General features: G+C 45.0%; 2 protein-coding genes and 1 long non-coding RNA gene across 4 annotated transcripts; 2 read left to right on the top strand and 1 right to left on the bottom strand.

The window, feature by feature from the left end:
* The first annotated feature begins 131356 nt into the window (after positions 1-131356).
* On the top strand, positions 131357-902176 carry LOC115478317 (pseudouridine-5'-phosphate glycosidase-like). The gene is made up of 13 exons (XM_030215622.1): positions 131357-131519; positions 250447-250550; positions 262042-262156; positions 321677-321851; positions 390387-390498; positions 466912-467018; positions 512284-512410; positions 569621-569741; positions 589051-589118; positions 698776-698912; positions 834028-834087; positions 901374-901440; positions 902031-902176. Exons 2-13 carry the CDS (start codon positions 250466-250468, stop codon positions 902174-902176), a joined length of 1320 nt encoding a protein of 439 aa, XP_030071482.1. The 5' UTR covers positions 131357-131519; positions 250447-250465.
* LOC115478488 (prostaglandin E synthase 3-like) lies at positions 141519-142070 on the top strand. 2 transcript variants are annotated; one of them, XM_030215855.1, is made up of 2 exons: positions 141519-141818; positions 141894-142070. In XM_030215855.1, exons 1-2 carry the CDS (start codon positions 141519-141521, stop codon positions 142020-142022), a joined length of 429 nt encoding a protein of 142 aa, XP_030071715.1. In that variant the 3' UTR covers positions 142023-142070. The 2 variants fall into 2 exon arrangements, with proteins under 2 accessions (XP_030071715.1, XP_030071714.1); XM_030215854.1 differs by having other exon boundaries at positions 141519-142054.
* LOC115478489 lies at positions 625702-627781 on the bottom strand. Its single transcript, XR_003943534.1, has 4 exons — positions 627734-627781; positions 627114-627188; positions 626507-626579; positions 625702-625741 (listed from the first exon to the last, which is right to left on the bottom strand). It is a non-coding gene; the product is annotated as an uncharacterized LOC115478489 (long non-coding RNA).
* Positions 902177-1053681: the final 151505 nt, after the last annotated feature.

Consider the following 1053681-nt stretch of genomic DNA (forward strand, 5'->3'; position numbering starts at 1 on the left):
CCTTCTTGCGGAAGAAGGCGGGGTCTGTGGGAAGTGGAATACTTCCAAATGTTGCCTGAACATTGATGATACTGCAGCTGCGGTAATAAATATAGCTAATGACATTAGAAAGCTTGCACATGTTCCCATCCAGAGATGGACATCTATGCTAGGTGATAGTTGGTGGGATTCTCTCTTTGGGGGCACGTGGTGGAATAAATTAATATTTTTCGGGGTCTGTCTGTTTGGGGGCCTTGTATTCTTACCCTGTTTACTTCCATGTGTTTTGTCTTTTGCTCGCAGGGCTATGGAATGTATTGCTGACCAGTGCGCAGCTCTGCAAATTATGTGTCTCCAGATGTATTCTTCCCTGCTGTCAGTAGATGTGGATCCTGATTCCTCTGATGATGACCCCTAACTTCAGCAACATTCCACCATACCTCCACTCTCCCATACTAACCTAACCTCTTTTGTATTTTTCCAGATATTGTGCACCACTTGCCCTCTGGGCCATCTACACCTTTCCTGGCAAAGACCGGTTACAAAGGGGGGAGCGTCCAATAGGGACATTTCGTCTCAACCCCGGTGAAGAACTCAACGGCCACGAAAGGAATCTTAGGGCCATCACTTCTTGAACTTCTCTACATTTACACCACCTCCGTTGTTGTGATACTTTTCACTTGGACAATTGATAAAGTATCAAAGGGGGGATTGTAGGGGGGCAGCTTGACTGTTTTGCTGAAACTGGAGTCAGTTTATACTAGAGTTAGATTTTGCTGTAAAGGACAATCTATTGTGCTTAGCTAAAAGAAGCTGTAATTTGTAACATGGCAGCCATTAACTTTGCTTTTTCTGTGAAATACATTTTCTCTCCTTCTGTACCTTTTCTGAAATGTAAGGCTTGCTAAACTTAGATGAAACACTGTAGCCTGCAAGCTGACAGTTAGCTCAGAGGAAGCAGCTGTAACCAGATAGCAGAAACCAGCTGGAACTTGTGCTGCTTATCAGTATATTGCCTTATATGGTATATGCAATGCCAAATAACTGTGAATAGACTAGAGACCAGTGTTGGAAATAGGGGGTTGTGTGCAAAACCAAAGATAAGTTTCGTTTCCTGGGTTTTGTGTAAGACCCTCTGTCTGTAACTGCGCATGACTACTGATAAGAGTGTATAAGAACGAGTGTCAGGTGACGCTCGGGGCACAGTATCCTGAGTCTGAACTTAGTACTGTGTCAGCTAGCTAATAAAAGCTGTCTTGCCTTTGGAACCAGTTGCCTCTTGTCTCCTGATTTACTAGCTGAGAATCCTGTTACACCGGGGCTTGAGCCCCCAGGTGCAGGCAGGCGGCCGACAGAACATACTGAGAGGCCAGGAAAGGGGCGCCCAGAGAGACCAGCCAGAGGAGAGCAGAAGGAAGAAGTTCAGGAGTGGATCACAACAGAGTGACAGGCAGTAGGCTAAGGAATGTCTTGGGTCCAGGCAGGTATACAGGCGGGTAACTGACACGGGAGTCACCAGGTCCAGGCAAGATATTCAGGCAGGCAGTAGACAGGAGAATAACCAGGTCCCGGCAGGATATAACATGTGTACCCTACCCGACCACAATATCACATTGTAACTGTTTCTACCGGATTAGCGAATGCCTTTACGGTACTATGTAAGCCACATTGAGCCTGCAAATACATAGGTGGGAAAATGTGGGATACAAATGCAACAAATAAATAAATAAATAAATAAAATATTCAGGCAGACAGCAGACAAGAGAGTAACCAGGTCCAGGCAGGATATCCAGGCAGGCAGCCGACAAGAGAGTAACCAGGTCCAAGCAGGGTCTTACAGGCAGGCAGTAAACAGAAGAGTAATCCAGGTACAAGCAGGGTCTTTACAGGCAGGCAGCAAACAGAAGAATAATCCAGGTACAAGCAGGGTCTTTACAGGCAGGCAGCAAACAGAAGAGTAATCCAGGTACAAGCAGGGTCTTTACAGGCAGGCAGCAAATAGAAGAGTACACTAAAGAGAAACGCTTACCCAAGTAGAAGCCGCCATGTGTCAGGAATTAGAGGCCATCCATGCGCAGATTGATGCCTTCCGACAATCGATGGAGTCACTTACCACCAGACTAACTACAGTGGAAGTTGCCATGCTACAACTTGACTCCAACTCGAAGGTATGGAAAACAAAAATGAGGACGTTATATGCCTTTGTATTGGTTTATAGTGCGACCGCACCTTGAATATTGTGTTCAATTCTGGTTGCTGCATCTCAAAAAAGATATAGTGGAATTTGAAAAGGTGCAGAGAAGGACGACAAAAGTGATAAAGGGGCTCTTCAGCTTGGAAAAAAGACGGCTGAGGGAAGATATGATAGAGGTCTATAAAATAATGAGTGGAGTTGAACGGGTAGATGTGAAGCGTCTGCTTACGCTTTCCAAAAATACTAGGACTAGGGGGTATGCAATGAAGCTACAAAGTAGTACATTTAAAACAAATCTGAGAAAATATTTCTTCACTCAATGTGTAATTCAACTCTGGAATTCGTTGCCAGAAAATGTGGTAAAGGCGGTAAGCTTAGCAGAGTTTAGAAAAGGTTTGGATGGCTTCCTAAAGGAAAAGTCCATAGACCATTATTAAATTGGACTTGGGGAAAATATTTCTGGGATAAGCAGCATAAAATGTTTTGTACTTTTTGGGGGATCTTGCCAGGAATTTGTGACCTGGATTGGCCACTGTTGGAAACAGGATGCTGGGTTTGATGGACCTTTGGTCTGTCCCAGTATGGAAATACTTATGTACTTATGCAATGATGCAAGGCTAATCCACTCTTGTCTTCCTCCGGTGGGAGGGCATCTTCAGGAGGTGTGGGCCAAAATCACTTCAGACCAGTGGGTTCTGAATATTCATACAGAAAGTTACAGATTAGAATTCCCCCGCCTGGTCGCTCCTCTCATCTTGAAATCTCTTTGTCGAAAGGGAATAAAGATGGTCAAGGTTCAAGTACTGTAGGCTCCTTAATGGCGCTCCCCAAGATGACAAGGACAAGACAGATACCTCATCTACTTCATTGTCCCAAAGAAGGAAGGCACCTTTCATCCCAGTCTTGGATCGCAGTGGTCTAAACTGCTGCCTCAGAGTGTCCTCTTTCACATGGAAACATTAAGAGTCGTCATGGCCTTGGTTCAAGTGAGAGAATTTCTCACCACCCTCGATTTTAAGGAGGCGCACTTGTATACCCGTATGGCTGCTGCATCAGAGGTTTCTATGTTTTGTGGTTCTGGGCTGTCGCTTCCAGTTCAGGACTTTGCCCTTCTGTCTCACCATGGCACCAAGAACATTTACCAAGGTTGTGGTGGTGGCGGCGGCCTTCCTTTGGCACCAGGGAATCAGAGTTCACCCATATCACAATGACTGACTCATTTGTGCGTTGTCCTATTCAGACAGTATGGTGGCAACAAAGTTGTCCATCTTCTGCAGTCAGGCTGGGTGATCAATTTTGAGAAGTGCAGACTAACTCCATCACAGATGCTAGATTATCTGGGTGTTCTATTTGACACAGCAAGGGAGAATATCTTCCTCGCAGAACGCAGGAGGTCGAAGCTGGTTCAGCAAATTCTTCTTCTTAGTCAAGTCAGGCCCAGGGTCTGGGTCGACATACAGGTTCTGGGGTCAATGACTGATGCAATAGACGTGGTGCCATAGGCAAAGGGCTCAAAGGGACACACCACCCAAGGAACGACAACTAACAAAATCCACATAACACCAAACCTAGCAGCCCTATACCAAAATAACCAAGTGGGCTACATCAATGCTAGGTCTGTAATTAACAAAACAACAACAATAACAGACTGGATCACCTCAGAAAACCTCGATCTTATCTTTATCAGTGAAACATGGATCCACAATCAAAAGGACCCCATAATCCTTGAACTATGCCCTCCAGGTTATAAAATCACTCACTGGACCAGATTGGAAAAGAGAGGCGGAGGCATAGCACTAATCTACCGAGAACAATTCACCACTGAAACCATTGCTGACTCCATAACACCCCAAATAGAAATTGCCTCATTTAGAATCCATAACAGAGGATAGATGCAGAAGCGTACTAAACGAAATAGCACCCTTAAAAATAAGAATATCAAGAAGACAGAACACGACACCATGGTTCAATGACGAACTAAAAAAAATTAAAACACAATCTAGGAAACTAGAACGAGCATGGAAAAAAATAAAAGATGAACAAACGCTCTATGCATGGAAACAAATACATAGAAAATACAAATATGCAATAAGACAAACCAAAAGGTTCTATTACAAAAACAAACTAGGATCGGATTACAAAGACCTGAAGAAACTATTCTAACTCATAAATAAGTTACTAGACACCACCCCTATCGCCACAACCATTACAGACATCCCACCCACAGACAAACTTGCTAATTACTTCAACGTAAAAATAATAAAATTACGCAGCACACTTCCTCACCGTAAGCCCTTGAGCCCAGGCCGAGACCCGCTGACCAAGAGGGCAAGGCCTAAGGGAGACCAACCAGCCACTACACACCCCAGCTATCTAACACCCCATGCCCACACACACACTAAACCTCAGGAAGAAAGGGAAAATAGGCATACAAGTGGGCCTCACGGCCGACCAGAAAGTGGTACGCTCAGACACACGCGTACGGGCCTCACGGCTGAACTGGAACCGATTCACACCCAGGGAAAGGGAAAGGAACCCAGGAGTCCCCACCGGGAACCAGGACAGGTAAGGCAAGTAGCTCAGGAAGCACACCACAACCACAGAAGGGTACGGAAAGAACACCTAGAAGACAGAGCTGCCACAAGAACACCGCAGCCAGGAAACCCCGAGGACAGAAGGGAGAAAACTAACTATAACACCCCCATAGCCAGAGACTGAGGCACAGAAAACAAAAGGTAAATTAGCCCTCTAAACGGAAGCCAGAGGCAAAGACACAAAAGGTAGGAAGAAAATCATCTGTCTAAACACACAGAGGTCAGAGGCAGAGATACAGTATACAAGGGGTTAACCAACTCACTGAACCAAAAGCCAGAGGCAGGAACATGGACAACAGAGAGGAGAAGGGAAAAAACAAATAAACAAACCTGAGGGAAGGCAGGGATCCGAAGTCTGCCGAACAGGCAGGACAAGATAGGGTAACATCAAACAGGGAACAACAAAGCCCCACTCTGAACAAACAAAGCAGCTGGCTTCCCACAGAGAACAGCAGCCAGAGAGGGAGAGACCCAGCTGGAGGTGAGTGAGCTGATACACACACACATACACATACACACACACACGCTGACAGAAGCTAACCCAGACAAAGGAAACTAACAGAGCTGATTACACCCACACCCACACACACACACTGGAAAGAAATAGCCCAGACAAGGTTAACGTAACCAAAAGTCCCGAATAGGAGAAAACGGACTCCAATCTCTCGACGGAGAACTGCAAAGGCTTTAGCCACCTAGGAAAGTAACGCCAAAGCAGGAACATGGAGGCTTAAGTACACCCACTGACGTCAGCTCAATCCCTGACAGCCAATCAGGAATGAAGTCCACACACCCTCCCCTGCCAAACCGGCAGAATCCTAACAACCAACAATGAAAACTTCTTTAATGATCTGGACCTAACCCCTGATGGATATCCAGCTGACCGTATCTGGACAACATTTAATCTCCTCAACACCGAATCAGTTACACAAGCGACTAACAGGTTCGCCAACACCCATTGCAAACTAGATACATGTCCCAGTCATCTACTTAAATCCGCCCCCGACCGCTTCTTAGCAGACCTTACATCCCACAAAAACTTCATGCTACAACAAGGTCTCTTCCCTGAGGAATATGGCAACATCCTATTCACCCCAATACCAAAAGACACCAAGAAAAGCACAAAAGATCTCACCAACTACCGTCCAGTTGCGTCTATCCCACTAGTAGTAAAAATGATGGAGAGTTTTGTGACTAAACAGCTTACGGAATACTTGGACAAGTTCTCACTATTACACAACTCACAATCAGGATTCCACTCCCACCATAGTACCGAAACTGTCCTAGTCACCCTCCTGGCCAAATTCAAGCAGGAAATAGCTACAGGTAAAAGCATGCTTCTCCAGTTTGACATGTCGAGCGCATTCGACATGGTAAACCACGACATACTACTAAGACTCCTTGGCCACTTAGGGACTGAAGGAAATGTACTTAACAGGATCAAAGGTTTTCTAACCACCAGAACTTATCAAGTAAAATCAAACTCAAACATATCACCACCGTGGAAAGCAGTCTGCGGAGTACCTCAGGGACCACCATTATCACCAATACTCTTCAACATGATGATGATCCCACTGGCAAAGTCCTTATCCAATCGAGGCCTCAACTTGTTCATCTACGCAGATTATGTCACAATCTACATCCCCTTTAGACATGACTTGACAGAAATAACCAATGAAATCAACGCTGGCCTGAATATCATGGACTCCTGGGCAAACTCATTCCAACTGAAATTGAACACTGAAAAAACACATTGCCTCATCCTCTAAGTTTTATTTTCGAGTTCAAGGTATTTTATGTGGTTATCTTATGCTATGTTTACATTTGACTGGTTTACATGTTGATAAGCATATACAATATGTTTTTTATTGTTCATTTTTTCATTGCTTATTTTTATTTTCATTTTTCAGTAGTCATTTATTTATATATACATGGCACATTTGTTTTCTTGTATTCATTACATCAGTTTTCGCATTTTGCTTCAAAGCCATACATTTAGAAATTTTACGATCATCAGTTTTAATAGTGCACGATTTAGTCCCTTTCAATTTGAGCTATTCACCCATTTTTATTTTATTTTTTTCATTTTCCTGTATATGCCTTTATGGGATATATTTAGGTTTTCATCGATTATAATTTTTAATGTAGCATGACCCAGTCTTTTCCACATTGTGTTACTTGCCTATTAGCACAGTGGTGTATCGTATGTGGCATGGCCTCGTTCTCCTTTACTGCACATTTTCATATCGGCTTGGAATTTTATGCTACATGGCTTAGATACCCTCACACACACACACACACACACACACATATATATATATATATATATATATATATATATATATATATATATATATATTTCTCCAAAGACAAGCAGGCCAATATTCTCACATATGGGTGACGTCACGTCGGCCCGGAGGACTTTCTAGCAAAGTCCACATCAAAATCAAAAAATGTCCCCCGTCGCGCGGGTGGATGCAGTGCGCATGCGCGCGTCAGTTTTCCCGCCCGCCGCGAGGGCACATTCCTCAGTTTTTTCTTCTCCGCGTCTGAGGTGACACGGTGACACTGCGCCTGGAGGTGAAGAATTCGTGGAAAAAGTATCCTTACTAGTGTTTATTAGTGTTTTTTCGTTTATTAAGTTTCCTTTCTTTTAGCCTGCGATTTTATTTAAATCGCTCGTTCGGGATTTATTTTTGTTTTTTCCCCTTTTTTTATTGTGTCCTTTCTTTTAACGACACAATCGCGTCTTTTGATTTGGCAGGGACAGTTTTTCCCGAGATGTCATCGAAGACGCCCAGCGGCTTCAAGCCTTGTGCCCACTGTCATCGGGCCATCTCCGGCACTGACACACACTCGTGGTGTATTCAGTGCCTTGGGCCGGACCACCGCTCGGAGGGCTGCAAGCTGTGTCTCGCTATGAAAAAGCGGACACTGCTCTCCCGAGATGCCCAAAGGGAGAAGATTTTTGGGCCCGGTGCTTCGGCGTCGGCGCTGTCCAAATCGGCACCACTGAAGTCGGTGCCGGTGAAGTCGGTGCCGTCAAGGACGATGTCTTCGAAGCCGGTGTCGTCGAGGTCGATGTCGAAGGAAGCGTCGGCACCGGGAGACCAGGGACAGGCTGCCATTCGACCGATGCACGCTGGGAGCAGTGATGCATCGAGTGGGTCTGCACCCACCTCGGCGCCTCCTGCTTTGCAGACCCCCCGGGACCGTCCTGCATCGGACCCGGCCCCGAAGAGACGTGTGGATTCCACGTCCTCTTCTCCGGTGCCGAGGAGTCTCGACGACGGGCGTCGGGCGAAGGCCAAGAGACATCGTTGTCAGTCTCCTTCGCGTCACGGCACCGGGAGCTCCGGGTCATCGATACATTCGATACCCGAGAAGCGTCGGTGCCGAGAGGACCGCTCCCCCTCTATTACTGAGGTTCCGACGTGTGGGGTCACTGGCAGCCGAGACCCCACTCCCCAGCAGACTTTGCCTCCAATGCCTCAACCGACCCCTCAGCATCTTCCGGCAGCAGCTCTTGATGAGCGTATGCAGGCCATGTTTCCATTTTTTATGGAAATGATGCAGCAGTGGCAATCGGCATCGAGGTTGTCGGTGCCGACGGCGTCGGCGGTGCCGGTGTCGATGATTTCAGAGGCACCGGTGCCGACGGCGTCGGAGGTATCGACATTGCCGGTGCCGGATGTTTATGCATCAGGCCTTCAGCCTGTGGTAAGGTCTGTTTCACCGGTGCCGCCTCCGGCACCGGTGTCTTTGACTTCCCGAGTTGGCTCTCCCGAGACATCGGGGCAGGAAGCTTCTCCGGAGTCTCAGGGACCGTCAACTTCTCGGCATCGTCATAGAGGCCGTCAAGCCTCTTCGTCGAGATGGGCTCAGATCCGGGCGGCTCTGTCTGAGCTTTTAGCCCCATCTGACAATACCTCATCAGAGGATGATGATGGAGTGCATGGGGAGTTCTCTGGTGAGGACTCTCAAGGCATTCCATCTGACTCCACTCCCTCGCCACAAAGACAGCTGTCTCCTCCCGAGAGCTTGTCTTTCTCATCTTTTGTTCGGGAGATGTCTGAGGCCATCCCCTTCCCCGTGGAAATTGTGGATGAGCCCAGAGCTAAAATGCTTGAGGTTCTGGACTATCCATCTCCACCTTCATCTTCTGCCACAGTTCCTTTTCATGAGACTCTCAAGGAACTTATGCTGAGGAACTGGGAGAAGCCTTTTTCTTGCCCAACCGTCCCCAAAAAAGTTGAGTCCCAATACCGGATCCACGGGGAACCCAGTCTCATGCGGGCTCAATTGTCTCATGATTCAGCGGTGGTGGATTCCGCTCTCAGAAGAGCCAAGAGTTCCAGGAGCTTCTCCTCGGCGCCCCCGGGGCGGGAGTATGGAACTTTGGACTCTTTTGGGAGAAAGGCGTATCAGGCTGGTCTGCTCGCCGCCAAGATTCAGTCGTACCAACTCTACACGAGTATTCATTTGCGGAACTCTGTGAGGCAACTTGAGAGTTTGGTAGATACACTCCCAGAGGAGAAATTCGAACCTTTTCGTCAAGTGATCAGGCAGCAGAAGGCGTGTCGCAAGTTCCTGTCCAGGGGCGTTTTTGACACTTGCGATGTGGTATCTCGCTTCTCTGCTCAAGGTATAGCGATGTGCAGGCTCTCATGGCTGCGTGCCTCTAACCTGGAGGAACGAACTCAGCGGAAGATAGCAGATATCCCATGCCGGGGGGATCACCTTTTCGGAGAGAAGGTAGAAGAGATGATTGATCATCTCTACCAGCGTGACAACGCTATGGATTCCCTCTCCCGCCGGGCGCCTTCTGCATCCACTTCCACTACTAGGAAGTTTTTTAAGGGAAAAAGAAGTGCTCCTTACGTTTCTAGAAACCGCAAGTACACTTCTTATTCCCGTCAGCCGGTTCAGGCTCGACCCCAGCCCGCTCGCTCTCGTCAGCAGCGGGCACCGAAGCAGGCCCCTGCAGCTCCCCAGCAAAAACCAGGGACGGGTTTTTGACTGGCTCCAGTAGAGCATAGCCGGAATCAAAGTACCTGTGCCGAACGATCTGCCGGTCGGAGGGAGGTTAAAATTTTTTCACCAAAGGTGGCCTCTCTTAACCTCCGATCGGTGGGTTCTCCAAATATCCGGTCCGGGTACGCTCTCAATTTGATTTCCGAACCTCCAAATTGCCCACCAGGAGCTCAGTCTTTCAGCTCCTACCACAAGCAGGTACTTGCAGAGGAACTCTCCGCCCTTCTCAGCGCCAATGCGGTCGAGCCCGTTCCACCAGGGCAAGAAGGGCTGGGATTCTATTCCAGGTACTTCCTTGTGGAAAAGAAAACAGGGGGGATGCGTCCCATCCTAGACCTAAGGGCCCTGAACAAATTCCTAGTCCGAGAAAAGTTCAGGATGCTTTCCCTGGGCACCCTTCTTCCCATGATTCAAGAAAACGATTGGCTATGCTCTCTGGACTTGAAGGACGCTTACACTCACATATCGATACTTCCAACTCACAGGAAGTATCTTCGATTTCGGCTGGGATCACAGCACTTTCAGTACTGTGTTTTGCCTTTTGGCTTGGCGTCTGCACCCAGGGTATTTACAAAGTGCCTGGCAGTTGTGGCAGCGTCGCTACACAGACTGGGAGTGCATGTGTTCCCTTATCTGGACGATTGGCTGGTGAAGAACACCTCCCCGCAAGAAACTTTGCAGTCCATGCGGATGACTATTCAGGTGCTAGAGATGCTGGGGTTTGTCATCAATTATCCCAAGTCCCATCTCGTCCCAGCTCAGAAATTGAAATTCATAGGAGCTCTGTTGTGCACAAAGACAGCTTGTGCTTATCTCCCAGGACCCAGAGCGGACAGACTTCTGTCTCTGGTTTCCAAAGTGCAAGCATCTCAGCAGATCACAGCTCGGCAGATGTTGAGATTGCTTGGCCACATGGCCTCCACAGTTCATGTGACACCCATGGCACGTTTACACATGAGATCTGCTCAATGGACCCTAGCTTCTCAGTGGTTTCAAGCCACGGGGAATCTAGAGGATGTTATCCGGCTGTCCATCAATTTTCGCAACTCCCTCAATTGGTGGACCATTCGATCCAATCTGGTCTTGGGACGCCCATTCCAAATTCCTCAGCCTCAAAAAGTGCTGACGAGGGATGCATCCTGTTGGAATGTATTGTATTTTACATGCATTGCCTGTCACCTATTATTTCTCTGTGATTACTCTGTGACCTCTGATGTGAATTACTTAGAGAGGTCACAGCTATGCAACTTCCTGTGGGGGTCAGGCACAGCACATGGAGCTCATGATCTCTCCTAACCTGAGAGGATCCATGGTGTGAGCATCCATTACCATCTAAGCACATGGAAAGAGCTGATAATCCAAATGTATAGTATTATGTAAATATAAGCCTGTCTGATTATAATCTAACTACAAACTGTGAGTAAACAGATGTTTTGTTACTTCAACTTTAAAGTGACTCAGCAGTGAATTATTCTGGGGTGTATGAGAGAGATGAAGAAAAGAAATTAACATTTCTAAAGCTGAAGCTGTGTGTACTAAAATCTGCTAATTATTTACTACAAATAATCCAACAAAAGGGTTATGGGCCCAGGGCCAGGAATTGAAAAAGAAGAGAAATATTACCAGGCAGTAAAAAAGCCACATTTTTCTCTTAAGTTTTAAAAGAAAGATTCAGTCTGTCTCTCTCTCCCCCCACACACCAGACAGAAGGCTAAGAAAATGGCTGAGGGAGGAAATTCACCATTTTTCTACTCTCTCAAGGTGCCTAAATTAACTGAATTTAATTATCAGCAATGGGAACTAAGATTCATATGTCTCCTTCAAACAAAAGGATTAAATATATGCTTAGACCAAAACAGAACAGCTGAAAATATGGCTGAATGGGACAATGCAAACTATTATGTGAAGTGCATGTTTTTGGAAGCTCTCTCAGAGAAACAAGCCATATTAGTGGAGGGAAAAGATACACCAAAGGACATTTTATATAAACTGAGAACTATGTATGCAACTACATATGCAAAGCAGCAACCAATTTGGTTGGCAGAGTTGAATGAAACCAAATTAAGGGATAAAAGTAAATGTAATGATCACATTATGCATCTTATGTCTTCATTTCAAAAGTTAGAACTTTCTGGAATTCCCATGTGTGATGCATTGAAAAGAGCATTTCTTTTTACCTCACTATCAAAGAAGTTTGATGTTTTTAGGTCTGTAAATGAAGCCATTGAAGGGCAATCTTTTGAACAGGCAACATCAAAACTAAGGCAGGAATGCATAATAAATGATTCTGAGGAGATGTGTTCTCAAAGCAAGTCAGAGAGAAATGAAACAAATTTCTTGGCAAAGAACAGAGGAAGGCGGAGCTATGGGAAAACTCCACCCAAGGGCAAGCTGATTTGCTACTCATGTGGAAAGGAGGGACATGTATCTAAATGGTGTAAGGAAACACAAAACACTCCCTCTAGCTCACCTAAGCCAATGGAACTAAAGAATTTTCAAACCAGGAAATGTATGAAGGACAATAATAAACAAAAGGGCTTTCTAATGGCAGAAAAATCTTTGACTATGGTAAATAATAATTCAAATGAAAGTACTTGGATTTTGGATTCGGGGAGCACATGCCATTTAACCAATTGTAAGGATTTCTTTCAGGAAATGTGTCCAGAAGAAGGTATTCTTAAAACTGCAAACGCAGGGACTGCTCAGATCCAAGCAAAAGGAATTGGATTCTTAAAATGCAAAGTGTCTAATGAAGTTAAAGAAATTCCTGTAAGTGATGTCTTGTATATTCCCCAAGCAGTTTGCAATATGCTTAGTGTATCTACATTAGATAAGAAGGGATTTGCGATTCATTTTGAAAACAGTAAGTGCACAATCTCTAAAAATGATGAAGTGTATGCTGAAGCTTTTATGCATAATGATGTTTATAAACTGAGCATTTCAGGTGAAGCCTCACATATGGCACAAGTAAGGAAGAATGATGGTAAATGTAGTCTGGAAATCTGGCACCGCCGCCTGGGACATCGTGATTCTAAGGTGATCCAGGATCTTTACAGTAAGCAACTAGCCACAGGCATTCAGATAAGTGCAGATGCTGGTAAAATGGAGAAATGCATAGACTGTGTTACTCAAAAAGGTGTGAGACCCTCATTTCCTGCATACACAGGAAATAGGAGTAATAAAGTACTGGACTTAATACACAGTGACTTATGTGGACCGTTTAATATCCCATCATTGGGAAATAACAGATTTGTGCTAATATTCTTGGATGATTTCTCTAGATACTGTGTGGCCTATTTGCTGAAAGAAAAAAGTCAAGTCACAGACATGCTGAAGAAATACGTAGCCATGGTGAGCAATAAATTTGAAAGAAAACCAAAGGTTCTTCAGACCGACAATGGTGGTGAGTTCACTTCACAAAGCATGCGCACATTTCTAGAACAAGAAGGCATTCAGCATATCACAACAGTAGCTTATACACCAGAGCAAAATTCTGTTGCAGAGAGAAAATTTAGGTCACTTGTGGAAATGACCAGATGTATGCTGTCAGATAGCAATCTCCCTAAAAGACTATGGGGGGAAGCCATTCTCACAGCAGTGTACCTACAAAACAGAATGCCAACTAAAGGCGCTGAGCGCACACCACATGAGACATGGCATGGTAGGAAGCCAAACCTGTCACACATAAGAACATTTGGAAGTACAGCATATGCTCATATACCAAAGCAAAGAAGGCATAAGCTGGATTCCACAACAGAAAGGGGCATTTTAGTTGGCTATGCTCCAGGACACAAAGGATATAGAATTTTGAATCTGAAAACTGGCATTGTTGGCATAAGACATGTTACATATTTTGATGAAAACAAAAGGGTTGATAAAGGCTGGATTATCCCAGATGAGCCTTATCATTCAGAATATGAAACTAGAAGCATAATAGACATGCCAGTGTATATAAATGCCATACCAAGGCAGATGTCTGAAAGCAACTCATCTGTATCTAACGAGGAACAGGCAGAGGAAGCAGACACAGAAAGGATCATCGCAGGAGACAGTACAGTTGGAGAAGGGGAATCAATTGGAGAAGGACTCTCAGATTTTGAGGATGCGGAAAGGTCAGACCAACCTGTTGTCAGACGCTCATCCAGGGAAAACAAAGGTGTTCCACCCCCAAGACTGTCTTACCTAACAAAGTCAGCAGAAGCTCAAGAGCCCTTAACATGGGATGAGATTGAGAAAATGCCAGCAGAAGAAGCTGCTGAATGGCGTAAAGCTGCACAAGAAGAAATTGATGCATTGGATAAAAATAATACTTGGATTCTTACAAAATTACCTCCTGGCAAGAAAGCTATAGGATGCAAATGGGTATTCAAGTTAAAAAGGAATGCACAAGGAAAAGTGGAAAGATATAAAGCAAGATTAGTCGCAAAGGGATATCTTCAAAAATATGGAGAAGATTTTGATGAAGTGTTTGCACCTGTAGTGAAACACACGACAATTAGAACACTTCTGAGCATTGCAGTCTCAAAAGGCATGCAAGTCAACCACATTGATGTGAAAACAGCGTTTCTTCATGGAGATATAACTGAAGACTTGTACATGGAACAGCCAACAGGTTTCATAAATACAAAACAAAGACAGCTAGTGTGTAAATTAAACAAAGGTCTTTATGGATTAAAGCAAAGTGCAAAATGTTGGAATGACAAATTGCATGAAATATTGACAAATTTAGGATTTAAGCAAGGTGAAGCAGATAAATGCTTGTACACTAGGTGCAGAAATGGACAATATGCATACATTTTAGCTTTTGTTGATGATCTGCTCATTGCAAGCGAAAGTGAGCAAGAGTACAAGGACATTGTAAAATATTTAAACCAGAATGTTGAGATAAAAGAACTTGGTAATGTGTCATACTATCTTGGTATAGAAATTGAGAAACAAAATGATGGTTCTTATCTTCTAAGCCAGAAGCAGAAAATAAATGAGCTTATTGAAAGTTTAGGTATGCAAGATGCCCAAGTTGTAAGCACTCCCATGATCACTGATTTTCTGAAGGATGAAACAGTAAGAGAACCTTTACCAGATAACATCCAATATAGATCAGCCATAGGTAAGCTTTTATATCTGACTACCACATACAGGGCTGATATAGCAAATGCAGTAGGAATTTTGAGCAGAAGGGTCAGCTCACCTACCAAATCAGATTGGACTGCAGTTAAAAGGATGGTAAGGTATTTAAAGGGTACCATTGATTGTAAATTAAAGATTTCAGCCAATAGTAATCCAAAACTAATATGTTACTGTGATTCAGATTGGGCAGGGGATCATTCTGATTATAAATCCACAAGTGGATATGTGTTTATGTATGGAAATGTACAAATTTCATGGGCCAGTCATAAACAAAGTATTGTGAGTCTGTCTTCTACAGAAGCTGAATATGTGGCTGTATCAGAAGCGTGCAGAGAACTGATGTGGATTGAAAAACTTTTGCTGGATTTTGGAATAGCTGAAAAGAGACCAATCCAGATAATGGAAGATAATCAGAGCTGCATCAGGCTGTCACAGAATGACAAGGTTCAGTCACGCACCAAGCACATCGCAACGAAATACCACAATGTTCGAGAGTTGGTGAAAGAAGGGGTCATCAGTCTACAATATTGTCACACCAGTGAGATGACAGCTGACATCATGACCAAACCGTTACCCAGAGAACATTTTGTGAATCTGCGTATAAAGCTTGGACTTTGTATGAATAAATAATTGCATGACAGTTATGCATGAGAAGGGGTTTGTTGGAATGTATTGTATTTTACATGCATTGCCTGTCACCTATTATTTCTCTGTGATTACTCTGTGACCTCTGATGTGAATTACTTAGAGAGGTCACAGCTATGCAACTTCCTGTGGGGGTCAGGCACAGCACATGGAGCTCATGATCTCTCCTAACCTGAGAGGATCCATGGTGTGAGCATCCATTACCATCTAAGCACATGGAAAGAGCTGATAATCCAAATGTATAGTATTATGTAAATATAAGCCTGTCTGATTATAATCTAACTACAAACTGTGAGTAAACAGATGTTTTGTTACTTCAACTTTAAAGTGACTCAGCAGTGAATTATTCTGGGGTGTATGAGAGAGATGAAGAAAAGAAATTAACATTTCTAAAGCTGAAGCTGTGTGTACTAAAATCTGCTAATTATTTACTACAAATAATCCAACACATCCCTCCTCGGGTGGGGAGCGCATGTAGATGGGCTTCACACTCAAGGAGCTTGGAATTGCGATCTGGAACGCCCTGAAGGCCTTCAGAGATCGGCTAGCCAACAAAATTGTTCTCATTCAGACAGACAATCAGGTGGCAATGTATTACACCAACAAGCAAGGGGGTACCGGATCTCGTCCTCTGTGTCAGGAGGCCGTGCAGATGTGGCTATGGGCCTGTCAAAACGGAATGTTTCTCCAAGCCACTTATCTAGCCAGTGTAAACAACAGTCTGGCCGACAGGCTGAGCAGAGTTATGCAGCCTCACGAGTAGTCCTTGAACATGACTATTGCCAAAAAGATCTTTCGAGTTTGGGGCACTCCATCGATAGATCTTTTTGCTTCCCAGGACACTCACAAGGTTCCTCAATTCTGTTCCAGACTTCAGGCCCAAGGCAGACTAGCGTCGGATGCCTTCCTCCTTTTTTGGGGGACAGGACTCCTATATGCGTATCCTCCCATCCCTTTAGTGGGGAAGACTCTCCTGAAACTCAAGCAAGACCAGGGAACCATGATTCTGATAGCGCCCTTTTGGCCCCGTCAGATATGGTTTCCCCTTCTTCTGGAACTTTCTTCAGAAGAGCCATGGAAATTGGACTGTTTTCCGACCCTCATTACTCAGAATGAGGGGGCGCTTCTGCATCCCAACCTCCGGTCTCTAGCTCTCATGGCCTGGATGTTGCGAACATAGAGGTTGCCTCTTTTGGTCTCTCTGAGGGTGTCTCCAGAGTCCTGTTTGCTTCCAGAAAAGATTCCACACATAAGTGTTACTCTTTTAAATGGAGGAGGTTTGCCGTCTGGTGTGACAGTAATGGTCTAGATCCTTTCTCTTGTCCTGCACAGACCTTGCTTGAGTACCTTCTGCATTTATCCGAGTCTGGTCTTAAAACCAACTCGGTCAAGGTTCATCTTAGCGCAATCAGTGCTTATCATTCACATGTAGATGGTTTGCCTATCTCTGGACAGCCTTTAGTCATGCGTTTCATGAGAGGTTTGTTTTTGACAAAGCCCCCTGTCAAACTTCCTCCAGTGCCATGGGATCTCAATGTCGTTCTCACTCAGCTGATGACAACTCCTTTTGAGCCACTGGATTCCTGTCATCTGAAGTACTTGACCTTGAAGGTCATTTTCTTGGTGGCTGTTATTTCAGCTCGTAGGGTCAGTGAGCTTCAAGCCCTGGTAGTTCATGCACCTTTCCTTGTCTTTCATCATGACAGAGTAGTTCTCCGCACGCACCCAAAGTTTTTACCGAAGGTGGTGTCGGAGTTCCATCTGAACCAGTCAATTGTCTTGCCAACATTTTTTCCCCCTCCTCACATGAGCCCCGGCGAAAGCAAGTTGCACACTTTGGACTGTAAAAGAGCACTGGCCTGTTACGTGGAGCGGACACGCCCCTTCAGACAGTCCGCCCATCTGTTTATTTCTTTTAATCCCAATAAGAGGGGAGTTGCTGTCGGAAAACGCACCATTTCTAATTGGCTAGCAGATTGCATTTCCTTCTCTTACGCCCAAGCTGGACTGACTTTGGATGGCCATGTCACGGCTCATAATGTTAGAGCCATGGCAGCGTCACTGGCTCATCTAAAGTCAGCCACCATAGAAGAGATTTGCAAGGCTGCGACGTGGTCTTCAATCCACACATTCACATCACATTACTGCCTTCAGCAGCATAGCCGACGTGACAGTCGGTTTGGGCAGTCGGTGCTGCAGAGTCTGTTTGGGGTTTAGAATCCAACTCCACCCCCCTAGGCCCATTTTTATTCTGTTCCAGGCTGCACTCTCAGTTAGTTGTGTTTGGTTTCAGGTCAATTTTGTTTTTGTCCTCGCCATTGCGGGACCCAATTGACCATTCTTTGTTATGTTGAGTGAGCCTGGGGGCTAGGGATACCCATATGTGAGAATATTGGCCTGCTTGTCTTTGGAGAAAGAGTAGTTACTTACCTGTAACAGGTGTTCTCCGAAGACAGCAGGCAATATATTCTCACAACCCTCCCACCTCCCCTTTGGAGTTGTATTCCTCTAATTCTTGAAAATTAACTGAGGAATGTGCCCTCGTGGCGGGCGGGAAAACGGACGCGCGCATGCGCACTGCATCCACCCGCGCGACGGGGGACATTTTTTGATTTTGATGTGGACTTTGCTAGAAAGTCCTCCGGGCCGACGTGACGTCACCCATATGTGAGAATATATTGCCTGCTGTCTTCGGAGAACACCTGTTACAGGTAAGTAACTACTCTATATGTATATATATATATATATATATATATATATATATATATATATATTTTAAAGATTTATATTCTCTTATTGCTTAGTGTTTTTCCGCTTTTTATTGCGCTCTAGGAAATGACGTCACTTTTTACTTCCGCTATATATTTTCCTTTCGGTTACACATTGTTTTTCGTTACTGATCAGCGCATGACAGAGAAGTATAGCGGTGTACCGCATACGGTAAGTTGTTTTCCCCCCCTTCTTTTACTGTTTCACTATCATCAACCAGACTGAATTCTTGTAGTTTTTAATGCAGTAGTTTCATACTTATGAGCATTGACCGTGTGGACGAACACTCGGTCCATAGACAGTATCCATGATTATCCCGTTGGGGTTTTATGTTCAACTACTCAGTGTTTTAGATCCCACAGTCACATATAAGGCAGAGTTTGTCAAAGCATGGATTATGTTTTCTTGCGCTGAGTTTTTTCTGTTAAATATATATTTGTTCTGAGTATTTGTTCTCTGCTTTTAGCATGTGACGTCATGTAATGGTCAACTGCTCAGCATATTAGATGCCGCAGTCACGCATATGGCAGCCCTTTTATTTAGAGTTGGTCAAAGCATACAGTATATGTTTTTGCGCCGGATTGCCTTCTGAAAATTTGTTCTCGTTGTATAGCGCGTGACGTCATTATTATTTTCATTTTTATTGTTATTTTTGTTGTTCATTATTTTTTTCAGTGTTATTATACATCTCTCCAGTGCTATTTTATATATAATTAGCGTCATATTTTTCTGCGCCATATATTTTTATGTATCTTGGAGGGTCATTTTATTTGCTACAGTGTCAATTCAGTATGTGGGCCACTGATATTTTATGGTAACCAACTTATTTGAAATGCCACTGCATAGTATGTTTTTATTTTTTATTTTTATCATTTTTTCTGTTTTGTAGCTTTCATATATTTCTCATATTTTCATTTGCCTATGCAATATATTTCTTTTTCTTTTTATTTTTTTCAATTTAAGTGTTCCATGCATATCTTTAATTACATATTTGCCTTGGGTTCTATTTTTATTTTCGACACATACTTTTTATTTTTACAATTGTTTTTCCATTCTTTATTTTTATTTTTTTTATTATATATATATTTTTTTGGATATTTTATAATGATTTTGGTATACACTTATGTGCATTTTTTCTGAGATCCCTTTTTTATGGTTTGGGTCCGTTATGTGATAATTTATATTTAGGTAGTTTTGCTACATATGTGTGTGTGTGTGTATATATATATATATTGTAACCAGGTACCTCTCTTGTGCAGCCAAGGATAGAACAATCTCCTCCAGCCACAGGCTCCTGGTACAATGAAGAAATCGATGTCCACCAGTAACTTCAATCTTAAGGACTTTTATTCCATGCAGGTTTCTAGTACACAGTTCCAACAGCAGCATAGCACATACCAGGATTCAATACAGGCTTACAGGCTCCAGTCTGGGCTCTTTATCCAGTGCACAGTAAACAGTAATTCAATTCCCAAGACAAACAGTTCTTTCAGTTCATCATCACAGTTCAGTCACCAAGCAGCATTTTCTACCTTCTATCCTCTTTACCTTCAGGAGAGTTCAATATTTTAGGGACTCCTTCTACCCAAGGGACCTCCCTGCCCAAGGATTTTCAGCCTGCAACTGCTTCTCTCCTTCTGCTTCTCTCTCCTGAACTGAACTCCCTCCTGTGGGACTCCTTCCCACTTGCCTAATCAATCCCTGGCTTCAGCTACCACAACCAATCATTCTCCTTTCATTAGCTTCCTCACACCCAAACCAGCTGAGTTAAGCATTAGACTAATAAAACCAATGATGAGCTCCTGCACACAGGGTTTCCCAACTCTCTTTCCGCCTAGTGGCAGCCACTCTACACAACCTGCCAGCTTACACCCATGTCCTCCCTGATTGCAGCTAGGAGTCCAGTCCGGGTTCTTCATCTCCCCCTCTGGCTCCTTGCCTGCAATGCCTTCTAGGACTTGTATTTCAGACTGAAACTGCCTTTACCCAACTATCCTGGAGGTGACTTTATCACAATATATATAGACGTGTGTGTATATATGTATATATATATATATATATTTCTTTATGATTATATTTTTTATGATTTATATTTATAATTACATTGTGTTAGATATAGGTATTTATTCATATATTTGTTCTAGATATCTCTGTTAGCAGTTTTGTGAGCTGTTTACTCATTTGACCAACAAGGTATCTCTTGCATCAGACACTATTAGGTATGTTTCTCATTCCTGTAAACATGTAATCATGTTCTCCTGTTTGTTCAATTGTCTCACTACATCAATGTGGTATCATTTTATTATTCCATTCCTTTTATATAATTTTTACATTTTTATATTTGTTTGACTTTCTTGATATTTTAATTATTTAATTATTTATTTGTTTGTCGATTATGGATTTTTTTCTATGTATATGATATGTTTATATATTTTATTTTATAGACCCCTGACGCAGGCCTAACGGCCGAAACACGTCACGTGTCAGGTCAGTTGTGCAGTTTTGAATAAAGACCTTGTTCAGGAAGACACTCATTGTGAGAGGACTTTTTTTGGATCCACTGTATGTTCGCTCATCCTCTCCTCTCAACATAACAAGTACAAACCCGCAACCATAATCACCCCAGGACACACCCTCCCTACCTCAGACAGCTTAAAAGAACTCGGCGTCACACTCGACCGCACAGTGGTGTAGCAAGGGCAGGGCGGTGGGGGCGGTTCGCCCCGGGTGTCCACAGGTGGGGGGTGCTCCGTCGCGTCTCTTCTCCTGCCACCGCCTGCCTTTTTTTTCTTTTTTTTTTTTAATCCGTGCAGCCACACAGGCAGCACTTCGCGTCTGCCCTGTGTGTGCTGTGAAAGAAGTAAATCGCCAGCGCTGGCGTCGGGCCTTCCCTCGATGTCCCGCCCTCGAGGAAATAGGAAGTTACCTCACAAGGGGGCGGGACATCGAGGGAAGGCCCGACACCAGCGCTGGCAATTTACTTCTTTCACAGCACACGCAGGGCAGACGCGAAGCGCTGCCTGCGTGGCTGCCCGGATTTAAAAAAAAAAAAGAAAAAGGCAGGCGGTGGCAGGAGAAGAGGGCTCTGTGGCTCTCAATGGAGGGGGGATGGGACTGGGTCAGGGGGGGAGCTCAGAGAGGAGAAGGGGATTGGAGAGGGGGTGGGGGAGTTCAGAGGAGGGGTGCTCAGAGGGGAGAATGGGGATTGGGAAGAGTGGGGGAGCTCAGAAGGGTACTCAGAGGGGAGAAGGGGATTGGGGAGGGGTGCTCAGAGGGGAGAAGGGGATTGGGGAGGGTGGGGGTGCTCAGAGGGGAGAATGGGGATTGGGGAGGGGTGGGGGTGCTCAGAGGTGAGAAGGGGATTTGGGGTGGGGGAGTTCAGAAGGGTACTCAGAGGTGAGAAGGGGATTGGGGAGGGGTGGGGGAGTTCAGAGGAGGGATGCTCAGAGGTGAGAAGGGGATTGGGGAGGGTGGGGGTGCTCAGAGGGGATAAGGGGACTGGGGAGGGAAGTGCTCATGGGAGAAGGGGTCTGAAACTGGAACTGGGGGCTGAAAAGGGGCAGGGGCTGAAACTGTGGGGACTGGGGGCTTTAAAGGGGACAGGGAGAAGTGGCTGGGGTTGAAGCTTGGGACTGGTGAGAGAAAAGGGCTGGGGTTGAAACTAGGGGCTGAAAAGGGGACAGGGAGAAGTGGCTGGGGGCTGAAGCCCAGGACTGATGGGAGAAAAGGGCTGGGGACTGGTGGGATAGTGGGGCTGAAAAGGGTGGCAGGTGGGAGATGTGGGTTGGAACTGGAACTAGGTGCAGGTGGAAAGAGGGAGCAGAGAGAGGGGACAGACCCTGGATAGAAGGGGGGAGTGTGAGGGAGGGCAGATCCTGGATGGATGGGAGAGGGAGGGCAGACAGATCGAAGGGGCAGAGAGAAAGGGCAGATGGTGGGTGGAAGGGGGAGAGAGAAAGAGGGCAGATGGTGGATGGAAGGGGCAGATAAAGAGGGCAGATGGTGGATGGAAGGGGCAGAGAGAGAGGGCAGACACTGGATGGAAGGGACATTAGAGAGGGCAGACACTGGATTTCGGAGAAAGAGCGAAGACAGATGCTGGATGGAAGGAAGACAGTGAAAAGAAGATGAGGAAAGCAGAAACCAGAGACAACAAACTGTAAATAAAATATATATATATTTTATTTTTTTGCTTTAAGGTATAGTATAGTATCTGTGTTTGTGTTAATAAATGTTTATAAATAGAACATATAAATAAGGTAAACATTTTATTGGACTAATTTTTAATACATTTTGACTTAACTTTCAGAGAAAAAAACCCTTCCTCAGGTCAGGATAGGATACTATAACAGCACTATACTGTTTTGACCTGAGGAAGGAGGTTTTGGCCTCTGAAAACTCAATGTATTAGTCCAATAAAATGGTATTTTATTTTCTATATTTGTTTTATTTCTATTTGTTAATTTGTAAAGTGGTGATCGGATTTGTTAGTTTTTTTAAATTTACATCCAGTCTTTATATTTTGCACAGTACTAGGGGACATTTTCTGTTTCTGTGGTGTTGCATTGTATGCAGAGTCTGGCATTGGGGGTTCAGTTTAATTTTTGTTTAAATAGAAAGTTTATGATTACTTATTCTATAGTGGATTAAGGTGTATCTGTGTTTGTGAAAAAGACATGGCTTTCGGTTGGCATTGACTGTGCAGGATCGACGATCTGTACTAGTCTGTCTGTTTTCGTTTTACAATAGGTGAATTGATGTTCTAGTGCTCACTGTAGCGTTTAAGATGCTTGTGTGACTTGTAGAAATGACTGCTTATGGTATGGTAGAATTGCGCTATAGGTCCTGAGTGTTTTGTATTCTTGGTATGCCTAGTACTGGATTTGGGGAGGGGGGGGTGTTAAAAAATGACCGGTCCCAGGTGTCAACTACCCTAGCTACGCCACTGCGACCGCAACCTCACTCTCGAGAGCCAAGTAAACTCTGTAATAAAGAAAATGTTCTATTCAATGTGGAAACTCAAACGAGTAAAACCTTTCTTCCCAAGGGAAACTTTTCGAAACCTAATACAATCAATGGTCCTAAGTCATGCAGATTATTGCAACGGAATCTATGCAGGATGCAAAGAACAACTCACAAAAAAACTCCAAACCACCCAAAATACAGCAGCCAGGCTGATATACAGCAAAACACGCTTCGAAAGTGCCAGAACCCTTCGAGAAAAACTGCATTGGCTCCCAATCAAAGAACGGATCATCTTCAAAATCTGCACTTTGGTCCACAAAATTATATACGGCGTAGTCCCAGGATACATGATAGACCTTATAGATCTACCAATAAGAAACAGAACCGAATCATCACAATCATACCTAAACCTACATTACCCAAATTTTAAAGGACTTAAATACAAAACAACTTACGCATCCGGTTTCTCCTACATAAGCGCACAACTATGGAATGGACTCCCGAAAGCTATGAAAACAATCCACAACCACCTGAACTTCAGGAAATCACTAAAAAGCAACCTCTTCAAAAAGGCCTACCCCAACGATCCTACGTTAACCCCTTCATCCAGCAACACAGCATGACCAATGATCGTACTGGACAACATACGATCTCCATTCCTCCTGACCCTTAACAACTACCTCATTCGATCACTGTATAATTTGTTCTCAACCGACTTGGTGAATGCCTTGATGGTACTATGTAAGCCACATTGAGCCTGCAAATAGGTGGGAAAATGTGGGGTACAAATGTAACAAATAAATAAATGCAGTCATTACAGGTGTTTCTTCTCAGCCGCTGGTCTCCTTCATCTTCCTTGGACACTGGTTGCCAGATGGGAGTATGCAGTGGTGGTTGTCACCCAGGAATTCAGCTGTCAGAGCTCCTTTTCCAATAACAATGGGAGGTGGTGACAACAGATGCCAGCAAATCAGGTTGGGGAGCTCATTACAAGTTCCATCTGGCACAGGGCACCTGGACAGAACAGGAGTCTCTGTTGTCGATAAATCGTTTGGAGCTCATGACAGTGTGGAATGCCTTACGCCAGTGTTTCCCAAGTTGGTCCTGGAGTAATCCATTGCCAGTCAGGTTTTCAGGATATCTACATATTCATCAGTGAATATGCATAAAAGAGTGGAATCAGTGTATGCAAATCAAGTTCATGCGTATTCATTGTAGATATCCTGAACATGTGACTGGCAAGGGGGTACTACTATTACTAATTTCTATAGCGCTACTAGATGTACACAGCGCTGTACACATTATATACAGCTATTTTATCTGCTCCTAGAGGGCTCACAATCTAAGTTTTTGTACTTGGGGCAATGGAGGGTTAAGTGACTTGCCCAAAGTCACAAGGAGCTGCAGTGGTAATCAAACCCAGGTTACCAGAATCAAAGCCCACTGCACTAAAACCATTAGGCCACTCCTCCAACCTTACTTGGGAAATACTGCCTTACATGACTTCGCTCCCTTTCTGATGGGGGCCCTGTCTGAGTTTTATCCAACAATGCAACAGGGGTGGCTTATATCAACAAGCAAGGCGGAACCTGCAGCCATCCGATGGCAGAGAAAATTCTTCTTTGCTTGTCAGCAGCTCACATTGCTGAATGGACTTTCTCAGCACTAAGGTCGAAAAATTAGTGTAGCCCCAGATTGGCCACGGAGGCCATGGCATGTGGACTTGATTCAGCTGCTGGACGGAGATCATCTCTGCCTTCAGCAGGTATGTGGCCTGGTGAAGCAAGGTCCGGTGCTTATGGAGGATCCATGCCCCTTTGGTTATATGGCTTAGCCTTTGAAAGGGCTTGGTTGAGATGAAAAGGTTATTCTGATTTGGTCATAGCTGTTGGATGTGAGGATCGCCTGGTGACTTGCCTGCCTGGTGCGAAGGTGGCGGACCTCATGTGTCACCTAGATAGGATTTTACATAGTGATGGGGAGGAGCCGGCTGTCTTGGTACATGTAGGTACCAATGACAAAGGAAAATGTGGGAGAGAGGTTCTGGAAGCCAAATTTAGGCTCTTAGCTCAAATCCAGAATGGTGCAAAATAATGGGTCAAATAATGTCTGTCACCTTGCACGATGCTTCCTGCATATCTCTTGTTTTCTACAAGTTGTTCAGAGATCAGAAAGGTCTACACATGTTTTCTCATCTGGTTAGTGTTAGTTTAGTGAGTAAGATTGTTGTGTTTATTTTGAGTTTATCCTTACTTCTTGTCTACGTAAAAACTGAGGAGCTGAACTGGATGCCAAGAGAGAAATGTCTCAGCTCAATTTTCAGTTCTCTATCTCCACCTGCTGGTTGATAGACACAACTATCTCACAGGTTCTGGAATAGTGGGAAGGACTAATAGAAAGAAAATTATCAGTGAAAACCTAATCCCTCCTTAATATTCTCTCTTTATTGTTTTTTACCAGAAGTAAATTACAGATGCAGCAGACCTTTCCTCTATCGGTAATGGGCAGGATTGCTCAATCTATATAAATAAATCCCACCTTGAACGTTCTGAAGCTCCCTCCAACTGTGGCAGTGAAGTCCTGAACTGCTGTAGTCCTCCTGGCTATTCGGACTACTCAGCACCGCCCTCAGCCACGCCCCATCTGCGACCTACGCCACGCCCCAACTGGACATAAAAAGCACCATGAACGTTCTGAACCACACTTTGAAGCTTTGTATGTTCGAAGCTCTGTAACCACTTTTAACCCCAGTACATCTGGGCGCCGCCATGATGAGCGTCACACCAATAGGAATACAGGAGCGTCTGAGGCGAAGGCGTCAGTCGCCGTTGCCACGCGTCATGCACCTATCAAAGAAAAGAAGGGGCGGACCTACGGCTCACTCTAGGCCACGCCCCACTCACGCGTCATGCACCTATCAAAGAAAAGAAGGGGCGGACCTACGGCTCTAGGCCACGCCCCACTCCTCAATTCAACCAATAACAGTGCAGCTGCTTCAACCCCCCCCCCCCCTGCTCCGCCTCAATTTCTTTTATCAGCCAATGTTCCTTTTACATAATTCTACAACAGAGCCTGCCAGTTCCCTCCCGCTCCGCTATTCAAATTCTGGACCAAGGCTTCTCTCTGGCGACGAGGTGGGCGCGTTGCAGCTTTACATGCTGCAGCTCCGGTAAGGGGGTTTCACTGAGCTCTGCATCACTTGCCACTTATTTTCCTGCTGCTTTATGGAACTCCTTCAGGTTTTGGAGGGGGGGAGGCGCAATGGCACCCTGTCGGGGGGGGGGGGGGGGGGGGAGACAGGTCAGCGGTTGTGACTTCGGCAGGGGCGTGGCAGCAGGGGTCGGACCTCAGACTACACAGGCGGAAGGGGTCCTCACACCACACAGGAGGGGGAAAATAAACATGAGGGAGTGGCCATACGGAGGATGAGGTCCACAACGGCTGTTCACACCACAGATGGGGGGGGAGGGGGTCCTGACACCAAAGACGAACGGCGGATCAAGACACCTGACAGGAGGGGTGGAGGGAGACCTGTGAGCACAGCGACTGACAGTATGGGGGAGGGGTCCTGCGACCACACAGCGGAAGAGGCAGGGGGAGCGGGTCTACCCAACACAGAGAGGCAGGGGGGAGGTATCTCTGTCACACGCACAATCTCTCTCTCTCTCTCTCTCTCACTCACTCACAGTCAGTGTCTCTCTTACTCTTATACACTGTCTACAACACACCCTATGTCTCACACTATCACATTCACTCTCTGTCACACAGTCACTCTCAAACACTCTCAATCTCATACACTCGATCTCACAGACAGTATGTGTATCGTACACGTACTCTCTCACACTGTCTCACATACACAGTCTCTCAAACACTGTATCTGTGTGAAACACTCTCTCACACTCACTGTGCCTCACATACGCACTCGCACACACTCAATGTCACACACACATACTCTGTAACAGACACACGGACACTCTCACACACACTCTATGAAACATACACACTCCCAGGAAAACCTTGCTAGCGCCCGTTTCATTTCTGTCAGAAACGGGCCTTTTTTACTAGTATAACATAAAAGTTCCTAAGTGGCTCTACACATTCCAAATGCTTCCCATGATATTGTCAGCTAAGGAAGACAAGCTTTTAAGTAAAGCTTTGAATAAAAATATATGGAACAGGAAGAGATAGAGACTCTCTTTTGGAAGAATAGTAACACCCCGGGATATGGGGGGCTTAGGCCTCTTAAGTATAACTTTTTTCTATAGCCTGTGGTATGAGACATATTAATGACTGGTACATGAACATTGCTCAATTCTCTGTTATGCTTTTAGAGACAGTATTATCTCATCCTATTCATATTAGCTATATACTACATGCTCCTGTTAGAAACCTAGGACATATTCTATAGTAATATCCAATTTTTAAGCCACTTAGGTTTGGTGTTGGGTTTGTAAATACAATTTTTCTTGTTCAGTTACATCATTTTTGCCAATACAGGGAAATAAGAACTTCTCACCAGGCCTCATGACTCATTCTTTCAAACAATAGGCTAATCCTTATTAGTATTACCCACTTATATCAGGTGTTAACAGATGAAGGTTGCATGAAACTCTTTGCTACTCTCTATTTAGAATATGGCTAGGCAACAATAAAAAATACAGGAGTAGAAAGAACCCCGATATCCCACGAGGAGTAACACAGAGAAAGCAAGGAGTGGGAACAGAGTCGGGATCTTCAAAACAAGTAAAATGAATATATAAATAAAAACAATGTATAAATAGAAAGTAAAAAAAATTAAAATTGCAAATTGGGAAATGAAAATGTAAAAATTGCATTTTGAAACTAGGTAGACAAACAAATAAGTGCAATGTGAGGTTATTGTAGCACCTCCAGTGGTGGTAAGATGTAATTACTAGTAAAATGATTTTCAAGTCACGATTGGGTTCCCTCTTTATCCAACCACCGAGGGGTGACACAGAAAAAGTGTTTAATGTGGTGAACAATTTCCTGGACCCTTTACAGCTTCAATTAGTATGCAAAGCACAAAGTTTCAATAAATAACTTTATTGCACAAATCAATTCAATAAATATATTTTCTTTAAAAATATAAATAAAGTGCACTCCATTTAAGTGCACGTCGGATCAGAGCATGCTCTGTTTACCTGCATGCCGTACTTCGGTCCCATTTTTGGCACCATCAATTTCTATGGGGACAAACTTCGTAAGTGCAAGATTCGCTTATATGCATGGTTCAAAACCGCTCCTCTGCAGGAAAGAATCTGCATAAGTGCACGCATGTAATATGGAAGCCGATTGGCGCATGACAACCAACAAGATTTCAAATTTACTGCCTCTTTAACTGCTACAGGCAGAATAAGCGAAAGAATGTTGTTAGGGCATACACCGGGGTCGCGGCGGAACTGTAAGACTTTAACACTGGCTGAACGAATAGAAGTTCTTAAAAAATAGAAAACAAATAAAGTCAATCATCTATTGCTAAAGAATATGGTGTCAATCCCAGTCAAATTTCACGTGTCTTGAAGCAGAAAGACCAGCTTCTGGAAGACTGGCAAAACAATACAAATCCACAACGAAAACGAAAACGGGCGGGAAAAGCTGAGGAGGTAGAAGATGCTCTTCTTCGGTGGTTTTCTCGAGTCAGGAGCAGACAGTTTCCTGTCAGAGGTCCAGTGCTTATGGAGAAAGCTAACCAGGTAGCAGAAAGTCTTGGACTGACTGAATTCAAAGCCACTGTTGGATGGTTGGAAAGATGGAAGGAGAGGAACAGCATAACATTCAAGAAACTGCATGGTGAGAAACAAGACGCTGATGACTTTGGTGCTGAAAATTGGGTTCTTTCAGTTCTTCCTACCATCTTGAACGAGTTTCCACCTCGTGACATTTTCAATGCTGACGAAAATGGTCTCTACTGGCGAGCGATTCCTGATGAAATACTTGCATTCAAATATGCCAAAACTACTGGAGGTAAAACATTGAAGGACCGACTGACAATCCTCCTTTGTTGCAATATGGATGGGAGTGAGAAGTTGGAACCCCTTGTCATTGGAAAGAGCAAACAGCCCCGTTGCTTCAAGAAAGTTAATCGTTTATCGTTTATTTGTTTTACTATACCGTTTCAAATTGCGGTTACAAAACAAAAACGGTTTACATATTAATATAAAAATCATAATAAAAGCAAACATAAAGGAACTCCATCAAATTGATAGGAAAGCAAACTAAGAAAAGCATTCTTAAAAGATAACAAACACCAAATTCTTACTAAACAATTCTTCATAACAAGTACATGGGTAACATATATTTATTCTACATATTCAAGGGCACCTAACAAGTATGTTCTTTTATCACTGATTATTTTCGAACGTATCCTGGAATAAGTATGTTTTCAAAAATTTTCGAAATTCAATGTAAGACTCTTCCAGTCTAAGGTGTTTCGGGAGACAATTCCAAAGGGAAGGGGCCATAAAAAAGAAAGCTGAATTTCTAGTGGACTCTCATCTAGCCTTCTGAGGTGATGGGATAATCAATCTGTTGTCTGTGAGAGAACGAAGTGTTCGTCTAGGCGAATAAGGCAGAATGAGATTTGATAGATACGATGGATTTAATAGATGATAGTGCTTTATGAGTCAGAGTAAGAATTTTACATTTTATTCTGGCTTCTACTGGAAGCCAGTGAAGTTGGACCAGGAGTGGCGTAATTCTATCGTATTTTGAAGCCCTGCATATGATACGAGCTGCAGTATTCTGTATCATCTGTAAACGTTTCAGATTTATCTTAGTTAGCCCTGCATATATGATATTACAATAGTCCAGACGGGTTGTAATATATGCATGTGTTAGTGTACATAGGGAAGCTTTATCAATTGAGTTTCTAATTGAACGTAGTCTTCGAAGATGATAGAAAGAATTCCTGACTACCATAGATATTTGTTCATTAAAAGATAATGATGAGTCAATAATGACTCCTAAATATTTAAAAGATTGTACTGTTGGTATTGGTTTATCAAATAAGGTAGGTATCACAGCGGGGATAGTGTTGCGATCCGTAATCCATGATGTAACAGTGTTATCTGGGTTCAAGACTAAGTGATGTCTTTTAAGCCAGCTAGCTATTTCTTTAAGGCCATTCTGAATTTGAGTAAACTCAATGTCTAACGGTTTTACATAGTGAATCAGTAGAAAGTCATCAGCGTATGAATAGAAACTAATACCCAATGATTGAATTAGTAAAGCAAGCGGACTGACATATATGTTAAACAACAGTGGTGATAGAACCGATCCCTGAGGAACCCCACAAGAAATAGGATATACTTTTGTATTACTTTGAATGACCGATTTGCAAGAAAAGAGGCGAACCAGTCATAGACTGTGCCTGTAATGCCAATTTCTTTCAACCGATTTAATAAGAGATCATGATCTATAAGATCAAAAGCAGCTGATAAAGCAACATAACCCTGTTCTAGTCTAGCATGTATTTCACTTAGGATGTTATAACTGTTTCAGTGCTATGTCCTTTCCGAAAACCTGATTGTCTAGGATGTAGTATATTTTTAGATTCTGTAAAGGATTGAAGTTGATTGAATACTACTGTTTCCAGAATTTTTGATAGAAACGAGAGATTAGAGACCGGACGATAATTCCCAGGAGAAGATGGATCTAAGGTAGGGTTTTTCAGAATAGGCTTTACCAGTGCTTCTTTGAGTGACGTTGGAACTGTTCCTTCTGTAAGGCTCTTTGAAATAATTAAGTATAAATGAGCTTGTAGTTTTACTGAGGCACTTTTCAGCCAGTTAGATGGAATTGGATCTAATGCACTGAAAGTAGGCTAGATATGTGACATCAGTTTTTGAAATGATATTAGTGATGGAATCTCAAATTGCTGCCATGTTCCTAATAAAGATAAAGGTGAGTTTAGAGTAGATAATTCCTGTTTTTTTCGACTTATCAAATTGCTGCCATAAAATTATCAATCTTTGATATGAAAAATTTTGCCAAAGTTTCAGATTCTATATATACTGTCTCTGTATGTGAACCTGGTTTCTTGTTAAGTGTTTCATAATACGAAAGAGCTGTTTAGGTGAATTTGAGGCATCCTGAATTTGTTTAGAGAAATAATTGGTTTTTGCTATTTTTAGCTGCTTCATATAATAGCGCTGGCATTTTTTTACATTTGTCTTTTAATTCTGCTGTTTTACCTTTATGCCAGAGTCGTTCAGCTCTCCGTATTTGCTGCTTGCATAATTTTAGCCCTGGGTGATACCATGGCTGAGATCTTTTTATCTTTGGTTTTATGATTTCAAAGGGGCTACATTATCAAATGCCACTGAAAGAACCTGATTCCAGGTAATAATCTGCTCTTCTAGAGCTAGATCAGGAAATGTTTGAGGAAATCTATCTGATAGTGAAGGTAAAGTAGCAGGATCTATCTTTTGTAATCCTTTTGTTGAAATAGTTCTTGTAGTTAGTCTCTGAATTGGTTTAGGTAGTATTAAATTAAAATAAAGAAAGGAATGGTCCGACCAGGAGACTGATACTGTTTTTATCTGTGTACATGTGAATTCTTGTGGCATACATGTCATGACCAAAGTCGTTAAATTGCGACAGGATTGTGAAAAATTACAAGAGGACCTTACGAGATTGGGAGACTGGGCGGCTGAGTGGCAGATGATGTTTAATGTGAGCAAGTGAAAGGTGATGCATGTGGGAAAAAAGAACCCGAATTATAGCTATGTCATGCAAGGTTCCACGTTAGGAGTTACGGACCAAGAAAGGGATCTGGGTGTCGTCGTCGATAATACACTGAAACCTTCTGCTCAGTGTGCTGCTGCGGCTAGGAAAGCAAATAGAATGTTGGGTATTATTAGGAAAGGTATGGAAAACAGGTGTGAGGATGTTATAATGCCATTATATCGCTCCATAGTGCGACTGCACCTTGAGTATTGTGTTCAATTCTGGTCGCTGCATCTCAAGAAAGATATAGCAGAATTGGAAAAGGTGCAGCGAAGGGCGCCAAAAATGATAGCGGGGATGGGATGACTTCCCTATGAAGAAAGACTAAGGAGGCTAGGGCTTTTCAGCTTGGAGAAGAGACGGCTGAGGGGAGACATGATAGAGGTATATAAAATAATGAGTGGTGTGAAACAGGTGGATGTGAAGCGTCTGTTCACGCTTTCCAAAAATACTAGGACTAGGGGGCATGCGATGAAACTACAGTGTAGTAAATTTAAAACAAATCAGATAAATTTTTTCTTCACCCAACGTGTAATTAAACTCTGGAATTCGTTGCCGGAGAAAGTGGTGAAGGCGGTTAGCTTGGCAGAGTTTAAAAAGGGGTTGGACGGTTTTCGAAAGGACAAGTCCATAAACCACTACTAAACAGACTTGGAAAAATCCACAATTCCAGGAATAACATGTATAGAATGTTTGTATATTTGGGAAGCTTGCCAGGTGCCCTTGGCCTGGATTGGCCGCTGTCGTGGACAGGATGCTGGGCTCGATGGACCCTTGGTCTTTTCCCAGTGTGGCATTACTTATGTACTTATGACCAGATCCAGTGTATGACCAGCGTTGTGAGTAGGTCCCTTCACATGTTGTGTTAAATCAAGATCTTTTAAAAATTTTAAAAATTTCTTTGCGCGCGGGTTAAAATAGTCATCTACGTGAACATTAAAATCACCCCATATTAATAGGTTGGGAAACTTTACCACTGCTACTGCTAGAGATTGATGTATATTCTCCCATTCCTCTCCTGTTGCAGAAGGGGCACAATAAAATAGGAGTGCATGAAATGTAGTAATACCTGTGTTTATTTGTAATAAAAGAAGTTCGGAGTATGGAAGACCATGCTCTGGGATCTCCTTAACTTTTAGATTTGAGGAATGAATGTAGGCTAGTCCACCACCCCGTTTCCCTATTTGAGATATATAGCTTACTGAATAATCTATTGGTAAACATTGGAATAGATAAGATTCCTCACCTGCTAATATCCAAGTTTCTGTCAATGCAAAAAGATCTAAATGATACTGTTGTACAAGATCCTTGATGTAATCATACTTGCTTTTCAGGGATCTACAATTAATCATCGCTAATGATAAAGATGATGGTAAGGGGGGGGGGGGGGGGGGTTATCTATATGGGTTATCTTTGTAGGTACAACAGGAAATAAAAGAATTTGCGGCCTATTCCCATATTATGTTTCTGGGTTGGTCTCCAACCCCATTGTACAGGAATATTGAAGGCTTCTCTAGATATTGTCAGAGAATTATGGGGTGGCATGGAAAGTTCCCTAAACTGTGCCAAGGAGCAGAGAGGAATAATGGCTAAACCTCTAAAAAGCACTATCTGCATTAGGTGCTGTGTTACCTCTCGCCTTTTGGTATGCCTGAAAACTTGAGACTTAAAAATACTCACTATTAGGGTTGAGATGGATCCTAGCCAGATATCGAACCAAACTAACACCCTTCGTCGCGCGCTGAAGGAGCAAGCCTAAAGAGCAGGACCTGCTCCTCGGGCGTACACCGCAGCGGCAAAAGCGCCACTGAGGTGCGAATTTAAACAGCAAAATGAACTTGCTTTGGTGACATTACGTGGTGATGCACGGGTCACGTGACCCCACTTGTAGTCAGAGGCAAAGAGCTTTAAAATAGCGTCCAGATAATCTGTAAATAAAAAAACATAAAACAACAATGTTTTAAGCTGAAAAACCATTTCTATCTCTAGCCAGCATTTAAGCGACATCCTGTGTCATACGAGACTAACACAAATTTATGGATGACTGGGGAAATTTGGAAGCAGTGGCTAAAGAAGTTAGACACTAGAATGCGGGCACAAAAGCGTCAGATTTTGCTGCTTTGTGATAACTGTGCTGCACACAGGGATGATGTCAGGCTGTCTAACATCAAGGTGGTCTTCCTGCCACCAAACACTACCTCTCTGATCCAACCTCTGGATCAGGGCATAATAGCCAATTTCAAACAACATTATCGGGTTCTTGTGCTACGTCATCTGATGAGCATTATGGATGACCAGACTGCTACTACTACTACTACTATTTAGCATTTCTATAGCGCTACAAAGCGTACGCAGCGCTGCACAAACATAGAAGAAAGACAGTCCCTGTGCAAAGAGCTTACAATCTAGTAGACAAAAAATAAAGCAAACAAATCAATTAATGTGTAGAGGAAAGAGGAGAGGAGGGTAGGTGGAGGCGAGTGGATACAAGTGGTTACGAGTCAAAAGCAATGTTAAAGAGGTGGGCTTTCAATCTAGATTTAAAGATGGTCAAGGATGGGGCAAGACGTAGGGGCTCAGGAAGTCTATTCCAGGCATAGGGCACAGCAAGACAGAAGGAGCGAAGTATGGAGTTGGCAGTAGCGGAGAAGGGAACAGATAAGAAGGATTTATCCAGGGAATGGAGTGCACGGGAAGGGGTGTAGGGAAGGACGAGTGTGGAGAGATACTGGGGAGCAGCAGAGTGAGTACATTTATAGGTTAGTAGAAGAAGTTTGAACAGGATGCGAAAACGGATAGGGAGCCAGTGAAGCGACTTGAGGAGAGGGGTAGTATGAGTAAAGCGACCCTGGCGGAAGACGAGACAGGCAGCAGAGTTTTGAACCAACTGGAGAGGGGAGAGGTGACTAAGTGGGAGGCCAGCAAGAAGCAGATTGCAGTAGTCCAAATGAGAGGTGACAAGGGTGTGGATGAGGGTTTTGGTAGAGTGCTCGGAAAGAAAGGGGCGGATTTTACGGATGTTGTAAAGAAAGAAATGACAGGTCTTGGCGGTCTGCTGGATATGAGCAGAGAAAGAGAGAGAAGAGTAAAAGATAACCCCAAGGTTTCGAGCTGAGGAAACAGGGAGAATGAGAGAGTCATGAACAGAAATAGAAAACGGGGGGGGGGGGGGGGGGGGGGGGGGGGGGGGAGTGGGGAGGTGGGTTTGGGGGGGGGGGAAATGAGAAGCTCGGTTTGGGTCATATTTAATTTCAGGTGGCGTTGAGACATCCAGACAGCAATGTCAGACAAGCACGCTGAAACTTTGGTTTGGATGCAAGGTGAGATATCAGGGGTAGAAAGGTAGATTTGGGAGTCATCAGCATTGAGATGGTAGGAAAAGCCATGGAATGAGATTAATGAACCAAGGGAAGAAGTGTAGATAGAAAAGAGGAGGGGACCAAGAACAGAACCCTGAGGTACGCCGACAGGCAGAGGGATAGAAGTAGAAGAGGATCCACCAGAGTGAACACTAAAGGTGCGGAGGGAGAGGTAGGAAGAGAACCAGGAAAGGACAGAGCCCTGGAATCCAAGTGAGGACAGGGTATCGAGAAGTATGCTGTGATCAACAGTGTCAAAAGCAGCGGAAAGATCAAGAAGAATGAGGATGGAATATTGACCTCTGGATTTAGCCAGTAATAGGTCATTGGAGACTTTAGTAAGCGCAGTTTCGGTTGAGTGGAGAGGGCGAAAACCAGATTGTAGTGGGTCAAGAATAACATGTGAGGAGAGAAAATCAAGGCAGCGGCGGTGAACAGCACGCTCAAGTAATTTGGAGGGAAAGGGAAGGAGGGAGATGGGTTGGTAATTAGAGGGGCAAGTAGGGTCGAGTGAAGGCTTCTTAAGGAGAGGTGTGACCACAGCATGTTTAAAGGCAGCAGGGACAGTCGCAGTGGAAAGTGAGAGGTTGAGAATGTGACAGATAAAAGGAATAAGAGCAGGAGAGATGGCATTAAGAAGGTGGGTGGGAATGGGATCAGAGGAACAGGTGGTACATTTTGAGGAAGAAAGGAGAAGTGTAGTTTCCTCAATAGTAACTTCAGGAAAGGAGGAAAGGGAATGAGGGGAAGGAGAGAGAGGGGAACGGACTAGTGGAGGGAGAGGTGGTGAGGTAGAGAATGGAAGGTTTATCTTTTGAACCTTGTTGTGAAAGAATTCAGCAAGGGTCTGAGGAGATAATGAAGGGGGAGTTGGGGGAGGGGGCACCTTGAGGAGAGAGTTCAATGTGGTGAAGAGAAGTTGAGGGTTAGAGCCAAGTTGGGTTAGAGTCAGTTGGATATAATAATCCTGTTTGACGTGTAAAAGAGCAGATTGGAAGGAGGTCAGCATGAACTTAAATTGTAAGAAATCAGCAAGGGCCCGAGATTTCCACCAGAGGTGTTCGGCGGAGCGGGTACAGGAACGTAGGTAGCGGATATTAGAAGTCAGCCAAGGTTGGGGTTTTGTACGCCTTATAGGGCGGGTCATCAAAGGTGCAAGAGTGTCTAAGGCAGATGATAGAATATTGTTGTAAGAAGAAACAGCCTCGTTGACAGATGTGGATGGTGCCACAGTCGCGAGGAGGTTTGAAACATGGGAGGATAGAGATGAAGGGTCAATACCATGAAGATTCCTAGATAAATTAGATAAGATAGGATGGGACTGGGAGGGAGGAGATTTAAGTGTGAAAGTTATAAGATGGTGATCAGAGAGGGGAAGATCAGAGGCAAGGAAACTAGAGGGTAAACAGTTGGAGGAGAAGATAAGATCAAGATAGTGACCATTTTGATGTGGGGGAGGTGGAGCATAGTTGGAGATTAAAGGAGGATGTTAAAGCGAGTAACTTGGAAATATAAGGGTTAGAAGGATCATTAGCAGGAATATTAAAGTCACCAAGGATGAGAGAGGGGGAGGAAGGATCATGGAAGAAGGCAAGCCAGGCATCAAAGTCACTGAGAAAGGATGAAAGGGACTTATCAGGGGGACGATAAATGACCGCTATTCGAAGAGGCAGAGGAGAGAAAAGGCAGATAGAGTGGACTTCAAAGGAGGAAAAACAGTGAGATTGAGGTGGAAGAAGGGGTTGAAATCTGGAGGAGGGAGAGAGAAGTAATCCAACACCGCCCCCGCGGCCAGCAGGGCGAGGAGTATGTGAAAAAAGATAACCGCCATGGCAGAGGGCTGCGACTGAAGCAGAGTCATCAGGGCAGAGCCAGGTTTCTGTTATGGCGAGCAGATGGAGGTGACATGAGATAAAGAGGTCATGAACTTATGGGAGTTTGTTGCAGATAGAGCGGGCATTCCAAAGGGCGCAAGAAAAGGGCAGAGAAGAGGAGGGGAGTAGAGGAATAGTGATGAGGTTAGAGAGGTCACGGTGAGATCTGTAGAGTTGGGATAATAGTTGGTGAGGAGGACCAGGATTGGGATTAATGTCACCAGCTGAGAGTAAGAGAAGGAGTAAAAGAGAGCGGAGGAGAGTAGGAGAGGTGTGGCCATGAAGGTGTCGAAGGCGAGAGGTATTTAGGTGGAATGGGGAAGGCAAAATGGAAGGAAGAAAGAGATGAAGATTAAAAGCTAAGAGGGAGGTAGGAGAGAAGGTGAGGTGATGAAGTTGATGGACGGGGAGTGAGTTCCTGTAGTGGAGAGAAGTAGGGGGTGAGGGAAAAGATTAGGAAGAGAATGTGTATAGGGGCCATAGCGTAATTCAAAATTAGGTATAATTGGGTGAGGTCAGTAGTGATTGGGAGAAAATAGATGTAAAGAGAAAAATGCCCACCAAGAGCGGAGGCCCTGAGTGGATCGGAGTGGACCTGGGAGTCACCCCGGAGAAGGCTGTAAAGGATATGCAGATGAGCTGCAAGTCCTCCACAGCACCTGAAAGGCAGCCGGTGGTAGAGCTGGGTACCTCTCAGCTGAGGAAGGCTTACCAGGGGTTAGGCCGAAGCCAGCATTCCTCCCCCTGAGGGTCACCTGACTGGGAAGGATAATCGTGCTGTTGAACTGGCTTGTAATCTATCACTGTTCGATTCCCTATATATGCAGAAAGAAGCCTGGAATCATGTTACACAGGCAACCATTGTGAACTGCTACAAGCAGGCAAGCTTTGTTAAGGATGTGGAGAGGGACGAAACAGGTGCAGCTGTTGCAAACGTGTCAGATGAAGAGGTTATTGACATCCCAGCCGATTTTACTGAAGAGGAGTTCCATCGCTACGTAGCTGTTGATTACGATCTACAAACAGCTGAAGACAGCACTGATGTTGAGATATGCTCCTACATGCAGGCAACAATGGCTGATGATGGAACAGATGAAGAAATGAGCAGCGAGGCACATGCTGATGAAATTCAACAACCTCCTCCTGTCACTTTTGCAAGAGTGCTGGAGAGTCTTAACACTGTGCGGGCTTATCTGGAGGCCACTGGATGTCAGTGCTATGACAGTTTTTACCGTCTGGCAGGCGTAGTCTATGGAACTCACAGACCCAAGAGTGTACAGAGAACTATAACTGATTACTTCAAGCCAGCCTAATGTCAGTTAACTGAGACTGTTTAACTGAGATGTATAATAATAAACAGTACTGTACATATGTTTATCAGATGTCAAGCTTCTTTGGGTCACAACGGTTAAGTGCATGCTCTGGTTAACTGCATGCATTTCTTTGGTCCCAGACCCTTGCACTTAAGGGGATTGCACTGTATATTAAAAACTTTAAAATACTGATTAAAAATTTGCAGCTACATTAAAAACTGGTATAAAGTGCTATAGTTGAAGTGCAATGAACTAGAAATGTAATGCTTTCTAATGTGATAAACACAGGACTGCCCTACCCTGGGGAGGCCGCCAGAGGGCGCTCTCCTAGAGAAAAGATGGGGAAATGCCCTGATCCATTCCCTAGAGGGAGCTCTAATGAGATACCCAGGTCATGACCTGAAGGGGCCACTAGAGGGAGCTCCAGCCAGGCATATAGAGGTCGGGGAGGACCCATGGAGATTTCCCCTTAAAGAGAAAAGGTACACGGGAGAAGATACCGGACCCTTCCAGTGCTAGGGGGAGGGGCCTAAAGAGGTGGGGAAGGATTATTAGCCACCCTATAGAAAGCACCCTCCAAAAAGAGAAAAGTGGAGAGGAAATGGGGACCTGAATGAATGAATGGATGGATGGATAGATGGATGGAGCCTGGAGGAGAAGAGAGACCCCCTGGAAGCTGAGAGAGAAGGATCCTCCTAAAAACCAAGGAGGTACTTACGTTACTATGGATATTGTAGTAACGGAGCCAAGAACTGTTATAGAAGCCTATGTGGAAGGAACATTGGGCCAGAGGAAACTGAATACTAATTGAACTGGACTAACAGCTGTGGGGTAGAGGACAGGACTGTACAGTTACAGTGAGAGTGGAAAGTCCTGTCCAGGGGAGGAGGCTGTGTTTAAACTGAGACCCAAGTCTCCCAAATAAATGGGCTCAGTTGAGGAAAGCCAGAGGAACTGTTGGTGGAAAGGTGTTCCTCACAAGACTGGATCCGGGATACTAATAGAGTGGATTTGCATTGGGTGTATTTAATTTGCATATTTGTGAAGGCTGAGAAACAAGTGTTGCATTCCCCAGAAAGGTGACCTGTTTCCCAATGATGTTTCACAGAAGGATTTTAAGAATTTATGGTAAATGTGGAATGGTCACCCTGAGTTGAAGGAGGAGCCCAACTGAAGAGACTGAGGTTACAGGCTGCCATAGGGGAGAACTGTCTCTGAGCCTTTCTTAGAGGCAAAGCTCTAGTAAGCCCTAACTGTAGGCTTGTAATGCTGGATAGGAACTACCCACGGGCCCTCAGCACATAAGAGTGCCTGTGGGGATTATACTAATAACTCAAGTTTTTTTTTATTTAACAGAACCAAACAATTCTCTCTCCAAAATAATCTGACTCTTCAACACCACTTACTCAAGAACAAGGGTGTTAATCAGATAAGTGCCTACTTTCAAAACATTTAACATTTTAAGTTGTCAAATTTTTAATTATTCTTTTCCTCCTTTTTCAAAAGAATTGATTCTTTGTGTCAGTGGCGTAGCAAGACTACCAATTTTGGGTGGGCCTGAACCCAAAGTGCGTGGGCACAAAAATTTTCTCTCTACCCCCCCCCCCCTCCCCCAGCAAAATTTAGTTACACTAATCAGATGCATTTGTCTGCTTTTCAGTGCATCAGGTTTCAGAAAATAATTTATTTAATAGCCTAACACCCTTTTCAATGAGCTTTCAGAGGCCAAAACCTCCTGCCTCAGGTCAGTATAATGCTGTTATGGTATCCTTTCCTGACCTAAGGAAGTATTGGTCTCTGAAATGTTATTAACACAGGTACCATATTACTTTATCCTAAATTAAAAATAAAATTATTTTCTTTACCTTTGTTGTAAGGCCATTTACTTTTTCTTATTGTGTTGCTCCCAGTCTCTAGATTCTGCTTTCCTTCATTTTCGCTTAACTCTTCTGCGCCATTTGTCATTTTTCTCTCCTTTTTCTTTGCTTTCTTCAATATTTTTCAGCCTCTCTCTCTGTCCAGACTTAATTCATTCTTACTATCCATTCTTTAATGTCCTTCTTTTTCCTTCATCTACCTATGGCTTTTCATCTTTTTCTCACCCTTGTTCTCCCCATGCTCCTTCCTCTTATTCTCCAGTCTTTCTCTACTCCCCTTTTCCATCCAGCAGCTCTCCTCTTTATCTCCTCTTCCTTCCAGTGTCTCCCGTCTTTCTCTCCCCATCCTTCCAATGTCTCCCCTCTTTCTTTCTGCATCCTTCCATCCAGTGTCTCCTCTTTCTCCCTACCCTTCCATCCAGCATCTTCCCTCTTTCTCTCCCTATCCTTCCACCCATCTACCCTCTCTCCTGATCCTTCCATCTAATGTCTCTCTCCCCCTCCTTCTATCCAGTGTCTCTCTATCTCTCTACCCTTTTCTGTTCAGTGTCCCTTCTCTCTCCACATCCTTCCAGTCTCTCTCCTTTCTCTCTGCATCCATTTATCCATCTCCCCCTTTCTCTCCCCATCCTTCCATCATGTCTCTCTCCCCATCCTTCCATCTGTTTTCCCTCTTTCTCTCCCCATCCTTCCATCCGTCTACCCCCTCCAGATTTTTCCATCCAGTGTCTCTCTCTCTATCCCCTTCTTTCCATCCAGGCCTGCCCACCCAACACAGACCTACCAAGTCTCCCATGAAACACGTGGCCCCATCTCCCATTTCCGGCCACTGCTGCTTCTCCTGTTGAGCAGCAGCGGCTGCTACAAAAAGAGCTAATTAAACAACCAAAAATGTTTTTAAAAAGCAAGCGCGGCACCGCAGGCAGCCATCAGGCATTGACTCTGCAGCCGCTCCTCTCGCCTTTCACGTCACTGCCCCTGGAGCAGGACCCCGGAGAAGCGCAGCAACGTGAGAGGCAAGAGGAGCGTCCGGCTACGCCCCTGCAGTTTGTGTTTACTTATCTCCCTTGACTATTTTACCAAACATTTCTTAACCTGGGTCAGGGAATTCACTGTGGCAAATTAACTATAGATAAATAAAAAATAATTATTCCTTGGCGGTCCCCTATTCTTTTAGTGTATCCTTGTTTTAAAGGAACCAGGCCTCAGTCACTACACACCCACCCTGACTCAGCTCTTGCTCACAAGCTTAACTTTCACAACATTTCAGTATAGGCTCTCTGCTGTGAGTGAACTATTTATTTCCTTTATTCACAATCTTACAACAGTCTCCACACTCACAACTCACTCAGTATCCTTTCATGTCAATTAAAGCAAATTTATTTTAAACTAAATTAAAACAGATGCTTCTGTAACAGAATCTTCGGCTAAGTAAATCTGGAGACAAGAGGCAAATGGTTCCGAAAACGAGGCAGCTTTATTGCTAGCAATGAACAGTACCGAGATCAGTCTCGGGATACTGCGTCACGAGCGTCATCTGACACTCGTTCTTATACAGATTACTGGTCATGCGCATAAAACGCATCATACGTCACACATACACATGCGCAGTACATTAGTAGTTTTGTAGTTCTCACAGAGAAAAGTTACGTCAGTTCCATAGCTTTCATAGAAATTGTTACTTTGCAAGAAATGTAACTTATTGCAGTGTTCCAGCACATTTATACAATACAGTCTTTATGCCTGAATCACAAGACTGCGCTGGCAGAGCCAGCTGCCTTTCCTACAATCCTAAATTGCTGACTACTACAACTTGTTATCTAGCTGCTGGTTAACAAATGCATACTGCTAGTAAAAGTCTAAACTGCACAGGTTTAGGTCTTAGTCTAGGCTCATTATATGTAAGCTTAGGTTTTGGTACAAAGCAAAGGTGCAAGTGTGGATGCAAAGTCCAAATAGAAAATCCTGTTAATACAAAAAGTCCACAACAGTCCACACAAGATAAACAGTGTGTTATGCTGTTTATCTAATGCATCTGCATCCTGTCTCAATCAGTTATCTATCTAGCTATCAGGAGCTGACAGTTGATAGTTAAGGCACAATACAAGAAGATGCATATGTTCAGTAAACACCCAAGTATAAAGTATGCCACAAAGAAGGCAAAGTCCATAAGTAGTATGCACAGAGCTTGAGGTTGTCCTGCCAGTCTAGTGATGGCTGCAGGCCGAATACAGTGTTAGCTTGTCCACTCCTACTATTCCCCCCTTTTGATACTTGAACATCCATTCTGGTGGAGAGTATCATTTTCATGAGCCCTAAAAGAGAAGAGAGACAGGGAGAGTTAGCAAAAGGAGGCAATAAGGGAGCCCTAAACCCTTGCGCAGCCGGTGGTTGCTTCGCCGGGGTCGAGACGGAAGGTCCTTAATGGATTCCCCCCCCCCTTTGTAGCAGGACTTGTGCTGTCACAAGGGTGCCGGCCCATCGATCGCCTCGGGAGAAGAGACTTCAGCTTCATCAACATCGGATTGCGGTAAGGGGGAATACATCTGGAGGGCCATGATGTGGGCGGCAGCACGCCGATCGGCAATGGTTTCCATGGTGGAACGAAGACATCTAAAAACAAAGGGAAGAGACAAGGGTATTAATAAACAGGACAACAAAAAGAGGCCCCCCATGACAAAGAGGCCCTTAAGGCTCCCAGAGGTAGGCAGCCAGTCGGTTACAGAAGAAGTCCAATCCCAGGCACTATTCCAGGTTTGGACAGGGACGTGGGCCAGCTTCACCATTCGGTCGGTGATATCTTTAATGATGTGACTCTGGTCGTCGAGCTGCAGGCAGCAGTTGCTGAGATTGAATTTGCCGCACACCCCGCCCTCCTGGGCCAACAGGTAATCGAGGGCAAGGCGGTTTTGGTAAACCACGATGATCAGCTTGGTGTTCTGTCATGCCAAGACGTTGAGCGCCAGGGCTGAATCATTCGTGAGGATTTCAAGCACCGCCTGCAGGCAGATGATGCGGTTCAGCATATAGATAGGGGTACGGTACCCATACTTGCCATCCTCCGCCCAGGTGGCCGGGCCATAATAATGAATTATGCGTTCCGGTGGCCACTCGTTGTCCTTCCAATCTCCTATCCGAACTTTGGTGTCGCGGGTGGACCGTCTCCGTCTGTTTCTGGGCCCCTGTTCCATGTAGAGGGGAATACCAAGCGTCTCGCCCACCCGAAGGGGCAGGAGGAAAAAACTGGGTCAGACGGTGCCCAGGAGGCAGGTGCCAAACCAGCGGGCCGGGAGCTGTTTGTAGGCCCGGTGGCTGCATATGTAATAGTAGCCTTCCGGGGCTATCCATTTAAGGGAGGCGTTACCCCCGTGTGTCCACGTCACGTTCAGAGTGGGTTCAGTCCAAATGGGCATTGGGACGGGCAGGTCGTCAGTTTGCCACCAGGTGGTCCGGCTGCCATTATACTGGAGGACTCCCGTGCAGGCCGAGTCACCAACGGGGACAGAGTATCGTTTCGAGGGGGCCCGGCTGACACACAGAGTGCCTATAATGTTTGTTCTCAGTGCCCATTCATAAGGGCGCGGACGTTGGGGAAAGGAGATATTAGTGGTGTTCAGGGCATCCCACATATGCTGGTGGACTTCCTTCGCTTCCCAGGGCCATTGCTCACCCATGTCGGTGCCACCGCAGACAAAACAGTTAGTAACCCCAAGGGAGAGGGCAATGTTCTCGGCCAGATTAAGGAACATGTTCCGGGCTTCAGGGGAAACAGGAAACTTAGTAGCTACTTCCTCTGCACGAGCGATTTCATTGAATACCTCCTGGAATCCAACGATTGTGGTCTGATAGTGCGTGGGAGGCTTTTCTTTGAGGCTCTGGCAGATGGTGATATAGGTAAGCGGATCCGTCCTGGCCCCGTCAATGCCAAGACCCCAGGTTTGTTTCCAGGGGGTCCCGTGTCCTCTGAGGGGCCAATCCAGTAGCACAGTGTTGCCGGGACCCCGACGGAATTCACCCAGACCGGCGCATCCGGGATATCCCCCTCCCGTGTAGGCGCACACTCGCTCCCATCCCGAGGTCCAAGTGTCTGCCGCACATGGAAGCCAAGCCCAAGGGGAACCATATCTCCAATCTAAGGTAAGAGGACAAACATATTTGTGGTTGTTAGCATGAGACTTTCGCCAGCTTTGGCTTCCGCACTTATGGGACCAGGGATGCTTATCCATGGCAGCACAAACGTCAAAGGTGAGAGTGGCCATAGTCTGTACTCCGGCAACAAGGACACGGGTGGAGTTAACGTAATATAGGATGCCACCGCCTTGGACCCCGGTAGACGATGTGATGATCCGCCCTCGATATGCTTGGCCCGGATACTGAGGAAGACCCACACTCAGGGTGACATTGTAGTATCTGGGGGCTGAGGGAGAATGGCAAACAGTGTGGTTCTTATTCTCAAGGCATCTGTGGAACTGCTGGGGACCATCCGGAGTAGTAATGACACATGAAGCAAGGGGATGACAATCCTTCTCTGGGGGCTGAGACTGGTGAATGAGGGTAGTAACTAGGTTATACCCTTCGGCCTTTCGGTGACGCACCAGGCGCAAACACTCGGTACAGTTCAGACTAAGGACAGCCGGCTCCACCGGGACTGGGCAGAGGCGAAGGATGAAGAATAGTTTGAACATCATGGTTGATGGGTGAGGTATCCGAGCTGTTGCAATATGAAGATGACGAGGCTTAAGATGACAGCTCCAATAAACAGTGAACCAAAGGCGCAGAAGGTCCAAGGGCTGAGCTGCTGACTGGGCATGGACCTGGTTCACTTCCTTTTTAGGGTTAATCGCAGTGGAGCGTCTGGATGGCTGTGAGCTGTCCAAACTGTGGGTGAGCCGTCGGTAGGTGCAGCTGGCTTCAGCCTGGTCCAATGTATCCACACGGGGCTTCCTGCAATTTTAACAGCAGTTGGAGTGGTTAGGAGAACAAGGGAGGGCCCCTTCCACTTGGGCTTCAAGCAGTCAGATTCGTCCCATTCTTTCACCCATACTTCATCTCCCACCCGAAATTGGTGTGTAGGGCTGGTAAGGACTAGGGGACCTACACTCTCAGTGTACTGTTGGATGTCCTGTACTACCTCGCGCAAGGCCCTTAGCTGTTTTACTAGGGAACTCTCACCCTGTATCTGCAAGGAGTCGGGGAAGGAAGGCAAAGGTGGTGGTCTTGTGTACATCATCTCATAAGGGGTAAGACCTGTAGCTTTCGGTGTGCACCTTAGATGCAATAATGCTAGTGGGAGCAGGTCGGGCCATTTGGCTTCTTGGCATAGTTTAGCAAGCTGGTTCTTCAGAGATCGGTTGGCTCTCTCCACTACTCCACTGCTCTGGGGTTTCCAGGCACAATGTAGCTTCCAATCGAGGCCCAGTCTAGTGCTAAGTTGCTGGGTCACTTCACTGGCAAACGCAGGCCCATTATCAGAGTTGATCTGTTTCGGGAGCCCGTATCGAGGCAAGATGTGGTGAATGAGTAAGGAGGTAACTTCTTTAGCCATCTCTGTCCTCGTGGCCACGGCTTCAATCCATCCGGTGTACGTACACACTGCCACGAGGACAGCCTTGTAGCCCCGGGCCGGGGGCATATGCGTGAAGTCAATCTGGCAGACGTGGAATGGGCTGGTGCCCCGAAGGATGTGTCCAGGAGCAGGACCTGGTCCTGTCCGTGGGTTGTTCCGAGCACAAATTGTGCATTGGCTGGAAGCATTCTTGGTCCAGAGGGATAGTTTGTTGACAAAGTAGGTCTTCTCGAGCAGACGTCCCAAGGCGTCTCTGCCCAGGTGGGTGCGGTTGTGGGCTTCCCTGACCACCGTCCAGGCCAGGGCTTCGAGTATCCATATCCAGCCATCCTGTAGTATCCACCATCCATTGCGCGATTCCAGGCCCTCTTGTCGGGCCCACTCTGTTTCTTGTTGGGCATAGATGGGGGCTTCTGTGGGGAGATGGACGAAAAGCGCAGGGTCAGAGGAATGAGGGAGCTGACTAGCCCTCTTTGCTGCATCATCCGCCCGCTGATTTCCCTGGGCGATGGGGTCCGTCCGGCCTGTGTGAGCCCTGCAATGTATCACAGCTACTTTCTTTGGTTTCCATACAGCCTCGAGCAGTTGGCAAATCTCAGTGGCATTTGCGAGCCCTTTTCCTTCAGCTGTTAAGAAGCCCCTTTCTTTGTACAAGGCACCATGTACCTGGAGAGTAAGGAAGGCATACTTGGAGTCAGTGTAAATATTCACAATTTTTCCTTCTGCCCAGAGGAGAGCCCTGATGAGGACGATCAATTCGGCTTTCTGAGCTGATGTTCCGGGTGGCAGGGCCATAGCCTCGATCACATGATCCTCAGATACGACGGCATATCCAGCTTTCCGGATTCCTTCGATCACTTGGCTACTTCCGTCCGTGAACAAAGTGATTCCCCCCTGCCAGGGCTGATCTTTCAGGTCAGGTCTGCTGGAATGTACGGTGGCCATTACCTCTGCACAGTCATGGAATGGGGGTTCCGGGGCTGGAAGAAGGGTGGCAGGGTTGAGGTTAGTGGTGTCCTGGATTTGCACCTCCGGATTCTCGCACAGTAGGGCTTGGTACTTGACTAGTCGGGAATTAGTCATCCATCGGGGCCCATGACTCTCGAGCAGGCCGCGGATGGTATGGGGCGTAGTCACAAGGAGCGTCTGGCCAAAGGTGAGCTTGTTGGCCTCGTGTATCAACAGGCATGCAGCCGCAATGCTTCGGAGACACCCCGGCCAACCTCTTGCCACATTGTCCATGCCCTTGGAAAGGTATGCTACAGGGCGTTGCCAGGTGCCAACCATTTGGGTGAGGACCCCAAGTGCCAATCCCTTCTTCTCGTCGACGAACAAGTGGAACGGTTTAGTCACATCTGGCAATCCGAGCGCTGGTGGGGCCACAAGGGCCTCTTTGAGGTCCTGGAGAGCCTTTAGTTCGTGTTTCTCCCACTGGAGGGTCTGGCCCTCGAGTTCAGTTCCCTTCAGCTTGGTGTACAAGTCCTGGGTCAAAACAGCGAAGTTAATGATCCAGATCCGGCAGTATCCAGCTGCTCCTAGTAACGCACGCAATTCTTTCTTATTTGCAGGAATGGGTTGGTTGTGGATAGCTTGGGTCCGGGGTGTACCGAGCCTTCGGGTTCCTTCTCGGAGGCAAAATCCCAGATACTCGACTTCGATCTCGCATATCTGGGCCTTTTTTCGGCTGGCTCGGTACCCTTGAGTTTCCAAGGTTTTCAAGAGGTGTAGGGTAGCTTCTGCACAATCCGTGTATGTTTCCCGGGCTACCAGCAGGTCGTCCACGTACTGGACAACCGGCCCATACTCGTCCTGGTAGATCTTCAAGTCTTGGGCAAGTTGGTCACCGAAGAGGGTAGGTGAATTCTTGAATCCCTGGGGGAGCCGGGTCCAGGTGAATTGCTGCTTACTCCCAGTCTGTAAGTCTTCCCACGTGAAAGCAAACAACTGCTGGCTATCGGCAGCAAGAGGAATGGAGAAGAAAGCATCCTTTAGATCTATGACACTATACCACTTGGTTTGGGCTGGCACTTGGGCTAGAATGGAATATGGGTTAGGTACGAGGGCAACTATGTCGGCCACCTGGTTGTTAACCTTCCTCAGGTCTTGGACGGGTCTGTACTCTGATGTTCCTGGCTTCTTAACGGGCAGCAGTGGGGTGTTCCAAGCAGATCTGACCTGTTTAAGGACCCCTTGCTGAAGGAGTTTCTGTAGATGCGTTTGCATACTGTGTCAAGCTGCATAGGGGATGTGGTACTGTCCTTGGTTGACAATCTGGGCATTTGGTTTGAGTTCAACCCAGATGGGGATGGCGTTGACAGCAAGTCCACCGGGGTTCACTTCTGCCCACACGCCAGGCACCCCAGCCATGAGGGTTCTTCTCTGTCGTGCGAAAGGGGTATCTTGGCAATAGCGGCAGTCGTCAGGGCCTGCGAATAAGGGGGCGTGCAGTCTCCATTCTTCTTGTACAGGACAGATAAGGGTTACTGGCCAGTTTTCAAACTGGGCTTCTACTTCTCCCGTAGCTTTGAATCTTAAGGTGGCTTGGAGCTTGCACAGTAGGTCCCGGCCAATCAGGGGGACTGGACATTCGGGGATATGTATGAACTGATGAGACACCATTGTCCCTCCGATTTGGACATGGCGTCCCTTTAGGAGCGGGGCGGTCAGGGATTTTCCAGAGGCCCCCACAATCGGTATGGTTTCTTTCGTGGGAGGGGCTATGGCAGTGGTAATGACAGATCGTTGGGCCCCAGTGTCTAATAGGGCCTTCATTAGTTGTGTCCCCACTCGGATTTCCACCAGAGGGTCAGTGGGGACTCTGCCCTCCCGGTCACTTCATGCAGGATAGCCCCGGGCCACGTCAAGGGCCATCTACCATTCCTGTTGTTCAATGTGTCCCCGGCCGCGGCCTCGGCCTCGCTGTCCTTGCTTGGGGCCTCGTGGGCGGTCGTCGTCCACCCCCTCTCGATTCTGGTCTCGTGGCTTCTCCGGGCAGTCCGCCCACCAGTGCCCTTCTTGTCAACAGTTGGCACACTGGTTCCGTCCTATGGGGGACCGCGTTCCTCTACCCCTTCAGCCCCTTCCTCTGCCGCGCGGTCTTGCTCCCAGGCGCTCTTCCAACACCGCGGCCAGTACATCTGCATTCTCACGCATCCGTCTGCTTGCCTCTTTCCGAGCCTCGGATTTCTCTTCCTGATCGCGGTATCCGAACACGCGATCGACTATGGCCTTCAGTTGGCTTATACTCATCCCCTCAAATCCTTCAGTCTTCTGGAGTTTCTTTCTTATGTCCGGTGCTGACTGACTGACAAAGCTCATGACCACTGTGGGGACATTCTTTGGATCCTCGGGATTTATTGGGCTGTGTCTCCTAAACACTTCCATCAGGCGTTCTAGGAAATCCCCTGGGCTCTCATGCTTTTGTTGAACAACGTTATGAATTTTTCCCATATTAGTAATCTTCTGTTTGCCTTTTTTCAGGGCCGCCAGATAGGCCTGCTGGTATTGACGGGTGCGGGTTTGACCATCCTCCGTCCGATAGTCCCAATCAGGACATGCGGTGGGCACCTCCCTCCTTAAGCGGTCTTCTATTTGCGCTTCATCCGGGTGGGCTCTCCAGACCGCCTCCTCCATATTCTGTTGTAGCAAGCGGCGTTCCTCAGTAGTCAGGATGTGGGCACTCAACTGCCTGAGATCACCCCAGGTTGGGTTGTAGCTGGATATTATGCCCTCCACCAGTTCTACAAGTTGTTCGGGCTTTTGGTCGTAGGAAGGCCCATGCACCTTCCAGTTATACAGGTCGGCACTAGAGAATGGGACGTGACTGTAGACGGTTGACTCGATGGGCTGGCCTCCCGGGGTCGGAGTGTATGTTGTTGATTGTCTGATCAGAAACAGGTCGGTAACATCCGCCGCCCTCTTGCTTGGAGGGAGGGTACTTATCGGGCTCGACTGGGGAAATCGGGTTATCGGTTTAGTAACCCTCTGACTCTTTCTGTAGGTTCTGGGGCTCGCTGATTCAGGAGTACTTGCCCGGGAAGTTTCTTCCGCATCCGACTCTGGGCCGGAGGCCTCGGCGTTATTCAGGCCCTCTGTCAAATTTGCGAGGTTGGGATATAGAGGACTGTAGGGGGGGGGGGGGGGCGCTGCTTCCTCCTCGTAGGCCTCTACCGTACTAAGTATAGGGGCCTTCGGAGGAACCTTTTCGGGATTCTGGGGGCCCTGAACTTTCCCTCGGATTGCTTTCGGAGGTCTTGGTCTTGGGAGGGTACTGGAAGTACTGGTAGTACGGGGTGTGGCCTCCGTGTTGGTAGTACAGGGTGTGGCTTCAGTGATGGGGTGTTCCCTACGGCCTTCTCGACGGCAACGGTTGCTGGGGAGTTGAGAATATTGGGCGTGGTATGGGCTTTCAACTTGGTCTTGCGACCCTTCCTCTGGCTTATCACCATAAGGGCGGCCTTTTCTACCTTATGCTGGGCCCAGACCGGCGGGTTCCGGACTACATCAAGCCACCCCTCCACATATGGGATATCCTCAGGACAGCCTGGATTTCCCTCAACTATAACCACATTCATGACTGCCGCCACTTTTTCATATTCAAATGACCCTTCCGGCGGCCAATCAACACTTCTCCCTAACCCGGGCCACATAAACTGACATCGCTGTGTCATCCCGGCTTTACTGCATTGTGCCTGGTCGAACACTTCGCTAAAGTGTTCCGTCATTAAATCTAACGGAGTAGATCCACCCCCGCCCATCCTAACCTGAGTGCCAAAGGATAGGAGACAGACAAAAGGGGGAAAGGGATGGTGGAGGAGTAAGGGGTCTCGTTCCACCGGACACAAAAGTGTCAACAGCCGGCCTGACCGGAATGCGGTCGCCCGATCCGAAACTGCAGGCCCACTCACTTAACTTTCATACGCCACAAGAAACCCTCCCGTTCGGTTCCTTCGCAGAGCCTAGTGGGTTTCGGGACCTAGTCCGTATTAGCCACTGGCCAAGAGGGTGATCAAGCCTCTTCTTCGACCCTTTACCGGGCCGGTCACTACCCAGAGTATACTCGCCTGTCCGCCGTCTTCAGACGTGGCCTGTTGGCGCGCTTCTCTCCGGAGCTCGAGCAAACAAAAAAAAGGAAAAAGAAAAGGTGCCTCGCCGGAACCACACGGCCCCACAGCCAATCAGCCGGCGTCTATCAGCCCTCCTTCGGGAGATGGACGCTGAAATCAGCGGTGGCCACTTACCACCGTCTCGGAGGGGGGCAGATTACCCGACCGGACCGCGGCGGGGGAGGGGAAAGAATACAATCCATTTTCCCTCTATGTACTCCTGGCTGGCTCGCCAGAAAATGTAACAGAATCTTCGGCTAAGTAAATCAGGAGACAAGAGGCAAATGGTTCCGAAAACGAGGCAGCTTTATTGCTAGCAATGAACAGTACCGAGATCAGTCTCGGGATACTGCGTCACGAGCGTCATCTGACACTCGTTCTTATACAGATTACTGGTCATGCGCATAAAACGCATCATACGTCACACATACACATGCGCAGTACAGGCACATGCGCAATACATTAGTAGTTTTGTAGTTCTCACAGAGAAAAGTTACGTCAGTTCCATAGCTTTCATAGAAATTGTTACTTTGCAAGAAATGTAACTTATTGCAGTGTTCCAGCACATTTATACAATAGTCTTTATGCCTGAATCACAAGACTGCGCTGGCAGAGCCAGCTGCCTTTCCTACAATCCTAAATTGCTGACTACTACAACTTGTTATCTAGCTGCTGGTTAACAAATGCATACTGCTAGTAAAAGTCTAAACTGCACAGGTTTAGGTCTTAGTCTAGGCTCATTATATGTAAGCTTAGGTTTTGGTACAAAGCAAAGGTGCAAGTGTGGATGCAAAGTCCAAATAGAAAATCCTGTTAATACAAAAAGTCCACAACAGTCTACACAAGATAAACAGTGTGTTATGCTGTTTATCTAATGCATCTGCATCCTGTCTCAATCAGTTATCTATCTAGCTATCAGGAGCTGACAGTTGATAGTTAAGGCACAATACAAGAAGATGCATATGTTCAGTAAACACCCAAGTATAAAGTATGCCACAAAGAAGGCAAAGTCCATAAGTTGTGTGCAAAGAGCAAAGTCCATAAGTAGTATGCACAGAGCTTGAGGTTGTCCTGCCAGTCTAGTGATGGCTGCAGGCTGAATACAGTGTTAGCTTGTCCACTCCTACACTTCCACACAGGTACTTAATAAACTGAACACATAAAAATTAAATCAAATTTTTTATAGGTATTTGGCCAAAGCAGAAAACAACTAACTTTGATATGTAAAGTTTCTCAAAAGCCTTCCTTTCAAGGAACATGTTCTTTTCTTTTCACTATCAGTTCACTACATGTCCCCATTCACCCAATTTACTGAATAGCCAATCTCTCTTTCATGCATCCCAGCCACCATAGTACACAACCTTCCACATCACAGTCCCGAACTCCTCTGCCAACTGAGCCCAGCTTTGTTTCCAGGGCAACGAAGTCTCGGCGTGGTCACCTGCCCTGTAACCACCAATCAGGCAGCTCCTCTCAGAATGTGAGTAAACTTTTTTACAGTTTAGAATATAGTGACAGGCTCCATTTTGAAACCCAGTTTTCCCACTGAAACTAATGGGAAAAATGGATTTTTCAACTCAAAATACAATATAAATTACACAGTATTAAAATAAAAAATATAGTATCATCCAGAACATATTTTACAGATTCCAGTTCATATTTTAAACTCATTACGGACACCATTCCACGCAACTTTGACCCTAAATCACAACTAAAATTTATCAGAACAAAACCAAATTTTCTACACAGGTTGAATACAATATATGTCTACATACTCTGTCGTCGGATTTAAAAAATTCGCAACCGGAGGAGCACAAGGCGCTCCACACCCAAAATACACATAAAAGCTATTAAAAATAAATATGTAAAATTTTCAAGGGTTCAACCCACCTTAAGGGACCCTCTAGACCCCCTGTCCACAAAAATAAAAGCCACCAGGAAGACCTGAAAAATAACATCACAAAAAAAAACAAACTAATTAAAGTAATTCAATGCCCAAGGCCTTCCAACCTTGATCTCTGGGTGTCCACCAAGTTGCTCTTCAGGGTCCCGGTAGACCCTGGCGCCACCAGTTTTTTTCCAGCACGGTAGGCCATTGACGCCTGCTGGGGAACCTCAAAAATCGAGGCCCCAGCTTCATTTTGCAGCCTATTGGAGCCCGCTGGACCCAACGCACATTTGCGGACCAGGCCCAGAGCTGGCCGCTTTCCTCACAGTTCCTCTCCTTCTTAGTCGTGGCGGCGCACCACTCGTGCCTGCTGCGTTTTCGGCTGCTCCAGCCCTAGGACTTGCTCCGGTCCCGAAACGGGACCCAAAAATGCCGGAGCAAGCCAGGACCAGCTGGAAACACTGGCCACCAATAGAAAAATGACCCGAATAGGCCAAAAAACAGCCCGAAAACCTCAGACCCAAAAGAGGGTCTCAAAAAGAATGGGGCACACTCAAAAAGAGCCCCAGAAAGAGGGAGACAGACTCTGGAGCCCAGGTAAGCCCCTGGGAGGTCCACATTTTTAATTTATTAATTTTTTAAAAACCCTTTACAGTATTACCGGAAGGACAAACAGATGTATTATGTTAGTGGAGTTAAATAAAAATGTGAAATGAAAAAAAGAAGAAATGAAAAAAAAGAATCTGTAGGATTAGCTATGATAGTGTGCTTAGAGGGGAACTAAAAATATGGATCCAGTCTGTCTGCGGTGATGGATTCTGGATAAGGCAGAACTATATCAGTTAAAAATATGTAGATCAAATATATGGATATGATGTATGAACCAACCTTGATTTATGTTTCAAATAACTGAGTCTTCAATGTTTGAAATCTGAGAAGAGGTGGTCTGAAGAAAGAAAAGAAGTGTGTTATGGAACAATGAGTCTAAGAATAGTTGAGGCTATGTATGAGATAGGCACAGGCTGTGAGTAGTGCAGTACTTGACTCAGTCTTTGAATGCATGTCGTGTTTTCCATGAACAATTTGGGCACTGTAAATTGGGAGCTGATCCAGCATGAGCTGTATAATGCACAAAGAACTAGAAAAACTAGAAAGGTAAGTGAATATAAGATTACAGTGCACGCCCACTACATGCTTGAAATGTGTCCGAGAAAGACACGATGTGTAAAGCGATAGCGGTGATAAATGCCGAAGTGAATGAGAGAGCTTTGTGTTTTCCACAGACGATCCAAATATGAAAAAAATGTGAAAAAGGAAACATGCAAGCCGTGTGACTATAGGCGGTGCCTTAACAACCCAAACTAAAAAGGGGAGTGTCATGGTCATGACCTCAGGGGCCTTTACAAACTGTCACGGTCTTGGACTCAGGGAAACGTAAGCTCTTGGGCCGCTACCGACGAACGGCAGCAGCAGGTGACCTTGCAACTAGGACTGGACTAAATGGCAGGACTGGAACAGACTAGAAGTGCAATAAGCACACAGACAGGAATGGAATACACAGGAACTGAGCTTGACTAGGGAGGACTGGAACAGACTAGAAGTGCAAGAAGCACACAGGCAGGAACTGAGCTTGATTAGGCAGGACTGGAAGTGCAAGAAGCACACAGGCAGGAACGGGGTACAGTGGCGTAGCTAGGGTAGTTGACACCCGGGGCCGGTTATTTTTAATTTTTTTTTTTTTTAATTTATAACCATTTAAATTTTTACAAGCGATAAAACAACTTGCTGGAAATACAGAGAAAGTAATATGTAGGAATTATTTCAGTCAGGTAATTCTATTCTCTTCCTTAGACCACTAAATAGGGAGAGTGAAACAAGATAAGGAGATCAATTAAACAGTAAACAGAAAAAAAAACTGTGGTATTAACCTGATTAACCCCAGATATTACTCGTCCAATTCATTATTCTACATTGATCATCTGGTTGGCTTCTTCAAGGCCAATACTGTGTATAGTCAAATCATTTAAATGAAAACATACTAATTATCCCATATTAGTTAGAAATAATACATCTGATTACATTCTTTCTCTTTTAAAAACCAGAAGTTATTTAACAATACTTATACTTAAGTCTCTAATTCAAATCCCACTGATTATAAACCCAGTTTTCACAGGCTTCACTCCTTTTAAAGTAATAATTTGAGGAAATATTTCTGAGGAAAACTTTAGGAGTCATACCCGGAACTCTGGGAAAAACAATAATCTCGATATTAATCATCTATAATAATATTCATTTTATTATTCAAAATTTCTGGTCTATTATCATTTTCAAAATCAAAACCACTTCTTGCTCATGTAGAATCATTTGTTATATCAATTTTTTTCTCTCAAAGGGTTCAGTTGAATTGTCCATGTAACTCTCTAATAAAATTATATCTGAAACAAAATTATTTACTGCCATCGTTAGGTCCCGAAGCACTTTCCAGATGGTATTCAATGTAACCTCCACGGGAGCCAAAAACTCCAAGTTGATTTCTCATAGGTGTTTAGGAGTGGTTCCGCTGATTCGGGTTCTGCTGTAAACGTCCTCTGTTTCAGCTTATACCGCTAACTCACTCCTCCACTCCTTTGGGCATGGTAGTTGAATAATTTGGGAGCGATGGAGTTGTTTTTCCAGGTCCAAGAGCATCGCTCCTTCACCGGCAATAATCAAAGGACTCGCCAACCCTTTCATCTGTGGGCAGTTCATCGCGCAGCGGTCCCGCACTTGCTGCTCAGGGGAAAAACGCTGGCCATCAGCGGCTGATCGCTGGTTGTCCCCTTCCTCTCAGTTAAGGTAACTGCAATTGCAGAGAGGAAATTTACATAAAGACGACGAAACTTCAGAGGGCATCTGGGCCGTTGGGCATACGAACTTCAGGTCACCATCTTACCACTCTCCCAGTTTGGGACACTCTTTGTCTGGTTTCTCCTCAGAGGCCTGTCTGATATGGGTAACCCTTCAGCATAGCCCTCTAAGTCATTGAAATACACAAGCCCCTCCACCCCTACAAGGTGGTGTCCCTTCGAGGGGAGGTCATTTTTTAACACCCCCCCTCCAAAATCCAGTACTAGGCATGCCAAGAATACAAAACACTCAGGACCTATAAAGCAATTCTACCATACCATAAGCAGTCATTTCTACAAGTCAACACAAGGAAAAGGAAAGCATCTTAAAATACTACAGTGAGCACTAGAACATCAATTCACCTAATGTAAAATGAAACCAAACAGAATAGTATAGATCGTCGATCTTGCACAGTCAATGCCAACTGAAAGCCATGTCTTTTTCACAAACACAAATACACCCTAATCCATTATAGAATAAGTAGTAATATTTAAACTTTCTATTTAGACAAAAATTAAACTGAACCCCCAAGATGCCAGACTCTGCATACAATGCAACACCACAGAAACAGAAAATGTCCCTTAGTACTGTTCAAAATATAAAGACAGCAGATGTAAATTTGAAAAAAACTAACAAATACCAATCACCACTTTACAAATCAACAAATAGAAATAAAACAAATATAGAAAATAAAATAATACCATTTTATTGGACTAATACATTTAGCTTTCAGAGGCCAAAACATCCTTCCTCAGGTCAATACAGTATAGTACTGTTACAGTATCCTATCCTGACCTGAGGAAGGGGGTTTTGTTCTCCAAACGTTAGCCAAAATGTATTAAAATTTATTAACACAGCTACAATACTACTTTATCCTAAAGCAAAAAAATAAAAATATATATTTTATTACAGTTTGTTGTCTCCGGTTTCTGCTTTCCTCATCTTCTTTTCACTGTCTTCCTTCCATCCAGCATCTGTCTTCGGTCTCTCTCTGCTATCCAGTGTCTTCCCTCTCTGCTGTTCCCTCCATCCAATGTCTGCCCTCTCTCCCTGTTCCTTCTATCCACATCTGCCCTCTATCTCTGCTCCTTCCATCCACCATCTGCCCCTGTCTGCCCTCTCTCTCTCCCCCTTCCATTCACTGTCTGCCCTTTCTATCCCTTCCATCCACTGTCTGCCCTTTCTCTCTGCCCCTTCAATCCACCATTTGCACTCCCTCTTCCATCCATCCAGGGTTTGCCCTCCCTCTCGCTCCCCCTTCCATCCAGGATCTGCCCCTCTCTCTGCCCCTTTTTTTCAGCCCCCGTTTCCAGCCCCACTATCCCACCAGTCCCCTGTTTCAGCCCCAGCCCTTTTCTCCCACCAGTCCCGAGCTTCAGCCCCCAGCCACTTCTCCCTGTCCCCTTTTCAGCCCCCAGTTTCAACCCCAGCCCTTTTCTCTCACCAGTCCCAAGCTTCAGCCCCAGCCACTTCTCCCTGTCTCCTTTTCAGCCCCCAGTCCCCACAGTTTCAGCCCCTGCCCCTTTTCAGCCTCCAGTCCCAGTACTAGCCCCCTTATCCTACCTACCCTCCTTTTCAGCCCCCAGTTCCAGCCCCCTTCATCCACATGCCTTATATTAGGGTCCCTCTTTTCAGCCCCAGAACCATTCTCCCACCTGACCCACGCATGCCCCATTTTCCTACCAGCCCCAGGTATGGCCCCCATTTTCCCATATGGCCCCTTCTCAGACCCCAGTTCTAGCCCCCTTCTCCCATCTGAGAGCCCCCTCCCCTCCTTCTCCCATTCGAGAACCCCCTCCCCACCCCTTCTCCCATCCAAGAACCCCAGTCCCCTCCCCACCCCATCCCACCCATCCCCTTCTCCCATCCGAGAACTCCCTCCCCTCCCCAGTCCCCTTCAACCGTCTGAGAACCCCCTCCCCACCCCAGTCCCCTTCTCCCATCCAAGAACCCCAGTCCCCTCCCCACCCCACCCGTCCCCTTCTCCCATCCGAGAACCCCCACCCCACACCCTTCTCCCATCTGAGTCCCCGGCCCGACCCCACCCACCTACCAGCTCCGTTCTCCTGCTACCACCCTCACTGCTTTAAAAAAAATTTTTGCGAAGCGCCGGAGTGGCAGGCAGCGCCTCGCATCTGCCCTGCTAGTAAAAATCTCCTCGACGTCGTCGGGCCTTCCCACACTGAGTCCTGCCCACCCTCGCGGTAATAGGAAGTTACCTCAGAGGAGAGCGGGACTCAGTGTGGGAAGGCCCGACGACGTTGAGGAGATTTTTACTAGCAGGGCAGACGTGAGGCGCTGCCTGCCACTCCGGCGCTTGACAAATTTTTTTTTTTAAGGCAGGACAGGGTGGGAGTAGTGAGGCTTGAAACACAGGAGTGGTAGCAGAGGTAACAATGCAAGGAAAAAACAGACTGGAGCCACCTCTGAAGCTGACCACCGGAAGACAAGGTGAGTCTGAAAGTGGAGTCATGACCACAGTCGTGACAGGGAGGTTTCCTTACCCACTGAACTGAAGAAAAGAAAGTAGTATAAGGAACACATCGTGCCCATCAATAGGGGTATATCAGAAAGATACAAAAGAGGTGGTTATGGTGCTAAATGCCAAACATCAATAAAACCTTATGTGTTGATGGTAAAAAGGCAGTGGTGAGTGCTAACAATAAAATACTTACTTGGCAAAAAATTGCCTTGAAAAGGAACTTGGAGGAAGGGACACAACACCTGCCACTTACAGAGGTGTACAGAAAGTGTTAAAAAATATGGCCATGCAGCTAAATAAAATGTCAAAAATCAGTCAAATCGTATCTATCAATGGTAAACAAAAGGTAGTGATAAGTGCTAAAAATAACTCGTATGGTGAAGATTTACCTTTAAAAAGACCTTTGGGAGTCATGGTGAATGCTGCTGCTTCTATATGCCGCTGTGAAGCTATAAAAAAGCACACTTCATAATGTGCCAGTTTAAAAGGACTAGAAAAGGGCGCCAAAATAGATGTGAATCCAATGCATGCATAGTGAACTTGGTGAAAACGGCTCTAAGGTAGTAATGAAAGCAGACACAGAATAAAGTATCGCTATGGAGTGTAGAACACTGAGAAAGGGATCGAATTGGAAAAACAGATAGTGAAACTATATGATGGGAACTGATGCTGGGTGAAACAAACATAAGATAAGACAGGAAAGTGGTGTGTTAGGACGTGACAACAGTAAAAAGAGCCAAGACAGAAATGAGAAGTGTGTAACAAGACTCTACATGCAAGAGAAGGAAGCTAAAACGTGATGTAGCGGTGAAAGAGACTACTAGGGCGCATGCTAAAAAAAGTGTGCGCTAATTGCTAGAGATGCCCATATATTCCTATTGGCGTCTCTAGCGTTTAGCACACACTAATCATTAATGCAGCTCTGCAACTTAGCAAAAGACCCCCTATGTTTCTAAAGAGACGGTGCAAAAAAATAATAAACATCTAAAAAAATGAAAATGAATAAAAATAAAATAAAGAAAAAGAATATGAAGGTACGTAGTGTCATGTGCAGTTGAATATGGAAATAGAAATGTGAATAATAAGGCATAATCAAAGGGGACATTTTTTTTCCTTTCACATTTTTATTTAACTCCACTAACACAATACATCTGTTTGTCCTTCCAGTAATACCCTTACATTGCACTTATTTGTCTACCTAGTTACAAAATGTGATTCTTACATTTTAATTTTCATTTCCCAATTTGCAATTTTAGTTGATCATCTGTATGTTTATATTTTATTTTTTACTTTCTATTTATACATTGTTTTTATATATACATTCATTTTAATTGTTTATTGATATGATTTAGTTGTATTTGTGCAGACTCCTGAGGAAGGCACCCCGTGTTACGGCAAGAAGACATCTTTTCTTAATCTCTCTTGTTGTCTTTTTATCTATCCCAGGGCTTGAAATTATGGTTTATAAGCTCCAGGATCCATCTTTTTTTTTTTTTAAATATACCATCCACCTGGTAAATGAAAAGATATTCAAAGTATTTTTACAGATTTTTAAAATTTTTTTTAGTTCAATAGTCTTTGTTTTGCGTCTTTTATTACTTGGTGATATCAATTTTCATTTAGAAAATAGGAAAGGGAGGTCACATGATGATGCGGGACTGAGCGGGCGCCTCATAAACCGGTTCCGACTCAGATGCCCCAAAAACCTGCTAATTTACCTGTAAAAGGACCTCGTAGCGATCCCCAACTTGAAGGAAAGGGAAGCTGAAGGAGGAGAGCAGCGCAGAGTGTTATCGCAGGCCCTATCACCATGTGGAAGGCCGGTTATGCCCGCTAAGACCCCGCAGGGGAAGAAGAGTGCCAGTGCAGCGACACCAAAGATGGCAGCGGTTCCGGAGGTGGCGGGGACCGGAGCGATCCCGTCAGAATTGGTGAGAGATCTGGCACAGCAGATTTCGGCCATGCTGGAGGACAAGCTGTCTAAATTCCAGGCGTCGGTGGACCAGATCCGCGAGACAATAGAACGTCAGGGAACGCGCCTGCAACAAGCGGAGGATCGCATATCGCACTGCGAAGATCTGGCTGAAGGCACGAGCGGGAGAGTGGCAGTGCTGGAACGGCGGTGTGAACAACTAGTGCAGAAGGCAGACGATCTCGAAAACTGCAGCAGGCGGGAGTCCCGGAGTCGGTTAAAGCAACGGACTTACAGAAGTTTGTGGAGCAATGGCTTCCCACACAGTTGGGCCTGGGACAGCTGCAAGTTGAAAGAGTGCATCGAGTGGGGGCAGTGCGAGCAAATGAAAATCGGCCCCGACAAGTGCTGGCTAAAATATTTAACTACAAGGACAAGGAAGCGCTTTTGCAGGCATATGGGGCAAGCCGCAACTTGAATATGAGGGGGGAAAAAATCCTACTTTTTCAAGACTACTCGACTATAGTTTCAGAGCAATGGAAGGCAATGGGGCGTCATTGTAAACGCTTATATGAAAAGGGTGTGAAGTTTGCTGGAAGCGTTTGTAGAGAGACTACAATTAGGACGAGATTGCAGCGGACTGGAAGTGCAGGGGCTGAGTGCGTGGTCGGAGGAAGCCAGGCAAGTGGATTGTGAGCTCACTTGTTGGGAGTTGTGAGCTTTCATGTCGGCTGGTGAGAAGGATAACAGTGGAAGAGCTGTAAACCTCAGCTTGACTGGTAATCTTTGTCCTCAAAGCTGCAAGTACTAGCATGAAGTTGGACATCTTGCTTGTTTATGTTCCTTAGTTGGCAACAGGGTGGCCTGGTTATATGTTTGAAGTTGGGATCTCAGCCCTTGGGCAGTGAGGAGAGCCCAGGTTAGCCAATTCTGGTTGGAGGGCAGCAATTCTCACAAATATGTTGTTAACCCCCCCTTTTTTTTTCTTTTTCACAGGGGGGAATAGCGCGAAGTATGGATGAGTGGGCATGGGAGAAGGGAACCGGGAGAGCTGGTGTGAAGAGGGAGAGTGTGTGTTGTGACCTGTTGAGTTTGAGGGATATGTATGAAATAGGGGGGAAGGATTGGTTGGGGGGGTTTAGATTGGGAAGGGAGGGGGGAAGCAGAGATAAGGGAAGGGGTGATGGGGTAGGGAGCAGGGGCGTAGCCAGACATCCAATTTTGGGTGGGCCTAGGCCCAAGATGGGTGGGCAGAAGAATTCTACCCTGTCCCACAAGTGATTTGATCTCTCCCTCTCTCGCCTGCATGCCATATGAACTCTCTAACAACCCCCTCCCCCACATACCTTTTAAATAGCCGATTTTCACTGGCAGCATGCAGCAACTAATACACACTGCTCATATGTTGGCCCCACAGCCTTCCTTCTGATGCAACTTCTTGTTTCCGCATAGGCGGAAATACATCAGAGGGAAGACTGTATGGCCGGTTCGAACAGTATGCATCAGTTGCTGCTCGCTGTAGATGAAGATCTACTATTTACAAGGTATGCAGGAGGTACAGATGTTGAGAGTTTTCAGCTGGTGGGGCTTAGGGATCCCTGCCAGCCACATCACAGGTGTGCTGCTACTGGGTGGGCCTGAGCCCAAAGTGGGTGGGCCTGGGCCCGCCCTGGCCTATCCTTGGCTACACCACTGGATGGGAGAGGAGAGAATGGCGGGACATGGATGGGAGGGCAAGGCAGAGGAGAATTGCTGGACATGGAGGGGATGGGAGGCAAGGGGAGAATCGTGGGATATGGATGGGAGGGCAGGGAGGAGAAATCGCTTAGACGAGAGCCTTCCTAGGGCCCCTTTCATTTTTGATGAAATGGGCTTTGTTGCACTAGTAATATTATAAAACACTAGTAAAAAAGGCCCATTTCTCACACAAATGAAACGGGCGCTAGCAAAGTTATCATGTAATTGCGATTATGTTTTTAAGGGAACCGTTAAGAGAAATATTCTGTCATGATAAGTAATAATTGGGAAGGGTGTATAATGAGTAATATGCTCCAGGGGTATGAGATACCGATTGTTTTATCTATGTTTTTTTTTGTTTTAATCTTTCTTTTTTTGTGATTTTTATTTATAGTATTTTTTAAAAGATAGAGTACGCAGACTCCATCCATGTCCAGCATTTTTCCTCTCTTCCCTCTCCTTGATCCATGTCCAGCATTTCTCCCCTCTTCCCTCCCCTCAATCCATGTGCATCTCCTTCCTGATTTCTCTCCCCTCCATCCATCCATTTCCAGCAACTCTCCATTCTCCCCTGCCCTCTCCTCCATCCACCCATATCCAGCAAATTTCCTCTCTCCCCTGCCCCCATTCATCCATCCATGTCCAGCAATTCTCCTATCTCCCCTGCCCTCCCCTCCATCCATCCATGTCCAGCAACTCTCCATTCTCCCCTGCCCTCTCCTCTATCCAGATCAGTATAATATCCAACAAAAACTTTATTGAAGAAACCGTGTATGAAACAAATGCCCGACACAGGCCGTGTTTCGCCCAACAATAGGGCTGCGTCAGGGAAATCAAATTATCTATCAGGACAAGGATATGAGAAATATTCTTCGTAAAAACCCAGCATGAGCAGCTCAAGATAGCATAGCATATCTCTGGATATGCGTGACGCCAGATAATCGATGAATAGTCTGCTATCGATATTTCTCATATCCTTGTCCTGATAGATAATTTGATACCCCTGACGCAGCCCTATTGTTGGGTGAAACACGGCCTGTGTCGGGCATTCGTTTCATACACGGTATCTTCAATAAAGTTTTTGTTGGATATTATACTGATCTGCTAGTTTGTTTTCCACATTGGATTTTGCAGATCGGTTGCCTTGTTGTTTTCTGGGACTCTCCTCCATCCATCCATATCCAGCAAATTTGCTCTCTCCCCTACCCCCTCCATCCATCCATGTCCAGCAATTGTCCTCTCTCCCCTGCCCTCCCCTCCATCCATCCATGTCCAGCAATTCTCCTCTCCCCTGCCCTCCCCTCCTGTCCAGTGATCTCTTCTCTCCCCCTGCCCTGCCCTCCTCTACTGTCCAGCGATCTGTTCTCCCCCTGCCCTCCTCTCCAATTCCATCCATCTCTTCTCTCCCCCTGCCCTCCCATCTATGTCCAGTGATTCTCCCTGCCCTCCCTCAGGTCCCTGACAGCCCTCTTCTCCGTTCCTTCACCCCCCCGTGCGTTTAACCCTTTTAATTTCAGGCCCAGCGACGGCAGTGAAGAGGACAACACAGCATCTCGCCGATGACACAAAATTATTCAGGGTCGTCAAGTCGCAGGAGGAATGTGAACGATTACAGGAGGACCTTGCGAGACTGGGAGAATGGGCGTGCAAGTGGCAGATGAAGTTCAATGTTGACAAGTGCAAAGTGATGCATGTGGGTAAGAGGAACCCGAATTATAGCTACGTCTTGCAAGGTTCCGCGTTAGGAGTTACGGATCAAGAAAGGGATCTGGGTGTCGTCGTCGATGATACGCTGAAACCTTCTGCTCAGTGTGCTGCTGCGGCTAGGAAAGCGAATAGAATGTTGGGTGTTATTAGGAAGGGTATGGAGTCCAGGTGTGCGGATGTTATAATGCCGTTGTATCGCTCCATGGTGCGACCGCACCTGGAGTATTGTGTTCAGTACTGGTCTCCGTATCTCAAAAAAAGATATAGTAGAATTGGAAAAGGTACAGCGAAGGGCGACGAAAATGATAGTGGGGATGGGACGACTTTCCTATGAAGAGAGGCTGAGAAGGCTAGGGCTTTTCAGCTTGGAGAAGAGACGGCTGAGGGGAGATATGATAGAAGTGTATAAAATAATGAGTGGAATGGATCGGGTGGATGTGAAGCGACTGTTCACGCTATCCAAAAATACTAGGACTAGAGGGCATGAGTTGAAGCTACAGTGTGGTAAATTTAAAACGAATCGGAGAAAATTTTTCTTCACCCAACGTGTAATTAGACTCTGGAATTCGTTGCCGGAGAACGTGGTACGGGCGGTTAGCTTGACGGAGTTTAAAAAGGGGTTAGATAGATTCCTAAAGGACAAGTCCATAGACCGCTATTAAATGGACTTGGAAAAATTCCGCATTTTTAGGTATAACTTGTCTGGAATGTTTTTACGTTTGGGGAGCGTGCCAGGTGCCCTTGACCTGGATTGGCCACTGTCGGTGACAGGATGCTGGGCTAGATGGACCTTTGGTCTTTCCCAGTATGGCACTACTTATGTACTTATGTACTTATGTACTCTCTTCCCTCACACAGTGTCCCACCCTCGCGGAAACAGGAAATCATCATCGCAGAAGGCGGGACACTGTGTGAGGGAAGGGAGAAGCTGGAGGTGAGCCCACTGCGTTGTCCTCTTCACTGCCATCGCTGCGCCTGAAAGTAAAAGGGTTAAACACGCGCAAGAGGGGGAGGAACGGAGAGAAGGGCTGTCAATTGGGGAGCTGAGGGCAGGAAGGAGCAGAGGGACCGTCTGAGAGCTGCCTGGCTGCAGCGCTGCTCCTGAGTTTGGGGGGGGGGGGGCAGCAGCCAGGGGATTTTCAGAAGGCATTTGACAAAGTACCTCATGAAAGACTCCAGAGGAAATTGGAGAGTCATGGGATAGGAGGTAGTGTTCTATTGTGGATTAAAAACTGGTTAAAAGATAGAAAACAGAGAGTAGGGTTAAATGGTCAGTATTCTCAATGGAGAAGGGTAGTTAGCGGGGTTCCCCAGGGCTCTTTTCTTCCTCTGTATACTTTCCCACCCCATGGAAGCATGCTTTGGTAATTTCTCTCCTTAAAAAAACTAATCTAGATCCTTCCCTTTCAGCCAACATTTACCCTCTCTATTCTTTACTCAAGTTTGCTATACTGCTGTGACTGAGGACAGAACCAAGCGGTTTACAGACTAAAAACATAGCAGGAAAGAAACTCCATACATGTAGACAGAAATGCATAACAGCCAACACAGGTTAAGCTAAAGAAAAGAGAAAGAGAGAAAAAAGGGAAAGAGAGACAGAGAAGGAGAGGCAGTGTAGATCCCGTAATTGCTGCAGCCTACTACTGTCCACCAAAAAGTCGTCTGAACAGCCAGGTCTTGATGGCAACTTTACATTTACTTAAAGATAATTCTACTCTTATTTCTAACAAGACTGTTCCAAGAGGCTGGAGTGAGAAAATAAGACACTGTGCCTTGTGCTTTTATACTGGGCTAATCTTGGACTGAGCAAAACCATATGATGGTTGTTCAAAGAATGTAACACGTGAGAAGGGGAATAAGAGATGGTGACAAAAGAAAGATAAGGGGGTAGACCTATACAGAAGACCTAAAATGCTAACAAAAGAATCCTATGTTGTACCTGATAAGCAACCAGTAGCCAGTGGTGGTCCTTGAGAAGGTGAGAGACACACTATCAAACTTTATGGCGTGGCAGAGAGCTCTGATGGCAGTATTTTGCAGCATCTGAAGTTTCATAATGGAAGCCTGAGTGATTCCAGCAAAAATAATATTACAGTAATCTAATCTCCCCTCCTAAACAAACTGGTCCTCTCCCAGCTTGACTACATTATTGAATAACATTCTCCACCCTTTCCAGACAGGTTTCTGTGTAAACCATAGCACTGAAACCCTTCTGGCCTTTTACGATATTGTCCATGTTGCCCTGACTCATTGCGAGTACAAGTTTAGATCTACGGATTAAGTTAAGTACTATTTGATTCTGTTGACTCATGAAGCATAGAATAATATGTTTGGTTGACAAATAAGAATTTGATATGAAATGGAACTTGTATAAAAGGATGCCGCCACTTTTGTAGAGAACGCCAGACGAATTTCATATTTAATATAAACAGGTTATTTACAATTGTTCTGAATAGCTCAATGGGCTATTGCAGGAAGCATTTCTTGATAAGCAATATACAAGTCAGAATGAATGATCAAAACAAAGCAATGTAAAGCACTATATACAGAGAGAGAAATCTATATACAGACAAAGAAAAATTCAAAATGCTTACTACCTCTTTGTTCCCCTCTAGTTTTATACCGGGCCTCTGACTAATTCTCTCATACAACATTCCTGTGCAAGTCTCTGAATACCACAAACTGTTAATCATGTGCAGAACATCTGCTTTCACTTACTACTCCCCCTTATTGCCCACAGACTTTCTGGAGCCTGCCTTTGGCTAATGTTTAATGTCCGTCAAATTTCTCATGCCTCAGGAGATTTGGTTTAGTGTTGAAACAGCTAGCTCTGCATGTTCTTTGAAGCTTTCCACTCCTATTTTTCATGCTTTTATTCAACAAATCTTTCATACTTTTGTTCAACAAATCCTCCCTTTTGAGGCCTGGTATTCCAGGACTCAAACATCTGTTTTAGCTCCAGTCTGTTTCCTTACCTCCCTTCTAAATTTCCTCCCCCCTTTGTTTGTGGCATTCAGTTTCTGCACGCTTTTTCAATATTTTTGGCTGACATATTAAAGTTTTATTTATTCTTGATTTCAGTTATCATTGTTATTTTAAAAGCATCCTGGCACATCTTTGCAAACATGCTAATACACATGTTACACAGCATTAAACAGATTCAATTGTACTAGGGTACAAAATTTATATCTCTTGAGGTATATAATTTATAGGACAGTGAGCTTCATCACAGGGGAATACACTGTCATTCATTCTTACTTTTCATTAGCTGATGTGGCATTAAAAATTACACAAATTAAAAGCATAACATTCATTGAATCAGTTGTTACAACATTCTGCGTGTAAGTGCACTTTATCAGGGGAATGTGTTCAGTTGTCATACTATTAATCAGACACCAAAATGATGTCTGTGGATACTTGTCCGTAAGCAAGGCTTGCTTATAAATAGTCTCATTTGTCCAATGAAGTCCCTTACACAGGTATTATTGGGATCACAGTCATGGTGCCCACTCAATTTTATCATTGTAGTCCCATACATCATAGCTGGCAAGAACAAGGATGATGTCAGTCAGTGGGCACATATGATACAATCAGTCAAATTCAACATCTTGGCCGCTGCAACAAGTCTATTATCATATGTGTTCATTGTCCATTAACAAACACCAACAGTCCAATACCATCATGTTTAGGGACATGATGTTTGTTTATTCTTTGTCCATTTCAATGTTATTAATTCGTCGAATATCTGCTAAATGTATCCAAGAAGTATGACCTTCCAGACGGGCAGCGGTCTGAGTAAGGGCCGTGATAGCAAAAGGCCCTACATACACAGGATCTTTCCATGTTTTATGTGTAAAGTTCTTTCGCAGTACTAGATCACCTACTTTAAAAGCACAAACATCATTAGTAGTCCCTGCCTGTGATGCTACATTTGTTTGGATCATATCACTTGTCAGGTTCAACATAGGTTGTAGCTTTTGCCAGTACTGAGCTGTGCTATCAGTACTTGCTGTCTGCATCGGGAAGAAATGACATCCTGTCTGAATTTGGAATGGGGTCAATTTAGTACGCCCATTAGGTTGGGCCCTTATAACCATCAAAGCTAATGGTAACAAATCAAGCCAGGTATATGGTTTACCTGCTGTTTCCTTGTTTAAAGCCTTCAGTAATACTCTCAATTTAGTTTTTAAAATACCATTGTAGCGCTCCACCAAACCATTGGAGGTGGGGCGATACACTGATACTTTTCTGTGTGTTAAACCCATAATCGTTTCCATTTCTTTCAAAACACTGTTATTAAAATGTGTCCCGTTATCAGAAATTATTCTAGACGGACACCCATGTCTTGGCATAATATGAGTTATCAGGCATTGTACCACCTCATGTGCTGTCTCCCTTTTACATGGAAATGCTTCTATCCACCTTGAAAAAGCATCCACCCAAACTAACAAATATCTTTTTCCCTGCACTGGAACAATCATATCCGTGAAATCGATATACCATTCTTTTGCTGGGCCTTCTGGTATTGGAAGTGTCCCAGGTGATATTTTAGGACCTCGTTTAGGTATGTTAATATTGCATACCATGCAATTTTGCACAACCTGTTGAATCAGGTTATCAATTTTTAAAGTCCAAAATCTTTGCTCAAATTGTTGCCTCATTGTTTCCTTATTCCAATGCATGGTTGCATGCCACTCAGCCAATACCTTAATCGCCTGGCTCATTGGCATACAAGGTAATCCTTCTTCTGCATTAAACCATTCACTTCCCAATTTCATACATCCTCTCTTCAACCATTTTTCACTTTCCTGTCCCTCTGGCTGCCACATTTCAATCTTATCTACATTCGTAAGTGGCCCTTCCTGTGTCTGTCTAGTATTATACAAAATCTTTTCACTTTGCTTAACCACCTCCGTTGCTGCTGCATCAGCCATTGCATTACCTAGTGCCTCAAAGGTTGGCCTTTCAGTGTGGGCCGGGGTCCACACAACTGCAGTTTTTCTACCTTCACGTTCCCTTCTTGCCAAAATTTCAAACAGCAATTTCCAATATGTGTAATGTTGTAGATTTTTACCTGCACTGGTTATCATCCCCCTACGCTGCCATTTTAATATATGATACTGTAGTGAACTTGCAACGTAACCACTATCAGTATATATAGTGACATTTTGAGTCATATCAGTGTGTTGTAAGGCCGTAATAACGGCTAAAAGTTCAGCATGCTGTGCAGTATGATCAGGAGGGGTTTTATATTGTACTTGCATTATCTTTCTTAGATTCTCATCTACCTGCACGCAGGCAAAGCCTGCAACAGTCCTTTCACAAGCTCCATCTGTAAACCATATTAACCCATCAGATAAGGGTTCAAAAGTAAGACAGTGAAATGTAGGGATTTCTATAGTATCGATCTCACCCTTTTGATCGACAGGAAAAAGCAGATCTATCTTATTTCTCTGTTCTTTAGTTAATGGTATTATTCTTATATCTTGTCCTAAAAGTACTGCTTGATATTTTCCAAATCTAGTGGCTGTCAATGCTGTTTGGCTAGGGCTCAACAGCGTTTTAATCGTGTGGTTGGTATGTATTACAATAGGAACAAAAGGCATTTGTGCTCTCCATTTACCTACTGCAGCCACTATAGCTGTCAGTAACTTTGGTATTTCTTTCATTCCTTTTTCCACATGATTAAAAGAGCCTGACAAAAAAGCTACTGGTGCATTTACTTCATTGTTTTGATTAATCATAGCTGCCCAACTATTTCCCATGTCTTTTACCCACAAATGCACAGGTGATTGGATATCTATTACTGCTAACGGTCCTGGAGATAACAAATCCCTCACAATCTTAGCCAATACCATCTTATCCTGTTCTTCCAATACAATTAGTGTATTCTTTGGTGTGGCTGCGGGCAGTTTCAAATGTTTATAAAGTCTCATTACTTTTTGTGTATAATTTGGTATCCATTGTCTGCAGTAATTTAACATTCCCAAAACAGCACGTAACTGGGTAACTGTTTGCGGTACCGGAGTTTCATTTAAAATAGATATAACTTCCGGTATAATGACCTTATGTTCTGCTGAAACATTTTGTCCTAAAAAGGTGACAGTAGACTGAGCTATAACACATTTTTCCCTGTTACATTTATATCCTAACTCTCCTAATAACAAAAATAATTTTCTAGTCCAATCTAGGCATTCTGCTTCAGTCTCAGCAGACAGTAGAATATCATCTACATAGACAAACAATGACACTGTGTCAGGCAATTGACTCCTGAAATCCTTTAAATCCATCATTAGTTGTTTTGAGAATACCGATGGACTATCAGTAAAGCCTTGAGGCATCCTAGTCCACCTGTATGCCTCATTCTGTACTATAAATGACGTCAAATCCCTAGACTCTGGATGAAGAGGTATTGAAAAGAATGCATTAGACAAGTCAATAACAGTGTTATATGCATATATATTCTGGGTATGCAAAAGAGTAGCAGGATTTGCACAAATCGGAAATTGATTTCTTGTAACCTCATTTAGCTCTCTTAAATCATGTACTATCCTTACATTGTTTTCCCCTTTCGGGACCGGAAACAATGGGGTATTGTACGGGGATACTGAAGGTTCAATAATACCACATTTCAATAATTTATCAATGTGTTCCAAGGTTTTGGATACTAATTTAGGTCGTATGGGGTAAGGGTCTTGCTTCGGCCCCTTTGCCCCTTCTATTAATTCTATCTTATGGGGTTTTGCATTTACGGCTAGTCCATATGGTGACTCACTTGTACTCCAAATATGTTGCGGTAATTCTTCCATAACCCTTACTTTATTTTCATTATTCAACTGTTGAACCATGGTGAGCAAACTTGGTATTTCTTTATTTCCAAAATCTAAACACAGTCCTAATTGAGACAACAAGTCTCTACCACACAAATTTACTGGGCAATCAGGTGCCACTAAGAAGGGTACCACAGCCTCCCTTGAACCGTGCGGTTGGCATTCCAATCGCACCAGAGTCGGTTCTGTTAGCCTTTTTCTTTGTTCTATCCCCGTAAATCCCACTGTTGTTCTATACTGATTTGAAAGTTTAACTCCCTGTGGTTTTGCACATAACACAGAGGTACTCGCCCCTGTATCTATCAAAAATCTCACAGGAGTTCCATATTTGCCAATTGTCAATGTAATAAAGGGCTCCCTTGTGTCTAACCTGAAAATCATTCCCTCCTCCTGACACTGGTCTGCTTCCAGTCAATAGCATTGGTCTGGAATATTCTGCCAAGTTGGAAAGGCATTTACAGTACCCTGTCTCTGTACTGCAGCTGGTCCCTGTGATTGCGTCGCTGGCTGCTGTATTGCAGTCTGCGGGGCACTCGCAGGTATCCCTACTACTTGTGGCATTAATCCTTGCTGCGTCTGCATTTGTACTTGGGGCATTCCTGCATTCTGATAACATTCTGAAGCATAGTGACCATATTGCTGACAAATCATATTGTTCAGAGGTTATTAGAGATTTTAAATCACCTCTTTCACTATTAGCCCTACACACAAAACTAGCTAGGACTGTGACTAATTCAAGCCAGATGATCTCTTAACACTGCAGGAATCTCACTTAAAAAAGAGTCAAACAAAGTTAAATTGCAAAGACATTCCACATAGAGAACCAGAACTTATCAATCAAACAGAACAACACATATTTTAAAATAAACAGAGATCACCTTATAAGACAAAATCAAACTTATTTAAATCTAATCTAAAACAATCTTTTAAAAGGAACAAAGAAAATTTCAGTTCCTCCTGAAGCCAAGCCAGACACCCGAGAAATCAAAAACAGATGACATTCCTCAACCTTCAGGCTGAACCAAAGGCTGATTTTCCTGTTCTCGCTGTATTTTTTCAACATCTGCATGGAGAAGATCTGCTGCTACAGAAAATAAATTCCAAATTGTAAGATGTTGTTCTAAGCTTTTCTTCTGCCTAGTTTTATTTTTATTTTCTTGTAAGTAGCTCAGGAGAGATAATAATTTTGGACGATCAAACGACCCATCCTGAGACCAGCTCAAAACAGAATCTTTTCCTTCATATTTGACCCATTTCTCATGTATTTTTTCAATCTGTTTTTTTTCTAATGGGAATAATTCTATGACATGCTGCAAAGGGGAGCATTTTTTTGAACTATCTAAATCTAAATACATAGCATATACAGGAGGCTTTTCTTTCTTATCTGCCCCTTTCCCTTTCATTTTATTCTGACTATTACAATTTCTCCTATAGAGCCACAACCTACAAAAATATACTAATGCACTTAAACAAAGAAAATATAAAAAAAAGAAAACTACAAAGCTAAACAAACTCACGCGTCTTCTTATTTCTCTTTTTAGCAAGCCCAGGAGTTATCACCTGTATGTCCACGTCAGTAGTTTGATCAATCCCACATCAATGGAGCACAGAAATCATCAGGTTTAAACAACGCTTGCTTTGCTTTCAATCCTGTAAAAAACTTCATTAACAACAACTTAATTTGTCCTTCGTCTCGCCTTCTCTTTTCCGTGTGCGGCCTACTCCTGGCTGGCTCGCCACTTTTGTATAAAAGGATGCCGCCACTTTTGTAGAGAACGCCAGACGAATTTCATATTTAATATAAACAGGTTATTTACAATTGTTCTGAATAGCTCAATGGGCTATTGCAGGAAGCATTTCTTGATAAGCAATATACAAGTCAGAATGAATGATCAAAACAAAGCAATGTAAAGCACTATATACAGAGAGAGAAATCTATATACAGACAAAGAAAAATTCAAAATGCTTACTACCTCTTTGTTCCCCTCTAGTTTTATACCGGGCCTCTGACTAATTCTCTCATACAACATTCCTGTGCAAGTCTCTGAATACCACAAACTGTTAATCATGTGCAGAACATCTGCTTTCACTTACTACTCCCCCTTATTGCCCACAGACTTTCTGGAGCCTGCCTTTGGCTAATGTTTAATGTCCGTCAAATTTCTCATGCCTCAGGAGATTTGGTTTAGTGTTGAAACAGCTAGCTCTGCATGTTCTTTGAAGCTTTCCACTCCTATTTTTCATGCTTTTATTCAACAAATCTTTCATACTTTTGTTCAACAAACTGAATCGCAATTTGAAGTTACAGCGAATTTATAGAGGAGAATTTTCTTTAAAAAAACACAGATTTATGAAGATAAGCGGTGAAGTTAAAGGAATTATTGGTCCCATGATACTCATCCTCTGATGATCCATAAAAATATTAATTAGGGGTTAGTTTGGTATATACTATTGGTGATCTCCCTCAATAGTAAAGGTTATATTATAAACCAAATTAATTTATATCATAGGTTGAAGGTACAGCATTAAAAACGTCATACCATTGGGTGCAATTTATCTGGAAAAGAGGAGAAAAGAAGTCAATTGAATTGCTTTAAAGAAGTCAGCTGAATTCTATTTTAATTAGTTTTATCTTCTCTTTTAACTGTGGAATTTTTACTATTTAAATTATTTACAGTTTGAGGTATTCATGGTTTTAATAATCTTGTAAATAATAATTGATACTTTTCTGAAAATGTGTGTGTGTGTGTGTGTATATATATATATATATATATATATATACTGCTGGGTTCGGCGAGTCAGGCTCTGCAGCTCCGTTGCTCCGTTGCTCTGCGTTCGGCGGCGTCCTTTTCGGCAGATCACTCGGAGTCGCCAGGTCAGCCTCAGCTTGCTTGTTGTCTTCCCGCCGTCGGTCGTTCCTCGATTCGCGGCCCGGGGTCTGATTCTCCGGGCCGCGGACGGCGGGAAGACAACAAGCAAGCTGAGGCTGACCTGGCGGCTCTGAGTGATCTGCCGAAAAGGACGCCGCCGAACGCAGAGCAACGGAGCTGCAGAGCCTGACTCGCCGAACCCAGCAGGACCGTAGAGCCGACCCCGCTGAGCCCAGCGGGACCGCACGACCTGACCCACCGAGCCCAACGCAAGCGGCTGATCAACTAGCGGCCTGAGGCCACACAACGCCGAGGACTGATCGAGATGCAGGAACGAGCTCAGAGGAGCGCCGAGAGCAGATCGAGCTCTCCTCTGACCAAACGACCGTGCTACTGATCGCCGCTCGGGCCGCCAAGGACGACTGCTGACAACCAAGACCGACTGAGAGGGTCAACCTGCCTGGAACAAGATCTACCTGCTGTGGCCGAACTGAGTAATAAAATACCTGCTCATTTTAACTGCATGCATGCACTGCTTAGCTTTAACATAATTTAAAAATCCTCGCTTTATCCTGCTTTGCTATGCTTACTTTTACTGAAAGCTACTGTTGCCATGCTTTAAATCAAACTCCTGTTAAGATTAATGCAAATGCAAATATTACCTCATTTGCCTAATAGTGAACTGTTACCAAACATTCAGTGCAGGCTTGCCCAGCAATAATCTGTTGCCAAGCTCTAAATTAAATTGTTGTTATAATTAAATACAAATATAAGCACTACTGCGCATGCCTAGCACTGAACCGCTGCCAGCTTTAAACTAAATTGTTGCTAAGCCTAACTGAAAATGTTAGCACTATCTCGCTTGAATTGTAGCTAAGCTCAAATACAATTGTAAACTTTGAATCGCTCAAATGCCAGCTTTAACCTAATTATTGCTAAGCTTAATTGACAATGTTAGCACTAACTTGCTTGAATTGTAGCCAAGCCCAAATGCAATTGTAAACTTCGAATCGCTCAAATGTAAACCAGACGCCTAATTGCCACAGCGCCCAACACATAGACATGAACACCAGCAACACACTCATAACCATCCAGAGTCTCATTATACTCACTATATTCTTACACGCAAACACAACCCACAACCTAGACAGCAACAACCCCACCACTCACAATCCGCACAACACTCACACATACACAATGCACGCCCAAAACAACAATCATAACAACCCAACTACATATCACCAATCCTATGCACAATATTTAAACAACCTACCAAATCAAAGGCACAACAACCAACCAACTGGAATAAACCCCGGATACGCACACCACCGACAAAATAAGGAAAACAATGACAACAGTAAACTCAACCACCGAAGAAACAGACAATTAATAAAAATAAACACATCAAACCCCACCTTGGAACCACATCACCCAATCCAACTAGGATACGTCAATGCAAGATCAGCAGTAAGAAACTCAGTAGACATACTAGATTGGATCATCACAGACAAATTAGACCTCTTATTTATCACAGAAACCTGGTTCCACAGTCCCACAGACCCAGCCATCTTACAAGTGTGCCCACCAGAATACAAAATCACGCACTGGACAAGAAATGGAAAAAAAAGAGGAGGCGGAATAGCGATAATATACAAACCTGAATTCACCATCACAATCACAGGCGAATCTACCTCACCACAACTTGAAATTGCATCGACAAGAATCAGCCATCCAAGCCTAATAGGACACCTTAACACAATCCTATTCTACAGGCCACCAGGAAAATGGCAAGACACCCAAACACAACTCATGGATTTCATCTCAAATACCTGCGTATCAGCCTCAAACATCCTCATACTAGGCGACATCAACTTACACCTAGAAAATGACACTCTACCAAGTACACGAGAACTCAAAGAATTCTTAAAACTCTGGGACCTGCAAACACCCAATTTACAACCAACCCACGAAAAAGGACACACAATAGATATCATAACAAACAGATTCGAACCGGACTCAACTATCACACTCACTAACACAAGATGGACACCTACATTATGGTCAGACCACCATAAAGCAAATGTCACTCTTTACTGGCGAAAAACACAACTAAACACAATCAACAAACATGAACGAACAACCTACACAAGAGGAAAAATAGACCCCACAACATTCTGGCAACAGATTTACCAGAGCGAATGGACCACAAACGCCGACACCATCCAATTCCTCCAAGAATGGGACGATATAAGCACAACAACATTAAACAAAATCGCCCCAGTCCAAACCAGAACATCACACAGGAAAAATGCAAATCCATGGTTCACCGAAGAACTGAAAAAACTGAAAACACAAGTCAGGAGACTTGAACGAGCATGGAACAAAAAGAAAGACGAACAAACACTAAACGACTGGAAACAACTTCGGAGAAAATATAAATACACCATCAAACAGACAAAAAGACTACACTATAAAACACTAATAGGACCAAACTACAAAGACACACATAAACTCTTCAACCTCGTGAACAAACTGTTAGACACCACACCTGTTACAAACAACAGCAAAGATATACCAAGTGTCGACAACCTTGCGAAATACTTCAAGGAGAAAATTACACTATTGCGACACAAAATACCTACCAGCCCTATAGAATATACCACTCTCCTAGACTGTCTAGATCCAGAAGAAGGAACACACCCAGCAGACAGAACCTGGACCGAATTTGAATTATTATCAGAAGACCTCATCTCTAATACTCTCAAAAGATATGCCAAATCCAACTGCAAACTAGACATTTGTCCGAACAGCCTCATGAAATCTGCTCCTCAAAAATTCATAATAAACCTAACAAACCACATAAACTACATGTTACAAAATGGACTCTTCTCAAAAGAAAAAGGAAAAATCTTACTCACCCCAATTCCTAAAGATACAAAGAAAAACACGAGCGAAATAACGAACTACAGGCCAATAGCATCCATACCACTAATAACCAAGATAACCGAAGGCATGGTAACTAAACAACTCACAAACTATCTAGACAAACATTCGATACTGCATGATGCCCAATCAGGATTCCGTTCAAATCACAGTACAGAAACAGTATTAGTCACCCTTATGACCAAATTGAAACAAATAATTGCAACCGGCAACAATATACTCCTCCTACAATTTGACATGTCAAGCGCCTTCGACATGGTTGACCATGAAATCCTACTACACATACTTGAATACTTTGGCATCGGAGGAAACGTCCTGAACTGGTTCAAGGGGTTCTTAACCCTGCGTTCGTATCAAGTCACATCAAACTCAACCACGTCCAAAGCATGGATACCTGAATGTGGAGTCCCACAAGGATCACCTCTCTCACCAACCATATTTAACCTAATGATGATCCCTCTAGCGAAACTCCTATCAAACCATAACCTCAACCCATATATATACGCCGATGATGTGACAATATACATCCCATTCAAACAAGACACCAAAGAAATCTCAAAAGAAATCAATCAGAGTCTACACATCATGAACACATGGGCAAATACATTCCGCCTGAAACTGAACGCTGAAAAAACCCAATGCCTGATACTCACCTCCCAATACAACACAACTGAATTCAACATGTTAAACACACCAAACCTTAAACTCCCTATCTCAGAAACGCTAAAAATCCTTGGAGTGACTATCGACCGCCACCTAACACTCGAAACCCACGCAAACAACATAACAAAGAAGATGTTCTTCTACATGTGGAAGTTGAAAAGGCTAAGACCATTCTTCCCAAGATTTGTCTTCCGCAGCCTAGTTCAATCCTTCGTCCTTAGCCACTTGGATTACTGCAACTCATTATACGCAGGATGCAAAGAGCAAATACTGAGGAAACTTCAGACAGCCCAGAACACAGCAGCCAGGCTCATCTTCGGAAAACCTAGATACGAAAGAGCAAAACCACTACGAGAGAAACTACATTGGCTTCCACTCAATGACCGCGTTACTTTTAAAGTCTGCACATTAGTCCATAAGATCATTCACGGCGAAGCCCCAGCGTACATGTCTGATTTAATAGACCTACCACTCAGAAACGCTAAAAGATCATCCCGAACTCACCTCAACCTCCACTACCCAACCTGCAAGGGCCTGAAATACAAGACGCTATACGCGTCAACCTTCTCCTACAAGAGCACGCAATCCTGGAATACACTACCGCGCAACCTAAGAATGATTAACGAACAAGCCTCCTTCCGTAAACTACTGAAGACTCACCTGTTTGAACAAACCTACGGAAAGAGCCTAAACACATAGAGACCACACTCACTGTTCACCAATGCAATGCACATCCACTTCTTATCCCTCATCCCGCTATCCAGTCAATCACATATTTATTCACAGAACTTTATACACCAAATGTCTTGGTGTCCAACAATGAATGTTTTTTCCCATTGTCTCTTTCCAATGTTTTTCAGTTGATGTCCCATTGTTATATTCCCAATGATATTCGAATGTCTCGCACAACCCTGTTCAATGTAATCCATAACCTAGTTGTAACCAATGTATCTCTACTATTCATATCTTATTGTAAGCCACACTGAGCCCGCAAATAGGTGGGAAAATGTGGGATACAAATGCAATAAATAAATAAATAAATAAATATATACACACACACACGCCTTACTTTAAGCGCATTTTCAACTTTTGAGGAAAAATAAATTAATGAATCATTTGAACATCTGAGTGTGTTTCTGGGGTTTTTTGGCTTTAAAATCCCATAGTTTTTATTCTTCTTCCACATTATTTATAATAGTGTGGATCTGGATAGTTTTATTGTTCAAGGTATTAGGCCACAGACTATTTTTATATCAGGTAATCTGAAGAATCATACACTGTTTTCTCTTTGTCTCTGGGTATTGCCAATTATCAGGCATGAGATTGAATGGGGATAGTTGCTTGAGGAAACATTTTGCAGTAATCTCATGGGCAAAGAGGTCTGTAGATGATGTACTCAACTAATGAGTTTGTAGTGTATGAAGGAGACCTTTGATGGGGCAAACCTGCATATCTCACAGGCCTCCTGCCTTGCTTGTTGATATATACGTACATACAGTAAGTATTGCCATACTGGGAAAGACCAAAGGTCCATCATCCTGTTTCCAACAGTGGCCAATCCAGATCACAAATACCTGGCAAGATCCCAAAAACTACTACTACTACTTAACATTTATAAAGCGCTACCAGGGTTACGCAGCGCTGTACAATTTAACACAGAGGACAAAAAGTACAAAACATTTTATACTGCTTATCCCAGAAATAGTGGATTTTCCCCAAGTCCATTTAATAACAGTCTATGGACTTTTCCTTTAGGAAACCGTCTAAACCTTTTTTAAACTCCACTAAACTAACTGCTTTTACCACATTCTCTGGCAACAAATTCCAGAGTTTAATTACACGTTGAGTGAAGAAAAATTTTCTCTGATTCCTTTTAAATTTACTACATTGTAGCTTCATCGCATGCCCCCTAGTCCTAGTATTTTTGGAAAGCGTGAACAGACGCTTCACATCTACCCGTTCAACTCCACTCATTATTTTATAGACCTCTATCATATCTCCCATCAGCCGCCTTTTCTCCAAGCTGAAGAGCCCTAGCCGCTTTAGCCTTTCCTCAAAGGGAAGTCTTCCCATCCCCTTTATCATTTTCGTCGCCCTTCGCTGCACCTTTTCTTTTCTTTTTTTTTAAATCATTTATTTATAATTTTTCATTTTATAAGGGTCACTTGCAAACAGTAATACAGAGATGACTGCACATTAATACAAGATAAGAAGAAAACAATCCCAACTAGATATATGGATTATATACAATCTTTCTCTTTCTTAGACCACAAAGTGAAGAAAAATAGGGAGAGTGAGATAAGACAAGGAGATCAACTAAACAGTAAACAGAAAAAAGAAAACATGGTATTAACCTGATTATCCCCAGATATTACTCATCTAATTCATTATTCCACATTGATCATCTGGTTGGCTTCTTCAAGACCAAATACGGTGTATAGTCAATTCATTTCATTGAGAACATACTTATTGTCCAGATTTTAGTTAGAAATAATACATCTGATTACATTCTCTCTCTTTTAAAAACCAGAAATTATTTAACAATACATATATTTAAGTCTCTAATTCAAATCCCATTGATTAAAGCAATCCCAGTTTTCACAGGCTTCACTCCTTTCGAAGTAATAATTAAGGAAATATTTCTGAGGAAAACTTTAGGAGTCATACCTGGAACTCTGGGAAAAACAATAATTTCGACATTAATCATCCACAATAACATCCACCTTATCATTCAAAGTTCTGGTCCATTATCATTTTCAGGATCATAACCACTTCTAGCTTGTGTAGAACTTCATTTATTATATCAATTTTTCACTCTCAAAGGGTTCAGTCAAATTGTCCATGTAACTCTCCAATAAGATTATATCTGAAACAAAGTTATTTACTACCGCCGTCAGGTCCCGAAGCGCCTTCCAGATGGCATTAAATGTAACCTCCACGGAAGCCAAAAACTCCAAGGTGATTTCTCTTGAGGTGTTTAGGAGTGGTTCCGCCGATTCAGGTTCTGCTGTAAACGTCCTCCATTTCAGCATATGCCTCTAACTCACTCCTCCACTCTTTTGGACATGGTGGTTGAATAATTTGGGAGCGATGGAGTTGTTTTTCCAGGTCCAAGAGTGTCGACGCTCCTTCGCCGGCGCTAATCAAAGGACTCGCCAACCCTTTCATCTTTGGGCAGTTCGATGCGCAGCGGTCCCGCACTTGCTGCTCAGGGGACAAAATGCTGGCCATCAGCGGCTGACCGCCAGTTGTTCCCTTCTTCTCAGTTAAGGAAAGTGCAATTGCAGAGAGGGAATTTATATAAAGAAGACAAAACTTCAGAGGGCAGCTGGGCCGCTGGGCATACAAACTTCAGGTCACCATCTTACCACTCTCCCAGTTTGGGACACTCTTTGGTTTCTTCTCAGAGGCCTGTCTGATATGGGTAACCCTTCAGCTTAGCCCTCTGAGTCATTGAAACACAGAAGCCCTTCCACCACTAAAAGGTGGTGTCCCTTCGGAGGGGCTCTGCACCTTTTCTAATTCCACTATATCTTTTTTGAGATGCGGCGACCAGAATTGAACACAATATTTGAGGTGCGGTCGCACCATGGAGCGATACCAAGGCATTATAACATCCTCATTTTTTGTTTTCCATTCCTTTCCTAATAATACCTAACATTCTATTTGCTTTCTTAGCCGCAGCAGCACACTGAGCACATTTAGAAGCCCAGTCTTACAGTCTCATAAGGTCCTCTTGTAATTTTTCACAATCCTCCTGTGATTTAATGACTTTGAATAACTTTGTGTCATCAGCAAACTTAATTACCTCACTAGTTACTCCCATCTCTAGGTCATTTATAAATATGTTAAAAAGCAGCGGTCCCAGCACAGAGCCCTGGGGAACCCCACTAACTACCCTTCTCCATTGAGAATACTGACCATTTAACCCTACTCTCTGTTTTCTATCTTTTAACCAGTTTTTAATCCACAATAGAACACTACCTCCTATCCCATGACTCTCCAGTTTCCTCTGGAGTCTTTCATGAGGTACTTTGTCAAACGCCTTCTGAAAATCCAGTTACACAATATCAACAGGCTCACCTCTATAAAACATGGTGACCTGACTGTTCAACTGAGAGAGGCTAGCTTTACCAGGAAGAATGCTCAGAGATGTTCCTGATGGCTTTAAGATCCAAGGAATTAAGCTGCTGGTGGGTCTCAGGGGATGGGGGGCAGGGGACCCATTATCCCTCAGTGTTGAACCCTTGTTTTGAGGAAAGGAAGCAGACAAAGATAGTGAAGCTAGGCTCTGATGAGAATTGAGCTCCTGCCACCACTTTACCAGCCCTGTGTTGCCAATGGAGAGATAGTCCTGTTTCATTTATCAACCGAGCACTTCCAAATGTCAAGTGACACATAACTACATATAAGTACATAAGTATTGCCATATTGGGACAGACTGAAGGTCCATCAAGACCAGCATACTGTCTCTAACAGTGGCCAATCCAGGTCACAAGTGCATGGCAAGATCCCAAAACAGTACAATACAACCTATGCTGCCCATCCTAGAAACAAGCAGCAGATCTTTCCCAATTCTATCCTAATAATGGCCTATGGACTTTTCCTTTAGGAAGTTATCCAAACCCTTTTTAAACCCTGCTAATCTAACTTCTTTTCCCACATTCTCTAGCAACGAATTCCAAAGTTTAATTACACATAGAGTGAAGAAATATTTTCTCTGGTTTATTCTAAATCTACTACTTTGTAGCTTCATTGCGTGCCCCCTAGTCCTAGTATTTTTGGAAAGAGTAAACAAGCGATTCATGTTCACCGGTTTCATTCCACTCATTATTTTATAGACCTCTATCATATCTCCCCAATTAGCCATCTCTTCTCCAAGCTGAAGAGCCCTAGCTGTTATAGCCTTTTCTCATAGGGAAGTTGTCCCATCCCTTGTATCATTTTAGTCACCCTTCTCCGTACCTTTTCTAATTCCACTATATGTTTTTTTTAAGATGTGGTAACCAAAATTGCACACAATATTCGAAGTGTGGTAACACTATGGAGTGATACAAAGGCATTATAATATCCTCATTTTTGTTTCCCATTCCTTTCCTAATAATACCTAACATTCTATTTGCTTTCTTAGCCGCTGCCGCACACTGAGCAGAGGGTTTCAATGTATCATCAAGGATGACACCTAGGTCCCTTTCTTGGTCGGTGACTCCTAATATGGAACCTTGCATTACGTAGTTATAGTTCGGGTTCCTCTTTCCCACATGCATCACTTTGCACTTCCTCACATTAAATGCCATCTGCCATTTTGATGCCCAGTCTCCCAGTCTCGTAAGGTCCTCTTGTAATTTTTCACAATCCTCTCGCGATTTAACAACTTTGAATAACTTAGTGTCGTCAGCAAGTTTAATTACCTCATTAGTTACTCCTATCTCTAGATCATTTAAAAATATGTTAAAAAGCAGCGGTCCTAGCGCAGACCCCTGGGGAACCCCACTAACTACCCTTCTCCATTGAGAATACTGACCATTTAACCCTACTCTCTGTTTTCTATCTTTTAACCAGTTTTTAATCCACAATAGGACACTACCTTCTATCCCATGACTCTCCAGTTTCCTCTGTAGTCTTTTCATGAGGTACTTGGTCAAATGCCTTTTGAAAATCCAGGTACACAATATCAACCGGCTCATCTTTATCCACATATTTGTTCACCCCTTCAAAGAAATGTAATAGATTGGCGAGGCAAGATTTTCCTTCACTAAATCCATGTTAGCTTTGTCTCATTAATCCATACTTTTGAATATGCTCTGTAATTTTGTTCTTTATAATAGTCTCTACCATTTTGCCTGGCACCGACGTCAGGCTCATTGGTCTATAATTTGCCGGATCTCCTCTGGAAACTTTTTAAAAAATCGGCGTTACATTGGCCACCCCCCAATCTTCCAGCACCATTCTTGATTTTAAAGATAAATTACACATTACTAACAATAGATCTGCAAGTTCATTTTTCAATTCTATCTACTCTAGGATGGATACAATCCGGTCAAGGAGATTTGCTACTCTTCAATTTGTCCCATTACATCCTCCAGGTTTATAGAGATTTCATTCCGTTTTTTCGACTCATCAGCTTTGAATATCATTTCTGGCACTGGTATCTCTCCTAAATCTTCCTCGGTGAAGACCGAAGCAAATAATTCATTTAATCTCTCCTTTATGGCTTTGTCTTCCCTGATTGCCCCTTTTACCACTCAGTCATCTAGTGGTCCTACTGGTTTTCTTGCCGGCTTCCTGCTTTTAATATACCTAATCTTTTTTCAAAGACCCTCTTTGCCTTCTTATCAGCGCTTTGCATTTGACTTGACATTCCTTATGCTGTTTCTTATTATTTTAAGTTGGTTCCTCCTTTCATTTTCTGAAGGATTTTCTTTTAGCTCTAATAGCTTCCTTCACCTCACTTTTTAACCATGCCGGTTGTCATTTGGTCTTCCTTCCTCCTTTTTTAATATGCGGAATATATTTGGCCTGGGCTTCCAGGATGGTATTTTTTAACAGCATCCATGCCTGATGTAAATTTTTCCTTCTCTTGTTGGCTCCTGTACAAGCTGCTCCATAAAGCAGTCCTTGATTTCGTCAAGGAATTTTACCTCCCTAGCTTGCCCTGATGTTACATTTACCCAGTCAATATCGAGGTAATTGAAATTGCACATTATTATTGTGTTGCCTAGTTTATTAGAGTCCCTAATTTCCGATAACATTTCTACATCCATCTGTTCATCCTGCCAGGCGGACGGTAGTACACTCCTATCATTATCCTTTTCTCCTTTACACATGGAATTTCAATCCATAGGGATTCCAAGATATGTTTGTTTCCTGCAGAAGTTTCAATCTATTTGATTCAAGGCTGTCCTTCACATACAGTGCTACCCCTCCTCCAATTCGATCCACCCTATCACTATAATATAATTCACGATGAAGCTCCTGCATACATGTCTGACTTAATAGACCTGCCACCCAGAAACGCTAAAAGATCATCCCGAACTTTCCTCAACCTCCACTTCCCTAAGTGCAAAGGCATAAAATACAAAGCACTGCATGCATCAACCTTCTCCTATATGAGAACGCAATTCTGGAATACACTACCATGCAACCTGAAAACGATCTACGAATTAACCGACTTCTGCAAACGATTGAAGACATATCTCTTTGAGAAAATTTATGGCAAGGATCAAAACACATGAAGTTCATTCACACTAATAGAAATGCATCAATACACTCTCTTCTGAATTTTCCTACCCCGTATTACACCACACCTCAATCTCCACCCACAGATACAATTGTGATACCCTATGTCCTCTGCTATTGTTCTATCGCCCTATCCTTTCCCCATTGTAACATTCCAGTGTTTCCACGCCCTAAACGATGTCTTGACTTGACACTGTTTTCCCATAACTCTTCACAATGTAACTCATAATCGTACTGTAACACATTGTATTTCCATCATTCACAATGTATTGTAAGCCACACTGAGCCTGCAAATAGGTGGGAAAATGTGGGATACAAATGCAATAAATAAAAAATAAAAAAATAATTTGTACCCCAGCATGATAATGTCCCACTGGTTGTCCTTCTTCCACCAGGTCTCAGAGATGTCTATTATATCTAATTTTTCATTTAGTGGAATATATTCTAGCTCTCCTATCTTATTTCTGAGGCTTCTGGCATTCGCAAATAGACATTTCACACTATGTTTGTTGTTCCTATTTACATTATAATGCTCAGTACTTGACAGTATTAATTTGCAATCTTTTGTATGATTTTTATTTAAAGACACCTGATCTACTATGGTCTCTTTTGCAACCTCACTATCGGGATACCCTATCTTCCCTGGTTTGGTGATATCTTTAAAAGATACTTTATTCCGAACCATGTGCTTTTGAGCGACTGTCAGCCTTCCCCCAGTTTCTACTTTAAAAGCTGCTCTATCTCCTTTTTAAATGCCAATGCTAGCAACTTGGTCCCACCCTGGTTAAGGTGGATCCCATCCTTTCGGAATAGGCTCCCTCTTCCCCAGAATGTTGCCCAGTTCCTATCAAATCTAAAACTCTCCTCCGTACACCTTCATCTCATCCACGCATTGAGACTCCAGAGCTCTGCCTGTCTCTTGGGCCTTGTGCGTGGAATGGGTAGCACTTCAGATAATGCTACCCTAGAGGTTCTGGATTTGAGCTTTCTACCTAAGAGCCTAAATTTGGCTTCCAGAACCTCTACCCCACATTTTCCTATGTCATTGGTACTCAAATGTACCAAGACATCTGGCTCCTCCCCAGCACTACCTAAAATCCTAAAAGAGTAGTGGATGCTTGGAACGCCCTCCCGCGGGAGGTGGTGGAAATGAAAACGGTAACGGAATTCAAACATGCGTGGGATAAGCATAAAGGAATCCTGTGCCGAAGGAATGGATCCTCAGGAGCTTAGTCAAGATCGGGAGGCGGGGCTGGTGGTTGGGAGGCGGGGATAGGGCTGGGCAGACTTATACGGTCTGTGCCAGAGCCGGTGGTGGGAAGCGGGACTAGTAGTTGGGAGGCGGGGATAGGGCTGGGCAGACTTATACGGTCTGTGCCAGAGCCGGTGGTGGGAAGCGGGACTAGTGGTTGGGAGGCGGGGATAGTGCTGGACAGACTTGTACGGTCTGTGCCAGAGCCGGTGGTTGGGAGGCAGGGCTGGTGGTGGGGAGGTGAGGATAGTGCTGGGCACACTTATACGGTCTGTGCCTGTGCCAGAGCCGGTGGTTGGGAGGTGGAGCTGGTGGTTGGGAGGCGGGGATAGTGCTGGACAGACTTGTATGGTCTGTGCCAGAGCCGGTGGTTGGGAGGCAGGGCTGGTGTTTGGGAGGCGGGGATAGTGCTGAGCAGACTTATACGGTCTGTGCCAGAGCCGGTGGTAGGAGGCAGGGCTGGTGGTTGGGAGGCGGGGATAGTGCTGGGCAGACTTATACGGTCTGTGCCCTGAAGAGCACAGGTACAAATCAAAGTAGGGTATACACAAAAAGCAGCAAATATGAGTTATCTTGTTGGGCAGACTGGATGGACCGTGCAGGTCTTTTTCTGCCGTCATCTACTATGTTACTATGTATCTAGGTGACGCGTGAGGTCCGCCACCTTCGCACCAGGCAGGCAAGTCACCAGGCGATCCTCACGTCCACCAGCCACCCAGGTATCTGTATGCCTAATGATCAAATCACCAACTACAACAGCTGCCCTAACCCTTCCCTCCTGGGCAGAACTTGGAGACATATCCTCGGTGCAAGAGGATAGTACATCCCTTGGTGGTCTGGTCCTGGCTACAGGAGTACTTCCTACTTTCAACAGGGTGATGCTCTCCTTCTAGGAGACCTCCCTCCTCCAAGGTAGCACAGGGGCTACCAGACTGGAAGTGGGACTTCTCTATAACATCCCTGTAGGTCTCCTCTATGTACCTCTCTGTCTCCCTCAGCACTATCAAGTCTGCTACTCTAGCCTCAAGAGAACGGACCCGTTTTCTGAGAGCTAGGAGCTCTTTCATCGGGCACACACATATAACCGCTCACCAACTGGGAGATAATCATACATGTGACACTCAATGCAAAAGACTGGATAGCACCCCTCTCGCTGATGGACCTGCTGACTCCATCTGAGTTTTTTCAATATTAGCCTAATGGAGCTGATTTTAAGATTTTTTATTATTTAGGACAATTATTAACCCAACATTTCAATCATTTTTAACATACACACTAAATGGTATTTCACTGCTTGTTCTCTATGCTTAAAATTGTAAAAGTCACTTAAGCTACTATGTTTCCATTTCTCAATGCAATTCTGTTTTTATTAACAACTCTTAACCTTTTCAAGAATAAACACTGTGACTATTAACATTTGCTTGTTTGTTTCTACACAGGATCACCTTACCAGCTGAAGGATACAACTAGCATCAGATACGTTTTTGTTTCTCTTATGCAACCTCTGAACTTTGCAAGCCCCTTCTGTCAGTACATTCTGCAATTGTTCTTTTCTTTGTAACTGCACCAAGAATTTGATTCTTTGTCAATAAATTTTGTTTTACAGAACCAAATTCTTGGGACAACAGGAATTTATTCCCCAACCAGAATACCAGGTAAGCATTTCTTCCTTTCTCTTCCTTTTTAGTGATGAGGCAGATGTCACTTAGCTGTGAAGAACTTAGTCTCTTTGTTGGCGTAGGGAAGCCTTTCTTGCTTGGGGCCAGAACCTCTTCAACCGCCAGCTCCTTAGGATTCTTGTCTTCTCCCTACACCTTCCCTTAAGAAAATAAATGGGAGGTAATACCCTTTCTCCCTATCTTACAATAGCGTTTCCCTGCATGTGACATCACATTTAGTTGATCAACACTGGGGCCTCTAGCTAATCAAAAGAAAATTCAAGTAAAGTACCCTTGCTTGTAAACCCTAATCTCACTTTGTTACCCTATTCTTGCAGAAGCAGGTCTGAAGCGCATTCACACTTTCTCTGCTGCAGCATTCACCCTCTACATTCCTGCTCCCATAACATTCTATTACATCCCCCTCCTTTACACAAGCACTTTAACACTGGTTTAACCTTTAAGTACACTGAAGACCAGATTAGGGTCCCTCACAATTCCCCACTAAATCACATCCATTCCCTCCTACTATCCCTATCCTGTTACCCCTCATACATTCAGAACCCAATACTCCCAATTTTCAACTCTAAACTGGAAAATAACCTCAAGCCCTTAAGAAACTGGAATTCAGGCTATCACTCCAACTCCTTTCCCTCACTCCAAACTCCTCTTACTGTCAATTAGTGACTATGATGCTCTGCCAGTCCCAGCCACACTGCAGCACACAACCTCTTCCTCCTCTGCTTCAACTGCTTCTTCTCTGCCCAACTTTTAACTGAACAGCAAGCTGTTGCCAAGACAACCAGGACTCAGCTTGCTCAGCTGTTGTCCCATAGTGATGTCACTTTAGAACTCTTATTTTTTTTCCTCTGGAGGAGCCCAGGTAAGATTATTTTAACCCCTTAGGGTTATCATCTTTATGCTGATAACACCCAGCTATACTTCTCCACACCAGACATCACCGCGGAGACCCAGGCCAAGGTATCGGCCTGCTTATCCAACATTGCTGCCTGGATGTCCAACCGCCACCTAAAGCTGAACATGTCCAAAACCGAGCTCCTCGTCTTTCCACCTAAACCCACCTCTCCTCTTCCTCCACTCTCCATCTCAGTTGACAACACCCTCATCCTCCCCGTCCCATCTGCCCGCAACCTCGGAGTCATCTTCGACTCCTCCCTCTCCTTCTCTGCGCATATCCAACAGACTGCCAAGACCTGTCGCTTCTTCCTCTTCAACATCAGCAAAATTCGCCCTTTCCTATCTGAGCAAACCACACGAACTCTCGTCCATGCTCTCATTACCTCTCGCCTTGACTACTGCAACCTACTCCTCACGTAGCCATCTATCCCCCCTTCAATCCGTTCAGAACGCTGCCGCACGTCTTATATTCCGCCAGAACTGATATACTCACATCACTCCTCTCCTCAAGTCACTTCACTGGCTTCTGATCAGATACCGCATACAATTCAAGCTTCTCCTCCTTACCTACAAATGCACCCGGTCTGCGGCTCCTCACTACCTCTCTACCCTCATCTCCCCCTATATCCCCGCCCGTAACCTCCGCTCACAGGACAAATCCCTCCTGTCAGTTCCCTTCTCCACCACTGCCAACTCCAGGCTCCGCTCATTCTGCCTTGCCTCACCCTTTGCCTGGAACAATCTTCCTCAACCCCTACGCCAAGCTCCCTCCCTACCCATTTTCAAATCTCTGCTTAAAACTCACCTCTTCAATGCCGTGTTCGGCACCTAACCTCTCATGAAATATAATATTACCTACCAGACGGACTCTACACTTGTCTTTAGATTGTACACCTGTCTTTTTAGATTGTAAGCTCCTTGAGCAGGGACTGTCCTTCCATGTTAAATTGTACAGCGCTGCGTAACCCTAGTAGCGCTTTAGAAATGTTAAGTAGTAGTAGTAGTAGTACACTAATATGAAAATGTCTTTTAGTTTATACTAGTAAAAAAGGACCGTTTCTGACACAAATGAAACAGGCGCTAGCAAGGTTTTTCTCGGAGAGTGTATGTTTGAGAGAGTGTATGTGAGAGTGACTGTGTGTGAGAGAGAGAGTGAATGCACAAGTGTGTGTGTGAGAGAGAGAGTGAGTCTGGGTGCGAGTGTGTCTGTGAGAGAGAGAGTGTGTGTGTGAGAATGAGAGTGTGTGCAAGCAGTGGCGTAGCAAGGGTGGGGCAGTGGGGGCGGTCCGCCCCGGGTGTCAGCAGGTGTGGGGGGGGGGTGCTCCATCGAGAGCCGACAGCTCTCGTCTCCTGCCACCACCCTGCCTTTTTTAAAAAATCCATGCAGCGATGCAAGCAGCGCCTTGCGTCTGCCCTGCATGTGCTGTGAAAAGAGAAAATCGCGTCACTGGCGTCGGGCCTTCCCTCGCTGTGTCCCGCCCTCTTCTGAGGTAACTTCCTATTTCCTCGAGGGCGGGACACAGTGAGGGAAGGCCGACGCCAGCGACGCAATTTTCTCCTTTCACAGCACACGCAGGGCAGACGCGAGGCGCTGCCTACGTCGCTGCATGGATTTTTAAAAAAAGGCAGGGTGGTGGCAGGAGAAGAGGGCTCTGTCGGCTCTCGACAGAGGGGGGACGGGACCGGCTCGGGAGGGGGATGGGAGGGGGAGCTCAGAGGGGAGAAGAGGATTGGGGAGGGTGGGGGAGCCTAGATGGGTGCTCAGAGGGGAGAAGGGGATTGGGGAGGGGTGGGGGAGCTCAGAGGGGTGCTCAGAGGGGAGAAGGGGATTGGGGAGGGTGGGGGAGCAGGGGACTGGGGAGGGGAGTGCTCAGATGGGAGAAGGGGTGTGAAGCTGGAACTGGGGTCTGACAAGGGAGCAGGAGGGAAAATGGGTCCATGCCTGGGGCAGGTGGGAGAATGGGTCTGGGGCTGAAAAGGGGGAATGCAAGGCATGTGGTGGATGAAGGGGGCTGGAACTGGGAGCTGAAAAGGAGGGTAGTTGGGATAAGGGGGCTAGTACTGGAACTGGGGGCTGAAAAGGGGCAGGGGCTGAAACTGTGGGGACTAGGGGCTTTAAAGGGGACAGGGAGAACTGGCTGGGGCTGAAGCTCGGGACTGGTGAGCGAAAAGGGCTGGGGTTGAAACTAGGGGCTGAAAAGGGGACAGGGAGAAGTGGCTGGGGGCTGAAGCTCAGGACTGATGGGAGAAAAGGGCTGGGGACTGGTGGGATAGTGGGGATGAAAAGGGGGGCAGGTGGGAGATGTGGGCTGGGGCTGGAACTAGGGGCAGGTGGAATAAGGGGGCTGGAACTGGGGGCTGAAAAGAGAGGGCAGAGAGAGAGGGGACAGACCCTGGATGGAAGGGGGAGTGTGAGGGAAGGCAGACCCTGGATGGATGGGAGAGGGAGGACAGACGGATTGAAGGGGCAGAGAGAAAAGGCAGATGGTGGGTGGAAGGGGGAGAGAGAAAGAGGGCAGACTGGGGCAGATGGTGGATGGAAGGGGCAGAGATAGAGGGCAGATGTGGATGGAAGGGAGAGAGAGAGGGCAGATGTTGATGGAAGGAGGAGAGGGAGATGGCAGACTGGGGCAGATGGTGGATGGAAGGGGCAGAAATAGAGGGCAGATATGGATGGAAGGGAGAAAGAGGGCAGACAGTGGATGGAAGGGGCAGAGAGAGAGGGCAGACAGTGGATGGAAGGGACATTAGAGAGGGCAGACACTGGATGGCAGAGAGAGAGCGAAGACAGATGCTGGATGGAAGGAAGACAGTGAAAAGAAGACGAGGAAAGCAGAAACCAGAGACAACAAACTGTAAATAAAATATATATTTTTATTTTTTTGCTTTAGGATATACCGTGTTTCCCCGAAAATAAGACACTGCCTTATATTAATTTTTGCCCCCAAAAATGCACTAGGTCTTATTTTCAGGGGCTGTCTTATTTTTCGGGGAAACATCGGGGTTGGCCCGCCCGCCCTCCGTCGCTCCCGGAACTAACCTTAAATGCCTCCTTTCACCTTCGCAGCAAGCAGCAGCAGGGCAGGCCACTCCTTCCTTCCATGTCCCACTCTCGCCTGATGTAATGTCCGCGAGGGCGGGGCATGGAAGGAAGGAGAGGTCTGCCCTGCTGCTGCTTGCTGCGAAGGTGAAAGGAGGCGTTTAAGGTTAGTTCTGGGAGTGACGGAGGGTGGGTGGAGGAAGGGTCCAGCGACCTCGTGTGGGGGGGGGGGGGGGCCGGGGGCGTCCTTGTCCGGCTCTCGGTGGCCCTGCTTTCAAACAAAAATTTGCTAGGTCTTACTTTCGGGGGAGGCCTTATATCTACCAATTCAGGAAAACCTCTACTAGGTCTTATTTTGGGGGGATGTCTTACTTTCGGGGAAACAGGGTAGTATTGTAGCTGTGTTAATAAATGTTTACAAATAGAACATGTAAATAAGGTAATCTTTTTATTGGACTAATTTTAATACATTTTGACTTAACTTTCAGAGAACAAAACCCCCTTCCTCAGGTCAGGATAGGATACTGTAACAGTAATATACTGTATTGACCTGAGGAAGGAGATTTTGGCCTCTGGAAGCTAAATGTATTAGTCCAATAAAATGGTATTATTTTATTTTCTGTATTTGTTTTATTTCTATTTGTTAATTTGTAAAGTGGTGATTGGTATTTGTTAGTTTTTTCAAATTTTTCATCTGCTGTCTTTATATTTTGCACAGTACTAGGGGACATTTTCTGTTTCTGTGGTGTTGCATTGTATGCAGAGTCTGGCATCGGGGGTTCAGTTTAATTTTTGTCTAAATAGAAAGTTTATGAATACTTATTCTATAGTGGATTAGGGTGTATCTGTCTGTGTTTGTGAAAAAGACATGGCTTTCGGTTGACATTGACTGTGCAGGATTGACGATCTGTACTAATCTGTCTGTTTTCGTTTTACAATAGGTGAATTGATGTTCTAGTGCTCACTGTAGTGTTTAAGATGCTTTCCTTTTCCTTGTGTGACTCGTACAAATTACTACTTATGGTATGGTAGAATTGCTCTTTAGTTCCTGAGTGATTTGTATTCTCGGTATGCCTAGTACTGGATTTGGGGGGGGGGGTGTTAAAAAATGACCGGCCCCGGGTGTCAACTACCCTAGCTACGCCACTGTGTGCAACTGCGAATGTGAGACACAGTGTGAGAGAGAGAGAGTGTGTTTCACACAGATACAGTGTGTGTGAGACACAGACTCTCTGTGAGACTGAGTGTATGAGACCAAGAGAGTGTGTGAGTGACTGTGTGACACATAGAGAGTGAATGTGATACAGTGTGAGACAGACAGTGAGTGAGAGAGAGGAAGACATTGACTGTGAGAGCGAGAGAGAGTGTGTGTGTGACAGAGATACCTCCCCCCCCCTCTCTGGTGTCAGGCCCCCCCCCCCCTCTCTCTCTGGTGTCTGAGCGTTACTGTGCAGGACGCTAAGCTCTGGCTGTGCTTCAAGGAACTGACCAATCCTATTTAATAGAATGCACCTCCAACATTCTGAAGCCGAGAAACCTCGTGTGGTTGGTCACTTCTGCTTGTGACGAACCCGGTAGTACGTGATGTCAATTCAGGAGATGGATACAGAGAGCAGGAATGCCTCAGTCATGCAGTCAGCTTCAGAATGTTGGAGGTGCATTTTATTATATAGGATGATGTATTGTGTGATTTGTTTAGTGTTTCCTTCTTAGATAGTAATGAAATGTTTTTAAAACTCTGTAAGAGCACTCCTTGCTTGTTATCCTAATTACAATAACTGACTATAAATGAAGAGTTGTACTAGGGGTGGGCAGGATGAAGACTAAACTAGCCTCTAGCAAGCACTGCAGGACCTATCTGTTAATGCTGTGGTACAAAGTTCAAGTTTTAAAAACTAGGGGGAAGAGAGTATGGAGATTAGTTGTTAAAGTTTGCTGTTTTATATTTTTATTCTGCCTATCACTAACCTACAGTTACTCCTTTAAACCCCAATCTTTAAGTTCCCAAAACACAAAGCAAAATAGTGTTTACTCACCAGAGAAATATCCTCTTCTCTTAGAACATCTCAGAAAGAAAGTTCAGTGGGACCTTTCCTCTTTATATAGTTTTGAATTTAAGGGGACTTTTTCAAAAGATGCTCTTTCAAGCTAACTTGGGAAGCAGATATTCTACTTCCTCACACCTTAATTAACACCTAATTGAAGTCACTGGCCGTGCTACCTCTCCAGCAACCAAAGAACAAAAACTAACTGTCTTTTTAGAACAAGATTTCAGCCTTCCCTCTATCTTTTATAGTTTTTTGGCTGTTAAGCTTCTACCTCTAGAAAAGGTTTCAGTTTAAAACTATAAGAAAAGGGTTGTACATTGTGGAAACTAGTTAATAAAGCATGCTTTTGTCTCTCTCCCTCCCTCTCCCCCCCCTTACTACTAAACTAGGTGCTGCAGTTTAAAACTATGAGAAAAGGGTTGTACACTATGGAAAATAGTTAATAAATCTTGCTCTTTTCTCTCTCTCTCTCTCTTTTTTCCACCACTTAATACTAAACTAGGTCCTGCAGTGCTGTTGTACAAAATTCAACTTTTTATGTTTAAATCTATTTTATTGAATGGTAATCATAGTCAACATCACATTTATACAATTCTTCCATGTACATTTAAAACAAGGTATTATTTAGCAGTACTTTCACCATATGGTTGTGTATATTGTAAGCGAGTGCTATCGTCCTTTCTCTTAAGCTTCTAACAACAAGAAAACCTATATAGATAGCAGTCACTGTATATTTGAACTTATTTATCTTTTATCCTTTTGAAAACCTTTACCTCCCCCCCTCCCTCCCATTCTAACCTTTTCTTCCCCCCCCCCATTCCTTAGAAATCAAATTAGTCAATAGTTCAGTATGTGACTACGTGCCGCAGATGTCATTAAGTCCCAAAACGGACTCCAGCGCTGTTGGAACTTCACACCAACCTTTGACTCCAAGTCCCTTATAGACATGTGCTCCATGCGTAACAGAAACACCATACGAGTATGCCACTGTTGCCATGTAGGATACTGATAGGATAGCCACTCCGCCAAGATCGTTTGTTTACCAACAATTATCGCTCTCTGTACAAATGTAGTATATCCTTTTTTGGAGGACACCCCCAAGTTTGGATGTCCAAAGAGTAGTAATGGTTCATAATGCCATGATTGTCTCCACATTTTGGTAACATAGGCTATGATTTGTTTCCAAAATTTCTGTATACCAACGCAAGTCCAAAACATATGGCCCAGAGTAGCTCCTGGAGCACCACATTTTGCACATTCTCCCCAGGGCGATAACCCCATATAGAATGCCCGTTTTGGTGGGATGTACAAGCGTAGAGCTATTTTGTATTGTAATTCCCAATGGGTCGCAAAATCTGTGACTCGTCTTATCTGCAAAATATGAGATTTGAACTGCTGTTCCAGGATTGTTATCTGCAAATCCACAGTCCACAAGTGTGCCAATCTGCGATACTCCAGTTCTGGAGCTGTATCCCGTATATGTCTGTGATGGTATGACATCGGTACTCTCTGGTGTGAGTCCAAGGTAAAAGCTGAAGAGAGTTCTTCTTGAACATCCTCTGTCAACGATGTCCATGGTAATGAAGAAATATAGTGGCTCAACTATCCATAATAAAATTTGTCACTGTCCAGTACTGCATACTCGTTTTGCAAGTCTGAGAATGTTCGGATATGGCCTTCTCTAGTCACCACTTGTAACAAATATACTATTCCTTTTTGTTTCCACTTCTGAAATACAGAGTACATTTGACCCGGTACAAAAGCAAAGTTATCACAGATTTGTAAGTACGGTGTTACTTTTATATCAAAGTGATGCAGTCGGCACACCCATCTTCATACTGCTTTAGCTGTTGTCATAATCCCAGAGTATTTTAAAGTATATGGTATGGGTACACCTGTAGCATGTAAGTAATTACTAAAATGTAACTTCGGGGAAAGGCTCAACTCTAGGGTGTATTTGTGTAATCACTGGTATTCCTATACCAGTCATTTATGTGCCTCATTCCACTAGCAATATTAAGATAGCGGAGATTTAAGAGTCCCAACCCTCCATATTCCACTGGTATACTTAAAGAAGTCATCAAAAAAACAGAAGAAACCTGTCTTCGCAAAAAATAATAAATAACAGTCAAAAACAGCGAAGATGACACAAAAAGAGAGCAGGGAAAAAAATTGAAAAAAAACAAAAAAAGGACAAAAAGAATGGTAACAAAAAAGTCCTAAAAAGTAAAAAACAAAAATATAAATAAAATAAGGAAGTCAAAAAAAGGAAGACGACACAAGAAAAATGAAAAAATGTAAAATAAATTTATTAAGGTGATATGACTCAGAGAGAGATATATGTATTAGTCAAATGACTTTACACAAGTGGTCATGATCTTAGTAGCTAGAGATTAAGCCTCAGAGTTGTAATCATTTGAAGTATATCTATATATATAATGACGACTAAGAAAAGCAATTACCGATGCATTTAAAATATATATATATATAATGGCGCCTAAGAAAAGCAATTACCGATGCAATTCTATTTTAATACTTAGTTGAATACACGCAATTTGTTTTTTAAAAAAAAATGTAAACCTTATAAAACCGTAAATTATTTTTATAATATATTATGAGATTATCAATCTAAATATATCTATTAGAAATAATGAAAAATGAAATAACTTAACATTAAACTTAAATAGAAAGATGCTTATGTTGTTTTTATAGATAATCCAAAGATAATCTATATACCATGGTTGTAAACTTACATTTGAATATTATCATTCTATATCAATGTAAATTTAAATATTTGATCAAAAAAAGGTGGGCTGTCAAATGGAGTTTATGGAAAAATTTGATCAAAATTTATAGCCATGCTCTATATAAAAATTTTTGAGACTAAGAAGATTATGCACTACCTTTGAAGATTTTGAATTTCATGCACAAGAGATGTCCCAGCGATTTATACAGAGAGGGTATCCCATCAAAGTGGTGGAACAATGTAGAAATAAAGCAAGGACACAAGAGCGAGAACAACTACTCATTCAAAAGAAAGAGAAGAAGTCACCTGAACTAATCTGTACCCTAAAATACTCCACAATTTCAAATCAGATTAAGAAAATTATACATAAGAATTGGCATATTTTAGAAACACATACATGTTTTCAAGGGTCTCGTCCCACTATTGCATATGCAAGAAACAAGAATTTAAAAGAACATTTAGTTCCGTCAACACTCCCAGAAGAAATTTTAGTTGACAAGGAATTTTTTGGACATTACCCATGTGGGAAATGTACAGTGTGTAAACATTGCATCACTTTACAAAACTTTATACATCCAGTCACCAAAAAGATTTTTCCGTTGAAACATTCTACAAATTGCACCTCTACTCATGTAATATATGTAGTTAGGTGTCCGTGTGAACGTCTTTATATAGGCAAAACGAAAAGAATGATTAAAACAAGGATTATAGAACATAGGTCCTGCATAAGTAGAAATATTGTGACAGCTCCGTTAGTGAATCATTGGTATGAAGCAGAACACACAATAGATGATTTAAAATTCTTTATTATTAAACATATTCAAAAGAAATGGAGAGGTGGCAACATAGATAATATTTTATTGAAAGAAGAACAACGTCTTATCTATACATTCAATACTGTTTCACCACATGGTCTTAATATGGAACTAGATTTGATTCCTTTTGTGTGATCATATATACCTCCATACATTGCTAATTGTTGTTTTTTCCTACATTTCTATGGCAGTTTTCCGGTTCTTCATCAGTTATAATTAGATGTAGGTATATGTACTTATTTTTAAAGTCATCAACTATTATATGGTAATTTTTATATATATTGTCCATGTAGATTGCAAATAAGGTTTTCTTTCAATCTGTTTTCTCTTTTTTTCAAAAAATTTTTTTTGCATCAGTTCTGTTCAAGAATCAAATTTGTTGTTTTTTTATTCAGATTTACTGTTTATCAAGTTAAACACATGATAATATAATCATTTTTTTATATAGAGCATGGCTATAAATTTTGATCAAATTTTTCCATAAACTCCATTTGACAGCCCACCTTTTTTTGATCAAATATTTAAATTTACATTGATATAGAATGATAATATTCAAATGTAAGTTTACAACCATGGTATATAGATTATCTTTGGATTATCTATAAAAACAACATAAGCATCTTTCTATTTAAGTTTAATGTTAAGTTATTTCATTTTTCATTATTTCTAATAGATATATTTAGATTGATAATCTCATAATATATTATAAAAATAATTTACGGTTTTATAAGGTTTACATTTTTTTTAAAAAACAAATTGCGTGTATTCAACTAAGTATTAAAATAGAATTGCATCGGTAATTGCTTTTCTTAGGCGCCATTATATATATATATATATTTTAAATGCATCGGTAATTGCTTTTCTTAGTCGTCATTATATACAGTATATAGATATACTTCAAATGATTACAACTCTGAGGGTTAATCTCTAGCTACTAAGATCATGACCACTTGTGTAAAGTCATTTGACTAATACATATATCTCTCTCTGAGACATACTTAAAGAAGTGACAGGTAGACGGGCCTTTTTCCCTTTCCAAAGGTTATCAATAGAAATCAAACAAAATAAAACATGGAAAAGAAAATAAGATGATACCTTTTTTTATTGGACATAACTTAATACATTTCTTGATTAGCTTTCAAAGGTTGCCCTTCTTCGAGGATCTGTTCTCATTTTCATGTAATAAGGTATTTAGAGTTATTTGGATTGCTTTCAGATTCTCTAAAGCAGTTAACGTGGGCTTATATGCATATATTCTCTTAGCTTTCGCTAATTGTTTTTCTAGGCGCAGGATATTTGCCACCCGGCGTTTTTCCCTGATGTTACAATAGGCTATAAGGTCACCTCTCAAGACTGCCTTCGAGGCAGACCAAAACAAAGATGGGTCTGTTTGCGCATGTTCCCTATTATTAAAGGCATAGTCACCCCACTTAGTTGCTAAGTATTCCTGAAAAAGGGGGTCATTATGTAAATATAACCTTTGCAGTTGTAACGATAGAACAGAATGTGCCTCAAGAAGGACCTCCAGCATGGCCTCCACTAAAATGCTGCCAACCACCTCCTCCTTTTCTCGCTTCTGACATCACCCCCCTTCTCTCCACTCTCCTCTCCCCAATCCACTCATGAAACGCCCCTACCCAAATTCCTGCAGCACATCCAGGAGGAGTGACGTGGGCTGGCATGGAGGGTGGATGCGATCAGCGAGATAGTGGGATCACTTGCTGATTGCACCCATAGCCCCACCTCTACTGCAACGCCCCCTTCCCCCTCCCACCCCCTGTCTGTGTGTCACAATATTTGTCAAACAAAAAAACAAATGAGAACTGTTATGTTGTGTTATACATGATAATAATGACGGGTTATTTACGCAGTCGTTCTGTTGTTACTCTGATAAGGATGGATGGGTGATTGTGCATGTAGTACAGTGTGAACAACTCTCATAACTTATGGCAAGCTTCATAAACAGGTTAAGGAATGGCTTCCACAGGAAAAATTGGTTTCACAAGTTAATGACAATTGTGCTGAACAGCGCTGCGTATGCCTTGTAGCGCTATAGAAATGCTAAATAGTAGTAATAGTAGTAGTAGTAGTAATACACACCATTCCAGTTGACACAATAAAGTGGGATTCTATAACCGATGTTGTAGGGGAAAAGGTCTTGATGGGTGGGGTGGGATGGGGTGTGGGTGGAAAAAGCACGAGCAGGACCCAACAGAAGGAAGGAGGACTTGCAAGTGACAGGATGAGCGCAGAGGTGCAGACCTGACCCACAGGAGTAGTTACAGAAAAAGAGGATGATGTGTGTGAATTCTGGTATTGGTTATGAAAACACACACACAAAAAGAAAAACAACAAAATCCTGATTTTGTTCATTACCAACTAGTAGTTGATACTGTAGCAGAAGGAGGAAGAAAAACTGGCCGCCAGACAGCATCCAGTAGTGCCATAGGGGAAACGTCAGAAATTTGTGCAAGTTTGTATATGGGAATTGACAGGCTATGAATGTAGCTTGAATAGATGAATACAAAACTGCATGGCAAATCACAGAAGTTGTATCAAATGGTCAATGCCACATCCTGCAATTAAAAAAAAGTCAGAATAGAGGGAGTGTCACAACAACAGCAATAATAAAGCAGATCACAAACTGGCCCCAACATTTCCAGAATCTAAAATCCCTCATGCTGTTCTGGAACCAGTGACAAGGAACATCGTGCGGTATTTTGGCCTCAATAATCAACACTAATAACATGGAAAAGAATTTCCGCTATATTTTTTGATCATCACACAATCCTCCACACAGGAATAGTTTAACAGCTGCGGGCAGTCAAATACGTTTGTCACAGTGGCCACATTGAGGACAAATATATAATGCCCCTTTTAGCATACATTCTGCATGTGAGTTCTGGTAAAAGCCAACAAGAATGTTTTTCATGCACTTGCTGGATCTACTGTGTTTTTGATCTTCCAGAGTGGAGAGCTGCATGGGAACAGGGTTCATGGGAAATCCCGCGGGATTCCCGTGGGACGGAGACAGTTCTGGTGGGGTTCCCGTGGAAGTGTAAGCTGCACCAGCCTCTCATCTACCTAGTACACTACTAAGTTCTTTGAGTGCTGTCTCTTCCTCCTCCTCTTCTTCCTTGCTTTAACAGCACAAATGTGGAAAGTCTTCCATTAAGGAGGTGGTGGAGACACAAATGATGACGGAATTCAAAAAGGCATGGGATGAACACAGAGGATCTCTAATTAGAAAATGGAAGTTATAAAAAACCTAACCTTAAATGGCTACATGTGTGTGGATGTGTCAAGTGATGCTTAGATGGCAACTCTGGCTGTGATGAACTAGGGCTGATACTGGGCAGACTTGTATGGTCTGTGTCTCATACATGGCAGTCTGGTTTAGGACGGGCTGGAAAGGGCTTAGACAGCAACTTCAGTGGCTGGAACATAAGGACAGTGCTGGACAGAATTTTACAGTCTGTCCCACAAATGAGAAGACGAATAGACTGGAGTGGGCTTCAACGGCAACTCCAGCCGTTGGAACATAAGGATAGGGCCAGATAGACTTCTATGATCTATGTTCCAGAAACACGAAAGAAAGACCATAATCAAGTATATGATATCACACTCATTGATGTAATCATGAATTGATAATGAGTGTGACTATTGGGCAGACTGGATGGACCATTCAGGTCTTTATTTGCTGTCACTTACTATGTTACAATTAACATAGTAACCTCAGATGACACAGGCATGAGCATCGGATGTCACCTGACCTACTGGTGCGTGCATGTGGTGCCCTCTCAGCCAGTAAATCAGAGACCAAATCTTACATGTGCACACCAGAGTGTTCCAAGTTTCAACTTCCATTCCTTCCTTGCCTACAGGCTACAGAGGAGATTGGAGGGTCATGGGATAGGGGAAAATGTCCTATTGTGGATTAAAAACTGGTTGAAGGATAGGAAAGAGAGAGTGGGGTTAAATGGGCAGTATTCACAATGGAAAAGGGTAGTTAGTGGGGTTCCTCGGTTGTCTGTGCTAGGACCACTGATTTTTAATATATTCATAAATGAATTAGAGATGGGAGTAACTAGCGAGGAAATTAAATTTGCTGATGACACAAAGTTATTCAAAGTCGTTAACTCACAACAGGATTGTGAAAAATTACAGAAGGACCTTATGAGACTGGGAGACTAGATGGCTAAATGGCAGATGACGTTTAATGTGAGCAAGTGCAAGGTGATGCATGTGGGAAAAAAGAACCCGAATTATAGCTACGTCATGCAAGGTTCCTCGTTAGGAGTTACAGACCAAGAAAGGGATATGGGTGTCGTCGTCGATAATACACTGAAACTTTCTGCTCAGTGTGCTGCTGCGGCAAGGAAAGCGAATAGAATGTTGGGTATTATTAGAAAAGGTATGGAAAACAGGTGTGAGGATGTTATAATGCCGTTGTATTGCTCCATGGTGCGGCCGCATCTCAAGACAGATATAGTAGAATTGGAAAAGGTGTAGCGAAGGGCGACTAAAATGATAGCGGGGATGGGAAGACTTCCCTATGAAGAAAGACTAAGGAGGCTAGGGCTTTTCAGCTTGGAGAAGAGACGGCTGAGGGGAGACATGATAGAGGTATATAAAACAATGAGTGGAGTGGAACAGGTGGATGTGAAGCATCTGTAACGCTTTCCAAAAATACTAGGACTAGGGGGCATGCGATGAAACTACAGTGTAGTGAATTTAAAACAAATCAGAGAAAATTTTTCTTCACCCAACACATAATTAAACTCTGGAATTCGTTGCCGGAGAACGTGGTGAAGGCGATTAGCTTGGCAGAGATTAAAAAGGGGTTAGACAGTTTCCTAAAGGACAAGTCCATAAACCACTACTAAATGGACTTGGGGAAAATCCACAATTCCAGGAATAACATGTATAGAATGTTTGTACGTTTGGGATGCTTGCCAGGTGCCCTTGGCCTGGATTGGCCGCTGTCGTGGACAGGATGCTGGGCTCGATGGACCCTTGGTCTTTTCCCAGTGTGGCCTTACTTATGTACTTATATGTACTTATGGATTACATCCAGAGAGAGACTGAGGGAGCTGACCGGAATTTTATTTTATGTACCATTAAATTCTTGTGGGGATGGATTAAATTCTTGCGGAGACGGGTTGGGATGGGTTAAATTTTTGCAGGGATGGATATGGATAGATAAGATTCCAGTGGGGATGGGTGGGGACAGGTAAGATTCCAGCAGGGATGGGCGGGGATGGGTAAGATTCCTGTCCCCGTGCAACTCTCTACTTCAGAGTCACACAAAATGCAGCAAGGGTGTTCATTCAAGCTGTAAGCTTACACAAAACTTGTATGGGGTGGCTGGAAAATTAACAGGAAGTAAAACAGATACAAATGGACCAAAACATATTTCTGTGTTACTCACATGAGAAGTATTGTCTTATGACGTTTCTCCTTGTACAATTCCCCCTGATCACCTCTGTCCCAATGCAATCAGCAGGAGGTGAGTGGAATTCCACATCAGGTAACAATGCTGGATCTATGACCATCTGAAGCCCATGACGTAGTGCAATATTATGCAGAATACAGCATGCCATAATAATCTGCATAACGTTTTAAGGGGAGTATTGTAGTGCCCCACCAGACAGATGTAGGCAGTGGAGCCTGCTCTTCAGCACATCAAAGGTACTGTAGGAGTATTTACCTGCGATCTCACCTTTGCTGGTCTTGGCCTATACAAGCCTGAACCATTCTGTTATAACAATATGGATTTTATAGCCTGTGGCCTGAATACATCTGTATTCATCAGAAACCAGCTTTTCTACAAAAGGAAAATTACTGCTGAGCACACCATGATGACTTCATCCAAGGACATATTATTTGTTGCAAACTAGCCCAGTTATCCCCTGGGAAGAATGGAGGAGAGAGACACAGATGGCTCCAGGAGTATGGGATCTGACAGGGAGGTTTGCATGCCATTGATAACAGTTTTGTTAGTATAACAAAGGCCTCTCTTCATGTCCATGAATCTGGCTGGACATTATTACATCATCTGTGATTGGTCCACAGGTATCTTCTGATACTTGAATGCCAATGTTGACTGAAGAAGGAGAACAGAAGGAAGAAGACCAGAAGATTTGCTGGAGGTTAGAAGGCTCTGAGAGAGAGAGAGAGAGAGAGAGAGAGAGCAAGAGATTGATTTTCTAAACACCAGTGATCTGCATACCTTGTAACAAACTCACAAGGTTAGCTCAGCTACGATACCTGACCTCCCTAAGGACTGTTCCATCTGTATCCAGAATACCGACCTTGGACTTTATTCCTGGCCTAAGAGACTCGCTGAGGCTTCAGCTTGTCTCAGAGGAGGAATCCACTTCTTTAGTATTGGAAGTCTGCCATAACAGACGGCAAGGTGAGATAACTGGATAGTTAGTCCTTGGCTTTTGTCTGTGACAGATTGATTTTATTTCAGGATTTATGGTCAGTGAGTAATTTGCTGCTAATTGTGTATTTTGCATAAGACGTGGTGTAAGTTCTCATAATAATCACTCATTTAGATAGTCCATTTGGATAATCATATTCCTTTGTATATATTTTAGTGATAATCTATTTTTGGTAACTAAGCTAGCCCTAGGGCTAAAGAGGTATGCTTCCCCAAGAAACGAGTCCAGAATAATTGCAATTTAGTAATGTTCTGTCAGCTAAGTACCTCTGGATATATATTAGGAGTTGTCCTCCTGAATATACCCCTACAGTATGCTTGATGACATTCCTTGTTCTGATGTGCAAAGCATTATGTTCCTCTTCAGGGGTACGTGGCACTGCCACTGGTGTCAAAAGCCACAGCTTGCAGCCATATCTGGCATCTCCTACAAAAAAAGAAGAAAGAGATGCACATGTGTTCATTATCAATCTTCCCTGTTGCTGGTATAGCCTGCCCACAGCTACAACCTTCTGACTTCCAAAACTACAGGCTGGAGAGAGAATATTTACTTTTTTTACAGCCTGAAATCCTGGCCATTACAACCCATCGCACCCCTCCCCCAGATACCTGAATCCCCACCATCCCCCTCAACAATGTCCCTACACCCCCGTTTTTGTGGCCCTCCAGTGGATGTCGCACATTGGTGCAAACAGTCAAGTTACTCACCAAAGAGCAGCCATCACCATATGTGCCATTTGTGAAATTGCGGCCTATCTCAGAGTTGGAGAAAATATACGAATCATAGCACCTCCCCGAGAACCTCACAACAGCGTTCAGGATCCTCAGCCTTGTGTCACAAACCACCTGTACGTTGATGGAGTACCCGACATCCTGTTGCAGTAGGCTGCTTCAGATTCTGATAGCGGGATCAACAGGACATGGGTGCAATCAATGGCACCAAAAACATTGGGAAAGCTGCCTTTACTGAAGAATTGCACCTTTAACTCCAGCAATTCTGCCTCGCACTGCAGGAAGCGGATATAGTCCTTGAAACGACTAGTTATGGCATTCAAAACCACCTTTAGATGCCTTGAAAATGTAGATAGCTCCAACCACGTACTGGAAAGAACCTGTAGTCAGGAACTGCAGTGTGCACAGTAGTTTAATCAGTTCAGGGACAGCATGTGCTCACGCAGTGCGGGACTTAATATCAAATTTTATCTTCTCATAACGTTCAAAAATATCCTCTCTATTCAGACGGTACATGTCGACGACCTCCTGTATCATGCATTCCCTCCAACAAGACCCTTGTGCGGTATGCACACTGCTGAGGTAGGGGCCTAAAGACCTGGGGTTCATCTCCCCCCCTCCCTCGCCGGGGTCTCTGTTGTCCTGTACTCCTGCACACGAGCGATAGCAGGCAAGCACTATTGAGAGACCTCCATCACACATCTCTAAAGCAAAGTCAACATAAGCACTCAAAACTGATGAAAAGCTCTTCAGAGCACGCCTGGAAGAAAAAGTGGGCAATAAACTGTCTTCCAGGTTTGTCCTTCTGGCACTACTTCCGGCTCACACGGGAAGGAGAAAAAGGAGGTAATTACACATATATAACTTTTTGTTTTTTTAGCTCTGATGGGGCCTGCTCGACAATAATGCCAGCCAGGACCTGGCATTATTTTGCGGCATTGTTTTCTGTCTAACATCGTTCATCACCTCTGTTCATTGCGGCGCTAGTTTTTGATCATCTAGGAGGAATAGGAAATGGCTTTATTTACATGAAATTGACTACATTTACATGCCATCTGTGCAAGTGCCTGGCGTGCTTGCTGTTTACAGCGGTAACCCTGCTGATCATCCCACGTTGGTGAGTGCATGCACAAAAACAGTGCTAATTGCCTTTAGCACTCGCATTGACTTTTGATCATCAGCCCATCAATGCTTTCCTTTACCCTTCTCTAGAAACTTTTCTCCCCACCCCACTCATCTTAACCATTGAAATACTTCCCCACTAACTCACTCCTCCTCTGCCCTTCCTCAAATTGAAATATTAAGTTAACACATCAGTCTATGTAGCCGCCTACAGGCTCACAACTCTCAAAGACACAGTGTCACACAGCTCAGACACTTCGCCGGACTCACAATATCTGCACAATACAAACTTGAATCATAGTCGGGTAAGAGAAAAAACAAAGTTTAGGCCATTCACAGCCTAAGTTGTCTTGGCTCCAGATATTCATGCTCAGAGAAATTATCATTGGATCCTGCCCCACAGGGGACTGACGAGGGGAAGTTGGCCCAGGAGCTCTCCCTGGTATGCAGAGAGCCTCCCAGGTAGTCTTCAGAGGGACTTTTTCTTACATCTGGTGTGTTAGGCAATAGTAGTTTAGGAAGCTGTGACAGCCGATGAGTAGTATTGCTCTCTCCTTGGTACTGTAGGGTATGTTGAAGGGGCATATGTTTCTTAAACTAGCAAGCTCCAGACACTGGCTGCTGACATTACTCGAGCCCTTGGAATTGGCTCTCCATTCTGTTGTTTAGTATAGACAAGAGTTTTTAAGAATTCCTCAATCTCTGGAACAGTGTTAAGCAATCAATGTTTCCCATCCAAGGTAAGAACCAGCCTTGCTGGGTGCCATATCCCTGCTTGGAGCCCTATAGCTGACAGGGCTTGTTGTATTTCAGTAGTTCTTTTCGTCATCTCATCATTTAAGCGCTCAAATCAGGGAAATCTCTTAGTTCCCAATTTTTGAATTACATACGTTTTGTTGTCTTGCCAGCCAAAGCATGTGCTCCATTTCTGGGAATTGCAAGAGCTTCAGTATGAATGTATGTGGAGCAGGGATAGATTACAAGTTTGTGGGCCCCTGGCTTAACTGTCTAGCACTTAGAGCCCCCCTCTCCCTTCTCAGCTGCACCTACCAAAGACATAGTTTTACTGATTTGTTGCCAGCTGGAGTGTACAGGTAGGCTGTTATGTATAGCCTGCTTGATAATGAGAAGGCACCCCCCCATACCTTTGGACCTCTGAGCCTTACCCAGTAGGCCCATGCAGGGATCCATCCCTGGTGTGGAGGCATAGCTAGGTCCAGCTTCGGGATAGCTCCCTATTGTGTGTTCAAGATCATGTGGTGGTTGTACTGAAGAGTCAGGAAAACACTGTTCAAGCACTTTCCTAATGAATTGGACAGCATTACTGGAGTGGAGTGGCCTAATGGTTAGCGCAGTGGACTTTGACCATGGCATCCTGGGTTCACTTCCCACTGCAGCTCCTTGTGACCCTGGGCACGTCACTTAACCCTCCATTGCCTCAGGTACAAAAATGTGAACCCTCTAGGGACAGCGATAGTACCTGCTTATAATGTGTGATTGTCCTCCACTTTGAACTTGATGGCTAAACAGATTATAAATGCCCAAATTAAATTATTGCCCTTTACCCCTTCCAGCAGCTCAAATTTGCAAAGATTAGAGCATCTGCTCCAGTTCTTTAAATCTTCAAACTTAAGCAAAGAAAATCCATTTGTCTTTGCAAGGCCTTCACTCTGGTTTTCTCTGTGTCTTGTCCCACTTCAACCACAAGGATACTTCCCTCTAACTGTTCGCTTATGTGTTCCAGTTTTTCTTCTAATTTCCTGACCACCATATCTGCGATCTCTGTTTCTGCAGCTTTAAGCTTCTGTAACACCACTTGCAAGGTGTGTTCACCACCTTTCTCTGTTTTTCCAAGGTCCAGAGAAGGAGCCACTGACATGGGACTTTGGCTGCTACCCACTCCCTCTTAGCTCCCTCTTTTGCGGCCTCAGTTGCATAAATATCTTTGATTGAAGGAGTGGCTTTAGGCTTCACCATACACAGCATCTAAGATCAAAAACAGCTGCAAAATGAATTACTATGGATTGAATCTCCAACCTTCTGACACTGATTAAGTGACAAATGAACAGTGCGGCTATCATATAAGCAGTGTGTCAAAATGACTCTCCTGCCAAAGATGAGGGAGAGTCGTTTTGACATGCTGCTTTTATTTGCTGTGATAGCTGTGCTGTTCACTTGCCACTTGACAATCAGTGTCGGAAGGTTGGTGATTCAATCAGCAAGAGATTTGTTTTTTTAACCAAATTCTATATGCTCTTAGTAAGAGGCGCAGACTCCTGACTCAGACCCTATCATCATATTGAGAAACTGTCATTAAGGATTTCCAGCCACTTCCATCGCCTTTGCTGTGCTTTTTGCTTGCTGGTTCTCTACAAAGAGTGAATTTCTGTATTCTCCGAGGACAAGCAGGCTGCTTGCTCTCACTGATGGGTGACGTCCACGGCAGCCCCTCCAATCGGAAACTTCACTAGCAAAGGCCTTTGCTAGTCCTCGCGCGCCCATGCGCACCACGCATGCGCGGCCGTCTTCCCGCCCGAACCGGCTCGTGTTCGTCAGTCTTCTTTTGTCCGCGCTCGGTACGGTTGTGTTTGCGCCATTCGCGCCCCTTAAGTTGACCCTTGCGCGTCTTTTTGACTTTTCGCTTATAAAAAAAAAAAAGGGATTTCGGAGAAGGGCCTTTCGGTCTTTTTCCCCTCCCCGTATTTCAGTTTTTGCCCGTTAAGTTTTCTTCGTTTTCGGGGTAGGCCCTTTCAGGCCTCGGGTTGAGTTTTTTCTCCCCCTCTTTTTGGTGCCTTACCGCAATTACGAGTTTTGATTTCACCGGCGTGATTTTTCCGCCCATGTCATCGAAGTCTCCCAGCGGCTTCAAGAAGTGCACCCAGTGCGCCCGGGTAATCTCGCTCACTGATAGGCACGCGTCGTGTCTTCAGTGTCTGGGGGCTGGGCACCGCCCGCAGGCCTGTAGTCTTTGCGCCCTTTTACAAAAAAGGACTCAGGTAGCGAGACTGGCCCAGTGGAACGTGTTGTTCTCGGGCTCTTCGTCGGCATCTGCACTGGAGTATCGAGTGCATCGACGTCGACAGTGTCAAGACCTCCGACCTCCGGCGGCGACTGTACTCGATTGCATCGAGGCATCGACCCTCTGCATCGTCGGGGCCGAGACATCGGAAGCTGCGTCGGTGGTACCGGGACCTCCACTAGTGCTGATGTCGCTCGGACGGTGGTTGCTTCGACTGGAGTGCAGGTGAGGGCTGTCCATTCCCCTGCTGTGGCGGTGAGCCTTCGGGTGGGTCTCCCCCACCCTGAGGGGCTCCTGCGGTACAGCCCCCCTGAGACCGACCTTCTTCGGCCCGGCCCCGAGGGAAGCGACGGTTGGATTCTACGTCCTCCTAGTCGGTACCGGGAAGTTCCGGTGACATGCTTCGTTTGAAAAAGTCAAAGAAGCATCGAACACCGGTCTCCTCCCGCATCGGTACCGAGAGCTCTGGGTCGCCGAGGGAGTCGGCAACCAGTAGGCATCGGCACAGGGAGGACCGCTCACCCTCTGTTCAGGACGGTGTCGATGCGCTCCACCTTGGACCGCCCGGAACAGCCTCCACGCCGGAACAGCCTCTGACTTCGACGCCTGAATCGGCTTCCATGCCTTTTTCACAAGCCGCCCTGCACGAGAGTCTCGGGCAGTTCTCCCAGAGATCCTGGGAGAGCTGTTGCGCCCTTCCCCTCTGGTACCGGGGGTGCTTGCGCCACCGGTACCATCGAGTGAGGCGCCGGCTGGCCCCTTGCCGGGGTGACGTCTCCGACATCGGTGCCGCTTGCGGTACCGACTGCGGTCGCCTCCCAGGAAGGCTCCCCGACGACGTCGGCGGAGGGAGCTTCGCCGGTGCGGGCGAGGGAGTCTACCCTCTCGACGCTCACACCGTGGCTGTGTTTCCACGGAGTCGAGCCAGGCACGGCTTCAGACACAGGTTCATGAACTTGTGTCTGATACCGATGGTGAGGCCTCGTGGGAGGAGGAGGTGGACATCAGATATTTCTCTGACGAGGAGTCTGATGGCCTTCCTTCTGATCCCACTCCCTCCCCTGAAAGGCAGCTTTCTCCTCCGAGAGTCTGTCTTTTGCGGCCTTTGTCCCGGAGATGTCTACGGCCATCCCCTTCCCGGTGGTTGTGGAGGACGAAGCCCAGAGCTGAAATGTTGAGCTCTGGACTATCCTTCTCCACCTAAGACAGCGGTCCACAGTACCCATGCATCATATCCTAAAAAAGACATTGCTGGCGAACTGGACCAAGCCTTTAAGTAATCCCCACATTCCCAAGAAGATCGAGTCCCAGTACTGGATCCATGGGGACCCAGAGCTGATGCGCACTCAGTGCCTCACGACTCTGGAGTTGTGGATTTGGCCCTAAAGAAGGCTAAGAGTTCTAGGGAGCATGCTTCGGCGCCCCCGGGCAAAGACTCTAGAACCTTAGACTCCTTTGGGAGGAAGGCCTACCATTCCTCTATGCTCGTGGCCAAAATTCAGTCTTACCAGCTCTACACGAGCATACACATGCGGACAATGTGCGGCAGTTGGCGGGCTGGTGGACAAGCTCCCTCCTGAGCAAGCCAAGCCATTTCAGGAGGTGGTCAGGCAGCTGAAGGCGTGCAGAAAATTCCTGGCCAGAGGGGTATATGATACCTTTGATGTTGCGTCCAGGGCCGCTGCTCAAGGTGTGGTGATGCGCAGACTCTCATGGCTGCGTGCCTCCGACCTGGAGAATAGGATCCAGCAGCGGATTGCGGACTCGCCTTGCCGTGCGGACAATATTTTTGGAGAGAAGGTCGAACAGGTGGTAGAGCAGCTCCACCAGCGGGATACCGCTTTCGACAAGTTCTCCCACCGGCAGCCTTCAGCTTCTACCTCCACAGGTAGACGTTTTTATGGGGGAAGGAAGACTGTTCCCTACTCTTCTGGTAAGCGTAGGTACAATCCTCCTTCTCGACAGCCTGCGGCCCAGGCTAAGCCCCAGCGCGCTCGCTCTCATCAGCAGCGTGCGCCTCAGCAAGGCCCCTCGGCTCCCCAGCAAAAGCAAGGGGCGAGCTTTTGACTGGCTCCAGCAGAGCATAGCCGACATCAACGTGTCAGTGCCGGGCGATCTGCCGGTCGGGGGGAGGTTAAAAGTTTTTCACCAAAGGTGGCCTCTCATAACCTCCAATCAGTGGGTTCTTCAAATAGTCCGGCACGGATACACCCTCAATTTGGCCTCCAAACCTCCAAATTGCCCACCGGGAGCTCAGTCTTACAGCTTCCAGCACAAGCAGGTACTTGCAGAGGAACTCTCCGCCCTTCTCAGCGCCAATGCGGTCGAGCCTGTGCCATCTGGGCAAGAAGGGCTGGGATTCTATTCCAGGTACTTCCTTGTGGAAAAGAAAACAGGGGGGATGCGTCCCATCCTAGACCTAAGGGCCTTGAACAAATATCTGGTCAAGGAAAAGTTCAGGATGCTTTCCCTGGGCACCCTTCTTCCCATGATTCAGGAAAACGATTGGCTATGCTCTCTGGACTTGAAGGACGCCTAAACGCACATCCCAATACTGCCAGCTCACAGACAGTATCTGCGATTTCAGCTGGGCACACGTCACTTCCAGTACTGTGTGCTACCCTTTGGGCTCACCTCTGCGCCCAGAGTGTTCACGAAGTGCTTAGCTGTAGTAGCAGCGGCGCTTCACAGACTGGGAATACACGTGTTCCCCTATCTCGACGATTAGCTGGTGAAGAACACATCCGAGGCAGGAGCTCTACAGTCCATGCAGATGACTATTTGCCTCCTGGAGCTACTGGGGTTTGTGATAAATTATCCAAAGTCCCATCTTCTCCCAGTACAGAGGCTCGAATTCATAGGAGCTCTGCTGGATTCTCGGACGGCTCGTGCCTATCTCCCAGAGGCGAGAGCCAACAACTTGTTCTCCCTCGTCTCGCGGGTGCGAGCATCCCAGCAGATCACAGCTCGGCAGATGTTGAGATTGCTGGGCCACATGGCCTCCACAGTTCATGTGACTCCCATGGCCCGCCTTCACATGCGATCTGCCCAATGGACCCTAGCTTCCCAGTGGTTTCAGGCTGCTGGGGATCTAGAAGACGTAATCCACCTGTCCACGAGTTTTCTCAAATCCCTGTATTGGTGGACGATTTGGTCCAATTTGACTCTGGGACGTCCTTTCCAAATTCCTCAGCCACAAAAAGTGCTGACTACGGATGCGTCTCTCCTGGGGTGGGGAGCTCATGTTGATGGGCTTCATACCCAGGGAAGCTGGTCCCTCCAGGAACGTGATCTGCAGATCAATCTCCTGGAGTTACGAGCGGTCTGGAACGCTCTGAAGGCTTTCAGAGATCGGCTGTCCCATCAAATTATCCAAATTCAGACAGACAACCAGGTTGCCATGTATTACATCAACAAGCAGGGGGGCACCGGATCTCGCCCCCTGTGTCAGAAAGCCGTCAGTATGTGGCTCTGGGCTCGCCGTCACGGCATGGTGCTCCAAGCCACATACCTGGCAGGCGTAAACAACAGTCTGGCCGACAGACTGAGCAGGATTATGCAACCACACGAGTGGTCGCTCAACTCCAGAGTAGTGCGCCAGATCTTCCAGGTGTGGGGCACCCCCTTGGTAGATCTCTTTGCATCTCGAGCCAACCACAAAGGCCCTCAGTTCTGTTCCAGGCTCCAGGCCCACGGCAGACTGGCATCGGATGCCTTCCTCCTGGACTGGGGGGGAAGGTCTGCTGTATGCTTATCCTCCCATACCTCTGGTGGGGAAGACTTTGTTGAAACTCAAGCAAGACCGAGGCACCATGATTCTGATTGCTCCTTTTTGGCCGCGTCAGATCTGGTTCCCTCTTCTTCTGGAGTTGTCCTCCGAAGAACCGTGGAGATTGGAGTGTTTTCCGACCCTCATCACACAGGACGAAGGGGCGCTTCTGCATCCCAACCTCAAGTCTCTGGCTCTTACGGCCTGGATGTTGAGAGCGTAGACTTTGCCTCTTTGGGTCTGTCAGATGGTGTCTCCCGCATCTTGCTTGCTTCCAGGAAAGATTCCACTAAGAGGAGTTACTTCTTTCTATGGAGGAGGTTTGACGTCTGGTGTGACAGCAAGGCCCTAGATCCTCGCTCTTGTCCTACACAGACCCTGCTTGAATACCTTCTGCACTTGTCTGAGTCTGGTCTCAAGACCAACTCTGTAAGGGTTCACCTTAGTGCAATCAGTGCATACCATTACCGTGTGGAAGGTAAGCCGATCTCAGGACAGCCTTTAGTTGTTCGCTTCATGAGAGGTTTGCTTTTGTCAAAGCCCCCTGTCAAACCTCCCACAGTGTCATGGGATCTCAATGTCGTTCTCACCTAGCTGATGAAACCTCCTTTTGAGCCACTGAACTCCTGCCATCTGAAGTACTTGACCTGGAAGGTCATTTTTTTGGTGGCAGTTACTTCAGCTCGTAGAGTCAGTGAGCTTCAGGCCCTGGTAGCCCAGGCCCCTTACACCAAATTTCATCATAACAGAGTAGTCCTCCGCACTCACCCAAAGTTCTTGCCAAAGGTTGTGTCGGAGTTCCATTTGAACCAGTCAATTGTCTTGCCAACATTCTTTCCCCGTCCTCATTCCTGCCCTGCTGAACGTCAGCTGCACACATTGGACTGCAAGAGAGCATTGGCGTTCTATCTGGAGCGGACACAGCCCAACAGACAGTCCGCCCAATTGTTTGTTTCTTTTGATCCCAACAGGAGGGGAGTGGCTGTGGGGAAACGCACCATATCCAATTGGCTAGCAGATTGTATTTCCTTCACTTACGCCCAGGCTGGGCTGGCTCTTGAGGGTCATGTCACGGCTCATAATGTTAGAGCCATGGCAGCGTCGGTAGCCCACTTGAAGTCAGCCACTATTGAAGAGATTTGCAAAGCTGCGACGTGGTCATCTGTCCACACATTCACATCTCATTACTGCCTGCAGCAGGATACCCGATGCGACAGTCGGTTCGGGCAGTCAGTGCTTCAGAATCTGTTCGGGGTTTAGAATCCAACTCCACCCCCCTAGGCCCATGTTTTATTCTGTTCCAGGCTACACTCTCTGTTAGTTGGATAAGTTGTTAGGTCAATCTCAGTTATGTCCTCACCGTTGCGAAGCCCAATTGACCATGTTTGTTTTTGAGTGAGCCTGGGGGCTAGGGATACCCCATCAGTGAGAACAAGCAGCCTGCTTGTCCTCGGAGAAAGCGAATGCTACATACCTGTAGAAGGTATTCTCCAAGGACAGCAGGCTGATTGTTCTCACAAACCCGCCCGCCTCCCCTTTGGAGTTGTGTCTTCCCTTGTCTTGTCTTGCTACATATGGGACTGACGAACACGAGCCGGTTCGGCCGGGAAGAGGGCCGCGAATGGGCGCGCGAGGACTAGCAAAGGCCTTTGCTAGTGAAGTTTCCGATTGGAGGGGCTGCCGTGGACGTCACTCATCAGTGAGAACAATCAGCCTGCTGTCCTCGGAGAATACCTTCTACAGGTATGTAGCATTTGCTTTCTGTTTGTTAGCAAAATGAATTCCACTAGCAAAAAATTGGAGCCGAGTGTCTTTCTAAGAAGCTTGAACTGGGGGAAATCAGCAGATGGGGTGTGCGTCAAACTTAATTGTGTCCACAAAGCATGGCTGCCAAACTGGAAGTCCCCCTTTGATACCTGCATCATCCTGACAGATTTTTGGTAGGTTTATTTTGCCCATGTTATTTATGGCATGCTGCCCTGATGTCATTTTATCACTTAGGGGCCCTTTTACTAAGCTGCATACGTGCATCAATTTTGAACTACCACCTGGCCCGGGTGGTAATTTCATTTTTTACGCGCACCCGCTACACGCGCTGGAAATTTTTCCGGCACGTGGCGCTAACCAGGCAGTAATCAGCATTGTACTCGTGCTAGCGATTACTGGCCAGTTAACACGGGAGACCTCACCGCTAAGTCAATGGGTGGTGGTAAGGTCTCATTCCCAAAATTGATGCACACCAATTTTAATTTTGCTGCACATCCATTTTCGGCCAAAATTTAAAAAAAAGGCCTTTTTTGCAGGTGTGCTGAAAAATGGATCTGCGCGTGTCCAATACACGTCTACACCAGTGCAGGCCATTTTTCGGTGCACCTAAGTAAAAGGACCCCTTAAGCATTTAAGAGGCCCCTGAAGCAGACATTGAAGCCAAAACATGTTAGGCATGTGATAAATTGTGGAACTAAATATGATGAACTGAGATTGATCAGAAGGAATGTATCCTTGGGAGCTTAGCCGAGTTTAGGTGGCAGAGCCGGTGGTGGGAGGCGGGGATAGTGCTGGGCAGACTTATACGGTCTGTGCCAGAGCCAGTGGTGGGAGATGGGGCTGGTGGTTGGGAGGCGGAGATAGTGCTGGGCAGACTTATACGGTCTGTGCCAGAGCTGGTGGTGGGAGGAGGGGCTGGTGGTTGGGAGGTGGGGATAGTGCTGTCCAGACTTATACGGTCTGTGCCCTGAAGAGGACAGGTACAAATAAAAAGTAGCACATATGAATTTATCTTGTTGGGCAGACTGGATGGACCGTGCAGGTCTTTTTCTGCTGTCATCCACTATGTTACTATGATCCATTATTGGATTTTGTGAAAGCACTGCTCTCATCTTTGTGGAAACATACTGTATTATACATTCTCAATTTTATATATGTGTTTCTAGGTATATTAGGCTTGCTTTTCTGAAATAGGCTGTGAAAACTGTAAGGCTGTTTATAGTTATTCTGCATGCTGTTTTAGATTCTTTAATTTGTAATTTTTCAATTTGTATTTATCTTTTCATTACTGTTTATTCTTTAATTTTTGTAGGGCTGTATAATTAATTGTGCAATTAAAAGTATGTTATTTTTTCCCCCACTGCAACTCCTTGTAACTCTGGACAATTGAGGGTTAAGGGCCCTGTTTACTAAGGTGTGTTAGTGTTTTTAGCGAGCCTACGCTTAGCGCACACGCTAACCATGTAGGCGCCTATAGGGATATTGTAGGCACGTAAATGGTAAATTCGCATTAAAAACGTTAACGTGCCTATAATGCTGCTTAGTAAACAGGGCCCTAAGTGACTTGCCCAGACTCACAAGGAAATGCAGTGAGGAAAAAATAACGTATCTTTAATTGAAATGCAGACCTAATATTTATTTTTGTATTAGTGGGTTTTTAAAAAATTGCATTATTTTATAATATCCTGATTGCTCTTTGTATTTACTAGTAATATGTTTTGTGATTCTGTTCCCCTTCCTGTTTGTTTACAGTCAGAAAGGCTTCATACAGATTATGTAGTTCTGTATTTTATTATTTTAATCTCCTTTTAAGAGTCATAGAATTATAGCAGACTTGGGTGTGTTATGCTAACTCTGAACTTTTTAAAAACTCATCATTGCTGCCATCTTGTCCTTTTGATAGAATTAAAAATATACTGTATGTTTATTTACACATTCTAAAATTTAAAATAGACCAGTGTGAGCATTAGCAAGTTTTAAACTGACATTAATTAGGATGTTTGTTTTTGCTATGAGCATAGCTGGATACTTCTGATACGTTTTGGAAGTCAAAGCAGTTTCTAGTATAGTTCTATTAACAAGTACAGTATTCAAAGTTTGGGCCTGTAGCCTTTTAATAAACGCAATACTATAAAATAAAAGTTTACCTAGAATCTGCTGATAATTTTGATTGATGTAACCGGCTAACCCAGGAAATTCACTACACAGTTACGTATTTTAGGACTCAGACTAGGCAAATGGGCAAGTAAACTTGTCTTTTTCTCAGGCACTCAACTAACAGCAGTTCCAGCCGTATTCTCAACATCATCACCATAATTATCAGCATTTTAGATGGAAATCTCTTTCTCAGGATATAGTAATCTACCATTTGTAGACTGGTCTCTTCTGCTATCAATGCAACCAGCATGTCTTCCAGTTTCTATCTGTGGAACTTGTTTTTTCAAAGAGTAATAGGTCTGTCTTATTGTCTAGAAGTTATTTTTAACAAATTTAGATGTGTAGTTATCAACATGAGCTATTGTTAAGATGTGTTATTTTACCACTAACTCATGCTATTTTAACACAGGTCCCATTTTATACAATGAGACCTAGTAACTAATAACTGAGCTAATAAAATATAATGTAGCCCACATTGATAACTTCCCCCTTACTCATCTAAGGGAGAGCTCAACATACTTCCCATAAACTTATTCTTTGCTTATCTGAATTCTCCTTTTAGGGAGTATTTTTATAAAGCATTTTCCATGTGTAAAGCATGTTTTATGTTTCAATTTTTTTTTATTGACAACAAATCAAAATAAACATTCACTGCAATGAAACTTGTACAGTGTCACATCTGCCATCAAATATTTATTCTCTCCCTCCCCCCATTCTTCGCCGCCTATTGCCTTGAAAGTCCATTGTTTGTCACTCTACTGGTATTCATCTCCCCTCCTTCCCACCCCCATCCTCTTTACATCTATTAACTCTAGCACTTTATTGTCACCCTGTCAGTGGTAAGACTTCACACAGTATCAAAATGCCTCTGGATTGTAGTCGTGCCAGCCGAGGAAACTAACTGTGCTCAGCTCACAACATAAACAGATTGAACATAAAATAAAACATCATCCTTAAAAGATAATACCGGATGAATGCACAAAAGTGAATATGAATTCCTGTGAATGGAATCAATTTGATTTACAATAAATTCAGATACTACTCCCTTATATATAACAATAAATTATTTATTTAAGTGGAATGGAATTATTTGACTGTACTGGTAAACAGAAAGAAATACTCTTCAGTTAGATTGTACAGGATTAAACCAGTAGAACTGCTGACTCCCTACTGGATCCAGTATACACTCTAATTTCTTTACTAACCAAACATTTAGTTTCCTGACCAAGTTACAAGTAAGTATAATACTTCAAAGATTTCCAACTCAAAATAGGAATGTTTCTTAGGTGTATCTCATTTGAAACATTTTTATAAACTTCTTTCCTACAGGGCTTTCTTATAAGGTAAGTAACTATCCATTAGGCACACCCTCCCTGCCAGTCTAGAATGTTTGCCCTCCCAAATAAACTGAGAAATAGAGCCCTGCAGCTGCTGCAACACTCGTTTCGGCACCTTCACCGGTAACGCCTGGAACAAAATAGTAACTGAGGCAGCACATTCATCTTCACTACTGCCATGCACCCCCACCAAGACAGCCACAATCCCTTCCATCTAGAAAGGTCTGCCCTTATCTGATCCCCTATTTTCCCATAATTAAGACTGTACACCCGTCCCAAGTCCCTGGGGATCTGAATTCCCAAATACCTGATGTGATGCTTTGCCCATTTGAATGTAAACTGGTCCTTTAACCTATTTTTTTCCTCCTGACTCAAAAAGACCCCCAATAGCTCACTTTTATCCATGTTGACCTTTAGGCCAGCATATTCCTCGAACTCCCCAAGGACCGCCATCACACTAGACAGCGTCCACTCAGGATCTGCCACATAGAGTAACACATAGTCAGCAAACAGTCCTATATGATGCTCCTCTCCCCCAACCCTGATTCCCCTTATCCCCGGATGTTGACAGATCAATTCCACCAACGGTTCCATATATAAGGCAAATAAAAGAGGCGACAAAGGGCAGCCCTGCCTAGTCCCTCTACCAATTGAAAAAAAGAAAGTATAACCCCCATTAATCTTGAGGCAAGCTCTCGGGTTATCATAGAATGCTCCCAATCACGCCCCAAAATTCTCCTCCCGACCCATACGTTCCAGCATCACCCATAGGAACCTCCAACTAACCCTATCAAATGCCTTTTCCGCATTGATAGCCAACAAAGCTGTGCTAGATCGGGACCTCTGCGATTCCCAGAGTAAATGAAGGATGTGCCTAATATTATCCCCCACTTGCCGCCGAGGTATAAAACCCGACTGATAAAATGGATCAATTTAGGCAACACCCTAGCCAACCGGTTAGCTAAAATCTTGGCCACAATCTTAGCATCCACATTCATAAGTGATATAGGTCTATAGGACCCACAAATAGTGGGATCCTTCCCCGGCTTATGTAACAGCGTAACCCCAGCTTCAGACATTAGAAACTGGTAAACCTTGACCGTCCAGCACCCCATTACCCACTCTCACCAATAGATCTCCCAGGTCTTCTAAAAACCATTTATAAAATTTTACCGAATACCCATCTAGACCGGGAGCCTTTCCATTAGGCATCCGCCTAATCACTCTCTGAACCTCACCCAATCTAATGCGCCCCCCAAGCTGTACTCTTTCAGACTCATCCAAGCTTCGTAATGAGATCCTGTCCAAATAACAGGCATCATCAGCATCCGATTTAGTCTCAACTGCCCTTTATAACTCCTGATAATATTTCAAGAAACTCTGCCTAATTTCAGAATAAGTATAACACCAATCCCCACCCTTATTCTTCAACCGCTGAATCAGGGATTGCCCCTTCCTCACCCTCAAATAGCGAGCCAGCAATCCACTAGATTTGTTTGCAAATTCAAAGTACTGCTGCTTCAGCTTGGTTCTCATAAATTCTACCTCCTCCATCTGAAGCTGAGCAAGTTCCCCCCCTTACTTGCTTAAGGCCCTCCCAATTCTTAGGGGAGGGGTTCTGTTTATGCATCTGCTCCATATGCAACAACTGCATACATAAAGTTAGCGAGAGGTTCCCCCTGTCCTTTTTCTTGTGTGCTCCCCACTTAATCAGAACCCCCCCCCCTTACCACCACCTTCAACACATCCCATAACACTCCATCAGAAACTTCCCCATTATCATTAAAGCTAAGGTATTCTTGAATAGTACTCTTGACATCCTCCCGCACTTTTTCATCCCCAAGCAATGATTCATTAAGTCTCCACATTCTCGTCCTTCTACGGTACCCCACCCCCTTGAGTTTAATCCACATAGGTGCATGATCAGAAATGCAGCCTCCACCAGATACCACCCATTACGATGTACACACATCCCATCTATCCTAGAGTATGTCTGTGCTGCGTGCGAGTAGTATGTATAGTCCCACTGTACCCCATGCATCAACCTCCAGCAATCCACCACCTCCAAGCTCCTCAGAAATTGCAACAAAGCTTTCATCCCAGGCCTACTGCTCAGCCCCCCTCCTGCCGAGTGATCTAACCGAGCCTCAGGGGCAATGTTGAAATACCCTCCCACTCTTACCTGCCCTCTAGGAAATCCCAGAAGTTCCTCTTTGAGCTTATGAAAAAACTGTCTTTGCCCCACATTTGGTGCATAAACATTTTACCAAGGTGACCTCTGCACCCTGCAACCCCCCCCTGAATAGCCACACACTGCCCACTAGTATCCTGAAACACCTTTTCAAGCACAAAACCCACAATGTTGATCTATCAAAATAGCCACCCCACCTCCCTGATGTACCACCACTTCCTGAAAAGCTTTCCTATGCAGTAGATGGGTGTCTCTTGGTCACAAATGCATCTCCTGCAAGAAAATTACATCCCATTTCAATCTACCCAACTCCTTGAACACTCTACTACGTTTCCCCTGATTATTCAACCCGTTAACATTCCTGGTGCCCACTACAAGAGCCTTGCCCCTCATCCCCCTTCTCCTCCTCCCTTCCTCCCCACCCCTCCCCCATACCTTCTTCTTACCCAAATTCCCTCATGTCCCCTATACTCCCTCCCCCCACCCTATCTCCCCATCCCCCCTTACTGACCCCTCTCCCACGAGGTCAGCCACCCTTCCAAGAACTGCCACATGCCTCTGGAATTAAGGTCAGATTAAGGCCCCCCTGAAGAAATATGTTAGCCTTGCTAGCCCTTGCTCTCAGTAAAATACAGGCCAATGGCTCAAGCTAAGGAGCTAGGCCTCTCTTAGAAATCAAAAATCATAACAAGGGGGGGTCCCATCCGTATTGAAGTGGTATAGCAAACTGAAATATGTGTGTGAAATGCAGAGGCTGGTAGCAGAGCGAAAACACCAAACGAGTAAATGGCAGTTGACCTGGAAACTCTTTCTTAATGATGTACCCACAAGTTAGAACTGTGTTTGAGCAAATGTACAAACAAATGTGTATAAACCATCACCCTATAAAGTGGCGCGGGAGGAAGGGTAAGGGTAGGGTGGGAACGGGTATTGGGTTTTGAGGAAAAAAAAAAAAAACTTAAAATTGTTGAAGTCAATTGAGGATTACCAATGGTAGATATAACATAGATAACATTTTGCTATATTTCTTGTTGCCTGGCTAAACATGTATCAGTGCATTGACGTTATGTATTTTTGACAGCATGTATAGTGCAATTGTTCAATAAAGGCTTCATAAAAAAAAAAAAAAAAAAAGAAATCAAAAATCATCTCTGATACAAAGTACATTTTTCTGCAGCACAAGCTGAAGTGAGTTCCCAGAGAGCTGGCAAGGGAGGGGGCATTTGCTCTTGTAAACAATCACTGGGACTGGCACCTGTGAGAAGTCATGAGAAAGATGTTTAGGCTAATAGAAGTTGATAGAGGGTTAGATTTACGTAGGATGAGCATACCCAAGGGGAGGGTGGAGCTGAAGAGAGCAAAATGACCTGTGAAGTCATCTCACGAGATGCGCTGTGAACATATCTTGTTTATAGTTAGAGCTTGAGAACTTGTGAAGTCATCCTTATCAACTGATAAGTGCCAAGAGTCCTGGTGAGAAAGACTGGGGTCCATTGGAACCAATGGAGTCAAAATGGTACATTTCCAACACGCATCCCCAACTCTCTGAGATCCGTTCGTATTTCTCTAAGGGTTTTCTGTATCTCTCCTCTGACCCCGGCCAAGTCTGCCTTCAACTCCTTAAACCAGCTTACCACCTCCACTTCTACTTGGTCTGGCACAGATGCTGCTGAAGCTGCTGCCATTTTAGGCCCGTCCTGCTCAGGTGATTTTTTGCTAGTACCGATGTCAAACTAAATTTCTCTAATCCCTTCTTCGGCGGCATTCTCCCCAATCCACTCTCAGGCCAATTGTCAAACCTTCTACTCAGTCCAGGAAATTTTAAAAGCTTTGGAAAAGTCAAATCACCCCTCTCCTCCACTTCCTTACTCAGCAAGTGTTCCCTCTGCTTCAGAGCTTCTGTCCTCACATGCTCAACTGCATGCACTACAGACTCTCAGCCCCGATGTCACGCTCTGCACACTGTCCACAGATCCAGTACCTTTCCTCTCTCTGTCTCCAACCGTTCCCGCCGTTTCTCCACAACGTCCTCTGAGAGGGGGAGAAGGGCAGACAACACCGGCCCGCTCCACCAGCCACTACCGCCACCCCTCCGCTCCAGCCACCGCAGGCATTGTCTCTCCACCAATCCAGCAATGCTGAGCCTCACACAACTGCCTCCGGCCACCGAGCAATCTCTTGAGGGCAGGGCAGTGAAACCTCCACAATCCAGCCCTCCCTACACGTGGCGCGACTCAGCCACTGTGGCCCGCTGCTGCCAGAAATCTTCTCCGACCGCCGCTTCCGCGATCGCTCTCCCGTGCTCAAAGCACAGCTGTTCCTTCTCCCCACCGAGCCAACAGAATGCCCGACTGCCCTGCTCCGCCAGGTAAACTCGTGGGGCGAGGTGTGGGGTTTTTCCCAGGCTGGGGCTCCCGGAGCTCTAACGCATTGAGACCATCTTGGCCGGCAGCTCAACTGGAAGTCTTCGGCAGAGTATATTCTTGTTGTAAGTCTGCGAAAGATCGCAGTCGTCCTTCCTCATTTACCAGCTGGTGTAAAAAGTGGATACCTCTCAATCGCCAGCGAGTGAACACCCCTGAAGTCGTTCTGGCCGGAAAATCTGGGTTATGATATAGTGACAAGTAGGGTGATGATCTCGCTGAGAAACTATGCCTTCTGCAAAGCCACCTCCAGGCTGCCCTGGCCGAAGACAGCAATGGATTCTTACTAATTCTTATTTCCGGTTTCTGTTTTGTCGTGTGCAGCAACCAAAGGCGGAGGACTCCACCGAGGCCACCGAGAAGCCCCGATGCCCTGTCAGCCAATCTCTCATATGCCTCATGGAGCTCGATATTGTGAGATACCTAATACTTAATAGGTCCATTCTCCCATGCGCTTTGGGTTTTTGAAGGGTGCTTATGGGAAGTCATGGTCACTTGCCCCTCCATAAAAACCGCTGTATCGCCTAATGTAGTGCTTTCTCTTCTCTCTGCCTCAAATACAGCGGGAGAATTTGAAACGTATAAAACCACCGTGGGGCCACCATCATGTTAAACAGTGCAATGCATCCTGCAAGGGAAAGCGGGGAGCCCCCCCAAAGTTGTAAAGTGCGTCTGGTCTCCTTCAGCAACGGCAAAACATTCATTTTATAAAGCAGCGCCAAATCTATGGGCACAGTTACCCCTAAATATTCCATCTGCCCTGCCCAGTCGCCCATTTTAAAGGGAATTGCCCCTTCCATTTGTTTTGAATCTCAGCGGCAGTGCTAGTGATTTCGTAAGATTTAATTTGAATCCCGAGAGTTCGCCGTATTCCCCTATCAAGTGGAGCAAACATTCTAACGACTGTTGAGGAGCGTCCAGGAGGAGCACCAGATCATCTGCACATGCCAGTAGTTTTATCGTATGTTCCCGCAGCTGGCCCCCCGAATAACCTCATTTTTTCGAATCTCACATAGCAGTGGCTCTAGGGATATCAAGAATAATAGGGGCGACAGCGGACACCCCTGACGGGTCCCCCGCTCTATCTTAAACTCCCCCGTCCTAGTTCCAGTAACTAATATTGTGGCCCTTGGCGAGGTATACAGCGCCCCAATTGCCCTTAGGTACCCGCCCTGTATTCCAACCCAGCTCAGTGTTTCGAACATAAATGGCCATTGCACTTCATCGAAGGCCCACTCCGCGTCTAAACTAATGATCATTCTTTCAATTCCTGCTTCTGATGCCTGCATCATTGCTGCCAATAGCTTCCGCACAATAAGCATGGACTTTCTTCCTCTTACAAATCCCACTTGATCCTCATGTATGATCTGGGGCATGGCAGGAGCTATTCTGTCTGCCAAAATTCGGGATAGTATTTTAATGTCCACGTTTATTAATGATATCGGCCTATAAGAGCCCGGCTGTAGTGGGTCTCGTCCCGGCTTAGGTATTAGGCTAATCAGGGCTGTGTTTGCATGCTGGGGAAAAGTTCCATGTTCCACTATCTCATTACACACATCTAGCAACGGACCTACCACCTGATCTTTGAGTAGTTTGTAAAACTCCCCTGTGTATCCATCAGGCCCTGGTGCCGAGTGGAGCCGCAGTGCTTTAATAGCGTGCTGTATTTCTTTTGGTGTTAATGGTGCGTTCAATGACTCCACCATGCTTGATGACAGTTTGGTCATATCTGATTTAGCAAGTATTCTCTCAAGCAAGCCCCCTCTCTCTCTGGCTCTCCGCTCCTCTTGTAAATGTCCTAAAATGCTCTTTAAGAACTTCTGCCACCTCTTCTAATTTAGTCCCTCTCACACGCATTTTTAATGCTGAAATAAAGTGTGATTTCCTTGCGCTCTTTACTATTCTTGATGTATCCTCCTGATTAATCTCCAAATTTCTGGAACCTATACTTTCTGTATATGAGGGAGCAGGCCATTCGCTCATGCAAAAGGCCATTCAGTGCTGCTCTGACCGCCATGAGGGAGTCATACAGGTCTGGTGTAGGGGTCTTAGTGTACGCTCTCTTCACCTCTCTAAGTTGGCGTTCCAAAGCTATGACCCTCTGAGCAATGCACCGATTACGCTTGCTTACAAATGCTATTATGTCCCCCCTCAGCACCGCTTTAGCTGCGAACCAAAAGAGACGGGGATCCTCTGGGTGTTGTTCATTTATGTATAAAATATTCTCCCCATTTCTCTTGAAGATATTTAGTGAATTCTGGAGAGAATAAGTATGCAGGAAATCTCCACCCCGGGGATTGCTGGAAATAAGGCAGTGCTTCAAGATCCAACCAGACCAACGCGTGGTCCGAAATTTCCTTTGGGCCTATACATGCATCGAGCACCTGAGGAAACATCGACTGGGATGTGAGAATATAATCTAATCTTGACTGTGTACAATGAACTCGGGATGTATGTGTATAATCCTTTTCCTCCTGATGCAGCAACCGCCATGGATCTACTAACCCTGCTAGCTTACAGAAGGATTCCAGTACAGACTCACTAGGGGGGACCCTATCTCTCTTAACCCCTGACCTATCCATTCCCACGTCGTAGACCTGGTTTATGTCTCCTGCGATTACCAGCGGCAAATGTGCATATTGTTGGCACCTATTTAAGAGGTGTACATAAAAACTCTTGCTTTTCAGTAGAGGTGCATAGACCGCCACTAGTATCATCTCCTTCCCTTGAGGTTAAGTTGAATTCCCACGTATCTCCCTTCTCCGTCCTTAAATCGGAGTTTTGTGTTACACGCCAGGCTCTTATTAATCAAGATTGCCACTCCCCCTCTTCTTCCCACCGCCGATGAACAATACATCTCCCCCACCCAATGTCTTTTTAGCTTTTCATGCTCTTCGGTCGATAATCTCGTTTCTTGGAGACAAGCTATTTGTGCCCGGTGATGTTTTAAAAGCCGTTTAAAATGTTTGTGCGCTTTACTGGGGAGGTAATGCCTCAGACATTCAAGAGACCAGGCACACTTCTCTTTTCCCTATCTTAGCCAGGATCCCCTAGGCAATATACCCGCAGCATTCTATTTATTATCTCCCTCAGGGCACCCAGCCTCCCCCAGGGTTCTCTCTTCCCACGGCACAGCCTTCACGGTCATTCTTTCTACACCCGACATTACCGCCAAGTCCTGACAATCTTTCATCTTCCCCTATCTCTTCCTCCGCTATTAACCCACTGTCATCTGCCCCCCCCCCCTCCCCTCCCCCGCCCTCTCCTCTCCTCCCCTCTCCCTTCCCATCTTGTCCCCAATTCCTCCTATGCCTCCAACCTATTCTGTTGTGTATGTAGAGTCACCTCCATGCTCGGGGCCCCACCTCCCCCCAAAACTGTGCAGTCTCGTAAAGCACCCCTTACTACCCATAAAGAAATTATAAAGTCACCTCCCTTGTTAGCACAATCTTTCATTCCTCTTGTTTCATGCCTCAGCTTTCAGGGTTATCAGGGCTACTGGCTCCTCGGTTATTTTCAAGTTCTTTCAGAAAATCAGAAACCTCCGCCACTTTGTCAAAAGATTTCCAGCCTCCCTCATGCTTGATCTTTACCACTGGAGGGTATATTAACATGAACTGCACCCGCATCTCGTGCAGTCGCCGGCACAATGGGGTAAACTGTTTCCTTCTGTCTTGCAGTTGCGCCGAATAGTCCTGGTAGATACGAACCAGCTGCCCATCAAATTTAGTGGTCTCCCTCTTCATTCTGTATCCTCTCAGAATTTCAATCTTGTGGATGTAATTGTGCACTTTCAGAATTACTATTCTGGGTGCCTGTCGGCCATCTTGTCTCCGTCCCACGCGATGCACCCTTTCCAAGCACAAAGGCCCCGCATGATCTGACAGGGCAAATTCAGCTTTAAGCCACTTTTCCAGAACGGAGCCCAGCACTCTGTCTCCCACCAATTCCGGTAGTCCCACCATTTGCGGTTGGCCCTCTGAGATCTGTTCTCCAGGTCGTCAATATTCTCCGACCAACCCTTTAATTGTGGAGGCCATTTGTTCCATTTGCTGCGCCACCGGCGTAAGTTCGTCCTCCACCTCTGACACCCGCCGTTCAAGTTCGCTCGTTCGTTGAGTGGTCTCAGCCAGTAAAGTCTCTATGTTTGGATATTTGGGTGGTTAACCTTTCCCATTTCACTTCCAGCGCTTTTTCTACTGCCGTTGTCAGCTGGGATAGTTGCTCCGCTGAGAAAATCAATCCCTCCGCCGTCTGCTTTGCTTTGGTGTTTGCCATCTCTGGCCCGAGGTTTTCTTTCTCCCGCTTAGTTGCTCGACTTGCCATGGTTTTTGCCGGTGTCTCTAGGAACTTGTCCATTCACAGTCGATCCAGAGAGAGATTTGAGCTCGTGTAGCCAGCTAGTTCAGGGTTTTTGTAAAGTATAAGCTTCGGGGCCCCAGAGAGCAGGAGAACACGTCTCACTCTTACAGCATCACGTGACTCATCAAAGCATGTTTATATGCAGAAAATGGCTACTAAAAACTTATCCAGGCAAATGCTTATGTACAAGTACACATGCTAACAAGAATATGTACATAGATTGCACGTAGGTGTTCCCAAGGGCATAGTGTGGGTGGAGTTGCAATGTCTGCAGATACTTTATAAAATACATATATAGAGGGGCATTTTCAAAAGGATGTCCAAGTCAGAACGTCCCAAATGGATGTCCATCTCGCATGTATTTTCGAACATGAAATACATCAAGATTTCCTGTTCAAAAATATGTGAGATACATGTCCATACACTGGAAACGTGCAGCATGAACATACATTCTATAACTGGAATGTCCAAATTATGTACAGGGGAAAACAAGGGACATGGATGTCTGTATGGTAACATTCTTTGAAAATGACCACACAGACATCCATGCAGAGAAGGAGGACAGCCTAGTGGCTAACGCAGTGGAACGTGAAGCAAGAGACCCAGGTTCACAATCCCACTTTAACGCTTTTATTTTGTAATTGTGAGCCTGCCAGGAACAGCAACATACCTACTACCTACTGTACCTGAATGTACACCACTTCTATAGCCTTCAGGCTTGCAGGTGGGTTATATTTTTAGATATAGTAGATATTTTTCTTTTTCTGGAGGGCTCACAATTAAAAAAAAAAAAAAGAGCTGATGAGATTTAAACCTGGGTTCCTTGGTTTACAGCCCACTGTAGTAACCACTAGGCTACTCCTCAATCCTTGCTTCCTGTTTTATTTAGAATGCCCATAATAAGAACATAAGTGTTGCCATACTGGGAAAGGCTAAAGGTTCATCAAGCCCAGTATCCTGTTTCCAGCAGTGGCCAATCCAGGCTACAAGTACCTGGCAAGATCTCAAAACAGTAAAATAGATTTTATGCTGCTTATCCTAGAAATAAGCAGTGGATTTTCCCCAAGTCCATCTTAATAATGGCTTATGGACTTTTCTTTTAGGAAGTTATCCAAACTTTTTTTTTAAACCGTGCTAAGCTAACTGTTTTTACCACAATCGCTGGCAACGAATTTTAGAGTTTAATCACATGATGAGTGAAGAAATATATTCTTATGGATTAAGAACTGGTTGAAAGATAGGAAGCAGAGAGTAGGATTGCGTGGCCAGTATTCTCAGTGGAGGAGGGTAGTTAGTGGGGTCCCGCAGGGGTCTGTGCTGGGTCCGTTGCTTTTTAATGTATTTATAAATGACCTAGAGATGGGAATAACTAGTGAGGTAATTAAATTCGCCGATGACACAAAATTATTCAGGGTCGTCAAGTCGCAGGAGGAATGTGAACGATTACAGGAGGACCTTGCGAGACTGGGAGAATGGGCGTGCAAGTGGCAGATGAAGTTCAATGTTGACAAGTGCAAAGTGATGCATGTGGGTAAGAGGAACCCGAATTATAGCTACGTCTTGCAAGGTTCCGCGTTAGGAGTTACGGATCAAGAAAGGGATCTGGGTGTCGTCGTCGATGATACGCTGAAACCTTCTGCTCAGTGTGCTGCTGCGGCTAGGAAAGCGAATAGAATGTTGGGTGTTATTAGGAAGGGTATGGAGTCCAGGTGTGCGGATGTTATAATGCCGTTGTATCGCTCCATGGTGCGACCGCACCTGGAGTATTGTGTTCAGTACTGGTCTCCGTATCTCAAAAAAGATATAGTAGAATTGGAAAAGGTACACATGGGCGACGAAATGAAGATGGGGATGGGACGACTTTCCTACGAAGAGAGGCTGAGAAGGCTAGGGCTTTTCAGCTTGGAGAAGAGACGGCTGAGGGGAGATATGATAGAAGTGTATAAAATAATGAGTGGAATGGATCGGGTGGATGTGAAGCGACTGTTCACGCTATCCAAAATACTAGGACTAGAGGGCATGAGTTGAAGCTACAGTGTGGTAAATTTAAAACGAATCGGAGGAAAATTTTTCTTACCCAACGTGTAATTAGACTCTGGAATTCGTTGCCGGAGAACGTGGTACGGGCGGTTAGCTTGACGGAGTTTAAAAAGGGGTTAGATAGATTCCTAAAGGACAAGTCCATAGACCGCTATTAAATGGACTTGGAAAAATTCCGCATTTTTAGGTATACTTGTCTGGAATGTTTTTACGTTTGGGGAGCGTGCCAGGTGCCCTTGACCTGGATTGGCCACTGTCCGGTGACAGGATGCTGGGCTAGATGGACCTTTGGTCTTTCCCAGTATGGCACTACTTATGTACTTATGATTTGTTTTAAACAAAGGCATAGACACATAGGGGATCATAAAGGTGGGAGAGGATAATGGCAAATAGAGTTCAATAACACAACATAAGGCAGAGCACCTTAACCAACACTGTAACACAAGGGTGAGTGGGTGGAGCAACTGAATGGCTTCATGAAGTGAAGGTGGAATATTTCATGATAAAGGGGGGAGGGGGGGAAGGGGATGGAAGGGAGGGAGATATTAGATAAGGGGTTAACCGCAACGCAAATACAAGTTATTATTCTTGGAAAGTGCAGATAGTGGACAATGTTTATTGATGTTTATTACTCTATTTGATATAAGGAATAGGTTAAAGACAGTATTAAGGGGGGGAGGGGGGGAATTGGGAAGAAAACTGTAAATCAATTGATGATAATGACCGCGGATTAATGTACATATGACTGACAAAGTTAAAACTGTTATGTATTAATCAAAGAACTGTATTAATCTGTGGCATCATCAATAAAAACTTTGAAACATAAACAAAGGCATAGACAGACCTCAATTTTTTGGGGGGGGGGGCCTGAGCCCAAGTGCAGGGGGGCACATTTTGCCCCGCTTTCCCATTACGCTCAACCCCTGCTATAAACCCCATATACCTGGGCTGGTGGGTGTCCCCAAGCCCTGCAAGTGGACTCCTTCCTGCAGCGATATCAATGCCATACTGCCTGCCCCATTGCCCGCCCTGACGCACATGCTCGGTTTTAATGAAATTGAGCATGTGCAATGCTCATGCATACACATGGGGAAGGGTAAAGCAGGTCAGGCAGCATGGCGCTGCATATCTCCGCAGGAAAGTTTCTGGCTGGCAGGGATTGGGGACCCCTGCCAGCCAAACCAGCAGACCTTGAGGCTCAAACCCAAAACTGGGGGGGGGGGGGGGGGGCAGGACCCCAAGGTCCCCTGTGACTACGCCACTGATTTTAAATTTACTACTTAAGAGCTTCATTGTGTACCCTCTAGTCCTAGTATTTTGGTAAGAGTAAACAAGTGATTCATGTCCCCCCCCCCCCAATTCCATTCCACTCATTATTTTATAGACCTCTATCATATCTCTCCTCAGCCATCTCTTCTCTAAGCTGAAGAGCCCTACCCACCTTTAGCCTTTATAGGAAACTCGTCCCATCCCCTTTATGATTTGTTACCCTTCTCTGTACCTTTTCTAATTCCAATATAGTGACCAGAATTGCACATAGTATTCGAGGTACAGTCACACCATGGAGTGATACAAAGGCATTATAACATTCTCATTTTTGGTTTCCCTCCTTTCCTAATAATACCTAGCATTCTATTTGTTTTCATAGCTGCCACTGCATACTGAACAGAAGGTTTCAAAGTATCATGAACAATGACACCTTGATCCTTTACCTGGTCAGTGACTCCTAATGTGGAGCCTTGTATCACATAGCTATAGTTTTGGTTCCTCTTTCCCACATGCATCACTTTGCACTTGCTCACATTACTACTACTACTACTAAACATTTCTAAAGCGCTACTAGGGTTACGCAGCGCTGTACTGTCATCTGCTATTTGGATGCCCAGTCTCCCAGTCTCTAACAACTTTGAATAACTTTATGTTATCAGCAAATTTATTACCTCACTAGTTATTCCCATCTCTAGGTCATTTATAAATATGTTAAAAAGCAGAAGTCCAGCACAGACCCCTGCAGAACCCCACTAATCTACCCTTCTCCATTGGAATACTGACCATTTAACCCAACTCTCTTTTAACAGATTTTATTCAACAATAGTATATTACCTCCTATCCCATGCTCTCTTCTCAGGAGTCTTTCATGAGGTACTTTGTCAAATGCCTTTCACTTTCAAGGGAGAGTGAGGGGGACAATAACCACTGGGAATTAAGGAGGTGTCATGTCTTAATCCCTCCAGTGGACAGCTGCTCGATCAGGGCACCTTTTTGTACCCTGGACACTACCTGAAATAGGTCTAAATAAAGATTCCTTCTTTTTAGACAACATTTTCTTCCCCTTTGGTACTCACTCTTGAATGTCCAGATTTTAGGCCTTCCCTAATCACTATCCAATAACACCCCCTTGCCTATTTGGATGTACTGCAGTGTTGGCTGTCCCTTGCAAAATCAGTGCTTGGACATTTCAAGCAAATGGATGTCTATTTTGGCCTTTTGAGATGTCCATAGCTTTGACAATAAGCGCGAATACATGAAAATATTTGTATCTGCCTTGGAGCAGGTGTAAACTTGTATGAGAGTATTTGAGTGTTGCTAGGGATGGTTCTGGTTGTTATAAGCAAATACCCAAAAACAAAAAGAAGAGGAGTTATGGTGACATCAATAAATAAAAAAAATACCGACTCCAAATATGCGTTAACAAGAGAAATAACATAGGGCATCTTTCATCAAGCTGCGCTAGTGACTTCCGATGCGGTAAGGTCGACAAAGCCAATTCACATGAATGGTCTCCATCGGCCTTGCCATACAGGAACTACTGCTAGTGCGGCTTGATAAAAAGAGGCCCTTAAATCACAGAATATATCTGTATAAGAAAAGAAAAAAAAGCCTCAGAAAACTGACAAGTGATATAGTGAATTTTAAACTAAAATCTATCTATATATGGGATGCAGAACATAGACCAGCCCCACCGCTAGGTATATTCTGCTTACTGCATGAGACTATAAATAAACGTTTAGGGCAGTCTGCAGTGTGTGTGTGAAATTCTCAGAGGTAAGACTAGATGCTGTAAAAGCTCCCTTGCCTAACAATATAGCACAGCTGCGAGCAAAGATAGAGGCTCTAGTGACTGGAGATGAGGGTAGATGATATAAATAGACCAGACATGCAAAGTTCTTCATGTGAAATCCTTAAAGTGGAAATACTGTATTAATATCTTGGAGGAACATACTAGTTGAACCTTGGGAATATCCTCCAAGAGCTTTCACTGCTCTAATTGAGATTTTCAGGAATAATGCCAAAGTTCTGGTGATTTTGCTGTGCTGCAGTGGAAATTCAGAGGTACAAGAAATGCTAGTGATTCCAAAATAGATGAAGGTATGTTGGGAAAATGGGCATGGATGGTGGTAAATCTCGACCTCTGTGATGTTTTATGTTACTTGGAGTAAGGACAGAGATTTGAAGCATGTTGAGGACACATTTCAAACCCATCTACCCAGTAAGCAAGTATTGGCTTGAATAACTTGGACTGACTGAAAATTGTCCTCTTTAATGCAGGCAAAAGTAGATGCCGGCTTTGACATTACTAATTTTTTGCTATAGTTTAGAAAGGCTGCTTAGGGAATGAAATTGCAGAAAGTTTCAGAAAATTCACAGGCAATTTGCTCATTAACCACAACCCATATTAATAGTGGATTAAAATCTGCACAGGCACTTCTAGCATAGGCATGTTTTAAGCAAATTTTAAAAAAGAAACTTTACAAGATTTCCTACAATGTATATAGACCAAAATTGCTCACTGTACACTGCCAGTAAAATGGGCTATTCAAATTATTGTGTTCATAAGTCATCCATTTTACACCCCACTTGGTACCCTTTCACTCTTCCATGCTGCTTATAGTAATTATTCAGATGATTAATTGACACATCATATGTCTCCAAGTCTAGTGATAATGCTATCTGGTATTTTTTTTCAATATACTGCACACAAATTTGTGTGAAAAAGTAATCTGATCTACAAAGCTTGTGTTAAATTTCACTATTTGTATTTTAATTATAACTCCAGTCACTGTTGTAACTCATATAAGGGCCTATTTACTAACCTGTATTGGCTGTTAATGTGGCAATTAACACACAGCCAGATGCACAAAGGTCCCGTTAAGGATCCGTCTGCGTTTCCAAATTGGTAAAAATTTACCGATTTAGAAACACAGAGGGATTCACAAAGAAAATCACATGCAAATGAGCTGCTCATTGCTTTTGCGACCAAGCTCATTTGCATGCGATATGGGGGAAGCAAGTTGGTGAGCTGAGCATGCGCAGAACAGTCAATCGCTATGCATGGCTGCTCTGTGCATGCTACAGATGGCTCTCATACATGCAGACAAGTTGCATGTACGATAGCAGTAGGGTTACCCTTTTTTTTTTTTTGGCAAAAAACACAAGCGCTTTTTTTTTTGGATGGGCTACCTGTATTGCAGCTCCCTGCCTCCCGGTGCTGGGAAAAAGTGAGAAAAACCTCTCTGCTGCCCTTTGCTCTTCTGTGAGGAATCAACAGCATCAGGGCTTGGCTCCACCAGGAACTTCCTGGTGTCTCCTCCAGTAATGAGTGGGCAGGACATCCCATGCTGATGCTGTCCAATTGGTTTAGCCCCTCTCTGTGGAGGGGGGCACCAGGAAGTTTCGGATCCAATCAGTTCACCGCTCTAAGTGATGTCATCAGGAAAGCCCTGCAGGGAGGAGGAGTTGGAGAGCAGCCAGCTAATGAGAGTCCATCTTCAGGGAGATGGGCGTTCTAAGATGTCAGCCGGCCAATAGAAGGAAGCAGCAGGAATAGCTGGGGGTGGAACCAAGCCCGTTTCCCACAGACGCTGTTTTTTTTGATGGACCCTTGTCTTCCTTGCATTTTTGGTAAGTCACCATTACTTTTTATGCTTTACATTTCAGTACTGCCCCCCCCCCACCCTGACTTTCTTGCCAGTAAAATGTGATTTGAAAAAGAAAACATATGGACGGCTTTCATACACGCAAAGAAGCTGAGTGTATGCTGGTATACTTTTTTTTTTTTTTTTTTGTGCTCCATCTTCCCTGCTTGTTTCTCCCTTCTCCTACTTGCGATAATGAAGAATTTTACTCCCTTTAAAATTTACACGGTAAAGGTAGGGACTGCTTTTGTGCATGGGGTCGGAAAACGGTAGTGCATCGCATCGGGCATTCACATTATAATAGTAATTAGCTCATTGCATTCCCGTTTGTTGTTAGCTGCTACCGTGACAGGAAAATGGCTCGGAGAACCCTTTTTGTGCGCTAAACTGGCTAGAACCAGTTTAAAAAACCATGTTGCTGGCTCGTTAAGTTTAGTGCATCTGGCCCACAGTACCTTAGCAGTTTAACTCAAGGTACTTTACATGTTAACACCTAATGTGGATTGGGACAGAGAATGGGTAGAGAACAGAAAGTGACTGTTCCTTATAGTTATATGGAAGTATTTACTATGCTGAATTATTAAAGCTGCAGCACAAACATGGTTAATGCTACCTCAATCATGTAGCTAACTGCATCACATTATCTGCAATGCAGTTACACTGAGAAAAGCTCTTTGCTTCATAGAAACAGACGGCAGATAAGGCCATATAACCCAGTGGTGTGCTGGAGCTGGCTTGCAACCGGCTTGCAACAGCCGATTGTTAAATTTTTTTACCGATTTGCGAGCCGGTTGTTCTTGAGGGGCGAGCCAGCTCTCCTTCCTCCCTCCCTCCTCTCCCTTGTCCAGCGAAATCTTCGGGGCAGGCGGTCTTGCCTGCCCGCTGGCCGGCACTGACCTTCCCCACTGCCGGATCACTCTTTAAAAATGGCCGCCGAGACCTTCTGCTGAAGTCTTGGAGGCCGCACTTGTAAGTCTTGGCGGCCATTTTTAAGAGCAATCTGGCAGCGGGGAGAATCAGCGCCGGCAGTGGGCAGGAAAGACTGGGGATCTTTCCTGCCTGCCCTGAAGATTCGCTGACAACCTTGTGGCTGGAGGGGGGGGGGCAGGGGAGAGAAGGGAGTCACTGGACATGGGTGGCTGGAGGGGGGCAGGGAAGAGAAGGGAGTCGCTAGACATGGGTGGCTGGAGGGGGGCAGGGAGAGGAGAGTCGCTGGGCATGGGTGGCTGGAGGGGGCAGGGGAGAGAGGAGGGTTGCTGGACATGGGTGGATGGAGGTGAGGGCAGGGGAGAGGAGGGTCGCTGGATATGGATGGAAGGGAGGGCAGGGGGAGAGAAGGTCGCTGGACATGGGTGGCTGGAGGGTGGGGGCAGGGGGAGAGGAGGGGTTGATGGACATGGGTGGATGGAGGGGAGGGCAGGGGAGAGGAGGGTCACTGGGTATGGGTGGATGGAGGGCAGGGGAGAGGAGGATCACTGGGTATGGGTGAATGGAGGGCAGGGCAGGGGGAGAGGAAGGGGTCGCTGGACATGGGAGGATGGAGGGGAGGGAAGAGTGAGGAAGAGATGAGATGAGGGAAAAGGAAGAGAGGAGAAAAACTGCATCTGGATGAAGAAAATAGGCAGAAGCTGGATCCACTGGACAGTCAAGTCTGTGGAGGACCAGAAATGAAGGAGGAAAGGAAAGAAATAAATGGAAAGGAAGCCCTGGAAACGGAGTTAAGAGGACAGATAGCAGCAGAATTGGATACTGGGTCAGCATGATCAGAAAAAACAAAGTCACCAGAAAACAAAGGTAGAAAAAATCATTTATTTTCATTATAGTGTTTGGAATATGTTCACTTTGAGAATCAGGTGCTCAACATTAAAAGTTCATATTTATTTACTTATTTATGACTTTTATCGCACATTAAACATGAATTAGATTGGAACCTGGGATCATTTAATTTTTTTTCCTGGAGTAATGCATTGCCCCCCCCCCCCCCCCAGGCTCTCTCCCCGGCTATAGCCAGCTCTGCAATTGGGGGGGGGGGGGGGCGCAGAGGGGGACCGGGGAGAGAGCCTGTTGTTAAACATTACCAGCACACCACTGATATGACCTATCCAGTCTGCCCATCCTCTGTAACCCCTAACTCTTCCTTTTCCTAAGCGATCCCACATGCTTATCCCATGCCTTTTAAAATCTGGAACAGTCCTCGACTCCACAACCTCCACCGGGAGGCCATTCCACACCTCCACCACCCTTCCTGTGAAATAGTACTTCCTTAGACTACTCCTAAGCCTATTACCTCTTAACTTTGTCATATGCCCCCTCATTCCAGAGCTCTCCTTCAGTTGAAAAAGGCTCTCTTGTCATGTTATCTCTATGACAATGCTGTAACAGAAGCGTAGCTAGGTGGGGCGCAGGGGAGCGGTCGATCCCCCAAACAGCTGTTTAGAAAAAAATGTCACCTATGCGCCTCATGCTAATACATTTGTTTCTGCTCCCTCCCTCCCAAGTCTTTATTCCTTTCCAGTCTCTTCTGCCCGTCTCTCCCATCCTGTGGTCACTTTTACTTCTCTGAGCCTTCTCCCTCCTGTGCAGCACCGGTGATTCACAGTCAGCCTTCTGCCAGCGTCGAGGCCTCTCCTCAGGCGCATCCCCCCTCTGCGGGAAGCAGGAAGGTGCAATTGAGTAGGCGGGATGCGCCTGAGGAGAGGCCCTGACGCTGGCAGAAGGCTGACTGTGAATCGCCGGTGCTGCACAGGAATTAAAAAGTGACCACGCGGACGGGAGAAACAGGCAGAAGAGAAGGTGTAAGATGCAACACTCGGGGGGGGGGGGGGGGGGACTGGAGAAGGGAGAAAGCTGCCCAAGGGGGGGGGGTGGGCTGGAGAAGGGAGAAAGCTGCACAAGGAGGGGAGGGGCTGGAGAAGGGAGAAAGCTGCTCAAGGAGGGGAGGGGAGAGAGCTGCCCAAGGGGGGGGGGGGGGCTGGAGAAGGGAGAAAGCTGCCCAGGGAGGTTTATTTGACTAGAGTGGAAGTGAGCCTATCTAGTCCACTTTAACAAGGGAGCCAATTTGGGTAATCTGTGTCCACCCCCCACCCCCTGCAGCTGTCGTTGCCGTTCAGTTCAAAGCAAGCAAACTTATGATCTGCTGCATACACATCGTTCAGATCCCTTTCTAGGTCTGTGACTCCTAACACGGACCTGCATGACATAGCTGTAATTCGGGTTTCCTCTTACCCACATACATCACTTTGCACTTGTCAATATTGAACTTCATCTGCCACTTGGACGCCCAATCCCCCAGTCTCGCGAGGTCCTCCTGTAATCTTTCACACTCGTGGACGTAGTTTGACTGTTTCATTTGGGGGGGGGGCAAAGGATGGGACAGAGCAAATTAGTATATTCATTTGCATATATATATATATATATATATATATATATATATATATATATATATATATGCAATGAATATGCTAATATGGAGGAAGGAAGGGGAAAAGAGCTGGCTTTTTTTGGGACTGAAGAAACTGCAATTTAGGGTTTATGTTCTTTGTGGATGGCAGTGTGAGTGAATTGCAGGGATACTCTTTGGTAATTCTTTTAATGCACTGGTTTGTTTTCACTAATAAAGATTTTGTAATTTATATAGAACAGGAGTACTGTTTGTTGTTAATGTTTTTGGGAATACCATAAGCCAGCTCTTTCTCCCTTCCTTCCTTCATTCGTTCCTCCTTACCCAGCACTCCCCTCTTCCTCATCCAGTAGTATTTCCCCACCCCCCTTTCCCATACCATAACCAGTGTTGAACCTTAGAAATGCATAGGCTCTATATGTAGATCCTTCAAGAGGTAGTGTGTTATGATTTAGGCTCTATACCCTTTCTGATGTTTTGGTGCCATCTCAGTAAGGCCAACACACAATCTCTCCACTGCAAAAACGCTATACACAAACGTGTGCAAAAACACACTCATATCCTTAATAAACCATAACAGCACTAATTCCAGGACAGGACAAGCTACAACCTTATGTGTGAAAAGGCAGAACTGTAATTACACCAGGCCTCTAAAAACACCAATACACTACCTCGTGAAAAAAAGCAAACAAAAAGGCTGCAAATACTACACGCTAGCAGAATACTGCACCTTGATCACACATGACACAACAGACATGACACAACTAGAAATCAAAAAATATGAAGGCAAATACTGAACTGGAAAGTTAACTCAAGAAGTCAGACTCAGCATGCAGCAATACCAGAAAAATTGAAACTTACATGCAAAATATCACAGATGCACATTTCCAAAAGCTCAAAGCTGTTCAAATGATATCCAATCAACAACAATGTATATTCAAATCAATTGCTTAAATAGACTGCTGTTCTAGTCAGCAGAGGATTCAAATGTTCTTTCTTTTTGTTGTATCTTATTTAAGCAATTGATTTGAATTGATTTGAATATACATTGTTGATTGGATATCATTTGAACAGCTTTGAACTATTTGATTTTTGATATCTATAGTATTTTCAATTTAGCCAGAGTTTTGAGTATGGTACGCATTTCCAAAAGCTGACATATTCTGAATAAAATACTTTTCTACCTTTGTTGTCTGATCATTTAGTTTTTCTATTTTCTTTGGTCCCAGTGTCTTCAGTTTTATGCAGTGTCTTCTTTCCATTTGATATTTTTTCCCTCACCATGTCCACCATCCTCCTGTGTCTTTATGCGTCCTGTCTACCATCTGTAGCCCCTGTCCCTATCCTTTCTTGAGTTTCAGTATCTGCCCTCAACGTGTTCCAAACCAGCCCTTAAACTCAACAGTTTTTCCCTCCATCCATATCCAGCAATTTTCTCCTCACTTCCCTCCATCCATGTGCATCTACTTCCTCTGTCTTCCCTCCTCTCCATCCATGTCCAGCATTCTCCTCTCTCCCTTCCCTCCATCCATGTGTATCTCCTTCCTTGTCTTTCCTTCCCTCCACCCTTGTCCAACTTTTCTCCTCTCTTCCCTGCCCTCCACTCCATCCATGTCCAGCATTTCTCCTCTCTTCCCTCCCCTCCATCCATGTGCATCTCCTTCCTGACTTCTCTCCCTCCCTCCATCCATCCATCCAGCAACTCTCCATTCTCCCCTGCCCTCTCCTCCATCCATCCATCCATATCCAGCAAATTTCCTCTCTCCCATTTCCCCTCCAGCATTCTCCTCCTTCCCCTGCCCTGCGCTCCATGTCCAGCCAACTCTCCATTCTCCCTTGCCTCTCCTCCATACATCTCCAGCAATTTCCTCTCTCTCCCCTTTCCCCTCCATCAATCCCTGTTATCCAGCAATTCTCCTCTCTCCCTTCCCATCCTGTTCCTTTCCATCCCCTTCCCCATTCTATCCAGCGTCTCCCCAAGACAGACCACAATAAAGAATTGGCAACATGAACACAGCAGCTCACAGGTTTGTTGTGTTTTGAGTGAACGGCGACAGCTGCGCGGGGGAGTGGAAACAGAGGTTTACCAATGGCTTCCTTCCTTACAGTGGGCTAGATAGGAGCCAGCACTTTCACTCCAGCAGCGAACAGGCGGACGGAGCGAGCGGGGGTTGTAAAAGCAGCAAGCAGGCACGCTCGTCTCCGTCCACTTCCCTGCCTTCTCAGCGTCCCGCCTGCCCGAAAGGAATGACATCAGAGGAAGGCGGGATGCAGAGAGGGCAGGGAAGCGGACGGAGACGAGTGTGCCTGCTTGCTGCTTTTACAACTGGCGCCCCACCCGCCAGTTCGCTGAAGCGATTTCGGGTAAATCGTCGTCATCGTCATTTGGGGGAGGCAATCCCCCCTCAGTCTACGCCCATGTTCACTCTCCTCCTGCGACTTGACGACCCTGAATAACTTTGTGTCCATCTGCGAATTTAATTACCATCACTAGTTACTCCCATCTCTAGGTCATTTATAAATATATTAAAAAGTAGCGGTCCCAGCACAGACCCCTGAGGGACCCCACTAACTACCCTTCACCATTGAGAATACTGACCATTCAATCCTATTCTCTGCTTCCTATCTTTCAACCAGCTCTTAATCCATAGCAATACCCTACCTCTGATCCCATGACTCTCTCCCGTTTCCTCTGGAGTCTTTCATGAGGCACTTTCTCAAACGCCTTCTTAAAATCCAGATACACTATATCCACCGGCTCCCCATTGTCCACATGTTTGTTCACCCCCTCAAAAAAATGCAGTAGATTGGTGAGGCAAGACTTCCCTTCACTAAATCCGTACTGACTTTGACTCATCAGCCCATGTTTTTGTATGTGCTCTGTAATTTTATTCTTATAATAGCCTCTACCATTTTGCCCGGTACCGACGTCGGACTCACCGGTCTATAATTTCCCGGATCTCCTCTGGAACCTTTTTAAAAATCAGCGTACACCGGCTACTCTCCAGTCTTCCGGTACCACACCTGATTTTAGGGCTAGATTGCATATTACTAATAGTAGCTCTACAAGTTCATTTTTCAGTTCTATTATACTCTGGGATGAATACCATCTGGTCCTGGTGATTTACTACTCTTCAGTTTGCAGAACTGACCCATTACATCCTCCAAGTTTACAGAGAATTCGTTTCGTTTCTCTGACTCGCCTGCTTCAAATATCCTTTCCGGCACCGGTGTCCCTCCCAAATCCTCCTCGGTGAAGACCGAAGCAAAGAATTCATTTAATTTCTCCGCTTTGTCTTTGTCTTCCCTGATCGCCCCTTTAACACCACTTTCGTCCAGCAGCCCAACCGATGCTTTAGCTGGCTTCCTGCTTTTAATGTATCTAAAAAATTTTTACTCTGGGTGGCCAGAGTTTTTAAAATGTTGTTTTTTTTTTTTTTTTAAAATAATTTTCAGAGTTAAAATATTAAATATAAAGTACCTGTCAGGGGATCCAGGGGTCCAGCAGGATCATTGGTGGCCAGTGAGAGTCCTTCCCTGGTGGTCTGGGGGCTTTAGGGACAGGAGCTGTGCCTTTTTGCAACCTTCTCCGGGGCTGCCCAGCCAGAAACTGAGCTTTTCTGGGCAGCCGCTATAGGAAAATGGCCAGTCTGAGACCTAGTTGTGGATTCGCCTGGTTCTGCTGATTGCGAATTACTGCCTGAGTCAGGAAAATGGGCCCAAACTGAGCTGGGAGCTCGATTTTTGAGCTGCCCGGCCGGAGTTCCATGGGATTTGGCGTTATTTTTGCCAGAGCGTTTTGGATCACTGGGGATCCGTCGGACTCGAATGAAGGGTGGTCACCAGGTGGGGAGACTATTGGGATCTATGTAAGAGATCTGATGGCCCAGAGAAATGTTTTTTTTTTTTTTTAAATGTGATTTTTGAAGTGTTTGGTGCTTGAGGGGTTAATTTAATTTAAATTGTATTTATTATTATTATTTATTGCATTTGTACCCCACATTATCCCACCTATTTGCAGGCTCAATGTGGCTTACAGAGTGTTGTTATGACATCGTCATCATGACAGGATCTAGATGCAATCAATATTAAGCAGAAGATGTATGAGGGAGAAGAGAAGGAAGGGTTATATACAGTAGGGTATTTGTGGTTATGGGTTCCTAAGAACTTCCTTTGGTAAACTGGGGGGGGGGGGGGTGTTTTGGTTAAAAAAAATTGTTTAAGGTAGAGAAAATCTTAGATTTGCGTATAGGGTGATTTTGAAGGTCTGGGATGGATTTTCTTTTTCTTTAAAATTCTTAATGGAGGGTTTTAAGGGGAATTTTCTTAATTATCCTGAAAAATTTTTTGGGAAGTTTGTGGGTTAAGTTAGTTTTATTTAAGGAAGATTGAATGATGCCCTTTAAAAAAAGGAATTTTGAAAATTAAAAACAGTATTATGTGGAAGGATGTGCATATGGCACACTGAAATTTTGGTCCAGTTTGACTGAAATTTAATGGTAAAATTTTGGAAAAATATCATTTTGTCATTATATTCTATGGAGATGTTGTTTTGGAAGTGTCCGTGTTGAATTTTTGGTCGCAGATATGCAATCATGTGTCTGGTCTGTGGAAAATCACCTGGCATTGGAGACCGTTGTTGTTTGATAAGTTTCATTTGCCCCAGCTTTCCCCAAAAGGGTGCGCGAGCAAGCAAGCAGTCGGTCGGGAAGGGGTTGTGGTAGTGGTGGTAGGGAGTAGTGGTAGTGAAAGCGCGTGCGCAGGAGTTGTCTCGCCGCTCGCGAAGATGAGAGGACGAACGCAGCGGTGTGGGAGCAGCACTAGTAGATAAGTTAATATTCCAACTATCTTACCTTCGGGATAGGGGCCCTCTGCCTACCTGGCGAGGCCGGAGCTGTGGGACATAATGGTTGTAAAGACCCTCGAGAACAAAGGCGCGCGTGATAGCGTGATCGTGTGTTTGTGTGGGTGGGTGAGAGGAAGAGCTGCCGCCGTCACCAAGCAGTGCCTCGCTGACGCCAAGATATATTGACCGACCAGCCCACCTCCGACATGCAGCCAGCATCTGTGAAGTGGTATGACCGAAGGGACTATGTCTTCATTGAGTTCTGTATTGAAGACAGTAGAGACGTTAAAATAGATTTTGAAAAATCCAAACTTATTTTCAGTTGTCTTGGAGGAAGCGATAATCTTAAACATTTAAATAAAATTGAACTCTATCAGTACATTGATCCAAATGATTTTAAGCACAAAAGGACGGACAGATCTATTTTATGTTGTTTACGAAAAAGAGAGTCTGGTCAGTCATGGTCCAGGCTAACAAAAGATAAGGCAAAGCTAAATTGGCTCAGTGTGGATTTTAATAACTGGAAAGACTGGGAAGATGATTTAGATGAAGATATGTCCAATTTTGACCGCTTTTCTGAGATGATGAACAACATGGGAGGGGATGAGGATGTAGATTTACCAGAAGTAGATGGGGCAGATGGTTCACCAGATAGTGATGATGACAAAATGCCAGATCTGGAAAGAAGAGCTGCTGTCTTCAAGGGTTGAGGGAAAAGGGTTGGGCGGGGAAACAATACTTCTCACAAATTTTAAATAATTCCTGAGTTTGGTAGCTATAAAAGCATTTCCTGCTTCCTTTAAGCCATTCTTCAAACTGTTTAAAAACAAAGAAGGTATCACTGAGGGTTGATGTGTACCATTGAACAGGACAGTCTTAACCATATGAGACAATAATGTTATGTATGAACACCTTTCCACTGACTTCCAGGATAGGATTGTTGGGTATAAACAGTTGATAGCCAATGTAACCATAAAAGGTCTTGGCCTTCCAAAGAGAAATCTAATTAGCAGCGCCATTTAAAACATGTCAAATACAGGCTTTTCTATTAAGCCTTTACAATGTTGGTTCCCAAACAATTAAGCATTTGGTGTGGGTCCCCCCCTCCCCCCAAGAAGCTGACACATTTTTAATTGGCTTACAGCATTATAAGTGATGATGTACCGTATCTGTCGTCTTCATCTTTTTTTTTTTTTTTAATTTTGCTAACTTGTGTTCTTATGTTCAAAAAAGCATTTATTCCACTTTTTTTGTGTTTATTTATTTATTTATTTATCCCATTTGTACCCACATTATCCCACCTTTTTGCAGGCTCAATGTGGCTTACAGAGTAAGGTTATGATAGAGTCAAGACATGATTTAAATACAGTTGATTATAAGCTGAGGTAGAAGAGGATTTAGATGGGTGGATGTCGGGTAGGTTATGTGAGAAGTGTTTTAGGTGTGTTTGGATGGATTGGGGGATGATTTGTATCATTGAGGGTGACTTTTGTAAGCTTTGTTAAAGAGGTGTGTTTTCAGAGCTTTGCGGAAGCTGGTTAAATTGTTCATCGTTTTCAGGGTCTTAGGTAACGCATTCCAAAACTGTGTGCTTTTGTATGCAAAGGTCGTAGCATAGGCCTGTTTGTATTTCACTCCTTTGCAACTGGGGAAATTCAGATTTAGGAATTTGCGGGCCAATCTTTTGGCGTTTCTGGGCGGTAGGTCCACTAGGTTTAGCATATAAAGTGGGGCATTGCGTGAATGATTTTGTGCACGGTTGTGCAGATTTTGAACTCAATTCGTTCCTTGAGCGGAAGCCAATGTAGTTTCTTTCTTAGGGGCTTCGCACTTTCATATTTAGGTTTTCCAAAGATGAGTCTAGCTGCCGTGTTTTGGGTTGTTTGTAGTTTTTTAATGGTCTGTTCTTTACAGCCTGCGTATAGAGCGTTGCAGTAGTCCAGGTGGCTTATAACTAGTGACTGTACTAGGGTGCGAAAGATGTTTCTTGGGAAAAAAGGTTTAATTCTTTTGAGTTCCTACATCGATTGGAACATTTTTTTCGTTGTGTATTTCACGTGGGTATTGAGTGTTAGGTTTCGATCGATGGTGACTCCAAGAATTTTCAGATTTTCAGAGATACGAAGTGTGCAATGAGGTGTGGTTATAGTGGAGTAATTGTTTGTATTGTATTGGGAGGTGTATTGAGTTGCTATTTAGTGTTCTAGGTATGGCCTAGTCAAGACCTGAAAACTCCTGTCCATACCCCACATTTTACTCAATTGGAGTTTATACATTTGGTATTGGTCCACCAATGAACTTTTACATCCTAGCACAGAAGAGGAAGATAGCTGTACATTATACTGTTGCTTGGTGATCTGTTCATTTAGACCAAATTGAATTTACACTGTCAGTATGGAAACGAGTGACAAAATATGATACACTATCGGGTATATATATATATATAAAAATATATATATATATAAAAATATATATTTTTTTTTTGGACTGATCAAGTGTGAAAACCCTCACGTGTTCAGAATGGTGGCATTTTTTTTTTAAATATGCATTTCTAATAAACTGTTGAAGATTACTGGGCAGTTTATTTTAATTTTTTCCAAAGTATCCACATTTCTGTACCTACATGGCTTGTTCTGTTTTACTGTTTGCACATTTTTTTTCATGTTTCTATTTGAGAGAAAAATGAAAGGTAGCAATTATTTAATTTCTGTATGACAAAAGAAATCTATTTACACTTTCCCAGCAAATTTTTAAAAAGAAACAAGTGACTCTGTGATTTGAAAATTGTAGGTACATTTTGACCTGAGTTTAAGTGTTGTGATTTGAGTGAAATAAAACAGTACTGATGGGCAAGAAGGTCATTCTGCATTTGTGGATAACACAAGACTGCCCATTGTTGTCACAGTGGCGCGCAAGGATGATTTTTCTTTGTTCATTGGAGCGCAGAGCAGTGGGTGACTTGGCCACACCTAGAGGTTTTTTGCCAGACCTGGGCCCCATTTTGGGACTCTTTAACGGCAGTGGCGCGGAGCAGAATACTTAAGTCCTAAGACAATGCATGGCGATGCATTATTGGCACAGCAGCAGAAATGGAGGGGGAGGGAGGGGAGGGTAATATAATGTACACACAAGTAACAGGTTCGTGTTGATCTTCATGGATAAAGTATGTTTTATCTATTATTAAGAAGTAGGGTGCCAAGAGGCAGGGTATAGGAGGGTTGGGGAGTAGGGCTGTAAGGGAAGAAACAGAGAGTGAGTGAGGAAGGGGGGGGGGGGGTAAAAAGAGGAGAAAATGTTTCGATGGTACTGATTATTTGTATTTGTCAATTATGAACGGCATTGTATTTATTGTACAATCTAGTTTATATGGTGTTATTTGTATTTTACCATCAATAAAAACAACTGAAACATTTTCTATGGAGATGTTTAAAAACAAAATGGAGATTGGAATGTTTATTTAAGGTTCCATGAGTGACAGGTAAAAAAAAACTTAGGTTCTGAGGACTTTGGCTGATTCTGACCAGGTGACCCAGCCAAGCAGGGGTTTCTATGGTTATGTCACCTGTGTCAGTTGCTGAGAGAAGCCCTGGCAGCTGAAGAGGGTGGATGTGTGAAAGGGGGTTCTTTTTGCTTAGATGTTCAGAAAGGCCTTGTGTGATAGTGAGATGAATTATTCTGATTGAGTGACTGGTTGAACAGATAGAGTAAGTGTATGAGTGAATATTATCTGAAACGTGGAAAGAAAATATTTAAATTTGTGTGATGTTAAAGAAGATCAAAAAGGTACTGCATATAGTGTGGTTTGTGAAGATGAATGTGGTTTAGTGGGTTGCTCTGGTATCAGAACAGGCTGCATATGGTGAGATAAAGAAGTGAGTGTGTAAAGTCTTGAATGAGACCTTGAAGAAGCCAAAAAAGAAGAGCATAACGAAAGGGTTTCTCTCTAGAGGTAGGGAAAGTGACTAAGCATAAGCCTTGGAAAGTTAGGGTAATTTTTGTTTGCTTGGTTCTAGCTAGTGAGCCCACAGTATTAAAAAAAAAAATTCTGATAAACTTCCTAAAGGTATCCGGATCCCAGGTGAGAGAGAGTTTTCTTTCCATTTACTTTGTTTAAAGTCAGGTGAAATGAAAGCTCCTGTTCTTTCAGATGAAGACATCTGCGCTGCACAAGGTCAATGTCAACGTCTAAGGGCCCCAACTTACAAGAAAGACCAAAGTACATCAGCCAAGAGAGATTCAGCTAAGTGTTTTCCATCACCACACAAACCACAGATGTAGATTACACCACAAATAGAGACAAAATAGCAATACTTACCTGAAGTGGACTGTGGAAACAAAAATGGTGAAACACTGATACCTGGAAAAAAGGGGAATAGAACCAGACACAAAAATCAATTCTTATGTTGAAGAGTGGGTTTAAAGTTAAGAAAGAATAGGAGTTTTTCTTAAACAATTTAATGAGGTTTTACCTAAGGTGAATAACATTGAAAGTGGTTTGCAAAAACAAGAGGAAGAGATTAAAGTTTTAAATGAAAAAATGGAGAAAACTGATCAAAAAGTTAAGAACTTGGAAACGCAACAAACTATGATGATAAAGGACTTAATAAATCTTAGGCAAAAAATGGAGGTTTTTGATAATTATACTAAGAATCATAACTTAAGATTTGTTAACTTTCCTAGGTTACAAAATGTTCTTCCACTTGAGATGTTGAAACGTTATTTCCTTGAAAATTTGAATATTTTGGAAAAAGATTTTCCACCTTTTCTCAAGTTTATTATATCCCAGAAAAAAACACGAATCCAGAACTTGAAAAACCTATTGATGTTTCCCTTTTGCTTGAGACCTCTGATTCTGAATTGGCTACAGCTGTCGCATTGATGCCTGACAAGAATTGGATTTTCCGTTTGTTTTTCCGTAATAAGGATAAACCCTTTTTGGGTTTTAAAGTAATGCTATTTCCTGACGTCTCCAAGGAGATGAGACGACGGAGGAAACAATTTTTGCTCCTTAAGCCTGGGGTTCTGCACTTGGGGGGTACCTTTTTTCTAAGATACCCCTGCAAGTGCATAATTAGGCTGAGGGGAAAAATGTATGTGTTTACTGAACCTGGACATTTGTCTTCGCTAATCGCCTCAGCTAAGATGGAGAAGCATTAAAGATAATCTACAGTTTCCTAGTAGAGAAAGATTTCCTTGTATTAGTTCCTGAGTTATAGTTCTCTCTAAATTTAAATTCTTGGATCTCCAATTATGGACTTGTGTCTTATATTGTTGAAAGAGTAAAGATTTATTTGCTCTTTCTTATTTTTTCTTTTTCCTGTTTAAAAATTATCTGTTAACAGACTCTTTCCTAAACTAGATGCTTTCTTGTAAAAATTGTTTAAATGAATAAATAATAAATTAAAAAAAAAAAAAAAAAGAATAGGTTTACATTCTAAAGAGTTATTGAAATTTTAAATGTTATACTTATCTGATGTATTGCAGGGGTCTTGAGATGCAGTGTTTCTTTATTGTTCTTTATAATTAGAAGGAAGAAACATAGAAAAAATAAGTTAAAGCAAAATTTTAGGATATTGCTGAACCAGTTTTTATCAAAAAGTTGTTATATTCATATATTTAATGCATACAAAATATATTACAAAAATAAAAGAAAATGTTGGCATTTGTTCTGAGAAAAACTTTGCATTCCAGTTTTGGCTGTCAATAAAAATTTAATTGGTTTAACATCTTACCTTGGGTAATAATTTAAAAAAGGAATATCTTCTACATTAGTTTCTTTTCCTTCCTGCAGCTTAGAGTTGCAAGAACGAGGTTAGTTTATATTGTGTTGCACCTTCCCGAATCACAGTCTGAGGTATCCACCATGACTACAACCAACAGGTATAGTAAGACTGTGCTCTTCAGGAACAGGGTAACAACACATGCAACTATGGAAGAAATCAAAGATTCTGTGGCTGGACAAGCGGCCTGCATACAGCAGGTGGAGGAGCGCATTTCCACCCAGGAGGATTGGGTCATGCCAGTCAAGGAGCACCTGGGCTCATTGGAGACATAGATCAAGCAACTAAAGGATCGTGTAGATCACGATAACTGTGAGAGGTGAAAAATTTGCGCATAATTGGAGTTCCAATCCAGAGAGTATGAAGGACTCTGACTTGGTGGATCTTGCTGGGTGTTGACTTCCAGAGGTGGTTGGGCTTCCCCTGATTGTAGTCCCGATGCATGTGGAGCAAGTACATCAGGTAGGGGTGCAACGAAAGGAGGCAGCCAGACTGCGACCGGTCAATATGCGGTATTTGAATTATACAATTAAAGCTCGCCTACTGGAACTATACAAGTATACTCGTGTGTTGGATTATCAGGGCTTCAAACTACTTCTATTCCAGGACTATTCTGTCAGGGTTGTAGAGCAGCAGAAGGCCCTGGCACCCTATTGTTCGCAATTGTTTGCTAGGGGCATAAAATTTGCCTTTCAATACCCTGCTCTTGTGCGCTTGCTGCACATTGGTTTTCACTACAGCTGCAGAGATTCAATCGTTTCTGGACAAGTTACCATCTTCCTAGATGCGCTGCTCATTGCAGCTGTATCTTAACGCCTGATGAGTGGTATCGCTTTCCTTAATGTTTAGATCTATTGGAACTTTTCAAGAACCATTATGGAGTATGAACCAGTCATGGACTGCCACTTTGTTTTCGAGCATCAACACCAGTTTTTCTCCTCTGCTTAATATTTGACACCTCTGCAGATTGTGGATGATCCTAGCTGGAAATTGGTGGCTCTCAGCATATGGCGGGGGCTTTGGATGCTTTTATGGACTTATGATTTGTTGGCTGTGGAAGTTCTGACAGTGCCTTATTGAGGATAGGTCTTAATCTCCAGATCTAGTGATGGTCAGGCTGAGGGAGACCTCACATTGATGGGGTACTTCTGAGCTCATGACTCTGATTTCATGCTATACTCCTGATTTGCTTTAATATACCTTGTTATACATATAACCTTTAGAAGATATACATCTTGAGGATGTTCCTATTTATATAGTGCTGTGTGGAAGGGGGGAGGGCTAGTGGAGGGGTGGACAGGTAGGACTAGTCTTTGTGGATTGTTTATCTTTCTGCCCTCTTCCAGGTATAAAGGTACTAGTTACCTGTAACCTGGAATGTCCAGCACTCCAGGGATTATGGTCCTAACGCCACCAGGTGAAGAGACAGAAAGACACAGAAGACTATAGTAATATGAGAATAATCAGTAATTGTAAGGCACTTACCAATCAGGAATACAATTAGAATACGTAATATAATTAATTCTCATATGAGACAGCAACCGGGACACAAACGTGACCTCTGACATTAGCTCTCTGATTGCCTCTGTCCATAATTCTCCTTTTATACCCTTTTCTCTCATAGGTTAGTATTGGAAGTACAAAATCAGCATATTCTAGTAAATTCTAACATATTCTAGTAACTTTTATCTTACAGAAGCAAAGTTTTTCATAACATATTTGCTTATCATAAGTAAGGTCAGTAAGGTTATCCTACTTTGCAAAAACCATCTTCCCAGCAACCAAAGTTGTCTCTTCATTATCTGCTTTCATGGTCAGCAGCAAATTTCCCTTACATTACTTCATTCTCCTGCCACACATATCTCTGTTATGACTCCATATCTGCCCGTCTCTCCAACAGAAGGGCAAGCTGACATGAGATTCACATTCTGTGTAATTCTTATTATTTAGCTTCTCAGTGACTCTTAACCTGTTCATAGCCTGTTCACAAAGGCCTAGCTTTGCTCATAATTCTCAGTTACTGTTGTAAAGTTATTTTTTGATTCATGACATGCATGTCCCATATAAACAGGATGGATGGGAGTTCCATGGTTTTCGGTAGCGGGAGTTTTGTGTGTGGCTGGTGGTGTATGAGTTTGTGTGGGTGGGTGATGTGTGTGGCTGAAGATTAGGCTTTTTCTAGGAGTTGGGGTGCTAAAAGAACTGTATTGGGGGGAAGGATGGGGAGAGGGTTTTTGAGGTGGGTTGGAAGTGATGAGCTCTGGTTTTTGGGGGTGGGAGAGTACTCCGTGTTCTCGGTGGGTATTCAGATGGGGTTAGTTCCACAGCAGCTGGTTTTCACTTATTACTGGGATGGCCTAGCTGGGATGCCATCTCCAGTTCCTATTGCACAGAGTGTTTTTCACTATACTATTTTTGGGGTAGTACTGGGATGGGTGACCTATGCATTGCCACCTTGAATGTGGATTGACTTCACTCTCCTGTTATGTGCATGAAGATTTTGAGCTATGGTAGGTGCCTGAAGGCGGATTTGTTGCTCTTGCAGGTTATCAATAGAAATCAAACAAAATAAAACAAAATAAAACATGGAAAAGAAAATAAGATGATACCTTTTTTATTGGACATAACTTAATACATTTCTTGATTAGCTTTCGAAGGTTGCCCTTCTTCGTCAGATCGGAAATAAGCAAATGTGGCAGCAGATAGTATATATAAGAGAAACATCAAAGCATTACTTTGACAGTCTGACAGAGTGGGAGGGTGGGGGTATGCATGGGGACATCAAAGCATTTCATTGATATTCTAACAGGATGGGTGTTGGTAGGTGAGAGGAGGGTAATAAACAGAGAAATACAACTTTATGGTTTATAATGGGTTAGAAACCCAGATCCTTATTAAGTCCTGTCTGTTGGGTGTTAAAATATTCAATCATTCATATTTCAAAGGTCTTATGTTCCTGTATTGTTTTAAAATTACCTTTCAGTATTCTTACTGTGAAATCACTGGTGCAGTGTTCTGGTCTTGTAAAGTGTTGGCCCACAGGGGTGGGGGCTTGACTGGCACTGGCTATTTTCATGTGATGTCTGTACAGATTGAATCTTGTCTTAAGTATCTGGCCTGTTTCTCCAATATAGCATCCTTCGTTACATTTTTTACACTGAATGATATATACCACATTGGAAGATGAGCATGTAAAATAGTCCTTTATGTTGAATATTTTTCCCTTGTGAATGACTGTGGGGTCTTGTGAAATGTTTTGGCATAGCTTGCAGCTGGATGTGTTACAGGGAAACATGCCCTTTTCTGTTTCAGTCTGTGTTGGGAGTTAACTTCTGATTAGTTTGTGTTTTAAGTTTGGTGGCTGTCGGAAGGCCAGCACTGGTGGGGATGGGAATATCTCTTTCAGTAATTCATCCTCCTGGAGTAAGGGCTGTAGATTTCTTATGATTTTCCTCAGTTTCTCCAGCTCTGGGTTGTATGTCACTACAAGGGGAATTTTGTCTGTGGCTTTTTTTTCTTTGTACTGTAGCAGATTTTCTCTGGGTGTTTTGAGGGAGGAGGCAATATTCTTGGAGATTATTTTGGGGTTGTAGCCTTTCTGTTTGAAGGATGCAGTCAGGGTTTCAAGGTGTCTGTCTCTATCCTCTGGGTCCGAGCAGATACGGTGGTATCTTGTGGCTTGGCTGTAAATAATGGATCTTTTGTATGTGAAGGGTGGAAGCTTGCAGGAAACTCACCTCACCAGCCTGGAACACAATAAATTGAAGGAATGGGTTGGAGAGTTGGTGTTTGCATTTTATAATGGCAGATGGGGGGGGGGGGGTGCAATCCTTATCCACAAGAGGGTCGACTTTTTAAGGCATAAAATCATTTCTGGCCGGGATGGATGTTATGTGATTTGGGTCAGAGAGCTTAAGGAAAGTCGCATAGTGGTGTGCTTGGTGTATGCCCCTAATGTCTAGTCTCACAAATATTTTTCTACTCTGCTGGCCACCTTGGCCTCGCTGCAGGATTATAAGCTAGTAGTGTATGGGGACTTTAACATAATGGTTGACATGCTTGTTAATTGTAGCCCCCCAAAACCCCACCCAAAGGAATAGAAGGGAAAAGGTGTGAACTTCCTCATGAATGCTCTAGGTCTCCTGGACATTTGGAAGGTGCTTCATCCAGATGAGCATAACTGTACATTTTTTTCTCATTTCTATAAAGTACACATGCATCTGGAGTACATTCTTATTTCCTCCTCTCTTCTATCAATGTCCAGGGGGTCTGTTATTGATGCTGGGATAGTGTTGGACCATAGTCTGGTTTGAGTGAACTTAGGACTCTCCTGTCGGCAGCCTTCCAGTGGCTGGTGGATGAATCCCACACTCTATCTGTATCCCGATTCTCGAGCCTACATAGTAGATGAATGGAATCACTACCTTGGGGATAATGATCCCTTGGATGTTGACCCCCATCACATACTGGAACGCAAAAAGATCATCATGTACATTCCTCAATCTCCATTATACTAACTGTAAAGGGCTAAAATACAAATCCATATACGCGACCAGCTTTTCATACATCTGCACACAGTTATGGAATGCACTACCGAAGGCCATAAAAACAACGCAAGACCTACCCATCTTCCGAAGGCTACTGAAAACAGATCTTTTCAAGAAGGCATACCATAAACATCCATCTTAAATACGAAATAATAATATTATACACGATCTATACAAAACCGAACTTTTATCGCATGACTGCTTAACCTCTTTGCTATTAATGATCAAACATTACCACTTTAAACCTTATATCGAATAGGGTCTCTCTATAGTCGATGACCTAATGTCTGTTACAGTCTAATTTATTACTCAGGAACCTTCTTGCAATACCATAATGTATTCTTCTTTACCATGTATGTGTGCACATGGTGTAGATATATATATATATATATATACCATGATCTGTTCCATAGATATTATGTTCCATGTATGCTACCATGTATGGATACACTATGTATGTTACCATGTATGTATGTACCATTTGTAATTCTGTTACCCGGAAATGGCAACTGCCATTACGGCAAATGTAAGCCACACTGAGCCTGCAAATAGGTGGGAAAATGTGGGATACAAATGCTACAAATAAATAAATAAATAAATAAGAAAGGTAGTCTACCGTGGAAAAATTATAGCGTACACTATCTGCATGCGGAAGGAAGGAACTCCTCACATTGCTGCAACAACTTCGCTCACATTGCTGCAACAACTTCACTCAGCCAGGGCTGCATTGATTCGGGGAGTGATATATGGGGTTTGGACATCTTACTTTGACCTTTGAAAATGGATTAATGTTATCCTGAAACAAAGGGTTTTGCAAGATATTCAGTTGTACAAATATAATCTGCATCATTGGGGAATAAGGTGAAAAAATTCTTGACCAATCTGGTCTGCAGCCGGTCTGTGAAACAGGTGATAACGAAGATATGGACTGCCACGGGGGCTCTGACAACAAAAGAAGCAGAAATTCAGGCAGCTTTTGTAGCTTTCTATCAAGCTCACTATGACTGGGAGGAATTTATTCGTGGACTCCAGCTTCCCTTTCTGTTTCCAGAACAAGTGCAGAGTCTTAATGTCCTGGTTACAGGGCTTGAGATCCAGAGGGCGCTCAAGCATCTTAAATTAGTAAAAGCCCCAGGCCCCGAGGGTTTAGGTCCCGAATATTATATGATCCTGGGACATCACGTCTGGTCCATTTCAGGCGCTTTGTCAGGCTTTGTGCACACCAGGTCAGAATACTGGTACTTTAGCACATGCTACCATTGTAATTTTACCTAAACCTGGAGGAGATAGAGAGCTTTTGAGATCCTACTGCCCCATCTCCCTGCTTAACCAAGATATTAAACTATTTGCTAGTATTTTGGCATCCTGACTTCTACCCACATTAGTCCATGAAGATCAGACCGGGTTTGTCCCTGCTTCTTCTTGGGCCGCCCTTGAGGTGGGAGACGTTAATGCTATGGTCGCCCTTGATTCTGGCGACGGCAAAAAAGCGGCCAAAGTTAAGCGCCATTCTTCCTGCGCAGCTCCTTCTCGGAGTTTCGCGCCGGACGCCATTTTGGATGCGCAGCATGTTCCTCCCCCGCTTTTGCGAGCGCCGGTTGAGGGTGCGTCTAGGGCCGTGGCCCAGGCTGCAGAAGTGCACAGTCTGGGGGGTTTCTCCCCTGAGTTCATTTTGTTGCTGCATCAGGCTTTCCTTATGCAAAACGCTGCCCCTGCTCCCTTGTCCGATAAAGGGGTTGAGGCCTCCGGAAGCAAACGCCCTCGGGTGGATTTCCAGGCCCTAGAGGACTCTGTCTCCTCTGATGTAGATGAGGGCAGCGTATCTGAGTTCTCCCAACGGTCCTTTGGGGATTCCTTGGAGGAGACGGATTCCCGCTCGGATGGCGCGGATGACCCCTCTGCAGCGCGGATCTTTCGCTCAGAGGATTTGCCCAACCTGTTAGTGCAGGCCATGAGCATTTTGAAGATTTCCTCTCCGGAGGACGTCTCTCCCTCAGCCTCTGCTGGCTCCGCCATTATGCTGGGGACGAAGCGCCCACCTAGAACCTTCCACGTGCATGATGCCATGCACACCTTGATTTCGGCTCAATGGGATGTCCCGGAAGAGAGCCTCAAAGTGGCTAGGGCTATGTCCCGCCTCTATCCTCTGCCTGAAGGTGAACGGGAGGCCTTTCTTTGGCCTACCGTGGATTCTTTAATCACTGCGGTGACTAAGAAAACGGCGTTGCCGGAGGAAGGTGGCACGGCCCTAAAGGACGCCCAAGATAGAAGATTGGAGGCGGCTTTAAGGTCGTCCTTCGAGGCGGCTGCTTTAAGTTTGCAGGCCTCAGTTTGCGGCTCCTATGTGGCCAGGGCGTGCCTGACGATTGTGCAGCGGGCTTCCCCCTCGGATCCTTCCTTGAGGGCTGATTGGCCGGCCCTGGAATCGGGCTTGGCTTATTTGGCAGACTTGCTGTATGATGTCTTGAGAGCCTCGGCTAAAGGTATGGCTCAGACAGTCTCTGCACGGCGTTGCCTTTGGCTGAAGCATTGGTCTGCTGACCACACCTCTAAGTCTCGCCTGGCTAAGTTGCCTTTTAAAGGCAAGCTGCTCTTTGGGGTCGAGCTGGACAAAATTGTGACCGATCTCGGCATGTCTAAGGGCAAGAGGTTACCAGAGGTCAGGGCTCGGGCCAGTGGTGCTCACCCCGGTTTCTCCAAAGGACGGTTTCAGGAAGCCCGTCGGTATCGCCCGGGCAAGTCGGGCTCCTCTGCCCCCTCTTCCCCCTCTTTCTTCAAGAGGAACTTCTCCCCCAAGCAGCATTCCTTTCGCAGAGACCGCCGTCCTGGAGGTGCGTCCTCTGGTCCTCTCCCAGGGTCTCGTACCCAATGACGGGGCCCTGGTCCATGGCCCAGTGCAGATTGGAGGACGCCTGTCCTCGTTTCTGGGCGAGTGGACCAGGGTAACTTCAGACGCTTGGGTGCTGGAAGTCATCAGAGACGGCTACAAGCTAGAGTTCTGCCGACCCTTAAGAGACGGGTTTGTGCACTCTCCCTGCAAGTCTCCGGTCAAAGCTGTGGCAGTGCAGCAGACTTTGGACAATCTGATCTGCCTGGGTGCGGTCGTTCCGGTGCCAGAAGATCAGCTTGGCAAGGGACGTTACTCCATTTACTTTGTGGTACCAAAGAAAGGAGGTTCTGTACGGCCTATCCTCGACCTCAAAGGGGTCAATCGGGCCTTGAAAGTTCGGCACTTCCGAATGGAGACTCTCCGCTCTGTTATAGCGGCAGTGAAGGCAGGGGAGTTACTGTCATCCTTGGACATCAAGGAAGCTTACTTGCATATTCCCATCTGGCCTCCTCATCAACGCTTTCTGCGTTTTGCAGTCCTGGGCCGACACTTCCAGTTCAGAGCCCTCCCGTTTGGGTTGGCTACTGCTCCGCGGACCTTCTCCAAAATAATGGTGGTCATCGCGGCCTTCCTACGAAAGGAAGGAGTACAAGTCCATCCTTATCTGGACGACTGGTTGATCCGAGCCCCCTCTTATGCAGAGTGCGGCAAAGCTGTAGACCGGGTGATTGCTCTTTTGAGATCCCTGGGGTGGATCATCAACTGGGAGAAAAGCCAGCTGCGCCCGACTCAGTCCCTGGAGTATCTGGGAGTTCGTTTTGACACCCAAGTGGGCAGAGTGTTCCTGCCAGACAATCAGATTGTCAAGCTTCAGGCTCAGGTGGACCAGTTCCTAGTAGCCTCTCCTCTTCGGGCTTGGGACTATGTGCAGCTGTTGGGCTCTATGACGGCCACGATGGAAGTAGTGCCCTGGGCCAGGGCTCATATGAGACCACTACAACACTCTCTGCTGCAGCGCTGGACTCCAGTGTCGGAGGATTACGCTGTGCGCCTTCCCTTGGACCCAGTGGTGCGCAAGGCGCTGAGCTGGTGGCTGAGGACAGACAAGTTGTCCGCAGGAATGCCTCTTTTGACCCCGGAGTGGATTGTCGTCACGACGGACGCCTCTTTGATGGGCTGGGGAGCCCACTGCTTGGGAAGGACAGCGCAGGGGCTCTGGTCTCCTGCAGAGACAAAGTGGTCTATCAACCTCCTGGAACTCAGAGCCATTCGGTTGGCGCTTTTGGAGTTTCTCCCGGTACTGGCATTGAAGCCAGTACGGGTCCTGTCGGACAATGCCATGGCTGTGGCCTATGTCAATCGCCAGGGAGGTACCAAGAGCGCCCCTCTAGCCAAGGAGGCCATGAATCTATGCCAGTGGGCGGAAGCGAACCTGGAACAGCTGTCGGCGGCCCACATTGCCGGAGTCATGAATGTCAAGGCGGACTTTCTCAGTCGCCATACCTTGGATCCCGGAGAGTGGCAGTTATCGGCTCAGGCGTTCTTGGACATCACGAAGCGCTGGGGCCAGCCGAGCCTAGATCTGATGGTGTCATCGGCCAATTGCAAGTGTCTTTTTGGTGGCTATCACTTCAGCCAGATGGGTTTCTGAGATCCAGGCGCTATCATGTCGGGAACCCTTCCTGCAGTTCACTGAGGCAGGAGTGTCTATTCGCACGGTGCCTTCCTTCCTGCCCAAGATTGTTTCTCGCTTCCATGTGAATCAGCAGCTCTGCCTACCCTCCTTTTGTAGGGAGGACTACCCAGAGGAGTACTCTGCTCTCAAATATTTAGATGTGAGACGAGTCATCATCAGATACTTGGAAGTGACCAATGATTTCCGGAAGTCGGATCATCTGTTTGTGCTGTTCGCAGGTCCTCGTAAGGGTCTGCAGGCTGCCAAGCCTACAGTAGCATGGTCAAGGAAACCATTGCAGCGGCTTATGTGGCTGCGGGGAAGATGCCGCCTATCCAGCTGAAGGCTCACTCCACTAGAGCGCAGGCGGCCTCGATGGCAGAGGCCGGGTCTGTCTCCTTGGAAGAGATTTGCAAGGCGGCAACTTGGGCATCGGCTCATACCTTCTCCAGGCATTACCGCTTGACTGTGGCTGCTCGGGCGGAGGCCCAGTTTGGAGCTTCAGTGTTGCGGTCAGGGATTTCTGTGTCCCGCCCTGGGTGAGTACTGCTTCGGTACATCCCACCAGTCTATGGATTGATCAGCATGATAATATGGAAGGTAAAATTATGTATCATACCTGATAATTTTCTTTCCATTAATCATAGCTGATCAATCCATAGCCCCTCCCAGATATCTGTACTGTTTATATTCTGGTTGCATTTCAGGTTCAAGTTTAGTCTTCAGTTCCTGTTCAGGAGGACTTTGTGTTCAAGTTTTTTCAATTGGATTCTTCAGGAGTTGAGACGATTTTGTGTTACAGTGAGCTGCTGCATTCCTCTCCCCTCCGTTTTACGGGGCTGGATTGAGACCTAAATTCTGCCGGCGCTCCCTCCCGCTTCGTGCGGCTGTAGGGCAGCTTTGTACCCCTCCCGCTTCGGCGGTGTTGGGGTCAGTCAGCTCCTCCCGCGGTTGCAGGATAAGCCAGATCCCCCCGCATCGGCGGGTGTGGTGTCCCTCCCCCACTCCGCGGGGATGAGCTGGATGGATTCCCCTCCCCCACTTGTGTGGGGATGAGCTGGGTTAATTCCCCTCCCCCGCTTCGGCAGTGGTGAGCTGGGCAGAGTGTCCCTTTGTGGGTGTAATTCTCTATGTGCTGAGTCCTGAGGATGGAGCTTTGATATCGACATACTGAGGAGTTTCCGGCAGCACATGACCACATATAGGAAGGCAAAAGGATTGCTCTCTATCTCCACCTGCTGGTAGATGGACACAGCCCACCAGTCTATGGATTGATCAGCTATGATTAATGGAAAGAAAATTATCAGGTATGATACATAATTTTACCTTAGATGTCAAAAAGGTGTTTGACAAGATCCTGTGGGATTATCTTTTTGGGCCCTACCCCAGTTTGGTATTATGGTGACATTTTTGGTAGGAATTCGTGCACTATATAGTCATCTTACTGCATAAAGTTTGACCAATGGACAGTTTACTGCCTCCTTTATCTTGAGGTGGGGAATGAGACAGGGGTGCCCTCTGTCATCTATGTTGTTTGGTCTTTCCTTGGAGCCACTAGCTAGTAAGATTCATCAGGCTAGTTGTATTCAAGGTATTAGGTTGGTGCTCGGGAGTGCAAAATTAATCTGTTCACAGACATGTTGATTTTTTTGAAGAGTGTGTCAAGGGCAATCCCTGAGTTAGTAGCACTTATACAATATTTTGGCTGTTTCTCAGGGCTCAAAATTAACTTAGATAAATCTGAGGCCATGGCCATGGCCGTGTCTTCAATTACCTGACTTCCCACTGACTCCCTGATCCGATGGCTGTGTGAATTTCACACGGGTTTACTAGTATGCTCCTGCTTATGTTTGGTCCACTGAGGCCTCATCTTTTACGGATTTCAATGCTATTCAGTCAGGTGGAGCGGGGTGCATTTGTCGCCATTGTTACACCCGTTAAAAGCTGGCTTGGGAGTGGTGGTGGTCGAAATTGGGAGGGGTCATGGAGGTGACCCCTTTTTTGGATTAGTGCAGAATCCCAAATTTCCTGCTGGTCAGGTTTTCTCATTTTTGGAGTTTTGGCATCAGCGGGGCTTTTGATACATGGGTCAGCTATTGGAGTTGGGTAGGGATGGCAACCCTTCTTTTCAGGACTGTCAGGCACATTCCTTCTTTTCAGAACTGTCAGACAAAGTGGCAACTCCCTTCTAAATATTTTTTCTCTTACAGTATCTCCAGCTTCATTATTACATTGGTTCCTGATCGTAAATACTCTACTTTTACCCAACTTGATTTCAGTTTTGTGCAGACGCCAGCATTCTCAAGCAAACTGTCCCTGTGGTATAAGCTAGGCCAGGAGCAGTGACCCTCCCCCTATTTTGTCCAGATGGCAGCCAGGTGGAGTTCCTGCTTTTAAGGGATGACATATCGCGAAAGAGTTGTCTTCCTGCTTTTTTTGGCATTCTAGGTGACCCCCTCCACTCCATGAGATCCAATTTATTATTATTATTTTTTTAATTTTTATTTAGAACAATTTACAATTCACTAAAGATGACTTTGTCAAGCAATATGCCATGATTTACAAAGAAAAATATTTAGAGATAATTCCTTCTTCTACCAAACTTTTTTTTACAGGCATTAGTCCACTAGAAAGGGAGACTGATCAATGCACTATTACCTGAGAGGAGGTATAAAGAAGAGAAAATTACATAAACAAGGTCTTATTAACTGCATCAAAACTCTCTATTAAAGTCCAGAAGTCATTACAAGTCAGGTTTTAGGAGCTCTTGCATCCAAAAAACAACAAAGTTGTAAAGGTTCAAAAAAATGAAAACTAACGTTATCAATCTGTAATACACATTTACATGGAAACCTTAACTGAAATTTAGCACCCAAATTCAAAGCTTCCTGTCGCATAGACAGAAATTTCTTCCTTCTTTCCTGTGCCCATCTGGAGATGTCAGGAAATATCTGAATCTTTTCTCCCATAAAAATAACTGGAACAGATTTTCTCAAAGTCTTAACAAAACTTCCTTATCTTGAAGAAATACAAAAGAGACCAATAGGGTGGCTAGAAAGTCCACCTCTTCTTGTGATCTCTCTAAGAGAGCTGAAACATTTAAGCTATCAGAAGATGAATCCGCCACTATTTGACCTTTTAATCTAGCTTCATGAATAGATGGAATTGGTAAATAGGGAAGTTTTTGTATTGGAGGAAGCCCAATTTCAGGATATTGAAGAACTTCTTTTAAAAATTTATGAAATACGTCCCGTGAGGAGCTTAGTTTAACAGATGGAAAATTTAATAGTTTAATGAAAGTTTAATGATCTAGCTCCATTTTATAAGTTCTCCAGTTTTTGATGAACTACATTTGCATCTTGTAACAGTTTGTGTTCTACCTCTTTTACTTGGGATAAAGATAATTCACAGTCTTTCATAGTAGATTCCTGATGGCTTAGTCGAGATCGAAGTGTTTCAATCGTTGAGGCATTCAACTTTGAATTGGAAACAAAAGTAAGACAAACCTTATGCAGGAACTCCATAGCCGACCGTATGGACTCCAGCGTTACCTTTGCAGGTCTTACCAACGGTTGTAAAGCTGCTTCAGGACTAGGCCGCATTTCACCCACCATCGGCATTCCAGATAAATTCAGCCCGACATCCGAAGAGGTAGCTGAGAGGCTCCGATTTTCAGGGGAAACCCCCTCCTGAAGCGTTGTATCATAAGGAAGCCCCTCACTAGCCAGTTCAGAGACCCCAACTTCTGAGGTCTCAACGGGCGTGCTTCCTGACATGCTCATGGCTCCTGGAGCCTGCTGCACTGGACTTCGCGGGCTAAGTGAAATCTCACTTTCCTGACCAGGACTTCTCTCTGTACCGGTCAAAGGAGCACCCTGGGATGCAGTTGGCTTTGCATACGCTGTGATCGGTAGCTGATGAAGAGTAGGGATCGCAAAGGGTAAGGAGGAAACTCCTCTAATCTTTCCCTTTCTCTGTGGCATTATGGTTCGAAGAAATAAGTTAAAAAGAAAAAAGATCTCCCACAGCTCAGCATAGCACATTTGATCTCGATGCCATCTTGATCAGTCCCCCTCATGAGATCCAATTTAAAACTGTACATGATGTGTATATTTTCAAGTATAAAGGAAAAGCTATGGACTTATGGGACTTGGATATTTGTGACAAGTGGGGAGTGGTACATCATTTTTTAGAATGCCCCAAACTTCAGCCTTTCTGGACTGGGGTTATTTCCACTCTCGAGGCTGTGCTTGGGGCAACTTATGAGTGGACCTATAGGGCACTTTTATTGGGCTCCGAGGCTGCCTTACTCACACAAGGCCATCTGAATCATCAGAGTTATTTTGCGCTTCTAGTGTTAGTGCTGACGTAAGAATATTTTGCAGCATTGGATGGGGCAGGTCCCCCGACCCTCACTGAGTGGAGGACTAGCATGTCTCAGATGGCCTCTTGGGAGCTTTTGCTCTTTTTGAAGTCTAGAGCTGGGACGATGGTACTATACTGTGCCATGTGGAAAATGTTTCAGGCTCAATTGGGCCTTCAGTCTGTGGATCTCCCTGAGGACACAGATTAAGAGGAAGGGATTTTGGGGGGGTTGGACAGGGAGGGGGGAACTCATGTAAAATATGAACGTGTCGCATATCTAGCATGTGTTCTTCAGCTAGTTGGTTGCTTGGTTTCCTTGCTCTCTTGGTTTGGTTGTTCATTTTCTTTCCACTGATTTTTGCACATGGCTTGTATTGTTGATTGTGTACCATTCAGTAATATACAGATTAAAAAAAAAAAAGAAATTTGACTTGGGAGAAATATTTTCTATGGAGGCCCCCATTGCAGTTATTTGGGAAAGATGCAAACAGGGAAAGGTACACTTGACAAAGGAATTTCTCCAGGTAACTTGGCATGTCCTCTTTTTGAACAAGAAAAAACACAAATTTGAAGTTTTTCAGGACAGAAATAAGTATGATATGGATTTATTTCAAGTAGAAAAAAGTTAAGATAATTGTTCTTGTTAGAAAGTCATTGAAAGGTGCAGAAATAAAACCATGCTAACTTCCTGCAGTTATTTTAATTGCTGCTTGGTTGTAACAAATCATTAATTACTAGGGCTGCATTTTGATTAAAAATTTTAATGGTGCAGTTAAAGGCGGGGCATAGCCAGTTGTCCTTTGGTGGGGGCACATATTTCCTTCCCCTCTCCCTCCCCCTGCTATCATGCCTTTGCTCCGTATAAGAGGTTGGTAGTGGCTAAGCCTCACCAGCAAAAAAAACCCCAAACAAACAAAAACAAACAACCCCAAATAAAAGCAGAGATAGTCCGGAGAAGGAGAAATAAACTTTGCTTGTGAACATGAGATTTCTCCTTCTCTGGACTATCTCTGCTTTGTTTTGTGTTTTTTTTTTGGATGCTTGTGCAGAGTACTTTGCTTCTGCTTTTGTTGTTAAGCCTCACCAGCCCCAACTGTAACCCTGCTGCCACCGTTGCTGGGCACGCTGTCTTCCCAGCTTTGTGGCAGTGATAAACACAATGTAAAGATGTGCGTGACCATTTTCTGCTATCTCTGCCTGTCATATGCCCTCTGATGTAACCTTGAAGGGGGCATGACCAGCAAAGCTAGTGGTGGTACATGCAGGAAAATGATTTTACACATCTTCTCATTGCTTTAATCGTTGACACTGCTTCCGGCCTGCTGCTGACCTGGGAAGACTGCAAGAGGGTGAGCAGGTGGGGGGGGGGGGGGGGGGGGGGGGGGAAGAGAAAAGGAGTAATGCTAGATTTGATGGGGAAGAGAGACAGGGAAAGATGGAGTGAAGCTGGATGGGAGAGAAAAGAGGGAGAGAAACTGGGTAATGCTATATAGGTAGAAGAGAGACAGAGAGAGATGGGGTAATGCTAGATGGGGGGGGGGGGGGAGAGTGTGTAATACTGGATAGGGAAAGCGAGAGGCAAATCATTTAATAGTTGCCAGTACCCACATAGTAACATAGTAAATGACTGCAGATAATGACCCGAATGATCCAGTTAGTCTGCCCAACAGTCACCCTCATTATGAAGTTATGATTAAACCAACAATGAATATGATATACAATATTTGATCACTGTCTCCTTTTGGTTATTTCTGGCACATAGTCCGTAGAAGTCAGCCCAGCTCTATCTTTAGATTCCAACTATTGAAGTTGTCAAAGCCCATGATTTCTTTTGCAGTAGGGTTGCATGTTAATCCGGTTAATGGCATGATTAACCTGTTAATTATTAATAGAGATTACAAATTTAATCGCATGCTGCCCGGAATCACTCCCTCCCTCCTCTCCCAAACCTTCCCATGACTTTCCCTCCCGCTCCTGCTCCCTCTGCCCGTATCTCCTGCAGTACCTTTTAAAATAGCAAGTCTTTGGCCCTGCAGGCCAAAGGCAGCCATACTGAGACTGCCTGTGGCCTGCACTGGGCCTTCCCTCTGACATAGCCCACCTCTTCTGCAACAGGAAGATGCATCAGAAGGGGCGGGCCGGGTCAGAGGGAAAGGCCTAGTGCAGGCTGTAGGCAGCATTTTAGTATGGCTGCAACTGGCCTGCAGGGCTGAAGACGTGCAGTTTCAAAAGGTACTGGGGAGGGGGGGGGGGGGGTTGTGGGTACAGGAGTGGGGGGATAGGGAGAGAGGAGGAGGGAGACCTGCAGTCATGTACAGGAGGGGAAGGGAGAGAGGCTGAAGACTTTGTTTAAAAATGTGGTGCGGGTGCAGCAGGGGGTGCAAAGGGGAGGGAGAGTGAGCTGCAGGTGGGTACAAGCAGGAGGGGGGCTTGAGAGAGCTGCGGGGTGGAGGGGGGTCTTGAGAGAGCTGTAGGGATCTTGAGAGAACTACAGGGAGCTTGAGAGAGCCATGGGGGAGGGGGGCTTGAGAGAGGCAGGGGAAGGGAGAGATGCTGGACCTTGGGGGGGGGGGGGGAATTAAGAAACAACCACGAACAAGGCTAAAAGGGGAAGAAGAGATGGTGAATTGTCAGAGAAGAAGGGGGAAATAGGGAGTGAGGATGAACTGAAGGAAAAGGATGAAGGGAGGGCAGTGGAGGGAGAAGAAAGAGGGAGAGATGTTGGGCTCAGAGGGAGGGAGGGGGGAGAGAGAAAGATAATGGACATGGGGTGGGGAAGGATGGAGAGAAGGAAGAAAAAGAGAGAAGTGTTGCACGGGGAGGGGGGTTGGGAAAGGGGGAAGAGAGAAAAAGAAAATGAACTTGAGGGAGGGCAGTGGAGGAAGAAGAGAGAGGGAGAAATGTTGGGCTCAGAGAGAGAGGGATGGAGAAGAGAGAGAGAGAGATAATGGGCCTAGGGTGGGGTGGTGGAGTTGCTGATCCACTGCCTGACTCACCCTCTTCTTCCTCGTACTGCCTCAGGAATGAGGAAGTCAGTGGCATGCCTCCAGTCACTGATGCTTGTACTCCCCAAGCTCGTGCATGATTGGAGGCACCCCACTGACTTCCTCACTCCTCAGCCAGCACAAAGAGGAAGGGGGCCACTTTGTCAGTGGATTTCTTCAACTGGTGGAGCTTTGGCATCTCCATCAGCAAAGGTATGATACCAGGAGAAAATGTGTGCTCCCCCAGTCCACCCCGTGCCCCCCTTCATTGGAATGCTGGCTATGCCCTGCTTTGAATCACAATTACAAATTTTAATTGAAATGCAGCCCTATTTTACAGAGCTGCTGAACATCACTGTTCATATGGCCAACAGGAAGATGCTAGACTTGGGGGCTAGGGCTGACTACAAGACAAGTAACTGCATATATTTCAAGAATACTGCAAATATTGTCTCACTTAATATATTGTATTAACTTGGTGCATTGTTTTGATTTTTGTGGCACATAATTCCCTGGAGTGCATTCAATGTGCATATTACTATCACTATTTGGGGGGGGGGGGGGTCTTTTCCTGCTATGTTCAGTGATAACCCACTGTCCATTTACTGATGACATGTCGCCACTTCATCCGAAGAATTTTAACTTGCTCTGCTATTCTCCATCCTTGCTCCGTCCCTCTTTTGCCTCCTCACAAATCTGAGTCACTGATCGCCTATGGCTGGCAAAGGTAAGAGGACCATTGCTGAGGGCTTTATACCTTGAGGATGATAAGAATGAATGTTGTCTGTGATTAAGAAAGAGGGTACCAACATTTAAAAAGGAGATAGAATGATGGGGAATGCCGACAGTTGCTCAGGAGTGTGGTTTAGTTAATAGTATCCTTCAAGGGTACATCAAACTGGACATTTAGGGAATCCCAATAGAGAGGTCTCAACAATGGTGAAAGAAAGCCAGCAGTGCTTAAGGGGAGAGCAGAGTAAAGGAAGCAAATTACCCCATCAACTGCTAAGCAGCTTGTAGATGCAGGGAAAAAACCCCCACAATTTGAATTGTCTATATACAAATGATTGAAGCCTAAAAAATAAGATGGGAGAGTTAGAGTATAGAGCACAAAATGGAGAGAGAGAGAAAATATCCGGGTACAAATATCACAGTGATAGTGGATCAAATTGGAAGGGCAGGGTTGTTCTATATGTTGGAGGGAATTGAGTCAAAATAAACATTCTGTATGAAACAGTCCAGCTTATAATGGAAAGTGATCGCCGGTCATTTCCCGACACAAATCAGGAGATGGCCGGCGATCTCGGAAAAGTGGCGAAATCGGTATAATCGAAAACTGTGTTCTTGACAGCATCACCGCTTTCCCATCGCCTCGCCAGCGAAAGTTCAAAGGGGCGTGTTGCCGGCTAAGCAAAGGCGGGACGTGGGCGTGGCTACCAGATGGCCGGCTTTCGCTGATAATGGAAAAAAAACTCGGCGATAAGCAGTATTTCGCCGGGTTTACTTGGTCCTTTTATTTTCACGACCAAGCCTCAAAAAGGTGCCCCAACTGACCAGATGACCACCGGAGGGAATGGGGGGTGACCTCCCCATACTCCCCCAGTGGTCACCAACCCCCTCCCATACTAAAAAAAATAAAATTAAAAACCTTTTTTGCCAGCCTGTATGCCAGCCTCCAATGCCGTATCCACCTCCATGACGGCAGAATGTGTTCTATCCTCCGACAGCCTTTCCCTGGTTGAGATGTCGCTCTGGTGAGTGTGGCACCTTTTCTGTTAGGTGCACTGCAGAGTCACATCAGCAATGCATTGTGATGGGTGTAGGGTACTGGGCTGTACTCCCATGGTGCTTTTCTCCCTGCTAACTGGGTCAGAGTGTGCCCTGTTTTACTTCCGTTAGTCCATGAGGTAGTGGCCATGTTTGCAAGCCAGTTTTAGATCCCTTTCATGTGTTAGCCACGTTAGAGAACTTAGTTCTTACCTTGAATGTGGCTGAAAGAGGGCATTGTACACCATTCTGCCAGCTCTGACCTACTACTAATCTCAGTAACAGGAAGACTCTTTGCCAGTGGGGCACAACCTCTGATCTGCAGTTCACTATGAGTAAACGTGCTTATTCAAATAAAGGACTTTTTCAAAGAGATTAGTCTTCAGATGTCAACTGGTGTGGCAAGCTTATACAGCAGCAACAAGTCCTGTCCCTGGAGCACTTTTAGTGGGTACCGCAGTGCACTTAAGGCAGGCGGACCCAGACCCATCCCCCCCCCTAGCTGTAACACTTGTGCTGGTAATGGGAGCCCTCCAAAACTCACTGTACCCACATGTCTAGGGTGCCCAGTTGGTGTCCTGGCATGTCAGGGGGACCAGTGCGCTACAAATGCTGGCTCCTCCCACGACCAAATGGCTTGGATTTCGCCGGGTTGGAGATGGCCGACATTTTTTTCCATTATCGCTGAAAAACAAAACCGGCCATCTCAAACCCAGCGACATCCAAGGCATTTGGCCGGTCTAAACCGTATTATCGAATAAAAAAGATGGCCGGCCATCTTTTTGATAATACGGTTCTGGCCAGCTGTTGCGCCACCGCCAAAATAGATCACCGGCGCCGTTCAATTATTCCCCTCAGTGTGAATTTCTTATGGATAGAAATTCCATGTGTGAATAGAGAGAAGAAACTGGTAGGGCTATACTACGTCCACTAGGACAGAATGAACAGACAGATGAAGAAATGTTAACAGAAATTAGGAAAACTGGCAAATTTGGACAATTCCCGCAATATTGATTGAATAAATGTCACATCAGGAAGTCTAGGGAGGTAAAATAATAAATGATCGCTTCTTGGAGCAACTGGTCTAGGAACCAAGAAGAGGAGAAGCTATATTTTTTAAATTGAGTTTGTTGTATTACAAAAAATAATACAAGAAAGTACCATAAGAAAAATTAAATTTTATACATTAAACCACATAATTATTAAGTCCACATTAAAGGAGCAGCAAGGAATGAAATAGTCACATAACCTTGAAATATAATCTAATCCAGGAGAAACAGGAAAAAAAAATCAGTGAATCAATTAAAAAAAAAAGTTAAAGAAATTCTTATCCAAAACCACCTTGCCACACAAAAAAAAGCCTCCAACTGTTAGAAATCAATCATAATGTAATGAACATTCTGATAAGTAACTAAACATTTACAAGGAAACGTGAGAAAAAACATAGCTCCAATAGCCAAGACTTTAGCTTTCAACTGCAGAAAGACTTTACTCTTTAATTGAGTGGATCTTGCAATATCTGGAAACATGTAGATAGCCTGCCCACAAAAAGGGGTTTGCTTTTTTGGAAACTAAGCTCTTAGAATTTCTATCTTACACATTGCAGATTGCAAGACCACTGTTAAAGTGGCTCTTTTAGTAATATCTTGAGAGCATTCCAAATATTGTAATAGGTCAAGACTATCAGGAGTACTATTAAGAGGATCCAGAGCTTTTTCAACCCCAGAGCCCTTTGGTAAAAATAGGCATTGACAATAACCACCTTTTCCCACTGAGGGAATTGTAGAACCTCATTAAGATATTTCACAAAGAGCTCCCTGAGAGAAATGTAATGAGTAATAGAAAAATTCAAGAAAAGCAAATTTTGAGCTCTGGATGTTTTTCCAATTTCTCAAGTTATACATGTATAGAGTAATTACCTTAATAGATGCAGTAGCTGCAGATTACATCAAGGTGTTGTGTCTGAGGTTTATCCAAACAATCTGCACTTACTGTTAATTTTTTTTTATCTTGTTCAGACATTTTAGCAAGTCTTAACTTGTAACATTTTCTCTCTTTTTTTTTTAAATTTTTTTATTGGTTTCAATAATCAGCTCTACAACAAGAAACTCATATTTAAAGCACTAACATGAACTTATATATATTCAATAGACCATTGTTCTGCCCAACATCTTCATTTCTTAGTTCCATCCCAATCCCTTTCCCTCCATCCCCTAAGTCTCTACCCCTAACCCCTTGAATCATTAGTTCGGGGAATCAGAAGCATTGCAGGAGGATGACCATTGTTCATATTGTTTCCATGTTTTATAGTGGGTGGACAACTGTCCTGTATGTAAAGCTGTTAATTTTGATAACAAGCGATTATTGTCCAGCTTATTTAATATTGTCCGTCGGTCCGGAAGAGTGGTCTGTTTCCATCTTGCTGCTAGGACCAGTTTGCTCGCTACAAACAACTGTGCTGCAAATCGATGCACTGACAGCTGTAGGTCATAAGCACATAAGCACTGCCACGCTGGGAAAAGACCAAAGGTCCATCAAGGCCAGCACTGTGTCTCCGACAGCGGCCAATCCAGGCCCCAAGAACCTGGCAAAAACCCCCAAATTTAATAATGATCAATGGACTTTTCCTTCAGAAATTTGTCCAGACCCCCTTTAAACTCAGCAAGGCCAGCTGCCATCACTACCTTCTCCGGCAATGAGTTCCAGAGTCTAACTACGCGCTGAGTAAAGAAAAACTTTCTCCAATTTGTTTTAAACCTACAACATTCTAATTTCAACTTGTGTCCCCTGGTTCTATTATTGTTAGAAAGCGTAAACAAACGCTTCACATCTGTCTGCTCTATCCCGCTCATTATTTTGTAAACGTCTATCATATCACCTCTCAGCCGCCTTCTCTCCAGGCTAAAGAGTCCTAGCCGTCTTAACCTCTCCTCATAGGGTAGTCGTCCCATCCCTTTTATCATTTTTGTCGCCCTTCTAGCATGTAGTAGGCAATGCTCTAGCTTCATTGGGTAACATATCTCAGTGACCTCCCATAGTAAGTTCAGTACATCTGTCCAATATTGCTGGGCATACCTACAGCCCCACCAAATGTGTACCATATCTCCAACTTGCCCGCATTGACGCCAACATAGATCAGACCCTTTTTTAAACATTTTTACTAGGCGTTTTGGTGTATAGTACCAACTGTACAATATCTTGTGCCCGTTCTCTACCAGCGCGCTGGAAACCGATACTTGGAGCAGAGATCTGAATATCAGCTTCCATTGGGGGAGAGAGTATGTCACCCCTATATAGCCTGTTCCCATTTGGATAAATAGTACTCTGCTGGATTCCCATATTGTAGCAATGCCTTATATATCCTCGATATGGGCCCCCTGCCTCCCCCTCCCATCATTCCCTTTTCTATTTCTGATTCTAATACACGAAGATCCCCCTGAGCCCTCCGTGTAAGAAAATCTTTGACCTGGTAGTATTGAAAAGCCTGAAGTGGAGAGAGCCCATACTCCTGGCATAGTACTTCCAGTTTTACCGCTGTCTGTTCTTCCCACATCTGACCCAATGTGCATAATCCCAGGCCCTCTCATGCCCGGTACGCTGCATCCTGGAGTCCAGGACAAAATTCAGGGGCAAAGCGGAGATTCATGTGCCTAAAGTATCTCCGCCCTGGGAAAAACCTGTCTCTTAATGCATTCCAAGTCTCCAAGGGCCCCTGTATAAGGGTGGAGGGGGGCTCCTCCGGCCAATCTCTCCTATCATCTGTTTGGGTAACCAAGGAATAGCCTGTAATGGAAAAGGCCCCATCCACCCTTGTTCCAGCCTTGTCCATAATTTCTCCCCACCTTGTAGCCAAATTGCTAGTATTCTAAGGTGTGCTGTGTGGTAGTATGACTGAAGGGAAGGAACTCCCATACCCCCTCTCTCCCTAGTCTGGTACATCACTTCTCTACGTACCCATGGAGGTCGCTTTTTCCAAATAAAGGAGAAGATCTTACTCTGTAACCCCCGCAGGAATTTGGACGGCAGTGTTATTGGAAGGGCTATAAACAGATAGAGAATCCTTGGCAGAAAAACCATTTTTACCACGTTGATCCTTCCCATCCAGTACAAGGTCAGGCCCTCCCATCTATTTAAATCTTTAAGCAGCTGTCTTGCTACCTCAGGGAAGTTCACCTGAAACAGCTCTTCAATTTGTCGGGGGATATTGACCCCCAAGTATCTAATATATCGGGGCACCCACCGAAATGGGTAAGAGGACTGAAGGTGCTTCCTCTGCTGATCAGGGATATTTATATCTAACACCTCCGACATCAAAATTGATTTTGAATCCCAACATCGCCCCATATGCTCGCAGCTCTTCCTGCACCAATGGGAACAAGATCAGTGGTTCCCTTAACATGAGCAAGATATCATCTGCAAATAGGAGAACCCGAGTCTCCTGGCTCCTTAATCGTGGCCCCCGGATCTCTGGGTGCTGTCGAAGGGTTATTGCTAGGGGTTCCATTATTATTGCAAATAGCAATGGGGATAGTGCACATCCCTGCCTTGTCCTTCTGTACAGGCGAAACGGCTGGGACAAAGTTCCATTGACCCCTACCGCCGCCAATGGCCTCTTATAGATCAAGTGGAGCCAGCGCACAAAGTGGCCAGAAATACCCATCTTCTCTAATACAGAAAAGAGGAATGGCCAACTAACGCAGTTGAAGGCCTTTTCTGCATCTAAAGAAAGAATACACATCGGGATTTTGGCCTCTTGTACATGATATATCATATGAAGAGCACGTCGAATATTATCAAACGTCTGTCGCCCCTGGACAAAGCCTGCCTGGTCTTCATGTACCAAGGACGAGAGATATTTCTGCAATCGGCCCGCTAAGATTTTCGTGAAAATCTTATAATCCACTCCCAAGAGAGAGATGGGTCGATAAGATCCGCACAGCTGAGGATCCTTTCCCTGTTTGTGAATAACCGTAATGGTTGCTAGATTCCAAGTAGGGGGAAGCTCCGAGCTCTCTCCAAGAGAGTTGAAAACTCTCAATAGGAGAGGGGCCAGGTGCCTACCAAAAGACTCTGTAGAACCTGTTAGTGAACCCGTCCGCCCCTGGGGCCTTACCCAATGGCAACTCCCTAATCGCCTGCGTGATTTTGTCAAGCTCGAATGGTGTTGACAGATACGTGTTTGCACTTTCTCCCAGGTAAGGGAGGTCCATGCCCTCTAGGTATGTCTTCAATGTCTCCGGCAACGGCTCCGACTCCGGAGTGTATAGTGCCTCATAAAAGTCTCTAATTGCTAGCTTTATGTTTTCTGGATCTGAATGAACCTTCCCCTCCCTATCCCGTATCCCGTGATCACGTTCTGACTACTTTTTTGCTTTAATTTATGTTTAACTCATTTTTATTAGGTTTCCAATAAGTAACAATACACACATGAAATGAACAATCTGCCAAGAGGATTCATCTGCACAAATATTAGACAATAACAATGCTACTCTTCTCCTCTTACAATCTCTATAACTCCCTTTCCCCCCCTCCCCCCCTCCCTTCTCCCCCCTCTTTCCCATCCCCCCCCCAAAAAAACTGATACCCTTTATTAGTTCATGAGTTGCAAGGAGTCCACAGTCACACAAATAACGTCTAACGATAATACTAATTTAGGATTCTGCTTCTCGCTGCTGGCTGCAGTGTATCCCAGAAGTGTGCCCATATTTTTTCCAGGTTCTTGCCCTCCTCAGAGGAGAAATCTGTTACTCCACATCTTTCTAGTTTCAGTAGCTCAATCATTTGCGTCCTCCAGACGCCTATTGACGGGGCTGCAGACTCCCGCCAACTCAACAATATAGTCTTTTTGCCAATTAACACCGATCGTCTTGCAAAGGATATAAAGCCTGGTATTGTAGGTTTCACACTTTTATAGATCCCAAAGAGCATCAGCGGATGACTCCGTATAGTACGACCCCAATAAATCTTGATTTCAGACAGCACTCGGGACCAAAAGTCGGACACGCGGGGGCACTGCCAGAACATATGGCCAAGTGTCGCAAGCTTCTGTCCACATCGTGGGCATGCTCCGGACTCACCGAACCCCGCTTTCAGTGCTCTTGCTGGGGAAACACAGAGTCGCATTGCGAATTTATACTGAAGTTCCCAGTATCGCGTGTAAACTGCATGACTCTGGGCCTGTCGCAGATGTTCACTGAATATCTCTGCCGTTACTTCAGTCGCCAAGTCCCTGGCCCAGGCCTGTGCTCTACTAACATAGTCTATGTCCTCCGTGGTGTCTTGTAAGAACTTATGATGATATCGGAGGGGCACGGAATTCTGGGCTCCAAGAGTCAAAGCCGTGTTCAGGACGTCCTGAACATCCTCGCTGAGGTTCATCCAGCCCAGTGCCCTCAAGTAGTGTTGGATATGCAGGTAGGCAAACTGGTCTAACTGAGTTAACTGATAGTCTCGTTTAAGCTCTCCAAAGGGTCGTATAGTTCCTTCGTCAGTCAAGAGTTGGTATAGGTATTGTATTCCTTTGTCTCTCCATCGCTTGACGATCACTGAGGAGGATCCCTCTGGGAAATCTGGATTATGGTTTAAAGGCAAGAATGGAGTCGCCCTCCAATCAAAATGGTGTCTCCTGCAGAGCCATCTCCTTGTCGCTCTTGCTGATGTTATCAATGGGTTGTTCCCTATTCTAGCCACTATCCCCTTGCCGGCTGCATGCAGTAACCAACCCAGGTGTGTAGTGGGGAAAAGGGACATCTCTAGTTGCGTATTTGAGAAATCTCTCTGCCCAGTCAACCAATCTCTGATGTGTCTCATGGAGCACGCCACTGTTAGATATCTTACATTTAGTAAACCCATCCCTCCATGTGCCCTAGGTTTTTGAATGATGTGAAGTGGGAGTCTAGGTCTTTTCCCCCGCCATAAAAACCCTTGTGTCATCTTATTCAGTATCCGTTCTTCTCTTTGTCTCAAATGTAATGGCAGCATCTGGAACAGATAAAGCCATTTGGGGGCTATCATCATGTTAAATAAACTAATATGCCCCGTAAGGGACAACGGGCATTCTCCCCAGAGCTGTAGTGCGCGTTTTGTCTGTGCCAACAGAGGAAGTACGTTTTTGTCATATAGCTTCTTCACATCGGATGGAATGGTAACCCCCAGATATTGGACCTGCCCCTCCGCCCACTGTAAAGGAAACGATCCTCTCCAGTCCTGCCTCTGCAACGAGCCCAGCGGCAGTGCTAGCGATTTGGTGAGGTTTAAACGAAAACCCGATAATGCACCGTAGCTCGTAATGGAGCAGAGGAGCCCATCCAAGGAGGTCTGAGGACGGCTCAGCAGCAGCACCAGATCATCTGCGTATGCTAGTACTTTTAATTCTCGTCCCTGTACGTGAATCCCCTGTATGTGTTTGTGTGTACGTATCTCGCTGAGCAGAGGTTCTAGAGTTAACAAAAATAATAATGGCGACATTGGGCATCCCTGACGCGTCCCTTTCTGTATTTCGAATTCCTCTGTTTTGACCCCGTTCACGAGCACCATGGCCCGCGACCCAGCGTATAGAGTCGATATGGCCTGCAGGAACCACCCCTCCAGCCCTATCCACTTCAAGGTTTCAAACAGAAAGGGCCACACTACGCGGTCAAACGCGCGCTTTGCATCCAAGCTCACCAGCAGCCCTGGGGATGTCTCTTCTGAGGTCATGATAGTGGTCAACAGCAGTTTCCGCACGTTTATTACCGAGTGGCGTCCTCTGACGAACCCAGCCTGCTCCTCTTGAATTATCTGGGGCAACAGCGGCGCCAGCCTGTCAGCCAATATTCTGGCCAGCAACTTGGCCTCCACGTTTATTAGTGATATGGGCCTGTAGGAACTAGGCTGTAGCGGATCCCTACCTTTCTTGTATATCAGGCTTATTAGTGCCGTATTTGCGTGGTGTGGGAAGTGCCCTACCTCTATCACTGTGTTAAAATAATCTAATAAAGGTCTTGTTATCTGGAGCTTCATCATCTTATAGAACTCTCCCGATAGGCCGTCTGGCCCCGGCGCCGAGTGTAGCTTCAGCGCAGCTACAGCTCTGTGCAACTCTCTAGCCTCTATTGGTTTGTGTAAGGATGACATTTGGTCTTCTGAGAGCTTCCCCATTTGCACTTTGTCTAAGTATGCTTGAATTGCTGCACGTGTGTCCGACGGTTCCGATGTTCCCTTATATAAGGTAGCAAAGTGTCTATGGAATACCCTCGCTATCTCTTCTGGTTTAGTGGCTATTTCCCCCGTGTGTTTGCATATAGTGGCTATATAGTTACTCTTGCGCATCCCTTTTATTAGACGGGCCAGCATCCCTCCCGCTCTATCTCCAAATTTATATAATCGGTATTTCCTGTAGAGTAGGGAGCGAGTTGTGCGTTCATGTATTAAACTGTTAAGTGCCGTTTTTGTTGACAGTAGAATTTCATAGTGTGTTTGTGTAGGTCACCTACTGTACTGTTGTTTTGCTATTCGAAGTTTTCGCTCTAGGTCTACAATACCCTGTGTAATCTTCCGGTTACGCTTGCTAACAAAGGCTATCATCCCCCTTCTTAGTACTGCTTTTGCTACGGACCAGAATAAGAGTGGGTCTTCCATATGCTCCTGATTGTGTATGCAATACTCCTCCCAACTCTTCTGTAAGTGCTCTTGAAACTCTTTTGAATGATGGAGGTAAGATGGGAACCTCCAACTGGGGGGCTGGTTAAAATAGGCCGTAGGTTCCAGTTCCAACCACACCATCGAGTGGTCCGAAATCTCCTCTGGACCTATCATGGCCTCAACCACTCTTTGGAACAAACCCGGGGAAGTAAAAATATAGTCCAACCGGGATTGTGAACGGTGCGCTCTCGAAGTGTGTGTGTAATCTTTTTCCTCCCCGTGTAGCAGTCTCCATGGGTCAAGCAATCCCAGCTTCTGCAAGAACAGATCTAAAAGTGTTGGGGTTCCTACCGGGCTTGTGTGTGACTGAGCGGACCTGTCTAGTACCGGGTCTATCACTTGATTCATATCGCCCGCTACCGCCATATGTAAATGCGTATACTGTTGGCAGTGTGTTATCAGTTGGGAATAGAAACTAGCTGCAGCTGTGTGAGGGCCATATACCGATACCAGGAGGGTCTCCGTTCCTTGTAAATTAATTTGGATTCCAATGTATCTACCCAAATCATCTTTAAATGCAAGTTTAGCCTCGCACATTAAAGCTTTGTGTATTAGAATTGCTGTCCCCCCTTTCCTACCAGTGGCTGGTGAATAAAACACCTCCCCCACCCAGTCTCGTTCTAACTTCTCATGCTCCTCTCCTGATAGTCTGGTTTCCTGTAGGCAGGCAACTCCAACCTTGTGGCGTTTAAAAGCAGCCAATATTTTTTTCCGCTTAATGGGGGACGTAATGCCACACACATTCCAGGAAATCACACGCAGTTTACCGCTCAGAGTCTATTCGTTTTGGTTGTCTGCGCAGGCATCCCACTTTATAGATGCATCCAGGGTCCCAGCCACACCCCAGATTCCCCATGAGAGTCGCATCCCCCACCACAACACCTGGTCACATGCAGTCTTCAGATCCTTATCTTTATGGTTCCCTAAACTCCTTGTCACTATCCAATGTCGATAATATCCCACCCTATCCCTTCCCATCCCCAACATTCCCCCCCCCCCCCGTTCCCTTGCATCATCTGCAATCTCTCTTCTAATCCCACGTCCCCGTGCATGCCTTAATGTTATAAGAGGGTCACTGCCATGCTCGAGGCCCACCGCCCAGTCCCTTTTCCAGATATACTTTAACCTCCCCGAGTTCATTCTTATTAATGTTCAATACCTTAACATCCATGTTTGTTGAGCAATTCTCACTCTGTGTGATGTTTACCCATGTGCTCTTGGCTGTTCTGCTCCAGTTTGGCGATATGCTCCTGCGCTGCCGTCGCATTTTCATAATTCTGCCATTTTCCATTTTGGCGGATTCTCAGCACAGCTGGGTATACGAGCATAAATTGTACCCGCAGCTCATGAAGGCGGCGACACAGCGGGGTGAATTTCTTTCTGCGTTCTTGTAAGGATGCTGAAAAGTCCTGAAAGATACGAACCAGCTTGCCATCATATTTTGTTTCATCTCTCTTAAGTCTATAGCCCCGTAGAATTTCCATCTTGTGGATGTAGTTATGTATCTTTACTATTACGGGCCTCGGGGTTTGACGGCCATCTTGTATGCGGCCCAAGCGGTGAACACGCTCCAAGCACAGTGCTCCCGCATGGTCTGATAGAGCAAACTCTGCAGTCAGCCATTTTTCGACCACCGTGGCCAGCACCGAGTCTCTAACTGTCTCTGGTATGCCAATGAGTCGTAGATTACTGCGCCGCGCTCTGTTTTCGAGCTCGTCAACTTTATCTGTGAGATTTCCCACCGTTTTCTGCAGGCTTTCCATCTGCGAAAGTAATGGTGGTTGCGCATCTTCGAATTCGGAGACTCTCCATTCGAGGTCTCCAATCCTTTGCGTTGTCTCCGCCAGCGCAGTTTCAAACCCAGCGAGCTGTGTGGATAATTTTTCGAAGCGCGGCTCGAGCGCTTGAGTCAATAGTTTTTCTAATCGCGGCTCCAGCGCCTGGGTCATTGCCGCCGTGAGTTGTGCCAGCTGCTCTGGCGAGAAACTCTGCCCGCTCTGTAGTGAGGCCTTCGATTCGCTGGGCTCAGCCGTCCGCGTTTTTTCCTTCTCTTTTTTTACGCTCCGCGCCGGCAGAATCTTGGTCACCGTCTCCACATACTTGTCCATGGCTGCTTTAGATGGAGTGCCCGTTCCAGTTTTTATTTAGATGTTAAGTTCCAGGGGGATTTCTAGCGATTTTAGGCAGTGGGCCTCGGAGAGCAAGAGACACACGTCTTGCTCTCTCAGTGCATCACGTGACCTCTTTGCTTTAATTTATAAGCTAGGAGTCTGTTGGCTTTATTCCCAAACTCGAAATGGGATTGGCGGGCCCTCTGAAGCTTTTCAGCTAAGTCAGCTAGTTCTAGATCACTCAACTGATGGCGAATTCTGTGGGCCTGATCCTGTAGGGAAGCCAATGTATGGGACCCCTCGTTATGCAGCCGAGCCTCAACACTTTCTAGTTCTGCCCTCAATTTGTCTTCCGCCACCAAACGCACTTTCCTGGTTTGTGCTCTCAGTGCTATTAGATGGTCGCGCATAACCGCTTTAAGCCCCACGCACAGTACAGTAGGTGTTACCTCCCCATTATCATTGATCTGAACATACTCTTTAAGATGTAATTCTGGGGCTGCTACGTTGGACGGGTCTTGTAAGAGTCCGTCGTCCAGGCGTCACAGTTGTCTCTCTCTCCTAAGCTTTGGAAGGTTAATCTGAAGAAGAACCGAGGAATGGTCCAACCATATGCATGGTATTATCTGTATGAGTCCCACTTGCCCATTAACAGACATGTCTTTCAGCCAAAAGTCTATTCTAGAGAAAGAGCTGTGACTGGAACTATGTATATAGCTTCGTGTAAGGGGATTTCTGCACCTCCACATATCTATTAAGTGCCACTGTGTCACAAATTCCTGCAGCCTACATCTATCCCTCTTGGCATAGTAGTGTGAGGTTGAAATCTCGCTAAAGAGAAGACCACTAAGATATATCTCCCACTTTTATCTCATACTACCTTAAGGACATTCCAGGGTTTAGATCCATTAAACATTATCATTACCCCCCTACTTTTAGTATTATCTGTATTGGAAGCAAAATATATAGTTGGGAAGTTTTTGTGGTGACATAAATACTCATGTTTGGGCTTAAAGTGAGTCTCCTGTATCAGAGCCACATCCGCCCGGAGGTGAAGTAGCTCACGATACAAGAGTTGCCTCTTCCTAGGTATGTTCAGGCCTCTGACATTTAGTGACAATAGTGTTATGTCAGACATTATACACTGTACATATCCATCTCCTCTGTTGTCCCCTCAGCTTACACATTTAGCCGTTGATGCTGTCTCATTAGTCCTGCTTTTCCTTAATCCTTCACTCTAAGGTGATTCGGGCTGCTGATTGTTGATGCTGCAATCTCTTAGGGCCCTTGCCCACACGCTGCCACTTTGGCGGCTGTCCCATTGAACGTTGGTACTCTGACGAGCAGCTTTCAGTACTTGTTCTTTAAGCTTATAATCCTGAAAGCATGCAACTATGTCCTTTGACAGATTGCACATGGAGAGCCCAATGCTCTGTGAGCTCTCTCAAGTTGAATCTCACGCGGTTCCAGTACCGTTCCATGCACTGCCAACAGTTCACTTACAATCTTTTGAACTGTTTCCTCACTGTTTTGATAAGCTGGGGTTTCAGGGAGGCCTCTGAAATGCAGATTGCGTCGGCAACTCCGATTTTCCAGGTCCTCCATTTTGTCGAGGACCTGCTGTTGATTGACCTGAAGCTCCCCAATTTGGTGATCCAGAGCATCCAGCGCTTCAGAGTGGGTGTCTAAGCGTGCCTCTGATTCTTCCAGGCGGGCTCCCATCTCTCTCAGCTCGCCCCTCAAATCCGCTCCCAGCGTTGCCAAATCACCTCTCAGCGCCTTCAGGTCCGTTCTGATTTCTTGGAGCCAATCTCTCCAGTCTATGGATTCGCCCGGTCCATCCTCCCCTACATTTGCTGTCATCGATTGCGGGTCTGCAGTTGCTCAAGGCTCTGTGCCTCCCTGCTGCCGTTGCGCCTCCGCCTCCATTTTTTTCTTCCCTCGCGGCGTGTTCCCGCTCGGGAAAGCAAAATGAGAGATATCTGCCGTAGCCTGTCTCACTGTCATCAAGCAGTAGCATGCAACATCATTCCCGCTACTTATTGCTCACTTTTTCAGTGGTTTAAACACGCTTGTGTCGGGCTCGCTGCTAATTTACTCCGTAGGTCTCCCAGAGCTTCTAGCTTAAGCGGCCATTTCGTCCACTGACGTCACTTTCTCCTCCTTGTAACATTTTTTCCATTCATGTAACTTGATTCCAACTTCTCCTTCAAAGGTAGTCAACTCTGGAATGCCCTACCCAGACCCATTCGCTCTATCAAAGACTACTTAACCTTCAGAAAATCGCTGAAAACCCATCTATTCAAGGAGGCTTATCCAAATGCCACGACCTAACTTTATGTACCCACCTATTCTTCACCTGACCCTGTGACAATGTCAGTGTCTCAGACCACACCTCCTTCAATTTTTCCCTATGTTTGCCCAACCCTGTCACCTGATTATCTCAATCTAGCCTAAAACTAGCTCCTCCTCCTACCTCTTTTACCTTTCTCCCTTATAATGTTATCTATCTACACATCTCCTTTACTCTGTTAAGCTTAGACTGTACGTTTTAATCTTACTACTATGTAAGCCGCATCGAACCTGCTATGAGTGGGAAAGTGCGGGGTACAAATGTAACAAATAAATAGAACTGAAAAATGAACTTGTGGAGCTATTGTTAGTAATATTTAATTTGTCCTTAAAATCGAGCATGGTACTGGAAGATTGGAGGGTGGCCAATGTAATGCCGATTTTTTTAAAAAAGGTTCCAAAGGAGATCTGGGAAATTATAGACCGGTGAGTCTGACGTCGGTGCCGGGCAAAATGGTAGAGACTATTATAAAGAACAAAATTACAGAGCATATTCAAAAACATGGATTAATGAGACAAAGCCAACATGGATTTAGTGAAGGGAAATCTTGCCTCACCAATCTACTACATTTCTTTGAAGGGATGAACAAGCATGTGGATAAAGGTGAGCCGGTTGATATTGTGTATCTGTATTTTCAGAAGGCGTTTGACAAAGTACCTCATGAAAGACTCCAGAGGAAATTGAAGAGTCATGGGATAGGAGGTAGTGTTGTATTGTGGATTAAAAACTGGTTAAAAGATAGAAAACAGAAAATAGGGTTAAATGGTCAGTATTCTCAATGGAGAAGGGTAGTTAGTGGGTTTCCCCAGGGGTCTATGCTGGGACCGCTGCTTTTTAACATATTTATAAATGACCTAGAGATTGGAGTAACTAGTGAGGTAATTAAATTTGCTGATGACACAAAGTTATTCAAAGTCATTAAATCGCGGGAGGATTGTGAAAAATTACAAGAGGACCTTACGAGACTGGAACATTGGGCATCTAAATGGCAGATGATGTTTAAGGTGAGCAAGTGCAAAGTGATGCATGTGGGAAAGAGGAACCCGAGTTGTAGTTACGCCATGCAAGGTTCCACGTTAGGAGTCACAGACCAAGAAAGGGATCTAGGTGTCATCATTGATGATATGTTGAAACCTTCTGTTCAGTGTGCTGCTGCGGCTAAGAAAGCAAATAGAATGTTAGGTATTTTTAGGAAAGGAATGGAAAAAAAAGTGAGGACATTATAATGCCTTTGTATTGCTTCATGATGCGACTGCACCTCGAATATTGTGTTCAATTCTGGTCGCTGCATCTCAAAAAAGATACAGTGGAATTAGAATAGGTGCAGAGAAGGGCGATGAAAATGTTAAAGGGGATGGGGCAACTTCCCCATGAGGAAAGGCTAAAGTGGCTAGGGTTCTTCAGCTTGGAAAAAAGGCGGCTGAGGGGAGAGATGACAGAGGTCTATAAAATAATGAGTTGAGTTGAACGGGTAGACGTGAAGCATCTGTTTATGCTTTCGAAAAAAGGGGGCATGCGATGAAGCTACAAAGTAGTCAATTTGAAATGAATCGGAGAAAAATTGTCTTCATTCAGTGTGTAATTGAACTCTGGAATTCATTGGCAGAGAATGTGGTAAAGGTGGTTAGCTTAGCAGAATTAAAAAAGGTTTGGCCGATTTTCTTAAAGGAAAAGTCCATAGACCATTATTAAATTGGACTTGGGGAAAATCCACTATTTCTGGGATAAGCAGTATAAAATGTTTTGTACTTTTTTTTGGATCTTGCCAGGTATTTGTGACCTGGATTGGCCACTGTTGGAAACAGGATGCTGGGCTTGATGGACCTTTGCTCTGTCCCAGTTTGGCAATACTTCTGTACTTCTGTACATGTACCTCTTACAGTTGTGGAGGAAACTGCAAGCCCTCCAAAACTCACCAGAAACCCACTGTATCCACATATGGGTGCCTCCTTCACCCGTAAGGGCTATGGTAGTAGTGTACAGTTGGGGGTAGTGGGTGTTGGGTCAGTTTTGGGGGCCTCAGCAGACAAATTAAGGGAGAATTGGTCAGATGTGTAGTTGGGAGCATTATATGAAGTCCACTGCAGTGCCCCCTAGGGTGCCCTATTGCTGTGCTGGGATGTCAGGGGGACCAGTCTACTAAAAATACTGGCTCCTCCTACATCCCAATGGCTTGATTTTGTATGTTTTGCACCTGGACGTTTTTTTCCCCCAAAATGGACCAAAAAAAAACCCCATCCAAAATACAATACGTCCAAAATACAAAACGTCCATAGTATTTTTGAAAAAAAAAAAAGAGACGTTTTCCTGTTCAGAATTTGGACGTTTTGTGTAAAACGTCCAAATTCAGATTAAGACGTCATATTGAAAATGCCCCTGTCTACCATGTCCCAGGAGCACAAATGAACAGCAGAAAGCTCCCAAATAGAATGTCATCAGTCAATCAATGAATTGTCACTCGCACGAAGTTAATGCTGGTACTGTCAACTTTCATAGCTGTTGATTTGCAATATATCCTCCCATTGGGCTCAGTTTCTTCAAATCCACCAGAGCGAGCAAGTAGCGCAATACTGATGCGACAACCATTAGGCCAGCTGTTAGGTGTAAAATTCAGTTACTCCTTCGCATTTCGTATATCTTCCTTAGGAGAAGCAAATAAAATCACTGCAAACAAAACACCAACAAATAAACCTATCTACTAACACAACATCTACAATATATCAATCAAATAAACTAAAGCTCATATTATAGAAAAAAAAACCACATATATGGCTGCTTACTGGAGGGACATCATCCAAATTGTGTCATCAGCGTCCTAACCTCCTTACAATCTACTTCCGGGTTTAAATGGAATCCTGGCAAGCTGATACATGCAGTAACAATTTACATTATAATAATACAATCACCATTCCACCTCCAAATATAACCCTCCTGGTATAACCGTAATCCAATAGAAAATAAATCTTTGTTCTAAAGTCAACAAAGCATCGCTGACATCACCATCTCTTTAAAACTACCTGTGACAGAGCAACAAATCGCAAATCATTAACCGAATGGTCCCTAGATACCCAATGGGCCACCAAGGGTGCTTCCAATCTCAAATTTTTTGTTGCTAATACGCTCTGCCACTTGCTGTTTCAATTTCCTTTTTGTCTGCCCAATATAATAGAGGCGGCAGGGGCACATTATGCAGTAAACAACTTGTGAACTGCAAAATGTCAGGAAGTATTTTTTCACGGAGAGAGTGGTAGATACTTGGAATGCCCTCCCGCGGGAGGTGGTGGAGATGAAAACGGTAACGGAATTCAAGCATGCGTGGGATAAACATAAAGGAATCCTGTGCAGAAGGAATGGATCCTCAGAAGCTTAGCCGAGATTGGGAGGCGGGGCTGGTATTTGGGTGGTGGGGCTAGTTCTGGGCAAGACTTCTACAGTCTGTGTCCTAAAAATGGCAGATACAAATCAAGGTAAGGTATACACAAGAAGTAGCACATATGAGTTTATCTTGTTGGGCAGACTAGATGGACCGTGCAGGTCTTTTTCTGCCATCATCTACTATGTATGTATGTTACTTTGGTAGAACGAGAGGACATGAAATGAGATTGAAGGGGGGCAGACTCAAAAAAGATGTCAGACTTATACGGTCTGTGCCCTGAAAAAGACAGGTACAAATCAAGGTAAGGTATACACGAGTTCATCTTGTTGGGCAGACTGGATGGACCGTGCAGGTCTTTTTCTGCCGTCATCTACTATGTTACTATCCAGCTTATAATCGAAAGTGATCGCCGGCCATCTTCCGACACAAATCGGGAGATGGCCGGCGATTTCTTAAAAGCGGTGACATCGGTATAATCGAAAGCGGCATTTTTGACAGCATCGCCGCTTTCCCGTCGCTTCGCCGGCGAAAGTTCAAGGGGGCGTGTTGGTAGATTAGCGAAGGCGGGACATGGGCGGGCATGGGCGTGGCTACCAGATGGCCAGCTTTCGCCGATAATGAAAAAAAAAAGTGGCGTTAAGCTGTATTTCGCCGGCTTTACTTGGTCCTTTTATTTTCACGACCAAGCCTCAAAAAGGTGCCCCAACTGACCAGATGACCACTGGAGGGAATGGGGGATGACCTCCCCATACTCCCCCAGTGGTCACCAATCCCCTTCCATACTAAAAAAATAAAACTAAAAACCTTTTTTGCCAGCCTGTATGCCAGCCTCAAATGCCGTACCCACCTCCATGACAGCAGAATGTGTTGTATCCTCCGACAGCCTTTCCCTGGTTGCGATGTGGCTCTCGGGTGAGTGTGACACCTTTTCTGTTAGGTGCCCTGCAGAGTCACATTAGCAATGCATTGTGGTGGGTGTAGGGTACTGGGCTCTATTCCCATGGTGCTTTTCCCCCCTACTAACTGGGTCAGAGTGCGCCCTGTTTTGTTTCCTGTTGTAGTCCATGCGGTAGTGGCCATTTTTGTAAGCCAGTTTTAGTTCCCTTTCCTGTGTTACCCACGTTAGAGAACGTAGTTCTTACCTTGAATGTGCTGAAAGATGGCATTGTACACCATTGTGCCAGCTCTGACCTACTGCTAATCTTAGTACTAGGGGACTGTTTGCCAGTGGGGCACAACCTCTGATCTGCAGTTAACTGTGAGTAAACGTGGTTATTTCAAGAAAGGACTTTTTCAGAGAGATTAGTCTTCAGGTGTGAACTGGTGTGCCAAAGTTATACAGCAGCAATAAGTCCTAGAGGCTGTATGCAGGTCCCTGGAGCAATTTTAGTGGGTACCGCAGTACATTTGTGGGTAGTGGGTTTGGGGGGCTCAGCTCCCAAAGTAAGGGAGCTATGCACGTGGGAGTTTTGCTGAAGTCCACTGCAGTGACCCCTAGGGTGGCTGGTTGGTGTCCTGGCATGTCAGGGGGGCCAGTGCACTAAAAATGCTGGCTCCTCCCACAGCCAAATGCCTTGAATTTGGCAGGGGTTTGAGATGGCCGACAAAACTTTCCATTATCGCTGAAAAACAAACCCGGCGAACTTCACGGCATTTGGCCGGGCTAAACTGTATTATCGAAAAAAAAAAGATGGCCGGCCATCTTTTTCGATAATACGGTTCTGGCCAGCTGTGGCGCCGCCGCCAACATAGATCACCGGTGATCTATTTGGCTGGTGACGTTCGATTATGCCCCTCTATGTATATGTTACATCTAAAATAAAAGTTTTTTGTGTTTCTTAGAATAGGTAAATTATTGCTGGTCAAAGAAAATTTGCAATAAACACATTTTCCACACAGTGAATGTCCTCCAGACAAATTATCATATCTGGGATTCTTCAATATTTCCCCCATGTTGGCTTTTTGTTTATACATGCTATTTTTGGATGTTCACGAAATGCCGGGTGCACAGCAAGTACATTCCAATGCTTATGAATAATGCTACCAACAGCAGTAGCTCGAGTTGAATATGGAAGGAGCACAAATGAACAGATGAACTTATGTCATCTGTTATAATTATTTTGAATTCCAACAGCAGTTTTATGTTCAAACTGAAGGGGTCACCATGGGTGTGACCATAGCGCCCTCCATAGCATGTCTATATGACGAAATTTGAGATCAAATATGTCTATGATTCTTGTTATAAAGATCATATAGTTTTATGGAAATGATACATAGAGAATGTTATCATGCTGTGGAGGGGTCCTTTGGATGTTTTACAGGCTCTTATTAACCATATTAACCATGCAGATCCCCATATTACATCCACAACTAAAGTTCATGTATCTGAAATAGAATTTCTGGATATTAAGATTTTAAAATCTCCTGGATATAGATTTAATACCACCGTTTACAGGAATCAGACTGACAGGAACACCCTATTACATTATCCTATTTCTCATCCTAATACGTTGAAGAGGGGTGTTCCTGTCGGTCAGTTTCTTAGATTGAGACGTTTGTGTTCTTCAATTTAAGAGTTTAAATCTCAGTTAGTTAATATGTTTGAAAGTTTTATCCAGAGAGCGTATCCAATTAGTGTGGTTAAGAAAGCTTATAAGCAGGCTTTATATGCCTATTGCTCATGGATTTTTTTTTAACTAAACTTAATGAAACAACAAGTCAACCAGTGTGTGTTCTTCTTGGGGAGCAGAGGAGCAGTTGAATTTTACACCTAACAGCTGCCCTAATGGTTGCCTATTGGTTGTTGCACCAGTAGTGCACTACTTGCCCGCTCTGGTGGATTTGAAGAAACAGCCCAGTGGGAGGATATATTGCAAATCAACAGCAATGAAAGTTGAGAGTATCAGCATTTACTTTGTGGGAGTGACAATTCATTGATTGACTGATGGCATTCTATTTGGAAAGTTTCTGGTTGTTTGCTCCTTGATTAAGGAACAAAGGGACTCAGTGCTTTCAATACGCTGTATGACTTTTCTGTAGAGCATATTGACCCCTGACGCAGTCGCTGTGTGCCAAATCATGGCTCGTGTCAGGTCTATGTTGGAATATTGACTTTGATCATTAAAGGAATTGTGTCCCGTCTTTGAAGGCTTGGCGCTGTTTGCTGTAGGAGTGATTTTATGTGCATTAATAAATATTTTTGATATAGTTTAAGTAATGGTCTGGAGTATCTACATTTAAATACCTTTGAGGTATACTTTAGCTTTTTCTTTCATTATCCCCAAGTTTGTGCTTTAATAGTTTATTAAATTTTAACTGCCAGACCCTTGACCATTTTAATGTTTGGAGATCCCTTCTCATGGTTTTTACTCCCTCCAGAGTATCCACTCTATTAGTTATCTTCGTGTCATCTGCAAAAAGGCAAACCTTTCCTTCCAACCCTTCTGCAATGTCTCTCACAAATATATTAAACAGAATCGGCCTCAGCACCGATCCCTCAGGTACTCCACTACTCACCTTCCTTTCCTCCAAGAGAATTCCGTTTACTACCACCCTATGTCACCTGTCAGTCAACCAGTTTCCTATCCAGTTCAGCCCTCTCAGCTTATTCACAAGTCATCTATGAGGGACCGTATCAAAGGCTTTGCTGAAATCCAAGTAGATTACATCTAGCGCATGCCCTTCATCCAGTTACTTGCCAGCTCATTTTCGAAAGAAATCCCCGGCCATCTTCCGACACAAATTGGGAGATGGCCGGCGATCTCCTGAACCCGGCCAAATCGGTATAATTGAAAGCCGATTTTGGCTGGCGCCAACTGCTTTCCATTGCGGAGCCGGCGAAAATTCAAGGGGGCGTGTCGGTAGGGTAGTGAAGGCAGGATGGGGGCAGGACAGGGGCGTGCTCACGAGATGGCCGGCTTCGCCCGATAATGGAAAAAAAGCCAGGCTTGACAAGCATTTCGCCGGCTTTACTTGGTCCCTTTTTTTTCCACGACCAAGCTTCACAAAGGAGCCCCAACTGACCAAATGACCACAGGAGGGAATCGGGGATCACCTCTCCTTACTTCCCCAGTGGTCACCAACTCCCTCCCACTCAAAAAAAAAAAAAAAAAAAAACCTTTTTTTCCTGCCTCTATGCCAGCCTGAAATGTCATACCCACTCCCTGACAGCAGTATACAAGTCCCTGGAGCAGTTTTTAGTGGGTGCTGTGCACTTCATGCAGGTGGACCCAGGCCCATCCCCCCTACCTGTTACACTTGTGGTGGTAAATGGGAGCCCTCCAACCCCCCCAAACCCACTGTACCCACATGTAGGTGCCCCCCTTCACCCCTTAGGGCTATGGTAGTGTTGTAAAGTTGTGAGTAGTGGGTTTTTGGGGGGGATTTGGGGGGGCTCAGCACACAAGGTAAAGGAGCTATGTACCTGGGAGCTATTGGTTTTTAAAAAAAAGTTTTAGACTTGCCCCCTTGGGTGCCCGATTGGTGTCCTGGCATGTGAGGGGGGCCAGTGCACCACAAATGCTGGCTCCTCCTATGACGGGTTTGAGATGGCCGGGCCCGGTTTCCATTATGGTAGAAAAACGAAGCCGGCCATCTCCTCTACACCCAGCGATCGATTTAGCCGGCTCCAACCGTATTTCAAAAATACGGTTGGTTCCACCTCCTTGTGGCACCGCCCCGAAGATGGCCGGCTAGCTATTTGGCTGGCGCCGTTCGATTATGCCCCTCCACGTCACCCAGTCAAAAAAGTCAATAAGATTCATTTGGCAGGATTTTCCTTTGGTAAAGCCATGCTGCCAGGTATCCTGTAACCCATTGGTTTCTAGAAAGTTAACTGCAATTGAGCACGGCAAAGATCTTCTAGTGGTCTCATTGGATCTTTCTTCTGCCTTTGATTTGGTTAGTCTTTCTCTTTTGCTGTCCCATCTCTCCTCTCTGGGTCTTTCTGGTATTGTGCTTCTCTGATTCTGCTCTTTTCTCATTGAACTCTTTTTCCATGTTTCCCTCCCTTCTTCAGTTTCAGATCAAGTACCCCTTCATTATGATGGTTCTCATGGTTCTGTTCTTTCTCCGTTGCTCATTAACATTTTCCTTAGTCTTCTGGCATCCCTTTTCCAGGAGATACATGTAAAATATTATATTATGCTGATGATATCTGTTGGTTTCTACCCAGGACCCTAATCACCTCTAATTTCAGCTCTTTGCAAAGATGTCTTAAACCAATTCAAAACTGCATAGAGCAATATTATATCAGAAACTTAAACTCACTCTAATTGCTCCAAATCAATAGGATATAGATGAGACAAAGAACTATTATGTTTTCATTTAATAATATATAGCCTCATACGTCCAGGGTACCTTTATACAAATTAGGACACCACTGACTGACATTCATCATCGGCTACCACCACCTACCAAGCGCTACAGAGAAAAACTCTCCTATCAATTCATGAGAGAAAAATCTGCAGTGCTTAGGCAGCTGGGACAATCAATTATAATAAATCATAAGTTCCAATGCTCATCAATCCTAACTAAGACCCCACAAAAAAGTATAAAGGGTCTAAAAAGAAAAAAAGAAAAAATGTAATCAACAAAAAGTATAGGAACACAACAGCCAGATTTCTATATATCCACTTAGCTTTTGCCTTTTTTCAAAAAGCTCAGTCGTTGTTTAATTCACTTTGATGTCCATGGCTGTGACTCCATAACGTCCACGTGTTACTCCCACTCTTTCTTATTCTTATTCCTCTCAACAGGATTAGGACTCCTACTGTTTCGTTTTCTTCATCAGGAGAAACCATAAGAACACATCATACATTTCTCTTCATATCAATATGGACACAAAATGGCGAATGTTTATATAAGACGCCCAGAGGTAGACTCCTCCTCCCTCTGTCGTCATTAATACTTCCTCAATCATGAACCAATCAATAAAAAGCAGCCCATTCCATCGGGCCATTCAGTCCATTAGGGCTGACAGTTTGTAGTCGGTAAATCCACCTTTGCTCTTTTTGATGTAATACTTTTGAAATATCACCCCGTCTACCATTGTTAACAATCTGCTCAATAATCATACATTTGAGTTGCTCAAAAGAGTGTTTCATCTCATTACAATGTTTGGCTAAAGGCATATGAATTTTGCCGGCTTGAATACTATGCTTATGTTCACTTAAACGAATTTTAAACATACGCTTTGTCTGCCCGATATATCTATAGCCACAAGGGCATGTGATCATGTAAACCACTCCTTTTGAAGTGCAATCTGTGAAGTTCTTTAAAGGAATCCATCGATTTCTAATCGGATCCCAAAATTGATCCACCTCCTCCATAACAAACCACATAACACACTTCTTACATTTGAAGTGACCCACAAGGTCTGACTTTCTGTTAGTCCAAATATCTGAATGGCATAACATATCTGCTAGATTAGCCTTTCTCGAATAAGCCACCATACATTTTTGTTCTGCAAACATATTGTGTGTAGTTAAGATGTTCCAATGTCTATAGATAATATTTGTAATTTTCGGAGACAAAGATGTATACTGCAAAATGCAGGGAGTATTCCGTTTTTCTACTTTTTGTTGTTTCGATTCCAACAAATATTCTCTGTGGTTAAAAAGGGCTCTCTTGTATGCATGTTTAACAATACGTTTCGGGTAACCTCTTTCAAATAGTTTCTCTTTCAAGTGAACCGCTGATTTCTTATATTTCTCTGAAGAGTCACAAATACGCCTATAGCGCAAAAATTGAGCAAACGGGAGATTATTACGAATATGAATCGGGTGCATACTATCATATTTCAATAATGAATTCCGATCTGTAGGTTTAGTAAAGATGTCAGATTCCAATTTACCTCCCACATTTGTGATTTTAACATCCAAAAAATGAATTTCAGTCCTATGTGCTGTATGTTGAAATTTAATAGTAGGATGACACCTATTTAAATCAACAATAAACTCTTCCAGCAACGTTTCATCGGCTTCCCAGATCATAAAAACATCATCTATAAATCTCCACCAACACGATGCATGCTTAAACAAGGGTAATTTGTAGATATAATACCTCTCCAAACTAGCCATAAAAATATTCGCCACTGCTGGAGCAAATGCAGCGCCCATGGCTATGCCAGTTAGTTGTAAAAACAATTCTCCATTAAAAATGAAATAATTGTTATGCAGTGCAAGTTCAAACATTTGCATCAAAAATTTAGTGGGGACCGTAACTGGTCTCGGTCTGCTTTCCAGGGCTAGTTCTATGGCTTCCACCGCCTCATGTTGAGGAATCGCCGTATATAACGACTGTACATCTAGTGTTACAAGGATGCCTGAAACTTTTCCCTTTGATAGATCATCCATTTTGTTTAAGAAGTGTGTAGTATCTTTAATATATGAAGCTATGTCTGGAACCAGCGGAGATAAAAAACTGTCCAGATATTTACACACCCTCTCTAAAAGAGAATCCCGCGCCGCTACTATCGGTCTACCTGGTGTTTGTATAAGAGACTTATGCACTTTCGGAAGCAAATAAAAAATCGGTATTTTTGCATTAGTATGATATAAATAGGTCTGTTCATTTTTAGATAAAAAACCACATTGCTCTACATTTTCGATAATTCTTCGTATTTGAAATAATAGATCCTCAGTGGGATCTTTTTGTAATTTACAATAAGTCACTTCATCCCGCAACTGGCGATATGCTTCTTTGATATAATCTTGCTTATTCCATATCACCACTGCTCCTCCTTTATCTGCCCGACGTATTACAATGTTCTCATCCTGTGCAAGAGATCGAATCGCTTCTCTTTCTGATTGTGTAATATTCTGTCGTTGAAAACCCTGTTCTTGTTCTAATTTATCCAAGTCTTTTAATACATGTCTATAAAATGTATCAATAACCGGGTCCATAGGGCCAGGGGGCAACCATTTGCTTTTTTGATAAACTTTGGAAAACGACCTATTTTCATATTCTTTTTCCCCAAAGAATACTCGCAATTGTAGAGATCTAATGAATTTAGCCAAATCAACTCTCGTTTGAAAGGGATCATGATAGAGAGATGGAACAAATGTAAGGCCCTTGCCCAACACTTGTAACTGTATATCCGAAAAACATCTACTAGTGAGATTTATTATAGGGAATCGTCCCTCTTTCGTTGTTTCCATCTCACTCTGCCTGGATCGAACGATACCGCTGTTCTCCCTCGGTTTCGTCTTGATCCTCTCCCTCGTGTTCTTGTTCTTAAACTTAACGCCCCCGATTTTTCAGTGGAATCATCATCCCCACTGGATGTGTTAGAGGATAATTCTCCTCTTCTAGAGGTGTCAACTTGTGTAGAATCTTGTGACTTCATCCATACATAAATGAAACCATCCGAATAATCACTTTTATCCCGTGTTAGTTTTTTATATTTAACACTCTGTAATTCTTTGGTAAACTTATCAATCTTCATATTAAAATCCTCTAGGGATTTATCTAAACCTTCTTTTGTAAATAACACCTTTTTATGTTCTTCAAATATGGGTTTCTCTACATTTAATTTCTGTTGTAACGTTTGAATCAACAACAACATTAGGTCCAATGAACATTGATTCAGGATACTATTCCAATTATTCACAAAGGTTTCATCATCTGGAAAGATTTTCGGACCTCGAGACATTCTTAATCCTCTTGGAATTATCTCTAATTTACAATATTCTACCAGGGTAGCGCTATGTAATTCCCATCGAATCAACTTTTTATTTTCTTCCAACAAGGAAATAAAATCTGTATTGTCAGATAAATTAGTACCCCATTGAGATAATGTGGGTGCTTGTAAAATAGAGGATCTTTGATCCGCAGAGAACCTAAGTCCTGATTGCCAATTTTGTGCCATAATAGCAGTAAATAATTGCAATAGCAAACCAATTCAAAACTGCATAGAGCAATATTATATCAGAAACTTAAACTCACTCTAATTGCTCCAAATCAATAGGATATAGATGAGACAAAGAACTATTATGTTTTCATTTAATAATATATAGCCTCATACGTCCAGGGTACCTTTATACAAATTAGGACACCACTGACTGACATTCATCATCGGCTACCACCACCTACCAAGCGCTACAGAGAAAAACTCTCCTATCAATTCATGAGAGAAAAATCTGCAGTGCTTAGGCAGCTGGGACAATCAATTATAATAAATCATAAGTTCCAATGCTCATCAATCCTAACTAAGACCCCACAAAAAAGTATAAAGGGTCTAAAAAGAAAAAAAGAAAAAATGTAATCAACAAAAAGTATAGGAACACAACAGCCAGATTTCTATATATCCACTTAGCTTTTGCCTTTTTTCAAAAAGCTCAGTCGTTGTTTAATTCACTTTGATGTCCATGGCTGTGACTCCATAAAGTCCACGTGTTACTCCCACTCTTTCTTATTCTTATTCCTCTCGACAGGATTAGGACTCCTACTGTTTCATTTTCTTCATCAGGAGAAACCATAAGAACACATCATACATTTCTCTTCATATCAATATGGACACAAAATGGCGAATGTTTATATAAGACGCCCAGAGGTAGACTCCTCCTCCCTCTGTCGTCATTAATACTTCCTCAATCATGAACCAATCAATAAAAAGCAGCCCATTCCATCGGGCCATTCAGTCCATTAGGGCTGACAGTTTGTAGTCGGTAAATCCACCTTTGCTCTTTTTGATGTAATACTTTTGAAATATCACCCCGTCTACCATTGTTAACAATCTGCTCAATAATCATACATTTGAGTTGCTCAAAAGAGTGTTTCATCTCATTACAATGTTTGGCTAAAGGCATATGAATTTTGCCGGCTTGAATACTATGCTTATGTTCACTTAAACGAATTTTAAACATACGCTTTGTCTGCCCGATATATCTATAGCCACAAGGGCATGTGATCATGTAAACCACTCCTTTTGAAGTGCAATCTGTGAAGTTCTTTAAAGGAATCCATCGATTTCTAATCGGATCCCAAAATTGATCCACAGCACATAGGACTGAAATTCAATTTTTGGATGTTAAAATCACAAATGTGGGAGGTAAATTGGAATCTGACATCTTTACTAAACCTACAGATCGGAATTCATTATTGAAATATGATAGTATGCACCCGATTCATATTCGTAATAATCTCCCGTTTGCTCAATTTTTGCGCTATAGGCGTATTTGTGACTCTTCAGAGAAATATAAGAAATCAGCGGTTCACTTGAAAGAGAAACTATTTGAAAGAGGTTACCCGAAACGTATTGTTAAACATGCATACAAGAGAGCCCTTTTTAACCACAGAGAATATTTGTTGGAATCGAAACAACAAAAAGTAGAAAAACGGAATACTCCCTGCATTTTGCAGTATACATCTTTGTCTCCGAAAATTACAAATATTATCTATAGACATTGGAACATCTTAACTACACACAATATGTTTGCAGAACAAAAATGTATGGTGGCTTATTCGAGAAAGGCTAATCTAGCAGATATGTTATGCCATTCAGATATTTGGACTAACAGAAAGTCAGACCTTGTGGGTCACTTCAAATGTAAGAAGTGTGTTATGTGTGATGTTATGGAGGAGGTGGATCAATTTTGGGATCCGATTAGAAATCGATGGATTCCTTTAAAGAACTTCACAGATTGCACTTCAAAAGGAGTGGTTTACATGATCACATGCCCTTGTGGCTATAGATATATCGGGCAGACAAAGCGTATGTTTAAAATTCGTTTAAGTGAACATAAGCATAGTATTCAAGCCGGCAAAATTCATATGCCTTTAGCCAAACATTGTAATGAGATGAAACACTCTTTTGAGCAACTCAAATGTATGATTATTGAGCAGATTGTTAACAATGGTAGACGGGGTGATATTTCAAAAGTATTACATCAAAAAGAGCAAAGGTGGATTTACCGACTACAAACTGTCAGCCCTAATGGACTGAATGGCCCGATGGAATGGGCTGCTTTTTATTGATTGGTTCATGATTGAGGAAGTATTAATGATGACAGAGGGAGGAGGAGTCTACCTCTGGGCGTCTTATATAAACATTCGCCATTTTGTGTCCATATTGATATGAAGAGAAATGTATGATGTGTTCTTATGGTTTCTCCTGATGAAGAAAACGAAACAGTAGGAGTCCTAATCCTGTCGAGAGGAATAAGAATAAGAAAGAGTGGGAGTAACACGTGGACTTTATGGAGTCACAGCCATGGACATCAAAGTGAATTAAACAACGACTGAGCTTTTTGAAAAAAGGCAAAAGCTAAGTGGATATATAGAAATCTGGCTGTTGTGTTCCTATACTTTTTGTTGATTACATTTTTTCTTTTTTTCTTTTTATACCCTTTATACTTTTTTGTGGGGTCTTAGTTAGGATTGATGAGCATTGGAACTTATGATTTATTATAATTGATTGTCCCAGCTGCCTAAGCACTGCAGATTTTTCTCTCATGAATTGATAGGAGAGTTTTTCTCTGTAGCGCTTGGTAGGTGGTGGTAGCCGATGATGAATGTCAGTCAGTGGTGTCCTAATTTGTATAAAGGTACCCTGGACGTATGAGGCTATATATTATTAAATGAAAACATAATAGTTCTTTGTCTCATCTATATCCTAAAGATGTCTTAAAGCAATCTCCTCTTGGCTTTTTTCTCACCACCTTCACCCTAATTGCACAAAAAGTTTTTGCGATCTGGCTCACTGGCCAACATTCTGCTCCTTCTGTTGCACCATCAATTAATGGTATTCCAATTCACCTAATACCATGAAATATGTTGGAGATCACTTTGATAGTGCATTAACTTTCTCTTCACATATTTCTGCTACTGGTAATAATTGTGTTTACTCTCTCCGTCTAGTACACTCCCTTTGTTCATTTCTATCTATTGATAGTTGTGCTACCTTACTTTATATGCTGGTTGCCTCAAAATTAGATTATTGTAATGTCATATATGCCAGACTTCCTGATGCGTCCTTCATAAACTGTAGTCAGGTAGTTGGTTGTCTCTGTATCCCTCCCTTCTTCCACTATTATCATTCCTTTCTGGTCTAGTCTGTTATTTCTTCTGTCCTTTTTGATATTGGCGTTCCTTTCCTGCTTTCCTTGTTTAATTTTTGTACACCGCTTTGATTTGTTGTGAAAGGTGGTATATCAAGTTTTCAAATAAACATAAACATCCTTTCCTTTAGCATCAACTCCATTATTTTTCCTACCACCGACATGAGGCTTACCGGCCTGTAGTTTCCCATTCTTCCCTGTCTCCACTTTTGTGAAGAGGGAGCACATCCACCCATCTCCAATCCAGGGGAACATTTCCCATCTCTAAAGATCTATTAAATAAATCCTTAAGAGGTCCTACCAGGACTTCTCTGAGCTCTCTCGGTATCCTGGGCTGTATCCAATCCAGCCCTATAGCTTTGTCCACCTTCAGATTCTCAAGCTGTTTATAAATGTTTTCTTCCGTGAATGGTGCAATATCCACTCCATTCCCAGATACTCCCCTTGGCAGCTGACTGCAGTCTTTCTCCAGGATTTTCTTCCATGAACACTGGAGAAGTAATTGTTTAGCATGTTCGCTTTATCCTTATCACTCTCCACATAGCTATTCTCAATATCTTTCAGTCTTGTAATTACATTCCTATCTTTATTCCTTTCCCTAGTAAATCTGAAAAAGGTCTTGTTACTTCTCTTAACATCTTTAGTCATTTTTCCTCCGCCTGTGTGTATTTCATTCTTTGCTTCTTTGAGTTTAATCTGATAATCCTTTCTGTGATCCTCTTCTGTATTTCTTGACTGAAGCTTCTTTTGCCTTTATTTTTTCAGCCATTTGTTTGGAGAAAGGGAATGGGACTTATATACTGCCTTTCTGTGGTTTTTCCAACTACATTCAAAGCTGTTTACATATTATATACAGGTACTTATTTGTACCTGGGACAATGGAGGGTTAAGTGACTTGCCCAGAGTCACAAGGAGCTGCAGTGGGAATCGAACCCAGTTCCCCAGGATCAGAGTCCGCTGCACTAACCACTAGGCTACTCCTCCATATAGGCTAACCACCCTATAGGGTTTCCTGTTTCTCTTGTTTTTGTTTACCTTCCTTGCACCTTGGATGCTACCAGAACTTAGATGTGCATTTTCAGACTTGGCTTGATTCATAGATTCTATGTGATTTTACCTGTGTCGTTCTCTTAATATCTACTTGATAATCTGCTGACTTTACCTCCATCTATCCTATAATGAAAAAAAATAAACAAAAATCTCTTTCTTTTCTGACTCTATAATACCTCCCTGCCCACCCCTAGGTTAGATCCCTCTATATAGTAAAATCAAGAGACAAGTATCTTCAATACTTCCTAATCTTTCAATCCTACTCGTTCATATCCTTTAACATGGTTCGCCTTTTCACACTTGTGAATCACATCAACATGACCTTCATTCAATTCAATACATGCTGTGCTTTGATCCTAAGGCAAACCATCTGGAAGGATAGGAAGGGCCGAAGAGGTGGAGGAGTGGCACTGTATGTGAAAAACAATCAGAATGGCTGAAATGCAGGGAACCTGGGGAAAGGAAGAAGGTATATGGATAGTCCTGGAAAGAGAAGATGGAACCTGTATCCACACAAGCAGTGGTGTGCTGGAGCCGGCTGGAGCCAGCTCGCAAGAGCTGCTTGTTAAATTTTGACAGTTCTTGCGAGCTGGTTGTTGTACAGGGCGAGCCGGCTCCATTGCACAAGGTAAGCATGGCAGGAGGGCGCCATGCTTACCTCCTCTCCCGCTCCCATCCATGTCTAGTGATGTCCTTCGCCCCCCCATCCTCGCCTGCCGCTCCCATCCGTCAGTTCAATTACCGGCCTCGAAGCGCCGCCTTATTTAAAGCCCTGCTGCCCGTCTCCAACTGCCTTCCCTGCTTGCTTCTCAGGCGTTCGGTTCGCGCCCTTAGTCCCGCCTTCTGACATCATTCTGACGTCATTTCCTTTTCCCGCGGCGGGACTAAGGGCGCGAACCGAACACCTGAGAAGCAAGCAGGGAAGGCAGCTGGAGACGGGCAGCAGGCAGGCCTTAAATAATGCGGCGCTTCGAGACAGGTAATTGAAACTGATGGATGGGAGCGGCAGGGGAGGATGGGGGGGCGAAGGACATCGCTACACATGGATGGGAGCGGGAGGGAGGAGAACTGCTGGGCATGGATGGGCAGAGGGAGGCAGGGGAGAGAATTGCTGGGCATGGATGGGCAGAGGGAGAGAACTGCTGGCATGGATGGGCAGAGGGAGGCAGGGGAGAGAATTTCTGGGCATGGATGGGCAGAGGGAGGCAGGGGAGAGAATTTCTAGGCATGGATGGGCAGAGGGGACAGGGGAGAGAATTGCTGGGCATGGATGGGCAGGGGAGAGAATAGCTGGGCATGGATGGGCAGAGGGAGGCAGGGGAGAGAATTTCTGGGCATGGATGGGCAGAGGGAGGCAGGGGAGAGAATTTCTATGCATGGATGGGCAGAGGGGGGCAGGGGAGAGAATTGCTGGGCATGGTTCGGCAGAGGGAAGTAAGGGAGAGAATTGCTGGGCATGGATGGGCAGAGGGGGGCATGGGAGAGAATAGCTGGGCATGGATGGGCAGAGGGAGGCAGGGGAGAGAACTGCTGGGCATGGATGGGCAGAGAGGCAGAGGAGAGAATTGCTGGGCATGGATGGGCAGAGGGGGCAGGGGAGAGAAGAGAATTGCTGGGTATGGATGGATAGAGAGGGGCAGGGGAGAGTTTCAAGACATGGATGGAGGGGAGAGCAAGAGAAATTCTGGGATGGAGGGGAGGGAAGGGAGAGAGAAGAAATGCTGGACATGGAGGGAAGATAGAGGAAGGAGATTAGATGAGTGAAAAGGAAGTGAGGAGAGAAACTGCACATGGATGGAGAAAATAGGCAGAAGCTGGATCCACTGTACAGTCAAGTCTGCGGAGGACAAGAAATGAAGAAGAAAGAAGGAAAGAAAAGAAATAAATGGAAAGGAAGCCCTGGAAACGGAGTCAAGGGAACAGATAGAGAGCAGCAGAATCAGATACTGGACCAGCATGATCAGAGAAACAAAGTCACCAGACAACAAAGGTAGAAAAAAAATAATTTTATTTTCATTATAGTGTTTGGAATATGTCCACTTTGAGAATCAGGTGCTGAACGTTAAAAGTTTATGTTTATTTACTTATTTATGGCATTTTATCCCATATTAAACATGAATTAGATTGGAACCTGGGATCATTTAATTTCTTTTTCCTGGAGAGAGTAATGTGTTGGCCGCCGCCCCCCCCCCCCCCCCAGGTATAGCCAGCTCTGCAATGTTTTTTTGGGGGGCGCAGAGGTGGGTGGGGGGCGCAGTGGTGGATGGGGGGGCGCCGAGGTGGACGGGGGGGGGGGGGGCCGAGGTGGACCGGGGAGAGACCCTGTTGTTAAAAATTTACCAGCACACCACTGCACACAAGTATTATCTCAGACCTCTGGCACAAATAGAGAAGATGGACAAGGATCTGATAGAAGATATTCAAAAGCTTGGTATGAAAGGAGAGGTGCTACTATTGGGAGATTTCAACTTGTCTGATGTGGATTGGAACGTACCGTTGGCAGAATCGGAAAGAAGTAGGGAGATTGTGGATGCCTGTCAAAGTGCCTTGCTCAGACAAATGGAAATGGAACCCATGAGGGAAGGGTCGATGCTGGATCTAATGCTCACAAATGGAGGAAGTGTTTTCATTGTCTGTGTGGGCGCCCACCTATGTAATAGCGATCACGATATGGTTTGATATAAGAGCAAAGGCAAAGTGCAGATGCAAAAAACTCAAAGTACTGGATTTCAGATGTACTGATTTTGGTAAAATGGAGGAATATCTCAAGAAGGAACTGATGGCATGTGTAGGTGAAGTGGAAACGCAGTGGTCCAAGCTGAAAGCTACTATAAATATGGTAACTGATCCTTACGCAAGTAAACAAAAATCTCATAGAAAAGGAAAGGAATTCCATTATATACAGGACAGAAATAGAGAGAAAGGAGTTATGTTTTTTTTTTGTTACATTTGTACCCCACGCTTTCCCACTCATGGCAGGCTCAATGCGGCTTACATGGGGCAATGGAGGGTTAAGTGACTTGCCCAGAGTCACAAGGAGCTGCCTGTGCCTGAAGTGTTGGAGGGAGGAGAGAAAAAAAGTGGAAGGAATAGGTTTTATTATTTCTTTACTGACCCTTATGGGGTCACAGCCTATGCCTTCTGTGACTCTATGTGCTGCCTTCTTGCGAACTGCATACCCTGAACCAAACTAACACAGATTCTTTGTAACAACAGATTTCTGGACATTGTTACATTGCAATGAAAACTGAAGATGCTGCTGTAACACAACTTACACAAGTACAAGACTGCTGACACCATGTACATGAAGTTTAGTGCAGGCCCCTGCTGTGGAGACTTTGGGGCTGCTGATTTAAAGCAACTTCAACATGAAGGTCTGAAGAAGTGAATAGGTTTTGTTCTTAATACCTGTTCCTCACAAGACTGAAGATGTGAAAGCCACAATTCTATTATTCCTCAGAAAGAATGCCTAAGAAGTGCTGTGTTAAAGTTGGATCCATGGCTGTTTCAAAGGTGGTTACTTCTACCCCTAAACTGACAGATAACAATGGAATCTTTTGCTGTCTTAGCATTATCTGGGGGTCTGCTGGGCATTAGAGAGGGTGAGTCAACACCTCCTTTGCTCTTGGACAACAGCGCCTCTCTGCCCCCTGTGGAGTGAGTACTGCTGGGTAATCCAGTCAGGCAATGGGAGAGAAGCACTGCTGGAGTTAAAGCGTGAGATGATGACACTAGAGCTGCAATTGCACAAGGTGCAACTGGGGCTATTGTTGGAGACACAGCAGAGCAGCTAGGTAGCGAGTAATTTACCCAGCAGAGTTACCACCTCTAGTCAAGACATAATGGTGGCTGAGATTTCTAGCACTGAAGTGGGATCACTGGTACTTCAGACCACTGTACCTAAGATTTTCTCCCCAGTAAGGCCTTCCGTTTTCAATTTGGAAGAGATTTGGAACATGATTTTAGCTCTTGGACGGTCTATTACTACTCATATGGTGGCAAATAATGATAGATATAATACTTTGGAGCAGAGAGTCAAGACTCAGGAATCTAAAATAACTTTGTTGTAAAACTCTTCTCAAAAGATGGAAGTGGGTTATAAATATCCTGCATTTTTAGTTAAAGGGAATACTAATCTTGAGATTGTGTGAGAATTTAGAAAATATTATTCAATGAAGAAATTTCTGATTGATACATTTTCCAAAGATAACTGATATTTCACCTCAAGAGATGTTTAAATGATATATGTGAGGCATTCTTTAGAGTCCTCCTTAGTTGCTACCTCCAATTTTCAGAGTGTTCTTGTCACGAAATGCCTAGCCACCCACCTGGGGTTATCCTGCGGCCACTTAGAGGATCTGTCCCCAGCACAGCTCAGGTCCGCCTGCACCTGTCGCTTGTGCTCTATACTAGCACCCTCTTCCCACCGACTGGATCACAACCACCTCTGGGTGAGTCTTCTCCCAGTGATTTCTAGGTTACTGGAGGCCACACTCCCAGTGGTCCCACAGTTCCCATAAAGTACTCACAAACCCAACACACAAACCACCAGGATTCTTTCAGTCCATACAAGCAGAGCGAACAAACGATTGTATTTATTCTCAGAACCTGGAACAGTGGACAAAAAAATGTGCAAACAGCAAACAGTAACAAGTAACTGAAAAATGGATCAATTAGAAAACTAACTAAACATTTGCATACTGGCTAAACAGTACCTGGGAAGAACAGGACATACTGTATAATTCACTGAGCCTCAGCAAAGAGATCTATCTCTCTTTCTTCCTGGCTAAGAATGAACTCAAAACCAGTAAAGTCCAAATGACATGAGCTCCTGGGCCAATCAGAGCCCAGCCAACAAGATATCAAATATATACTACTTCTTGCTTCCTGTTTGTCTCAAACTAAAGAAAAAACACTTAGTTCTCTGTAACAGCTTTAATGATAAACATGCACCATCTGCTGGTCAAACAGGAGAAATACACTTCAGACATAATTAAAACAGGAAAATATCCAATACATTTTACAGGCTTAAAACACACAGTTTCTTCACAGTTCTATTTACCGCCTCTTAAGAAAAAACCTGGTGGGGAAGGGGTTGATGTTGTTTCCTCTATCCTTCAAGATATTGCTGATTTGACTGTCTTTTTTGTAGTCTTCAAAAGAAGTGATCACTGTACCATCTACTCTTCTAATGACAATGACTTATGATAGGGATTGCATTTTAAAGCTGTAGTTCTATATTTTATACTTTGAAGGTTCAGCTATTTCCTGATGTAGCAAAAACTGCACAAAAGTGTAGAAAGCAGTTTTTGCTTATGTGTCCCAGCTCCCTTGCCATATCAGGGTCCACCTCCTGAGACAAAATGTCAGCATTAACATGTTTTTTGGTCCGCCCGATGTTTAACCACTGCATGACATGTGTGTTTAATCTTTATGGTGAGCCATCCACTGAAGGGGTTAATGTCCGGTGACCAACAGGAAGTGTCATCCCAATAAATAATATTGGAATATCTCTAGGGCCCATTTAACAGCTAGAGCTTCCTTTCAATTACTGCATAATTTTTCTGTCTTGGGAATAACTTCCAGCTAATATAGGCCACTGGGTGGTCATCCTTGTCCACTTCCTGGGACAAAATGGCTCCAAGTCCAACTTCTGACACACCGGTCCGCACGAAGAAGGGCCGACTGAAGTGACTAGCACCAGTTCTGAGCAAAGTTCCCTCTTCAGGGTCTGGAAGGCAGCATCCAGCTTTTCAGTGCAGTATATAATTTCTGGAGCCTTATTCTGCAGAAGGTGGGTTAGCGTTTCTGCTTTTTCAGCAAACTCCGAAATAAACCAGTGGTAATAACCAATGAGCCCAAGGAAGGCTTGTACCTGTTTCTTCATCTGGGGCACTCTCACCTGGGTGATTGCCTCTACCTTCCAGATCTGGGATCTCACTTGTCCTTTCTCAACTGAGTACCCCAGGTACTAGACTTCTTAGCCTCTCAAGATGCAATTTTTAGGATTCGTTGTTAGCCCAGCTGTCTGTAGACTATCCAGTACCTCTTCTGCCTGGATGAGATGGGTCCTCTAATCCTTTCTGTAGATGACAATGGGGCTCATTTTCTATGGAACTTTGTAAGTAAGTGCTTTGAAAATATGCCTCTAAGTCATCTAAGTAGACAGCTGCATAGTTGTCACATGGTTTAAGTAGTAGATGGTAGCTGGATCTCTATGATGGCCAAACGGCAACACCGTGAAATGGAAGAAACCTTGGGGCACTGAAAAGGCTGTCGGAGTGAGGGATACCGGTCAATATCCCTAGGTCAGGTCCAGGATCAAGATGAATTGGGCTGTGCCCAGTTGCTCAGTGAGTTCATTTACTCTTGGCATTGGAGAGGCCTCTAGTTTGAAGATAGCGTTCACCTTTCAAATATCAATACAAAACCATATGCTCCTGTCTGGCTTTGGTACCAGCACAATGGGTGATGACCAATTACTGGTTGACTCCTCAATGTCACCAAGTTCCAGCATCTCAATGAGCTCGTTTACCATAGCTTGCTGCTAGGCCTCTGAGATCCAATAAGGGCATTGCCGGACTACCACTTCCGGCTTGGTGATAATATCATGAGTTACAAGGTGGGTTTGGCCTGACGCTCTGGAAAACACATCTTGATTCTGGTGTACCAACTGTACTAGGTTAGTCTTCTGTGAGATGGAAAGCTGGTTGCCAAATGGAGCTTGTAGGGGCTTGGACTCTGTTGGAATTTCTGGTCTAATTTTGTCTCTCTAGACTAGTGCAGCAGTCATAGAGACCCACTTCTTTAACAAATTGATGTGAAAGATCTTCACTTTCTGATTGTAGGTTTGGGCTTGACCCACTTAAGCCTTTTCCAAGCAAAGATTGGCTGCCTCACCGGCTTTCTTCAGCCTCTCGTCTGGGGCACCTCCTGGAAAGCAAATAATACATATGGGAGTAGAAAATCCCAGTTAAGGGTATACATGTAAAACTACATTTGAATGTTGAATATGTTATTTCAGTTCTATTAATCCACACACTAATTGTGAATTTGAGTTTATTTGAATGAAAATTTGTTTGCATTTGTATTCAATAAAGAAAAAGATAATTTGCAAATCTGAAGGTGCGGTTCTTCCAGTTCAGGAATAAATCCTAAATTTAGCTTCTTTTCCTCCTTTATTCTTTGAGAGTAAAGGACGAGGTTAGTTTATTTGTTCCACTCCCTCGGCTGTGAGTGTGTGTTCCCTGGATATTCGCCATGACTACAACAATCAGGTATCTGAGAGCACATCACTACAGTCCAGCCGAGAGGGGTGGGGGTGGTAACATATGTCTCACACTGTATCACATTCACTCTCTGTGTCACACAGTCACTCTCACACTCTCTCGGTCTCACACACTCGGTCTCATACACTCTCTCGGTCTCACAGAGAGTCTGTGTATCGCACACAAACTCTCTAACACTCTGTCTCATACACACTCTCTCACACACAGTGTATCTGTGTGAAACACACTGTCTCTCACTCACATACGCACTCGCACACACTCTCATTCTCACACACACACTCTCTCTCTCACAGACACACTCGCACCCAGACTCACTCTCTCTCTGTCACACACACACACGCTCGCACATCCACTCTCTCTCTCTCTCTCTCTCTCTCTCACACAGTCACTCTCACACACTCTCTCTCAAACATACTCCGAGGAAAACCTTGCTAGCGCCCGTTTCATTTGTGTCAGAAACGGGCCTTATTTACTAGTACATATAATAATTTAACAAAGAAACAAATGCAAGCTATATAAGAATTGAAACAGGATTGAAGTATAGTCATTCATAGAGCCGACAAAGGAGGGGCGGTAGTTATTCAGGACACTACCACATATAGGGAAGAAGCATATAGACAATTGAATGATTTACAGTTCTATTATAGGTTAAATGAAAACCCGTCACAGCAATACCAAGCTGAAATAAAAGTTTTAATACAACAGGACACGGTTGAGGGAACGATCTCCAACAGGGAAGCCCAATATCTGATGATCCAGCACCCAATAATACCACACATTAGGTTTCTACCTAAAATACATAAAACTCTACAGAAACCACCAGGTAGACCTATTGTGGCTAGCAATGGCTCATTGAATGAACCTTTATCACAGTTCTTGGATTTTCATTTACAGCCGATCTTGAAGAACATATCCTCATACGTCAGGGACTCGGCACATCTTATCACAATGCTGAATGATTTACCAATAGTGGATACACAGATGACATTAGTCACTATGGATGTGGTGGCATATACTATGATCCTGCAACAAAAAGCATTGGAATTAATAGATTGGCCTTTACAAGGACTGGAAATATCACATCAGAAATTAGCATTGCTTAATGCGATGGCACAAAAGGTAATCTTACGAAATTATTTCCAATTTGAGGACACATTCTATCTTCAAACTTGAGGTGTAGCGATGGGGGCAACAGTTGCACCCACGGTGGCAAGTTTATACATGGCACAGTATGAGGAAAATTATGTATACAATTCACCGTACAAACCCCATATCATTGGATGGAAAAGATACATAGATGATGTTTTCATGATATGGAAAGGCGATATAGCACAGCTAACCCGCTTCTGTGATTACCTCAATAACTGTGATGTGAATATCAATAGAGAGAGGTGTGACCAGCAGAAGAAAGGGGGTGTTGATGCCCCTGTATAAGTCACTGATGAGGCCCCACCTAGAGTATTGTGTTCAGTTTTGGAGGCCGTATCTTGCTAAGGATGTAAAAAGAATTGAAGCTACGAGAATGGTACGGGATTTGCGTTACAAGACGTATGAGGAGAGACTTGCGGACCTGAACATGTATATTCTGGAGGAAAGAAGAAACAGGGGTGATATGATACAGATGTTCAAATATTTGAAAGGTATTAATCTGCAAACAAACCTTTTCCAGAGATGCGAAGGCAGTAGAACGAGAGGACATGAAATGAGATTGAAGGGGGGTAGACTCAAGAAAAATGTCAGGAAGTATTTTTTCATGGAGAGAGGAGTGGATGCTTGGAATGCCCTCCCGCAGGAGGTGGTGGAGATGAAAACGGTAACGGAACATGCGTGGGATAAACATAAAGGAATCCTGTTCAGAAGGAATGGATCCTCAGGAGCTGAGCCGGTGGTGGGAGGCGGGGATAGTGCTGGGCAGACTTATACGGTCTGAGCCTGTGGTGGGAGTTGGGGCTGGTGGTTGGGGGGCGGGGATAGTGCTGGGCAGACTTATACGGTCTGTGCCCTGAAAAAGACAGGTACAAATCAAGGTAAAGTATACACAAAAAGTGGCACATATGAGTTTATCTTGTTGGGCAGACTGGATGGACCATGCAGGTCTTTTTCTGCAGTCATCTACTATGTTACTTGCTATGTATCAAATTTGAGGTCAACATTGGGATTCATCAAGTTAATTTTTTGGATATTAAAATATGGCTTCAGGACGGGAGCTTCCACACTCAATTATACCGGAAACCTACGGACACGAATTCAATTTTACATTATACGAGCTTCCACCCTTTAGTTCAAAAGAAGGCTATACCTGTGGGGCAGTTTTTAAGAGCAAGAAAATTATGTGACTCTAAGGAGGATTTCCATCATTATGCAGAAGACTTAAAAAATAGATTTTTACAGAAAGCATATCCTAGAAAGAGTATGAAGAAAGCACACAAAAGAGCCACTAACACACATAGACAGTGGCTATTAAAACCTCGGAGTGCCACCACAACACGGACGGATACCGTCACTTGTGTACTACCTTTTTCATCAAGAGTACCCCAAATTAAAAAGATCAAAAAGAAACACTGGCCAGTGATGCACTTACATGGCATGCACACTGAACCCTGGTTTGCCTATACCAGAGCCCAGAATTTAGGGGAAATGCTGACCAAATGAGAGGGGCAACTACCCCTGGATGAGGAGAGGGGACATAATAGATGCAATGGATGTTTCTATTGCCGATTCGCATGGGTGACAAAAACAGTTAGACGTCCTATTACAGGATGTGAAATTGAATTACGAAGTAAAACTGATTGCGATTCAGCACAGGTTATCTGTGGAATTAAATGTCCATGTGAGAAATGTACATCGGCAAGACGAGATGGAAAATAAAACAACATATAGGGGAACACTTAAGCAATCTTCACACATTGTGATGAGGCAGGGAACTACAAGGTCCAGAATGCACTGCAGCAGCAAGAGAATCAGAGTCAGGGGGAGGACTCTAGCCAGGAGAGTGAGAAGCCAGCAGTTGATTGGGAAATTGAACCAGGTGTGAGAGGATTGCAGGCAGCTTTATTAAGAGAGTGGTGGAAAGCTATAGGGAGGAGATGGAAGCACTGGGGAAGTTCTCTCTGGAAAAGGTGACAGCTCTGAGAAGGAAAGTAAATTCTTTTGTTTCTCTGTTTGAGTTTGAGGAACTGTCTAAAGTTTGAGAAGGGTTTAAGAAGCAGGCTCTGAGTAAAGTGCCTTTTGTTATGTTTGACTTGAAGAAATGTTTATGTTAAAGACATTAATAAAACCCTTAGAGGCAGATGCAGCAACCAAACGTAAAAAAATCAAAATCGTTAAAGTCCCTAACGATTTTTAAAAAACGAAGAATGCACCAAAAAAAAAAGTCACACATGCTCAGATCGGTATTCAAACGTACAATGTATCAAAGAATCACAATACACATCGGTATTCGGCCCCTAAATCATGCGCAGAGCAGCCAAGCGTTTTGTTGGCTGCTCTGCGCATGCTGCAAATGTAAAAACAAACAAAAAAAAAAAGCCACAACACATACACGTGGCTACCTGGTCAGCAAAATCCAAAAACAAAGGATCGGGAGGGGGCAAGGGCGCTCATCAGGAGCGTCCTGTATGGACGGCCTTGCCCCCCCCCCCCCCGCTGCTCCCCACTTTCCGCCGCTCCCCCCCCCCCCCCCCCCTAAAAAGCAAAATGCTAGCTGGCTGCCCCGGTCCCCCTCCCTTCCTGTTCCTGTGTTCTGCAGAGCTAACTCCGCCTCCCGTCATTCTTTCGCACCGTGCCCCGCCCCCGCTGCCCCCCCTGAGGTCGACTACGCCGCTCCCCCCTCCACCGAGACCCCCCTCCCTATTAACGACCCGAGCAGCGCCTCTCACCTCTTTCAGAAGCGCTGCACGGGCAGGAAGATCTATTGTGTTGGTTGTAGAGTCTCCATGACGTCTCTTCTTCCCTGGCCCAGGCCCCGCCTCCTTCTGACGTAGGTTACGTCAGAAGGAGGCGGGGCCTAGGCCAGGGAAGAAGAGACGTCATGGAGACTCTACAACCAACACAATAGATCTTCCTGCCCGTGCAGCGCTTCTGAAAGAGGTGAGAGGCGCTGCTCGGGTCGTTAATAGGGAGGGGGGTCTCGGTGGAGGGGGGGAGCGGCGTAGTCGACCTCAGGGGGGGCAGCGGGGGCGGGGCACGGGGCGAAAGAATGACGGGAGGCGGAGTTAGCTCTGCAGAACACAGGAACAGGAAGGGAGGGGGACCGGGGCAGCTAGCATTTTGCTTTTTCGGGGGGGGGGGGGGGCGGCGGAAAGTGGGGAGCAGCGGGGGGGGGGGCAAGGCCGTCCATACAGGACGCTCCTGATGAGCGCCCTTGCCCCCTCCCGATCCTTTTTTAATTTTTTTTATTTGATGTGTTTTCTGACGTCCTTTGGACCAATCACAGCGCTTTTAGCTCTGCTAATGCGCTGGGATTGGCTCAAAGTTTGTTTATTTTTTCACTTAATGATTTTTCCTGGCACAGAGCTGTCCTAACGAGAGGTCCAGACCTCTCGTTAGATTTCCTGCCTTTTTCCTGCGTAAAGGCAATCGGAAAAGGTTAGTGCATGTCGTTTCAATGGGGTTTTCACACTAATTGCTCATCTCCATTCCGTTTTCGTTAGCTGCTGGCTTCCTCGGTAAAAGCCCTTTGATGCATGCAACGGATCAAACTTTCCTCGTTGGAGGGTCATTAAAGGCTCATTTAGCTTTAGTGCATCTGCCTCTTAATTACAAGAAGCCTGGTGTTGATGAGCATTTTGTGAAGGGAGAAGAGGAGGCAGAAAGCTCCCCAGTGTTTGAGACAGAATCCTGTGAGGGTCAGCCCTGGTTGGAGTCTGGAAGGATGACCAGCTCACAACATACAAAAAAGAGGCACCATTAATGAATCATTGGGAATAATTAAAACATCAGGAAGAAGATCTTTTGTTCATAGTACTGATTCAATTAAAGCTGCCACAAGGGGGTAACATAATTTCTAACCTCCTGCGAAAAGAGGCACAATACATTTTCCAATGGCAAACTACACACCCAAAAGGGTTAAACAAAGCGATTGATTGGTGGGCGGTGATGCATATGTGAGGATTCAAATAAGGGTGGGATCACAGATTGAGACTGCACATGCACCGGCGTTTTGCCGAGCTGAGATGGGGTTATGAACTGATCCTTACCTCCGAGTCTCCGAAAATTGTGAGTTAAAAAAATTATTTGTACGAGCAACGGTGAGTTTGACGTCGGTGCCGGGCAAAATGGTAGAGACTATTATTAAGAACAAAATTACAGAGCATATTCAAAAGCATGGATTAATGAGACAAAGTCAACAAGGATTTAGTGAAGGGAAATCTTGCCTCACCAATCTACTACATTTCTTTGAAGGGGTGAACAAACATGTGGATAAAGGGGAGCCGGTTGATATTGTGTATCTGGATTTTCAGAAGGCGTTTGACAAAGTCCCTCATGAAAGACTCCAGAGGAAATTGGAGAGTCATGGGATAGGAGGTAGTGTTCTATTGTGGATTAAAAACTGGTTAAAAGATAGAAAACAGAGAGTAGGGTTAAATGGTCAGTATTCTCAATGGAGAAGGGTAGTTAGTGGGGTTCTCCAGGGGTCTGTGCTGGGACCGCTGCTTTTTAACATATTTATAAATGGCCTAGAGATGGGAGTAACTAGTGAGGTAATTAAATTTGCTGATAACACAAAGTTATTCAAAGTCGTTAAATCGCGGGAGGATTGTGAAAAATTGCAAGCGGACCTTACGAGACTGGGAGACTGGGCTTCTAAATGGCAGATGATGTTTAATGTGAGCAAGTGCAAAGTGATGCATGTGGGAAAGAGGAACCTGAATTATAGCTATGTCATGCAAGGTTCCACGTTAGGAGTCACGGACCAAGAAAGGGATCTAGGTGTCGTCATTGATGATATGTTGAAACTTCTGCTCAGTGTGCTGCTGCGGCTAAGAAAGGAAATAGAATGTTAGTTATTATTAGGAAAGGAATGGAAAACAAAAATGAGGATGTAATAATGCCTTTGTATCGCTCCATGGTGCAACCGCACCTCAAATATTGTGTTCAATTCTGGTCGCTGCATCTCAAAAAAGATATAGTGGAATTCGAAAAGGTGCAGAGAAGGGTGACGAAAATGATAAAGGGGATGGGACGAGTTCCCTATGAGGAAAGGCTAAAGCGGCTAGGGCTCTTCAGCTTGGAGAAAAGGCAGCTGAGGGGAGATATGATTGAAGTCTAAAATAATGAGTGGAGTTGAACGGGTAGATGTGAAGCGTCTGTTCACACTTTCCAAAAATACTAGGACTAGGGGGCATGTGATGAAGCTACAATGTAGTAAATTTAAAACGAATTGGAGAAAATGTTTCTTCACTCAGCGTGTAATTAAAGTCTGGAATTCATTGCCAGAGAATGTAGTAAAGGCAGTTAGCTTAGCAGAGTTTAAAAAAGGTTTGGACGGCTTCCTAAAGGAAAAGTCTATGCACCGTTATTAAATGGACTTGGGGAAAATCCACTATTTCTGGCATAAGCAATATAAAATGTTTTGTACATTTTTGGGATCTTGCCGGGTATCTGTGACCTGGCTTGGCCACTGTTGGAAACAGGATGCTGAGCTTGATGGACCTTTGGTCTTTCCCAGTATGGCAATACTTATGTACTTACTAGTAAAAAAGGCCCGTTTCTGTCAGAAATGAAACGGGTGCTAGCAAGGTTTTCCTCGGAGTGTATGTTTAAGAAAGAGTGTGTGTGAGAGATGGAGTGTGTGTGTCAGAGAGAGAATGAGAGACAGACAGACAGACAGTGTGTGTGTGTGTGTGTGTGTGTTTGTGTGAGAGAGAGTGTGTGAGAGACAGAGTGTCTGTGTGTGTGAGACTGTGTGTGTGAGAGAGAGACAGAGAGATAGAGACTGTGTGTGTGTGACAGAGAGATAGTGTGATAGACAGAGAGTGTGTCAGAGAGAGTGTATGTGAGAGACAGAGAGTGAATTAGTGACTGGTCTCAGGACCCCCCTCTCCTCCTCCCTCTCCCCTGCCCCCCTGCAGCCACCCATGTCCAGCGACCCTCCTCTCCCCCTGCAGCCACGCATGTGCAGCGTCCCTCCTTTCTCCCCTGCCCCCCTGCAGCCAACCATGTCCAGCGACCCTCCTCTCCCCCTGCCCCCCTGTAGCCACCCATGTCCAGTGACCCACCTCTCTCCTCTGCCCCCCCTGCAGCCACCCATGTCCAGCGACCCTCCCCTTCCCCCCCTGCCCCCCCTTGGCACATCACCCAAGCCCCTCCCCCCTGAAGCACATCAACCCCCCCCCCCCCGGCAAATCAACCCCCTCGCCACCCACACCTGCCAATGGTAACGCTGTCCGGCCGGCCGCTACAAAAAAGAAAAAAAACCCCAAAATGTTTTAAAACCTGAAACGCGGCACCGTAGACAGCCATCTGGCATTGGCTGTCATCTCTGCAGCCGCTCCTCCTCTCCCCTCTCACGTCGCTGTGCTCCTCCGGGGTCTTACTCCAGGGGCAGTGACATGGAGGCGAGAGGAGGAGTGGCTGCAGAGCTGACAGCCAATGCCTGATGGCTGTCTGCCATGTCGTGCTTCAGGTTTAAATATGTTTTTTTTTCTTTTTCTAGCGGCTACTGTTGCTCAACAGAAGAAGCAGCAGCGGCCGGACAGCGTTACCATTGGCAGCTGCGGGTGGCGAGGGGGTTGATGTTGGGGGGGGGGGTGTTGATGTGCTTGGGGGGAGGGGCTTGTGTGATGCGCCGGGGGGAGGGTTGATGCACCGAGGGGGGAGGGGTTGTCTGCAGTGGGGGTGGGGGGGTTTGTAGCGGCCACTGCTGCTCAGCAGGAGAAGCAGCAGCGGCCAGACAGTGTTACCATTTGCAGCTGCGGGTGGCGAGGGGGTTGATGTGCCCGGGGGGAGGGGCTTGGTTGGTGCGCTGAGGGGGGAGTTATAGAGTGAATAACATTTATAACGTATAATAGTGAGTAATAAGGTACATTTTGATTTTATGTTTAGTCACTCGTTCTCTTGGGGACGCATTTGAGCAAAACATGTTAGAATAATTAGGTTTCTAGACAGTATATAAGTTAAAATTTAATGCCAAGAAGTGTAGAGTGATGAACTTGTGGTGCAGAAACCCAAAAGAGAGATACCAGCTAGGAGGGGAGAGATTAATAAGCTCCACACAGGAGAGAGACCTTGGGGTGTTGGTGTCTGAGGATCTAAAGGTGAAGAAACAATGCGACAAGGCGACGACTGTGGCCAGAAGGATGCTAGGCTGCATAGAGAGGGGTATAACCAGTAGAAGAAAGGAGGTGTTGATGCCCCTCTACAAGTCGTTGGTGAGGCCCCACTTGGAGTATTGCGTTCAGTTTTGGAGGCCGTATCTTGCTAAAGATATAAAAAGACTGGAAGCGGTGCAAAGAAAAACTACAAAAATGGTATTGGATTTGCGTTGCAAACCATACGAGGAGAGACTTGCTGACCTGAACATGTATACCTTAGAGGAAAGGAGAAACAGGGGTGACATGATACAGACGTTCAAATATTTGAAAGATATTAATCCTCAAATGAACCTTTTTCGGAGACGGGAAGGCAGTAAAACTAGACGACATGAATTGAGGTTGAGGGGGTGCAGATTCAGGACTAATGTCAGGAAGTATTTTTTCACGGAGAGGGTGGTGGATATATGGAATGCCCTCCCGCGGGATGTGGTGGAGATGAAAACGGTAATGGAATTCAAACATGCATGGGATAAACACTAAGTAATCCTGTTTAGAAGGAATGGTTCCATTGAATCTTAGCAGAGATTGAGTGGCAACACTGGTGATTGGGAAACAAAACGGGAGCTGGGCAGACTTCTACGGTCTACCCCCTGATCATGACTGAATAGATAGGGATGGGCTGGATTGTAAATTTTAAGGGGCTTCGACGTTAGCTTCAGAACTTAGTACAAGAACAGTGCTGGGTAGACTTCTACGATCTGTGCCCTGAGAAAGGCAAGGACAAATCAAACTCGGGTATACATATAAAGTATCACTTACCATGTAAATGAGTTTATCTTGTTGGGCAGACTGGATGGACCGTACTGGTCTTTATCTGCTGTCATTTACTATGTGTATTTCCTACATATTTTGCAGTGCCATCAGTAAACCATGTTGTTTTTTGCATGCCAGGCACCAATTCATAATAAGGTTTCCCCCAAGACACCATTTCTCCAGGCATAATAGGAGGTATAGCCACATCATGAAATGTTTCTGGTATTTTAGCAACTTGTTCATGCAGCATTGAGGTCCCACTCCGACCTGATTTAGCTCTATCCTGAATATACCATTTAATAAAACTAGCTTCCTGAGCATGTCCTATACGAAGTGTTCTCAGCGGGAGAATTGTGAAAAATTACAAGCGGACCTTACGAGACTGGGAGACTGGGCGTCTAAATGGCAGATGACGTTTAATGTGAGCAAGTGCAAAGTGATGCATGTGGGAAAGAGGAACCCGAATTATAGCTATGTCATGCAAGGTTCCACGTTAGGAGTCATGGACCAAGAAAGGGATCTAGGTGTCGTCGTTGATGATACATTGAAACCTTCTGCTCAGTGTGCTGCTACGGATAAGAAAGCAAATAGAATGTTAGGTATTATTAGGAAAGGAATGGAAAACAAAAATGAGGATGTTATAATGCCTTTGTATCGCTCCATGGTGCGACCTTGCCTTGAATATGGTGTTCAATTCTGGTCGCTGCATCTCAAAAAAAGATATAGTAGAATTAGAAAAGGTGCAGAGAAGGGTGACGAAAATGATAAAGGGGATGGGACAAGTTCCTTATGAGGAAAGGCTAAAGCGGCTAGGGCTCTTCAGCTTGGAGAAAAGGCGGCTGAGGGGAGATATGATAGAGGTCTATAAAATGAGTGAACGGGTAGGTGTGAAGCATCTGTTCACGCTTTCCAAAAATACTAGGACTAGGGGGCATGCGATGAAGCTACAATTTAAATTTAAAACGAATCGGAGAAAAATTTTCTTCACTCAACATGTAATTTGTTTCCAGAGAATGTGGTAAAGGTGGTTAGCTTAGCGGAGTTTAAAAAAAGGCTTGGATGGCTTCCTAAAGGAAAAGTCCATAGACTTGTTATTAAATGGACTTGGGGAAAATCCACTATTTCTGGGATAAGCAGTATAAAATGTTTTGTATATTTTTGGGATCTTGCCGGGTATTTGTGACCTGGATTGGCCACTGTTGGAAACAGGATGCTGGGCTCGATGGACCTTTGGTCTTTCCCAGTATGGCAATACTTATGTACATACTTTCTATCAACTGCATAATACGAATTTGATGCCGCAGTATCACTTCATGATTATGTGTGATTTATTCTATATCAATTAAAGCCCAATAACAGGCTAATAATTGCTTTTCAAAGGGAGTATAACACTCGCTAGCTTCAGGGAGCGTCCTACTTCAAAAACCTAATGGTACTCTTTTTCTATCTTGTTTCTGCCATAAGCTGACTCAATAGGTCCTGGCAAGACAGGCTACAAATTTAAAGCAGTTTGTATAGTTTGTTTGGCAAGATCAAATGCAATCTGTTGTTGATCTGTCCATTCAAACTGATGTTTCTTACTTGTTACACGGTATAATGGAGCTAGAATCTGATTTAAATGAGGCAGGGGCGTAGCCAGACTTCAGCAGGAGGGGAGTCCAGAGCCCGAGGTGAGGGGGCACAGGTTAGCCCCCCCCCCCCCCCCGGTGTAACCTAGGGTTAGGGAAAAAAATAAAAACTTACCTGGTCCGGGATTGCCTGGGCTCCGGAGGGTCCTGGGGGCTGTCAGGGAGGAGAGACGCCATAGTAGCCAGCGTTTCAAGTGGAACGGGGGCGCTTGCGGGGTGATTTTGGGACCGTTTTAGGGCCGTGCACGCTGGGGCTCATTGTTGAAGGGGGGGTTCCGGTGGGGCGGTAGGACAATGGAGGGAGGAGCATTTCTGCAGCTTCTCCAGCGACTGGGAAAAGCAGGGGGTCCAAGGAGCGCTGAGGGGAGGCAGGCACCAGGTTTATCAGTCCCCCAGGAACGTTTGGGCACGTTCCCGGGAGCGAAAGAGGGCACCGGGCAGTTCCGGTGTTGGCGGAGCTGACATTGGCCCGGGTGGGGAGGGATGAGTCCGGGTTGTGTGCGGCCGTTTTCAAGGCCGGTTGGGGCAGCTTTTGGCCTGGCGTGATGGCGGAGTGCCTGGAAGTATTGGGTGGCTTTGGCGCTGGTCACCGGAGTGAAGAGGAGAGGCGGGAATCATGCATGAATCGGTGGCACGCGTCCGGAAAAAAGTTCCGTGTAGGCCGAAGCCGGGGCCTAAATTTTGGGCCTGGACACAGAAGTTTTTTGTTTTAGCTCCGTTTTGGAAACCGGAGGACCGGAACCAGCGGGAGTCTTCGCGAAGGGGGAAAATCTACTTTAAGGTAAGGAGTCATTTTAATTAATTTAATTTAAAATTGTGGAAATAGGAACTTTTATTTTTTAAAAATTTGGGGTTTCAAGTTATTTAAATTTGGTTTTTGGATTTTGGGTCGGGGAATTTTTTAGAATTTTTCTGTCGATTTGGATTTTGAATTTGAATATTTTTAATGGGGGTTTTGGAGGGGTGTTGGTTTTAAAGTGGTTGTTATGAGGCAGCCATGGCATAATTATATATATAAGAAATGATATTAAAAGCTTGAAGTTAGAATTCTAACTTTTTACTTTGCAACTAAAGTGAAGGTATGCCAGATGGTTCAGATTATATTGAACTCTAGCGTTTGCCGGGCTGGGTTAGAAAGGTCAGAGACAGGAATTTCTTTCACCCTTGTGAATAATGAAAGCTAGCTCAACAGCTGTATATTATTAGGCATACTGAATAGTTTTGTAGGCAGGCAGTTTGTTTAGGATTAAATAGAAAAATGCTTAGATAGAAAATACTATTTAGAGAGAGAGAGGCAATAGATTAATATTTACAAGTTCCTGATATTTAGAATATGTCTTATAAGAAATACTGATTCTGTGTATTCTGTGTAGTTAAATGTAGAATACCTTTTTAAATCTAATGTTACTCTCTGCTGTATTTTCTAAGCAAAGACTGTAGTGAAGAGGCCAACATGTGGTTTGACTTAGCCATAGTTCTGGCTGGTTCAATGTATAAGCTGATAGGTGAACAAGGTCAGAACTAGTCAGCTCTCTTCTCCTTGATTAATTATAGGTAAAATGTAGAAATGGTCTTGAAAGTGATAACCTGATATGTATGCTATTAAGTAAGATTGGCTTTTGACCTCTTTAATGAATACCAGAGTTTAGTTAGCAGTTAGTACTAGGAATATGAGAATAATAAATGTAAGAATATCCATTATCCTCTAAGTGAACCCAGGTTAAGCTATAGATGAGAAATCAATCATAATGAGAAATGTAAGAGTTCTGGAGACCAAATGTCTGGTGTAAGGGGCCCCAGGTCACAGGTCAGTTTAGGATGTCTGGAACCTATGTAACTGATATTTCAAAAGTAATGATTGGTTGAGGCAAAGTGACCAATCTATTCCTTAACCAATTGGAGAGTAAGGGGGCTGGGCTAGGCTAGGCTGGATAGAACTGTATTTAAGTAGGAGCAGAAGCAGTTTACGTGGGAAGGAGCTCAGAAGAAAGAGAAGGACAGAAGGAACAGACAGAAGAAGGAGAAGACAGCATAAGAAGAGAAGCAGCTGAGACAGAAGCCACATGACACAAAAAGAGCTGAGAGAAAGAGAAGAGAGCTAGAACTGATGTCTTGCTTTGTTTGCTGGCAAATAAAGAAGATTTTTCTCTCATACTGGTGTGTGCTGTCTGACTCCTGAAGCATCACAAATTCATGCATCCATTCCTGCAACAATTCTTGGTGGCAGCGGTGGGATGTATCCTGCATTAATCCCAGCACCCAACTGACTGGAGAACATTCGCCGGGTATGTATTTTGTATTCTGTATTGTAATCCTAGCTAGGAAATTGTAAACCAGCCCCTCAAACAAATTGAGGAAGGAGAGCCTGATCAACTCTCAGCGAAGGCCCTAGTACCTTCTAATCTAGAGGAGATTAGAAGCGAAAACGCTTGAGCTTATCTGTATCTGAGAAATCTGAAATTGTTGGGTGGGATTTTCTGTATGGAATGTGTGATGCGTGAATGATTATTGAGTGCGGACTTCTTATAGCTGCATTTCCAATTAACGCGAGTTCAATTGGTCAGCAACGGAAGGAAGCGATTGCTGTCTGTCTACCTAGTGTCTCGAGAGTGCAGACCCCTTACTGCACTTTCAAAAATTCCCTCCCTTTTTGTGTGTTGTAACTGTAAGCATTATGGGTGGGACATCATCTAGACAAATTGCTACCCCCCTAGACTGTATGCTTAAGAACTTCAAAAAAGGATTTTTAATTAATGACTATGGACAGACTTTAAGCTCAAGTACTCTAAGAACCTTGTGTGAAGTTGAGTGGCCATCTATGGGAGTGGGGTGGCCCCCTAGTGGCAGCTTAGATATTGAAGTAATCCGGAAGGTCTACAGCATAGTTGTAGGAGAACCAGAATATTCTGAACAACTCCCTTATATAGATTCCTGGGACAGCCTTGTGACTGACCCTCCCTCGTGGTTGAAAACTTATATGGGATCCCCAGTAAAATTCATGTTAGGCCGTGTTCAAAGAAAGATTAGAAAATCTAAACTAGAAGAGGGAAAGAGCCCTAGGAAGCCTACCACCCAATCGGTGGCTTCCGCCCCTACCCTGTCTGAGAAACCCATACTCTCTGATGACCCCTCAGACCTTGAGCCACCACCTTATGGCCCATTGTTGGGGTTCCGTGCCACCCCCAGAGATCCACGCCGCCCAGCCCAAGCCTCTCCAGCACAGGCTTCTCCGGATAGTTCTTCCCCTCCTGTGCAAAACCTGCCACATCCTAGGTTGGACTTTTCACCCAGTCTCTACTCTCCTCTGCCACATCCTCTCCTGTTAACCTCTGAAGACCCGTTTTGGGTTCCACTCCCTGACTCCTCAACTCCCGACAGCCCAGCCTCTCCCTCTAATACCCCTACCCACTCATCAGGGGCCCGGCATCCCTTTCAATGGACTGACTCACCTGTGACCACCTCTCAGTCTATGAGTACCCCTCCCCATCCCTCAGGGGTTCAACATACCTCCACTGAATGGGTTAGACCCGCTGCAATCACCTTTGAGCATGATAGGAGGGTAGCTCCTAGCTCTACCTCAGGTTCTATTCCCACCTCCTCGAGAGTTCTGCCCCTCCGCCAGGTAACTACCACTCGACCGGATCCTAATAATCAGGGTCAGGTTATACAGGCACAGGCCTACCAGTATGTACCCTTCACAACCACCGATCTCCTGAATTGGAAGACGCATTACCCCTCTTATACTGAAAAGCCTCAGGCAGTGGTGGACCTAGTGGCTAGCATTATGGCCACCCATAACCCAACCTGGACTGATTGTCAACAACTTCTCCTGACCCTCTTCACAACTGAGGAGAGGCGGAAGATTTTGCAAAATGCTGAGGCCATCACGCGAGAGCGTGTCCCCGGGGGGACACAGGATCCAGAGGGATGGGTTAGAGCTCGGTTTCCTCGCGCAGCTCCAGATTGGGATCCAAATGATGGGCAGCACTATGAACTGTTGTCTGGCTATTGCCGGGACTTACTGGAAGGTATGAGGAAAGGCATAAAGAGGCCCATTAATCTGGCAAAGGTTTCTGAAATTCTCCAAGGGGCAACTGAATCCCCTGGGGCTTTTCTAGAGCGACTAATTGAAGCCTACAGAACATACACCCCATTTGACCCTGAAGCCCAAGAAAACCAGAGAATGGTGAATAGTGCATTGGTGGCCCAGAGTATGCCAGATATCCGGAAGAAGTTGCAGCGTCAGGAGGGATTCGCAGGGATGAATACCACCCAGCTAATTGAGATCGCAACCAAGGTTTTCATTAATAGAGATCAGGAGGTGCGCCGAGAGGCTGACCGGAAGATGCAGAAGAAGGCCGACCTTTTAGCGGCAGCCATTACTAATTCCACCCTTAACCGAGGTCGACCTCTAGCTAATGGGAAGCCAAAGTGGGACCCCAGACCACCAGCCAGGCCCCGAGATTCCTTCAATCAATCCCGGCCAAGGGGGGAGAATCCCAGACCAAGATTGGAGAGGGATCAGTGTGCCTATTGTAAGGAAAGAGGGCACTGGAAAGATGAATGCCCCCAGAGGCGCCAGGGACTGAGAAGGGGACCAGGAGATCGAGGAAGCCGAGGCCGAGGCCGAGTCCGAGAGGGAAGATATGAGCCTCCTGAATCTGACATCATCGGGATAGCCGAGATGGCAGAATGGGACGAATAGGACAGACCGGGTTCCTACAAACTGGGCTCCCAGGAACCTATGGTCAAGTTAACTATAGGGAGCCGCTCAATTCCATTCATGATTGATACAGGAGCTGAACATTCTGTTGTGACGGAGCGATTAGCGCCTGTGTCTGGAAAAACTGTCCGAGTGGTGGGAGCCACGGGGGTGCAGAACCGGAGGCCCTTCCTGACAACCCGTAGATGCCAATTGGGCTCACACATAGTCACTCATGAATTCCTGTATATGCCAGACTGTCCAATCCCTTTGTTAGGTCGAGACCTGCTGTCCAAGCTTAGGGCCCAAATTTCTTTTGACTCTGATGGCCAGACTTCAGTCTCCTTTCGGCCCCCAACATCCAGCCCTAAGGGTATATTGAGTTTCTGTTGCCCTCTTGAAGAAGAATGGCGGCTGCATCAGTCGCATGGCCAAGTTGACCTACCCCTGGCAGACAGCTTTCAGGTCAGTGGGGTATGGGCAGAAGATAATCCCCCAGGGTTGGCCCGAAATATTCCTCCTGTCCATGTAGACTTACTTCCAAATGCCCGGCCAATCCATCTTCGCCAATACCCAATTCCCAGAAAGGCTCTGGAAGGGATTCAAGCACATTTGAATCGTCTGTTATCCTATGGAATTATTCGTCCTTGCCAGTCTCCATGGAATACGCCACTATTGCCAGTTCAGAAGCCAGGGACTGAGGACTACCGGCCAGTCCAAGACTTACGAGTGGTTAACAAATCCACTATTTCATTACACCCTGTAGTGCCTAATCCATATGTCCTGTTAGGATTGATACCTTCTGGAGCTACCCATTTCACGACACTAGACCTAAAAGATGCCTTCTTTTGTATTCGGGTGGCCCCAGCCAGTCAATTGCTTTTTGCCTTTCAATGGGAAAACCCAGTAACAGGAAGGAAGCTTCAGTATACATGGACCCGCCTGCCACAGGGGTTCAAGAATTCCCCCACTATTTTTGGGACAGCCCTAGGACAAGATCTTAAGACTTTTAAATCTGAGCCTTCCAGGCGAGTTTTACTCCAGTATGTAGATGACCTCCTGATTGCAGCAGTGACTCAGGAAGAGTGTTTTGAGGCTACTAGAGAATTGCTGGAGCTACTCTTGGATGCAGGCTATAAGGTCTCACGCTCAAAGGCCCAACTTTGTCAGTCAGAAGTGAAGTATCTGGGCTTTTGCATTTCCCAGGGAAGTCGGAGACTGGATGCTAGTAGGAAGCAAGCGGTAGCTGCAATTCCCCAACCCAAGTCCAGAAGAGAAGTTAGGGAATTCCTGGGAGCAGCTGGATTTTGCAGAATTTGGATTCCAAATTTTGCATTGATGGCGAAACCCCTTTACCAAGCCACAAAGGGGGGTGAAAAGGAACCATTTGAATGGGGACCTACTGCTCAACAATCCTTCATTGCCATAAAGAAAGCCCTACTCCAAGCCCCTGCGTTAGGCCTTCCTGATGTGGAGAAACCTTTCTCATTGTATGTCCACGAGCGACAGGGGGTTGCTCTGGGTGTGCTGACCCAGATGATGGGATCCTGGCAGAGGCCTGTTGCATACCTGTCTAAACAGCTGGATGGAGTGGCTAAAGGATGGCCAGCCTGCATGAGGGCCATTGCAGCAACAGCCTTACTGGTCCAGGAAGCTGATAAGTTGACCTTGGGGCAAGAACTGGTTGTTAAAGTCCCCCATGCAGTTCTTACCCTCATGGAGTATAAGGGCAACCACTGGTTTACAAATAACCGTATGGTTAAGTACCAAGCTAGCTTGTGTGAGAATCCACGGATACACCTGGAAACAGTGGCTACATTCAATCCTGCTACTCTTTTGCCAGCATCTGAGGGACCTCCAGATCATGACTGTATCCAAACCATGGATGAAGTGTACTCCAGTCGACCAGATCTTAAAGATGTTCCGTGGAGGGACCCAGATGTAATTTATTTTACAGATGGAAGCAGTTATGTGGAGAACTCCAAGCGACTGGCAGGCTATGCTGTGGTGACAGAGGACAAGGTGATAGAAGCAAGAGCCCTGCCCCAAGAAACTTCAGCCCAGAAAGCAGAACTTGTGGCCCTCATACGAGCTCTGGAGCTAGCAGCAGGACTGGTGACTAACATTTATACTGATTCTAAGTATGCCTTCACAACCCTACATGCTCATGGAGCTTTGTATAAGGAAAAGGGACTCATAAATGCTGCAGGCCAACCTGTTAAGTATGGACCTGAAATACTTCAGCTGCTAGAGGCTGTTTGGGCCCCCAAGAAGGTAGCTGTCATTCACTGCAGGGGACACCAAAGAATAGATACTCCAGTGGCCCGAGGGAACCGCCATGCTGATCGGGTGGCCAAGGAAGCTGCTCGAGGACCCCTAGCAAGTACTGTGACTCCCATGTTCCAAATTCGATTGCAAGAATGGACGCCTATGTATACCCAAGTGGAAGAGAAATGGGCTCAAGAGGAAGGTGCAGTAAGGAGACCTGATGGCTGGTTACATCTCCCTGATACCAGAGTTCTGGTGCCACGCCACCTAGCTTGGCCTGTAGTGTCTCAAGCTCATGACCTATCACACTTAGGGAAAACAGCACTAGCCCGCCTACTCAGTCGAGTAGTGGTGCTGGAAGGATTGGATAGTCTGGTTGCCACTGCCTCTGCCCGATGTACTCTCTGTGCCCAGAATAATGCTCGTCAGGGACCCCGTATTCCACCAGGAGTTCAGTCTAGAGGACTAACACCCTTTGAGTCCCTAGTTATAGACTTCACAGAAATGCCCAGGAGTGGTAGGTTCCGATACCTCTTAGTCATGGTCTGTACCTTTTCTGGGTGGGTGGAAGCATATCCTACAGTCACTGAGAAAGCCACAGAAGTAGCTCGAGCCCTCCTTAGGGATGTCATCCCCAGGTATGGACTGCCCCTTGCCATAGGTTCAGATAATGGTCCCGCTTTTGTTGAAGCTACACTTCAGGCCCTGTCCCGCGCATTGCGCATTACCTGGAAATTGCATTGTGCCTATCGTCCCCAGAGTTCAGGGCAGGTTGAGCGGGCAAACAGAACCTTGAAAAATAGCCTAGCAAAGATTTGTCAGGAAACCCAATTGAAATGGCCACAGGCATTGCCACTAGCCCTCTTTCGCCTCCGATGCACCCCAACTAAAGGAACAGCCCTCTCTCCCTTTGAAATTGTGTATGGGAAGCCCCCAGCCATTTTACAGGGAATTAAGGGAGACATAGGGATTTTAGGGTCTGCCCAGGTGCAGGAGCAGGTAGCCCTCCTGGGTAAGATAATTTCTGAGCTTCAGTCTTATGTGAGAGAAATAAACCCTGTCCCCTTCCAGGCTCAGGTACATTCCTTCCTGCCAGGGGATAGAGTTTGGGTGAAAGATTGGAGGCTTCAGCCTCTGGGGCCCCGATGGAAAGGACCTTTTACTGTTTTGCTTTCTACCCCTGCAGCTGTGAAGGTCGCAGGGATTACTCCATGGGTCCATTGGTCTCGAATTAAGTCTGCTGACCAGACTGAGCCCAGCACGGATCAGACGGAGCCTAGACAGTGGAGAGCAGAAAGAGATCCAGCGGAGCCATTGAAGTTGCGCCTGACCCGAACCAAAGAATCTACTAGCTGAAAAGAAGGGTCAACTGCATACTGCAGGAGCGGCTGAACTTCGGCTTCACACTGAGACTCTTTCTTGCCCAGATTCTGGCTTTCTTGGAATTTGAAAGCTTGATCCTTGTCAGTTGAGGGTCTATCCCAACTGGTATAAGAACTCAAAGACTGAGAACATTATATTAGAGTAATCTGTGATTAGCACAGACTGTTGAAATATTATTGCTTAATTAGTTTGCTGTATTTGTTTTAGATTAGGAAGAGAGAAAATGTTAGTAGTTTGGATGCTTTTGTTGTTTTCTACTCCTTGCCTCCTTGTTCCTAATACCCCAACTCGCTCCAACCTTTGGTTACACTCTGTCCAGGAACTAATTAGCCAGGCAAAGATTACTTCCCCTTGTATTGTGTGTTCCCGATTTTCTCCTTATACCACAGATGTCCCAGCTGTTCCTGTCCCTGTGCAACTCCCAGCTCTTATACCTCCCTACTTTTCGAGTTCAGGCCCTTGGAGCCAGGATTATACTTGGTGGTCCTTTTATAATGCTACTTCCCCCTCTGATTCTTCTCTAAGGCCAGTTTTTACGTCTCCCTATCCAGCTTCTGGAATGTTTTGTTTAACAAGAAACATCTCAACTGTTCTTCCCATTCCCTGTAACTATACTAATGTTCTCCCAGAAAAAGGAGAATCTGTGTGGGTAGTTTCTCCAGGTACTCCTATGTGCCCTGCTACCATACCTGCAGATTATGACCCAGGTGATTATCTGGCTCCTAAGCGTACCACTGAGAAGACTATAGTGTCCAAGCTTATTTTCTACTTTCATAAGTCCCCGGGGTATGAAGAGTTACTAACAAATGAGCAGCCTGTCACAATTGGGGATTGGCGCCTATGGTGTGCAAAGTCTCCATTTCGTCTTCGTTCCCCCTGGGATAGGGGCTCGCATTATGGGCACCCTAAGTACCCTGTCCAGCCTGAGCCAACATTTATTGGGAACTTTCCTCACCCTCTTCTTGGTTATTACTGGCTCTGTGATAATGTCCTCCACATGATTCTTCCCCCTACATATAATTTTTGTGTATTGGTAACCTTGAATTATTTTCCTAAAGTTATTCCTCTTAAGCCACTATCCCCGCACCGCTCTAAGCGAGAGGCTTTGTCCTTACCCTCCTCCGTTGCCACAGAGGATGAGGCGATTGAATTAGCCCTCCAGTATATCAATTCTACTTATCCTCTGACTAAAAAGAGACTTGTAGCCCTTTCTGCCACAGCCTGGATTCCAATTGGAGGCCCGGTAGCGGGTATTACTGAACTAGGTATGGCTACCCGGAGACTTCAATCCCTACTCCATGTTTTAGTTCATGAGCTGAATGTGGTAGTCAATGCACTGCAGGATCAAATTAATGAATTAAGTATAGTTTCTAGGTATAACCGTATGGGTCTTGATTTCCTCTTTGCAGCCCAGGGTGGTCTCTGCACAGTGCTAAATTCTTCAGAGTGCTGTACTATTGTCATAAATAGGACGCATGTAGTTAGGCATGCCATGGATAAAGTCCTACAGTTGGCTAGCCTTAATGTGGAGGATTACCGAGGAGGATTAGACCTTACCTCCTGGTGGTGGTCATTGACCTCCTGGATACGTCCTTTGTTCATTTCCCTAATAGTCTTAGTTTTAGCAGGGTTGTTGTTTTGTTTCTTGGCCTCATGTGCTTCGGCAGTATGCCGTCGGACCTTAACAAGTAGGGTAATGGTGGTTCATAAGTCTATTCCTAGTTAGGATCACTATAATCTCCAGAGTTTGAGTTGTGAGACTTATCTCTGCATAAGCTGATTTTAGTCTCAAAGGGGGGAATGAGGCAGCCATGGCATAATTATATATATAAGAAATGATATTAAAAGCTTGAAGTTAGAATTCTAACTTTTTACTTTGCAACTAAAGTGAAGGTATGCCAGATGGTTCAGATTATATTGAACTCTAGCGTTTGCCGGGCTGGGTTAGAAAGGTCAGAGACAGGAATTTCTTTCACCCTTGTGAATAATGAAAGCTAGCTCAATAGCTGTATATTATTAGGCATACTGAATAGTTTTGTAGGCAGGCAGTTTGTTTAGGATTAAATAGAAAAATGCTTAGATAGAAAATACTATTTAGAGAGAGAGAGGCAATAGATTAATATTTACAAGTTCCTGATATTTAGAATATGTCTTATAAGAAATACTGATTCTGTGTATTCTGTGTAGTTAAATGTAGAATACCTTTTTAAATCTAATGTTACTCTCTGCTGTATTTTCTAAGCAAAGACTGTAGTGAAGAGGCCAACATGTGGTTTGACTTAGCCATAGTTCTGGCTGGTTCAATGTATAAGCTGATAGGTGAACAAGGTCAGAACTAGTCAGCTCTCTTCTCCTTGATTAATTATAGGTAAAATGTAGAAATGGTCTTGAAAGTGATAACCTGATATGTATGCTATTAAGTAAGATTGGCTTTTGACCTCTTTAATGAATACCAGAGTTTAGTTAGCAGTTAGTACTAGGAATATGAGAATAATAAATGTAAGAATATCCATTATCCTCTAAGTGAACCCAGGTTAAGCTATAGATGAGAAATCAATCATAATGAGAAATGTAAGAGTTCTGGAGACCAAATGTCTGGTGTAAGGGGCCCCAGGTCACAGGTCAGTTTAGGATGTCTGGAACCTATGTAACTGATATTTCAAAAGTAATGATTGGTTGAGGCAAAGTGACCAATCTATTCCTTAACCAATTGGAGAGTAAGGGGGCTGGGCTAGGCTAGGCTGGATAGAACTGTATTTAAGTAGGAGCAGAAGCAGTTTACGTGGGAAGGAGCTCAGAAGAAAGAGAAGGACAGAAGGAACAGACAGAAGAAGGAGAAGACAGCATAAGAAGAGAAGCAGCTGAGACAGAAGCCACATGACACAAAAAGAGCTGAGAGAAAGAGAAGAGAGCTAGAACTGATGTCTTGCTTTGTTTGCTGGCAAATAAAGAAGATTTTTCTCTCATACTGGTGTGTGCTGTCTGACTCCTGAAGCATCACAAATTCATGCATCCATTCCTGCAACAGTTAAAGGGTTAAATTGTTTAATTCGATGGGGTAGGTTTAAAGGGAGGAGTTGGAATTTTTGGAATATTTTTTTAAATTATTTTGGGATCTTTAAAGGGGTTTCCGAGAGTGATTTAGTGGGACGGGTGGAAAATGTAGGTATTTTTAAATTTGGAAAATATAGGTTAATAGGGAATGGGAAGTTTTATTATTTTGGAAATTTGGGGGTAATTAGGTTAAGGGTTGAGGATGTTTTTGTTTCATGTTTTAGTTTTTCCATTATTTCCTATGGGAAATAATTTTAAAAAATGGAGATTTTGCACTGCTGGCCAAAATTCCGCCGGTCAGCAGTGAAACTTGGAATTTTGAGGGTAGCAGTTGATTGGCTGAGGGGTTCCCGGAATCCAGCCGAAAGCTCTGTATCCTTGGTTACGGAGTCGCTGGCGGTTGGCAGAAGGAGTTGGGCTTTGGTGAGGAGAGGTTGTGTTCTGGTGTGGCTGGTGGTGTTAGATGGTTGAAGGGTGGGTGGTACAGGTCAAGGTTTAGGAAAGTGAATGATTTGGCAGAAAAGAAGTGATTTAAGAGTGAGTTGGTGGAAAAGGGTGAATAAATACTGGTTGTGTAAAATTTGTATATATAGAGTTAAATTATTAAATATTAAATTCGCCGATGACACAAAATTATTCAGGGTCGTCAAGTCGCAGGAGGGATGTGAACGATTACAGGAGGACCTTGTGAGACTGGGAGAATGGGCGTGCAAGTGGCAGATGAAGTTCAATGTTGACAAGTGCAAAGTGATGCATGTGGGTAAGAGGAACCCGAATTATAGCTACGTCTTGCAAGGTTCCGCGTTAGGAGTTACGGATCAAGAAAGGGATCTGGGTGTCGTCGTCGATGATACGCTGAAACCTTCTGCTCAGTGTGCTGCTGCGGCTAGGAAAGCGAATAGAATGTTGGGTGTTATTAGGAAGGGTATGGAGTCCAGGTGTGCGGATGTTATAATGCCGTTGTATCGCTCCATGGTGCGACCGCACCTGGAGTATTGTGTTCAGTACTGGTCTCCGTATCTCAAAAAAGATATAGTAGAATTGGAAAAGGTACAGCGAAGGGCGACGAAAATGATAGTGGGGATGGGACGACTTTCCTATGAAGAGAGGCTGAGAAGGCTAGGGCTTTTCAGCTTGGAGAAGAGACGGCTGAGGGGAGATATGATAGAAGTGTATAAAATAATGAGTGGAATGGATCGGGTGGATGTGAAGCGACTGTTCACGCTATCCAAAAATACTAGGACTAGAGGGCATGAGTTGAAGCTACAGTGTGGTAAATTTAAAACGAATCGGAGAAAATTTTTCTTCACCCAACGTGTAATTAGACTCTGGAATTCATTGCCGGAGAACGTGGTACGGGCGGTTAGCTTGACGGAGTTTAAAAAGGGGTTAGATAGATTCCTAAAGGACAAGTCCATAGACCGCTATTAAATGGACTGGAAAAATTCCTCATTTTTAGGTATAACTTGTCTGGAATGTTTTTACGTTTGGGGAGCGTGCCAGGTGCCCTTGACCTGGATTGGCCACTGTCGGTGACAGGATGCTGGGCTAGATGGACCTTTGGTCTTTCCCAGTATGGCACTACTTATGTACTTATGTACTTATGAGTTAAGTGTGATCATTGGGATTAGTGTGGGGGGGGGGGGGGGGCGGAGAACTGATTCTTGGGTGTTGAGTGGGTACAGAAGGAAGTATAAGAGAGAGACTGCGTTGCAGCATACTCAAAAGCCGGGACATTGGAAAAGAGGAAAGGGAGGGGGTAAAATAAAAAGAAGGGAGTAATACTTACCTGGATCCAGGAAAGGTGGGGGGTGAAAATCCTGTAAGACATAAATAACACACAAAGGATCAAAATCCTTATATATGCAATAAATTCCTGAAAAGAAATTTGGGGTGATAGAAAAAAAATAAACACAAGAGTAGGTATACTTATCTGATTTTGGGTGACGTGGGAGAGCAAACTGTGAAAGAAAAGAGAAAGAAAGTTAATCACATAATTTACATTGCAAACTTTATACACTGTTTAAATTCCAGAATGTTAAATTAAATAAGTAATTAAATTTCTTCTTATGTGGTGTGGGTGTTTCTTGTTCTTGACACTGGGAAAATCTTGAAATTAGTTTAAATTCCTCTACCGCTTCAGAAGTAGGAGACGAGGTTAGTTTTTGTTGTCCTTACCTCACTCCTGGGTACTGAGTTCTGGTAAAGCTGCCATGACTACAAACATCTGGCAAACCGGGGCTCAGTTTTTCTCTTATATCGCACCCAGGCGGGAGGGACTGACCAACACCCGGTACCACTGACCCGGCCGCCACCGCCAACTTTGCCCCCCCCCCCCCCCCCGCCGACCCTCTTGACCTCCCTCCCGCCGCCAACTCGCCGTCGCCTACCTTTGCTGGCAGGGGACCCCCAACCCCCACCAGCTGAGGTCCTGTTCTTCCCACAAAAGGCTTTCTTCTTCTGTTTCTGACGTCCTGCACGTTGTATGTGCAGGCCGTCAGACTCACAGAATGAAGCCTGACGTCAGAAACAGAAGAAGAAAGCCTTTTGCAGGAAGAACAGGACCTCGGCTGGTGGGGGTTGGGGTCCCCCGCCTGCAAAGGTAGGTGACGGCGGCTTGGCGGCGGGAGGGGGGGTCGAGAGCGTCGTTGGCAGGGGGGTCTAGGGCCAAATTTATGGGGGCCCAGGCCCCCTCAGGCCCCACGTAGCTACGCCATTGAAATGAGTATATCGGTTCTCCAAAATCCAAATAACCCAATGAAGCGTTGTGTCTCCTACTTAGTGGAGGGAGTGGGGAATGCTAACATTTTCTCTTTAGCTTTAGGTAAAATTTCTCTGTCCTTTATGCCATTGAACCCCCAAATATTTACAAGTATCAGCGGGCTGCTGTATTTTGTCTGCATTAATCTCCCACCCTTTTTGTTTTAGACGTTCAACAATCTGATTTAAGGCATTTCCCACTGCCTATTGTGATGAGCCCTGTATTAAAACATCATCATCAGGGGTCACGTGATGCGCTGTGAGTGAAGGGTGCGTTGCAGCTTCGCTCCAAGGTCCCCGCTCCATTTGCTATCAAATTGTGCCTAATTGCTGATTGCACCGGCATAATTTTACCTGTGATACGCTGTGGGAACAGTGTATGGACCCTTATCTGATCCCAATGCCTGCAGGGAGTTCCAAAAAGACCGTGAAAACGGAGAAGGAAAAAGTGTTGCCGGCCAGTGGAGATTCCAAGATGGCGAGCGGAACAATGAGCGCGGGGGAAGAATTTTCCACTAAGCAAATGGACCAGATAACAGCCGCGATGGGAGCGGCATTGGAGCCGAGATTCATCGTGCTAAATGGGCAATTTGAGAAGCTGGATGCTCTATTGCTGGAATCCAATAAGCTGCTAACAGAGGCAGAACGGAGGGTATCAGACATGGAGGACACGTGGACCCGCATGGCACCGGAGATAAACCAAATGAAGGAGAAATTGCAGGCGCAGCAAGATAAGATTGAAGATCTGGAGAATTGAGCTCGTAGGAGCAATTTGCAGATTGTGGGATTACCAGAAAAGATACTGGAAAAGAACTTTAGTTTTCTCCTGGAGCAGTGGTTCACTAAAGAATTTGCCCTGTCAGATAGTTATGGCCCCCTATGTATTGAGCGCGCTCACAGGCTGGGCCGGCTGAAACCGGAGAATCAAAGACCTAGAGTTGTGATTGTCAAAATTCATAATTACTCTCGCAAGGAAGAAATTTTACTCGGATACAGAGCAAAGAGGGACACGCTGCAGTATGATGGTGTGCAGATCCGGATTTTTCAGGACTATTCTGCGGGAGTGCAAGAAAGAAGACGCCGCTTCCATCCTCTCTGCACTACTCTAGTAGAAAAGAAAATAAGATTTATGCTGCTTTACCCTGCCACGTTAAAGGTTCTGCACGAGGGCACTTGGTCCTCTTTTGATTCGGTACAAGGAGCAACGGAGTTCCTTAACCGCACTGGGAAGGTGGTGTCATCAGAGGAAACGGCACGCAGATGAGCGGCTGTTGCACTGGCAGTTTTGGTTACTTCACGCAGTGAGAGTTAAGTATTGCAGATGCAGGGAACGCATGTTAAATGACTTAAGTACAGTTTTTGAGTGACTGAATGCCCAATGGAGATCAGAATGGCGGATGATGGAGTGGGGACTTCAGCATTTTGTGACCACTTCTGGAATGGATACATTTCCATCCAAGCCTAGGGTGGAAGTAATGGGTAGTTGGGGGGTGGGGGGGATGAAGAGTGTGGAAGACGCTGTTGGATGGGAGGGTGGTTGGTGGGAGGGATATGGGAATATATGTAAAGGTATTTTTGGGATATGGATGTGGGGAGTTATTCTGTGGGGTTTGGGGGGAGGGACTGTGACATATGTGCAATGTGTTTCTCAGGAGGAGGATGTACAGGTGGGCGCTGGTACTCGGTGTGAGGCACCAAGAGATGCGCATGTGCTCTCTGTATGGGATCTGGGGGGAAGCTGGGCCCCTGGACTCAAGAAAGTGAATGGATGTGGATTGTGGCGCAACATTAGCTGGGATACCTAATTGCAGATTAGTTTCTTGGAATGTGGGGGGCATCACCTCTCCGATTAAAAGAACCAAAATTCTTGCTCACTTGAAACGCCTGAAGGCAGACATAGCATGTCTGCAAGAGACAAGGCTATCAGAGATTGAACATGCCAAGCTATGCAGGTCCTGGTTGGGGCAGGTTCACTCTGTATCATCAGGAGGAAGGAGGAGTGGCATGGCTATTTTATTTCATAAGAAGCTGGTGGTAACATCTGAGGTGCTTTTGCAGGATCCCATGGGCAGATGTATATTAATAAAGATGTGGTTACAAGGAAGGGAAGTGTATCTGCTGGCAGTGTACGCTCCAACCCCTTATGATAAGAAATTCTTCCCAGAGTTGCTCAGAGTCTTAGTACCATATCAGGGTAAAAACCTTATCCTTGTAGGGGATATGAATACTCTTTTAGATCCAGAGATCGATTGTACAGGTCCCCGCAGCTCAGGGGTTTCGGGAGGGGCCAAACAAGGGATGTTGGAGGAGTTTACGACCTCCCTAGACTTAGTGGATGTGTGACAGGTATTGCATCCTGGGGAACGGGATTTTTCTCATAGGTCCCGTGCCCACGGGTCTTGGGCACGATTAGATTATATTTTTATATCATCAGTCCTCTTTTCCTATGTACTGGAATCCCAGCTGGAGGAAGTGGTCATTGCAGATCATGCCCCTGTCTGGATAAACTTGGAACCGCCCGGTTGCTTTAAACCTGTGCAGACCTGGCAATTCCCAGGCTATCTGATTAAAGATAATGATTTTCAGGGTTTTTTGAGGGGACGCTGGGAGGAGTATGTGTTGCACAATGAGCAGCATAAAACTAACCCTCAATTGTTTTGGTGTGCAGCGAAGGCTGTACTACGAGGCGAGGTAATATCATATACGGCTGCTCGTCGCAAAAAAGTGACGGCTAGCCTTATAAATCTGCACGGGCAATTGAGAAAGGCCAAACTCTTAAGTCTGAAATATCCGACTCAAGCTAACAAAGACACATATGTGGCACTGCAAGTGTCTATTAACACTTTGCTGCATGAGTGCACACAGCGCAGGTGGTTGTTTCAAAAATTTCGATTTCATAGATTTGGGAATCAGGCAGGTGGCTTGTTGGCCCGCCTGGTCAAGAATAAGGGGGGTTCTCGGATTATTACAGCCTTGAAGGATGCCACGGGAGTGGTGGTAAACCGGCCTGATCGCCTGCTGGGAATATTGCAGGAGCATTTTCAGAATGTGTATAGAGAGGGAGAACCGGTGGATAAGGATAAAGTGATTGATCTTCTGGCGCGGGCGAGGATGCCCAAATTGTCAGCGCAGGTGGTAATGGAGTTGGATGCGCCATTTCAGATGCGAGAATTACAGAAAGCGATTAAGGGATTGCGGCTCCTTACTGCACCGGGAGAGGACGGTTTTTCGGGGGAGTTTTTTAAAATGATGCAGATGTTTGTTGGAGGGGCATTACTTGTCTATCTACAGGCGATCATACAAGCGGGCACAGTTCCGGGCAGGAAAAACACAGCCCTCATTTCACTCATACCAAAGCCGGGTAGACCGTCAGAAGACCCGACAGCGTACAGGCCAATTTCTCTGATCAATGTGGACATTAAACTCCTCGCGAAGATGATGGCGAACAGGCTGGCCTGTTCGATCCCAGAGTTGGTCAGTGTGGCACAGGTAGGATTTATTCCTCGCAGGCAGTCGGTTGTGCATGTCCGTAGAATATTATTGGCTATGGCACAAAGCAAGCATACTCAGTCGTCGCTATTAGTGGCAAGTTTGGATGCTGCTAAGGCCTTTGATCAGGTGGATTGGGGATATTTGTTTCACGTTTTAGAATGGGTGGGATTCCTCAAAGGGTATATGAGGGCAATAAAGGCGCTCTACTCGGGTATGATGGCGCAGGTTGTGGCGAATGGGAGTAAGTCAGCACCATTTGCAGTGCAACGCGGCACACGACAGGGTTGCCCTTTATCGCCGTTCCTCTTCGATCTTTCTTTGGAGCCCTTGTTGCGGATACTTAACGAGATGCCGGAGATCCGGGGTGTCAGTGTCGGAGGGGAGGAGCTTTGAGCGCTGGCATATGTGGATGATATCATGCTGCTGCTAGCAGATCCTCAGACTTTCTTAGAGCATGTTTTAACGGTGATAGAACAATATGGGTCAGTGTCTGGGTTTTCCCTCAATCTTCAAAAATCGTGTGCAATGACGTTGACAGATGATGTCCTGCACACCTGGAAAGGTCCATTTCCGCTCCGATGGGAAGCTATAGCACTAAAATATTTAGGGATTTTCATTCCTAGAGACTTGACTCTACTATATGAACATAACATTAAGGTGCTACTGGAATTGACGAAAAAACAGCTGATGTGGCAAGCTTTCTACCTAAGAGCCTAAATTTGGCTTCCATAACCTCTCTCCCACATTTTCCTACGTCATTGGTACCCACATGTACCAAGGCAGCGGACTCCTCCCCAGCACTAACTAGAATCCTATCTAGGTGACGCGTGAGGTCTGCCACCTTCGCACCAGGCAGGCAAGTCACCCGGCGATCCTCACGTCCACCAGCCACCCAGCTATCTATATGCCAATGATCGAATCACCAACTACATAGCTGTCCTAACCTTTTCCTCCCGAGCAGCACTTGGAGACATATCCTCGGTGCAAGAGGATAGTACATCCCCTGGTGGGCAGCTCCTGGCTACAGGAGTACTTCCTACTTCACCAGGGTGATGCTGTCCTTCTAGGAGACCTTCCTCCTCCAAGGTAGCACAAGGGCTACCAGACTGGAGGTGGGACTTCTCTACAACATCCCTGTAGGTCTCCTCTATGTACCTCTCTGTCTCCCTCAGCTCCACCAAGTCTGCTACTCTAGGGGTTTCCTCCTAAGGCTTACTGCAAAACCATTTTGCAGTAAGCCTTAGGAGGAAACGGAGTGAAATGGGAGTGGATGCAATTCTGTGAGGAAGAACTTTGGAAATTACCCCTGATGCAGCATTCGTGAAACGGGGGCTCCCTGTCGGGTCATGAAGTGAGAAGTGCCGCCCGGAGAAGGACACTTTAGCGATAACAATGAGCTAAGTGGTTTTGGGTGACTTCTTCTTGAAAGACTTATTAGATTTGCATTCAATAGGATGCAACAGGATTTGGGTCGCTTTAAGAATTTTCACTAAGAGGATACAGTACATTGATAGAAGTTATAGTGGACACACAAAGTAGACAGCAGATCACATAATAGAATTGGTGATTGACATTTAGTATATGTGGAGTTTTTTTGAAGTTATAGGATGGCACGCCGAGCTCATGCTTTATAGTCCGTTGAGGTGGACTGGCTGGGAGGCGACTCTGAGGCTTTTTTTCTCCACATTTAAAATATCTGATTAAGCTGCTGACTGGGTGGGAGTTCATGATATATTTACACAGGGAGTGTGAGCCCGTGTTAGGAATTTCATTTATTGATATAGCATGAGTGTATTATTATTGTAAATAGTATACCATACCATACTTTGTATTGTTCTTGAATATTTTTACTGCTGTAATTGTCTATTGCTCATATTTGATCTATTCTTACTGTACACCGCCTTGAGTGAATTCCTTAGAAAAGGCGGTAAATAAATGTTAGTCCAAAAATATATTATCTTATTTTCCATATTTGTTTTATTTCTATTTGTTAATTTGTAAAGTGGTGATTGGTATTTGTTAGTGTTTTCAAATTTACATCTGCTATCTTTATATTTATACATCCATGTCACAGTTTCTGTGGTGTTGCATTGTATGCAGAGCCTGGCTTATTGGGGATTCATTTTAATTTTTGTCTAAATATTTCTATTTTTAGATTGTGGTTACTTATTCTATAGTGGATTAGGGTGTATCTGTGTCTCTGAAAAAGACATGGTTTTCTGTTGGCATTGATTGTGCAGGATTGACAATCTGTACTATTCTGGCTGGTTTAGTTTAAGATGCTGCCTTTTCCTAGGTACACCCTTGTATGACTTGTAGAAGTTACTGGTTATGGTATGGTATGGTAGAATTGCTCTGTAGGTCCTAAGTGACATTTGTTGTGTTTTGTATTCTCAGTATCATTTCAAAACATCAAAACTTTTCCACAGAATATAAGAATTCCTTCAACCCCCCCCCCCCCCCCCCCCCAAAATGTGGAACTCTATATATGTTGCTCATAGGCTTTTTGTGCATTTCAAGCAAACTAGGAGGAAAAGACCTCAGAAGACCCTTAGTGCTACAGTGAACTTATCACCAACATACTTTCAGCACTCAGTGGGCCATTATGTCATCATTAGCCAAAAACCTCCTACAGACTTCAAAATTTAACTTTGTGCTTATACATTTGCATAACTGATAAATTGGTGCAAATCTCAGTCACAAGAACAAATAAAAAAGCAAAAAATTAGGGCGACTTAGCTTCATTGTCTAATCCAGTTCCAAAACTCCCAATGGGGACCAGTTTTGCCCACTGACTTTTTCAAGGGAGGTTACAGAAGCCCTTTTTCTCCCTCCTTAGGACATAGTTTCAGCACCAGTATTCTCAGTATGGAGAGGGAGTGTTAAAAAATGATCAGCCCTGGGTGTCAAATACCCTAGGTATGCCACTGTGGAAGACAAATCTTGAAAAAAGTATAATTGAAAACTACATGGATGGCAGCCATAAGTGAACATTAAGTAGTGCCATCAAAGACACAAAACTGTCTAAAAGTTATAATGAAACTGAAAGTGAGACTGAAAGAGAGAATCCTTCAAACAAATAAAATAAATAAAATATATGTGCCATTATTGCTGTGCTATGAATAATGTTTAAGATAAAGTACATACCCTTCAGCAACAGTATGAGTGTAAATGGCAACAGTGTAGAACTAACAATAAAATGTCAGGTGCTCAGAAAAATAATAGTAAATATGTCCAATATATACCCAGAGATTTTAAGTAACGTGGAGGACATAATCGAACGTCGCCGGCGATCTATTGTGGCGGGGGTGCCACAGTTGTCCGGAACCTTATTATCGAAAAAGATGGCCGGCCATCTTTTTTCCAATAATATGGTTTAGCCCGGCCAAATGGCGTGGATTTCGCCGGGTTTGAGATGGCTGGGTTTGTTTTTCAGCAATAATGGAAAAAAATAACGGCGATCTCCAACCCAGCGAAATCCAAGCCATTTGGTCATGGGAGGAGCCAGCATTTGTAGCGCACTGGTCCCCCTGACATGCCAGGACACCAACTGGACCCTAGACATGTGGGTACAGTGGGTTTTGGAGGGCTCCCATTACCAGCACAAGTGTTACAGGTGGGGGGGGGGGGATGGGTCTGGGTCCGCCTGCCTTAAGTGCACTGCGGTACCCACTAAAAGTGCTCCAGGGACAGGACTTGTTGCTGCTGTATAAGCTTGCCACACCAGTTGACACCTGAACACTAATCTCTTTGAAAAAGTCCTTTATTTTAACAAGCACGTTTACTCACAGTTAACTGCAGATCAGAGGTTGTGCCCCACTGGCAAAGAGTCTTCCTGGTACTGAGATTAGCAGTAGGTCAGAGCTGGCAGAATGGTGTACAATGCCCTCTTTCAGCCACATTCAAGGTAAGAACTAAGTTCTCTAACGTGGCTAACACATGAAAGGGATCTAAAACTGGCTTACAAACATGGCCACTACCTCATGGACTAACGGAAGTAAAACAGGGCACACTCTGACCCAGTTAGCAGGGGGAAAAGCACCATGGGAGTACAGCCCAGTACCCTACACCCACCACAATGCATTGCTGATGTGACTCTGCAGTGCACCTAACAGAAAAGGTGTCACACTCACCCGAGAGCCACATCACAACCAGGGAAAGGCTGTCGGAGGATAGAACACATTCTGCCATCATGGAGGTGGGTACAGCACAGTGGCGTAGCCAGACTGCCAATTTTGGGTGGGCCTGAACCCAAAGTGGGTGGGCACAAAATTTTCTCTCTACCCCCCCCCCCCCCCCCAGCAAAATGTAGTCACACTCAGATGCATTTGTCACACAGGGTAAAGTGCTGCTTTTCAGTGCATCAGATTTCAGACAATTTATTTAATAGCCTAATCCTTTTCAGTGAGCTTTCAGAGGCCAAAACCTCCTGCCTCAGGTCAGTATAATGTTGTTACGGTATCCTCTCCTGACCTAAGGAAGGAAGTATTGGTCTCTGAAACTTTATTAACACCATATTACTTTATCCTAAATTAAAAATAAAATTATGTTCTTTACCTTTGTTGTATGGCCATTTACTTTTTCTCATTGTGTTGCTCCCAGTCTCTAGATTCTGCTTTCCTTCGTTTTCGCTTAACTCTTCTGCCAGGGTTTCCTGGCCATTTGTCATTTTTCTCTCCTTTTTCTTTGCTTTCTTCAATATTTTTCTGCCTCTCTCTGTGTCCAGATTTAATTCATTCTTACTATCCATTCTTTAATTTCCTTCATCTACTTATGGCTTTTCATCTTTTTCTCACCCTTGTTCTCCCCATGCCCCTTCCTCTTATTCTCCAATCTTTCACTACTCCCCCTTTCCATGCAGCAGCTCTCCTCTTTCTCTCCCCATCCTTCCAGTCTCTCCCCTCTGTCTCCCCATCCTTCCAATAGTCTCCCCTCTTTCTTTCTGCATCCTTCCATCCAGTGTCACCTCTTTCTCCCTACCCTTCCATCCAGCGTCTTCCCTCTTTCTCTCCCCATCCTTCCACCCATCTACCCTCTCTCCTGATCCTTCCATCTAATGTCTCTCTCCCTCCTTCTAAACAGTGTCTATCTCTCTACCCTGTTTTGTTTAGTGTTCCTTCTCTCTCCACATCCTTCCAGTCTCTCCCCTTTTTCTCTGCATCCTTTCATCCATCTCCCCTCTTTCTCTGCCATCTTCCCATCTGTTTTCCCTCTTTCTCTCCCCATCCTCCAGTTTTCCCTCTTTCTCTGCCATCCTCCCATCTGTTTTCCCTCTTTCTCTCCCCATCCTCCGTTTTCCCTCTTTCTCTCCCCATCCTCCATTTTCCCTCTTTCTCTGCCATCCTCCCATCTGTTTTCCCTCTTTCTCTCCACATCCTTCCATTTTCCCTCTTTCTCTGCCATCCTCCCATCTGTTTTCCCTCTTTCTCTCCCCATCCTTCCATTTTCCCTCTTTCTCTGCCATCCTCCCATCTGTTTTCCCTCTTTCTCTCCCCATCCTCCATTTTCCCTCTTTCTCTCCCCATCCTCCATTTTCCCTCTTTCTCTGCCATCCTCCCATCTGTTTTCCCTCTTTCTCTCCCCATCCTCCATTTTCCCTCTTTCTCTGCCATCCTCCCATCTGTTTTCCCTCTTTCTCTCCCCATCCTTCCATTTTCCCTCTTTCTCCCCATCCTGCCATCCATTTTCCCTCTCCCATTCAGGCCCACAAGCCCCAGCTCCCATTGCCGGCCACTGCTGCTTTTCCTAATGAGCAGCAGGGCCGGCGCTACAAAAAGAAGAAGCGCTCAGCTGACTGAGCTGAGCGCCAACGCTAACCCGACGAGAAAAAATGTTTAAAAAAAAACGCGGCACTGCAGGCAGCCTCGAAGCATTGGCTGCTGGCTTTGCAGGCTCCTTCCGTCTCTTACGTCACTGCCCCTTCTTCTTTTTGTAGCGCCGGCCCTGCTGCTCATCAGGAAAAGCAGCAGTGGCCGGCAATGGGAGCTGGCGCTGGCGCTGGGCGGGCCTGGGCTGAAATTGGGTGGGCCTGGGCCCACCCAGGCCCACCCGTAGCTACGCCCCTGGTACAGCATTTGAGGCTGGCATACAGGGTGGCAAAAAAGGTTTTTAATTTTATTTTTTTTAGTGTGGGAGGGGGTTGGTGACCACTGGGGGAGTATGGGGAGATCATCCCCCATTCCCTCCGGTGGTCATCTGGTCAGTTGGGGCACCTTTTTGAGGCTTGGTCGTGAAAATAAAAGGACCAAGTAAACCCGGTGAAATACTGCTTATCGCCGGGGTTTTTTTTTTCCATTATCGGCGAAAGACAGCCATCTGGTAGCCACGCCCACGCCCGCCCATGTCCCGCCTTCGCTTAGCCGGCGACACGCCCCTTTGAACTTTCGCTGACGAGGCGACGGGAAAGCAGCGATGCTGTCAAAAACGCAGTTTTTGATTATACCGATTTCACCGCTTTTCCAAGATCGCCGGCCATCTCCCGATTTGTGTCGGGAATTGGCCGGCGATCACTTTCGATTATAAGCTGGATAGCTAAAAAGTGGGTATGGTTATGGGTCTGAAATGGGCAGGTCATGGGTGTTTCTAAAATCTATGCATGTTGTTATAGAATACACCTGCTCCGTGCCTAATTTAGGTGTCAGAATTTATACCAGGTTTTAGTTGGAGTAATTGACCATGATTAAATTTAGTCACATGGACTGGTGCTAGGCATATTCTATATACCACGCAAAAATTTAAGCCTATTCTATAAAGTTTAGGCGTACTTTCGAGAATACACCTAGGTGTATTTTTTTCCGTGCAAAATGTTCAGGCGCCATAAATAGAATCTAGCCCGTAGTATCTGTATCACCATATGAATGGACTAACTTATTTTTCAATCATTACACATCAAGAGGACATCAATATCTCCAGCACATAATGTTAAGGTTCAGATACAAATTTTTTCTCCATATGATGTCCTTTTCTTCTCTGCCTCTTGGTGCAACAGAATTCACAGATACAATTTCCTTATTCTATCCATAATGAATATATCTTCAAAAGGGATGGGACGACTTCCCTATGGAGAAAGACTAAGGAGGCTAGGGCTTTTCAGCTTGGAGAAGAGACGGCTGAGGGGAGACATGATAGAGGTATATAAAATAATGAGTGGAGTGGAACAGGTGGATGTGAAGCGTCTGTTCACGCTTTCCAAAAATACTAGGACTAGGGGGCATGCGATGAAACCACAGTGTACTAAATTTAAAACAAATCGGAGAAAATGTTTCTTCACCCAACGCATAATTAAACTCTGAAATTTGTTGCCGGAGAACGTGGTGAAGGTGGTTAGCTTAGCAAAGTTTAAAAAGGGGTTAGACGGTTTCCTAAAGGACAAGTCCATAAACCACTACTAAATGGACTTGGGAAAAATCCACAATTCCAGGAATAACATGTATAGAATGTTTGTACATTTGGGAAGCTTGCCAGGTGCTCTTGGCCTGGATTGGCTGCTGTCGTGGACAGGATGCTGGACTCGATGGACCTTTGGTCTTTTCCCAGTGTGGCATTACTTATGTACAACAAATTTAATGCCGACATAGATGTCTGTTTCCCTTGATGCTTCCTCAGGGGCCTAAACTTTACAATAAAATAGATTAAGAAATATTAAATGAAATTATAGTATATTCATGCAAGTTCACACGTAATATCTAATAACAATATATACACATACTGTAACTAGAAACAGTTGACAGGTAGCTCCTTCAAGCTGGGCAACCTCAAAGCTAACTAATGAAAAATGCCATAAAAGATCCATTTATAATCCACACCCCAGAAATACTTAAGAGGACAACTCATCCAGTAGCAGAGTCTGCCCTATATAGAACAATTGACACAGACATTTAACACAATAAACAACTCACAAAGGCCTCCTTTTACTAAGTGGTGGTAAGCCCAAGGCAGGCTTACTGTTCGCTGTACAAGAAGTACTGCTGGGCTACCGCAGCAGCCCAGAAGTACTTCCCAACCCTAGCGTGCCGTCATTTCCGGCAGTACAAAAATGTATTTATTTTTGTAGCGCCGGAGTGTACCCGGCAATAATCAGGCAGTACCGTGTGCTGCCCAGTTACCGCAGGGTTAATTTTGGAGCCCTTACCGCCACCTCAATGGGTGGCGGTAAGGGCTCCCCCACCCAAATTGACCCCTGTAGGAAGACAAGACTTCCCTTTTACCAACTGCAGTAAAAGGGGGCCTCAGCGCATGTGTAAAACACACACTGATGCCAGCGCTGGCCCCCTTTTGCTGCAGCTTGGTAAAAGAGACCCATGGTATCATATTCTGAAGAGTGGCTTAAAAAGTATGTTTTCTTAGAACTCAAAATTCAAATCCTGTCTGTCATCCATGCATAGCGACAATAGACACAATGACCACATTTTCTATGTCCAGTATTCTCCTCCAACGTCCTCAGTGTAGAAAATAATGATGAATGCATAAGAATATCTCCAAAAGTTCCTGCCCCTACGATAAGCAAAATAAGGTCATTCTAGAAAGCAAAAATGATATTGCAAATATATTATGAACTGAAGAAACCTTGGATGAATAAGATAAAACACACACCAGAGAATCTATTTAGGAAGAATGAGATTTTTGCTCAGCGTTTGTTGGATCTCAGTTCTTTTGTTACATGTCTTTTATTACAAAGGAGCAGCTTTAGTGTTTATCAAATTAATTATACAAAATAATCACATCTATTTTGAAGGCCACAGGTCAGTTTCTGCACAACATTTAGTAAACTTAGTATTCTTATCTTTTTTATTGGTGCCCTTATTGCCCTTTGTCTCTGGATATAAAAGTCCATTGACAATTTCTTTTGCTTTTCTCTCTGTAATAGAATAGCTTTAGTTTCTACCTGTTCTGAAAAATACTTCCTATAGTTTATATAACCACACTCTCTTCATTTTTCTTCATATTACTTTACACTGCACATACCCAATTTCTATACAGATTTCTTAAACTTCCCCATCTGGTTCTGATAAAGAACTACAATGATTTGGGACAAATGGAGGGCGACAATACCAGAAAATGCACACAATCTCAATTAGCACAAGGATAATAAGTCCAGCTTATATAAATTCAATAAATATAGAATTTCCCAGGCATGGTTGGGATCCCATATCTACTTAAGTTCCTTCAGCAACTTCATAAAAACAGTAATAATATCTGTTTTAACACAAAGTTAGGCCTCAGCTTACCTTATTTATTTATTTATTTGTAGCATTTGTATCCCACATTTTCCCACCGATTTGCAGGCTCAATGTGGCTTACATTTGCCGTTATGGCGGATGCCATTTCCGGGTAACAGAGTTACAAATGGTCTTGCATTAATGTGCGAACATACATGATAAGAAGTATATAATGGAACAGACATGGAACATAACATAGATGGTACAGATCATGGTATATATATATATATATATATATATATATATATATATATATATATATATATATATATATACCAGAATATACATGGTAAGAAGTATATAATGGACATACATGGAACATAACATGGATGGTACAGATCATGGTATAAATACAGTGTGTGTGTGTGTATATTACTACTACTATTTACTACTATTTAGCATTTCTATAGCGCTACAAGGCGTACGCAGCGCTGCACAAACATAGAAGAAAGACAGTCCCTGCTCAAAGAGCTTACAATCTAATAGACAAAAAATAAATAAAGTAAGAAAATCAAATCAATTAATGTGAACGGGAAGGAAGAGAGGAGGGTAGGTGGAGGCGAGTGGTTACAAGTGGTTACGAGTCAAAAGCAATGTTAAAGAGGTGGGCTTTCAGTCTAGATTTAAAGGTGGCCAAGGATGGGGCAAGACATAGGGGCTCAGGAAGTTTATTCCAGGATCAGGAAGTTTATTCCAGGCGTAGGGTGCAGCGAGACAGAAGGTGCGAAGTCTGGAGTTGGCAGTAGTGGAGAAGGGAACAGATAAGAAGGATTTATCCATGGAGCGGAGTGCACGGGAAGGGGTGTAGGGAAGGACGAGTGTGGAGAGATACTGGGGAGCAGCAGAGTGAGTACATTTATAGGTTAGTAGAAGAAGTTTGAACAGGATGCGAAAACGGATAGGGAGCCAGTGAAGGGTCTTGAGGAGAGGGGTAGTATGAGTAAAGCGACCCTGGCGGAAGACGAGACGGGCAGCAGAGTTTTGAACCGACTGGAGAGGGGAGAGGTGACTAAGTGGGAGGCCAGCAAGAAGCAGATTGCAGTAGTCTAAACGAGAGGTGACAAGGGTGTGGATGAGGGGTTTGGTAGAGTGCTCGGAAAGAAAGGGGCGGATTATATATATATATATATATATATATATACCAGATAATGGTATATATATATACCATGTGCACACAGACATGGTTAAGAAGAATACATTAAGTTATTACATGAAGGTTTCTGAGTAATAAATTGGATTGTAACATACGTTAGGTCATCGACTATAGAGAGACCCTATTTGACATAAGGTTAAAGTGGTAGTCCTAACCATGACTCTCTTACTCAACACCCTCACTTATCACCCCTACCACTGCAATTTCCCCACCCCTAGCTGTCTGCTCATCTGTCCAATTTAGATTGTAAGCTCAGTTGAGCAGGGACTGTCTTTTCATGTTAATTTGTACAGCACTGCGTAAGTCTAGTAGCGCTATAGAAATGTTTAATAGTAGTAGTAGTGGTAGTGCTTGATCCTTAGTTATGTGAAAAGATTTTGGTTATGTATAAATAGTGTATAGTGTTATTATTTAGTATTTAAGATATATGTTTATTGTATGCCTTCTTGAAAAGATCTGTTTTCAGTAGTCTTCGGAAGATGGATAGGTCTTGCATTGTTTTTATGGCCTTTGGTAGTGCGTTCCATAGTTGCGTGCAAATGTAGGAGAAACTGGTCGCATATGTGGATTTATATTTTAGCCCTTTACAGTTAGGATAGTGGAGGTTGAGGTATGTGCGTGACGATCTTTTTGCGTTCCTAGTAGGCAGGTCTATGAGGTCTGACAAGTAGGTCGGGGCTTCCCCGTAGATGATTTTGTGGACCAGGGTGCAAACTTTGAACGCAATTAGTTCTTTTAATGGGAGCCAGTGTCATTTTTCTCTTAGGGGTTTGGCAGATCCACTCAAATCAGAATATCTTCAAACTTCTGACAGTGTGGGATTTGACTAAAATCAATTTATACAGGAAAGTGCCACAACAGGTAAACCATTGGTATAATTATATAGATACAGTTTCTTCTACACAAAGGCACCTCAGATATTTACTGTATGAAAGGGCCCCACAAAGTGCTGAATAATAATTTTTTTTTCTAACTGTAAGCAGCAGAAGATAGCATTAAAAACATTTAAAAGGTCAAAATGTGTAATGTAAGGGGTAAATTAGCATATTAAAAGAATAACATAGTTTCATCTTTCTGCCATTACAATTACAATTGCCTGCTAGTCAACAGTATTGGTTAGTTGACTCATGCAAAAACTCATTTACTTCATGTGGGCCATTTGAATGAAATGCTTTGCCACTTGATATGAGAATGGAAGACTATTGTTGCTTTTGGGAAATGATTGTAAACTCTTTTATTTTCACAGGGTTTTGGTATGTAGATGCTTAAAGTTCAACTGTGATGTATTATGATGGGAGTGATATTGGTATATTGCTTTGAGCTTTGATGGAAAGTATATTTTTATTTGTTTTTTAATGTATTTTGCATTGCACGTTTTTTTTTAACAATTGACAATTGTTATGCTTATTTGTTCCTCGCCTTAAGCTGTGATAAGTGTAGGTTGTAGTTTTTTTTAATAAATAAAATAAGTATCACAGAGCCCTGTATTTTCCCCCAGTGATCTCTCACTTACCTTTGGGTCATCAGACAGTACAGTTTCTCCTCTTTATTTCCACAAAAAATTATTCTGCTTACAACAGCAGAATATGGTGTTCTCAGTACAGTCTGGGATACAGGTGAAAGGCTATAGATAAATACTTGTTTGATAATTTTACATTCATTCTACCTAGGGTCAAAATAAAATTAACATGGGGGCCCTTTTACTAAGCCGCCTAGGTGCGTACACGGCTCAATTTTGAACTACCGCCGGCTACGGTGTGGCTCAGGTAGTAATTTCATTTTTGATGCACATCTGCTATGTACATCAGAAAATATTTTTTTTTCAGTGCACGGTGATAACTGGGCGGTAATCAGCACTGTATGTATGTAGACCATTACCGTCCAGTTAGCGCGTCAGACCTTACCGCTAGGTCAGTGGGTGGCGGTAAGGTCTGAGGCCCAAAATGGATGCATGCCAACTTTCATTTTGCTGCATGTCCATTTTCAGCCAAAAAAGGCCTTTTTTGCAGGTGTGCTGAAAAATGCATCTGCATGCATCCAATACACGCGTCTACACCAGTGTAGGCCATTTTTTAGAGCACCTTAGTAAAAGGACCCCATGATGACTACACTATTATATTTTTTTTCTCAAGGGCTTTATGCAAAGAAATAATGCAGAGTATATCCTCCAGTATCTATATTTAAAACTTCAAAACAAGTGGATTATTATTTGACAATGATGAAAACTCAATTAGTTCCTTGAACTGGGAACAGAGGATCTGTTAAAACATGGATACAAACATATTGATCTGGAATATAAAATCTAGAAGTCCAAACAAAAACAATGTTAGGGTTTCATAGGAACAAAATAAATTGAACCTTAGGATTATAGCTGGAAACAATGTTTAAATAAGGCATAACATATAAATTGGCACAAAATAGTAGAGGAGACAAAAACGAGGAACCTCTCGCAGATGGTGTCCAAATTCTCTTTATTTTCCAAACGTTCTACATCAGGGGTCTAAAAACTTGTCATGTCATTCATAGCTCCCAAGGAATCCACAAAACAGTCAATCAGTTGTTTACATAGAGCGGCATTCATCTGGCGATTTATCAGCAATGCGTTTTATTCTGCACAGAAGCAATCAACTGATCGATTGTTTTGTGGATTCCTCTGGAAATATGAATGACAGGACAAGTTTTTAGACCCCTGATGCAGGCCAGTATGGCCGAAACACGAGTCATGTTGGGTCTCCCTTGATGTAGAACCGTTTGGAAAATAAAGAGAATTTGGACACCATCTGCGAGAGGTTCCTCATTTTTGTCTCTAATGTTTTGTGCCTGTTATACTTCATCTGTGGAAGTTGTTTCATCTGTTTGTGATTGTTAATAAATAAATGGGCAGCAAATCAGTTCTGCTGTCTGGTAGCTGTTCTATTCATTACTCAGGCAATATAGTTTAAAACAAAGTGCAAAATATATTACATTTATAGATAATCTAACCCCTAATTATCTAGGCACAAAGCCTATTCAGTTATCTCAGGCTAGAGTTAAAAGGATCTTTGTTTTTCTCTTCAAAGCAATTTTCTACAAAAGACTATTCTGGTAGAAGCTTTGCTGGAAAATCAGGAATGAACTTAAAAAAAACCTCTGGCTTTCAAAAAGAACCATGCTTAATGGGGAATCTGCAATCTGCAGCATTGGGGCCCTTTAACTAAGCAGCAGTAAGCACTAATACATGCTTACTGCATGCTAGAAAAGCACTACTGTGGGATGCACGCAGGTGCTCCTCAGTAGTTCTGGGACGGGCATGTACCAGTCCCACACTTAGAAATATAAAATATTTTTTAGTGCAGGGGGCGTATTTGCAAGATGGAGAGTAGGCGTGCCCTGTTCTAATTGGATAGCATGGGTAAATTGCTGCGCACTGCCCAATTAGTATAGGATTAGCACAGAAACTCCTACCACCTACAAAATAGGTGGCGGTAAGGACTCCAACGCTAATGTACACACACTAATTGGGAAATTAGCATGTGGTTATTAATGGAAAAAAAGAAATTGCAGCCATTTTACAGCCATGTTAAATTGGTCTAAGCAACAGGAAGCCCACACACTAAAAATAGCACAGGCCACTTTTTAGCATAGTGTAGTAAAAGGGCTCCTTTGTTTTTTTTAGAGATTGAACACATATTGACTTCATTCCAAAATGCTTGCCAAAAAAGCAAATATGAAAAACAGTGAAGGTAAACTACATTTAATGGAACCAGGAAAAAAGGAGGTCCACGCCTTCCACAAAAGTACAAACAAGCCAAACCAGGGGTGGAAGAAGACCAAGTCCAAATGACCAGCCCAACAAATGAGTAGGAGCTTGAAAACAAGTTTATTAGGACCCGACATGGTCCATGTTTTGACAAAAAGCCTTCTTCAGGGGGCTAAAAACATAAAATTGATTTACTAAATTTATAATTTTGAAAAAACACAAAATTAAACAATATTTAAAACATCAATTCATAAAGCAATGATAATAAAAATATATAAAAATAATATATATAAATAAAAGATATTAATGACACACAAAACTCTAAAAACTGGATATAAGCATATACATAAATAAGAATCTTAATATAAGTATTCTCAAAAATGTGAATATGTTAATGCAGGCACCATATGACAGTAAAGACCAAAACAAAATGTGGTAATGACACAATAAGGTAACCCTAATATAACAAAAAAGTACACCTTTACTTACATGGTGGGCAAAACGAACCTTTTCTGGAGATGGGAAGGCGGTAGAACCAGAGGACATGAAATGAGATTGAAGGGGGCAGACTCAAGAAAAATGTCAGGAAGTATTTTTTCACGGAGAGAGTGGTGGATGCTTGGAATGCCCTCCCGCGGGAGGTGGTGGAGGTAACGGAATTCAAACATTCGTGAGATAAACATAAAGGAATCCTGCTCAGAAGGAAGGGATCCCCAGAAGCTTAGCCGGTGGTGGGAGGCAGGGCTGGTGGTTGGGAGGTGGGGATAGTGCTGGGAAGACTTATACGTCTGTGCTAGAGCCGGTGGTGGGAGGTGGGGCTGGTGGTTGGGAGGCGGGGATAGTGCTGGGCAGACTTATACGGTCTGTGCCAGAGCCGGTGGTGGGAGGCTGGGCTGGTGGTTGGGAGGCAGGGATAGTGCTGGGCAGACTTATACGGTCTGTGCCCTGAAAAAGACAGGTACAAATCAAGGTAAGGTATACACAAAAAATGGCACATGTGAGTTTATCTTGTTGGGCAGACTGGATGGACCGTGCAGGTCTTTTTCTGCCGTCATCTACTATGTTACTATGTTAAGTATGATATATAATGTAATAATAATGCCATAACATAATGATCTCATTTAGGAAAATTTGTAAGCAAAGTTTGAGCACCAACCCTGCTGGTATGAACTGAAAAATATATTAATAATAAATAAATAAATGAATGATATACCGGGTGATGTGAAACTTCAGCACAATTCAAACGATAAGTAGAGGTGCTAAATAAAGCACAGACAAAAGAACACTGAAAAACTACATTTCCCATAAACCATTTCTTTTTAACACACACCCATTGAACTGATGTAATAAAATCATGTAAAAAATCCCTCAAAACCAAATTTATAAAAACTTTATAAATAATTTTGCATAGTTTCACTTTAAAAATACAGTTTGGGAAAAGAATACAAAGCTCGCTTTAGATTTCAAACATAAGATTCTCTTTCCATATATCACATTAATTAGCAAGAAACGGACACAATGACTAGATAATTACATTATTTACAGAACTCAAATTATTACGTACACATACACCCACACGTTATGCTAATATACTCACGGCAGCTTGAATTTAGCAGTTCTGTGTTACTGAAAGCAGATTTAGATATAAGGAAGCCTCACTTTTGACAAAGAAAAATATATTACCCTCTAGAGCAGAGGTTCTGAACCCAGTCCTTGGGACACACCCAGCCAGTCAAGTTTTCAGGATATCTACAATGAATATATATGAGATAAATTTGCATGCATGGCCCCCATTGAGTACCTGTGCCCTAGAGAGTTTAGGGGTCCTTTTACTAAGCTGCAATAAAAGTGGCTGCATCCAGATTTGCTGCTTGCCGAGGCCCCTTTTATTACAGCTGGCAAAAATGAAGAAAAGCATGGCCATTTCAGGGGAAGCCCTTACCGCCACCCATTGAGGTGCTGTTAAGGGTTCCCAAGCTAACCCGGCGGTAACTCCCTGCAGTAAAAATTACCAAACATTTACAGTTGCACCAGAAAAGTTGCACACTGGGGGTGGAACTACCACTGGCAACCACGTTATGCCAGTGGTAATTCCAATTTGTAAAAGGGCCCCTTAGAACAATAGAAAACCAAACCAAGATAGCTTCACACCAATTTTTTTTGCTCAGCAATTCATTATGATCATTGATTTTTAAGCTGCAACATGCAACTTGTGTCCTCAAGGTGGCCACATGCCCACAGTTTTCATAGATTCACTTCTAATTAACATCAGTATTTCACAGAAATAAAGCCTAATAAAACATAGCATGGCTGAATTTTCAGCAAAGCCATCAGCAAAATAATATTAATTGCATTGTTTTCTTTATTTTTCATATGTATTCCACTGTCAGAGACCTCTGTCTGGTCTTATCGTACCTAGAATGATTCATTACTTTCTCAATGAGACATACAAGTTAACTTATAAAGCATGTTAGAGATTTTTTTTTTTGCACAGATAACACAACACTAGATCAATCCTTACAAAATTACAGATTGCAGCCAGATTAGTATTCTCAGCGCATGTTAGTGAGTGGGTTAGTGAGTTACCCCTTTATTAATATGTATACTTTGGTTGCTGTTAGAGGTCAGGTGAGTTTAAACTTTGTGTTATGATCTTCAATATTCTATACCAGTGATGGCGAACCTTTCAGAGACTGAGTGCCCAAACAGCAACCCAAAATCTAATTATTTATCGCGAAGTGCCGGTACTCATTATGGGCGGGGTCACCACATATGACTCCACACCTATGATAGCCACACCCCCTTACACCAGCCATGGCGCATATAAACAGACATCATTGAAAATATTATACTAGTATAGGAGAAAAAATAACATGATTTTCTTTCATTATAAATCATTTCTGTAAGTTGTTACAGCTCCAGTATACCCAGTGCAAAATAAGACAGCAGATGTAAATTCTCAAATTGGACATATTCCAAACACTAAAATGAAAATAAAATGATTTTTTCTACCTTTGTTGTCTGGTGATTTGTTTTTCTATCCATATTGGTCTTAGTCGCTGATTCTGCTGCTCTCTATCTGTTCTCTTAACTCCGTTTCCAGGGCTTCCTTTCCATTTATTTCTTTACTTTCCTCCTTTCTTCTTCATTTCTTGCCTTCCATCCATGTCCAGCAACCCTCCTCTCCTCTCCAGCTGCCCATGTCCAGCCACCCTCATCTCCCCTCCAGCTGCCCATGTCCAGCCGCCCTCCCCTCCAGCCACCCTCCTCTCCCCCCTGCCCTCCCAGCGACAGGCCTCCCTCCCACCCAGCACCAGGCAGGCAGGCCTCTCTCCCACCCAGCACCAGGCCTGCCTCCCACCCAGCACCAGGCCACCCACCCAGCACCAGGCCATCCACCCACCCAGCACTCCCACCCAAGCACCAGGCCTGCCTCCCTCCCACCCAAGCACCAGGCCACCCACCCAGCACCAGGCCACCCGGCACCAGGCCTCCCACCCACCAGGCCTCCCACCCAGCACCAGCCCTCCCTCCCTCCCACCCACCAGGCATCAAGCATTCCTTCCTCCCTCCCTCCCACCAGGCACCAGCCCACCTGGCCTCCATCCCTCCCTCCGAGCAGAAAATTTAAAATTCTTCCCTTGTCGGGGTTAAGGCAGCGTCAGCAGTAACAGTGAAAAGCATGCTGCTGGTTCGGCACGCCTTCAGCCTTCCGTCTCTCAAACTTTGGTCCTGCCCTCATTTCCAGAGCTTGAGAGACAGAAGGCTGAGGGCGCGCCGAACCAGCAGCATGCTTTTCACTGCTACTGCTGACGCGGCGTTAATAGCGACAAGGGAAGACTTTTAAATTTCGTGCTTGGAGGGAGGGATGGAGGCCAAGCGGGCTGGTGCCGGGTGGGAGGGAGGGAGGAAGGAATGCTTGACGCCGGGTGGGTGGGAGGGAGGGCTGGAATGGGCTGAGGCGACGGGTGGTGCGCGTGCCAACAGAGAGGGCTCTGCGTGCCTTCTCTGGCACGCGTGCCATAGGTTCGCCATCACTGTTCTATACGGTAATATTCCATTCTACATGTTGGAACTAATAGGTTTAAGTACATAAGTACATAAGTAATGCCATACTGGGAAAAGACCAAGGGTCCATCGAGCCCAGCATCTTGTCCACGACAGCGGCCAATCCAGGCCAAGGGCACCTGGCAAGCTTCCCAAACGTACAAACATTCTATACATGTTATTCCTGGAGTTTTGGATTTTTCCAAGTCCGTTTAGTAGTGGTTTATGGACTTGTCCTATAGGAAACCGTCCAACCCCTTTTTAAACTCTGCTAAGCTAACCGCCTTCACCACATTTTCCGGCAATGAATTCCAGAGTTTAATTACACGTTGGGTGAAGAAAAATTTTCTCCGATTTGTTTTAAATTTACTACACTGTAGTTTAATCGCATGCCCCCTAGTCCTAGTATTTTTGGAAAGCGTGAACAGACGCTTCACATCCACCTGTTCCACTCCACTCATTATTTTATATACCTCTATCATGTCTCCCCTCAGCCGTCTCTTCTCCAAGCTGAATAGCCCTAGCCTCCTTAGTCTTTCTTCATAGGGAAGTCGTCCCATCCCCACTATCATTTTAGTCGCTCTTCGCTGCACCTTATTCTGGCAGGTTTAAGGTATCTAGGAATCCTTTATTGTTACAATATCTAAGTCCAAAGAATGTTTGTCTGAAATTGATATTTTCCATTACTTTCTCATTTCTAGCAGCTCGGGTCCTGAACACTTTGCTGGTTCAGTAAAGAACTTTAACTGGCTATGGCTAATTTAGAAAGCTTTTAAAAACATTTTTATTCAAGAAAATTATCATGTTTAAGTGTTATATGGTGGTATTATAATTTCCAAACAAAAAAACAGCACCACGGGCCTTTAAAATGGAACAAAGTTCTTTAATGAATGAGCCTTGACCCGACACGGGCCGTGTTTCGGTGACCAGCACCTGCGTCAGGGGTCACAGTGATGACGTGGAAAACTTGGGGAATAACTCGAATATTTTCATCTACAATATTACTTACCCCACGTCTCACGTAGCAAAAGTTATAAAGCACCAAGGCACCTTCACTTTCTGTATCCAAATTTTTCCAGGAATTGCCTGGATTTTCTTAATTCTGTGATCCGCGTATAATGTGGTGGTAATTGCAGACTAGAAGAATAAATTGTATTGTATTATAATCACACAAATTTCTAGACAAAATGTTTAATCACAAAAAATGCTGATTTTTCTTTTTAATGGTTTCTCATTTAATCCTTGCTTTAGCTATGGATCCTGGGGCCCAATAGACATTTAAAATGTCAAATGCATAAAACTACATTTAATAAAAGCATTTCTTGCATGTGTTTTGCTATCCTTTATTTCTGCATGATATCATATAGTTACAGATTTGAGTCAAGAAACAAATCCTCATCACCCCAAGGATTTTCACGCTATACCCTGTCCCACCCCACCCCACCCCACAATGTCCCATTTTAGATACCCCAAAGAACTAAGCCACTGACTGCCTATAGCTATTGCAATTAAAGCAAAACAATAGTTCCTGAATAGTGTTTAATTATCAAAACCCTTGGGGGGGGGGGGGGGGAAGTTGCAGGCTAGAAACCTAAAAATTAATTAAGGAGGGTAGGGGGGTATAAAGCTGAAGCTTTGCTTAGGGTGCCCACTACCCTTGTACTACCTCTGACTGTGAAATTACTCATTTTGTTTATGGATTTATAGACAGTTCCTACTACTTGATAATCTATGCAGCATTGTTTTTCTTCTAGTGTAACAACTACATCAAGAATGATTATACAGCTAATCTCTGCTCTCAGGAGCTGCACCATTGGTGTAGCACATGGCACTTATATTGGAAAACGACTCTTGCATGGTAAGTTCTCTGAATAAAAAGAAACACAAATGATAGCAGATAAAGGTTACAAAACCAATCCCTTCATACTCATTCTTGTTGTAATACTGCAGAGCATAAACAATTTCAGATCTTACTCTCATTCCTTGCATCCAAATTTTCTTATTGTGTATACAATAATTTATTTATTTTGAGATTTATACCCCACATTATCCCGAACATGCTTGAGTTCAATGTGGCTTACAATAAATAAAACAGGCAAGGTTTACTGGAGGGAAGTTACTATATCTTTACACTCCACTGTCACCTTTCCTCCTTTTAAATCGAGAGGCAGACTTGATCCTGTAAAATTCTGGTCTGAAGTCTTTGATAGTCCACAGTTTCCAGACTCAGACAGCAAAAATTTCTTGTGTAGGTGGGATGAGTTATGTAGTTCTACCCTGGATAATACGGCTCTTGTCAAAGTTTTGCCCAAACTTAACTGTAGGGTTTCACCCTGGTACAATTAAAATATTCTTCTCCTGAAGAGGCAGTGTAGAAAATTAGAGAGGAAATGATCCAGAAATAAATCTGACAAGAACAAAATGCTTTGGAGGAAGGCTATCAGAGGAAGCAGCATACAGCCCTGGCAGCGCGCGGATCCGCTGCAGATAAGCAGCAGAAGAACTCTGTGCCAGAATGATGATGACTGGAGCGGAGGGCAGCAGCGTAGCGGCAGGACGACCCGGTGCCGTGCAGCTTTCCTGTTCAGGTAGACTGCGGCGCTGCCCGAAGGGGAGGGAGGGCCCGAGGGAAAGAAGGCCTGCAGCATGCACCGTTGCTGGGTGGGCCTGAGGCCAAAGTGGGTGGGCCCCGGCCCACCCAGGCCCACCCGTGGCTACGCCCCTGAAAGGATGTTCATGATGTGAGGGTATAAATTCAGGAACATTGTCAGGGAGCAATCCTGATAAAACAAATGTTTTATGGGTACATCCTAAAAAGGTGATTTCATTGCTTGATAGTGGAGATAATTTGACAGTTAAAATGGATATGGTACAATTGTATGATGCTGACACAGTGATGAAATCTGAGATAAAGCTCTTAGGTGTTTGGTTGGATGCTAGTTTAACAATGGAAACTCAAGAGAATCATTTAGTACAAAAGATTCTATTTAAGATAAAATTACTGCGTAGGCTAAGGTATTTTTTGAACGTCAGCATTTCCAACTTGCTATCCAGGCAGTAATTCTTACTTCTTTTGATTATTGCTATATTTGCCTATTAGGTTTGCCAGCTAAGCAGTTACAAATACTTCAGGTCCTACAAAATGTATCTGCTAAATTGATCTTACAGGGAAATAGATTTGATCATGCAACACCATTTTTGCACTACCTACATTGGTTGCCTATTTGAGCTAGAATCGAATTCAAACTCGTAATTTTTATTTTTAAGATCTTACATGGCTTAAGTCCTGGATATCTAACAAATTAACCCCCTTGTTACTAAGCCACACTAGTGGCTGCCATGCAGTAATGCTAACACAGCCCATTCAAACTGAATGGGCTGTGTCGGCGTTAGCACATCATCAGCTGCTACTGCGGCTTAGTAAGAATTGGTGTTAGTTACTATCTATAGACCTTTGCGTTGTGTATGATCTCGGGAATTTTTACTTGTAGTTTTATCATCTAATTACTATCGATTGCTTAGTACTAAAAAGAGTACACTCTCTGACAGAGCTTGTGAGCTTTGAAATAATTTACCATCTGATATTAGAAATATTTCACATTATATGAGCTTCCGACATGCTGTTAAGACCTCGCTGTTTCAATGCTATCTTTTATAATTGTAGTATTGATTGTGCCCATTCTATGATTATGTCATACTCATAACATTGAATGTTAGCCTTTGGGGCTCATTTTCAAAAGAGAAAAACGTCCAAAAAGTGGCATAAATCTGCATTTGGACGTTTTATCAGAAAAACATCCAAGTTGGTATTTTCGAAACCAATTTTTAGACATTTTTCTATGAAGTCCATCCAAAGTGCATTCAAATAACAAGGGAGCATGTCAGGGGCATGTTAAGGGTGGGATCTGGGCATTCCAAACACTTAGACGTTTTTTGTCATAATGGAACAAAACACAAACATCCAGGGCTATAAGTTGGATGTTTTGGTCTAGACCTGTTTTACTAATGAATAAGCCTCAAAAAAGTTCCCTAAATGATCAGATGACCACTGGAGGGAATCAAGGATGATCTCCCCTTACCCCCCAGAAATGTGATTTAAAACATTATTTACTAGCCTCTATTCCAGCCTTTGATTTTATACTCAGATCAATTAGAGCAGCATGCAGGTCCTGGAGTAGTCTAGTGGTGGGCACAGTGCACTGCAGACAGGTGGACCCAAGCCCATACATCCCCTCTACCTGTTACACATGTGGTGGAAAATGTGAGCCCTTCACAACTCACCAGAAACTGACTGCATCCACATTTAGGTGCCCCTTCACCCATAAGGGCTATTGTCGTGGTGTACAGTTGGGGATATGAACATCTGTCTGGCATCATTTTCAAAAATATGGCTACAGAGATGTCCTTGTAGAATGGAGGAGTAGCCTAGTGATGAATGCAGTGGACTGTAAACCAAACCCCACTATAACTCTTTTTTTTGTAAATGTGTTCCCTCCAGGACCTGAAAAATACCTACTGTACCTGAATGTGCACCACTTCAATAGCCTTCAGGCTTCCAGGTGTCTCATATATTTAGGTGTAGTAAGTATCTTTCTGTTTCTGGAAGTCTCAGAATTTTATATATATATAAAAAGAGTTGAAGTGGGACTTGAACCTGGGTCCCTTGATTCACAGTCCATTGCACTAATCACTAGGATACTTTTCTGACCTGCTTACTGCTTTGTTCAGAATGGCCACAATACCTGCAGCTGACATAGAGCTTGGTTTTCCTTTCCAGTCTCACTTTCAAGGGAGAGGAAGGGAGACAGCAACTACTGGGGGATTAAGAAGGGGTCATGTTGTAATCCTTCCAGTGGTCAACTGCTCAATTAAAGCACTTTTTGTAACTTGGATGTGACTGAAACCAGTCTAGATTAAAAAACAAAACATCCTGGAGATTTCTTCCCATACCAGAATCCCTATAGGACATCCTACTTTTGGGCCCTTCTTAGTCCCACCCAAAACATGCCCACAACACGCCCCCTTGCTATTTGGATGAACTGCAGTGTGAAACATCCAAATTCTAACTTTACAAAATCAGGATTTGGACATTTCTAGCAGATGGACTTTTATTTTAGACATTTTAAGATGTCCTTTGAAAATGAGCACCATAGGATCCTTACTTTCAGAATTGAAGACATAGCAGAAGCATGATTTTAACATCATGTGTTTTACTTAAATGATTCAATGAGCCTTTGGACTATCAATATGAATGGAAATATGTGTAATATGGAATGTTAGAAGTCCTTCCAGATATGTAGGCAGACTGAGATGATAGAACTAAGGGGTCCTTTTACTAAGGTGCACTGAAAAATGGGCTGTGCTAGTGTAGGCACGCATTTTGGGCACACACAGATCTATTTTTCAACACACCTATAAAAAAGGCCTTTTTAAAAATTTTGCCGAAAATGAACTTGTGACAAAATAAAAATTGGTGCACGTCCATATTGGGTCTGAGACCTTACCGCCAGCCATTGATTTAGCTGTAAGGTCTCACGAGTTAACTGTGCGGTAATCGTCTACGCACGTAGAATGATGATTACTGCCCGGTTTCCGCTGTGTGCAGGAAAATAATAATTGGATGCATGTAAAAGATGAAATTACCATCCGGGCCTCGTGGTGGCCGGGCATTAACTCCAAATTGATGCACGTTGAGTGTGCATAGGCGCCTATGTGGCTTAGTAAAAGGGCCCCTAACTGCCTAGCTGACTATCCAGCTCATTTTTGAAAGAGAAGGACGCCCATCTTCCGACACAAATCGGGAGATGGGCAGCCTTCTCGCAAGGGCGGTCAAATCGGCATAATCGAAAGCCGATTTTTTTGACACCCTCGCCTGCTTTCCGTCGCGGGGACGACCAAAGTTCACAGGGACGTGTCGGCAGGGTAGCGAAGGCGGGACTGGGGCGTGATTAGGAGATGGGCGTCCTCGGCCGATAATCGAAAAAAAAAGAACACCCCTGACGAGCACTTGGCCGACTTTACTTGGTCCATTTTTTTTCATGACCAAGCCGTGAAAAGATGCCCGAACTGAGCAGATGACCACCGGAGGGAATCTGGGATGACCTCCCCTTACTCCCCCAGTGGTCATTAACCCCCCTCCCACCATAAAAAAAAGGTTAAAAATACTTTTTTGCCTGCCTCTATGCCAGCCTTAAATGCCATACTCGGGTCCATCGCAGCAGTATACAGGTCCCTGGAGCAGTTGTAGTGGGTGCAGTGTACTTCAGGCAGGCAGACATGGGGGGAGGTTGGGGGGCTCAGCACCCAAGGTAAGGGAGCTATGCACCTGGGAGCAATTTATGAAGTCCACTGCAGTGCCCCCTAGGGTGCTCGGTTGGTGTCCTGGCATGTCAGGGGGACCAGTGCACTACGAATGCTGGCTCCTCCCATGACCAAATGGCTTGGATTTGGCTGTTTTTCAGATGGACGTCTTTGGTTTCCATTATCGGCAAAAACCGAGGTTGGCCATCTCTAAGGGCAGCCATCTCTAAGGTCGGCCTAAATGGCAAGATTTGGGCGTCCCCGACCGTATTATCGAAACGAAAGATGGACGCCCATCTTGTTTCGATAATATGGTTGGGGATGCCCCTTTACGGGGCCGTCCTTAGAGATGGGCACCCCTGTTCGATTATGCCCCTCCACGTTAGGTTGCAAGTACAATAATAGCTATAATTCCTAGCAGTAACTGTGGAGAAAACGCTGTTTTACTTGTCTAGCGGAGATTTTGCACCTTTCCCATCCAGAGATCACTAATCTACTGGTAATGAGATATCTGAGGAACAATCTAATATTCTTAAAGATTTTTTAGAAAAATAACATTGTCAATGAATGCAAGAATAAATAAACTATATGTTACTAGTAACAGTTTGGTTTTCAGACAAAGCAAATTATCTTTGTATCAAAAGCTAATAGAAATTTTTTTTTGTAAAACCTAATTACTGTTACATGATTAGGTCAGGCTTGTATTTCCCTGTACTAAAGAAATCTCTATGACTATACCCAAAATGTTAAAACAGAAACAAGTCACAGCCTTACAATGTAAACTGAAGAAGATGCCAAACTCTAGTCTGGGTTCCAAAGGGTAGTTGTAACTCCAAGATACCAGGCAGGAATTGTTTATTATACTCAGGCTGTAACTGTGTAAAAGCTGTTCTTGGGATAGTGAGCAGTACAAGAGACTAGAGAAGAGTCCTATGGCATACAGAGGAGATAGGTGAGAGCACAAGGCACAGACCCTTAGCAGAAATGGGGGTTGATTTTTACTATCCTCATTATCAAATACCTTAGGCCTTATTCCTTTGGTTTCATGTCTTTCCTCCCTTGAGTGTCTTCTTGTAATGGGGAATTAATTATGATTTTATTTTTGTATTTTGATTGTATTTTAGTACCATTTGGATCCTCTCTGTTACTGGTTTTTCTTCTTTTATTTGCCTTGCATTGTGAATCACTTATACAGCTGACTTTGTGGTATATCAAAAAAAGTTGATGATGATTATGCATAAGCTAATGGTGGTTGAATTATGGTAATGGATGTTCATATTTGTTTCTGCATGCAGATGACACTGGGCCCTGTTTATTAAGTTGTGCTGTAGGTGCACTAGTGTTTTTAGTTTGCGCTAAAAATTAGCACGCACTAATGCTACAGATACCCATGTATTACTATGGATGTCTCTAGCGTTAGCATGCAATGATTTTTAGCACACACTAAAAACGTTAGCGCACCTTAGTAAACAGGGCCCTGAATGTATTTAAGAGACCCTGAAGTCACACTTTTACAGGTCTTTAATCCTTAGCTAACAGCACAGCATTAACAGACCTTTATGTTAGTTCCATTCTGATACTGGAGCCAGTCAGCAGTGCTTCTGGGATTGTTATAAACAGACAGATAACACTCCCCACCTCTACATCATATAAACAAACAGCTGCCTATGAATAAGGTTATTTAAGAGCCTCCTTTACATTAGAAAATAAATTTATTAGGGCCTGAGTAAGAAAAGAAGAAAAACTAAGTGGCTATTTAACAGTGCTACACTAGTTATTCCACTAGTTTTCAGAAGGAAAGTATATGTGTATTTTCACTTTCAAAATTATGGGCTTCTGCGATGCCCATGTGGCAAATGAGAGGAAGCCCATAGGAATTGAATGGGTTTCCTCTTATTTGCTGCACAGGAATCACTAGTGCGGCTTTGTAAAAGAAGCCCTTTGTCATCAAAACTACCTGCGCAATTATACCTGCTATTTAACATAGAAAATGACAGCAGATAAAGACCTGTATGGTCCATCTAGTCTGCCCAACAAGATAAACTCATTTTACATGGTATGTGTTACTTTATATGTATACCCGAGTTTGATTTGTCCTTGCCTTTCTCAGGGCACAGACCATAGAAGTCTGCCCAGTACTGTTCTTGTACTAACTTATTTATTTATTTATTTATTGTTCACTTATATCCCACATTTTCCCACTCATGCAGGCACAATGTGGCTTACAAACATTAAATAAAATACAGAATAGGAAAACTTAGAAGAGTATACAAGGAGTATGCAGGGGGAGAAGCATCTAACAGGGTGAACTAGCAGGGTAGGAGCCAGGGAGGGTGCATCAAGCAGTGGTATAAAGTGAGGAGTAGGTCTTGGCAAAGAAGTAGGTCTTCAACAACTTCTTGAAGAAGGCGTGGTCCGCTTGAGTTTTAAGGTGTTGCTGGAGAGCATTCCAGTGCTTAGGACTCCAATAGCGGAAAGACGAGGCGAAGATCCTCTTGTACTTGACACCCTTACAGTTTGGGAAGTGAAGGTGGAGGAAGGAACGAGCAGCAGGGTTGGCATTCCTGGGCGGGAGGTCGATCAAGCTAAAGTCAAAGCCCCTTAAAATTTACACTCCAGCCCATCCCTATCTATTCAGTCATGATCAGGACGTAGACAGTAGAAGTCTTCCCAGCTCCTGCTTTGTTTCCCCAATTACTGATGTCGCCACCCAATCTCCGCTAAGATTCCATGGAACCATTCCATCTAAACAGGATTCCTTTGTGTTTATCCCACGCATGTTTGAATTCCATTACCGTTTTCATCTCTACCACCTCCCGCGGGAGGGCATTCCACATATCCACCACCCTCTCCTTGAAAAAGTACTTGCTGACATTAGTCCTGAGTCTGCCCCCCTTCAACCTTCATTCATGTCCTCTAGTTCTACCGCCTTCCCGTCTCTGAAAAAGGTTCATTTGCGGATTAATACCTTTCAAATATTTGAACGTCTGTATCATGTCACCCCTGTTTCTCCTTTCCTCTAAGGTATACATGTTCAGGTCAGCAAGTCTCTCCTCGTATGGTTTGCAACGCAAATCTCATACCAGTTTTGTAGCTTTTCTTTGCACAAAAGTTTTGGTAAAATTTACATCTTACATTTGAAAATCTAGAAGCATCAAACATAGGTACAAACCCCATCCCACTCTCTTCCTCCCCTCCCCGAAGCTGGGCCCAGAAGTATCTAATACAGTTTCTCCTTCTCAGTGCCATACCAAGGGCTGTGCAAGCGGTTTGACCACACAGAGCACAAAAATTGCTCTCTTTGCTGTCTTCTCTCATTGTTGGTGACAAAACAGGCAGTGTGGGGGGAGAGGGTATCAGTGTGCAAGTTGCACAGGGCACAGCTATAGCTTGGTACAGCCCTGCACCCTGTTTTAACATACTGCTGCTTTTCTCTTCCTTGCATTAACCCAAATAGACTGATTTTAGTTTTCAATCCTCTTAAACCAATGCAAGTGTGGACTTCTTTTCCAGCTAGAGTAGCCAAAGAGCAGTAGACCTAAATATGCAAAGATCACTGACAGACAAACAGTGAAGCAAACTAGTAAACATTATGGTATCAACAACATGTGTTTTATTGATGATATATAACCTAATTAAAACATACTAAAAGCTATAATGAAAATGCGGATAAAACATTGTAAAAACAGAGAATCCTATGTCGCCATGTTTCAACTCCAAAATGGCTTCCTTATAGGTATTATTCGCATGTTATGTGAGAAAAAACCCCACACCTAAACAGTAAAATATATTTTACAATATAGGAATCAGAGCTACAGTAGAAGTTATTTACAGCTTCTTCCAAAATATATTGACATGGTGCAAAGAAAAAATGGTGCTGATGAAATCTCTCAGCAGCTATGAATTCACAGAAAAATAGATATACAAATTGGTGAATAGCAAATCAATGAAACCTGGCTAAATAATGAAAAAAAAAATTACATAGCATATTCCCCCCCCCCCCCCCCCCCCAAAGAAAACAAAAAAAAATCAGAACTTTAAACATTTCGTGGTGGAGAAGAATAGAAACTATTAAAATGATGGTAATGGTAATGCCTAAAATCAATTATATCCTCAGCATGATACCTATGTTATTTCATCCTTCATTTTACAAACAAATTGACACACTCCTAACCTCCTTCTTATGGAAATCCAAACAACCCAGAATTTCACTCAAAAAAACTGAGAGCTCCAAAAGAAAAATTTGGTATTTTCCAGACTTCATGCTTTACCATAAAGCCTTTATTGCTCAGCAGGGATGTCACTGTTTTTCTTCTGACACTGATGATATTCCGGCTTGGCTATCTTTGGAACAAAATATAGCTAAACCTTTTCTCCTTCCCTACCTTCTCACATCTGCATTAAGTGCAACACAAAAAGAGAATCTAATCATCACTAACACCAAAACAAGCCTTTTGTTTCTAGATAGTATTCTTGAACATCCGCTAAATAAATCTATGCATTCCTCATTGTGGTATAATCCAGATTTCCTTATAAATAACAAATCTTTTTATTGGAAAGTATGGTCTGAGTGTAACATCTGGTGTCTCAAAGATATATATAATAGCAAAGAACAATCTATTAACTCATTTACAGATTTGCAAACTTAATTTCACATTCCTTCTTCACAATATTACAGATGGCGACAACTATCACATTGTATAAAATCACTTTAAAAAAAGAAGTCTTTTTCTTGTTCAGTTCCCACAATTTTTCAATTTTCTGAGACAATGCTTACCACAGGACATGTTGCATCCGATTTATACAAATTATTCTTGTCAATCTATAAAAAATATAACACCTTATACAAATTTGGGAAAATTATTTACATATTATAGTTCCTGAACAGTCTAAAGATAAACTTTGTTTTTCTCTCATAAAACCATTGCCATCTGCTAACATTTTACAATCAATGTATTTCCTTTATCACAGATCTGTGTGGACTCCGAGAAAATTACACTCTGCACATCTAACATCCACAAATCTGTGCTGGCATTGTAATGAAACATCTGGAATGTTATTGCACATGTTGTTTGATTGCCCTCATATACAAATATTTTGGAAAGCAATATGGAGTACCATTTGCAAAATATTTGAATCTGATATTCCATTAACTTCCTTGTTAATAATACTGAAATCCTGTTCTCCAGATTACACTTTCTCTCCTAACAATTACAAACTATTTGATATATGAATTACAATAGTGCAGCGTATGATTCTAGTTAACTGGAAAACCTCTTCAATGCTTTGGTGGCAATCTGTTTTAATGTACCACAAGCTTGAATTGGCCTCAGCCAGTTTTACTGGATCAATAATTAAAACAAATATTGTATGGTCTCCAATTGCTTCCTACCTTGCTTCCATTACTTATGAAACCACATAGATGAATATAAATATCTATCTTGAAAATATAATTATATTTGTATAATTCACTGGCACACTTTCCACTACTATGTATTAGTATATTTTACCATTTTAGTTACTGTTATGTACTATTTGCATTATATTAAAACCAATAAAAAATCTTGGGAAAAAAAAAGAACTATTGTTAGGGGCTTGCATAAGCAGAACAAATGAGTCAGGGACTTGCATAAGCAGAAGAAACAAAAACAGCAATATACATCCAAGAGATCAGAAAAGAAATTATTTTGGAAGTATATTAGACAGCTCAGTAAAAAACAGTCTTTAAAAGCATTAATCATATAAACTCCCAGCTGTACAACTTAATGAAAAAAAGCAGGGGAAAAGCAAAAGCCTGTGGAGCTTTCTGATTGTCCCTGTTGAAGCTGAGGAAGGGCAGATAGATACTTGGCAGAGAGACCAATGCAGTAAGCTACTGCAGGCCTAACTGCACAGTTGAGTGGTATATGCCCTCATTACTGGCTGCAGGATGCAGCAAGGGTCCAAGGACTGACTTTGGTGTGGTAGACATCAGTGTACACTTATTAAAATATATGGTAAGTAGCTTTTTAGTAATCCACAGTGATGTAAAAATGTGCGCTGTCTACCACACCACCACAATGCTAAAAAAAAAATACTGCTAGGTCTGAAGTGGCATAGGGGACCCATTAGCCTGAGTACCTAGCACCTTTCCACTTTGGACCCCCTGCAACTTGACCTGACCTGATCCCTTGCCGACACCTCCCTACAAGGCCCAAAGTCACCTGGCCGCCTTTAGCCTTCCCACCATAGGACCTGACTGCTGACCTCCCTCCCCCCCACTTTCCTGCCTAAAGGTAGCTGACCTGACCCCCATGACAGCATGGTAGTCTAGTGGACCCCACCTGACCCCAACATTTAAAAAAAAAAGAAGTATCCCTAGGATCCAGTGTACCGTCTCCCAAACTCCCCTAGATCTGCCCCTTGGAGCTCAAATCTGGGGGCAGGAGCAATGCGCACTCGCTCCTACCTCCAGCACCACCAGGATCCAAAATTGTAGCACCTGACCCCTAGCAGTGCATTGTGATGCAGTGTTAGGGGTCAGTCTAACAAATAAGGCATTCTAATCAGAACCTTCTGGCTAAGGAGGTGAGGGGCAAAGATAAGAAGCAGGATGTCTTCAGTCATGGACACCAACTTGATGGAATGAACTCCCTGTAGAAATTCAGCAGGAGCTAGATGGGGAAAAGATTTCAGAAGTAGACAGTCATGATGACTGTTTCCAGCATGAAGTGGGTAGAAATTTTGAGGGAAGGGCGGTTTGTTTGTATAGTAAAAGCTGGAGAGTGAATCCAGGGGGAGCTGAAGGGATTGTGGCACCAGAAATGTTGTTTGTTGTCATTTTGAGCCCTCCAGGGACAGAGAGACACCAGTGTACCTGAATGTAACTCATCTTGAGCTACTACTGAAAAAGGTGTGAGCAAAATCCAATCAATCAATCAATACATTTTTGTTCGTATGATACCTGTACATTGCTGTGAACAAATAATCATTGATTACTGTAGATAGAATATCAATTTTTAAGTAAAGCTAAAAATAATCATAATTCCTATTGTATGTTTTATATACAGATTCTCTTATTAGAATTTCCTCCTGCGTAAAAGAAGCTCTGAATGATGGCAAACCAGTCGTAGCTTTGGAGAGTACAATCATAAGTCATGGTATGCCATACCCCTGCAACATCAGGTTGGTTACTCTTATGGACTAGATTGTAAATTGTACAAAGAAGGGAATGTTTCTTGTGTATATATAGAGTGCTGCATCATGCTAGTAATACTATAGACATAAGTAGTTGTAGAACAAACCTATAAAGCCTCTTTCTTTAACCTTTAGAGATGGAGTTAGGGGTGAACAGAGCTGCCAAGGGGTATCGATTTTTGAGAGGGAGATTTTTAGTAGACGCCCCCATCTCTGCTCACTCTACCTCATGGCACTGCCCCGTGGCACGGAATGGCCTCAGTCTCATGGCCATTCCAGAAAATATTTTATTTACACCAGTGATAGCAGGGATGTGTAAGAGAGAGAGTTTTGGTTCACTCTATTACATCCCCTATCCAGCATCTATTTCCCCCAGGGACATAACGTGAGGGGGCCTTGGCCCCTTCACTTTGAGCTTAAGCCCACTCCAATTGTGGCACTGGTTTATTATCACTCTAACTTGAGAAATAATGATCCCCACCAACTTGCTAGCATGTTCAGGAAATTTAAATCAACTCCATATGTCTTTCGGGTGGAGGAAAAAAAGCCTCAGTAATTGCCGAAGCCAAGACGATGTTCTAAAGGAACTGTACAATTCAAGCTTACTTGGGTCGGCTGTGCTCGATCATCAGCTCACCCAAAAATCCTCCAAATCCCATATAAGACAATTCTGACTAATAATTTGTTGGTATTCTTTTATAATATCTTTATACAATTATAAAAATTATTAGTCAGAATTGTCTTATAAAGGATTTGGTGGTTTTTGAGGGGAGCCGATGATCGAGCACAGCTGACACAAGTAAGCTTGACTTGTACAGTTCCTTTAGAACATCGTCTTGGCTTCGGCAATTACTGAGGCTCTTTTTCCTCCGCCCGAAAAACATATGGAGTTGATTTAAATTTCCTGAACATACTAGCAAGATGGTGTGGATCACTATTTCTCAAGTTAGAGTGAAAACTTTAGGCAAGTGATCTTTTTCTTCATTAAAGTTTTGATACTAGTTTAATAAACCAGTACCAAAACTGAAAACTCTTATCTCTATCTGGTTGATAATAGTTTTCAGTTTTGGTATAGTATAAATCATCAGAAAAACAAAATATAAGAAAACCAATGGACTGCATTAGAGGCTTAGAGCCCATTTAGTTATTTTTAAACATAAAGAGATCTGCATGAACAAAATATTTATTTTTATTTTGACTGATAAAACCACTTGTCCCTGAAACATGTTCAAAACAGAATAATTAATTTGTGAATCTAAAATGTAAACTTCTACAAAACAGATGAATATGTGATTCCATGTACCCTAAAGAAAGGAGAGTTTAATTTTACTTCCATTTAATTTCAGTATATTCCTTTTTTATAACATCAGGCTTCCCAAGGCAGATTACAACAACAGTAAAGATGAACCCATCAAGAAACAGGATATCTCCACTGAAATTTGGCCATCTGTATTGTATAGAACAGTGTAGAAAAATGAGCACAAAATACAATTTATAACTGATGTTTCTCTACTAGCTACAATAACTTTTTAAGTTGTTTTAATGATATTCAATTCTTATTTCTCTTCCTCTTCCTCCCTCAACCTTTTCCCCCCGAACCTACCTTTAATTTGTTTCAAAACTTGCCGGGCGGCGGCAGCAATTCACAGGCACTCCCCTGCAACATCTTCTCTCTCTGTTGCATGGCCCACCCCAGCGGAAACAGGAAGTTACCTCAGAGAGGGTGGGCCACCGCAGTAGAGAGAGAATGTTGTGGGATGAACCCACAAAAGAAACCTACTTTTGCTGCATTTAATTTTCAAAAGGGTGACTATAATAAAATGAGGAAAATGGTTAAAAAGAAACTAAAAGGATCAGCTGCAAAGGTTAGGATACTAAGGGGCTCATTTTCAAAAGAGAAAAACGTCCAAAAAGTGACATAAGTCTGCATTTGGACGTTTATCTCTCAAAAACGTCCAAATCAGTATTTTCAAACCCTCCTTTTAGACGTTTTTCTCTGACGTCCATCAGAAAGACGTCTAAATCTCAAGGGGGCGTGCCAGGGGCATGTTCAAGGTGGGACTTGCGTGTTCCTAAGACTTAGACGTCTTTCAGCCATAATGGAACAAAACAAACACGTCCAGGACTAAAACTTAGATGTTTTGAGCTAGACCTGTTTTTATAATGACTAACTGGAGTTGGAATTGAACCCACTACCCCAGGAGCAAAGTCCACTGCACTAACCACTAGGCCACTCCTCCACTCCGCAGAAAAAGATGCCCTTACTCCCCAAGTGGTCTCTAACCTCCCTTCCCACCCCCAAAAAATGTGATTAAAAATTTTACTTGCCAGACTCTGATGTTATACTCAGGTCCACTTGAATAGCATGCATGTCCCTGGAGTAGTCTAGTAGTGGTGCAGTGCACTGCAAACAGGTGGACCCAGGCTTCTACCTCCCCCTACCTGTTACACTTGTGGAGGAAACTATGAGTCCTTCAAAACCCACCAGAAACCCATTGTACCCACATATTGGTGTTCCCTTCACCTGTAAGGGCTATGGTAGTGGTGTACAGTTGGGGGTTTGGGTGGGTTTGGGGGGCTCAGCAGACAAGGTAAGGAAGCAATGGTGAGATGTGTACCTGGGGGCATTTTATAAAGTCCACTGCAGTGCTCCCAAGGATATCCTATTGCTTTCCTGGGATGTCACTTTTCTACTATTCTACCCGATGCCAAGCTTTCTATTTTTTTTATAACATCTGAGCCTTGTGTCTATTGTTTATCAGTAGATTTGGGCTTTGAATTCAGATCTATAGATAAAAAGGAGGTCTCATTATATATATCTAAATACCAGAGTGCTATTTTTCCATACTTCATAGCAAGAGTGTACATTCCCTAATTACCTGTCCCAATACATCTGAAGCTTTTACCTCCTCAGTGCATGTAAATGGTTTCATCCCTGTGTGGATTCTCTGATGCCTTGTGAGGCTTTCTTTCCAACCAAAGCTTTTACCACACTTAGGACATGTAAATGGTTTCACTCCTGTGTGTATTCTCTGGTCCATTGTGAGGTTTACCTTCTGACCAAAGCTTTTACCAGACTCTCTACATGCAAATGGTTTCTCTCCCGTGTGGACTTTCTGATACGCTTTGAGATTTACATTTATTTATGTTTGTTTGTTTATTTATTTATTTATTGCACTTGTATCCCAAATTTTCCCACCTATTTGCACGCTCAATGTGGCTTACAAAATCCTGTAATGGCATCACCATTTCAGGGAACAGAAATACATTTGGTGGTATAAAGATATAGTAATAACAAGGCTAGTATTCAATCTACTCAAGTAGTTACAGAAAGAAGACGGTATAAGTGAGGGAGGGGTGTTGATGATTTGTAGTCAGTTATGGCTTCTCGTGATAAGCATTGGTGAATAGATAGGTTTTCAACGATTTGCGAAAGTTTGTTATTTTGTTAATAGCTTTCAAGTGGTTTGGAAGAGCATTCAAAAAAAAAAAAAAAGAAAAAAGTGGAAAAACACAACTTCAAGAGATCAATCCGAGACAAGGGGTGAGATGCTCCAGGAAAACTTTATTAGGGACCCTACACAGTCCGTGTTTCGGCTTTTAAAAAAGCCTTCATCAGGGGTCTATAAAATAACATAACACATATATAATTAAAATCAAATCAAATCAAATATATAACACCAAATATAAAAACTTAATGTAAAAACACGTAATGTAAAAAATACCTGATATAAAACATTATTAATATGAATCAAATCCTCTAACTTAGAATTTAATATATTAACTAAATCATACAAATACTATTACTATATCATCAGACAAGCATCATAGAGATCAAATGGTAAATAAATAATATATAATTTGATTAGCATTATAGAACCATATTTCAAAAAGTAATATATCTATATCACAGGCTTATAATATCATCCCATGAGTCAATAGATAATTAAATAAAACGTATAGTGGAACAAATTTCTTTAAATATAAAAACTGATAACGGATATAATGTACTAAGTAAAAAGCAATGACATACTAAAAAAAAAAAAGCCATAGCATACTACATAAAAATGAAAATACAAATACAAAATATCTACAACAAATGATTTCTTAATACATACATATAAAAATAAAAATTGAACATACCGATCAGTAGTTGCACAGAATATACTGACAGACAATGGAGCTCATAAAATGTTGTCTCTATAAGAAATTTTTGCATGAATAAAAGGAATAAGAAAAATTACTAAATGCAGAAATAATGATGAAAATAAAAGTAAAAATAAAAGATAATAAGTGTAACGACCAATATCATAGAAAGTTTTTAAATAATTGTTTCCTCCAATTCCGAAGTATTCCAGGATGTGTAGTAGTATTTCATGGTTAACCATGTCGAAGGCACTGGACATGTCAAATTGCAAAAGAAGTATGTTGCCAGTTGCAATTGCTTGTTTAAGTTTATTCATTAGAGTTACTAACACTGTTTCGGTGCTGAAGTTTGATCTAAATCCTGATTGAGATTCATGCAGAATTGAGTGTTTGTTTAGGTGGTTAGTGAGCTCTTTCGTCACTGCACCTTCCATAAGTTTGGCTATCAGTGGGATGGATGCTACAGGGCAATAATTGGTCAGGTCACTTGTGGATTTCTTTGCATCTTTTTGTAGAGGCGTGAGTAGGATATTTGCTTTATCTTTAGGGAAGAGACCATTTTGTAGCATGTAATTCATGTGTTTCATGAGGTCTGTTTTGAATTGTTGAGGGGCAGATCTTATGAGATTACTAGGGCAGATGTCTAGTTTGCATTGTGATTTTGCATAATTGTTTAGCAGTTGGGAAATGCTGTCGATCGATAGTATGTCGAAGTTAGTCCAAGTTCGGTCTGCTGGATATTCCCCAGGTGATGGGTCTAAGCATTCAAGGAGGTTTGCATAATCACTTGTGCTGATGGGTATTGCGAGTCGTAACTTTATAATTTTTTCTTTGAAGTAGTTCGCTAGGTTATCTGCTGATGGAGTGTCTGTGTTACATTTGTATCCCACATTTTCCCACCTATTTGCAGGCTCAAAGTGGCTTACATAGTACCGGAGAGGCGTTCGCTGACTTCAGTATGAACAAATACAAAGTGATGTTTTGGTATAATAAGGTTCATGTGGAAGACATGTTGGGAATCGTAGAGCGGAAGAGTTACATTATGCTATTACGTAGTTTGGTTTCGTTGTGTTGCAGAGTTCAGGCTTTTAAGTTGGGTCGGTAGGATATGCCTTTTTAAACAGGTTAGTTTTTAGTAATTTCCGAAAGTTTAGGTGGTCATACGTTGTTTTCATGGCTTTTGGTAATGCATTCCACAGTTGTGTGCTTAAGTAGGAGAAACTGGACCCTTGGTCTTTTCCCAGTGTGGCATTACTTATGTACTTTGCAACTTGGATAGTGGAGGTTGAGATATGTTCGTATTGAGCTGGACGTGTTTCTGGTTGGTAGGTCTATGAGATCTGTCATGTATCCCGGGGCTTCGCTGTAGATAATTTTGTGAACCAGGGTACAGATTTTGAAAGCAATACGTTCTTTGATTGGGAGTCAGTGCAGTTTTTCACGTAGGGGTTTTACGCTTTCAAATTGTGTTTTTCCAAATATAAGCCTGGCTGCCGTGTTTTGAGTGGTCTGAAGTTTCTTTATTTGTTCTTTGCATCTTGCATAGATTCCATTGCAGTAATCTGTATGGCTTAGTACCATTGATTGTATCAAGTTGTGAAATGTTTCCCTTGGGAAGAATGGTTTCACACGTTTGAGTATCCACAGTGAGTGGAACATTTTCTTTGTCGTGGATTTCACTTGGCTCTCTAATGTAAGGTTACGATCCATTGTGTCACCGAGGATTTTCAGGCTGTCTGAGACGGGGAGGGTGTAATCTGGGGTATTTATACTTGTGGGGTTGTCCGCATTGTATTGGGATGAGACAGTTTGTTTTTTCTGTGTTGAGTTTTAGTTGAAATGCATTTGCCCATGAGTTCATGATATTCAAGCTGAGCTTGATTTTGTTGGTGATTTCTGTTAACTCATGCTTGTAAGGAATATATATAGTGACATCGTCTGCATAAATGAAAGGGTTTAGACCTTGGTCGGATAAGGATTTGGCTAGTGGGATCATCATTAGGTTGAAGTGGATCGGCGATAGTGGTGATCCCTGAGGCACTCCACAGTCTGCTCTCCATTGTGATGAAATGTTTGAATTTGATTTCACTTGATATGTTCTAGTGGTTAGGAAACCCTTGATCCAACTGAGTATATTTCCACCAATCCCGAAGTAATATAGTAGTCTTAGTAGTATATTATGGTTTACCATGTCGAATGCACTAGACACATTGAATTGGAGGAGGAGTATGTTTTTACCTGTTGCTATTTCCTGCTTGAATTTAGCTAGGAGGGTTATTAGTACTGTTTCAGTGCTGTGGAGGGGGCGAAATCCTGATTGTGATCTATGTAATATTGTGAATTTGTTTATGTAATCAGTAAGTTGTTTGGTTACCATGCTTTCCATCAGTTTGACTACCAATGGGATAGATGCTACTGGATGGTAGTTAGTGATTTCATTTGTTTTTTTCTTGGTATCTTTTGGTATTGGGGTGAGTAGGATATTGCCATTTTCCTTAGGGAAGAGACCTTGTTGAAGCATGTAGTTTAGGTTGGATGTGAGGTCAGCTATGTAGCGGTCAGGGGCGGATTTTATTAGATAGCTGGGATAGGTATCCAGTTTACAGTGAGTGTTGGAGAACCTACTAATCACCTGGGTAACTGTTTCAACGGTGAGGGGAGTGAAGTTTGACCAGGTTCGGTCAGCTGGATATTCTCCCAGGGTAGGGTCCAAACTGTTGAGGAAGTTTTCAATATTGGAGGTGTCGTGTTGTACGTGTTGTAATGTGTTACATAGATTTCCAATTTTTTCTCTGAAGTATTTAGCAAGTTTGTCTGCAGATGGGATGTCTGTATTAGTTGTAGTGACCAAGGTGGTGTCTAGTAATTTGTTCACGAGTTGGTATAGTTTCTTTGTGTCTTTGTAATCTGTTCCTATTTTAGTTTTATAGTATGACCTTTTGGCCTGTTTTATTGCGCATTTGTATTTTCTTTGTGTTTGCTTCCATGCGTTGAGTGTTTGTTCATCTTTTGTTTTTTTCCATGCTCGTTCAAATTTCCTGGATTGCGTTTTTAGCTTTTTCAGTTCATCGTTGAACCATGGTATCATGTTGTGTCTACGTGAGGTTTTTGTTCGTAAGGGTGCTATTTCATCTAGAATACTTCTGCATCTTTTATCCCATTCTATGAAGTAGTATATTGAGTCCGTTTGTGTTGTCCATTCGTTATTGTATATCTCTTGCCAGAACGTTTTTGGGTCTACATGACCTCGTGTGCTGTAAGTTGTGTGTTCTTCTATCTGGTATGACCCTTTCTTCCGCCATTTTAGGGATAGGTTTAGTTTGTAGTGATTGGTCCATGGTGTTTCTGTCCATTTAATATCTGTTATGATTAGGTTCTGGTCTATTGATGTTTTGTGTGAGATGAGGTCGAGTGTGTGCCCTTTTATGTGGGTTGCTTGCATATGTGGCTGTTTGAGGTCCCATAAGTGGAGGAATTCCTTGCATTCTCGTGCTTTCATAGTTTGGGTCTTCCAGGTGAAGGTTAATGTCTCCTAATACTAGAATATTGGAGTTGGTTACACAAGTGTTTGAGATGAAGTCCATGAAATTTGTCCGGCCTTTGTTCCAGTGACCTGGTGGTCTATAAAATAGGACACAATTCACGTGATCTTGCAGGGCTTTGTTGTGGATTCTGATTGAGGAAATTTCAAGTTGGGGTGTTATGGACTCGGCAGTGGTTTCAGTGGTAAAGTGGGATCGGTAGATTAGTGCTAAGCCTCCGCCTCGCTTTTCCTTTCTGGTCTAGTGTGTGATTTTGTATCCTGGGGGGCCTAGGTCTAGGATTATTGGGTCTTTTTGATCATGGATCCAGGTTTCATTGATGAAAAGTCGATCAAGGTTTTGTGATAGGATCCAGTCTGTTAGTATTGTTTTGTTTACTGCGGATCTGGCGTTGATGTAACCCACTTTAATTTTTTGGTAAGGGTCTTCTGTGTTTGGGGTTGTGTGGATTTTTGTTAGTTGTCGTTTCTTTGATAGTGTGGGTTTGTTAGGACCTTTTTTCCCTTCTGTTGTGGTTGTCTGCATGTTATTGTTATTCCTTTGTTTAGGTTGTTGTCAGTTTGATGAGGTGTGGTGTATCTGGTTGGTGTGTGATGATTATGTAGTATGGGTATGATGTTGCTTTCTATGAGTGGGGTGGTTAGTGTTCGGTGGATCAGAGATAAGGAGTGGATCACTAGTAGTAGTTTGACGGTATTCATTTTGGTATCGATTTACTGTGGTTGCTAGTAGGTCGCGTTCGAAAGGGTGCATGATAGGACTTTGTTCTTTGGTGTGTGGAATGCTGGTGAATGAAGCTGGCTTTAAGCTTCCACGAGATCTTTTCCTTTTCTCAAGTATCTCTCTTGATATGCTTCAGCGGTCTCAGATATTGCTGTTGATTAATTAAAGCTCCGTTGTGTGTGGATCAGTCCTTGTCAGTTTGATTCAGCTAAGGTTGCATGCTGAGCTATTACATGCTGTTTATTTAGTTGGGGTATGATTAGAAAACAATGAAAATGTATAAAAAAAATAGCTCTGTACCTAGGAGTAGAAGTTGTCTCTGTAGATGTGTACTATGCTATCACATTTGTAGAGGAAGAAGACCAAAAGTTTGAAGGCAGTGCTGAAAGAGATCTGATGCCTACTTTGTGCCACAGAAAAAATATGCTATGTGATATACGTATCCTTCAATTAACACAGTAGAAGGAAAATGAGAACACTGAAGAATAAGTTACTTCTTTAAAACTGATGAGCAAGTTATGTGATTTTGGCCCGGTGGCAAACTCACTAATTAAGGGATAAACTGCATTGAATGTATGAATTAAAAAAAAAGAAGATGGGTCGTTGCTGGAGAAAGCAGTAAAAATGCCGAACAGAAGATGATACACACTCTCCAAGGTAGTAGGTAACAGTTGTAACACTGCTCTTGCCCTGGGAATGACCAGGCTAGGGGTGTGAGGAAGCTGGGCTTTACCGATCCACAGCAGGAGCTCCTGATTTTTTCTGCAGGAGGTTGAGCTTCCGCTGCTGTTCTACCCCAGGCGCCTCGGTGTCTGTCTTTGGGAGGTCTACGCTGTGCTGCTCCTGCTCCCCTTTGTGTCATTACCGTACGACCATGATGGTCAGTGTGGGCGGCATGGAACCGCGTGGACCGGCCGTGAGCTGCCCAGGTCCCACGTGTTACGGCTCGATGGCGCCATCGGCGGTGGCTCCACTCACCCATTCTCCCGACTGTGTAGCCGCATGTGAGGCACTCCCTGCCTGCTTCTTCCCCTCGCAGCCTTGGACAGGGGTTTGGCCGGCTGGCGCCTCACTCAGTGTCCAGCGGGCTGGGCCGGCGGCAGAGATCCGCTCGGTCGGGTAGTGCTGCAGCTCTGGATGGGGATGATTCCTGATTGGCAGTGTATTGCTGCGGCCATGGATGGGGAGGAGGCCATGGTCGGCACTCGGCAGCAGCCCTCTCGGTAGCATACTCGTGGAGGGTCCTGGGTTCGGCAGAGTTCTCCTAATCACCCTCGAGGTGAGGCTGCCGGTCTGGCCAGACAGCAGCTGACCATTAGTCCACTGTCCTCCGTGTCCTTTACCTCTGTGCCCGTTCCCAGCCATTTTCCAGCCGATTTCTAGCTCAGGTTGCCGGAGCTAGCTGCTCTCGTGACCTCTAAGTGGTGGCCACCTCTAAGCGGCTGCTGGTCTGGCCAACATTACAACCAAAGCTTTTACCACACTTAGAACATGTGAATGGTTTCACTCTATTGTAGATTTTCTTGTGTATTTTGTACGTTTTGCATTTGGACGTTTTTTTGTTTGAAAATGTACCAAACAATAAAACGTCCAAATCACAAAATGTTTTCCAAACAGCATTTTCAAAAGGAAAAGATAGACTTTTTTTTTTCTAGAAAATGACCTTTCCTGTTCTGATTTTGGATGTTTTACAAAAAACGTCCAAAGTCAGACTTAGATGTCATATCCAAAAATGCCCCTTGTGCATTTGACTTGCCCAAAGTCACAAGGAGCAGCAGTGGGAATTGAACCCATGTTGCCAGGATCAAAGCCTGCTGCACTAACCATTAAGCCACTCCTCCTCTGTTTTGGACATTTTGCATTTGGACATTTTTTGTTCGAAAATGGACAAAAAAAACCCACGTCCAAATCACAAGATGTCCATAGTATTTTCGAACACAAAAGATAGACGTCTATCTTTTTCGAAAATGACCTTCTTTCTTGTTCAGAATTTGGACGTTTTTATAAAACGTCCAAATTCTGATTTAGATGTTTTATTGAAAATGCCCCTCTAAATCAGGCGTGGACGTTATTCAAAAATACCATCCTGGAATCCAAGTCCAGATGCAATTCACGTATTTGCAAAGGTGGAAAGAAGAGAAAACGTTAGCCCGCACGGTTAAAAGGTGAAGTAAAAGAGGCCATTACAGCCAAAAGATTGTCCTTCAAAAAATGGAAAAAGGACCCAAAGAAAATAAGAAGCAACATAAGCACTGGCGAGTCAGATGCAAAACATTAATAAAGAAGGCTAAAAGAAAATATGAAATGAATAGAAATTTTCCACAGAGGCTAAAACTCACAGTAACAACATTTTCAGGTACATCAGAAGCAGAAAGCCTGTGAGGGAATCCGTGGGATCATTAGATTATGAAGGAGCAAAAGGGGCGCTCAAGGAGGAAAAGGCTATAGCGGAGAAACTAAATGAATTCTTTGCTTCTGTCCTTAAGGAAGAAGATGTAAGAAATCTGCCTTTACTGGAAATGGATTTCAAGGGTGATAATGTGGAGGAATTGAAAGAAATCTCAGTGAACCTGGAAGACGTACTGATCCAAATTGACAAATTAAAGAGTAGTAACTCACCTGGACTGGATGTCATACATCCAAGGGTACTCAAAGAACTCAAGCATGAAATTGCTGATCTGCTGTTAGTAATATGTAACCTGTCATTAAAATCATCCATAGTACCTGAAGATTGGAGGGTGACCAATGTGATGCCAATTTTTAAAAAGGGTTCTAGGGGTGATCCTGGAAATTATAGACCAGTAAGCCTGATGTTGGTGCCGGGCAAAATAGTGGAAACCATTAAAAAGAATAAATTATAAAACACATAGACAAACCTGGTTTAATGGTACAGAGTCAGTATGGGTTCAGCTGAGGGATGTCTTGCCTCACCAATTTGCCTTCATTAATTTTATTTATTTCATTTATCTATTAGGATTTATTTACTGCCTTTTTGAAGGAATTCACTCAAGACAGTGTACAATAAGTACAGAAGTAATGCCACACTGGGAAAAGACCAAGGGTCCATCGAGCCCAGCATCCTGTCCACGACAGCGGCCAATCCAGGCCAAGGGCACCTGGCAAGCTTCCCAAACGTACAAACATTCTATACATGTTATTCCTGGAATTGTGGATTTTCCCAAGTCCATTTAGTAGTGGTTTATGGACTTGTCCTTTAGGAAACAGTCTAACCCCTTTTTGAACTCTGCTAAGCTAACCGCCTTCACCATGTTCTCCGGCAACGAATTCCAGAGTTTAATTATGTGTTGGGTGAAGAAATTTTCTCAGATTTGTTTTAAATTACTACACTGTAGTTTCATCGCATGCCCCCTAGTCCTAGTATTTTTGGAAAGCGTGAACAGACACTTCACATCCACCTGTTCCACTCCACTCATTATTTTATATACCTCTATCATGTCTCCCCTCAGCCATCTCTTCTCCAAGCTGAAAAGCCCTAGCCTCCTTAGTCTTTCTTCATAGGGAAGTCGTCTCATCCCCGCTATCATTTTAGTCACCCTTCGCTGCAATAGACAATTACAGCAGTAAAAATATTCAAAAAACCAATACAAAATATGGCATGGTATACTGCTTGCAATGACAACACAATACGTAATAGAACATTATAATTGGTAGTGAAGGGTAAAGCAAAGTTGTAACATATAGATGGGTAAGAAAGTAGGAAGAATTAGAAAGTAAGGTGACTAAAGAAAGTTGCACAGGAGGTCAGAGAGATGGTTAATATTATCTCAGCTAGAGTAGCAGTGGATAAACATGTCCCGCTGCAGTATGTGCAGCCTGAGTCAATCCTTGTGTGTGTGAGTGAGACTAACAAGTTAGTTACTTCTTCCGTTAAAGACTTGGTTGAAGAGCCAAGCTTTCACCTCCTTCCTGAAGTAGAGAGAGCCTTGTGTTAAGCGGAGCCTTTCAGGCAATGCATTCCAGAGTGTGGGAGCTACTCAGGAGAAGGATCGCTTGTGGTTATCATATCATGTAATGTCTTTTGGAGAGGGTGTAGTTAATGAAAGTCCTTGGGAGGACCTTAGTGTCCTTGGTGGTGTGTGGAGGATCATCCTATTCTTCAGATACTAAGGGCCATTTCCTTTCAGGGCCTTGAACATCAGACATAGAGTTTTAAATTTAGCCCTGTATTGTACTAGTAGCCAATTAAGTTTTTGCAAAAATGTTGTGATGTGGTCACATCGCTTGCAACCTTCTGTGAGTCTTGCTGCTGCATTCGGAATCAACTGGAGCTGGTGCAGGCTTTTTGTAGTCAGACCACTGTATAGTGTAGTGCAGTAATCCAGTCTTGATATTATCATGGCATTCACAACTGGGATAAGATTTACCTAGTGGAGGAGTAGCCTAGTGGTTAGGCAGTGGACTTTGATCCTGGGGAGCTGAGTTCGATTCCCACTGCAGCTCCTTGTGACTTTGGGCAAGTCACTTAACCCTCCATTGCCCCTGGTTCAAAATAAGTACCTGAATCTATGTAAACTGCTTTGAATGTAGTTGCAAAAACCTCAGAAAGGCGGTATATCAAGTCTCATTTCCCTTTCCCCCTTCTCGATGTAAGGAGTGTAGAAAAATGCTATCAGTTGCCTTCGGTGAAATACAGGTCAAGGCAGGCTTAAAGATGAGAACTAGGCCTCACAAAATCAAAGACCATCTCTGACACAGAAAATGTCACTGCAGCTGAATTAAGCAACTGAGCTGAGAGAGGGAGGCGGAATCTGTTCTCAAAACAACAGGTGGACAGACAATAACAAGAAACCAAGATATTTTGGTTAAGGCAGATAACAGTGGGTCAGACGAAAGTAAATAAGAACATCCAGGGGGGTCGAAGGGAAACTTGGAAACATGTGAGATCATTGTTATCAAAGATGTTGATATCTAGGATATCTGAGGATAAGATGCAAAGATTGCCGGTGGGAGAATGAAATGTTAATAGGGATCAATAATAGAAGAATAGTATAAAAAGGCTGATAGGGTATTAAAGAGAGAAGAAAGAAGAGGAGACAAGAGCAGGAGAGAATGCTGTAAACCGGTTGTGTGCCAAGGAGCGCTGCTCTTCCAAGACGAGATATGAATGCCAGGGATATGCACTGTGATGATCTTGTGTTAATCCTGCTTTTGGTAAGAGACTGAATAAACTTTGAATTACTTTCTCATATTCACTTGATCCCAGTGTCCTTCTGATTAATGAGTCCATCAGTACTCACGCTGTGTAGCACAGTTTGGGATTGTACAAGGTCTAGGTAATTAAAATTCCATTCAGGAGAGAGGCAGTGTAGCTGTCTCAAATAGTAGAAGCAGCTCTTGAAGGTTGCTTGGATTTGGGGAATCAAGAGTAAGTTTTGAATCTAACTGTATTCCAAGGTTCCTGACTTGTGATTTGAGGGGGAGTTCGTACTTCCCAAAAGGGATTTTGATGTCAGGTATGTATCCACTTGTGTTAGGGACCCAGAGAAGCTCAGTTTTACTTGGGTTCAGGCAAAATTTGTTGTGTTTAGCCTATTCTTGAATTGATGTTAGACAGGTAATCAATTTTTTCAAGGCTGTAGGCAAGTCAGGTTCAATGGGTATGAGTAGCTGCACATCATCCGCATAGATGTAGAACTGAGTGTCCATTGACCGAATCAGCTCAGCTAGTGGCTTGAGGTAGATATTGAACAGAATAGGTGACAGTATCGATCCTTGTGGTACCCCGCAGGTCAGTGTCCATGGTGGTGATGAGTTGCTGCCAAACATTATGGATTGTTGCCTGTCTGATAGGTAGGATCTGAACCAAGCAAGTACTGTTTCATTGTTACCTGTTTCTGTCAGTCGTGCTAGCATGATAACATGATCCACAGTGTCAAAAGCTGAGAAGTCAAGCAGTACTGATATTGAGGCGAATCCCTTGTCTCGGTTTCTGTGAAGATCATCTAGTAGGGATATGAGGACCGTTTCTGTACCATAACCAGGTCTGAATCCAGATTGACATGGATCTAGCCAGTTTCTCTTTTCTAAGCAGTCATTAAGTTGAACACAGACTGTTTGAAAGGTATTAATCCGCAAACGAACCTTTTCCGGAGATACGAAGGTGGTAGAACGAGAGGACATGAAATGAGATTGAAGGGGGGCAGACTCAAGAAAAATGTCAGGAAGTATTTCTTCACGGAGAGAGTGGTGGATTCTTGGAATGCCCTCCCGCGGGAGGTGGTGGAGATGAAAATGGTAACGGAATTCAAACATGCGTGGGATAAACATAAAGGAATCCTGTTCAGAAGGAATGGATCCTCAGGAGCTTAACCGAGATTGGATAGCAGAGCCGGTAGTGAGAGGTGGGGCTGGAGGTTGGGAGGCGGGGACAGTGCGGGGCACACTTATACGGTCTGTGCCAGAGCCAGTGGTGGGAGGCGGGACTGGAGGTTGGGAGGCAGGGATAGTGCTGGGCAGACTTATACGGTCTGTGCCCTGAAGAGCATAGGTACAAATCAAAGTAGGGTATACACAGAAAGTAGCACACATGAGTTGTCTTGTTGGGCAGACTGGATGGACCGTGCAGGTCTTTTTCTGCCGTCATCTACTATGTTACTATGTTCTATGAATTGGATACTGGCCTGTAACTTTCGTCCTGTTCAAGGCTGATTTTCTTCAGCAGAAGGCGGAGCACTGCCCTTTTTAATGCTGTTTGTAGCTGCCCATTAGAAAGAGAGGTGTTCACAATTTTTGTGGCGCTTTCTAAGAGGCCCATACTTGCCTGCTGCACTATCTTTGATGGGCAGGGATCGAGGAAGCAGGTAGTTGGTCTAAGGTCTTTTAGGGTTTTGTCAAGGCTCTCCTCTGTCATTGGGTTAAAAGTGTTCCATCTGTCTCTGTCAGGAGGGGGCGAGTTTGCGCACCCCTGTTTGACTGGTTGGGGACTTGGTGGGATTGCCTGTGAATCATGGTGGAGACTTTTAATTTTGTTGGCAAAGTATGCAGCAAAATCATTGCAGTTCAGTTTAGACTGGGCAGGCTGGTTCTGTTGGGGGGGGGGGGGGGGGGCTGCAGTAGGCTGTTTCCTGTACTGAACAATTGCTTGGTTGAATTGGCAGCCTGTGAAATGCATTTAGAGAAATACTATTTATTGGTTGCTGTTAAGGCTTGGCAGTACTTTGCCATGTGCTTCCTACAGTTTAGTCTTCATCCAGGCGAGATTTGCTCCATCTCCTTTCCAGTTTTCGTCCTTCGCGTTTTAAGGATTTGAAGTTCTGTAGAAAACCAAGGTGAGTGTTTGTGAGTGGGGCATAAGACCTTTTTTAGTGGTGCTATTTTCTCTAAGGTCTTGGTTAAGTGCATATTCCAGATGTCAACTTGTTCTGACACTGTTGTCGTCTTTTCATCCACATGTGGATAGTCCAAGGCCTCTAGGAAATTCTCAGCGGTCAGCTTTTATTTGTCTCTGATCTCCTTCCAAACTCTGGGAGGTGTCATTTATTTTAGGTGGTCACTTAGGGAGAATTTAATTAGAAAATGAGTAAACATGTGGATAAAGGTGAGCTGGTTGATGTGTATCTAGATTTTCAGAAAGCTTTTGATAAAGTTCCTCATGAGAGACTCCTGAGAAAATTAGTCATGGGATAGGAGACAAGGTTCTGGTGTGGATTAGGAATTGGTTATTGGACAGAAAATAGAGGGTAGGGTTAAATGGTCATTTCTCTCAATGGGGGATAGTGAACAGTGGAGTGCCGCAGGGATCTGTACTGGGACCGGTAATATTTAACATATTTATAAATGATATGGAAATTGGAATGATGAGTGGGGTGATCAAATTTGCAGATGATACAAAACTATTCAAGGTTTTTAAAACATGTGCGAAATGTGAAATATTGCAGGAAGACCTTAGGAAATTGGAAGACTGGGCGTCCAAATGGCAGATGAAATTTAATGTGGACAAATGCAAGGTGATGCACATTGGAAAGAATAATCCGAATCACAGTTACCTGATGCTGTGGTCCACCTTGGGGGTCAGCGCTCAAGAAAAAGATCTGGATGTTGTTGTAGATAATACGCTGAAATCTTCTGCTCAGTGTGCAGTGGCGGCCAAAAAAGCAAACAGGATGCTAGGAATTATTAGAAAAGGGATGGTGAATAAGATCCGAAAATACTATAATGCCTTTGTATCACTCAACAGTGCATCTGCAACTTGAGTATTGTGTTCAGTTCTGGTTGCCGTATCTCAAAAAAGATATAGCAGAATTAGAAAAGGTTCAAAGAAGAGCTACTAAAATGATAAAGGGGATGGAGCTCCTCTCATATAAGGAAAGGCTAAACAGATTAGGACTCTTCAGCTTGGAAAAGAGACAGTTGAGGGGAGATATGATTGAGGTCTACAAAATCCTGAGTGGTGTAGAACGGGTATAAGTAAATCGATTTTTTACTCGTTCCAAAAATACAAAGACTAGGGGACATTCAAGGAAGTTACATGGAAATACTTGTAAAACAAATAGGAGTAAATATTTTTTCACTCAACAAATAGTTAAGCTCTGGAACTCTTTGCTGGAGGAGGTGGTAACAGTGGTTAGTGTATCTGGGTTTAAAAAAGGTTTGGACAAATTCCTGGAGGAAAAGTCCATAGTCTGCTATTGAGACAGACATGGGAAGCAACTGCTTGCCCTGGGATTTGTAGTATGGAGTGTTGCCACAATTTGAGTTTCTGCCAGGTACTTGTGACCTGGCTTGGCCACTGTTTGGAAAGCAGAATACTGGGCTAGATGGACCATTGGTCTGACCCAGTATGGCTACTTTTATGTTCTTATGTAATGTTGGGCTTGCGGCAGGGCAGCGCCTGTGAATCGCTGCCACCGCTCGGCAAGTTTTGAAACAAATTAAAGGTAGCACTCAGGGGAAGAGGGTTGAAAGAGAGAAGAAGGAAAAGAGGAGATGCCGGTCTGGGGGGGAGGGATGTGTTGCGGCGGCAGGAAGGGAAAGATGCCGGAGGAGTGCAGCAGACTGTGCCTCACAGGATTGCCCCTATCAGCGGGAGACTTTCCCACTTTGGCAGGATTGTGGGAGATGACCCGCCAAAGTGGGAGTCTCCCGCTCAGTGCAGGAGAGTTGGCAGGTCTGGGTGAAGTGTAGCAGGTATGTGTGGTGTTCATTGATTTATAGCATTAAGCATTAACTTACTAGAGAGAATGAAATAAAATTAAATCCATAGCTTCTAAAATGTATGAAAAAAAGGGTATGGTTTAGATAGGTAAAGTGAGCAAGCATCTCAGATGTGTGGTTAACCATGGCATAGAAGATAGAATTTATTGTATTTATTGAGTTGCCATTTAAATCTCAGATTCATGCTATGATCAGTGGTTCATTTTTATGGTTGAAACAGTTTTTATTGAACAAATAAAATACAAATGTTTGTAAACCATCACTGATACACAGACTGTGTTCAGTGTTTAACAATAACAAACCCTAGCCCATTCCCATTTCGTCAACATCAATACATTAAAATGTGCTGTAACCTAAGTTAGGTAAAATGACAACCACCATGTGAATGTGCGTAGCATACTCTTGGTTGCCTACTGCTTTTCAGCTAGACACTACAGTACAGCCAGGAAGTTAACTGCATTCTCCCACCCTCCCTCTCCTTTCTTGTACCCAATAGCATTGTGAATGTATAATGCAGACTAACCAATCCTCGGTGTATCCATTCCAACATAACTGGTATTACAGTTTATAATTAATCCCTCCCCTTCACTGCGCATACTATGCCCCTTGGACTCTCTTAAAAGGATCATTACAAGAATAACTGAAGGGTATATACCTACATGGGTATACCCTGATGCTCTTGAGACCAGATATATCCATAAAATTCTTGTCAAAACAATGATCTAATTTATCTGTAATGTATGGAGTCTAAAAAGAGTATGCAAGAAGATACTCCTTAATCCCACCCCTTCCGACTTTGTATCCAAAAAATAAAAAATATAAAAAATCAGTGGTTCATTTTTAATGTTACGATTACTTAGGGGCCCTTTTACTAAGATGTACAAGGTCCTATATGTGTATAGCGTGTGCTAAATTGGCACTACCACCCGGTTAGCACATGAGCCGGGCTGTAATTCTGAATTTGGCATGTGCCGAATCTCATGGTAAAATACTGGGACTCAGGGCCAAATTATTTTATTATCACGGCAATTTCATACCAAAAATCATAATATATTCTTCAAAACAAAAGGTACAGCCCTCTTAATATAGTCTTCAAAAGAAAAAGGTACAGTCCTGATAAGATAATCTTCAAAAGAAAAAAGGTATAGTCCAGGTCCCAAAATCCCTCCGCAAATGCTCAGCTCCTCAAGACCTCAGGTCTTCTATTAGGGTATTAGCTTTCCCTTCTCCCTGCTTCAGAAGGGTTTAGTAAGAGTTCAGCACACTTCCAATATAGCACAAATCTTCATGGACAGTCTTTGCACATCAAACCAATACCACAACTCACCTGCCTTTTCACAGCACAGAGGGAACCCAGTAAGGAGCAGGGTTGGCAGTTTCTCCCACCTCTCAGCACCACACCCGGTGTGGCCTCCTCCACTGCCTTCAAGTGTTGGGCAGGGCAACCTTTGAATTCTACTCCATGGTAGCTGGCTCCTCTCCTGTAGGCAGCTCTAGTGGCAGGCTACTTCCTTCCTCCCCATATTCCATGGAATCTCTCTCTCCATTCGTCTCTCCTCTCTTCTGGTGACTGAGAGCCTCCAGGAAATCTGCTCTCCCCTTCTCACAGCTGGGGGGAATTATATACTGATGGTGAAGCCAGGGAAACTGAGCTTCATCCTTCCCTCTCCCTCTAGTGGGGAAGGGAGTAACAGGCTTGCAAGGTTCCGCGTTAGGAGTTACGGATCAAGAAAGGGATCTGGGTGTCGTCGTCGATGATACGCTGAAACCTTCTGCTCAGTGTGCTGCTGCGGCTAGGAAAGCGAATAGAATGTTGGGTGTTATTAGGAAGGGTATGGAGTCCAGGTGTGCGGATGTTATAATGCCGTTGTATCGCTCCATGGTGCGACCGCACCTGGAGTATTGTGTTCAGTACTGGTCTCCGTATCTCAAAAAAGATATAGTAGAATTGGAAAAGGTACAGCGAAGGGCGACGAAAATGATAGTGGGGATGGGACGACTTTCCTATGAAGAGAGGCTGAGAAGGCTAGGGCTTTTCAGCTTGGAGAAGAGACGGCTGAGGGGAGATATGATAGAAGTGTATAAAATAATGAGTGGAATGGATCGGGTGGATGTGAAGCGACTGTTCACGCTATCCAAAAATACTAGGACTAGAGGGCATGAGTTGAAGCTACAGTGTGGTAAATTTAAAACGAATCGGAGAAAATTTTTCTTCACCCAACGTGTAATTAGACTCTGGAATTCATTACCGGAGAACGTGGTACGGGCGGTTAGCTTGACGGAGTTTAAAAAGGGGTTAGATAGATTCCTAAAGGACAAGTCCATAGACCGCTATTAAATGGACTTGGAAAAATTCCGCATTTTTAGGTATAACTTGTCTGGAATGTTTTTACGTTTGGGGAGCGTGCCAGGTGCCCTTGACCTGGATTGGCCACTGTCGGTGACAGGATGCTGGGCTAGATGGACCTTTGGTCTTTCCCAGTATGGCACTACTTATGTACTTATGCACCCTGCCTCGAGCCATTGCTCCCCCTGCTGGGGCTGGGAATCCATTCCATTTTTTAAGGACTACTCTTCTCTCATTCTTGCAAGGACTTCTGGGACCCGTAGTTCTGGCTCAACTGTTTCACTGGGGAATCTCTGGGGCTTGCCTTGTCACAATATATATATTTTTAAATTGTCCTCAATGAGGGCTTTGTCTTCCTCCCTGCATGGCCCTTTGCAGCAGGCTAACCAGCAGCACAAGGAGCTGCCTCTGTGCCCCAAAGTGCTGCTCGTTTGCCTGCTGCATCGCTGCCACCTCCTGTAGCAACTGGTTTTGGGTATGAACCAGTTGCTGCAGGAGGTGCAGTACAGCAGCATTGTACTGCTCAGCTGGTGGTGGTGATGGTGATGGTGTGGATAGGGCTGGTGGTGTTGGCGCCTCTATCTCCCCCTCCTCCTCATCCCTTTCAAGGGGAGGCATATCCTGCCAGGGGTCTTCTACATGGGGAACCTCCCCATTCCCCTGGCTCCACCACCACCACATACTGTGGCCCTTCTGCCTCCTCCTCCCCCGGCGATGCCACCACTGCCTCCTCCTCCTCTACCACCACCGGTGCGGCAACTACTGCCTCCTCCTCCTTCTGCTGCTGCTGCCGCCCTATGTATGTAAAAGGATTGTCCTTGATCAGCACATTCAACATGGCTTGCATAGTGCAGGAGCTGGCTGACTGGCATGAGGCAGGGATGGGGAAAGGTGTGGTCAGTGGTGAGCCCTGGGCTATACACCTGGGGTGTGAGATGCATGAGATGACATGACAGAAAACCCTGGAAGCTGGTCTGAAAAAGGAGTACACAAGATGTGTTGGCAGGGCACACTCATTCCTCAGTAGCATGTTAGCATTTTGAGTTGTGACTATGGTTGGCTGACCGGTGTTTTTTTTGGGGGGTGGGGGTGGGAGGGGGTGGAAGCACTATTGCTTTACATTACTTTAAAATCATGCAATGACATCCACTAAGAGCAGGACCTCAAGCAGGAATACCATGAAACAGTATCCACCCCAGAAAAGGGGATACAGAAGTGAGGCACTCTACCCTGCTGTAGCTGTTGCAATGTCAGCCATTCCTTTGCATGTCATCTCATTCATCTCAGAGGAGGTTTGTTGAAGTTGCAGCCACACTCATGGGAGGGTAGCTGCAACCTCAGGCCTTTATCTGTGACAGAGGTGTTATGACTTACTATTTGCCTATTAGCCACATGGAAACTGATATTGTACATGAAATTTGCATTATTAAATAAATACATTTACAAAGGACTACAGGTGCCATTTTATAATACTTACATCAAGCCCTGAGGTGCCTTTGCGCGCTGCTAATGATATCGGGATTGTCTCGTCGTATGAGGTGGAACCTGCGCCTCAAGGACTCTAGGTCCTGACGTATGCCAAAACGCCTGCAAGATACAAGTTTGTACACCAGGAGTCAGGGAATGGCCCTTCTTGCCTTCACAACACAAATTCATTTGGCAGCCAAATTGTAGAGACACACAACACTGATGATGGGGGGGGGGGGGGGGGGGGGGGGAACATTACATTGGTACAGGTGATGTCATTGAGGTGGACATGAGGACAGAGAGTATCGTTTGTGTGCACTATTGTAGGGATGTGGGAATGGTTTTCCTTTCTGGTACATTGAGTCTTTTAATGAATGTGCATGTGCATATATTACTGATTACCCTTGAATGCAGACTACAGTTAGTGCTTACATTGCTGAGGGAGCTCTTATATGTGTAGCTACAGGAGAGGGACCTGATGGCCCAGGCCCAGTGCGAGGGGGGGGGCATTCCCAAACAGTTACCTTTCCAACCTGTCCCTTATTAGAGTCCACGCTCTAATGCAGACAGTCCTCGGGGGCAGGTGGTGGTGGTGGTGCATGAATAGGCACCGTCGATGCCTCAGGCACAGCTGGACGAGAACCAGGCTTTCAGCGACGCTGAAGTTGGGTTCCCATCTGAGAGCCATGTTTCTCAGTGAATAATCGTTGTAAAACATGCATTGCCTTATATGGACGTCCATGCATGGTGGACGTCGTTACATGCACAGTTCCATATATGGACATCCATCCCATATATGATCGGGTCAGCATGTGGACATGCTGGCCCATTTATGGTCGGTTGGCATGTGGACGACCATCACGTGCATGGATCGTCGTCACACGTGTGAACACATAATCATCCATATATGTGTTCACACGTGCGGAGCCTTCCCTATATGGATCATTATCAAGTGTGCGAACCTCTTCATATATACAAAAATAAAATATGAATGTTCCTTATATTTGCACTACCTGGATGTTCTGCAAGTACAGTGAATGTAGTTGTGGAACATCCAGGTACAGGGAATATAAGGAACATTCATAGTGCAAAGTACAGTAAAAAGGATGCGTTCCTTGCAGAACTGCCGAAGGACGGTGGTTCTGTAAGATGGACGTCCTTGATGTCCTTCGGCAGTTCTGCAAGAAACAAGTCCTTTTTACTGTACTTTGCATTATGAATGTTATTATTTTCCGTACCTGGATGTTCCGCAACTGTTCACTGTATTTGCGGAACATCCAGGTACATCAGAGATGTCCAAAGTATAGTAACAAGGACGTGTTTCTAGTAGAACCACCAAAGGATGTTCATATGACAAATGTTAGCAAGTACAGTGAATGTAGATATGTCTTGGGAACGTCCTTTGATGGTTCTGTAAGATGGACGTCCTTCTACAGTTCTGCGAGAAACATGTCCTTTTTACTACACTTTGGACGTCTCTGATTTGGACATTTCGCGCTGCGATTTTGAAATGTCTAAGGACGTCCATACTATTTTTCGATTATACCTACCTGATTTTGGACGTCTTCGTGAGGACGTACAAATTCAGACTTGGAAGACCTTTCGAAATGCCCCTCTATGACCAACAATATCTAAGAACTGCTCATCTACAGTGGTGGAAATAAGTATTTGATCCCTTGCTGATTTTGTAAGTTTGCCCACTGACAAAGACATGAGCAGCCCATAATTGAAGGGTAGGTTATTAGTAACAGTGAGAGATAGCACATCACAAATTAAATCCGGAAAATCACATTGTGGAAAGTATATGAATTTATTTGCATTCTGCAGAGGGAAATAAGTATTTAATCCCTCTGGCAAACAAGACCTAATACTTGGTGGCAAAACCCTTGTTGGCAAGCACAGCGGTCAGACGTCTTCTGTAGTTGATGATGAGGTTTGCACACATGTCAGGAGGAATTTTGGTCCACTCCTCTTTGCAGATCATCTCTAAATCATTAAGAGTTCTGGGCTGTCGCTTGGCAACTCGCAGCTTCAGCTCCCTCCATAAGTTTTCAATGGGATTAAGGTCTGGTGACTGGCTAGGCCACTCCATGACCCTAATGTGCTTCTTCCTGAGCCACTCCTTTGTTGCCTTGGCTGTATGTTTTGGGTCATTGTCGTGCTGGAAGACCCAGCCACGACCCATTTTTAAGGCCCTGGCGGAGGGAAGGAGGTTGTCACTCAGAATTGTACGGTACATGGCCCCATCCATTCTCCCATTGATGCGGTGAAGTAGTCCTGTGCCCTTAGCAGAGAAACACCCCCAAAACATAACATTTCCACCTCCATGCTTGACAGTGGGGACGGTGTTCTTTGGGTCATAGGCAGCATTTCTCTTCCTCCAAACACGGCGAGTTGAGTTCATGCCAAAGAGCTCAATTTTTGTCTCATCTGACCACAGCACCTTCTCCCAATCACTCTCGGCATCATCCAGGTGTTCACTGGCAAACTTCAGACGGGCCGTCACATGTGCCTTCCGGAGCAGGGGGACCTTGCGGGCACTGCAGGATTGCAATCCGTTATGTCGTAATGTGTTACCAATGGTTTTCGTGGTGACAGTGGTCCCAGCTGCCTTGAGATCATTGACAAGTTCCCCCCTTGTAGTTGTAGGCTGATTTCTAACCTTCCTCATGATCAAGGATACCCCACGAGGTGAGATTTTGCGTGGAGCCCCAGATCTTTGTCGATTGACAGTCATTTTGTACTTCTTCCATTTTCTTACTATGGCACCAACAGTTGTCTCCTTCTCGCCCAGCGTCTTACTGATGGTTTTGTAGCCCATTCCAGCCTTGTGCAGGTGTATGATCTTGTCCCTGACATCCTTAGACAGCTCCTTGCTCTTGGCCATTTTGTAGAGGTTAGAGTCTGACTGATTCACTGAGTCTGTGGACAGGTGTCTTTCATACAGGTGACCATTGCCGACAGCTGTCTGTCATGCAGGTAACGAGTTGATTTGGAGCATCTACCTGGTCTGTAGGGGCCAGATCTCTTACTGGTTGGTGGGGGATCAAATACTTATTTCCCTCTGCAGAATGCAAATAAATTCATATACTTTCCACAATGTGATTTTCCGGATTTAATTTGTGATGTGCTATCTCTCACTGTTACCAATAACCTACCCTTCAATTATGGGCTGCTCATGTCTTTGTCAGTGGGCAAACTTACAAAATCAGCAAGGGATCAAATACTTATTTCCACCACTGTAATCATCCACAGCATATCCAGAATAAATGCAAATTAAATACAAGACCCAGAAAACACATACAACTGAAGGATATGCAAGCCAATTCTGTATCCATGATTACTTTCTTCTAATGGAGTCTAAGTTATTTGGCGTTTTAGTTTTGTAAAACCAATAATGCAATTTCCATTATTTAAGATATTTCTGTGTAATTTTTAAAAAGCCAACATATGTGCATGCATTGAGGCTTACATGTACTCCTTCTAATTCTTGAACGGTTAGGTGTGGAATTTGGGCTTGCATGCGTCTTTTATGTGCCAGAAATGCACAGCCACACTAAGCACGATTCAGTAAGTCAGAAACTTGGTGCATATCTGCAGGTAGTTGCTTACAGTTGTGCACCATAGAAGGGTGCATAAAAGAGGTGGAGAGTGGGTGTGTGGAGGGTGTACCCAGCATCCGCACGCACAGGCCATATTCTATAAAGTGTGCACAGGTTGATGATGCAAATTTCCTGTGACTAAGTGTGCTCCTGCTATTTATGATGGCTAATTGATGCAAACATGTCTTTTGTGATCTGGAGCATTAGCTGAGTAGTTTTGCTGCTGGTTACAGTTTAAGTGCACGCTTACACTTTATATATCTTCACATTTCTGATCTTTTTGCCCTCACGTACTGCTGTAGACCCCCTTCTAGCCCCTATCTCTCCTAATATCCTCTATTTTCTCCATCTCACCTCTGCAGTCCTCTCTCTGTCTCCCTAATCCATTCTTCTGTGCAAATGTGTGTGTGTGTCTCCAGCAGCTGTTGCCTTTTGTGTGTATCTGTGGTTGTGTATTCATAACTCTGTGTGGCTGTGTATGTGATCCTGTGACACAGCTGTAGTATGCAGTCGGTGTAATTGCTTAGACACAGAAGTCTAATTGGTAGTCTGGTTGATAGCGAACTGTTGCTATGGGTGTTGGCCCGTAGGAGACAGGGGCAACAGAGGAGGAGAGGCCATGTGCAAAGGGTGTATAGGTCTAGAACACAATTCATGGACCTTACAGAGCAGCAATATGTGTGCCAGTTCAGGTTCAATAAGGAAATTATAGTACAACTCTGCAACCAGATGGAGGAAGGTCTTGAGCCCACTACCTGGAGGGGATAAACTCTGCTAGTCCATGTGATATCATTCTACTCATCAGACCTCAATAGATCGGGTTAAGGAATACTGCTCTTCTCTGGTTTTCATCATACCTTTCTAGCTGAAGCTACTTGGTTAAATATAATGGTGACTTATCTGCACCTTTTTTGTTTGCCTCAGGAGTCCCTCAAGATTCTATCCTAGCTCCCATGCTATTTAATATCTTTCTGACATCCCTTCTTAAACTTAATTCTTTAGACTTTGAGACGTATGTCTACGCTAATGACATTCAATCCCTCTGACTCGCTTCAAATTCATGATGTTAATATAAAGTTGACCCAAATAACAAACTAGCTACAGATAATAATCTCATTTTAAACCCTAGTAAGTCCAAATTCCTCCTCTTCACAAAATATACAGCCCAAACACTGATAACTACAGTTAGTCATTTATACAGTGCTCCTAGGTACGCAGTGCTGAACACAATATACAGTATGCAGGTACTTTCTCTGTCCCTAGAGGGCTCACTATCTAAGTTTTTTGTACATGGGGTAATGGAGGGTTAAGTGAGTTGCCCAAGATCATAAGGGGCTGCAGTGGGAATCAAACCCAGATCACCAGGATCAAAGCCTGCTGCACTAGCCATTATGCTACTCCTCCACTCCTATCCTACTCTACTCCATCCCCTCTCCACTTGTACTTGCTACAAAAATTGTAGGAGTGATCATTGACTCCGAGCTTACATTCTACTCCTAGGTATCTGCAGTTGTAAAACGTTCTTTTTTCAAACTACGTCTGATCTGTTCTATTCAAAAATTACTTGACCCCCCTGCCATTAACACCCTCATTCATTCCCTAGTCATCAGCCAACTGGACTACTACAATGCCCTCTATAAAGGTATTGAGGCAAATGACCTTCACAGTCTCCAGATCATACAAAATACAACCATTAAACTCATTAATGTTTAGTGGAGGAGTGGCCTAGTGGTTAGGGTGGTGGACTTTGGTCCTGGGGAACTGGGGAACTGAGGAACTGAGTTCAATTCCCACTTCAGGCACAGGCAGCTCCTTGTAACTCTGGGCAAGTCACTTAACCTTCCATTGCCCCATGTAAGCCACATTGAGCCTGCCATGAGTGGGAAAGCGCGGGGTACAAATGTAACAAAAAAAAATTATTGGAAGCAGGAAATATGATCATGTAACTTCTCAAATCCACTGGCTACCACTGTCGCACCATACAACTTTCAAAATACTGCTCTTGGTCTTTAAGATTCACAACTCCAGAGAACCACTATTTCCTCTCTCACCACCTGACTCTCTATTGTCCCTCTAGATCACTCAGATCATCGCAGCAAAATTTACTTCTAATTCCTTCCTTCCAGATACTCACTTATGTTGCCACTCAACACTCTCTATTTTCTATACAAGGTCCAGAACTATGGAATAGACTAGCTCCTGCGCTTAGCAACCAAGCCAGTATTCGAAAAAAAAGAGGGACGATAGGGTATCCTGATAGCGAGGTTTCAATGGAGACCATAGTAGACTAGTGGGCTCATTTTCGAAAGAGAAGGGCGTCCATCTTTCGACATAAATCTGAAGATGGACATCCTTCTCCCAGAGGCATCCAAATCAGTATAATCGAAGCTCGATTTAGGACGTCTCCAACTGCAGTCAGTCGCAAGGACGTCCAAAGATCAAGGGAGCGTGTCAGAGGCGTAACAAGGACGGGACTTAGGCGTGCCTAACACTTGGACGTCTTTGACTCATAATTGAAAAAAACAAGGACGTCCCTAACAAACACTTGGACATTTTCACCCGGACCTGTTTTTCTTACGCCAAAGGCACAAAAACGTGCCTGAAATGACCAGATGACCACCGGAGAAAATCGGGGATGACCTCTCATTACTCCCCCAGTGGTCAATAACCCCCTCCCACCCTCAAAAAGCATCTTTAAAATATTGATTGTCATACTTATGTCCGTTAGGAATTAACTATAAGTATACTGGGGAACTGGTTTCTACCAATCAATCCATATAAATACAGAAACCTAGTTTAACAGTAAGTAGGCATTAAATATTCATTTATAAGGAGGAAAAAACGCCTCAAGAAGCACCTCTGCATTAAAATAAATTAGCCGAGGGCTAGGACTTCTTCATCATAGGCTAAAAAAACCTCCTTTTTCAATATTCTCAACTGTTTAGCAAAATACAAAACAAAGCACTGCCTTCTACATTGCAAACTTTTTTTACTTAACTTAGGCAGGCTCGCTCTTCAGCTGGGATCGTGGTTAACAGGCCCTGTTTCGCCTTAGCTGCTTCAAAACCACTGATCTCGTGCTGTCAAATAAACAGGAGAAAAACATTTTTACAACAATTTCCTTCTCATCATCTTCTCATTCAGTTATACACCTTAAACTTACAATCCGTTCACTCTGCCGACGGTCGCAAGAAGGGCAGTCATACTTCCAACATGGCGGCCGTATATACTCCTCATGACGTCACACGCTATTCTTAGTGACCTATCAGAACTCTTCAAAACTAAAAAAACTAAAAAAAGTGAAACCATTCAATCTTCCCATTAAGCCCAACGGGGGCTAAAGAATTTAGACGGAATATCCATTGTTCTTTTCTAAGAAGCCATAAACGGGCTTCATCTTCTTGTAGATCTGATCTAACCTGTTGCAGGACGATACATCTTAATGAGTCAAACCCGTGGGCCATCTCTGTGCAGTGGACTGCTAAAGATGATGTAGTCTTCTTAGTGAGAATCACACTCTTATGTTCTATCAACCTAACCAAAAACTGACGGGAAGTTTGACCAACGTACAGTTTTTGACACGGGCATTTTATGCAATAGACTACCCCTTTAGATTTACACGTGGTGTTAGTATAGAGAGCAAATGTGTGTCCTGTAGATGGATCTATGATGTCACTTTCTTCTAACATCATTGGGCACATCTGACAATTGCCACAGCGTTTATGTCCTCCATAACTATGAGGATCTGGTGATATTGGAATGACAGAGTGTAACATCTCTTTCAAATTACTCCCTCTGCTGTACGCCATTCTTACTGGTGATTCTGCAAATTGTGGCAATGTCTGTATGATGTTCCAGTGTCTCCGAATAATCCTTGCAACATTTCCTGCCCTTAGAGTGTATTTCTGCACATAGGTAAAAATAGGTGCTTCTTGATCAGCAATAACTCTCTCTCAGTAAATTTCACTCTGTTGTATGCCGCTTTTACCACTGTTTTTGGATATCCTCTTTCCATTAGACGCTTACTCAAACTCTTAGCTTGATGACGAAAATTACTGTTGTTGGAACAAATCCTACGGTAGCGCAAAAACTGTGCATATGGTAAATTATCTTTCAAAATCTTCGGATGACAACTGGTGTAAATAAAAGTGTATTGCGATCAGTCTCTTTTTTAAAAACTGTAGTTTCAAACTGACCATTGATTTTTCGCACTTTTACATCCAAAAATGTTAGTTCATGCAAGTCCACTCTCATTGTAAATTTAATCTTAGAGTGACAACTATTGAGGTAATCAAAAAAATTTTGTAATGTCTTGCTCACCCTGCCAAATCATAAATACGTCATCTATAAAGCGTATCCACAGTTTGATTCTATTCCTATATGGGCAAGGGTACACATATTGATCCTCAAAGCTTCTCATAAACAAATTTGCAATTGAGGGGGCCATCATTGCTCCCATGGCGACCCCAGATATCTGCTGGAAAATTCTCCCATTGTATGTGAAGTAATTATTTTCCATAGCCAACGAGGCTAGACTCAATATTAGAGAAACTAATTGCTCATTCTGATGTATAGATTGTTGTCAAAATCTCTCAATCACCACCATCGCTTCTTTTTGTGGAATAACGGTGTACAAAACACCACGTCAAGAGTAACTAAACTCAAATCTTCAATAGGATCAGGCCATTCCCCCAAAATATTCATAAACTGGGTCGAATCTCTTATATATGACCTTCCTTCAGCCACCAAGGGTCTCAAAAAAGTGTCAACATACACTGATAAAGTTTCTAATACAGATCCCCTACTCGAGACAATTGGACATCCCGGGGGATCTATCAATGTCTTGTGCACTTTAGGTAAGGTGTATAAAGTGGGAATTCTATTGGTCTTCATATTCAGATACTGAAATTCTTTCTGTGTTATAAGACTTAAGGCATAGGCTTCTCCTGTAATCTCAAGAATTTTTTCTTTCAATCCATTTGTGGGATCTACCGTAAGCTCCTTATAATCTGTGACGGTATTCAGTTGTCTACATATCTCTTTATCGTAAGCTATACGGTTTTGGACAACTACCGCTCCTCCCTTATCAGCCCTCCTGATGACTATTTGTGAATTCTGTGATAATGTCTTAAATGCTTCACGTTCATTACCTGACAAATTGACATGTGAAACAAAGGATCGTTCTTCCATCACACTCAAATCTCTTAACACTACTTTTTTAAAAGTCATCAGAATAGGGTGTAGGGGACCCGGTGGAATCCAGCTAGATTTTGGTTTAACTCTAGAACTGTCGGTCATCCTTTCATCTGATAGTTCAGAGACAAAAAGCTTAATCTGGAGCTGTCTGATAAATTTTTCCAGTTCAACTCTACTCTGAAATTTATCATATTTTTGAGAGGGAACAAATGACAGTCCTTTAGATAAAACTGATACCTCTGACTCTATAAGATTATAAGATGACAAAGTAATGATATTCAATTCCGCTAAGTTTGTGACCGCGTCTGCGGATATGGCCGTTGATGTACTGGACCTTCCTGCTGATCCATTCTCTGTACATCTCACCGTCCTCTTCTTGATCTTGCACTCCGACCTCTGCCTCGGCGTCCTCGACCCCTGCCTCATCCTAAAAAAGCTCCTTCTGAACCTGAGGAGCTTGAATCTGACCGATCATCATCATCTTCTCCTTCAAACGGGGGCTGTCGTTCCGTTGATGTTTCTTTTACTAACCAAGGATATACTATCTGGTCCTTATAATCCTTTTCGTCTCTTTGGAACTTTTTTTATCTTTACTGCTTGTAAAGATTGCCTGAAAATCTCTATCTTCGCCTTGAGTTCTTCATGTTGTTTGTTAAAAATATCTATAGTACTCTGTGTCTTAAGGGCTTCTAATGTGCTTTGTATTTCTGTATTGATTGCTGTAGCTGTGGTCTTAGTTTTATCTATAACCAAGACCATCAGATCTAACGAGCACTTATTTAGAATCCCTGCCCACTGTGCTAAAAAGTCTGGATCATCGTTGAACATTTTGGGAGGTTTTACTATTCTTAACCCACGTGGGATAATTTCGTTTCTACAATATTCAATTAGTGTAGCTCCGTGTAACTCTGCTCTAGTCAGCCTCTTCATCTGTGTGGTAATGGCTGACCAGGATATCGATAAGGCAACCGACGGGTCCATCTGCATTAATGAAGGTCCCTGAAGGGTATCTGATATATGTTCTGGAGTAAAACATTGGCCGGTTTTCCATGCTTGTGCTGCCATTCTCTCCCCGATTCAAAAAGTGACTATTAAGAATTAACTATAAGTATACTGGGGAACTGGTTTCTACCAATCAATCCATATATATATAGAAACCTAGTTTAACAGTAAGTAGGCATTAAATATTCATTTATAAGGAGGAAAAAACGCCTCAAGAAGCACCTCTGCATTAAAATAAATTAGCCGAGGGCTAGGACTTCTTCATCATAGGCTAAAAAAACCTCCTTTTTCAATATTCTCAACTGTCTAGCAAAATACAAAACAAAGCACTGCCTTCTACATTGCAAACTTTTTTTTACTTAACTTAGGCAGGCTCGCTCTTCAGCTGGGATCGTGGTTAACAGGCCCTGTTTCGCCTTAGCTGCTTCAAAACCACTGATCTCGTGCTGTCAAATAAACAGGAGAAAAACATTTTTACAACAATTTCCTTCTCATCATCTTCTCATTCAGTTATACACCTTAAACTTACAATCCGTTCACTCTGCCGACGGTCGCATGAAGGGCAGTCATACTTCCAACATGGCGGCTGTATATACTCCTCATGACGTCACACACTATTCTTAGTGACCTATCAGAACTCTTCAAAACTAAAAAAACTAAAAAAAGTGAAACCATCTACAGAACACAAATTTGCTCTCTATACTAACACCACGTGTAAATCTATAGGGGTAATTTATTGCATAAAATGCCCATGTCAAAAACTGTACGTTGGTCAAATTTCCTGTCAGTTTTTGGTTAGGTTGATAGAACATAAGAGTGTGATTCTCACTAAGAAGACTACATCACCTTTAGCTGTCCACTGCACAGAGATGGCCCACGGGTTTGACTCATTAAGATGTATCGTCCTGCAACAGGTTAGATAGATCTGCAAGAAGATGAAGCCCGTTTATGGCTTCTTAGAAAAGAACAACAATGGATATTCCGTCTAAATTCTTTAGCCCCCGTGGGGCTTAATGGGAAGATTGAATGGTTTCACTTTTTTTAGTTTTTTTAGTTTTGAAGAGTTCTGATAGGTCACTAAGAATCGCGTGTGACGTCATGAGGAGTATATACGGCCGCCATGTTGGAAGTATGACTGCCCTTCATGTGACCGTTGGCAGAGTGAACGGATTGTAAGTTTAAGGTGTATAACTGAATGAGAAGATGATGAGAAGGAAATTGTTGTAAAAATGTTTTTCTCCTGTTTATTTGACAGCACGAGATCAGTGGTTTTGAAGCAGCTAAGGCGAAACAGGGCCTGTTAACAACGATCCCAGCTGAAGAGCAAGCCTGCCTAAGTTAAGTAAAAAAAAGTTTGCAATGTAGAAGGCAGTGCTTTGTTTTTTATTTTGCTAAACAGTTGAGAATATTGAAAAAGGAGGTTTTTTAGCCTATGATGAAGAAGTCCTAGCTCTCGGCTAATTTATTTTAATGCAGAGGTGCTTCTTGAGGCGTTTTTCCCTCCTTATAAATGAATATTTAATGCCTACTTACTGTTAAACTAGGTTGCTGTATTTATATGGATTGATTGGTAGAAACCAGTTCCCCAGTATACTTATAGTTAATTCCTAATAGTCACTTTTTGAATCGGGGAGAGAATGGCAGCACAAGCATGGAAAACCGGCCACTGTTTTACTCCAGCACATATATCAGATACCCTTCAGGGACCTTCATTAATGCAGATGGACCCGTCGGTTGCCTTATCTATATTCTGGTCAGCCATTACCACACAGATGAAGAGGCTGACTAGAGCAGAGTTACACGGAGCTACACTAATTGAATATTGTAGAAACGAAATTATCCCACGTGGGTTAAGAATAGTAAAACCTCCCAAAATGTAAGTCTCCTCTATTTACCTCTCTGTCTCCCTCAGTTCCACCAAGTCTGCTACTCTAGCCTCAAGAGAACGGACACGTTCTCTAAGAGCTAGGAGCTCTTTCCATCGGGCACACACATATGACATCTCACCAACTGGGAGATAATCATACATGTGACACTCAATGCTAAAGACTGGATAGCACCCTTCTCGCTGCCGGACTGCTGATTCCATCTTAGTGTTTTTGAGTTTTTCAATAATTTAAAACTTGCTACAGTATTAAGGATATTAGCCTAATATAAAAATGTCTTTTAGTTTATGTGGAGGGCCAAAATCGAACGGAAACGCCTATCTCCATGGGCGTTTATCTCCGAGAACAGGTCAGTGAAGGGGTGGACCGAACCGTATTTTCAAAAAAATGGACGTTTTTGAGCTGGGCGTTTGTTTTTTTTTTAGCGATAATGGAAACTAAAAACGCCCAGCTCAAAAACGTCCTAATCTGAGCCATTTGGTCGTGGGAGGGGCCAGGATTGGTAGTACACTCGCCCCCCTGATATGCCAGGACACCAACTGGGCAACCTAGGTCAGTGCGGTGGACTTCAGAAAATGCTCCTACATGCATAGCTCCCTTACCACGGTTGCTGAGCTCCCAACCCCCTCCCCCAAAACCCACTACCCACAAATGTACAACACTACCATAGCTCTTAGGGGTGAAGGGGGCACCTACATGTGGGTACAGTGGGTTTTGGAGGCCTCCCATTTACCAGCACAAGTGTTACAGGTAGGGGGGGGATGGGCCTGGGTCCACCTGCCTGAAGTGCACTGCGGTACCCACTAAAAGTGCTCCAGGGACCTGCATACACGCAGGCCTCTAGGACTTGTTACTACTGTATAACATTGGCACACCAGTTGACACCTGAAGACTAATCTCTCCGAAAACATCCTTTATTGGAATAAGCACGCTTACTCACAGTTAACTGCAGATCAGAGGTTGTGCCCCACCACTGGCAACGAGTCTCCCTGGTAGTGAGATTAGCAGTAGGTCAGAGCTGGCAGAATGCTGTACAATGCCCTCTTTCAGCCACATTCAAGATAAGAACTAAGTTCTCTAACGTGGCTAACACATGGAAGGGATCTAAAACTGGCTTACAAAAATGGCCACTACCTCATGGACTACCGGAAACACAACAGGGCACACTCTGACCCAGTAGGCAGGGGGAAAAGCACCATGGGAGAAGAGCCTACCAACTACCAACATCGTGAGACTGTAACAGAAGCTAATGAAATCACGGAGCCCAGTACCCTACACCCACCACAATGCAATGCTGATGTGACCCTGTAGTGCACCCGAGAGCCACATCTGACCCAGGGAAAGGCTGTGAGAGGATCAAACATATTCTACTGTCATGCAGGTGGGTACAGCATTTGAGGCTAGCATAGAGGCTGGAAAAAAAGTTTTTAAAGTGGGTTTTTTTTTGGTGGGAGGGGGTTAGTGACCACTGGGGGAGTCCGGGGAGGTCATCCTCGATTCCCTCCAGTGGTCATCTGGGCAGTTGGGGCACTTTTTTGGGACTTGTTTGTTAAAAAAAAAAGGTCCAAAAAAAGTGACCCAAAATCGCGGTAAAAACGCCTTTTTTTTCGATTATCAGCTAAAGACGCCCATCTCTTCTCGGCTGATAACCACGCCCCAGTCCCGCCTCTGACACGCCCCCGTCAACTTTATTCGTTTCCGCGATGGAGTGCAGTTGGAAACGCTCAAAATTGGCTTTCGATTATACCGATTTGGGCGCCTTTGCAAGAAAAACGCCCATCTCCCGATTTGGGTCGAAATATAGGCGTTTTTCTCTTTCGATTATAAGCTGGATAGTATATTTTATTATTTATTTAGTATTTCCTTCTTAGATGTTAATGAAATGTATTTAAAACTCTGTAAGACCACTCCTTGCTTGTTACCCTAATTACAATAACTGACTATAAATGAAGAGTTGTCCTAGAGGTGGGCAGGAAGACTAAACTAGATTCTGCAGTGCCTGCTAGATTCTTTCTGTTAATGCTGTGGTACAAAGTTTTTAAAACTAAGTGGAAAAGACTATGGAGATTAGTCGATAAAATTTGCTTTTTATATTTTTATTTTGCCTATCACTAACCTACAATTCCTCCTTTAAACCCCAATCTTAAGTTCCCAAAGCACAAAGCAAAATAGTATTCACTTACCAGAGAAATGTCGTCTTCTCTCGGAACTTCTAGTGATAGGGTGGATTAAACTGTTGGAGGGGTAGCTTTGTATTGGAATCCCTTTGGATTGAAATTCCATGTATAAAGAGGAAAAGGATAGTGATAGGAGTGTACTACTGTCCACCTGGCCAGGATGAACAGACTGTTGGATTATTTGTAGTAAATAATTAGCAGATTTTAGTACACACAGCTTCAGCTTTAGAAATGTTAATTTCTTTTCTTCATCTCTCTCTCATTCACCCCAGAATAATTCACTGCTGAGTCACTTTAAAGTTGAAGTAACAAAACATCTGTTTACTCACAGTTTGTAGTTAGATTGTATTCAGACAGGCTTATATATACATAATACTATACATTTGGATTATCAGCTCTTTCCATGTGCTTAGATGGTAATGGATGCTCACACCACCATAGATCCTCTCAGCTTAGGAGAGATCATGAGCTCCATGTGCTGTGTCTGACCCCCACAGGAAGTTGCATGGGTGTGACCTCTCTAAGTAATTCACATCAGAGGTCACAGAGTAATCACAGTGAAAAAATTGGTGACAGGCAATGCATGTAAAATACAATACATTCCAACAAACCCCTTCTCATGCATAACTGTCATGCAATTATTAATTCACACAAAGTCCAAGCTTTATACGCAGATTCTCAAAACGTTCTCTGGGTAACGGTTTGGTCATGATGTCAGCTGTCATCTCATTGGTGTGACAATAGTGTAGACTGATGACCCCTTCTTTCGCCAGCTCTCGCACGTTGTGGTATTTCGTTGCGATGTGCTTGGTGCGTGACTGAACCTTGTCATTCTGTGACAGTCGGATGCAGCTCTGATTATCTTCCATTAACTGGATTGGTCTCTGTTCAGCTATTCCAAAATCCAGCAAAAGTTTTTCAATCCACATCAGATCTCTGCATGCTTCTGATACGGCCACATATTCAGCTTCTGTAGAAGACAGACTCACAATACTTTGTTTATGACTGGCCCAAGAAATTTGTACATTTCCATACATAAACACATATCCACTTGTGGATTTATAATCAGAATGATCCCCTGCCCAATCTGAATCACAGTAACATATTAGTTTTGGATTACTATTGGCTGAAATCTTTAATTTACAATCAATGGTACCTTTTAAATACCTTACCATCCTTTTAACTGCAGTCCAATCTGATTTGGTAGGTGAGCTGACCCTTCTGCTCAAAATTCCTACTGCATTTGCTATATCAGCCCTGTATGTGGTAGTCAGATATAAAAGCTTACCTATGGCTGATCTATATTGGATGTTATCTGGTAAAGGTTCTCTTACTGTTTCATCCTTCAGAAAATCAGTGATCATGGGAGTGCTTACAACTTGGGCATCTTGCATACCTAAACTTTCAATAAGCTCATTTATTTTCTGCTTCTGGCTTAGAAGATAAGAACCATCATTTTGTTTCTCAATTTCTATACCAAGATAGTATGACACATTACCAAGTTCTTTTATCTCAACATTCAGGTTTAAATATTTTACAATGTCCTTGTACTCTTGCTCACTTTCGCTTGCAATGAGCAGATCATCAACAAAAGCTAAAATGTATGCATATTGTCCATTTCTGCACCTAGTGTACAAGCATTTATCTGCTTCACCTTGCTTAAATCCTAAATTTGTCAATATTTCATGCAATTTGTCATTCCAACATTTCGCACTTTGCTTTAATCCATAAAGACCTTTGTTTAATTTACACACTAGCTGTCTTTGTTTTGTATTTATGAAACCTGTTGGCTGTTCCATGTACAAGTCTTCAGTTATATCTCCATGAAGAAATGCTGTTTTCACATCAATGTGGTTGACTTGCATGCCTTTTGAGACTGCAATGCTCAGAAGTGTTCTAATTGTCGTGTGTTTCACTACAGGTGCAAACACTTCATCAAAATCTTCTCCATAATTTTGAAGATATCCCTTTGCGACTAATCTGGCTTTATACCTTTCCACTTTTCCTTGTGCATTCCTTTTTAACTTGAATACCCATTTGCATCCTATAGCTTTCTTGCCAGGAGGTAATTTTGTAAGAATCCAAGTATTATTTTTATCCAATGCATCAATTTCTTCTTGTGCAGCTTTACGCCATTCAGCAGCTTCTTCTGCTGGCATTTTCTCAATCTCATCCCATGTTAAGGGCTCTTGAGCTTCTGCTGACTTTGTTAGGTAAGACAGTCTTGGGGGTGGAACACCTTTGTTTTCCCTGGATGAGCGTCTGACAACAGGTTGGTCTGACCTTTCCGCATCCTCTAAATCTGAGAGTCCTTCTCCAATTGATTCCCCTTCTCCAACTGTACTGTCTCCTGCGATGATCCTTTCTGTGTCTGCTTCCTCTGCCTGTTCCTCGTTAGATACAGATGAGTTGCTTTCAGACATCTGCCTTGGTATGGCATTTATATACACTGGCATGTCTATTATGGTTCTAGTTTCATATTCTGGATGATAAGGCTCATCTGGGATAATCCAGCCTTTATCAACCCTTTTGTTTTCATCAAAATATGTAACATGTCTTATGCCAACAATGCCAGTTTTCAGATTCAAAATTCTATATCCTTTGTGTCCTGGAGCATAGCCAACTAAAATGCCCCTTTCTGTTGTGGAATCCAGCTTATGCCTTCTTTGCTTTGGTATATGAGCATATGCTGTACTTCCAAATGTTCTTATGTGTGACAGGTTTGGCTTCCTACCATGCCATGTCTCATGTGGTGTGCGCTCAGCGCCTTTAGTTGGCATTCTGTTTTGTAGGTACACTGCTGTGAGAATGGCTTCCCCCCATAGTCTTTTAGGGAGATTGCTATCTGACAGCATACATCTGGTCATTTCCACAAGTGACCTAAATTTTCTCTCTGCAACAGAATTTTGCTCTGGTGTATAAGCTACTGTTGTGATATGCTGAATGCCTTCTTGTTCTAGAAATGTGCGCATGCTTTGTGAAGTGAACTCACCACCATTGTCGGTCTGAAGAACCTTTGGTTTTCTTTCAAATTTATTGCTCACCATGGCTACGTATTTCTTCAGCATGTCTGTGACTTGACTTTTTTTTTTCAGCAAATAGGCCACACAATATCTAGAGAAATCATCCAAGAATATTAGCACAAATCTGTTATTTCCCAATGATGGGATATTAAACGGTCCACATAAGTCACTGTGTATTAAGTCCAGTACTTTATTACTCCTATTTCCTGTGTATGCAGGAAATGAGTGTCTCACACCTTTTTGAGTAACACAGTCTATGCATTTCTCCATTTTACCAGTATTTGCACTTATCTGAATGCCTGTGGCTAGTTGCCTACTGTAAAGATCCTGGATCACCTTAAAATCACGATGTCCCAGGCGGCGGTGCCAGATTTCCAGACTACATTTACCATCATTCTTCCTTACTTGCGCCAGATGTGAGGCTTCACCTGAAATGCTCAGTTTATAAATATCATTATGCATAAAAGCTTCAGCATACACTTCATCATTTTTAGAGATTGTGCACTTACTGTTTTCAAAATGAATCACAAATCCCTTCTTATCTAATGTAGATACACTAAGCATATTGCAAACTGCTTGGGGAATATACAAGACATCACTTACAGGAATTTCTTTAACTTCATTAGACACTTTGCATTTTAAGAATCCAATGCCTTTTGCTTGGATCTTAGCAGTCCCTGCGTTTGCAGTTTTAAGAATACCTTCTTCTGGACACATTTCCTGAAAGAAATCCTTAGAATTGGTTAAATGGCATGTGCTCCCCGAATCCAAAATCCAAGTACTTTCATTTGAATTATTATTTACCATAGTCAAAGATTTTTCTGCCATTAGAAAGCCCTTATGTTTATCATTGTCTTTCATACATTTCCTGGTTGGAGAATTCTTTTGTTCCATTGGCTTAAGTGAGCTAGAGGGAGTGTTTTGTGTTTCCTTACACCATTTAGATACATGTCCCTCCTTTCCACATGAGTAGCAAATCAGCTTGCCCTTGGGTGGAGTTTTCCCATAGCTCCGCCTTCCTCTGTTCTTTGCCAAGAAATTTGTTTCATTTCTCTCTGACTGACTTTGAGAACACATCTCCTCAGAATCATTAATTATGCATTCCTGCCTCAGTTTTGATGCTGCCTGTTCAAAAGATTGCCCTTCAATGGCTTCATTTACAGACCTAAAAACATCAAACTTCTTTGATAGTGAGGTAAAAAGAAATGCTCTTTTCAATGCATCACACATGGGAATTCCAGAAAGTTCTAACTTTTGAAATGAAGACATAAGATGCATAATGTGATCATTACACTTACTTTTATCCCTTAATTTGGTCTCATTCAACTCTGCCAACCAAATTGGTTGCTGTTTTGCATATGTAGTTGCATACATAGTTCTCAGTTTATATAAGATGTCCTTTGGTGTATCTTTTCCCTCCACTAATATGGCTTGTTTCTCTGAGAGAGCTTCCAAAAACATGCACTTCACATAATAGTTTGCATTGTCCCATTCAGCCATATTTTTCAGCTGTTCTGTTTTGGTCTAAGCATATATTTAATTTCTTTGCTTGAAGGAGACATATGAATCTTAGTTCCCACTGCTGATAATTAAATTCAGTTAATTTAGGCACCTTGAGAGAGTGGAAAAATGGTGAATTTCCTCCCTCAGCCATTTTCTTAGCCTTCTGCTGTATGGTGTGTGGGGGGGGGGGAGAGAGACAGACTGAATCTTTCTTTTAAAACTTAAGAGAAAAATGTGGCTTTTTTACTGCCTGGTAATATTTCTCCCTTTTTCAATTCCTGGCCCTGGGCCCATAACCCTTTTGTTGGATTATTTGTAGTAAATAATTAGCAGATTTTAGTACACACAGCTTCAGCTTTAGAAATGTTAATTTCTTTTCTTCATCTCTCTCTCATTCACCCCAGAATAATTCACTGCTGAGTCACTTTAAAGTTGAAGTAACAAAACATCTGTTTACTCACAGTTTGTAGTTAGATTGTATTCAGACAGGCTTATATATACATAATACTATACATTTGGATTATCAGCTCTTTCCATGTGCTTAGATGGTAATGGATGCTCACACCACCATAGATCCTCTCAGCTTAGGAGAGATCATGAGCTCCATGTGCTGTGTCTGACCCCCACAGGAAGTTGCATGGGTGTGACCTCTCTAAGTAATTCACATCAGAGGTCACAGAGTAATCACAGTGAAAAAATTGGTGACAGGCAATGCATGTAAAATACAATACATTCCAACACAGACAAATGTAGAAATGTTATCAGAAACTTGGGACACAAACAAACTGGACAACACAATAATAATGAGTGATTTCAACTACCCCGATATTGACTGGATAAATGTAATATCAGGGCATGCTAGGGAGGTAAAATTCCTTGATGAAATCAAGGCCTGCTTTATGGAGCAGCCGGTACAGCAGCCAACAAGAGAAGGAAAAATTCTAGGCCTAGTCTTTAGTGGAGCGCATGATCTGGTGCAGGAGGTAATGGGGCTGGGGCCGCTTGATAACAAAGATCATAATATGTTCAGATTTGATATCGGCTTTGGAGTAAGTACACACAGGAAATCCAATATGCTAGCATTTAACTTTCAAAAAGGCGAGTATAATAAAATGAGAAGAATGGTGAAAAGAAAACTTAGAGGAGCAGCTGCAAAGGTCAAAAAATTACATCAGGCGTGGATGCTGTTCAAAATACTATCCTGGAAGCCCAGGTCAAATATATTCCGTGCATTAAAAAAGGAGGAAGGAAGACCAAAATACAGCTGGCACGGTTAAAAAGTGAGATGAAGGAAGCTATTAGAGTTAGAAGAAAATCCTTCAGAAAATGGAAGAAGGAACTGATTGAAAATAAGAAACAGCATAGGGAATGGCAAGTCGAATGCAAAGTGCTGATTAGGAAGACAAAGAGGGACTTTGAAAAAAAGATTGTGTTGGAGGCAAAAACACATAGTAAAATTTTTTTTAGTTATATTAAAAACAAGAAGCAGGCAAAAGAATCAGTTGGACTGCTAGATGACCTAGGGGTAAAAGGGGCAATCAGGGAAGACAAAGCAATAACGGAGAGATTAAGATAATTCTTTGCTTTGGTCTTCACCGAGGAAGCTTTGGGAGAGATACCAGTGCTAGAAATGGTATTCAAAGCTGACGAGTGGGAGAAAATGAATGAAATCTCTATAAACCTGGAGGATGTAATGGGTCAATATGACAAATTGAAGAGTAGTAAATCTGAATCAGATGGTATTCATCCCTGAGTACTGGTAGAATTGAAAAATGAACTTGCAGAACTATTGTTAGTAATATGTAATTTATCTTTAAAATCAAGCGTGGCTCTAGAATATCGGAGGGTGGCCAATGTAACGCTGATTTTTAAAAAAACATTCCAGAGATGATCTGGGAAATTATAGACCGGTGAGCCTGACATTGGTGCTGGGCAAAATGGTAGAACAAAATTACAGAGCATATTCAAAAGCATGGATTAATGAGACAAAGCCAACGTAGATTTAGTAAAGGAAAAATCATCCCTCACCAATATATTACATTTCTTTGAAGGGGTGAACAATCATGTGGATAAAGTTGGGCCAGTCGATATTGTGTATCTGGATTTTCAGAAGGCGTTTGACAAAGTTACCTCATGAAAAACACCATAGGAAAATGAAGAGTCATGGGATAGAAGGTAGTGTACTGTTGTAGATTAAAAACTGGTTAAAAGATAGAAAACAGATAGTGGGGTTACATGGTTAGTATTCTCAATTTAAAAGGGTAGATAATGGGGTTCCCCAGGGGTCTGTGCTGGGACCGCTGCTTTTTAACATATTTATAAATGGCTAGAGATGGGAGTAACTAGTGAGGTAATTAAATTTGTTGATGACACAAACGTATTCAAAGTTGTTAAATTGCAAGAGGATTGTGAAAAATTAGAAGACGACCTTACGAGAATGGGAGACTGGGCATCAAAATGGCAGATGACATTTAATGTGAGCAAGTGTAAAGTGATGCATGTGAGAAAGAGGAACCCAAATTATAGTTACGTAATGCAAGGTTCCACATTAGGTTTCACCGACCAGGAAAGGGATCTAGGTGTCTGTCAGGACTCTCAAGGCTAAACCTGGATTCGTGAGCCCTTGGACCACTGCCGAGGAGCGGCAGCGGCAGGCAAACCCCCCCAACCAGCACTGGGCTAGCACACCAGCAAGGCAGGGACTGCAGACGCAGATAAGCAAGCCGGAACACACGGACTGGAACACACTGGACTGGAACTAGGCTTCACCTACACTTTACTGCCATTCCCCAGGGGTTGAGCCCCTGGGTGCAGGCAACCAGCAGGACTTAGAAGAAAGCTGGTATTGGAGCAAGAAGGCTGGAACACCAAGAAACTCACACTAGAAAAGATTCTTAAACAAGCTTGGCCAAAACAGGGTTCAGGATAGGAATCGGGATTTCCAAACAGGCTTGGCTGGAAGGAAACTGAAAGCAAGCAGGGCAGACACAAGCAGGAGGGGAACTGAAGCTGAAGACAACCAGTCACAAACAGAGGAAGAACGGATACTATACAGGGTAAAGGACTTTAAGACAAGCTTGACTAACCAGGGTAGGGTAGAAGCCCAAGGTGAACAGGGAACCAAACAAGACAGACTAGACAGGACACAAAGCTAGGCTACATAGACAAGAACTAGGGCAATGACTGAAAGCTGCCAAGCAGCCACTAAGAAAGACATACATACAAGCAATAAAGCTAGACTGAAAGCAGAACCTAGCAGACAAACAAACAGAGAACACACAGGCACCAAGATCTAAACACAGAACAGGACAAGGCTAAAGTACACATAGGAACCAAGAAATAAGCACAGAACAGAACAAGGCAAGAGTGCAACTGCACACCGGTTACCTCGAGACCCTTGGCAATGCAAAGGCCCTGCTGAAAGGGCCAGGTGCCTAATAAAGGCAATCAGCAGCTGAGCCTCAGCTGCAGGAATCTCAAGGCAGCTAAGGGTGAGGCTAGCTGCCAAACTTCCAACCAAGTCTGGAGGGCTAGAATATCTGGACCAGACTGGAATGAAAGTCTGGAATGTGTAGGGAGACAGCAAGACAGTCTATGGCAGCCACCAGTTCTGGCCACCAGAGGGCGAGGTGAGCACAGCCAAGGAAAATAGTCACCATCGTGACAGTGTCATCATTGATAATACGTTGAAACTCTATGCTCAATGTGTGGCAGCCATTAAGAAAGCAAATAGAATGTAAGGTATTATTAGGAAAGAAATGGAAAACTAAAATGAGGATGTTATAATGCCTTTGTATCGCTCCATGATGCAATTGCACCTCGAATATTGTGTTCAATTCTGGTCACTGCATCTCAAAAAATATACAGTGGAATTAGAAAAGGTACAGAGATGTGTGATGAAAATGATAAAGGGGGTGGGACAACTTCCCTATGAGGAAAGGCTAAAGTGGCTAGGGCTCTTCAGCTTGGAGAAAAGACAGCTGAGGGGAGATATAATAGAGATCTATAAAATAATGAGTGGAGTGGTAGACGTGAATTGCTTGTTTACTCTTTCCAAAAATAGGAGGACTAGGAGGCATGCAATGAAGCTACAAAGTAGTAAATTTAAAACGAATCGGAGAAAATATTTCTTCACTCAATGTGTTATTAAACTCTGGAATTCATTGTTGGAGAATGTAGTAAAAGCAGTTAGCTTAGTGGGGTTTAAAAAAGGTTTGGATGGCTTCCTAAATAAAAGTCCATAGACCATTATCAAAATGGACTTGGGGAAAATCCACTGCTTATTTTTAGAATAAGCAGCATAAAATGTTTTGTACTGTTTCGGTATCCTGCCAGGTACTTGTGACCTGGATTGGCCACTGTTAGAAACAGGATGCAGGGCTTGATGGATCTTAGGTCTGTCCCACTATGGCAAAACTTATCCACTTATGTACTTAACAAAGCAGTGAATGAGATTGAGTTCCAGAGAAAAAACTCCAGCCTGTAGATAGAAAAAGAACTATGAAATAAAGGGCAAAACTCATGCCTTAGAAATAATGGAACCAAAACAATACAAACACCGGAAATTTCATAGAACCCGGAAAAACCAAAACCATCACAGAAGGGTAGGCTCTGGACTGGTCCTTTGGGACTAAATGTAAGAAAATTATCAGGTAATTAACTAATTTTTCCTTCCATTATGTCCCAAAGATCAGTCCATACAAATGGGATGTACAAAAGCAAATCCGCAAGAGGGAAGGGACTGACATCCCTACAGTATGAACCATTGCCCCGAAAGAAGCGTCTGCTTGAGCAGACACATCCAAACGGTAATGCTTAACAAAGTAATGAGAAGGAGACCACGTTGCTGACCGACAGATCTCTGCCAACGAAATTGCCCTAGACTCTGCCAAAGAAGTCACCAAAGACTTGGTAGAATGAGCCTTAATGTGTATGGGCGCAGATCTACCCCTCAGAATGTAAGCCAAGGAAATAGCCTCCTTAATCCATTGAGCCACTGTCATTTTGGAGGCTGGCAAACCCTTCTGGGGTCCCGCCAAGAAGACAAAAAATTAATCAGACTGCATGAAATCGCTGATAGTGGTATGATAGTGCAACAGTCGCTGGGAACCATATTCTGCAAAATAGACCTCCCTGGAAAAAGAAGGAAGAAACACAGTCTGATTGACTTGCAAAGCAGATACAGTCTTCAGCAAATAGGACAGAACCATCCATATGGAAACTCCCAAGTCAGAAAAGCAGAAAAAGGGATCCCTGCAAGAGAGAGCTTGAAGCTCTGAATCTCTCTGTGGTGACAAAATGGCAGCTAGAAATACTTCCTTTAAAGTAAGATCTTTGATAGTTGCCGAATAAAGGGGCTCAAAGGGTGCTGACTGAAGAGCCTTAAGCACCACTTGAATACTCCACTGAGGACAAAAATTGTGGAAAGGGGGATGCAGATGTGACTTCCTTCAGGAATCGCACTAAATCAGGGTGAGCAAAAGGAGGCTGTCCGACAACCAAAGCTGTACCAGTGCATTCATTCCTAGGAAGTCTTTCTCCTGGAAGCGGTTGTAGAATCTGTGTACTTGCACATTGAGTCTGGATGTCATGAGGTACAGAACTGGAAGCAGTGGCGTAGCAAGGGGGGCAGGGGGGGGGGGCGGTCCGCCCAGGGTGTCAGCTCAAGGGGGGTGCTCCCTGCCAGCTCCCCCCCGGGTGCAGCATGATGACACCCCCCTTGGCGCATCAACACCCCCAGACCCAGTGCCTACCCTCAGCTCCGTCCAACCAGCTCCCGCACCCTACCTTTAAAGAAATCTCGGAAGCCCTGGCGAGGCGCAGTGCCTCGCGCCTGCATGTAAAAGAAGTGTGGATCGTCTCATCGGGCCTTCCCTCACTCTGTCTGTCCCGCCCTCCGCTGACGCAACTTCCTATTTCTGCAAGGGCAGGACAGACAGAGTGAAGGAAGGCCAGATGAGACGATCCATACTTCTTTTACATGCAGGCGCGAGGTGCTGCGCCTCGGCTCGCCACGGCTTCTGAGATTTCTTTAAAGGTAAGGTGCGGGAGCTGGTTGGACGGAGTTGAGGAGGGTAGGCACTGGGTCGGGGGGGGGGGTGTTGATGTGCTGAGGGGAGGGGGATGTCATCGTGCTGCACCCGTGGGGGGGTGCAAGGGGGGGTGCAATGGCGAACCGCCTCGGGTGGCAGCCCGCCTTGCGACGCCACTGACCAGAAGGCCCCACTGTGTGGAAGTGAGATGAAATGCAGACTTTGACAGTTGCCATTCCCCCTGGTCCAGAGACAATATGCTGAGTAAATCCGCTTGCGAGTTCAGTAAACCTGCTATGCGAGACGCTGAAATCATCGGAATGTTCAATTCTGCATACTGAAAAAGAAGATGCACCTCCTGGGCTAAAGATACACTCTTTGTTCTTCTATGTCTGTTGATGTAACATTGGCTGTGACATTGTCCGAGAGCATGCGTACTGGCCTCCCGTGAACAAGAAGCGCAAATGCTAGTAGAGCTTTCTGGATAGCTTGAAGTTCCAATCTGTTGATGGACCAGGAATCCTCCACTCTCAACCAGCGGCCCTGTGCAGAGGTAGAGATAATGGGCTCCTCATCTGAAGAGGCTGGCATCGGAGGTGAGAACACACCAACTGGGAGTCTGTAAGGGCACCCCACCTGAGTGTGAACACGGAGAAGCCACCAAGTCAGACTCCATCTGGCTTGAGGCGTTCATGGCACCAGCTGGTCATAAGTCCCCAAGACTGGAGACCACCAGCTTAACAGGGAAGACTGTAGGGGCTGCATGTGGAACTTCACCCAAGGTGTCTAATGCATGGACACCTGAATGTGGAGTACCACAAGGATCACCCCTCTCACCAACCATTTTCAACCTAATGATGATCCCTTTGGCAAAACTCCTATCAAACCATAACCTCAACCCATATATATACGCCGATGATGTAACAATATACATCCCTTTCAAACAGGACATCAAAGAAATCTATAACGAAATCAATCAAAGTCTACACATCATGAACACATGGGCAAATGCATTTCGTCTGAAATTAAATGCAGAAAAAACTCAATGCCTGATAAGTACATACAGTAAGTACATAAGTAATGCCATACTGGGAAAAGACCAAGGGTCCATCGAGCCCAGCATCCTGTCCACGACAGCGGCCAATCCAGGCCAAGGGCACCTGGCAAGCTTCCCAAACATACAAACATTCTATACATGTTTTTCCTGGAATTTTGGAGTTTTCCAAGTCCGTTTAGTAGCGGTTTATGGACTTGTCCTTTAGGAAACCGTCCAACCCCTTTTTAAACTCTGCTAAGCTAACCGCCTTCACCACTTTCTCCGGCAACGAATTCCAGAGTTTAATTACACGTTGGGTGAAGAAAAATTTTCTCCAATTTGTTTTAAATTTACTACACTGTAGTTTCATCGCATGCCCCCTAGTCCTAGTATTTTTGGAAAGCGTGAACAGACGCTTCACATCCACCTGTTCCACTCCACTCATTATTTTATATACCTCTATCATGTCTCCCCTCAGCCGTCTCTTCTCCAAGCTATATAGCCCTAGCCTCCTTAGTCTTTCTTCATAGGGAAGTCGTCCCATCCCCGCTATCATTTTAGTCGCCCTTCGCTGCACCTTTTCCAATTCTACTATATCTTTCTTGAGATGCGGTGACCAGAATTGAACACAATACTCAAGGTGCGGTCACACCATGGAGCGATACAACGGCATTATAACATCCTCACACCTGTTTTCCATACCTTTCCTGATAATACCCAACATTCTATTCGCTTTCTTAGCCGCAGCAGCACACTGAGCAGAAGGTTTCAGTGTGTTATCGACGACGACACCCAGATCCCTTTCTTGGTCCGTAACTCCTAACGTGGAACCTTGCATGACGTATAATTCGGGTTCTTTTTTCCCACATGCATCACCTTGCACTTGCTCACATTAAACATCATCTGCCATTTAGCCGCCCAGTCTCCCAGTTTCGTAAGGTCCTCTTGTAATTTTTCACAATCCTGTCGCGATTTAACGACTTTGAATAACTTTGTGTCATCAGCAAATTTAATTACCTCGCTAGTTACTCCCATCTCTAAATCATTTATAAATATATTAAAAAGCAGCGGTCCTAGCACAGACCCCTGAGGAACCCCACTAACTACCCTTCTCCATTGTGAATACTGCCCATTTAACCCCACTCTCTGTTTCCTATCCTTCAACCAGTTTTTAATCCACAATAGGACATTTCCTCCTATCCCATGACCCTCCAATTTCCTCTGTAGCCTTTCATGCGGTACCTTGTCAAACGCCTTTTGAAAATCCAGATACACAATATCAACCGACTCCCCTTTGTCCACATGTTTGTTCACTCCTTCAAAGAATTGAAGTAAATTGGTCAGGCAAGATTTCCCCACACAAAAGCCATGCTGACTTGGTCTCAGTAATCCATGTCCTCGGATGTGCTCTGTAATTTTGTTTTTGATAATAGCCTCTACCATTTTCCCCGGCACCGACGTCAGACTCACCGGTCTATAATTTCCCGGATCTCCCCTGGAGCCTTTTTAAAAAATGGGCGTTACATTGGCCACCCTCCAATCTTCCGGTACCACGCTCGATTTTAAGGATAAATTGCATATCACTAGCAGTAGCTCCGCAAGCTCGTTTTTCAATTCTATCAGTACTCTAGGATGAATACCATCCGGTCCAGGAGATTTGCTACTCTTCAGTTTGCCGAACTGCCCCATTACGTCCTCCAGGTTTACCGTGAAGTCAGTAAGTTTCTCCGACTCGTCCGCTTGAAATACCATTTCCGACACCGGTATCCCACCCAAATCTTCCTCGGTGAAGACCGAAGCAAAGAATTCATTCAGTCTCTCCGCTACGTCTTTGTCTTCCTTGATCGCCCCTTTTACCCCTCGGTCATCCAGCGGCCCAACCGATTCTTTTGCCGGCTTCCTGCTTTTAATATACCGAAAAAATTTTTTACTATGTTTTTTTGCCTCTAATGCTATCTTTTTTTCATACTCCCTCTTGGCCTTCTTAATCTGCGCCTTGCATTTGCTTTGACACTCCTTATGCTGTTTCTTGTTATTTTCAGACGGTTCCTTCTTCCATTTTCTGAAGGCGTTTCTTTTAGCCCTAATAGCTTCCTTCACCTCACTTTTCAACCAGGCCGGGTGTCTTTTGGACTTCCGTCTTTCTTTTCTAATTCGCGGAATATGTATGGCCTGGGCCTCCAGGATGGTATTTTTGAACAGCGTCCACGCCTGTTGTACAGTTTTTACTCTCTCAGTTGCCCCCCTAAGTTTTTTTATTACCGTTCTTCTCATTTTTACATAGTCTCCTTTTTTAAAGTTAAACGCTAACGTATTTGACTTTCTGTGTACAGTTACTTCAAGGTTGATGTCAAAACTGATCATATTATGGTCACTGTTATCAAGCGGCCCCAGTACCATAACGTCCCTCACCAGATCATGCGCTCCACTAAGGACCAAGTCTAGAATTTTTCCTTCTCTCGTCGGCTCCTGCACCAGTTGCTCCATAAAGCTGTCCTTGATTTCATCAAGGAATTGTATCTCTGTAGCGTGTCCCGATGTTACATTTACCCAGTCTATATTTGGATAATTGAAGTCACCCATTATTATCACATTGCCCATTTTGTTCGCGTCTCTGATTTCTTTTATCATTTCTGTGTCTACCTGCTTATCCTGGCGAGGTGGACGGTAGTACACTCCTATCACCATTTTTTCCCCTTTTATACATGGAATTTCAACCCACAGTGATTCAAAGGTGTGATTTGTGTCCTGCTGAATTTGTAATCTATCTGAGCCAAGGCTCTCTTTAATATACAATGCTACCCCTCCACCAGTCCGGTCTACCCTATCATTACGATATACTTTGTACCCCGGTATGACAGTGTCCCACTGGTTATCCTCCTTCCACCAGGTCTCAGTAATGCCTATTATATCCAATTTTTCATTTAGTGCAATATATTCCAACTCTCCCATCTTATTTCTTAGACTCCTAGCATTTGCATATAGACATTTCAGAGTATGTTTGTTGTTCTTATTTGCATGATGCTTAGTACCTGACACTATTGATTTGACATCTTTTGTCTGATCTTTAGTTGTATTTAAGGGCACCTGGCCTACCACGGTCTGTTGTGCAACCTCACTATCCAGAAACCCTATCTTCCCTGTTTGTGAGGTATCTTTGCAAGATACCTTTTCCCGAACCATGCGCTTTTGAGCGACTGTCGGCCTTCCCCCCCAATATAACACGAACGAATTTACCGCCATAAACACACCAAATTTAAACCTTCCAATCTCAGAAACGCTAAAAATCCTTGGAGTCACTATCGACTGCCACTTAACACTCGAAACTCATACAAACAATACAACCAAAAAGATGTTCTACTGCATGTGGAAACTGAAAAGAATAAGACCATTCTTCCCAAGATCCATCTTTCGCTGCCTAGTGCAATCCCTCGTATTAAGCCATCTGGATTACTGCAACTCACTATACGCAGGCTGCAAAGAGCAAATACTGAGGAAACTTCAAACAGCCCAGAATACAGCAGCCAGACTCATCTTCGGAAAACCAAAATATGAAAGTACAAAACCCTTACGAGAGAAGCTACACTGGCTTCCACTCAAGGAACGCATTACTTTTAAAGTATGCACAGTAATCCACAAAATCATTCATGGCGAAGCTCCAGCCTACATGTCTGAGTTAATAGACCTACCACCCAGAAACGCCAAAAGATCATCCCGAACCTTCCTCAACCTCCACTTCCCTAATTGCAAGGGCGTAAAATACAAGACGCTACACGCGTCAACCTTTTCTCACGTGGGCACGCAGTTCTGGAATGCACTGCCGCGCAACCTGAGAACGATCCATGAGCAAACCTCCTTCCGCAAACTATTGAAGACCCATCTTTTTGAAAAAATCTACGGAAAGAAGCAAAACACATAAAGTCCACACTCACTGTTCACTAATGCATCAATACATCCACTTCTGAACTCTCATCCCCCGTAGTCTCACCTCACTCATACCTTTACTCACAGAAATATGTATACCATACATAATGCCCTTTTAACCTCCCGCTGTCTCCTTCCAATGTTTCAAGGTTTGATTCCAGTGTTTATATTCCTTAACAACACTTTGATTGTCTTGTATAACTGTTCACAATGTAATCCATAACCAAGTTGTAACAAATTGTATTTCCATCATTCATATCGTATTGTAAGCCACACTGAGCCCGCAAAAAGGTGGGAAAATGTGGGATACAAATGCAATAAATAAATAAATAAATATAATGACACGTCTCCATTATTGTAACATCTGCTATGCGGGCATTACAAAATTTAACTAGAAACGCTTACAAACTATTCAAAATACAGCTGCTTGTATAATTTGTAGAGCTTCAAGATATGATAAGGCTACTCCTTTATTATGTCAACTACATTGGACTCCGATTGATCTGAGAATTTCTTTTAAGGTTCTCATCCTTACATATAAAGCGTTATATCTATCCACACCATCATATCTTGCAGATTTAACTATTCCATACACACCGTCACGAACTTTATGTTCACTTACTAATAATAGGTTGGTAATCCCACCACCTTCAAGAGCGAGGTGGGAATCAATGTGAGCTTCAGCCATTTTTTTTTCTTATCACCATCTTTGTGGAATTCTTTCCCAAAATATATTAGGGTAGAAGAATCATTTTTGCTCTTTTGTAAAGCTTTAAAAACGTATTTCTTTCAAATAGCTTTTGATATCTAGTGCTGTTTATAAAGGGAAATTCAGTGTCAATTATTTGGGGAGAACCACTCAGGAAATGAAATATGGTTTATTTGAACAGGGAATATATTATGTTAAGGTAGCAGTATTATTTGAATGTGCTATGTATTAGTGATATACTGTATGTAATTGGCTTGCTTTCTCTAGTATGGAAATTTTGTTAAAGCTGTCCTATCATAAATGGATTTCTTTTATGTTAGAATACTGTTGTATTTTTATTTGTATTTTTAAAGATATGATTATATGTCATTTATATTTTAAAGATGTAAACCGTTCCGATTTGCTATGTAAGAAGTAACGGTATAGTAAATAAATAAACGATAAAGTTGCCACCATAGAACCAAGAACCTCAGCACAATCCCACACTCATGGGCAGGGAAGAGAGACAAGACTGAGCTTTTGCAGTTTGAGCTTGAGCTGATGATGCTGAGGCAGGAAAACCTCCCCCACCTGGGCATTGAAGCACACTCCTAGAAACTTCAGGGTCTGGGTTGGAGTGAGATGACTCTTGCTGTAATTCACCACCCAATCCAGTGCAGAAAGAAGAGACAGAACTATCTGTATACTGTGAAGGTTCTCTTGATAAGAAGGTGCCTGAATTAGGCAGTCATCTAGGTAAGGATGTACCTGGATTCTTTGCCGGTGAAGAAAGGCTGCCACCATCACCATAACTTTTGAAAACGTACGAGGTGCAGTGGCAAGGCCAAAAGGCATGGCCTTGAATTGAAAATGATCTCCTAGAATCACAAACTGGAGAAATTTCCTGTGAGGAGGCCAAATTGGGATATGAAAATAAGCCTCGTTGAGGTCCAATGAGGTGAGAAACTCACCTGGCTAGACCAAGGTTATGACAGAACGAAGAGTCTCCATGCAGAAGTGCAGCACTCTAAGAGACCTGTTCATCCCTCTGAGATCCAGGACCCAGCGAAAAGAGTCTTCTTTCTTTGGGACAACAAAATAGATGGAATATTGACCCGTGCCCCCCTCTGCTAGAGGAATGGGCTGAATGGCCCCCAGTCACCTTAAAGAGGCTAAGGTAGTTAGCAGTGCCCGAGTCTTTGCAGAGCTACCGTAACGGGACAGCATGAAAAGATCTGCGAGTGGCTTTGAAAATTCTAGTTTGTAGTCATAGAGAATGATATCAAGGACCCATTAGTCTGCAGGTCTGCAAGGTCCACTCCTTGTAAAAGCAGGAAAGACGCCCACCTAAGTCTAAGTACAAGGAGTGAACCTTAACCCCATCATTGCGAGAGCTGCGAAGAGGGAGAGGTTCTTGAGGAAGCAGAAAAGGGCTGCTTGCCTCCTCGAAAGGAAGACTGAGTCTGAGAAAAGTGACTTTTTTGAGCAAGAGCCCTAGACTTCCATGGTCTTTATCTCCGTGCATCTCAAAAATGAGACTTAGCAGCCTGGAGATAGGCTTAGACTTGTCCTCAGGTAGCTGCTGGACCTTGGAATCTCCCAGCTTTTTAACAACCTTCTCCAAATCCGCATCAAAGAGAAGTTTCCCCCAAAAAAGCAACTTCACCAAATGAAATTTGGTGAAGTTTCAGCCGTCTAATACCTCAACCATAGCCAGCATTGTGCCATAATGGCCAAGGCCATACCCTTAGCTGACGCTTTGAGAGTATTATAAAGAGCGTCTGACAAATAGGACAACCCCACTTCTAGGGTAGGGAGAAAGTCTGGAGGCGAGTCCAATGTGGGCAATTTTTGAATCCACAATAAAGAATCCCTTGCTACAAAAGAAAAAGAAATTGCTGCCTGAGAATTTAGCTTATTGAAAGGCAAGCTTCAAGGAAGCCTCAAGCTTGCGGTCATTCATATCCTTTAATGCAGTGCCTCCTTCAACAGGGATAGTGGTAAGTTTAGTAACTGCCATAATAAGGGCATCCATCTTAGGCAGAACAAACTGCTCTAAATCAGACATCAGAAGGGGATATAATTTGGACATAGCACGAACCACCCAGAGGTTAGAATCAGGGGTCTCCCACTGAGCTGCAATAAGCTCCTGCATAGCCTCATGAATATGGAAAGATACAGGAGGTCTCTTAGTAACTTGCATAATTGATAGAGCAGGACCAGAGGACTGAGAAGCAGGGGAAGAAATGTTTAAAGCTTTTATAAATTTTTTGATCAACAGAGGCAACTCAACTCTCAAAAACAGCCTACTTACAGTAGGATCATCACCCCTGTCTGCCTCTGAAATGTCCAAGTCAGGGCCATCAGCAGAACAAAGACAGTCAGAATATACAGATAAAACCTTCTCTGAGTACCGAGGAGGAGCATTCTTTAAATCCTGCGAAACAGAAAGTTTTCTTTTTTTAGAAAGTTGCTCCTCAAAAACAATGTTAATGGAAGAGAGGCAGCTTGAGCTGACTTTAATAAAAAGGCCTGAGGTAATAAAAGAACAAATTCAAATGAAAACAGCAGGGAAGAGACTTCTACCCCCACAAAACCAACATCTTGGAACATGGTAGCGGGTGAAGAACCTGCTGACAAAATGGCCACCGAAGCCTTGCAGAGCGCAGGAGCCGTTGGCACTGAGCCCGCCATAACTGTCATCGGAGTGGGGCTGGATTGAACTCCCGGAGACGGAGTACTGATGTCCAAAGTAGGCAAAAGCAGCATGTCCACAGAAGCAAATCAAGCAGGAGCTGGTAGCCGAAAGCTTACTCCTGCAGAGCGTATGTGACTTAATAGGTTCAGGTCATAGAGAATAATAAATATACTCACAGAAAACTGCCAGTCTCATGACCTCTAAGGCACTGAAGCCCCACAATTGTCCCACAGCACAAGTAAGTGCACTGGCAATTTGACTCTGTCTTCATAGAATACTAAGCAAATGTGTTGTACCTTTCCCTGAGCCAATTAACATAATTAGGAAGTAAATCAAAGGGAAGGCACTCAATCTGAAATCCTATCTTCACCATCTAAGATGCCTGCTTGTTTAGTATTGCTGACTCTATCAAGTAGGAGCATATCCATTTACAGGGCTACAAAACAGATCTAGTAAGTTTTTTATTGTTCTTGTGACAGTTCAGGCAGTGTATGGAAATAAATACATTTTGTAAAAACAACAAGGACATTCTGTTTACAATGTGCAGCACTAGAAGAAATGAAGTGATTGGAATGCACTCATTCCCTGCACAGCTATGCACAGAACAACCAAGTTATCACCAAGGTTACACTGGGGCTCATTTTCAAAAGAGAAAAAGGGCCAAAAAGTGGCAAAAATCTGCATTTGGACATTTTTCTCACAAAAACGTCCAAATTGATATTTGTTGAAACCAAGTTTGACATTTTTCTATGAAGTCCATCAGAAATGCGTTCAAATCAGAAGGGGGCTTGTTGGGGGTCTGTTAAGGGCAGGATCTGGGCGTTCCTAATACTTGGTTGTTTTTCTGCCATAATGGCACAAACAGGGCCGCCGAGAGGGGGGGACAGGGGGGACAAAATTCCCCGGGCCCGGGCCTCCGGGGAGGGCCTGCCCGCCCTCCGTTGCTCCCTGACATTGAACTTAAGCGCCTCACCTTTGAAAGCGCAGCAAACAGCGGCAGACCACTCCTTCCTTCCGTGTCCCGCCCTCACCTGACGTAACTTCCGCGAGGGTGGGACATGGAAGGAAGGCGTGGTCTGCTGCAGCTTGCTGCGCTTTTGAAGGCGAGGCGCTTAAGGTCAGTGCAGAGGGCCCGGGGATGGAGAGAGAGCCTGGCCTGGTGGCGGGGGGGGGGGGGGGGGGGCCCGGCGACCTCGAGTGGGGTGGGGGCCCGGGGGCGGCCTTGTCCCGGGCCTGCCCCAGTCTCTCGGCGGCCCTGGGCACAAACAAAAACATTCAGGGCTATAAGTTGAACGTTTTGGTCTATTAACGAATAAGCCACAAAAAGTGCCCTAAATGACCAGATGAGCATTGGAGGGATGACCTCCCCTTACTCCCCTTCCCACCCCCAAAAATGTGATTAAAAACATTACTTATCAGCCTTTATGCCAGCCTCAGATATTATACTCAGGTCCATTAGAGCAGCATGCAGGTACCTGAAGTAGTCTAGTGGTGGTGGGTGCAGTGCACTGCAGACAGGTGGAGCCAATGCATTCCTTCCCACTCTCTGTGCTTGCTGTCAGAGCCTAGTAATGGCAACATAAAAAAATACACCTCACAGGTACTAGAAAGAAACATTTCACAGGGTCAGTCCAAACCCTATAGAACTCTTTCACTCTAAATATCAGATTAATACCTAAGGGCTTCTTTTACAAAGCCGCAAATGAGAGGAAGCCCATAGGAACTGAATGGGCTTCCTCTCATTTGCCATGCAGGAATCACTAGCATGGCTTTGTAAAAAAACCCCTAAGCTACTAAAAACTGCTCTTGAAAGAGACCTTTGGTCTAGAAACAATAATATGGCCTGCCTCTCAAAAGATGCCCTCTGGCCCCTAGAAAACTGTTTGGCATACAGTAGAACTGATTCTAATCAGTTTAAATACTGAATCCCCCATTTCCCCATTTTACTTCCTACACTGTTGTCTATAGTGCATTTTTAAATATTTTATTCCTAGTCAGTTTAAATACCAGATTCCCCCCCCCTTTCTCTTTTGAAAAAAAAATCCCAAACAGAAATAAACTAATTTCACATGCTATTTTTCTCCTAAAAACTAGTCCTATAGTAATATGAACACTGGTTTTGTGAAAATTAAAGTTTGTGTGAAACAGTGGGCTTTATTGCAAAAAGATCGATGTACACTTTCTTCAGGTATAGTTTTGCAAAAAGTAACCTTTCAATTCAGGCACAATTTATCTATGGAAACATCTGATGAGCTGAATAATTATGCAAAGTTATTCATTAGTTATATTTTGCATTGTAGTTTGAAAAATTAGTGGCCTGATTTACTAATGTACATCAACTGTGTAACAGGCCTTAATTCAAGTTATGTATTTAGCAAGTAGTGACCCACTGAGAATATTTGGACGTGCAAAATAATGGGTGTTAATTTGCATCAACACACAGTAATATGTGTTAGCACATGTTAAATTAATGCAGGTTAGTAAATGGGGCTATAAATATTGTTTGAAAAAGAGCAAACTGTGTGCATAATTTCTTGTAAATGTAATTTTGCATATCTTCTTCACTTTCATTCAAATAAAAAAAACAACAAAAATGGAGAAACTAGATCCGCTACAAGGGTAAAGATTAAAAAACCCTAAAAAGTAGTGTGCTGTATGATCAACGTGGAGGTCAGTAAGAGATAATCAACCTTTATTAAAAAATGTAAAAAACTTAAAAGACTCGACACCCCTGAGGGAAACTGCGGGAGAACGTTTGGCAAGTGAAAAGAAAGCTGAAAACAACAATTCAACAAATCAGGTACAGACTTTAAATTTTCCCCTATTTTTGCAAGAGAAACCGGCTGAAGTGACTCTGGAAAATCTTTGGGCCTTAATTGTTAACCTGGGTAAGGTTTTATGTCCTCAAACCCAGGCTCGAGACCAGGACAAAAAAATTAGAAGAGGAGTTGGAAATAGTAAATAATGAAATAAAGAAAACTGTAGAAAAAGTAGAAACTCAGGAAAAAAATGTTGCTCAATTTCAAACAATTCAAACAACAATGATAAAAGACAATATAAGTATGCGAAGGAAGATTGAGACTTTGGAAAATTCCCTGAGATCAAACAATTTAAGATTTTTTAATTTCCCTAAGGTGCCATCGGTAACACCTAGGGAAATGTTGAACAGATATCTTAAGGAAATTTTTAGACTTAAAGAAGATACTATTCCCCCTTTTTCCCAGATATATTATCTTCCAAATAAACCAACAGAAGCACAATCGTCTACTAACCAAGCTGAACCTCTTTTGGATGTTTCAGCCATTCTTGAATCCTCTGATGTGGATTTGGCCATTCCCTCTACTTTACTGGCAACTGTTGCGTTAACTTTGGATAAAGTATGGATCATGAAAATGTTCTTTAACAATAAAATAAAGAATTTATAGATCTCAAAATATCAATATTCCCAGATGTCACAAAAGAGACTCAAAAAAGACGTAGGCAGTTTTTGCTGCTTAAGCAAGGAGTCCTTCAGATTGGGGCTACTTTTCACCTTTGATATCCGTGTAAATGCATAGTCAGATTTCAATCAGTCAAATATGTTTTTTTTTTTCAGCCATCTCAGCTTACAGAATTCCTTGTAACCTAACACTCTTTGGGATTTAGAGAATGTTAACGTTTATTGACGTTTATTAGAGGTCTGTAAAGTAAAAGACACTTCTATGTTAGACAGGTTTCTAATTACTTTGGAATATGTTCTATTTTTCTTTTTTTATTCCACTATTGGTAATTTTTTCTGTACAAGCTTAGGCTTGATAATGATTGTTTATCAATTATATTTGAAATAATAATAATAAAAAAAAAGACGACACGGAGCTGTGTTTCGGCGAAAAAACGCCTGCTTCAGGAATCTACAAATTAAAAGGAGTATACAATTACAATGCATAGAAAATAACAATGCTTAAAATGCATAAAAATATATGTGACTTATTATAAGAATATGAAAAGCGAATACAATTATTTTAGAGATGAAACCTTAGTTATGTCCATCAGAAACAGAATTCAAGGTGGCCAAATGTGTATATCAAGGATGAGTAAGATTTTAATGCTAACCTGTTTGTTCTGTAAGCCAATGGATGGGGCAGTTAAGCAAGCAAGCCAAATCAAGCCTAAAAAGTGGACAATGTGAAACATGAAGAGATACATATAGAAAGATGAAGAGATACATGTAGAAAGGAGAAAATAGCAAAATGTACAGGGAAAACAAGAGGAATGATATGTACCTTTAAAAAGACTAGTGATAGGTGAATAGACCAATCATAAGCTTTAGCTCTTTTATTAATACCTTTTTGTATTGCTGTTTATATTAATAGTCCAATTTATACAGTCCCTCCTTTTTAATTAGCTCTATGTAATTTACAGTTTTCTTGGATGTTTATTATTTATCTTTTTAGCAAACGCCTTTTATGTCTTTGTTAAAAAAACCTCCTTGCTTTATTAGTCATTACTTTTCATATTCTTATAATAAGTCACATGTTTGTACGTTTGGGAAGCTTGCCAGGTGCCCTTGGTCTGGATTGGCCGCTGTCGTGGACAGAATGCTGGGCTCAATGGACCCCTGGTCTTTTCCCAGTATGGCATTACTTATGTACTTATGTACTTATTTTCTATGCATTGTAATTGTATACTCCTTTTAATTTGTAGACTCTTGAAGCAGGCGTTTTTCGCCAAAACACAGCTCCGTGTTGAGTCTTAAGTTTTTTACATTTTTTAATAAAGGTTGATTATCTCTTACTCGCCTCCATGGTGTCTTGGAAGTGTCGTGTTGATCACGCTACTTTGTTTTTTCACTTTCATTTAAAAACATATTTAGAGGCCACAGTGCAGTTTAGAACATTGGTTCTTTCATTTTAGAGTGAGAGAATGAACCAAGCTAACTACACGGTGGCTGGAAAAATGGGAGCCCCAACATTTTTCCAAATAACCCAAAAACAAATGTATTATTATTAAAAAAATATTACTGTTATCAACAAGTGTTACAGCAAGATGCTGTAAAAACTGGATGATCCCTGTTGTTAAAATGACGTCATTGAGGAAGAAGATAAAGTTGTGTTTAAATTTTTGCAACAAAATAAGGCATACAGTTCAAAATATTTGCTAAGGGAGTTTCCTAATAAAAGTTGGACTAATGTATTTTCAAAAGTCATACTAAATGTTTAAATAATTGCAAAGTATTTTGAAACATGGGGTTATGTTTTTTCCATATACCGTGTAGATGTGAAGCAATGAATACTGTTGGTATATGGTATTGGCTGATTCAGACAGAAAGCTAAGCTTGTTTTTTTACCTTGTTTGTATTCCAGCATAGCCCGTAAAGTAGAAGACATTGTAAGACACAATGGATCTGTGCCAGCCACAGTAGGTGTAATCTGTGGCAGAATTCACATTGGCCTCAGCGAGGAAGAGCTGCAAGTTTTGGGAAAGAGTAATCATAGTATTAAGATATCTAGGAGAGATCTTCCCCACGCCCTTAGCCAGGTACAGTACACTATTTCAATACTATATTGTACTGTTCTGACAAAGTATACTTGTTCTAGGCATAGTATAGTGTAGCTTGAACCAGGGGCGTATCTGGACTCCGGCGGTAGGGGGGGCCAGAGCCAGAGGGAGGGGGCACATTTTAGCCCCCCCCCCCCCGCCGCCGAGCCCCCACCGCCGAGCCCCCACCGCCACCAATGACTCTCTCCACCCCCCTCCCGCCGCCAACCCTCCCCCGCTGCCGTTCTTACTTTTGCTGGCGGGGGACCCCAACCCCCGCCAGCCGAGGTCTGCTTCCACCTGCCGCTGCCGTAAAAACTTCTTCTTCAGCCGGCGGGGGACCCCAAACCCCCGCCAGCCGCCCCGCGGTGTTTAAAATTCATCTTCGGCCTCCGTGGCCGTGCTGCTGTGATAGGCGCTGTTGAAATCCACTTCGGAGTCTGACGTCGTTGTACGTTGTACGTGCTGCGACGTCAGACTCCGAAGTGGATTTCAACAGCGCCTATCACAGCAGCACGGCCACGGAGGCCGAAGATGAATTTTAAACACCGCGGGGCGGCTGGCGGGGGTTTGGGGTCCCCCGCCGGCTGAAGAAGAAGTTTTTACGGCAGCGGCAGGTGGAAGCAGACCTCGGCTGGCGGGGGTTGGGGTCCCCCGCCAGCAAAAGTAAGAACGGCAGCAGGGGAGGGTTGATGGCGGTAGGGGGGTCCAGGGCAAAATCTGCGGGGGCCCAGGCCCCTGAGGCCCCATGCAGATACGCCCCTGGCTTGAACAGCCAGCATAAACCATACCCAAGCAGAAGCTTCACTAGTAGACTTTCAATTCTTAAGCAAATATTTTTTATTGTAGTACTCAGATTAAACAAAGAAAATCCAATTTTACAGTTCAGTTGATTGTAAAAGAATTGTGGCCTTCTGTCCATAGAGTCTGTATCTAGCCACTTCAGAGGCAAAGAGATGACCGGAACCTCAGCCCAACTGAGAGGAAAAGCTGTAATACTCAAGGAAAATAAAGGGAAGGACTCAGAGAAAATAAAAGAGGAATGATTTGGGGTATGATTAGGGTTACCATATGGCTCCTGAAAAAGGAGGACACATTGATCCAGTTCGGGGTTTTGCTTCCATTGAAAGCAATGGAAGTAAAACCCAGACTGGCTCAATCTGTCCTCCTTTTTCTGGAGTCATATGGTAACCCTAGGTATGATGACTTTGGGAGATGACTTGGGAAGATTCCTTGGGGTGATGTCTTTGGGTGATGCCTTGAGGAGATTGCTTGGGGAAAGATGGTTAAAAATCTTGATGGAATTGTAATTAAGGAGGGATCAGCCCCTAGAACATCTGCTGCCAGGAAGACTGGGCTCTCTCACACAGCCCACAGGGGCAGAAAGGGAGGGCTGGCCCTAGCTCAGAACTAATAGCCAATGGGGAAAGCTCACAAGGAATCAATCACAGGAACTGCAAACTATAGGAAAAGCAGTCCTAATAAATAATGCAATTAAATACAAATATTACTCATAATAAATAGACATCACAATATACCCTGCCTCCATGAATATGGGGGCAGAACATGTATGGTAAAATTTGAAGCCTTTTAGCACTTCCACAAAGATCAAGTGGATATCCTTAATAAGTAAGTAGTCAGCTGCAGAAAACTTCAAATTTTCAAATACAAAATGTAAAACCAATCACTATTTAAAGCTATATGCTCATAATTCAAAATACAGATTCAGATGTTTGGCTCTGGAGAGATGGAGCTGACAATTATCCATTTTGTGGTTGAATTTGACTGTTAAATAACTGTTTATTTGGGGCTGAGAGGGGAAGTTACCAGCTTGCTAGTACTGCAGGGAGAGCTGTACCCTTGGGAAGATCTCACCTCTTTTGCATCATCTGATATCGTTAAAAAAGAGCATTGTGAGGAGCGCATAAGAGAGAGCTGTGACTGTAAGCTGGTTGGAACTGAGAGGAGGGGTTAGTAGCTTGCCAGTAGTGCATGGAGTATTGTATCTTTGGAAAACTCACCTCCTTTGTGGCATCTGACATCATCTTAAGAGCACTGCAAGGGGTGCATAAGAGAGCTCCTATTGCAGCTTGTGGCTGCGTGAGTACCAGGCCCCTTTGGAATCCCTTAAGAGCCTAGGAGGAGCTGAGGAGCTGGGATTCTGTTTGACCCACTGTAATTCTGAAGGTACAGTTTCCTATTTCTTTTCTTGTCTGAAATGGGTAAACAAAAATGAAAGAGGAAATCAGTGTTGTCTATCACCTCTCAATTGATTGCGCCTATGAATAACCGCAAAAACAAATGGGGTTCACACTTTCCAAAAGAATCAAATTCAAGAGATCAATCCAAACACCAGGATAAGATGCTCCAAACACAACTTTATTTGGACCCTACATGGTCTGTGTTTCGGCTCTAAAAAGCCTTCATCAGGGGTCAATCGATGAGTGCTCAATTTTATATCGACTGACGATGGAGCGCATGAATAAATATCTCTTGGTCAAGGAAGGTATAGTGTCCCACTTGAACAAATTCAAATTGAAACAAGTCACAGAAGAGGTTCTTGTGTCTAAGAATTATTTAGTCAATGAAGTCACCTTTTACCATACTGGTATTTTATTTTCTTCACCCTCTTCTGTGACTGGTTGTCTCTGACTTTGATCACCTTTGATATGATCAGCCTCTTTTGCTTCTCTATAAGAATATCTGCCCTGGAGTCTTAGATCAGACTTGTGGAGCCATAGGTTAATATATCTTGCTATGAAGGACAGTCTGAGTATCCACAGGTAATTGTAGTCCCTAGAGAATATATCTAGGACAAAACATTTACAATTTTTGAATTTTCCTTATAATCATCAGAGTTACCGTTTTACTGAGGATGTATTTAAAAGAGATTTTGTTATTAGAAGGTTCTGAACTGTAATATTACTGAGAGAGTGGGAGGAAGCTGTGGGGATGGCAGATTTGAATTATATTTTAGGAAGAAAGAAGTGGTCTATAGTGGATTTAATTTTCAGGTTTTTCTAGATGCGTCTAGAGCCATTGAATCACAAAGGATAGGATTTGTACTGTTGAAAGACCAGACCCTTACATTGGAGCCTTTTTTTTTTTTTTTTTTTTTTTTTGAGGTTCCCATGATGAGTTTGGTAAATTACCTTGGAGTAATGTTTTTTTTTTAAAATTCTTCTCAACTTGAGTAAGCTAATGTGATAACCATATTAGTCCACTTTTAAAGGTAACAAATAAAAATATAACAAAGCAAGAAAAGAAGATAAAATGGCACCTTTTTTTATTTGACTAACTGTTGGTTCAAATATTTTTACAGATTTTTCAAAACAGAGAAAAAATAAACTGCCATCACAGAAATGAAACAGAGGAATCATACTCCATCAGTACAAAGCAGTAGAAATATAATCATCCAACTTGGCTCAGTAATTCTTTCTAAGAGAGTAATTTTTCATAATAACCTCCTCATATCTATGCTATAAACATACAGTATTCCACCATTGATGCATACCAAGAGTGGAAATATCTTTCCAATGCAGGAGTAAAAATTTAACAGTGACCATCAGAAACATATCAAACAAATGCTGTGCAACCAGTGGAAAAGGACTATTCAACCCTAAAGATTTCCAGACTATAAGCGTGTGGCTTCTGAATATTTAATAATATAGTAACGTAGTAACATAGTAGATGACGACAGAAAAAGACCTGCACGATCCATCTAGTCTGCCCAACAAAATAAACTCATGCTACTTCTTGTGTATACCTTACCTTGATTTGTATCTGTTATTTTCAGGGCACAGAATGTAGAAGTCTTGCCCAGCACTATCCCCGCCTCCCAAACACCAGCCCTGCCTCCCAATCTCGGCTAAGCTTCTGAGGATCCATTCCTTCTGAACAGGATTCCTTTATGTTTATCTCATGCATGCTTGAATTCCGCTACCGTTTTCATCTCTACCACCTCCTGCGGGAGGGCATTCCAAGTATCTACCACTCTCTCCGTGAAAAAATACTTCCTGACATTTTTCTTGGTATATGGTCTCATATTACAAAAATATGAGACCATATACCATCCTAGTAATTTTTCAAAAACATACATTCATACAAAACACGTGATAGAGTTCCAATATGGGACTTACACATCCAACAAGGCTTCCCGTATCAGTGAGGTATTTAGTTAGCTTAACTGAAGTTCAGTAGCTTTTATGAAGTAAATAAAAAATGTCGGTGTGCGAGAACCTGATTTAGACGTTTTAAATACATTAACCCAGTGACGTACCAAGGGGGGGGGGGGCGGTCCGCCCCGGGTGCACGCCGCTGGGGGGGGGGGGTGCCGCGCGCCTGTCAGCTCTTTGTTTTCATGCTCCCTTTGCCCCGGAACAGGTTACTTCCTGTTCCGGGGCAGAGGGAGCATGAAAACGAAGAGCCGGCAGGCACGCGGCACCCCCTCCCAGCGGCGTGCACCCAGGGGGGGGGTTCTTTCGCCGGAGGATCGGGGGGGGGTTCTTTCGCTGGGGGGGGGGGGGGGCGTCGCTGCACCCAGGGGGTGGGGCGCATCGGCGATCCGCCCCGGGTGTCAGCCCCCCTAGGAACACCACTGCATTAACCCACATTGCCTCCCAATCAAACTCTCCCTCAATGACAACCAAATCTCATTCCCATACTGCCTGTAAACCAGTCAAGGCAGCTTTATTAGAGTTTTGCAAATATTTATATATGATCAAGGCAACATGCAGTTGGACAGTAAGTGTAGTAAGAGCATGACGCAAGGGACAGACTTCACAGAGGTCATGTAGAGCCAGTCCACTGCCCAACAATATATGATACAGTTGAAGCCACCTGAAGTACTGAGTGGCAGGGAGATTGTAGCATTCCCTTAGCATGGGAAAAGAAAGAAAACCATTGTGTGCCACAATGTGAGAAAGAGACCAGAGGCCACATTGTTGCCAGATGTGCCAACTAATTACTTTCTTTTCTATTTTGACACATACAGGAAGATACCCTATCTTCAGGGTCAAAGGACTGAGCCCATCTCCTAAAGGCTGTGAAAATGGCTAGGATAGTTCTTAGCATCACTAGTGGAGTAGGAGGTACATAGCCCACTGCATAAATAAGTGGAAGTGGCACTTAAACTTGTTCTTCAATATATCTCTAAGAAGGCAGTGAGCCACTCTTCTGGAGCCATTGGCCACCTTGTCAAAGCAGGAAGGCTGTATGATATCGTCAGAAGTCTGCAAATTTAACTCTGCCTCGAGACTGAGGCAGCTTCAAAGTTTTCAAAGCAATGGGCGCTGGCTTCCCCCTTCCAAAAAAATCCCAGCAGAAGTCATTCAAACAATTTGTAAATAGAATCAGGGAACTGTAAGCATCTGCAGGATATAAAGAATTCTAGGTAATAGGGCCATGCAGATTGTCTCTATCCTCCCCCACCAAGAGAGGAGCAGAAATGACCATGCCTGGATGAGCTCTTTCAATCTTGCCTTTAAGTTCTCCACATTACATGTCACTGTATCTTCTAAAGTACACATGAACCAAAGGCCCAGATATTTAAATTCCTACAGTGCTTTATGAAAAGACTGCAAATATGAATCAGTCAAAAAGGTGTAGGTATTGAGTGGCATTATCTCTGATTTCTGCCAGTTGATTACATAGCCCGAATCGGTACTAAACAATAGGATGAGCTGCATCAATTCAGGGATGGAATATTTCTCTAAAAAGAGCAGTAAGTCATCAGCATATGCTACATATTTGCATTCCACACCAGCATATACAACCCTTATGATATTCGGTGCAGCTTTGATTGACAGCAAGAGCGGCTTAAGGGCTAAATTAAACAGCAATAGAGACAGGGGATAGCCTTGTCTCGTGCACCGATGCAAAGTAATAGTAGTGGAAAGGCAGCCATTAATAGAAATCAGGGCCTGGGGGTTAGTATATATATAATTATACACTGTAGAAATGAGGGCCCAAAACTGAACTAAGTGAGAACCAAAAACAGATAATGCCATTCTACACTGTCAAAAGCCTTTTTGGCATCCAGAGTTAATGCCACCTCAGCTGTTTGATGAATAGAGGTAATCTGAATAATGTCACAAATCAATATGGTATTTTCTGCTGAAAAATCCTGGGAAGAAACCAGTTTCTTCTGGGCCAATAAGATCTCCAATTACAGTAAGCAACATATTAACATTATAGAATATATCTTAGAGTTTGTGTTGATCAAAGAGACTGGTCGATAATTCTCAGCTTGGCTTGGATCATGATCTGGCTTTTCAATGACTATACTGCTGGCCTCAGAGAGCGATCCGTCCAAGTTTTGCAATGTTGTCAGGGATTGAAAGATTATCAACAGTGTGGGGGGAGGGGGGAGAATCAATTCTTTACTGACTAATCTGTAAAATTCCATAGGTATGCCATCTGAGCCTGGTGATTTATGGGCAACAAGACCTTTAATAGCAGCTAGAATTTAATTTACCATGATTGGTCCACCTAAGGAATCCTACTGCACAGTAGAAAGGATCAGTTGTGGAATATCACAGAGTAGTGTCTCCAGAGAAGAACAGCTATCAGTCACCTTAGAACTATCCAAAGCAGAGTAGTGTAGGGCAGTAGCTTAGAGGTACTTATCAGATAACATTACCAGATAGCAATGAAATGAACTCAGTTCTAGGGGTGTCTCTGTAATCAGACTGACATGCTAGCTTAGCTGTGCTGTGAGAATAAACCATGCCACAGAGATGAAATAGATTGTTTATTATGTAAGAAAAAAATATATAAATAGTTCTGAAGCAAAGTGCCAAGCAACATACAAAAATAATTTGCTATACAATTAGATTTATCACCAAAATAGATTACCATCTGATTATCCTAACAATCCTAACTAAAGAAGTGACTATAACAATCACAACTGATATCCTAATGATTCTTATGAGAACTTATCACACGTCGTATGCAAAATACAGTTAGCAGCTGAAAACATAGACCAAAAGTCCTGATGTAATATATCTGTCTCAGATAAACTAAGGACTCACTATCCCCATCTATAGGTAATAAATCCTGAATCTCACCTTGCCATCTGGCAGTCTCCCAGTGGTAGAGAAGTGGATTTTTCCTCACTCGAGCTGAAGTGTCAGCGAGCCTCCCAGGAATAGGTCCAAGAATTGTATCTCTGAATGCAAAATGGTACAGTCTTAGATGAGATCTGATGTGAAAGCTGAGGTAACCTTGAGTTTGTTACAAGGCATGCAGTTCACTGGTTAGGAAAATAGTCTCTTGCTCTCTTTAGAGCTTTCTGTTCACTGGCAAATCCTCTGGTGTTCTTCCTTCTGGTCTCTCTCCTCCTCTCCCGGTCTCCAACTCTCTGCTGGTCTCCTTCCAACTCTGGTGGTCTCACCCCGCTATTCTTCCTCCAACCACCTCTCTAACTGAAGTTTCTTCCGTCCAAACCTCTGGTATCCAAGCAGTCAGTTGATACCTGTGGACCAATTACAAACGAGGACATAATGCCCAGCCAGCATCATGGTCAAGAAGAGAGCCTTTGTTATAGATGGCATGCAATCTCCCTGTACTTTTCCATACTTTTGGGAGCCATGGGTGTTTTTCTCCTTCAAGCTTCCCAGGAGCTAATGGGCAAATTTGCAACAAAGAATATGTCCTTGGCTGAAGAAAGACTTGCAGTGCTCAGCAGTAATTTTACTTTGCAAGAAAGCTGGATTCTGCTAGTTGCAGATGTATTCAGGTCACAGGCTGCAGAATCCATTTTATTATAAGAATGGTTCAGGCTTGTATAGGCCAAGAACAACAAAGATGAGATCTCAGGTAAATACCCCTACAGATTCCCCCCCTTGGAGATGGAAATGACTACAAAGGCGTAAAGGCCTTCTCCAACCTAACTAACAATACAACTAAACAGGTTAGAACCAGGATTCATGGTCAAAACTAATGAGAAGCATAAACAGTAAATTTCAGCGACTCAAAACTAACACTCTGTCAAAATGAAAACTAGAAGCAAATACTTCATGCAATCATATAACAATGTTCAAAAGTAAATTCAAAAATGCTAATACAGCAAATTACTGAATACTGGAACACTAATATGGTGTTAGTAAAGAACCAGGCACACCCGTTAAAGGGGGGCCGACCACAACCGGGCTGAAGGCCAGCGAAGACAGAAGTGTGGGGGAGGGTACAGGGGGAGGGCCAGCTAGACAGCAGAGGTAGTAATGGGAGGGAAAGAAGGGGTAGCAAGGGGAGGGGGCAGGAAAGAAGGGGAGGAGCAAGGGAGGAGGAGAGAGGAATTCGAACTGCACAGGAAGTCCTTTTGAATTTGGAGGCAGGAGAAGAGCAACGCTGGGCAGCAGCTCCTGAAATTTTACAGGCACACGTTTTGTATCCGTCCCAGGCACAGCTCGTGCAGAGTACAGTCAAAGAAGCTCTTCCAGCAGAGCATGATATTCCAGCAAATCGAGAAAAGTTTTACGGTACGTGGACATTTAAAAATTTGTGTGGCTGCAAGGCGTTTTAGCTTTCTCCTGCCGACCCCCATTTAGCTTTTTCCAGGATGGCCAGCCATCTCGGGTTAGCTGCCTATCTCATGGGATTCCGCGCACTAGGCTGGAGAGTCCCACATACGCCGCCCATGGCACATGACAGGTGGGTTTGCAACAGCGCGGTACCCGTTTTTGGCCAGCCACGCGGTGCTCACAATCTGCAGTACAGCGGTTCAGGCATTAATGTTAGTAGCCGCGACCTACACTGAGGTCTCGTGGGCTGGCCACGTGGTGCTTTATAATCCCCTTAGAATGATTACGGCGCCAGGGTTGTTAACCGCGTCCTAGCCGGCCTTGTGATGCTGGCGACTCACAATTTTACCAGTTTGTGGGCTGTTGCCGTAGCAGTGACATACAGCGAGTTTTGCTTGCCAGGTCACGAGATGCGTGCTAGTGTAGTTAACCGCGACCTATAATGAGGTCTTTTTGCCTGGCCATGTGGCTCCTTGCTGGTGTGGCATGGTACCTACCCACTACCTACAGCTTGGGTCTCGAATGAACATGCGGTGATGGCGATGCAGTACACATATGGGTTTTGGACCCCGCGGCGAACGCCATGGCACGTAGCGGTCGTGGTAAAAAAACAAAAACACGAGCCCCGTTGTGGCAGGCCACGCCGGGTTATCTAATTCGAAAAATTAATGCGGTATAAGCCGTCCATGCCATTACAGCGACGGACCATAAGCCCTGTTATGGCCGGCCACGCCAAATTTTCAATTTAATGCAGCAAAAATGAGTCGCCCATGCTGTATAAGCCGCCCATGCCATGCAGAGCTATACAAGCCCCATTGTGGTCAGCCACGCCGTGTTATCTAATTTGGTAAAATTTAGTGCGGTATAAGTCGCCCATGTTGTATAAGCCGCCCATGTCACACAGCGCTTTGGCCATGCCTTGTTTTCTACTCGGTCGACTACGGTTCATCCTAATCGTTACCGGCGCCATGTCTGCATGATTGGCCTGCCATGCGATATTTGAGATGCGGATTTTTGCAGAAACGTCCACATTGTGATCCTCGCTAGTCAGGGTCTTCTCTTGCGGGCCACTTAGGGGGAGTCCAAAATTGGTGGAACATGCACTTCGCCATGCGTTGTAATTGCCTGCCCATACAGTCGGCCATTAACCTACAGAGGCACGTAAGGCAGCGGTGAATTTCGATAAGGCGGCCATTTGCAGGAGTGCCAATTGTAAAAACGGCGACCACTTTCAATACACCACCCATTTCGACTAGCAGTAAAATTTGAAAAAGGCGGCCATTTTTATGGCGCTAAAAATTCACTAGAACGGACATTCCAAATACACATTTGACCGCAGCGGCCACCTTGGATACCGCACGCATGTGTCTTTGACACACTGCAAAGGCCGGACCAATTGATAACATATTGTTGGTGCCAGCCTAGCGGGACACAGTACTTAGGGGCGTCGGACAAACATATCGGTTACAGTATGCTACTCCCAGCTGCCGTTAGGACCAGGTCCATGGGGGGAAGGGTTGGTACAACGGTGTTAGTCCTAGAGGGCCATGTGCACTTAGCGGTCATTTTGACTAGAGCGGCCACATGAACTAACGCAGCTAATTTGAAAACGGCGGCCATTTTGATATAAGGACCACCGATCTTACTGATTTATTTGCTGGGTGTACAGGAGCCTGGCCATTTTAATTTTAGCGGCCCAGTTTGCATACGGTGGCCATTTTGACTACCAGGCCAGGCCAAATTTGAATGTAATGGCCATCGCCCGTGGGGCTTTAGGCCAGCCATTTAAGGAAGGGCGCACTGCGCAGACAGCACGCAGCCAGATATGCAGCTGTGAGCAAGGAAGGTACAGTTTACACAGGCGCCATAGGATACACACAACTACTGGGGAAGCTGGCGTCACCACAATGAGTTATTATGAGGTCATTTTACTTTAAATTGTTTATTCTTTTAGTCTCTACATTGCAGTAATGCCATTGCAGCATGCGAAGGAGACATATGCACCAGCAAGGCCAGCCAAGCGGCCCACCAAAACTCCGCCAGCTAAGACGCGGAGTACTGTGGCCCCAGACCTTAGAAGTCACAAGGGACCTACACCACAAGCACAGAAGATGCGGGGGCCTGCAAGGGAGGTAGCAGCACCGCAGACTCCACCTCCATAGTTGCGGGGCTACCGCCAGTACCGGCAAGGGGTAAGTCTAATAACAGCACCACACTCCTTCCAGCGCAGACGCATGACATAACTAGATATGCCGTACGGGATGATGAGAATGGGTAACAGAGCCCAATATGGCAGGACAGAATGCGATTGTGGCACCGGTCGGTGCACAGGGGACCAGTCAGGATGTGGGAGTTCTTAATCACAGGAGCGATGCATTAGGTACTGTTCTCACAACACAGGTGGATCGATATCTTCTCCCTCCTTGTGCGGGAGTTGCATGAGAAGGGTACTGTAAGCAGGGATACAGTAACTTTGCCATTCGAGCGGGATAAGAAGCCCAAGATATTCAGGTCCTTCACGGACTGGTCGTAGGCTGTTCACATACTCAGGACACTCACTATAGTGAAGGAAACGGAAAGGGGCCCGGACTTGGTGTGGGATATGGAATACAAGTTTAAAAGCGCATGAGCTATTCAGGGGACGGGCATGGCTTAACTACGATATTAAATTTACAAGAAAGCAGTGCAGACAATCCATACATATCGGGTCAGCACCAGTGCTAGTCCTTTCAGGCAATATCGTCAGGACAAAGGCAGGACGGAGGCTATGCTACCAATATAACAGCGGACATTGCACCTAGCACCCGACACGCCCGCGCGGGCACGCTGCAGGGCAATGCAGGCTTCCCAGAGACAGGGAACAGCAATCTATTAACACGGGACAGGGTACTGAGGGAGCTAGCGCTCCCCCCATCAAGCTTAAGAGACAGGAGACAGCAATCTGTTAACACAGGACAGGGTCCGGAAGCCATCAAGCTTCAAGGTTAGTTCATTATCCTGACAGAACGGGTGCATCACCACAGGGTTCCAATCTGGTTGCACGATTCCATATTAGAGGTCCAACACCACAGTTACAACACTACCCCAACAATGCATCCTTGATTCACAGGCATCGACAGATTGCTGCAGGCAAGTTTACCAAAGAACTATTCCTATGCTGCATAGCGGGTCTGTTTGTGGACCCGCCATTCAAGGCAACGACTGTGTCTCTGATAGACATAATACCAAGGAAGGAGCTTGGGAAAGGTAGGCCCAGTCGTAACTTGTCCCACCACATAGGAACATCAGTAAATGACTACATTGACCCTAGCAGCTGTACAGTACAATATGCATCGGTAGACAACGCCATTCAAATAATTCAGCTGCAAGGCATCTAGGTCGGACAAATATATCGGTTACAGTATGCATTTGGCTAAGGTGGACGGAGATTCGGCTTTTCGCCCTTGCCTTTACACCCACAGCCCTTTCCCTTGTTAGGTGTCAGGTTCCAGGTGAGGTTCTATTGCGATAAATGCGTCCCCATGTGCGGCCATATCTAGTGCGCAGACTTCAAACAGCTTAGCATTTTGGTGCACGGGGTAGTGGAGCAACTAGCCCCCGCTAGGTCTCTGGTCCACTATCTGGAGGACTTCCTGTTCATAGGCCGGGAGTCACAAGAGGGGACGGACATGTTACAGGTTTTTAACCACTTGGCGCAGAAATTGGACATCCCATTAGCCATCGAAAGAAACAGTAGGCCCACAGCGAATCCTTACGTTTTTAGGTATTGAATTAGAACTAGATGTTCCAGACAAAATTGATAAACTTGCCAGAGCGGTGAATGCGATGTGGCACTGTAAAAAAGCAAGGCTGAAGCACATACAGGAACTTCTGGGTCCAGTAGGCTTCGCAATAAGGGTGATTCCCAATAGCTTTAGCAACATCGGGAGCGAACAAAGCACATTTTCATCTCAGACGTACACAGGACATCAAGCGAGATTTAGCAGGTTCTTCGCCCATTCTAATGGGATTTCATTCTGGCACGATTCACCCACTCCCACAGAAGCCCTGCAGTTTCTCGACAGATGCGGCAGATTTACTTCCAGGGAGCGGGGAGCGCCGCAAACTCAGGTTCCAGCAGGGACCACGTAGGATATCACGTTTCCTGGGGGGACCTGGCGTATCTAACAAGTCGATTGTATTTACCTCAACAAGTCGATTGTATTTACCTCAGACAATATGGCAGTAGTTGTCCGCCACGCACTTCCCACAAGTTATGCGCACAGACAGATAGTTCCGCAGTGATTACAGCTAAACATATACCAGGCAGGGAGAATGTTTATAGCGGATGCTCTTTCTCGTTCTTAGAGCACAGACCCGGAAATTGGACCCGATGCTGCGATAATTAACAGACACCTTGCAGCCAAGATACACAACCGCACATATAGTCAACACATAGAAGAGCAGGGTGGTTCTGATATATTCCCGGTCCCCGGCATGTATGAAGGGAATTAGCAGAAACCAGGTCTCAATCTGTCACGTCCCTTGCCTGTCGCGCTTCTCACCTGGGCAGTGCAGCGCCCGCGTGGGACGTGCTCCAGGAATGGCCGCCTCTCTCCATGTCATTGGCTGACTTGTCTGGCTTCCGCTCCCGATCGCCGGCCATCTCGGCTACGCTGCTTCCGAGGGCCGGCCATTGGGCTTCCGGTATCGGAGTCCTCGATCATGGCGCCGGCGTTTGTTAGCTGGCTTCTCTTCCGGCCCAGAGCCCGGGAAGCAAGACCCTGCCTTGGGATCCTCTGGTTGGCTGCGGGAGGCTAAGCTCCGCCTAGGGTCTGACGTTGCATCGTTCTTGGAGGCTCCTCGGTTGACGTCTCCTACGGTCTCCAGCTGTTTCTTTCTTCCCTGATGGGGAGGGCTATTTAAGGAGCCGCCTTTTTCATGGTCTTTGCTTCGGCTTCTAGTCTCTGAGGACTTCACTCCCGTATGCTGTTTCCAGAGATTCTGCTATTGAATCTGACGTGACTCGACCTCTGCTAGTTTCTGACGATCCCTGCTTGCTGCCAGCCTTGACCTCTGCTAGTTTCTGACGATCCCTGCTTGCTGCCAGCCTCAACCTCTGTTAGCTTCTGACGATCCCTGCTTGCTGCCAGCCTCGACCTCTGCTAGTTTCTGACGATCCCTGCTTGCTGCCAGCCTCGTCCTCTGCTAGTTCCTGATCAGCCTCGACTGCTCCTCTCAGGTCCACTGCCTGGTCCCTGTCCTCTCTACCCTCGGTCAGCCCATCAGCCCCCGCGGTTCCAGAAGTCCCGTCGGCCGCCTGCAGCTGGGAGCTCAACTCCTGGTGAACGGCAGTCACCGCAGGTGAAGATAGGGGGTTGGTCGGCTGTCCTCTGGAGGACTGCGATTCTAGTCACCTCTGCCCTCCGGAAGGACCCAAGGGCTCACATAGACTTGCAAACCAGACAGGAACAAGACACAATCGTGTTCGCAGCCATCAGTTTTCTCGCCAAAGTGGTGGCGGTCCAAAATCTACCTAGGTCATTTGTTGTCACGAGACTGATGAGAGGATAGGGCAAGCCAGGAGTACCCTACCCAGGTAAAAGAAAACCCAGGACTGGCATGGAAATGGGCCGTCTCTTCGCATCATTAGTCGAGATATATGACACTGAGTTCGAGGGCCGTCGAGGCAAATGCACGTGCTCATTAGCTTGGCATGGTGCTCTGCGAGTCAGTGAGATGGTGGCTACATACAAGCATGCCCACCAGGGCATGTCCCTCTTAATACGTGATGCGGCCATTACAGCCGCGGCAATTGACCTACTTATTTGCAAAGCAAAAATGGATCGGAACGGACATGCCCTGTCCTGAACCTTCAAGCCGACTTAAAACAAAGACCAAAGACCAGCCTGCTGATTCATACACTATGTACAGTACCCACTCATTTAGGATTGGGGCAGCTACGGCAGTGGCAGCGCTAGGAGTGTTCATAGAGGCCATCAAAAGACTGGGCCGATGGTGACCTAATGTATACAAGCACTACATCAGACCCGTCTAATGTATACAAGCGGTACATTGGACCCATTAAGGCATCTACAGCAAAGTGAGAATGGTTGCTTGCACTGTACTAACATGTCGCTTCCCATTATATTCTATTACAGGTATCCATATCGAGAATGAGCTGCAGCGGATTTGGATATGCGGTCACTCGTATGTACATTGGGCACAGGGGAAGGCGGTGGGCGTATAGAAGGGCAGCAGTGAGACTGAAAAGTGAGAGCCTGGGCTGTCAGGGTGATAGAGGAGCCAGGGCGATAGAGTAGCCATAACAGGGTATAGGTAAGGGAGGGATGCTTCAGGCATTTATGTGTACATTAAAAGCCATACGATCCCACATGACTTGCGAATAAATACAAGCCATAGTGTTATGGCATGGCCGCAGCCAGGAGGTGTGGGGGACAACAGCAAACGAGGTGTCGTTGCCGTGGCCTGTGGCGTTAGACTACAATGTTTATGCACAGCCAGCAATGGGTACACAGCAGCTTGACACATAACAGTTACAAGTTTGGGGTAACTACTGCTGCAGAAAGAGTTGTGTGGAAAGTTATCAAGTTGATGCAAATGGTAGGCTTGCATGTGAGCAGCCTTGTTATAAGGAAACAACGTGTATACAGCTTGTCTCCTGGCTTCGATGGCCGGGAGGCCTAGAACGTCATTTTGTAAATGTGGTAGGTGCCTCCTTCAACAGCACAGGGGGCCACAGGGGCTTGGTACGGCTTGGCCTGTGGCCCAGAATAGGCAACTACGTGTAGAAGCTGTGTACCCGGGTAGAAATGCAAATGCTGGCATAATGAGTATTAGAAGATGTAATGTAATTTGTTTAAGTTGTAACAATTTTGATGTTCCTGGCTGCGGCCAAAATAAATCCAATTCTATCGAAGATATGGCTTGTAGTGTGGTATTGAAGAGGGCGGGGGTTGATACATCTGAGTGTGTGCCGAATGCCCGAGTTGTTATGTCTTAACACATGAAATTATAATCAACATCCAATCATGATACTACATAATGCATGGCAAAAGCATCACCAAAAATTAGTACAGAATATGATCATGAAACAAAGATGTTGCATAGTGGAGAAATTCTCATGGTTGGCCTCTACAAAATATAACAAAGTCAATGGTAATGATGAAGATAGTATAAAAACATAAGAATTTGACACAGTTCAAAAAGAAAGTCAATGAAATGTCCAAAAACAAAAACACATCCAGAACTTCAATTTCAGGAACACTGTATCTGTCCAAGTAAAAATAAAACCAAACAAACCTCCCCCCAACAAGAAAAAACAATTCTTGGGAAAAGAAAATCCAACAGTCATGACTAGACAATGGAAATCATGTGGAACAAAGGGGAAGGAATTTTCAAAACCACAAATGGATGGAAGCATGGAGTCAGGAACATCTTGAAGAATGACTCCAGACACGGGACCCGGTTCAATCATCTTGGCCACAGATCGCAGCATCTCCGAATCTTCAAAATTGTTTTTGTAGCTGAAAAATTAAAGAAGAAGAAGCTATTCTGCTTCATGGCTAGTTTGGGTCATTTCAACAATGCACGTATCTGGGGCAAAATGACTGGGATGACATGGTCTCAACTGATTACTGTGGACCGATTTAAGGACATCTTCACCTTGAGAATTTTTCTTGAGGCGAATTTGGTAAGCCACAGGTGAAGCTTTTTCCACTATAGGGAATGGACCATGCCAACTGGGAAGAAATTTCTTTTCTTTAACCTTGTTTCTGGCAAAATTGAAATAGAATACCTTGTTGCCAATTTGGTATTCTTTGGAGGTAGTCCCTTGATCATAATAGGTATTTCTACCTCTAGCGCTACTTTCCAAGTTCTTTTGGGCAAAGGCAAAGGCACTTTGCAAATGTTGACGCAAATAGGTGACATAGAGGGGCATAATCGAACGTCGCCGGCGATCTATTTTGGCGGCGGCACAACAGCTGGCCGGAACCGTATTATCGAAAAAGATGGCCGGCCATCTTTTTATTCGATAATACGGTTTAGCCTGGCCAAATGTCAGAGTTCACCGGGTTTGAGATCACCGGCTTTGTTTTTCAGAGATAATGGAAAAAAAATGCCGGCCATCTCAAACCCGGCGAAATCCAAGGCATTTGGTCATGGGAGGAGCCAGCATTTGTAGTGTACTGGTCCCCCTGACGTGCCAGGACACCAACCGGGCACCCTAGGGGGCACTTCTAAAAATGTTTAAAAAATACACAAATAGCTCCCAGGTGCATAGTTCCCTTACCTTAGTTGCTGAGCCCCCCAAATCCCCCCCCAAACCCACTCCCCACAACTCTACACCATTACCATAGCCCTTATGGGTGAAGGGGGGCACCTACATGTGGGTAGAGTGGGTTTTGGGGGGGCTTGGAGGGCTCAACACTTACCCACTACAAGTGTAACAGGGAGGGGGGGATGGACCTGGGTCTGCCTGCCTGAAATGCACTGCACCCATTAAAAACTGCTCCAGGGACTTGCATACTGCTGTCAGGGAGCTGGGTATGACATTTGAAGCTGGCATACAGGCTGACAAAAAAAGGTTTTTATTTTTATTTTTTTTTATGTGGGAGAGGGTTGGTGAGCACTGGGGGACTATGGGGAGGTCATCCCCCATTCCCTCCGGTGGTCATCTGGTCAGTTGGAGCACCTTTTTGAGGCTTGGTCGTGAAAATAAAAGGACCAAGTAAACCCTGCGAAATACTGCTTAACGACGTTTTTTCCCATTATCCGCGAAAGCCGCCATCTGGTAGCCATGCCCATGCCCACCTATGTCCCGCCTTCGCTACGCCACCGACACGCCCCCTTGAACTTTCGCCGGTGCGGCAATGCTGTCAAAAAAGCCGCTTTTGATTATACCGATTTCGCCGCTTTTGAGAGATCGCCAGCCATCTCCCGATTTATGTTGGAAGATGGCCGGCAATCACTTTCGAAAATAAGCCTGATACTCTTGAGAGGTACGTTAATCCTGTAAAGCAAATGAATTGGTAACATCATTTCCCTACCTGTCATCATCTCAAAAGGTGACACTCCTGTAGAACGGTGGGGTGTGGCACGAATAGCCATGAGGACCAATGGTAACTTCATATCCCAATCCTTACCTGAAGGTGACACACTTCTTCAGAACGGTGATGATGGTGCGATTAGCTCTGTCCACTTGTCCCGAGGACTGAGGCCTGTAGGCAATGTGCAATTTACTCCGAGCATTTTCCACATGTGTTGGATTACTTCTGCAGTAAACTGGGATCCTTGGTCTGAAACCACTCGCATGGGCAGACCCCACCTACTGAACACATGATTCAGTAGTAAGGTAGCCATGGTTTCTGCGGTGCAATTGTGTGCAGGTATGCACTCCAACCACTTGGTGAACAGGCAGGTGACAGTAAGCATATACTTATTGCCACGGGTGGATCGAACCACAGGGCCAATCCAAACAATCTAGATATCTGACCAGGGCATAGCAATACCCCTTTTCCTGAGTGGTGCTCGATGTGATGGTGAAGATGGCTGGAAACGACAACAGATCAAACAACTTTGAGTATACAGCTGTACATCCTGATGCATGTGGGGCCAATAAGCCACTTGCTTCAAAGTCTCATAGGTGATGTCCTCACCTCGTTGCCCTGCACACGGTTCATCGTGAGCATGTTGTAACATAATGCCACAATATGCCTGAGGCACCACCCATTGCTCAATACCAGACTTACTCGTCCGAATAAGCAGGTCCTGATGGCGCTTGAACTTTTCTCGGGATGTATAGAGTATCCTCAGTTCTTCAGCTTGACACTCCTCTTCTGACAATGGATGTTCTTGCGGATTCTGGATGTACTCATAAAATCGTCCAACAACTGGATCTGCTTTCTGAGCCATGACAAGATCAAATGATGGGATGTCACTGCACCACTGGAACACTAGAGTCTCACTAAGCTATTTTGTTTGTTGTCGAGTGACAGCATGAACTCCAATGACTCAGACTCTGAGAACTGCCATAATTCTCCTGTAAGCGCACCTTCCTTGGCGAGTTGATCTGCCAGGTCATTCCCTATCTTATCAGGACTATCAACTTTTGCATGACCCTTGACCTTCTTCCAATAGATGGTCATGTCATGGTTCCGCACTAATTTATCTAAGGCCAGAATCAAATTTCCATGCTGTACCGGTTTTCCTTTAGAGTTTAACATGTTGTTCTGCTTCCAGTTGGGTAAATGAGAGACAAAGTTCTGTCTCACATAATCTGAATCTGTGCATATGACTAATTCTCGCATTCCTTTCTGAACTGCAGACTGTACCGCCACCAAAGCTGCAACAATCTCAGCATACTGGTTTGTCTGTGAACCTAAGCTGTGCTTCAAAGTCTCTTCAGGAATAGTTGGATTCCATACCACTCCCACACCTGCAACCAACTCATGGTCTGTGTCACGGCGGTAGGCACAACCATCCACATAGACCTTAGGCATTGTAGCACAAATCTTCTCATCATACAGATGGTGTCGATGGGGTTCTTTCTCTTGCGGTGGAATATCTGTTTCAGGAATACCTGCAAGGGAATGTCACGTCCATGGCCGTGACTCCTCTTTTGCTCACCTAATTGCCTGATGGCCAGTTTCCAAGATGGCTCCTGCCTGGCCAGCTTCTAAGATGGCTCCTGCCTGGCCAGCTTCCAAGATGGCTCCTGCCTGGCCAGCTTCTAAGATGGCTCCTGCCTGGCCAGCTTCCAAGATGGATCCTGCCTGTCCTTCCTGTGTGCTCACTTCCTATGTGTTTCAAGCCTCTCCATGGTGTCAGTGTGTTCCCTGCTCCTGTCCTGCAGTAGGTTTTACGTCTCTGCTCACCTCGCCTTCTGGTGGCCAGAACCGGTGGCTGCTGTGAACCGTCACCCGTTCCAGATTTCAGCCCAGTCCCGTCCAGATCTTCCGGGCTGCCAGACTTGCTTGCTTGGATTGAACCTACACAGCACCCGTAGTTTCCTGGTGATGGTTGCAACTGAGCTCCAGATGCTGCTGGGCTTATTAGCCATTCTGAAACCTTGCTGCTTGGCCTTTGCATTGCGTCTAAGGCGCTGGTATGTTGGTGCTTGTTGCACTTCAGCCTGAGTTGGTTTCCTTGCTCTTGTTCTTGCCTGAAGCCTTGCCTGTTCTAGTTAGTCTGTGTGTGGTTTAGGGTATTGCTTGTTTACTGTATTGTTTGTTTCCCAGTCTTGTGTCTTGTTTGTATGTCTTGCCTAGTTCTGGGTTTATCTGTGTTTGTTCCCTGCTTCAGTGGCTGCTTGCAGCTTTCAGTTCAGTCTCCTGTCTAGCTGTGTTTGTTCCCTGTTTCAGTGGCTGCTCGCAGCTTTCAGTCCTGGCCTTTAGCCTATCCTTTTCCTGCCTTGCTGTCCCTGTGCTGCCTAGCTGTTATCCAGTCCTGCCCTGTCCAGTAAGTCCTGCCGCCACCTGAAGCCTTGAGCTCAACTCTTGGTGAAAAGTGGCCAGGTGCAGGTGAAGCCTAACTGTTTGTCAGAGATCTGCCCTGTCTCTAGCGTGGGGTGGTTTTGCCTGCCACTGCCGCTCCTCGGCAGTGGCCCAAGGGCTCACAAACCCAGTTTCCAGCTTTGAAAACGTGACAGAATGCAAAGGCCCTGAGCTCGGCAAGATCACCCTTCCGGCTGGATTTCCAGCCTAAGACTTTTTTCCTTTGTTGGTAATCCGGGTCTAAGCCCAGGTCCAGTCTCTAGTCTCAGGTTGGATTTCAGTATGGACCCAGTTTCTGCTCTTGATGAACTGATGACGCTCCAAGATTACCGTGATAAACTTTTTCTTGATCCAGCCTTGAGGAATACTCCTGAAGCTGCAGCTGAGAGAGAGCGGGCCTGGGGGTTTGGGTTTTCTGCAAACCCAGTTTTGGCGATTGATTCTTCTATCATGTTGGCATACTACCGCTACAAACTTCTCTCGGATCCAGCCCTGCGGGATACTCCCGAAGCTTATGCCGAAAGAAGGCGCTATGGAAGTCCCGAGTACAAGGCTTATTTGCAGTTTCAGTGGAGCCTTTTGAAGGCCAGTCTTCAGTTCCTGATTCCAGTCCGGGTCCCGGTTTAGCTCTTTTTCACAGTTCCAGCCAAGCTGCTGAGTCCATGCCGAGCTACGGTTCCAGCCAAGCTGCGGAGTCCACACTGAGTTCCCGTTCCAGCCAAGTTGCGGAGTCCACGCTGAGTTCCCATTCCAGCCAAGCTGCTGAGTCCATGCTGAGTTCCTGTTCCAGCCAAGTTGCGGAGTCCACACTGAGTTCCCATTCCAGCCAAGCTGCTGAGTCCATGCTGAGTTCCAGTGCCAGCCAAGCTGCTGAGTCCACGCTGAGTTCCAGTTCCAGCCAAGCTGCGGAATCCATGCTGAGTTCCCGTTTCAGCCAAGTTGCTGAGTCCACGCTGCGTTCCCGTTCCAGCCAAGCTGCTGAGTCCATGCTGAGTCCCAGTGCCAGCCAAGCTGCTGAGTCTGAGCCGAGTTCCAGTTCCAGCCTAGTTGCTGAGTCCGAGCTGAGTTCCAGTTCCAGCCTAGGTGCTGAGTCCATGCTGTTCCCGTTCCAGCCAAGTTGCTGAGTCCACGCTGCGTTCCCGTTCCAGCCAAGCTGCTAAGTCTATGAGGAGTTCCAGTTCCAGCCAAGTTGCTGAGTCCATGCTGAGTTCCCGTTCCAGCCAAGCTGCTGAGTTCCCGTTCCAGCCAAGCTGCTGAGTCCATGCTGAGTTCCAGTGCCAGCCAAGTTGCTGAGTCCATGCTGAGTTCCCGTTCCAGCCAAGCTGCTCAGTTCCCATTCCAGCCAAGCTGCTGAGTCCATGCTGAGTTCCAGTCCCAGCCGAGATGCAGAGTCCAAGCTGAGTTCCAGCTCCAGCCGAGATGCAAAGTCCGAGCTGAGTTCCACCTCCAGCCAAGCTGCTGAGTCCGAGCCGAGTTCCAGTTCCAGCCAAGTTGCTGAGTCCATGCTGAGTTCCCGTTCCAGCCAAGCTGCTGAGTTCCCGTTCCAGCCAAGCTGCTGAGTCCATGCTGAGTTCCAGTGTCAGCCAAGTTGCTGAGTCCATGCTGAGTTCCCGTTCCAGCCAAGCTGCTGAGTTCCCGTTCCAGCCAAGCTGCTGAGTCCATGCTGAGTTCCAGTCCCAGCCGAGATGCAGAGTCCAAGCCGAGTTCCAGCTCCAGCCGAGATGCGGAGTCCAAGCCGAGTTCCAGCTCCAGCCGAGATGTGGAGTCCGAGCCGAGTTCCAGCTCCAGCCAAAAGGCGAAGTCTAGCCCTGTTGCCAGTCCCGGGTCCAGCCTTGAGCCTTGTTCAAGCTCCAGCCAAGCTACCCCTGGTCATGTTTTGCGACTCCTCCGTAGATTTCACCATTGTTACCCGTGGAGACCTGAATTCCCCGTGGAAGTTGGGGGAGCCTTGAGGGGGAGATACTGCTACGTCTGTGCTCACCTCGCCCTCTGGTGGCCAGAACCGGTGGCTGCTGTGGACCGTCACCAGTTCCAGATTTCAGCCCAGTCCGGTCCAGATCTTCCGGGCTGCCAGACTTGCTTGCTTGGATTGAACCTACACAGCACCCGTAGTTTCCTGGTGATAGTTGCAGCTGAGCTCCAGGTGCTGCTGGGCTTATTAGCCATTCTGAAACCTTGCTGCTTGGCCTATGCATTGCGTCTAAGGCCCTGGTATGTTGGTGCTTGTTGCACTTCAGCCTGAGTTTGTTTCCTTGCTCTTGTTCTTGCCTGAAGCCTTGCCTGTTCTAGTTAGTCTGTGTGTGGTTTAGGGTATTGCTTGTTTACTGTATTGTTTGTTTCCCAGTCTTGTGTCTTGTTTGTATGTCTTGCCTAGTTCTGGGTTTATCTGTGTTTGTTCCCTGCTTCAGTGGCTGCTTGCAGCTTTCAGTTCAGTCTCCTGTCTAGCTGTGTTTGTTCCCTGTTTCAGTGGCTGCTCGCAGCTTTCAGTCCTGGCCTTTAGCCTATCCTTTTCCTGCCTTGCTGTCCCTGTGCTGCCTAGCTGTTATCCAGTCCTGTCCTGTCCAGTAAGTCCTGCCGGCCACCTGAAGCCTTGAGCTCAACTCTTGGTGAAAAGTGGCCAGGTGCAGGTGAAGCCTAACTGTTTGCCAGATATCTGCCCTGTCTCTGGTGTGGGGTGGTTTTGCCTGCCACTGCCACTCCTTGGCAGTGGCCCAAGGGCTCACAAACCCAGTTCCCAGCTTTGAAAACGTGATAGTAGGTGACATCATCAGTGAGAGCCTTTATAAGGAAGTGCTGTACTTGCATTCAGGGCCTTTGCATTACCAAAAGATCGTCAGGTTAGTCAGTGTACTGTTGTGCTGCTACATAGCCTTGTCCTGGGCTCTTGCCCTTCTTGCTCTGGGATCTTGCCCTTCTGCTTATTGTGTCTGTGGACTGCTAGTCCTTCTGTAGCCTTGTTCTGTGTTTGTTTTCTACTGAAGCTTCAGCCATTGCTTTGCTTTCAGTCTATCTGTGTTTAACTACTGAAGCTTCAGCCATAGCTGTTCTCTCTGCCTGTGTTTGTTAGCTACTGAAGCTTCAGCTATTGCTGTGCTCTCAGTCTGTGTTCTTTTAGCTACTGGAGCTTCAGCCATTGCCCTGACTTCTGCTAGTTCCTGGTTTATTCTCTGCCTGCTGCCTGTCTCTGACTACTGCCTAAACCCGGATACTCTCTGCTTGCTGCCTGTCTCTGACTATTGCCTGAACCCGGATATTCTTTGCCTGCAGCCTGTCTCTGACTACTGCCTGAACCCGGATATTCTCTGCTTGCTGCCTGTCTCTGACTACTGCCTGAACCCGGATACTTTCTGCCCAGCTTATGTGTATATCCTGAACCCCGCTTCTGCCAAGCTTGCATGTATATCCCGTACCCCGCTTCTGCCAAGCTTGCATGTATATCCTGTACCCGCTTCTGCCAAGCTTGTTTGCATATCCTGAACCCTGCTTCTGCCAAGCTTGTATGTATCTCCTGACGCCTGCTTCTGCCAAGCTTGTATGTACCTCCTAACCTCTGCTTCTGCCAAGCTTGTATGTATTTCCTAGCCCCTGCTTCCGCCAAGCCTTTGTGCACCCCTTGTCTGCTTAATCTGTCTTGTGTTTCTTGTCTAGTGGCTGCATAGCAGCTTTCAGTCCTAGTCTAGTACTTAGCCAAGCCTCCCTTGTGTATCCTAGACCCAGAGTATCAAGCCGCCGATTCCAGCCCAAATGGTACCTCCACCTAAGCTCCTGAGTCCTGTCCAAGCGGTACGTCAAACTGAGCCTCCACTTCCAGTTCAGGAGGCGCTTCCAGTCAAGCCCCTGAGTTCAGTTCGAGGGGCGCTTCTAACCGAGACTCCGATTCCTGTCTGGTGGGTATTCTCAGCCAAGTCTCAGTCGAGTTCCAGTCCCAGCCAAGATGCGGAGGGTGCCTCAAGTTCCCGTTCCAGGCAAGAGGTTGACTCCAGTCCGGAGTCCAGCCTCAGTTCCGTTCCTGTTCGGCGTTCCAGTTCCACTCAAAACCCTGATTCCAATCCGAGTTCCAGTCCTGATTCCATTCTGGGTGCCTGTCCCGGTTCGGTGTCGGATTCTGGTCAAGACTCTGATTCTAGTCTGGGTCCTAGTCCCGGTTCAGCTCCTGGTACCAGTCTGGGTGTCCAGCCCATGATTTTTGCTTCAGTTACTGCTCTTATTGATGAGATGACGCTCCAACTGTACCGGGATAAACTTTGTTCTGATCCAGTCCTGGGAAATACCCCCGAAGCCGTTGCTGAGAGAAGGAGTGTTCAGCTGCTTGGGGTTCAGAGAAACCCAGTTTCTGCTATTAATCCTGCTATCACGCTCTGTGAGTACCGCCGCAGTCTTCTCGTGAAGCCTGCCCTGCGGACTACTCCTGAAGCCAATGCCGAAAGGAGACGTCTTAGAAAGTCGTTCCAGTCCAGCTAGAGGGGCACGTCCAGCCAAGCTGTGGAGCCCATTCTGAGCATCAGTTCCAGCCAAGCTGCTGAATCTATTCTGAGTTCCAGTTCCAGCCAAGCAGCTGAGTCTGCTCCGAGTTCCAGTGCCAGCCAGAATGCTGAGTCCAGTGTGAGTTCCAGTGCCAGCCAGGATGATGACTTCTCACTGAGATCCAGTTCCAGCCACGCTTCTGAGTCCAGCCTGAGCAGCGCTGCCAGCCATGCCTCAGTGTCCAGCCTGAGGGCCACCTTTAGTCAAGCTCCTGACTCCGGTCAGGCTCCTGTGCTCACTTCCTATGTGTTTCAAGCCTCTCCTTGGTGTCAGTGTGTTCCCTGCTTCTGTCCTGCAGTAGGTGACATCATCAGTGAGAGCCTTTATAAGGAAGTGCTGTACTTGCATTCAGGGCCTTTGCATTGCCAAAAGGTCGTCAGGTTAGTCAGTGTACTATTGCGCTTCTACATAGCCTTGTTCTGGGCTCTTGCCCTTCTGCTTATTGTGTCTGTGGACTGCTAGTCCTTCTGTAGCCTTGTTCTGTGTTTGTTTTCTACTGAAGCTTCAGCCATTGCTTTGCTTTCAGGCTATCTGTGTTTGTTAACCACTGAAGCTTCAGCCATTGCTCTGCTTTCAGTCTATCTGTGTTTGTTAACTACTGAAGCTTCAGCCATAGCTGTTCTCTCTGCCTGTGTTTGTTAGCTACTGAAGCTTCAGTTATTGCTGTGCTCTCAGTCTGTGTTCTTTTAGCTACTGGAGCTTCAGCCATTGCCCTGACTTCTGCTAGTTCCTGGTTTATTCTCTGCCTGCTGCCTGTCTCTGACTACTGCCTAAACCCGGATACTCTCTGCTTGCTGCCTGTCTCTGACTGTTGCCTGAACCCGGATATTCTTTGCCTGCTGCCTGTCTCTGACTACTGCCTAAACCCGGATATTCTCTGCTTGCTGCCTGTCTCTGACTACTGCCTGAACCCGGACATTCTCTGCTTGCTGCTTGTCTCTGACTACTGCTTGAACCCAGATATTCTCTGCCTGCTGCCTGTCTCTGACTACTGCCTGAACCCGGATACTTTCTGCCCAGCTTATGTGTATATCCTGAACCCTGCTTTTGTCCAGCTTATGTGTATATCCTGAACCCTGCTTCTGCCCAGCGTGTGTGTTTATCATGAACCCTGCTTCTGCCCAGCGTGTGTGTTTATCCTGAACCCCGCTTCTGCCAAGCTTGCGTGTTTATCCTGAACCCGCTTCTGCCAAGCTTGCATGTATATCCTGTACCCCTTTCTTTTTCTGATCATGCTGGTCCAGTATCTGATTCTGCTGCTATCTGTCCTCTTAACTCCGTTTCCAGGGCTTCCTTTCCATTTATTTCTTTACTTTCCTCCTTTCTTCTTCATTTCTTGCTCTATATCCCCTGTGCACCTCTTCACTAAACCCTCCATTGCCCCTGGTACAAAATAAGTACCTGAATATATGTAAACCGCTTTGAATGTAGTTACAAAAGCTCAGAAAGGTGGTATATAAGTCCAATTTCCCTTTTCTTTCTTAAAAACCCTTGTGAAACTGAAGCTTTAAACTGAAGAATTATATACCATGAAAGGATGTAAATTCTGTGCTTCCTGTCTGTGCAATTGTAAAACTGTGATAGTCTTGGCAGCGTTTGATGCTTGTTTGTGGCCTATTTGAAATCCTACAGTGATCTCAATCTAGTTCCAGGGCCCACAAGAGTCCCAGGCACATTTCAGATCCTCTCAGGTTCCCTGCAAGCACATCTCATCACTGACTTGAGAAGAGAGATTGTGGAAGCAAATGAGAAGTGCTGCTGGATGCTTAGGAATGGTGCAATTTGCAGACTTTTCTCTGTCCATTCCAGGACATGACTGCGTTACATGCCTCGTTCATTACATGTCACACAAGCAAAATTCAATCAACTTCTCAGCCGACTGAAACTATAGGGTTGTTTTGTTTTTCGCTTTGCTTTTCTTACTGCTCCAGATGGAGCCTCCCTACAGCTCAGCAGCAGGAACGAAGTGGGAAGGAAAGTAAGTAGCTGCAGGGTAGCGCTTTAGAAATGTTAAATAGGACAAAGGAAAGGGCTCCGGCCAGGGAAGCCTGCAATGTTTTTGGCACTTCCTCAGACAAGGTGCAAAGTCTGGCTGTGCTCAAGACACAAATGGAACTCGTTCACTAAAACAGAAACTGCTTTCAACTGAAAGCAACCTCCACCCAACACTGTAGGAGTAAACTGTGCTCCTTCCTTCTGGTGTCAGCATTAGGAAGTACAGTGCTGCGATGCAGAGACTTTCTGCATTTCTGCCACGTTCACCACCTCTGAAATAGGCTTCTTTCAATATCCGCACAGATTGAGATGAGAACAAGACTGGGAGGAGCTGAGGTAAGCAACGGGTAAGCATAGGTCGGCGCCCCCCTGCGGTGCTTACCTCGCTTACCGTGTTAGCACGGCCCTGCTTCCGCCAAGCCTTTGTGCACCTCCTGTCTGCTTAGTCTATCTTGTGTTTCTTGTCTAGTGGCTGCGTAGCAGCTTTCAGTACTAGTCTAGTACTTAGCCAAGCCTCCCTCGTGTATCCTAGACCCAGGGTGGGTCCTCTGGGTCTTCAGTTCCTGCCCTGTCCTGCAAGTCCTGTCGGCCACCTGCACCTAGGGGCTCAACTCCTGAGGAACGGTGGTCAAGCGCAGGTGAAGCTGTTCCTGTCCTGCCTGTTCCAGCTTGCTTGCCTCAGCTGCAACTCCAGTCCGGGGTTCCAGTCCTGTTTTGCCTTGTCTCCGGTTTGGGGGTGGTTTTGCCTGCCTCTGCCACTCCTCAGCAGTGGTCCAAGGGCTCACGAATCTAGGTCCTGCCTCGAGGACCTGACAGGGAATCATGCCCTACATAGTCATACAGGTCAGCCATACCTTGAGCTACTACATTACAATGTTTCTGAGCATACCTTACCTCTAAAGGCCATCCTTGAAGAGCCAATGTCCAGGAGACTATCCTACTGTTGGACACTCGACCAGATTTGATTTGGTCGCTACCCAGAAAACTGATGGGTTGGTGACAAGTCTCCACGATTAGCTTCTCGCCTTGGATATAACTCCTGAAATGTTGCAGAGCCCAAACAGTGGACAAAAGTGCTTTCTCACAGTCTGACTACTTTTTTCCACATCGGATAGGCCTTTACTGGCTTAGGCCACGACCCACTTATCAGAATCATATTTCTGATATAAGAGCGCTCATGGAGTATCCCAGGTCAACATAGAACTCACGACCCCCCCTCAGGGTACGCGAGACATGGAAAGTGACTCAGCTGGTCCTTCAGCTCCTGCATAACAGATTCCTGCTCTGGACCCCAAGCCCAGGGCGCATCTTTCTTCAATAACTTGACCAAGGGTCGGGTGATCTCCGCATACTCATCTATGAACTGTCGGGAGTAATTGCATATTCCCAAAAAGGAACGAAGTTCTGTGAGATTGGTGGGTTGTTTCAGCTGTTGTAAGGCCCGCACTCGCTTCTTCTGAGGTCGCAGACCCTCAGCAGAAATTTCGTACCCTAGGTAATTCAGCGAGTTCCTGCACCATTGTTTTTTGGCCAGCGTCAATTTAGCTCCAGCATCTGTCAACTGTAAGAAAACATGCCAAGTGTTCAGTAGGGCTTTTGATCAGAATATCATCCACATAGACCTTTGAAAGCAACCTACCAGGTGAGTACAGAATTGTCCCCTGGTTTGTTTTCAGACAATAGTGTTGAATCATCAAGCAGATGTGGATAATAAAATCTTCATCCAGCAGCAATCCTGTATTAAGCCTCCACTGTAGAGCCTGTGAACACGAAGGGGGACCACCCAGTATGCAGACCACTGCCCAGTGGTCTGAGATTGTTATTGGGCAGATATCCAAGTGAATAATTGAAGGTAGGGAGAGATTTAGAGACAAGAAAGTAGTCAAGCCTTGAGTGGGTATCATGAGGCAGACAGTAAAAAGTATAATCCTTCTAGGTGGGAGGGAAGGAATCTCCATGCCAATGAAGTTATGTAGAAGCCAGGGACCACCTATCCTCAGTGTCAGATCTTTGAGACAACAAAGTACAAGGCAGGGACCTGCACTGCAGAATGGCCACTCCCGCTTTATGATGTAAGGCTGGTGTGTAAGATAAAATTTGAAAGTACTTGCCACTAACTTCTCAGAATATTTAACATTAAGCTGGGTCTCTTGCAGAAACACTATATTTGCCTGCTCATTTCTCAAGTATAATAGAAGTCTATTTCTTTTAATGGAGTTATTCATTCTCTTGATATTCAAAGTCAACAATCTACATTGTTAAACTTAGGCCAAGTGATCACTAAGATAAGGGACCCCATGGGACCCAGAAATTGGGCTGAAGTCAAGTTGTAAAGTCAATGGTAAAGAAACCAGGAACGCGAGCAGAGTGCATTGATGCCACATTGAACAGAACACAGCTACAAACTACTAGAACAGTCTCAGATGCCAGTGAGGAGATCCAAACAGTTTCCTCACCCGGTGCAGCATATTCACAGTCAGAATAGTAGTATAGATTGTGAAAAAGGAGCCAAAATAAGTTCACTTATTGATTTCCAATGTTTCACCAACAGCCTCCTCTCAGAATAGTAGTATAGATCTTTTAAGAAGGAGCCAAAATAAGTTCACTTATTGGTTTCCAATGTTTCACCAATGGCATCCTCTATAAAACAGCACCTGTTTCAGGATCTTCAAAGTTTTTTGTATAATTATGCAATGTGATATGAAGTCTCACACAGGGTAAAATATCTTGAATTGTGTTCCCGCTGATTTGAGCAGCTCTCTCAAAGCTAATAACTGCTGATACCATTTCTGGGTGGTGGAGCAGAGGTCGGTGAAAATAAAAATTTTATTACCTTGGTCCTGCAATGGAGTTTTAGATTTCATTATCTGAAGGATCTGCCATACTTGAGGATATCGAGACAGCTTAACAACAGTAGGGTGCGGGTAACGGAAGACTGCTTGTGAGTGTGATGCTACCCAATATGTTGTTTCAATATCTAGAGGGGGAGGGGTCAAATTGCAGATTCAGAAGTTAGGGGAGAAATTTGGTCACAAAAGTAGGCACGACTGACCCCAAGATGCCTTCCAGAAGGCCCAAGGTCCTTAAGATATTTCTCCACGCCATATTGCTTTGGTCCTTCAAGGCACCCTCCAGGATAAGTAATCACTGATTATGCCTGCAAAGTTCCTGACACTGTTTTATAAGTGCAACACATCAGTGTGACTTGGATATAGAGGTAAGAGGAGCTTTGATATCTATAATCTCTTCTCATACCTCTAACAAAGCTGTATTATTGTCTTTGAGCAGTTCTTTCACTTGTAAGACATCTACAAGTACTGTCGAGAGCATTACCTCTGGGTCCTTGTTGGCAGTCAACTTCCCTGAGGATGGAGGTTCTGGTTTTGAGCACTGTTTCCTGCCCCGGGGTGTAAATAAATTTCAGATTAGAAAATTTAAGACTTGCCTTCGTCAAAGACAGGTTTTTGTTGCATGAGGAGTCTCTAGCTTAAAATGCTAAAGCTTAGATGAGGTAGGACTATCGTCAAAGGCAAGTTTTTCTTGCATGAGGAGTCTCTAGCTGAAAATGCTACAACTCAAATGAGGTAAGGCTGCCGGGGTGAGGTGAGAATCAGCCTTAGGCTGCCATCTTGGATGCTGCCATCACAGAAGCCCTCTTATTGGACTAACAATATATTTTTTACTAGCTTTCAAATACGTTTCTGACCTGAAAGTGTTGCCTTCAAAAGGTAGTCAAAAATGCATTAAGGTAGTCCAATAAAAAAAGGTTTCATTTTATCTTCTTTTTTTGTTTTATTTCTATTTATTACTTTTCAACTTCAGAAATTTTTTGGGGGATAAGGAAGAGTCTTAAATATAGCCAATGTTTTTGCACCACCATATTGGATTAGATGTTCAAAAATTTCTGTTTCTAAGCCTCCTTTCAGTTCTCTACTATGTGAACTAATATATTTTCATCAGTGCTTTTTTTGTAGAAAAAAAGGTGCCGGTACTCATTATGGGCGGGGTCACCACATATGGCTCCACCCCTATGATAGCCACACCCACATTAACCACACCCCCTATACCAGCCATGGCGCATATAAACAGACATCATTGAAAATATTATAGTACTATAGGAGAAAAAAATAACGTGATTTTTTTCATTATAAATAATCTCTGTAAGCTCTTACAGCTCCAGTATACCCAGTGCAAAATAAGACAGCCAATGTAAATTCTCAAATTGGACATAATTACAAACACTAAAATGAAAATAAAATTATTTTTTTCTACCTTTGTTGTCTGGTGACTGTTTTTCTTTCCATATTGGTCCCATTCTGTGATTCTCCTTTCCTTTGTTTTCGCTTAACTCTTCTGTGCCATTTGTCATTTTTGTCTCCTTTTTCTTTGCTTTCTTCAATATTTTTCAGGCTCTCTCTCTGTCCAGATTTAATTCATTCTTACTATCCATTCTTTAATTTCCTTCATCTACCTGTGGCTTTTCATCTTTTCCTCACCCTTTTTCTCCCCATGCCCCTTCCTCTTATTCTCCAGTCTTTCTCTATTCCCCTTTTCCATCCAGCAGCTCTGCTTTCTCTCCCCATCCTTCCAGTGTCTCCCCTATTTCTTTCTGCATTCTTCCATCCAGCATCTTCCCTCTCTCTCTCCCCATCCTTCCATCTGTTTTCCCCCTCTCTCTCCCCATCCTTCCATCTGTTTTTCCCTCTCTCTTTCCCCAATCCTTCCATCTGTTTTTCCCTCTCTCCCCAATCCTTCCATCTGTTTTTCCCTCTCTCTCCCCAATCCTTCCATCTGTTTTCCCTCTCTCTCCCCATCTTTCCATCTGTTTTCCCCTCTCTCCCCAATCCTTCCCTCTGTTGTTTTCCCTTTCTCTCTCTCCCCCAATCCTTCCCTGTTTTCCCCCTCTCTCTATCCCCATCCTTCCATCTGTTTTCCCCTCTCCCCAATCCTTCCATCTGTTTTTCCCTCTCTCTCCCCATCCTTCCATCTGTTTTTCCCTCTCTCTCCCCAATCCTTCCCTGTTGTTTTCCCTCTTTCTCTCTCTCCCAATCCTTCCCTCTGTTGTTTTCCCTCTCTCTCTCTCTCCCCCCCAATCCTTCCCTCTGTTGTTTTCCCTTTCTCTCTCTCCCCAATCCTTCACTCTGTTGTTTTCCCTCTCTCTCCCCAATCCTTCCCTCTGTTGTTTTCCCTCTTTCTCTCTTTCCCCAATCCTTCCCTCTGTTGGTTTCCCTCTCTCTCTCTCCCCAATTCTTCCCTCTGCTGGTTTCCCTCTTTCTCTCTCTCCCCAATCCTTCCCTCTGTTGTTTCCCTCTCTCTCTCTCTCTCCCCAATCCTTCCCTCTGTTGTTTTCCCTCTCTCTCTCTCTCTCTCTCTCTCTCCCCAATCCTTCCCTCTGTTGTTTTCTCTCTCCCAAATCCTTCCCTCTGTTGGTTTCCCTCTTTCTCTCTCTCCCCAATCCTTCCCTCTGTTGGATTCCCTCTCCCTGCCAAGTTTGGCGCGAAGACGCGACGCACGCGGCACCAGCCCCTATTTCCGGCCGCTGCTGCTTCTCCTGTTGTTGAGCAGCAGCGGCCGCTACACAAAGAAAAAGAAGATTAAAAAAAAATTGAAACCTGGCTGAAACGCGGCACCCCGGCACTGTAGACAGCCATTAGGCATTGGCTGTTGCCCCGCAACCGCTCCTCCTCTTGCCTCTACGTCACTGCTCCTGGAGGAAGACCCCGGAGGAGCGCAGTGACGTAGAGGCAAGAGGAGGAGCGGCTGCGGGGCAACAGCCAATGCCTAATGGCTGTCTACAGTGCCGGGGTGCCGCGTTTCAGCCAGGTTTCAATTTTTTTTAAAAATCTTTTTCTTTGTGTAGCGGCCGCTGCTGCTCAACAGGAGAAGCAGCAGCGGCCGGAAATGGGGGCTGGCACTGCGTGCGGGACATGGACTCACGGGGCGGGGGGAGCAAAAAAAAAAAGGTGCCGGTACGCCGTACCGTTGCGTACCGGCACAAAAAAAGCACTGATTTTCATAGTCTTTTGTAGCCCTGGGGCCCTCTTTTTGCCCTGTGCATAATGCCTTGGAGGAAGTCAGCCCTGGGCCACCTTCAAGTTTGAAGAGTTATGGGTGTGTGACATTAAATTATTCTCTTCCTGTGTTGCAGGAATTGAGATAGGAATTTGTGATACTTCAGGAGTCAGACAGCACACACCAGTATGAGAGAGAAATCTTCTTTATTTGCCAGCAAACAAAGCAGGACATCAGTTCTAGCTCTCTTCTCTTCTCTTAGCTCTTTGTGTCTTTCTCTCAGCTCTCTGTGTCTTTGTCTCAGCTGCTTCTCTTCTTATGCTGTCTTCTCCTTCTTCTGTCTGTTCCTTCTGTCCTTCTCTTTCTTCTGAGCTCCTTCTGACGTAAACTGCTTCTGCTCCCACTTAAATAGGGTCCTAAGCCCTCCTCCTAGCCTAGCCCCCTTTACTCCCAATTGGTTAAGAAACTGATTGGCTACCTTGCCTCAACCAATCATTACTTTTGAAATATCAGTTACATAGGTTCCAGACATCCTAAACTGACCTGTGACCTGGGGCCCCTCATGCCAGACATTTGGTCTCCAGTCTCTTACATTTCTCATTATGATTGATGTCTCATCTATAGCTTAAACTGGATTCCCTTTGAGACTAAGAGGCCCCATCTAACATTGGTTATTCTCATATTCCTAATCAGCTTCATACTACCTACTAACTAAACTCTGGCATTCATTAAAGAGGTCAAAAGTCAGTCTTACTTAATAGCATACATATCAGGCTATTACTTTCAAGATCATTTCTACATTTTACCTATAATTAATCAAGGAGAAGAGAGCTGACTAATTCTGACCTCGTTCACCTTTCAGCTTCCTTCACAAAACTAGCTAAGACCACAGAAAACTCAAAACATATGTTGGCCTCTCCACAACAGACAAAGAGTAACATTAGATTTAAAAAGGTATTCTACATTTAACTACACAGAGTAAACATATTCTAAAATAAGCATTCTTATAAGACATATCTAAACATCAGGAATATCTAGAATTATTTAGAATCTAACTATTTCCTTATAACAAAATCTACATATCAAGAACTTCTGAAATAGTATTTCAGCCTTTTAAACTTCAGCATGTCTGGCTCATTCCTTTGTTCATTCATAATAGTTTACAGCTGTGCCAGCATTTAGCAATCCATCCCTCACAAGGGTCTTTCTGACCTTTCTGACCCAGCCCGGCAAGACTTTCAAATAATATGAACCATCTGGCATACCTTCACTTCAGTTGCAAAGTAAAAAGTTAGAATTCTAACTTCAAGCTTTTAACAGAATTAACCCTTCATATGATTTCTTATATATATAATTATTCTTTGCTCATGGCTGCCTCATTCCCCCCTTTGAGACTAAAATCAGCTTATGCAGAGATAAGTCTCACAACTCAAACTCTGGAGATTATAGTGATCCTAATTAGGAATAGACTTGTGAATCACCATTACCCTACTTGTTAAGGTCCGACGGCATACTGCCGAAGCACATGAGGCCAGGAAACAAAACAACAACCCTGCTAAAACTAAGACTATTAGGGAAATGAACAAGGGGCGTATCCAGGAGGTCAATGACCACCACCAGGAGGTAAGGTCTAATCCTCCTCGGTAATCCTCCACATTAAGGCTAGCCAACTGTAGGACTTTATCCATGGCATGCCTAACTACATGCGTCCTATTTATGACAATAGTACAGCACTCTGAAGAATTTAACACTGTGCAGAGACCACCCTGGGCTGCAAAGAGATAGTCAAGGCCCATACGGTTATATCTAGAAACTATACTTAATTCATTAATTTGATCCTGCAATGCATTGACTACCACGTTCAGCTCATGAACTAAAACATGGAGTAGGGATTGAAGTCTCCGGGTAGCCATACCTAGTTCAGTAATACCCGCTACCGGGCCTCCAATTGGAATCCAGGCCGTGGCAGAAAGGGCTACAAGTCTCTTTTTTAGTCAGAGGATAAGTAGAATTAATATACTGGAGGGCTAATTCAATCGCCTCATCCTCTGTGGCAACGGAGGAGGGTAAGGACAAAGCCTCTCGCTTAGAGCGGTGCGGGGATAGTGGCTTAAGAGGAATAACTTTAGGAAAATAATTCAAGGTTACCAATACACAAAATCATATGTGGAGGGAAGAATCATTGGGAGGACATTATCACAGAGCCAGTAATGACCAAGGATGAGGGCGACGAAAGTTCCCAATAAATGTAGGCACAGGATGGAGATTAGGATGCCCATAATGCGAGCCCCTATCCCAGGGGAACGAAGAAGAAATGGAGACTTTGTACACCATAGGTGCCAATCTCCAATTGTAACAGATACCGCTCATATGATGCAACCCCTTCATACCCCGGGGACTTATGAAGTAGAAAATAGGATGGGACACTATAGTCTTCTCAGTAGTATAGTTAGGAGCCAGATAATCACCTGGTCATAATCTACAGGTATGGTAGTAGGGCACATAGGAGTACCTGGAGAAACTACCCCACACAGGTTCCTCCTTCTCTGGGAGAACATTAGTATAGTTACAGGGAATGGGAAAAGAATAGTTGAGATGCTTCTTGTTAAACAAAACACTCCAGAAGCTGGATAGGGAGACGTAAAAACTGGCCTTAGAGAAGAGTCAGAGGGGGAAGTAGCATTATAAAAGGACCACCAAGTATAATCCTGGCTCCAAGGGCCTGAACTCGAAAAGTAGGGAGGTATAAGAGCTGGGAGTTGCACAGGGACAGGAACAGCTGGGACATCTGTAGTATAAGGAGAAAATCGGGAACACACAATACAAGGGAAGTAATCTTTGCCTGGCTAATTAGTTCCTGGACTGAGTGTAACCAAGGTTGGAGCGAGTTGGGGTATTAGGAACAAGGAGGCAAGGAGTAGAAAACAACAAAAGCATCCAAACTACTAACATTTTCTTTCTTCCTAATCTAAAACAAATACAGCAAACTAATTAAGCAATAATATTTCGACAGTCTGTGCTAATCACAGATTACTCTAATATAGTGTTCTCAGTCTTTGAGTTCTTATACCAGTTGGGATAGACCCTCAACTGACAAGGATCAAGCTCTCAAATTCCAGGAAAGCCAGAATCCGGCAAGAAAGAGTCTCAGTATGAAGCCGAAGTTCAGCCGCTCCTGCAGTATGCAGTTGACCCTTCTTTTCAGCTAGTAGATTCTTTGGTTCGGGTCAGGCGCAACTTCAATGGCTCCGCTGGATCTCTTTCTGCTCTCCACTGTCTAGGCTCCGTCTGATCCGTGCTGGGCTCAGTCTGGTCAGCAGACTTAATTCGAGACCAATGGACCCATGGAGTTATCCCTGCGACCTTCACAGCTGCAGGGGTAGAAAGCAAAACAGTAAAAGGTCCTTTCCATCGGGGCCCCAGAGGCTGGAGCTTCCAGTCTTTCACCCAAACTCTATCCCCTGGCAGGAAGGAATGTACCTGAGCCTGGAAGGGGACAGGGTTTATTTCTCTCACATAAGACTGAAGCTCAGAAATTATCTTACCCAGGAGGGCTACCTGCTCCTGCACCTGGGCAGACCCTAAAATCCCTATGTCTCCCTTAATTCCCTGTAAAATGGCTGGGGGCTTCCCATACACAATTTCAAAGGGAGAGAGGGCTGTTCCTTTAGTTGGGGTGCATCGGAGGCGGAAAAGGGCTAGTGGCAATGCCTGTGGCCATTTCAATTGGGTTTCCTGACAAATCTTTGCTAGGCTATTTTTCAAGGTTCTGTTTGCTCGCTCAACCTGCCCTGAACTCTGGGGACGATAGGCACAATGCAATTTCCAGGTAATGCGCAATGCGCGGGACAGGGCCTGAAGTGTAGCTTCAACAAAGGCGGGACCATTATCTGAACCTATGGCAAGGGGCAGTCCATACCTGGGGATGACATCCCTAAGGAGAGCTCGAGCTACTTCTGTGGCTTTCTCAGTGACTGTAGGATATGCTTCCACCCACCCAGAAAAGGTACAGACCATGACTAAGAGGTATCGGAACCTACCACTCCTGGGCATTTCTGTGAAGTCTATAACTAGGGACTCAAAGGGTGTTAGTCCTCTAGACTGAACTCCTGGTGGAATACGGGGTCCCTGACGGGCATTATTCTGGGCACAGAGAGTACATCGGGCAGAGGCAGTGGCAACCAGACTATCCAATCCTTCCAGCACCACTACTCGATTGAGTAGGCGGGCTAGTGCTGTTTTCCCTAAGTGTGATAGGTCATGAGCTTGAGACACTACAGGCCAAGCTAGGTGGCGTGGCACCAGAACTCTGGTATCAGGGAGATGTAACCAGCCATCAGGTCTCCTTACTGCACCTTCTTCTTGAGCCCATTTCTCTTCCATTTGGGTATACATAGGCGTCCATTCTTGCAATCGAATTTGGAACAGGGGGGTCACAGTACTTGCTGGGGGTCCTCGAGCAGCTTCTTTGGCCACCCGATCAGCATGGCGATTCCCTCGGGCCACTGGAGTATCTATTCTTTGGTGTCCCCTGCAATGAATAACAGCTACCTTCTTAGGGGCCCACACAGCCTCTAGCAGCTGAAGTATTTCAGGTCCATACTTAACAGGTTGGCCTGCAGCATTTATGAGTCCCTTTTCCTTATACAAAGCTCCATGAGCATGTAGGGTTGTGAAAGCATACTTGGAATCAGTATAAATGTTAGTCACCAGTCCTGCTGCTAGCTCCAGAGCTCGTATGAGGGCCACAAGTTCTGCTTTCTGGGCTGAAGTTCCTTGGGGCAGGGCTCTTGCTTCTATCACCTTGTCTTCTGTCACCACAGCATAGCCTGCCAATCGCTTGGAGTTCTCCACATAACTGCTTCCATCTGTGAAATAAATTACATCTGGGTCCCTCCACGGAACATCTTTAAGATCTGGTCGACTGGAGTACACTTCATCCATAGTTTGGATACAGTCATGATCTGGTGGTCCCTCAGATGCTGGCAAAAGAGTGGCGGGATTAAATGTAGCCACTGTTTCCAGGTGTGTCCGTGGATTCTCACACAAGCTAGCTTGGTACTTAACCATACGGTATTTGTAAACCAGTGGTTGCCCTTATACTCCATGAGGGTGAGAACTGCATGGGGGACTTAACAACCAGTTCTTGCCCCAAGGTCAACTTATCAGCTTCCTGGACCAGTAAGGCTGTTGCTGCAATGGCCCTCATGCAGGCTGGCCATCCTTTAGCCACTCCATCCAGCTGTTTAGACAGGTAAGCAACAGGCCTCTGCCAGGATCCCATCATCTGGGTCAGCACACCAGAGCAACCCCCTGTCGCTCGTGGACATACAATGAGAAAGGTTTCTCCACATCAGGAAGGCCTAACGCAGGGGCTTGGAGTAGGGCTTTCTTATGGCAATGAAGGATTGTTGAGCAGTAGGTCCCCATTCAAATGGTTCCTTTTCACCCCCCCTTTGTGGCTTGGTAAAGGGGTTTCGCCATCAATGCAAAATTTGGAATCCAAATTCTGCAGAATCCGGCTGCTCCCAGAAATTCCCTAACTTCTCTTCTGGACTTGGGTTGGGGAATTGCAGCTACCGCTTGCTTCCTACTAGCATCCAGTCTCCGACTTCCCTGGGAAATGCAAAAACCCAGATACTTCACTTCTGACTGACAGAGTTGGGCCTTTGAGCGTGAGACCTTATAGCCTGCATCCAAGAGTAGCTCCAGCAATTCTCTAGTAGCCTCAAAACACTCTTCCTGGGTCACTGCTGCAATCAGGAGGTCATCTACATACTGGAGTAAAACTCGCCTGGAAGGCTCAGATTTAAAAGTCTTAAGGTCTTGCCCTAGGGCTGTCCCAAAAATAGTGGTGGGAATTCTTGAACCCCTGTGGCAGGCGGGTCCATGTATACTGAAGCTTCCTTCCTGTTACTGGGTTTTCCCATTGAAAGGCAAAAAGCAATTGACTGGCTGGGGCCACCGAATACAAAAGAGGCATCTTTTAGGTCTAGTGTCGTGAAATGAGTAGCTCCAGAAGGTATCAATCCTAACAGGACATATGGATTAGGCACTACAGGGTGTAATGAGATAGTGGATTTGTTGACCACTCGTAAGTCTTGGACTGGCCGGTAGTCCTCAGTCCCTGGCTTCTGAACTGGCAATAGTGGCGTATTCCATGGAGACTGGCAAGGTCGAATAATTCCATGGGATAACAGACGATTCAAATGTGCTTGAATCCCTTCCAGAGCCTTTCTGGGAATTGGGTATTGGCGAAGATGGATTGGCCGGGCACTTGGAAGTAAGTCTACATGTACAGGAGGAATATTTCGGGCCAACCCTGGGGGATTATCTTCTGCCCATACCCCACTGACCTGAAAGCTGTCTGCCAGGGGTAGGTCAACTTGGCCATGCGACTGATGCAGCCGCCATTCTTCTTCAAGAGGGCAGCAGAAACTCAATATACCCTTAGGGCTGGATGTCGGAGGCCGAAAGGAGACTGAAGTCTGGCCATCAGAGTCAAAAGAAATTGGGCCCTAAGCTTGGACAGCAGGTCTCGACCTAACAAAGGGATTGGACAGTCTGGCATATACAGGAATTCATGAGTGGACTATGTGTGAGCCCTAATTGGCATTCTACGGGTTGTCAGGAAGGGGCCTCCGGTTCTGCACCCCCGTGGCTCCCACCACTCGGACAGTTTTCCAGACACAGGCGCTAATCGCTCCGTCACAACAGAATGTTCAGCTCCTGTATCAATCATAAATGGAATTGAGCGGCTCCCTATAGTTAGCTTGACCATAGGTTCCTGGGAGCCCAGTTTATAGGAACCCGGTCTGTCCTATTCGTCCCATTCTGCCATCTCGGCTTATCCCGATGATGTCAGATTCAGGAGGCTCAATATCTTCCCTCTCGAACTCGGCCTCGGCTTCCTCGATCTCCTGGTCCCCTTCTCAGTCCCTGGCGCCTCTGGGGGCATTCATCTTTCCAGTGCCCTCTTTCCTTACAATAGGCACACTGATCCCTCTCCAATCTGGGTCTGGGATTCTCCCCCCCTTGGCCGGGATTGATTGAAGGAATCTCGGGCCCTGGCTGGTGGTCCGGGGTCCCACTTTGGCTTCCCATTAGCTAGAGGTCGACCGCGGTTAAGGGTGGAATTAGTAATGGCTGCCGCTAAAAGGTCGGCCTTCTTCTGCCATCTTCCGGTCAGCCTCTCGGCGCACCTCCTGAATCTCTATTAATGAAACCTTGGTTGCGATCTCAATTAGCTGGGTGGTATTCATCCCTCGAATCCCTCCTGACGCTGCAACTTCTTCCGGATATCTGGCATACTCTGGGCCACCAATGCGATATTCACCATTCTCTGGTTTTCTTGGGCTTCAGGGTCAAATGGGGGTGTATGTTCTGTAGGCTTCAATTAGTCGCTCTAGAAAGGCCCCAGGGATTCAGTTGCCCCTTGGAGAATTTCAGAGACCTTTGCCAGATTAATGGGCCTCTTTATGCCTTTCCTCATACCTTCAGTAAGTCCCGGCAATAGCCAGACAACAGTTCATAGTGCTGCCCATCATTTGGATCCCAATCTGGAGCTGCGCGAGGAGGGAAACCGAGCTCTAACCCATCCCTCTGGGTCCTGTGTCCTCTCGGGAACACGCTCTCGCGTGATGGCCTCAGCATTTTGCAAAATCTTCCGCCTCTCCTCAGTTGTGAAGAGGGTCAAGAGAAGTTGTTGACAATCAGTCCAGGTTGGGTTATGGGTGGCCATAATGCTAGTCACTAGGTCCACCACTGCCTGAGGCTTTTCAGTATAAGAGGGATAATGCGTCTTCCAATTCAGGAGATCGGTGGTTGTGAAGGGTACATATTGATAGGCCTGTGCCTGTATAAACCTGACCCTGATTATTAGGATCCGGTTCGAGTGGTAGTTACCTGACGAAGTGGCAGAACTCTCGAGGATGGTGGGAATGGAACCTGAGGTAGAGCTAGGAGCTACCCTCCTATCATGCTCAAAGGTGATTGCAGCAGGTCTAACCCATTCAGTGGAGGTGTGTTGAACCCCTGAGGGATGGGGGGGGTACTCATAGACTGAGAGGTGATCACAGGTGAGTCAGTCCATTGAAAAGGGATGCCGGGCCCCTAATGAGTGGGTAGGGGTACTAGAGGGAGAGGCCTGGGCTGTCAGGAGTTGAGGAGTCAGGGAGTGGAGGCCCAAAGTGGGTCTTCGGAGGTTAACAGGGGAGGGATGTGGCACAGAAGGGTAGAGGCCAGGTGAAAAGTCCAACCTAGGGTGTGGTGGGGTTCGCACAGTGGGGGAGGAACTATCTGGAGAAGCCTGCGCTGGAGAGGCTTGGGCTGGGTGGCGTGGATCTCTGGGGGTGGCACGGAACCCCAACAATGGGCCATAAGGTGGTGGCTCAAGATCTGAGGGATCATCAGAGAGTATGGGTTTCTCAGACAGGGTAGGGGCGGAAGCCACCGATTGGGTTGGTAAGCTTCCTGGGGCTCTTTCCCTCTTCTAGTTTAGATTTTCTAATCTTTCTTTGAACACGGCCTAACATGAAGTTTACTGGGGATCCCATATAAGTTTTCAACACGAGGGAGGGTCAGTCACCAAGGCGTGTCCCAGAATCTATATAGGGGAAGTTGTTCAGAATATTCTGATTATCCTACTACTATGCTATGACCTTCCGGAGTACTTCAATATCTAAGCTGCCACTAGGGGGCCACCCCCACTCCCATAGATGGCCACTCCAACTTCACACAAGGTTCTTAGAGTACTTGAGCTTAAAGTCTGTCCATAGTCATTAATTAAAAAACCTTTTTTAAAATTTCTAAGCATACAATCTAGGGGGGTAGCAATTTGTCTAGATGATGTCCCACCCATAATGCTTACAGTTACAACACACAAAAAGGGAGGGAATTTTTTTGAAAGTGCAGTAAGGGGTCCGCACTCTCGAGACACTAGGTAGACAGACAACAATCGCTTCCTTCCATTGCTGACCAATTGAACTCGCGTTAATTGGAAATGCAGCTATAAGAAGTCCGCACTCAGTTAGCATTCACGCATCACACATTCCATACAGAAAATCCCCCCCCAACAATTTCAGATTTCTCAAATACAGATAAGCTCAAGCGTTTTCGCTTCTAGTCCCCGCGACTAGAAGGTACTAGGGCCTTTGCTGAGAATTGATCAGATTCTCCTTCCCTCCTTCTTGAGGGGCTGGTTTACAATTTCCTAGCTAGGATTACAATACAAAATACAGAATACATACCCGGCGAATGTTCTCCAGTCAGTTGGGTGCTGGGATTAATGCAGGATTCATCCCACCGCTGCCACCAAGAATTGTTGCAGGAATTGAGATAGGAATTTGTGATACTTCAGGAGTCAGACAGCACACACCAGTATGAGAGAGAAATCTTCTTTATTTGCCAGCAAACAAAGCAGGACATCAGTTCTAGCTCTCTCTCTTCTCTTAGCTCTTTGTGTCTTTCTCTCAGCTCTCTGTGTCTTTGTCTCAGCTGCTTCTCTTCTTATGCTGTCTTCTCCTTCTTCTGTCTGTTCCTTCTGTCCTTCTCTTTCTTCTGAGCTCCTTCTGACGTAAACTGCTTCTGCTCCCACTTAAATAGGGTCCTAAGCCCTCCTCCTAGCCTAGCCCCCTTTACTCCCAATTGGTTAAGAAACTGATTGGCTACCTTGCCTCAACCAATCATTACTTTTGAAAATATCAGTTACATAGGTTCCAGACATCCTAAACTGACCTGTGACCTGGGGCCCCTCATGCCAGACATTTGGTCTCCAGTCTCTTACATTTCTCATTATGATTGATGTCTCATCTATAGCTTAAACTGGATTCCCTTTGAGACTAAGATGGCCCCATCTAACATTGGTTATTCTCATATTCCTAATCAGCTTCATACTACCTACTAACTAAACTCTGGCATTCATTAAAGAGGTCAAAGTCAGTCTTACTTAATAGCATACATATCAGGCTATTACTTTCAAGATCATTTCTACATTTTACCTATAATTAATCAAGGAGAAGAGAGCTGACTATTCTGACCTCGTTCACCTTTCAGCTTTCCTTCACAAAAACTAGCTAAGACCACAGAAAACTCAAAACATATGTTGCCTCTCCACAACAGACAAAGAGTAACATTAGATTTAAAAAGTATTCACATTTAACTACACAGAGTAAACATATTCTAAAATAAGGCATTCTTATAAGACATATCTAAACATCAGGAATATCTAGAATTAGTTAGAATCTAACTATTTCCTTATAACAAAATCTACATATCAAGAACTTCTGAATAGTATTTCAGCCTTTAACTTCAGCATGTCTGCCTCATTCCGTTGTTCATTCATAATAGTTACAGCTGTGCCAGCATTTAGCAATCAATCCTCACAAGGGTCCTTTCTGACCTTTCTGACCCAGCACGGCAAGACTTTCAAATAATATGAACCATCTGGCATACCTTCACTTCAAGTTGCAAAGTAAAAAGTTAGAATTCTAACTTCAAGCTTTTAACAGAATTAACCCTTCATATGATTTCTTATATATATAATTATTCTTTGCTCATGGCTGCCTCACCTGGACTCAGGTTTTGCGGCCTGTACTGGCTTCAGGGGTGTACAAATACATTAACATGCAGCAGCTTTAAGAACTCTATAGGCAATACCAGACTAAATTAGATCAGACATCAGATTTCTGCACATCAAAGAAATAATTTATTTATTTGGATTTTGCTCACATGTTTTTTCAGTAGTAGCTCAAGGTGAGTTACATTTAGGTACACTGGATATTTCTCTGTCCCAGGAGGGTTCACAATCTAAGTTTGTACCTGAGGAAATGGAGGGTTAAGTGATTTGCCCAAGATCACAAGGAACAGTAGTGGGAATTGAACAGTCCACCTCTGGATTACAAGACCAGTGCTCTAACCACTAGGCCACTCCTCCACTAACGGCCATGAATTAGAATGAAGGAAGTGGCCATATTAAAGACTCAACATAATCCATGTTTTAGCAAAAAACTATTCCCTCTGACTTTCTGTGCTTTATCAGACTTTCTGTAACAAAGAAACTTTTCTAAAATGCACTTTTAAACTTAACTGCATACATTTACATAAAAGAATTTATAAGAAGGGGTATATAACAAAAAAATATATGATTAGGTAGTTAGGTACAAAGGCATATATCATCAAAAATGATTTTCAGATCTTAACAAATCTGGAAGCCAAGGGACCTACAGAGCAAATACCAAGGGAAATGTAAAAAACAAAAAAAAAACCCTTGTCTTTTAAAGCATGATGCAGACTATGCATGATTGAGCTAAAAAAAATATAATAGAGATTGCAACTTTCTGGAACTTGTGTATTAACCAAGGATTGGATCAAAAAATTAGCTTAGCAGCAGTGTTTGGTACTTTTGTAGCTTGGTTTGGCAAAACGTTTACACTCTTCTCTGGGTTAATGGAGGATGGGATCTCTCGAGCTCCTTTGTCTGTGATTTCTTCTGCATTTATACTTTGAAGTGGAACTTTCCCCTCTTGTTGTAGAGGAGCTTTTAAATGGTTGCAAGCTGCTGTTTCTTCTTTGGATTTGGACCCTGTGGAGGTTCATATCAAGTAGCTGAACCCTGGTACTGAGGAGCTTATGGGGCCCTTTATAAAGTATCAGTAAGCCCAACGTGGGCTTACCACATGCTAAATCAACCTAAATGCCTAACCCCGCAACACAACAATATAAATGTTCATATTGGACATAACCTACTCTTCCCCTTGACCCCTAATATGGTCTATCAGTTCTGATCATTAGTCTGTCTTAACCTCACTATTGTATTTGTTCGTGCTGGTATTGGCGACTGCCACTACTGCACTATGTAAGCCACTTAGAGCCTATAAATAGGTGGGAAAATGTGGATACAAATGCAACAAAAAAAATAAAAAAAAATCAGAACTACCGCCGGCGGTAGTTCTGTCTCGAGTGTGCGCCATTTTGGTGCATCAGAAAATTTTTTTTTACTGCGATGCTAACCCGGTGGTAATCGGGCATTGCAGTACACTGTCTGGTTACCGTGGAAGCCCTAACTGCCACCTCAGGGATGGCGGTAAGTGCCTCCCTGCCAAATAGCTTCGCGGTAAGACTTGCCACATGGCCATTTTTGGGGGGCTTTTTACCCACTGCAGTAAAAAGGGCCCTGGAATGCGGGAAAAACAGCCCCCACTGCTACCACAAGGCCATTTTTCCCACAGCTTAGTAAAAGGACCCCTATATTTCTAGGTCTCTCCTGTTCTGTCTGACGCTAAATCCAATTGCAACTGCAACTCTAATTGCACCTTTCTTATTATGTTACAAATCTCTGTAGTTCAAAACTACCAATGGGAACAAGCAGTGTTACTCCTGGGGGAGAAACTGCATCAATCCTATGCCAATAGGTTGATTGAGAACAGGAGATGAATGACGTCCAAAATTGAAGCCAGATAAGTCCGTTTCCCTTCCCTGTGCAGCTGTCTTTCCACGTACACTCAAAACAAAGCAAACAAAACCTACGAGCTGCTGCATCCATGTTGTTCTTTATTGTTGGTAGCATTTTTATTTAATCTCACTTATATTTTCAATAATGCCAGCTTGTGCAGCATACAAATGTAGAGAGAGGAAGTATAATAACTGAATAACTTTTCATAGGTAGGATAGTAATTTGTTATAAATCATAATCAGTGTGTCATTTGAAGGGGTTGGTTATAGGGACACCATAGCACGTGTTATATTTGTACAGAGATTTTTTTTCGCCTGGTAAAGGGCCCACTGAAGCAGACATCATTATGAGAATCAGATGCTCAACATTCAGAGTTTCTATTTATTTATTTATTTACTTATTTGTGAAATTTATATCCCACATTAAACATGAATTAGGTTGAAACCTGAGAGTATTTAAAAAATATTTTTCCCTGTGCCTAGATCAAAAGAGAAATATGGTTTGTAGGAACTTGCTCCTTTTGTTTTGTGGAATGCAGTGGTATATTATAAAAATGCACTTAGTATTTTTATTACTAAAAGAGAGATATTGAATCTTAAAGGCAGAACTACCTTTATACAGCCTAAATGTGCCAACATTTTCCAGTTCTGTGGTATATATTTATTTGTTCAAGTCTGTTTGTGTCATGTGTGTGAATGTTTCCTTGTCTGTGCTCACCTCGCCCTCTGGTGGCCAGAACCGGTGGCTGCTATGGACTGTCACACTTTCCAGATTTCAGCCCAATTCAGTCCAAATCTTCTGGGCTGCCAGACTTGCTTTTCTTGTTTGTACTTGAACAGCACCCGTAGTTGCCTTGTGACTCCTGCAGCTGAATTTCAGCTGCTGATGGGCATTATTAGCCATCTGGAAACTTTTGTGTTTGCCTTTGCATCATCTAAGGTCCCTGGTATGTTGGTGCTTGTTGCACTTCTGCCTAGTCTGGTTTCTTGTCTGGTTCTAGTTAATCTGTGTGTAATTTGGCTTAGGTTTATTGCTTATTTCCTTGTCTTGTTTCTGGTCTGTATCCCTTGTCTAGTTCCTGTTGTCTGTGTTTCTTGCTAGTGGCTGCCTGGCAGCTTTCAGTCCTGATTCTTTTCTGTCTGTGTTTCTTGCTAGTGGCTGCCTGACAGCTTTCAGTCCTGACGCTTATACCTGTCCATTTCCTGCCCTGTCTTGTAAGTCCTGCCGGCTGCCTGCACCCAAGGGCTCAACTCCTGGGGAAGGGCAGTCAAGTGCAGGTGAAGTCTAGTTGCTCCTGCCTTACCTGTTCCATCTTGTTGCCTCAACTGCAACTCCGTCCGGGGTTCCAGTCTTGTCCTGCCTTGTCTCAGGTTTGGGAGTGGTTTTGCCTGCCACTGCCGCTCCTCGGCAGCGGCCCAAGGGGCTCACAAACCTAGTTGTTGCTTTGAAAACCTGACAGTTTGGTTGTAAAAGGTATGCTTTTGTTGGGGGGGGGGGGTAATCTTTGTCACTTGGTTGTGTGTTTGTATATAGATGACTCCCGGGAATAATGACAGCTAGGGGAAAGCAGCAGTAGAACAGTTGGAGCTGAATGACATTTATGTTCATACAAAGTTAATTATTTTAAGTGGAAATTAAATTTATTGGCTGCCTGTTACATGAATATTCCATCACTCTTTCATTATTGCTACCAAGTATTACATATTTAGGGCATATGCCTTAAACATAGATTGTTTTGGATGTTATTGAATTCTGTCTCGATGTATATCCAGTTTTGGCATAGTATAAGTCATCACAAGGACAAAATACAAGAAAACCAATGGACTTCATTAGGGGCTTATAGCCCATTTAGTTATGTTTAAACAAATGAGAGATCTGTATAAAAAATATTTCTTGTTATTATTTTGACTTATGAAAACCATTTGCTCAAAACAGAATAATCCATTTGTACAAAAGATGAGATGAAGTTGTGATTCCATGTGTCACAATGAAAGGAGAGTTTAATTTTACTTTCAATCTTTATTACACCAGGCTTCCCAAGGCAGATTACAACAACAGCTAAGATGAACCCATCAGTAAACAGGATATCCTCACTGAAATGTGGCCATGTATTACTGTATTGTATAGAACAGTATAGAACAATGAAAATAAAATACAGCCTTTATTAGTGCTGTTTCCACCAGCTACAATATTTTTTAAAGCTGTTTTAGTGATAATCAATTTTATTTCATGATATTATATCTACATATGGGAAGCTTTCAAATAAATTAAGAACCTGCCAAATAAGTAAAAACAAAACAAAAAACACACCTTTTGTTCGCCACCTTTTAAGGCACTGCCTATCTTTCAGTGACCAGTTCTCCTGAAGATTCAAGGAGACCCATTACATCCAAAGAATCACTAGAAATTTCTCAAGGTCTTCCACCCCTCTTTAACACTGAAACATTTTTGAATGTGGAAAAATTGCTGGGTGGTTACGCTAAAAAGTCTATAACTTTGCCGTGTTCAAAGATAATCTCATTTCACTCACCACATAAATGTAGATAGTGACAACAAAACTGTAAAATTTCATGTAGAAATTCTTAGCAGTTGCTGAGAAAACAGCAAAAATCTCTTAAGGGATTACTTTTTTCTTCCCACACCCTGTATATATATCTATTCAGTTGCACTCCTTGAACAGATAGTGCTGCTGAATATATGTATTAAGTTCAGAGCCAGGGCTGGCTGCCCCAGCTAAAAATCAGGCCCACTGTTTTCTGGGGGAATTTCAAAATTTCATATCAAACACCAGTTGTCATTTTAGATTTGCTTTTCTCCTGAGAAACCCATGTGGTTTCTCTGATTTTAATGGTAAACAGGATCAAGCAGTATACCAATGTGGTCAAAGCAATGGGGCCAAATAGCATATATTCGAGGGTACCAAAGGAACTTAGAGAAGTTCTAGAGGCTCAGCTGCCTGACCTTTTCAATACATCTCTAGAGTCAGGAGTGGTCCGGGAGGACTGGAAAAGAGCAGATGTCAACAAAAGCAGAAGTAAGGAAGAGGTTGGGAACTACAGGCCTATAAGTCTGACTTCTGTGCTAAGTAAATTAATGGAAACACTTAAAAAATAGAGAATAGTTAAGTTTTTGGAATCCAGTGGATTACAGGACCAGAGGCAACATGGTTTCACTAGAGGCAGGTCTTGTCAAATCTGATTAATTTCTTTGACTAGGTGGCCAGAGAGTTGGATTGAGGGAGAGCACTAGATGTGGTGCTTTTAGATTTTAGTAAAGCCTTTGACACAGTTCCACATAGACAGACAGTGGTTTGCTGGAGCCGGATCGCACCAGCTCGTTGTTAAGTTTTTAAAGATTTTGCGAGCCGGTTGTTAAATGCAGTAGGACTGCTCCCTCCAGCCAGTGGCGTAGCCAGGTGGGGCGCAGGGGAGCGGTCGCTCCCCTAAATGGATTTTTAAACAAAATGGCGCATATGCAATTTTGAATCAGCGGGGCCGGCACTTTTTTTTTTTTTTAAATTTGCAGTTTCTCCTCTCCCTTCCCTTCCCACCCTACCGTTCCACAACACGCTTCCCTCTCCGAGTCTCCAAACCCAACACCACTCTCGCTGCAGCAGCAACAACAAACTGCTTGATTGGGCCCGGCGATGGATCCTTCTGCCTTCGTCACGAGTCCCGCCCTCGCGCAAACAGGAAGTGTCTGAGCTGGAGGAGCGAGTCCAGACATGGTAGAGGGAAGGAACAGGATCCATTGAACAAAGCAGGTTTAACGATCCCGGGGAGGGGGGGAGGGACGACGACGACACAGAAAGTGGCGCTGGACGGGGGGGGGGGGGGGGTGGAAGGAGAGAGGGGAAACAGCGGTGCTGGACTTGGGGAGGGGGGGATGGAAGGAGAGAGGGGAAACAGCGGTGCTGGACTCGGGGAGGGGGGGGATGGAAGAGAGAGGGGAAACAGCGGTGCTGGACTCAGGAAGGGGGAGAGAGGGGAATCAGAAAGCAGTGCTGGACTCAGGGAGGGGGGTTGAAGGCAACGAACTTAGATAAAGGAGGAGACGCTACCCACTTACAAGAGGAGAAGAAATGGAAAGCCCAACATGGGAATGAATTTGTAAGGCTGACTCATGGAACAAGGGGAAAAAAAGACTGGGACCAGCCAAATTCCCAGACAACAAAGGTAGAAAAAAATATTTGTATTTAATACTTTGTAGGGACTGAGATACTGCTTTGTAAAATGTACATTTTTTCCTATTTTTATTTTACAAAAATGTACATTAAAAAAAATGTTTTATTTTGCATTTCTTTCTCTTTTTTTACCAGTATTTATTGCACTGTTTATAGAGTCTGGCTTCCTTGGGCAGATTGGGGGGAGGGTCTCTATTTCAATTTTTGTTGTTTTGTTTTGGTGGCTCCGTATTCTGTATTAGATTGGTAGCAAGGAATGTTGTCACAATATGTGTTTCTGCCAGGTGCTTGTGACCTGGGTTGGCCACTGTTGGAAAAGGAATACTGGGCTAGATGGACTGTTGGTCTGACCCAGTATAGCTACTCTTACGTTATATAGATGAGGGTCTGTCTATGTTCTGCATGTGTGACTGAGGTGAAGGATTCTGCTAGCATGTAGTGTCTGTGTAGGAATGTGTAACAGTGCAGCTTGTTCCAGTTTCCTAACAGTAGGTATATTGGTGCTCCAGAGCCTAGTGTAATATATATAGCACTGTCTTTTCATAGGTGGGTTCAGTCTGTTATGGTGTGGTAAGTTTAGTGTTCTAGGGCAGTTCTGGAGTACCCCCTTGCCAGTCAGGTTTTCAGGATATCCACAATTAATATGCATGACATTGATTTGTATATACTGCCTCCATTAAATGCAAATCTTTTTCATGCAGATTCATTGCGGATAACTTGAAAACCTGAACGGCAAGGGGGTACTCCAGGACCACCTAGGGAAACACTTCTCTAGGTCCCACTGTAATATTTATATCACCGTCTTTTCATAAGTGGGTTAGGGCTGTTATGATGTGGTAGGTTTCAGTATAGGTTTTGGGTGTCTTTTTGCAGAGGTTTGTGTTATTTCACAAAGGGGCCTGTTTACTAAGGTGCGTTAGTGTTTTTAGAGCACCTACACTTAGTGCGCTCGCTAGCCATGTAGGCGCCTATAGGGATATTGTAGGCACATACATGGTTAACGCGCGTTAAAAAATGATAATGCTGTTTAGTAAACAGGGCCCAAAGTGTCTAGCCCTATTGAGGCTCTGGGGCAAGGGCCACCTTTGGTGGCCCTTGTCACCAAAAATAAAAATGTTCAAGACTAGTGTTCTTCACATCCTGTAGAGTCACCACACAAACAAAAGCCCATCTTGATTTAAACAAGGTGTCTAGCAGTGGAAGGACTGGGTGTGCTATTCCTGAGGTGATGGTCACGATTTGAATATTTTTATTTGAAGTTAAGAAGACAGGTTGCCTGCTCTGGCCAGTCCAGGGACCTCTTCTGCGTCCTGCCTACTGATGTAACTTACTGTTTCCTTGTAGGCAGGACACAACAGAGACATCCTGTATTAATCAGTGCCTGCTACAGCCCCTGAGCAACAACACAGACACTACTGTCTAGCTGACACCAACTGGCGCCTATTTTATAAAAGTCTGCTCCCCCTGCGATGAAAACCTGGCTATGCCTCTGCCTCCAGCACACCACTGAATGGAGGGCTCCCTCCCGCTCTCTGTTTGCCTCTCCTCCCCCGAGCCGGAGGGTCCCGGCACACACCTGGCTGAAGCCACCCTGGTGGTCTAGTGGATTCTTCAGGGCAGAAAAGATCCCCAGTCTTTTCTGCCCGCTGCCGGTGCTGGCCATCTTGGTGCCGCATTGCTATTTAAAAATGGCTGCCGAAGTCTCGCAACGCCCCTGTTGTAAGTCTCGGCAGCCATTTTAAAGAAGATGGCGGCAGCAGCAGCAAGAGGGTCAGCGTTGGCAGCAGGCAGGAAAGACTGGGGATCTTTCCTGCCCTGAAGAATCCACTAGACCACCAGGGTGGCTTCAGGTATGTGCCGGGAGGGCACCTTGTGGCTCGGGGAACCGGGGGTGTGGGAGGTCTGGAATAGATAGGTCTTAATTTATTGTTGAATTTTTATTTAATCTCACATATTTTCAAACATACTGGCTTGTGCATAGGGATGTACACAGAGGAAGTATAATAACAGAATAACTTTCATAGTTAGAGTAGTAACTTGTTATAAATTGTAATCAGTGTGTCTTATTGGGGTTATAGTGACACCCTAGCATGTGTCATATTCATGCAGAGATTTTTTTTTCTCCTGGTAAAGGGCCACTAAAACAGACATCATGTTATGAGAATCAAGTACTCAACATTCAGAGTTTCTATCTATCTATGTGTTTATTTATTTATGGCTTTTTATCCCACATTAAACATGAATTAGATTGGAACCTGGGAGCATTTAAACTCTTTTCTTTTTTTCCTGTGCCTACAGAAAGAAAAAAAGATGGCATGTGGGAACTTGCTTCTTTTGCTTTGTAGAATGCAGTGATATGCGTCTGTTCACGCTTTCCAAAAATACTAGGACTAGGGAGCATGCAATGAAGCTACAATGTAGTAAATTTAAAACGAATCGGAGAAAGGTTTACTTCACGCAACGTGTAATTAAACTCTGGAATTCATTGCCAGAGAATGTGGTAAAGGCGATTAGCTTAGCGGAGTTTAAAAAAGGTTTGGATGGCTTCCTAAAGGAAAAGTCCATAGACCGTTATTAAATGGACTTGGGGAAAATCCACTATTTCTGGGATAAGCAGTATAAAATGTTTTGTACATTTTTGGGATCTTGCCGGGTATTTGTGACCTGGATTGGCCGCTGTTGGAAACAGGATGCTGAGCTCGATGGACCTTTGGTTTTTCCCAGTATGGCAATACTTATGTACTTATATTACAAAAATGCACTTGCCTTTTTTTTTATTACTACTATTTCACAGAAAAGATATTGATTAATGAGGGAAGGGTTTCCTTTAGCAGAACTGTCCAGAGTCAGTCTAAATGTGCCAACATTGTCCAGTTCAGCACACTAGTAGCAGCCAAGTTTATACAAAGTTAATTTTGAACATGGCATTTGATTTGGGCTATAAAGATTTGTTGTTTAATGGGGGTCTTATGGTTTAATGGGAGCTCTTATATGAGAGGAGAAGGAGAGAGAGAGAGTAATGCATTGCCCCCCCCCAGTCCACCTCTGTGCCCTCCCCCGCACCCCCCCCCCCCCAAATTGCAGGGCGGGGTAAGAGCCTGTTGTTAAAAATTTACCAGCACACCACTACACATAGACAATTAATAAATAAACTGTGCGCCCTTTGCATGGACCCTAAAGTGACTGACTGGGTTAGGAACTGGTTGAGTGGAAGATGATAGAGTATAGTGGTAAATGGAGTTCATTCTTAGGAAAAGGATGTTACTAGTGGTGTGCCACAAGGTATACATATTGAGCCGGTTCTTTTTAATATTATTGCTGAAAGGCTGTCTGGTAAGGTTTGCCTTTTTGAGGATGATACAAAAATGTACAATAGAGGAATGGTCTGGAATTTGGCAGCTAAGATTTCATGCTAAAAAATGCAAGCTCATGTATTTGGGCTGTAAAACCCAGAGGAGATGGTACAGTTTAGGGGGTGAAGAACTTTTGGGCATGAGAGAGGAGCAGGACTTGGGTGTGATCATATGTGATGATCTTAAGGTGGCCAAACAGGTAGAAAAGGTGACATCAAAAGCTAGAAGGATGCTTGGGTGCATAGGGAGAGGAATGGCCAGTAGGAAAAAGTAAGTGATGAGGCCTCTAGACTCTGGTGAGACCTCATTTAGAATATTGTGTACAATTCTGGAGACCGCACCTTCGAAAAGATATAAACAAGATGAAGACAGTCCAGAGGGCGGCTACTAAAATGGTCAGTGGTCTTTGTCATAAAGCTTATGTGGGCAGACTTAAAGATCTCAATATGTATACTTTGGAAGAAAGGCAGGAGAAGGGCGCACCGTTCACAGCCGCTGCCTCGATTTTCTCTCCTCTCATGCCATCCTCGATCCACTTCAATCCGGTTTTCGCCCTCTACACTCAACAGAAACAGCTCTCTCTAAAGTCTGTAATGACCTGTTCCTTGCCAAATCCAGAGGCCACTACTCCATCCTCATCCTCCTCGATCTATCCGCCGCTTTTGACATTGTCAATCATGATTTACTTCTTGCCACACTGGCCTCATTTGGGTTCCAGGGCTCTGTCCTCTCCTGGTTCTCCTTCTATCTCTCCCACCGCACCTTCAGAGTTCACTCTCATGGATCCTCCTCCACCCCCATCCCGCTATCTGTTGGTGTTCCCCAGGGATCTGTCCTTGGACCCCTTCTCTTCTCAATCTACACCTCTTCCCTGGGCTCCCTGATCTCATCTCATGGTTTCCAGTATCATCTCTATGCTGATGACACCCAGCTGTACCTCTCCACACCAGACATCACCGCGGAGACCCAGGCAAAGGTATCAGCCTGCTTATCCGACATTGCTGCCTGGATGTCCAACCGCCACCTGAAACTGAACATGTCCAAGACCGAGCTCATCGTCTTTCCACCAAAACCCACTTCTCCTCTTCCTCCACTTTCTATCTCAGTTGATAACACCCTCATCCTCCCCGTCTCATCTGCCCGCAACCTCGGAGTCATCTTTGACTCCTCCCTCTCTTTCTCTGCGCATATCCAGCAGATAGCCAAGACCTGTCACTTCTTCCTCTTTAACATCAGCAAAATTCGCCCTTTCCTCTCTGAATACACCACCCGTGCTCTCGTCCACGCTCTTATTACCTCTTGCCTTGACTACTGCAACTTACTTCTCACCGGCCTCCCACTTAGCCACCTATCCCCCCTTCAATCTGTTCAGAACTCTGCTGCACGTCTTATATTCCGCCAGAATCGATATACTCTTTTCACCCCTCTCCTCAGGTCACTTCACTGGCTTCCAATCAGATACCGCATTCAGTTCAAGCTTCTCCTTCTTACCTACAAATGCACTCAGTCTGCTGCCCCGCACTACCTCTCTACCCTTATCTCCCCTTACGTTCCCGCCCGAAACCTCCGTTCACAGGACAAATCCCTCCTCTCATTACCCTTCTCCACCACCGCCAACTCCAGGCTCCGCCCATTCTGCCTCGCCTCACGCTATGCTTGGAACAGCCTTCCCGAGCCCTTATGCCAAGCCCCCTCCCTGCCCATCTTCAAGTCTTTGCTTAAAGCCCACCTCGTCAATGCTGCGTTCGGCACCTAACTCTTACCTTTCAGGAAATCCAGACTGCCCCAATTTGACTGCCCCTATCAGACTAACTGTTCACGTGTCCTTTAGATTGTAAGCTCTTTGAGCAGGGACTGTTCTTCTATGTTAAATTGTACAGCGCTGCTTAACCCTAGTAGCGCTTTAGAAATGTCAAGTAGTAGTAGTAGTAGTAGATACGATAGACACTTTTAACTACCTATGCGGGATAAATGCACAGGAAGCAAGTCTATTTCATTTGAAAGGAAGCTCTGGAACAAGACGGCATATGATAAAGGTGAGAGGGAATAGAGTCAGAAGTAACCTGAGGAAATACTTCTTCATGGAAAGGGTAGTGAATTCGTGGAACAGCCTGCTGGTGCAAGTGGTAGAGAAGAAAACAGTATCTGAATTCAAGAGCGCTTGGGATAAGTACATAAGATCTCTAAGGGAGTGATAGGGAGAGTAAATGACATGGATGGGCAGACTGGATAGGCCATATAGTTTTTATGTGCCTACATTTTCTATGTTTCTATCAATGGGGCCGGGTGGTATTCTGGCATACAGCATTAAGAGGAAACTAAAGGCTTTGTCCTCTTGTGAAGAATGTAGGAGATATGACACTAAACCCTGTTCAATGTGGGAGGATCAGGTGTTGCTTCTATGTGTAAGATGGAGAAGATTACATAAGTATATAAGTACATAAGTATTGCCATACTGGGAAAGACCAAAGGTCCATCAAGCCCAGCATCCTGTTTCCAACAGGGGCCAATCCAGATCACAAATACCTGGCAAGATCCCCAAAAAGTACAAAACATTTTATACTGCTTATCCCAGAAATAGTGGATTTTCCCCAAGTCCATTTAATAACGGTCTATGGACTTTTCCTTTAGGAAGCCATCCAAACCTTTTTTAAACTTCGCTAAGCTAACCGCCTTTACCACATTCTCTGGCAATGAATTCCAGAGTTTAATTACACGTTGAGTGAAGAAAAAATTTATCCGATTCGTTTTAAATTTACTACATTGTAGCTTCATCGCATGCCCCCTAGTCCTAGTATTTTTGGAAAGCGTGAACAGACGCTTCACATCTACCCGTTCAACTCCACTCATTATTTTATAGACCTCTATCATATCTCCCCTCAGCCGCCTTTGGGCATGAAATATGTATCATGAATAGATTTTCTTGCATAGTGTGCAAAAGGGAATAGATCATTTTCCTTTGCAATTCACAAGGAGAAAATGAACCCTGTCTTCATCTAACTTACAGGAAGAGGATATATCTGTAGAAACCTGGAAAATTCCACCAGGTTCCTCCACTGAAAAGTATAAAAGAGAAGTTGCTGATCTGACTGGTTGCCATATAGAAGGGTACTTTTCAGTGAGCTGTGAGATTGTGTGAGTAACCAGAGGAAATGGAAGCGTCCAGGCTCCAACTAGTGAAAATTAGAAAGCTAGGAGTTTGTCCTGGAGGGAAAGTTGGAAAAATATATAAGGGAGCTCCTAGCTTTGAATTTTGTCTGTTGGTCTCAGCCTCCTAGGCCTTGACCCATGTAACATGGAGAGTCCTGCAGCAAGATATCTTCAGCGGACACACTTAAAGCAGTTTTGTACTAATCCAGTCAACACATTTAAGCTGGTTCTTTTTACAGGATTCAGAAGTGTCACCCAGACCTTTGACCTGTGTTTCTTGCCTATGGTATGAGGCTGGAAATAGGGGAGCCACCTCATTACCTTTGGGCTAATACTAGAAGGAGGAGAAGAGAGTACTTGTCTCATCTGTGCTGTAACACCAGGCATCTTTAGTTTCCATCCCCAAAATACTATAGTGTCTGTCAGAGCCCAGCTGGGAGAGAGAGATTCTACAGTTCCTGAACAATAAACACCAGCCCTTTTTGACTGCTCTACTGACCTCCCAGTTCCTCAGAGGTGGTAAGAACTACTACTGCACAGCTCAACAACTACAGGTGATCAGGTGATCCTTAGGGGGAGGAATGCTGGCTTCGGCCTAACCCCTGGTAAGCCTTTTCTTGGCTGGGAGGTATGTGGTGGAGGTGCCCTACGCTTCCACCAGCTGCCTTCCAGGTGCTGTGGAGGACTTGCAGCCCATCTGCATATCCTCACAGCCTTGTCCGGGGTGACTCCCAGGTCCACCCTGATCCTCCCAGGGCCTTCGCTCCAGGTGCAGTGTGCCAAAGCATTTTCTCTATAAACTTTGTATTTTCTCCCAGTTACGTCTTATGGCTCCAGTACACTTTCTCTTCTTGGTACCATCCCTTCCCAATCTCTTTCTCCATCTGAAACCACTGTATACTGCAGGAACACATTGCCCACTTTCTGATTTCATCATCTCACCATCTCTTTTGTCTTCTTCCTACTCAGCTCTCTACCTTCAATATTTCCTTCCTTCCATTCAACCATCTCTATTCTATCTGAGTACATCTTACCTTCGTCGCTGTCATTATGCCTCTCCTACTCTTCTCCGTACTGTCTTGATCCTTCTCCTGCTCTCCACTGGGGATATCAATCCCAATCCTGGTCCTCCACATCAGATCTTATCCTATTCATGCAGGTCATACCATGATGTTTCCAATCTAATTTCTGTTCCTCTCCTCCCCCCTTCTTCCCTGCCTTTCTCATGTGCTCTGTGTAATTCCCTCCCTGTCTGCAACAAACTTTCCTACATCCACGACCTCTTTTTCTCTCATACTCTCCATCTGCTTGCCCTAACTGAGACTTGGTTTTGCCCTGAAGACTGCTTCAGCCACGTGTCATGGAGGTTACCTTTTGTCCCATACTCCTAGCCCAGTTGGCCGTGGAGGTGGTGTTGGCCTACTACTTTCACCCTCCTGTAGATTTCAACCTCTTCTTCCACCTCAGTCTCACTGCTTTTCTTCCTTTGAAGTCTACTCCATCCATCTATTCATTCCTCTGCCTCTCCGAGTAGCAGTCATTTATTGACCCCCTGATAAGTCCCTTTCTTCCTTTCTCAGTGACCTTGATGCCTGGCTTTCCATCTTTTTGAACCTTCATCTCTTTCTTCATTCTTGGGGATTTTAACATTCATGTTAATGATCTCTCTGACTCTTATGCATCTCAGTTTCTCACTTTAACATTCTCTTTCAATCTTCAACTGTACTCCACTACCCCCACTCACCAGAATGGCCACTGTTTTGATCTTATATTCTTCTCCAACTGCTTACTCTCCAGATTTTGAAACTCAGCTCTTCCCCTCCTCAGCTCTTCCCCTCTCTGACCATCATCTGATAACTTTCACACTTAAACACCCTCCCCACCAGTCCCCTCCAATTTCAATCAATACATTTAGGAATCTTCAGACTATTGATCCTTCTACTCTGTCCTCCAGTGTTTCAAATCTCTTCTCAACCACTATTTTACCCAAGTCTGTCAATGAGGCTGTCTCTTCCTATAATATTACTTTCTCCTCTGCTCTGGATACTCTTGCTCCAATCCCGTGCCCATGCTGATTTCAGGATGTAATAGGGCAGTTCTATAAATTGAAGAGTAGCAAATCTCCTGGACTGGATGGTATTCATCTCAGAGTACTGACAGAACTGAAAAATGAATTTGCGGAGCTATTGTTAGTAATATTTCATTTATCCTTAAAATTGAGTGTGGTACCAGAAGATTGGAGGGTGGCCAATGTAACACTGGTTTTAAAAAAGGTTCCAGAGGAGATCCGTGAAATTATAGACCGGTGAGTCTGACGTCGATGCCAGGCAAAATGGTAGAGACTATTATTAAAAACAAAATTACAGAACATATTCAAAAGCATGGATTAATGAGACAAAGCCAACATGGGTTTAGTGAAGGGAAATCTTGCCTCACCAATCTATTACATTTCTTTGAAGGGGTGAACAAGCATGTGGATAAAGGTGAGCCGGTTGATATTGTGTATCTGGATTTTCAAAAGGCGTTTGACAAAGGAACTCATGAAAGACTCCAGAGGAAATTAGAGAGTCATGGGATAGGAGGTACTGTCGTATTGTGGATTAAAAACTGGTTAAAAGATAAGAACATAAGCACCACCATACTGAGAAAAGACCAAGGGTCCATCAAGCCCAGCGTCTCGTCTCCGACAGCGGCCAATCCAGGCTTCAAGAACCCGGCAACCCCCCCCCCCCCCCCCCCTCCAATAAAAAAATAATTTTTTAATAATGTTCAATAGACTTTTCCTTCAGGAATCTGTCCAAACCCCCCTTAAACTCCGTAAGGCCAGCTGCTATCACTACATTCTCCGGCAACGAGTTCCAGCGTTCAACTACACACTGAGTAAAGAAAATCTTTCTCCTGTTTGTTTTAAATCTACCATATTCTAGCTTCATCTTGTGCCCCCTGGTTCTATTATTGTTTGAAAGTGTAAACAAACGCTTCACATCTGTCCGCTCTACTCCGCTCATTATCTTGTAGACTTCTATCATATCACCCCTCAGCCGCCTTTTCTCCAAGCTGAAGAGCCCTAACCGTCTTAGTCTTTCCTCTTAGGGAAGTCGTTCCATCCCTTTTATCATTTTCATCGCCTTTCTCTGCACCTTCTCCAATTCTTTTATATCTTTTTTGAGATGCGGCGACCAGAATTGGACATAATATTCGAGGTGCGGTCTCACCATGGAGCGATACAACGGCATACTCAACATTCTGTGTGCTTTCTTAGCCACCACAGCACACTGAGCAGAAGTTTTCAACGTCTTATCAATGATGACTCCCAGATCCCTTTCTAGGTCTGTGACTCCTAACGTGGAACCTTGCATGACATAGCTGTAATTCGGGTTCCTCTTACCCACATGCATCACTTTGCACTTGTCAACATTGAACTTCATCTGCCACTTGGACGCCCAATCCCCCAGTCTTGCGAGGTCCTCCTGTAATCTTTCACACTCTTCCTGCGACTTGACGACCCTGAATAACTTTGTGTCATCTGCGAATTTTATTACCTCACTAGTTACCCCCATTTCTAGGTCATTTATAAATATGTTAAAAGCAGCAGTCCCAGCACAGACCCCTGAGGGACCCCACTAACTACCCTTCTCCATTGAGAATACTGACCATTCAATCCTACTCTCTGCTTCCTACCCTTCAACCAACTCTTAATCAATAGTAATACCCTACCTCCGATCCCATGACTCTCCAGTTTCCTCTGGAGTCTTTCATGAGGCACTTTGCCAAATGCCTTCTGAAAATCCAGATACACAATATCCACCGGCTCCCCATTGTCCACATGTTTGTTCACCCCCTCAAAAAAATGCAGTAGATTGGTGAGGCAAGACTTCCCTTCACTAAATCCGTGTTGACTTGGTCTCATCAGCCCATGTTTTTTGTATGTGCTCTGTAATTTTATTCTTAATAATAGCCTCTACCATTTTGCCCGGTACCGACGTCAGAGTCACTGGTCTATAATTTCCCGGATCTCCTCTGGAACCTTTTTAAAAAATCGACGTAACATTGGCCACCCTCCAGTCTTCCGGTACAACACCCGATTTTAGGGATAGATTGCATATTACTAACAGTAGCTCTACAAGTTCATTTTTCAGTTCTATTAATACTCTGGGATGAATACCATCTGGTCCTGGTGATTTACTACTCTTCAGTTTGCAGAACTGACCCATTACATCCTCCAAGTTTACAGAGAATTCGTTTAGTTTCTCTGATTCACCTGCTTCAAATACCCTTTCCAGTACCGGTGTCCCTCCCAAATCCTCCTCGGTGAAGACCGAAGCAAAGAATTCATTTAATTTCTCTGCTATGGCTTTGTCTTCCCTGATCGCCCCTGTTACACCACTTTCGTCCAGCGGCCCAACCGATTCTTTAGCTGGCTTCCTGCTTTTAATGTATCTAAAAAAAATTTTTGCTATGTATTTTCGCTTCTAATGCTAACTTTTTTTCAAAGTCCTTTTTTGCCCTCCTTATCTCCGCTTTGCATTTGGCTTGGCATTCCTTATGTTTTATCTTATTAGTTTCAGTTGGTTCTCTTCTCCATTTTCTGAAGGATAGAAAACAGAGAGTAGGGTTAAATGGTCAGTATTCTCAATGGAGAAGGGTAGTTAGTGGCGTTCCCCAGGGATCTGTGCTGGGACCGCTGCATTTTAACATATTTATAAATGACCTAGAGATGGGAGTAACTAGTGAGGTAATTAAATTTGTTGACGACACAGTTATTCAAAGTCGTTAAATCGTGGCAGGATTGTGAAAAATTAGAAGAGGACCTTAAGAGACTGGGAGACTAGCAGGCTTATTTTTGAAAGTGATCGCCGGCCATCTTCCGACATAAATCGGGAGATGGCCGGCGATCTCTCAAAAGCGGCCAAATCGGTATAATCAAAATCCCCTTTTTTGACACCATCGCCGCTTTCCCGTCACCGAGCCAGTGAAAGTTCAAGGGGGTGTGTCGACGGCATAGCGAAGGCGGGACATTGGCAGGCATGGGCGTGGCTACCATATGGCCGGCTTTCACGGATAATGGGAAAAAAAGCGGCGTTCCCTGCAGAGGGAGGGAGCTGCAGCGAACGAGAGAATTTGGCGAGCGTAGCGAACTGGGAGCAGACAGGCGCGCGCTGCGGCACCCCTCCAGCGGCGTGCACCCGGGGCAGACCGCCCCCCCCCCTTGGTACGCCACTGCCAGTGGGGCACAACCGCTGATCTGCAGTTAACTGTGAGTAAACGTGCTTATTCAAAATAAAGGACCTTTTTAAAGAGATTAGTCTTCAGGTGTCAACTGGTGTGCCAAGCAACAAGTCTTAGAGGCCTGCGTTTATGCAGGTCCCTGGAGCACTTTTAGTGGGTACCGCAGTGCACTTAAGGCAAGCGGACCCAGGCCCATCCCCCTCCCACCTGTAACACTTGTGCTGGTAAATGGGAGACCTCCAAAACCCACTTTACCCACATGTAGTTGCCCCCTTCACCCCTAAGAGCTACAGTAGTGTTGTACACAAATGTGGGTAGTGGGTTTTGGGGGGGGGGGGGTTGGGGGGCTCAGCATCCAAAGTAAGGGAGCTATGCATGTGGGAGCGTTTTCTGAAGTCCACCGCACTGACCCCTAGGGTGCCCAGTTGGTGTCCTGGCATGTCAGGGGGGCCAGTGCACTACGAATGCTGGCTCCTCCCATGACCAAATGCCTTGCATTTGGCCAGGTTTGAGATCGCCGGGCCCGGTTTCCATTATGGCCAAAAACTGAACCCAGCCATCTGTAAAGCCGGCCCAAATGCTGACATTTGGCCGGCTCCAACCGTATAATCAAAACAAAAGATAGCCGGCTGTCTTTTTTGATAATACAGTTCTGCCACCGCTTTTCGCCGCCGGCTATATAGATGGCCGGCCATCTAGTTAGCTAGCACCGTTCGATTATGCCCCTCTAGGCGTCTAAATAGCAGATGACGTTTAATGTGAGCAAGTGCAAAGTGATGCATGTGGGAAAGAGAAACCCGAATTATAGCTACGTCATACAAGGTTCCACGTTAGGAGTCACCAACCAAGAAAGGGATCTAGGTGTCATCATTGATGATACGTTGAAACCTTCTGCTCAGTGTGCTGCTGCGGCTAAAGAAAGCAAATATAATGTTAGGCAATATTAGGAAAGGAATGGAAAACAAAAATGAGGATGTTATAATGCTATTGTATTGCTCCATGGTGCGACCGCACCTCGAATATTGTGTTCAATTCTGGTCGCTGCATCTCATAAAAGATATAGTGGAATTAGAAAAGGTGCAGAGAAGGGCAACGAAAATGATAAAGGGATGGAAGACTTCTCTATGAGGAAAGGCTAAAGTGGCTAGGGCTCTTCAGCTTGGAGAAAAGACGGCTGAAGGGAGATATGATAGAGGTCTATAAAATAACGAGTGGAGTTGAACGGGCAGATGTGAAGTGTTTGTTTACGCTTTCCAAAAATACTAGGACTAGGGAGCATGTGATGAAGCTACAAAGTAGTAAATTTAAAACGAATGGTGAGAAAATTTTTCTTCAACGTGTAATGAAACTCTGGATTTGTTGCCAGAGAATGTGGTAAAGGTGGTTAGCTTAGCAGAGTTTTAAAACGTTTGGACAGCTTCCTAAAGGAAAGTCTATAGATCATTATTAAATTGGACTTGGGGAAAAATCTACTATTTCTGAGATGAGCAGTATAAAATGTTTTCTACTTTTTTGGTATCTTGCTAAGTATTTGTGACCTGGATTGGCCACTGTTGGAAACAGGATGCTGGGCTTGATGGACTTTTGATCTGTCCCAGTATGGCAATACTTATGTACTTATGGTGACCTCCTTCCAGTCTGCTCTTTCACTTGCTAAACAGGACTACTACATTCAGTTGACAAATTCTCTTGGCTCAAACCCTCAACGTCTCTTTGCCACACTGAACGCTCTCCTGAATGTGCCTTCACCTCCAATTACTACTACTACTACTACTTGACATTTCTAAAGCGCTACTAGGGTTACGCAGCGCTGTACAATTTAACATAGAAGGACAGTCCCTGCTCAAGGAGCTTACAATCTAAAGGACAAATGTACAGTCAGTCAAATAGGGGCAGTCTAGATTTCCTGAAAGGTACCCTTCACTTTCTCCACAGACTCTGGGCTGAGCATTTTCATAAGGTTCACAAGATTAAATTGAATTCTCAACCAAGTCGCTTCCACCTCTCCTTCCCTTAGTCCCTTCTTTCAACAGTTCTTCTAACCCCTGCCTCCTTTTCTGAAATCACTGAAGAGGAAACTGCACATTTCTTTCCTCCTCAAAACTAACTACCTGTTCCTCTGATCCTATTCTCACCCATCTACTTAGCATTATCTCTCCTACTGTCATCCCTTTTATCTGTCATATCATCAATCTTTCACTTCCACTGCGACTGTTCCTGATGCCTGCAAACATGCTGTAGTCACACCCACTCCTCAAAAACCTTCATTAGACCTTACCTGTCCTTTCCAACTATCTCTTCATCTCCCTCCTTCCTTTCCTATCCAAGTATTTGGACATGCTGTTCACCACTGCTTTCTGACTTTCTTTCATCTCAAGGTATTCTTGATCCACTTCAATCTGGCTTTCGCCCTCATCATTCAACTGAAACAGCACTTGCTAAAGTCTCCAAAGACCTGTTCCTGGCCTGATCCAAAAGTCTCTATTCTATCCTCATCCTTCTCAATCTATTTGCTGCTTTTCACACTGTTGATTACTGCCTGCTCCTTGATACATAGTAACATAGTAGATGACGGCAGAAAAGACCTGCACGGTCCATCCAGTCTGCCCAACAAGATAACTCATATGTGCCACATTTTGTGTATACCTTACCTTGATTTGTACCTGTCTTTTTCAGGGCACAGACTGTATAAGTCTGCCCAGCACTATCCCCGCCCCCCAACCCACCAGCCCTGCCTCCCACCACCGGCTCTGGCACAGACTGTATAGGTCTGCCCAGCACTATCCCCACCTCCCAACCACTAGTCTTGCCTCCCACCACTGGCTCTGGCACAGACCGTATAAGTCTGCCCAGCACTATCCCCGCCTCCCACTACCAGCTCTTGCCACCCAATCTCGGCTAAGCTCCTGAGGATCCATTCCTTCTGAACAGGATTCCTTTATGTTTATCCCATGCATGCTTGAATTCCGTTACCGTTTTCATCTCCACCACCTTATCTTTCTCCCTAAACAACCTCTCCTCTTCCCCCATTCTGTATCTCTGTGGCTAACACTCTCATCCTCCCTGTCTCATCAGCTCGTAACCTGGGGTTCATCTTTGACTCATCTCTCTCCTTCTCTGCACATATTCAACAGACTGCCAAATGGGTCATTTCTTTCTCTATAATATCACCAAATTTGTCCTTTCCTTTCTGAGCACACAACCAGAACCCTTATGTACACTCTATCACCTCTCACTTAGACTATTGCAACTTACTTCTCACAGGTCTCCTACTAAGTGTACAACATTTTTATCCCACACTATCCCAAACAAGTTTCAGTTCAATGTAGCTTACAATAAACAAGATAGGATACATAACCAAGAATAATGCATAAAAAAGTAATTTGCTGTATGAATCCCAATATCCCTATCCATTTCCACATACAGTTCAAACTCCTCATATTGACTTACAAATTACAAGCGGACCTTGTGAGGACTGGGCGTCCTAATGGCAGATGATGTTTAATGTGAGCAAGTGCAAAGTGATGCATGTGGGAAAGAGGAACCCGAATATAGCTATGTCATACAAGGTTCCATGTTAGGAGTCACGGACCAAGAAAGGGATCTAGGTGTCGTCGTTGATGATACGTTGAAACTGCGGCTAAGAAAGCAAATAGAATGTTAGATATTATTAGGAAAGGAATGGAAAACAAAAATGAGGATGTTCTAATGCCTTTGTATCGCTCCATGGTGCGACCGCACCTCGAATATTGTGTTCAGTTCTGGTCACCGCATCTCAAAAAGATAAAGTAGAATTAGAAAAGGTGCAGAGAAGGGTGACAAAATGTTTAAAGGGGATGGGACGACTTCCCTATGAGGAAAGGCTAAAGCGGCTAGGGCTCTTCAGCTTGGAGAAAAGGCGGCTGAGGGAGATATGATAGAGGTCTATAAAATAATGAGTGGAGTTCAACGGGTAGATGGCTTTCCAAAAATACTAGGACTAGGGGGCATGTGATGAAGCTACAATGTAGTAAATTTAAAACGAATCAGAGAAAATATTTCTTCACTCAACGTGTAATTAAACTCTGGAATTCATTGCCAGAGAATGTGGTAAAGGTAGTTAGCTTAGCGGAGTTTTAAAAGGTTTGGACGGCTTCCTAAAGGAAAAGTCCATAGACCGTTATTAAATGGACTTGGGGAAAATCCACTATTTCTGGGATAAGCAGTATAAAATATTTTGTACATTTCTGGGATCTTGCTGGGTATTTGTGACCTGGATTGGCCACTGTTGGAAACAGGATGCTGGGCTTGATGGACCTTTGGTCTTTTCCAGTATGGCAATACTTATGTACTTATGATTTACTGCAGCTCCTCAGTACCTCTCCACTCTCATCTCTCCCTACACTCCTCCCCAGGAACTCCCTTCACTGGGTAAATTTCTCTTATCTGCACCCTCTCCGCTAACTCCAGACTCTGTTCCTTTTATCTTGCTGCACAATATGCCTGGAATAGACTTCCTGAGTCGGTACATCAAGTTCCATCTCTGGCCATCTTCAAATGTAGGCTAAAAGCCTACCTTTTTGATGGTACTTTTAACTCCTAACCATTACTCACTATTTCAGTACCCATGTTTTATCATTCCCATCGTAGTAATTCCTTATTCCCTTATTTGTCCTTGTCAAGCCTCTTTTTTTTCTTTATTTATAAATTTTTAACAAAATTTTACAAGCATTAAACTTGTAATCAGCAACACAGCGAAAATACAAATAGCATTCTCAATGATATCAAGCCTCTTAAGACTTGTTACTGTAAAGTCCCAATATCTTGAAGTATAACCTGGCACACCAGAGCACACCTGAAGTCTCTATTATTTTCTGAGTTTCCTTTATTGCATAAACATATAGACAATTTACTCACAGTCAGATGTTCAGAAGTGTGGCCCCAGGGCACAGAGACTCCGTAATTCTGAGAGCTGTATCATTGGTTGGAGGTAGAAATCTGAGGAGAGGCAGCTTTATTGCAGAGGTGAGAAATAGTTGAGCAGGTAGAAGTATCTCTGAGCTGGGTAACTGGAAGGTGCAGTATCTCATTAGGAAGCTATATTCAAGGTAAAACCAAGTTCGTTCCAGGGAGTTTGAAGCAGGACAGTGCTTCCTGAAGCAAGATGGAGATGCCTCATGGCGAGAGGGACAGGGAGGTCAAGAAGGCTCACACAGGCCCAGGGAGGAGGCGGTAAAGACCAATGGGGACAGAGCCTGCCATCAGTTAGCAAGGGGTGGTCCTAGGGGCAGCCTTTGATTGGAGGGAAAGGTCGTACCTAGCTGACCTCTCAAGACAGAGATAGAATGACCAGGAAATGATAGCAGGTAGACAAAGGAGCCAAGCTTGGCTGAGAAAGAGAGGAGGTCTGGGCCGCAGCACAAATCAATGATAACAGTTCTTGTACAGACAAGCAAGTGTGGCTGCATTGCCTGTGAACTACATTACACACAATGCATTGCTCATGTATCTTTGCAGAGAGAACTGCAGCAATGAAAATCCTTAGAAGTGAGAATAACAGTAAAAGCATTAAACACATTTTAGGATCACATTATAAACTAGTGCGAGGCTGTCAGAGGTCAGAACAGTCCTGATCTGTCCTAATTAGATTGTAAGCTCTGTCGAGCAGGGATTGTCTCTTCATGTCCAGTGTACAGCGCTGCGTACGTCTAGTAGCATTATAGAAATGATAAGTAGTAGTAGTAGGTTTATTAATTCCTTGTTCATACTTGCTGCTGATGACATCTACTGCTGTATAGCTGGAGTATAAAATTTAATCTGTTGGAAAACTCCACAGTTCTCACAAGGAATGGAAGAAAGTGACTGTGTTTAAAGTTTTTGCTGCTCTGTACTTATACTAGCTTAATTGTCCCTGATTGTTTAAACCTGCCTGTTTTTGAAGTATACTATTATTGTGGCTCAGAGCTCATCAACCATGTGGTCTGCTTTTATTTTTGAGAACTGACTGCAAGTGTGTGGAAAGTAGCCTTATTCAGCCTCCTGGTTTTTTTTTCCAGTCCTGGCCCAATCCCTAAAAATAAAATATTGTGTACGCAACCAGTTCTTATGCTCCAGAGCGCACACTAGGCTAGGGTTACCATATGGCTCCAGAAAAAGGAGGACGGATTGAGCCAGCCGGGTTTTACTTCCATTGCTTTCAAGCAATTGAAGTAAAACCCGGCTGGCTCAATCCGTCCTCCTTTTTTTGGAGCCATATGGTAACCCTACACTAGGCAGCCACCTAGGGTGACCCAAAGGTCAGGGCTTACATATCTATGTCATTCAGAGGGTAATATCTTCAAATTAATTTGCTTTCTGCACGTCATGGGAGGAATGAACCTCGCTCCTAAGCCATGGTATGTTGAAAATGATATTTCCTGATTAAGGAAAGGGAATGGGACTTGATATACTGCCTTTCTGTGTTTTTTTTGCAACTACATTCAAAGCAGTTTACATAGTATATACAGGTATTTATTTGTACCTGGGGCAATGGAGGGTTAAGTGACTTGCCCACAGTCACAAGGAGCTACAGTGGGAATCAAACCCAGTTCCCCAGGATCAAAGTCCACTGCACTAACCACTAGGCTACTCCTAAATTTTAGGGTGTTTTTTACTAAAGTGTGTTAAGTACTTAATGCACGATTAATGCACAGGCATAAGCTAGTTCACAACCACGTTAATGGGTTTAGCTGTAGTTTACCTGTTATAGGGGGTGTTTACTAAAGTTTAGCTCGAGCTATCTGCAGCAGGGCCCGTAGGAATAAAATGGGCCCTGCTGCAGATAACTCGAGCTAAGCTTTAGTAAACAACCCCCATAGTGCATTAAACTGTGCATTACTGATTTTTTTCAGAATATTTCTTTCAGGGGCTATGGCATGGGTGGAGAGTGGGAGTATGGAAGCATGGGAGTGGAGGAGTGGCCTAGTGGTTAGAGCACCGGTCTTGCAATCCAGAGGTGGCCAGTTCAAATCCCGCTGCTGCTCCTTGTGATCTGGGCAAGTCACTTAACCCCTCCATTGCCTCAGGTACTAACTTAGATTGTGAGCCTTCCTGGGACAGAGAAATATCCAGAGTACCTGAATGTAATTCACCTTGAGCTACTATTGAAAAAGGTGTGAGCAAAATCTAAATAAATAAAATAAAAATTAGCAAGCTAGTGTGTTACACTTACCGCATGCTAACTGGCTAACGCAGAGTTAATGCAGAACCACTTAGTGCTGCCTAAGTAGGAGGTGGTAAGTGATCTGGTGTTAACTCTCAGCAGGTGCCATGCACTAATGGAAATATTAATGCATGAACTGCAATAAAAAAATACTACAAACACCCCCTTCTTGATGCAGTGTTAGTTAAAAATCCTGTGTTAAAATGTATCAATTCCAAAATTAGTAAAAGAGCCATTTTGCTTATGGTTTTATTAATACATGCACTGTGCCAAAGACAGCTGCCTTCTGGAGTTTATAAGAGATAATATATATGGGCAACATTTTAAGATGCACCTGGAGGACTAGGTAGTATCCTTGAATTCGGAACTGAGGTGTAGGATCTGGCAATATTCTCATGTGCAGGAAATTGATATTTTCTTTTTATTTACTTTCTTTCACAGGGCCTTTCTGGTGGTACTACTGTATCGGCAACTATGATTGCAGCACATAAAGCTGGAATTAAAGTATTTGTTACAGGGGGTATTGGAGGTGTCCATCATGGAGGCGAATGCAGTAAGTCAGAGCTACTTCCTAATACTTGCATGCAGCTCTTATTTTGTTAATAAACTTATTAAATTTTAGAAATTGAGTCAGCCTGATCAGCTTTTGCAGTGGTCAGTAAACTTCTGCCTTCAAATAGGGGTCATGAATGACTTCCGGTGACGTCACGAACTGCAATGGCGGTCTGAACGCGCAGCTCCCGAACACCAGCCCGAATACCAGCTTAAAAGAAGAGCAATTAAAGCCCGAAACAGAAGGCGTGTAGTAGAACAGACAGTGGAAGACACGCGCTCCCGAAGATGGCGCACTCGAAACCCAAAACGGCGGATTTAACTGCATTCGCATATCGGGACCGCGACCACGTGGTGGACAGGCAGGCAGGTGATCAGCCGAGTCAAGGGGCCTCCCTAAGCCAGCGGCCTCCGTGTGCGCAGGGCGCACACGAAGAAACGCAGGAAAATGAGCTGGCACCAGATAAATGGGAACAGCTGAGTACCTGGCTGTTGGATATTAAAAAAGACATTAAAGAGATGCGGCGTGACTTAGCGCAATTGAGCGCAGACCTCAGAGAGGAGATCAAAGAATTGGGAAATCGAGTTAATGAAACTGAAGTGGGCCTTGAAGAACATGCGGATATGATAACGGGGTTAGAACAGCAATTGGGTGAGCAACAAGCAAACATGAGATTTCTCACGGACAAGGTGGAAGACCTTGAAAATAGAAGTCGGCGAGCTAACATCCGAGTACGGGGCCTACCGGAGCTACCAGAATTTATCAACTGCGAAAAAGCAGTGCAGGATATAGCGGCCCATCTGCTCTCTACCCCGGAGCACACAGTGGCACCCGAAACAATTAAACTAGAACGTGCGCACAGGGCACTGGGTCCGAGAAAGGCTAATGTGCCTAAAGACATTGTGGCTTGTTTTACAGAGTTCAAAATGAAAGAGGATGTCATGCGCCAAGCAAGGGTAGCTAGCCCCATAATATGGGAGACATATCCCATTGAACTATTTCAAGATTTAGCGGCTACCACATTGAAAAGGAGAGGAGCGCTACGTCCATTAACGGAAAAGCTCCGAGATGAAGGAATCAAATACAAGTGGCAACATCCTTTTGCCTTAGTGTTTTATAAGGAGGGAAAGCAACGACGAGTGGTCACGCCTGAGGAGGCCCAGGAGTTTTTGGGGCAGAACAAGGAGACAACAGCGAGCATAGCACACCAAACCAATGGACCTCCGAAAAAGAGCAAGCAGCGATGGCAGAGAGTCTCACAGGGGCGAGGACGGCTGAGAAGACAAGTATCAGAACAACGGCTTGTGGCAGAGAAAGGCACATGACAACACAGTGCACATTGGAACTAAATTTTTGCTTAGAGAGTCAGGCTAAACTCTGATCAGGAGACAGCGGGAGCGGTGCCTGTAAATCATTAAGGGCCAAAGCGCTTAAATGGACTGGTGTAGAAGACGTGAACGGAAGTCCACAATTTTTCTTAGCATGCCTTCAAAGAAGAAGGGGGCATGCTATTTCAGGTTATTGGGGAAAGAGGGAGGGGGGAGGGGGGAAAGGGACAAGGGAAAACGGTGGTGGATATATTATAGTTTGACAGAATGGTATCAGGTGATAAAGTGTTTAAATGTGTAACATTCAATGTGAGGGGCCTTAACTCGCCTATGAAACGCCAGCTAGCATTTAAAGAAATGATACGCTTGCGAGCAGATATAGTGCTGGTACAGGAGACGCACTTGAAAAAGTGTCACGAGCGGCTGGTGGGTCATAGGCGATACCCTACAATCTTATTTTCATCATGTATGGACAAGTCTAAACAGAGAGGGGTATTAATAGCACTGTCGGATTCACTTCCTTGGCAGGTTCAACATACAGTAACTGATAAAGAAGGCAGATTCCTGCTGGTAAAAGTGTCACTATATAATACTCAGTACACCATTGTTAATATATATGCCCCGAATTCCGGGCAGAAACAGTTTATAGAAAAAGTGGAATTACAATTGCAAAAGCATCAACAAGGTCGACTCCTCTTAGGGGGAGACTTTAATGTCACGATTCATCCCCTGTTAGATAATTCTACAGGCCAAGCTGTATATGCTAAAATAGATAGGAAAGGATTGAAAAGTTTCTTGGCCAGATGGGGATTGACAGATTTCTGGAGGGCAAAACACGGACAGGAAAGAGACTATACATACTATTCTGCTAAATATAGATCTTATTCTAGAATAGATGGATGGATGGGAGATGTGACAGTGGCTAATACCATAAGTAAGATCAATATAGAGCCACGCACCTGGTCGGACCACGCTCCGGTGGTATTAGAATTACATATAGGAATTAGACAGGTGGGAGAGCGATACTGGAGGTTAAATGAGGCAATCTTAATGGATCCCAAAAACATCCCAGTGATAGAAAAATATATTGAGGAATATCTTAAATTCAACGATGTGGGTGAGATCCACTCAGAATATTTGTGGGAAGGTCTAAAAGCGGTCCTTAGAGGACAATTAATAGCATTAGGAGCACACATAACCAAAACACGAGTGGAACAAGAAGAGAGTATTAGGACTGAAATATTAAAGCTAGAACAAACACATAAAAAGACCCCCACAGACTCAAGAGGGCAGACAAAATTAAATGAGCTGAGAAACAAACTTCAAGAGTTGCAGCTGGCAGAAGTGGCTGCTAAACTACAAAAGACACAACAGGAACACTTTGAACTAGGGAATAAGGCGGGTAGACTGCTAGCTTGTAAATTGAAAAAGCTAGCACAACGTAATCATATAGGGGGCATACAAACAACTGATGGGAACTTTGTAACACAGATGGAACAGATTCAAGAGGAGTTTTTGAATTACTATACAAATTTATATGAACCAGAACAAGTCCCAGAGGTAGATGAAATAGAGCAGTATTTACAAGGGGCGGACCTCCCGCGGGTGGAAAGAGGAGGATCCGAGCAGCTGTCAGCACCCATTTCACTAGAGGAGATAAGGTGGGCAATAACAGATATGGCAAATGGTAAAGCCCCGGGGCCAGATGGATTCCCCACTAGGTTCTACAAGGTGTATAGCAAGCATCTGGCCCCAGTCCTACTGAAAGTGTTTAATGATTTATCAGAGTCGCAGGAATTACCCTATACATGGAGATTAGCAGCAATAACTTTAATATTGAAGCCGGGGAAAAACCCCCGGCTTTGTAGCTCCTACAGGCCAATCTCGCTTTTGAATGTGGATTACAAGCTATTTACAAAGATATTGGCCTGCAGACTACAAAAACAGATTCCGGGTATAGTTCATGAGGATCAAGCGGGATTTATAGCGGGGCGACAGACGTTTGACAATACCAGATGTCTGATGCACATTATCCAACAGGTGAGAGATGACCAGACCCCAGCAGTATTGTTATCAATCGATGCAGAAAAAGCATTCGATAGAGTGGACTGGTCATTTCTATTCCAAGTATTGCAATGGGTAGGGATAGAGGGGAAGTTCCTGAGTTGGTTAAAGTTACTATATCAAGGGCCACTAGCAACCTTAAAAATTAATGGGTCTTATACAAGAACATTTAAGCTCCAACGTGGGACCAGACAGGGATGTGCGATATCTCCACTTCTTTTCGCTCTGTCACTGGAGCCGCTAGCCTGCATGCTTAGGAAAGATGGGGAGGTGAAGGGAGTGGTGAGAGGATGGAGAGAACACAAACTTATGCTGTTTGCCGATGATATATTGCTCACAATTGTGAAACCAGAAACTTCTATAAAGAGGGTAATAGAACACCTCACGCAATATGGGAAATTATCAGGGTTTAAGCCGAACTTGGAAAAATCCACCTTTTTGAATCTCACAGTGCCTCCCAAAGAATTAGAGGTTCTTAGGACTGAATTTCCCTTTGTGTGGGCGAAAAAGACTATTAAATATTTGGGCATACAGATAACCTCACAACTAGAGGGGCTATATGCAGCTAATTTCCCCAAGAAAGCAGAAGAACATTTTCAGGAATTAGACAGATGGGAGGGACTCAATATATCTTGGCAGGGGCGCATACATGCTATCAAAATGATGCTGCTACCGAAATTGCTGTACTTATTTATGGCAATCCCGATCCCAATACCCGCAAGCTTTTTTACAAAGCTAAATCGCAAAATGTTTGCATATATCTGGAGGAAACGCCCACCACGAGTAAGGAGATCTATGATGTGTCAAACATGGAAGAGAGGAGGTATGGGAGTCCCTAACTTCTACCTATATTACCAAGCAGCCCAGATTAGGGTCTTGGCAGAGTGGTCACCTGGGGCATCTAAGAAATGGCTTCATTGGGAAAGAGCATGGTTGGGCAGGCGAGAAATAGAAGATATTTTATGGGTACCAAAAGAGGAACTAGTGCCCACAATAAGAGCAATGCCTATTGGTTGAGACATCCTTTATGGACGTGGTATCAATTGAGGAGACGTTTGTTTCCGGAAAGAGTGTATTATCGGCAGACAGCAATACGTTGGGCAAAGGGTTTTCATTGGGAGATCGGAGAAGATTTTTGACAAATGGGCCCAAGCAGGGTTTGCGCACACTAGGGCAAACATGGAAAGATGGAGAAATGATTAGTTTTGCAGACCTTCAGGAGGAATATGGTCTGATAGAGAGAGATCTTACCTATTATTGCAATCTGCGTAATTTCCTTAAGAAGAAAGCGCAAGACGAATTAGACCTAGCTGAAACAGATCTAGAACAAGCGATTATTAGAGGAGGAGGCAAAGGAGGGATAACACGTATATACCTGGCTCTGCTGGGACAGACTGATCCTCAGGTACTATATCAAAAGAGATGGGAAGAGATATTGCAGAATACATACTCCACAATGGTGTGGAAAAGTACTTATAAATATCTACTTAAGTCATCCGTAGCACAAACGGTGAACGAAAATGGATTTAAGATGTTTTATGGGTGGTATTACACACCAGACCGACTACAAAAGATGTACCCGGAAGCATCAGGTCAATGTTGGCGGGAATGTGGCCATAGAGGCACATTCCTACATATATGGTGGTCCTGTGAGAAAATAAAAGAATACTGGAAAGAGTTACTGCAGCTGGTTGATACAGTTATACAAAGACAATGTCCATGGAGGGCGGAACACTGCCTCCTACATTTTAAACCGGATGAGATATCTGGCTGGCAACACAGACTGGCGACTCAATATTTTGTGGCAGCAAGGCTTGGAATAGCCCGGGCATGGAAGCAGCTGCAACCACCAACATTACAAATAGCAACGGGAAGAGTTGAATACTTATACCAAATGTCAAAGCTGACAGCCATGCGAAGAGGCTCCATACGGATTTTCAATAAAATATGGACACTTTATGAACAGTATAAAGAACAATCAAACACACCACTGAGATAGGGAGGGAGGGAAGGGAAAGTTAAAGTTAGAATTAAACAAGCTTGATGTGGAAAATATGTTGATGAACAGCCGATTGTTGGCTATTTTGTATTTGAGCAATCTTTATGTTTAAATCTTTTTATTAAACAAAATACATTCATGTACTGTAGTCATATCACAACTCAAGGTATTACCGCATGTTAACTTCTGATAACTACTACTTTCAACTTATTGTCTGATTATTTCTTTAACAACTTATATTACCCCAACAATCCCTGTCCCTCCCCCCTCCCTTCTATCCCTTCTCTTCTCACCCCTCCCTCCCACCCTCCCTCCTCTACTCCTCAGTTTAGTGGCTTCCTAGGCATTGCAGGGTCTGCCCAAAGTCTTACATATCTAATTAGCAATTAAGTAGTCTCTTCCTGGCTGCTGGCTGCAGAGTGTCCCAAAAGTTACTCCAAATACTTGTCAGGTGTTTACCCGCTTCTGTGTCAAAGTCTTGTACTCCACGCCTTTCTAGTTTCAACATCTCTATCATCTGTACCCTCCATTGGGCCAAAGTTGGTCTTGCACTCTCTCTCCAGTTTGTCAGTAGTACTCTTTTCCCCTGCAACATCATTCTTTGTAAAAATCCCTTCAAGCCCGCAACTCGGCGGCCCACGTTTTTAAAGTCCTCGAATAATAGCAAGGGTTGTACAGGCACTGTACAGTTCCAATACTTCTCAGTAGCTCCTATCACCGCTCTCCAGAAGCTCTGCACCTGCGGACATGTCCAAAACATATGACTCAATGTAGCTGGATCTTGACCACATTTCAAACATGCCCCTGAGGTTCCGAACTTTGCCTGGTATGCTCGGTTAGGCGCCACATAAAGTCTCAGTGCAAACCTGTACTGCAACTCCCAATCACGGGGGAACGTGGCACTTTTCCGTATACTATTCAGGAATCCTGCAAACAGCGTCTCTGTCACTTCCTCTTTAAGGTCTGTCGTCCACTTTTTTGCATATCCTCTGTAGTCTATGTCCTCTGTTGAGTCCAGGAGGTTTCTGTGAAAGAATCTCAATGGCACCACATTCTGCGCTCCCAAAGTCAGTGCCGAGCTTATAACCTCCTGCACGTCCTCGCATAGGTTCATCCAGCCCAATGAGTGTATATAATGTCTCACTTGCAAATATGCAAGGGAGTCGACCCTCTGCAGCCCAAACTCTCGCTGCAGTTCAGCCTGACTCTTAAGTTGTCCTTCCTCATCCAGTATCTGATAAAGATATAAAATCCCTCGCGTGTGCCATTCCTCAAATGTTCTAGAAGAGGTTCCCACCGGGAAATCCGGATTATGTTTTAGTGGCAGAAAGGGCGTCGCTGCCGGCGAGAATCTGTGTCGCCTACACAACCATCTCCATGCTTCCCGCGCTGAGTTGACGAATGGATTTTTCCTGATCTCCAGCTGCGGCCTCCTCCCCGTGGTGTGCAGCAGCCATCCCAGGTGTTCCCTGGGAGACAGTATTGTCTCTATTGCAGTTGGCGTGAAGTGTTGCGTACCAGCCAGCCAGTCTCTGATGTGTCTTAGTATACAGGACACTCCTAAGTACCTTACATTCAACAACCCCATTCCCCCATGGGCCCTGGGCTTCTGCAGCACCGTTATTGGCAATCTGGGACGCCGGCCCCTCCACAGGAATTCCTGAATCTGTTTATTTAGCTTCCTCTCCTCCCTCCTCCGCATGAACAGTGGCAACATTTGAAATAGATAAAGCCACTTAGGCGCTATCAACATGTTAACCAGCGCTATTCGACCCATTAACGAAATGGGGTAGGCGCCCCAGAGTTGCAGAAGCCGCCGGGTTTCCATCAGCATTGGAATTACATTTAGCTTGTACAGTGTAGCCAGGTCCCCTGACACCCGGACTCCTAGATATTTAATATTCCCTTCTGCCCATTCCAGTGGAAATCCCCCTTTCCAACTATCCCTTGTTCCTTTCCCCAATGGCAGCCCCTGCGATTTTGTGAGGTTAAGTTTAAAGCCTGACAGGTTCCCATATGTCTGCAGCACCTCTAATAAACAATTCAGTGATGAGTGGCCTTCATCCAACAGCAGCAATAGATCGTCTGCATAGGCAAGAATTTTTGTTACTGCCCCTTGGATTTTTATTCCCTCTATTCCCTCCTCTGCCCGCACCTTGCACAACAATGGTTCCAATGAGAGCACAAACAAGAGAGGGGACAGGGGGCAGCCCTGTCGAGTCCCACACTCTATATCTATCTCACGAGTCCTGACCCCATTAATTATGAGCATTGCCTTTGGTGATGAATATAACGTTCTTATGGCTTGCAAAAACCACCCCGTTATTCCTACCCACTGCAAAGTTTCGAACATGAAGGGCCAGAGCACCCTGTCAAAGGCACGCTCTGCGTCCAGACTGGCTATAAGACCACCCTCCCCTTCTACCGTTGCATGAATCACAGTCGCTAATAGTTTACGCACATTAAGCACTGACTGCCGCCCTCTGACAAAGCCCACCTGACTATCATGGATCAGCCTGGGCAGCAAGGGAGCCAATCTGTCTGCTAATAATCGTGACAAGATTTTTAGGTCTACATTAATCAGTGATATCGGCCTGTACGACCCAGGGCTCATCAAATCTCTCCCTCCCTTCGGTATCAGACTGATTAGAGCTGTGTTCGCCTGTGGGGGTAGGGTCTCTTGTTCTATCACTTCAGTGTAATATTCCCATAGCGGTCCTATCAACTGATTCCCCAATAATTTATAAAATTCACCCGAATAGCCATCTGGCCCAGGCGCCGAGTATAGCTTTAATGCCTTGATAGCCTTCTGGATTTCCTTAGCAGTTATCGGTTCGTTTAGCCCTGCCGTCTCTTCCGCAGTGAGTTGTGGTATCCCCGAGTTTCTCAAATAGGTTCTTATTGCCTCTGAATTCCCCTCCCCCCTTTGGTATAGTTCTGCGAAATGACTCCAGAGTGTTTCAGCTATTTCTTCAGTTCTAGTCTTCACCTGCCCCATGTTATTTTTAATTGCCACAATAAAGTGGGATCCACGAGCCCCTTTCACCATCCTTGCCAAGCGCCCCCCTGCTATGTCTCCATATTTATACATCTTGTATTTTCTGTATATTAGGGAGCGAGTCGTTCGTTCATGCAACAACTCATTCAGAGCTGCTCGTGCCACCAGCAGCGTTTCATAGTTCCCTGTAGTGGGTGACCTTATATGTCGTCGCTTTGCTTCTCTGAGCTGACGTTCTCTGTCTATAATGCCTTTTGCAATGCGGCGATTACGCTGACTGACATATGCAATTATGTGGCCCCGTATGACTGCCTTTGCCGCTGCCCAGAAGAGCACTGGTTCCTCTGTGTGCTGCGCATTGAATGTACAGTAGTCCTCCCACTTTTCAAGCAGATACTTCTTAAAGTCTGCCGAATGATAGAGATAAGCTGGGAACCTCCAGTTCCCCTGGGCTCTGTAGTATGGCTGCGCTTCAAAATCCACCCAAATCATTGCATGGTCTGAGGGACCCTCCGACCCTATTTTTGCCCCTTGCACTTGACTAAAGAGTTCCTGCGAGATGAGAATATAATCTAATCTAGAGTGGGTCCTGTGGGCCCTTGAGATGTGTGTGTAGTCCCTCTCTTCCAGATTCATCAACCGCCACGCATCTACCAGCCCCGCTAACCTACAGAAAGATTCCAACAATGAGGGGCCTGAAGATGTCCCTTTGTGACTAGACCCAGAGCGATCCATTTCCAGATCAAAGACCTGATTCATGTCTCCTGCTACTATTATGGGCAGTTCTGGGTACTGTTGACATTTAGCCAGCAGCTGCGAGTAAAAAGCCTTATTGGATCCTGTCGGTGCATAAACAGCTATCAAGAGCCGGTCCCTGCCTTGTAACTTGAGTTTAACCCCCACATATTTCCCTTCTGTATCTTTAAACAGCGGTGTAACTTGGCAAGCTAGAGCTTTATGGATTAAAATTGCCACCCCTCCCTTTCTACCTTTTGCTGGGGAACAGTGTACCTCTCCTACCCATTGCCTTTTCAGTTTTTCGCTTTCCTCTTGTGAGAGCCTGGTCTCCTGAACACAAGCAATTTGGGCCCCCTGTCGTTTCAGGGCATCTAAAATCTTAGTTCTCTTTATTGGGGACGTAATCCCGCAAACATTCCAGGAGACCACCCTTACCTCTCCTCTCTGCTTCTTAACCAGGAGTTATACTTTGTTTCTCTGCCAGTTCTCTCATTATGTTGCCCCAGGGGCGCCCAGCCTCCCCCCCAGAGCTTTGCTGTGCCCAGCTATCCAACTCACCTAGTTCCCCCCCTACGTTCTGACTTTGACTTCCCTGCCTTGTGTTCACTTCATATAAGGTGCCACGTTGTTTTGAGATTCTGCTCCCTATTTCTTCCCATCTACTCCCCCTTTCCCCCCCTCCCCCCTCCCCTCCCTGCCCCTCCCTGTTCAACTGTAGTTCTGGGTCCATATTTCTACAGACCTAGAGTCACTTCAATGCCAGTGGCCCCCCCACCTCTGTAACTTTTCCAAGGTACCCAGATTTCACCCCTTACTGCTATAGGTATTTCAACCCTCAGTGTGCTGAAAACATAACATTTTTACATTTTCTGTATCATACCTACGCACAGGAACTTCATTTAGCGTTGTTACTAGCTTGAACATGATTTGCAGTATTCTCTATCTCATTTATAAACGCTGAGGCCCCTGCCACTTCCTCAAAAGACCTCCATCGGCCCTCATGCTTGATCTTGAGGATAGCTGGGTAAATCAGCATGAATTGAATGCGGGCCTCGTGTAGTTTCTTGCACAACGGGGTAAAGTTTCTCCTCCTTCCCTGCAACTGTGCCGAATAGTCCTGAAATATTCTGATTGTGTGTCCTTCGTATTGAGTAGAATCCCTTTTCATCCGGTATCCCTGCAAGATTTCCACTTTGTGCAAATAATTATGTACTTTTAAGATGACTGCTCTCGGAGCCTGTCTCCCTTCTTGTTTCCTGCCCACGCGATGGATCCGCTCTAGACAAAGCGGGCCCGCGTGATCCGAGAGCGCAAATTCTTCTTTTAGCCATTTTTCTATTTTTGTGCACAGTACACCGTCTCCCACTGATTCGGGGACGCCGATGATTCTGAGGTTTGCTCTCCTTGACCTATTCTCTAGGTCATCTAAGGCCGACGCCATTTTGTCAATCTTTTCCAGCGCTCGCTCCAGTTTTTGAGCTGCCGGTGTCCCTGCATCCTCGAGCGCCGAGACCCTGCTCTCCAGCTCCGTCGCTCTTTGCACCGTCTCTCCCAGCAGCGTCTCCATGTTTGCTAGCCGCCCCTCCAACCGCTCCCATCTCGGCTCCATTGCCTTCTCCACCGCCGCTGTAAGTTGCGATAGTTGCTCCAATGAGAACACGGGGTTTTCCGGCGCTTGTTTTGTTTCTGCCGCGCTTTCCGCGCTTTTGGCCTTCTCCTTATCCTTTTTTTGTCCTCTGCTCGCCATTACTTTTCCCGATGTTTCTATAAATTTGTCCATCTGCTATGCGCTGCCTTCGCTGCGTGTTCTTTTGTCTCCCGTCCTGTTTTCGCTTGATTTGAGGTTTTAACGATGAATTAAGAGGTGTTGGGGCCTAAGAGAGCCTGAGAACACGTCTCACTCCCTCTACAGCATCACGTGACTCCCTTTGAGCAATCTTTAATAAAAACATGTAATTCAAAAAAAAAAAAAAAATCTTTACCGTCAAATCTGAAAAAAAAAAAAAAATAGGGGTCATGAATAAACCTAAACAAGAGAGCAAGGTATTCTTGAAATATATTTATTATCAGCTGTATTCAATAGAATTTATTCATTTTTTTAAAATGGGAAAACCATATATTGTATCTAATATGTTGGTGAATATTCCCATAATAAACCAGGTTTTCATTGATCAATTTTATTGGATTTAACAGAATGCTAAAACTTCACATCCAAGCACCTTACACCCTTTAAAAACTAAAGACCTATTATGGGAGTGGAACCAAAATGGTGGCATGACTTACTGATCTTGCTGAATGTCTGTGCTAGTTATTTTTTCTCTCTTGATTTTCACCTTGTGAAGCCAATGAAATGATAGGGGAAGATTGATGTCTACCCCCAAGTGACTCTTCAGCTGTTACCTCTCAATTCAGAATGGATAAGCTTGTAGTATGCCTAGCACTCTTGCTTCAGTCTTGTAGAGAGAGGCCTGAACCCATTAAAAAATCAGGTTTCCCTCAGCCCTCACCTGCACCCGCCTACTGGTGATGAGGTTGGTTGAGCTCATTCCTTCTGGATAAGTGCCAGAGGATGATGTCATCCAGATGGAACTAGGTGTTGCTAAAGCTTAGGTATCTGTGTGATGGAAGGACACGGTAGTTTATCTACCACTCCCCTGGCAAAACCTCTAGTTGTGGCTTTGGAATCCTTGTGGTCCACGCTGGTAAGACTTGATTCTTCTGCTACAGCTTGTGCAACTGAGCTTAAGGCTCTTTTGGCAAAGTAACACAGTAAATTATAGCAGATAAAGACCCTCATAGTCTATCCAATCTGCCCAACAAGATAGATAGATCCATGCCCACCACTCTGTACGGGTCCCAGCCACCCATGCTTAACACTGGTTATCAAGTCACCACCATACCAACCATATAGGCAGCCTAACACGATGGGAGTCATGGTTATAACCATATATCATCCCGAAGTATTGCTGATAGTATTCAACTTACCAGTCAAGATGTCTTCCCCTCCTTCTTCAGTTGCATAGCACCCTCACTCGTAGCACATGACAATAAAATGATCTACAACACTGGAGTTGCCAAAACCATTTGTTGGACACTGACTGTAGAAATCTATCTGGCATTGGCCTTGGTCCCCTCATGCTGGATTTGGTGAATCTTCTTTAGTCTTTTGTCATTCGCGGGACACAGTCCATAGAAGTCTGTCTGGCATTGGCCTTGGCTCCTCCTATTCTGAGATTGCTGATTCTTCTTCAGTCTTTTGCCATCTGCAGGACACAGACCATAGAAGTCTGTTCAGCATTGGCCTTAGTTCTCCCATGCTGGATTTAGTGAATCTTCTTCAGTCTTTTGCCATTTGTGGGACAGATCAAAGAAGTCTGTATGGCTTCAGCTTTAGTTCCCACTACTCTTGCCCAAAATAACACCTCAACAACTATGCTGTGTTTCCATCTTCTTTCTAGTTAGGCATCTCCTGTATCTATCCCATGCATGTTCCCATTCTAAAGATAATTTGGCCACTCTGTATAACAAGTTGTGCTTCAGTAAAATAGGGGAGAGCTACCTTAAAGGGGTCCTGATTACCCACTAGTTTCTCATCTACTCTCGTGCCTGTCTAAGGGACTCATATTTTATCTGAGCCCTTTTAAAACTCTCCGGATTGCCCTTCCACTCAGGCATGTTCTCTAAGGGATCAGGGTTGTCCTGTGTGTCTTTGCTGCACAAATAATGGAGTCAAGTTCCCATTTTTGAGTAGGTGTGTCTGGGCTCTTGGCAATGATGGCCTCCATTGCTCTGACTTTCCCTTCTAGGTTCTTGGGCTTGAAGGTGCTCTCCTCTCTTGGAGATGCTCAACCACTGCCTTCTCTTTTGCCTTCTGGGGCTTCCACCTGGTCTTTGCTCCTTATCTGGTTCAGGGACTGATTGATCTTGCTTGGTGGAGTACATCTGCCACTTCCAAGGTGATCTCTAGTGTCAGCTTTGGGTGTTGTCTAACCCATTGTCTCATAGGCTGGGGCAGCCCATCCAGGAACTGCTTAAAGAGAACAATGTTTGTTGTCTCCACACCAGAGTTTTCCTCTGTTTGCAGTCACCTCCTTTAGTCTGTAGAAAAAATTGCAGGTGCTTTTTTATGTGTGGAAAAATCTGTTTTTTAAATCATTGCCTATAGGCTTACGGAGTAAGTTCCAGGATGACTGCTTTAATGTCTTTATAACAGACCAGCGATCGGGGTTGGCACTTTGGAATGCAGTTTGGCTGCTGCTGGTTAGCAAGTTTTCCAGATCTGTAGTTCATGTTGCCTTTGGTCAGTCAGCTATGCAAACTGTCCTCTCAAAATTTACCAGAAAATGATTTGGGTCATACTTTGTGGCTATTTGAGGCAACACTGGGACAGCTAAGTTCATATGTGATGTTGGTCTCTGTAGTATTGGGGCGACGTGGGCCAGAGCCTTGTTGCACCTCTACTAATTTCTGTAAAACTTGCTGCTGCTGCTCAAAGTTTGCCTGCATTAACTGTTGCTGTATTCGCATGAATTGCTATTACTGCTATTGCTGTTGTCACTGCTGTTCACACTGTGCCTACATGAACTTCTGATACTGTTGTTGGCCCTCAACTAGAGCCTGGATCTGTTTCTCCATGTTTTTCTTGCAACTCTAGTTAGCACTGAGTAGGAGAGACTGAAATACGAAAAACAGAAATAAATATCCTGCCTGTCTGGTATTTGGTATACTCCTTCTGGTCCCTATCTAGGACAGGGCTACCCTCTTTAGCCCAAATTCTGTTTTAGTACTGGTTACAAGGCCCAGAGCCCTGGAGACAAAGTATTCTGGTTTCTTCTACCAGCAGAAGCTCAGATCCCACCACCAGAAGCATATATAGTAGAGTGAACGAGGGTAGGCTTGAAGCCTTGATAAACACAGCCACACAGTGCATTTACATGTGTTTACATGTGAAGCAAAACAATATATTAATATGCAGGAAAAGGGATGATCTGTTCATTTCACGGGAGAAATGAACACACAAAAAGTCTGTCCTTGCTATAAAGAATTCTCTCCTGTGGCCTGCTCCTGCAGGTCCATAGCATGCACTAATCTGTCTCTCAAGAGGCAGTACAAACAGCTGGTCTGTGGCCTGGAGTCCCAGAGTTAAAGTTCTGTCTTTTAGTATTCAGTATAATTGAAACAGGCTTCTAAATGTTGTCATGACTCTTGGAGCTTGGTAATTAGAAGCCCCAATATCATGGAGCATAACCCTGGCACAGCAATCACCTGAAGTCTCTATTATTTTATGAAGTCTCTTTTATTGAATAAATCACAGATAATTTACTCACAGATAGATGTTCAGGATACAGAGACTTCTTAATCTGGAGGTTGTGGGAGGTGGAGATCTGAAGAGAGGTAGTTGTATTGCAGGGGGAGGGGAAGGTAGTTGAACAGGTAGAAATAGTCCAAAGCTGGGTGACTGGAATGTGCGATATCTCATTTGGAAGAAGATATTCACAGGGTAAAAACCAGGTTCTTTACAGGGTGTTCTCAGCAGGACAGAGCTGTGTGGAGCCAGATGGTGTTAGCTCCATGTCCCTGGCTATAATGGTGAATGAAGCCCCGTGTGGCTGAAAGGACAAAGAAGTGGTGGAGCTTCACACAGGGAGGAGCAGATAGAGACCAATGGGGACAGAGCCTGCCATCGGATAGCAAGGGGTAGTCCTAGAGATAGGAGGGAAAGGTCATACCTGGCTGACCTCTGAGGACAGATAGTAAGACTGAACAGGAAAACAAAAGAGCCAAGCTTGGCAGAGAGAGAGGGAGAGAGAGGGAAGGTGTGACCAGCCTCACAACCAGTGGTAACAGTTCTTACACAGCCAAACAAGTGTGGTTGCACTGCCTGTGAACTACATTACCCACAGTGCATTGCTCATGTATTTTTCCAGTGAGAAACTGCAGCAACGATAGTCCTTGGAACTGAGAATAACAGTAAAGGCATTACACACATTTTAGGATCACGTTATAAACTAGTGCGAGGCTGTCGGAGGACAGAACAAATGTAACCCTGGATTTCACCTCCGGCTCAGCTCCCCCCGTGGTCTCACACCATACCCGGAAACGGGTTCACACATACAATACTTCTGCACACACACTGCTCCCACTTGCTGGACCACTAGGGCTGGGCACAGGCTGGGGCTGGAATAAATCCAGTAGGCCGACGGCACTCTCTGGGCACTCCCAAAAACCTTTCTCTGAGCACTCTCACTCAAAAGTTTTAATCAGCAGTCCCTGTGTTGAACTTCAACTTGCTTTTGAACACTGGTAAGAACATAAGAATAGCTATACTGGGTCAGGTCCTTCTAGCCCAGTATCCTGTTTCCAACAGTGGCCAATCCAGGTCACAACTACCTGTCAGAATCCTAAATAGTAGCAACATTCTATGCTACCAATCCCAGGATAAACAGTGGCTTCCCATGTCTGTCTCAAAAGCAGACTATGGACTTTTCCTCATGGAACTTGTTCAAAACTTCATAATCTTGTCAACTTGGTCTGTACAATTAAGGGTGATCTTCTCAGATGGTCAGCCCAGTACTAAACAGTCTCCATAAGATATCAATGCATTTAAACACACTGTCAGGTTCTCAGGTTCAGAGCCCGCGGGGCTGGGCTTTGGAGCAAACATGAGCCCTTGGGCTGCTGACGAGGAGCGACAGCAGCAGGCAAAACCCACCAATCAACGCTGGGCAAACGCACCGGCAGAGACTGCAGGCACCGCCCAGTGAGCCGGAACACACGGACTGGAATCCCCCGGACTGGAGGACACAGGACTGGAACACGGGACTGCAATCCCCCGGACTGAAGGACACAGGACTGGAACACACACCAGACCGGAACACACTGGACTGGAGCACACCAGACTGGAACACACACCGGACCGGAACACACTGGACTGGAGCACACTGGACTGGTCCGTACAGCTTCACCTGCACTTGGCCACTACCCCCCCCCCCAAGGGTTGAGCCCTTGGGTTCGAGTGGCCGGCAGGTCTTACCGGATGACCCAGGGACCAGGACTGGAAACAGAAGAGACAGCAGTGCTCCAAGGAACTGGACTAACCAGGGCACTCCTAGGCCTACACTAACAAAAGGACTTCCTAAGCCCTATACTAACAAGCTAAACACAAAACTAACAAGCTACCTAAGCACTACTCTAACAAGCTAAATACAAAACTAACAAGGTGCTTCCTAAGCACTACCCTAGCAAGCTAGACACAAAACTAACAAGGTGCTTCCTAAGCACTACCCTAGCAAGCTAGACACAAAACTATCAAGGTACTTCCTAAGCACTACTCTAGGAAGCTAGATACAAAACTAACAAGGTGCTTCCAAAACCAAGAGGGAAAAGCAGGAAAGCTAAACACACAGACACCAGTGCACACTGCACTAACACTAACCTGGACCTTAGCAAAAGCAAGCAGGGAAACTAGACACAAAGTCAAAAGTGCACACTGCACCACCCTACCTAAAGCAAACACAACCGTTGCAAAGGCTCTGAAGGAAAGAACACCACTTCCTTATCAAGGCCCTCCCCGATGATGTCACACTCCCTAGACCCAGGCAGCACACTGAAACACAGAGAGTACACTGAAACCCCTAGAGGCCCAACCCACACCAATGCAGCCCCATGAAGCACTTGAAGCCAGTACACCCAGAAAGGGAGCAGAGCAACTCAGGCAACACCCACAGCTGCAGTAAAGTCAGACAATTAGAGTCATGCTGCTGGAAGCTGCCAGCACAGAGAGAAAGAGAGAGCCAGCTCAGAAAGGACAGACAAAAGAAACAGAAGCCAGCTAAGCTGACCACCAGGAAAAAAGTAAGTTTGAGAGGGGTTATGACCACAATCATAACACACACAGTTCAGTTCTGTCTTAAATCTCCTCTATTTGCAAACCAGAGCAAAGTACTTGTTAATTTCCTCTTGATTAAACTCTCAGTCCATGATCATCTCCACATAATCTCTTCAGTTACTCTTTGTCCCATCCTGCTTGCTCATATTAAACGCCATCTGCCATTTGGATGCCAGGTTTCTCAGTCTCATAAGGTCCTCTTGTAATTTTTCACAATCCTTTTGTGATTTAACAACTTTGAATAACTTTGTGTCATCAGCAAATTTAATTACCTCACTAGTTACTCCCATCTCTAGATCATTTATAAATATGTAAAAAAGTAGCGATCCTAACACTGACCCCCCTGGGGAACCCCACTATCTACCCTTCCCCATTGAGAATACTGACCATTTAACCCTAACCTCTGTTTTCCGTCTTTTAACCCGTTTTTAATCCACAATAGAACAATAGAATACCATCTGGTCCAGGAGATTTGCTACTCTTCAATTTGTCAAATTGTGCCGTTACATCCTCCAGGTTTATAGAGATTTCATTCAGTTTCTCTGACTCTTCAGCTCTGAATACCATTCCTAGTACCAGTATCTCTCCCATATCTTCCTTGTTGAAGACTGAAGTAAAGAATTCATTTAATCTCTCTGCTATGTCTTTGTCTTCCCTGAGTGCCCCTTTTACCCCTCAGTCATCTAGCGGTCCAACAAATTCTTTTCTGGCTTCTTGATTTTAATATATCCAAAAAAATTTTACTATGTGTTTTTGGCGCCAACGCAATCATTTTTTCAAAGTCCCTCTTTGTCTTCCTTATCAGCGCTTTGTATTTGACTTGCCATTCCTTATGCTGTTTCTTATTATTTTCAGTTGGATTCTTCTTCCATTTTCTGTAGCTCTAATAGCTTCATTCACCTCACTTTTTAACCATGCCAGCTGTCGTTTGGTCTTCCTTCCTCCTTTTTTATTGCACAAAATATTTTTGGCCTGGGCTTACAGGATAGTATTTTTGAACAGCATCCACGCCTGATGTAAAATTTTGACCATCGTAGCTGCTCCTCTAAATTTTTTTTTCATCGTTTTAATTTTATCGTGGAGGGGCATAATTGAACAGGGCACCCAAGTTTTCCTGGAGCCGTCCTCGCAGGACAGCTCTGCGAAGGGGCGGGGAAACCCGTATTATCGAAACAAGATGGGCGTCCATCTTTCCTTTCGATAATACGGTTGGGGACGCCCAAATCAGCAAATTTAGGCCGACCTTAGAGATGGTCGTCCCCAGCAGAAATGGTCGTCCCCAGGACTTGGTCATTTCTGATTTTTGGCGATAATGGAAAGCGAGGACACCCATCTCAGAAATGACCAAATCCAAGCCATTTGGTCGTGGGAGAAGCCAGCATTCGTCGTGCACTGGTCCCACTAACTGAACGGAAAAAGTCCTTCCCTTACCGATCCCTTAGCGATTTGGAAAGGAATGGGCATGCATGAAAGAAATTGCATGCAAATGAGCTGCTCGCTGTTAGCTCATTTGCACATGATTTCCTTCCTAAGGAGGGGAAGCCAGTGCAGAGCAGCCAAGCGTTATGCGTGGCTGCTCTGTGCATACCAAAGATGGCTTCATACATGCAGACAAGCTGCGTGTATAATATCCGTCTACAACCTTAGAAAAACACAAGTCCAGGTGAAAACGTCGAAGTGCTCATCAGGGATGTCTTTTTTTTTTTTTTTTTTTAAGAGTATGGGTGAAGGATGTCCTTCGCTATGCCTGTGTCCCTGCAATGGCAGTTGTGGATGTCCTTCCTATGCCTCTGTCCCTGCAACAGCAGTTGAGGATGTCCAAAATGTGAATGTTTCTGTGAGAAGGATGTCCATGCCTTTGCTATGCCTCTGACACCCCCTTTATTTATTTGGATTTTGGATCACAAGTAGCAGCAGTGGGATTTGAACTGGCCACCTCTGGATTGCAAGACCAGTGCTCTAACCACTAGGCCACTCCACTCCCTTGAAATTTGGCCATCCCTGTGGGGGGGGCAATTGAAGACGTCCAAAATGTTTGAAAGAAGGACGTCCATGCCTTCGTTATGCCTCTGATGACATGCATATGCCTCCCCTCCCAGGGACCTGCATACTGCCACCCTCACAGGGACGGCCAAATTTCAGGGGAGTGGAGTGGAATGGAGGAGTGGCCTAGTGGTTAGAGCACTGGTCTTGTAATCCAGAGGTGGCCAGTTCAAGTCCCACCACTACTACTTGTGATCCAAAATCCATATAAATAAAGGGTATGTCTGAGGCATAGCAAAGGCATGGATGTCCTTCTCACAGAAACATCCACATTTTGGATGTCCCCAACTGCGGTCGCAGGGACAGAGGCATAGCGAAGGACGTCTTTCACCCATACTCTTAAAAAAAAAAAGTTCTTAAAGTTGTTTTTTTTTTTGGGGGGGGGGGGTGGAAGGTGGTTAGTGACCACTGGGGGAGTCAGGGGAGGTCATCCCCAATTCCCTCCAGTGGTCATCTGGTCATTTAGGGCACATTTTTGTGGCTTGGTCGTAAGAAAAAAGGACCAAGTAAAGTGTTCATCAGGGACGCCCTTCTTTTTTTCCATTATCGCTTGAGGACGCCCATCTGTTATGCACGCCCCAGTCCCGCCTTCGCTATGCCTCCGACACCCCCCAGGAACTTTGGTTGTCCCCGCGACGGGAAGCAGTTGGGGACGCCCAAAATCGGCTTTCGATTATGCCAATTTGGGTGACCCTGAAAGGACGCCCATCTCCCGATTTGTGTTGAAAGATGGGCGCCCTTCTCTTTCGAAAATAAGCCCAAGAGTCTCCTTTTTGAAAGTTAAATGCTAATGTATTGGATTTCCTGTGTTTACTTACTCCAAAGCCGATATCAAACCTGATCATATTATGATCACTGTTGTCAAGCGGCCCCAGCACCATTACCAGGTCATGCACTTCACTAAGGACTAGGTCTAGAATTTTTCCTTCTCTTTTTGGCTCCTGTACCAGCTGCTCCATAAAGCAGTCCTTGATTTCATTAAGGAATTTTCCTCTAGCATGCCCTGATGTTACGTTTACCCAGTCAATATCAGGGTAATTGAAATCACCTATTATTACTGTGTTGCCCAGTTTGTTAGCCTCCCTAATTTCTGATAACACTTCTACATCTGTCTGTTCATCCTGACCAGGTGGATGGTAGTATCTTATCACTATCTTTTTCCCCTTTATACATGGAATTTCAATCCTTAGCGATTCTAAGACATGTTTTGTTTCCTGCAGAATTTTCAATCTATTTGATTCAAGGCCCTCTTTAACATACAGTGCTACCCCTCCACCAATTCGATCCACCTTATCACTACAATATAATTTGTACCCCGGTATGACAGTGTCCCACTGGTTATCCTCCTTTCAGCAGGTCACAGAGATGCCTATTATATCTAATTTTTCACTTAGTGCAATGTATTCTAACTCTTCTATCTTATTTCTTAGGCTTCTGGTATTCGCATATAGACATTTCAAACTCTTTCTCTCCCTTTCTAAGTTCCCCCCAATTATACCTACTATACACGTACCTCATTCTACCAAAACATCACCTTATATTCATTATACCTTGTATTTGTTCAGACCGGAATCGGCTAATGCCGTTAACGGATATATGTAAGCCACATTGAGCCTGCATAAAGGTGGGAAAACGTAACAAATAAATTAAATAATAAAATAAAATAAATGTTTGTTGTGCCTATTTACATCTTGCTCAGCAGTTGACAGTGTTAATTTGCAATCTTTTGTCTGCTTTTTCTTTAAGGACACCTGGTCTACTATGGTCTCTATTGCAACCTCACTATTGGGATACCCTATCTTCCTTGCTTTGGTGATATCTTTGAAAGATAACTTGTTCCGAACCATGCGCTTTTGAACGACTCTCAGCCTTCTCCCAGGTTCTAGTTTAAAAGCTGCTCTATTTCCCTTTTAAATGCCGATGCCAACAGCATGGTCCCACCCTGGTTAAGGTGGAGCCAATCATTTTGGAAAAGGCTCCCCCTTCCCCAGAATGTTGCTCAATTAACAAATCTAAAACCCTCCTCCCTTTACCATCACTTCATCTACGCATTGAGACTCCAGAGCTCTGTCTCTCTCTTGGGCCCTGCGCATGGAATGGGGAGCACTTCAAAAAATGCTATTCTAGAGGTTGCTATGAGCCTAAATTTGGCTTCCAAAAACCCTATTTCACATTTTCCTATGTCATTGGTACCCACATGTACCAAGACAGCTGGCTCCTCCCCAGCACTATCTAAAATCCTATCTACGTGCAAAGGTGGTGTGAGGTCCGCAACCTTTGCACCAGGCAGGCAAGAGACCTGGCGATCCTCATGTCCACCAGCAACCCAGCTATCTACATGCCTAATAATTGAATCACCCAACTACAACAGTCGTCCTAACCCTTCCCTCCTGGGCAGAAGCTCCTGGAGGCACATCCTCGGTGCGAGAGGATATTGCATCCCCTGGTGGGCTGGTCCTGACTACAGGATTACTTCCAGCTGCACCAGGGTGATGCTCACCTTTTAGAAGACCTCCCTTCTCCAAGGCAGCACAGGTGCTGCCAGACTGGATGTGGAGGAGACCTACATTCACATTCCCATCAGGGCAGCCTACAAGAGTTTTCTGCCCTTCTGTGGTGTGGACAAGCACTTCCAGTTTTGAATTCTACCTTTTGACCTCACGAATGCCCCACATACCTTCTCCAAGATGATGGTGGGGCTCAGCTTCGCAGCCAAGGCATTCATGTTATCTCTTGCCTTGATGACTGGCTCATTCAGGCCAACTCTGAGTCAGATTCCACAGCAGTCACTGCTTATTGGAGTGTCTGGTGTGGGTCATGAACTGGGCCAAGAGATATCTGATCCCGACTTAGGGTTTGGAATACCTGAGCGTCTGGTTTGACATGGCTTGTGGAGTGATGTTCCTCATGGAGGAGTGCATCTGCTAGTTACAGGATGTATATTCTGGAAGCACCTAGAGTCTGAGATTATCTGCAGCCCCTTGGTTCCATGCCAGGGACTCTGGAAGTAGCCCGAGACAACATGAGACCCTTTTAGGTGATCTTGCTGTCACATTGAACCCCAAGGTCCTAGGATCTCAACATCTGGTTACCCCTTTCCCTCTGAGTGAGAAGAAGCCTGGCCTGGTAGGACAGCCCCTAGCACCTCTTGTGCAGAGTGCCACTGGATTCCCCTGAGAGGGTGGTAGTGACAACCAGTGCCAGCCTGTTGGGCTGGGTGGCTCATTGTTTGAACAAGTGGCATGGGGTACTGTTCCCCTTTGGAAACATCCTAGACAATCAATCTTCTGGTGACAAGAGCAATCTGGCTTGCCCTGGTGGAGTTTTTTTCCCTTTATACACAGGAGAGCAGACTAGGTGATGTTGGCTAACATCAACAAGCAAGGGGAGGACTAGGAGCCAGGCCTTAGAAGCTGCAATTCTTTGCTGTTGGGTCAGGAAAAAAATTCATGGTGCTCTCAGCCATCCTCATTGATGGGAAGGACAATGTTCAGGTAGACTTCCTCAGTCACTCCATGTTGGACCCAAGAGAGTGGGAGCTATGCCAGACAGCTTTTCAACTCCTGGTGGACAAATGGAATCAGCCAGTCTTTGACCTCATATCCTCTAATCTGAAGTTCAATATGCAGTCAGAGGAGGGAGACTGACTTAGTGGGCATTGATGCCCAAGTGTAGCAGTGGCCCAGAGAGAAACTACATCTTCCCTCCGTGGCCCCTGATTAGGATGGTCCTCTGCAGGGTAGCATGCTATCTGATTCTGATTCTGCTTGTAGCTCTGGACTGGCCTTGAACGCCATTGTATGCAGATCTCATCCATGTGATGGCAGAGCCTCTGCTTTCTGTCCCAGGGATTGCAGTCTTTTGAGACAGGGTCCAGTGAATATGGAAGTTCTGATCTCTCTTGGCTTATGATTTGGCCCTTCAGAGGAGATGACTTGTGAGACAGGGATTCTTTCTCTCAGTGTTAGCCACTCTCCTCAAAGCCCATAAGGCCTCAACCTCATTGGCTTACGTTTAGGTTTGGAAAGTCTTTTATAGGCGATATGAGAAGTGCTTTCTCTCCCCATGGAAGGGACAGAACCCAGAGGTGCCAAATTTCTTCCACCAAGGATTTGTCCAAGGTTTAGTCCTTAGCTACCTGAAGGTTCAGCTGGCAGCTCTATCTTGCTATAGGGCTTCTCTTTGGTGTCCTATGGGGACATTGTGCATTTTTTGAAGGGGGCTCTGCATCTACATCCCCCTCCTGGGACTTGAATCTGCCCTTTGAGTGTCTGAAGTCAGCCTCACTCATGGATCTAATGCTAAAGATGATTTTGTTGGTGGTGAGCAAGTTGGCTAGAAAGGCTTTGAAGTTGCAGGCTCTGTCCTGCTGAGAAAAGTATCTCACCTGCTCAGAGAACTCTGTGTTCATTCAGATGACTCATTTTTCCTTCTGAAGGTGATCTCTCCTTTTCACATAAATCAGGAAGTATTCTTGCCATCTTTTTGAACTGGGGTACAAATACTCAGACAAAGGGAGCGCTATAAAATGGATGTTCAGAGAGTTCTGCTCAGGTATCTGCAGGAGACAAACTCCTTTCACCTCTCGGATCATCTATATATGCTGTTCCATGGTCCATAGAACGGACTAGTGGCCTTGAAGTCCTCTATTATTCACTGGATTAAGGCAGCAATTGAGGCAGCCTATATTAACAGAAATACGTAGGTGCTTAGGGGTTTGTGATCACACACCACTCGGGCACAGGCAACTTCTTGGGCAAGAGCCTGTGTGGTTTTACCTGCAGAGCACTGACTTGGTCATTATTGCATTGTTTCATTAAGAATTACAGGCTTGATGTGCATGCCAAGAGTTGGTCAGCCTTTAGTACAGCTGTCATTCAGGGGGCTTTAATTTTTCCCCTCCCAACTGTTCAGACTGATATAGAATGAACAACAAGCAAGGCAAAATTTAGTCACACTGATAATTTCCTTTCTTTGATGTATTGCTCTAAAAGTACAGCCTGCTTACTTAATCACTACAGACTGCTCAGAAAATAAAATACTGCAGATTCTTTTGGATTCGTATTGGGTAAATGAGACTCTTTATTAGAGGTTTTACTTCAAATGGAGAGTGTATAAGTCATTATTGTCCTAGCTACACAATGATTAAGAAATATACACAATAATCAGCTTACACAACTGAAAGAAAGCAACAATAAAGAAATATATATTCGTACAGCATCACTGGTCAGGAATTACCACATGCAGGTCCCTGAAGTCTTGTGACCAGGAACGGTCTTTTCTATGCAATTCGTCCATCCATAGATGGACTTCTGACTTTCACTGTCACAAGCTCCCCTTTTTATTAAGCTAAAACTCAGTCTTCAGAGCCAAGGAAATTTACAGGAATGTGCATGAGAATGAAGTCACATGCTCTTGGTTCAGGTAAACAACACAGTGGTCAGGTGGCTTATCTCCCGAACCTTAAAAATGCCCTGCCTCCCCTCTACACATACCAAACCAGTCAGAGACGTGCCTTATCTTCCACATTCCAACTTGTTTTGACTTTAGAAGATGAGTTACTTTTGGTCAAAGACAGAAAGTTTCAGAGTGTATTATCAGTCAAAGCAGGGTTGAAAAGCGATTCTTAAAATCTTCCATTACACTTGAGTACTGCCATACCAGTCTGAGACCACCTGGAAGACTGCAGTGTCATGAGACCCATTTAGTTTTTTCTCTCTTTCTCTATATGGTTTAACTAGTATAAAAGGCCCGTTTCGGTAGGCAATGAAACGGGCGCTAGCAAGGTATTCCCCCCCCCCCTGCAGCGTCCTTCCTGTCTCCCCTGCCCCCCCTGCAGCCACCCATCTGGTCTCAGGACCCCCTCCCCACCAACCCTCCTCTGCCCCTGCAGCCACGCATGTGCAGCGGCCCTCCTCTCTCCCCTGCTCCCCCTGCAGCCACCCATATCCAGTGATTCTCATCTCCCCCTGCCCCCCCTGCAGCCACCTATGTCCAGCAACCCTCCTCTCCCCCTGCAGCTACCCATGTCCAGTGACCCTCCTCTCCCCTGCCCCCCTGCAGCCACCCATGTCCAACGACCCTCCTCTCCTTTCCCCTTGCCCCCCCTGTAGCCACCCATGTCCAGTGACCCACCTCTCTCCCCCTGACCCCCCTGCAGCGTCCCTTCTGTCTCCCCTGCAGCCACCCATCTGTTCTCAGGACCCCCTCCACACCTCCCTCTTCCCTGCCCCCCCCTGCAGCCATCCATGTCCAGCAACCCTCCTCTCCCCCTGCAGCCACCCATGTCCAGCGACCCTCCCCTCCCCCTGCCCCCCTCCAGCCACCCATGTCCAGCGACCCTCCCCTCCCCCCTCGGCGCATCACCCAAACCCCTACCCCCCAGCACATCACCCAAGCCCCTACCCCTTCCCTCGGGCACATCAACCCCCTCGCCACCTGCAGCCGCCAATACTAACACTGTCCGGCCGCTGCTGCGTCTCCTGTTGAGCATCAGCGGCCGGTACAAAAGAAAAAAGCCAAAAAAAGATTTTAAACCTGAAACACGGCTCCGTAGACAGCCATCTGGCATTGGCTGTCATCTCTGCAGCTGCTCCTCCTCTCCCCTCTGATGTCGCTGCACTCCTCCGGGGTCTTCCTGCAGGGGCAGTGACATGGAGGGGAGAGGAGGAGCGGCTGCAGTGACGACAGCCAATGCCAGATGGCTGTCAACGGAGCCGCGTTTCAGGTTAAAAATCTTTTTTTGGCTTTTTTCTTTTTGTACCGGCCGCTGCTGCTCCACAGGAGAAGCTGCAGCGGCCAGACAGCGTTAGTATTAGCACCTGCGGGTGGTGAGGGAGTTGATGTGCCCAAGGGGGGGGGGGGTAGGGGCTTTGTGATGCGCCGGTGGGAGGGGCTTGGGTGATGCGTTGAGGGGGGTAGGGGCTTGGGTGCTGCGCCGGGGCGGAGGGGCATGGGTGTTGCGCTGAGAGGGGGGGGCACTGAGAGCTGATTGGTAGGCAGGGGGAGGAGTAGGGAAACACGTGTGGCTCGCGGTTTTGCAGGGCAGGGGCTTGGGTGTTGCGCCGAGGGGGGGCACTGACAGCTGTTTCCCAGGCAGGGAGAGGAGTAGGGAAACACGCTCCGCGTGTTTCCCTACTCCTCCCCTTGCCTAGGAATCAGCTGTCAGTGACATCACTGACGTCAGTGCATTCTAAACTGCCTAGCAGACCACCTCCAAGGGAGCCACGGTACCAGGCACATTAGAATGTTGGAGGTGAGAATTATTATATAGGATCTTTATGCTGCAGTGATCAGGTGTGACATGGGTGTGACATTCTGGACTTTCCTCTGCATTCGAGAGTTGCACAGGGACATACATTTCATCCATTGCTGCCCATCCCCAATGGAATCTAACCCATACCCACCTGTCCCCACTAAGATCCATTCCATTCTATTCCTACCCATCCCCACCTGTACCCACAGGAGTTGACACTATTATTTACTTGCTTGCAGCCCTCTGTTTCCTCCCAAACCCAGCATCCTCCTGTAGTTTTTGTAGATGGTATTCACTATTGAACCAATGAGTGTCCCAAGCCAAATCTGATGTTCCAGCTGCCTCTCTGAGATTTCCAAGCCTAATTCTGGTGCTCCAATTGCCTCTCTCAGTGCATTCCAAGCCTCATTCTAGAGTTACCAGAGATTTTGACTACTATCCCAAGGAAATCCCACAGCAACGTCTTCCATCCCCATGGGGATCCCATGGCAACTTCTTCCATCCCTGTGGGAATCCCGTGGCAACTTCTTCCATACCTGCAAGAATCCCGTGGGTTCCGTGGGATTCCTGCAATCTCCATTCCTGTGCAGCTCTCTATGCTGCACTGGCAGGGACAGACTGGAGAGTTCCAGGGATCATCAGCCTATGTACGAATTATGTCACTGGAAGAAATTAGTAGCTATATGTCCATTTGTTGGTAGGAGGGGAATACAACTCAATTGTTCAGACAGGAATGGCAGGACTCAAGGAAAGGAAATTAACAGGTATGACTATATTTCACCTTCCTCATTTATGTTTGTAGCTATGCTCCTCACATTTTAAAGTGGTATTCTGGTGATGCTGTTTTGTAAACAGTTAGATCTTCATTTACCTCCTCATTCTATAACATGAGTACCTAAATGTAAAATTTGCATGCTCAGAATATAGAATACTGGCACTTAAATGTGTGACTGTTATAGATTCATGCATAATTGCTAGTTGGGCACTAAGCGGTATTTTAAAAACATAGTACACAACTAGCATAGAGCACAAATGCAAGGATTTGTTCATATGGGTGGGGCATGGGCATCTCCCATAATTACGTGCACATGTTATAGAATAGTGTAACTTATGCGCTAAAGTGCTGCTTTTAGGTGTGTGCATTTATGCCTGCCACAGACATTTATTTATTTATTTATATAATTTTTATACAATTTATATGACATAGAGGCATATTTTCAAAGCACTTTGGGAGGCTAAGTTCCATAGGTTTCTATGGAACTTTGGGAGGCTAAGTGCTTTGAAAATGAGCCCGATAATCATTCAAAGTGGTTTACAAACTTCAAATAAAACAATAATAGGAAGAGAACAAGTTACAAAAATGCATCACCATTCAGTAGCCGTAGGACTGAGAAAACAAATAGGTCTTCAAGTTCTTCCTAAAAGAAAGCAAGGATTGGCATAACTGGGCACCTAAATGTTGGCATGTCAATTCTGACTTAGGCTAGTATTCTAAAATGAAATTTGGACGCCCACATTACATTATAGAATTTGCATTTAGCACCCAGCATTTTGGTGCCAAACTTTTGGTGCACTTTAGAAAATTGCCCCATTGTGTACATGGCTGATCCATAAGCCTAGATCATATTTTTGAACTTAATTGTTCATTTTTACATATTTTCTCACTTCAGAAAGCTGTATTAGAAAGTTCAGGATGCATCTTTTCCTATTGCCAGATTTCTGTCTTCTAAAACTTTGTTAAATTGTTCAACAGAGGGTCTAGATGTGATTGGAAGTATGGAATGTTGCTGCTAATTGGGTTTCTGCCAGGTACTTGTGACCTGGGTTGGCCACTAATTGGAAAACAGGATACTGGGCTAGATGGACCCTTGATCTGACCCAGTATGACTACTCGTACGTTCTTATGTAAGGCAATAGCCAACCACTGATAATATAGTCTACTTGAAAATGCCACACCCTGAAATTTATATATATGCTTTGTGGCAGGTGTAACTATTTCATCTATGTGGAACTGTATATGCAGTTCCACCCTAGCCCTGTCCATCCTCCATCCTAGAAATGCTTATGCATTCAACACATAAAATACATGTTATGCATTGGTAGAGTGTACTTTTATGGGTTATGTACCCCCCCTGGCAAACTTTGCATACATAAATGTCTTATACACTTGACCTGTATATGCTCTGTATCTATGTTTTAATGGTCAGAACACTAGACAGCTAGCTCATTAGCAGACTGCTTCTGCTCTCCTTGTAGTCAATATTCTAAAGCAGCATTTTTTAATCCATGTGGCGTGGCTGCTCCCCAGGTGTGCCGCAGGCAGGAGCAGACTGTCTTCTGGCATCCGAAGACCCATAGCAGCAGGAGGCCCAGCACTGCATTTCTCCCTGTTTCTTTGACTCTCCTAACACAACGCACCTCCCCTCCCATCTATGTCTTGAAGGAAGTAATTCACCGCCACTGCTAGCAGACTGCTTGGAGTCTCTTCTGCCCTGGTCCACCCCTGCGTAAACAGGAAGTTGTGTTAGAAGGGGACGGGTCGCAGCAGAAGAGAAGGCTGCAAGCAGTGGCGGTGAATTACTCACTGCTGGAGAACCTCCTTGAAGACGCGGTTTGCGGTTTAAGGTAGACCGGTGGGAGAGAGAGAGAGGTTGACTGGGGGGATGAGAGAGAGAGAGGTTGACCCAGGAGAGAGGGAATGGAATAAAGAGAAAAATCCTGGAACCATGAGGAGGTAGAGGGAAGGGAAGGAGAAAAAGAAAAATACTGGTCCTCAGGAGTGGAGGGGAGTTAGAGAAGAAAGAGAGAAAAGCCATAGGCTGGAGGAGGGGGGGGAGAGGGGAGAAACCATGGACCAGAGTGGCAAGAAATGATGAACCTGAGGGGAAGAACTGATCAATCCAAGGGGTGGAGGGGAAGAAAGAAAGAAGTGATGGACGAGGTGATGGAGGGAAGAATTGATGGATTCAAGGGGTGGAAGGCAAGAGAGAAGTGATGAACCTGAGTGGAAGGAGGGAAGAAATGATGGATCCAAGGGGTGGAGGGTCAGAAACAGATAAATGATGGACCTGAAGATGTAGGGGAGGGAGAAAGGACATAGGACCACAGGAGCAGAGACGAGAAGAAAAAGAGAGGAAGAGATATTGGACCACAAGAGCAGGGAGGGATGGAAGCGATATTGGGCCACATGGACAGGGTAGGGAGGGAGGGAGGAAAGAGAGAGAGAAAGAGATATTGGACCACAATGGCAGGGAGGGAAGAGATTATTATTATTATTATTTATTGCATTTGTATCCCACATTATCCACCTATTTGCAGCTCAATGTGGCTTACATAGTTTTGTAAACATTGTCGTTACAGGATAGCAGATACATTTAGTATTGTGTAGAAATTAAGTGAGGGAAGAAAGAAGAAGGAGGGGAGTGAATAGGGTAATTATAGAAAAGATAGGAAGAGATACTGGACTGTAGGGGCAGGGAGGGAGAGAGAGAGGGAAGAGAGAGGAAGAAGAGAAAGATTGGACCACCAGGGGCAGGGAGGAGGGAAAAGATATTGGACCACAGGGGCAGGGAGAGAAGAAGATATTGGACCACAGTGGGCAGGGAGGGAGGGAAGAGAGATTGGACCACAATGGCAGGGAGGGAAGAGATATTGACCATAGGGGCAGGGAGGGAGAGAAGAGAGAGGAAGAGAGGTTTGGATCACATGGTGCATGGAGGGAGGGAAAAGATATTGGACCACAGGGCAGGGAGAGAAGAGATATTGGACCACAGGGACAGGTCAGGGTGGGAGGGAGGAGAGAGGAAGAGATATTGGACCACAAGGGCAGGGAGGGAGGGAAGAGATATTGGACCACAATGGCAGGGAGGGAAGAGATATTGGACCACAGGGGCAGGGAGGGAGAAAGGGAGGGAGGAGAGAGGAAGAGAAATTGTATCACAGAGGCAGGGAGGGAGGGAAAAGATATTGGACCACAGGGGGCAGGGAGGGAGAGAGGGAGGGAGGAGAGAGGAAGAGAAATTGTATCACAGAGGCAGGGAGGGAGGGAAGAGATATTGGACCACAGGGACAGGGAGGGAGGGAAGAGAGAGGAAAGGTTTGCTGGCCAACAAATGGGGGGGGGGGAGGTGGAGGGAGGCGAGAAGACTGGGAATGGGGAAACCATAGGGAGGGGTCATAAGGATTGTTAAGGAGATGAGTGAGAAGAGGATAATATGTACAGAGGGTAAAAATGCATTAATGGGGAGTAGAGGAAAGACAAAAGGGATTAGGAGGTAGGGGAATGAGATAGGAAGTGGGAGAGCTAGGGGTGAGAGAAGGAGATGGAAAGGTGATAGTTGAAAAGTAAAAAGAAGTATATGGAAAACTACAGGGTGAGAAAGCAGGTGAAATCTGAGTTGACAGAGATGCAGAAAAAGAAAGGGAGGAAAGAGTTAAAGAGAAACATCAATATGTCAGAGACACATGTAATTGGACCAAACTACAAGGATACACACAAACTCTTCTCACTTGTAAATAATCTCCTAAATACTAATACGGTTACCTCCAATAACACAGATACCCAATCAGCAACCAACCTTGCAAACTACTTCAAGGAAAAAATCATAACGCTCTGACTCATGATACCTACCAATATAACGGATTACACAAATATCCTTGAATGTCTAGACCCAAAACCCGGGGAATACCCAGCAGACCGATCTTGGACCAACTTTGACAAGCTTTCATCAAATGAAATATCACATTGGCTCGGAAAATACGCCAAATCGCAATGCAAATTAGACATTTGCCCTAATAGTCTAATAAGATCCACACCCAAACAATTCAAAACAGACCTCACGAACCACGTAAATTACAGACTCCAACATGGGCTCTTTGCCACGGATAAAGGAAACATCCTACTTACTCCGCTATCGAAAGATGCTAAGAAAAGCACAATGGACCTAACCAACTATCGCCCAGTAGTATCTATTCCACTCATAACCAAACTCATTGGAAGGCATAGCGACGAAACAACTTACTGAATACTTAAATAAACACTCAATCCTGCACGAGTCTCAATCAGGATTTTGGTCAAATCACAGCACCGAAACTGTTCTAGTGTCCGCAATGACTCATTTTTTTTATTTTTTATTTTTTATGTTTAAATCTGTTTATTGACTTAACATACAGAATAGAATGCTTTCATCATCTTTCAGTCAATAACAGCACATCAATAACAGAACTAGTACAACAGACAACTGTCGGTGTTTCTTCCGACGTCAAATAGTTTTCGGTTTTCTCCCCAGGCAGCCCCCCCCCTTCCCTCCCCACCCCCTCAAGAAACATTTATCCATACTGTATTACAACATGGGATATAAGGTAAAATTATGTATCATACCTGATAATTTTCTTTCCATTAATCATAGCTGATCAATCCATAGACTGGTGGGTTGTGTCCATCTACCAGCAGGTGGAGATAGAGAGCAATCCTTTTGCCTCCCTATATGTGGTCATGTGCTGCCGGAAACTCCTCAGTATGTCGATATCCAAGCTCCATCCGCAGGACTCAGCACTTAGAGAATTACACCCCCAAAGGGACACTCTGCCCAGCTCACCACCGCCGAAACGGGGGAGGGGAATTAACCCAGCTCATCCCCACACAAGTGGGGAGGGGAATCCGTCCAGCTCATCCCCGCGGAGCGGGGGAGGGACACCACCCCGCCGATGCGGGGGGATCTGGCTTATCCTGCAACCGCGGGAGGAGCTGACTGACCCTAACACCGCCGAAGCGGGAAGGGTACAAAGCTGCCCTACTGCCGCACGAAGCGGGAGGGAGCGCCGGCAGAATTTAAGTCTCAATCCAGCCCCATAAAACGGAGGGGAGAGGAATGCAGCAGCTCACTGTAACACAAATTCGTCTCAACTCTTGAAGAATCCATTGAAAAACTTGAACACGAAGTCCTCCTGAACAGGAACTGAAGACTAAACTTGAACCTGAAATGCAACCAGAATATAAACAATACAGATATCTGGGAGGGACTATGGATTGATCAGCTATGATTAATGGAAAGAAAATTATCAGGTATGATACATAATTTTACCTTCCATATCATCATGCTGATCAATCCATAGACTGGTGGGATGTACCGAAGCAGTACTCACTCAGGGCGGGACATAAAAATCCCTGACCGCAACACTGAAGCTCCAAACCGGGCCTCCGCCCGAGCAGCCACAGTCAAGCGGTAATGCCTGGAGAAGGTATGGGCCGATGCCCAAGTTGCCGCCTTGCAAATCTCTTCCAAGGAGACGGACCCGGCCTCTGCCATCGAGGCCGCCTGAGCTCTAGTGGAGTGAGCCTTCAGCTGGATAGGCAGCACCTTCCCCGCGGCCACATAAGCCGCTGCAATGGCTTCCTTGACCCATCTTGCCACTGTAGGCTTAGCAGCCTGCAGACCCTTACGAGGACCTGCAAACAGGATAAACAGATGATCCGACTTCCGGAAATCATTGGTCACTTCCAAGTATCTGATGATGACTCGTCTCACATCCAGATATTTGAGAGCAGAGTATTCCTCTGGGTAGTCCTCCCTACGAAAGGAAGGGAGACAGAGCTGCTGATTCACATGGAAGCGAGAAACAATCTTGGGCAGGAAGGAAGGCACTGTGCGAATAGACACTCCTGCCTCCGTGAACTGCAGAAAGGGCTCTCGACATGAGAGTGCCTGGAGCTCGGAAACTCTTCTGGCTGAAGTGATAGCCACCAAAAAGACTGCTTTAAACGTCAGGTCTTTCAGAGATGCCCTTGACAAGGGTTCAAAAGGCGGCTTCTGCAAGGCTCTTAGCACCAGGTTGAGATTCCACGCAGGCACCACTGAGTGCAGAGGAGGGCGCAGGTGATTAACTCCCTTGAGAAAGCGCACTACATCTGGCTGCAAAGCCAGGGAAGCACCCTTCAGGCGGCCCCTGAAGCAAGCCAGAGCCGCTACCTGGACTTTAAGGGAACTGAGCGACAGGCCTTTCTCCAGACCTTCTTGCAGGAACGCCAACACTGAAGAAATTGGAGCAGTGAAGCGAGAAAGTGAGCCTGCTTCACACCACGCTGCAAAGGTACGCCAAACCCTGGCGTAAGCAGTAGAAGTAGAGCGCTTCCTCGCTCTCAGCATAGTGGCGATGACCTTGTCTGAGAAGCCCTTCTTTCTCAGACGCTGCCGCTCAATAGCCAGGCCGTAAGACCAAAGGGGGAGGGATCCTCCATCACCACGGGACCCTGATGCAACAGGCCCTGCTCCACTGGCAGCCGCAGAGGATCGTCCACTGAGAGCCTGATCAAGTCCGCATACCAGGGACGTCTGGGCCAGTCCGGACCCACCAGGATTATCCGGTCCGGATGCTTTGCCACCCGGTCTAGCACCCTGCCCAACATGGGCCAGGGCGGGAACACATAGAGAAGCTCCTGTGTCGGCCACTGTTGGAGAAGAGCATCTACTCCCAGGGATCGAGGGTCCCGTCCTCTGCTGAAAAAGCACGGCACTTGGCAATTGGCCAATGACGCCATCAGATCTAGGCTCGGCTGGCCCCAGCGCTTCGTGATGTCCAAGAACGCCTGAGCAGATAGCTGCCACTCTCCGGGATCCAAGGTATGGCGACTGAGAAAGTCCGCCTTGACATTCATGACTCCGGCAATGTGGGCCGCTGACAGCTGTTCCAGGTTCGCTTCCGCCCACTGGCATAGATTCATGGCTTCCTTGGCTAGAGGGGCGCTCTTGGTACCTCCCTGGCGGTTGACATAGGCCACAGCCGTGGCATTGTCCGACAGGACCCGTACTGGCTTCAACGCCAGTACCGGGATGAACTCCAAAAGCGCCAACCGAATGGCTCTGAGTTCCAGGAGGTTGATAGACCACTTTGCCTCTGCAGGAGACCAGAGCCCCTGCGCTGTCCTTCCCAAGCAGTGGGCTCCCCAGCCCGACAAAGAGGTGTCCGTCGTGACGACAATCCACTCCGGGGTCACCAGAGGCATTCCTGCAGACAACTTGTCTGTCTGCAGCCACCAGCTCAGCGCCTTGCGCACTGCTGGGTCCAAGGGAAGGCGTACAGCATAATCCTCCGACATCGGAGTCCAGCGCTGCAGCAGAGAGTGTTGTAGTGGTCTCATATGAGCCCTGGCCCAGGGCACTACTTCCATCGTGGCCGTCATAGAGCCCAACAGCTGCACCTAGTCCCAAGCCCGAAGAGGAGAGGCTACTAGGAACTGGTCCACCTGAGCCTGAAGTTTGACAATCCGATTGTCTGGCAGGAACACTCTGCCCACTTGGGTGTCGAATCGAACTCCCAGATACTCCAGGGACTGAGTCGGGCGCAGCTGGTTCTTCTCCCAGTTGATGATCCACCCCAGGGAGCTCAAAAGAGCAACCACCCGGTCCACAGCTTTGCCGCACTCTGCATAAGAGGGGGCTCGGATCAACCAGTCGTCCAGATAAGGATGGACTTGTACTCCTTCCTTTCGCAGGAAGGCCGCGAAAACCACCATTACTTTGGAGAAGGTCCGCGGAGCAGTAGCCAACCCGAAAGGGAGGGCTCTGAACTGGAAGTGTCGGCCCAGGACTGCAAAACGCAGAAAGCGTTGATGAGGAGGCCAGATGGGAATATGCAGGTACGCTTCCTTGATGTCCAAGGAAGCCAAGAACTCCCCTGCCTTCACTGCCGCTATAACAGAGCGGAGAGTCTCCATGCGAAAGTGCCGCACTTTCAAGGCCCGATTGACCCCTTTGAGGTCGAGGATAGGCCGGACAGAACCTCCTTTCTTTGGTACCACAAAGTAAATGGAGTAACGTCCCTTGCCAATCTGGTTTTCTGGCACCGGAACGACCGCACCCAGGCGTATCAGGTTGTCCAAGGTCTGCTGCACTGCCACAGCTTTGACCGGAGACTTGCAGGGAGAGAGTACAAACCCGTCTCTTAAGGGTCGGCAGAACTCTAACTTGTAGCCGTCTCTGATGACTTCCAGCACCCAAGCGTCTGAAGTTACCCTGGTCCACTCGCCCAGAAACGAGGACAGGCGTCCTCCAATCTGCACTGGGCCATGGACCAGGGCCCCGTCATTGGGTACGAGACCCTGGGGGAGGACCGGAGGGCGTACCTCCGGGACGGCGGTCTCTGCGAAAGGAATGCTGCTTGGGGGAGAAGTTCCTTTTGAAGGAAGAGGGGGCAGAGGAGCCCGACTTGCCCAGGCGGTACCGACGGGCTTCCTGAAACCGTCCTCTGGAGATACCGGGGCGAGCACTGGCCCGAGCCCTGACCTCTGGTAACCTCTTGCCCTTAGACGTGCCGAGATCGGTCACGATTTTGTCCAGCTCGACCCCAAAGAGCAGCTTGCCTTTAAAAGGCAACTTAGCCAGGCGGGACTTAGAAGCGTGGTCCGCAGACCAATGTTTCAGCCAAAGCCAGCGCCGCGCAGAGACTGTCTGAGCCATACCTTTAGCCAAGGCTCTCAAGACATCAAACAGTAAGTCTGCCAAATAAGCCAAGCCCGATTCCAGGGCCGGCCAGTCAGCCCTCAAGGAAGGATCCGAGGGGAAAGCCCGCTGCACCATCGTCAGGCACGCCCTGGCCACATAGGAGCCGCAAACTGAGGCCTGCAAACTTAAGGCAGCCGCCTCGAAGGACGACCTTAAAGCCGCTTCCAATCTTCTGTCTTGGGCGTCCTTTAGGGCTGTGCCACCTTCCACCGGCAACGCCGTTTTCTTAGTCACCGCAGTGATTAAAGAATCCACGGTAGGCCAAATAAAGGCCTCACGTTCACTTTCAGGCAAAGGATAGAGGCGGGACATAGCCCTAGCCACTTTGAGGCTCGCTTCCGGGACATCCCATTGAGCCGAAATTAAGGTGTGCATGGCATCATGCACGTGGAAGGTTCTAGGCGGGCGCTTCGTCCCCAGCATAATGGCAGAGCCAACAGGGGCTGAGGGAGAGACGTCCTCTGGCGAGGAAATCTTCAAAATGCTCATGGCCTGCAGTAACAGGTTGGGCAAATCCTCTGAGCGAAAGATCCGCGCTGCAGAGGGGTCATCCGCTCCATCCGAGCGGGAATCCGCCTCCTCCAAGGAATCCCCAAGGACCGTTGGGAGAACTCAGATACGCTGCCCTCATCTACATCAGAGGAAACAGAGTCCTCTAAGGCCTGGGAATCCACCCGAGGGCGTTTACTTCCGGGGGCCTCAACCCCTTTATCGGACAAGGGAGAAGGGGCAGCGTTTTGCATAAGGAAGGCCTGATGCAGCAGCAAAATAAACTCGGGGGAGAAACCCCCCAGACTGTGCACTTCAGCAGCCTGGGCCACAGCCCTAGACGCACCCTCAACCGGCGCTCGCAAGAGCGGGGGAGAAACATGCTGAGCATCCAAGATGGCGTCCGGCACGACACTCCGTGAAGGAGCCGCGCGGGAAGAACGGCGCTTAACTTTAGCCGCTTTTTTGCCGTCGCCCAAATCAAGGGCGGCCATGGCATTAACGTCTCCCATCTCAAGGGCGGCCCAAGAAGAAGCCATCCGAGCAGAGTGGCCGACCAAGATGGCTGAGGCGAGCAGCAGGGGATGGGCGTTTATGGCGGGAAAAACCGCCGCACCGGAGGAAGACCTGGGATACTGACCGGCCTCCGAACTGACACCCAACAAGGACGAATCAGACTTTAAGACCCCCGCATCCCCGCTAGAAGCGCACATGCGGTCCGTGGAGCGATTCTTTGCGCCCTTGCCCTCCGACACCATAGGCCACGTGGAGATCGATCGGGGAACCCCCTGCCCGCTATAAAAAGGTAAAAATGACCTGCTTCTCGCTCCGAGCTGTAACGACCTGGTGTCCCAGTGAGTAGCTGCAATAAACGTTTAAATAAACGTCGAAATAAACGCCTTTAAGGACGTCCAAAATTTTTTTTTTTTTTTTTTTAACGGAGCCAGCGGGAGGGGGGGAGAAAAGGAGGGACCTGGCGCCACCAGGTTTGCACTTGCTCAAGAAGAGCCCTCAACCCCAGGTACTCAACAAAACCTAAAGATTAGGCTTGGAGACCTAGCCAGAGCTGCTGCTGTGTGTGACCACCATCTGCTGAGATAGAGAACATACTGAGGAGTTTCCGGCAGCACATGACCACATATAGGGAGGCAAAAGGATTGCTCTCTATCTCCACCTGCTGGTAGATGGACACAACCCACCAGTCTATGGATTGATCAGCATGATGATATGGAAACACTATTAAACTTACTATAATTAATAATGACTACCTACCCCATACCCCCTTAAAGTCACCTTTTAACACGTAGCGCTGCAACATGCCCAACCAACCCCCCCCCCCCCATTAAGACAAACTTCCCTGACAGATACTTTACCCTACAAGCCCCATACCTTATCTTCCCACCCTTCCCTCCCTCCCCCGCCCCCAAGCCACCAATGATAAATAAGACAAAAGAGAAAGAGAAAAAAAAAAAAAAAAAAACTTCAAAGGCGATTCAAAATGAAACTGCGAGCCTTGGCTGACAGAGTTTGAATATACTGCTCCCAAATCTTCAGAAACGCTTTCCGTCTTCTAGGGGAGCATCCCACCAACCTACGTTCCTGCATCATCAGCTTGTGTATGCGGTTCCTCCAGTGCCAATAGTCCGGCGGTTCCTCCTGCATCCACGCCTCCATAATGAGCTTTTTCCCTATAATTCCCGCCTTTCGAATGAACTGCCGAGCCCCCCCCCCCCTTATGCTGCCCAAAGACTTCATGTCTATCAAGCAGAAATCCCTCTGGGGAAGAGAGAACACCTCCCTGTAACACTGATTCCAAATACTTGATTATATCCCCCCAATAACATCTTATTTTTGGGCACTCCCAGAGCGAGTGAAACCATGTGCTCTCCCCCAGTCCACATTTCGCACAGGTCGGATCTTGGACACCCCCAAATCGGAATACCTGACACTTGGTCATGTATGCTCTATACGTGATTCTGAATTGACATTCACGCAATGTCGCATTACCTGACAGCATGGGAATTCGTGCAATTAATTTCTGAAAGTCAAGACTCAAATTAGGTCGTTGCAAATCTTGGGCCCAGCATTTCAGTATGTTCCCTGTGTCCCTCCCCCCACTTTGTTCCCCCAAAGCTCTCTGGAGGCCCGAAACTGAGAGGTGCTCCCCAGGTACTGATTGAAAAAAGGCTCTAAGGCGCCGTCCATGTCCACCCCCCAGATTCCCAGGCTCCAGTGACCTAACATAATGTGCAAGTTGGCAATGCGCAAACATGGAACTATTCTCTATTCCTACCCCCAAAGCCCCCAACTCCAGCATCTGGCCTCTAGATCCCAAAACGTGTTCTAGTCTTGTGATTCCCATTGCAGCCCACCTACGGAACACTATATTTTCCATCCCTGGTTTGAAACTCAGATTGCCCTGAATGGGCAACAGGTCAGAGCTATCCACTGCCAGACCCCAACTTTGAACTAAGTCCCGCCACGCCTCTCTCAATGGACTCAACAGTACACTGCTCCCCATCGGGCTCGGCAACACTTTCTTTGGACACTGTAGCAGGTAGTATACAGTGGGGGAAATAAGTATTTGATCCCTTGCTGATTTTGTAAGTTTGCCCACTGACAAAGACATGCGCAGCCCATAATTGAAGGGTAGGTTATTGGTAACAGTGAGAGATAGCACATCACAAATTAAATCCGGAAAATCACATTTTGGAAAGTATATGAATTTATTTGCATTCTGCAGAGGGAAATAAGTATTTGATCCCTCTGGCAAACAAGACCTAATACTTGGTGGCAAAACCCTTGTTGGCAAGCACAGCGGTCAGACGTCTTCTGTAGTTGATGATGAGGTTTGCACACATGTCAGGAGGAATTTTGGTCCACTCCTCTTTGCAGATCATCTCTAAATCATTAAGAGTTCTGGGCTGTCGCTTGGCAACTCGCAGCTTCAGCTCCCTCCATAAGTTTTCAATGGGATTAAGGTCTGGTGACTGGCTAGGCCACTCCATGACCCTAATGTGCTTCTTCCTGAGCCACTCCTTTGTTGCCTTGGCTGTATGTTTTGGGTCATTGTCGTGCTGGAAGACCCAGCCACGACCCATTTTTAAGGCCCTGGCGGAGGGAAGGAGGTTGTCACTCAGAATTGTACGGTACATGGCCCCATCCATTCTCCCATTGATGCGGTGAAGTAGTCCTGTGCCCTTAGCAGAGAAACACCCCCAAAACATAACATTTCCACCTCCATGCTTGACAGTGGGGACGGTGTTCTTTGGGTCATAGGCAGCATTTCTCTTCCTCCAAACACGGCGAGTTGAGTTCATGCCAAAGAGCTCAATTTTTGTCTCATCTGACCACAGCACCTTCTCCCAATCACTCTCGGCATCATCCAGGTGTTCACTGGCAAACTTCAGACGGGCCGTCACATGTGCCTTCCGGAGCAGGGGGACCTTGCGGGCACTGCAGGATTGCAATCCGTTATGTCGTAATGTGTTACCAATGGTTTTCGTGGTGACAGTGGTCCCAGCTGCCTTGAGATCATTGACAAGTTCCCCCCTTGTAGTTGTAGGCTGATTTCTAACCTTCCTCATGATCAAGGATACCCCACGAGGTGAGATTTTGCATGGAGCCCCAGATCTTTGTCGATTGACAGTCATTTTGTACTTCTTCCATTTTCTTACTATGGCACCAACAGTTGTCTCCTTCTCGCCCAGCGTCTTACTGATGGTTTTGTAGCCCATTCCAGCCTTGTGCAGGTGTATGATCTTGTCCCTGACATCCTTAGACAGCTCCTTGCTCTTGGCCATTTTGTAGAGGTTAGAGTCTGACTGATTCACTGAGTCTGTGGACAGGTGTCTTTCATACAGGTGACCATTGCCGACAGCTGTCTGTCATGCAGGTAACGAGTTGATTTGGAGCATCTACCTGGTCTGTAGGGGCCAGATCTCTTACTGGTTGGTGGGGGATCAAATACTTATTTCCCTCTGCAGAATGCAAATAAATTCATATACTTTCCACAATGTGATTTTCCGGATTTAATTTGTGATGTGCTATCTCTCACTGTTACCAATAACCTACCCTTCAATTATGGGCTGCTCATGTCTTTGTCAGTGGGCAAACTTACAAAATCAGCAAGGGATCAAATACTTATTTCCCCCACTGTAAGTGGTATGGTTTAAAATACTCCTGCTCTAACCTTCTGTGCGTGAAGTCCTGCCTGTCCATAAACCAGTCCCCTAAGTGCCTTAGTATGCACGCTTGATTATAGCGACGTATATCTGGAAGTCCCATCCCCCCCTCCCTCCAGGGCCCCATCAACAACTTTAATGGCAGCTTAGGCTTTGAAGCACTCCATATAAATTTCCTTATTCCCCTATTTATCAGATTTAAATCTTTGCTCCTTAACCGCAGTGGGAGGGTCTGCAACAAGTAAAGCCACCGCGGGAACTCCACCATCCTATACAGATGTATCCTCCCATGCAAATTAAGTGGCAAGACTTTCCATGTTTTTAATTGCTCTTTCTGTGCCTCTAATCTTCTACTGATATTTAACTGATAAACTGCTGTGGTACGCATGGGGATCTGCACCCCTAAATACTTAAGAGATTCTGAAGCCCATTTCAGAGGGAACGCATGCCCCCATAAGCTCCTCACCCGTGGATTTCCCGTTAAAGCCTGGGATTTAGAGTAATTGATTTTTAGACCTGCGAAGTCTCCATATTCCTGGAACAGCTCTAGCAGCGCATCTAAAGATTGTTTAGGTTGAGTAATATGCACTAAAATGTCGTCCGCGAAAGTGGAGACCCTGAATGAGAAAGACCCCCATGTTATGCCCCCAATTTCTGGATGCAGCTCAATTTCCCTAATCAGTGGGTCTAAAGCCAGTACAAACAGCAGGGGAGACAAAGGGCACCCCTGCCGCGTGCCACGGCGTATGGGAATCAAGCCCGACTGTTCCCCATTTATCCACATAAAGGCCTGCGGGTTCCTGTATAACGCCCCCACCGCTCTCCTAAAGAAACCCTCTATCCCCATCTGCTTCATCACGGCAAACATAAAACTCCAGACTACTCTATCAAATGCCTTCTCGGCATCGAAGCTGACTAGCAGTGAGGGCTCTGCTCTCATCTCTACAGTCTCTAATGATGCTAGGAGTGCTCTAATGTTTTTTGTTACTGATCTTCCTTTCACAAATCCCACCTGCGGAGTTGCTATCAATGTGGGGAGCACCCTTGCTAATCGATTTGCCAGGATCTTCGCATATAGCTTTATATCACAATTAAGTAGAGAAATGGGCCTATAAGACTCAACACTTAACTCCTCTTTACCAGGTTTTAATAGCACTATCACCTTCGCCAAATTCAAAGCATCTGGCATTTCTCCTGTTGTAGCCATAGTATTATATAGCCTCAGCAGTGGAGGTATAACTTGCTCCTGTAACAGTTTATAAAAAGCCAGACTGAACCCATCTGGCCCTGGAGCTTTATGTAATTGACTCTGCTGCATTGCCACCAGTAATTCCCCCTCCTCTATTTGGCTGTTAAGTGCTTCCCTCTGCGCCTCCGTTACCCTTGGCAGAACCTGATTCCTCAGATAGACCTCACTATCCTCCATAACCTCCACCGGATCCTTATACAGGTCTTCAAAATAGTCCCGAAAGCACTTCAATATATGTGGAGTTTCCCGGAGGAGCCTGCCCCCTCGGTCCCTGATTTGTAAGATCTTCACCGGGCTCCTAGTTCCCTGGATTAACCTCCCCATCAAGGCTCCCGCTTTATTCCCATACATAAAGAGTTGGTGTTTATAAAACATGTGTGATTTCTGAGCCCTCTGATGAAGAAGCTCATTTAATTGTCTCTGGGTTGTTAACAATTCCTTTTTGTTTTCTGCCGAAATTACCTTCCCAAATCGCCTCCTCTGTTTACAGACTTCTTTTTCAAGGCGAATAATTTCCTTATCCCTAACCTTGCGTGCTCGGGCTCTATATGCAATGACCTCCCCCCTCATTACTGCTTTTGCTGTTTCCCAGTATAAACTTGCTTGTTCTGTATGAGCGCTATTGTTAATTGCGAAGTCCTGCCATTTTTCACCCATGTGTGCCTTAAAGTTCGGATCATGGTAAAGATCCATCGGGAATCTCCAGCCGCCCCCCCTTCTCCCCTCTCCCTGCAGTTGGATCTGCACCCAGATTATGGAGTGATCTGAGATTTCGCACACATCTATCTCCGCCGCGAGAACCTTGGGAAACAGTTCCTGTGATATTAGAAAATAATCTATGCGAGACTGTGAGAGATGTGCCCTTGATACATGCGTATAATCCCTTTGTGTTGGGTGAAGCACCCTGCACACATCAATCAAATTTAAGGTATCACTAAGAAAGGCCAGCCCCCCCCCCCCGGGATTGACCTCTGCTCTGTCCCGAGGTGCTGCTCCTGACAACACCGGGATCATATACCATATTGAAATCCCCTTCTAGTATGATGTTACCCCCTTGGTAGGGGCTCAGCAGTTCAATCAGCGAGGCTATGAATTTGGGGTCATATACATTAGGCGCATATATGTTACAGAAAATGTAAGTATTTCTGCCCCTTTCCACCTCCACCAACACGATCCTGCCCTCTATACTTCTTTTAACTGTCTTTATGCCAACCTGTAGGCCCTTGTGGAACAGCATCAATACCCCCCCTTTTTTCCCCACCGCCGGAGACCCCTCTGCTATTTCTACCCAGCCTTTCTTAAATTTATTATGTTCCACCGTCGTTAAATGCGTTTCCTGCAGGAATGCCACATCCACCTTATGCCTCCGCAGGGCCTGCAGTACTTTAGTGCGCTTTATAGGCGAGGAGATACCCCCAACATTCCAAGAGATTAACTTGAGAGCACCTTACTCTTCATTTTTGCAGTGATACTCCCCGATGAATGTGTTCCTAAATGTGGGATCCACTCCCCAGCCCCTGAATGGACCCCCTCTTTTCCAATGCTCAACAAGGCAATCACGAAAAAGAAAAGATAAAGAAAACAATAGTAATAAAAACACAAACCCCCAAAAATATAAACACAAAGGGACGCCCCCCCGTCCCCCTCCCTCCCTCCCCCAATCCCCCCCCCCATTTCCTACAAGTCGTTCTCACAAGAGAACCAGTCACGCCTCCACTCCGCCCCTGCCTGACCAGCGCCCACCTATGTCTTATACCTAGTAAACCCACACCTCAATGAATATAACTTCACTCAACATTAACATCAGTAATCTAAATCTACAAACTAACATTTTTACTCCCTTTTGGAACAAAACCCCCCATCTGATCACCCCTCTCAGACCTATAGCCCTCCCTGTGGTGAAGCTGAATACCTCTCCTTAGTGAACTTTAATTTAGTCTTTTATGTCCTTAACCACTTCTACATCTGGCATCCACCTTTTCTGGTCTCCATCTCTATTCCTCCTGCCTCTGGCCTTCTCAGGTTTGCTGCGGACTGCATGCCCTTGCTCCCGTCTGTCCCGCCTCTGTGCTCCTGCCCATACGGTTTACAAATTGTTGGGCTTCCTCACGCGATGTGAAGTAATGCTGTCTGCCTTCATGCAGGATTCTTAGTTTAGCAGGGAACATCAGGGCGAAGCGCACTTTCTTGTCGTACAACAGCTTGCAGATCTCCGTAAACTGCCTGCGCTGGGCTGCTACTACGGCCGCAAAGTCTTGAAAGCATAAAATCGTATGTGACTCATACTGCACCTTGCCCTTCAAGCGCCATTCTCGTAAGATTTCCTGCTTGTGCTTGTAATTCAATATTTTGCATATTACCACTCTTGGGTTTTCAGTCTCCTGCCTTGTTCGCCCCAGTCTGTGGGCCCTCTCAATTTGTAGGCCATTTTCCAGCCGTTTAAGGTTTAAAACTTTAGGGATCCAAGACTCTAAGAAGTCCCTCAGGTCCACCTCGCGAACCGCTTCTGGGAGACCGACAAGACGGAGGTTGTTTCTTCGCGACCTGTTCTCTACGTCTTCAACTTTTGCACTCAGCTCATCCAATTTTCCCTGCATGGCTTTTTGGCGGCTTTCATATTGCAAGCATTGATCTTCCATGTCCGATAGCCGCTGTTGAAATACCGCCAAATCTGCGTGCAGTCCTTCAAATTTGCCATCAAGCTGCTCTATTTGATCCGAAATTTTTTGTAATTTCCTGTCTACCGATGCTTCAAGGAGAGCGGAGACCTCCGCCGCTACTTCAGCAGCCCAAGCCGAACTCACTGATTCTCCCGCGGGGCCGGCCTCCGCCATCTTGCCTTCGCCCACGCGGCTCCGCGCTCCCTCCTTGCGACTGGATTTTGTGGTCATATCCTAATTTTTACCCTGTTACCGAGCCAGCCACTCTCGCTGGAGATCTTCCGCTAACGATTACTGCTTTTGTGGGCTTTTTTCGCTAGCTGCTCGCGGCGCTGCAGGCCAGATGTTAAAACGGGGCCTCGGAGCTGTCGGATGCGGCGTCCTTCCTTCAGCCAAGCATCACGTGACCCCGCAATGAACTCATTTAAACAAGCAATCGCAACTGGTAACAACATACTCCTCCTACAATTCGACCTGTCCAGCACCTTTGACATGGTTAATCATGAAATACTATTACATATACTAGAATACTTCAGAGTAGGAGGCACAGTGCTCAAATGGTTCAAAGGATTCCTGACCACAAGATCATACCAAGTAACAACGAACGCGAACAGATCACTCCCATGGACACCTGAATGTGGAGTCCCCCAAGGATCCCCCCTCTCACCAACCTTATTCAACCTAATGATGATACCTTTAGCCAAACTTCTAGCCAATCAAAACCTCAACCCCTACATATATGCAGATGACGTCACAATTTACATCCCGTTCAAACATGATCTAAATGAAATCACCAACGAGATCAACCAAAGCCTCCAAATAATGCACACCTGGGCAGATGCATTCCAACTAAAACTTAATGCAGAAAAAACACAATGCCTTGTATTTACCTCACAATATAACACAAAAAACTTCTCCACCATAATCACACCATACTGTTCTCTTCCTGTCTCACAAAACTTGAAGATTCTTGGAGTCACCATTGATCGAAACCTCACTTTTGATGCCCACATGAAAAACACTACGAAAAAGATGTTTTACTCCATGTGGAAACTCAAACGAGTAAAACCTTTCTTCCCGAGATACATCTTCCGTACCCTGGTACAGTCAATGGTAATAAGTCATCTGGACTACTGCAACGCACTGTATGCTGGCTGCAAAGAACAGACTATCAAAAAACTCCAAACTGCCCAGAATACTGCCGCCAGACTCATATTTGGAAAAACTAAATATGAAAGTGCAAAACCCTTAAGAGAGAAACTTCACTGGATCCCACTTAAGGAACACATTGCATTCAAGATCTGCATGATTGTACACAAAATTATTCACACAGACGCCCCAACCTACATGCTAAACCTTGTGGACCTACCTCCCAGATACGCCACAAGATCATCTCGCAAATTTCTCAACCTGCACTTCCCCAGCTGTAAAGGACTAAAATACAAGCTGATGCACGCCAACATCTTCTCTTACATGGGCACGCAGTTATGGAATGCATTACCCACAGACCTGAAAACAATCACCCACAGACCTGAAAACAATCAACGAAACAACTTTCTTTCGCAAATCTCTGAAGACATATTTCTTCAACAAGGCCTACAATGAGAACCTATAGCCTCTCTAATCCACTTCACCAACCCTTTCAGTTATGAAAGCCCACCTTCTATAAATACCCTAATAAATCCCTTCCTTATCCTTTCTTCCCTTAATTAATCTCTACACAATACTAACTGTACCTGATATACTGGAATAACTATGATAACAATACTATGTAAGCCACATTGAGCCTGCAAATAGGTGGGAAATGTGGGATACAAATGCAATAAATAAAAAAAATAAATAAAATAATAAGGGAATGGAACAAGACAGGAGGAGAGAAGAGAAATGAGAAATGTCCAGCAGCCCCTGAAAAGAGAGCAGAAGATAGACAGGAAAGTAGAAAAGAAGAATTAGGATCAACATGATGTGAAAAATGTCCAGACAACAAAGGTAGAAAAAAGTGTTTTATTTTGAATTTATTAACTATCAGGCTCATTTTCGAAAGAGAAGGGTGTCCAAAAAGCGACACAAAAGGCACATGGGCGTCCCTATGAAAGAAGGTCGACCAAATCCAATAATCGAAACAGGGCCGTAAGGACGTCCTCAGTGCGAGGACGCCCATCTGTGGTCGTCCCCACAGGGGGCATTGTTAGGGGCGTGTTATGGGTGGCGTTACAAGATGGGCGCCTTCAATGTATAACGGCTAGCGAAATGGTTTCGCGTGGGTGGGAACATGGGCGTCCTTAGTTAGACCTGAAACCAAAGCGACCAGGGTAAGGGGGAAGTCGTCTTTAGACCCATTAGCGATTTTGTGGAGTTGGAGAGTGGCGAGAGCGTTTTTGGGAGAGAAAGCTGAATCTTTGTTTGCAGAGAAAGCTGAGAGTTTGTTCAGTACCTGTTACCTTTGTCTATGTGCCGTAGTCCTAACGTTTTCATCCTCACCTGTCTCATTTGGGTTTTACCTTTTCAGTTTTCCCTAACTCCTTCTAGCCCCCAAACCCAGACACCACTACTCCTTCCTCTATCTCCCCATCCACTCCCCCTATCCCTCTCCATTCACTGTCCCCAAGTTCATATTTCATTCCCTTACCTGTTTGTAGTCTCTGTTTGTCCCTTTGTCCTGTGTACTGCTGCAGCGTGTTTGTGAAGACTGCTTGGAGAGTGAGTGGCTAGAGGGTGTGGCAGGAGAGCTTGTAGTGGGTCAGAGCGTGCTTGCAGTGTGACTCTGCTGTGTGTGACCGCATTGTTTGTCGGTGGTGGGAGAGTGAGTGTCAGCTTCTGTTTGTTGCTGCTGTGTTTCACCAAGTTGGTAGGGAGAGATGAGCACTGCAGGGGCGTAGCTACGGGTGGGCCTGGGGGACCCAGGCCCACCCAATTTCAACCCAGGCCCGCCCAGCGCCAGCCCCAGCTCCCATTGCCGGCCACTGCTGCTTTTCCTGGAGCGAAGCAGGGGCAGTGATGTAAGAGACGGGCGGAGCCTGCAGAGCCAGCAGCCAATGCTTCGAGGCTGCCTGCGGTGCCGCATTTTTTTAAAAACATTTTTTCTCGCCGAGTCTTAGCGTTGGCGCTCAGCTCAGTCAGCTGAGCGCTTCTTCTTTTTGTAGCGCCGGCCCTGCTGCTCATCAGGAAAAGCAGCAGTGGCCGGCAATGGGAGCTGGGGCTGGTGGGCCTGAATCGGGAGAGGGAAAATGGATGGCAGGATGGGGAGAAAGAGGGAAAATGGAAGGATGGGGAGAGAAAGAGGGAAACAGATGGGAAGATGGCAGAGAAAGAGGGAAAATGGAAGGATGGGGAGAGAAAGAGGGAAACAGATGGGAAGATGGCAGAGAAAGAGGGAAAATGTAAGGATGGGGAGAGAAAGAGGAAAAACAGATGGGAGGATGGCAGAGAAAGAGGGAAAACGAAAGGATGGGGAGAGAAAGAGGAAAAACAGATGGGAGGATGGCAGAGAAAGAGGGAAAACGAAAGGATGGGGAGAGAAAGAGGGAAAACAGATGGGAGGATGGCAGAGAAAGAGGGAAAACGGAAGGATGGGGAGAGAAAGAGGGAAAACAGATGGAGGATGGCAGAGAAAGAGGGAAAATGGAAGGATGGGGAGAGAAAGAGGGAAACAGATGGGAGGATGGCAGAGAAAGAGGGAAAACAGATGGGAAGATGGCAGAGAAAGAGGGAAAACAGAAGGATGGGGAGAGAAAGAGGGAAAACAGATGGAAGGATGGCAGAGAAAGAGGGAAAACGGAAGGATGGGGAGAGAAAGAGGGAAAACATGGGAGGATGGCAGAGAAAGAGGGAAAATGGAAGGATGCGGAGAGAAAGAGGGAAAACAGATGGGAGGTTGGCAGAGAAAGAGGGGAGATGGATGAAAGGATGCAGAGAAAAAGGGGAGAGACTGGAAGTATGTGGAGAGAGAAGGGACACTGAACAGAAAAGGGTAGAGAGATAGACACTGGTTAGAAGGAGGGAGAGAGACATTAGATGGAAGGATCAGGAGAGAGAGGGTAGATGGGTGGAAGGATGGGGAGAGAAAGAGGGAAGACGCTGGATGGAAGGGTAGGGAGAAAGAGGTGACACGATGGAAGGATGCAGAAAGAAAGAGGGGAGACTATTGGAAGGATGGGGAGACAGAGGGGAGAGACTGGAAGGATGGGGAGAGAAAGAGGAGAGCTGCTGCATGGAAAGGGGGAGTAGTGAAAGATTGGAGAATAAGAGGAAGGGGCATGGGGAGAACAAGGATGAGAAAAAGATGAAAAGCCATAAGTAGATGAAGGAAAAAGAATGGATAGTAAGAATGAATTAAATCTGGACACAGAGAGAGGCAGAAAAATATTGAAGAAAGCAAAGAAAAAGGAGAGAAAAATGACAAATGGCCAGGAAACCCTGGCAGAAGAGTTAAGCGAAAACGAAGGAAAGCAGAATCTAGAGACTGGGAGCAACACAATGAGAACAAGTAAATGGCCATACAACAAAGGTAAAGAAAATAATTTTATTTTTAATTTAGGATAAAGTAATATGGTGTTAATAAAGTTTCAGAGACCAATACTTCCTTCCTTAGGTCAGGAGAGGATACAGTAACAGCATTATACTGACCTGAGGCAGGAGGTTTTGGCCTCTGAAAGCTCATTGAAAGGGTGTTAGGTTATTAAATAAATTGTCTGAAATTGGACGCACTGAAAAGCAGAACTTTACCCTGTGTGACAAATGCATCTGAGTGTGAATAAATTTTGCTGGGGGGGGGGGGGGGGGGGAATTTTGTGCCCACCCACTTTGGGTTCAGGCCCACCCAAAATTGGCAGTCTGGCTACGCCACTGGAGCACTGGTAGCACTGCATTGCACCTCTAGTGTGGGGAAATGGAGGCACTAAATGCACATGTGGTTTACATGTTGGAGGAAGAGGGGAGGCACCGTAGGAGGTACTCACGCTCCAGAGTTTTCAGGCCCCGTAGCAGTTTCCTAGACCTCACGGACCTGCAGTGTCTCACTAGGTACCGGTTTGATAGGGCTGTCATTCAGCACCTTTGTGACCAGCTCAAACCCCCTCCTGCAGCCCAGGACCCATAGGAACAACCCCATCCCTGTGCACCTAAAGATCACTGCTTCTCTATCTTTTCTGGCCACTGGGAGTTTCCAGTCTGTCCTATCTGTGAACACGGGTCTCACCCAGGCATCCATTTCTTTTTTATTTTATTTTATAGAAGTCTTTATTGTAATTTGAGAGCAGCAACAAAAATTTAACGAAGTAAAAACTATACACTTTTGCTAGAAAACACAGACTTACTCTAATACATAATGCCCCTAACTATTAAAGAATCGTAGACCTTATAGTAAACTCTCAAAACAAATGGAGAATCATAACAATGAACTCCTGAAGTTTTTAGTTTTATATTATTTTGTTTTTCCCCCTTAGATTACCCCTTCCTTCTCCATCCCCCCCACCCTATCCCTTTACAAGAAAATAGACATGGCCCCATAGGCGGTCGGTGGCCCAACTGTTTGGGGAGGCTAAAGGGGGCGGGGTTAGGGGTGGGGGCAGGGGTGGAGCTTAAATCCATAATTGTCTGATAACACACAGAAAAAATAAAAATAAAAGTCACAATTAATACCTTTTATTAAATTTAGATATTAGATATGTATCATATGTCAAAGAATAAAGTGGTTGCTCAAAGCATATACTAACCACAATCGCTCAACTGCAAAACACTATGTACAACTTTGTGCAAAACCACACTCAGAACCTTACTGTACCATAAATATTACACTGGGCAGAACTTAATACACCAAAATACCACCCATACAGAAAATGCAGACCGTCAACAATATGAAACAAGGGATCATAATATCACAATTCTCATGTAGAGCCACAAAACACCCTAATTCATGTTTAATGTGGGATAAAATGCCATATATAAGTAAATAAATATAAACTTTTAATGTTGAGCACCTGATTCTCAAAGTGGACATATTCCAAACACTATAATGAAAATAAAATGATCTTTTCTAGCTTTGTTGTCTGGTGACTTTGTTTTTCTGATCATGCTGGCCCAGTATCCGATTCTGCTGCTATCTGTCCTCTTCACTCCATTTCCAGGGCTTCCTTTCCATTTATTTCTTTACTTTCCGCCTTTCTTCTTAATTTCTTGTCCTACATCCGTAAGTAAAAGCTGGGTCCTCCGCAGACTTGACTGATCAGTGGATCCAGCTTCTACTCTCTTCCTTTTCCCTCATCTCATCTGCTTCCTCACTCCTCCCTCACCCTCCATCCATGTCCAGCAACCCTCCTCTCCATCCACCCACCCATGTCCAGCAACCCTTCTCTCCCCTGCCCTCCCCTCCATCCACCCATGTCCAGCAACCCTGCTCTCCCCTCCATCCACCCATGTCCAGCAGCCCTACTACTACTACTTATCATTTCTATAGCGCTACTAGACGTACGCAGCGCTGTACACTTAAACATGAAGAGACAGTCTCTGCTCGACAGAGCTTACAACCTAATTAGGACAGACAAACAGGACAAACAAGAGATAAGGGAATATTAAGGTGAGGATGATAAAATAAGGGTTCTGAACAAGTGAATAAGGGTTACGAGTTAAAAGCAGCATCAAAAAGGTGGGCTTTTAGTTTAGATTTGAAGATGGCCAGAGATGGAGCTTGACGTACCAGCTCAGGAAGTCTATTCCAGGCATATGGTGCAGCAAGATAAAAGGAACGGAGTCTGGAGTTAGCGGTGGAGACAGGTGCAGATAAGAGAGATTTACCCAGTGAACGGAGTTCCCAGGGAGGAATGTAGGGAGAGATGAGAGTGGAGAGGTAATGAGGAGCTGCAGAGTGAGATCAGAATCTGGATCTTGAGGCATCTGCCTCCTCCTGCCCATCAGAACACCTTTATTTGAACGTTTACAAATTCTTTATGTACCTGCTGGGACTGGCAAGTCCATAACCCTCACTCCACTGAAAAGAGATGCTATAATGGGACTCTTTGTTCAAAAGGAAAATTCATACACAAAACTACCCAGAGAGAACAACATCCTACATATAATGGCACTTACCAACCCAATAATTCCAGATATTTACATCTTTAGAACACCAGAGCTTAGAGGTTCTCCAGCAACTAATGCAAAACCACAATCATAGCATTATATTATGGGCATTATTATAAAAAAAAAAAAATCAAAAACCTGAATGATTGTACCTTCCAGTCCCACACATTGACTGTCATATCGTGCTGGTACCCCACAGACACAATGTATTTCATGTTGGGAGAGAAGGCCACACAAGCCACTCCATGCTTGTGGCCCTGCATTTCTGACAACTGGCTCCCATCTGCCACATCCCAGACCCGTACTGCTGGCTGGTGCCCACTCTGCAGGACTCTCCCCCCTGCCCACCAGCGACACTCCTCTCCCCTGACCCCCCCTAAGCCAGCCAGCCAGGCAGCGCTTTCTCCCCCCCCCCCCCCCCCCCGGGTCCTGTCTTTCCTCCCTCACCCATCCGCTGAGCTCGTTTTTATAGCGTCGTTCTCCCTCCGACGCTGGCGATTCACAGAGCCAGCCTTAATCTGCCTGCGTCGGAGCCTCTCCTTCAGACGCGTCCCGCCTCCTTTAATGCAACTTCCTGTCTTACGCAGAGGTGGGACGCGTCTGAGGGAGAGGCTTTGACGCAGGCAGATGAAGGCTGGCTCTGTGAATCCACGGCGCGGCGTCGAAGGGAGAACGCGGATAGGTGAGAGCAAGGGGGGGTGCAAGACTCACGCGGGAGGGGGGAGGAGGCAGAGACCACCGGTCAGCGTTTGGCGCTTAGGCGCCATCTCTTTTAAAGATCTTTGGGGGAGCGACTGCTCCCCCTGCGCCCCACCTAGCACTGTAGCCAAGGGAAGTCCACGATTGGGCTCCTCCCCAAGCCTCTTATACGGGGCGCCTATGCATGGCCCCTTCGCCAGAAAAAGCACCAAGAAAGCCCCAAACAAAGAAGAAGAAGAAGAGGAGAAGGAAAAAAAAAAAGGGGGGGGGGATTTGTTTACATATACAGTACATACATCTCTCCACCTTCCTCCAACCTTAGATTATCAATACAACTAATGTGAAATAAAGGGTTTCCAAATAGTTTCCCATTTGGATAATTTTTTGCAACGCAGGGCCTAAAGCTTCTCCATTTCACATATATACCACAGTTTGTTTAACCATTTTACCAAAGAAGGAACACACGGGGACCTCCAATGGGCAGCCAGAGTGACCCTGGCCGCTGACATGGCATGGCGGACCAATAGGGACTGGGCTGCAGTAAGACCAGGAGGTTTTTTAGGAAAAAGAAAAAATTCAGGAGACCACTTAATAGGTTTAGAGAGCCATCTCTCGAGCCTATACTGCACCGCCTTCCAGAAGGCTCTGACCTTAATACAGGACCACCAGAGGTGTCCCATAGTACCCTCCTGCCCACAGCCTCTCCAGCACAGTGAAGACACTGTAGGAAAAATATGGTGAAGACGAGTGGGGGTCAGATACCACCTATATAAAACTTTTACTGCATTTTCCTTAAATGGTATAGATATAGAAAGCCCGGACAAAGCCCGTTTCAGAGAATTCCAATCGTCATCACCCAATGTCACCCCTAACTCCCGGTGCCAACGCATTCGATGCTCAGCCAGGACCCGCATCTGTCTACGCTGATAAATGTACAAACAAGTAATCAAACCCCTCGTCCCCTTGGAGTCTTCGCACAGGTCCTCCAAATAAGAGTCCTCACGAAAAAACCTTTGCCTTAATTTCTGCAGCAGAGACGAAATGCTTCACTTGAGTGTAAGCGAATATGTCCTTGGGAGAAATATCATAAGTATCAGTTAAAGTTGTGAATGAAATGAAGACACCGTCGTCAAAAAACTGACCCCAAGACTTCAACCTCACTGAGAACTTCTTCGTAAAAGTCCCCGGAACCTGGCCCGGAGGGAAGAGTGGATTGTTAAGTAGCGGAGTGAGTTTTGATAAAACCAAGTCCTGTTTAACAAATAACTTATCCCAGTAATATAGGGTTGTCAGAATTGAGGGACAAATCCCCCGGCCTAACAATCTATACCTCCGGGGAAGCCACATCAATTAACTTAACTGGCGCGAACCTACCTCATATTGTTCCAAGCCAATACACCTTTTATGTGAGCTCGCATGATACCACTCAATGGCTGCCCGTGCCTGAGCTGCCTTGTAATAGCAGAACACGTTCAGAACACCCATCCCACCCATTTTATGCTCGCGATACAGCAACATTCTGGAAAGACGTGGCTTCTTATTAGACCATATAAACCGAATAAGACGATTTTGGATACCCGATAAAAAGGAACGCGACAATCGCAAGGGGAGGACCTGAAATAGATACATCAAACGTGGCAGTACGTTCATTTTTAAAGGAGCTATCCGCCCAAACCATGATAACTCTATGGAGCCCCAAGCCTCCAAGTCCTTATATATGTCCCTCAAAAGAGGGGGATAATTAGCCGAGAATAAATCGGAGAAATTGGTGATAAGGAAAATCCCCAAATATTTAATACCCCTGGTCACCCATCGAAAAGGAAAAGCTTCTTGTAGAGAAAATAGAATCTGACTAGATATACCAATCGCCATGGCCTCCGACTTAGACATATTAAGCTTGAAACCGGAAACAGCAGAATAGTCCGCTAAGAGCTTGGTCAAATTAGGCATGGAGAGCAAAGGTTTTGTCAATGAGAGTAATATATCATCAGCAAACATGGCCAACTTATACTCCTGGGCACCCACCTCAAGCCCTGAGATATTAGGGTTATCCCGGATCGCAATAGCTAAAGACTCCATAACTAAGGCAAACAGCATAGGTGAAAGCGGACAACCTTGCCGAGTCCCCCTGGATAAAGGGAACATGGGATAATTTCCTCCATTACTACGCACACACGCTCTAGGAGAATGGTAAAGAGCTTGAGACCAAGCTCTAAAACCCCGCCCAATCTCCATCCTCTCCATGACATTGAGCATAAAGGGCCAATGAACATGATCAAAAGCCTTCTCAGCATCTAATCCCAAAAGGCATAGGGGGGTCCTGGACTCAGTAGCTATGTGCAACAAGTTAACCATGCATCGAACATTGTCTTTTGCCTGCTGGTGGGAAACAAACCCGACCTGATCCAGATGAACCAAATCAGGGAGGCCTATAGCCAAGCGATTTGCTAAAACTTTAGCTATAATTTTAACATCGGAGTTAAGAATGGAGATGGGGCGATAGGAGGCACATTCTACCTTGTCTTTTCCCGGTTTGGGAATAACCACTATCCAAGCCTCCATCATCGAGGGTGGAAGGGCCTGACCTTCCTGTACACCAGTAATAATCTCAACTAGGAGAGGAGCCAATTCCCGCCTGAATGCCCTGTAGAAGTCATTCGGCAACCCATCCAGACCCGGTGCCTTCCCAGTTGGCAAATCCTTAATGACTGTAACAACTTAATCTACTTTAATAGGGCCATCGAGCAAGGCGCACTGTTCATCTGTCAATGTTGGAAGGTTTTGTGAGGAGAGGAAGGCCTCGATAGCCTCTTCCTGAATGGAGGTGTCCGCTGAGTATAAAGACTGCTAAAAGGTTTGAAAGCGCTGGCAGATCAAAGAAGACTTAGTCAAAACTGTATTCTTACCATCACCAATCTTCAGAATAGTACAGTCAAACCTCTGCTGACGCAGTCTAAGAGCTAATGAGCGACCAGGTTTATTGTGGTTAAAATACTTATTCAATAGGTGTTGACCTATTACAAATTGTAACTGCTCCGAGTAGATGTTATCCAATTTAAGGCGAATGGCTTGAATTTGCCTCAAGATCGACACTGAGCGCAAGGCTTTATGTCATTCCTCCAGATAGGACAGCTGAGAAATACATTGAGCAATCTCCTGTCTCCTAGCCCTAGCCTGTTTACTAGCATGTTTTAAAAAGAACCCCCTAGTTACAGCTTTCAATGCATCCCAAACTATCCCTATGGATGGACCCGAATTCAAATTGAGATCTAAATATTCCCTCAGGAGAGTTCTGTATTCAGCTATCAATTTCTCATCCCTTAGCAAAGAGACATTGAGGATCCACCTAATGTCCCTATCTGCCTCATAAAAAGATGAGAGATTAATCCAAATGGGGGAATGGTCAGAGATAGTTATAGAACCAATACCTGAGGAGTATTGGGACAAAGATACGTCAAGGAGTAGATAATCGATGTGAGAGTAAGAGTCATGCGAATATGAATAAAACGAGTAATCCCTATCCCCAGCATGTTGTAGGCGCCACACGTCACACACAGCTAAAGATTTAGCCATATCCTTTAATGACTTAGAGTTTGTAATGTCAAGCCCGGAAGCTGCCCCCGATTTATCCAAAGCCGGATTCAACGTTGCATTAAAGTCGCCACCCACCACTAATTTGCCAAAAGGTTCCGCTTGCACTACCTTGACAACCTTAACAAAGAATTCCCCCTGAGATTCGTTAGGTGCATAAACAACCATCAATGAAAAAGCAGAATTGTTCAATAACACATGTAAAAGCATAAATCGTCCCTCCGGGTCACGTTTAGCCTTCTGACCCTGGACCTGCAATGAGGAGTGAACTAAGATCGCAACCCCTTGCTTCTTTGAAGCGTCAACAGCGGAGGCACAGTAGACAATTGGGTAATGCCGATGAGTCAGGAATTTCTCATGTTCCATTTTTAAGTGGGTCTCCTGCAAAAATACCACATGAGGAGAATATAGCCCCAAATCTTAAAATAAATCTTTACGCTTTTGAGGAGAATTAAGACCCTTGACATTGTAAGTCAAGAACTTGAGATCAGCACTCATTGATTACACATTAAATGGAACAGACCCAGAAATAACTGGGATCCATGTACCCCCAAACTGGCTGGAGGGAAATGAGAGGCAGGCAAGCTGTAAAAGGGGGAAATAAAGTTAAACAAGAAGAGAGAGAAAAAAAAAAGGGGGAACCACCCCCCTCTTCACCCCACCACAGACCCCCTGCACCCCACTCACCCAACTAGACAAGGGCCCGAACGATCCTCTAACTAGAATCATTGGAAGAAAAGACACCCCAATCCCGAAGCAGCCCCCGAGACCCCCCCCCCCACCGATCCCCACTACTCCAATAATACAACTCCCCCTCGAACAACACTTATATTAGTCACCCGCTCCACCCTCCTCCCCCATGAATCCTGTCAAACATCCCACAAATTCGTGCAAAGTAAGAACACTAGCCCCCAACAACTAAGCATATAGGACCATGCGTATGCATAACCCTGAGCACAGGTGGAAAGTAATCTGTAAAGATAATCTCATCAGCAAGACAGTCAGACCCCTCAAGTATCCTTCGGGGTATTCTTAGACTTGGTGGAAACTCTCTTCCATTGTTGAAGTTTCGCCCAAGCTATTGGGACCGGGTCCACAGATGGATGCTCAGTAGTCGTCAGTCCTTCACCATGTAAAACCTTCCAGACCTCAGGTAGGAGTCTAAGCCTATGCAGCTTCTCTCCCACCATGAAGCAAAGAGCAAAAGGAAAGGACCAGAGATAAGGAATCTTGTTTCTGTTTAATATGTCCAGAGCAGGTTTCATCCCCCGGCGCTGAGCCAACGTTAGCTGAGAAAGGTCTTGAAAGACCTTTACTTGTGCTTCTCTTTGAGCAGGGACTGTCCCTCTATGTTAAATTGTACAGCGCTGCGTAACCCTAGTAGCGCTTTAGAAATGTTAAGTAGTAGTAGTAGTGCTTCATTGTAATCAATATGTGGAACCTGACAGGCTCGCTGCATGATTTGATCTTTAGTAATATAGGAAGAGAAACAAGCAATGATATCGCATGGCCTATTGTCCACTCTTTTCCCTAAGGCTCGGTGAGCTCGTTCCACAGCAATGTCCTCTGAGCCCAAGAGTTTGCTACAAAGCAATTTAACCACCGACACAGCATCTTCCTTATCTCCCACTTCAGGGACACCTTGGAATCGGAGGTTATTCCTTCTCCCCCGATTTTCCTGATCGTTCACTTTATATTGTAATTTGTCCAAGTGCTCAAGGAGCTTAGAAATGTTTGATTCAGCCCCACTCAGCTGCTCGCCCTATTCATCAACCCGGGCCTCAAGGTCCTCCACACGCCCCCCCCCCCCCCCCAGCTCACACAAGTCCACACTGAACGTCCATGCGGTCAAGGATTTCCTCCTTAGAGGACTTAATTTCTTCTCGGATAGCCGCTAAGCATTTTGCTAGCTCTTTCGAAATGCCTCGTTTTACAGAGGCACTGCAAGTTTCTGTATTGGATATCGCAGAATCAGAGTCGGAATGCGACGCGCAAGCCGAGGAAAGCACATGGCCCCCCGAGGCCTTTCTGGCTTGCCACACTGACTGGCGCTCACTGAACCACCTGGTCGAAGACATCGCTCCCACAGCAAGCTAGCACAGGGAAGTCTAACACCTTCCAACACAGCGGATCGCCAACTTAAGAACCAGGTAATGCTGTTTTTCGCTAATTAAAGGCAGGGGTATGGCGGAGCTCCGAACTCAGGCAGCCATTCAAGAGCGTGACATCACTTCCTCCCCAGGCTTCCATTTCTAACTGCCTCACTCAGTTACTTGATGCCTTCCTTACCCACACCTATGAGTACATCACCTTCCCCACCACCCCCCAGTTTGACTGCACACATGTCACACTCAGACCCCCCCCCCCCCCCCCCGGACATGAGAGGCCACTTATAGGAACAGAAAAGCATTCCACTCACTCAATATGCAAGTTGTGTGTGATGCCCAGGGGGAGATTCTAGTCATGTGTGCCTGATACCCAGATTCCACCCATGACGCCTATATATTGCGGCACTCAGGAATCTTCCGCAGGTTTGACTGAGGGGAGATCATCGGCGGATTGCTCCTAGGTAAGTGCAGCATGGATCTGCCCAAACTACACCTCCTCCACTGGGCAACCCTCAGCACTGTCTCCCTCCAGCTCAATCCACAACCCACTATTCCCCTCCCCCACCTCCACAAGGTACCTGCTCCAAACAATACACACTCATCTTTCTCATCCTGCTTCTCCCCAAAGGTGACAGAGGCTACCCACAGCAGAGTTGACTCATGACCCCCATAGTGCACCCACAAACAGGGTCAGAGGAGAACTATCAACAGTAGACATCAGACCACCCATGGCATCATCGAGCGCACCTTCGGACAACTTAAGAACAGGTTCAGATGTCTGGACAGTTCTGGAGGGGAGCTCCTATACAGCCTCAAAGGGTGGCAAAGATATTCCTGGCCTGCTACATGCTACATAATTTGGCAATGCGTAGAGCACAGGCCCTCCCAGAAGAGCCACAGCAACCACAGCAGCAGGCCCCAGATGAACAGGATGAGCAGCTCCCTCCACCTCCCGCCCACAGAGCAGAGCAGAGTGCACACCAGCTGGGGGTCAGAGCAAGGCAAAGACTGATCGAGACAAGTTTTCTGTGAGAGTAAGTTGACATTTATTTCTATCACACACAGTACTTACACACCACCACCACCCCCTTCCCACCACCATCACCCGCTCTGTGCATATCCCCCACCCCCCAGCATGTCCCATCACTTTCCCCGCCCCCCTCCCCTGGCCCTGTCCCCGCCCCCTCCTACCCCTCCCACCGTTTTCCTTTCCAGCTGGTGCTGCAGGGAGACTCTGTTGAGAGTCCTCCTCTGATGAGTTCCCACTCTCCTCGTCTGTGTCCACAAGGCAGCCTGCTGCCTCAGCTGCCCTGTGGAAGTCCGGCCACCTTGTGGTCTGTGGCTTGCTCTGTAACCTGGGCACAGGACCCAGAAGGGAAGTTGGTGTGGTGGCTGCTGGATTAGTGGCTGGGGAGGCTGAGGATCTCAAGCTCCTCTTCTTAGCGGGTAGTTGTTGTGCAGTGGTGGAAGTAGACGTCACTTGTTGCTGCAACAGAGCTGTACTAGGTGCTTTCAGGTCACGGCGTAGGCCCTCAATGCTGTGCTCCAGCCGTTAGAGCTGCTGTACCACTTCACGTTGGGCCTGTACTGCTTCCCATTGCACCTGGAGCACTTCCAGTTGCAGCTCCAATTTCTGGCACCAGTAATCTTCCATGTGCACATTCTGGCCCAGCAATTGTGTGGCAAGGCGCAGTAGCTACCTCCTCTGGCTGGATGGCATCTGCTGAGGAGGTACCCCCCCTTCTGCATCTTCTTCTTCTTCAGTGCCACCATCGGCAAAGGCTGTGGGTGGTGGAGGGAGAGCCGGCGCTGCTGCTGCTGGGTCCTGTGGTTCCACCCCATGGTCCTGTGTGCTTTCTTGTGCAGCCCACTGGTTTGCTGCTCTGTGTGCTGGGGCTGGTGGCCACTATGGCCAGCTTCTGAATATGACTGGCTGTCATCACCTGCATAGCAAAAGGGGAGGAAGTGTATTGGTCAAAATAACCCACTTTTGTTTTTCAGCATTCATATACATAGCTCCACACACAAAGACCCAGCAAAGAGATGGTGAGGAATGGGATTGGCAGGCAAGCCACAGATGTCATTGTACATGGTACAGAGCTGAAGACGAGGAGTGCAGTATACTACAGAGACTGATGTGGAAGAGAGCCACACAGGCAGGTGGGTAGACGTAGAACTGTGGAAGGAGTGCAGGAGGACACAGTGGCTACAGCACAGAGGTGTAGGAAGGAGATATGCAGAGTTTGGTGATGGGAAAAGAGGAGGGCGTGGGGAAGGCCCCCAAAACTGTGAAACAGTGGTAACCTACACACACATTGCTGGAAACTCTCCCCCCTCCCCACACCCCCGGCTACTCCCTGTGTCATGGTCTGTAATAAATAATGATTTGTATTGCATGTGGTGTTCTCACCCCTTCCCCTACTGAGGAGCACCACACTGTCCCCCACTTTTGTGTATTGCAGCACAACAGATACAAACTGAAGAGTAGCAAATCTCCTGGACCGGATGGTATTCATCCCAGAATACTGATAGAACTGAAACTGAAAAATGAGCTTGCGGAGCTATTGTTAGAAATATGTAATTTATCCTTAAAATCGAGTGTGGTACCGGAAAATTGGAGAGTGGCCAATGTAACGCCGATTTTTAAAAAAGGTTCCCGAGGAGATCCGGGAAATTATAGACTGGTGAGTCTGACGTCAGTGTCGGGCATAATGGTAGAGACTATTATTAAGAACAAAATTACAGAACATATTCAAAAGCATGGATTAATGAGACAAAGTTAGCATGGATTTAGTGAAGGGAAATCTTGCCTCACCAATCTACTAAATTTTTTTGAAGGGGTGAACAAACATGTGGATAAAGGGGATCCGGTTGATATTGTGTATCTGGATTTTCAGAAGATGTTTGACAAAGCACCTCATGAAAGACTCCAGAGGAAATTGGAGAGTCATGGGATAGGAGGTAGTGTACTATTGTAGATTAAAAACTGGTTAAACGATAGAAAACAGAGAGTAGGGTTAAATGGTCAATATTCTCAATGGAGAAGGGTAGTTAGTGGGGTTTCCCAGGGCTCTGTGCTGGGACCGCTGCTTTTTATCAAATTTATAAATGACCTAGAGATGGGAGTAACTAGTGAGGTAATTAAATTTGTTGATGACACAGTTATTCAAAGTTGTTAAATCGCGGGAGGATTGTGAAAAATTAGAAGAGGACTTTATGAGACTGGGAGACTAGGCGTCTAAATGGAACATGACGTTTAATGTGAGCAAGTGCAAAGTGATGCATGTGGGAAAGAGGAACCCGAATTATAGCTACGTCATATAAGGTTCCACGTTAGGAATCACTGACCAAGAAAGGGATTTAGGTGTCATCATTGATGATACATTGAAACCTTCTGCTCAGTGTGCTGCTGCGGCTAAGAAAGCAAATAGAATGTTAGGTATTATTAGGAAAGGAATGGAAAACAAAAATGAGGATGTTATAATGCCTTTGTATCGCTCCATGGTGCGACCGCACCTTGAATATTGTGTTCAATTCTGCTCGCCGCATCTCAAAAAAGATATAGTGGAATTAGAAAAGGTGCAGAGAAGGGCGACGAAAATGAAAAAGGGGATGGAAGATTTCCCTATGAGGAAAGGCTAAAGTGGCTAGGGCTCTTCAGCTTGGAGAAAAGGCAGCTGAAGGGAGATATGATAGAGGTCTATAAAATAATGAGTGGAGTTGAACGGGTAGATGTGAAGCGTCTGTTTATGCTTTCCAAAAGTACTAGGACCAGGGGGCATGCAATGAAACTACAAAGTAGTAAATTTAAAATGAATAGGAGAAAATGTTTCTTCACTCAACGTGTAATTAAACTCTGGAATTCGTTGCCAGAGAATGTGGTAAAGGTGGTTAGCTTAGCAGAGTTTAAAATTTTTTTGGACAGCTTCCTAAAGGAAAAGTCCATAGACCGTTATTAAATGGACTTGGGGAAAATCCAGATAGATTACAAATTCAGCAGGACACAAATCATACCTTTGAATCATTGTGGGTTGAAATTCCATGTATAAAAGGGAAAAGGACGGTGATAGGAGTGTACTACCGTCTGCCTCGCCAGGATGAGAGGGTAGATGCAGAAATGACAAAAGAAATCAGAGACGCAAACAAAATGGGCAATGTAATAATAATGGGTGACTTCAATTATCCAAATATAGACTGGGTAAATGTAACATCGGGACATGCTAGAGAGGTACAATTTCCTTGATGAAATCAAGGACAGCTTTATGGAGCAGCTGGTGCAGGAGCCGACGAGAGAAGGAAAAATTCTAGACTTGGTCCTTAGTGGAGCGCATGATCTGGTGAGGGACGTTATGGTACTGGGGCCGCTTGATAACAGTGATCATAATATGATCAGTTTTAATATCAACCTTGAAGTAACTATACACAGGAAGTCAAATATGTTAGCGTTTAACTTTAAAAAAGGATACTATGATAAAATTAGAAGAACGGTTAGAAAAAAAAACTTAGGGGGGCAACTGAGAGTGTAAAAACTGTACAACAGGCATGGACACTGTTCAAAAATACCATCCTGGAGGCCCAGGCCAAACATATTCCGCAAATTAGAAAAGAAAGACGGAAGTCCAAAAGACAGCCGGCGTGGTTGAAAAGTGAGGTGAAGGAAGCTATTAGGGCTAAAAGAAATGCCTTCAGAAAATGGAAGAAGGAACCGTCTCAAAATAACAAGAAGCAGCATAAGGAGTGTCAAAGCAAATGCAAGGCGCAGATAAAGAAGGCCAAGAGAGATTATGAAAAAAAGATAGCATTAGAGGCAAAAAAACATAGCAAAATTTTTTTTTCGGTATATTAAAAGCAGGAAGCCGGCAAAAGAATCGGTTGGGCCGCTGGATGATCGAGGGGTAAAAGGGGCGATCAAGGAAGATAAAGACGTAGTGGAGAGATTGAATGAATTCTTTGCTTCGGTCTTCACCGAGGAAGATTAGGGTGGGATACCGGTGTCGGAAATGGTATTCCAAGCAGACGAGTCAGAGAAATGTACTGACTTCACGGTAAACCTGGAGGACGTAATGGGGCAGATCAGCAAACTGAAGAGTAGCAAATCTCCTGGACCGGATGGTATTCATCCTAGAGTACTGATAGAACTGAAAAATGAGCTTGCGGGGCTAGTGTTAGTGATATGCAATTTATCCTTAAAATCGAGCGTGGTACCGGAAGATTGGAGGGTGGCCAATGTAATGAAGATTTTTTTAAAAGGTTCCCGGGGAGATCCGGGAAATTATAAACCGGTGAGTCTGACTTCGGTGCCGGGGAAAATGGTAGAGGCTATTATCAAAAACAAAATTACAGAGCACATCCAAGGACATGGATTACTGAGACCAAGTCAGCATGGCTTTTATGTGGGGAAATCTTGCCTGACCAATTTACTTCAATTCTTTGAAGGAGTAAACAAACATGTGGACAAAGGGGAGCCGGTTGATATTGTGTATCTGAATTTTCAAAAGGCGTTTGACAAGGTACCTCATGAAAGGCTACAGAGGAAATTGGAGGGTCATGGGATAGGAGGAAATGTCCTATCGTGGATTAAAAACTGGTTGACAGATAGGAAACAGAGAGTGGGGTTAAATGGTCAGTATTCTCAATGGAGAAGTGTAGTTAGTGGGGTTCCTCAGGGGTCTGTGCTAGGACCTCTGATTTTTAATATATTTATAAATGATTTAGAGATGGGAGTAACTAGCGAGGTAATTAAATTTGCTGATGACACAAAGTTATTCAAAGTCGTTAACACGCAACAGGATTGTGAAAAATTACAAGAGGACCTTACGAGACTGGGAGACTGGGCGGCTAAATGGCAGATGACGTTTAATGTGAGCAAGTGCAAGGTGATGCATGTGGGAAAAAAGAACCCGAATTATAGCTACGTCATGCAAGGTTCCACGTAGGAGTTATGGACCAAGAAAGGGATCTGGGTGTCGTCGTCGATAATACACTGAAACCTTCTGCTCAGTGTGCTGCTGCGGCTAGGAAAGCAAATAGAATGTTGGGTATTATTAGGAAAGGTGTGAGGATGTTATAATGCTGTTGTATCGCTCCATGGTGCGACCGCACCTTGAGTATTGTGTTCAATTCTGGTCGCCGCATCTCAAGAAAGATATAGTAGAATTGGAAAAGGTGCAGCGAAGGGCGACTAAAATGATAGCGGGGATGGGATGACTTCCCTATGAAGAAAGACTAAGGAGGCTAGGGCTTTTCAGCTTGGAGAAGAGACGGCTGAGGGGAGACATGATAGAGGTATATAAAATAATGAGTGGAGTGGAACAGGTGGATGTGAAGCGTCTGTTCGCGCGTTCCAAAAATACTAGGACTAGGGGGCATGCGATAAAACTAAAGTATAGTAAATTTAAAACAAACTGGAGAAAACGTTTCTTCACCCAACACATAATTAAACTCTGGAATTCGTTGCCGGAGAACGTGGTGAAGGCAGTTAAAGTTTAAAAAGGGGTTAGACGGTTTCCTAAAGGACAAGTCCATAAACCACTACTAAATGGACTTGGGAAAAATCCACAATTCCAGGAATAACATGTATAGAATGTTTGTACGTTTGGGAAGCTTGCCAGGTGCCCTTGGCCTGGATTGGCCACTGTCGTGGACAGGATGCTGGGCTTGATGGACCTTTGGTCTTTCCCAGTATGGCAATACTTATGTACTTATGTCAAGGGACCCAATGCCGTGGATCCCCTCCTGGGGAAAGAGCCCATGAATGATACACTCGATGGGGGTCAGGTTAGCGGTGTCATCTGCTGAAGGGTTGGTACCAGCCTTCTTCCTGACATCACGCCTCAGCCGGCGCCACTTCCTTTTGCAGTCTTCCACATCCCTGCCACAGGGGAAGACCTCATTGACCCGGTCCCTTACTGCCTCCCATTTTCTCTGCTTTATTGTAGCAGCCAGCCTCTGGCCCGTGGGCGCAAAGAGATGCATGTGCCTTCTCTGGATTTCCTGAACCAGCAGTTCAATTTCAGGGTCGCTGAAATTACCCTTGCGGGTGGGTGGTTTCTTTGGTGCCATTGTATCAATGCAATGCAAAGAATCAAAAATATTGATAAGGGCACTTAAATACTCTCCCAAGGATGCCCATGTAAGAAAGCAATAGGCGCCCCTGAGATGGGCGTCCTAATTTCGATTATTGACAAAATCTCTAAACGTCTTCAGCTGCTCTGGCGATTTGGGCGTCCTTATTTCGATTATGGGTAGGGAACTATGGACGTCCCCAGCTGCTCTTGTGTTTTGGGCGCTCTAATTTTGATTATGGGTGAAAATGATAAACGTCCCCAGCTGCTCTTCCGATTTGGAAGTTTGCATTCCCTTTATTGGCGCCTCTTTAAAATGGCTTTCTCTGTGCTTGCACTTTAGAGGTTTTTCTTTAGATTATGGGGCGGTATTTCAAAGTGTTTTAGCTTCAGTTATAGTAAAACTTGTTTTTGCCACTGTATGCTTTTGTACACCTGTATGCTTTTTTTTTTTTTGGGGGGGGGGGGGGGGGGGGCGTTTTTGCCAATTCTTGAAAGATAACTGATGTGTGGGCTTTGTACCTTTCCTTTCCAAAAGTTTCAGACTGGGTGTTAGCTGGTAGCTTAGCATATACTCTGCATTTTCTACATCTGACCAATTCTACATTCTCTACTCTCCAGGAGCTCCTTGCTGTCTATGATGTGCTCCCTCACTGCTCCCCATTCTGTCTCTCCTTTGTTGAAGCAGGCAGCCTCTGGTCCCTTGAAGTCAACAGATTCTTGCACCACAAGTTCAAGGTAAGCTCATACCTCTCAGGCACCTCCAGTGGCGTCGCGAGGGCAGCTGACACCCGGGGCGGGTCGCCGCTGCGCACCCCCCCCCCCGGGTGCAGCGCGACGCACCCTCCCCCCTCCGTAGCGCAACACCCCCCGCCCCGCCCGCGAGAACATACCTGGAAGGCGGTGAGGGGCGGGTGGGCGGGCCAATCCGCCGAGAGCACGCCGCTGGGGGGTGTCGGCGCCTCGCTGGTTCCTTGTTCTCGCCCGGAACAGGAAGTAACCTGTTCTGGGGCAGAGAGAGCAAGGAACCAGCGAGGCGCCGACACCCCCCAGTGGCGTGCACCCGGGGCGGACCGCCCCACTGCCCCCCCCCCCCTTCCTACGCCACTGGGCACCTCTTCCCTTTCTGCTATGTAGGTGCTAAACAAACACTTCTTGCATCTTGCAGGACAGCTGGTCAAGAGAATTGCAAGAGACAGCAGTGGACTGTAATACACTGGACTCAGAGCCATGATTGTTTCTACCCAGTTCATTGTACAGATATCTTGTTCTCTATTGGACACACTCAGTTGTGGCTGCCTGTGAGGTGGGGAGGGGGAGGGGAAGAGTCCCTGAGAATGGATGTGTGCATCCTTCATGGTTAGGGTTACCATACGTCTGGATTTACCTGGACATGTCCTCTTTTTGAGGACATGTCCGGGTGTCTGGACAGATTTGGCCAGCCTGCCCGTTTGTCCGGATTTCTGGACAAACGGGCTGGCTGGTGGGGGCGGGCGCTGGACTCCCCTCCCCTTAATCTACTATCCCTGGTGGTCTAGAGGTACCTTTTCGTCTTCGGGGCAGGAAAGAGCCACCTCTTTCCTGCCCGGAGCACTGCTGCTAGCTGCCCTGCATACTGCTGTGAGTCTGGCTCTCGGCATTTCAAAATGGCCGCCGAGAGTTGAAGCAGCCTCGCGAGACTTCAACTCTCGGAGTCCATTTTGAAACGCCGAGAGCTGGACTCACCACAGGATGCAGGGCAGCTGGCAGCAGCGCTCCGGGCAGGAAAGAGGGGGCTTTTTCCTGCCCCGAAGAGGTACCTCTAGACCACCAGGGATAGTAGAGTAAGGGGAGGGGAGGTGACGGTGGGGGAGTGGAGATGACAGGGGGAGGCAAGGTGATTGGTGGAGGAGGGGAGTATGTGTCAGGGGCGGGGCGAGGGCATGAAAGGGATGAGGCAGGGGCGTGGAAGGGGCGGGGCAGGGGACATGAAAGGGGCAGGGCAAGTGTCCTCTTTTTATGAGGACAAAAAATGGTAACCCTATTCATGGTCAAGGGCTCCCCATTCTTTGTATGTTCTCTGCATTCAAATCTTACCTCTATTTTCACCAGGTTCACGGGTATCCACAGCTAGTAGTTTTTCTCCCACTTTGCACCTCATATGTCTCCCGCTAGGTTCCATCCTTCTTTATGTGGTGAACTTCAGTCCCCTTTTTGTGACGTGTCCATCCATTCTCAAAGTTGCTGGGGGTGGGGAGGGGGAGAAGCATATATGCACTGAATGTCTTTTCCACATTATTGAACACAGTCTTACAATCCTCCATTGTTATGGAACAACAACATTTCTAAATTCTATCCTGCAAACCATTTTCTAGGTGGCCACAGGTGCATGCCTACCATGGCCTTGAGCCCTTAAGTCATGGTGAGGGAGAGGGGTTCTTGTTACAGTTCCTATTCTAAATTACCTGCAGGTGGCTACAGCCCAGTGCCTATATAATTCCCCTAGCCTGTGCCCTTCTGTACCTGATGTATTATATTGTAATTGTGATGAAGTAAACATCCATCTATTGCTTTTACCGTTGTTTTCCCTTTTTTTCCTCAGCACTATATACCATTGCTGATACATTCAATATGAAAGATGACCCAGCTGTTTGTAGCTCCTTCCTGGCCCTCACCAATGTGGTTTGGTTGTTGGTAAGGGTGTCTGGTGATCAGAGAGCAAACATCGTCTATGCGCTACCTATGGTTATCTGCAAGTTGGACTTGGCAGATCACTAGTGCTAGACAACATACCTATTATTTACACAACTCTGTGCTGTGGGGCTTTATGGTAAGGGGGGAGAGGCTGGATGGGCATTTCTGTTCCTCAACAGAAATGACCACCCAGCCTCCTCCCCCCCCCCCCCCCCCCCCCCCAATACCATACAGCCATGCAGTTTGGAAGGAACAGGTGGCCTTCTGTATGGCCACACTTATGACACATATGTACCAAAGTTTCTCTGTTACAGTTCACCTGTCATGCAACCCAGATCGCTGACTCCTCTCACATCAACCCCAACATTTGATAATACCACATATGTAGTGCACAAAGTACACACACAGACCCTGGTCAGTGCCAAAAGTGTCCCCACCCGTAACCTCCGCTCTCTTGACAAATCCCTCCCTCCTTTCAGTACCCTTCTCCACCACCGCCAACTCTAGGCTTCGCCCTTTCTGCCTCGCTTCACCCCAGGCTTGGAACAAACTCCCTGAGCCCATACGCCGGGCCCCCTCCCTACCCATCTTCAAATCATTGCTCAAAGCCCACCTCTTCAATGTCGCCTTCGGCACCTAATCACTACACCTTTTCTCAGGAAATCTAAACTACCCCAACTTGACATTTCGTCTTTTAGATTGTAAGCTCTTCTGAGCAGGGACTGTCCTTATTTGTTAATTTGTACAGCGCTGCGTAACCCTAGTAGCGCTCTAGAGATGTTAAGTAGTAGTAGTAAAATTGTATTTAAACAAACTATATACAAAATGTTGTGTTCACACCCCCCCCCCAATAGCCATCGTAGCAGCTCTATCACCAGCAGCATGAGCTGGCTATGAGTCAGCTGGCGGTCCTCAACAGAGTGCCGCAGTGCTGCCACCTCCAGCAGCAACTGGTTGACTACAGCAACCAGTTGCTGCAGGAGTTGCAGTACTGCAGCACTGTTGTCTATAGCTGGTGGTATTGGTGGGGCTGGTGGGTGCTCTTCCTCCTCCCCCTCCAGAGGAGGCATATTTGCCCATTGGTCCTCCTCCGCCTCCTCCTGCTCGGCATCCTCCTCCTCCTGTGCCACTAGTGCTGTGGCCTCCTCCGCCTCCTGCTGCTACGCCACTGTGCTGTGGCCGCCACCTCCTCCTCCTCCTGCTGCTGCCACCCTGTGTGTGTAAAAGGATTGTCTTTGAAATCAGCACATCCGACATGGCTTGCATAGTGCAGGAGCTGGCTGGCCTGAGGTGGGGGATGGGGAAAGGTGTGGTGAGCCCTGGGCTATATCCATGGGATGTGAGATGTATGAGATGACATGACAGGGAACCCTGGAAGCTGTTCTGACACACAGGCTATGTTGGTAGACCACACTCATTGGTCAGCAGCATGTTTGCATTATGATTTGTGACTATGGTTGACTGACCAGCTTTTTTGGGGGGGAGGGGGAAGCACTTAACTTTAATATGAGGCAATGACATCCACTAAGAGTAGGACCTCAGGCAGGAATACCATGAAACAGTATCCACCCCAGGAAGGGGGATACAGAAGTGAGACATGTCATCTCATTCATCTCAGAGGAGGTTAGTTGGAAGTTGCAGCCACGCTCATGGAAGGGTAACTGCAACCTCAGGCTTTGATCTGGGACAGAGGTGTTATGACTTACTAGTTGCCTATTAGCCACATGGAAACTGATATTGTACACAACATTTGCATTATTAAATAAATACATTTACAAATGAGTACAGGTGCCCTGTTTATAATACTTACGTCGAGCCCTGAGGCGCCGTCTCACTGCCCTTATCATGTCAGGGCTCTCTCTCTTGGTTCTTCGGAACCTCCGCCGGAGGGACTCGAGGTCCCTCCGAATGCCAAATCTTCTGCAAGATATAAGTTTGTACACCAGGAGTCAGGGGATGGCCCTTCTTGCCTTCAGCACCCAAATTCATTTGGAAATCAAATAGGAGAGACACACAACACTGATTGGGGTGTGGTGGGGGGGGGCATTATATTGGTACAGGTGATGTCATTGAGGTGGACATGAGCCCATACGCCAAGCCCCCTCCCTACCCATCTTCAAATCCCTACTCAAAACCCACCTCTTCGATGTCGCATTCGGCACCTAACCATTATACCTCTATTCAAGAAATCTAGACTGCCCCAACTTGACATTTCGTCCTTTAGATTGTAAGCTAACCCTAGTAGCGCTTTAGAAATGTTAAGTAGTAGTAGTAGTAGGACAGAGAGTACCATTTGTGTGCAGTATTGTAGGGATGTGGTTATGGTTTTCCTTTCTAGTACATAGATTCTATTAATGAATGTGCATGTGCACATATCACTGATTACCCTTGAATGCTGAGGGAGCTCTTATATGTGTAGCTACAGGAGTGCACTTATGAATATTCCTTATATTTCCCATACCTGGATGTCCGCAATTACATGCACTGTACTTGCGGAACAACCAGATACATCAGAGAAGTCCAAAGTATAGTAATAAGGACATCTTTCTCGTAGAACCGCCAAAGGACGTTCATAAAATCAGCAAGATCAAACCTAAACCTCCATTACCCAAGCAGCAAAGGACTCAAATACAAATCCACCTATGCTTCCAGCTTTTCCTACCTGAGCTCACAATTGTGGAACGCATTACCAAAAGTAGTAAAAACCACACTCGACCACATGAATTTCTGGAAAGCACTAAAAACAGAACTGTTCAGAAGGGCATACCCCACCGACCCAACATGAAAACCTGGACATCTGCGACACAACTTAACCAAAGGTCGTAACGGACATATCCTAACTCTTCTTCCCTCTCTAAGCTCTCCCCAATTGTCTTTACCTTACATGTATCTCACTCTACCATAATATCACCTTGATATTAATCGCAACTTGTATTTGTTCATACCGAAATCAGTTAACGCCGATTACGGTACCATGTAAGCCACATTGAGCCTGCAAAAAGGTGGGGAAAATGTGGAATACAAATGCAACAAAATAAATAAATATGACAAATGTTGGTACGTACAGTGAATGTTGGGGACATCCTTTGGCGATTCTGGAAGATGGGCATCCTTTTTTACTATACTTTGGGCATCCTTGATTTGGACGTTTCGCACTGCAATAATGGAATGTCTAAGGACGTCCATACTATTTTTCGATTATACCTACCTGAATTTGGACAACTTCGTGAGGGCGTCCTAATTCATACTTGGACGACCTTTCGAAAATACCCCTCCACGTTAGTTTAGGAAATGTATTTTGTGGATGTCTTTGCATTTATGTTCAGTATAAGAGGAAATGCGTTGCTGTTTTTATTTCTTCCATGCTGTGGTATATGCCTAGTTTGACTTCTTGGGGTTCTCAGTTCAATTTTTGTCTTTATATCTCTATTTCTAATTTGTGATCCTGTTCTGTATTTCGCAAGGGTCTGTGTTTTGCATGTGACTGAGGTACGGTGTTCTGTGAGCATGTGGCTTCTGTGTAGAGATCTGTATCTGTTCCACTTGTTCTGTTTTACCAGTAGGAGGAGGTGTATTGATGTTTTGGGGGCCCAGTGTAATATTTGTAGTGCTGCAAATTCATTGTAGGGTTCTTGCTATTTGAATCATAGGAATTAGTGCTACTGTTGTATGACATATTTGTACATGTATGCTAGGATTTTTTAAGGTTTGTGTTTTTTATGATGTGCTTAGTAGTGGAGAGTTTTATTTTGCTATGGTTTAGATGACATGAGAATCAGAATATTTTTAAATGGTGTCTTCCATGTTTTTGAATGCATGTTATTTTTGGTTAATTTCATTATCTTAAAGTGTTTCATTGTCCTTTTGCCAAAAAAAATTTTAAAAAATTAAAGTGGGATACATAAACGCGAGATCAGTAGTCAACAAAGCAACAATAATAGTAGATTGGATCACGTCAGACAACCTTGACCTATTACTAATTACCAAAACCTGGATACCCGATCAAAAGGACCCCATAATTCTAGATTTATGCCCCCCAGGCTACAAAATCACACACTGGACAAGAAAAGGAAAAAGAGGCAGAAGCATAGCATTATTCCATATATCCCACTTCACCGTAGAAACCATAGCCAAGTCCATAACACCCCAACTTGAAATTGCCTCAGTTAGAATCCACCATATAACCTTGCTTGATCACCTAAGCTGTGTATTGTTGTACAGACCACCTGGGAACTGGCACGACTGACAATCACACTTTATGGACTTCATATCAAACACTTGTGTATCTAACTCCAACTTACTCATAATAGGAGACATTAACCTATAGAAATGTCAAGTAGTAGTAGTAGTAGTAGTACACCTAGAAGACCCCAACTCCACTAATGCACGTGATTGCAAGGAATTCCTACAATTATGGGGCCTTAATTGGCCACAGATGCAAGCAACCCATGTCACAGGGCACACAATTGATCTTATTACATACAAAATGACTTCTGACCGGAACCTAACACTACTAGATACAAAATGGACTGACACACCATGGTCAGACCATCACAAATTAAACCTATCCCTACAATGGCGGAAAAAGGGCTCATACCATACAAATGAACGCGCAACCTACTCCACGAGAGGACAAGTTGACTCAGTAACATTTTGGCAACAGATATACAACAATGAATGGACAGCACAAACGGACTCAATTTATCTGCTAAACTGGGATAACAGATGCAGAAGAATTAGACAAAATAGAACCTCACGCAGACATAACTCAATATCATGGTATAACAAAGAATTGAAAAAACTAAAAACACAAACTAGGAGGCTTGAATGAGCATGGACAAAAATAAAAGATGCACACACATTCAACGCATACAGGGCCGTGCCTAGGTTCTCTGGTGCCCCCCTACAGACTATCAGTTGGCGCCCCCCCCCCCCCCCCCCCATGGTACCATGCCATGTATTTAGTTTTGAATATGATGGTCTTAGATGAAGAAAATGGACTAATTTACGTAATGTATGTGAAATTTGTGCACTAGTACTCAGGCTGGCCCATGGTATCACACCTTATATATGGCTTTAACTAGGATGGTCTAGATGAAGGGAATGAACTATATGTGAAATCTGTGCATTAGTCAGGCCAATTCACTAAAGGCTGCAGACAGTATGCATAGCAAGTACCACCTTATTCATATTGCAGCCAGTCTTCAAATGGTTTAAGAATCGCCCATTTTTCTATCAAAAGTATATTTCCCGAAGACCTCTACCTGCTGACCCAAAGTAATGGCTTCCTCCAAGGGCTGTCTCTCCCTCTGGGGAACTTTCTATCAGTCCATCTATGAACTAAGAAACCTCTCTGGGGCTCCTCAAGACCCCCAACCTCTCCCTGCTGCCCAAAATCCCAGAGGTATTTCAATCTTCACCTTCCTGTCTGCATGGCTTCCACACCCTGAATAGTGGCAATTTTGGTGGACACAGAAATTTTCTGTGATCTTTCTTCAGAATGATCTAATGTACCTGCAACCAAATGACATGACACAAGTGTTTGAATGCTTCACTATGTTGTGAAATCCCCTTAAGCCTTAACTCATTAAAAAGCACTTATTCTCCTTTGCCTGGCGCTTGCTGACCACTTTGGAAAACAGAACCATGCTTTTTTTTTTTCCAAACACAGCCGTAACAGTGGCATAGCCAGAAGGCAATTTTTGGGTGGGCCAACAGGTTGGATGGGTGGGCACTAGAGAAACACCTGATGCACCCATGCCCTGCCCCTACCCCACTCCCAGTAACTTCAATGAGGGTAGCAGTGCTGGCTTCAGTGGCTGCAGGTCACGTTGAGGCTAGGGGAAGTACAAGAGGGTGTACTCTTCATCTTCCATTCAGTCTCGGTCCTCCAACACACATATGCTTCCCCCAAATATTGTGTATCCATAGAACCCCCTGGCCCTCCCCCAGCAGTGGATGCAGAGCAGAGCTAGGACATTTCCCTATAAAACTCACTATGCAAAAATGTTTGTTTCTAGTGTTATCTCAATAACAAGGCATATTGTGTAGTATAAAAATCTATCAAACAGAAAGTCACTCAGAACTTAGAGCAACTCTATTATGCCAGTGTTAACATCCAAAACAAGGATCCTACCTATGATATTTTAGGGCCCTAAATATTTCAGTGGGGTTCTAAAGTATGAATACATCTATCAAGAAAACTGAACAAGCCAAATTACTACAGAATATTACATAGAAAATTCATGCTAACAATACTTTGGTCACACACACAGAACACAAATGGCAAATACAGAATAAGTGACCGCAAACCATAAACAATTTCAATGGAAATCCCAAGAGGCCAAACCTTGCATGTAGTACAGCACCAGAGAAATAGATGCATTTTCCTACACTGCAAATATAATGATACCGCATGCCACAGGTGGTGTTAGGGATTACAACTAGGCCAACTGCACTTGGCCCCCTGGCCAGACAGAACTACAGGACAGCTGGAAGCTGAAGAAGGTACAGCCTAGTAGTAAGCTTTGGGGTCCTCTCCCAAATTTCTGCCCTGGGCCCCGGCCATATTTAGCACCAGCTCTGGCAGGATGTACGTTTCAAATCTGACATATTCTAAACACAAAATGGAAAAATAAAATTGTTTTTTCTACCTTTTGTTGTCTGGTCATTTTATTTTTCAAATCATGTTGACCCAGACTCTGGTTTCTGCTATCCCTCTGTCTTATCTTAACTCACTCACCAAGGTCTCCTGTCCATTTGACATTTCTACCATCTCCATGTCCACTATCCATCTTCTTCCATCACTGTGCCTCTGTCTTCCTCCACCCTTTCTGTGTCCCTGTATTTCCCTGTCCAGCTTCTCCCCTCTCTTCCTCCCCCAGGCCAATATATCTCTTTCCTCCCCAACTCTACCCCATCCAGCTTCTCTCCCTCTCTCCCCTCTTTCCAGCATCTGGTTTGCTTGCTTGATTGTCTGCCTGTCCACCCTCTCTCCCACTGAGGCCTGGCATCTCTGTTTCCCTCCCCCCTTGTGCTGTTCCAGGAGCTCTATCCCTTCCATCCAGCCCTCTCCTCCTCTTCCTCCCACGTCCAACAGCTCTCTCCCTTCAATTCAGCCCCCTCTTTCTTTTCCTCCCAGACGTCCAGCAGCTTTCTCCCTTCCCTCCAGCCCTTTCCTCCTCCTCCTCTTCTTCCCACATCTAGCAGCTCCCTCCCTTCCTTCCAGTCCCCTCTTCTTCCTCCCACATCGAGCAGCTCTCTCTTTTTCCTCCAACCTCTTGTTGCCTTTCCTCCCACAGTTCCAGCTGTCCGAGAGTGTTGACTCTTCCTGCCTGCCCATGCTGCTGCACTTTCACTTTCATTTTCAGCTGTTGCTAGCAGCGATTCAAAGTTCACACATGCACTTCAGAGCAGCCTGCCGCATCTGGACCTCTCTGATGGAACTTCCTATTTATGCGAGCGCCGGACACAGCAGAGAGAAGGTCACCCTAGAGTGCCTGTGTGAATCGCTAACAGCAATGGGCCGATAAATGAAAGCTGCAGGCACCGCAGCAGCTGCGGGGCAGAGGGGAGCAGAACAACTACAACAACAACAAGCTGCGCGGCTGCGATGCGACCTGCAACTGCTTCCGTGCCGAGCGGACTGCCGACCCAAGTCTGCCACTGTATCTCTGCATTGCAAGGTCGAAAGGTAGGCGGGCTGGATATCAGCTGAGCACAGGTGCCGTCTCTGCCGCAGTGGTACGCTAGGCTGCTGCAGTCAGTGCAGTGTGTCGTGTGTGCGCTTGGGTGGTGGGCGGGCCTGGGCCCACCCAGGCCCACCCATAGCTACGCTCCTGATGATTCATTAATGCAACAAATAATAATAATAACTTGTGTCTTCAACAAAAGTATTCAACTAGAAAGATAACACAATGATTACAAATGTAATTATTGAACTTTAAACACAATCTTAATACTTGTTTGTTAAATGATAACGTATATATCCTTAAAAGAACTGATGGTGTGCCTTGACAATGTTTGTACCTTGTCAGTGTGCCGCAAGATAAAAAGGTTAAAAACCACTGTTCCAAAGTAATATGTAGTCAGCATTGGATGCTGGTCACAAAATGCTTTGGGTTGGATTTTCAATGGTGGTGGTTATTAATTTGAATGCTAGCTGGCACTGAATATATGACCACCATCACCACTATCCGTTTTATTTAAGCATACTATTCATTCACATATCTTCATGCAGTAACTGTCCTATTGAATGCTGACCCTTTTTTCTCTAGCTCATCCTCTAGTCAAGAATTAGTTGCTTGATAAGATACTCTTATATAAGGATCACTCAAGATTCACTGGGGCCTTTTACTATGCTGCGCTAAAAAGTGGCCAGCGCTATCCCATGTGGGTCTTTCTCGCATGCTGAGGCCACTTGTAGCATGGCAGTAAAATGGCTGATTTTCCATAATTCCCATTAATGGCCAAGTAGTAATTTTCCCATATGGCCATTAGCTTGTGAGCACTTACCACCTATTTTCTAGGTGGTAAGGGCTCGTGCTAACTATGCACTAATTGGCTAGTGTGTGGCGATGTAGCTGCACTAACCTATTAGTGCAGTACATGCCTACTCTCCACCCACAGACCCGCCCCCAGTGCTAAAAAATAAAATCTGTTTTTTAGCGCATGGGAAGTGCAAGCTGATCCCAAAGCACTTGCTCCACAGTAGTGTTTTTTAACCTGCGATAATCATGCTTTAGTGCTTACCTAAGCAGCTTAGATGTTTAGAGTCTAACTTAAAACAAGATCATTTTCTCCTCTCCAGCTATGGATGTGAGTGCTGACCTTACAGAGCTGGGACGCACACCAGTTGCTGTGGTATCTGCTGGGGTTAAATCTATGATGGACATTGGTAGAACACTGGAATACCTGGTAAGTGACATACTGTATGTATGTGCGAAGGAGAAAACCTCTGTCTAATACCATTAAGACTACATTCATTATACTGTAGTTTTTGTCTTTGCAACAGTGGACTTGATTTATTCTAACCAATGATTTAACTATGCGTAGCCAGCATTTGAGTAAGGGTCCTACTCAAAAGAATTTAATAGCTGGATGGCAAGAATTCAAGTACCATAGTTAGCTATGAAGGGAACAAATGATGCTCCCATAGCTACTCCAGCAAATTGTTGGTAAAAAGTAAAATAATTAAATGTCACAATCCTTAACAACAGGATCAAAAAAGAAGTAGCTACCCGATTAAGGCAAGGAATGATTGCAAAGCATCCTTTGCAGTATACAAGTCTTCTTGCTGCGGGACATTTTGTGTACAGTACTCAAACATCTAGGGACATCAAAAGTATAAGCAGGGAAACAGTACCCAAAGAATCTAGTAGGCACAGAAAATGTGTTATAGCTTGACCATAAGATCTCATAGATGTACAGTAGCTGAAGGTTGTAAAAAAGTATTCAAACATTTAGCAGCCCTCTTCAGCAATGAGCTCCTGGCAGAGACAATAGGATAACCAGGTGGTTTAATCAAATTTCTATGAATTTTAGGTAGAATTCTATCTTTAAAAAAATGAAAATTTAAGATAGCGATACTCAGCTTTGGTAAGAAAGCCCTTTTGTAACCCTGGTGAGGAATGCAATCTGGGAAGCTTCGGGGTTCATGATCAAAAGAAAAACACATATAAGTGGCAGATTTTAACCATATAATCAAACCTTCCGAAAAAAAAAGTTTGTCTGATATTCACCCGACTAAAGCATGTTTTCAGAGGGAGTGGGTGTGTAGTGGGCGTGAGATGGGTGGCATTGTATAATAGTCTACAATGACACCTAGATCTTTTTCTTGAGTGCTGACTCCTAAGGTGGATCCTAGCATAGGTAACTGTTTCAGATTATTTATTTATTTATTGTAAACATTTATATCCCACATATTCCCTATGTGGCGTAGATTATTCTTCCCAATGTGCATCTCTTTGCATTTGTCAACATTAAATTTCATCTACCATTTGGATGCCCAGTCTTCCAGTTTCCTAAGGTCTTCCTGCAATTTTTCACAATCCACATGTGTTTTGACGACTCTGAATAGTTTTGTGTCATCTGCAAATTTAATCACCTAAGTCGTCATTTTTTTTTGAAAAATGACTTCCTGGGGCCAGATAGAAAAACATTATTTAGATCTGCTTTAAATCAACTAGGTCAAGACCAAACCTGTATTTGGATCCATTTTTGAATTTGCTGAGTTGGAGAGTAGAGAAGTGGAATTGGTACAGGTCATTGTAGACAAGAAATCTTCTGCCCAGTGTGTGACGGTGGCCACAGTGGCCAAAAATGCAAACAAGATGCAAGGAATTATTAGGAAAAGGATGCAAAATAGGACTAAGAATATTATAATGCCTTTATATCGCTCCATGTGCGACATAACCTTGAGTACTGCATTCAGTTCTGGTCACCGTATCTCAAAAAAGATATAGCAGAATTAGAAAAGGTTCAAAGAAGAGTGACCAAAATGATAAAGGGGATGGAACGCCTTCCATATGAAGAAAGGCTAAAGAGGTTAGGGCTCTTCAACTTGGAAAAGAGACAGCTGAGGGGAGGATATGATTGAGGTCTACAAAATACTGAGTCATGTAGTACGGGTAAAAGGGAATCAATTTTTCACTTTTTCAAAAAGTACAAAGACCATGGGGCACTCAATGAAACTATATGGAAATACTTTTAGGAGCAAATATTTTTTCACTCAAATAATAGTTAAGCTCTGGAACTCATTGCCGGAGGATGTAGTAACAGCAGTTAGCATATCTGGGTTTAAAAAAAAGTTTGGACAAGTTTCTGGAGGAAAAGTCCATAGACTGCTATTGAGAGAGACATGGGGGAAGCCACTGCTTGCCCTGAGATTGGTAGCATGGAATGTTGCTACTATTTGGGTTTCTGCCAGGTACTTGTGACTCAGAGGCAGATGCACTAAAGCTTAATGAGCCTTTCCATATCATCATGCTCATCAATCCATAGACTGGTGGGTTGTGTCCATCTACCAGCAGGTGGAGATAGAGAGCAATCCTTTTGCCTCCCTATATGTGGTCATGTGCTGCCGGAAACTCCTCAGTATGTTCTCTATCTCAGCAGGTGGTGGTCACACACAGCAGCAGCTCTGGCTAGGTCTCCAAGCCTAATCTTTAGGTTTTGTTGAGTACCTGGGGTTGAGGGCTCTTCTTGAGCAAGTGCAAACCTGGTGGCGCCAGGTCCCTCCTTTTCTCCCCCCTCCCGCTGGCTCCGTTAAAAAAAAAAAAAAAAAATTTTGGACGTCCTTAAAGGCGTTTATTTCGACGTTTATTTAAACGTTTATTGCAGCTACTCACTGGGACACCAGGTCGTTACAGCTCAGAGCGAGAAGCAGGTAATTTTTACCTTTTTATAGCGGGCAGGGGGTTCCCCGATTGATCTCCACGTGGCCTATGGTGTCGGAGGGCGAGGGCGCAAAGAATCGCTCCACGGACCGCATGTGCGCTTCTAGCGGGGATGCGGGGGTCTTAAAGTCTGATTCGTCCTTGTTGGGTGTCAGTTCGGAGGCCGGTCAGTATCCCAGGTCTTCCTCCGGTGCGGCGGTTTTTCCCGCCATAAACGCCCATCCCCTGCTGCTCGCCTCAGCCATCTTGGTCGGCCACTCTGCTCGGACGGCTTCTTCTTGGGCCGCCCTTGAGATGGGAGACGTTAATGCCATGGCCGCCCTTGATTTGGGCGACGGCAAAAAAGCGGCTAAAGTTAAGCGCCGTTCTTCCCGCGCGGCTCCTTCACGGAGTGTCGTGCTGGACGCCATCTTGGATGCTCAGCATGTTTCTCCCCCGCTCTTGCGAGCGCCGGTTGAGGGTGCGTCTAGGGCTGTGGCCCAGGCTGCTGAAGTGCACAGTCTGGGGGGTTTCTCCCCCGAGTTTATTTTGCTGCTGCATCAGGCCTTCCTTATGCAAAACGCTGCCCCTTCTCCCTTGTCTGATAAAGGGGTTGAGGCCCCCGGAAGTAAACGCCCTCGGGTGGATTCCCAGGCCTTAGAGGACTCTGTTTCCTCTTATGTAGATGAGGGCAGCGTATCTGAGTTCTCCCAACGGTCCTTTGGGGATTCCTTGGAGGAGACGGATTCCCGCTCGGATGGAGCGGATGACCCCTCTGCAGCGCGGATCTTTCGCTCAGAGGATTTGCCCAACCTGTTACTGCAGGCCATGAGCATTTTGAAGATTTCCTTTCCAGAGGACGTCTCTCCCTCAGCCCCTGTTGGCTCCGTCATTATGCTGGGGACGAAGCGCCCACCTAGAACCTTCCACGTGCATGATGCCATGCACACCTTAATTTCGGCTCAATGGGATGTCCCGGAAGCGAGCCTCAAAGTGGCTAGGGCTATGTCCCGCCTCTATCCTTTGCCTGAAAGTGAACGGGAGGCCTTTCTTTGGCCTACCGTGGATTCTTTAATCACTGCAGTGACTAAGAAAACGGCGTTGCCGGTGGAAGGTGGCACGGCCCTAAAGGACGCCCAAGACAGAAGATTGGAGGTGGCCTTAAGGTCGTCCTTCGAGGCGGCTGCCTTAAGTTTGCAGGCCTCAGTTTGTGGCTCCTATGTGGCCAGGGCGTGCCTGACGATTGTGCAGTGGGCTTCCCCCTCGGATCCTTCCTTGAGGGCTGATTGGCCGGCCCTGGAATCGGGCTTGGCTTATTTGGCAGACTTACTGTATGATGTCTTGAGAGCCTCGGCTAAAGGTATGGCTCAGACAGTCTCTGCGCGGCGGTGGCTTTGGCTGAAACATTGGTCTGCTGACCACGCCTCTAAGTCCCGCCTGGCTAAGTTGCCTTTTAAAGGCAAGCTGCTCTTTGGGGTCGAGCTGGACAAAATTGTGACCGATCTCGGCACGTCTAAGGGCAAGAGGTTACCAGAGGTCAGGGCTCGGGCCAGTGCTCGCCCCGGTATCTCCAGAGGACGGTTTCAGGAAGCCCGTCGGTACCGCCCAGGCAAGTCGGGCTCCTCTGCCCCCTCTTCCTTCAAGAGGAATTTCTCCCCCAAGCAGCATTCCTTTCGCAGAGACCGCCGTTCCGGAGGTGCGCCCTCCGGTCCTCCCCCAGGGTCTCGTACCCAATGACGGGGTCCTGGTCCATGGCCCAGTGCAGATTGGAGGACGCCTGTCCTCGTTTCTGGGCGAGTGGACCAGGGTAACTTCAGACGCTTAGGTGCTGGAAGTCATCAGAGACGGCTACAAGCTAGAGTTCTGCCGACCCTTAAGAGACGGGTTTGTACTCTCTCCCTGCAAGTCTCCGGTCAAAGCTGTGGCAGTGCAGCAGACCTTGGACAATCTGATCCGCCTGGGTGTGGTCGTTCCGGTGCCAGAAAATCAGCTTGGCAAGGGACGTTACTCCATTTACTTTGTGGTACCAAAGAAAGGAGGTTCTGTACGGCCTATCCTCGACCTCAAAGGGGTCAATCGGGCCTTGAAAGTTCAGCACTTTCGCATGGAGACTCTCCGCTCTGTTATAGCGGCAGTGAAGGCAGGGGAGTTCCTGGCATCCTTGGACATCAAGGAAGCGTATTTGCATATTCCCATCTGGCCTCCTCATCAACGCTTTCTGCGTTTTGCAGTCCTGGGCCGACACTTCCAGTTCAGAGCCCTCCCGTTCGGGTTGGCTACTGCTCCGCGGACCTTCTCCAAAGTAATGGTGGTCATTGCGGCCTTCCTGCGAAAGGAAGGAGTACAAGTCCATCCTTATCTGGACGACTGGTTGATCCGAGCCCCCTCTTATGCAGAGTGCGGCAAAGCTGTGGACCGGGTGATTGCTCTTTTGAGCTCCCTGGGGTGGATCATCAACTGGGAGAAAAGTCAGCTGCGCCCGACTCAGTCCCTGGAGTATCTGGGAGTTCGATTCGACACCCAAGTGGGCAGAGTGTTCCTGCCGGACAATCGGATTGTCAAACTTCAGGCTCAGGTGGACCAGTTCCTAGTAGCCTCTCCGTTTCGGGCTTGGGACTATGTGCAGCTGTTGGGCTCTATGACGGCCACGATGGAAGTAGTGCCCTGGGCCAGGGCTCATATGAGGCCACTACAACACTCTCTGCTGCAGCGCTGGACTCCGGTGTCGGAGGATTATGCTGTGTGCCTTCCCTTGGACCCAGCAGTGCGCAAGGTGCTGAGCTGGTGGCTGAAGACAGACAAGTTGTCTGCAGGGATGCCTCTTGTGACCCCGGAGTGGATTGTCGTCATGACGGACGCCTCTTTGACGGGCTGGGGAGCCCACTGCTTGGGAAGGACAGCGCAGGGGCTCTGGTCTCCTGCAGAGGCAAAGTGGTCTATCAACCTCCTGGAACTCAGAGCCATTCGGTTGGCGCTTTTGGAGTTCCTCCCGGTACTGGCGTTGAAGCCAGTACGGGTCCTGTCGGACAATGCCACGGCTGTGGCCTATGTCAACCGCCAGGGAGGTACCAAGAGCGCCCCTCTAGCCAAGGAAGCCATGAATCTATGCCAGTGGGCGGAAGCGAACCTGGAACAGCTGTCAGCTGCCCACATTGCCGGAATCATGAATGTCAAGGCGGACTTTCTCAGTCGCCATACCTTGGATCCCGGAGAGTGGCAGTTATCGGCTCAGGCATTCTTGGACATCACGAAGCGCTGGGGCCAGCCGAGCCTAGATCTGATGGCGTCATCGGCCAATTGCCAAGTGCCGCGCTTTTTCAGCAGAGGACGGGACCCTCGATCTCTGGGAGTAGATGCTCTTCTCCAACAGTGGCCGACACAAGAGCTTCTCTATGTGTTCCCGCCCTGGCCCATGTTGGGCAGGGTACTAGACCGGGTGGCAAAGCATCCGGGCCGGATAATCCTGGTGGGTCCGGACTGGCCCAGACGTCCCTGGTATGCGGACTTGATCAGGCTCTCAGTGGAAGACCCTCTGCGGCTGCCAGTGGAGCAGGGCCTGTTGCATCAGGGTCCCGTGGTGATGGAGGATCCCTCCCCCTTTGGTCTTACGGCCTGGCTATTGAGCGGCAGCGTCTGAGGAAGAAGGGCTTCTCAGACAAGGTCATCGCCACTATGCTGAGAGCAAGGAAGCGCTCTACTTCTACTGCTTACGCCAGGGTTTGGCGTACCTTTGCAGCGTGGTGTGAAGCAGGCTCACTTTCTCCCTTCACTGCTCCAATTTCTTCAGTGCTGGCGTTCCTGCAAGAAGGTCTGAAGAAAGGCCTGTCGCTCAGTTCCATTAAAGTCCAGGTAGCGGCTCTGGCTTGCTTCAGGGGCCGCCTGAAAGGTGCTTCCCTGGCTTCGCAGCCAGATGTGGTACGTTTTCTCAAGGGAGTTAATCACCTGCGCCCTCCTCTGCACTCAGTGATGTCTGCGTGGAATCTCAACCTGGTGCTAAGAGCCTTGCAGAAGCCGCCTTTTGAACCCTTGTCGAGGGCATCTCTGAAAGACCTGACGTTGAAAGCAGTCTTTTTGGTGGCTATCACTTCAGCCAGAAGAGTTTCCGAGCTCCAGGTACTCTCATGTCGAGAGCCTTTTCTGCAGTTCACTGAGGCAGGAGTGACTATTCGCACAGTGCCTTCCTTCCTGCCCAAGATTGTTTCTCGCTTCCATGTGAATCAGCAGCTGTCTCCCTTCCTTTCGTAGGGAGGACTACCCAGAAGAATACTCTGCTCTCAAATATCTGGATGTGAGACTAGTCATCATCAGATACTTGGAAGTGACCAATGATTTCCAGAAATCGGATCATCTGTTTGTCCTGTTTGCAGGTCCTCGTAAGGGTCTGCAGGCTGCTAAGCCTACAGTGGCAAGATGGGTCAAGGAAGCCATTGCAGCGGCTTATGTGGCCGCAGGGAAGGTGCCGCCTATCCAGCTGAAGGCTCACTCCACTAGAGCTCAGGCGGCCTCGATGGCAGAGGCCGGGTCCGTCTCCTTGGAAGAGATTTGCAAGGCGGCAACTTGGGCATCGGCCCATACCTTCTCCAGGCATTACCGCTTGACTGTGGCTGCTCGGGCGGAGGCCGGGTTTGGAGCTTCAGTGTTGCGGTCAGGGATTTCAATGTCCCGCCCTGGGTGAGTACTGCTTCGGTACATCCCACCAGTCTATGGATTGATCAGCATGATGATATGGAAGGTAAAATTATGTATCATACCTGATAATTTTCTTTCCATTAATCATAGCTGATCAATCCATAGCCCCTCCCAGATATCTGTACTGTTTATATTCTGGTTGCATTTCAGGTTCAAGTTTAGTCTTCAGTTCCTGTTCAGGAGGACTTCGTGTTCAAGTTTTTTCAATTGGATTCTTCAAGAGTTGAGACGAGTTTGTGTTACAGTGAGCTGCTGCATTCCTCTCCCCTCCGTTTTACGGGGCTGGATTGAGACATAAATTCTGCCGGCGCTCCCTCCCGCTTCGTGCGGCAGTAGGGCAGCTTTGTACTCCTCCCGCTTCAGTGGTGTTAGGGTCAGTCAGCTCCTCCCGCGGTTGCGGTTGCAGGATAAGCCAGATCCCCCCGCATCGGCGGGGTGGTGTCCCTCCCCCGCTCCGCGGGGATGAGCTGGACGGATTCCCCTCCCCCACTTGTGTGGGGATGAGCTGGGTTAATTCCCCTCCCCCGTTTCGGCGGTGGTGAGCTGGGCAGAGTGTCCCTTTGGGGGTGTAATTCTCTAAGTGCTGAGTCCTGCGGATGGAGCTTGGATATCGACATACTGAGGAGTTTCCGGCAGCACATGACCACATATAGGGAGGCAAAAGGATTGCTCTCTATCTCCACCTGCTGGTAGATGGACACAACCCACCAGTCTATGGATTGATCAGCTATGATTAATGGAAAGAAAATTATCAGGTATGATACATAATTTTACCTTAACGACCCTCCAATGAGGAAATTTTGATCCCTTGCATGCATCAAAGGGCTTTTACCGAGGAAGCTAGCAGCTAACGAAAACGGAATGCAGATGAGCAATTTGTGTACAAACCCCATTGAAACGAGATGCACTAACTTTTTCTGATTGCCTTTACGCAGGAAAAAGGCAGGAAATCTAACGAGAGGTCTGTATCTCTCGTTAGGACAGCTCTGTGCCGGGAAAAATCGTAAAGTGAAAAAACAAAGAAACTGTGAGCCAATCCCAGCGCATTAGCAGAGCTAAAAGCGCTGTGATTGGTCTAAAGGAAACTGAAAGGCATAATCCATAAACAGAAGCCTCTACCAGCCCCAAGGAGTTCAAAAATATTTCTTAAATAAGCTTTCAAAATGTCCCCATGGAAGAGAAATCCAGAGGTAACAAAGAGATGTCTTCATTTTTTTAGGCTCTGGGATAGCGTTAGGAAGTCAGACTCCACGTCTCTCTGCTGCTGTCTGGCAAACAGCCCACGCATTTCAATAATAGAAGAAAGTCTGAAATTAAACTCAGTTGGAAATGTAATCTCCTAATTACCACCTCAGTATGTTGGCAGTCTTCAAACCCCTGCCTCTGGAAGCCCTTCCTTCAACCCTGTCTTCGCACAGCTTCGGTCGCGCGTCTCTCTCCTCCTGGGCCTGCCCCCTTCTGACGTCAGTAACCTACGTAGGTTACTGACGTCAGACGGGGGCAGGCCCAGGAGGAGAGAGACGCGCGACCGAAGCTGTGTGAAGACAGGCATCAGCTTTTCTTCTAGCCCGTGCAGCGCCTTCGGACAGAGGAGAGAGGCGCTGCACAGGCCCGGTAAGAGGGAGGGAGGCCCGGTGGAGGGGGGGAATGGCGGCGACGAACCCAAGAGGGGGCGGGGCACAGGGCGGAGGATGTCGGGAGGCGGAGCTGAGGGGAGACAGAGTAGTGAGGAAGGGAGGGGGGCTGGGGCTGCTAACGGTATGTTTTGCTTAAATTTATAATGCAGGGGGAAGCGGGGGGGGGAACGGTGACCTCGGGGGGGGGGGGGGGCAAGGACGGCCATACAGGATGCTCCTGACGAGCGCCTTTGCCCCCTCCCGACCCTTTTTGTTATTTTTGTTTTGATTTGGGAGCCATGTGCTTGTGTTTTGACTGTTTGTGGCATGCGCAGAGCAGCTAACATAACGCTTGGCTGCTCTGCGCATGATTTAGGGGCCGATTACCGACGTGTATTGTGATTCTTTGATACATTGTACTTTTCAATACCGATCCGAGCATGTGTGACTTGTTGTTTTGGTGCATTCTTCGTTTTTTTAAAATCGTTAGGGACTTTAACGATTTAGATTTTTTAATGTTTGCTTGATGCATCTGCCTCTCAGTCACAATGTTGTTCGTTTCTGCTTCTAAGACCCAGGATCTAGCAAATAGGGGCTTGATGGCAGTTAAAGTTTCCTTATAAATTTATATTATGGTATGATATAAAATATATTTTTTATGAACCACTTCAATTAACTTTCTTTTTGTCTGATAAAAGCCCCTTATCTCCTCCTTTGGAAGGAGAGCCACAGTATCTCCTATAGGTGTGTGACAATATTCGGGCTCATTTTCAAAGCACTTAGCCTTCCAAAGTTCCATAGAAACCTATGGAACTTTGGAAGGCTAAGTGCTTTGAAAATATTAATATGTATTTGGTAGGGAATAAGTTAACAGTATTTGCTGCTGTTTTCCCTCCCTTCTCCTATGTTAATTTTGTTCCACCCCCATAGTGGACTATATATTTAGAGTGATGGTATTAATAATTTTCTCTTTTCTTTTTCTTCATGTTTATGAAGTTTTTCAAAATATTGCTTTTTGTTTCTTTCCAAAGTTTTGTTATGGTAAATTACCCGGTGGGATTTTTCCCTCACCAGCAAAACACTGTAACACCTTCTGAATTAGCAAAGAGAATTTGGGGGATGGGGAAGATAAAATGTGTATACTACTTTAAAGAGATGCACATAAATGAACAAATGAATGCTTTTTATTGTTCTCACAATAAATCCACTCTGTAATTACATCACAGGAAAATCATTTTATACCAAAATGTCATACTCATATAATAAAATAAATTATAGTTTATTAGATTTGATATACCGCCAAGCCTAACTGGCAGACCTAGGCAGTTTACACAGGTACAAAATGTGCGGAGAAATAGAAAGGAACTACAATATTTGATAGGAAAGAATAGCCGGCATACAAAAGAATCAAGCCACACGCAGGAAAGAGAAAGAAGGGGAAGAAAAGGTATGGGAGGTGCAGGGTAAGAAGGTATGGGCGAAAAGACAAAAAGTGAGAGAGAGAGAAAGGGGAAGAGAAAAAAATAAGGTATGGGGGGGGGGGGGGGGGGGGACGGGGAAACGGGACGGGACAGAGAAACAGCATCTGTTTTCACTGAAGAAAACCCTGGGGAAGGACCGAGAGGGACTAGCAAAAGTACACCTGAGAATGAGGTGGATAGAGCGCCGTTCACAGAAGAGAGTGTGTATCAACAACTTGGAAAGCTGAAGGTGGACAAAGCCATGGGGCCGGACGGGATCCACCCCAGAATACTGAGGGAGCTCAGAGAGGTTCTGGCGGGTCCTCATAAAGACTTGTTTAATAAATCCTTGGAGACGGGAGAGGTTCCGAGGGATTGGAGAACGGCGGAGGTGGTCCCTCTTCACAAAAGTGGGGATAGGGAAGAAGCTGGAAACTACAGGCCGGTAAGCCTTACTTCGGTTATTGGAAAAGTAATGGAAGCCATGCTGAAGGAAAGGATAGTGAATTTCCTGGAAGCCAATAAGTTGCAAGATCCGAGACAACATGGTTTCACCAAAGGGAAATCGTGCCAAACGAATCTCATTGAATTCTTTGACAGGGTGACAGGAGAATTAAATCAAGGACGTGCTATGGACGTCATCTACTTAGATTTCAGCAAGGCTTTTGACACGGTTCCCCACAGGAGGCTCTTAAATAAACTAGACGGCCTGAAGATAGGACCCAAAGTGGTGAACTGGATTAGGAACTGGTTGATGGACAGACGCCAGAGGGTGGTGGTGAATGGAGTTCGCTCGGAGGAGGGAAAGGTGAGTAGTGGAGTGCCTCAGGGATCGGTGCTGGGGCCGATTCTGTTCAATATATTTGTGAGTGACATTGCCGAGGGGTTACAAGGTAAGGTTTGCCTTTTTGCGGATGACACCAAGATTTCCAACAGAGTGGACACCCCGGAGGGTGTGGAAAACATGAAAAAAGATCTGAAGAAGCTAGAAGAATGGTCTAACGTTTGGGAATTAAAATTCAATGCGAAGAAATGCAAAGTGATGCACTTGGGGAGTAGAAATCCAAGGGAGACGTATGTGTTAGGCGGGGAGAGTCTGATAGGCACGGACGGGGAGAGGGATCTTGGGGTGATAGTATCTGAGGACCTGAAGGCGACGAAACAGTGTGACAAGGCGGTGGCAGTAGCTAGAAGATTGCTAGGCTGTATAGAGAGAGGAGTGACCAGCAGAAGAAAGGAGGTTTTAATGCCCCTGTATAACACGTTGGTGAGGCCCCACCTGGAGTATTGTATTCAGTTTTGGAGACCGTATCTTGCGAAGGATGTTAAAAAAATAGAAGCGGTGCAAAGAAAAGCTACGAGGATGGTATGGGATTTAGGTTCCAAGACGTATGAAGAGAGGCTTGCTGACCTGAACATGTACACCCTGGAGGAAAGGAGGAACAGGGGTGATATGATACAGACGTTCAAATATTTGAAAGGTATTAATCCGCAAACAAACCTTTTCCGGAGATGGGAAGGCGGTAGAACGAGAGGACATGAAATGAGATTGAAGGCGGGCAGACTCAGGAAAGATGTCAGGAAGTATTTTTTCACGGAGAGGGTGGTGGACGCTTGGAATGCCCTCCCGCGGGAGGTGGTGGAGATGAAAACGGTAACGGAGTTCAAACATGCGTGGGATATGCATAGAGGAATCCTGTGCAGAAGGAATGGATCCTCAGAAGCTTAGCTGAAATTGGGTGGCGGAGCAGTTGGGGGGAATAGGGGGTGGTGGTTGGGAGGCGAGGATAGGGGAGGGCAGACTTATACGGTCTGTACCAGAGCCGGTGATGGGAGGCGGGACTGGTGGTTGGGAGGCGGGAAATACTGCTGGGCAGACTTATATGGTCTGTGCCCTGAAAAGGACAGATACAAATTCATGGTAAGGTATACACATATGAGTTTGTCATGGGCAGACTGGATGGACCATGCAGGTCTTTATCTGCCGTCATCTACTATGTTACTATGTAAACCAAAAGACAGCTAAGCACTAGGGCAAGCCAAAAGCCTCGGTAAAGAGCCAAGCCTTTAATCCCACTTTAAAATTTTAAAAAGAGGATTCTACGTGAATGTGCAAAGGGAGTGAATTCCAATGAGAGGGAACCATGTAAAAGAAAGTGCGATGTCTAGTGGATTCCAACTGAGCTTGCTTGGGACGGGCAAGACCAGACGGTGATTGTTCAGTTAGTGGAGGAGACAGACGGGTGAATATGGGATGGTGAGAGAGAAAATATACTGTGGAAGGCCAAGCCTGTGCACCTTAAAGGTCAGTGTCAGCAATTTGAAGATAATATGTTGGTTGATAGGAAGCCACTGATATTGCTGAAGAAGAGGGGAGATGTGGTCTTGGAACAGGCATGGCATGGCATAGCAATCAGATGGCAGTGTTTTGCAGGGTTTTCAATCTCTTAATGGTATTCTGAGTATAGCTGAGATAAGCAATATTACAATATTCCAGTTTTTTGGTTAGGGATGCAAGGATTAGTGAATGGAAAATGGTGGAACTGAAATATCAACGGACTTCATGAAGTTGGTGAAGGATGAAGAACCCTACCTTACAGATGTTGGAAACCTGGGGCATGAACGTAAGACATGAGTCAAATATGACACCCAGATAGTGGAATGAGTCTACTAGTAGAATGGAGGAACCAAAAATATTCAGGGGGCTAGATGGGGCAGAAACACCTCCTGTGAATCAACAGGCTAAATTTTTTTCTTTGTTGAGTATGAGTCTGTGGTCAGCAAGCCATATCGAAATGAGTTCCAAACAGTTGTGAAGTGGCACAAATGAACGATTATTTAGTGGGAAACAGTAGTAAGATGTCCACATAAAATGGAATGAAACACTGGTAGCTTGAATTAAGGTTGTGAGAGGGCTAAGAAACAAATTGAAGAGGAGGGGAGAGAGGACAGAACCCTGGGGAGTCCACACGTCAGGGGGCGAGAAGAAGATTTTGATGTGGCGGTGACAATTGTGTAACAGTGGTTAGAGAGGAAAGAGGAAAACCAGGATAGAACAGATCCTGTAAGACCCAGTGAGGAGAGATGGGAGAATAATAGAGAGTGGTCGACAAGATCAAAAGTGGCAGAGAGGTCAAGAGAAATAGCAAGGACAACATTGTTTTTCAAGGTGGGAAAGTAATGACGGTTTCGGTGCTGTAGTGGGCCCTAAATCCTGGCTGTTTGTAATGAAGGGCAAGTGATTTTTCAGTAAAGAAAGAGAGCTGTGAAAAAAAACTATATTTTCTAAGACTTTGGAAAAGAAGCAAAGGTTACATACTGGACGGTAATGGGCAGGGTTTTGGGGGTCTAAAGTGTATTTCTTTAGAATAGGTCTAACAATGGCAGATTTACACAGTTGAGGAACCTGACCAGAGGAAAGGCTTTTATTAATTAAAGAGAGAATATAAGGATAGAGATTGAGTTCTTGGATCTTTAAGTTAACCATATAGTGGGAAAAGGGTCACTCTGGTACTTGAAAGGGCTAGTGAGAGAGAGTGAAGAGTTTGTGATTTGAAAGAGGCCCAAGATGAGGAACCAGAGAGATCTGACAGAGCCTAGAGAAGACTGTGAAACAGGACTAGAAGGTGAGAGGGTACTGAGTAATGTCTGGACATTATTTGAGAAGTATTGAGAAAGACACTCAGCAGAAGGGATGAGGGAGGAACCTTGCAACGCGGTAGGCAATGTCAAAAGCCATGGAAATTTGAGCAAATGTCCTTAGATTGAGGGCTTTCTGTATACGGTTTTCAAAGTATTGGGCTTTTGCCTTATGAAGAGGAAGTTGTTACAGCCAATGAACACTGAACTCTGTTCCCTAAAAAAAAGCCCTGTCCCTTCCCTCTGACTAACTGTATCAGTTACCCCTCTAAGTACACACTCCTCTCAATTCTCTCAGATAAAATTCTAGCCTGCATGTGGTTTCCAAATCAAACTCTGAAACTTTGCCAGAACATATAAACTGCATACGTTTTCAAAGTCCAGTTTGGCTGATGGGCACCAGTGGAGGGGCTAAGTCAGGGGCTATCTCTCTCAATTATTGTTGGTAAATTCAGGGCCTGGTGGGAAGAGACACACTACTGCCCCTCCGACCAGATTCTGTCAATCCCTAGATCCTGGGCCTTTTTACTTTTAGCCACTTCACAGACCACCAGCTCTCTAGCTGGTCTCCAGTCAGTTACCTCCCCAAATCCCCTCTGGCTCACTTTTATATGATTCTCTCTACATTAAACTTCATGCAGGGGATTTCCAGCCCTGACTGCACAGTCAGATTCACGTGAACAGAGAAAGAGTCAACAATTCCATTTTTGGGACACCTCTTTCAGGTCAAACTTGGGCGGGCCACTGTACCTTGAATATCTGTAATGGTTCTTCCTTATTTGGTCCTATCACAGTCAGCCCTGTCAAGCTGTTTTCTTTCCTTTCTCTCTACATTTCTGTGCAATTTACCATGTCCTCAGTAATTCTCAGAAAACATGACACTTGTTTGTTCTTTTCTGTAACTAAACAAGCAAGCCAGTACTTTTCCTCTAAGAGAATAAATCCTGACACCTAACTCTCTACACTAGTAGTATTTTACCAATTAATTAAAAACCCTCCCAAGGAATTAAAAATCTAATTTATCCTCATGTTTGTATATTTGGGTGTTGTACAATGCAATACAAAGCTTATTAACTCCTCTATCCCAACAAATGGTCCAGGATGGATTACAATCAAAACTTAACCAATACAGTCATTGAGATTTACAATTTTTAAGACTAAGATAAACACAATCATGAGTATGGTGCTCATTTGAAGCAGATGGACATCTCAAAGTGGACAAAAAAAGTCCATCTGCCGAAGACTTCCAAATCACAATTTTTGAAAGGCAGAATTTGGACATTTTACACTGTAGTTTATTCAAATAGCAAGGGGCCTGATTTGGAAGTCCCAAAATTAGGATGCCTTTCAGTGACAACTGATCAAGAAGAGGTGATAGTGCCTGTTAATATGGATCATATAGAACATACTGGACGGACATGGCTAAGAAAGACCATATCACAGGCTGAACAGTAGTCTGTCAGATTGTGTGCTGAACTAGGCCTCAAAAGGTTAAAAAGGACAAACTGAAAAATGCTTGCAATGGTATATTTGACATTTACTGGAAAAGGCCCTGTAACAACTGAAAGGCTTTTGCAATATGGCCTAACCAGGAAATGGAAATGGTTTGCAAACAGTTTTTGCTAAGAAACTGAGATATGATTTCATTAGAAAATAATTTATAGACCCAGCTGATTCAGGGAAATTTTGATAGTCCAACAGGTGGTAGACAGTAAACAGAAACTTGTGGTAAAAGTAAGCAGAACCAGTGGTTACAGACAATTATGTCGCAAAATATGAATGACCCTAATGACCTACTGATAGGTGAAATTACAGTAAAATGTTAGATTAAGTAATTTCCAGTAACTAATTGCTGAATTGTAAAAAAAATCACAAATGCTGAGATAAAGTATTTTGATAATGCTGATTTCTGATAACTAAGTAAAATAATTAATTAACAGAAATATGAATTACGTATATGCATATGGTTTTTAGGGTATATAATTGCCAGCTGTAATCTGTAAAATTTAGAGAAGTAATACTGAGAATTCGCGCTTGGCGGCCAGTTTACCACTCTCTATGAGAAAAAGCTTATGGACTATGCTGATTAAATTATTCTGATTTGATGTACTGACTAGAGACTGAAATAATTATATACAGTAGCAAGTGTACCCCTGATTGGTAAGTCAAAATAAGCTGCTTATTCTCATATTCTTTACAGCCTTCTGTGTCTCTCTCCTTCTTTTAGTACTTCATAAGACAGCTTACATGCTGCAGTGGTGGACACTGTTAGCTACTGTATAGACTTGTGTTTAGCTACCTAGAAGGAGGGCAGACAAATTGGAGTAAATACATGCCCTTGTATAAGTCTCTGGTGAGGCCCCATTTGGAGTATTGCATTCAATTCTGGAGACCGCATCTACGGAAAGATATAAACAGGATGGAGTTGGTCCAGAGGGTGGCTACAAAATTGGTAAGCGATCTCTGTCATAAAACATATAGGGAGGAGATCTCGCGATGCTGTGAGCTGGAAGGACGCTTAGCGCTGCAGCTCTGGGACTCCAGCTCCTAAATGGCCAAAAACCGGAGTATCAAGGAGGAGGTGATCCACCAAGGTGGATGAACACTAACTCCCACAAGAAATCAACAGATAGAGGGAAGTGGGAAGTGGACCAATGACTCCAGGGAGACGGGATACTGATGTACAAAAACCAGAGTAAAAATAATTGAAACGCTCCCCTCCTTCGAACATAAGTAGTTGAGAAGTATATGGACAGATACCTGCACCGCTCTCCCGGTCAGATGGCACACAAAACGGTGAGAAAAGAGAAAAATAAAATTGGGACCGAAGCCAAGATGACGGACAGCGAGTGTGAGCCAGGAGCGGAGTTCACCGAAGCACAACTAGCACAAATTACAGCAGTGATTATGAAAGCGCTGGCCCCGCGATGGACACGCTTTCCGAAAAGCTAGATAGCTATGCCGCCGGCCTCGATGGATTACAAACACGCATGGAAGATGTGGAAACCCGAGTAATGGCGCTGGAAGACAATGTGCGAACACATGGGCTGGAGATTACCAGTCTAGAGAGACAGCTGAAAGAAATGACTGACAAACTTGAAGATCTTGAGAACCACTCGCGGCAAAATAATATCAGATTGGTTGGCCTGCCTGAGAGTATACCGGAGACTAACATGGCAGAATGGCTAGAGCGGTGGCTGGGCCAGGAATTGGCCCTGACGGACTCGGGGCCGCTGGTGGTGGAAAGAGCCCATCGGGTACGCCGGAAAACAAAAGACAATAACCAGCCCCGAGTGGTAATTGCAAAAGTTCTGAACTATAAGCATAAACAGGAGATCCTACAGGGATTTAAACTAAAGAGAGACACCCATATGATTCTAAACGTGTCCTAATTTTCCAGGACTTTTCCCAGTCCATACAAGAAAGGAGGAGGCAATTTCACCCCCTGTGCACAGCCCTGATTTAAAAAAAAATCAAATTTATGTTAACATATCCAGCTCGCCTACGGATTTTCTATCAAGATAAGTGGCAGCACGTTGATAAAGTTCAATCTGCAAGAACATTTTTGAATGCCCAAGGACTTCTGGCGGGAGACTGAAAAAGCGCCCAAGTAACTATTGAAGTTCTGTCAGACGGAATAAACAACTAACGGGGTGAGGGGAGGTGATACGCTTCGGGGGGCAGGAGGGAGTGGGGGTCCCTTAGCGTCACAGGTGATCTCTACTTTCAGCTAGTGCAGGAAGGTCCCAAGGGATCTCAGCAGAGGGCGGGAGAGAGAGGGGAGGGAGGGAGGGGCTGGAAGAAGGGGCTATTTGTACTATACGGATGAGGAGCTTCTAGACAGAGACAACGACTAACATGGGGAGGAGGATACCAACAGCGGCCAAGGGGCAGGTGGACCCCAAGGGGGATAGACACACCACATAGGACTAGGACCCGCACAAAACAACCTCATACAACTCAATCATGCCAATCAGACTAGCTACATGGAATGTGGGAGGTATAACATCCCCCATAAAAAGAACAAAAATACTAGCTGCCCTCAAAAGGCATAAAATAGATATCGCCTGCCTGCAAGAAACGAGACTGTCAGACCAAGAACACAAAAAATTGAAAAAAACAATGGGTTGAGGAGGTACACGCGGTAGCGGCCCAGGGGCGGAGGGGAGGCGTGGCAGCTCTCGTGAGGAGAGGGGTGCCCTGCAAATTGACACCAATAGAAAGAGGGGAACAAGGGAATTACATTCTGCTCAAAGTGTGGTCACAAGGGACGGAGTTTCATTTACGGTCCTTATACAGTCCTAACATACCAGATAAGAAATTTTATCAGCAGCTGATGACCAGATGTATGGCCCTCCGGGGAGGTGAACTAATGGTAGTGGGAGACTTCAATTTGATCTCAGACCCCACCCTAGACTGCTCCACGTCCACATCACTGTACTATCGAGGGTACAGATCCAACACGTGGCAGATGTTTGCCACCACACTAGGCCTGGTGGATACTTGGAGGGTCCTTCACCCCGGGGAGAGGGACTATACCCATCGATCAAGGGCACATGGCACCCAAGCTCGCCTAGATTACATACTGACGGACCAGGCCTTGTTCTCCTGGATAAATACAGTCCACATAGGCCCTGAGGAAATTTCTGACCACGCCTCAGTGTGGGCAGACATGGACCTGGCCCTGGGAACGGAGGGGGGTGGTCCAGGGTGGCGTTACCCGACATACTTAGCTGGGGACCCACACTTTTGCCAATATATACACACTAAGTGGGCCGAGTACAAAGAACATAACACACAGCACGAGGACCAACCTAAATTGTTCTGGGCAACCTCGAAAGCAGTGTTGAGGGGTGAGATTATCGCTTATGTATGCAGGAGGAAAAAACATTTAGCGAAAAGTATATTACAGTTGGAAGGGCAGGTAAAAACGGCTAAAGCGAAACACACTCAAGATCCCAATGCACAAACACTGGAGGCCCTGAAGGCGACCCAAGTGGCCCTTAACACCCTCATACATGAGAAAACCACACATTCTATGAATTACCAAAAGTACAGGCTAAAGAGGTTTGGGAATAGGTCAGGGAGACTAATGGCGAGGCTGATTAAAGGGTGGGGAGGCTCTAGAATAATAGACGCGCTTAAAGACTCTAATGGACAGATAGTTAATGACCACAAAGTGATAGTTGGCCTTTTCACAGACTATTTTGCCTCCTTATATAGAGCTGACGCGGGGAGACAGGGCACACCGACAGAGATACAACACTACCTAGACCAGGCAAAGCTCCCTAAACTGACAGAGTCAGAACTGGAGGCCTTGAATGCACCCTTACAACTTACCAAACTGCAAACGGCGATCTAATCTCTAAAAGCACACTCAGCCCCGGGGCCTGGCGGGTACTCCGGGGAGTACTACAAAAACCTACCGGCAGAGGTGATGGGCGTACTACTAGCTTACTTTGAGGAGGTGGTTGAGACTGGTTCATTCCCCCTGCATGAGAACACAGCACTAATAACCCTGATCCCGAAACCCGGGAAGCCCAGAGAGCAGGTGACATCATACCAGCCTATCTCTCTCATAAACGTAGAAGTAAAAATAGTAGCTAAGATACTGGCAGAGAGGATGGTCATACACCTTACTAGGATGGTAACCTCTGAACAAGTGGGTTTTGTGAGAGGGAGACAGTCCTCCTTTAATGTCAGGCGACTGCTGCTGGCGATGGCTCGCTGCCAGGCGGGAGGAGACCATGGGCGTAGACTGGGGGGGGCAAACGTGGACGACCCGCAGCGGCGAACTGGTGGGTGGGGTGCCACTCCAGCAGTAAAAGCAGCAAGTAGACAGGCTCATTCCGTCCTCCGCATCCCTGCCCTCTCTGCGTCCCGCCTTCCTCTGATGTCATTTCCTTTGGGCAGGCGGGATGCTGAGAGGGCAGGGAAGCGGAGGACAGAGTGAGCCTGTCTGCTTACTGCTTTTACTACTGCTGCAACTTCGGTAGGGGCTGCAGCGATTACAACAATCTGCCTCGGAGCTTCGGCCTTCCCTGCCACACGTTCCGCCTATGCGGAATAGGAAGATGTAGCAGAGGAGGCGGGAGGCGCACAGTGCAGGTCCAGGAGGCTGCCGCTCCGGCTCAGGTGCGGCCGGGGGGAGGAGCGGCCCGGGCTGGGATGCTGTGCAGCAGGGAGCCGGGGCCAGCGACGGCTATGGCAGCGTTTGTGGTGAGTGCGGGAGCCGGGGCTCCTCTGCAGGAGGGCGGGTGCACGTGCAGGGTCTTTGTTTATATGTGAGGCGCAGGACGTGTTGGGAAGAGAAATTAGCGGTCCCGGCGGCTGAGGAGTACGAGGAAGGTGAGCTTCAGCACATTACAACGCTTCACCCCCGTCTGCACAAAATATACAGGCCTGCTTCTGCGCTAACAAATGCTCTCACCACAGACCTGGAACACCTGGTCCACAGCCCCTCCCCCCCAGCACCCCTAGAGCAACTCAGCGGATTCCCCCCTCCCACCCAACAAACACACATCACCTGGAGCAATTGGTCCCCCAGTAGTGAATACCCTGGAGCCATTAACACCCTCTGCTAACAAATGCCCCCAGCACACACACACACACCTGGAGCAACTCAGCAGATTCCTTCCCCCCTCCTCCCAACACACACACCACCTAGACCTGTAGCAAATACCCTTTAGCCATTCGGGACGTGCAGCAGGGAAGTCCGAGGCAAAGCGAATAGAAAAACTAAATGATCAGACAACAAAGGTAGAAAAAAGTATTTTATTCAGAATTTATTAATTGGAGCATGTCAGCTTTTGGAAATGTGCATCTGTGCTATTTTGCATGTAAGTTTCAAATTTTCTGGTATTGCTGCATGCTGAGTCTGACATCTTGAGTTAACTTTCCAGTTCAGTATTTTGCCTTCATATTTTTTGATTTCTGGCTCCTTGTGTCATGTCTGTTGTGTCATGTGTTTGCTATGTGTGATCAAAGTGCAGTATTCTGCTAGCGTGTAGTATTTGCAGCCCTTTTTGTTTTGCTTTTTTTTCACGAGGTAGTGTATTGGTGTTTTAGAGCCTGGTGTAATTACAGTTCTACCTTTTCACGCATAAGGTTGTAGCTCGTCCTGTCCTTGGAATTAGTGCTGTTATGGTTTAGTAAGGATATGAGTGTGTTTTTGTACAAGTTTGTGTATAGCGTTTTGCAGTGGAGAGATTGTGTGTTGGCCTTACTGAGGTGGCACCAAAACATCAGAAAGGGTGTAGAGCCTAAATCATGACACACTACCTCTTGAAGGATCTACATATAGAGCCTATGCATTTCTAAGGTCAACACTGGCATGGTATGGGAAAGGGGGTGGGGAAATACTACTGGAGTGGAAGAGGGAGTGCTGGGTAATAAGGAAGGAAGGAAGGAAGGAAGGAAGGAAGGAAGGGAGAAAGAGCTGGCTTGATATACATATTCATTATGGTTATTCCCAAAAAAAGCCAGCTTTTTTTCCCTTTCTTCCTTCCTCCAAATTAGCATATTCATTTGAATATATATATATATACAGTGCAATCCGCTTAAGTGCAAGGGCCTGGGACCGAAGAAATAGATGCAGTTAACAGGAGCGTGCGCTTAACCATTGTGAGCCAAAGAAGCTTGACATCTGATAAACATATGAACAGTACTGTTTATTAAATGTACACACTATACAGTCTCTGTTATTTGGCTTTCTTGAAATAGTCAGTGATAGTCCTCTGCACACTGCGGTGTCTTTGGGTTTCATAGATTAAGTCTGCCAGACGGTAAAATCGTTCATAGCTCTGACACCCAGCGTTCTCCAGGTAGGCCCTAATGGTGCTGAGACCCTCCAGCGCTGTAGCAAAAGTGGCAGGAGGTTGTTGGATCGGTGCCTCGCTGCTCATCTGATCGCTTGCTTCATCGCCGGCTGTTGCCTGCATGCAGGCGCAGAGCTCGACATCCATGCTGTCGCCGGTTGTCTGTAGACTGCAATCGACAGCTATGTATCAATGGAACTACTCTTTGCTAACACCGGCTGGGATGTCAGCAGCTTGTTGATCTGCCGCGCTGGCAATGGCTGCATCCGTTTGGTCCCTGCCCACATCCTTGACAAAGCGTGCCCGCCTGTAGCATTTGATAATGGTTGCCTGTGTGACCCGATTCCAGGCTTCTTTCTGCAGGTGTAGGGAATCCAACAGGGACAGAGAACGAGCCAGTTCAATGGCACGTTTGTTATCACCAGTCTGTCCGTCCATAAGGCCCATCAGACGCCTTAGAAGAAGAGCACGATAATGGGTTTTGAAATTGGCTATGATGCCCTGATCCAATGGTTGGATCAGAGAGGTAGTGTTTGGAGGCAGGAAGACCAGCTTAACATGAAACAGCCTGACAGGAGCAGTGTGTGCAGCAGAATTGTCGCAGAGCAGCAAAATGGGATGCTTTTGTGCCCTCATTCTGGTGTTTAAATCCTTTAGCGATTGCTTCCAAAGGCCCCCAGTCATCCATGAATTGGCATTCGCCTGGTATGACACAGAGAGCCGCTTCACGTTCTTGAAGCAACGAGGCTTTTTACTCTTCCCGATGACCAGGGGTTCCAGCTTCTCACCCCCATCCATATTGCAGCATAGGAGGATGGTCAGTCGTTCCTTCGACGCTTTGCTTCCCGTGAGTGTGGCCTGCTTGAATGCCAGTGTGCCATCAGGAATGGCTCGCCAGTAGAGGCCGGTTTCATCGGCGTTGAAAATGTCACGAGGTGCATACTCGTTCAGGATGGAAGGAAGAACTGACACCACCCAATTTTCAGCCCCCGAGTCATCAGCATCCTGCCTCTCACCGTGCTGCTTCTTAAATGTAATATTGTTCCTTCTTTTCCACCTTTCCAGCCACCCGACAGTGGCTTTGAACTCAGTTAGCCCAAGACAGCCAGCTAACTGGCCAGCTTTCTCCATGAGCAGCGGACCACTTACAGGAAACTGTCTGCTCCTGACCTGTGAAAACCACCGAAGGAGAGCCTCTTCAACCTTCTCAGCCTTTCCCGCCCGCTTACGTTGTGGGTTTCTGTTGCTTCGCCAGTCTCCCAGAAGCTGGTGTTCCCGCTTCGAGATTCGCGAAATTTGACTGGGGTTCACGCCATATTCTCGGGCAATAGATGCTTGGCTCTGCTCGTTTTTTAATTTCTTAAGCACTTCTATTCTTTCACACAAGGTTAAAGTCTTACTTTTGCGTCGCTCCATGGCACACTGTAGCCGCCTTTCCTCCGCACCTGTGCTGCCTGTGGGCCGTTAACCGAGACTTTGCACACCTTGGTCGCGTGGCAACAGAGCGGGAGGGTTGGCAGGAGCATCCCCTGTGCTCTCGATGGCTCTTTGCAAAATTTCAGCAGTGTTGGCCAGGAGCAATACCACTTGTGGCCACCGGAGGGCGCCCGCCATGGAAGTCGGAAAGGGTTCTTTTTTGCTTCCCTGCAGCCAGGCAGCAGTTCCTAAGGGTTGGCTAGGTAAGCCGAGTCTCTCCCCTCTAAGGGGGGGGCTGACTTTTCCTTCCCACAGGTCAGAGAGGTTTCTCTGGATTACTATGTTGGTGGTGCTCGCTGCTGACCGGGGCGCCTCAACCGAGAAGCCTGCCTGGGCTCAGAGGCACCTGCACGGGGCTAGTCCAGAAGGGCATTGCCCGCCACCGTCGGAACCAGCTGTGGAGGGCGCTCCGGGGCCGCAGAAAGAATGGCCCTGCATGGAAGTCACTGGCAAGGGGAGAGAAGGTCCCGAAAGCCAGACAGCCCTCGGAGAGCCGTCCCGGGGCTCCCCGAGAGGGACCTGCCTGCCCCTGGTGCGCGCCCACCAGGGGGCGCTCCCAAGAAGCACAAATGAGGGCTAGGACCTGTTCTGGGAGATTGGACCGAAAGCCTGGGATGCCCCCTTCTGAGTGGGAGCCCTGACTTTTCGTTTTGACAGTGCGGCAGCAGAGAGGCGTGCCTGCCTATCTCTGTCTCTGTGTGTCTCTACTAGACTCTTCATTTCTCTCTCTTTCTCTTCCAGTAGGTGAGAGTGATTTTTTTTTCCTTCTTGTCTGCTTTTCCTCTCTTATGTCCACTGATCAATTTGGCACTTCAGACCCGAACAGGGAGCGCCCTCGTGGGCCGTCTAGTTTGGTGTTCAGGCGATGCGGTTTCTCCCTACCTGTTCGGATCCTCCAGGGAGGGCTCCCTCTGATGGTAGCCTGCAGTCTTGGTGAGACTGAGGAGTCCGGCAGTCTCTGTGCAGGTGTCCGAGCTCGCTGGGAGTGTGGTCCGGGCCCGGGTCTGTCCGCTCTCTTGCGCGTCCCTCCTGGGCGAAATGCATTCCTCCGGTTGCCAGTGGCATGTCTCTCTACATGGGTGAGGTTCCCTGTCGGGTGAACCCCACGCGCCGACTTCTCCTTCCCGCCAGCTGCGCAGAGGCGCTGGCCTTCCGCCAGGGAGCGGAGGCTGGGCCGCTGCCGGTCCGGCCACCCCCTTCTCCCGGGGGGGGGGGGGGGGCGTCCGGTCCGGCACCGCCGCGGCTACCTGGTTGATCCTGCCAGTAGCATATGCTTGTCTCAAAGATTAAGCCATGCATGTGTAAGTACGCATGGCTGGTACAGTGAAACTGCGAATGGCTCATTAAATCAGTTATGGTTCCTTTGATCGCTCCATCTGTTACTTGGATAACTGTGGTAATTCTAGAGCTAATACATGCCGATGATCGCTGACCTCCCGCGATGCGTGCATTTATCAGACCAAAACCTATCCGGGGGCTTGCCCCCCTGGCCGCTTTGGTGACTCTAGATAACCTCGGGCCGATTGCACATCCCCGTGATGGCGACGATCCATTCGGATGTCTGCCCTATCAACTTTCGATGGTACTTTCCGCGCCTACCATGGTGACCATGGGTAACGGGGAATCTGGGTTAGATTCCGGAGAGGGAGCCTGAGAAACGGCTACCACATCCAAGGAAGGCAGCAGGTGCGCAAATTACCCATTCCCGACTCGGGGAGGTAGTGACGAAAAATAACAATACAGGACTCTTTTGAGGCCCTGTAATTGGAATGAGTACACTTTAAATCCTTTAACGAGGATCCATTGGAGGGCAAGTCTGGTGCCAGCAGCCGCGGTAATTCAGTGGCTGTCCAGACTGTGTGAGAGAAGGAGGTGTGTGGAGGAGCTCTGAGAAGGACCAGCAGGTTGAGGTTGGAGCTGGAGAGCAGTGCAGGGGCCTGGGCCTGGAAGCACTGCAGGACCAGGCTCCAAGGCCTAGTCGGAGGCCGAAAACCATGGAGAAGGAGAAGGGGCTCCAGAGATACAGCAGCCCCAAGGTGGTGGTGGAGAGATGGGTGCCCGGCCAAGGAGAGCGGGCTGGAGCGGCACAGAAGGCCCCAAGAGAAGGCTCAGGCCGGCAGGAGGAAGGTAAGGGCAGAAAAGTCCCTGAATTAAGTGATCCTAGTGAGAGATGGCCTGCCCCAGGGACTGGAATAGCGAAAAGGGGACAAGGTGAAGAACTAGGAAAGAAGGGTGAAGAGGCCCAGAAAGGAGAAGGCCCAGTGAGTGGGGGAGCTGGTCAGAAGCTGGAAAGGGAGAGGCCAGAACCCAGTGGTCCAGTGCTGGAGGCCTGGTACGAGGATAGCAGTGGAGAGGAGGAAGGGGAGACATGGGCAGCCTGGGCCACTGAACGGGAAATTACAGCAGAGGAAGTCCTACAAGACCTCAAGCAGATTAAGAAGCTAGAGCAAGAAGCAGAGGTACTCAGGAAACGAATCAAACTGGCTGGAGTGATGGTGAAACTAGCAGACACAGAAGGGAAAAAAGAACGCCAGCAGAGAGAGACTGAACTGTTACAAAAACAGTTAAGGTGCAGGAGGGAGCAGATAGCAGCATTGATGAAGAGAGGAAATAATCCAATGAAAGAATTCTTTGCAAACAAAGAGAGATGGAGGAAGGAGAGCGCAGAGAAAGGAAAGACCCAGCAGGAACACATTGTGGAATGCAGTGAGACAAACCTGAAGGGGGAAAGCGTTGGAGGGGACCAAAGTCATTTATTATTTGAGCAGAGACAATCGGAGGAGCAGAGACTGAGTAGAAACAGCAAGTCGTTGGTGAACAGGCTTGAGACCCAAGATATTTGGGAGCTTGGAGAAGAGCAAGCAGTGCATACACAGCTGCAGTTTATCAGTGAAGGAGGCACAGGCATAGTGGTGCCGAGTCAAGGCGTGACGTCACAGGGGGCTAAATATTCGTCTAGAAGAAAACAAAAATATAGGGCCCCAGTCAACCTGTCTAAATTTGCAACTAAAGGATTTTAGACGTCTTTTTCTTTCTCAGTCCCATGTGCTGTGAGGTTTGATTCTCTTTCCGGAACAAAGCTTATTACATTATTAGTAAATATATACTCCCTCTTGGGCTTCGAATCTGCCTTTGTAAATCTATTTAAACTTGCCCGAAGAGCTGTAAGTTCTAAACCCCTTTTTCTCACATATTTTTTTTAACATCCTTATCCAGGCTTCCGAAACTGCCATTTCTTTCGGTAGCTTTTAAAGGTTTTCCCTAACAAGTGCTGTAGTTCACTATCTCAAGGACATGAGAATCTGGGAAGATTGCCCACTTTAGCTGCCTTATCAGTCCAGCACTGCTGTGGCAGAGGAGGCTCTACAGTTCACTTTTAAAAGCTAAGAAAGTGATTTTTTTTTCTCTCCCCCTTTTCCGTTCGTTTTTGTCCCTGTTCTATGCTGATACACAGGTATCTTTCAACTCCGGTTTCCCCTCAAAATTGGTTCCTTAAGCAGGCACCATAATTGTAAAATGACTTATCTTTTCATGCCTCATGCTGCCAAGTCCGTTGTAAGTGCACTTCTGAGCATGTAAGAATGTACGGATGTATTTCTTGGCTTTCACTGTATCTTAGTCTTACTTTGCATTCTCCTTTTATCAGGGCATACTTTTTTCTCCTCTTTTGTGTCATTTTATTAGGACGTTAGCTCCCACTCCCCAAAATTCACTGCTCATACTGCTTTGACTTTTGGGTGTTGCTCTCTATTTCATTCCATCTCCCTTAAACAAAGGCTTTCTCATTCTGTCTCTGAGTCATGATTTTAACCCCGAGACAGGTTTCTTTATTTTTGTACTGCAAGTGACAGTTTGATAGACCACACCATGTGGTTACAAAGTTTTAAAAGGATATCTTTCCTTCAAACATACATTACTTGACTTTCCCCTTTAAAAACCAGCTTTCTCCTTCTTTGTCCTAGTGTGGTTTCCTGTGATCACATTACAATGCTTCGAGGAAGCCTTAGTCCGGAAACTAAAAATTAACCCTTACTTAACAGAATCAAGCGATATGCTGGTAGTAATGAAATTTAGATTGCCGTTATTTTAAAAAACACAGTAGAAGACATTAGAAATTTTTGCCTTAAAGGAGCTGTCGTATTAAGTGTAGAATTGACAGTTTCAGCTTTCATATGAACACATAATGATTACGGCTGTCTATCTGAGTAAGTAAAGTAATAACGCAGTTAGAATTGTCATACTTTCTCAAACATTAACTCACTGGTTCCTTACACAATAGTTCCTAAGAACTGCAATACGTTTGATCTGATAAAATCCTATCCTGATTAATTATAACAGCAGAAAGTTTTAATATGAAAAATTAAACTTACAGTTTTTATGTGCTGTATAGTTCTATTTTCAGTAGCCGTAATGTCCAATGCTTGCAGTGAGCAGTAAACTCAAATTAAGCACAGGAAGCACACTTCCCTTCTGGTTTTTATTCTCCTTTTCCTATAACATCCACGTCAACATTAAATCCTTATAACAATTTTCTGTAAACCTCTTTGATGTTCTGGTTCTTCTTAAACTCTCTACAGGATTACTGCTAAATCATATTAAAAGTTTTACTTCCCAGAAGCAGTCTTTTAACCACAATGTTACCCTCTAGATAAGATTCTCGTATGCTTTGGATCTCCGATACTCTGGTTCTAGTTTCTTGTACTCTATTTTAATGGTGTACTCGTTTAAAAGAAATATAAGTTACAGCCCCAGCACCGTACTATCGTGTTAGTTTAATACAAGCCTGCTTATCTTCAGGAAACATTGATTTTTGAACAGTATTATAGATTGTCAGAATTATAAATTGTCCTCATATTTAAGTCCCATTTTAAGGACTATATTATAACGTTATCTACAAGAAATACTACACTTCCTCGCTTGCATTGTGATTTTCGTCCTGGCTTATTTTAAACACTTGTAATAATGAGCTAGGTTATAATATTTCTTGATGAATATTTCCACGTTCTAAGAATGACAATCACTTTTAAATAATATGGTTCTATAATGTATTAAATTGTGTAAGTCTTTATAACAAATTTTCTATTTTTACTCGACAGCATTGTAAACCGGGATCCAACACAGAAAGTCACATAAAATTACAGTGGTTTATTGTTACATTAAGAGCTAGATAATCCCTTGTATAACTTATATGATAGTAGAAGTATTATGTACTATATAGAAGCATTCCTTTACTTTTACCTTAATAGATATGCATATAAAATAAGTTTTACCTTTTTGGTTGAGAAGATGATGGCTGCGTGCCATGATAATACAGCGTTGCTTCACATCTCAAGTTATTTCCTGTTGGTTCTTTATAACCCAACCTTATCTTTCCTTCTAATGCTGCAGCTGTTCTGTTTGTCATCATTTGGACATATCATTTCAGTCACTGACTAGTATGTATGTTTTATGCCGAATCATTAGAAGTTCTTGGTGTAAGAATCACATGTTTTAATTTGTTTTTTTCCCTTTCACCTGTTTAGCCACAAAAGCTTCCTGCCATTGCATTCGGGTTTATTTTATTTATTATGTTCCTTTTCTGAGTGTAATTTGTCATATTTATAGGTATTAACTTGTCATCTTTGCACCACGATTTTGGCGTCCTGTTTGACAATTTATTGAATTACATGCTTCTCTTATGTTTTCCCGTTTAGATGCTACTTCCAACCTATCCAGTACCCGCCCCAAAAGCATTTAATATGTATTTAACTTTATTTAATTTATTCTAGGGCTATAACTCCCGACTACACATGTTATAATGTCTTTGTTAAAATACATTTTCTTGCCTTTTGTTGAAATCGGTGTTTCCTTTCACTGGCTTGTTGGCTGGAAAATATTTCGTTTTTCTCTCTATTTTTACTATCACTTCTATAGTAATTTTCAGGGGCTTTTCCCTGGGACATACTATACTTTTCTTATATACCAGTGTCACGCTATAACTATTGGGTTTGATATCGATGCCTGGGGCTTACATCCATCGAAGGTGGATGACGGTATCGCAATTATTAGATTTTAAGCAGAACCCCATTCTATTTTCGGAATGGCCTGCATTCACTGAATTGGACTATTGCCCATATAGAAGTTACCGGTACAGATGCGCGCTGGGGATATACAGAGACGTCTAAAATCCTTTAGTTGCAAATTTAGACAGGTTGACTGGGGCCCTATATTTTTGTTTTCTTCTAGACGAATATTTAAGCATCTATTGGGGGTTAGTGACAAAATGGCGAGTGTATTCCCATATATGGCGAGTGTATTCCCATATTTCTAACCGGCGAAAACCAATTAGATCGCTGCCCTTTAATTTTAGAGAACTTATTTTCGCTGTTCGCTAAAATCTTTTTTTGGAGTTTTTGCTTCCCCCACTTTTGGGGTTTTCAATATGGCGAGTGTTATCCCATATCAAATTCATGGCGAGTGTTATCCCATATCAAATTCATGGCGAGTGTTATCCCATGTGCGATCCAAGGCGAGTGTTATCCCATGGTCAATTTCTATAGAAGCATACTCTGGAGGGCAGTATTTTTAGAGTAGGATATATATAGTAAGTGACACAACTGACTCTTGCACTATTCTCATGTTCATGGCTATCATTTCTTTGTTAATATAACCTGCGGCAAAAGCATTGAGCTTTCCGCCAATTAGTAATTTCTGTTCTAGGTTCCGCCACTGGGACGCTCTTGAAGACGCGTGTGATGTTTCTGTTTCTATTACAGGTGACATGTTTTTATTTTATATTTCTCCTGGTTTAATTTCAAGTGTATATTTATGGTACCATACAAATGACCTAACTGAGTCAGCAAGTTAATTATTTGCTTTTATGCATACCTTCCCTGGGGAGTTCTTATCAACTGCAGGGATGAGCGATCCCCAGAGGATATTCATTTATGTTTTTTTATATACATACCTGAACTGACTTATTTATGCCATTTTACTTTATACGAGATCCCTTTTAAATAAAAGCTGTATATTGCTCATTGTTAAAATGTTTTCTGCTTTAACTATTAAGCTGTTTAAATTGATGTGACATTTACTTCTTTAGTTTTTTATGATATGTGTGACATCTGAAAGCTTTTCATTATTTCCTTGTCTAAGAAAGAAGACATATTTACTAACCATTATCCGTTATATGGAAAAAACGCGAGAAATACTCCCTTGAACTGGCCATTTGGGGGAGCATTTTGCGCTGATCATACAATTTGTAGTATTCTTGAACAGAGAATTGGTGAAGCTTTCGGACATGAATAAGGAAAATTATGCACTCCACTTTTTAATTCCTTTCTATTTACAACAGGTAATCCCAATAACCCCAACTATTGCTTTTTTTATCTGTCTGTCTTTCACTGCGAGTGATTGTGAGACAAACTGGTGTAGATTATTTGGGTGCAACGGTCCTGGAATTCATGCTTTGTGTATTTAACTAACACCTTGCTTCAACTAACTCTTGCCGCGTGGTGGATTTGTCATGAAGCGATATGCTTCTTCCTACTTCTTTGTCTGATTGAAAAGGGTTACTTAAACTCTATGTGAAGGTCAATCACTAATCAAGTAGCTGCACTTTTTAATGTTTTTTCTTCCATTTGTCTTTTTTGAGGAACCTTTTTCTTGCATTGCTATTTGAATATGCCTTGTTGCAATTCAGATGTATCATATTTTGTTTTATTTTTTTTTAAGCCTATTTTTGTCTTACACCCTTCAAGGTGCTTTTTTTTAAAATATTTTAATTTTTTTTTAATTTTTTCACTCTCGATGCTTTGTTTCTTACCATCCCTCCTTCCTGGCCCCTATTTTATACCCACGACCCGCCTCCTAGCATTATGACTTCATTCAATAACTTAACCACATAAATTGCACTACTGGTCTGTTTAAAGTTTTGCCTTTCCCCAGATGGATACAGGAATCCCGTTGACGTCCCTCACCGAGGAGACGACTGCTAGCAAAGAACAGCTACCCGATAATGTATCCGATCTGAAGGTTATGTTACAGCACAGAATCGCTAAATTAAAAGACAGATGCACAGACCCCAACATTACCTGGTGTGAGAAACGAGACATTATTCAGCGTGAGTTTCGACAGATGCATCAATTGGTCCATGAGCAAAAGAGATAGGCTCTCCACTTGCTGGAGTTACACAAAGCTTTGGCCTCTACCCTTCTTTCTGAATCATCTAACTCGTAAGTCCTGCTGGCCTCCTGCAGCTGAGGGCTCAACCCTTGGTGAATGGTAGTCATCGTAGGTGAAGATTCCATATCTATTGGCGATAGATTGCGATGCATTGCCCTCCATACATCAATAGTTGAACATTTACCATCATCTCTAAATTTTAATTGTTTTTCTCTTTTGTTCCATATACTTTACCATTGTTATTTGATCATGTCTTTCTAAAAATTACCAATCTGTCTCGCACATTATGCAAGCCAGAAGTGGGGCTATATTATGCAAATCCCAATTCCAAATCCCAATTCCAAATCCCAATTCCAATTTTTTTTTATTTAATTTTAAGTTGATGGTAGAATAAAGACATGGAAAGATCCCAATTTGTACACCATAAGTACGTCTTTAAGGTCCAAATGATGTTAGATCCCCCAAGGTTGTGGCAATGACCTTTACACCTTGCAAACTACTGGACCACAAGTCTTGGGTCCATGTGAAAGATATACGTGTTTACTCAGCCGCAGAACCAGATGTTACGAGCCTAACCATCTCAAGACCGGCAACTTCCTTCAGCAAGCCAGCCTGAAAATCCAGCCCTGTTAGATCTTCCAGATCTTCGTCCAGATTCTTCAACGCTTCCACCGCCTCGACCATGTTCGATGAAAAAAACTTTTGAACTGATACTTAATTTGAGAACTACTGTTGCTGTTTATGGACATTATAGATTCATATTATGTTTTATTTTCAGTTTAGCAGCAATCCTGTCTAGATATTGAAAAGGTTTTATTTTTATTTTCCTATTATTTCCTTTAATTGTTCTAATTGTTTTTCCACGAGTTTCCCCGTTATTTCTGTTTATGTAATTTAAATTGAAGTCGATATTGCTCGGATACAAGGGTAACATCAAACCCTAATACTGGCTAAGATATCATAATGTAGATGTAAACTCTGTTAGTATCAACCTGTTATGCAATTGTTTAACTTTGGTGTAGGCTTACTTGAGCTGCATGTCTTTCTGTAGGTTTGACTAAGCTCCAAGAGGGGTAACGGATATATACAATGCTTCCCATACTTCCAGGTCATTATGCATATGTCAAGATCCATGCATGACCTTGGTTAATATAAATTTTCCTAGGATTGACCATTTTTGCTGTATGAGGCAACCTCATACTTGCTATCCACTTATTAGTGCTCATGATTGGATACCAATGATGAGTACTAGTAAGGTCCAGGAATCCCGACCTGTTTAAGGATTCTGAATACCTACAACCTTAAACAGCCTGCAATCAGAGTACTATTTGTTGAGCCCATAACAATGCTTAATCAAAACCATTATTCCTTCCAAGGACCACTGAGACAGATACATTGGATTATCTCCCCATGCACTATGCTACAGATACAATAGAAGCCATAGAAAGACCTGAAAGTGTTTATTAGTATGATCCACCTGAAATTGCTATTACCCGCATACCTATATTTCATGGGATTTTGTAAATGAGCTCATGGATTAGTCCCATTCATAAAAACATTTCTCGCTACAGGTTTGAGTAAGTCTCAACCGAAAACTAAACAAATTGTACCAGTTGATCTTAAGACTCAGATAATTTGATGGCCTCATAGAATACCTTCTGGAATGGATGGTACCAAGGTACGTTAACCCTGGTGTCACCCTATGGGATAGGGTGAAGAGGGGAATGTTAATATATGGCCTAGCTTTAAGGCTACCACTGGAATAGTGATGGCCAAAGCTATGCAGCCAAGAACAACTGGAAAAAATATTGACTAGGCCAAACAGCAAGCAAGTGAATTAATATTTGAGAATCTGAAAAAAGCAGGTCTGAACAATGAGTCCTGATACAAACTGGTACAACCTTTAAATCAAATATAGCACCTGTAATGAAAGATCAGATGAATAAAATGGAGCTTATTAGTTTTGGTATACAATGATACAGAGGTAATACAGAGTTCATGAGAAAGGTATGAAAAGTATTGCAGCCGGAAGATGTGAAACTGTTATCTCAACGCTTCCCAAAACATGTTGATAATTAGCAGTAGCTGAGAACGGAAGGAGGTGGGCACATCCGACAGCAGATCGCATGGGAAAGTATGATCTCAGAAAGTGAGAAAGATTAGGAGCAAGGTTTCTCACCATTCACTTCTATGGAGAGGATAGAGTATAAAAGATGGCAGATTTTGGCTTAGTTTGAGAGTCCTCTCCAAAGCTTCTGTCAGACGGCGAAGCCCTGTGCGGCTGAAACCAGAATCTGATGTCTGTATTTGTATCAACTTGAAGACTTGTGTTTGGGTAAGAAATAAAATGTACCTATCTATTTACACTATCTAAACCTATCTCTGTCTTTATTTTTATTGATTCTATCTTCTCTTTACCTTACATTTAGCCTACAAGGTAGATCATATACAAGTGACACTCAGTCTTTGCAGAAACTTAGACAGATGTTTAATAAGATTTATGTGGGAACATAAATGGCCCAGAGTATATCTAGATCCAGAAAAAAAACAGAAAGCAGTAATTATGGGAATTAGTTTTCAATTACAGCTCCTAATGCCACCCCAGAATAGACCTTGTGATTGGGTGACAATGGAGGTTAGAGAAACTATACAGAACCTGATATATGAAATAAGTACCTTTAGTCCCCCGTGTGACGGAGTCAGAAAGAGGTCTATAAAAAGAGGTAATTAAAAACAGGGCGGAGCCAGGCAACGCGAGGAAGGAGCACTCGGAAAGGAAAGAATGGAGTGAGCTACAAGAGGAGAAGGAGGTGGAGTGCGGGCAGAGGTCCGATGGAAGAAACGAGGCCGGGGAAGAGCAGAACTGCCCCGAGAATTGCGAGAGACGAACGGCGCAGACTGATGACGTCAGTAGTGGAGCACCAGGTCCGGAGGCGCCTGATGATGACAGAGTGCAGGAGAATCGGGAGGGAGCCAGGACAGGGCAACAACAGAGGTCTGGAGTGGAGCAGAATGGCAGGAGAGAAGGCAAAGTGGAGCCCGCATTCCAGAGGGGAGTGGCGGTGGCCAGCAGAGAACAGTAAGGGAGGTGGCTGGCCAGCATGAGACACTGATGCATTGGGACAGAGGGAGGAAGGGGGAGGGAACAGGGGAGGAGGGAGGGGGTGGGGCTATGCAGATGGGAAAGGAAGGAGGGGGAAGACTTTTGCTCAGGTGGTGGGAGGTGGGCGTGCAGGAGGGGGAGGGGGTGCTAGGGGGGGTGGAGGGCAGTGGGGCAGAGGGGAGGGGGTGTAATGGGGAAAAGGAGGAATGTGGTACAGGTAAAGTGGGTGGGGAGGGGGATGGCACCATCCAGGGGGGAGGTGCTCAACAAGGTATTTGGAATGGGGTTTGTGCCGTAAGATCTGTACGCGTGCATCCACCCAGTAAATGGGGTGGAATTTGATTTGAGTTTCATGTCCATGAGAGGATTGGAGGAGTTCTGGCACAGGTTTGAAAGGCAGAAGGGGACAGGGGAATGGGAGGGATTTCAAGCAATCCCAGTCAGTAGGCAGGAGGTGGCTCATGTGACGATCTTGGTAAGAAATGAGTCGATGGAGGTGGCAGACCTGACCTACTGGCTGGGAAGATATGTTGACGTGGTGATACCACTGAGAAAGTTGCCAGACCCTAGCAGGGTGTGGGCAGGGGCATGGGGGGCACAGATGCGGCTGAGGAGGGTGGGGGAAGTTACCCAGCACGTCCCGGCTGCAGCATATATTGGACAAGACCGCATACAGTGCTTTTATAAAGGTCAGCCACACCAGTGTTATAGATGTGGATCATTCAGTCATTTGGCAATGAATTGCACAGTAAGACAGTGCATGAAATGCGGGAGTTTGGAACATGGAACGGGAGAGTGTCAGCAGATAAGATGTAACCTGTGTGGGGGAATGGGGCATCCGTTCAGCAGGTGCCCAAAGGCGGAGCACAGAAGGGGAGGACAGGAGGAAGGGGGAAGGGGAGGGGGTAGGGAGGAAGGAGAGGACAAAGAGGGGGAGGAGCGGGGAGATGGAGGAGAGGAGGAGGAAGGAGGGGAGGAGGGGAAGAGGAACGGGGAAGGGGGAGAAGGGGGAGAGAGAGGGGGTGCAAGGAGAGGAAGGAGAGGAAGGGGAGGGAGGGAGGAGGGGAGCAGGGGGAGGGAGAGAGTGAAGAGGATGGAAGAGTGGAGGAGATGGAGAAGGGGATAGCAGACGGGGAGTGGTAAGGGGGAAGAAGAGAGGGGGGAAGAAGGGGAAGGAGGACCGGAAGACCAAGAAGAAGGGGGTGGTGGTGAGGAAAGTAGGAGGGGTAGGAAGGAAGGGGGAGGAGGGTGGAGAGGAGGGGAGGAGAGAAATGGAGGAGGAGAAGGAACAGAGGGAAGAAAGGGGGGAGGGGGAGACGATGGAGGTGGGAGAGGGGAGGGAGGGTGGGGAAGAACAGGGCACAGGGGAGGGGGACAGAGAGGGACAGTGGAGGGAAGGGGAAGATGAGGGAGGAGGGGGAGGAGGGGGAAGGGGAGAAGAAGAGGAAGGGGGAGAGGGGAGATGGACAGGAGGATGGGTAGCAAAACGAGAAGGGACGGATAGAGGGAAGGAGGGGCAGAAGAAGAGACGACAGTGATAATGGAAGGAAGTAGATGGACGGTAGTCACAATAAATGTGGCCAGCATTAGGTCAGGGAAAGCAAGAGGGTTGACATACGAGCAGCTGGGGAAAGAACCAGTTGATTGTGTGTTCATTCAAGAAACTCGAATAAGGATTGAGGGGATGATGAGGGCAAAAAAGGAGTGGAGATGGGGGCCATCCATATGGGCGATGGCTCGGCAGGAATATGGGGAATGGGGATATTATTTAAAACGAGGGAGGTACAGATAGAGGGGGTGAGGGAGTTGGAAGGGGGGAGGGGGATGGTAGTGGATGGGAGAATTAGAAATAGAAGGGTATGGTTGATAAATATGCATGGGCCTCAGCAAAAGAGAGCAAGGAAGCGGTTGCTCCAGCAGATAAAACCGTTGTTGTTTACAGATAGGCAAGTGGTGTGGGGGGGAGACTTTAATATGATAGGGAAAAGGATGGATAGTGGGGCAAGGGAGAGGAGCATGGGATACGATGGGGCGTTGTTAGAGAAGATGATAGAAGAGGTAGGATTACGAGATTTAGGGGGAGGAGAGGGGGGGCAGTTTACGTATAGGAGGGGGACATGTCAGAGTAGAATAGATAGGATTTTGGTGAAGGGGAAAGAGGGGGGGGGAGGTTGAGGCTGAAAACAGTGGATTTCTCGGACCACTGTTTCTTGTGGGCAGAGGTGGGGATTAAAGAAGGAGTGGAGAAGGGGAGAGGGTGGTGGAGAATGAGAGTAGATTGGATGGAGGAGGAGGAGGAGAGGGAAGAATTTAGACGATTTGGGGAAGATCAGTTAACAGTGAGGGAGGGTTTCGGGTCATGGGGGAAGTGGTGGGAAGAGATTAAAAAGCGGATTCGTCGGTTGGCACAGAGGAAGGAAGGAAGGGAGAGGCGGCAAAGGACGAAGTTAGAGGGAGTGCTGAGGAGACGAAGGGATAGATTAGTGGAGAAAGGGGGAAGGGAGGAGGAGATAGCGGAATTGGATAAACAGATAGGGAAGGTAGGGGGATAGGTGGGAGTCGTTGTGGTATGAAAGGGAGTGTGGGGAGGGCGTGTCAAAATGGTGGTCGCGACTCGTGAGTGATCTGGTCGCGTTTAGCTGGTCTCTGTGTCTTCTCAAATTACCCACAAGAAATAATGCCACATACCAAGAGAAAACGTTTGGTAAGAAATCAACTGTCGATGAGTCTTACGTCTTCACCAGTACAGCTAACGATAGACCGTTTCACAGCGAGTGGAGCACTGGAAGTTGGCATGGTAATCCCTGCAGGGGAAGCCAATGGAGGAGCATCGATGCCCCAAGGGTTTGAAACATCTTTATCCCCGCCAGAAATCAACCCTCCACCGCGACCAGCTTTTGAGAAAGGTGAGCCGAAGGAGCCGCGAAAACCGGAATGCGGCAATCACGACTCCTCGTTCGGCGGTAGCTCACCTCGAGAAGCTGAGACAACCAGCTTGGAACGGAAGGTTCCCCAGGTGGTGACGCTAGAATTGATTTGGGAAGCGATTCAAGAACTGACAACGGCTTCGAGGAGGACAGCTTTAGAAACTGCTTCAATAGTGAGTAAACTTGACTCCTTATCTACAGCGTTTGAACAATTGAAAAGTGACTCGATATGTCAAATTTCCCAGGTTCAGACGGACCTTACAAATTTGAAATCAATGACAACAGCAGTGATTAAAGATAATATAATAATAAATTGCAAAATTGACCAGATTGAAAATTACAATAGGAGACTGAACCTGAGAATACTGAACTTTCCGGTTGTTTCAGGAATTTCTGTCCTTGAACTTTTTAAGAAATACCTCATAGAAATACTTCATTATTCATCTTCCCTGTTGCCTCCAATTAATAAGATTTATTATTTACCAAATTTGATAAAATCTGTGGAAGATAAAAAAAAGTGCAGTTTCTCAAGTACAAGAACAAGAGAGAGAATCCTTGGATATTTCAGCAATCTTAGAACAGTCACTATCGGATATAAAGACCCGAAGTTCAGTCTTAGTCTCATTTGTCTTTGAACAAGACTTGAACTCTCTGATGAAATTGTACTTTAAAAATGCTTTGACTTTTTTCTGTGGGGCCAGGATATGGATAAATCCTGATGTGACTAAGACGACTCAGGACAGACGAAAACTATTTCTGGCTTTAAGGGAAGAGACTAAAGCTATAGGAGCAAAGTTTATGCTGACATATCCCTGCAAATGTATTGTTTACTACATGAATAACAAATATGTCTTCCTCGAGCCTGATCAGCTCAAATTTGTTTTGGATCAGAAAAGTTTAACCAAATAAATTCCATCGCAAGTTGAATTAAGAGAAATGATGTGCTAATCGACCAGGCCATATTTCCTGTATAAATGCTTCTTTTTGTTCTCCTATTATTTCTTAGCCCTCTATTTTAATTGTGGTCTGAGGCTGAGCTATATTTACTTTATGTAATACTTGTAGAATTGTTGAAATTTCTTTATATTTTATATTCTTTACTTGGTTAAATATTTTCTTCGGAAAACACTAGCTTGATATTGCTTGATTCAAGTGTATGGCTTGTAAATGTTTAAATTCAATAAAAATAAAAATAAAATAAATGAAAGGGAGTGTGGGGTATTGTTATCACCAGATGTATTTGAGAATTATCAGTTAAAGGGGGAAGGGAGAGAGATGGAGGGAGTGCGGAATGGGGAAAGGGAAGTGGAAGTAACAAAGGAGGGATGCTAAAGGCAGTGGCAGGGTACTATAGCAGGGTTTTTGATAGGAGGGAGGAGGGGGGAAGGGAGAGGTGGGAGGAGTACGTACAAGGGATGCCGGTAAGGAGAGGAGTGGAGGAGGAGGAGGGGGGAGAGGAGGAAGAGCAGGAGTGGGAGGAATGGACGGTGGAGGAAATACAAGAAGCGGTACGAGGGATGAGAGCGAAGAGGGCACCAGGACCTGATGGAATTCCGGCGGAGTTCTACAAGGTGTTTCAGGTCGAGGTGAGTCCAGTTTTGTTGGAGGTGGTACGGGAAACGGAGAGGGGGGGAAGGGTACCAAGGTCAATGAGGGAGGCAAGTTTAATATTATTAAGTAAAGGGAAAGATAGGACAGATTTGGACAACTGGAGATCAATATCATTACTCAACATGGACAGGAAGATCGTAGCTAGGGCATTGGTGCAGAGGTTAGAGGGGGTATTGAGGAGGGTGTTGTGTCCGGCTCAGAAAGGGGGGGTGGGGGGCAGGGGGTAGTGGAGGCGGCCTTGACGATAAGGGAGGTAATGGAAGCAGGGATGGAGAAGAAAGGAGGGACAGTGAAGGTGGTGGCTTTGGACCAGGAGAAGGCATATGATCGGGTACAAAGGGAATATGTATGGGAGGTGATGAGAAAGGTAGGGGTGGCAGGGAAAGGGGTGGAGTGGTTAGAGAGACTATATGAGGGGGCAGTTTGCATTCCTACGATCAATGGATGGAAAGGAGGAAGGGTGGAAGTGAGAACGGGCATCCGGCAGGGTTTATTTATTTTATTTATTTATTGCATTTGTATCCCACATTTTCCCACCTTTTTGCGGGCTCAGTGTGGTTTACAATATAAAGTGAATAATGGAAATACAATTTGTTACAACTTGGTTATGGATTACATTGTGAAGAGTTATGCGAGACAATCAAAGTATCGTTAAGGAATATAACAATGGACAAGACCTTGAAACATTGGGAGGAGACAACGGGAAGCTAAAAGGGCAATATTAAGACACGAATACATATGGTATACATATTTCTGTGAGTAAAGGTATGGATGAGGTGAGATTATGGGGATGAGAGTTCAAGAGTGGATGTATTGATGCATTAATGAGCAGTGAGTTTGGACTTTATGTGTTTTGGTTCTTTCCATAAATTTTTTCAAAAAGATGGGTCTTCAATAATTTGCGGAAGGAGGTTAGCTCGTAGATTGTTCTCAGGTTGCGCGGCAGTGTATTCCAGAACTGCATGCTCATGTAAGAAAAGGTTGACGCGTGTAGTGTCTTGTATTTCAAGCCTTTGCAATTAGGGAAGTGGAGGTTGAGGAAAGTTCGGGATGATCTTTTAGCGTTTCTGGGTGGTAAGTCTATTAACTCAGACATGTAGGCTGGGGCTTCGCCGTGAATGATTTTGTAGACTAATGTGCATACTTTAAAAGCAATGCGTTCCTTGAGTGGAAGCCAGTGTAGTTTCTCTCGTAAGGGTTTTGCACTTTCATATTTTGGTTTTCCGAAGATTCTGGCTGCTGTATTCTGGGCTGTTTGAAGTTTCCTCAGTATTTGCTCTTTGCAACCTGCGTATAGTGAGTTGCAGTAATCCAGATGGCTGAGTACGAGGGATTGCACTAGGCTGCGAAAGACGGATCTTGGGAAGAAAGGTCTTATTCTTTTCAATTTCCACATGCAGTAGAACATCTTTTTGGTCGTGTTGTTTGCATGAGTTTCGAGTGTTAGGTGGCGGTCGATAGTGACTCCAAGGATTTTTAGCGTTTCTGAGATTGGAAGGTTTAGTTTTGGTGTCTTTATAGCGGTAAATTCATTCGTGTTGTATTGGGAGGTGAGTATCAGGCATTGAGTTTTTTCTGCATTTAATTTCAAACGAAATGCATCTGCCCATGTGTTCATGATGTGTAGACTTTGATTGATTTCGTTGAAGATTTCTTTGATATCTTGTTTGAAAGGGATGTATATTGTTACATCATCGGCGTATATATATGGGTTGAGGTTATGGTTTGATAGGAGTTTTGCCAAAGGGATCATCATTAGGTTGAAAATGGTTGGTGAGAGGGGTGATCCTTGCGGTACTCCACATTCAGGTGTCCATGTATTAGACGTGGTTGAATTTGATGTAACTTGATACGAGCGCTGGGTTAGGAACCCCTTGAACCAGTTCAGGACATTTCCTCCAGTGCCAAAATATTCAAGTATGTGTAATAGGATTCCATGGTCGACCATGTCGAAGGCACTTGACATGTCAAATTGTAGGAGGAGTATATTGTTGCCAGTTGCAATTATTTGTTTAAATTTAGTCATAAGGGTGACTAATACTGTTTCTGTGCTATGATTCGACCGGAATCCTGATTGGGCATGATGCAGTATTGAGTGTTTGTTTAGATAGTTTGTGAGTTGTTTAGTTACCATTCCTTCGGTTATTTTGGTTATTAGTAGTATGGATGCTACTGGCCTGTAATTGGTTATTTCGCTCGTGCTTTTCTTTGTATCTTTAGGAATTGGGGTGAGTAAGATTTTTCCTTTTTCTTTAGGGAAAAGTCCGTTTTGTAGCATGAAGTTTACGTGGTTCGTTAGGTCTATTGTGAATTGTTGAGGAGCAGATTTCATAAGGTTGTTTGGGCATATGTCTAGTTTGCAGTGGGATTAGGCAAATCTTTTAAGTGTTTCAGCCGTTGAGCCCGGTCATTTACGTACTGGCGATAGATCCATTGGTGAGGCGTTTACATGCGGGTGGAGAAAGGGGGATGCAATTGACAGGGGTGGGATTGGGGGGGGGGGGAGAGGGTGAGAGTGATAGGATATGTGGATGATTTGACTGTGATAGTACAGGGGAGATAGGAGGAAAGGTGGGTAGAGGAGCAGTTGGGAAGGTATATGGAAGTGACGGGGGCTAAGATGAACTGGGGGAAAAGTCAGACAATACAGGTGGGGGAGGGAGGAGGGTGGGGACAAGAGGCGGAAAGGGAGAGAGAGGGGGGGAATGCCAGAGGGAGAAGAGGAAATAAGGATATTGGGAATTGAGTTTGGGAAGAGGGAGTATGGGGAGAGAAATTGGGAGAGAGTGTTGGGGAAAGTGAGTGCAGTGGCGGAGAAGTGGAAGAGTTGGGGGTTGACTTACAGGGAACGAGTGAAAATGATAAAAATGTACATGATCCCAATGGTGTTGTGGGTTGCGCAGATTTGTTGGTTAGCTGAGAGGCTGCAAGCACGGGTGGTGGGAGTGTTTTTTAGAGCACTTTGGGGAAATAGGTTGAACCCGATCAGGAGGGAAGTGGTGTGTAGGGAGTGAAAAGAGGGAGGTGTGGGAATGGTGAACCCGGTATTGTTGTGTAGAGGGATATTTTTGCAAGTGAATTTGCAGGGGATGGTACAGGACGGACAGAGAGGGTGGGCAGGGAGGGGGGGATTTTGGGATCAGTGGAGAGATGGGGAGGGGGGAGAGGAAGGAAGGGGTGGAAGAGGCTGGGGAAGGGGGGGCAGGCTTATCAGAAGGAAGTAATAAAAGTGGTGAGAAAGTGGGGGGTGACTAGGGAGGAGATTGAGGGAGGGAATAGGAAGAAGTGGATGGAACGGGTAAGACAGCAGGAGTGGCCGGAGAGGAGGGAGACACAGGAGGACATTGAGCAGCGGAGGAGTCAAGGACTGAGAAACTTGACGAGGGGGAGAGTCCCAAGAAAGTTCGAGAATCTGGCGTGGCTGGCCTTTCATGGGAGACTGTTTGTGAGGAGTAACATCAAATGGAGAAGCAGAGTGGAGAGGGAGTGCCCGAGGCCGGGATGTGAAGGGAAGGAAGAAACAGCCATGCACCTGCTGAGTGAATGTGGGTTTGCACAGCAGGTGGTGAGGATTGTGGGGAGTGTGTTGGGGGTGTGGGGCTTAGAAAGTTGGAAGAATGAGGATTGGGCGTATGGGGTGGAGAGGGTGCGGGGAAGGGGACACACAGGGGCTTGGTATATTATAGGGGTGGTGCTGATGGGAGGATTGTGGGGAGCCAGGTGTCAGTGGCATTTGAGTAACGTTGCAAGGGATGCAGACAAAGTGGCGTGGCAAGTGATAAAGATGGTTTATAGGGTGGCGGGGTGGGAAAGGATGAAGGTGGGGAGGGGGGAGTGGGAGAAGAGGTGGCAAGGGGTGAGACTTAGGCCACCGTGAGGGCAAGGTAGGAGTTGGAAATGTATTATTTTAGGGGCAGAAGGGAAATGTATAAAAGTTTTGTATTGTTTGCAAGTTTCTAAATAAAATTGAGTTATCCAGCCCCAATAGCGTATATTAAAGTTGCTGCAGTTAAAAAGCTCGTAGTTGGATCTTGGGATCGAGATGGCGGTCCGCCGCGAGGCGAGCTACCGCCTGTCCCAGCCCCTGCCTCTTGGCGCCTCCCCGATGCTCTTGACTGAGTGTCCCGGGGGTCCGAAGCGTTTACTTTGAAAAAATTAGAGTGTTCAAAGCAGGCCGGTTGCCTGAATACTTCAGCTAAGAATAATGGAATAGGACTCCGGTTCTATTTTGTTGGTTTTCGGAACCGGGGCAATGATTAAGAGGGACGGCCGGGGGCATTCGTATTGTGCCGCTAGAGGTGAAATTCTTGGACCGGCGCAAGACGAACCAAACCGAAAGCATTTGCCAAGAATGTTTTCATTAATCAAGAACGAAAGTCAGAGGTTCGAAGACGATCAGATACTGTCGTATTTCCGACCATAAACGATGCCGACTAGCGATCCGGCGGCGTTATTCCCATGACCCGCCGAGCAGCTTCCGGGAAACCAAAGTCTTTGGGTTCTGGGGGGAGTATGGTTGCAAAGCTGAAACAAAGGAATTGACGGAAGGGCTTAATTTGACTCAACACGGGAAACCTCACCCGGCCCGGACACAGAAAGGATTGACAGATCGATAGCTTTCTTCACCCAACGCATATTTAAACTCTGGAATTCGTTGCTGGAGAACGTGGTGAAGGCGGTTAGCTTAGCAGAGTTTAAAAAGGGGATAGATGGTTTCCTAAAGAACAAGTCCATAAACCACTACTAAATGGACTTGGGAAAAATCCACAATTCCAGGAATAACATGTATAGAATGTTTGTACGTTTGGGAAGCTCGCCAGGTGCCCTTGGCCTGGATTGGCCGCTGTCGTGGACAGGATGCTGGGCTCGATAGACCCTTGGTCTTTTCCCAGTGTGGCATTACTTATGTACTTATTTCTGCAACAAAATCCTGCGTATTTGTGATCACAGTACCTCTGCCTTTGTTGGCAAGTTTAATGGTTATCTCAATGTTATTCCTTAGCTCTTTTAATGTTTCTTTTTCTTTTCTGGATAGGTTGTGGAAAATTCATTGTTTTCTATTTTCTAACCTGATCACATCCCTCAATATACACTGTGAAAAGGTGAAGATGGCAGAGTCAGTCGGGCTAGAGGGAACCCTGCGGGATTTATTCTTCAGAACTAATCTATCCAAGTTGGGAGTGGAGTGTTCTGTAAAAAAAAAAAAATGGTGATACATAGATTTTTCTGGAACCTAAAGAGGTCAATCCTAGTCTGCACTGGATCATATGGAGTGGTGGGAACAAATTTCAAACCTTTTTACAAGACATCTAATTGTTCCTGATTTAATACTAGATTGGATAAATTAATTATTGGGATATAAAGAACCTGTGGGACTGGTTCCAATAATTGTTTGACCTCCATCCCCATCCTTTCTCTCTCCTCCTCCCTCTGTGCTGTATTCTATATTGTGGATGATAGTCCCTGTAGGGTTCTTTCTTCTTGGTGTTCATATCCCATAGCTGGACTAAAAAAGTCCTTTGATATTCAGTGCAAGAACACACATAGCTAAGCGGGCATAGTTAGGACTACTTTTTATGTAGTCCTGTCTGCCCACTTAGGTATACGGGCAGCAGCATTGAATATTGTTGGTACCTGTATAACTGCTGGCTCCTCCCTGACTCTGCACTGCTAAACCCCTCTCCTCCCAGTGTTAGGTAGTCTGATTAGTGCCTACATTCAGCAGCACTTCATGATTAAGGAGGTTACCTCCCCTAATCCTCCTGTAAAGGGCTTTCTAGAACAAGCACTTTTTATAGACCTCTATGTGCCAGAGGGTAGCTGTAAATCCCTTTCTGAAATGGGGAATACATGTGTAGATTTTTGACTTGCCTAGGTTATACTCTCAACATGCCCCCTTGCAATGTCTATGTATTATGAATATCCACATGTAAAATCTGCCATTCATAAAATCACCATTTATATGTGGATGTCATTTACATGTGTAAATCACATCTGAGGCTTCCAAAATAAATACCACTGCTAAATAGATCATTTTTACTATAGTGTCCACCCTGCCTAATCCAGCCCATTATTAAACAGATATCTGGCCCTTTAGCAGTTTAAATGGCCCAATATTGGCCACATAATTTCTAAAATGTTATAGATAGGGTCATTATCGTGTTTTTTTAGTTCCAGGTGAATGCATAACTTCCTTTGAATATCAGCCCCTACTATATAGATTCTACTTCTGGTTACTATGATCAGTTCTATGGTCCCAGCAGTCTAACAGCAGTTTTTTCTCTTTTTTTGATGTGTATTTTTAGGAAACTCAGGGAGTCTGTGTTGCTACCTTTGGAGAATCAAAGGAGTTCCCGGCTTTCTTCTCCCATCGCAGTGGGTTTAAGGCACCATGCAATATCCAGAACGAAGAGGAGGCAGCTAAGCTCATTGGTGAGTTTTTAAGACTGGGACTTTGATTATCTGTCTCCATGTCTGCCCTTCATAACATGATAAAACTGTTTACAAAATTAAACAAAAGCAAACTATAATATAGCAGAAAGAGAGAAGAAAAGAATCAAGTGTTACTGCTATTATCCCACTACCACAACTGATGCCAGACATGGCCCAAAAGCTTGCAGGATAAAATAGGCCTTTAGACCAGCTTTAAACGGACTGAAGAACTTTCTAGGCAAATATGTCATGAAGTAGAATTTCATAATAATGGTATCAAAAGACGGAACGCCATTCTATGAGTGTTCTCAAGACAAACTCAAGGACGAGAGAGTGGGGTTCAACAAGTACAAACCCAAAACCATAAATACCCCAGGACACACCCTCCCTACCTCAGACAGCTTGAAAATACTCGGCGTCACACTCGACTGCAACCTTACTCTCGAGAGCCAGGTAAACTCTGTAATAAAGAAAATGTTCTATTCAATGTGGAAGCTCAAACGACTAAAACCTTTCTTCCCAAGAGAAACCTTTCAAAACCTAATACAATCAATGGCCCTAAGTCATGCAGACTATTGCAACGGAATCTACGCGGGATGCAAAGAACAACTCACAAAAAAACTCCAGATCGCCCAACATACAGCAGCCAGATTGATATTCAGCAAAACACGATTCGAAAGTGCAAAACCTCTTCTAGAAAAGCTGCACTGGCTCCCAACCAAAGAACATATCATCTTCAAAATCTGCACTTTAGTCCATAAAATTATATACGGCATAGTCCCAGGATACATGATAGACCTTATAGATCTACCAATAAGAAACAGAGTTGGATTGTCAGGATCATACCTAAACCTACACTACCCAAATTGCAAAGGACTGAAATACAAAACAACTCACGCATCCGGCTTCTCCTACATAAGTGCACAGCTATGGAATAGCCTCCCAAAAGCGGTGAAAACAATCCATGACTACCTGAACTTCAGGAAATCACTAAAAACCAACCTCTTCAAAAAGGCCTATCCCAATGACCCCATGTAAACCTCTTCACCCAGGAACATAACATGACTAATGATTGCACCGGACATCACGTAATCTTCATCCCTTCCGATCCTCCACATATACCTCATTCGATCTCTATACATCCTGTATTTGTTATCAACCGACTGGCCAAATACCTTTGACGGTATTATATAAGCCACATTGAGCCTGCAAATAGGTGGTAAAATGTGGGGTACAAATGCAATAAATAAATTATTGTTCTAAAAATGCAGGGCCTAAGGTGGAATGCAGGAAATCAGAGAATTGGAGATATATAATGGCTGGCCAAATCTAAAGATATTGAACACTAGAATAAGAATTTTAAATTTAATTCTGTGGGCTGTTGTAAGCTAGTAATTTTGAATCAAAAGAAGAATAACTTAGCAGCAGTATTCTACATGTTTTGGAGTCTTTAATAGAAGATAACCATAAACCAGTTTAGAATGTTGTAACAGTTGAGTCAGCTTGTGATAGGGGCATAGTTCAGGATGAGAAGCAAATCCTTATCTTAAATGTAAGCTGATTTGATCTAATACAGGGGTTCTCAACCCAGTCCTCAGAACACAGCAATCCAATCAAGTTTTCAGGATATCCACAATGAATATGCATGAGATAAATCTGCATGCATTGCCTCCCTTGTATACAACTCGCATTTTCATTGTGGGTATCCTGAAAAACTTACTGGCTAGGTGTGTCCTGAGGACTAAGTTGAGAACCCCTGATCTAATATGATGAAGGGCAAGGAAATAAGTAGAGGGTGACTAAAACTATGGTTTTCAGTTTCAGCTGAAGGAAGTCAATTTGTGAAACTATTTTCACTTGTTGGCATATCAGGTCTATTTGGATCAAAGCAGATAAAGATAAAGTTTTTTGAGATAATTCAATTTTTGGCAAGCAACAGGTGAGAACCCATTTACATTCTAATGTATGAAAAGATTTCCCACTAAGATCTGAACATGGGTATGAAGGAAAGATAGGAAATACTGTTCCATCAGTCAGTGACAAGTTGGCATTAGTTGAGGAAAGACCTAGGAATGTGTTTGAACAATAGCCTTATGATGATGGAATTGTATATAAGGCTTTCATTTTACAATTGCCTTACATTCATTTATTGTCCTAAGCAAAACAATCACTGCTAGGAAGACTAAAGGTACAACAGTGAACCACCTTAGGGAAGTGAATACCAAATTTGACCCCCACCTGACACAGGGTCATTATCAGGCTAATTTTCGAAAGAGAAGGGCACCTATCTTTTGACACAAATCGGGAGTTGGGCGTCCTTCTCCCAGGGTCTCCCAAATCGGCATAATCAAAAGCCAATTTTGGGCGTCCTCAACTGCTTTCCGTGGCGGGGACAACCAAAGTTCACGGGGGCGTGTCAGAAACATAGCGAAGGCATCCTCAACTGATAATGGAAAAAAGAAGGGTGCCCCTGATGAGCACTTGTGCAACTTTACTTGATCCATTTTTTCTTACGACCAAGCCTCAAAAAGGTGCCCAAACTGACCAGATGACCACCAGAGGGAATCGGGGATGACCTCCCCTTACTCCCCCAGCGGTCACTAACCCCCTCCCACCCTAAAAAAAAACTTTAAATATTTTTCGCCAGCCTCAATTGTCAAACCCAGCTCCCTGACAGCAGTGTGCAGGTCCCTGGAACAGTTTTATTAGGTGCAGTGCATTTCAGGCAGGTGGACCCAGGCCCATCCCCCCTACCTGTTACACTTGTGGTGGTAAATGTGAGCCCTTCAAAACCCACTGTACCCACATGTAGGTGCCCCTCTTCACCCCTTAGGGCTATGGTAGTGGTGTACAGTTGTGGGGAGTGGGTTTGGGGGGAGGTTGGGGGGCTCAGCACACAAGGTAAGGGAGCTATGCACCTGGGAGAAATTTCTGAAGTCCACTGCAGTGACCCCTAGGGTGCCCGGTTGATGTCTTGGCATGTGAGGGGGACCAGTGCACTACAAATGCAGGCTGCTCCCACAACCAAATGGCTTAGATTTGGTCGTTTCTGAGATGGGCGTCCTCAGTTTCCATTATCGCCGAAAATCGGGGACGACCATCTCTAAGGACGACCATCTCTAAGGTTGACCTAAATTTCACGATTTGGGCATTCCCGACCATATTATCAAAACAAAAGATGGCTGCCCATCTTGTTTCGATAATACGGGTTTCCCCGCCCCTTCACTGGGATGTCCTGTGAGGACGTCCTCAGGAAAACTTGGGCGCCCCTTTCGATTATGCCCCTCCACGGGGGCTGTAGATAAAGCAAACCTTCCATGAAAGCAACCACCCAATATGATTTTGATGCTGGTGTCACGGATTCAGGTCTGGTGAGCCCTTGGACCAAAGCCGGAGCTTTTGCAGACAAGTCACCAGGGCTGGCATAGGAAGGAATCATAACAGACTGGACTAGAATAAACCAGGAGACTCGACAAGGCAGGACAGAGATAACAAGGCACAATGGACAAGACAAGGACTGGATCCAGGTGAGGCAAGGAAAGCAAGGCAAAGGGGCAGAACCGGAACCCAGACAGGACAGGCAGACTCGCAATTGGATTAAAACTGGGACCCAGGTGATATAGGGCAAGGCAGAACAAGGCAAGAAACGGAACTAGATTAAAACTGGGTCCAGAAAAGGGCAAGACAAGGCAAGGACTGGATCCAGACAGGACGAGATGAGGCAAGGCAGACAGGCAAAATAGAAGCTGGATCCAGACACAGACTTGGCAGACAAGCAGGGCAGGAGCTAGGCAACAAGAACAAACATAAGTAAGACTATAAACAAGGCAGGAACGGGACTTGACTTGGCAACAGGAACAGACTTGACTTGGCAACCTGAACAGGATTTGGGAACAGACTTGGCTTGGCAACAGGAACAGGATTTGGGGACAGACTTGGCTCAATAGTAACAGGATTAGGGAACAGACTTGGCTCAACAGGAACAGGATTCAGGAACAGACTTGACTCAACAGGAACAGACTTGGGCTAGGCAGAGACAGGATTCAGGAACATACTTGGCTTGGCAGGAACAGGATTCAGGAACAGACTTGTCTAGGCAGGAACAGGATTCAGGATCAGACTTGGCTTTAGCAGAAAGCAGGAACAGAGCTTTAGCTTTAGCAAGAATCAAGAGCAGGGCTAGGGCTAGGGCTAGACTAAAAAAAGCAGGAGCCAGAGGTAGAGTGAAACTGTAGCAGACACCAAGAACAGCGTGTGGCTATAGAGCCAGGCTTTCAGAAACTAAGTTCAAAAGCAAGACACACAGAAACAAAGCTTTCAAGTACAAGACTCATAGAAACACAGTTAAATAGGAACAAGGGTAAAGCTTCAAGAACAAGATTTACAGAAGCCAGACTTTCAGGGACAAGACTCATGGAAACACAAGTAGGTACAAGACTACACAGAAGTAAGCTTCAGGAACAAAATCTACAAAAGCAAGGCTTTCAGGAACATGGTTCAGAAACAAGACATTCAGAAACAAAGCTTTCAGGAACAAGACTCAGAAACACAAGAACAAACCTTCAGGGACAAGACTCACAGGAACAAAGCCAGGCTGGAATCAAAGCATGCAGGAACAAAGCCAAGCAGAGACTGGATCTAAACAAGGAACACAAAGACAAGGTTAAAAGACCTGTTGCAAAGGCAAAGGCATGAGAGTTCCAAGGTGCTTTATAAAGGACTTGGCTGATGATGTCACAACTTGGAATGAGGCTTGAATAGCAGGAACACCAGAGTGAGGCTTGGATAACAGGAACACCAAAGCGAGGCTTGAATAGCAGGAACACCAAAGCGAGGCTAGGATAGCAGGAACACCAGACAGCAGATGCATCAATGCAGGAACAAAGCAGTCCAGAGAAGCCACAGAGCCAGATCACTGGAAAAGGGTGAGTCTGGATGCAGGGGCACGGTCACAGCTGTGACAGCTGGAGGATTATCAAGTGAAACATGATAAACCCAAGAACACTGATGTGTATATCTAGCAGAAGAGGTGCAAAAGACAAGATGGTACAAGCAGGACAGAGACTATAGGATTGTTGTAAGAAGACACATGATAGGGTGGTGGCTATTGGAGACACACAGTTGTCTATTCAAGTGGTTTCAAAGCAGCTGGCAATATGCCCTGAATGATCTGTGGAATACTGGAAGCAGAAGTAGAAGCTGTAGTATTATCAGGTTGTAAGGGCTAAAGACGATAGGCTTGGATGAAGAAGGTATTCCCACTGTAAAACTATTATTATTGGGTGGTGAAGTAACTGCAAGGAAGCAGCACCATCTTCTCTTCAAGAAGAAGCTTGTAGGACACTGCAAGAATCATGGTGCTTTTGGCTTCACTGAGACCTGAGCAGAGCTTTCATTGTGAGTGAGGAAGGTTAAACGTGTAGAAATCACTCATGTTAATAGGGTTGCCCAGAGGTACAAAGCTAGTCACAGAGGGAAAGAAGAATGGAAAAGTAGAGAGGAAACATACAGTGTACTCAGTGGGAAAAAGACTGAACTGTGATGTTGCCCACTTTTGAAAAAGGGAACTCAGAAGAGCTCATCCAGGGACCAATCATGAAGATGAAGCATTGTGCTGAGTTTTTCAGATAAATGATTTTGTATGTATATAAGTGACCTTTACTTGGATGCAGATTGCTATGGCAAAGTTTTAGATTTTGGCAGGTTCTGGCAAAAATATAGAGAGGGTGTGCCCTCTTGCTTATTTCCTCAAGATTATGCAGATTGACTGAACATCATCAAGAGTACAGAGGCACTGTGAGAAAGAAGAGGGAACAACCATAGGACATAGATTATAGCTTGAGTTCCAAATGACCGATATAAAGAATGATCTGGTAAATTACAGACCAGTAAGCCTGACGTCAGTGTCTGGTAAAATAGTGGAAACTGTAATGAAGAATAAAATTATGGAACACATAGATAAGCATGGTTTAATGGGACAGAGTTAGCATGGTTTTAGCCTCACCAATTTGCTTCATTTCTTTGAAGGTGTGAATGAACATGTCAATAAAAGTGAGCCAGTTGATGTAGTATATCTAAATTTTCAGAGCTCTTTTGATAAAGTTCCTGATGAGCGTCTTCTGAGAAAATTAAAGAGTCATGGGATAGGAGGCAAGGTTCTGTTGTGGATTAGGAATTGGTTATTGGACAGGAAACAGAGGGTAGGGTTAAATGGCCATTTCTCAATGGAGGAGGGTGAATAGTGGAGTACCACAAGGATATGTACTGGGCCATTGCTATTTAACATACTTGTAAATGATATGGAAATCAGAATGATGTGATTAAATTTGTAGATAACACAAAACTATTCAAAGGTCTTAAAACACGTGCGGACTGTGAAATATTGCAGGAAGACCTTAGGAAATTGGAAGACTGGGCATCCAAATGGCAGATTAAATTTAATATGGACAAATGCAAAGTGATACACATTGTGAAGAACAATCCAAATCATAGATACCTGATGCTAGGGTCCACCTTGGGGGTCAGCACCCAAGAAAAAGATCTAGGTGTTTTTGTAGATAATACCCTGAAATCTTCTGGCCAGTGTGCAGCGACAGCCAAAAAAGAAAACAGAGTGCTAGAAATTATTAGGAAAGGGGTGATAAATAAGACTGAGCATACTATAATGCCTCTATATCGCTACATGGTATGACCTCACCTAGAGTATTGCATTCAGTTCTGCTTGCCGCATTTAAAAAAAGATATAGTGGAATGCCATTAGAATGTTAAAGAATGCTTTATGATAGATTTAGTGAGGGTACTCTTGCAATCTGAAGTAAGGTATAGAGAAAAGAGGTTGGGAGCACTGTTCCCTTTAAGCCGAGTGGAAGTCCTCCACCTACAGTCCTGCCAGTAGGGGGTGCTATCACATTTTCAATAGTGAGGGACAGGCAAACTCTGCAGGACTCCAGGGAATCTGCCTGTCCCTAGTAATTGAGGACACAGTATTGAAGTACCACCCACCACTGGCAGCACTGCAGTTGGAGGACTCCTGCACACATAGGCGGTCGGTGGCCCAACTGTTTGGGGATGCTAAAGGGGGCGGGGTTAGGGGTGGGGCCATGGGTGGAGCTTAAATCCATAATTGTCTGATAACACACAGAAAAAATAAATAAATAAAAATAAAAGTCACAATTAATACCTTTTATTAAATTTAGATATTAGATATGTATCATATGTCAAGGAATAAAGTGGTTGCTCAAAGCATATACTAACCACAATCGCTCAACTGCAAAACACTATGCACAACTTTGTGCAAAAACACACTCAGAACCTTACTGTACCATAAATATTACACTGGGCAGAACCTAATACACCAATATACCACCCATACGGAAAATGCAGACCATCAACAATATGAAACAAGGATCATAATATCACAATTCTCATGTAGAGCCACAAAACATCCTAATTCATGTTTAATGTGGGATAAAATGCCATACATAAATAATTTTTTTTATTTTTTTTTGTTACATTTGTACCCTGCGCTTTCCCACTCATGGCAGGCTCAATGCGGCGGGCAATGGAGGGTTAAGTGACTTGCCCAGAGTCACAAGGAGCTGCTTGTGCCAGGAATTGAACTCAGTTCCTCAGTTCCCAAGGACCAAAGTCCACCACCCTAACCACTAGGCCACTCCTCCACTCCATTTAATGTTGAGCACCTGATTCTCAAAGTGGACATATTCCAAACACTATAATGAAAATAAAATGATCTTTTCTACCTTTGTTGTCTGGTGACTTTGTTTTTCTGATCATGCTGGCCCAGTATCCGATTCTGCTGCTATCTGTCCTCTTAACTCCGTTTCCAGGGCTTCCTTTCCATTTATTTCTTTACTTTCTGCCTTTCTTCTTCATTTCTTGTCCTTGCTCCCCTGCCCCCCCTCCAGCCATCCATACCCACCCATTGATTCTCTCCTCTCCCCTGCCCCCCTCCAGCCATCCACACCCACCCACCCATTGATTCTCTCCTCTCCTCTCTGTTCCCAGGCAGACTTTCTAACAGGAGCTGCTCATCCAATCAGAGAGCTCTATTTGAATGCAGATTAACATACAGACAGTCTAATGGGAATTTTTAGTCAAAAACACTAGCTAAACCTTTCGTTTTTGGATCAAAGTTCACATTTTTGATCAGAGCCATGCCCTAACATTAAGGCTGTAAACATTTCCAACAATTTTTACCCATAAATATGCAAATGAGAACCTCCCAAAAACGGACTAATTTGCATATGGCTTGAGCAAATTTGAGTACATAGCATACCAATCCCACTTCCTAGCACCCAAATTCTGCAATTAGATTTAATGCAAATACTTTTAAAACTTATTTTTAGCACTTTTAAAATTTCAGAGGTCAGTGCAAGTCTCTTTGGTGTGAACTGCTCATGTGCAGGAATTCATGATCCTAGTTAAATATCTCCCTGGCAACCCAGGACACCTCCAGCCAACCCCCCTGCTCTGCTCTCCCAGCAGTAAGATAATCAAATTACAACTGGTTATACAAAAGGCTAGATACGCTTTCACTGCTGCTATTTAAACCCCCCAGAGCAGCAGGACTTGCAGGAGAACTACTACTACTACTATTTAGCATTTCTATAGAAACAGCTGATCCATCCTGCTGTGGCTAGGGAGGCATAGCCTCCCCAAGCCTCTTATACCGGGAGCCTATGCCTGCACAGCTTAGAGGGAACAATGGTTAGGAGCGCTGATTCCATTGAAACGTGACATTTCAGTCTAGAAGTGTGGAATTATGCTCAATGTCTGGTCACAGTTGTGGAAGCAGAGACAGTGACAAGGTTTCACAGGATCATAAGCTGCTGTGTTGATGGGTACCACATTCACCAGCCTTTCCTAGAATAGAAGCTAGCTGATTTTGAGGTTGCATAGCAAGAGCAGGTGAACATGTAGTATTTTGAGATGAACTAAGGAGATGTGAGAAATGGGTACAGTTGTGCACTGTAAAGTCATTAAATATGGACTGGCCATGCCCAGAAGAAATGGCCTGAACTGGATAGTTCCAAGACTAGCTGCAGAAGTGTACAAATGTAGTACAGATTTCTGAAGGTTGAGAATAAAGCCCTAACACAAAAGAAGAATGATAGTTTTCTGCTGCATAGTCAAAGAGAGTGACTGACTGATCCACTAGAAAGGAGTCATCAATGCTTATGTAGTTTTGAGAACAAGATCACAATTAGAGTGGCCAAGAGTTCAGAAATAGGACTGGTGCCGGGCAGATTTCTACGGTCTGTGCCCCAAAATTGACAGAGAGAAAGAGAGAAAATATACCAGTGTTTAAGCATGAAGAAGTGGAACCTGGCAGAATGTCAGTTTCAGCTCTGGTCACTTTGTTGGGCAGACTGGATGGACTGTGCAGGTCTTTATCTGCCGACATTTACTATGTTACAATGTAACACATCCAAGAAAAAAGAATAGCTTCAAGTCCTGAAAAAAAAAGAAATGGTTGAAATATCTGAGATTAGGCACCAAATGTCAGCCTCCTATCTTGTTTTTGTTTTGTTTTTTTAATTATATTAAGTAGGAACCAGAGCTCCTCTTTTAGTGCTGGATCATGTTCTATAGCTTTAGCGTGGAGAAGAAGGTGGACTTCCTCTTGCAGGAAACATATAACTGTCAAGCTGTTAGGAAGAAAGGAAAAACATCTGTTATGAGGGAATATGTAAGAAAGACTATAAGAAAGTGGATCCCAGACAAAGAGCAAGTATCATGTAGATTCAAAACTGCAGAGACCTGATATGGGATGTATAATTAAATACACCAAAGATTAAGATGGCAACCTTGCTAACGAAGGAAACTCGGTGATGTGTGGATTGCAAATGCATATGCTTTCTCTTCCTTAGTGGTCTATCCATATTTGTTTTTAACTACTGAGCAGTGCAGAGGTCTAGGTGAATATTCTGTAATTCACAGTTTGTATTAAGAAAGAGATGAAAGAGGTTGAGTAGTGAACTACATACCTGTATCTATGTTTTAAAAACCTTAACTACATTCATTATGCAGGGATGTTACTGACACACACTGGGACTTACAATCCCATCCACCCCAGGGTTTTCCACTCATTTATAGACAAACCAAACCTCATTAACTTTACTCCTCAATCATACACAGGCAGTCTTGCAGACTGTTATCCCCAACATAGTACACCTGTTCATACCCATTTCAACCAATCAGGATGACTTTTATTCTCTGCAATAATTGTGGTGCTTTAGTTTCAAGGCCAATCATCAGGAGACTTAAGGCTTGTCCTATCTGTCTTCAGCTATCTAGTTTAAAACAGGAGCTCAGTAAAGTAATGCAAGAATTGTATGCACTTAAAGCAGCTTCTAGGACTGCACAGAATCATAACTTCTCACCACTGCCTCAAAGAATAAAATCACCTAACAATAGATGGTTCACGGTAGGCTCAGGCAGACTTCGTCATGTGACACAGAAGCATCCGCCCACACAAGTGTTGCCCCTAAAGAATTCTTTTGCTCCATTATAGCACTGTGATGTTCCTGAAAATAGAACTGAGGCAGAAGAAAAAGCAATGAAGTTGGAACAAAAAGATATGAAGGTACCCAAAGTGAAAAGACACCCCCAAATCATAATGTTGAAACACATACCAGGAAATATAGACAGAAAGTGATGGCCACAAATGCTCGTAGTCTAAGCAATAAAGTTCATGACCTTCAAGCCCTGATTTTGGAGGCAGTCTTAGATGTTGCAATCACAGAGACGTGGCTCAATGCAAACATACCAGGCTATAATCTATTTAGGAAGGATAGAGAGGGTCATAAAGGTGGAGGAGTAGCTCTATATGTGAGAAATGAGATCGCAGTGACTGAAATGACAGGGACCTGGGGAAAGGAAGAAGCGATATGGATCACCTTAATGAGAGATGATAGAACCCCTGTCCACATGGGTGTTGTTTACAGACCTCCAACACAATTAGAGAAATTAGATAAAGACCTGATCATGGATATTCAAAAGTTGGGAAACAAGAGAGAGGTGCTGTTGCTGGGAGATTTCAATCTGCCGGATGTAGATTGGAAGGTTCCGTCTGTGGAATCGGAAAGAAGTAGAGAGATCATGGATGCTTTCCAAAGTGCTCCGCTCAGACAAATGGTGACAGAACCCCTGAGGGAGGGAGCGACGCTGGATCTGGTGCTCACCAATGGAGATAGTGTGTCAAATGTCCGAGTGGGTGCACACCTGGGAAGCAGTGACCATCAAACGGTTTGGATTGATATAACAGCTAAAGTGGAGATCGGCCACTCAAAACTCAAAGTCCTGGATTTCAAGCGTGCTGACTTTAGTAAAATGGGGGAATACCTGAGGAAGGAGCTGATGGGCTGGGAGGACGTACAAGAAGTGGAAGGACAGTGGTTCAGGCTGACCTTTATGTAAGGAGAGTAAATAAAAGCAAAAGAAAAAGGAAACCGATATGGTTCTCCAAGCAAGTGGCTGAGAAAATAAAGGCTAAAGAGTTGGCGTTCCAGAAATACACAAAAACTCAAGAAGAGGAACACGGGGAAGAATACCAGATGAAACTGAAAGAAGCCAAGAGAGAGGTACGTCTGGCAAAGGCGCAAGCAGAAGAACAAATGGCTAGAAATGTAAGGAGGAGCGACAAAAATTTCTTCAGGTATATTAGTGAAAGGAGAATGACTAAAAAGGGAATTGTGAGACTAAAAGATACAGCAAACCGCTATGCAGATAATGATGATAAAAAAGCCAATTTGCTAAATAGGTACTTTTGTTCTGTTTTCACTGAAGAAAATCCTGGAGAAGGACCACGAGGGACTGGCAAAAGTACATTTGAGAATGGAGTGGATATAGCACCGTTCTCGGAAGAGAGTGTGTATGAACAACTTGGAAAGCTAAAGGTGGACAAAGCCATGGGACCGGACGGGATCCACCCCAGAATATTGAGGGAGCTCAGAGAGGTTCTGGCAGGTCCTCTTAAAGATTTTTTTAATAAATCCTTGGAGACGGGAGAGGTTCCGAGGAATTGGAGAACGGCGGATGTGGTCCCTCTTCACAAAAGTGGTGATAGGGAAGAAGCTGGAAACTACAGGCCGGTAAGCCTCACTTCGGTTATTGGAAAAGTAATGGAAGCGATGCTGAAGGAAAGGATAGTGAATTTCCTGGAAGCCAATAAGTTGCAAGATCCGAGACAACATGGTTTTACCAGAGGGAAATCGTGCCAAACGAATCTCATTGAATTCTTTGATTGGGTAACTGGAAAATTGAATCATCGACATGCTATAGACGTAATCTACTTAGATTTTAGCAAAGCTTTTGACACGGTTCCCCACAGGAGGCTTTTAAATAAACTCGATGGGCTGAAGATAGGTCCCGAACTGGATGGACTGTGCAGGTCTTTTTCTGCTGTCATCTACTATGTTACTATGTTATAACAATGGTGACTGTAAAGCGGGGGGTCACGTGACGCTATGTTCGGGAGTGGACGTTAGCAGCTTCGATCCCACTCTCTACTCGCCAAATCGGCAATTACTAGCCCAAAAAACACCGTGAAAACCACCCAATTTGTAGTACAAACAAAGCGGATATCACAGCCAAACTTTGAGAAGAACTCCACAGATGGCAACGAAGAATTTACGAAAAGAAAAAAGCAAACCGACGGAGGACAAGATGGCGGCCCCGGCGAGTCCGGCGGCCTCACAGGTGGGATCCGCCTGGGCAGCCAAAATTGTCGGCGAGGTCACTAGCGCCATGGAAGTGATCCTGGAAAAAAAACTGGGCACCCTGGCAGTGAAGCTGGAGACTCTACACAATAATGTTGCCCAAATAGAAGAAGATATGGCTGCATATCAGCAACGTACCAGCGACGTGGAAGACCGCATGGTGCAACTAGAAGAGGCGCAAACCAAGCTCACAAAACAGGTTGAAGTCTATGCTGCAAAAATAGAGGACTTAGAAAACCTATCCAGACGTAACAATTTGCGTCTGGTGGGCATTCCCGAAAATCAGGGAGAACATGATTTAAAAAGTTTTCTGGAAACCTGGTTGGAGAGGGAACTGGAACTCCCTGTAGCATTGGGCCCTTTGCGGATTGAGAGGGCACACCGCTTGGGACTAAAGCAGGTAAATGTGACACGGCCAAGAGTGATAATCTGCAAGGTCCGAAATTTCGCTCACAAAACGGCGATTTTACAGGCGATTCGAGGCGGCAAGGAGCTGGTATGCGGAGCCCAGAAAATATTATGCTTCCAAGACTACTCGGCAGGGGTCTCAGCTCAACGGAAGCTATTTTCCCCTATCTGCACAGAATTAGTGAAACGCAAGATTCGCTTCGCGTTGTTGTACCCAGCAAGGCTCTGGATCACATATCAATCCTCCACAGATATTTATTCTTCAGTGGAAGAGGCACAGAAATTTCTGCATCGGCTGGACGGCGAGCGCTGAGATGGAAGGAGACACCATAGTTGGCTTGGTAACTTGATGGTGCAGTAGCGCAGGCGGAATACAAATATTAAGAAGTTTTGTTTGTAAGTGTTCCATTTTTGGATTTCATTGCATAACTAAAAGCATGACATTGAGAAGTTTTACAGGACCACTAACCATGCCTGGCAAACAGGAAGACTGGAACTCTGAACTGCATTAAGATTAATTAATGGAGGCTCCACTATGGGTTGGTTAAAGGTACCCAGGTGTATCAGAATTTTGAATGTACAAGCAGAATTGAAATGTGACAAACAGAAGGATAAGGTTGGGAGCAGGCTAGGCACTAGTGTTTGACAATATTATGGTAGGAGGAAGGAAGATATGGAGTAACATCATGGGTGGTTACGGGGATATATAAAAGGGCAAAAGGGGAGAATGGGTTTTAAGGGGCGTCAGAGGTGACCTAACTCCTTCGGGGGGCGTCGGGGAATAGAAAGGGTATGGTAATTTTAGGGGAAGGAGCAGGGAGGGGAGGGAAGGAAGGGAAGGGGAAGGGTAGGGGTTCAGATAGGTGGAATTACACTGTGGATAGTGGGAATAATGGCTGATATATATTGGTATATGGACAACAGGCCAACATCAATACATAAGATCTGGGGGACGAGGAGAAGGAGGGGCCAGGGGCTGGGCTGGCTCTTCTATGCGGAAATGGATGTGACACGGCACATCACCTATGGACACTTAATAGACCCTGGTTAAAATAGTAACCTGGAATGTTGGAGGCATTCATTCCCCAGTAAAGAGATCTAAAATATTACATTACCTACAGCGTATAAGAGCAGATATAGTATATTTGCAAGAAACACATTTAACTGACAGTGAACATGCTAAATTAGAGAGGTGGTGGGTGGGCGACTGCATTGCTTCTGCAGCAGTTGGGCGTAAGGGTGGTGTGGCTATTCTTATCAGGAAAGGAGTGGCCACACAACTCACTAATATCGTGAAAGATCCTGAGGGACGCTTTATCTTTGTTTCAGCGGTGGTAGCCCGTCAACAGGTCTTGCTGGGCAGCATATACGCCCCAAACCAGCTGGACCTTAATTTTTATAAAAGGTTAGTGGCAATGTTAGCTAAAGTAGATGCAACCCCCTTGTGATTGGGTGGGGATTTTAACATGACGTGGGATCCCGCAGTAGATAAATCTAATCCTCCTCCAGGACAACGACGACCTGGGTCTAAGGGACTACCTAATTTTTGCGCATTACTTAACCTTATAGATGTTTGGAGGACACTTCACCCCACTGACAGGGAATACACTCATCAATCTAGGGCCCATAACACACATTCCAGAATAGATTATTTGCTCTTCTCGCGATCGATCTTCTCGGACATTTCAGAGGCCAAAATTGGCCCATGCGGAATATCAGATCATGCTGCGGTGTGGTCAGTTTGGACCCCAGGGACTCAAAATACTTGTGCGAAGACCTGGGGGAAGAGGGGTTGGTGGTTGAGAGGCTAGGATAGGGGAGGGCAGACTTATACGTGGTCTGTGCCAGAGCCGGTGATGGGAGGCGGGACTGGTGGTTGGGAGGCGGGAAATACTGCTGGACAGACTTATATGGTCTGTGCCCTGAAAAAGACAGGTACAAATCAAGGTAAGGTATACACATATGAGTTTATCGTGGGCAGACTAGATGGACCGTGCAGGTCTTTTTCTGCCGTCATCTACTATGTTACTATGTTAGTTACTTGTATAATGATGGGCAGTTTAAAGAATATCTAATAGGGAAGTGGACAGAGTACTTGCGACATAACGAGGGGCCCACAACAGATGCTACACTATCATGGGAAGCGGCCAAGTCGGTACTGCGCGGCGATATAATCAGCTACGTCAGCCATTATAAGAAGGACAGGGAGATCATGTGGTTGGAAAAGCAGTTAAGATGACTGCGGCAGCTTTTTGGACAACAACCGTCGTCCGGAGTCCATCGAGACATTCTGGCGGTCCAAACTACTTTAAATTCTTTAATTCATGAACGAGCGGTCAAATCACAACAGTATTATAAATACCACCTCTATAAACACGGGAATAAAGGAGGGAAAATGTTGGCAAGATTGGCGACTCCAAAGAAGGTCAAGAGACAAATTTTGACACTTCGACATGGGGGACAACTCCTTCACACTGATGCAGAAATAAGTGATGTATTTAAAACTTTTTTCCAACAATTATATGATACAGAGGACGAGGGGGGCTTAGCAGGGGATTTGTACTTGGGTAATATTGTGACACCTACTATAACACAATCAGATAACAAAAGACTGAATGCGCCTGTTACCACGGATGAGGTCAGTTAGGCTATTGCTAATAGTAAGGTGGGGAAGGTGCCGGGTCCTGATGGACTCAAGGCAGAGTTCTATAAAATGATGGGAGACCCCATAGTGCCAGCGTTAACTAATGCATTTAACTCTTGGGTAACACTTGGTCGATTACCAGACCATCTTAACTTAGCTCAGATTATAGTACTGGCCGAAACCACAGAGAGACCCCACCCTAGTGACATCATATAGACCTATATCCCTTCTAAATCAAGAGGTAAAATTGTTAGCAAAAATACTTGCCAATAGATTAAGTAGAGTGCTCCCAGATATAGTCCATGATGCACAAGTGGGGTTCGTGCAGGGGAGATCTGTGGCACAGAATTTAAGGCGCATCCTAGCTTCCCTGGAACGTTTAGAGATAACAAACAAGGCCTCAATTATGATAAGCTTTGACGCTGAAAAGGCGTTTGATCGCATGGAGTGGCCTTTTTTATTCTCTGTCCTAAATACTTATGGATTTCAGGGATGGTTTCTACAGGCGATCAAGACACTGTATTCTTCCCCACGGGCTAGAGTGATGGTAAATGGGGTAAACTCCGGAGATTTTGAGATAAGGCGAGGGACTAGGCAAGGATGCCCTTTGTCCCCCTTGCTCTTTGCCCTGTACCTGGACCCCTTGATTCGAGATATGAGCTCGTGCCCGGCGGTTCACGGGGTACAGATTGGGGCTCAGGAGTTTAAGGTTGCTGCATTCGCTGATGATCTTCTGGTATTGCTCACGGAACCACAGGAATCCCTGGCGGCTCTATTAGAACTTTTTCAAGAATTTGGGACATATTCGGGGTTCAAATTAAATTTTGAAAAAATCAGAGGCGCTAGCGATACCAGAAACCACGAAGCGATTATGGCCGGAACAGTTCCCGCTGTGCTGGGAGGCGGATTCCTTTAGGTACCTGGGGGTCCTTCTTACTACACAAAGACTCTTTATAGTTTAAATGTTAAGAGACTTATGGACAAAACAGAGCAGCAATTGGAAGTGTGGCGCCCACTGACAGTGTCCCTATCGGGGCGGATATGTCTCATTAGAATGGTAATCCTCCCCAGGTGGTTATATATGTTACAAATTCTACCACTGACTTCTTTGCTAAAGAAGGATATAAGACTTCTTTATCGCTTAATTTTGAAATTTTGCTGGGCACACAAAAAGGCCAGAGCAACAGGGAGGGCTGGGATTACCTAATTTGCAATATTATAACATAGCATGTCTCTTACGACATGTTAGGGACTGGGTATTTTCCACTGATTATCATACACCCATTGACATGGAGGGAGCTCTCTTTAGACCTTATACATTGATATCTTTATTGCATGCAGACAGACCTACATTACCAAGGCTTTTAGACAATCAATGCTTTTGGGCCCACTGCAGGCTGCATGGAAGTTTTTGGGGAAGTGTTTGGGGGGAGACGTGCGCACAACAGAGCTTTTGACCATTGTGGGGAATCCAGAATTTTTACCCGGGATGGCGAATCAGACTTTTGTGAGGTGGGCACAGGTGGGTATTAGTGATATTGGGCAAGTGGTAAACTCAGAGGGCCAGATTAAAGATTTAGGGCAAGTGCTCCAACAGGGAAAAATAGCATGGGGCGATATATTCGCTCACTGTCAGTTGAAACATCATATCAGGACCTTAGATACTGAAGCACTAAAAAGTGGCCTGGGCAAGAAGATTCAGGAGCTGTTTATGGAGCTCTCAGACGAAGCTCCACCTATTTCCTACATTCAGGGGAAGATATGGTTGTTGAGACCTGGGGAAGAGCTAGCCCAGCTTAGGCAACGATGGGAAGCAGATGTGGGGACAAGCCTTGCCAATTGAGACATTGCAGCTCATATAAAGGGAATACCTAAACTGGTCAGTGGGGCGCTCTATCAAGAATGTGCCTTCCGGGTTATACACAGGGCCTATTTCACACAGGTACAACTATTTAGAGCGGGAGGAATTCACACGCCCAACTGTTTGAAATGTAATAGTACTGAAAATACCTACTATCATGCATTTTGGGAATGTACAGTGATACAACAGTTCTGGAGAAGAGTGGAGAGATTTTTGTCCCTCATGCTGTCAGGCCACACTCAAGGAACAGCTATACAACTGGTCCTGGATTGTCCGGGCTCATTTAGGGGCCTGAAAGCAGATGAAAAACTATTCTGCCGTAAACTTTGTTTACTTGCAAGGAAATGTATCTTGCAGTCATGGACTTCACCAGAATCTCCTGAGTATTGGCACTGGAGGAATCAAATACACCAATTGATGATGTGGGAGATGAAAGAAGCCAAAGGCTCCTACAAAAGGAAAAATCGATTCTTAAAGATCTGGGGACCTTTTATAAACACTCTTACACACCGTGGTAGAAGTCTTGTACTTAATAAGTTATGATTGGCCAGAATTACACTTTATGATAGGAATTTGCAATATACACAGTGAGGCTCATTTTCAAAGCACTTAGCCTCCCAAAGTTCCATAGAAACCTATGGAACTTAGCCTCCCAAAGTGCTTTGAAAATATGCCTCAATGTAACCTAAAAGGGAGGGGAGGGAGGAAGGGGGAGGGGGAGGACAGGTGGGGGAGGGTGGAAGGACGGTAGGGTAATAGGGGGGGGATAGGGAGGGGGGGAAATTACAAACTTGAACATGATGTTCTGTATACTAAGGTACTAAGGCGTTGTTATAGGGTACAGGATTTATGTGTAACATGTACCTCTTATTGCGGAGTGTATGTTTAATTTGTCTTCAATAAAATTGTTGAAACATAAGACTGTAAAGCTCTCAGGCACTGATGCTCAAAAGTAAATGCGGGCGCTAGAGGCTATTTGCGCTGTACTAGCACCCACATTTACCTACGCAGAATGTTCAGAGGGATCTAGCATGGGAAATGAGCGCACCAGGCACTAGCTCAGCATGTAAATATTGTCAAGCTTATGTAAATGAGGTCATTTTGTATTACTCCCCAGTGCTCAAAAAGGAGCGCCTGAAACAAAATTACCTTACTGTTGCAAAAAATAATGCCAGGTTGGAGCAGGCATTAGGATGCTGGAAGAGAGGATTTCTCATGATTCTCATTCTTCTCTCATGATTCTTTCTGAAAAATGATCTGGGTTTGATTGCTTTTGGAATCAGAAGAAAGCTCATGCAAGCCCTTAAGTGCTGGTCATGAGAAACAGCAGACCCAAGCGAAAGCATACATTGGTGTCTGTTTCCTGCATCTAAATTTAAAGTGTCCATGCTAAAAAAAAAAAAATTAAAATGCCAGTGAAAGCACACATTGGCATCTGTTCCCTGCGTCTAAATATAAGCGTCCAAGCTAAAAAAAATTTAAACCCCTTATATTTAGGCTGTAGAAAACAGACACCAATGTGTGTTTCATGTTTGTGTTTTACCAGATGCATGCACACAGGAACCAAGCTTACCAAGGATCTCTTCTGCACATGCACCATCACAAGCATAATCGTATTGCGTCAATGCACAATCCTTAAGCCAAACTTTCTAATGTTAAATGCTATGAGCACATCTGTATTTGCATTTCATTAGCATTGAGCATTAGGGTGTTGTACTTCTGTGCTGTTCCAACAGTATTTTTACAGCACTATTCAGAACAGCGCTGGAGTTTTGAGCATTGTGGCCTCAGAATAAACAAAAATAACAGTCAAAGCAGTAAAGCAAAATTTATTCAGTTGAAACTGTTTGGTTGTTCTTGATATACTGTAACAATCCAACAGAAAGTAGAACTTAAGGTATACAATTTGTATTGTTCATTTACATCAAGAGCACTAAATAACCAATAGAAGGTTTTTTTTTATCAAATGAATAATCTATCAAACAAAGATATCAGTATCTCATTACCAGAGCACAACAGCAAGGAACAAAACAATGAACTTTATATATAGCCAATAACAGGCTGACATGAGCAAATGTAATAGAAAAAGTATATAAATCTGGAGTTTGGTGTTCAAGTAGTCATCTTCCATTTCACAAGTGGAAAGGAGGCTCTTATTTTGAAGAATCCTTTCCATGGCAGAGCAGCACAGCCTGCAAAAAGAGATAAGCTGGAACCATCTGCATAGAATGGCTGTGTCAAAACTGTTGGTGCTGCACAGAGAAGGAAGGAATGGTCTCATCTGGCAACTGCACAGTGGAAGCTTACAGAGAATCAGCATAGGTCTGGACTAGTGTGCAAGTAGTTGCTGCACAATCTTAGTGGGTGCTTTGATGATATAGAAGGCTCTGCTGCTTATGTGCATGATTACTGCACTGAGAATGTTTATAGTTTGTTAAAATTTACTATACAGCTGAAACTGAAATCAGAACAAAGTGGTTTACAAATCTAAAATGCAGCGGGAAGGAAACTCCATAAATCATAGGAAAGAAACACAAGCACTACCAAAGAAATAAAAACAGGATATAGTGCAAGGCATGAGGAAGCTGATTGCACAGAAGTCATCATCGTGGAAGTTCAAAAAAACCTCGTGCAAAGGAAATGAATCAAAAACCTCCATATAATCAGAGCACGAAGGAGTGGAAATGCTCTTCTAGGTCCATACCTCTCTCAGCTACTTCACAGGTGGGAGGTATGGCATGAGGTGCCATTCCGAGTCTAGTGAGCAAAGGAGGCAGTCTCCTTATGACTCAAGTAGTCTGGTATACTACCACTGCAGACAAAGTTACAAAGGTGGTCCCAATAACAATATAGATATTTTATGCTGTTAATATCAATGGGCTATCAACATGACCATACAGAACATGAAATTTTCTAGATCATGACTGAGTGCCCTACAGGCCAAGCAAAATGGATGTAGGTCCTCCGGGTGGAATTTTCCACATAGAGGGCACAATTGAAAAGATGGCATTCCTGAAAAATAAAACCCCCCAAACAAACCCTTACCCCCCCCTGTTTACAAAGCCACTCTAGTGGCTGTTGGTGCAGTAATGCTGACATAGCCCATTCACTTTGAGTGGTCTGTGTCAGCATTGCTGCACGGCAGCTGCTAGCATGGCTTTGTAAACAGGGGGGTTAGTCAGAGTACCTGAAAAACTGATAGATATCAAAGAACTTCAACAGTATGCTGAAAAGAATGAATAATGATAAAAATAACAAAAGAATAAATTTTGTTGGGAGAGCTTTGTCACATGTCAATTCAGTGGAGCGAAAAAAAACAAAAACTAAGGAGCTGAGAAGTAGCTTAATGGAAGAGACATACAGTGGTGGAAATAAGTATTTGATCCCTTGCTGATTTTGTAAGTTTGCCCACTGACAAAGACATGAGCAGCCCATAATTGAAGGGTAGGTTATTGGTAACAGTGAGAGATAGCACATCACAAATTAAATCCGGAAAATCACATTGTGGAAAGTATATGAATTTATTTGCATTCTGCAGAGGGAAATAAGTATTTGATCCCCCACCAACCAGTAAGAGATCTGGCCCCTACAGACCAGGTAGATGCTCCAAATCAACTCGTTACCTGCATGACAGACAGCTGTCGGCAATGGTCACCTGTATGAAAGACACCTGTCCACAGACTCAGTGAATCAGTCAGACTCTAACCTCTACAAAATGGCCAAGAGCAAGGAGCTGTCTAAGGATGTCAGGGACAAGATCATACACCTGCACAAGGCTGGAATGGGCTACAAAACCATCAGTAAGACGCTGGGCGAGAAGGAGACAACTGTTGGTGCCATAGTAAGAAAATGGAAGAAGTACAAAATGACTGTCAATCGACAAAGATCTGGGGCTCCACGCAAAATCTCACCTCGTGGGGTATCCTTGATCATGAGGAAGGTTAGAAATCAGCCTACAACTACAAGGGGGGAACTTGTCAATGATCTCAAGGCAGCTGGGACCACTGTCACCACGAAAACCATTGGTAACACATTACGACATAACGGATTGCAATCCTGCAGTGCCCGCAAGGTCCCCCTGCTCCGGAAGGCACATGTGACGGCCCGTCTGAAGTTTGCCAGTGAACACCTGGATGATGCCGAGAGTGATTGGGAGAAGGTGCTGTGGTCAGATGAGACAAAAATTGAGCTCTTTGGCATGAACTCAACTCGCCGTGTTTGGAGGAAGAGAAATGCTGCCTATGACCCAAAGAACACCGTCCCCACTGTCAAGCATGGAGGTGGAAATGTTATGTTTTGGGGGTGTTTCTCTGCTAAGGGCACAGGACTACTTCACCGCATCAATGGGAGAATGGATGGGGCCATGTACCGTACAATTCTGAGTGACAACCTCCTTCCCTCCGCCAGGGCCTTAAAAATGGGTCGTGGCTGGGTCTTCCAGCACGACAATGACCCAATACAGCCAAGGCAACAAAGGAGTGGCTCAGGAAGAAGCACATTAGGGTCATGGAGTGGCCTAGCCAGTCACCAGACCTTAATCCCATTGAAAACTTATGGAGGGAGCTGAAGCTGCGAGTTGCCAAGCGACAGCCCAGAACTCTTAATGATTTAGAGATGATCTGCAAAGAGGAGTGGACCAAAATTCCTCCTGACATGTGTGCAAACCTCATCATCAACTACAGAAGACGTCTGACCGCTGTGCTTGCCAACAAGGGTTTTGCCACCAAGTATTAGGTCTTGTTTGCCAGAGGGATTAAATACTTATTTCCCTCTGCAGAATGCAAATAAATTCATATACTTTCCACAATGTGATTTTCCGGATTTAATTTGTGATGTGCTATCTCTCACTGTTACCAATAACCTACCCTTCAATTATGGGCTGCTCATGTCTTTGTCAGTGGGCAAACTTACAAAATCAGCAAGGGATCAAATACTTATTTCCACCACTGTACATGCCCAGAAATTAATATTAAGTTCTGAGCTCTGAGAGAGCAGTTGTATTTGGTGTGGTCAGATGAAGTCAGCTACTTTTGTGCCTGACTCATTTCTGCTTGTTGATAGAAAATAAAATTACTCGATTACAGGATGTATTAGAAGAGTGCAATTCTACCATAATTTGGATCACAGAAACCTGGGTGATTCAATTCCTCCATGTGACATTGACTTATTATGCCCCACAGGTGCCAATTTGTAGTATATTTATTTTTGTTACATTTGTACCCCATGCTTTCCCACTCATGGCAGGCTCAATGCAGCTTACATGGGGCAATGGAGGGTTAAGTGACTTGCCCAGAGTCACAAGGAGCTGCCTGTGCCTCAGTTCGTTCCTCAGTTCCCCAGGACCAAAGTCCACCACCCTAACCACTAGGCCACTCCTCCACTAGTATATGATTGTCTCAGGGAGAGAAAACAAGTATAAATTATAGTTCTTTTTTTTTTTTTATTCTCTTTATTGTCATCAGTACAATACATACTCACAAACCACATAGACTGAAACATGCCAACAGTGTTATAAACATCTTAACAGTGAGAACGGGAATATAATCCTATATCCTCCACTTAGCATAATTGCACTGACTTTTTCCATCTTTAATCCCCCCCACCAAATATCCCCTCACCCTTCCCTCCACCCCCCTAACTATTCCATACAAAGAGAAAAGTGTACTCACTCATCCATCCTACCCCTCCCCTCCCACCGAGCTCCCCTACCTGCCTCCCCTCTCTCCCTCCTCCCTACAGCTCTGGAGATGCTAAGAAGCCGTACTATCATACTATAACTGCTAATTTCTGCCAAAGTGAGGCATATGTCCTGTTATCTAAGTCGGGAGACTGCTTAAATAGTGATGTCTCATGCTGTGCCACTTCTTTAACCTTTACTACCCAGCAATTGTATGGTACTGAGTCTGCTGTTGTCCAACACTGCAATATAGTTTTCTTCGCTGTCAGGGTTGTCATATATAAGAATCTCCTTTGTGGTTGTGAGAACCCCTGCTCTAGGAGTTCCGACTGATCCCCCAACAACAACGATTGATAGGACCATTCCACCTCAACCCCAAGCACTGAATTCAGCACCTTAAAGATGTCATTCCATAAAGCCAGTTTAGAACATTCCAGAAAACTATGCAAAAAAAGTGCCAGTGCCCAATAGGCACTTAGTGCATATGTCCGAATCCCATAGTTTCATTTGTTTTCCCCGTTCACGTGTAATAAATGCTCTATGGAGCAGCTTACACTGGGTTTCTTGCCAATCTGCAGCTTTGACAAATTCAGCAAGCCTCACAAACAAGAAATTAAATTGGGATTGCGAATAATCAGTTCCCATCTCTCTATTCCAGCCCGAGACAGCTCCTCCCTCCCTGTCAGCAGATAAAACCATTTTTGTCAGCTTATACCACATGGACAATTTATTTCCTTTTGGGGGTAAGCGCAGCACCATCTCATCCATACCTCCATATGTCCAACTATGCCCATACTTCCCCCACAGTTGTTGCCAATAATGTCGTGCTTGCATATAGTGTAACATATGGTTATTTGGGATATTCCATGTTTCTTTCACTTGGGAGAATGGAAGGAACCCATCTCCCCTTGTAGTTACCAAATCTCCCCAAGTCACATACCCATTCTCTGCCCATCTCCTAAATACCGAATGTCCCATACCCGCCGGGAAGTCCACCAGCCCTACCAGCCTCTGAAAGGGCGAGGTGAGTGGGCTTCTCTCTTGCCGACTTCTCCACCACTTCCACGCTGTACGGAGCGGTTTAAGGAAGCTAATCTGCCTATGTGCCAGGGTACCTAGTCCTACTAGGTGCACAAATATTTAGATATGACATTCTCTTAGAAGGAGATTGATGATTATATGAAATTGACTATTTCTCCCTCTAACTAAGCTACTGGCAAGATTTTTGGAAAGCCCGACTTCATTTCCCTGCTATCTTGTTGTTATTTAGACCTGGTGCTTGTCACATCCAGGTTACAGATAAGTGCTCTGATTCAGCAGCTGTCCATTGGAAAGTTACGTCCTTAATTGCCCAGTTGTTGCTGTCCCCCTCTCTCCCCTGAATGTGAAACTAGCAAGGGACACCAGGCTCTATGACAGCTTCAGGAAAATGGACATACATGGAACTAAATTTTTTTTTAAATCTGAAACATGAATCTTTATTGAATAAGTCAAGCAAAATAGAAATACAGTCAAAACAGTAAGCCTATAGGCTCTCGTATGCAGGGCCGGTCAAACCCGGTAAGCAGGCTATGCACTGCAGGAGGGCGTCTGCCTTCAAGGGCGCCTGCTGAGGCTTTTGTTTATCTAATCTCTCCTGCTCATCTCAGTCTGGCTCCAAAGCAGGAGCTGTCAGCTCTCTGTCCAGTCCCCTCCCCCCTCCCAAGCAGAGAAATATCCTCCTGTTGTGTTTGTCAGAGGACCTCACTGCTCCAAACACATTGAGATTGAGAGTGAAACCAGGAGCTGGAATCCAGCCCAGAGAGGGCTCAGAGACAGCACAGCACAGCCTGGACCCTTGTTTTGTCAGAGACTGCTGTTTAGTGCTGCACCTGACCCACCTTTTTCCACCCCCACCCCAACACAGCAACTCACAGGACAGGAGGCCTAGATGGCTGCTTTCAATTCCTAACCATCACCAATCTCCTATCTCTCATTCCCACTTCAGTAACTCCTGTTAGTCTGTCCAACTCAGATTGTAGAATATGTTAGTTTATGCTGATTAAGTCTGCCCTAGCTAGATCCTAAGCTGTGCTGGATGGGAAGGCCATAGGCGGTCGGTGGCCCAACTGTTTGGGGAGGCTAAAGGGGGCGGGATTAGGGGTGGGGCCAGGGGCAGGACTTATATCTATAATTGTCTGACAACACAGAAAAAAAATAAGTAAAAATAAGTCACAATTAATACCTTTTTATTAAATTTAGATATTAAATATGTATCATATATCAAAGAATAAAGTGGTTGCTCAAAGCATGTACTAACCACAATTACTCAACTGCAAAACACTATGCACAAATTTGTGCAAAAACACACTCATAAACCTTACTGTACCATAACACTGGGCAGACCCTAATAAACCAATATACTACCCATACGGAAAATGCAGACTGTCAACAATATGAAACAAGGGATCATAATATCACAATTCTCATGTAGAGCCACAAAACACCCTTTTAGGGTGGAAAGTGTTCACAATGAGCTCCTTTTATAAACAACTGTATGTAGATCCTTCAAGAGGTAGTGTGTCATGATTTAGGCTCTAAAACCCTTTCTGATGATTTGGTGCCACCTCAGTAAGGCCAATACATAATTTCTCCACTGCAAAACACTATACACAAACTTGTGCAAAAACACACTCATAACCTTACCAAACCATAACAGTACTAATTCCAAGGACAGGACGAGCTACAACCTTATGCGTGGAAAGGGAGCACTGTAATTACACCGGGCTCTAAAACACCAGTACACAACCTAGTGAAACAAAAAAAAAAACCCAAAAAGGGCTGAAAATACTACACGCTAGCAGAATACTACACCTTGATCACACATGAAAAACACATGACACAACAGATATGAAGGCAAAATACTGAACTGGAAAGTTACCTCAAGAAGTCAGACTCAGCACGCAGCAATACTAGAAAAATTGAAACTTACATGCAAAACATCACAAATGCATATTTCCAAAAGCTGACATATTCCAGTTAATAAATTCTGAATAAAATGCTTTTTTCTACCTTTGTTGTCTGATCATTTAGTTTTTCTATTCACTTTGGTCCCAGTGTCTTCTGTTTTACACAGTGTCTTCTTTTCATTTGATATTTTTTCTCGCACCATGTCCACCATCCTCCTGTGTCCTTATGCGTCCTATCTACCATCTGTAGCCCTGTCCCTATCCTTTCTACACTTTAAACATCTGCCCTCAAATTGTTTCAATCCAGCCCTTAAATTCAGCCATTTTCCCTCCATCCATATCCAGCATTTCTCCTCACTCCCTTCTGTCCCTGGATCCACAATCTCCCTCTTTTTCTCTTTCCCCTCTAGTGTATATCTATCCCTCCCTCTCATCCATCCCCATGTACAACCTCTCTTCCCTCCTTCTTCTCTCCCACTGCCCATATCACTCTCAGTATCTCCTTTCCTTGCACCCTGGGCCCAACATCTATCTCTTTCTTCCTCTTCCTTCCCCTTATAGCATCCCTTCCATCCCCATACAGCATCTCTCTCTCTCTGTCTCCCTCCCTCCCACATCCATGTTCCAACATTTCCCCTTTTCTCTTGATGTGCATCTGTCCCTCCGTCCTCCTTCACATCCAGCATTTCTCCCTCTCTCTCCCCATGCATCTCCCCCCAACATTTCCCACCTCCCTCTCTCACCTCTACCAGCCAGCATGCTGCCTCGGTCCCTGACTCCCTAAAGCATTCTTATCTTCAACCTTGTTTAACAGGAAGTGCATCAGAGAGAGCTGGAGGAGTGGACGCGGCAAAGGGGAGCGGGAACGGAGCTGCCTGTGAAAATGAATGGCAGGCAGTGAGGCAGCGCTGACGGCGACGGGTACGGGTGAAGATAAGAGGCAGGCAAATTGCGAGGGGATGTTGGGTGGGCCCTGGCGGGGGGTTGGGGTAACGTGCGGAAGGGGGGCAAGGAGAGCTGCCGGTCGGGGACTCCCCGACGGGGAGAGCAGGAAGGACGGTGGGAGAGCTCCCTGGCTGCTGCGGAAGCCCTGCGTTTGTGAGGGCAGCAGTCAGGGGAACGTCAAGATTGGGCTGGGGAGGCTTAGCCTCCTCAAGCCTCTTATACGGGGCGCTTATGGGGAAGGCTATTGTGCTGCATGCAGAGTCTAACTTCTTAAGATTTCAGGTTAATTTTTGAAGAATTTGAAGAGGGGCTATCTCTGTTCTACATGTGTGACTGCAAGGCCAAGTGTCTGAATAGGGATCAGTTTGTTAGATTCTGAAATTTTGATAACACATTGTTTTTCAGAGTTGGCAAGACTGTCTGTTCTCCTAATTCCTGGTCTGTGTGCTAAGTTATTTTTCTTCTATACTGGTGTAATATTTTCAATGATGCCATGGCTGGTAAAAGGGGTGTGTCTACTGTGGGGGCGGAGCCATAGTGATCCCACCCCTGGATAGGTAGGGGCGCCGACTAATAGACTGCAGGAGGGCGCTAGAAACCCTAGGGTCGGCCCTGCTCGTATGCACTATAAAACTTAAACATTGTTTCTCCAATACAAATCACTCCTTTCTGTACCCTTCTCCACCACCGCTAACTCCAGACTCCGCCCCTTCTGCCTCGCATCACCTTATGCCTGGAACAGACTTCCTGAGCCCATACACCATGCGCCCTCCCTGCCCATTTTCAAGTCCTTACTCAAGGCCCATCTCTTTTCCCTTGCTTTTGGTGCCTAACCACCTTCCCATTCCTGATACCTACACTGACTACATAGTTTTTACCTTTAGATTGTAAGCTCTCTTGAGCAGGGACTGTCCTTCCCCATGTTTAAACTTGTACAGCGCTGCGTAACCCTGGCAGCGCTATAGAAATGCTAAGTAGTAGTAGTAGTAGTAATACCCGTCCAATGAGTAGTTAAACATTCAGAATTCCTGTTATTTTACAATTTCCCCCCCCCCCCCTTCCCCCTTCACCTTTTGCAGCAAAACTATTGATTAATTTACCTTCCAAACCCCTCCCCCCTTACAGTAACCAGGGTAACAGCAATAATTGAACATAGCAGATGTTTCTCTACAGCTTATTAATGCGTCGGAATACCCAGAGGCTCCCAGATCTTAGTCCTTCGCTACCAATCGTTCTCTCTCTGCAATGTTCCGCAGTAGGGTCAGCCATTGGACTACTGATGGGCTATTATTTTGTTTCCACGAGCGAGCAATAAGCAATCTGCCTGCACAGAGGCAGTGTTTGATTAATATTTGACCATGTTCACTCACACTCAAAATAGTCTTATGAAACAAAAAAATACAGATGGATCCCATGGTATCTCAACTCCCACTCAGTATCCAATCCTGGCCTGGACAGTTTTCCAGAAAGCTTTTACTTTGTAACATGTCCACCAAATATGACCTAACTAGTGTACCACATTGACCACATTTACGCCAACAGGTCGGTGAAACTGATCCAAATATATGACTAAGCCTTACCGGGGTGAGATACCAGCAGTATAGTACTTTTGTCAAATTTTCTTGAACATTTACCACTGGAGATATGTGTACTGAGTGCCTCTCTAACCTCTGCCACTCTTCTGCAGAGTAACTCACCGCTAAGTCTTTCTCCCACAACACCCTATGTTTGTGACTAACACACAAATTATCTCGCAAATACCCATAAAGCAAAGTAATAAGGCCTCGTGTCCCTTGTTCCCAAACACAAAGTTCTTCTAAAAGGGTTACGTCTCCAAATAAATGGGCACGTCGGCCTTCTGAAGTAAGAAAGTGAACCAGTTGAGTATAGGCATAATGGTCTGTTGAAGGTAAATTGTAGGTGTGTGCCAATTCCCGGAATGATATAAAAGTGTCTTTACTTATCAACTGCCCCCCTCCCTTGCCTTTCCCATCTAGTAAAAACTGAGCGTGAGCATCCTAATGGAAATGCTAAATTACAAGCAATAGGTGACAGCCGGGAGCAATATGTTCTCTTTGAGCGCTCTAATTTATCCCAATAGAGCAAAGTGAACCTAATTATTGGGCTCACCTCCTCCCCCAAATGATGATATTTAGGCTGCAGCCAGAGTAATTGGCCCAACTTCAAGGGGCTGCATAATGTATATTGTTCCATCTGTACCCAAAGTTTGTGAGGGGCTTCCTGGAACCATTCCACAGCGGATTTAGCTTGTGCGGCTCTATGGTATAAATCCAGTCTAGGGACCCCCAGACCTCCCCTGGTCTTTGTATTGTTATTTGAGTATTTTTACTGCTGTAATTGTCTATCTTCATGTTTGATCTATTCTTATTGTACACCGCCTTGAGTGAATTCCTTCAAAAAGGTGGTAAATAAATCCTAATAAATAAATAAAATAAATAAGTCTATGCCTTGCCACTGCAGGACTACAGTCTTGCTAGGAAGCTGCCTGTTTCTATAGCCTTATGCCCCTGATGTATGCAAGTTAGAGAGTTTCTGTTTCCCTAAGTCCTTAATTGGGTCCAGGCACACCCATCACACATCAAGGTTTCTCTGGGTGTCTAATTGGACAGGAGCAATCTCCAGTCATTCCTGCTGTCTTGGCATCATCTTCCTAAATGGTGCTGGCTGACCTCTAGTGAGACTACTACTAGAGGTCAGGTGGTCATTTTGTAAGAAGGTACCACCAGGGCAGGAGTAACTAGATTGTCCCCCCCCCCCCCCCCCCAATCAAACCTCCAGAGATGCCCCTGTGGGTGCTGGGAAGGGGGCGGACACAATTTATTTCATTTTATTTTATCTTTTTGCAAATTGAGTAGGGCCTTGAGGGCAAGATTTTTCAACACATTTCACTGGAACAAGCTGGTGCAGATGGACTGGATCGAGCAGGGAGAGCAGAATTACAATTACAATTAATGAGTTGCATTGCATGCAACTGCATATAAAGCAATAACACAACATGCTATTTCAGGAAAGTTAACAGTACCTCTGGAACTGATGTTAACTTTCCCTCAGTAGCATATACATTCTAATGTGTTAACCTATGTGCCTTGGGAAGCACTTAAAGAGCTTAGCTGTTAGAAGCAAAAGCCCACATCCAAGGCAGCAATCCCTAGTAGGCATATACACTGTCTCTCTCATCATGTGTATATGCCTACTAGGGATTGCTGCCTTGGATGTGGGCTTTTGCTTCTAACAGCTAAGCTCTTTAAGTGCTTCCCAAGGCACATAGGTTAACACATTAGAATGTATATGCTACTGAGGGAAAGTTAACATCAGTTCCAGAGGTACTGTTAACTTTCCTGAAATAGCATGTTGTGTTATTGCTTTATATGCAGTTGCATGCAATGCAACTCATTAATTGTAATTGTAATTCTGCTCTCCCTGCTCGATCCAGTCCATCTGCACCAGCTTGTTCCAGCCCGCCTGATCAGCTTCTTCCTGCCTGCTCCAATCCTCCTGCTCCAGCTGTTCCAGCCCGTTTGATCCAGCTTGTCCCAGCCCGCCTGATCTAGCTTGTTCCAGCCCGCCTGATCCAGCTTCTCCCTGCTTGTTCCAGCCATCTACTTCAGCTTGTGCCAGCCCACCTGAGCAGCTTCTCCCTGCTTGCTCCAGTCCTTCTGCTCCAGCTGTTCCAACCCGCCTGATCCAGCTTGTTCCAGTCAGCCTGATCCAGCTTTTCCAGCTTCCCCCTGCTCGTTCCAGTCCATCTGCACCAGCTTGCTCCAGCCCGCCTGTTCAGCTTCTCCCTGCTTGCTCCAGTCCTTCTGCTGCAGCCTGCTAACCAATCAACCTGCCTACTAGCCAACCACCTGTTCCTGCCCGCCTGCCTGCTAACCAATCATTCAGCCTGCCTGCTGGCCAATCATTCTGCCTGCCACTTGTCAGCCCTTCAACTTGCCTGCTTGTCTGCCCATCAACAACCTGCCACTTCCCAGCCCTTCACCCTCCCGACTGGCTACTCACCTTGAAACCTGCCTGCCTCCAAGTCCATCGTCCTGCCAGCCCATCACTCTCCTACATGGCTGCTCACCTCAACCTGCCTGTCTCCCAACCCAGCTACCTGCCCCCATAAACACCTCACTGCCCCCATAAACACCTCACTCACTACTCATGGCCCCTATTCACATTCTATTCCTCGCCCTATCCCTCCCTAATCTTTTCCCCCTCCCACCGCTGTATACCACACGAACTCACTACCCATCCTCCCCCATCCTGCTCACTACTGCAATACCATCCCTACTGTCCTCCTCCTCCTTCCTAGCTCTCAACCTCCAACACCTCCTTCCTGCCATGAACCCTTCCCCATTCCTCCTAAGCGCATCCCGTCTTCATCGCCTTCGTCACCCTACCTCCCCCACCCTTCTCCGCTCTCTCTTGCTCCTTCTCCTGCTATCCGCGGGAGACATCAATCCCAACCCAGGTCCACCACACATGTCCTTGTCTCATCTATGCAAACGTTCCCGCGATATCTCCAATCTCATCTCCATTCCCCTCCTCCCCCCTTCCTCCCTCCCCTTCTCGTGTGCCCTATGGAATGCCCGCTCAATCTGCAACAAACTTACCTTCACCCATGATCTCTTCATCTCCCATTCCCTTCAACTGCTCGCCCTAACTGAAACCTGGCTCACCCCCGACGACTCTGCCTCAGTCGCAGCCCTATGCCACGGAGGCTATCTTTTCTCCCATTCGCCCCGCCCAGTTAGCCGCGGTGGCGGCATTGGCCTACTACTTTCGCCCTCCTGCAGTTTTCAACCCCTCCTCCTACCACAGTCTCACTGCTTCTCATCCTTTGAAGTCCATTCCATCCGTCTATTCTAGCCGCTGCCACTCCAAGTTGCAGTCATTTACCACCCCCCTGATAAGTCCCTCCCTTCCTTCCTTCCTTACCGACTTCGATGCCTGGCTCTCCGTTTTTCTTGAGCCCGCATCCCCATCCCTCATTCTTGGTGACTTCAACATACACACTGATAACCCATCCGACTCATACGCTTCTCAATTCCTCACTCTAACCTCCTCCTTCAACCTCCAACTGAGCTCCACCACCCCTACTCACAAATCTGGTCACTGTCTTGATCTCGTCCTCTCTTCTACCTGCTTGCCCTCCAATTTCTGCGCCTCTGCTCTTCCCATTTCTGACCATCACCTGATCACATTCACACTTCATCACCCTCCCCCTCAGTCCCAACTACCGCCACATTTCCCTCCTACCCTTCCTCTCCAAAATACTTGAATGCGCCGTTCACAGCCATTGCCTTGATTTTCTCGCCTCTCATGCCATCCTCGATCCGCTTCAATCTGGTTTCGCCCACTACACTCAACAGAAATGGCATTATCCAAAGTCTGCAATGACCTGTTCCTCGCCAAATCCAAAGGTCATTACTCCATCCTCATTCTCCTCGACCTATCCGCCGCTTTTGACACTGTCAATCACAACTTACTTCTCGACACACTGTCCTCTTTTGGGTTCCAGGGCTCTGTCCTCTCCTGGTTCTCCTCTTATCTCTCCCATCGTACCTTCAGAGTACACTCTCATGGTTCTTCCTCCACCCCTATCCCGCTCTCCGTTGGAGTCCCTCAGGGTTCTGTCCTTGGACCCCTTCTTTTCTCAATCTACACCTCTTCCCTGGGCTCCCTGATCTCGTCTCATGGCTTCCACTATCATCTTTATGCTGACGACACCCAGCTTTATCTCTCCACACCAGACATCACTGCGGAAACCCAGGCCAAAGTATCAGCCTGCTTATCCGACATTGCTGCCTAGATGTCCAACCGCCACCTGAAACTGAACATGGCCAAGACCGAACTTCTTGTCTTCCCACCCAAACCCACTTCTCCTCTACCTCCACTCTCTATCTCGGTTGATAACACCCTCATCGTCCCCGTCTCATCTGCCCGCAACCTCGGTGTCATCTTCGACTCCTCCCTCTCCTTCTCTGCGCACATCCAGCAGATAGCCAAGACCTGTCGCTTCTTCCTCTATAACATTAGCAAAATTCGCCCTTTCCTCTCTGAGCACACCACCCGAACTCTCATCCACTCTCTCATTACCTCTCGCCTTGACTACTGCAGCCTACTCCTCACTGGTCTCCCACTTAGCCACCTATCCCCCTTTCAGTCCGTTCAGAACTCTGCTGCACGTCTTATCTTCCGCCTGAACCGATACACTCATATCACCCCTCTCCTCAAGTCACTTCATTGGCTTCCGATCAGGTACCGCATTCAGTTCAAGCTTCTGCTACGAACCTACAAATGCACTCGATCTGCAGCCCCTCCTTACCTCTCAACCCTCATCTCCCCTTACGTTCCCACCCGTAACCTCCGCTCTCAAGACAAATCCCTCCTTTCAGTACCCTTCTCCACCACCTCCGGGCTCCGCCCTTTCTGCCTCGCCTCACCCCATGCGTGGAACAAACTCCCCGAGCCCATACGCCAGGCCCCCTCCCTGCCCATCTTCAAATCACTGCTTAAAGCCCACCTCTTCAATGTCGCCTTCGGCACCGAACCACTACACCTGTACTCAGGAAATCTAGACTGCCCCAACTTGACATTTCGTTATTTAGATTGTAAGCTCCTTTGAGCAGGGACCATCCTTCTTTGTTAATTTGTACAGCGCTGCGTAACCCTAGTAGCGCTCTAGAAATGTTAAGTAGTAGTAATGCACTTTAATGTTAAGCAGCAGATAATGCACTTTAATCACTCAATACTATTAACTAGGCACTGATGGACATTATAGAGGCAGTTCTATAATTGGGCACCCCCATTAAGTCACCTCAATGCCAAATGATAAGAGCCTATTCTATAACAGATCTTAGGCAGTTAGGTTCCATTATAGAATACCAGCATAACCCAATAACAGTGAGCCTAACATTTAGGCACTCGTACTTATGCCAGTCATAGACCTTATGTAAGTATGAATGCCTAAATGAAGCAGGGATGCACATACAGTAACTTACACTATTTTGTAAGTTATGCACATAAGTGGGACCCCTGCCTATGTCCCACCCATGGTTCACCCCTGTGTATGCCCCCTTTTGCCAATACTGCTTAAGGTAATGGGTATTTACAGCATAGTGCTTAGGCACTCTGCTATCACTTATACAGGTATGTGCACACATATTCAAATAAGTGCTAGTGTTTTCAACATTTTTTTTTATACCCATATTGCACACATAAATATGGGTGCCTAGGTTATAGAATTGCCCTTCACTTTTCTAATACAGCTTACTAAGTAGGCCCCTTCTTATCATTCAGCTAGACACCAGCTAGACCAGTCCAGACTAATGGATTGAGTACCTCTACCAGAAGATTAAGGTAAAGATAATTCTCATGATATCACTGGTGTAAGGGCTGGTGTAACTTGGAATTCTCCACTATTTTTGTACCTCCAGCAGATGATAAACATTAATCTGGTTTGGTGCAGTAGGTTCCTTGCATAGGCCTAACTCCCCAGGATGCAGTCCATGCTCTGTATTCCATGATATTGAGTCTTTGTGCCAGTGTTATTCCTGGCATTTGGACCATGGTCATTATCCTCAGAGGAGTGTCTCCTTCTGCAGCCCAAAACTCTAGCATAAGGCTTGCTGGTATTAGCCTCCATGGGGACCCTGCTAGCAGGGGAGGCTGCATGCTCCCCACTGCTGCTCCCCTGCAGCCTGGAAATAAACAAAGGAGCTGCATTCTCCTGACTATTGTTAGAGGAATAAAGATGTTCAAAAAAATAAGAATAATATGACATAAAAGTAAAGCTCACACACTTTGGCTCAGTGATGAGCAGCTTAGTGTTGAGGCAACAGGCAAGCTCGAAGGTCCCAGTAAGCTGAGCTGAATTCCTGTAGGGAGGCACTCACACTGACCCCATTGATGGTGCAGGGGCATAGCTACGGGTGGGCCTGGATGGGCCCAGGCCCGCCCAGTTTTGAGTCAGGCCCATCCAGATTGAAGAGTCCCTCCCTCACCATGTCTCCTCACCCTCTCCCACCCCTGCCGTAGCGCTTGTATTCAACGCTATCGGCGCTGCCTCCTCCACCTCACAGTCTCCGTCTCCCACTCCCGTGGCAGCGCTTGTGATTTGCTACCGGCACTGCCTGACAGCTCAGCTGACAGACATGGCACAGCGTCCTGCTCCGGGGTCTTCCCTCTGCCGCGCTGATTCAACTTCCTGTTTACGCAGGAAAGAACGCACGCGGCAGAGGGAAGGTCCTGGAGCAGGTCATCGGCTCCGCGTCTGTGAGTTGCTGTCAGGCAGCGCCGGTAGCAAATTGCAAGCGTTGCCACGGGGGTGGAAGACGGAGACTGTGAGGTGGAGGATGTGACCACCTGTGCACTGGAGCCTTGTTTAGCAGTGCCCAGACAGAGACTGCTTTTAGATGTAACGGTACCAAAACAACTCAGCTACATTCCAGTAAGTCCACAGGCATTTCCACATTTTTATGGCAGGCTATTAAGTTTTATTTTTCATTTGAATTGTGATGGGGACCGGTGGTCATGCTGTTGAACAAAAACGCTCTACTTATGATTCCTGACACTTACTTAAAAGCCAGCTGTACTAATGCGATTTCCCGTAGTGTCTAGACTCGAGAATAATGCTGAGTGCATCTGGCCCTTAATTAAGTTAGCTGGCTTCTCCGTTTCTTTTTGAGCTGCTGAAGCCCAATTTCTTTCTCTCTTTTTTAATTTCCTATAATAGTTCAGGTCAGCCCCGTATCCTCGTCTAAAACTCTATCCATGATAGTGGCTAGATTTTATCGCAATAAGAATTCGAATCTTAGGGGAAATCGATAAATAGTTTTGCCTCTTGGATGCCTTATTTTCAATTTTGGCTTCTTTAAAATGATCTTCAATCATCGTTTTAATGAGTATGCTTAAATTAGGCAGTGCTTTCCAGTAAGATCTCAGCTGTGCTTGTGTAAATGACCCTAATGCAGCATTGAGGTGTGACAGAGAGAAATGAGATAATAAAAATACCTTTTAAGATTTCCATTCAGGAGAAAGGAATATGTTGCGCATGTGTTAATAAACAAGTGAAGTCAAATAAACTGAATGTATTGATGCTGTATCGAACCCTCGGAGGCAGCGCCAATAACGTTGAATACAAGCGCTGCGGCGGGGGTGGGAGAGGGTGAGGAAGACAGTGGTCTGCTCGCCCTGCAAGGGGAGGGGGCTGAAGGGAAGGGAGAGGTTCTGGACATGTGTGTGGGGGGGGGGGGTGAGGAAGACAAAGGGGAGCAGGCTGAAGGGAAGGGAGAGGTTCTGGACGTGTGGGGGGGGGGGGTAGTGCCCACCCATCCAACCTGTTGGCCCACCCAAAAATTGCCTTCTGGCTACGCCACTGCGGTGGTGTAGATGGGCAGCAAGCTCTCCCTGTTCATCCTCTAGTGATTGCTTTAACTGGCGTTGGTGGAGCTGGTTCCCTGTCAAGAACAGGGGTGGGGGAGATATTCCATCTAATTCATGGTCCCCAAAAAGGGCAGTTCTGACAGACCCATTCTGAATCTCAAGGGGGTCAGTGCCTTCCTCTGGGTTCCACATTTCTGTATGGAAACTCTGCGGTCAGTATTAGCCTTAAAGAGGACAGGTGAATATCTGATCTCCATGGATATGGAGAAGGTCTGCATCCATGGTTACATAGTAGAAGATGGCAGAGAAAGATCTGTGCGGTCCATCCAGTCTGCCCAACAAGATAAACTCATATGTGCTACTTTATATGTATACCTGACCTTGATTTGTATCTGCCATTTTCAGGGCACAGACTATAGAAGTCTGCCCAGCACTAGCTCCGCCTCCCAAACACTAGCCCCGCAAACCAACCACCAGTGCTGCCACCCAATCTGCTAAGCTTCTGAGGATTCATTCCTTCTGAACAGGATTCCTTTATGTTTATCCCACGCATTTTTTAATTCCGTTACCGTTTTCATCACCACTTCCTGCGGGAGGGCATTCCAAGTATCCATCACTCTCTCCATGAAAAAATACTTCCTGACATTTTTCTTGAGTCTGCCCCCCTTCAACCTCATTTCATGTTCTCTAGTTCTACTGCCTTCCCGTCTCCGGAAAAGATTTGTTTGCAGATTAATACCTTTCCAATATTTGAACGTCTGTATCATATCACCCCTGTTTCTCCTTTCCTCCAGGGCATACATGTTCAGGTCAGCAAGTCTCTCCTCATACGTCTTGTAACACAAATCCCATACCATTTTTGTAGCTTTTCTTTGCACCGCTTCAATTCTTTTTACATCCTTTGCAAGATAAGGCCTCCAAAACTGAACACAATACTTCAGGTGGGGCCTCACCAACGACTTGTACAGGGGCCAGTGGCGTAGCTAGGTGGGGCACAGGGAGACCGGTTGCTCCCCCAAACAGACTTTTAGAAAAAATGGCACCTATGCGCCGCTGCCGCCACATGCCAATATCGTTCTCTACCTCTGTCCTCTTCCCTCCCTTGCGAGCTTCTCATGTCTCTTCTGCCTCTCCCATCCGCGTGGCCATTTTTACAGCCCTGAAGAGTTCTCCGTCCTGCACCGGCGATTCAGATAGCGTTCTTGCCAGCATCGGGACTTCTCCTCAGGCGCGTCCTACCTCTGCGGAAAACAGGATGCTGTATTACAGTAGGCGGGACGCGCCTGAGGAGAGGCCCCAACGCTGGCAAGAAGGCTGACTATCTGAATCGCCAGTGCCGGACTGAGAACGCTTCAGGGCACTGAAAATGACCACGCGGACTGTAGAGAGGCTATGGGCAAAACGCGAAAGATGTAAGACTCGGGGAGGGGGTGGAGAAGGGAAAAAGAGCTGCCCAAGGAGGTTTTAATAGGAGTGGAAGTGAGCCTATTTAGTCCATTGTAAGCAAGTAAGCCGGTTTGGTTAATCTGTTTCCTCTCCCCCGCGCAGCCGTCATTGCCGTTCACTCGAAACAAAGCAAGCAAACTTATGAGCTGCTGCCTCCACCTTGTCATTTTTTATTGTTGGCCCATCTGTAGCAAGTCTAAAGCTGTTTCAGTTAGATAGGCAGTGCCTTAAAAGCGGGAGGAGAAAAGAAATAACAATTGAATATCACTAAAACAGCTTCAAAAAATATTGTAGCCGGTAGAAACCGCAATTATAAACTCTATAGGTTGAGCTCATTTTTCTTCACTGTTCTTGTTCTATACAATACAGATGTCCAGATTTCAGTGAGGATATCCTGTTTCCTGATGGGTTCATCTTAACTGTTGTTGTAATCTGCCTTGGGAAGCCTGGTGTTTTAAAGGTGATAGAATATATTGAAATTAAATGAAAGTAGAATTAAACTCTCCTTTCATTGGGGCACATGGAATCACATCATCTATTTTGTAGAACTTTCTTTTAGATACACAAATGGATTATTCTGTTTTGAATGTGTCTCAGGGGCAAGTGGTTTTATAAGTCAAAATAAAAAGAAATATTTTGTTTCATCAGATCTCTTTTGTCTAAACATAAATGGGCTATAAGCCCCTAATGCAGTCCATTGGTTTTCTTATATTTTTTGCTTGTGATGACTGTGCCAAAACTGAAAACTCTTATCTCTATCTGGTTGATAATAAAAGGAACACTATCCACCCTAAAACGTTGTTTTGTGGCTGTGCATGAGGAATTGTGATATTGAATAAATAAATGTATATTTGTGTCACTAGTCTTGCATCCTACGTTTATATAATCCTTTCAAGAAATCCAGTTAATCATTTAACATTAGTGGAACATAGCCATAGAGGCATGGTATGGTCGCGTTTTTAATAATGGTAATACTAAGGCCCATCTAAGGAACAGGTTATTTTGAGTTAGTCTTCACTGGACCAAACTTGCTTTCTTTGTACCATCACTATCCAGCAGGATAGTCAGTGTCTTAAAAAGTGGAGGATAAAGGATTTTTTTTTTTTTACACATTTATATCACACAGAGGGGCATAATCGAACGCGAACGCCCATCTCCATGGGTGTTGTTGTGAATTTAGGGGTCCAGAGCCCCCCAAGAAGGCTGGAGTGACCTTAATCTGACTCCATCTCTAAATAGCACTAGTGCTGGGGTAATCAAGGAGTTGTGAAGTTCTAAAAGGAATTGCCACTAAGAGAGATGTTAGGTCTAAGGAAAAGATACCAGCCTTATGACAAACTGGATTTATGTCACAGGTTATACAATGCAGTGAAAGACAGCCTGATACAGCAAAAGCATTTATACTTACAGCCTTTCATCATTAAGTGAAGCCCACAAATCATCATTTGGAATGAGGAGTTTATTTGCCAAGGTACAAGTCAAATAAGTGATTGACAACAGGCACGTACAATCAATTAGTTATAGGAATATAATAATCCAGCTGCAAACAGGTATTAATTAGTTCCTAATCTTTTATAATTTCTCTTACCAATTAGAGGTTTTACAAGGGAAAGCAATTAGGTAATTTGTCAATTCTGCTGGACACATTGGTTTCCCTTGGAGAGAGAGAGTGCCAACCCTTCTCTCTCTAACTTAAACCAGGAAATAACCTGATTTTTATAGGTGCCCTCAGGATATGGATAATATGACAGTAAATATACCTGATTGGATCTATGCTAATGTCATGGTTGTCACTGATTGGCTCATGCTAATGAGTAGCTTCTATCTTGCTACCATGGTTTTGTCTTTAGCTCGCTTGACCACAAATATTAAGCAAGACCCTGCATCCAGCTACACCTTTCCTTTCTCACACCATGGCTGACCACAATCCTGCTCACAGGAAAGTCTCATTTCTCAACTTGTTTTTCTAACTTACATTAGAGAAAATTCCACTTTGTAACAGACACAGCTTCCATTTTGTGCTGAAATCCTCCATTTTGTTTCCATATCTATTGACTTAACTTTTCCTAATTTAGCTTATTTAGGCCTCAATCCGGGCTACAAACTAGGCCATACTTTTCCAGTAAGCTCCCAGAGTTGTCAGCCATCAGATTTCTGACTCAGCCAAGGTCTGTAATGGCCTGAGCTCTATGACTGGGCCCGCCACCATTCCAGTGGGGGGGGTCTCTGGCTGTACCATAATTATACAGTGTCTATGTCCGAGAACGGGTACGTGAAGGGGCAGGATAGACCGTATTTTCGAAAAAAATGGACGCCCATCTTTTTTTTCGATAATACGGTTTGTGCCAGATAAATGCATTGGATTTGTGCAGATTTGAGGTGGGCGGTTTCATTTTTCAGCGATAATGGAAACTGAAGACGCCCAGCTCAAAAACGAACAAATCCAAGGCATTTGGTCATGGGAGGGGCCAGGATTCGTAGTGCACTGGTCCCCCTCACATGCCAGGACACCAACCGGGCACCCTAGGGGGCACTTGTAACAATTTTAAAAAAAGGTAAAATACCTCCCAACTCCATAGCTCCCTTCCTTTGGGTGCTGAGCCCCTGAAATCCCCCCAAAACCCACTGCCCACAACTCTACACCATTACCATAGCCCTTATGGCTGAAGGGGGGCACCTAAATGTGGGTACAGTGGGTTTGGGGGGGTGGTTTGGAGGGCTCCCATTTACCACCACAAGTGTAACAGGTAGGGGGGGGGGGTGGGCCTGGGTCCACCTGGCTGACGTCCACTGCACCCACTAACAACTGCTCCAGGGACCTGCATACTGCTGTGATGGAGCTGGGCATGGCATTTGAGGCTGGCATACAGGCTGGAAAAAAAAGTTGTTAAAGTTTTTTTTTTGGTGGGAGGGGGTTAGTGACCACTGGGGGAGTCAGGGGTGGTCATCCCCAATTCCCTCCAGTGGTTATCTGGTCATTTAGGGCACTTTTTTGGGACTTGTTTGTGAAAAAAAGGGTCTAAAAAAAGTGACCTACATTCGCGCTAAAAATGCCTTTCTTTTTTCGATTATCGGCCAAGGGCGCCCATCTCTCCTTGGCCGATAAACACATCCCAGTCCCGCCTTCACCATACCTCCGACACGCCCTGTCAACTTTGCTCGTTTCCGTGACAGATTGAAGTTGAAGACGCCCAAAATCGGCTTTCGATTATACCGATTTGGGCGCCTTTGCAAGATGGGCGCCCATCTCCCGATTTGGGTCGAAATATGGGCGCCCATCACTTTTGAAAATAAGGCCGACTTTATCTCAAGCAAAGTTGGATTAAATGTGGCTTACATTTGAAAATACAAATACTTGTTTTGTAAAAGGTATATTTTTTTCAATTTTTATTTTGCAAAGTACAGGAGAAAATGCATTTCTGTTTCTTTTTTACCAGTATTGCACTGTTTATAGAGTCTGGCTTCCTTGGGCAGAGAGGAGGGGGTCTCTATTTCAATTTTTGTTGTTTTTATTTTTCTTTTGTGGCTCCCTATTTTGTATTAGATTGTTATCGTGGAATGTTGTCACAATTTGGGTTCTGCCAGGTGCTTGTGACCTGGGTTGGCCATTGTTGGAAACAGGATAATGGGCTAGATGGACCATTGGTCTGACCCAGTATGGCTACTCTAATGTTAACAAGGTGTCTAGCAGTGGAATAAATGTGTGTGCTAGTAGTTAAGAAGACAGGTTGCCTGCTCTGGACAGTCCAGGGACCTCTTCTGCATCCTGCCTCCTGATGTAACTTACTGTTTCCTTGTAGGCAGGATGCAACAGAGACAGCCTGTATTAATCAGTGCCTGCAACAGCCCTTGAGCAACACAGACACTGCTGTCTAGCTGACCCCAACCGGCGCCTATTTTATAAAAGTCTGCTCCCCCTGAGATCAAAACCTGGCTACGCCTCTGACAGGGGCATCAACACCTCCTTTCTTTTGCTGGTCACACCTCTCTATACAGCCTACCAACCTTCTGGCTACGGCCACCACCTTGTCACACTGTTTCGTCGCCTTCAGATCCTCAGATACTATCACCCAAGATCCTTCTCCCTGTCTGTAAATATCAGACTCTCACTGCCTAACATATACGTCTCCCGTGGATTTCTACTCCCTAAGTGCTTCACTTTGCATTTGTTTGCATTAAAGTTTAATTGCCAAACTTTAGACCATTCTTCTAGCTTCTGCAGATCCTTTTTCATGTTTTCCATTCCCTCCAGGGTGTCCACTCTGTTACAAATCTTGGTATCATCTGCAAAAAGGCAAACTTTACCTTCTAACCCTTTGGCAATGTCACTCGCAAATATATTGAACAGAATCGGCCCCAGCACTGATCCCTGAGGCACTCCACTACTCACCTTTCTCTCATCCAAGTGAATTCCATTACCCACCACCCTCTGGCATCTGTCTGTCAACCAGTTCCTAATACAGTTCACCTCATTGGGTCCTATCTTTAACCTGTCAAGTTTATTCAAGAGCCTCCTGTGGGGAACCGTGTCAAAAGCTTTGTTGAAATCTAAGTAGATTACATCTATAGCACGTTCTTGATTCATTTCTCTGGTCACCCAGTCAAAGAATTCAATGAGATTCATTTGGCACGATTTACCTTTGGTAAAACCATGTTGTCTCGGATCTTGCAACTTATTGGTTTCCAAGAAATTCACTATACTTTCCTTCAGCATCGCTTCCATTACTTTTCCAACAACTGAAGTGAGGCTTACCGGCCTGTAGTTTCCAGCTTCTTCCCTATCACCAGTTTTGTGACGAGGGACCACATCCGCTGTTCTCCAATCCCATGGAACCTCTCCCGCAGTGGCATAGCCAGACCCACCATTTTGGGTGGGCCCAGAACTAATATGGGTGGGCACTGTGCATATAAGAAGTGTTTCTTGGGACACTACAAAATAATGCCTTGGAATACACTTGATGATGGATTTGTAAGTATTCTGCATCAATATAAACCACAAACATACATAATGAAAAAAACAACCAGTTACATTATCCCATATCTTAAACTTGACCAGACTTAAGTCTGCAATAATGGAAAACATCTCATGACAAGATCCTGCAATATAACAGCCATGGCATATATCCTTCAAACATTGCTTTATAACAAACATTTTAAAATATAGAAATGAGAGCCAGTGGCATACCTAGCGTATTTGACACCCAGGGCCTCCTCTATATGAAAATATTATTTTTACTAATAATCCATGAGTCACACAACATGTACCTAGGAAAGGCAGCATCTTAAACATTGCAGTGAGCACTAGAACATCAATACACCCATTGTAAAAACTAAACAAGACATTAGTCAAAATGATCCTGCCAACAGAAAACCATGTCTTTTTCACAAACATAGAACACAGATACATCCTCACCAATTATAGCATAAGTAACCACAAACTAAAATAGAAACATGTAGACAAAAATTAAACTGATCCCCCAAGAGGCCAGATTCCGCATACAATGCAACACCACAGAAACAGTGATGCATGTCTTCTAGTACTGTGCAAAATATAAAGATAACCGAAGTAAATTTGAAAAAACTGACAAATACCAATCAACACTTTACAAATTAAAAAAAGAAATAAAACAAAACATAGAAAATAAGATAATACCATTTTATTGGACTAATACTTTTTCAATTAGCTTTCAGAGGCCAAAACCTCCTTCCTCAGGTCAGTACAGTATACTGCTGTTATGGTCCTGTCCTAAGGATGGAGGTTTTGGTCTCTGAAAGTTGGACAAAAATGTATTAAAATAGTCCAACAAACATATCACCTTATTTTCATTTTCTATTTATCACCACAGCTACAATACTACTTTATTCTAAGGCAAGTAAATAAATAAATCTTTTTTCTACCTTTGTTGTCTCTGGTTTCTGCTTTCCTTGTCTTCTCTTCACTCTCTCCCTTCCATCCAGCATCTGTTCTCTTTCTCTCTCCCTTTCATCCAGCGTGTCTGCTTTCTTCCCCTTCCATCCACTGTCTGCCCTTTCCCCCTTTGCATATGGTGTCTGCCAGCTTTGTCTGCCTCCTCCATCCACTGCCTGCCTTTTCTTTCCCTTCTATCCTGTCTGTCTCCCTCTCTCCTTTTTACATGATTCATTCCAGTATCTCTCCCCCCTCTCCATCTTTATTTCTCCTCTCTATGTACTCCATCCATATCCATCTTCTGCTTATCTCCTATTTTACTTTTTTCTCTCCATGTCCACTGTCATTTTCTCTGACTCACTATCTCTCCTATCCATAACCTCCCCTCTGTGTCCCTGTCCCTATTCCCCCTGTGTTCAGCATTTGCTCTCTGTGTTCTCATCCCTGTTCCCCCCCATGTTCAGAATCTGCTCTCTGTGTCCCCTTCCCATGTTCCTCACCCTTCTTTCTCTCTCTCTCTCTCCTGCACTCCCACCCAGGGGCCAGTATCTCTCTCCCTCTTCTCTCCCCTACTTCATAGTACTGCATCTCGTTCTCCCCCTCCCCAGATCCAGCTTTTTCCCAGTCTCCTCTCCCTCATGCGTCCCACCTTTCTCTCCCCTCCCCCTCTTGCTTCTCTTTGGTCTGGCATCACTCTCACTCCTTTCTCCACCCCCCTTTTTCCCATTCCCCTGTCATTGCTTTCCTTCCTCTCTCCAACACTCTTTTCCCTTGGGTCTGGCATCCCTCTCTCCACCCCCTCTCCCCTTAGAGCTGGCATCACATTCTCCTCTCCCCACCCTCCTTTCCCTTCGGTCTGGCTGGAATCACTCTCCCTCCGTCCCCCACCCGACTAGTGCAGTAATGCCCTCCTCACTCCATGCCTGTTCCGCTTCTGCATGCCTCCAAGCTGCCTTCTGCCTACCCCGGAAGCCTCCTCTATACTGCTTCCTGTATAGGCGGGACGCAGTACAGCGAATGCTTCCAGGGCTGGCTGAAGGCAGTGCTCACATTGCTGATGCTGCCGGAGGCCTCGAAGTTTAAAGAAAAGCAGAGTGGGGCGAGTGAGGAAGGGGGAGAGCGATACCGCACTAGTTGGGGGTGAGGGGGGAGATGGGACATGCCATGCAGCACCGCACCAGTCGGGGGGGGGGGGGGTGAAGACGTACGCGCAGCAACACCGTACCAGTTGGGGGAGGAGGGAAGATGTCCATGGATGGCAGCACCCCCTAATGACCTGCACCTGGGGCAGACCGCCCCACCCTCGGTACGCCACTGCTGAGAGCTGCCTGCTGCTTGGACTGGAACCAAGACTACACTGAATCCCGATTGGAACATCAAGAGAAACTGGGTGGGCTTGAACTATGATTGAGTGGGCCTGGGCCCACCCTTAGCCACGCCCTTGCTCTCCCGTCTCCAAGGATTTATTAAACAAATCTTTAAGAGGACCCGCCAGAACCTCTCTGAGCTCCCTCAATATCCTGGGGTGGATCCATATTACCATCAGGAGACTCATAAGCGCTCTCTGCGTCTTGGGCAGAGACTTCCAGTTGAAGGCTCTTCCTTTCAGACTGTCAGTAGCATCCCAGACCTTTTCCAAGGTCATGGTGGCACATCTTCGCAGACAGAGGATCTGAGTGCATTTGTACTTGCTGATCCATGCCAACTCTGTGGTGGGCTCAAGGGCAGCTACAGTGAAGTAATTTGCCTGGGCTGGGTAGTGAATTATATCAAGAGTCAGCTGACTTCCTCTCTGGACCTGGAGTATCATAGAGTTCACTTCAACATCAGGCAGGAGACTGTGCTCCTTCCCCTTGAGCACGTTCTCAATCTGTAGTCAGAGTAAGAACTATCCCTTTGATATTCAAAAACATTTAATCCCATGAATTTTCAGCGGGACATGGCCAGCCATGATCTGATGAAAATTCACAGTTAGTGGCTAGCTAACCAGTTATATTGTGCAATTTAACTGGCTATCTGCCAATTTCAGTGCAAGTTTGGCTGCTATATTTGGCCGTGTGAATACCTGGAATATATTTGGCCAGTTCAAACTTAATTGGCCAGCACTAAATATTGTTTGACCAATTAAGTTTGAACCAGGCTAAAATAAACTAGATATTCAATGCTGGTCACTGGAAATAGCCTGGCATTGAGTACCCAGGCTCAATGCTGACCACAGGAGTTAGCCAGGCCAACTCCTGTGGTCTGAAAATTGGGCCTAATGTGATCAAGAGGTCTCTTAGAACTGGGATTATTGCAGCTCCATGAGTCCATGGCAGCAACCCTGGAGGTAGTACCATGAGAAAGGGTTCATATACGCTTGCTCCAGAAGCCATTGCTCCCTTGTTTTGCTCCTTGGTCTTAGGATTTTGAGGTACATCTCCCCCTTCCAGGACTCTGTACTAAAGTCTGGCTTGGGATAATCCCCACCATCTGCTCAAGGGGGTTCCTCTGGACCCCCCAAATGGATAGTGTTGACCTATGATACAGGCCTCCAGGGGTAGTGAGCCCACTGCCTTGACCAGATCATACAAGGTCAGTGGTCCTAGATGGAGTTGACCTGGTCCATTAATTGCCTGGAGGCGATGGCCATTCACCTAGAACTATAGGAGTTCCTCTCCCTGTTGACCTGAAAGGCACTTCAGGTGATGTTGGACAATGCCATTGCGATAGCATACATCGACAAGCAAAGGGGAACTTGGCGTGCATTGGTGGTCTTGAAGGCTGAATGGATTTACAGTTGGGCTGAATCTCATCTGGCAGCTATCTTGGCAGTGTACATATCAGGAAAAGAGAATGTACAGGTGGACTTCCTTAGTCAGAATGCTCTGGACCTAGTGAAGTGGGAGCTGAGCTCCTCTGCCTTCCAGCACCTGGTGGATTGCTGGGTAGCACTGTGCTTTGACCTAATGGTTTTGCAGCAGAATTCCAAGGGTGCACCTCGAGTATTGTGTTAAATTCTGGTCGCCGCATCTCAAAAAAGACATAGTGGAATTGGGAAAGGTGCAGAGAAGGGTGACAAAGATGATGCAGGGGATGGGACTCATTATTTTAAGGACCTCTATCATATCTCCCCTCAGTCGTCTTTTCTCCAAGCTGGAGAGCCCTAGCCGCTTTAGCCTTTCCTCATAGGGAAGTAGTCCCATCCCCTTTATCATTTTTGTCGCCCTTCTCTACACCTTTTCTAATTCCACTATATCTTTTTTGAGATGCAGTGACCAGAATTGAACACAATATTCGAGGTGCAGTCGCACCATGCACCAATACAAAGGCATTATAATGTCCTCACTTTTGCTTTCCATTCCTTTCCTAATAATACCTAACATTCTATTTGCTTTCTTAGCCACTGCAGCACACTGAGCAGAAGGTTTCAACGTATCATCAACAACGACACCTAGATCCCTTTCTTGGTCGGTGACTCCTAACGTGGAACCTTGCATTATGTAGCTATAATTCAGGTTCCTCTTTCCCACGTGCATCACTTTGCACTTGCTCACATTAAACGTCATCTGCCATTTAGACGCCCAGTCTCCCAGTCTCGTAAGGTCCTAAGCTTCCTTCACCTCACTTTTTAACCATACTGGCTGTTGTTTGGTCTTCCTTCCTCCTTTTTTAATATGTGGAATATATTTGGCCTGGGCTTCCAGGATGGTATTTTTGAACAGCATCCATGCCTGATGTAAATTTTTGACCCTCATAGCCGCTTCTCTAAGTTTTTTTTTTCACCGTTCTTCTCATTTTATCATAGTTTCCTTTTTGAAAGTTAGACGCTAACATATTTGATTTCCTGCGTATACTTACTCCAAAGCTAATATCAAATCTGATCATATTATGATCACTGTTATCAAGCGGCCCTAGCACCATTAGCTCCCACACCAGGTCATATGCTCCACTAAGGACCAGGTCTAGAATTTTTCCTTCTCTTTTTGGCTCCTGTACCAGCTGCTCCATAAAGCAGTCCTTGATTTCGTCAAGGAATTTTACCTCCCTAGCATGCCCTTATGTTATATTTATGCAGTCAATATCAGAGTAATTGAAATCACCCATTATTATTGTGTTGCCCAGTTTGTTAGCATCCCTAATTTCTGATAACATTTTTATATCCGTCTGTTCATCCTGGCCAAGCGAACGGTAGTACACTCCTATCACTGTCCTTTTCCCCTTTACACATGGAACTTCAATCCATAAGGATTCCAAGATGTGTTTTGTTTGTTGCAGAATATTCAATCTATTTGATTCAAGGCCCTCCTTAACATACAATGCTACCCCTCCACCAATTCGATCCACCCTATCACTACGATATAATTTGTACCCCGGTATGACAGTGTCCCACTGGTTATCCTCCTTCCACCAGGTCTCAGAGATGCCTATTATATCTAATTTTTCATTTAGTGCAATGTATTCTAACTCTCCCATCTTATTCCTTAGGCTTCTGGCTTTTGCATATAGACATTTCAAACTCTGTTTGTTGTTCCTATTTACATCATCATGCTCAGTACATGACAGTATTAATTTGCAATCTTTAGTCTGATTTTTATTTTTATTTAAGGACACCTGTCTACTATGGTCTCTTTTGCATCCTTATTATCGGGATACCCTATCTTCCCTGTTTTGGTAATATCTTTGAAAGGTACCTTATTCCAAACCATGCGCTTTTGAGCGACTGTAGGCCTTCCCCCAGTTTCTAGTTTAAAAGCTGCTCTATCTCCTTTTTAAATGCCGATGCCAGCAGCCTGGTCCCACCCTGGTTAAGGTGGAGCCCATCCTTTTGGAATAGGCTCCCCCTTCCCCAGAATGTTGCCCAGTTCCTAACAAATCTGAAACCCTCCTCCCTGCACCATCATCTCATCCACGCATTGAGACTCTGGAGTTCTGCCTGTCCCTTGGGCCCTGCGCGTGGAATGAGTAGCACTTCAGAAAATGCTACGCTAGAGGTTCTGGGTTTGAGCTTTCTACCTAAGAGCCTAAATTTGGCTTCCAGAACCTCTCTCCCACATTTTCCTATGTCATTGGTACCCACATGTACCAAGACAGCCGACTCCTCCCCAGCACTATATAAAATCCTATCTAGGTGACACGTGAGGTCTGCCACCTTCGCACCAGGCAAGGAAGTCACCAGCCCATCTTCACGTTCACCAACCTCTCAGCTATCTATATGCCTAATGATCGAATCCCCATGTAGCCAGCACCTGGTGGGCAGGTCCTGGCTACAGGAGTACTTCCTATTTCACCAGGGTGATGCTCTCCTTCTAGGAGACCTCCCTCCTGCAAGGTAGCACAGGGGCTACCAGACTGGAGGTGGAACTTCTGTACAACATCCCTGTAGGTCTCCTCTATGTACCTCTCTGTCTCCCTCAGCTCCACCAAGTCTGCTACTCTAGCCTGAAAAGAATGGACCCGGTCTCTGAGAGCTAGGCAGTGGTGTGCTGGTAAATTTTTAACAACAGGCTCTCTCCCCGATCCAACTCTGCGCCCCCCCCCCCCCCAAATTGCAGAGCTGGCTATACCCAGGGAGAGAGCTGGGGGGGGGGGGGGGGTCATGCATTACACTTTCCGGGAATTTTTTTTTTTAATGCTTCCAGGTTCCAATCTAATTCAAGTTTAACGTGGGATAAAATGCCATAAATAAGTAAATAAATAGATAGAAACTCTGAGCATTGAGAACCTGATTCCCATAACATGATGCCTGTTTTAGAAGCCCATTACCAGGAGAAAAAAAATCTCTGCACCAATAACAGGGTTAAATGTCATAAATAAGTAAATAAATAAATAAATAAATAGAAACTCTGAATGTGGAGCACCTGATCCTTATAATATGACATCTGTTTTAATGGCCCTTTACCAGGAGAAAAAAAGATCTCTGCACAAATATAATACATGCTAGGGTGTCCCTATAACCAGCCCCTCTAAATGACACACTGATTAGGATTTATAACAAATTACTACTCTATGAAAAGTTATTCCATTACTAAACTTCTCTGACCTCTGTGTACATCTGTATGCTGCCAAAGCTGGCATGTTTGAAAATATAAGCGAGATTGAATTAAAATGCTATCAACAATAAAGAATGTCAACATGGATGCAGCAGCTCATAAGTTTGCTTGATTTTGTTTTGGGTTTAAGGGCAGCGCGGGAGGGGGAATCAGACTAACCTAAACAGCTTCAATTTCTTTGTTTCATGCAGTGCCTGGTCTACCTGGAGCCTTGTCTCTGCCGAGTAGTGTACAGCCCCACTGATTTAACTTCCTGTGGGTGGGATCCGGCAGAGAAAAGGCTCCGGGTTGGTCAGGTATTGGTGAGGGGGGGATGATGAACATAAGGGACGACATGATGAGGTATGCTGGGGCTGGGGGAGGAGGGAGAGAGGAGGAGAAAAAAAACAACAGATGCTTGTGTGCTCGCTGCCTGACTCCAACAACCGGCTTGCAAAAATCAGTAAAATTTAACAACAAGCTCGTGCGAGCCGGCTCCAGCACACCACTGGAGCTAGGAGCTCTGTGCATTGGGCACACACATATAACCGCTCACAAACTGGGAGATAATCATGCATTTGACACTCGATTCAAAAGACTGGATAGCACCCCTCTCACTGCTGGACTGCTGACTTCTGATTACCTCAAACTGGCCCCTCCATCCTTGGTACGTGAGCTGGCAGGGCCCCTGCTCCCACTACTGAAGGGTCAGGGACTCCTAAGATGGGGCTTAGTAGTCATGGAGGATCCTGATCCCTTTTGGCTTATGGCTTGGCCCTTGAGATGTAGTACGTTACATCTGGGTCTATTTGGCTTCAGTCCTTTACACTTTTCTTAAAGCTTGGAGGTTGTTTGCATTCGTGGCCTGTGTTTGAGTCTGGCAGGTTTTTGAGAATTGGTGCACAGGATGTAAACTTTATTTCTGGAGAGTGCAGGTTCCAGATGTGCTGGAGTTCTTGTAGGGAGGCCTGGAGAAAGGTTTGGTCTTCAGCTCTCTGAAGGTACAGGTAGTGGTGCTATTGTGTTTCTGAGGCAAAGTCCATAGGAAGTTCCTGGCAGCTAAGGCAGACATGTACAGTTTTTGCATTGGGGTGCAGCAAATTGGGCTCCTGCTCTGGCTTATTCTTCAGCAGTGAGACCTTAATCTGATCGTCAATGACATTTGAACCTCCAATGGACTCTTTAATGAAGGATCTCACCCTGAAAACAGGTATCTGAGTGCCATTTCTTCAGCCATAGAGCAAAGCGATACAAGCCTTGTCTTGCAGGGACACTTATTTGTCTCAAATGATGCAGTCTCTCCTTGAACAGTGTCTTCATTTCGTTGAAAGTAGTCTCTCCCCTTGGTGTCAGAAAATGAAATCTGTGGACAATCAATTGAAGAAAAATAATTTGCTTTTATTGAATTTCCCCAGGTCCCCTATAGTAGTCCCTTTGGACATAGTCAGAACAGTGGCATAGCCACAGGTGGGCCTGGGTGGGCCAGGGCCCACCCTCTTCGGGCTCAGGCCCACCCAACAGTAGCACACATTTAGCGGTAGCTGGTGGGGATCCAAAGCTCCACCAGCTGAAGAGTTTCCCCTGATGTTAACGAAAATGCTACTTTCCACAATACTAGCACCTGCACATGCTCAGTTTTCAGTGCACGCCTGCTACAGATTGCCAAGGTGGAAAGAAGCATTTTCCCACTAGCTGAGATATTTTTGGTGGTGATGGGGGGGAGGGAGAACACTTGTTGCCCACCCACTTCTTGCCTAGGCCCACCCAAAATCTGTTGTCTGGCTACGCCCCTGAGTCAGAAAATATTTTGTGGAAATATTGGGTATGGGCCAACAATAACTACCTTCGTTAGTGAGAACCCAATATTTATTTGGGCTTTGAAAGTTACACTGAGGGCCATTGGAGGTGAGATGGGAGACCAGGCCTCCATGGTTTTGACTGGCTTTTTAGATTCATCTTTAGAAGTCATCATGCAGAGAACAACAACGCTGGTAACATTTGCACTTGAGCCTGACCATAATCTTGTATTGCATTTATACTTTAGACATATGAATACTCTGTTTATGGAATCATCAATTCATATGTTCCCTGATCTTTCTAGAAACACAGAAGAGACAAGAGGAACTCTTAGTTATTAAACCTCAAATTCTGCATCTTGGTGCTAGTTTTAATTTGAAATTTCCTTGTTTGTATATTATTCTTTTGGGGGCTAACTCTCATATATTGTAACCCTCTAAGGGGTTTATTATAAATTTTATTTTATTTACCTGGGGATTTGGTCCTGTGGCCATCCGCTCCATTTTCAAGCCGCTGCTGGCCCACTCCTTTTCATTGGTTGCCAGGGTTTCTTTGGTGGTCAGGGCTGGTGGTGCTGCAGTGCTCTGGAGCATTAAGAGGTGCTCTGGAGGGAAGTCGCCAAAGATGTGACTGCTTTCAGCTCTGTCCGACCTGGGAATGAGGTTTTCCAGGGCCTGAGCACATAGGCAAATGGCTGGTCTTGGCCTAGGTGGGACCTCAGAGCATGCGCAAAATTTTGCACATGTGCAATAGCACTCCGGGGATGCGACTATACCCAAAATGGAGCCGGGGGAGGGGGGGGGCTCAATTTTTTAGCCTGCCCAGCCGAAGTTCTGTGAGTTTTGCGGTTCTCAGTTGCTGGTGTCTGGGATCGCCAGGGGTCCATTGGGACCTGAAGAAAAGGTGGTCACCTGATGTAGAGACCCTAGGGAACAAAATAAGGAGTCTGGTGACCTGAAAAAACGTTTTTCTTTTTGGAAATGCAGCCCTGAGACTTGAGGAGTTAATTTTATAAAAATTTTAGTAGTCATTATGGGTTATTGAGAATCTCAGAGGGTGCTAGATTCTAGGGTTACCATATGGCTCCAGAAAAAAGGAGGACGGATTGAGCCAGCCGGGTTTTACTTCCATTGCTTTCAGTGGAAGTAATTGAGCCAGCCGGGTTTTACTTCCATTGCTTTCAGTGGAAGTAATTGAGCCAGCCGGGTTTTACTTCCATTGCTTTCAATGGAAAGCAATGGAAGTAAAACCCGGCTGGCTCAATCCGTCCTCCTTTTTCTGGAGCCATATGGTTACCCTGTGCTAGAAGGTTTAAATTTGGGTAAAACTAATTTTAGTAGAGAGAGTGGAGGAGTGGCCTAGTGGTTAGGGTGGTGGATTTTGGTCCTGAGGAACTGAGTTCAATTCCCGGCACAGGCAGCTCCTTGTGACTCTGGGTAAGTCACTTAACCCTCCATAGCATGCGATGAGTGGGAAAGTGCAGGTACAAATGTAAAAAAAAAACCACAGGGTGATCTGGGGAAACCTTATGGTGGGTTTTTGTGAAAATTTCTCAACAGAGGTGGTTTAGAAAGTGTTAAATTATTCTAAGGTATATCAAGTAGTTTTGGAACATTCTAAATGGTTTTATTTGAGAAAAATGTGCATTTTTAAATTGTACGAACATAGGAGTGTAGGTATAGTAGTGCTTGATTAACATGGTGCTTTGGTTGGGAATTTGTGTTTGTTTCCTCACAAAAATATATAAAACTGTATTTTCCCCATTGTTTTCTATGGGAAAACTTTAAACCAAAATGGAGGGGTTTGTGTGAGAGAGAAAAAAAAATGAAGGTTCTAAATGGATGACCTGATTGGTTAAATTGTATCAGATGTTCAAGCCGAATCAGTTTCTCATAGGAAACATCTCTTCTGTCTGTTACTCAGAAGAGCAAAGGCAGTCAAATAGATCAGATGTGCTGGGCTGGGCTGCTTGCATAGGTGTGAAAGTGACCCTAAATCACTGGGTTAAGGGTGAAAGAAAATATTTTAGTTTAGCCAGAGAGATATTATGTGTGTCTTGGGTGTAGATATTAAATTTGGGGAAGAAATTTCATTCATGGTGCGTGACCTTTAATGAAAGTAATGTTAGTGGGTGCCTAAAGGGTACAAATTGTCAAATTTTTTTCTACAGTAGTGAATGAACTGGACTGACCACAGACGAATGGTTGGTAGTGCAAGCATAAAGAGGCTTAACAGTTAATGGGACTGCAGAAAGATGAAAGGGATTTTAGAATTAATTAATTGAGTGTGATGAAAATATTTGTTTAGCTCTAATGGAGAAACTGTGAAAAGGTCTCAAGTATGCATATTTGTAATTTAAGGAAAAACCTAAAGTGTGTGAAGAGATGGTTTGAGAAGAACGAGGTAAGAAGAGGGAGGGACGGGCGAGCACCTACGGACTCGGCGCCTATGCATGCAAAGGACATGCGGCGCTGGGTCCCCCTGGAGGCCCGGGCCCGGGGAATTTTGTCCCCCGTCCCCCCCTCTCGGCGGCCCTGACAGGTTCAAACAGATGAGTGTCATGTAGCGACTGATGATATATGCTTATGCAAGGTTAAGAGTAAATGTGATAGTTATTGCAGCATAGGCAGGTTGGGGGAAGAGTCTAGGATTAGTAATATACACAGGCAGAGGTTCACGGTGGGAGTGAAGTGAAACCAGCCGTGGTGATTATATGAGACTCCACCCTAAACAATATATGAATGGTACAAAGTTACTCCGAGAGAATTCTCTACTACATTTTTTTGTTTTGTATTGTACAAGCTTAGTAGAGTAGTGCCAGGGTAATTTGGCAGTTCACTATATTCTTTCAGAAGCATTGAAACTTTTTTCAAACACAAAACATTGTAAATTTATATCTTGGAACACATTGCCCATAAATCTCACTCTTTCAGGCATTCCATCCTTGGAATCTGTGGTTTGTATCAGAAGCAATAGAGAGTGAAAATGACTTGTTTTGCTTCCTTGCTGCAGAGCTGCCAAGTTACCCAGGTCCCAAAGGGAGACGTTTTAGCCGGTCCTGTTTTTGAACTTATCTCTCAATTCAGTATTCTATTTATAGTTTCTGATACCACCAATTGAAATCAGCACTTCGGGTCTCATAATGTACCAGGATAGGGTTGTAGAAATCTAGGACTAGCTCAGAATTTCCCTCCTGGAACTGGGGGGTCCTTTTACTAAACTGTGTAGGTGCCTATACGCGGCCAACATGCATCAGTTTTGAGTTACGGCTGGGCTACCGCGTGCCCCTTGTGGTAATTTATTTTTGATGTACGTTCGCTATGCACACTGGAAAATATTTGTATTTTCTGACATGCGGACAGTAATCAGCATTGTATATGTGTAGACCATTACCACCCGGTTACCGTGTGAGACCTTACTGCTAGGTCAATGGCTGGTGGTAGGATCTCAGACCTAAAATGGCAATTTTCATTTTGCCACATGTCCATTTTCGGCAAAAATTTAAAGAAGGCATTTTTTACAGGTGCGCTGAAAAATGATTCTGTGCACGCCGAAAACATGTGTCTACACTACCGCAGGCCATTTTTCAGCGCACCTTTGTAAAAGGGCCCCTGGGTAACTTGGCAGCTCTCCATCTTTACCCATTAAGCCTCTCCATTCAAAGCATGTGCTTGCATAGTCCCCATGCTCACTGACTAATTATTACTGCTATCATACCCACAGCTAGGCTGTGCACTTTTCCCTGCTACTTCTGGAGAGGTGAAATGATGGTGGGGAATGGGGTCCCTGATAGGGGGGTCCACAAATATATAATTTGCCTCATAGGAGCCGACTCTGTGGGTGCTGTGGGTGCTTGAGCACCCCCAATACTGAGCAAATTCCTTGTATGGGTCCAGGGAGGGGTTATTTCCATTGGGCTTAGCACCCCCAATAATTTTGAAAAGTTGGCTCCTATGATTTGCCTAGGGCCTAATCAGTGGCGTACCAAGGGGGGGCGGTGGGGGCAGTCCGCCCCGGGTGCACGCCGCTGGGGGCTGCCGTGGCGCGCGCCTGTTGGCTGCGAGTTAGAATCCCTATGCTAAATTCTCTCGTTCGCTGCAGCTCCCTCCCTCTGCCCCGGAACAGGTCCTGTTCCGGGGCAGAGGGAGGGAGCTGCAGCAAACGAGAGAATTTAGCGTAGAGATTTGAACTTGCAGCCGACAGGCGCGCGCCGCGGCACCTCCCCCCTAGCGGCTTGCACCCTGGGGGGTGTCATTTCGCCGGGGGGGGGGGGCGCGCTGCACCCGGGGGGGGGGCACATCGGCGATCCGCCCCGGGTGTCGTCGAGGCTAGGAACGCCACTGGGCCCAATATAGTGTTAATCTGGCCCTGGTCTGGACTGGTTTATCTGGATAATAAGAAAAGTGAAATGTATTCATTCCCATTAATTTCTTTTCCTTGACTCTTCCTAGATCAGTGAAAGGGATATCGTTTGGGCTTAGCCTGAACTCTCTTAGGGTTTTGTAGATATCTGTTTGTATTTGTATTTTCATAATGTGTGCTTCAGTGGTATCAATGATGTCTCTAAATTAGTGTGTGGCAAGATACTCCTCCTTTGAAAGTATTATACTAGAGAATTCCAGACTGCACCAGACCTTATGCTGGTGATGTCACTAGAATAGATCAGTATCTCTATCTCCATTTGCTGGTAAGGAGATTTAACCCATTAGTCGGGCCTGGTATAGCAGGATTCATAGAAAGGAAATTAACAGGTATGAATAAATATCACCTTTATTTATTTATTTATTTAGATTTTGCTGACACCTTTTTCAGTAGTAGCTCAAGGTGAGTTACATTCAGGTACTCTGGATATTTCTCTGTCCCAGGAGGGCTCACAATCTAATTTGTTACCCTCCGCTGGGTATATATATTCCTGGATATTCAATGCTGAGCCATGTCTGGGCAGTGGCATTGAATATCCGGTTATAGTTTGGCCACTAAAGCTTATGCAGTTAAGTGCAATATTCAGCCCTTGACTGCATAATCTGAACCGCTTCAAGATAGGACTGCTATTTATGTAGTCCAATTTAAGTGATTATGTTATGTGGTCAAAGGCTGAATATTGGCACTTAACTGCATAAGTGCTAGCTCCGTCCCTGGAAATCTCACAAGTTAGTCAATTTTGGCACGGGCGCCTACCATGAATATCCAGCAGCGCTAACCAGGTAAGTGCTGCTGAATATCGGCGTTTAGCCACAGACAAATTATTTAAATGGGCGGGAGCTTCTCCTGCCCGCTAAATTGTTTTGAATATCAGCTGGATTGTTACTGTGTGAAGTATCTTATACAATAATATACATACTGACAATAATATATAAATATTATTCTGCACTACTCCTTTTGTTCCATTTAGAAAGTCACAGTCCTAACATTAGTCACATCTTTCTCAGCCAGTTCCCTGGAGCTGGGTTTAGGTTGCGGAGTACTCCTTGCAGTTCCGATACCCAAAGAATATACCACGATCAGTCACATAATTGAAGAAGCTGTCCAACAAGCTTTGCAGGAAGCCAGGTAAGACCAAACATAGAAATAAGAGACTAAAGCATTATTTTCTGTATATATAAACATTGTATACTCTCTATATATGAAACCATAAGAATTGTTATACCAACTGTTCTCCAAATACAGGCAGGATAATACAGCCACATATATGGTGAATATAACTGGGTCTGTCGGAGCGGTTTGGGCAGCGGAAGCAATGGGATTTTTACTACCCTGAAAAGGACTGCATATTCCCTTAAAATACTTAATTACTCTGACCTTGTATTTGCTCATTACTGCTTTACACAGTCTGAGAACTAACAAGCTACATGATCAGTAAGACACCCAGGATTATGAGGATATAATAATGTAGTCTTTATTAAACCATCTCACTCAAAGTAGTACAGGCAATTAGGTGTTCATCTCTGGAACATGATGGGACCACGGTTCACACAGCAGGTGCAGTCTGTCCTCTCTCTTCAGCCTTCTCTCCCGATACCCTTCAGACTGCCCTTTTTATACCCTTCTGACTCTATTCATTCCAATGGACCCTAACTTTCTCACCAGAACTCTTTGGCCCTTATCAGTTGATAAGAATGACTTCACATGTTCCCAAGCCTTCCTCTAGCCCCCCTTTTGGTTGTCCTCATCCTACTTGCACCTGACCTACTGCTATCTTCCGTTAGCCAAAACATCTTCGCTCATGACTTCTCGCAGGTGCCAGTCCTAGCATTGTTGACAGAGCAGAACCCCCCCTCCCCTGTCAGCTCTCTGGGAAATCACTTCAGCTTTTGCTGCAGTGAAATGTATTTTGTGTCAGAGATGATATTTGATTTTCACAGGCCTAGTTCTTAGCCTGAGCCATTGGCCTGTATTTCACTGAGAGCAAGGGACAGCATATTTCTACATTCCCCTCTTGCCAGCCCCCCCAGGGGGGGCCAGCACACATGACTTCTAGCACGTGGCCGTCCTTTTCAGAGGACTCTTAGAGTCTAGTGAGGATATATATCAAACATATAAATGGCGAGTGACCATACTCACTCGCAAATGCGCAGTAGAGACTTCCCTCTTTGTCCCACCCCCGCATCAATAAGTAATGATGGGGGCGGGACAGAGAGGGAAACTGCGCAAAGCCGCCAACGTCGCTACTGCTCCCCCCCCTCCACTCGGCCCGAGCCCTCTCTTCGGTATTGAACTTACATCGGTGAAACGCAGCACACAGAACAGCTGAGCTCCCGTCGCCCTTTCTTCTCTGCCTGTGTCCCGCCCTCGCCGATGTTAGGTCACACGAGGGCGGGACACAGGCAGAGAAGGAAGGCCGACGGGAGCTCAGCTGATCTGCATGCTGCCTGCGTTTCGCTGATGTAAGTTCAATACCGAAGAGAGGGCCTGGGCCGGGTACAAGGGTGGTGGCGGCAACTCCGGGGGGGGGGGGGGGGGTGGGCAGCGGCAAGGGAAGCGGGCCTTGCCAAAACCCCATACTAGCCCGTTTTAACGGGCTCAACGGCTAGTGTATATATATATATATATATATATATATATTATATATATATATATCTGAGGTGACATGGGTGCTCTGACATAGTGAGGGACAAGGCCATAGCAAGAGTCAGCATGTGGATACATAATTATATGCTGGATGAAATGCAGTGTTGGGATTCCCCGTTTACCATAACCAACCCAAGGGGCCTAACTATCCTACACCTACCCCTTTGGGGGCAGAGTGAGACTTGGAAACACGAGAATTCAATTAAGTCTATGTGTCATACAATGGAATCAACAAATTTGAGTGTATGATTGCAATCAACTAATATATCATTATTACAAAGCTGATCATTAGTCAAACTTTGTGTAAATATAGCTAAAAACTAGTAGTATTAGGGAAGAAATATTTCAATGTAGCATTTAAAAAGGGTTAATATTGGCCAAATAATGAATAAATACTGCAGGTTAAACAGCAGTCTTATAATTATGAGCAAGATAATGGCAAAACTCTGGGTGCAATAGATCTAGATCGTATATGAAGGCACTGTTGAGTTATAGTGTTTTTGGAAAATACATAGGAACATAATCTTCTTCTTCTTCCTTTGTTCCAGCAATAAGCTCGGTATCAGCCATAAGGTGTTCATACAAGACACAGTGGCCTGTAGGTTCTTTCTTGCTTAAAACAGTTGCAACTAACTGTTGTACTAAACTTTTGATACAGGGTGTTATACAGCAACTGAGAAATATAATCTTTTGGGAATATAATCTTTTGGGAAAGTCCACAATGTGTAGTTTTAAAATGTAAGCAGCTAGAAATCAGGTAATTCAAAGTCACTTAAAATTTCATTGATCTGATGAGTAGACAATTTTGGCATCAGAGGATTTTATAAGTCAGTGTAGGTGGTTCAAGTATTGTGAAACAGCAGTCTGTATACTGTTGAAAGATTCACTCGGGCAGGCTCACTCAGGCAGGCAGGGGTTCACATGGAAAACATCATGTTGCATCTAGGAGACTTCTACTGAAAGCTTCTCATGGTTTCCAGCCAGTTAAACAGTCCATATAATAGTTGTCCACTTCATTAGTCATTAACATGTCATTAACTTAAGGGAGTTCTTCAGATGTCATTCTTTACACAGTTCAAGGTATATGTAAAAATCTGATTATGTAGACAGAAGCATTATCAAACATGAAACAATATCCTGCCATGACAATGCAACTGTAGGGGTCACTGTTCGGAAACTATACAATCCTTATACAATCCTGTTAAAAAAAACCTTTCAACTCTCTTATTCCTTCTAGCTAACTTGCAATATCTTTTCTATAAATGCTGAACAGTTCACATAACTTAGCTCATTACAAACAGACCTTCTCAAAAGGAAAATAGTTTAACAGGACAGCTGTTTGATTTTCTTCACTTAAATCTGGAATACGTCTTAGGAATGTGTCTGCTGTAACCTATCTGTAGAGCTGCACTTAAATGTACCAGAAGAAATGTCCAGGTGTACAGCTCTAAGGATTGGGACATGCAAATCACAATTTTAGCAGAGTAGATAACAAAAACAGGAAAGATATAAAGATATAAATGCAGAATTAAGCCAGAGCAATTCTTATCTGTGAGTGTCCTTTAGGCAGGAGTCAGTAAAAGTCTAACTGCTCCTCCTCCAACCAGTGGCATACCTAGGGTAGTTGACACCAGGGGGCAGTCATTTTTTAACACCCCCCCTCCAAAATCTAGTACTAGGCATGCCGAGAATACAAAACACTCAGGACCTATAGAGCAATTCTAGCATACCATAAGCAGTCATTTCTACAAGTCACACAAGGAAAAGGAAAGCATCTTAAACACTACAGTGAGCACTAGAACATCAATTCACCTACTGTAAAACGAAACCAGACAGAATAGTACAGATCGTCCATCTTGCACAGTCAATGCCAACCGAAAGCCATCCTGCTTATAATCGAACGAGAAAAACGCCCAAGTTCCGACCTAAATCGGGAGATGGACGTTTATCTCACAAAAACGAATAAAGCGGTATAATCGAAAGCCGAACTTGGACGTTTTCAACTGCACTCCGTCGCGGATGCGGACAAAGTTGACGGGGGCGTGTCGGAGGCGTGGTGAAGGCGGAACTGGGGCGTGGTTATCACCCGAACAGAGATGGGCGCCTTTCGCCGATAATGGAAAATAAGTATGCATTTGTAGGTAGAATTTAGGGCACTTTTCCTGGACCCTGTTTTTTCACGAATAAGGCCCCAAAAAGTGCCCTAAATGACCAGATTACCACCAGAGGGAGTCGGGGATGACCTCCCCTGACTCCCCCAGTGGTCACTAACCCCCTCCCACAACAAAAAAATTATGTTTCACAACTTTTTATTTTCACCCTCAAATGTCATACCCTCCTCCCAGGCAGCAGTATGCAGGTCCCTGGAGCAGTTGTTAGGGGGTGCAGTGGACGTCAGGCAGGTGGACCCAGGCCAATCCCCCCCTACCTGTTACAATTGTGCTGCTTAATGCTTAGTCGTCCAACCCCCCCAAACCCACTGTACCCACATGTAGGTGCCCCCCTTCACCCCTTAGGGCTATAGTAATGGTGTAGACTTGTGGGCAGTGGGTTTTGAGGGGGATTTGGGGGGCTCAACACACAAGGGAAGGGTACTATGCACCTGGGAGCTCTTTTACCTTTTTTTTTGTTTTTGTAAAAGTGCCCCCTAGGGTGCCCGGTTGGTGTCCTGGCATGTGAGGGGGACCAGTGCACTACGAATCCTGGCCCCTCCCACGAACAAATGCCTTGGATTTATTCATTTTTGAGCTGGGCGCTTTCATTTTCCATTATCGCTGAAAAACAAAAACGCCCAGCTCACACATTGTCGAATAAAACATGGACGTCTATTTTTTTGCGAAAATACGGTTCGGTCCGCCCCTTCACGGACCCGAACTCGGAGATAAACGCCCATGGAGATAGACGTTTTCGTTCGATTATGCCCCTCCATGTCTTTTTCACAAACACAGATACACCCTAATCCACTATAGAATAAGCAATAATAAACTTTCTATTTAGACAAAAATTAAACTGAACCCCCAAGATGCCAGACTCTGCATACAATGCAACACCACAGAAACAGAAAATGTCCCCTAGTACTGTGCAAAACATAAAGACAGCAGATGTAAATTTGAAAAAACTAACAAGTACCAATCACCACTTTACAAATTAACAAATAGAAATAAAACAAATATAGAAAATAAAATAATACCATTTTATTGGACTAATACATTTAGCTTTCAGAGGCCAAAACATCCTTCCTCAGGTCAATACAGTATAGTGCTGTTACAATATCCTATCCAGACCTGAGGAAGGGGGTTTTATTCTCCGAAAGTTAGCCAAAATGTATTAAAATTAGTCCAATAAAAAGATTACCTTGTTTACATGTTCTATTATAAACATTAACACAGCTACAATACTACTTTATCCTAAAGCAAAAAAATAAATATATATATTTTATTTACAGTTTGTTGTCTCTGGTTTCTGCTTTCCTCATCTTCTTTTCACTGTCTTCCTTCCATCCAACATCTGTCTTTGTTCTCTCTCTGCCATCCAGTGTCTGCCCTCTCTGCTGTGCCCTCTCTCCCTGCTCCTTCCATCTACATCTGCCCTCTATCTTTGCCCCTTCCATCCACCATCTGCCCCTGTCTGCCCTCTCTCTCTCCCCCTTCCATTCACTGTCTGCCCTTTCTATCCCTTCCATCTACTGTCTGGCCTTTCTCTCTGCTCCTTCAATCCACCATTCCATATCATCAAGCTGATCAATCCATAGACTGGTGGGTTGTGTCCATCTACCAGCAGGTGGAGATAGAGAGCAAACTTTTGCCTCCCTATATGTGGTCATGTGCTGCCGGAAACTCCTCAGTATGTTCTCTATCTCAGCAGGTGGTGGTCACACACAGCAGCAGCTCTGGCTAGGCCTCCAAGCCTAATTTTTAGGTTTTGTTGAGTGCCTGGGGTTGAGGGCTCTTTCAGAGCAAGTGCAAACCTGGTGGTGCCAGGTCCCTCCTTTTCTCCCCCCTCCCGCTGGCTCCGTTAAAAAAAAAAAAAAAAAAAAATTTTTGAACGTCCTTAAAGGCGTTTATTTCGACGTTTATTTAAACGTTTATTGCAGCTACTCACTGGGACACCAGGTCGTTACAGCTCGGAGCGGAAAGCAGGTAATTTTTACCTTTTTATAGCGGGCAGGGGGTTCCCCGATTCTTCTCCTCGTGGCATATGGCGTCGGAGGGCGAGGGCGCAAAGAGTCGCTCCCCGGATCGCTTGAGCGCTTCTAGAGGGGATGCGGGGGTCTTAAAGCCTGATTCGCCCTTGTTGGGTGACAGTTTCGTGACCGATGAATGTCCCGGTCCTTCCTCCGGCGTGGCGGTTTTTCCCGCCATAAACGCCCATCCCCCGCTCCTCGCCTCCGCCATCTTGGCCGGCCACGCGGCTCGGACGGCTTCTTCTTGGGCCGCCCTTGAGGTTGGAGACATTAATGCCATGAACGCCCTTAATTTGGGCGACGGCACAAAAGCGGCTAAAGTTAAGCGCCGTTCTTCCCGCGCGACTCCTTCGCGGAGTGTCGCGCCGGACGCCATTTTGGATGCGCAGCATGTATCTCCCCCGCTCTTGCGAGCGCCGGTTGAGGGTGCGTCTAGGGCTGTTGCCCAGGCTGCGGAAGTGCACAGTCTGGGGGGTTTCTCCCCCGAGTTTGTTTTGCTGCTGCATCAGGCCTTCCTTATGCAAAACGCTGCCCCTGCTCCCTCGTCTGGTAAAGAGGTTGAGGTTCCCAGAGGTAAACGCCCTCGGGTTGATTCCCAGGCCTTGGAGGACTTTGTCTCCTCCGATGTAGATGAGGGCAGCGTATCTGAGGTCTCCCAACGGTCCTTTGCGGATTCCTTGGAGGAGACGGATCCACGCTCGGATGGAGCGGATGACCCCTCTGCAGCGCGGCTTTTTAGCTCAGAGGATTTGCCCAACCTGTTGGTACAGGCCATGGACACTTTGAAGATTTCCTCTCCGGAGGACGTCTCTCCCTCAGCCCCTGTTGGCTCTGCCATTATGCTGGGGACGAAGCGCCCGCCTAGAACCTTCCACGTGCATGATGCCATGCACACCTTAATTTCGGCTCAATGGGATGTCCCGGAAGCGAGCCTTAAAGTGGCTAGGGCTATGTCCCGCCTCTATCCTTTGACTGAAAGTGAACGTGAGGCCTATCTGTGGCCTACCGTGGATTCTTTAATCACTGCGGTGGCTAAGAAAACGGCGTTGCCGGTGGAAGGTGGCACGGCCCTAAAGGACGCCCAAGACAGAAGATTGGAGGCGGCCTTAAGGTCGTCCTTTGAGGCGGCTGCTTTAAGTTTGCAGGCCTCAGTTTGCGGCTCCTATGTGGCCAGGGCGTGCCTGACTATGGTGCAGCGGGCTTCCCCCTCGGATCATTCCTTGAGGGCTGATTGGCCGGCCCTGGAATCGGGCTTAGCCTATTTGGCAGACTTGCTGTATGATGTCTTGAGGGCCTCAGCGAAAGGCATGGCTCAGACAATCTCTGCGCGGCGGTGGCTTTGGCTGAAACATTGGTCTGCGGACCACGCCTCTAAATCCCGCCTGGCTAGATTGCCTTTTAAAGGCAAGCTGCTCTTTGGGGTCGAGCTGGACAAAATCGTGACCGATCTCGGCACGTCTAAGGGCAAGAAGTTACCAGAGGTCAGGGCTCGGGCTAGTACTCGTCCCGGTACCTCCAGAGGACGGTTTCAGGAAGCCCGTCGGTACCGCCCGGGCAGGTCGGGTTCCTCTGCCCCCTCTTCCTTTAAGAGGAATTTCTCCCTCAAGCAGCATTCCTTTCGCAGAGACCGCCGTCCCGGAGGTGCTCCCTCCGGTCCTCCCCCAGGGTCTCGTACCCAATGACGGGGCCTTGGTCCACGCCCCAGTGCAGATTGGAGGACGGCTGTCCTCGTTTCTGGGCGAGTAGACCACAATAACTTCAGACGCTTGGGTGCTGGAAGTCATCAGAGATGGCTACAAGCTAGAGTTCTGCTGACCCTTAAGAGACGGGTTTGTACTCTCTCCCTGCAAGTCTCCGGTCAAAGCTGTGGCAGTGCAGCAGACCTTGGACAATCTGATCCGCCTGGGTGCGGTCGTTCCGGTGCCAGAAAGTCAGCTTGGCAAGGGGCGTTACTCCATTTACTTTGTGGTACCAAAGAAAGGAGGTTCTGTCCGGCCTATCCTCGACCTCAAAGGGGTCAATCGGGCCTTGAAAGTGCGGCACTTTCGCATGGAGACTCTCCGCTCTGTTATAGCGGCAGTGAAGGCAGGAGAGTTCTTGGCTTCCTTGGACATCAAGGAAGCGTACCTGCATATTCCCATCTGGCCTCCTCATCAACGCTTTCTGCGTTTTGCAGTCCTGGGACGACACTTCCAGTTCAGAGCCCTCCCGTTCGGGTTGGCTACTGCTCCGCGGACCTTTTCCAAAGTAATGGTGGTCATCGCGGCCTTCCTACGAAAGGAAGGGGTACAAGTCCATCCTTATCTGGACGACTGGTTGATCCGAGCCCCCTCTTATGCAGAGTGCGGCAAAGCTGTGGACCGGGTAGTTGCTCTTTTGAGCTCCCTGGGATGGATCATCAACTGGGAGAAGAGCCAGCTGCGCCCGACTCAGTCCCTGGAGTATCTGGGAGTTCGCTTCGACACCCAAGTGGGCAGAGTGTTCCTGCCAGACAATCGGATTGTCAAACTTCAGGCTCAGGTGGACCAGTTCCTAGTAGCCTCTCCTCTTCGGGCTTGGGACTATGTGCAGCTGTTGGGCTCTATGACGGCCACGATGGAAGTAGTGCCCTGGGCCAGGGCTCATATGATACCACTTCAACACTCTTTGCTGCAGCGCTGGACTCCGATGTCGGAGGATTATGCTGTGCACCTTCCCTTGGACCCAGCAATGCGCAAGGCGCTGAGCTGGTGGATGCAGACAGACAAGTTGTCTGCGGGAATGCCTCTGGTGACCCCGGAGTGGATTGTCGTCACGACGGACGTCTCTTTGTCGGGCTGGGGAGCCCACTGCTTGGGAAGGACAGCGCAGGGGCTCTGGTCTCCTGCAGAGGCAAAGTGGTCTATCAACCTCCTGGAACTCAGAGCCATTCGGTTGGCGCTTTTGGAGTTCATCCCGGTACTGGTGTTGAAGCCTGTACGGGTCCTGTCGGACAATGCCACGGCTGTGGCCTATGTCAACCGCCAGGGAGGTACCAAGAGCGCCCCTCTAGCCAAGGAGGCTATGAATCTATGCCAGTGGGCGGAAGCGAACCTGGAGCAGCTGTCAGCGGCCCACATTGCCGGAGTCATGAATGTCAAGGCGGACTTTCTCAGTCGCCATACCTTGGAGCCCGGAGAGTGGCAGCTATCTGCTCAGGCGTTCTTGGACATCACGAAGCGCTGGGGCCAGCCGAGCCTAGATCTGATGGCGTCATCGGCCAATTGCCAAGTGCCGCGCTTTTTCAGCAGAGGACGGGACCCTCGATCCCTGGGAGTAGATGCTCTTCTCCAACAGTGGCCGACACAAGAGCTTCTCTATGTGTTCCCGCCCTGGCCCATGTTGGGCAGGGTGCTAGACCGGGTGGCAAAGCATCCCGGCAGGGTAATCCTGGTGGGTCCGGATTGGCCCAGACGTCCCTGGTATGCGGACTTGATCAGGCTCTCAGTCGACGATCCTCTGCGGCTGCCAGTGGAGCAGGGCCTGTTACATCAGGGTCCCGTGGTGATGGAGGATCCCTCCCCCTTTGGTCTTACGGCCTGGCTATTGAGCGGCAGCGTCTGAGAAAGAAGGGTTTCTCAGACAAGGTCATCGCCACTATGCTGAGAGCGAGGAAGCGCTCTACTTCTACTGCTTACACCAGGGTTTGGCGTATCTTTGCAGCGTGGTGTGAAGCAGGCTCACTTTCTCCCTTCACTGCTCCAATTTCTTCAGTGTTGGCGTTCCTGCAAGAAGGTCTGGAGAAAGGCCTGTCGCTCAGTTCCCTTAAAGTCCAGGTAGCGGCTCTGGCTTGCTTCAGGGGCCGCCTGAAGGGTGCTTCCCTGGCTTCGCAGCCAGATGTGGTGCGCTTTCTCAAGGGAGTTAATCACCTGCGCCCTCCTCTGCACTCAGTGGTGCCTGCGTGGAATCTCAACCTGGTGCTAAGAGCATTGCAGAAGCCGCCTTTTGAACCCTTGTCGAGGGCATCTCTGAAAGACCTGACGTTGAAAGCAGCCTTTTTGGTGGCTATCACTTCAGCCAGAAGAGTTTCCGAGCTCCAGGCGCTCTCATGTCGAGAGCCCTTTCTGCAGTTCACTGAGGCAGGAGTGACTATTCGCACAGTGCCTTCCTTCCTGCCCAAGATTGTTTCTCGCTTCCATGTGAATCAGCAGCTCTGTCTCCCTTCCTTTCGTAGGGAGGACTACCCAGAGGAGTACTCTGCTCTTAAATATCTGGATGTGAGACGAGTCATCATCAGATACTTGGAAGTGACCAATGATTTCCGGAAATCGGATCATCTGTTTGTCCTGTTTGCAGGTCCTCGTAAGGGTCTGCAGGCTGCTAAGCCTACAGTGGCAAGATGGGTCAAGGAAGCCATTGCAGCGGCTTATGTGGCCGCAGGGAAGGTGCCGCCTATCCAGCTGAAGGCTCATTCCACTAGAGCTCAGGCGGCCTCGATGGCAGAGGCCGGATCCGTCTCCTTGGAAGAGATATGCAAGGCGGCAACTTGGGCTTCGGCTCATACATTCTCCAAGCATTACCGCTTGACTGTGGCTGCACGGGCGGAGGCCCGTTTTGGAGCTTCAGTGTTGAGGTCAGGGATTTCAATGTCCCACCCTGGGTGAGTACTGCTTCGGTACATCCCACCAGTCTATGGATTGATCAGCTTGATGATATGGAAGGTAAAATTATGTATCATACCTGATAATTTTCTTTCCATTAATCATAGCTGATCAATCCATAGCCCCTCCCAGATATCTGTACTGTTTTTATTCTGGTTGCATTTCAGGTTCAAGTTTAGTCTTCAGTTACTTCAGTAAGACTTCGTGTTCAAGTTTTTTCACTTGGATTCTTCAAGAGTTGAGACGAGTTTGTGTTACAGTGAGCTGCTGCATTCCTCTCCCCTCCGTTTTACGGGGCTGGATTGAGACTTAAAATTCTGCCGGCACTCCCTCCCGCTTCGTGCGGCTGTAGGGCAGCTTTGTACCCCTCCCGCTTCGGCAGTGTTAGGGTCAGTCAGCTCCTCCCGCGGTTGCGGTTGCAGGATAAGCCAGATCCCCCCGCATCGGCGGGTGTGGTGTCCCTCCCCCGCTCCGCGGGGATGAGCTGGACGGATTCCCCTCCCCCACTTGTGTGGGGATGAGCTGGGTTAATTCCCCTCCCCCGTTTCGGCGGTGGTGAGCTGGGCAGAGTGTCCCTTCGTGGGTGTAATTCTCTAAGTGCTGAGTCCTGCGGATGGAGCTTTGATATCGACATACTGAGGAGTTTCCGGCAGCACATGACCACATATAGGGAGGCAAAAGTTTGCTCTCTATCTCCACCTGCTGGTAGATGGACACAACCCACCAGTCTATGGATTGATCAGCTATGATTAATGGAAAGAAAATTATCAGGTATGATACATAATTTTACCTTTGCCCTCCCTCTCCCATCCATCCAGGGTCTGCCCTCCCTCTCCTCCCCCTTCCATCCAGGATCTGTCCCCTCTCTCTGCCCCTTTTTTCAGCCCCCAGTTCCAGCCCCACTATCCCACCAGTCCACAGTTTCAGCCCCAGTCCTTTTCTCCCACCAGTTCCAAGCTTCAGCCCCCAGCCACGTCTCCCTGTCCCCTTTTTAGCCCCCAGTTTCAACCCCAGCCCTTTTCTCTCACCAGTCCTGAGCTTCAGCCCCATCCTCCCTGTCTCCTTTTCAGCCCCCAGTCCCCACAATTTCAGCCCCTGCCGCCTTTCAGCCCCCAGTCCCAGTACTAGCCCTCTTATCCCACCTACCCTCCTTTCAGCCCCCAGTTTCAGCCCCCTTCATCCACATGCCTTGCCCCCCATTTCAGCCCAACCCATTCTCCCACCTGACCCAGGCATGCCCCATTTTCCGTCATGACCCCTTCTCAGACCCCAGTTCCAGCCCCCTTCTCCCTTTTGAGAGCCCCACTCCCATCTGAGAACCCCCACCCTACCCCATCTCCCATCTGAGAACCCCTCCCCTCCCCATCTGAGAACCCCCACCCCACCCTAGTCCCCTTCTCCCATCTGAGAACCCCCTCCCCACCCCAGTCCTCCCATCTGAAAACCCCTAGAACACCCCTCTCCTCTCCCATCTGAGAACCCCCTCCCCACTCCAGTCCCCTTCTCCCATCTGAAAACCCCCTCCCCATCTAAGAACCCCCACAATACCCCTCTCCCATCTGAGAACCCCCTCCCCACCCCAGGCCCCTTCTCCCATATGAAAACCCCCTCCCCTCCCCATGTGAGAACCCCCACAACACCCCTCTTCCATCTGAGAACCCCCTCCCCACCCCAGTCCCCTTCTCCCATATGAAAACCCCCTCCCCTTCCCATGTGAGAACCCCCACAACACCCCTCTCCCATCTGAGAACCTCCTCCCCACCCCAGTCCCCTTCTCCCATATAAAAACCCCTTCCCCTCCCCATGTGAGAACCCCCACAACACCCCTCTCCCATCTGAGAACCCCCTCCCCACCCCAGTCTGAGAACCCCCACAATACCCCTCTCCCATCTGAGGACCCCCCTCCCCTCCCCACCCCTACCCAACTCTCCTGCTCCCACCCTACCTTTAAAAAATAAATTTTTGAAGCGTCGTTGCAGGCAGCGCCTCGCATCTGCCCTGCTTGTAAAAGAAGTAAATGTCTTCACCTCATCGTCGTCGGGCCTCACTATGTCCCACCCTCCTCTGAGGTAACTTCCTATTTCCGCGAGGGCGGGACATTAGTGAGGCCCGATGACGACGAAGCGAAGAGATTTACTTCTTTTACAAGCAGGGCAGACGCGAGGCGCTGCCTGCAATGACGCTTCAAAAATATTTTTTAAAAGGTAGGGTGGGAGCAGCGGGAGCGAAGCGGATCACCCCCCCACCCACTGACACCCGGGGCGGACCGCCCCCACCGCCCCCCCCCCCCCCTTGGTACGCCACTGCCTCCAATACAAGCAGAATTAAGCCAGAGCAATTCTTATCTGTGAGTGTCCTATAGGCAGGAGTCAAAGGCTTTTCCTGTGTCCATTTCCATAGCCACTGCTGAACACGGAGAAGTATTGGCCTGTACTATTACATTAGCAAATAAGTGAGTACTGTCACCCATAAAACCTGACGGGTCTGTTACCGTCTGTATGAATTATATGAGGCAAAACATGTTGTGTTCTTAAATGTTTGCATCCACATTTATTAAAGATAGTGGATGATAATTGGAAACACTAAGGGGGTCTTTGTTAGGCTTAAGCAGTACTATTATAGTAGCCTCTGTTATGGAACCAGATATAATTCCAGTTTCTAACATATGTTATAAATATTCAAGATGGTGTGGTAAAAGCTGATCTTTAAAAGGCATATAAAATTCAACAGGAAGGCCATCTGGGTCAGGTGTTTTCCCTGTTGCCATATCACAAACATCTTCATTTAACTCCTGTAAATTTATGGGTTCAGTAAAGGTGGAGTTATCACATTCAGACAATTGAGGGTGAGGAATATTATCAAAAAAAGAAGCATCTATATTAGTAGAATCCAATTATGTAGTATAGGGGTTTTTATAAAAACTTTGGAACTGTCTCGCAATGTCAGCATCTTTGTCATGTTGAGCTCCAGAGTTATCTTTAATAGCAGAGATATTAGTTTTTTTTATGGGTCAGCAAGTCTCAATTGACATTAAATCCTGGCATAAATTACACGAAATTATGTTTTCTTAAATGGGGCAGTGGAACATCTATCCAGCAAGGACCACTTAGTAGAGGACTAAATTGAAATAAACACCAAGAATGATAGGCAAGGAACCATTATTAGTTAAAACAGCAGCTATGTCCTCTAAAAAGGTATGATCATCTATATTTAGTCTATATATATATTAACAATGTTCATATATACAGAATTAATCTCTAAGCATGCTTGTACCTACTGACTTTTTGTATGATTAGTATGCAAAATGATTTTAATATCAGGTGTTTTTAACATTAAGATAGCCACACTGTTTTTTTTCCCATCCACAACTGAAACGATTGCTGGATGGGCCCATTTGGCACCAAGCTTGAGAGATTCACAGTGTGAGAGGTGAGTCTCCTGAATAAAAAGAATATCAGATTTAAATTGGTTGGCACAATTTATAATTTTTGTTCTTTTCACTGGGTTATTTATACCCTTTACGTTCAGTAAAAGGCAAGTTAATGACATAAAAGACATTAAAGATGGAATGTACAAAAAAGTTCCATAGGCAAAATTTGGAATTGCTATGAGAGTACTATATAAGGACAAGATGCATATTTAAGCACTGCATAACACACAAAGCATTTGGCTTAAAGAAAAACAAGTAACAATGAAAGAACATGTTCAAACATACAGAACAATCTATGGGAGTAACAAGACTAAAGTGGCAACCTAAAAGCAGCTCATGTAGAGATGAACATTATGTAATAATTATACCACCATATAAATATAGGAACTACTAAGCAGAAGCATCTAAGAAATATGCATAATAGCTCAATATATAGTAAAGGTCTTAATCGTTTGTATAACAGAAGAAAGCATGTTGGAACTTTCTCTATGAAATAAATTGTCAAATCCATATATGCGGGCATGGCAGCCTAGAAATACCAAGGCACAAGAGAGAATACCATATGAGATGAAGCAGAAAACAATTTTATGATATCAGACATTGTCAGTGGTGGTTGGTCTGATTCCATCAATGAAGTCAGCTAGCTCAGATGGATCAGTGAAGTCTTTTGTTTGATTATAAATTGTAATCCGGAATTGGGCCAGATAGAACATGCCATATTTCGCTCCCATGGCTTTTTATTGTGGCCTGTAAGCTAAAAAAGTTTTGTGAAGCTTCGCGGATTGCTGGCTCAGGTATGGAATGAAAAGCAGCATATTGCCCTCATATTGTTACCACCCCTCTCGACTGGACTGTAGTGATGTGCTCCCAGATACCTGTTGTTGTACTCATGGCGAATATCCAAGGAACACACACTCACAGCCGAGGGAGTAGAACAAATAAACTAACCTCGTCCTTTACTCTCAAAGAATAAAGGAGGAAAAGAAGCTAAATTTAGGATTGGTTCCTGAAATGGAAGGACCAAACTTTCAGATTTGCAAGATATCTTTTTCTTTATTGAATACAAATGCAAGCAAATTTTCATTCAAATAAACTCAAATTCACAATTAGTGTGTGGCTTAATAGAACTGCAATAACATATTCAACATTCAAATGTAGTTTTACATTTATACCCTTTACTTTTTCTGTTTCTTTCAACAGAATCACCTAAAAAAGCAGAAAAGGACCTTTTCAGATAAATATTTAAATTGTCTTTTATCAAAATCAGATATTTGTTCTGCTCCTTGTGATCTTGGGCAAGTCACTTAACCCTCCATTACCTCAGGTATAGACTTAGATTGTGAGCCCTCCTGGGACAGAGAAATATCCAGTGTACCTGAATATAACTCACCTTGAGCTACTACTGAAAAAGGTGTGAGCAATAAATAAATACTAAATTGAGTAATGTCCTTTTCCAGTTTTTGTACTGATGGTTTTTGTGGTGAGGAAGGCTCAAAAGATTTCCGCTTTCTAGGTTTGTTGTATGCCATTATCTTTAAGTATCCTAATATCTTAGAGTAGACTGAAAATATTCAGTATTGATAGATGATATTTGATTGTTCTGTAAATCACCTCTGGAGCTCGCATTTCAAGCTGTCATACTCTGCAGTGCTCGTTAGCACCCCCCCCCCCCCCCCTCAGATGGAAATACTTTAAAAATAAACAGGAGGAAATATTTTTTCACTCAATGAATAGTTAAGCTCTGGAACTCTTTGCCGGAGGATGTAGTAACAGCAGTTAACGTATCTGGGTTTTAAAAGGGTTTGGACAAATTCCTGGAGGAAAAGTCCTTAGTCTGCTATTCAGACAGACATGGGGATGCCACTGCTTCCCCTGGGATTGGTAGCATGCAATGTTGCTACTATTTGGGTTTCTGCCAGGTACTTGTGATCTGGATTGGCCACTGTTAGAAACAGGATACTGGCCTAGATGGATCATGTCTGATCCAGTATGGCTATTCTTTTCTTAGTCTACCCCCATTACATTCTGGTGAGGAGTTTTCTCTAACCCCATAACTAGTTTCAGTTACCTGTATGTGGAGGGGCATTTTTGATATGACATCTAAGTCTGACTTTGGACACTTTGCTCAAAACTTCCAGAATCCGAATAGCAAATGTAGCCATTTTTGAAATAGCAAAATGTCTATCTTTTTTTCTGATAATGGCCACATGCTAGATGTTTTGTGCTCTGTGCATTTATCTTTCTGGTCCATTTTTGAAAAAAAAAAAGATACAAGTGCAAAATGCACAAAATCAAGCCATTGGGATGTAGGAGGAGCCAGCCTTCTTAGTAGACTGGCCCCACAGGCATCCCAGAAGAGCAATGGGGCACCCTAGGGGGCACTGCTATAGATTTCATATAAAAATTTCCAGGTGCACATCTCACTGTTATTACCTTATCTTGTCTGCTGTGCCCTTCAAAACCCACCCAAGACCACCACCATCCCCAATTGTGCACCACAATAGCCGTTATGGGGGACTAAGGGAGAGGTCAATCCTATATTCCTCCAGTGGTCATCTCATCATTTAGGGCACTTTTTTGTGGCGTAACCGTTATTAAAACAGGTCTAGTTCAAAACGTCTTTGATTAGTCCTGGACATTTTCAGCCACAATGGAACAAAACGAAAATGTTCAGGTCTTAGGAATGCCCAAGTCCTGCCCTTAACATGCAACAACATGCCCCCTTGAGATTTGGACACACTGAAGATGAACAGAATAAAAGAACGTCTGGAGAATGGGTTTTGAAAAATACCAATTTGGATGTTTTGGAGAGAAAAATGTCCAAATGCTGCTTTATGCCACTTTTTAGACATTTTTCTCTTTTGAAAATGAGCCCCTGTGTCAGTGGTGTGCTGGAGCTGGCTCACGCGAGCCTGTTGTTAAATTTTACTGATTTTTGCGAGCGGGTTGTTGGAGTCAGGCAGCGAGAACACAAGCATCTGTTGTTTTTTTTCTCCTCCTCTCTCCCTCCTTCCCCAGCCCCAGCATACCTCATCATGTCGTCCCTTATGTTCATCATCCCCCCCTCACCACTGCCTGACCAACCCGGAGCCTTTTCTCTGCCGGATCCCACCCACAGGAAGTTGCATCAGCGGGGCTGTACACTACTCGGCAGAGACAAGGCTCCAGGTAGACCAGGCACTGCATGAAACAAAGAAATTGAAGCTGATTAGGTTAGTCTGATTCCCCCTCCCGCGCTGCCCTTAAACCCAAAACAAAATCAAGCAAACTTATGAGCTGCTGCATCTATGTTGTCGTTCTTTATTGTTGGTAGCATTTTAATTTCATCTCACTCATATTTTCAAACATGCCAGCTTGTGCAGCATACGGATGAACACAGAGGTAGTAGTAATTTGTTATAAATCATACTCGGTGTATCATTTGGAGGGGCTGGTTATAGGGACACCTTCTTGCATGTATTATATTTGTGCAGAGATTTTTTTCTCTTGGTAAAGGGCCATTAAAACAGATATCATGTTATAAGAATCAGGTGCTGCATCCATGTTGTCGTTCTTTATTGTTGGTAGCATTTTAATTCAATCTCGCTTATATTTTCAAATATGACAGCTTTGGCAGCTTACAGATGTACACAGAGGTCAGAGAAGTATAGTAATGGAATAACTTTTCATAGAGTAGTAATTTGTTATAAATCATAATCAGTGTGTCATTTAGAGGGGCTGGTTATAGGGACACCCTAGCATGTATTATATTTGTGCAGAGATCTTTTTTTCTCCTGGTAAAGGGCCATTAAAACAGATGTCATATTATAAGGATCAGGTGCTCCACATTCAGAGTTTCTATCTATTTATTTATTTATTTACTTATTTATTTATGACACTTAACCCTGTTATTGGTGCAGAGATTTTTTTTCTCCTGGTAATGGGCTTCTAAAACAGACATCATGTTATGGGAATCAGAGTTTCTATCTATTTATTTACTTATTTATGGCATTTTATCCCAAGTTAAACTTGAATTAGATTGGAACCAGGAAGCAGTGGCGTTCCTAGGGGGGGGCGGTAGGTGCGATCCGCCCCGGGTGCATGCCGCTGGGGGGTGCCGCGCGCACCTGTCCTCCGTTGTTCCATGGAAGAAGCATTGAACGGAGGACAGGCGCGCGCGGCACCCCCCCCCCCCAGCGGCGTGCACCCGGGGGGGGGGGGGAATTCCTTCGCGGGGGGTGTCCTTTCGCTGGGGGGGGGTCTGCGCTGCATCCGGGGGGGCGCTGCACCCAGGGGGCGGGGCACATTGGCGAACCGCCCTGGGTGTCAGCCCCCCTAGGAACGCCACTGCCTGGAAGCATTAAAAAAAATTTCCGGAGAGAGTAATGCATGACCCCTCCCCCAGCTCTCTCCCTGGGTATAGCCAGCTCTGCAATTTGGGGGGGGGGGGGGGCGCAGAGGTGGATGGGGGGGGCGCAGAGTTGGACCGGGGAGAGAGTTTGTTGTTAAAAATTTACCAGCACACCACTGCCCTGTGTGTGCATTATTAGCCTCAACTTTATTTATCAACTTTAATGAATAATCATCCCAAAGTGTGTAAATGTTGATCATTTAGCCTCCCAGTGAGTAATTTACATATTGTGTTTTTCACCTCCCTTCTTTGCTTAGTGATGTAACAATTTTCAGATGGTTAAATTTCACACACAGGACTACTTCCAGAGAAGAATATGTACAGTTAGAATGCTTTCTTTCTATCTCAGACAATTTGCCATAGCCAGAGAAAATAAATCTGTCTCAAAAGCTCCTTCCTTCAGAGGGGTTTCACTACCTTCTGTATCTCAAAAACCCTTCCTTGAGGGGAGTTTTACTAGCATGCAGTACCGTCCAGTGCACTAGCTGTCACATCCAGCCACTCCTCTGCCCACCCATGTCACATCCATCTCTTGCTCACTCCCATATTAGGTAGCTAATGCTGATTTTATCACATGCTGTTGTTTTTAGCACAGGAGATAGTAAAGTAGACCAGCATTACCATCTGCTGTGTGGTAAAACAGTTTTGAGCTACCTAGTAAGAGAGCTCCTGTATGACATACACCTTGGGAGAAGAGAGATTATGGGTTAAATTGATTTATTCTGTGTCTGTTTAGCATAACTTTGATGATTAGCTTTGAAAAAAAAAGGTTTAACAATAGAATAGTGCCCCAAATTATGGAACTCTTTGCCTTTCAGTATACTCTACCAAAACAGCTATATACAGTTTTGTCATTACTGAAAACATAGTTATTTACGAAGTGTTATAACCAAATTTAGTTAGATTTAGGGGGTCTTTTACTAAGATGTGCTAGTAAAAGACCCCTTTAGTTTTCTGCAAATTTTCATTTTGTAGTTTTACATTATGTTAATTTTAGTTACAATTAATGGTGGTTATTGAATATGCAGATGTTTGATCATTTGTTCCCTGCTTTGGGCTATATTTATGGTTAAGTGGGCTATAAATGTGAACATTAAATTAAAACAATTCTCAGATTAACAGGTTGAGTAAACATCAGTTTAAAGTTCTTTTCGTGTTTTTGCTTTTTAGACTAAAAGGAATTGTGGGTAAGGAAGTCACTCCCTTCTTGCTGCAGAAGGTGAATGAACTGACTGATGGTAAATCCCTGGAATCTAGTATCCTTTTCTATATTTCCAGTGTGCTACAATGTGTACCTATTTTTTCACCTTAAGTTCTTCGTGGCTAAAAATATTTCATGTAAGAATTCAAGGGTAATGTCAAAGCTATTTCTGTGAGTTAAACCTTTAGGAAAATCTCTTTTGGGAAATATGAACTTCCCCTCAAATCACAGGAACTTTGGAATATAGCTCAATTAAACACTTATTCTGATTCCTCCAAATCCAAGCAACCTTCAAGAGCAGCTTCTATAACTTGCGACAACTACACTGCTTGTCTCCTTACATTGACAAGGCAATCCTTGTCTCAGTTGTACATGCCATGATAACATCAAGACTGGATTATTGTAATGCACTCTATACTGGTCTGACTACAAAGGGTTTGCACCAGCTGCAGTTGATTCAGAATGCTGCAGCAAGACTAATAGAAGGTTGTAAGCGTCATGACCACATCACACCATTTTTGCATAAACTCCACTGGCTACCAGTACAATACAGAGCCAAATTTAAAATTCTCTGACCTTCATAATTGTTTTCCTCCTTTCTGGGCCTCGCCACATTATCGCATTAATGTTTAACATGGCGCCGCTACTGCAGGTCCTCATCCACCATCCTTCCTTCCTGTCTCTCTGGCACGCACGCGGCTCTGTGACGTACTTCCTCCTCTATCCTTCAAGGCCCTTAAAGGAAATGGCCCAGAGTACTTGAAGAACAGCATCTCCCTCTATACACCTTCAAGGTCACTAAGGTCCTCCCAAGGATCTTCCCTAACCACATCCTCTCCAAAGGACATCACATGATGTGATAGTTGCAAGTGAACCTTCTCTGGCATTGCCCCCACACTCTGGAACAGGGCTGTTGACAGACAAAGCCGGGCCCGGGCCAAACAATCTTAAAAGCCCCCCACACCCTCTCCCATGCAGGTGGGGGAAAGAGTTGGAGGGGACAATGTTACTGGTGGACGAATGAGGGACAGACCAGTATAATTGGAAGACTTTCAAACAGCAGCAGCGGTGCCACATTACATGTTAAGGCGATAATGCGTCGCGGCCCAGAAAGAAGGAAACCAATTATGAATTGTCTTCTGCATGCTTGGCTGCACCAGCGCCATGCCAGTGCTGAACTTTCCTTTTTAAATTGAAACCGGCAATTTTTTAAATGCAGATGCATTGCGATGCAGCAGCACAGCACCGGACTCCCCCTTGGAGGCCGGGCATGGGTAATTTTGCCCCCACCCCCACCCCCCTCTCATCAGCCCTGCTCTGGAATGCACTCCCTGAAAGGCTTCACTTAACGTAAGACAATTGTTACTTCAGGAAGCGGGTGAAGCTTGGCTTTTCAACCAGGCCTTTAACGGAAGAAGTAAATGACATCGAATGGTGAAGTAAGTGATCTGAGAAGAGAGCAAGGCTTCAATCACTGATGTTGTAATTCACCTGGGGACAAATGACCTGGCCAACAATAGCAACTTTACAGCACAGAGAGCATTCCAGAAGCTTGGAAAGGGACTGAAATCTTTGGTTCTGTGGTTTTTTCTGAAGCAATTCCTACATGGGGGAAGGGAGAGGAAAGACTACATGGAACGGTGGAATTCAATAAGTGGCTTGAGTCTTGGTGTAAAGAAGAAGGTTTTACATATATAGGAGTATGGGGTAATATGTGGAAAAATAACAGGCTGTACTATAATGATGGGCTACATCTTTCTGTGATGGGAAAAAGAATCCTTGGGGAGAAATTCAGACAATATGTTTCTAGATATTTAAACTAGAGGGTGGGGTGACAAAAGGAAACAAGGGAATTCAGAAAGTAACCCCCAGAATAAATATGATGGCAGAGGGAAAGGTCATATAAATATAGAAAACCACCTCAACTCACTAAGCACATGGAAAGCAATGAGCACAAATGCTCGTAGTCAAAGTAAAAGGTTTAAGGCTTGCAAGCCATGATGTTTGAAGAAAACTTGGATATTGTTGCTATTACAGAGACCTGGTTCAACGATTCTCATGAATGGGATGTGACCATACTGGGCTATAATCTTTTCAGGAAGGATAGAGAGGGCCAAAGAGGTGAAGGAGTGGTGCTGTATGTGAGAGACAATATCAGAGCGACTGAAATGCGGGGAACCTGGAGAAAGGAAAAAGCTTTATGGATTGTCCTGGAAAAAGAAGATGGAACCTGTATCAACACGGGGGTTATCTAAAGACCTCTGGCACAAACGGAGAAGTTAGACAAAGATCTGATAGAAGATATTCAAAAGATTGGTATGAAAGGGGAGGTGCTACTGTTGGGAGATTTCAATTTGTCTGACATGGATTGGAATGCCCCATCTGCAGAATTGGAAAGAAGTAGGGAGATTGTGGATGCCTGTCAAAGTGCCTTACTTAGACAAATGGTGACGGAACCCACAAGGGAAGGGTCAGTGCTGGATCTAGTGCTCAAGAATGGAGGAAGTGTTTTCAATATCCGGGTCGGTGCCCACCTATGTAATAGTGATCATCACACCATATGGTTTGATATAAGGGCAAAGGCGGAGTGCAGATGCACAAAACTCAAAGTACTGGATTTCAGATGTACTGATTTTGATAAAATGGGGGAATAACTGAAGAAGGAGTTCTTAGTGTGGGAAGGTTTAGGAAATGTGGAAAATCAGTAGTCAAAAATAAAGGCTGCTATAAATATGGCAACTGATCTTTATGAAAGGAAAGTAAACAAAAACAAGAGAAGCAGGAAGCCTATATGGTTTTCCAAACAAGCAGCTGAAAAAATAAGAGCAAAAGAGGCTTTGTTCAAGAAATACAAAAGAATGCAATGAGAGGATCACGGAAAAGATTATCAGATTAAACTCAAAGTAGTGAAGAGGGAAATACGGCTAGTGAAAGCGCGTACGGAAGAAAAAATGGCTAAAGATGTAAAGCGAGTTGACAAGACTTTTTTCAGATATATTGGAGAAAGGAGAAAAGATAGGAATGGAATTGCAAGACTGAAAGATGATGAGAATGGCTATGTGGAGAGTGATGAAGATAAAGCGAACATGCTAAACAATTATTTCTCTTCGGTGTATACGGAGGAAAATCCTGGTGAAGGACTGCAGTCGGCTGCTGAGGGAACATCTGGGAATGGAGTGGATACTGTGCCATTTATGGAAGAAAGAGTTTATAAATAGCTGGAGAATCTGAAATTGGACAAGGCTATGGGGCCGGATGGGATACATCCCAGGATACTGAAGGAGCTCAGAGAGGTACTGGCGGGACCTCTTACAGATTTATTTAATAGATCTTTAAAGACAGGAGAGGTTCCGCGGGATTGGAGATGAGTGGATGTGGTCCCTCTTCACAAAAGTGGAGACAGGGAAGAAGTGGGAACCTACAGACTGTTAAGTCTCACGTCGGTGGTAGGAAAAATAATGGAGTCGCTGCTGAAAGAAAGGATAGTTAACTTTTTAGAAACCAATGGGTTACAGGACCTGAGACAACATGGCTACCAATTGAATCTTATTGAGTTCTTTGACTGGGTGACCAAAGAACTGGATGAAGGACTGTGCTAGATGTAATCTACTTGGATTTCTGCAAAGCCTTTGATATGGTCTCCCACAGAAGACTCGTGAATAAGCTGAAAGGGCTAAACTTAGGACCGAAAGTGGTGAACTGGATAGGAAACTGATTGACCAACAGGTGGCAGAGGGTGGTGGTAAATGGAATCTGCTAGGAGGAAAGAAAGGTGAGCAGTGGAATTCCTAGGGGGTCAGTGCTGGGGCCTATTCTGTTTAATATGTTTGTGGGAGATATTGCTGAAGGGTTGGAAGGAAAGGTTTGCCTTTTTGCGGATGACACGAATATAGCCAATAGATAGGATACCCTGGAGGAAGTAGAAATGATGAGAAGGGATCTCCGAATGTTAGAGGGTCTGGCAGTTAAAATTTAATCAATATTCCCCACAAAACTACAAAACATAAACTAAACTAAAAATAAGAATAAAAATAAAAAATTCATGTGGAAAAATGTGCAAAAACATTTTTTTACGTTTTTCTTTATGCTAATTGTGCTCAGTATCTGGGTATCCCATACTGTATCGGCTGACCATCCAACTTTAGGGTATTATCCTTATTAACATCACAGCACACCCTACCGCCTACCCGTGGTATCCAATTGTTGCATATATTGTTAAATATACAAGCATGTAGTTAACATATTGATGGTTTTCATAGTATAGCTTCAACAACCATGGTGCGTGGGGTACTTGTCTCAATCCTAGGAGAATGATTCAGCTCGAAACAGAGTCGGCCCCAGTTTCTGTGAACTTGTGCTGTAAAATCCTTATATAATCAAAACATATGTTTGCATTTGTTGCATTTGTATCCCACATTTTCCCACCTATTTGCAGGCTCAATGTGGCTTACAATATACCGTTATGACATTCGCCATTCCAGATTGGAAGATAACAATTGGTGTTACATAGAGAACATGGGTGACATAATAAAATTAAACAGACAAATATAAGAAGAAAACAGTTCCGAATGTAGGTAAAAATGGAGATATGTTCCCAGTCCTTATTGTTGTACCATCATAATAATAGTTCCTGACATGCGTGCATGTTTCGCCCTAAGCGTCCTCAGGGGAACGATGAACTAAAAATAATGAAAAATAGTTAAAAACAAAAAATAATAATGTATGCACAGTATACATAAAACATTCCAATGACATTGAACTCAGGTAGCTGCACACTATTCCAGCCCCCATCCTTGTAATGCCAAGAAGTGTAGAGTAATGCGCTTGGGATGCAGAAATCCGAAAGAGAGATACCAAATAGGAGGGGAGAGATTAGTAAGCTCAACTCAGGAGAGAGACCTTGGGGTGTTAGTGTCCGAGGATCTGAAGGTGAAAAAACAATGTGACAAGGCAACGGCCGTGGCCAGAAGGATGCTAGGCTGCATAGAGTCACACCACTCCTCAAAAAACCATCACTAGACCCTACCTGTCCCTCCGACTACCGCCCCATCTCCCTCCTACCCTTCCTCTCCAAGATACTTGAGCGCGCCGTTCAGAGCCGCTGCCTTGATTTTCTCTCCTCTCATGCCATCCTCGATCTGCTTCAACCCGGTTTTCACCCTCTACACTCGACAGAAACGGCACTCTCTAAAGTCTGTAATGACCTGTTCCTTGCCAAATCCAAAGGTCATTACTACATCCTCATCCTCCTCGACCTATCCGCCGCTTTTGACACTGTTAATCATGATTTAGTTCTTGCCACACTGTCCTCTTTTGGGTTCCAGGGCTCTGTCCTCTCCTGGTTCTCCTCTTATCTCTCCCACCATACCTTCAGGGTACATTCTCATGGATCTTCCTCCACCCCCATCCCGCTCTCTGTTAGAGTTCCCCAGGGATCTGTCCTTGGACCCCTTCTTTTTTCAATCTACACCTCTTCCCTGGGCTCGCTGATCTCATCTCATGGTTTCCAATATCATCTTTATGCTGACGACACCCAGCTTTATCTCTCCACACCAGACATCACTGCGGAAACCCAAACCAAAGTATCGGCCTGCTTATCTGACATTGCTGCCTGGATGTCCAACCGCCACCTGAAACTGAACATGGCCAAGACCTAGCTTATCGTCTTTCCACCTAAACCCACTTCTCCTCTTCCCCCACTCTCTATCTCAGTCGATAACACCCTCATCCTCCCTGTCTCATCTGCCTGCAACCTCGGTGTCATCTTCAACTCCTCCCTCTCTTTCTCTGCGCATATCCAGCAGATAGCCAAGACGTGTCGCTTCTTTCTCTTTAACATCAGCAAAATTTGCCCTTTCCTCTCTGAGCACACCACCCGAACTCTCATCCACTCTCTCATTACCTCTCGCCTTGACTACTGCAACCTACTCCTCACTGGCTTCCCACTTAACCATCTATCCCCCCTTCAATCCGTTCAGAACTCTGCTGCACGTCTTATATTCTGCCTAGACCGATATGCTCATATCACCCCTCTCCTCAAGTCACTTCACTGGCTTCCGATCAGATACCGCATACAGTTCAAGCTTCTCCTTCTTACCTACAAATGCACTCAGTCTGCAGCCCCTCATTACCTCTCTACCCTCATCTCCCCTTACGTTCCCACCTGAAACCTCCGCTCACAGGACAAATCCCTCCTCTCAGTACCCTTCTCCACCACCGCCAACTCCAGGCTCCGCCCTTTCTGCCTCGCCTCACCCTATGCTTGGAATAAACTTCCTGAGCCCTTGCGCCAAGCCCCCCTCCCTACCCATCTTCAAATCCTTGCTCAAAGCCCACCTCTTCAATGTTGCCTTCGGCACCTAACCTTTATACCTATTCATGAAATCTAGACTGCCCCTATTTGACTGACTGTACATTTGTCCCTTAGAATGTAAGCTCCTTGAGCAGGGACTGTCTTTCTATGTTAAACTGTGCAGCATTGCGTAACCCTAGTAGCACTTTAGAAATGTTAAGTAGTAGTAGTAGTGGTATAACCAGCAGAAGAAAGGAAGTGTTGATGCCCCTCTACGAGTTGTTGTTGAGGCCCCACTTGGAGTATTGTGTTCAGTTTTGGAGGCCGTATCTAGCTAAGGATATAAAAAGGCTGGAGATGGTGCAAAGAAAAGCTACAAAAATGGTATGGTATTTACGTTGCAAATGAGGAGAGACTTGCCGACCTGAACATGTATACTTTGGAGGAAAGGACAAAGAGGGATGACATGATGCAGGCATTCAAATATTTGAAAGGTATTAATCCGCAAATAAACCTTTTCTGGAGACGGGAAGGTGGTAGAACTAGGGGACATAAATTGAGGTTGAAGCGGGGTAGATTCAGGAGTAACATCAGGAAGTACTTTTTCACAGAGAGGGTGGTGGATTCGTGGAATGCCCTCCTGCGGGAGGTGGTGGAGATGAAAATGGTAATAGAATTCAAACATGCGTGGAATAAACATAAAGGAATCCTGTCTAGAAGGAATGGATCCACGGAATCTTAGCAGAGATTGGGTGTCGTCGCTGGTAATTGGGAGGCAAAACTGGCACTGGGCAAACTTCTCAGTCTACACCCTGATTGTAACTGAATAGATAGGGATGGGCTGGAGTGTAAATTTTAAAGGGCTTTGACATTAGCTTCAATTAGCCCACCTCTTCAATGTCGCCTTCGGCACCTAACCACCATACCTCTATTCAGGAAATCTAGACTGCCCCCACTTGACACTTGACATTTCGCCCATTAGATTGTAAGCTCTTTTGAGCAGGGACTGTCCTGCACTGCGTAACCCTAGTAGCGCTCTAGAAATGTTAAGTAGTAGTAGTAACTTAGTACAAGAAGAGTGCTGGGCAGACTTCTTCGGTCTGTGCCCTGAGAATGGCAAGGACATTTTTGTGCCTGTGGGTATTGATGGTGGGATAATCAAATCATGAGAATTGCTGAATCTCTGGGCCATAGAGGACATCCTGCATGAGGAACACTGGGTCACCAGGACCATCATAGAAAGAGCATTTGGACTGCTAAATCATGCAGGTACTTATAAAGGTGTGGAGGGGACTTCCTCTACAAACCAGAAAATTATGCCAGACACCAGGGCTATCATAGAAAGAACATTTGGACTGCTAAAGCTTCAGGTGCCCATAAAGGACTGGAGGGGTCCTCCTCTACAAAATCAGAAAATTATGCCATCATAGAAAGAACGTTTGGACTTCTAAATCATGTTTCAGGCATCTATAAAGATCTGGAGGGGACCTCCTCTACAAACCAGAAAGTTATGCCAGATCGTCCTGTTCTTCTGAAGCCTGCACAATCTTGCACAAAGGTGAAAAATCCCACTTCCTGAGGTACGTGAGCCCCATGACAGAGAGCCAGAGGAAGAGGGGGAAAATAAGTCATCACCAGGACAGCAGCACCCACAAACCAATGTCATGCATATACAGCAAGGGATAACCTCAAACACAGAGTGCCCATTCCTTATTCTCTCCCCTCTTTGCCACACCCACCCTCACCACTGATAACTTCACTATCACTTGAACCTTTCCTCTCCCCCCTGGGGTGCAGCAGACCCCTTCAAGGATCCTGGCTGGTTCACAGCATGTGCCATCACTTTGTCCAAAGCTCTCAGAACAGTCTGAGGCACTGGAAGAGTATCTGTCACCATGCCTGCTGCCCTAGCAGCTTGAGCAAATGGTGGGTCCACCAGGGGGAATGTTGGAAGCCTGTCTCTGTAACAATGTATGTTTTCTTGCCACTTCTGTGACATGGATGCCCCCAGGGATCCTTGGCACAAGCCCTGAGCCTGTGTTAATGAGCAGCCTCATGGAGGCATTCTGGTTTCCCTGCTACTGCCATTCAGCCATAGGATGGGTAAGTGGTGGATTATGGCAGTGATCGCTGTGCTAAGGAAGGTGCAGGTCCCATAGGTGGTATGACTTGGGCCAACTGCTTATTCTTTGCTTCCATCCTGCAGGAAAGCATCCACATGAAGCCCATCATGTCACACCCAGCTCCATGTTCTGTGTGCTTTTTGCTGTCTGCAAATCTATCATGATCACCTCCTCAGAAAAGAGCTTAATAGCATCATCACATTCCAATACACAAAAGGTGTTGAAATATGAAAGAAAACTTCCAGGTTCCAGTTCCATCATTAAACTTGAATAAACATACCGACAAGTGGAAGGAATAGTTGAAAAGTGAGAATTTTATCTTTCTCTGAAAAAGTTCATTGCAAAGCAAAGCCATCTCGTGACCTCATGCAGATACTTGTGCAGAAAAATCTTGGAATAACAATATAGCAGTGCCATTAAATGTCACCTCACGCAGTTGTCAGTATTTTGATAATATCATGTCTTTTTCTGAATAGTTTAAACCTCTGGCAATGATGGGTCTTGGCCTTTTGTCTCCTTCTTTACTCTGCCCCAGATAATGTGCACATTCAGTTTTGATGTGTGAAATGTTGCTTTTCAGGCCCAGTACACTAGGAAGCCATCGCTCAATTGTTTCTCACAGGTCTTGTTCTTTAATGGAGTCGGGTATGCCAATAAATCTCAAATTATTGCATCTGCTGCAAAATCTTACCGACCAATATTCAAAAGCATTTAACCGGCCAGAATTGGCACTTTTCCAATAAAATGTCTTCAAATGGGCTATCCGCTGATATTCAGCGGGGATAACCGGCTATCCCCGGCTGAATATCACCGGTTTGGGTTTGGTGGTGTATAATTATACTACAGCAAGAGGCCCTCACTGGATGCCCACCGGAAGGGTGGAAGGCCTGATTTTAGGACTCAGGCTGTAAAAATACCAGCTAGGTTTAAAAATCTATGACTGGCTGAGCAAGGACTTGCTTTTCCTGCAAGTTAATATGCGTTCTAGTTTAAGATCTATCCACTGGGATAGTGGTGGGCCAAGCTACATAGCTTTGTACAGTTGAAAAGCACTGACTAGGCCTGATAACCTACTAATGGCCTTATAGATGAGTCTTAACAAAATCAGGTACAAATTGAATGTAGCACTTATTAAAATGGAGTTTGTCTTTCTATAAGATGAAACTTAGATCATAAGATGATAAAAAAAGAGGAAGTGAAACTGATATGCTAAAAATAAGATGTTCTGGCAGAAGAGAAAACATGTTGACAAAAGAGGAAATTGCACAATAATTTGCAATAGCTAGAACGGAAGCATCTGGCCAGATAGGAAAATATGATCTCAGAAATTGAGAAATATTAGAAAAAAGGTACCTCACAATTGACTTCTATTAGGATCTTGGGCTATAAAAGAGATAAGATTTAGACAGAGAGTTGGAGTCCTTCCCCAACACTTCTCGGACGGCAGAGCTCTGTGCAACTGAACCCAGAATCTGTTTGATGTCTGTACTGATTTGAAAACTTGGTAAGAATAAAGCCTTCTATCTGATATCTATCTCTGTCTTTATTTTCAAGTATTCCTTACCTGTCAATTTATACTACAAACTAAGCCACATACAAATAATACACACTCTTTGCACTAATTTAAGGACTCATAATATATGTGGGAACACAAATGGCCAAGGATTCATTTAAATCCAGATAGACAGAAAGCTGTGGTCATGGGAATTAGATTGGAACTGAGCCTTCTGATGCCTCCACAACGCCGCAAACAGATTGTGGAGCCACAAACCCTCTGTACACCTCCGTGGGAAAGGGTCTCCCCGGGGCGTAAAGAGGGGTTCAATTTAAACAGTGGCCACATGTATACATAGAGGGGCATGATGGGGAGAAATGAAAAAATAGACTTTTACTTCAGCAGATTTAGCCCATACGCAGCAGAGCTTTAGAAGTGTTAACTCCCATTCTTTTTATTTATTTGTTCTCTCTCTCTCTCACAGACTCTTGAATAAAAGATTCAATTACTCTCTCTTCTTTAACTTCCAAACAAAAATGATGTTTACTTACAGTTTCTTCAGATAACTATTTACATCATACTTGCAGTAGACATGGTAAAACTACTGAATACAAAATTCTGTCAGTTGGTTATCATACAGCTTGAAGAGAGATTGCTAACACCATCTTATGCTGACACAGACTGACTCACTCTCAGAGCAACTAGAGTGACTCAGACACACCCACAAGACATTACACTATATCCAATGACATCATAGCTCATAGAATTGTTGACAGTTAATGCATGCAGCACTTGTCTTTCACATATTCCTACATACCCCTTCACATGCATTATTGTCCAACAATTTAATTCTTATATATTTATTTATATACATACAGTCCTAGCTTTTCTCGTAGATTTTCAAAATTTCTTACAGCTAGCGGTTTCGTCAAGATATCAGCAATCATTTGGTCAGTTTGTTTATATTGCAAACTTATTACTCCTTGCCTTGACAATTCTCTGACATTATGGAATTTTGTTGCAATATGTTTTGTTCTAGACTGTACCCTGTCATTTATTGACAACCTTATACAGCTTTGATTGTCTTCAAAAATCTGTATCGGTCTCTGCTGTTCTATACCAAAATCTGTACACAGTTTTTCTATCCACATTAGTTCACGACATGCTTCAGACACAGCAACATATTCTGCTTCTGTGGATGATAAACTTACAATGGTTTGTTTATGACTTGCCCATGAAATAGATGTTTTTCCATACATAAACACATACCCACTTGTGGATTTGTAAACTGAATGATCTCCAGCCCAAGCAGAATCACAGTAACAAATCAATTTCTGATTACTATTTACCGGAATCACCAATTTACAGTCAATTGTACCTTTCAAATATGTTACCACTCTTTTTACAGCAGTCCAGTCAGTCTTAGTAGGCTTGTTCACTCTTCTACTTAAAATTCCTACAGCATTGGCTATATCAACTCTGTAAGTGGTAGTTAGATACAAAAGTTTTCCTATTGCAGATCTGTATAGAATGTTATCTGGTAATGGTTCCCTTTCAGTTTCATCCCTCTGAAAATCTGTGGTCATAGGTGAACCTACTGAGTGTGCTTCCTGCATACCCATACTTTCAATAAGATTATTAATCTTTTGTTTCTGACTTATTAAATAAGAACCATCTTTCTGTTTTTCAATATTCATACCTAAATAGTATGACACATTTCCAAGTTCAGTTATTTCAACATTCTGATTTAAATACTTTACAATGTCTTTATACTCTTTTTCACTTTCACTTGCTATAAGCAAATCATCTACAAATGCTAAAATGTACACACAATGACCTTCCTTTTGTCTAGTATACAAGCATTTATCTGCTTCTCCTTGCTTAAAATCTAAATCAGTTAACATTTCATGCATTTTCTCATTCCAGCATTTTGCACTTTGCTTTAAACCATATAAACCTTTGTTCAGTTTACACATTAAATGACTGTTATTTGTATCTATGAAACCTTCTGGTTGTTTCATAAACAAGTCTTCAGATATATCTCCATGAAGAAATGCTGTTTTAACATCTATGTGTTTCACTTGCATTTTCTTTGATGCAGCTATGCTTAGGAGAGTTCTGATTGTTGTGTGTTTCACTACTGGTGCAAATACTTCATCATAATCTTCACCATATTTTTGAAGATAACCTTTTGCTACCAGTCTGGCTTTATATCTTTCTACTTGTCCTTGTGCATTTCTTTTCAACTTAAATACCCACTTGCATCCTATGGCCTTTTTGCCATGGGGTAATTCAGTTAAGTTCCATGTTTTGTTTTTATGCAATGCGTCGATTTCATCTTGTGCAGCTTTTTTCCATTCTTCTGCTTCTTTTTTAGACATTTGATCAATTTCATCCCAAGTTAAAGGTTCTTGTGCATTATCAGAAGTTGTTAAATAAGATAGTCTTTGGGGTGGATTACCTCGATTTTCTCTGGATGAGCGTCTGACATTTTGTTGGTCTGACCTCTCCGTGTCATCTGAGATCGAGATTCTATCTCCAATCATTTCCCCTTCATCAGTGGTACTGTCTTCAGTATAAACGCTTTCTGTATCTATTTCATTTTCCTGTTCCTCATTAGAATCAGAAAAATTATTATCAGACAATTCTGGTATGTTAGTGTTTATAATCACCGGGATATTGATTATTGGTTTCTTTTCATATTCTGGATGATAAGGTTCATTTGGAATTTTCCAGTCTTTATCAATTTTTTTATTTTCATCAAAATATGTGATGTGTTTTACACCAACAAATCCAGTGTTTAGATTCAGAATTCTATAACCTTTGTGACCTGAATCATAGCCCACTAGAATTCCTTTTTCTGTTGTGGAATCCAGCTTATGTCTCTTCTGTTTCAGCACATAGTACTTCCAAATATTCTTATATGTGACAGATTTGGTTTTTTACTATGCCACATTTCATGTGGGGTGCGATCAGTCCCTTTTGTAGGTAGTCTGTTCTGTAGGTATACTGCTGTGAGAATTGCTTCTCCCCATAATCTCTTTGGAAGATTACTATCAGATAGCATACATCTTGTCATTTCTACAAGTGATCTGAACTTTCTTTCAGCTACAGAATTTTGTTCTGGTGTATATGCAACTGTCTTTATGTGCTGAATACCTTCTTGTTCTAGAAATGTTTGTATGGTATGTGAAGTAAACTCACCACCGTTGTCAGTCTGTAGAATCTTTGGTTTTTTATCAAATTTATTGCTTACCAAGGCTACAAACTTCTTTAACATATCAGCAACTTGATTCTTTTCTTTTAATAGATAGGCCATACAGTATCTAGAGAAATCATCCACAAATATTAATGCATATTTGTTATTCCCTAGTGATGGAATATTAAATGGTCCACATAAGTCACTATGCATGTATCAAGTCCAGTATTTTACTACTTCTTTTTCCTTTATATGATGGAAATGAGGGTCTTACCCCCTTTTGAGTAATACAATCTATGCATTTTTCCATCTTACCATTACTGGCACTTATTTTTATGCCTGTTGCAAGTTGCTTACTTTGCAGCTCCAAGATCACCTTTGGATCTCTGTGTCCCATTCGACGATGCCAGGTCTCAAGATTACATTCTGTATTCTTCTTTGTTTTTATAAGATGTGATGATTCACCTGTAATGTTTAACTTATAGACATTGTTACTCATATAACCTTCAGCATAAATTTCATTACCATCAGAAATTGTACATTTACTATTTTCAAAATGAATTGAAAAACCTTTCTTGTCTAATGCTGATACACTGAGCATATTACAAACTGCTCGTGGAACATATAAGACATCTTTTACAAGAGTTTTTTTGACTCCATCTGATACTATGCATTTTAAATGTCCATTTCCTTTTGCTTTGATCATTGTTGAGCCAGCATTTGCTGTGTGAAGACTACCATCTTCTGGTCTCATATCTGTGAAAAATTCTTTATTATTGGTTATATGTTTTGTGCTGCCAGAATCTAATATCCAACTATTTTTATCTGAAGTGTTCTTCATTATATTAAAAGATTTTTCTGTCATTATACAGCTCTTATTCTTACTGTTGTCATGGTCATAATTTCTTCTTTGACCATGCTTATTCTCCATTGGCTTAAATGAGCTAGAAGGGGTGTGGTTTTTCTTTACAGTATTTTGATACATGTCCCTCTTTACCACATGAATAGCAAATCAGCTTGTTTCTGGGCAGGCTTTTTTCATTATAGCTCCGCCTCCTACTATGCATCGCTGAGAAAAATGTTTCATTCTGGTTAATCTCTCTTGGTGAACAGATCTTTTCTGTTATAATACATTCTTGTCTAAGCTTAGAGACAGCCTGTTCAAAAGATTGTCCTTCAATTGCTTCATTCACTGTCCTGAATACTTCAAAACTTTTAGACAGAGGATGTAAACATAAAAGCTCTCTTTAAAGCATCGCAGATAGGTATACTCGATAATTCTAGCTTCTTAAATAATGACATTAAATGTGTTATATGATCATTACATTTTTTCTTGTCATTCAACTTCAATTGAATTATTTCTGATAACCATATAGGCTGTTGTTTTGTATATGAAGTACCATACATGGTTTTCAATTTTTGCAATATTTCTTTTGAGGTGTCTGTTCCATCAATCAATATTGCCTGTTTCTCTGTCAGAGCTTCATATAGCATACTTTTGACATAACAGTCTGCAATATTCCATTCTTCAAAATTGTCAGCATTTCTTACTTCATCCAAACATATATTTAGCTTCTTTGCTTCAATAATACATTTAAATCTCATCTCCCACTGAATATAGTTATATTCATTCAGTTGAGGCACTTTGAGAGAACATAGTAATGGTGCAGCTGCCATCTTGTCTTTTGTGTGGAGAGATAAAAAAAAATTTCTTAATGTTTTCTTTTTTTTTATTTTTTTATTTTAGTGGCCTGGGCCCATAACCCAATATGATGGGGAGAAATGAAAAAATAGACTTTTACTTCAGCAGATTTAGCCCATACGCAGCAGAGCTTTAGAAGTGTTAACTCCCATTCTTTTTATTTTTGTTCTCTCTCTCTCTCTCTCTCACAGACTCTTGAATAAAAGATTCAATTACTCTCTCTTCTTTAACTTCCAAACAAAAATGATGTTTACTTACAGTTTCTTCAGATAACTATTTACATCATACTTGCAGTAGACATGGTACTGAATACAAAATTCTGTCAGTTGGTTATCATACAGCTTGAAGAGAGATTGCTAACACCATCTTATGCTGACACAGACTGACTCACTCTCAGAGCAACTAGAGTGACTCAGACACACCCACAAGACATTACACTATATCCAATGACATCATAGCTCATAGAATTGTTGACAGTTAATGCATGCAGCACTTGTCTTTCACATATTCCTACAGGGCATAATTGAAAGGTCATCCAAATCTGAATTTGGACGCCCTCACGAAGTCGTCCAAAATCAGGTAGGTATAATGGAAAAATAGTATAGACGTCCTTAGACATTCCATTATCGCAGTTGAAAACGTCCAAATCAGGGACGCCCAAAGTATAAGAAAAAGGACGCCCGTAGACATTCCATTATCGCAGTTGATAACGCCCAAATCAGGAACACCTTTGTATAGGAGAAATACTACAAAGATGTCCTTAGTACAGTAACAAGGCCACATTTGTCACAGAACTGCCGAACGAAGTCCATCTTACTAGGCCGACCTAAGAACGGCGGCCCTGTAACAGGTATGTCCTTTGGCAGTTCTGTGACAAAGGTGTCCTTGTTACTGTACTTCACACTTCTCAATGTTCTTTATATTTTCCCCATACCTGCATATCCGCAACTACATGCACTGTACTTCCAGAACATGCAGCTATGGGAAATATAAGGAACATACATATTTTATTGTGTGTATATGAAGTTCGCACACTTCATAATGATCCATATAAGGAAGGCTCCGCACGTAGGCCCCGCATGCATGACGACAGTCCAAGAATGTCCATGCGTCATGGCCATCCATGTGTGGAGCCATTATAGATACCAAGATGTGCATGTACTGACCTGTTCATATTTGGGATGGTCATCCATATATGGAGCTGTGCATGTAAGTACGTCCATCACGCATGGGCATCCATGTAAGGCGATGCATGGTTTCCAACAAGTTATTCACTGAGAAACATGGCACTCCTTAGAGAACCAAATTTTAGTGAGCAGGAGACTCTGTGCCTAGTGCACCTGTGCTTAAAGCACAGAAGAATTCTTTTTCGCCACCACCACCACCTGCCCCCCAGGACTCTCTCCATCGAAGCCTGGGGTGAGATAAGGGATAGGTTGGAGAGGTAAGTGTTTGCTCACCCCTCCTCCTGGGCTATCAGGGCCCCCTCTTGTAGCTACACATATAAGAGCTCCTTCAGCAATGTAAGCACAAACTGTAGTCTGCATTCAAGGGTAATCAGTGATATGTGCACATGCACATTCATTAATAGAATCTATGTAATAGAAAGCAAAAACATTCCCACATGCCTACAATACTGCACACAAACGGTACTCTCTGTCCTCATGTCCACCTCAATGACATCATCTGTTCCAATGTAATGCCCCCCCCCCAATCAGTGTTGTGAGTCTCTCCTATTTGATTTCCAAATGAATTTGTGTGCTGGAGGCAAGAAGGGCCATCCCCTGACTCCTGGTGTACAAGTGACTTCACACAGTATCAAAATACCTCTAATATGTAGTCGCGCCAGGCGAGGGAACTAACTGTGCTCAGGTCACCAGAGACAGAGTGAACATAGAATAAAACATCATCCTAAAAAAAAATAATACCAGATGAATGCATAAAGGTGAATATAAATTCTTGTGAATGGAATCAATTTGATTTACAATAAATTCAGATACTACTCCCTTATATATATAACAAAAAATTATTTATTAAAGTGGAATAAAATTATTTAACTGTGCTGGTAAACAAAAAGAAATACTCTTCAGTTAGATTATACAGGATTAGACCAGTAAAACTGCTGATTCCCTACTGGATCCAGTATACACTCTACTTTCTTTACTAACCAAACATTTAGTCTCCTAACCAAATTACAAGTCAGTATAACACTTCAAAGATTTCCAACTCAAAATAGGAATGTTCCTTAGGTGTATTTCATGTAAAATCTCAGTTCACTTGTGTGGTAAACAGGAGTTTCAGGAAAAGTGTGAATTGTCTCTATCTGTACTTAGCTGAAGGAAACGTCCAGTTGAATCTTCAAGAGATCTCTCCTTTAACAGTCATCTTCCAGATTCTTCTCCCTAAACTTACTCTAAAAAATAAAATAAAAGGAGAAATACTGCCTCCCTGCAGTGTGTGTGTCTTTTAGATCAGCCTGCCTGAAACTGGAACCTGGACTGAATGCTAAACTATGAAAAAATAAAATAAATTGAATTTCCTCAGTTCTAATTTCCTAAGTAGCTTTATTATACTTTATCCTGACTATCTAAAGAGCAACCCTTTTTGTTTCTTCCAAGCTGCTGAGATCTTGAAGCCCACTGCTGGATCTCATCCACACACACACATTCATAGATCCACTTCCCTCTCAGCAGAGAAACCTCAAACTTGTAAATTTCAACCAATCTCTTTCAGAAATAAATCTTTTTCCTTAAATGTTTAGTGATTTCTGATCCTTACTATTAGGACCAAATCAACTTGGAAACTCACAATCCTTTCCTCAGGAGAGAGAACTAAAACTTTCAAATCTAGTACAAACCTCTCCTCAATTTCCTGTTTTACTTTCAACCAAATCAGTCACTCTTTTAATATATCAGTCAAATTTTATCAATTCTTTCTTTCAATTCTTACACACAGAATGCAGGTCCTGGCTCAGTCAAATCTTCAGTTGCTCTCCTCTGCTCTGTTCCAGGGTTGCCAGCTGGGAAAAATTTTCCCAGCCCCAAACGAGCCTTGAACCCGCCCAAAAACCGCCTGTAGCCAATCCCCGTCTCCCGCGTCACCAACCCTGCCCCGCATCACCTAACCCCGCCCCCTGTGTCACTAACCCCGCCTCCCACATCACTAACCCTGCCCCCTACGTCATCCCTGATGTCACCCCGCCCCGGAAAAGCTTCTATTGGACCAAATTGGACCAATAGAAGCCCCGGAAAAGCTTCTATTGGACCGAATTGGACCAATAGAAGCCCCGGAAAAAACCGCCGAACTCGCACAGCGGCGACGGGAAAACCGCCCAAAAAACCGCATCCTGCGGCCGGCGAAATTTTCCCGCTGCCGCTGGTGAAAAACCGCCCAATTGGGCGGTAAAACCACCCACCTGGCAACTCTGCTCTGTTCCCGGGCAGAATTCTAACAAGAGCTGCTCAGCCAATCAGAGAGCTCTATTTGAATGTAGATTAACATAGACACTCTAATGGGGAAATTTTAGTCAAAAACACTAGATAAACCCTTCGTTTTTAGATCAAACTCCACATTTTTGATCAGAGCCATGCCCTAACATTAAGGCTGTAACATTTCCAACAATTGTTTACCCATAAATATGCAAATGAGAACCTCCCCAAAATGGACTTTTGCATATGATTTAAACAGATTTGACTACATAGCATATCAATCCCATCTCCTAACTCCTAAATTCTGCAATTAGATTTAATGCAAATACTTTTAAAAATTATTTTTAGCACTTTTAAAATCTTAGGTGTCAGTGCAAATCTCTATGGTATGTTCTGCTCATGTGCAGGAGTCTCTATGGTATAAATATTTCCATGGCAACTCAGGACCAGGGTCGTAGCCAGACAACAAATTTTGGGTGGGCCTAGGCAAGAACTGGGTGGGCACCAAGTGTTCTCCCCCCCCCCCCCTAAAAAAAAATAAATTATCTCAGCTTGTGGGAAAACACTTCTTTCTACCTTGGCAGCAGGCATGCACTGAAAACTGAGCATGCGCAGGTGCCAGTGTCATAGAGAGTAGCGTTTTCGCTACCATCAGGGGAAAATCTTCAGCTGTTGAAGCTTGGGATTCCCACCAGTTACCACTAAACATGTGCTACTGTTGGGTAGGCCTCAGCCATAAATGGGTGGGCCCTGGCCCACCCAAGCCCACCTGTGGCTATGCCACTGCTCAGGACACCTCTAGCAACCCCCCCCTGCTCTCTCAGCAGTAAGGTAAACACATTAAACCAATTTATACAACTGGTTACACAAGCTTATATCTTGCAGAAGATTTGGCATTCGGAGGGACCTCGAGTCCCTCCAGTGGAGGTTCCGAAGAACCAAGAGGGAGAGCCCTGACTTAATCAGGGCAGTGAGACGGCGCCTCAGGGCTTGACGTAAGTATTATAAACAGGGCACCTGTACTCATTTGTAAATGTATTTATTTAATAATGCAAATGTCCTGTACAATATCAGTTTCCATGTGGCTAATAGGCAACTAGTAAGTCATAACACCTCTGTCCCAGATCAAGGCCTGAGGTTGCAGCTACCCTCCCATGAGTGTGGCTGCAACTTCCAACTAACCTCCTCTGAGATGAATGAGATGACATGCCTCACTTCTGTATCCAAAACAAACTGAAAAACAGCCAAATTCAATCTTTCTAGATGAATGCCCCTACATAGGTTTGTTTAAACTGGGTTGTTCTCGATGAAGCCTAGAAGTGGGTGAAACGATATGGGCCCCGTTGAACATAAATAAGCAGTTGGAACGAGGGGTGAATAAGACAGCTAAGACAAGCAGTAGCTGTTCTTTTGGAACTTTTTGATTTTCAGTGGAAGTTTTTCTATTATGAGAAATTGTGATTGAAAGCATGTAAGAAAGAAAAATTCTTGTTACCCAATGAAAGAGATCAAACCACAGACACCAAAATCTTATATAGATAACGGGTCTTGTTGGTTAGACATTGGTTTACGCTTTGGTTCTGAGGGTAATTTTCATGCTTTCTAGTATTGAAGCTTATTTTTAACCCTTTGGGATTGAATTTGGCTGTTTTTCAGTTTGTTTTGAATTAGTTTATGCAATTTAGATTAACAGCCCATACTGTTACTTGCATATCAATCACTTCTGTATCCCCCTTTCTGGGGTGGATACTGTTTCATGATATTCCTGCCTGAGGTCCTACTCTTAGTGGATGTCATTGCCTCATATTAAAGTTATGTGCTTCCCCCCCCTCCCCCCCCCAAAAAAAATAAACCCCAAAATGGTCAGCCAACCATAGTCACAAATCATAATGCAAACATGCTGCTGAGCAATGAATGTGATCTGCCTGTGTACTGTGTGTCAGACCAGCATCCAGGGTTCCCTGTTATGTCATCTCATGCACCTCACACCCCATGGGTATAGCCCAGGGCTCACCACACCTTTCCCCATCCCCCGCCTCAGGCCAGCCAGCTCCTGCACTATGCAAGCCATGTTGGATGTGCTGATCTCAAAGACAATCCTGTTACATATACAGGGCGGCAGGAGGAGGAGGCCGAGGCATGGGAAGATATGCTTCCTCTGGAGGGGGAGGAGCACCCACCAGCCCCAGCAACACCAGCAGCTCCACGCACACCTCCAGCTCCAGCCACACCAGCAGCTCCAGACAACAGTGCCGCAGTACTGCAACTCCTGCAGCAACTGGTTACTGTAGTCTACCAGTTGCTGCAGGAGGTGGCAGCACTGCGGCACTCTGGGGGGGAGTGGCAGGAGATCCACAGCAGGTTCGTGCTGCTGGTAATTGAGCTGCTGCGGCGGCATTTGGAGAGGCAGGGATGGGGGGTGGGGAGAATGATTTTGGGGGGGGGGGGGGAATTGTAAATAGTTTTTTTTATTGTATATAGTTACAATACAATTTTACACTTTTGGCACTGACCAGGGTCTGTGTGTACTTTGTGCACTACATATATGTTATTAAATGCTGGGGTTGATGTGAGAGGAGACAGCAATCTGGGTTGCATGACAGGTGAACTGTGACTAAGAAACTTTGGTACATGTGTGATAAGTGTGGCCATACAGAAGGCCACCTGTTCCTTCCAAACTGCATGGCTGTATGGTAAGGGGGGGGGGGGGGGGCTGGGTGGGCATTTCTGTTGAGGAACACAAATGCCCATCCAGCTTCTCCCTTCTTATCATATAGCCCCACAGCACAGAATTGTTTAAATAATAGGTATGTTGTCTAGCACTAGTGATCCGTCAAGTAGAAACTTGCAGATAACCATAGGTAGCGCAAAGACGATGTTTGCTCTCTGATCACCAGACACCCTTACCCACAACCAAACCTCATTGGTGAGGGCCAGGAAGGAGCTACAAACAGCTGGGTCATCTTTTCACATTGAATGTATCAGCTATGGTATATAGTGCTGAGGAGAAAAGGGAACACAAGGGTAAAAGCAATAGATGGATGTTTACTTCATCACAATTGCAATATAATACATCAGGTACAGAAGGGCACAGGCTAGGGGAATTATATAGGCACTGGGCTTTAGCTACCTGCAGGTAATTTAGAATAGGAACTGTAACGAGAACCCCTCTCCCTCACCATGACTTAAGGGTTCAAGGCCGTGGTAGGCACGCAGCTGTGACCACCTTGAAATTAATTAGCAGGATAGAATTTAGAAATGTTGTTGTTCCATAACTATAGAGGATTGTAGGACAGTGTTGAATAATGTGGAAAAGACATTCAGTGCATATATGCTCCCCCCCTTCCCTCCCCCAACAACCTTGAGAATGGGTGGGCACTTCATAAAAGGGGACTGGGGTTCACCACATAAAGAAGGATGGAACCTAGCAGGGAGACACATGAGGTGCAAAGCGGGAGAAAAACTACCTGCTGTGGATACCCGTGAATCCGGTGAAAATGGAGGTAAGATTTGAATGCAGAGAACAGAGAGAGAATGGGGAGCCCTTGACCATGAGGGATGCACACATCCATTCTCAGGGTCTCTTCCCATCCCCCACCCCACAGGCAGCCACAACTGAGTGTGTCCAATAGACAACAAGACATCTGTACAATGAATTGGGTAGAAACAATCATGGCTCTCAGAGTCCAGTGTATTACAGTCCACTGCTGTCTTGCAATCCTCTTGACCAGCTGTCCTGCAAGATGCAAGAAGTGTTTGTTTGGCTCCTAAGTAGCAGAAAGGGAAGAGGTGGCTGAGAGGTATGAGCTTACCTTGAACTTGTGGTGCAAGAATCTGTTGGCTCCAAGGGACCAGAGGCTGCCTGCTTCAACAAAGGAGAGAGAGAATGGGGGGCAGTGAGGGAGCAAATCATACACAGCAAGGAGCTCCTGGAGAGTAGAGAATGGAGAGTATATGCTAAGCTACCAGCCAGTGGCGTAGCTAGGTGGGGCGCAGGGGGAGCGGTTGCTCCCCGAAACAGATTAAAAAAAAAAAAAAAAGGCGCCTATGCAATTTTGAACCGGCAGGGCCGGCCCTTTTTTTTTTAATTTGCACTTTCTCCTCTCCCTTCCCTTCCCTTCCCTTCCCACCCCACCGTTCCATAACACGCTTCCCTCCCCAGAGTATCCAAGCCCAACACCACTCTCAGTCGCTGCAGCAGCAGCAACAACAAACTGCCTGATTGAACCCGAGCCCGGCGTTGGATCCTTCCCTCTGCTTGCGTCACGAGTCCCGCCCTTGCGCAAACAGGAAGTGTCTGAGCTAGAGGAGCAAGACACGGTAGAGGGAAGGAATCTGACACTGGCTCTGAGAGTGCTGTCGCTATAGGGGCTGTTGAACAAAGCAGGTTTGACGGTCCCGGGAGGGGGGGGGCACAGAAAGCGGCGCTGGACTTGGGGGAACACAGAAAGCGATGCTGGACTCGGGGAGGGGGAGAGAGGGGAATCAGAAAGCAGTGCTGGACTCAGGGAGGGGGGTTGAAGGCAATGAACTTAGATAAAGGAGGAGACACTACCCACAAGGGGCGTAGCTATGGGTGGGCCTGGGTGGGCCCAGGTCCACCCAATTTAGGTTCAGGCCCGCCCACCACCCAAGCGCACACGACACACTGCACTGACTGCAGCAGCCTAGCGTACCACTGCGGCAGAGACGGCACCTGTGCTCAGCTGATATCCAGCCCGCCTACCTTTCGACCTTGCAATGCAGAGGTACAGTGGCAGACTCGGGTCGGCAGTCTGCTTGGCACGGAAGCAGTTGCAGGTCGCATCGCAGCCGCGCAGCTCGTCGTTGTTGTAGTTCTGCTCCCCTCTGCCCTGCAGCAGTGCCTGCAGCTTTCATTTATCGGCCCATTGCTGTTAGCGATTCACACAGGTACTCTAGGGTAACCTTCTCTCTGTTGTGTCCGGCGCTCGCATAAATAGGAAGTTCCATCAGAGAGGTCCAGACGCAGCAGGCTGCTCTGAAGTGCCTGTGTGAACTTTGAATCGCTGCTAGCAACAGCTGAAAATGAAAGTGAAAGTGCAGCAGCATGGGCAGGCAGGAAGAGTCAACACTCTCGGACAGCTGGAACTGTGGGAGGAAAGGCAACAAGAGGTTGGAGGAAAAAGCGAGAGCTGCTCGATGTGGGAGGAAGAAGAGGGGACTGGAAGGAAGGGAGGGAGCTGCTAGATGTGGGAAGAAGAGGAGGAGGAGGAAAGGGCTGGAGGGAAGGGAGAAAGCTGCTGGACGTCTGGGAGGAAGAGAAAGAGGGGGCTGGATTGAAGGGAGAGAGCTGTTGGACGTGGGAGGAAGAGGAGGAGAGGGCTGGATGGAAGGGATAGAGCTCCTGGAACAGCACAAGGGGGGAGGGAAACAGAGATGCCAGGCCTCAGTGGGAGAGAGGGTGGACAGGCAGACAGTCAAGCAAGCAAACCAGATGCTGGAAAGAGGGGAGAGAGGGAGAGAAGCTGGATGGGGTAGGGTTGGGGAGGAAAGAGATATATTGGCCTGGGGGAGGAAGAGAGGGGAGAAGCTGGACAGGGAAATACAGGGACACAGAAAGGGTGGAGGAAGACAGAGGCACAGTGATGGAAGAAGATGGATAGTGGACATGGAGATGGTAGAAATATTAAATGGACAGGAGACCTTGGTGAGTGAGTTAAGATAAGATAGAGGGATAGCAGAAACCAGAGTCTGGGTCAACATGATTTGAAAAATAAAATGACCAGACAACAAAAGGTAGAAAAAACAATTTTATTTTTCCATTTTGTGTTTAGAATATGTCAGATTTGAAACGTACATCCTGCCAGAGCTGGTGCTAAATATGGCCGGGGCCCAGGGCAGAAATTTGGGAGAGGACCCCAAAGCTTACTACTAGGCTGTACCTTCTTCAGCTTCCAGCTGTCCTGTAGTTCTGTCTGGCCAGGGGGCCAAGTGCAGTTGGCCTAGTTGTAATCCTTAACACCACCTGTGGCATGCGGTATCATTATATTTGTACAGTGTAGGAAAAATGCATCTATTTCTCTGGTGCTGTACTACATACAAGGTTTGGCCTCTTGGGATTTCCATTGAAATTGTTTATGGTTTGCGGTCACTTATTCTGTATTTGCCATTTGTGTTCTGTGTGTGTGACACCCAAAATAAAAATGCTCAAGCATGGGCGTAGTTTAGGGGGGGCGAGGGGGGGCATTACCCTCCCCAAATGACTTAGTCTTACCCAGTGCTTTTTTTGTGCCGGTACTGGTGGGCGGTGGTAGTAAAAGCAGCAAGCAGGCAGGTTCAACTCTGTCCTTCGCTTCCCTGCCCTCTCTGCGTCCCGCCTTCCTCTGATGTCATTTCCTTTCGGGCAGGCGGGACACAGAGAGGGCAGGGAAGTGAAGGACGGAGTTGAGCCTGCCTGCTTGCTGCTTTTACTACCACCGCCCGCCAGTTCGCCGCTGCAGCTTTGGTACTAGAGAGTGGAGTGGAAGTGAGCCAGCCTATCTAGTCCACTGTAAGGAAGGAAGCCATTTGGTAAATCTGTTTCCACTCCCCCGCGCAGCCGTCGCCGTTCACTCAAAACACAGCAAGCAAACCTGTGAGCTGCTGCATCCACGTTGTCGTTCTTTATTGTTGGTCCATCTTTAACAAGTCTAACACTGTTTTTGTTGAGTAGGCAGTGCCTTGCAAGGTGGAGGAGAAAATAAATAATTGAATATCACTAAAACAACTTCAAAAATGATTGTAGCTAGTAGAAACAGCAATTATAAATTCTGTAGTTTGTGCTCATTTTTCTTCACTGTTATTCTATACAATTCAGATGGCCACATTTCAGTGAGAATATTCTGTTTCCTGATGGGTTCATCTTAACTGTCTGGTTGTAATCTGCCTTGGGAAGCCTAGTGTTTATAAAGACGATGGAATATATTAAAACTAAATGGAAGTAGAATTAAACTCTCCTTTCATTGGGGCACATGGAATCACATCTTCATCTGTTTTGTAGGTTTACCCTGGACATGGGTGGGAGGGGAGGGCAGGGGAGAGAGGAGAGTTGCTGGACATGGATGGATGGATGGAGGGGAGGGCAGGAGAAATGGAGGGAAGGAAAGAAAGAGGAAGGAGATACACACGGATGGAGGGGAAGGAAGAGAGGAGAAATGCTGGACTTGAATGGAGGAGAGGGAAGACAGAGGAAGGAGATGCACAAGGATGGTGGGAGAGGAAAGACTTGAAATGCTGGACATGGATGGAGAGGAGGGAAGAGAGAGGAAGTGAGATGAACATGGATGGAGGGGAGGTTGAGAGGAAAAATGCTGTACATGGATGGATGGGAGGGAAGACAGAGGAGGGAAGCCAGCAGCGGTGCACGCAGCAGGAGTATGGCCCCGCACACGTTTGTATTATGCTTTGCCAGGGAGGGGGAGGGAGGGAGTGAGCGAGTGAGAGAACGAGAGACAGAGAAGGAAAGGGAAGAGCATATAAGTTCACGGTTCCTCCAGGCTGCCAGTAGGAGAGAGAAAAGGAAAGAGAGAGAGGGATGGGAGATGCTGTGAAGGGGGAGAGAGGGGGGAGACCCTGGATAGAATGGGGAAGGGGATGGAAAGAAACAGGATGGGCAGGGGAGAGAGGAGAATTGCTGGACAACAGGGATTGATGGCGGGGACAGGGGAGAGAGGAAATTTGCTGGAGATTGATGGAGGAGAAGGCAGGGGAGAATGGAGAGTTGCTGGACATGGATGGATGGATGGAGAGGAGGGCAGGGGAAAGAATAGAAATTGCTGGACATGGAGCGGAGGGCAGGGGAAAGAGGAGAATTGCTGGACATGGATAGATGGAGGAGAAAGGGGAGAGAGGAAATTTGCTGGACATGGATGGATGGAGGAGAGGGCAGGGGAGAGAGGAGAATTGCTGAACATGGTTGGATGAATGGAGGGGGCAGGGGACACAGGACATTTGCTGGATATGGGTGGATGGAGGAGAGGGCAGGGGAGAATGGAGAGTTGCTGGACGGATGGAAGGAGGGGAGAGAAATCAGGAAGGAGATGCACATGGATGGAGGGGAGGGAAGAGAGGAGAAATGCTGGACATGAATGGAGGGCAGGGAAGAGAGGAGAAATGTTGGACAAGGATGGAGGGAAGGAAAGACAAAGGAAGGGGATGCACATGGATGGAGGGGAAGGGAGAGAGGAGAAATGCTGGACATGGATGGAGGGGAGGGAAGACAGGAAGTAGATGCACATGGATGGAGGGGAGTGAGGAGAAATGCTGGATATGGATGGAGGGAAAACTGCTGAGTTTAAGGGCTGGTTTGGAACACGTTGAGGGCAGATACTGAAACTCGAGGAAGGATAGGGACAGGGCTACAGATGGTAGACAGGACACCTAAGGACACAGGAGGATGGTGGACATGGTGAGAGAAAAAATATCAAATGGAAAGAAGACACTGCATAAAACAGAAGACACTGGGACCAAAGAGAATAGAAAAACTAAATGATCAGACAACAAAGGTAGAAAAAAGTATTTTATTCAGAATTTATTAATTGGAATATGTCAGCTTTTTGAAATGTGCATCTGTGATATTTTGCATCTAAGTTTCAATTTTTCTGATATTGCTGCATTCTGAGTTAACTGACTTCTTGAGTTAACTTTCCAGTTCAGTATTTTGCCTTCTTATTTTTTGATCTCTAGTTCCTTGTGTCATGTCTTTTGTGTCATGTGTTTTTCATGTGTAATCAAGGTGCAGTATTCTGCTAGCGTGTAGTATTTTCAGCCCTTTTTGTTTTGCTTTTTTTCACAAGGTAGTGTATTGGTGTTTTAGAGCCTGGTGTAATTATAGTTCTGCCTTTTCACGCATAAGGTTGTAGCTCGTCCTGTCCTTGAAATTAGTGCTGTTATGGTTCAGTAAGGTTATGAGTGTGTTTTTGCACAAGTTTGTGTATAGCGTTTTGCAGTGGAGAGAGGTGCACCTACTGAGGTGGCACCTAAACATCAGAAAGGGTGTAGAGCTTAAATCATGACACACTACCTCTTGAAGGATCTACATATAGAGCCTATGCATTTCTAAGGTCAACACTGGCATGGTATGGGAAAGGGGGTGGGGAAATACTACTGGAGAGGAAGAGGGAGTGCTGGGTAAGGAGGGAAAGAAGTAAGGAAGGAAGAAAGAGCTGGCTTGATATCTCATACATATTCATTATGTTTATTCCCCAAAAAAGCCAGCTCTTTTCCCCTTCCTTCCTCCATATTAGCATATTCATTTGAATATATATATATATATATATATATATATATATATACACACACACATACATGCAAATGAATATGCTAATATGCTCTGCCCCATCCTTTGCCCCCCCCCCCCAAATGAAATAGTCAAACTACACCCATGTGCTCAAGACTAGTAGAGTCACCACACAAACAAGAGCCCATCTGATTTAAACAAGGTGTCTAGCAGTGGAAGGAATGTGTGTGCTATTCCTAAGGTAATGGTCACGATTTGAATATTTTTACTTTGTACTTAAGAGGATTGGTCGCCTACTCTGGCCAGTCCAGGGACCTCTTCTGCATCCTGCCTCCTGATGTAACTTACTGTTTCCTTGTAGGCAGGATGCAACAGACTGTATTAATCATTGCCCGCCACAGCCTCTGAGCAACAATACTATTGTCTAGCTGACACCAACTGGCGCCTATTTTATAAAAGTCTGCTCCCCCTGAGATCAAAACCTGGCTATGCCTCTGCTACCAGCTAACACCCAGTCTGAAACAAAGCCCACAGTTATCTTTCAACAATTGGCCAAAAGTTCCCCCCCCCCCCCCACCTAAAAAAAAATAAACCCCAAAAACAAACAGGTATACGAAAGCATACAGTGGCAAAAACAAGGTTTACTATAACTGAAGCTAAAATGCTTTTGAAATACCACCCCATAATCTAAAGAAAAACCTATAGAATGCAAGCACAGAGAAAGCCGTTTTAAAGAGGCGACAATAAAGGGAATGCAAACTTCCAAATGGGAACAGCAACTGCAGACGTAAATCATTATCTCCCTTAATCGAAATTAGGACACCCAAAACACAGAGCAGCTGGGGACACCCATAGTTCCCTACCTATAATCGAAATTAGGACGCCCAAATCGCCAAAGCAGCTGGGGACATTTAGGGATTTTGTCGATAATCGAAATTAGGACGCCCATCTCAGGAACGCCCATCTCATTCTCACATGGGCATCCCTGAGAGATCATTTCAGCACCCTTCTCTGTATTTTCAATTCTTTGTATCGCATTGGTACAATGGCACCAAAGCAACCACCCACCCGCAAGGGTAATTTCACCGATGCAGAAGTTGAACTGCTGGTTCAAGAAATCCAGAGGAGGCACATGCATCTCTTTGCTCCCACGGGCCAGAGGCTATCTGCTACAACGAAACAAAGAGAATGGGAGGCAGTAAGGGACCGGCTCAACGCGGTCTTCCACTGTGGCAGGGATGTGAAAGAATGCAAACGAAAGTGGCGCTGGCTGAGGCAAGATGTCAGGAGGGAAGGCTGGTGCTAACCCCCCAGAAGATGACACCGCTATCTTCACCCCCATTGAGCAAATCATTCATGGGCTCTTGACCCATGGCACTGGGTCCCTTGACACATCAGCACAGCCTGAGGGCTCAGGTAGGTTGACCATTAGGAAGCTGGGGTATCTGTTGTGTTGTGCTGCATTACACTCTGTTTTAGACAAGTGGGGGACAGTGTGGTGCTCCTTAGTAGGGAAAGTGGGGGAGGAACTCCACATGCAATGCAAATCACTATTCATTACAGACCATGACACAGGGAGTAGCAGGGGGGAGGGGGAGGGGGGGGTTTCTAGTAATGTGTGTGTAGGTTACCACTGTTTCACAGTTTTGGGGGCCTTCCCCACGCCCTCCTCTTTTCCCATCACCAAACTCTGCATATCTCCTTCCTACACCTCTGTGCTGTAGCCACTGTATCCTCTGCACTCCTTCCACAGTTCTATGTCTACCCACCTGCCTGTGTGGCTCTTTTGCACATCAGTCTCTGTTGTACACTGCGCTCCTTGTCTCCAGCTCTGTACCATGTACAATGACATCTCTGGCTTGCCTACCAATCCCATTCATCACCATCTCTTTGCTGGGTCTTTGCCTGTGGGGCTATGTACTGTATATGAATGCTGAAAAACAAAAGTGGGTTATTTTAACCAACACATTTCCTCCCCTTTTGCTATGCAGGTGATTACAGCCAGTCAGAGGAAGAAGCTGGCCCTAGTGGCCACCAGCCCCAGCACACAGAGCAGCAAACCAGTGGGCCTGCACAAGAAACCACACAAGGCCATGGGGTGGAACCACAGGACCCAGCATCAGCAGCAGAGGCTCTCCCTCCACCACCCACAGCAGAGGCTCTCCCTCCACCACCTGCAGCCTTTGCTGATGGTGGCACTGAAGAAGAAGCAGCTGAAGATGCAGAAGGGGGGCACCTCCTCAACAGAGGCCATCCAGCCAGAGGAGGCAGCTACTGCGCCTCGCCACACAATTGCTGGCCCAGAATGTGCAGGTGCAAGACTACCAGCGCCAGAAATTGGAGCTGCACTGGGAAGCACTCCAGGCCCAACGTGATGTAATACAGCAGCTCCAATGGCTGGAGCACAGCATTGAGGGTCTACGCCGTGACCTGAGAGCACCTAATACAGCCCTAATGTAGCAACAACAACTAGCGTCGACTTCCACCACTGCACAGCAACCACCTGCTAAGAAGTGGAGCTTGAGATCCTCAGCCTCCTCAGCCACTGGTCCAGCAGCCACCACACCAGCTCCCCTTCTGGGTCCTGTGCCCAGGTTGCAGAGCAAGCCACAGAGCGCAAGGTGGCCGGACTTCCACAGGGCAGCCGAGGCAGCAGGCTGCCTTGTGGACACAGAGGAGGAGAGTGGGAGCTCATCAGAGGACTCTCAACAGAGTTCCCCTGCAGCACCAGCTGCAAAGGAACACGGTGGGAGGGGCAGGGATGGAGCCAGGGGAGGGGGCGGGAAAAGTAATGGGACATGCTGGGGGGTGAGGGTTGGAGGGAGAGGAATATGCCCAGAGTGGGTGATGGTGGTGGTTTTGGTGTGTAAATACTGTCTGTGATATAAATAAATGTCCACTTACTCTCACAGAAAACTTGTCTCGATCAGTCTTTGCCTGGCTCTGACCCCCAGCTGGTGTGCACTCTGCTCTGCTCTGTGGGCGGGGCTCCTCATCCTGTTCCTCTGGGGCCTGCTGCTCTGGTGGCTGTGGCTCTTCTGGGAGGGCCTGTCCTCTGCACATTGCCAAATTATGTAGCATGCAGCAGGCCAGGAATATCTTTGCCACCTTTTGGGGGCTGTACAGGAGCTCCCCTCCATAACGGTCCAGACATCGGAACCTGTTCTTAAGTTGTCCGAAGGTACGCTCGATGATGCAACGGGTGGTCCGATGTCTACTGTTGTAGTTCTCCTCTGACCCTGTTTGTGGGTGCACTATGGGGGTCATGAGCCAACTCCACTGTGGGTAGCCTCTGTCACCTTTGGAGAGAAGCAGGATGAGAAAGATGAGTGTATATTGTTTGGAGCGGGTACCTTGTGGAGGTGGGGGGTGAATAGTGGGTTGTGGAGTGAGCTGGAAGGAGACAGTGCTGAGCGCTGCCTATTGGAGGGCAGATCCATGTTGCACTTACCTAGGAGCCATCCGCTCAAACCTGCGGGAAGATTCCTGAGTGCTGCAATATATAGGCGTCATGGGTGGAACCTGGGAATCGGGAACACACGTCTAGAATCTCCCCCAGGCGTCACACACAACTTGCATATTCATGGAGTGGAATGCTTTCCTGTTCCTATAAGTGGCCTCTTGTGCCCGGGGGGGGGGGGGGGGGTCTGAGTGCGATGTGTGCAGTCAATGGCGCCTATGACACAGGGGAAGCGAGCTACTGCGTAGAAGTCAGCCATGTTGTTCTGCAGTGCCTGGGGGTTGGTATACTCAGAGGTGTGGGTAAGGAAGGCATCAAGGACCTGGGTGAGGCAGTTAGAAATGGAAGGCTGGGTGAGACCCGTGTTCACATATAAGACAGACTGGAAACTCCCAGTGGCCAGAAAAGATAGAGAAGCAGTGATCTTTAGGTGCGCAGGGATGGGGATGTTCCTATGGGTCCTGGGCTGCAGGAGGGGTTTGAGCTGGTCACAAAGGTGCTGAATGGCAGCCCTATCAAAGCGGTACCTAGTGAGACACTGCAGGTCAGTGAGGTCTAGGAAACTGCTACAGGGCCTGAAACCTCTGGGGCTTGCGTACCTCCTGCGGTGCCTCCCCTCTTCCTCCAACATGTAAACCACCTGTGCATTTAGTGCCTCCATTTCCCCACACTAGAGGTGCAATGCAGTGCCACCAGTGCTCATCTCTCCCTACCACTCCTGCCACACCACACCCTCTAGCCACTCACTCTCCAAGCAGCAAACAACAGTCTTCACAAACACGCTGCAGCAGTACACAGGACAAAGAGACAAACAGAGACTACAAACAGGTAAGGGAATGAAATATGAACTTGGGGACAGTGAATGGAAAGGGATAGGGGGAGGGGATGGGGGAGATAGAGGAAGGAGTAGTGGTGTCTGGGTTTGGGGCTAGGAGGGAAAGCTGAAAAGGTAAAACACAAATGAGGCAGGTGAGGGTGAAAACGTTCCGAGTACGGCACACAGACAAAGGTAACAGGTACTCAACAAACTCTCAGCTTTCTCTCCAAACAACGATTCAGCTTTTTCTCCCAGCAACGATCTTGCCACTCTTCAACTGCACAAAATCGCTAATGGGTCTAAAGACGACTTCCCCCTAACTCTGGTCGCTTTTATTTCAGTTCTAATTAAAAACGCCCATGTTCCGACCCATTCGAAACCATTTCGCAAGCCGTTATACACTGGGGGTGCACATCACGTAACACCGCCCATAACATGCCCCTAACATGCCCCCTGCGGGGACAACCATAGATGGGCGTCCTCGCGTTGAGGACACCCTTAAAGCCCGGTTTTGATTATTGGATTTGGGCGACCTTTCACGGGGACGCCCATCTGCCTTTTGTGTTGCTTTTTGGGCACCCTTCTCCTTCAAAAATAAGCAGGACAGTTTATCTTTGGCTCGTTTGAAGTTAACCAGCCAGGGCCGAATATCGGCTTGACCGGTTAAGTTCAAACTGGCCAAAAATAAACTGGATATTGAGTGTGGGTCACTGGAAATGGCCCGGCATTGAATATCTAGCATCAGCACTGATCGTGGGAGTTATCCGGGCTAACTCTCACAGTTTGAATATCAGTCCCTTGGTCTTCTATGTGGTCCATTGGTGTTTTGTTGGTTGCTTCCAGGCTATGAATGCACTTTGAAGTTTTCAGCATGGTCCTCTTGCTGCGCAATATGATCCTCTGCCCATTGGATCCGGTTAGCTTGATGATTGAAACCCTCCTGTCTTGTGTGCAAGGACGGTGAGCCCTTAGGTCCCGTAAGGCCCCGAGGGACCTTAAAGAACAGCCGTGCAACCCCAAGTCTTCACCCGCGGCGACCGCCGTCCACCAAGGGTTGAGCCCCCAGCTGCAGGCAGTCAACGGGACTTCAGGAACCGCGGGGTGCCGAGCTGACCCGGACAGGGACCAGGAGAACAGAGGGCAGATGGAGAACGAGAACATCCAATAACAGTCAAAGTTCAGGGCAGGCAGCAGACAACGAAGTCAAGATCCGGCAAGAGGTCGAGGCAGGCAGCGAGCAGGGAAAAAACCAGGAACAGTCCAGAGGTCAAAACCAGAAGAACACGGAACACAGAAGAACACAGGAACAAAATGGAAACAGGCCTCGGGAACAGAACCTGAAGCAAAGTTCTAACTCAGTTCTCTTCCTTAAGTACTGTTCAGCATCAGCCGCCCCACCCCCGCAGGTATAGCCGACCAACCCGAACCTGGCTATTGACAGAGCCCTTCTGATTGGCTCTGTCTGCCCAATCCAGCACCTCAGAGGCGGAGCTCCGGACCCCCACGTCCGGGAGAGACGAGGACGCCGGCCATCGCGCCTCGGCACCGCCTCCTCCCGCAGTGCAAACACCGCCCCCACAGCCGGCGACCGCGAGACCGGCGGCCGCAATCGCCGGCCTCTGGCCTCGGCCCCGGATTGGGCGGCCATCACCGCGGCGGGCCCCGGCTCCCCGCTGCAGCTTCCGGATCGTCGACCCTCACCGAAGTGGACGCCGGCTCCCGCCCCCCGCGGCGGAGGAGCCGGAGGGAGCTGCGGACGCGACACCTCCTTCATCTCAATAGTGTGAGTATTTTTACTAATTTATTGTCCATCACTACAGTGAGGTTCTTTGTCAGCTCTTGTACTGCAGCCTTATGGAGTGTGAAAATTGGGCCTGCAGACTCATCTGCCATCTTGCTCTCCTGTAGCTTAATTTTATCTTTAGCTCCTTCCTGTGGTTTTGGGGTCATTTCCTGCAATCTTTCCTTGAGGAAAGCTCATTAGTCAATGCTGTAAGGGTTTTCATTTAGGTGAGAGTAGTTTTGGAGGAGTTTGTTCAAGTATATTTGTATAAAATAAATCTTTAAAGGATGAGTGCCCCAGGGAGTGGCAAGATGGTGGTATGGCTTTCGACGGCGTGAGTCTGTACTCTGTTTGAACCGTGACTTTGCAGCTCTTACCTTGTTTTTATGCCAGAGTTCCCAATGCCTCATACGAAGAGTAAAGGACATGCCTGGGCAGTTTCCTCTTCAGCCTGGACCTCCTCGCCAGTACAGCAATGTTTGGAGCTGTACGCCATTACCACCCCTGCGAGTGCCCCACTGTATCGGAGGATGTGGGAGAGTATTCCATTCTGGGGCTTCTCTCTCCCCTCCTGATGTCAATCCTCCCCTGTGTCCAGTGACTGGTCCTGCAGAGTCTGCAGGGGCTCAGGAGACGGAAAGCGCTTCTTTGAGCCTCAAGAAAGAGGAAGCCGGTTTGGAGAGAAAGTTGAATCTGAAGTCCATTGAAGGGTTTGGTGGTTTTTCACTACTCCCCATGGAGGTAACTTTGGAGCACATCTGGAAAGCCCTTCAATCTGTAAACAACGCTGTGACTGAATCTACTGAAGAGGTAAAATCTTTACTAAAATACAAGATTTAGCATCTGCTATGGGTATTTTCAAGCTGGATAGTGCAAACCCATTTCAACAATTAAAAGAAGAAATGAAAGACTTACAAGATTTTAAAACAGCAATCGGTAAGGATAAATTATTTCTTCATAGGAAGATACAGCAGCTTGAAAATTATAATAGCAGGTTAAAACTTCGTCTTCTGAATTTTCCTAAGCTGGCTGGTATGCTCCCTGGAGAGTTACTTAGGAAATATAATTGAAGTTATTCATTTTAACCCTGAAACTATACCTCAGTGGAAAAAATTTACTTTATCCTTACTACTTCTAAATAACCAGGGAATGGTGGACTGGAGGCTGTTCAAGTTGAAGAAGGTGGCTTAGATCTGAATAATTAATAGTATTACAGGAATTGATATCGGATGTTGCAGAGAGAGCCATTTTGATTATATTTTTTTTATTTGAGCAAGACTTTAATAATGTGATGAGATTCTATTTTCAGAATGCTAAGATTCTTGTTTCATGTTAAAAAAAGTTTGGATGTATCCTGATGTCACCAGGCTCATTTTCGAAAGAGATGGACATCCAAAAAGTGACATAAATCGGCACTTGGACGTCCATTGCACAGAAACGTCCAAATCGGTATAATCAAAACTGCATTTTGAACGTCTTTCTCGGAAGTCCGTCGGAAGGAGGTCCAAATCTCAAGGGGCCATATCAGAGGCTTGTTCAAGGCGGGACTTGGGTGTTCCTAAGACTTGGACGTCTTTGAGTCATAATGGAACAAAGCAAAAATGTCCAGCACTAAAACTTGGACATTTTGATCTGGACCTGTTTTTGTTACGAATAAGGCACAAAAAGGTGCCCCAAATGACCAGATGACCACTGAAGGGAATCAGGGATGACCTCCCCTTACTCCCCCAGTGGTCACTAACCCCCTCCTACTCCCCAAAAGTGTGATGAAAAACATTACTTGCCAGCCTCAGATGTCATATTCAGGTCCGTGACAGCAGTATGCAGGTCCCTGGAGTAGTTTAGTGCACTTCAGACAGGTGGACCCAGGCCCATCCCCCCCACTACCTATTATTTATTTATTTGTAGCATTTGTATCCCACATTTTCCCACCTATTTGCAGGCTCAATGTGGCTTACATTATGCCGTGATGGCAATCGCCATTTCCGGGTACAGAATTTCAAATGGTAATACATTTAGGTGTATACATACATGGTAAAGAGGAATACATTGTGGTATTGCATATCAATGATTTTGTATCAAGGTGCATACATACATGGTACAGAGGATTGCATTATGGTATTGTATAGGGGTTTCTAAGTGATAAAATGAGTTGTAGCATACATTAAGTCATCGACTATTGAGATGTCATCTTCAATTTAGGAAATAGATTGGTAGTGCGTATTGTGTAGCTTTCTTTAATAGCAGTGGGGTTAAACAGTTAAGTGACAAGAGTTCGGCCTTGTTTAGTTCATGTAAAGTCTATTTATTTTGTATTTAAGATGGAACATTATGGTAAGCCTTCTTGAACAGGTTCTTTTTCAGTAGTCTACAGAAAATTGTTAGGTCATGTATTGATTTTATGGCCTTTGGTAATGCGTTCCATATTTGCATGCATAAGTAGGAGAAGCTGGATGCGTATGTGGATTTATATTTTAGTCCTTTGCAACTGGGATAGTGGAGATTGAGGAATGTTCGTGATGATCTTTTTGCGTTCCTAGTAGGCAAGTCTATGAGGTCTGACATATAGGTCGGGGCTTCCCCGTGAACGATTTTGTGAACCAGGGTGCAAACTTTGAATGCAATTCGTTCTTTTAAAGGGAGCCAGTGTAGTTTTTCTCTTAGGGGTTTGCCGCTTTCGTATTTCGCTTTCCCAAATATGAGTCTGGCTGCTGTGTTTTGGGCTATCTGAAGCTTCTTAATGACTTGTTCTTTGCATCCGGCATAGATGGCATTCCAATAATCCAGATGACTTAACACCAGTGCTTTTTTTGTAGAAAAAAAGGTGTCGGTACTCATTATGGGCGGGGTCACCACACATGGCTCTACCCCTGATAGCCACACCCACATTAGCCACACCCCTTATTCCAGCTATGGCATATATAAACAGACCAGAGAAAAACCACACGGAGGTGCACTTGATCCCCACAGGACAAAAAAGCGAAAACAAAAAAAGGGGTGGGGAAAATAGGCTGTATTCAAACAATGGGGCAGACGTATAGATTAGTTAAAACAATGATTTTTATTGTGAATAGGTGACTCAACACAGCCGTGTTTTGGCACCGTAGCGCCTTCCTCAGGAGTCTATAAAAACAAATATAATGACAGATATAATACATAAATACTGCATACAAAATAAATATATCAGAGTACGTATATACTAAATGAACATCTCAAAACATATGACTTAAAACCAAATGAACATATATAGATGTAAAAAACAGAGCAAAATTATAACCAATTTCAAATCCATAAAAGTAATATTAAAAGTAATATTAAAATAACAGTCATGTAATCTCTAAAAGTATTAAATGTGAAAAAATGGTGTTGCAGAGTAAATGCATGCATCAGTAATGCAAAAACAAATGCTTATACAGGGAGTAACGTAAGGTGTGATGTTTACACAATAGATAGCAAACACAGGGTTCCAAACAGTATCTGATTGGTTACATACAAGAGTCTGTAGGTGTCCAAAAATTGTTGGCCAGAGAGAGTACAAGGAGTATACAAAGAGTGACAAAGTGGCAACATGATGTATAGACAAATAGAGTGTATAGATGATAAGGGGTGAGGTAGATTTGAAACATGCACATGAAAAAAATAAGCACATGAAAAAAATATATATGAATACATATGTGAGAAAATAGACAGAGAGTGATGATAAGGTGCTAAGAGAAAGAGAGAGGGTATGGGTGGGGGGGGAAGAAGAAGGAGGGAGGGAAAAACAGGACTAAAATAGGAAAAAAATTAAATAATAATAATAATGATATCAAAAAAGGGGTGTATCAAAAATAATCAGGTAGAAAAATGATATAAAAAACAAAATTTCCAAGTGGATGTATAACTAACCTTCCGGAAGTGTTTCAATCTTTGAGGTGATTGGCACACTGGGGAAAAAACACTAAGGGATACACAATCCTTTCTGAAAAAAAATAAGAAATAAATGGATATGTTCAAAGTAGATATCTAAACAAAAAGAATAGGAAATGACAAATACCGGAGAGGAGAAAAATATGAAAAAATATAAAAGATAATGTATAGAAATATAAATATCAAGACATTAAAATGTAATCTCTCTATATAAAAGGCAACACCAACGTTCTATGAAGCCTCCAGCCGGAAGTGTGAAGGGGGCAAGATATCCGGTTTCCCTATGAGTGTCTGCCCCGCCCTCTCTGTAACACAGTCAGTGAAGGAAAACAGCAGAGCACGAAATCAAATCACTGGCTCTGTAACAGTGAAGGACTCAGAGGGGGGAGGGGAGAGAGGCCAGAGGGCAGGGACACACACACTCCCACATGCACACAGAAGAAAACATTGCTAGCCCCCGTTTCATTTGCATCAGAAATGGGCCTTTTTTACTAGTAGTGAAATAATGCGTAGGTAGGAATCAGGAGGTAGAGAGATGTAGCCAAGGAGAAACAGGTAAACGTAACAATGAAAAATATTTACTGACCTTCCAAAGGAGTATTCAATGGTTAGATGGGTAACACTCAGGAAGATAATGGCATAAAGAAATGCACAGTTCCTCCTGAAAGAGATAATGGGTATGGGAAAGGATCAACAAAGACTACTGATCATAATCAAGGAGAAGGAGCCATATGAATAGGAATGAAGACCTTGATGTGGATTGACTGATGGGAAAGCGTTTGAATGCTCCCGTTGGGAATGACAAATGTAAAAAAGTGTAGAGTAAGAACGGGTAGTGCACGTCTACTGGGGAGCTGTGGAGAAAGGTGTGAACTAAGAAAATTACTAAGCATCGCCATCAGATGAAGTGAAGAGAAGGAGCAACATATTGTAGTCTGCTCGTGTGAACTGCAAATGAATGTATGAAAGATTAAGTAGAAACGAACAGGAAGAAGATTGATGAAACTCGCACAGGTGGACTAAAAACGCCTAAAAAACCGTGATAACATATGGCATCAGTATGGCAGAATGTATATCCAAAAGACTTTGGGGCAGAGGTTTTTGATCATAAAAATGCCACGAAAAAGGATGCTGGAAAAAGGTGCGTCCATAAATTAGCGTGCGAAGTGCAGGAAGTGAATAGAGGTTAAAAGTCAGAATATTTACCTTAAGAGCGAGCGAGTGGCGATGCAAAAATCTCAAGAATATTTGCACATCCAAAACCGGCGTGCGGTTTGGCCGAAGGATAAATGCCTGAAAAATGCGCCAAAATAAAGGGGTGCGTGGTCATGTCCACAGCGTTAAACGTCATAGTGAAATATGTGGCTGAGAAGTGATAGGCAGAAAGAGAACAGAAATAGGATATACTGGGACATGTATTGTAAATAGATGGATTTTAAAAAATGTTTCCCAAATGGATGAATTTTAATATAAAATATGAATTGTAAATCAATAAATTAAAAATATTATTTCTTAAGGGGATAAAATAAACATTTAAAGTAACTGGGAAAAAAAGCAGGCACGACGATCTGTGCACGAAGCTCGAAAATAGTATGGCAGTGCCATCTAGCGGCAAACAAAGGTAAAAACATCCTACTTATAGAGTTGAAGCCTGGATCATGCAATGAGTTAGAGCTGATGGTTCAAGAATCTCCCTTAAATGTTTCTCTCTGGAATATGCCACTATTAGACGTTTTTCTCTAAAACACTTGTGTCCTTCCAAAATTCGCCAGTTGTTTCTTATTGATTTTTGTATCTGTTTGGCCAGATGTGCAAATTTGAGTGTACATACTATGTCTGGTGGTGGTTTGGGATCTTTATCGGTCAAAAGATGATCTCTGTCCTCGAGAGCTGCTCTCGCGTACCCAGCTGATATGTGTTGGGCAGGATAACCTCTTTTTCTAAATCTTTCTGCCATAATCTTTGATTGCCGGTTGAATTCATCAAAATCGGTACGGATTCTCCTTAACCTCAGGAACTGACAGAGAGGCAAATTCTTCTTTAGATTGTGATGGTGATAGCTGCCGAAATGAAGAAATGTATTACGGTCTGTTGGTTTTCTGAAAAGTGTAGTGGTGAAGTGATGCGTATCCTTGTGAATCAAAAGATCCAAAAAACTGATTTTGTCTTGATTATACTGTATCTTGAAGTGAAGATTATGGTCTTTGGTGTTCAGCCAATCCAAAAAATTAAGTAAAGATGTTACATCACCTTTCCAGATCAAAAAAATGTCGTCAATGTACCTTTTATACAAAAGTACTTGATGTCTGTAAGGATGTTCAGTCAAAAATTTATCTTCAAAGTTAGCGACATATAAGTCGGCTATGTTGGGGGCCATGGAGGAGCCCATAGCTGTACCTTTGATCTGTTGAAAAAATTCTCCTTGGAAACAAAAATAATTGTTGGTAAGAGCAATGCTGGCGGAGGTCAAAATCAGTCTGTTTGGAATATGTTTGTGAGTGGTGCATCCTTGTAAGGTTTCTTCTATTACTTGTAATGCTTCTAGTTGAGGAATATTGGTGTATAAGGAATCGATATCTAAAGTGACCATCAAAGTATCTTCACGGTTGCCATCGAATTCTTGTAAAAGGTTAATCATATGTGTCGAGTCTCTAATATAAGAAGGGATCTTGGAGATGTATGGTCTTAGAAAAAAATCGACAAAGATGAATAAAGGTTCCAAGACCGAACCATTGCCTGAGATGATCGGCCTGCCTGGGGGATGGGTGAGAGATTTGTGGATCTTAGGTAATACGTAGATGGTAGGTATCACAGGATCAGTGGTTTGGAGAAAGGTAGCCTCTTTTGGTGTCAGGTATCCAGCCTTGGATGAGAAATCTACTACGGAGGCAATGTCTTTTTGTAGTTCCATGGTGGGATCAGATGGTAAAAGTACATGGAGGGGCATAATGGAAAGATCGTCCAAGTACGAATTAGGACGTTCTTACGAAAACGCCCAAAAATAGACCTGTATAATGGAAAAATAGTGTGGGCGTTTTTCGATAATCGATTATCCCTGTAAGAAAACAATCAAATGACGAGCGCATAAGCGTGACTAAATTGGGCGCCCTAAGATGGTCGATTATTGCAGGTGCAAACGACCAAATCACGTGGTGTGTAAAATAATGTACAAAGGTGTATCGCAAGTACAGTACATGTTGTTCATGCCATCCGGGTACGGAAATATATGAGGAACGCATATATGTGTCAACTACAGACATATCATGCTGCTCCACCCATACTTTCATCATATGTGCCCCTCTGAATGTCCGGATCTGCATGCACTGTACACCTACTGAACATGCAGTAAATGCATATTGTGTATATGTGAAAAGGGTCGGGTGGGGTGCGTCATACTCATCTATATAAGGCACGTTTCACACTCCTGCAGGCATGTGCACGTCAAAGACGTCTATGCTTACGAGGGCGTCCACGTGCTGATAGGGGCCATATATGGAATGGTCATCCATATATGGAGCTGTGCATGAAACGACGTCCCTCACGCAAGGTCGTCTATATAAGGCACTTCTTTTCCAACACGTGGAAAAATGGCACAACGGCGAGAGCCGAATTTCGGAGAGCAGGAGAGTTTGCTGCTCGTCAGGCTGTGCCTAAGGCACCGCCACACCCTCTTCATACAGCACCACCACCTGCCCCCCAGGCTGCAGGCCATGCGAGCCTGGTCCCGCATCCGGGAAAGGTTACAAAGGTAAGGTTATGGCCCAACCCCCCTCCCCTCCTGTACCTACACATATAACAGCTCCGTCATCAATGTTACCAGCAGTAACTGGAGTGTCCATGCAAGGATCATGAGTAATATAGGAACATGCACAATCACTAATAATTTGTATGTTATTTAAACGACCACCATTCCCACATCCCTATAAGAATGTATTTCGTTAGGTTAGTATCGTGACTATGCTATTAGTGTTATGTGAAAATTTCGTTAGTTATGTGAAGGCCACATTTTCCAACCCCTCTTTGCAGCCAGTGGGTTACAATGCCTCCGAATAGTGGAAGCATGAGACCAATGAAACCTATACCATACTTTATAACATGGTCATGATAACACATATAAAGTAGTTTAACAAGCATACATTATAATGTATACAACCGGTACTGTCTGGCCTCATGCCCACCTCTCTGGCATCATCTGCATAGGAACCAACTCGGTGGCTGCTGTGGGTGCTTGACCACCCCACCCCCAATATCAAATATGTATGGAGGGAGGGGTCATTTCCACTGGGGGTTCCACCCCCCAAAATGGTAAAAAGGTGGCTCCTATGATTCACTACCAATGGAGGTGCCCCCCCCCCCCAACACTGTAGACCCTCTCTCTCTGGTATGTGAATAGCAAATGAATGTGTGCAGAGGACAAAAAGGACCAACACCCCTGACCCCTGCTCTACAAACTTATATCTTATAGACGCTTTGGAGTCCACCGGGACCTCGAGTCCCTAAGGAGGCGGTTCCGCCGGGTGAGGCGGGAGAGGCCCGACCTCATTCGGGCGGTGCGAAGGCACCTCAGGGCTCACCGTAAGTATTCAAAAACAGGACACCTGTACACATTACTACATACATTTCATGAATAAAGCAAATGTGTTGTACAATATCACTTCCCATGTGCCTAATAGCCACCTAGTAATACCATATCTGTCCCAGATCAAGGATGCAGGTTGCAGGGGTTCTCCCATGAGCGTGCTTGCAACGTCCGACCATCCCCCCGAGATGATATGCCACACTTTACTATTCCCCTTATTGTGGTGGCTGATTACTGTGTCCTGGTACAGCTGCCTGAGGCCCTACTTTTACTGCATGTTATGGCCTAAATCACATAAAAGAATTGTGCTCAACACCCTTCCCACTGCCCCCCCCCCCCCAATAACTCCTACAACAACTGCCCATCAACCCCTCGTTGCATCTCACAATGCAAACATGCTGGTCAGCAATGAATTTGGTATGGCCACATGTCCTGTGTGGTGTGTGTCAGAGGAGGGTCCAGGGTTCTGTTTCATGTCATCTGATGCAGCTCATTCCCCATGGGCATAGGCTACGCCTTACCACACCCTGCCCCATCCCCTGCCTCACGCCACCCAGCTACTGCACTATGCAAGCCATGGTGTATGCACTGATCTCAATCACACTCCTTTTACATACACAGGGCTCCACCAGCAGGAAGCTGAGCGGCAGGATGAGGAGGGCCACCACCTCCAGGAGGAGGAGCAGGAGGAACAGGAGGAGGAGGAGGAGCAGGAGAAGGGGCACATGGAGGAGGAGGAGGAGGAGCAGCAGCCAGGCCAGGAGGCGGGCCACCAGGAAGAAGAGGAGGAGGAGGACTCGGAGGAGGGAGTCCTGATCATAGATGAGGATCTCTCCCCACCTGCAGCTGCATATCAGGCCTCTCCCTCCCCACCTGCAGCGCCATCGCCTGGCCCACCTCCATCCCCTGGGCCAGCTTCTGTGTCCCCTGGCCCACCTCCATCCCCTGGCCCATCTTCCGTGTCCCCTGGCCCACCTCCAGCCTTTGGCCCGGCTACTGTAGTGCGCCTCCTGCAGCAGCTGGTAGATGGCCAGCAGCAACTTATAGTTGGCCAGCAGCAACTTATAGTTGGCCAGCAACAGCTGCTGCAGGAGGTGACAGCCCTACGGCAGGGCAATGAGCAGCTCCAGGGCCCACTAAGGGTACTGCTGGGGCTGCTCATTGCCCTGCTACAGAGGGCCTTACTAAGAGGGCGTGGCCGCCCTTAATTTAAATAGGGGGGGCCTGTTGGGGTTGTGTGTGTGGGGGGAGGGAGGGAATTGTTGGGGTTGTGTGTGTGGGGGGAGGGAAATGTTGGGGTTGTGTGTGTGGGGGGAGGGAGGGAATTGTTGGGGTTGTGTGTGTGGGGGGAGGGAAATGTTGGGGTTGTGTGTGTGGGGGGAGGGAAATGTTGGGGGTTCTGTGGGGGGTGGGGGAGGGAATTGTTGGGGTGTGTGGGGGGGAGGAGGGCATTGTTGGGGCTTATTTTGTAGGGGTGGGGGTGGGGGGGAAATAAATGTTTCTGTTATAATATAACTATCAGGGTGTGTGTGTGTGTTTGTCTCCCTTGTGCATTACATATCACCAAATGGTGCTGTTGAGTTGAGAGGAAGGAGGCAGCAATATGCATAGCATTAAATGTGCTGTGTGAATGAGAAGGTGATGTATGTCTGAGAATGTTGGCCATACAGAACGCCACCTGTTCATTCCAACCTGCATGGCCATATGTGCAGGGGGGTTGGGCCAGGGAGGCTGGATGGATATTTGTGTTCATGAATAAAAATGGCCAGCCAGCATCTCTCTCTCCCTTCCTCCCTCCCCTCCACCATACTGACCCACAATACAGAGTGCCATCAATAAGAGATTAATAGTGTACCACGTGTGATCTGCCAGGTACACACTTCCACATAACTCCAGGTACTGCTGAGGAGCAAAAGGGAAACAATGGGAAACCCAATAGATGGATGGTTACTTCATCACAGTTGCAATGTAATACTTGTGTTAGGGAAGGGCACAAATAAAAATGGTGCTCATTATTTGCACGTGTGATCACACTTTCTCCAGTAGTCGATCAAGGTGTGTTACATTCAAGTATTCTGGGTTTGTGTCAAACTTTGTCCCTGAACTGACTTGCCTTAGGTGGGATTTGAACCAGCAACCTTATGATTATAAGGCTGGTGCTCTAACCACTAGGCCACAGCAGCCACCAGGCTTTAGCCACCACCAGTTACTTTGGGTTGGTACCTGTACACACACCCCTTTCCCTCACCACCACGTCATAGGCCTCAGTGGCACTACCTGTAGCCACCTCGATCATTTTGTCCAGGCTACCGATTAAAAACAATGTAATGTGCATGTTCCCTACCCTACTACCTATGGAGCAATTTAGGAAGGTGTTCCATAATGTGCTATACACATCCATTGCATTAATCATTCTCCCCTCCTCCGCCTATGGACCTTGAGAATGGGTGGCCATTTCATAAATGGGGACTGGGGTACACCACATAAACAAGGAAGATGGAAGCTACCGGGAACCAATACAGCACCTCCAACAGCTGGCCCACACCACTGAGGACCTGCCAACCCCACAGTACAGTGCACAGGAACCTGGTGAAAAGAGAGCTACCTAACATCTGACTCCAGACTACATACATACAGTGAATGCACACTCCTTGACTATGAGCACAAAGAGAAGAGGTGGCAGACAAATGAGAGCTTACCATGAACGTCTGTTTCAAGACTGTGTAGTGCGCCTTTTATCTTCTGGAACATTAGCTGCACATCTCCCTGATTGAAATGACCCTCACCGAGGGGTGTTTGATTTGGGCCGACTGTACTAAATTGTTCGCCCCCACACACTGCCTGCTACAACTAGGCAGAGAGAATGGGAGAAAGAAAGGGAGCATCAGGGGATGTGGAAGACAGGAAACGGAAGGCGTGGTGGCTGAGGGCCAACAATAATTCCCCCCCCCCCCTAAATACACAGGTGTACCCAAGCATACTTAGCTAAACACATACCTTCATATAAGTGAGGGTAAAACCCTGTAACTGATTATTACGAACATCGGGCAAGGTCTAAGTGCAGGAAATGGCAGGTAAAATGGCAATGAAGAAAGGGAAGGCAGGTGGAGACGCCCATACTTATCTACTCATAATCGAAACCATGTGTTCCTAATCGCTATCTGAGCTGGGCACGCTTAGGAATTATGTGTATAATTGAAAAAGTAGCGCCCAAATCAGAAACGCCTATTCTCCCGTCTCAATGGGCGTTCTTGGCGCCTATATAAACGCCCACTCCGTATTTTCGAAAACCCCATTGGTACAATGCCACCACGCATGCCGCCGACCCGGAAGGGTAATTTTCTCGAGGCAGAGGTGGAGCTCCTGGTGCAAGAAATTGTACAGCGGCACCGGAGTCTGTTTGCTCCCACAGGGCAGAGGCTGGCAGCAACAGTAAAGCAGCGGGAATGGGAGGCAGTACGGGACAGCCTGAATGCTGTCTTCCATGCTGGGAGAGACGTGGAGGACTGCAAGAGGAAGTGGCGGAAGCTGAGGAGGGATGTTCGGAGGAAGGCGGGGGCCAATCCCCCAGGCAATGACACTGCCAACCTTACACCCATGGAGCTGATGGTGTACTCCCTCCTACCCCAGGAGGGCATCCACGGGATTGGCTCCATGGACACCTCGGGCCAGGCTGAGGACTCAGGTAGGTGTTTCATTATGCAGTTGGGGTATCTGTTGTGCTGCAGTACACTTGTGTTATAGAAGTTGGGGTCAGGGGGAGGGAGGTGAGGAGTAGGGGGCAGGAGGAGGGAGGGAGATAGGTGGGTGGGGGGGGGAGTATCTCTGGCTGTCTTTATGTATATTAACAGGCCACCTTTATGATGCTGTTGTGACCTGGTAACCCCTACTCACTAGCTGTCTACTCTTACTCCCTATCCCTACCGTTGTCATTGGGTTTCCTCTTACTTGTCCTGTGTGCCCATATTTATAGAATTAATTGTAAGCTCTATTTGAGTAGTGGTAGTGGTCATGTGTGTTATAGGAGCAAGCAGACAGGGTGGGTGCTGTGTGTGTGTGTGAGCACCCCCAATATTGAGGAAAGATCATGTAGCTGTGCAGGGAGGAGTGTTGGTCACTGGGCTTAGCACCCCCAATACTACTTTCCAGTTGGCTCCTATGGGTGTGTGTAGGTTACTACTGTGGCAGAACTCTGGGGGCCGTCCTTCCCTACTACTCCCTCCTATTTTCCCATTACCAAACTGTGCCTAGTTCCTCCTGTGACCTCTGTGCTCTACTGAGTGTGGGCCACATGCATTCAACTGAAGGAGCCTGTAATGGGGGTCATAAAGCAGTTCTATGCAGTTTAGCAAGTCAGTAGTAACACAACACATGCTGCAATGTTGTTCAATTTAACAATTATACAACTAACAGCTTGAGCACAACGTTGTGAGTGGTGTCCTTCTCTTGGCTGCTCATCCACCACCTCTACCCAGCTGCCTGCGGGCCTCTCTCTTTCGTACCCGTGTCAATTCCATTCCTCCTCACCATCTCTTTGCTGGGTCATCAGGTTGGGGGACATACCAATGTATATGAATGCTGAAAGACAAAAGTGGGTTATTTGCACCAACACTATTCCTCACTCTTGTGCTATACAGGTGAAGACTCAGAGGAGGCTGGCCCTAGTGGCCTGCAAGGCCAACGCCCTACACCATCCGTCCAGCCTCAACCTCCACAGCCTGCAGCACCAGCAGTCCAGCCTCCACCACCTGCACCAGCTGTGCATCCTCCGCGTCCACCACCACCTGCACCAGCTGTCCAGCCTCTACCACCTGCACCAGCTGTGCATCCTCCGCGTCCACCACCACCTGCACCAGCTGTCCAGCCTCTGCCACCACCACCACCACCTGCACCAGCTGTCCAGCCTCTGCCACCACCACCACCACCTGCACCAGCAGAGGCCGCACCTCCAGCACCGGAGGACTTTGTTGAGGAGGAGGAGGGCCCAGCTCCCCGCCAGAGGCCATCTGGCCAAAGGAGGCAACTCCTGCGGCTGGCCACGGAGCTACTCCGCCACAACGTGCGCTTGGAGGAGTACCGCCAGCAGAAACTGGAGCTGCAGCGCCAAGCACTGGAGGCACAGCAGCGAGCACACCAGGAACTCCTCCAGGCGCACCGTGAAGGCCACCAGGAGGTGCTCCAGCAACTGAGACGGCTGGAGCAGAGCATCCAACACCTGCGCCCTCAGGGCACCGCGCCTACTCCAGCCCCCGTGCTGCTGGAGCAGCCCCTGCCATCAACATCCTCCTCCACTGACCACCAGCAACCACCAGCTAAGAGGTGGGCATTGCGCTCCTCAGCCTACGCACCCACTCCTGCAGCACCCGCGAAATCTGCTCCCATTTTGGGTCCTGTGGCCAGACCACTAGAAGCAAGAAGGTGGCCCGATTTCCACGGTGCAGCCGAAGCCGCAGGCTGCCGTGGGGATAGGGAGGAGGACACTGGGAGCAGCAGCTCAGAAGAGACTTCCCATGCAGCACCAGCTGCAAAGGAAGGGCGTGGGAGGGGTAGGAGGGGACGGGGGAAGGGAAGGGGAAAATGATGGGACATGCTGTAGGGTGAGGGTTGGTGGGAGGGGGGTGGGTGTGGGAGGGGGGTGGTGGTGGTGGTGGTGGTGGGGTTGACCAAACACATATGCACTGTATGTACAAAATAAATGTTCACTTACATTCACCTAAAACTTGTTTCAATGAGTCTTTGTCTTGCTCTTACGCCAAGCTGGTAGGCATTGAGCTCTGCTCTGTGGGCTGGGGGTGGAGGGGGCTCCTCTTCCAGCTCATCTGGGGCCTCTTCTGGTGGTGGCTGTGGCTCCTCTGGGAGAGGCTGTCCTCTGCGCTGGGCCAAATTGTGTAACATACAGCACACCACAAAGATCTTGGCCACCTTTTCTGGACTGTAGAGCAGCTCTCCTCCAGACCGGTCCAGACAGCGGAAGCGGTTTTTCAATAAACCAAAGGTGCGCTCAATGGTCCCCCGGGTGCTGCGATGTTTCCTGTTGTAGGTTTCTTCTGGCCCTGGTTGTGGGTGGATCAGGGGGGTCATAAGCCATGTCCTCTGCGGGTAGCCTCGGTCACCTTTGCAGAAAAGCAGAATGAGATAGATGAGTGTGTATCGCTTGGAGCAGGTACAGGGGGGGCGGGGGGATTTGGATAGTGGGTTGTGGTGGAGGAAGCCAGGGCGGAGGGTTGCCCAGTGGAGGAGGTCTAGTATGGGTGGTACATGCATGTTGCACTTACCTAGTAGCCATCCACCAATGAACTCCCCTCGCTCGAACCTGCGGAAGATGCCCGAGTGCTGTAGGATGTAGGCATCGTGGCTGGAGCCGGGGTACCTGGCACACACGTCTAATATCTCCCCCTGGGCATCACATACAACTTGCATGTTCATAGAATGAAATGCCTTCCTATTTCTGTAGGTGGCTTCGTGTGCCCGGGGGGGTCTGAGGGCTACGTGTGTGCAGTCTATCACACCGATGACCGAGGGGAATCTAGCAACAGCATAGAAGGCGGCCATGTTGTTGTGCAGGGCCTGGGGGGTGGTGGGGAAAGTGATGTAGTGTGAGGTGTGAGTCATGAAGGCATCCAGGAACTGGGTGAGACAGTGTGAAATAGAAGCCTGGGTGAGGCCTGTGTTAGCAGCTAATACGGATTGAAAACTGCCAGTGGCCAGGACAGAGAGAGCGGAAGTGATTTTGAGGTGGGCAGGGATGGGGTTATTCCTACGTGTCTGGGGCTGAAGGAGGGGTGTCAGCTGCTCGCACAGCTGACGAATAGTGGCCCTATCAAACCTGAACCTTGTTAGACACTGCTGGTCAGTGAGTTGTAGGAAGGTGGTGCGGGGCCTAAACACTCGGGGCCGTGAATACCTCCTGCGGTGGGTGGCCTCTTCGTGTAGCATCCATGCCACAAGTGCATTAAGTGCATCCATATCCCCACCACCAGTGCAAGTATTAGGACTAGTAGTCAAACAAACAGCAACACACACAGATCTGTCACTTCCAGCCACCACGCCCTCTGGCCACTCACTCGCCAAACAGTACAGGCACACAGAGACAAACGGAGGTCAGGGAATAGAGTATACACGTGGGAAGAGTGAATGGGGAGGGATGGGGGAGGGGAAGGGGGCGATGGAGCAAAGGAGTAGGAGTAAGGAACGGTGAAAGGGTAAGACACAAAAAGAGGCAGGGCACACAGACGACCGTCACAGGTACTCAACACGCTCGGCTTTCTCTCTGCAACCACCACTTCAGCTCTTCCACCAACAATATCGCCACTCTCCAACTACACACAATCGCTAATGGGTCTAAAGACGATTTCCTCCTTGCTCTGGTCGCTTTTATTTCGGGTCCATCATATTACGCCCATCTTCCCGCTCAACCAGAGCCATTTCGCTATTCGTTATACGTTGTACCCGTCCACGTCGTATCACCGCCCCTAACACGCCCCCGACACGCCTCTTATTTGGACGTTTTTACGTCCACGTACGAGCGACACGGACGCACTGAAACATTGCTTTCGATTATATGGATTTACTCGTTTTTGTGAGATTAACATCCATCTCCCGATTTAGGTCGACTCTTGGGTGTTTTTTTCGTTCGATTATAAGCAGGATAGTACTCTCTGTCGTAGATCTGCTTCTTTATCTCAGTAACATAATCCAATCGATTGAGTATGACTATTCCTCCATCCTTGTCGGCAGGTTTGATAACAATGTTTTCTTTTCTTGCCAAATTTTGCATGGCCTCTTTTTCATCTCGTGTGAGGTTGAAATAATGAGGTCTCTTTTTCTTCTCAATGATTTGAAGGTCCTTCTCGACACAAGAATTGAATGCTTGAATAAGTGGGTCAACAGGGCCACTGGGCATCCATGTGGATGGCTTCTTGAACACTGAGGTATCTGTGTTGATGGGTGATTGTGAAAAACAATGTATAATTTGAAGTTTCCTGGAGAATTTGAACAAATCAATCCTTGTTTGAAAGGCATTGTATGATTGAGTAGGCACAAAGGATAACCCTTTCTGTAGCACTGCTTGTTCCATGGCTTCAAGGGGAGTATCCGATAGATTAAAGACGGGTACTTCTATCTCCAGCTGTCCCTCCGCGGTGCTCTGTTCGTGGGTATGTATGGTCTGCCGGTGCCTCTTCCTCTTCCCCTTCCTCTCCACGTCTCTCTCTGTTGGAATGGATACTGTCCCTGTGAGGGGCCATAGGGACGGTTCTGGAAACGTGGAGGTATGTCTTGTGTGTTCCTTGGCCAAACCTTCTCTAAAAAAGACATCTGTAACGGAGCTGCATTGTGGATGGGTGAAGATCTAGTGGTTCTTCTGTTAGATTGTGCAGGATGGATTGGTGATTCCATAGGGCTATTCAAAGGAGATCCGTATTGTTCACCAGTCACTTCTGACACGTTTCCTACTTCTACCTCTTTCTGTTGGCGAAAGGTCTCTTGGAGGTGTAGCAGCGACCCTGGCTTTAAAAAACTGAGGGTCCTTGGGGTGAGGAACCTTTTTCACAATGTAAGGTCTGGCTGTCGCGAACGGGTAGATGGGACCCCTTTTGTAATCTCCCTCGTCACGCAAAATTTTTTTCTTTTTAGTTTCTTTCAGCTCTGACTTAAAAAGGAAAAGTCTTTTTTCCATGTCGGCATTAATCACATCAAAACGAGGGTCATCTTTTTTAAGTATACTTATTTTTTCCTCATACCTACCTTTAAGTGATGTGCTTTTTTCTTTTGCTGTCTCTGCAATTAAAATCATTAAGTCCAAGGCACATTTGTTTAAAATACAACACCATTTATCTAAGAATTCTTGATTATCTAAAAACATAGTGGGTTTCTTTACAATACGAAGACCTCTAGGGATCTTTCTTGCTCTGCAGTAGTTAATCATACTGCTGAAATGGAGGTCGTTTCTAATAATATTCTTTTTGCATTCTATGGCATTCTTCCACATGTCTATGAGTGTATCTTGAGGGTGAAGATCCTCATTGTCTGTGAGGTCAGCTTCTTGTATGAGATGGTTTAAATGTTCATCATTGTAAGTAAATACGTCATCCCATGGTTTGAAGGCCATGGCACCAGAGATATGGGTCAGAGAAAAACCACACGGAGTGTGGAGGTGCACTTGATCCCCACAGGACAAAAAAGCGAAAACAAAAAAAGGGGTGGGGAAAATAGGCTCTATTCAAACAATCGCTAGACATGGGAGAGGGGAGGTAGCCCCCATCGAATCTGAAGACCCTTCTTCCCAATATGTTTTTCAAGACTATTCACAATAAAAATCATTGTTTTAACTAATCTATACGTCTGCCCCTTCAGATTCGATGGGGGCTACCTCCCCTCTCCCATGTCTAGCGATTCAACTCTCTCCCCTGCCCTCCCCTCTCCCATGTCCTACTTTCACTCCACTCGGAAGTCGCAGCGCCAGCGGCGAACTGGTGGGCGGCACTGGTAAAAGCAACAAGCAGGCTCGACTCCGTCCTTCGCTTCCCTGTCCTCTCAGCGTCCCACCCGCCCACGCGGAAAGGAAATGACATCAGAGGAAGGCGGGACGCAGAGAGGGCAGGGAAGCGAAGGACGGAGTCGAGCCTGCTTGCTGCTTTTACTAGCGCCGCCCCAGTTCGCCGCTGCAACTTCCGAGTGGAGTGAAAGTAGGACATGGGAGAGGGGAGGGCAGGGGAGAGAGAGTTGAATCGCTGGACATGGGAGAGGGGACTTTGGCAAATGCAGGGGGCAGAACGGAACGTCGGGGAGCTGCCGGACAAAAAAAAAGGTGCGTACCGGCACAAAAAAAGCACTGCTTAACACCATCGATTGTACCAGGCTACGGAATATTTCCCTTGGGAAGAAAGGTTTGATCCTTTTAAGTTTCCACATTGAGCAGAACATTTTCTTTGCAGTATTTTTCGCATGGTCTTCGAGTGTTAGATTTCGGTCGATTGTGACTCCCAGAATTTTCAGACTATCTGAGACCGGGAGGGTGTAGTCTGGGGTGTTTATGGTGCTTGGTTTGTTTGTGTTATATTGTGAGGACAGAATAAGACATTGTGTTTTTTCTGTGTTTAGCTTTAGTTGGAATGCATCCGCCCATGAATTCATTATTTGGAGGCTGTGTTTAATTTCATTTGTGATTTCTGTTAGATCGTGTTTGAACGGGATATATATCGTGACATCGTCTGCATAGATGTACGGGTTGAGTCCTTGGTTGGATAGCGATTTGGCTAATGGTTCCATCATTAAGTTAAAAAGCGGTGATCCTTGTGGTACTCCACATTCAGGTTTCCATGGTGTTGATGTTTTTGAGTTTGATATCACTTGATAGGTTCTTGTTGATAGGAAGCCTTCGGACCATCTAAGTACGTGTCCTCCAATCTCGAAGTAGTCCAGGATGTTCGAGAGTATTTGGTGGCTGAACATGTCGAACGCACTGGACATGTCAAATTGTAGTAGAAGCACATTGTTTCCAGTTGCAATTAATTGTTTAAATTTGGTTATGAGAGTGGTTATAACTGTTTCGGTGCTGTGGTTGGATAGAAATCCTGACTGTGATTCATGTAATATATTGAATTTGGTTAGGTAGTTGGTAAGTTGTTTGGTTACCATGCTTTCCATTAATTTGACTGCCAGGGGAATTGATGCTACTGGTCGATAGTTGCTTGTGTCATTTAATTTATTCTTTAAATCTTTGGGTATAGGTGTAAGAAGTATATTTCCTTTGTCCTTGGGGAACAGTCCATGTTGCAACATGTAGTTCATGTGTGATGTTAAGTCTGTTATGAAGCGTTTGGGGGGCATGCCTTATTAGGTTGCTGGGACAGATATCCAATTTGGAGTGGGTTTTGGAGAATTTGTTGATTGCTTGAGTGATGGTTTCTTCGGTTAGCAGATCGAAGTTAGTCCATGTTTAGTCTGCTGGGTATTCACTGGGTGTTGGGTCCAAGCAATCCATGAATTTTTCATGATCAGTGGTATTGAGTGGTAGCGTGGATCGTAGTTTTATAATTTTCTCATTGAAGTATTTGGAGAGGTTGTCTGCTGATGGGGTGTCTGTGCTGGTTGTGGTCACCGGTGTAGTGTCTATTAATTTGTTCACGATTTGGTAGAGTTTATGTGCATCTTTGTAGTCTGGCCCTATTTTGGTTTTGTAGTATGCTCTTTTGGTTTGTCTTATTGAGTATTTCCATTTTCTTTGCATTTGTTTCCATGCATTAAGTGTATATTCTTCTTTTATTTTTTTCCATGCTCGTTCAAGTCTCCTAACGTGTTTTTAGTGATTTCAGTTCTTCGTTGAACCAAGGTATTTTGTCTGCGTGTAGTTCTTTTTTGTAAAGGTGCAATTATGTCTAGTGTGTTCTTGCATCTGTCGTCCCAGTTTAGTAGATAATGTTTGGAATCTGCTTGTGCCATCCAATCATTATTGTAGATCTGTTGCCAGAATGTTTCAGGGTCAATTTGGCCTCTCATGATGTAGGTTGTGGGTTCTTGCTTGAGGGGCGTACCTTTTTTCTTCCAGTGTAGGGTGGAGTTTAGTTTATAGTGATCTGACCATGGTGTGTCCGACCATTTTGTATCTGTTAGTATAAGGTTTAGGTCTGAGGATAGTTTGTGTGTAAAGAGGTCAATTGTGTGTCCTTTGACATGGATGGCTTGCATATTGGGCCAGCTAAGGTCCCATAGTTGGAGGAAGTCTTTGCATTCACGTGCATTGAGTGCAGGAAACTGTGAGCCCTCCAAAACCCACCAGAAACCCACTGTACCCACATATAGGTGCCTCCTTCACCCGTAAGGGCTATGGTAGTGGTGTACAGTTGGGGGTAGTGGGGTTTGGGGGGGGGGGCTCAGCACACAAGGTAAGGGAGCTGTGTACCTGGGAGCATTTTATGAAGTTCAATGCCGTGCCCCCTAGGGTGCCTGATTGTTGTCCTGACATGTCAGGGGGGACCAGTCTATTAAAAATGCTGGCTCCGCCAGTGTCCAAATGGCTTGACTTTGGATGTTCTAGAGTTGAACGTCTTTGTTTCGAAAATGGCCGAAAAACAAAGAAGTCCAAATCACAAAATGTCCAAATTCAAGGACGTCCATGGTATTTTCGAACACAAAAGATGGACGTCCATCTTTTTCGAAAATGACCTTCTCCCTGCCTCGGAATTTGGATGTCTTTGTAAAACGTCCAAATTCTGACTTAGACGTTTCTTTCGAAAATGCCCCTCCAAATCTACTCAAGATAGAAGGAAAGCTTTTCTTGCCATGAGCCAAGTGACTAAAGATATTGGAGCATCTTTTTTGTTATCTTATCCATGCAAGTGTTTAATTAAATATGGTGGGATTCGATGTGGTTTTTTTTAAAGCCCAGAACAACTGTGGTCCTTTTTAGATGGGAAGTGAGCTCCAGGTCAGAAGATTCAAGTTCAGTTGGTCAATGAAGAAGATGCAGGGTTTATTAGCCATGTTAAGCCTTTACATTTTTCTTTTCATAATGGACTCTCATTAAGTTTTCTGTCCTCTCCCCTCACTAAGAAGGCTTATTTTCTTTTCCTTTAGAATCTTATTAAACTTTGGTGACTCTCCTTATATAATTCTTTTTTTATATAGTAAAATAGTAACATAGTAGATGACGGCAGAAAAAGACCTGCACGGTCCACCCAGTCTGCCCAACAAGATAAACTCACATGTGCCATTTTTTGTGTATACCTTACCTTGATTTGTACCTGTCTTTTTCAGAGCACAGACCGTATAAGTCTGCCCAGCACTATCCCCACCTCCCAACCACCAGCCCTGCCTCCCACCGCCGGCTAAGCTTCTGGGGATCCCTTCCTTCTGAGGAGGATTCCTTTATGTTTATCCCACGCATGTTTGAATTCTGTTACCGTTTTCCTCTCCACCACCTCTCACGGGAGGGCATTCCAAGCATCTACCACTCCACCGTGAAAAAATACTTCCTGACATTTTTCTTGACTCTGCCCCCCTTCAATCTCATTTCATGTCCTCTAGTTCTACCGCCTTCCCCTCTCCGGAAAAGGTTCGTTTGCAGATTAATACCTTTCAAATATTTGAACGTCTGTATCATATCACCCCTGTTTCTCCTTTCCTCCAGGGTATACATGTTCAGGTCAAGAAGTCTCTCCTCATACATCTTGTAACGCAAATCCCATACCATTCTCGTAGCTTTTCTTTGCACCCCTTCCATTTTTTTAACATCCTTCACAAGATCCGGCCTCCAAATCTGAACACAATACTCCAGGTGGGGCCTCACCAACGTCTTATACAGGGGTATTAAAATCTCTTTTCTTCTGCTGGTCACACCTCTTTCTATACAGCCTAGCAATCTTCTAGCTATGGCCACCGCCTTGTCACACTGTTTCGTCGCCTTCAGGTCCTCAGATACTATCACCCCAAGATCCCTCTCCCCGTCCGTACCTATGAGACCCTCACCGCCTAACACATACGTCTCCCGTGGATTTCTACTCCCTAAGTGCATCACTTTGCATTTCTTCGCGTTGAATTTTAATTGCCAAACATTAGACCATTCTTCTAGCTTCCGCAGATCTTTTTTCATGCTTTCCACTCCCTCTGGGGTGTCCACTCTGTTGCAAATCTTAGTGTCATCCGCAAAAAGGCAAACTTTACCTTGTAAGCCTTCGGCAATATCACTCACAAATATATTGAACAGAATGGGCCCCAGCACCGATCCCTGAGGCACTCCACTATTCTTTGGACACTATCCGTGTGGGAAATGTACAGTGTGTAAACATTGTATTACTTTACAAAATTTCACACACCCAGTCACCAAAAAGATTTTTTCATTGAAACATTCCACAAACTGTACTACCACCCATGTAATATATGTAATCAAGTGTCCGTGTGAACGTCTATATGTAGGCAAAACAAAAAGAATGATTAAAACAAGGATCATAGAACACAGATCCTGCATTAGTAGGAACATCACAACAGCTCCGTTAGTTAATCATTGGTATGAGGCAGATCATACAATAGATGACTTAAAATTTTTTATTATTAAACATATTCAAAAGAAATGGAGAGGTGGTAACGTAGACAACATTTTATTGAAAGAAGAACAACGCCTCATCTATACATTAAACACCGTTTCACCACACGGTCTGAATATGGAGCTAGATTTAATTCCTTTTGTGTGATTATATATATTTCCAGACATTGTTAGTTCTCCTTTCCCACATTTTAATCTAGGTTTTTGTTATTTTAACATCAGTTAGTTGTAGTTATAAGTACTCATTTTAAGTCATCAATTATTATATGGCAATTCCAATATATTGTTCATAAAGATCAAGAATTATTTTTATTTTTATTTTTATCCTTTTTTATTTTCCGCATCTGCCTTGTTTAGAATCTAATTTGTTGTTTATGATTGCATCTTTTTGCAGAGCATTGGTATACATGCTGTCCAAAAATTTCTTTATAAATTTTATCTATACCGATATAGAATTACAATATTTAATATTCAGATAGAAGTCCACAACTATAACACATAGATTATTATTGTTGTGGTCTTCATAAGAGCAACATAAGGTATTTTTAATATTTATAAAAAACAAATTTCATTTTAAAACGATTAGTACATAACCCCTTTGCCAATATATGAAAGCTTTTATGTGAGAAAGTATATAATAATCTTATGTATATTTTCAGTTGATAGAATACTTGAAAATAATATAAGTATTTTGTAATTAAACTTTATGAGCAGGTATTTCGCATTCATTATTTACATCAGATATATTTAGATCAATTACCCTAGATTATATAAAATGATTAACGTTTATATCGATCTTACACATTTAGTCAATAAACTAAGGATTGAAATAATATTATATTATTAAACGCACACTTTAGACGACATTGAATTTCCACATGCCATGTTCTGACAAGCTGTCTGACCAAAGAATAGATTAAGTATTAGACCGGTATGTTTAAAACATATGCAGTGCGATTTAATTTTATCAGATTGAGGTTGTCAATGTTTGCTTCATTTAAACAAGCCATACACTATAGTCTGACTCTATGTTATTTATAAAATCAGTAATATAACCATTAGCCATTAGCGATAGATTGGCATCATTGCAATGACGTTTAATCTTTAAGATCATTATTTCATTTTAAACCGTGAGTACAATCAGTTTGCTCAATTACTAATTAAACAATCAAAATTTAATGTATAATACAAGCACTTATCTAATAGAGACAATATATAAGGCTTTAACGATACTGACTAATTATTTACGCTCTATTTTTGGTATGCAAGAGAATTCATTTAAATACATCATTCTCATTTGTAAATATTTGTAAATTCGATTGAGTTAATAGAGACCATTATCAAAGTGGTTCAAAACACAGGAAGTTACGTGTACCAGCTACAGTTTACTCTTGGCGGGAGAAATCACTTTGAAAAATGCGGATAAAACGTCAGCAGTGACGTGTCTAATAGATCCAACATCTCTATAAAGGAAAACGAATACGTCATTTCAGTTGATTGCCAGCAAATGCCAAGTTGGTTTACAGCTTCTTTCAATGAGATATACATACATTTCCGCTCCAAAATCTTCTATAACGGTAAGAAACTAAGATAAAATTCAGGGGGATAACGTCTCGGGGAGTTAAAGTAAGGCGCAGTAGATTCTATTAAATTGGTCACATGAAATATTCATATAACATACGCTATGCAGGTAAATATTCAATACCATCTATAACTTTTGTTTCGCTTATAGACCTGTAACGGATACATCTAGCTGAAAAACGGCACAAGCGATGCTTATAAGATTTTTCTCTATAGACGCACTATTTTGCCCCAGAGTCTCTCGTTATATACATCATGGGAATATTGTATCCCGCCAATATTTTAAATATCGCAAACCCCTTTCTAAATAGAATTACATATAAGATAGCACACAACTGATACGTGATATATTACCTACAACAAGGAATAAGAACGTTTATAACAAGATTGAGAATATCTATCCCCACAGTTTACATATTTTTCCCTTTTGTCATATAGATTTTTGTCAAACCGTGCACACAGCCTTTTTAAAGGTAGAGTGTTATCAAATAAAGGTGTGTTTAATTGAATACTCTACCAGGACTGATATTGCCAGATAACACATACAGTGGTGGAAATAAGTATTTGATCCCTTGCTGATTTTGTAAGTTTGCCCACTGACAAAGACATGAGCAGCCCATAATTGAAGGGTAGGTTATTGGTAACAGTGAGAGATAGCACATCACAAATTAAATCCGGAAAATCACATTGTGGAAAGTATATGAATTTATTTGCATTCTGCAGAGGGAAATAAGTATTTAATCCCTCTGGCAAACAAGACCTAATACTTGGTGGCAAAACCCTTGTTGGCAAGCACAGCGGTCAGACGTCTTCTGTAGTTGATGATGAGGTTTGCACACATGTCAGGAGGAATTTTGGTCCACTCCTCTTTGCAGATCATCTCTAAATCATTAAGAGTTCTGGGCTGTCGCTTGGCAACTCGCAGCTTCAGCTCCCTCCATAAGTTTTCAATGGGATTAAGGTCTGGTGACTGGCTAGGCCACTCCATGACCCTAATGTGCTTCTTCCTGAGCCACTCCTTTGTTGCCTTGGCTGTATGTTTTGGGTCATTGTCGTGCTGGAAGACCCAGCCACGACCCATTTTTAAGGCCCTGGCGGAGGGAAGGAGGTTGTCACTCAGAATTGTACGGTACATGGCCCCATCCATTCTCCCATTGATGCGGTGAAGTAGTCCTGTGCCCTTAGCAGAGAAACACCCCCAAAACATAACATTTCCACCTCCATGCTTGACAGTGGGGACGGTGTTCTTTGGGCCATAGGCAGCATTTCTCTTCCTCCAAACACGGCGAGTTGAGTTCATGCCAAAGAGCTCAATTTTTGTCTCATCTGACCACAGCACCTTCTCCCAATCACTCTCGGCATCATCCAGGTGTTCACTGGCAAACTTCAGACGGGCCGTCACATGTGCCTTCCGGAGCAGGGGGACCTTGCGGGCACTGCAGGATTGCAATCCGTTATGTCGTAATGTGTTACCAATGGTTTTCGTGGTGACAGTGGTCCCAGCTGCCTTGAGATCATTGACAAGTTCCCCCCTTGTAGTTGTAGGCTGATTTCTAACCTTCCTCATGATCAAGGATACCCCACGAGGTGAGATTTTGCGTGGAGCCCCAGATCTTTGTCGATTGACAGTCATTTTGTACTTCTTCCATTTTCTTACTATGGCACCAACAGTTGTCTCCTTTTCGCCCAGCGTCTTACTGATGATTTTGTAGCCCATTCCAGCCTTGTGCAGGTGTATGATCTTGTCCCTGACATCCTTAGACAGCTCCTTGCTCTTGGCCATTTTGTAGAGGTTAGAGTCTGACTGATTCACTGAGTCTGTGGACAGGTGTCTTTCATACAGGTGACCATTGCCGACAGCTGTCTGTCATGCAGGTAACGAGTTGATTTGGAGCATCTACCTGGTCTGTAGGGGCCAGATCTCTTACTGGTTGGTGGGGGATCAAATACTTATTTCCCTCTGCAGAATGCAAATAAATTCATATACTTTCCACAATGTGATTTTCCGGATTTAATTTGTGATGTGCTATCTCTCACTGTTACCAATAACCTACCCTTCAATTATGGGCTGCTCATGTCTTTGTCAGTGGGCAAACTTACAAAATCAGCAAGGGATCAAATACTTATTTCCACCACTGTACATGGTGTTACAGGTAAATTTTAAAATTAAAATTACCCTCTTTTCCTTAATATGAACTGCAAATTAAGGTTTTATATAACATTTTTAGTCTTATAATGACCATTAATTCGTATTATATCATATAAATATAGAATGTTTAGGACCTGTAGATATTTAGAAACTCCTTAAATTTAGATATATGCAATAAGTTCTCTAGGACACAATTTTAAGTAATAATATGAAATTTGTTGATAGATAAATTTAAAGATGAGTTATTGGTACTTTTTTATCAGTTTGTTAAAAATATGTATTTTATTTGTTTGTATATTGTATTCAGCTAGTTTTCTTCTCTTTTTAAAAAAAAATGTACTTAAAGAAAGCACTGGACTAATGATTGTAGTTCAATTGTTTTTTGTTTTTTATATCTTTGTTTATAGTTTAAGATGTTAAAAATTGACATGTTTTAAATTAAATTAAATTTGTTTCATTTAGACTCCTGACGCAGGCCAGTTGGGCCGAAACACAGCTGTGTCGAGTCATATCACCTTAATAAATTTATTCATTTTTTTCATTTTGCTTGTGTCGTCTTTTTCTGATTTTTATTTTTTTTTTTATTTTGGTTTCAATCTTATTTTTTGAGTTTTTTCTTTCTTCGTGTACATTTTTTATTTTTTAATTTTTTGATTTCTTTTTTCTACTGTTTTTTATTATTTTTTGTTTTTTCTTCTGTCTATTTTTCTTTTCCATTTTTTCCTTTTTTGCGTCATCTTCGCTGTTTTCGATTATTGCACTCCACTACTCACCTTTCTCTCCTCTGAGTGAACTCCATTTACCACCACCCTCTGGCGTCTGCCCGTCAACCAGTTCCTAATCCAGTTCACCACTTTGGGTCCTATCTTCAGCCCTTCTAGTTTATCCAAGAGCCTCCTGTGGGGAACTGTGTCAAAAGCTTTGCTGAAATCTAAGTAGATTACGTCCATAGCACGTCCTTGATTTAATTTTCCGGTCACCCAGTCAAAGAATTCAATAAGAATTATATTGTTGTTGGTTACTTCTAATTGTTTAATTTTCCTTAGAGAGTCTTTATATATTACAATTTATAAGCTGTTTATCGTGAACAAGTGCATACTTATTTATTGTATTTGTTGAAAGTTATAAATAAAAGTTTTTTCAAAAAAGGATGAGTGCCCCAGAGCTGGCTGACAGGGCATTTGTTCAGCTTGCAGGCATCTGCTACTCTTTTTAACATCTTTTTAAAACCATTGTGTGTTTTACTGGGCAGTGCCATAGGCGCCCGGTATCGGAGGCTTGGGGAGGCTTAATTCTGATGACGACGCTCGTCCCAACTGCCCGCCCTCTTTCCCCCAAGATCCGTTTCCTTTTTTTTTAAATTTACCTTCAGTCCGGCAGCGCAGCGACAGACAGCATCAGTGAAAGCGCTCCCACTAAAAGTGCTTCTCTTCGCTCAGTGCCCCGCCTTCTTCTGACGTCATGACGCTGCCGGACTGGAGGTAAATTTTAAAGAAAAAAAAAGTAAAGGGATCTTGGGGGAAAGAGGGCGGGCAGTTGGGACGAGCGTCGTCATCAGGATTAAGCCTCCCCAAGCCTCCGAGAGTGAGATGAATGGGATGGCAGGGCTCAGGGAAAGAGGGGAATTGCTGAATATGGGTGAATGGAGGGGGGCAGGGGAGAGAGGAGCATGGATGGGATGGCAGGGCTCAGGGAAAGAGGGGAATTGCTGAATATGGGTGAATGGAGGGGGGAAGGGGAGAGAGGAGCATGGGTGGGATGGCAGGGCTCAGGGAAAGAGGGGAATTGCTGAATATGGGTGAATGGAGGGGGGCAGGGGAGAGAGGAGCATGGGTGGACATGGATGGGAGGACTGGGGGAGAGAGGAGAAATTGCTGGACATAGAGGAGAGGGGAGGGAAGAGAGATGACAGAGATGAGATGAGGGAAAAGGAAAAGAGAAGAAAAACTGCACATGGATGGAGAAAATAGGCAGAAGCTGGATCCACTGGACAGTCAAGTCTGCGGAGGACCCAGCTTTTACTTACGATATAGAGCAAGAAATGAAGAAGAAAGGCGGAAAGTAAAGAAATAAATGGAATAGAAGCCCTGGAAATGGAGTTAAGAGGACAGAATCGGATACTGGGCCAGCATGATCAGAAAAACAAAGTCACCAGACAACAAAGGTAGAAAAGATCATTTTATTTTCATTATAGTGTTTGGAATATGTCCACTTTGAGAATCAGGTGCTCAACATTAAAAGTTTATATTTATTTACTTATTTATGGCATTTTATCCCACATTAAACATGAATTAGGGTGTTTTGTGGCTGTACATGAGAATTGTGATATTATGAGCCTTGTTTCATATTGTTGACGGTCTGCATTTTCCGTATGGGTGGTATATTGGTGTATTAAGTTCTGCCCAGTGTAATATTTATGGTACAGTAAGGTTCTGAGTGTGTTTTTGCACAAAGTTGTGCATAGTGTTTTGCAGTTGAGCGATTGTGGTTAGTATATGCTTTGAGCAACCACTTTATTCTTTGACATATGATACATATCTAATATCTAAATTTAATAAAAGGTATTAATTATGACTTTTATTTTTATTTATTTTTTCTGTATGTTATCAGACAATTATGGATTTAAGCTCCACCCCTGGCCCCATCCTTAACCCCACCCCCTTTAGCCTCCCCAAACAGTTGGGCCACCGACCGCCTATGCTGGGCACTCTTGTGGTTGATTACATAATTTACGCTAATGGTATTCAGTGCATGTTTAAAGTTGAGCAAATTTACTTTAAAATCCTTTCCTCACATCAATGGCTACAAATTAATCGGTTAAAATTGAATAAGAACAAGATTCAGGTTATGCTCTTAGAGGATCTTTTACTAAGGCATGCTCACGTTTTTAGTGCGCGCTAAAATTGTGGGTGCGCTAAATGTGAAAGAAGCCAATGCATTCCTATGGGTGTCTCTAATGTTTAGCGTGCCCACAGTTTTAGCATGTGCTAAAAACATGAGTGCGCCTTAGTAAAAGATCCCCTTAAGTAGTTATCCAATTCTACCTTTTCCCAAGTCCTGCACTGTCGCAGATGTGGAGATACAATTTGTTCAAAAATTTAAATAATTAGGGGTAATATTAGATCAGGCACTTACCATGCAAGAACAGATATGTAAGATAATTGGGGCAATTTTACTAAAACTTAAGATTATTAGACATTTAAAAGATTTTTTTGCATCACAAAAGTTTTGAATGGTAGTTCAAAGTATCATCATCCCACACTTTGATTATTGCAATAGTTTATTAATGGGAGTTCCTGACAGATTTTTAAAACCTCTTCAAATCAGCTGAAAATGCTTTGATTTGTGGTTTATCCAAATTTGAACATGTTATTCTATTGCTTATAACCCTTCATTGGTTACCTATAGAGTATCAAATTCGATATAAAGCACTAATGATGGTGTTTAAGGTACTAAGAGATAAAATTTCCCGTTATTGCTTCTTCATTACATCTCCATCAACCTTCATGATCATTTATGATCACCAATGTCTAATGTATTAGATGTGCCATCAGTTTGTTCATTATATCTGGATGAATACAGAAACTCAATTTTTTAAATATAAGAATTAGATTTATTATTTATAAACTGCCCTTATCCAGGGTCTAGAACAATAAAACATACATAAAATGCATAAAAATATCACATCTTCTAATATAGTCCAACAGACATAACAATAAGCAGAATCAGCCGACACACTTCAGTGTTCACAGCACAACCTGTAGATAATAACAGGTCTTATGAAATGGGTGCATAGTAAGCTAAGCACAGCAGATGATCTTTTAACTGCCGTTTAAACACAGATAGCTGAGATATTTTTTATTCTAAGAAGGTTTGCTCCACTCAACTGCTCCAGTGACAGAAAATGCTCCCCTTCTCATTTGATTCAGACACAGATGCTGCAGAGAAAGTACAACAAGATCATGCCCCATCACTGACTGGTTTTCAGGATATCCACAATGAATATGCATGAACTTCATTTGCATACACTGCCTCCATTATATGCAAATTTTTTTCATGCATATTCTTTGTGGCCTAGTAGTTAGGGTGGTGGACTTTGGTCCTGGGGAACTGAGGAACTGAGTTTGATTCCCACTTCAGGCACAGGCAGCTCCTTGTGACTCTGGGCAAGTCACTTAACCCTCCATTGCCCCATGTAAGCAGCATTGAGCCTGCCATGAGGAGGAAAGTGCGGGGTACAAATGTAACAAAAAAAAAAATCTGATTGGCAAGGGGTACTCCAGGACTGGACTTGGGAAACACTGGCGTATACCATTGCAATGTTTTTTTTTTAAAGAAAGAAGACTCACGGTAAAGAGCACAATAAGCCATTAATAACAACTTAAACTTTTTCCGGTAACCAACAGGCAGCCACTTCAATCGCTTCAAATATGCTGTAATATGCTCAGACCTAGGCAGGTTAATTAATATCCATACCACAGAGATCTGCACAATTTGAAGTGATTGAATACAAGAGGCAGATAGCCCCAGGTAAATGATGTTACAATAATCCAATCCACTCAGCAATACAACCTGTAGGAACTTCACAAATAGGCTCATTTTCAAAAGAGAAGGATGCCCAAAAAGCGACATAAAAGGCACATGGATGTCCTTGTGAAAGAAAGTCGTCCAAATCCAATAATTGAAACAGGGACGTAACGACGTCCTGAGCGCAAGGACGTCCATCTATGAACGTCCCCACAGGGGGCGTGTTAGAGGTGTGTTTTGGGCGGTGTTACAAGATGGACATCTCCAACAAATAACGGATAGCGAAATGCTTTTGCATTGGCGGGACCATGGACATCCTTAGTTAAACCTGATATAAAAGTGTTTAGGGTAAGGGGTGAGTCGTCTTCGACCCATTAGAGATTTTGTGGAGTTTGAGAGTGGCAAAATCATTGTTTGGAGAGAAAGCTGAGAGTTGTTGAGTACCTGTTACCTTTGTGTGCCCTAGTCGGAATGTTTTCACCCTCACCTGCCTCTTTTGTGTTTTACCTTTTCAGCTTTTCCTACCCCTTCTAGCCAACCAACCCCAGACAATACTACTCCTTCCTCTATCTCCCCATCCCCTCCCCCATCCCTCTCCATTCACTGTCCCCAAGTTAACATTTCATTCACTTACCTGTTTGTTGTCTGTGTTTGTCTCTTTGACCTGTGTGCTGCTGCGTGTGTGTGTGTGTTTGTGTGAAGACTGTCGGTTGCTGCATGGAGAGTGAGTGGCTAGAGGGTGTGGCAGGAGAGTGTGTAGTGGGTGAGAGAGTGCTTGCAGTTTGGCTGTGCTGTGTGTGACTGCATTGTTTGGCGGTGGTGGGAGAGTGAGTGTCAGCTTGTGTTTGTTGGTGCTTTCACCATGTTGGTAGGGAAAGGTGAGCACTGGTGTTACTGCATTGCACCTGTAGAGTGGGAAAATGGAGGCACTAAATGCACAGGTGGCTCACATGTTGGAGGAAGAGGAGAGGCGCTGCAAGAGGTACTCACACCCCAGAGTTTTCAGGCCCCGTAGCAGTTTCCTAGACCTTACTGACCTGCAGTGACTCACTAGGTATCGCTTGGACAGGGCTGCCAGTCAGCACCTTTGTGAGCAGCTCCAACCCCTCCTGCAGCCCAGTACCCGTAGGAACAAGCCCATCCCTGTGCACCTCAAGATCACTGCTTCGCTATCTTTTCTGGCCACTGGGAGTTTCCAGTGTGTGCTATCTGTGAACACGGGTCTCACCCAGCCTTCCATTTCTAACTGCCTTACCTAGTTCCTTGATGCCTTTCTTACCCACACCTCTGAGTACATCATCTCCCCCCTCCCCCAAGCCCTGCAAAACAACATGGCTGACTTCTACGCTGTAGCTCACTTGCCCTCGGTCATAGGCGCCATTGACTGTACACATGTCGCACTCAGACCCCCCCTCCCCCAGGCACGAGAGGCCACCTATAGGAACAGGAAAGCATTCCACTCAATATGCAAGTTGTGTGTGAGGCCCAGGAGGAGATTCTAGATGTGTGTGCCCGATACCCAGGTTCCACCCATGAAGCCTACATATTGCAGCACTCAGGAATCTTCCGCAGGTTTGAGCAAGGGGAGATCACCGGCAGATGGCTCCTAGGTAAGTGCAGCATGGATCTGCCCAAACTATACCTCCTCCACCGGGCAACCCTCAGCACTGTCTCCCTCCAGCTCACTCCACAACCCACTATTCCCCCCCACCTCCACAAGGTCATCACTCCAAACAATACACACTCATCTTTCTCATCCTGCTTCTTCCCAAAGGTGACAGAGGCTACCCAGAGTGGAGTTGGCTCATGACCCCCATAGTGCACCCACAAACAGGGCCGGAGGAGAAATACAACAACAGACATCGGACCACAAGTGGCATTATAGAGTGCGCCTTTGGACAACTTAAGAACAGGTTCTGGTGTGCTGATCGTTCTGGAGGGGAGCTCCTGTATAGCCCCCAAAAGGTGGCAAAGATATTCATGGCCTGCTGCTTGCTACATAATTTGGCCCTGTGCAGAGGACAGGCCCTCCCAGAAGAGCCACAGCAACCAGAGCAGCAGGATGAGGAGCCCCCTCCACCTCCCGTCCACAGAGCAGAGCAGAGTGCCCCCTAGCTGGGGTCTGAGCCAGGGAAAGACTCATCGAGACAAGTTTTGTTTGAGAGTAAGTAGACATTTATTGCTATCACATACTAGTTACACACCACCACCACCACCCCCCTCCCACCACCATCACCCGCTCTGTGCATATTCCCCTTCCAACCCTCACACTCCATCCTCTCACCTCCCAGCACCCCCACCCCTAACACCTCCATACTCCCCCACCCCCCCAAGCATGTCCCATCACATACACTCTTGTCTACTTTCCCTGCCCCCTCCCCTGACCCCGTCCCACCGTGTTCCTGAGCAGCTGGTGGCAGTCCATCTGTCGGTGCTTCAGGGGAACTCTGTTGAGAGTCCTCCCCTGATGAGGTCCCACTGTCCTCTGTCTAAAAAAGGCAGCCTGCTGCCTCAGCTGCCCTCTGGAAGTCCAGCCACCTTGTGGTCTGTGTTTTGCCCTGCAACCTGGGCACAGGACCCAGAAGGGGAGCTGGTGTGGTGGCTGCTGGACCAGTGGCTGGGGGGGGAGCTGAGGATCTCAACCTCCTCTTCTTTGCTGGTGGTTGCTGTGCAGTGGTGGAAGGAGACGGCACTTGTTGCTGCATCAGGGCTGTAGTGTGTGCTTGCAGGTCACGCCGTAGGCCCTCGATGCTCTGCTCCAGCCGTTGGAGCCGCTGTACCGTTTCCCGTTGGCCTGTACCTCTTCCCTTTGCAGCTCCAATTTCTGGTGCCGGTAATCTTTGAGCTGCACACTCTGGCGCAGCAATTGGGTTGCAAGGCGCAGCAGCTGCCTCCTCTGGCTAGCTGGCCTCTGCTCAGGATGTGCCCCCCCTTCTGCCTCTTCTTCCTCTGTGCCAGCATCAGCAAAGGCTGTGGGTGGGGCAGGAAGAGCCTCTGGTGCTGCTGCTGCTGTGTCCTGTGGTTCCACCCCATGTGAGTGTTCCTGCACGGTTTCTTGTGCAGGCACACCTCCAGGCCCACTAGTTTGCTACTCTGCCTGCTCTTCAGTGTGCTGGGGCTGGTGGCCACTAGGGCCAGCTTCTGCATCTTGACTGGCTGTCATCACCTGCATAGCAAAAGGGAAGGAAGTGTGTTGGTCAAAATAACCCACTTTTGTTTTGCAGCATTCATATACATAGCCCCACACGTGAAGACCCAGCAAACAGATGGTGAAGAATTGGATTGGCAGGCAAGCCACAGATGTCATTGTACATGGTACAGAGTTGGAGACGAGGAGCACATTGTACTTCAGAGACTGATGTGCAAGAGAGCCACACAGGCAGGTGGGTAGACATAGAACAGTGCACAGTGGCTACAGCACAGAGGTGTGGCAAGGCGATACGCACAGTTTAGTGATGGGAAAAGAGGAGGGAGTGGGGAAGGCCCCCCAAAGCTGTGAAACAGTGATAACCTACACACACATAGCTGGAAACCCTCCCCCTCCACCTGGCTACTCCCTGTGTCATGGTCTGTAATGAATAGTGATTTGTATTGCATGTGGTGTTCTCACCCCTTCCCCTACTTAGGAGCACCATACTGTCCCCCACTTGTGTAAAACAGAGTGTAGTGCAGCACAACAGATACTCCAGCTTCCTAATGGTCAACCTACCTGAGCCCTCAGGCTGTGCTGATGTGTCCAGGAACCCAATGCCGTGGATCCCCTCCTGGGGCAAGAACCCATGAATGATGCGCTCTAGGGGGGTCAAGTTAGCAGTGTCGTCTGCTGGGGGGTTGGCACCAGCCTTCTGCCTCACATCGTGCTTCAGCCAGCACAACTTGCACTTGCAGTCTTCTACATCCCTGCCACAGTGGAAGACTGTGTTGACCCGGTCCCTCACTGCCTCCCATTCTCTCCCCTTTGTTGAAGCAGCCAACCTCTGGCCCCTGGGAGCAAAGAGATGTGTGTGCCTTTTTTGTATTTCTAGCATCAGCAGTTCTATTTCAGGGTCACTGAAATTACCCTTGTGGGTGGGTGCCTGTTTTGGTGCCATCTAACAATGGGATCTAAAACTTCAAAAATACTGAGATGGACGCTTAAATACTGTCCCAAGCACGTCCATGTAAGAGCGGAATGGACATCCTCAAGATGGATGTCCTAATTTCGATTATGGGTGGGAACTATGGACGTCTCCAGCTGCTGCTGCTGGTGTTGCTGTGGCTGCTGCTGGTGGTGGTGCTGGTGGGTGCTGCTCCTGCTCCTCCTCCTCCTCTCCCTCCAGAGGAGGCATATCTGCCCATTGGTCGGGCACCTCCCATTCCCCACCTTCCACAACCACAACTTGTGGTTGTTCCTCTTCCTCCTCCTGCTGCACAGCCTCAGCCTCCTCCTCTGCCACCGGTGCTGCTGCCGCTGCCGCCCTATATATGTAAAAGGATTGTCCTTGAGATCAGCACATCCAACATGGCTTGCATAGTGCAGGAGCTGGCTGGCATGAGGCGGGGGATGGGGAAAGGTGTGGTCAGTGGTGAGCCCTGGGCTATATGCCTGGGGTGTGAGATGCATGAGATGACATGACAGGGAAGCCTGGAAGCTGGTTTGACAGAGTACAAAGGATGTGTTAGCAGGGCACATTGTTATGACCCGGTAGTAGTGAGCCCCTGTGCCCCAACTGAGCACGGCAGAGATGGAGTGACACCGCACTCGGTCAGGCAGCCAGACAACCCCTAGCTTCACCTGGGAAGTGACTACCGTTTACTTGGAGTTGAGCTCCCAGCTGCAGGTAGCCACCAGGACTTCTGGAACCGGCGGGGTTGCACAGCCACTGACCAGGATAGCAGGAAACAGACACAGTCCAGAACCAGAACTCCAACAGGCAAAGAATAGTCAATTCAGTCCAGGGTCAAGGCAGGCAGCAAACAAGCGTAATCCGAGAAGACTAGCCAAGGTCCAGTACACAGGAAAACAGGAACAGAAGAAAGTCGGTGAACCGCACTCCGACAGCAACTCCTCAGAACAAATGAGGCCGCAGCAACGAAGGACTGAAGGCAGGGCTTTAAGTAGTGGAGGAATTACGCTCAAGTATGTGCAGCTGATTCAAGATGGCTGCCCCCATCAGCAGAGGTGCCTTCGTCCAAATATGGGCTTCCTTCCTGACCTCGTTACTCCAAGATGGCTGCCCCCTCCTGAGCTAGCCAAGATGGCTGCTGTCCTTGATCCAACCCGGATGACGGCTGCCAGACTTGGGAAACTGAAACAGACCCTCCTAAGACTGAACCTTGTCCCTCTTGAACGAAGCTGAGGAATGACTTAGCCGGGAGGAGCGTCGAACAGGTGAGGGACGTAACACACATTCATTCCTCAGCATCATGTTTGCATTTTGAGTTATGACTATGGTTGGATGACCAGGTTTTTTTTGGGGGGGGGGAGGGGGGGAAGCACTATTTCTTTTTATTACTTTAAAATCATGCTATGACATCCATTAAGAGCGGGACCTCAGGCAGGAATACCATGAAACAGTATCCACCCCAGAAAGGGGGATACAGAAGTGAGGCATGTCATCTCATTCATCTCAGAGGAGGTTAGCTGGAAGTTGCAGCCACACTCATGGGAGGGTAGCTGCAACCTCAGGCTTTGATCTGGGACAGAGGTGTTTTGACTTATTTGCCTATTAGCCACATAGAAACTGATATTGTACATGAAATTTGCATTATTAAATAAATACATTTACAAATGAGTACAGGTGCCCTGTTTATAATACTTACATCGAGCCCTGAGGCACCATCGCACTCTCCTGATTATTTCAGGGCTCTCCCTCCTTATCCTGCGGAACCTGCGCCGTAGGGACTCCAGGTCCCTCCATATGCCATATCTTCTGCATCATAGACGTTTGTACACCAGGAGTCAGAGGATGGCCCTTCTAGCCTTCACCACACAGATTCATTTGGAAGCCAAATTGGAGAGAGACACAACACTGTTTGGGGGGGAGCAACAACATTACATTGGTACAGGTGATGTCATTGAGATGGACATGAGGACAGAGAGTACCATTTCTGTTCAGTATTGCAGGGATGTGGGAATGGTTTTCCTTTCTAGTATATTGATTCTATTAATGGATGTGCATGTGCACATATCACTGATTACACTTGAATGCAGTTGGTGCTACAGGAGGGGGACCTGATAGCCCATGCCCAGTGCTGGGGAGGGGGGGCATTCCCAAACAGTTACCTTTCCAGAGTGTCCCTTATTAGAGTCCATGCTCTAATAGAGATGGTCCTTGGGGGCAGGTGGTGGTGATGCATGAATAGGTACCTTCTGTGCCTCAGGCAAAGGTGCACTAGGCACATGTTTTCTGCCTTGCTGAAATTGGGTTCTCTTCTGAGAGCCATGTTTCTCAGTGAATAAACGTTGTAAATGTGCATCGCCTTATATGGATGTCCATATGTGATGGACGTTGTTACATGCACTGCTCCATATATGGACTGGTCAGTATGTGGACATCCTGGTCAGCACGTGGATGTCCTGGCCAGCACGTGGACGTTCTGGCCCATATATGGTCAGTCGGCACGTGGATGACCATCACGCATGGACGTCCATCATATGCATGGACCATCTTCCCACATGTGGGACCTTATATAGATGATTACGTGTGGAGCCTTATATGGATCATTATGAAGTGTGCGGACCTCTTCATATATACAATAAAATATGGATGTTCCTTTTATTTCTAGTACCTGGATGTTCCACAAGTACAGTGAATGTAATTGTGGAACATCCAGGGACCAGGTACAGGAAATATAAGGAACATTCATAGTCCAAAGTATAGTAAAAAGGATGTGTTTCTCACAGAACCGTTGAAGGACATCAAGGACATCCAACTTACAGAACCGCCGAAGGACGTTCTTAACATTTGTCTTATGAACGTCCTTCAGTGGTTCTGTAAGATGGTGTAATATATTTCCTAGGAGAGGTGAGCCCTTGTACTCGATGAAGGAAATCTCTCACCGGGCTGTCGTCCAAAACCCTGAGTCCTCCCTGTGCCTCCCACCGTTCCCCAGGAGTTGAGCTCCTGAGTGCGAGTAGCCAGCAGCAGAGAGAATAAAGTCCAGCACAAAGTCCACAGGGTTAGACCAAGCAGCAGATAACAGCAAAATCAGGGCTAGGCAAAGGTCAGTACCAGGCAGAAGTCAATAGCAGGTCTGGGAACAGGCAGAGGTCAGTACCAGGCAGCGGTCAATAGCAGGTCCAGGAACAGGCAGAGGTCAGAACCAGGCATCAGTCAGAAGTAGATCCAGAAGCACTGCAACTATCCAGCGAACTGAGTAGAAGCCGAAGCACAGATGGACTGAGGGCAGAGCCTTAAATAGAGAAGGAATTAGGCTCAACCAAGCACAGCTGAAAACAAGATGGCAGCCCCCATCGGAAACACCCTATGACCAAATAAGGGCTTCCTTCCTGAAGCTGCCACACTCCAAGATGGCTGCCCTGGCCTAATAGGCCCTCTTCTAAGATGGCCGCCAAAACCTGGACTATGCCCAAATCCAAGATGGCCGTCTGATCCTCCGGTGCCCATACTCTGCAAAGACAGGGAACATGACAGTATCCTCCCCTAAAGGCCTCCCTCTCTACCCCGGGCCTGGTTTAGAAGGATAGTGAGCATGGAAGTCGCGGAGCAGCTTGGGAGCGTGAATCTGACTAGCAGGTTCCCAGGAGTTATCTTCAGGTCCGTAGTGCTTTCATGCCAATAGATAGTATAGACGTCCATTCCTCAATTTGGAATCCAGGATGTCTTGAACTTCGAACTCTGGCTCCGAGGATACGTCCAGGACAGGACCCACCTTGGGCTTAGGATGCCACTTAGACGAGACAAAAGATTTGAGTAAAGAGACATGAAATGCATTGTGTATCTTGAAACAGAATGGCAGACGGAGTCTATAAGTAACTGCTCCTATGCGCTCCGAGACGGCAAAAGGCCCAATGAATCTGGGCGCGAATTTGAAGGAAGGCAGTCTGAGCTTGAGATACTGAGTATTGAGCCAAACCCGTTGACCCGGTGCCAGCTGAGGAGCGGATCGCCTCTTGCGATCAGCAAACCTCAGGTAAGTCTCCGCGGCCTGATGAAGGTGAGACTGTACGTCCTTCCATACTTTGCGGAGATCGGTCAAGGTTCTGTAGAGCTGAGGTGGAGCAGAGACAGGAGCTGCCCCTGGCGCTTGTGGCATGGGAAGAGGCAATCGTGGGTTCCAACCATAGGCTGCAAAAAACGGAGATGTGTACGCTGCTGAATGAAGGCTATTATTATAAGCAAACTCTGCCCAGGGTAATAAAGAAATCCAATCATCCTGTCGCGCATTAACATGCATCCGTAGGTATGACTTCAGTGTTTGATTCGTTCGCTCTACCATGCCATTGGTCTCGGGATGGTATGCCGAGGAGAATTGGGTTGTGATACCAAAGCTGGAACACAGGGCCCTCCAAAATCTAAGGGTGAATTGAGGGCCTCGGTCGCTGATAATGCAGATTGGCAATCCATGTAGGCGAAAGATATGGAGAATGAACTGTTGGGCAAGAACTGCTGCTGACGGAAGTCCCTTCAAGGAAATGAAGTGGGCCATGTGAGAAAAACGGTCAATCACCACCCAAATGACAGTACACCCCTGGGAGGGTGGTAACTCTGTAATAAAGTCCATTGACAGTTCCTGCCAGGGAGCTTGCGGCACCAGCAATGGTTGAAGCAACCCTCAGGGCTTCCCCATAGGTCTCTTGTGTTGGGCACAAGTGGGGCAGGTAGTGACAAACTGTCGGACATCCTGGGCCATGCGGGGCCAGCGATAAAAGCAAGAAATAAGATGTAGTGTCTTATGATATCCTTGATGCCCAGCGATCGTGGAAGCATGTCCCCATCTCAGTATTTTCTTGCGGAACCGTGGAGCCACTGAAATCCTGGAATCTCCCGGAGTCATGAGAGTAGTTGCGGCAATGCAAGCCAGGTCATGCATAGGATGACACTCCTTGATTTCTTCTGGTGGGTCGAAGGCTCGAGACAATGCATCCGCCTGGACATTTTTCTCTGCAGGGTGAAAGCTGAGGCGAAAATTGAAATGAGTGAAAAACAGAGACCATCGGGCTTGCCGAGGGTTAAGTCTCTTAGCATCCTGCAGGTAAAGTAGGTTCTTGTGGTCGGTAATGACGGAAATTGGATGCACTGCTCCCTCCAAGAGGTATCGCCATTCTTCTAAAGCCAACTTGAGGGCTAACAGTTCCCGATCTCCAACATTATAATTCCGTTCGGCCGCTGTGAATTTCTTGGAAAAGAAGAAGCATGGATGCCGCTTTCCTGCCTCCAAAGTCTGTGACAAAATTGCCCCCACTCCCAAGGCTGAGGCGTCCACTTCCAAGATAAATGGTCACTAGGGATCAGGACTATGGAGAACCGGTGCAGAAAGAAAAGCCTTATTGAGACGTTCAAAAGCTTCGATGGCTTGCAGAGACCAATTCCAAACATTAGCGCCTTTCTTGGTTAAGGCGGTAAGGGGAACTGCCACTACTGAGTATCGGTGTATAAATTGTCTGTAATAGTTAGCGAACCCCAGGAACCATTGGAGCGCTCGCAATCCCTGTGGTCGTGGCCAATCTTGAATAGCTTGGACCTTCCTAGGGTCCATCCGTAATCCTGTCGGTGAAAGGATATAGCCCAGAAAAGGGATGCTGCGCTGATGGAATGCACATTTCTCGAGTTTCGCAAAGAGATGTTGGTCCCGCAGTCGTTGAAGCACCATACAAACATGCTTCACATGTTCCTGAAATAAGGAAGAAAAAACGAGGATATCATCCAGATATACTATGACAGATTTGTATAATAGGTCCTGGAAAATGGAGTTCACAAAGTCTTGGAAGACGGCTGGGGCGTTACAAAGGCCAAATGGCATGACCAAATATTCAAAGTGCCCTTCATGGGTATTGAAGGCCGTCTTCCATTCATCCCCTGTCCGGATCCGCACTAAATTGTAAGCACCACGTAAGTCCAGTTTAGAAAAAATGGTGGCCCCTTGGATACGGTCAAAAAGCTCCGGGATGAGAGGCAAGGGGTATCTATTCTTGATGGTGATGGCATTCAATCCCCTATAATCAATGCATGGCCGTAATGACCAATTTTTCTTGGCCACAAAGAAAAACCCCGTGCCAGCCGGCGAGGAAGAGGGTCGAATAAAGCCCTTAGCCAGGTTGTCCCAGACATACTGCTGCATCACGTCTGACTCTTCCCGAGATAGGGTGTACAACCGTCCCCAAGGTGGGGTATGTCCAGGCACCAAGTCGATGGCACAATCAAACGGATGATGGGGAGGAAGGATCTCTGCCTCCCGGGCATCAAAGACATCCTGGAACATTTGATACTCAGTAGGAAGCCTGGGACAATTGGCCCTCACTTCCCCGGTGGCCGCCTCCACCTTAGCACCTGGTGGAGCCACGGATTCGAGACAGGTCCTATGGCACCGAGGACTCCAACTGGCCACATCCTTCATCTCCCAACTGATCTGCGGCATGTGCTGGCATAGCCACGGCATTCCCAAGATCACCGGGTGAATGGCTTTGGGCAGAACGTAGAGTTGAATAGTTTCAGTGTGACTCACCCCCAATCTCATCTGTAGGGGTTTGGTGACTTGGGTGATGGCGTAGGGCAATGCCATTCCTTGGCCTGAGGTTACCTGCAACGGTGATCCACAGGTCATACAGGGACTTCCCAACTTAGGTAGAAGTTCCGCAGCGATGAAGTTACCCCCTGCCCAGGAATCAATCAATGCAAAGGTGGAAATTGAAAAGTCCTGAAATTGCAGGGTCAGGGGAACCACCACCAGCTTCTCCGCTGGCGGGGACTCTTGTTCTGGCTCAGAAGATACATGACCCAGGGCCATCCGCCTCAGTGGTCCTGGGCCTGGTCATTTCCCGACTTGTTGGGACACTGGCCTACCATATGGCCGGACTCTCCACAATAGAAGCAGAGTCGGTTTCTACGATGAAACATTCGCTCCTTTCCGGTGAGCCGAGATCGGCCCAATACCATGGGTTCCTCCGATCTCTCCGCTGGAAGTTCCAGAGCCGTTCTCGGGGTTTCACGATTCTGTGATGTAGAAGAGAGTCTGGATCCAGAGCGCTGCTCCGCCCGCTTCCGAGCTCGCTCTTTGAGCCGGACGTCTACCCTAGTGCATAAGGAGATTACTGCATCTAGGGACGGGGGTACGTCTCGTCCGGCCAGTTCATCCTTGATGCGGCTACTCAGGCCCTGCCAAAATATGGCGGTCGGCGCCTCTTGGTTCCAGCCCAGCTCGGCTGCCAGGGTCCGGAATCGGATGGCGTACACTCCCACAGAGTCTGCACCCTGCTGTACGCGCAGCAGCTCTCCGGCTATGGATGAGGGTCTTCCGGGCACATCAAATACCATTCGGAATTGGCGTAAAAACTCGCTGAAATTGGACAAGACTGGATCCCTCTGTTCCCACAGGGGGGGTAGCCCATGCTAGGGCTGGTCCAGACAAGAGAGTCATCATGTACGTGACCTTGGCTTGATCTGAAGGGAAGGCGCGTGGTTGCAGATCAAACAACATCCGGCACTGGTTAATGAATCTGCGGCAGGCGGCGGGGGTGCCATCAAAACGTGGCAGGTCTGGAAGATGGAACCCTCCGGGAGGTCCCGCCAGCTCTAAAGGAGTAGAAGCGTTGGCACGGGTAGCCTGCATCGTCTGTATCTGATAACAGACGCTCTGTAGTGTGGTGGACAACTGATTCAGCTGACCCTGCTGCTGCTGTACAATCCGAGCAAGTTCAGTAAGGTCGGGCTTGTCCGACGAGCTCATGGCTTCGGCTTTCTGTAATGTATTTCCAAGGAGAGGTGAGCCCTTGTACTCGATGAAGGAAATCCCTTACTGGGCTGTTGGCCAAAACCCTGAGTCCTCCCTGTGCCTCCCACCATTCCCCAGGAGTTGAGCTCCTGAGTGCGAGTAGCCAGCAGCAGAGAGAACAAAGTCCAGCACAAAGTCCACAGGGTTAGACTAAGCAGCAGATAACAGCAAAACCAGGACTAGGCAAAGATCAGTACCAGGCAACGGTCAAGAGCGGGTCCAGGAATAGGCAGCGATCAGTACCAGGCAGCGGTCAATAGCAGGTCCAGGAACAGGCAGCGGTCAGTACCAGGCAGAAGTCAATAGCAGGTCCGGGAACAGGCAGAGGTCAGAACCAGGCATCAGTCAGAAGTAGATCCAGAAGCACTGCAACTATCCAGCGAACTGAGTAGAAGCCGAAGCACAGATGGACTGAGGGCAGAGCCTTAAATAGAGAAGGAATTAGGCTCAACCAAGCACAGCTGAAAACAAGATGGCAGCCCCCATCGGAAACACCCTATGACCAAATAAGGGCTTTCTTCCTGAAGCTGCCACACTCCAAGATGGCTGCCCTGGCCTAATAGGCCCTCTTCTAAGATGGCCGCCAAAACCTGGAATATGCCCAAATCCAAGATGGCCATCTGATCCTCCGGTGTCCATACTCTGCAAAGACAGGGAACATGACAGATGGACGTCCTTGACGCCCTTCGGCAGTTCTGCGAGAAACATGTCCTTTTTACTGTACTTTGGACTATGAATGTTCCTTATATTTCTTGTACCTAGATGTTCCACAACTACATTCACTGTGCTTGCGGAACATCCAGGTACATCAGAGAAGTCCAAAGTATAGTAACAAGGACGTGTTTCTCTTAGAACCGTCGGACGTTCATAAGACAAATGTTAGCAAGTACAGTGAATGTAGTTGCCAACATTTGTCTTGGGAATGTCCTTCGGTGGTTCTGTAAGATGGACGTCCTTCAGCAGTTCTGCGAGAAACACATCCTTTATACTTTGGATGTCTCTGATTTGGATGTTTCGCGCTGCGATTTTTGAATATCTAAAGACGTCCATACTATTTTTTGATTATACCTATCTGATTTTGGATGTCTTTGTGAGGATGTCCAAATTCAGACTTGGACGACCTTTCGAAAATGCCCCTCAAAGTCACCTAGGCAACAAAGGCTTCAATTTGCTCAACATTCACAATTTAAAGTAGGAATTGAGAATCAGTAGTTGAACCTGAGGCTTAAAAGAAAAACCAGAATCCAGCAAAATTCCCAAGCTCTTCATTTGGGTAGAAATTTTTACAGACATTCCTGAGAGAAATACAGAATCAGGCAACACCATAGTTGAATCTGCTACAGCGTACATGAACTTAGTCTTCTCAACATTCAATAAGAGGTCCACAATTGTGGAATGCTCTTCCAGATAATATTGAATCTTTACAAGGAGTCATATAATGTCAGAGCAGGATGGTAATGATGGACTAGCGATGAGTTATAACTGATTGGTCCTGCATCCATCATTACTGTCTTAGCATTTGTGGGGTTGTGTGCAGACCAGTTTTCTGGGGACCCCTGGCCCCTTGCCTAGCCATACCCGGCCTAGCCCCCTGTTGACAAGGTGTTTACTTTTTAATGTTTTTTTGTTTATGAAATTTCAAATAAAGACGAATTAAGCAAAACTACTATAGAAAAACTGATTCAAATAAGCAATGAACTTAATCAGAAATTATTCAGACCAAGTCCACTACAATTAGGAGTTCCAATTCTCATAACATAGAGGAGAATAAAGGAAAAAATATTAATTAACTAAAAGATCCAGGTATGTGGGCAAAGTACTTTCAAATTCCTTTATTTCTGTAACCCACCAATCCAGAGAAGCAACACCGGAGATCCCCTAGTAGCCAAAAAAGATATCAAGTGCATGGATTCCTAAAAAGACATATTTCATTAAAGATAAAATCACAACATATTTGCATGGGAATTTTAAGTAAAAAGTTTCACCCAGTTGGAGCGCACCCCAGGGCGCAAAAGCAAAAACCTCTAGCTATTGTGTGCGTCTGCAGCAGAGTGAACATCTCATCACAGACTTACAGGCATAGTTCAGGGTCGGTGATGTGGCAGACTGGAAGCCAAAGAACATACACAAAACAGAAAGCGGGGAGCAAGTACAATGAAATGAACCAGGTGTGTGCTAATGAATGCTTCAAAAATCCTTTATTAAAAAGATTACAAAAACTCTTCTTTTTCTTTAATAAAAAGATTGCAAAGACTCAACACAGACCATGTTGTCCCTATGGATTGCATCAGGATTACACCAACAATGAAAGAAGTCCAAAATAAACGAAATATTCCAATATAAAAATAAAAAGGTTTTCTAACAACGTAAACAAAACATAAATGTATAAAAATGGGCCAGTAGCCATACAAAAATAAAAATGACAGCTGCTTTGAACATAAAATGAAAAGTACAAAAGAGAAAAACGTTTTTCAAGTTTGAAAATGGCCTTGTTCACCACTTGATTTTTGGACACTTTCCGCAAAATGTCCAAAGTTGGATTTAGACATCATATCGAAAATCCCTCTCCACATCTATTATATTTATGATAATATACATGTTGTTTAGTTATTTTATTGTTGACACTACTTTTTCCCCTAATTCTATAAAAGTCACCAAAAATTGTGTGCGCAAATTTGGGGGCATATCCAATTTGTGCATGTAATTTAATTAAATAACAAGCTAATTAGCACTAATAATTAGCTTTTAACAATTATTGGCACTAATTACATTTAATTGAAATTTAGGTGCATAAGTTTAGGCCTGGGATCCATGCCTAAATTTTATATGTGATCTGTAAAAGGGAGCGCGAAAATGGGAGGATCAAGGGCAGAATGGGACATTCTTAAAATTAATATGCATTGTTATAGAATAATGGGATATGCACGTAATGTAGGTGTGTTCATTTGCACCATGTTTCAGTTGGTGCAAATGACCACACCTAAAGTTAGGAGCGATTCCCAGGCGTAAGTGCTATTTTATAAACCGTGCCTAACTTTAAGTGCGGCCTATAGAATAGTGCTTTTTTCAGCACCAATTGTTTTGGCACCATACATAGAATATAGCCTTATATGTATATTTATTTTATTTATTTATTTTATTGCATTTGTATCCCACATTTTCCCACCTTTTTGCGGGCTCAGTGTGGCTTACAATACATTATGAATGATGGAAATACATTTTGTTACAATTCGGTTATGGATTACATTGTGAAGAGTTATACGAGACAAAATCAAAGTATCGTTAAGGAATATATCAATGGAAAAGAAACATTGGAAGGAAACAACGAGAAGCTAAAGGGCAATATATCTTTATATATATATATATATATATATATATATATATATATATATATATATGTTTTTAAAGTATATATTTATATATACTTTATATAAGTATATAAGTATATATTTTTAAAGTATGTTTTAAAGAATTTTCTTATCAGACCCCTGATGCAGGTGTTTGTCAAAACACGGCCCGTGTCGGGTCTTTCAATAAACTGTGACAAAACCCAATTCAGAATGCTCTTTGTGCTTCCTGTATGCAGTGGCGGCCCTACCATTAGGCCAAATGACTTGGGGGGCTTCAGGTGGCACTCTCCAGGAGCGGCACTTTCCCCTTCCCTCCTCAACTCTCTTCCCCACGTTTACCTTATTTTTTTTATTTTCCAAACGGCAGCAGTGGCAGCGGCAGTAATTTCCATAGGCTGCCCTGCTGCCGGCACCAGCCTCTTCTCCCTACTGTGGCCCGCCTATTGACATAACTTCCTATTTCCTCAGAGGCAGGATGCAGTAGAATGAAGAGGCTGGTGCCAGCAGCACAGTGGCAGGGCAGCCTATGAGAATCACTGCCACTTCCGCCTTTTGGAAAAGAAAAAAATAAGGTAAATGCAGGGAAGAGGGTTGAGGAGGGAAGGGGGAGATGCCAGACCAGGTGGGGGCAGGAGCAGCAGATTGCCTTGGGCTGCCCCTGCCTGTATGCATTTTTGTTGTCTGTACTTTGGATTCCCTCTCTCCGGTTGATTAAAAAGGGTTTAAATGCCAAGTGCTCATTTACTAAGTGAAAGTGTGCTACACTAATACATTTAACAAAGTGTCTACCTTTAAGGTTTATTTTAACTGCTAATGATTTTATGCCAAAACTACAGAAAAAAGAAAGTGACCAGGAACAAGGTAAAATAGAGTAAAATAAAATAGCAAAATTGATGTCTGTGTGAATGTGAGATGATCCTAATATTAACAGATATTAGCACAAACAATGTGAATCTTTGTGTAAATCCACCTGACAAGTGAGCATGCTGCCCTGCTATGACATAATTTTGCTGGAAGAGTGTTTATAAGACTGACTCACAATAGTGTGTATATGTGTGTGTGTGTGCGTGTGTGTAAGTGACATGCATAAGTGAACATTTTTAAATAGTACATATATAATAGTGACAGTCATATGATGTTATTTGGATCCAAAAAGTGTCAACAAAAACAAAGAAAACCAAAAGGATTAACTGGAAAAGTGCAAAAGTATTTTGAACTAAGCAAAATGTGTTATAAATTGCATGGTGAGACCAAACCACTGAGAAAGAAATGCGACCAAATCAAAAACTCTTCTATACCTGAAAGGATAACCATGGAAAAACGATATCCTCACAAAGCTCACACTCCTATATAGAGCTTAAAAATTTATAAATTATAGCAACCCGTTGTGAAAGCTTCTATCAGAAACAGCAATAAAGCACCTATTCCGTAAAAAATTGAAGTATTACATAAATCTGTAAATGATAACAGTCTGCTATAAAAATTATAAACAAATGTTAATTTTAAAACCAAAATTAAAATGCAAATAAATATAAATATAAATAATTTTACCACAATCAAAATGGTAAAACTTCTTTGGCTTCAAACCTATCATACCACGGCATTAGCCACGAGCCCACCTTATTGAAATGTCATGCATATTGTAAGTTTATGAAACTATAAGGACAGGAGTGATCTAATCAGTCAGAAATTAATCCTGGCCAGTTAAATCTCCTGTTTTGGACTAAGCAGTCATTTTCATCAGCACTTAACCAGTTAGTGCCACTGAAAATGTCCAGTTAGCATCTATATCTAAACCAGCCAGTGGCGTAGCAAGGGCAGGGCGGTGGGGGCGGTCCGCCCCAGCTGTCAGCGGGTGGGGGGTGCTCCGTCGAGAGCCAACAGCTCTCGTCTCCTGCCACTACCCTGCCTTTTTTTTAAAAAATCCATGCAGCGATGCAGGCAGCGCCTCGCGTCTGTCCTGCATGTGCTGTGAAAGGAGAAAATTGCCTCGCTGGCGTCGGGCCTTCCCTCGCTGTGTCCCGCCCTCTTCTGAGGTAACTTCCTATTTCCTCAAGGGCGGGACATAGCAAGGGAAGGCCCGACGCCAGCGAGGCGATTTTCTCCTTTCACAGCACACACAGGGCAGATGCGAGGCGCTGCCTGCGTCGCTGCATGGATTTTTTTTAAAAAGGCAGGGTAGTGGCAGAAAGAGGGCTCTGTCGGCTCTCGACGGAGGGGGGACAGGACCGGGTCGGGGCTGCTCAGATGGGAGAGGAGGAGCTAAGAGGGAAGAAGGGGATTGGGGTGGGGTGGGGGAGCTCAGAGGGGTGCTCAGAGGGGAGAAGGGGATTGGGGAGGGTGGGGGAGCTCAGAGGGGTGCTCAGAGGAGAGAAGGGGATTGGGGAGGGTGGGGGAGCTCAGATGGGTGTTCAGAGGGGAGAGGGGGATTGGGGAGGGTGGGAGAGCTCAGAGGGGTGCTCAGAGGGGAGAAGAGGATTGGGGAGGGGTGGGGGAGCTCAGAGGGGAGAAGGGGACTGTGGAGGGGAGTGCTCAGATGGGAGAAGGGGTCTGAAGCTGGAACTGGGGTCTGACAAGGGGGCAGGAGGGAAAATGGGTCCATGCCTGGGGTAGGTGGGAGAATGGGTCTGGGGCTGAAAAGGGGGGGATGCAAGGCAGGTGGTGGATGAAGGGGGCTGGAACTGGGGGCTGAAAAGGAGGGTAGTTGGGATAAGGGGCTAGTACTAGAACTGGGGGCTGAAAAGGGGCAGGGGCTGAAACTGTGGGGACTGGGGGCTTTAAAGAGGACAGGGAGAACTGGCTGGGGCTGAAGCTCAGGACTGGTGAGAGAAAAGGGCTGGGGTTGAAACTAGGGGCTGAAAGGGGGACAGGGAGAAGTGACTGGGGGATGAAGCTCAGGACTGATTGGAGAAAAGGGCTGGGACTGGTGGGATAGTGGGGCTGAAAAGGGGGGCAGGTGGGAGATGTGGGCTGGGGCTGGAACTAGAGGCAGGTGGAATAAGGGGGCTGGAACTGGGGGCTGAAAAGAGGGGGCAGAGAGAGAGAGAGGGGACAGACCCTGGATGGAAGGGGGAGCGTGAGGGAGGGCATACCCTGGATGGATGGGAGAGGGAGGGCAGACAGATTGAAGGGGCAGAGAGAAAGGGCAGATGGTGGGTGGAAGGGGGAGAGAGAAAGAGGGCAGACTGGGGCAAATGGTGGATGGAAGGGGCAGAGATAGAGGGCAGATGTGGATGGAAGGGAGAGAGAGAGGGCAGATGTTGATGGAAGGAGGAGAGGGAGATGGCAGACTGGGGCAGATGGTGGATGGAAGGGGCAGAAATAGAGGGCAGATGTGGATGGAAGGGAGAGAGAGCAGACAGTGGATGGAAGGGGCAGAGAGAGAGGGTAGACAGTGGATGGAAGGGACATTAGAGAGGGCAGACACTAGAAGGCAGAGAGAGAGAGAGAGAGAGCGAAGACAGATGCTGGATGGAAGGAATACAGTGAAAAGAAGATGAGGAAAGCAGAAACCAGAGACAACAAACTGTAAATAAAATATATATTTTTATTTTTTTGCTTTAGGATATAGTATTGTAGCTGTGTTAATAAATGTTTATAAATAGATCATGTAAATAAGGTAATCTTTTTATTGGACTAATTTTAATACATTTTGACAACTTTCAGAGAACAAAACCCCCTTCCTCAGATCAGGATAGGATACTGTAATAGCACTATACTGTATTGACCTGAAGAAGGAGATTTTGGCCTCTGGAAGCTAAATGTATTAGTCCAATAAAATGGTATTATTTTATTTTCTGTATTTGTTTTATTTCTATTTGTTAATTTGTAAAGTGGTGATTGGTATTTGTTAGTTTTTTCAAATTTACATCTGCTGTCTTTATATTTTGCACAGTACTAGGGGACATTTTCTGTTTCTGTGGTGTTGCATTGTATGCAGAGTCTGGCATCGGGGGTTCAGTTTAATTTTTGTCTAAATAGAAAGTTTATGATTACTTATACTATAGTGGATTAGGGTGTATCTGTGTTTGTGAAAAAGACATGGCTTTCAGTTGGCATTGACTGTGCAGGATCGACGATCTGTACTAATCTGTCGTTTTACAATAGGTGAATTGATGCTCTAGTACTCACTGTAGTGTTTAAGATGCTTTCCTTTTCCTTGTGTGACTCGTACAAATTACTGCTTATGGTATGGTAGAATTGCTCTATAGGTCCTGAGTGTTTTGTATTCTCGGTATGCTTAGTACTGGATTTGGGGGGAGGGGGGTGTTGAAAAATGACCGGCCCCGGGTGTCAACTACCCTAGCTACGCCACTAAAACCAGCTATTCTGCGGGCAGTGTTGGCTCTTGGCCATTTAAGTACTGATATTCAGCACTTAACTGGTCAAGGTAACCACAGAAATGGGACAACTTAAAAGTCAGTCCTATCTTTGTACGATGTCCGATAATCAGTTAAGTGCTGGATATCACCTTTAGCCGGCCCCTCAAACCCAGAAATTCAGTGTCGAAGCCCAGACATTGACTGGTATTGAATTTCTGGGCATAATGCTGGTGGCAGTCAACAAAACGCTGAGCACTGCTGGCTGAATACTGACCTCCATAGTTCTAGAGTGAGGAGACGTAATTGGGACATTAAAAAATTAACCCGTTTGCCCATATTATTAGAAACCGGCACATAAGGCGGTTGACAATCAAATTGGGGTTGGGCTACAACATTAAAATCACCCCCCAGTACTATTGAGTAGCCATCATAATGTCCCACTAACTCAAGAAGCTTGGAGAAAAAAGCATGGTCATACATATTGGGAACATAAATATTCCTACCAAATCAATTTATGACCCTTTAGTTCCCCCACTAAAATGACATACCTTCCATTTTTGTCGATAAAAAGATTGTGCACTGCAATATCTAAACCTTTCTGAGCCAAAATAGCCATTCCACGCTGTCTTTCATTAAAAAAGGAGGCCCACACCTCACTCAACCATTCTCTCCGCAGCTTTTTATGCTCAAAATCAGAAAGATGTATTTACTGTAAGAACGTCATTTCCACTTGGTGTTTCCAAAGTAAGTGAGTGAGGATCCATATCAATTTAACTGGTGAGTGGATCCCATCAATATTCAAAGACAAAATCTGCAAAGTGCTCATTGAAGCAGGAAATCCTGAGGCACTGAACAAACAAAGAAATAGAATAGCAAGTGGCAATATAGGGGCCCCAGCCCACACCCCTGTCTGCCTGACCCAGCATACCCTAAAGAGGGAAAAGCATGGAAACACACTAGTATTCCAGCCCCTACCTTCCAAGGCCAAAGAAATCCTATAACCCAACCAAAGAGCACTGCTCACCCTACATGAAAGCCAAAACCCATTCTTCTAAACCCCTGAAGCACAACAATCCCCACCACACACAAACCCCATCCACTCCAACACATCAATCACACCAAGTACCCCTCCATCCCCATCCCACCCCTCTCTCCCCCAGTCCCAAACCCAACCCCCATACCCCTGCTAGCCAAAATCTTCAGACCCCCATCACAGAAATCCCCCCTCCCATTCCCTATCCCACAAAAGGCAAATATTTGAAAAAGAAAACAAACAGTCCAGTGAGGCAATAAAGTCCAGTAATTGACACAAGGAGCAGCAAACCTGTCCAGAAATCAGGTGAAGGGTAACAATCAGGCTTATTTTCGAAAGGGATCGCCAGCGATCTTCCGACACAAATTGGGAGATCGCTGGCGATCTCTCAATCCCAGCCAAATCGGTATTATCAAAAGCCGATTTTGGCCAGCCCCAATTGCTTTTTCGTTGTGGCACCGGCCAACCTTCAAGGGGGCGTGTTGGTAGGGTAGCAAAGGTGGGAAGGGGGCGGGGTTACGAGATGGCCAGCTTCACCTTATTATGAAAAAAAAAGGCCGGCTCGAACGAGCATTTCGCCGGCCGGACTTGGTCCATGTATTTTTAGGACAAAGACCCAAAAAAGAGCCCCAACTGACCAGATGACCTCTGGAGGGAAGTGGTGATCACCTCCCCTTAGTCCCCCAGTGGTCACCAACCCCCTTCCACACACAAAAAAAAAAACAACAATTAAAACATTTGTTGCCAGCCTCAAATGTCATACCCAGCTCCCTGACAGCAGTATGCAGGTCCCTGGAGCAGTTTTTAGTGGGTGCACTGCACGTCAGGCAGGTGGACCCAGGCCCATCCCCCCCTATCTGTTACACTTGTGGTGGTTAATGTTGAGCCCTCCAAAAACCCCCAAAACCCACTGTACCCACATGTAGGTGCCCCCTTCACCCCTTAGGGCTATAGTAATGGTGTAGAGTTGTGGAGAGTGGGTTTTGGGGGGGATTTGGGGGGCTAAGCACACAAGGTAAGGGTGCTATGCACCTGGAAGCTATTTTTGTTTTTTTTTTAAATTTTTTGTAAGTGCCTCCTAGGGTGCCTGGTTGGTGTCCTGGCATGTCAGGGGGGCCAGTGCACTACAAATGCTGGCTCCTCCCACGGCCAAATGCCTTGCATTTCGCTGGGTTTGAGATGGCCGGGTCCGGTTTCCATTATGGCTGAAAACCGAAGTTGGCCATCTCATCTAAACCTAGCGATCCGCCGGCGAACCTATTCTAAACCCGGCGCCAAGCGTATTTCAAAAATATGCTTGGCTCCGCCCGCTTATGGCGCCGGCCTCGAAGATGGCCAGCCATCGCTTTCTCAGCGCCGTTTGATTATGCCCCTCAATATCACCAAAATGACTGTGCCAAGCTCAAAAGAGAAAATTTCACTCTGTTCTTTTCTGTTTTGTCTCTCCCCTCTGTGTTCTTTCTTCCCTCTGTCCTCTGTCATATCCATATGTATTATGTCCAAAGATGTAGACATACATGTCCAAACACTACTGAAAATCCACTAGAAACATGTCGAGCAGAGCAGGTCTTATTATTTATTTATTACATTTGTACCCCGCGCTTTCCCACACATAGCAGGTTCAATGCGGCTTACATTGTAACTAGAATAACAAAGTCTTATGAAGAGAAATAATACAAGCTGAATGAACATAATAGTAGTGAGGCCTTAAATAAATGAATTGGATATGGGAAGATAACAGAGATAGGATGAGCAAAAGGACTTGGAATAGAGAGGGATATGGTATAGGAGAGATGGAGAAGAAAAGACTAGGGATAAGTAAGGAGATAGGGACACGAGGTCCAAGATATAATCTGAATCAAGGTCATTAATAGTATCAGAGCAAGGTTGTATGGGTGGGCTGATATTCTTAAGTTGGGTCATTATGGTAAGCTTGCTTGAAGAGATATGTTTTCAACATTTTCCTGAAGGGCAGATAATCATTAATTGTTCAGATGTATCTTGGCAGAGCATTCCAAAGCTGGCTGCCCAGAAAGGAGAAACTAGATGCGTAGTAGGTTTTGTATTTAATTCCTCTGCAATTGGGAAGATGTAGGTTGAGGTACGTACGTGAGGTCATTGATCTGTTTCTGATTGGGAGGTCTACCAAGTCATTCATGTAGCCAGGGGATTCTCCGTATATGATTTTATGAATCATTGTACAGGCCTTGAAGTTAATTCTTTCTTTGATGGGGAGCCAATGGAGTTTCTCTCGAAGAGGAGATGCGCTTTCAAATCTCAACGTGCCAAAGACAAGTCTGGCTGCTGTGTTCTGGGCAGTCTGAAGTCTCTTCAGGATTTGGGTAATAACTGTGGATTGAACCAGGTTTCGGAAAGTGACCAAAGGAAGATATGATTTCACTCGTTTTAATATCCACATCATATTGAACATTTTTTTCGTGGTGGACTTGGCATGGTTGTTGAAAGATAAATGGCTATCTATCTTTACTCCAAGGATCTTTAGACTGTCAGATATGAAGAGTTTAATATAACCAGTTGTAGAAATTGGTTTAATGTGTTTACCTTACTGCTGAGAGAGCAGGGGGCGTTGCTAGAGGTGTCCTGAGTTGCCATGGAAATATTCAGCCAAGAGGACTTCCTGCACATGAGCAGTTGATACCATAGAGACTCCTGCACATGAGCAGAACATACCATAGATATTTGCACTGACACCTAAGATTTTAAAAATGCTAAAAATAAGTTTGAAAAGTATTTGCATTAAATCTAATTGCAGAATTTAGGTGTTAGGACATAAGATTGATATGCTATGTACTCAAATTTGTTTAAATCATATGCAAATTAGTCCATTTTTGGGAGGTTCTCATTTGCATATTTATGGATAAAAAGTGTTAGAAATGTTTACAGCCTTATTGCTAGGGCATGACTCTGATCAAAAATGTGAAGTTTGATCCAAAAACGAAGGATTTATCTAGTGTTTTTGACTAAAAATTCCCATGGAGGTCTCAGGTCTTGCGCAGGTTCCAGCAGGAAAGATTTTACCTTCCTACTTGGGGCCATCCTGCCGACGATTTCTGGGCGGGGTCACGTGACCCGCGAAACTCCGCCTCCAATCAAAAAAGCAAGTTGAACTTTTCTATTTAAACTGAAGAGCTGCGGCGCTCGTGCTGCTGAGAACTGATTATTGAGGATATTGGACTGCATTGAGAGCTGTTTAAGCTGATATCAATTCAGAAAAGTGTTTTTATTTTGCTTTTATTATTTTTTATGTGCCTACATTTTACCTTCCTACTTGGGGCCATCCTGCCGACGATTTCTGGGCGGGGTCACGTGACCCGCGAAACTCCGCCTCCAATCAAAAAAATTTTACCTTCCTACTTGGGGCCATCCTGCCGACGATTTCTGGGCGGGGTCACGTGACCCGCGAAACTCCGCCTCCAATCAAAAAAGCAAGTTGAACTTTTCTATTTAAACTGAAGAGCTGCGGCGCTCGTGCTGCTGAGAACTGATTATTGAGGATATTGGACTGCATTGAGAGCTGTTTAAGCTGATATCAATTCAGAAAAGTGTTTATTTTGCTTTTATTATTTTTTATGTGCCTAGATTTTACCTTCCTACTTGGGGCCATCCTGCCGACGATTTCTGGGCGGGGTCACGTGACCCGCGAAACTCCGCCTCCAATCAAAAAAGCAAGTTGAACTTTTCTATTTAAACTGAAGAGCTGCGGCGCTCGTGCTGCTGAGAACTGATTATTGAGGATATTGGACTGCATTGAGAGCTGTTTAAGCTGATATCAATTCAGAAAAGTGTTTTTATTTTGCTTTTATTATTTTTTATGTGCCTAGATTTTACCTTCCTACTTGGGGCCATCCTGCCGACGATTTCTGGGCGGGGTCACGTGACCCGCGAAACTCCGCCTCCAATCAAAAAAGCAAGTTGAACTTTTCTATTTAAACTGAAGAGCTGCGGCGCTCATGCCGCTGCGGCGCGCGCCGGAGGAGCGCACCTGAGGAGCAGGTGCGCTCCTTAGTTGTGCTCCTTGGGGTGTGCGACGCTGGGATTTATAGCTTTTTGAGCTTTAGGAATTAAATTAGGAAAGTTAAGTTATGTAGAGGCCAAGGCCTTGGTTCCTAATGAACTAATGATGTTCCTTATTTTTATTTTGTTGATTCTCTGGAATTCCAACTCACCTTCTTTGATAACATCTAAAGGCATGCAGGACTCAGCATATATTCCAGTACATTGGAGTTGGCGTACTAATCAGAGACTTGCCTATTCTAGGAGATCTAATAGTCCACGCTATCTAACATCTGTTACACTATCTAATAACAGAGTCCCCGATATCACCCCTCCTTTTTCCTCGCTGTCTACAGCTTTAATTAATTATAGATCTCTCAAGAGTAAGTTCTCCTATATTTTAGATCTCTGTAAATTGCATCAGCTTGATTTATTTGCTATTACTGAGACATGGCTTTTATCAGGGGAAGAATCTTATCTTTTTCAATGTCTACCACCAGGGTATTCAGTTAGCTATTCGTCACGTACAGGGAGAAAGGGAGGTGGACTGGCTATAATATTTAAGTCTGATTTTAAGGTTCAGGAAATTAATGACCATAGACTCTCATACCCTGAACTTTTACTGCTAAAATTTTGTACTGCTAGTTACACTTTTCATGTACTACTGTATTACTGTGCTCCTTCCACTACAGCAGTGGGGTGGGACCACATATATCAATCACTTGCAGATGCCACGATTAGGTTTTCAAATCTTATAATACTAGGTGATTTTAATGTGCATATAGATGATCAATCTAATCCACGTTCAGTAAAATTTTTAAATTTTTTACGAGATATCAATCTTATACAACATGTGGATGGATCAACCCATACTGCTGGACATACATTAGATTTGATAATAACACATAAACTGGATGAAATTAGATGTTCAAAAATTGTATTAACTCCGGTATCATGGTCTGATCACTACCTTCTTCAGTTTTATTTATCTGTACCACAGTTGTTATATAATACCAATTCTACTTATATTAAAACAAGGAGTCTACAAAAAATTGACACGTCATCTTTACCTTCTCTAGCGGATAAATTCCCATTGAATTTTGATACACTTCCTATAGAGGATCAAATTGGAACATGGAATCAAGTTCTATCTGTAGCTCTTGAAGATATTGCACCAGAAAGAATAATTACTAAAGGTACAAAACGGTTTCAACCATGGTACCATCCAGGATTAAAACTATGTAAACAACAGATACGTAGAGCTGAACGCCAATGGCGGAAGCATAGAACTATAGAATTTAAACAGAAATGTAAGCAGTGCCAAAAATATTATTTAACACAACTAAAAGCTGCTAAAACTACCTACTTCTCCAAAGAAATAAAGGAAGCTGCTAGTTCACAGAAAAAGTTATTCCACATTATGAAATGCTTGACAACTACGACTAGTGAAAACAGAGAATCTCCTGCTCTTGATTCCGAGATTCTGGCAAAGTTTTTCAGTACTAAAATTGAGAATCTAAGAGCCCAATTCTCAAGGGTATCAGGGATCAGTCATATTGACAACTCCTCAAATTCACAACTAACTGTACCCTGGCAAGACTTTGAACTCCCATCTGTGGAATCACTGCATACTTTAGTTGCAGGTCTTTCACCCACTTACAGTTCCTTGGATCCCATACCATCAGCATGGTTGAAAAACCACACGCTAGAAATCCAACAGTTTATGTATTTAATCATCGTACGGAGTCTTTCTGAAGGGATAGTCCCTGCTACTCTAAAAGAGGCGCTAGTAAAGCCTATTCTGAAGAAGCCCTCATTAGATCCTATAACACCCAACAATTATAGACCAGTTTCTAATCTTCCGTTCCTATCCAAAGTGATAGAGACAATAGTGTTTAGACAATTGCAAACTTATGTAGATTCTAAAAATTTGCTACATCCTAGACAATCGGGCTTTAGGAAAGGCCATAGCACAGAGACTATCCTGACTTCAATGTTAAGTGAGATTCATGCAAAACTAGAACATGGCTATATTGCCTTGGTTGTTTCACTGGATCTATCTGCAGCTTTTGATTTAATTAATCATAAACTACTTCTTGATAGACTAGGTGAGATTGGCATTTCAGGGACAATTATGAAATGGTTTATATCTTTTCTTACCGAACGGTCATTTAAAGTAGTTCAGCAGCAATCGTCCTCTACAGAATACAACTTACCATGTGGGGTTCCACAGGGATCGGTCCTGTCCCCATTACTGTTTAATCTATATGTCAGTCCCTTGGCACTTCTCATTCAAACAATGGGTATTAGTTTTTATTCTTATGCGGACGATTTCCTTCTTATACATTATGTTAAACCATCTAATATGGATCTTACACCACTACAAATTTGTCTGGATAAAGTGGCAGACTGGCTCACAACATATCAATTAGTATTAAATCCAGATAAGACTATAACATCTTGGATAGTAGGACAGGGCACATGTCCAGCAGTGGTACCTATGCTATTTGGCAAGAATATCCCTACAGTTAAATCTTTTAGATACCTTGGGGTTATAATTGATTCTGCTCTGACTTTCGAGGAACAAATATCTGATGTAGTGAAAAAATCTTTTTTCCATCTTAGGAGACTTCGGTCAGTTAGGAATTCAATTAGTAAGGATTCCCTTAAAACGTTGACATCTGCTTATATTACCTCACGCTTAGACTACTGTAATATCATATATTCAGGGATCACCCAAGCTAGCTTGAAGCGATTACAAAGAATACAGAATACTGCAGCACGTATGATTTGTAGGGCCCGGAGGGATGACAGAGTAACACCTTTGCTACATCAACTGCATTGGCTTCCAGTTGAAGCAAGAGTTAAGTTTAAAGCCTTAGTCTTGACCCATAAGGCCTTTTATACACTAAATCCTGACTATCTGTCAAATCTAACTATTCCTTACACTGCCACACGAACCCTTAGATCCCTGACAGATAACAGGTTAGTGATTCCTCCTCTTGCTAGGGCTAGATGGGAATCTACACGGAATTCAGCTTTTTTCTATCTGTCTCCCTCTCTTTGGAATGGCCTTCCAAAAGAGATCAGACTTGAGAAATCTTACTTTCATTTTCGGAAACTTTTGAAAACCTTCTACTTTATCGAGTATGTAGATCAGAATTTAGAATAATGGAAGAAAGGTTATAAATGGGCATCTGTAATATATACTAAGTCAAAACTGTATTATCTGTCTGTGTAGATTATATTATGTATTTAATTTTGTATCTGCAGTGTTCTCCTGTGTATTAATCATGAGTTATATTGTTTTCATCTTATGTAGCTAGTTTGTTGGGTTTGCTGTGCTTTCCTGTAATGATTGGAGTTCTAATGTTTGTCCAATTTGTACTTATTGTACTGCTTTTTTTTATAAATTGTAAACCGTTCTGTCTTGCAGTAGCAATAAGATACGGTATATAAATTGATGTAAATAAATAAATAAATAAATTAGAGTATCTATGTTAATCTGCATTCAAATAGAGCTCTCTGATTGGCTGAGCAGCTCTTGTTAGAATTCTGCCGAGGAGAGCAACTGAAGATTTGACTGAGCCAGGACCTGCATTATGTGAGCTCTGTGTGTAAGAATTGAAAGAAAGAATTGAAAATTTGACTGATATATTAAAAGAGTGACTGACTTGGTTGAAGTAAAACAGGAAATTGAGGAGAGGTTTGTACTGGATTTGAAAGTTTTAGTTCTCTCTCCTGAGGAAAAGATTGTGAGTTTCCAAGTTGATTTGGTCCTAATAGTAAGGATCTGAAATCATTAAACATTTAAAGAAAAAGATTTATTTCTGAAAGAGATTGGTTGAGATTTACAAGTTTGAGGTTTCTCGGCTGAGAGGGGAGTGGATCTATGAATGTGTGTGTGTGGATGAGATCCAGCAGTGGGCTTCAAGATCTCAGTAGCTTGGAAGAAACAAAAAGGGTTGCTCTTTAGATAGTCAGGGTAAAGTTATAATAAAGCTACTTAAGAAATTAGAACTGAGGAAATTCATTTTATTTTATTTTTTCATAGTTCAGCACTCAGTCCAGGTTCCAGTTTCAGGCAGGCTGATCTAAAAGACACACACTGCAGGGAGGCAGTATTTCTCCTTTTATTTTATTTTTTAGATTAAGTTTAGGAAGAAGACAACTTTTAAAGGAGAGATCTCTTGAAGACTGAGTCTGCAACTGGAAGTTTCCTTCAGCTAAGTACAGAGAGAGACAATTCACATTTTTTTCTGAAATTCCTGTTTACCACACAAGTGAACTGAGATTTTACATGAAATACATCTAAAAAACATTCCTATTTTGAGTTGGAAATCTTTGAAGTGTTATACTGACTTGTAATTTGGTTAGGAGACTAAATATTTGGTTAGTAAAGAAAGTAGAGTATATACTGGATCCAGTAGGGAATCAGCAGTTTTACTGGTCTAATCCTGTACAATCTAACTGAAGAGTATTTCTTTCTATTTGCCAGTACAGTTAAATAATTTCATTCCACTTTAATAAATAATTTTTTGTTACATATATAAGTGAGTAGTATCTGGATTTATTGTAAATCAAATTGATTCCATTCCCAGGAATTTATATTCACCTTTATGCATTCATCCGGTATTATCTTTTTAGGATGATGTTTTATTCTATGTTCACTCTGTCTCTGGTGACCTGAGCACAGTTAGTTCCCTCGGCTGGTGCGACTACATATTAGAGGTATTTTGATACTGTGTGAAGTCTTACCACAGACGGGTGACATTAACATCATGGGTACTGAAAGTGGTCGGGATGAGTGGGGAGTATTGAGATGAAAGGACTAAACACTGTGTTTTTTCTTTATTTAATTTCATTTTAAAAGCATTAGCCCAGGAGGTTAGGGAGGTCATACCAGCAGCAATTTTGTCGGAGATTTCAGATAACATGAATTTAAAGGGGATAAATATGGTGACGTTGCCAGTGTATATGAAGGGATTAAGGCCTTGTTTGGCCAGTAACCTAGCCAAGGGAATCATCATAAGGTTAAAAAGTATTGGGGAAAGTGGAGATCCCTGTGGTACCCTGCATTCTGAAGACCAAGGGGATGATATATCTGTGGTCCCTTTGACTTGGTAGGATCTTGTGGTAATAAAGTTTTTTATCCAGTTGATAATATTACCGCCGATCCCAAGTTTGTCCAAGAGTTTAGTAAGGATAGTATGGTCAACCATGTCGAAAGCGCTGGACAAGTCAAATTGTAAAAGGAGGATGTTGTTTCTAGCTGCTATTTCTTGCTGGAATCTGGATATTAAGGTGAGAAGGACCGTTTCAGTGCTGTGGGCACAACGAAAGCCCGACTGCGACTCATGAAGGATGGAGAATTTCTGAATATATTCATTGATTTGCGAGGTCACTCTGTTTTCCATCAATTTAGTGATTAGAGGGATGGAGGCAATTGGGCAGTAATTGGTGATGTCGTTAGCTGGTTTCTTTGGTTTTTTTGGAATAGGTGTTAGTAATATACTATGTTTGGTGGGGAAGGAGCCTTGTTGAAATAAGAAGTTTAAGTGATTGGTAAGATCTGAGATGAAGCAAGTTGGGGCATTTTTCAGAAGGTAGTTGGGACATGGGTCAAGATGGCAGTGTGACCTGGAGAGTTTAGAGATGGTTTTATCACAAGCAATGTGAGCACTGCAAACTGAAGTTTAGTTCAAGGCTTACACAAAGGCTTTCAGCTCTTACAAAATAATTTTTGGTTTTAGAACTTTTGTTTTCTTCCCTTCACTCAGTTGCAATCTTGCCGCTCACAATGTCAGACCATTCTGCTCTTGAGTTACAGTTCAGGTTTGGTTCAGATGTTCTTGGTTTCATTTGGCGATTGAATCCTTCATTTGGCGATTGAATCCGATCTTGTGTCAGGATCAGGAGTTTCAGGTATATCTTAGGAAATCCTGGCAGAAAGTTTTGGATACTAAAAGTGCAGTCTTCTGGGGCTGAGGATGTCCCTAGTGCTATTACTCTTTAGGAAATAGCTAAAGCTGTTTTGAGGGGCAAAATTATTGTCTATGTTAATCATACTAGAAAGAGGAGAGGAGGACCAGATTTTGGCCCTAACCACACAGCTTCAATATTGATGAAAGAGACATGTTGCTACCTTGAGTAGAGTGGACAAGGAGGAAATGCAAAAAGTTTGAGCAGAATTGGACACCCTTTCTAAATCAAAAAGCTAAATATAATTTATTGTTGTATAAATACAAATTGTATAAATAGGGGAACAAGGCAGGAACGCTGTTAGCCAATCTCATTCATCCCTTGAAACAGCACAAAAGCATCCTATATAATAATTCTCACCTCCAACATTCTGTCTTGCTGCCTGTGTTCGTGGCTGAGTTGGTCTGCTAGGCTCCGAAGCCAAGCTGACGTCACACGCAGCACTGACCAACCGCATGACAGTAGCACGAGGCCCCGCCCCTGCCGCACTCGCCGCCACCTGCTGCCGCTCCCCCCTCCACCCCCCCCCCCGAGGTCACCACCGCTCCCCCCTCCACGAGGTTGCCGCAGCCACTGCTCCCCCTCCCCCACCCAAGGTCACCGCCCAGGCCCAGCCACTTTCCCTCCCGGCCCGCCCACCCAACACAGACCTGCCAAGTCTCCCACGAAACACGCGGCGCAAGCTCCCATTTCCGGCCACTGCTGCTTCTCCTGTTGAGCAGCAGCAGCAGCGGCCGCTACAAAAACAAAACAACTAAAAATGTTTTTAAAAAGCAAGTGCGGCACCACAGGCAGCCATCAGGCATTGGCTGTCGTCTCTGCAACCGCTCCTCTTGCCTCTCATGTCACTGCCCCTGGAGCAGACCCCGGAGAAGCGCAGCGACGTGAGAGGCGAGAGGAGTGAATCCAGACTGCCCCAATTTGACTGCCCCTATCGGACCGACCGTTCACTTGTCTATTAAATTGTAAGCTCTTTGAGCAGGGACTGTCTCTCTTTGTTAAATTGTACAGCGCTGCGTAACCCTAGTAGCGCTCTAGAAATGTTAAGTAGTAGTAGTAGTAGGAGTGACTGCACAGCCAACAGCCAATGCCTGATGGCTGCCTGTGGTGCCGCACTTGCTTTTTAAAAACATTTTTAGTTGTTTTTTTTTTTATAGCAGCTGCTGCTGCTCAACAGGAGAAGCAGCAGTGGCCAGAAATGGGAGCTGGCGCCGCGTGTTTCATGGGAGACTTGGCAGGTCTGTGTTGTGTGGGCGGGCCTGGATGGAAAGAAGGGGATAGAGAGAGAGACATGGGATGGAAGAATCGGGAGAGGGGGGTAGACGGATGGAAGGATGGGGAGAGAAAGAGGAAAAACAGATGGAAGGATGGGGAGAGAGACACGATGGAAGGATGGGGAGAGAAAGGGGGATATGGATGGAGAGAGAAAGGGGAGAGACTGGAAGGATTTGGAGAGAGAAGGGACACTGAACAGAAATGAGTAGAGAGATAGAGAGACACTGGATAGAAGGAGGGGGAGAGAGACATTAGATGGAAGGATCAGGAGAGAGGGTAGATGGGTGGAAGGATGGGGAGAGAAAGAGGGAAGACGCTGGATGGAAGGGTACGGAAAAAAAGGAGACACTGGACGGAAGGATGCAGAAAGAAAGAGGGAAGACATTGGAAGGGGGTCCTGAGAACAGAGAGGGAGAGGGGGTCCTGAGATCAGAGAGGGGGAGGGAGTCTGAGAGGGGGGGTGTAGGGGGTCCTGAGAACAGAGAGGGGGGAGGAGGTCCTGAGACCAGAGGGGAGGGGTGGTCCTGAGACCAGTGGAGGGGGTCCAGAGACCTGAGAGGGGAGGAGAGGGAGGAGGAGGGGGTACTGAGACCAGAGAGGGAGGGGGGAAGGGGGTCCTGAGACCAGAGAGGGAGGAGGGGAGGTATCTCTGTCACTCTCTCTCTCTCTCTCTCTCTCACAGTCAGTGTCTTTCTCTCTCTCACTCTCACACACTGTCTCTCACACACTCTATGTCTCACACTGTGTCACATTCACTCTCTATATGTCACACAGTCACTCTCAAACACTCTCTCGATCTCATACACTCTCTCGGTCTCACAGAGAGTCTGTGTATCGTACACATTCTCTCACACTCTGTCTTACACACACTTTATCTGTCTCACACACTGTCTCACTCACAGACACACTCACTCTCTCTCTGTCACAGACACACACTCACACATTCACTCTCTCTCTCACACAGTCACTCTCACATACACTCTCTCAAACATACACACTCCGAGGAAAACCTTGCTAGCGCCCATTTCATTTGTGTCAGAAATGGGCCTTTTTTACTAGTAAGAACATAAGAGTAGCCATACTGGGTCAGACCAATGGTCCATCTAGCTCAGTATCCTTGTTTTCCAAACAGTGGCCAAGCCAGTTCACAAGTACCTGGCAGAAACACAAATCAATGGCAACACTCCATGCTTCCCATGTCTGTCTCAATGGACTTTTCCTCTAGGAATTTGTCCAAAACTTTTTTAAAGCTAGATACGCTAACTGCTGTTACCATTTCCATGTCAAGCAGAGTAGGTCTTATTACAAACAATGTGAGCACTGCAAATTGGAATTTAGTGCAAGGCTTGCACAAAGGCTTTCAGCTCTTCCAAAGTATGGCATAGCATAACAGTCGTGCTCTGGGTAATGCGGACCTTTGCTGGATATTGAACAACAAACTTTATGCCTCGATTCTGTTGGTCGGTGCAATATGGTGCCAATGCACATCTGTTGGCTGCTGCCTGTCCTGAATAATCATTAAACAACAGTAGCTTACCACCTTCATATTCCAACGTGCGAGTTTCATGGTAGAGTGCCTTCAGATGCTCCTTTTCTGCAAAGTTGAGAACCCAGGCCAATACAGGTCTAGGCCGCTGAGCACCAGGGCACAGTGGCCCAACCCTATGGACCCGCTCAATCTTGAAGCCCCCGGCTGGGATTTCCATACCAAACTGTTGTGGGAGCCAGGTCTCCTCAAAAGGCCATATTTCTTTGTCTACACCATTTCTAACACTCCCACAATGCGGAGATTATTCCACCTGCTTCTATTCTCCTGTTCCTCAAGACTGTCAATTAACAATTTACAATGCTCCTCTAGGCCCCGCATTTTCCCTTCAAGTTCTGCAGCATGATTTTCATGTTGCGACTCCCGTTGTTCTACATGGGTAAATCGCGCTGCCTGACCTTCCAAACCCTCCTTGATCTCGTCTACTGTGATCTGCAGTTTAGTTAATTTATCATCCAGGATAAGAGAGAGGTTATGAGTAGACTCCTGGATTGCTTCTCCTTGGAGGGTGAAAGCCGCTGGTGGCATTGGGGTCCTAGATGCCATCTTGGGAACTCGATCTTTTGTTTGGCTGGTTGCGGTGTTCGAAGCAGCATGCCATATTCCCTAGACCTCCACTCATGACGCACCTCACTCAGTCAAAGCAAAAAGGCAAGAGAATTGCTGCCCACATGAAGCTCAATAAATCATTTGGTGCCCCTCATTTAGACATGAAAGTGGGACTTGGGAGCAGAGCCTGAGATGAGAGCCACTGTTCAGAGCATCGTCATCATGTGACCCCCCCCCCCCCCCCTTTGTGCCTTAGTTTAGGGTTGTACCTGTTGACCTATGCAGGTTACACCCCTCTATGTCATTTAAATTTATTTTATGCCCTACTACTTCCCAATCTCTGAAAAAAAAAAGAAGTTGTGTATTAATATCTGTCAAGCATTTAAATGTCTGTATCATATCTCCTGCATTCCTCCTTTCCCATATTTAGGTCTTCTCATACGTCGGTTTGCTCGAATCCTATACTCATTTTGTCACCTTCCCCTGAACCGCTTCAAGTCTTTGAGAGATATGTGGGCTCATTTTCTTTTTTTTTTTTTAAATTTTATTTTATTTAATTGAATTTAATATTTTTATTGCAAGTTAAACACTTGTGAAAGAAAACACAGCTTAAGATAAAGAAAGACGAAATAATATTTGACATAAAAAAAAAGATCAGCTTCCTTAGACCACTAATGTTGAGGGGACGCAGCAGGATTAAAAGGAGTCATTTAGGTATAGTCTAAACAATTCAACAAAAGGCTTACATGTGATTACCCTCCCCAATATTATCAATCTTTAACCCAACAAAATTACAACTTTTTCAAATCCAAAAATGCCCTTAACTGTTCAGGTGAGTAAAATATGTACTTTACATCCAAGTATCGTATCAAACATTTACACGGATAGGCTAGGAAGAAAGTGTCCCCCAAGTCCAGAACCTCCTTATTCATAGTCAAGAAACTTTTTCTCCTCTCTTGAGTCAACTTTGTGACATCTGGATATATCCAGATTCTATTTCCTCCAAAAGGAATTTTTGATTGTTTGAAGTATAATCTTAAAATTGTATTAAGGTCCTGTTCAAAAACAAATATCACCAAAAGAGTAGCTCTCTCTGAACAATTTTCTAACGATTGTTCTAAGATGTCTGAGATATTATTCACATCAATATTCAAGTCCGGACCTCCTCTATTTCTTCCCACAGTGACTGGGCTTTTAGGCAAATAATAAATCTTAGATATAGGGGGAAATGCTTCTTCGGGAATTTTCAAGTTTTCCAGAAGATACCTTTTGAACATATCAATCGGTGAAGTCCCAGGAACTTTAGGAAAATTTAATATTCGAAGGTTCAGACGTCTATTATAGTTCTCTATTTGTTCGATTTTTTTATGAAGAGCCAACTTATCTTTAGTAGTTATATGATTAAAGTCTTGAATTTGCTTTACCTCAAGTTGTAATTGTTTAACTTGGGAAGACAAATCTTCTTTTACCACATCCACTTTATTAACTAATTCCTCAAATTTTTGGTGCAGAGTAGATATCTCACCTGAAGAATTTTGAAGAATTGAGTTCATACCAGTGAGCATTTTCCAAATTTGTCCAAGATCTACCTCCTTAGATGTTACGGGAGCCTCAGGAAAACCATGGGCCTCTCCTTCCAGACACTGTTCCTGCAGCGATGAACCCCCAGCAGAAAACACCGACACAGCACTTCCAGCAGCATACTCGTTTTCTTTCAGTGCGGCAGTGGAAGCTCGACAAGGGGGATTGTTTGAGGCTGAAGGAGGCGATAGCGATGCCTCTAGACCCAGCGGAGGTGCCGCTCCTTCGGCTTGTTCCGCAGCGGGAATACTCAGACCTGAAAGGGAGGTACCGGTAAGGAAGCGGTCGAGCCTCTGTTGAACAGGGGAAGATGTCGAGGTAGGTTGGGGAACCGTCCTCACATTCCCTTCCCTCTTAGAATGGGGCATATTGGAAACGTGGTATTGTGAATATTCAGCACGGAGCTCGACAGCGTTCTCTCTACCGGAGTTAACAGCGCCATATTGCCACGCCCCCGCCTCTGATCATGTGGGCTCATTTTCAAAAGAGAAAAAAGTCCAAAAAGTGGCATAAGTAGGTATTTGGACGTTTTCTCACAAAAACGTCTAAATCAGCATTTCCGAAACCTATTTTTAGATTTTTTTCTCTGAAGTCTGCCAGAGCTGCGTCCAAATCTCGAGGGGGAATGCCAGTGGCGTGTTCATGGTGGAACTTGGGTGCTACTAAGACTTAGACATTTTTCAGCCATAATGGAACAAAACTGTCCAGGACTAAAACTTAGACGTTTTGAGCTAGACCTGTTTTTATAACGAATAAGGCACACAATCTTCCCTAAATAACCAAATGACCACTGGAGGGAATCAGTAATGACCACCTCTTATTCCCCTAGTGGTCACTAACCCCCTCCTACCCCTCAAAAATGTGATGAAAAACATTACTTGTCAGCCTCTATGCCACCCTCAGATGTTATACTCAGGTCCATCAGAATAGCATGCAGGTCCCTGGAGTAGTCTAGTGGTGGGTGCAGTGCACTGCAGACAGGTGGACCTAGGCTCTTACCTCCCCCTACCTGTTACACTTGTGGAGGAAACTGTGAGCCCTCCAAAACTCACCAGAAACTCACTGTACCTACATATAGGTGCCCCCTTCACCCGTAAGGGCTATGGTAGTGGTGTACAGTTGGGGGTAGTGGGTTGGGGGGGGGGCTTAGCAGACAAAGTAAGGGAGTAGTGGTGAGATGTGTACCTGGGAGCATTTTACAAAATCCACTGCAGTGCCCCCTAGGGTGCCCCATTGCTTTCCTGGGATGTCACTTTTCCATTCTTCTATCTGATGCCAAGCTTTCTATTTTTTTTATAACATCTGAGCCTTGTGTCTATTATTTATCAGTAGATTTGGGCTTTGAATTCAGATCTATAGATAAAAAGGAGGTCTCATTACATATATCTAAATACGAGAGTGCTATTTTTTCATACTTCAGAGCAAGAGTGTACATTCCCTAATTATCTGCCCCAATGCAACTGAAGCTTTTACCTCCTCAGTGCAAGTAAATGGTTTCATCCCTGTGTGGATTCTCTGATGCCGTGTGAGGCTTTCTTTCCATCCAAAGGTTTTACCACACTCAGAATATGTAAATGGTTTCACTATATTGTGGATTTTCTTGTGTATTGTGAGGTCTGCATTCTGCCTAAAGCCTTTACCACACTCAAGGCATGTATATTGTTTCACTTCAACCTGGATTCTCTGGTGGACTGGTCTAGCAATGAACCATAGATTCTATTCAGAAGTTAAAACATTTGCATGTAGAAAGTGTGGTAAAAGCATCATTGAGGACAGCCCACAGTCCACCAGAGAATCCATATACTTTTCTTATGGTCTGTATCCTAATGGATTGATTTTGTGCATGTGGACGTTTTTTGTTTGAAAATGGACCGAAAAACAAACCGTCCAAATCACAAAACATTTTTCGAAACAGTATTTTCAAAAGAAAAATATAGACATTTTTTTTGGTTAAAAATGACCTTCTTTCCTGTTCAGAATTTGGAAGTTTTGTGTAAAACGTCCAAATTCAGATTTAGACATCATATAGAAAATGCCCCTCATGGCCTCCAAAACTGAACAGTAACCAATAACTTGTACAGGGGCATTATCCTTATCCTTTATTCTTTATTTTGATTTACTATATTGCTATCCCTGAGTACAGAGCTGAGTGGTTTACAGATTAATAACAGTAAGAAAGGAGCTCCATAATGTTGATAGGAAAGCCTCTCTTCATTCAGGCTAGCATCCTTCTGGTCTCCATCTTGTGACATTGTTTTGCCACTTTGGGATCCTCAGACACTATTTCCTCAGGTTCCTCTTCTGGTCTTTGCATATCAGCCTCTCACCCCCTATCACATACAGCACCTTTAGATATTTGCACCCCAAGTGCATCATTCTAAACTTCTTTGTATTAAATTTGAACTGTCAGACATTAGACCAGTCTTCTAATTTTTATAAACCACTAGTAAAAAAGGCCTGTTTCTGACACAAATGAAACGGGCGCTAGCAAGGTTTTCCTCGGAGTGTGTATGTTTGAGAGAGTGTGTGTGAGAGTGACTGTGTGTGAGAGAGAGAGAGAGTGAATGTGTGAGTGTGTGTGTGTGACAGAGAGAGAGTGAGTGAGTGTGGGTGCGAGTGTGTCTGTGAGTGAGAGAGTGTGTGAGAGAGAGAAAGTGTGTGTGAGACAGAAAGTGTGTGTGAGACAGAGTGTGAGAGTATGTGTGCGATACAGACTCTCTGTGAGACAGAGAGTGTATGAGATCGAGAGAGTGTTTGAGAGTGACTGTGTGACACATAGAGAGTGAATGTGATACAGTGTGAGACATAAACTTTGGAAGGCTAAGTGCTTTGAAAATATGCCTCAGAGTGTGTGAGAAACAGTGTGTGAGAGTGAGAGAGAGAAAGACACTGACCAGTAGCGTAGCTAGGGTAGTTGACACCTGGGGCCGGTCATTTTTTAGCACCCCCCTCCAAAATCTAGTACTAGGCATGCCGAGAATACAAAACACTCAGGACCTATAGAGCAATTCTACCATACCATAAGCAGTCATTTCTACGATCACACAAGGAAAAGGAAAGCATCTTAAACACTACAGTGAGCACTAGAACATCAATTCACCTATTGTAAAACGAAACCAGACAGAATAGTACAGATTGTCGATCCTGCACAGTCAATGCCAACTGAAAGCCATGTCTTTTTCACAAACACAGGTACACCCTAATCCACTATAGAATAATAATAAACTTTCTATTTAGACAAAAATTAAACAACCCCCAAGATGCCAGACTCTGCATACAATGCAACACCACAGAAACAGAAAATGTCCCCTAGTACTGTGCAAAATATAAAGACAGCAGATGTAAATTTGAAAAACATGTACCAATCACCACTTTACAAATTAACAAACAGAAATAAAACAAATATAGAAAATAAAATAATACAATTTTATTGGACTAATACATTTAGCTTTCAGAGGCCAAAACATCCTTCCTCAGGTCAATATAGTATAGTGCTGTTACAGTATCCTATCCTGACCTGAGGAAGGGGGTTTTGTTCTCCGAAAGTTAGCCAAAATGTATTAAAATTAGTCCAATAAAATGATTACCTTGTTTACATGTTCTATTATAAACATTTATTAACACAGCTACAATACTACTTTATCGTAAAGCAAAAAAATAAAAATATATATTTTATTTACAGTTTGTTGTCTCTGGTTTCTGCTTTCCTCATCTTCTTTTCACTGTCTTCCTTCCATCCAGCATCAGTCTTAGTTCTCTCTCTGCCATCCAGTGTCTGCCCTCTCTGCTTCCCCTCCATCCAATGTCTGCCCTCTCTCCCTGCCCCTTCCATCTACATCTGCCCTCTATCTGTGCCCCATCCACCATCTGCCCCTGTCTGCCTTCTCTCTCCCCCTTCCATTTACTGTCTGGCCTTTCTCTCTGTTCCTTCAATCCACCATTTGCCCTCCCTCTCCCAACCATCCAGGGTCTGCCCTCCCTCGCACTCCCCCTTCCATCCAGGGTCTGTTCCCTCTCTCTGCCCCTTTTTTTCAGCCCCCCAGTTCCAGCCCCACTATCCCACCAGTGCCCAGTTTCAGCCCCAGCCCTTTTCTCTCACCAGTCCCAAGCTTCTGCCCCAGCCACTTCTCCCTGTCTCCTTTTCAGCCCCCAGTCCCGACAGTTTCAGCCCCTGCCCCTTTTCAGTCCCCAGTCCCAGTACTATCCCCTTATCCTACCTACCCTCCTTTTCAGCCCCCAGCCACCTTCATCCACATACCTTGCATTAGGGCCCCCCTTTTCAGCCCAACCCATTCTCCAACCTGACCCAGGCATGCCCCCATTTTCCCTCATGACCCCTTCTCAGACCCCAGTTCCAGCCCCCTTCTCCCATCTGAGAACCCCCTCCCGACCCCAGTCCCCTTCTCCCATCTGAGAATCCCCCCTTCTCCCATCTGAGAATCCCCCCATCTGAGAACCCCCACCCCACCCCTTCTGAGAACCGCTACCCCAGTCCCCTTCTCCCATCTGAGAACCCCCACCCCACCCCCTTCTCCCATCTCAGAACTCCCTCCCCTCCCCATCCCATCTGGGAACCCCCACAACACCCCTCTCCTCTCCCATCTGAGAACCCCCACCCCAACCTGCCTACCAGTGAGCTCCGTCGAGAGAGCCTTCTTCTCCTGCTCCCTCCCTGCCTTAAAAAAAATTGTGAAGCGGAGTCGCAGGCAGGCAGCGCCTCACGTCTGCCCTGCTTGTAAAAGAAGTAAACCTACTCTTGTCGTTGGGCCTTTCTTCACGGGTCCCGCCCTCGTGGAAATAGGAAGTTACCTCAGAGGAGGGCGGGACCCAGTGAAGAAAGGCCCAACGATGACGTGGAGGTTTACTTCTTTTACAAGCAGGGCAGACGCGAGGCGCTGCCTGCCTGCAACTCCGCTTCACAATTTTTTTTTAAAGGCAGGGGAGCAGCGGGAGCGGAGCACTCCCCCACCTGCTGACACCCGGGGCGGACCGCCCCCACCACCCTGCCCTTCCTACGCCACTGACACTGTGAGAGAGAGAGAGAGAGTGTGTGTGACAGAGATACCTCCCCCCCTCCCTCTCTGGTCTCAGGACCCCCTCTCCCTCTGGTCTCAAGACCCCCTTACCCCCTCCCCCCTCTCTGGTCTCAGGACCACCCCTCCCCTCTGGTCTCAGGACCCCCTCCCTCCCCCTCTCTGTTCTCAGGATCCCCTCCCCCCTCTCTGTTCTCAGGACCCCCTAACCCCCCCCTCTCAGGACCCCCTCCCCCTCTCTGTTCTCAGGACCCCCTCCCAATGTCTCCCCTCTTTCTTTCTGCATCCTTCCATCCAGTGTCTCCTTTTTTTCCATACCCTTCCATCCAGCATCTTCCCTCTTTCTCTCCCCATCCTTCCACCCATCTACCCTCTCTCCTGATCCTTCCATCTAATGTCTCTCTCCCCCTCCTTCTATCCAGTGTCTACCTCTCTACCCTTTTCTGTTCAGTGTCCCTTCTCTCTCCAAATCCTTCCAGTCTCTCCTCTTTCTCTCTGCATCCATCTCCCTCTTTCTCTCCCCATCCTTCCATCGTGTCTCTCTCCCCATCCTTCCATCTGTTTTCCCTCTCTCCCCATCCTTCCATCCGTCTACCCCCCTCTCCCTAGTCTTCCATCCCGTGTCTCTCTATCCCCTTCTTTCCATCCAGGCCCGCCCACACAACACAGACCTGCCAAGTCTCCCATGAAACACGCAGCGCCAGCTCCCATTTCTGGCCATTGCTGCTTCTCCTGTTGAGCAGCAACAGCCGCTACAAAAACAAAACAACCAAAATGTTTTTAAAAAGCAAGCATGGCACACAGGCAGCCATCAGGCATTGGCTGTCGGCTCTGCAGCCACTCCTCTCACCTCTCACTTCGCTGCGCTCCTCTGGGGTCTGCTCCAGGGGAAGTGACGTGAGAGGTGAGAGGAGCGGCTGCAGAGCCGATAGCCAATGCCTGATGGCTGCATGTGGTGACGCGCTTGCTTTTAAAAACATTTTTGGTTGTTTTGTTTTTGTAGTGGCCGCTGCTGCTGCTGCTCAACAGGAGAAGCAGCAGTGGCCGGAAATGGGAGCTTGCGCCGCGTGTTTCGCGGGAGACTTGGCAGGTCTGTGTTGGGTGGGCGGGCCGGGAGGGAAAGTGGCTAGGCCTGGGTGGCAACCTTGGGGGGGTGGAGGGGGGAGCAGTGGCTGCGGCGACCTCGTGGGGGGTGGAGAGGGGAGCGGCCGCAGTGGCCTTGGGGTAGGGGCATGGCGGTGAGGGCGGCAGGGGCGGGGCCTCGTGCTGCTATCGTGCGGTTGGTCAGTGCTGCGTGTGACGTCAGCCTGGCTTCGGAGCCTAGCAGACCAACTCAGCCATGAACACAGGCAGAAAGACAGAACGTTGGAGGTGAGAATTATTATATAGGTGTCTACTCCCTCTGAGGTGGAGCAGGTGGGGGGAAGAGGGGTTAGTGGTTCGGAGTCGAGAATAGGGGAGGGCAGACTTATATGGTCTGTGCCAGAGCCGGTGATGGGAGGCGGGACAGGTGGTTGGAAGGCGGGAAACACTGCTGGGCAGACTTATACGGTCTGTGCCCTGAGAAAGACAGGTACAAATCAGGTAAGGTATACACATGAGTTATCTTGGGCAGACTGGATGGACCATGCAGGTCTTTTTCTGCCGTCATCTACTATGTTACTATGTTACTATGAGGTGTCCACTCTTTTTCAATTCTTTGTGTCATCTACAAAATCTAATCCTTCTGCAATGTTTCTCATAAATATATTGAATAGAATCGGCTCTAGTACTGATCCCTCAGGCACTCTACTACTCACCTTTCTTTCCTTCCAGCCCTGAGGCACTCCACTAGTCACCTTTCTTTCCTTCGAGTTAATTCCATTTCCCACCAACCCCTGACTTCCATCAGTCAACCAGTTTCTAATCCAGTTCACCACTTTGAGTCCTAGCTTCAGCTCATTCAGTTTATTTATGAGCCTGTTATGAGGAACTGTACCAATGTCTTGCTGAAATCCAAGTAGACTACCTCTATCACATGTCCTCAGTCCTGTTCTCTGGTCACTCAGTCAAATAAATCAATCAGATTGGTTTGGTATGATTTTCCTTGATTAAACCATAATGCCTCAGATCTTGCTGTTATGATCGTGGTCAGAACCTCTCTCAAACTTACCTTTTGCCTGGGGGTCAGCTTTTTAGCTGGCTTCTGTTCTGTTTTTCTGTCCTGTTTGAGCTAGCTCTCTCTCTGTGCCGGCTGCTGCCAGCATGGGGCTAATTGTCTCACTTCACTGCAGCTGTGGGTGTGGTCTGAGTTGCTCTACCTCTCCCTGGGTGTACTGGCTTCAAGAGCTTCTCGGTGCTGCATTGATGTGGGTTGGGTCTCTCGGGGTTTCAATGTGTTCTGCCTGGCTCTAGGGAGAGTGACATCATCTGGGAGGGGCCTTGATAAGGAAGTGGTGTTCTTTCCTTCAGGGCCTTCGCAACGTTTGCTTCTGGCTACTTGCTTTAGGTCCAGGTTAGTTTAGTGCAGTGTGCACTTGTGACTTGTGTGTTTGACTTCCCTGTTTTTCCCTTTTGTTACGGTGAGTAGCACTGCTGTTGGTGCAGTGCTGGAGTTTGGTGCTGGGAGCACCCTTGTTAGTAAGTGCTTAGGAAGCTTACCTGCCTGTTTCCTTGTGTCTTCCCCGCTTTTCCTCGTGACCTGTGTTTAGCTGCTGTAGCTTGGTGCTTAGGAAGCACCGGGGTGAGAACCCATGTTTAGCTGCTGCAGCTTGGTGCTTAGGAAGCACCAGTGTTAGGTCTGGCATTTGTCTTCCCTTCCTTTTCCCTTGTGGCTTCCCTGCACTTCTGTTAGTGGAGGGCGTAGGGGCACTTCTGTTAGTTTCTGTTAGGAGCACTGCTGTTAGTGGAGGGCTTAGGAGCTTTTCTGTTGGTGCTGGGCTTAGGAACACTTTTGGTCACTTTAGGAGTTAGGTGCACTTCAGTTACAGCTTGTTCTAGTCCTGGTCCCTGTGTCGTCCAGTAAGTCCTGCCGGCTACTCGAACCCAGGAGCTCAACTCCTGGGGGGCTTAGTAGCTAAGTGCAGGTGAAGCTGTGTGGACCAGTTCGGTGTGCTCCAGTCCAGTGTTCCAGTCCTATGTCCTCCAGTCCGGGGGATTTCAGTCCAGTGTTCCAGTCTGGGGGGTTCCAGTCCGGTGTTCCAGTCCTGTGTCCTCCAGTCCGGGGGATTCCAGTCCAGTATTCCAGTCTGGGGGATTCCCGTCCAGTGTTCCGGTCCGGGGTTCCAGTCCTGTGTCCTCCAGTCCGGGGAATTCCAGTCCAGTGTTCTAGTCCATGTGTTCCGGCTCGCTGGGCGGTGCCTGCAGTCCCTGCCGGTGTCGGTGTGCTTGCCCAGCGTTGGTTGGTGGGTTTTGCCTGCTGCTGTCGCTCCTCGTCAGCAGCCCAAGGGCTCACGTTTGCTCCAGAGCCCGGGCCCGCGGGCTCTGAACCTGAGAACCTGACACTTGCAGCTCATTGGATTCTAGTAAGTTCTCTATCCTTTCCTTCAACAACACCTCCATTACTTTCCAACCACTGAAGTGAGACATACCAGCATGTAGTTTCCTATTTCTTCTTTGTTACCATTTTTGTGAAGGGGGGACCGAATCCATTCTTCTCCAGGTTGCTAGCAGCAGAGATTGTAGTAGGATCCAGTCAATGGGATGGCTATAAGAACGGAGCACTAGAAGGCTGCTCTAATCATAGAAATGGAGGGTGGTGAGCTGAGGGAAGTAATTGTGCTATAGAAATGAAATTTCTGAATATGGTGAGAGATGGAAGAGAAATGAAGCCACCCCCAAATAGGAAAAAACAATTTGAATAGCTGCAGCCTACTGTGATTCATACTAACACAGCAATTACAAAACCGAACTTTTCAAACAGTTCTCCCCCTCATATCTTTCAATCACAGACACACAGAACTAACACATATACATATACACGCAAATAAGGCCCACTCATTCACATATGGAAGTGTGTATAGATTTGCATAAAATATATATGCACTGACACACAAACATATGTGCATAAATATGAGTTTGTACAGATATACCAAGCCACAAAGATACACACACACACACACACAAATAAAATAGAAATATATAAACAAAACAAACATAAAAAAGCACAAATATAGAAAGATACAGACACAAGACACACATGTACACCCACAAATGCATGCACGCAAACAATGGTTGGAAAGAAAATATCTCTGGTTCTGAGACAGGGCTGCGTTGGTGATAGTATGGGCAAACTGGGACCTTTGACCACATGGTGGGATTGCTCAGTTATTCAAGTATTCTGGAGGGAGGTGGGGGCATTAGTACATCACTGGACTGCTGAACAGTGGGGAACGGATCCTTTGAAATATCAGTTGGGAATGAGTTTATCTTGATGGGCAGACTGAATGGACCGTTACTATGTTACTATGAATTCAATGAGCCATGTCCTCCCTACTTTCCCTACTTGTTTTTTTCATTTATGATACAATCAAAGAATAAACTTTGAGAGGAAATTCAGATATATAATACAAAGGAAAATCATTTTTTATTGACATAAATGCCATGCCCTCCCTGCTTTGTCTACTTGTTTGTTTTTTTAATTCAGTTTTGTACATCTGTTAAGGGGAAAATTGAACATAGCAGACAATTCCCTTTAGTTCACTAAAAGTAAGAAGAATAAAGTATATGATATAAGATGAATTTTCTTGCCATATCGTCATTTTCTTTAAACAGCCTCCAACAAGATATTGCCTGATCCAGATAATGCAAGAGTGGGCAGCCGTATTGCAGTAGCTCTAAGCAAGATTTTAAATGCTAAGAAACAGCAACAGTTGCAGACTAATGACATCCTACCCTCTGCATCAAGACTGGTGAGTCTAGATCATCCAGTTTTATTTTACAGGAACAGAGAATCTAAACCATGATAGATGAGGAGAGGCTAACTATGGGGCTCATTTTCGAAAGAGATGGACGTCCATCTTTCGACATATATCGGAAGATGGGACGTCCCATCTCCCAGGGACGTCCAAATCGGTATAATCGAAACCTGATTTAGGACGTCTCCAACTGCACTCCGTCGCAAGGACGGCAAAGTTCAAAGGGGGTGTGTTCGGAGGCATAGCGAAGGCGGGACTTGGGCGTGCCTACACTTGGACATCTTTGACCCATAATCGAAAACAACAAGGATTTCCCTGACGAACACTTGGACGTTTTCAACCGGACCTGTTTTTCTTACGACTAAGGCACAAAAAAGGTACCCGAAATGACCAGATGACCACTGGAGAGAATCGGGGATGACCTCCCGTTACTCCCCCAGTGGTCACTAACCCACTCCCACCCTCAAAAATCATCTTTAAAAATATGTCGTGCCAGCCTGTATGCCAGCCTCAGATGTCATACTCAGGTCCATGACAGCGCATGCAGGTCCCTGGAGCAGTTTTAGTGGGTACTGCAGTGCACTTCAGACAGGCGGACCCAGGCCCATACCCCCCCTACCTGTTACATTTGTGGAGGAAACAGTGAGCGCTCCAAAACCCACCACAAACCTGCTGTACCCACATCTAAGTGCCCCCCCTCACCCGTAAGGGCTGTGGTAGTGGTGTACAGTTGTGGGTATTGGGTTTTGGGGGGCTCAGCACACAAGGTAAGGGAGCTATGTTCCTGGGAGCAATTTATGAAGTCCACTGCAGTGCCCCCTAGGGTGCCCGGTTGTTGTACTGGGATGTCAGGGGGACCAGTGCACTAGAAATGCTGGCTCCTCCCACAACCAAATGGCTTGCATTTGGCCGTTTTTGACATGGACGTCTTTGGTTTCAAAAATCACTGAAAATCAGAAATGTCCATTTCTAGGGCCGTCCAAATTTAAGGATTTGGACGTCCCTGATGGTATTTTCGAAACGAAAGATGGACGTCCATCTTGTTTCTAAAATACAGGTTTCCCCGTCCCTGGATTTCGCCATTTTGCAAGGACGTCCAAATTGCAACTTGGACGTCCCTTTCGAAAATGCTCCTCCATGTATTCCACTCTATGGGAGACCTGAGCTGAACTGAATTCTGAACTAAAAGAAAAATGTTCAAAGATCCTCAAAGGACGTTTATGCTTCCAATATACACATATATGTCGAATATAATAAAGATAATTTCTGTTATGGACCTGATTTACTAAGGCTTTCATCCCATTCCATCTCTATGATGAAAAAAGTATTGAGGTTACAATGGAAGTTCACCTGAACATGCAGGAATAAATGCCACAAACAAGTTATAGCTGATAGCGATTTTATTGAACTCAGTACATCTGTGGATAGGTTTTGAGAGCTATATATTTTTCATTAGATCAGAATCTTGACAGCTAGTCACAGATATATTAAAATACCCAAATCAAATTATTATCTACAACTTGTTTGTTGATTATTATTTCCAAATGTATCTCTGGGAAAAGATCTTATTGAATTACATCAATTGTGTGAAAGGGAAAATAATGCTTAATGTATCTGATCTATAATATCCTTAATTAGTTCTTTTTAAATACCTAATTTACCTGAATGTCTGCTGTACCTGAATGTAACTCACCTTGAATTACTGCTGAAAAAGACATGAGCTAAATACATTCCTTCTTCTTCTCAAATTATTTATCCCCCTTTTACAAAGCCGCGCGGTAATGCTGACAATGGCCCATTCACTTACCGCACCTACAGCTGCTAGCATGGCTTTGTAAAAGTGGAGGTTATTTAAGTTAAACTTTTACAACACACTTCTAACCACATAGAGTGCCTGCAACAGTTTACAAAATAGTAAATGTAGCAACTAGGGCTGCAAGTTAATTGCAGTTAACTCTACAATTAATGCATTAATTATTATTCACGAGTTTAAAAAAAAATAATCATGTTGCGGCATCTCCTGTTTCCTCCAAACATATCTTCTGCTGTCTTCCACTCCCAACCCCTGTTCTTGGCATGATTTCAACATCAACGCCCCCCCCCCCCCCCCCCCCGGTGAGGTCTACCTAAAGGTGGTCTTATGTTGGTCCTCGGCAGTGACAGTGTTGTACGTACGCTGTGTGGTAGCCTGGTCCAAAGCCTTCCCTCTGATGCATCCCACCCATGCAGAAACAAGAGGTGATGTCAGAGGGGGGCAAGACGGGTTCAGACGAAAAACTTCAGAGCAGGCCATGGGCAGAGTATGTTTAACACTGCCACTGCTGAGAACCAAATCCTATGTGGGGAAGAGAGGAATAAGCAGCAAATCTACAAGCAGAACTAGAGCTGCTACCGGTGGAAGCTATGGCTCAGGCAGTGAGCTTCAGCAGTCAAGGGAGAGCTTGGTGCTCCTCACCACCAAGTTTGTGTTGCTGCTCATAGGGGTGGAGAGGAGGAGGGAAAGGAGAAAGGGAAAAGAGAGAGAGAGACAGAGAGAGATAATGGACCCCAGGAAAGAAAGTGATAATGGACTTGGGGGAAGAGGAGAGGAAGGGAAGGGAGAAATGTTGGATCTGGGTGTGGGAAGGAGGGAGATCAGTCTTTTAGGGAAGGGAAGGAGGATGGGATTTGATTTACTGCCTTTCTGTGGTTACAATGAAAGTGGATACCAAATTATATACAAGTACTTATTTTGTACCTGGGACCCAGTCACAAGGAGCTGCAGTGGGAAATAGATAAATAAGTAAAATACCTTTAATTGTGTGATTAATCATGATTAAAACATTTTTATCACATGATTTATTGCAATTTAAAATTTTACTCGAAATACAACCCTAGCAACACAAATGATAAAGAGGTCAAAGGCTTAGGTGACATTTCTGTGGCTGAAAAGAGATGTATCTAGATAGCTTGTACATACTGAATAAATTGGATTTTCAGAAGGAAGTAATGTCATCCAACATGGTGGCTACTTAAAACCAGAGCTCCACACAGCCACATGCAATAGTTGTAGCAAATCAGCATTCATCAAAACCCCCCACCCTCCCAAACTGATCAGTGTGGTATGGAGAGCAATTGGATCAGGGCTCTTATTGCCATGACATCAAAGCATAATACATTGTAACATAGTAAATGACGACAGGTCTGTACAGTCCATAAAGTCTGCCCAACAAGATAAACTCATAGCATAAGAGTTCATCCATGTAAAATTTTCAATTGGCGATATTCTTAGAGCTGCAAAATATGTCACAAACTGAGGATCTGCTAAAATTATTATGAATGAATGACTGACTGAAGAGTTATTTAATGAAGTTCCATGTGTGAAGTTCGGATTATCTTAACGGACTGAATGAATGGTTTTGTTGCCAGTATATGGTGACTGCATTTATAAAACCAAGTGAAAATGTATCGTGGATGGACTCTTCAGGTTTTAAGAGTTATTTAATATATGTATTATATGGGGGCAATAGTTGGTGTGCTTTTTATATAATACTAGTGGAACCATGCCTGTTTCCTCAACAATGAAACGGTCCCTAGGAAGGCTGTCATATAAGCTTTTTTTTTCTCTCTCCCCCTGCCCATCCCCTCCATGTCCAGCAATTCTTCCCTCCCCTCCCCTCCATGTCCAGTGATTCTCCTCTTCCCTGCCCTCCCATCCTTGTCCCGCGATTCTCTCGTCTACTGTCCTTCTATCCCATCCCATCCATGTCCATCAATTCTCCTCTGCCCTGACCTCCCCTCCCCTTCCTCCCTTCCTCCCCTCGATTTGTACCTGAACGTTCTCTGGCTGGCTGGCGCTGGCTTCCGTTCCGTTCGTAATATCCCTCCTTTTGTCAGCACGCCTCCAGCATTCCCTTCCCTCTTACTGTTCCGCCCTCTGATGTCATTACGTCTTGACGCAAGGGCGGGACAGTGAAGGGGAATGGAACGCTGGAGGCTGGCTGACTTCAGGAGATGTTACAACCCAGTCAGCCAGGAGAGTTATGAACCCAGGCAGCCAGACATGGAACGTTGGAGGTGCAAATTATTATATAGGATGATATGTTGAATTTAATACAATTTTCAATGTATGTTGTTAATTTTGTACTTATGTTTGTATTTGTATTTTACTTTCTTTTTGTATAATTTGTATTTTGAGAAAGTGATTGTTTTTGGTTAGATTCCTAAGGTTTATAGTTTAGACAAACTAGAAAATGGAATGGGGACAGGGAGTTGGTTAACTGGGGGGACGGGGACAGCTCATGGGTCGGATGGGGACAGAGCCTACAGGATGGGGCAGGACGGGGACAGAGCCTATGGGGTGGGGCAGGAACAGTGACAGAGATATATGCCCTATGAAGCACTATTATGATTTTTGAATCTGTGGATGAATAATGAGTCATCAGCAGAGCCGTAGAGAGGGGAGCTGACACCCGCCCGCTGCGCACCCCCCCCCCCCCCCCGGGTGCAGCACGGCGCACCCTCCTCCGGCTGGAGCGCACCCCCCCCGGAGCGCATACCTGCAGCGAGGGATGGGCGGAGGGCTGATCCGCCCAACTGCACGTTGCTGGGGTGTGTCGGCTCCGCGCTGGTTCACTGCTCTCTCTGTCCCGGAACAGGAAGTAACCTGTTCCGGGGCAGAGAGGGCAGTGCACCAGCGCGGAGCCGACACGCCCCAGCGGCGTGCACCCGGGGCGGACCCCCCCCCCCCCTTCCGCCGCCCCCCTTCCTACGCCACTGGTCATCAGCAATCTCAGGATTCAGTCTAGCTCTCCTGTCTTCCACAGAACTTCCCACAATAGATAATGTCCTCTCAGAAGACATGCTGGTAGCAGGAATGCACAGGAGTCCCATGCAAGTTTTGCCAGTTTTGACCAGCATGCACTTTTGCTTGTTTTTCCAAAAAAATTAAAACATCATAATCTGCATTAGAGAATGACCTGGGGGAAAATGGGCCCGCGGTATGTTCATAGGGATGAGTGCTTCCACCACTCCAAGCCCTTCCTTGGAGACCCCTGGCTAGGGGCCGGTCTCTGAACCCTTCGGATTGTTTGATCAGGTCTCTCCTGTTTCCTCATAGGGATTTCAGGTCACTTTTTCTCCTTGCTAGACTGACTCTGTGCTTGGTAGAAGGCCTCAGCTCCTTCTAACACACTTTGGGGGAGTCAGGCTAGGAACTGATGCACCCACTGCTTCATAGCCCTTGGTAATCCCTCCAGGAACTGCTCTAGGAGGATGATTCTTGTGATCTCCAGTCCCGTCTTTTTCTTCGGCTTTAGCCATCTCCAGGCAACCTTGTTGAGGCGATAAAGGAAACTCCTGGGGTTTCTTTGGCTTCTATGGAACCCTTCCAGAACCACTGCTGATAGGCCTCTGGGGTACAGCCACTTCTCTAGGATGGCTGCTTTCACCTTCACCTAGGTAGCTAGCTGTCCCCACGGGATTAACAACCAGGAACACCGTCTGGCTGCTTCTGGTCAGTAGGTTCCCCAATTATGCCATCCATGACATTTCTGGCAAACCAGCAAAGTGGGTGGTCTCTCGAAATTCGTCATGAAGTAGTCCAGATCATCGTTCAGTACCATTTTCTTCACATGGAACCCGGAGGGGTGTGATAAACTGGGTGGCCGGGTGCTTATCCCTGCTTGGGCCTGAGAGCCCCTGTTGTAGCTCTATGAGCTTCTGCAACACTTGCTGCTGCACTTGTTGTTGTTGCTGCACAGTGGCGTAGCCAGACAGCCAATTTTGGGTAGGCCTGAGCACAAAGTGGGTGGGCACAAAATTTTCTCTCTCCCACAGCACTTCCCAATTCAAAATATAAATACTTTAGCAGATGAGGATCCCAATCTCTGTCAGCTGAAGGCCTCCAGTAAAGATGGCCAGAACTCCTCTCCACCAAGCCCAGTAGGCAGCAGCAACTCCTCAAGCTACTGATGCCAGCACCTCATACATGCTTAGTTGTCAGTGGCTCCAGGATGCTGCCCCCATCTGCCAAGCTCAGTAGAAGGCATCTCTGACCAGCTTCAGAAGAGACCCCAGCTAGTAGGGCTTGGGAATCCCCACTAGCTATAACAAGGGTCAGGGCTGCCGTTAGCCATGCTGGTGACCAGGGCAGAAAATAAAGCCCCTCCCCCAATTCCCTCTCCTCTCCAATCTCCTCATCTGCCGTTAAAGTCACACTGACAGACCCTCACAAATTACAGAACAAGGAATCACAAATTAGAAATAAAAATATATAGACAAAATTGAACTGGGAACCTCAGCATGTACTGAAACAAAACAAAATAAAAGCGCATTTCCTTTTCTACTTAACACAATAAAAAGACATCCGCTATGCACATTTCCCAAAGTTAACATATTCCATTTAAAATATTCAAAGTAAAATGATTTTCCTACCTTTATTGTCTGGACATTTTATTTTTCCATCATGTTGGTTCCAATTTCTCTTTCCGCTTTCCTGTCTGTCTTCTGCTAATTCTTCAAGCGGTTGTCCATTTGTCTTTTTTCTCCCGTCGTTTCATTTCCTCACTACACCTACCTCTGAAATATTGATCCTTCCATTTTAGCTCTTTCCTTTATTTTTTTTCTTTTCTGCCTCTGTACACTCAAATTTCATCCTCTTTCTAAATCTTTTCCTTCTTTTTACTTTTCAGATATCTATCACATTTCCATCTCCTTTCACCCACTAGCTCTCCCATTCCCCATCTCTCTCCTTCTCAGCCTTCCATTCCCTTCCATCTTCGATCTACACGCCATTATTTATTTATTTATTTATTTATTTGTTGCTTATATCCCACATTTTCCCACTCGTGCAGGCTCAATGTGGCTTACAGTAAATTAAATAAAAGTACAAACTTAAAGGTAATACAAGCATCTAACAGAGTGAACTAGATAGGGAAGGGGACAAGGATACATTAATCAACATTGCAAGTTGAGGGGTAAGTCTTAGCAAAGAGGAATGTCTTTAACAACTTCTTAAAAAAGGCCGTGGTCTTCTTGAGTTTTGAGGTGATGAGGTAACATATTCCAGTGTTTGGGACTCCAGTAACGGAAGGACGAGGCAAAGAGTTTCTTGTACTTTACTCCCTTACAGTTCGGAAAGTGAAGATGGAGATAGGACCGAGCGGCAGGGTTGGCATTTCTAGGCGGAAGGTCAATCAAGGGGAGCATGTATTCCGGTGCAGTCCCATAGATGATTTTATGAGTTAGGGAGCAGATCTTAAAAGCAATTCGCTCATGTACAGGCAGCCAATGAAGTTTAAAGCGCAGGGGTTCGGCATGTTCAAAACGTCTTACTTTAAGGATGAGCCTCGCCGCAGTGTTCTGAGCCGTTTGGAACGTTTTCAATAAGGAAGCCTGACAACCCACGTAAATACCACTACAATAATCCAGGTGGGATAGGACCAGCCAGTGGACAAGGGTACGAAACAAGTCTCTTGGAAGGAGGTATCTGATGCGCCGAAGCCTCCACATTGCCTGGAACATTTTTTTTGGTAACCAAGTGTACATGATCAGCCAGCTGGAGATGTGAGTCCAGGTGTATTCCTAAAAGTCTCATGCTATTGGCAATCGGGAGGGCCGAGCCCAGTACTGGAAGCATTGTGTCAGATACATGAGCGTACGTGGACGAGAGGATGAGACAGTGAGTTTTTTCCCTGTTGAGCCTGAATCGGAACACCTTGGCCCAGTGTTCTAAAGTGGTGAAACATGCATCTATGAGGTTGGCAACTTCTGATATTGAGGATTGAAAAGGGATGTAAACTGTAATATCATCCGCATAGATGAAAGGGTTGAGGTTTAGGTTTGCAAGTGCTGTGGCTAACGGCATCATCATAATATTGAACAGGGTAGGTGAAAGGGGCGAACCCTGAGGGACCCCACAGGAAGCATTCCACGGTTCTGAAGTGTGGGAGTTCGCCATGACCTGATAGGACCTTGAAGTCAAGAAACCCTTGAACCAATGCAAAACTGGCCCTCCTATACCGAAAGAATCCAGTAGATGGAGCAGGAGTTCATGATCCACCATAATCAAAAGCACTAGACATGTCAAATTGTAGTAGAAGAATCTTCCGTCCAACTGATAGTTCTCGTCTAAAGTTTGATAATGAGAGTGACCAAGACTGTCTCCGTGCTGTAATGAACTCGAAATCCTGATTGCGAATGGTGGAGGATATCAAAATTAGTCAAAAAATTCGTTGAGCTGAACATTGACCAGACTTTCCAACAGTTTTGATACTAGAGGAATCGAAGCCACTGGGCGATAGTTGGAGATGACATCTGGCTTGATCTTTAAATTCTTTGGGATTGGGGTGAGAAGGATGTTTCCATGGCCTGGCGGGAAAAGACCTATGTTTAACATATAATTGAGGTAACGAGTCAATTCTTCAATGTAACATTATCATATTTCTACCCCCTGTGATCACTATTCTCTCATTTTTTCCTTGCCATCTCCACTCCCTGGGTCTCTCCCCCATGCTTTCCACCATTCCCAGTGTCTCACTCCCTCCACCCTTCCAGCCCAGCATCTGTTCCCTCTTTCTACCCTCCTCACCCTCGTAGCCTGATATTTCCCTATCCCTTTTACCTTCCACCACCAGCATCTTCCTGTCCCATCTCTCTCCCCTCCCCCCTTGTCCAGCATTTTTCCCTTTCTCTTCCTTACCATCCATTGTCTATCTTCTCTCCCTGGATCCATCTTCCCTCTTTCTCCCCTCCCCCATTTGTGCATCTCTCCTTTCCTCTCCTCCACTTTCATGTCCAACTTTTCTCCCTCTCCCTGCCTTGAGCCCCTGGTTTGACATCTCTCTCTACCCCCCCTCCCCCCCGCCACACAGCATCTCTCCATCCTTCCTTCCCCTCACCTCAATGCCATGTTCAATTTCCCCTCTCATCTCTCCCTTCCACTTCCATATCCAACACATTTTTTTCTCTCATGCCCTTTCCCTCCCTCTCCCCATCCCACCCATATCCAACAATTCTTCCTCTCTTTCCCCTTGCAGCATCTCTCCGTCCCTCCCCCCCACCTAGCTCTACCCTATCTCACTCCCTCATCCCAACAGTGCTCCTATCTCTCTCTCCTCGACCCCCTCCCCCCACACTCACACAAACAAACCACCCGCCAGCACGTGCTACACGATTTTTCCCTCCCTTTCCCCAGCCACAGTCTGGCACGCTGGCTGCAGGCCTTCTTTCCCCTCCCTCCCCTTCGGGCAGCGCCGCAGTCTAACTCTACAGCTGAGCAAAGCTGCACGACACCGGGTCCGTCCTGCCGCTACGCTGCTGCTGCTGCCCTCCGGCTCCTTTGTCATCTTTGTCTGTTCTTCTGCTGCTTATCTACAGCGGATCCACACGCTGCCAGGGCTGTCTGTATGCTGCTGCGACTGCTTCCTTCCGGCTGGCCTCACCTTCTCCGATACTCTTTCTGAAGAGGCGGGGCCAGCGCAGAGGAAGCAGTCGCAGGCAGCATACAGACAGCCCTGGCAGCGCGCAGATCCGCTGCAGATAAGCATCAAAAGAACAGACAAAGATGACAATGGAGCCGGAGGGCAGCAGCGTAGCGGCAGGACAGACCCGGTGCCATGCAGCTTTGCTGTAGTGTTAGACTGCGCTGCCCGAAGGGGAGGGAGGGAGGGGAAAGAAAGAAAGCCTGCAGCGTGCCGGCAGTGGATCTTCCCAATTGGCGTCTCTCTGCACCGTTGCTGGGTGCGCCTGAGCCCAAAGTGGGTGGGCCCAGGCCCACCCGTGGCTACGTTCCTGCTGCTGCACCTGTTGTTGCTGCTGTTGCTGCTGCCACTGCTCGAGATGTGCCTGCATAAACTGCTGTTGTAGCTGTTGCTGCTGGCCCTCCACCGAGGCCTGGAGTAACTTCTCCATGGTTTACTGTAAGCGGCTCGCCCAGCACTGTACACCAAAACAAAAATAAACACCTGCCTGTCCAGCGCTAACTAAACATCCCCCCTTAACTAGGGCAGGGCTAATCCCTTTTGCCCACTGTTCCTGCATTGTCTCAACAATCGGCCTAGAGCCTCTGAGGTCAGGATCTGGCTTCCTTCGGCATAACAAGCGCAGAATCTCATCACTGCCACCATATGTGAGACCCCAAGTGCGGGGTTTGGCATGGCCGGAGGAAATAATACAGCCAGATAAAAAGGTAGAATGCAAAAATAAGTATTCACAAAATCAGAAATTCCTAGGCCCATTTCTTCACAGATCCGAGTAGTAGTAGCAAGGGTAAACTTCTGTGGTTCAAGAACACCGTTAGTAGTATAATTGTCATGTATTTTCGGGCCTGTTGCTTCACAGAAACATAGAAACATGACAGCAGATAAGGACCAAATGGCCCATCCAGTTTGCCCATCCCATCATCAGTAACCACTAACTCTTCCTTTTCATAAGGGATCCCACATGCCTATCCCACGCTTTCTTAAATTCTGACACAGTCCTTGTTTCTGTTACCTCCATCGGGAGGCCTTTCCACGCATCCACCACCCTTTCTGTGAAAGAGTATTTTCCTAGATTCCTTCTATGCCTATTTCCTCTTAACTTCAACGTATGCCCCTTCATTCCAGAGTTTTCCTTCATTTGAAAAAGGCTTATCTCCTGTACATTAATGCCACTGAGGTATTTAAATGTCTTTATCATATCCCCTCTCTCCTGCCTCTGTTCCAGCCAGTGGCGTAGCCAGAAGGCAATTTTTGGGTGGGCCAACAGGTTGGGTGGATGGGCACTAGAGAAACACCTGCCACCTGATATGCCCTGCCCATGCCCCTACTCCTACCGCACACCTACCCCACTCCCCATACCTTCAATGGGAGTAGCAGTGCTGGCCTCAGTGGCTGCAGACCACATTGAGAGCTAGGGGAAATATAAGAGGGTGCACTCTTCATCCTCCACTGAGCCACGGTCCACCAACACACATATGCTTCCCTTAAATATGCCCTAAATATTACAGTGGGGCCCTAAAATATCAATACATCTATCAAGAAAACTTAAGAAGCCAAAGTACTATAGAATACTACATAGAAAATTGATGCTCACAGAATACTTAGGTCACACACACAGAACACAAATACAGAATAAGTGACCACAAACCATAAACAAATTAAATCAAAATCCCAAAAGGCCAGACCTTGCATTTAGCACAGCACAGAGAAATACAAAGAGATGCATTTTCTTCTATATTGTGCAAAATCACATGCAAGAGACAGTGTTAGGGGAGGTACAACTAGGGCAACTGCACTTGGCCCCCTAGCCAGAGAGAACCCCAGGCCAGATGGCTGAAGAAGGTGTAGCCTGTTAGTAAGCTTTTGTGCCCCCTCCCAAATTTCTGCCTTGGGCCCCAGCCATATCTAGCAGGATGTACATTTCAAATCTGACATATTCTAGTCACAAATAGAAAAATAAAATTCTTTTTTCTACCTTTGTTGTCTGCTCATTTTATTTTCAAGTCATGTTGGTCCCAGGCTCTGGTTTCTATGTCCTTCTCTTAACTCACTCACCAAGGTCTCATGTCCATTGATAGTTCTACTCTCTGTCCACTATCCATCTCTTCCATCTCTGTACCTCTATCTTCCTCCATGTTTAGTATCTCCCTTTCTCTGTGTCCCTATATTTCTCTGTCCAGCTTCTCCCCTCTCTTCATCCCCAGTGCCAATATATCTCTACCCTCTCTGACCCTACCCTATCCAGCTTCTCTCCCTCTCACTCCCTCCCCTTTCCAGCATCTGGTTTGGTTGCTTGATTCCCTGCCTGCCCACCCACCCCGCCCTCCTTTCCTCCCTCACACTGTAGGTTTAGTATTTGTTCCCTTTTCCTTCATCTCCTTGGTCTAGTATCTCTATTTCCCTTCCCTCCCTCCTTGTGCTGTACCAGCAGTTCTCTCCCTTTCCTCCAGTTCTCCTCCCCCTCTTCCCTCCCACATCCAGCAGCTCTCTCCCTTCCTCCAGCAGCTCTCTCCCTTCCATCCAGATCCCCTCCTCCTCTTCCTCTGGCATCTCTCTCCCTTCCTTCCAGTCTCCTCCTCCTCTTTCTCCCAGTCCAGCAGCTGTCTTCCTTACCTCCAGCCCTCTCTTCCTCTGAAGTCCAGCAGCTCTCTCCCTTCCATCCAGATCCCCTCCTCCTCTTCCTCCAGCAGTTCTATCCCTTCCATCCACTCTCCTCCGCCTATTTCTCCCAGTCCAGCAGCTGTCTTCCTTCCCTCCAGCCCCCTCTTCCTCTGGTCCACCAGATCTCTCCCTTCCATCCAGTTCCCTCCTCCTCTTCCTCCCGTGTCCAGCAGCTCTCTCCCTTCCCTCCAGTCCCTTCTTCCTCTTCCTCCCTTGTCCAGCAGCTCTCTCCCTTCTCTCCAGCCCCTTCCTCCTCTCCCTCCCCTGGCCAGAAGCTTCCATCCAGATCCCCTCCTCATTTTCCTCCCACCTCTAGCAACTCTCTTCCTTCCATTCAGTCCCCTCCTCCTCTTCCTCCCACATCCAGCAGCTCTCTCCCTTCCCTCCAATCCCCTTCCTCCCACGTCCGGCAGCACTTCTGCCTTCCTCCAATTCATCCTGCCCCAATCCAACACCCTCGCTACCTTTTCTCCCGCGGATCCGGGTCCGGCCGTCCGGGAGCATTGCCTGCCTCAAATTCTGCTCCTCCCCGCTGCTGCCTCGGTCCCTGCAGCATTATTTTTTTGGCCCATTGCCGGCAGCACTGCAATTCACACAGGCAGCTCCGCTGCCCTTTGCCGTGTCCATCTGACCCTCTCTGATGCACTTCCTGTTTACGTAGGGCCAGATGGACGCAGAAGAGAGGAGCGGAGCTGCCTGTGTGAATTGCAGTGCTGCCAGCAATGGGCCGAAAAAAGAATGCTGCAGGGACCGAGGCAGCGGTGGGGAGGAGCAGAATTTGAGGCAGGCAACGCTCCTGGACGGCCGGACCCGGAGCCGCGAGAGAAAAGGCAGTGAGGGATGTTGGGTTGGGGCTAGTTAGGGCGGGCCTCGAGCAAAAGTGGCTGGGCCTGGGCATGTCCAGGGCCACCCGTGGCTACGCCCCTGGTTCCAGCATATACATATTGAGGTTCATAAGCCTGTCCCTATATGTTTTATGACTGAGACCACTTACCAGTTTTGTAGCCACCCGCTGGACCAACTCCATCCTGTTTATAGCTTTCTGTAGGTGCGGTCTCCAGAATTGCACACAGTAATCTAAATAGTGCCTCACCAGAGACTAATACAAGGGCACTATCACCTTTTTTTTCCTGCTGGTCATCCCTCTCCTTATGCACCCAAGTATCCTTCTGGCTTTAACCGTTGCTTTTTCTACCTGTTTGGAGACCTTAAAGTCATCAGACACAATCACCCCCAAGTCCTGCTCTTCTTTCGTACACAAAAGCACTTCACCCCTATACTGTACCGTTCCCTTGGATTCTTGTAACTCAAGTGCATGACCTTCATTTCTTAGCATTAAATCTTAGTTGCCAATTATCGGATCATTCTTCAAGCTTCGCTAGATCCTTCCTCATGCCATTTGCAGACTCAGGGGTATCCACCCTATTACAGAGTTTAGTATCATCTGCAAAGAGACAAACCTTACCAGACAACCCTTCCACTATATTACTCACAAAGATGTTAAAAAGAGATGACCCGAGGACTGACCCCTGCGATACACCACTGATAACATCCCTTTCCTCAGAGCAAACTCCATTTACCACTACCCTCTGATTCCTTCCATTTAACCAATTTTTAACCCAGTCAATCACTTTAGATGCCATGCCAAGGGCACTCAGTTTATTTATCAGTCACCTGTGCGAAACCGTGTCAAAGGCTTTTCTAAAATCCAAGTACACTGCATCTAGTGCACCTCACATGTCCAACTGTTTGGTCACCCAGTCAAAAAAATCAATCAGATTTGACTGATGTGACCTTCCTGCAGTGAAACAATGCTGCCTCAGGTCCTGCAGTCCATTTGATTTGAGAAACCTCACAATCTTTTGCTTTAGAAGCGTTTGCAGTAGTTTACTCACCACCGAGGTGAACCTGACAGGTTTATAATTCCTAACCTGCGCCTTACTTCTGCTCTTGTGCAGAGGGACCACAACTGCCCTTCTCCAGTTCTCCAGGACCACTCCAGCCTCTAAGGAAGCTCCAATCTCATCTCTATTCCCCTCCTCCCCCATCCTCCCCTTCTTGTGTGCCCTGTGGAATGCCCGCTCGGTCTGCAACAAACTTTCCTTCACCCATGATCTCTTCATCTCCCGTTCCCTTCAACTGCTCGCCCTAACTGAAACCTGGCTCACTCCTAACGACTCTGCCTCAGTCGCAGCCCTATGCCATGGAGGTTATCTTTTCTCCCATTCTCCCCGCCCAGTTGGCCGTGGTGGCGGCGTCGGGTTACTACTTTCATCCTCCTGCAGTTTTCAACCTCTCCTACCGCAGTCTCACTGCTTCTCATCCATTGAAGTTCACTCCATCCATCTATTCTACCCGCTGCCACTCAGAGTTGCAGTCATTTACCGCCCCCCCCCCCCCGATAAGTCCCTCTCTTCCTTCCTAACCGACCGATGCCTGGCTCTCCGTTTTTCTTGAGCCCTCATCCCCATCCCTCATTCTTGGAGACTTTAACATACACACTGATAACCCGTCCGACACATACGCTTCTCAGTTCCTCACTCTAACCTTCAACCTCCAACTGAGCTCCACCACCCCTACTCACCAATCTGGCCACTGTCTTGACCTCGTCCTCTCCTCTACCTGCTCACCCTCCAATTTCTGCGCCTCAGCTCTTCCTCTCTCTGACCATCACCTGATCACCTTCACACTTCATCACCCTCCCCCTCAGTCCCGACCAACACTAACCACTACTTCCAGGAATCTCCAGGCTGTCGACCCTCCCACTTTATCCTCTAGTATCTCTGATCTCCTCCCTTCCATCATGTCCTCCGAGTCCATTGACAAGGCTGTCTCCACTTACAATGCCACTCTCTCCTCTGCCCTGGATGCCCTTGCACCATCCATCTCCTGTCCCACAAGGCGTACTAATCCCCAGTCCTGGCTGACCCCTTGAACCCAATACCTTCGCTCCTGCGCCCGATCGGCTGAACACCTCTGGAGGAAATCTCACACCCATACTGATTTCATTCACTACAAATTCATCCTATCCTCCTTCCAGTCCTCCCTATTCCTCGCCAAACAGGACTATTACACCCAATTGACTACTTCCCTCAGCTCTAACCCTCGTCGTCTCTTCGCCAGCAACTCACAGGACAGGAGGGCTAGATGCCTGCTTTCAATTCCGAACCATCACCTATCTCTCATTCCCACTTCAGTAACTCCTGTTAGTCTGTCCAACTCAGATTGTAGAATATGTTAGTTTATGCTGATTAAGTCTGTTCTAGCTAGATCCTAAGCTGTGCTCGATGGGAAGGCTATTGTGCTGCATGCAGAGTCTAACTTCTTAGGATTTCAGGTTAATTTTTGAAGAATTTGAAGAGGGGCTATCTCTGTTCTACATGTGTGACTGCAAGGCCAAGTGTCTGAATAGGGATCTGTTTGTTAGATTCTGAAATTTTGATAACACAGAGTTGGCAAGACTGTCTGTTCTTCTAATTACTGGTCTGTGTGCTAAGTTATTTTTCTTCTATACTGGTGTAATATTTTCAATGATGCCATGGCTGGTAAAAGGGATGTGTCTACTGTGGGGGTGGAGCCATAGTGATCCCGCCTCTAATAGACTAATAGACTGCAGGAGGGCGCTAGAAACCCTAGGGCCGGCCCTGCGGATCACCGATGCGCCCCCCCCTCCGGGAGCAGCGCAGCCCCCCCCCCCCCCCACCGGCAAAATTACACCCTCCCCCCTGGGTGCATTTTTACCTGCTGGGGGGGGTGCCGTACGCCTGTTGGCCGAGTCCACTCGTTCCTTCCCTGCTGCTCCCTCTGCCCCGGAACAGGAAGTAACCTGTTCCACGCAGAGGGAGCAGCAGGGAGGGAACGAGCGGACTTGGCCAACAGGTGCGCGGCACCCCCCCCCCCCCCAGCGGCGTGCACCTGGGGCGGACCGCCCCCACTGCCCCCCCCCTCTTGGTACGCCACTGACATAGGGCATACGAACATAAGTATTGCCATACTGGGACATCAAGCTCAGCATCCTGTTTCCAACAGTGGCCAATCCAGGTTACAAGTACCTGGCAAGATCCCAAAACAGTACAATACATTTTATGCTGCTTATCCTAGAAATACTGTCAATAACCAACAGCTGAAACTCTACTGTCACTGTTTAAACTCACAAATTGCATAAGAGTAGAGCTATAATATAGAGAAGTGACAGATAAGTAAAGTGCAGCCATAGACATCAATAAGATTTTTGATAAACCTGCTCCTGTAGGCATTATAAAGTTGTGCACTATCAACACAAGTGGGTGGAGGAAGGAGAGTCGATGATTAATACTGTAGGCAGCATTTAAGATTCACCGCGTGGTGGAGTGAAATCAGCTGCATGAGATATATGAGACTTCTCCTTGAGTTCAATATAAGATTTTCCCCACAGCAGCACACGCCTATGGCAGCAGTCACTTCTCTGTATTATAGCTCTACTCTTATGCAATTTGTGAGTTTATCCTAGAAATAAGCAGTGGATTTCCCCCAAGTCCATTTTAAAAATGGTTTATGGACTTTTAAGAAGCCATCCAAACCTTTTTTTAAACCCTGCTAAGCTAACTGCCTTTACCACATTCTCTGTCAATGAATTCTAGTGTTTAATTACACATTGAGTGAAGAAATATTTTCTCAGATTTGTTTTAAATTTACTACTTTGCAACTTCTTTGCGTGCCCCCTAGTCCTAGTATTTTTTGGAAGCGTAAACAAGCAATTCAAGTCTACCCGTTCCACTTCACTCATTATTTTGTAGACCTTTATCATATCTCCCCTCAGCCATCTTTTCTCCAAGCTGAAGTGCCCTAGCCTCTTTAGCCTTTCCTCGTAGGGAAGTTGTTCCATCCCCTTTATCATTTTTGTCACCTTCTCAGTACCTTTTCTAATTCCACTATATCTTATTTGAGATGCAGTGACCAGAATTGCACACAATATTCAAGGTGCAGTCACACGATGAAGCAATACAAAGGCATTGTGACGTCCTCATTTTTGTTTTCCATTACTTTTCTAATAATATCTAACATTCTATTTGCTTTCTTAGCCACCGCCGCCGCCGCACACTGAGCATAGGATTTCAACGCATCATCAACGACGACAACTAGACCCCTTTCCTGGTTGGTGATGCCTAATGTGGAACCTTGCATCACATAACTATAGTTTGGGTTCCTCTTTCCCACATGTATCACTTTGCACATGCTCACATTAAACGTCATCTACCATTTGGATGTCCAGTCTCCCAGTCTCGTATGGTCCTCTTGTAATTTTTCACAATCCTATTGCGATTTAACAACTTTGAATAGAATACAAGACAGCTGTTTTAGAAAGAAGGTCACCAGAAATCTTATATATTTATCCAAGAGACATGCCTGAAGCATGTAGGTGAATGTCTAATGAATATTTTCATGCTATCTTTGTAGCTAATGTGCTAGAACAAAAAATGAGAAAAGTGGGGATACTGATCTTAAAGCATCACAATATCAAGGTGTGAGAGAGTGTGTGATACAAGGCGAGATTCTCTTAAGAACACTTCCTCACGGAGGCTGGAGCTAAGCTTCCTTAAGGCAGGGAATAGCTTGGTTAGCCTGTCTGGCTCAGAGGGTGGGGCTGAAGGAGAGAGCAGGAAGTTAAAAGCCCTCTGGCAGAACAGAACAGGGAAGCCCCAACTGTGGATCCTCCCAGGGTGTTCTGGCTTGGCTGCATTACCTTAGGGGAGTTCCAAGGAAGAGGAGTGGCCCTACCTCAGATGCTTGCACCAGTGGCATAGACATGGATGAGCCTAGGTGGGGTGGAGCTTACCTAATTTTAAACTCAGGCCCACCCAAAATTGTGGCACTCTTGCTGTGTCTGGCATTGGAGCCGACTCTGTGGGTGCTGTGGGTGCTTGAGCACCCCAAATATTAAGAAAATTCCTTGGATGTGTCCAGGGAAGGGTTATTTCCATTGGACTTAGCACCCCCAATAATTTTGAAAAGTTGGCTCCTATGGTGTCTGGTGAGGATACCTAAACTTCACCAGCTGAAGACTTCCTCCTCCTCAGGCACCTAGTCCTCTTCTAAACAGCAGCCACCAGCACTTGCCTCGAGCAACAGTGACACCGTCACTGACCCCTCTGCACATGCTCAGTTTTTACGCATGCACAAGCCCTGAGCACTTGTGGCTTGCCAGCAGCAGCGTATACTCAAGACAAGTGCTACTGGCTGCCATTTGAAAGAATGCTGGCTGCCCAATGATCGTAAGTAACTTTTGTTTGTAGCTTTCCCCTTGGGGTACTGCATTATACATCGTTCCCACGTCAACAATTTTATGAATTATTCTCATCGCTGAGTGATTGAATGATGTTCAGTGGAAGATCCGATATTTTGGTTATTTTGGTGATTTGTTTTTTGTTTTTTTGCTGTTTTTTTAGTGTTTATTGTGAATAATAGATACCCTCCACATAGATTCATTATAAGCTTTGATGATTTTATGATTTTAGATGCGTCATATACAATTCATTTTTTTGATATTATTTATGGTAGGAGACTCCCGTTTGTATTGTTACATTTCATCATTTTAGATATTAAGGCAGTTTTAGACAGTTGGTGTCCTTTGAATGGCACTTTGAATAATAATTACACTTTAGATTAACTCCATGTCTCATCAATTTAGGGACTCTATAGTTAGCCAGTCGCTACTGTTCTCTCTTTCAATTCCGCTAGCTTTTCATTTTGATTTTTACTATATTTATTTTTTCATTTTTTCAGTATTTTTTCATATTTGTCTATATTTTTATTCTTTTACACAGTTGTTCCCATTGGAAGTTTTCCATTTTAGGTACATGTCCTATTTTTTAATTTTGTAATTTTTAAATGTAATTGTTTCCTTGATATTTGGATAGCCTGTTATATACAATATGTTTTATAATTTGTGCATCAATATATTTCGTTATAGATGGATTGCTTGTTATACATATATTATATTCTCATGTTTTATAATCTCATGTTTTATAATTTCACGTTTTATTATTATACTAGTAAAAAAGGCCCGTTTCTGACACAAATGAAAAGGGTGCTAGCAAGGTTTTCCTTGGAGTGTGTATGTTTGAGAGAGTGTATGTGAGAGTGACTATGTGTGTGAGAGAGAGTGAACGTGCGAGTGTGTGTGTGTGTGAGAGAGAGAGTGGGTATGGGTGCGAGTGTGTCTGTGTGAGAGAGAGTGTGTGTGTGAGAATGAGAGTGTGTGCAAGTGCGTATGTGAGACACAGTGTGAGAGAGAGAGAGAGAGTGTGTTTCACACAGATACAGTGTGTGCGAGAGAGAGAGTGTGTGTGAAACACAGACGCTCTGTGAGACTGAGTGTATGAGACCAAGAGAGTGTGTGAGTGACTGTGTGACACATAGAGTGTGTGAGAGACAGTGTGCTAGAGTGAGTGAGAGAAAGACATTGACTGTGAGAGAGAGAGAGAGTGTGTGAGAGAGAGAGTGTGTGTGTGACAGAGATACCCCCCTCTGATGTCAGGCCCTCCCTCCCTCCCTCTCTCTGGTGTCAGGCCCCCCCCTTTCTCTCTCTGGTGTCTGAGCGTTACTGTGCAGGTTGCTGAGCTCTGGCTGTGCTTCAAGGAACTGACCAATCCTATTTAATAGAATGCACCTCCAACATTCTGAAGCTGAGAAACCTCGTGTGGTTGGTCACTTCTGCTTGTGACGAGCCCGGAAGTACGTGATGTCAATTCAGGAGATGGATACAGAGAGCAGGAATGCCTCAGCCATGCAGTCAGCTTCAGAATGTTGGAGGTGCGTTTTATTATATAGGATGTATATGTTGATATATGTTCATTGATTTAAGAGCTACCATATGCTTGTATTCTTTATTAGGTTAGTAAATGGGTACAGCGATGTGGTGAATGGTATTTTTGATTTGATTTTGTATGTATTATTACCATTATTCATTATTACTATCATCTATGTATATTTTAATAATTTGATGATGCATGATACAGTGGTGGAAATAAGTATTTGATCCCTTGCTGATTTTGTAAGTTTGCCCACTGACAAAGACATGAGCAGCCCATAATTGAAGGGTAGGTTATTGGTAACAGTGAGAGATAGCACATCACAAATTAAATCCGGAAAATCACATTGTGGAAAGTATATGAATTTATTTGCATTCTGCAGAGGGAAATAAGTATTTGATCCCCCACCAACCAGTAAGAGATCTGGCCCCTACAGACCAGGTAGATGCTCCAAATCAACTCGTTACCTGCATGACAGACAGCTGTCGGCAATGGTCACCTGTATGAAAGACACCTGTCCACAGACTCAGTGAATCAGTCAGACTCTAACCTCTACAAAATGGCCAAGAGCAAGGAGCTGTCTAAGGATGTCATGGACAAGATCATACACCTGCACAAGGCTGGAATGGGCTACAAAACCATCAGTAAGACGCTGGGCGAGAAGGAGACAACTGTTGGTGCCATAGTAAGAAAATGGAAGAAGTACAAAATGACTGTCAATCGACAAAGATCTGGGGCTCCACGCAAAATCTCACCTCGTGGGGTATCCTTGATCATGAGGAAGGTTAGAAATCAGCCTACAACTACAAGGGGGGAACTTGTCAATGATCTCAAGGCAGCTGGGACCACTGTCACCACGAAAACCATTGGTAACACATTACGACATAACGGATTGCAATCCTGCAGTGCCCGCAAGGTCCCCCTGCTCCGGAAGGCACATGTGACGGCCCGTCTGAAGTTTGCCAGTGAACACCTGGATGATGCCGAGAGTGATTGGGAGAAGGTGCTGTGGTCAGATGAGACAAAAATTGAGCTCTTTGGCATGAACTCAACTCGCCGTGTTTGGAGGAAGAGAAATGCTGCCTATGACCCAAAGAACACCGTCCCCACTGTCAAGCATGGAGGTGGAAATGTTATGTTTTGGGGGTGTTTCTCTGCTAAGGGCACAGGACTACTTCACCGCATCAATGGGAGAATGGATGGGGCCATGTACCGTACAATTCTGAGTGACAACCTCCTTCCCTCCGCCAGGGCCTTAAAAATGGGTCGTGGCTGGGTCTTCCAGCACGACAATGACCCAAAACATACAGCCAAGGCAACAAAGGAGTGGCTCAGGAAGAAGCACATTAGGGTCATGGAGTGGCCTAGCCAGTCACCAGACCTTAATCCCATTGAAAACTTATGGAGGGAGCTGAAGCTGCGAGTTGCCAAGCGACAGCCCAGAACTCTTAATGATTTAGAGATGATCTGCAAAGAGGAGTGGACCAAAATTCCTCCTGACATGTGTGCAAACCTCATCATCAACTACAGAAGACGTCTGACCGCTGTGCTTGCCAACAAGGGTTTTGCCACCAAGTATTAGGTCTTGTTTGCCAGAGGGATTAAATACTTATTTCCCTCTGCAGAATGCAAATAAATTCATATACTTTCCACAATGTGATTTTCCGGATTTAATTTGTGATGTGCTATCTCTCACTGTTACCAATAACCTACCCTTCAATTATGGGCTGCTCATGTCTTTGTCAGTGGGCAAACTTACAAAATCAGCAAGGGATCAAATACTTATTTCCACCACTGTATATGCTTTACATATTATTTTATATTCATGATTTTATATGTTTGTCTATTTTTAGCCCCTGATGCAGCCCCTTTGGGCGAAACACGGCCTGTGTCGGGCATTGTTCTGGTACACAGTATCATTAATAAATTGTTTGGTTGTTTAATTGATCTGCTGTTTTGCTTTCCACGTTGGAATTTGCAGATTGGTTGCCTTGTTGTTTCTTGGCGCCCAAGGAGGAGGAAATCTTTAGCTGGTGGGGTTTTGGGATCCCCGCCAGCTCAGCTATTTAAGTTTTGGTTTGGAGATGAGGGAAGGGGCAGAGAGGGGCCAGGGGCAAATTCCATGCCCACCCGCTTTGGGCTCAGGCCCACCCAAAATCATCCATCTAGCTATGGTTCACTTATAAGTCACCCCTTAATATAAGGTGTGTTAGCATTTTTAATGTGCCTGTAAATTTAAGGCACGTTAAACGCTAACGTGCCTATACATTTCTATGGATGCATTAGCATTTAACGCGCATACACCATTTACATGCGTTAAAAATGGTAACGCGCCCATAGCAGCACTTAGTAAACCTAGCCCTAAGTTTGATCCTACTGTGATAAATTGCATATCAAAGTGGAACCCACTGAAAATGTTGCGTGATTGGGAAAACCACGACATTAACTACCCCAGGTCACACCCTCCCTACATCAGACAGTTTGAAAATACTTGGTGTCACACTAGATCACAACCTAACTCTTGAGAGCCAAGTAAACTCTGTAATAAAGAAAATGTTCCATGCAATGTGGAAGCTCAAACAACTAAAACCCTTCTTCACAAGGGAAACTTTTCGATACCTAATACAGTCAATGGTCCTAAGTCATGCAGATTACTGCAATGGAATCTATGCGGGATGCATGGAATAACTAACAAAAAAATCCAGACTGCCCAAAATCCAGCAGCCAGATTGATATTCGGCAAGACACGCTTTGACAGTGCCAACCCCCTTCAAGAAAAACTGCACTGGCTCCCAATCAAGAAGCGGATCATCTTCAAAATTTGCACTCTGGTCCACAAAATCATATATGGTATAGTCCCAGGATACATGATAGACCTCATAGATCTACCAACAAGAAACAGAGTCGGTTCTGCTAGATCAGTGATGGCGCGCCGTTGCCTCAGCCAGTTCCCGCCCCCCCTCCGAAATTTAAAACTCATGCCTGCTCGGGGTTAAGGTGGCGTCAGCAGCGACAGCAGCAGTGAAAAGCGTGCTGGGCTGGCTCGGCGCACCTTCAGCATTCCCTTCTGTCTCTCAAGCTCTGGTCCCGCCTTCATTTCCTGTTTCCGCAAGGGCGGGACCAGAGCTTGAGAGACAGATGGGAAGGCTGAAGGCGCGCCGAGCCAGCACGCTTTTCACTGCTGCTGTCGCTGCCGACGCCACCTTAACCCCGCACAGGTATGAGTTTTAAATTTCGGAGGGGGGGGGCGGGCGGGTGACCTGGTGCTCGGAGGGAGGGAGGGAGGGAAGAAAGCCTGATCCTGGGTGGGTGGGTGGGTGGGAGGGAGGGAGGGAGGAAGGCCTGATGCTGGGTGGGTGGGAGGGAGGGAAGGAGGAAGGCCTGATGCTGGGTGGGAGGGAGGGATGTCTGGTGCTTGATGCTGGGTGGGAGGGAGGGAGGGATGTCTGCCTGCCTGGTGCTTGATGCTGGGTGGGAGGGAGGGATGCTTGGTGCCTGGTGCAGGGTGGGAGGGAGGTGTGCCTGGTGCTTGATGCTGGGTGGGAGGGAGGGATGCTTGGTGCCTGGTGCTGGGTGGGATGCCTGGTGCTGGGTGGGAGGGAGGTGTGCCTGGTGCTTGATGCTGGGTGGGAGGGAGGGAGGGGTGCTTGGTGCTGGGTGGGATGCCTGATGCTGGGTGGGAGGGGTGCCTGGTGCTTGATGCTGGGTGGGTGGGAGGGAGGGATGCCTGCCTGATTCCTGGTGCTGGGTGGGAGGGAGGGGTGCCTGGTGCTTGATGCTGGGTGGGTGGGAGGGAGGGAGGGAGGGATGTCTGCCTGCCTGCCTGCCTGGTGCTTGATGCTGGGTGGGAGGGAGGGATGCTTGGTGCCTGGTGCTGGGTGAGATGCCTGGTGCTGGGTGGGAGGGAGGTGTGCCTGGTGCTTGATGCTGGGTGGAAGGGAGGGATGCTTGGTGCCTGGTGCTGGGTGGGATGCTTGGTAATGTGTAGGAGGGAGGTGTGCCTGGTGCTTGATGCTGGGTGGGAGGGAGGGAGGGAGGGGTGCTTGGTGCTGGGTGGGAGGGGTGCTTGGTGCTGGGAGGGAGGGGGAGAGGAGCGTGGCTGGAGGGGAGGGCAGAGGGAAGAGGAGGGTGGCTGGACATGGGTGTGTAGGATTATCACAGGTAATATTTATCTGTGCCCAAGGTTCCCAAACAGAACTATCTGCAAGCAAAATACTCTGTACTCGGTCTAGGGGAGGGAACCTTGGATTGGAACCTAGCCAAATACTTCCGAGAGAGAAGAAATGAAACCGAGAAACCAGGCTGAAATATATTAGCTTTTATTATAGATAAGAAAATATAGATAAGATACAAATATAGAAACTCTGGCAAAGCTTTAGCAGAATACAAAAATACAGACTGATAAAATTATAAACTATAATGTCACACTACACACTCTGTCCTTACCGGTTACCAGGTAAAATTACACCACTGATTGGAATGCTACAACTATGTTACAAGGTAGTACAGTTATTAGCAGCTTATCTCCTGATCAAGAGTATGACGTAACCAGTCTTGCTCAGGTAATTACCACTCACTAAACCCAGACTAATAGGAAATAAATCACCATATCTCTCACCAAGCTGACCTCCGTGGCAGTCTCTCGGGAGTTGGCACAGGATACTTCCCAGATTCAAGCTGAGTTTCCAGCGAGTCTTAGTCGGAGCTAGGATAGGCACTCTGCAGCAGACAGGGAGGGCACAGGTCACTCCTTGCAGGTAGTGGAACCAGACAGTACTTTTCTCCAGATACACAGTTCATAAGATGGTGGACCTTATCAGGTCTCTCTGGTCTTCTTTCCAGCTTCCACCTTCTTCCAAAGATTCCGACTCACTGATTTCTCCTTCTTCCCGCTTTCCCCAGTACCTCTCGGTCAGGTGACTGCAGGAACCCAATCTGCTTCTTCTTCAGCTCACTGCATGGCAAGAAGGGTCCATTGTTCTTGACCTTCAAGTTGTTACATTGTGGTATGCATTTTCTGTTTCTCACCCGGCTTGCTGGAGCCTTTCAGCTTCTCAGGGAGATAAAGGGGGGCTGGATTGCCCACAGCATGTCCTTGGTGTTACATGACTGCTAGTGATTTTCCAGAAAGCTGAATTAGCTAAATCACTGCTGTGCAGGTCATAGGTTGCAGACTCCATCTTGATGTCATAGGATTATACAGGCCAAGACCAGTAAGGTGATGTCACGGCTTTCACCCACTCTCTGGAATTGTGAGCCCTTGGGCCACTGCCAAGGAGCGGCAGCGGCAGGCAAAATCACCCCAGCAGAAAGCAGTGCTGAACACAACAGGCAGGAACCACAGAATATAACTGGAAAAGACTTTAATAGTAGACAGTATCCAGGAGCACAACACGGTCAAAAGACAGGCAGCAAAACACAAGTAATCAATAAACTAACCAGAGTCTTTAGACAGCCAGAAAGCAAAGTCAAAATCCAAGTCCAGGCAATGGTTCATAGGCAGGCAGCAGGCAATATCAAAGTCCAAATCCAGGCAACGGTTCATAGGCAGGCAGCAGGCAATAACAAAGTCCAGGTCTAGAAACAGGCAGGATCAAACACACAGGAAACTTACAGAGCAGGAACTCCAACAAACCAACAGGAACTCAGGAATGACCTTTGATACCAAGGCAATGCAAGCAAGGTTCACAGAAGCTAATAAGCCCCTCAGCAGCTGACACTCAGCTGGAGTCATCATCAGCCAAGTAAGGTTGCTGTTCAAGGACAAACCAGCAGAGCAAGTCTGGCACCCCGGAAAATCCGGACCGGACTCACTGAAGTCTGGAACATGGAAGACAGCAGAAAACAGTCCATAGCAGCCACCCGCTCTGGCCTCCAGAGGGCGAGGCAAGCACAGACGTAACAGTACCTCCTCCTCAAGACCCCCCCTACCTCCACGGGGAATCCAGGTCTCCACGGGTAGCAATGGTGGAATCTACGGAGGAGCCTCAAAACAGGACCATGGGTAGCTGGACTGGAATTCAGGCTGGAGGCTGGACCGGAACTCAGACTGGATTCAAAGCTGGAACTCGGACTGGAATCAGGATTTTCAGGACTGGAACTCGGACTGGAATCAGGACTGGAACTCGGCCCTGCCTCAGGACTGGACCCAAACGCTCGGCTGACACTCGAGCCAGACTCAGGAACCGCTTGGCTGGAGCTCAACCTCGGAGTGGCCTCAGGACCAGCTGGCCTGGAACTCCACCTCGGAGCAGACTCAGGAACAGCAGGGCTGGAACTCGAGGCAGGCTTAGAAGCTTGGCTAGAACTCAGAGCAAGCTCAGGCACTTAGCTAGAACTCAGAGCAGGCTCAGGAACTGTCACGTCTGTGGCCGTGACCACCCTCATACTTACCCTGTTTCTGGGAGTCAGTGGCTGTGCTGGCTTCTGCTTGTCTCTGTGTCTGTCTCTGTCTTAGTTTCTCTCTGGCTCTGTGTGCTGATTGCCTTACTGGACCTTATCTGTGTGGGCTATGCCTCTTCCAAGATGGCTGCTGACTCCTCTTTGCCAGTATCCAAGATGGCTCCCGCTTGTCCTTCCTGTGGGCTGACTTCTCTGTGTGTCAAGCCTCTGTTTGGAGGCAAGGAGATTGCTGCAGCTGTGCCTCTGGTGTTGAAGGGCTTTATTAATCACTTAGAGACTGCAGCCCTTGCCTTTGCATCATCTGAGGGCCCTGGTATGTAGAGTGCTCTGTGCACTGCTACATTGTCCAGCTCAGTGTGAGTTCCTAGTGTTTGACTAGTTAGCTTGGGCACAGCTTTGCTTGTTAGCCTGTGTACAGCTTTACTAGATCTCCTGTGTTTGCTCAGTGTATGTTTCTAGTGTATGACTTGTCAGCTTGGGCACAGCTTTGCTTGTTAGCCTGTGTACAGCTTTACCAGTTCTCCTGTGTTTGCTTAGTGTATGTTTCTAGTGTATGACTGGTTAGCTTGTGTACAGTTTCCTAGTCTTCTTGTGTTTAGCCTTCTGGTTTTCCCGTGTGTGTTTTCTTTTGCTTCTGGAGCTTCAGCCCTTGTTCTGTCTATTGCCAGTACTCCTTGATACTGGAGCTCCAGCCATAGTCTTGCTCCTTGACCTGACCATCGCTTTGAACCTGCCTACTGCCGGAACCCGGACATTCCCTGCCTGTCTGCCTTGCTTTCGCCTAGGTGCCTGGGGGCACTTCTGTATCCTGATTCCTGCTGTTCCTGCTTGCAAGTTCCAGTTCCGGTTTTTCCTGTAAGCCCTGCCGGCTGCCCGAACCTGAGGGCTCAACCCTCGGGGAAAGGTGGCTAAGCGTAGGTGAAGCCTAGGTCCAGTGTGTTCCTGTCCAGTGGGTTCTGGTCCCGTGGGTTCCAGTCCAGTGGGTTCGGCTCCTGTGTGTTCCAGTCCAGTGGGCTCCACTCCAGTGCGAACCCATCCGGTGCGTTCCAGTTCCGTGTATTCCTGTGTAGAACTCCAGTCCGGGGTTCCGGTCCAGTCTTGTCTCTACCTTGAAGGTGATCTTGCCTGCCACTGCCGCTCCACGGTAGTGGCCCAAGGACTCACAAACCCAGTGCTCCTGGGGAAGAAGCCTGACAGTATGCCAAGGTCCTCGGGAATGCGACAGGAACATCTTGGCTGGAACTCAGCACAGTCTCAGGCACATCTTGGCTGGAACTCAGCGCAGGCTCAGGCACTTGACATGAACTCAGAGCAGGCTCAGAAGCTTGGCTGAAACCCAGGGCAGGCTCAGAAGCTTGGCTGGAACCCAGGGCAGGCTCAGAAGCTTGGCTGGAACTCAGGACAGGCTCAGAAGCTTGGTTGGAACTCAGGGCAGGCTCAGAAGCTTGGCTGGAACTCAGGGCAGGCTCAATTTGAAGCACCCCTCGGACTGGAATCGGAGGCTCAATTTGAAGCACCCCTCGGACTGGACTCAGGGGCTTGATTGGATGGATCCCTTGGATTAGGACCGGAGGCTCGACCTGGAGCGCCACTTGAATAGGTCTCAGAGGCTCCATCAGAGGCACCCCCCGAGCTGGCCTCAGGGGTTTCACTGGCCGTGCCACTTGAACAAGGACTGGAGGCTCGGCCAGACATGCCACTCGAGCAAGAATCAGAGGCTCAATCGAAAGCTTCCCTCGAACTGGACTCGGAGGCTTAACTGGAAGCGTTACTTGAACTGGAATTGGAGCCTCAGTTAGAAGCGTCACTCGGACAGGACTCAGAGCTTAACTGGAACTTAACATGGACTCAGCGGCTTGACTGGAGCTGGAGCTCAGCTTGGACTCTGGAACAATTCGGCTGAGAGCGTCCCTCCGGATTGACTGATGGTACGCTTGGACCTCGGGCTTTGCAACATGCTCTCTCTCAATAGCAGCTTCCAGAGTATCCCACAAGGCTGGGTCGGAGACAAGTAGGCAACGGTATTCCCAGAGCGGGGTTCTAGGATCAATGGCAGAAACTGGGTTCACCACGCGTCCAAGCCACCGGACACGCTTCCTCTCCGCTGAAGCTTCATGCAGCTTCCTCACCCGAGGATCAGACAAAAGTTCTCTACAATATTCCTCCAGTGTCATGAAGAGGTCAAAAACAACCATAATGCCAGAACCGAACTCCACAAGGGAAACAGGAGCAGAAGTTCTAGACTGGAGGCCCAGCAGGTCGGGTGATCTTGCCGAGCTCATGGCCTTGTTATTCTGTCACAGCTTTCACCCACTCTCTGGAATTGTGAGCCCTTGGGCCACTGATGAGGAGCGGCAGTGGCAGGCAAAATCACCCCAGCAGAAAGCAGTGCTGAACACAACAGGCAGGAACCACAGAATATAACTGGAAAAGACTTTAATAGTAGACAGTATCCAGGAGCACAGCACGGTCAAAAGACAGGCAGCAAAACACAAGTAATCAATAAACTAACCAGAGTCTTTAGACAGCCAGAAAGCAAAGTCAAAATCCAAGTCCAGGCAATGGTTCATAGGCAGGCAGCAGGCAATATCAAAGTCCAAATCCAGGCAACAGTTCATAGGCAGGCAGCAGGCAATAACAAAGTCCAGGTCCAGAAACAGGCAGGATCAAACACACAGGAAACTTACAGAGCAGGAACTCCAACAAACCAACAGGAACTCAGGAATGACCTTTGATACCAAGGCAATGCAAGCAAGGTTCACAGAAGCTAATAAGCCCCTCAGCAGCTGACACTCAGCTGGAGTTATCATCAGCCAAGTAAGGTTGCTGTTCAAGGACAAACCAGCAGAGCAAGTCTGGCACCCCGGAAAATCCGGACCGGACTCACTGAAGTCTGGAACATGGAAGACAGCAGAAAACAGTCCATAGCAGCCACCCGCTCTGGCCACCAGAGGGCGAGGCAAGCACAGACGTAACAGGTGAGACACACATTTGTATTTCTCCAAGATAAGGAAGCTTTACTAAGATTATATTTTAAGAATATTCATCCTGAATTTAAAGGTAGTAAAGTTTCAATATTTCCTGATATATCTCAATATTTCCTGATATATCTAGATGGACACAACAGAGAAGAAAGAGGTTTTTGGACATGAAACAAGAATCCATCGAGTTAAAAGCATGTTTTCAGTTGAGATTTCCTTGCACATGTTTGTTATTATTTAATGATAAGAGATATGTCTTTTTTGAACCAGAACAATTAATTTTCTTAATATGCAGAGTAACAAGGAACAGCCTTAGTTATAAAGTGGTCTATTTAATAGGGGTTACCTCCTGCTTATTTTCTTTGGACTATTTCCACAGTTATGCCAACTTCCAATGGTATTATAGTTAATTGCTTGTTATTCATCCTCCTTTATTTGTGGAGTATTATATCTGATTAAGTAGCAATATAAGTGGGAAAATTTTCTGTCTTATTTAAATGGTTCCTTTTCTTTTGTATTGTATTCAGATATTAGTGTATCTTTCAAAGATTGTTTCTTTGTAAAATGGAAACTTAATAAATATACATTAAAAAAAGATATGTTCTGCCCTCATTTGCATGGAGGTAAGTTGACAGTTGTTTGTTTGTTTGTATGTATATGTTGGACATTGTTTATATCAGATTGCATTGCCTATAACAGTTTACAGTGCTTGTGCTCATAAGAAAAAAAGGAAATGCCTTTGGACTGCTCTTTGATAGGCTCTTCCTGAGCACTTGTTCCTGTACCCTATGCCTTTTGAGACTTTTCCTATTGGCTGGTCTTGTTCCTGTGTATGCTAGGTTATAGCTGGCTGTTTTTCTTTCCAGTAGGGTAAAAGGAATCTGTCTGCATGCATGCTTTCTCTAAGAACTCTAAGTTGACTTGCTGTACCTTGTTGAATGCTCCCCCTTCAAGTAATATCACCAATCTTTTACCAATTTAAAAGAATTTACAGCATCTACTCTCTTAGCTTGGTGCTGAGATTTCCCAGCTCCTATTGTACACAGAGTGAGCTGGTAGAGAACAGACTCCCAGTTCTGCAAGGCAGAGACTCTTGTTCAGCACATCTAACTGTAGTCATTTTCTTTTGTTTGAATTTGCATTAAAGAAGATTTGGTTCAAGAGTGTTCTGAGTCTTCATAGTGATGTTCTATACTCTGGTTTAAGCTGCAGTCTATCACAGCCAGTGAAAGGGATGAACAGTAAAGATTTGAACACTACAGTAGAAATCTCAGGGGACAGTGAAAAGGCTTGGTGGACATTCTCAGAGTAGCCCATGTGTGAATAATAGAGTATGTCTCAGCTTTGAGTGCATGTGCAGAATATTACATAAATACAGAAGAACAAAGAACCTCGCAGAGATAATACCACAAAGGAGACAGCGAAGGTGACTCAGTAAAATGATGATGCTGTATGTGGTCTAAAAGATTTATTGGTCAACAATAATGACATGGCTGTGTTTTGGCCCATTGGCCTGCCTAATACTATCATCAAAATGAACAAAATAACATAAACATAAATATTGAACAGTGATAAACAACCCGCCTAGAATAAAAACTTTAATATACCTTCCTGTGTTGTATGGATGACTGTATCAGTGTTGCATCAATTTGTTCCATTATTTTTTAAAACTTCAGATTACCCATTTTTTCTTGGAGAAAGAAATTATACATGATACCACTATCTTGAAAAGAAACACCAAGTGGGCCCCACCAGGCAATCCAGATCCAGTTATCTCCACTTATTACAAATGTGTTTTAAGAGATGTCCAGGAACTAGAGAAGACATCCAAATGGAAGAATTTTCACAACTTATTGAAAGAGAAAAATAAAGAACTGTATTTACTCTCTAGGAATTCAGATATTAGTAATCAAACCAGTGGATAAAGGTGGAGGGACATATGTTTGGATGAAGATCCTACACCACGACTAAAAGAAGAGATTAAAGAAATTGTTCTTTTAGCATATGATGCTACCTAACATCGAAAGAAAATGAATTTTTACTTGTTCCACATCCAGTTATACCCACCTTTTACATCTTGCCCAAAATACACAAATCTTTGATTGATCCACCAGGGTACCCAATAGTTTCCGATAATGGCTCTATCTTAGAACCCCTCTCACAATTTGTTGATTACTTTCTACGTCCATATATACCCCAAATGAAATCAAACGTAAGAGATTCATCACATATTACACTTTTAGAAGAGTTTGAAGGTGATCTAGAGAATATCATATTAGTAACTCTAGATATAGATGCTCTATACACCAATGTGCCACAATTGGAAGCTCTACTAATTATTGAAAAAACTTTGAGAAACAGGAAAATTTTGTGACCTGTTCCCAATTTTGTAATTATTACTTTTGCGACCTTTGCCCTTACTCGCAATTACCTTTCATTTCAAAAGTCCTTTTACCAACAAATACATCGGACCGCAATAGGCTCAATGATGGCTCCAGATATAGCCAATCTTTATGTGGTCCACTTTGAAGAAAAATTCTTTTATTTTATTTTATTATTATTTAAACAATATACAAGTTGTAGTAACAACATACTTGTGGAAACACAGAGATCATGTAAAGGAAATAAACATCTGGACCAACAGGTCTCAAACAAAGAGTATTATAACAACAATCCTATCTCTTTCTCAGACCTCAATCTTCAAAGGGGGAAAAGGTGGTGGAAATCATATAGGAGAGATTAATAAAAGAAAACATTGTCTATTAGTCAGTGGCTTTACTTCTGATATTTTCTCGCTATTTCTAATAATTATTCTCAATTCAAGCTTTTCCTATCTACAAAACCCTGTAATTGTTCAGGATCATAAAAAATATACTTGTTATTCAAATATTTGACAATACATTTACAGGGGTAGGCGAGTAGAAATGAAGCTCCCATTTCTCTCACTCTATCCCTCTGTAACAAGAATTGTCTACGTCTTTCCTGAGTTACTCTAGTAACATCAGGATAAATCCATATTCTTTGACCATAAAATGGTTTCTGAAAATTTTTAAAGTATAATCTCATCAGTGAACTTAAGTCTTGCTCAAATATTAAGGAAATAATTAAAGTTCCACGAGTTGTCACTTCTTCCAATATAGCCGTTAAATTCTGAAGATCTATTTCATTACCCTCTTGTCCAGGTTCATTCTTCTTTGTTAATATTTTTAAATAATAAATTTTATTACAAGGAGGGATAGCTTGAGATGGTAAGTTCAGATTCTCAGTTAGATATTTTTTAAATAAGTCATTTGGAGATATCCCAGGTATTATGGGGAAGTTTATAGCTCTAAGAGTCAGTCTTCTATTGACGTTTTCTAACTGTTCCATTTTTCTATGAAGCAAAAGTTTATCTTTTACCAGTGAATCAGCCGTGGTCTTGATTCTTTTTATTTCCTCATAATTCTGGGATATTTTTGCCATTGTCTCTGAACGTACCTTATCCAAGGATTCCGTTAACTGAGTCATTTTTGTCCCAATTGAAGTAGTTTCTCGAACGGACTTAGAAACAACTTGTTTTAGATCCTGAAGCGCTTTCCAAATTAAAGTCAGCGTTATTTCTGCAGGGTTTGCTTCTTCCAAGCTTTCTTCCGTCGCAAACTCAAGAAAGGCACTGCCGGACTGAATGTTACCTTCAACGACTTCCATTGCTTCGAACAGACCTTGCTCTTTCCTTTGTGTTGCCGGGCATGGAGGTGGAATAATCCCTGGGGGCGAGAGAGAGATGTCCAAACCCTGGGACGTCGGCGCTCCTATGACGGCGTCCATCGCGGGTCTCGCCTCTCCAGCTTCGCGAGATTGATTCACCCACGAAGCGCTCCAACGTTTGCTGCCGCGGAGACGATGTCCTGGCCACCGGCAGTTGGCCCCTGGTTATCACCTTTCTTTTAGTGTGAGGCATTGTAAGTAACCAAAATTGTTTTAGGAAATATTATTTCAAGGCAGCGGGAGCGTCTCATGTGTGCGTTAGATCGCCATCTTGCCACCGGAAGTTCCCCCTTGAAGAAAAATTCTTATAAGATCATCCATTTAAAAATGAGGTCATATTTTACAAAAGATATATTGGTGACATATTTTTACTTTGGAGAGGAGAAGAGACAAAACTATTAGAATTCTATGATTGGCTGAGCATACAAGATCCGAATCTACATTTTAAAATTCAATGTAACAGTCATGAAACACTGTATCTGGATATATTGATTACTAAGACAACATATAATTTTGTTACAACTGTTTACAAAAAAACTCATAGACAAAAACACATATCTTCACTTCAACATTTTCCATAACCACAGCCTGAAAACCAATTTACACTATTCACAATTTCTCTGATTGCGCCAACTTTGTACCAACATGGACGATTTTGAAATTCAAGCTACTTCAATGGCACAGTGCTTTAAAAACAGAGGATACCCAGAAGATTGCATTACCAACAATCTCAAGAAGGCAAGAGCACAAGATAGAAGTACATTACTTACCACCAAGAAGAAGAAAAGGAAACCAGATCTAGTGTGTACTTAAAAATTTTCACGTTTTTTGCATCAGTTCCACCAGATAATTTTGAGGGATTGGTACATTTTAGAAACACATACATGTTTCAAAGTCAAAAGATCTGTTATTGCACACTCAAGAAATAGAGATAGACTCGTTCCCTCAACCTTACCTGAAGAAAACATTATAGAAGAAGTCCATAGGACCACACAAGATGTGGTAAATGCACTATTTGCCAACATGGTCTTGCACTTAGAGAATTCATACATCAAATCACAAAGCACACACATCAGCTGAAACATACAACATACTGCAATTAAATTAATGTAATCTACATCGTCATCTACCCTTGTAAATTTGTTTATGTGGATAAGACAAAAAGAATGGTTAAAACAAGAATAATAGATGACAGATCATGTACAAATAGGAACGTTCAATCTACACCATTAGTACCCCACAGGCATGAGACCAACCACTCCATGGAAGATTTAAAATTCTTCATAATCAAACAGATTCAGGTTGTGCATGCTCATACTATGCTTTCTATGCAGCTTATAGCAATTTACTGAAATGCAATAGAACCTACTGTCCTGTTTGCTGACTTTATGCTCACAACGTTTCTATAGCTCTATACCAAACTGTAATAGGACCTACTGCCTTGTTCGCTCTCGAAACATCCTATAGCATCATACTGAACTGTAGTAGAACTATACTGCGGACCCGGACGCCGGGTGCACTGCACTGCTTTATTATTATACTGCTTATCGAAACGCTCATTGACTTTTAACCTCTAAATGCTGTTTAAGTGCTTTATACATCTCACAGTACCATACCGAATTACCCTAAGCACTCACTCAGCTCCATTCTACACTATATTGAACAACACTACAAATTATAAGCACACACACTAACCCACAAGACTGACTACAAATCTTATCAATCACCACTATAGAGCACGACCGAACACTAACATAGTAACATAGTAACATAGTAGATGACGGCAGAAAAAGACCTGCACGGTCCATCCATTCTGCCCAACAAGACAACTCATGTGTGCTACTTTTGTGTATATCTTACTTTGATTTGTACCTGTGCTCTTCAGGGCACATACCGTATAAGTCTGCCCAGCACTAGCCCCGCCTCCCAACCACCGGCTCTGGCACAGACCGTATAAGTCTGCCCAGCACTATCCCCGCCTCCCACCACTGGCTCTGGCACAGACCGTATAAGTCTGCCCAGCGCTATCCCTGACTCCCAACCTCCAGTCCCGCCTCCCACCATTGGCTCTGGCACAGACCGTATAAGTCTGCCCCGCACTATCTCCGCCTCCCAACCTCCAGCCCCGCCTCCCACTACCGGCTCTGCTATCCAATCTCGGTTAAGCTCCTGAGGATCCTTTCCTCCTGAACAGGATTCCTGTCATGTCTGTGGCCATGACCACCCTCAGCCTTACCTTCTTTCTGGGGGTCAGCAGCTCTGCTGGCTTCTGTCTGTGTTTGTGTTTGTCTTGTCTCTAGTCTCTGTGCTGATTGCTTCACTAGACCTCACCTGTGTGGGCTATGCCTCTCTAGGAAGCCAGCATCTAAGATGGCTGCCACCGGCTCTGTGCCAGCTTCCAAGATGGCTCCTGCTTGTCTTTCCTGTGGGCTCACTTCCTATGTGTGTCAAGCCTCTCTTTGGGGTCAGTGTACTTCCTGCTTCTGTCCTACTGCAGGTGACTCATCAGTGAGAGCCTTCATAAGGAAGTGCTGTGCTTGCAGTCAGTGCCTTTGCATAAGTGTTATGCTCTTAGGCCAGGTCAGGTTAGTAAATGTCTGCTGCACTACTGCTTAGCCTCTCTCTGGGTTCCAGCCCAGTTTCTTTCTGTGTCTGTGTCTCTGTTGTCCTTCCGTGGGGGGGGGGGGTCTTCCCTGCCACTGTCTGTCTGTGGACTGCGGGTCCTTCCTAGCTTACCCTGTGTTTGGGGTGAAGCCTCTGTTCCTGGCTTACCCTGTGTTTGGGGTGAAGCCTCTGCTCCAGGCTTACCCTGTGTTGGGGTGAAGCCTCTGTTCCTGGCTTACCCTGGGTTGGGGTGAAGCCTTTGTCCGGGTTTGTTCTCTGTCTGTATGCGAAGCCACAGCCTTTGTGGGTTCCCCAGTCAGTGTGTGGAACGGCTGTGGCTTCAGACCCTTGGCCTGTTCTTCCTGGTTACTCTGTTTGCTGTGCTGCCTGCCCAAGACCCTTGGCCTGTTATTCCTGGTTTGCTCTCTTTACCCTGAACCCTGCCTTGCCTAGCCTGTGTGCCTACCCTGCTTGTATATCCTGAGGGTATATCCTGAATCCTGTATCTGTCTGGCTAGTGTGTTTTCCTGGGTGATTATTCCTGTATCCTGTCTCCACCTAGCTAGAGGGTGTACCCTGTGGGTATTCCCGGATCCCCATTCTGCCTAGTGTGTTGCTGCCCTAGTCCTTGCTCCTGCTAGCTTCTGTACACCTTGTGTTCCTTGGTCTGTCTTCTGGGTCTTGCTAGTGGCTGTGCAGCAGCACACTGTCTGAGTCCAGTTCTGTGCCCTGTCGTCCTCGTGTATCCCAGACCCAGGGTGGGTCCTCTGGATCTTCAGTTCCTGCCTTATCCTGCAAGTCCTGCCGGCCACCTGCACTTCGGAGTTCAACTCCGGAGGAACGGTGGCTAAGTGCAGGTGAAGCTGTTCCTGTTTCATCTGTTCGTTGCCTGCCTTGTACTACTCCAGTCCAGAGTTCCAGTACTGCTCTTCTGTGTTTCCAGTCCCGAGGTGGTCTTGCCTGCCGCTCCGCGGCAGTGGCCCAAGGGCTCACAAACTCCAGTCCTGCCTCGAGGACCTGACAGAATGCCAAGGCCCTCGAGAATGTAACAATTCCTTTATGTTTATCCCAAGCATTTTGAATTCCGTTACCGTTTTCCTCTCCACCACCTCCCGCGGGAGGGCATTCCAAGCATCCACCACTCTCTCCGTGAAGAAATACTTCCTGACATTTTTCTTGAGTCTGCCCCCCTTCAATCTCATTTCATGTCCTCTCGTTCTACCGCCTTTGTATCTCCGGAAAAGGTTCGTTTGCGGATTAATACCTTTCAAATATTTGAACGTCTGTATCATATCACCCCTGTTTCTCCTTTCCTCCAGGGTATACATGTTCAGGTCAGCAAGTCTCTCCTCATACGTCTTGTTACGCAAATCCCATACCATTCTCGTAGCTTTTCTTTGCACCGCTTCGATTCTTTTTACATCCTTAGCAAGATACGGCCTCCAAAACTGAACACAATACTCTAGATGGGGCCTCACCAACGACTTATACAGAGGCATCAACACTCCCTTTCTTCTGCTGGTCACACCTCTCTCTATACAGCCCAACAACCTTCTAGATACAGCCACCGCCTTGTCACACTGTTTCGTCGCCTTCAAATCCTCAGATACTATCACCCCAGGGTCCCTCTCCTCGTCTGTACCTATCAGACTCTCGCCACCTAACACATACGTCTCCCATGGATTTCTATTCCCTAAGTGCATCACTTTGCATTTCTTCGCATTGAATTTTAATTGCCAGACCTTAGACCATTGTTCTAGCTTCTTCAGATCCTTTTTCATGTTTTCCATTCCCTCCGGGGTGTCCACTCTGTTACAGATCTTAGTATCATCCGCAAATAGGCAAACTTTACCTTCTAACCCTTCGGCAAGGTCACTCACAAATATATTGAACAGAATCGGTCCCAGCACCGATCCTTGAGGCACTCCACTACTCACCTTTCCCTCCTCTGAGCTAACTCCATTCACCACCACCCTCTGGCGTCTGTCCATCAACCAGTTCCTAATCCAGTTCACCACGTTAGGTCCTATCTTCAGCCCATCCAGTTTATTTAAAAGCCTCCTGTGGGGAACCGTGTCAAAAGCTTTGCTGAAATCTAAGTAGATTACGTCCATAGCTCGTCCCTGATTCAATTCTCCTGTCACCCAATCAAAAAACTGAATGAGATTTGTTTGGCACGATTTCCCTTTGGTAAAACCATGTTGTCTCGGATCTTGCAACTTATTGGCTTCCAGGAAATTCACTATCCTTTCCTTCAGCATCGCTTCCATTACTTTTCCAATAACCGAAATGAGGCTTACCGGCCTGTAGTTTCCAGCTACTTCCCTATCACCACTTTTGTGAAGAGGGAACACCTCTGCCATTCTCCAATCCCTCGGAACCTCTCCCGTCTCCAAGGATTTATTAAACAAATATTTAAGAGGACCCGCCAGAACCTCTCTGAGCTCCCTTAATATCCTGGGGTGGATCCCGTCCGGTCCCATGGCTTTGTCCACCTTTAGCTTTACAAGTTGTTCATACACACTCTCTTCTGTAAATGATGCTGTATCCACTCCATTTTCATTTGTACTTTTTCCAGTCCATCGCGGTCCTGTTCCAGGATTTTCTGAAGAAATTTTTGTCACCCCTCCTTACATTTCTAGCCATTAGTTCTTCCGCTTGCGCTTTCGCCAGACGTATCTCTCTCTTGGCTTCTTTCAGTTTCCTCCGGTATTCCTTCCCTTGTTCCTGTTCTTGAGTTTTTGGGTATTTCTGGAACGCCAACTCTTTAGCCCTTATTTTCTCAGCCACTTGTTTGGAGAACCATATCGGTTTCCTTTTTCTCTTGCTTTTATTTACTTTCCTTACATAAAGGTTCATGGCCCTATTTATAGCTTCTTTCAGCCTGGACCACTGTCCTTCCACTTCTTGTACTTCCTCCCAGCCCATCAGCTCCTTCTTCAGGTATTCCCCCATTTTAGTAAAGTCAACATGCTTGAAATCCAGGACTTTGAGTTTTGAGTGGCTGCCCTCCACTACAGCAGTCATATCAAACCAAACCGTTTGATGGTCACTGCCGCCCAGGTGGGCACCCACTCGGACATTTGACACGCTATTCCCATTTGTGAGCACCAGATCCAGCGTTGCTCCCTCCCTCGTGGGTTCCGTCACCATCTGTCTGAGCAAAACACTTTGGAAAGCATCCACGATCTGTCTACTTCTCTTCGATTCAACATGAACATGAACAAACTACTCCTAAGCATCTTCTGCCTCTCCTTTATCCACCATGCACTGACAACTCCTCTCACAGACAATAAATCACCCACAATAAAAACACCATGCACACATCCCACAACAAGCACCGACCCAAAAGATTAAAAAATGGCATGGAACACCCACCACCATGGAAACAACCAACAGAAGAAAGAGGGGACACAACAAACTCAAATATCAAGACAACAGACAACTAATACAAATCACCCACAGCCCTCGACCCCAACTGAACCCCACCACTAATACACTTGGGTTATATAAATGCTAGACTGCAGTTAACAAAACTACTACAATAACAGGACTGGATCACTACAGACATCTCGATTTTCTATTTATAAGTGAAACATGGATCCATGACCTCAAAGATCCCATAATTTTAGAGCTATGTCCCCCAGGGTACAAAATCATCCACTGGACAAGGAATGGAAAAAGAGGAGGAGGCATAGCTATAATCTATAGATCCCAATTCACCGTCACAACAACAGCCGAATTAATACTCCCCCAACTGGAAATCGCTTCAGTTAGAGTCAATCACCCAACCCTACAAGACCACCAAAACCTTAAGACTGCCAAACACATTTTATGGACTTCATATCGAACACATGTGTCTCTGCCCAAAACCTTCTTATAGCAGGAGATATCAATCTCCACCTTGAGGATACTAACCTAACAAACGTAACTGAATGCAAGGACTTCCTCCAACTTTGGGAGCTCCACTGGCCAAACACACAAGCCACCCATATTAAAGGACACACACTAGACATCATTACATACAAATTTTCACCAGAAATAAATTTCACACTAAAAGACATAAAATGGACAGCCATACCATGGTCAGATCACTACAAAGCAAGCCTCTCCCTTCACTGGCGAACAAAAAATTCTCAACACAATCAAGAACAACTAATCTATACCACGAGAGGCAAAATAGACCCACCAACATTTGGCAACAACTCTATAACAACGAATGGACAGCACCAACAGACTCAACCCAATTTCTTCATGATTGGGACAACAGAAGGAGAATCATACTAGACCACATAGCACCACTTCAAACCAGAACCTCACATAGAAAAAATTCAATAACATGGTTTAATGAAAAACTTAAAGAATTAAAAACACAAGTCAGAAGATTAGAACGTGCCTGGAATAAGAAAAAAGACGACTCTGCATTCAACGATTGGAAGCAATTACAAAGAAAATATAATACACCATCAGACAAACTAAAAGATCTTATTATAAAACTAAAATCGGACCGGGCTACAAGGACACACATAAACTCTTCCAACTCGTAAATAAATTACTGAATACCACTCCGGTCACCTCTAACAACACTGACACTCCATCAGCAGACAACCTTGCGAACTACTTCAAAGAGAAAATTATAAAGCTACGACTCACAATACCCTTCAACACAATAGACTATGTAAACTTCCTTGAATGTTTAGACCCAATACCTGGGGAATATCCAGCAGACAGATCATGGACTAACTTTGACACACTATCGATCGACAGTACTTCCCAATTGCTTAAAAATTACGCCAAATCGCAATGCAAATTAGACACCTGCCCTAGCAATCTTATAAGGTCTGCCCCTCAACATTTCGAAACAGACCTCACGAGGCACCTGAACTGCATGCTACAAAATGGTCTCTTCCCAAAAGATAAAGGAAATATCCTACTCACTCCTTTACCTAAAGACGTAAAGAAAACTACAAGTGACCTAACCAACTATCGCCCAGTAGCATCGATCCCGCTGATAACCAAACTTATGGAAGGCGCAGTGATGAAACAGCTCTCTAACTACCTAAACAAATACTCAATTCTGCATGAATCTCAATCAGGATTTCGATCGAACTACAGCACCGAAACAGTATTAGTAACCTTAATGAATAAATTTAAACAAACAATTGCAACTGGCAACAACATACTTCTTTTGCAATTTGACATGTCCAGTGCCTTCGACATGGTCAACCATAGAATACTACTACACATCCTGGAATACTTTGGAGTTGGAGGAAACATTCTTAACTGGTTTAGAGGATTCCTGACAACAAGATCATACCAAGTAACAACTAAAGCAGCGACATCAGCCCCATGGACACCTGAAAGTGGAGTTCCCCAAGGATCCCCCCTTTCACCAACCCTCTTTAACCTAATGATGATACCTCTAGCCAAGCTTCTAGACAATCAAAACCTCAATCCATACGTATATGCTGATGATGTCACGATCTACATCCCGTTCAAACATGATCCAAAGGAAATCACCAACGAGATCAACCAAAGCTTCCAAATCATGCACTCCTGGGCAGATGCATTCCAGCTAAAACTCAATGCAGAAAAAACACAATGTCTCATACTTACCTCACAACATAACACAAGTAAATTCTTTACCATAACCACCCCTAAGTTGTCCCTCCCCGTCTCTAACACTTTGAAAATTCTTGGAGTTACCATTGATCGAAATCTCACACTTGAAAACCATGTGAAGAATACAACTAAGAAAATATTCCACTCCATGTGGAAACTCAAAGAGTGAAACCTTTCTTCCCAAGGGCCATTTTTCGAAACCTGGTACAGTCAATGGTACTAACGGGCTTATTTTCGAAAGTGATCGCCGGCCATCTTCCGACATAAATTGGGAGATGGCCAGCGATCTCGGAAAAGCGGCGAAATCGGTATAATCGAAAGCTGCTTTTTCGACAGCATCAACGCTTTCCCGTCGCCTCGCCGGCGAAAGTTCAAAGGGGCGTGTCACCGGCGACGTGAAGGCGGGACATGGGCGGGCATGGGTGAGGCTACCAGATGGCCGGCTTTCGCGGATAATGGAAAGAAAAGCAGTGTTCATCAGTATTTCGCCAGCTTTACTTGGTCCTTTTATTTTCACGACCAAGCCTCAAAAAGGTGCCCCAACTGATCAGATGACACTGAGGGATATGGGGATGACCTCCCCGTAGTCCCCCAGTGGTCACCAACCCCCTCCCACACGAAAAAAATAAAAATAAAGCACTTTTTGCCAGCCTGTATGCCAGCCTCAAATGTCATACCCAGGTCCCTGACAGCAGTATGCAAGTCCCTGGAGCAGTTTTTAATGGGTGCAGTGCACTTCAGGCAGGTAGACCTAGGTCAACCCCTCTCCCCCCCCCCCCCCCACCTGTTACACTTGTGGTGCTAAGTGTTGAGCCCTCCAAACCTCCCCAACACCCACTGTACCCACATGTAAGTGCCCCCCTTCACCCATAAGGGCTGTGGTAATGGAGTAGAGGTGTGGGGAGTGGATTTGGGGGGATTTGGGGGGCTCAGCACCCAAGGTAAGGGAGCTATGCACCTGGGAGCTTTTTTTGTATTTTTTAAACATTTTAGAAGTGCCCCCTAGGGTGCCCTGGCATGTGAGGGGGACCAATGCATTACAAATGCTGGCTCCTCACATGACCAAATGCCTTGGATTTCGCAGGGTTGAGATGCCGGCATTTTTTTTCCATTATCGCTGAAAAACAAAACCTGCCATCTCAAACCCGGCGAACTCTGGCATTTGGCCGAGCTAAACCATATTATCGAAAAAAAAGATGGCCAGCCATCTTTTTCGCTAATACAGTTTCGGCCAGCTGTTGCGCTGCCGCCAAAATAGATCACCGGCGATCTATTTCGCCAGCGACGTTCGATTATGCCCCTCCACGTCACCTGGACTACTGCAATGCACTTTACGCTGGCTGTAAGGAACAAATTATCAAGAAACTTCAAACTGCCCAAAAGACTTATATTTGGAAAAACAAAATATGAAAGTGCAAAACCCCTAAGAGAGAAATTACACTGGCTCCCAATTAAAAAACATATCGCGTTCAAGATCTGCACGATTGTTCATAAAATCATTTACGGAGTCGCCCCATCATACATGACTGACCTCGTGGACCCGGGACCCATAGGAACAACCCCATCTCTGTGCACCTAAAGATCACTGCTTCTCTCTGTTTTCTGGCCACTGGGAGTTTCCAGTCTGTCCTAGCTGTGAACACGGGTCTCACTCAGCCTTCCATTTCTAACTGCCTCACCCAGTTCCTTGATGCCTTCCTTAACCACACCTCTGAGTACATCACCTTCCCCACCACCCCCCAGGCCCTGCAGAACAAACATGGCTGATTTCTACGCCGTAGCTCGCTTCCCCTCGGTCATAGGTGCCATTGACTGCACACATGTCGCACTTAGACCCCCCCGGGCACGAGAGGCCACTTATAGGAACAGGAAAGCATTCCACTCCATGAATATGCAAGTGGTGTTTGACGCCCAGGGGAAGATTCTAGACGTGTGTGCCCTATATCCAGGTTCCACCCATGACGCCTACATATTGCAGCACTCGGGCATTTTTCGCAGGTTTGACTGAGAGGAGATCACCAGCGGATGGCTCCTAGGTACGTGCAGCATGGATGTGCCCAAACTATACCTCCTCCAACAGGCACGCCTCAGCACTGTCTCTATCCAGCTCACTCCACAACCCACTATTCCCCTCCCCCCCACCTCCACAAGGTACCCACTCCAAACTATACACACTCATCATCTGTCTCATTCTGCTTCTCTCCAAAGGTGACCGAGGCTACCCACAGCGGACTTGGCTCATGACCCACATAGTGCACCCACAAAGAAAGTCAGAGGAGAACTACAACAGTAGACATCGGACCACCCATGGCATCATAGAGCGCACATTTGGACTACTAAAGAACAGGTTCCGATGTCTGGACCGTTCTGGAGGGGAGCTCCTGTACAGCCCCCAAAAGATGGCAAAAGATATTCCTGGCCTGCTGCATGCTACATAATTTGGCAAAGCGCCGAGGACAGGCCCTCCCAGAAGAGGCACAGCCACCAGAGCAGCAGGCCCCAGAGGAACAGGATGAGGAGCCCCCTTCACCTCCCGCCCACAGAGCAGAGCAGAGTGCACACCAGCTGGGGGTCAGAGCAGGCAAAGACTCATTGACACATTTTCAGTGAAGTGGACATTTATTGATATCACACAGTATTTACACACCAACACCACCACCCCTCCCACCACCATCACCCACTCTGTGCATATTCCCCTTCCAACACCCCTCAGCCCCCAGCATGTCCCATCACTTTCCCCGCCCCCTCCCCGTCTCCTTCTACCCCTCCCACCGTGTTCCTTTGCAGCTGGTGCTGCATGGGAACTCTGTTGAGAGTCCTCCTCTGATGAGCTCCCACTCTCCTCCTCTGTGTTGGTGTGCACAAGGCAGCCCACTGCCTCAGCTGCCTTGGTGAAGTCTGGCCACTTTGTGCTCTGTGCCTTGCCCTACAACCTGGGCACAGGACCCAGAATGGGAGCTGGTGTGATGGCTGCTGGACCAGTGGCTAGGGAACCTGAGGATCTCAAGCTCCACTTCTTTGCGGGTGGTTCATGTGCAGTGGAAGAAGTTGACGCCAGTTGTTGTGGTGATGGCTGCTGCACAGCCGCAGTAGGTGCTCTGAGGTCACGATGTAGGCACTCAAAGCTGTGCTCCAGCCGTTGGAGCTGCTGGATCACAGCACGTTGGGCCTCTACCACTTCCTGTTGCACCTGGAACGCTTCCTGGTGCACTTCCCGTTGTTCCTGGAGCGCTTCCCACTGCACCTGGAGCGCTTGCCGGTGCAGCTCCAATTTCTGGCGCCGCTACTCTTCCATCTGCACATTCTGGCCCAGCAGTTGTGTGGCCAGGCGCAGTAGCTGCCTCCTCTGGCTGCCTGGCCTCGGCTGAGCAGGTGCCCCCCTTCTGCATCTTCCGTTTCTTCTTCACTGCCACCATCAGCACAGTCTGCGACGTGGTGGAGGGATAGCCGGTGCTGCAGGTGGTGGAGGGGAAAGTCGGGTGCTGCAGGTGGTGAAGGGATAGCCGTTGCTGCAGGTGGTGGAGGGTGCTGCTGCTGTTGGGTCATGTGGTTCCAGGTCCTGTGTGGGTTGTTGTGCAGGCCCAGTGGTTTGCTGCTGTGTGTGGTGGAGCTGGTGGCCACTAGGGCCAGCTTCTTCCTCCCACTGGCTGTCATCACCTGCATAGCAAAAGGGGAAGAAGTGTGTTGGTCAAAATAATCTGCATTTGTTTTTCAGCATTCATATACATAGCCCCACAGGCAAAGACCCAGCAAAGAGATGGTGAGGAATGGGATTGGCAGGCAAGCCACAGATGTCATTGTACATGGTACAGAGCTGGAGACAAGGAGTGCAGTGTACTGCAGAGACTGATGTGCAAGACAGCCACACAGGGTAGGTGGGTAGACATAGAACTGTGGAAGGAGTGCAGAGGACACAGTGGCTATAGCACAGAGGTGTGGGAAGGAGATATGCAGAGTGTGGTGATGGGGAAGGCACCCAAAGCTGTGAAACAGTGCAAACCAACACACAGTGTATGTATTTATTTACATTGTATATATATATTGTACATATATTTACATCTATTATATACATTGCTGGAAACCTCCCCCCTCCTCCCTCTCTCCCCTCCTCCCTCTCCCCCCCTCCTCTCCCTGTGTCATGGTTTGTAATGAATAGTGATATGCATTGCATGCTGTTCTTTTCCCCCTTTCCCTACTGAGGAGCACCACACTGTCCCCCACTTGTGTGAACAGAGTGTAGTACAGCAGAACAGATCCCCCTAATGGTGAACCTACCTGAGGCCCTCAGCCTGTGCTGATGTGTCCAGGGAACCCAATGCCATGGAACCCCTCCTGGGGCAAGAGACGATGGATGATGCGTTCAATGGGAGTGAGGTTAGCGGTGTCATCTGCTGGTGGGTTGACACCAGCCTTCCTCCTCACATCTTGCCGCAGCCGGCACCACTTTCACTTACAGTCCTCCCATGGAAGCGGTGAAAAGAAAGCTATGAGAATGGTATGGGATTTGCGTTCCAAGACGTATGACCAAAGACTTGCTGACCTGAACATGTATACCCTGGAGGAAAGGAGGAACAGGGGTGATATGATACAGACGTTCAAATACTTGAAAGGTATTAATCCGCAAAAAAATCTTTTCCGGAGATGGGAAGGCGGTAGAACGAGAGGACATGAAATGAGATTGAAGGGGGGCAGACTCAAAAAGATGTCAGGAAGTATTTTTTCACGGAGAGGGTGGTGGATGCTTGGAATGCCCTCCCGCGGGAGGTGGTGGAGATGAAAATGGTAACGGAATTCAAACATGCGTGGGATATGCATAAAGGAATCCTGTGCAGCAGGAATGGATCCTCAGAAGCTTAGATGAAATTGGGTGGCGGAGCAGGTGGGGAGAAGAGGGGTTGGTGGTTGGGAGGCTAGGATAGGGGAGGGCAGACTTATAAGGTCTGTACCAGAGCCGGTGATGGGAGACGGGACTGGGTGTTTGGGAGGCGGGAAATACGCTGGGCAGACTTATACGGTCTGTGCCCTGAAAAAGACAGGTACAAATTCAAGATATGAGTTTATCTTGGGCAGACTAGATGGACCATGCAGGTCTTTTTCTGCCATCATCTACTATGTTACTATCCTGCTTATAATCGAACGAGAAAGTACATAAGTACATAAGTAATGCCATACTGGGAAAAGACCAAGGGTCCATTGAGCCCAGCATCCTGTCCACAACAGCGGCCAATCCAGGCCAAGGCACCTGGCAAGCTTCCCAAACGTACAAACATTCTATACATGTTATTCCTGGAACTTTGGATTTTTCCAAGTCCGTTTAGTAGCGGTTTATGGACATGTCCTTTAGGAATCCGTCCAACCCCTTTTTAAACTCTGCTAAGCTAACCGCCTTCACCACTTTCTCCGGCAACGAATTCCAGAGTTAATTACACGTGGGTGAAGAAAAATTTTCCTCCGATTTGTTTTAAATTTACTACACTGTAGTTTCATCGCATGCCCCCTAGTCCTAGTATTTTTGGAAAGCGTGAACAGACGCTTCACATCCACCTGTTCCACTCCACTCATTATTTTATATACCTCTATCATGTCTCCCCTCAGCCATCTCTTCTCCAAGCTGTATAGCCCTAGCCTCCTTAGTCTTTCTTCATAGGGAAGTTGTCCCATCCCCGCTATCATTTTAGTCGCTCTTCACTGCACCTTTTCCAGTTCTACTATATCTTTCTTGAGATGCGGCGACCAGAATTGAACACAATACTCAAGGTGCGGGTCGCACCATGGGAGCGATACAACGGCATTATAACATCCTCACACCTGTTTTCCATACCTTCCTAATAATGCCCAACATTCTATTCGCTTTCTTAGCCGCAGCAGCACACTGAGCAGAAGGTTTCAGTTGTGTTATCGACGACGACACCCAGATCCCTTTCTTGGTCCGTACTCCTAACGTGGAACCTTGCATGATGTAGCTATAATTCGGGTTCTTTTTTTCCACATGCATCACCTTGCACTTGCTCACATTAAACATCATCTGCCATTAGCCGCCCAGTTCTCCCAGTCTCGTAAGGTCCTCTTGTAATTTTTCACAATCCTGTCGCGATTTAACGACTTTGAATAACTTTGTGTCATCAGCAAATTTAATTACCTCGCTAGTTACTCCATCTCTAAATCATTTATAAATATATTAAAAAGCAGCGGTCCTAGCACGGACCCCTGAGGAACCCCACTAACTACCCTTCTCCATTGTGAATACTGCCCATTTAACCCCACTCTTTGTTTCCTATCCTTCAACCAGTTTCTAATCCACAATAGGACATTTCCTCCTATCCCATGACCCTCCAATTTCCTCTGTAGCCTTTCATGCGGTACCTTGTCAAACGCCTTTTGAAAATCCAGATACACAATATCAACCGACTCCCCTTTGTCCACATGTTTGTTCACTCCTTCAAAGAATTGAAGTAATTGGTCAGGCAAGATTTCCCCACACAAAAGCCATGCTGACTTGGTCTCAGTAATCCATGTCCTCGGATGTGCTCTGTAATTTTGTTTTTAATAATAGCCTCTACCATTTTCCCCGGCACCGACGTCAGACTCACCGGTCTATAATTTCCCGGATCTCCCCTGGAGCCTTTTTTAAAATGGGTGTTTCATTGGCCACCTTCCAATCTTCCGGTACCATGCTCGATTTTAAGGATAAGTTGCATATCAGTAGCAGTAGCTCCGCAAGCTCGTTTTTCAGTTCTATCAGTACTCTAGGATGAATACCATCTGGTCCAGGAGATTTGCTACTCTTCAGTTTGCCGAACTGCCCCATTACGTCCTCCAGGTTTACCGTGAAGTCAGTAAGTTTCTCCGACTCGTCCGCTTGAAATACCATTTCCGACACCGGTATCCCACCCAAATCTTCCTCGGTGAAGACCGAAGCAAAGAATTCATTCAGTCTCTCCGCTACGTCTTTGTCTTCCTTGATCGCCCCTTTTACCCCTCGGTCATCCAGCGGCCCAACCGATTCTTTTTCCATTCCCGCTGCTTTGTGCTTGAGAAAAACGCCCAAGTTTCGGCCTAAATCGGGAGATGGACGTTTATCTCACAAAAATGAATAACACGGTATAATCGAAAGCCAAACTTGGACATTTTCAACTGCACTCCATCGCGGAAGTGTACAAAGTTGACGGGGGCGTGTTGGAGGCGTGGTGAAGGCGGGACTGGGGCATGGTTATCACCCGAACAGAGATGGGCGCCTTTCGTCGATAATGGAAAAAATGTATGCGTTTGTAGCTAGAATTTAGGGCACTTTTCCTGGACCCTGTTTTTTTCACGAATAAGGCCCCAAAAAGTGCCCTAAATGACCAGATTACCACCAGAGGGAATCGGGATGACCTCCCCTGACTCCCCCAGTGGTCACTAACCCCCTCCCACCACAAAAAATGATGTTTCACAACTTTTTATTTTCACCCTCAAATATCATACCCATCTCCCTTGCAGCAGTATGCAGGTCCCTGGAGCAGTTGTTAGGGGGTGCAGTGGACTCCAGGCAGGTGGACCCAGGCCCATCCCCCCCCCCTACCTGTTACAATTGTGCTGCTTAATGCTTAGTCGCCCAACCCCCCCAAACCCACTGTACTCACATGTAGGTGCCCCCTTCACCCCTTAGGGCTATAGTAATGGTGTAGACTTGTGGGCAGTGGGTTTTGAGGGGGATTTGGGGGGCTCAACACACAAGGGAAGGGTGCTATGCACCTGGGAGCTCTTTTACCTTTTTTTTTGTTATTGTAAAAGTGCCCCCTAGGGTGCCCGGTTGGTGTCCTGGCATGTGAGGGGGACCAGTGCACTACGACTCCTGGCCCCTCCCACGAACAAATGCCTTGGATTTATTCATTTTTGAGCCGGGCGCTTTCATTTTCCATTATCGCTGAAAAACAAAAACGCCCAGCTCACAAATTGTCGAATAAAACATGGACGTCTATTTTTTTCGAAAATACGGTTCGGTCTGCCCCTTCACGGACCCGTTCTCGGAGATAAACGCCCATGGAGATAGACGTTTTCGTTCGATTATGCCCCTCTATGTATCCCGGCCACAGTGGAAGACCGCATTCAGCCTGTCTCTGACTGCTTTCCATTCCCGCTGCTTTGTGGTTGCAGCTAGCCTCTGGCTGGTGGGAGCAAACAGATGGCTGTGCCTCCTGTCAATTTCTTTAACCAGCAGTTGAACTTCAGCATCACTAAACTTACCCTTGCGGGTTGCTGGTAGCTTGGGTCCCATTGTACCACTACAATGCAAAAGATTCAAAAATACAGAGAACGCTGCTTAAATACACTCTTATGGCCGGCCATATGAGAATGATATGGGCGGGTCTCACATAGCCGGCGTAATTTCGATTATCGTGAACAGCCCTAACCAGCCACAGCTGTTTTCCCCAGATGGCCGGCCTATTTTTGATAATTCGCAAACCAAATGGCCGCCGTAATTTTGATTATCGGTAGCGAACTACGGGTGTTCTTACCTGCACTGTGTTTTGGAAAAGGGCTTTCTCTGTGCAGCACTTTAGAAGGTTCCGTTTATAGTATGGGGTGGTATTTCAAAGCGTTTTTGCTTCTGTTATATTACACCTTCTTTTTGCCACTGTATACTTTTCTATACCTGTTAGTTGTTGTGGGTTCTTATGGGGGGGGGGGGGGGGTGAGTTTTGGGGGCAGTGTTTGAAAGGGGGGGGGGGGGTTGGGACACTTTTTGAAAGAAAACTGATGTGTGGACTTTGTTTCAGACTGGGTGGTAGCTGGTAGCCTAGCATATACTCTGCATTTTCTACATGGGACCAACTCTCCATTCTGTACCCTCCAGGAGTTCCTTGCTGTGTGTGATGTGCTGGCTCACTTCCCCCCATTCTCTCTCTCCTTTGTTGAAGCAGGCAGCCTCTGGTCCCTTGGAGCCAACAGATTCGTGCACCACAAGTTCAAGGTAAGCTCATACCTCTCAGCCACCTCTTCCCTTTCTGCTATGTAGTTGCTAAACAAACACTTCTTGCATCTTGCAGGACAGCTGGTCAAGAGGATTGCAAGAGACAGCAGTGGACTGTAATACAGTGAACTCTGAGAGCCATGATTTGTTCAACCCAATTCATTGTACAGATGTTACATCTGTGCTTTCCTCGCCCTCTGGTGGCCAGAACAGGTGGCTTTTATGGACCATCACCCGTTCCAGATTTTAGCTCAGTCTAGTCCGGATCTTCCAGGCTGCCAGGTTTGCTTGTGTTGTTTGAGCCTGCACAGCACCCATAGCTGCCTGGTGATTGCAGCAGCTGAGTCTCAACTGCTTCTGGGCTTATTAGCCATCTTGGAACATTTCTGCTTGCCTTTGCATCGTCTAAGGCCCTGGTATGTTGGTGCTTGCTGCACTTCTGCCCAGTCCAGTTTATAGTTTGTATTCTTGCCTGATTCTAGCATAGTCTTTGTGTAGCTTTGTGTTCTGTACTGCTTGTTTTCTGTATTGCTTGTTTCCCAGTCTTGCTCTTGTTTGTATGTCTTTGTCTAGTGCTAGGTTGTCTGTGTTTTTTCCCCTGTTTCAGTGGCTGATTGCAGCTTCCAGTTCTGTCTCTTGTCTTCCAGTGTTTGTTCCCTGTTTCAGTGGCTGCTTGCAGCTTTCAGATCTGTCCCTTGTCTGTCTGAGAGTCCTAGTCTAGTTTTCTCCCTAGCCTCCCTGTGTGCTCTGCTGTCCCTGTATGTTCCTTTCCCCTCTGATCCTCAGTCCCTGTGCTGCCTAGCTGTTCCAGTCCTGCCCTGTCCTGCAAGTCCTACCGGCCGCCTGGAGCCCGGAGCTCAACTCTTGGTGAAAGGTGGCCAAGTGTAGGTGAAGTCTCACTGTTCGCTAGTGTTCTGCCTTGCCTCTGGTGTGGGGTGGTTTTGCCTGCCGCTGCCGCTCCTCGGCGGTGGCCCAAGGGCTCACAAACCCAGTTCCAGCTTTGAAAACGTGACAACAGATGTCTTGTTCTCTATTGGACATACTCAGTTGTGGCTGCCTGTGGGGTGGAGGAGGGGGAGGGGAAGAGGAAGAGGCCCTGAGAATGGATGTGTGCATCCCTCATGGTCAAGGGTTCCCCATTCTATATCTGTCTTCACTGCACTCAAATCGTACCTCTATTTTCACCAGGTTCACGGGTATCCACAGCTGGTAGTTTGTGTCCCACTTTGCCCCTCATGTGTCTCCCCGCTAGGTTCCATCCTTCTTTATGTGGTGAACCCCAGTCCCCTGTTATGAAGTGCCCACCCATTCTCAGGGTTGTTGGGGGTGGGGGGTGGGGGAGCATGCATACATACATAACAATATATAGCAAATCAGTTACCATATATTTTCTTTACTATGCCACTGCTGTGTATTATTGCAAACTTAATTTACTGCTTGCATTGTTTTAGTATGTCAGTAATACAGTATTCTTGATGTCGCTCTTGTAAACTACATTGAACCTGCATCCAGTGGGAAGATGTGGGAGGCGGGACTGGTGGTTGGGAGGCGGGAAATACTGCTGGGCAGACTTGTACGGTCTGTGCCCTGAAAAAGGCAGGTACAAATCAAGGTAAGGTATACACATGAGTTTATCTTGTTGGGCAGACTGGATGGACCATGCAGGTCTTTTTCTGCCGTCATCTGCTATGTTACTATGTTAAGATGTGGGATATAAATGCTTTAAATAAATAAACAAGTCAATTAATATGCCCTGAATGTCTTTTCCACATTATTAAACACAGTCCTACAATCGTCCATAATTATGGAACCACAACATTTCTACATTCCAGCCTGCAAACTATTTTCAGGGTGGCCACAGGTACGTGGCTACTGAGCCCTTAAGTCATGCTGAGAGCAAGGGTTTCTGGTTACAATTCCTACTCCAAATTAGGTGCAGGTGGCTACAGCCTGGTGACTGGAGTGGCCTAGTGGTTTGAGCACCAGTCTTGTAATTCAGAGGTTACCAGTTCAAATCCCACTGTTACGCCTTGTGATCTTGGCCAAGTCACTTAACCCTCCATTGCCTCAGGTGCAAACTTACAACCCTCCTGGAACCATGAATGTAACTCACGTTGAACTACTACTGAAGAAGCTGTGAACAAAACCTAAATCAGTACAACAATATACATTTATGTCCCCTAGCCTAGGCCCTTCTGTACCTGTGGTATTGTATTGCAATTGTGAAGAATCAAACATCCATCTAATGCTTTTAACATTGGTTTCCCTTTTCTGTTGAGCACTATATAGCATTGCTCCATGTCAAAAGATGGCCCAGCTGCTTGTAACATCTTTGTGGCCCCCACCAATGTGGTTTGGTTGTGGGTGAGGGTGTCTGGTGATCAAAGAGCAAACCTCGTCTAGGCGCTACCAATAGATATCTCCAAGTTTCTACTTGGCAGCTCACTAGTGCTACACAACATACCTATTTACACAACTCTGTGCTGTGCAGCTCTGTGGTAAAGGGGGGGGGGGGGGAGAGGCTGGATGGGCATTTGTGTTCCTCACCACAAACGCCCATCCAACCTCCCCCCTTACCATACAGCCATGCAGTTTGGAAGGAACAGGTGGCCTTCTGTATGGCCACACATCACACTTATATCCCAAAGTTTCTCTGTCACAGTTCACCTGTCATGCAATCCATATTGCTGCCTCCTCTCACATCAACCCCAGTATGTGATAAAATGTAGTGCACAAAGAGACACACACTGTTATATGAAATATGTCATCTGTATTAAAATAACCCCAACAATAACAGTTTTGATTCCCCCCCCCCCCCCACCTCCACCCCCCAAATGTCCTTTATGGCTGCCCACGTCGTCCCTCCCTGAAGGGCCGTACGCACCAGGCTAATGAGCAGCACCAGGAGCACCCTCACTGCCCTATGGTGCTGCTCATTAGCCTGCCACATTGCCCCCATCTCCTGCCTCATTGCTGACACCTCCTGCAGCAACTGGGTTTGGGTATTTACCAACTGGTGTTGCCCATCCACCAGTTGCTGCAGGAGGTGCAGTGCTGGGGCAGGGGATGGAGGTGGGGATGGAGCAGGGGATGGGGAGGGGGCTGCAGCTGGGGGTGGGGTTGAGCAGGGGATGGGGAGGGGCCTGGGGATGGGGTGGAGACGGCAGGGGGTGTGGGCCCCTCATCTTCGCCCTCAAGGGGAGGCATTTCTGGCGAGGCCTCCTCTTCCTGGGCCTCCTCCTCTTCCTTCTCCTGTTCCTCCTCCTCCTCTTCCTCTGGGCATTGGAGCCGACTCTGTGGGTGCTGTGGGTGCTTGAGCACCCCCAATATTGAGAAAATTCCTTGTATGTGTCCAGGGAGGGGTTATTTCCATTGGGCTTAGCACCCACAATAATTTTGAAAAGTTGGCTCCTATGCCTCTGGGCCCTCTTCCTCCGGCGCCTCCTGCGGCTCTTCCTCTTGGCCCTCCTCCTCCTGCCGCCGCTGGTGCCCTGTGTATGTAACAGGATTGTCTTTGAGATCAGCACATCCAACATAGCTTTCATAACATAAGTGCAGGAGCTGGCTGGCCTGAGGCGGGGGATGGGCTGTGAGATGCATGAGATGAGATGACAGGGAACCATGGATGCTTGTCTGACTCAGAGTACACAGGCAGACCACAGTCATTGCTCAGCAGCATGTTTGCATAATGATTTGTGACTCTGCTTGGCTGACCATTTTGGGGTTTTCTTTTTTTTTTTTTGGGGGGGGGGGGGGGGGGAAGCGCATCACTTTAATATGAGGCAATGACATCCAGTAAGAGTAGGACCTGAGGCAGCAGTACCATGAACGAGTATCCACCCCAGAAAGGGGGATACAGAAGTGAGGCATGTCATCTCATTCATCTCAGAAGAGGTGAGTTGGAAGTTGTAGCCACACTCACGGGAGGGTAGCGGCAACCTCAGGCCTTGATCAGGGACAGAGGTGTTTTGACTTACTAGTTGCCTATTAGCCACTTGGAACCTGATATTGTACAGGACATATGCATTATGAAGTCATTTACAAATGAGTACAGGTGCCCTGTTTATAATACTTACGTTGATCTCTGATGCGCCGTCTGAATGCCCGGATCATGTCAGGGCTGTGCAACCGGATGCAGCAGTACCTGCGGCAGAGGGACTCTAAGTCCCTCCTGATGTCAAATCTTCTGCAAGATATAAGTTTGTACACCAGGCGTCAAGGGATGGGCCTTCTTGCCTTCAGCACACAAATATTCATTTGTACATCAAATAGAAGACATTCTGAACAGTGCTTGGGGGGGGGGGGGGGGGGCATAACATTGGTACAGATGATGTCATAGAGGTGGACGTGAGGACAGAGAAATGTTTGTGTGCAGTATTGTACAGTTGTGGGAATGGTTTTGATTTCTACTACCTAGATTCTGTTTATGAATGGCCATGTACACATATCACTGATTTCCCTTGAATGCAGACTACAGTTTGTGCTTACACTACTGAGGGAGCTCTTAGATGTGTAGCTGCAGGAGGGAGGGGGGGGACACCTACCTCTCTAATAGGTCTCGGATTTCACCCCAGGTGTGGATGCAACGATTCCTGGGGGGCAGGTGGTGGTGCCGGGGGAACAGAACACGCCTTTGCCTTAGGCACAGGGTCACTAAAAGGAGATTTTCTCCCACTGAGAAATTTGGTTCTCGTCTGAGGCTCATGTTTCTCCGTGAAGAATCGTTGGAAAGCATGCATCGCGTCGCCTTATATGGCTGGCCATGCGTGATGGGCGGCCTTATGTGCACAGCTCCATATAAGGTTCTGCATCCCATACATGGATTGGTGAGTACGTGCACATTTTGGCATGTATAATGTCTCCAGCCATGGCCACCCATCACGCATGGCCATCCATGGACTGTGTCACCATGCGTGCGGGGCCTACGTGCTGCATCTGGGACCTACGTGCGGCGTTTTCCTTATATGGCAGTTTTCCTTATATTGATCATAATCAAGGGTGCAAGCTTCATATGTACACAATAAAATATATTTCCCATAGCTGCATATTTCACAAGTACAGTGCATGTAGTTTTGGACATCCAGGTACGGGGAAAATATAAGGACATTTGAGAAGTACAGTAACGGCTTTCTCACACAACTGCTGTATTTTTCGTATTCTTTGGCCTCCCCTGATTTAACCGGTCTCAACCGCAATAATGGAATGTGTAATGCCGGGCTTTTCCCTGTAAGTTGGCCGGGCCCTATTTTGTCCGGCTTCGACCGTATTATCAAAACACATGATGGCTACCCACCTCATTTCGAAAATACGATCGGCCTCCTGGCCTTAGGGGCGCCAGCCTCTGAGATGGCCGGCCATCTATTTGGCCGGCGCCGTTCGATTATGCCCCTCATATGTTGTCAAGATAGATTTGAAGTTTGTTTGAGCAGAGACAAATGTGGGTTTGGCACGATTTTATATGTGGGTTTGGCATGCTTCTAATAGGGGCCCTTTTACTAGACCACGTACGCGTGTCCTATACATGTCAATTTTGAACTACTGCCCGGCTACCATGTGGCACGGGTGGTAATTTCATTTTCTATGCACGTCCACTACGTGCCCCAGAAATTTTCTGGCATGCAGCGCTAACCAGGCGGTAATCAGCATTGTACGCGTTCTGATGATTACCACCCGGTTAACACGTGAGACTTTAACACTAGGACAATGGGCGATGGTAAGATCTGAAGCCCAAAATGGAGGGGTACCAATTTTTATTTTGCTGCACATCCATTTTCGGCTAAAAAAAAAGGCCTTTTTTGCAGGTGCGCTGTAAAATGGACCTGTGCACATCCAATACATGCGTCTACACCAGTGCACCTTAGTAAAAGGATCCCTTAGTGTCTCTTGTCACCCTCAGAACCAAATACACAACACTCTTGCCTTTCCTCTTAATGGCGACACTCGACATATTTACAGTAAGTGACACTGATACATTCATCCATACAATACAGGAAGGTATATTAAAGTTTTTATTCTAGGCGGGTTGTTTATCACTGTTCAATGTTTATATTTATGTTATTTTGTTCATTCTGCTGATAGTATCATCAATTAGACTAGGATATTGTTTATATGCAAATCTATCTCATACAAATTTATTGTAGATATCCTGAAAATCCAATGGGAGTAGGTGTGCCCAGAGGACTGGGTTGGGAATGGCTGCTCTAGAAGTTACAGATCATACAGGCCCAGTCTGTCCAGTCAGTCTGCAACTAGTTCAGCAGCTCTCCGGGGCCAAGCTAAGGCATAGGCCGCCAAGTCAAGAGTTCTTTATGGTGAGCAAGAAGCAGCCATAAAAATTGAAAAACTCAGAATAAAAGAAGAGGAAAAGAAAGCAGCAGCTGAGGCTGCTGCTAATGCTGCCACTGCCACTGCCAGTGCTGCTGCCACAGTGAAAGCCACTGCCACAGCTGTTGCTGCTGCCTCTGAACATAAAAAAGCAGAATTAGACATCACCTTGGAAAGGCTGCAGCAAGAGGAAGAAGCAGCTGCCCTTGAGGCCGAAGCCAAGACCCTTGAAAAAGGTATAAAGGATGATGTGGATAGTCAGCTTAGTCATATTAACGCAGAAGATGCTGCCCAGCGAACTGTAACCTATCTGAAATCCCACAGCCTAGCACACAAGAACACACAGTCACAGTCTGATTCAGAAGAGTCATCAGATTCTGACAAAGTACATTCCTCTACACCAGAGTCTAGCTTTCCTGAAAGAGGCAAGCCTAAGGTAAAGCTTGCCAAGGAGGTGAACTGCCACCATTGTGATCCATAAGCTCACAGGCATACAGATGCACTACCTTTGGCTCTTGCTCCAGGAAAGCACCAAGGAAAATGCTTCATTTCAACCACAGAATCTGGTGCCACCCAGGAACTGAGCTCAGCTAAAAGTTGAGCAAGTTAAGCCACCCTGTGATTAAGCAAAAACTACCCGACCAGCCATACTCCATGCCTGATACCAGACAAATTGCAGTAAACAGCCAGCCACAGGTACTTACTACCAGCGCACTAGAAACTTCAGAGAGATAAGATCTAGCAACATGTATGGCTCCCAAAAAGATGGTGAACATGGGGCTTTACAAGTTCAGTGACTGCCCTGAAAAGTATAGAAGGTGGAAATCTAATTTTAAGGATGCCACAGCAGTTATGAGACTCACTCCGATGCAGGAGGTGAACCTGATGATAAAGTGGTTGTCAGCCAGTCAACTGTGTAAAGAGATTACTGGATGCACATCTGCACGATCCCTTCAGAAGGTTGAATGAAATGTGCGAGAGACTTAAACAGGGCTATGGCAGCCCAGAAGCCATCCAACAGACACCGATGAAGAGAATAAAGAGTTACCCAAAGGTGACAAATAGAGACAATGACAAGTTACAAGAATTAGGAGATCTCCTCCAGGAATCTGAAGCACTCAAAGCTGATCCAAACCTTCCTGGCCTGTATTACTTGGATACAGCTTGGGGCATAAATGAGATCATATCAAAGCTGCCATATGACATAAGAGAAAAATGGTCATCAGTAGGCACCAAGTATAAAGAGGGACAACCAAGGATGTTTCCTCCCTTCACCGAGATTTAGAAAAGAGGAGAAACAATCCCAGCTTCATGTTTGAGGTATCTGAAGCAGGCAAAACAGGCTACTTCCTGAATGACAGTCTGGTCAGGAAGTACGGCAACACCAAGAAACCTATTGCTGTTCACATGACAGATTTGTCTTCCACAGTTACACCACCAACTGATCATCCTCCTACTACAGAGAAAGTAGAAGATCCAGACAGACAGTGTCCTATACATAAGAAACCTCATCCTGTTAAGAAACGTTGTGGGTTTAGGGAAAAATCTTGAGAGAACATAAAGAGCTATTGAAAAAGTATAGAATCTGTTACAAATGTTGCTCTTCATCTAAACACATGTCTATAGACTGTAAAGCAGCCATTAAGTGTATGGAGTGTGATAGTGACCAGCGGCGGTGGCGTTAGATTTCTGCTCTCTCCCTATTGCAAATTCCAACCTCTTCTCCCACTCCAGTCTCACTCTTTTTCGTCCTTTGAAGTCCACTCTATCCGCCTCTTCACTCCCTTACCTCTCCGTCTAGCAGTCATTTATCACCCCCTGAAAAATCTCTTCCATCCTTTCTCACCGACTTTGATGCCTGGCTCTCCTTCTTTTATAATCCTTCATCCCCCTCCATTATCCTTGGGGACTTTAACATCCACGTTGATGATCCATCCAACTCCTATGCCTCCCAATTCCTTGCCCTAACGTCCTCATTTAATCTTCAACTGTGCTCCTCGGCACCCACCCACCAAAATGGTCACGACCTTATCCTCTCCTCTAACTGCTTTCCCTCCAGCTTCTATTCCTCTGATCTCCCCCTATCTGACCATCACCTACTAACCTTCATTCTTAAACACCCTCTTTCCCAGTCCCACCCAATCTCATCCCCCTCCTCTAGGAACCTTCGAGCTATCGACCCCTCTACTCTATCCTCTTATGTCTCTAACCTTCTCTCTACCACCACCTTCTCTAAGTCTGTGAATGAAGCTACTTCTTCCTACGATACTATTCTCTCCTCTGTTCTAACCCTCGACTTCTTTTCGCCACACTGAACTCTCTTCTCTAAGTACCTCCATCTCCTATTCCCCCCTCTCTTTCTCCATAAACTCTAGCTGATTACTTCCATGATAAAATCCGTAAGATTAACCTTGAATTTTCATCCAAACCCTCCCCACCTCTCTCTCCCTTAGTCCACACCCCCTACTCTCCTTCCTCTCCTTCTTTCTCCTCCTTCTCAGAAACTGCCCTTCTTCTTTCCTCCTCTAAATGTACCACCTGTTCCTCTGATCCCATCCCCACTTACCTACTTAACACTATCTCTCCTACTATCATCCTTGTCATCTGTCACATTCTTAATCTTTCACTCTCCACTGCAACTGTTCCTACGATCTTCAAACATGCTATTGTCACTCCACTCCTTAAAAAAACCCTCACTTGACCCTACCTGTCCCTCCAACTATCACCCCATCTTCCTTCTCCCTGTCCTCTCCAAATTACTTGAGCGCGCCGTTCACCGCCGTTGTCTTGACTTTCTCGCTTCTCAATCCATTCTTGACCCACTTCAATCCGGATTTTGCCCTCTTCACTCTACTGAAACTGCACTTACTAAAGTCTCTAATGATCTGCTCCTGGCTAAATCCAGAGGTCTGTATTCCATCCTCATCCTTCTTGACCTTTCTGCTGCTTTCGACACCGTTAACCACTCATTACTCCTTGATATGCTGTCCTCGCTTGGATTCTAGGGCCCTGTTCTTTCCTGGTTTTCTTCCTACCTCTCGCTCCGTACTTTCAGTGTTCATTCTGGTGGATCCTCTTCAACTTCCCACCCGCTTTCAGTAGGTGTGCCTCAAGGTTCTGTTCTTGGACCACTCCTTTTCTCCATCTATACCTCTTCTCTTGGTGCCCTGATCACATCCCATGGTTTTCATTACCATCTTTAAGCAGATGACTCTCAGATCTACATCTCCACCCCTGAAATCTCAACCTTAATCCAAGACAAAATCTCTGCCTGCTTGTCTGACATTGCGGCCTGGATGTCCCAACGCCATCTCAAACTAAACATGGCTAAAACTGAACTTCTCATTTTTCCCCCTAAACCCTCCTCCCCTCTTCCCCCATTCTCTATCTCTGTTAATGGCTCTCATATTCTCCCTGTGTCCTTGGCTCGTAACCTTGGAGTCATCTTCGACTCTTCTCTCTCCTTCTCTGCTCATATCCAACAAATCACCAAAACCGGCCGCTTCTTTATCTTCAACATTAGCAAAATTCGCCCCTTCCTTTCTGAACATGCCACCAAAACCCTTATTCACACCCTTGTTATTTCTCGCTTGGACTACTGCAATTTACTTCTCACTCGTCTTCCACTCGATCATCTTTCTCCTCTCCAATCTGTCCAGAATTCTGCAGCTCAACTTATTTTTCCGCCAGAATCGTTATGCCCACACTAGCCCACTCCTCAAGTCACTTCACTGACTCCCTGTCCGCTTCTGTATACAGTTCAAACTTCTCTTACTGACCTTTAAATGCATCCATTCTATGGTCCCTCACTACCTCTCCTCTCTCATTTCTCCCTACATTCCTCCCCGTGAACTCCGCTCTCTGAGCATGTCTCTCTTGTTGTCCCCCTTCTCCTCCGCCGCTAACTCCAGACTTCGCTCCTTTTATCTTGCTGCACCTTATGCCTGGAAACGCCTTCCCGAGCCCATATGTCTAGCTCCATCTCTATCTGTTTTTTAAATCTATGCTGAAAGCTCACCTTTTCACTGCTGCCTTTGGCTCCTAGCCACCACCTCCTCCCTGTTCCTCTTTACCCTGTAATTCCCCTGCCCGTAATGTGTTATCTGTCAGTTTTACCTAGATTGTAAGCTCTTTGAGCAGGGATTGTCTCTCTATGTCAAATGTTCAGTGCTGCATGCGTCTGGTAGCGCTATATAAATGCTAACAGTAGTAGTAGTAATATCAGTACCTTATACCCTTTTAAGAGTAAGCCTGCTTCTACAGGAACCCTAGCTGCAGAGTCAAGCCACAGCAAGGAGAAGGAGGTACAACAATTGTCACCACCGAATGTCACTCCAAACTGTATACGTGTGTAGATGGGGCCACAGTGGATGGTTATGCACCAATATTTGTGTAGTTAAAGTATATCCAAAAGAGCAACCAGGAAAAACAGTAATGATGTGTGTCATCATAGATGAGCAGAGTAATCAGTCCTTAGCAACGACGGAGCTATTTGACCTATTTGACATCCAAGGAGATTGCTATCTCTACAAGACCTGTACAGGAATGACAAAGAGGGCAGGGAGAAGAGCAAGTGGTACATGACGGATGACAGCAGCAAGATATAGCTACCAGCTATTATTGAATGCAATCAAATACCTGATAACATGGAAGAAATTCCCACACTTGAGGTCATGCAACACCATTGTCACCTGAAACCTATAGCTGAGTATCTACAGCCTTTGGATCCAAATACCAAGATCTGGCTGTTGTTGGGAAGAGACACACCAAACTTGATCAGAATTTGTGAATCACGTGCAGGACCACCCAACACTCCATATGTTTACTGGCATAGACTACGCACCCCAGACTCCTTGTAGGCCTATAAATCGGCTTTTCACTTTTCACAGCTCAGGTGAAACTAGCCAAGAAGTCCTACTCGCCAAGTCAACCCCCCCCCCCCAAGTCTCTCTTTACTGTTGTTTCTAGTCTTGCAAACAGCAGCCCTAGGGATTATCTATCTCCACCCGATGCTGACTCATTGGCCACCTTCTTTTGTGATAAAGTCACTGCCCTTCAGGCTTCTCTTCCTCTTCACTCTTCCACTGTTGCTGTTTCAGCGCCACCTAAGAATTCTTCATGTACACTCTCTTGTCCTCTCTGGTCCTCTTTCACTGTTTTATCACTGACTCATCTATCCATTATTATGTCTTCTATGCCTATGACTACTTCTCTTCGTAACCCTTTCCCCTCTTCTTGCATTAAAGTGTCTAGACATGGTCTTTCTCCTTTAATACTACATTTGGTCAATTTGAGCCTTTCTACTGGATCAGTACCTACTCCCTGGAAAAAAGCAATAGTAAAGCCAATTTTTAAAAATCCTGCATCTACTCCCTCTATCCCAAGTCATTACTGTCCTATCTTGAAGCACTCTGTCCTTTCCGAAATTACTAGAAAGTGGTCTTCAAACAGTTGCTTGAGTTTTCTGATCACCATCACATTCTTATCCTCTTTCACTGTTTTATCACTGACTCATTGTTATGATTCTGCTAGATAGGCAGGGGAAGGTTTGGAACTCACTCCTGATTGGTTTGTCAGGGGCTGAGCCAGCAGACTTCAGAAGCCCGATCCATTTAAGCCTGCCTCTTCCCTGCAATCATTGCTTTGGCGTTGATTACTTTGCTGAAGCCAGCCTGTGTTTGGGTGCTTGCATTCACGTTGGAGTATTAGCCTTTCTCCTCGTGCTTGCTGATTCTGTGTGTGTGCTGGGTATTCCCAGCATGAGCCTGATTGCCTCACTTCCCCCACCTGGTTTGCTTTTCGTGCTCTAACGTTGTGCTGTCTGGGGTAAGCTGTTGCTTTGAGTTGTTTCAGTTTATTTGATTAGCTTTCTCTCCCTTGGTGTTCCCTTTGTTGTGCTGAGCTGCTGCTCTGCTCCCTGTGGCTCTGCCTTCCCCTGTCCTTGTAGTTTGCTCCTGTTTGTTTGTTTTAGTTCTCTTTTGTTTGATATAGCTGTCTCCTGTGTTTGGAGAGCAGTGTTCCTGTTCTGGTCTGTGTGTGTCAAGGCAGCTTCCTCTGTTTGTTTATTCTCCCCTTATCCTTGTTTACTGAGTAGTTCTCCCCTGTTCTTTCCCTTTAGCAGTTCCTTTTTCCCTTGGGGGTTGTGGGGCCAGTTTGTGTATTCCTTAGGTGGTTCTCCCTTTTCCTTTGTGTGCTGTAAGTACAGCCTTGTTCCCTTGTGTGTTGATTGGTTCAGCCTAGAGTATATTCCTATAGTTGGTTTCCTTTTTCCCTGAGTGCTGTGTTGTTTCAGCCTAGAGTATATTCCTATAGTTGGTTTCCTTTTTCCCTGAGTGCTGTGTTTGTTCAGCCTAGAGTATATTCCTATAGTTGGTTTCCTTTTTCCCTGAGTGCTGTGCTGTTTAAGCCTAAAGTGTTTCTTTCTGGGGCTTCCTGTATTCTTGTTTGCCTTTGGCACAGCCTCATTTTCCTGTAGAGGCTTCTGCCTCTCACCCTTTTCTCTGTGGCTTTACCCTGCACTGTGTGCGCTGCAGTTTCCTTGTGGAACTCTTGTTGTTCTTTCCCCCTTCCCAGAGTGTGACTCGGTTCCTGGTCGGCCGTGAGGCCTGCTTGCTTGGTCTCTGCATGAGTGGGTTCCCGATAGGCTGTGAGGCCCGCCTGAATGCTCTATCTTCCCCTTTCTGGTGGTGCCTATTGGTTATTGTGAGTGTACGGGGTTTGGTGGTTGGGTTGGTGCATAGGGCCTGTTCAGTCTACCCTAGGCCTTGGCCTAAATTCTATACTAGGCCTCAGCCTGGGCTCAAGGGCTCACATCCAGAACAACACTCATCTATCCATTATTATCTCTTCTATGCGCATGACTACTTCTCTTCTTGTCCATTTCCCCTCTTCTTGGATTAAAGTGTCTAGACATGGTCTTTCCCCTTTAATACATTTGGTCAATCTGAGGCTTTTGTACTGGATCAGTACTTATTCCTTGGAAAAAAGCAATAGTAAAGCCAATTTTGAAAAATCCTGCATCTGCCCCCTCTATCCCAAGTCATTACTGTCCTATCTCGAACCTCTCTATCCTTTCCAAAATTACTGAGAAAGTGGTCTTCGAACAGTTGCTTGAGTTTTCTGATCACCATCACAGTTTGTAACCACATCAAACTGGGTTTCAGGCAGTTCACAGCACTGAAACCACTCTAACAGCTTTAAATTATGAATGTAATTCTTTCCTAGATGCTGGTAAGGTAGTTCCCTTAGTATCTTTGGATCCTTCTGCTGCATTTGACCTAGTGGATCACTCTTTACTTCTGGTTCATCTTCACTCTTTGGGTTTTTCTGGTATGGTGTATCAGTGGCTCTTTTCATTTCTTTCAGATAGAAGTTTTGCTATTTCTACTTCTTCCTCAGTTTCCTCCACTAGGTCTGTCTCATGTGGTGTACCTCAAGGTTCTATCCTTTCCCCTTTGTTATTTAACATTTTCCTGAGTTTCCTAGCACTTCATCTCCAAGTTCATAACATCAAATTCTTCATCTTTGACAATGATATCCTCCTCATTTTCCCAGTTTCTCCTGTTGCTCTGGATCTTGCACCACTTCAGCAGTGTCTTTACACTGTTGCTGATTGGTTGCTGGAACATAAGATGGTTCTCAGCCCCTCTAAAGCAACTGCTTGTTGGATCTCGGACTTATTGCCTCCTCCTTCCATAACACTTAATCTTTTTAACATTCAAATCTCTTCGGTTTCGTCTTTTCGGTATTGGGGTGTTGTCTTCGACTCCAAACTGGCTTTTGATCAACAGGTATCCCAAGTGTTAACTGGATTCATCACATTCATTCAATCAAACACCTCTTTCATTTTTCTGCTCTACATAAGCTTATTCATGCCTTTCTAGATACTCGTATTGACTATTGCAGCTCTGTCTTTTGTGGTATATCTTCTTCATCGTCTTCAAACACTCCACAATACTGCTGCTCATTTTCTTTGCAATGCTAAATGCTGGGATCACATTTCACCGCTTCTTTCCCATTTACACTGACTGCCTATCCATTTTAGATGTTGGTTTTAGGCCCTCTGTTTAACTCACAAGGCTCTTCACTTTGGCTCTCCTTCCTATTTGTCTTCTCTTACTATTCCTTACATCCCCTCTCATGCACTTCAATCTTTGGATTCTCACCGGCTAGTTCTCCCATCACCTAGGAATGCACATTATAAACCAATCCGGAGCTTGGCCTACTATTTTTTATCCCCTTCATTATGGAACAGTCTTCCTCCATACTTTCATTCTGAATTATCATTCCCCAAATCTAAAACTTTGCTGAAAGCCTACTACTTTGAACAGGCATTCAGATATCCTTTACACTCTTCTTCTCCTGAGTCCAGTGAATCTGCATTAGTGCAATAGTTAAGATTTGGGTTTCAGTAACTTCGGTTCTTATGTGATTGTGGTATGCCTGTTACCCTGTCCTTTCTTTTTTGGCGTTCCTTTCAAATACTTTTCTTGATTTTAATTTTATTGCAAGCCACCTTGACCTGGTTCCAGATTTGGTGGGATATCACATTTGAAATAAACATAAACATACTGACTCACCCTGGGATGGGTGATAGTGAGTGACATCCGCCTTAACAGATTGAGGAGACCAAGTGTAGACATATAAAAAGCATGTGTCTTGGAGAATGGGCGCACCACCCTGTTTGAACTTTGTCATAACCATCTGCACGTGAAGGAGCTTTACAGCTGGGAAGAACCAGATCCTGGCTTATCTACATAAGAACATAAGAATAGCCTCACTGAGTCAGACCAATGGTACATCTAGCCCAGTATCCTGTTTCCAACAGTGGCCAATCTAGGTCACAAGTACTTGGCAGAAACTCAATGTACTGAATATTATCAACATAGCTAGGAGCTTTGGTAAGGCCTGAGACTTTAGTTCAGGATTTAAAAATGGAAGAAAAGCTTACAGGCCTGTAACTCCAATTTTGAACTGTAGAGTTCCAGTAAAGCTCCTGAGCTATTGTGACACACCATGCAGCAAAATGAGGAAGGGGCTAGGGTGCAAAAACCTCATAAACAGGATGGTGCGGTTTACCAACAGGGCAGAATCAGTTACACCCAGGAAGATATGGTCAAAAATGTAGAGCTGAGTGGTCTTGCAAGAAGATGACCAAGTTTTCTGAGCAATGCTAAAAAAAAGCCAAGCACGTACGGTAATGGTACCAAATATGGTCACTAAGGTGGTGACTACAATATATTATGTCCAATAAGTTGTGTTACTGTCATTTTGTCTGTATCCTAAATGGGCATATAAAAAGGAGTGTACTTCCTATTTCTTGAAAGGCAGACAGTCGTATCTAAATTGGCAAATAATCCTACTGCTTTCTCATAAGTAGCCTTGAGTCTTTTATATCTATTAATTGGCTTTGGCTGGTAAATAAAACATTAGAGACTCAGACACAGAGATCACCTACGTGTAGCTGTGGTACTGTATTCCCATAAGCAATTGATTGTACATATATTTGGAGAATAGTAAATAAAAGTATCTGATTGCTTGTATATTCTTTGGAGTCTCAGATATAGATGTAATTTTGTGTAGCAATGTTCTGTACTCCCAGTGAGATATCACTGATCTGCTAATAATACAAATACTTGATAAGGTATCTAATAAAGAGCAAACTGATGGAGCCTTGGGTGATTTATTTCTTCCTAGGTATTGGTGGGTAAACCACCATATTGGGAGGGATAAATATACCCTAAAAAAATTCATTGGTGACCCGCGGTGTATACTAGTCTATTATCACTCTAAATTATGGAGAGTCCTTTGTCATCCCATTTTGTAAGTAATGGAAATCTTGTACAAGTACTTTGGTGGTAAGAAGGGTCCCTAGAACTTTGGAGTGATCATAAAAAGACTAGCCATTAAGAGATATATGATACAAAGAAGATGTGCACAGAAAAAGATAAGTAAAAGAGCTGTTAGCCTCCGGAACGCTGGGACAGGTTCTATGAAGAATAAGAGATGGCTGAGGGGAGACATGATAGAGGTATATAAAATAATGAGTGGAGTGGAAGAGGTGGATGTGAAGCGTCTGTTCACGCTTTCCAAAAATACTAGGACTAGGGGGCATGCGATGAAACTACAGTGTAGTAAATTTAAAACAAATAGGAGAAACGTTTTCTTCACCCAACACGTAATTAAACTCTGGAATTCGTTGCCGGAGAACGTAGTGAAGGCGATTAGCTTGGCAGAGTTTAAAAGGGGGTTGGACGGTTTCCTAAAGGACAAGTCCATAGACCGCTGCTAAATGGACTTGGGAAAAATCCACAATTTCGGGAATAACGTGTATAAAATGTTTGTACGTTTGGGTAGCTTGCCAGGTGCCCTTGACCTGGCTGGGCTCAATGGACCTTTAGTCTTTTCCTAATATGGCATTACTTATGTAATGTTACAACATTGGTAAGTAACTTTATATATGCTTGGTCCTATGTCTAGCTTTTTAGCATAGGTGTTTTAATAGAGCAATTTAAATTGTTTATGATTATATTTGCTTGGTCCTATGTTTAGCTTTATAACATAGGTGTTTTAAAACAGCAGAAACCCAGGATTGGTCCTACGGTTTGGTCAGCCATGGGTGTTTTAAAAGATCTGGGTATTCCTAGTTGGTCCTAAGTTTCGTTTGTTAGAATAGGTGTTTCAAAAGACTGGGAATATTGGAAGTAATAGTTGGTACTGAGTCTAAGTTGATTGACCAGGTGTTTAAACAGACTAGCTGTATTAAGATTCCTAGTTGGTCCTATAGAATAGGTGTTTTCAAAAATAAGGTTTATTAATAAGATTTACCATACATATATCATGGCCGCGCCCAGGGGTGTGCTGGTAAATTGTTAACAGGGGGCTCTCTCTCGCCAGCAAAGTAAAAGAGAATTCAGGAGGGGCCCAAGCCCACATTTTGGGATCCATTTGTTAAAGTAGCCATGGAGAACCGGCTCCCAAAATTCTTAAAAACTTAACAAACGGCTCTCAAGAGCCTGTGAGAGCCTGCTCCAGCACACCACTGGCTGCGCCTTTTCTCAAGGTGATTGATTGCTTTCCAAGTGACTGCATAGATCTTGTCAAGTATTGTAATATATGGTATCAGTGGAATAAAAAACAGCCTGATCTTTCTTGGCCCACACATGGATCCTTTAATCCGAATATTCTATGCAAATTACTTAAATATGCTGAGGCGCACACAACGGGTAACACCCGCATTAAACATTTCAAAATTCTTAATAAATGGCTTTTAACTGCAATTAAAGAATTGAATTATCCTTCTCCACCACCGGCAGCTTCTGCTCCACCGGTGCCTCCTTCTCCACCATTTAATGATAAAATTGGTCCTGAAACTACTAAAGTATTACCTCGCAGTATAACTGTAAGCTTTGGTACGTCTGTAGCCTATTATCAATTATGTCCTGACCTTTCAAGCCAGGATAGACATGCCCTACACATTAGTAAACCCCATGATCTGGACGTCCCACAGTTTTATATGAATCCCATAGGTAGGAGAAAGAGTAGAGGGAATTTTCAAGGGCGACAGGGAAGCTCTGGTCCTCACCATAATATTCAGTGCTTTCGATTTAAGAACTTTGGACTTTTTGCTACCCAGTGTAGGAATTTTTAATTGTCTGGTTTGAAATCTTATTATTTGAAATTTGTTTGTTCCTGAAAATACTTCCTTTTTTTTCTGCTAGAGAGAATTCTTGCTAGGTGTCTGTAAATAGCTTTATCTTTATTTGCATGCACTACTGATAAGGATAAAATCTCTAAGATACTATTGTCTAAACTTATATATATGTGTGTCCTATAGAAATGACATAGAGGGGCATTTTTGAACGGGGCCGGCCATATCTAAGGGCACCCATCTCCAAGGACGGTGCTGCGAAGGGGCGGGGCCAACCGTATTTTCGAATGAGATGACCGGCCATCTTTTGTTTCGATAATACGGTTGGGGCCAGCCAAATGTCAGAGATGGCCGGGTTTGAGATGGCCGGCCTCGGTTTTTGCCGATAATGAAAACCGAGGCCGGCCATCTCAAACCCAGGTGGGGGGGATGGGCCTGGGTCCACCTGCCTGAAGTGCACTGCACCCACTAAAAACTGCTCCAGTGACCTGCATACTGCTGTCATGGAGCTGGGTATGACATTTGAGACTGGCATAGAGGCTGGCTAAAAAAGTTTTTTAAGTTGTTTTTTTGAGGGTGGGAGGGAGTTAGTGACCACTGGGGGAGTCAGGAGAGGTCATCCCTGATTCCATCCGGTGGTCATATGGTCAGTTCAGGCAATTTTTTGGGACTTGGACCTGAAAAAAAAGGGACCAAGTAAAGTCGGCCAAATGCTCGTCAGGGCTGGCTTTTTTTTTCCATTATCGGGCGAAGCCGGTCATCTCGTACCATGCCACCGTCCTTCCCCCTTTACCCTGCCGACACCCCCCCCCCCCCCTTGAAGTTTGGCCGGCTCTGCGATGGACTGCAGTTGAAGCCAGCCAAAATCGGCTTTCGATTATGCCGATTTCGCCGGCCTTGAGAGATGGCCGACCATCTCCCGATTTGTGTCGGAAGATGGCCGGCCTTATCTTTCGAAAATAAGCTGGATAGTTACGCCAGGTGAATATTAGGAACTCATTTCTTTATTTTTAAACTAGTAAAAAAGGCCCGTTTCTGACACAAATGAAACGGGCGCTAGCAAGGTTTTCTTCGGCTCCCCTGCAGCCCACTGCAGCCACCCATGTCCAGTGAACCTCCTCTCTCCCCTGCCCCCCCCTCCTGCCTGCCACCCATGTCCAGCGACCCTCCTCTCTCCCCTGCCCCCCTCCAGCCACCCATGTTCCAGCGACCCCCTGCCCCCCTCCTGCAGCCACCCATGTCCAGCGACCCTCCTCTGGACATGGCTCAGCTGTGAGGCATGTTTTTTTTTCCCCAGGTTCTGAAATTGACATCATAATGGCTACGGTGATGTCAGCCTGATCTACGGAGCCTAGCAGACCAACTCGGAAGGAGCCACGGTCCCAAGCAGCAAGACAGAACGTTGGAGGTGAGAATCCTATATAATAAAATGCTCCTCCAACAGTCTGAAGCCGAGAAAGTGAAGCCTTCAAGCCTTGAAGCATTCCTGCAACGTTCCGGAACTACGTGTCGTCAATTGAGGAGATGGAGCCTTACAGAGCGCATGAATGCTTCAAGGCTTGAAGGCTTCACTTTCTCTCACACACACACTCACTCTCTCTCACATACACTCTCACACACACACACACACACTCTCACTCTCTCTCTGACACACACACTGTCTGTCTCTCACATACACACTCCATCTCTCTCTCACCCACACACTCTCTCTCAAACATACACACTCCGAGGAAAGGGGGGCATGGAACTCGGAGGGGAGGAGAGAGAGGGAGGGAGGAGAGAGGGAGGGAGGGGGGCCTGCACCTCGGACGGAAGGTGGGCATGGAACTCGGAGCCCCCCACAAACACACTCACTCTTTGTCTCTCACATACACACACTCCATCTCAAACATACACACTCCGAGAAAAACCTTGCTAGCGCCCGCTTCATTTGTGTCAGAAACGGGCCTGTTTTACTAGTTATTATATAGGATATGTTCATTGAACTCCACGAGATTTCTTATCAGCTGCAGAGATAGGGGATCTCCAAGGAGCGTATATTTTTTCTTCCTTACTTCTGGATTAGCTATGTTATTTCATTCCATATGAAGTACTACTACATAAACTAATGCATTGCAAAGTACTGAAATGTTTATCTGCTATTTTTCACTGAAGTTCTGTTCAGATTGCAGTTGAGGAAGCATTTAATCTATGTTGCAGCATAAAATACAGCCTAAAATACATAGAGGGGCATAATCGAACGTGAACGCCCATCTCCATGGGCGTCTATCTCCGAGAACGGGTACGTGAAGGGGTGGGACAAACCGTATTTTCGGAAAAAACGGGCGCCCTTCTTTTTTCCGATAATACGGTTTGTGCCAGCCAAATGCATCGGATTTGTGCGGATTTGAGCTGGGCGGTTTCGTTTTTCAGTGATAATGAAAACTGAAGGCGCCCAGCTCAAAAATGAACAAATCCAAGGCATTTGGTCGTGGGAGGGGCCAGGATTCGTAGTGCACTGGTCCTCCTCACATGCAAGGACACCAACTGGGCACCCTAGGGGGCACTTGTAACAATTTTTAAAAAAGTTAACTACCTCTGAAGTCCATAGCTCCCGCTCCCTTCCCTTGGGTGCTGAGCCCCCCAAATCCCCCCAAAACCCACTGCACACAACTCTACACCATTACCATAGCACTTATGGCTGAAGAGGGGCACCTAGATGTGGGTACAGTGGGTTTTGGGGGCGGTTTAGAGGGCTCCCATTTACCACCACAAGTGTAACAGGTAGGGGGGGATGGGCCTGGGTCTGCCTGCCTGAAGTGCATGCACCCACTAACAACTGCTCCAAGGACCTGCATACTGCTGTGATGGAGCTGGGTATGACATTTGAGGCTGGCATACAGGCTGGAAAAAAAAAGTCTTTAAAGTTGTTTTTTTTGGGTGGGAGGGAGTTAATGACCACTGGGGGAGTCAGGGGTGGTCATCCCCGATTCCCTCCGGTGGTCATCTGGTCATTTAGGGCACTTTTTTGGGACTTGTTCATGAAAAAAAAGGGTCCAAAAAAGTTACCCAAATTTCACGCTAAAAACGCCTTTCTTTTTTCGATTATCAGCCGAGGACGCCCATCTCTCCTCAGCTGATAAACACGCCCCAGTTCCGCCTTCACCATGCCTCTGACACGCCCCCGTCAACTTTGGCCGTTTCCGCGACAGAGTGCAGTAGAAGACGCCCAAAATCGGCTTTCGATTATACCGATTTGGCCGCCCACAGGAGAAAGACGCCCATCTCCCGATTTGGGTCGAAATATGGGCGTCTTTCTCTTTCGAAAATAAGGCGGATAGACATTTTTTAGTTACGGTAAATTGATACTAATGGCAAGCCAGCCACTTTTTAGCTGTAAAACTTTCATTAATGAACTTTGCTTGCTTCCGTGCTCACATCCTGTTTCTTTTGTAACAGGAAACAGATGTAATGAGCACAACATAAAAAAAAGAGAAGGTTTTTCTAAGTTATATTGTAGTTTAAGTTTGAAAACTTTTTCTCCTAACTATAACGGAGTTACATGGGCTGCGAAGAACGCTCTCTTGTCCTGGCCAGAAAAGGGACATTTCTGAGCTACTCATAGGTTCTGTGTCTGTTGTTTGAGGTTTCATTTTGTAGTATAAATAGGGATACATTTTAATGTGATTGTTGCAGATTCTCAAACTGAGAATAAGTGAAACTTTCAGATAAAAAAAAGAAACAGTTCCTTTTTTTTGTACATGGTCTGCTTTATCTACTTCCTTTTTCTGGCAAACACTTCCTTCCTTTGCTATGTGCATTCTTGTATTTCTGACTTCCTGATTCTTACACTACTCTAAATGCAGAAGTTACAGCTGTGCTGTTCATCTTACATTTTAAAGGTCAATCAAGAATGCAGCTTTTGTCTGCCTCTTTAAGATTTTTTCTTTTTTAAAGCTGATTTTTGTTGCATTGCGTTCAAAGTTTGACATGTTTTAATGCAAGGGTGGCGTGAGTCTAGATGAGTGCTTGAATTTGAAAGATGTTGAGATGTGGGCGTTTTGTGTATCTAAGAAAAAAAAATCTTTTATACTGTCCTAGAATACAGACAGTGCCTTTGTGGTCGGCTGCCTGTTTGCCCTGGGAGATGCACTGGTGGCCTTCTTGTTTGAGACCATTGTCTGAGTGCAGTTTAGCTTTTTAACGTCCCTTGAATGAATATGCTTTTTGCTGATCCATAACCTTTTTAAGCAACTGCCTGTTTGCCCATTATCTGAGTGCAAGTTGTCACAATTTATTGTTTTATATTACCTGAATTTGAACACTTTTCCCCTGCCTTACAATATTGTTTGCCTCCTTATCTCAACAATAAGAAGGATGTTTTAAAATCACATATCTGAAATTTAGATACTCATTGTAAACAGCTAGAATGTTACCCTTTTCTCTTGCTTTCTGTGTCTTTTCAGCCACGTTTTATATAAACAGGGTACAGACGTACCTCCCTGATTACTTGGTGCACTATTTTTATCTATTATGCAAGCTATTAATTAGTTTTCTTAGGACAAGTTTACAACTTTATTTTCTTTAATTTCTACAGTTAGCACTTGGATACTGATGTAATTTTATTTTTCTACTTTGCTTTTACATAATTGTAATATGCCTGTCTAATGATTTTCAGCAAAGGCTTACCTCTAGTTACCCAAAGAAGAGAAAACTACCATGATAAATATTTTAAATTTATGTTTTGAATTGCTAGGGAGAAATTGTATGTGAAAGGTTACAAAGATGCTCAAATAGATAATTTGTAAAGTCATTATCTGCCCATGTGCACTGTTTAACAGAACCTCTTGAGAATAGTCATATGACACTGTAAGTTGGTTGAAAGATTTGTGTAAGTGAATATATGTTGAAGTGTTTGAACTGGGATATGTATGTGACTTATTATATACTATTTGGCTATAGGCTAGAATAGCAATTGATTTTATTCTGAATTAAGGGAAGGGGGGAAGGTAAAGGGAACTTGATATACTGCCTTTCTGAGGTTTTTTGCAAATACATTCAAAGCGGTTTACATAATTCAGGTACTTATTTTGTACCAGGGACAATGGAGGGTTAAGTGACTTGCCCAGAATCACAAAGAGCTGCAGTGGGAATCGAACTCAGTTCCCCAGGATCAAAGTCCACTGCACTAGCCACTAGGCTACTCCTCCACTCCCTACATTAAGTGAATTCTTATTTTGATTGACCTGAGGCCTAAATTGAGATACTTTTTGCCCGGTTTACTTATTTTATTCTTTTGAGTCATCTAATATAATAATTTGCTCCTGCAACGTTCCAATGAGGTTACCTGCATTCGTAACCATCTCCTGACGTCACTCTCCTCGATGCGTCTCAAGCACGGGCGCTACGGCAGTCTGCTTCAGAACGTTGGAGGTGCAAATTATTATATTAGATAGAAGTGCATGGACTCCCTCACCCCGACCTCTGTGCCTCAAGCTCTGCTAAAAGAGATGTAAAGATGCAATGGATCCTGCAGGCTGCCCGCCCTCCCCCAGCTGGCGGTCCCGCTGCTCCAGTTGGGAGTGGAGTGTGGGGGTGAGGGATGAGGACTCACTCAAACATAGCTGGCAAACAGCAAGCTCCGATCTCCTTCTCTCCTGCTGACTCTGTTGCCCAGGCGGGCGGGAAGGCCGGCCGGCTCCTGCACTAGCACTCCGGGGCTGCTCCCCTCCCCCCACTGTCTCGGCAGGGCATGGCTGAGGATGGGATGGCAGAACACTGAACCCCCTTCCTCTCTGTTGCATTGCCAGAAGAAGTGAGTGCAGGGAAGCTCAACCACTTCCTCCCCCTTCCTTCTTCCCTCCCTCCCCTTGCATTTAAAGCAACGCCAGGGGCTTGCATCTCTGCCTCTCTCTGCTTTTTCTGTCCCTCCGCCGGAGAACTAGCATTAAATAGACCTTTCGAGTGCAAATTGTCAATTGGTGTACAGGGAAATGGGAGTTAAGTGATGCTTTTCTTCCCGACTGACCTCTTCTGTCTAATGCTCTTAAATCAGTAGATTATAAAGCTCAGTCATTTAAAAACAATCCTGACTTGACAGTGTCAGTAACTGCTCTGAGTAACACCAGTTGCTAGCACTTTCCTTATGGCACTTACTGCTTGACAGAAAATGTCACTTTTGCTAAGCGACATGGGCAGTATTCACAGTGGAGAAGGATAGTTAGTGAGGTTCCTCAGGGGTCTGTGCTAGGACCGCTGCTTTTTAATATATTTATAAATGATTTAGAGATGGGAGTAACTAGCGAGGTAATTACATTTGCTGATGACACAAAGTTATTCAAAGTCGTTAACTCGCGACAGCAGGGCCGTGCTGATCCGGTAAGCGAGGTAAGCATGGCAGGGGGGCGCTTCCCTCGGGGGGGGGCGCCGCCGCACCATGCTCACCTCGCTCGCCCTCCCTTTTCTTTTTTTTTCTTTTTAAATTTACCTCCGTGGCGGCGGTTCCCGTAGCGCAGCGTCAGGGAAGGAGGCGGCGCTCCCGACGTCTAGCCTTCCCTTCACTGTGTTCCGCCTTCTTCTGACGTCAAGGATGACGTCAGAAGAAGGCGGAACACAGCGAAGGGAAGGCTAGACGTTGGGAGCGCCGCCTCCTTCCCTGACGCTGCGCTGCCGGAACCGCCACGGAAGTAAATTTAAAAAGAAAAAAAAAAGAAAAGGGATGTTGGGGGGGGAGAGAAGAGGGTGGGCAGCCGCATTTGAACAATGGGAGCGGGAGGGCAGGGGAGAAACGACTACTACTACTTAGCATGGATGCGAAGGGGGGGGGGAGAAGAGGGCGGGCCAGGCTGGGACATGGGAGAGAGAGGAGCATGGATGCGAGGGGGGGGGGGGTCATGGAAGGGACAGAGGGGAATTGCTGGAAAAGGATGAATGGAGGGGGCAGGGGACAGAGGAGCATGGATGGGCATGGATTGAGATGGCAGGGCTCAGGGAGAGAGGGGAATTGCTGGAAAGGGATGAATGGAGGGGGCAGGGGACAGGGGAGCATGGATGGGCATGGATTGGGAGGGCAGGGCTCAGGGAGAGAGGGGAATTGCTGGAAAGGGATGAATGGAGGGGGCAGGGGACAGAGGAGCATGGATGGGCATGGATTGAGATGGCAAGGCTCAGGGAGAGAGGGGAATTGCTGGAAAGAGATGAATGGAGGGGGCAGGGGACAGAGGAGCATGGATGGGCATGGATTGGGAGGGCAGGGCTCAGGGAGAGGAGAATTGCTGGAAAGGGATGAATGGAGGGGGCAGGTGACAGAGGAGCATGGATGGGCATGGATTGGGAGGGCAGGGCTCAGGGAGAGAGGGGAATTGCTGGATAGGGATGAATGGAGGGGACAGATGGGCATGGATGGATATGGATTGCAGGGCAGGGCTCAGGGAGAGAGGGGAATTGCTGGATAGGGATGAATGGAGGGGGCAGGTGACAGAGGAGCATGGATGGGCATGGATTGGGAGGGCAGGGCTCAGGGAGAGAGGGGAATTGCTGGAAAGGGATGAATGGAGGGGGCAGGGGACAGAGGAGCATGGATGGGCATGGATTGGGAGGGCAGGGCTCAGGGAGAGAGGGGAATTGCTGGATAGGGATGAATGGAGGGGACAGATGGGCATGGATGGATATGGATTGCAGGGCAGGGCTCAGGGAGAGAGGGGAATTGCTGGATAGGTATGAATGGAGGGGGCAGGTGACAGAGGAGCATGGATGGGCATGGATTGGGAGGGCAGGGCTCAGGGAGAGAGGGGAATTGCTGGAAAGGGATGAATGGAGGGGGCAGGGGACAGAGGAGCATGGATGGGCATGGATTGGGAGGGCAGGGCTCAGGGAGAGGGGAGAAATTGCTGGACATAGAGGGGAAGGAAGAGAGATGAAGGAGATGAAATGAGGGAAAAGGAAGAGAGGAGAAAAACTGCACATGGATGAAGAAAATAGGCAGAAGCTGAGGACCAGAAATGAAGAAGAAAGGAGGAAAGGAAAGGAAGCCCTGGAAACGGAGTTAAGAGGACAGATAGCAGCAGAATCAGATACCGGGCCAGCATGATCAGAAAAAGAAAGTCACCAGACAACAAAGGTAGAAAAAAAATCATTTTATTTTCATTTTAGTGTTTGGAATATGTCCACTTTGAGAATTTACATCTGCTATCTTATTTTGCAATGTATAGCAATTTCTTTCTAAGAATATTGCTGACAATTCCTGTCAGTGTGGCAAGTGGTGAGCGATCATTTTCACGGGGGGGGGGGGGGGGGGGGCCGCCGCCGCCAACTGATAGTCTGCAGGGGGGGGCACCAACTGATAGGCTGCAGGGGGGCGCCAGAGACCCTAGGCATGGCCCTGCGCGACAGGATTGTGAAAAATTACAGAAGGACCTTACAAGACTGGGAGGCTAAATGGCAGATGACATTTAATGTGAGCAAGTGCAAGGTGATGCATGTGGGAAAAAAGAACCCAAATTATAGCTACATCATGCAAGGTTCCACGTTAGGAGTTACGGACCAAGAAAGGGATCTGGGTGTCATCATCGATAATACACTGAAACATTCTGCTCAGTGTGCTGCTGCGGCTAGGAAAGCTAATAGAATGTTGGGTATTATTAGGAAAGGTATGGAAAACAGGTGTGAGGATGTTATAATGCTGTTATATCGCTCCATGGTGCGACCGCACCTTGAGTATTGTGTTCAATTCTGGTCGCCGCATCTCAAGAAAGATATAGTAGAATTGGAAAAGGTGCAGCAGAGGGCGACTAAAATGATAGCGGGGATGGGACGACTTCCCTATGAATAAAGACTAAGGAGGCTAGGACTTTTCAGTTTGGAGAAGAGACGGCTGAGGGGAGACATGATAGAGGCATATAAAATAATGAGTGGAGTGGAACAGGTGGATGTGAAGTGTCCACGCTTTCCAAAAATACTAAGACTAGGGGGCATGCGATGAAACTATAGTGTAGTGAATTTAAAATAAATCGGAGAAAATTTTTCTTCACCCAACGCATAATTAAACTCTGGAATTCGTTGCCGGAGAACGTGGTGAAGGCGGTTAGCTTGGCAGAGTTTAAAAAGGGGTTAGGCGGTTTCCTAAAGGACAAGTCCATAAACCACTACTAAATGGACTTGGGAAAAATCCACAATTCCAGGAATAACATGTATAGAATGTTTGTACGTTTGGGAAGCTCGCCAGGTGCCCTTGGCCTGGATTGGCCGCTGTCGTGGACAGGATGCTGGGCTCGATGGACCCTTGGTCTTTTCCCAGTGTGGCATTACTTATGTACTTATTGATTTAGAACATGTAGGGGGGGGAGGGCAGGGGACAGAGGAGAATTTCTGGAGGGAAGGGGGCATGGAACTCACAGGGGACAGAGGAAGGGAGGGGGGCCTGGAACTCGGAGGGCACACAGAGAGAGAGGTAGGGAGGGGGCCTGGAACAGAGGGGAGAGATGAGGGAGGGGGCCCTGGATATGGGTGGATGGAGGAGAAGCCAGGGGAGAATGCAGAGTTGATGCACATGCAGGGGGGGAGGGCAAGGGACAGAGGAGAATTGCTGCACCACGGTGGAGGGGGCAGGGGAGAGATGCTGCACATGGATTGATGGAGGGGCAGGGCAAAGAGGATGTTTGCTGCATATGGATGAATGCAGGGGAGACAGCATAATTGGTGCACACGGGACACACACTACACTCTCTCACTCACACAGACAGACACACACATTCGGTCTCTCAATCACACACTGTCTCTCAATCACTCTCTCTCTCTCTCTCTCTCTCTCACACACACACACACTCTTTCTCTCTCACACATTCTCACTCTCTGACACATACTCATACACAAACACACACACACACACACACACACACTCTTTTTCTCTCACACATACTCACTCTCTGACACATACTCATTCACTCTCTCACACATACTCACTCACTCTCTCTCTCACAAATACTCTCTCCTAACAGTTCCCTTAAAAACATAATTGCCATTACAGGACTACCTTGCTAGCGCCCGTTTCATTTCTCTCAGAAACGGGCCTTTTTTACTAGTATTATAGATTAAGCCTATTCTTATCTACTCCACGTTGACGCTTTCCAGAAACTGCATGCCATTTCATATGTGAAACCCTGACTGTGTATAGTCTAATGCAGCTTTGGGCCAACTGCATCTTGCCAGAAAAGAGAAGATGCTGCACAACAAGCGCTGACCACTGTTAATTCATCTGTTGCATGGACTTTATTTTTCTACTTTTCTACTAGGTTTCCTGATGTTATCCTGTGGTCTCCCATCCCATTGTACTGGGACAATTTATAATCTGCAATAACATTTCTGTCTTGCTTCCCATCAGGATTCACAAGCCAGAAGGGGGGAATGGTACTGAAGGCGTAATCAGAAAGCCAGGATTTAAAAAGACACTAGACTTTTTTTTACAGAAAATCAAGCTAAAAGTAGGAAGCGCTGCGGTTACAGCTGAGCTGAGAGATAAAGCTGAATCAGGAAGTGCCCCAAAACTCCTCAGAAGCTGAATCCGGAAGCGACCAGGGCTCTTCAGAAACATTAGAGTTTTCAGACAAGCTTCGGTCCAGGAACTAAAGATTAACCCTCACATAACAGAACCACGTAACTCTAACTGTTACATTCAGACACAGTTAAAAAGACTCTTTTTAAATTACTGAAGCTGCAGTACCAAAATGAGGAAGTGAAAGCTGGCACTGGAGATACGCCAGAATCCGGAAGTGTCCCACAGAAGCAGGAAACAGATAAATTCAGCATTAAGAATACTTTCTATAAGACTACTTGGACTTTATTTATTGCCTTATTTTCATTACAGGTCTGCTTATAGGAATCATGGACTTATAAAGTCATTGCATTTATTCTGTTGAAACATTATAGGATAAGTTAGTTTAGTATAGGGTCTGTTTCACAAACGCACTTGAAAATAACTTCCTTTTTTTCTGTCTAAGTACTTCTACAGCAAACAATTAAGCACTTAAGTAATTCAGTACACCCTATTTTCTGCTAGGAAATATAGAACTCTGATTGTTATACATGAACTTTTAGTTTTGATTTTATTTTGCTTAAGTTGTTTTACATAAAAATAGAATACTTCAACCTTATTCTATTCAACTTCCTCTTTCTCTGTCTGAGTACTTTAACAAAGCATTTAACTTCCTCTTTTCTTTCTACATAATCTCTAAGCATTTAAATAAGTATTAATTCTATATCTACTAATTACCCTTACACCTGCATATAAGTATTTAAACTTACCTTTTTCCTATTTTAGAAGTAACATTGTAACTTCCAGGCATCCCGATGCTCACACCAGACACATCCGAAGGAGATTCAGATCAAACACAACAAACACAGGAGATTACCCCATCACTTCCCCTGATGTGGTTGACACCACATAACTTAAAAATTAACTCTTGTTGGACCATCTTCCTCTATCATAGGAGCCATAACCATCCCATTCCTGTATGCATTGATTGAGCTATCTGTTGATCAATTGCTAACAAAATTTAGAACTACCATACTAACAAATATGTATATTACCCATTTATTCACCCTTGGCCTTATCGCAATAATGGGCCTCACTCACACACGAGATTTTAAGATCACCGACCCTGATGACATGTATTGTACCACTGGCACTTACCCAATTGTCCACACCTTTAGGTTAGCTCTAAGCTCCCAACCAGTGATACTCCAATTTGATGTCTGTACTGTCACATGTGGTAATGTAGAATGGCAGCGGTATTATGCCAATTATAAGTGTGTTTAGGACACACCACAATCCATTTTTGCTTATAATCCTTGTGGCACTGAGACCCTATATCCAACCATACCCTCATACTGGCAAGGACAATGCACCTTAGCCCAGTTAGTTATTCCCATCACCATAGCAGATACAGAAGATTCTTTTTAAAGTATGTTTTATTTTGTACCCTGTAAATATTTTTCACTCTTCTTGGGAATCACTCAGTTATTGACCATAATATTAGCTTGCCATTTTGATACCATGCCATCCTGTTGTCCTCTTTTTGGACCATGCCTTTGGTATACCTTATTTACATGGATTTCCTCCCCAACTAGTGTGTCTCTTATGTTATATCCACCTTTTAGTGCTCATGACTGAGTGGCCATGATGGGTAAAGTAAGGCCTGGAAATCCCACCCTGCTTAGGGATTTTAGGATGCCTGCAACCTAAGACACTAAACCATATCCTTTTTGAGCTTATGGTAATAAAGACCTAGTTCAAAATTTAATTTTGAGGTGAAAGCAAACACCTAGGAGCAGGACTAGGTTACTTGCAAGGAACACTAGCCATTCCCATATTTGGTGAAGGTCTTAAAGCCCTTCAAGGGGGGAGATGAATATTATCATCATAGCTAGGAGCTTTGGTAAGGCCTGAGACTTTGGTTCAGGATTTAAAAATGACAGAAAAGCTTACAGGCCTGTAACTCCAATTTTGAACTCTAGAGTTCCAGTAAAGCTCCTGAGCTATTGTGACACACCATGCAGCAAAATGAGGAAGGGGCTAGGGTGCAAAAACCTCATAAACAGGATGGTGCGGTTTACCAATAGGGCAGAATCAGTTACACCCAAGAAGATATTTATTTATTTAATACATTTATACCCCACATTTTCCCACTAGTTGTAGGCTGAATGTGGCTTACACAAACTGTAGTAGGGCTACAGTACAAAAAGTACATTTATACAGTATAATAGTAGTATAGTAAACAAATTGGCATCATTTAAACAACAAGATAGTAAAGAAAATCTAAGGTATTAGTGTCCATGAATTATATGAAACCAGAAGTAAATGTAATTATGTTGCGCCTGGATAATAGACCTTTTTGAACAAGATGGACTTCAGTAATTTTCTAAAATTTAGATAGTTCTGAGTTGATTTTACTAATTTGGGTAAAGCATTCACAGTTGAGTTCCTATCCAGCTCATAATCAAAAGTAATCGCCGGCCATTTCCCGACACAAATCGTTAGATGGCCGGCGATCTCAGAAAAGTAGCGAAATCGGTATAATCGAAAGCTGCTTGTTTTGACAGCATCGCCGCTTTCCTGTTGCCTCGCCGGCGAAAGTTCAAAGGGGCGTGTCGGTGGCGAAGTGAAGGCGGGATATGGGCGGGTATGGGCGTGGCTACCAGGTAGCCGGCTATCGCTGATAATGGAAAAAAAACAGCGTTAAGCAGTATTTCGCCGGGTTTACTTGGTCCTTTTATTTTCACGACCAAGCCGCTTTCGATTATACCAATTTGGCCGCTTTTGAGAGATCGCCGGCCATCTCCAGATTTATGTCGGAAGATGGCCGGCGATCACTTTCAAAAATAAGCCTAGTATAGTAGATGGCGGCAGAAAAAGACCTGCACGGTCCATCTAGTCTGCCCAACAAGATAAACTCATATGAGCTACTTTTTGTGTATACCTGTCCTTGATTTGTATCTGCCATTTTCAGGGCACACACCGTAGAAGTCTTGCCCAGCACTAGCCCCCCCTCCCACACACCAGCCCCGCCTCCCAATCTCGGCTAAGCTTCTGAGGATCCATTCCTTCTGAACAGGATTCCTTTATGTTTATCCCACGCATGTTTGAATTCCGTTACCGTTTTCATCTCCATCACCTCCCGTGGGAGGGCATTCCAAGTATCTACCACTCTCTCCGTGAAAAAATACTTCCTGACATTTTTCTTGAGTTTGCCTACCTTCAATCTCATTTCATGTCCTCTAGTTCTACCGCCTTCCCATCTACGGAAAAGGTTCGTTTGCAGATTAATACCTTTCAAATATTTGAACGTCTGTATCATATCACCCCTGTTTCTCCTTTCCTCCAAAGTATACATGTTTAGGTCAGCAAGTTTCTCCTCATACGTCTTGTAACGCAAATCCCATACCATTCTCGTAGCTTTTCTTTGCACCGCTTCAATTCTTTTTACATCCTTAGCAAGATACGGCCTCCAAAACTGAACATAATACTCCAGGTGGGGCCTCACCAACGACTTATACAGGGGCATTAAAGCCTCTTTTCTTCTGCTGCTCACACCTCTCTCCATACAGCCTAGCAACCTTCTGGCTACGGCCACCACCTTGTCACACTGTTTCGTTGCCTTCAGATCCTCAGATACTATCACCCCAAGATCCCTCTCCACGTCCGTACCTATCAGACTCTCCCCGCCTAACACATACGTCTCCCATGGATTTCTACTCCCTAAGTGCATCACTTTGCATTTCTTCGCATTGAATTTTAATTGCCAAATCTTAGACCATTCTTCTAGCTTCTGCAGATCCTTTTTCATGTTTTCCACTCCCTCCCTGGTGTCCACAAATCTTAGTATTGTCCGCAAAAAGGCAAACTTTACCTTCTAACCCTTTGGCAATGTCACTCACAAATATATTGAACAGAATCGGCCCCAGCACCGATCCCTGAGGCACTCCACTACTCACCTTTCCCTCCTCCGAGTGAATTCAATTGACCACCACTCTCTGGCTTCTGTCTGTCAACCAGTTCCTAATCCAGTGAACCACTTCAGGTCCTATCTTCAGCCCGTCCAGTTTATTCAAGAGCCTCCTGTGGGGAACCGTGTCAAAAGCTTTGTTGAAATCTAAGTAGATTACGTCTATAGCACGTCGATGATTCAATTCTCCAGTTACCCAATCAAAGAATTCAATGAGATTCGTTTGGCACGATTTCCCTCTGGTAAAACCATGTTGTCTCGGATCTTGCAGCTTGTTGGCTTCTAGGAAATTCACTATCCTTTCCTTCAGCATGGCTTCCATTACTTTTCCAATAACCGGTGAGGCTTACCGGCCTGTAGTTTCCAGCTTCTTCCCTATCACCACTTTTGTGAAGAGGGATCACCTCCGCCATTCTCCAATCCCACGGAACCTCTCCCGTCTCCAAGGATTTATTAAACAAATTAAGAGGACCCGCCAGAATCTCTCTGAACTCCCTCAATATCCTGGGGTGGATCCCGTCCAGTCCCACGGCTTTGTCCACCTTTAGGTTTCCTAGTTGTTCATAAACAATCTCTTCCGTGAACGGTGCTATATCCACTCCACTCTCATATGTACTTTTGCCAGTCAATCTACTACTACTACTACTACTACTTAGCATTTCTATAGCGCTGCCAGGGTTACGCAGCGCTGTACAAGTTTAAACATGGGGAAGGACGGTCCCTGCTCAAGAGAGCTTACAATCTAAAGGTAACAAACTATGTAGACAGTGTAGGTATCATGAATGGGGAAGGTGGTTAGGCGCCAAAAGCAAGGGAGAAGAGATGGGCTTTGAGTAAGGACTTGAAAATGGGCAGGGAGTGCGCATGGCGTATGGGCTCGGGAAGTCTGTTCCAGGCATAAGGTGATGCGAGGCAGAAGGGGCGGAGTCTGGAAGCGGTGGTGGAGAAGGGTACAGATAGGAGTGATTTGTTCTGAGAGCGGAGGTTACGGGTGGGAACATACGGGGAGAGGAGGGTAGAGAGGTAATGGGGGGCTGCAGATTGAGTGCACTTGAAGGTCAATAGGAGAAGCTTGAACTGTATACGGTAGCGGATCGGGAGCCAGTGAAGCGACTTGAGGAGAGGGGTGATATGAGAGTATCGGTTCACGCGGTAGATAAGACGTGCGGCGGAATTTTGGACAGATTGAAGGGGGGATAGGTGGCTAAGTGGGAGGCCAGCGAGGAGAAGGTTGCAATAGTCAAGACGAGAGGTAACGAGCGAGTGGACGAGGGTTCGGGTGGTCTGTTCAGAGATGAATGGGCGAATTTTGCTAATATTAAAGAGGAAGAAGCGACAGGTCTTAGCTGTCTGCTGGATATGGGCAGAGAAGGAGAGGGAGGAGTCGAAAATGACTCCGAGATTGCGGGCAGAAGAGACGGGGAGGATGAGGGCGTTGTCAACAGAGACGGGAAGTGGGGGAAGAGGAGAAGAGGGTTTGGGTGGAAAGACAAGGAACTCAGTCTTTGCCATGTTCAGTTTCAGATGCCGGTTGGACATCCAGGCAGCGATGTCTGAGAGGCAGGCCGAAACTTTGGCCTGGGTTTCGACTGTGATGTCGGGAGTGGAGAGGTAAAGCTGGGTGTCATCAGCATAGAGATGGTACTGGAAACCATGTGATGAGATCAGCGAGCCCAGGGAAGAGGTGTATATCGAGAAAAGAAGCAGTCCAAGGACAGATCCTTGAGGAACCCCAACAGAGAGCGGGACGGGGGTGGAAGAAGAGCCATTAGAAAATACTCTGAAGGTGCGTTGGGAAAGATACGAAGAGAACCAGGAGAGGACGGAGCCCTGGAACCCGAATGAGGACAGTGTATCAAGAAGTAAATTATGATTGACGGTGTGAAAGGCGGCAGATAGGTCGAGGAGGATGAGGATGGAGTAGTGACCTTTGGATTTAACAAGGAACAGGTCATTGCAGACTTTAGAGAGTGCTGTTTCTGTCGAGTGTAGTGGGCAAAAGCCGGATTGAAGCGGATCAAGGACGGCCTGAGAGGAGAGGAAATCAAGGCAGCGGCTGTGGACAGCGTGTTCAAGTAATTTGGAGAGGAAGGGTAGGAGAGAGATGGGGCGGTAGTTAGAGGGACAGGTGGGGTGACTACAGCGTGCTTGAAGGTGTCATGGACAGTAGCAGTGGAGAGAGAGAGGTTGAGGATGTGACAGATTGAGGGGTTAACTGTAGGAGAAATGTTGGTAAGCAGATTGGTGGGAATGGGATCAGAGGAACAGGTGGTGCACTTAGAGGAAGAAAGAAAGTGAGCAGTTTCCTCTTCGGTGATCTCAGGGAAGGAGGAGAAGGAGGCCAGGTTAGGTTGGTTGAGGGCGTGGGTTAAGAAGTCACAGGGAGGAGAGGGCCTGGAAGTGAATTCAAGGTTTATTTTCTGCACTTTATCGCGGAAGTAGTCAGCAAGTGTTTGAGGAGAGAGTGAGGGGGGGGGGGTGGGAGCGGAGGGCACTTTAAGTAGGGAGTTGAGGGTGGCGAAGAGGCGACGAGGGTTGGAGCCAAGAGAATTGGTTAATTGAGAATAATATTCCTGTTTGGCAAGGAATAGGGAGGACTGGAAGGAGGATAGCATGAATTTGTAATGGGTGAAGTCTGACAGGGTGCGAGATTTCCTCCAGAGTCGTTCAGCAGATCGGGTGCAGGAGCGAAGGTAACGGATGCAAGGGGTTAACCAGGGCTGAGGATTAATGCGCTTAGTGGGGCGAGAGACAGATGGTGCAAGGGTATCCAGAGCAGTGGAGAGAATTTCATTGTAGGTAGAGACAGCCGTGTCGACAGATTCAGAAGACGAGATGGAAGGGAAGAGATTGGAGATGTGAGAGGATAGGGTAGGGGGGTCGACAGCTTGGAGATTCCTGAAGGCAGTGGTTATAGTTGAGCGAGGTTGAGGGGGAGGGTGATGAAGTGTGAGGGTGATTAGGTGATGATCTGAGATAGGAAGGACTGAGGTGCAGAAATTGGAGGGTGAGCAGGAGGAGAAGAGAATGAGGTCGAGACAATGGCCATTACGGTGAGTAGGGGTGGTAGAGCATAGTTGGAGGTTAAAGGAGGATGTCAGAGTGAGGAATTTAGAAGCATAGGAGTTGGAAGGGTTGTCAACATGAATGTTAAAATCACCAAGAATGAGGGATGGAGATGAGGGATCAAGAAAGACGGTGAGCCAAGCGTCGAAGTCAGTAAGGAATGAAGAGAGGGGCTTCTCAGGGGGGCCGTAGATGACTGCAACTCTGAGTGGTGTCGGGTAGAATAGACGGATGGCATGAGTTTCAAAGGATGAGAAGCAGTGAGACTGTGGCAGGAGGATGGGTTGGAAACTACAAGAGGGTGAGAGAAGAAACCCAACGCCTCCACCGCGTGCATCTGGGCGGGGAGTGTGGGAGAAAAGATATCCTCCATGGCATAGGGCTGCGATTGAGGCAGTGTCGTTAGGGGTTATCCAAGTTTCAGTTAAAGCGAGCAGTTGAAGGGAACGGGAGATGAATAAATCGTGGATGAAGGAGAGTTTGTTGCATACTGAGTGGGCATTCCATAGGGCACACGAAAAGGGGAGGGAAGCGGGGGGGGAGAAGGGGAATAGAGATGAGATTGGAGGCATTCTGGGATTGGTTACGTGGGTATGGGGAGGAGAGGTGAGGGGGACCTGGATTGGGATTGACGTCACCTGCGGAAAGTAGGAGAAGGAGTAAGAGAGTGCGGAGGAGGGTAGGGGTGGAGGGTCGACGAAGATGGGATGTGTTAAGGAGGAATGGGGATGGGTTAATGGTGGGGAGGAAGTGTAGAAGGTTGAGAGCTAGGAATGATGAGGGGGGCAGGAGAGCTGGGGAGGTGGTGAGGGGTGGGGGGAGGTAGGGTAGGGGAGTAATGAGCAGAACAGGAGGGGACAAGGGTGGGCAATGAGTTCCTGAGGTAAACAGTGGAAGGGGAGGGGGGAAGAGGTTAGGAAGGGACAGGGCGATGAATAGAATGTGTATAGGGGCCATATATAGGGCTAAGGTGGATGCAGGTAGATGTGAAGTGGCTAAGGTGATGGGAGTAGAGGAGGCAGGAATGCTAGGATTGGGACAGCAGGCAACAGCTGAGGCATAGGGAGTGATAGTGTCTAGAGGAATTCAAGCAGCAGTTAAGATAGAGTAAAGGAATTCAATCAACAGTTAAAGTAGGTATTCGATATGCATCAGAAGTCGAGGTAACAACTGGAGCAGGTAGCTGGAACAGGCAGGGAGAGGCTGAACAAGCTGGATCAGGCGGGCTGGAACAAGCTGGAGCAGATGACTGGGACAGGCAGGGATAAGGTGGATCCGACGGCCTGGGACAAGCTGGAGCAGATGACTGGGACAGGCAGGGATAAGGTGGATTCGACGGCCTGGGACAAGCTGGAGCAGGTAGCTGGAGCAAGCTGGATTCGACAGACTGGGACAAGCTGGAGCAGGTAGCTGGAACAAGCGGGGAGAGGCTGGATCAGGTGGACAGGAACAAGCTGGATCAGGTGGGCTGGCACCGCTGAAGCAGAAGGACTGTAGCAAACAGGGAGAAGCTGGATCAGGCGGGCTGGAAGAGGCTGGAGCAGATGTCTGGCACAAACAGGGAGGAGCTGGGTCAGGCGGACTGGAACAAGCCGGTGCAGATGGACTGGGATGAGCTGGATCAGGTGGGCTGGAACAAGTTGGCGCAGATGGCTGGCACAAGTTGGAGCAGATGGCTGGAACAACAGGGAGAAGCTGGTTCTGACGGACTGCGGCGGGAACAAGCAGGGAGAAGCTGGATCCGACGGACTGCGGCAAGCTGGAGCAGGTAGTAGGCGGGCTGGAACAAGCTGGAGTAGATGGCTGGAATAAACAGGGAGAAGCTGGATCCGACGGACTGCAGCTGGAACAAGCAGGGAGATGCTGGATCCGATGGACTGTGGCAAGCTGGAGCAGGTAGCAGGCGGGCTGGAACAGGCCGATGGATCAGAGTAGACAGGGAAAGCTGGATCGGCGGACTGGGACAAGCTGGGACAAACAGGGAGAAGCTGGATCCGACGGACTGCTGGTCCTTCTCCAGGATTTTCTTCTGTGAAAACAGAACAAAAGTATCTATTTAGCAAATTTGCCTTTTCTTCATCATTATCTAAGTAGCGGCTCGCAGCATCTTTCAGTATCACAATTCCCTTTTTAGTCATTTTGTCACCTCTCCTTACCTTTCTAGCCATTTGTTCTTGCGTTTTTGCCAGACGAATCTCTCTCTTGGCTTCCTTCAGTTTCATCCGGTATTCCTCTCCGTGCTCCTCTTCTTGAGTTTTTCTGTATTTCTGGAATGCCAACTCTCTAGCCTTTATTTTCTCTGCCACTTGCTTGGAGAACCATATCAGTTTCCTTTTTCTCTTGCTTTTATTTACTCTCCTTACATAAAGGTTTGTGGCCCTTTTTATAGTTTCTTTCAGCCTGGACCACTGCCCTTCCACTTCTCGTACGTCCTCCCAGCCCATCAGCTCCTTCCTCAGGTATTCCCCCATTTTTCTAAAGTCAGCATGCTTGAAATCCAGGACTTTGAGTTTTGAGTGGCTGCCCTCCACTTCAGCCGTCATATCAAACCAAACCATTTGATGGTCACTGGGTGGGCACCCACTCGGACATTTGACACACTATCCCCATTTGTGAGAACCAGATCCAGCGTCGCTCCCTCCCTTGTGGGTTCCGTCACAATTTGTCTGAGCAGAGCACTTTGAAAAGCATCCATGATCTCTCTACTTCTTTCCGATTCCGCAGATGGAACCTTCCAATCTACATCCAGCAGATTGAAATCTCCCAGCAACAGCACTTCTCTCTTCTTCCCCAACTTTTGAATATCTGCGATCAGATCTTTATCTAGTTCCTCCAATTGTGTTGGGGGTCTGTAGACAATACCCACGTGGACAGAGGTTCTATCATCTCTTTTTAAGGTGATTCATATCACTTCTTCCTTTCCCCAGTTCCCTGTCATTTCAGTTGCTGTGATATCATTTCTCACATACAGAGCTACTCCTCCACCTTTACAAACATCTCTATCCTTCCTAAAAAGATTATAGCCTGGCATGTTTGAATCCCATTCATGGGAAGCATTGAGCCATGTCTCCGTGACTGCAACTATGTCTAAGTCTGCCTCCAACATCAGGGCTTGAAGGTCATGAACTTTATTGCTTAGACTGCGAGCATTTGTGGCTATCGCTTTCCATCTACATTTCCTAGTTTGTGTTTCAACTTTAGTGATTTGGGGGTCTCTTTTCTCTTTGGGTACCTTCATATCTTTTTTGTTCCACCTTCTGTTATGATTTTGCCCATGTTTCAGGTTCCGGTGGCTGCTGTGGACTGACTACCTGCCGTTTCCCATGTTCCAGAAGTCATGCCAGTCCGGTCCGGGTTTTCCAGCCTTCCAGACTGGTTTGGGATGTTTGGAACCAAGCAGCATCCTTACCTGGTGAACTCCCTTGTTGTTTGCCTTTATTAACCACCTGGAAGCTTTCTAGTTTGCCTTGCAACAGAGGTCCTCAGTGTAGTCTTAGACTGTGAGAGTTTTGTTGCAGTGCTACTTTGCTTCTTTTCTTGTCAGCTAGACCTTGTCTGTTCTCTGGCTTATTCTGCTGCTGCTGCCTGCCCAAGACATTGTTTGATTCGTGGACTTTCCTCCTGCTCGCTGCCTGTGCTTCTGGTCTAGTCCAGCCCCTGACCGGTCCTGTTAAGCCCTGCCGGCCACCTGCACCCAGGGGCTCAACCCCTGGGGAAAAGCGGCTAAGTGCAGGTGAAGACTGGGGTTCATGCTCTGCCTGTTCCAGCTTGGTTGCCTCTGCTGCTACTCCTGTCCAGTTGCTCCAGTCCGGTCTGTGCCTTGCTGCCTGTTTGAGGGGTTCTCCTGCCACTGCCGGCCATCGGTAGTGGTCCAAGGGCTCACTGTTTGTGAAAGGCGAGAAGCGTGACAGTTTTCAAGGCCATGAGCTCGGAGGACCCATCCGTGCTGTTGAGACAGGTGCCACACCTTATTAGCCTCTTTAATGAACAAAAAGCCCGTCTGGAAGGAATTGATAAAGAAGTGGCTGTGCGTTTGGATGGATTCGCTAAGGAAATGAATTATCCACAGGGAATTGTGCAAACAAGATATCCGGACCCTGGGGTGCCTCAAGGTTCGGTGCCTGCGCCTTCGGGTGCAGTGCCGGGTACATCAGGGATCCGTCTCAAGTCACCCCCGAGATATGACGGCAATTCCAAGGACTGTAGGGGTTTTCTCAATCAGTGTGAGATAATTTTTGAACTCCAGTTTCAAGACTTTCCTTCCGATAGAACCCGGATAGCTTATATTATGTCATTGTTGTCCGGGCAAGCTTTAGCCTGGGTGTCCCCTCTTTGGGAGAAGAACGATCCAGTGCTTCATGATCTCCCCAGTTTCCTGGCCCAGTTTAAACGAGTGTTCGAAGAGCCCGGGAAAGTTACCTCTGCAACTTCGGCACTCTTGAGATTAAAGCAGGGAACGCGGACTTTGGGCAACTATGCCATTCGGTTCCGCACTCTGGCTTCTGAGTTAACCTGGAATAATGAGAGTCTGGTCGCGACCTTCTGGCAGGGGTTAGCGCCCCAAATTAAGGATGAGTTGGCTGGACGTGAACTCCCTACCGGGTTGGATGATCTGATTAAACTCTGCACTACGATTGATATTCGATTCCAAGAGCATAGCCGAGAACGGCGCTCCTCAGAAAGGGTGGGGATTAAAACATCTAGCCCTCAGTGTGTGCCACCGACTGTTAGTGGCCAGGAGGCCTCTCCCCTACCACCCGCAGAACCGATGCAATTAGGACATACTTCCCTCACGATGCAAGAAAAACAGAGGCGTCGGATCCTCAACCTTTGCCTGTATTGTGGTGATACTGGACACTATGCGGCCAGGTACCCACTTAAACCTGCACCCTTGGATCAGGGTCTGATGGCAGGCACCATAGTAAGTCTATTTTCGGGCATTCTTCGTACCCAGTTCCTAGTGCCAGCAGTGATCGATCTTGGTCACAGAAGGGAGCATACTGAAGTTTTTCTGGACTCCGGGGCTGGTGGGAACTTTATAGCCGAGTCCCTGGTCCATCAATTTAACATCCCAATACAAGAATTACCTAAGACCATTCCGCTCTTTTCAGTTTATGGGCGCATTCAAGGTTATGGAAGCACCCAGACGGGTCTGGTGAGCTTGTGTATTGGTGGTCACAGAGAAGACATTTCCCTATATGTCCTCCAGTCAGCCGTGCAACCCATTGTATTGGGTCTACCTTGGCTACAGAGACACAATCCAATCCTAGACTGGGAAAAGGGTGAGATCTTGGACTGGGGTGAGTCATGCAGGAAACTTTGCCTTGTTCCTGATGTCGGGGGTACTGACAGCGAACAGCAGGACCAAGAATCTGATGCTTGGACAGATATTAGTGACTCACAGTCCCAGGACTCTGATGCTGCTGCAGTTGGTCTGAACTGCGTTTACATTTTACCCCAGATCAGTCAGGTCCAAGCTGGAGCCCGCAGGCGTCCAACCCCCAGATTCCCTCCAACAGGGGCTCTAAGAAGATTCCTTGAGACGGGTTGTCTCGCTCCTTGCCTCAAAGACAGGGCTCAGGTATTAAGGTTCAGGACAGTCTTAATATTCGGAGATCTACGTGATACGTCCCTCACCTGGTGCCAGGCCTGTGCGGCCGATTCGCCGGCGAGTTGTGGCCCGGCGAAGATAGCCGGCCATCTTGGTGTTGGTTAGCTTCAGGAAGGAAGGAGGGTCTGTTTCTGTTTCCTATTTCTGGCAACCATCATCTGGGTTGGATCATTGGCCGCAGCCATCTTGGATAGATCAGGTCCTGGGAAGCCATCTTGGAGTAACGAGGTCAGGAAGGAAGCCCATATTTAGACGTAGGCACCTCTGCTGATGGGGGCAGCCATCTTGAATCAGCTGCACATGCTTGAGCCTAATTCCTCCACTACTTAAGGCCCTGCCTTCAGTCCTTCGTTGCTTCGGCCTCAATTGTCTCAGAGGTCCACGCTGGAGTTCTGTTCACCGGCTTTCCTCAGTTCCTGTATTCCTGTGTACCAGACCTTGGCTTGTTTTCCTGACCACGATTGTTTGCTGCCTGCCTAGACCTTGGACTGGTTTGACTATTCTTTGCCCTACGAATTATTTGGCTATTGGACTGTGTCTGCTTGCCCGTCAGACTGGTCAGCGGCTGTGCAACCCTGCCGGTTCCAGAAGTCCTGGTGGCCACCTGCAGCTGGGAGCTCAACTCTTAGTGAACGGTGGTCGCTTCCCAGGTGAAGCTAGGGGTTGTCTGGCTGCCTGACCGAATACGGCATCACTCCATCTCTGCCGTGCTCAGTTGGGGCACAGGGGCTCACTTCTACCGGGTCATAACACTACGAGCACACAGTGTAAGTCACAGCAAGCCATGACCTGTAGCTCTCCTTTAGCGCTGGGCACTCGATCTGACTCTGTTGACAAAGTCCAGCCTGGCCCTCGACCGACCAGCTCACGACCTGCACCTAGTACTGTGGTCGGGGATCACTCACCTAAACTCACCAGGAGATTCCATCAGAGATATCCATGAAAACCTAGAACCCCCGAGAAGTCCGGGGAGGCCTTGAAGGGGAGGTACTGTTACGATTTTGCCCATGTTTCAGGCTCTCATTCATCTCGACCCCAGCGGGCGAGACCTGGTGGCTGCTGTGGACTGACTACCTGCCGTTTCCCATGTTCCAGAAGTCATGCCAGTCCGGTCCGGGTTTTCCAGCCTTCCAGACTGGTTTGGGATGTTTGGAACCAAGCAGCATCCTTACCTGGTGAACTCCCTTGTTGTTTGCCTTTATTAACCACCTGGAAGCTTTCTAGTTTGCCTTGCAACAGAGGTTCTCAGTGTAGTCTTAGACTGTGAGAGTTTTGCTGCAGTGCTACTTTGCTTCTTTTTGTGTCGGATAGACCTTGTCTATTCTCTGGCTTATTCTTCTGCTGCTGCCTGCCCAAGACATTGTTTGATTCGTGGACTTTCCTCCTGCTCGCTGCCTGTGCTTCTGATCTAGTCCAGCCCCTGCCCGGTCCTGTTAAGCCCTGCCGGCCACCTGCACCCAGGGGCTCAACCCCTGGGGAAAAGCGGCTAAGTGAAGGTGAAGACTGGGGATCCTGCGCTGCCTGTTCCAGCTTGGTTGCCTCTGCTGCTACTCCTGTCCAGTTGCTCCAGTCCGGTCTGTACCTTGCTGCCTGTTTGAGGGGTTCTCCTGCCACTGCCGGCCATCGGTAGTGGTCCAAGGGCTCACTGTTAATGAACGGCGAGAAGCGTGACACCTTCATTGCGTTTTCTTTTTCTTCCGCCTCAGTTCTATTTTCAGGAACATCACAGTGCTGTAATGGAGCAAAATAATTCTGTAGGGGCAAACTTGTGAGGGCGGATGCTTCTGTGTCACATAACGAAGCCTGCCTGAGCCTACTGTGAACCATCTATTCTTAGGTGGTTTTATCCTTTGACGCAGTGGTGATAATTTGGTATGATTCTGTGCAGTCCTAGAAGTTGCTTTAAGTGCATTCAATTCCTGCTTTACTTTGCTGAGCTCCTGTTTTAAACTAGTGAGCTTTAAGTCTCCAGATGCTTGGCCTTGAAACTAAAGCGACACATTTATTACAGAGAATAAAAGTCATCCTGATTGATTGAAATGGGTTTGAACAGGTGTACTATGATGGGGTTGTAATTACGGTGGAGTTAATTTGTTATACGTAGTATATTTGGGAAAGCTATTTAGGAAGTGTCAGTCTTGTGGTGGGTGGGTTGTGGTCTATCCAGTCTGCCCAACAAGATAAACAAGATAAACTCATATGTGCTACTTTTTGTGTATACCGTACCTTGATTTGTATCTGTCATTTTCAGGGCACAGACCGTATAAGTCTGCCCAGCACTATCCCTGCCTCCCAACCACCGGCTCTGGGACAGACTGTATAAGTCTGCCCAGCAATATCCTTGCCTCCCAACCACCAGCCCCACCTCCCACCACCGGCTCTGCCACCTAATCTCAGCTAAGCTTCTGAGGATCCATTCCCTCGGAACAGGATTCCTTTATGTTTATCCCACGTATGTTTTAATTCCGTTACCGTTTTCCTCTCCACCACCTCCCGCGGGAGAGCATTCCAAGTATCCACCACTCTCTCCGTGAAAAAATATTTCCTGACATTTTTCTTGAGTCTGCCCACCTTCAATCTCGTATCGTGCCCTCTAGTTCTACCACCTTCCCATCTCCGGAAAAGGTTCGTTTGCGGATTAATACCTTTCAGATATTTGAAAGTCTGTATCGTATCACCCCTGTTTCTCCTTTCCTCCAGGGTATACATGTTCAGGTCAGCAAGTCTCTCCTCATACGTCTTGTAACGCAAATCCCGTACCATTCTCGTAGCTTTTCTTTGCACCGCTTCAATTCTTTTTACATCCTTAGCAAGATACGGCCTCCAGAACTGAACACAATACTCCAGGTGGGGCCTCACCAATGACTTATACAGGGGCATTAAAACCGCTTTTCTTCTGCTGGTCACTCCCCTCTCTATACAGCCTAGCAACCTTCTACTTAGCCACCCATCTTGTCACACTGTTTCGTCGCCTTCAGATCCTCAGATACTGTCACCCCAAGGTAGGGTGGGTAGGCTTAAGCTTAAGACCTGTGGAGTGTGTTTACTGTAACCTATCTCTAGAACAGCATTGAAATGCCCAGAAATGCCTAAAGCCACAGCTTTAAGGTAGGGGTAATCAGAAAATAGTCTTATCTGTGAGCTCCCAAATCCTTCCAGCTCCGCTGCAGAGACAAAACCTCATGGAGAGAGGCCACATCTCTGCTTTACAAATGACTTACAACAAAAAGCAGGTGGGGAAGGGGAGGGGCTCCACACACTATGGAAACAGAAAAAAAGGAACTAATACTGATTTTAAAGCACTTGTTAAATCCAGTTCTCAGATTATCAACTATCAATTACAAATAGCCAATAAGCAGTTTTAAAATCTGTTACATAGATTACAGATATCAATTAGAAATTAGAAATAGCCACTAAGCAGTTAGTTAGGAAACACAGATTATCAGATCACAAGTTTAGCTGAGCAGATAAACTTCTGATCTGATAATCTGTGTTTCCTAACTATAGATACAGAAGTAATTTTGTGTAGCAATGTTCTGTACTCCCAGTGAGATATCACTGATCTGCTAATAATACAAATACTTGATAAGGTATCTAATAAAGAGCAAACTGATGCAGCCTTGGGTGATTTATTTCTTCCTAGGTATTGGTGGGTAAACCACCATATTGGGAGGAATAAATATACCCTAAAAAATTCACTACCAATCCCAGGGCAAGCAATGATGTCTGTCTCAATAGCAGACTATAGACGTTTCCTCCAGGAACTTGTCCAAACCTTTTTTTTAAACCCAGATACACTAACCACTGTTACTACATCTTTGAGTAAAGAGTTTCAGAGCTTAACTATTTGTTGAGTGAAAACATATTTCCTCCTGTTTGTTTTAGAAGTGTTTCCATGTAACCTCATTGAGTGTCCCCTGGTCTTGTACTTTTTGAAAGAGTAAAACATTGATTCACTTTTCTCATTCTACACCACTCAGGATTTTGTAGACCTCAATCATATCTCTCCTCAGCCATCTGTTTTCCAAACTGAAGAGTCCAAGGAGTGGCCTAGTGGTTAGTGCAGTGGACGTTGATCCTGGGGAACTGAGTTCAATTCCAACTGCAGTTCCTTGTGACTCTGGGCAAGTCACTTAACCCTCCATTGTCCCTGGTGCAAAATAAGTACCTGAATATATGTAATTGCAAAAACCTCAGAAAGGCGGTATATCAAGTCCCATTTCCCTTTCCCTTCCCTTTAACCTTTCCTCGTCAATCAGAATACCTCTCTACCAGAGTTAGGGGAACATCTGGGGAATTCAGTGTTCAAAGTCACCAAGCATGATGGCAAACCAGCTCTTTCAGTAGAAGCTAAAGAGTCCTTTAAAATTATGGATAAGGAATTCTACAAAAATGAGTCAAATAATTGGGTGGCTCTTCTACCATTCTGGATGCCCATATCACGATTAACTAATAAGAGAGAGCAAGCTCTCTCTTAATTCACTTCATTGCAGAAGACTTTAAGAAGGAAACCAGAGACAAAACATCACTTTATAATATTTATGCAGAACATGCTGGATAATGGCCATGCAGAGCCAGCTCCACCATTAAAACCATTAAAAGACAATAAAGAATGTTGGTGCTTACCTACCTTTGGGGTCTATCATTCACAGAAGCCAGGACAGATCAGGATTGTGTTCAATTCCAGTGCTAAATTTCAAAGAATCTCAGTCAACTATGTTCTGCTTTCTGAGCCTGACATGATCAACAGCCTATTAGGAGTCTTGGTACACTTCAGAAAGGAACCCATTGCCATAACAGCAGATATCCAGCAAATGTTCTACTGTTTTGTTGTACACCCAGACTACAGAAACTACTTGAGATTCCTATGGTACCGAGACAACAACATCAACCAGGAAATTGTGGAACACAGAATGAGAGTTCATGTCTTTGGTAACAGTCAATCACCAGCACTAGCGACCTATGGGCTTAGAAGGACAGCCCAAGAGGGAGAAAAAGAGTATGGCATGGATGCCAGATGTTTCATCAAAAGAGACTTTTACATTGATAATGGTCTGAAGTCTTTACCTATTGCGGAAGAAGCCATTGACTTGCTAAGGAGAACATAAGCAATGCTGGCAGAGGCCATTCTGAAACTTCATAAAATTGCCTCCAACAGTTCAGAAGTAATGAAAGCATTGCCTGCAAAGAATTATGCTAAAGATTTAAAGGATCTAGATCTAAGAGTAGATACCCCTGTGCTTCAGAGAAGCCTTGGATTACATTGGGATCTAAAAAGAGACATGTTTACCTTTAAAGTCTCCACCCCAGAGAAACTATATACACACAGAGGTGTCTTGTCCACAGTCAATAGTCTATATGATCCACTGGGGTTTCTGGCTCCAGACACCATCCAAGGGATGCTACAACTGTGGTCAAGAATTGGTAATGCAAGTAAAAAGAAGGTACTCTGATGAGGGAAGGAAAGCTGAAGCTGTTCACCAGAGCTCAAATGAAGCCTTCAGCCCTTTCTTCTTGCCATCACATGATGGGAGGAGCCAACCCAACAGGCAGAATCTGGTTAATAGTCTTTAATTGGGAAGACTGTCATGTTGGTACTGTCTTAGTTACAAATTGTTTTCATGACAGAATGAGAGTTTCAGTCTTTATTGCTTCTATTACATATCATTTCTCATGAAATCATTGTCCTGCTCTTTCTCCAAAGACAAGCAGGATGTTATATTCTTATGTATGTGGTGATATCAACTGATAGAGCCTGCATGGGAACACTCTCCAACTCATTTTTCAGAAGCTTTAAGAAGCATTGCACCAAGCATGCACTCACCTTCCTGCCTGCTGCTATTGTGTAGGATTTAGCCTTATTTTTTCTGTGGAGCAGTATCAATGTGCTTTATAGCCCTCCTTCAGCTTGTGCTTGAGATTTATCTGTAAAGAGGCTTTTATTTCTTCAAAATTTGTCTGCTATCATCTGTAAGTCCTGCCACTGCTAGGCGCAGCCTTAATATACAGCAGTCCCCCTTAATTAGGATTTTAGGCACTTTTTATGTTTTTTTTCTTTTTCATGGCCCACTCGGTTCTCTTAGACCTAGGCAGCTGCAGCAGTGTTTCTTGACATGTGCCAGCAGAAAGTTCCCAGTGGCTTTAAAAGTGAACCCAGCGCAACAGGTCCCTATCCATTATGACCACCCATAACAGGTGCTTACAATGCCTAGGACTCAATCATGATTCCTCTTTTTGTAAACTCTATTTGCAGATGGCAAGAAGAGGAATCAGAAGTCGTGAGAAGCAGTGCCAAAGGACTTTTGGCACCAAGAAGTCCAGTTCATTGACATCAGTATTTCTTCCCCTTTTTTTCCTCTTCCCCTTCACTCTTTCCTCTTCCTTCTCCTTTCCCTTTCTTTCCTTCCTCCTCCCTTTCCCTCCTTTCCCCCCATACTTTCCATTTTCTTTTTCATAGTACTTTTTATTTATTTATTTATTTGTTTGTTTGTTGCATTTGTATCCCACATTTTCCCACCTATTTGCAGGCTCAATGTGGCTTACATAGTACCATGATGGCGATCGCCAATTCTGGTAAAAGAAATACAAAGTGGTCTTGCATTAAAGTTCATAAGTGACAGAGTAAATTAAGTATTCAAGGGGAAAGAGTTAAGTTTTGTCCAGTTCTGATATGAGTTTCGATTGTGTTGCAGGGTTCAGGTGTATAGGTTGGATCATTCTGGTATGCCTTTTTGAACAGGTTGGTTTTTAATGATTTCCGGAAGTTTGTTAGGTCGTGCATTGTTTTCATGACGTTTGTAAGTGCATTCCATAGTTGCATGCTTATATAAGATGTTGATTTATATTTTAGTCCTTTGCAGCTAGGATAGTGGAGATTTAGGTATGTGTGTGCTGATCTTTTTGTGTTCCTGGTTGGTAAGTCTATAAGGTCTGCCATGTAGACTGGGGCCTCGCCGTGAATAATTTTATGAACCAGGGTGCAGATTTTGAACACAATTCGTTCTTTGATTGGGAGCCAATGTAGTTTTTCTCGTAAGGGTTTGGCGCTTTCGTATTTCGTTTTTCCAAATATGAGTCTGGCTGCGGTGTTTTGGACAGTTTGGAGTTTCTTAATGATTTGTTCTTTGCATCCGGCATAGATTGCATTGCAGTAGTCTAGGTGACTTAGAACCATTGATTGTACCAGGCTGCGGAATATTTCCCTTGGGAAGAAAGGTTTTACTCATTTGAGTTTCCACATTGAGTGGAACATTTTCTTTGTTGTATTTTTTGCTTGGCTCTCTACTTTAAAAACAAATTCAGTCCTATATCTTATAATATATGATTTTGATCTTCAATTTTAGAATTAACCCACACATATGTAAGTAGATTCCTTTTCCCCTTTTATACAATCTCGGGCAGTTACTAAGGTTCTCTCAGTATTTGCAATGCATAACATAACCTTTACAAATTGTTAACCTTTCTATATATTCACATGGGCATAACTTTCTGAAGATATTGTTTAACCTTAACTCATTTATTTTGTTAGAAACATAGAAACGTGACAGTAGATAAGGGCCAAAAGGCCCACTAACTCCTCCTTTTCCTAAGGGATCCCACATTGCTGTCCCATTCTTTCTTAAATTCTGACTCAGTCCTCATTTCCACGACCTCCACTGGGAGGCCATTCCATGTGTCCACTACTCTTTCCGTGAAAGAGTATTTCCTTAGATTCCTCCTAAGCCTATTCCCTCTTATCTTCATCCTATGCCCTCTCATTCCAGAGTTTTCCTTCATTTGAAAAAGGTTCACCTCCTATACATTATCGCCACTGATGTATTTAAACGTTTCTGCTATATTCTCTCTCTCCCGCCTCTCTTCCAGTGTATACATGTTGAGATTTATAAACCTGTTCCTATATGTTTTATGGCAGAGATCTCTTACTAATTTTGTAGCCGCCTCTGCACCAACTCCATCCTGTTTATATCTTTCTGTGGATGCGATCTCCAGAATTGCAAGTGGGGTCTTACCAGAGATTTATAGAAGAATACGATCACCTCTTTTTTCCTGCTGGTCATCCCTCTCCTTATCAGTGCTTCTTTTGCAGGAAAAAAGTTACCGGTACACATTATGGGTGGAGTCACCACCTATGGCTCCACCCCTATGATAGCCACACCCACATTAGCCACCCCCCCCCCCCCCCCCCCTTATACCAGCCATGGTGCATATAAACAGGCATAATTGAAAATATTATACTAGTATAAGAGAAAAAAATAACTTGTGATTTTTTTTTCATTATCAATAATTTCTGGAAGCTGTTATAGCACCAGTATGCCCAGTGCAAAATAAGACAGCAGATGTAAATTCTCAAATTGGGCATATTCCAAACACCAAAATGAAAATAAAATTATTTTTTCTACCTTTGTTGTCTGGTGACTTTGTTTTTCTGATCATGTTGGTCCCAGTCTCTGATTCTGCTGCTCTCTATCTGTTCTCTTAACTCCATTTCCAAGACTTGATTTCCATTTATTTCTTTATTTTCCTCCTTTCTTCATTTCTTGCCCTACATCCATATCTAAAAACTGGGTCCTCCTCCTTGGAATTGACTGGAGGAGGTATAACATGGATCCAGCTTTTGCCTATTTTCTCCATCCATGTGCAGGTTTTCTCCTCTCTTCCCTTTCCTTCTTCTCCATCCATGTGCATCTTTTTCTGTTCTCTTTCCTCCCCTCCATCCATGTCCAACATTTTTCCTCTCTCGTCCCCTCCATCCATGTCTAGCATTTCTTCTCTGTCTTCCCTCCCCTGTATCCATATCCAGCAATAATTCTCTCCACTATCCTCCATCCAAGTCTAGAATTTCTCCTCTCTCACCCCCATCCATGTCCAGTGATTCTCTCTTCCTTGCCCTCCCCTCCCATCCATGTCCAGCATGTCTCCTCTCACCTCTGCCCTCCTCTCCCATGTTCAGCGATTCTCCAATGTTCCCTGTCCTCCCCTGCCATCCATGTCCAGCAATTCTCCTCTCTCCCCTGCCCTCCCATCCCCTCTCATCCATATCCAGCGATTCTCTCTTCCCTGCCCTCCCCTCCCATCCATGTCCAGCGATTCTCCTCTGCCCCCTGTCCTCCCCGCCATCCATGTCTAGTGATTCTCCAAATCCCCTGCCCTCCCCTCTCATCCATGTCCAGTGATTCTCCTTGCCTGTCCTCTCCTGCCATCCATGTCCAGCAATTCTTCTCTTCCCCCTGTCCTCCCCTGCTATCCATGTCCAGCGATTCTCCCTCTCCCCGCCCATCCTCCTTCTCCCACTGCCTGCCTGGTTGAGAGTCTGGGCCCCAGCATCAACCAATGCAGCAATTAAGAGAAGCTGCCGGTGTCGGGGCCTTCCCTCTGCCAGTCCTGCCTACTTTGTTTCAACTTTCTGTTTCTGCATAGTCGAGACTCGGAGAGAGAAGGCCCAGAAGCTGGCAGCCTCTCTTAATCGCTGCACCGCGCTGCCAAGTCACTAAAGAAAAGTAAGGAGGATCGCAGGGAAGAGGGAAGCAAGAGGAAGAGTGCAGGCCAGCTGCAGGACTCACCGGGAAAACAAAGGTGCTGGTACTCCGTGCTGGTGCGTACCGGCACAAAAAAAGCCCTGCTTCTTATACACCCAAGCATCCTTCTGGCTTTGACTGTTGCCTTTTCTACCTGTTTGGCCACCTTAAGTTCATCAGACACAATCACCCCCAAGTCCTGCTCTTCTTCTGTTAACTTCACCCCCTATACTGTACCATTCCCTTGGATTCTTGTAACCCAAGTGCATGACCTTGCACTTCTTAGCATTAAATCTTAGTTGCCGATTTTCAGACAATTCTTCAAGCTTCACTAGATCCTTCCTCATGCCATCCACACCTTCAGGGGTGTCCACCCTATTACAGAGTTTGGTATCATCTAAAAGAGACAAACATTACCAGACAGTCCTTCCGCAATATTACTCACAAAGATGTTAAAAAGAGCCGGCTCAAGGACCGACCTCTGTAGTACACCACTGATAACATCCTTTTCCTCAGAACAAGCTCCATTTACTACTACCCACTGTCTCCTTCCATTTAGCCAGTTTTTAACCCAGTCAGTCATTTTAGATCCCATACTGAGAGCACTCAGTTTATTTATCAGTCGCCTGTGCTGACCGTGTCAAAAGCTTTGCTAAAATCCAAGTACTCCACATCTAGTGCACCTCCTACATCCAACTTTTTGGTCACCCAGTCAAAGAAATCAATCAGGTTTGTCTGACACAACCTCTAGTGAAGCCTTGCTGCCTCGAGACCTGCCCGCATTAGAAGTGTTTCCATTAGTTTACTCACCACTGAGGTCAGACTGACAGGTCTGTAATTCCCAACCTCCTCCTTGCTTCCGCTCTTGTGCAGAGGGGCCACACCTGCCCTTTTCCAGTCATCCAGGACCACTCCAGACTCGAAGCATTGAAGAGGTCAGACAGCGGAGCTGCTAGAACCCTCTCCAAGTTCCTTGAGTACCCTCGGATGTATCCTATCAGGCCCCATCGCTTTGTCCACTTTTAATTTAGCTAGGTCCTCATGAACACAGTCTTCTGAGAATTGGTCCTGGTCTACCATATATCCATCCTCCTTAGCATATGTTCTCTGAGGTCCTACCCCTGGCCTTTCATCCGTGAACACAGAACAGAAATAATTGTTAAGCAGTTCAGCTTTATCCTTATCAGCTTCTACATATTCCTCCCCCTCAGTTTTGAGCCTTACAGTGCTAGTATGGCACTTCCTCCTGTCACTTACATATCTGAAAAACATCTTGTCCCCCAATTTTACTGTATCGGCTATCTTTTCTTACATTTGTCTCTTTGCTTTCCTGACAGCTTTTCCAGCTTTTCTTAGCTTTTCTAGGTATTTTTGCCTGTCTTCCTCTTTCTGTGATATCTTGTAATTTCCCTTATCTTTTCAGCTACTACATTTGAGAACCAGAGCAGCCTTCTTTTCCTCTTACTTTTATGTGATTTTCTAACATGAAGGTTTGTCACCTTTAAAATAGCACTTTTCAATTTTGCCCACTGCTGTTCTACTTCCTTCAGCTGTTCCCATCCAACTAACACATCCTTGAGAAATTCCCCCATCATTGCAAAATTAGTACTTTTGAAATCTAGGACCTTCAATCACTAATAAGCCCTCTCTTCCTTTGTCTTAATATTAAACCACACCATTTGGTGATCACTAGATGCCAAAAGATCTCCCACTGTAACTTCAGGAACATTGTCCCCATTTATAAGCACCAGGTCAAGAACAGTTCCATCCCATTTCAATCCTGTTACCCACTGCTGAAACAATTCTTCCTGTAGAGAATCCAAGATCCCTTTGCTTTTAGATGACTCTACGGCTGGGACACCCCAATCGACGTCTGGCGTATTAAAATCACCTATCAGTAGTACTTCTCCTTTCCTAGCTATCTTGAGGATGTCTTCAATTAAGTCTCTGTCTATTTCTTCTGACTGAGAAGGTGATCTGTATAGAGCACCAAGGTAAATATATTTTCCTTTCCCTCTTAACAGTTTAACCCATAGCGCTTCTTCCTTACCTTGTATGTCCTGCAGTTCTGTCACCTGAATATTATTCTTAACATATAATGCCACTCCTCCACCCTTTTTCCTTACCATGTCCTTCCTGAATAGTGTAATATATGGTAACATATATTAAATGGTTTTTTTTCTGGGGCTCTTGGGGGGGGGGTGGGGGAGGACTGTTCCAGGGTTTTGGTGGCTGGTGCTGGCTGGAAAAGGTTTAAAGTTAGTTTTAAAAGAGATAGGTGAAGAAAGTGTGAGATGTTTCTTAAATATGTTTTTTTTTCAAGAAATAACCCACGATTAGGTGGGGATTGTACTACAAAATGTTTCTTGCTGTTTTGGATACAGGTCAGGTTAAAATTGACTTTAAAATTCTCTATATAGTAAGTTTTGCATTAACTTCTATGGGGGAAGGGAAAACAGCCAAGATTCTAAAACAGATCAGAGAAAAAAAACCTGTCTTTTTCTGACAAGCTGATTGGTTGAGTGATGTCAGATGTTCCTCTGGGGGGGGGGGGGTGAGTTGCTAGGGAGACTGGTGAACTGAAGACGAGGGCTGGCTGAACATGGAGCGAGAGATGGCTGTGAGCAGGGACAGAAAGGGAATAAAACGTTTGCTGAGTGTTTGAAATGTAAGAAATAAAAGTATAGATTTTATGGTTTTAAAGTGAAATAAGTGATTGGAAGAGTAATTTAGACCCAGGCTTATGTGTGCCAGTTACTGAAAGTGAGCTGAGGGGAGTGTAACTGGGGTTTCAGTGGTGAGCCTTGGTACTGAGAATGAGATGATTTGAGCTGAGAAGTGAGTACTTAAATAAACAGACTGCCTTTTTCATAGCTGTATTGCTGAGTACATTTGGGGAAAACTGATGTGTTTTGGGTAAGAGAGCTGTACTAATAGAAAGCTGTGAGAAAATTTAAACCATGGAGAAGAGGTATGTTTCTGCATACAGTGAATGGATGGTTAAACTATAGGGAATTTAAGGTAATGGGAGGTGGAATGAGAGTCTGTATGCAAAGGTACTAAGTGGACACATGACTGCCTATTCTTTTTAGGATAGGGAAACAGCAGTGAGAAATAGGTTTTCTAATGAGAAAACCTTTAACTTATTTTATTTCAATTAGGGAGTGTGGCCACAGTATTGAGAATTGCTTAATTGTCACCAGAGTGGAGTCAGTTCCTGAACAAGCCCAGGGAGTTTAGGGTTTTGCTTCCCTGATTATTTTCTTTATAAGTGAGGTTGAGGAAGAAGAAATCTTGGGGAGTCATCCTCTGAAGGGTTCCGGATGAGCTCCAACGCAAGAAAGACCTCACCCAAATCAATTCAACCACAGCTAAGTGACATTTGCAAAGGGTATTGAAGGACATATAGATTTTTTTTGGTTTACAACATTTTAAGGGAAAACTAAAGAACAGAACAACATCAAATATAAAAAAAATCCATGTTTTCCTGACTTGCTTAAGTGTCTGGGTTCAAGTGAGATCCCTGCACAAACATCCATAATACTCATAAAGACTCAAATTCTGACATCAATAGCAAGGAAAGAGTATTAAAACAAATACTTGATTTTGATAAAAAGACAATTTAAATACTTATTTGAAAAGGTTCTTTTCTGCCTATTTAGGTGATTTTGTTGAAAGAAACAGAAAAAGTTAAGGGTATACATGTAGTTCTACATTGGAATGTTGAATATGTTATTGCAGTTCTATTAAGCCACACACTAATTGTGAATTTGAGTTTATTTGAATGGAAATATACTTGCGTTTGTATTCAATAAAGAAAAAGATAATTTGCAAATCTGAAGGTGCGGTTCTTCCATTTCAGGAACAAATCCTAAATTTAGCTTCTTTTCCTCCTTTATTCTTTGAGAGTAAAGGACGAGGTTAGTTTATTTGTTCTACTCCCTCGGCTGTGAGTGTGTGTTCCTTGGATATTCACCACGACTACAACAACAGGTATCTGGGAGCATATCACTACAGTCCAGCCGAGAGGGGTGGTAACAATAGATTATAGCAAGGTATAATTATATCCTGGCCATGGTCTTCCGTGAGCCATGTTTCTGTGACCACCACTATATCCAAGTTGGCTGCTATCATTGTAGCCTCTAGATCTAGAAGTTTGTTTCCCATACTATGGGCATTGGCATACAAGGCTCTCCAAATGTTACTGTGGTGAATAAAACATATTGTACCTATTGTAACAAACATACATCTGGAGAGCCTTGTATACTAATGCCCGTAGTATGGGGAACAAATTTCTAGATCTACAGGCTACAATGATAGAAACATTGTATATTAACGAGAGCCTTGACTCAGATAGATTACAGATTCAGCAGGACACAAATCACACCTTTGAATCATTGTGGGTTGAAATTCCATGTATGAAAGGGAAAAGGACGGTGATAGGAGTGTACTACCGTCTGCCTCACCAGGATGAGCAGGTAGACGCAGAAATGCTAAAAGAAATCAGAGACGCAAACAAAATGGGCAATGTGATAATAATGGGTGACTTCAATTATTCAAATATAGACTGGGTAAATGTAACATCGGGGCACACTAGAGAGGTACAATTCCTTGATGAAATCAAGGACAGCTTTATGGAGCAGCTGGTGCAGGAGCCGACGAGAGAAGGAAAAATTCTAGACTTGGTCCTTAGTGGAGCGCATGATCTGGTGAGGGACGTTATGGTACTGGGGCCGCTTGATAACAGTGATCATAATATGATCAGGTTTGATATCAACCTTGAAGTAACTATACACAGGAAGTCAAATACGTTAGCGTTTAACTTTAAAAAAGGAGACTATGATAAAATGAGAAGAACAGTTAAAAAAAATCTTAGGGGGGCAACTGAGAGGATAAAAACTGTACAACAGGCGTGGACGCTTTTCAAAAATACCATTCTGGAGGCCCAGGCCAAACACATTCCGTGAATTAGAAAAGAAAGACAGAAGTCCAAAAGACAGCCGGCGTGGTTGAAAAGTGAGGTGAAGGAAGCTATTAGGGCTAAAAGAAACGCCTTCAGAAAATGGAAGAAGGAACCGTTATATGCTTTATCAGGGCTGTGTTTTCATATTTTCCTGTGTGTAGCTGTTTCCCAATGTGGTAATGTTCATCTATTGACATTTATCACAGTTAAGACTTGTTCTTTACTATTTTCTCACTGTCAGGTCACTTTGTGTTATGATGCAGCCCTATAGCTTTAAGCTTCTTACAGCGTTGCTGTGTTGTAAGACAGAGTAGAATTGCCCCTCAGAGGTGACAATCGCAAACTAATGCTTCAAAGGAAATAAACTGGCTGTGCTTTTATATTTTCCTGTGTGCAGCTGTTTTCTGATGTGGTAACGTTCATTCATTGACATTTATTATGGCTAAGATCTGCCCTTTTCTCACTGTCAGGTCACTTTGTGTTATGATGCAGCCTCATAGCTTTAAGCTTCCTGCAGCATGATTGGACAGTGGGAGGAGATCGTTTTTTGCCTCAAGTCCTGTATGCTTTCATGGATAAAGTGACTCTGATTATTTATACAGCATATTTTTTTGATTTTTGCTGTGGTGACGCCCATTATTGGCGTTTTTATAGATATTTATATCGTTGGAGATGTTTAGCATTTCATTTTTGTCACACAGTCACGTTGCAAAGTCGTGATTGTGATGATGTCAGTGGCTTTTCAATTCTGCACGGCTGTGAATCATTTCACTCAGGTGTCTTTATATTGCGCTGTTTGTGCGGTGGTAGCATTTTCCCCATCAGTTATAAGAGAAGTTTAGTCAGCTTGAGGTAAGTGCCTTAGGGTTGGGTGGGTTTTGTATTTTTGAATAGTTTTGTAAGTGTTTTCAGAAGTTATGTGTTTGCATTGGAAGAGTATGATAATCTGAGTCCAGCATTTGTTTTGTTTATAGACCAATACCCCTGACAGTATGATCCAACTGAGTGGTTCCTGATGATGCCCTGTTATGGGTGAAATGAATCGGGGCCCCATTGAAAATCAGCAGTTGATATGTGGGGTTGTCAAGCCAGCATTTATTAAGCTAAGTTGATGCATGCTATGCTGTAGCTTGAACAGTTTTTTGTTACTCAGTTACTCTTAAATTTGGGCTCTACTATGGGCAATTTTGTATGATGCTCCTATATGGGCAATTTTGAATGAGTGAAGCAGGGAACATTTACCCAATGAAAGAAACTAGATCACAGGCACAAAGTCTTTTATAGATAATAGTGTCTCGTTGACCAGACCTTGGCGGGAGCCTTGGTTTCTGAGGGTATTTCCCACTTTACTTATTTCTTTACATTCATTTTACACAACCCTTTGGATTGTGTTTGGCTGTTTTTCAGTTCTCTAGAGCAAAAAAACATAGCAAAAAATTTTTCGGTATATTAAAAGCAGGAAGCCAGCAAAAAAAATCGGTTGGGCCGCTGGATAACAGAGGGGTAAAAGGGGTGATCTAGGAAGATAAAGACGTAGTGGAGAGATTGAATGAATTCTTTGCTTCAGTCTTCACCGAGGAAGATTTGGGTGGGATACCGGTGTCGGAAATGGTATTTCAAGCAGATGAGTCAGAGAAACTTATTGACTTCATGGTAAACCTGGAGGACGTAATGGGGCAGTTCAGCAAACTGAAGAGTAGCAAATCTCCTGGACCGGATAGTATTCATCCTAGAGTACTGATAGAACTGAAAAATGAGCTTGCGGAGCTACTATTAGTGATATGCAATGTATCCTTAAAATCGAGCGTGGTACCGAAAGATTGAAGGGTGGCCAATATAACGCCGATTTTTTAAAAAGGCTCCAGGGGAGATCCGGGAAATTATAGACCGGTGAGTCTGACGTCGGTGCCGGGGAAAATGGTAGAGGCTATTATCAAAAAACAAAATTACAGAGCACATCCGAGGACATGGATTACTGAGACCAAGTCAGCACGGCTTTTGTGTGGGGAAATCTTGCCTGACCAATTTACTTCAATTCTTTGAAGGAGTAAACAAACATGTGGACAAAGAGGAGCCAGTTGATATCATGTATCAGAATTTTCAAAAGGCGTTTGACAAGGTACCTCATGAAAGGCTACAGAGGAAATTGGAGGGTCATGGGATAGGAGGAAATCTCCTATTGTGGATTAAAAACTGGTTGAAGGATAGGAAACAGAGAGTGGGGTTAAATGGGCAGTATTCACAATGGAGAAGGGTAGTTAGTGGGGTTCCTCGGGTCTGTGCTAGGACCGCTGCTTTTTAATATATTTATAAACTAGTAAAAAAAGGCCCGTTTCTGAGAGCAATGAAACGGGCGCTAGCAAGGTATTTGTTTTGTGCAATGAATGTTTTGAAAGGGATTTTGTGCCAGGGTGGCCCCCCTCCTTCCCTCCCAGGTGCAAGTGTGTGCTTGTGACAGAGAGAGAGAGAGTGTGTGTGTATGGGAATGAGAGTGTGTGCCAGCGTGGCCCCCCTCCCCCAGGATGGCCCCCTTCCTTCCTTCCTTCCGTCTCACCCTGGCAGATGGAAGTATGTGTTTGTGAGAGAGTGATTGTGTGCGAGTGTGTTTGTGAGAGAGAGAGAGAGAGAGTGTGTGTGTGTGTGTGAATGAGAGTGTGTGGCAGGGTGTCGCCCGTCCCCCCCCCCTTCCCTCCTTCCTTCCTTGCCTGCCTGCCAGTGAAGGGGAGTTATGTCAATGCTGTATAGCATGCTAACCATCTGTTCTGTGTGAACTGGTGGAGTAAGGAGTTCAGCTGTGTGTGTTTATGTTTTTGGCTAATCGTCTGTTCTGTGTGATGTGGTGGAGGAAGGAGTGCACTTGTGTGTATTTATTTTTTTACCTAACACCGCTGCATTTTGTTGGGTGTCGCCCTCGTGCTCCTCCGCAGCTCCGATTAAGGCAAGGTGTGGAACTGCGTTTGTTGTGTGTGTTATCTTCACCCACCCTCGACGTGATGACGTGTAGACGCGAGGGCAGGGTGGGCGCAAATGTTGTTTGTAGGGGGTTTGCATCGGCATCGCAGCATTTGTATTCTGTGTTATCTTCACCCGCCCTTGACGTCATAGCGAGTAGGGGGGGCTTGTGGCGGCATCGCGGCGTTTGCATTGTCTGATACCGCCCTCAATGACGTGTTGATGCGAGGGCGGGGCAGGGCGGTGATGCTGTTCGGACGTCATGACAACGTCATGACATTCCAACGTGAGGGCAGGGCGGACACTCATGGAGACAAATTCCGATTTCTGGCACCTCACATTCCGGAAGTTGCAGCTTCACTTAGAACGTGGGGGTTGCGAATTATGTGTGGAAGAGGCGTGGCTGAGGGCGGGTCTATCAGTGACAGTGAGTGGCAGGGAGTGGTGCATGAGGGACAGTGAGTGGTGCTGACGGGCACCATGAGAATTATTTATATAGATGATTTAGAGATAGTAACTAGCGAGGTAATTAAATTTGCTGATGACACAAAGTTATTCAAAGTCGTTAACTCGCGACAGGATTGAGAAAAATTACAGAAGGACCTTACGAGAGTGGGAGACTGGGCGGCTAAATGGCAGATGACGTTTAATGTGAACAAGTGCAAGGTGATGCATGTGGGAAAAAAGAACCTGAATTATAGCTACGTCATGCAAGGTTCCACGTTAGGAGTTACGGACCAAGAAAGGGATCTGGGTGTCGTCGTCGATAATACACTGAAACCTTCTGCTCAGTGTGCTGCAGCGGCTAGGAAAGCAAATAGAATGTTGGGTATTATTAGGAAAGGTATGGAAAACAGGTGTAAGGATGTTATAATGCCGTTGTATCGCTTCATGGTGCGACCGCACCTCGAGTATTGTGTTCAATTCTGGTCGCCGCATCTCAAGAAAGATATAGTAGAATTGGAAAAGGTGCAGTGAAGGATGACTAAAATGATAGCAGGGATGGGACGACTTCCCTATGAAGAAAGATTAAGGCGGCTAGGGCTTTTCAGCTTGGAGAAGAGACAGCTGAGGGGAGACATGATAGAGCTACAGTGGGGGAAATAAGTATTTGATCCCTTGCTGATTTTGTAAGTTTGCCCACTGACAAAGACATGAGCAGCCCATAATTGAAGGGTAGGTTATTGGTAACAGTGAGAGATAGCACATCACAAATTAAATCCGGAAAATCACATTGTGGAAAGTATATGAATTTATTTGCATTCTGCAGAGGGAAATAAGTATTTGATCCCTCTGGCAAACAAGACCTAATACTTGGTGGCAAAACCCTTGTTGGCAAGCACAGCGGTCAGACGTCTTCTGTAGTTGATGATGAGGTTTGCACACATGTCAGGAGGAATTTTGGTCCACTCCTCTTTGCAGATCATCTCTAAATCATTAAGAGTTCTGGGCTGTCGCTTGGCAACTCGCAGCTTCAGCTCCCTCCATAAGTTTTCAATGGGATTAAGGTCTGGTGACTGGCTAGGCCACTCCATGACCCTAATGTGCTTCTTCCTGAGCCACTCCTTTGTTGCCTTGGCTGTATGTTTTGGGTCATTGTCGTGCTGGAAGACCCAGCCACGACCCATTTTTAAGGCCCTGGCGGAGGGAAGGAGGTTGTCACTCAGAATTGTACGGTACATGGCCCCATCCATTCTCCCATTGATGCGGTGAAGTAGTCCTGTGCCCTTAGCAGAGAAACACCCCCAAAACATAACATTTCCACCTCCATGCTTGACAGTGGGGACGGTGTTCTTTGGGTCATAGGCAGCATTTCTCTTCCTCCAAACACGGCGAGTTGAGTTCATGCCAAAGAGCTCAATTTTTGTCTCATCTGACCACAGCACCTTCTCCCAATCACTCTCGGCATCATCCAGGTGTTCACTGGCAAACTTCAGACGGGCCGTCACATGTGCCTTCCGGAGCAGGGGGACCTTGCGGGCACTGCAGGATTGCAATCCGTTATGTCGTAATGTGTTACCAATGGTTTTCGTGGTGACAGTGGTCCCAGCTGCCTTGAGATCATTGACAAGTTCCCCCCTTGTAGTTGTAGGCTGATTTCTAACCTTCCTCATGATCAAGGATACCCCACGAGGTGAGATTTTGCGTGGAGCCCCAGATCTTTGTCGATTGACAGTCATTTTGTAGTTCTTCCATTTTCTTACTATGGCACCAACAGTTGTCTCCTTCTCGCCCAGCGTCTTACTGATGGTTTTGTAGCCCATTCCAGCCTTGTGCAGGTGTATGATCTTGTCCCTGACATCCTTAGACAGCTCCTTGCTCTTGGCCATTTTGTAGAGGTTAGAGTCTGACTGATTCACTGAGTCTGTGGACAGGTGTCTTTCATACAGGTGACCATTGCCGACAGCTGTCTGTCATGCAGGTAACGAGTTGATTTGGAGCATCTACCTGGTCTGTAGGGGCCAGATCTCTTACTGGTTGGTGGGGGATCAAATACTTATTTCCCTCTGCAGAATGCAAATAAATTCATATACTTTCCACAATGTGATTTTCCGGATTTAATTTGTGATGTGCTATCTCTCACTGTTACCAATAACCTACCCTTCAATTATGGGCTGCTCATGTCTTTGTCAGTGGGCAAACTTACAAAATCAACAAGGGATCAAATACTTATTTCCCCCACTGTATATAAAATAATGAGTGGAGGTATATAAAATAATGAGTAAAGTGGAACAGGTGGATGTGAAGCGTCTGTTCACACTTTCCAAAAATACTAGGACTAGGGGGCATGCGATGAAACTACAGTGTAGTAAATTTAAAACAAATCGGAGAAACTTTTTCTTCACCCAACGCATAATTAAACTCTGGAATTCGTTGCCGGAGAACGTGGTGAAGGCGGTTAGCGTAGCAGAGTTTAAAAAAGGGTTAGACGGTTTCCTAAAGAACAAGTCCATAAAGCGCTACTAAATGGACTTGGGAAAAATCCACAATTCCAGGAATAACATGTATAGAATGTTTGTACGTTTGGGAAGCTTGCCAGGTGCCCTTGGCCTGGATTGGCTGCTGTCGTGGACAGGATGCTGGGCTCGATGGACCCTTGGTCTTTTCCCAGTGTGGCATTACTTATGTACTTAAGCCGACTTGGACATAGTGGTGGTCATGGAGACGTAGCTCACGAAAGACCATGACTGAGATATAGCTATACCGTACTGTTGCCTATTACAAATCTATTTTACACATTCACATATCAAGTTAAATTACTTTATGCACATGGATTGAGATATTTTTTTGTTCACAAATTAGGTACACTGTTGCCAATGTATTTTGTTTTTTTACAAAATTGGGTACACTGTTGCTGATGTGTTATTGTATTTAGCGAAGTTTAGTGATTTCATTAGATTTGGTGTATATGAGGCACTTCTCAAGTGCTCTACTTAATTCTAAATGCACAGTCAATAATTTAATTCATTCAATTCATATATTCACATATTAACTTATAATTATGTCATTTCTATTTCATAAATGTATATATTAACTTATGTCTAAGTTGAAAATCTAAAGGTAGACAAAGCCATGGGACCGGATGGGATCCATCCCTGGATATTGAGGGAGCTCAGAGAGGTTCTGGCGGGTCCTCTTAAAGATTTGTTTAATAAATCCTTGGAGACGGGAGAGGTTCCGTGGGATTGGAGAAGAGCGGATGTGGTCCCTTTTCACAAAAGTGGTGAAAGGGAAGAAGCTGGAAACTATAGGCCGGTAAGCCTCACTTCGGTTATTGGAAAAGTAATGGAAGTGATGCTGAAGGAAAGAATAGTGAATTTCATAGAAGCCAATAGGTTGAAGGAGTGACCTAGTGGTTAGGGTGGTGGACTTTGGTCCTGAGGAACTGAGTTCAATTCCCACTTCAGGCACAGGCAGCTCCTTGTGACTCTGGGCAAGTCACTTGACCCTCCATTGCCCCACGTACAAATAAGTACCTGTATACAATGTGTAAGCCGCATTGAGTCTGCCATGAGTGGGAAAGCGCAGGGTACAAATGTAACAAAAAAAATAAGATCCAAGACAACATGGTTTTACCAAAGGTAAATCGTGCCAAACAAATCTCATTGAATTCTTTGACTGGGTGACCGGAGAATTGAATCAAGGACGTACTATAGATGTAATCTACTTAGACTTCAGCAAAGCTTTTGACATGGTTCCCCACAGGAGGCTCTTGAATAAACTGGACGGGCTGAAGATAGGACCTGAAGTGGTTCACTAGATTAGGAACTGGTTGACAGACAGATGTCAGAGGGTGGTGGTTAATGGAATTCACTCGGATGAGGGAAAGGTGAGTAGTGGAGTCCCTCAGGGATTGGTGCTGGGGTCGATTCTGTTCAATATATTTGTGAGTGACATTGCCGAAGGGTTAGAAGGTAAAGTTTGTCTTTTTGCAGATGATACCAAGATTTGTAACAGAGTGGACACCCTGCAGAGAGTGGAAAACATGAAAAAGGATCTGCAGAAACTAGAAGAATGGTCTAATGTTTGGCAATTAAAATTCAATGCGAAGAAATGCAAAGTGATGCACTTAGGGAGTAGAAATCCAAGGGAGACGTATGTGTTAGGCAGTGAGAGTCTGATATGTACAGGCAGGGAAAGGATCTTGGGGTGAGAGTATCTGAGGATCTGAAGGCGATGAAACAGTGTGACAGTTTGGTGGCCATAGCCAGAAGGTTGCTAGGCTGTATAGAGAGAGGTGTGACCAGCAGAAGAAAAGAGGTGTTGATGCCCCTGTACAAGTTGTTCGTGAGGCCCCACCTGGAGTATTGTGTTCAGTTTTGGAGGCCTTATCTTGCAAAGGATGTAAAAAGAATTGAAGTGATGCAAAGAAAAGCTACAAAAATGGTATGGGATTTGCATTACAAGACCTATGAGGAGAGACTTGCTGACCTGAACATGTATACCCTGGAGGAAAGGAGAAACAGGGGTGATATGATACAGACGTTCAAATATTTGAAAGGTATTAATTCGCAAACAAACCTTTTCTGGAGACAGAAAGGCAATAGAACTAGAGGACATGAAATGAGATTGAAGGGGGGCAGACTCAAGAAAAATGTCAGGAAATATTTTTTCAAGGAGAGAGTGGTGGATACTTGGAATGCCCTCCCGAGGGAGGTGGTGGAGATGAAAACGGTAACGGAATTCTAAAATGCGTGGGATAAACATAAAGGAATCCTGTTCAGAAGAAATGGATCCTCAAAAGCTTAGCAGAGATTGGGTTGCAGCACCGGTGGTTAGGAGGCGGGGCTAGTGGTTGGGATACGGGGCTAGTGCTGAGCAGACTTCTGTGGTCTGGCCCTGAAAATGGCAGATACAAATCAAGGTCGGGTATACATATAAAGTAGCACATATGAGTTTATCTTGTTGGGCAGACTGCCGTCACCTACTTTGTTACTATCGTTACTATCCAGCTTATAATTGAAAAAGAAAAACGCCTATATTGCGACCCAAATCGGGAGATAGACGTTTATCTCACAAAAACGAATAAAGCGGTATAATCGAAAGCTGAATTTGGACGTTTTCAACTGCACTCCGTCGCGGATGCGGACAAAGTTGATGGGGGCGTGTCGAAGGCGTGGTGAAGGCGGAACTGGGGCATGGTTATCGGGCGATCAGAGATGGGCGCCTTTCGCCGATAATGGAAGAAAAATATGCGTGTTTAGCGAGAATTTAGGGCACTTTTCCTGGACCCTGTTTTTCCACGAATAAGGCCCCAAAAAGTGCCCTAAATGACCAGATGACCACTGGAGGGAATCGGGGATGACCTCCCCTGACTCCCCCAGTGGTCACAAACCCCCTCCCACCACAAAATATGCCGTTTCACAACTTTTTATTTTCACCCTCAAATATCATACCCACCTCTCTGGCAGCAGTATGCAGGTCACTGGAGCAGTTGTTAGGGGGTGCAGTGGACTCCAGGCAGGTGGACCCAGGCCCATCCCCCCCTACCTGTTACAATTGTGCTGCTTAATGCTTAGTTGTCCAACTCCCCCCAAACCCACTGTACCCACATGTAGGTGCCCCCCTTCACCCCTTAGGGCTATAGTAATGGTGTAGACTTGTGGGCAGTGGGTTTTGAGGGGGATTTGGGGGGGCTCAACACACAAGGGAAGGGTGCTATGCACCTGGGAGCTCTTTTACCTTTTTTTTTGTTTTTGTAAAAGTGCCCCCTAGGGTGCCCGGTTGGTGTCCTGGCATGTGAAGGGGACCAGTGCACTACGACTCCTGGCCCCTCCCACGAACAAATGCCTTGGATTTATTCGTTTTTGAGCTGGGCGCTTTCATTTTCCATTATCACTGAAAAACAAAAACGCCCAGCTCACAAATTGTCGAATAAAACATGGACGTCTATTTTTTTTCAAAAATACGGTTCGGTCCGCCCCTTCACGGACCCGTTCTCGGAGATAAACGCCCATGGAGATAGACGTTTTTGTTCAATTATGCCCCTCCACGTCTATTTCATTTATATTTATTTCATTTATATTGATGGACTGCTTGCTTCTATGTTTATATTAGTGTGGTTTAATGGATTCATATGACGGGCTTTTTCAAGTTTTTATTTTATTTTAAATGTAATTTCAAGTTTTTAAACCACTTTTTCCTGCATTTGGTAACGTGACTCTCAAAGTCCCCTTAGCATTTAAATGCTATTTTTTGTATGCACAATGGTTATATACGAGTTTTAAAGTATCAAATTGATTTTTTTACAATTGTTGGATTTTTTTTAAATGTTAAAACGGTGAGCTAGATCTTTAAAAACAAGTATGTTTATTTCACAGTTTCAGTGGTGTGTACCACTCGGGTACTCGTGGTATTTTATTCTTCTTTTTAATTTGATCACAGTTCCTTTTAAGATGAATTAATGCTTGGGATTAAGGGAGACCCTGTATTTTAATATTCTATGCTCTAAAACATAGAGTGGAAAAGTGCCCTAGTGGTTAGAACATTGATCTTGATATCCAGAGATAATTCCCGCTGCTGCTGCTGCTGCTTGTGATCTTGGGAAAATCACTTAACCCTCCATTGCCTCAAGTACAAAATTAGATTGTGAGTCCATTTAGTGCACCTAAATGGAACTCACCTTGAGCTACTACTGAAAAAGGTGTGAGGAAAATCTAAATAAATTTTAGATAGCACTTATAAGTTTCTTTTACTCTATTGTTCTGTTTACATCTCTGTCACTGTTTCATAGTTTGTATTTAGAGTGGAAATGAAATTATTTCTATGGACACACTTTTGTACTCCCCCCTTTTTCTATTTTTTGTTTGTTACAATAGGTACAATATATTTTATTCACCACAAGTAGTTGCTTTTAGTTTATGTAAATAGGCTTGGTGGATTCAGATCACTTGACACTTTGGCGCCTACACATTGTTCTGATCACTGATTAAATAATCTTCAAATATAGTTTCTGAATTGATTTTTTAGGCTGGATATATGGTCTAAGCTAATTAGTTAGTGTTCACATTAAGATAAAAACATATACACATAAAATATGCCTATTAGTATTATTTATATACTGCTCCTTTCTAGTCTATATGACATCTCACCAAATGGGGGATAATCATACATGTGACACTCAATGCAAAAGACTGGATAGCACCCCTCTCGCTGCTGGACTACTGTCTGCATCTTAATATTATAAGTTGTTTAATTAAAACTTCTTAAGACACTAGTAATGAATATAATGACCTTTCGACTGGTGTAATTTGTAATTTATTTAGGGTTTGTTTTTTTAGAAACTAAATAAATGTAATTCAGATTCTAATGAAAATTGAAAATTACCCTCTAGTCTTAATTAGAAATATAGACAATAAATAAAGAGATGAGCTAGAGGTGGGTGGGAATTGGGGAGGGTTGGTGGGAATGAGGGTGAACTGGGCCCTTCTGTGCCTTCTAGAGACTGTTAATACTGTGGCAGAAACTTCAAGTTTTAAAACTGTGGGGAAAAGGCTATAGAGACAAGCTAATACAGTTTGCTTGCTTTTTTTTTAATTTTAAAATTCTAACTGTGTTTATCAATATCCTACAATTCCTCTTTTAAAAATGAATGTATAAGCTGTGGCAGAAACTTCAAGGTTTAAAACTATGGTTAAAAGGCTATGGAGACTAGCTGGAAAAGTTTGCTTGCTTGCTTGCTTTATTTTAAAATTCTAACTGTGTTTATCAATAACTTACAATTCCTTTTTTAAACCCTAAACTTAAAGTTACCAAGCTCAGAATAAAATAATGTCACTTATCCACAGAGATGTCCTCTTCTCTCAGAATGTCTCAGAAAGAAAGTTGAGTGGGACCTTTCCTCTATACAGTATATAGTTTGGATTTTAAAGAGACTATTTTACACAAACCCTTTGAAGCTAGCCCAGTAATCAAATTGCCCATAGTATCCTTAGCTACTGTTCTACTTCCTCACACCTTATTTCATACCTAATTCATGTCAACTGCAGTGCTACCTCTCCAGCAGGCAAGAACAGAGAATAACTTTCATTTCGAACAGTTCAAGCCTAGCTACTATCCTTTTTATACTCTTGGCTGTTAGGTTTCTTCTTCTAGAGAAATTTTTAGTTTAAAACTATAGGGGAAAAGGATTTTATACTTTGGAAAGTAGTTAATACTTGCTTCCCTCTCTTGTATTTTTATTTTCTTTCTAAGACTGAACAGTGGCTTCTAGAGACTATTTATTTATTTTATTTGTCACATTTATATCCCACATTTTCCCACCTATGTGCAGGCTCAATGCGACTTACATAGTACCGGAGAGGTGTTTGCAGACTCCGGTGTGAACAACTACAAAGTGATGTTGTGGTAATAAGAAGTTCATGTGGAACAGTCAGCGGAAGAGTAGTATTCTGGCCATTACGTGCTTTACTTTTGTTGTGTTGCCGAGATCAGGCATTTAGGTTACATCGATAGGGTATGCCTTCTCAAACAGGTTAGTGTTTAGTAATTTATGGAAGTTTAGGTGGTCGTACATTGTTTTCACAGCTGTTGGTAGTGCATTCCACAGTTGTGTGCTTCTGTAGGAAAAGCTGGATGCGTAAGTAGATTTGTATTTAAGACCTTTGCAGCTTGTGTAATGCAGATTTAGATATGTTTGTGCTGATTTAGATGTGTTTCTGGTTGGTAGGTCAATAAGGTCTGTCATGTATCCCGGGGCTTCACCGTAAATAATTTTGTGGACCAAGTTACAGATTTTGAAGGCAATACGTTCTTTGATAGGGAGCCAGTGTAGTTTTCTGTGGAGAGGTTTTGCGCTTTCAAATCGCGTTTTTCCAAATAAAAGTCTAGCTGCTGTGTTTTGGGCTATCTGAAGCTTCCTTAAAATTTGTTCTTTGCATCCCGCATAAATTCCATTGCAGTAGTCTAAGTGGCTTAGTAACATTGATTGTGTCAGGTTGTGAAATATTTCCCTCGGGAAGAATGGTTTCACACGTTTAAGTTTCCACATTGAATGGAACATTTTCTTTGTTGTGGATTTCACGTGGCTCTCTAGTGTTAAGTTATGGTCTAGTGTAATGTCGAGGATTTTCAGGTTGTCTGAGATAGGGAGGGTGTAGTCTGGGGTGTTGATATTTGTGGGGTTGTCCGCACTGTATTGGGATGAGAGGATAAGGCACTGTGTTTTTTCCTTTATTGAGTTTTAGTTGAAATGCTTTTGCCCATGAGTCCATGATGTTCAAACTGAGCTTGATTTCGTTGGTGATTTCTGTCAGTTTGTGTTTATATGGGATGTATATTGTGATATCGTCTGCATAGATGAAAGGGTTGAGGCCTTGGATGGATAAGGACTTGGCTAGTGGGGTCATCATTAGGTTGAAGAGGATCGCTGATAATGGTGATCCTTGAGGTACTCCGCAGTCTGCTTTCATCGGTGATGATATGTTTGAGTTTGATTTCACTTGATATGTTCTCGTGGTTAGGAAACCCTTGATCCAGCTAAGTATATTTCCACCAATCCCGAAATAGTCTAGTAGTCTTAGTAGTATATTATGGTTTACCATGTCAAATGCACTAGACATGTCGAATTGGAGGAGAAGGATGCTTTTGCCTGTTGCTATTTCCTGCTTGAATTTGGCTAGGAGAGTGATTAGTACTGTTTCAGTGCTGTGGAGGGGGCAAAATCCTGATTGTGATTCGTGTAATATTGAGAATTTGTTTATGTTAATCGGTAAGTTGTTTGGTTACCAAGCTTTCCATCAGTTTGATTACCAGCGGGATAGATGCTACTGGAAGGTAGTTAGTGATTTCATTTGTTTTTTTCTTGGTATCTTTTGGTATTAGGGTGAGTAGGATATTACCATTTTCCTTTGGGAAGAGGCCTTGCTGGAGCATGTAATTTAGGTGGGATGTGAGGTTTACAATGAAGCGGTCAGGGGCGGATTTTATTAGGTAGCTGGGGCAGGTATCTAGTTGACAGTGAGTGTTGGAGAATCTATTAATCAACTGGGTAACTGTTTCGACGGTAAGGAGAACGAAGTTTATCCAGGTTTGGTTAGCTGGGTATTCTCCAAAGGTAGGGTCTAACTCATTAAGGAAGTTTTTGATATCGATGTTGTCCTGAGGTAGAGTGTTGCGTAGGTTTACAATTTTATCATTGAAGTACTTATTAAGTTTGTCTGCGGGTGGGATGTCTGTATTTGTTGTAGTGACCAAGTTGGTATCTAGGAGTTTGTTCACAAGTTGGTATAATTTCTTTGAGTCTTTGTAATCTGTCCCTATTTTAGTTTTATAGTATGATCTTTTGGTCTGTCTTATTGCATATTTGTATTTCCTTTGGGTTTGTTTCCATGTGTTGAGTGTATGTTCATCTTTTGTTTTTTTCCATGCTCGTTCGAGTTTCCTGGTTTGCATTTTTAGCTTTTTCAGATCATCGTTGAACCATGGTATCGAGTTAAGCTTACGTGAGGTTCTTGTTCATAAGGGTGCTATTTCATCTAGTACGTTTATGCACCTTTTATCCCATTCTATGAGGTAGTATATGGAGTCCATTTGTGTTGTCCAATCGTTGTTGTATATCTGTTGCCAGAATGTTATCTGTTAATGCTGTGGCAGAAACTTCAAGTTTTAAAACTATGGGGAAAAGGGTATGGACACTAGCTAATAAAGTTTGTTTGCTTTTTTTTATTTTAAAATTCTGTGTTTATCAATATCATACAATTCCTCTTTTAAAAATGAATGTATAAGCTTTGGCAGAAACTTCAAGGTTTAAAACTATGGGGAAAAGGCTATGGAGAAAAGCTGGTAAAGTTTGCTTGCTTGCTTTTTTATTTTAAAATTATGTGTTTATCAATAAACTACAATTCCTCTTTTAAACCCTAATCTTTAAGTTACCAAGCTCAGAATAAAATAATGGCACTTATCCATAGAGATGTCCTCTTCTCTCAGAATGTCTCAGAAAGAAAGTTGAGTGGGACCTTACCTCTATAAATAGTTTGGATTTTAAGGAGACTATTTTACACAAACCCTTTGAAGCTAGCCCAGTAATCAAATTGCCCATAGTATCCTTAGCAACTGTTCTACTTCCTCATACCTTATTTCACACCTAATTCATATAAACTGCAGTGCTACCTCTCCAGCAGGCAAGAACAGAGAATAACTTTCATTCCGAACAGTTCAAGTCTAGCTACTATCCTTTTTATACTATTGGCTGTTAAGATTCTACTTCTAGAGAAATTTTTAGTTTAAAACTATAGGGAAAAGGGATTTTACACTGTGGAAAGTAGTTAATAATACTTGCTTCCTTCTCTTATATTTTTATTTTCTTTCTAAGACTGAACAGGGCCCTTCTGTGCCTTCTAGAGACTATCTGTTAATGCTGTGGCAGAAACTTCAAGTTTTAAAACTATGGGGAGAAGGCTATTGAGACTAGGTAATAAAGCTTGCTTGCTTTTTTTTTAATTATACAATTCTATGTTTATCACTATCCTACAATTCCTCTTTTAAACTCTAATCTTTAAGCTGTGGGAGAAACTTCAAGTTTTAAAATTAAAAATTTAAAACAAGAGCTCTATAAAGTAATGCAAGAATTAGATGCAATTAAAGCAACTTATAGGACTGTGCAGAATCATAACTTCTCACCACTGCCTCAGAGAATAAAACCACAAAGGAACAGATGGCTCACAGTAGGCTCAGGCAGAATTCGTCATGTGACACAGAAGCATCCGCCCACACAAGTGTTGCCACTACAAAATTCTTTTGCTCCACTACAGCACTGTGATGTTCCTGAAACTAAAATTGAAGCAGAAAAAAAAGAAAAAGCAAAGAAGAGGGAACAAAAAGAGGAGAAGGTACCCAAAGAGAAAAGACACTCACAAATCACTAAACCCAAAACACATACTAGGAAATGTAGTTGGAAAGCAATGACCACAAATGCTCACAGTCTAAGCAATAAAATTCATGACCTTCAAGCCCTGATGTTGGAGACTGACTTGGACATAGTTGCAGTCACAGAGACATGGCTCAATGGTTCCCATGAATGGGATGTAAACATAATCTTTTTAGGAAGGATAGAGAGGGACGTAAAGGTGGAGGAGTAGCTCTGTATATGAGAGATGATATCGCAGCAACTGAAATGACAGGGAAGTGGGGAAAGGAAGAAGCGATATGGATCACCTTAAAAAGAGAGGATAGAACCTTGGTCCACGTGGGTGTTGTCTACAGACCCCCGACACAATTGGAGGAACTGGATAAAAATCTGATCGCTGATATTCAGAAGTTGGAGAAGAAAAGAGAGGTTCTGTTGTTGGGAGATTTTAATCTGCCGGATGTAGATTGGAAGGTTCCTTCTGCAAAATCGGAAAGAAGTAGAGAGATTGTGGATGCTTTCCAAAGTGCTCTGCTCAGACAAATGGTGACGGAACCCACGAGGGAGGGAGCGACGCTGGATCTGGTGCTCACGAATGGGGATAGTGTGTCAAATGTCCAAGTGGCTGCGCACCTGGGAAGCAGTGACCATCAAACGGTTTGTTTTGATATAACGGCTCATGTGGTTAGCGGCCACTCTAAACTCAAAGTCCTGGACTTCAAGCGAACTGACTTTAACAAAGCTGATGGGCTGCGAGAACGCACAACACGTGGAAGGACAGTGGTCCAAGCTGAAAGAAGTAATAAACAGGGCCACAGACCTTTATGTAAGGAGGGTAAATAAAAGCAAGAGAAAAAGGAAACCGATATGGTTTTCAAAGCAAGTGGCTGAGAAAATAAAGGCTAAAGAGTTAGCATTCCAGAAATACAAAAAATCTCAAGTAGAGGAACACGGGGAGGAATACCGGATGAAACTGAAAGAAGCCAAGAGAGAGGTACGTCTGGCGAAGGCGCAAGCGGAAGAACAAATGGCTAGAAATGTACGGAGGGGAGACAAAAACTTCTTCAGGTATATTAGTGAAAGGAGAAAGACTAAAAAGGGGATTGTGAGACTAAAAGATACAGCAAAACGCTATGTAGAAAATGATGAAAAAAAAGCCAATTTGCTAAATAGAAACTTTTGTTCTGTTTTTACTGAAGAAAATCCTGGGGAAGGACCGAGAGGGACTGGCAAAAGTACACCTGAAAATGAAGTGGATAGAGCACCGTTCACGGAAGAGAGTGTGTATGAACAACTTGGAAAGCTGAAGGTGGACAAAGCCATGGGGCCGGACGGGATCCACCCCAGAATACTGAGGGAACTCAGAGAGGTTCTGGCGGGTCCTCTTAAAGATTTGTTTAATAAATCCTTGGAGACGGGAGAGGTTCCGAGGGATTGGAGAATGGCGGAGATGGTCCCTCTTCACAAAAGTGGTGATAGGGAAGAAGCTGGAAACTACAGGCCGGTAAGCCTCACTTCGGTTATTGGAAAAGTAATGGAAGCCATGCTGAAGGAAAGGATAGTGAATTTCCTGGAAGCCAATAAGGTGCAAGATCCGAGACAACATGGTTTCACCAAAGGGAAATCGTGCCAAACGAATCTCATTGAATTCTTTGACTGGGTGAGAGGAGAATTAAATCAAGGACGTGCTATGGACGTCATCTACTTAGATTTCAGCAAGGCTTTTGACACGGTTCCCCACAGGAGGCTCTTGAATAAACTAGAAGGGCTGAAGATAGGACCCGAAGTGGTGAACTGGATTAGGAACTGGTTGACGGGCAGACGCCAAAGGGTGGTAGTGAATGGAGTTCGCTCGGAGGAGGGAAAGGTGAGTAGTGGAGTGCCTCAGGGATCGGTGCTGGGGCCCATTCTGTTCAATATATTTGTGAGTGACATTGCCGAAGATTTACAAGGTAAAGTTTGCCTTTTTGCGGATGACACCAAGATTTGCAACAGAGTGGACACCCTGGAGGGAGTGGAAAACATGAAAAAAGATCTGAAGAAGCTGGAAAAATGGTCTAACGTTTGGCAATTAAAATTCAATGCGAAGAAATGCAAAGTGATGCACTTAGGGAGTAGAAATCCAAGGGAGGCGTATGTGTTAGGTGGGGAGAGCCTGATAGACACGGACGGGGAGAGGGATCTTGGGTGATAGTATCTGAGGACCTGAAGGCGATGAAACAGTGCGACAAGACGGTGGCCGTAGCGAGAAGGCTGCTAGGCTGTATAGAGAGAGGTATGACCAGCAGAAAAAAGGAGGTTTTAATGCCCCTGTATAAGACGTTGGTGAGGTCCCACCTGGAGTATTGTGTTCAGTTTTGGAGGCCGTACCTTGCGAAGGATGTTAAAAAAATGGAAGCGGTGCAAAGAAAAGCTACGAGGATGGTATGGGAGTTGCGTTTCAAGACGTATGAAGAGAGACTTGCTGACCTGAACATGTATACTCTGGAGGAAAGGAGGAACAGGGGTGATATGATACAGACGTTCAAATATTTGAAAGGTATTAATCCGCAAACGAATCTTTTCCGGAGATGGGAATGCGGTAGAACGAGAGGACATGAAATGAGATTGAAGGGGGGCAGACTCAGGAAAGATGTCAGGAAGTATTTCTTCACGGAGAGGGTGGTGAACGCTTGGAATGCCCTCCCGCGGGAGGTGGTGGAGATGAAAACGGTAACGGAATTCAAACATGCATGGGACAGGCATAAAGGAATCCTGTGCAGAAGGAATGGATCCACAGAAGCTTAGCTGAAATTGGGTGGCGGGGGGAAGAGGGGTTGGTGGTTGAGAGGCTAGGATGGGGGAGGGCAGACTTATACGGGGTCTGTGCCGGAGCCGGTGATGGGAGGCGGGACTGGTGGTTGGGAGGCGGGAAATACTGCTGGACAGACTTATACGGTCTGTGCCCTGAAAAAGACAGGTACAAATCAAGGTAAGGTATACACATATGAGTTTATCGTGGGCAGACTAGATGGACCGTGCAGGTCTTTTTCTGCCGTCATCTACTATGTTACTATGTAAAACTATGGGGAAAAGGCTGTGGAGACTAGCTAATAAAGTTTGCTTGCATTTTTTATTTTAAAATTCTAACTGTGTTTATCAATATCCTACAGTTCCTCTTTTAAACCCTAATGTTAAGCTGTGGCAGAAACTGCAAGTTTTAAAACTATAGGGAAAAGGCTATGGAGACTAACTAATAAAGTTTGCTTGCTTTTTTTATTTTAAAATTCTTTGTTTATCAGTATCCTGCATTTCCTTTTTTAAACCCTAATCTATAAGCTGTGGTAGAAACTTCAAGTTTTAAAACTATGGGGGAAAGACTATGGAGACTAGCTAATAAAGTTTGCTTGCTTTTTTATTTTTAAATTCTAACTGTGTTTATCAATGACCTACAATTCCTCTTTAAACCCTAAACTTTAAGTTACCAAACTCAGAAAAAAATAATGGTACTTATCCACAGAGATGTCCTCTTCTCTCAGAACATCTCAGAAAGAAAGTTGAGTGGGACCTTTCCTCTATATATAGTTTGGATTCTGAGACTATTTTAACCAAACCCTTTGAAGCTAGCCCAGTAATCAAATTGACCTTAGTATCCTTAGCAACTGTTCTACTTCCTTACACCTTAATTCACACCTAATTCATGTCAACTGCAGTGCTACCTCTCCAGCAGGCAAGAACAGAGAGTTACTTTCTTTTAGAACAGTTCAAGCCTAGCTACTATCCTTTTTATACTCTTGGCTGTTAAGTTTCTACCTTTAGAGAAATTTTCAGTTTAAAACTATTGGGAAAAGTGATTGTACACTATCAGGCTCATTTTCGAAAGAGAAGGATGCCCATCTTTCGATACAAATCGCAAGATGGGCATCCTTCTCACAGGGTTCCCAAATTGGCATAATCAAAAGCCGATTTTCGGCGTCCCCAACTGCTTTCCATCACGGGGATGACCAAAGTTCACGGGGGCATGTCGAAGGAGTAGCGAAGGCGGGACTTGGGCGTTCCTAACACATGGGCGTCCTCGACCCATAATGGAAAAAAAAGGCGTCCCTGACAAGCACTTGGACGACTTTACCTGGTCCTGTTTTTCTTATGACCAAGCCACAAAAAGGTGCCCTAACTGACTAGATGAGAATTAGGGGAGCACCTCCCCTTACTCCCCCAGTGGTCACTAACCCCCTCCCACCCTAAAAAACATCTTTCACAATATGTCGTGCCAGCCTCAAATGTCATACTCAGGCCCATCACAGCAGTATGCAGGTCCCTGGAGCAGTTTTAGTGGGTGCAGTGCACTTCAGGCAGGCGGACCCAGGCCCATCCTCCCTACCTGTTATTTGTGGAGGAAACAGCGAGCCCTCCAAAACCCACCAGAAACCCACTGTACCCACATCTAGGTGCCCCCTTCACCCGTAAGGGTTATGGTAGTGGTGTACAGTTGTGGGTAGTGGGTTTTGGAAGGGTTTGAGGGGCTCAGCACACAAGGTAAGGGAGCTATGTACCTGGGAGCAATTTCTGAAGTCTACTGCAGTGCCCCCTAGGGTGCCCGTTTGTTGTCCTGGCATGTCAGGAGGCCAGTGCACTACGAATGCTGGCTCCTCCCATGACCAAAGGGCTTGCATTTGGTCGTTTCTGAGATGGGCGTCCTTGGTTTTCATTATCGCCAAAAATCAGAAACAATCAAGTCTAGGGACGACCATCTCTAAGGATGACTTAAATTTCAAGATTTGGGCATCCCCGACCGTATTATCGAAACAAAAGATGGACGTCCATCTTGTTTCAATAATGCGCCCATCCACCGGGACGTTTTGTGAGGCCATCCTCAGCAAAACTTGGGCATCCCTTTCGATTATGCCCCTCCACGGAAAGTAGTTAATAATACTTGCTTCCCTCTCCTATATTTTTATTTTCTTTCTAAGTCTGTACTGAGCCCTTCTGTCCCTTCTAGAAACTATCTGTTAATGCTATGGCAGAAACTTCGTTTTAAAGCTATGGGGAAAAGGGTATGGAGACTAGCTAATAAAGTTTGTTTGCTTTTTTTTAATTTTAAAATTCAAACTGTGTTTATCAATATCTTACTTGCGCCGGAAAATAATTTTTATTTTCCGGAACGTGGCGGAAACTGGGCAGTAATCGTCATTCTACGCTCATAGACGATGACTGCACGGTTACTGCGTGAGACCTTACTGCTAAGTCAATGGGTGGCGGTAAGATCTTAGAGACAAATGGATGCGCGCCAGTTTTTTTTGCCACACTTTCATTTTTGGCAAAAATTTAAAAAGGGCCTCTTTTACAGGCGCACTGAAAAATGGATCTGTGTGTGCCCAAAACATGTGCCTGCACTAGAGCAGTCCATTTTTCAGTGCACCTCAGTTAAAGGACCCCTGTTGTGTATCTCTAATCAATGTTCTTTTGTCTGATGTGTCTAGCTGGGGAGCCAGCTGGACATTTGCAATATAGATAGCATTTGTTATTTCACTTTTGCTTCTTTTGTATAATGGTTAATTTGAAACTGGTTACCCTGAATGAGGCTGGTATCAACTCCCCTATTAAACAAAAAAGATTCCCATATGGTTCCAGACGGCAGGAACAGACATAGCATTTATTCAGGAAACCCATCTGATAGCTCTTGAACATGAAAAAAGAGGCTGGGTGGGGGAGTTCGGCTATTCAGCATATAATGGGCAGCAAAGAGGGCTAGGCACCCTGATCCACAAACAATTGCCCTTTCATCTACATAAAATGCCAAGACAGTGAAGGTAGATATGTCATAATGGCTGGGGACCTCTGGGGATGTAAGTTGGTGTTCTGCAATATTTATGCACCCAATGTCTACGCCATAAATTTAATTCTGTTCTGGTGGCATTGGTGTTGACATATTCAGAATAACAATTTATATTGGGAGACGTCTTCTATGTCACTGCGGATCCCTTACTAGATTGTAACCCAGGAAAACCAAGGAAGAGCATAAACTTCCTGTTGAAGCACCTGGGAGTACTGGATGTGTGGTGCACCTTCATCCCCAGGAGAGGGACTATACTTTTTATTCGAACCCACAAAAGGTATATGCTCAGCTTGATTATTTTTTTACTGTCAATATCAATGCTCTCCTGGGTTGCAGATGAGGATCCTATTAGTTGGGAGGCTAGATGCAGTAGCATACTAAACGACATAGCACCCCTAAAGACAAGAATATCAAAAAGACAAAACTCGATACCATGGTTCAACGATGATCTAAAAAAACTCAAAACACAATCCAGAAAATTTGAACGAGCATGAAAAAAAAACAAAAGACGAACATACACTCAACACATGGAAACAAATACACAGAAAATAGAAGTATGCAATTAAACAAACCAAAAGGTCCTACTACAAGACTAAATTAGGACCGGACATCAAAGACCTTAAGAAACTATTCCAACTCGTAAATAAGTTACTAGACACCATCCCTGTCACTACACCCAACACAGACATCCCATCCACAGACAACCTGGCTACCTATTTCAAGAACAAAATAAAATTACGCAGCACTCTCCCTTATCACAACACAGACATCGAAAACTTCCTCGATGACCTAGACCTAATCCCGAGCGGATACCCAGCTGACCGTATCTGGTCTACATTCAACCTACTCACCAGTGAATCAGTTATACAAGCGATTCACAGATTCGCCAACACCCACTGCAAACTGGACATATGTCCCAGTCATCTTCTCAAATCCGCCCCCAGCCGATTCATAGAAGACCTTACATCCCACCTAAACTTCACCCTACAACAAGGTTTCTTCCCCGAGGAACATGGCAATATCCTACTTACCCCAATACCAAAAGATACTAAGAAAAAAACAAACAACATCATCAACTACCACCCAGTTGCATCCATTCCTCTAGTAGTAAAATTGACGGAGAGCATGGTGACCAAACAGCTTACGGAATACTTGGACAAGCACTCTATACTACACGACTCACAATCAGGATTCCGCTCCCACCATAGTACCGAAACTGTCATAGTCACGCTCCTGGCTAAATTCAAACAGGAAATAGCCATAGGTAAAAGCATACTTCTCCTTCAATTCAACATGTCTAGCGCATTCGACATGGTAAACCATAATATACTATTAAGACTCCTTGGCCACTTCGGGATTGTTGGAAATGTACTTAAATTGATCAAGGGCTTTCTAACCACCAGAACATATCAAGTACAATCAAATTCAAACATATCACCACCGTGGAAAGCAGCCTGCGGAGTACCCCAAGGATCACCATTATCACCAATACTCTTCATCATAATGATGATCCCACTGGCAAAATCCTTATCCAATCGAGGCCTTAACCCATTCATCTATGCAGATGATGTTACAAACTACATTCCATTCAGACAAGCCCTGACTGAAATAACCAATGAAATCAATGATGGCCTAAACATCATGGACTCTTGGGCAAGCTCATTCCAACTGAAACTGAACACTGAAAAAACACATTGCCTGATCCTCTCATCTCAACATAAGAACTACAAACCCACAACATTAAACACCCCAGGACAGCCTAAAAATACTTGGAGTCACAATCAACTGCAATCTCACTCTCGAGAGCCAAATAAAAACCATAATAAAGAAAATGTTCTACTCAATGTGGAAACTCAAACGTATAAAACCTTTCTTCCCGAGGGATACCTTTCGTAAACTAATACAATCAAAGGTCCTAAGCCATGCAGATTACTGCAACGGAATATACGCGGGATGCAAAGAACAACTCACAAAAAACTCCAGACTGCCCAAAACACAGCAGCCAGACTGATATATGGTAAAACACAATTTGAAAGTGCTAAACCCCTTCAAGAAAAGCTGCACTGGCTCCCAATCAAAGAACTGATCATCTTCAAAATCTGCACTCTGGTTCATAAAATCATCTACGGCGTAGTCCCAGGATACATGACAGACCTCATAGACGTACCAACTAGAAACAGATTCGGATCAGCTTGATCTTACCTAAACCTACATTACCCAAACTGCAAAAGGCTAAAATACAAAACAACTTATGCATCCAGCTTCTCCTACATAAGCACACAACTATGGAATGGACTCCCGCATGCCATAAAAACAATCCATGACCATCTAAACTTCAGGATATCATTAAAAACCCACCTCTTCAAAAAAAAAAAAAAAAGCCTACCCCACCGATCCAACATAACTCCCCACACCCAGCAACACAACATAATGAATGATCGTACTGGACAATCTACTATCCTCATTCCCCTTGACCCCATGACGCCTGAACCACATCTACCTCATTTGTCTACAACACAATTTTTTATTTGTTATCAACCGTAATGGCAAATACCTTTACGGTACTTTGTAAGCCACATTGAGCCTGCAAAAAGGTGGGAAAATGCGGGGTATAAATGTAACAAATAAAAAATAAAATAAAAAAATCATTAGTGTTATGTTAACGTTGTATTATATCTCTGGTATTTGAATTCCAGTGCTGTTAAATGTGTACATTTTTGATACTGTTTCACAGTAGTTCAATTATTAGGTTTCAATTTACTGTTTTCATGTTTACTTCATTTATTGTATTTATGTTTATTCTTGATTATTTTACTATTGTTATGCTGTTAACAAAATTGTAAGTTTTATGTTAAACTGTATCTGCTGTACACTGCCTTGGTACCTACGGAATATCCCCCTGTGATACAGTGGGAACAGAGAATTTGGGATATTGCCAAATTTGAAATTTCTGCTTACAGCATGAATGGTTAGCTGGAGTTTCATCAATATACCGCTATATGGCAGCAATATTTGGGAAGTTCCAGTCTCCCTGAGCCCTGAACATGATACCCTACTCATGGGGGGAGGAGAGGGGGAAGATAGTTGGTGTGGGGGGAGGGGAGGGGGAAGGGTAGTTGGTGTGATTGTGTATTATGTTGCTTGCAACTGAGAGTTGTGGCAGGTGTGATTGTATTTGTGTGTATATTGGAAGGGTGCCTACCTATCAATACAAATGGGCAGAGGATAAGCTTGGGCATGTTCAATACTGTTTTTTCTAATTGTTTGTTGATATGGCTAGGGTGGAGTCACTTTGCTAGGAGCATTCTTGTTTCCACATTTCATTGGCTATGCGTCTGGCACTGTATTTCTAGTTGTTTCTCCTTTTTACCATGTTTCACTACTAGCCTTTGATGCTACAGAGTCTTGCTGTATTACGCATTTACTTGTTCTGTTTCTACCATGTATTAATAAAGCATTCAAAAAATAAAAAAATAAAAGGAAAGACAATTCACAGGTAAGTATACATTTTACCATAAAAAACTGCTGCTAGATAGCAGCCTGCAAACTACTACTACTACTACTTAACAGGGAGGGGGCCTAGCGAATGGGCTCAGGGAGTTTATTCCAAGCATGGGGTGAGGCGAGGCAGAAAGGGCGGAGCCTGGAGTTGGCGGTGGTGGAGAAGGGTACTGAAAGGAGGGATTTGTCTTGAGAGCGGAGGTTACGGGTAGGAACGTAGGGGCGCAGGAGCGAAGGTATCGGGTGCAAGGGGTCAGCCAGGGATGGGGATTAGTACGCCTTATGGGACAGGAGATGGACGGTGCAAGGGTGTCGAGAGCAGAGGAGAGAGTGGCATTATAAGTGGATACAGCCTTGTCGACAGACTCGGAGGACATAACGGAAGGGAGGAGATTAGAGATACTAGAGGATAAGGTGGGAGGGTCGACAGCCTGGAGATTCCTGGAAGTAGTGGTTAGTGTTGGGCGGGACTGAGGGGGAGGGTGATGAAGTGTAAAGATGATCAGGTGATGGTCAGAGAGAGGAAGAGCTGAGGCGCAGAAATTAGAGGGTGAGCAGGTAGAGGAGAGGATGAGGTCAAGACAGTGGCCAGATTGGTGAGTAGGGGTGGTGGAGCTCAATTGGAGGTTGAAGGAGGAGGTTAGAGTGAGGAACTGAGAAGCATAAGAGTCGGATGGTTCATCATTGTGTATGTTAAAGTCTCCAAGAATGAGGGATGGGGATGAGGGCTCAAGAAAAACGGAGAGCCAGGCATCGAAGTCGGTAAGGAAGGAAGAGAGGGACTTATCAGGGGCGAAAGTAGTAATCTGACGCCGCCACCGCGGCCAACTGGGCGGGGAAAATGGGAGAAGAGATAACCTCCATGGCATAGGGCCGCGACTGATGCAGAGTCGTCGGGGGTGAGCCAGGTTTCAGTTAGGGCGAGCAGTTGAAGGGAACGGGAGATGAAGAGATCATGGGTGAAGGAAAGTTTGTTGCAGACCGAGCGGGCATTCCACAGGGCACACGAGAAGGGGAGGGAGGAGGGGGGAGGAGGAGAATAAAGATGAGATTGGAGACATCGCAGAAACGTTTGCATGGATGAGACGAGGACAGGTGTGGGGGACCTGGGTTGGGATTGATGTCTCCCGCGGATAGCAGGAGAAGGAGCAATAGAGTGCGGAGGAGGGTGGGGGAGGTAGGGCGACGAAGGCGGGATGTGCTTAGGAGGAATGGGGAAAGGTTCATGGCAGGAAGGAGGTGTTGAAGGTTGAGAGCTAGGAAGGAGGAGGAGGACAGTAGAGATGGTGTGGTGGTGGGGGACGGGGGGTGGGTAGGGTATTGCAGTAGTGAGCAGGACTGGAGAGGACATGGATGGGTAGTGAGTTCGTGCGGTATACAGCGGTGGGGGGAGTGGGAATAGATTAGGAAGGGACAGGGCAATGAAGAGAATGTGTAAGGGGGGCATAAGTAGTGACTGAGGTGTTTACGGGTGCATATGTAGTGATGGTGGTTTGACAGGCAGATTGGCAGGTGGGAAGGTAGGTAGAGGGGCTGGACGGGTAGGTAGGTTGATGGGGGGCAAGCAGGCAGGTAGGTTGCTGGGCTGGGGGGCAAGCAGGCAGGTAGGTTGCTGTGCTGGGGGGCAGGCAAGCAGGTAGATGGGCTGGGAGGCAGGCAGGATGAAGGGTGAGCAGTCAGTCAGGAGAGTGATGGGCTGGCAAGGCGGCAGGCGGGGAGGCAGGTAGGTAATTGTGCAGGCTAGGAGGCAGGCAGGTTGTTGATGGGCAGACAAGCAGGCAAGTTGAAGGGCAGGTTGGTTGATTGGCTCGCATGCAGGCAGGCAGGGACAGGTGAGTGCGGTGGAGAGCTCAGCAGCAGGACTGGAACTAGCTGGAATAATTTGGAGGTTGGTTGATAGGCTAGCAGGCAGGCAGGCAGGAACAGGTGAGTGCGGTGGAGAGCACAGCAGCGGGACTGGAGCAAGCTGGAATAGTATGGAGCAGAAGAGGGATGACCTCCCCTTACTCCCCCAGTGGTCACCAACCCCCTCCCATACTACAAAAGTTAAAATGAAAACCTTTTTGCCAGCCTGTATGCCAGCCTCAAATTCCGTACCCACCTCCATGACAGCAGAATGTGTTGTATCGTCTGACAGCCTTTCCATGGTTGCAATGTGGCTCTCAGGTGAGTGTGACACCTTTTCTGTTAGGTGCCCTACAGAGTCACATCAGCAATGCATTGTGGTGGGTGTAGGGTACTGGGCTATACTCCCATGATGCTTTTTCCCCCTGCTAACTGGGTCAGAGTGTGCCCTGTTTTGTTTCCGGTAGTCCATGAGGTAGTGGCCATTTTTGTAAGCCAGTTTTAGATCCCTTTCATGTGTTACCCACGTTAGAAAACGTTATTACCTTGAATGTTGCTGAAAGAGGGCATTGTACAGCATTCTGCCAGCTCAGACCTACTGCTAATCTCAGTATCAGGGAGACTCTTTGCCAGTGGGGCACAACCTCTGATCTGCAGTTAACTGTGAGTAAAGGTGCTTATTCAAATAAAGGACTTTTTCAAAGACATTAGTCTTCAGGTGTCAAATGCTGAACTGCAGCAGCAACAAGTCCTAGAGGCCTGAGTGTGTGCAGGTCCCTGGAGCACTTTTAGTGGGTGCACATTTGTGGGTAGGGGGTTTGGGGGGGGCTCAGCACCCACAGTAAGGGAGCTATGCATGTGGGAGCTGTTTCTGAAGTCCACTACACTGACCCCTAGGGTGCCCAGTTGGTGTCCTGGCATGTAAGTGCACTACAAATGCTGACTCTTCCCACGACCAAATGCCTTGGCTGTCGCCGGGTTGGAGATGACCGACATTTTTTTCCATTATCGCTGAAAAACAAAACCGGCCATCTCAAACCCAGCGACATCCAAGGCATTTGGCCGGTCTAAACCGTATTATCGAAAAAAAGATGGCCGGCCATCTTTTTGATAATACGGTTCTGGCCAGCTGTTGCGCCACTGCCAAAATAGATCGCCGGCGATCTATTTTGCCAGTGACATTCGATTATTCCCCTCTATGTTACTTTAAAAAATACTAAGGATAAACAGGCATCAATCATGCCTAGACTGAAGCCACAAGCATTATTGCCTGCTAAATATTCATACACAAAATATATATCTACATGCCTATGCTTATATGTTATGTGCACAAATCAAGTCAATACATTACAGCACTGACAGCCGCTATCATGGCTTTGTAAATGGGGGGGGGGGGGGGGGGGGGGGGGGGGGGGGGTTGTAAGAGTGGAAAAAACCAGCATATGTATTGGTTACAATTCAAAATCTCCAATATAAAGTTAAGTGAATGCAACCAATCAAAATGCTTGGCATAACATAACAGAGGGAAGACATCGGCATCAGTTGCAAGTAGCATGGGGGAATTGCTGCTGGAGACCCTATGAAGAGCCAGATAAATGTGGGTGGGTGGGTGGGGGATGCTGGACGTGTATTGGGGGGGGTCATCAGTAGGACAGGAGAGAAATGGGTGTCTGTGTGACAAGGGCAACAGGTTTAGCAGCAGAAGGGAAGATGAAGGGGAAGGATGCAGCAGGAAAGGATAAAGGTAGGTACCTGTAAGGAGGAGAGGGGGAGCAATGTGCAGTGGGAAGGAAGTGTGTGCATGCAACTTTTCATTATATTCAGCAGGTTTAAAAAATTTTCATGCAGTGGGAATTTACCAGTACCAAGTCATCCAGTCCAGAATTTTGACTAATATGTGATTAAAAATTTTAATACCACAATTAAATTTGATTAAAATTTGTAATTGTTGCCACCCCTAATTGAATAGCATGTTGTAAAGGATAATCAGCCATGCTGAGCATTTGTTGAAAAGAATGTTTGGTTCAACATTCAAAAAGAAGTAAAAAGCATATGTTCAAAATGCACGCCATGATTAATCATAAACTTTTTTAATCAAGCAGTTAATTGCAATTAAAAATTTCAGTCGGTGCCCACCCCTAGATTGAATTGAATAATAATGTTGGAGCATCCATTTAGCTGACACCAACTCTTGAGGCCTATTGTGCTACTTTTTGCTGAGCCTTGTCCACTACATATTGGAATCCCTCTTTTGCTCTTCAAATTCTACCTCTGAACATGCCTATATACAACTTGTGTACAAGTTTGAACCTTCTTGTCATTGCCTGTACTTTTATGCATGCAGCTTTTACATGTGTTAAATTGCCTTTACATGTGAAAAATTATTTATAAAATTATATCCATAAATATTATTTCCATATGGTTTAGACCAACTCAAGTATACACTTTCTCTGTTTTGTTTCTTAATTCAAACCTACATACTTTGTCCTTAAAAAAAAAATTAAAAATCATTTTCCAGGTTATGTTTAGGTTGGGAGAAGCAACAACACAAGTAATCTCACTGTTTTACATCTGGTCTGCCATCTGCAAAAATAGGGAGATATTAAGGAGTGTGCACAATTTATTTACACAAACTTGCAATTAATTTTGAAAGAGAAACTACTGTATCTGCATACGTTTCCTTTGAAAATTAGCTGTGAGGTACACATGTACACATGTTCACACATTACTTGCAATGAGAGAGGCTACTAATGATCCCTAATGATCCTATCATCTGTATATTGGTTTTGATATAAAATAACTTCTTTCTCCTTTCTCTTTCAGATTGTGATTGGAGGCATCAACATTGATTTTATAATGAAGGCCAAAAATTCTGCATTGCTGGTATAATACTTCCTTCTAAAATATTTGTATATCAGTGACTTTCCATTAACTTTCTTTCACTCATATGGATATTTCCACAAAGAATTAGGAAAATTGTGTGATATATTCAAAAGTTAGAGTGGAATCAGTAGATATTTTACATCTATAATATATGAAATAGGTCTCGTTCAACTTGATTTGTTACAGATAAAATAAAATAGAAACATGGTTTTAATCCCAATCCTTGATTTATCTACACAACTTGCAGAGAAAACAAAACAAATACAAGAGCATGCTCAATGTGTCCCCACACTGTTGGTATGTGCCTAGTGCAAATTTATTTATTTATTTATAACATTTATACCCTGCATTTTCCCACCCATTGGCAGACTCAATGTGGCTAACATCAGTCCATATAGGCAATCGCCAATCCGGTAAACAAACAGACAAAGTATAGTAAGGTGAATAGGAAGGATAGTAATTACAAGGGTCGAGGGAAAAGAGGAGAAGGGTAATAGGGTCTATGAGGTCCATAAATTATTAGTCATATTCCAGGAATTATAGATTTAAGACAAGTCCATTAAGGTAAGCCTTTCCAAATAAGCTGGTTTTAAGAGATTTTCTGAAGTTCAGATGATCATGAATGATCTTCACAGATTTAGGTAATGCATTCCATAGTTGAGTGCTAATAAAGGAAAAGGTGGAAGCGTAAGTGGATTTATATTTGAAACAATTACAGGTAGGATGATGTAGGTTTAAATATGAATGAGATGATCTGCAAGAATTCCTAGATGGCAGATTGATAAGGGTATCCATGTAACCTGGGGCTTCACCATAAAGAATTTTATGGACCAGGGTGCAAATTTTGAAAGTGATTTGGTCCTTTACTGGAAGCCAGTATAGTTTCTCACAAAGGGGTCTAGAACTGTCGAATTTTGATTTCCATAAATTAATCTGGCTGCTGTATTCTGGGCGGGTTGGAATTTCTTTAGAAGTTGTTCTTGCATCCTGCGTATATTCCATTACAGTAGTCTAGGTGGCTTAATACCAGTGATTGAACTAGTTTACGAAATATTTCTCTGGGGAAATAAGGTTTTATATCCGTTTAGTTTCCATAGAGAAGAATAGTTCTTTGTGGTGAGTTTGTTTGATCCACGAGTGTTAAATTACGATCAACAATTACACCCAGTATTTTTAGACTCTCAGAGACCGGAAGGGTAAGATCAGGAGTGATTAAGGTTGAGGGTTTATTTATTTATTACATTTGTACCCTGCATTTTCCCACCCATTGGCAGACTCAATGTGGCTAACATCAGTCCATATAGGCAATCGCCAATCCGGTAAACAAACAGACAAAGTATAGTAAGGTGAATAGGAAGGATAGTAAATTACAAGGGTCGAGGGAAAAGAGGAGAAGGGTAATAGGGTCTATGAGGTCCATAAATTATTAGTCATATTCCAGGAATTATAGATTTAAGACAAGTCCATTAAGGTAAGCCTTTCCAAATAAGCTGGTTTAAGAGATTTTCTGAAGTTCAGATGATCATGAATGATCTTCACAGATTTAGGTAATGCATTCCATAGTTGAGTGCTAATAAAGGAAAAGGTGGAAGCGTAAGTGGATTATATTTGAAACAATTACAGGTAGGAGGATGTAGGTTTAAATATGAATGAGATGATCTGCAAGAATTCCTAGATGGCAGATTGATAAGGGTATCCATGTAACCTGGGGCTTCACCATAAAGAATTTTATGGACCAGGGTGCAAATTTTGAAAGTGATTTGGTCCTTTACTGGAAGCCAGTATAGTTTCTCACAAAGGGGTCTAGAACTGTCGAATTTTGATTTTCCATAAATTAATCTGGCTGCTGTATTCTGGGCGGGTTGGAATTTCTTTAGAAGTTGTTCTTTGCATCCTGCGTATATTCCATTACAGTAGTCTAGGTGGCTTAATACCAGTGATTGAACTAGTTTACGAAATATTTCTCTGGGGAAATAAGGTTTTATCCGTTTTAGTTTCCATAGAGAAGAATATTTTCTTTGTGGTGGAGTTTGTTTGATCCACGAGTGTTAAATTACGATCAACAATTACACCCAGTATTTTTAGACTCTCAGAGACCGGAAGGGTAAGATCAGGAGTGATTAAGGTTGAGGGTTTATTTATTTATTACATTTGTACCCTGCATTTTCCCACCCATTGGCAGACTCAATGTGGCTAACATCAGTCCATATAGGCAATCGCCAATCCGGTAAACAAACAGACAAAGTATAGTAAGGTGAATAGGAAGGATAGTAATTACAAGGGTCGAGGGAAAAGAGGAGAAGGGTAATAGGGTCTATGAGGTCCATAAATTATTAGTCATATTCCAGGAATTATAGATTTAAGACAAGTCCATTAAGGTAAGCCTTTCCAAATAAGCTGGTTTTAAGAGATTTTCTGAAGTTCAGATGATCATGAATGATCTTCACAGATTTAGGTAATGCATTCCATAGTTGAGTGCTAATAAAGGAAAAGGTGGAAGCGTAAGTGGATTTATATTTGAAACAATTACAGGTAGGATGATGTAGGTTTAAATATGAATGAGATGATCTGCAAGAATTCCTAGATGGCAGATTGATAAGGGTATCCATGTAACCTGGGGCTTCACCATAAAGAATTTTATGGACCAGGGTGCAAATTTTGAAAGTGATTTGGTCCTTTACTGGAAGCCAGTATAGTTTCTCACAAAGGGGTCTAGAACTGTCGAATTTTGATTTTCCATAAATTAATCTGGCTGCTGTATTCTGGGCGGGTTGGAATTTCTTTAGAAGTTGTTCTTTGCATCCTGCGTATATTCCATTACAGTAGTCTAGGTGGCTTAATACCAGTGATTGAACTAGTTTACGAAATATTTCTCTGGGGAAATAAGGTTTTATCCGTTTTAGTTTCCATAGAGAAGAATATTTTCTTTGTGGTGGAGTTTGTTTGATCCACGAGTGTTAAATTACGATCAACAATTACACCCAGTATTTTTAGACTCTCAGAGACCGGAAGGGTAAGATCAGGAGTGATTAAGGTTGAGGGTTTATTTATTTATTACATTTGTACTCCGCGCTTTCCCACATATTGCAGGCTCAATGCGGCTTACATAGTAAATACAATTACAAAGTTTAAAGGAGAATATTACAAATTGTAATATTATAATATTTAAACTTAATATGTAAACTTGTTTATAGGGAGAAGAAATGATAAGGCAATGAGTTTTCTCAGTATTAAGTTTTAATTTAAATGAATTTGCCCAAGTAACCATGGTGTGTAATCCAAGCTTAATTTTATTGGAGATTTCAGATAAATCCTTTCTGAATGGAATGTAGATAGTGACGTCATTGTCATAGATGAACGGGTTAAGGCCAAGCTTGGATAGGGACTTTGTCAAAGGAATCAGCATTATGTTGAAGAGTGTAGGGGAAAGAGGCGAGCCTTGAGGGACACCACAGTCAGTTTTCCATGGCAGTGATAAGATTAAGTTGGATTTAATTTGGTAAGTTCTGGAGGTTAAAAAGCCCTTCAACCATCTTAATCCATTACCGCTAGTCCCAAAGTAATCAAGAAGTTGTAGAAGGATTTTGTGGTTCACCATATCAAAAGCACTTGACATGTTGAATTGTAGAAGAAGAATACTTTTTCCTAGAGCTGTTTCCTGTTTGAAGTTGGACAAGAGCGCGATGAGCACAGTTTCAGTGCTATGGAGTGGGCAGAATCCCAACTGTGATTCATGCAAAATGGAGAACTTATCCAGATATTCATTGAGCTGTTTGGTCACCATGCTCCCCATTAATTTTACAAAAAGTGGAATAGATGCAACTGGACGATAATTAGAGAGATCATTACTTTTTTTCTTGGCGTCTTTGGGTATTGGGGTAAGTAAGATGTTTCCATGGTCTTCAGGGAAGAAACCATTTTCAAGCATGAAGTTTAAATGTTGTGTAAGGTCAGCAATAAAGCAGTTAGGGGCACATTTAAATAAGTAGTTAGGGCATATATCCAATTTACAACATGTACTGGGAAAATCTGTGAATCTCCTGGGCAACAGAAATCAATAGGGGTGTGAGAAGCAACCCCTCTTTATTGCCCTTACCCTTAATTGTTCTGTCTGTTTACCTGTCTTATCTAGATTGTAAGCTCTTTGAGCAGGGACTGTCTTTTTGTGTATGGTGTACAGCGCTGCGTATGCCTTGTAGCGCTATAGAAATGATAAGTAGTATAGTTGTAGAAGCGTGACAATGTTCGATCTGCTGGGTGTTCTCGCTTGGTCAGGATCTAGGCCGCTAATGAAATGATCATGTCTGAATTGCATTGAGGGAGTGAATTCCGTAGTTTAAGTGATTTTATCTTTGAAGAATATTGCAAGATTAACAGCAGATGGGATATCAATATTGGTAGAGGTAAGTGTTGTAGTGTTTGTTAATTTAAATGGCTCTGTGCAATGCTGTATGGTTGCCCTAGCCCAAAAACAAACAAAAAAGGCAACAGTCCTCCTAACTATGGTAGAATAATAATAAAAAAGGTAGACTGATAGAAAACATTAACACATGAAATAATTTATTGGTATGAATCAAAAAACAAACCCGACGTGGCCACGTTTCGCCCTCAGGCTACGTCAGGGGTCAAAACTAAGAAATAAAACATAGATATCAAATCATCAAACATACTTCATATATATCAGCTTTCATTATAAAGCATTTATATGTGTCATTATATTTTCACTTTGAGAAAAATGTTATGATTGGACCAGATGAACCATTGGGAAGAAGCCATAAAATTAAACAAGAGACTTGTGCGTACAGAGTTACATTCTCTCACCTGTTGGAGTATTGTAGGAATAAAATGATTCCAAGAGGATTAAGAGTAACAAAAGAACCGAAAATGTATAATGAGGACCATGATTTTTTAACCAAATGGGAAGCAATTCTCAACAAATGTTCTCTGGATCTAATGATTTTGATTATACAGACAGCTAATAAAAAGATGAGAAGATTAAAGCAATCTAGATAATGAATTAGTTATCTTAAAAGAAAACAATAGATATTTTAAGGATCTGTTTGAAGATTTTAATTTACAGTTAGACACATTTAAGAAGGATGTTAAAAGCGCTAAGTATGATAAATATAAAAGAGATTAACTGGATTATAGATATGGTAATATATACCCATGGCATCAGAAGAAAAATAATATATCTCGTTATTATGATAATAGAACTAGGAATGAAAAAATTGCATAATGATAAGATATAACAATGAACATCAGATTCCAACGACCGAGCGGAAATCTAAAAGGATTAGAAGCGACAATGAGAGGTTTTTGATCCATCTGCTCCATTATTTTCAACACCACCAAGACCTAATTTATCTGAGCAGGTTTTTCGATTAGGGAGAATTTGGAAAAAGGGTTCAATAACGTACCAACCAGTTGTACACAAAGATCAAGGGAGCCGTTTACCTTATTACACAGGACGGGGGAGGGGAAGAGGAGGAAGGAGAGGGAGAGGAAACAGTATGAACAGACAAATCGCAAACAGACAATTCAACAACAGAGATACATTTCAACACACAAGGCCAATAGAAGATTATTGGAAATAGAGGGTTATAAATCAAGGGTTTGTCCAGGACATGTAGAAAATAAAAAAACACTTAGGACATCACATTTCTACTATAGATAAAAGCACCTCCAACGTTTTGAAGCTGATTCCGTGGCTTCACTGAAGTGAAGGGTTCGTAAGGTTCGTCAGATTCATGAGTCTGTCACCATCTCTTTCGGCCCCGCCCTCGCACCTCTGATAGGTCCGCCGCCCTTGACGCCATCACGTTTTGACTTCAAGGGCGGCGGACCTATCAGAGGCGTGAGGGCGGGGCCGAGAGAGATGGTGACAGACTGACGAATCTGACGAACCTACCAACCCTTCACTTCAATGAAGCCACGGAGTCAGCTTCACAACGTTGCAGGTGCGTTTTGTTACACTACACAGCTCTCTAATTTTTCACTTAAACATTGCAGGGTGGCTGGAGGGGGGGGGGGGGGAAAGAGGGGGGCAACTACCCTGGAACTGGGAGGGAGGGAGAGAGGGCAGTCCCTGGAACTTGGAGGGGGGCCAGGCGGACCCTGAAACTGGGAGCGAGGGGGAGAGGGGGGGCAACGACCCTGGAACTGGGTGGGTGGGAGGGAGGGTGGACCCTGGAACTTGGAGGGGGGGCGGGCAGACCCTGAAACTGGAAGGGAGGGAGGGGACCCCTGGCACACATACTCATTCTCAACACACACACACTCTCGCACACAGTCTCACTCTCTCTGTCACACACACTCACACATTCACTCTCTATCACACACTCACTCTCACACACTCTGTAAAACACACACACTCCGAGGAAAACCTTGCTAGCGCCCGTTTCATTTGTGTCAGAAATGGGCCTTTTTTCCTAGTAATGTTATAAATTTATCAAAAAAGAATTTAAGTGAAAGTGAATTATCGGTTTTGGACAAAGGTCTATCATTTATACCGACTCCAAGATCAGCCCGCAAATGTCTCAATCTGCACTTCCCCAGCTATAAAGGACTAAAATACAAGCTGATACACGCCACCACCTTCTCTTACATGAGCACACAGTTGTGGAATGCATTACCTGCAGCCCTGAGAACCATTGACGAAATAACTAACTTTCGCAAATCTTTGAAGACACATCTCTTCAATAAGGCCTACAAAGAGAACCCATAGCCTTACAAAACTACCTCACCAACCCATCCAGTTATTAAAATCCACCATCTATACTATCCTGCCCAACACCTTCCTTCTCTCTTCCCTTTCTTAATCTCTGTATATTACTAATTGTATCTGATATCCTGGAATGACTATGTCATAACAAAACTCTTTAAGCCACATTGAGCCTGCAAATAGGTGGGAAAATGTGGGATACAAATGCAATAAATAAATAAATAATGCTATGAACACTAGAGTAGATTTATTTAGATTAACAAGGAAATTAAGCATTTTGGAATTTTTTTCTAATACGAATACATCAGTAAAAGATGACTCAGTAATAAAGAACAAAAGTGTATGGGTACCACCTACTCAAATAAATCCACTGATTCAAGCATTTGAGAGAATGATTATAAAAAATGTAGATGCTTTAGAGAAAAGAGATAAAAACCCATACTACAATATAACTAAAGAAGAAAAACAGCTATCATAGTAACATAGTAGATGATGGCAGAAAAAGACTTGCATGGTCCGTCCAGTCTGCCCAACAAGATAAACTCATATGTGCTACTTTTTGTGTATACCCTACCTAGATTTGTACCTGTCCTCTTCAGGGCACAGGCCGTATAAGTCTGCCCAGCACTATCCCCGCCTCCCAACCACCAGTCCCGTCTCCCACCACCGGCTCAGGCACAGACCGTATAAGTCTGCCCAGCACTATCCCCGCCTCCAAACCACCAGTCCCGCCTCCCACCACCGGCTCTGGCACAGACCGTATAAGTCTGCCCAGCACTATCCCCGCCTCCCAACCACCAGCCCCGACTCCCACCACCGGCTCTACCACCCAATCTCCGCTAAGCTCCTGAGGATCCATTCCTTTTGAACAGGATTCCTTTATATTTATCCCACGCATGTTTGAATTCCGTTACCGTTTTCTTTTCCACCACCTCCCACGGGAGGGCATTCCAAGCATCCACTACTCTCTCCGTGAAAAAATACTTCCTGACATTTTTCTTGAGTCTGCCCCCCTTCAATCTCATTTCATGTCCTCTCGTTCTACCACCTTCGCATTTCCGGAAAAGGTTTGTTTGCAGATTAATACCTTTCAAATATTTGAACGTTTGTATCATATCACCCCTGTTTCTCCTTTCCTCCAGAGTATACATGTTTAGGTCAGCAAGTCTCTCCTCATACGTCTTGTAACGCAAATTCCATACCATTCTCGTAGCTTTTCTTTGCACCGCTTCAATTCTTTTTATATCCTTAGCAAGATACGGCCTCCAAAACTGAACACAATACTCCAGGTGGGGCCTCACCAATGACGTGTACAGGGGCATCAACACCCCCTTTCTTCTGCTGGTCACACCTCTCTCTATACAGCCTAACAACCTTCTAGCTACGGCCACCACCTTGTCACACTGTTTCTTCACCTTCAAATCCTCAGATACTATCACCCCAAGATCCCTCTCCCCGTCCGTAGCTATCAGACTCTCACCACCTAACACATACGTCTCCCGTGGATTTCTATTCCCTAAGTGCATCACTTTGCATTTCTTTGCATTGAATTTTAATTGTCAAACCTTAGATCATTCTTCTAGCTTCCTCAGATCATTTTTCATGTTTTCCACTCCCTCCCGGGTGTCCACTATGTTACAGATCTTAGTATCATCCACAAATAGGCAAACTTTACCTTCTAACCCTTCGGCAATGTCACTCACAAATATATTGCACAGAATCGGCCCCAGCACCGATCCTTGAGGCACTCCACTACTCACCTTTCCCTCCTCCGAGCGAATTCCATTAACCACCACCCTCTGGCGTCTGTCCGTCAACCAGTTCCTAATCCAGTTCACCACTTCAGGTCCTATCTTCAGCCCATCCAGTTTATTTAAGAGCCTCCTATGGGGAACCGTGTCAAAAGCTTTGTAATAAAACAGGCAGATAAAGGAGGAGCGGTTGTAGTGATGGACAAAGAATTATACATTAAAGAAATAAAAAGTGATACTACTTTTTATTTACCTCTATCAAAAGATCCAACTAATGTTTTGAAGTCTAAGATAGATTACCTTATTGATTTGGGTTTACAAGCAGGATTCCTGACAGTTAAAGAAAGTGCTTTCCTAAGAACAGAACACCCACGAACGCCAGTAATTTATATATTACCTAAGGTACATAAATCTCTAGAAAATCCGCCAGGAAGATCAATTGTTTCTGGGATAGGGTCTGTGTTGGAGCCTTTATCAAAATTTACGGACATGTTTCTCCGACCTTCAATTCCCCTCATCCCGTCCTATGTGAGAGACTCAAAGCATATTATTAATATACTAGATGAATTAGAAATTATTAATAATAATATTTTACTAGTAACTTTTGACGTTGAGTCTTTATATACGAATATTCCGCGTGATGAGGCTCTATCAGTAATTAATCAATCACTAACTCAGAGGAAAATATTCAAATCAATACCTACAGAATCTATTATAATTACTTTGGTTCTTAAAGAGAAATTTTTTTATCTTTGAAGGCAAATATTATAAACAGGTGAAAGGGACAGCTATGGGGGCAACGGTAGCTCCCTCTTTGGCCAATCTTTTTATGGCATATTTTGAGGAGATATATATACAAAATAATACATATAAAGAACATATTATGTTGTGGAAAAGATTTATCGATGGTATCTTAATGATATGGAAAGGTAGTGAGGCATTATTAAAAAAATTTTTTTGAATGGTTAAATACAAAAGACAAGAATTTAAAATTCCATTTTTAGACATCAGGATTCTATTTAAACAGGGTAAATTTATGACTACATTGTATAGAAAACTGACATACAGAAATAAGTTGTTGAAATATGATAGCTGTCATAGCCAGCCATTGAAACAAAATCTTCCATTTAGTCAATTCCAGAGGGTAAAAAAACTATGTTCAGAAGAGAATGAATGTACAAAAAATATGACAATGATGACTAATAGATTTATTCAAAGAGGCTATCCAAATAAATATATTAAAGTAGGATTAATTAGAACATCTGTCCTTGGACCGCTCCTTTTCTCCATCTATACATCCTCCCTTGGTGCCCTGATCTCATCCCATGGTTTTCGTTACCATCTTTATGCTGATGACTCTCAGATTTTCATCTCCACCCCTGAAATCGCAACCTTAATCCAGGACAAAATCTCTGCCTGCTTGTCTGACATTGCTGCCTGGATGTCTCAACGTCATCTCAAATTAAATATGGCTAAAACTGAACTTCTCATTTTCCCCCTAAACCCTCCTACCCTCTTCCCCCATTCTCTATCTCTGTTAATGGCTCTCATATCCTCCCTGTCTCCTTGGCTCGTAACCTTGGTGTCATCTTCGACTCCTCTCTCCTCTGCTCATATTCAACAAATCGCCAAAACCTGTCGCTTTTTTATCTTCAACATTAGCAAAATTTGTCCCTTCCTTTCTGAACACGCCACCAAAACCCTTATTCACACCCTTGTTACTTCTCGCCTAGACTATTGCAATTTACTTCTCACTGGTCTTCCACTCAATCATCTTTCTCCTCTCCAATCTGTCCAGAATTCTGCAGCTCGACTTATTTTCCGCCAGAATCGTTATGCCCACACTAGCCCACTCCTCAAGTCACTTCATTGGCTCTCTGTCTGCTTCGGTATACAGTTCAAACTCCTCTTGCTGACCTTTAAATGCATCCACTCTATGACCCCTCATTACCTCTCCTCTCTCATCTCTCCCTAAATTCCTCCCCGTGAACTCCGCTCTCTGAACAAATCTCTCTTGTTGTCCCCCTTCTCCTCCACCACTAACTCCAGACTTCGTTCCTTTTGTCTTGCGGCACCTTATGCCTGGAACTGTCTTCCTGAACCCATACGTTTAGCTCCTTCTTTACCTGTTTTTAAATCTGTGCTGAAAGCTCACCTTTTCACTACTGCCTTTGGCTCCTAACTGCTACTCATCTGCTCTCCTCCTCCCTGTTCCTCTCTACCCTGTAATTCCCTTGCCTGTATGTCTTGTCTGTCTGTTTACCTAGATTGTAAGCTCTTTGAGCAGGGACTGTCTCTCTATGTCAAGTGTTCAGCGCTGTGTGCGGCTGGTAGAGCTATATAAATGCTGTTAGTAGTAGTAGTAGTAGTAGTAGTAGTAGTAGTAACATCACAATACGAAAGATATGACCTTCTCCATTCAAAGACTGATGTCAAGAGTAAAAATGAGAACAGGATTATATGTTCTTTATATTTTGACCATATGTCATCAGATTTGATTAAGATTTTCAGAAAGCATTGGTCATTGATACAGAATATACCATGTTTTGCTGACAAAGAGTTACTTATAGCTTTTAAAAGGAATAAGAATCTGAGAAATTATTTATCACCATCAGCATTACCAGTACCTTTTAGAAATGACCCAGTATGGGGACATTGCCCATGCTTAAAATGCACTTTTTGTAATGTGAATTTAAAAACAAAATATTTTATTCACCCATCAACGGGAGATAGATTTGAGTTAAAACAATATTCAAATTGTAAAACATCGCAGGTAGTCTATGCAGTAATTTGCCCATGTGGACTGGTGTACATTGAAAAGACCATCAGGGCATTTAATAAATGCATTGCTGAGCATAAGAGTGCGATAAAGAGGAATGCACTAGAAAAGCCATTAGTAGAACATATGTATGGTCTAAAACATTTCTGGTTTTATTAAAGATCAAACCATATTGGAGAGGAGGTGATGTTAATAAACAGTTGCTACAAGCGGAACAAAGAATGATTTTAAATTTAATACTGTGAGTCCTTTTGGACTAAACCAAGAAAATGATTACACTGTTTTTTTGTAGATAATTTTTTATGGACTTTTTTGAGCAAATTTGTACATAAAATTTTTTTTGATCATAGAATTGGTTTTTGAGAATAATATGATTTATAATCCCCCTCTTTTTTAAATAAAACTTTAAAAATTTTTTTTTAATATTTACAACTAGATATAATTCTAGGCTGTTTAGAGAAATGTTTTAAAGTAATGGTTGTTTATATTTGTATGTTGTATGTGATGACATCATGACGTTAACACTTGGGTTGAATTAGGAGTTAATGCATCATTTTATTTTAAATTAAACATTTTTTTTTTTTAGGTTTGAGATGCAGTAGAAGATTTTCAATTTAAAGTTTATCCCATTGGTTAAAGCTCGTTGTAAGATTTTATGTAAACAATAGCTCTATCACCTTTAACCCATAGTGATAGTTCAAATACCGCAAAAGCGCTGTTTGCAGCAATACAAGCTTTGAAATGTGGAACAGAGAGCCAAGTACTGTAAGTTTTTGTGCCCTTTTGTTTAAAGCTCATTGCAAGATTTCATGTAAATGAAGGCTGTATCACTTTTGACCCAAAGTTAAAGCCACATGCTGTTAGCATGCTGTTAGCAAACACACTCGCTTTGAAACGAGGAACAAAGAGATAAGCACTGGTTGAAATTTAAGAACAATAAAGGATTAGATGTGTTGTGCTTTTGAATGAATGGCTGTGGATTGCAGCCACACTAACGCTATTTAGAGAGAAGGATGTTAGAACTTATTTTTAAGAGAAATTGAGAAGTAGTCATTCTGGCTTTGAACGAGTGGTTGTAGATTGTGATATGGGGTAAGATGGAAATGAAGATTTAGTCTTCTGTTTTTGGAATAACTATACATATGTATAAGAGTTATTGAGAACAAAGGATAACTGATTCCATATTTTAAAGTTGATAAAGATATTATATCAGATCATAGTGGATAGCAGGATGGTAGTGAATAGTTTTGTGTCTTAGATGAGCTATATGTGAAATGAGCTCTAAGGAATTTGTTCTATTATTTTTATTATAGGTTTTTAAATAAAAGTATTTAAGAAGGGGAATTCCATCACCCCTTGTTTTTTACGTATATACATATATTTTGATCATTCACTTCCTTTCGTCATATGTTTTGTTGACAATTATGTTTTGATTATGCATGTCTTGATGAATTTTTTACGTGATTGATTTTATATGTTATAACATGATGAATTTCAAGTTTTTAAACTTTATTAACTTAGTTGAATATTCATGTATATTTTGATATCAGTTTATATTGTTTTTTAATTATTTATTGTCATGTATTTTTGAGCTAATTTTTGCAATAATTTATGACATACATGAATGTTTATCATGATTGACACATATTAGTTTTTATATAATTGTTTGATATTCATGGTTGACTGTATATCTATATTGATGTTGTTTATTTGAAATTATTTTGAAATATAATGACACATATGAATGTTTTATAATGAAAGCTGATATATATGAAGTATGTTTGATGATTTGATATCTATGTTTTTATTTCTTAGTTTTGACCCCTGACGCAGCCTGAGGGCGAAACGTGGCCACGTCGGGTTTGTTTTTTGATTCATACCAATAAATTATTTCATGTGTTAATGTTTTCTATCAGTCTACCTTTTTTATGGTTGCCCTAGCCTGCAGTGATATTTTAGCTCAGGAAAAATTTTTTAATTTTTATTTTTATTCAGTTACAAAACATATAATTTTGTTCTTATTTCATTCTAGCCAGGTCCAGTCTTAGGGCGAGGCGACTGAGGTGACTGCATAGGGCCTCGCGCTCAAAGGGGCCCCGCGTGGTGCTCCTCCGCCCCGACCGCCCGAGTTCCAGTACCCTTCCCTCTGAATTTTAAAAGTTACCTCGTCGGGTTACAGGCAGCGGCAGGTGGTAGCAGTGAAAAGCGTGCGAGCTGCTCGGCACTTCAGGAGCCTTCCCTTCCCTCTCTCAGCTCTGGTCCCGACCTCGTGGAAACAGGAAATGAGGGCGGGACCAGAGCTGAGAGAGAGAAAGGAAGACTCCTGAAGCACCGAGCTTGCACGCTTTTCACTGCTGCTACCGGCCGCTGCCTGTAACCCGACGAGGTAACTTTTAAAATTCAGAGGGAGGGGGACTGGAGCTCGGAGGGAGGCCTTGGAGGGAGGGAAGCGTCGGAAGGAGGGGGACCTTGGAGCTGGGAGGGAGGGAGGGAAGGGGGCCTTGGAGCTGGGAGGGAAGGGGGCAGGGGGCCTTGGAGCTGGGAAGGAGGGAGGGGCCCTAGAGCTCGAAGGGGGGCCGGGCCATGAAACTCAGAGGGAGGGAGCCTCGGAGGGAGGGGGGCCTCGGAGGGAGGGGGGATGATCCTGGATCTCGGAAGGGATAGCCCGGGAGCTCGGAGGGAGGGGTGGCCGCCCTGGAGCTCAGAGGGGAGGGGTGGCTGGCCCTGGAGCTAGGGTGGGGGAGGGGCTAGGGTGGGGCCCCATCAAATTGGTCTGCACAGGGCCCCGCATTTGCTAAGACCGGCCCCTGATTCTAGCCTTGACAAAAATGTTAATTATAGTTTTTATTCAGTTCTCTTCTAAACATTTTAGTAATTTAGTTCACAAAATAGTGAATTTCATTTTTTAAAAATTATTATTGTGAGCAAAACAGACACAATTACAAACATAGCTCCAGTGTAAAACCAAAAAGTAGTACAATCAGCACTCAGAATATCACATGCACTTGACTTTTTTCAGTATAAAACCAAATAGCACAAATAGAGAAAAGCCTGCACATTAATCACATATCAAGAACAGCCCTCAGAATATCACATGCGATATTCTGAGGTCTTTTACAAAATGTTGCTACCAATTAGCATGCGCTGAATGTGAAGAAGCTCATGAAAATTGAATAGACTTCTTCGCATTCAGCGTGCCGCTATTTGGTAGCAACACTTTGTAAAAGGAGCTCTAAGTGTCTATTTCTTTTTTAAATATTGAAAAAGAATATTAATATTATGGTGTCCACATTTAGTTTTAGAAACACTGTCATTTCCAAGCAATTTTCAAGTTTTTTTCTTTGTTCAGCAGTCCAGTGATAGAGTGAGAGCCCTAGGAAGTAATGTGTCATAAACTGCATTTCTCTCTTGCTAAAATTAAAAAAAAACATTTTTTGGTATTATTTATAAAAGTCTAACTTCTACAATATATTTATATAACCTACTCTATCACTCAGGAACATCTATGCGATACCATATTGTATTATACTTCACCATGTATGCACCTTAATGCAATACCATTTGTAATTCTCTACCTGGAAATGGCGATCACCATTACGGTATAATGTAAGCCACATTGAGCCTGCAAATTGGTGGGAAAATGTGGGATACAAATGCTACAAATAAAAATAAATAAATTTGCACTTCAACAATTTCGTGAACTGGAGCAGGACTTCTTACTTCTGTCACTTTCAGCTTCTTGGCAATATAAGAAAATGTTTTCAATCCTACCAGTGATGGGGGTGTTGACATTTTTTTTTAATTACATTTGTACCCCGTGCTTTCCCACTCATGGCAAGCTTAATGCGGTTTACATATTATATACAGGTACTTATTTGTACCTGGGGCAATGGAGGATTGAGTGACTTGCCCAGAGTCACAAGGAGCTGCCTATGTCTGCAGTGGGAATTGAACCCAGTTCCCCAGGACCAAAGTCCACCACTCTAACCACTAGGCCACTCCTCCACTTGACTTGTGTGCTGTAACAGGTGGTTCACTTTCTGTGAACGCTTTATTGCATACTAGTAAAAAAGGCCCGTTTTGAAACGCTATGAAACGGGCGCTAGCAAGGTAAATTCCCACCCATCCTCCCTTCCTTCCCTCCCGAGTTCCATACCCCTCTCCCTCCCTTCCTTCCTTCCTTGCTGAGTTGCAGAACTCTCTCCCTCCCGAGTTGCAGACCCTCCCAGTTCAAGGGCCCCACCCGAAGCATATCCACACACCCACCCACACATATGTCCCTCCCTCCCAGTTCAAGGGCCATCAAGCCCCTCCCACCGCGTTCCAGACTACCCCCTCCCTCACATTCAAAGCCCCCCCTCCGCTTTAATGTCCCCTGCACCCCCCTAACGCGACCCTTTGTACACCACCCTTTCCTCCAAAATACCTCCCCTGAAGCCGTCGCATACCTCTGCTGAGCTGACGGATCAAGTTCTGTTCTTTCTCGGCTGCGGGACGTGGCTTCATGATTGAGCATCTGTTGAAGTCTATGTGCGTGTGTCTGACATCAGACGCACGCACAGAAACTTCCACTGATGCTCAATCATGAAGCCATGCCCTGCAGCCGAGAACAGAACTTCGGATCCGTCATCTCAGCAGAGGTACGCGACGGCTTTGTTGATGCGCCGAGCGGGGGGGAGAGGTTGTTGCACCACTCCCTGCCACTTCCTCTGAAGTGGCAGGGAGTGGCGCAGTGACAGCTGTTTCCCAGGCAGGGGGAGGAGTAGGGAAACACGCTCCGCGTGTTTCCCTACTCCTCCCCTTGCCTAGGAGTCAGCTGAGAATATGGGCGGAGCTATTATGATGCCTACGAACACCTCAGGCTTCAGGCTGCACTGCAAGGCTGCTGGCTTCAGAACGTTGGAGGTGCTTTTTATGGAATCAGCTGCGAATGTGGGTGGAGCTATTATGATGCCTACGAACACCTCAGGCTTCAGGCTTCACTGCAAGGCTGCTGGCTTCAGAATGTTGGAGGTGCTTTTTATTATATAGGATTGTTTTATGGGCTGCACAATCAATTATGAATTGTTTGGCTACTACAAGTAGATGAGTCATTTTTTGGAAGTAGCAGAACAGCTGCAAACAAAGGATAGAGAAGGCATGCAGCAACTGGAAGAGGACTGAAAGTATTGTTGTTGTTAGTGAAGGCACTGATGGGTGTCAAAAAGAGGAAACTCAGTTGTTGAATTCTTGTAAAAATGTTTCCTTCATTCTCCACACATGGCTATGCTACTGCAGTCTGTCTTCAGCTGGGGGGTGGTCTTTAGCTTGGGATCTCGATCCCCGCCAGCTCAGGTAGGAGGGGTGGAGTGGATAACATACATAGGAATTTTCATTCAGCAAAATTCTTAATTGTAGTTCTTATTCTATTTGGGACCACAAATTTTCTATAAATCAATTTTTGTTATGAAAAAAGTATTATTTATGTTTCTATTTCTCTTGAACTAATGGTCAAAACTTTTCATTCTCTATTCTTATTCTCATTACTGAAAAAAAAAAACCCTTCTAGGCAGTACTGGGAAAAACCATGTACAGGCCCCTTGCATGGCACTTAAATGGTAGATCTCAACATTTATTTCTGCTATTGGAGGTTGGATGGAAGTCACTGGATGGCTACCATTGTATGTGTATGGCTGCTACCGGGACCAGGTACATGTTTTTCCCTGCAGGAGCTACATGGACATCTTCTATGGCCAGGGTCCAAGTGGCTGCTGGGTACACACATGTTTCTACCCCCTCCTTTTCACTTTATGAACCATTGGGATTTGCATGCATACTATTGAAGTATGTTGTTAATTTCCAAATATAAATCCTATACATTTTTTCCACTTTTGCAATTTTTGTTTTCAGGGGGCAGAGATACATTGTTTTTACTTGGCACATATATATGCAGATATAGACTTGTAAAATATGTCCCATTTTCTGCACGTTTTCACTAACACTGAGATTCACATATTCTTTACCTATCTAAAATGACATTGCTCATCATCTGGCTTACCTTAGTGGTTATCCCTTTCAACAAACAACCTGATGTTGATATGAGTCTACACACATCTGCTGCTGGATGTGTCATCACTACTATGGCTGATTTTAAGCCTCTGGGAATGCCTCTGTTCATTAACGGAAAATAAACACAAACAAACACCTTATTTTGCACCGAGAAACCATTTCCACAGGTTACAGGTCCTTCAAAATGTGGCAGCTCAATTTGTAAATTCTGAATGCTCTTTCTGGGCCTTTTGAACCTTTCAGCAAACTTGTGATGGTTAACATTTTGGTCTTGCTTCAGAATTGCCCTGAACCATGATCAAATAGATGTTTTGTTCACAAGTAAAAGCAGAACTTGTGAATCCATGTGTTACAATGAAGTGCATTTTATAAAGTCTCTTTAGACTAACCCTTTTTACTGTGGTGTCCCTTGAAGTTCAAAGCAAAGTATAAAAGCCACAGTTCAGACTCCTGAGGAAGGCCCTTGCAGGCTGAAACACGATTTGTGTCGAGTCTTGGATGCTATAATAAAGACACTGGTTCGGACATCGTCTACCGCTCTTTCCTTAGTCACCCTTGTTGTGACTTTGATTTTAAGCCTGCCTCAAAGAAAAGGGAAATTTAGTATGCCTGTTATATTTTGCTGACCTTGGAGAGAACAGTGGTGATATTCTAGAACTAAGTGGCAGCCTGTAGGTTTCAAAATTTGCAAGAAGTGCAGAAGAAACCATGCTATGTTCAGTCACCCACACTGTAAGCATAGGGAACTTTAAAGTCCATTTTGTTCATAGACTTGATAAGTCTTGTTAATCATCCCAACACTGACCAGTACAAAAACTGCATCTAGGCAAATATATTATTGAGGAATAAAAGGGGGCAAAGGGGGAGCCTAGGATCACTCAATGGCATTTTGAAAAACAGAATGAGTAGGGCAGGACCATTGCCAGATGGGACAGGCATTGGTGAAAATAATTTAGCGGTAGCCAGAGTCTCCAGGGATTCTGAGTACTATAAGCTCTTTGAATGCTTTGAAAGAGTCTCTAGTTTGGCTTCTGAGTTAAGAGCCTCTTGTCTAATCTTAAGAGAGGACCAGTTACACTATAAGCCCCTGCTATGAACAGTGAGGAGGTCACCTTGCATTATTGCTGTCATCTTCACACACTCCCATTATTCGCCCCCTCCCAACTAAACCAATTAGTAATGTAAGAGGATATGACAGCTTGCTCTGGGGGATGTTTGTCATATATTTATTTTATTTATTTATTGCATTTGTATCCCACATTTTAACACCTCTTTGTGGGCTCAGTGTGGCTTACAATAAGATATGAATAATGGAAATACATTTGTTACAACTTGGTTATGGGTTACATTGTACAAGTTGGTAGGAGTATAACAATGGGACATCAACATTGAAACATTGGAAAGAGACAGTGGGGAGCTTAAAGGGCCGTGTTAAGACACTAAGACATATGGTGTACATATTTCTGTGAGTAAATGTATGATTGATGTGGTATTGCGGGGGATGAGGGTCAGAAGTTGATGTATGATGCATATTAAATGGACTGGAAAAATTCCTCATTTTTAGGTATAACTTGTCTGGAATGTTTTTACGTTTGGGGAGCGTGCCAGGTGCCCTTGACCTGGATTGGCCACTGTCGGTGACAGGATGCTGGGCTAGATGGACCTTTGGTCTTTCCCAGTATGGCACTACTTATGTACTTATGTACTTATGTACTTATTGATGATCAGTGAGTGTAGACTCTATGTGTTTTGGCTCTTTCCAGATGGGTCTTCAATAATTTGCGAAAGGAAGCTTGTTCGTAAATCGTTCTTATGTTGCACAGCAGTGTATTCCAAAGCTGCGTGCTCATGTGAGAAAAGGTTGACGCGTGTAACGTCTTGTATTTCACGCCCTTGCAATTAGGGAAGTGGAGGTTGAGGTATGTTCGGGATGATCTTTTAGCATTTCTGGGTGGTAGGTCTATCAACTCGGACATGTAGGCTGGGGCTTCACCGTGAATGATCTTGTGGACTATTGTGCATACCTTAAAAGTGACGCATTCCTTAAGTGGAAGCCAGTGTAGATTCTTTAGTAGTGGTGTTGCCCTTTCATATTTTGGTTTTCCGAAGATGAGTCTGGCTGCTGTGTTCTGGGCTGTTTGAAGTTTCCTCAGTATTTGCTCTTTGCAGCCTACGTATAGTGAGTTACAGTAATCCAGATGGCTGAGGACAAGGGATTGTACTAGGTTGCGAAAGACGAATCTTGGGAAGAATGGTCTTATCCTTTTCAGTTTCCACATGCAGTAGAACATCTTCTTAGTTGTGTTGTTTGCGTGAGTTTCGAGTGTTAGATGGCGGTCGATAGTGACTCCAAGGATTTTTAGCGTTTCTGAGATTGGAAGGTTTAGGTTTGGTGTGTTTATCGCGTTGAATTCATTTGTGTTGTACTGGGAGGTGAGTATCAGGCATTGAGTTTTTTCTGCATTTAGTTTCAGATGAAATGCATCTGCCCACGTGTTCATGATGTATAGACTTTGATTGATTTAGTTGAAGATTTCTTTGATGTCTTGCTTGAAAGGGATGTATATCGTCACATCATCGGCGTATATATATGGGTTGAGGTTATGGTTTGATAGGAGTTTTGCTAAAGGGATCATCATTAGGTTGAAAATAGTTGGTGAGAGAGGTGATCCTTGTGGAACTCCACATTCAGGTGTCCATGCCTTGGATGTGGTTGAATTTGATATGACTTGATACGAACGCAAGGTTAGGAACCCCTTGAACCAGTTCAGGACATTTCCTCCAATGCCAAAGTATTCAAGTATGTGTAGTAGGATTCCGTGGTCGACCATGTCGAAGGCGCTTGACATGTCAAATTGTAGGAGGAGTATATTGTTGCCAGTTGCTATTATTTGTTTAAATTTAGTCATAAGGGTGACTAATACTGTTTCTGTGCTATGGTTCGTCCGGAATCCTGATTGGGCATCATGCAGTATTGAATGTTTGTTTAGATAGTTTGTGAGTTGTTTAGTTACCATTCCTTCGGTTATCTTGGTTATTAGTGGTATAGATGCTACTGGCCTGTAGTTGGTTATTTCGCTTGTGTTTTTCTTTGTATCTTTGGGAATTGGGGTGAGTAAGATTTTTCCATTTTCTTTTGGGAAGAGTCCGTTTTGTAGCATGTAATTTACATGGTTCGTTAGGTCTATTATGAATTGTTGAGGAGCAGATTTCATGAGGCTATTTGGGCATGTGTCTAGTTTACAATTGGATTTGGCATATCTTTTGAGAGTCTTAGAGATGAGTTCTTCTGGTAGTAGTTCGAATTCGGTCCAGGTTCTGTCTGCTGGGTGTGTTCCTTCTTCTGGATCTAGACAGTCTAGAAGAGTGGCGTATTCTATAGGACTAGCGGGTATTTTGTGTCGTAATAGTATAATTTTCTCCTTGAAGTACTTCGCAAGGTTGTCGACGTCTGGTATATCTTTGCCATTGTTTGTAACTGGTGTGGTGTCTAGCAGTTTGGTCACGAGGTTGAAGAGTTTATGTGTGTCTTTGTAGTTTGGTCCTATTATTGTTTTGTAATGTAGTCTTTTTGTCTGTTTTATGGTGTATTTGTATTTTCTCCGAAGTAGTTTCCAGTCGTTTAGTGTTTGTTCGTCTTTCTTTTTGTTCCAAGCTCGTTCTAGTTTCCTGACTTGTGTTTTAAGTTTTTTCAGCTCTTCGGTGAACCATGGGTTTGCTTTTTTCCTGTGTGATGTTCTGGTTTGGATTGGGGCGATTTTGTCTAATGTTGTTGTACATCGATCGTCCCATTCTTGGAGGAATTGGATGGTGTCAGCGTTTGTTGTCCATTCGTTCTGGTAGATCTGTTGCCAGAATGTTGTGGGGTCTATTTTTCCTCTCGTTGTGTATGTTGTTCGCTCATCTTTATTGGTCGTGTTTAGATGTGTTTTTCGCCAGCAAAGAGTGACATTTGCTTTGTGGTGGTCTGACCATAATGTAGGTGTCCATCTTGTGTCAGTGAGTATGATAGTTGAGTCCGATTCGAGTTTGTTCGTTATGATATCTAGTGTGTGTCCTTTTTCGTGAGTTGGTTGCATGTTGGGTGCTTGCAAATCCCAGAGTTTTAGGAATTCTTTGAACTCTCGTGTGCTTGGTAAGGTGTCATCTTCTAGGTGTAGGTTGATGTCTCCTAGTATAAGGATGTTTGAGGCAGATACGCAGGAGTTCGAGATGAAATCCATGAGTTGTGTTTGGGAGTCTTGCCATTTTCCTGGTGGCCTGTACAATAGGATTGTGTTAAGGTGTCCTGTTAAGTTTGGATGGTTAATTCTTGTCGATGCAATTTTGAGTTGTGGGGAGGTAGATTTGCCCGTGATTGTGATGGTGAATTCGGGTTTGTAAATTATAGCTATTCCGCCTCCTCTTTTTTTTCCATTTCTTGTCCAGTGGGTGATTTTGTAATCTGGTGGGCACGTTTCTAAGATGGCGGGATCTGTGGGACTATGGAACCAGGTTTCTGTGATAAATAGGAGGTCTAGTTTGTCTGCGATGATCCAATCTAGAATATCTAGTGAGTTGCTTACTGCTGACCTTGCATTGATGTATCCTAGTTGGATTGAGTGATATGGTTCCAAGGGAGGGTTTGATGTGTTTATTTTTATTAGTTGTCTGTTTGTTCGGTGGTGGAATTTGTTGTAGTCGTTATTTTCCTCATTTTGTCTGTGGTGTTCATGTCCGGAGATTATTCCTTTTGGTTCGTTGTTGTGTCTTTGATTTGGTGGTTTGTTAAAAGGTTGTGCATAGGGTTGGTGAATTGTGGGTGAGTTGTTATGGATGCTGTTTAGGGTGTGCATTATGTGTATGTGAGTGCTGTGTGATTTGTGGGTAATGGGGTTGTTATTGTCTAGGTTGTAGGTTAAATTTGCACATAAGAGTAAGGTGAGACAATGGATGATTAGGAGTGTCTTGCTGGTGTTCATATCTATGTCTAAGGCGCTTTGGTAAATATTCAGCTGGTGTGCATTTAAGCGAATCAAAGTTTACATTAGTATTTAAGCTTGGTAGTTCAGCATGAGGCAAAGTCTACATTTGCATTTGAACTTGGCTACAATTCAGGCGAGGCAATGCTTACATTTGCATTTAAGCTTGGCGACAATTTAATTTAAAGCTTGACAACAATTCAATGCTAGGCAAGCGTGGTAATGCTTACATTTGCCTTTTAGGTTGGCAACAATTTACTTTAAAGCTTGGCAACAGTTCAGTGTTAGGCAAGTCTACATTTAACGCTTGGCAACAGTTCAATGCTAGGCAAGCGAGTTAATGCATACATTTGCATTTAAGCTTGGCCACAATTTAAATTTAAGTAGGTTTAAAGCTTGGCAACAGTTCAATGCTGGGCATGCCTATATTTGCATGTGCATTTGAAGTAAGCAGAGCAAAGCAAGCATTGTGAATAGTTAAATCAAGCTGAAAGCAGTGCATGCATGCAATTAGGTTGAGCAAGCATTTATTTATTTTGTTTAGTTACGGTAGTGTAGTTCTTGTTGCTCTGTATGTTCCTCATCCACCGGTTGGCTCTGGCGGCTTGCTGGTCCCTGGTCCTCGAATTCGGTCTCCGTAGGCTGCCTGATATTCTTCAGGTCCGGCGCTGCGCTCTCGCCAACCGCAAGGCTGTTCGAACGTAGCGGCTCTCCTCGGGTCCTTGGGAAGGCGTGTGGCTCCCCTCTCAATCGGCCACAACCACAATCCTTCAGCCGGTTAGCGGGCTCGGCTGCGGTTCAGTGCCTGGCCAGAAGTAGAGCTCGACTTGCTTTCAGCGATCCTCCGATCCCGCTCGTCTTGCGTTCCAACTGACCGTCGGCGCCGCGTGGCCTCAAGGCTACTGGCTAATCAGCCTCTGCGCCCATGTTGGGGCTTAGTGGGTCTGGTTCTGCTGTCCTGCGCCTGGCAGCATTTTTTCTCAGGAAGCCGCTCGGAGCCGCCAAATCAGCCACGACCTGACCTGTTGTCTCTCCGACGTCGGCCGCTCCCTGAGTCGCGGTCCGGAAAATTGGGCCCAGCGTCTGCTTCCGGTTCGGGTCCCCCAAATCGGTAAGTCTGGGCGATTCGGAGCGAGGGCCTCGATCCAAGTGCTGTCCGGACTCTTCCGGTCCGGTCAGGGGTATCCACTGACACCTGGATGACCTGGCGAGTTTGTTCGCTCTAGGTCTCGGTCGTCAGCGGGCAGATGGGCCGCGTGGTGCGGTCAGCTCGTCCAAAACTCGCCGTTTGGCCTCCGATCTTTAGGCCTTGATGAATCAGTCGATTCGACTATGGTCCAGTTCCCTTCCGGTCTGTTCCAGTCCGGTCAGGGACGGCTCATGGACGGCTCAGGTGGTCAGCTCACTTGGGCGTTTTTCGGAGCTCGGTTGCAGAGCTCCTTACCTGTCGGCCATGTTCTTCCATACTATTCACACTCAAAAATGTAAATGCTCATTTTTGATTTGTTTTTCAACCCCAGATGTAGTGGTTGCACAATTTGCAACAGTATTGGGGGGAGAGGGGGGTGGACGATATTAACAACCACAAAATAACTCCTCTCCCCCCCATGTGCTGCTATAAGTGTGTCAGACTGCATGCCTCTGTGGCAGGGAGCATCATCCCATAATGCACACAGGCCTAACTCAATTATCACATACCTACCTAATGTATGTGTGGGAATCCAAGAACCCAAGCTGCTGGTCTGGCTCCTGTACAGGGAGATCCTGATATTTACAAAGGGATGCTCTGTTTGGTCATCTGCAGGTGCACTGTAATAAAGCACATGCAATCCCCCTTCTACCTTACAGAACATTTGGAATCAGCAGAGATGTGGAGGCTCTTAAGCACCACTTCCGGGCCATCCAGAGAACCAATCCCTGCTGCAACAGTGGAGAAATATGTCTCTTAAGAACGCACACCACCACTTCCTATGGCAGCTAAGCCAAATCATCTAGGGTTACCCCATTCAGCCGCTGCATCCACATCCTAACTGTGACATGGTTGACAGCCATCATGTCACCTCCCTCTGCCACAAGCCTCATCAACCAAACATGATATCATGTGCATGGCTACATCATGGATAAGCCACTACACAGTGGATGATGCCAACATCACACAACAGACTAGCACTACCACATAGCAAAGTATATACCTCCTAAAAAACAAGCCCGAATTTGACATCCATTCCCATATCCAGTTGTACATTGTAAATGTGCCTGATCTGTACCTTGCAGGCTCTGTGTTTGTGGCTATACACATATAGTGGGGGGAGGGGTAGAAAAGATGCTTCGTGACTATCAGGTCTATGTAAGAAACTCTCATGCATTTGGAATTACTCTGCAACTCTTGGAAGTGCACGACCGGCCTCCTCTAACAGCCACTGGACGTAAGCAGTCTACGCGGTCTGATCTAAGGAAACACAGATGTGAATTTCATGTTCTCTAATCAAACTTGAGTGTTGTACTTCCAAACAGACAATGAGGTAAATATTCAGCTGGTGGTGGCCATCTTTTTTTAAGCTTCTGTCAGCATTATGCAGTTATTCAAGGCTGGGTCATTTTTGGGCACTGACATTGAACATCCAGGTTTGTGGGCTGGCTATCCCTTATCTAGTTAACTGCCAGAGTTTAAACAAAGGACTGTGTTTTATGTGGTCCTATATGTCCTGATTCAATTTGATTTGAATATTCAATTTTATTCGAAATTTTGCAATAGCATGCAGTCTTGTACATAGGTAGTACTGACCGAGACTAAATACAACATTGGAGTACCCATGGAGATTCCAGTTTGACCCATATGGGTGGGGAGAAGGAAAGGAAGAGGCACAGGAAAGTATAAGGCACAGTTTGTAGAACTAGTGTTGCATCTTCAAAGCATGTGTACGAAATGTCCCATATACTCTTTCCAAAAGATTAACCTGAGTTGCTTCCTTCCACAGCCAAGGCACAGGAAGAGGAGGAGGACCAAACTTCTCTTCCATGTCAGAGGACAAGGCTGAGGAAGAAGATGAAGAAGAGGAGTGGGAGAGTCAGTGAGCAGCTGTGTCCTCCCCCCATGCTGCCTAGCCCAGAAGGGGGTTATGAGGTGTGCCACTTCCATTTTGCACCATCATTACCTCTGAAACCTGTGAGGGAAGATGAAGTGGTGGGAACCTTGAGTTCTTGAGTTCCATGCTTAGGACATACCACCACCCCTAGGGCAGGCTATGCAGTCTGGGGACATCAGCAGCAGGGGACAAACACAGGACATCCTCTTTCATGTTCACCCCTGCAACTGCTGACCCGACAGATGCAGAACACCCCTCAGCCTACAGATCATCCACCATATAATAGGCCTCATGGCCAACCCTATATAGCAGCTAGGTGCACATATCTCTGGCCCCCCATCCCCACCATCCCACCCACAGCCCTACTGGTATTTATAAATATTGGTGACACCTCCCATAGGGCCCCCAAGCCTCCAGTCAGTCTCCTTGCTGCTTGGGACTGGGTCCCCCCAATGAACTCCAGGCTACCTTATGCCTGGAATAGACTTCCTGAGCCTATACGTCTAGCTCCATCTCTACCTGTTTTCAAATCTATGCTGAAAACCCACCTTTTTCACCACTGCTTTTGGATCCTAGCCTCTACTCAATTGCCTTCCCTTGTTCCTTCTCACCCAGTACTTCCCTCACCCTTAATTGTCTTATCTGTCTGTATTTTAGATTGTAAGCTCTATTGAGTAGGGACTGTCTCTCTGTGTCAGGTGTTCAGTGCTGCGTGCGTCTGGTAGCGCTATACAAATGCTAATAATAATAATGTTTGTTACACCACTGTTATAGGTAAATGCTACACTAACTGAAAAGTTTAGGAGTCATTACATCTGGACTAACATGTTTTCATTTATTTTGTAACAAAAGTATGTTCCATATTTCTATTAATAACTGAACAAAACAAGTTCAATTGTTTAGATCCAGATGTTGTTTACTCTCTTCTGTTCACTATAATTACATTTGTCAGCCACACAGGGATCCTGCCCCCCTCCCCCACCCCCATGTACAATTAAAAACAAGGTGGAGTGTTCATATCATTAAAAAGCAGTAAGCATTTGCAAACCAGTAAAAACATTGCCCCCATATACAAATCCAAAGCCTTCCCCCCACCACTAACCCTAAAATATTTTGATATTGTCAAGCTGTGCTGCTTTGAAATCAGGTGTTCCCAGACATCCTCCACTGCACTCCCTGGTGTATATTCTAAAGGACAGAACAATCAAGTCCATCAGTGGCACAAACATTACAATACATGCATAAACTTTTCTGCCTTTTTCCCAATATAGCTCTACCATATCTCTCAATATGTAAACTTTGAAAGAAGGACAGGAGAGGGAAGAAATGATAAACATTTAAATACTTATTATTTACTGGCAATGAAACGGGCGCTAGCAAGGTAATTCTCCCCCTGCAGCATCCTTCCTGTCTCCCCTGCCCCCCCTGCAGCCACCCATCTGGTCTCAGGACCCCCTCCCCACCAACCCTCCTCTGCCCCTGCAGCCACGCATGTGCAGCAGCCCTCCTCTCTCCCCTGCTGCCCCTGCAGCCACCCATGTCCAGCGACTCTCCTATCCCCCTGCTCCCCCTGCAGCCACCCATGTCCAGCAACCCTCCTCTCCCCCTGCAGCTACCCATGTCCAGCGACCCTCCTCTCCCTTGCCCCCTGCAGCCACCCATATCCAACGACCCTCCTCTCCTTTCCCCTTGCCCCTCCTGTAGCCACCCATGTCCAGTGACCCACCTCTCTCCCCTGCCCCCCCTGCAGCCACCCTTGTCCAGTGACCCTCCTCTCCCCTGCCCCCCCTGCAGCATCCCTTCTGTCTCCCCTGCCCTCCCCTGCAGCCACCCATCTGGTCTCAGGACCCCCTCCCCACCTCCCTCTTCCCTGCCCCCCCCCCCGCAGCCATCCATGTCCAGCGACCCTCCTCTCCCCCTGCAGCCACCCATGTCCAGCGACCCTCCCCTCCCCCCTCGGCGCATCACCCAAACCCCTACCCCCCCAGCGCATCACCCAAGCCCCTACCCCCCCTTAGGCACATCAACCCCCTCGCCACCCGCAGCAGCCAATACTAATGCTGTACGGCTGCTGCTGCTGCATCTCCTGTTGAGCAGCAGCAGCTGGTACAAAAAGAAAAAAGTCAAAAAAAGATTTTAAACCTGAAACACGGCTCCCTAGACAGCCATCTGGCATTGGCTGTCATCTCCCTTCTGATGTCGCTGCACTCCTCCGGGGTCTTCCTGCAGGGGCAGTGACGTGGAGGGGAGAGGATGGCTGTCTACGGAGCCGCATTTCAGGTTAAAAATCTTTTTTTGGCTTTTTTCTTTTTGTACCAGCTGCAGCTGCTCCACAGGAGAAGCAGCAGCGGCCGGACAGCGTTAGTATTGGCGGCTGCGGGTGGCGAAGGAGTTGATGTGCCCGAGGGGGGGTAGGGGCTTTGGTGATGCGCCGGGGCAGAGGGGCTTGGGTGTTGCGCCGAGGGGGGGCACTGAGAGTTGGTTGGTAGGCAGGGGGAGGAGTAGGGAAACGTGTTTCCCTCTTCCTCCCCCTGCCTGGCTCGCGGTTTTGCAGGGCAGGGGCTTGGGTGTTGCGCCGAGGGGGGGCACTGACAGCTGTTTCCCAGGCAGGGGAATCCCTTGCCTTGGAATCAGCTGTCAGTGACATCACTGACGTCAGTGCATTCTAAACTGCCTAGCAGACCATCTCCGAGGGAGCCACGGTACCAGGCACATTAGAACGTTGGAGGTGAGAATTATTATATAGGATTATTTATTGCATTTGTATCCCACATTCCCCCACCTATTTGCAGGCTCAATGTGGCTTACATAGATTTGACAACTTATATGGCGTATAGAGTCTCTTTCAATTGAAAGGAAGCTCTGGAACGAGAGGGCATAGGATGAAGGTGACATGGGTTAGAGAGGAGATACTTTGTCCTGGAAAGGGTGCTGAATTTGTGGAATGGTCTCCCAGTGGAAGTCCAGACCACGCTATAGAGGAAAGCATTTCTCTCTTGCTAGTAATCTAAAGTAGATTATAGGAAATAGCCATCATGTGTTTAGCACCCGCAGCTTCCAGCTCAAGAGAAAGTGTTAATTGTTTGAAATCACAGTGGTGGTGGGAACCAAGTGGCTAAAAGTTGAAAGGCCAGGGTCAAAACATGCATAGTTAATGGGAAATTAATGGTTACCTCATCTATCCTATTTGGAAGTTTATGCGCCGATTGTAAAATGGCATGCATACATGGTTTGGGGCTTTACCCAGCTGCCAGTGATTTTGGAAACAAACATATGACTGACTGGGTTAGGAACTGGTTGAGTGGAAAGCAATAGAAGGTATTGGTAAATGGAACTCATTCTGAGGAAAAGGATGTTACCAGTGGTGTGCCACAAAGTTCAGTTCTTGGGCCGGTTCTTTTTAACATTTTTATAAGCAACATTGCTGAAGGGCTTTCTGGTAAAGTTTGCCTCTTTGCGAATGATACCAAAATCTGCAATAAAGTAGACACCCTTGATGGTGTGGAAAACATGAGAAACGACTTAGCGAAGCTAGAGGAATAGTCTGGAATTTGGCAGTTTAGATTTAATACTAAAAAATGTGGGGTCATGCATTTGGGCTGCAAAAACCTCTTATTCTGTTCATAACTATATCTTTTGTAATATAATGTAAGCCACATTGAGCCTGCAAATAGGTGGGAAAATGTGGGGTACAAATGTAGCAAATAAATAAATATATATATATAGTATTACTATATATATATATATAGTATTACTAGCATGCAGTTTTGTATAGTAACTAAGGCCTCTGAATGGGCTTTGTCAGCATTGCTGCGCCAGGATTGCTAGTGCAGCTTGGTAAAGAGGCCCTAAGTAAAAGTAACTAGTTACTGTAATTTTCTATTTTTGTTTTCTTGGAATATATGAGTTAGGTCTATCCTATTTAAAGATTACAGCGCTCTTTTTTTAATATTTTATTTTTTTTATTGTAAACCACCAAAATCCAGTTTTACTTGTAAATAAGTATAGGAATCATTTATTACTTTTACCTTTACCCAAGTAATAATTTCATCAATTTTTACTACTTTTACCTAGTTATATCTGAGGCTTGAAGTTAAAGTAAAAAGTAAAATGGACACGAGATGTAAACAATGATTCCTTGGTAAACTGATTGAAGTAGCAAAAACTGGAAAACAATTTTTGCTAATAAAAACCTCATCACACACACAACAATGGATCATCTCATCTTAAATTTTTGCCATTTAGTGAATACAGCCTACAAGAACAGTGAAATTGCCTGTGTTTGTTGAATTGATTACTGGTCTGCAATAAAAAAAACAGTGATGAGATGGGTCACTTTGAAGTGGAAATGAAGCTGAAGCTGATTGCAATTCTTGGTGAACAGACATATATCTCTACCACAACAGACTGGTCATCTATGGAGAATTTTATATTGGAATGACTATCCACCAGATTAATAGACTTTTAGAAAGGAAGTCTCATCATCTATTCTTAAGAAGATTGAAGGGTTCACACATTTGACATTCTTCCATCAGTTCTCAAAGATATTCATATGGAGTTTGCCATCAAATGGTAAATTATTAGAATAATGATTCCAATTTTGTGAAAACCTACTCTATAATTGAACATCACATCAATGATAACAAATATGAAGATGAAGATGCAAATAATGAATTAGACAGCATTACTTCTAATGCAAATGATAATGACAATGATAAAGCATGTTTTGCTATAAGGAAGTCAAGTGTTTCAGTCAGAGATTACAGACCCAGGCCCCGATGCATGAAAATAACGTTAAAGAACCGAAAACGTTAAGGTCCACGGTAGAAGTTACCGATTTTGAAAAAATGACTGATGCTCAAAAGAAATTGCATGCAAATGAGCCGCGCAGTAATCCAAAGGTCGATGCTTGAAATCCTGTTGAAATCCACAGTAGCGAGGTTGCAAACACATGCGCACAATAGCTATTCGCTAAACACATGGCAAGCGCTGCATCTGTTGTACGCATTGCTAAAAATATCACATCATAGATGTGCATCCGAGGCTTGTGAAATATACATCACGCATAAGCATAACTTTATAGGTCCAGCCCTTGCATGATCTTTCAACCACTCTGCTGACGATTACTGTGCCGTGCTGTGTTGTGCCACGTTGCTTTGCATTGTGTTTTTCTGTGTGCTTTCACATTTTTGTTGGTGAGTGTGAAATGTTTTCATTTTCTGCGGCGGTTGAGGGATTGAGGTGCAGGATGGAGAGGGGTGGCACTGTGCACAATCTTTTCTGTGGATTGCCAAAATATTTTCATAGGGGGGGGGGGGTGCTCCTGTCAGATGGGAGGGATGGTGGGGTGATGGGAGAAATGCCAGATGGGGGGGGAGAGAGAGGGGGCAAGGAGAGAGATACAGGATGGGGAGAGAGAGAGGGACAAGGAAAGAAATGCTGGATATAATTGGCAAGGGGATGGGGAGAGAGGAGGCAAATTATTTTTTTGTGGGTGTAGGTGGTAAGTGTGGTTCTTGCATTTTCCCTCTTGTTTTTTTCTCGAGCTAACATCAGAGATCTTTTTTTCAGGAAGGCATGGAGGATCATGGTGTGCCCTGACAGGAGGAGGAGGAAACAATGGCCCAAAGTGGGGGCCCTGATGCCACTTGGAAGCAGAAGTGTGCACCAAAATTCACTGAGGAAGAGCTCGAAGTTTTGGTGGATTGTGTCCATAAAGAGTTTGGCTGCCTTTTTAAAAAGTCATGGCTCTCCCTAGGCCAGAAAAATCAAATCTAGAAGAAGATAGCGGAGGAAGTGAATGCCCTTGGTATGCAGAGGTGCACTGTGGAGCAGTGCAAGCATCAGTGGCAAGATTTCAGGGATCTTGTCAAATCTAAGACACAAAAACAGTGGAAGCATGCAAAGGGTATGGGGGGGCCCTCGCTGTGCCTTGATTCTGACCCCCCTGAAGGAGGCTATGTTGCCCACCCTCAACCACGAGCAGGTAGTGGGCCTGCATGGTGGTGTTGACATGTCAGAGGAGGCCGTAGATGAAATGGAAGGTGAGTTGTGTTTGTCATAGTACAGGCGAGTAGGTGGTGATGAGAACAATGGTGTGCTGCTGGTCATGATCAAACTGCCTTGTAGTTGGCTTTGTAGGGAAACATCTGAAAGCTCCCACAGGATTGCCAGGGCAAGGGTCCCCATGTACCAGCATCGAGGACAGAGAGGACAGTGAGTAACGTGGTGTGCCATAGGGGTGAATGGAACAGTAGTTGTGGTGGGTGGGGCAGCAGGTTGTTATTCAACTGGCTTTTGTTTGTTTGTGTAGGGGGACACCTGACTGTGGGCACTTCTACAGGGGTGTCAGAGCCTATAGCACCATGTAGCAGCCAGGATGACCGAGAAAGTGAGTACAGAGGTGTGGCTTGTGGGGATCTTGAAATAGGATAGCAGTGGTGTGTGTATACATTGCTTGAAGATAAATTTTTACCCTTTCATTTTTTCCTGCTAAGGGGTGTGTCCACTAACACCCACACAGAGAGGAGAGGATGAGGAGCCGTTGGAGGAAACTGTGACCCTTCAGGTCGTCAGTTACCCTTTCTTCTGCCGTCAAGTCACACCATAATTGCCCTCCAGCACCCCCTTCTACAGAGGCATGGCTGGATCAGCGCCAGCTGTGGGAGAGGCAGAAGAAGTAGAATGAAGGTGTCAACAGACTGCTTTCAGAGGTACAGCATTCCATAGATGCCTTATGCGAACAGATGCGGATCGTGTCTGACACACAGTGTGAGCAGAAGAACTAGGTGGGTAATGCATTGTTGGAGGAGTTGCAGAACACCAACAAACAGATGAACAACCATCTCCTAGAGTTGCATGAGTTGCATGAGCGAGTGGAAAGGAATTTTCAGGAGCAGCAGCAGGAAGCCAAAAAGCATTTTCAGGAGCAGGAAGCTGAAAGGCATTTTCAGGAGCAGCAGCAGTAGATGAAGATGCTCTTTCAGGGCCTCTGCCAGGAGCTGAGGGAGCTGAGGCATAAAGGCTTGCGGAATGACCCTGCAGGCAATTCCCACGTTGCAAATTGTACATTTTCCTTATCAATTCCTCTATATTTCTGTCCCACGCACACATATTATTTCCCCCTAACCATAATGTGCTCTTCTAATGTGTGTGTTCTTTTTTTTTCAACTCTTGTGTCCCAGCCCTTCTTTCAATAGTAAGTATCTCCCATGCCTAGTATATTCATATTTTCCCACCCACAATGTGTACTCTTAACCCTTGTTATTTTTTTCTCATAGCCAGGACTACCAGCCACCTCCAAGTTCCACCCTCATGTCCCAGCCCTTCTCTCAATAGTAAGTATCTCCATGCCTAGTATATTTATATTTTCCCACTCATCCACCCATAGTGTGCATTCTTAACCCTTGTTATTTTTTTCTCCTCACAACCAGGACTAACAGCCACCTCCCAGTCCCACCTCATGTCCCAGCCCTTCTCTCAATATTAAGTATCTCCCGTGCATAGTATATTCATATTTTGCCACCCAGCCACCCACCGATAATGTGCACTCAAGACTACAAGTTATCTTCTGTCACCATGAGCTATCGTACCCTCGAGCCCATCTGTCCTCAGATATGTTACATTGTGAATAGTTTGGTATGCTATAGAGCCCCCCCTCCAAAAACCAATGCAAGATCCACCAATACATGTGTTTTTGTGCCCTCACAGGAAACATCATGGCTCTACAATTCTGTTCAATTCACAGCTTTACAACATTCACTCCTAATTGTTCATTCTTTCTTTTTTTCAAGGTGCAGGGAAACAGCCAGATCAAAGAGTGCTGCGTGACGTTCGACGTGGGACACCTTGAAGATCAACTGTCTCCCTGATATTTAACCAAAAATATTGTCCGTGTTATGTGTACAGGTTTACCGTCTTGATTTACATTTTGGGAGTTGGATAACTATGATTATATTCGGAATAATTCTGCAAAGAACAAATGTATATATTCTACATTATTGTATTCTGTTCCTGATTACTGTTTCTCAATAAAGTTAACAGTATCATAGAGAATGCTTGATTTTTGTAAGAGAACTACTATTGTGTGTGAAATATGTTTGCATAGGGCACCGTTGCAAGGCTTTCTTAATTCTAAATTATTGTATTTCGCCCTCCACCATACACCACTTCCCAGTAAAACTAAAACTTCCAGGGCAGCATTTGTGGTCTTCTGCCAGGCCTTGACCACAACAGATTCACCCCCAAACAGTGAATGTTTTCTGCCCTTTAATTTTTTCTGGGGTAATACAGATGGGTTTCTACTGAAAAACATATTGGTTGTGCATGAAACATAAAAAGGTATATGCAATATTGAGCACAATAAACACAAGGGTTTTGTCTCTTATTAACATTTTATTGCATTAAATAAATGAATATTTTAACCCTTTCTCAGTACATACAGATGGTCTCTCTTCTGAATGAAATATAAGTTATGGTCAAAAAAACACTGTGCATATATGTCTTCTAGGTTCAGCCCGTTATGAACTTTTATTGCATTACATATATGAAAATGTACTGCACAAGTGGTAGCAGACTACACAAGCCGTGACAGTTTGGCAAAGTACTCCTGGATCAGCTTCTGTCACACCGCTTTTCCCCTGGTTACATCTGACCCTCTGTCCAAGGGGTTTATGTCCACCTCTGGTGGCACTACTATGCCGATCTTGAGTTGATGCTTCAGTGTGATGTTATTCAGCAAGCAGCACACAGTGACAATGTCTGCTTCTGCTACCTTATCAAGGGCATATTGCAGGGATCCCCCTGAAAGATGCAAGCAGTGGAACCGGCTCTTCAGTACCCTGAAGGTCTGCTCAATAGTAGGAAGGAGCAAGGGGGTTGGAGATGGCAACCAAGGGGAGGAGATAAGGCCATGGGTGTGGCACAGCAGGACCTAGGTGGGAGGAGAGATACTCGAACACCTGGGAAAGGTGTTTGAGTGTTTCCCCTCCCACTCGCATCAGCTGTGCTGCCTCCATCAACTCCTCTCCACTAAGGTCAGGAGAGGTATGAGGGAGGATGCATGGTCTACAAGGGTGAGTGTGGAAGGGATAGGGGAAGTGGATCTGTAGACAAGGGTGGGTGTGGAAGGAATGGGGGAGGTACATAAGTAAGTACATAAGTAATGCCATACTGGGAAAAGACCAAGGGTCCATCGAGCCCAGCATCCTGTCCACGACAGCGGCCAATCCAGGCCAAGGGCACCTGGCAAGCTTCCCAAACGTACAAACATTCTATACATGTTATTCCTGGAATTTTGGATTTTTCCAAGTCCGTTTAGTAGCGGTTTATGGACTTGTCCTTTAGGAAACTGTCCAACCCCTTTTTAAACTCTGCTAAGCTAACCGCCTTCACCACTTTCTCCGGCAACGAATTCCAGAGTTTAATTACACGTTGGGTGAAGAAAAATTTCTCCGATTTGTTTTAAATTTACTACACTGTAGTTTCATCGCATGCCCCCTAGTCCTAGTATTTTTGGAAAGCGTGAACAGAAGCTTCACATCCACCTGTTCCACTCCACTCATTATTTTACATACCTCTATCATGTCTCCCCTCAGCCGTCTCTTCTCCAAGCTGTATAGCCCTAGCCTCCTTAGTCTTTCTTCATAGGGAAGTCGTCCCATCCCCGCTATCATTTTAGTCGCCCTTCGCTGCACCTTTTCCAATTCTACTATATCCTTCTTGAGATGCGGCGACCAGAATTGAACACAATACTCAAGGTGCGGTCGCACCATGGAGCGATACAATGGCATTATAACATCCTCACACCTGTTTTCCATACCTTTCCTAATAATACCCAACATTCTATTCGCTTTCTTAGCCGCAGCAGCACACTGAGCAGAAGGTTTCAGTGTGTTATCGACGACGACACCCAGATCCCTTTCTTGGTCCGTAACTCCTAACGTGGAACCTTGCATGACGTAGCTATAATTTGGGTTCTTTTTTCCCACATGCATCACCTTGCACTTGCTCACATTAAACGTCATCTGCCATTTAGCCGCCCAGTCTCCCAGTCTTGTAAGGTCCTTCTGTAATTTTTCACAATCCTGTCGTGATTTAACGACTTTGAATAACTTTGTGTCATCAGCAAATTTAATTACCTCGCTAGTTACTCCCATCTCTAAATCATTTATAAATATATTAAAAAGCAGCGGTCCTAGCACGGACCCTTGAGGAACCCCACTAACTACCCTTCTCCATTGTGAATACTGCCCATTTAACCCCACTCTCTGTTTCCTATCCTTCAACCAGTTTTTAATCCACAATAGGACATTTCCTCCTATCCCATGACCCTCCAATTTCCTCTGTAGCCTTTCATGAGGTACCTTGTCAAACGCCTTTTGAAAATCCAGATACACAATATCAACCGACTCCCCTTTGTCCACATGTTTGTTCACTCCTTCAAAGAATTGAAGTAAATTGGTCAGGCAAGATTTCCCCACACAAAAGCCATGCTGACTTGGTCTCAGTAATCCATGTCCTCGGATGTGCTCTGTAATTTTGTTTTTAATAATAGCCTCTACCATTTTCCCAGGCACCGACGTCAGACTCACTGGTCTATAATTTCCCGGATCTCCCCTGGAGCCTGGTGTTGTGTTTGACTAGGGTGGAGGGGGTGAGAGGGGATGTCCTCCCCTAAGAGGCCCACCACGCCATCTGCAAGTAAAGAGAAGAAGACCTGTCAGACAATTTCCACACAACTGCCTCAGACATGCACACACCAGTGTAGGCGGTATCTGTGCAACTCACCTTGGACAAGTATGACCTCGAAATGCTCCAGGAGGGGGTTTAATTATTTGAAGGGGCCCTCAGAGGGGCCCCCTGCAAGGGCACGCATGGGCAGAGGGGTACAGTCTGAGGGGGAGTGTATTTAGCATGTGCTAAATGCTAGAGATGCCCATAGGAATATATGGGCATCTCTAATGTTTAGCGCACACTTATTTTTAGCACGTACTAAAAATGCTAGCGCGCCTTTGTAAAAGGGGCCCTCAAAGTATTATATTAGGCAATAACATTTTTTACTTTCACTTAAGTACATTTTTTAAAATCTGTTCTTTGCTGTACTTTTACTTAAGTAAAAAAACATGCATTTATTTTTTATTCTTTACCTATGTATTGATTTTTACTTAAGTACTGACCAACACTGTCTAGTCTGAAGGAGTTGGGGGGGGGCATCTTTGTCATAATTTTAGCAGTTAATGTTACTATCTTCTGTATAATGCCTTGCTTAATCTAATGAAGGGTGATATATCAAATAACAACAAACCTTAAACTTCTTCAGAGTAGTACAATAAAATATTCATGACCCCAACCAGAATGATTGAACCCATCGACCCAGTGATTTCCAAAGCACAGTTCCCCATAAAGGGGAAGGCCAGTGCAAGAAAAAGTAAGCCCTAAAGGCTGAAAAAATCCTAAAGTCTCAAGCTAATGAACTTCATACACAACAGTACTGTGAATCAGGTAATGGTGTCATGGCATTTACCTAGTTTACACAAGTAGCATTCTAATTCTGTCATATCTTAATATAGGGTTTTTTAACATCTTTTAGCGCACAGTAAAAATTAACTGGTGGTAAATGCTGAGATGCACATTATATTCCTATGGGCGTCTCAGTGTTTACCGCCAGCTGATTTTTAACGCTAGCTAAAAATGATGGCACGGCTTTGTAAAAGGCCCCCATATTGAATTATATCCTTTTCATGTACTGTGTTGTTTCTTATTTACAAGCATATTTTTTTTACTTAGAAGTATGTTTTATAGATATTAGGGCTGTACCGAATATTTGGCCTCCTAGTGCTCCGAATGTAATATTCATATTCAACCAATTATGAATAATGCATTCGGGGCACTAGGGAGCCAAATATTTGGAAAAGCCCTATTAGATATAATTGTTTATGTTAATAATAATAATAATTTTGAATATATATACTTTGATTTTACTAACATAAATTTTATGTGTGGATTTATCTATTTTAATAGTCTGTGCCCCTGATGCAGCCATTTTAAGGGTGAAACATGTCTGTGCTTGGTGTCACGAAATGCCTAGCCACCAGCCTAGGTTTCCCCCATGGCAACTTAGAGGGTCTATCCCGAGCACAGCACAGGTCAGCCTGCACCTGCTGCTTGTGCTCTACACTATCACCCTTCTCCCACCGACTGGGTCACAACTGTCTCTGGGCGAGTCTCCCGCTCTCAAATTATCCACAGTGATTTCTAGGTTACTGAGGCCACACTCCCAGTGGTCCCACAGGTCCCAAGAAGCACATACAGACCCAACATACAAACCGCTAGGATTCTTTATCAGTCCAGACAAGCAGAGTGAACAAATAATTTTGTTTATTCTCATAAAAATTGAACACTGAACAAAAACGTGCAAATAGCAAACAGTAACAAGAAACTGAAAAAAATGGATCCATTAGAAAAACTAACTAAACGGGGGGCACTAGTGAGCACATTAAAGAATGGCGGCTTAATCTGTCAGCTTCCACTCTGGGAAAAAGAATCCTGCAGATTGCTCACATTATCCTAAGGCATCGGAATCAATAAACATCTATATCAAATCATCAAGGCATGTCGAACAAACCTACAAAAGCAGAAGGTAAACAGCCTATGTCTCCTGCTTCTAAAAAGCCACGTCAAGAATCTCCTGCTCAAGAAACAATGGCAGCTGAGACTGATACTGGAGAAGTCACAATGCAAAGTATAATGGGCGAACTCCTTTCGCATAGAGGTCTTCTTGAAGACACTCATCTCTCAATCACTCAATTTAGAGAAGATATAACTGAAATCAAATCTCAACTTTCTCTAATGCAAACACGAATAGAATCTCTATCTATGAAATTTATTTATTTATTTGTAGCATTTGTATCCCACATTTTCCCACAGATTTGTAGGCTCAATGTGGCTTACATTTGCCGTAATGGCGGTTGCCATTTCTGAGTAACTGAGTACAAAAGGCATTACATTAAGGCAGTGGTGTGCTGGTAAATTTTTAACAACAGGCTCTCTCCCTGGTCCACCTCGGCGCCCCCCATCCACCTCTGCACCCCCCCAAAATTGCAGAGCTGGCTATAGCCGGGGGGGAGGCAATGCATTACTCTCTCCAGGAAAAAAAATTTAAATGATCCCAGGTTCCAATCTAATTCATGTTTAATATGGGATAAAATGCCATAAATAAGTAAATAAATATAAACTTTTAACGTTCAGCACCTGATTCTCAAAGTGGACATATTCCAAACACTATAATGAAAATAAAATTATTTTTTTCTACCTTTGTTGTCTGGTGATTTTGTTTCTCTGATCATGCTGGTCCAGTATCTGATTCTGCTGCTCCCTATCTGTTCCCTTGACTCCGTTTCCAGGGTTTCCTTTCCATTTATTTATTTTCTTTCCTCCTTTCTTCTTCATTTCTGGTCCTCCGCAGACTTGACTGTCCAGTGGATCCAGCTTCTTCCTATTTTCTCCATCCATGTGCAGTTTCTCTCCTCAATTCCTTTTCCCTCATCTAATCTCCTTCCTCTATCTTCCCTCCATGTCCAGCATTTCTTCTCTCTCCCTTCCCTCCCCTCCATCCATGTCCAGAATTTCTCTTGCTCTCCCCTCCATCCATGTCCTGAAACTCTCCTCTCTCCCCTGCCCCCCTCTCCCCATCCATGCTCAGCAAGTCTCTCCCCTGCCCCCTACCCATCCATGCCCAGTAAGTCTCTCCCCTGCCCCCTCCCCATCCATGCCCAGCAAGTCTCTCCCCTGCCCCCCTCTCCCCATCCATGCCCAGCAAGTCTCTCCTCTGCCCCCTCTCCCCATCCATGCCCAGCAAGTCTCTCCCCTTCCATGCCCAGCAAGTCTCTCCCCTGCCCCCTCTCCCCATCCATGCCCAGCAAGCCTCTCTCCTTCCCCCCTCTCCCATGCATACCCAGCAAGTCTCTCCCCTGCCCCTCTCCCCATCCACGCCCAGCAAGTCTCTCCCCTGCCCCCTCTCCCCACCCATGCCCAGCAAGTCTCTCCCCTGCCCCCCTCTCCCCATCCATGCCCAGCAAGTCTCTCCCCTGCCCTCCTCTCCCCACCCATGCCCAGCAAGTCTCTCCCCTGCCCCCCTCTCCCATCCATACCCAGCAAGTCTCTCCCCTGCCCCCCTCTCCCCATCCATGCTCAGCAAGTCTCTCCCCTGCCCCCTCTCCCCATCCATGCCCAGCAAGTCTCTCCCCTGCCCTCCTCTCCCCATCCATGCCCAGGAAGTCTCTCCCCTTCCTCCCTCTCCCCATCCATACCCAGTGATTCTCCTCCCTCCCTTGCCCTTCCCTCCCGCTCCCAAACATGTCCAACGAACAATGTCCTTCGCCCCCACCCTCCCCTCCCGCTCCCATCTGTCTTTTTTAATTACCTCCGTCGAAGTGCACGCTATTTAAAGCCCTGCTGCGTGCTGGCCGTCTCTCCAGGCTTCCCCTGCTTACTTCAGTGATGTTCGCGCCCTTAGTCCTGCCTTCGCGGAAAAAGGAAATGACGTCAGAATGACGTCAGAAGGCGGGACTAAGGGCGCGAACATCACCGAAGCAAGCAGGGGAAGCCTGGAGAGACGGCCAGCATGCAGCAGGGCTTTAAATAGTGCGCGCTTTGACGGAGGTAATTAAAAAAGACAGATGGGAGCGGGAGAGGAGGGTGGGGGCGAAGGACATCGTTGGACATGTTTTGGAGCTGCAGGGGCGGTAAGCATGGCCTGTGATGGCGCCCTCCTGCCAAGCTTACCTCCCCTAATGGAGTCGGCTCGCCCCCAACAACAACCGGCTCGCAAGAGCTGTCAAAATTTAACAAGCGGCTCTTGCGAGCCGGACAGAGCCGGCTCCAGCACACCACTGCATTAAGGTGTATACGTACATGGTAAAGAGGGTTGCAAAAGAATACAAAAGAATAAAAAAGAAGAGTAGAACTGGCATTTCATTACGTTGCATACATACATGATAAAGAAGGGTATGTTGTGGTAGTGTGTATTGGTTCCTGATAGATAGGATTGTAATATACATTAGATCATCGGCTGAAGAGAAGCCATATTCAACATAGGGTTAAAGTGAAAGAGGTTAGTCAGTCATGTGATAAGAGTTCAATTTTTCTAGATCATGTGTAGTTTTATTATTTAGTGTTGAGGATGAATGTTAATGGTATGCTTTCTTCAATAGATCAGTTTTCAGTAGCCTTCTGAAGATAGTTAAGTCTTGCGTTGTTTTTATGGCCTTCAGTAGTGCGTTCCAAAGCTGCATGCAAACGTAGGAGAAACTGGTTGTGTATGTGGATTTATATTTTAATCCCTTACAGTTGGGATAGTGGAGGTTGAGGAATGAGCATGCTGATCTTTTTGCATTCCTAGTGGGCAAGTCTATAAGATCTGACATATAGGCCGGTGCTTCCCCATGAACAATTTTGTGGACCAGGGTGCAAACTTTGAACGCAATGCGTTCTTTTAATTGGAGCCAGTACAGTTTTTCTCTTAGGAGTTTGGCGCTTTCATATCTCGTTTTCCCGTATATGAGTCCGGCTGCTGTATTTTGAGCAGTTTGAAGCTTCTTGATGATTTGTTCTTTGCATCCGGCATAGATGGCATTGCAATAGTCTAGATGGCTTAGTACCATTGATTGTACTAGGCTTCGGAATACTTCCTTTGGGAAGAAAGGTTTGATCCTTTTAAGTTTCCACATTGAGTAGAACATTTTCTTTGCTGTATTTTTCGTATGTTCTTCAAATGTGAGATTTCGGTCAATTGTGACTCCCAAAATTTTCAGTTTGTCTGATACCGGAAGGGTGTAGTCTGTGACGCAAACGCTACGGAGATCTTCTCCCTGCGGAATAAAACCAAAGAAATCATCACTCTATAAAAAGACCTTCAGCTTGGAGAAAAGGCAAGCCTCCCTGATCCTGTCCAATACTCCACTCAAATGGATCAGGTGCAGTGACGATCCTAGGTCGGCTGCCACCCTGGGTGGATCGCCGCTGCGCACCCCCCGGGTGCAGCAGCGTCCTTCCCCCCAGGGTGCAGCACGACCCCCCCCCCCCCCGGCGCAATGACACCCCCCTCCCCAGCGCATCAAGTCCCCCCCCACGACCCCCGGGTGCATTCTTGGCTGCTGAAGGGTGCAGAGAGCAGCTATGTGCCTGTTGGCTCCACTGGCTCCCTGCTTCCTCTGCCCCAGAACAGGAAGTAACCTGTTCCGGGGCAGAGGGAGCAGGGAACCAGCAGAGTCGACAGGCCCGCGGCTGCTCTCTGCACCCTCCAACAGCGTGCACCCGGGGCGGACCGCCCCCACCGCCCCGCCCTTGCTACACCACTGATCAGGTGGTCATCCCAAGTCTGACTGTACACAGCAGTATCATTAAGATAAACCCTAGCATGCTGCTGGAGTCCATCTAACAAACGATTCACTAAGGACTGAAATGTACCAGGGGAATTTTTCATTCCAAAAGACATTATAGTAAATTCATATAAACCAAATGGAGTAATAAATGCTGATCACTCCTGAGCAGCAGCTGTTAGGGGGATCTGCCAGTACACATGGCTAAGGTTCATTGTAGTCAGGTACTGGGCCCCAGCTAAATGGTCTATTAACTCGTCCATCCGGGGCATCAGATAGGCGTCAGATACAGTACAATCATTAAGTCTCCTGTAATCTACACAGAAGCGGGTTGTGCCATATTTCTTGGGAACAAGAACTACAGGAGAGGCCCAGGGACTATGAAACACCTAGGGCTAGCATCTCATCAATCTCCTGCTTCATTTGCCTCCTCGTCCTCTGGCCATAAAACAACTCAAATGGGGAGAACTTTGTAGACTCCTGAGGTACTTCTCTATAAGCAAACAGTAGGTAGGGTAAGTATTTTTCCCAGTCTTGGTCTCCTGTTTCTGTGAAAGTCTTTAACATATGTTTTAACATACCATTAAATCTCTCCACGAATCCATTAGTTTCAGGGTGATATGGTGTGGTAAATATAGATTTCACTCCACAGTATGCCCACAGATTCTGGATCAACTCAGATCAGGGTTAGAAGGTAAAGTTTGCCTATTTGCGGATGATACTAAGATCTGTAACAGAGTGGACACCCGGGAGGGAGTGGAAAACATGAAAAAGGATCTGAGGAAGCTAGAAGAATGGTCTAAGGTTTGGCAATTAAAATTCAATGCGAAGAAATGCAAAGTGATGCACTTAGGGAATAGAAATCCACGGGAGACGTATGTGTTAGGCGGGGAGAGTCTGATAGGTACGGGCGGAGAGAGGGATCTTGGGGTGATAGTATCTGAGGATTTGAAGGCGACGAAACAGTGTGACAAGGCGGTGGCCTTAGCTAGAAGGTTGTTAGGCTGTATAGAGAGAGGTGTGACCAGCAGAAGAAAGGGGGTGTTGATGCCCCTGTATAAGTCGTTGGTGAGGCCCCACCTGGAGTATTGTGTTCAGTTTTGGAGGCCGTATCTTGTTAAGGATGTAAAAAGAATTGAAGCGGTGCAAAGAAAAGCTACGAGAATGGTATGGGATTTGCGTTACAAGACGTATGAGGAGAGACTTGCTGAACTAAACATGTATACTCTGGAGGAAAGGAGAAACAGGGGTGATATGATACAGACGTTCAAATATTTGAAAGGTATTAATCCGCAAACGAACCTTTTCCGGAGATGGGAAGATGGTAGAACGAGAGGACATGAAATGAGATTGAAGGGGGGCAGACTCAAGAAAAATGTCAGGAAGTATTTTTTCACGGAGAGAGTAGTGGATGCTTGGAATGCCCTCCCGCGGGAGGTGGTGGAAATGAAAACGGTAATGGAATTCAAACATGCGTGGGATAAGCATAAAGTCCTGTGCCGAAGGAATGGATCCTCAGGAGCTTAGTCAAGATTGGGAGTCGGGGCTGGTGGTTGGGAGGTGGGGATAGTGCTGGGCAGACTTATACGGTCTGTGCCAGAGCCAGTGGTGGGCAGCGGGACTGGTGGTTGGGAGGCGGGGATAGTGCTGGACAGACTTGTACGGTCTGTGCCAGAGCCGGTGGTTGGGAGGCAGGGCTGGTGGTTGGGAGGTGAGGATAGTGCTGGGCAGACTTATACGGTCTGTGCCAGAGCCGGTGATGGGAGGAGGGGCTGGTGGTTGGGAGGCGGGGATAGTGCTGGGCAGACTTATATGGTCTGTGCCCTGAAGAGCACAGGTACAAATCAAAGTAGGGTATACACAAAAAGCAGCAAATATGAGTTATCTTGTTGGGCAGACTGGATGGACCGTGCAGGTCTTTTTCTGCCGTCATCTACTATGTTACTATGTTACTATGTAACTCAGACAAACTCTGTGAAAATATTTCTAGCAGGGCAGTGGCAATTTTCTCTGATTCTATGGAGGATAAGGCTACTGCTTCAGGATATCTGGTAGCAAAGTCCACCACTGTCAATATATATCTTTTCCCAGTCCAGCTAGGGAAAGCTAGAGGCCCCACTATATCCACAGCTATTTTCTCAAAGGGTTCATTGGTAATGGATAAAGGTTTCAGGGGCGCTCAGAGGTGATCTTGGGTCTTACCCACTCTTTGAAACGCATCACAGTTTCGATAATAGCTACGGCTCGAGATGCTCCTGTCCAATAGAAGTTCTGGGTCAATCTAGTGTATGTGCATGGTTGAAAAGTGAGGTGAAGGAAGCTATTAGGGATAAAAGAAATGCCTTCAGAAAATGGAAGAAGGAACCATCTGAAAATAACAAGAAGCAGCATAAGGAGTGTCAAAGCAAATGCAAGGCACAGATAAAGAAGGCCAAGAGGGATTACGAAAAAAAAGATAGCATTAGAGGCAAAAAAAATAGCAAAATTTTTATTCGGTATATTAAAAGCAGGAAGCCGGCAAAAGAATCGGTTGGGCCGCTGAATGAACGAGGGGTAAAAGGGGCGATCAAGGAAGATAAAGATGTAGCGGAGACATTGAATGAATTCTTTGCTTCGGTCTTCACCGAGGAAGATTTGGGTGTGATACCGGTGTCGGAATTGGTATTTCAAGCGGACAAGTCTGAGAAACTTACTGACTTCACGGTAAACTTGGAGGACATAATGGGGCAGTTCAGCAAACTGAAGAGTAGCAAATCTCCTGGACCGGAAGGTATTCATCCTAGAGTACTTATAGAACTGAAAAATGAGCTTGCGGAGCTACTGTTATTGATATGCAATTTATCCTTAAAATCGAGCGTGGTACCGGAAGATTGGAGGGTGGGCAATGTAACGCTGATTTTTAAAAAAGGGTCCAGGGGAGATCCGGGAAATTATAGACCGGTGAGTCTGACGTCGGTGCTGGGGAAAATGGTAGAGGCTATTATCAAAAACAAAATTACAGAGCACATCCGAGGACATGGATTACTGAGACCAAGTCAGCACGGCTTTTGTGTGGGGAAATCTTGCCTGACCAATTTACTTCAATTCTTTGAAGGAGTAAACAAACATGTGGACAAAGGGGAGCCAGTTGATATTGTGTATCTGGATTTTCAAAAGGCGTTTCACAAGGTACCTCATGAAAGGCTACAGAGGAAATTGGAGGGTCATGGGATAGGAGGAAAAGTCCTATTGTGGATTAAAAACTGGCTGAAGGATAGGAAACAGAGTGGGGTTAAATGGGCAGTATTCACAATGGAGAAGGGTAGTTAGTGGGGTTCCTCAGGGGTCTGTGCTAGGACCGCTGCTTTTTAATATATTTATAAATGATTTAGAGATGGGAGTAACTAGCGAGGTAATTAAATTTGCTGATGACACAAAGTTATTCAAAGTCGTTAACTCACGACAGGATTGTGAAAAATTACAGAAGGACCTTATGAGAGTGGGAGACTGGGCGGCTAAATGGCAGATGACGTTTAATGTGAGCAAGTGCAAGGTGATGCATGTGGGAAAAAAGAACCCGAATTATAGCTACGTCATGCAAGGTTCCACGTTAGGAGTTACGGACCAAGAAAGGGATCTGGGTGTCGTCGTCGATAATACACTGAAACCTTCTGCTCAGTGTGCTGCTGTGGCTAGGAAAGCGAATAGAATGTTGGGTATTATTAGGAAAGGTATGGAAAATAGGTATGAGGATGTTATAATGCCATTGTATCGCTCCATGGTGCGACCGCACCTTGAGTATTGTGTTCAATTCTGGTCGCCACATCTCAAGAAAGATATAGTAGAATTGAAAAAGGTGCAGTGAAGGGCGACTAAAATGATAGCGGGGATGGGACGACTTCCCTATGAAGAAAGACTAAGGAGGCTAGGGCTTTTCAACTTGGAGAAGAGACGGCTGAGGAAAGACGTGATAGAGGTATATAAAATAATGAGTGGAGTGGAACAGGTGGACATGAAGCGTCTGTTCACGTTTTCCAAAAATACTAGGACTGGGGACATGCGATGAAACTACAGTGTAGTAAATTTAAAACAAATCGGAGAAAAGTTTTCGTCACCCAACGCATAATTAAACTCTGGAATTCGTTGCCGGAGAACATGGTGAAGGCAGTTAGCTTAGCAGAGTTTAAAAAGGGGTTAGACGGTTTCCTAAAGAACAAATCCATAAACCACTACTAAATGGACTTGCGAAAAATCCACAATTCCAGGAATAACATGTATAGAATGTTTGTACGTTTGGGAAGCTCGCCAGGTGCCCTTGGCCTGGATTGGCCGCTGTCATGGACAGGATGCTGGGTTCGATGGACCCTTGGTCTTTTCCCAGTGTGGCATTACTTATGTACTTATGTACCCCTTGATGTACTGCTAGTGGAATATCATGTGCAATCTGTAAGAGTGGTTCTCTGTATGCCATGGGAACTATAAGCTACTTCCTGCTGTCCAGAGCCTATTAGGATCAGCCCCTCTGTACAACAGGCCCCCTTTCCATAGGATACGATCTTCACCAATCTAATTGGTTGGTTGACCAGCCCTCTGCCTCAGGGCTTCTAGGTCAGGGTCAGAGCTTCATGAAAATCATGTCTCTGTCCTATATCAGTATACATACTGGAAGGGTCTCTGCTGGTGACTGACTTCTGGAACTAGTGCTGCTGGAAGTACTGGAGCACCTCCTCCTGACACTTGGTCAGCTGGTCCCACATGGACTGGCTGAGGATCTGGAACTGGAGGTGATTTCTACTACTTCTGATTGTTGGGCCACCCGGGCCTGACTACCAATCACCATAACGGAAATTCTGGCTCTGCTATCAAGGGTAATGTTCATTGGACCCACACAGCATTGGTACTGGCATGTTTTTCATTATGCCTACTTCCCTGTATCCAGGCTTGGTACCCCAATCCAGGAATACTTGAGCAATGGGCACAGTCTCTCTGGATCCATTAGCTAGCACTACCTTCACAGTGCGCCCTGATAGAATAGCATCTTCTGGCACTAACTCTGGTCGTAATAAAGTCATGCTAGAGCCAGTGTCCACAAGCCTAGCTACCTGAGTCTGATTCACAGTTACTTGGGTGCTGTAATGTTGTGCAAACCCATCTGCTTCCTACTTGATGAATGGTCAGTAATGTTTTGTGCTGTGGCAACTGTGTGGGTCTCTTTCGTGGTACTGGAGCCACCCACGAAAGCCGTCAGCTTTGGTGCAGGAACTGGAATGCTCTTTAGTGCAAGCTTGGGATTATCTCGAAAATCTGCTTTAAAATGTTCTGTATGCCCACACTGGAAACAAGGACATTCATGCCTAAAGTCTTTAGGTTTTTCGGGAACACTGGAGGGTTTTCTATCTGTCTCTGAGGTTGCAGGGATATTTGGCTTAGGGCCCTGGCTGCCCTTAGATCTTGGCTGCTGCAAATATGGATGGCTTCTCTTTGCCAACCAGGGACCGCTTTCTCTGGAGTATGGGGCTGGTGATCTTGAACATGTTCCCTCACCTCTGGACGACAACGTTGAGAAAACTGCTCCAGGACCATCAGGTTTTGGCAGTCCTCCAGGGTTTTAACTTCAGCTCCACTGAGCCACCATTGATGCTGGTATCTTAACTGGATCAAAAACTTACTGTGAGTACCATCTACCCCCTTTTGCAAAGTCTGGAACTTTAGTCTCTAGTTCTCGGGGGTAATGGCATAACGGTTCAAAAAAGCTTTGCGCACCTCCTCAAACTGGGAGCACGTCTCCATGGACAGTACTCAGAATGCCTCAAGTACTCTACCAGTGAGCTTTCCTCCCAGATAGTGCACCCAGTCTTTCTGAGTAATCTCACTGAGGAGCAAATTTTTTCAAAGGCAGTTAGATATCCATCTTATATCCCCTCTGGTATCATTAAACTGCGAAAACAAGTTGTGCCCGATCCGAGCTGTGGATTCTGCCTTGGACCTTGGCACAGGTACTAGGTAGGAGCTTTGGATATGAGCCATTTCCATTTCCAGCTTCAGTTTCTGCAGCTGGAATTTCCACTCACGCTCCTCATGCCGCAGCTGCTGTTCCTGTCGCCACTGGCACTCTTCCCATTCCTCTCGCCTCAGCTGATCTAGCCACTGTTGCTCTATCATGTAGATCTGCCAGATCTCAGCTGGTGTGGCATCTAACCCTGCCAACGCATGAGCTGTTGTCCACAAGGAGTCTGGTCTCCCCTCAGGAGAACTCTGTGCAGGCGGGTCCTGCATCTCCTCCTCGCTGAGGCCATCTGGTTGCTCTTATGTTAGGACAGGCATCTCCAGTGCCTGTTGGCCACTGCCAATCACCATCAGCACACTGCTAGTCTCCTAACACTACCAAAAAACTGAACAGGAAAGGGACCCTGTTACTGCTCATTTGTTCACTGTGCTCTGTATCTGAACCACTCAGTGGATGGTGACCATCACGCCACATACTGAGCCTGACAATCCCACCACAAAAAAAGAAGGAAAAGGGTCTGTTACAAAACACCTAGCCACCCGCCTGGAGTTATCCTGCGGCCACTTAGAGGGTATATCCCCAGCACAGCTCAGGTCAGCCTGTACCTGCTGCTTGTGCTCTACATTAGAACCCTCCTCCCACCGACTGGGTCATAACCACCTCTGGGCAAGTCTCCTGCTCTCAACTTATCCCCAGTGATTTCTAGGTTACTGGGGCCACACTCCCAGTGATCCCACAGTTCCCAGGAAGCACTCATAGACCCAACATACAAACCACCAGGATTCTTTATCAGTCCAGACAAGCAGAGTGAACAAACAATTTTGTTTATTCTCATAAAAATTGAACACTAAATAAAAATGTGCAAATATACATAGTAACATAGTAACATAGTAGATGACGGCAGAAAAAGACCTGCACGGTCCATCCAGTCTGCCCAAGAAGATTCATATGTGCTACTTTTTTTATTTGTACTGTCCTCTTCAGTGCACAGACCGTATAAGTCTGGCCAGCCTATCCCCGCCTCCCAACCACCAACCCCGCCTCCCAACCACCAGCTCTGGCACAGACCGTATAAGTCTGCCCAGCACTATCCCTGCCACCCACCACCGGCTCTGGCACAGACCGTATAAGTCTGCCCAGCACTATCCCCGCCTCCCAACCACCAGCTCTGGCACAGACCGTATAAGTCTGCCCAGCACTATCCCTGCCACCCACCACCGGCTCTGGCACAGACCGTATAAGTCTGCCCAGCACTATCCCCGCCGCCCAACCACCAGCCCCGGCACAGACCGTATAAGTCTGCCCAGCACTAGTCCCCCCTCCCAACCACCAGCCCCAGCACAGACCGTATATGTCTGCCCACACTAGCTCCGCCTCCCCACCACCAGCTCTGTCACCCATTCTAGGCTAAGCTCCTGAGGATCCCTTTCTTCTGCACAGAATTCCTTTATGTTTATCCCACGCATGTTTGAATTCCGTTACCGTTTTCATCTCCACCACCTCCCGCGGGAGGGCATAACAAGCATCCACCACCCTCTCCGTGAAAAAATACTTCCTGACATTCTTCTTGAGTCTGCCCCCCTTCAATCTCATTTCATGCCCTCTCGTTCTACCGCCTTCCCATCTCCGGAAAAGGTTCGTTTGCGGATTAATACCTTTCAAATATTTGAACTTCTGTATCATATCACCCCTGTTCCTCCTTTCCTCCAGGGTATACATGTTGAGGTCCGCAAGTCTCTCCTCGAACGTCTTGTAACGCAAATCCCATACCATCCTCGTAGCTTTTCTTTGCACCGCTTCAATTCTTTTTACATCCTTAGCAAGATACGGCCTCCAAAACTGAACACAATACTCCAGGTGGGGCCTCACCAACGACTTGTACAGGGGCATCAACACCTCTTTTCTTCTGCTGGTCACACCTCTCTCTATACAACCTAGTAACCTTCTAGCTATGGCCACCGCCTTGTCACACTGTTTCATCGCCTTCAGATCCTCAGATACTATCACCCCAAGATCCCTCTCCCCATCCGTACCTCAGTGGCGTACCAAGGGGGGGGCGGTGGGGGCAGTCCGCCCCGGGTGCCAGTGGGTGGGGGGTGCTCCGCTCCCGCCGCCTCCCGTGGCCGTTCCCGCGGCGCCGCACATTAAAAAAAAAAACGGCGAAGCAGCGTCGCAGGCAGCGCCTCGTGCCCTGCTTGTAAAAAAAAAAATCAAATCTCCTCCTTCCTTCTCCTCCTCGTCTTGACGTCGACTCGGGCCTTCCAATCAATTTGATTGGAAGGCCCGAGTCGACGTCAAGACGTCAAAACGAGGAGAAGGAAGGAGATTTGATTTTTTTTTTTACAAGCAGGGCACGAGGCGCTGCCTGCGACGCTGCTTCGCCGGTGGGGAAGGAGAGGGGCGAAAGGGACTCAGGTGGGGGTGTTCAGAGGGGAGAAGGGCACTGGGGTGGGGGTCTCAGACAGGGGAGGGGAGAAGGGGACTGGGGTGGGGATCTCAGAGGGGAGAAGGGGAGGGGAGAAGGGGACTGGGGTGGGGGTGTTCAGAGGGGAAAAGGGGAGGGGAGAAGGGAACTGGGGTGGGGTCTCAGACAGGGGAGGGGGAGAGGAGAAGGGGACTGGGGTGGGGATCTCAGACAGGGGAGGGGAGAAGGGAACTGGGGTGGGGATCTCAGAGGGGAGAAGGGGACTGGGGTGGGGGTGTTCAGAGGGGAGAAGGGGACTGGGGTGGGGATCTCAGACAGGGGAGGGGGAGAGGAGAAGGGGACTGGGGTGGGGATCTCAGACAGAGGAGAAGGGGACTGGGGTGAGGGTGTTCAGAGGGGAAAAGGGGAGGGGAGAAGGGTACTGGGGTGGGAATCTCAGACAGGGGAGGGGAGAAGGGGACTGGGGTGGGGATCTCAGACAGGGGAGGGGGAGAGGAGAAGGGGACTGGGATGGGGATCTCAGACATGGGAGATGGGGACTGGGGTGGGGGTGTTCAGAGGGGAAAAGGGGAGGGGAGAAGGGGACGGGTGGGGATCTCAGAGGGGAGAAGGGGACTGGGGTGGGGGTGTTCAGAGGAGAGAAGGGGACTGGGGTGGGGGTCTCAGACAGGGGAGGGGAGAAGGGGACTGGGGTGGGGGTGTTCAGAGGGGAGAAGGGGACTGGGGTGGGGATCTCAGACAGGGGAGGGGGAGAGAAGAAGGGGACTGGGGTGGGGATCTCAGACAGGGGAGAAGGGGACTGGGGTGGGGTTGTTCAGAGGGGAAAAGGGGAGTGGAGAAGGGGACTGGGGTGGGGATCTCAGACAGGGGAGAAGGGGACTGGGGTGGGGGTGTTCAGAGGGAAAAAGGGGAGGGGAGAAGGGGACTGGGGTGGGGATCTCAGACAGGGGAGGGGAGAAGGGGACTGGGGTGGGGGTGTTCAGAGGGGAGAAGGGGACTGGGGTGGGGGTCTCAGACAGGGGAGGGGAGAAGGGGACTGTGGTGGGGGTCTCAGACAGGAGAAGGGGAGGGGAGAAGGGGACTGGGGTGGGGGTGTTCAGAGGGGAGAAGGGGGCTGGAACTGGGGGCTGAAAAAAGGGGCAGAGAGAGAGGGGACAGATCCTAGATGGAAGGGGGAGCGAGAGGGAGGGCAGACCCTGGATGGATGGGAGAGGGAGGGCAAATGGTGGATTGAAGGGGCAGAGAGAAAGGGCAGGCAGTGGATGGAAGGGACGGCAGAGAGGGCTGACACTGGATGGCAGAGAGAGAGAGAGAGAGAGAGAGAGAGTGAAGACAGATGCTGGATGGAAGGAAGACGGTGAAAAGAAGATGAGGAAAGCAGAAACCAGAGACAACAAACTGTAAATAAAATATATATATATATTTTTTTTTTGCTTTAGGATAAAGTATTGTAGATATGTTAAATGTTTATAATAGAACATGTAAATAAGGTAATCTTATTATTGGACTAATTTTAATACATTTTGACTAACTTTCGGAGAACAAAACCCCCTTCCTCAGGTCAGGATAGGATACTGTAACAGCACTATACTGTACTGACCCGAGGACGGAGGTTTTGGCCTCTGAAAGCTAAATGTATTAGTCCAATAAAATGGTATTATTTTACTTTCTATATTTGTTTTATTTCTATTTGTTAATTTGTAAAGTGGTGATTGGTACTTGTTAGTTTTTTTCAAATTTACATCTGCTGTCTTTATATTTTGCACAGTACTAGGGGACAGTTTCTGTTTCTGTGGTGTTGCATTGTATGCAGAGTCTGGCATTGGGGGTTCAGTTTAATTTTTGTCTAAATAGAAAGTTTATGATAACTTATTCTATAGTGGATTAGGGTGTATCTGTGTTTGTGAAAAAGACATGGCTTTCAGTTGGCACTGACTGTGCAGGATCTACGATCTGTACTATTCTGTCTGGTTTCATTTTACAATAGGTGAATTGATGTTCTAGTGCTCACTGTAGTGTTTAAGATGCTTTCCTTTTCCTTGTGTGACTCGTAGAAATGACTGCTTATGGTATGGTAGAATTGCTCTATAGGTCCTGAGTGTTTTATATTCTCGGCATGCCTAGTACTGGATTTGGGGGGGGGGGGGGGGGGTGTTAAAAAATGACCGGCCCCGGGTGTCAACTACCTAGGTACGCCACTGCCGTACCTAGCAGACTCTCACCGCCTAACACATACGCCTCTCTTGGATTTCTACTCCCTAAGTGCATCACTTTGCATTTCTTCACATTGAATTTTAATTGCCAAACCTTAGACCATTCTTCTAGCTTTTTCAGATCCTTTTTCATGTTTTCCACTCCCTCCGGGGTGTCCACTGTGTTACAAATCTTAGTATCATCCGCAAATAGGCAAACTTTACCTTCTAACCCTTCGGCAATGTCACTCACAAATATATTGAACAGAATCGGCCCCAGCACCGATCCCTGAGGCACTCCACTACTCACCTTTCCCTCCTCCGAGCGAACTCCATTCACCACCACCCTCTGGCGCCTGTCCGTCAACCAGTTCCTAATCCAGTTCACCACTTTGGGTCCTATCTTCAGCCCATCCAGTTTATTTAAGAGCCTCCTGTGGGGAACCGTGTCAAAAGCCTTGCTGAAATCTAAGTAGATTACGTCTATAGCACGTCCACTGTTCAATTCTCCGGTCACCCAATCAAAGAATTCAATGAGATTCATTTGGCACGATTTCCCTTTGGTAAAACCATGTTGTCTCGGATCTTGCAACTCATTTTCTTCCAGGAAATTCACTATCCTTTCCTTCAGCATCGCTTCCATTACATTTCCAATAATCGAAATGAGGCTTACTGGCCTGTAGTTTCCAGCTTCTTCCCTATCACCACTTTTGTGAAGAGGGACCACCTCCGCCGTTCTCCAATCCCTCGGAACCTCTCCCATTTCTAAGGATTTATTAAACAAATCTTTAAGAGGACCCGCCAGAACCTCTTTGAGCTCCCTCAATATCCTGGGGTGGATCCCGTCTGGTCCCATGGCTTTGTCCACCTTTAGTTTTTCTAGTTGTTGATACCCACTCTCTTCCGTGAATGGTGCTATATCCACTCCATTCTCAAATGAACTTTTGCCAGTCCATCGTGGTCCTTCTCCCGGATTTTCTTCAGTAAAAACAGAACAAAAGTATCTATTTAGCAAATTTGCCTTTTCTTCATCATTATCTACATAGCGGTTTGCAGTATCTTTTAGTCTCACAATTCCCTTTTTAGTCATTCTCCTTTCACTAATATACCAGAAGAAATTTTTGTCACCCCTTCTTACCCTTCTAGCCATTTGTTCTTCCGCTTGCGCTTTTGCCAGACGTACCTCTCTCTTGGCTTCTTTCAGTTTCCTCCGGTATTCCTCCCCGTGTTCCTCGTCTTGAGTTTTTTTGTATTTCTGGAATGCGAACTCTTTAGCCTTTATTTTCTCAGCCACTTGCTTTGAGAACCATAGCGGTTTCCTTTTTCTCTTGCTTTTATTTACTTTCCTTACATAAAGGTTTGTGGCCCTATTTATAGCTTCTTTCAGCCTGGACCACTGTCCTTCCACTTCTCGTACGTCCTCCCAGCCCATCAGCTCCCTCCTTAGGTATTCCCCCATTTTACTAAAGTCAGCACGCTTGAAATCCAGGACTTTGAGTTTTGAGTGGCAACCCTCCTCTTCAGCAGTCATATCAAACCAAACTGTTTGATGGTCACTGCCGCAAGTAACTGAAAAAATGGATCAATTAGAAAAACTAACTAAACTTCTATGTGCTGTCTAAACAGTACCTTGGAAGCACATGATGTATAATTGTTCACAGAGCTTTAGCAGAGAGATCTGTCTCCCTCTTCTTCCAGGCTAAGACTGAAGCAACAGTCAGCATCTGCTGGGTAATTTTCAAAACTCCAGGCCAATCAGTGCCCAGAACAGTCAAGTTTCAAATAAAAACTGGTTACATCACTACAGACACTTCCTTTTATCTGTGTGCCAAATAAAGAATAAACGTGCACCATCTGCTGGCCAAACAGGAGAAATGCACTTCAGAACATAATGCAGGAAAATATCCAATACATTTTACATGCTTAAAACACACAGAGGCATATTTTCAAAGCACTTTGGGAGGCTAAGTTCCATAGGTTTCTATGGAACTTTGGGAGGCTAAGTGCTTTGAAAATGAGCCTGCAAGTTACTTCACACTGGGCATTTGTCTGTAGTATGTTTATAAGGGGCCCTTTTATTAAGGTGCACTGAAAAATGGAGTGGAGGAGTGGCCTAGTGGTTAGGGTGGTGGACTTTGGCCCTGAGAAACTGAGTTCAATTCCCACTTCAGGCACAGGCAGCTCCTTGTGACTCTGGGCAAGTTACTTAACCCTCCATTGCCCCATGTAAGCCACATTGAGACTGCCATGAGTAGGAAAGCACAGGGTACAAATGTAACAAAAAAAATGGCCAGCAGTAATGTAGACACATGTTTTGGGCACACACAGAGTCATTTTTCAGCACACCTGTAAAAAATGCATTTTAAAAATTTTTTGATGAAAATGGACATGCGACAAAATGAAAATTGCTGCGCATCCATTTGGGTCTGAGGCCTTACCACAAGCCATTGACCTAGCAGTAAGGTCTCACACAGTAACTGGGTGGTAATGGTCTATGTGAGTAAAATGCTGATTACTGCCCATGCGCCAGAAAATAAAAATATTTTCTGGCGTGCGTATTGGGCACGTATAAAAAATGAAATTCCCGCACAGGCCATGCAGTAGCCGAGCAGTAACTCGCAATTTCCATGTGTTGGGCATATGTAGGCACTTACGCAGCTTAGTAAAAGGGCCCCTAAGTGTTGTAGTCAATGCAAGAAACTGTTTATTCAGCATTCTCTTTGGTTGGTGATCTGCTGCGTTCCTTTGGCTTTGGATTTGTCAATCCAGGTTGCCTTCTTGTGTTATTTCATGTTTCAGGATCATCTATCTTGTCAGCATACATGGATTTTCAGTGTTATGGGCCCTACCCTTTAGAACACCTTGCCTTAATATTTTAGATTAGAACAATCATGTCAAATATTCAAAGAAGGACATTTTTATTCAGGAATGCTTATGGTTCTGGGATAGTCTACTGTCTTGGTTGGTTTCCTGGGCACCACCCTGGGTGGATGGGAGCAGCATGGTTTGTTCTCTATCCTGTCAATGATGGATTTCTTTTCATGCTATTTTTAAAATTGTTTTAGTTTTGTATACTGCTCAGAATGTTTTATGAAATGAGCAGTATATAAAATATTGATTAAACTTGGATTAAGTCCCCTGAGGCAGAATGTATACCGAACAATACTGGATAACTGATTTGGCTATGGACTCTACTGACTTTTAAAATGTGTATGTTGATGTTTACTCTATATGCTTCTATGATTTATATTTATGTTTTATTAATTTTATTTACATGTTTATAAATGTATTATATCTATTCAGCTTACCTTTTATGTTTTTATTGAATCACATTATTTTTCTGATTATTTACTTTGCTTAAATGGATACTTATTTTGATCTGCTGCTTTCTTTTATATTGTTTTGTGTGTGTGTGTGTGTGTGTGTGTGTGTGTGTGTGTGTGTGTGTGTATATATATATATAGTTGATATGCATAAATGCAAAAGTCTGAATGCATGTGTACAACATATGTTCAAATAGGTTTCCATGATTGGGAAAGGCATTGAGGCTAGTGAGCATGTTGGCACCTCCAAGAGTTTGGAAGGAGATCAGAGATGAGAAAAAGCTGACTGCTGAGAATATCCTAGAGCCTTGGACTATCCACATGTGGAGGAAAAGACAACTGCAATGTCAGAACAGGTTGATATTTTGGAATACACACTTAGCTAAAACCTTAGAGAAAATGGCACCACTAAACAAGGTCTTATTCCCCACTTGCAAACGTTCACCTTTGGTTTCTCCAGAACTTCAGACCCTTAAGTGTGAAGGATGGAAACTGGAGATGGCATAAATCTTCCATGGATGAGGACAGGCTAAACTGTAAGTATCACATGACAAAGTACTGCCAAACCTTAACAGCAACCAAAAAACATTTCTCAATGCATTGAACAGGCTGCCAATTCAACCAAGGACCTGTTCAGCATAGTAAACAGCCTACAGCAAGCCCCACAACAGAACCAACCTGCCCAGTTACAGCTGAAATGCAGTGATTTTGTTGCATACTTTGCCAACAAAATTAAGTCTCCACCAGGATTTACAGGCAGTCCCACTCATTCTCCAATCAGCTAACCAGGACGCACAAACTCATTCTCTTCTGACACAGACATATGGGAATCTTTTAACCCAATAACAGAGGAGGGCCTTGACAAAATCCTATGAGACTTTTGACCGACTACCTGCTCCTTCGACACCCTGCAGTGTGTACTTTGCTAAAGAATAACAACCTTGACCAGGACAAATTTAAAACTTACCAGCCAGAATCCAACGTTCCATTTCTAGGAAAACTTATAGAGCAAACAGTCTGTGATCAGCTCAGTGATTGACTAGATGAGAGAAATTGGCTAGATGTATGTCAATCTGGATTCAGACCCAGTTATGGAACAGAAACAGTCAGTGGCGTTCCGAGGGGTGCTGACACCTGGGGCGGATCGCCGATGCACCCCGCCTCCCGGGTGCAGCACCCCCCCCCCCGTGCAGCACGACCCCCCCCCCCCCCAGAGAAGGGACACCCCCCCACCCGGCGAAAGAACCCCCCCCGGGTGCACGCCGTTGGGGGGGTACCGCGCGCCGATCAGCGTCGTTGGTTTCCATGCTCCCTCTGCCCCGGAACAGGTTACTTCCTGTTCCGGGGCAGAGGGAGAATGGAAACCAACAATGCTGACTGGCGCGCGGCATCCCCCCAGCGGCATGCACCCAGGGCGGACCACCCCCACCGCCCCCCCCCCCCCTTGGTACACCACTGGAAACAGTCTTTATATCTCTATCTTCAGAGAAACCAAGATAGGGGATTTGCCTTGGTGTTAGCACTGCTAGATTTCTCAGCAGCTTTTGATACTGTGGATCACTATATCATGCTAGCAACTGGCAGAAACAGGTATCAGTGGAACAGTACTTGCATGGTTCAGATCCTATCAGACAGGCAACATCCTTAGTGCTTGGCAGCACCTCATCGCCACCAAGGGGCATAGACCTATGGGGTACCATAAGGATCAATACTGTCACCTATTCTGTGCAATATCTACCTCCAAGCCACCTAGCCAAGCCAATTTGGTTGATGGATACTCTGTTTTACATCTATGCGGATGACTTGCAGCTACTCATACCCATTGAACATGACTTTTTACCCATAGCCCTGAATAAAGTGACTATCTGTCTAACATCAATTCAAGAATGGACTAAAAACATCAAACTTTGCCTTAACCCAGGTAAAACAGAGCTTCTATTGGTCCTTAGCACAAGTGGGGCACATACCTGACATCAAAATCTCTTTTGGAAAATATGAGCTCCCCCTTCAAATCACAAGTCAGAAACCTTGGAATACTTAGATTCAACACTTACTCCGATCCCCCAAATCCAAGCAACCTTCAAGAGCAGCTTGGACAATTATGCTGAATTTCTCCTTACATTGAGAAGGCACTCCTTGTCTCAGTTGTGCATGCCATGATAACATTAAGACTGGATGAATGTAATGCACTCTACACTGCTGCGACTACAAAGGGTCTGCACCAGCTCCAATTGATTCAGAATGCTGCAGCAAGCCTAATAGAAGGTTGTAAGCGATGTGATCACATCGCACCATTTTTGCAAAACCTTCACTAGCCACTAGTACAATACAGGGCCAAATTTAAAACTCTGACCTTCAAGGCCCTTAAAGGAAATGGCCTAGAGTACTTAAACAGGATCTCCCTCTAGACACCTCCAAGGTCACTAAGGTCCTCCAAAGGAGTATCCCAAACCCCCACCTCCCCCACATACAATGACAGTTGCACATACTATAGCAGGACATGTTTATTCACTCCTACCCTAGCTAAGATAATATTTAATCACCATTCTGACCTCATTTGCAACTTTCTTTAAAGTACTACCTTATTTTCTTACTCCTGTTACTCTATCTTATCTACAGTGGGGGAAATAAGTATTTGATCCCTTGCTGATTTTGTAAGTTTGCCCACTGACAAAGACATGAGCAGCCCATAATTGAAGGGTAGGTTATTGGTAACAGTGAGAGATAGCACATCACAAATTAAATCCGGAAAATCACATTGTGGAAAGTATATGAATTTATTTGCATTCTGCAGAGGGAAATAAGTATTTAATCCCTCTGGCAAACAAGATCTAATACTTGGTGGCAAAACCCTTGTTGGCAAGCACAGCGGTCAGACGTCTTCTGTAGTTGATGATGAGGTTTGCACACATGTCAGGAGGAATTTTGGTCCACTCCTCTTTGCAGATCATCTCTAAATCATTAAGAGTTCTGGGCTGTCGCTTGGCAACTCGCAGCTTCAGCTCCCTCCATAAGTTTTCAATGGGATTAAGGTCTGGTGACTGGCTAGGCCACTCCATGACCCTAATGTGCTTCTTCCTGAGCCACTCCTTTGTTGCCTTGGCTGTATGTTTTGGGTCATTGTTGTGCTGGAAGACCCAGCCACGACCCATTTTTAAGGCCCTGGCGGAGGGAAGGAGGTTGTCACTCAGAATTGTACGGTACATGGCCCCATCCATTCTCCCATTGATGCGGTGAAGTAGTCCTGTGCCCTTAGCAGAGAAACACCCCCAAAACATAACATTTCCACCTCCATGCTTGACAGTGGGGACGGTGTTCTTTGGGTCATAGGCAGCATTTCTCTTCCTCCAAACACGGCGAGTTGAGTTCATGCCAAAGAGCTCAATTTTTGTCTCATCTGACCACAGCACCTTCTCCCAATCACTCTCGGCATCATCCAGGTGTTCACTGGCAAACTTCAGATGGGCCGTCACATGTGCCTTCCGGAGCAGGGGGACCTTGCGGGCACTGCAGGATTGCAATCCGTTATGTCGTAATGTGTTACCAATGGTTTTCGTGGTGACAGTGGTCCCAGCTGCCTTGAGATCATTGACAAGTTCCCCCCTTGTAGTTGTAGGCTGATTTCTAACCTTCCTCATGATCAAGGATACCCCACGAGGTGAGATTTTGCGTGGAGCCCCAGATCTTTGTCGATTGACAGTCATTTTGTACTTCTTCCATTTTCTTACTATGGCACCAACAGTTGTCTCCTTCTCGCCCAGCGTCTTACTGATGGTTTTGTAGCCCATTCCAGCCTTGTGCAGGTGTATGATCTTGTCCCTGACATCCTTAGACAGCTCCTTGCTCTTGGCCATTTTGTAGAGGTTAGAGTCTGACTGATTCACTGAGTCTGTGGACAGGTGTCTTTCATACAGGTGACCATTGCCGACAGCTGTCTGTCATGCAGGTAACGAGTTGATTTGGAGCATCTACCTGGTCTGTAGGGGCCAGATCTCTTACTGGTTGGTGGGGGATCAAATACTTATTTCCCTCTGCAGAATGCAAATAAATTCATATACTTTCCACAATGTGATTTTCCGGATTTAATTTGTGATGTGCTATCTCTCACTGTTACCAATAACCTACCCTTCAATTATGGGCTGCTCATGTCTTTGTCAGTGGGCAAACTTACAAAATCAGCAAGGGATCAAATACTTATTTCCCCCACTGTATATGTTCCATCTTTGCTTACACCCTATGCTGTCTATGAAAATGTTTTATTTTGTATTGTTGACATTGCAATATATCCAGTGGTGTGCTGGAGCCGGTTGTTAAATTTTTAAAGATCTTGCGAGCCGGTTGTTCTGCACGGCGAGCCGGCTCCGGTAAACGAGGTAAGCATGGCAGGAGGATGCCACAAGCCTGCTTACCCAGCTTACCTCACCTCCCACAGCTTTCATTTGCCTGTGCCCGCCCCGCGCCAGCCTAGGGGGGGGGGGGTTAAAAAAAGATTTAAGTCCCGCCTTCTGATATCATTTCCTCTTTCCATGGGGGCGGGACTCTGAGAGAACGAACTCAAGAAGGAAAGGCTAGAGACGGGCAGGGCTTTCAATGACGTGGCCGCTTCGACAGAGGTAATAAACAAGAGTTAAACCCCGCAAGGTGGCACAGTGGCAGGAAGAAAAAGGGGGATGTTGGGGGGAGAAGAGAGCAGGCAGGTGAATATGTATGGGAGAGGAGGATGGGGGCGAAGGAGAATCACTGGACATGGATGGGAGCGGGAGGTGAGGGCAGGGGAGAGAGGAGAATTGCTGGGTATGGATGGATGGATGGAGGGGGCAGGGGAGAGATGAGAATTGCTGGGTATGGATGGATGGAGGGGGCAGGGGAAAGAAGAGAATTGCTGGGTATGGATGAATAGAGGGAGCAGGGGAGAGAAGAGAATTGCTGTATATGGATGGATGGATGGAGGGCAAGGGAGAGGAGAGTTGCTGGACATGGGTGGATGGAGGGGAGGGCAGGGGAGAGAGGAGGGTTGCTGGACATGGGTGGATGAAGGGGAGGGCAGGGGAGAGAGGAGGATTGCTGGACATGGATGGGTGGAGGAGAGGGAAGAGAGAGAGGAGAATTGTTGGACATGGATAGAGGGGAGGGGAGGGAAGGGAAGACAGGAAGGAGATGCACATGGATGGAGGGGAGAGCGAAGAAATTCTGGACATGGATGGAGGGCAGGGAAGAGAGAGGAAGTGAGAGGAACATGAATGGAGGAGAGAGAGGAGAAATGCTGGACATGGATGGAGGGGGAGAGGAAAAATGCTGGACATGGATGGAGTAGAGGGAACGGAGAGAGAAGAAATGCTGGACATGGATGGAGGGGAAGGAAGAGAGAGGAAGGAGATGAGATGAGGGAAAAGGAAGAGAGGAGAAAAACTGCACATAGATGGAGAAAATAGGCAGAAGCTGGATCCACTGGACAATCAAGTCTGCGGAGGACCCAGCTTTTATTTACGGATGTAGGGCAAGAAATGAAGAAGAAAGGTGGAACGTAAAGAAATAAATGGAAAGGAAGCCCTGGAAATGGAGTTAAGAGGACAGATAGCAGCAGAATCAGATACTGGGCCAGCATGATCAGAAAAACAAAGTCACCAGACAACAAAGGTAGAAAAAAATCATTTTATTTTCATTTTAGTGTTTGGAATATGTCCACTTTGAGAATCAGGTACTCAACGTTAAAAGTTAATATTTATTTACTGATTTATGGCATTTTATCCCACATTAAACATGAATTAGATTAGAACCTGGGGTCATTTAATTTTTTTTCCTGGAGAGAGTAATGCATTGCCCCTCCCCAGGCTCTCTCCCCGGCTATAGCCAGTTCTGCAATTTGGGGGGGGGGGGGGGCGTAGAGGTGGACAGGTGGGGCGCAGAGGTGGACCGGGGAGAGAGCCTGTAAACATTTACCAGCACACCACTGAATATAGCATTCTATGCCGTACTATGTATTATTTGAACATTTTTACTGCTGTTTGAATTATTCTTGCTGTACACCGCCTTGAATGAATTCCTTCAAAAAGGCGGTCAATAAATCCTAATAAATAAATAAATATGTAGAAGACATGAAACCCTATTTTATATAGAACATAGAGACGAGAACTAAGATGTCTAGGTTGAGATGTACTCAAGTTCCAGTGGTATTTTAGAAAACAATCTGCTGATGGTAGAACCTTTTCTATTATACTGTACATGCAAGAGTGCACATGTATTTGCTGGCATGTGCAGTGAGAGAAGTCATGGCTTTCTGATTTTTACATGTATATGTAATATATACCTGTAAATGCTGCTATTTCTACATGCAAATCACAAATAGGGTTTCTAAAATAACCCTTGTGGTCTGGTGAACAAAACAGTACAGTCTCTTTGAAAGCTTTGAGAAGATAAAGGCCAAATAGCACATCCAGTCTACTCACCCTCTGAAACCTCTAACTTCCTTTTCCTAAGTGATTCCATGTGCTTATCCCATGCCTTCTTAAATTCTGACACAGTCCTCGACTTCACAACCTCCACTGGGAGGCCATTCCATGCTTCCTTCACCCTTTCTGTGAAATAATACTTTCTTAGATTACTCCTAAGCCTGTTCCCTCTTAACCTCATCATATGCCCCCTCGTTCCAGAGTTTTCCTTCATTTGAAAAAGACTCACTTCCTGTACATTAATGCCCTTGAGATATTTAAACATCTCTATCATATCTCCTCTCTCCCTCCTCTCTTCCAATGTATACATGTTGAGGTTCCTAAGTCTGTCCCTATATTTTTTGTGTTCAAGACCACTTACACATGTCATTCACCAAAGGGCCTTAGAAGCTCTGGTTAATTAAATCTGGCAAGTTGGAGACAATAACAAAACATTTTGTATTGATTGTAGGTTTTTATTGGATGTATCTATAACCTTGGAAAGAACCCAAAATGGGGTACAAAAATAAAGAATTTTGACCATGGGTGCAGTTTGACTGTTTCATTTGGGGGGGGGGGGGGGGGCAAAGAGGTGGGGCATATTAGCATATATATGCAAAGGAATATGCTAATATGGAGGAAGGAAGGGAGAAAGAGCTGGCTTTTTTTGGGAAGTCAAAAGTTTAAAAGCATTTATTAGTATGTCTGTAGTTGGGGATAAAGACAGAGAGCCTGTTGTTTTAATCACTTTGCACTAATCACGGGAGCTCTGGAGGCACTGCAGACCAAGTATAACACCTTTGTTTTCCCCGGCAGGGAATGTTTAATGCTGTGAGAATCGGAAGGCAGGGAGGGTGTGGGCTATGATGTGAGACTGCTACAGTTCCAATCCAGAGACATTTGGTCTAAAGGACACTACAGCACTACTGAGCACTGCAATTTAAAAATAACAAAAATGTTCTTTAGCTGGGTTATATATTTTTTAGTCAGGTGGAATTATTGGAAATGTTTTTGGGAATAACCATAATGAATATGTATGAGCTATCAAGCCAGCTCTTTCTCCCTTCCTTCCTTCCTTCCCTCCTTCCTTCTTTCCTCCTTACCCAGCACTCCCTCTTCCTCTCCAGTAGTATTTCCCTACCCCCCCTTTCTCATACCATGCCAGTGTTGACCTTAGAAATGCATAGGCTCTACATGTAGATCGTTCAAGAAGTAGTATGTCATGATTTAGGCTCTAAAACCCTTTCTGATGTTTTGGTGCCACCTCAGTAAGGCCAACACACAATCTCTCCACTGCAAAACGCTATATACAAACTTGTGCAAAAACACATTCATAACCATACCAAACCATGGCAGCACTAATTCCAAGGACAGGACGAGCTACAACCTTATGCGTGGAAAGGCAGAACTGTAATTACACCAGCTCTAAAACACCAATATACTATCTCAGGAAAAAAACAAAACAAAAAGGGCTGCAAATACTACATGCTAGCAGAATACTGCACCTTGATCACACATGAAAAACACATGACACAACAGACATGACACAAGGAACTAGAAATCAAAACATAGTAACATAGTAACATAGTAGATGACGGCAGAAAAAGACCTGCATGGTCCATCTAGTCTGCCCAAGATAAACTCATATCTTGAATTTGTACCTGTCTTTTTCAGGGCACAGACCGTATAAGTCTGCCCAGCAGTATTTCCCGCCTCCCAACCACCAGTCCCGTCTCCCATTACCGGCTCTGGTACAGACCGTTTAAGTCTGCCCTCCCCTATCCTAGCCTCCCAACCACCAACCCCTCTTCCCCCCACCTGCTCCGCCACCCAATTTCAGCTAAGCTTCTGAGGATCCATTCCTGCTGCACAGGATTCCTTTATGCATATCCCATGCATGTTTGAATTCCGTTACCGTTTTCATCTCCACCACCTCCCGCGGGAGGGCATTCCAAGCATCTACCACCCTCTCCGTGAAAAAATACTTCCTGACATCTTTTTTGAGTCTGCCCCCCTTCAATCTCATTTCATGTCCTCTCGTTCTACCGCCTTCCCATCTCCGGAAAATATTTTTTTGCGGATTAATACCTTTCAAGTATTTGAACGTCTGTATCATATCACCCCTGTTCCTCCTTTCCTCCAGGGTATACATGTTCAGGTCAGCAAGTCTTTGGTCATACGTCTTGGAACGCAAATCCCATACCATCCTCGTAGCTTTTATTTGCACTGCTTCCATTTTTTTAACATCCTTCGCAAGGTACGGCCTCCAAAACTGAACACAATACTCCAGGTGGGGCCTCACCAACGACTTGTACAGGGGCATCAACACTTCCTTTCTTCTGCTGATCACACCTCTCTCTATACAGCCTAGCAACCTTCTCGCTACGGCCACCGCCTTGTCACACTGTTTCGTCGCCTTCAGATCCTCGGATACTATCACCCCAAGATCCCTCTCCCCCTCAGTACCTATCAGACTCTCCCCGCCTAACACATACGTCTCTCGTGGGTTTCTACTCCCTAAATGCATCACTTTGCATTTCTTCGCATTGAATTTTAATTGCCAAACCTCAGACCATTCTTCTAGCTTCCTCAGATCCCTTTTCATGCTTTCCACTCCCTCCCGGGCGTCCACTCTGTTGCAAATCTTAGTATCATCCGCAAATAGGCAAACTTTACCTTCTAACCCTTTGGCAATGTCACTCACAAATATATTGAACAGAATCGGCCCCAGCACCGATCCCTGAGGCACTCCGCTACTCACCTTTCCCTCCTCCGAGCAAACTCCATTTACCACCACCCTCTGTCGTCTGTCCGTCAACCAGTTCCTAATCCAGTTCACCACTTCGGGACCTATCTTCAGCCCATCTAGTTTATTTAAGAGCCTCCTGTGAGGAACCGTGTCAAAAGCTTTGCTAAAATCTAAGTAGATTACGTCTATAGCACGTCGATGATTCAATTCTCCAGTTACCCAATCAAAGAATTCAATGAGATTCGTTTGGCACGATTTCCCTCTGGTAAAACAATGTTGTCTCGGATCTTGCAGCTTGTTGGCTTCTAGGAAATTCACTATCCTTTCCTTCAGCATGGCTTCCATTACTTTTCCAATAACCGAAGTGAGGCTTACCGGCCTGTAGTTTCCAGCTTCTTCCCTATCACCACTTTTGTGAAGAGGTACCACCTACGCCGTTCTCCAGTCCCTCGGAACCTCTCCAGTCTCCAAGGATTTATTAAACAAATCTTTAAGAGGACCCGCCAGAACCTCTCTGAGCTCCCTCAATATTCTGGGGTGGATCCCGTCCGGTCCCATGGCTTTGTCCACCTTTAGCTTTCCAAGTTGTTGATACACACTCTCTTCCGTGAACGGTGCTATATCCATTCCATTCTCGGGTGTACTTTTGCCAGTCCCTCGCGGTCCTTCTCCAGGATTTTCTTCAGTGAAAACCGAACAAAAGTATCTATTTAGTAAATTGGCTTTTCCTTCATCATTATCTACATAGCGGTTCGCTGTATCTTTTAGTCTCACAGCGAACATGAAGGCAAAATACTGAACTGGAAAGTTACCTCAAGAAGTCAGACTAGAGAAATTGAAACTTACATGCAAAATATCACAGATGCACATTTCCAAAAGCTGACATATTCCAATTAATAAATTCTGAATAAAATACTTTTTTCTACCTTTGTTGTCTGATCATTTAGTTTGTCTATTCACTTTGGTCCCAGTGTCTTCTGTTTTATGCAGTGTCTTCTTTCCATTTGATATTTTTTCACTCACCAAGTCCACCATCCTCCTGTGTCCTTATGCATCTTGTCTACCATCTGTAGCCCTGTCTCTATCCTTCCTCCAGTTTCAGCATCTGTCCTCAAAGTGTTCCGATCCAGCCCTTAAATTCAGCAGTTTTCCCTCCATCCATATCCAGCATTTCTCCTCACTCTCCCCCCTCCATCCATGTGCATCTACTTCCTGTCTTCCCTCCCCTCCATCCATGTCCAGCATTTCTCCTCTCTCCCTTCCCCCCATTGTGCATCTCCTTCCTTCATCTTTCCTTCCCTTCTTCCTTGTCCAACATTCTCCTCTCTTCCCTGCCCTCCACTCCATCCATGTCCAGCGTTTCTCCTCTCTTCCCTCTCCTTCATCCATGTGCATCTCCTTCCTGTCTTCCCTTCCCTCCATCCATATCCAGCAAATTTCCTCTCTCCCCTGCCCCCTCCATCCATCCATGTCCAGCAATTCTTCTCTCTCTCCATCCCCTTCTCCCTTCTATCCAGCATCTCCCCCTCTCTCTCCCCCTTCACAGCATCTCCCATTTCTCTCTCTTTCTCTGTCTCATTCCTTTCCATCATGTTCTTTTCCCCCTTCCATTCAGCATCTCCCTCTCTCTCTCTCCCCTTTGCAGGATCAATGTCCTCCCTCACTTCCCTTCCCTGCCTCATGTGTCCTCTCACTCACACTCTCTACCCCCCCCCCCCCAGCAAAGTTAGGGAGATAGGTGCCAAACTACTAGCTACTCCTCCTGGCTGTTGCTATGGCAGCCAGGAGGAACCGCGAGTTTCTGTGCTTTACCCTGCCCTTTCCTGCCTCTATCTCGCTTACTCTCTCCATCACCACAGCACCCGACGCTGCTACAAAACAAAATAAAAACGTGCACGGGGCCGTGCTCCTGTGCGTGCTGCTGCCGGCTTCTCTCCTTTCTCTGGAAACAGGAACTTATATTATGAGGCGAGTGAGGGAGAAGGAGGTTGGCCAGCAGCGGCGCACACAGCAGGAGTACGGCCCCGCGCACGTTTGCATTATGCTTTGCCAGGGACAGGGAGGGAGGGAGGGAGGGAGTGAGCGAGAGGCAGGGAAGGAAAGGGAAGAGCAAGGAAGTTCACGGTTCCTCCAGGCTGCCATAGCAGCGGCCGGGAGAAGAGAACATTGTGGTGGGTTAGTCCAAGGAGGTTTGGGTAGGAGCAGCTCATTTGGGGGGGCATTGCTCCCCCTCGCTCCCCAAACTGCGCCCATGATTTTGACAGATAGACAACACGGCTCATTTTCAAAGCACTTGGACTTACAAAGTTCATTAGGCTTTTATGGAACTTTGTAAGTCTAAGTGCTTTGAAAATACACCTCAAACTCAACAAAGATTCTGAAAGAGAGCTTATTAAGAAGTAAGCAAGAAAATGTAATATTTTTGGTACATCTAAATCTTGTCTTACTTTTTCAGTTTGGTGGACAGACAAATCCTTGCATAGTATACCAGTCATTTGGTGGTGTGGGGAGGAACCTAGCAGGTAATGTATGTTTTGTTTAGGGATAAATAAATTAATTCTGTACCTTTGCAGACTATTGATGAATGATCCAGTGATGATCCCAGGTCGGCTGCGACCCGGGGAGGATCGCCGATGCGCACCGCCCCCCCCCCCCGGGTGCAGCACGACCCCCACCCAGCGCATCAACCCCCCCCCCCCCCCCCCCGGGTGCATTTTTAGCTGCTGGGAGCAGCCGCACGGCTCTCGGCTCCACTGGCTCCCTGCTCCCTCTGCCCTGGAAGTAACCTGTTCCGGGGCAGAGGGAGCAGGAAACCAGCGGAGCCGACAAGCGCATGGCTGCTCTCTGCACCCCCTCAGCAGCGTGCACCCGGGGTGGACCGCCTCCACCGCCCCGCCCTTGGTACGCCGCTGGAATGACCAGAATCTATCACAAAACACCAAATTTGTATGTCTTCGGCCCAGCAATCTGTTAACAGCTTGTTTTCATAGCTAACCAAATAAAGCCTCTGTTTTCAACATGGGTATCTTCATTTTTCCCACTGACCATAACTGGCATGTTTACTTTGTACAGAGTGGTTAATTTGTTCCTTATATGTTCTTTTACTTTCAAGATATCCTGTACAATAATTCTGATACTTTTGTGTTATATGTTTTATCACATATGAGACATGGATTTTCATGGTTACATTTCTTCATTTTCCTGAATCAGTCTACAGGTGCCCTGGATACAGATTGCAAGTTGGACCAGGGACACTGACTGATGTTGTTCAGAAGTTTATTTTGGATATAATGAATGAAGTACTTTGTAGGGCTGTACCGAATATTCATATTCAGTTCGATTCAGCCTTGAATAGTGTCCCAAATGCATTTGGCTGAATAGTGATTTAAATTCAAATACAAATAATCCAGGGATCTACTGTGCTAAATCCTACTGAAATAAACACTTGATCTTTGATTTCACATTGCTTATTTTATTATTTGTTATGTTAAAGCTCAATGCCCATTATTCATATTCGTATTTGGCCGAATAACATTTTTTATTATTAGTATTCAGACAAATAGTAAAATATGCTATTCGGTACAGCTCTACTTTGTGTACAGTATATTACAATTTATGGATATTATGGGGCTCATTTTCAAAACAGAAAAATGACTAAAAAGCAGTTTAAAGCAGCATTTGGGGGCAGGATTTGGGCGATCCAAGAACTTGGACATTTTTCTGCCATAATGGAACATAGCAAAAACATCCAGGGCTAAAAGTTAGATGTTTTGGTCTAGACTTGTTTCAATCACAACTAAGTCACAAAAAGGTGCCCTAAAGCAGTGTTTTCCAAGTCGGTCCTGGAGTACCCCCTTGCCAGTCAGGTTTTCAGGATGAGTGGAGGAGTGGCCTAGTGGTTAGAGCACCGGTCTTGCAATCCAGAGGTGGCCGGTTCAAATCCCACTGCTGCTCTTGTGATCTTGAGCAAATCACTTAACCCTCCATTACCTCAGGTACAAGCTTAAATTGTGAGTCCTCCTGGGACAGAGAATTATCCAGAGTACCTGAATGTAACTCCCCTTGAGTTACTACTGAAAAAGGTGTGAGCAAGATATAAATAAATCTACAATGAATATGCATGAAAGAGATTTGCATACAATGGAGGCAGTGTATGCAAATCAATCTCATGCATATTCATTTTAGATATCCTGAAAAACTAACTGGCAAGCAGGTACTCCAGGACCAACTTGGGAAACACTGCCCTAAAGGACCAGATTTCCACTAAGGGGATTAAGGCATGACCCCCTTTACTTCCTCAATGGTCACTGACCCATTCCCCCCCCCCCCCCCCAAAGATGTGAAATAAGCAGTATTTACCAGCCTCTATGACAGTTTCAGATGTTATGGACAGTCCTATTAGAGCCACACAAAGTGGAGGAACACTCAGTCCCTACATCAATCCACAAGAGAGAGTCCAAGGAGTGGGGTAGAAAGTCTCTTCCAAAGCACCAAGGGAGGCGTTAGTTCAAAAAGATGATCTTTATTTGAAAAGCCTTTCTACCCTACTCCTTGGACTCTTTCTTGCAGTCCTATTAGAGCAGCATGCAGGTCCCTGGAGTAGCCTACTGGTTGGTGCAGTGCACTATAGAGCAGGGGACACAGGCCAATATCCCAATCTAACTGTTACACATGTGGTGGAAAGTGTGAGCCCTCCAAAACCCACCAAAAGCCTACTGTACCCACATATAGATGACACCTGCAGACATAAGGGCTATTGTAGTGGTGTACAGCTAGGTAATTTTTGGTGGGTTTTGGAGGGCTCATCATACAATATAACAGAGGGAGATAGGAACAGTGAGATGTGTACCTGAGACCTTTTATGAGAAGTTCACTGCAGCTCCCCCTAGGGTGCCTCACTGCTCTGCTAGGAGGTCTGTGGTGCCAGTCTACTAAGAATGCTGCCCCCCCCCCCCCCCCCCCCCCATCCACATGTCCCAATGGCTTGTTTTTGTGAGTTTTTCCCTTAGAATTATTTTTTTTAATGGTCACAAATGTAAAACACACAACACAAAATATCTACAAAATGTCTAGAAAATGGCCATTTTCTAAATGAAAAGATAGACGTCTTTCTGGTTTGAAAAATGCCATGTTCACTACTTGATTTTTGGACATTTTCAGCAAAACACCCAAAATTGTAATTAGAACTTCATATCATAAGTACATAAGTATTGCCATACTGGAAAAGACCAAAGGTCCATCGAGCCCAGCATCCTGTTTCCAACAGTGGCCAATCCAGGTCACAGATACCCGGCAAGATCCCATAAATGTACAAAACATTTTATACTGCTTATCCCAGAACTAGTGGATTTTCCCGAAGTCCATTTAATAATGGTCTATGGACTTTTCCTTTAGGAAGCCATTCAAACCTTTTTTAAACTCCATTAAGCTAACCGCCTTTACCACATTCTCTGCCAATGAATTCCAGAGTTTAATTACACGTTGAGTGAAGAAAAATTTCTCCGATTTGTTTTAAATTTACTACATTGTAGCTTCATTGCATGCCCCCTAGTCCTAGTATTTTTGGAAAGCGTGAACAGACGCTTCACATCTACCCGTTCAACGCCACTCATTATTTTATAGACCTCTATCATATCTCCCCTCAGCCGCCTTTTCTCCAAGCTGAAGAGCCCTAGCCGCTTTCGCCTTTCCTCATAGGGAAGTCGTCCCATCCCCTTTATCATTTTTGTCACCCTTCTCTGCACCTTTTCTAATTCCACTATATCTTTTTTGAGATGCGGCGACCAGAATTGAACACAATATTCAAGGTGCGGTCGCACCGTGGAGCGATACAAAGGCATTATAACATCCTCATTTTTATTTTCCATTCCTTTCCTAATAATACCTAACATTCTATTTGCTTTCTTAACCGCAGCAGCACACTGAGCAGAAGGTTTCAACATATCATCAACGACGACACCTAGATCCCTTTCTTGGTCCGTGACTCCTAACGTGGAACCTTGCATGACATAGCTATAATTCAGGTTCCTCTTTCCCACATGCATCACTTTGCACTTGCTCACATTAAACATCATCTGCCATTTAGACGCCCAGTCTCCCAGTCTCGTAAGGTCCGCTTGTAATTTTTCACAATCCTCCTGCGATTTAACGACTTTGAATAACTTTGTGTCATCAGCAAATTTAATTACCTCACTAGTTACTCCCATTTCTAGGTAATTTATAAATATGTTAAAAAGCAGCGGTCCCAGCACAGAGCCCTGGGGAATCCCACTAACTACCCTTCTCCATTGAGAATACTGACCATTTAACCCTACTCTCTGTTTTCTATCTTTTAACCAGTTTTTAATCCACAATAGAACACTACCTCCTATCCCATGACTATCCAATTTCCTCTGAAGTCTTTCATGAGGTACTTTGTCAAACGCCTTCTGAAAATCCAAATACACAATATCAAATGGCTCACCTTTATCCACATGTTTGTTCACCCCTTCAAAGAAATGTAGTAGATTGGTGAGGCAAGATTTCCCTTCACTAAATCCATGTTGACTTTGTCTCATTAATCCATGCTTTTTAATATGCTCTGTAATTTTGTTCTTAATAATAGTTTCTACCATTTTGCCCGGTACCATCGTCAGACTCACCAGTCTATAATTCCCCGGATCTCCTCTGGAACCTTTTTTAAAAATCAGCATTACATTGGCCACCCTCCAATCTTCCGGTACCACGCTCGATTTTAAGGATAAATTACATATTTCTAACAATAGCTTCACAAGCTCATTTTTCAGTTCTATCAGTACTCTGGGATCAGAGCCGTAGCGAGGGGAGCTGACACCCGGGGCGGGTCGCCGCTGCGCACCCCCCCCGGGTGCAGCACGGCGCACCCTCCTCCCGCTGGAGCGCATACCTGTGGCGAGGGATGAGCGGGAGGGCCGATCCACCCCGACTGCACGTTGCTGGGGTGTGTCGGCTCCACGCTGATTCACTGCTCTCTCTGTCCCGGAACAGGAAGTAACCTGTTCCAGGGCAGAGAGGGCAGTGCACCAGCGCGGAGCCGACACCCCCCAGCAGCGTGCACCCGGGGCGGACCACCCCTCCCCGCCCCCCTTCCTACGCCACTGTCTGGGATGAATGCCATCCGGTCCAGCAGATTTGCTACTGTTCAGTTTGTAGAACTGCCCCATTACATCCTCCAGGTTTACAGAGAATTCATTAAGTTTCTCCAACATGTCAGCTTCGAATACCATTTCCGGCACCGGTATCCCACCCAAATCTTCCTCGGTGAAGACCGAAGCAAAGAATTCATTTAATCTCTCCGCTATGGCTTTGTCTTCCCTGATCGCCCCTTTTACTCTTCGGTCATCTAGCGGTCCAACCGATTCTTTTGCCGGCTTCCTGCTTTTTTTTTTTTATTTAAGTTTTCATATTACATTCACAAGAGTTAACACTTGATCAGGAATAGTATCTACCTACTTTATACAATATAAAGAAACATTTTATATATCTCATTAAAGATACTGAAGTCCACATTATAATGGATTCCAAGATTACAAACAAAGGAGAATTAAAAACATCAAAGTTTCAGGAAATATATACCTAAACTAAGGACAAACATTTACTTATGCTTGAGCTATCTCAACCCGCTTTGAGGCAACAAATGATGTCAACTGTGAGGGTTCAAGGAATACATATTTAAATGAATTATATCTAATGATACATTTACAGGGGTATCTGAGGTAAAATACACCCCCCATCTGAAGAACCGCCGGGTTCAATAACAGGAATTGTTTCCGCCTTTTCTGTGTCTCTCTTGAGACGTCAGGAAATAAGTTGATTTTCAGTCCCAGGAACAATTTGTCCTTGTTTTTGGAAAACAACTTAAAAAGCCACTGCTTATCCGGGAAAAGAACCTCAGTGGCTATCAAAGTTGTCGCTTTGGCTTGCTCTGTCTCCGAGGTCTCCAGTAAAGCAGATACACTTAAATCAGTTTGTTCTTCTTTTTGAGGAATGTAATATACTTGAGCAAATGGTGGCATAGCAGATTCAGGAACTCCCAAAATTTCAATTAAGTATCTTTTTAACATGTCAATTGAGGAAACCATTTTAAGTTTTGGAAAGTTCAAGAACCTTAAATTACAGCTTCTCATATAGTTTTCAAATATTTCAGATTTTCTCCTCATTGCAACTAAATCTTTAACCATGTCCATTTGTAAACTAGTTAAATTAGTTACGTTATTTTCAAGCATTTCTACTCGAGTTGTCAAAGATTTCACATCCTCTTCTATTTTAACTGATCTATTTTCCACTTCTGTCATCTTTTTAGCCATTAGCTCATATTGAACTGTAGAAGACTGCATGATATTTGAAATCAAATCCCATGGAGACTCTAATGTTACCTCTGCCGGCTTCTGGATGAGAGGTGTAATACCGAACTTCAATTCCTTGGGCCCCTCTATCCCTCTTTGTTCCACAGCTCCTAATGCAGAGATCAGCTGTATCCCCGTCTCTGGGTGTTCTTGTGCTTCCTTCGACGTCATGCCCTCTTCACTCCATGGCGGAGGCCCCGTCGATCCAAGAGAAGGGGAGCTGGTCATCCGCGGCTGCGGAGGGGGTGCTCACAGGTCGGGGCTCAGCGTGATGTCCAGCCCCGAAACCGCCAAAAGCTCCTCTTCAACGCCGGCGGTTCCAACGGGTCCGCTCCCGACCGAATCAGCCTGTCCTCGGGGCCTCGCAAAACGGTCCATCAGACCGAAAGGTAAGGAGGGAGAGGCAAGGGAAGCGCGAGCTGGCACTCTCCCTCGTCTTTTTGGCATAGTGTTTCAATTAGGAGCGAGGTCCCAGTGTGTCTAGGTATAAACTGCAGCCATCTTGGAATCCTATTCTTATGTTTAAAAAGGGGTTAGATAGATTCCTAAAGGACAAGTCCATAGACCGCTATTAAATGGACTTGGAAAAATTCCGCATTTTTAGGTATAACTTGTCTGGAATGTTTTTACGTTTGGGGAGCGTGCCAGGTGCCCTTGACCTGGATTGGCCACTGTCGGTGACAGGATGCTGGGCTAGATGGACCTTTGGTCTTTCCCAGTATGGCACTACTTATGTACTTATGTTCCTTCCTGCTTTTAATATACCTCATAAAAATTTTACTATGTGTTTTGCCTCCAATGCAATCTTTTTTTTCAACGTCCCTCTTAGCTTTCCTTATCAGCGCTTTGCATTTGATTGAACATTCCTTATGCCGTTTCTTATTATTTTCAGTCGCTTCCTTCTTCCATTTTCTGAAGGATTTTCTTTTAGCTCTAATAGCTTCCTTCAATATTTAACCACACCGGCTGTCGTTTGGTCTTCCGTCCTCCTTTTTTAATACGCGGAATATATTTGGCCTGGGCTTCCAGGATGGTGTTTTTGAACAGCATCCACACCTGATGTAAATTTTTGACCCTCGCAGCCACTCCTCTAAGTTTTCTTTTCACCATTCTTCTCATTTTATCATGGTCTCCTTTTTTAAAGTTAAATGCTAACATATTTGATTTCCTCTGTATACTTACTTCAAAGCTAATATCAAATCCGATCATATTGTGATTACTGTTATCAAGCGGCCCCAGCACCATTTCCTCCCGCACCAGATCATGCACTCCACTAAGGACTAAGTCTAGAATTTTTCCTTCTCTCGTTGATTCCTGTACCAGCTGCTCCATAAAACTGGCCTTGATTTCATCAAGGAATTTTACCTCCCTAGCGTGTCCCAATGTCCCTTCACATTACTTGTTAATTCATTTGAAAACAAATTTTAAAAATGCAATGAAAGGACCTTTTTAATTTTATTCATTTACAAATGAGCAAATATGGCTATGGCAAAATTAAATGATTTATTTTTCATTTGTTTTAATTTCCATTGAAATATATAAGGCAATTTAAGACTATGGCGAAACAAATCTGTTTTTGACCAGTTTGACTGGAGCCAGCTGATGAAAAGAAGCTGTATGTATCAACACACAGATTCCCCATAGGAACTAAAAAGGGAACCAGTATAAAGAATGCATAAACTAAAACCAATAAATCATACCTGCACATGAGAAAAAAAATACAAGGGGTCTTTTACTAAAGCTTAGTTCGAGATATCTGCAATAGGGCCCATTTTATTCCTATGGGCCCTGCTGCAGATAACTCAAGCTAAGCTTTAGTAAAAGATCCCCACAGTGCACTAGGAATATTACATATTGAACTAAAAAACATAATACAGGGGAAGGGGTATTGGTGCTGAGTAGAGTACATTATTCAGTGACCACTAGTTAATGAACCAACAAAAAAAGAACTTGTCCTAACTAATCTTGTGAACAGACTGAAAAGCTGAAACCACAAACTATGTTTCATTTAAATATTTGTATATTAATTGCTATACTTAATAAAGTATATTTCATACCCACTAAATCTAAATTAACCAAAATAATTAACCAAAGTGAGTCTTATATGCTTATAAAATCTGCACAATACTCCTAACATTCATATAGTAGCAGTGATACAATCCTGTTCTTTTAAATGTTTCTGTAAAAGTATCTATTCATGTATTCTGCCACTTGTATGTGTTGCTCATGATATTTGTTGGGACAAGTTCTTTATTTGTTGATTTGAGAAACACTCCCCCTCATTTTCAATAAGCTTTTTTTTGTTGTTGAAGTATTCACAAGTTAATGAAGACATTCACTGAGCCAATGAATACTGCAACACAGTGCATCATATGAATGCAAGAATATATTACATGAAGGAAGTCCCCACAATCCAAAAGTTTCCATCTAAGAGGTTCTTTCCAGTTTTATATACGGCAATCTCTTACCTATTTTTCTTGGAACCTAAGCATGGCACCCAAATATGTTTGTAAAAAATAAGGTCAGACTACAGGAGCAGATTCTTTAATGAAACAGAATGGCAGCCATGGGCGTAGTTTGAGTGATTCATTTGGGGGGGGGGGGGGGGGTCAAAGGATGGGGCAGGGCATATCAACATATTCATTTGTGTGTGTGTGTGTGTGTGTATATATTTACATATATATATACACACAAATGAATATGCTAATATGGAGGAAGGAAGGAAGGGAGAAAGAGTTGGCTTTTTTGGGAATAATCATAATGAATATGTATTAGATATCTCATACATATACATTATGGTTATTCCCAAAAAAGCTCTTTCCCCTTCCTTACCCAGCACTCCCTCTTCCTCTCCAGTAGTATTTCTGTACCCCCTTTCCCATACCATGCCAGTGCAGACCTTAGAAATGCATAAGCTCTATATGCAGATCCATATCCATCAAATTTCCTCTCTCCCCTTCAAGCTCTAAAACCCTTTCTGATGTTTTGGTGCCACCTGAGTAAGGCCAACACAATCTCTCCACTGCAAAACACTATACACAAAGTTGTGCAAACACACACTCATAACCTTACGAACCCATAACAGCACTAATTCCAAGGACAGGATGAGCTACAACCTTATGTGTGGAAAGGCAGCACTGTAATTACACCGGGCTCTAAAACACCAGTACACTACCTAGTGAAAAGAAAAGGGCGGCAAATACTATACTTTAACAGAATACTGCACCTTGATCACACATGAAAAACACATGACAACAGATATGACACAAGGAACTAGAAATAAAAAAATATGAAGGCAAAATACTGAACTGGAAAGTTACCTCAAGAAGTTAGACTCGGCATGCAGCAATACTAGAAAAATTGAAACTTACATGCAAAATATCACAGATGCACATTTCCAAAAGCTGACATATTCCAATTAATAAATTCTGAATAAAATACTTTTTTCTACCTTTGTTGTCTGATCATTTAGTTTTTCTGTTCGCTTTGGTCCCAGTGTCTTCTGTTTTATGCAGTGTCTTCTTTCCATTTGATATTTTTTCACTCACCATGTCCACCTGTGTCCTTATGCGTCTTGTCTACCATCTGTAGCCCTGTCTCTATCCTTCCTCCAGTTTCAGCATCTGTCCTCAAAGTGTTCCGATCCAGCCCTTAAATTCAGCAGTTTCCCCTCCATCCATATCCAGCATTTCTCCTCACTCTCCTCCCTCCATCCATGTGCATCTACTTCCTCTGTCTTCCCTCCCCTCCATCCATGTCCAGCATTTATCCTCCCTCCCTTCCCCTCCATCCGTGTGCATCTCCTTCCTTCATCTTTCCTTCCCTCCATCCTTGTCCAACATTTCTCCTCTCTTAACTGCCCTCTACTCCATCCATATCTAGCATTTCTCCTCTCTTCCCTCCCCTCCATCCATGTGCATCTCCTTCCTGACTTCCCGCCCCTCCATCCATCCATGTCTAGCAACTCTCCATTCTCCCCTGCCCTCTCCTCCATCCACCCATATCCAGCAAATTTCTTCTCCCCGGCCCCTTCCATTCATCCATCCTTGCATGTCCAGCAATTCTCCTCTCTCCCCTGCCCTCTCCTCCATCTACCCATATCCAGCAAAATTCCTCTCTCCCCTGCCCCCATTCATCCATCCATGTCCAGCAATTCTCCTCTCCTCTCCCCTGCCCTCCCCTCCATCTATCCATATCCAGCAAATTTCTTCTCTCCCCTGCCCCCTTCATCCATCCATGTCCAGCAATTCTCCTCTCTTCCTCTGCCCTCTCCTCCATCCACCCATATCCAGCAAATGTCCTCTCTCCCCTGCCCCCATTCATCCATCCATTCCAGAAATTCTTCTCTCCCTTGCCCTCCCCTCCCCTCCATCCATCCATGTCCAGCAACTCTCCATTCTCCTCTGCCCTCTCCTCCATCCATCCATATCCAGCAAATTTCCTCTCTCCCCTGCCCCCTCCATCCATCCATATCCAGCGATCTCTTCTCTCCCCTGCCCTGTCCTCCTGTCCTCTCCATGTCCAGTGATCTCTTCTCTCCCCCTGCCCTCCCCTTCTCTCCATGTCCAGCAATCTTTTCTCTCCCCTGCCCTCCCCTCCTCTCCATGTCCAGCGATCTCTTCTGTCCCCCTGCCCTCCCCTCCTCTCCATGTCCAGCGATCTCTTCTTCCCCCTGCCCTCCCCTCCCATCCATGTCCAGCAATTCTCCCTGCCTTCCCTCAGCTCCCCGACAGCCCTCCTCTCCGTTCATTCCTGCCCCCCCCCCCCTCCCTGCATGTTTAACCTTTTTATGTTCAGTGGCATCGATAGCAGTGAAGAAGAAAGCACTGTGGGCTCGCCTCCAGCTTCTCCCTTCCCTCACACAGTGCCCTGCCCTCGCACAAACAGGAAATGCATCATCACAGGAGGTGGGACACTGTGTGAGGGAAGGGAAAAGCCAGAGGCGAGCCCACAGTGCTTCACTGCCGTCGCTGCAGGGGGGGGGGAAGGAACGGAGAGGAGGGCTGTCAGTCGGGGAACTGAGAACTGAGGGCGGGATGGAGGGAGAGCTGCCTGCAGCGTTGCGCTGGTCCTGCATTTGGGGGAGGAATGCCCCCCTCGCCCCCCAAACTACGCCCATGATGGCAGCTATCAGGAAAAATGCAGAAAAATATAGAACACAGACTCCATCCTCTCACAGAAGGGCAAGGAGACTGTGAATCATGCTAAAAGTTTCACTCAAACTGAAGTCTACAGTGAGTCTTCAGATCAGCCGGAAATGAAAAAATGCCCATCGGGGGTCCTCACCCTCAGATGGGGAAAGCTGACAGTCATACAGTGACAAGGGTTTTGGAGGGGTTATCTTCAAAGAATACTGGCAAAATGGGGAAGTTAGAATATTGTAGCAGAGAGGTTGTTGTAAAAGGAAAGAGGATGGGCTATACACCATTCTGCAGTTACAAAGCAGATCACAGATATAGGTACTTATTTTATACCTGGGGCAATAAAGGCTTAAGGGCCCCTTTTACTAAGCCGCATAGGCCTTTGAGGTAATTCAATTTTGGCGCGTGTCCATTATGCGCGTCTGAAAAATATTTTTTATTTTCTGGTGCATGTAGTGGATGCATGACAAGTGGCATTTGATGTGCGTAGGTCATTACCGCCCAGATTCTTTACCGCTAGGTCTGTAGCTGGCGGTAAAGTCTCAGACCCAAAATGGACGTGCGCCAATTTTGATTTTGCTGCACGTCCATTTTTGGCCAAAAAAGAGTCGCCTTTTTTACAGGCTCACTGAAAAATGGATCGGTGCACGCCCAAAACCCATGCCTACTGTCACGTCTCTGGTCGTGACCACCCTCAGACTTACCTTATTTCTGGGGGTCAGCATCTATGCTGGCTTCTGTCTGTTTCTGTGTTAGTCTTGTCTCTGTCTCTGTGTGCTGATTGCTTCACTAGACCTCACCTGTGTGGGCTATGCCTCTCTGAGGAGTCAGCATCTAAGATGGCTCCCGCTTGTTCTGTGCCAGTTTCCAAGATGGCTCCTGCCTGTTCTTCCTTTGTGTTCCAAGCCTCTCCTTGGTGTGAGTGTGTTCCCTGCTCCTGTCCTGCAGTAGGTGACATCATCAGTGAGAACCTTCATAAGGAAGTGCTGTGCGTGCATTCAGGGCCTTTGCATAGTAAGTAGTAGTGTGTTATGCTAAAGGTCATGAGGTTAGTGAGAGGACTGTTGCGCTGGTTCTTAGCCTTTCTCTGGGGCTCTTGCCCATCTGCTATTTGTGTCTGTGGACTGCCAGTCCTTCTGTGTGGGCTTTGACCCTTCTGCTTTGTGTCTGTGGACTGCTAGTCCTTCCATGTGGGCTTTTGCCCTTCTGCTTTGTGTCTGTGGACTGCTACTCTTTCCGTGTGGGCTTTTGCCCTTCTGTTTTGTGTCTGTGGACTGCTAGTCCTTCCTTTGCCTTGCTCTGCGTTTGGAGTCTGAAGCTTCAGCCATTTTCTCTGTCTGTTTGGAGCTGCTGAAGCTTCAGCCCTGACTCTGTTATCCCTGGTTTTTTCCTCTGCCTGCTACCTGCCCAAAGACTCTGTTGGCTCCTGGTTTATTCTATTGTCTGCTGCCTGCCCAAAGACTCTGTTTGCTCCTGGTTTATTCTATTGTCCGCTGCCTGCCCAAAGACTCTGTTTGCTCCTGATTTATTCTGTTATCTGCTGCCTGCCCAAAGACTTTGTTTGCTCCTGGTTTATTCTATTATCTGCTGCCTGCCCTAAGACTCTGTTAGCTCCTGGTTTATTCTACTGTCCGCTGTCTACCCAAAGACTCTGCTAGTTCCTGGTTACTTCTGTCTGCTCTGCCTAGCTTGCTTGTATATCCCGAGTCCTGTTTCTGCCAAGCTTGCTTGTATATCCTGAGTCCTGTTTCTGCCTAGCTTGCTTGTATTTCCTGAGTCCTGCTTCTGCCTAGCTAGTGTGTATATCCTGAGTGTATATCCTGTATCCTGTCTCTGCCTAGCCTTTGTGTATATCCTGAGTGTATATCCTGAATCCTGTCTCTGCCTAGCCTTTGTGTACGTCTTGTCCCCTTGGTCTGTCTTGTGTTTCGGGCTTAGTGGCTGCATGCAGCTTTCAGTCCGAGTCTAGTATTTAGCCTAGTCTCCCTCGTGTATCCCGGATCCAGGGTGGGTCCTCTGAATCTTCAGTTCCTGCCTTATCCTGCAAGTCCTGCCGGCCACCCGCACTCCGGAGCTCAACTCCGGAGGAACGGTGGTCAAGCACAGGTGAAGTTGCTCCTGTTCTGCCTGTTCTAGTTGCCTGCCTCAGTACTGCTCCAGTCCAGAGTTCCAGTCCTGCTCTTCTGTGTATCCTGTTCCAGGGTGCTCTTGCCTGCCGCTGCCACTCCTCGGCAGTGGCCCAAGGGCTCACGTATTCTGGTTCTGCCTCGAGAACCCGACACCTACACTACTGCAAGCCATTTTTCAGTGTGTCCTTGTAAAAGGACCCCTATGTGACTTGCCCAGAATCACAAGGTGCAGCACGGGGAATTCATCCATGTTCTCCTGGTTCTCAGACTACTGCATTAACCATTAAACTACTCTGTAAAGTAGCTGAGGTATATTTTAATTAAGAGCTCACAGATATAAAGGATTACAATTTATCCCATCAACATAGGCAGGATGTGAATAGACACCATAAAAGCACCAAATTTTGAATTATCTGCATGCAAATACCAAAACTCTAAATATAATAACATAAAAGTAGCCATACTGGGTCAGACCAATGGTCCATCTAGCCCACTATCCTGTTTCCAACAGTGGCTAAGCAGGTCACAAATACCTGGCTGAAACCTAAGGAGTATCAACATTAAATGCTACCAATCCCAAGGCAAGCAGTGAATTCCCCATATCTTTCTCAATAGCAGACTATGAACTTTTCCTCTAGGAACTTGTCCACACCTTTTTTAAACCCAGATATGCTAACCGCTGTTCCTACATCCTCTGGCAAAGAGTTCCAGAGCTTAACTATTTGTTAAGTGAAAAAAATATTTCCTCCTATTTGTTTTAAAAGTATTTCCATGTAACTTCCTCAAGTGTCCCCTAGTCTTCGTACTTCTGGACCAAGTAAAAAAATCGATTTATCTCTACTCTGGTCGCCGCATCTCAAGAAAGATATAGTAGAACTGGAAAAGGTGCAGCGAAGGGCGACAAAAATGATAGCGGGGATGGGACGACTTCCCTATGAAGAAAGACTAAGGAGGCTAGGGCTTTTCAACTTGGAGGAGAGACGGCTGAGGGAAGACATGATAGAGGTATATAAAATAATGAGTGGAGTGGAACAGCTGGATGTGAAGCGTCTGTTCACGCTTTCCAAAAATACTAGGACTAGGGGGCATGTGATAAAACTACAGTGTAGTAAATTTAAAACAACTAGGAGAAAAGTTTTCTTCACCCAACGCATAATTAAACTCTGGAATTCGTTGCCGGAGAACGTAGTGAAGGCCGTTATCTTGGCAGAGTTTAAAAAGGGGTTGGACGGTTTCCTAAAGGACAAGTCCATAGACCGCTACTAAATGGACTTAGGAAAAATCCACAATTTTGGGAATAACTTGTATAAAATGTTTGTACGTTTGAGTAGCTTGCCAGGTGCCCTTGACCTAGATTGGCCGCTATCGGGGACAGGATGCTGGGCTCGATGGACCTTTGGTCTTTTCCCAGTATGACATTACTTATGTACGTATGTATTTATGTACTGATTCTACACCACTCAGGATTTTGTAGATGTCAATCATATCTCCCCTCATCCATCTCTTTTCCAAGTTGAAGAGCCCTAACCTCTTTAGCCTTTCTTTATCGTTTTGGTCACTCTTCTATGAACATTTTCTAGTTCTGCTATCTTTTTTGAGATACGGCAACTAGAACTGAACGTAATACTCAAGGTGAGGTCACACCAGGGAGCGATAAATGGCATTATAGTATTTTCAGTTTTATTCACCATCCCTTTCCTAATAATTCCTAGCATCCTGTTTGCTATTTTGGCCGCTGCCGCACATTGAGCAGAAGATTTCAGCGTATTATGTACAATGACACCTAGATCTTTTTCTTGGTTGCTGACCCCCCCCCCCCCCCCCCAAGGTGGACCCTAGCATCAAGTAACTATGACTCAGATTATTCTTTCCAATGTGCCTCACCTTGCATTTATCCACATTAAATTTCATATGCAATTTGGATGCCTAGACTTCCAATTTCCTAAGGTCTTCCTTCAATATTTCACTGTCCGCACTTGTTTTAACAACCTTGAATAGTTTTGTGTCATCTGCAAATTTAATCCTCTTACTTATCATTCTGATTTCCATATCACTTATAAATATGTTAAATAGCACCAGTCCCAGTACTGATCCCTGTGGCCAGTGGTGTGCTGGTAAATTTTTAACAACAGGCTCTCTCCCCGGTCCACCTCTGCGCCCCCCCCCCCCCCAAATTGCAGAGCTGGCTATACCCAGGGAGAGAGCCGGGGGGAAGGGTCATGCATTACTCTCTCCGGGAAATTTTTTTTATTTTTAAATGCTTCCAGGTTCCAATCTAATTCAAGTTTAACATGGAATAAAATGCCATAAATAAGTAAATAAATAGACAGAAACTCTGAACATTGAGAACCTGATTCCCATAACATGATGTCTGTTTTAGAAGCCCATTACCAGGAGAAAAAAAATCTCTGCAGGGTTAAATGTCATAAATAAGTAACTAACTAACTAACTAACTAACTAACTAAATAGATAGATAGATAGATAGATAGATAGATAGATAGATAGATAGATAGATAGATAGATAGATAGATAGATAGATAGATAGATAGATAGATAGATAGAAACTCTGAATGCTGAGCACCTGATCCTTATAATGACATCTGTTTTAATGGCCCTTTACCAGGAGAAAAAAGATCTCTGCGCAAATATAATACATGCTAGGGTGTCCCTATAACCAGCCCCTCTAAATGACACACTGAATATGATTGGTAACAAATTACTACTCTATCTATGAAAGGTTATTCCATTATTATACTTCTTCTGACCTCTGTGTACATCTGTATGCTGCCAAAGCTGGCATGTTTGAAAATAGAAGAGAGATTGAATTTAAATGCTACCAACAATAAAGAACGACAACCTAGATGCAGCAGCTCATAAGTTTGCTTGATTTTGTTTTCAGTTTAACGGCGAAGACAGCTGCGCGGGAAGGGGAAACAGACTAACTTAAATAGCTTCAACTTTTTTTTTTTACTTCATGCTGTCTTCATTCAAACCCAGCATCATCTCCCTCCTGCTGCTCCTCTGTGAGTCCTACCTCTCTCTCAGCTTCCATTCCCTCTGGCCATTGTTCAAACATTACTTGTTCCAGCAGCTTTAGTGGTAACATGAGACGCTGCCTGATCCACCCGGAGCCTGTCTCTGCTGAGTGAGTGTACAGCCCCACTGATGCAACTTCCTGTAGGTGGGATCTAGCAGAGAAAAGGCTCCAGGTTGGTCAGCTAGTGGTGAGGGGGGGATGATGATCCTAAGGGACGACATGAAGAGGTATGCTGGGAGCCTATGGGAGGGTGGGGGCTTGGGGAGGAGGGAGAGAGGAGGAGAAAAAAACCAGATGCTTGTGTGCTTGCTGCCTGACTTCAACAACCGGCTCGCAAAAATCAGTAAAATTTAACAAGGGGCTCATGTGAGCCGGTGCGAGCCGGCTCCAGCACACCACTGCCTGTGGCACTCCACTGTTAACCCTCCTTCATTGAGAGAAATTACAACTTAACCCTACCCTCTGTTTTCTGTCCAATAACCAATTTCTAATACACACCAGAACATTGATTCTTGTCCCATGACTCTTTAATTTTCTCAGGAGTCTCTTATGAGGAACTTTATCAAAAGCAAAGGAACTTTATAGGATTGGAGAATTAAAATATGTGACATTAATCTGTTAAATAATCCCACCAGCACAAAGTAAATAAAGAACTAATTACATCTCATTTATTTTATCCTTAAGTGGTTTATTCAATTAAAAGGATTCTAATTAAATAGGATTAAAGAAAGTGTAATGATTATTCTCATAATCCACCAAACACTTACAGGGAGATATGAGAAAAAAAAGTGGCACCATTTGCCAAGACCTTATGGGATTAATAAACAGATTAACATCAGTTCTAAAATTTATTATTTTGAATGATGATAATTGATTGCTTTGTTTTGTATTAGGGCCCTGTTTACAAAGGCATGCTAACATTTTTAGCGTGTGCTAAAAATTAGCATGTGCTAACCAGTGGCGTAGCCAGACCTGACATTTTGGGTGGGCCCAGAGCTAATATGGGTGGGCACTAAATAAGTCTGCCCAGCACTATCCCCGCTTCCCATACACTGCCCTATTGAAGATCGCTGTGGTCAAGGGAAATTAATCAATTCCCTAAAGCAGCAGATGTGAAATGAGGATTCCTTGGGATATGTAACAGCTACGCATTGGAAGGATCTGGATAAGTAGTGTTTGAAAAAAATATAATTTGAAAATATTGAGAAACTGAAGTCATCTGCATAGCTGACATTACTGTTCTGTTCTGAATTGTTATTGCCATTTCTTCTTCCCACACAGTTGCACCATTTGTGGAGTTTTTTTTCTGTCCTCCCATGGCTGGTATGTCTGCACTGCTGGTTAAGAAGCAGTTATTGACTTGCTGAGGTCTTTTTTGTTTCTCCACTGTTTTGAATGATTGAGTATCCACTGAAGGAAAGCTACATGACAGTCTCTAGAAACACTGTTTGAAAGTTTCTGTAAATAATCAGACTACCAGCAGGGCAGATGCACATACTACTATCAGCACTCATGACAGCCAGCAATATTTTTACAACGATGGCTGCCTTTTTAGCGCAGGAGATATTAGCATGGATCCACTCTGTCTACCACAAAATAAACCCTGCACTAGCTGCTTACTATAGCTTAGTAAAAGAGCTCCAAGATTGATATACAGGCTCAGACATGGCCCTTTACCCACAGCACTGCAATCATTTCAACTACATGCAAAGTTATATTGTGGTAATGGGCAATCTGTACGTGTGTGTTTCCTGGTGCATCATGTCGCTGTTTCTATTATATCATCGTGCAGCGTTCAACAAAAACACAATCACCTGCTGTCCCAGCACATACCTCTGTTACAATGGTGGAGCGATACACGTCCATGCTGTACGTCCATCCGTCCAGGCATTTCTCCGTCTCTATCTCAGACATGTTCACGTCCAGCCCTGGCAGCAGCCCCTGGCAGAGAAACTGAGCAGCTGGTACCGCTAGCACATGCTGTCCACCGCCACCCCGTCCACCATCTTCTTAGGGACGCTGACCTTCCTCCACGCTTCGCTCAGGTTAGTGGTGGCCGGCACCAGGCAACGGTGTTCGGGAGATGCGGCCAAGAACACCACGGACATGCCGTTGAGGCCATTGGGGATGATGCTGAGCAGGAAGAAAATGAGCTGCTGGAAGGGTCCCCACTGGCCCAGGAAGTCGGTCACCTCGTCGTACTCCCGCTACTCCCGCATGACCCAAGGAGCATGTGTCTCTGAAGAGATCAAGCGCCCTAGCGGAAGGGGAGGGGGGTGTGTAACGGACAAGTGCAACGAACAGCCGACGGACTCCGCGCTACCGAAGGCGGAATGACCGCTCCCCCACGGGCTTCTTCTGAGAGGCAGCGAAAAGGCCACGGGAGGCACCGGTGGGCAGGCCTCAGAACCTGGAGAGAGCTGAGCCAGAGTGCGAGTGGGTGCCGTCTCCGTGGTATGCGCTGCTGCTGCTGCAGTGTGTGGTGTGCGCTTGGGTGGGCGGGCCTGGGCCGAAATTGGGTGGGCCTGGGCCCACCCAGGCCCACCCGTAGCTACGCCCCTGGTGCTAACTGTGTAGCCTAGTGGTTAGTGCAACAGACTTTGATCCTGGGGAACTGGGTTTACTTCCCACTGCAGCTCCTTGTGACTCTGAGCAAGTCACTTAACCCTCCATTGCCCCAGGTACAAATAAATACCTGCATATACTATGTAAACTGCTTTGAATGTAGTTGCAAAAACCACAGTTAGCACATGCTAATTTTTAGAGTGCACTAAAAACGCTAGTGTGCCTTTGTAAACAGGGCCCTTAGGGGTCCTTTCACTAAGCTGCAGGAAAAAGGGCCCTGCAATAGCAGCAGGTAAATATCCCCCCCCCCCAAAAAAAAACAATGGCCACACAGCAAGATAATTCTTACCGTGTGGCTATACAGCAAGGAGCACTTACCGCCACCCATTGAGGTGGCAGTAAGGGTTCCCACAGTAACCAGGCATTAACTGGGCAGAGCATGGCAATGCTAAATTAGTGCTGGATTAATGCCATGCTATAAAAAAAATGTTCTGGCGCAACTTCAAGCTGGAACTACCGCCGGCAGTCACATTGGGCTGGTGGTAGTCCCAAGGTTTTGCATCTGTTAAGCCCACGTTGGGCTTACTAACGCTTTATAAAAGGGCCCCTTAATTTGCTGCTCTGACCAGTTTGTAGCTTTTTCCCTTGATGTGGACTATATATTTCTGTGCTACTTTGATAATAATGTGATGGATAATTATGTATTATTCTTTATTCTGTGTCCATAAATTATAAAATCTTCAATTAAAAATGTATGACATTATTGGGAGTAGTTACTAAGCTATGATAAAATTATTATATGTATTTCCTAGTTTCATCCTACCTATCCCTTTGGAATTACTTTTTAATTTATATCAGTAGAGAATGTTTACTATTTGCGAAAGGGTGTTAGAATAGAAAACCAGGAAGGGGCAATAGATACATTAAATTCTCCTGCTAGTCTGGATGTATCAAATTTTCTCGAATCCTCTCAGGAATTTCATATCTGAAAGGGCAAAGAAGGTGTTGAAGCTTATTTTTCTACGAAAACTGTAACATTTTGTAGTCAACCTGTTATAATGTTTCCTGATGTGGTAAAGCCAACACATTTTAAGAAGGAAAGCCTTCCTGCAGTTAAGGCCTAAACCTTTGGATGTAGGGGCAACTTTTTTCTTGAAGTATCCTTGTAAATTACTTGTGCTTCTAACTTTTATATTTTTTTGATCCTACACATTTAGAGAATTTCTTGGTGGATTAGACTTTGCTAGATTCTGATAATGTGGGCAATAGTAAAGTGGATGGGAATGTCAAACAGAATAGGGGTTTAAAGGCATAATTTTGTGCCTGCTTTCTAGTTTTTGATGTTTATTTATTGTTTGATCTTTCCTTTTTCTCTATCAAATCTCCATGATGTGGGCTGTAATATTTTCATTGTTTCCTTGATTTATGTATGATAAACTCAACTTTATGTGGTACTTGCCAAAGTATAAACTCAACTATATAAACAAGTATAAATTCCTCTTGTAATTCTACAAATTAGACTTCAATTATGAATTAGACTTAAACTGTAAACTGGAGGAAAAGACTTCAGATGCTTGGCTGTCACTAGCTGAATTGTTTTCAAGTAAATGCCGGGCAAGCTGCCTCACTAGTCAGAAAAACCTCGATATATTTTTAAATGTTTATTTATAAGATTTAGTTGAAAATATAAAGGGGCACTTATCTTCAATTTGGCTCACAAATCTTGGTTCGCTCAAGAGTCAGTCTCCATTTCACTATTAGCTTCTTCAGGAGACGAACCAATAGCCAATCAATTTAATGCCATTAAAAAAACAGAGAGGAGTATAGTAAGAGACACATGGGTATTGTTTACTTTACATAGTAAATTCAAATTTTCAGCCTACCTGCTCATTGAGTTAAAGCTGTCTTCTATGAAGGGGGAAAATCAAACATGGCGTCCAAGTTTTAAAGGGACGTTATCATGGCTCACAAATCAGGTGCTTAGAAAACTTATTTAATTTCTTAAAGGGGTAGTCAAGCATTTGATCTATCTTGATATCTACAAGGTATTTTAGGTGAATGGACATGCTTGTAAGAAAACAATTCAGCTAGTAACAGCAGAGAATCTGAAGTCTTTTCCTCCGGTTTACAATTTAAGTCTAATACATAATTGAAGTCTAATTTCTAGAATTAGGAGAGGAATTTATACTTGCTTATTTATATACTTGATTTATGTATGAAATGTTGTCTTTTTTCTTTGCATATTGTGAATTTAGGGGTTCTTTTACTAAGTTGCACTAATGGTTTTAGTGTGTGCTAATGATTAGTGTTGCTAAATAATTATATTCATATGGACATCTTATCATTTAGCTTGTGCTAATTGTTAGCACACCTTAGTAAAAGGACCCCTAAATTTGCAACAACAAAAAAAAATCATTATATTGCACGAAAGCTTTGTTTATTGCAGAAGTCACTATGCTGTGGTAACTCCCACGGTATATGAATAATACAACTTATGATCAACTTTATGAGCTATATTATTCTGATTTGGGGAATATTAGGCCACTAACATAGGCGGTTGGTGGCCGAACTGTTTAGGGAGGCTAAGGGGGGTGAGGTTAGGGGTGTGGTCAGGGGTGGAGCTTACATCCATAATTGTCTGACAACACACAGAAAAAAAATAAGTAAAAATAAAATAGTCACAATTAATACCTTTTATTAAATTTAGATATTAGATATGCAGTGCTTTTTTTGTGCCGGTACGCAACGGTACGGTGTACCGGCACCTTTTTTTTGCCTGCCCCCCCCCCCCCCCCCCGCGACACTCCGGGCGAGTCCTGCACTTAGTTTTTTTTTTTTTAAGACTCAGAACGTGCGAACAATGCAGCCGGCAGCGATTGAAAGAGGCTGTCTGGGCTGGCGTCTGCGTCGGAGCTTCCCTCACCCTCTGCGAGTCCCGCCTTCGTTGTTACAACTTCCTGTTTCGCGGGACTCACAGAGGGTGAGGGAAGCTCCGACGCAGACACCAGCCCAGACAGCCTCTTTCAATCGCTGCCGGCTGCATCGTTTGCACGTTCTGAGTCTTAAAAAAAAAAACTAAGTGCAGGACTCGCCCGGAGTGTTGTGGGGGGGGGGGGGGGGGGGAATGATTGGGGAGAGAAAGAGGGAAACCAACAGAGGGAAGGATTGGGGAGAGAGGGAAAGAGGGAAACCAACAGAGGGAAAGATTGGGGAGAGAGAGAAAGAGGGAAACCAACAGAGGGAATGATTGGGGAGAGAGGGACAGAGGGAAACCAACAGAGGGAAGGATTGGGGAGAGAGGGAAAGAGGGAAACCAACAGAGGGAAGGATTGGGGAGAGAGGGAAAGAGGGAAACCAACAGAGGGAAAGATTGGGGAGAGAGAGAAAGAGGGAAACCAACAGAGGGAAGGATTGGGGAGAGAGAGAAAGAGGGAAAACAACAGAGGGAAGGATTGGGGAGAGAGAGAAAGAGGGAAACCAACAGAGGGAAGGATTGGGGAGAGAGAGAAAGAGGGAAAACAACAGAGGGAAGGATTGGGGAGAGAGAGAAAGAGGGAAACCAACAGAGGGAAGGATTGGGGAGAGAGGGAAAGAGGGAAACCAACAGAGGGAAGGATGGGGAGAGAGAGGGAAAAACAGATGGAAGGATTGGGGAGAGAGGGGAAAAACAGATGGAAGGATGGGGAGAGAGGGGAAAAACAGATGGAAGGATGGGGAGAGAGAGGGAAAACACAGATGGAAGGATTGGGGAGAGAGGGAAAAACAGATGGAAGGATGGGGAGAGAGAGGGAAAACAGATGGAAGGATGGGGAGAGAGAGGGGGAAAAACAGATGGAAGGATGGGGAGAGAGAGGGGGAAAAACAGATGGAAGGATGGGGAGAGAGAGAGGGAAAACGGAAGGATGGGGAGAGAAAGAGGGAAGACGCTGGATGGAAGAATGCAGAAAGAAATAGGGGAGACACTGGAAGGATGGGGAGAGAAAGCAGAGCTGCTGGATGGAAAAGGGGAATAGAGAAAGACTGGAGAATAAGAGGAAGGGGCATGGGGAGAACAAGGGTGAGGAAAAGATGAAAAGCCACAGGTAGATGAAGGAAATTAAAGAATGGATAGTAAGAATGAATTAAATCTGGACAGAGAGAGAGCCTGAAAAATATTGAAGAAAGCAAAGAAAAAGGAGACAAAAATGACAAATGGCACAGAAGAGTTAAGCGAAAACAAAGGAAAGCAGAATCACAGACTGGGACCAATATGGAAAGAAAAACAGTCACCAGACAACAAAGGTAGAAAAAAATCATTTTATTTTCATTTTAGTGTTTGTAATATGTCCAATTTGAGAATTTACATTGGCTGTCTTATTTTGCACTGGGTATACTGGAGCTGTAAGAGCTTACAGAGATTATTTATCATGAAAAAAAATCACGTTATTTTTTTTCTCCTATAGTACTATAATATTTTCAATGATGTCTGTTTATATGCGCCATGGCTGGTATAGGGGGTGTGGTTAATGTGGGTGTGGCTATCATAGGGGTGGAGCCATATGTGGTGACCCCGCCTATAATGAGTACCGGCACCTTTTTTTCTACAAAAAAAGCACTGTAGATATGTATCATATGTCAAAGAATAAAGTGGTTGCTCAAAGCATATACTAACCACAATCACTCAACTGCAAAACACTATGCACAACTTTGTGCAAAAACACACTCAGAACCTTACTGTACCATAAATATTACACTGAGCAGACCTTAATACATCAATATACCACCCATACGGAAAATGCAGACCATCAACAATATGAAACAAGGGATCATAATATCACAATTCTCATGTAGAGTCACAAAACACCCTTTTAGGGTGGATAGTGTTCACAATGAGCTACTTTTATTAATGACCAGATAGAGATAAGAGTTTTCAAATTTTAATTTTGGCACAGCATAAGTCATCACAAACAAAATATAGGAAAACCAAAAGCATTAGGGGCTTATAGCCCATTTAGTTATGTTTAAACAATAGAGATCTGCATGAAACAAAATATTAATTTTTTTATTTTGACTTAAACCCTTCAGAGTCAGCACCTACCTCTCCTGAAATCCAACGTGCGCTGCGTGCCACAATTTCCTCAAATTATTACGGTCTGGGTCTGGGAAGGAAGTGGGAACACCTCTTAACCAGCTTTGAGCCTTCCCTACTCAGTGACGGCCCCTCCCGCGCATTCCCGCCTATGCGGAACAGGAAGTTGCATCATGACAGGACGGGAGCTCTCGTAGGGAAGGGTGACTCTGACTGGCTGAGCCTGAGGTGAAGAAGAACATCATGATGATGATCGGTGACATTGGGTAGCCCGAAGCCGGTTTAAGGCGGACTGGCGGTGTGGAGGCAAAAAGAGGAGGAGGAGGGACGCAGCACGCCGGTGAGAGACCGAGTAGCCCTGGGCGGACAGAACTGGGCATGGCACTCAGGTGATGGTGAGCCGGCAGCACTGCAAAGAAGAGAGAGGACTGGAGTCAGTCGACTGGTCTACTCTCAGACAGTGGCGTAGCCAGACCTGACATTTTGGGTGGGCCTGGAGCTAATATGGGTGGACACTATGTATATAGGTATGTGTAGCACTTAATGATGGATTTCTAAGTAGTCTGCCCAGCAGCTGCCCTGCAACAATATAAACCACATATATACTTAATAGAAAAACAGATATTCGTAATACAGTTACATTATCCCATATCTTAAACTTGACCAGACATAAGTCTGCAATAATGGCAAACATCTCAATACACATGACAGGATCCTGCAATATAATTACAGCAATAGCATAGATCCTTCAAACTTTGCTTTATAACAAATGCTTGATTAAGTAAACTTTGAAGTCTTTTTCACTTCCTCTAGCTCTACTCTATCTCCCTTCTGATGGTGACAAAATAAAATGACCACAGTTTGGTACATATCCTTCAACTTTACATTATAATAAATATATATGCCTTATTAAGCTGTACTAATCAAACATTTAAAATTTGGTAAATATACCTTTGAAGACTTCCTCCTTTTCTACCTACTATGGAATTTGTCACATGTAGAGGACATAGCTAGAATGTTTCCTCTTATAGCTTTCCATAGGAAAAATGTATTTAAATTCGGGTAGCATCTCAATAATAGCAACTCAAAATCCCTTCACCTCCAGGTACTTTGTAAAGTAACAGAAAATCCTGCAAAGAAGCTTCTTGAGTCTATGTTGCAAACCTTAACCAATTCTGAATACAAATGCCAATAACAGTACCTTTAAAAAGGCAGCAGTGAATACACACAACAGCAATACGCATCTCATTGGAAAGGCCAGACAAGTCAGACTCCTAGATCCCCCACACAAACTACATGCCAGCAAAATCTGTCACCTGCTGGTTCACATGCAAAACACAGACCAACTCTCATCAATTATAGAATTAAGGACCAAAAATCAGAAATTGTCTTGTAGCCTGGCATCAGTCCTTCCCTTCCTTATTCCTCTTTGAACCTACTGTTGGAACCATCAGCCAATGAAATGGCGTTTAGCTGTAGCTATCAAAGGTTACCTGATAATTATGCACACATCATTGCAGTCATGCCCTCTTGGTGTACATGCTCAGAAAAAAAAAAAAAACTTTGAACCATTTAAAGATTTTAACAATTACACTATCCAGCTTATAATCGAAAGAGAAAAACGCCTATATTTCGACCCAAATCGGGAGATGGGCGTTTTTCTCGCACAGGCGCCCAAATCGGTATAATCAAAAGCCGATTTTGGACGTTTCCAACTGCACTCTGTCGCGGAAACGAATAAAGTTGACGGGGGCGTGTCAGAGTCTTGTCAGAGGCGGGACTGGGGCATGGTTATCAGCCGAGGAGAAATGGGCGCCTGTAGCTGATAATTAAAAAAAAAGGCGTTTTTACCGCGATTTTGGGTCACTTTTTTTGGACCCTTTTTTTCACGAACAAGTCCCAAAAAAGTGCTCCAACTGCCCAGATGACCACTGGAGGGAATCGGGGATGACCTCCCCGGACTCCCCCAGTGGTCACTAACCCCCTCTCATGAAAAATAAAACCACTTTAAAAACTTTTTTCCCAGCCTGTATGCCAGCCTCAAATGCCGTACCCACCTCCATGACAGCAGAATGTGTTCGATCCTGTCACAGCCTTTCCCTGGGTCAAATGTGGCTCTCGGGTGCACTACATGGTCACATCAGCATTGCATTGTGGTGGGTGTAGGGTATTGGGCTCCGTGATTTCATTAGCTTGTGTTACAGTCTCACGATGTTGGTAGTTGGTAGGCTCTTCTCCCATGGTGCTTTTCCCCCTGCCTACTGGGTCAGAATGTGCTCTGTTGTGTTTCCTGTTGTAGTCCATGCGGTAGTGGCCATTTTTAAAGCCAGTTTTAGTTCCCTTTCCTGTGTTAGCCAGGTTAGACAACTTAGTTCTTACCTTGAATGTGGCTGAAAGAGGGCATTGTACAGCATTCTGCCAGCTCTGACCTACTGCTAATCTCAGTACCAGGGAGACTCGTTGCCAGTGGGGCACAACCTCTGCAGTTAACTGTGAGTAAACATGCTTATTCCAATAAAGGACGTTTTCGGAGAGATTAGTCTGTCAACTGGTGTGCCAATGTTATACAGCAGCAACCAGTCCTAGAGGCCTGCGTGTATGCAGGTCCCTGGAGCACTTTTAGTGGGTACCGCAGTGCACTTCAGCCAGGTGGACCCATGCCCATCCCCCCCTACCTGTAACAATTGTGCTGGTAAATGGGAGGCCTCCAAAACCCACTGTACCCACATGTAGGTGCCCCCTTCACCCCTAAGAGCTATGGTAGTGTTGTATATTTGTGGGTAGTGGGTTTTGGAGGAGGGGGGTTGGGAGCTCAGCACCCGTGGTAAGGGAGTTATGCATGTGGGAGCTTTTTCTGAAGTCCACCACACTGACCTAGGGTGCCCAGTTGGTGTCCTGGCATATCTGGGGGGCCAGTGTACTACCAATCCTGGCCCCTCCCACGACCAAATGGCTCGGTGTTATGATTCTGCCGGTTTGGCTGAGGGGGAGGGGGGACGTCTCTTCTGATTGGCTGCCAGGGGTTGTGCTGACGTCAGGGGATAGTACTTTAACCTGCAGCTGAAGAGTTTCTCTGCTTTTGCGTTACTTACTTGGTGGTAACAGGAAAGCCTGATAGGTTTCTCTCAGAACGTGCTCTAGGTTCTGACAGGGATCTGTGTTGTATTAGAGTATTCTTTTCCTTCCCTCTGGGTTAGCTGCTGCTGTGTGTGTGTGTGTGTGTGCGTAGCTCTGTAATCAGGGTCAGCTGCTCATTTGTTTAGTGGGGGCTGGGCATTGCTCAGCCTCCGGGGCTCTGGGCTGAGTGAGAGCGTTCTCCTTTGTTTGTTTGTTTTAAGGATTTCTCTTCCCAGTGTCCCGGCCTGCTGGCTCAGTGAGTTTAACCCTTTGTGTGTATTGTATTCCTGCCACTCCCTCTCGGGAGGGGAAGCGTTCTCTCTGATTGTTTGTTGATTTATGGCACTCTCTCTCTGCTGGCTCTACAAGCTTAACCCTTTGTGTTCCGTGTGCCTCTGTCTACAGTGGGTTTGAGGCAAAGGCTTTCTGCCTTCCTTTTGTGTCTGGTTCCTCTGGCTTCTGCCTGGGGCTCCTACCCTGGTGGGGGGGGGGGGGTTGCAGTGTTAGTTCCCCTGTCCTGCGCTAGTCCTCTGCGTGGGCGTGGCCCACTCTGGTCCTTTGTTTCCCCCTCTGTCCTATTGCTGGTGTTCAGCGCGTGTCTGGCATCCTGGGGCCGTCTGGGTTCTTTCACCCCTCCCTGTGTGTGATTGGGTTCCAGTTCAGCCGTGAGGCTCGCACGAGTGGCTCTGTATGCGTAGGTTCCGGTTCGGCCGCGAGGCCCGCCTGTATGCCTATTTCCCTTCTTCCTGAGGGACTGTGGGGAGGGGTAGCTTAGGGGGTATTGTGTAGCTGGGGTGTGCGGTGGTGGGTCGGTCTCCCCTTGGCCTGGGTCGGCGCCCTGCTGGCCTCGACCGATCCATCCCCCATGCAGCTGCTCCAGCAATTGCATGCTCAGCTACAACAGGTATCGGGAGTCGTGAACGCACTGTCTCAACGGGTAGACACACTGACTGTCACGGGGGCTGCGGAGGGCCTGCCAGCTTCTACTCCGCCGGGTTCCCATGCATGCGGCCGAGGGATTCGGATGGCTATGCCCCCAAGGTACGAGGGCGACAGTAAGACCTGCCAGGGGTTCCTCAATCAATGCCAAATTGTTTTCGAGTTGCAGGCCCGGGATTTTCCTTCGGATCGGGCGAAGGTGGCTTATATTATCTCTCTACTGGCAGGCCCCGCTCTGGCCTGGGCCTCGCCCTTATGGGAGAAGAAGGATCCCCTCCTGGATAATTTGGCAGAGTTCTTGAAACAATTTCGGCTCATCTTTGAGGAACCCGGGAAGCCCTCTTCGGCGGCGACTCAGCTGTTGAACCTACATCAGGGGCGACTCTCTCTGGGTGAGTACGCCATCCAGTTTCGGACTTTGGCCGCGGAGCTAGGTTTGGATAACCCAAGCCTGACTGCGGTATTCTGGCATGGGGTCTCGGCCAACATTAAGGACGAACTCACAGGCCGGGAGCTGCCCTCAGATCTGAACGACCTCATCCGTCTCTGCACCCAGGTGGACATCCGGTTCAGGGAGCGGGCCTGTGAACGTCGCGCTGGTCAGCAGGTTGCAGGGGCTAACTCGAGGAGCTCGCACAAGAGCCCTGCTTCCCCGTCGCTGGGTGTGCCCGATGGGTCTGAACCTATGCAGGTTGACCGGGCGGCCCAGGAGAGACAGCGGAGACGCTCTAAGGGGCTGTGCCTGCATTGTGGAGTGAAGGGGCACTTTGTCCGTGAGTGCCCGAAGAGAAAGAAGTCGAGAAACCAGCAGCCCTGGTACCGGCTAGGGAGACCGGGTCAGGGCCAAAGTCCTTCTCCCCTTGGATGCAGGTTTTGGTGCCAGTTCTACTGGCGATTAAGGATACCCCTTGTTTTGAGGCGCTAGTTGACTCGGGGGCGGGAGACAACTTTATCAGCGCGGACCTGGTGTGGGTTCATCAAATTCCTACGATGGAGTTACCTCAGTCCATCACTGTCTCAGCGGCTTGGGGACTGGTTCGGGGAGTTCTCCGCTCCAGGACCGTGCCTATGACCATACGGGTAGGAGTCTTACACAAAGAAGTTATCTCCTTCTACGTCCTTCCGTCGGCCACTGAGGCCATAATCCTGGGATTACCCTGGCTTCGCCTGCATAACCCTTGCATTGATTGGGCCCAGGGTGAATTGACGGCGTGGGGCCCGGGCTGCCAGAAGGTCTGTTTGGATAAGGTCTCGCCAGCCCCAGTGACGCTTCCTTTGGATCGAGCCAATGTTATGTTACCGGGGCCCTACAGATCCTTTGGAGATGTTTTTTCCAAACAGCAAGCAGAGATTCTGCCTCCTCATCGCTCCTATGACTGTGCCATAGAGCTACTACCTGGCACTGAACCTCCCCGTGGCCGCGTATACCCCCTATCCCGGCCAGAGACGGAAGCCATGTCCCAGTATATTCGAGAGAACCTAGCTCGAGGCTTCATCCGGCCCTCTAAATCGCCCGCGGGGGCTGGATTCTTCTTCGTGGAGAAGAAGAATGGGGGTTTGCACCCCTGTATTGACTACAGGGGACTCAATGCCATCACACGGAAGGATAAATACCCCCTTCCCTTGATTTCTGAGATGTTTGACCGCCTCCAGGGGGCCCAGATCTTCTCCAAGCTCGATCTCAGGGGGCCTACAACCTTGTGCGGATCAAGGAGGGGGATGAGTGGAAGATGGCGTTTAACACCCGCGACGGGCATTACGAATATCTGGTAATGCCGTTTGGACTTGCTAATGTTCCAGCCGTCTTCCAAGCCTTCATGAATGACATCTTTAGGGATCTCCTGTATAAGTTTGTGATGGTCTACTTGGACGACATTTTGATTTTTTCAAGGGCTGAGGAAGAGCACCTGGAGCACGTGAAGACCGTATTGCAGCGGTTGAGGGAGAACCACCTCTATGTGAAATTGGAAAAATGTGAATTCCATCGCTCCGAACTGCTCTTCCTGGGGTACATCATTTCTAACCACGGACTGCGTATGGACCCCAGTAAGCTGACAGCCATCCTGCACTGGCAGCAACCTACGGGGCGTAAGGCTCTACAGCGCTTCTTAGGTTTTGCAAACTACTATAGGCAGTTTATTTGGAATTACTCGTCCCTGACTGCCCCTCTTACTGCCTTGACTAAGAAGAACGCTGACGCTCGCAACTGGTCGCCTGAGGCGTGTCAGGCCTTTGAGAATCTGAAACAGGCATTTGTTGGAGCTCCAGTGTTGCGCCATCCCAATCCGACAAATAAATTTTTCGTGGAAGTGGACGCATCATCGGTTGGCGTAGGAGCAGTGCTGTCCCAGGCCCACCCCAGTGGGAAACTTCTCTCATGTGCATTCTTCTCTAAAAAGTATACCCCTGCCGAGAAGAATTATGCCATCGGGGATCAGGAGCTATTAGCCATTAAATTGGCCCTGGAAGAATGGCGTCATCTGCTGGAAGGGGCGCAGGAGCCCTTCACGGTGTTCACGGACCATAAAAACCTGACTTATTTACGAGAAGCGAGAAGACTGAATCCTCGCCAGGCCCGGTGGGCACTATTCTTCTCCCGCTTTGATTTCATTCTGACTTATCGTCCAGCGGAGAAGAACATCAAGGCAGACACCCTCTCCAGGTCCATGGAGGCTGACCTGGAGGAAGAACCCCTGCAGTATGTAATTAAACCCGATGTCATTGTGCCCGCGATGACGCTAGCAGTACCTGCAGGTATGACCTTTGTGCCACCCCGGCTGAGAGAAAAGACACTCCAATGGGGGCATGCCTCTCGAATGGCAGGACATCCCGGGATCCTGGGAACCAAGCGGTTCATCTCCCAGCAGTATTGGTGGCCTTCACTTGATCGGGATGTGCAGGAGTTCGTGGCTGCATGTCCTGAGTGCGCCCAGCATAAAGCTGACCGTCGGAGACCCCAGGGGTTGCTGATGCCTTTACCAGTACCTGAGAGACCGTGGACCCACATTGCCATGGACTTTGTTACGGATCTGCCTAACTCGGAAGGGCACACAGTTGTCTTGGTAGTGGTGGACCGGTTTTCTAAAATGGCCCACTTCATACCCATGCCTACCCTTCCTTCGGCGGTGAAGCTGGCACAGTATTTCATCAGCACTATTTTTTGTCTCCATGGTCTGCCAGAATCTATTACCTCTGATCGAGGAGTACAGTTTGTCTCAAAGTTCTGGAGAGCCCTGAATTGGGCCCTTGAAATAAAGCTGAACTTTTTGTCGGAATATCACCCACAATCCAATGGCCAAACAGAATGAGTGAACCAATGCTTGAAGCAGTTCCTGCGGATGTATGTCAATGAGCACCACAATGACTGGAGTCAGCTGCTGCCTTGGGCAGAATTCGCTCATAACAACCGAGTGAGCTCGGCCACGGGCGCTTCGCCCTTTCACATCGTATATGGACGACATCCGCGGATACCAGCCCCCTTGAAAACCAACTTGGATGTCCCGGCAGCGGCCGATGCGGTGACCTCGCTCCAAGCAATTTGGTCATCAGTTCAGAAAGCGCTGCGAGTGACCTCCGCTCATATGAAACGCCAAGCGGATCGGTCTCGCAGAGTGGAACCGCGCTTCCAGCCTGGCGACTTGGTGTGGTTGTCCACGCGTAATCTTCGTCTGAAGATTCCCTCCTCCCGCTTTGCACCTCGATTTGTGGGCCCGTATCCCATTGTGAGGCAAGTGAATCGGGTCTGTTATCAGCTAAAGTTACCGCCTACATTACGGGTACATAACACCTTTCATGTGTCCTTGCTGAAGCCTGTGATTCTGAGAAAAGGGGCTTTGCCCGCGTTGCCTGCTAGTCCAGCCATCTCAGCCTCCCAGGGGGAATACGAAGTCCAGGATGTCTTGGATGCAAGGCGCTTCCGGGGACATCTCCAGTATCTCATTGCGTGGAAGGAATATGGACCGGCAGACAACTCCTGGGAGGACGCTACTCATGTCCACGCGCCAGTCCTAGTCAGACGGTTCCATCACCTTTTCCCTCACAAACCTAAACCTCGTGGACGGGGTAGGGGGGCCCTTGAAGGGGGGTGATGTTATGATTCTGCCGGTTTGGCTGAGGGGGAGGGGGGACGTCTCTTTTGATTGGCTGCCAGGGGTTGTGCTGACGTCAGGGGATAGTACTTTAGCCTGCAGCTGAAGAGTTTCTCTGCTTTTGCGTTACTTGGTGGTAACAGGAAAGCCTGATAGGTTTCTCTCAGAACGTGCTCTAGGTTCTGACAGGGATCTGTGTTGTATTAGAGTATTCTTTTCCTTCCCTCTGGGTTAGCTGCTGCTGCTGTGTGTGTGTGTGTGTGTGTGTGTGTGTAGCTCTGTAATCAGGGTCAGCTGCTCGTTTGTTTAGTGGGGGCTGGGCATTGCTCAGCCTCTGGGGCTCTGGGCTGATTGTTTTAAAGATTTCTCTTCCCAGTGTCCCGGCCCTTTGGTTACTGTGTGTACTGTATTCCTGCCTCTGCCAGTGTGTTTGTTGGATGGGCCCCACTCCCTCTCGGGAGGGGAAGCATTCTCTCTGATTGTTTGTTGATTTATGGCACTCTCTCTCTCTGCTGGCTCTACAAGCTTAACCCTTTGTGTTCCATGTGCCTCTGTGTACAGTAGGTTTGAGGCAAAGGCTTTCTGCCTTCCTTTTGTGTCTGGTTCCTCTGGCCTCTGCCTGGGGCTCCTACCCTGGTGGGGGGGGGGGTGCTGTGTTAATTCCCCTGTCCTGCGCTAGTCCTCTGCGTGGGCGTGGCCCGCTCTGGTCCTTTGTTTCCCCCTCTACCCTGTTGCTGGTGTTCAGCGCGTGTCTGGCATCTTGGGGCCCTCTGGGTTCTTTCACCCCTCCCTGTTTGTGATTGGGTTCCAGTTCAGCCATGAGGCTCGCACGAGTGGCTCTGTGTGCGTGGGTTCCGGTTCGGCCGCGAGGCCCGCCTGTATGCCTATTTCCCTTCTTCCTGAGGGACTGTGGGGAGGGGTAGCTTAGGGGGTATTGTGTAGCTGGGGTGTGCGGTGGTGGGTCGGTCTCCCCTTGGCCTGGGTCAGCGCCCTGCTGGCCTCGGCCAGGGCCCAAGGGCTCACGACCAACCCAACGGATTACACTCGGATTAGGACATTTTTGAGATGGGCGTTTTTAGTTTCCATTATCGCTTAAAAAAGCAAACGCCCAGCTCAAAAACATCCATATTTTCGAAAATACAGTTCGGCCCGCCCCTTCATGGACCCGTTCTCGGAGATAAATGCCCATGGAGACAGGCGTTTGCGTTCGATTATGCCCCTCCACTTATTTTTTATTTCTCCCCAGTCTCACTTGCACACCTCCCTCCAAACCTGTTCTTTTTATTTGAATGTTGTTCACTTCAAGCTCACCCCGAATGAGAAGTTCTTCCCACACCAAAGACATATATAGCATTAGTTGTATTCTTTTAAGCAACTCCAGCAGAGCATGCCTGCCTCAGTGAGCATTGCTGCGCTGCCTTCATTTTCAGTTCGCCAGGACGACTTGGGCATCGGAGAGAGGAAAATCACAACTTCAGGTAAAAGATTTTGAAAGTGAGCAGACCTCAGCTTGAGAGGCGTGGAGGGGTATAATCGAACGAAAACATGCCAGGACACTAACCGGGCAACCTAGGGGGCACTTTTACAAAAACAAAAAAAAAGGTAAAAGAGCTCCCAGGTGCATAGCACCCTTCCCTTGTGTGTTGAGCCCCCCAAATCCCCCTCAAAACCCACTGCCCACAAGTCTACACCATTACTATAGCCCTAAGGGGTGAAGGGGGGCACCTACATGTGGGTACAGTGGGTTTGGGGGGGGGTTGGACGACTAAGCATTAAGCAGCACAATTATAACAGGTAGGGGGGGGGATGGGCCTGGGTCCACCTGCCTGAAGTCCACTGTACCCCCTAACAACTGCTCCAGGGACCTGCATACTGCTGCCAGGGAGGTGGGAATGACATTTGAGGGTGAAAATAAAAAGTTGTGAAACATCATTTTTTGTGGTGGGAGGGGGTTAGTGACCACTGGGGAGTCAGGGGAGGTCATCCCCGATTCCCTCTGGTGGTAATCTGGTCATTTAGGGCACTTTTTGGGGCCTTATTCGTGAAAAAACAGGGTCCAGGAAAAGTGCCCTAAATTCTAGCTACAAACGCATACTTTTTTTCCATTATCGGCGAAAGGCACCCATCTCTGTTCGGGTGATAACCATGCCCCAGTCCCGCCTTCACCATGCCTCTGACACGCCCCCGTCAACTTTGTACGCTTCCGCGATGGAGTGCAGTTGAAAATGTCCAAGTTCGGCTTTCGATTATATTCGTTTTTGTGAGATAAACGTCCATCTCCCGATTTAGGTCAGAACTTGGGCGTTTTTCTCGTTCGATTATAAGTAGGTTAGCCTCCCCAAGCCTCCTCTACCGGGCACCTATGGACACTAACATGCAGTCTTGTGCTCCTGAGGATATCTTAAAGGGGCTGATGCACTCCAACCCCTTAGCCCCTAGATCTCCCACTCCCCCCTGTCACCCTCTCACCTCCAGAATAAACTCCCTACCCTTCTAAAGTCACTCCCCCCTGCTCCATCCGTTCCAGGGACCTAGCAAGGGCTGTTCTGGTGTCTATCAGCTGAGTAATGAGTGATCCTCAGTTGCTCTTGCCCCAATGAACTCCAGGTTCAAAATAGTAATGGTTTGCCCTTAGCGGTAGTCCTGCAGCCCGATGAGATTGTGCTCTGTTGCTCCTGGGACAGAATAATAATTCACAAAGTTCAATGCAAGCTGTGTTTTTCAATTTGCAGAATAATGAGATGTTTTGCTTGTATTTGTAACCTCACGAGACTAGGAGACCGGTGAGTCTGACATCGGTGCCGGGGAAAATGGTAGAGGCTATTATCAAAAACAAAATTACAGAACACATCCAAGGACATGGATTACTGAGACCAAGTCAGCACGGCTTTTGTGTGGGGAAATCTTGCCTGACCAATTTACTTCAATTCTTTGAAGGAGTAAACAAACATGTGGACAAAGGGGAGCCGTGTTGATATTGTGTACCTGATTTTCAAAAGGCGTTTGACAAGGTACCTCATGAAAGGCTACAGAGGAAATTGGAGGGTCATGGGATAGGAGAAAATGTCCTATTGTGGATTAAAAACTGGTTGAAGGATAGGAAACAAAGAGTGGGGTTGATTGGGCAGTATTCACAATGGAGAATAGTGGGGTTCCTCAGGGTCTGTGCTAGGACCGCTGCTTTTTAATATATTTATAAATGATTTAGAGATGGGAGTAACTAGCGAGGTAATTAAATTTGCTGATGACACAAAGTTATTCAAAGTCGTTAACTCTCGACAGGATTGTGAAAAATTACAGAAGGACCTTCCGAGACTGGGAGACTGGGTGGCTAGATGGCAGATGACATTTAATGTGAGCAAGTGCAAGGTGATGCATGTGGGAAATAAAAACCCGTATTATAGCTACGCCATGCAAGGTTCCACGTTAGGAGTTACGGACCAAGAAAGGGATCTGGGTGTCGTCGTCGATAATACACTGAAATCTTCTGCTCAGTGTGCTGCTGCGGCTAGGAAAGCAAATAGAATGTTGGGTATTATTAGGAAAGGTATGGAAAACAGGTGTGAGGATGTTATGCCGTTGTATCGCTCCATGGTGCGACCGCACCTTGAGTATTGTGTTCAATTCTGGTCGCCGCATCTCAAGAAAGATATAGTAGAATTGGAAAAGGTGCAGTGAAGGGCGACTAAAATGATAGCAGGGATGGGACGACTTCCCTATGAAGAAAGACTAGGACACGGGGGCATGCGATGAAACTACAGTGTAGTAAATTTAAAACAAATCAGAGAAAATGTTTCTTCACCCAACGCATAATTAAACTCTGGAATTCGTTGCCGGAAAACGTGGTGAAGGCGGTTAGCTTGGCAGAGTTTAAAAAGTGGTTAGACGGTTTCCTAAAGGACAAGTCCATAAACCACTACTAAATGGACTTGGGAAAAATCCACAACTCCAGGAATAACATGTATAGAATGTTTGAACGTTTGGGAAGCTTGCAGGTGCCCTTGGCCTGGATTGGCTGCTGTCGTGGACAGGATGCTGGGCTCGATGGACCCTTGGTCTTTTCCCAGTGTGGCATTACTTATGTACATTATTATGTAATGCATTTTATGGTAAATTAAAATGTGTTATGGTAAATTAAAGCACACTTTTTGCCACTTAATACATTTAAAGAGGCAAATATTGTGTGTTATTTTTTTAAACACACATTAATAACTACGCCACTTAATTAAAATCTAGACATCTTGAAAACTTATTGGAAAGAAACATTCTGGGAAAGAGGGATCCTGTTATGAAAGGATGGACTGCACCTTAACTGGGATGGAACCAGGCTGCTGGTGCTAACATTTAAAAAGGAGATAGAGCAGTTTTTAGGGGGGGACGGGACCTACAATCACCCAGGAGCACATGGTTTGGTGTGGAATATCCTTGAAGGATACTATTGAAACAGGATCTTTAGGGAATCCCAATAGAGAGGTTTCAATAATGGTGAAAGCTAGGAATTATCCCTGTCAACTTCTAAGCAGCTTGTAAATGCAAGAAAAAAAAACACAATTTGAAGTGTCTATATACAAATGCTAGAAACCTAAAAATAAGATGGAAGAGTCAGAGTATATAGCACTGTGAAGAGATAACAGTCAGCTGATACTTAAGATCCTTCCCTACCTGCTAGAAACTCCTGTGATCACTGCTATCTGTTTTAAACCTGTATCTTCCAGTCGCATAGACCTGGTTGAAGGAGGATAATCAATGGGACAGTGTGTTATCAGGGTACAAATATACCACAATGATAGAATGAATCAAATTGGGAGGGGGGTGGTTGTGCTATATGTTAAAGAGAGAATTGAGTCAGACAAAATAAATATTCTACAAGAAACAGATAGCAACATTGAATCCTTATGGATACAAATTCCATGTGTGAAGGGAAAGAGTATACTGATAGGGCTGTACTACCATCCACCAGGACAGAATGAACAGATAGATAAAGGAATGTTTAAAGAAATTAGAAAAGCTGGCAAATTGGGTAACACTATCAAAATGGGTGATTTCAATTACCAAAAATCATCAACAAATTCTACTCTTTAAAACCCTGTATTGCAGGTGTAAATTCACGTATATTTATGAAAATATGTGGAGAAAAAAAGACTTCAGAAACCGGACAATTCTCTATAAAGTAACACCTTTCAAAATTAAGAGAACTCCGTTCTTCAATCACTATTCTTCACAAAAAAACCTCCACTCTTCTTATTCATAAAATACTTGTGCACACACCTTTGACAATACAAAAAGGTAGAGGCTAATTACTAAGCCATAAATGCGGTGAAATATACTTTAAATTGTAACTTAGCTTGAATCTTCTTGATATCGACAGTCCATATTCTCTTCCATAATGTCCAATAATCAAAAGCCCAACAGGAGAACCCTGTTTCGCCACCACCGGGCTGTTTCAAGGGCTAGAAATACTTTCAAATTCCAAGCTTCAAACATTCACCATCATATTGCCACTTCTTGGCGTCTTTAAACTTCGAGTGGCTTCTCTTCCATATATACACACACGTCATTTCCCACAACGTCATTTCCCACTATGACGTCGATATTCAGCAAAGGGCTACAGTATTACCACCAACACGCATCAAGAGGATCCCATTCATAAAAAAGCTTTCCACTCTATCGATATATTTAGACCTTTCGGGATTACAGATTGTAATGTATAAATCCAGCGTTGTTCTTTTTGTCTCAATAATTTCCTCACGTCTCCTCTACATCAGTTATACATCAAAATACATCAGATTATATGCTTGAGATTTATTGTCAATTAGCAGATAAGGATACTTATTTGGAAATGGATGTAGACCCTTCAGATCAGATTCAACAACATCTCCAAGATCTTATAATGGAAGGTAGGAGTGCAGGGTTTCTGACTAAGAAGGAATATGCCTTCTTAGATTTTAGAGTTTTTAAAATCCCTGTATTTTATACCCTCCCAAAAATTAATAAAAATGGAAGGAAACCTCCAGGTCGTCCTATTGTAGCAGCGAGGGGTTCGTTGCTTGAACGTCCAGCTCAATTCATAGATAAAATACTGCAACCGTTTTTGCATACTATTAAATCTTATATACAAGATGGTTCTCATTTTCTACGGCTGTTTAAAATGAAAAAAGCTGAAATAAGTAACGCTACGTTATTAGTGACTTTAGATGTGTGCGCGTTGTACACTTCTATCCCTCAGGAGGAAGCCATGCAGGTGTTAGAACGGATTTTGGAGAGTAGGGTACGTCCTCATCTAGTCCCTACTGAGTTTGTATTGAATCTAATTAAGATCACGCTGACAGAAAATTACTTTACCTTTAACAAAAAAATATTATATACAGAAAACAGGAGTTTCGATGGGAGCAGCTTGCTCTCCCACAATTGCGAATTTATTTATGGAATCCTACGAATGCCAATGGGTGTATGAGTCTAGGTGGAATAGTCTAGTTAAAAGTTGGTGGAGGTACATAGATGATATTTTTATGTTATGGGAGGGTACACTTATGCAATTACAGGATTTTGTGACGTATTTGAATGGGTGTCATGCTAATATTAAGTTTGAACATCATAGTAGTTATGTAGCCATCTCCTTTTTAGATGTGCAATTAACGAAAATTCAAGACAAATGGGAAACTTCAGTTTTTGTGAAACCTACTGTCACGCCCCTTACCTGTGCCGCTCTGCCCGCAGCGATGCCTCGCTCCGTGAGCAGGAGAGAGCGGGGTACCGCAGGCTACGGGCGGCGTGTTAGGGGAATCTTACCTGCCTCCTGGACGGTGCCGGTTCGCCGCTATGGGTCAGTGGCGGCTGGAGAGCGCCGGCCATTTTGGCAGCGCCGGCGCTCACGAGCTGGAGAGTCTTTTCCGGGCGCAGGACCCGGGAGCATGGAGAACGCCCCTTCTGGGTCCGGATTGGCTGGTCGCGGCTGGACTCCGCCCTCTCTCTGTGATCAGCCTATCCAGAGCCCTTGGGCTGGTTGAAGGCACCACCCCCCGGACAGCTGATGTCTGTCTCCCTGATGGAGGGGGCTATTTAAGAACAGACGCTGGCAGAACACCTTGCTTCGGCTTCTGCTTGTGTGGTTTCCTGAGTTCTGTATTGTTGGATTGCTTACCGGCCCAGAACCTCTGTTTGGACCTGGACTCTGCTTTTTGCCTGCCGCCTGCCTAGAACCTCTGTTTGGACCTGGACTTTGCCTTTTGCCTGCCTAGAACCTCTGTTTGGACCTGGACTTTGCCTTTTGCCTGACGCCTGCCTAGAACCTTTGTTTGGACCTGGACTTTGCCTTTTGCCTGCCGCCTGCCTTGTACCTCTGTTTGGACCTGGACTCTGCCTTTTGCCTGCTGCCTGCCTAGAACCTCTGTTTGGACCTGGACTTTGCCTTTTGCCTGCCGCCTGCCTAGAACCTCTGTTTGGACCTGGACTTTGCCTTTTGCCTTCCACCTGCCTTGAACCTCTGTTTGGATTTGGACTTGCCTTTTGCCATCTGTCTGCTGTCACCCTGTGTCCAGTCCTGCCTTCCATAGGAAGTTCCTGTCCTGATTCTCCAGGTAAGATCAGGATTGTCTGGCCGCCAGACGTTGTTTGGCACAGGGGCTCACAGATCGTGGTACAGGCCTGACACCTACTGACCGTAACACTACCTTGCATTTTCAAAGCATGCACCCGAATCACTGTAAAACAAATATTCCCTTCGCCCAATTCTTGCGGTATCGTCGAATTTGTTCCTCTACTGATAAATATTTACACCAGACATCTCATCTTCAACAGAAATTGGAAGAGAGAGGATATCCAAAAAATTTAGTACATAAAGCAAGAAAACGTGCTTCTTTTAACCATCGAGAATGGTTATTGAATCCTGTGGAATATAAAGATGGACGAGATGAAACGGTTACATTTGTAATGAAATATAATATACATTCAAATAAGATGGTGAAAATTATTAAAAGACATGCTGCTATGCTGAAGATTTATCCCTGCCTGCGTGATCTTAGAATTATGTTTGCATATCAGAGGCAGAGCAGTTTAAGTGATGTATTATGTAAAGCAGACACGTGGAATCGAAGAAACAGTGGAGAAAAGAAAACAGGACATCATGGTGCATGTGGTCAGTGTTCAGTATGCGCAAAGATGATAGATACGGACATATTTGTGGATGTACATACAAGAAGAAGGTTTGGTTTAAAATCTATTACTAATTGCCAATCAACGAATGTGATTTATCTTTTAAAATGTCCTTGTGATTTATATTACGTAGGACAAACGTCGCGTATGTTGAAAACAAGATTGGTTGAGCATCGGCACTGTGTACAAGCTAAAAAAACGTATGAACCCCTGGTGTCTCATTGTTTATTAAAACATCATGCCTTTACAGATCTATTATGTATTGTTCTGGAACAAATTTATATTACAGAACGTAGAGGAGACGTGAGGAAATTATTGAGACAAAAAGAACAACGCTGGATTTATACATTACAATCTGTAATCCCGAAAGGTCTAAATATATCGATAGAGTGGAAAGCTTTTTTATGAATGGGATCCTCTTAATGCGTGTTGGTGGTAATATTGTAGCCCTTTGCTGAATATCGACGTCATAGTGTGAAATGACGTTGTGGGAAATGACGTGTGTATATATATGGAAGAGAAGCCACTCGAAGTTTAAAGACGCCAAGAAGAGGCAATATGGTGGTGAACGTTTGAAGCTTGGAATTTAAAAGTATTTCTAGCCCTTGAAACAGCCCGGTGGTGGCGAAACAGGGTTCTCCTGTTGGGCTTTTGATTATTGGACATTATGGAAGAGAATATGGACTGTCGATATCAAGAAGATTCAAGCTAAGTTACAATTTAAAGTATATTTCACCGCATTTATGGCTTAGTAATTAGCCTCTACCTTTTTGTATTGTCAAAGGTGTGTGCACAAGTATTTTATGAATAAGAAGAGTGGAGTTTTTTTTGTAAAGACTAGTGATTGAAGAACGGAGTTCTCTAAATTTTGAAAGGTGTTCCTTTATAGAGAATTGTCCTGTGGTTTCTGAAGTCTTTTTTTCTCCACATATTTTCATAAATATACGTGAATTTACACCTGCAATACAGGGTTTTAAAGAGTAGAATTTGTTGATGATTTTTGATATATATTCTACTTATCCTGCAACATATATTAGTGTTGATTTCAATTACCCCAATATTGACTGGTTAAATGTTGCATCAGGGAGTGCTAGGGAGGTAAAATTCCTAAACATAATAAATGACTGCTTCTTGATGCAACTGGTTCAAGACCGACAAGAGGGGTCCTTAGTGGAATTCAGGGTATAGTACAAGAGGTAATGGTGTTGGGTCTGCTGGAAAACAGTGATCATAACATGGTCAAATTTGAGCTGATATCTAGAGTGAACTCACAAAGGAAATCTACTATAGCAACATTTAATGAAAAGGCAACTTTGATAAAATGAGGAAAATGGTTAAAAAGAAGATAAAATGATTGGCCACAAAGTTTAGGACTTTAAATCAGCAATGGATGTTGTTTAAATATACCATCATGGAAGCCCAGACCATGTATTCTACATATTAAAATAGGTGGAAAGAAGAGCAAACGACAGCAAGCATAATGTGAAGTGAAAGAAGCTATTAGAGTCAGAAGAACATCCTTCAAAGAATGGAAAAAGATCCGAATGAAGAAAATAAGAAGTAACATAAGCACAGGCAAGCTATATAAAAGCATTGATAAAGAAGGCTTTTTCAGGTACATCAGAAGCAGAAAGCCTGTGAGGGAATCTGTGGGACAGCTAGATCATGAATGAGCAAAAGGGCCACTTGGGGAAGACAAGGCCATTGCAGAGAGATTGAATGAATTCTTTGCTTTGGTCTTTATGGAAGAAGATGTAAGAGATCTACCTGTACTAGAAACAGGTAGACAAACTAGAACTGAGACAAATCTCGGTGAAACTGGAAGACGTACTGAGCCAAATCAACAAGTTAAAGAGTGATAGATCATCTGCAGCAGATGGTATACACCATAAAGTACTGCAAGGGCTCAAACATGAAATTGCTGATCTGCTATTAGTGATTTGTAACCTGCCATTAAAATCATCCATAGTTGGATGATGGCTAATGTAAAGTCAGTTTTTAAAAAGGGTTCCAGGGGTGATCCAGGAAATTACAGACCTGACTTCAGTGCAGGGCCAAATAGTGGAAACTATTATAAAGAATAAAATTATGGAACTCATAGACAAACATGGTTTAATGGGACAGAGTCAGCATGGATTCAGTGAAGGGAAGTCTTGCCTCACCAATTTGCTTCATTTCTTTGAAAGCATGAATAAACATGTTGATAAATGTATCTAGATTTTCAGAAAGCTTTTGACAAAGTTCCTTATGAGAGACTCCTGAGAAAACTACAAAGTCACGAGATAGGAGGCAATGTCCTTTTGTGGACTAGGAGTTGGTTATTGGACAGAAAACACAGGGTAAGTTTAAATAGCCACTTGTTGATTGAGGAGTGTGAATAATGGGGTGCTACAGGGATCTGTACAGGGACTGGTGGTATTTAACATATTTATAAATGATCTGGAAATCAGAGCAACAAGTGAGGTGATTAAATTTGCAGATGTCACAAAACTATTCAAAGTTGTCAAAACACATGCGGACTGTGAAAAATTGCAGGGAGACCTTAGCAAACTGAAAGACTGGGCATTCAAATGACAGATAAAATTTAATGTGGACAAATGCAAAGTGATGCATATAGGGAAGAATACCCCAAATCATAGTTACCTGATGTTAGGGTTCACCTTAGCAGTCAGCACCCAAGAAAAAGATCTAGGTGTCTGTCAGCAATCGTTGTCTAGGGATGGTCCCGGGTCCAGTTCACAGAGGCAGTAGGTTCCCAAAGAATACACAAGCCACATGGGTTTGGATATATATAGAAAGTATATTGAATGTACATATATAGGCTCACAGCACTTAGTACAGGTATTACAATGCTGTATCAATGTGTGTGTTTAGATGGGAATCAATGAGAGAAAGACAGGATAGTGGTGTTCAGAGGAAGAGAGATGCTTTGGAGTAGAGCTGGAGAAGAAGGGGGGAGCAGAGAAAGAAAAGCAAGAGCAGAGCCATGTGCTCTGGGATTCAAGATGGTGGTGTGTAGACAAAGAAAGAAAGAAAGAAAAGGCTGAGCTGAGCCATGTACTCCTGCTTTTTATACCTCAGGAACATAAAAGGATCAAATTACCTCTTTCCTTCCCACTGCCCAGCCAAACTCCAGTTTAATTTCCTTGGTGCAAGGAAGGTGACCATTTTCACAGGTTTTACCTTTGAAGTCCCTAATTATGGAGCCTCTCTGGCTTACTTTGTTCTCACAGAGAGCTGTGCTCCCAGATGCCCAGAGAGGACAAAAGGTATGTTAATTGAGACAGGCAGCTGGACAACATTTGGTCCATTTGCTATCCTCAGTGATTCCTGAGGGAGGGGGGAGTTATCAGGAGCTGGTTTCATAGCAATCCTGACCTCCAGCAAGCCTGACAGTGTCATTGTAGACAATACACTGAAATCTTCTGCCAAGTGTGTGGCGGTGGCCAAAAAAATCAAACAGGATGCTATGAATTATTAGGATGGTAAATAAATCCAAGAATTTTATAATGCCTCTGTATCGCTCCATGGTGCAACCTCACCTTGATTATTGCATTCAATTCTGGTTGCCGTATTGTAAGGGGACCCATCTTCATAAAAGGAAACCTTACAAGATGACATAGTGTACTTTTACCTCAGGTTTCAATTCTCTGTGATAAGTATTTACATTTAAATTTAAAAAAAAACCTCTTCCTTCTCTCTTAAGGAAAGAAGGAGGAAAGAAATTATTTAAATTAAAGTTAATAGATGACAACAAAGAAAAGATGTTACACTCTGAAGATTAAATATAGGTTTTGATTATTTAAACATAAAATGTTATTCAGATTATAAAGTTTCAATTGAATTTGTATTTAAAATATGAACAAAAAAGTATTTAAATATTGAATGTGTTAACAATTAACTTTAGTTATAAACATAGGAAGTAATCTTCCTTAACCTATATAAATTTCACTTTATATCTTTATACTGTGTTTCAATTCTTTTACAAAACTTTTGAACTTTAGTATAAAGGTATTACAGGTATTTTAAGTAAAGCGAATGCTACATACCTGTAGAAGGTATTCTCCGAGGACAGCAGGCTGATTGTTCTCACTGATGGGTGACGTCCACGGCAGCCCCTCCAATCGGAAACTTCACTAGCAAAGTCCTTTGCTAGCCCTCGCGCGCCCGCGCGCACCGCACATGCGCGGCCGTCTTCCCGCCCGAAACCGGCTCGAGCCGGCCAGTCCAGTATGTAGCAAGACAATACACTTCAAGGGAAGACACAACTCCAAAGGGGAGGCGGGCGGGTTTGTGAGAACAATCAGCCTGCTGTCCTCGGAGAATACCTTCTACAGGTATGTAGCATTCGCTTTCTCCGAGGACAAGCAGGCTGCTTGTTCTCACTGATGGGGTATCCCTAGCCCCCAGGCTCACTCAAAACAACAACATTGGTCAATTGGGCCTCGCAACGGCGAGGACATAACTGAGATTGACCTAAAAAATTTACCAACTAACTGAGAGTGTAGCCTGGAACAGAACAAACAGGGCCCTCGGGGGGTGGAGTTGGATCCTAAAGCCCAAACAGGTTCTGAAGAACTGACTGCCCGAACCGACTGTCACGTCGGGTATCCTGCTGCAGGCAGTAATGAGATGTGAATGTGTGGACAGATGACCACGTCGCAGCTTTGCAAATTTCCTCCATGGTGGCTGACTTCAAGTGGGCTACCGACGCTGCCATGGCTCTAACATTATGAGCCGTGACATGACCCTCAAGAGCCAGCCCAGCCTGGGCGTAAGTGAAGGAAATGCAATCTGCTAGCCAATTGGATATGGTGCGTTTCCCTACAGCCACTCCCCTCTTGTTGGGATCAAAAGAAACAAACAATTGGGCGGACTGTCTGTGGGGCTGTGTCCGCTCCAGATAGAAGGCCAATGCTCTCTTGCAGTCCAATGTGTGCAGCTGACGTTCAGCAGGGCAGGAATGAGGACGGGGAAAGAATGTTGGCAAGACAATTGACTGGTTCAGATGGAACTCCGACACAACCTTTGGCAGAAACTTAGGGTGAGTGCGGAGGACTACTCTGTTGTGATGAAATTTGGTGTAAGGGGCCTGGGCTACCAGGGCCTGAAGCTCACTGACTCTACGAGCCGAGGTAACTGCCACCAAGAAAATGACCTTCCAGGTCAAGTACTTCGGATGGCAGGAATTCAGTGGCTCGAAAGGAGGTTTCATCAGCTGGGTGAGAACGACATTGAGATCCCATGACACTGTAGGAGGCTTGACAGGGGGCTTTGACAAAAGCAAACCTCTCATGAAGCGAACAACTAAAGGCTGTCCTGAGATCGGCTTACCTTCCACTTGGTAATGGTATGCACTGATTGCACTAAGGTGAACCCTTACGGAGTTGGTCTTCAGACCAGACTCAGACAAGTGGAGAAGGTATTCAAGCAGGGTCTGTGTAGGACAAGAGCGAGGATCTAGGGCCTTGCTGTCACACCAGACGGCAAACCTCCTCCAATGAAAGAAGTAACTTCTCTTAGTGGAGTCTTTCCTGGAAGCAAGCAAGATGCGGGAGACACCCTCTGGCAGACCCAAAGAGGCAAAGTCTACGCCCTCAACATCCAGGCCGTGAGAGCCAGGGACTGGAGGTTGGGATGCAGAAGAGCCCCTTCGTCCTGCGTGATGAGGGTCGGAAAACACTCCAATCTCCACGGTTCTTCGGAGGATAACTCCAGAAGAAGAGGGAACCAGATCTGACGCGGCCAAAAGGGAGCAATCAGAATCATGGTGCCTCGGTCTTGCTTGAGTTTCAACAAAGTCTTCCCCACCAGAGGAATGGGAGGATAAGCATACAGCAGACCTTCCCCCCAATCCAGGAGGAAGGCATCCGACGCCAGTCTGCCGTGGGCCTGAAGCCTGGAACAGAACTGAGGGACCTTGTGGTTCACTTGAGATGCGAAGAGATCCACCAGGGGGTGCCCCACGCCTGGAAGATCTGTCGCACCACACGGGAATTGAGCGACCACTCGTGAGGTTGCATAATCCTGCTCAACCTGTCGGCCAGACTGTTGTTTACGCCTGCCAGATATGTGGCTTGGAGCACCATGCCTTGACGGCGAGCCCAGAGCCACATGCTGACGGCTTCCTGACACAGGGGGCGAGATCCGGTGCCCCCCTGCTTGTTGACATAGTACATGGCAACCTGATTGTCTGTCTGAATTTGGATAATTTGGTGGGACAGCCGATCTCTGAAAGCCTTCAGAGCGTTCCAGATCGCTCGCAACTCCAGAAGATTGATCTGTAGATCGCTTTCTTGGAGGGACCACCTTCCTTGGGTGTGAAGCCCATCGACATGAGCTCCCCATCCCAGGAGAGACGCATCCGTGGTCAGCACTTTTTGAGGCTGAGGAATTTGGAAGGGACGTCCCAGAGTCAAATTGGAGCAAATCGTCCACCAATACAGGGATTCGAGAAAACTCGTGGACAGGTGGATCACGTCCTCTAGACCCCCGGCGGCCTGATACCACTGGGAGGCTAGGGTCCATTGAGCAGATCTCATGTGAAGGCGGGCCATGGGAGTCACATGAACTGTGGAAGCCATGTGGCCCAGCAATCTCAACATCTGCCGAGCTGTGATCTGCTGGGACGCTCGCACCCGCGAGACGAGGGACAACAAGTTGTTGGCCCTCGCCTCTGGGAGATAGGCGCGAGCCGTCCGAGAATCCAGCAGGGCTCCGATGAATTCGAGTTTCTGCACTGGGAGAAGATGGGACTTTGGGTAATTTATCACAAACCCCAGTAGCTCCAGGAGGCGAATAGTCATCTGCATGGACTGCAGGGCTCCTGCCTCGGATGTGTTCTTCACCAGCCAATCGTCGAGATATGGGAACACGTGCACCCCCAGCCTGCGAAGCGCCGCTGCTACCACAGCTAGGCACTTTGTGAACACCCTGGGCGCAGAGGCGAGCCCAAAGGGTAGCACACAGTACTGGAAGTGGCGTGCGCCCAGCTGAAATCGCAGATACTGTCTGTGAGCTGGCAGTATCGGGATGTGTGTGTAGGCATCCTTCAAGTCCAGAGAGCATAGCCAATCGTTTTGCTGAATCATGGGGAGAAGGGTGCCCAGGGAAAGCATCCTGAACTTTTCTTTTACGAGATATTTGTTCAGGGCCCTTAGGTCTAGGATGGGACGCATCCCCCCTGTTTTCTTTTCCACAAGGAAGTACCTGGAATAGAACCCCAGCCCTTCTTGCCCGGATGGCACGGGCTCGACCGCATTGGCGCTGAGAAGGGCGGAGAGTTCCTCTGCAAGTACCTGCTTGTGCTGGAAGCTGTAGGACTGAGCTCCCGGTGGACAATTTGGAGGTTGAGAGGCCAAATTGAGGGTGTATCCTTGCCGGACTATTTGGAGAACCCACTGATCGGAGGTTATGAGAGGCCACCTTTGGTGAAAAGCTTTCAACCTCCCTCCGACAGGCAGGTCGCCCGGCACTGACACTTGGATGTCGGCTATGCTCTGCTGGAGCCAGTCAAAAAGCTCGCCCCTTGCTTTTGCTGGGGAGCCGCGGGGCCTTGCTGATTCGCACGCTGCTGACGAGAGCGAGCGCGCTGGGGCTTAGCCTGGGCCGCAGGCTGTCGGGAAGGAGGATTGTACCTACGCTTGCCAGAAGTATAGGGAACAGTCTTCCTTCCCCCGAAAAATCGTCTACCTGTAGAGGTAGAAGCTGAAGGCTGCCGGCGGGCGAATTTGTCGAATGCGGTGTCCCGCTGGTGGAGAGACTCTACCACCTGCTCGACTTTTTCGCCAAAAATGTTATCCGCACGGCAAGGCAAGTCCGCAATCCGCTGCTGGATTCTATTCTCCAGGTCGGCGGCACGCAGCCATGAGAGCCTGCGCATCACCACACCTTGAGCAGCGGCCCTGGACGCAACATCAAAAGTGTCATAAACTCCTCTGGCCAGGAATTTTCTGCACGCCTTCAGCTGCCTGACCACCTCCTGAAAAGGCTTGGCTTGCTCAAGGGGAAGAGCATCAACCAAGCCCGCCAACTGCCGCACATTATTCCGCATGTGTATGCTCGTGTAGAGCTGGTAAGACTGGATCTTGGACACGAGCATAGAGGAATGGTAGGCCTTCCTCCCAAAGGAGTCTAAGGTTCTAGCGTCCTTGCCCGGGGGCGCCGAAGCATGTTCCCTAGAACTCTTAGCCTTCTTTAGGGCCAAATCCACAACTCCAGAGTCATGAGGCAACTGAGTGCGCATCAGCTCTGGGTCCCCATGGATCCGGTACTGGGACTCGATCTTCTTGGGAATGTGGGGATTAGTTAATGGCTTGGTCCAGTTCGCAAGCAATGTCTTCTTCAGGACATGGTGCAAGGGAACAGTGGACGCTTCCTTAGGTTGGAGAAGGATAGTCCAGGAGCTCAAACATTTCAGCCCTGGGCTCGTCCTCCACAACCACCGGGAAGGGGATGGCCGTAGACATCTCCCGGACAAAGGAGGCAAAAGACAGACTCTCGGGAGGAGAAAGCTGTCTCTCAGGAGAGGGAGTGGGATCAGACGGAAGACCCTCAGACTCCTCGTCAGAGAAATATCTGGGATCTTCCTCTTCCTCCCACGAGGCCTCACCCTCGGTGTCAGACACAAGTTCACGGACCTGTGTCTGCAACCTCGCCCTGCTCGACTCCGTGGAACCCCGTCCACGATGGGGGCGTCGAGAGGTAGACTCCCTCGCCCGCATCGGCGAAGCTCCCTCCGCCGACGTAGTCGGGGAGCCTTCCTGGGAGGTGGCCGCGGTCGGTACCGCACGCGGTACCGACGTCGGGGACCTCAACCTGGGCGATGGGCCAGCCGGCGCCACGCTCGACGGTACCGGTGGCGCAAGCACCGCCGGTACCGGAGGGGTAGGGCGCAACAGCTCTCCCAGAATCTCTGGGAGAACGGCCCGGAGGCTCTCGTTTAGAGCGGCTGCAGAGAAAGGCTGAGAGGTCGATGCAGGCGTCGACGTCAGTACCTGTTCCGGGCGTGGAGGCTGTTCCGGGCTGTCCAGAGCGGAGCGCATCGACACCTCCTGAACAGAGGGTGAGCGGTCCTCTCGGTGCCGATGCCTGCTGGGTGCCGAATCCCTCGGCGACCCAGAGCTCTCGGTGCCGACACGGGGAGGAGACCGGTGTCGATGCTTCTTCGATTTTTTCCGAAGCATGTCACCGGAGCTCCCCGGCACCGACGAGGAGGACGTCGAATCCATCCGTCGCTTCCTCGGGGCCGAGACTGAAGAAGGTCGATCTCGGGGGGGCTGTACCGCAGGAGCCCTCAGGGTAGGCGGAGACCCACCCGAGGGCTCACCGCCACCAGCAGGGGAATGGACAGCCCTCACCTGCACTCCACCCGATGCACCACCGTCCGACGACATCAGCAGACGAGGTCCTGGTACCACCGACGTCGATGCAGCTATCCGATGTCTCGGCGCCGATGCAGAGGCCCGATGCCTCGATGCACTCGATGCAGGGGCGGCCGAGGAAGGAGGTCTGGACGCTGACGACGTCGATGCACTCGAAGATCCCGGTGCCGATGCCGACGAAGAGCCCGAGAACAACACGTTCCACTGGGCTAGTCTCGCTACCTGAGTCCGCCTTTGAAGCAGGGAACACAGACTGCAGTTCTGAGGGCGGTGCTCGGCCCCCAGACACTGAAGACACGACGAGTGTCGATCAGTGAGCGAGATAACCCGGGCGCACTGGGTGCACTTCTTGAAGCCGCTGGAAGGCTTCGATGTCATGGGCGGAAAAATCACGCCGGCGAAATCAAAAGCCGAAATGGCGAAATTTGAAGCACCAAATTTAGAGGGAGAAAAAATCTCGACCGAGGCCGAAAAGAGGCCTACCCCGACGACGAAAGAAACTTACCGGGGCAAAAAAGCTGGAAGTACGGGGAGGATTTACACGAAACCCGGCGGGGGGTTTCCGGAGCACTTCCCGACTAGGACAAAGCTTTCCCGAAGGAAAAAAAACACGTTCAAAACAAATTGGACGCGCGAGGTCGACTTTCCGGGGCTCGACACGGCGAAAACACGACCGTACCGAGTGCGGACAAAAGAAGACTGGCCGGCTCGAGCCGGTTTCGGGCGGGAAAGACGGCCGCGCATGCGCGGTGCGCGCGGGCGCGCGAGGGCTAGCAAAGGACTTTGCTAGTGAAGTTTCCGATTGGAGGGGCTGCCGTGGACGTCACCCATCAGTGAGAACAAGCAGCCTGCTTGTCCTCGGAGAATCTCTTTTAAGGTAAGTTTTTTATTTATTTGATCTTATAGTCTTTTTCTCACATAAGTAATGTATCTCTTTCAGTCTGTTGTGTAATGCTTGTGTGTGCACACTGTCCAGCTTATAATCGAAAGAGAAAAACGCCTATATTGCGACCCAAATCGGGAGATGGGCATCTTTCTCCCGTGAGCGCCCAAGTCGCTATAATCGAAAGCCGATTTTGGGCGTTTCCAACTGCAATCCATTGCGGAAACGGCTAAAGTTGACGGGGCGTGTTAGAGGTGTGGTGAAGGCGGAACTGGGGCGTGGTTATCGGCCGAGGAGAGATGGGCGTCTTTAGCTGATAATCGAAAAAAAGGCGTTTTTACCGCGATTTTGGGTCACTTTTTTTGGACCCTTTTTTTTCACAAACAGGTCCCAAAAAAGTGCCCCAACTGACCAGATGACCACTGAAGGGAATCGGGGATGACCTCCCCGAACTCCCCCAGTGGTCACTAACCCCCTCCCACCAAAAAACCCCACTTTAAAAACTTTTTCCCAGCCTGTATGCCAGCCTCAAATGCCGTACCCACCTCCATAACAGCAGAATGTGTTCTATCCTGTGACAAGCCTTTCCCTGGCTCTGATGTGGCTCTCGGGTGTGACACCTTTTCTGTTATGCGCACTGCAGAGTCACATCAGCAATGCATTGTGGTGGGTGTAGGGTATTGGGCTCTGTGATTCCACTAGCTTGTGGCAGATGCTCACGATGTTGGTAGTTGGTAGGCTCTTCTCCCATGGTGCTTTTCCCCCTGCTTACTGGGTCAGAGTGTGCCCTGTTTTGTTTCCGGTAGTCCATGAGGTAGTGGCCATTTTTGTAAGCCAGTTTTAGATCCCTTTCACGTGTTAGCCACGTTACAGAACTTAGTTCTTACCTTGAATGTGGCTGAAAGAGGGCATTGTACACCATTCTGCCAGCTCGGACCTACTGCTCATCTCAGTACCAGGGAGACTCGTTGCCAGTGGGGCACAACCTCTGATCTGCTGTTAACTGTAAGTAAGCGTGCGTATTCCAATAAAGGACGTTTTCGGAGAGATTAGTCTTCAGGTGTCAACTGGTGTGCCAAGGTTCTACAGCAGCAACAAGTCCTAGAGGCCTGCGTGTATGCAGGTCCCTGGAGTACTTTTAGTGGGTACCGCAGTGCACTTCAGCCAGATGGACCCAGGTCCATCCCCCCCCCCCCCCCCCACTACCTGTAACACTTGTGCTGGTAAATGGGAGGCCTCCAAAACCCACTGTACCCACATGTAGGTGCCCCCTTCACCCCTAAGAGCTATGGTAGTGTACATTTGTGGGTAGTGGGTTTTGGGGGAGGGGGGTTGGGTGCTCCACACCCATGGTAAGGGAGCTATGCATGTGGGAGCTTTTTCTGAAGTCCACCACACTGACCTCTAGGGTGCCCAGTTGGTGTCCTGGCATGTCAGGGGGGTGAGTGTACTACGAATCCTCGCCCCTCCCATGACCAAATGGCTCGGATTAGGACGTTTTTGAGCTGGGCGTTTTTAGTTTCCATTATCGCTAAAAAAAAACAAACGCCCAGCTGAAAAACGTCCATTTTTCGAAATACGGTCTGTCCCACCTCTTCAACATACCCGTTTTCGGACATAGACGCCCATGGAGATAGGTGTTCGCGTTCGATTATGCCCCTCCACATCTGTCTTCCAACTCTTCATGTCAGATTCAGTGTTGGGAACTGGTTCTTTCCCCGATGATGTTCTTCAGAAGATTTCTTGTTTACTTAATCTTATTCTTAAATAAATAAGTTGGAAAACTATCTCCCCTGACTATATGTTTGAATTAACTTTATGTTTTCTGACAGAGTCTGGATTCCTAAACTGTACCAAATCTTACATTTGAAAAAAAAAATAAAGTTAATCCTTTAACTATTTTTCCTATATTATCTTTTACTTAAATTTTCTATCTCCATCTTTCTGTCTTCTGTTGGACTGGAGTTCTTCAGAGGATTTCTTCTTTCAGTCAGCTTTCACGCTCACTTCACTCCAGTGCGTTCCTAGGGGCGCTGACACCCGTGGCGGGTTGCAATGCGCCCCGCCCCCCTGAGTGCAGCGCCCCCCCCCCTGGTGCAGCACGAACCCCCTCATCACCTCCCCACCCCGGCGAAAGAACCCCCACCGGGTGCACGCCGCTGGAGGGGGGTGCCGCGCGCAAGTCAGCTTTGTTGTTTCCATGCTCCCTCTGCCCCGGAACAGGAAGTAACCTGTTCCGGGGCAGAGGAAGCTGGAAACAACGAAGCTGACCGGCGCGCGGCACCCCCCCAGCGGCGTGCACCCGGGGCGGGCCGCACCCACCGCCCCCCCCCCCTTAGTAAGCCAATGCTTCACTCATTTCTTACTAACTTAGTCAGAAAATTTTCAATATCTAGCTCCAAACATATTATCTTTCCTAGAATATGTTTTAGTTTTATGAGAGAGACAAACATTAAAATACATTTCTCTCTCTTCTCAACAATTTCCCCAGAAGTTCTTTTCAATTTCTCAGAACTAATATGATTTTACTCCCTTTTTAACCTGTGAGAAAAACTATGAATATTTTACATTAGTTTCCTCTCATTAACTGAGAGTGATCTCAAAATTTTGAGAAATGTATTAGATTTACCCACTAAACATACACTTACTCTCCTTAACTCTTTTCTCCATATATTTTTCAAATTCACTTTTACTAAACTTCCTCACATCAATTCTTACAGACACTAACCTGTCAAGACCTTTCTTCTTTCCAGTCCAACTGTCATCTCCAGGGTTGCCAGCTGGGAAAATTTTCCCAGCTCGAAACAGCCGTAAACCCCGCCCAAAAACCGCCTGTAGCCAATCCCCGTCTCCGCGTCACCGAACCCCGCCCCCGCGTCACTAACCCCTCCCCCTGCATCACCTAACCCCGCCCTCGTCACTAACCACCGCCTCTCACAGTCACTAACCCCGCCTCCCACGTCACAAACTCCGCCTCCCACGCCACTAGCCCGCCCCCTACGTCATCCCTGACATCAACCCCCGCCCCTGAAAGGCTTCTATTGGTCCAATTTGGACCAATAGAAGCCCGGAAAAGCTTCTATTGGACCGAATTGGACCAATAGAAGCTCCGGAAAAAAAACGCCGAACTCGCACAGCGGCGACGGGAAAACCGCCCAAAAAACCGCATCCCACGGCCGGCGAAATTTCCCTGTCGCCGCTGGCGAAAACCCGCCCAATTGGGCGGTAAAACCGCCCACCTGGCAACACTGGTCATCTCCCCAAAGTTCCAAATTTCCTCTCAGAAACAGGTTCTGGTTGTCAGCAGAGCAGCAATTAAATTCATGCCATAGGATTCTATGGTGACAGCTTGCCTGCACTGATCCCTGCACAGCTCTTATCCTTTAAAAAAAAACATTATAATTTTACTATTTAAAACCCTCATTTTAAACTTTAACCACACAGAATACTTTACAGCCATGCTTTAAGCAATATTATATAAAATCTGCATCTTTTTACCCCCAGGTACCCCAATTACCCTCATTAATATTCAAATGGAGCTCCAATGGCATCATAGCACACATTTTTAAGCTCCCAACAATTTAACTTTTATTAAAAAACTCTTAGGCACTTTAGAATTACTTTAAATATTAATTTAAGTGAGAAGGTGTCCTTGCAGGTCTCCTTTGAGCCTACAGCTCATGCACCTGAAATTGTGCCGTTTCTGTAACATTTATGGACTTACCTGACCCCCTCACATCCCAACATCCTTAGGGACACAAACCACATGTGCAATCCCAACAGCGCCGATCGTGATGTGATTCAAATTCACTCAAAACAAACCCTTCTAGGGGTCAATATATATATCCCACTTTAAATTTATAGAACATTGGTGGTATAGTGGCTCCCGGGCTCCACAAAATTAACAGAGCTCTCAGGGACATCAGATACAATTGTGCAGGTGCTGTGATGTCATCAATAATGTCACCGCCCATTACAGCATCGCACCTGCCCTCACAGCCATCCTAAGGGTACACCAAGGCCCAGCACCTCCAGGGGCTCTCCCAAATGCTAACGCTGACTCTCCTCTACCTCAGAGTGGCCCGGACTGGGTGCACCCATGGCAGGATCTCAACCACTGCAACACATACCTGCAAGCACTCAAAATGCCTGCCCCAGCTCCCTCAGGAAAAAAATGAATTAATTTTTAACCATGGTTACAGTATCTCAAAAAAGATATACAAAATTAAAAAAAAGGTTCAAAGAAGAATAATCAAAAGAATAAAGGGGTTGGAACTCCTATGAAGAAAAGCTAAAGAGGAAAGGGCTCTTCAACTTGGAAAAGAGATGGCTGAGGGGAGATATGATTGAGATCTACAAAATTCTGAGTGGTATAGAACAGGTTAAAAGTGAATCGATATTTCATTCTTTCAAAAGTGCAAGATCAGGGACACTCAATGAATTTATATGGAATTACTTTTAAAACAATAGGAGGAAATATTTTTCACTCATAGTATAGTTAAACTTTGGAACTCATTGCCGGAGGATGTGGTAACAGTGTATCTTGGTTTAAAAAAAGGGTTTGGATAAGTTCCTGGAGGAAACGTGCATAGCCTGCTATTGAGATAGACATAGAAGGGCATAATCGAATGTGAACGCCCATCTCCATGGGCGTCTATCTCCGAGAATGGGTACGTGAAGGGGCGGGACAGATTGTATTTTCGAAAAAATGGGCGTCCATCTTTTTTTTTTCGATATACGGTTTGTGCCGGGCAAATGCATCGGATTTGTGCGGATTTGAGCTGGGCGGTTTCGTTTTTTCAGCGATAATGGAAACCGAAGGTGCCCAGCTCAAAAACGAACAAATCCAAGGCATTTGGTCGTAGGAGGGGCCAGGATTCATAGTGCACTGGTCCCCCTCACATGCCAGGACACCAACCGGGAACCCCAGGGGGCACTTGTAACAATTAAAAAAAAAAAAGTAAAATACCTCCCAAGTCCATAGCTCCCTTCCTTTGGGTGCTGAGCCCCTCAAATCCCCCCCAAAACCCACTGCCCACAATTCTACACCATTACCATAGCCCTTATGGCTGAAGGGGGGCACCTAGATGTGGGTACAGTGGGTTTTGGGGGCGGTTTGGAGGGCTCCCATTTACCACCACGAGTGTAACAGGTGTGGGGGGGGGTGGGCCTGGGTCCACCTGGATGACATCCACTGCACCCACTAACAACTGCTCCAGGGACCTGCATACTGCTGTGATGGAGCTGGGTATGGCATTTGAGGCTGGCATACAGGCTTGAAAAAAAAGTTAAGTTCTTTTTTTTTTGGTGGGAGGGAGTTAGTGACCACTGGGGGAGTCAGGGGTGGTCATCCCTGATTCCCTCCGGTGGTCATCTGGTCATTTAGGGCACTTTTTTGGGACTTGTTTGTGATAAAAAAGGGTCCAAAAAAAGTGACCCAAATTCGCGCTAAAAACACCTTTCTTTTTTCGATTATCGGTTGAGGGCGCCCATCTCTCCTTGGCCGATAAACACACCCCAGTCCCTTCATCACACCTCCGACACGCCCCCATCAACTTTGACCGTTTCTGCGACAGATTGTAGTTGAAAACACTCAAAATCTTTCAATTATACTGATTTGGGCGCCCACGGGAGAAAGGCGCCCATCTCCCGATTTGGGTCGAAATATGGGCATCTTTCTCTTTCTAAAATAAGCCTGATAGGGAAGCCACTATTTGCCCTGGGATTGGTAGCATGGAATGTTGCTACTATTTGGGTTTCTGCCAGGTACTTATGACCTGGATTGGCCATGGTTGGAAGCAGGATATTGGGCTAGATGGACCATTGGTCTGACCCAGTATGGCTATTCTTATGTTCTTATGTAATGGGATATTGTGATAAAAGAGTATAAATTATTTTGAAATTATAGAGTGAATCAAATTGGTGGAGGAATAGCACTATGTACAAATTGGGCACTCGGCACACACTCAGTTCCTTATCTGTAGTTACATAATCACACAGGAGTCAGTTTTCAAGAGAAAGTTGGAATTTATTTAGGCTGCAGAAAGGAACATAAAACACCATCTTTTATTCACACAATATAACAATTTAATAACTTGTAACATTCTTACTATCTAACTCTTGCCGGGTACACAGACTACCTTTTCAGCAATCTCCTCCTTCCACACAGGTGTTGCTGTCCAAGCACCCTGTCTCTGCTTTTTTTTTGTGCTGTCCCTCTTAGCCTATCCCATTGAAGGATGTGCCTCCACAGCTGTACACAGCATCCCGATGTCCCAGGTCTCCTGACCGTCCAAGCCGGGAGACAAATGTATCAAATATTCATGTTTCTCATTAAATTTCAACTGAACACATATGGTTTAACACATAACTTTCAACCATTAACTGTCAAAGTGCTGTGTACCCAGCCCTAACTGACCTAACATATCTGCCACAAACCGCAGCAGTGACACCTCGCTTGCCGTGGGATCCCTATTTCACTCCTGGCTGCATCCTCCCCCTAATGTAATCATCTCTATGTAATCCTGAAATGCTGAATTCATGATATCTAGCCTGATTTCTGACAGATGCACTCTATCTGGTCTGTATAGTCCGTAACAGGACTCCGATATCAAACAGTAGAATATACTATGGCCTTTAATGTGGTGCATGATCTTTGACATCCATTTATTAATCTTTTCTGAGCTTTTTCTATCGACCGATGTGATCTTTCGCTTCTCCATACCCGTTGAGGGGTGATTCAGGACCAGGCCAAGGTATGACAGTTGTCAGTACTAGAAAATCGTTTTGCATCTTCTTTACTAGCAAAACACTTTTGGTATCAGTCAAATCATTCCCGCCCAGGTGCACTATGAGCACCGCCAGGACAGGTTGGTGCCGCAACGCCCATAGTACAGTTGGCATGAACTGGTCCCACTTCATCCCTCTCCGGCCCATCCAAGTAATTCAAACTTTTGTGGTAGGGAAACCTAAGTTCTCACCGGTCGGTCTGACTCACGCTCTCCTCTGTGCCCAGTGTATATATGAGTGTCCACACATCCAAATGTGTTGTTAATGAACAGCTTCATCTGATCTGATGTAGCGCTTGTATGTGTCATATCTCCATCTGCCTAAAGCCATAATTTGTTCCGAGGGTAGGCCACGTGCTGCTGCTGATGTGGCTGCCCCAATTCGGAATGAGTGGGTTCCATAACATAGTAACATAGTAACATAGTAGATGACGGCAGAAAAAGACCTGCACGGTCTATCCAGTCTGCCCAACAAGATAACTCATATGTGCTACTTTTTGTGTATACCCTACTTTGATTTGTACCTGTGCTCTTCAGGGCTCATGTTTGATCTATTCTTACTGTATACCGCCTTGGGTGAATTCTTTCAAAAAGGCGGTAAATAAATCCTAATAAATATAATTAATAAATAAATAAGGCACACTTAAACAGGCAAACTTTGTTCTCATTGAAGCATACATTCCCTAGCATTTCCCAGAGATGAAGTAAACACTCATGAGTAATGGGCTGTCTCTTATTTCGAGTTGATCCATTATCCCTGTCCCAGCCTCTCATGATTCTGCTAATTATGAATTTCTTTACTGGGTTGTCTCTGCCTAATGCTTTGGCAAAGAAACCAATGCTAGCTAACATGGCAGCTACAAAGTGTTTGCTGCATTCTTTGGCTCTGGACTGTATTATGAAATAATGTGTATATTGAAAATGTCTCCTCTGCCCTGTTCCTCAACACTCTGTATGAAAGACAAGAATACATGGGTGTATCTTCTCCTCGTGGTATCCAACAAGGAATGTAACTTCAGCGGGCCAAATAGCCAGACACTGTCCGGTATTTCTGTCAGTAGGCCATCCGCTGTAGGGGTGAGGGATCTGAACTCTGAGATCTTAAAACTAGAAAGAGCATCTGCTATAGTATTCTTTATGCTCGGTATGTGTTTTGTTTTGATTACTACATTATAACACAGACATTGCAGTACAATTTCTCTAAACAAGTTAATGGTAGGAACGGTACTGGCTGACAACCTATTAATGGCCTCTACTACAGCCATACTATCGGAGTTAAATATCAGTACCTTGTTCGCAATCTGCTGGCCCTAGATATGGAATGTTGCCATGATAAGGAACAATTCCAAGAACGTAATGTCCCTAGCGGTGCCTTTGTCAAACCATAACTGAGGCACCGCGCACCATGCACCTTGAAAATAATACCAAATCCTTGAATAGCTTGAAGTGATGCGGCTTGTGTCAGGGGGTCTTGCCAGAAGCGCAACTCTTTGAAAACATCAAGAAACTTTCTCCATACCATTAAATCATCTTTTATGGCTTTGCGTATCCTGGCAAAAATACGCCCCATTGGGATGACTCGCGTGGCAAGCCACAATAAGCCAAGCAGTTCTTGGAATTGTTTAGTGTGGCTTTTTTATATTGTAGCATCAACTCCACTACTTTGAGCAACTTGAGTATTTTTTTCTTGTGGAAGTCTGGATTGCTGGTTGCTAGTATCTAACTCAATGCCTAAGAATGGCAGTACACTAAAGGGCCCTACTAACTTCTCATTTTGCCAATGGGATACTGAAGTTACCTGCTACTTGTGTTAAAGGTCTGTAATATGGTCTTGCAATCATGTGTATCTTGCCTATGAATAGAAAGTCATCTAGGTAGTGGACCAGCGCCCCAGCTGTCGTTAATTACTCCATACCCAGTGCATGAAAGTACTAAACTGCTCAAATAAGTGCATGATATGGCACAGCCCTAGGGATGCATTGTCCGAAATAAATAAGTGGTCAATCTGAAACTAGCAATCTAAATGTGTTCAGGATGTACTGGGAGGAGGCGGAATGCGAATCAATATCTGCTTTTGTTAGTTATGCCCATTCCCCTGCTTCTTTATTAACTGGATGGCGTGATCGAAGGATTGCATATTGTAGAACATAATTGTTGTCAGTGAGTCATTTACTGAATGCCTGATGGATAGGATAGATTATGAATTAGGCGAAATTTACTGGTTCCTTTTGGGTATTATACCAATAGGAGAAATTTTCATGTTATCCAGTGGGGGAACCTCAAATGGACCAACTACACTGCTTGTTGCGGCCCTGTATAAGGTATTTGGTAACCCGAATAGAAACCTATCTTAATTGCTGCTGCACTTGCCTTATCCGTGTACTGATTCAGCCATGGAATCATGGCCTCAAGCCTGATGGGAGATGGTGCTAGTGTCCTCAGGGCTACATCGTGCTGGAAAGTCTGTGCTCACCTATCTTTTGGGGCTATACACTGGGTGGCTGGGTGCTTGCTCCACACATGGAACGGGCATGACGAAACTTACATGGGTACCAGGTACACTGGCCGGTGTTATATTGTCTACAACATCTTTTCCCTATCTGCGTCCCTATTGCTTGAATCCCCCTGCTGTAAATTGATTAAACACTCTTTCTCTCTGAAACTGTTTGTGTGCTGATGTTTCTGTGTGTAATGAGGGCTCTGTCTGGCTGAAATGGTCTGTGTGAGAACATCTCATCAGCCCTATATCTACCACCTGTGCTTCCATGAAATGGATGTATCTTCTGCCATACTTTTTCTAGATTTCATATCATAGTTGGGCCCACGCCCACCCTCCGTAGCGTTTATATGCGCTGTAATTATTGTATCCATATATCTAATGCGGTAAGGGCTCATATCGGGTTCTTTCTTCAACTATAACACTCATGAAAGTGAAATGTAGATATCCAATTGGTTATGGACTTGAAATATTCTCCTCTTTCTTTCAAATAGGTAAAATAATCTGTTCCCTCATGTCTTTATTATCATCCTCCTGCGCCGGTAAAAGGAGGGAGAAGATATCAATGAATTCCTTTCGTCAAATTTTTTCTTTTGTACTTTTGGGGTACCCCTCTGGATAGGGTGGTAACATCACATAAGACATCAACTTTTGGATCAGCTGTGATTTCCTTGCTGAAAGGTAGAGGCTGTGATAATTCTGCACTTCTAAAGTATGCTGTAGCCCTGTCTCCTTCACTACTTGTTGGGGCCCCTCACTAACTGCTTTGGAGAAGTGGCCTAGTGGTTAGGGTGGTGGACTTTGGTCTGAGGAACTGAGTTCGATTCCCACTTCAGGCACAGGCAGCTCCTGTGACTCTGGGCAAGTCACTTAACCCTCCATTGCCCCATGTAAGCCGCATTGAGCCTGCCATGAGTGGAAAGCGCGGGGTACAAATGTAACAAAAAAAACTAGGTTCTGCTCCCTATTAATATTTGCTCTTTCTCTTGTCTCGTACATTAGTATAGTATTTCTGATTACCTCTGCTAAAGACAAATCAGGATTAGGTTGTGGGATTTGCGAAGGTGTTTGTGCGGTGTCATTAGTATGAGGTGACTTACCTCCCTGTAGACTATTTAAAGGTGCAGCTGCTGCAGCTGCCGCAACTGGTTGTACCTGTAGTTCAGTAGCCGAAGCACACGGGCTGTTCAAGTTCATGTTGCTGCCATGCTTGTAACTGTTGCGTCACCGAAGCCATGCCATGTTGCTCTATCTGCTTTCTCAGCTCACTCATTAGGGCATCCATGTCCTGCAGTGTTGCTCTTAGCAGTGCGGTCTTCGCTCAAGTCCTCCTTCCATACAGCCTTGGTGGTTCTTGCCGGGTGCTCTCTCGTATAGTCTTACTCTGTGTGGCTTTTCAAAGAATGCTGGATAGGGCTTCATAAGATTGGTGAGTAGCTGTCCTCATATCCCTCAGTAGTCTCATGCAAAAGAGAGGAACAAAAATGATATATATAATATAAATTGTGATAGAGTCACATCCAGGATAGTTGGGTTAAGGCAGTTTCAGTCTGAAATACAAGTCCCAGAAGGCATTGCAGGCAAGGAGCCAGGGGGTGAGATGAAGAACCCGGACTGGACTCCTAGCCGCAATAGGGAAAGACATGGGTGTAAGCTGACCGACGTGTAGATTGGCTGCCACTAGGGGGAAAGAGAGATAGGAACCCTGTGTGCAGGAGCTCATCATTAGTCTAATGCTTAACTCAGCTGGTATGGTGTGTGGAGGAAGGAGTCCCAGAGAAGAGAGAAGCAGAAGGAGAGAAGAGGGTAGAGTGAAGCAGATGCAGGGTGAAATCCCTTGGGTGTGAGAAAGTCCCAAAAGTATTTGCAGGCTGAAAACCCTTGGGTCATAGAGGTCCCTAAAGTATGAATCTACCAGTGAAGCCGATGTAAAGGGAATCCTTGGGGTATGAGAAATCCCTAAAGTATGGAACCCCTCCTGAAGGTAAAGAGAGTAGAAGGTAGAAACTGTTGCTTTGTGGTTTAACTGTGATGATGAACTGAATCAACTGGCTTTTATTTGGCGTTTAACTACTGTTACTGTGCCCTGGATAAAGAGCCCAGACTAGAGCTGACTGTGAGCCTGTATTGAATCCTGATATGTGCTGATAGCCTACTGCTTAAAGGGGACTATTTGCCATACACTTCAGGTGGCTTACATGTGCTTAAGATTGAAGGTGTAGCTGCTGTTGGAACTGTATATCAGGTCTACTAGAAACCTGCATGGAATAAAGTCCTTAAGAGTGAAGTTGATGGTGGGCATTATTTCTTGACTGTACTGGGAGCCTGTGGCTGGAGGAGATTGTTCTATCATTGGCTGCACTTAGAGGTACCTGGTTAATATATATATATATATATATATATATATATATATAATTTCTATTATTTATTTATTACGTTATCATTATTATTATTTAGTTTTATTTTTTATTGCATGTCCAAAACAGCATCTTTATGTATTATGCTAGGCCACAAGTCCCTCTCTCTGTATTTAAACTTTATTTATTTTTAAAAAATTAACAAAGGCATACAATCAAGTAGGATAAAAGTACCTTAGTAAACAAATACACTGTGGAATCCCTATGGATTGAATTTCATTTGTGATAGGGAAGAGCATAGCTGTGGGGGTATGCTACTGTCCATCTTGCCAAGACAAGGAAACAGAAAATGAAATGTTTACAGAAGAACATAGACAATATAATAATAATGGGAGATTTTATTTACTCTGATATTAACTCGGTAAATATCTCATTGGGACACGTTAGAGAGACTTTTCTTGTATTTTGTTTAAATATATAACATCAAACCAACACAAAATAACTTTCAAACTTCCAAGGAAGCTTGTTAAAAACATCGTAGTAGGTCTCTATAACAAAGGCAGCTTCACTACATGAAATCCATGGCACCAAATTAAGGGACCAGGATAGTAGTAGATATCATAAATATACAAGCAGTAGACAACCCCCCCCCCCAAAAATAAATAAAATAATCCAAGTCACCATCAGAAGCACAAGTGAGGGACTATCTCCTCATACGCTAGTGGTGCTGGTTTTATTGACCTTCCCTACGGGGTGTGATCTTGAGCACAAGTTTCTTTGCACACTTCTTAGTTTTTTTCCTATCCTTTGTTTTAATCTTTCTTGTGATATTACTCTTCTCCCTTTGTTTTTGTATCTCATGATAGATGCATTTCACTTTGTACAGTTATGTGTTTTATTTATTTTAATGCTATATGTTTTAGTTTTAGTATTACTGTCTCTTCTATTGTCTCAAAATACAGTTAAACATGATAAGAATTGTGGTTTATCCTTGACAAATATACTCCACTATTCTTGTTGTTTTAAAGTTTTATTTTGTATTTTCTGTTTAAGGTTCAATTGGAATTGCCCATATATATGTATGTATATATTTTATGTTTTATAGATTCCTGATGCAGGCCAGGTGGCCAAAACACTGACCCGTGTTGAGTCATGCCTTGCTTTGAATTAAAAGTTTTCGCAACAACATTACTGACTCTTTTACAGGTGTACCACACTCTTTCAGGGCACTCCTGGATCCGGGGGCCCAACCTAGCTGGAGCCTTCCTAGGGCAGTCTCCGTCAATCCCCTACTCACTTGGCAATTGGTGCTTCCACCTGGGGAGGAAAATTAGCAAGTGGGATTACTCTCTTCTCTATCCCCCAGGAAAAATCCAAAAGATTGTGGTGCCGTTATAATGCCATTATATCGCTCCATAGTGCGACTGCACCTTGAGTATTGTGTTCAATTCTGGTCGCCGCATCTCAAGAAAGATATAGCAGAATTGGAAAAGGGTGCAGCGAAGGGCGACTAAAATGATAGCGGGGATGGGACGACTTCCCTATGAAGAAAGACTAAGGAGGCTAGGCTTTTTCAGCTTGGAGAAGAGACAGCTGAGGGGAGACATGATAAAGGTATATAAAATAATGAATGGTGTGGAATAGGTGGAATGTGAAGCGTCCTGTTCACCGCTTTCCAAAAATACTAGGACTAGGGGCATGCGATGAAACTACGGTATAGTAATTTAAAACAAATCAGAGAAAAGTTTTCTTCACCCAACGTGTAATTAAACTCTGAATTCGTTGCCGGAGAAAGTGGTGAAGGCGTTTAGCTTGGCAGCAGTTTAAAAAGGGGTTGGACGGTTTCCTAAAGGACAAGTCCATAACCGCACTAAACGGACTTGGAAAAATCCACAATTCCAGGAATAAATGTATAGAATGTTTGTACATTTGGGAAGCTTGCCAGGTGCCCTTGGCCTGGATTGGCCGCTGTCGTGGACAGGATGCTGGGCTTGATGGAACCCTTGGGCTTTTTCCCTGTGTGGCATTACTTATGTACTTATTGTAGTTCTTCTGGCTAATAATTAAACAGGTGTTATTGAATTGTTTACATAGATTTCTATATACACCATCTTATGCACTAAAAAATGAAGATTTTTTTTGTAAGAAACACCGACAACGTTTCAACAGTCTTGGTACTTAACCCATACTTGTGCACTTAAACCAATGGAATTAGTCTATATCTCAGATCTTTAGATCAGTAACTTATAGTCTTTCATACCTTTCACACCCTTTCAGTCTTGCTTGCCAAAGTAGTAGCTGTAAGCTCCTCCCAGCTTCTTAGTTAAATCAGTGTTGGGGGTGGACTGTGTTGCCTAGGTCCCTCCTCTCTTTCCTTGCAAGTCCAACCTATCTCAGCCCCTTCAGATCTCACCCCTCCACTGGAGACTTCTTGGGCTGGTATGTTGCTGTGCTGAACTTCCAACTGGCTATGCCTGTCCCTGCTGCAGCTTCCTGAAAGCTTTCCCTGGGCTCTGAGGGACCAGTTGTCCTCCCCTGCTGGGCTCCATAGTACGGCCACATCCAGGGACCTTCTTCCTTTGCTGAACCCCTAGCGCCCATGGAACCCCAGAGGCCATATTCCTCACTGATCCTCTCATCAAGAGGAGGATCTGAGGTTTCTCCCTGCTGGGGTTCAGGCTTAAGGTTCTGTAATGACCAGTACCAGTGTCAGGTTCTCAGGTTCAGAGCCGCGGGGTCGGGCTCTGGAGCAAATGTGAGCCTTGGGCTGCTGACGAGGAGCGACAGCAGCAGGCAAAACCCACCAACCAATGCTGGGCAAGCACACCGACACCGGCATGGGACTGCAGGCACCGCCCAGCGAGCCGGAACACATTGGACTGGAACACTGGACTGGAATTCCCCGGACTGGAGGACACAGGACTGGAACCCCCGGACTGGAACACTGGACTGGAATCCCACGGACTGGAGGACACAGGACTGGAACACCAGACTGGAGCACACCGGGACTGGTCCACACAGCTTCACCTGCACTTAGCTACTAGCCCCCCAGGAGTTGAGCTCCTGGTCTCGAGTAGCCGAGCAGGACTACTGGATACTGGATGACACAGGGACCAGGACTGGAAACAGAAGTGCTCCTAAACCTAAACTGATCTACGTGCTCCCAAGCCCTAAACCAGCAGGAGTGTTCCTAACAAGTAAACTGACAAAAGGACTTCCTAAGCCTATACTAAACAGGAGCTCCTAAGCCCTGCTCAAGAAAGGGACTTCCTAAGCCCTAACCTAACAGAGCAGGGAACTAAACAACAAAGCTAACACAGGTGCTACTAAGCACCAAGCTACAAGCAGAGCTCTACACTAATAAGCTAAACACAAAACTAACAAGCTACCTAAGCACTGCTCTAGCAAGCTAGATACAAAACTAACAAGGAGCTTCCTAAGCACTACTCTGGCAAGCAACCAGAAGAGCTCCTAGCATTTAAAGGGAAGACAGGGGAGCCACAAGGAAAAGCAGAGAAGCTAACACATAAGCCAAAAGTGATTCTAAATCACCAAACACCAACAGCAAAGACTGCAATGCTCCCAATAGCACAAACACCAGAAGTGCTTCTAACAGCAAAACTCTGCAGTGTTCCTAACAACACCAAACCCTGAAGTACTTCTAACAGCAACAGAGCTTCCAAAGCCCTACACGCAGCAATGCTTCCAAAACCAAGAGGGAAAAGCAGGGGAACCATAAGGAAAAGCAGGAAAGCTAAACACACAGTCACCAGTGCACACTGCACTAACACTAACCTGGCCCTTAGCAAAAGCAAGCAGGGAAACTAGACACAAAGTCAGAAGTGCACACTGCACCACCCTACCTAAAGCAACACAACTGTTGCAAAGGCTCTGAAGGAAACAACACCACTTCCTTATCAAGGCCCTCCCTGATGATTGTCACTCTCCCTAGACCTAGGCAAAAGCACACTGACCCAGAGAGGCCCAACCCACACAATGCAACACCGTGAAGCACTTGAAGCCAGTACACCCAAAGAGAGGTAGAGCAACTCAGGCAACACACACAGGTGCAGTATAGTGAAACAATTAGAGCCATGCTGCTGGAAGCTGCCAGCACAGAGAGACAGAGCCAGCTCAGAAAGGACAGACAAAAGAAACAGAAGCCAGCTAAGAAGCTGACCCCCAGGAAAGAGGTAAGTTTGAGAGGGGTTCTGACCCCAATCATAACACCAGGGTTCTCCACTAGAAGCTGTTTCCTATCTTATCCAAGAAACAAAGACATTCACCAAAGGTATATACAGAACCAAACCTTACAGTTAATTCCCAAGCATGCCACCAGTCTCCCCCTCCCCTAAACTCGTGGGGCGCAGGTTTTTTAATTTCCTTATTCTGATCCAGCTTTCTCCATTCAGTGTGTGTGCATCCCACAAGCTTTATTCCCTTCAGCGAATTAATCCACTCATAATGTGTTAAAAGAGCTCCCAACATGCTGCCTATCTGTCCTCATTTACATGTAGGCAGAGTTGTGGAACCATCCCTTCCCTGCAAATGTAACAATGTTCAAACAGCCACATTCCTGTGCAGCTCTGTTATGGCAAGCAAACTGACCATTATGAACTCAGAAAAAATATGCCTGTTTGTGTTTTCAAGCACTTTACCAGGATTTCTTCTCTCTCCTTGTATTGCTCTAAAAGTACGGCCACCTTACTTTATCACTACAGACTACTCAGAGAATAAATTACTACAGATTCTTTTGGATTCGTATTGGGTAAATGAAACTTTTTATTAGAGATGGATTCAGATGGATTCACCTCAAAGTGGAGAGTGTATAAGTCATTATTGTTTGAAATACACAATGATTAAGATATATACACAATGATTAAGCCCACAATGATTAAGCTATATACCTAATAAAGAAATATACCTATCTATAGTTAAAAAGAAACAATCATTGCATCACTGGTCATTAATTACTACATTCAAACAAAGCAAGGAGTCTCCTGACCAGGAAAAGCAAAAATCATTACATCACTGGTCATTAATTACTACATCCAGGCTTCCTTATCATTTCTCTATTAACTTGGAGGATGTAATGGGGCAGTTCTGCAAACTAAAAAAGTAGTAAATCCTGGGACTGGATGGTATTCATCTCAGAGTATTAATAGAGCTGAAAAATGAACTTGTGGAGCTACTGTTAGTACTATGCAATTTATCCCTAAATCAGGTGTGGTACCGGAAGATTGGAGGGTGGCAATGTAACGCCGATTTTTAAAAAGGGTTCCAGAGGAGATCCGGGAAATTATAGACTGGTGAGTCTGACGTCGGTGCCAGGAAAATGGTGGAGGCTATTATTAGGAATAAAATTACAGAGCACATACAAAGCATGGGCTACTGAGACAAAGTCAGCACGGATTTAGTGAAGGGAAGTCTTGCCGCAAAAATCTACTGCATTTTTTCGAGGGAGTGAACAAACATGTGGACAAAGGGGAGCCGGTCGATATTGTATATCTAGATTTCAGAAGGCATTTGACAAAGTGCCTCATGAAAGACTCCAAAGGAAACTGGAGAGTCATGGGATCGGAGGCAGTGTATTATTTTGGATTAAGAACTGGTTAAAAGATAGGAAGCAGAGAGTAGGGTTGAATGGTCATTATTCTCGATGGAGAAGGGTAGTTAGTGGGGTCCCTCAGGGGTCTGTGCTGGGACCGCTGCTTTTTAACATATTTATAAAGACCTTGAGATGGGAGTAACTAGTGAGGTAATTAAATTTGCAGATGACACAAAGTTATCCAAGGTCGTCTCGTCGCGGGAGGAGTGTGAAAGATTACAAGAGGACCTCGTGAGACTGGGGGATTGGGCGTCCAATGGCAGATGAAGTTCAACGTTGACAAGTGCAAAGTGATGCACGTGAGAAGGAGGAACCCAAATTACATCTATGTCATGCAAGGTTCCGCTTTAGGAGTTACGGACCGAGAAAGGGATCTGGGAATCATCGTGGATAGGACGTTGAAATCTTCCGCTCAATGTGCTGCGGTGGCTAAGAAGGCGAACAGAATGTTGAGTATTATTAGAAAAGGGATGGAAAACAAGCATGAGGATGTTATAATGCCCGTTTTATCGCTCCATGGTGCGACTGCACCTGGAGTATTGTGTTCAGTTCTGGTCGCCTTATCTCAAAAAAGATATTAAGGAATTGGAGAAGGTGCAGAGAAGGGCGACGAAAATGATAAAAGGGATGGGACAACTACCTTATGAGGAGAGGTTAAGAAGGCTAGGACTCTTTAGCCTGGAGAAAAGGCAGCTGAGGGGTGATATGATAGAGGTCTACAAAATAATGAGTGGGGTAGAGCAGACAGATGTGAAGCGTTTGTTTACGCTTTCTAACAATAATATAACCAGGGGACACATGATGAAATTAGAATGTGGTAGGTTTAAAACAAATTGGAGAAAGATTTTCTTTACTTAGCGCGTGGTTAGACTCTGGAACTTATTCTGGAGAAGGTAGTGATGGCAGCTGGCCTTGCTGAGTTTAAAGGGGGTCTGGACAGATTCCTGAAGGAAAAGTCCATTGATCATATTAATTTTGGGGTTTTGCCAGGTTCTTGGGGCCTGGATTGGCCAGTGTTGGAGACGGAGTGCTGGGCTTGATGGACCTTTGGTCTTTTCCCAGCGTGGCAGTGCTTATGTACTTATGTAAGCTAGGAGTTTCTTGACCAGGAGAATAAAGAAAGATAATATACATACATCACTGATCAATACATCATCCAGGCTTTTTACATCAGCTGAGAGAAGCCCCTTTTTTTAGTGAAACCGGAGTCTCGGACAGGAAAAGGTCCTTCTATGCAGTGTGTCCACCCATAGATGAGCTTCTGACTTACTGTTCAAAGCTCCCCTTTTTATTAGGTTTTTTTCAGAGCCATGGAAAATTACAAAGATGTGCAAGAGAATGTAGTCACATGGTTCTTGGTTTCAAGTAAACAAGCCACTGGCCAGATAGCTTATCTCTGAACCTTAAACATGCTCCACTTCCCTTTCACACAAAATAAATCAGAGACATGACTTCATCTTGTCTTGCAAGAAAAATTAGTTTTCAGTCAGAAAACAGGAACTTTAAAGTAGGCTGTTGGTTAGAGCACAGGTGAAAAACAATCTTTAAAATCTTAAAATGGGGGGATCACGTGGTGCGATGAGAGAGTGAGACCGTGTTTTTTGCTCTCTCCGAGGCCCAGACGCGCTTAAACTCAAAAAACCCAACAACGATAAAAAATAATACCTCTCAGGCAGAGCAGGCCATCTGATTATACATGGACAAATTTTTGGAAGCGCCAGTTAAAGGAATGGCAAGTAGAGGGGCGAAGAAAGATAAAGAAAAGGCGAAGGCGCTAGAGGTGGCGGGAGAGAATCGCCATCACGAGCTGGGCCGACGTTCTCGGCGGAACAATTGGCGCAACTTACAGAGGTAATAGCAACGACGCTGGAGCCAAAAATAGATAAAACTATCTAGCCAATTTGAGTCCTTCGAAGCCCGACTCACCGCTATTACAGAGCGGACTGGAGAGCTGGAACGGAGGGTATCAGACTTCGAAGATACTACTACACCACTTCAAGCGGAAGTGAAAAAACTTACCGGAACGGTAGATTCTTTATCAGCAAAACTGGATGACCTGGAGAACAGGTCAGAGACGGTCCAATTGCGGATCGTTGGCCTACCTGAAACTATCGGAGACAGAGTGCTGGCAACAACACTAGAACGCTGGTTGGCCTCCGAATTCGCCTTGTCAGATTCAGCGGGAAAACTATGCCTGGAAAGAGCACACCGCGTGGGGCGAAGCAAAGATGGCGGGGCAGGCGCCTCGTGTAGTGATTTTGAAAGTCCACAATTACATACATAAATCAGAAATACTGCGGGGATATCGGCTTAAGAGAGATGAAGTAAAGTATGATGGGCACCTCATACGAATATTCCAGGATTATTCTGCCCACCTGCAGGACAGACGGAGACAGTATACACCTATCTGCAAGAGACTGGCTGATCTTAAAATCAGTTCATGCTTCTATACCCAGCTCTATTAAAGATCAGACAGGATAACAGCTGGAAGTTTTTGAAACAGTGAATGCTGCAAAAGAATTTGTCTCACGTCTGGAAAAAGATTTAGGAGAAATAAAGAGAAGCCCCACAGGAGATCGAACATCATTGTAAGGTTTGACTGCCTGAGATATATGAAGAGATGTTACATTTGAAAATGTTGGGTTGTATAGCATGCTGTTTAATAAGAAAGGGTGTGGGGGCCTTGTGCATTGAAGTGTTTCCTACTGTTACAGTTTGGGAGGTGATGGGAGGGGCGGGGGGGAAGGGAACTATGTCAGGGGGGAGGGAGAGGGAGGGAGATGAACATAAGTGCAAGAGGCGAGAAGAGAGGGGGAAAACGCATCAGACCGGGACACGGAGATATAACTAGAGGGAAGCATAATAGCAGTAAAGGTGGTGTGGCGAAACAGCAGTTCCCAAGGGTGAGGCTGGGCGCCCTGGGGTGGTTAATATATCACATAATTGTAGGACCGCACACAGAAGATCCTGGCTAAATTAAAGAGTAAAGCGGTAAGCCCTGGTCTCATGGAATGTTGCGGCATTACATCCCAGTGAAGCGCACGAAAATTCTAGCGGCCCTAAAACGCCATGACGCGCATATCGCCTGTCTACAAGAACGAGATTATCACAAGAGGAGCATGATAAATTAAAACGGCATTGGGTGGGGGAGGTGTTCTGCTCCCCGGCAGCTGAAGGAAAGGAGGAGTGGCAATTTTGATTAAACAAATCCCTAGCGTGTTCCACCAATTGAGGTTTAAAGATGGGGAAGGGAGATACCTGGGAGTTCAAATTAACCTGCAAGGGAAAGAAGTGCTCCTAGTGGCGGTTTATGCGCCCCTGGTGAAAAGTAAGAAATTTTTTACACACTTGCTTAACAGATGTCAACAATACGCACACTTACCGTTGCTAATAGCAGGAGACATGAACCAGGTATATGATATGCAGGCAGATAGATCAGGAGAACGAATGCAAGGAGGAACAGAGAGCGAGACCATACTGGAATCTTTTTGCACACTAGCAGGACTAGTAGACCCATGGAGATTGCTCCATCAAGAGGAAAGAGATACACTCACACCTCAAGGGCGCATCGTACACAGTCCAGACTAGACTATATAGTGGGATCTCAGACACTATTTCCACAGGTACTGGACGCTAGTATAGGCCCGGAGGAAATCTCTGACCATGCCCTGATTTGGGTAGACCTGGAGGCGCAGTTCTTTTTTCAACAATCCTCGGGCTGGAGATTTCCTGCATACCTATACTCCTCCCCTGAATTCAATAATACATCCAAGACAGATGGGGGGAATACCTGAAGCATAATGAGCAACACCTAGAAGACCCCGGCCTGTTTTGGTCCGCGGCAAAAGCAGTGCTAAGGGGGGATGTAATTGCTATGTTTGCAAGCGCAATCGGTGCATCAATCGGAAAGTCATCGCACTGGAGCGGAAGTTAAAAGAGGTAAAGAAGGCATACACAGCAGCTCCCACGCCAGCCGGGTATGATAACCTAATGGTGACCAGGATGGCATGAACAGTCTTATACACGAGAGAATGACTCGTTCCCTGATTTACCGAAAGTTTAGACTACGAAATATGGAGATAGACCTGGAGCCTATTTGGCTAAGGTGGTGAAAGCCGCCAGAAAACAAATTTCATACCAGTATTACATACAAAAGCGGGAGGGGTGACAAACACAATGGAAGGGGTGGCTGAAGTGTTAAGGGAGCACTTTGCGTCATTATATAAAGATGCGGGGGAGCAGAAAGAAGGAAAGGCCAGATTGTTGGAATATCTGAACACCACTGGCATGCTTAAATTGTCACCGGCCGTGGTAGAGGCTTTGAATAAACAATAACAGCAAAAGAGATCATGCAGAGCATCACGAAGCTTCGCCTCCATTCGGCGCCGGGGCCTGACGGCTGTCACTGGCGAATTTTACAAAATGCTTAAAGCACAATTGGTGGGTCCATTGTTAGAGCTATATCACACGGTGGCCCAGCAGGGGGCCTTTCCCCGTCATGCGAATTCGGCATTGATAAGTCTGATTCCGAAACCAGGAAGAGATCTATTGCAACCTGGCTCATTCAGACCAATATCCTAATAAACGTGGATATTAAAATCATGTCCAGGATATTGGCAGACAGATTGGCCCCTAGTTTGCCCCAAATCATACATGACGACCAGGTGGGGTTTGTCAGAGGACGGAAATCGGTGCTTAATGTGCGAAAGCTAATAGCAGCACTGATGCATGCAAGAGACTCAGATACTAACAGATTGGTAGTCAGTTTAGATGCAGAACGGGCATTTGATGAAGTCGGATGGCCGTTCATGTTCGAGACGTTGAGGTGGGTGGGAATTCAGGGATGGTATCTAGAAGCAATTAAAGCTCTGTACACACAACCGACAGCTGCAATCCTGGTTAATGGGGTCAGGACCAGGGAATTTGCAATAGAGCGGGGGACCCGACAAGGCTGCCCACTCTCGCCCTTATTATTTGTGCTCACTCTAGAGCCTCTACTGTGTGTATCAGGAATTCTAAAGATATCAAAGGGGCGCAAATTTCAGGACATAGGGTAGAATTATTAGCATACGCAGATGACCTAATGCTTCTCCTTGGATGAACCCCAACAGTCGCTGGAAATCTGCTCAGAGTGATACAGGAATACGGAGAACCTGTCCGGATTTAAGCTAAATCACACAAAGTCTTTGGCCATGCCGATAAAGGAGGAAATCCGGCTGGCTGGCGGGGAGAGTTCCCCCTGAAATGGGCACCGGGGCAATTGAATATCTAGGGGTAGTGGTGCCCAAAGACCTATCACGGCTGTACGGGGAGAATGTGCTGCCGCTTTTGACTGAGACCAGGCGTACATTATTGTTGTGGGGAAGGTTGCCGCTTTCCCTGACTGCAAGGATCGCTCTATTTAATATGATGGTTGGCACCCCGGTGGCTATACACCTTTCAGATGCTCCCGCTGTATTTGAAGCAAAGGGAGGAGAAGGCATTGAATAGGGCGATCCACGGTTTCTCTGGCAGGGTCGGAGACCTAGACTCCCAATTAGTGTCCTGCAGAAGCCCAGGTTGCATGGGGGAATGGGCCTACTAAGTATAAGGTATCTAAACTATTTCAAGCTCAATGAGGCATATAAGAGATTGGCTGGTGGGGGGCCAGGAGTTTTCAGCAACTTTGATAGAGTCAGCCGCATTCCCCAAGATACATCTGGGTTGGCTGCTGCACTCGCATAAATATCAGCGCGGCCCAGATATTAAGACCGCAACCTAACCCCTTTGTGACATCTGCCAGAGCAACATGGAGATGGTTATGCAAACGCCATGGGTTCTCAGCGAGTCAACACCCTTTCTACCCTTGCACCATAACCCTGACTTTCCAGTGGGCACCACCTCAGGAGTGTTTGCTCGATGGAGGCAGAAAGGAGTTCATTTCTTATATCAACTAATAAATGAAGAAGGACAATTACGGACATTTGCAGACATACAAAGGGAATATTCGTACCAGCTGCAGACCTGTTCGCTTATGCAAGTGAAACACTATGCTGTATCATTAGGATGGATTAACCTAAGCGAAGATGTACAAGATACGTTGAACACTGCACTGACTTTGGGGTCTCAGAATGAAGTCCCGTTAAAATACCATCACAGACATCTATTAGACACTACAGAAGACATAGACTATAAAAAACGGGCCCAAGACTGGTCGGCGGATCTCGGAGTAGAAGTGTCAGAGAATGTACTACAAACTACTTGCTGCGCTATATTGCAAAATTCCCCATTCACAAGATACTGGGAATCACAGTATAAGTTTGCACTTCGTTTGCATGTATCACCGCACAGAGCCAACCAGGCGGGTTTTGGTGCAACAGGACAATGCCCACGCTGTGCCTCCCCTCAGGCGACTCTGGGACATATGTTTTGGACTTGCTCTAGAGTACAAGATTTGGAAGCAGGTGCTTGGGAAGGTCTGGTCATACTGGCACAGAAAGACAGAATTGCAGCCACTGATGCTATTTGATGTATATAGATATGCCAAGCCGTCATTGCCGGGGTACAGAAGATTTTTACAACGTGCAGTACAGATTGGAAAAAAAGTGATATTACATGGCTGGCTGGAACAAACGGACCCTAATGTCACCCAATGGAGAGTATTTATGATAGATCTATCAAGGACTAGAGCGATGTGCAGTCCGAGACCTAGATTCAGCAGAAGGGAAAAGATTGCTGCAGACCTGGAGTAAATTTTGGAATACGCTACAACCATCAGCAAGAGACAATTGTTTATTTCCTAATCTCTATCTCGTTAGAATTTAGTTATTAATAACATCTGTAAAGGGGGAAGGGGGGGGAGAGGGAGGATGGGTGGGAAGGAGGGAAAGGGAAAGGGACACATAACTGTATAAAAGTTGATGACAATGGAAATGATATGTAAGATGATTCTCACAAGAACCGCCTTTGTACACTTGCATTTGTTATCACTAAAAAACTATTGAAACCTAATAAATCTTTAAAATATTCCATTATACTCCATCCTTCTACAATAAACCCACCCACAGGTGGGGTTTCACCGGCATAACTCCATGGCAACATCTCCCGGACTACACTTACAACAACTGAGGCTCTGTGTCATAGTTATATAGGCTTTTGACTGTACACACATTACCCCATTTTGGTCACAGTTCACCGTCTCTAACCACCCATCCACCCTGGATCATTCTTAACTCTTGCTCACATACTTTCAGAACTACTATACAACTATTGTTTCATATGTCACCACACGCCATGCACTGCTGCATATTACACATTATAGGGCCCTTGCCTCTTCTACTGACATTTCCATGTCAAGCCAGGGTAACTGCCATTTTATGCTCACCCAGTAGCCAGTTCTGCAGATCTGTCCACCCTCAAATCTGTCATATATTCTAGAGTGTTGTTGATCCTGGGAAGTGAGTATACACATCTATTCTTTCCCCATGTACGTTACACATTATTTCTTCCTGGTAAGATGCCAGAGTTTGTGTGCTGTGGACTGTCTTACCCATTTGTTTTAGAGCTATGCACTGCTTCCTTGCCTTGTTCTACACTGCTGGCAGTTCCCTCAACATCAGAGCTGATTGGGCGGTCCACAGACTGTTTCAGGGTCACAGCCTGTTGATGTCATGACTTTTTAAAATTTGTAGTGAAGTATGCAATGAGATAAGATTTCACATTGTTAGCAGGAGATGTTAATTTGCACCTGGAAAATCACTCTGATTCCCAGATACTGGATTTTTTACTTCCTTTGAAGGTTTTTCTGCTACACATGACAAGGGTCACCAATTGGATATATTAGCAGTTTCTAATTCTTTTTCAAATGTTCTTACATTTGACTTTTTCAGGACTTTGTTAGAGTTCCATGATCTGACCATTTTCTTCTCAATTTTTCTTTATTATGGGAAGAGAAATCGAAACAAATTACCCAAGGTTGTCAATATTTGACAATAGAGGGATAAAATTAAGTCCCCTCAACTTTGGTAAGAAGTTGAGTTCCGTTCCGTTAAACAGTAATTCAAAATGTAGATGATTGGGAATTGTAATTTTAGATAAACTATCCCCAGTTAAAAACCAAACTAATTATCAAAGAAAATAACTTGCAACTGGAACTTGCAAATTTAAAACATAATTGTAGAAAGTTAGAGAGAGAGAGTGAAGGAGAAATCTTTCTGTAAGAAAAACAAGATGAAGTGAGCAAATTCATAATTCTAAACAAACTCCTGACAGTTAAGAAACGAGGGTTCTACTCTAAATTGGTAGGAACTGAGTGACCTGATACTAAAAAAAAAACTCTGTTCACTTTTAGAAGATCTCTAACCAATCTGAATGATGTTGTGAACAATAGGGATTTTCTTTCCCAAATCAGCTTCAGATCTGGCTGCATACTTTGAAAGTAAATTTTGACTATCAGAAATCAGCTGCTTCCCAGCTCCTCCTGGGTTTTAGCTGATGTGACAAGGCAAGCCCAGAGATTCCCAGTGAAGCAGTTGAGCCCGAACTACGGGTTCCCAGAAGTCCTTGCAAGAATGAGAGAAGCGGTAGTCCTAAAAAATGGAATGGATTCCCAGCCCCAGCAGAGGGAGCAATGGCTTGAGGCAGGGTGACCCTGTTACTCCCTTCCCCACTAGAGGGAGAGGGAAGGATGAAGCTCAGTTTCCCTGGCTTCACCATCAGTATATAATTCCCCCCAGCTGTGAGAAGGGGAGAGCAGATTTCCTGGAGGCTCTCAGTCACCAGGAGAGAGGGGAGATGAATGGAGAGAAAGATTCCATGGAGTATGTGGAGGAAGGAAGTAGCTTGTCACTAGAGCTGCCTAAGGGAGAGGAGCCAGCTACCTCCATGGAGTGGGAGAATTCAAAGGTTGCCCTGCCCAGCACTTGAAGGCAGTGGAGGAGGCCACACCACGGCGTGGTGCTTGAGAGGTGGGAGAAACTGCCAACCCTGCTCCTTACAGAGTTCCCTCTGTGCTGTGAAAAGGCAGGTGATTTGTGGTATTGGTTTGATGTGCAAAGACTGTCCATGAAGATTTGTTCTGAACTGTTGTGCTATATTGGATGTGTGCTGAACTCTTACAAAACCCTTCTGAAGGAGGGGGAAGGGAAAGCTAATGCCCTAATAGAAGACCTGAGGTCCTTGAGGAGCTGAGTGTTTTGCTGAGGGATTTTGGACCTGGACTGTACTTTTTTTTTCTTTGAAGATTATCTATGAGGACTGTACCTTTTTCTTTTGAAGACTATATTAAGAGGGCTGTACCTTTTTGTTTGGAAGAATATATTATGATGTTTGGTATGAAATTGCCTTGATAATAAAATACTTTGGCCCTGAGTCCCAGTATCAGCAGCATTCTGTCCTGGAACCCTGGGAGCCCCGCAGGCTTGCTGGCTCTACCCAAGAGGAGGAAGCGGACCACCCCCCCCCCCCCCCCCCTTTACAATGAGAACATTTTAGAACTGGGCATTCCAACTGATAGGATGTCAAACCAATTTAAGAAAATTGAAGTCTCTGATACAATGAGATTATTTTCAAAATATGCTAAATCTTTTTGTAGTTTGGATAATTGTCTTCCTTATTTGCTTAACATACCTTACTTGCCCCCCCCCCCCCCTTTTTTTTTACAAAACCATGCTAGCGGCTGTTGCATGGTAATACCAACACAGCCCATTCTATCGAGAGGTAAGTCAGAGTGTCTGCTAGACCTCATGGTGGAGGTGCACTAGGAGATTTGGGCTTAGTCTGCCTTCCACCCCCCCAGCCTGGTGGAAGTGAAGAGTATGGTTGTTGCGGAGGTATCTATGGAAGGCATTGTCACCCTGCTGACAGAGGAAACCCATCTTTTGTAGGATGGTGTCCCCGCCAGAGCTCCGTCCGAGAGTGGTGCCGGGTTTCTATTACATGTAACATAACATAACACTACTTGCATGTTGAGTGAATGAAAGGACTTATGGTTTCTATAGGTGGCCTTCTTCCTCCTTGGTGGTCTAAGTGGATGCAATCAATGAGTCAAGGGGAAGCTGTCTGTGTTGTAAAACTCTGTTATACTGGTTTGGATTTGCTGCAGTGTGCTTGAAAATGCAGTGCATTCTGAGCTGTGAGAAAGGAAGGCTGCTAGGAGCTAAGAGATACAGTGTGATACAGATGGCTGGCTAAGGCCTGCTGTGACATCCAAAACTGAATGAAAGGTGCTTGTGGCAAGAAAGGCAATGGTAGCTGTAACCTTGCGGGGAATTGGCACAGGGTTGCCCCTGCATATCTGGGACTGAAGGAGTGGTACTTGCTCATGACATAGATGATGGATGGCATATCTGTCAAACCTGAACCCAGAGAGGCACATCACCAGTAAGGTCCAGAAGCTGGATCCTTGCCCTGTATATTCTTTGGTAGGGGTTGGCTCCTGATTACCCTCATTTCCTATTCCTCTCTATCAAAATCATTTAGAAAGGCATCCATCATCTATTCGCCAAGGTGATTCATGCCTACTGTATCCCACCACCACTACAAAAACAAGCGATTCACCATCTACAGCATTGTACCCCCTCCCACCTATTGCTACAACACCCAGCACTGAGTAACACAGACACCCAACACTATCACACCAGCCTACACACATCCACCTGCACACAAGAGCACATACAAAGAGCACCTATATACTAGCACACAGATACATAGCACTAGCATAATCACAGACATACAATGATATAGAAATATAGAAAAATATAGGCAGATAAAGACCATATGGCCTATCCAGTTTGCCCATCCTTTTTAAACCCTGCTAAGATTACTGCTTTTACCACATTCCAGAGTTTTATAAACTGAGTGAAGAAATATTTTTGCCATTTTTTAAAAAATGTACTACTTAGTAGCTTCATTGCATGCCCCCTAGTCCTAGTATTTTTGGAACGAGTAAACAAGCTATTCACATCTACCCATTCCTCTGTACTCAGTATTTTATAGACCCCTAACATGTCTCCCTTCAGCTATCTCTTCTCCAAGCTGAAGAGCCATAGCCGCTTTAACCTTTTCTAATAGGGAAGTTGACCCATCCCTTTTATCATTTTTGTCGCTCCTCTGTACCTTTTCTAATTCCTGTCAGGTTCTCAGGTTCAGAGCCCGCGGGGCCGGGCTCTGGAGCAAACGTGAGCCCTTGGGCTGCTGACGAGGAGTGACAGCAGCAGGCAAAACCCACCAATCAACGCTGGGCAAACACACCGGCACCGGCAGGGACTGCAGGCACCGCCCAGCGATCCGGAAACACACGGACTGGAATCCCCCGGACTGGAGGACACAGGACTGGAACACGGGACTGCAATCCCCCGGACTGGAGGACACAGGACTGGAACACACACCGGACCGGAACACACTGGACTGAAGCACACTGGACTGGTCCATACAGCTTCACCTGCACTTGGCCACTACCCCCCCAAGGGTTGAGCCCTTGGGTTCGAGTGGCCGGCAGGACTTACCGGATACCGGATGACCCAGAGACCAGGACTGGAAACAGAGGAGACAGCAGTGCTCCAAGGAACTAGACTAACCAGGGCACTCCTAGGCCTACACTAACAAAAGGACTTCCTAAGCCCTATACTAACAAGCTAAACACAAAACTAACAAGCTTCCTAAGCACTACTCTAGCAAGCTAGATACAAAACTAACAAGGTGCTTCCTAAGCACTACCCTAGCAAGCTAGACACAAAACTAACAAGGTGCTTCCTAAGCCCTACTCTAGCAAGCTAGACACAAACTATCAAGGGGCTTCCTAAGCACTACTCTAGCAAGCTAGATAACAAAACTAACAAGGTGCTTCCTAAGCACTACCCTAGCAAGCTAGACACAAAACTATCAAGGTGCTTCCTAAGCACTACTCTAGCAAGCTAGATACAAAACTAACAAGGTGCTTCCTAAGCACTACTCTAGCAAGCTAGATACAAAACTAACAAGGTGCTTCCTAAACCAAGAGGGAAAAGCAGGGGAACCACAAGTGAAAAGCAGGAAAGCTAAACACACAGACACCAGTGCACACTGCACTAACACTAACCTGGACCTTAGCAAAAGCAAGCAGGGAAACTAGACACAAAGTCAGAAGTGCACACTGCACCACCCTACCTAAAGCAAACACAACCGTTGCAAAGGCTCTGAAGGAAAGAACACCACTTCCTTATCAAGGCTCTCCCTGATGATGTCACACTCCCTAGACCCAGGCAGCACACTGAAACACAGAGAGCACACTGAAACCCAGAGAGGCCCAACCCACACCAATGCAGCACCGTGAAGCACTTGAAGCCAGTACACCCAAAAAGGGAGCAGAGCAACTCAGGCAACACCCACAGCTGCAGTAAAGTGAAACAATTAGAGTCATGCTGCTGGAAGCTGCCAGCATAGAGAGAGAGAGCTAGCTCAGAAAGGACAGACAACAGAAACAGAAGCCAGCTAAGCTGACCACCAGGAAAAAGGTAAGTTTGAGAGGGGTTATGACCACAATCATAACAATTCCACTATATAGAAACAGAAAAATGTAAGAAGATAAAGACCATATGGCCTATCCAGTCTGCCCATCCATGTCATCTATTTCCTTATCACTTCCTTAGCAATCCTATGTATTTGTCCCAAGCTCTCTTGAATTCAAAGACTGTTTTCGTCTCCACCACTTCCACCAGGAGGCCGTTCCACAAATTCATCACCCTTTCCATGAAGAAGTATTTCCTCTGGTTACTTCTGAGTCTATTCCCTTTCACCTTCATCCTATGCCCCCTTGTTCCAGAGCTTCCTTTCAATTGAAATAGACTCTCCTCCTGTGCATTTATGCTGCATAGGTATTTAAATATCTCTATCATATCTCCCTTCTCCCGTCTTTCTTCCAAAGTACACAAATTGAGATTTTTAAGTCTGTCCCTTTAAACTTTATGATGACAAATAACCATTTTAGTAGCTGCCTTCTGGATGGACTCCATCCTGTTTATATCTTTTTGAAGATGCAGTCTCCAGAACTGTACACAATATTCTTAATTAGATCTCACCAGAGGCATCATCACCTCCCTTTTCTTAGTGACTATTCCTCTCCTTATGCATCCAAGTATCCTTCTAGCTTTCACCATTACATTTTTCTACCTGTTGGCCACCTTAAGATCATCACATATGATCACACCCAAGTCCTCCTCTTGTGTACAAAAGTTCATCACCCCCTAAACTGTACCATTCCCTTGGATTTTTGCATCCAAAATGCATGACTCTGCATTTTTTAGCATTAAATCTAAGCTGCCAAATTTGAGAACATTCCTCTAGCTCACTAAGTCCTTCCTGATGTTACCATTAGGGGTGTCTGCCCTATTAAGGATTTTGGTATCATCCACAAAGACGGAAACATTACCAAACAGCCCTTCAACAATACTGCTTTCAAAAATGTTTAAAGAACCAGCCCAAGAACCGAGCCTTGCGGCACACCATTGGTAACATTCTTTTCCTCAGAATGAGCTCCATTTATCACTATCCTCTGTTGCCTTCCACTCAACCAGTTCCTAACCCAATTAGTCACTTTAGACCCTATACCAAGCGCATTCAGTTTCCACTCAACCAGTTCCTAACCCAGTTAGTCACTTTAGACCCTATACCAAGGGCATTCAGTTTATCAGCGCTATAGAAATGCTAAGTAGTAGTAGTAGTAGTATTTAATATTCATCTATCAGGGGCATTTTCGAAAGAAAAGGGTGCCCAAAAAGCGACACAAAAGGCACATGGGTGTCCCCGTGAAAGAAGATTGCCCAAATCCAATAATCAAAACCGGGCTGTAAGGGCATCCTCAGAGTGAGGATGCCCATCTATGGTCATCCCCACAGGGAGCGTGTTATGGGCAATGTTACGAGATGGGTGCCCCCCAGTGTATAACGGCTTGCGAAATGGTTTTGCATGGGTCGGAACATGGGCATCCTTAGTTAGACCTGAAATAAAAGTGATCAGAGTAAGGGGGAAGTCATCTTTAACCCATTAGCGATTTTGTGCAGTTAGAGAGTGGCGAGAGTGTTGTTTTGGAGAGAAAGCTGAGAATTTGTTGAGTACCTGTTATCTTTGTCTATGTGCAATACTTGGAACGTTTTCACCCTCACCTGCCTCATTTGTGTTTTAACTTTCCAGCTTTCCCTACCCCTCCTAGCCCCCAAACCCAGACACCACTACTCCTTCTTCTATCTCCCCCATCCCCTCTCCCTAGTCCTCTCCATTTACTGTCCCCAAGTTCATATTTCATTCCCTTACCTGTTTGTAGTCTCTGTTTGTCTCTTTGTCCTGTGTACTGCTGCAGCATGTTTGTGAAGACTGTTGTTTGCTGCTTGGAGAGTGAGTGGCTGGAGGGTATGGCAGGAGAGTTTGTAGTGGGTGTTTGTCGGTGGTGGGAGAGTGAGTGTCAGCTTCTGTTTGTTGCTGTTGTGTTTCACCAAGTTGGTAGGGAGAGGTGAGCACTGATGGCACTGCATTGCACCTCTAGTGTGGAGAAATGGAGGCACTAAATGCACAGGTGGCTTACATGTTGGAGGAAGAAGGGAGACACCTCAGGAGGTACTCATGCCCCAGAGTTTTCAGGCCCCGTAGCAGTTTCCTAGACCTCACTGACCTGCAGTGTCTCACTAGGTACCGCTTTGATAGGGCTGCCATTCAACACCTTTGTGACCAGCTCAAATTCCTCCTGCAGCCCAGGACCCATAGGAACAACCCCATCCCTGTGCACCTAAAGATCACTGCTTCTCTATCTTTTCTGGCCACTGGGAGTTTCCAGTCTATCTGTGAACACGGGTCTCACCCAGGCTTCCATTTCTAACTGCCTCACCCAGTTCCTTGATGCCTTCCTTACCCACACCTCTGAGAACATCACCTTCCCCACCACCCCCTAGGCCCTGCAGAACAACATGGCTGACTTCTAAGCCGTAGCTCGCTTCCCCTTGGTCATAGGTGCCATTGACTGCACACATGTCGCACTCACCTTGTTTTTTTGCCACTGTATGCTTTTGTACACATGTTTGTTTTTGGGGGTTTCTTTTTTAGGTCACATCTGCTGGAGGGTTGGCGCCAGCCAGGGGTGTGCTGGTAAATTTTTAACAACGGGCTCTCTCTCCAGGCATAGCCGGCCCTGAAATTTGGGGGGGGGGGGGGGGGGGAATACAAGCCTCTCTCTCCCCTCCCTTGTGCGGGCACGCTAGGCATACCTTTGCCGAGCCCCACCAGCCAATAAATGGACTGCCACCATTCTCTGCTGCTTGTTTCTGGTTCTGAGCAGCATGATGGAACCTTCTTGTGCTTGCATGAAAAGTCCCAGCCTGATGCTCAGAGTCAGAAACAAGGAGCAGGGAGCAGCAGCAGTCTATTTACTTGGCTAGTGGGGCCAACATCACTGCCAGCAAAGTAAAAGAGGATTCAGGAGGGGGCCCAAGCCCACATTTTGGGAGTCAGTTGTTAAGGTAGCCATGGGGAGGCCTACTTTAACAACCGGCTCCCAAAATTCTTAAAAACTTAACAAACGGCTCTCGCAAGCCCATGAGAGCCCGCTCCAGCACACCACTGGCGCCAGCCTTCCTCCTGACATCACCGCCACTTCCATTTGCAGTCTTCCACATCCCTGCTACAGTGGAAGATCGGTTGAGCCGGTCCCTTACTGTCTCACTTTCTCTCTGCTTCGTTGTAGCAGCCAGCCTCTGGCCCGTGGGAGCAAAGAGATGCATGTGCCTCCTCTGCATTTCCTGAACCAGCAGTTCAATTTCAGGGTCGCTGAAATTACCCTTGCTGGTGGGTGGTTGCTTTGGTGCCATTGTACCAATACGATGCAAAGAATCTTGTACCACAAGTTCAAGGTAAGCTCATACCTCTCAGCCACCTCTTCCCTTTCTGCTATGTAGGTGCTAAACAAACACTTCTTGCATCTTGCAGGACAGCTGGTCAAGTAATACACTGCACTCTGAGAGCCATGATTGTTTCTACCCAATTCATTGTACAGATGTCTTGTTCTCTATTGGACACACTCAGTTGTGGCTGCCTGGGGGGTGGGGGAGGGGGCCCTGAGAATGGATACGTGCATCCCTCATGGTCAAGGGCTCCCTATTCTCTGTATGTTCTCTGCATTCAAATCTTACCTCTATTTTTACCAGGTTTGCTGGTGGTTGCTGTGCAGTGGTGGAAGGAGATGCCACTTGTTGCTGCATCAGGGCTGCACTGTGTGCTTTCAGGTCATGCCGTAGGCCCTCGATACTGTGGTCCAGCCGTTGGAGCTGCTGTACCGCTCCTTGGTAGGTTCCGTCCTTCTTTATGTGGTGAACCCCAGACCCCTTTTATGAAGTGCCCACCCATTCTGAAGGTTGTTGGGGGTGAGGAGGGGGGGAAGCATATATGCACTGAATGTCTTTTCCACATTATTCAACACAATCCTACAATCCTCCAACATTTCTAAACTCTATCCTGCAAACTATTTTCAAGGTGGCCACAGGTGCGTGCCTACCACGGCCTTGAGCCCTTAAGTCATGGTGAGGGAGAGGGGTTCTGGTTACAGTTCCTATTCTAAATTACCAGCAGGTGGCTACAGCCTGGTGCCTATATAATTCCCCTAGCCTGTGCCCTTCTGTACCTGATGTATTATATTACAATTGTGATGAAGTAAACATCCATCTAATGCTTTTACCCTTGTTTTCCCTTTTCTCCTCAGCACTATATACCATTGCTGATACCTTCAATGTGAAAAGATGACCCAGCTGTTTGTAACTCCTTCCTGGCCCTCACCAATGTGGTTTGGTTGTGGGTAAGGGTGTCTCGTGATCAAAGAGCAAACATTGTCTATGCGCTACCTATGGTTATCTCCAAGTTTCTACTTGGCACATCACTAGTGTGTGACAACATACCTATTATTTACACAATTCTGTGCTGTGGGGCTCTGTGGTAAGGGGGGAGAGGCAGGATGGGCATTTGTGTTCCTCAACAGAAATGCCCACCCAGCCTCCCCCCCTTACCATACAGCCATGCAGTTTGGAAGGAACAGGTGGCCTTCTGTATGGCCACACTTACCACATATATGTACCAAAGTTTCTCCGGGGACAAGCAGGCTGCTTGTTCTCACGATTGGGTTGACGTCCGCGGTGGCCCAGGAGACAGGGAAAATTTTTCCAAGCAAAAATCAAAAAGTCTCTGAAGAACGCTCCGTCGTGCGGGCAGAGCGTACCGCGCATGCGTGAATGGCTTCCCACCTGCGTCATGAGCGTGACTCGCTCAGTTTAGTTTTTTCCACGACTGAGGTGACACGCAGTTTTTTCTTCGCTGCTACCTTTGGCCTAGGAGATTTTTGACGAGACTGCTTTCTCTTTTTCAATTTCTTTTCAAAAATATTATTTTTTCTTTTGAGTATTTTTGTATTTACCTTTATTTCCTTAGTTTTTAGTCACTGAGTTTAAGTTTTCTTTCTTTTTGTTGCGGCCCTCTTTTAGGCCACGCGGTCGGGCTTTGTATTCCCTTTTTGTACCTTTCTTCTTTGTCAAAATCGAGTCATTTAATTTCGCAGCCGCCGTTTTCCCGTCCATGTCATCGAGGACACCCAGTGGCTTCAAGCGTTGTACTCAGTGCAACCGGACCATCTCAGGTACCGACCCCCACACATGGTGTCTCCAGTGCCTTGGGCCCGATCATCTACCAGCTGCTTGTAATCTGTGTCCTTTAATGAAAAAACGGACCCAAGTGTCTCGGGAGGCTCAACGGGAAAAACGTTTTGCGGATCGGTCCGGTCCTTTGACGTCAGCATCGACTTCGGTACCGAGGTCAGCGGTGTCGACGTCGAGGGAAGCATCGACTTTTGAGAGCGCAGGTATTGGCTGCCGAACGAGCACATCGTGCTGGGAGCAGTGAGGCATCGAGTGGGTCTCCACCTGTCTCAAGGCCTACTGCTATGCAGACCCCCCAGGACCGACCTTCGTTGGACCCAGCCCTGAGAAGGTGTGAGGATTCCATGTCCTCCTCTTCGGTACCGAGGAGTCTTGATGATGGGCGTTGAGTGAAGGCTAAGAAGCACAGTCATCGATCTCCTTCCATGCATGGTACCAAGAGTTCCGGGGAGCCGAGGGATTCTGCACCAGAGAAGCGTCGGCGCCGAGAGGACCACTCATCACTCATCCTCTATACAGGAGGTACTGATGCATCAGTCTTCTGGCAGCGTGGTACCGGCTCTTGAGCCCCCTCAGATTCTGCCACCGACTGCTGCACCGGCCCCCCAGTCTTTTCCAATGGAAGCTCTCGATGAGCGCATCAGGGCCCTTCTTCCAGAGCTTCTGGAGGTATTGTTGCGCCATTCTACTTCGGTGCCAGGGGTGCTTGCGCCTTCTGCACCGACTGTTGAAGCGGCATCTGGTCCTTCGCCTATGGTGAGGTCCCCATCCTCGGTGCTGCTTGTGGCATTGGTGTCGGCTGCCACCTGGGTCAACTCTCCTTTGACGTCGGCGGAGGAAGCTTCGCCGCAGTCCAGGCAGGGGTCGACTTCGCGACATCCCCTTGACGTCGAGACAGGCTCGGGTTCGGGCTGCTCTTAGAGAGCTTTTGTCCGATACCGATGATGAGTGCTCATGGGAGGAAGAGGAAGATCCCAGATACTTTTCTGAAGAAGAGTCATATGGGGTCCCCTCTGATTCTACTCCACCCATTGAAATAAGGATGTCTCCACCTGAGAGTCTTTATTTTTCCTGCTTTGTTCGGGAAATGTCTAAGGATATTCTCTTCCCTATGGAGGTTTTGGATGAGCCCAGGGCCGTGATGCTCGAGGTCTTGGATTATCCTTCTCCACCTACAGAGGTTGCAATGGCTCCCTTGCATAACACACTCAGGGAAGTACTTATGCGAAACTGGTCGTTCCCTCTCTCTAATCCAGTGGTCCCCAGAAAAGCTGAGTCCCAGTACAGAGTCCATGGAGAGCCGGTAATGGTGAAGTCTCAACTACCTCACGATTCCATGGTGGTGGATTCTGCTCTCGGGAGAGCCAAGAGTACTAGGGACTATGCCTCGGCACCCCCCAGACAGAGAGTCTAGGACCTTGGATTCTTTTGGGAGAAAGACGTATCAGGCCGCTATGCTCGCAGCCAAGATTCAAATATACCAGCTCTACATGAGCATCCACTTGTGGAACTCGGTGAGGTAACTGTCCAGTTTGGTCAAAGCACTCCCTCCGGAGCTCGCCGAACCTTTTCACCAGGTGGTCAGGCAGCAGAAGGCATGTCAAATTCCTGGACAGGGGTACTTATGACACTTTTGATGTGGCATCCTGAGTAGCTGCTCAAGGTATAGTGATGCGCAGACTCTCATGGCTGCGTGTCTCTGACCTGGATCATAAGACCCAGCAGGGAATAGCAGATGTTCCTTGCTGGGGGGATAACCTTTTTGGTGAAAAAGTAGAGGCTATGGTCGATCAGATCAAGAAGTACCATGATGCTATGGATTCTCTCTCCCGCTGGGCGTCTTCTGCTACTACCTCCTCATCTAGGAGGTTTTTTGGTGGGAAGAGAAGTGCTCCCTATTCCTATAATAGGCATAGGTACACTCCTGCTTCTCGGCAGCCTGTCCAGGCTAAGTCCCAGCGCGCTCGTTCCCGTCAATGTTGTGCGCCTAAGGCCTCTGCAGCTCCCCAGCAAAAGCAAGGGACGGGCTTCTGACTGGCTCCAGTGCAGCATAGCCTCAGAAAAAGAGTCCATACCAGACAACTTGTCAGTCGGAGGAAGGTTGATATTTTTTCACCAAAGGTAGCCTCTCATAATCTCCGACCGGTGGGTTCTTCAAATAGTCCGGTTAGGATACACCCTCAATCTTGATATCCAAACCTCCAAATTGCCCACTGGGAGCTCATTCTTACAGCTCCCAGCACAGGCAGGTACTTGCAGAGGAACTCTCCGCCCTTCTAAAGGCCAATGCGGTCGAACCCATTCCACAAGGGGAAGAAGGGCTGGGATTCTATTTCAGGTACTTCCTTGTACAAAAGAAAATAGGGGGGATGCGTCCCATCCTAGACCTAAGGGCCCTGAACAAATTCCTAGTCCGAGAAAAGTTCAGGATGGTTTCCCTTGTCACTCTTCTTCCCATGATTCAAGAGAACGATTGGCTATGCTCTCTTAAAGGACTTAAAGGATGCTTACACACATATGTCGATCCTTCCAGCTCACAGGAAGTATCTTTGATTTTGGCTGGGAACTCAGCACTTTCAGTACTGTGTGCTGCCCTTTGGTCTGGCATGCGCACCCAGGGTTTTTACAAAGTGCTTGGCAGTTGTTGCAGCATCGCTACGCAGGCTGGGAGTGCATGTGTTCCCTTATCTTGACGATTGGCTGGTGAAGAGCACCTCGGAGGCAGGCGCTCCTACAGTCCATGCGGATGACTATTCGGGTGCTAGAACTTCTGGGGTTCGTGATCAATTATCCCAAGTCCCATCTGGTCCCGGTTCAAAAATTGGAGTTTATTGGAGCTCTGTTGGACACATGGATGTCTCGAGCTTATCTTCCCCAGGCAAGGGCAGACAATCTCCTAGCCCTCATGTCCATGGCTTGAGCGTCTCAACAGATCACAGCTCGGCAGATGTTGAGACTCTTAGGACACATGGCCTCTACAGTTCATGTAACTCCCATGGCACGCCTACATATGAGATCAGCTCAATGGACCCTAGCTTCCCAGTGGTGTCAGGCCACAGGGGATCTAGAGGATGTGATCCATCTCTCCACTGACTTTTGCAGTTCCCTTCAGTGGTGGACCATTCGATCCAATTTGACCTTGGGACGTCCATTCCAAGTTCCTCAGACAAAAAAAGTGCTGATGACGGATGCATCCCTCCTGGGTGGGGAGCTCATGTAGATGGACTTCACACTCAAGGAGCTTGGTCCTTTCAGGAAAAGGGTCTTCAGCTCAACCTCCTGGAATTACGAGCGATCTGGAACGCTGTAAAGGCTTTCAGAGATCGGCTGTCCAACCAAATCATTCTGATTCAGACAGACAATCAGGTTGCTATGTATTACACCAACAAGCAGGGGGGCACCGGATCTCGCCCTCTGTGTCATGAAGCTGTCCATATGTGGCTTTGGGCGCACCATCATGGCATGTTTCTCCAAGCCACGTATCTGGCAGGCGTAAACAACAGTCTGGCCTCACGAGTGGTTGCTCAACATGGGAGTTGTCCTCAAGATCTTCCGAGCGTGGAGCACCCCCTCAGTGGATCTTTTTGCCACTCAGATCAATCACAAAGTCCCTTAATTCTGTTTCAGACTTCAGGCCCACGACAGACTAGCATCAGATGCTTTTCTCCTCCATTGGGGGACATGCCTTCTGTATGCGTATCCTCCCATACTTCTAGTAGGGAAGACTTTGCTGAAACTCAAGCAAGACCGCGGAACAATGATCCTGATTGCTCCCTTCTGGCCTCTTCAGATCTGGTTTCCTCTTCTTCTGGAGTTGTCCTCCGAAGAACCGTGGAGATTGGAGTATTTTCTGACCCTCATCACCCAGAACGAGGGGTCACTTCTACATCCCAACCTCCAGTCTCTGGCTCTCACGGCCTGGATTTTGAGAGCTTAGAAGTTGGCTCCTTGGGTCTTTCAGAGGGTGTCTCCCGAGTCTTGCTTGCTTCCAGAAAAGATTCCATGAAAAAGTGTTATTCTTTCAAATGGAGGAGGTTTGCCATCTGGTGTGACAGCAAGGCCCTAGATCCTTTTTCTTGTCCTACATGGACCCTGCTTGAATACCTTCTATACTTATCAGAGTCTGGCCTCAATACCAACTCCGTAAGAGTTCACCTTAGTGCAATTAGTGCTTATCAACGTGTAGAGGGTAAGCCTATCTCTGGACAGCCTTTAGTTGTTCGCTTCATGGGATCTCAACGTCGTTCTCACCCAGCTGATGAAAGCTCCTTTTGAGCCACTGAATTCCTGTCATCTGAAATACTTGGACCTGGAAGGTCATTTTCTTGGTGGCTGTTACTTCAGCTCGTAGAGTCAGTGAGCTCCAAGCCCTGGTAGTGCATGCACCTTATATCAAGTTTCATCATAACAGAGTAGTCCTCCGCACTCACCCTAAGTTTTTGCCGAAGGTGGTGTCGGAGTTCCATCTGAACCAGTCAGTTGTCTTGCCAACATTTTTTCCCCATCCTCATACCTGCCCTGGTGAAGACAAGTTGGACTATAAGAGAGCATTGGCCTTTTACGTGGAGCGGACAAAGCCCTACAGACAGTCTGCCCAATTGTTAGTTTCTTTAGATCCCAACAGGAGGGGAGTTGCCATCAGAAAACGCTAGCAGATTGCATTTCCTTCACTTATGCCCAAGCTGGGTTGACTCTAGAGGGCCATGTCACAGCTCACAATGCCAGAGCCATGGCTGCATCAGTGGCTCACTTAGTCAGCCTCCATTGAAGAGATTTGCAAGGCTAGAACGTGGTCATTGGTCCGCACATTCACATTTCACTTCTGCCTTTAGCAGGATATCCGACGCGACAGTCGGTTTGGGCAGTCAGTGCTGCAGAATCTGTTCGGGGTTTAGAATTCAACTCCACCCTCCTAGGCCCATTTTTGTTCTGTTCCAGGCTGCACTCTCACTTAGTTGTGTTTCTTTTCAGGTCAATCTTTGTTATGTCCTCGCTGTTGTGAGGCCCAATTGACCAATGTTCATTGTTTTGAGTGAGCCTGGGTGCTAGGGATACCCCAGTCGTGAGAACAAGCAGCCTGCTTGTCCTCAGAGAAAGTGAAGATACATACCTGCAGCAGGTATTCTCTGAGGACAGCAGGCTGATTGTTCTCACAAACCCACCCTCCTCCCATTTGGAGTTGTTCTAGTCTATGGTTTGCTTTTATTAAACTGAGAGAGTCATGCTCGTGCCGCAGGCGGGAAGCCGTTCGCACATGCGTGGTGCGCTCTTCAGAGACTTATTAATTTTTGCTTGGAAAAATTTTCACGGTCTCCTGGGCCGCAACGGACGTTGACCCACATATGAGAACAATCAGCCTGCTGTCCTTGGAGAATACCTGCTACAGGCATGTTTCTTCACTTTCTCTGTCACAGTTCACCTGTCATGCAACCCAGATTGTTGCCTCCTCTCAAATCAACCCCAGCATTTGATAATATGTAGTGCACAAAGTAGAGACACACACCCTGTTATATCAAAAAATAACAAAACCAAAAATAGAACTATGTACAATATATATAGTTTTTGAAACAGTGTCTCAAGGGAGGCCTTGTCTTCCTCCCTGCATGGCTCTCTGCAGCAGGCTAACGAGCAGCACCAGGAGCTGCGCCCTCAAGTACTGCTCATTAGCCTGACGCATTGCCGCCATCTCCAGCCTGATCGTTGACACCTCCTGCAGCAACTGGTTTTGGCTATTCACCAGTTGCTGCAGGAGGCGCAGTGCTGGGGATGGGGTGGAGAGGGCGGGTTCTGTTGGTCCCTCACCCCCCTCAAGGGGAGCCATGTCATGCCAGGGGTCTGGCCCTTCTGTTGTTGCTGCTGCTGCCGCCTCTGCCTCCTCCTTCTCTTCCATCACTGGTGGTGCCTCAGCTTCCTCCTCCTTCTCCTCCTCCTCCTGCTGCTGCTAGTGCCCTGTGTATGTAAAAGGATTGTCCTTGAGATCAGCACATAGTGCAGGAGCTGCCTGGCTGGCATAAGGCAGGAATGGGGAAAGGTGGGGTCAGTGGTGAGCCCTGGACTAGACACATGGGGTATGAGATGCATAAGATGACATGACAGGGACCCCTGGAAGCTGGTCTGAAAAAGGAATACACTATAAGATGTGTTGGCAGGGAACACTCATTCCTCAGCAGCATGTTAGCATTTTGAGTTGTGACTATGGTAAGATGACTTTTTTTTGGGGGGGGGGGGGGGCAGGAGGAGGGGGGTGGAAGCACTATTTCTTTACATTACTTTCAAATCATGCTATGACATCTAACAAGGTAATAACAGATGTTAAGCCACTATAATGGATATTTCTGTCCTCTCTTTGAGGATTTTCCTTTTGTTTTATTATTTCTAAACACTCCCCCCTTCTTTCTACATATATTGTGGTCTAAGGAAGTGTAATATTGTTACCTTTGGAGCCGAATTAGGTTCAAGAATGCTTCATGTTAATTTCTTTCTGTGTTTCAACAAGTATGATTTGTTTGTCAACCTGTATAAATGATTAAACTTAATAAAAAAAAAAAAAAAAAAAAAAATCATGCTATGACATCCACTAAGAGCAGGACATCAGGCAAGAATACCATGAAACCATATCCACCCCAGAAAGGGGGATACAGAAGTGAGGCATGTCATCTCATTCATCTCAGAGGAGGTTAGTTGGAAGTTACAACCACACTCATGGGAGGGTAGCTGCAACCTCAGGCCTTGATCTTGGACAGAGGTGTTATGACTTAGTAGTTGCCTATTAGCCACATGGAAACTGATATTGCACAGGACATTTGCATTATTAAATAAATACATTTACAAATGAGTACAAGTGCCCTCTTTATAATACTTACGTCGAGCCCTGAAGCATCGTCTCAGTGCCCTGATCATGTCAGGGCTCTCCCACTTGTTTCGGCGGAACCTCCGCCGGAGGGACTTGAGGTCCCTCCGAATTCCAAATCTTCTGCAAGATATAAGTTTGTATACCAGGAGTCAGGGGATGGCCCTTCTTGCCTTCAGCACAGAAATTCATTTGGAAATCAAATAGGAGAGACTCATAACACTGATTGGGGGGGGGGGGGGGGTGGCGGAGGACATTACATTGGTACAGATGTCATTGGGGTGGACATGAGGACAGAGAGTACCGTTTGTGTGCAGTATTGTAGGGATGTGGGAATGGTTTTCCTTTCTAGTACATAGATTCTATTAATGAATGTGCATGTGCACATATCACTCATTACCCTTGAATGCAGACTACAGTGTGTGCTTACATTGCTGAGAGAGCTCTTATATATGTGGCTACAAGAGGGGGCCCTGATAGCCCAGGAGGAGGGGGGAAGCAAACACTTACCTTTCCGCTTTCCAACCTGTCCCTTATCTCACACCAGGCTTGGATGGAGACAGTCCTGGGGGGCAGGTGCTGCCGAAAAAGAATGCACCTGTGCTTCATGCACAGGTGCGCTAGGCACAAAGTTTCCGGCTCGCTAAAATTTGGCTCGCGCCTTAAAGCTATGTTTCTCAGTGAATAACCGTTGGAAAACGTGCATCACCTTATATGGACGTCCATGCTTGATGGACGTCCTTACGTTCACAGTTCCATATATGGACGACCATCCCATATATAGACGGGTCAGCACGTGGACATCTTGGCCCCATATATGATGGGTCACCACGTGGATGACCATGACGCATGGACGTCCAAGACGTGCATGGACCGTCGTCATGCATGCGGGGCCTTATTTGTATGAGTACGTGTTCACACGTCCGGAGTCTTTCTTATCTGAATCATGATCAAGTGTGCGAACCTCTTCATGTATACACAATAAAATATGTATGTTCCTTATATTTCCCATAGCTGCCAAAGGACGTCCCTCTTACAGGCTCGCTGTCCTTTGGCAGTTCTCTGAGACAAATGTCCTTGTTCCTGTATTGTACTTTTATGAATGTTCTTTATATTTTACATATCTGGATGTCCGCAACTACATGCACTGTACTTACGGAACAACCAGGTACATCAAAGAAGTCCAGAGTATATTAATAAGGACATCTTTCTCGTAGAACCGCTGAGGGACATTCCTGTTACGGGGCCGCCGTCCTTAGGTCGGCCTAGTAAGATGGACGTCCTTTGGCAGTTCTGTGAGAAACACGTCCTTGTTACTGTACTTTATACTTACTATACTTGAATGTTTTAAGGACGTCTTTGCAGTATTTTTCCTGTACTTTGGGCGTCCCTGATTTGGGCATTTTCAACTACGATAATGGAATGTCTAAGGGCCTCCTTTTTCCTATACTTTGGGCATCCATGATTTGGGCGTTTTCAACTGCGATAATGGAATGTCTAAGGGTGTCCATACTATTTTTCCATTATACCTACCTGATTTTGGCTGACGTCGTGAGGGCGTCCTCATTCATACTTGGACAACCTTTTGAAAATGCCCCTCCACGTAGAACAGTGTCAAAGGCTTTGCTAAAATATAGTACTCTCCCTTGATCCAAGTCTCTGGTCACCTAGTCAAAGAAATTAATCAGATTTGTCTGACAAGGCCTGCCTCAAGTGAAACCATGTTGCCTTGAGTCCTGTAATCTATGTTTTAAAAGCATTTCCATTAATTTAATTACAACAGAATTCAGACTTACCGGCCTGTAGTTCCCAACCTCTTCCTTACTTCTGCTTGTGTGACGAGGGACCACATCTGCTCTTCTCCAGTCCTCCAGGACCATTCCCAACTCTAGAAAAGCTTCCCTAAGTTCCTTCAGTATCCTTAAATGTATGTCATCTGGCTCCATCACTTTGTCCACCTTTAGTTTAGCCAGCTCCTTACAACACAATCCTCTGGAAATCATTCAAGGACTACCACCCCTCTGCACCTATTTGTGTTTGTCTTCTGTGGTCTTGCTCCTGGTCATTCAACTGAGAACACAGAACAGAAATATTTGTTAAGCAATTCTGCCTTATCTTTATCAGCTTCTACATATTCCCCCCCCCCCCCCCCCCCTTCACCTTTGAGTCCCACAATGCCACTTTTGCACTTCCTCCTTTCACTAACATATCTAAAAAAGGTTGTCCCCCCATTTTACTATATTGGCTATTTTTTTTCTTCTATTTGCATCTCTGCCTTCCTCACTACTGTAACAGCTTCTTTTAGCTTTTCCAGATTGTGACAGAACAGTGTGTTTTAAGCCTGTAAAACTGCCTTAATTAATTCTTGAAGTGTATTTCTCTAGTGTGGCCAGCAGGTGGTGCATGTTATGTTTTAAGCTGTTACAAAGAACTGACCTTTCCTTCTTTAGTTAACACAGATAAAGGAAATACCTGTAGTGATGTAACCAGCTATTTTTAAAACTTGTTGTTCTGGGCTCTGATTGGCCCAAGAGCTTAATTAAATTTGGATTTTACTGGCTTTTACCCCAGTCTTAGGCAGGGAGAACAGATAGATCTCTTTGCTTAGGCCCTATGATCAGTTGTTTGATAAACTGTGATCAGCATAGTTACTGATCATCCCAGGTACTTTTTAGAAAGTAAACAAATGTTTAGTTATAATTGATCCATATTTCAGTTTCCTGTTATTGTTTGCTGATGGCACTTTTTTGGTTCATTGTTCAATATTTTTAAGACAATAAAGCGAATGCTACATACCTGTAGAAGGTATTCTCCGAGGACAGCAGGCTGATTGTTCTCACTGATGGGTGACGTCCACGGCAGCCCCTCCAATCGGAAACTTCACTAGCAAAGTCCTTTGCTAGCCCTCGCGCGCCCGCGCGCACCGCGCATGCGCGGCCGTCTTCCCGCCCGAAACCGGCTCGAGCCGGCCAGTCCAGTATGTAGCAAGACAATACACTTCAAGGGAAGACACAACTCCAAAGGGGAGGCGGGCGGGTTTGTGAGAACTATCAGCCTGCTGTCCTCGGAGAATACCTTCTACAGGTATGTAGCATTCGCTTTCTCCGAGGACAAGCAGGCTGCTTGTTCTCACTGATGGGGTATCCCTAGCCCCCAGGCTCACTCAAAACAACAACATTGGTCAATTGGGCCTCGCAACGGCGAGGACATAACTGAGATTGACCTAAAAAATTTACCAACTAACTGAGAGTGTAGCCTGGAACAGAACAAACAGGGCCCTCGGGGGGTGGAGTTGGATCCTAAAGCCCAAACAGGTTCTGAAGAACTGACTGCCCGAACCGACTGTCACGTCGGGTATCCTGCTGCAGACAGTAATGAGATGTGAATGTGTGGACAGATGACCACGTCGCAGCTTTGCAAATTTCCTCCATGGTGGCTGACTTCAAGTGGGCTACCGACGCTGCCATGGCTCTAACATTATGAGCCGTGACATGACCCTCAAGAGCCAGCCCAGCCTGGGCGTAAGTGAAGGAAATGCAATCTGCTAGCCAATTGGATATGGTGCGTTTCCCTACAGCCACTCCCCTCTTGTTGGGATCAAAAGAAACAAACAATTGGGCGGACTGTCTGTGGGGCTGTGTCCGCTCCAGATAGAAGGCCAATGCTCTCTTGCAGTCCAATGTGTGCAGCTGACGTTCAGCAGGGCAGGAATGAGGACGGGGAAAGAATGTTGGCAAGACAATTGACTGGTTCAGATGGAACTCCGACACAACCTTTGGCAGAAACTTAGGGTGAGTGCGGAGGACTACTCTGTTGTGATGAAATTTGGTGTAAGGGGCCTGGGCTACCAGGGCCTGAAGCTCACTGACTCTACGAGCCGAGGTAACTGCCACCAAGAAAATGACCTTCCAGGTCAAGTACTTCGGATGGCAGGAATTCAGTGGCTCGAAAGGAGGTTTCATCAGCTGGGTGAGAACGACATTGAGATCCCATGACACTGTAGGAGGCTTGACAGGGGGCTTTGACAAAAGCAAACCTCTCATGAAGCGAACAACTAAAGGCTGTCCTGAGATCGGCTTACCTTCCACTTGGTAATGGTATGCACTGATTGCACTAAGGTGAACCCTTACGGAGTTGGTCTTCAGACCAGACTCAGACAAGTGGAGAAGGTATTCAAGCAGGGTCTGTGTAGGACAAGAGCGAGGATCTAGGGCCTTGCTGTCACACCAGACGGCAAACCTCCTCCAATGAAAGAAGTAACTTCTCTTGGTGGAATCTTTCCTGGAAGCAAGCAAGATGCGGGAGACACCCTCTGGCAGACCCAAAGAGGCAAAGTCTACGCCCTCAACATCCAGGCCGTGAGAGCCAGGGACTGGAGGTTGGGATGCAGAAGAGCCCCTTCGTCCTGCGTGATGAGGGTCGGAAAACACTCCAATCTCCACGGTTCTTCGGAGGATAACTCCAGAAGAAGAGGGAACCAGATCTGACGCGGCCAAAAGGGAGCAATCAGAATCATGGTGCCTCGGTCTTGCTTGAGTTTCAACAAAGTCTTCCCCACCAGAGGAATGGGAGGATAAGCATACAGCAGACCTTCCCCCCAATCCAGGAGGAAGGCATCCGACGCCAGTCTGCCGTGGGCCTGAAGCCTGGAACAGAACTGAGGGACCTTGTGGTTCACTTGAGATGCGAAGAGATCCACCAGGGGGGTGCCCCACGCCTGGAAGATCTGTCGCACCACACGGGAATTGAGCGACCACTCGTGAGGTTGCATAATCCTGCTCAACCTGTCGGCCAGACTGTTGTTTACGCCTGCCAGATATGTGGCTTGGAGCACCATGCCTTGACGGCGAGCCCAGAGCCACATGCTGACGGCTTCCTGACACAGGGGGCGAGATCCGGTGCCCCCCTGCTTGTTGACATAGTACATGGCAACCTGATTGTCTGTCTGAATTTGGATAATTTGATGGGACAGCCGATCTCTGAAAGCCTTCAGAGCGTTCCAGATCGCTCGCAACTCCAGAAGATTGATCTGTAGATCGCTTTCTTGGAGGGACCACCTTCCTTGGGTGTGAAGCCCATCGACATGAGCTCCCCATCCCAGGAGAGACGCATCCGTGGTCAGCACTTTTGAGGCTGAGGAATTTGGAAGGGACGTCCCAGAGTCAAATTGGAGCAAATCGTCCACCAATACAGGGATTCGAGAAAACTCGTGGACAGGTGGATCACGTCCTCTAGACCCCCGGCGGCCTGATACCACTGGGAGGCTAGGGTCCATTGAGCAGATCTCATGTGAAGGCGGGCCATGGGAGTCACATGAACTGTGGAAGCCATGTGGCCCAGCAATCTCAACATCTGCCGAGCTGTGATCTGCTGGGACGCTCGCACCCGCGAGACGAGGGACAACAAGTTGTTGGCCCTCGCCTCTGGGAGATAGGCGCGAGCCGTCCGAGAATCCAGCAGGGCTCCGATGAATTCGAGTTTCTGCACTGGGAGAAGATGGGACTTTGGGTAATTTATCACAAACCCCAGTAGCTCCAGGAGGCGAATAGTCATCTGCATGGACTGCAGGGCTCCTGCCTCGGATGTGTTCTTCACCAGCCAATCGTCGAGATATGGGAACACGTGCACTCCCAGCCTGCGAAGCGCCGCTGCTACCACAGCTAGGCACTTTGTGAACACCCTGGGCGCAGAGGCGAGCCCAAAGGGTAGCACACAGTACTGGAAGTGGCGTGCGCCCAGCTGAAATCGCAGATACTGTCTGTGAGCTGGCAGTATCGGGATGTGTGTGTAGGCATCCTTCAAGTCCAGAGAGCATAGCCAATCGTTTTGCTGAATCATGGGGAGAAGGGTGCCCAGGGAAAGCATCCTGAACTTTTCTTTTACGAGATATTTGTTCAGGGCCCTTAGGTCTAGGATGGGACGCATCCCCCCTGTTTTCTTTTCCACAAGGAAGTACCTGGAATAGAACCCCAGCCCTTCTTGCCCGGATGGCACGGGCTCGACCGCATTGGCGCTGAGAAGGGCGGAGAGTTCCTCTGCAAGTACCTGCTTGTGCTGGAAGCTGTAGGACTGAGCTCCCGGTGGACAATTTGGAGGTTGAGAGGCCAAATTGAGGGTGTATCCTTGCCGGACTATTTGGAGAACCCACTGATCGGAGGTTATGAGAGGCCACCTTTGGTGAAAAGCTTTCAACCTCCCTCCGACAGGCAGGTCGCCCGGCACTGACACTTGGATGTCGGCTATGCTCTGCTGGAGCCAGTCAAAAGCTCGCCCCTTGCTTTTGCTGGGGAGCCGCGGGGCCTTGCTGATTCGCACGCTGCTGACGAGAGCGAGCGCGCTGGGGCTTAGCCTGGGCCGCAGGCTGTCGGGAAGGAGGATTGTACCTACGCTTGCCAGAAGTATAGGGAACAGTCTTCCTTCCCCCGAAAAATCGTCTACCTGTAGAGGTAGAAGCTGAAGGCTGCCGGCGGGCGAACTTGTCGAATGCGGTGTCCCGCTGGTGGAGAGACTCTACCACCTGCTCGACTTTTTCGCCAAAATGTTATCCGCACGGCAAGGCAAGTCCGTAATCCGCTGCTGGATTCTATTCTCCAGGTCGGCGGCACGCAGCCATGAGAGCCTGCGCATCACCACACCTTGACGCAGCGGCCCCTGGACGCAACATCAAAAGTGTCATAAACTCCTCTGGCCAGGAATTTTCTGCACGCCTTCAGCTGCCTGACCACCTCCTGAAAAGGCTTGGCTTGCTCAGGGGGAAGAGCATCAAACAAGCCCGCCAACTGCCCGCACATTATTCCGCCATGTGTATGCTCGTGTAGAGCTGGTAAGACTGGATCTTGGACACGAGCATAGAGGAATGGTAGGCCTTCCTCCCAAAGGAGTCTAAGGTTCTAGCGTCCTTGCCCGGGGCGCCGAAGCATGTTCCCTAGAACTCTTAGCCTTCTTTAGGGCCAAATCCACAACTCCAGAGTCATGAGGCAAACTGAGTGCGCATCAGCTCTGGGTCCCATGGATCCGGTACTGGGACTCGATCTTCTTGGGAATGTGGGGATTAGTTAATGGCTTGGTCCAGTTCGCAAGCAATGTCTTCTTCAGGACATGGTGCAAGGGAACAGTGGACGCTTCCTTAGGTGGAGAAGGATAGTCCAGGAGCTCAAACATTTCAGCCCTGGGCTCGTCCTCCACAACCACCGGGAAGGGGATGGCCGTAGACATCTCCCGGACAAAGGAGGCAAAAGACAGACTCTCGGGAGGAGAAAGCTGTCTCTCAGGAGAGGGAGTGGGATCAGACGGAAGACCCTCAGACTCCTCGTCAGAGAAATATCTGGGATCTTCCTCTTCCTCCCACGAGGCCTCACCCTCGGTGTCAGACACAAGTTCACGGACCTGTGTCTGCAACCTCGCCCTGCTCGACTCCGTGGAACCCCGTCCACGATGGGGCGTCGAGAGGTAACTCCCTCGCCCGCATCGGCGAAGCTCCCTCCGCCGACGTAGTCGGGGAGCCTTCCTGGGAGGTGGCCGCGGTCGGTACCGCACGCGGGTACCGACGTCGGGGACCTCAACCTGGGCGATGGGCCAGCCGGCGCCACGCTCGACGGTACCGGTGGCGCAAGCACCGCCGGTACCGGAGGGGTAGGGCGCAACAGCTCTCCCAGAATCTCTGGGAGAACGGCCCGGAGGCTCTCGTTTAGAGCGGCTGCAGAGAAAGGCTGAGAGGTCGATGCAGGCGTCGACGTCAGTACTGTTCCGGGCGTGGAGGCTGTTCCGGGCTGTCCAGAGCGGAGCGCATCGACACCTCCTGAACAGAGGGTGAGCGGTCCTCTCGGTTGCCGATGCTGCTGGGTGCCGAATCCCTCGGCGACCCAGAGCTCTCGGTGCCGACACGGGGAGGAGACGGTGTCGATGCTTCTTCGCTTTCTTCCGAAGCATGTCACCGGAGCTCCCCGGCACCGACGAGGAGGACGTCGAATCCATCCGTCGCTTCCTCGGGGCCGAGACTGAAGAAGGTCGATCTCGGGGGGGCTGTACCGCAGGAGCCCTCAGGGTAGGCGGAGACCCCACCCGAGGGCTCACCGCCACCAGCAGGGGAATGGCCCGCCCTCACCCGCCCTCCCCCCGATGCACCCCCGGCCGACGACATCAGCAGACGAGGGCCTGGTACCACCGACGTCGATGCAGCTATCCGATGTCTCGGCGCCGATGCAGAGGCCCGATGCATCGATGCACTCGATGCAGGGGCGGCCGAGGAAGATGGTCTGGACGCTGACGACGTCGATGCACTCGAAGATCCCGGTGCCGATGCCGACGAAGAGCCCGAGAACAACACGTTCCACTGGGCTAGTCTCGCTACCTGAGTCCGCCTTTGAAGCAGGGAACACAGACTGCAGTTCTGAGGGCGGTGCTCGGCCCCCAGACACTGAAGACACGACGAGTGTCGATCAGTGAGCGAGATAACCCGGGCGCACTGGGTGCACTTCTTGAAGCCGCTGGAAGGCTTCGATGTCATGGGCGGAAAAATCACGCCGGCGAAATCAAAAGCCGAAATGGCGAAATTTGACGCACCAAATTTAGAGGGAGAAAAATCTCGACCGAGGCCGAAAAGAGGCCTACCCCGACGACGAAAGAAAACTTACCGGGGCAAAAAAGCTGGAAGTACGGGGAGGATTTACACGAAACCCGGCGGGGGGGTTTCCGGAGCACTTCCCGACTAGGACAAAGCTTTCCCGAAGGAAAAAAACACGTCAAAACAAATTGGACGCGCGAGGTCGACTTTCCGGGGCTCGACACGGCGAAAACACGACCGTACCGAGTGCGGACAAAAGAAGACTGGCCGGCTCGAGCCGGTTTCGGGCGGGAAAGACGGCCCCGCGCATGCGCGGTGCGCGCGGGCGCGCGAGGGCTAGCAAAGGACTTTGCTAGTGAAGTTTCCGATTGGAGGGGCTGCCGTGGACGTCACCCATCAGTGAGAACAAGCAGCCTGCTTGTCCTCGGAGAAACACTATTCTGTTTATTGCTTCTGCTGTCTGGATTGATAAAGTATCCTGGTGGTTTGTGTTTTGGGTCTGTGAGTGCTTTGTGGGTACTGTTGGACCAATGGGAGTGTGGCTTCAGTAACCTAGAAATCACTGGGGATAATTTGAGAGAGGGAGACTCGCCCAGAGACAGTTGGGACCCAGTTGGTGGAAGTAGAGTGCTAGTGTAGAGCACAACCGGCAGGTGGAGGCTGACCTGAGTTGTGCTGGGGATAGACCCTCTAAGTGGTCGTGGTGTATCACCAGATGGGTGGCTAGGTGTTTCGTGACAGACCTTTTGTTCTTTTTTTGTGGCAGCATGGCAGGATTGTCAGACTAAATGAGTGGGGTGAGGGTCACCATCCACCAGGGGCGTATCTGTAATGGGGCCAACGGGTTCCTGGCCCCCGTACATTTGGCCCTGGCCCCCGCTACCACCGCCAACCCTCCCGTGCTGCCAATGGAAGCCTATGGGAGGGGGCGAAAAACGGCCCCCGCACTTCAGGCTCTGGCCCCCCCTACCAGGGAAAGTCAGATACGCCCCTGCCATCCACTGAGTGGTCCAGAGTCTTTTTTATCTATAACATCCAGACACAGAGCACAGTGAGCAACTGCAGCAGTAACAGGGCCCCTTTCCATTTTTGTTTTTGGTAGTGTTAGGAGATTAGCAGCATGCTGAAGGTGACTGGCAGTGGCCAGCAGACACTGGAGGTGCCTGACCTCACACAAGAGCAACCGGATGACCTCAGCGGGCAGAAGCTGCAGAACTGGCCTGTACAGATTTCTCCTGGGGGGACAACAGACCCTTTATGGGCAGAGGCCGATGAATTGGCAGGACCAGATGACACACCAGCTGAGATCTAGCAGTTCTCCATGCTAGAGTGACAGCGGCTAGACCAACAGCAGCTGCAGCGAGAGGAACGGGAAGAGCGACAGCAGCAGTGTGAGGAGTGTAAGCAGGAATTTCAGCTGCAGAAAATGAAGTTGGAGATGGAAATTGCTCACATCCAAAGCTTTAGCCCAACCCCTGTGCCAAGGCCAGAGGTAGGATTCACAGCCTGGATCAGGCCTCTTTTTCCTAACTCGGGAAGAACTGCCCCTCTTCCCTGCTGGACAGCAGTCCAGATGACAGAGGGGAGTCTCCCAGAAGGCTTTTAATATACTCCCTAGCCATAACCTCTTTTATCTGACTCCTGGTATCCGTGAGTATCAGTAAGTGAGTGAGTGTCCTATCCATTAATAATTTAGACCTAAAGGATTAGGCATCCCTCTAGATATTATTCAAGAAAGGGAAAAGACAGGTTGCAAAGATATAGAGATTTATTGATTCTTACCAAAGCAATACAGAGTGATCAGGAACATCAATCTGGCTGTCTTATGTGCAAGGATGGTGAGCCCTTAGGTCCTGTAAGGCCCCGAGGGACCTTAAGGAACTGCCGAGCAACCCCAAGTCTTCACCCGCGGCGACCGCCGTTCACCAAGGGTTGAGCCCCCAGCTGCAGGCGGTCAACGGGACTTCAGGAACCGCGGGGTGCCAAGCTGACCCGGACAGGGACCAGGAGAGCGGAGGGCATATGGAAGAAGAGAACATCCAATAACGGGCAAAGTTCAGGGCAGGCAGCAGACAATGAAGTCAAGATCCGGCAAGAGGTCGAGGCAGGCAGCGAGCAGGGAAAACCAGGAACAGTCCAAAGGTCAAAACCAGAAGAACGAGGAACGCAGAGGAACACAGGAACCACGGGAAACAGGCCTCGGGAACAGAACCGGAAGCAAAGTTCTAACTCAGTCTTCTCCTTTAAGTACTGCACAGCATCAGCCACCCCGCCCCCGCAGGTATAGCCAACCAACCCGAGCCTGGCCATTGACAGAGCCCTTCTGATTGGCTCTGTCTGCCCAATCCCGCACCTCAGAGGCAGAGCTCCACCCCCCCCCCCCCCCGCCTGGGAGAGCCGAGGACGCCGGCCAACGCGCCCGGGCACCGCCTCCTTCCCCAGCGCAACCACTGCCCCCACAACCGGCGACCGAGAGACCGGCGGCCGCAATCGCCGGCCTCTGGCCTCGGCCCCGGGCCGAGCGGCCATCACCGCGGCGGGCCTTGGCTCCCCGCCGCGGCCCCCAAATCGCTGCCCCTCGCTACGGTGGACACCGGTTCTCGCCCCCCCGCGGCGGAGGCGCCGGAGGGAGCAGCGGACGCGACACTGGCTTGAGGTCTGACCGGCAGCATGTCTGGATGAAATTTGGATCGTCTCCAGCGCCACCCAAATTTGCCCTGTTTTTTATACAATTCTGAGCCCATATAAAACCAATGTATCTACATTAACTCTAATGTTAAGAGTTGTTTATTCCAAACTCGCTTAACCGCGACCTCCGGTACCGCCTTCTATTTCAATAGAAAATTTCCCCACTCTTGCAGCTGGCATGATTTTTTTTAGACAAAACTCTTTTTTTATTTCCTAACTCAGATTGGGGAAAATCCACTTTATAACTGACACTTTAAGTTTCCATTTTGTTTACTGATTTTCCATTTTGTTTCATATTTCCCTGACCTATCTTTTCTGCTTCAAGCCTTAGTCTGGCCTTTAGGCTAGGCCCTGCTTTTCCAGCAGACTTTGGCTGGCTGAGCCAATTTAACTTTATCAACCTAGTTTCTAATAGACCAGACCCTTCAAACTTGGTCTCCCACCATTCTGGTGGGGTCTTCTAGCTGTACCATAATTCTACATTCCCTTCTTGTCACCCTTACTGGGGTGACTCTAAGCTCATCATCATCCGTTCCAGAAGATACCAAGCTCTCGCAGGGGAGAATACTTCGTTGCCTCAAACTTTCGTCTGTGATGTGGATCTAATGAGAGGTATGGTAATCCGAAGGTCACATTCGTAGCTAAGCAAGATGAGAATTACAACTGTGCTATACAAAACATTTTGATTATCATTCCTCTAAGCTGATTATACGGATATATATATCTTATCTAAGCTATGCATTGATTACATATTGATTAACTATTGGTTCAATACTGGATAACTATTGTGTAAGATCATCATTTTGTGTTCACACAAGCAATGTTCCCATGTGCAACATTCCACTAAATAGTGCTAGGTACTTCTATTGGCTCTCTTGCATTTGCATAGCGATTTGTCCACCGCATGGGGAGATAGTCTAATGTATTCTCTCCAGTGGTGTTGGGGAGGAAGTTTTCATACATGACATATTGTCCTGCAGGTCCTTTCTTGCTTATAGCAGTTTCAATTAAGCGTTCTACTAATCCTCTAGCACATGGGATTATACAACATCCTACCAAAATAAAAATAGCAACCACTATTATGATGGTGGTCGCTGCTGAGATGATAAATGTCTTCCATTTACCAAAAGCTTTATCCATCCAACTGGTCCAAGATGTATCAACACCAGAGTTTTCTGCAAGTTCCTCAGAAAGTGAGGTAAGACCTTCCAAAGCTCTGGTAATTGACCCATCAGGTACTGTATTGGGGATAAAGGTACAACACTGGGTACCTATCTTTTTGCACACGCCCCCTTCCGCTGCCAGAAGTTGGTCAAGCGCTAATCAATTCTCAAACGTCATCCTGCTGGTGGCATCTAATTGAGCTGCTATTCCTTTGACAGCATCCCTAGTGTAATTCACAAATCTTTGTTGGTTATAATAGATGTAATTTATCCAGTCTATGTTTTTGTTTATCGTAGACCACCAAAAGAAAACTGACTCAAATCCGGCAGCAATTTGGTTGCGGGCTTTAAATTCATCTGGTACCCCTCTCAGAACACCAATCATGTCTATGTACACCCGGTTATCAAAGGAACCGGAGGGTGAGATGCTCCGTTTTGTTCTGGAGGGGGTCTGAGGGCGCAGAGAGGCAATGGTAAGTGGAATAACTAACTTTACCAGGGCACATTTTCCCTTCCACTTCAGGCTCAAGGTCTGGTAAAGGGTGTTAGTTCCACAATACCACCATACATCAGCTCTGGGATGGGTAAAGCTGGTGAAATTCACCAAGTCAAAAGTGTTTTCCAGAGTAACATTACAGTTGGTCAAATTACCCACAAACTTTGGATTACACTTTGGGCTTCTACCTATGCAGGTTGGGAATACCAACTTTGGATCTGGTTTTCTGAATCCAGGTTGGATTCCCAATCGAAGGGGTATTTCAGGATACCGCTTACTCAAAGCTAAACAGGATTTGTTGTCGGACACGACACCCTGAAATAATCGTAGCATACACTTGAAACCCTCTGGATGATTGTTGGAATGCAGTGGAAAAGGGACTACTATGGGTTCTAATCGGGCCTCTGCACAAAAGTAACAATTAGATACATTCAAACTGGCTGTGGTATAGTGAGCCCATTCTAACCATAGGTTATGTTCACCAAATCCTGTTTCTATCATAGCCAACTCCTTGGTACTGTCTACTTGATGGACCTGGAAAGGAATTACCACCTTGGGTGCCCTAGTGGGCATTAAAGGGTTTGGGGGGGGGGGGGTTGGGGTCATTTTTAGGGGAGGCACAATCTGAATGGTGGCCATTGGATCTCTTCCTGTGGCATCCAATCCCAGGGTATAGGCTCGGTAGGTAGCCGAGGTCACCCCTCTGAATGTAATTGCAATCGGGTTGCACTGATTCATTTGACAATTGGGTGGTGTTCGTGTTCTCATTATTAAGATAGTCTTTACAAAGGAGTCTGGGGGTTGGGGCTTCCAGTCTCCTGCATACCACCGTACCTTTGACCAGCTGTCACATGTGGAGGAGGTACACATGTAAATATTGAATGCTGAATAGTATTGTTGGTAAAGCACCTCTCCACACCTAGTGTAAGCACAGAAGTCGAGAGTAAGGACAACTGTTTCATTAGTCAGGGCTAAATGTATCTTGTAATGGATCCTTTCGGGCCCCATGATCTGTGCTCTCAAAGGGAGTGGGGCAATGATTAAAAAGCATAACAAAAAACCAAGAGTGGCCATTTTGATTACAATTGTGAAACCAGTAATATTAGATCAGGGCTGAATCAAGGCTGAAGGAATGGCAACTGACGAATGGTAAATAGTGTGAGTACCAGGATTAACCCTAAGGTTACAGCAATAACAGAAATCACAAAGAGAACTATTCCCAGATAAAATAGGTATGGGTATAACATTAGGTACTGGTGTATTCAGGAAAGATTCTGATGGCTCCTGCTGGGGAAAGGGTGTACACCTCTAGTGGTCTGCTTCCTACTTCTCTAAAGAATAACCAGGGTCTCCAGCTAGTGTTGAGGAGATTGAAGGTGAGCACCCAGAAATCAACTGCTTCATGAGTGTTGGGCCTAACTAGGGGGATATCCGTCTGTTCCAATTGCAAAGCTATACTTCCTCCAAATAGAGAAAGGGTGTAAATACAATTTCGTCCGGGGCCAATAGTCCAGGGATCAAGTAATGGCTCACACAATATCTGAAATCTGGTCAACGGATCCCAACTGGGGTCGTCTTCCGGGGCGGGGTCCCAATGAGGATACCTTATGTCGTTAGAGTCCCTAAAACTCAGTTCATCTACACTATCCCCTGAGTCAGAGCTTACAAGATCCCAATCCCACAAATCCGGGGATAAAAAACCCCACGAGGGTGGTGGAGAAAAGTAGAGGGAAGGCGATGGGTGAGGAGGAGAATTCTGATTACTATCTGCTCCTTCTGATGCAGACATGTACTTCCACCACTAGGTAACGGTATAACCTGGGTGAAGGTGTACAGCTGCAAAAGACACTCTACCGTCAGGGGAAATACAATATTTCTCTAGGGGTCTGTTCCCAATTTTTCTCAAAAAGAGCCAGGGGAGCCACCCAGTGCAATAAAGTCTACTATCCAAAATACAACTTCTTCCCTAGTTTCAGGTCTAAGTAACTGATAGGTGCTTCGTGAAACCTTAACTAATCCTGCATCACATAATACAGGGAAAATATCTTGTATAATTGTGGCCGGACCGGTACTGGTAGTTTCCAGTAAAGGTTGGCACAGGATGTGATATCTATCCGTAGGGTTCCACGAGGAATTGTCATCAGGCATTGGATCCCAGAGCTCAAAAATACAGGGCTCAGGGCTTGGTAGGCTCTTATAGATCCAGGAATACCTGCTGAGGTTTTTGTGGAAATATAGGAACCAAATGAGGGCAAAAATTATTGAGAGGGTAAGCCAAAGGACAGACAGGGTAAGTGCAATCAAATCGTCCCAAGAGATTGGTTGGAAGGGCTACCTCACTGGATTGACCATTAATGTTGATCAATCGGTAAGGTTGTAATTGGGTGAATGGGTACCTGGTACAACAGTGCTGTTACTGAAGCGGGTGGAGGTTTGCACAAGTGGCATATGGGAAATAGTTGGTTCTGCTTTGGGAATGGTCAGGGCAAGGTTTGTGGTAGGACTAGGGTCAATGTCAGGCACCCGAGAATGGTAAGGAGGGGTAGGCAGGAGCTTAGACAAGGTAAAATTCTCAGGATATGGGACAATAGTACCTGGACTGCGACTAATATGGAAAGGATGAGTAGGAGGCAGAGTACGACCGTCAGTAGGGGTAGAAGTAGTCTCAGAATTTTCAACTGGCAATGTAAGATTAGCAGTCGGACATTCAGTCTCGGTATGATTTCCTTCCGGCAAGGTGGGTTTGGCAGTCGAGGTGGTCCTAGGTTCTGTAAAAGTATGAGGAGGTGGTGTATTTTCTGGTATACTGGTTTGGGCAGCAGGGGTGGGGTGTATTTCAGACCCTGTGGACGTGTCAAGGATATGTCCTATGGCAGTAGAGTTTTCAGCTGGCAAGGTGAAGTTACCAGATGAAAAGGTACTGACCGTATGATCACTGACTGTAGGACTGTTGACTCTAGCCAGGGTAAAACCAAACAATGCAGTAAAAAATAAGGCTATACCCAAGCACAGTATGACAAGACACACAAGTCCAACAATGAACAGCCGAGCAGATGGGAAGCAAAAGAAAAGGGAGTATGCTTGCACCACTGGAGCGTACTCCTGAGAGGTGACGCTTCCGTCGTCAATGTCCTCAACTTCGTTAGACCAATGGGTTAAGGTTTCTGATAGCTGCTCAGAGTTACACTGGTCAACTGGATATAGTTCAGTTCTACCAGGGTCAGGTTCTTTGATATTTTCGAGGGTTGTCAAATCTGCAACTGTGGGTTCCCGTTGAATGGGAACAGGGGGTGGCGTAATGCTTGTGGCAGGTTTCAAGGGGATTTCTTCTGGCTTAGAATTTTGTTGCATCTAGCTGAGATCGTTGGGGAAGAATAGATGCAAAATTTCAAGCAAATCAGAAAGTTCAGTGTGGAGGTTCTGCAAGGTGAAGAAATCTGCAGATTCTGGATCAACCAATTCTCCAATTACAGTCCTTATTCGTACCAGATGGGCATGCAGCTCGGTGTGTGGAAGGCAAAGGAACTGTGTAGGCGTTGGCAACCACTCTCGAGGGGCTGCTGCAGCTTGGGGTGACAGCGGTGGTGGTGAATAAGGTGTATGAGCAATCGCCTGATCGGAGGTGTCGGGAAGTTCTGAGGAGAAGTCTAGCAGAAGGAAGTGTGGAAGGGCAGGGTTCTCACGGTGACCTGGAATTGGTGTAGGTGGTCGTGGGCTCAGTGGAGGAGGAGGTGGGGTCTGAGGTGGGGTTGTTCTCTCCAAGGGCTGCTGGGCTGGCAACATCAAGGAGGCCTGATTCGGTATCCGGGTAAACCCGTATATCCTTCAGATGGACCCAGGACGAGTGGTCCTCAAGCTTGGCAGCTGTGGCTGAAAGGGCCTCAACCTTGAAGGGCCCAACGTAAATGGGATCACGCCAACTCTTGTGAGTATAATAGCGGTGGTGCACCAGGTCTCCCACTTGGGGTCACCGATGTTTTTCCTGACTCGGGAAGAACTGCCCCTCTTCCCTGCTTGACAACAGTCCAGATGACAGAGGAGAGTCTCCCAGAAGGCACAGTTTGATGATACCCGAGGGGATATTGACGGATATCTAACTGTCTTTGAAAAAATTTGCTCCTCAATGAGATTCCTCAGAAAGACCGGGTGTGCTATCTGGAAGGAAAGCTCACTGGCAGAGCACTTAAGGCTCTGTCCATGGAAACCTGCTCCCAGTTTGAGGAGGTGCACAAAGCTTTGTTGAACTGTTATGCCACTACCCCCCAAGACCTGCAGACTAAAATTCCGGACTTTGCAAAAGGTAATAGATGATACTCACAGCGAGTTTGTGATCCAGCTAAGATACCAGCATCAGTGGTGGCTCAGTGGAGCTGAGGTTAAAACCCTGGAGGACTGACAAAACCTGATGGTCCTGGAGCAGTTTCTTCAGTGTTGTCTTCCAGAGGTGAGGGAACATGTCTAAGATCACCAGCTCCATACTCCAGAGAAGGCGGCTGAGTTGGCTGATACCTTCATACCTAACCATCCCTGGTTGGCAAAGAGAAGCCATCCATATCTGTTTCAGCCAGTATTTAAAGGCAACCAGGGCCCTAAGCCAAATATTCCTGCATCCTCAGAGACTGTCAGCAAACCCTCCAGTGTTTCCCCAAACCTAAAACCTTTAGGCATGAATGTCCTTGTTATCATTGTGGGCATACAGGGCATTTCAAAGCAGATTGCCCAATTAACCCCAAACCTGCACAAAAGAGCATTCCAATTCCTACACCAAGGCTGGTGGCTTTTGTAGATAGCTGCAATTCCACAAAGGAGGCCCACGCCATTGCTGCATCACTAAACGTTACTGGCCGGTCATCATGCAAGGAAGCAGATGGGTTTCCTCAACACTACAGCAGCCCAGTAACTGTGAATCAGACCCAGGTAGCTAGGCTTGTGGACACTGACTCTAGCATGACTTTATTACAACAAGAGCTAGTGCCAGAAGATGCTATTCTTCTAGGGTGCAATGCGGAGGTAGTGCTAGCCAATGGATCCAGAGAGATTGTACCCATTGCCCGAGTATTTCTGGATTGGGTTACTAAGCTTGGATACAGAGAAGAAGGAATAATTAAAAACATGCCAATACTAATGCTGTATGGGACTGACATGGGTCCAATGAACATTACCCTTGATAGCAGAGTCAGCATTTCCGCTATGATGACCCGTAGTCAGCCCCGGCCAGCCCAACAAGCAGAAGCAACAGGGATCACTTCTCCAGTTCCAGATCCTGAGCCAGTTCAGGTGGGACCAGCTGACCAAGCGACAGGAGGAGGCGCTCCAGTGCTTCCAGCAGCAACAGTTCCAGAGGTGACCGGGCTGTGAGTATGGAACATCCTGACTTAACTGACATACCTATTGGCTTCCAGTAACCAAGAAATAACTGGGGATAATTTTAAAAGTGGGACACTTGCCCAGAGGCAGTTGGGACTCAGTCGGTGGGAGGAGGATGCTAGTGTAGAGCTCAAGCGGCAGGTGGACCTGAGCTGTACTGGGGATAGATAGACCCTCTGAGTGGCCATGGGGTAACCCCAGGCAGGTGGATAGGCATTTCGTGACACAGATATTGTCACTCATCTTCCTCTTTCAGCAATCTCTTGTAAAAGGCTATCCACTTTTTCCTTACCTTTTCAGCTATTATTTTTGAGAACCAAAGCGGCCTCCTTTCCTTCTTACTTTCCTTTCCTTACAGAACAGTTTGTTGCCCTTACCATAGCTCCTTTCAGTTTTACCCACTGCTTTCCAATTTCTTCCAGATGTTCCCATCCAGATAGCAGTTCTTTGAGGTAATCTCCCATATGAATAAAGTTCGTTTCTTTTTTAAGTTTAGAACCTTCACTTTTGAATGAACCCTTTCCACACCTATCTTAATATTAAATCATACCATCTGGATGCCAGATAATCACCTACTATAACATCAGAAACATTCTCCCCATTAGTAAACACTAACAAGCTCATTTTCAAAGCACTTAGCCTCCCAAAGTTCCATAGAAACCTATGGAACTTAGCCTCCCAAAGTGCTTTGAAAATATGCCTCTAAGTCTAGTAAGGCCCCACTCCATGCAGGTTTTATTACCAAGTGTTGGAATAGTCCCCCCCCCTGTAGAGAATCCATTATAACATTCCCATTTTTGGTTTCCATTCCTGTCCTAACAATTCCTAACATTCTGTTTGCTTTCTTATCTGTTCCCCTCTCCGCTACTGCCAACTCCAGACTTCGCTCCTTCTGTCTTGCTGCGCCCTATGCCTGGAATAGACTTCCTGAGCCCCTACGTCTTGCCCCATCCTTGACCATCTTTAAATCTAGATTGAAAGCCCACCTCTTTAACATTGCTTTTGACTCGTAACCACTTGTATCCACTCGCCTCCACCTACCCTCCTCTCCTCTTTCCTCTACACATTAATTGATTTGTTTGCTTTATTTTTTGTCTACTAGATTGTAAGCTCTGTGAGCAGGGACTGTCTTTCTTCTATGTTTGTGCAGCGCTGCGTATGTTTTGTAGCGCTATAGAAATGCTAAATAGTAGTAGTAGGTGCCACTCCACACTGAGAAAACAGAATCATACCATCTTCTCACCACTGCCTCAAAGAATAAAACTACCTAAGAATAGATGGTTCACAGTAGGCTCAGGCAGACTTCGTTATGTGACACAAAAGCATCTGCCCTCACAAGTGTTGCCCCTACAGAATTCTTTGCTCCATTACAGCATGGTGATGATCCTGAAAATAGAACTGAGGCAGAAAAGAAAGCAATGAAGTTGGAACAAAAGGATATGAAGGTACCCAAAGAGAAAAGACAACCCCAAATCACAAATGTTGAAGCACATACCAGGAAATGTACATGGAAAGTGATGGCCACAAATGCTCGCAGTCTAAGCAATAAAGTTCATGACCTTCAAGCCCTGATGTTGGAGGTAGACTTAGACATTGTTGCAATCACGGAGACGTGGCTTAATGGTTCCCATGAATGGGATGCAAACATACCAGGCTATAATCTATTTAAGAAGGATAGAGATGGTCATAAAGGTGGAGGAGTAGCTCTATATGTGAGAAATGATATCACAGCGACCGAAATGACAGGGACCTGGGGAAAGGAAGAAGCGATATGGATCACCTTAAAAAGAGATGATAGAACCTCTGTCCATGTGGGTGTTGTCTACAGACCTCCGACACAATTGGAGGAATTAGATAAAGACCCAATCGCAGATATTCAAAAGTTGGGAAACAAGATAGAAGTGCTGTTGCTGGGAGATTTCAATCTGCCGGATGTAGATTGGAAGGTTCCATCTGCAGAATCAGAAAGAAGTAGAGAGATCGTGGATGCTTTCCAAAGTGTTTTGCTCAGACAAATGGTGACTGAACCCACGAGGGAGGGAGCGACACTGGATCTGGTGCTCACAAATGGGGATAGCATGTCAAATATCCGAGTGGGTGCCCACCTGGGCAGCAGTGACCATCAAACAGTTTGGTTTGATATAACAGCTAAAGTGGAATGCAGCCACTCAAAACTCAAAGTCCTGGATTTCAAGCATGCTGACTTTAGTAAAATGGGGGAATACCTGAGGAAGAAGATGATGGGCTGGGAGGAAGTACAAGAAGTGGAAGGACAGTTGTCCAGGCTGAAAGAAGCTATAAATAGGGCCACAAACCTTTATGTAAGGAAAGTAAATAAAAGCAAGAGAAAAAGGAAACCGATATGGTTCTCCAAGCAAGTGGCTGAGAAAATAAAGGCTAAAGAGTTGGCATTCCAGAAATACAGAAAAACTCAAGAAAAGGAATACGGGGAGGAATACCGGATGAAACTGAAAGAAGCCAAGAGAGAGATACGTCTGGCGAAAGCGCAGGCGGAAGAGCAAATGGGTAGAAATGTAAGAAGGGGTGACAAAAATTTCTTCAGGTATATTAGTGAAAGGAGAATGCCTAAAAAGGGAATTGTGAGACTAAAAGATACTGCGAACTGCTATGTGGATAATGATGAAGAAAAAAGCAAATTTGCTAAATAGATACTTTTGTTCTGTTTTCACAGAAGAAAATCTTGGAGAAGGACCGCGATGGACTGGAAAAAGCACAAATGAGAATGAAGTGGATAGAGCACCGTTCACGGAAGAGAGTGTGTATGAACAACTTGAAAAGCTAAAGGTGGACAAAGCCATGGGACTGGACGGGATCCACCCCAGGATATTGAGGGAGCTCAGAGAGGTTCTGGTGGGTCCTCTTAAAGATTTGTTTAATATATCCTTGCAGACGGGAGAGGTTCCGAGGGATTGGAGAATGGCGGATGTAGTTCCTCCTCAAAAAGTGGTGATAGGGAAGAAGCTGGAAACTACAGACCGGTAAGCCTCACCTCGGTTATTGGAAAAGTAATGGAAGCGATGCTGAAGGGAAGGATAGTGAATTTCCTGGAAGCCAATAAGTTGCAAGATCCGAGACAACATGGTTTTACCAAAGGGAAATCGTGCCAAACGAATCTCATTGAATTCTTTGATTGGGTGACAGGAGAATTGAATCAGGGACGAGCTATAGACGTAATCTACTTAGATTTCAGCAAAACTTTTGAGACGGTTCCCCACAGGAGGCTCTTAAATAAACTGGATGGGCTGAAGATAGGACCCGAAGTGGTGAACTGGATTAGGAACTGGTTGATGGACAGACACCAGAGGGTGGTGGTTAATGGAATTCGCTCGGAGGAGGGAAAGGTGAGTAGTGGAGTGCCTCAGGGATCAGTGCTGGAGCCGATTCTGTTCAATATATTTGTGAGTGACATTTCCGAAGGGTTAGAAGGTAAAGTTTGCCTATTTGCGGATGATACTAAGATCTGTAACAGAGTGGACAACTGGGAGGGAGTGGAAAACATTAAAAAAGATCTGAGGAAGCTAGAAGAATGGTCTAAGGTTTGGTAATTAAAATTCCATGCGAAGAAATGCAAAGTGATGCACTTAGGGAATAGAAATCCTCGGGAGACATATGTGTTAGGTGGTGAGAGTCTGATAGGTACGGACGAGGAGAGGGATCTTGGGGTGATAGTATCTGAGGATTTGAAGACGACGAAACAGTGTGACAAGGCGGTGGCCTTAGCTAGAAGGTTGCTAGGCTGTTTAGAGAGAGGTGTGACCAGCAGAAAAAGGGGGTGTTGATGCCCCTGTATAAGTCGTTGGTGAGGCCCCACCTGGAGTATTGTGTTCGGTTTTGGAGGCCGTATCTTGCTAAGGATGTAAAAAGAATTGAAGCGGTGCAAAGAAAAGGTACGAGAATGGTATGGGATTTGCATTACAAGACATATGAGGAGAGACTTGCTGACCTAAACATGTATATTCTGGAGGAAAGGGGTGATATGATACAGACGTTCAAATATTTGAAAGGTATTAATCCACAAACGAACCTTTCCGGAGATGCGAAGGTGGTAGAACGAGAGGACATGAAATGAGATTGAAGGGGGGCAGATGGAGAGAGTTGTGGATGCTTGGAATGCCCTCCCAAGGGAGGTGGTGGAAAAGAAAACGGTAACGGAATTCAAACATGCGTGGGATAAACATAAAGGAATCCTGTTAAGAAGGAATGGATCGTTAAGAGCTTAGCCGAGATTGGGTGGCAGAGCCGGTGGTGGGAGGCGGGGCTAGTGGTTGGGAGGCGGGGATAGTGCTGGGTAGACTTATACGGTCTGTGCCAGAGCCGGTGGTGGGAGATGGGACTGGTGGTTTGGAGGCGGGGATAGTGCTGGGCAGACTTATACGGTCTGTGCTAGAGCCGGTGGTGGGAGGTGGGGCTGGTGGTTGGGAGGCGGGGATAGTGCTGGGCAGACTTGTATGGTCTGTGCCCTGAAGAGGACAGGTACAAATCAAGGTAGGGTATACACAAAGAGTAGCACATATGAGTTTATCTTGTGGGGCAGATTGGATGGACCGTGCAGGTCTTTTTATGCCGTCATCTACTATGTTACTATGTTACTATGATGACACCTAGATCCTTTTCCTGGGCAGTGACACCTAATGTGGAACCTTGCAAAACATAGCTATTTATTTTATTAAGTTACTTATTACAGCATTTATATCCCACATTTTCCAATAAAGCATTGATGAAATGTGGCTTACAATAAAATGAATGATAAGGTTATAGTTTGTGTTACTAACTTGATAGTATGGGCTAACGTAAGACTCTACCTATGCATAGTGGAATAAGGTAACAAATGGGCTGTTGCTGGTGTATCTTCTTCACTTCAGTATGTCTTCATAGAAGATCTTCTTAAAAAAGAAGGCTTTAGGTGTTTGCGGAAGATCAAAAAGTTGTTTATGCATCTTATATCATTGGGAAGCTCTTCTAGCTCTTCGTACAGATATATGGGAAACCCAATGCGAAGACTGATTTGTATCTCAGGCCCTGACATTTGGGGTAGTGGAGGGTGAGGTAGTTTCTTGTTTCTGGGCTTATGTTTCATAATGTTAGGTTGATGAGGTCAGACATATATTTGGGGACAAGGCCATAAATTATCCTGAAGGTTAGGATGCATATTTTGAAGATTATGTGAGCCTTGATTGGGAGCCAATGTAGGCCTTGCAAGAGTGGGCTCGCTCTTTCAAACCTCTTTTTACCATAGATCGGTCTAGCGGTGGTGTTTTGTGCTGTACGCAGTTTCTTTAGGATATGTCCCTTACAGCATACATATACTCCATTACAGTAATCCACATGTGATAGAAACAGTGTTTGGACCAGCATGCAGAATACCCCTCTGATGTGTTCGAGCTTCCTCATCCTTTGGAACATTTTTTATGTGACATTGGCTGCCTGTTTTTCGAATGACAGGTTGTGGTCCATTGTATTTCCAAGGATTTTCAAATCGTCAGTGATCGGGTAGGTAATTCTTTTGATGTTGTCCTTGCAGTAGTTCAATGTCATAACCAGAAAAAGTATTTTCTCTCTAAGTTGTAGTTTAAACATGGTAGCCCAGGATTCTAGGATGTTGACCCCTTAGCTGATCCAGTCTCTGATTTCTTCCAGCCCCTTTTCAAATGGGATGTATATTTATTGACACATTGTGAATACGAATTGGTTGAAACCACTTTTTGCTAACAATGCAGCTAGGGGCAGCATTATAATATTGAATAGTGTAGGTGAGATTGGGGATCCCTGCAGAACTCTGCAGTCAGCTTTCCATGAATGGGATAGTTTGTCGCCCATCTCGACCAGGTATGACCTAGAGGTCAGGAATCCTTTGAACCAGTTAAGTACTTTGCCTCCAATGCCAATCTTGTCCAGTAGTCTTAGTAGAATCTGATGTCCAACCACGTCAAAAGTGCTTGACATGTAGAATTGGAGAAGGATTATTCTGCCTCTGTTGATTTCTTTGTTGAAGTTGGCCAGAAGTGTTGTGAGAACTGTTTCAGTTCTGTACTGGGGTCTGAATGAGACTAGTGAAGGATGAAGACGCTGTTAAGAGAGTTCATCAACTGCTTGGCAACAATTCCCTCCATTTTATTGGTCATATCAGATATAGAGGCCACTGTAGTTAGAGCAGTCGCTTCTACTGGCTTTCTCGTTTTTTGGGATCTGTGTCAGCACTATTTTTACTTCTGCTGGGAATAGACCTCTGGAAAGCATGTACAATAAGTGGGCTCTTAGCATCTCTATGAAGTAGTCTGGTGCAGTTCTTATCAGGTAGTTGGGCAGCTGTCCAAGATGCAGGTGGAATGACGTCCACATTTTGTCAGTTATGATCCCCTCATATGGGCTGTCTAGCTCATCTATGAATGATTCTAGGTTCCTGGTATCTTGAGGGAGCCCCCTCCTTAGTTCAGAGATCTTCCTTTCAAAGTGGGTGGCTAAATCATCAGCCTTTTGGGGAAGCTCAGCCATTGAGGACAGTGGGCTGGTGTCTCATAGGTTGTTCACTGCCCTGTATAATTTTTTGGTGTTTTTATATATTTTGTTGTTGTTACATTTGTACCCCGCGCTTTCCCACTCATGGCAGGCTCAATGCGGCTTACATGGGGCAATGGAGGGTTAAGTGACTTGCCCAGAGTCACAAGGAGCTGCTTGTGCCTGAAGTGGGAATCAAACTCTTTTCCTCAGTTCCCCAGGACCAAAGTCCACCACCCTAACCACTAGGCCACTCCTCCACTTCTGATCCTACTTGGTCCTTATAGAATTTACACTTAGCAGGCCATATACTCACCTTGTAAGACTTGGAGGATAACTTCCAAGCTGCCTTGTTATTTGTTTTGTTCTTGGTCCAAGCTCGCTGTAGTCATCTGCATTGGCTTTTCAGTTCTCTTAGTTCTGCAGTGAACCAAGGGGATAATTTACTTCTCTGTTTCTCTTTTTCACTGGAGCAATATTGTCCAGTGTGGACCTGCAGTTGTCATCCCATTCTGAGAGCTGTGGCCTCGGTGGATATTAATCCTAGGTTGGGGTAAATCCTTCCACATGACTCGTACATGAACTGTGGCAATCTGTTCTTATGGGAATTTTTCTCCATGAGTGTGAGGTGAAGTCTGAGGTGGTCTGACCAAAGTATTTCTTCCCAGCAGTCATCTCCTATAGATAGATTGCGATCTGCTGGGAATTTGTAGGCTAGTAGGTCAAACACATGCCCTTTTGTGTGCGTTTTGTTTGCTGGGGGAGCATTAGAATTCCCATGAGTGTAGAAATTCCAGACACTCTCTAGTGTCTTCTACTGCTGTGTCATGTAGGAATAGTTTTATGTCTCCTATGAGAATAATGTTTGCCCATGAAAGAGAGGCACTCTAGATGAAGTCCATGAAGTCTAGCTGGGACTCTCTCAACTTGCCTGGTGGTCTATAGAATATGAGGCGGAATAGTTGGCTCAGGAGTGTATCATCACTTAGCTTCAGGGTGGCTATTTCTAACTGTGGGGTTATGAGCTCTGACATAGTTTTCATCCTGAAGAAGGGTTTATAACGCACTGCTATTGTTCTGCCTCTTTTTTTTTTTTTTTTTTTTACTTCTGGTCCAGTGCTTGATCTTATATCCTGGTAGGCAGAGTTCATTGATAATCAGGTCCTCACTGGAGAGGAGCCATGTTTCTGTAAGGAAAACCAGACTAAGTTCCTCCTCTGTTATCCAGTCCATAATAAGCTTTGTTTTGTTGATGGTGGATCTTGCATTTACACAGCCAATGGGAATAAGTAGGTAGCTTTCTTTGTCTGTGGTCTACCTTGCCCAAAGGACTGGTTGGCCAATCACATAATCATGCTTTAGTTCAGGAGAATACATTCAATAGTGTAAATCATGATTACATCTTATAACCCTGCGGAACTTTGCATATGATATCACTTCATGGGGCTTTTTCAACTTGTGTACAGATCTGAACAGTGCCTTATGAATACCAGTTAGCTCCTGACAGAACAAGTTGCTTTTGGTTACTGAGATGTCAATAGATTTCCTTTGTTAGAACAATTTTCCACATTTCTACTACTCTAGTACAACTCGTTGGTTACCTGTTGAATTTAGAGCATTATAAGATCCATTTACTTGTTTTTAAGGTTATAACAGATAAGAAAATAAGAGCAGCCATACTGGGTCAGACCAGTGGTCCTTTTAGCCCAGTACCCAGTTTTCCAAACAGTGGCCAAGCCAGGTCACAAGTACCTGGCAGAAACCCAAATCGTGGCAACACTCCATACTACAAATCCCAGGGCATGCAGTGGCTTCCCATGTCTGTCTCAAAAGCAGACTATGGACTATGCGGCTTAGTAAAAGGGCTCCTTACTGAGTTGGTATGGTAGGAGGCTAACTTTTGGATCACTTTTTCAGCTGGTGCTGATGATGTACTCCTCCTGGACCAAGACCCAAGTGAGAGAGAATCAGGTTGTGGTCAACCCAGGTCAATGGCAGCACTTAGATCCAGAAAACAATAGTCCGGTTAATATTCAGCCAGCGGCAATGAGCGTCTTTAGAAATGCTGACCACCATGGGCAGAATTAAGCCCCAATTTGCAGTTTTTTTGCAGAGTGACATGTTGAACCAGAGTACAGGTATTTGTGACCTGGATTGGCCACTGTTGGAAACAAGATGCTGAGCTTGATGGACCTTTGGTCTTTCCCAGTATGGCAGTACTTATGTACTTATGTACCTGAGGCAGAATATTTTGAAACTCCGTGGTGTCAGGTTTCAGGAGAGGCACTGCCAACAGAAACACATGGCACAGAGGGAAGTTCCAGTGTGTAGAAGACGAGTTGTGCTGCAACGGCTGTCAGATGGAGCTCAGCCACTTGACATGCCTGGGATAAGTGCTGCTGTTTTATTAGAAGACTAGTAAAAAAGGCTCATTTCTGCCTGTGATGAAATAGGCGCTAGCGGGCACGGGAGTCCCTTCCCCTCCCCTCCCCTTACGCTAGTCTCCCTGGTGGTCTAGAGATAGCTGTTCGGTTGGGGCGGGAAAGAAAGAGCCCCCTCTTTCCTGCCCGTAGCGGTGCTGCTAGCTGCCTTGCTGCATCGTGTGGGAGTCCGGCTCTCGGCGTTTCAAAATGGCCGCCGAGAGTTGAAGTCTCACAAGGCAGCTTCAACTCTCGGCGGCCATTTTGAATCGCCGAGAGCCGGACTCAGACACGATGCAGCCGGGCACCTAGCAGCAGGGCTCCGGGCAGGAATGCGGGGGTTCCTTCATTCCTGCCCGAGCGAACAGGTACCACTAGACCACCAGGGATAGTGGCGTAAGGGGAGGGAGGTGACAGGGGGGAGGGAAGGTGATGAGGGGATGGGCACGTCGGCGGCGGCTGGGATTTCTTGGAAGGGGAGGAGTAGCGTGTTTCCCTACTGCTCCCCATGCATTCATTTGCCTTGTTTTCTTGTTCCGCCCTCGACGTGATCACGTGTGACGTGAGGGCAGGGCCTGAAGACATGGTGAGTGTTGTGGCTTCACCAGCATGAACTTACGAACCGATGTGTGAGTGCCTGCAGTGACGTCAGTGTCCTCAGATCGTTGAGGGTGCATTTTATTATAGTAAATGTTGGTTGGTGAATGTCAGTTACAAATGAATGTGAAAGATTGAATTTAGTATTTATATTTTGCTGTATTCAGGTGGTATAGTTATTATAGGGGCACTAAGGCTCGCTTGAAATTTAAAATTTAAAATATACCTTCAGGGGATATTCAGGGGACACTTATCCACCCTATAGGGTAATATCTTACATTGTGGATATCCCTGCATGGGTGACTTTCAACTCGGAGAATTCGCCTTATAACTATCAACATCTGGCTTCATACTTGAGTGTTAGTTTTCTTTTGTTACCATGGACAATAAAATATACAACTAAAAAATATGTTTGAATGCTATTGACATATGTTCTCCAACTGTTTTTTCTGGACAACAGTACCCTGGTTATAAATGGTTTGAGTACCGGTGGATTATAGTGGGATTTTTAAAATATATTTGGGTCTTCAATAAAAGCCCATTTGTACCATTCTTGAAAGCCCTTGGTGCTTGTTTTTTGGACTGCTTGTGTTGTGTACTTTGACCCTCTCCGTTATATAGAGAGATCTATCCCAGATGCAGCAACAGTTCCTCAGGAGGCAGTGTTTATTCTTCCAGCTCAAGCCCACACAGGATGGGGTGAGTAGTTTGTGGGTTCTACAGCTGAGCAAGGAAGAGGATGCCCAAACCAGAAAGTCTGGCCTCTGTCAACCTTAGTCTACAAGCCAAGACTGGACCAGTTTGTCAACAGAAGCAGGCTGAAAGAGGGGAGGAAGAGCTGGTCTTGCATTGGGATGCTGCTTATGTTTGGGGGGGAGGGGGCTCAGGGGGGGTGCTGTTTGTTACATAAGATCATAAGAATAGTCATATAGCCATACTGGGTCAGACTATTGGTCCATCTAGCCCAGTATCCTGCTTCCAACAGTGACCAATCCAGGTCACAAGTACCTGGCAGAAACATAATTAGTAGCAACATTCCATGCTACCAATCTTAGGGCAAGCAGTGACTTCCCCATGTCTATCTCAATAGACTGTGGATTTTTCCTCCAGGAACTTGTCCAAACCTTTATTAAACCCAGATACACTAACCGCTGTTACAATATCCTCCAGCAATAAGTTCCAGAGCTTAACTATTCTTTGAGTGAAAAAATATTTCCTCCTATTTGTTTTAAAAGTATTTCCATGTAATTTCATTGAGTGTCCCCCTGGTCTTTTTGAAAGAGCGAAAAATTGGGGGGCGCTAGAGGACCTTGGACTAGATGGATGTGTAGACTTGGAGCTCCCTCCTAGGCCTCTTTAAAATCAAGTATTTACTGGTGTGTTTGGCACAATTTTTCACACTACTGTTCAAAGACTTACTGCTAAACATGTCTGCAAGGAAGTCCCACAAACAGGAAACTAGCATGTCTTTTTCCTCGGGAGAAAAAAGGAAGAAATGTGATATACAGTCTCCTGAAAAGATGGCACCGAACAGGTCTAAAGTGCACCCTTCTGAAGCTGCTTTAGAAGAATTAAAGGTGTTAAGGGATCTCACTGCAAAGCACTTTGAAACAACTTGCAGCTTGAAAAATGATCTTTTGGCACTTACAGTGTCAGTCTCCGAATTTGAAAGGAGATTAGAGGCAGTAGAAAAACATTCAGAACAAACTGCCACAGATTTACAACAACATGTGCACTTAACAACGACAAACTTCTCTACTTGGAAAAACAGATAGAAGATCTTGCAAACAGAAGCAGGAGAAACAATATCCGAATTTTGGGCTTAACTAGGGTTACCATAAGTCCGGATTTACCCGGACATGTCCTCTTTTTGAGGACATGTGCGGACGTCCGGATGGGTTTTGCCAGTCCGCCCGTTTGTCCGGATTTCTGGACAAACGGGCGGGCAGCGGGCCTATCCTAGCCTCCCCTTCCCTTACTTACTATCTACTGCCCCCTCTTTCCTGCCCGGAGTGCTGCCCTTGCCCTGCATCCTGTTGCTGTGACAGTCTTGGGATTCAAAATGGCCACAGAGAGTTGAAGCGGCCTCATGAGACTTCAACTCTTGGCGGCCATTTTGAATCCCGAGACCGTCACAGCAACAGGATGCGGGGCAAGGACAGAGCTCCAGGCAGGAAAGAGGGGGCTCTTTCCTGCCCCAAAGAGGTCACTAGACTACCAGGGCAGTAGATATTAAGTAAGGGGAGGGGAGGTGACCCGGGGGGGAGGGGAGGGGAATATGTGACAGGGGGCAGGGCGAGGATGCGAAAGGGGCGGGACATGTGTCCTTTTTTTTGAGAGGACAAAATATGGTAACCCTAGGCTTACCAGAACAGAAGGATCTGACTTACCACTGTTTTTAAGCACATGGCTCCTGAAAATCCTGCATTTACCACCTGAAACAGTTCTTGAATTGGAGCAGGCACACAGATCTCCAGAGAAGATTAAGGCCAATGCTAAGACTCCGCGCCCTATAGTTGCAAAACTACTTAGATTTGCTCAAGCTCTACTAATTTTGACAACAGCAAGATCGATTTCATCTCTGATTTTTGAAGGCAGAATAAATATTGTCCCAGATCTGTCGAAAACCACTGCACAGAAACGGAAGCAGTTCTTGTCTATGAGAGCACAACTTAAAGAAAAAGGAGCGAGATTTGGTTTACAATACCCTGCAAAGATGATTATTAAATTAAACAACACCACCCAAGTCTTTGACTCTCCAGAATCTTTACTACTATTCCTAGATAAAAGGGAGAAGGAAGGTATGGCTGGATGAGTTAATCTCCATGCATATACTCTTTTTTTTTTTTTTGCCTCACTCTGCTGAGCTGTTCATGCTCTGGTAGGCCACATGCTGATGGCTGTTTACTCAGGGGTAGATGCACTAAAAGAAACGAGCCAGCAACGTGGGTTTTAAACTGGTTCAAGCCAGTTCAACGAGCAAGTAGTAAACCGTGCCATGCACAAAAGAGCATTTTCCTGTCACAGAATTGAATGCAATGGAAATGGAATGCAAATGATTCAAAGGCTATTATAATGAGCTGCACTACCGTTGCAAGGCTATTACTTTGAGAAGCACTACCGTTTTCCGATCCCCTTACCATGGAAAACCTAACGGGAGGTCTGCACCTCTCGTTGGGGCAAAGGAAAGAATCGGAAGAAAAAAAATGTCGTCAGGGACGTCCTCTTTGGACGCCCTTCACTCAAAAAAAAAAAAAAACCTCTAAAAAGACGTCCTTTTTGGACGTCCTTCACTCATTATAATAAAACAAAACACTCCAACAAGACATCCTTTTCGGACGTCCTTCACTTGTAGGACCCTCTCCCCACTCCAAAAAAGACGTCCTTTTTGGACATCCTTCACTGCGTGATCCCGTTTAGCTCAGCTGAGAGAGACCTGGAGGGCTGTCAGCCAATCACAGCTCATTTAGATGAGCTAAACGTGCTGTGATTGGCTGAGAGATTTAGGGGTGGAAGATGGATGGGTGTCGAAGATGTGGACGATGGACGTCCTCAACTGCGCTTTCCTGCTAGGATCACGGTAGGGAGAAACCCGAGCCGCATCGGAGCCTTCCTGCAGCAGGCAATGGAGGGGGTGAGCAGCGTGGCGTCTTTCTTTCCCAGGCGGCACAGGGACAGCCACAGGCAAAGCAGAAAAGGCAGACGTCATCAGGGACATCCTTTTTGGACGTATTTGGCATGCGCAGAGCAGCCAGCATAACGCTTGGCTGCTCTGCGCATGCTCGACCGGCCGACTGGCTTCCGAGGGAATAGAGAATACAAGTGAGCTACAACGAGCAGCTCATTTGCATTCCATTTCCTTGATGCATGGCCGTTCCCTACCGATTCGCTATGGAATCGGTAAGGGAAGGGCTCTTCCGAGGACCTTAGTGCATCTGGCCCTCACTGCCAAGATAATGAGCCTGTTGCTAGTCAGTCTGCTTTTTTTTTTTAATGCAAATCCTCTTTTCATGGTCAAGTGACTTAGGGCCAGATGCATCAACCAAACGTAAAAAAATCTAAAACGTAAAAGTCCTTAACGAATTTGAAAAAAAAGAATGCACCAAAAAAACAAGTCGCACATGTTCGGTGCGGTATTGTAAAGTACAATGCATTACACTGGTGTAATCCCTGTTGGTAATCGGCCCCTAAAGCATGCGCAGAGCAGCCAAGCGTTATGCTGGCCACTCTGCGCATGCCAGAAACGTCAAAACAAGAAAAAAAAACCAAAACACAAGCACATGTGTTTCGGGAGGGGGCAAAGGCGCTCATCAGGAGCATCCTGTATGGACGGCCTTGCCCCCCCCCCCCCCCCCCCGCCTGAGATCGCCGCTGCTCCCCGCTTCCCCCTGCAGCATAGAAATCAAACTTTTAGCAGCCCCGGCCCCCCTCCCTTCCTCTCTTCCTTTCTTTCTCCCACAGCCCCGCCCCCACTTCGCCTTACTGGGCCCACGCAGCGCCTCTCACCTCTGTGTGAAGGCACTGCACGGGCAAGAAGAACATCTGATCGCCGCGAGTCTTCAGGACGTCTCTCCTTCCCTGACCTGGGCCCGCCCCCGTCTGACGTAAGTAACCTACGTAGGTTACTTACGTCAGACGGGGGCGGGCCCAAGAGGAAAGGAGAGACGTCCTAAAGACTCAGTGGTGATCAGATGTTCTTCTTGCCCGTGCAGCGCCTTCACACAGAGGTGAGAGGCACTGTGCGGGCCCGGTAAGACGGAGGGGGGCCCGGTGGAGGGGGGAGCGGTGGTGACGACCTCAGGGGGGGCGACGGGGCCGGAGGATAGCGGAAGGCGGAGCTGGGGGAAGAGAGGACTGGGGCAGCTTAAAGTTGTTTACAGAACCGGGAAATTGGCTTCAGAGGAGAGCAGAGTGATCTCTAGCAAATGTCTGTTCCCTCTGGTATTTTCCAGTGCTTAGGCAATGGTTGCTTGAGGGAGAGTCAGTTTCCCTAAGTGGCCGTGGCTTGGACAGTTGTCCTCTTTACCTCTGCTGATTTTAAATCTCGGGATGCTGATTTGAGTGAGCAAGTGACGTTGCATAGTGAAAGACAGTGCTGGCAGTGGTTCTTGGTTATTCTCTGCTGTTTGCAATGGTAGCTGCTTAATCAGTTTTCATCTGGGACCAGTGGCGTAGCTAATATGGGTGGGCACGCACTGTCTATATAAGTATGAGCAGTGTCTCTTGGGATCCTACAAAATAATGCCTTAGAATTCACTTGATGATGGATTTCTAAGTAGTCTGCCCAAAAGCTGCCCTGCATCAGTATAACCACATACATACTTAATGGAAAAATTGATATTTTTAAATATAATTACATTATCCCACAATTGTTCCACTGCAAAATGCTATGCACAAACTTGTGCAAAAACACACTCATATCCTTACTAAGCCATAACAGCACTAATTCCAAGGACAGGACGAGCTACAACCTTATGCTTGAAAAGGCAGAACTGTAATTACACTAGGCTCTAAAACACCAATACACTACCTCGTGAAAAAAAAAAGCAAAACAAAAAGGGCTGCAAATACTACACGCTATCAGAATACTGCACCTTGATCACACATGAACAACACATGACACAACGGACATGACACAAGGAACTAGAAATCAAAAAATATGAAGGCAAAATACTGAACTGGAAAGTTAACTCAAGAAGTCAGACTCAGCATGCAGCAATACCAGAAAAATTGAAACTTACATGCAAAATATCACAGATGTACATTTCCAAAAGCTGACATATTCCAATTAATAAATTCTGAATAAAATACTTTTTTCTACCTTTGTAGTCTGATCTATTCGCTTTGGTCCCAATGTCTTCTGTTTCATGCAGTGTCTTCTTTCCATCTGATATTTTTTCTCTCACCATGTCCACCATCCTCTTGTGTCCTTATGTGTCCTGTCTACCATCTGTAGCCCTGTCCCTATCCTTCATCAACTCAGCAGTTTTCCCTCCATCCATATCCAGCATTTCTCCTCACTCCCCTCCATCCATGTGCATCTCCTTCCTTTGTCTTTCCTTCCCTCCATCCTTGTCCAACATTTTTCCTCTCTTCCCTGCCCTCCACTCCATCCACGTCCAGCATTTCTCCTCTCTTCCCTCCCCTCCATCCATGCGCATCTCCTCCCTGACTTCTCTCCCCTCCCTCCATCCAGCAACTCTCCATTCTCCCCTGCCCTCTCCTCCATCCACCCATATCCAGCAAATGTCCTCTGTCCCCTGCCCCCTCCATTCATCCATCCATGTTCAGCAAGTCTCCTTTCCTTTCCCCTGCCCTCCCCTCCATCCATCCATGTCCAGCAACTCTCCATTCTCTCCTGCCCTCTCCTCCATCCATCCATATCCAGCAAATTCCCTCTCTCCTGCCCTCTCCTCCATCCACCCATGTCCAGCAAATTTCCTCTCTCCCCTTTCCCCTCCATCCATGCATGCCCAGCAATTCTCCTCCTTCCCCTGCCCTCCGCTCCATGTCCAGCAACTCTCCATTCCCCTGCCTTCTCCTCCATCCAACTCCAGCAAATTTCCTCTCTCCCCTTTCCCCTCCATCCATGCCCAGCAATTCTCCTCCTTCCCCTGCCCTCCGCCATGTCCAGCAACTCTCCATTCCCCTCCATCCAACTCCAACAAATTTCCTCTCTCCCCTTTCCCCTCCATCCATGCCCAGCAATTCTCCTCCTTCCCCTGCCCTCCGCCATGTCCAGCAACTCTCCATTCCCCTGCCTTCTCCTCCATCCATCTCCAGCAAATTTCCTCTCCCCTTTCCCCTCCATCCATGCATGCCCAGCAATTCTCCTCCTTCCCCTGCCCTCCACTCCATGTCCAGCAACTCTCCATTCCCCTGCCTTCTCCTCCATCCATCTTCAGCAAATTTCCTCTCTCCCCTGTCCCCTCTAGCAATCCCTGTTGTCCAGCAATTCTCCTCTCTCCCCTGCCCATCCTGTTTCTATCCATCCCCTTCCTCATTCTATCCAGTATCTCCCTCCCCCTCTCTCCCCCTTCACAGCATTCCCATCTGTCTCAATAAAGAACGACAATGTGGATGCAGCTTGAGGCAGCTCACAGGTTTGCCTGCTTTAACTTGCCTGAACGGCGACGGCTGCGTGGGGGAGTGGAATAGATAGGCTGCTGGCTCACTTCCACTCCACTCCCCAAGTCGCAGCGGCGAACGGGCGGCCCTAAAAGCAGCAAGCAACCAGGCTCGTCGACTCTGTCCTTCCTTCGCTTCCTGCCCTCTCTGCGTGCGTCCCGCCTTCCTCTGATGTCATTTCCTTTCGAGCGGGCGGGACGCTGAGAGGGCAGAAAGCGAAGGAAGGACGGAGTCGACGAGCCTGGTTGCTTGCTGCTTTTAGGGCCGCCCGTTCGCCGCTGCGGGTAAGAAAAAAATAACAGCAGAGCTGCGATTGGCTCGCAGACTAGGACTGGGTGGGCCTGAGCCAAGAATGGGTGGGCCTGGGCCCACCCAGGCCCACCCGTAGCTACGCCCCTGTCTGGGACTATAGTTCTGATCACTGTCACATATCTTTGCTGTTTTCCCCTACTTTAGCTGGGCAGCCACAACGAGAGGTTAGACCTCTCGTTAGATTTCCCGTAGTTTTCCTTCGTTACGGCAAGCGGAAAACTTTAGTGCATCTCATTTCAATTGGGTTTCTACACAATTTGCTCATCTGCATTCCGTTTTCGTTTGCTGCTACCCGTCATCGGAAATTGGGCTTTAATGCATGCCAGGGTAGGAAAACTGTGCGTTAAAGGCTTGTAAAAGCCTCTTTTGGTTTAGTGCATCTTGCCCTTAATGATTTTTGTTATGTTGATTTTCTAGTACTTAAATGGAAATGACTTCAGTGATAGAGTATTGCTATTGACTAGCTTGTTCTTTGTTTCTGTATGTTTTCATCTACTTATTACAAAGTTCTAAGCAAGGCAAATTTTTCATTTTGAAACTATACTAAAATTGTTGTTATTATTAGATATATATTGTTAATTATATTAACTAATAGACACAAAATTCAATTAGGCCTGGGAGTTCGCCTTGTCTGCTATTCACTTCTAATATCCTCTTACACCCATCTATTTTTCTAAAGCTTGAGCTATCTGCTCTGATGGCTTTTTTCTTTAGTTGCTTAAATCCAAGCTATATTTTTCTTTCTAATATAATTGCTAGACATAATAATAAACTCTCAAAAAATCCAAAAACTGCACCAAGTATTTAAATTAGAAACTATTGATTGTAAACTAATACCCTGAATCTCAGTTGCTAATTTGGCACTTATATCAATTATCAATTATTTATTTTTATATAAAAAAAATAGCCTCAAAAGCCCAGGGTGTCACGTTTGTGAGCCCTTGTGTCCGGACGGAGCACAGCAATGAGGTCTTAGCCTGCGCTCAGTCGGACAGCCGAGCAAACCCCGAGGCTTCACCTGGGTGAACCACCATTCCCTGAGGGTTGAGCCCCCAGGTGCAGGTGGCCCGCAGGACTTTTGGATACTGCGGGGGTCAGACGGCCGCAGACAGCGGGCAAGAGAAGACTGGACTCAGACAGAAGCTAGAGTAGTGGTCGGGTCAAGCAGCAAGCAGAGAGTGGTTGGGTTCGGAGCAGATGTCAGGTCAGGCAGCAAGCAGAGAGTAGTCGGGTTCCAAGCAGATGTCAGATCAGGCAGCAAGCAGAGAGTAGTCAGGTCCACAGCAAAGGTCAGATCAGGCAGCAAGCAAACCGTAGAAGATAAGTCACGAAGAAGCACCTGCACTTTACCAAAGTAGAAGCCAAGGCAACAAAGTGAAGGAAGCTTGCTCTTTAAATAGCCCTCGGCATCAGGGGAAGCAGGATCAGCTGGGAGGGAGCACTCCTCGCTCCCACCATTAGAGAGAGCAACATCAGCTGGCAGGGAAGGGTCTCATAGGCTGCCCGCCGAAGGAAGCAGGGAAAGCAGACCAACCCCGAGGAGCTGGAGGCAGAGCGACATGGAGACTGGGCAGGGGAACCCGGATTGGCCAGCCGGTAGAAGGAGGAGGTGGAATCTAGCTGGCCATGGCCAATCCGGGAGACAGGAGGCATGGTCCGAAATCCCGGGCCTCCGCGCCCGGACGGAAGAGACCCTCTCGGGCCGCCGGCATTACCAACATGGCCGGCGGTCCCGGAGACCGAACTGCAAGAGGCCGGGACATGGGGGCACTGGCCCAGCCCGCACGGCCGACGCTCCCCGTCACTGATGCGGAGCTGAAGAGCAGGCAGGCCGCGACGAGCGCACCACAGGTGAGGGGTGCGACACAGGGTACCTTTAAATTAGGTCACCAACTGTAATGGCTATCATCATTGGCTCCTCCACCACCCGAAAACACCTACAGAGTAAAAACTTCCAGAATTTTTTAATGTTGGAAGAAAGTCTGTAGTAAAAAATGGAAGGAGAGGTGTTGACTATGACAAATTTTTGATCTAAGTGCTCAAATGTCAACCATATATTTTAATTTTGAAATTGAAAAACTCATATCAATATTAAAGTATTAAGAAGATCTCAGAATGAGAACAACTTCTTTTACTTAGCTTTTAAGTGGGAGTGAAAACCTGACTATCCCACTGTTATGATAGATAGTGTAAAGTTCAAGCGTATTCTGGTTTTCAGTTTACTTCAATCCTCAGCCTAATCTATAAATAGTCTCTTAAATCTATATCTCTCAATTTCTCGCAGGACAAGAACAATGACTTATTTTACTTAGCTTTAGGTAGAGGTGAAAACAAAAACAATCCCACTGTTGCTATCGATAGTTGTTAAATATAGTTGTAAATGGTGTAGAACTAAATTTGCTTAATGTTTATGCCCCTAACAAAGATGATCCTTCTTTTTTTCATACAATGACTGAAAACTGGCAGAATACCCTCCAGTTTCCATTATCGCAGCCAGTGATTTCAATATGCCTCTAGATACATGGTTAGACAGACAATCCAATACAATTTACCATATACCTCAAGCACACACTGCCTTACTCTCTATGATAAATACATATCATCTGATTGATCCATGGAGGCAGTTTCACCCAGATTCCAGAGAATACACTTTTTTTTTCTAATCCTCACCATAGTTTTACAAGAATTGATTATTTTTTAACTTCTAATAATTTACTGGAACCAACCATTTCTTCAGACATATCTCCAATTACAATCTCAGATCATGCAGCAATCTCTATTACTCTTCAACTTAATACATCTACCTCATTAAAAAAAACCCTTCTGGAGACTTAACAGTCTATTATTAATGAATGATAACTACAAAAACAGAATTAAAAATGCAACTGTTGATTTTTTTTTGCCTGTAATCAAGATCCTAACATAAACCAAATCACAATTTGGGAAGCAAAATAAAGAAAGACGTGGAGGGGCATAATCGAACGAAAACGTCTATCTCCATGGGCGTTTATATCTCCAAGAACGGGTCCATGAAGGGGCGGACCGAACCGTATTTTGGGAAAAAATAGACGTCCATGTTTTATTCGACAATTTGTGAGCTGGGCGTTTTTGTTTTTCAGGGATAATGGAAAATGAAAGCACCCAGCTCAAAAACGAATAAATCCAAGGCATTTGTTCGTGGGAGGGGCCAGGAGTCGTAGTGCACTGGTCCCCCTCACATGCCAGGACACCAACCGGGCACCCTAGGGGGCACTTTTACAAAAACAAAAAAAAGGTAAAAGAGCTCCCAGGTGCATAGCACCCTTCCCTTGTGTGTTGAGCCCCCCAAATCCCCCTCAAAACCCACCACCCACAAGTCTACACCATTACTATAGCCCTAAGGGGTGAAGGGGGGCACCTACATGTGGGTACAGTGGGTTTGGGGGGGCGGTGTGGAGGGCTCCCATTTACCAGCACAAGTGTAACAGGTGGGGGGGGATGGGCCTGGGTCTTCCTGCCTGACGTCCACTGCACCCCCTAATAACTGCTCCAGTGACCTGCATACTGCTGCCAGGGAGGTGGGTATGACATTTGAGGGTGAACATAAAAAGTTGTGAAACGGCATATTTTTGTGGTGGGAGGGGGTTTGTGACCACTGGGGGAGTCAGGGGAGGTCATCCCCGACTCCCTCCAGTGGTCATCTGGTCATTTAGGGCACTTTTTGGGGCCCTATTCGTGGAAAAACAGGGTCCAGGAAAAGTGCCCTAAATTCTCGCTAAAACGCATATTTTTTTTCCATTATCGGCGAAAGGCGCCTATCTCTGATCGGCCGATAACCACGCCCCAGTTCCGCCTTCACCACACCTTTGACACGCCCCCATCAACTTTGTCCGCATCCGCGACGGAGTGCAGTTGAAAACGTCCAAATTCGGCTTTCGATTATACCACTTTATTCGTTTTTGTGAGATAAACGTCTATCTCCCGATTTGGGTCGCAATATAGGCGTTTTTCTTTTTCAATTATAAGCTGGATAAACACCTTACAGAATTGGACAATGAATTAAAATCACTGGAACAACAATATATTGTATCTCCTAATCCAAACATTCTCAATTCCATTTATTACTACTACTACTACTACTATTTAGCATTTCTATAGCGCTACAAGGCATACGCAGCGCTGCACAAACATAGAAGAAAGACAGTCCCTGCTCAAAGAGCTTACAATCTAATAGACAAAAAATAAATAAAGTAAGAAAATCAAATCAATTAATGTGAACGGGAAGGAAGAGAGGAGGGTAGGTGGAGGCGAGTGGTTACAAGTGGTTACGAGTCAAAAGCAATGTTAAAGAGGTGGGCTTTCAGTCTAGATTTAAAGGTGGCCAAGGATGGGGCAAGACGTAGGGGCTCAGGAAGTTTATTTCAGGCGTAGGGTGCAGCGAGACAGAAGGCGCGAAGTCTGGAGTTGGCAGTAGTGGAGAAGGGAACAGATAAGAAGGATTTATCCATGGAGCAGAGTGCACGGGAAGGGGTGTAGGGAAGGACGAGTGTGGAGAGATACTGGGGAGCAGTAGAGTGAGTACATTTATAGGTTAGTAGAAGAAGTTTGAACAGGATGCGAAAACGGATAGGGAGCCAGTGAAGGGTCTTGAGGAGAGGGGTAGTATGAGTAAAGCGACCCTGGCGGAAGATGAGACGGGCAGCAGAGTTTTGAACCGACTGGAGAGGGGAGAGGTGACTAAGTGGGAGGCCAGCAAAAAGCAGATTGCAGTAGTCTAAATGAGAGGTGACAAGGGTGTGGATGAGGGTTTTGGTAGAGTGCTCGGAAAGAAAGGGGCGGATTTTATGGATGTTGTAAAGAAAGAAACGACAGGTCTTGGCAATCTGCTGGATATGAGCAGAGAAGGAGAGAGAAGAGTCAAAGATGACCCCAAGGTTTCGAGCTGAGGAGACAAGCCAAATACAAATATAATAGATTATGGAGTATAAAAGCTGGTCATGAGATCTTTATTTGCAATCAATCCCAGTATGCTGAACAGAATAAATGCAGTCATATGCTTGCTAACTATCTGAAAAGGAAAAAAATTAAAACACAGATACCTATAATAAAACAAAAAAATTCAGATATTTCTTATACTAAAACAAAAGATATACTTGAAGCTTTTCACAAATTTTATACAGAACTCTATCAATCAGAAACCTCATATTCCCAATCTCAACTACAAAATTTTCTAAATAATATCTCTTTCCCTTCCTGGTCCACAAAAGAAAGACTCACTCCATTCCCCTATAACCGATCAAGAAATCTTAATTTCTATTAACCAATTAAAGTCTAGGAAAGCACCTGGACCAGATGGTCTTCCTAGCAAATTTTATAAAGTATTTAATAAAGATTTGATCCCCAACCTTCTCAACTTATTTGAACAACTAGAAAATGACTCTTCATTAAAATCACCCAATAGATTCTCTGAGGCAGTTATCACTATTATACCAAAACCTAATAAGGATCCTACACAGGTCTCCAATTATCGGCCAATATCTCTACTAAATGTAGATTACAAAAAATATTTGCAAAAATCTAACCATCTGCGTTTAATCGTTGGTTCTGTTATTCATCCCAATCAAATTGGGTTTATGCCAGGGAGATTAATCACCGACAATATCTGCCTGTTTCACCAGTCTATTATTAAAGGATATTTTAATGAAAGAACTGTGTTCCCTTTTGTTTTTAAAGGTCCTTTGTGCTGTTTTTTTTGCTTAGTCTTTTTCTATACTTGGTTCCCTCTCTTTGATACATTGCTTTTCTTTTTCCATCATAAAGTCATCTGGACTCCACAAAAACTAGCAGTTGCAGGTCTACTACCTCAAAATCTGTTGGTCATGTAAGATATATCCTAGAACTCTGAAACATCTTCTTTCTGAATGCAGTCTCACTCATGTCTTTTGGGAAAAGACATGGAACATTATTTCCAAAATTCTAGATATTCAACAACCAATCTCCTGGAAAATGATTATTTTTGGTTCTCTGGCATTGGACACTTCTCTGGATAAACATGACTCTAAATTGCTCAACATTTTATTAGCAGTTGCTGTAAAATCCGCATTATCCAATTGGAAAGATAATTTATTTATATAATTTATTTATATCTCTTCTAAATTTATTTATTTATTTATTGCATTTGTATCCCACATTTTCCCACCTATTTGCAGGCTCAATGTGGCTTACAGAGACCTGAATATTCATTTCTGGTGGCAATCTATATTGCAACTTCATCAATTTGAAATCTCAGTAATAGATAAAGAACTTTCTCCATTGGCACTTAAAGTATGGTCTAGTTTGGACACCTAGCCTGCTTATTTTCGAACGAGAAGGCCGGCCATCTTCCGACACAAATCAGGAGATGGCTGGTCTTCTCCTAAAGCTGGTCAAATCGGTATAATCGAAAGCCGATTTTGGCCGTCTTCAACTGCTTTCCGTCGCAGGGCCGGTCAAAGTTCAAGGGGACGTGTTGGCAGGGTAGCGAAGGCGGGACGGGGTGTGGTTAAGAGATGGCCGGCTTCGGCTGATAATGGAAAAAAGAAAGCCGGCCCTGACGAGTATTTGGCTGACTTTACTTGATCCCTTTTTGTTCACGACCAAGCATTAAAAAGGTGCTCCAACTGACCAGATGACCACTGGAGGGAATGGGGGATGACCTTCCCTTACTCCCCCAGTGGTCACCAACCCTCTTTCACCCCCCAAAAAAATATAATAACTTTTTTTTGCCAGCCTCTATGCCAGCCTCAAATGTCATACCCAGCTTCATGACAGCAATATGCAGGTCCCTGGAGCAGTTTTAGTGGGTGCAGTGCACTTCAGGCAGGCGGACCCAGGCCCATCCCCCCACTACCTGTTACACTTGTGGTGGTAAATGGGAGCCCTCCAACCCCCCCCCCCCCAAAACCCACTGTACCCACATGTGGGTGCCCCCCTTCATCCCTAAGGGCTATAGTACTGGTGTAGAGTTGTGGGGAGTGGATTTGGGGTGGATTTGGGGGGGGGGCTCAGCACACAAGGTAAGGGAGCTATGTACCTGGGATCATTTTGTGAAGTCCACTGCAGTGCCACCTAGGGTGCCCGGTTGGTGTCCTGGCATGTCAGGGAGACCAGTGCACTATAAATGCTGGCTCCTCCCATGACCAAATGCCTTGGATTTGACCGGGTTTGAGATGGCCGCCATTAGTTTTCATTATCGGCGAAAACCAATGGCGGCCATCTCTTACGCCGGCGATCTCTAAGAGATTTGGCCGGCTCCAACTGTATTATCGAAACGAAAGATGGCCGGCCATCTTGTTTCAATAATACAGTCGGGTACGCTGCTTGACGATTCCGGCGTTAGAGATGGCCACCCTTATAGATGGCCGGCCCCATTTGGTTATGGCCCTCTATATGTCCAATACTTAAATACTTACTTAACAGCTTTGATATATGTTTCTGATATTTTCTATGAAACAAAAAAGTGAGGAGAATGAGTGAGGATACCAAGAAAAATGTTTATTCACATAAAAAATGACCCGACACGGCCGTGTTTCGGCCCAAAGGCCTGCCTCAGGGGTCTTTATAACCTAAACAAAACAATAGAACAAATAGAACAAAATATTAGGAAATAATTACAAATAATTTAAAAATAATGATACCAATAAATGTATATATGAAAATCAATAAATAAAATTACATCATAAGTAAATATGAAATTGTTAACAACAATCTAAAAACATGACTTGAAACATAAAACATATATTAAAATTATGTGTATTGACAGGTGTGGATTATTAAGCCACATGGGTAATACAATGGCTGATACATAAATCTATATAGGCAGCCAGATATAATCATTTTATTCGAATTAAAACCAGAAAATGATTGAAAATATCCATATTAATAAATGTCAGGATATGCTTACATCTATAGTTACCATATATCGAAATGTGAACAATAAAAATGTGAACAATAAAAATGAAAATGAAATATTAAATGATCCATATCAATCAACCTTATCGATGTGTGTACTAATCACTAAGAACTTTAATACCATATATTGCTAATGGCCACATGATTATAGTGACTGAACCATACACTAATAAAAATTGTACATAACTTATTATATAAATAAAATTACCTCAGGTAATCTGATGTGAAACGTGCACTCTGAAAAATAGTGTCGGTGAACCCTCTTGGGTCTATATAGATGTTAGTGGGATAAAACATAAAAAAGTTAAAAATTGGACCGATGTATAAGTGAAATACCAAAAAGATAAAAAATCTATCTAAATGCTTATGTGATGATGATATGACATAAGGATGGTCCATCTATATTAATACGATATGAAACTAAACGATAAATGTTTTCAATTGGACAATTGAAAAATAACTACTACCATCTCTGAAACTGTCAACGGGATGTTTTGAGAAATATATGTATGTATAAAATCCTATTTGAAGAAATAAAAACGCTATGTGGAGGTATATTTGTGTCAGACATTGTGTGAAAAATATTATATGAAAGATAAACGAAGAAATAAAATCGAAGCGAGCTTACCTCCTCTCCTCTAGACAAATTTTTAGATATTAACCAGAAACTAGCCTGTTATACTGCAAAGAAGTAGAGAAAAAAGAGAGAATTGAATGAGAAAAAGTGAAATGAAACTGCCGGTGAATTAGTTAAGGATAAAGTGCATCCATATAAAATGAAAATAATAAAAAAGTTTTTATTCTTGCTTGTCTATTGTTGAATTGCCAAAAAACTATGAAATAAACAGAATGAAATATGGCTATTTCTGATTATGTGATCACTTAGATATATATTGATGCGTTGTTTACTCTCGGAAAGAAAATTTGGTAAACACACCGCTGAGTAAGTGCCACTATGTAAATTTTGTGTTATATGTGTGTATGTCTATCACACGATGAAAACCGAAGGAAATACCTGTGCAAAACAAACGAAGATGTGCAAACTAAAACGATAAAATATTAGTGTGATAGTTAAATGCTGTGGATCAAAAGTGATATTTTAAATTTTGATGCTTACCTCCTCTCGTAAAAACGGTTTGCAATTACAAAAATGCTATAAGCAATGGCGGTGGCGACAATGCCACTTAAATAAATAAGATAAAGGAAATGACGTTTTTCAAAATTGGAGGGAAAAAACTAATGTCTGAAAATCAAATAATAACAGCTAATTGAAAACGGAAATTGAAACAACCCTAAACTAAACTAATGAATGTGATGTGTCTGAAAGAAAAAATATATCATAAGAAACAAACTTCTCTAATAAGCAAATGAGGCATTTACGTTGCATAAACAATGGTGATGAATGAAGTAAACGTGATTTAAAATGAAACACTTACATGGTTTAAAAATAAGAGATAAATTAGGCACCATAAAGATTTAAATAAAGATTAAATAGACATAATGAACAGATTATATTTGAAGGAATGGAATGTCAGAAACTGATTATTGAGTAATGGATGAATGATCTAAAAATTGTATATTTAAATCGACCTGAACTATTTAATTGGATTAGAGTTTAACCGCCAAAACTAATTAAAGAACAGGAATTAAAGCAGTCGTAGACAAAACTAATTATGGAATATATTTAAAAAAGAAAAAATGCGATAGGACGCTGCTTGTTTGATAGGCAAATAAAGAGCTCGCGTTGTATAAACGTAACAGATTATTTTGCACAATAGACTAATAATAAATAAAGGAACATAATTAAAAATGAAAATGAAATAGCACACTTCCATTGTTAAGAGAAAAAAGTGATTTAAACCGTTGTTAGATTTAAATGAATATGAGAATTATCTAATTATTAGGTAATAGATTGATAGGCTAAAAATTATGTATTTGAATAAGGATTATGTAAGCATGAATGTTATTTGAGTTTCGAGAAGGAATATATGAGAAGGTGGAATAATGTAACCTAGCACTGTGCTTCGCTAAAATTGAGTAGCAAAGTGAACCAAAAACTAAAAAAACAATTACTACGTTATAATAATAAATGAAGAAACTCTACTACATTATAACTGTAGATGAAAAACATAAAAAAAAATTTTTTAGATGATCTAAATATTGACAACCTAAGGAAAAGGGAAATTTGGCGATAAAAAAATATGATTGCAATCAAATATATAAATAAAAATAAAATTAAAAATGAACATGCCTAAAAATAATTGTTGATGAACCATCGGTGTTATCGAGATATGTAAAACAATGTGATTAAGCCATTGTGCCCAAGGGTGTGAAAATGGAAACAATAAGCATGTGTGTTATAAAATTAAACTGAGTGTACATCGTGTGAAAAATAATGTCTGAATAGCGAAAATACTGAGTCAGAAAAACGTGCCAAATAAAGCGATGTGTATTTTAATGAATGTAAGAAAGTGAGGTGAAGTATATTGTGCTGCAAAAATATTGCAGAATGCAAGTATGTTAATTGTAAACTTTATAGTATGTGTTAATAGAATCTATGAATTATGTTAAAATTCAATATTTGAAAAGATGTTATTTTGAATTGCAGATGGTATAAATGATGAATAAATGATTAGAAAATTGTGAATAAAAAATAAAATAAACAAAGAGAAAATTTTAAATATAATGATTAATAAATAAAAAAATGAAAAATAAGATTAAATATTAAGTTAATAAATTGGAAAAAAAAAATTTATTAAGAAGATTGTATGAAATTAGATTGCAAAGCCAAAATTGTAGGTATTACAAAAAATATATATTTTTAAAAAAATATTTGTGAAATAAACTATCGTATGGCCATATATGAAATGTATATTAAATAAAAGCCAATGTGGCTATAAATGCAATGAAATGAAATAAAAATAAAAATAATGCAAAGAACAATATAAGAATATGTTATGTATGATATTATGGAATACAAAACTCAAAAAAAGTTTTTGAAGAAATATACAACTGTACAAAATTATTATGAAGAAATGTACAATTTATATAAAACAGAAACTATATGTCACAGAGATGGGTGAGTATATTAAGGTCTGTACCTATACTTGTAGGGAACTGGAAAATATATATTTTTTAAAAACTTATTTTTATGAAAAAAGATGCTAAAACATTGATGATCACAGAAAGAAGTACCAAATACAGCTGCATGTGATGACAATAACATTTTTTTATAAAAAAAACAATGTAATCAATTTCTGCATTAAGACCATTGGGATGTAAACTATTAAAAAAGAAGATAAGTCTTTGCTCTTCTCTAGCTTTGCGTTTGATAATAATCATATTTCAATCTTACAAAGAGGTCTGTCCTTCGTACCATCTGTACAATATGATGCGTTCCAAACTAGGATTGATTTACATAAATTGATAAGAAAACTGCAAACAACTTTATTTTTTTCAAAATCTGCACCTACATATACAGAAAATTCAGTTGTTAAAAAGAAATCGAAATGGTATCCACCAGGCAATATGGATCCACAAATCCAAGCATTCCAACAATGTATCTTGGCAGACATCTCAAAGTTAGAAAAAAATAAACATCTTAGATATCATAATCTTACGAAAGCAGAAAATGTAGCCATGAGAGAACTATCTAGCAACCATGAAATAGTAATTAAACCCGCAGACAAGGGTGGAGGCATAGTTGTACAAAATAGACAAGACTATATAGCAGAAATCAAAAGACAAATATACGACTTAGAATATTATCTTCCCCTCGAATCAGATCCCACTGAAGATCTACAGAAAGATATCAAAGAGATAGTTCAGTTTGCGCAAACAGCTGGATACATTACTCAGAAAGAAAAAGATTTTTTGCTGGTGGAACATCCCACCATCCCTACCATTTACACATTACCCAAGATACACAAAAATTCTATTAAACCTCCAGGCAGACCTATTATATCTGCTAATGGATCCATACTCGAACCGCTTTCTATTTTTGTAGACCATTTTTTAAGACCCTTTGTACCCAATATTGCATCATATGTCCGTGATTCTACACATATGATTAATTTACTAGACGATTTTGATGGTGATCTTACAGACACAATTTTAGTTACTCTAGATATAGAGTCTTTATACACTAATATCCCTCAATTGGAAGCATTATCTGTCATAGATCAAACACTAAAGGGTAGAACTAATGTTTGTCGTATTCCAAATAGATTCATTCTAGCCTTAGCCACTATAGCTCTTACAAAAATTTTTTTTGCCTTTCAAGGCAATTTTTTTCAACAAATCAAGGGCACCGCCATGGGTGCTTCCATGGCTCCAGACTTAGCCAATCTTTATGTGGCACATTTCGAAGAGATTTTTCTTACAGAACACCCCTATGCAAATGAAGTCAGATTCTATAAGCGATATATAGACGACATTTTTATTATATGGAAAGGTTCACCAGAACGTCTTGAAGAATTTCACACATGGTTGAATTCTAGGAATCCAAATTTAAAATTTCAAATGCATTATGATTCAGACACAATACCTTTTTTGGACATTCAGATTCAAAAATCTGCTTATTCATTTACTACTACAATATATCGTAAACCTACAGATAAGAACGCATATTTGCATTATCAAAGTTTTCATCAAAGGACCTTAAAACAACATCTTCCTTACTCACAGTTCCTGAGACTGAGAAGAATTTGTACTGACATTGGAGATTTCAAAACAAAGGCAGTAACTATGCGCAAAAGATTTTTGGACAGAGGGTACCCAGAAAAAATTATCAAGAAAGGATACCATAAAGCACTTTTTGCGGCACGCGAGACTCTATTACAACCGGCAGTAAATAAATTACCTCCTGATCTTGTATGTGTTCTAAGATTTTCACATTTATCGCATCATATTAAAAAAACAATCAAAAAGTTTTGGCCAATTCTGGAGACACATCCTTGCTTTAGAGAGAAAAACATTGTGTTTGCACAAAGTAGAAACAAAAATCTAAGAGAAATTCTTGTACCTTCTACATTACCTGATACTACTATAAACCAGATTGGTCCCAGTGGACATCATCCATGTGGTAATTGCTCGGTGTGCAAACACTCTTTGGACATTACACATTATGAGGATCATCAGACCGGGAGGAAATATGCTCTAAATCATCAATCAAATTGCAATTCTGACAATGTCATTTATGCCATTATCTGTCCTTGCAAGAAGATTTACATTGGCAAGACTAAGCGCCTAGTAAAAACACGTATAATAGAACACAGGAGCTGCATTAAACGTAAAATAATATCAGCACCTTTGACAGATCACTGGATTTCACACAATCATTCTATAGAAGATCTTCAATTCTTTGTTCTCAGAAAATTCATTCCTAAATGGCGTAAAGGTGATTTGGACATAACTCTTCTAAGAGAAGAGCAAAGACTTATCTTCTTTTTTAATAGTTTACATCCCAATGGTCTTAATGCAGAAATTGATTACAATGTTTTTTTATAAAAAAAATTTATTGTCATCACATGCAGCTGTATTTGGTACTTCTTTCTGTGATCATCAATGTTTTAGCATCTTTTTTCATAAAAATAAGTTTTTAAAAAATATATATTTTCCAGTTCCCTACAAGTATAGGTACAGACCTTAATATACTCACCCATCTATGTGACATATAGTTTCTGTTTTATAAAAATTGTACATTTCTTCATAATAATTTTGTACAGTTGTATATTTCTTCAAAAACTTTTTTTGAGTTTTGTATTCCATAATATCATACATAACATATTCTTATATTGTTCTTTGCATTATTTTTATTTTTATTTCATTTCATTGCATTTATAGCCACATTGGCTTTTATTTAATATACATTTCATATATGGCCATACGATAGTTTATTTCACAAATATTTTTTTTTTAATATATTTTTTGTAATACCTACAATTTTGGCTCTGCAATCTAATTATATACAATCTTCTTAATAAAAATGTTTTTCCAATTTATTAACTTAATATTTAATCTTATTTTTCATTTTTTTATTTATTAATCATTATATTTAAATTTTTCTCCTTGTTTATTTTATTTTTTATTCACAATTTTCTAATCATTTATTCATCATTTATACCATCTGCAATTCAAAATAACATCATTTCAAATATTGAATTTTAACATAATTCATAGATTCTATTAACACATACTATAACATTTACAATTAACATACTTGCATTCTGCAATATTTTTACAGCACAATATACTTCACCTCACTTCCTTACATTCATTAAAATACACATCGCTTTATTTGGCACGTTTTTCTGACTCAGTATTTTCGCTATTCAGACATTATTTTTCACACGATGTACACTCAGTTTAAATTTATAACACACATGCTTATTGTTTCCATTTTCACACCCTTGGGCACAATGGCTTAATCACATTGTTTTACATATCTCGATAACACCGATGGTTCATCAACAATTATTTTTAGGCATGTTCATTTTTATTTTTATTTATATATTTGATTGCAATCATATTTTTTCATCGCCAAATTTCCCTTTTCTTTAGGTTGTCAATATTTAGATCATCTAAAAAAATTTTTTTATGTTTTTCATCTACAGTTATAATGTAGTAGAGTTTCTTCATTTATTATTATAACGTAGTAATTGTTTTTTTTAGTTTTTGGTTCACTTTGCTACTCAATTTTAGCGAAGCACATTGCTAGGTTACATTATTTCACCTTCTCATATATTCCTTCTCGAAACTCAAATAACATTCATGCTTACATAATCCTCACAATTTGTTCTACAATTCACATCTCATTAAGTATCTTCGGTTTATTCAAATACATAATTTTTAGCCTATCAATCTATTACCTAATAATTAGATAATTCTCATATTCATTTAAATCTAACGACGGTTTAAATCACTTTTTTCTCTTAACAATGGAAGTGTGCTATTTCATTTTCATTTTTAATTATGTTTCTTTTATTTATTATTAGTCTATTGTGCAAAATAATCGGTTACGTTTATACAACGCGAGCTCTTTATTTGCTTATCAAACAAGCAGCGTCCTATCGCATTTTTTCTTTTTTTAAATATATTCCATAATTAGTTTTGTCTACGACTGCTTTAATTCCTGTTCTTTAATTAGTTTTGGCGGTTAAACTCTAATCCAATTAAATAGTTCAGGTCGATTTAAATATACAATTTTTAGATCATTCATCCATTACTCAATAATCAGTTTCTGACATTCCATTCCTTCAAATATAATCTGTTCATTATGTCTATTTAGTCTTTATTTAAATCTTTATGGTGCCTAATTTATCTCTTATTTTTAAACCATGTAAGTGTTTCATTTTAAATCACGTTTACTTCATTCATCACCATTGTTTATGCAACGTAAATGCCTCATTTGCTTATTAGAGAAGTTTGTTTCTTATGATATATTTTTTCTTTCAGACACATCACATTCATTAGTTTAGTTTAGGGTTGTTTCAATTTCCGTTTTCAATTAGCTGTTATTATTTGATTTTCAGACGTTAGTTTTTTCCCTCCAATTTTGAAAAACGTCATTTCCTTTATCTTATTTATTTAAGTGGCATTGTCGCCACCGCCATTGCTTATAGCATTTTTGTAATTGCAAACCGTTTTTACGAGAGGAGGTAAGCATCAAAATTTAAAATATCACTTTTGATCCACAGCATTTAACTATCACACTAATATTTTATCGTTTTAGTTTGCACATCTTCGTTTGTTTTGCACAGGTATTTCCTTCGGTTTTCATCGTGTGGTAGACATACACACATATAACACAAAATTTACATAGTGGCACTTACTCAGTGGTGTGTTTACCAAATTTTCTTTCCGAGAATAAACAACGCATCAATATATATCTAAGTGATCACATAATCAGAAATAGCCATATTTCATTCTGTTTATTTCATAGTTTTTTGGCAATTCAACAATAGACAAGCAAGAATAAAAACTTTTTTATTATTTTCATTTTATATGGATGCACTTTATCCTTAACTAATTCACCGGCAGTTTCATTTCACTTTTTCTCATTCAATTCTCTCTTTTTTCTCTACTTTTTTGCAGTATAACAGGCTAGTTTCTGGTTAATATCTAAAAATTTGTCTAGAGGAGAGGAGGTAAGCTCGCTTCGATTTTATTTCTTCGTTTATCTTTCATATAATATTTTTCACACAATGTCTGACACAAATATACCTCCACGTGGAGGGGCATAATGGAACAGAAACGCCTATCTCCATGGGCGTTTATCTCCGAGAACGGGTCCGTGAAGGGGCGGGGCGGATCGTATTTTTTAAAAGAAAAAGACGCCCATGTTTTATTCGTCAAGGTGTGAGCTGGGCGTTTTTGCTTTTCAGCGATAATGGAATATGAAATCGCCCAGCTCAAAAACGAATAAATCCAAGGCATTTGTTCGTGGGAGGGGCCAGGATTCATAGTGCACTGGTCCCCCTCACATGCCAGGACACCAACCGGGCACCCTAGGGGGCACTTTTACAAAAACCAAATAAAAGGTAAAAGAGCTCCCAGGTGCATAGCACCCTTCCCTTGGGTGTTGAGCCCCCCAAATCCCCCTCAAAACCCACTGCCCACAAGTCTACATCATTACTATAGCCCTAAGAGGTGAAGGGGGGCACCTACATGTGGGTACAGTGGGTTTGGGGGGGTTGGACGACTAGTAGCATTAAGCAGCACAATTGTAACAGGTAGGGGGGGGGGATGGGCCTGGGTCCACCTGCCTGACGTCCACTGCACCCCCTAACAACTGCTCCAGGGACCTGCATACTGCTGCTTGGGAGGAGGGTATGACATTTGAGGGTGAAAGTAAAAAGTTGTGAAACATCATTTGTTGTGGTGGGAGGGGGTTAGTGACCACTGGGGGAGTCAGGGGAGGTCATCCCCGACTCCCTCTGGGGGTCATCTGGTCATTTAGGGCACTTTTGGGGGCCTTATTCGTCAAAAAACAGGGTCCAGGAAAAGTGTCCTAAATTCTAGCTCAAAACTCTTCCATTATCGGCGAAGGGCGCCCATCTCTGTTCGCCCGATAACCACGCCCCAGTTCCGCCTTCGACACGCCTTCGATACGCCCCCGTCAACTTTGTCCGCATCCGCGACGGAGTGCAGTTGAAAGCGTCCAAAGTTCGGCTTTCGATTATACCGCTTTATTTGTTTTTGTGAGAAGAACGCCCATCTCCCGATTTAGGTCGGAACTTGGGCGTTATTCTCGTTCGATTATAAGCTGGATAGCGTTTTTATTTCTTCAAATAGGATTTTATACATACATATATTTCTCAAAACATCCCGTTGACAGTTTCAGAGATGGTAGTAGTTATTTTTCAATTGTCCAATTGAAAACATTTATCGTTTAGTTTCATATCGTATTAATATAGATGGACCATCCTTATGTCATATCATCATCACATAAGCATTTAGATAGATTTTTTTATCTTTTTGGTATTTCATTTATACATCGGTCCAATTTTTAACTTTTTTATGTTTTATCCCACTAACATCTATATAGACCCAAGAGGGTTCACCGACACTATTTTTCAGAGTGCACGTTTCACATCAGATTACCTGAGGTAATTTTATTTATATAATAAGTTATGTACAATTTTTATTAGTGTATGGTTCAGTCACTATAATCATGTGGCCATTAGCAATATATGGTATTAAAGTTCTTAGTGATTAGTACACACATCGATAAGGTTGATTGATATGGATCATTTAATATTTCATTTTCATTTTTATTGTTCACATTTTTATTGTTCACATTTCGATATATGGTAACTATAGATGTAAGCATATCCTGACATTTATTAATATGGATATTTTCAATCATTTTCTGGTTTTAATTCGAATAAAATGATTATGTCTGGCTGCCTATATAGATTTATGTATCAGCCATTGTATTACCCATGTGGCTTAATAATCCACACCTGTCAATACACATAATTTTAATATATGTTTTATGTTTCAAGTCATGTTTTTAGATTGTTGTTAACAATTTCATATTTACTTATGATGTAATTTTATTTATTGATTTTCATATATACATTTATTGGTATCATTATTTTTAAATTATTTTTAATTATTTCCTAATATTTTGTTCTATTTGTTCTATTGTTTTGTTTAGGTTATAAAGACCCCTGAGGCAGGCCTTTGGGCCGAAACACGGCCGTGTCGGGTCATTTTTTATGTGAATAAACATTTTTCTTGGTATCCTCACTCATTCTCCTCACTTTTTTGTTTCATATCTCACGTTCCGTGAGGGATTTCACCTCCTTTTTGTTTTTTCCTCTGATATTTTCTAGACACTGTACTTGAAAGGTGAGGACTTTCTTTACTTTCACATCCAACAATTCACCTGACAAATTGTTTTTCTTTGTTCTGCTTGGTCTCATTGAATTTTTTATTTGAGTATTTTGTTGTACACATTTTTTTTTGTACTTTGTACTTTTCAAAGTTAATAAAGATACTTGGGGAGTTCAAAATGGCCGCCGCGTAGGTTGGACGCATTTTTAGAGCTCCTGCAAATTTTCCTTTTTTTGCAGGTTTATCCTAGCAAACTTACATAGAGATGCCGAAGAGGAGAGGGAAGGCAGCTGCCGTGGCCCACCAGCGCCCGATAACCCCCACCCGAAGCGGCCCACTTGATGTTTTTTTGCAGCGCGTTCAACAAGACGCGAGTACGCCGGTGAGAAGCTCGCTGGGATCATCCGCCGATGGTGAAGGCGTGCGGGAATCCCTTTGAGCTTGAAATATCTTTGAGCCCCGACACTCGAACACCTCCTCCCCCTCCAACACAACGCGGGTTTGCTCTTCCACTGGCGGTGTCAGTGAATCCTAACCCGGAAAAGGAAATGGACGAAGGTAGACCGAGGGCAAGAGAAGAACACGAAGGAGAGAGGACCGTGCTGATTGGGATACCAACGGAGGGAGAAATTAACCCCAATCGGGCTTGACGTTCCCTGCAACAGGAGGTAGGAAGCTTTCAATTGCTCGATTTCAGCATAAACCTCCCGAAGTTACACTTGACTGTTTATGGAATTTGATAGCACATTTCGGCAAAGCTCTGCTTCCACAGATACATAAACTTAAACAAGATGTCGAAAATGTTGAGGATAAAGTTAAATGCTTAAACACACAGGTGGAAAATCAAGCCAAGGAAATACAGCAGATACAAGAGACTCAAAACGTAATGTTGAAGGATTTAATTAGTTTAAGGAAAAAAGCTGAAAACATGGAAAATTTTACCAGAAATAATAATCTGCGGTTTGTGAATTTTCCGTATTTGCCTAATGTGGCCCCCAGAGAGATTTTAAAAAATTACCTTAAGGAAATTCTTCAAATTGAAGAAGATAATATACCTCCTTTTACCCAAATATTCTATATTCCCTCTGGGACCATAAGGCAGCAACAACAACAACAAGAGAATCAACCCTTAGATGTGTCTGCATTATTAGAGACCTCCGAACTGACCAAGCACTGCCAGCCACTTTGGTGGTGACAGTAACTTTATTACCCGATAAGATCTGGATTTTGAGACTATTTTATAAACATCGTGATAAAGTATTTAAGGGATTAAAGATTAATATTTTCCCAGATGTGTCAAGAGAAACACAGCTACGCCGACGGAAATTTCTGCAGAAGAAACAAGAAGTGATTAACATGGGAGCCACTTTTTTCCTAAAATTTCCATGCAAGTGTTTAGTAACCTACCAACAAGAAAAATTTATCTTTTTTGACCCATCCCAATTGGAGTTGTTTATTACAGCAAGAAAGACTGATGGAACAGCAGTTCCAATTAGTGAAAGCATTTGAAATAGAATTAAAGCGTCTTAAATGGGTCCGACCCACCATTTGTTAGAGTTTTCCCTGTTAAGCTTCACTTATTGTACACTTTGAACTCCCAGTTTGTGGACTTTTGACTGAGACAAGAAATTATTATGTAAAATGTCTTGCTTTATGAAGTATTTTTCTTTCTTGATCAGTCTTTCCTGTTACAAGATTGATACGCTTGTATAATTAAAATTCAATAAATAAATTAAAAAAACAAAAAAGATACTTGGACACAAAAAAAGAGCGAAAAATTGATTCACTTCTACCCATTCTACACCAGTCAGGATTTTATAGACCTCAATCATCTCAGCCTTCAGCCATCTCTTTTGTAAGCTGAAGGGCCCTAACTTCTTTAGCCTCTCCTCATATGGAAGGCATTCCATCCTCTTCTTCATTTTGGTCGCTCTTCCTTAAACCTTTTCTAATTTCACTATATCTTTTTTAAGATACGGTGACCAGCATTGAATGCAATACTCAAGGTGAGTTTGCACTATGCAGTGATACAGAGGCATGATAATATTCTTGATCTTATTTTGCATCCCTTTCCTAATAATTCCTAGCATCCTGTTTGCTTTTTTGGGCACTGCCACACACTAGGCAGAAGATTTCAGCATAATGTCTATAATGACACCTAGATCTTTTTCTTGATTGCTGACTTCTAAGGTGGACCTTAGCATCAGGTAACTATGATTTGAATTATTCTTCCCAGTATGCATCATATTGCAGTTGTCCACATTAAATTTCATCTGCCATTTGTGGAGTTCAGGTGAGGAGGTCTATTGAGAGCCCGATCTTGGGTGTGCTAGGGACACTACTTGTGTTAGCTTGGGTTTGGGAAAGGGTTCCACTTATATTTGGAGATGTCAGGAGTTGGGAATCTATTGGTGGGAGGCTGACTTTGGTGTGTCAGGACCAGGAGGAGTGACTGGAGAAAATATTTGCAATTACATCAGGCATAGGAGTAACAGCAACAGCAACCCAGAAGTTGTGCAGGTGCCAACAGATATTCAGTGCCCATACCAGCATAGTTAAGAGGTGAAAGTTAGAATAGCTTTTTATGCCAGATCCTCCCCAACTCTGCCCGGACTTGACATTTATAGTCTCCACTGAATATCTGTGGATAACCTACAGGTTAGGAGCCGCTTCTACATCGGGGTTGCCTGCCACCCCAGTTTCATGGTGCGTGTAGGTCAACATCTTCTATCCACCTTCCCCTGAGGTCTGATATATCTCCCTCTTCCCCTGGTGCAGACTGGCACCTCTTCTCAATTCCTCCCGCTGTTCGGTATTGCTCCTGATTCCATTCCTCCTCCCCCCGGTCCTCAAACCTTATGGTACATTGACAAAAGCATCAGTATTTGAGACAGAGCACCACCAGCTGCCTCCAGAAGCTTTTTCTCTAGCGCATCTTGCCTCCTCTGACATACCTTCCTTTTCCCTTGTAGGCAGGAGGTGCTAGAGAGAAAGCTTCCGAAGTTGGCCATTGGTGCTCTGTATCACTTGCTGACACACGGCTGTCAATGTTCAGAAGGTTGAAGGACTGAGAGGGGAGGGAGGGGAAGTGGAAGGGAATCAAGAGATACCAGACTGTGTATGGGGAGGGGGTATTTGAGGGGAGGTACTTTATCTGCCAGTGGAAGAAGAGATGCTAGTGCCTCTGAGGGAAGGGGTGAGGGAGAGAGAGAGAGAGAGAGAGATGCAGGGGGTGGGAGATATATGGCCAAAAGGAGAAAGAAAGAGATGTTGAACTACATGGAGGGGGCATAGAGACAGATGCTGGCCCTGTAATAGGGATGGGGGAAAAGCTGTAAATGAAGCGGGACATGGACACACAGGGTGATACTGGACATTGGGGTCGGGTAAGGGACAAAGAGGGCAGGGGATGAATATGAGGGAAAGGATAGCAACAGGGACACATCCACAGAAAGGAGATTTTAGTACATGTGGGGACACAGATGGAATGATGGTGGACATGGAGAGAAAAAAATGTCAAATGTACTGGAGACTCTGGAAAGAGCAGAAGATGGATGGGCGAAGTAGGTTGGGGAACAGAGCAGAAGATAGATCAGGGGTAGGGTGGGTAAGTAAGGGTACAGAGCAGAAGATGGATAGGATGGTGATTGTTTGGGGGAGTGGTGGGCGGATTAGGGAATTATGAAAGGAAAGGGGGAGTTGGAGAAGAAAGTTTGTGGGGATAGTGAAGACCTGGCAGTTGGTAGGTATGAGTGGGGATGTTTTGATGGGGTGGGAGAATGAATGAGGGTGTGATATGGAAGTGTGTGTGTGTGTGTGTGGGGGGGGGGGGGGTAATAGAAAGGAGATAAAGTGTGGGGAAAGTTTGAGACATAATGTGAATGACCTGAAGAGTAGAGAGAGGCATTGAAAAGGATGGGGGTACTGGGGAGGGGTATGAGAGAAAGGGGTTAGGTCTCTGAAGGGGTTAAGTGAGGGAGAAAATGGGGTTAAAAGGGTGAACATGAGGCAACAGGAGATGGGGTAGAGGTTAAGAGAGAAGAATAGCCTCGAGGCAAGGGAAGGAAGGAGAGACTGGGATGGAGCTGGAGCTGGGGCTAGTGAGGGGAGTGCTGAGAGGGTAAGTACAGAGGTTGGAAATGGAGGCCTAAGGAGTGGGTGAAAATGGGGGAGGAATAAGGGATTTGAAAAGGAGAGAGACAGAGGGGGCAATGGGAGTACTGGAGAGAGGATGAGAAGAAGATGGGGAAAGCCAGTAAATAGTCTCCTCCTTTTCACCTCTCATCTAGGGAGAGGTTAAAAGATAGAGGGAATTAAGGTAAAATCAAATGGCTGTATATAAACTCAGAGAAAAAAAAAACATAAAAAGAAAGCAGTGGCAAGCAGATGTAGAGAAGGAAAAGAAGAAAAGTCCACACATTTAAATGCCAACTGCAACTTTAAAATTTGACCTGTATCTTGATACCACGCTTCTTCTTGTTTTCTTTGATGATCAGTGTCTTTGGAGGTTAATGCAGGTCTTCCTGTTTTGCATATGTTCTTCATGCTGCTGTTGTTGGTACTACTTTCACCCTCTTTTGGTGTCTTGGGAGGCTTATGTCATTCTTCTTGCTATGTGATTAATCTTTTGGGGGTTAATTCCAGTTTTCGTCCTTTTTCTGCTCTATACTTTTCCTGGTTCTTTGGGTCTTGATTCCACAGTTATTGCTGCTGATTTATCCCCTTTTGCATTTTCTAGCATGTTCTTGCCATTGTTGGTGCTGGTTTGCCCCACTCTTAGAAACATTATTTGTTTGGTGGTTTTAAAATTAGTTAGGAAGAGATACCTGATTTTCTCAGCGAATAAAGACATCAATTATCTTGAGGTATTCCTATTTTACCTCTCTTTTGGTGTCTTGTGGTTTTCATGACAATGTTGGTGCTGTTTGGTCCACTCTCAGTGCTGTGGGAGTTCATGTCACTGTGGTGGTGCCCTTTTACCCTCTTTTGATGCTTTGGGTAGGGTTACCATATGGCTCCAGAAAAAGGAGGACGGATTGAGCCAGCTGGGTTTTACTTCCATTGAAAGCAATGGAAGTAAAACCTGGCTGGCTCAATTACTTCCATTGAAAGCAATGGAAGTAAAACCCGGCTGGCTCAATCCGTCCTCCTTTTCCTGGAGCCATATGGTAACCCTAGCTTTGGGGTGTACATTGCCTTAATTGTGCTGTTTTGCTCTTTTGTTGGTGCTTTAGTATGTATATGTCACTATTTGTGCTGCTTTGTCTTGCCACAGAGGCTTTGGGTTGTTCATGCCACATTCAGTGTTCTTTTTTGATGCCATGTGGTGTTTTGAGATGCTGTTGCCTCTGCTGCTGAAGCCTGCCAGCAGGTCTCAAGCAAATTTCATAAAAACTTGATGTTAAATCTTTCTATTAGAGTCCATAATCCCACCCCCCATTGACTTTAATGAAAACTAATTGAATGAAGTAAACTAATGAGTTATAGTGCCTTGAACATTTTTTTCACTAACTGTTCCAAAATGCAAGGGACAGATTCTATACGAGACCTCTCTACCACGCCAATCAAACTTTAAGTGCACCTTCTGGGCATATCACACACTCCTGACACCAAATAATAATTGATGGCCCCCACACCTTCAGGACTGATTAACCATTAAACAAAACTAAGCATTGACCTAGGGTGGCAGCTTCTGAGGAGCAGAAAACAGCAGCAGCAGCAGCAGAAGCAGCAGACAAAGCAAAATAAATCCTGACAGCCACACAACACATAAAGAACCATCAGTCTGCACTTTTTCCTGTGTGTGTGGGGTGGGTGGGATCTCATGTTAAGTGCACATGCTTTCTTGTTATTGAAGTGTAACATTATAATATTGACGTATACATTGACATTTGAAGGAAGAAGAAAATAATGAGACTGGCTTTTTAACATACTTATGTGGTCAAGATCATTTTGGAATGATTCCCCTTTTTAAATACATATGCTTTTAGGAAATTTAGGACAGCTTGTAAGCCTGTTATTCTTTTTGTTTGACTATAGAAGCTAGTAATCTAGCTAATCATAAGTTATTTAAATGTTTTTTATCACCTTTGTTTTTTATACAATTATATAATTTAACAGGATTGCTATGGTAGGAGTGGTGTAGGGATAATCATGATAGTTAATTATGAAAATCTCAGCCTGAGAGTGGCAGGGGGTGCCTCTCATTTTTAAAGGGGTACATGGTGATAAATGAGCTATGTTCCTTTAGTGAGGCAACAATTTCTGAAACCCTTATACTAAGAAGGGATTCTGAAAGATTGTTAAAGTTATTTGAGATCTGAAAAGCTTAAGAAATTGTTTTTGTTATCTGTGGACACTAAGGGGTTCTTTTACAGAGGTGCGCTAGTGTTTTTAGTGCGTGCATTAAATATGCGTGTGCTAAATGCTAGAGATGTCCATATATTTCTATGGGTATCTCTAGTGTTTAGCGCACATTAATCATTAGCGCATTCTAAAAATGCTAGTGCACCTTTGTAAAAGGACCCCTGATAGATTTCCTGTGACCTACATAAAAGGAGGAAGAAAACAAATAGACCATAGAAGCAGAAGAGTACAAATGAAAGATATGAAGGGGGGGGGGGGGGGGGGGAAGGAGAAC

This window comes from Microcaecilia unicolor, chromosome 10 (genome assembly GCF_901765095.1).
Source record: "Microcaecilia unicolor chromosome 10, aMicUni1.1, whole genome shotgun sequence".
Lineage (NCBI taxonomy): Eukaryota > Metazoa > Chordata > Amphibia > Gymnophiona > Siphonopidae > Microcaecilia > Microcaecilia unicolor.

Excerpts from the sequence above, each read along its gene's own strand:
- LOC115478488 (XM_030215854.1), top strand. The coding sequence starts at position 141,519 with ATGCAGCCAGCATCTGTGAAGTGGTATGACCGAAGGGACTATGTCTTC.
- LOC115478317 (XM_030215622.1), top strand. The coding sequence starts at position 250,466 with ATGATTATACAGCTAATCTCTGCTCTCAGGAGCTGCACCATTGGTGTA. Across the intron at positions 250,551-262,041 it reads TGGAAAACGACTCTTGCATG|ATTCTCTTATTAGAATTTCC; the intron begins GTAAGTTCTCTG and ends TTTTATATACAG. Across the intron at positions 467,019-512,283 it reads GTAGAACACTGGAATACCTG|GAAACTCAGGGAGTCTGTGT; the intron begins GTAAGTGACATA and ends GTGTATTTTTAG.